At 43.0% G+C, this 899820-nt stretch overlaps 3 protein-coding genes and 1 pseudogene across 4 annotated transcripts; 1 reads left to right on the top strand and 3 right to left on the bottom strand.

Moving 5' to 3' along the window:
- Window positions 1-103040: 103040 nt before the first annotated feature.
- Window positions 103041-144486, bottom strand: LOC126469956 (GDP-fucose transporter 1). Its single transcript, XM_050097368.1, has 6 exons — window positions 144149-144486; window positions 125640-125844; window positions 125415-125553; window positions 125256-125342; window positions 114496-114788; window positions 103041-103548 (listed from the first exon to the last, which is right to left on the bottom strand). Exons 1-6 carry the CDS (start codon window positions 144208-144210, stop codon window positions 103342-103344), a joined length of 993 nt encoding a protein of 330 aa, XP_049953325.1. The 5' UTR covers window positions 144211-144486; the 3' UTR covers window positions 103041-103341.
- Window positions 144487-144607: 121 nt separating this feature from the next.
- Window positions 144608-184858, top strand: LOC126469955 (carbohydrate sulfotransferase 11). The gene is made up of 4 exons (XM_050097367.1): window positions 144608-145004; window positions 155722-155910; window positions 177749-177930; window positions 179667-184858. The coding sequence occupies exons 2-4, from the start codon at window positions 155724-155726 to the stop codon at window positions 180336-180338; spliced, it is 1041 nt and encodes a 346-aa protein (XP_049953324.1). The 5' UTR covers window positions 144608-145004; window positions 155722-155723; the 3' UTR covers window positions 180339-184858.
- A 22576-nt stretch (window positions 184859-207434) lies between these two features.
- On the bottom strand, window positions 207435-884051 carry LOC126469954 (uncharacterized). Of its 2 annotated transcripts, none has more exons than XM_050097364.1 (7): window positions 883865-884051; window positions 738724-738887; window positions 344821-344943; window positions 280196-280429; window positions 267545-267935; window positions 220155-220402; window positions 207435-212006 (listed from the first exon to the last, which is right to left on the bottom strand). In XM_050097364.1, exons 1-7 carry the CDS (start codon window positions 884025-884027, stop codon window positions 211788-211790), a joined length of 1542 nt encoding a protein of 513 aa, XP_049953321.1. In that variant the 5' UTR covers window positions 884028-884051; the 3' UTR covers window positions 207435-211787. The 2 variants fall into 2 exon arrangements, with proteins under 2 accessions (XP_049953321.1, XP_049953323.1); XM_050097366.1 differs by lacking the exon at window positions 738724-738887 and adding an exon at window positions 570280-570440 and having other exon boundaries at window positions 209606-212006.
- LOC126472303 (5S ribosomal RNA) lies at window positions 746135-746252 on the bottom strand (annotated as a pseudogene).
- Window positions 884052-899820: the final 15769 nt, after the last annotated feature.

Below are 899820 nucleotides of genomic sequence, written 5' to 3'. Positions count from 1 at the left end.
TCTTTCAGTGCTCTGTCAAACTCTTCACACAGTATCGTATCTCCCATTTCATCTTCATCTACATCCTCTTCCATTTCCATAATATTGTCCTCAAGTACATCGCCTTTGTATAGACCCTCTATATACTCCTTCCACCTCCCTGCAGTTCTGACATAGGTGTCTACATTTCTCTCAACCTATTGAAATATTTCGTTCTCTCACACCATTGTATCGTACATGTCTCCTAAACATCCAATTTTAAAAATAAACTGAAATATTCCCTTTTATTTTCTTGCCTTAAGAGTTGGAACATCAGTAATGGTTACACAGAATTAGTGCAGTTGCAAGAGGTCTAGCGAACAACGCAAGCTCCATCGCTAGTTTTTGACTTGTGACGTCATACGTTACTTAGATGGTATCTACGATGTTTTTGTTTGCATGTTTCAGTTGTAGATATGGTTTATGTGTTTTGTTTACAGTACATCTATTAGTTTTTGTGAACGGTGGTTTAGATCATGTTGTTTCTTAAGCCTAAGTAGCCCTATGGACATGGCGAGTGTATTCCAGGCCACGATACAGGCCTTCTGCTTCGACCAATGCCATCACTGTCGCAACCTTTTTTCTGGTTACAGATTAAACTCTAGCACTGCCTAAGGTCTAGGTTAGTTTGGAAGGTGACAGTTGGAGCTGATGAATGTGTTATGAAAACATTTTTTAATACACTGCGCAGTCGATATTTACATTAACGTCCCCAATGAAAACCCCTATTTTTCCCCCTATTGTACGATATTTTCAATTTCTTATGGTGACTGAAGGTGTTAATAATACGAACAACCCCGTTCAAAGCCTCCTAAACCCGTGGAGTTCTAGATAGCTCGCCAGGTTTTGTCTTGCTAATGTTTTCGTGTTGTTTGAGGTCCATAATCTCCACCGTTTCGATGACACCATCGGTCTAATGGCACAGTGTCACGTTTTTATTAATCCCGAGAAATCAAACTTCGGGGTGATCAAACTGCAAATTTCTAGTCTTAAGCGAATTTTTTAAGAGAGGCAGGTACATGTAATATGTAAAGGTTTTTTTAAAAAATTACCGCTACCAGTCACGAACTTTGTCAACTATTGTATTACTTAGTTAGTTTGCGACATGTTTCGAGGTAAACCTCATCTTCAGGCTAAATGGCAGTGCAAAAACAACTTTAAAATAAGGCCATACCTATGTTACATACTCTTTTCGGAAATGTTATGGTCGTCTTTTTTCTTCTGGTGTGGCAGTCTGGTAGTAATGCGCTGGGGTGCCTCAATTTCCGTGCCTCTCCTGGTCACTGTTCACAAAGAGTCACTAACATAGCAGTAACTTGGAAACACGATCACAAACTGTTCTGTAGTGCAGTGGACAAGATGGCGGTGGAAATACAGCTGGTTGCACCCCAGCGCATCACTATGAGACTGCCACGCCAGAAAAAAAAAGACCATAGCATTTACGAAAAGACTATGTAACATCAGTACTTATTTTAAAGTTGTTTTTGTAATGCCATTTAGTCCGAAGATGAGGTTTACCTCGAAACATATCGCTAAATAAATAAGTAATACAATAGCTGACAAAGTTTGTGACTGGTAGCGGTAATTTAAAAAAAAAAAAATCTTAACATATTTCTTGAGTCAGTCACGGTCGAAAAATAGTCAAAAAGGTACATGTAACCTGTACGCCGCTGGCATAATAGCCAATCTTAATCAGTTGTACTAAGTTTTAAGCCTCTACTTATATCTGGTAGTTTTTGGGGAACTCTGATAATTTGATGTTGAGAAGAGAGCAATGATTGTCACTTGTGGTATCTGGCACCATGAGGAACATGCGCGCAGAACAAACGTACGGAGTAGTAATCAGAGGAGAGGATAACATTAGACCTACAGTAGCACATATCCGGGGGTGGGGGGGGGGGGGGGGGGGGGAAGGAGATAAAGGGGAGCCAGGTTCACATACTACCTCAGCCAGGCTACCTTTAGCTATTATCATTATTTTAGGACAAAACTCCGCCTAGTCGTTCAGTAGTAGACGTGACCTTAAAGCTTACCAAAGGAAACGAGAAAGGGGAATTATTATTACAACCCACAATCAGAAAACTTCTACGGAACTGTCTTCAGCCCCGAGTAACTCCTCTTCGCTGTAGGATACAAACGTTTTATTGCTTTATTTCGTATGCGTTGAAGTACCATTTGCGAACTGCGCCTGTTTGATACAACGGACTAATTAAAATAATTATCTGTGTCAGTAGCTTTTTCTTTTCTTCCACGACTACTAGTTAGTTATTTGATGTCTTAAGATACTGAGCCGGCCGAAGTGGCCGTGCGGTTCTGGGCGCTTCAGTTTGGAACCGCGTGACCGCTACGGTCGCAGGTTCGAATCCTGCCTCGGGCATGGATGTGTATGATGTCCTTAGGTTAGTTTGGTTTAAGTAGTTCTAAGTTCTAGGGGACTGATGACCTCAGATGTTAAGTCCCATAGTGCTCAGAGCCATTTGAACCATTTGAATCTTAAGATACTGAAGTCACGCTTTAAAAAAATCTACTTACAAGAAGTTACAGTCAAAATTACTCTGCAGGCCATTGTCAAGGATGTCCCAGGACGAATGGTCCATATTCGGGGATACGACAGGAACGCTCATTTGAAGCAAAGAGCTTCATATTGACATATGTTTCATTCCGAATGGCTTCGAGATAGAAACACGTAACGTATATTTGTTTTGGGCTAGTGAAGCGCGCGCGCACACACACACACACACACACACACACACACACACACACACAAACACGTATGTGTCTTACTCAACCAACCCCTTTGACATTTTATTCTAGCTCAAGCTACCTCGTGCTTTCAATCTCTACGCTCGGGATATCTTTCTGCCATTAAAATAGCCCGTTGAACGCACGGTTGTCCCATGGTGTGTTATGAGTGCAGTAGTGCAAGCGACTAAGAGTGTATCAGAGAGAAGCATCAGTTGACTGTGTATGTACACACGCTGATTAAAATACCACGCCTTCTACGATGGTGGTGCTCCTGCTGCTGTTGAAGAATACCGTCGGCGCTTTCCGACACGTCGAATTCCTGACCGTAGAGTGTATACCACTGTTTTCAGCACACTGGGTGAAACAGGTATTCCTCCAAGTTCCCATTTTTTAGTTGAACCTGTAGTTCAACAACCTGTACAGAAATAGTAGTACATTGCTGAAAAGGTGCAGCATAGTCCTATTACCGGCACACGACGATTATCTACAGGTATCAGTGTCTCACGAGCACGTGTATGGCAAACATTACATGTGGAAAACTTGTACCCATTTCACATACAGCATATCCAGTCTTAGCATTGCTACACTGCTACACAACTTGAATTTTGACACTGATTAAACGACAATCGCGATTTGCTACCATTAATACTATTTATTGGTGATACCACGTTTACACGGAATCAACAATACATGCAATATCATCGATGGTCGCAGAAAATCCACACGCCACCTTGGAAACCAATTTCCAACTTTGTTTTTCCATCAGAATTGTGTAATCAGTAACATGTTGTTAGGTCCCCTCATTTTAGAAGAGCGAATGACGGGACAGAATTGCTTGAATTTTTCGGAAAATTCATCTGCTGTACACCTTGAGAATGTTCCTTTCGCCACGCGAACTCTGATATAGGATGGCGTGCTGAAACGTAATTCCTCCGAAGTTTTTTATGTGAAATCTCTTAAAACTTTTTAAATAGAACAACTTTATTAACGTTCCACATGTTTATTCTTCATATCTACATATCTATTTTTCATTGTAGTCACCCTGGCAACAAACCAATTCTCCCAACGAGAGACCAGTTTCAACGTCACTTTAGAATGTTCGACTTGGTTGACGGACACACAATCTCACCTCTGCTTGCATCGCTTCATCACTATCAAAGTGAAGCCCTCAAAGATGTCCTTTAAGTTTTGAAAACAGATGAATATCGGATGGCAACAAGTCGGGGCCGTATGGAGGATGATCGATGACAATGAACACAAGGCATCGGATTATCGCAGATGCTGCAGCACTCGTGTGTGGTCTGGCATTTTCATGAGGGTGCTCCATGTTTCGAAGAATGCTTTGAATTCGAAACTCGATTACAGCACGCTATTTCTGACACACCGACGTAGTTACGTTAAACACTGCCATGTTACACGCTACAATTCCTAGTTCTCTGGTGGCAGAAGGCTGCGAATATGTAGATATGAAAAATAAAGACATAGAATGTAAACAACATTTGTTTTATTTAAAAAGCTTTAAGGGTTTTTACATAAAAAATTCGAAGGCTTAATTTTCAGCACGCCCCGGTGCTTCCAACACAACTGACCCACTCCTCGTTTTACCTGACGTGTGAGGGACATCTCAGCCGCACTTACCCTGATCGCCTAATTGGTCGTGGTACTACAATTAACTGGCCATCAAGATCGCCAGACCTTACGTCAAGGGGGTTGGATGAAGTACAGTCAGTTCCACAAGAAAGTGTACGGCATAAGTTTAAAATGTAACGTCCGCAGCGACATCTCTGGTAGTTCAAATGGCTCTGAGCACTATGGGACTTAACATCTGAGGTCATCAGTCTCCTAGAACTAAGAGCTACTTAAACCTAACTAACCTAAGGACATCACACACATCTATGCCCGAGGCAGGATTCGAACCGTAGCGGTCGCGCGGTTCCAGACTGAAGCGCCTAGAACCGCTCGCCCACTGCGGCCGGCATATCTCTGGTAGTGGTCTCGAATCTGTAATCAAGGCGTTTTTGCACAATGTATGGGTAATCAGTGTGAGGGTTGAATGTTCTGTTTTGTGGGATTATTTACAGCCAATTTAAGCGCTGAAAAAATATGCAGTATTTGTCAAAAATGCCTTCTGAGGCCCGTTAAGAAGCTATTTTAATTCGAACGAGGAAAACTGGGTGCTTCAAGAGGATAATGATCCGAAACATCGCAATCGTCTCTGTACAGCGTGAAACAAGACAAAGGGGTGTCCACGATGGATTGGCCTGCAATGTCTGCGAATGCAAATCCGATCGAAAATGTTTGGTCGTATATTGGCTCAAATGCCTCTGAGCACTATGGGACTTAACATCGGATTTCATCAGTCCCCTAGAACTTAGAACTACTTAAACCTAACTAACCTAAGGGCATCAGGCCACATCCATGCCCGAGGCAGGATTCGAACTGGCGACCGTAGCAGTCACGCGGTTCCGCACTGTAGCGCCTAGAACCGCACGGCCATCGCGGCCGGCGGTCGTACGAGCATTAAGATGAAGCTTAAACGAAAGCCAATGTACACTTTGAAGCAGCTGTCATAAAATCAGGACGATATGGAGAACGTTACAAAGAGAATATGCAGAAAATCTCGCGAAATGCATGTCAAAAATGTGCCAAGCTATGATCGATAATGGCAGCGATTAGTTTAACTACGAGGGCAGTTCAATAAGTAATGCAATTTTTTTTCTGAAACAGGGGTTGTTTTATTCAGCATTGAAATATACCAGGTTATTCCCCAATCTTTTAGCTACACGACACTATTTTTCAACGTAATCTCCATTCAATGCTACGGCCTTATGCCACCTTGAAATGAGGGCCTGTATGCCTGCACGGTACCATTCCACTGGTCGATGTCGGAGCCAACGTCGTACTGCATCAATAACTTCTTCATCATCCGCGTAGTGCCTCCCACGGATTGCGTCCTTCATTGGGCCAAACATATGGAAATCCGACGGTGCGAGATCGGGGCTGTAGGGCGCATGAGGAAGAACAGTCCACTGAAGTTTTGTGAGCTCCTCTCGGGTGCGAAGACTTGTGTGAGGTCTTGCGTTGTCATGAAGAAGGAGAAGTTCGTTCAGATTTTTGTGCCTACGAACACGCTGAAGTCGTTTCTTCAATTTCTGAAGAGTAGCACAATACACTTCAGAGTTGATCGTTTGACCATGGGGAAGGACATCGAACAGAATAACCCCTTCAGCGTCCCAGAATACCGTAACCATGACTTTACCGGCTGAGGGTATTGCTTTAAACTTTTTCTTGGTAGGGGAGTGGGTGTGGCGCCACTCCATTGATTGCCGTTTTGTTTCAGGTTCGAAGTGATGAACCCATGTTTCATCGCCTGTAACAATCTTTGACAAGAAATTGTCACCCTCAGCCACATGACGAGCAAGAAATTCCGCACAGATGGTTCTCCTTTGCTCTTTATGGTGTTCGGTTAGACAACGAGGGACCCAGCGGGAACAAACCTTTGAATATCCCAACTGGTGAACAATTGTGACAGCACTACCAACAGAGATGTCAAGTTGAGCACTGAGTTGTTTGATGGTGATCCGTCGATCATCTCGAACGAGTGTGTTCGCACGCTCCGCCATTGCAGGAGTCACAGCTGTGCAAGGCCGGCCCGCACACGGGAGATCAGACAGTCTTGCTTGACCTTGCGGCGATGATGACACACGCTTTGCCCAACGACTCACCGTGCTTTTGTCCACTGCCAGATCACCGTAGACATTCTGCAAGCGCCTATGAATATCTGAGATGCCCTGGTTTTCCGCCAAAAGAAACTCGATCACTGCCCGTTGTTTGCAACGCACATCCGTTACAGACGCCATTTTAACAGCTCCGTACAGCGCTGCCACCTGTCGGAAGTCAATGAAACTATACGAGACGAAGCGGGAATGTTTGAAAATATTCCACAAGAAATTTCCGGTTTTTTCAACCAAAATTGGCCGAGAAATAAAATGTGTTGCATTACTTATTGAACTGCCCTCGTATTAGGCAATTGTGCAATTAGTGATAACATGTATTTTCATGTAAACGTATATTTATAATAGTGTCTCTTATTTTACAAGTAACGGCGTACACTTTCTTGTGGAGCTGTCTGTGTGAGGTGTACAAAAGAAAAGTGAACACGCGAGATGACCCGCTAAGTTGCATCTTCGACGCTGCTTCTCTCATTAGGGAACGCACAGAGACAATGAGACAAGCAACACAACATGTTCTCCCAAGAGTGAACAAATGCATTCAAGTTGACGGTGGAATATTCAAACATTTATCGTGAACTATACAATAGCTGTAATATGACGCATACAATCCCGCTTAGATGCGAATGTATTAAAAAATGTGTTTTTCAAATGATAGTTTGTAAAACGCATGTTATAGTGTCTGCTAACTGTTGTTCATGTGTACATATGTAAACCTGACAATGTACGAATAATACAGAAAGTAAATAACAATGTACGTGTACATTAAGTGTTTTCTACCTCCGAAACCAATCAGAATGGGGCATATGTCAATATGAATTTTTTTGCTTCAAGCTATCGTTCCTGTCTTATTCCTGGATATTGACCATTCCCCCTGAGACACCGTGTATACACACATTTGTACCACTGTCGCACGTAACCACAAAACGAAAACAGTCCATACATGACTCTGATATAGAAATATTGTCTTGTAAGTCAGAGAGCATTACCACCTTACATAACGAATCAAAGGTATAGGCGACACACACATACTTGTTTACATCTTTAGAACTTTCTAACGTAAACATAGCCTTTTTAGACAAAAAACTTATGTACATTTATTTGATGATGAATCGGTTTGATGGGTTGGGAATTGAGTGCTGGCTTGCCAAATACAATCGCTAAAGACGAGAGGACAGTAACAGGTTACTGTCTGTCATCTAGTATTCTTCAGAAACTTCTAGAAAAGTTTATTGAGACAGCCTCAATTTCGTCTTTGAACATATTCAGTCCAGGTATTCTGTTGAAAATGAAAATTTTCTATCTTCAAAGTATTTATTTAGTGGTCTTTGTTTAGTTTATTAAACACTGTTAGATTATTATCTGTATTTACAGAGGCATTCGCTGTCGTTAATGCGAACTGTTATTGCAGATTTATTTGGGGAGGTCTACCTAAATGCATTTATATGTTCGTTAAATCTAGTTGGTAAACTTCGTCCAGTCTGATCTACATAGTCTGTAGCAGAATCATGTTTTCTAGTAGGAGACTTGTGGAGATGAACGAACCTACTACAGACTGGTGCAGCCTCTGGGGTGCAATACGGGCTATTGAGGATGACATGCATATTGAAACTGATCAAGCCAACAAATAACATACAGTGAGCCTCTAAGAGTCGTCATGTGCATTTTCTCTAGTGTTTCGGCGGATAAATACAGTTTCGTTTTTGCAATGTGTAGCTGAAGTCAGCCCAAACAAAAATCACTCATCACGTCCCTCATATGACGTAGGAAAGCATTGGTTTGTTTCCCGTTAGAAACAAAACAATATTTAAAAAGGAATTTTACTTGCCCATTCGATAGAGCGGTTCCAGATTTGTCTAGTGCAGTTTTTATTTTATAGATAAATATTAACAAGGACAGTAAAACACGATGAACGACCAGTACTCCAGCAACGACTGAACAGCGCTACTGTGTGGCGGTACAGTCAGCGTGGGGCAGAGCGGGGCTGTCGTTGCAAGATTGCTTTACTGTCCTTGTTAATACATATCGATAAAATCAACATCGCACTAGACTAAACTGGGATCGCTCTTTCGAATGGGACACACAGCACTGCACTGTTTAAGCGCTCGATAGTTACTCACAGCTAAGAAGGTACAAACATGAGTGGCTGGTAGTACATGGGAAGCAAATATATCAGTTCTCTCCGGAGCATCCCTTTAGTACACTCTGAAGCAGAATATTGCGCACCAGTTTAGTTCTACAGCGCTCGTGTGAAGAAAGTTGACGTTCTTTAGAATGCAGCTACAAAGACCGTTAGTGAGACAGTCAGATATACACCTACACGGTAGCTACCAATACTATCGAACATCTGTTCAGCTCACCTTCGTCAAAATGCGGCTCTCTAGAACCTTTGTCAGCAAGTCTCTAAAAAGTGAATGAATCCCGCCGGCCGCTGTGGTCGAGCGGTTCTAGGCCCTTCAGTCCGGAAACATGCGGCTGCTACGGTCGCAGGTTCGAATCCTGCTTCGGTCATGGATGTGTGTGTTGTTTTTAGGTTAGTATGGAGACAACCCCATGAATCCATGGATCCTGCATGTCAGCAGGGGACTGTTCAAGCTGGTGGGGGCTCTAAAATGGTGTGGGGCGCGTGCAGTTGGAGTGATATGGGACCACTGATACGCCTAGATACGACTCTGACAGATGACAAGTACGTAAGCATCCTGTCTTGTCACCTGCATTAAATTCATGTGCACTGTGCATTCTGACGGACTTGGGCAATTCCAGCAGCACAATGCGACACCCCACACGTCCAGAACTGCTACAGAGTGGCTCCAGGAACACTCTTCTGAGTTTAAACACTTCCGCCGGCCACCAAACTCCCCAGACACGAACATTATTTAGCATATCTGGGATGCCTTGGTAACGTGCTGTCCGAAAGAGATCTCCATCCGCTCGTACTCTTACGGATTTATGGATTACCCTGCAGGATTCATGGTGTCAATCCCCTCCAGCACTACTTCAGACATTAGTTCGAGTCCATGCCACGTCGTGTTGCAGCACTTCTGCGTGCTCACGGGAGCCCTACATGATATTAGGCGTACCAGTTTTTTTGCCTCTTCAGTTGGGGGTTGGGTTGTTTGGGGAAAGAGACCAGACAGCGAGGTCATCGGTCTCATCGGATTAGGGAAGGATGGGGAAGGAAGTCGGCCGTGCCCTTTCAGAGGAACCATCCCGGCATTTGCCTGGCGTGATTTAGGAAAATCACGGAAAACCTAAATCAGGATAGCCGGACGCGGGATTGAACCGTCGTCCTCCCGAATGCGAGTCCAGTGTGCTAACCACTGCGCCACCTCGCTCGCTGCCTCTTCAGTGTATGATGCCTAGCTAAGCTAAAGTATCACATGATGATCCTTTGATGAATTGAAAAAAAATGAAACGTGTTACTTCAAGACTTTACATAACACTCTCAATGAGGCTGCGATGAATTAAATCACAAAAACACCCTATTATTCTTCAACACACGCAATTAAATGTTTAAGGACACATTGCACGCCCCTCCCGCCGGAGGTTCGAGTTCTCCCTCGGGCATGGACGTATGTTGTTCTTAGCATAAGTTAGTTTAAGTAGTGTGGAAGTTTAAGGACCGATGACCTTAGCAGTTTGGTCCCTTAGGAATTCACACATTTGAACACACTGCACATGTAGCTTCTAGTGCCTGCAATCATGAGGCAACAAGATGGTGACTGCAAAGTTAAAAGCGTTCCAGTGTAGCACTTGATTTCACTGGTATTTCCACTAGCATCCCACAAAGCCCTGTGACCTATAGGGTCGTACCATTTCGTAATCCCTGCAAAGTGCACTATCGGTAACTTACAGATCGACAACAAGTGTGACGTCTCCAGCACACCTAAAACAGAGCTCTTTGGTTTCAACGCTATTGTGTGGCGAAATATGTCCCGTTCCTGTCTTCGAGACCTCCGTTTTGGCTTTTGGGCACACACACATTAGTGTTGTCCGAGGAAACTTTGGTACAGGAGCAGGTTTACACAACATATCGTCCACGTATTACTTGTTGGTGTGCTTCAGTAGAAGCGTCACAGCCGTCACATGCACTCACGCCAGTCCTGAGTGAGCCAAGTGAGTGCTTAGTGAGGTAGACAACTTTTTTGTTTTCTCTTCAGGTAAGACTGTTTTTACACTAATGCATTCGTGTTAACAGGAAATGTACCTTTCGATCCCCGTAACCCATTATGGCCTATCGTGCTAGACTAGTTTCTGTGATTTAATATAATAATATCGTATGGTACACCGGCCAGCTGCAAGTCTTTCAATTGGACGCGCCTTCGGCGACTCGCATGTCCTTCAGCCAACGGCACACGGTTTTCCTCAGTCACCCACCCGTCCAAATACTAACCGGGCCCGACGTAGCTTAACTTCGGTAATCGGGCGGGAACCGATGTTACCTCCGTGGCAAAACCATTGGTCACTTTCTGTGGTACTTTCAAGTTGTTGAAATAGTTGATCACTTCATGAATAAATTTTAGACGTTAAAATAAAAACATGATTAAGGGGCAAGCTTACACAGAGAATACGGGCAGATTCACACAGTGAACAATCTTGCCATATGCTTGTGAACATTTGCCTCTTATCAACTATTACTCATTGATGACAACGCATATATTAATGTCAGAAAAAAAATGTTCAACAATTAAAAAGGGACAGACACAAAAGTACTGACTCAATCAAGGTGACGACAACGTCAAGAAGTGGACTTTTTAGAACAATTTCTTTCAACTTTAAAATTATAAAAACACACAGCTCAAAAGTGAAGTGTTTCGTAACGCCTTAGGATAGAGCCTTCAGACGAATGGAATGTCAACACAATTGGCATGACGGCAGTTCATAAGTGTAACAGAGAGGTTCTGTGGAAGGACTCCACAGGTTGGCAGACATATTCGTTCAACGAGGGACTCTCGTGACGCTGGCAGTGGCTGTAAATGCTGTTGGCAATAGTATAGCACATTTCATGGTGTTTGCTAGGGTTAACTTCAAGCCAGATTTCGTTCGTGATGGTGTTGGCTGAAAACGGGATGGAAATCTTTCAGGATGAATGGCAGAGAGAAATTATTCAACATTATCCAAGCATTTTGTCCATAATGTTCGATGTTCTCTTGCTAGGCCCTAAATGTTGCTACCCGACGGACATAACTCTTGTCTCTCAGTTGAGGTCCTTCACTGTCTCAAAGACAACGGCGTGACACTTCTATCGCTTCCTCCCCACTGCAGCTTAACAGAAGTGTATACAGAACTCTGAAAAAATTTTTTTAACATCGTCTGTGTTTCTTGGACGTGCAACAATAATCGTCCAATCACCATTTATATTTATAACATTCCAAATATCTCACCCATAGCAGTGACTCTGGCGACCACTCCTGCCAGTATATTTATAAGCCTCGTAGTTGCACGGATTTACCCTTTAAATAACTTATCAAAATATCCCAAAATACAGATTGAACGAGGTCTCACCTGACTGATAGGCCACCTTCTAGTGCATTCAATGAAACCCGTCCAACCTAATATACACTATGTGATCAAAAGTATCCGGACACCCCCAAAAAATACGTTTTTCATATTAGGTGCATTGTGCTGCCACCTAAAAAATGGTTCAAATGGCTCTGAGCACTATGGGACTCAACATCTTAGGTCATAAGTCCCCTAGAACTTAGAACTACTTAAACCTAACTAACCTAAGGACATCACACACACCCACGCCCGAGGCAGGATTCGAACCTGCGACCATAGCAGTCCCGCGGTTCCGGACTGCAGCGCCAGAACCGTACGGCCACCGCGGCCGGCTGCTGCCACCTACTGCCAGGTACTCCATATCAACGACCTCACTAGTCACTAGCCATATGTGGAACTCACGGACTTCGAACGTGGTCAGGTGACTTGGTGTCGCTTGCATCACATGTCTGTATGTGAGATTTCCACACTCCTAACCGTCCCTAGGTCCACTGTTTCCGATGTGACAGTGAAGTGGAAACGTGATGGGACATGTACTGTCAACTGACAGACACCGCCAACAGTTGAGAGGGTCGTAATGTGTAAAAGGCAGACATCTATCCATACCATCACAGAGGAATTCCAAACTGCATCAGGATCCACTGCAAGTACTATGACAGTTAGGTGGGAGGTGAGAAAACTCGAATTTCATGCTCGAGCGGATGCTCATAAGCCACACATCACGCCGGTAAATGCCAAACGACGCCTCGCTTGGTGTAAGGAGCGTAAACATTGCACGGTTGAACAGTGGAAAAACGTTGTGTGGAGTGAAGAATCACGGTACACAATGTGGCGATCCGATGGCAGGGTGTGGGTATGGCGAATGCCCGGTGAACGTCATCTGCCAGCGTATGTAGTGCCAACAGTAAAATTCGGAGGCGATGGTGTTATGGTGTGGTAGTGTTTTTCATGGAGGGGCCTTCCACCCCTTGTTGTTTTGCGTGCCACTATCACAGCACAGGCCTTCATTGATGTTTTAAGTACCTTCTTGCCTCCGACTGTTGAAGAGCAATTCGGGGATGGCGATTGCATCTCTCAACACGATCGTGCACGGCCTGTGGCGGAATGGTTACAAGACAATAATGTGGTGTCACCGCCAGACACCACACTTGCTAGGTGGTAGCTTAAATCGGCCGCGGTCCATTTAGTACATGTCGGACCCGCGTGTCGCCACTGTGTGATCGCAGACCTAGCGCCACCACAAGCCAGGTCTCGAGATACGATAGAGCACTCGCCCCAGTTGTACGGACGACATTGCTAGCGACAATACGGACGAAGCCTCCCTCTCATTTGCCGAGAGACAGTTAGAATAGCCTTCTGCTAAGTCCATAGCTACGACCTAGCAAGGCGCCATTAGCCTTACCTACTTGGAGAGTTATAGTATAAATGTCTCAAGACGAACGCTGTATTCATCAAAGAATAAAAGATAAGTATTTGAGGAGCTGCATACTTTTCTTATGAGAATTAACTACTTATCCTGTTCCAGAATTCACGCCCGTCTGCGTTAGATAGCGTGCCTATCGGCCCCCTCAAAATAACACTGTGTCGGCACTTCTGTCGACACATCAAATAACATCCCTGTAATGGACTGGCCTGCACAGAGTCCTAACCTGAATCCTACAGCACACTTCTGGGATGTTCTGGAACGCCGACTTCGTGCCAGGCCTCACCGGCCGACATCGATACCTCTCCTCAGTGCAGCACACCGTGAAGAATAGGCTGCCATTCCCCAAGAAACCTTCCAGCACTTGATTGAACATACGCCTGAGAGAGTGGAAGCTGTCATCAAGGCTAAGGATAGACGAACACCATATTGAATTCCAGCATTACCGATGGAGGGCGCCACGAACTTCTAAGTTATTTTCAGCCAGGTGTCCGGATACTTTAGGTCACATAGCGTACCTGCCCTTTTGATAGTTCAATACTGTTATCGGTAGGAACTACGTCATTCACTTCAGCAGCAGCGCACCCTACTCTTGTGCACACAGTTCACTGCAAACTCACGAAAACGTCGTTCCCAACACTTGAAAAAGTGTGGCCATTTGAAAAAGTTGGTCTTAGAAAAGAAAGTACTGACGACAGAGAGCAGAAAAAAAGAAAATGCTGTCAGCAACATCGGCTTCAAATTAAAATTAGGAACGAAGTAACTGATTCTGAATGCAGCTACGACTAAGGAAACTGTATCTATAAGGCGAAGTCAAATGAAAACGAAACAGATGGAAAGAAGTAAGTAAACTGTTTACTATTTCAAAAGTAATCGTAACTGTTAATTCTTTTATCCTACAGCGAGACAAGGCGATCAAATGCCTTCATGGAAAACTGTTTACAGTTGCCTCCGGAACCATGATTGTACCCAGCCGTGCACCTCTTCGTCCGAAGCACATCGACAGCCACGAATGTCTTCCTTCAGGGTGTCGAAAATATGGAAATCGTATGGGCAGAGATCGGGACTGTATGCAGGATGTGTGAGGGTTTCCCAGCAACAATTTTGCAGCTCACTCAAAACAGTCTTGGGAAGATGTCGGCGGGCTCTGAAGAAAGCATTCGCATCCGTTGATTTGCTTCGGACGAAGAGGTGCATGACTGGGTACAATCATGATCGGTCGGCAGCCGCAAACATATTTCCACGAAGGCACAGACCGTCTTGTCTCACGGTGAGATCGATGTAGTAACAGTTATGGCGATTACTTCTGAAATACGAGGGCATGCTGAAAAGTAATGCCTCCGAGTTTTTATATTTGATACCTCTTAAAGATATGTAAATAAAACTAACGTTATTAACAGTCTACATCTTTGTTTTTCTTGTCTACATATTTATTTCTCAACATGGTCGCCCTGGCGACGAACACATTTCTCCCAACGAGAGACCAGTTTGTTGATACTGCCACTGTTGTTTGACTCCGTTGACGGAGCCACAACTTCACCATCGTTTCCACCGCTTCATCACTATCAAAGTGAAGTCCTCGAAGGCGCTCCTAAAGTTCTAGAAACAGATGAAACTCGGATGGCACCAAGTCGGGACTGTATGGAGGATGATCGATGACAGTGAACACAAAGCGTTGGACTGCTGCAGATGACGCAAGGCTCGTGTTGGTCTGGTATTGTCATGCTGAAGGAGAGGTTTTATCTGAAGTTTTTTGTACAACCACCTACGCAATATTCAAAAGAAAATGATAAATTTTAATGAAATTTTGATCTTATTTTCGAAAGTATCTTATTGTAGTTACTTTATGGGATGAGTAAGCTTATCCTGGGCTCCGTGAGAACCTACCACATTAGCAGGACTACTTTAGATGGTTAACATGACGGAGAAAAACATAGATTAATAAATATAACAGTTTAAGATACATTAAGGTCACAACATTGTAGCTTATAGTTAATCGAATAAGTAAGTATAAAATTAGTAAAGTAGAGCAATGACTAAATGCAGAAATATTAAATAGTTGTGTGAACACGCTCCTGTCAGCCCTACACAGTGGAAAAAGTTGTACATTTTCACGATATTGCCGTAAGGTTGATTGAAGTGGTGAAGTCTTGCCAAACTACGGAAGATCAATTATGGAGAGCAAGTATATTAAAATATTAACGGTTGACTGCCAATCCATTCGCGTAAAAATTCGAAAACTCGCCACTCTCCAAAGGTACAGTCACTTTCACATTATACTAGGAATGGAAAGTCACTTGAAACCCTAAACAGGAGATGATGTTTTCAACATGTGGAAGGTATGTCAAAGCAATAAGTCGGACGCTCCAGAAACTGGAACATTATTGGCAACAAACAGTATCATCAGGTCTAGCGAGGTCGAAACTGATATGACTGTAAAACTACAGTACAAGAGAACGCCGCGTGACTAATTAACATAGATTACTAACTGTACAGATATGCACCAACTGTCAGAGTTAGACACGAAAGTTAGAAATTCAAAAATATCCTAAAATCGACAGCATTGGAATACCTCACTCTTGCAAAATAACACTGAACTACTACCTTGTGGAACCAATGATCACTACACACACTAAGGAAACGTTTCATAATTTCGGACTTCCAAAGGACCTGATGTTACTGATCGTGACATCAAAGGAGAAGGGATAGATAGATTTTTCTACCGCAGCGACTGTAGTCATCAAAGGTAGGAGTTTATGAAGAAAACAGTGACAGTAATTTTATTTAACAGAACAATCATTAACGTCCTAATTACGAGATGAATTCAGAAGATTTAGCTCAAGTCTGAGAAATTTCTAAAGGTTGAGGTCTGAGCTCTAACATATCATAAATTTGATCATGTATAAATAAGTATAAAGTAAGGAAATAAACTCCTGTTCAAACTGTTGAATAAAGAAGGATGCCTAGGTTTCGTGTTGGTCAATAAGGATAGAGCGCAAACTTGGATTGCAGACGTGTGAGGATAGAAATGGGCCGTGTTCTTTGCGAAAAACCACCCCGTCATTCACTTTAACCAATGTTAAAAAATGGTAAACCTAAGCACGCAAGTTCACCACCTGAGCCGCGCGGTATTAGCCGAGCGGTCTGGGCGCTGCAGTCATGGATTGTGCGGCTGGTCGCGGCGGAGGTTCGACTCCTCCCTCGGGCATGGGTGTGTGTTTGTCCTTAGGATAATTTAGGTTAAGTAGTGTGTAAACTTAGGGACTGATGATATTAGCAGTTAAGTCCAATAAGATTTCACACACATTTGAACATTTTTTCACTGCCTGAGTCACTGAGCCATGCCGCTCGATTCCAACATCTGATCGCAACACAAAGTTACAAAAATATGATATTGAAATTAGCACTCCCGGTATTGAAACTCGATTCGCAACACGAAGAGAACAATGTCGCAGGTAGTAAAGGAATTTCCATTAAAATTTGCGTTGAATACTCTGCCACATTAGCCCCTCCTCTAGGTAATACTCGTATTAATCGAGAATCTCTCACTCGGCGACCAGTCCCCTGTGACTGGAAAAAGTATAGGTCACTTCTATGCCGACGAAAGGTAAAAGAATGGACACGCACAATTACGGACCGATATCCCTAACGTCAGTCGGTTACAGGATCCTGGAGTATATACTAAGCTCAAACATACTGACCATCCCAGGTGGAAGACAGCTTCTCTCAAAGATTCAGCGCAGGATCATGTGAAACACAGGTGGCGTTTTCCAGATACTGTTTCTAGCAAATAGTAGACGCTGACGGACAGATTCCGTATTTTTGTTGTTATTTTTCTTGTTGTTATCTTCAGTACGAAGACTGGTCTGATGCGGCACACCATTCTAGCCTATCCTGTGCAAGCCTCTTCATCTTTGCATAAGTATCGCAACCTACTTCTATTTAAACCTGCTGACTGCATTCATCCAGTGGTCTCGTTCTGCAATTTTTACCTCTCCCTCCTCCATGAACTTTAGTTCCCTTTTCCAATTTCACACTGATTTCCTTTATTGCTAGCTCGATGGATAGACTGAATAACGTCTGGGATAGGCCACAAGCTTGTTTCACCTCATCCTCAACAACTAAGAGGACGTGCTGAAAAGTTATGCCTCAGAATTTTTAATGTGAAAACTTTTAAAACTTTTTAAGTGTATTTACTTCCCTTTCATATCCTTCCAGTCATATAATTGTAGACTGATTTATACAAAAGTTGTGGATAATCTTTCACTCCCTGTATTTTATCCCTGCTACCTTCGGAATTTGAGGCTATTACAGTCGAAATTGTCGGAAGTTTTCTCTTAATCTACAGATGCTATGAATATAGGTTTTCCTTTCTTCAACCTAGCAACATTAAATCATAGTGTACTTCATCAGCTGCAATGAAAGCTATCAAGATCGGCGAGAGAACGGGATAAGAGAAGAAATGCGAAACCGGTACAGACTCCGTGAAACGTAAGTTCACATTTAAAAGTTTGTCACATGCTTATGACGACAGTCTCATATACGTGCGAGTTTCACAGTTTTGATCGCTATGTCCACGAAGACGTAAACGCAATTGTCCATCAAATGTGTCTACACCAAAATGAAAAACTGTTGCAGTTGACAAAGTATAAACCTCTGACAACATCAACAGTTTGCTAATCGAATAAGGAACTTATCAAATACAAAAATTACTGTTGATGAGCACAAAGTTTTAAATAAAGGCATTAAATATGTTCCACCATACACAATTTCTGGAAAACAGCTAGATGTGCTAAAACTAGGTCTTGCGCTAGCATTAGGTGACGATTTTTATACGAAACATTTGGTAGCTGACGATTTAATAACAGTTGCTACTGTTAGAGACGTAATGTCACGCAATGAAATCATTACGTTAAGCAAGTTTAAGAATACAAAAAATAATCACCAGCAAGGTCATCGCCACCGAAGCTGATATATCAAACAGTTCAGTTCTTTTGAACAAAAGTGATTACGTTACAAAAGTGAACCAATTCCTTCATAGCTCCTACTTTCAACACCTACAGAAAGACCCGTCTGCAGCTGTCAATGAACAAATGAAAACAACTATCAAATCATGTAAAAGTATTATATCTGAAACCAACTACCGTATGTTAATTGATACGAATGCCATGACTCTTAGATTATATAGCTTCCCCAAAATAAATAAAGTTGGGACACGCCCAGTAGTGTTATCCTTTTATGCTCCATGTTACCAACTACCGAATGAGCTTGATTTTAACATTAACAAGGAAACCAGTTTTGAACCTACGTATGACATCAAAAATTCTGTGGCTCTCATATACCCACCCAGTTCTAAACTAGAATCGTTTTATGTCACAAACTTATTTACAAATATCCTTACTGATGTATCCATAAACACACTACCAGATCTTCTGCATAAACCCAAAGAAATTACTGTTGAATTACATGACATAATTGATGCTACGCAAATGTGGGTAAAACAAAATGTTTCAAAACAAGTATTATAGGCAGTCTCATGGCCTAGCTATGGGTTCACCTGACAGCCCTATACTTGCAAAAATTTCCATGGGCAATTTCAAACAAAATTTCTTACAGAAAGAGAACTGAATTGTAAAATTAATCACTGGTGCAGATATGTCGATGATCTGCTGTGTTTGTGGACCAGTACCACTAGACAGTTAGATACTTTGTAAGACGTTGTGGTGTAGGGAAGCAGCCTACTCACGCTGTATAAAATTCACATCAGTCTTTCCATTGTGTGCCAGCCTAGTCCGCTGTAACTAGCTCTGACGTCATAAATGTTGCGCAATACTTTTAAAATCAAGTAACTAACCTGAAGCGTTTCTGGCATGTCAGGAGTAATACTAAATCAACATGTGTTGAATGTCAGTTCAATAACTTTAACCATTTTCGAAATTTGTATGTTTTTCTGTAAAAATCATTGGCGCAACAGAAAAGAGCTAGAAACTCAAAAATTTATATTTAGATTCCTTTTTCATAATAATTTAGTAGAAACAGTATTTTGGATCTCACAAATTAAGATTTTAGTTGAAATTCATGATTTTCTGGTTTTTGTCTTAAAAATTAAGGAAGCAAGATAGATTAAGTAGGCTAATAAATAAGGCTAGGATGTTTATATTTAAGTAGAATGGAGATCCGCTATAACCATAAAAATGTGAGAAGTTTCATTTGAATAACTATAAAACTATAGCGATAGCGTATCTTCAAAGGGCAAGTTCAGAGCTCGTCTACTGCGTGCAGTGTAATTAAATTAATTCTCTCACCCAAAATATTTTACTTAGCCACGTCAGACTTTTATTATGATTACTTACCTGTGTGCTGAATGCACATTTAAATTGAGAGCTTCATCGGCCATCACCGAAGGAAGCGATGATTTATTCAATAACTTAAAGTGGTGCATTACCAGCCCAGCGCCTAGTCGGGAGAGCCGATTTGATCAGGCGTTCCCTTAGCCGTCCGCACCGCGGCTTTATATATAAGAACGCTGCGCGAGATAGAAAGGCATGCACACGCGAACGCACGCACGTGTCGCGTAGTCGCTGAGATGTGCAGCCGCGAGAAGGACGTACCTGCGCTTGCTAGCGACGCGAAGGGTATGGCAGATCGCCGTCCGGCCGCGCTTGCGCCTTCGGCGGCCCCATCTGGCCCCCCACTTACAACGACCAATGCTATGGCTATGGATTTGATGGACACAGCTCCGGAAACCTTGAAGACAGCGCTGTCTGCTCCGCTCCCCGATTCTGAAGATGAGAGCTCCACCGCCCCTCAGCCACGCGGACGAAGCGGGAAACAGAAGAGGAGGGCAACAGCCGCGACGTCCGCTGTTCGCAGCTCGCCGATCGAGAAGAGGGCCAAGCAAGATCTCGCCCCTGACGCCGATGGTTTTGTCCCGGCCCGGCGAACTGCAAGACGCATGCTGTCTTCGACGACGCTTCCAACCGCCGTCGCCAACTCATTCGACGTGCTCGCTGACGCGCTGGACCAGCTGCCGCGCGATCCTGCGCCGAAGAAAGACTCCCATCTTCCGCCGGTGGTCCTCCAGTTTCGGCCGCCCTATGGGGAAATGCAGAAGTTGTTGCGCAGCTGGACAACGGCCGTGTACACCGTGAAGCCTGCCGGGCGTGACTTGTACAGGGTTACACTCCGCACTGCTGACGATTATCGCTGGGTCACTCAGGAGGCGTCTGAGCGTGGTATCCCATTCTATACTCACGCTTCCACACCTGACAAGGTCTTGAAGATTGTAATCCGCGACCTCCCGTTCAACATGGAAGCCGATCACCTGCATCGTGAACTCGCTGACCTGGGCTTCTACATCCGGGCAGTCGTGAAGATGAAGTCGCCTAAATCACGCGATGATATGCCGCTCTTCCTGGTCGTCTGCTCCGACACCGTGGAGAACCGCAAACTCTACCAATTGACGCGGGTCGCCGACGTTCCGGTTCAGACCGAAGATCTTCGTTCCCGGAGGGGCCCAGTGCAGTGCTTTCGCTGCCAGGGGATAAATCACGCCGCGCGTCCTGCTCTATGCTGGGCAGATGTGTTAAATGCGCCGGCGCCCAAGCAGGACGTGCGTGCCCACGTCCGCCCACCGAGAAGCCGACATGTGCACTCTGTGGCGGTGCTCACGTGGCCAGTTATCGTGGGTGTGCGGTGTGGAAGCGCGCCATCGCTCGCCAACGTGGCCACACACCAGCGCCACGTCCAAAGAAGCCGGCAACGAGACGGGCCGGCGTCTCTTTCGCGGCGGCAACGTCAGGGGCGCCCTCCGCCGTCGTGGCTGCGTCGACTGCTCCTGCTCCTGCCGCATCCAAGGCCATGCCGACACCTGAGGCTCCTGCTCCTCCACCACAATTGCTAGTGGTGGACCCGGGTAGGCCTCTATTGGGACGTCGGCCGGACCGTGCCCCGCCAACCGCTGGCGCGGGGGTCACCGCCCCATGGGTGCCCAGCGCTCAGCACCGTCAGTCGAGCAGCCCCAGGTGGACTCTCACAGCGAAGCAGCCACGCCTCCCCCTTCCAGCGACGGGGCCGCGCCGGCTGCCTCCACCGCTGACCTGGCCAACCTCGTCGCGCAGCTCACTGCCCTGGTGACCAGTGCTACGAAGTTGATCGAAGTCCTGTCACAGCAACTCACCGCTGCAGTGCCGATGGCTTCTCTGGCCCCAACCGCTGTCAACATTCACCAGTTGCACGATGGGCAGCGTTAGAGGGCTCACGGTCGTCGCGTGGAATGCCAGCGGCGTCCGCACTCAAGCTGGCGAACTTCGCCAATTTCTTCGAGATGAAGCCGTCGACGTCTGCCTTATCAACGAAACCCACCTGAAGCCTGGGGTCGACGTCAGGGCGGCAAACTACTCCAGCTATCGCACCGATCGTCTGACGGCGGGCGGTGGGACAGCCGTTTACGTCCGCAATGGCATTCGTCATCACATGATCCAACTTCCACCACTGGCAACGCTGGAGGCCACTGGTGTCGTCGTTCACACCTCGGCGGGCAACATCACGTTCGTCGCTGCCTATCGACCGCCGTCTCGTCCACTGGACCTTGCTGACATCGATGCTCTGCTCTCCTTGAGGGGTCAGGTGTTTGTCGCCAGGGACTTCAATAGTAAACATGTCTCCTGGAACTCCAGGATCACCAATGCCGCTGGCCGCTGCCTGCTCCGGGTAGCGGAACGTCACCATGCACTTGTGGTGGGGCCGTACGACCCGACAGTCTTCCCTGCCTATGGCCTCCCGGATATAATCGACATCGCGGTCGTCAAGGGCATCCCTCATCAGATCACCGCCACGACGAGGTCGCGCACTGTCTTCTGATCTTGTCCCAGTGGTTTTTGATATCGACCTAGACGCCCTCCAACAGCCCAGGAGAGGCATCTCACTTGCTGGCATCGACTGGGACAGGTTTCAAGCAGCCGTGACGGACTCACTCGCCGCCGCGCCGCCCCGGCGGAAGCTGGAGCGGACGCAGCACTTCTGCACTTCGCGGCAACCACGATCGACGCTGCCACTATAGCAACGCCGCCCCGACCTCGCACTCCGCCTGACTACTCCCGACAGCTGCCGCCGGACATCCTTGCGGCCATCACTGAGAAGAACCGGGTCTACCGGGAGTGGCAGAGGACAAGAACTGCCGACACCAAGCGCCTCCTCAACAGGATGTGTCGGGACATCCGGGCTGCCATTGACAACCATCGCAATCGCGACTGGAATAACAAGGTCGCCACCCTCTGTCTTGACGACGGCACGGCCTGGCAGACGACGAAGCGTTTCCTCCACCGCACGCAATGTATCCCTCCGCTGCTGGTCCATGGTCAGGCTGTCTGCGAACCAGCTGCGAAGGCTGATGCCCTCGCAGACGTCTTCGAGGCTGCGTTTACGCCGATCGAATACCCGACCGACGCTGTCCACGACGACCTGGTTGCTGACCGGCTCCCACGCTACTTGGAGGCACGCGACGACGATGACGTCATTGAAGAGACGACGGCGGAGGAGGTGTCGTCCATACTGCGTGCCCTGAACCCCAGGAAAGCTGCGGGCCCAGACGAAGTTGCCGCCGGTGGCTGTCACTCATCTCGCCGACGTCTTTAATGTAATCCTCCGGTCCTGCAGTTTTCCTCAGTCCTGGAAGCATGCAGAGATCGTGGCGATTCCGAAGATGGGGAAGGATCTGCGCCAGCCCACGAACTACAGACCTATTAGTTTACTGCTGGCCATCTCCAAGGTCTTTGAAAGGATGTACATCAGGCGGCTGCAGCGCCACGTTGACGAGGAAGGCCTCCTGCCCGAAGAGCAGTTCGGCTTTCGCAGGGGCCACTCGGCAGTTCACCAACTCCTTCGGCTAGTGGAAGATGCGTTCGTCGCCCTCGAGCAGCGCGAGTTCTTCGGCGTCGTGTTCCTGGACGTGTCGCGTGCTTTCGACAGTGTGTGGCACCGCGGCCTCTTGTTCAAACTTTTTGAACTTGGGGTCGCGACGCCGCACGTCCATCTCATCCGTTCCTATCTTGCTGATAGGACCTTCCATGTGCGGGCCGCGCATGGCTTGTCCTCCGTCCGCCGCATCAACGCCGGTGTGCTGCAGGGCTCGGTCTTGGGACCACTCCTGTACTCGCTGTACACTTCTGATGCGCCGAAGATCGACCGTGTGCGGCTCGCCCTGTACGCGGACGACACGGCTCTATACACAAGGAGCCTCAATGCCGCCGTCTTGCGCCGTCGTCTGCAGCTCGCCGTTGACACCCTGGCAGCCTGGGCCGTCAAGTGGCGTCTACAATTCAATGGGGCCAAGACGCAGTTCCTGATCGTCACCAGGCACTCGTTCCTGCAGGTCTGCAACCGCTCACCGTCGGTGGCAGCCCTGTCCCGTGGCGTCCAATGGCACGTTACCTCGGCGTCACCATCGACCGCCGACTCACGTGGGTTCCGCGCATCCGTGAAGTGAAGACCAAAGTGCGGAACAGGCTCCACATCCTGTACCCGGTGCTGAACCCCAGCTCCCAACTACCACCGTGGCTGGGCATCACTCTCTACAAGGCGCTGCTCCGCCCTGTACTCTAATACACCGCCGTCGTCTGGGGGAATGCCGCCGACACGAACCTGAAGAAGCTGGAGACACTGCAGAATCGCATCCTTCGGCTGGCCTTACACCTGCCTTACGATTTCCCCACTGCTCATCTTCACGACGTCCCGGAAGTACCTCTGCTCCGTGACCTCTTCCAGGCGGCCGCCCGCACCTTTTACGAACATGCAGGCCGGTCACACAACGCCCAGATCCGGACGCTGGACCGCAAACTGCCGCGCAGCGTCACCACCCGCTGGTCACACCTGCTCGCTGCATAGCTAGCGCTGCAGAACTGTGCTGAGGAGACACCCAAGAAGACAATCTACATGTGAAGACGCATTACATCGGCATGCATGGGAGGCAAAGCAATAACTGCTGCGAACTCCATCACACATCGGAAGCCAAGTTATCTCCGTGCAGATCCACGCGAGAGGTAGAAAGGCCCCAGTTCTCTCCAGACACTGAATAGCACACCATCTGTGTCGGGATTCGCGTCGCGTCGGTATCATTGCTATAAACAGCCTCAGATGCCGTATTAAGTCACTCGGGATACGAGTAACCATGAAATCATTTTCGAGTGAAGTGTTAATTCTGGGATGACTTTAATGGTCTATCTTCAGTTTGCGTGTGTCGTATTTTCACGTGCCGTCGCGGGACAGACATTCTACCATTATTTAGCGTGGCGTTTGATGAACAATATCATCAAATTATGGCGAGCATTCACTTAAATATTTAATTTGGACAGTTATAGTTTCATCAGCGCATTAGACTCTGAAATGCTCTGGTAGTTGGATTGTGTGGTTTCTTTTTTTTATCTGTGACTTTCAGAATATAGCGAACGTTTTTTCACGATCGTTTTTGATTATGAATCCCAGACAATCTCCTAATTCCTCAGAGCTATAAGCTGTAGCTATAAGTGTATTTCTCAGATGAAGTGGGCACTAGGAATTCTAATTACAGGCTTCACGTTTTGCTAACCACTTTCTAGTTGCCAATATTGTAGTTAGAGAGCCAGTGTTGAGAACGGCAAAAGACAGCATAAATAATAGGAACATTTAAATATAAAACAATTAATTCCACCCGCAGCCCCACATATGCTTAATCGGCCGAGAAACTGCAGTGTTTCTACATTCAAACATTTATACAACAGTAAATTTTCCACCAGCCGCCCCACATATATTGCTAATCGGCTGGGAAAAACATTCAACATTTTATATAAACAAACAATTAATTCCACCCGCCGCCCCACATATGGTTAAACGGCTGGGAACTGCAGTGTTTCTACATTCAAACATTTATAAACAAATAATAATTCCACCCACCGCCCCACAGTGGTCTCCTCACCTTCATTGCTTACATATTCCATCCTCACGGTCATATTCCGCACTTCAAGATGTTTCATTCGAACCCAAACTCAATGAGATAAAGTCAGTGTTGTATGAATTCATGTAAACAAAATGCAAATAACTAATAAATCGCAAGTGTGCACCGTGGTTGAAATACTCGAGGCTGGTGTACACACATACATTCCAGACACGATGGTCACAGGAGCTTTTAGTTCGAGAGAGGCAGACCACACACCAGGAGGGCGGTCCCTTCAGAGGACGAGTCAACCTCCGCCGCCCGTGGAGCAGACAGCGTTCACCCGAAGGAAAGGAGGAACGACCCCGTGTTTGGCTTAAAAGCAAATTCCGCTACATTGTGTGGGAACGTCCAACATACGCATTCTTTACACATAGCACGCAGTTTCAGAGATTTTTACAGGGAGACAGCAAACGCCAAGCGCCGATACTACAGATTTCCGGATTGGTCGCCTTAAACGAAACGTCATTCTCCCATTTTAGAAGAGCAATGCTGATTGGCAGACGATATTTCTGACGCCTTGAGCTGAAGGAGTAATGGAAGAGACCGAAAGATATACCCCTTCACGTCTGGTGCGGAGAGGCGCCATTCAATTATCGCTCTTGGAGTGAGGAACAAGTCTCTCCTCAGTACTTCACTGGGAGAGCACCTCTGTCGAGAGCGAATCGAAGTGCTACTCTATATTGAGTCCTTGCGATTAAGCGTTGTTAACTGTGTTGGCCGACACACTTATTGTGGGGTGTGAACGGACAGAGTTATAGTTAAACGCCTGCGAGCAAATTTTTGAGTGGCATCGCGGTGGACTGGTTATCTGACCAGTGTACCACGCCAATAGTTAGACTAGGGGCGAATAGGAATCCTTGACTTCATCAAGGCGTAGGGAGAGTTTGATTGGCGAAGGTCAATCCAGATAGAATGAGAGTTATCTTATTTGTCAGCAGTGAATGGCGCAGACAGCAGTCATCGCAGCTTACGATATTGTGCTCTACAGCTATTGCGAGCCCCATATTTTCTCCACAACAGTACACTTCACTGCATTTCACATGTGACAACCTTGACCGTACCTAGCAACATTCTAAAGGATAATTATTCAAGTTGAGTAGGCGCGCCTCTCAGCCATTCTGCCTTGTCGATAACAATCTTAAACTTTGTATAGAAATTTCATTAGCGAATCCTGTCCTTGAGAGGTAACTTCACATTCCAAAAAGATCCAGGATATAACTTGTTCCATTCGTAACTAAAAGTGCCATTGTGATTTCTCAGAATTTTTGCAAAATAAATAATAATTTTCGTTAGTTTCATGTATTTCTTACACTAGCTAGCACTACTCCAGTACCCAAGTATCCCACTAGTTATGTAAGAAATTTTGTGTATTTTTGTGTCATTTCCTTACAGCAGACGACTCCAGAAGATATTTATTTGCTGAAAGTTTTTCAGGCATTTCTCTATAGAATGTTAGGAGTGTCTGTCTGACTTCTGTAGTAGTATGGGGGTGGAAATTGCATCTTGCATGAGCCACAGGGTAAAGGGTATATCTCAGATAATCCGTTGCACAGAATAACAGAATAGCAGATCAACCCCACGCTCACAACATTAGTACAGCTTTTAAACCGACAACACAAAATTCAATTGACAATGGATCTTGGAGGCTCTTCTTTAAATTTCTTGGGCCTTGATGTAAATATCAGTTCAAGAAAACAAGTATTTAGCATTTACAGAAAAAACGTAGTTACTGATACAGTAATCGCTGCAAGCTCCCATTATCCCCACAGCTACAAACATGCAGCTTTCCATTCAGCGGTCCATCGCCTCATATCTGTTCCAGTATCCAAATCAGACTTTCAAACATAGGATTGTCACGCGTTCCGGTGTACCGGGACCGTTACCGTTATGAACCTTCTTGTCCCGCCATCGCGACAAGACCCAATTCTGTCCCGATCACCAATATACTGTTACGAGCTTGGCTCAAGTACTGAAGTAACGCCATCTGTTAGCACAACATGTATATGCAGCCTCAATTGGTTTTATTTGTCAACAAATTTACGTTGACAAGGCCGTCTCACAGATGATGTTGCACGTTGCATATCCTGTATCGAAAATGTAAACACCTTCTAGATCTATCCCCATCGTACGAGAAAACATCAGACTTCTCTAGTAGTACGGATCTGGAACTATTTTAGCAGCGCCACGCGGAAGAAGCGGGCAGTTCCCATTTGACTGGCAATCGGATGAGACCATTCTTTCTGAACGTAATATGAACAACGAATGCAAATTAGTAATGTTCGAAGTGTTTACTGCGGGTCTACAGGGTGTGAGGTGTATAGTGACGTGTACTTCGATTATTAAAGTGTTATTGTCGACTGTTTACCGTCTAATAAACTTATCATAGTTTACAAAAATGCCTAAGGATGGAAAGAGAAAGTGTCACGTTTCGGATCATTACACAAAATAGTGGTCTTTTGTCAAGAATGGACGTACGGATCAGGATGCGTTGTGAGAGATATGTGGCTGTTTCATCTCAGTAAGTCATGGAGGTAAGGCAGATGTGAGGCATCACATTTGTACGAATTCTCATACAAATAGATTCGCGGTAGCATCGACATCAAAGCCTATTTCTACATTCATGGTAAAAGAAGAAACCCAGGAGGAATTCCTCGTTGCCGCTGTAGAACTAACAACAGCTTGTAAAGCTGTCAAGCATCCTCAATCCTTCAGTGCCCTTGACTGTACCATAAAACCGTATGCCGCGATGTAAATTGACTCCAAAGTCGCCGCAAAGCAGTCTACAGTCAGAACCAAAGCTACAGCGATTGTTAAAAATATTCTCGCACCACACTCCGTGCCCGAATGCGTAAAACAATTACAAGAAGTTTCATTTTACGGCAAAGGCACCGACAAATCGAACCACAAGGCTGAAAAGATGTTTCCTTTACTTGTTCAGTACTTTACTGAAACTGACGAAATCCAATAGAAGCTGTTGAGGTTTGATTCGCTGGAAAACGGAACAATGAAGACAACTGCAAAGTTTTGTCTAGACGCTTTAAAACAACTGCAGATTCCATTAAATAAATTAATCGCTTTTTAGGAGACAATACCAATACCAACGTTGCAGGGCTTCATCGACGCTGCCAGCAGAATGTGTTTCACCAAATTAAAGACGAACTAGAAAAAAAATGTAGAAGGAACCGGATGCCCTGCCCATATTCTCCACAATACTATATCAAGCGCTGTTGGAGTCTTAACTGTCGATATTGAAATAATCGTCATAAAAACATTTAATTATTTTTAGTGTACACAGTAAAGACAGATAAAATGAATTCTCCTTATACGTTGATGTCAATCTTCAGACTCTTCTATCTCATTCGAAAACAAGATGGATGTCGTTAATGCCAATAGTTGAGAGAATTCTGAAACTTCGGATTCCATTAAAACATTTTTTTGACGCTGACGGTAGGCCATCTAAAATCATTTCAAATTTTCTTCAGTAGTCTGATCAGTGATATTTACTTCATATTGTTTCAGTCAAACTTGGCTCTGTTTGAAAAAAAAATGTATAAAAATCCTGAAGAAGTATAAAGTCTCGACAGTTGAAATAAGAAATATATTAATCGATGCTCAAAGATGTCTGAATGAAATTAAGACTGCCGATTTTATTGGCATGCAAGCCAAGATGAATTCGAGCAAGTGAAAGAATGAGAACTCTAACCAAGAAATAATTAATTTGATTTCGAAATTTGCGGAAGAGACAATGGCTTTCTGAACCACAGAATTTGATTGCTTAGAGAAATGGGCTATTTATTTTAATAAATATCAAGTATTTGGCTGGTTGACGCTATCTGAAACCCCACATTGGGTGAGGATTAAAACACTATCATATACCTGACTAAAAATAGTGTGAAGATTTCTGGCGACAATTGTTTTCAGGAATATATGTATCTGAAGAGTTTTTTTCGAAACTACGCGTAACTCGAAGAATGGGAGTCTAAACACTCTGTGGAAGGAAGGTTGATTTATTTTCTTAAGAAAACCGAAACTCCTGAACGCAAATGCCTACTGGTAAAATTATGCGAGTATCTGTTTGCTGTTCCCGCACACAACGCCACTGTGGAAAGAGTATTTTCGCTGATGTCGGCCCAGGAGACTGATGAAAGAACTCGACTGCTGTCAGGAACTGTGGAATTAATCTTACAATGGCAGTTTAACTACAATCTGACTTGCATGGAGTTTTATAAATACGTAAAAGGGAAAAAAAGACTTGCTGAAAGTTTTTCAGGCATTTCTCTATAGAACGTTAGGAGTGTCTGTCTGACTTCTGTAGTAGTGTGGGGGTGGAAATTGCATCTTGCATGAGCCACAGGGTAAAGCGTATATCTCAGATTAATCCGTTGCGCAGAATAACAGAATAGCAGATCAACCCCACGCTCACAACATTACTACAGCTTTTAAACTGACGACACAAAATTCAATTGACAAGGGAGCTTGGAGGCTCTTCTTTAAATTTCTTCCGAAAAATATAGTGTACCGACTACTCCTGCGGCAACAAGTCGCATGTAATTAAGTTCTAAATTAAATGTAATTATATTAAATAATATTTTTACTTAATTTCTGCACCCCCATCTCAGTGTGCCGCCGCGCGGGGCAGCCGCGTAGCCTAGGGCGCCTTGCTACGGTTCGCGCCGGTTCTCCCAGTCGGAGGTTCGAGTCCTCCCTCGGGCACAGGTGTGTGTGTGTTGTCTTTAGCGTAAGCTAGTTTAAGTTAGGTTAAGTAGTGTGTAAGCCTAGCTACCGATGACCTCAGCAGTTTGCTCCCATAGGAACTTACCACCAAAAAATTTCAGTGTGTCCCGACAACGTACCAGTTATATATTGCAACCCTATTCAAACAGAACTACAAACCATCAAACAAACTGTTTCCAGCAATGGCTATAGCTCTGCCCTGATTGATAATATTCTACGAAAAAAGAAAACGAATAAAATTAAACCACTTGTGTACGCTGGCCAACAACAGTCACTCGATAGTTTCAAAGCCTGCTGCAAAACTTCATACCGCGGTAACATTTCCGACAACCTTACAAAAAAGTGAAGGACTCGCATCTACAGACCTGCATTTTATAATACCAATAACATATCAACATTTTTATTCCAAAGTAAAAAAAAAATGCAGCCTTGTGACAGAGTGGTATGTATAAAATCACTTTCAAGCAGTGTAAAAAAAGTGTGTATTGGTCAGTCAGGCAGAGCTGTGGCAACTGGGCTACGTGAACATGAGAGAAGCTGGCAATTGAAGAAGAAAGATTCACCTTTTCTGATTATCTTCCTGATGTAGAATGTGAACTTTTACATGCCGTAAAAAAAAACAAAAAAAAAAACAGAAAGGTAACTCTTCTGGAAATAATGGAAATCAACAAACTCATGACACAGAATGCCAGCCTAGCATTAAATAACCAGACTCAGTTTCCATTGTCTCTTCTGATAAATTAAGTTTTCGTTACAAATACTAGATTCAGTCCGTAAATTCATTTTATTTCTCAGTATTTGTTATATGTGTCTCTACTTAAAAACTCTGTTTATCCACATCTTTGGTTAATGTAATTACTGTAATGTTTTCCTTATGTAATGCTGTGCAAATACTTTGACACTTTTGCATTTTCTATACAAATAATATCTGTGTAAGTCGCACGTCATGTTTATCTGTGTTTGCAACATTCAGTTGTCACTTAAAGATGACCTAAGAACACGAAATCCGGTTCATCACAAAATAAATATAGTTTTGCAGAACATTAGGAAGTGTTTTTCTTTTTAATATTATTAGCATGTTCTGCCAAGCACAGACGGAAAATTCGGTAAATGTTATAAACGGTAGCCGGCCGGTGTGGCCGTGCGGTTAAAGGCGCTTCAGTCTGGAACCGCGTGACCGCTACGGTCGCAGGTTCGAATCCTGCCTCGGGCATGGGTGTGTGTGATGTCCTTAGGTTAGTTAGGTTTAATTAGCTCTAAGTTCTAGGCGACTGATGACCTCAGAAGTTAAGTCGCATAGTGCTCAGAGCCATTTGAACCATTATAAACGGTAGGGTCTGTTTTCCTCATGTTTTCCTACATTTCTCTGGAACCCAGACTGGTATTCAATGAAGTCGGTTGCTACCAATTTTCTAAATTCTTCTGTAGATAATTCGTGTTAGTATTTTGCAACCATAACTTATTGAACTACTGGCTCCGCAGTAGTCACACCTACCAGCACATGCCTTCTTTGGATTGGTACACATACATTCTTCTCTAAGTCTGAGGTTATTTCGCCGGTCTCATATTCATTGGCCACCAGGTGAAATAATTTTGAGATGATTGGCTGTCCTAAGGATCTCAACAATACTGAGGGAATGCGCTCAACTCCAGTGGCCTCGTTTTCACTTAGATCTTTCAGTGTGCTACTAAATTCTTCTCGCAGTATCATCTCTTGATACTCATACAGCTGATTTTATTTCTTCCAAACGGCTCTTTAATTTTCCTGTAGGCGGCACCAGTCTTTTGCGCTTGTCCTGCATGTTTCTGTAGCTTTGCATTTGTCCTCTAACCATTCTTACTTACTCAGTTTGAATTTCCTGTCAACGTCATTCTTTAGACAACTGTATTCGCTTTAGCCTGCTTCATTCGCTGTATTTGCACATTTTCTCCTTTCGTCAAATAAATTCACTATCTCCCTTGTCATCCAAGGATTTCTATCAGGCCTTGTGTTTATATCTATGTGATCCTCTGCTGCCTTCACTGTTGCATCTCTCAAAGCTACGCATTCATCTTGTATTGTATCCCTTTTCCCTGTTTAAGTCCATCGCTGCGTAATACTCCTTCTGAAACTCTCAACAGTCTCTGATTTCTTCCCTTTATCCAGTTTTATATCCTTAATTTCTTAACTTTTTGCAATTTTTTCACTTTTAATCTACAGTTCATAACAAATAAATTATGGAAAGAGACTACATCTGCCCCTAGAAATGCGTTACAGTTTGAAATGTGGTTTGAAATCACTGTATTATTACATAATGGATCTGAAACCTTCGAGTGTCCCCAGGTCTCTTCCACGTTCACAGCCTTCTTTAATAATTGTTAAGCAATATGTTAGCGGTTATTAAGTTATGCTCTGTGCAGAATTCTACCAGGTAGATTCCTCTTTCATTTCTCTCCCCCCCCCCCCCCCCCTTCCACCCCATCCATGTTCTCCTATTATTTTTTCATCTAATTATTTTCCTAAGTGATATAGTATAGTACTATCTGGCTCCCTTTATGACATCATAGCGACAGGTTATGTCATTACATATGTGGGTAGCCTACTTTTAGGGTAGGGCAGTGACGCTGTAATCCAAGATGGTGGATCTAAAATGACGGTGACAGGAAATTCGAAAATGCAAGATGGTGGGACTAGCCCAGACATGTTAGCAGAAACTTGAAAAAAAATAACCTAGGATAGTGGAACTAGCACAAATCTGCTTTCCAACCAGTCTGACATTAAAATCCTATATTGCGAAACTAACTCACTTGTGCCAGTGGCCATAAAAACGAAGAAGCCGATCAGTATGACGCCCCTGGTTCACCACCTACAAACGCACATACATTCAAACACACACATTCATTCATTCATTGTTTCTTTTATGCTTCGCTAAAAATGTTTATGTCAAACACAGGACCTAAAATCACAGCCTAGTATTTTAGCAACCTTTAAAACGAAACAGCCAATCACTAGTAGTCACAGAGCTGTCATCTTAGCGATGTTCAAAAGTATCCAACCGACATGAATTGTGTAAACTGGTTCCATGTTCCAAAGTATTGTACGGTGTAGATAAGATCAAGGGTTAGGGTGGATATATATGTAGTTATTTAGATTCGGACTAGCACAGGGAAGCAACTCGACATTCGAGTATCGCTAAAATTGCAAATATTGACACCTGTATAGTCTACTAATTGATTAGGAAAGTGTGACAACTATAGAAAGGAAACGCTTAATCCACATGACAGATAGACATTTAATGTTGTTTTCAGGATGTACAAAATCAAAACACTTTAATTAATACTGAATTATGCGCAACACAGTATCAAATGATGGATCATTAGAGCATCGTTAATATTACTTGTCGAATTCTCACGTGTGCAGACCGTAGGAAAGGCGGGAAAGGCAAAGGAAGCAAAAGTACATTCCTCTCCAATTGTTGAGGCTCTAAGTTCTTGTTGGCTGGACTGTCAGTCAGGCAACTTCTTCCATTCCTGCAGCTGAAAAATCGAGTACAGCGTTCGTTTGTGAATTATTTTTACGAGCTCCAAACAGGAGCGATTATTTTCAATTACCTGAGTTGTTACTAGTGTAATTCTTAAATTTCTTACCTGTTTATGTGATTACTAGGCACGGACTATCTTTTTAATAATTGTGTAGTGTAGAGTTTTTCTGTCTTTGGTATGGATAGGGACTGTGATGGCTGTATGTGGATGCATGCTCAGTCTGTGACCCTTCACTCACAGCTCCAGGCGGTGCTGGCTTCAGTCGTGCAGCTTGAGGCTGTTACCAATAGATATCACTTTGGGGGATCTAAGGTATGTCCAGCATATTGCAGGTGTCCCCTGATTGCTCCACTACTGTTCATGCCCCAGTTACTGCTCACACTGAGGTTGACCCCTCACCAGTGATCAAGTGGGAGGTCGTTCCAAGGTGTGACAGGTCAGTGTAAGACTTCTGTTGGGGAGCAGGGAGACGGGGTGGGGGTGATCGAAAGGCCTCCCTGGTTCGTCTACCAAAAAGGTTTATGGTGCTAGAAGCGGCTGATACAGATCCTGAGCCATATGCTGTCACTTGTCCTGTTTTAGAGGAAGCCTCTCAGCTTGCTAGATCTGAGCAGTCGCAGAGAGTCAGATTATTGGTAGTTTGGAGCTCTAATGTTAGGCACTAACAGAGCCTGTTAGGGATATGGCTAACAAGGAGGGGAAGAAATCTGGCCCTTCTGGATGCCATTGCGAGCACAGGGATGAGTGGCTGATTTGTGTCAGAAGAGATTCCCTTTGGTTTTGGGTGGCTAGCTGAATTGATAAAGGCTGCCAGTCCTGTGAGATGGAGGCAGAGCTCACTTCCTGTAGCGTCATTGAGAAGAACAATTGTGGATCTTTGGTACAAAGCCGAGTGGAGGATCTGAAACAGAGTATCAGACAGTTCTGCGTCCATGTAGGCTACAGATTCTTCTTCTTGCGCCGTGAGGTGGTGGGGTATTGGATCCTGTTAACATATCAGGGATCCGCTAGGTACAGGGAGGGGAAGGGGCTACACGGGTAGTGTGGGCTGCATGGCGTGAACTGGACAGTTTTTTAGGCAAGAGGGTCTCAGGAAAGAACAAAAAGGGTAGTGTAATCTGGCTAAAACAAGAGATAAGTTCAGGAGAAATTTGTACAAAGGACCTGACGCTGCTGAAAAAGAATAGAATAAATACAGTTAGTAGTGGCCTGTTTGTTGCTGTTTGAAGTAGTTTATCTTGTAGCGAAATTGAAATAGATAATTCCTGTGAGTTAGTATGGGTAGATATATACTTGACAATGGGAATAAATTAATAATTGGTTCCTTTTACCAACATCCCGACTCAGACGATAAGTCAAACAGACACACCATTCATACAACAATAGTTGGTGATGACTTCAGTCTACCCTCAATACGTTGGAGAAATTAGGTCTTTAATGTCGGTGGTAGGTATAAAACGTCGTCCGAAATCGTACTAAATACTTTCTCGTAAAATTATTTTGAGCAACTAGTTCAGGAACCCACTTAAAGTGTAAATAGTTACGAAAACATACTCGACCTCTTAGCAACAAATAGCCCCGAGCAAACAGGAAGTATTGTGACAGATACAGGAATTGGTGACCACGAGGTCGTTGCAGCGAGACTGAATACCAAATCACCCAAACCCACCAAAAATAAACGCAAAATATATCTATTTAAAAAAGCAGATAAAAATTCACTTGACACCTTCCTAACAGACAGCCTCCATTCCTTCCAAATCAACTATGAAAGTGTAGACCGGATGTGGTTTAAATTCAAAGAAATAGTATGGATAGCAATAGAGAGATTTATACCAAATAAATTAACAATGGACGAAACTTGACCCCCATGGTCCACGAAACAGGTCAGAATACTGTTGCAGAAGCAACAAAAGAAGCATGCCAAAATTAAAAGAACGCAAAACCCCCAAGATCGGTAAAGTTTTACAGAAGCTCGAAATGTAGAGCGGACTTCAACGTGAATTGCTGTTAATAGTTTCTGTCTCGAAATCTGACAGAAAATCCAAAGAGGTTCTGCTTGTATGTGAAGTACACCAGTGGTAAGACACAATCAATGCCTTCACTGCACGAAAACGAAGGTGATGTTACCGATGGCAGTACCATTTTTTTCGTGTGACTATGGCCTCCCGTCGGTTAGAGTTACTAAATACAGTTTACCAAAATTCTTTCACCAAAGAAGACGAAGCAGATATTCCAGAATTCGAATTAAGAACTGTAGCCAACATGAGTAACTTAGAAGTAGATGCACACGATACAGCAAAACAGCTCAAATTGTATACCAGTAAGACTCCCCTCAGAGTCTGCTGATATAATTGCTCCGTACTTAATAATCACATAAAACCACTCATTCGACGAAATATCCGTAACTAAACACTGGAAAGTTGCACAGATCACACCAATACTCAAAAAACTAAGTAGGAATAATCACATGAATTATAGGCCCTCATCACTGAGGTCGACTTGCAGTAGAATTTTGGAACACATACTGTTTTCAGACATCATGAATTACCTCTAGGAAAACCATCTGTTGATATACAGTCAGCACGGATTCACAAAACATCGTTCTTGTGAAACACAGTTGCCGCTTTATTCTCACAAAGTAATGAGTGCTATGGACAGCGGATCTCACATTGATTCAATAGCTCTAGATTGCCAAAAGGCTCTTGATAAAGTTCCTCACAAGCGGCTTACACTGAGGTGAAAAGTCATAGGATAACGATATGCACATACACAGATGGCGGTAGTATCGCGTACACAAGGTGTAAAAGGGCAGTGCTTGGCGGAGCTGTCATTTGTACTCAGCTGATTCATATGGAAAGGTTTCCGGTTTGATTATGGCCGCAAGACGGGAATTAACACCCTTTGAAGGTGGAATGGTAGTTGGGGCTAGACGCATGGGACATTCCATTTCCGAAATCGTTAGGGAATTCAGTATTCCGCGATCGACAATGTCAAGTGTGTGCCGGGAATATCAAATTTCAAGCATTACCTCTCACCACGGACAACGCAATGGCTGATGGCCTTCACTTAACGACCGACAGCAGCTGCGTTTGCATAGAATTGTCAGTGTTAACAAAGAAGCCACACTGCGTGAAATAACCGCAGAAATCAACGTGGGAAGTACAACGAACGTATCCGTTAGGAAAGTGCGGCGATATCTGGCGTTAATGGGCTACGGCAGCAGATAACCAACGCGAGTACCTTTGCTAACAGCACGATATTGCCTGCAGGGCCTCTCCTGCGTTCGTGACCATATCGATTGGACCCTAGACGACTGCAAAACCGTGACCTGGTCAGATGAGTATCTATTTCACTTAGTAAGATCTGAGGGACAGGAATCGAGTGTAGCAAAAACCCCAGGAAGACTTGGACCCAAGTTGTCAACAAGGCATTGTGCAAGCTGGTGGTGGTTCCATAATGGAGTGGGCAGTGTTTACATGGAATGGACTGGTCCTCTGGTCCAACTGAACCGATCATTGACTGGAAATGGTTATGTTCGGTTACTTGGAGACCATTTACAGCCATTCATGGACTTCATTTTCGAAGACATGTCACCAGACCACAGTTGATTGCGACTGGTTTGAAGAGCATTTTGGACAATTCGAGTGTATGATTTGGCCACGCAGATCGCCCGACATGAATTCCATCGAAAAGTTATGGGACATAATCGAGAGGTCAGTTCGTGGACAAAATCCTGCACCAACAACACGTTAGCAATTATGGACGGCTATGGAGGGTAGATTTTCTGCACGGGACTTCCAACGACTTGTTGAGTCCATGCCACATTGAGCTGCTGTACTACGCATGGCAAAAGATAGTCCGACACGATATTAAGAGGCATCCCATTATTTTTGTCACTGCAGTGTATAATCAAGTTGCCTACCTATGGAGTATTTATTTTATTTATTTACACGTCAAATTCCGTAGGATCAAATTGAGGAGCAAATCTCCAAGGTCATGGAACGTGTCAGTACATGAAATTACAACATAAATAACCGATAAAAATACAATGTTTATGAACCCAAAAAAGTCAAGCCATAAGTTTAAGTGAACACAATCAACAACATAACATAAGAATCAGCTTAATTTTTTTTTAAGGCACTCCTCAACAGAATAGAAGGGGTGGCCCATGAGGAAACTCTTCAGTTCCGATTTGAAAGAGGGTGGATTACTGCTAAGATTTTTGAATTCTTGTATGATAGCTGCTGTATGACAGCTGCTGTACCAGATTGCAACATTGGTAGTAAAGATGATAACGTAGTCTAAATAACTAAGAGTGAAACTATGAAGCTACATGAAACTGAACTAACAGGTAAATGGTAGACTTACATTTGTTGGATGGATTTTACTTAAGTGCAGTCTTTACTGTAGTAAAGACTCTAGTAGTAACTGTACTAGAGGACTGCTCCAGTGCTTGGGCTCCTTATCAACTCAATTTAACGTCGGGAGAATCCAGATACACTGTGCTGGCATAGGTGTCCACAAAGGGTGGCTTGTCTTCTCCTGGAATATCAGTACAAGTCTTTATTCATTACAGAATTATGACGAATTTCCAGAAATGACTGTCTGCCACTCTACTAAACTGCAGGTTTAACATTGCCGAGCGCGACGAGAAATACAGTGGCTCTGGCAGTCTCTATAGAGGATGCTCAGAAACAGTCTGAAAAGCTGATAAGGGCGTTCCAGGGTAGTTTGGGCTGCGAAATAAGTCTCAAGAAAAAAATTAAATACATTGCGCCGTTTCAGAGTTAATTAGCATTGAAGTTGGACAATCAGACCTTGCGCGTGCAAATTCAAGCAGCCCGCCGGATACAGTTAGTGTCAATTATTCTCATAGCGTAGATGATGGCACTCGAAACTGTTCAGCCTGTGGCTCCATTTCGATCCTTGCCACCGTTTCATGTCGAATTTCTGTTTCGCTTTCTTCTTCGGTTTTAAGAGATCCAACGAAGGACAGTCTGTCGACATCGTATCTGTAACACCCTTATAATCTTTCCAGACTCTTTATGACTATCCTGTATACCATAGGTTTTTTCGATTGGCGCACTGTTAGTTGGAAATTTTGCCGATTCCTTGGTATGGCGGCGGTTTCGGCACTATTATGTACCAAAGACGAATTCGAAACTTTACAGCACCATGCCTAATAAGTCCTCTGTCGCCTAATCGCACAGCCCTTGTCTAGATGCAGAAAGCAATCGACCAAACACCTTGAGGTGCGGATTCCCATCATATCATATACAGTGCATTGCAGCTATGTATGTGCGCGCCTAATCCGTCTCAAAATCCCTAGACGTTGACTGTTCCCCTAGCTGTACAACGAAATCACAACAGTAGAATATCAACTGTATGTGGTCAATAATATCTTGACAATTCTAAGTTCTCTTTTAAACGGCAGAACTATTGAAGTGGATCCAGAAGAAAACGGTCATACAGATGTGTACTTCAGTATTAAGTCTCTGAGCCCAAATGCATCGTTCGTAAAAAGAGAATACCATTTTCTGTGATGGAAGCGAAGACAAATATGTGAAATTTTAAGGTCCACCTGACGTCCTCTCCAAGAATTGGGAGCTTTTTAAACACTATGAAATGCAACACAGCGTCATATGCAGTTGTAGAGTTGAACATTTTGGAGCCCAGTTGGCGTACCTACGCGACGATGTGACAAAGGGAGAGTCCAGGAATGACTTGGTTCAGCCTTAGGCAGTTAAAAGTCGATTCTACCGACTAGTTGGGGGGAGGGGGGGGGGGATGGACGAGGAATCTCCCATATTCATCTAATCGTATACTGGCAGTGAACTACGCTTCTCGTGACCAAAGCAAAAAAGTGAGTTTCAAAAATTATTTTGTTCTACTTTGATTATGCCAACATTAGAAACAAAAAGCATAACAGTAATACGTTAAATCTATCATTGTGATCAAATGTGAAGTTTGGTAAGCAAACAAGCTCTCATGTTTGGTATGAAAGTTGAATAAGCCGTTTCCTGTATTTATTCTCTGTTTCTCCACTTAGATACGAATAAATGTGACAATTTTTGTTTATTTTTGTTCACACCCAACAGAATTTTCTCACTAGTTGTGATTTTGATTTCTATTACAGATTTTTAATCTTCGGTTTCAACTTAACATGATGCCAATACACACATGAAAAAAAATTACATCACCTCGGTTCCGAGAGTTCCGGAACCTGTACAGAAAATTAGAATAGATATCAACATAAACGTCATTTCCGCCCTTTTTATTGCTCGTGAAAATCACACATTGCATGTTGTACCACCATACAGCGAGACCTTCAGAGGTAGTGGTCCAGATTGCTGTACCCACCGGTACCTCTAATACCCTGTAGCACGTCCTCTTGCACTGATGCATGTCTTTATTCGTCGTGGTATACTATCCACAAGTTCATCAAGGCAGTGTTGGTCCAGATTGTCCCACTCCTCAACGGCGATTCGGCGTAGATCGCTCAAAGGGGTCACGTCATCCATAAACAGCCCTTTTCAATCTATCCCAGGCATGTTCCATAGGGTTCATGTCTGGAGAACATGCTGGCCACTCTAGTCGAGCGATGTCGTTATCCTGAAGGAAGTCATTCGCAAGATGTGCACGATGGGGACGCAAATTGTCGTCCATGAAGACGAATGCCCCAATATTCTGCCGATATGGTTGCACTATCGGTCGGAGGATGGTATTCACGTATCTTACAGCCGTTATGGCGTCTTCCATGACCACCAGCGGCGTACGTCGGCCCCACATAATGCCATCCCAAAACAGCACGGATCCTCTACCTTGCTACACTAGTTGGACAGTCTGTCTAAGGCATTCAGCCTGATCGGGTTGCCTCCAAACACGTCTCCGACGATTGTCCGGTTGAAGGCATACGCGACACTCATCCGTGAAGAGAACGTGATGCCAATCCTGAGTGGCACGTTCAGCATGTTGTTGGGCCCATCTGTACCGCATTGCATGGTGCCGTGGTTGCAAATGGACCTCGCCATGGACGTCGGGAGTGAAATTGCACATCATGCAACCTATTACGCACAGTTTGAGTCGTAACACGGCGTCCTGTAGCTGCACTAAAAGCATTATTCAACATGGTAGCGTTGGTGTCAGGGTTCTTCCGACCCATAATCCGTAGGTAGCGGTCATGCACTGCAGTAGTAGCCCTCGGGCGGCCTGAGCGAGGCATGTCATCAACAGTTCTTGTCTCTCTGTATCTCCTCCATGTCCGAACAACATCGCTTTGGTCCAGTCCGAAACGCCTGGACACTTCCCTCGTTGAGAGCACAAAGTAACAATGCAGTTGCGATCGAACCGCAGTAAGAGCTGTCTGGGCATGGCTGAACTACAGACAACAAGAGCCATGTACCTCCTTCCTGGTGGAATGACTGGAACTGATCGGCTGTCGGACCCCCTCCGTCTAATAGGCGCTGCTCATGCATGGTTGTTTACATTTTTGGGCAGGTTTAGTGACATCTCTGAACAGTCAAAGGAACTGTGTCTGTGATACAATACTCACAGTCAACGTCTATCTTCAAGAGTTCTGGGAACTGGGGTGATGCAAAACTTTTTTTGATGTGTGTATTATCTAGCTTTATCTCATAATTCGTTGGATACCCGGATTTAGCCATGTGAGAATGTAATTTCAGATCGTTGAATAAAAAAGATGGCATCGACGTTCATACGAATAACATGAAAATATGCACTTTGCTTATACAAATACTATTTAAACTTGCACACTGTTATGTATCAAAGCCATCAATCCCAAAAATACACTCCTGGAAATTGAAATAAGAACACCGTGAATTCATTGTCCCAGGAAGGGGAAACTTTATTGACACATTCCTGGGGTCAGATACATCACATGATCACACTGACAGAACCACAGGCACATAGACACAGGCAACAGAGCATGCACAATGTCGGCACTAGTACAGTGTATATCCACCTTTCGCAGCAATGCAGGCTGCTATTCTCCCATGGAGACGATCGTAGAGATGCTGGATGTAGTCCTGTGGAACGGCTTGCCATGCCATTTCCACCTGGCGCCTCAGTTGGACCAGCGTTCGTGCTGGACGTGCAGACCGCGTGAGACGACGCTTCATCCAGTCCCAAACATGCTCAATGGGGGACAGATCCGGAGATCTTGCTGGCCAGGGTAGTTGACTTACACCTTCTAGAGCACGTTGGGTGGCACGGGATACATGCGGACGTGCATTGTCCTGTTGGAACAGCAAGTTCCCTTGCCGGTCTAGGAATGGTAGAACGATGGGTTCGATGACGGTTTGGATGTACCGTGCACTATTCAGTGTCCCCTCGACGATCGCCAGTGGTGTACGGCCAGTGTAGGAGATCGCTCCCCACACCATGATGCCGGGTGTTGGCCCTGTGTGCCTCGGTCGTATGCAGTCCTGATTGTAGCGCTCACCTGCACGGCGCCAAACACGCATACGACCATCATTGGCACCAAGGCAGAAGCGACTCTCATCGCTGAAGACGACACGTCTCCATTCGTCCCTCCATTCACGCCTGTCGCGACACCACTGAAGGCGGGCTGCACGATGTTGGGGCGTGAGCGGAAGACGGCCTAACGGTGTGCGGGACCGTAGCCCAGCTTCATGGAGACGGTTGCGAATGGTCCTCGCCGATACCCCAGGAGCAACAGTGTCCCTAATTTGCTGGGAAGTGGCGGTGCGGTCTCCTACGGCACTGCGTAGGATCCTACGGTCTTGGCGTGCATCCGTGCGTCGCTGCGGTCCGGTCCCAGGTCGACGGGCACGTGCACCTTCCGCCGACTACTGGCGACAACGTCGATGTACTGTGGAGACCTCACGCCCCACGTGTTGAGCAATTCGGCGGTACGTCCACCCGGCCTCCCGCATGCCCACTATACGCCCTCGCTCAAAGTCCGTCAACTGCACATACGGTTCACGTCCACGCTGTCGCGGCATGCTACCAGTGTTAAAGACTGCGATGGAGCTCCGTATGCCACGGCAAACTGGCTGACACTGACGGCGGCGGTGCACAAATGCTGCGCAGCTAGCGCCATTCGACGGCCCACACCGCGGTTCCTGGTGTGTCCGCTGTGATCATTGCTTGTACAGCCCTCTCGCAGTGTCCGGAGCAAGTATGGTGGGTCTGACACACCGGTGTCAATGTGTTCTTTTTTCCATTTCCAGGAGTGTACTTATACTATTAATCATTTGAGATACAATAAATTTTGAATACTTCTAGTCCAATTCTTCTCTTTGGTGCACGAAACGTTTCTAAATTCACCGAATCAGCTATATCGAAGCTACCAATTTCAATATTTTGTCCTCTACTGGAAAAATTCCTGCAGACGCCCATACCTGTAGCAGGTCTCTATAGCCCGTGCAAGTGTGTATGTTCAAGGAACTTAAATGGGAACCGTTGGAAGAAAAGTGACGTAGTTCTCGCGAAGGCGTGTTAAGTAAAGTTAAAGAGACGCACAGAGAAACAGTTCTAGTGCTTCCATCACATACTTCGCGCTAATCCCGAGAATAACATACGACCCGTTAAGGTGTGAGTAAAGTCTCAGACAAGGATCCCGCGTCTACTCGTCATCACCGATTTCGTCCAAATTGAAGTTATATACAGGGCTTGGCCAGAAACGAAAGCGACAGAAGTGAGAGCTCCAAATGGCCAAGCGTTTAGAAAAAAAATACACGGTCTAGTAACATTAATGTGACCACCACCTACAGTCGAAGTCAACGTGCAGTAACACTCACAGTCGGCAGGTGGCAGCCCTAGCACTGGAGAGTATATGAAGTGTGTCGTTTGGGAGGCGGAAAACAGCGCAGTCGTTGTCGAAATACGGAAACGAGGTTGCTCTTCCAGAAACTCTACAACGATCTCAGAGATTACCACTTTGTCAAGATGGTTGAGTCTGTTTTGCAAAATGACAATTTTACGTCTTTCTCGGTGGGATAAAGAGCCGATGGAGAAACCAAAGACTGGACCAGAGAAGCGTTCTGCCCTCCTCCCTTTTTAACCTATACACTAACGATCAGCCAACACCTAATCATACTAAATATTTCCGATATGCAGATGACCTGGCAATCACATTGCAGTGGAGGACTTTCGAGGGAGTAGAGAGGAAGTTGGAGAAAGCACTCAGAGACTTGTCAGAACTTTATCAAAATAACTGCCTTAACCGAATCCTTCTAAAACTCCGTCTTGCCTTCCGTATCCGCCTTCCTTCCCCCACACAGCTCCTGTATGAACTCATCCCCTTTCCCCACCTCCTCCTGTTCCTCCAACAACTCTGCATCCTTTACATTGTCCACAGGCTTGATCCCCCCCCCCCCCACCCTCTGGTTTCCTCCTTCCTCTCCACCCCCCACCCATTGCCGCGCCTCTATCGCTGTATCCCTCCCTCTCTCCACCTCCACACCCTCCATCTCCTTCATCAGGGCAATTTCCAGCGCCTCCCCCTCCAGGATGATGAACTTCGCCGTGACATCTACCCTTCCTTCCAACTATAACCTGGCCTTGTCCCCCCCCCCCTCCCCAGGGTCCCCTTTTTCCTCTCCCCTCCTTCTTCCAGAGCGGATTTTCCTCCTTCCCCCCCTGAGACCCTGCACCCCATCCTTGCCTCTTTCCTTCCCACATCCCTCCCTACCCGGTCCTCTTCAGCGCGCCCCCTGCCTATCTCCCCCCTCTCTTCCCCTCCCTCCCTGCCTTCCTTCTTCCGGTCTCCCTCATCTCCTTGCGCCTGGCAGATCCTCTGTTTTGATCATCATCAGTGTGCCACATCAGTGTTGTGTTCAGTGCTGTTTCTCCTGTGCGTCAAGAGGTGTGATTTTAATTGTGTGCTGGCCTTGTACTTAGTGTCACTGTCAGTGTCTGATATGTGCTACGCCATCCGTCGATACTTTTATGCTCCAGTCATACTGTGCCTTGTGTTCTTTTAACTGTCCCAGTGTGTGGTTTTTTGTGTGCGCTACTTTTTTACGGTTTTTATCTCCATTTTACAGTAGCCCCTTTTTTTGTCTATTGCCTTCCATAATGTTCCCCCTTTTTTATATCTATGTTCACCATGTTTTCTCCTTTGTATATTTTTAAATGTCTTCTATTGTTTGTTCTATGTCTTTCGGCTGAAGAGCAGCGCATATGCTGCTGGCAGCCCGCCCCGATGGGGAATTGAAATACAATAAAGGAAAAAAAAATTTTTCTAAGACACACCTTCGATGTCAGTATGCAAAGCGAAATCTCAGTGTTTCCTGGAATAATACGACATTGGAACACACAGATAAACCAATTTATCTGTTTGTGACGTTGCATAAACTTCTGACATACAAATAGCACTGTGGAAAAATGCCTCGTAAATAGCAAATGGAAAGCAAAACCTACTATTTGAGAACCACCACACAAGCTCTGTGCCTCTCTATGGCTAAATACGCCTGCCCGGTATGGAACAAATCAAACTCTGCGTATAAAGTCGACATAAGCCTTACTGAAACATGTCGAATAACAACGGGGTGTATGAAACACACGCCCCTGCCATAGCCCTACAGAGCTGCTGCTCTTGCGAATCCCTACTCCCGAATAACATCTCACTATTTCACAGAGAGGCTCAGACAAACCATCGACAATCGCCATCCTCTCTTTGGTATCAAGTGCTAGCCGGGACGACTGAGATCCTGTAACAGGTTCTTAAATGCGGCCACTGAAGAACCACCCCTTGACTATCCACCAGCACAAGCAGTGTCTGGCGGCTCCACAACAAACTGGAAAACATCAAGGACCCTGCACCGCAAAAGAACAGGGATGCCTCGGTGGAAAACAAACATGATTGGGGGGTGGGGTCATGGTAACATGGCTGACAACAAGTGTGGTTGTGATTCTGTGCAAGACATGGAGCACCTCCTGGCCTGTCCAAACTGACCCTATAGGTGCACCTCGACGATTTTTGGCTAGACAAGAAAGAAGCACTGGACGAGGCCCAATACTGGGCAGAAAGACTATGATTTGGTTTCTGCACACAAAAAAGGAAAGTAATCTGAAACGGAGCGATTTACCTGACGCCCAAAAGGGCATCATCATTTTCTTTTGGGACAATGGTGGAAGCATTTCCGAAACAGCTAAGTTTGTAAACCGTTCGCGTGCCGCCATGGATAAAGTATACCGTCCATGACAAAATGGCGCTATCCAAAACTGGTGCCAAGGCAACCGTGGTACAGCACAGGCCACAAATGACAGAGGTGAACACGGCTGTGGATACGTTTACAGGCGAACAGACTTGCAACTTGATGATAATGATTAATGAAAACTACCTCAGCTGTATTTTTACATATTTATTGTGCTGTGGCCGGTTTCGTTTCTTTGAACATCTTCATACCGAGTTGTGCTGAAGTCAAGACATAGATGGTCTGGTTGTCATATGTAATGCTAAAGGTGACATCCAAAAACACTCATCGCTGAAGGTGCCCAAAGAAACGAAACGGATCGTAATTTAATAAATGTGGTGGTTTTCATTAATCATCAACATTAATATTGGCTGTGGGCTTAACATGATCAAGATTAGACTTGCAACTGTTGAGCAACTGACCGCCCAGATGAACCAAGGAGCTAGCACCAATGTCTCCCTAACGAACGTTCAGCGAACGTTCTGCATATGGGCCTTCATAATAGACGTCTGGTTCATACACCCATGCCGGCTGCTGTTCATAGGCGACGTAGGCTGGAATTTGCACCCCAGTACTGCAATCGGTCGTTCAGAAACGTCTGAAAGCAAACACCCTACAACAATCGTAGGTAGTGAACAGGCTGGAGGAGGGTTTGGGGAATGTTTTCGTGGCGCAATGAACCAACGCAAGTATGCATCTATCCTTGGGGATCACGTCCACCCCTACATGCAGTTTGTTTTTCCTCGACACGATCGAATTTACCAGCAGGACAATACAAAGTGTCACACAGCACGCAGTGTACGTGCGTGGCTCGAAAAGCACCAGGATGAGTTTACCGTACTCCCCTGGCCACCAAATTTTCCGGACGTACACCCAGCCGCGTATCTGTGGACCACCTCGATCGGACTGTTCGTGCCATGGGTCCACAACCGAGAAACTTAGCGCAGCTTGCCACGGTACTGGAGCTGGTATGGCTCCACATCCACATTGGTAATTTCCAAAATATCACTGACACTCTTCCTGCACATCTCGCAACGGTCCGTGCTGCAAAAGGTGGTTGTTCAGGCTTTTGTCGGGTGGTCACATAAATGTGACTGGTCAGTGTAGCATATTTGGTGTAGGTCGTGAGAGGCACGAACCATTTACGTTAGCCTTGACACCTGGCAGACGTTAGCGCAGCGAAAAGAGTACAGAATGGTAATCGAAAGGTAATGGGGTTAAGACCTTACGTTACTTACATTGCAAATAAACCGAAATAACGTCAAGTATATTGTACATCTGTATCGACATCTACATGATTACTCTGCAGTGCCAGGCAGAGGGTTCATCGAACCACATTTAGGCTACTTCTCCACCGTTCCACTCTCAAACAGCGCACTGGAAAAATGAACACTTAAATCTTTCCGTGGGAGCTCTGATTTCTCTTATTTTATTATGATGATAATTTCTTCCTATGTAGGAGGTGTCTTCAAAACATTTTCACACCCTGAGGACAAATTTGGCGATTGAAATTTCGTGAGACAGTCCTGCCGTAGCGAGAAACGTCTTTGTTTTAATAACTGCCACCGTGTATCATATCCGTGACACTCTCTCCCTTATTTCACGATAATACAAAACGAGCTGTCCTTCTTTGAACTTTTTCGATGTCCTCCGTCAGTTCTATCTGACGCGGATCCCACACCGCATAGCCATTCTTCAGAAGACGGCGGACAACAGTAGTATAAGCAATCTCTTTAGTAGGTCTATTACATTATCTAAGTGTTCTGCCAATAAATCGCAGTCTTTGGTTTACGTTCCCCGCAAAATTATTTACGTGATCGTCCCAGTTTAAGTTATTCGTAATAGTGAACTCTAGTTGAGTTTACAGCCTTCAGATTTGTGTGTATTTACCGTATAACTGAAATTTAGCAGATTCCTTTTAGTACTCATGTGGATGACTTCACACTTCTCATTATTTAGAGTCAACACAGATATCTTGTCTAAATCATTTTGCAATTCATTTTGATCAGCTGACGATTTTACAATATGGTATATGACAGGATCATCTGCAAACAATCTAAGAGGGCTGCTCAGATTGTCTCCTAAATCGTTTATGTAGATCAGGAACAACACAGGGCGTTGAACATTCCTTTGGGGAACACCAGATATTACTTTTGTTTTACTCGATGACTTTTCGTCAGTTATTACGAGCTGTGACCTTTCTGACAGGAAATCACGAATCCAGTCAGACTGTGACGTCTCAGTTGTGTGACTGGATTCGTGATCTCCTGACAGAAAGGTCACAGTTCGTAGTAATTGAGGGAAAGTTATCGAGTAAGACAGAAGCAATATCTGGCGCTCCCCACGAAAGTGTTATATTCCCTCTGTTATTCCTCATCTATATAAATGATTTATTAATATCTACATAAAAGGCATGAAAATGAAAAACAAAGAAAAACTGGTGACTGCAATTAAATTTCCAAAACATAATTGCACTTACAGCGTCAGCGAGGAATCTACAAATAACTTTCCAACAAGGGACTGTTATTAAAGCTTACAGGACATCGTATTCCGTTAGCTTCATTTTGACTTTCGACAAGCCCTGGGCAGCTGTAGGCAAGCCATAGTTTCCCGGCACTGGTAAAATCAGCCCATGGATGGAGAAAATGAAATCAGATCCCAAGATGACTGTCAAAGTACATTCCATTGTACGTCAGGTGCTATTCTCGCCAGTATTTGGTGACATGACACGTTATGCGTTTTTTGTTGCCGAACTGTACGATGAGACAGAAACATTTATGAATGTAAACCAAGTATGTTTTTCTACAGAAACTTTAAAACAACTGTGCAACTGTAAAAATGCGGCGTTTATAGCGTGAGAAAAATGCAGAGACAGTTACTGCTTGCTCTGTTTTTGCGATAAATATCACTCCGGCACGTGTAAATCACCAAATGTAAAACAATGAACGTGTCTAATTTTAACAATTTTGAGGATATTCAGCACATTTGTCAATCATGTGATTATTGCCACAACATGTTTCGGGACAACATTACCCCATTTTCATTTGCTAAAAACAAAGCAAACATATAAAACAATCCTCCATATACCGATAGAAATATAAGGATTACAGGCGTCCTGAGCTGTGACGTACCTTAAAAAATTTTATCCCATTAGACCTCGTCACAACTTAAAAATAAGCTGCACACGTGCACTTTAAATTCAAATCGTAAAAGATAAAACATCACAAGCGGTGCATCCACTGTTCCCGACGTAGAGTTGCAAATTAAGGCCGCTGCCATCACGTACCAACGATGATATTTAGTTAAACCAAATGCTCAGCAGCAACGATATTACTGTCTGTCATAAAATCCTTGAGAAGTGCCTGCCTGGTCTTAGGCCATTATAACTTAAAACTACATCTACGCTGAATTTGAGCACTTGAAAATGGGATAACGTTGTCCCGGAATGTGTTGTTGGAATAATCACGCGACTGACAACTAGGCTACGTATACAGGGTTATTACAAATGATTGAAGCGATTTCACAGCTCTACAATAACTTTATTATTTGAGATATTTTCACAATGCCTTGCATACACATACAAAAACTCAAAAAGTTTTTTTAGGCATTCACAAATGTTCGATATGTGCCCCTTTAGTGACTCGGCAGACATCAAGCCGATAATCAAGTTCCTCCCACACTCGGCGCAGCATGTCCCCATCAATGAGTTCGAAAGCATCGTTGATGCGAGCTCGCAGTTCTGGCACGTTTCTTGGTAGAGGAGGCTTAAACACTGAATCTTTCACATAACCCCACAGGAAGAAATCGCATGGGTTTAAGTCGGGAGAGCGTGGAGGCCATGACATGAATTGCTGATCATGATCTCCACCACGACCGATCCATCGGTTTTCCAATCTCCTGTTTAAGAAATGCCGAACATCATCATGGAAGTGCGGTGGAGCACCATCTTGTTGAAAGATGAAGTCGGCGCTGTAGGTCTCCAGTTGTCGCATGAGCCAATTTTCCAGCATGTCCAGATACACGTGTCCTGTAACGTTTTTTTCGCAGAAGAAAAAGGAGCCGTAAACTTTAAACCGTGAGATTGCACAAAACACGTTAACTTTTGGTGAACTGCGAATTTGCTACACGAATGCGTGAGGATTCTCTACCACCCAGATTCGCACATTGTGTCTGTTCACTTCACCATTAAGAAAAAATGTTGCTTCATCACTGAAAACAAGTTTCGCACTGAACGCATCCTCTTCCACGAGCTGTTGCAACCGCGCCGAAAATTCAAAGCGTTTGACTTTGTCATCGGGTGTCAGGGCTTGTAGCAATTGTAAACGGTAAGGCTTCTGCTTTAGCCTTTTCCGTAAGATTTTCCAAACCGTCGGCTGTGGTACGTTTAGCTCCCTGCTTGCTTTATTCGTCGACTTCCGCGGGCTACGCGTGAAACTTGCCCGCACGCGTTCAACCGTTTCTTCGCTCACTGCAGGCCGACCCGTTGATTTCCCCTTACAGAGGCATCCAGAAGCTTTAAACTGCTCATATCATCGCCGAATGGAGTTAGCAGTTGGTGGATCTTTGTTGAACTTCGTCCCGAAGTGTCGTTGCACTGTTATGACTGGCTGATATGAGTACATTTCCAGCACGACATACGCTTTCTCGGCTCCTGTCGCCATTTCGTCTCACTGCGCTCTCGAGCGCTCTGGCGGCAGAAACCCGATGTGCGGCTTCAGCCGAACAATACTTTATGAGTTTTTCTACGTACCTGTAGTGTGTCGTGACCATATGTCAATGAATGGAGCTACAGTGAATTTATGAAATCCCTTCAATCATTTGTAATAGCCCTGTACTTAATATTACTTGAATAACAGTTGTGTAATGGCTTCACATCAGTTATCCAATTATCTAATACGCCTCACAATCCATTCCTGGATATTTATTTACAATCTAAAATTTCTTTTGCTTTTCATTTTCATGCCTTTTACGAAAATATTAACAAATATGATATACTGAACACTGTTTCGGTTTATTTGCAGTGTACGTAACACAAAAATTGAAAATAAAAAGTAGTTCCTGCGTAGGGACTCAACCCAGCGCCCCTCAGATTACCGTTCTACACTACTGCCCATTAAAATTGCTACACCAAGAAGAAATGCAGATGATAAACGGGTATTCATTGGACAAATATATTATACTAGAACTGACATCTGATTACATTTTCACGCAATTTGGGTGCACAGATACTGAGACATCAGTGCCCAGAACAACCACCTCTGGCCGTAATAACGGTCTTGATACGCCTGGGCATTGAGTCAAACAGAGCGAGGATGGCGTGTACAGGTACAGCTGCCCATGCAGCTTCAACACGATACCACCGTTCATCAAGAGTAGTGACTGGCGTATTGTGACGAGCCAGTTGCTCGGCCACCATTGACCAGACGTTTCCAATTGGTGAGAGATCTGGAGAATGTGCTGGCCAGGGCAGCAGTCGAACATTTTCTGTATCCAGAAAGGCCCGTACAGGACCTGCAACATGCGGTCGTGCATTATCCTGCTGAAATGTAGGGTTTCGCACGGATCGAATGAAGGGTAGAACCATGGGTCGTAACACATCTCACATGTAACGTCCACTGTTCAAAGTGCCGTCAATGCGAACAAGAGGTGACCGAGACATGTAACCAGTGGTACGCCATACCATCGTGCCGGGTGATACGCCAGTATGGTGATGACGAATACACGCTTCCAATGTGCGTTCACAGCGACGTCGCCAAACACGGATGCGACCATCATGATGCTGTAAACAGAACCTGGATTCATCCGAAAAAATGACCTTTTGCCATTCGTGCACCCAGGTTCGTCGCTGAGTACAGCATCGGAAGCGCTCCTGTCTGTGATGCAGCGTCAAGGGTAACCGCGGCCATGGTCTCCGAGCTGACAGTCCATGTTGCTGCAAACGATGTCGAACTATTCGTGCAGATGGTTGTTGTCATGCAAACGTCCCCATCTGTTGACTCAGGGATCGAGACGTGGCTGCACGATCCGTTACAGCCATGTGGATAAGATGCCTGCCATCTCACTGCTAGTGATACGAGGCCGTTGGGTTCCAGCTCGGCGTTCCGTATTACCCTCCTGAACCCACCGATTCCATATTCTGGTAACAGTCATTGGATCTCGACCAACGTGAGCAGCAATGTCGCGATACGATAAACCGCAATCGCGATAGGCTACAATCCGACCTTTATCAAAGTGATGGTACACATTTCTCCTCCTTACACGAGGCATCACAGCAACGTTTCACCAGGCAACGCCGGTCAACTGCTATGTGTGTATGAGAAATCGGTTGGAAACGTTCCTCATGTCAGGACGTTGTAGGTGTCGCCAGCGGCGCCAAACTTGTGTGAATGCTCTGAAAAGCTAATCATTTGCAAATCACAGGATCTTCTTCCTGTTGGTTAAATTTCGCGTCTGTAATACGTCATCTTCGTGGTGTAGCAATTTTAATGGCCAGTAGTGTATATTATCCCCGCTACGCCAACCGCTGCCTGGTAATTGTGCCAACATAAGGCTGATATCTTGCCCGATCCGCGCCAAAACTGCTATTTTTGTCTAAATGCTTGGCTTTCTGGAGCTCCCACTTCCGCCACTTCCATTCCTGGCCAAGCCCTGCATTCACCATAAATGTGAGTAAAAACGTCGACGACGAGTAGGCGCGGTCCCCTTGTGAGTCATTCTTTCCTCGCTCCATACGCAAATGCAATAAGTAAAGGAGTTGCTAATAGTCATACAACATGACCTCCACCACGTACTACAGTGTGTCTTCTGATTATAAATGCAGACGAAGATACTCTCTGCTGTGATGGAGATGACATAAGTTTGTTTCAAGGCCAAATCTTGATTTTATATCTTGTAAAAACTAAGACTGTACAAGTTTAAAGTGTAGTTCCACAGTGAAGACAATGTGGAACCCTGTAAAAACGAAAAACTATAAGAGAAAAACAACTGTCAGGCCAAGTAGAGAAAGCTACACAAATAACAGCATATGTTAACAACGAAGCAAATAAAAACCCTACTGACACACGTGGGGACAAAAGAAGTGAAAATTGTTTGCTCAGTGAGTAATCTATTCAAAAACAAATTTAAAATTTGCAACAGTACGTTACTCTCCACATCGTTATGATTTGTGAGACAGAGGGCGTACTTCATTGTACAAGATTTTAAGGTCCCTTTTTTTAAATTTATTAGCTTTCCGAACGTGCCCGTACAGCCATTTTTAAAGGTTCATCCTGTTCCACCGCTAGATGGAGTGTGAGAATGGTAATGTTTGTTTACCTCCGTTCGAGCTGTTCTTCATCTTACCTTCAATGCAATGGCGGCTCGTAGGTGGCTGCAGTATGTCTTACATTCAAAGCTCAAAATTTAGTTACTAAGTGGATTTCCATCTTCAAGAACCAGCCAATTCAGACCTGTCACCTTTGTTGCTACTCTCTGCCATGAGGCACATCGGCCTCGCTACTCTTCTTTTCATCTACTCAATATCCCCTACTACTCACACTCGATATGGATCCCTCATCATCCAGTAATTTTCCTGAGCGTACTTTGAGCATGCATATAGCCATGCATGGAAGTGAAACATAAATGATAAACAGTTTAGGTAAGAAAAAAATAGAAGCTTTGAAATGTGGAGCTACAGAAGAATGCTGAAGATTAGATGGGGAGATCACGTAACTAATGAGGAGGTACTAAACAGAATTGGGGAGAAGATGAATTTGTGGCTCATCTTGACTAGAGGAAGGGATCGGTTGGTCGGACACGTTCTGAGGCATCAAGGGATCACCAATTTAGTATTGGACGGTAGCGTGGAGGTTAAAAACCGTAGAGGGAGGTAAAGAGATGAATACACTAAGCAGATTCACAAGGATGTAGGTTGCGGTAGTTACTCGGAGATGAAGGGGCTTGCATAGGATAGCGTGGCATGGAGAGCTGCATCAAACCAGTCTTTGGACTGAAGAGTAGAACAACAACAACTTTGAGCAGTTTCTTCCATAGATTAATTTCAGTTTTCGGGTACCCCACCGATTTAACCAGGCCTTAGTTCCGTCAATGCATCTAATTTCAATTGTGATTCGCTACAGCCGTTGGAAAAAATTACAAAATTTTTACGTTTAATGAAGTGCATAGCTATTTATTTGTCTATATTCATGGTTTGCAATCTTTGATACCGATGGAATCTCCTCAACATGTCAGGAGATACACGTACAATTTTCTTCTTACTATATGCCTTTACAAATAACTGTATTATTTACGATATCTGAATTTAGAGTATGCCGTAGAGTTCTCCAATATACTGTATAGCTGTCAGTGGTAATTATATGTACCAAATATGTCGCACTTTCCCTGCTGATAAGGAATCTGCGGTAAATTAGGGTTAACAATGAGGCTAATTCATCTACAGTCTCCATATTGAACCCGACAGGGAGTACATTGTAAGGCGGGTCTTGTTGAGATTTAACGATTTCTCTCGCTCTCTGAGGTCACAGTGATACGGTCCTGAAATAGTCAAATATTCCTTGATTAAATTTTGTGAAGAGACATTTAAAAATAGCACTCCTGCTCTCACTCTAATGTTATCAGTTTCGTCCCCGCATTGTAATATATGTCTAGACACAGATTTTGTTCGCAGTGAAGTTGTGCGTCATTATGGAGCATTGTATGTAAAGTAACATAAGGCAAAGTTGTACGCAATTCGTGGGTTAGCTTTGTTAGTAAGTTTTTCTTACAGTTCGTATACCCTTGCTTTTCTCCGACTAATGAACTGACTTTCCTAGCCAGCCAGAGAGGATCCTATAGTTTAACAATGTCTCTAAACCGCGGTGCAACGCGCCATCTTACATATATACAACCACAACCATAATCAGAGGTAAAATAAACTTCTTACGTAGATGGAACATGTAGAAAAAGAAGACAAAGTATACGAAAAATGTTTCACTTAATACTATCCTTCCTCATTAAGGTCGAGTTGCACCAAGTTCATTCTGTACGAGCGAACAATTTAAACAAAATGGTTCAAATGGTTCTAAGCACTATGGGACTTAATATCTGAGGTCATCAGTCCCCTAAACTTTGAGCTACGTAAACCTAACTAACCTAAGGACATCACACACATCCATGCCCGAGGCAGGATTCGAACTTGCGACCGTAGCAGCCGTGTGGTTCCGGACTGAAGCGCCTAGAACCGCTCGACCACAGCGACCGCCCCCAATTTAAACACCTGTGCTATTTGTACCGAAGGATAAGACAAGATATGTCAGATTAGTGCCAATAAACATCCATTACTACACAAGCAACTTTCAAAATGGATCTTAAAATCATTTGATATGTTCAGCTACTTCAACTGTACAGCGACTTATCTTAAAACTATATAATTGGCAGTCAGCAAGCCGTGTGGCCTGATCTCCGAGCATACCCTGCCCTAAGGGGTGAGGGTAGGGGTTTGAGGGGGGGGGGGGGGGGGAGTTATGGGGGAGATATTAGAGTTTAACGTTTCTTCGTGACGGGGAAATTAGGAACCTAAGACTATCTCGGTTTGTACGGGGATGGTTAGGAACTCGGCAATGTTCTTCTAAAGAAACCTTCCAGGTATTTGCGTCTATCGTTTTAGATAAACCATAATATCCAAATGAAGACTGATAAAAAAAGATCTCATACCTGAAAGCAGTATCTGAATCAGCTCTCTCTATCCACTCTTATTCGCTTGTTTATCAACTAACACTCAGCCAACACACATTTCTTCTATCAACAAAAAGGCGAATAAGGAAAGAGTTTGACGGGTATTACCTATCGTCTTGTCGCTACACACCCATTCTCCTGGGCTCGACAACATTGATAAGTATTTCTCGTACCTGCTTAACATCCTACGAACAAGCTGATTTGACGATACTGTCATTCAAGGCGCTAAATAAATTAATTAACTTCCGTCATCACTTCCCTCCGGAGGACAAGCGAACTGTTAGAGTTGACCTAGAACATTATTCAGAGCTCACAATTTGAGAAACATGTGACTGCACCGCTGTAAACAATTTACAAAGAGAATACACATGCTTGTGTTTATAATGATGTCATCGTTGACGCAATATTCGCTGCGCGCTTGTGCGGCAGTTATGGTTTCTCTCCGCCGCGAGTTCCCTTCAAGGTGAAACATTCCTTTGCGGCAAGGCTTCTTTCCTTGTCTAACTTATTTTCCTTTCTGGTGTGCCGTCAGACAAATTATGTGTATAATAACTTCACCCTATCGAGACGAAATGATCACTTTTCTGAAAAATAAAAGAAATTATCTTTTTACAGTCATCAATGGATATTGCATATGATGTATAAGGGGCGTTCAAAAAGAAACGAGCTGGAGGCATACTCACAGAAACCAGTACCTGTATGTTGGAAGTATTGCCCTGGCTGTTGAGACCCTTGTCCCACTGTGACTCAAGGCGGTGGATGGTTTTTCACAAAATTCCCGGGGATGCGATGTTAACCAGTTCCGCACGAACAGCTGGACATCGTCGTACGAGATAAATCGTTTGCCCCTCAGAGCCTTTTTAAGGAGACCAAAATTGGCGTAATCAAAGGGAGAGAGGTACGGACTGTATGGAGGGTGGCCGAGAACCTCCCATTTGAATTTCTGCAGGAATGCCGCGACTTTGTTGGCCGTACGAGGCATTGCATTGTCGTGGAGCAGAATGACCCCAAGGGTGAGATTGCGTGGTAGTTTTGATTTGATCGCTTGGCGAAGGGTGGTCAAGGTTTGCGAGTAACGCTGGACCTTCACTGTTGTCCCGTGCTGCAGGAAGTGAATCAGAAGGGGGCCACCTTGGTCAAAGAAGAATGTTAGGATAACCTTTCCTGCACTCGTGTGAACGACGCCGTCCAGCTGTACGTGCGGAACTGGTTGAAATCGCAGCCCCGAAAATTTTATGAGACCATCATTCACCGCCTTGTGTCACAGTGGGACAATTGTCTCAACAGCCAGGGTCAATACTTCTAACATACAGGTATTGGTTTCTGTAATTATGCCTCCGGCTCATTTCTTTTTGAACGCCCCTTTTTGGAATGGACACAGTACGTTGTCCTAGCCGGTGAGTGTTCAACAGAGACAAAGAGTATCGTCAGGAGTACCCCAGGGCAATGTCTAGGATCGCACTTGTTCTCTACCTACACAAAAGATCTGATAGATAGGGTGATCAGCAGTCTGTTCCTGTTTGCTGATTACGCTGTAGTGTACAGGAAACTGACGTCGTTGAGTGATGTAAGAGGTACAGGATTACTTGCACGTGATTTCTGTAGGGCTTGATGAATGACAGCTTGCTCTAAATGTGGGAAAGTGTAAGTTAATGCAGATGAGAAGGAAGAAGAGTCCTGTAACGTCGGATAAATATTAGTGGTGTTCTGCTTGACACAGTCAAGTCGATAAAATAAACTGACGGAAAAAATCGCAACGCCAAAAAATAATTAATGTAGAATAATGAAATTTCGGGAATACATCTACATCTACATTTATACTCCGAAAGCCACCCAACGGTGTGTGGCAGGGGGCACTTTACGTGCCACTGTCATTACCTCTCTTTCCTGTCCCAGTCGCGTATGGTTCGCGGGAAGAACGACTGCTGTAAAGCCTCCGTGCGCGCTCGAATCTCTCTAATTTTACATTCGTGATCTCCTCGGGAGGTATAAGTAGGGGGAAGCAATATATTCGATACCTCATCCAGAAACGCACCCTCTCGAAACCTGGACAGCAAGATACACCACGATGCAGAGCGCCTCTCTTGCAGAGTCTGCCACTTGAGTCTACTAAACATCTCCGTAAGGCTATAACGCTTACCAAATAACCCTGTGACGAAACGCGCCGCTCTTCTTTGGATCTTCTATATCTCCTCCGTCAACCCGTCCTGGTACGGATCCCACACTGATGAGCAATACTCAAGTATAGGTCGAGCGAGTGTTTTGTAAGCCGCCTCCTTTGTTGATGGACTACATTTTCCAAGGACTCGCCCAATGAATCTCAACCTGGTACTCGCCTTACCAACAATTAATTTTATATGATCATTCCACTTCAAATCGTTCCGCACGCACACTCCCAGATATTTTACGGAAGAAACTGCTACCAGTGTTTGTTCCGCTATAATATTATCATACAATAAAGGATCCTTCTTTCTATGTATTCGCAATACATTACATTTGTCTATGTTAAGGGTCAGTTGCCACTCCCTGCATCAAGTGCCTATTCGCTGCAGATCTTCCTGCATTTGGCTACAATTTTCTAATGCTGCAACTTCTCCGTATACTACAGCATGAGCCGCGAAAAGCCGCATGGAACTTTCGACACTATCTACTAGGTCATTTATATATAATATGAAAAGGAATGGTCCCATAACACTCCCCTGTGGTACGCCAGAGGTTACTTTAACGTCTGTGGACGTCTCTCCATTGAGAACAACATGCTGTGTTCTGTTCGCTAAAAACTCTTCAATCCAGCCACACAGCTGGTCTGATATCCCGTAGGCTCTTACTTTGTTTATCAGGCGACAGTGCGGAACTGTATCGAACGCCTTCCGGAAGTCAAGGAAAATGGTATCTACCTGGGAGCCTGTATCTAATATTTTCTGGGTCTCATGAACAAATAAAGCGAGTTGGGTCTCACACGATCGCTGTTTCCGGAACCCATGTTGATTCCTACAGAGTAGATTCTGGGTTTCCAGAAACGACATGATACGCGAGCAAAAAACATGTTCTAAAATTCTACAACAGATCGACGTCAGACATATAGGTCTATAGTTTTGCGCATCTGCTCGACGACCCTTCTTGAAGACTGGGACTACCTGTGCTCTTTTCCAATCATTTAGAACCTTCCGTTCCTCTAGAGACTTGCGGTACACGGCTGTTAGAAGGGGGGCAAGTTCTTTCGCGTCCACTGTGTAGAATCGAGTTGGTATCCCGTCAGGTAAGGTGGACTTTCCTCTGTTGAGTGATTCCAGTTGCTTTTCTATTCCTTGGACACTTATTTCGATGTTAGCCATTTTTTCGTTTGTGCGAGGATTTAGAGAAGGAACTGCAGTGCGGTCTTCCTCTGTGAAAGAGCTTTGGACAAAGGTGTTTAGTATTTCTGCTTTACGCGTGTCATCCTCTGTTTCAATGCCATCATCATCTCGGAGTGTCTGGATATGCTGTTTCGAGCCACTTACTGACTTAACGTAAGACCAGAACTTCCTAGGATTTTCTGTCAAGTCGGTACATAGAATTTTACTTTCGAATTCACTGAACGCTTCACGCATAGCCCTCCTTACGCTAACTTTGACATCGTTTAGCTTCTGTTTCTCTGAGAGATTTTGGCTGGGTTTAAACTTGCAGTGAAGCACTCTTTGCTTTCGCAATAGTTTCCTAACTTTGTTGTTGAACCACGGTGGGTTTTTTCCCGTCCCTCACAGTTTTACTCGACACGTACCTCTCTAAAACGCATTTTGCGATTGCCTAGGTTACTATTTGTCTAGGCTACGTATTTAAATGATTAACACTGCAAGATCACAGGTTAGTGTGAGTGCGTCATAAGCTATTGCAAATGTGATGTGCTGGTACATTAATAACCGGTGTAACCGTCAGCATATTTAATGCAAGCATGGAAAAGAGTATGCATTATGTTGTACAGGAGCCAAATATCAGTTTTTAGGATGGAGTTACATGCTTGTTGCACTTGGTCGGTCAATACAGGGACGGTCAATGCTGTTTGTGGATGCGCTGGAGTTGTCGTCCGATGATGTCCATTATTTGCTCGACTGGAGACAGATCTGGTGATCGAGCAGGCCCAGGCAACATGTCGACACTCTGTAGAGGTTGTTGGGTAACAACAGCGGTATATGAGCGAGTGTTGCCCTGTTAGAAAACATCCCCTGGAATGCTGCTTATGAATGGCAGCACAACAGGTCGAATCACCAGCTTGACGTACACATTTGCAGCCAGGGTGCGTGGGATAACTACGAGACTGCCCCTGCTGTCATTACGAAATCGCACCCCAGACCATAACTCCATGTGCAGGTCCAATGTGTCTAGCACGCAGACAGGTTGGTTAGAAGCCTCCTAACCAACACACGGCCATCACTGGCACCTAGGCAGAACCAGCTTTCATCAGAAAACACAACAGAACTGCACCCTGGCCTCCAATGAGTTCTCCCCAGTCACCACTGAAGGCGGAAATGGCAGCGGTCTGTTGTCGGTGGAATGCACGCTACAAAGCGTCTGTCTCGGAGCTGCCCTTGAAGTAACTAATTTGTAACAGATCGTTGAGTCACTGTTGCATAAATTGCTGCTGCAGATGCAATACGATGCGCCAGAGCCGTACGGCGAACACGATGGTCTTCCCTCTCGACAGCACCACGTGCCCGTCCGGAGCCCGGTCTTCTCGCGACCGTACATTCCCGTGACTACCGCTGCCACCAACCATGCACAGTGCCTACATTGCTGCTAAGTCTTTCTGCATTACAGCAGAAGAAACATCCAGATTCTCGTAGCCTTATTATACGATCTCGTTCGAACTCAATGAGGTACTGATAATGGCATCTTTGTCACCTTAAAGACATTCTTGACTAACATCAACTCACCACCTCCATTCTCAAAGGTAAGTAACGCTCATGATCGTTATAGAGTGTATAAAAAACAAACCTGATTTTCATCCTCATAGTGGTGCTACTAGCGCCACTATTAAGTGATTGTCGAGAAATTAGAACTGACGTCATCGTTCAGATGTAGAAATACGAATACCAACTTTCGTTTATGTCGCACAACTCCTTCTTTGTGTAGCGACTTTTTTTGTCAGTGTAAATAGGCGTAACCCTGCAACACGTCATGAAATCGAATGAGCACGTATGGTCGATTGTAAGGAAGGTGAATAGTCGATTTTTGATAATTGGGAGAATTGTAGGAAAGTATAGCTCTTCTATAAGGGAGATCATGAATAGAACCCAATCTTGAGTACTACTCGAGTATTTGGGATCTCCACCCCGTCTGCTTAAAGGAAGACATCGAAACAATTGAGAGGCGTGCTGCTAGATTTGTTACTGGTAGTTTCAGCCAACTCATGAGTCTTACAAAAATTCTCTGTGAACTGAAACTGAATCCCTGGAGGGAAGAAGACGTTTTTCTACCGAAACACTCTCGTGAAAATTTAGAAAATTGGTGTTTGCGACAGTCTGCAGAACTATTGTACTGCTACCAACATACATTTTGCATGAAGACCACTAAGACAAGATAGGATGAATCAAGCCTCTTGGGAGGCATATAGAGACTTGGTTTTTATTCCCTCAGTTTTCGAGTGGAACAGGAAAGGAAATGACTGGCAGTGATGCAAGGAACACTCCGCTATGCACTGTATGGTGTCTTGTGGAGTGTGTAAGTAGTAGGGCAATGCAGGTATAAGCGCGTTTTGTTCGTGCAGGTAGCATACATTAAGGGGCAAACTTGACTGATTTATAACCCCTCTCCCACCCCTTTAAGTCAGAAGGTGGGGTATCCGGGTTGTAGGGTGGATGAGGGAGAACAGCCCAATGAACGTTAGTGAGTTCCTCTATGGTGCACATACTTGTGTAAGGCTTTGCGTTTTCATGGATAAGAAAAAAGTTCGTTTGCGTTTTTTGGCGACCAATACGCTGAAGTCGTATGTTCAGTTTTTTGGGGGTAGCAGAATACACTTCAGAGTTGACCGGTGCACCGTGAGGGAGACGTCACACAGAATAATCCATTCAGAGACCCACAAGACTGTCGCCATGACTTTACGAGCTGAGGGTGTGGTTTTGAACTTTTTCTTTGAAGGAGGGGTGGTGTGGCGCCACTTCGTCAGAAGGAAACCATTGCTAAGAATACCAAGTCATAGAATATCTATATGTGTAGGGGAGAGTGTTGCACCTAGAGGATAGTACACCCAGGAACTCAATGATATTTTTTGGTCGGTACTTCAGTCTAGTGACTGATTTTAGAATCAAGTGGAGGAATGCGCACTACAGACCGCCATGAGTAGTTACTACTGTTATCTAGAGTTTTCTTTCTGAGACACATGGTTGAGTTTCGTGAAGCATTTGTAATTACTTCGCGTTGTACACATTTAAGTGTTGTATAATACGAGTGCGTTTGAAAAGTCCGTGGAAAGTCCGAGAGATGGCACCACCAGCGCATATCGAGATCACGGTTAGTTAGGAGCATCTTTGGAAAGAATGCACACCAAGTTTCAGCCATATTGGTCTATTTCTTTGTGTTTGGCATTCGTGTGAATCAAGGAAGTCGAGTGACTGTCAAAAAATGGACGAAGAAGAATTTCGTGTGGTGGTTAAACGTTACTTTATGAAAGGTAAAACGCCTCAGGAGAGTAAAGAGAAGCTTGATAAACATTACGGTGACTCTGCGCCTTCTATTAGAACAGCTTAAAAGTGGTTTCAAAATTTTTGGAGTGGCCATATGGGCACAAGTGATGCTGGACGTTCTGGACGCCCTTTAGGGGATACGACTCCAGAAATCATTGATAAAATCCATGATATGGTGATGGATGACAGAAGAGTTAAGGTACATGAGATTGCTAGTGCTGTGGGCATCCCAAATGAATGAGTACATAATATTTTGCATAAACGTTTGGACACGAGAAAGCTATCCGCAAGATGGGTTCCGCGATTGCTCACACTTGACCAAAAACGGAACCGTGTAAAGTGTTGCAGGGATGGTTTGCAGCTGTTCAGGAAGAATCTGCAGGGCTTTAAGCATTGTTTCGTCACTGTGGATGAAACATGGATACATTACTATATTCCTGAGACCAAGAAAACAATCTAAACAGTGGGTTACCAAGGGAGAATCTGCGCGAAAAAAGACGAAGACCATTCCTTCGGTCAGAAAGGTTATGGAAAATGTCTTTTGAGATTCGCCAGGGATAATCCTCATCGACTATCTGGAAAAGGGTAAAACTATTACAGGTGCATATTACTAATCGTTATTGGACCGTTTGAAAACCGAGCTGCAAGAAAAACGCCGGCGATTGGACCGCAAAAAAGTCCTTTTCCATCACGACAATGCACCAGCACACACCTCAGCAGTTGTGGTCGCAAAATTAGTGGAAATAGGATTCCAACTCGTTTCACATCCCCCCTATTCTCCAGACTTGTCTCCCTCTGGCTACTGTTTGTTCCCCAATTTGAAGAAATCGCTGGTGGGACAAAGATTTTATTCAAACGAAGAGGTGACTGCAGCAACTAATAGCTATTTTGCAGACTTGGGAAATTTCTATTATTCAGAAGGGATCAACAAATTTGAACAGCGTTGGACGAAGTGTATAAGTCTAAAAGGAGCCTATGTCGGAAATAAAAAAGGTTTACCCCAAACACATAAGTAGTTTTTATTTTTTGCACGGACTTTTCAAACGCCCCTCGTACATTAACGTTATTTGGAATATATTGTTCATTCTTCAGGTACAGAATTTGATGATGAGTAAAATGCTATATATTTTTTGAACTATTTTACACTGTCCAGTCACATTACTGTGACCACCTCTCAGAAACCTAAATAACCACGCTTTACAGCGCTGACCGCTGCGAGACGGGCAGGAAGGGAGTCGGTGATGTTCTGGAAGGTGCCGAGACGGACGTGGAGCCGCACCAGCTCCAGTGTCGTAGCTTCGCTAGGCTTCTCGGTTGAGGATCCATGGCGTGGAGAGCCCGATCGAGGTGGTCCCACAGATTCTCGATTGGTATTGGTTTTAAATCCGGAGAGTTTGGTAGTCAGGAGAGTACCGTAAACTCAACCTGATGCTCTTCTGACAATGCCCATACAAAGCGAGCTGTGTGACACGTTGCATTGTCCTGCTCGTAGATGACATCGTGCCGGCGGGAGTGGACATCGTCCGCAAGTATAGTTGCATACTTGTGTTGGTCCATTGTGTCCTTCAGAATGACGGGATCAGCCAGGGTACGACACGAAAACATTCCCCAGACCATACCTGTTGGAGAGTGTTTGTTTTCAGAAGTTTCACGCCGTATACGCCAACAGCCACCTGTCCGACAGAGCATAAAACGTGATTCATCTGAAACGGCTACCTGTCGACATCCAGCGGTCGGCCAGTTGCGGTATGCGTGTAAGTTCCAGAACAGCAGCCAGCGTGGGTCCATGAACAAGACACCTGCTGTGGTGACCCATATGCAGCAACGTTCGCTGAGCGGTCGTTGAGACGACACTGTTAGTAGTTCCTTGGTTCATTTGGGCGATCAGTTGCTCAACAGCTGCACGTCCACCTTTCTCATCTATGGAGCATGGTGCACCACAATTTCCTTTGCGTCGGTTTTCGATAGCGCCATTTTGCCATGCACAGTATACTTCAACTACAGCGGCAAGCGAGCAATTAATAAGCTTAGCCGTTTCGGAAATCCTTAAACCCTTGGCCCGAAAGCAAGTCACCATTCCTTTTTGAACGTCATATAAATCGCTCCGTTACTGTTTTACGACAACGACCGCACTGTTTTCGGCGTTTCCCCGACGAGCTTTAAATACCCTCCTCTGCTAGTGCCGCCGCCTTCTGTCTATTTTTATTTTATTTACATGTCAAGTTCCGTAGGACCAAATTGAGGAGCAAATCTCCAAGGTCATGGAACGTGTCAGTACATGAAATTACAACATAAAAGTAATAACAGATAAAAATAAATGTTCATGAACCTGAAAAAAGTCAGTCCATAAGTTTAAGTAAACGCTATCAGCAATACAATAAGAATCAGCTCAATTTTTCAAGGAACTCATCGACAGAATTGAAAGAGTGACCCATGAGAAAACTCTTCAGTTTCGATTTGAAAGCGGGTGGATTACTACTAAGATTTTTGAATTCGAATGGCAGCTTATTGAAAATGGATACAGCAGTATACTGCACACCTTTCTGCACAAGAGTTAAGGAAGTCCGATCCAAATGCAGGTTTGATTTCTGCCAAGTGTTAACCGAGTGAAAGCTGCTTATTCTTGGGAATAAACTAATATTGGTAACAAGAAACGACAATAAGGAATATACATATTGAGAGGCCAATGTCAAAATACCCAGACTCGTGAACAGAGGTCGACAAGAGGTTCGTGAACTCACACCACTTATTGCCCGAACCGCCCGTTTCTGACCCAAAAATATCCTTGCAGAAAGGGAAGAGTTATCCCAAAATATAATACCATACGACATAAGCGAATGAAAATAAGCAAAGTAGACTAATTTTCGTGTCGAAGTACCACTTCCTTGAAGAATTAAGCTGATTCTGTGAGCGGTTATTCCACGTTGTCGTCGAACGTACTCGGTGGATACACTAATGTGAGTGGGCAGTGTATAACATTTGGACAGTTAGATCACACTTCGTCGGTTGTGTACCATCTTGTACCTTGAAACAGAAGAAGGGCTTTAACCATGGAACATGTGTTACTTGCAAATGAATTGAGTTTTTTTAATGTCTAACAGTTCTATCTGTCTAGAAAATGGAAATTTGTGTTAGTTTCCAGCAGCTTCTATTTCAAAATATATTTCACTTGCAACTGGTTTGTTATAACAGTTCTGCTTTATTTGATTTCATTTACTCATTATTGGTCTATAATAGCGTAATAATGTAACAGGCTACTAAATAAAATGTTGACAAGATTTTTTCGTATTGAAACACTTTTAAATTTCAATCAAATACTCGTTCCTAGGTACATGACCATATTGTACCTTGGAACTTGTTTTCACATCTGGAAAACCTTAATTTTCTGAAATAATTTTTGTAATTTCGTAAAACGACTGCAGCACAAAAAAGTGAATGCCATCACTAAAGATTGGATAAGAAAATATATTAAACTTATATTACAGGAGCGAAAGTTTGAAAACTGTACCAAGGTACAATACTCTCCCCTACATTATAAGAATACGACAGACGTTCAATAAACTTTCTTAAGAATAACAATTTGGTGACACTATTAGTCAACATTTCTTTAACATGAGCTATTTTTCTACATAGTCCCTACCACGTGTAGGAACATATATTCTCTACTGGTATAAGAGCTTTTTCTGTCATCATAGCTGTGTTTTCGCCGCATGAATTACGCTCTCGTGATCTTCAAAAGTGTGTCCCAGCAGAAAATTCTTAAGCGGCCAGAGGAGATGGAAGTCCGAAGGCGCCAATGTGGCATGTAGAGTGGATGAGCCAGTGATGTACAATCCAGTTTGGCGATGTGTTCCTGGATTCTGAGACTCGAATGTTGGTGTTAATTGTCGTGTTGGAGCAAGATTTCTTTTGGATTCTTATCAGACTGAACACATCGAAAACAGTTCTTGTGTTTTTTCAGAGTCTGAATTAATGATTGACCCTCTTGGCAGCACATCCACAAGAATGACACCATCACTATCCCAATAATACTATCATCATGACTTTTCCAGCAAGGGCGCTGCCTTGAATTTCTTCTTTTTCGGTGATCGCAGATAATGCCACTACAGTGAATGCCTTTCTGTTTCCGGCTCAAAGGCGACACATCCAGGTTTCGTCACATGACACTTTTGGCAGAAAGGTTTCTTCATTGGCATCAAACTGTTTCCAACAGTTCAAATGAATCTTTGGGTTGTTGTGAGCTTTCGTGGAACCCATCTTGAGCACATTCTTGAATACCTAAACGCCTCAGTCATTGCACACGCACTTCCAATGCTTACCGATAGCTGAAGAGCCAATTGTAGGGTTGCGATGCGCTGGTCTGTATGAATAATAGCATCCGCATGAATGACAATGCGAGCTGCAGAGGCTGGGTCAGAAAGTCCCGGACAGTGCTGATAATAGAGCTCGGTTTCGACGCTTCTTGTCACTTTAAATTTCTTTTCCAATCGTCCAACAGTACTCCTATCAACTGTATCAGTACCATACACTGCGCACAAACCTTTATGGAGGTTCATCACGGATTCATTTTCCTCAAAAGTATCACAGATTAAACAGAAATACACAAAGGAATCTGAATCCCTCTAGGAAGACAGATAACAGGTCGGACACAAAGAAGACGCTATATGCCGATCAGAACTGGCTGTTATATTGAAGCTCATTACAAGGAATACTTGAGAGTTCTGAAAGCTATGCCGACATCTAAGTATTACGAGTAGAAGACGTTAAAATCAGAGAACAAAATAAAAACACTACGAGACACAGTGAAGAAACAGACTGGTAGAATCAAAAAGGAGGGAAATAAGAGAACTTTAGGAGTTAACTTACGTCAACATCTAGACTCTACATACCACTGTAGATTAGTAATGAATGCAAATTCCTTTACCAAGTACTTTATTTCTGTTGCAGATAAAATACTTGAAACCAGTCTTTACAAATAGTATAGATCTGATACACACTTCAGGACACTTTATAATTTTTCATAAAATATAAAGAAAGTTAGTAAAAATAGTTGTTCTTGTGAGTTTAGCAGCGTTTACACCAGTTATGTAACCAGTTATTTATCATTAGAACATTTTTCAATTGACTAATATTTGCTGAAGTTAACCCTCTGTACATTTACAAGAATTACTTTTGTTATATTTCACTTTTCCCAGTATCCCCATACAGTTTTAAAAATATTAGGTATAAGCCAATTTTTAACCATGTGTGAGGACTCTGTAAGATCCATCTCATATCTTTCTAGCTTTCTTGACTGTTCATTTGCTTTTGCTACTTGCTTGGGAGAGTATCAGTCTCTCGGACAGAAGAGTGTCATCGTATTCTTAAAGTTTACATAATAAATAAATAATGAAATGGGCCACACTCCTTACTCTGCTCCCAAACCAGCTAATATGTGAATTAAGTCCAACAGTGGATAACAAAGAGAGAAATTATTAATGCGAACATAGGAAGAACCTGGTGTGTATCTCACTATTTTCACATTGAGTGAGATTTCCCCCTCTTGTGACGAAGAGTCGTTTAAGATTGATTTCCGCCATGTATTTCCATGTAAGGTGAAACAGGGATCGACCATGATTTTTCAAATGCCAATATAAACAACTGATGCACAAAGAACACTGGGAATTTACAAATGGTTCAAATGGCTCTGAGCACTATGCGACTTAACTTCTGAGGTCATCAGTCGCCTAGAACTTAGAACTAATTAAACCTAACCAACCTAAGGACATCACACACGTCCATGCCCGAGGCAGGATTCGAACCTGCGACCGTAGCGGTCGCTCGACTCCAGACTGTAGCGCCTAGAACCGCACGGCCACTCCGGCCGGCGGAAATTTACATATATTACTTTATATATCCATAAAAAGCGAAATAAGACTTCGTTCACGAAGGTAGACCACTTTCAAAATATCTAGGATTTTTTAAAAATTATGTAGCACTTTGACATCTCACCCATATATGAGGTTTAGATGGACAGGCACGCAAGAGATAGATGGCCAGCAGGCAAAACACTTTAAAAACAAAGAGGAAATCGTATTAAAAGATTATCCAGTGGTCTTAACACCTTTTTATTGAACTACTTGTTATAGGTAAATTTTATAGAGAAAATTACACGAAATCACACAAGTCGTTCCTCACTGGCTAAGCCCAAACAGGAACCTGGTCCCAGTCTAGTCCCTGAATCACAACCGGTTTTTAAATTTCGCTCTGGGTTTTCTTTAGAATATTAAACTCTATAGAATCTGAATGAGATTTTCACTCTGCAGCGGAGTGTGCGCTGATATGAAACTTCCGGTCAGATTAAAACTGTGTGCCGGACCGAGACTCGAACTCGGGACAAGGTCCCAAGTTCGAGTCTTGGTCCGGCACATAGTTTTGATCTGCCAGGAAGTTTCTATAGAACCTCTTCTGACTGAACAACTGCCACTGTTTACTTTATTAAAGGCAATTTTAAGTCTCTTCTCCATATGCATTTAGTAGAACGGCCTTAGTTGGCGTCTGCAAAATGACAATCTCTCCTAATGAGCAGGGAGAGATGGGCTTAGTGCTTCATCGAAAATGGTGGACGGAAACGCAAGGAGAGGCAACATGACGATATGCAGCTAAACCTACACAGCCCTGAAATGTAAGTTCTGTAACTAATCACAGTCTAACTTAAGAAAAAATGGAAAGGTATTGACATTTTGTATACTCTGAAGGTGTATTAAAAATTAAAATCGTGAAAAATACTTTTTGTTGAAATAAAGAGCCAAGGGAAGCATCAATGCGCCACTCGCGACAAAAACTCACTATAAACTGACCGGCAGCGTTGTAAAGTGGGTAGTTGGAGAATCACAGCCGTTGGCTACTTCCCCCATATGGCTATCTATCCCAGTTTTACCCTAAACATAAGCATTGCATTCAGCCTAGTAGCTAGCCCGCTAGCCCCCATTTCACTAACATTTATATATAATTAGATACTCCTCTTAACATGGCAGGGAATAAGGAATGGCAACAAATAAGTAATATTTCATTAAAATAATAGCATTTTTCGTCAGATGATGCATTGATGACTCTTATTTCAGTTATTTCAATTGATTCGCAATTTGTCAAGTGCTCGTATTACTTGCTATGCATATCCGAATACGGCCTACCCTTTTGCCGTTGGTAAAGCAGTTATTTCTGCCACATCGTTTAAAATCTATTCAGTCACGGTCTGTGGAAGTAATAACCCTTTTACTGTATATTTCCAAGTAGCTTGCGAGTCAGTGATATGTGTTTCATGTGTAACTGAGACAATTTAATGCTTCATGTTCATTTTGTTAATTTTGAACGAAGACGTTTCTTTATTTTTGCCCCAAGTGTGTAGATTTTTCTGAAATAAATGTGCAGTAGCTGAATTTCTTTTGCTGTCATTTCGGCAGTTAGTAACCTCTGTCACTCTTTCATAATAGGTTAATCAGGGCCATCAGCTATACTTATATATGAAAGACATGCTTCTTTGAGAATTCCGTTGTGCAAAATTTATCTAAATGACAGTGTTTCAATTAACTTTCCGTTGCAACGATGTTTAACTTATACATACAGTGCCCCCCCCCCCCCCTCCAACCTATTAGTAGGGACGTTTCATTTAAGCTGCCAGGATATTTATTCCCTATTAATAGACATTCGTTTACCTCACCCTACCAGGATTGTAATGATTCTCTGTTAACAGATATTTTTCAACTGTAACCACAAAAATATACTGTCTGAATCACAGTTTGAATTCTTGAAGTGTTCCAATTTTGAGAGATTAAGTTTCACTGCGAGAATGTACGTACCTCATTACATAGCAAATTACATGCTACTGGAGTAGATGCGAAAGGTTTTTATCACATAGGCTCAAAGTTGTGGCGACATCGGGGCGCTGGCGACGAGACCTGCTACACCTTAGGTGCGGTTGGAACCTCCTAGTGAGCCGAGTGTCGCTGCATCTTCTGATACGCAAACATCTGACCGGTCCGCCCTCATTCAAGAGTGTGTGGCAGGCAATGGTGAGTTCGTGTATTACTGGGTGGAAGGCGAAAGAAGGAGCAGGTCGCGCAGCTGGCTCCCTACGCGTTAGCAGCAGGTACGAGGTGCTACCCAGTGTTGATGATAACTCTGAGCCAGCACGGAATGCCCCTGCGGCCGATTTTCGTGCCCACTCCGGACATGTGCAGAGGGTGGGTGTGCTTGTCCTTGGGAGCCTAACGTTAGGCAAACTTTATCCAAATAGCAGGCAGGGCGGGAAGAGCACTCGGTATGTTCACAGGGGGGTCTCATCCGTGATGTGGAGTCGGCCCTGCCGGCAGCTATCGATCGCACTGTGTGCAACCGGCTGCATATAGAGACATAGGCTATATCGGCTTCTCTGCCTCGTGATGGCTGGGTGTTGTGTGCTGTCCTTAGGTTAGTTAGGTTTAAGTAGTTCTAAGTTCTAGGGGACTGATGACCATAGCTGTTAAGTCCCATAGTGCTCAGAGCTATATCGGCACCAATGACGCCTGTCGCTTCGGTTCCGGGGGCATCCTCGGCTCCTTCAGCGGACGGCTGATTTGGTGAAGGAAACTACAGGGTGGCGCACGAAATGTGTTACCATTTTGTTTTTTAATATAAACTTTATTGTCAATACATTCTGAAAGGAACATATACTACAATGAAGAGCCGTCCATGGAGATTTGTTCTAAGTTAGCACATGCTCAATATGTCCACCATTTCGTTTCCTAACTTCCTTCAAACAAACACTGAAGTTAGTGATTACCCGACGGTACATGCCTTCCGTAATTTCACTGCAAGCTTGAAGAATAAGTCTTCTGAGCTCCATTAAATCACGTGGACGTTTCGGGAAAATTTTTACCTTTAGGTACCCCAAAGAAAAAAGTCACAGCCGGCCGGTGTGACCGTGCGGTTCTAAGCGCGTCAGTTTGGAACCGCGTGACCGCTACGGTCGCAGGTTCGAATCCTGCCTCGGGCATGGATGTGTGTGATGTCCTTAGGTTAGTTAGGTTTAAGTAGTTCTAAGTTCTAGGGGACTGATGACCTCCGTAGTTAAGTCCCATAGTGCTCAGAGCCATTTGAACCATTTTGAAAAAAGTCACTTGGATTGAGGTCTGGACTATTGGGGGCCAATTTTGTCCGTCATTGAAGGGACCTGGAAACCTGAGTGAAACGATCCGCATGTCGAAATGCTCGTGTAAAAACTCCAACACAGTATTTGCAGTATGTGGCCTTGCTCCATCTTGCATGACCCACTGCGTGTTGAAGAGCAAGGCAGTAGCAAGAAGCTGTGGAATGAAGCTATTGCGAAGCATGCTCGTATAACGCTCGCTGTTCACAGTTTCTTCAAAGAAAAAGGGCCCAATAAGTTCGTGACTGGAAACTGCTGCCCACGCTGTAATCCTCGGAGCGTAATGTTGTCGTTCATGAAGCACTTGTGGGTTTTCAGTGGCCCAAAAACGTACATTTCGTTTTTTAACCACACCGTCTAAATGAAAATGCGTTTCGTCTGAAAACCAAACGTTGTTGAGAGTTTCTTCCCTATCCTCCGCCCACTGAGCAAACAGTAGTCTCTGCTGCTTGTGTTCTTCAGTGAGCTTCTGTGCACAGATCATCTTGTATGGGTACATATGGACGTCACTTTTATTTCCCAGGATTTCTCTGTACAGCAACTCGTACCGCTTCAATATTCTCCGGCGAACAAACAGGCTTAGGCCGAGGTCGCTTCGCTTCCAATACTGTTCCTTCCTGTACAAATTTATCGTACAACCTGTGGATGGTCTTCTTGCAAGGGACCCATCGTGTGTTAAACTGTTGTCGAAAACGCCTCTGAGTCACAACGAGGCTTTTCGTTTCATGAAAAAGTAACACAATTGCCGATCGTTGCTGTGTCGTCAGTCTTCCATTGTCAGCCATTGCTGCTTACTAGTCTCCTAGCGGCTGTATCGTGAATTACACGTCATTTCGTAACTCATTTGTCTTTCCAAGCTCTGCTGGTACTGCTGTAGAGATCCCAGCAGGATATCTGATATGCGTCATAAATTGTGAAAGAAACAATTGGTAACACATTTCGTGCGCCACCCTGTAGCATCACACGTAGTGTGCAGGCTAAGCTGTCTATTTGCGGCATCGTACCTAGTGTTGATGTGATCCTCTGGTTTGGAGCAGAGTGGAAGGTCTAAACCAGAGGTTCAGACGACTGTGTGACTGTATCGGAAGCGAATTTCTCGACCTCCACTATCGGGTGCAGAATTGTAGGGGTCCCCTTACTAGGTCAGGCGTACGCAGGAAGCGGCTAATAGGGTAGCAGAATATGCGTGGCAGGCACATGGGACTTTTTTAGGTTGGAGAAACCCTCCCTTGCGATCAAAGACGATTTGCCTGATAAATTAGCCACAATGTCCTCAGGGAATGTTCGTCGTCGCAGGTCAGAGATGGAAAAGATTAATATGATTTTAGTAAAATGCAGGAGCATCCAAAGAAAGGTCCCAGAATTAGTATCGCTCGCTGCAGTTTATAATGCACCGATAGTATTAGGAACAGAAAGTTGGTTTGAACCGGACATTAACGACAACGAAATCCTAAGTTCAGACTGAAATATTTATCGTTAGGATAGGTTAGTTGCTAATGGTGGCCGCGTGTTTATTGCAGTAAAGAAGTCGATAAAGTCTAGCAAGGTTATCACGGATTCCGATTGTGAATTAATCTGGTTGAGGTTAAGTATCAAAGATCGGTCAAAAAATGGTTGTCGAATGCTTTTATAGACCATCTGGGTCAGGAGCTCTAGTGGTAGAACCCTTGGGACAGAACTTGCAGAATCGTTAGTGATTTTCCTGATCAGGCCGTTGTAATAGGGGGTGACTTCAACTTGCCAGGTATAGATTGGGAGTGTCATGCTATCAAAACTGGTGCCAGACAAAGGGATTCAGGTGACATTGTTCTGGGTGTGCTGATTGAAAATTACTTGGAGCAGATAGCTAGAGAACCAAATCGTGATGGTAATATCTTAGACCTCCTGGCGACAAACAGACCTGAACTTATCGAATCAGTTAACGTACAGGAAGGCACCAGACCAGTGATCATAAGTCTGTGATAACTTTTACGACAATGGGTCTTACAAAGAACTTTAAGAAAGGCAGGAAGACGTTTTTGCTTAGCAAGAGAGACAGATTACAAACTTCAGAGTATCTGAGCACTCATCATCAAATACTCGGTGATGAGGACGAAGATGTGGGAAACGAATGGAAGAAATTCAAAGAAATCGTGGAACATGGCTTAGACAAGTATAGACCGAGTAACGTCTTAAGGGATGGGAAAGATCCACCATGGTTTAATAGCCGTGTTAGAAAACTGCTACGTAAACAAAGAGAACTGATTTAAGAGAAGTAAAAACCTAGCTGACAAACAAAAGCTGAACGAAGCGAAAATCAGAGGAGAGCAATGAGAGAGGCGTTCAATGGCTTTGAAATTAAAACTTTGTCAACCTACCTGAGTAGTGGGTCAAAATCGGCTATTCATTCACCCAGTGACCATACTGGAACCGAAACGGAAGATAACAGAGAGAAGGCCGAAATACTGAATTGGGTCTTCCGAAATTGTTTCACGGCGGAAGATCGTTACACGATCCCTCCTTCCAATCGTCGTACGAACGTCGAAATGGCAGATACTCAGATAATCGATCGTAGAATAGAAAAACTGCTACAATCGCTTAGTAGGGGAAAGGCGTCAGGACCGGACGAGATACCTATAAGATTCTACACAGATTATGCGAAAGAACTTGTTCCCCTTTTAGTACATCTACATACATACTTCGCAATCCACCATACGGTGCGTGGCGGAGGATACCTCGTACCACAACTAGCATCTTCTCTCCCTATTCCACTCCCAAACAGAACGAGGGAAAAATGACTGCCTATATACCTCTGTACGAGCCCTAATCTCTCTTATCTTATCTTTGTGGTCTTCCCGCGAAATGTAAGTTGGCGGCAGTAAAATTGTACTGCAGTCAGCCTCAAATGCTGGTTCTCTAAATTTCCTCAGTAGCGATTCACGAAAAGAACGCCTCCTTTCCTCTAGAGACTCCCACCCGAGTTCCTGAAGCATTTCCATAACACTCGCGTGATGATCAAACCTACCAGTATCAAATCTAGCAGCCCGCCTCTGAATTGCTTCTATGTTCTCCCTCAATCCGACCTGATAGGGATCTAAAACGCTCGAGCAGTACTCAAGAATAGGTCGTATTAGTGTTTTATAAGCGGTCTCCTTTACAGATGAACCACGTCCTCCCAAAATTCTACCAGTGAGCCGAAGACGATTATCCGCCTTCCCCACAACTGCCATTACATGCTTGTCCCACTTCATATCGCTCTGCAATGTTACGCCCAAATATTTAATCGACGTGACTGTGTCAAGCGCTGCACTACTAATGGAGTATTCAAACATTACACGATTCTCTTTCCTATTCATCTGCATTAATTTACATTTATTTATATTTAGAGTTAGCTGCCATTCTTTACACCAACCACAAATCCTGTCCAAGTCATCTTGTATCCTCCTACAGTCACTCAACGACGACACCTTCCCGTACACCACAGCATCATCAGCAAACAGCCGCACATTGCTATCCACCCTATCCAAAAGATCATTTATGTAGATAGAAAACAACAGCGGACCTACCACACTTCCCTGGGGCACTCCAGATGATACCCTCACCTCCGATGAACATTCACCCATCGAGGACAACGTACTGGGTTCTATTACTTAAGAAGTCTTCGAGCCACTCACATACTTGGGAACCAATCCCATATACTCGTACCTTAGTTAGGAGTCTGTAGTGGGGCACCGTGTCAAACGCTTTCCGGAAGTCAAGGAATATGGTATCCGTCTGATACCCTTCATCCATGGTTCGCAAGATATCATGCGAAAAAAGGGCGAGTTGCGTTTCGCAGGAGCGATGCTTTCTAAAGCCGTGCTGATGCATGGACAGCAACTTCTCTGTCTCAAAGAAATTCATTATATTCGAACTGGGAATATGTTCGAGAATCCTGCAACAAACCGATGTTAAGGATATTGGTCTGTAATTTTGAGGATCCGTCCTTCTACTCTTCTTATACAGGGTGTTTCAAAAATGACCGGTATATTTGAAACGGCAATAAAAACTAAACGAGCAGCGATAGAAATACACCGTTTGTTGCAATATGCTTGGGGCAACAGTACATTTTCAGGCGGACAAACTTTCGAAATTACAGTAGTTACAATTTTCAACAACAGATGGCGCTGCAAGTGATGTGAAAGATATAGAAGACAACGCAGTCTGTGGGTGCGCCATTCTGTACGTCGTCTTTCTGCTGTAAGCGTGTGCTGTTCACAACGTGCAAGTGTGCTGTAGACAACATGGTTTATTCCTTAGAACAGAGGATTTTTCTGGTGTTGGAATTCCACCGCCTAGAACACAGTGTTGTTGCAACAAGACGAAGTTTTCAACGGAGGTTTAATGTAACCAAAGGACCGAAAAACGATACAATAAAGGATCTGTTTGAAAAATTTCAACGGACTGGGAACGTGACGGATGAACGTGCTGGAAAGGTAGGGCGACCGCATACGGCAACCACAGAGGGCAACGCGCAGCTAGTGCAGCAGGTGATCCAACAGCGGCCTCGGGTTTCCGTTCGCCGTGTTGCAGCTGCGGTCCAAATGACGCCAACGTCCACGTATCGTCTCATGCGCCAGAGTTTACACCTCTATCCTTACAAAATTCAAACACGGCAACCCCTCAGCGCCGCTACCATTGCTGCACGAGAGACATTCGCTAACGATATAGTGCACAGGATTGATGACGGCGATATGCATGTGGGCAGCATTTGGTTTACTGACGAAGCTTATTTTTACCTGGACGGCATCGTCAATAAACAGAACTGGCGCATATGGGGAACCGAAAAGCCCCATGTTGCAGTCCCATCGTCCCTGCATCCTCAAAAAGTACTGGTCTGGGCCGCCATTTCTTCCAAAGGAATCATTGGCCCATTTTTCAGATCCGAAACGATTACTGCATCACGCTATCTGGACATTCTTCGTGAATTTGTGGCGGTACAAACTGCCTTAGACGACACTGCGAACACCTCGTGGTTTATGCAAGATGGTGCCCGGCCACATCGCACGGCCGACGTCTTTAATTTCCTGAATGAATATTTCGATGATTGTGTGATTGCTTTGGGCTATCCGAAACATACAGGAGGCGGCGTGGATTGGCCTCCCTATTCGCCAGACATGAACCCCTGTGACTTCTTTCTGTGGGGACACTTGAAAGACCAGGTGTACCGCCAGAATCCAGAAACAATTGAATAGCTGAAGCAGTACATCTCATCTGCATGTGAAGCCATTCCTCCAGACACGTTGTCAAAGGTTTCGGGTAATTTCATTCAGAGACTACGCCATATTATTGCTACGCATGGTGGATATGTGGAAAATATCGTACTATAGAGTTTCCCAGACCGCAGCGCCATCTGTTGTTGAAAATTGTAACTACTGTAATTTCGAAAGTTTGTCTGCCTGAAAATGTACTGTTGTCCCAAGCATATTGCAACAAACAGTGTATTTCTATCGCTGCTCGTTTAGTTTTTATTGCCGTTTCAAATATACCGGTCATTTTTGAAACACCCTGTATATAGGCGTCACCTGCGCTTTTTGCCAGTCGCTCGGGACTTTACGTTGGGCAAGAGATTCGCGATAAATGCAAGCTAAGTAAGGAGCCAATGCAGTAGAGTACTCTCTGTAAAACCGAACTGGAATCCCATCAGGACCTGGCGATTCATTTATTTTCAACCCATTCAGCTGCTTCACAATCCCAGGGATGTCTATCACTATGTCCTCCATACGGGAATCTGTACGAGACTCAAACGGCGGTATGTTTGTAGGATCCTCCTGCGTGAAAGATTTCTCAAATGCTAAATTTAAAATTTCAGCTTTCGTTTTGCTGTCTTCCGTTGCCAGGCCAGACTGATCAGTGAGTGACTGGATGGAAGCCTTCGACCCGCTTACCGATTTTACGTAAGACCAGAATTTCCTTGGGTTTTCAGCGAGATATTTTGCTAAGGTATGACGGTGGTAGTGGTTGAATGCTTCGCGCATCGCTCTTTTTACAGCAGCACGAATCTCTACTAACTTTTGACTGTCCTCATTCTCCCAATCTTCCTTGTGCCGCGAGTGCAACTGCCTTTGCTTCCTGAGCATTCTCCGAATTGCGCTGTTAAGCCACGGTAGGTCTTTTCCGTCCGTAACCCACTTTTTCGGCACATACTTGTCCAATGCGTGATTTACAATGTGTTTAAAATTTGCCCATAATTCTTCCACGTCCATCGTACCGAAAGTAAATGAAGTCCAATGGTTCCAATGGCTCTGAGCACTATGGGACTTAACATCTGAGGCCATCAGTCCCCTAGAACTTAGAACTACTTAAACCTAACTAACCAAAGGACAGTACACACATCCATGCCCCAGACAGGATTCGAACCTGCAACCGTAGCGGTTGCGCGGTTCCAGACTGAAGCGACTAGAACCGCTCGGCCACACCGGCCGGCTCCATAAGATCCACAGCGCCTTAGACAACGGCGCTCAGGTTGATGCCATGTTCCTTGACTTCAGGAAGGCATTTGAGACCGTCCCGCACTACCGTTTAGGAAAAAAGAAGAGCTAATCGAGTGTCGGAGTAGATTTCCGACTGGATTCAAGACTTCCTCGTAGATAGAACTCAACACGTCGCTCTTAACGGAACAAAATCGACAGATGTAAAGGTAATTTCCAAAGTACACCATGGAATTGTGACAGGCCTATTACTGTTTACAGTATATACAAATGATCTAGTAGAAAGCGTCGGATACTCTTTAAGGCCGTTCGCATATGACGCGAATGTCTATAACAAAGAAGCAACGCCAGAAGGTTGTAACGATTTGCAGAATGACCTCCTGAGAAATGATGAATGGTGCAGGCTCTGGCAGTTGACCCTCAATGTAAATTTAACCTATTGCGCATACACAGGAAAATAAATCCACTACTGCACTGCTACACTATTGATGACAAATTACTGGAAACTGTAAATACCGTAAAATATCTAGGAGTAAGTATCCCGAGCAACATTAAGGGGAACGACCACATAAAAAAATAGTGGGAAAAGCAGATGGCGGACTCACATTCCTAGGAAGAATCTTAAGGAAATGTAACTCATCCACGAAGGCAGTGGCTTATAAGGCACTTGTTGGCCGATTCTTGAGTATTGCTCATCTACCTGGGATCCCTACCAGGTAGGACTGATAGAAGAGATAAATACAACGAAGAGCGGCGCATTTCGCCACAGGATCGTTTACCCGGCGCGAGAGCGTTACGGAGATGCTCAACAAACTCCATTGGCAGACGTTACAAGAGAGGTTCTGTGACTCACGGAGATATCTACTGTTGAAATTTCGAGAGAGCACTTTGCAGGAAGAGTCGAACAGCATATTACTTCCCACACATACGTCTCAGGTAATGACCACAAAGAGAAAATTCGCGAAATTAGAGCCAATACAGAGGCTTATCGATAATCATTTTTCCCACGCACTATTCGCGAGTGGAACAGGATTGAGGGCTCAGTTAGTGTTACAAAAAGTACTCTGCGCCACATGCCATTAGGTGGCTTGTGGAGTATGATGTAGATGTAGAAGTAAAGCAAATTGTACACTTCGGTTCATGGTACACTGTGCAGTCGCATATATGAGACCACTCGTCAAAGGCCTGATTAACCACCTTTCGCAGTGTGGACCGCCGTGAGACGTGCAGGAAGAGTGTGAATGAGGTTCTGGACGATACCAACAGGTATGTTGAGCCATGTCGACTCCAGTGGTGTGGTTATCTGCGCTAATTTTCTCGGTTGAGGATCCACGGCGCAGACAGCAAGATCGAGGTAATCGCACAGATTCTCGATTGGGTTCAAATCCGGAGAATTTGATGGCCATAGGGGTATGCTAAACTCATCATGGTGCTCTTTGAACTAAGCATGTACACTGAGAGCTGTGTTACACATTGCATTGTCCTGCTGGTAGATGCCATCGTGCCGAGGAAAAACTACATGAAGAGGTGAACATGAACCCCAAGGATAGATGCACATTTGTGTCGATCGATGACAGCTCCCAGAATGACGAGATCACACAGGGATTGCCACGAAAACATTCCCCACATAATAACGCTCCCTCTTCTTTCCTTCGTGTTTGCTTTCGGAGGTTTCACGCACTACATGACAACGGCAATCTGTCCGATGGAGCATAATGCGTGATTCATCAAAAAAATGGTTCAAATGGCTCTGAGCACTATGGGACTCAACTGCTGAGGTCATTAGTTCCCTAGAACTTAGAACTACTTAAATCTAACTAACCTAAGGACATCACACACATCCATGCCCGAGGCAGGATTCGAACCTGCGACCGTAGTGGTCGCGCGGTTCCGGACTGTAGCGCCTAGAACCGCTCGGCCATACCGGCCGGCGTGATTCATCTGGAAAGGCCACACAGTGGACCGCCAGGTACGGTACCGGCGCGCGAGTTCCAGCTTTCGTCAGCGACGAACAGCAGTCAGCATGGATGCATGAACAAGGCGCCTGCTGGATGGATTTTGTGGGAAGAGACCAAACAGCGAGGTCATCGGTCTCATCGGATTTGGGAAGGATGAGGAAGGAAGTAGGCCGTGCCCTTTCAAAGGAACCATCCCAGCATTTGCCTGAAGCGATTTAGGGAAATCACGGGACACCTAAATCAGGATGGCCGGACGCGGGATTGAACCGTTGTCCTCCCGAATGCGAGTCCAGTGTGCTAACCACGGCGCCACCTCGCTCGGTCAAGGTGCCTGCTGCGGAGGCGCATCGCAGAAACGTTCGCTGAACAGTCTTTGAGGGGACATTGTTGGTAGCCCGTCGGTTTAAAAAAATTGTAGTGAGATCTTATGGGACCAAACTGCTGAGATCATCAGTCCCTAAGCTTACATACACTACTTAATCTAACTTAAACTAATTTACGCTAAGGACAACACTTAAACCCATGCCCGAGGGAGGACTCGAACCTCCGACGGGAGGACGACGGTTTAATCCCGCGTCCGGCCATCCTGATTTAGGTTTTCCGTGATTTCCCTAAATCGCTCTAGGCAAATGCCGGGATGGTTCCTTTGAAAGGGCAATGGCCGACTTCCTTCCCCATCCTTCCCTAATCCGATAAGACCGATGACCACGCTGTTTGGTCTCTTCCCCCAAACAACCCCACCCCTCCGAAGGGGAAGCCGCGCGACCCGTGACAGGACGGCCCTAGACCGCGTGGCTACCCCGCGCGGCCCCCTTGGTTCATCTGGGCAGTCAGTTTATCAACAGTTACACGTCTACCGCCCATACACATCTCTGCAGCCGTCATTCACCCCAATCATCTATCGTCCAAGGTGCACGACAGTTGCCGGCCGGAGTGGCCGTGCGGTTCTAGGCGCTACAGTCTGGAACCGAGCGACCGCTGCGGTCGCAGGTTCGAATCCTGCCTCGGGCATGGATGTGTGTGATGTCCTTAGGTTAGTTAGGTTTAATTAGTTCTAAGTTCTAGGCGACTGATGACCTCAGAAGTTAAGTCGCATAGTGCTCAGAGCCATTTGAACCATTTTTGCACCACAGTTGCCTCGGCGCTGGTTTTGGATAGAACCATTTTTCCATACACGGTATACTTTAACCACAGGGACCCGCAAATATTTTACAGACTTAGCCGTTTCAGAAATTATTGCACCCTTGGCCCGAAAGCCAATGGTCGTGTCATTTTGGACGTCAGATAAATCGCTCCGTTTCCGCAATACGCCAACGTCTGCACTGTTTCCGCCCCCCCCCCCCCTACCCCAATAGGCCGTCTGTGAGTGGTAACTGTAAATGTCGTGTGATTAGGGCCTCCCGCCGGGTGCAAATCTTTCGATTTGACACCACTTCGGCGACTGGCGCGTCAATGGGGATGAAATGATGATGATTAGGACAACACAGCACCCAGTCCCTGAGCAGAGAAAATCTCCGACGCAGCCAGGAATCGAACCCGGGCCCTCAGGATTGACATTCTGTCGCGCTGACCACTCAGCTACCGGGGGTGGACTGTGAACGGTCATGGCACGTTAACGTCGAACATATGTAGTGGTCACATTAATGTGACTAGAGCGTGTAAAACACTGCGGAAATGTAGTGGGTCTACAAAACACTCGTGTGCCCCATCCTAAAATAATGCTTCAGTGTGTGGGACCCATTCCAAGTAGGAATAGCTGGGTTATTGAAAGTATGCGAAGAAGGGCAGCACGAATAGTCACGAGTTTGTTTAACCCACGAGAGGGCATCACTGAAATGCCGAAAAGCCTCAACTGGTAGATGTTTGAAGATGGAAGCTAAGTATCCCGCAAACGCCCGCATATAAAGTTTCAAGAATCAGTGTTACGTGAGGAACCTAGGAATACACTACAATGCCCTATGCACCATACCTGTAGGATCGCAAAGGCAAGATTAGACTAATTACAGCGCACACAGAGACATTTTAGCGATGATTTTTCTTGCGTTTCATATGCGAACGAAACAGGAGGAAACCTTAACACGTCTACTATGGGAAGTATCCCACGCCACGCACTTTACAGGGTTTTGCAGAGTATAGGTGTAGGTAACTGTTAGGCAGAACCCGGCATGGATGTGCAGTGTAAGGCCATAAGACTGAGTGAATGTGAGGGTTCTGAATCACCTCCCTGCCAAGCTCCTCGATAATAGCTTCCGACATTTAATTGCATTACCATCTTGCCACAGCACTTGATGCTATCTCCTCTTTGGTTTTTTTTTTTTTTTTTTTTTTTTTTTTTGAAGCGCTATTAAGACGTCCGAGGTGTTGCCAACAAATGTCAGTTAAGATCACATTCTTAGAAAGCAGTTCATACTACACGACGCCAGTATTGTACCACCAGACACACTGAGCCCTCTTCAGTGAATGGACCGATATTTTGATATGGGCTGTTGCTTTGTTTTTAGTACTCAGCCATTCCCTACTTTTGTTATTATTTGGGGATTAAGAGAATATATTTCGACATCAACAATAATGTTCAGGTTGGCTGATGTGAACCATCATTGATTAAAGCGTTCAGAGAATCTACGTGGAAGTCCGATGGTCTTCTGAATGCTCACATCAGTAGGATCCTCTTTGTAACAACAGTGCTCTGACCTTTCTCCAGTAGCATTTCTTGAACCTCAACCTGATAGTTCATCTCAGATGATCGCGCTGCAGAGCACCGATTACTGCTGTGTTCTCGGCTGTTGCCGATGGAAACAGCAGTATATAATGGTGGCAGTTTGCTTTGACGCGTCGTAACTCTCATTCCGGGAAAGCTGCGTCAGAGACAACAGTTTATCCGCCAGGCGTGTCGGACGCAGTTGCGTTCTACACGGAGGAGCAGTTGCACGCAGTCGGGTGAGCCACACTTACAAGGACCCTCTCTCCCCATCAGCGTTTCACGTCACTTTATTGCAGTTCATCGTACCAAAAAACGGCTAGTTTCCGAGAGATTCTCGATGTACTGGTGTTTTGAAACAGCATATATCCATACGACGTAAGTTATATTGGTGTGTAAAACGTATAATTTTCGCACAATTTGTCACTCTACCAAGTAACATGGCTCGATGAAACTTGGGCCATACACGAAAAGAACTGCTACATTATAGTACTGAAGATAACTGAAAGAAATACGCAATGAGACTAACAGAAATGACATTTTTTTAAAAGACAATAATAACACTGAAGTCACTGCTATTCATTACGGTCCGCTAGACATTACAGAAGGCGGAACACGATCCTTAATAGAGTGTGACATCACCGCGGACGGCAGTGTATGCTCTGTAACGGGCTGCCATGCTGGCATACGGTTGGTAGGGATTTCTTATGGTACGGCGTTCCATTCCTCCACCAGCACGGTTGATAACCGCTGAATGGTCATTAGTGCACGTAGATGTCCAGAAATACGTCTCCCCAACGCATTCCATAGTTATTCGATGGGATTTAAGTCGCGGGAATGCGCTAGTCAATCCATTCGCCGAATACCCTCTCGTTTCAAGAGCTCCCCAGCCTGCGCTGTTCGATGCGGTCGTGCATTGTCATCCATAAGAAAACGGGACAAGTGCCAGTGGGATTTGCGCTCCAACGGTTATAATTATGTATACAGGGTGAAAAGTATTTAAACCGACAAACTCTGGGAGGTTGTAGGGGACATCAAAACAAATATTTTTCCCTAATGTACTATTTTTCTATGAGGATTATTTAAACCGGTGGAGGCCGTATTACGCTCTTCAGTTGTTAGAGGGGCTATTACGCTCTTCAGTTGTAGGCAACTGCTGTCCACGAGTGTAGTAGTGCATTGTCTCTGTTGACTAATGGAGCGATACATCTGGAGTGAGTACACTGATATGGTTGGTGCGTACTACGTAGCGCACCACAACGGACGAGCTGCACAGCGGGTTTATCAACAACAATATCCTAATCACCGTATCCCGCATCATACGACCTTTACTGCTGTGTATCAACGTCTGCGTGAGACCGGGTCATTTAGCAGATTACCTGGACAGGGACGCCGTCGCACGGTAAGAACGCTGCAATTTGAGGAAGCTGTCTTGCAGCATGTGGAGCGGGATCCTTCACTCCGCACTCGTGCAGTTGCACGTAACATGGGGACGAATCAGACGAATGTAAGAACAGTCCTTCGAGAGCATTTGTTACGTCCATTTCACTTACTGCGTGTCCACAACCTGGAACCAGTTGATTATCCACCCAGAGCACAGTTTTCGCAGTGGTAGCTGGAACAGTGTGAAATGCATCCTGCATTTCCATCCTCTGTGTTGTTTACTGACGAAGCAACGTTCGGGCGTGATGGAGTCTTCAACATACAGTTCACATATTTGGAGTAAGGGTAACCCACATGCCACAGTTACTAGTGCTCATCAAGTACGGTTCTAATTTTCTCGCCAGATCATTGCCATAATTGCTGGAAGACAACGCATGTGGTTCCAACATGACGGGGCGCTGGCACATTTCAGTCGTCGTGTGCGTCGATTCCTGGGCCGACGGTTCCCAGAAACGTGTATTGGCAGAGGTGGTCCTGTACCATGGCCTGCTCGATCCCCAAATGTGTCCCCTCTGGACTTGTTTACGCAACTCCTGTTGCATCAGAAAAGGATCTGGTTGCCCGGATAGTAGCAGCAGCACGAACAATTCAGGATACTCCTGGGGTTTTTGCCCGTATCAGACAGAACATGATCCGACGGTGTAACCTTTGTTTACGTGTCAATGGAGACATTTTTGAAAATCTACTGTAATTGAAATTGGGTTGTGTTAATGTGTTGTCTCTTGGTCATAAAAAAAATAGAAAAGTGTTTGTTGGTTTAATTAATTTGTCGCCAGAGAAATCTTCCTCTATCGGTTTAAATACTCCTCATAGGAAAAAATGACATTAGGGAAAAATATTTGTTTTGATGTCCCCTACAACCTCCCAGAGTTTGTCGGTTTAAATACTTTTCACCCTGTACAGGTCGTTCATCCATAACGAGAATCTCGGCTGTTCTTGACTTATCGATGTCGGTACTGGCTAGATATCAGTCCCAGGGACACCAAGACTTTCGAGAATGTTTTGATTTTAAGTTTTTTTGTGTAATTTCGAATTCGCTATAGTAATATTTCATTTATTTTATTAGCTTTGGGGTTATATTAACAGCAATGCTAACTGGAAATTGTAGGTACGTTGACTTCCTCTGCTTTCGTCCCTCTTGCGATTTCTGGTAAGATTTGACGGAAGTGACCGGCGAAGATAACGGCACAGCCAACCATTGGGTCATTATTATTACGCAAATGTCAAATTGTTCTGACGAACGCTTTGACGGATATTTTGGGGGATATCGGAACCCCATCCAAAACAATGATCTGAAATCCTGCATTCATTACTAGTATTACTTTGTTTTGAAACATTACAGTTGCAGTACATGTCGTAGGCATAGACTGGCATGGAAAGTTGGCATCTAGGAGCAATTCGTAAATGACCTGCGATACTAGCGCTAGCCTGGCACGATAAATGGGCGGCCTTATGCACAGCTCCGCTACATGCCAAAGGCATAGTTTTCACAGCAAACGAAATATTTATAAATTATACACACAAACCTTGGTTGTGAACCGCTCTACCTATTACTAAAAACAGATCATAATCACTACAGTAGTTTCTGAGATTTTTGGCGAATTACGAATGCAATATAAGTTCGTAATGGCAATTTTTTTTTATGATTCCAGGTCAATGAGAAGTACCCTATAGGTTTTGATGAGTGAATCTGTGAATATCAAAAGATTGCCATATCTTTTGATTGCATCGACTACGAAGCTTAAATCTTTGCGCCACCAAGTGACCATAGACCTTAGTGCATGGCATAAATTTTAACTTGATACCTCTACTCGTTCCTGAGAAAAAGGAGCCTTTGCAGCTGGACAGGCAGACAAACGGATGAGCAGACAGATGGACGGACAACAAATTGGTACTATAAGGGTTCTGTTTTTACCCACTGGGGTACGGAAACCTAAAAATGAAATCAAGGAAGTACGCCTACGGTGTCACAATAACATTGGCAGGTGGGTGCACCGTGTTGATCAGTGTGTACACGCGAGGTTATGCCTACTCAGATCGTAGCACCTGGAGCACACGTTCGACAATGCTGGGCATACCCTCATACGGCATATGGTGGGAACACGTAACACACCCACTAACATTGTCGAACATGTCATCTTGAGATGCACTGGCCACGTCCCCCTTCACAAAACAATAATATGGCTTGTCTTACTTAGCCCTCGACTCTTCAGAAAGCTGGGTAACATGAAATCACACGTAGTGACGTCACAAAACTCGACCAGCCCCTCGTCCTCGAACGATTTTAAGTCCTGTGTGAGGACAGCTATCTTGGGTCTGGCAGCCAGGGCACGTGCTCTGGGCTTGGGCCATTTCCATGGTGGTGCAGTTTTTTGACAGGCCAAAGGAACGTGGATGTCAAAAGAAAGGGGGAAAATGAAGTTGCAAATAGGATGGGAAGAAGACGAAGAAGACGGAGGAGGAGTAGGAGGATGGTCGAAGGTAACAGAGGAGGGCACTAAAATGAGGAAGGGCCGACATGTATGAGGGGGCATCCTGAAGAGATTCGAATTGGACTGTGCTGGGCAACAGTTCCCCATGTAGAAGCCTGTGTGTATGCGGATATGTACAATAATATTGACTTTGCAGATAAAAGCCTGCACCAGTGAGGATACATGTGAGTATATCCGTGAATATCCGCAATACTAATTACTTTTCAATTAATAGGTAAGCTATGGTGTCAATTTTACGATTTTTGTTTATTTTTGCAATGGTCCCATAACACTCCCCTGTGGCTCGCCAGAGGTTACTTTAACGTCTGTAGACGTCTCTCCATTGATAACAACATGCTGTGTTCTGTTTGCTAAAAACTCTTCAATCCAGCCACACAGCTGGTCTGATATTCCGTAGGCTCTTACATTGTTTATCAGCCGACAGTGCGGAACTGTATCGAACGCCTTCCGGAAGTCAAGGAAAATATCATCTACCTGGGAGCCTGTATCTAATATTTTCTGGGTCTACATCTACATCTACATTTATACTCCTCAAGCCACCCAACGGTGTGTGGCGGAGGGTCTCATGAACAAATAAAGCGAGTTGGGTCTCACACGATCGCTGTTTCCGGAATCCATGTTGGTTCCTACAGAGTAGATTCTGGGTTTCCAAAAACGACATGATACGCGAGCAAAAAACATGTTCTAAAATTCTACAACAGATCGACGTCAGAGATATAGGTCTATAGTTTTGCGCATCTGCTCGACGACCCTTCTTGAAGACTGGGACTACCTGTGCTCTTTTCCAATCATTTGGAACCTTCCGTTCCTCTAGAGACTTGCGGTACACGGCTGTTAGAAGGGAGGCAAGTTCTTTCGCGTACTCTGTGTAGAATCGAATTGGTATCCCGTCAGGTCCAGTGGACTTTCTTCTGTTGAGTGATTCCAGTTGCTTTTCTATTCCTTGGACACTTATTTCGATGTCAGTCATTTTTTTTGTTTGTGCGAGGATTTAGAGAAGGAACTGCAGTGCGGTCTTCCTCAGTGAAAGAGCTTTGGAAAAAGGTGTTTAGTATTTCAGCTTCACGCGTGTCATCCTCTGTTTCAATGCCATCATCATCCCGGAGTGTCTGGATATGCTGTTTCGAGCCACTTACTGATTTAACGTAAGACCAGAACTTCCTAGGATTTTCTGTCAAGTCGGTACACAGAATTTTACTTTCGAATTCACTGAACGCTTCACGCATAGCCCTCCTTACGCTAACTTTGACATCGTTTAGCTTCTGCTTGTCTGAGAGGTTTTGGCTGGGTTTAAACTTGCAGTGAAGCACTCTTTGCTTTCGCAATAGTTTCCTAACTTTGTTGTTGAATCACGGTGGGTTTTTTCCCGTCCCTCACAGTTTTACTCGGCACGTACCTGTCTAAAACGCATTTGACGATTGCCTTTAACTTTTTCCATAAACACTCAACATTGTCCGTGTCGGAACAGAAATTTTCGTTTTGATCTGTTAGGTAGTCTGAAATCTGCCTTCTATTACTCTTGCTAAACAGATAAACCTTCCTCCTTTTTTTATATTCCTATTAACTTCCATATTCAGGGATGCTGCAACGGCTTTATGATCACTGATTCCCCGTTCTGCACTTACAGAGTCGAAAAGTTCGGGTCTGTTTGTTATTAGTAAGTCCAAGATGTTGTCTCCACAAGTCGGTTCTCTGTTTAATGGCTCGAGGTAATTTTCGGATAGTGCACTCAGTATAGTGTCACTCGATGCTCTGTCCCTACCACCCGTCCTAAACATCTGAGTGTCCCAGTCTATATCTGGTAAATTGAAATCTCCACCTAAGACTATAACATGCTGAGAAAATTTATGTGAAATGTATTCCAAATTTTTTCTCAGTTGTTCTGCCACTAATGCTGCTGAGTCGGGAGGTCGGTAAAAGGAGCCAATTATTAACCTAGCTCGGTTGTTGAGTGTAACCTCCACCCATAATAATTCACAGGAACTATCCACTTCTACTTCACTACAGGATAAACTACTACTAACAGCGACAAACACGCCACCACCGGTTGCATGCAATCTATCCTTTCTAAACACCGTCTGTGCCTTTGTAAAAATTTCGGCAGAATTTATCTCTGGCTTCAGCCAGCTTTCTGTACCTATAACGATTTCAGCTTCGGTGCTTTCTATCAGCGCTTGAAGTTCCGGTACTTTACCAATGCAGCTTCGACAGTTTACAATTACAATACCAATTGCTGCTTGGTCCCTGCATGTCTTGACTTTGCCCCGCACCCTTTGAGGCTGTTGCCCTTTCTGTACTTGCCCAAGGCCATCTAACCTAAAAAACCGCCCAGTCCACGCCACACAACCCCTGCTACCCGTGTAGCCGCTTGCTGCGTATAGTGGACTCCTGACCTATCCAGCGGAACCCGAAACCCCACCATCCTATGGTGCAAGTCGAGGAATCTGCAGCCCACACGGTCGCAGAACCGTCTCAGCCTCTGATTCAGACCCTCCACTCGGCTCTGTACCAAAGGTCCGCAGTCAGTCCTGTCGACGATGCTGCAGATGGTGAGCTCTGCTTTCATCCCGCTAGCGAGACTGGCAGTCTTCACCAAATCAGATAGCCGCCAGAAGCCAGAGAGGATTTCCTCCGATCCATAGCGACACACATCATTGGTGCCGACATGAGCGATCACCTGCAGATAGGTGCACCCTGTACCCTTCATGGCATCCGGAAGGACCCTTTCCACATCTGGAATGACTCCCTCCGGTACGCACATGGAGTGCACATTGGTTTTCTTCCCCTCTCTTGCTGCCATATCCCTAAGGGGCCCCATTACGCACCTGACGTTGGAGCTCCCAACTACCAGTAAGCCCACCCTCTGCGACCGCTCGGATCTTGCAAGCTGAGGGGCAACCTCTGGAACAGGACAAGCAGCCATGTCCGGCCGAAGATCAGTATCAGCCTGAGACAGAGCCTGAAACCGGTTCGTCAGACAAACTGGAGAGGCCTTCCGTTCAGCCGTCCAGAATGTCTTTCGCCCCCTGCCACACCTCGAGACGACTTCCCACTCTACCACAGGTGAGGGGTCAGCCTCAATGTGGGCAGTATCCCGGGCAGCCACAGTCGTAGTCCGATCGGGGGATGCGTGGGACGAGCTGGCCGTCCTCGACAAACCCCCATCTGGACCCCCACAGTGATGCCCATTGGCAACAGCCTCAAGCTGTGCGACCGAAGCCAACACTGCCTGAAGCTGGGAGTGAAGGGATGCCAACTCGGCCTGCATCCGAACACAGCAGTTGCATATTCATCCAGTATTGATGAATGAGAGCACTTAGTGACTTGCAACAAATTTTACACATAATTTCAAACCTTTATGACTCTTTTTCTTGTTCATACTCACTCTATTTTCAATACATTTCACAGACAGTATCCACATACACCACTGGATGTACCTGCAGAATTATATCATTGTACAACACTTAGTTAAGGAGATATGGCATCATAAACATTGAGCCATGTGAAAACGAAGCTGCAGGGTGAAATTCGTTGGAGATGCAAGTGAAATATACGTAAAAATATGTGAGAAATATCTTAAATAAATATGAACTATATGTGACGTGCATATTCGCACAAAGCTGCAGGTAAAAAGCTCCTCCTAAACCTGTAGGTTGATTTCAACCAAACTCGGTACACATGTAACTTACCATATGGAAAGAAATATTGTGCAATTAAGAACCAGCAATCACCTATTGGAGTGGTGGTGATAACATGGAGAGAGGAGCATGAAGGAAGAGATGGACAGACAGAGCATGGAAGGAGGAGACTGATAGAGAGGAGGAACGAGGAGATGAACAGAGAGGGGTGAGATGAAGATGGACTGAGAGTGGGAGATGGACAGAGAGAGGGAGGAGGAAGAGATTGACAGAGAGAGGTGAAGGAAGGAGATGGAATTGGAAGTACATAATTGTGCAATGCTAGGTGCTAAGCTGCTTCTTGGTTTTTCAACTCACAAGTAACATTTGAATGGTGGTTAGTAGTGAGAAGACTGTGTTCTGCCTCATGTAGGAAAGAGAAACATCAACCAGCATGTGTCAGAATTTGACAGGGCAGGACTTTGGCCTAACATGGCTGCAGTTTACCATTCCTTGAATCTACCTACTTGCACTGCTCAGGATACCATGACTGTCATGAGAACATTGAATCAATGGGTTCATGAAGCCCGTATTCAACATCATGCAGATTATCAATGGCTCCACATGACTAGTTCCTTAGGAGACTGAGATATCATTTGGTGCACCATGTAGGATGATGCAGCTATGTCATGTAGTCACAAAGAAAGTGGACGAACATCTGGAACATCACAAAAGGTCATAATGGTGACTATTTTTGCAGGTTTCCTGTCTTGATAGTATGTGATATGATGCCATTGGGTACACAATATCACACAACCAGTAATTAGGATACTAGCAGCTATATTTCTGACACGTTAAGGATGGTGGTTTGTTCTATCTTCAAGATCATAGTGACATCTTTCAGCAACATTCTGCAACATCACTTCTGCTGTCCTGACCAACCTCAATACATAGGGGGCTTGACTGCTGCCCTGGCTAGTAAATTCTCTAGATCTGTCAGATATTAAAATCAAGATCATTAGTTTCCGAGACACTGGCGGACCATCACTTGCAAGCCGCTATAATCGATTATCTCTGACATGAGTCTGAAGTAGTGCGGAATGACAGCTCGTATTGTCATCCAAGCTAAGTCTGACTCATGCCCAGCTGACTTATAGCCATAATACTCCCAGAGGTAGCAGATAGATGTACTAAATTTCGCCCCATTATACCTCCAACCTCAGTCACATATTCTTTCTATTGTACTGTATACACAACTTAAATAAAATTTCGTTATTTGCTATCCTTCCTAGAGTTGCATTTCAATAGCCAGCTGTGTACTTTCAGTGTTGAATTTCCTAATTCCTTTTACATTGCCTAATCTGATTTCTCTACACTCAACTACATGTGTTTTCTTATGTTTATTTGATAAACTCTTCTCAAGACCCTATACATTCTGTTCAACTGCTCTTCAAAGTCCTTTTCCATCTCTGAATTTTATTGCTTGTTCAGTATACAGCTTGAATAACATTGGCAATAACCTATAACCCTGTCTCACTTCCTTCTAAATTACTGCATTCCTTTTATGTCCCTCAGCTCCTATAAGTGCAGGCTGGTTTCTGTACAAGTATTTTATCCCCATTATATTCAGAATTTCCAAGACTGCATTGCAGCTAACATTATCAAAAATATTCTCTAAACCTACAAATAACATAAATGTAAATTTGCCGCTTTGCAATATGTCTTTTATGATAAGACGTAGGGTCAAATTTTGCTTTGGGCATTCCTATATGTCAATGGAAAATAAACTGATCCTCATCCAGATCTGTTTCTACCACTGTTTCCTTACTTGGGTAAATAATTCATGATGGTTTGGTAATGCTTTTATGTGACAGCATCTACCTTGCCTCAATACATTCATCAAGTCAAGAGTATTAAGGCTGCTTTGTACAGGGCCATCAGGCACATTTTCTCTGATGTTTCAACAGATACCTGCAATTTTGTTTTTGCATTATGTAGCTGGAGTCAGCCCAAACAATTACTGTTCATCACATCTTTCATGTGGCACCCAGTATTGATGGAAAGTGTTGATTTGTTCCTCATAACAAGGACAATGGTTTTTAAAGTGGAATTTTAAGTGCTAATTCAATAGCACAGTCCCAGATTAGTCGAGTCCAACATTCGTTTTATCAATATGTATCAACACATGAAGCATAACCAGTACTTTAGCAGTGACAACACTGCCCTGGCCTGCAATGACTTTACCGCCAAGCACACAGCACTACTGAGTCGCTGCTGGATTGCTGTTCATTCTTCAAATTGTACTGTCCTTGTTAATACATATCAATAAAACACATGTAGGACTACACTAATTTGGAAGAGGTGTAACGAATGGACACACAAAATTCTGATTTAAAAATAATTTTATTTGTAAGGAGAAACAGACATACACTTTCTGTTGGTACAAGGGCATCACATGAAAGATGCAACAAGCAGTAATTGTTTGGGTTGAATCCAGCTACACAATGCAAAAACGAAATTGCAAATATCTGTCAAAAAAAAAAACCAAAGAAAATGCACCTGATGACTCTTAGGAGAGAGACCATGTATATACGAGATGCATTCAAGTTCTAAGGCCTCCGATTTTTTTTCTAATTAACTACTCACCCGAAATAGATGAAACTGGAGTTACTTCCCGATGTAATCACCCTGCAGATGTACATATTTTTCACAACGCTGACGCCATGATTCCATGGCAGCGGCGAAGGCTGCTTTAGGAGTCTGTTTTGACCACTGGAAAATCGCTGAGGCAATAGCAGCACGGCTGGTGAATGTGCGGCCACGGAGTGTGTCTTTCATTGTTGGAAAAGGCCAAAAGTCACTAGGAGCCAGGTCAGGTGAGTAGGGAGCATGAGGAATCACTTCAAAGTTGTTATCACGAAGAAACTGTTGCATAACATTAGCTCAATGTGCGGGTGCGCTGTCTTGGTGAAACAGCACACGCGCAGCCCTTCCCGGATGTTTTTGTTGCAGTGCAGGAAGGAATTTGTTCTACAAAACATTTTCGTAAGATGCACCTGTTACCGTAGTGCCCTTTGGAATGCAATGGGTAAGGATTACGCCCTCGCTGTCCCAGAACATGGACACCATCATTTTTTCAGCACTGGCGGTTACCCGAAATTTTTTTTGGTGGCGGTGAATCTGTGTGCTTACATTGAGCTGACTGGCGCTTTGTTTCTGGATTGAAAAATGGCATCCGCGTCTCATCCATTGTCACAACCGATGAAAAGAAAGTCCCATTCATGCTGTCGTGGCGCGTCAACATTGCTTGGCATCATGCCACACGGGCAGCCATGTGGTCTTCCGTCAGCATTCGTGGCACCCACCTGGATGACACTTTTTGCATTTTCAGGTCGTCATGCAGGATTGTGTGCACAGAACCCACAGAAATGCCAACTCTGGGGGCGATCTGTTCAACAGTCATTCGGCAATCCCCTAAAACAATTCTCTCCACTTTCTTGATCATGTCGTCAGACCAGCTTGTGCGAGCCCGAGGTTGTTTCGGTTTGTTGTCACACGATGTTCTGCCTTCATTAAACTGTCGCACCCATGAACGCACTTTCGACACATTCATAACTCCATCACCACATGTCTCCTTAAACTGTCGATGAATTTCAATTGGTTTCACACCACGCAAATTCAGAAAACGAATGATTGCACGCTGTTCAAGTAAGGAAAACGTCGCCATTTTAAGTATTTAAAACAGTTCTCGTTCTCGCCGCTGGCGGTAAAATTCCATCTACTGTACGGTGCTGCCATCTCTGGGACGTATTGACAATGAATGCGGCCTCATTTTAAAAGAATGCGCATGTTTCTATCTCTTTCCAGTCCAGAGAAAAAAAATCGGAGGCCTTAGAACTTGAATGCACCTCGTCCTACATACCAAATGAAACAGTTTGTCTTGGCTGGTTTTTCCAAAGATCATAATAAATCAGGAGGAATGTCATCTATTCCAGGTGCCTTGCTTCCACTTATATGTCCAAGTGCTGTCAAAGTCTAGCCGTTCTGCATGTTCCTTCCACCATTCAGCCCCCCTTCTTTGTTTATTACTAGGTTGCCATCTGTGACTTTCATGCTCATACAGCTGCTTCTATCTTCTCCAAAGGTTTATTTTGTTTCCCTCCACATTGCATCTGTATCTCGTATAGTTATTAATGTACTTAGAGTTTTGTATACCTCCTGTAACCATTACCTTTGACTATTTTATATTTGCTGTTTATCTAATTTTTCTGACATCTATATTCTCCTTTACTTTCTGGCCATATCTTTTTCGTCTCATTGGTTCTCTGATGTCTTCAATATTCCCATCTCGTAATGGTACCCATCCATCTTCACCTGTATTCCTTTCCCCCATTTCAGTTAATTGTTGCCCAACGCTCCCTTTGAAACTCTCAACTACCTTTGGGTCCTTAGATTTATTTGGGTACCATCTCCTTAATTGCCTACATTTCTACAATATCTCCATCTTTGATCAGCTTAGGTGAATAATTTCTTGTATCTTGTCATACTTCTTTTTTCAATATTACCATTTGCAGAGACAGTAAGCAAGAGTGGTATGTTGCAGTTTTGCATTTTTCTGGCTATGATGGTCTGTTCACTGGTTTGTCCATAAAATTAACCTGGGTTCCTATGTTATTTGCTCATTATTAGATCTACTAGTGCATTACCTGTATTTGATTTTGTGTTGATAACCATATACTCATCTGACCAGAAATCATGTTTTCCTGCCACCACACATCACTCATTGCCACAATACCTGGCTTCAGCCTATCTGTTTCTCTTTTCAAGTTCTCTCATTTATGTACCTGATTAAAGGATCTAACATTCCATACTCCAACCTGTAATATAAAAAATCTGTTTTTCTTCTGTTAACAAAATCCTCCCAAGTATTCCCCACGCAGAGATTTGACTGGGGGATTATTTTCATTCTGGAATATTTTACCCACGATGATGCCTACATAATGTTAAAATGCCAGATTAGTTGATTATCCAAACTTTCCTCTGAAACTTCTGTCAAGGCAGCTGCCCCTCTTCCAGAACTACATGTTAACTTTGGCTCTCAAGAGGTATCCTTACATTGCAGCAGTCTGCATCTTTGAGGCATGGAAGCTACCCCACTTCAATAAGGTCTATGCTTAATGGGCAGTGTGATATGGTTAATAAGATTACAAATAGAATTGTTACAAATATTTGAATCAGTCAATAAACCACCTCCTCTTCTGAAGTGCAATGAGAGCATGAGTTTTTGCTCCAGTATATCTTGAGGACGATATAGATTTGCAATAAATGGACAGTGGCTTTATTCCAGAGCACAGTTTCTGATGAGATGTAAATTAAAGCAGAAGGATATGGTACTACACGTATATTATTCTGAAATGACATTATCTCACATCTCTCACTATGTCATCTTCTCTGACAGGAGCAGAGTGAAAAGACCTGACCACAAGATGAGATAGGAATTTACAAAATACCATAGTCTTGTCCCAATATTCAATGTCTATGGCATGTCACAAGAGGAAAGCACATAATTTGAAAGAAAATGAATTATGTTTCTCAGGAACAAAATGTAAAGTTTTTCTTTGTGTCAACCATGACAAACTTTATGAGATTCTATTACTAGAAGACAATGTTTCTAAATAACTTCACTGAAATATTTTTCAATATATCCTCATAATTATCTAATTTACAAATCACAAATATGATCATAAACTTTCTTACCCACACCCAACCATTGCTGTGAATCACAGTGGTAAATATGTGTGAAGATAGTTAAATCGTCCAAAATCAAAATAAACCAAGAAATTTGAATAATAATACTAAAATAACCTTCAGCAAAAAAATTTATTACTGTGTATCTTAAAAGGTTTTCTTCTTATGAGGAATCTGATTCCTAAGCATAACCCTCTATTTTACACGTTTGCTGTAGAGAATATTAAATAAGTTGTCTGATAAAAGTATTTTTCACGCAGAGAAGAAACAATTCCTTGCAGCTCACACAGAATGTATCATTTTTGAAGTTCAGCAACAGAAGTTAGTATAAAGAACGGAGTTCACAAAAATTAACTGATTTAGGGCAGTCTGTATATTTGTGTGTGATTACTGCTGTAACCGCCCGAAGACCAGACAGTACATTAGGTGATGATGTTAGGTTGTCAATGTCAGAATAAGGCCAGACCATCACACCTCGGGCTTGGGTGAGCCATGGCTTGGTGGGAGATGGACTGCTCTGTGCCTGAAGGCAGTAATACAACATCATTAACAAACAACCATTTACTGTTCCAAAATACAATGTGTTTTCAATTCATGGCTGCCACCAGTGGTGGCCGGCAGAAGGGCGCAAGCCACCCTGGAATGTGCTAACACATGCACGTGCCGTGTTATATCGGCCATTGCAGTTGTGGAGGCACATACACAGCACCCTGAAATGTCATGGCACAACGGCCACAGTTCAGTTGGTATTGTTGGCGCTGACTCTGTGCGGAGCATTGGGTTACCAGAGAGCTCTCATTGACATCACAGACTGCACTCTGGTAAGCACCCACTAGCCCTGCACAGTGTGCGGCATTAGACTGGGTCCCACTGTGTCCTTTAACAGGAGTAACGCAAACAGCGTCACACTACATCTACGAGAATGGAAGGCGTGGCAGCTGCAGCACGTTCCTCTGCAATGATGATTGTGGACTGCTCCCTGGCCCCATCCATCAGGTCTCCACAAGGCCCAATGGCTAATGTCACCCGCAGCTTCCCATCAGTCTTGACTCAAATTGGAGCACTACAGCTTGCAGTGGCAAAGTCCACCTGGCAGGACTCCTTGTTCCATCAGAGTTTGAAGACGGTCTCCACTAACAGAGGATAGACAGACACTGGTCCTTCTTCAATGATTGTCAACTGTGAAATGTGTACAAGTAATTCAAGCTACTGGATTTTTATATATATACATAAAACTGTCTCGTGTGTATTGCTATTGCGAGGCTACAACTACTTAAGTTTTCTGCTTTTCTCGGCCGGTCAGCTTTCTTGATGCTTCAGATATAGCTGAAAGGTGTCTAAACTTCACTTTTCAGATGCTGTGGTGGACTACTCTGCAGCATCAGTACTCTGAATAATCATTCTTATGTCCAACTTATGGCTTGTTACTTCACTCTGTGTGGTCAACACAATGACAGACTGCACACTCCTGTCTGTATGATGTCATTCTGCTGTGCTGGCACTTAGGACACTCAGTTCTGATGGTATGTAGCAATAACTCCTGTCTTGTGGCTGCACTACATGCAACACCAGCAGTCCTTCCTTGCTTGAATTCTGCCAGGTGGTTGCATATTGACCCAATTTGCTCACCTCCTGTCTTACAAAGGGACGACTTCTAAAATTCTACTCCATTCCCAAGCATACTATTTCAGAGCACTTCAGTAATTTATTTTCATCTTGTATTCAGTCATGAATGTAAAGTTTATGTTTTCTTAATCCATGTATTACATATGACAGAAGTTCACGTAGTGAACATTGCTTGTTTCACTAAAATTTCTTATTTTATCTACCAAATATTACCACATGTGCCATCATAAATTTTTGGTTTATTCACTGTTGTAGACTTTTGATTTCATTGGCTTGTATCTCCACACAAATTTATTTATTTATTTATTAAGTATAACTTATGGTTATAAGATCATTCATTTAGTTCACTGGAATAAAATTCCATTTCCATATGAGAAATGATTTGGCTGAGTATTGTGCACAGTTGCCTTGACTGCTGTTGAACAAATGGAAGCTGCTGCAAATAGATGTGTCAGTAGGATATCCAAAAGAACATACCTTTGATACCAAAACTACCTTAAGTACTGTCCACTTTCATAGATATGGCTTCTTCTTCAGAAAAGTGTATCTTGCAAACTGTATATCCACTTGACTATGACTTTTGTGTCACTAGCAACACTAAATGGTCTGTAAACAGGAAGATGTATCACAGGAGATACCGTTGTACTATACTCACCAACCTTACCTAAAACTAAAAGGTGTTGTCAGAAATTGACAGCGGACCAGAGCTGGCGGGTACACTTTTCCAGTTAGAAAGTCTCCAACACTCCATGCCAAGTTAAAGTAAATGTAGAGGAACACAAGTTCTACTGATACAACGAATAACAGTAGTAATAGACAAATATGAGCAACTGATGAATTGGGAAACCATGGACACTCAGTATATACGCCAGAGGGTCATTCAAAATGCAATATCATCCAACTAGGAATGAAGGTCACAAGATGCAAACAACTGACAATTGTCGTGCACACTGTAGCTAAGATTTATGTCATCTGAATTCTGAGTTAACACTTGTATCCTCTTGATGACTCACAGTGAAGATTGAAATCTAATGAATTTTTTGTGGTATTATGAAGAACCTTAAAGTCTGCAAATGTTGCTCCCAGAAGTGACCATCAATCCCTGGTTTTGAGCCAAATAAAATTCCTGCCATTTGATGAGTCTGTGAAAACCTAAATTGTGACTAAACAGAATTATGCCATAATGATGAAAGCTACTGGTCCCCATGAATGGCTGAAGGGTTCGTTACGCACCAAAGGCAACTATTGGTGGAGCTCACACTGGTGGTGGTCAGGGAAGGGAGTGGGGGTGGAGGATGCATGTAAGTTTTCTTACTTGCACATTAAACAGCATCATGTCCAGTGATGATACCACGGGTCACTAGTATGTAGTTCTGGCATCAAGCCCTAACAACTGAAAGATACTTCACTATCAAACAACTGACTGAGAAAATAAATTCTTAAGTGGCAGTCAGTGCCTGTTCCTTCTCCCCCAGCTTCTCCCCAAGAACCATGGATCTTGTTGAGATTGGGTGATTTGTGTTCTTCAATGATACACACAGCCGTACCATAAGTGCAACCACAATGGAGGGATATTTGTGGAGAGGCTAGATTAAACCATGGTTCCTGAAGAGTAGTCAGTAAAGTGTGGTGGCAGGAAGAACAGAACTTATAGTCAGGTCAAGGAATATCAACACAAAATCAGTGCAGGAGGAGGCCTAAAAATGAATAAGAAAATAGGAAAATGGGTAAGCTACTATGAACAGCACAGTGATCATGCTATCACAACCAAGACAGACATGAAGCCAACACACATCACACTAGTACACATTTCTACGCCAACTATCTCCACGGATGATGATGAGATTGAGAGAATGTATGAGAATATAAAGTAAATTATTTAAATTGTTATGGGGGATTGAAATTTAATTCTGATGGCGGACTCGATTTTATAGTAGAGAAAGGAAGAGAATGAAAAACAGTAGGAGAACATGGACTGGGTGAAAGGAATGAAAGAGGAAGCTGCCAAGTAGAATCAACACTTGGTTGAAGAAAAATGAAAGAAGGTTGTACACATGGAAGAGACACTGGAAGGTTTAAAATTGATTATATAATGGTAAGACAGAGATTTCAAAACCAGATTTCAAACTATAAGACACTTCCAGGTTTAGAGGGGGACTCCCACCATAATTTATAGGTAATGAACTCCAGATTAAAAATGAAGAAATTGCAAAAATGTAGAAATTAAGGAGATGGGGCCTTGATAGACTGAAAGAGTCAGAGGTTGTTGAGAGTTTCAGAGAGAGCATTAGGCAATTTTGCACAGTAAATTGAAAGCAATACAACTTAAGATTAATGGGTAACTTTGAGAGATAAAATATGGAAGACAGCAGAAATCCTTGGGCATTACAGCTCTTAGGTAAACCTAATGAATTATTTCACAGAACAACATTTTAAGATGATGATTGCCTTCATACAGTTGCTAACCTGTGGCTAGTATGCAGTAGCACACATTTTGTAATGTACTGGGTTATAGACCATAGTTACAATTTGGTAGAAGATAAACTCGGTCAATGTACAGGGTTATTACAAATGATTGAAGCGATTTCACAGCTCTACAATAACTTTATTATTTGAGATATTTTCACAATGCTTTGCACACACATACAAAAACTCAAAAAGTTTTTTTAGGCATTCACAAATGTTTGATATGTGCCCCTTTAGTGATTCGGCAGACATCAAGCCGATAATCAAGTTCCTCCCACACTCGGCGCAGCATGTCCCCATCAATGAGTTCGAAAGCATCGTTGATGCGAGCTCGCAGTTCTGGCACATTTCTTGGTAGGAGGAGGTTTAAACACTGAATCTTTCACATCACCCCACAGAAAGAAATCGCATGGGGTTAAGTCGGGCGAGCGTGGAGGCCATGACATGAATTGTTGATCATGATCTCCACCACGACCGATCCATCGGTTTTCCAATCTCCTGTTTAAGAAATGCTTCTGCTTTAGCCTTTTCCGTAAGATTTTCCAAACCGTCGGCTGTGGTACATTTAGCTCCCTGCTTGCTTTATTCGCCGACTTCCGCGGGCTACGCATGAAAGTTGCCCGCACGCGTTCAACCGTTTCTTCGCTCACTGCAGGCCGACCCGCTGATTTCCCCTTACAGAGGCATCCAGAAGCTTTAAACTGCGCATACCATCACCGAATGGAGTTAGCAGTTGGTGGATCTTTGTTGAACTTCATCCTGAAGTGTCGTTGCACTGTTATGACTGACTGATGTGAGTGCATTTCAAGCACGACATACGCTTCCTCGGCTCCTGTCGCCATTTTGTCTCACCGCGCTCTCGAGCGCTCTGGCGGCAGAAACCTGAAGTGCGGCTTCAGCCGAACAAAACTTTATGAGTTTTTCTACGTATCTGTAGTGTGTCGTGACAATATGTCAATGAATGGAGCTACAGTGAATTCATGAAATCGCTTCAATCATTTGTAATAACCCTGTACTTGTGGTGTGTGTACTGTAAGACCTTCAGTACACACACCATCAGATTATTTGACTTATCACTCTAACGAAGTAGGCGAGTGTCAGCAATATGTCTCGTGGTCTTATCGTGGCGTGTTTATCTTCTGCCGTTAGGTCAGATGATAGAAATGCCACTTGCACGCTTAGAGTAGCAGATTGACAGCGACCAACTTTAAACAGAACTTGATTAATTTTCACACACATTTATTAAAATATTAAGCATAAAAATTACTTACCTAGGTTCTGGATGTTATTTACAATTGACAATCTGAAGTTCCTTTGGTATTGGTACATTAATCTTACCCTCACATATATCTTTGATACTTGACAAAAGTGTCTATACATTTATCTTCATGGCTATGTACAGGAATATGGTAATCTTATTAGGCGCAGACTGAAACTTGACTATAGACTGGTATGGGCATATGTAGACTGGTACAGACTGGTGCAGACAAATGCAGACTGACTAATCGGAGGTCTGTACACTCGTTACAATACCTCGCGCATTCATATATCACTGCGCGAGTGTGATCCGCGAGGAGATAAAGTTCTACGTTAGCAGCAATCTCATTGGCTGCATTACATATTAATACGCGGATCGGCGGAAGCAGAATTTGGTCCATCTGTATGGCAGTGCCATCTCGTAGTGCGGAGACGGACGAGCGCTGGGCCTGCGCTGTTGTGCTTAGCGGGGTGTGCTCTAGTGAGAAAGATGTGTACGTTCTGACTACGTGGAACTATGTACACAACAGTATTAAAAATTATTTGCAACCAATTGGCTGTGGTATTTCTCCACTGAAACATACGTACAGTTGCTAACAGACAACCCTGTCCAAAACTGTAAGATTTCTACTGGTCCAGGTATCTAAAACTAAAAAATTAAACTCTGTCCAAACACGTCTCTGAAGATCTTAACGGCTGACTGCCGTGTCACCCTCAGCTTACAGGTGTCAATGGATGCGGATCTAGAGGGGCGTGAGGTCAGCACACTGCTCACCCGGCCGTTGTCAGTTTTCGTGACCTGAGCCACTACTTCTCAATCAAGTAGCTCCTCAATTTGCCTCACAAGGGTTGAGTTGAGTGCACCCCGCTTGCCAACAGCACTTAGCACACCGAGTGGTCACCCATCCAAGTGCTAGCCAATCCCAACAGTGCTTAACTTCACTGAACTGACGGGAACCAGTGTTACCACTGAAGCTAAGCTGTTGGCCCTCCAGGTATCTAAGGCTATATCAAAATATAAAGACATAAAAAGAAAATTGTTAGGGTTGTTAAAATTTCATTCTGATGAAGACATGCTTACAGGGGTCAAAACCTAGGTCAATGTATTACACATTATTTTCAACCTGTTGGCTGTGGTATTTGTCCATTGTAATGCTAGAATGTGAAGATTATGTGAGGAGACAAGATTCTGCTCATGCAGTACCTAAAATTTTATGTTAATACCAACAATGTAGAATCAAATGTTTAAAGATGGCATGTTTCTTCTTTTATGGCGCCTGTTCAGGTTGGATATTTTACTATTATGCCATCTCATTCATTCACATTTCACATTCTTTTTAAAAAACAATAGTAATGCATGACTATGTGAACAAGCACTGTTAAACAATGTGATGATGTGCTACCTGGTGATGCTGCTGGATACCAGACATACATATTGCTATACTGAATGAAATATGCAGTTATCACAACGTGTTCCTACGCTATACTACAATGTCTATAACTGGGTACACACATTGTGACCAGCAGTAAAAACTCCTTTCTCATTCACTATATTAATCTACTTACATGTCACTCTTCAGATCTCTTTCTACTGCCCTTTGGTCATAAGAAAGATCTACAGATGACATAAATGACTATTCTGGTTCAGAAAAAAAACACAGTGTTACTTATATCATATTTATGCAGTAAAACATAACCATGTTTGACCCGACCCATTACATATGGCACATGGCTGTCAGTCATCAAGGTAAATGTTGAGAATAAAGGGTGAAACACACCAATTTTCCCTGAAAATATCAACATTTCTTATGACGTGTGAAAAGTTGGCCTCCTTTCTATCTTTTTTTGCAATAAAATAGAAAAAAGTAGTAGCTCACACATAAACAAAGACATAATGACTAAATTGCAGATTTCCTTTTACAAAGAAAAAGGCTAATTTATTTTGTATGAAAGCTACATTACTGTACATATTTTTCACATAAGGAACTCTTACCACTCAGAAATAAAAATTAAAGATTAACACATTTATCTCAGTTTCAACAACTCAGTACAGTACATACATTTTACTTCTTTTGATACAAGAAGTCATAAAATACTGATAAAGGTAAACTAACACACATTTTCTCTTTAAGTATCAGTTGTGTGTTCAACAAAACAGTTTAAACACAATAACTTTTTAAGTGTGCTAGTCAGTAAAAATTAAATTAAATTAAAAAAGTCTTAAAGACGTTCAGTTTTCTGAGCCTTATGCTCTTGCTCCATTTCATGTTGCTTAATTCGCGCGTAGCTTGCACTAGCCACGAGCACTATCCAGTTAGATATCCACCACAAAAATGGTCTATTTTCATCATACCAGTATGATGCAATTACTGTTTGTGCACAAGCTTTTGCAGTCCCTGAAATGTTGTGTGTTAGTGGAGATGTCACCTGCAGAAAATCACATAGGATTTACATTCCACACCTAAACATGATATATTTTGATAACATGTCACCAGGTTAACACACACAGAACTACAGACAAAAAATCTGGTGAAACTGCTGATTACTACATATGTACACACATGTGTGTAATCTGAAATCAGTGTAGCTGTTACTATGCATTTCTTTATCTAACATAACAAATGAGAGCTAGTAAAGTGAAAGGGGAGTGGAATCCCAAGAGAACCAAAGAGAAGAGAAATTCTTCATCATAAATCTGTTTTGTTAGTTATACTGAGGTGGCATAGATGACTGAAAATTGAATACATACAATCTCCAGATGATACACACAAAAACACAATAATTACACCAGTAGGCCTTACATTATTACACAGTTGGGTGATCTGTTGTTCTGCTTTGATAATGGAAGCATGTAAAAAATCATCACAGACAAACTGCTATATGTTTGCAAACAGTACTGGCATGAATGCAGCACATACGAGACATTCCTGCAAATATTTTGATCAGTTGCTCATCACCTCTGTTGTTTTCTGCCACTGTTACTTGATTATCTGTGGATGGCAGTAATTCATTTCTGGAGCTTTTGTTAGTAGTTCTGTATTAAGAAATATATTTGTAAATTCTGAGATATTAACAATTTCAGAATGTAGGAATTCTATCATGGTAAAGATGGAAGCTAGTTGCACTGATTGACTGTTCTGTCAGTTCTTGGTAGAATATTTTATAAAGCATGAATGAAAGCACAGACATCACTGGTGGAGTATTCTGCGATATTTATTATTTATCTCACAATCTGGTTTTCAGCTGTTACGCTATCATCAGGTACAAAAATATTACTGTATGATCAAAGATTTTAAACTAATGCATCTCTGAGTATCTCCATTCCCAAAGCCGAAAATTGTTACTGCTAGATTTAGGATAAAATGAGAGAAATTATTTCAGTGAAAAAGTGATGTACGATTATCTAACTAAGATAAAATGAGTTACACATTAACTAATGAACTATATAACAAATTACAACAACTATTCTTAGAAGAAAATAAATTGAACAAACTTGTTCCAAAGGAGAGGCTGAACAAAATAATCTTGTCTTTAACAGGTCTTAAATTACAAACAGATAGGATATACTGGAGAGATTAAGCAGGCAAGTGAAGCAGCTTTCATTATATGAAGTAATTTTTTTCCATAAGTTTTCGCAATTTTACTGAAATAACTCCTCCCATTTTATTCCTAAATCTAAAATTAACAATTTTCATCTTTGGAAAGGGAGATACTTTGCAGAGGCATTAGTTTAAAATCTTTGATCTAACAGAAATTTCAATGCACCACATATATTATCTGTGTACCTGATGATGGCTTAATAACTGAAAACCAGTTGGTGAAATAAGTAATAAATATTGTAGAACATTACACTAGTGTCGTGTGTGCTTTCATTCATAATATAGAAACTAGTGCACATGCATTAAGGAAAAATAGAGGCAAGTGAGTGAAATGTGTTATTTGGAAAACTATGGCCTTGATTATTGATAGTTTATAACATTGTTACACAGGTTCAGATGGAAGAAACTAACTGCACATTTTTATACATAAAAGGCAATAACTTCATGAAATGCAATCAACATCATCAGCAAAGCTTCAAAACTCTCCTATTTTCTGAGTTGTTTTCTGATATCTGAGTGCAAATTGAAATTACGTGTAGGACAAATCTGGTGCGTATACTACAAAATGAAAAGTTCCAGAAACTTCCACAGATCTTGTCAAATATCCTGCAAGCAGAGGGACCATTATGTTCAAAGAGAGCTTCTTATGACAAAATATCCACAGCACTTACTTATTTTCAAATGGGCACAATTTTCTCAAACAATGTAAATTTCAAAACTTTGTTTCTATTGTACAATCTTGTACAGATTTTGTTAATTTTTATTTATTCAAAGTGAGTAATAAATTGTTTGTCAACTATTTTAACCATTCTTCCATTTCAGGATGTAATGGTTACAAAAAGGAACTAAAATTTCTTTTGATTACATATTAAATGTGCCAAATCCTATACAAAGTCATCCGTTTGAATTAATGACAGATGTACTGAGAGTACCTGGGGCGCCAAATAGGTATATCCCTTTCTTATGTATATATTTATTGATAACGGTATGCATTCAGTCAATATTCCTGTCATACTTACTTACGATCTCCTAACTAGTAACACTCAATATTTTATTCAAACCAGAGTCCATAGTCTTTAAAATGTTATTAAGTTAAACCTTTGTTCTTTTATTGGCTGTATTAATTAGACACACATCTACACATCATACACTACCAGCTGATTTCAGCGACAATGGCCATTTTCAAATGATCACGTGCAGACAAAAGCCTAATTAGTACAGTCAATAAAGGAACAAAGACTTCTTTTAACAGTAATCCTCAATCAATAAGTGCATTATTATTATTATTATTATTATTTCTTTTAACAAAAATCAGTCCTGCAGATGTTACACCAACTTAGATATAACTTATCTAAATGTTAGTCTTCAAAGTTCATCAGACATATTAAGTGATTCAAGGAAAGCTTTCAGAACATAGTGACAATTACAAACCTAACTAACATGAAGGTAAAACATTTTCTCAGTTTGCATTTTATCCACAACTTCTCTTACAATACATATAACCAGAATGAATCGTTCACTCTGCAGTGGAGTGTGCCCTGTGGGGGCAGGTCACAAGTCATGACTAGACAACTCAGTAGGTACGAGCACTGCTCAAAAAAAAGTAATGCACCCAGAAGGAGAAGAGGAAATGAAACTTCACAAGTTGAGAGGGTATGTGATCTTATTTCAGTGATTACCCACAACTGTTATAACTGGTCCTTGATATTATGGATACTGGGACAGAGTTGACATCCAAGCTGGACCCAGACATGTTCTATCGGGGGCAGATCTGGGGTTTTGCTGGCCATGGGAGCTTCTCAATATAATTTGGACTATTAACAGACACACATGCCATGTATGGGCAAGCACTGTCTTACTGAAAAATGGTCCCAGGATATTGTAGCATGAGACATAACACATGAGGACACAGGATGTCCGTGACATACCGTTGTGCCATGCGAGTCCCCTCAATCATTACCAGTCATCCAGTCATGAGCTGAAGTCATAGCCAATGGCTACTCACACCACGACATCATGAATAATACCACTGTGCCTCTCCAAAACACTTGAAAAATGGGACATATCCCCAGGTCACCACAATCCTTGCCAATGATGGTTATCTGGGGTAATGTGAAACTACAGTTTGTTGCTGAACACAAAGCGACACCCATCATCAGCAGTCCGCACTTCCCAGTCATGGTACCCCTTCAATCACAGCAGTTTGTGCTGTGGTGTTAACAGCAGCCTGTACATGGAACAGTAATTTCCCAGTCCAGCTGCAACTGATCTCTGACCAATGGTGCAAGATGACAAAGAATGTTTCAGGAAGTCATTATCTGTTCTCATATGGCAGGGGCAGATACGAATGAGTTGTTATGAGCTTGTGCACAATGCAGCAATCATCCTTACATAGTTGACTGGAACCTGGACAATTAGTATGCCTGCCTTCATGTTCCCAAGCAGTCAAACATTGGGCCACTGGTACAACCAAATGCCCCACAAAGGTGGATATTACACAATTTGGCCTGCTGGCCAAATGGAGACCCACAATGAAACCCCCTTACAAACTCTGTCAGGTTCTGATTATGCTGTATCACATGAGTACATGGCACCACCACATCACCCACAGTGATTATTCTCCATCTCATGCTGTCCATGCCCTCTTATACAGAGGATAGGTACAATAATGTGAACAGCGGTAGTAATGGGATGGTTGTGTTTGATGGTCAACAATGCAGGTAAGGCACGTGTCACGCTGGACTGTGTGTGTTCAGTAGGCATCAGTACAGGTTGTTTACGAGTAGTGCACACTTCATATTTGCATTCAGAGGCTGACATCGACATGCAATGAAAGACCTAACAGAGTTCCTAAGAGGGCGGATTGTGGGGGCCTGATTAGCTGGAGCATCAGTAACCAAGACAGCCAACTTATTGAATGTTTCAAGAGCAACTGTTTCAACAGTCATGACAGCTTACACAAAGCATGGAAAGACATCATCGTGTAAACGTAAAAGTGGGTGCAAATCAAAACTAAATGACAGAGATCGTCGTATGCTAACACAAATTGTGTCAAAACAACACAAGACTATGGCAGCTAAAGTGACTGCAGAGCTCAATACCCATCTTTGAGACCCCGTATCTATTGACACCGTCTGCCGAAAACTCCATAAAGCAAATACTCATGGACGAGCTGCTATACCATTAGTGACAACAACCACCACAAAGATGCATAAAACATGGTGTCGGGAGCAGAAATACTAGATGGCAATCAGTGGAAACACGTCACATGGTCTGATGAGTCAACATTTTCATTATTTCCAACATCAGGTCACGTTTATGTCTGGAGAATGCCAAAAGAAGCCCACAATCCTGATTGCTTAATTCCAACGGTTAAGCATGGGGGTGGAAGTGTGATAGTGTGGGCAGCCATATCATGGTATTCTGCTGGTCCCATCATTACTCTCAAAGGCTGTGTTACAGCCAACAATTAAGTGAACATTTTGGGTGATCAGGTGCACCCCATGATTCGAATGTTGTTCCCCAACAATGATGCCATATTTCAGGACAATAAGGCACCCATACACAGCCAGGACAGTACAATCATGGTATGAGGAGCATGTGTCTTTGCTGGCCAGCACAGTCCCTGGACATTAACATTGTCAAACCCTTGTGCGTGGTATTGGAGCACAGACTCCAGAGCAGATTTCCGCCTTCCTCGTCACTACTGGAGTTAGAAAAGGTTCTGATCGAAGAGTGGCATAACATTCCACTGGAGACAATACAATCATTATATGCCAATATTACAAGAAGAATCACAGCTGCATTATGGCCAAATGGGGGTCCAACCCCTATTAATAAACTATTCCCAAGTAAGTACAGGTGTTCAAGTTTATTTTGCCTGTCCCGGTAACAACACTAAACACAAACAACACTATTTCACTCTGGTAAATGTTCTATCTGTCAGAGAGAATTACAGCACATATCCAGTCATGAGGCATATGTGTATGTGTATGAATATACATTTTTATCCCACCATGTCTTCTGGGTGCTTCACTTTTTTGTCAGGCAGTGTAGATTAAATGAGAGGCTAGCTGAAAATTCACTTTGAAGAGCACTGGGAGATCATCTTTAATGCAGCTCTTATGCATGTTGATATATTAGCATTTTATTCCAAATTACCAATTTGAATATTTTCACTCCACAATTCTGAATTACCAAAGAGTGCACACATAACAAACTGTTATATTTTGTAATGAAGTAACTGTAAATTTACACACACATTTCCCCCGAGATACTTTTCTTCTAATAAATTTGAAAATACCATGTGTGTTGTTTACAAGAAAAATATGACAACTACATGAAAAACTAATCTTGATCATGTTCAGCACCACAGCTGACACTAATGTTAATGATTGATGAAAACCACCTCAGCTGTAATATTACACATTTATTGTGTTACAACCAGTTTCATACATTGAAGATCTTCAGGTTGCAACCTGACGATGTCCAATGAACATAACCAGTCATAAAACAATAAATGTGTAATAAAACAACTGAGTTGGTTTTCATTAATCATTAATAGTATGTGAAAAATATTTCACAGTAAATAATTTTTCTGATTTTTGTGAGAAAATATTTTGCATACGTTGAATGAAAGTTTATATTCCTGTATGATAATTCTCCACTATAGAAAAGGTATTACATGCTACTTGGATAAATGTTTCTTCTTCTTCTTTTGTATAAACAGGCTACAAAAGTGTGCAAGCAAATTTAATCACAAAGTATGCATAGAAATCTAATAACAAAGTAGAGTGGTAAACTCAAGGTGTCCACCTCAGTGGCCTCTTAGAAAGATAAAGAGCAGGCCTTTTATGATGACAGCGAAAACAAATAGACAATTACTTGCCTCATTCATTTACTAAAACCTTTTCCATGTACTACTCTGAGATGACTGATGCCATTACAACTTGTAGACATTAAGGTAGGTTTCCCACAATTTTCTGTTTGTTTCAGTCAACCACTGACAATCCGTAAGAAAGATTACCGTCACTGTTTGTACTACCCAAGTTATCCTATGGCCTCCTTTCTTGCTGTATTAACATTTTTTTAAGGAACTCTGATGAAATCATGGATTTTTAAGACACTATATTAAGTTACGGTATGATGCTCTAATGTACCCGTCTGAAGAAAATACCGTTTGTGTAACCAAGTGGAGACTGAAGTTACCAGCACAATACAACCTTCCCAAAATGGAGCAGAAAACTGTATGGCACTGTGTCACCTGATTAATGCAGAGACATTTAATGTCTTGAGAAATGTAGTTTATATGGTGCTCAGAAGCAATAAACAAGCAAACTTTTCATTCCCTGAGGCTCAAAGAAGATATGAACAGGATCTCTGCTCAGGAATCTGAGTTGATTTAAGTCACAACAAAATAACTGAAAACAGTGTGAATAGTAACCTATTTTAAGGATTGAGGAGAGCAGAAAATATGGAAAAAAGCCCACAAACAAGAAACAGAGACTCCAGACTTCTCACTCACTATACTATACTTATAATGACATCAACAGTGTTACATTTTAAACACAAACAAGAGATGGCAATACTGTTGATCAAATTCGTAACTCTTTTGGGTGAAAGAATGACCTTATACAGATGGAAAGATGTTTTCCATAACTGTCAGAAACTAATTTTTCAATCAAGTATCACAGACCTACTGGAGGCCAGAAATGATGGTAATGATCCAAGATCGCAGTTAGCTATGAAAATAAAAAATATAATTTTAGTAGCAGTTGTGATGGTTTTAATTATGTCAGCATTTATCATCTGTGTAGCAAGAAATGTGAAACATTGATTTAAAAAGGTGTTTGCTGCACAGAATTGCAGTTGTACATTCACCTTCACCTGATTGGATAAGTGAAAATGGAATGCCCTCTCCCATGTCCACAAAAAATTCTGGGATTCTAGAACAACTGTGTGCCTGCAGTTTACAATATGGCCTAAAGCGTCCAACCGTTGCATTATAATAATAGGATAAAATACAGTGTTTTCCAGAATCCAATACATCCATACACACACACAAGATGGGTGAAAGAGGGTCAATGTCAGATTCAGTTTTGGGATGAAGACAAGAGTATTGTGTCTTTTACTGTAGTTGGAAGTGAAATACAAACACCCTTTGCCATGTTTCTTACCAGAACAACTGATTTAGGTGTCATGTTTCAGTATAGTTGAAAGTGAAGTCTCAAACACACTTTACCACAATTCGTAGTGAAAACAACTGATTTAGTCCAGAAGCATTCACTACTTCTCACTTCCTCTCTAAAATTGTTAATAATGGTTTTGGGCTCAATGATGAAAGGACCACAGGCTCATCTACATTTAATTGGCACTTCAATTACCATATCATGATACATTTGTTTACAGGTATGACACATTTCTAATTTCACATTGGTCCAAGCTGCATCTTAAACAATCTTGAAGAATGGAATGGATGTAACAGTGTCTTTGTGAACTACCATAACAGTGAGATCCAATCACTGATGCTCAATGTTCAAGGAGTGAGATGTATGTGTACACTAATCTGGTGAACTAGTTTTGGCAGTCTCCTTTCTAGGGCTACTGTCCGATAGTGAATATTTCTAACAAAATCTGGCTCTACCTTTCAGAGAGTCATTTGTAAAAGAAGATAAGGGGAAGTAAGCAGAGAGGAAGCTGGGGTGTGAAATCCAGTATTCAATAACCTAACTGTTCTAGGTGCACAATGCTCTCACCTACTTGATCCATGGACCTATATCCAAAAATCACAATTTGTTGACTGGTCATCAATGTAAACATATTGGTGCACACAATACTGTGTAAGAAGACTGTCACTATCCAACATATAACTTATTAGATAACATTGGTGGCTTCCTGAGATTGTTGGGGAATGGCTCTTTAATACAGATATGGTATTAACAGGACTTGCAGATGATTAGTTCTGAGTGCCAATGTTGCAACCTAACCCTCAATAGAAGCAAGTATATTAAGTGTTCATAACCGGGTGAAAAGTTTCAGTATAACTTTCCTACACCACTTATAACAAGTCAATGGCCAGTAATAAATATTTAATAGTTAATTGCAATTTAAACAATAACTTAAGATGGAATGAAAAAGTGTGTGGAGTTTCTAACATGTAGGATTTACAGGTGAAATAGATCACACAATTTGTGAAGTATTTTTTTAACGAGAATGTGTGTATCACAGGTATTACAACAACAATAAAATTAGAGAAATTCAGATAACTGCAAAGGAATTCATGAGGTGTTGAGGCTCAAAGTACAAATGCACATGCAGACAATTTACCTCAAAGGTCAATGAGAGTCTCTTTCTTGATGGGTTTATATTTTGCCAAATTGATTTATTCAGAACTACCTTAGTGAAAATACTGGTTGAAAGTGGGAAGACAATTGTCTTTGTAAATGGGATAAAGTACAAAGTGTGGTAGCAGTAAATGGAAAGGAAGCGCACACTCTCCTATAATACGTCTTCCATATGAAGGAACTATATCAAACTGACATAAAAATAAAATTAATTTCTTTCTGAGTCTTTTAAATCCCTTTCTATCTCAGTATTTACAACAACCTCTCAAGAAATATGGGAAAATGCTTTTCTTTCAAGACTCCTTTCACCTACAGTTTCTTACTATCATTCAATCAAGCCTAGTGATACATGCTAGTTCTATCTAACAGTCATTTCTGTTTCAAACAGTAACTGTTTTTCCCAACTGATAATCAGTACTATCTACCTTGCCTGCTCCCTGCATTCAGTCTAGACTACACTGACCCACAAAGATGTTCTAACCACCTGGTCACTGTACGACACCACCTCTTACACACTGCCTATACATTATACTGTAAGAATGCCCATTGAAGTTAGTAATTCCCTATTTATTTATTTATTTATTTATTTAATGTTCCGTGGGACCAAATTAAGGAAAAATCTCCATGGTCATGGAACGAGTCAATACACGAAATTATAACACGATAGTAGAAACAGATAACATGAAATATAAAAAAACATATGCAGGAGACAAGTCGTAAGTTTAAATAAAGAAAATCAACAATGTAACACTAGAATTTGCTTAATTTTTTAGCTCTTACAGGAGCTCCTCGACAGAATAGAAGGAGTGAGCCATGAGGAAACTCTTCAGTTTAGACTTAAAAGACTTTGGGCTACTGCTAAGATTTTTTAGTTCTTGTGGTAGCTTCTGCACAAGAGACAAGGAAGTGCATTCCACATACAGATTTGATTTCTGCCTAGTATTAACTGAGTGAAAGCAGCTAACTCTTGGTAATAGGCTAATATTGCTAACACCAAACGACATTAAAGAAAATTTATACTGTGAGGGCAATGTCAGAATTCCAAGACTATTGAATAGGGGTCGACAAGAGGTTCTCGAACTTACTCCACATATAGCTCGAACAGCCCGTTTTTGAGCCAAAAATACCCTTTTGAATCAGAAGAATTACCCCAAAAAATAATACCATACGACATAAGCGTATGAAAATATGCTAAGTAGACTACTTTTCATGTTGAACTGTCACTTATTTCAGATACTGTTCTAATGGTAAATAAAGCAGCATTTAGTTTCTGAACAAGATCCTGGACATGGGCTTTCCACAACAGCTTACTATCTATCCGAACGCCTAGGAACTTGAACTGTTCCGTCTCGCTTATAATATGCCCATTTTGTCTGATCAAAATATCGGTTCTTGTTGAATTGTGAGTTAGAAACTGTAAAAACTGAGTCTTACTGTGATTTAGCATCAAATTGTTTTCCACAAGCCATGAACTTATTTCATGAACCACATCATTTGATACTGTTTCAATATTACACACAAGATCCTTCACTACCAAGCTGGTGTCATCAGCAAACAGAAATATTTTTGTATCACCTGTAATACTAGAAGGCATATCATTTATATAAATAAGAAACAGCAGTGGCCCCAGCACCAACCCTTGGGGAACGCCCGACTTAACAGTGCCCCATTGCGACTGAACATCACTACCACTCTCAATATTGCAGAGAATTACCTTCTGCTTTCTGTTCTTAAAGTCAGAGGTGAACCAATTGTAAGCTACTCCCCTTACTCCATAATGGTCCAACTTCTGCAGTAATATTTTGTGGTCAACACAGTCAAAAGCCTTCGTTAAATCAAAGAAAACACCTAGCGTTCACAACCTTTTATTTAATCCGTCCAAAACCTCACAGAGAAAAGAGAATATAGCATTTTCAGTTGTCAATCCATTTCTAAAACCAAACTGTACATTTGACAGCAAATTATGTGACTTTAAATGCTCCAGTAACCTTGTATATACAACCTTCTTGATAACTTTAGCAAACACCGATGGCATGGAAATAGGTCTAAAGTTGTCAACATTATCCCTATCTCCCTTTTTATAAAGTGGCTTCACTACAGAGTACTTTAATCGGTCAGGAAACCGACCACTCCTAAAGGAAAAGTTACAGATATGGCTAAGTACTGGGCTAACATACACAGAACAATACTTCAGTATTCTGCTAGATACCTCGCCATATCCACGAGAGTTCTTGGTCTTTAGTGATTTAATTACTGGCACACACATCAGGTTTATTTCTAGAGTATAGCTGTAGATATAAAAACAAATTACAACAACATCATTATAACACAATGCACTGAAGAAATGCAGGCATATAGGGGGAAAAACTTTTATCACAAATCTGTCAACACACATTGTTTTTTGAAGTAATACAAAAACCAGAGGCACCTACCTTAATCTGAAGAGCTGTGACAAAGCCAATTGCAAGTCCAAAAAATCCACCAATTGTCATCAGAAACCAGAATAATGGACTAAGCAATTTATCATATGCTAAAATATTTGAAATTTCACCAGTCAGGGCAATGAATGGTAAAAATATGATACAAGAATAAACATTGTTGAAATAAGACAGCAACCATATCTCTTGATTTACAGCTGGAAGAACTTTCTTGGTGTATATAGAATAAAGAGAGAGGAAAAGTGAGCCCAGTACACCAAACAGTGTGCCCAGTAATGAAAATGATCCTGTGAACAAAAAAAAAATTATTGTTGTGGTGCTTCTAAACAATAGTAATACTGAAACTAAACAAGTGTTTAATACTGCTGAAATAAATTGATATACAAACCATTCTTGTGATTGCAAGCATAAAACAATTTAAACAGGCAATTTCTGCTGATAGCTAAACAAAGCAAAGCCAGTAACAAACAAATTAAATATTGCATTCTCACTAAAATAGCACCAGTTAAAGGCAATTTGTTGTCAGGAAAATGCACATGCAGTTTCCTAAAAAAAAGAGAGAGTGTTACATTAAAGACACATATTTTTGGAATTAAGCCAGCAGAATGTAAAGTATTACTATCCCCTCTGTAGGGACAATGCACACTGGTATCGTAATGAGAGGACAAAGTGCTTACTTGTTAAGATCACACAGAAACATGTGTCTAACTGTATGATTTACTGTTCATATTAGGCACACAAAGTGACTCTCCAATCTAGCAATGTAAAAAACAATTGTAGTACTGGCAAAGTAAACTAATTAAATCTACAAACAAATACTCCCAAAACAACATGCAAATACTGAAAAAATAACAAGGGGGGAAAATTACAGACTGACATTAGTCAGCGTGAATGTGAGGATGCACATATTAAGAGGAATTACATGTCTTTATGGAAATATAAAATTCAGTTGGTTCAAGAAAACTTGTGATGATTTTTGCAGTATGTAAAATAGAGAAACTACATTATGAGCATCAAATTTTATCTCACATTCATTGGAGTAATTTCCACACATGCAATGACAGGTTCCAAAGAACTTAAAGTAATATTGTGCAACTGGAAGACGTAAGGTAATTACATTAAAAAAAAGAAAAAAAGAGCAGCCATTTAAATACCAAGATTGAACTACAGAAATGCCCTGAACAATTGTGGATGAGATAAATTAACTCTTTCAAAATGCCAAGCAAAAATTTGTCTTCCCTGGTATGAGGAAAAATAACAAATGACCATTTAAAATGAACTATTGAGCAACAGATATTTCACGTGCAAGCCTTGCTGCTTAGATTCCACTGCAGAAGACCAAAATGACCTCTAATGCTCACCTAAATTCTTACACCCATCCCAAAGTGGTCCACCTAAATTCAAACATCCCGACTAGCCCATTGTGACTGGCTACTGTGGTGCCACTGATAGGATTTCTGCCATTGTTGACCACTACCTTTACCTTACAGCCTACAAACCTAATAGCCTACATTAAAGATGCCAGCATACCTTGTATCACCAGCCTTCCTGTTTGATACGGTTAATGCTGCCTCCTTATTATACATTATACATATCCTATGTGCATAGTTCTACTGCCATTACCTTCCCCAATATACTGCCAGCTCTAAATCTACTATGTCCTTTCCTGTAAATGTGACCGATTACATTCTCTAAGAAATATCCTTTAGCCAGCACTTTTACTATAAGCATCCTAAACTGCAACTAGTTTATCACATTTTCTGCTAGGGCATCAAAAGCCTTTTGTAGTCCTCTTGAATGAGATCTTCCTCCAAATTAATCCTAACCTCAAAGAGTTTTCAAAATCCACCAGTCTACAAGATCATTGTCTATCCTTATTCATTTCCACTTCAAATCCCTCATACCATATAGCATATCTCTATGACACAGATAAATCCAAAGGTGTTGGGTTCAATCCTCAGTCAATTCTACAATTTCGATCACCCCGTTATCACTCTTTTGACCTCTGGCAATGTCTGTTAATGTAAAAAATGCCTAACTGCACTACGGTTTGGAGTCCACGTTAAACTCTATATTCCACTACAACTGGCTGAGTAACTCTATTTCAAGGTCAGGGGAAGGTTAGAGCATACAACATCCAATAAGGTCACGACTGGTAAAGCAATGTGGTGTTCAAATCAACCTTCTGGTTGATGACAGCTTTACCTTTAGGATCAGTACATACTGTACATCCACCCACTGCCCGCCTAGATAGCCGAGTGGTCAGTGGGGCAGAATGTCATGCAAGGGCCCTGGGTTTGATTCCTGGCTGGTTTGGAGATTTTCTCCACTTGGGGACTGGGTGTTGTGTTGTCTTCATCATCATCATCATGCCATCCAGTTCGACACGCAAGTCACTGAAGGGGCATCAACTAAAAAGACTTGCATGAGGTGACTGGTCTACCTGACAGGATCCCTAGCCACACAACATTTCATTTCATCCACCCACTATCTCCTACTCAACTCCTGTCACCAAGAAAACCCTGTCCAATTAAAGATGGGGGCCCTAGTACAAACTGCCACATGATATACCTTTACTGTTACAACTGTATAAAAATTCCTCGTAGATATGGTCACAGACAAAATGTCAACCCCTGACAACTCTAGTCAAGGGCAAACTTGACACCCAATTCATTTGTCAATACTTACTGCATGTGTCAAAACGACAGGTCGAGGGAGTGGGCATCCAGTAGTAGTGGTAGTTTGAAATGAGAACAGGTGAATTAAATAAGTATAATGCATTCTGTGTTTCATGTATCTATACAAGAGGCATACCTAGGGAAGGTGGGCAGGTTTCCAGCAGCTAGGAGGAGCTATCAAGGCTAAGATACAATGGAGCATCCATCATGGTTAAGATACAGTGGGCCAAAGTCAGGAGTGAAAATTAGGGCAAATGTTGTCATGTTGGAGGCTGTGGGCAGAGAGAGAGAGAGAGAGAGAGAGAGAGAGAGAGAGAGAGAGAGAGAGAGAGAGAGAGAGAGAGAGAGAGAGAGAATCCTGCACAAGACTGGGATGCCGAAGGTGGAAAAAGGGGTTCTCTGGCCAGTTGTGGGAAGTGGTTCCCGAAGTGGAGGGTGGTGGTAGATCTAGAAGGAAAAAAATTGAGATGGGGTGGGAGGGGGTTGGCAGCAGTCACTTTTGTGTGAATGGGCATCATGTTGACAGGATGCAGGTATTCACAGTTCTTTCTTGCCTCAGTATATGACAGGGGGTAAAGTGGTTTATATCATTGTATCTCCTCCTCCTCCTCCTCCTCTCTCTCTCTCTCTCTCTCTCTCTCTCTCTCTCTCTCTCTCTTTTTTTAAATACAGGGCAAACTGGTTAACATGGAGGATGGTGTTCAGTACAACTGATACACAATGGTGGTTGTTCACAAGGATGACCTTCGTGAACTGATCATAGACAGTTTCCACATTTTGAGTCTGCCATGCGAAAGGGAACATCACAGATATCCCATGGGCAGCTGAACATAAGGTTTCACATCACACCTGTACATCGTAACTAACTTTTCTGAGAGGACATTTCCTTCAAAGGCTAAGATGAAAGCACTCGTATCTATTCAATTATCCTTGGGACCTTTTTGTTTGCATTGCACAAAATGTATACTTTGCCATCTGAGATTAACCTGTAGCCCCTTGTCTGTTTGGCGTGTAAGGTCTGTATGAAAGATAACTCCTTGCACATACAAAGTTTTATGTGGGGTATTAGACACTGGTATGTCATCCAATCATTCACATGCCTGAAGAGCTTGAGACTGAGCAGCTGACGAGGCCTTAACCAATACCGATCCATTGCAAAATTTTTCCCAATGAGTCAAATTCTCCAAATTTGTCTTGTGTATTCTACAAAATACAATGGTCTCATTGTCACAGAAGTACCTCCATTTGTTCTAGGGCACACCAGGTACTGAGTAAATTGTTTTGTTCCCAGTCATATGGCTAGTCTCTCTTTCCATGGGGTAGCCAGGGTAGGGAAAACACCAGGACTGTAACTGTCCACATTGACACATGTAGACCTGTCTGTTGGGATGAATGAATCAGAAAAGCCACTGTGTTGATTCAATTTTATATGTTTCACATGCAAAATATCCTCACTGATGCCACCTACTCCAATTGATGGCTCTCCCCAAGAGCACCACCTAGCCATATCAAAGATCATCTGGCACAATGGCCACTGCCAGGAGTCCTGATGCCCCTGTACAGTGAGCATCTACTCCTTGGCATGCATAAGAATCTAATGCTCAGGCATCAGAAATGTGGTCCCTGTGTTGTCAGGGGCCTCTAACAAAAGGGTACATGATGACCCCACCACACTGTTAGCTTTTGACCACATATATGAGTCTATACAGTTATTGTGCACAGAGGGTCAACAACACTGTAGGCAGTAGGGAGCAGTTAATGTGTTCTTCCCCAGTTGGTCCACAACGCAGAAAAAAAATTTGAAAGTGGAGGACAAACCAAAAAGGGGAACAAAATAATTTCACCCAAAAAGTGATGTATGGTAAATGACTGTAGGTGTCAAATAAAGAATGCATAACCCCAGGAAATAGCTTGGTCAACATCAAAGGTTGCCAGCATGAGAAAGAAAGGGAAGCAAGGATGGTTGGAGATGGGAAATTGCAGCACAAGAAAGGAAGTAGGTCCTGCAATAGCTCGAGGTCCCGGGCTTGCCATACACATAGTTGCAAAAAGAGTTGTATGACTCCTGGGAGGAATTAATTCTGGAAACAATCCTTAGGCTGAGATTAAGCCAACATTGATATCCATCCTTTCCAGGAATGCTAGTCCAGCAAAGTATGCAGGACAGCTTCTGTGGAGTATGGCGAGTGGGGAAGAAGTAAAGAGAGAACAGACACTATGAGGGTGAATCTTGAGTCATTATTGGATAAATCAGTTGGTAAGAGCATGTCCTGCGATAGGAGAGGTTCCAGGTTGTAGTCCTGGTGCAGCACACAGTTTTAATTTGTCAGGAAATTTCAAACAGCACACACTCTGTAACAGAATGAAGGATTCACTTTGAAGGATTTTTCATGACTAAAGGAATTCATTTTCAGTGTTGACCAATAGAGATCTGAGAAGGATATTCACAGAAAAAGCACTTAGCTAAGGACTTGTAATATAGTACTTGAATGAGGAATAGACTTCAACATTCATATGGTTGGTTGGTTTGTGGGGATTAAAGGGACCAGACTGCTACGGTCATCGGTCCCTCAACATTCATATGCATCCCTCTACATTCTACATTTGTGCTGTGATTATCAGTAACCTAGAAACTTCGGCCCATTTCACTGACCTAGGAAGTACATTTGTGAATGTATATCTCATCACACGCTGCTGTGAAAAACAATGTTTGGTAAAGCTGTTGTTATTGAATGAAGAATGTTTCTTAGTGAAAATCCAGAGACAATAATATATCACTGACTGACTTAGGGGCTACTCGTAAAATTCAAACAGTTCGAAAGAAAACTACCTATTGTGTAAATTACTAAAATTCATAACAGATGCAGCCAGTGTACAAACTGAGCTTCTAATTATTCCACCTTTAGACATCACATATTCACCCATATACAGCTATGTTACAGAGGACAGCCATTTCAAAGGGAATATTGCAGGCTACAGCTTCCCTAAGACCTAACTGCCAGTTTATACTAGCACGACTTTTCATGCACTGTTTATGACAGTATACATGGCTGATCATCTCAAATTATGCACAGTTCACAAATTTATCTCTGGTCTTGACAACATCAACACTTGTGGACATTGCGGTGCAATAAATTTCATTTGATGTTAAGTAAATCATAGGTTTACTTTGGGCAATCTGTGAATGCTGATAATTTTATGAAATGTACCACATAACTCTGAAGGCAGTAACTGTTTGCAAAGTTTATATATACACTTTTTATATGTAGGTGGTGTTGGTTCTTTCGGACAGATATGAAAGAACAAACATCGTTCCTGATCCCTGAGCCATACAAATGATGAAATGAAATAAATTCTGAAATTGTCTGCAATTGGGCATTGAAATAAATTTAATGGTGACAAGTGAAAATTTGTGGTTCATGGTGTGGGTACCTGTAGTCATGTCCTAGTTCATGAGCCACGGGCAATGTATGAGTGGCCAAGTAAGTGGTCCCGACCGTCGGGATACCAGTTACTTTGGAATAATGCTGGGCATCTCGGACATATTCTGAGTCGTGGTCACCTTTGTGCTCATATGGCAAAGACTACCAAATCCACCGGTTAGTCCCTCAGCCGTTAGGGGTAAAACCCAATGGGACTCGGGGCAAGTAAGGCTAGCAACCTGCTTCCCGGGTACTTTAAATATGATGCTGGCAACAATCAGAGCAAAATGCCTTGGACCTTGGGAGGTGACAGAGTCCCACCTCTAACTGACAAACCAGGGACTCCTAAGATACAACTTGGCAAACAAATGGTAATGAGATGGGGAGCTATTAATATCAATGGGGGCTACTCTGGGAAGAAGGTAGAGCTGGCAGAGGCTGCAAGTAAGATGGGACTGGACATTTTAGCTGTTAGTGACATTCGGGTAAGGGGGTGAGAAAGAAGAGGGAGTGGGAGAATACAAGGTCTACCTGTCAGGAGTCAAAGCAGGAATAGCACAATGGGGTGTAGGGCTTTACATCAGGAAAGAAATGGAACCCAGCGTAGTTGCAATAAGGTATGTAAACGAATGACTGATGTGGATAGATTTGACAGTGTCTAGCAAGAAAATTAGGATTGTGTCAGTATATTCACATTGTGAAGGGACAGATCAAGATAAGATGGATAGTTTTTATGAGGCACTCAGTGATGTAGTTGTTAGAGTAAAGGAGAAGGACAGTGTTCTGCTCATGGGTGATTGTAACGCCAGGATTGGAAATCGAACAGAAGGGTATGAAAAGGTTATGGGTAAATTTGGAGAGGATATGGAGGCCAACAGGAACGGGAAACAACTCTTGGATTTTTCTGTGCCAGTATGGGCTTAGTAATCACAAACTCATTTTTTAAACATAAGAACATTCACCGGTATACTTGGGAAGGCAGGGGAGCCAGATCTGTCATTCACTATATAATAACAGATCAGGAATTCAGGAAGGCTGTGAGGGACATACGTGTATTCAGGGGATTCTTTGATGACACTGATCATTATTTAATCTGCAGTGAAATTGGGATTGTGAGGCCGAAAGTGCAGGAGGTCAGGTCCATATGTAGGAGGATAAGAGTGGAGAAACTTCAGGATAAGGAAATCAGGCACAAGTACATAACAGTGATCTCAGAAAGGTACCAGTTAGTTGAATGTAGTCAATTACAGTCATTGGAAAAGGAATGGACAAGGTACAGGGACGCAGTACTAGAAGTGGCTAAAGAATGTCTTGGAACAGTAGTGTGTAAAAGTAGGATGAAGCAAACAGCTTGGTGGAATGACACAGTCAAGGCAGCCTGTAAAAGGAAAAAGAAGGCGTATCAAAAATGGCTACATACTAGAACTCAGGTAGACAGAGAAAGTTATGTTGAAGAAAGAAACAAAGCCAAACAGATAATTGCAGCATCCAATAAGAAATCTTGGGAAGACTTTGGAAACAGGTTGGAGACTATGGGTCAAGCTGCTGGAAAACCATTCTGGAGTGTAATCAGCAGTCTTTGAAAGGGAGGTAAGAAGGAAATGACAAGTATTTTGGACAGTTCAGGAAAACTGCTGGTGAATCCTGTGGATGCCTTGGGCAGATGGAGCGAATATTTTGAAGAGTTGCTCAATGTAGGTGAAAATATGATCAGTAATGTTTCAGATTTCGAGGTAGAATGGGATAGGAATGATGATGGAAATAGGGTCACATTTGAGGAAGTGGAGAAAATTGTCAATAGACTGCAGTGCAATAAAGCAGCTGGGGTGGATTAAATTAAGTCGGAACTCATCAAATACAGTGGAATGTCAGGTCTTAAATGGCTACACAGGATAATTGAATTGGCCTGGGAGTCGGGACAGGTTCCATCAGACTGGACAAAAGCAGTAATCACACCAATCTTTAAACATAGAAACAGAAAAGATTGTAACAACTACAGAGGTATCTCTTTTTAATCAGTGCTGTGGATAAAATCTTCTCAGGTATTGTTGAAAGGAAAGTGCGAGTATTAGTTGAGGACCAACTGGATGAAAATCAGTGTGGGTTTAGGCCTCTTAGAGGTCGTCAGGACCAGATCTTTAGCTTACGGCAAATAATGGAGAAGTGTTATGAGTGAAACAGGGAATTGTATCTATGCTTTATAGATCTAGAAAAGGCATATTACCGGGTTCCTAGGAGGAAGTTATTGTCTGTTCTACGAGATTATGGAACAGGAGGCAAACTTTTGCAACCAATTAAATGTCTTTACATGGATAGTCAGGCAGCAGTTAGAGTTGACGGTAAATTGAGTTCATGGTTCAGAGTAGTTTCAGGGGTAAGACAAGGCTGCAACCTGTCTCCACTGTTGTTCATATTATTTATGGATCATATGTTGAAAACAATAGACTGGCTGGGTGAGATTAAGATATGTGAACACAAAATAAGCAGTCTTGCATATGCGGATGACTTAGTTGTGATGGTAGATCCGATTGAAAGTTTGCTAAGTAATATTTCAGAGCTAGATCAGAAATGTAAGGACTATGGTATGAAGATTAGCATCTCCAAAACGAAAGTAATGTCAGTGGGAAAGAAATATAAATGGATTGAGTGCCAAATAGGAGGAACAAAGTTAGAACAGGTGGACGGTTTCAAGTACTTAGGATGCATATTCTCACAGGATGGCAACATAGTGAAAGAACTGGAAGCGACGTGTAGCAAAGCTAATGCAGTGAGCGCTCAGCTACGATCTACTCTCTTCTGCAAGAAGGAAGTCAGTACCAAGACCAAGTTTGCACCGTTCAATCTTTCGACCAACTTTGTTGTATGGGAGTGAAAGCTGGGTGGATTCAGGTTACCTTATCAACAAGGTTGAGGTTACGGATATAAAAGTAGCTAGGATGATTGCAGGTACTAGTAGATGGGAACAATGGCAGGAGGGTGTCCACAATGAGGAAATCAAAGAAAAACTGGGAATGAACTCTATAGATGTAGCAGTCAGGGCGAACAGGCTTAGATGGTGGGGTCATGTTACATGCATGGGAGAAGCAAGATTACCCAAGAGACTCATGGGTTCAGCAATAGAGGGTAGGAGGAGTCGGGGCAGACCAAGGAGAAGGTACCTGGATTCGGTTAAGAATGATTTTGAAGTAGTAGGTTTAACATCAGAAGAGGCACCAATGTTAGCACTGAATAGGGGATCATGGAGGAATTTTATAAGGGGGGCTATGCTCCAGACTGAACGCTGAAAGGCATAATCAGTCTTAAATGATGATGATTGAAAATTTGTGCCAGACTGGTACTCAAATCCTTATTTCTCACTTCACACAATGGTTACCGGCCTGTGGCCTGTCTGCAGCATAATTATTCTCTGACCTCGCTGGCTGTGGACGACCGCCAGGATCCAGCATTTGTGGCAACCAAAAACTAACTCCTTCCATGGGCAGGGGACTGGACTGGCCTGCACTGTCCCACACTCAACTCCCAGGCCTTCCTCCTTCCAAGTGTCTGGATCCTCCCCTCCTCATCCATCCTTGGAGCCTGCTTCTCTGTCTGCACCTCCATCTCCTCCATTGGGTGTAATATTGCCTCCTTCGCCCACATCCAATTCTTTTTTTTTTATAGCCCATGCTTCAGGAGATGGATGTGGATGAGTTTCAGCACCAACTGGTGGCATCAGATGGTCAGTAGGCACTTTACCAGCCAGTTCTTGCTCCTGTTCCCAAGGCCTCAGATGATCTCACCCCCCCCCCAACCCCCCTGAGCTGGTGCCACACCTGTGAGTGTCCAGCTGTGACAGAGCCATCACTGCCACGGTCATTTCTAGCCCTACTATCCTACTCCCTGGTGGCAGTAAACAGGGAACTTTTGGCTGATACCTGCTGACAATGTTGCATTCATTTTCCTGGGTATCACATGCCATCCTATGTTGCAGTGGAGAGGGACACTGGAGTTGCACCGTCTCACAGTCACCCCGCCAATGAGAGTGAACTGTGGTACCTCACATTACCACATCTACCACATCAGTGCCTCACCAGCTGTGAACATAACAAGATGTGAGGTGCTGGCTCATCTTGTTAAGATTCAATTCTCCCAGCCCTGCACTTGTCAACAAGGGTCTGGCCATCAGGCAGTGGCATGATCAACCAGTGACAGCAGCATCACATCGAGATTGGCATTTGCAGCCAACTGACAGTTTCAACTAGCGAGTTGGACTAGAAACCTATCTATTATAATTCCAAAGCAGAGGTCAATTTTCCTCATTCTGTTCTGGTTCATTTGTGTGCTCACTTGACTGTCCTCTCAGGATGCTTGTTATTTGTTTGGACTACTGTTTCACATTAAGTGTGGGTGGATATGTTAAAAACATTAGATCAATGTAGTAATGTAATTTTTATGCTCGGATAAATGGTACTATACTTTATTCTCAGTGCAGATGGTAGTAAGTTTTATCAAATTATAAATGATATGAATTCAGGGGCAAAGCATTTTATGTGTAAATTTAAATGCAGATAAATGATGTATTAAAACTGCAAGAACAGCAGCTGTTAGTTATTAACTGAAAAAAAAAAAAGAGCCAAAATGTTTTAGGCATAATTTTTCTTCTTCATATACATACCTATTCCATTTTCTTGATCAATGCCAAGCCAAAAGCCTCCAACAATGAAAGCACAGCAAGCACCAACTTTAAAGGATGTTTTCTGACCTTGTATGGACAAAAAATGCAATTAATTATGATAAATGTTTTTATATAATAAACAAAAATCATTTAACTTACCAAGGATTATATAGCTCAGAAGTACATTGAAGACAGTAGTTAAAGAGCGACCAATGTAATAAAATGATACATCAACATATTTCAAGCATAAATTATTGAATGCTATCATTCCAGTAAACAATATTGACAAAGGGAGTACCTGAAAATTGAAATATTTTACAGTTACATACATTTTTATACATACATACATAACAAATACACAAGTTAAATAGCAATACAACATACTTTTAAAAATACTTCTTTTTGAAAGGGGGACCCATTCGGGAAGGACACAATGCTTGGAAACCACTTGCTAAGGGTACTCAAGGAAAAACAGACAAATGACGATACGACACACTGGTACCAGGTGACAAAAAGTGGTGCATTGAGATTCACAGTTTCACCACTTAGGAGAGACTTGTTGACAAACACAGTTAAAATGGACACAATCCTGTAAAAAAATCAGAGACACAAATATTTATTAATATTTGGCAAACACTGCAGTTTTGATATTTACTATCTCTGCTATTATAATTGTGTTCTACTAAAGTTTTAAACAATACATCACAGATCTTAAACAATTAACATGATGACAAATTTCAAAACTATGAACTTTACTGACCAATAGCTAGCACCATCTACCAGTCAGCCACTCAATGACATATTTAATTATGGTATTACCCTGACTCCATAAATGGAATAAAATACATGGTCCAGCATGGAAAGATGAAGTTCTATAATATGAACTACTACTCAGTTCCATTTGAGTCGGTGACTGTGATGCTTACTGATGAATCCAACTGCCATGTAATTAAGAACTCCATATTTATTTCTTGAGAAATAAAGGCACGCCTTAATAAAAGCTGGTAAAATTGATTAGGGTCCAAAGTGGAACTGTTAATGAAGTGTACAATTCATTACTTACTTTTTTATGAAAAATGAATAAATAATCCTAAAAATTAAGAATACTGATAATTTTATCATGTAACATGATATTTACAGTAAGGAAAAACAGCTAAATAATATATGTAACTGAGCTATACAGCATGCGTGAGTCAATGTCATGCTTGAATATAAATAAATATTGTGGAAAGCATGCAAACTTTGTCACTGTTTAAAGTTCAACATACCATTAACCACAGATTCCCACAACATGTCAACAACTTTAATAGAGATATGGGATTCACACCGAGCAGTGCACGGAAGGCAGTGCTTGATATCTAGAGTCTGCATAGGAGTCTGTCCTGTATTATAGATTGTGATGGATACAAAGATGCTGCGAGCGACGTTCAATTGTTGGCGCAAATGTAATCTTTAGTCGGAGCAGTACTACTGTATCAGTTTACACAGAACTAACACAAAAAGTGCACTGAGAACAGTTAGTACGAAAAATCCATTGAGAAAGACTTTGTGGTTGTCCTAGAATGTCAGCTTGTTACCTATGTGATCAATGATCACTGCTAGGATCAATGAGCCAGTCCTCCAGAACTCTATAGCTGCTCCCCCTATGCAGTTAATCTTGGAATCCTTGAGTCAGTTTGTCAGACCTACCAAAAGCCAACCTTTATAAAGTGCTTCCATTTCGACAGTAGCCATTGTGAGCTCTAAGAATTGTTTTGGTAAAAGGATGGTGTCAGCCACAGCTGTCCCCCTTACTTCTTCTGGCTGGTGAGATGTTATGTATAATAGTGGTGTAGACATATCTTGAGTTTGCAGTTCTTTGTTGTTATAAATTCTGTGTCATATCAGTATGCTGACTTAAGTTGCATGTTATATGACATTCATGCTCTAGCCTTTACTCTTAGATTCATAGTGATGTGCCTTTCCTAATTATTCACTTTAAAACAAAACATTCATTGTTCTTACAATGATCATCCATTAAGTTTAAGCAGATGACCACATGTTTGCACGCATGGTGATTGGTGGACTGTTTTGGGACCTATCCTGCACACGCTCATTGGCGGTGTTCTTGTACTAGTATCAAAATCAATAATATTCTAATATGTGTATAAACATAAGCAAGTAGCATACCTCAAAAATGTTTACATTTAATATTACAAAACATGCCAAACCCATGCAGAGTGAAGAGTACATCCCAAGCTACTAAAATATCACCCATAAATAGAACAAATACATACATCAAAAAAAGTTTTGCATCGTCTCGGTTCCGAGAGTTCCAGAATGCATGTTGTACCACCATACAGCTAGACCTTCAGAGCTGGTGGTCCAGATTGCTGTACACACCAGTACCTCCAATACCTAGTAGCACGTCCTCTTGCACTGATGCAGGTGTGTATTTGTCTTGGCATATTATCCACAAGTTCATCAAGGCACTGTTGGTCCACCCTCCTCAATGGCAATTCAGCGTAGATCCCTCAGAGTAGTTGGTGGGTCTCGTTGTCCTTAAACAGCCCGTTTCAATCTATACCAGGCATGTTCGATAGGTTTCATGTCTGGAGAACATGCTGGCCACTCTAGTCAAGTGATGTCATTATCCAAAAGGAAGTCATTCAGAAGATGTGCACAATGGGGGCGTAAATTGTCATCGATGAAGACTAATGCCTCGCCACTATGTTCACGATACGGTTGCACTATCGGTCAGAGGATGGCATCACGTATCATACAGCTGTTACGGCGCCTTCCACGACCACCAGCAGTGTACACTGGCTCCACATAATGCCACCCCAAAACATCAGGGAACATCCAGCTCGCAGCACTCACTGGACAGTGTGTCTAAGGCATTCCGCCTGACCGGGTTGCCTCCAAACACATCTCCAATGATTGTCTGGTTGAATGCATATACGACACTCATCAGTGAAGAGAACGTGATGTCAATCCTGAGCGGTCCATTCGGCATGTTGTTGGGCCCATCTGTACTGCGCTCCATGGTGACGTGGTTGCAAAGATGGACCTCACCATGCACATCGAGAGTGAAGTTGCGCATCATGCAGCCTACTGCGCACGATTGAGTCTTAACATGATGTCCTGTGACTGCACAAAAAGCATTATTCAACATGGTGGCATTGCTGTCGGGGTTCCTCCCAGCCATAATCCGTAGGTAGCAGTCATCTACTGCAGTAGTAGCTCATGGGCAGACTTAGCGAGGCATGTCATCGACAGTTCCTGTCTCTCTGTATCTCCTCCATGACCAAATAACATCGCTTTGGTTCACTCCAAGACACCTGGACATTTCCCTTGTTGAGAGCCCTTCATGGCACAAAGTAACAATGCAGATGCGATCGAACCGCAGTACTGACCGTGTAGGCATGGTTGAACTACAGGCAACACTAGTCGTGTATGCCTTAGTGTATCACACACAACAGATCATCAAACCATAGCTCCTCTGTGCAATAGCTAAGAGGAGTGCATTCCTTTCAGAATCAGCCTTGCCTAGTTTCCCTTTATTCCGTCGCCTCATGTCCTAGCAGGCATTTCCAGAGGTGCCAAATAGCTTATAGTAGTGTCCTCCGACTAGTTCATGGCAGTATATCTGAATAAAATCTTTGCAGTTTTCAAGCCGCATCAAAGAATAAAATTCTTGAGCTTTCAATGGCTACTTCCGCCATCATTGTCAGGAGTGAAACTGCTGACTGCCATGGCTGGCACGATTTCCTGCTTATATACCTATGATTACTGCCATTGGCACTGATGGTGAGTTGGGCAGCTCCAGCCCACAATGAGACCCCAGTGATGTAAGGTGGCACGAGAGGGCCGGCACCACGTTTCAAAGTGCTGCTCCTACGTCTCTACAAGAATTAAGCAGCCGTTGGTGCTTCCTTTCGACATCCAAAGACTGCCCCAAGCCTTATTCAATGTGTACCCTTGGTGTCTCTTAAAATTGTTGCCGTTCATTCTAATCTCAGCAACCTCTTTTGCCACCTGAAAGCATTTGCAGTACCTCTTTTGCTATAACCATTCTCTCTGAACACGTCTCTCAAGTGCTGCAAGTCAGACTGTATGTGGCCATTGTCAGAAATAAAATTGGCTCTTTGTATTAACACATTCAGGACCACTTTCTTGTGTACAGGATAGTGAAAACTATCGGCATTCAAATATCAACCAGTGTGCATCAGTTTCCCGTACACTGAATGACCAAGCCATCCTCCTGCCTTGCACTCAACTAAAACATCCAAGAACAGTAGCTTGCCATCCTTCTCCATCTCAATGGTAAATTTAATGTTGGGATGGACACCGTTCATGTGATCCACAAACTGCTGCAGTGTGCTTTCACTGTGAGGCCATATCAGGAAGGTCTCATTGACATACCTTAAGAAGCAATGCCGCCAAGTTCAGAGCCTGCTCCTCAAAGTGCTCTATGAAGAAATTCGTGACTACAGGAGACAGTGGTGAGCCCACTGCTGTGCCATCCGTTATTTCATAATATTTGTCACAGTACAAGAAGTATGTTGTCGTTAGAACAAGATGGAACAACTTGATGGTTCGAGGTTAGAACTGTTGGGCCAAAAGATCCAGCATATCTCGTATTGGCACCCTTGAAAAAAGTGACACCACATCCAGTCTAACCATTAGCGCCAAAACTGGAACACTGTGAACACCATGTTGTAAACTCGCATACTTCTGTTTAAACGCTCAAGAAAATGAAAATAGGCCAAAATGATGTAATGGTTATTGATTCATCCAGGGATCATCTCACAATGATACAGGATTTGCCATCATAATACTATGAAAATAAATAGCTCAAAAAACACAGAATATATTAGTATGTTTTATGAGGATAGGACAGGTGGTCGGCCATGGTCTTGATGAAGGACCCTTCCTGGCATTTGCACGAAATGATTTACGAAAAGTACAAAAACTCTATGTTAGGCTGGCCAGATAGAGAAAGAGCCATCCTCTCAAACATGAGATGAGTGTTAACAACTGCAATTTATCATTATATTGGTTCTTACTATACAATGTTCTATGATTTACAAACAATTTGCTGCAGATAACTTATAATACAAAGCACAATTACGCACTTCATCATTGCAGAAACTAAGGTCATCCACTGATGACTCCAGGACAAAGGACATGCTACTATGCCCCTTACCCTAACTCCAATCTGTTTGAAGCATCTGCATTTACATGATTACTCAGCAGTTCTGATTCTAGGACCATAAAATATGTAACTATACCCTATGCACATTTTCATGTCTTCCCCTCAGTCCATCTGAAATTTTAAAACGGTATCCCCATATCATGAGTGAGATGTTGAGCTCAAGAGAATAACACACCATTACTACCATGCACTGTAAACTTTGGCACATGATTTTTTAGTAAAAGTTTCACACTGTGATCACACATTGTAATGAGACAGTGTGTTGTTATTAAATACTACTCTAGGTAATATTTGATTATGTAGTATCCATTACCTACATTGATCTACACCTACATGGATAGTCTGCAAATAACATTTAAGGTTCACTGAATCAACTTCACAATTCTCTATTATTCAAATCTTGTATAGCGTTCGGAAAGAATGAACATCTATATCTTTTCGTACGAGCTCTGATTTTCCTTACTTTATCATGGTGATCGTTTCTCCCTATGTAGGTCAGCGTCAACAAAATATTTTCACATTTGGAGGAGAAAGTTGGTGATTGGAATTTCATGAGAAGATTCCTCCACAACGAAAAATGCCTTTGTTTTAATTATGTCCATCCCAAATCCTGTATCATTTCAGTGACACTTTCTCCTCTATTTTGCAATAATACAAAACATGCTGCCCTTCTTTGAACTTTTTCGATGTACTCTGTCAGTCCTATGTGGTAAAGATCACACGCCACACAGCCGTATTCTAAAAGAGGATGGACAAGTGTAGTGTAGCCAGTCTCTTTAGTAGATGTGATACATTTCCTAAGTGTCCTCCCAATAAAATGCAGTCTGGTTAGCCTTCCCCACAACATTTCTAATGTGCTCCTTCCAGTTTAAGTTATTTGTAATTATAATTCCTAGGTATTTAGTTCAATTTACGGCCTTTAGATCTGACTGATTTATCGTGTAACCGAAGTTTAACAGATTCGTTTTAGCATGCATGTGAATGACCTCAGACTTTTTGTTATTTAGGGTCAATTGCCAATTTTCGCACCATATAGATTTTTTTTCTAAATCTGTTTTCCAATTTGGTTTGATCTTCTTATGACTTTACTAGTAGAGAAACGACAGCATCATCTGCAAACAACCTAAGACAGCTGCTCAGATTGTCTCCCAAATCGTTTATATAGGTAAGGAACAGCAAAGGGCCTATAGCACTACCCTGTGGAACACAGAAATCACTTCTGTTTTACTATGTGATTTTCCATCAATTACTATGAACTGTGACCTCTCTGGCAGGGAATCACGAGTCCAGTCTCATAACTGAGATGATATTCAATAAGTACGCAATTTCACTACATGCTGCTTGTGTGGTACAGTGTCAAAAGCCTTCTGGAAATCCAGAAATATGGAATCCATCTGATATTACTTGTCAGTAGCTCTCAACACTTCGTTCAAGTAAAGAGCTAGTTGTATTTCACAAATGTTTTCTATATCTGTGTTGACTGTGTGTCACTAGACCATTTTCTTCCATGTAATTCATAATGATCGAACATGATATATGTTCCAAAATCCTGCTGCACATCGACATTAATGATATGTGCCTGTAATTTAGTGGATTACTCTTACTATCTTTCTAGAATATTCGTGTGACCTGTGCAACTTTCCAGTCTTTGGGAATGGATCTTTTGTCGAGCCAACAGTTGTATATGATAGCTAAGTATGGAGCTATTGTCTCAGCATACTCTGAAAGGAACCTAACTGGTATACAGTCTGGACCAGAAGGCTTGCTTTTATTAAGTGATTTAAGTTGCTTCACTGCTCTGAGGTTATCTACCTCTATGTTACTCAAGTTGGCAGCTGTTCTTGATTCAAATTCTGGAATATTTACTTCGTCTTCTTTGGTGAAGGAATTTCAAGAGGCTGTGTTTAATAACTCTGCTTGAGTAGCACTGTCTGCAATAGTATCTCCATTGCTATTATGCAGAGAAGACATTGATTGTATATTGCCACTAGCATACTTCACATATGACCAGGACCTCTTCAGACTTTCTGCAAGGTTTTGACACAAAGTTTCATTGTGGAAACTGTTATAAGCATCTCACATTGAAGTACGCACTAAATTTTGAGCTTCTGTAAAAGATCGCCAATCTTGGTGATTTTGCGTCTGTTTAAATTTGACATGTTTTTCTGTTGTTTCTGAAAAAGTGTTCTGACCCGTTTTGTGTACCATGGGGGATCAGCTTTGTCGTTTGTTAATTTATTTGGTATAAATCTCTCAATTGCTGCTGGTACAGTTTCTTTGAATTCAAGCCACGCCTGGTCTACACTTACATTGTTAATCTCGGAGAAGTGGAGATCGTCTATCTGGAAGGTACAAAGTAAATTTTTATCTGCCCCCCACCCCTTCTTTTTTTAAAAAAATAAGTATATTTTTCATTTATTTTGGCCAGATTTGGGGGTTACAATATTCAATCTCGCTACGACACCCCTGTGCACGCTAATCCCTCTATCCATTTTGATGCTAGTTATTAACTCAGGATTATTTGTTGCTAAGAGATCAAGTGTGTTTTCACAACCATTCACTATTCGTGGTTGCCAAGAATGACCTCTGCCCATACTAACTCACAGGAACTACCTATTTCAATTTTGTGACAAGATAAACTACTTCTAACTGCAACAAACACACCACTGCGAACTGTGTTTAGCCTATCCTTTTAGAACACCATTACGTTCTTCACAAAAATTTTGGCTGCACTTATCTCTGGCTTTAGCCAGCTTTCAGTGCCTATCACAATTTGAGCATCAGTGCTTTCTATTAGCGCTAGCAGCTCTGGTACTTTCCCAACATAGCTACACCAATTTACAACTGTTATACCAATGGTTCCTGTATCTACGTTCATCCTGTGTTCTTCGTGACTGAGGCCCTTTTCATGTTTTCCAGAGACTCACTAATCTAAATAACTGCCCAGTCTATGGCACACAGCCCCTGCTATCCTTGTAGCTGCCTCCTGCGTGTGGTGGACACCTGACCTATTCAGCGGAGTCCGAAACCAAACCACCCTAGGGTGAAAGTTGAGGAACTTGCAGCCTACATGGTGACAAAACCGTATGAGCCTCTGATTCAGGCCCTCCACTCGGCTCTGAACCAGAGGTCCGCAATCAGTCCTGTCGACTATGCTGCAAATAGTCAGCTCTGCTTTCATCTAGCAAGCAAGACTTACCACTTCTGTTCGCTGCTCAAAACCAGAGAGAATCTTTTCTGATCCAAAGTGACACACATCATTGGTACTGATGTGAGCCACCACCTGCAGTAGGCTGCACCTTATGCTCTTCATGGCATCTGGAATGACCCGTTTCATGTCTTGAATGACTCCACCTGGCAAGCACATGGAGTGCACATTGGCTTTCTTCCCTTTCTTAGCAGCAATGTCCCTAAGGGGGCCCATTACACGCCTAACGTTGGATCTCCCAACTATCAACAATGCCACATACTGTGATTGCCCAGATCTTGCAGGCTGAGAGGTTTCCTCTGAAACAGGACAGGCGACTGCATCTGGCTGAGTGACAGTGTCAGCAACTGACAGCACCTGGAACTTGTTTGGCAACCTAACCAGGGAAGTCTTTTGCTGCCTGCCACGCCCCAGGGCGACCTCCCACTCACCCAGGGGTCAACCTCAGTGTGAGTAGTAACTGGGCTGGCCAACAGTGATGACCAATCGGAGGACTCAGACATGCTCAACTTCCGTTGGATTCCCATGGTCAGCCCACAATAGTGATGCCCATCCCCTGCAGCTTCAAACTGTGTAATTGAAGCCATCACAGCCTGGAGCTGAGAGCGAAGTGTCACCAACTCGGCTCGCATCCACACACAACAGTCGCAGTCCCTATCCATACTAAATACCGTGGATAACTATACTACCGAGATAAACAGACTATCGGCACGTGCTGCAGAACTCTACTGTAGACCCTGACGAAAATGCAGAAACTGTCCTTAATAAATTAGATTAATATGCAGGGATTCAAAACCTAACTACTGAAGCACTCAGGTGAAACTACATTATTTGCCCCTGATTAGGAACTTTTAATATGTCACAAAATTGGTTTACTTTCCAATGCAAATGAAAATGCGAGAACTGTGGCTATTAGATATTAATTAACACGCAGAAACTCAAGAAACTAAACTATCAAAACTACAGATGAAATTATACAATTCGCTCCTGCTTAGGAACTTGTAAAAGTCGCAAAATCGGTTACTTCCTTGTTGCTGCATCTGTCTCGGGCAGTCACTGCTGCCTGACTAACGCCAACATTAGGATCACTGCCCAGCACAATGTTGGATGCTACATGGTGATGTTGCGGAGATATGCCACAGTAACGAAGGTATGTAAGCATAGCAGAGACAGACGGGGGATCACCCTAGAAAAGGATATGGGCTGCAAATGGGGAAATCCATTGAGACAAGTAACTTTGACAAAGGACAGATTATTATTACACAGAGCCTGTGAACAAGTATCTCTAAATGAGATTTTCACTCTGCAGCGGAGTGACGAGGTAATGGCAGAAGTAAAGCTGTGAGGACGGGGCGTGAGTCGTGCTTGGGTAGCTCAGTTGGTAGAGCACTTGCCCGCGAAAGGCAAAGGTCCCGAGTTCGAGTCTCGGTCCGGCACACAGTTTTAATCTGCCAGGAAGTTTCAAGTATCTCAAAAAACGACAAAGCTGGTCAGATGTTCCTATGCTGCTGTCATGAGCATTTACAGAAAGAGGTAGGACAGTGAAACTACCACTAGGTGCTAATGGTTGGACCTCCACAACTCTTCACAAAATGTGAGGTTTGGAGGCTTGTCTGCTGTGTAAAGTAGGATAGATGGTTATCTTGGCATATCTGCCAAAACAGCGCAATGTTGGTGCATGCACAAGTGTTTTGGGGCACACCATTCATCGAACATTGTTGAACACGGAGCTCTGCAGCAAACACCCCCCCCCCCCTCCCTTATGTGTTCACATGTTGACCCAACAACAATTCCAATTATGATTGCAGTGGGCACAGGACCATCAGCATTCGACCGTCGATCAATGGAAATGTGTCACCTCTTCGGGCAAATTATGTTTTTGCTACATTAGGTCAACGGTCGTCTCTGCAAATACAGTCATTGAGGTGAATGGCAGCTCGAAACATGCACCACACCATGGACGCAGGCTGGTCAGAGCATTTTGATGTTATGGGAGACATTCTCCTGTGCTTGAATGAGACCTGTGGTAGTAATCAAAGACACACTGACAGCCACAAAGCACCCCTTCGTGCTTGATGTCTCCCCAAAGGCGAGGTCATCTTTCAGCAGTGTAACTGTCCGTGTCTCGGAACCAGAACTAAGCTACAGTGATTTGAGGAGCATTATAGTGAAATCATGTTGGTGTCTCAGCGACCAAATTCACATGATGTAAATCCACTGGAACCCATCTGGATAATTATCAGGTGCCATCACCACATACGCAAATCAGCAGCCTGTTATTTATGCAAATTATGTGACTTGTAAATAGACATCTAATACCACATACCTCCACAAACCTACCAACAAGCCATCAGATCCCTGATAACACAGAATCAGTGATGTATTTTGTTCCAAAGATGGACAAACAAGCTATTAAGCAGGTGGTCATAGTGTTTTAATACATCAGTGTATGAAGAACATTTTAGCAGCCTTTTTGAAGAGGTGTACTTTAGTAATCTTTTATCATTTCCCTGGACAATTTATTACACAATTTTATTCCCTGGGAGAAAATGCTCTTTAGATCCTTGTTTGTTTTTCCTTGGTAAATGTAAGTTCAAACTGTCTATTGTTCCATGGTTATGTCTAGAACTATTACTGAAATACCAATCTTTTTCCTGATATGCATAACAGACTGCTAGATGTACTCCCCAGTAGACTTACCATATGTCCAGGATTAGCATGTTCAACATAGCATTTTGAAACATTCTCTTACAGCTGTCTGTCCCTCAACCAGCCTGGGAGCAAACTTTGAAGTCGATGGGGAGGCCTGGCTACCAGTTCAGCCACAGTCAGTCAATTGGCAACATTACAGGGGCAATGTGCTTATGTTGTTTCAGAGTGTGAAGTAAATCATCTACATGTTTGTGATTATTTGTTCTCTGTTTTCTGTCTCATCTTTCAGCAATGGGCAAAAGAAAGTATGTGTGCTTAATGTTGATCTGCAACAGGAGTACAAATTTTTGAAAGTGTGTAATGATAGTAACAATTAACCTGTTTATTGCACACTGTGTACTGGAAAATTTTCTGTTGCACATAAAGGAAAGGATGATATTAAAAACTACGTGAAAACAGCTAAGCAGAGCAGTGCTAAATGTTACTGTTTCACAATTTTTTTTTTTTTTTAAAGCAAAGATGGGAATAATAGTCACATGGTGTGTGCTGCTAGAGAGACTACATTTTCATACCACACTGCTAGACACAAACTCAGTTTCAAAATATCGGAATGCATATCAAGACTGGTTAAAAAGTAATATGACCCAAAACTTTCATTTGTTAGAAACAAAATTGAGGCAGTTATTGTTAATGTTATTTCAAAATTTATATCTGATAATGTGTTGGAAAACACTAATTATGTAACAACAACAATGGACTGCACAAACAGAAGTGACGTAAAACTTGTTCTGAGTGCTGTGAGATATTTCAGTCCGGAGGAGCCAATTCAAGTTGACCTTTTAAATTTCAACTAAGTGTCAGGTGAAACTGCCCAAATGTTGACTTAGTATAACTTGTAGTCTGTGAAACTTGTAGAAAAAGTTTGTTTGTTACACTGTCGATACAATTATGGGAAACATTCGATCTGCAGGATGTGGTACATTTTCAGTACCTGTTAAACTTCTGATAAATGTAAACATTAATTCAGACTGTTCTTGCTGTGAGTTTTAAGAGGTAAATAAAACAAATAAATTATTTTTGAAGAAATGCCACCAGTGTGCCTGATAAAAATAATTAGTTCTGCTGTTCAAATATAGTGGATGTCTGCCATTATAATGTAGCTATTCACCTGAGAACTCTTCACTCAAAGGTGGTTGTTTCCTTTTGGCTAACAAAACAAGTAATGAGAAATCAGTTTCTTGTTACAATTGTTAACAAAAATATTTACTACCTGACAATCTTAACATTTTTTTCATACCAACAAACCACTGATGCTACAACATCTATTTGGTTGCTCATTCCATCCTCCTTAGCAACTGATTTGAAAATTCCATGTACATTTGTAGACAAAATATATGGGGTATTATAATTTTTTCTAGGTTGTCTAACTACTCCATAATAACTTTCAAAATACACTTCCTGGCAAAAAAGTGAAGTACCCAGAAGGGAAGGAGGAAATGAAATGAAACTTCATGAGTGGTGTGGTGTGATTACTAAATCAAGAAAATTTTATAAGCCCACTTATTACTATGATGTTGCATTCTTTCTGGCCAGGACCAGGTTTGTTCTGATGGGTGTCAAAGTCGTTGTATTCCCTCCTGAGCAAACTCGCCCACAACTATACAACTACTCCTTGATATACTGGACACTGGCACTCTAACAGAGTTTATGTCTGAGCTGCTCCCAAAAATGTTTTATTGGGGACAGATCTGGGGATCTTGCTGGCCACAGGAATACCTCAACATCACACAGACAGTTAATGGACACATGTGTCATATGTAGATAAGCATTGTTCTACTGGAAACTGGCACCACAAAACTGTTGTATGAGAGGTAAAAGATGAGAATCCAAGATGTCCATGACATGCCACTGTGCCTTCGAAGATCTCTTTAACACTGTCAGCCATGACCAAAAGTTATACCAGATGGTTATGCACACCATGACATCAGGAGTAATGCCACTGCACATCTCCAAAACATTGGAAGAATGTCACCCCTCCCCAGGTTGCCACCATACTTGCTGACAATGGTCACCCAGGGTAGTGCAGGACCACAATTCATCACCCAACACAATGTGATGCCATTCATCGGCAGCCCACACTTCATGGTCACTCCAAATGTAGCCGTTTGCCTTGCAGTGGTAATGGCAGCCAATGCATGGGATGGTAATTCCCTAGTACAGCTGCTGCTAGTCTCTGACCTATGGTGGGGGATGACACAGAATGTTGAAGGGAGTCCATCACTTGTTCTCGGATGGCAGGCACAAATGTGAACAGGTTACAATGTGTCTGGTGACAATACAGTGCTCCTCCACTGTGGTGGAGAGGCATGGGTGACCAAACACTTGATGACAAATATGCCTGCTGTCATGTTCCCATGGAGTCCAACACTGGGCAAAATGTCAAATCTCAATGCTCCATAAATCTGCATATTGCACAATTTGACAATCAGCCAAAATGGTGACCCATGAAGCCCCTTTCAAACACTGTCAGATGCTGATAACACAGTTTCAAAAGAGTACATGGCACTTCCATATAGTTTACAGTGATTACTCAACACCTGATGTTGTTCGACCCCTTATATACTCTACCAGGCCTGGCAATAACACAAACACACTCTGGCGGTTGAGCTACTATCAGAGAGAATTATTACTCTAATAATTTACAAAACTGCTGATGGTACGTATGTGTAAAAAGTTACAGTGACATCCGATCATCTCTTCTGAAAGCTTCACTTTTAATATCAGGTAGTGTATATACTTGGTCAACAGCTTTGCCGCAATGGTAAAATTGGTCCCCATCAGTTTTCCGCAGTTAATCTCTGTCAGGTTGGCTAGCACATGGATAGGTGACCATCCGGGTCTGTTGAGTACTGTTGGCAAGTAGGGTGCACTCAGCCCTTGGGAAGCCATTTGAGGAGCTACTTGATTGAAAAGTAGTGGCTCTGGTCATGAAACCTGACAACAGCCAGGAGAGCTGACAACGTATCCATCTATATCCGCATCCAGTGATGCCTACTGACTGAGGATGATAGGGCGGTTTGTTGATAGTATTGAGTCTTCTGACACATGTTCAGACAGAGTTTGAATGTACGTCTTCAGGTGGTAATGATGGCATTGAAAATCCTGAAATTAATTTTCTATTTCACAACTGACCGTGGATCTGCTGGATTTAGCTGACTTGATCCTGGACTACTTTCTTTAGGGTGCATATCAACACCCACATTTTGGAGGCAAGGGTCAGTGATTATGAATAACACTATTCTATTGTACTGTATCAGACTGATAAAATAACTTGCTGAGGGAAATTTGAACTACAAATGATGTTTGAAAATAATGCACACCTGTGTTACCATCACTCCAGGAGGGTAGACTGAAGTGTCCGATCCCACCTGTCGGCTTTGACCCGTGACGTATGGCTGTTGCGGTGTGTAAAGTCATGACGGCGCGGAGTTTGGTTTGCGAGTGTGGCATGTTTGTAGGTGTTGTCATGTTGCGGTTCATGGTGCCCTCTGGTGGTGTGTTTAAGGGTTTCGTGTTGTGTGGTTCAATGGGTTCAGTTTCGTCTTACTGACTCTAGTGGATGGTTCACGTTTTGGCTGTGTTTTGAGCGGAATTAGTTTCAGTGAGTTAACGGTTCAGTGGTTTTGTGTGAAAGTTATTGTAGTGCTGTTCGCTGTAGGTCGTATGTTAATGTGAGTTAATGAATTTGTTGTTGGTCTTGCTAGGTATGGATATGACCAATAAAATAAATAGTGTGAAACTCGGTGCTATGATGGACGCAACTCAGTTGGAGCTGATCAAATTTCTACAGCTTTTTGGATTGATTGCGGAAGTGGTCAAGTGCGCTGTCTGTCGGAAGGAAATGACACTGGCAAAAGTTCTGGCATCTCGGACCAGGGACGGTTATATGTGGTGGTGCCATAGGGATAACCTATGGCGCTCCATACGTCGCGGTTCCTGGTTCAAGAAGTCTAGGTTGGGCATGCGTGACATTGTGTTGTTGATGTATTACTTTTGTTATAGATCCTCTCAAAGTTTTTGAGCGCATGAGACTGGTGTGAGTGAGAGGAGTATGCTCGACTGGTTTTCGTTTTGCCGTGAAGTATGTTCTGAGTTTATTAAGTACAGGGGTAACTTGGGTGGGCCTGGAGTTGTGGTGGAGGTGGACGAGTCGCAGTTTGGAAAAAGGAAGTATGGCAGGGGTAAGTCTGTGGCTGGTCTCTGGGTGTGGGGGGGCTGTTGTACTGGGGCGGGGTGAGGGGGGGGGTTCAGAATGTGTTTTTCAGGGTTGTGGAGGGACGGTCCTAGGTGGAATTAGTGGGGTTAATTGAGGAGTTTATAGACACAGGCTCCACAATAGTTTCAGATGCTTTTTCTTCTTATATGGGGTTGGGTGAGAGGGGGTAAAATCATCTAGTTGTTAACCATAGTTTAGAGTTTAAAAATTATGAGACGGGGGCTCGTACGAATACTATAGAGGGGATGTGGGGGGCTGTTAAGTCATTTCTTGGGAGGGGGAACAGGGGCTCTTTCAACCTTCAGTCTCATTTAGATGCGTACTGTTGGTGGAAGAGTGTCCCTGAGGGCTATTATTTTTTTCGGGTTTTTTAAAGGGCTATTATTAAGATGTACAGGATGAAGGTGGTTAGTTAGGGTGGTTTGTGTGTATGGCTGTAGCTCAGGGAGGGGGGGATTTAGTTGTTGGTACTGTTTGGGGGGGAGGGGGAGTGTGTTGGTTTGTGATTTAGTTGTGGAGAATCTATTTTACCTATTTTGTTGCAGTTTTTGTTGAGTTGTAGTATGTGATTGAGATTTTTTATTTTGCATTTGGTTTTTGTTTATGGGTATTTTATTTTGGAGTGAGGGTGGAGGTTTGGTTGGGTCTTTTAAGTGTTCAATTCCAAATTGTGGGATCAGGAACTGCTGTTGAGCTATATAGGTCAAGGGAAGTGTCCGATTCCAGAGGATATTGTGTTTAGTGGAATTTGGGGAGTTTTGTGTTGTCAGTTTTTTTCGTAGTTTTGTGTGGTTTGGTATGGGGGTGTGTGTCTAAATTTGTTTATATTTACTTTTTCCCCACCAAAAAACCCCTAATTTCCCACACTTGTCCCATTAGAGTCATTAGGTTTTTTGTGAAATGTGTGTGTGTTGGTTTTTTGATGTAGTTTCGTGTCTGTTATCATGTTTACGTAATGATGTCATGGGCGCCATATTGGAGTCGTGGTGTATGGTCATTTCTGCCATATTTGTGGCGTCATGGGTCAAAGCAGACGGGTGAAATTGGACGCTTCTGTATCTCCCTCCAGAAACAAGAGAGCAAGGGGATGGCAGAGGAGTATTTGTTACAGCCATAAAGATACCCAACACACATTAGTTTAGCAAGCAGTAGGCCCTATTGTACCACTCTGCAAAACTTAAGGACAAGATAGACAATGTAACAGGACATATTAACTACTTGGTTGAAATGTATTAAACTGCAGCAGTGTGTTGCCAGAGGTCTCCCAGTTGTGCACAGAACATTGGATGTCATATGGCATGAGGTCAGCACGACTATAGCACCACGACACCACTGAGACTGGATCAATGAAGAGTGGGATCACGTGCTCTTCTCAGGCGAGCAGATTCAGTCTGAGTAGTGATTCTGGGCATCCCCCAAAGACCAGGAGGTGGGAACATTGTTGAATGTGGTCATTTTGGTGGTCCAGGTGTTATGGTGTCAAGAGGCATAATGTTGTGTGGGCATACTGACCTCCAAAAGTTTAAACACAGCATACTCACTGATAACATTGTTGTGACATTTTACTCCTTCGTAATGCGCATTTTTTTCAGAGGTGCATTCAGCCCTCACTTCATTTTTATGAATGGAAATGCACATCCACAATGAACAGTTCAGGTGGAGCACCTCTTGGAACAAGAGGATATTCAACAAACAGACAGGTCTGCCCATTCTAATGACTTGAATCACATCAAGTATGTGTGCAAGGAGACATTCTGCAGCATGTCCACAGGCACCAATGACAATCAAGCAGCTGTCAATCATGCTGGTGGAGGAATGGAATTCCCTGCCACAGGAACTTCTTACCAACATTTTGGTCTGCATGAGAATGTGTTACAGAGCACGCATTGTCGTCTGTAGTGATCATACACCCTATTAAGAACCATGTCCCGCTTTTTATAATACCCAGGAGACTATCATAAATTGTGGTGACTTCAGTGCAATTATTGTCTTTTAATAAAAGTGTTATTTCTGTTTGTCTGAGTGCATATTTCTTTCAATTACCTTTCGTACAATTTTTTTGCCAGTTCTTTCTATGTCTGGTCATAGTTTCATTGAGCTATGTCACTTGGCAATGACACACAATGTGAGAGTTACTTTTGTCCATAAGTTTTGCACATCAGTATATTATAATATTAGCTGTTTAAACAGGTATCAGTAAGAAACACCAATTATCAATAAATATCCAATTTTGAACTTTTTACTTGAATAACAAAGGCTCACAAGCAACAGTATTCACTTTACAGAAAAGCTCTCCTCTGTCAAAATGCATGATAATCTGAGAAATGATATAGACATGAAAATGTTTTTCCACTACCATGAATTTAAGATTTTTAATGTTGCAGAAGTGACATGGAACAAATTAGGTCAAATGCAATAGTATTCTATATGTTATGTAGGAATAATTACTAATACAAATAAAAGGTAAATCTTTTAGCATATTCACATTAGGCACTGGAGTGCATAAAATGAAGAATCAGAAAAAGTACATGAAAAGAAGAAATTCAGGCCATCAGAAGTGGAGCAAAAAGTTTTGGTTGGGAATGGATGTGGAAGGAGACTGGCCATTCTCTTTCAAAGATGCCACCCTCGCATTTGACTTAACCATTTTATGTAAACCATGGAAAACCTAATTCAGAATGGCCAGACTGGGATTTGAACTTACAGTCTCTAAAATGCAAGTCCATTGAGCCATACCACTCAGTAAACATTAAAGGAGAAAATACATCAGTGAAGTGTTAGCTCTGGAGCTATGCACTGTTGATGGGAAAGCGTTGTTTTTTTTCTTTTCTTTTTTTTTTTCAAAAAGTATAACATGATGAAACTCACACTCATGTTTTGAGCCACAGGCAGGCTGATGAAGTGAAAAACCAACAATCTCTAAAGTAAATCTGCTGAATGCAGCCGAAAAACATTTCTGCTACACCTAAATGACAGAAAAAATGTGTGGAACAAAGACACCAAGCTAGACTTAAATGTATAAGGTCACAAGGCTAAGAATAGTGAACAGGAGATGGCAAAAAATTTGCCAATGCAGCATAAATACATTACAACTCTTCTGGTTCATTCTTGCTGTACAGTGTCACAGGCTGAGAGACTGACCCACACAATCATTTCACATAATATGGCATTGTGCTACAGAACTGAACAGTGGCAGAATTTAGGCAGGCTATACAAAACCTTAAGATGAAATACGCCAGAACCTATGGCTGCATCCAGCAAATAGCATGAATTATAGTTAAAGCAGCATGTGTGAAAAATGACTACTATTACGATGAATGGCATAACTCAAAAATTGGACAGTGCAACAGATACTGAACACATTAGTTCACAAGATCTTTGCAATCACGCAGTAGATATATACCGATAATGTAAATTTATTTATTTTGTTATTGTGTGTGAACAATAAAGGAAAAAATTGTACACCTAAGAGATTATCATCATCTTCCGCATAAACGATCTTTTAAATGATGAAATTTTGGCGCTGTTGATAAAATGAAATAAACACTTTGTAATCATACCAATAAGCACAAACAACGAAAAATATCTTCAGGTATTGTGCGCACAACACGTTGTCACCCATGATGCCACGTCCACCGAGCTGGGTCGCTATACACACCCACAATTCACGAATGTAAGCTTTATCGCACACTTGCCGGCTCCATTATCTGTCGGCAAACATCACGACATGAACCTCCCTCCTTCTGCTCTTGTGTCAAAACATTTTTGCAAAGCTCTTCTGCGGAAACAGAGGGCTACCAATGTTAGACATTGAATCTAACAAATAGCAGAAAGTTGCAATCTACAGCAAACATTTGTACAAAGCTAACCCATTCAGCAATCTGCCATTACATCAGAGTAATTGTGTCACACGAATCTCATGTTATATATATCAATGAGGTAAGGTGGAACAGAGAATTCACGAGCGTAATTTTAGATGCAGTTGGTAGTTCTGTGCCACACATCAGCGATGTTGGTGGTATGTTTTCAGTGAAAAAATTGTAGCATATCACAATAAAATTCTGAAAGAAAGTGGAAATAGTGTCGGTCGTGACTTGTGACATTGGCGAGAACTTTGTTTCTGAAGCTGCAGTATTTTATATACTCTTTCTACTGACATTGCCAAAACTGTTTACATCCTAACAACTATTTGGAGAAATACTGAACGTCATAGAGTGACTGATCGCCTGAACGTAGAGATCATAGTAGACTGACAGCTGAACGTAAGCTGTTGGATCTGTTAACTTCAGAGAATATGTCAAGAAGTTAATTGTTGAAATTAGAATACATTGTGGAGCATTGGTACCCAGTAAAAATGTTCTACGAATTTTTCTGGCGCACTGTGCTTTGAAAACGTCTGGATCTCTTTGTTCACAGGTAGTACGAGCATAATTGCAGTGTGTAGTTTTTGTTTTGACGCTGCAGAAAAAAATAAATATTTGTACTGGTTGGTTCTATTTCTTCGACACAATGTAACAAAGTGGGATACCATCACTTTATTGACAATTAAAGCAAAATTCGTAACAATTAGTGTTCAGTGTCTTGCACTACAGCTGCCTTTATATGGGGTGACGGAACTTCGATATGTTAAAACTATATGCCTATATGTTCGTCCTGCCGTTTTAATCTTTCATTGAGTTTTATGATAGTATGTACACTCCAGTGCTTGACGGAATATTTATTCTCTAAATCTTACAGTTGTTATTATTGGGTCGTGGACCACTTTGACAACAGTAGGAGGGACGTCAAGAAATGCGTTACATAAAACAACATATAAATGCTAAGAAAAATAGACGTATAAAAAAATTATATGTGCATGTATTACAAAGTACACTCTACAAGGAAATATTATTCTCAGTGACTAGGCAGATGGCAACTACAGCAAGACTATCATTGCAGCTAACAATGAAGTGGAACACACCCCAGCACCACTGAATGACACACTCGAACCACCTTTCTTCTTCCATTGTCATGGGCAAGTACAGCTACCAGTGTACCTGGAAAATAAAAACCAAACAAAAAAGAGCAGCAGCGAGCATTCATATAACCTATGTTATGGAAGACTTGCTGGTTATTTATTTATCCAGCGATTGTGTCTCAGTGATGTAGGAAAACCCAAATCAGGATGGACAGAACAGCTCCTTCCTTCTGAATATGAGGTCAGCGTCTTATCAGCTGCACTACATGATTCGGCAATTCCCTATATTGTATAATGTTCCTTGTTTACATACAATTAGCTCCAGGTAACTGGCAGTATGAAATGTACTTTTTTTCTTCATTGCTGGACACACTGAGGGCTCCTGGACTGTTTCCAATTTGCAATTTAAAACATAGTTCCACTGTTCGCTGCTGCTCACACTAGACACCCATTGATGACTTATGGACTGAGAAAATGCTCCTGTGCCTCTTGCCTCAATCCCAGACTCCGTATTCAATTATGTGCCACTGTTCACCTGAAAAACGAAGCCAATGGACACTACTGCCCTGCATTATATCTCTTCTAACATGATCCTTGTGAAAGCAGTAAACCATAATCACGTGTTGACAAGATGCTGCAGTTATTGCCTTTCATTACTGTTCACTACTCTGAGTCCTCTAAGTAATATTTAATTGTATAATATTTATTACTTGTGAAGAATGTTTCAGCTGCCTTTGTAAACAAATGTGTTTCAGTAATATTTTTCACGTCCTTTGACAATTTATTTTACACTTTTGTCCCATGATGTAAAACACTGTTTTTGTTTGTTTTTCCTGCTTAAATGGAACTTCAAAGTGGCTCTTGTTCCATGATTGCATATAAGCATAGAACTGTTAGTACATTACTTAGCAGTATTTTCCCTGATAGGCACCACTGATTAGTAGATGTACAGTACTCACTTGGTGCAGTAAGGATACCCCATTTTTTTTTTTTTTTTTTTTTTTTTAAGTAGCCCTTTACAATGAGCCTGACTAATACTTCCAATTATTATTCTTATGCAGCTCCTTTTCTGCAGTTTACAAGCTGTGTCCATGTTTTTTTGTCTTTGATCACCAGAGAATAAGCCTGTAGCTAAGAAATGAGTACATGTAGGCATAGAAAGTCCCTGCAAGACATTGGCAGCTAAAAACTGTTGCTAACATCCCAGGAGCATACCTTGATGATGACATTATTTTTGCCAGTATCTTTGTAAGTTTTCCCCATGTTAAGCGACAATATTCATCCCTAAATACTTAGTGTTTGCTGCACAGTCTATGGATTTATCATCATGAATTTAAATTTAGGTATTTCATACAGGATTGTGGACAGACTGGTTTCAGCCGCTGCTTTAATTTATTTTTGAAGTCAGACAACACTTTGATATTCTTTGTTCATTAGAAGTATTGTTCATTATTGTAAAAAGTACTACCTTTTGCTTGTACCTTTACATTACTTTCTATGTGATAGCCATAGTGTTCTACTCTCATATGTCAATTGAAATTGGCTGAGCAGTGAAGCTGTAAGAAAAAAAAAATAGCTTCTTATATGTACAACACTGGGACAGAATTAATATCTGGAGTTTTTTAAGTTTGCCTCTACAATAATTTCTAGGAGCTATTTTTGCAATAGTTTTAACAATCTTTTTACCTGCAGATCAGTGATCAGGATGCAACAAGCTAAGTATAGATAAATGAGACCATAGCACATATGTAATAATGTGTATGGGTTATTGGAAGCGTCCGATTCCACCCATCTGTATTGGAAAAGAAACTAAACTCCACCCGAACAGGCTAAGGAAGCCCAACGGTACTGACCGGTCGCCGTGTCGTGGATGTGGGTATGGAGGGGCATGTGATCATCACACTGCCCTCCCAGCTGCATGTCAGTTTACTAGACCGGAGCCACTATTTCTCAATCATGTAGCTCCCCAGTTTGCCTCACAAAGGCTGAGTGCATCCCGCTTTTCGACAGTGCTCGGCAGATTGGATGGTCACCCGTGCAAGTGCTAGCCCTGCCTGAGAACGCTCAACTTTGGTGATCTGACGGGAACAAGTGTTACCACTGCCTCAAGGCCGTTGGCTCCATCTGCTTTGACCTGTGACATAATGATGATGTGGTGTGTTACATCACTATAGCACAATGTTTTGGAGTTGGTTTGTGTTTGTACATGTTGTGTTGCATTTGATGGTGGATGTGGATGTAGATGTGTTGAGTGTAACATGTGGTATTGGGTTCATTTGACTCTTGGTTATCACTGTGGTAATGTGGGTTTGTTTGAGTCTGGGTATTCAGTGCCATAACATGGATTTGGAAGTGTTTGATTTGTTTTCAATGAGTTGTTATGATTTTTTTCTTTTGTTTGTGAATTTGGTGTTTTTGTTAGATCTAATTAGTTTGGTGTTTGTTGTTGTGGCTGTCGAATTTTTTTGCCGTACCAAGTTTTCGAGTGGTGTGTGGATTCCTGTTATTGAGGGCTTTGTTTCAACTGTGAAGTTAAATTCACCATACCGGTTTTTTGAGTTGTGTGTGATCTCCTGGTATTGAGGGCTTCATTTGAGGCATACACGTGTAGTAAAATTTATGATACCAGTGGTTTTTGTTTTTGCATTTTTTAAAAGATATTTTGAAGTTATCCACCTTGGCTGTTTTTTACAGCCAAAGTGGATAACTTCAAACTGTCTTTTAACAAATATACGGCTCTGATACTCCACAACAATAACATATGGGGCATCCCTTATTGCATTTACAAAAAACACATGTAGCTCTTTGGGAAAACCGTGTACCTGGTGATCTGTATAACACAAGAATCAAGCATGTAAGTCCCTATAACTTAAATTCCAGTGCTGCTTCCTCAAAGAACGTTCCTGTAGTGTTTGCATCTGCCCATGAAAGACTTTCCATAATATCATTTTTGATGAATATAGCAGTACCATGCCCTGTATGTTTCATTTTGCTAAAAGATTCAGTTCTTTGGAAACCAGTTGTTTTAAGCCCTTATTTTCTTTTCTGTCAGACCATGGTTCTGTGATAAGGAAAATGTCGGGTGAGTTAGAAACACCAAGCATGTCTATATCTTCTGCTTTCCATCCAGAATACTGAATATTTTGATGCAATGTTCTAACGTAACAAACTTGTGCCTTAGTATCCATATTTACTATTTTGCCTTTTTTCCTACTTGTATGTATAAAATGTCATAGTAGAAATAAATATAATGATTTAACTGTTTGAATAGTCCACTAGAAGTGTTTTCAGAGAACTATACCCAATATATAAACATAAACATCACTCAATGATTAGGCATTGGACAGGTGTTGTCTACTAGGCAGTATGATATGCTATCTATGATGGCGGGACATGTGATCAGCGTGCCGCCAATCCCTCTGGCTGTTGTTGCCAGCAGATGAATCCTGATGATGTGACTGCTTCTTTATTCCAGCAGCTCCCTCATCTGGCATCACAAGGCTGAGTGGGCCTCATTCCAGACCTCCCTACATCAGAAAAAAAATCATAGGTGGTACCGGGAATCAAATGTGGGTCCTTCTGCACCAAAGGCAACAACACTAACCACTCAGCTACAGAGATGAGGTGGTCTGTTTTCCGTATACTTCTATACAGTTTAATTACAATTCATGAGGGTTTTTTTTGCAGATGAGGGAAGAGCCGGTGGAGGGGGTTGTGTTTTTGGGTAGAAAAAGGTTTGCTTTCATGACTTGGTGAACATCACACTACAAATTTCCATCTTCGGGTTCAGTCCCGAGGCAGTCTGTTTTTATCTGTGCCTTTGCTTTGTGTATGTCAATAATCACACTTAATGCAGTGATTTGGACTCCATGTTAAGCAACTGTATTAACTGAAGTGTTTGATACTGTCTCATCTCCACTCACAGCCTGTCTCCTTTCATTCTAATATAAACGTTGGCCAGCGTTGTAGATCAGTATATTACCACGTGTAAAATTTCATATGTGCATTCATTATCCTCACCAACGCTCAACTGACCCCCTGTACTAGCTGTGTTAGCTGTTCAAAGAAGGCTAACTTGAACTTGCAAAGATGTTAAAGAGTTTTTGATGGCTGAAGAATAAATCACTTTTATCCTATAAAAGTTTCAGATGTTAACGCAGTCATAATCTAAAGACCTCTCTCTTCTGCGTAAATGTTGATACAGGAAATAGAGGTAACAGTGGAGACTAAGAAATCCCAAAAAAAATACATTGAAACCCCCCTTTGTCCAGAATTTTATTTGCTTTTGCAGTGAAAACACTCGATACTTGGTGTCAATTTTACAGCACAAATAAAATAAAATATTGTTGGCAGCAGTGTGTGTGTGTTTTTAAGTGCAGCAAACAAGTTGCATCTATGATGAAGTCTGACATCTTCTCAAAATCCGTTGTTATGCTTATTAATGCAAGCATGATCCAGCTAACTGTGTTACTTCTGCTGCCTAACAAGTCATTGTAAAAACTGCAAATTGTTCTCAAAGAGAGACAGAATTTATCAAAACTGAATGCAGAGCCTTAGATTTTACATATTCTGAGATCTCTGATAGTGAAGAATCTACCACGTATCTTTGAACTGAAAAAGGTGAGTAGTTGAAAACCACTAATCTAATCATTTGGGAGTCTCTCACACTCCTCTTGATGAAATAAAAAGCTATAGTTATGGAAAAGCAAATTGTTAACACGTCTCCCATATTACAGTGGAATGTTTAGTAGCCTCCCAAATTACAATGGAACATTAAGTAGATTCAGGACTTATGGGAAAAATTAAAGCTCCTGGCACATTAAATGCTATTTTATTTGCACTTACAGGAAACTCATTTCAAAGACACAGGAATTCCTGCACTAAGGGGCTAAAACCTGTGCAGAAATGATGACCTTAGTGGAGACAGAGCTAACAGTCAAGTGGCTCTTTTTCCCTTCCTGTGATGCATATTATTTCTTCCCAGTTCCCCATGCTACAGGGAGGCATACAATGCTGTTATATATATTATTCTAATAAAGCAATATGTTTGTTACACCTGCCACCACAATGCCGTCTGAGTAAAGTAGCACTGTAAATTACTATGATGGAACCCCTCTCCCCATTTCTCCTAGGTGATTTGAATGTGCCTAACATTTTATGGGACTATTGTATCACCAACCCCAGTACTTGGTTGTATGGAAATTCACCCAGGAACAGTATAGAAGACTTTTGAATTGAGGGCAGATGACATTTTTACATAGAAACATGATCAGTTTCTTTTATTTAAATGCTGCTTTTATTCTCAAGTTCTTGCGGGTATTACGGAGTGAGAAGTGGCAATATCAAGTGACTTGCAGACAGTTATTCCCCACAGTTCCTGGTCTGCATCCAAAAAGACTGAGACTCCTTTCTCTCTATTAAACCTATTTTTTTGTGGATAATTTTGAAAACATATTTGATGAACTCTCTTCCCATAGCAAACTGTGGAGTAGTTCTATCTTAAGACAGCAAATCCTACTCAGTCCTGGGTGTTATCCTCTTTCAGGCAACTTCGGGATGCACATGTTAAAATCTTCCGAGAAGACTACTCTGGTGATGCTGAAGGTGCCAGATCCCCCCTCCCCATTGGACTCTGAATTGATGTTTGTTAGTGTTACACCATCCTCACCAGTGGCAGTGATCCTAGGGCATGACCTGTCTTCCTGGCCCCATTCCGCCTAAGCAGGTCATCCTCAGTGTGATAATTCAGTGGAACTGCAATATACAGTGTGTTACAAAAAGGTACGGCCAAACTTTCAGGAAACGTTCCTCACACACAAAGAAAGAAAATATGTTATGTGGACATGTGTCCAGAAATGCTTACTTTCCATGTTAGAGCTCATTTTATTACTTCTCTTCAAATCACATTAATCATGGAATGGAAACACACAGCAACAGAACGTACCAGCATGACTTCAAACATTTTGTTACAGGAAATGTTCAAAATGTCCTCTGTTAGTGAGGATACATGCATCCACCCTCCGTCGCATGGAATCCCTGATGCGCTGATGCAGCCCTGGAGAATGGCGTATTGTGTCACAGCCGTCCACAATATGAGTACGAAGAGTCTCTACATTTGGTACCGGGGTTGCGTAGACAAGAGCTTTCAAATGCCCCCATAAATGAAAGTCAAGAGGGTTGAGGTCAGGAGAGTGTGGAGGCCACGGAATTGGTCTGCCTCTACCAATCCATCGGTCACCGAATCTGTTGTTGAGAAGCGTATGAACACTTCGACTGAAATGTGCAGGAGCTCCATCGTGCATGAACCACATGTTGTGTCGTACTTGTAAAGGCACATGTTCTAGCAGCACAGGTAGAGTATCCTGTATGAAATCATGATAACGTGCTCCATTGAGCGTAGGTGGAACGAAACTAAAATGATCTCTAACATGGAAATTAAGCGTTTCCGGACACATGTCCACATAACATCTTTTCTTTATTTGTGTGTGAGGAATGTTTCCTGAAAGTTTGGCCGTACCTTTTTGTAACATCCTGTATATTACTGTCACCTGCCAAAACTACAACTAATTTCCTCTCATTCTGCAATCTGTGCTGCTCTCCAACAACCACGCTTCACTGATGACCATTCCCCAACTATCTGAGGTTACCATGTATTCTGACTGTCCCCAAGAGAGCATCTGGAGGGATCTGTACATTGGTTCGCACAAATGTCATCAAAGAGAGGATTCCCCTCCACAGCACGTTGAAAAGAATAGCACTGTGAAAGTAAACAACCCTACTAATACCATTTGTAATGTTTACCTCAAGGCAGGGCGTTACTTACCTTGAGAAGACCACCTTAATCCAACAGTTCTCTCTATCTCCCGCGTCATTTCTCTTGGCAATTCCAGTATGCACAACCTACTGTGGGGAAGTCCACTTTGTCTTGTTGGGGTCTTCTGATTGAACAGCTTCTTTCCAGTCTTGATCTGTGCCTCCTCAATAACAGTATTCCTATGCACTTCAGTGTCACGCATGGTACTTTTTCAGCCATTGACCTTTGCAGATCTTTTTCCCCAAATCTCATGCCTTTACTACATTGGTAGCTCCATGTTGATATTTGCAACAGTGACCACTTCCCAGTGATCTTATCACTTCCTTGCCATTGCCCAACAGACCAGCTACCACAATGTACTCGTTAAAGAGCCAACTGGCAGTTTCGTACCAGTGCTGTTACCTTTGCCCATCTCTGTCAGATTGCACTGAGGAAGTTGTTGGCGATATCTCTGATGTGATCACCTGCACTGCTGGAACTGCTGTAGTCCTTCCCACTTGCAGTCTCATCTACTGACTGGTGCCATGGTGGGTCAAAGTCTTTGCAGCATCTATTTAGGATTGTGGAATGGCCTTGTGACATCCTTTACAGACTATCCTCCTCTCTTTTAAGTGGCTTCATGCTAAGCCTCACTATCTGATTAAATGCAGTAAGAAGGAATGCTGAAAGAGTTACATTTCCTCCTTGGAAATGTATGGCCCATCATCCCAGGTGTAGGCCGAGCTCTGTAGTATTCTCGGCTGCCAAAGATCATCAACTGTCTTGGATCTTCTTGTCAGTTCTTGCTGGACACCTTGCCACCCATTTTGTGGCAGTGTGTGCATCCTCTTCTGACCCAGTTATCTTTCAAACACGCAAACGACAAGGTGAAGACGTCTCCCTATCCTTCATCACCCATTACTTCAAATTACTTAATGAACCTTCCACTGACAGGGAACTGTGTCAGGTTCTTGACTCATCATATGATATTGCTCCAGGCCCTGATTCACTTCATAATTCGATTATTCAACATCTGAATGTTATTAGGAGACTCCATCTACTCAGGGTCTTCTACCACATTTGACTAGAAGGTGTTTTCCCTCACCAATGGTGAGATGGTATCATAATCCCCACCCTTAAATCAAGCAAAACACAATCTTTGTCGACAGCTACTGACCAGTAACCTCACCAACATACTCTGGAAACAGATTGAAGGGTTGCAACCCAATTATTATGTTTGGTTCTTGAATCATAAAGTCCTTGGTTGATCCCCTATCAGTGTGGTTTGCAGGTGGGACAGTCACAGCTTGACCATCTGATGAGGTTGAAAAGAGCAATCCAGCAAGCTTTTTCTAAACACCAAACACTTCATTTCAGTCTTTTTTTGACTTGGGTAGGGCATACAACACTGCTTGGTGGTACTGCATTTTCATCATCTTCATGACTGGGCCTTTCATGGCTCTCAACCAGTTATTATTTGTCAGTTTTTATTCCACTGGTTGTTTCAGGTTAGACTAGGTACATCGCTCAGCTCACCATGGGTCCAAGAGAACAATGTCCCACAGGGCTTTTGTGCTGAGTTTACGGTCTTCCTCAGCACCATTAATGGGCTTGTAGCATCTGTTGGACCACTTGTCACCCCAACATTGTAAATCAACAACTTTTGTGTTTGACAGCTTGCAATTTGTAACCTGAGCTGGAAGCTAACTCCAAGGTGCCATCCGAAAGGCCTCTGCTTGGACCCTTTCCAAATGCTTTCAGTTCTGTCCTGTGAAAGTGTGGGTTGTGCATTTTTGTCGTCATATCACGGTCCATTCTGACTCAGAAGTCTACTCGGGTAACCAGTGCTTGGGCATTATTGCACTGTCCTGCTTTTTGGAATTCCTCTTAGATAAAAAGCTGACATTGTTACTCCATATTCATCAACTAAACTATGTGCATGTGAAAGCTTAGTGCTCGCTTCCTTGCCCACACCTCTTGGGTGTGGATCCCATTACACTCCTCCATATTTACTGAGCCCTAGTCTTGTGGTCTTGTCCTGATTGGGCTGTGGCTGCCAGTTTTGTGGCTTAGGAGCAACTTCAGCTTGGAAATTGTAGGAACAGCTTAATGATGATAGCACCCTCTTGAGTAAAATAGTCCACCCATTTATATATATGGACAGGGACTACACAGGTGGATGTCATCATCAGAAAAAAGAAAACTGCTATTTTCTTTGGCAGAGCATGGAATGTTAGACCTCTTAATATGGTTGGTGGGTTAGAGAATGTAAAATGATAACTGGGTAGGTTGAAGGTAGATATACTAAGAATTTTTGGTTGTGGTGGTGCTGAGTGAGGAAGAACAGGACTTGAAGTCAGGTGAGGGTTCCAAGCTGAAGGTGCTCCTAAGCCATAAAACTGGCAGACATTAGAAATACAGGTGGACTACTATGAACAGAGTAGAGAACACCTTATTGTAGCTAAGACAAACACAAAGTCAACAGCCACCACAGTAGTAAACGTTTATATGACTATCAGCTCCACAGACAATTAACAGATTGAAAGAGTATGTGATGAGAGAAAATAAATTTTTCAGATCAGGAAGGGAGATGAAAACTTGTGATGGGGGACAGGATTTCAATAGTAAGTCAAGGAAGAGGGGGAAGAATAGAGGAGAACATGGACAGGAGGAAAGAAATGAAAGAGGAAGCCGTATGGTAGAATTTTGCAGGAAGCTTAATTTAGTCATTGCTAACACTTGGTTTAAGAATTATGAAAGAAGGTTGTAACTGTGGAAGAGACCTCGGGACACTGGAAGGTTTCAGACTGCCCTCCCATTGACTGCCTCCAACTTTACATAGCAACACACTGTCAAATCTGTACTTACTAAAATCTGTTGCTTGCATATATTTCTTTTTTGAACTGTTTCCTACTCCTGTTTACAGGATTATAGGACTCTTCCCTTATCTCTGCATTGCACATAAAGGTAAAACATATTACTTTCATCCAACAAAGGCCACAAGCTGACAAATAAGATGCAGATTCTTTTTGTATTTGAATAATTTGTAGAATGATCTATACAAGTTATGAATTGTAGGGATTTTGATACACTTTTCATTAATAAATAGACTTATTCTTGGGGAAGGTTTGTGTGTGCAATTTATTATTGCTATGCCAGACAAGTTGTTTCGTCATAGATACTTCGTGCTACTCTTGCGAAGCCAGGACAGGTCGTTAGTAATGTATGAGGGAAACTTTTGGTCTCTTATCTAAAGTCCCATGCACCTCTCTGTGTAGCAATGAAAGATAAAGGAGAAAGAAAGTAAAGCCATTGTGTTCATTAGTTTTATTTTATGAGTAAACTACAGGTACACAAAATTAATAAATGCATTTATCTTTCAGATATGCAAATCAATCTTGGAGGATATACATCATTGGTCACATTACTGTTGAATCCCAGCAAATTATATATCAACAATGAGATGGCACATAATCTACAGATGAAGACACTTCTGCTGTGCCTAGTAACATTAAGTTGCACGAGCATGCTGTTTTATTTTGGAAGCCTGCCTCGTATAGAAAACACAGCAGGTATGTATGAGGGCTCTTGGAGGGTTTTCCCAGACAGGAAAAAAAGGACATAAATAATCCTGGAGTCAGCTAATTCATACCTACATTGGTCCTGCCCACACACTGTAGCAGAAAACGAATAGGCTAGCTCAAAATCAAGTTTTATATTTTGTCAGCAACATCATTTTTGTAATATTTGCAGTACAGTCATCAATAAGACAGCAATTCCCTAAATCATTTTCACAATGAAACTGATGCTGTGCCAAACATCATTAAATAACCAGGGATGCTGTATGTACAAAACAGTTGTGATGCTTTCCCACAGCAACTCGATGTGGCGACCACAAACGTTGTACATACAAAGCATGTTCTGGTACACACTCTCCATCCCACCTGGTGCCTCGTCAATTTCTTGTGCATCTGCCAGAACTCGTGCCAGCAGAGCTTCCTCTGTGTCTACAGGAATCTCGTAATCTTGCGTACAATCCCACAAGCAGTAGTCCATAGTAGTTAAATCCAGCTACCATGACAGCCTCACACTTGGACCACCTCAACCTATCCCTTTTTCACCATATCATCTGTTGAGATGTCTCCGTACTGCATGTGAAAAATGAAGTGATGCACCATCATGCTGAAATCACATTTCCTGATGGATATTCAGTGGCACAGCCTCCAAGAACAGATCCAGTACACATCATCCTGTCTACCGTATCGCATATCAGGAAAAGCACCTCTGAGACTTTTCTCTTTCCCTCAGCAGACGTGGACATGTTACACATCTGAATTTAAACTTTCATAGAATGGAAACAGTACATTTCTGGACTTGGGTTCCTAGTAAAAATATTATGTACTCACTCCCTTCTATAAGTCGTAGAAGTTTGTAATGGGACTTTCCAAACACCATATATATAACTACCACACACTGAACATTTACAGGTGTATAGCAGGTTACTTATTTCTTTTCAAGGATTTGTCTAAGGTGTATGTAGAGTTGTCAAGGCAAAACATCCTGAATCTTTATTTGAAAACACATGATGTTGTTCAGACATTTTATTTCTGTTGGAGGATTGTCAGAGTTTTATAGTTTTGTATTTTACTCTTTGCAGCACAACTGGTAAATTCACTAGTGTGCAGTGCAGGTCTTTTTCTTTGTAACAGTGTGTTAGCAAATAATTCTCATTAGTGTTAAATATAAATGGTTTGTTAATAACAAATTTAATGACTGGGTAAATTTGCCATGCATCTGATGGTCACACATTCAAATCAGTAGACTGAAAGAATTCCTTAGTGAGATGTGTAATATAACCTTCACAAGTATCAAAAAGTTAAGCATGATTATGATTTACATCGAATTTGCAGCAGAATTTTGTCCTTTCCTTGGTCATATTTATGAAGAATCTCTTGTCCAGCGAATACTTCCACATGACTGGGAAACAGCTTGCATGGGTCACTCCTGTTTACAAAAAAATGGTAAAATATCAGGTGCACAGAATTACATGCAGAATTCTGGAGTACATTCTAAGTTTAAACATTATGATGTCGTAGAAGAAAGCAAATGTCTCTCAAAGAACCAACATGGATTCAGGAAAAACTAGTCATGTGACACACATCTTTCTTTATTCAGTCATGACATCTTACAAACAGTAGCTGCAGGTGAACAGACAGATTGTAGTCATGGATTTGCTAAAGTCATTTGACAGTGTACCACATCTTACAGTTTTTGTTCCTAAATATGTGATTGTTTTAATGAATATTAGTCTAAAAGAAGCCATTATGCTACATTGGATGGTAAACCTTCCACAGAAACCAAAGTAAATGTGGATTGCCCCAAGGAAGCATAATAGGACTTCTTAATGTTCTCAAAAGGGTGCATACAGGAGCATATAGACAGTCCATATGCTAATGGATTGTGAAATGAAATTGATAATATTGGTATTTTGTACCCTCTAGTATGCAATTTTTAATGGTGTGTGGAATATACGCGGGAAAAGCAATCTCTGTATCAAGTTTCTACCTGGAACTGGAATGGAAAGGAGTGCTTCCTGATTTAGATTGGCTTGGTGCTTCGTATGGAATGAGAGGAAGTGTGTTGAATCCATAATATCTGCCGTGCGTACACTGCTGTTGTGAGCAGAATACAGTCTTTTTGTAGAGTTTACAATGTAATGCCATTTGTACTGTGCTTTATAGGGCAGGTCGCTCCTATGCCTTTAGTTTGTCAGACGCAGACTACAAGTCCAGCAGCATTAATGTGCTCTGAATGTTTCTTGTCTCAGGTCGCTGTGAAAGGAAAGTTATAGCTGGTAAAATTACAGAAACATCATGGAAAGAAACGAGTCCAGTTCTGTTCATTGATGATATCTTCATAATTTGGACTCAGGGCCAAGATACTGTATCCTCACTTCTTCACTACTGCAACTCTTTTCTTCTATCTGCTTCATTGGTCCTCAACCTTATGTGCCACCTTCCCCAATTTTGACCTTCACCTCTTCCATCCACACCTCTGTCCCAATTAAACCCACTAACCACCAACAGTACTAACATTTCAGCAACTGTCATCCCTCCCACTCCAAAAAATCTCTCTCATACAGTCTAGCTACCCATGGACTGTGTAGCTGCAGCCTCAAGAACTTCCATGCCCAGTATGCTGAAGGTCTCATGAGGGTTTTCACAGACAGGTGTTACTCTATAAACCTAGGTAATAAACATATTTCTCATGCCATATCCTCACACGCCCCCAGTTCTTCCACCTCCCCCAAGAATCATCCACAAAGGAGCACCCCTTCCACTCCCCCCTCTCATCACCCAGTATCACTCTAGACTGGAACAACTAAACCGTATCCTTCGCCAGGACTTTGATTACAGTATCTGTTGTCACACCCCTTCTAAGATGCGAGTTGTCACCCACCCAACCTACACAATATCCTAGTCCATCCCTAACCCACTCCCTCTTGCCACAGGGCTCACACCTCTGTGGAAGACCCAGGTGCAAGACCTGCCCAAGCCATCAACCTGGCACTTCTTACTCCAGTCCTGCCATAGGCTTATCTTACCCCATCAGAAGCAGGGCCACCTAAACAACCCAGCTGCAGTCACTGCTCAGCTTTTCATCTTGGTATGAAAATCAACCAAATGTGGACCAAAATGAATGGCCACTGCCAAATTATGGCCAAGAACAAAGTTGACCACCCTGTGGCACAACATGCAGCTGAGCACGTGTTCAGTTTCCATGGCTTCTTCTCATCCCGAGCGATCTGGAATCTTCCCTCCACCAATGTATTCTCTGAGCTACACAGATGGGAGTTATTCTTGCAATGCAACATTTGCCCCCATAACCCTGTTGGCCGCAATATCCATTAATCCACTGCCCCTACACCCTCCAACCAACAGTTTTCCCTTCCTCTGGTTTAACAGCCCTCCCAGTTCACATCTATACTTCACCTTCATCGCTTGCTGCTCCCCACCAGCTCCAAAACTTGTGCATCACTTGCCTAGCCTGTGCACTGGCTGCACCTCCCTCCTGCATTCCTAGCCAGCAAACCAGCAACCGCCTTCAGAGCCGGTAGCTACCTACACCCAACCCCTCCTCCTTCCTCATGCCTCTCTCTCCCTCTACCCATCCCACCCCATACAGCCTCCATCTCAGTGGTGCAGTGGTTAGCACATTGGACTCACATTCAGGAGGACAATAGTTCAAATCCACATCCGGCCATCCTGATTTAGGGTTTCTGTGACTTCCATAAATCACTTCAGGCAAGTGCCAGGATGGTTCCTTTGTAAGGGCATGGCCGACTTCCTTCTGATGGGACCAGTGACCTTGCTGTTCGGTCCCCGCCCCCAAATCAACTAATCAACCAACAAAATAGCCTCTACCCCTCCTCAGTCCACCTGCTGAACTGCAATTCGGGCATTGTGCATCCAGCTGGAACTATGGAGGGGCACTGGTTGTGTACTCTAGATCGAGAAAGCAGTCATACCAAAAGCTAGCAAGTTTTCTTTCTTTTTTTGTGTCGGCTTGTGACTTGGTGCTTCTGCTTTTCAGTGAGTGGCTGCCTTTACTCATAAATTATTTATATTATACCAGAACTTTCCTACTATAAATGTGCAACTGCAATCAATCACTCATCTAGTCCTCTGCACTAGTCTTTCACAGGAATTGCATCTACTGTCAACAGTGCTGTTGAACCATGTCATAGAGTTGATAACTGTCAAGTGTATGTGATAAAAAACATCACATCATTGTCAAGCCTATGTGAGAACTCTGAGTAAAAATATTGCACATTAATTTTGTTGTTGTGTAAGACTTTTTCCTGTGGTTTTCTTTTATATGAGGGTGTTCTGAATCTGTACATAAAAACTCTTGAAGCTTTTTAAATAAAACAAATGTTATAAAAATTCCACATCTGTATTCTTCATGTCTGCATATTTTTTCCTCTCAGTCACTGTGGTGATGAAAGTATTTCTTCAAACAAGAGACCAGTTTGTTGATGCCGTCACTGTAGAATATTTGACTTTGTTGCCGGAGCCACAACCTCACCTCTGCATGCACCACTTTTTCACTCTCAAAGTGAAGTCCTTGAAGGTGACCTTTAAGTTCTGAAAACAGATGAAAAATAGATGGGACCAAGTCAGACTGTGTGGAGGATGATCGATGATGACAGTGAAGCCAAGGTGTCGGATTGTTGCAGGTGTCGCTGTGCTTGTGCGGTCTGGCATTGTCACGCTGAAGGAGAGGGTGCTCCATGTGTGGACGAACTCTTCAACTTCGTGCTCTCAGTTTTCTGAGAGTCTGTTACACATTGACATAGTTGCATTACACTCCCCATGTTACATTCTACAATTCGGAATCCTCTAGCAGCATGGGGTTGCGATTTTTGTCCATGAAGAGGGAAAGTTGACCAAATAATATGTGAGACACGTAATACCTTAACCAGTGTTGAGAATAGAATAAAGAAATTCAGGGGCGCTACTTTTCAGCACAGGCTTGTATTCTTACATGCCTCTTCAGTTTCACAGATTGGACTCTGAAGTATGGACCTAGTGATTAAGCTGTATCTTGTTCCATAAATCCTCCAACCTTAATTTCAGGAAAAATACCCCAGTTTCTTGATTATACTTAAGCTTTGAACTCTGACATGATCCTGAGTCCATACATTCAGACAGGAAGTGTGCTTTTGAGAGATAAAGACAAGTATGTCAGTTGAAAAAGGCACATGTCAACAAAATTGATGATACCATGAGGTAAAAAAAAAGTAAGTGTTAAAGATAAACTTTGAAAATGTTCCTTGAGACCCTTAGTAAAGTGTGGAAAGTTGATCGACTAATGAATTAATTTTATGTGTACTCTGTTTAGGGTATAGTGTTTTTCTGCAGCAGAAGAGATTATGGCAAGAGACTCTGGCATGAAAAATGATTATTTTTAAAGATCTGAGCTAATTCTGCATCAGCAGAAAATGTACCTCCATAGTTCACACAACCGTTACAAGGAATATGATTACTTCTTTCATATTAAATATAGTAATGACCTACGCAGACAGCTGCATGTGTTTGCACATCACTTCCGGGAGTTGGGGAGGCGTACTGGCCCCAGATCGAATCTGCCCTGCAAATTAATGATGAGGGCTGGTGTTGGCCAGCCTGGATACAGTTTTTAGGCAGTTTGCAATCTGACTAGGTGAATACCAGCTGGTACCCATGTCCTGCCTCATTTACATGATCACAGAAATTCTGGAAATGTTCACACATTTTGAAATGGGATAACACTAGATGCAAACAGATGGTATGCACAGATTCTGTCTTTGAGGGGTGGGGGTGGGGGGGAGGGGGGTGCAACAGGAAGGGAATCTGACAACCCATGTTATAACACCAGGAAAAAGATTACTTTTACATATACTAAATTCTGTGAAGTGTAATAATAATCATAAAGAGAATACTAAAGACTTCTTGTAAGATGTGTGAAGCAGAAGTAATCTCCTAAATATGAGAAGGTAAAATGCACAAGGGAAATAAAATGTGGATTCTTGGGAAAGCTGAATGTTGGATTGGGAGAATGACACTTTCAATTTAGAATCTTTTACACTGTGAACATGGTTGAAATGATAAAAATTTCATGGATAAAGCTACATTATGTGTACACTACATCTGCCATAAAAATATCAAGTTTGAAGATCATGTGTGCTAGACAGATGTTTCATTAAAACAAAATGTTGCACTTAAGACAGAGGACAAATTGTTTTATTGACATCACCTGTTTCCCTGTTTCAGCTAGTTAAAAGCATGCAAATAAAATTTACGTTTTCGTTATCGTGCCCTCTGTGCTTAAGAAATACTACCACAATTTTAAAATTGTGTTGTACAAAATGTAGTTAAAGGAATCACTACATCAAAATGAAATCAAAACATGGGGGTTTAGATTTGCAGTTAATCACAGTAAAATGATGTTACTGAAATTTACTGTATCAGTTACTTTAACCTGTTTTTATGTGGATTAGTGCATTTGTTTTGACTTAAATGGTTTAACTATCTGCAGCAGTGAAGAAGAAATGAGAAGGGAAAAGAAAAGACCATTCCTACGTTAGCAGTGAGATATGAGTGATGTTCTGATTTCCACTGCAGATTTGGTATTGAGATGTCAATGAAAATGTCCCATTTTTGCTCCTTTTGTAGGACTGTAATTATTTAGAGAAATAAATTAAAAAGTTGTGCATTGTCAAAGATATTTAATCACACTTCACAGATATGTTGTTTTTTGAAATACTTGAGAATATAATTTGTGTGTATCAAAATAAATGACTGTGTTTTGTTACTTGTTTTCCAGGCAGTCAGTTAAAACAAGAAAAACTGAAAACTCTCTCTGCATGCTGGCTTCTATTTAACACAATGCTAACTGAAGCTCTTCTTTCAGTTAATCCTGGTTGAAAAGCTGTAACCAAGACAAGGAGCAGGGTATGTCACTTCTCTTGCTGTCTGCTATCCAAATGTATATTATACCACTTTTACATCTCTGTAGTGTAGTAGTATATTTAACTATCTAAATACTGTTAGCAAGCGAACTAGAACTCTCTGTTGTTGGTTGAGTGTCTTGGTTTTCATGTATGAGACTAAAATGTTATGTAGATTGTTTGTTATATTACTGAATATTTCTCCGAATTTGAGTGAATGGATTTTACATATATCTTAACACCTCGTCTCACCAAATAGATGCATAATGCTTGCTTAACATCACTTTTGCTGCATGCAAAAATACCTGTATATGCTACAACATAAAAATGTAATTGCTCCATATAGTCTGTCAGTAAACTGAAGTGCTAGCAGAGCTTGTGGTGGGGGAAGTTCCGTTTCCAGGAAGAATGCTACAGGATGACTCAAGAATCAGTTTCCAATCTGCTGTGCGGTACAGCATAAGGGGATTTACACAGATACTATTCATGTGCGTTTCTTCCATTTGACATATTAGTTACTAATTCTGTATTTTGTATAGGTTTAATGCATTTAGTGGAAAATAAATTCTTCTCTGCGTGTCTGCACACTATGTTGGCACTAATTTAAAGGGTGCTCTGTGGGACCTTCTAAAACAGCATGTAGATGTTTCTTGTGATGTAGTGGGTTACAGATTGGGGACTCACCTGCTCTCTCTTCAGTTTGCAGACAGACTATACTATCCAAGGTATTTCCAGGTGTGTCAGTTTGAATGTTTTCTGGCTCAGAGAATGCACTTCTCTGTGCTTTGTGATTTACCACCTCAACAGAATTGGTCTGGGTAATATTTGATATGCACTACTTTGGTGACAGCTTCAAGTCACAGTATTGTTTGAGGAACTGTACTAAATACATTAAAGATGAAGTAAAGACTTAGCTAGTCATGTCAGAAGCCATGCATATTACAGAAGAATGATGTGACCCACTTGTACAACAGTTAATGTTACATATCCAAGTGTTGTTAATTCAAATTATAATTATCAGTTACATTTAATGGTCTTGCTATATTGGTCTTGTTGACTTAACCAATGTGGAATATTAATAAGCTGCTGGAAAGTTATGGACAGAATAGCAACAATGGAATGAGTGAAAAAAACCACCCCCTGTATTTGGAGACATAGAGGGGTGAGTAGTGACTAACAAAAACGTGCACACATTAGCTCATTTTAAAAATGTGCTATCTTCTTTAGCACACACACCTGCAGACAGCACACACACCAACACACAGCTGTGTTGTTCTGGTGCTGTAGGATCATTATGCTGCATTGCTATATTCAGATTAGGCATAAATATGTTCACTTTCGAAATGCATTGCCTATCCTTTAATATAGGTTTGATAGTACTTATGTAAGAAGTGACCAATTTCTCTCTTGGATGTAATTTGTATAACAACTTTGTTGACTTAAATAATTTGAAGGCATCATCTTTAAACTGTCAATGCCGCCCTTTTTTCCCAGAGCATGGAATTTCCAGTGGAAGCGTGGTGAATTTTGCTACCTGGATTTAGTAACCTTGTGGCAACAGCATTGATTGTGTAAATATACTTTCATGATTATAAGTCTTGAACAGGATGCCCATTTAATATTAGGTCTTAGTTTTCCAGCATCTGTGCTCACTTTATCTAGATTGATGGACCAAGCTATGATTCTCCTGTCTTTCTCTAACTTTAGAGCACAATGTGGCCAGAAAATAGTACTATTGACAGGTGAAGCTTTCTCTATCCACTACTCCCTCCCAGAGAGAATGTTTCTAAATCATTTTGCCTCAAACCAGACAATGTGGTAATAAATAACATTTGGTTGCTTCTTGCAGAACATTTTGGAACCAGCAGATTGTATGGATTGTACTACCTGAGCTTCTAATGTTCAGGATAAGTCTTCCAAAATTTGAGGAAAGTCTCAAGTACATGCACAAACTTTATATCATCCTGACTGTATTCATTTGTAGGTTGATTATTCACTCTGTGCTTCTTGCCTAAATGCATTAACCCACTCCCAACATACAGTGTATATGTGACTGTAGTAAGCATAATCAGTAGTGTTTGAGATTGGTTTTTATGGCCTCTGATCTAAAGTTGAATCTTATTGTTTATTGAGGGAAACACATTGTCAAATTTTCAGACCATGTATTCTTCAGTCAATGTGAATTCATTATTTTGCTTATGTATCCTTTTGTTACCTGTGAAACCAATATTATATCTCACAGTTCTTTTCAAAGATAAGTCCAATACTATTCAAGTGCAGCACTAGTGGTGTGCTAATAGACTTGGCTACATTAATTAAATATTTGTCTGATGTTACAAAACAGTGTTGAAGGACAAACTATTAAAATCAGTCATAGAAGAGGGACAGGAGGCAAAAAGGCAGCTTGATTTATTAGGAGAATTATGAGAAGTTGAGTTATTCTACAAAGGCATGTGAGACTCATATGCAGGTGTTTTTTTATTTTTTCATGTTTGGGATCTTCGCCCAGTCAAGTAAAAGGAGGAAACAAAGGAATTTAACTATGTGCCACTGACATTTTAACCAACCAGTTTGATCAGTGTGAGTTTATTTTGGATGTGCTCAGAGGTATTAAATGGAAATTTCATAAAATGATGTTGGAGAAGTGTAAAGAACAAATGTTCAGAACAGATTGTATGATGATTCTGCTGCCTCATTACATTCCTCACATAAGAACCACAACAACAGTATAAAAAGAAATAGAATTGTGTAGGTGCAGGTGTACAGCTAATTTTCCTGTGCTCCAAGACTGGAACAGAAAAGGTAATGATTAGTAATGGTACAAAATATCTTCTCATATTTTGAACAGTGACTTGGGTGTAACAGTAGGTGCAGCTATAAAAACTTAATTAATTAGCTGCCAAGGTAGAATGTAACTCTTACACACACCTGAAAGAGATGACTTTGCATGAGCTTCCACTTCCATGGCAAGTCTCATCTGCCACTCCTCTCACCTGTTGAATCCATATTCTTCAAGTATATATTTACATTTAAATTTGCAAGTACTCCTCAAAAGTTGCCATATAGTACATCAGAATAACAGAAACAGAGAGAACTCTTGTGAGTAAGGGCAGGGCTGGTTTAAGGTTGCAGAGGGCTAGTAGCTCTGCAGTAAAACAACATGCACCATAAACAACTAGTGCCAACACACAATGAAAATTAAAAATGTGGTCATCTCAACTCGTGTGGTGGTGCTAGTCGTTTATGGTGTGTGTTGTTGTTCTCCATACGCCACCTTGGTTTCCTCATCATCATAGCCCTATTCCACCCACCAAAGGTTTAAATTGTTGTGTACAGTGATTTCTTATTGCATTTGCGCATTGAAAATGTCAGGCAGTGAATGGACAATGTATGTAAAGGAACATGGCAATGTAATAATTATGGAGGACTGGAACCCTGTGATGGGTAAGAAATACGAGACAGAGTTACAGAAGAATGTGAGCTCTGTATCAGGAATGATAGAGGAAGAAACTAGTTGAGTTCTGAATAAACTTCAGCTAGTAAAAGTGAAAACGTTATTCAAAATTCACAACAGGAGGATGTGTACTTGGGAAAGGCCTAGTTGACAGCGGGTACCAGATGGATTAAATTGTGATGAGACAGAGTTTCCAGAATTAGATATTGGATTGTAAGATGTATCCAAGAGTGGGTATATACTCAGATCACAAATTAGTAATGATGAAAAGTAGGTAAAATCTTGAAAGAATTACAGGAAAAATCAGTGTGGAAAGAAGAGGGATACTGAAATATTGAGAAATGTTTATGTGTGTTTAAAGATCACTGAGGCTTTAGGTACCAAGGTAATGAATACCACAGTATGGAGTTCAGTTGAAGAGGAATGGACATCTCAGAAAAGGGCAGTAACAAAAGTTAGAGAGACAGGTCCAAGGAAGATAACTGCAAAGAAACTTTGGGTGACGAAGAAATACTTCAGTGCCCAGAACGATTTTTTAACTGTGCAGTGGTATGTACACTGGTGTGAGACTTCCTAGCAGATTAAATCTGTGTGTTGGACTGCAGGATTAGTACTCTTGGAAGAAAGGATATTGTGGAGATGTGACTTAGCCATATACTACTTCAAGTCAGTGGCCAATGCCCAGGGCATTGACCACCCCTTCATGAAACTCCTGTGTTAGCCATTGTGTTCATCAACTTAGCAAAATATGGCAGTGATATGCCTTCCACCTGGTCATCTGACAGACAGACAGCTGTATTTATACCCCTAGTGGCCAGCAAGTCATTACCAGGACAACTGGATCGTGTTGGGCCACCCAGGCTGTGCCATTTGCTCCATTGAAGTCAAAACCATACTGATGATGTAGCCACCACTGCCCTAACTGAGCTTCGAACTGTGGACTGCTGCCTGACTGCCTAGAAACTCGGCAGCTCTGCCACCTCTGTGGGATGACATTGCTGGGATCCCGCTGCTGCCTCATGGTCCAAGGCAAGACTGAGATTCCTCTCAGCTCTGTGTTACTGGGGTCCATCAGCTGTTGCTCTCCAGCAATTGTTAAAGGCCTCATCACCGTCTGCCACATCACAGAGGCACTGGTCCACCACACTAGAATATGTCACCTGGATGCCGTGCCAAGGCGATCCAAGAGCTGTGCCCACTGCTGCTGATTCTGCATCCGGTCTGGCTACATTCACTGAGTGTGCATGCTGACTTCCAGCTGTGTGTGTACACCTGGGGCTGCCACCTGTTTTTGCCACTTCTACTCTAGGATAGCACGGAATGATACCAGGCAGCAACCAGGATGAGGGCACTCACATGATATTACTAAAGTCAATGGAATAATAAAGAATTGTTACGTTCGCATTCATGTCTGTCTGCAGCCTGTCATCCTCACACTCCTACGATGCTACATTCTGGAGTCACCCTCTATGGTCTTCTGTCTCCCTCACCATCAGCTGGGAAGTCAAGCACCTCCTCACCAATAACGAACGTGGCTCCCACCAGCCTGTATCGGTCATTGCACACCTACCCCCCCGACAGAATAGAGTGGATAGATGCAAGGAGATACATTGAAAGCCTCTGTCTGATAGCATGATAGAAACAGAAATGGGAGTCAGTTTGGAAGACATTTATTTATTTATTGACATAGTGATCCAGTAGTGGTCAGAGTGGACATTGGAAACATACTATCAGACTTTTGCAAAAATATAATCCTCACAGTCTCAAAGATAGCAATAGCAGATAAGTGCAAGAACTATCACACAGTCAGCTTAACAGCTCATGCAAGCAAATTGCTGATAAGAATAATGTACAGAAGAATGGAAAAGAAAAAGCTCACCATGATTTTCAGTTTGGATTTAGGAAAGGTAAAGGTATCAGAGAAGCAGTTTTGACATTGTGTGTGATAATGGAAGGAAAGGCTTAAGAAAAATTAACCTGGTTTTATAGGCTTCCTTGACTAAAAATATATTTGACAGCATAAGCTATAAGCAAATATGGGTAATATACAATATGTACAAAAACCAAGAGGGAATAATAAGAATGGATGACCAAGAACAAAGTGCTTGCATTAAAAAGGATGTAAAACAGGGATGCCAACTTTCTCCCCTATTGTTCAATTGGTACATTGAAGAAACGACGATTGAAATAAAATATAGGTTCCATAGTAGGCTCAAAATTCAGGGTCAAAGTATATCAATGATAAGATTCACTAATGACATTGCTATTTTCAGTGACTGCAGGGAAGAATTGCAAAACCTGTTGAATGGAATGAATAGCATACTGAACACAGAAAATGGATTGAGAGAAAATCAAAGAAAGATAAAGCTAATGACGAGTCACAGAAATGATATTAGCGATAAACGTAACAGAAAAAATGGCAATTAATAAGTAGACAAAGTGAAGGAATTTTTCTACTGTAGAAGCAAAATAGCAAGACAGATGAAGCAAGGAGGACATAAAAAGCAGACTCGCACAGGAAATGATGACGTTCCTGTCCAAAAGTGATCTATTATTATCAAACATTGGCCTTGATTTGAGAAAGACATTTAGATTACAAATTTGAAATGTAGCATTGTATGGAACTGAATTGAAGGGGGGGGGGGGGGGTGCAGTACACAAGAAAATCGGAATTATTGAGGTGCAATTCTATAAAAGAATCGTTGAAAATTTTATGAACAAATGAGAAGAAAAGAAATTTTTGGAAAACACTGGCAGAGATGGGACAGAGGGATAGGACATGCATTAAGATATTAGGGAGTAACACCAACGACAGTCGGAGATACAGCTGTAGGAGAAGACAGAGGTTTGAATATGTCCAACCCATAATTGTGGACACTGGGTGCAAGTGCTGCTCTGAGATGATGAGGCTGCTACAGGAAAGTAACTTGGCAAATTGTGCTGGGTGTATCAAAGCAGTCTCAACATTTATGATAAAAAGAAAAAAAAAAAACTCAAGTGTAATTCTGGAAGGCCATACTAACTGCATTGCATTCGAATTCTGGAGGACCATACTGACTTCATTACACACAACTATTTTTCTGTCACAATTTTCTGTAGATGCAGAAATAATATCACACAAAATCTGGATAAAAAAAGATTAGATACTGCTGTTGCACTATCTCCTTGAAAATGTGACTGTAGAATAGAATCCTTCCTTTTTCATACTTTCTGAAGTGACCCTTGCATTGTTTAAGATACGATAAGATATTTATCCTTGCAAAATATTATTTTGATACACTTTAAATGTATCTGTTGCAACATCATTAGAAGGAAGTACAGTAACACTGAACTGACCTTTTATGAATTTTGTCTCATAATGCAGTAGGACATGAGGGAGATGTTCGGGTCGGTTACACCAAACAATACTCCCATTTTGCGATAGTTCATTTGTTCACCTCTTTACACAAGCAAGGCTTACAAAGAACTGACGTGGCCGTTTCGCCCAAAGATAATCTTAATTTAGTTTGAAGATGATCCTCAGATCGATGCTGGTGTCGACCTCAACGGCGCCACAGACATAAACAAACAGGTGTAGCAGACGCCTTAAATTTATTTTAATTCGTCCATTGACTTTTTAGTGTGTCACACCTTTTAATCTTTCTGTAGTTTTTATAAAGCTGTAATTTATGCTCATTATTGGACATGTCCAACATTCAAATTTAATTCTCTACAAAATATTCTCTTGTGATTGCCTAGCACATTCTTTCATTGCCACCTATCTTATGTGCTTATTTTATGCTTTTTTTTATCACCCCTACTAACAAATGTTTAGAGTGAAAAAATTGGACTTCAAACACCTGCAGTGCCTTTCAAATAACATTTATACATTCCATATGAGCAATGGAGCTGTACACATGTATTCCAATTGTTTTTAGTCTCAGTTATGTATATTTGTAGATTGCATGAATTTTTTACTGTGTTAACCTTTGCATCATTTTTGTGCATGTTTAAAGTATTTTCAAAAATTAGTGCTGCTGCCTCATAGCAATAAGGTGCACAATTTATTTCCTTCATGCAGAAAATAGAGGATTTTGTGTAGAATAATTTCAGAGCCAGTAAGAGAAAGATGTCACCAAATAGTTTAATCTTTCAGGAGTATTTTGATGAGGCATGTGGCATCATGGTTTAGGAGTTGCTGGTGTGATATTGCATCACTCAGGTAATTTGAAAATGTGCGTTGCCATGTTGAACATGTCATAAGTGATAAAACCTTACTTAACTGTAGTAATTTCCTTAAAAAAGAATAAAACAAAAAATTCAAAGCACTCAGAGATGCAAAAAAGGCCTGTGTGTGAATTAAGTGATTTGTAAATAAACAAATAGTGACCATTTTTATAATCATTGTAGAGCCTGCAATGATGCAATCAAGATGGGAGGGAGACTTCTGAAATAGTGATGCAGATGGAGGTGCATAATCTTATAAGCCTAACAAAACTTAGGGCCAGAGCAAAGGGGATAGGGGTGAGTAGGATGAAGGTAAGAATTAGCAGAGGTGAATGGTTGAAGAACAGGATGTTCGCAGGAATGGAGGGAGTCTCATATGCAGTTTCATCTCTACAATTCAAAGAAGCTAACAGCTACACAAATAACCTTGTTTCTAATGGAAGAGAATAGCCGTGACGATCACTGGGTACTATCTTTCTTACATCTGCATTTTGAAATGGGTGTGATCCACATGGTAATGCTTTGAGAGCTAGCATAAAGACAACACAATATTTTATGTATTGAATAGTTTGTGGAATACCCTTTTATTAGTGGTTTGGAAGGATTTTGGAGAGATCCTCTTCATTTCAGGGCACAATGGATGGTGGTCAAAACCATGGGCACAGTATGGGGTTATAGTGTCCCAATCTGTCATGGTACTGTGTAATGAGGAGGAGGAAAAATGTGACATGGAAGATCTGTTTTAGGCTATGTATTGAGGGTGACTGTGAGGGGAATCAGATTTGGGGAAGGGCTGGGGGTAATGCCGTATCTGGGATGGCCTTGGCAGGACCTCAGCATAGTGATGAACTTATTACTTGTACCTGCAGATCTTTTATCTGTGTATTGATTTGGGGTGGGGGATTCTAGCTTACAAAGAGGTAGTTACCAATGTGGAGATATTTTGGTGCATCTTGAGTTCCATATGAACAGAGATTTTTGTGGAACCACATCCCCTCTGACTTGCACACTACCCTATGTGCTAAAGACATCGCAGGTGCCACATTATTGTTGATTTCTGTGATCCTGTATTAAACTGACCACCACATACATCCCATTGACTGCAACCTTCCTCTGTATGTTAGTGATACATATCAATGCCTCCATTGCCTGTACAAAGTTACTGTCCAATTACTGTGCCTCTCTGTTTGCCATTGTTGATGCTACCTGCTTGTAAACTAATATCTCCCATGTCAGTGGCCTTGCTGCCATCAAACAATATCTGTCCAAATCTCAAGTGACATGAAATGTAAGGACCATCATTGCATGGTACACCTCTCATTCACTACATCTGTGCTTCATCTATCTTCCATTGTGTTCTGAAATTGTGACCATCCACCTCAGAATCCTTCATACCGTTCTGAAAGCTGTCATTTGTGATGGACCTAATCTGTTCAAATCTTGGTTCATTCTTATGGTATTCCTGCTGTGCCTCCTGACCAACCGCCGGCCGAAGTGGCCATGCGGTTAAAGGCGCTGCAGTCTGGAACCGCAAGACCGCTACGGTCGCAGGTTCGAATCCTGCCTCGGGCATGGATGTGTGTGATGTCCTTAGGTTAGTTAGGTTTAACTAGTTCTAAGTTCTAGGGGACTAATGACCTCAGCAGTTGAGTCCCATAGTGCTCAGAGCCATTTGAACCATTTTTTCTCCTGACCAACCAATCGATCATGAGTGTTCACCGTCAAAGTGATAAGCTAACAGTCATTCTCACACTGAACTACACCAGCCCTTTACTGGAGGTGGTTAGGTGACACTCTTTGCCACCTTTCATTTGCTTTCACCTATTTCCATGATAGATCTTCTAAAGTCCACACCGCATAAACTGTTTTCCATTGAAGATATCTGGCAAACATTCTAACTATAATTCAGACATCTTAGTTTAGTTTTCCCTTAGCTTGTCTAAATCAGTTTAGTAGAACATTTTCTTTAAATGGGTCATAACCAAATGGTTTGTACATGCTGCTCAGACTGAGCAAGTAATTTGTGATGAATAATTACATGGTCAACAATGTGTTAATCATAACCAGATTTAAAGTTTGAGTACAGGTTTCTACTGTGCCAGTATAGTGATATGCCCAGCTTTTGAAATGGTGACTTAATAATATAAACAAAGTGCTTTGGATTGGTGGTTTTTCTTATTTGATTTTAAAATGGTTGCAGTTTTAGCTTCACTGTGTGAAGGGTATTTTTAAAATGAGGTCCATTTTAATAAGAAGAAAAATACTGTAAACATCATCTGAATTTTGTCTTTATACCTGCATACATTTATCTACTCTTCCACATGATTCCTATGTTGTTCAGGTGTTTGTCATTCCACTCAAGAATTCTTACTTAATTCCTTTGCCCCCTATGGGGCGTAGGGCATCTAGGAGAATTTGCCATCTATTTCTGTCTCTGGCCATTTCCCTCAATTCCACCCAGGTCTTGCCAACTCTCCTTGCTTCCTCTTCCATGTACCTTTAGGCCTGCCTGCCTCTCTTCCTTGTTTCTTGAGGATTCCATTCCAGTGCCGTACTTTAGATTGATCCATCTGGTTTTCGCAATGTGTGCTCCAGCTATCTCCATTTTCCATCACGTATCTGTTCTTCTATTGGTGTCTGGATTGTTTTTCTCCAGAGATATTCATTACTTATTTTTTCTGGCCACCAGATGTTCATTATATGCTGAAGATACTTATTTGTGAAACTCTGCAACTGTGTTGTTATCTCTTTATCAACTTTCCAACTTCAGTGGCATATAGGACAGCCTTCACATTTATAGTAAAAATTCAACTGTTAGTTTGCATGTGATGTTTCTGTTTCTCCATATTGGATACAGTTGCATGAAGGTAGGATAGGCCTTCTTTACATGGCTCTTCACTTCTCCAGCTCCACCATCTTTTGTCAACACGCTATCCAGACATGGGAATGAACTCACAATCTCCATTTGCTGCTCCGCTACAAGCTGCAATACTTCTACAGTCCCAGAATGTATCCTCATTTCCTTTGTTTTACCTGTATTTATCTTGAGCCCAGCAGTCTCTTCTTCTTTTTTTAGTGAGCTTAATTTAGCTTTCATGTGCCAGCCTTTGAACTATGTCATCGGTAAAATCCAAATCCTCCATACATTCATGGACTCCCCATCTCCTACCCACAGTGACTCTTCTCATAACTGAGTCAAGGACAGGTAAGAAGAGTATAAGCTGTGATATTATACAGTCCTGCCAGACTCTAGTTATTACAGATCTTTGATTATTAGGATCTTCTGTGTTGTACCATACTTCAACACCAGCCACAGCACTTGATGTTTCACATAATCAAATGCATATTCAAAATCAATGAATTCCATGTACATGGTTACCCTAAATTCTGTGCTTTGCTCTAATATGATCCAAAGAGCACTAATAAGATCAACACAACTGCATTGTTCCCAAAACCAGCCTGTTCTTTATGCAGTCAGTTTTCAACGGAATCCTTAATTCTATTTAAAATAAGTGGTGAGGGCTTTATGGGTACTGATAGCAGTGTAATACCATGCCAGTTGTTACAAGCCAACAAATTTCCTTTTTTGGGAACTTTACCACCAATCCACTTTTCCATTCCTTTGGGGATTTCTCTTCCAGCCTAATATTGTTCAGCAAGGGCTGAAGCATTTTAACACTACTTTCGATATCGGCTTTTAACAGCTCTGGTGCTATGTTTTATAGGCCGGGGGTCTCTGCATTTTAGGCTTCTGAAAGGACTCCTAGTTTCGCCCATTGTTGGACTTTGCAGATTATCTTCATCTGCTTTGAGTTCCTCTGGAAGATCCCTCACCTGTTCCTCTTGGTTATCTTTAAAATTTAACAGCTCCTTGAAATGATCTTCCCATCTCTGTAGCTGTGCTTGTTGGTTTGTAATCATCATCCCATCCTTGCTCTTAAATGGCCCTTCACACCTACAGATTTTCATTGGGAGTTGTTTGATGATGATGCAAAACTGCTGGGTGTACACAGCATTGGGAATAGAAATGCAAATGGTGAACTGCTGATAGATGTGTGTACTGAGCATGACCTAGTCAATGGAGGCACACTGTTTCCACATCACAACTGCCATAAGGTAACATGGATTCCACCAGATCATGTTGCTGAAAATCAGGGAGATCACAGCCGTAAGCTGCAAGTTTCATCACTGTGTGCTAAATGTCAGAAATAAGAGATGTGCGGATGTTGTAAGTGACCACCACCTAGTTTTGGCTGAGTTCAGATTGATAATAGTGGCAAATAGAACACAGTTGAATCACAATAGCAAAATAATAGATGTGGTAAGGTTAAAAGACCAACATATAAAAGAAAGATTTGCCCTTTAACAACAAAACAGCTCCCAAGTTCTGTCTGATGAAAACTTCATGCTGGAAGGAATTAAAACAGGTTTGCAAAATTGTGAAGACAGCTATCTAGATGTTGAAGAGAACAAGTTAGGATACAAGACACATCAAAGGGAAGAATGGATGTCTAATGATACGTGGAATGAAATTGGCTACAGGAAAGAACTAAAACAAGTGATAAATTTTTGTAAGACAAGAGCGCAGAAGATCAAAGGGTATAAAGAAAAGAAATTTTGAATTCCGATTTCAAAGAAGTCTGCCATCTGTGAAGAAACTCAGTCTATGTCAGCAGGTTTCACTTTTTCACCATTGCTGAACCATTGACTTCGAAGGAACTACTTTAAGTATGGAAACAAGTGAAAATATCTGGGTGCTAGGTATGGACTGTAAGGTGGATGATCCAGTTGTTCCTGTTGTGACTTGGCAAGACAGCCAAGTCACTATGAGAGGAAGCCGAAAGGCACGCGCTTAAGCTCACGCAGGCTGGCGCGAGGTCTGGAACAGTTAAGGGAATTAATAATAGTAAATAAAGTACGTAGTTGATGTAATACTTAACTTTAATCCATAAGTGGTGTACATCGCTCTTGTGTATACATAATCTCAATATAAACTGGTAATGGCGCCTTGCTAGGTCGTAGCAAATGACGTAGCTGAAGGCTATGCTAACTATCGTCTCGGCAAATGAGAGCATATTTGTCAGTGTAGCATCGCTAGCAAAGTCTGCTGTACAACTGGGGCGAGTGCTAGGAAGTCTCTCTAGACCTGCCGTGTGGCGGCGCTCGGTCTGCAATCACAGACAGTGGCGACACGCGGGTCCGGCGTATACTAATGGACCGCTGCCGATTTAAAGGCTACCACCTAGCAAGTGTGGTGTCTGGCGGTGACACCACAGTTCCCATCTGAAAGATGTTATCAGATCTTGTGTTTGTGCAGAAACATGTGGTCTTGCATTGAAATGGATCATCCTCATGTCAGAAGGCATTAAGTCGCACCACAGGCCAGAGTTTCCTTGGGGTCACACAATATGCATCAGAATTGATTGTTGTCCCTCTTGGCACTAACAAACTCCCTTTCCTGTCTCAAAAGGCAGTTCTGTGATCTTTCGTGCTGACATTGTCTGTTTGGCTTTCAGTCTTGTTGGCAATGTCTCCATTTCATTGACTGTTGCTTGGACTCAGAAGTCGTGTGAGGCACCCAAGTCTTCTCTTGTTACAATGTGTTCTCAAAATTCATGTCTTTCCTGATTTATTACGTCAAATACAATAAAGTGCAACCAAATCTGTTTCTTTCGTGGTCATCAGAAAGCAGTCTTGGAACCCACCAAGAACATAGCTTTCGATAGTTCAGTTTCTCCAAAACAATGATGTAGAAAACTGACCTTGAAACCTGTGGAAATTCAATTGATAACTTTGAAATCATGAATCATCTTGAATTTTGCTGTCCACATCACAAACAAAATCTACAGAAATTGGTCACTCAGTGTGTGGCTCATCATGCTTATTAACCCACCCATCCTTGAACATTCTCACCCACTTTCAAACTTTACTGTCACTCATAGCATTACTACCATAAACTTCACAAATCTGACAATGAATTTCTGCCGCTGCCAACAAGTTTCTTGTAGTCAAGTATCTAATTACTTAAATACTAGGAACTTGTACAGTTCAGTCCGCAGACAGAGAATAATGCTGCAATTGACATCTAAATGCATCAAAACATGCTGAGAGCAGACATGAATGCACACTGTGGTAGTGACACATCATTCTCACTCTTGTTCACCGAGGTACCTTATATAAAAAAAGACCCCTTGTATATAGTATGACTTCTGCATTACTGTATAGCTACTCATTAATTTCAAAATCTGCAGAATATTTGTTGGTGAGTGTTCGTCCTAACCAACACATATGATGTTAAGATCTATTGACATGCCTTTTTATTCTGATTTATTGCTATTTCTGTTATGATTAGACTAGTTGGATCCACTTCCCTCATGTCTATGAGCTATCCTGGTCATACGTACTTTTCAGTTATTCTCTGCATAACAAAAATTACTTTTGCATCAGCTACTTTTGCATGACATGTCGTTTGCATCATGAAACAGTTTTTGTAACTGCATTATGTCTTGGGTAACTTTCTTTGTCAACCCTTCTTATTTTGAGGACATTGTTGAATGTCCATTTGATTCAGCAGACAGAAGACTTCATCACTGTGTTTGAAGTGTGTTTCAGAACAGTGGTATCTTTCTAGTTATATTTCTACTCACAACTAATGTTTTAACTAATTATGATAAATACGTTTGGTCCAAGTAGAGGTAAATGCTTTTATATGTTGCAGAAGACACTATCTCGTCTGCTTGTGTACTGTAATTTTTGTTGGCATTAGCAGATGAGGTTATGACTGTAAGAATCATTTAATTAGTAATCCTGTGATTGGTATTGCTCAAGGAGATATTCTCATCGTGAATAATCTTGAGAATTTCTCAGCAGGCTCTAAAATGATAGCAGGTACTTCAGTTACATGAATAAAATGCCATGGGAAGAAAAGAAACACAGTTGAATGTAGCACTGAATATATTAAATAAAAACCAACTTGTGGTGCCAAAAATTGCAGAAACATATTTGGAGAGAAATATGTAAGAAATAATTGTTTTGTAGAAAAAGATATAGGTCAGTTTGACATTTGCCTTAATTATAATTATGGGTTCAAACTCCATCTGTTACACTGTGTGAACTTTTTCTTGTTTAAGTGTTAAGATATTATTATTATTATTATTATTATTATTATTTGGCATCTGACTCCGTAAAAGTAAATTTTTTCATGAATGAGTGTATTTGGACTTTGAAACTGTAACTTGTAATTTTTTTAATATTTCAGATGTTAAACATGAGTACTTGCATTATATTTTAAAACCGGTGTCAGTTGATGATCTCTATTTGAAGAGAAAGAGTCATTTAGAGAGAAACTGCCCTATGCAGCATCCACAGTTGCAGAAGGATCTCCTAGACCATATTTTAGTTGACAAAGTACATAAACTTCTATACTGTTATGTTCCAAAGGTATGTTTACTGACTGTAAATACTTAAGAAAGTTTGTGTTGGACATGAAAATATTGTTTTGTCAAACAAATTGATTCATTCGTTATTCAATAGAGGATCAGTCTGACTTACTTTTCTTGGTGTTGCTAAGCCAAGTTTGCAGGATACCTCAAAAACCTCTTTAAACTTTCAGTGTATTTTAGTGTTAGATCTAAGTAATTCATATATATGTGGCAGAACTTCACGTGGACATAATCTTGCTCTTTGTGTGTTGGTATTGTAAAGGTATTACCTTCTATGAAAAATTACCACCAATTACCAGATTCAATAAAATTCAATAATATGTTGTACATACAACTGCCAGGACTTGTGAATCATGGTGAATCATCTAATATGATAATGGCACCAGGCCTCACAACTTATTTAAAGATTTAAAAGCTATACATGATGACAAGATAAATACTAAAAAATAGTTGTGTAGCTTTTACTGTAAAAAGTTCGGTATATTTAATGAATGTAATGCAGTTGTTAAAATTATGGAAATAAATTGTACATAATATTGGGGAATATTCAACTTACTAAAATGTTGTTTGTTTGTTTTAATTTTGAAATCTTCAACAAATTCACCAAATTCTGTACCTCATGAGTGAGAGTAACTACCTTTTTTTCAAATACAAATGACTTTCAACTGTAATTTGAGGTCTCAAGAGGCAATAAATTCATAAATGAAAAACCTTCATATGACATTACAAATGTTGCAAAGACAATAAACAATACAATGTAGACAATGGAAACACAGAAAGTATGTAAACTGGAAAGTGTCTCAAAGCAGAAAGAATTCAGTGTATCAGTGTCAATGGAAAGATATTCAAAGCGAATATATCCTTAAGTACCCATCAAAGAACTGTATTAGTTATGTGCCATTATTCATTGAACAATAATGACTAGGTAGATGATGGCAATTGTTCTGCAGAAATGCTAACAGATGATGATCTTGTGTACAGAGGTGTATTGGTAGATAATTACTGTAGATCATGGGAAGACTAGGTAATGAATACTTGATGAAAAGAGTGGCAGCTGATGTCCAACACATGATGACCGAGCAAGGTGGTGCAGTGGTTCGCACACTGGTTTGCATTTGGGAGGATGATTGTTTGAATCCCTGTCCAACCATCTAGATTTAGGTCTTCTGTGATTTCCCTAAGTCTCTCCAATCAAATGCCCAGATGGTTCTTTTGAAAAGGACATGACTGATTTCCTTCCCCATCCTTTTGTAGTCTGAGCTTGTGCTCCATCTTTTCATAATTCAAGTTTTTGCTCCGTCTCTAATGACCGTGCTGTCAATGGGACCTTAAACTCTAAATCTTCTTTCCATCCAGTGTAAGAAATTGACCTTTTTTAACACATTTAAGCAGCTTCAAAAGTACTATTGACAGGTACTCTAAGAAATTTCTTTTCCACTTGCCTTTCAGTTGCTATAGATGATATTACTTTCATTTTAAAGCAATATTTATTGTAAGTATGTATATATTTAATCCTACAGTATTTTTCTTTATAATTCATTAGTTATGCTACAGATTAGTGTATCACATTTGCATTTGAAATATTAGTATGTTTAAAAAGTTCAATAAAAATCATTTAACAAAATAATATTTCAGTATTAAATATTTTTCTGCTGATTTTATGTACTAATTGTCACATCCTTTCCTTCGTCTACTGTGTTTCATGTAATTTAACGAAACAATTTTCTTTTGCAGGTAGCCTGTACGAACTGGAAAAGGATTTTTATGGTTCTCTCTGGCAAATCAAATACAACAAATATACTTAGCATACCAGCAGATGCAGCACATGATAAGAATTTGCTATTGAGGCTCAACAGCTTCTCAGATTCTGAAGTGGAATATATGCTGAAAACATTTACAAAGTTCATTTTTGTTAGACATCCATTTGAACGATTGCTCTCAGCCTACCGGAATAAACTGGAACAGCATTATCTCAGCTCCCAATATTTTCAAGCACGTTTTGGTCGGTATATTATAAAGCGTTACCGTAAACACCCATCAGAATATGCATTACTTCATGGTGATGATGTCACTTTTGAGGAATTTGTTGCATATGTTACAGATCCTCAGAACAAAGCATTCAATGAGCACTGGAAACCTATTTATAGTTTATGTCATCCGTGTAGTATACACTATGATATTATTGGAAAATATGAAACATTATATCAAGATTCAGATTATATCTTAACGAAAATAGGAATGAAAAACTTAGGATTTCCATATACTTCTAAACCATCAAAGACTACTGTAAATATGCACAAATATTATAAAAATTTGACAACTGAAAGTATTTGGAAGCTCTATAATATCTATGAATTGGATTTTAGGTTATTTGGTTACACATTTCATGATCTTACTGAAAGCTGATGTCAGCTTGTGATATAGTTACTATTTTTTGTACATACAAATATAAACCAAAAGAATGTAATCAACAAAAAGACATAATCTATCTGGTCAACATTTGCACAGTAATGAGTGATCACATTTATTCACATTGCATTTCTTCTCATATATCCATTAATGAGGACTTCAGAACATACAGATAATGTTCCCTAGCTTTTGATGAAGTTAAATTTCATATACATTGACAATGAAACTTCCCATTGTATTATGAAACTCTCAGATATTGTATTGAATGTTGGCAATATATTTCTGTGGCAACTGTTCCAACAGATAACTATTCTTTGAGACTGTGATTACAAGTTTCATTACTTGCTAAATGTTAGTGTTTCAGGATTAAATAGTTTTCAGTGTACACTGAATGTAGGTCATTTTTTGGAATTCACTATCAGAAGAGAAAATCACATGTACCCTGTGTATTTTTCATATAACTTTTACTTAACTGCTGTTGCTTTCATTTGTGTATGCAGTGCTGAACTTTGAAAAAGTTCATTACTGTGTTTGATACTTTGTTACTAGAGTGTCTGGCTATTGGAATCATCCCAGTGGTGTGAATTGCTGTAGATGTAATATATTGTAAGAAATAAAAGTAGAGAGATCCATTTGTTCTTTGAGCATAGCTCATCCAGTGCAATTAAGGTTTTGTGCAAAGTAGTATTCGTTTTTTTTATTTTAAGCTTATTAATTGCAGTTGTCTCTTTAACTATGAAAAAAAGCCCTCCTGTTATTTGTGCAGTTATCCATTCCTCTGTTAGTGTCATATATTGTGTAAGCTATGATTCTGGAATCAGTACGCAGTTAGAACTACTTGTGTTTTTTGGGACTCAACAAGTCGAAAATCCTGATACGACGTGGGAATGTATTGCTTCCCACTCCCTGTTCTGATACCAGTGAGATAAAGCTGGACTGTCAGCTGTATTTTCTTGCATTCTGTAGCTTTGTTGCAGTGCTAGTAGATGTTGCTTATCTTCATGTGCTCTTCCTACATGAAAATTTAAATATTTTTTCTGATTCATTCCTGGAAACGGTATCTGCTACTTACCTGGTATAGCAAATTGCTCTGCAAAAACTGTCATAGAGAGAATGCCTACATAATATGACTGTTGGCAGACACACTTCATTTGAAGACCTTTGTCCCAGCCAGGATGTGAATCATCCCATTTTGTGGACCTGGGTGCCTAATTTTTCTTAGTTCCCTTATACACTTTCTTAATGTTATGACACTACATCCATCCAAAGACATTTGCATCGACATTGCAGTCGGATCTTTAGAACTTTTGTATGTTAATGTTAAGACTAAATAGTTTACAGTTTGCTCCTCTGAAGTCGTAAGCTTCTACAAATACTAGTTATTGCTATCTCAACATTGTGGAGGTTACTTTGACATCTATTGCATCCAGGCCAAAATATTATTTGCAGTATAATGGTGGGGTGAAGGAATGTCTCTTTGCTTCTGCACAACTTTATCATCTGAAAAGTGTGTTCTGCAATGCTGTCAACAAGTTCTACCCCTCGCTCATCTTTTTTGTAACACTGCTGAGGTATTGGATTGGCATTAGTGTTAGGCATCAAAATGTAGTATTGGTGTCTGTTTAATACTGCAGCACCAGTTAACAAATACAGCTCTGGATGAATTTTGTGAAAAAATTGAAAGTAAATGTTTCTTACTGAATATTTTCCTATTGTTGCTATGACTCTGATAGTAATTTCTAGCTCCTTGCACAATTAATGATTTTTGTCGCAATTGGAGACAACTGTGATTGCTACTAAGTTTTTTTTTCCCCCTAGTATATCATCTAAGCTGTAGATGGTGTTCATGCAAATTTCTCAGTTTTCATTAATGGCTCCAGAATGCACAATATATCTATCCATTATTCTGCAGCTGCCTTCAAAATCTGTTATTTCAAAGGTACATCGTGTAGCCTTCATCTGCTCCACTTCTGTCAATCTCTTTCTGCAGTCCATCATTGACATCTAATGTGAAGATGGTCTCTTGGAACTGGCTGCACACCCTCCATGCGAAATTGCCAAATCCCAGAAAACATGTTATTTGTTTTCTTTTTCTTATTGCCAGTGTCAAGTAATCTATTATTTATTTATCTCATTACTTCATAGAATGTTTTTAATTCTGCTGGTTGGTGCTCCCTTTGCTATAATCTGTGCTTTAAATTTCCATTTGAAGCAGTATTTGATGTGTTTTCCAACCACAAAAGTACTTTTGACCTCTTATATAAAGGGGATGCATTTAATGGGTGCTTGACATTGACAGTTTTTGGTGTCCTTCCTCTCCACATTAGTTATACAACACTGTTTTCAGTTTACAGAATTTAGCAATATGATGAAGGTTATTGCAGTTGGAGGACTTTTGAATCATGAGTAAATGTTTTCTAGTGATTGCTGTAAAGTCAGTGTAGCTGTGGTTCATCTTCAGTAGTAGCTTTCTCATTTTTTGATTCATTTTTATGACGTGGGTGGACATTGTCCTGTTGTCTCACATTATAAATGTGTTTCAACTTGCTCAAATGAATATTCCACTAGCTCAACATCTTTCATCTCAGTTAGTTGATCATAGAGGACAAAAAGTTGACATCTCGTGTGTGATAGGTAGCATTGTATTTCCTTGTTATAATTTTGAATTTTACATCTTGCTCTGTTCCTGTGATAGCACTCTCCTTTGTGTACTGATGATAATTATCTTTAATTTGTCTCATTACATAAATAATGTGCTTGTTTGTTTCTTTTTTCTGCTAGACTCTCATATTGGTGACTGGCTACTGCTTAGTATAGGTGACTGCCATTCTTGCATATTATGTTGGTATTTGCCTCGTATTTAACTTTTCTTGTAGTCAGACATTTTCTTTTTCAAGTTGTGAGTACTATTTAGTATTAGTTTCTTCTTTTTGTTTGCTTCCTAATTTCAGTTCATTAGTCTAGTCTGAACAATTGTCCATATAGTGCTTCTTAAATTCAGCAAGTTTCTTTGTATACATTTTCTTATTGGCAGTATCCTCTGTGAATTTCCTAATCTCATTATAGTTACATTCTAGTCATTAAGAAAGATGTGTCAGAGTTGTGTATTTTTTCTTCTATGTGTTACTGACTTTCAGTGAGAAGAACCCAGATTATTGACTAGAATTACAGAGTGCCTTTCAGATGGCAGCTATTCCCAAGGCCATTTTTCTCTTAAGAGCACCTATAGGATGTAGTGCACAATGACCTCACTCTTCTTGTGGTGTGATGTACTGCTTGTTGAATGTATCAATCATCAGCTATTTGCCACCACTACCCCACCATACAAGCTTGACAGCAAGGACATTACATTTCATGACCTCTCACAAACAAACAGGAAAGAAAGAATGAGTGTAGCCATAACATTCAAAAAAGAAAGTGCAGTGTCAGTCAGACTCCAGAATACTCCAGTGTAACACCCATTCCACTACTTGGAAGAAACAAGTTACTGATTACTGCTGCAGCACCATTTCTTGCTAGTTACATAACTGATATTGTGAAGACTTAGTAACAGTGTAACAGTTGTTGCTTGGATCACTTCTACAGAAATGTAAACACAAACACAGTACTTAGTCTAACTGATACTGAACAACATCATATAGAGCATGGTCTTCCAATAAGCCCTAAGCAGTTTAACATGAATATTTCATAAATGGTGCTTGAATAACTATTGCTACACTTCATCTACTTTTGGCATAAGTTCAGAAATATCATATGCCATGTGTCGAATATTTGTGTGTCTGATCAAATAATAAGAAGCAGACAAGATGAAATGTGGTAGATTCAAGAAATTACTGAGGAAGTGCATGGTATGTTTTGAAGGTAATGAATAAAAATAAAAACAAAGCTGAATTATTTCAAAATAACTGTGAAAGATAATACTGAATTCTGATAACTGAATTGTCATAATAGCAGTAATTTGGTTGGGAAAATATTTTTGTTTTATATCAGAGCTGTGGTGTTTACTAGATGCAAGTCATGTTCTATTATTAACATTATGCAATGGTTTGGAAATGAGAGAGAAAAATGAAACTTCATGCCACTAGTAATGTCGTTTGTCATCAAAATACATGCATAAGTACTTTTTTGTGACATCATATAATGTAATAGTCATTTAATAGGCTACTGTTTCTGTAAAATTACTTGATAATGAAGTAATGTTTACAAGCCATGTCTTACATAATGAAGTAATGTTTACAAGCCATGTCTTATTTATTCAGTTTCTATGTAGGTGATTTCTTTTGTATTAGAAATGTGATATTCATTGTGTCTTTCATGCTTCTAGATTGAAAAAATTTTCATTGCATTCTTAAAACTCTTGCCTAGTGTTGATACATTTTACAAATTGGAAGCTTGATTAGTAGATATAGTGTCATAGTTAAATCCTGTTGCCAAAATCAAGATTGTAATGAATTAATGTGTAGGTGATGTCTGTTGCTCATTACATATTTAAAAAAATAAATATATATATCATCAAATTGTCTTCAGTTTTTAATACATAAATTTTGTCTTGTGTTCTGTGGGATATTATCCTCTCAGTTAAAGTCACAAAATTCTTTGAAACGACGTTCAGGAAGTTACTGTCAGGGCTTCCGCACAGCTGTTTGAAGGACTTCCTTTATATTGTATCATACAGGCTTTTGTTTCTTTGGTTAGAACAGCTCAGTGTCGGTCAGACCGTCAGTGAGAGTGCACCGCTAGTTCCTGCTACTAATAAGGCGAGTACACGATCCACTTGTTACATATGTTTATGAGTTTCAAACAGGAGCGAATGCAGTAATGGATAGGAACTGTGATTGTTGTGTGCAGATGCGAGCTGAGTTGGCGACCCTTTGCTCACAGCTCCAGGCTGCTTTGGCTTCCGTCACACAGCTTGAGGCTGCTGCCAAGGGGCGTCACTGTGGTGGATCGAACGTGGGGATGCGAGGGACGTCGAGCACGTCCCACGTGTCCTCCGATCGGTTCACTGCTGTGGCCGCCCCAGGTACTGCATGCACTGAGGTTGACCCCTCACACGTGGTTGAGTGAGAGATCATTCCAAAGTCTGGCAGGTAGTGAAAAACTTTCCGAGGAGCCGATCATAGGGCCTTCCTGGTTCATTTGACGAACAGGTTTCGGGTGTTATCTGTGGCTGACGATGTCTCTGAGCTGGATGCAGTTGTCCACCCTGTTCCAGAGGAAGCTTCTCGGCCCGCAAGGTCTGGGCATTCACAGAGGGTGGGTTTGCTGGTAGTTGGGAGCTCAAACATTAGGCGCATAATGGGGCCCCTTAGGAATATGGCTGCCAAGGAGGAGAAGGAAGCCAGTGTGCACTCCGTGTGCATTCCGGACAGAGTCATTCCAGATGTGGAAAGGGTGCTTCTGGATACCATGAAGAGTACAGGGTGCAGCCAGCTGCAGGTGGTGGCTCATGTTGGTACCAATGACGTGTGTCGCTTTTGATCAGAGCAGATTCTGTCTGCTTTCGGGCGGCTAGCGGAAATGGTAAAGACTGCCAGTCTTGCTTCCATGATTAAGGCGGAGCTCATCATCTGCAACATCGTCGATAGAACCGACTGTGGTGCTTTGGTGCAGAGCTGAGTGGAGGGTCTGAATCAGAGGCTCAGGTGGTTCTGTGACCGTGTGGGCTGCAGATTCCTTGACTTGCACCATCGGGTGGTGGGTTTCCGGGTTCCGCTTAATAGGTCAGGAGTCCACTACCCACAGGAGGTGGCTACAGGGGTAGTGGGGGCTGTGTGGAAGGGACTGTGCGATTTTTTAGGTTAGAGGGTCTCAGGGAACCACAGAAGGGATGTCCGTCTAAAAGTGGGCAGGTAAAACACGGTAAGGTAGTTGTAGAAATGATTGGTATTATAGTTGTAAATTGTCGTAGCTGTGTTGGGAAAGAACGAGAGCTCCAAGCCATAATAGAAAGCACTGGAGCTCAAATCATTGTAGGTACAGAGAGCTGGCTAAAGCCAGAAATGAGTTCAGCCAAAATTTTTTCAAACGATCTAACAGGGTTAAGAAAGGATAGATTAAATGTAGTTGGTGGTGGAGTATTTATTGCTGTCAGAGGTAGTTTGCCTTGTAGCGAAATTGAAGTAGATAGTTTGTGTGAAATAGTATGTGTAGAGGTTATACCTGACAATCAGACTAAACTATTAATTGGATTGTTTTACCGACCCCCTGACGCAGAAGATATAGTTGCTGAACAGTTCAAAGAAAACTTGAGTCTCATTTCAAATAAGTTCCCCACTCATACAATTATAGTCGGTGGTGACTTCAATCTACCCTCAATATGCTGGAAAAATTAAACGTTTAAAGCCGATGGCAGGCATAAAATATCATCTGAAATTGTACTGAATGCTTTCTCAGAAAATTATTTTGAACAATTAGTTCATGAGCTCACTCGAAGCGTAAATGGTTGCGAAAGCATACTTGACCTGTTAGCAACAAATAATCCTGGACAAATAGTGAGTGTTGAGACGAATATAGGAATTACCTATCACAAGGCAGTTGCTGCTACACTGAATACCGTAACACCTACAACTATCAAAAAGAAATGCAAAGTATATCTATTTAAAAAAGCTGATAACAATGCTCTTAACGCTTTTTGAGAGACAGTCTTCACTCCTTCCGATATGATCATGTAAGTGTAGAAAAGTTGTGGAATGTTTTCAAAGAGATAGTATTGACAACAATTGAGAGATATATACCACATAAATTAATAAGTGATGGTACTGATCCCCCATGGTACACAAAACGGGTTAGATCGTTGCAGAAGCAATGAAAAAAGCATGCCAAATTTAAAAGAATGCAAAATCCCCAAGATTGGCAAAGTTTTACAGAAGTTTGAAATATGGCACGTACTTCAGTGCGAGATGCTTTTAATAATTTCCACAATGAAATTTTGTCGCGAATCCGGCAGAAAACCCAAAGGGATTCTGGTCATACATAAAGCACACAAGTGGCAAGATGCAATCAATACCATCACTACACTATGACAATGGTGAAGTCACTGATGACAGTGCCACTAAAGCAGAGTTATTAAACATGGTTTTCTGAAACTCCTTCACCAAGGAAGACAAAGTAAATATTCCTGAATTCCAGTCAAGAACAACTGCCAAGATGAGAAACATAGAAGTAGATATCCTTGGAGCAACGAAGCAGCTTAAATCACTTAATAAAGGCAAGGCCTCCAGTCCAGATTGTATACCAATCAGGTTCCTCTCAGAGTATGCTGATAAAATAGCTCCATATTTGGCAACTATATACAGCCACTCGCTCACAGAAATATCCGTACCCAAAGACTGGAAAATTGCTAAAGTCGCACCAATACCTGAAAAGGGAAGTAGGAGTAATGCGCTAAATTACAGGCCTGTATCACTAACGTCGATTTGCAGTAGGGTTTTGGAACATATACTGTATTTGAACATTATGAAGTACTTCGAAGAAAACAATTTTCTGACACATAGTGTGCACGGTTTCAGAAAATATCGTTCTTGTGAAACACAACTAGCTGTTTATACTCATGAAGTAATAAGTGCTATCGACAGGGGATGTCAAATTGATTACATATTTTTAGATTTCCCGAAGGCTTTCGACACCGCTCCTCACAAGCGTCTTCTAACCAAACTGTGCGCCTACAAAGTATCACTTAAGTTGTGCGACTGAATTCGTGATTTTCTGTCAGAAAGGTCACAGTTCGTAGTAATAGACAGAAAGTCATTGAGTAAAACAGAAGTAATATCCGGCATTCCCCAAGGAAGTGTTATAGGCCCTCTCTTGTTCCTGATCTATATTAACAACATAGACAATCTGAGTAGTCGTCTTAGATTGTTTGCAGATGATGCTGTCATTTACCGTCTTGTAAAGTCATCAGGTGACCAAAACGACTTGCAAAATGATTTAGATAAGATATCTGTTTGGTGTGAAAAGTGGCAATTGACCCTGAATAAGGAAAAGTGAGATGTTATTCACATAAGTACTAAAAGAAATCAACTAAATTTAGATTACACGATAAGTCACACAAATCTGAAGGCTGTAAATTCAACTAAGTACTTAGAGATTACGATTACAAATAACCTAAATTGGAACGATCACGTAGATAATATTGTGGGTAGAGCAAACTAAAGACTGCAATTCATTGGCAGAACACTTAGAAGGTGCAACAGGTCTACTAAAGAGACTGCTTACACCACGCTTGTCCGCCCTATTCTGGAGTATTGCTGTGCAGTGAGGGATCCGCATCAGGTGAGACTGACGGATGACATCAAAAAAGTACAAAGAAGGGCAGCTTGTTTTATTTTATTGCGAAACAGGAGAGATAGTGTCACAGACATGATATGTGAATTGGAGTGGCAATCATTAAAACAAAGACTGGATCTTCTCATGAAATTTCAATCACCAGTTTTCTCCTGCGATTGCGAAAACACAAAATCAGGGCTCGCACAGAAAAATTTAAGTGCTCGTTTTTCCTGCGTGCCGTTTGAGAGTGGAAAGGTAGAGAGACAGCTTGAAGGTGGTTCATTGAACCCTCTGCCAGGCACTTTATTGTGAATAGCAGAGTAATCATGTAGATGTAGATGTAAATCTATCTCATTAAGTAATAAGATTCAGTTTAGTTGTAAACCATCATAACAATTTATTATGAACTGCCATTTTGATTTGGAGAAGCAACAAAAGATGATTTATATTCACACAAAGAAATGTGGATGAAGCTTCAAGTATGTTGATAACATACTTTATTTCATATGAAAGACACTAAAAAAAAGAAGAAAAGTTATTTTACTATGTTCTTTTTTAAAAACCGTATGCAGGGGAGTTTTTCTTCCTATTTGCCTATTGAAGTTTTGCAGCAGTGTGATGTGCTGTGCATGAAGGCAAAGTAATTGAGTCACATTAGGAATATGATTACTGTTTAGACAAATGAAGAATAAATTAACTTTCGAGTATACTATACAGAACTGATCACTGTAAGAAATAGACATTGCTGACATCTGAAAGAAGTGGTTATTTTGACAACCATAATGTATATTTGGGTATCCAGGTGACATGTAATGTATCACTAACATTAAATTTACAGTTTTTTTACTTCATTTGTATTTATTTATTTATTTATCTATCAATTTACTAGCTTTTGGGATGTGCCCATATAGTTGCCTCAATAGTGGAATGTCAATTATGACGATAAAAATGTGAGGACAACACAATACCCAATCCCAAGTGGAGAAAATCTCCAACCCAATTGGGAATAGAGTTTGGGTCCCTTCGTTTAGTAATCCACCATGCTGACCACACAACTACCGAGGCGGACTTATCATAGAGTTGTGCTGAACGATGTTCTCTTGATAGAAATTTATTATTCTTTTGTCCAGATCAGCTAAAGTTTTACTAGGTTTAGGTATTCAGACATTTTTCTGTCACCAGTTTACATAATATTTGCCTATTAGAAATGAAATTTTGTAATATAATGATGTTTTGAAACAAAATTGAATGTCAGGACTGACTGATCAGGTTTTGAAGCAGGTGTGCATGTGAGATAGAGATATTAAGACAATTTTTGAACTGCATTAATTTCTGTAGCAACAATCTTGTTCAGATTGGAGCAATGCATATTTGAAGGAGGAAATATCATGTGCATTACTTATAGAATGCAGAAATGAATTAATAAAAGCATTAACAGGCCCATTGACCAGGGGACTTAACACTTTGAGCACGTTGCCTGTGCGCCATACAGGTGAGCGTCTACCGCCCACCTGAATGTCATGTAATGTCTCGTGAAAGCCATTTCCTCACTTGGTGTGGAGTTAGTTCATTGTTCTGGTGCCAGAGGGCATCACTTACTGACAATCTCAACCTAGTGGCAACTGAGAGAAGTACAAGGTCAGAGTGTTTCATAGTTCATTCATGCGTGTTTACGAAGCTAAAAAATGGCGCATATCAAGCTGATGGAATCTGATATCTTGGATATTTTATATGGGGATCTGGGATCAAAAATTGGAGATACTGACAGGGAGGATTCATACTCTCCAGAAGAGAGTACGAATGTCTCTCTTCCAGTTTTCTGTAAAGTGAGTATTTATTCCTACATTTCATATTGTAAGCATTGCTAACTGCTTCTTTTCCACTTCTGACATTTGACTGTTGATGTACACATTTATTTCATGTAGATGTTGGTACAGACCATCAGTCTGCCTATCAGCAAGGGAAGAGAGCAAGATTGGTCGGAAGCAGATGATCAACCCCAACTGCCCATATTCCAGGAAGAAGTTGGTGTTGCCTTGCATTTTCAAGATTTCAGTGATGAGTTTCAGCATTTTAGTTATGTCTTTGATGACTGCACGATTCGACCCACCAAAAGTGAAACGAATCAGTATGCTGGGAGCACTATTCAACAATGAGGCATAAAGGCAGTCTAAAAATAAACTCTGTGTGGCATAAATGGTCTGTGAGAAGGTTACATGAAATTCACTGGTTTTTCAGTATTATTTTGCATATGTGCGTCCTCAAATTGCCAAAAATCTGTGGTTATTGGTCAACAGACCAGTTTTTGCAGCCAGGATTTGTGAGCAAACTTTTGAGCCATGATTGATTTTATACTATATTGCCCATGTTACATTTGAATGACAATGCTACATATATCAGTAGAGGCGAAGAAAAGCCTGATCCTCTTCATAAAGGGAGGTCCCCCCCCCCCCCCCCTCACCCCTCCCCTTGAAAGCAAATGTAAGAGTAGTTTTCATCCAGGCATGACTCTTACAATAGATGAGGCAATGTGTCCTTTTCGTGGCAGGGTTGGCTTTAGTGTGTATATGAAAAACAAACCCAAATAAGTATGGGATAAAACTGTATGCTCTCTGCAATTCAGCAAGTGAATTCATGTTAAACTGTAACCTATGTACAGGCTCTGCAGGGAATGTTGAGAAAAGTATCCAGAATCTTGTACACAGGTTGTGTTCAGAGTACTTGGCAAAGGACACTGTATATATATGGACAGATACTACACCGGCTCTTCTCTCATGGACTTGCTGTGACAAAATAAAACACTTGCAGTGGGAACAGTAATGAAAAACAGGAAAAGTTTACCACATCTATTCAACACTGAAACTAAAAAAAAATGAGATGGTGAATAAAAAAAAAGAGCGGGGGGGGGGGAGGGGGGGGGGGGCATCCTTGGCAGTAAAATGAAAATCAAAACAAGGCATTTATTGTCGATCAACAAAACATTCCAGTGAAAACTATTCCACTGAGAGCCAAGGGAGGAATAGTGTAAGTCATAAAGCCTGTCGTAATCACTGAATACAATGACAATAAAATGTTTTGACAGATTGGATCAGCTCTTCAGCTACTATCCATATGCCCAAAAGACTGTGAAATGGTGGGAAAAATATATATATATATTTTTCCACCTTTGTATTATGTCAACAGTCGACAGCTTCATCCTATATAGAGAGAAGACCAGGAAGAACGTATCCGTAGTAGACTTTATGAGTGTAGTGAGAAAGAAACTGGCTGAAAAGTGAGGAGACATTTCTGTGCAGTAACCAACTTTATCCTCACAAACTGAAAGGACATTTGCACACCATTTTCCAGAGGAAGCTCCACCTAGTGGAAGTAAGATGAATACAACTCGATACTGCAAGGGCTGTTCAGACAGCAGGAAAAGGGAGTCTGGTAAGTGCATCATAAAGGAAAGTAAATGGTGGTGCAAGATCTGCAATGTTGGCATTTGTGTCCCACAGTATTTCCAGGATTACCACACGAAAATTAATTACATGTGAACAACAGAAAATACTCGTAGTTACAGATATCTACTTTTAGATCTTGTACTATTTTTGTGACTATAGAATGAATAGTAATTGGGCCACTCAACAGACAGAACACGTAAAACTTTTCTTTTTCATGATTCTTATAGGTTTTTACTTCTAGTTATACCCTTTGTTTGTATTGTATATTCTAAAATAAAAAATATTTGTCTAATGTGCAGTGTTGAAAGTGTAAACCTGTCCTTTTAAAAACTAGTAAAATATGAATTGCAAACAATTACTAGCATAAAAAAAAGTTGCATAAAAATTTTGTTGACCTCACACACTTGGTAAGTTACTTTAGTGAACCATTCATGATCAAATCAAATTTTTCTTCTGTAAATACAGTCTGTTAGATAGTATACATATGGATTCCCATTAAGGTGATTCATAATAATGGTAGTAGTAAGTTTTCCTCATGAAATGTTGAGCAGACAAGACAAAGTAAACTGTCATTGGGACTTTGAGATTTGTCTAAGACTTTTAATTCTTTGAATTGAGCTGTGCACTTACAGAAACCAGAAACTTTCTATAAGGGAACTAGCATTAGTTTCATTAAATTCTTATGTCTGTAACAGTTGTCAATATGCCAAGCTATATTATGAAAGCAAAGAGAGAGATTGGCTGGCCAACATTAACCTTCAGGAAATGAAATTTCAGTACTGCTGATACACACATTTAAAGGTGATAGCACTTCATAAAGTTTTACATCTAGATCTATACTCCACAAGCCACCTCACGATCATGATGTATCACTATCATTTCCCACTTCTGTTTGATAATTGTGTGGGGGTAAATTGCCTGTTGATAAACTCTCTACGAACTCTGATTTCTCTTATTTTCTTGTTGTGGCTATTTTGCGTGACATATTTCGGAGGAAGTAATGTACTGCTGGACTCCTCTTACAACTTTCACTCTCAAAATTTCAACTGTAAACCTCTTGGTGGTCCAAAATGTCTTGCTTGTAGCACCTGTTGCTGGAGTTTGTTGAGTATCTCTGTAGTGCTCTTGCACTTACTAAATTATCCCACAATGAAACATACTCTTCATTCTCTTCTGCAAAGTAGCCCAGACTAATGAACAATACTAATCATTCTGAAAGCCATTAAAGAGCTTAACTGTTCTTCTGTGGGTGAATTATATTTTCATAATATTCTTCCAAAGGATATCAGTCTGCCATCTACTTTCCTTACAACTAGTTTTATATAGTCATTCCGCTTCAATTTGCATTGGACTGTTACTCGTAGAAATTTTACAATTCTCCTCTGAGATCATGATCTTTCTCTAATTACAGTAAGTAATCCAACACCGACCCTACGGAGGGGTTCTAACGTTTTTTTTTTATTTTTATTATTATAAAAAGGCAGTGAGTAGGACTCTTACTCTGAGGATTCTGTACAAACTTAATTATGTATTATTATTATGATGATGATGACGATGATGATGAGGAATTCAAAGCACATTTTGTTTCTGTTGACTCCTCACACCATTGAGAGATAAGGGCCTGATTAAATCAAGCCTATGGTTTGACCAAGATTCGATATGATGACCTCCTCGTTTCCAGGCACACCCTTTACCCCTGGACCACCAGGGGCGATATTTGTACACATAGTTTCGTGAGTGAGCCTGAGAATATCAAGATGTGTGACAGACATGGACGTAACTTTTGATTGCATTGACATAGACGCTTAAATCATTTTGACTGCCAAGGGACCATAGATCTTAGTATTTGACGTAAATTTCAGCTTTGTACCTCTATCCGTTCCTGAGAAAAAGGGGTCTTAACAGTCAGACAGACAGACAGACAGATGAACAACAAAGTGATTCTATATGGGTTGTGTTTTACCAGCTGAGGTACAGAACCCCAAAAAGGCGAAAGCCACACATACTCTGCTAATCAGATAATCACGTTCTATGGGTGTTACACACCCAACCTATTGGGAGGCCCTAAAATCCTCCATCTGATAGCAGAGGTTAAGGAATTCACATCTGAGATTGAAGCAGAATCATCTAAGTCACAGATTAATTCTAAGAACAAGGGTGCAAATATCAAGCCATGCTTCCACCCTTCGTGTGAAGCTAGTGTCTTCACCAGTTCAGCTAATCATCTAAAGGATAGCCTCAGAACCCAGCCAACAGCATCAGTCATGCCAACACAGGCTACTATTTTCAGCTGGTTGCACCCAGTGTATTAAATAGTCACCAACAGAGCCTTCTCCATATCTCAGATGAGACCTGCAAGCAAGCATCCACATAGCACATTGCCCTCCTTTCCTGACCACCATGTAGTTTCTTGAGGGGCTCCATTACCTGCCTAATGTTACAACTCCTAATAATCAGCATACCCATTGTACTTGGCAGGAAAATCAGGTGCTGGCCTAACACCTGCGGAATCCTGTACTGATTCAGATGTCTTCTCAATACTGGGAAGCACCTTGTGCATGTCACTAGGGTAGAAGGGAACTGCTGCCTGGTCAGTTCCCATAATTTACTTCTGCCCAGATATATGAACCCCCCATGCATCCTTGAATGAGGAGAAACTGGTCAGACACTGCTCATTGGAAGAAGCAGTGACATTGGATTTTCCAAAGATTTCCAGTGGCGACAAAGGTGTCGCATATTTTGAAACTAGTGCCCCAACATAACTGCAGCTTAGTGCAGCTGCCTGAAGCCTGTCTGCTGTGGTCAAGACAGCTTCTGGACGGTAGCCAATTCACCTGGTCATTGCAGACAAGTGTCATGGTGCCTATCCACTTCCAGCTACATAAAAGTAGGCAAAGTCACAGGAAAAAAATATTACTGCTAAATCAGTCAGAGATTATCCAAAAGACTAAAATAAAAATGCTACAAGAGATCATACGATCAATTGTGGCACTGCAGGAGGCGTAAATCTGAACTATTAAAATTGCAATACAGTATAGCTCCACTTTTAAGTCCCAGGAATTAATGTTTTCCCGCCGTTTACGATATTTTTTTTTACATTCTCGTCAAATTTCCTATGTCCACAATGCTAATCTGCACCCGATTTTGTGTCAACATATTTATAATTTTCCCATGATTTATGCATTACGAAAAACTGTTCGTGGAGAAAAAATTGATGCTAGCATGATGTTGGTCATCCTGTACTGCTTACAAATATTATGTGGTTAAGTTTCTTATCAGGGTGGTATATTCAGCAGATTTGAATTGGTAAACATGTAAAAGTTGGAACAATTCGTGCTATATCTCCCGCAGCTGCCAAGCTCTACTTGGCATGATGGCTGATGGGAGTAACTGGGTTTGTTCGAATAAAGATATTATGTCCGGTCACAACCATTTCCACACTGAGCATGTACTTCACGTAGCAAACAAAGGTCATAAACTCACCCTGCTGGAAGCCCTGGAAATTAACAAACATCTTGCTAACAGTCCAGATCTCATCCTAAATGACCAGACACAGCAGCTCAACACTTCCCCTCTCCTAAACTTCATATAAGCATCTTTGTTGTTCATTACTTCCCACTCTCTCTTTTCATACATATTCACATTTTCCTGTATTCATTAAGTTGTTTTGTTTGTTGAAGTTGTCTTTGTATTCCACATAGACTGTAGTTTCAATAGTTAAGGCATCCTTTTAACTGGTACTTGTATTACTGTCCATGTTTAACACCCCTTTTAGCTGTCTCATCAAATACTGTTCATATTTTACTTTGCTTATTTATTTAATGAAAACTGGTACACAGCAACTGCTATGATTATAATGTTAACACTGGACTCGCATTCGGGAGGACAATGGTTCAATCCCGCGTCCGGCCATCCTGATTTAGGTTTTCTGTGATTTCCCTAAATCATTTCAGGCAAATGCCGGGATGGTTCCTTTGAAAGGGCACGGCCGATTTCCTTCCAATCCTTCCTTAACCCGAGCTTACGCTCCGTCTCTAATGACCACGTTGTCGACGGGACGTTAAACACTAACCACCACCATTATAATGTTAATGTTAAAATGCAGTACCACCACACACTCAAACTGTAGGTTCCCTCAAACACCTCCATTTTCCTGCATTTACTAATTTCTGTTTATCTTATTGATATTGCTTAAGCTCCTTATGTATTCTGTATTTACATTGATAACTGTATCTTCTTTTAATTGGTTGTGTATCACTCTCCATGTTTCACACCACCTGATGCAGCCTTGTCTAGTACTAATTTTATTTTAACTTATTAATTTTGTTTATTAATAGAAACTGTTATGTAGACATGCTATTCCTATTTTGTGCTAAAGGTTTTCCTGTCTACTCCATTGTTATTTATGTACTGTTCTGTTTTTATTTTTCATTGCAAAGATGTTACTGTATGTTTCTACTTCAGTCTAGATGTGTTACTTCTCTTCCAATGTTGTCTGCTAACATTTAACTTCTTTGGTGATAATACTCAGTAAATGTCTGAAGATGGCCTTGTAAGCCGAAAACCGGTTAACAATAAAATTAATATTGTAGAACAAAAGCGAACTGGTGCTTTTCATTTATTATAATGTTGTTCTACCAAGAACTGATGGAAGATTGTTAATATGATTTCCAAACTGTCTTTACTGCACAAACGCAGTTACACGATTGTTGAGATGATCATGACATCTTTATCGAAACATATTTAGTGTGTTTCGGCGTTTGACCCCTTGTAGTGCTTGTTGATACCGTCATTCACTTTTGGGTGAAGGGTAATTTCCAAGAATGTTTGCCTATTGGAGCCGCCGGCTCCAAACGATAGATATCGAACGTGCATTTGTAAATTGATCCTGTGACTGCGGTGGCAGGCATTATAAGCAGTGTTTACAGTGGTCACTACAGCAACGACAAAAGAAGACCGATGACTAAAATACTTGTAATTACAAAGAAAAAGACTTACCTCACTCACCGTCGATGTCGTCGTCATGAGAAAGTCGATTTGATGTGTATGCTACAGGAAGCATTCTTTCCCTTTTTGCCATAACCTTGGTTAGACTTTGCCTATGTCGTGCAAAAATTTGTGTAGTGTGTCACACGCGTCAACATTTCCTTGCAACCGCAAGTTATAGAAATACAGATATTGAAACATCTATGTACATCTACATCTACATGGATACTCTGCAAATCACATGTAAGTGCCTGGCAGAGGGTTCATCGAACCACCTTCACAATTCTCTATTATTCCAATCTCGTATAGCGCGCGGAAAGAATGAACACCTACATCTTTCCGTACGAGCTCTTGATTTCCCTGATTTTATCGTCGTGATCGTTCCGTCCTGTGTAGATCGGTGTCAACAAAATATTTTCGCATTAGGAGGAGAAAGTTGGTGATTGGAATTTCGTGAGAAGATTCCGTCCCAAGGAAAAACGCCTTTTTTTTTTTAAATGATTTCCAGCCCAAATCCTGATCATTTCTGTGACACTCTCTCCCATATTTCGCGATAATACAAAACGTGCTGCCTTTCTTTGAACTTTTTCGATATACTCCGTCAGTCCTATCTGGTAAGGATACCACACTGTGCAGCAGTATTCTAAAAGAGGACAGACAAGCATAGTGGTGGCAGCCTTCATAGTAGGTCTGTTACATTTTCTAAGTGTCCTGCCAATAAAACGCAGTCTTTGGTTAGCCTTCCCCACAACATTTTCTGTGTGTTGTTTCCAATTTAAGTTGTTCATAATTGTAATACCTATGTATTTAGTTGAATGTATGGCTTTTAGATTAGACTAATTTATCGTGTAACCAAAGTTTAACGAGTTCCTTTTAGCACTCATGTCGATGACCTCACACTTTTCGTTATTTAGGGTCAACTGCCACTTTTTGCACCGTTCAGATCTTTTTTTCTAAATCGTTTTGCAGTTTGTTTTGATCTTCTGATGGCTTTATTAGTCGATAAACGACTGCCCCATCTGCAAACAACCTAATACGGCTGCTCAGATTGTCTCCCAAATCGTGTATATAGATAAGGAACAGCAAAGGGCCTATAACACTACCTTGGGGAACGCCTGAAATCACTTCTGTTTTACTCGATGACTTTCCGTCAATTACTACGAACTGTTACCTCTCTGACAGGAAATCACAAATCCAGTCACATAACTGAGACGATATGCCATAAGCACGCAATTTTACAATGAGCGGCTTTGTGGTACTGTGTCAAAAGCCTTCCAGAAATCCAGGAATACGGAATCGATCTGAAATCCTTTGTCAATAGCACTCAACACTTCATGTGAATAAAGAGCTAGTTGTGTTTCACAGGAACAATGATTTCTAAACCCATGTTGACTGTGTGTCAATAGACCATTTACTTCTAGGTAATTCATAATGTTCGAACACAATGTATGTTCTAAAATCCTGCTGCATATTGACGTTAACGATATGGGCCTGTAATTTAATGGATTACTCCTCCTACCTTTCTTGAATATTGGTGTGACCTGTGCAACTTTCCAGTCTTTGGGTACGGATCTTTCGTCGATTGAACGGTTGTATACGATTGTTAAGTATGGAGCTAATGCATCAGCATACTCCAAAAGGAACCTAATTGGTATACAGTGTGGATCAGAAGACTTACTTTTATTAAGTGATTTGAGTTGCTTCACTACTTCGAGGATATTTACTTCTATGTTACTCATGTTGGCAGCTGTTCTCGATTCGAATTCTGGAATATTTTCTTCGTCTTCTTTTGTGAAGGCATTTCGGAAGGCTGTGTTTAGTAAATCTGCTTTGGCAGCACTGTCTTCCATAGTATCTCCATTGTTATCGCGCAGAGAAGGGCATTGATTGTTTCTTGCCGCTAACATACTTCACCAGAATCTGTTTGGATTTTCTGCCAGGTTTCGAAACAAAGTTTCGTTGTGGAAACTGTTATAGGCGTCTCGCGTTGAACTCCACACTAAGTTTCGAGCATCTGTAAAGGATCGCCAATCTTGGGGATTTTGCGTCTGTTTAAATTTGGCATTTTGTTTCGTTGTTTCTGCAACAGTGTTCAAACCCGTTTTGTGTACCAAGGAGGATCAGTTCCGTCGTTTGTTAGTTTATTTGGTATAAACCTCTCAATTCCTGCCGATACTATTTCTTTGAATTTAAGCCACATCTGGTCTACACTTATATTATTAATTTGGAATGAGTGGAGATTGTCTCTCAGGAATCTATGTTCTTTCTGTGTCCAGTCCATCCTGCACCCTTTGTGACTGAAGCCCATCTTGTGTTTTCCTGAGATCCTCTAACGTAAAAAACCGCCTAGTCCGCGCCACACAGCCCCTGCTACCCGTGTAGCCGATTCCTGTGTATAGTGGACACCTGACCTATTTAGCGGAACCCGAAACCCAACCACCCTTTGGCGCATGTCGAGGAATCTGCAGCCTACACGGTCACAGAACCGTCTGAGCCTCTGCTTCAGACCCTCCACTCAGTTCTGTACCTCTGTACCAGAGGTCTCCAATTGGTCCTGTCGACTATGCAAATAGTCAGCTCTGCTTTCATCTTGCAAGCAAGACTGGCAGTCTTTACCACTTCTGTTAACCGCTCAAAACCAGAGAGACTCTCTTCTGATCCAATGCGACACACATCATTGGTACTGACATTAGCAACCACCTGCAGTTGGCTGCACCCTGTGCTCTTCATGGCATCCGGGAGGACCCTTTCCACATCTGGAATGACTCCACCTGGTATGCACACAGAGTGCACATTGGTTTTCTTACCCTCCTTGTCAGCCAAGTCCCTAAGGGGCCCCATAACGCGCCTAATGTTGGAGCTCCCAACTACCAATAGTCCCACCCTCTGCAATTGCCCGGATCTTGCAGGCTGAGTGGTTTCCTCTGAAACAGGACAGGCGACAGCATCCAGCTCACTGATAGTTTCAGCCACAGACAGCACCTGGAACCTGTTTGTCAGACAAACCGGGGAGGCCCTACGTGCGGCTGCCTGGGAAGTCTTTCGCCGTCTGCTTCACCCTGGGGCGACCTCCCACTCGACCACAGGTTAGGGGTCAGCCTCAGTGCGAGTAGTAACTGGGCTGGCCACCGGTGAGGACTGATCGGAGGACTCTGATGCGCTGGACGTCTGCTGGATCCCCACAGCTGGCCCACAACAGTGGTGCCCATCCACTGTAGCCTCAAGCTGTGTAACCGAAGCCATCACAGCCTGAAGCCGAGAGCGAAGTGTCACCAACTCGGCTCGCATCCGCATCCACACACAACAATCACGGTCCCTGTCAATACCAAATACTGTGGAAAACTAAACTATGCTGATAAACGGACTATCGGCATGTGCTGCGCAACTCTAATGTAGACCCTGACGAAAACGCACGAACTGGATCTAGTAATACGCAGATATTCAAGAATCTAACTACCAAAGCACTCAGGTGAAACTAAATAATTCGCCTCTGATAAGGAACTTGTAGTATATCACAAAATCGGTTTACTTTCTGATGCAAACGAAAACGTGAGAACTGTGGCTATTAGATTTTAAATTTACATGCAGAAACTCAAGAAACTAAACTATTAAAGCAAACAGATGATATAATAACACTCGCTCCTGGTTAGGAACTCGTAAATGTTACAAAAGCAGTTTGCTAATCTGTTGCTGCATCTGTCGCGGTCAGCTACTACCGCCTGACAAGTAGAGTTGGTCTCTTTCAACAACTTTATTTTGTCCACCGATCGGTACACTGTTGTTCGTCAGTATTACATAAAACGCTTCTCTGCAAAATCCAAAATAGTCGCACAGGGTATTGGTGGATAAGTCAATTTCTGATGCTGTTGCTTATAGGGTGGAGTCCCTAATCCAGCAAAATACATTAATTATGTTGCTCTGGATCGATGATTTTTAATAGTCAAACCAAGTATTTTTCCTGATAGTCATTTGTTTACCACAAATTCCACAAATAAATTGTAAAGGTATTTTACTATCAGAGTTATTCTAATGAACTTTTATAAGCTTCACCCCTTCCTTTCGTCATCCGGTATCAGTCCATATTTCTGACAAAAATTCAAACAATTTTCTACATTACATAAGCATGGAATTAGATTCTTCCACGTGAGGCAATGGGCCGAAGAAACGTCTACGACCGCAGACATCCCAACTCACTTCCGGCATAAATCGTGTAGGTTTGCCTAGCAGCTCACAAATAATTTATCATAATGCCTGCCACAACAGTCACATTATCCATTTAGAATCGCATGTTCGATATCTATCGTTTGGAGCCCAAGGCTTCGACAGGCAAACATTCTTCGAAATTACCCACTTTTGCGTCGCTCAAATGTTTTTAGTATAAACAGAGCGCTGGTTACATAATTTTTTCATGCTGAGCAAAACATGTTTCAAGAATTTATTCTCGTTGTCAAGTTCTCTATTTATGTATGTATTTTTTTGTGATGCTACACAAACAATGTGAGTGATAATTTGCATGTGTGTGGTTTTCTACATAACTGAGAAGCAGCAGTACCTGATAACCTCAAAAAGATGACTACAGTAGAGAGACGCAGAACAACAATGCAAACACAACACAAAATACTTATCTACGTATTCATTACTTTCAATACCATGAAACTTTCAGAGCATGTCAAAGCAGATTTCCTTTGGTAAACATGCATCCTTATGCCCTCACCCCAATGAGCATTTTTAAATGCCAGAGCTTTAAGCACACTACTCTCGCATGGAAAGGAGAACCCATAGAGACTGTAGTATCTACCTTGTAGAGAGGAAGATACAGGAGCTGAAAACCAGGAAGCATTTCCCATATTGTAAGGCCAAAAAGATCTATAAAGTCATGCAGCCTTCAATAGTCACTACTTCCTTCGCTATAGCTAAAAGCCTATTCCAAAAGCCAATGCCTATATCAAATGAAAGTTGCTAGTGTCAGTACTACTACCTGCCTTTATCATAGCACTTGTAAAGGTTCTTTTATGTCAGAGCGTATAGCTACTCCCAGAATGTCAGAAAAAGCCTGGCACGTGCAAAGACAGACCAGCACTGCCACTGTCACTCCTAAAAGGCCTTCCCAGGCAAAAAAAGGGAAGCTTCAGCAACATACACAAACAGGTAGTAAACTGCCAGACCATGTTGACATCATTTGACCTGACAGCTTCAGAGCCAGTGGAATACGAATTCTGCCTGTGGCAACCATCTCACCCCAAGACTCAGCCTCCACTTGTGGCAGGCTCCCCAGCCCATTAGAGAGACTGGGTTAATGGTTGAAAGTACATGTTTGCCTACTACAGTGGAATATCAATAGGTTCAGGATGTGTGTGGAGGAACTGCAGCTTCTAGCACACAAACAGTCTCTGTGTTTATGTTTACAAGAAACACATTTAAGAAGCTACTTGTGCCCCTGTGATATGGGGCTGTACCCACCACCGCAAGGATGACATGACTGGGGAAAGAGCCAGGGGAGGGGTCTCTACGATTGCCAATAACACACACCACTTCTCTGCTCTCTCCTTGGCTACTGACCTACAAGCAGTTACAGTAGAGGTTAATGTGGGTCAGAGGATCACTGTCTGTCACTGTATTTACCTCCACAACATGCGATAGCTTCTGAGGCTCTCATACATCATATAGAAGAACTTCCCCGACCATTTCTCCCACTGGGAGAAGTAATGTATTGTGGGGCTTGAACTCTACTTGTCCTAGGGACCTTTTGGAGAACTTCATGGTGTCTCAGGAGCTGTGGATCCTCAACATAGAAAATCTCACTCATTTTCATGGTGCCACTGGTTGTCGTCACCCATCGAGCTCTCTTTCTACTTTCCAGCTCTAGCAGATCCACTCAGTGGGAAGCAACTGATGACCTTCATTCCAGTACCACTCTCCTCTCCAGATCCACCTACTGGATGGAGCTGTACTTGAAAAGAAGCCACTGAAATGGATGGTCAGTGAAGCTTACTGGATGCCATTCAGCAGCTGGCTGTGTTTGAACACCAAGGTAGCATCCAGGAATGGGGGGACCACATCACATGTGTGATCCACCATGCCGCTGACCTGCCTATCCTGAAGTCGTCAAGTCATCTTCGAAGGCAACCTGTACCTTGGTGGAATGATGGATGCCACACAACTATCTGGGTCAGGCATGTGGCTCTGTGATGATTTAACTGCTGTCCAACAGTAGAAAACCTTACAACCTTTACAGTTGGGAGGGCAAAAGCATGACACATAATGAAGGAGAGCAAGAAAAGGTCGTGGCATGCATTCAGGTGTTTTGCATAATGCCTGGGGACATTGCACAGGCGAAGACATAGCCTTTGGCTATGACTACTGCTACTGCCAGCGTGGATCCAGCATCGTGCCACTACCGTGTGACCATGGAGAGTGCCAAAGTCCAACAATTCTGAGTCTTACAACCGCCCTTACTCCATGTTTGAGCTGGATATGGTACTGTCTGAGGCTCGTGATACAGTGCCTGGTCGTGACCATCCGTTACAGGATGCTTCGACATTTGAAAGCTGAGTTGAAGGAAATCATCCGTGGCTGTTTTAATTTGATATAGCAGGCAGACCACTTTTCCAACTTGTGTAGAGAGGCAATTCTGATACCTTTCCTGAAAGCAGAAAAGGATCAAATGTGTCCCAGTAGTTACTGGAGTGTTGCACCGGAGCTGTGCAGCAAAGACACTGGAGTGAATGGTTAACTGTCATCTGGCCTGGATGTTAAAGATCAGGCGCTCCTTAGATGCTCTGAGTGTGGATTCAGGAGATGTTGATCCACTGTTGACAACCTAACACTGCCAGAGGTGACTGTCCAGCAGGCTTTCCTATCCAAACAGCATTGTATAGATACATTCTTTGACATCAGTAAGGTGTACGACACTACTTGGAGACACAAAATTCTAAGACAGATGCAGCAATGGGGCTTTTGCAGCCATCTCTCCATCTTCATTTGATTCTTCTTATCTAAAGACTTCTTTGGGTACTGAAATGGTGAAATGCTGTCAAATAGTTTTGAGCAGGAGAATGGTGTTCCCCAGGGCAGTGTTTTAAGTGTTGCCCTCTTGGCCATAACCATGAACAGTATAACCTTTCTGGTAAGGAGTCCTGTACAACACTCATTATTTGTGGACAATTTTGCAGTTTTGTGTTCCTCCTCCAAACCACAACAATGACTCATCAGTTGCAACTTACAGTGCAGAGGTTGGCAGAGTGGGCTTCTAAGCTGGGTTTTCAGTTTTCTGCAGAATAGTGTGTGTGTTCATTTTAATCATTCTTGTTGTATTTCTAATTTACCTGACTTATATGTGAGGGAAACCATTCTACATCTTAAAGACTGTGTGAGGTTTCTGGGCTTCATTTTTTATTCCAGAATGTTGAGGTTACCACACTGGAGGACCTGAAAGCCAGGACGCTGTAGGCAGTGAACATCTTAATGTGTGTTAGCCATAGGTCTTGGGGAGTGGACAGGGCATGTCTGCTCCAGTTTTATAGTGCTTTAGCACAATTGTGGCTAGACTTTCTTACCTGAAGATTATTGTTGCTATCCACTATGAATGGATCAGGTTCGTCATGGTTGCTTACAGGACTTGCCCCACACTGGGTTTCCATGCTGACACTGGGGATCCACCACTCACTATCTGGTGGTAACTCCTCCTGGTGCGGCTGGCATGTAAGTTCCTTGCTTCTCCCAATTCATCAGCAAATCATACTGTTTGCTTGTGTGTGTATGTACTGCCTTTTTTCCAACTGTCCATGAGCAACAAGGCTGTTTGTGATCCACATGAAGCATGTGCTGGAGTCACTTGGTGTGGACCAAGTACAACTGGAAACCATGGCTTTAACTAACTGCTAGCTTGGTTACTGCAGAGGCCCAGAGTAATTTTAGATTTACTGCAGTATATAGAGGCTATAATTCTGCATTTCTTTTTAATACATTATTTTATGACATTTTAACTAAGCATTACAACTATGTTGTGTATTTACAGACAGATTTAAACATTGGGACTCCATTGTTTGCTCTCTTGTTTACTCTGATTGTGTCATCAAGACCTGACTGCCTCAAGACTTTACTGTCTTTGATGAAGAATTATACACAATCTTACTGGCAGTGGAGCAGATGAGATGTATTGTGAATGCTAAATTCCTCATCTGCTCCAATTCCCTGAATGTGCTTCACTCTCTAATGATGGTATCCAGCAGATAATATAGTCAGCAACACCCAGGACCTACAAAGACTGGGGTAGGAGATGTCTTTCCACTGGGTGCCAGGGCACATGGGTTTCAATGGGAATGAAATGACAGATTTAGCAGCCAAGGAGGCATGCTGTGATCCTCAGATACTTCAGTGTGCTACCTACCTACATAGTATCACCTTTTGATGCTGAGGTAGAGTTATGCATCAATGGGAAGAAGGGCTGGAAACAACAGGCAAGCTGCATCTAGTAAAGTCCACAACACAGCTATGGCATACCTCCTTCCAACCACGCAGACAGGATTAGGTCCTTCTTACTCATCTTTGAATGGGACACAGCCCTATGATACTTAGGGTGGTGTTCCAGTGAGAGGACCCTTCTCATAGCACAGTGGTTAGCACTCGGGACTCACATTGGGGAGGACGATGGTTCAAACCCATGTCTGGCAATGCCAGTTTGGGTTTTCCATGATTTCCCTAAACTGCTTCAGGCAAATGCCAGGATGGTTGCTTTGAAAGGGCACAACCACTTTTCTTCTCCATCATTTGTAATTTGAGCTTGTGCTCCATCTCTAATCACCACATTGTCAACAGGATGTTCGATACTAATTTCCTCCTCTAACTGAGGGCTCCACTCATGTGTGTTGCTTGTGGCATGTACATCACAATACACCATATTTTAGTAGACTGTATTTTGTAGTCAAACAAAAGGCAGCAGCTCACTTGCCAACTGATTTGCCCTTTATTTTAAATGACAATGACAGGAATGTGATACTTTTAAAGTTTTGTACAATGTGTGACTTGTTCTCTAAAATTTTAGGACAACAGTTTTAAGGTGTTGTTAGGGTGGCTGGCTCCTACGTATTTCTTGTAAGTGATCAGTCAGTCACATATTCTTGTGAATCTATTTTAGTTTTCCTGTTGTCTTCCTTGTGTTTTAACTGACAGTTTTAGAGCATGTGCCATTTTTAAAGCTCTCTTGCATAGTGTGAGTGAGTGATGTTGTGCGGGTGATCATGGGTTAGACTGAGAGAAAGTGTGATTTTTTTAATATACATTTACTAATCTCCATATGGGTGCTGCTAATCTCATCAGTTAGCACCCCTAACCCATAAACACAGACAATCTTTTCACAATCTGTACCCAGAATCTCCTCCCCCAATCCTCCTGCCAACATGGTGCTATATCTTCAATTTGTGCCCAGGTAAGTGTGCTGGTGGCACCTCTGCTGTTCCTCTGCCTGCCCCCAAAGTCAATTTGTTGTGGGATATCTCCTTCCTTAAAGGATCACAGTTCATATGCTGGCAAAAAGACACTTATTTAACTGGTTGCCAACTTATATAAAGAAAATCCATGGAATTCTTTTTAAGTACAAGTTAAAACAGTTATTAATTAGGAGATGTATATACTCAATGATTTCTGAACTCCATTTTCTATGTTACTACTTTACTAGATCAAGTATATTTGCAGTAGTAAATTTACTTAATGATATCCAAACCATAATATTTTATGTGCTATTGTTTCACATATGTTCCATCATATTTATAGTATGACTTTATTAATGTGATGTTAATTAAATAAATATGATGACCAAGGCTGTAAAGTTATTTTGGACTAATAAGAATTATTATTATTTATGTCAATTTAAGAAACTGTTACTTTATGGTACTAATCATAAGGCTGCAATGGAATCCAAGAGATCAAAATTTTAATATTAACTGCTTACATCATGAATTATTTTTACAGAAAAATATGCACAGTTCTCATGAATGTATACTGAAGATGTCACACCTTTACATTTTAAGTCAGGTGATGTACTCGGCTGAGGAAAACCTTTGCAGGTTGGTGGAATAAATTCTTAAATACAACATGTTTGCCAAACATTAGATTTTCTTATGCTTTCTTCACATTCTGGCAATTAAACTCTGAAATACTTTATGAACATATGAGTAATCTTACCTTTCTTCCTATGTAATGTAACAGGGATATAAACTTGTCTATAAGAATACAGATTCTTGTGAATCTTTTTCATTCATGTGTTTCACATGTATGACATTTTTAAACCGGGAACATGGGAGTTGAGATGGGGAAGTCTCAATATAGCGGCATATCGGCCTGTGTGTAGTAGAAAGGAGTTTCGTGCCTCCCTCTTTTTTTCCCCTGAGAACCTGTGTGTGTGTGTGTGTGTGTGTGTGTGTGTGTGTGTGTGTGTGTGTGTGTGTACCTTAACAGTTTCAGTTCATTTTTTAAAGTATCCGAAAAACACATTATGCATACAGACCATAAAAATCTAAAATTTCTTCATTTGCTGGAATGAAATAAACCACTTGTTGCCAGTTAGTGCACAAAATAGATTTGCACTATCAGATGCAAGGTTTTGTACTTTTAAGGTCAAAGAGGAAGATGGAGAGAAAGGAGCTCCCTGGAAAATATCAGAAAGTACATGTAGGTCCTTAGGTTAAAAGGGACACAGCAACAATGTCAAAACTGTAACAATTTGCCATATATTTGTCTTCTTTTCTCTTTCTCCATAACTACAAAAATAGTGTGGTTTGTGAATCCTCTGTAAACAAACTCTTGTTTCTAATGAATAGGTATTTGCATGTCATCTGTAAGTTGGCAAATTTTGGCATGGGCTCTTTCTGTACAGAGAAGATGAATTCTAGTAAGCTATAAACTCATGGGAGGGCCCAGCTGGACAGCGAGTGGCTGTAGGTGGGAGGCAGGTAACACTCAAACACAATAACAATGATGTCTGGGAAAAGCCTTTGGAAACTAGTATTCTGGAGGCAGGAGATGGCTTCTATTCTGAGCTCAGCATACTCTGGTGAATGATGGAGCAGATTTGTATTGAGTGAATATATAAGTATATGTGGCAGATAAAATAAATAATAGGGAAATATACCAACACAAAGAGGGTAAAAGGACAGAATTGCTGATAGTAACGCCTTTACTTTGGAACAATTACTTTAGAAATTACACTATATGAAGTGCTCTGACTCTATTAAAAGTTATATCTTTATTAATATTAATCAGATTGTGACAAACCAGAAGTCAGTGATTAGCTTCTGTTAAGAGCAATCTGTTTAGCTGCACAGCACTTACATGCAATACCTGACACAGGTACCATAGTGTGAGGTGGTAGAATAATAGAATTAATTATCTTATTGCCACTTAGGGGTAAGGTACAGATTGACACTTGGCAACATGCCATTCTAAGACCACAATAACAATATAAATCAAAATCAGAAGATGCAGCTGATTCATATTTAAGTGGATAAGTTGTTGATTAATTATGACACAGTTAAATATGCAAATTAGGAGAAAATGATGGTGAATAACTCACATCCGAATACAAGATGAGAAATAGAAGACAATTTCCTTTCAGGACAACACTGAACACTTATGAATATTTTGTCTTGTATGCACATTTAATTTGTTTTATAAATTATGCAATTTCAGAACAAATAGTTAATAGCATGTAACTTGGTTACCAATCATTCTGGAGACATCCACTTACTATTAATTGTTTTGTTTCATTAGTATGCATGTGTAGACTATATTAATGAATGATTAACAATTTAAATAATTTATGCTGTACTTGTGAGATGCAAAAAAATGGAAATGAGCGTATGGCATCAGTGACCAGGAGTTCCCAGGCGGGAAGTTCGAGTGCCAAGTGCAGGTCTTATTGGGTGTGACACCACATTGGGCAACCTGCGCATTGACATTGGGGATGAAATGATGATGAGGACAGCACAACACCCAGTCCCTTAGGGGAGAAAATCTCCCTCCCCAGCCAGGAATCAAACCTGGGGCCCCGAGCATGGCAATCCAATGCGTTGACCATTCAGCTAATGGGGCGGATGTTGATATGTGATGTTGGGTCTAGGGAGAGTCTATGGGAGGACAGGAAGCCATGAGTGCAGGTAGTTGTGGTCAGTGGGGGCAGTTAGCATGAGAGCGGGGTGGTGACCAGTTGTGTGGTAAGAAGGGTCAGCAGTTTGTTGTGGCAGTTGTGTTTTGTATGGTAGCTACCACATGATGAACAGTGACCTGAGGGGCAAATTGCCCACTTTAATGAACCGTATAGAAGTATGGAGATATTTAATGTCAGTGACATTGTGAATTATGTTTAGATTTGCAGCTGGTTTGACCAGTGAATTTGGGTGACAGAATTCTAGCAGGATTATTAGCTGTTCATTGAATAATCTGTGTTGGGTGGATATGTGAATTTGTTTTGTTTTACAAAGGAATAATTCATGCCAGTTTTGTGGTGCACCTGCTCTGATAAGACTCAAGATCTGTTGTCTCAAAGGAATGTGTAATTAGGCTGAACTTCAATTAGACACAATAAACTTTTATTGAAATATAGAAGATCTCATGTGACACCTAAATCATTTTATGGACTAATCCACATCTAATGAAATTTCACAGACTTTCAGCAAGACACTGCAGACCTACACTTTAAGGGAACACATAATTAAAGCAGTGTGCAATACCCCTAAGAGCCATAGTATTCAGTATGTTTAAATGCTATGCTGGAAATATACGAGGGTTATTCCAAAAGTAAGGTCCGATTCGCCGTAACTATTGAAATTTGGCGCCAATGGCAAAACACGCATGCGCGCCGACTCCCGGCAAGCCTTGCGCGTCAAACGCCGCCATTCGCTTTGTTACTGTTGCTGAGTGTAGTTCACAGTGTCACTTTACAATGTTTAAGACAATTGATCAGCCCGCCGATTGTGAAGTAAGGGCAGTGATACGGTTTTTGTCTGCAAGAAACAATTCAGCGGCGGAAATCCATCGGCAGATTACTGAAGTGTACGGTCCTAACATAATGAGCGACAGTAAAGTGCGCAAGTGGGTGCGAGCTTTTAATGAAGGACGGGATAATGTGCACGATGAACCACAGTGTGGCCGACCATCAGTGATTTCAGACGATTTGGTCAATGCGGTTGACAAAAAAATTCGTGAAGATCGCCGATTCACTATTACAGACGTAGACATGCATTTTCCGAATGTGAGTAGAACAACTTTGTACAGAATTGTGTCTGAACATTTGCAGTTTCACAAATTGTGTGCCCGTTGGGTTCCCAGGCTGCTTACTGAGCCCCAACGAATGAAAAGAATGGCTTTTGCTCTTGATTTTTTGGAGCGATATCATAAGGAAGGTGACAGTCTTTTAAACAATGTTGTCACAGGGGATGAGACATGGGTTTCTCACATCACTCCAGAGTCTAAACGTCAGTCAATGCAATGGCGTCACACGTCATCGCCAGTCAAGGTCAAGGCAAAGCAGACAATCTCAACACGTAAGGTTATGGTGACTGTGTTCTGGGATAGACGTGGAGTATTGTTAGTCGACTTTATGGAGAGAGGAACAACGATTAATAAAGCCGCCTACTGCGCTACCCTGACTAAACTTCGACGTGCAATCCAGAATAAGCGACGTGGTCTTTTGTCGTCTGGAATCTTGTTGTTGCATGACAATGCCAGACCCCACACTGCAAATGAAACGCAAGCTCTGATCAAGAAATTTGGATGGGATTAGATGGACCATCCTCCTTACAGTCCGGACCTGGCGCCAAGTGATTTCCACCTGTTCCGTTACTTAAAGGAGTTTCTCGGCGGCAAGCGCTTCGACACAGATGATGAAGTGAAAGAAGCAGTTAAGGACTGGTTATCGTCACAGGCGGCCGATTTCTATAACATGGGCATTCAAAAGCTTGTTGAACGATGTGACAAATGTTTAAATAAGTATGGAAGTTATGTAGAAAAATAGATAAAGATGTAAGGAATGTAAATAAAACAATTGTTTTGAAAAAACATTTTAGTTTTGATTTTTTTTATAACCGGACCTTACTTTTGGAATAACCCTCGTAAGTTTAGCAATTTTGCAGCTGAAGCCAGTGTGTCAGCTTGTACTTCATAATATTCTTATTTTCATTTTTTTTGTCATTTGCTATTGTGTGTTAATTTGAGAAAACATTGATTCAAATAACAAAAGCCATAGTACTTTATGCTGTAAATAATTCTTGGGGAGATAATAGACTCTTTTTCAAAATCCCAGATTTTCTAAAGAAAATGAAGCATTACTACCTTTATGAATTACTGTTGTCAGTAGAAGTGTTTGAATACCTAATCAGTATGAAATAAGTGCCCTGAAACTGACCACAGTAGTATTGTTAATCCAAACTGTTTCACCAATAGTATGAATAAATTAATAGTGGGTTAATATAAATTGTGTTTATGATTAAATGTGAATCAAAACAAATTATATACATCTTTTTTCACTGCATATTTTTTTACACAGCTCAAAACAAAGAAAATACTGACATTTATTCCTCTTTCTCTTTGTGTGCCATCCCAACTCGCTGTTCATCTGGATCAAATTTCATACTGTATGAGAGACTGTGATAACTTGGCACATAGTGTTAAAACTTGTTGCTTGTAGTTAAGCATTTGTTAAAATGTGCAGGCATTTAAGCTAACTTATTTTTGTTAAAAATTAAATAGGAACTATTTATTCATCATATTGGAACCATTCAAGATACACATCCATATTTTCATCACAGATTCTGCGCATGAGTTCATTATTATGATGTTTGTTGATCCCCTGGCAGCACCATATCCTGATAACAGCTAGTTCATTGTCCAAGTCAAGAAGATAATGGAGACTTTGGTTTGTAAGCCCATGGCAGTGGTCCAGAGTTACATGTGAAATATTCTTCATTGGATTGATCTGGAAAAAAAAATCAGCAGCATAATATCCAGTTATTGCTATTGTTAGTTTTTAACTATTCAATGAACTTTCACAGAAACTGTTCTCACATCTGAATGGTAAACAATCTTTACTGGGAAAAATGTCACTGCAAGTTAAAGGGTGTAAAGATGTTAGAAATTTAGTGCAGTGTCTCAGAAATAGGTCACCACAGTTGTATACTGGAGAATATTGTTTATATTACTATTGCAGAATTTTTGTTTGTACTAGGACTTGCCTTGAACAGTCTTTGTGAACAGTTGGAAATTTCACCTTCCCAAAAAGTAGTATTGTCCTTCAGGAATTAAAAAATTACACTACATATAAAGAGCAAGTAATTGGCAGAAAGACAGGAGGAAATCAAGCTGTTACATAATAAATTTTAGTAGATAGAATCCTCATTTCTAAAATGATTGGATCACACATTACCTACAGGTGTTTCATTATGTAATGTGTGAGTTATTTGCTGGACAAGGGAGCATTTTGGTATTTCTGTAGGATGATTCCATGATGACGTTACAAACTTTCAGGGATGATGGAGAAGGGTAAATGTATCAGTTTGAGTTAAAGGACTCTAGTCCAGAAATGATTGAGTTGAACGTCATAAGTGGAAATTTTTCTAATACCTTTACCTCTGACAGTCAAATACATGTGCCAGTACTGCTGTTGTTAAGACTGGGGTAGGCATCTTTCAGAGGTGGTAGTATAGACCAAAATTAGAAAAAGTCTAGTAAACATCAGCTCTAAAATGCATACCTTAAGAGCTACTGTGAAAAACATCTCATCTACTGAGCAAGTGCCAATACCTCTTAAAGTATGCATTTTAGAGCCCATATTTACTGAACTTTTTTCTTTGTTTTGATCCACACTGTTTCCTCCAAAACTTTGGAAATCAGATAGTCTGTAGTAGAAGTGATGTGTTTCACAATATTGAAGATCAACAAGTGCTCATAACTTTTGATGGTGGTAAGTTCCTATAGGACCAAACTGCTAAGGTTATCGGTCTAGCTTTTGAGGTATGTATTTTACAGCGCATGGTTACTAGACTTCTTTTTCCTTGTTTAGGTCCATCTACCACCTCTGAAAGTTGCCTATCCTACAATCTTAGAAATAACAGTACTGGTAAAAGTATTCCACTGACAGAGATATTAGAATGGTTGTTGCTTATAACTTTTGACTTGGTTTTTCTGGACCAGGGTCCCTTACCTCAAGTAGGTACATCTACCCTTCTTTATCATCTGTAAAAGTTTGTGACATCATCACTGACTCACCCTGTATATGTACACTGATGGAAAAAAAATTGCAGAGCCAAGAAGGAGTTGTGCAACATAAACGAAAGTTGGAAGATGTGTTTCTACATCTGAAAGATAATGTTCATTCAAATTTTACATGAGTTGCAGAAGAGTGGCCCTAGTAGCACCACTATGAGGATGCAAATCAGGTTTGCTTTAAACACATGCTATAATGGCCACAAGCACTAGTTACCTTTGACATTGGACATAATGGGTTGTTGACAGTCAAGAATGCTTTTAAGGCAACAAAGATGCCATTATCAACACCACACTGACTTTGAATGAGGACATGTAATAGGACTATGAGAAGCGGGATGTTCCTTCTGCGATACTCTAGGAAGACTTGTCAACAATGTAGCCACTGTACATGATTGCTGGCAGCAATGGTCATGAGAATGTATGATCGTAAGAAAACTGGGCTCCAGATGGCCACATAACACTACTGCAAGGGAAGACCATCAGCCTATGACTGTGGCACATTGTACTGCATCTGCAGCAGCAATTTGAGAAGCAGTTGGCACCACAGTGACACATCAAACTGTTACAAATTGGTTACTTCAAGGACAGCTCTGAGCCAGACACCTTTGAGCATGCAGCCCGTTGAGCCCAAACCACGGCCATTTGCGTACTTCAGTGGTGTCAAGCGAGAGCTCACTGGAGGGCAAGGTGGAGGTCTGTTGTGTTTTCTGATGAAAGCTGGTTATACCTCAGTGCCAGTGATGGCCATGTGTTGGTTAGGAGGGGGTCAGTTGAGGGCCTGCAACCATCCTGTATACATTCTAGACACACTGGACCTACACCTGGAGTTATGGTCTGGGATACGAATTTGTATGACACCAGAAGCACTCTTGTGGTCATCCCACACACTGTCACTGCATATTTTTGCATCAGTCTGGTGATTTTGACCTGTTGTGCTGCCATTCATGAACAGCATGTCAGGGAGTGTTTTCCAACAGGATAAAGTGCATCCACATACCACTCTAGTAACCCAAAATGCTCTATAGTGTGTTGATATGTTGCCTTGGCCTGCTTGATCACCAGATCTATCTCCAATTGAGCACATTGGGACATCATTGGATGACAATTCCAGCATCATCCACAACCAGCATTAACTGTCACTGTATTGACTGAGCAAGTGCAACAAGCATGGAACTCCATCCCACAAACTGATATCTGACAACTGTAAAATGCAATGCATGCATTTTACACACTTGAATTCATCATACTGGCAGTTACACTGGTTATTAATGTACCAGCATTTCACATTTGCAATGGCTTATCTCACCCTTACATTAACCTATGATCTTACAATGTTAATCACTTAAAAATGTTACCTAGACAAATGTATGCCTGAAATTTAATTACTCTACATTAACTATTTTTTGGTGTTGCAATTTTTTTCCATCAATGTATTTATTTATGAAGTAAATGTACTTCAAAGCAGTTAAATGTTTACTATATTTCTACCATTCTTAATAGAACAGATGTTACATTTACATCATGTGCATATATGTGTATGAAAGTACACATTCTGTCTTCAAATGTAATTTTCTGTTGCTTTGAAAATTTACCAGAATGCTTTTTATACAATATTTAGATTTTTGGTTGGAATTCACTATTGATTATAAAATTTTTATTACTGGTCCATTATTTGCATGAAACATTATATGTAGGTAATAACATTAGTACAAAAATGGAAATGACAAAAATTCAAAACACAATATAAACATGACATGGAAAATCATTGCCTACTATTGATGAAGTTAATGAAATCATATCCTAAACTAGAAAGTACTGTGTTGATACCACATAATATGTTTCCAGATAAAACATTGGGGTTAATTCTTAGTTACATGGTCTAATATCTACACACATCAAAAAAAGTTTTGCATCACCTCGGTTCTGAGAGTTCCGGAACCAGTACAGAAAATTGGAATAGAGATCAACATAAACATCATTTCCGCCCTTTTTATTTCTCATGAAAACCACACATTTCATGTTGTACCACCATACAGCGAGACCTTCAGAGGTGGTAGTCCAGATTGCTGTACATACTGGTACCTCTAATACCCAGTAGCGTGTCCTCTTGCACTGATGCATGCCTGTATTTGTCGTGGCATACTATCCACAAGTTCATCAAGGCACTGTTGATCCAGATTGTCCCACCCTTCAACGGCAATTCGGCATAGACCCCTCAGAGTGGTTGGTGGGTCATGTCATCCATAAACAGCCCTTTTCAATCTATCCTAGGCATGTTTGATAGGGTTCCTGTCTGGAGAACATGCTGGCCACTCTAGTCGAGCGATGTCATTATCCTGAAGGAAGTCATTCACAATATGTGCATGATGGGGGCACAAATTGTCATTCATGAAGATGAATGCCTCGCCAATATGCCTGCTGATATGGTTGTACTACCAGCTGGAGGATGGCATTCATGTATTGTACAACCATTACGTCGAATTCCATGACCACCAGTTGCTGGGGGAGGCTAATGCAAAGTTATGCTTGTCCATTGTAGGCAAATCTTGACTGTTTAGGACTAAGCAGTCAGAAGTAGCTTGGCAAAATTTACAGTTTATTTTGCTTCATACTTGGAGGTTCTTGTGTATTGTTATGATTTGCTTTTTGTTTCATCCAGCATCTTAGTCCCACATTTTTACTCAATTACATTCTGTAGTCCTCATTTTCTTTTAATATTTATTCTTGATTCTCTTTTATTATTCACCGTCTTTCTGGTCTCCTCTCAAAGCCTGTTTCATAAATACTTTGTATATTTCTAGTCATTTCCAACCCAATATTAGTTACAGTTTCATTTCTCACATTTAAGTAAGACAATGGAGTCATATTCAGGAGCGTAGTGGTTAAAATGCCCATGTGGCCATCCAGCATTAGGTTTTCTGTGATTTCCCTAAATCCCTTTAATTGAATGCTGGGATGGTTCCTCTGAAATTGCATGGACTATTTCCTTTGCCATTCTTGATTAGTATGAGGTTTTGCTCAATCCCTAATATCTTGATGTTGATGGTACCTTAAACCATTATCTTCCTTTCTTTGTTCTTTCTAAATTGATTGTTCCAATATTTTAGTTGCAGTGGGGCCACAGCATACACAGATTTTCTGAATGACGATAGTGTGCCACAATGGTTGCCATTGTGTGGGTCAAAATACCCCTTTATTTTGTATTCTTCACTGCTGAACATTAACAGTTGTGTACCAGTTTTCAACTTTATAGTATTATCAATTTATCAAACAGACATACTTGACTTTCAGTCAAAACTTATATTCTTCATACACTATTAAAATGCAGTGGAGTGTCCAGGCTTTTTTTTAAAAAAAATAGCATGACACCATGCTTTTCCTGAACAGCTGTGATGTAATACACCACCTAGTAGTAGTTACACATGTAGCTTTCTCTGTGACTGCAATCAGCAGACTTTTGTGGTGTACCCAAATCCAAATGTCCATTGCTTGCAGTTTCCTTTGCAATGGCTTCTCAGGAACTGTCTGAGTGGACCTGAATTCACTGACAGCAGCAATTTCTGTCATATTTGAAACTAGACTGTAATTCAGAAGGTGTGACACTCATCTCCAGTCCCTGTCAGTTAGGCTCTTTCTACGACCACTGTGTTTACACCATCTTAAACGGCTGTGAGTGGTAAGCCATTCCTTGATGACATGTTGTACTATCTGTGATCTGATACACCAACAAATCAGGCAACTTCATTCATGGTATAGTCGTGGGCATGTCCAAGCACTGTAGCTCATTGCTGCGGTCCTGTCACATCTTCATGTTGACCAATCACACTGCACTGATTCCATACAACTGACTGGCACATATGCACCACTTCACTGCTATGACTTGGGTCACCAGTGGAGGGTCACATTACTGCCTCATACCAGTTGTACACCATGTACATGGCACCAAAGTGTCTAGTGGGCTGCCTGAAGGGGCAATTTATATTTTGTCCTGTAAACTTACGTAGCTGGCTGAAGATACATTTAGTACTCCATCTTCATAACCTCTTTCACCCATTGACTCATAGTGTTCTGTAGACAGTATCATAAAGGAGAATCTTCAAGGACATACAAAAATTTATCACAGGGTGGAAAAGAAATGGAGGAACTTATGATAAGTTGAATCTTTGAGTTGGTTGAGGAAGAATGCTTAGTTGGTATAATTGGTAGCACATTGCTTGCTGAAAAGGGATTTATATTCAAATCCTTATCCAGTAAACCATTTTAAATAGTCACATAGATTAATAGTTGTCTAAATTTGTTACAACAGTGGTCTATTTACAATCACCACTGCTAGTTGTCATACAGCTAATAGGAATCTTCAGTCCTTGAACTTAGATAATCAGTTATTTGTAGAAGCAGTGGCTAATCAATTGTCTTTGGTTTTCTTCTGAATTTGCAAGTATTCACAGTTATTCGCTTTCTGTATAATGGAAACTTTATTATGATCATTACAATGTAATACAGAACCAGTGTCAACCATACAAAAGAAGACAAAATGCATATAAAAATTACTTTTTGTATTGTAGCTGTATAAATTACAGTTGCACTGCAACAGATTTTCACTCTTTGCAAATAGCTTCATGAGGGAATACTGGGAAGGAAATGTAACAATATCAATATCTTGGAAAAGGTCTCTGGAAGATGTGCTGTTGTCTACTTTGAGAGTAGAAATGGGTCCAGTATAAAACCACGTGAGTCTTCATGTTTTACATTCCCCTGTGCTGAGTTTAGTTTTATTCATGTTACGCATTTTGTCAATGTACCCATCTGCTTTCTGTCATGAAGGTAAGACTCAGTCCACATGGCTGATGCCATTAATATCACAAATTTAATTTTCCACATAGAATTTTATGGTCTACACAAGCAAACGCCTTCATAATATCATAGAGTATTACAACAGGCAATTTTCTTATTAACTTCCTTCTTATTTCATTCTGGGAGAATGTCAAATGTAAGAGCATATGTGGGTATCTCCACAGAGAGTCACTGATGCACAGTTATAACAATAATATGAGTGGGAATTGAAGAGTTTCTAGCCTAAAAAATAAAGAATGACAGAAATTTCATAACAATAATTTATTTTTCAATATAATCAGTGTTAAATCATCATCCTTTGAGGTCTTTTTTTAGGTTTGGGAAAAGAAAAAAGTCTGATGGAGCCAAATCTGGAGAATATGATGGTGACATAACAATTCAAACCCGCAGTCCTGCAGAGTTTCCAGTGTTGTGAGAGCTTTGTGTGCTGTTGCATTGTCTTGATGCAAAAGAATTCTGCGCCTTTTTTTCTTTATCTCTTCTCTCAAACAGTGCAGGAGGGTGCAATTGAATGATGCATTGAGAGTTACACCCTTTTGCAAGTAATCCATGATAATTACCCCTTCTACATCCCAGAAGACCGACACAATCATCTTACTGGCTAATTTTTCACCCAGAATTTTTTGGGGTAGTGGATGGTGAATGTTTACATTGATGCGGCTGTTGTTTTGTCTCAGGATCAAGGTGGTGAACCCATGTTTTGTTCACGGTCACATACCTTGCAAGAAAGCCGTCTTCATCTGCTTCAGATTGATGGACGATTTCTTCACAACACTGCACATGCTCCCATCTCTGATCTGCATTCAAGTCTTTCGGGACCCACTGAGATAAAACTTTCCGCATTCCCAAAATACGCACAACAATGTCATGAGCATGCCCACAGCAGATTCCAAATGTGGTTTCAATGTGCTGCAATGTTGTTTGATGATCCTGCAAAATTGTATTGTGAATTGCAGTCACTGTTTCATCAGTGGCAATGGTCACAGGTCCCACTTCTTGGTGCATATTTCACACTCGTTATTCCATGTTTGAAGTCGGACACCCAGTTTTTCACTGTAGCATAAGACAAAGAACTGTCTTTAAGTGTATTTCACATTTTCTCTGTTGGCATTATTCCCTTCAGATGAAGATATTCAATCATAGCACAGTTCTTGATTCCCTTGATATTCACCATTTTGCTTACACTACAGTATACAACGCATCCTACCAGCAAAACTAATGAAGCTGGAGCCACGAAATTTGCCTTGCATACCCACAAAGGGTAATAGTGGGTGGTGGTGGTTGTGTGAGACATTACGGTAACTATCTTGGGCTAGAAACTTTTCGACTGCTGCACGTATGTTTGAATTTCCTGTGACAGTTCTTTTTCTTCTTTCTTTTAGAACCTTCAAAGTGATTGACATAGCAGCAGATTTTAAAAGAGGAATATATACTCCTTTATTGACTATTGATGCAGCCCAACCTTGTCCTCTTTTGATAACACAATCTCTTAATTTTTAGATACTTGTTAAAATATTGGTTGCCTAGGATCTTTCTGTAAAGCATTGTTCCAATTCTTCGATATATACATTTGTAGGCCTGCCTTTCTGTGATACTGAATGTTACTTTCGATTAATGGATGTTTTTCTTTCTGACTTGCCAATTTTCCTTGTATTTATAGATTCTGTATATTGAAATAAAATACCATGCTGATGAAATGGTTATATGGTAAAAATTCTTGGAATGAGTATAAGATCATCATTTACCCAAGAAATCATATAATTTTTTGTGATTGATTAACTTTCATATCAATGTTAAGAAATGGCCATCTTGAACTGGTTATTATTGTCTTTCCAACTAAAAATACCTAGAGTGAACTACTTTGCAGCATTAAACTGCCAAAGAAAGGATTGAGAAGCACAAACCACACATGCAGGAACTACAGTTAGTATTGTTAATCCATTAAATATTATACCATCAGTAGCATAATATTTCTTGGTTTATATAAATACAAGAAATTCTTTACCTGTAAAATCTCATTCAGCAATTTGTCAGTAAGGTTCTCACATCCTTTGAACAATATGTTACGTAATGAAGGGCTGAAGAGCAAGAGTTGCCTAAACAGGTTGGGTCCCAAGTCAGCCTGTGGGTCTGACCAGAGCTCAAGAGCCTGCAGCTGATTGAAACATTCAGGACTGGGAGTTCCAATGTCCTCGTATTCTGCGACATTTGAGAGGGCCAGATTTAAGAGTTGTGGGCATGCTCGTCCAATTGCTGAAACCGTCAGAACATAACATTAATGTAAAAAGTGGCTGGTAGATATAGTGCTCTGCAGACTTTATATGTTGAAATATGCCCTTTTGAAATACACCACTAATTTAGGAAATTATGTCATTTATTAATGTCAAACTAGCACAGGATGGCAGCCAGTTTTCAGCAGCACATATTTTGCAGTTTATAGTAAGAAATTTATATCACCCACTCTATAGCTCCATAAACTACCAGGAGGTAGAGAGTCCCAATAGTCCACCAATTAGGTGGGCAACATTATGCATAAAAAATGAGTGAGGCCTACTATTTGCTGTATAACTAAATAAAGTTTTAAAAGATACCAAATCCGACTGAGAAACCACCACATAGGGGAAAGTAAGGTAACTGTAAGTAACTGACCTACTGAAGTTGTAATGAAGTAATTATGGTAGAACTACCGTATGATACATGATCACACGCGCTACAGCTGGAGTACAGTGTCTTCTTTCGATCTCTGAACTGATTTACTCAACCAATTCTAGGGGGATCTACAGTTTAACATGGACTCTGAACAGTGGTGCAAATTGGCATTTTTTGCATATACATGCTATTACCAACTGTGAATAAAGTTACCAGTGGGAAAAAAGAGGCCTTGAAGTGACACCCTGAATAAGACTGAACTTGCAGTCTGTATTTGACCTGCTTCAAGGGATCCAATGATTTTCCTCTACAAAACATGGTCCAAATGATAACATCATACTTTTAGGTTTTAAATTGCTACTAGAGTCTTTCGTGTGTAAGTAACACAATAAGGCTTCTGGGAAAATGTTGACAGTTGTTTACACTAATTACTCTCTTGTCACTTTCCGTTTTCCTCTTTTGCTTGTTATGCTTTTTTTGTACACTAGTACATATTGAGCTTCTCTTTCAATACAATTCATTGTGTGGGACTATCGGTTAAGAATCAGAATTTTGTTACCTCATTATGTACACATAGAGATCATTGATTTAATGTACTGGAGACTTATCAATAAAAGTGAAAAGTGATCTGAGGCACATTCATAGTGTCAAGGAACCTAAATTAATTGTAAGTTAGTTAGTTACATGTTCCATTGATGAATAGCATGGAAAACCGTTGTGGTGTGGAACGTGTCCAATGCACAAGAAATGCGCACAGGAAACAAGGTTTTTTTTGTTTTGTTTTTGTGTGTGTGTTTGTGTTTTTTTTTACATTATAGCGTTATACCTAAATATTTCTATTATCTATCCCATTCCCTTAAATGGCACAAAATGCATATATTATATCTCCAGATTTATTTACTCATATTCAAGAATTCATCTATGGTATAGAAGGAGTTGTCACGGAGGTATGATTTCAATTTGTTTTTGAAACTATTACTGCTGTCTGTCAGACATTTTATTTCATCTGGTAATTTATCAAAAAGTTTTATAGCAGCATATTTTACCCCTTTCTGTGCCAAAGATAGGTTAAGTAAAGGATAGTGTAGGTCTTTCTTTTTTCTGGTATTGTAATCATGAATGTTGCTGTTGATTTTAAGTTGGCCCATGTTGTTGAGAAAAAATTTCATTACTGAGTAAATGTACTGTGAAGCAGTTGAAAGAATTCCTAACCTTTTAAGCAGATGCTTACAAGACGTGTGACTATGAACCCCACACGTTATTCTAACTACACTACTGACCATTAAAATTGCTACACCAAGAAGAAATGCAGGTGATAAATGGGTATTCATTGGACAAATATATTATACTAGAATTGACATGTGATTACATTTTCATGCAATTTTGGTGCATAGATCCCGAGAAATCAGTACCCAGAACAACCACCTCTGGCCGTAATAACGGGCTTGATATGCCTGGGCATTGAGTGAAACAGAGCTTGGATGGCGTGTACAGGTACAGCTGCCCATGCAGCTTCAACACGATACCACAGTTCATCAAGAGTAGTGACTGGCGTATTGTGACGAGCCAGTTGCTCGGACACCATTGACCAGATGTTTTCAATTGGTGAGAGATCTGGAGATTGTGTTGGCCAGGGCAGCAGTCGAACATTTTCTGTATTCAGAAAGGCCCATACAGGACCTGTAACATGCAGTCATGCATTATGCTGCTGAAATGTAGGGTTTCGCAGGGATCGAATGAAGGGTAGAACCACGGGTCATAACACATCTGAAATGTAACGTCCACTGTTCAGAGCAAGCCCATTTGCAGAAAACCAATTAATAACTTTTGCAAAGACCTTATTTGTATCATTTTCTATCGGACTTTCTTTTACTGGATTAATCAGCTTGTATCATCAGTAAACAGTGTCAGTTCAGCATCTTGTTTCACATACTAGGCACGGCCTTTATCTCAACAGGAAGGGGAAGGGTAAATTGGCTGGGGAAATAGCAGGAAAGTTAAAAGGGGGAGGCACTATCATGAGTGGTAAAATACCAGTGGTTATAGGGTTCAGAAAAGACCCTTTTTTAGGGTAGGGGGGACGGAAAGAAAGCAAATTTTAAGAGAGGTTAGAACTGAGAAAAACCTTCAGTTTGAGAAAGAAATCAAAAAACATTATTCCAGCTTATTACATCAGCATAAACAGCTATTGTTAAGAATTTTCAAAAGTCAGCAGATATTTTAACTCTACCCTATTTTAACTCAGTCAATGTGAAATGTCAGCTATCTTTATTGCACCAAAATATTCGAGGACTGAGAAATAAAATTAATGAATTAACTATCTGCATAGATGAATTAGAGTCTTCAAACCCAGCTGACATAATCTGCCTCTCTGAACATCATGTGACCACTGATATAGAACTTTTAAGTGTTACAGGGTTTAGGTTAGCATCTCACTTTTGTGAATCAGAAATGGAGAAAGGAGGAGTTGCCATATTCATCAGGAACTGTCATAAATTTAAGAACATAGACATTCATAAATTTTGCCTAGAACAGCATATGGCAGCATGTGCAACAGAATTAGAATTTCAGAAAAAATCCTTCATAATATTAAGTGTATATCGAGCACCTGCAGGTAACTTTAATCTGTTTGTAAACCACCTTGAAGCTGTACTGGCCCATTTAACAACGAAAAACAAAGAAATAGTGGTTGCTGGTGATTTCAATGTAGATTTCCTTAAAGACTCTCCCAATAAGAACTTATTTGAGTTAGTAACATTATTATTCAACTTAATTCCCACTGTAAAGTTCCCTACTAGGGTAGCCACTTGCTCACAAACAGCCATTGAAAGTCCAGTGAACAAAATTATATTACAAAACCAATAGTCAATGGCCTCTCAGACCATGACATGCAGTTCCTTCCGTTAAATGTTAATACTGAACATGATATAAAATCTGTTAACTCTGAGCTCAAGAGGGTAATCAATAAGCCAAAAATTGATTATTTTAGGATGCTCCTCAGAGACATTCACTGGACTGATGTTTACAGTGCTCATGGCATGAATGAAAAATATAACACTCTTGCTAATAAAGTGCTTACCTTATTTGAACACTGTTTTCCCCCAAAATTTTCCAAGATTAGAGCAAAGTCTACGAAGAACCCATGGATTACTCAAGGAATAGGGGTATCTTGTAAAACAAAAAGAAAACTGCGTCTGTCGATCCGAAACAGTTCCGATGTTGATGCTATAGCGCATTACAAGAAATACTGCAAAATATTAAAGACTATAATACGGACGCCAAAGCATATATATTACAAGGAAAAGATAGACATATCAGATAACAAAATAAAGACAGTATGGGATATAGTGAAGGAGGAGACCTGTAGAACCAGACACGAAGAGGAACAAATAGCATTAAGAGTAAATGATGCACTGGTGACAGATGTGTATAGTGTTGCAGAACTTTTTAACAAACATTTTATAACGGTTACTGAAAACATGGGGTTGTCAGGTTCGGTAGATGCTGCTATGGAATACCTCGGACCAGACATTTCAAGTAACTTCCATAATATGAATTTGACCCTCACTTCCCCAACAGAAATTATGTCCATCATAAAATCTTTAAAATCGGAAACATCTAGTGGATATGATGAAATAACAACAAAGTTAATTAAAGAATGTGATTCTGAGCTAAGTGGCATATTAAGCAATCCATGTAGCCAGTCATTTATCAGTGGAATATTTCCTGAATGGTTGAAATATGCTGAAGTTTAAGCCACTGTTTAAGAAGGGAGATAAAGAAATAGCATCAAATTTCCGTCCAATATCACTGTTGCCAGCATTCTCAAAAATTTTAGAAAAAGTAATGTACAGTCGGCTTTACAACCATCTTATCTCAAATAACATACTGTCAAAGTCACAGTTTGGATTTCTGATATTGAGAAGGCTATCTACACTTACAGTGAAAATGTGCTTAATTCATTAGACGAAAAATTGCAGGCAACTGGTATATTTTGTGATCTGTCAAAGGCATTTGACTGTGTAAATCACAATATCCTTTTCAGTAAATTAGAATATTATAGTGTAACAGGAGATGCTGCAAAATGGTTCAAATCTTATATCTCTGGCAGGAGACAAAGGATGTTATTAGGAAAGAGACATGTATCAAGCTATCAGACATCATCCAACTGGGAACTAATTACATGTGGGGTCCCACAACGTTCCATTTGGGGCCCTTACTTTTTCTTGTGTATATCAATGACCTTTCATCAGTAACATTACCAGATGCCAAGTTCATTTTATTTGACGATGATACAAACATTGCAATAAATTTCAAATTAAGTGTAGTCTTAGAAAGATCAGCTAATAAAATATTTGTGGACATTAATCACTGGTTCCTAGCCAATTCTTTGTCACTAAACTTTGAAAAAAACACTTACATGCAGTTCAGAACTTGTAAGGGGTGTCCCACGAGTATATGTCTAACATATGATGGCAAGAAGATAGAAGAAGTGAACAGTGTTAAATTCTTGGGATTACAACTTGATAATAAATTCAACTGGGAGGAGCACACCACAGAACTGCTGAAGCGTCTTAACAAATCTCTGTTTGCAATGCGAATTTTGTCAGACATGGGGGATATAAAAATGAAAAAGCTGGCATACTATGCTTACTTTCATTTCATAATGTCATATGGGATTATTTTTTGGGGTAATTCATTAAGCCAAGCTAAAGTTTTCCAAGCACAAAAACGTGCAGTAAGAGTTATATGTGGCGTGAACTCAAGAACATCCTGCAGAAGCTTGTTTAGGGAACTAGGGATACTAACTACTGCTTCCCAATATATTTATTCCTTAATGAAATTTGTCATTAAAAATATATCACTTTTCAAACCAACAGCTCAATTCATGGAATCAATACTAGAAATAAGAATAATCTTTACAAGGATTTAAAGTCACTTAGTCTTGTACAAAAAGGTGTGCATTATTCAGGAACACACATTTTCAATAACTTGCCAGCAGCTATAAAAAGCTTAACAACCAATGAAATTCAGTTTAAGAAAAGCCTAAAGGATTTATTGGTGGTCAACTCCTTCGACTCCATTGATGAATTTCTCAGTAAAACCAACTATTTCAGTGCAGTAATGTGTCCATTGTAATTAAGTATTATAGTAGTTGTATTACATGTTTATTACCTGATAAATAAATAAAAAAAATTATTTTAAATTCAGTGCATTAGTATTTGAAAAATGACTCTTTCATATAGTGTTCATTAAAAAATGACTATCATTCCACTTGGACCTGTGGAATGGTACATTAGCTTATTTGTTTTAGTTGTAAATATTTGTCATGTATTGTTGTTTTTCTGACATGTTCCACATCCTGGAGGACCTCCTCACTACGGATCAATTGGAATGAAAGTAAATCTAGTCTATACGAAGGGAGGTCATTCACATATATCAAGAACAGGAGGGACCCATGATCGAACCTTGTGGAACACCTAATGTAATTTCACCCCAGTTAGATGAAGTAGCAAACTCCTTTGAATCACTTGAAGCATATAAAGAGACTTTTTGCTTCCTGTTCTGTAGATATGACATAAACCACTCATATGCTGTTCCATTTATACCATAGAATTGTAATTTCTCTAACATAATGTCATGGTTCACACAATCAAATGCTTTGGATAAGTCACAGAATATTCCTACTGGTGACATTTTACTATTTAAAGACTCTATTATGTCGACAGTGAAATTCTATATTGCTGTCTCAGTGGAACAGCATTTCTGAAATCCAAACTGTGATTTACTAAGTATCCCATTACTGCTGATATGGATAACCATTCTTGAGTACATTACTTTCTCAAAGATGTTTGAAAATGCTGTAAGCAAGGATACTGGCCGGTAATTATTGACATCTGTGGTTTCCCCCTTTTTGTAGAGAGGCCTGACAATGGCATATTTTAACCTCTCTGGAAAAATACCCTGAGTCAGTGATGCATTACATATGTGATTCAAAACTTCAGCTGTAATTGCTCCACATTGTTTTAATAACTTGTCAGAGGTGTCATCTACTCCAACAGAACATTTATTTTTCAAAGATTTAATAATTTTCCTTATTTTACAAGAGTTTGTTAGATGAAACTTAATCTGAATAAAATTTTTCAAAACTGACTCTTCCATGTACTGCATAGCTTTTTCTTTTGAACTATCCTCACCAATTTTTTCTCCTACACTTAAGAAGTGATTGTTAAATACATTGGCTACCTGTGCACTGTTGGTTAAGATGGTCGCATTCTCTTTAACAGTAATGCTACCTACCCCAGTGTTTACTTTTCCTGTCTCCCTTCTAACAACATTCCATATTGATTTGATTTTATTGCTGGAATTGTTAATTTCTTCTCTAACATACATATTTCTTGATTTCCTTACAACTTTTCTCAGTATGTCACTGCAGTAGCCACCAGAAAGATTGCGGGAGGTGCACATCGGCACGGCGCGTCACGGACGGTAGTTGCCGCAAATAGAGTCCCATCCACCAGAGGGCACGCGAGAATTCGGCCGCGACCTCTGCCAGCGGAACAACAACAACAACAACTCAGGCAGTACGGGCCGTGCCCACTCAGTTCACATCGGGCATGCCTACGAGACAGTTCCCGGTCTACTCTGAAGTGCGACGGAAAACGTGAACCGTGTTACTACACAATTGGCGACGAGTAGGGTCGTTCTTTCGCGTGTTGCTTCGTTGTTCCGGTTTCGCAGCTTATCCGTGGCATGGAGGATTTAGTGCGGGTTTTGGTTGAGCAGCAGACGGAGCTCATGGCCACCATGAAACAAGTGCTTCCGGCGTTGCTCTCCACGCCGTCTGCTCCAGCGCCGTTCCCCCCTCCCTTTCCCCCGTACGACGAGACGGCGGAGGATTGGGACGCATATGAACATCGCCTTCGGCAGCATTTCCAGGCGTTTCATGTTGCCGATGCGGAGGTATGTCGTGCTCTTTTCTTGTCTTGGATATCTCCCTCGCTGTATCAAGTTTTGCGGCAGCTAGCGCCGTTGCAGGAACCCTCGTCGTTGTCTTTTGACGCATTGTGTTCATTACTGTCTTCATATTATCGCCGCCGCACGCATGTTGTGGCGGCTAGGGTCGAGTTCTATCAATGCAAGAAGCAGCCCCATCAGTCTTACCGGGCGTGGGCCGCTACCCTGCACGGTATTAGTCGCAAGTGTCATTTTGTCACGGAGCAGTCGCGAGAGTCGTATGCCCACGTCATGGTGCGCGACGTCATTGTTCGTTCGGCCCCTGATAGGGAGGTCCGGCAATGGGCCCTGCAGTTAGAAGACCCTTCCCTCGAGGAAGCCCTGTCTATTGCTCAATCGTATGAAGTCTCTCACGCCGCAGGTCAACAGCTGGAAGCGTGGTGCGACGTCGCGGCGGTTCAGGGCGGCGCGGCCGCGTCCACTGCGTCCGGGGTGGACGACGTGCGAGCGGTACAAGCCGGCCGTTACGGCCGCTCCCGCACGGCGCGTAAACAGAGTTCCGGACGCCGGCCCCTGTTACCGTCCTGTGCGTCGTGCTACATACATCATGATCGTTCGGAGTGCCCCCAGCGTTGGGCCGTTTGTCGCAAATGTAATAAAAAAGGACACATTGCTAAAGTTTGCCGCTCAGCTCGAAAGAATCGAAGGAAGCAGTTACAGAGGACATGGACGTTGACATTCAGGAAGTTTCATCGGGCCAGGCTCCCGACGCATCGGCCCACAAACTCTTTATCGAGGTGTCGGTTCCGTCGCGCCGATTACAACTGCAAGTAGATACGGGCGCGGCAGTTTCTTTGTTGAATGCACAAACTTACTCCGACCTTGGGTCGCCCCCGTTGGCGCCAGTTTACCGGCGTCTACGCGGTTATGGTAAACAGTTCATTCCCTTACTGGGTCAATTCACTACCGACGTGACTTACAAATCAGTCACTCGGCCTATTACTTTTATTGTTGTCAGTGATGCGAGCTCCGCTAACCTTTTTGGCTTGGATGCCTTTCAAGCTTTCGGGTTTTCTATCGCTGACACCATACAGTTGGTCTCCGAAGACGTTCCCTATCAATCATTAGAATCTTTGATCTCTGACTTTCCGGATATCTTTGAGGGCCTGGGGCGTGTTTCAGACTTTGAAGCTCACTTAACGTTGAAGGCGTCGGCTCGGCCGCGTTTTCTACGCGCGAGGCAGATCCCCTTGGCTCTCCGCCCTCAGGTAAAAGAAGAGCTCGACCGGCTGACAGCCCTAGGGGTCGTTCTTCCCATTTCTTCTAGTGAGTGGGCTTCGCCCCTCGTTATTGTCAGGAAACCCTCGGGAAAATTACGTCTTTGTGGCGATTTCAAGACCACCATTAATTCCCAATTGGTGGTGGACACCTATCCTTTGCCTCGTGCTGATGAATTGTTCTCCGCCGTAGCGGGAGGCCAATATTTTTCGAAAATCGATCTTTCGGAGGCTTATCAACAGATACCTCTTGATGAGGACTCCAAACGGCTGGCAGTTGTCAACACCCTGTTTGGCCTTTACCAATACCAGCGGTTGGCCTTCGGAATATGCAGTGCCCCGGCGATATTCCAGCGTTATCTTGAGCACGTCACGTCGACAATCCCTCATTGTATTAATTACCTGGACGACATAATTGTCACGGGCCGGAGCACGAAGGAACACTTGCACAACCTTCGCACCCTCTTTCTCAAATTCAGGTCCGTGGGCTTGCATTGCAACCTCCGTAAGTCAGACTCCTTCCAACCGTCCATCGAGTATGTGGGCTACACAATCTCTCGGCACGGCGTCCAGCCGCTAGGAAGTTTGGTCCAAGGTATCGTCGACCTTCGGCGGCCCGCTGCACTGAAGGAGTTACAAGCTTTTTTAGGCAAGATTGCCTATTACCACCGGTTCATTCCCAGGGCTTCCACCATCGCCCGTCCCCTGTACTGCCTTCTGCGTTTTGATTGGTCACCTGCATGCGAGCGAGCGTTCACCTCGTTGAAAGGCCTCCTCACGTCAGCGCCGTGTTTGGCTACTTTTGAGCCCCATAAGCCGTTGGTCCTGGTTACAGATGCTTCGCAGTATGGGGTGGGGGCGGTCCTAGTCCATCGCAACGCAGATGGTTCCGAGCAGCCACTGGCGTTTGCGTCTAAAACTCTTAGTCCTGCACAGGCCCATTACTCCCAGGTGAAAAAAGAGGCTTTGGCCATTGTCTACGATGTTACCAAGTTCCACCCTTTCTTGTATGGCACGAAGTTTCAGTTAATCACTGACCATAAGCTGTTAATATCGTTATTTGGCCCCACCTCTCAGATTCCGGATAGGGTGGCCCACAGACTACAGCGCTGGGTCTTGTTCCTCTCTAAGTACCATTATGACATTCATTTTCGCCCTACTGGACAGCATGCCATTGCAGACGCTCTTTCCCGTCTTTCGGTGGGCCCGGATCCTCAGTTCGATCGAGAGGAGATTATGTGTTTTCATTTGGATGTGGCGTCCCGCCAAGCGGTTGATGGGTTCCCAATCACTAGTTCTCGAGTCGCCAGGGAAACGGCAGCTGTGACCTGGCTCTCCAGCTAGTAGTTCGCCTCATTCAGCAGGGGTGGTCATCCCACCTCCAGGCCGGGCCTCAGACCCTCTATGTAATTATTTTGTTCTACGAGAACGCCTCTCCGTTTTGGAAGGAGTTCTCCTTCTGGCTATCAATGATACAGCTCCTCGCGTGGTTGTTCCTGCAAGTTTGCAACGGGAATTCCTCATGTTGTTACATGAGGGGCACTGGGGTGTTTCCCGTGCTAAAACCTTGGCTCACAGACGTGTACTGGCCCGGTATTGACAGAGAAATTGAGCACTTGGTGGCCGCCTGTTCCCAGTGTGCGAGCCAACAGGCATCTCCCAGGTCAGCGTTCTCTTCATGGCCGCCTGCAACCCAGGCATGGGAACGTTTTCACATCGATTTTGCGGGCCCGTTTCTCAATGGCTTTTGGCTCATTGTCATTGATGCTTATTCCCGCTTTCCATATGTGGTTTGCTGCTCCTCAACCACTTCAGAGGTTGTAAACCAGGCACTAGTAAAAATCTTTTCTGTGGAAGGTCTGCCAGTCACCCTGGTCTCGGACAATGGACCTCAGTTTATGTCGCAGACCTTCCAGGATTTTTGTAGGCGCTTCGGTATTCGGCACGTTTGCTCTCCCCCCTTTCATCCACAATCGAATGGGGAAGCTGAGCGCATGGTGCACACATTTAAGACACAGATGAAAAAGTATGTGCACGAATTTCCTGCGGAGGAGGCGTTGACGTTTTTCCTGACGGTATACCGGACCACACCTATGGGAGAACGCAGCCCCGCAGAGCTCCTCCACGGGCGCCAACCTAGGACTCTGCTGCACCTCCTTCGGCCCGGTCCTCGCCAGTCTTCGCAAAACAGAGTACTCGGCTTTCCACCGGATATGTCGGTCTGGGCACATGGGTTTGGTCGCAATCCATGTTGGATACCGGCGGTGGTCCTGCGCCGAAATGGCCGCCGGCTCTATACCCTGCAGACAGGGGATCGGGAGGTACGTCGTCACCAGCTTCCCCATTGCCGGCACCTGTGTTGGTTTCTGAGGGGACGCTACGACCCCTCCCCCCTGTGATTCCGCCGCACTGCAATGGCTCTCAGCCTTGGCAGCCTCCAGTAGCTCCAGCACTCGCATCGCCATCGTTAGCGATGTCCCAGCGAGAGCCGGCCCCCCTCGCAGGCCCGGTTCCTCAGCAGGCTGGTTCACCTGAGGTCGTCCCTTCCCCATCGTCCCCGCCACTGGGTCTTGCCCCTCCCGGGGTGGACCAGGATCCAGAGTTCGACGGCCTGTCTCCCGTTCTGTCCTGGGTTCCGGTGATGGGACGACGGGGGCCTCTTCGTGTGGGTCACTTCCAGCCGTATTCGAAGGTTCCGGCTCGAGGGTTGGCAGATCCCCTCGACGCCAGCCTTCTGATGGACGTGGAGGTCATCACTCCTGCACGACGCTCCACCTTCTGAAGCAGTGGATCACAGTGGCTTCACCCCCTGAAGGAGGAGGAGTGCAGTAGCCACCAGAAAGATTGCGGGAGGTGCACATCAGCACGGTGCGTCATGGACGGTAGTTGCCGCAAATAGAGTCCCGTCCACCAGAGGGAACGCGAGAATTCGGCTGTGACCTCTGCCAGCAGAACAACAACAATAACTCAGGCAGCACGGGCCGTGCCCAGTCAGTTCACATCGGGCATGCCTATGAGACAGTTCTCGGTCTACTCTGAAGTGCGACGGAAAACGTGAACCGTGTTACTACAGTCACAATAATTTTTATAGTGTAAATCTACTTCTGGGTCTTTACTAGTTCTTGCTGTCTTATACAGTTTTCTTTTTCTTTCTGAAGACACTTTAATGCCTACAGTAATCCAAGGTTTCTTTGAAAAGGTTGTGGTGTTACATTTAGTAATTTTCTTTGGAAAACAATGTTCAAAAATGGATATAAATTTATCAAGAAATATGCTGCATTTATCATTAGCATTTGGCTCATTATATACATCTTCCCAGTTTACATTTCCTAAACTGTCTCTGAAGTGATCTATAGATACCGGCTTGAGAACCCTCACACTTTTACTTAATTGTTTCTGAAGTGTAGACCCTGTTAGGTTTTGTAAGTTAATCAGTTGTGAATCATGGTCAGATAATCCATTTACCACAGGGAAAGCATGTGTTTGTTCTACATCCTCTTGCTGTACAAATACATTATCTATTAGAGTACTACTGTCCTGAGCTATATGTGTAGAGAAATTGATAACTGTTGTTAACAACATTTCTAATTCACTTTTCCTCTCAGAATTGCTTAGAAAGTTAACACTGAAGTCACCACAGATTAATAACTTCTTTTTGTCTGACAGACAGCATAATAGGGAGTCAAACTTTTTTATGAATAACTCCCAATCTCCTAGTGGAGACCTGTACACTGTTGCTAATATCAACACAACATTATCTAGCTGAAGTTCACATGCATAAACCTCGAAGTGCTGATCAACAAAAAATTTGCTTACTTCAACAGTTCTGTATTTATACTCTTGTTTTATGAAAATGGCAACTCCTCCTTTATCCATACTAGATCTACAAGAGTAAGATGGTAAATTATACCCATTTATACTGACGTTTTCCATCCCCACAGTTACATGGTGCTCCGACAGACAAAGTATATCAATTTCATTCTTATTATTGAGATCATCTAAACACATTATCAGCTCATCTACTTTATTCTTTATTCCCCTGATATTTTGGTGAAGTAAGTTGATACCACCCTTAGGTTTATCCCTATTTTCTGTGCATGAAGTTTCTTTTCTTCTATTTTCCATGGTTGTTGTCTGTCTGGAATTTGGCTTTAACCTTAAAAACCTGTCTGCCTGGTCCCAACAGCCACAGGGATCACCCCTTGTGTGACTGTGGCCCCCTTTGCAGTATCTGCTAATAGAGAAGCTAACTTATCTTTCCCTTTCCTATTAAGGTGCAGGCCATGTGTAGTGTAACCCCACCTACCAATAACATCAACTGGAACAACACTCATGTGAGACTTTGCTGGTGTCTGGAGCATCCCGTTCAGCTCAGTGTTAACACGCCCTACAGCAGTGTTTACCCAGGGCTGATCATGGTGCTGAAAGACCTCCACAAACCCCACATTTGTGTGCCCAGTTTCTGCTCCTATTTTATCCAGGTCCCTCCTAATACTATATCTTAGATTCATAGCCACGCTGTTTCCTGCTCCCCCAACTATAATTGCCTGATCTTCCTTCTCAAAGTTCTTGCATAGTTGACTTAAGTTTTCTGTCACTTGGTTTCACAAAACAATGTACCTAGTAGGGGTGTGGAAATCTCGTGTAGAGACGTATGGCACAAGTGACGCCCAATCACCTGACCAGGTTCGAAGTCCGTTAGTTCTGCGGAGTGCCCCATTCCACTCTCGCACAATGTCTAATGACTACTTAGGTCGCTGATACGGAGTACCTGGCAGTAGGTGGCAGCACAATGCACCTAATAAGAAAACGTATGTTTTTTGGGGTGTCCGCATATTTGACCACATAGTGTACTTAAAAGTATGTAGTTAAGGAATAACCTTAAATGTCTTGGCTGTGATCAACAGAAAAACTAAATCATTTTCGGTCTATATTTATTAACACAATATCGACATGTTCAGAAAGCAACAGCAGCAGAGAGGTAATATTTTCATTGAACTTCTCAAAAACACAAAAAATGGCCCTCTTTCTTTCTCCAGCCTTTAAGAGTACGCAAAATATGTTCAAAAAGCACTCATACACGTTCAGCAACTGTCGCAAATGAACGCAATATCATCCCCAAATGAAGAGCATTGTTTGTGCCCCCATCTAACACACTTAATGCATTTGATCCAATCGTCTACAATCGGCACTTTGTACCGCTCATCGCATCCTGGGCACAAAATATCCAGCCTGTCTCTGTCTCTTCAGGTGCAGTAAGCCTATTCCTTCTGGAACAGGATGTCTACAAATAAGCAATGTTCTTTATGGAATAGGATGCCGTCCCTATAGGAAGATTTTGTCTTGTTCCCAGTAGGTGCTTGCTTTCTGTTGATATTTCTCTACAAAATATAGTTTTTATATGGAGAGTCTGTCATGACCTCTGATCGTCCGGCTTGTCGCCTCCTCTTTATAGGTTGTTTAGCTTTCGGTAAAGGCAAGATTTTCGCTGGATACACTGCTGTTTCTGCTGTATTCTCACTTCCCACAAACAGAGATTTTCTACCTGTGTCATCATTAGAGGTGCTGCTACAGGCTGCCTCTTCGGGTAGAATTTCTTCTGTGTCTCTATATTTCTGGGTTAGATTTTCCTGGCGTTGATCAGCTACTTTATAAGGAAGAAACACATCCTCCGAGACTGCTTCGGGGTCGAATGGGCAGAGTCAGGCTCCTTTTTCCCACTGGGCACGTGTCCACACCCCTGCGATCGATAGGGGCCTCCAAGTTCCTGCCAGATCACCAAACGATAACCGAAGTTTATTACCGAAGAACAAATTTATTTCGAAAAAATCGAACGATAATGACTGACTACAATACCTACTTGCTTATTAGCTTTGTGCGGCCCACAGTTCTGCACGGAGCGAATGGCGCTGTAAAATTAAACGTGAACGACCGACTTAAATAAACCGACTCGACGGTCGGGAATTCCCCAGTATTTGTCAGCGGTGTTGTGACGTTTGTTTTGTTTGTAGTTCTTACTTACTTTGCTCTGAGGTATTCTTTGATTAAATCTTCGTTTGCCTGTTTGTTTTTTGTTAGCGACTATTTTCGGCGCAAAAAATAAATACTGAATTATAATATAAAATGTTGAAACGGTCATATCCTAGTGGATCTGAAAAAGGAAAAAAGCTGTACATCAGAAGGAAGTAACTGAAAAGTTACCAAAATCAACAGCATATTTTACTACTACTACTACTACTACTACTACTACTACTGGAGTAACTTCTGTAAGTAGCAATCAGATAATAAATCTTCCACATAATGAATCGTGTCGATCACAAATTGTAGTTTTTTTGGAAATTTGTGTTTAAGTTCCAATGGAACCAAACTGCTGGGGTCATCGGCCCCTAGGCTTATACACTACTTAATCTGACTTAAAGTAACTTACACTAACGACAACACACACACCCATGCCCATGGCCGAGGGAGGACTCGAACCTCTGACCGGGTAGTGGAGGGGGGGGGGGGGGGGAGGGAGAGGGATGGGGGAGCCGCGTGAACCGTGGCAAGAGGCCCAAGCCCGCTCGGCTACCCAGCGCGGCTGCAGGAATTTCCCAATGTTTATCTTTTACACGAATTTCAGATTTCTATCGATTTAGGAAAAGAGACTCAATCAGGCAGCGAGCATCCCTATGACTAAAGTGCAACAACTTCAGTGAGTTCACCAAGAACAGTGTCAGTCGAACAACAGTTTTCCAGCCCATAAGAAATATCACACGATTCCGCTGATTATTTTGATGAAAATTTTAGGGAAGGAAATCGCGAAATTTTGTTTCGTAAGGGTCATGTATATTTTCAAAATGAAGGTTCTGACTTTTCCGAGGCATACAGAATCTACAACGATGGTAATAAATCAGTAACTAGGTATTTCAACGAAGCATTATTTATTCGCAAAATAAAAAAGGAATGACAGCGCCGAAAGAAAATGGTTGTTGTACTCGTATTTCAAAAACTTTGTACGTTGTTTTTCATGCTGCTTATTTAACCCTTCGGATGAACCATGGACCTGGCCGTTGGTGGGGGGAGGCTTGCGTGCCTCAACGATACAGATAGTCGTACCGTAGGTGCAACCACAACGGAGGGGTATCTGTTGAGAGGCCAGACAAACGTGTGGTTCCTGAAGAGGGGCAGCAGCCTTTTCAGTAGTTGCAGGGGCAACAGTCTCGATGATTGACTGATCTGACCTTGTAACACTAACCAAAACGGCCTTGCTGTGCTGGTACTGCGAACGGCTGAAAGCAAGGGGAAACTACAGCCGTAATTTTTCCCGAGGGCATGCAGCTTTATTGTATGGTTAAATGATGATGGCGTCCTCTTGGGTAAAATATTCCGGAGGTAAAATAGTCCCCCATTCAGATCGCCGGGCGGGGACTACTCAAGAGGATGTCGTTATCAGGAGAAAGAAAACTGGCAATCTACGGGTCGGAGCATGGAATGTCAGATCCCTTAATCGGGCAGGTAGGTTAGAAAATTTAAAAAGGGGAATGGATAGATTAGATATAGTGGGAATTAGCGAAGTTCGGTGGCAGGAGGAACAAAACTTCTGGTCAGGTGAATACAGGGTTATAAAAACAAAATCAAATAGGGATAATGCAGGAGTAGGTTTCATAATGAATAAAAAAATAGGAGCGTGGATAAGCTACTACAAACAGCATAGTGAACGCATTATTGTGGCCAAGATAGACACGAAGCCCACGCCTACCACAGTAGTACAAGTTTACATGTCGACTAGCTCCGCAGATGACGAAGAGATTGATGAAATGTATGGTGAGATAAAAGAAATTATTCAGATACTGAAGGGAGACGAAAATTTAATAGTCATGGGTGACTGAAACTCGATAGTTGGAAAAGGAATAGAAGGAAACATAGGTGAATACGGAATGGGGGGTAAGGAATGAAAGAGGAAGTTGCCTTGTAGAATTTTGCACAGAGCATAACTTAATAATAGCTAACACTTGGTTCAAGAATCATAAAAGAAGGTTGTATACATGGAAGAAGCCTGGAGATACTGACAGGTTTCAGATAGATTACATAGTGGTAAGACAGAGATTTAGGACCCAGATTCTAAATTGTAAGACATTTTCAGGGGCAGATGTGGACTCTGACCACTATCTATTGGTTATGAACTGTAGATTAAAACTAAAGAAACTGCAAAAAGGTGGGAATTTAAAGAGATGGAACCTGGGTAAACTGACAGAACCAGAGGTTGTAGAGAGTTTCAGGGAGAGCATTAGGGTACTATTGACAAGAATGGGGGAAAGAAATACAGTAGAAGCAGAATGGGAAATTCGAGAGATGAAATAGTGAAGGCAGCAGAGGATCAAATAGGTAAAAAGACGAGGGCTAATAGAAATCCTTGGGTAATAGAAGAGATACTGAATTTAATTGATGAAAGGAGAAAATACAAAAACGCAGTAAATGAAGCAGGCAAAAAGGAATACAAACGTCTCAAAAATGAGATCGACAGGAAGTGCAAAATGGCTAAGCAGGGATGGCTAGAGGACAAATGTAAGGATGTAGAGGCATATATCACTAGGGGTAAGATAGATACTGCCTACAGGAAAATTAAAGAGAACTTTGGAGAAAGAGAACCACTTGCATGAATATCAAGAGCTCAGATAGAAACCCAGTTCTAAGCAAAGAAGGGAAAGCAGAAAGGTAGAAGGAGTATATACAGGGTCTATACAAGGGCGATGTTCTTGAGGACAATATTATGGAGATGGAAGAGGATGTAGATGAAGATGAAATGGGAGATATGATACTGTGTGAAGAGTTTGACAGAGCACTGAAAGACCTAAGTCGAAACAAGGCCCCAGGAGTAGACAACATTCCATTAGAACTACTGATAGCCTTGGGAGAGCCAGCCCTGGCAAAACTCTACCATCTTGTGAGCAAGATGTATGAGACAGGCGAATAACCCTCAGACTTCAAGAAGAATATAATAATTCCAATCCCAAAGAAAGCAGGGGTTGACAGATGTGAAAATTACCGAACTATTAGTTCAATAAGCCACGGCTGCAAAATACTAACACGAATTCTTTACAGACGAATGGAAAAACTGGTAGAAGCCGACCTCGGGGAAGATCAGTTTGGATTCCGTAGAAATATTGGAACACGTGAGGCAATACTGACCCTACGACTTATCTTAGAAGCTAGATTAAGAAAAGGCAAACCTACGTTTCTAGCATTTGTACATTAAGAGAAAACTTTTGACAATGTTGACTGGAATACTCTCTTTCAAATTCTGAAGGTGGCAGGCGTAAAATACAGGGAGCGAAAGGCCATTTACAATTTGTACAGAAACCAGATGGCAGTTATAAGAGTCGAGGGGCATGAAAGGGAAGCAGTGGTTGGGAAGGGAGTGAGACAGGGTTCTAGCCTATCCCCGATGCTATTCAATCTGTATATTGAGCAAGCAGTAAAGGAAACAAAAGAAAAATTCGGAGTAGGAATTAAAGTCGATGGGGAAGAAATTAAAACTTTGAGGTTCGCCGATGACATTGTAATTCTGTCAGAGGCAGCAAAGGACCTGGAAGAGCCGCTGAACGGAATGGACAGTGTCTTGAAAGGTGGATATAAGATGAACATCAACAAAAGCAAAACGAGGATAATGGAATGTAGTCGAATTAAATCAGATGATGCTGAGGGTATTAGATTAGGATATGAGACGCTTAAAGTAGTAAATGAGTTTTGCTATTTGGGGAGCAAAATAACTAATGAAGGTCGAAGTAGAGAGGATATAAAGTGTAAATAGGCAATGGCAAGGAAAGCATTTCTGAAGAACAGAAATTTGTTAACATCGAGTATAGATTTAAGTGTCAGGAAGTCTTTTCTAAAAGTATTTGTGTGGAGTGTAGCCATGTATGGAAGTGAAACGTGGACGATAAATAGTTTAGACAAGAAGAGAATAGAAGCTTTCGAAATGTGGTGCTATAGAAGGATGCTGAAGATTAGATGGTTAGGTCACATAACTAATGAGGAGGTGCTGAATAGAATTGGGGAGGAGAGAAATTTGTGTCACAACTTGACTAGAGGAAGGGATCTATTGGTAGGACATATTCTGAGGCATCAAGGGACCACCAGTTTAGTATTGGAGGGCAGCGGGGAGGGTAAAAATCGTAGAGGGAGACCAAGAGATTAATACACTAAACAGATTCAGAAGCATGTAGGTTGCAGTAGGTACTGGGAGATGAAGAAGCTTGCACAGGATAGAGTAGCATGGAGAGCTGCATCAAACCAGTCTCTGGACTGAAGAGAACGACAACAACATGTAAATCTATGCTCTCCGAGTGGATGTATTGACTGGAAGCACATTAATCACATAATTTTTACACACAAAAATAGCCCAGCACATAGGCAATCCTTGATGACTTATCTGACAAGAAGTAAAGCAGTTGATAGATTAGATATATCTTTAGTATGTTACAATATGAAAACGAAGTGGATTACTAGAGAAATGTACTTCACCAGATTGTAGCTGCTGTAAAATTTTTGGCGTCGAGAGGGCTTCCATTTCGCGGTGACAATGAAAGCCTAGTATCTCTCAACAATGGAAATTATATGGAATGTGTGGAATTGAGTGAATTCGATCCATTTCATGCAGAATACTTACAAAAATTTGGGAATCTTGGAATAGGTAACACTTCTTATTTATCAGCGAATATCTGTAATGAGTTTATTGATGTAATGAGAAAACACCTCCGAAATTATAAATTAAATGAAATTAGCAAAATATTTTTCAATGAGAGTTGACAGTTCGCCCGATCATCCTCATGTTGGCCAGCTTACCTTTATAATTCGGTATATAAAAGAGTGTTCCTGAAATTTATACCTATTAAAGACCATACCGAGCGAGGTGGCGCAGTGGTTAGCACGCTGGACTCGTATTCGGGAAGACGACAGTTCAATCCCGCGTTCGACCATCCTGATTTAGGTTTTCCATGATTTCCCTAAATCGCTTCAGGCAAATGCCAGGATGGTTCCTTTCACAGGGCACGGCCGACTTTCTTCCCTAATCCGACGAGACCGATGACCTCGCTGTTTGGTCTCTTCCCCCAGATCAATCCAATCCAATCCAAAGACCATAAGTCTGAGTATTTAGCGGAAACAATCTTAAATTTTTTAGAGAATCATGATATTCCTATAAAAGATAGCAGAAGACAAACCTACGATAGTGCTTCAAATATGTCAGGGAAAAATACTGGTCTACAAGCAAGACTCAAGGAGAAATGTGAATTTGCCACCTTTTTACTATGTGCGGGACATTCACTAAACTTGGTAGGTCTCCAAGCTGTTGGGTGTGTATCAAAGGCAACAAAGTTTTTTGAAATGGTTGAGAAAGTGTACAACGTTTTGTGGAGCTCTACCCACCGATGGAATATATCGATAGAACATTTAGGTTCAGAAAGAGTTGTTAAAGGTCTTTCACAAACCAGAGGATCAGCCCGAGCTGATGCAGTAAGTGCCTTGCATGAAGGTCATAAACAAATTATAGAAACTTTTATGTCCATCGTAGAAGATACAAAACTGGCAAGAGAAACTAGAGTCGAAGTCCTTAGTCTGTCCGGAAAAATGGGAAAGCTAGAATTTATTATACTAACGGAAATTTGGAGCTCTGTATTGTAAAGTATACACAAAACAAGTAATTATCTTCAGATAGAAACAATAACACTGCACGTCGCAAATAATTTGCTCACTTCACTTGATGATTTTATCGTTAACCTCAAGGATAATATTGATGACTTCGAATCGTCTGCCAAAGAAGGAAATCCGGAATCTGATTACAAGGTTCTATCTCAAAGAACAACATGTAGAAACTCGCGCCAGAGCTTTAGATAGCTCTGCACCGTCGGTGCAACTGAATGGAAAAGAGAAATTCAAAGTAGAATCTTTCTTCCCACAACTGATACTCTCAGCGTTCATCTAAAACAGCGATTAAGTTCGGATGAGAACATTAATCAACGTTTTAGTTTATTTATTCACTCGAAAACTGAATTCCGAAGAGCTGAGAAAAAGTTGCAAACAATTTTTTGAAATATATTATGAAGACGTTGACGAGCAAGAGCTGGAAACGGAATGTCTGCATTTCACAGAATACTTGAAAATTGTTCAAATTAAGAATGGGGGAACTAATAGTATATTGGAAATAATCACCTTTTGAAAGCAAAGAAAATTGGAGACACATTTCTAAATGTAAAAAAGAAGTAAAAATATGTTTAGAACCTCACTTATCTACTTTCTTTGTCTCTTCTAACAAAATAGTGCTCTGTCAAGGTCATTGGGGCCCCATTATCCTAATGTGTGCAGGACCTCCAATAGGTTAAAGATGGCCCTGTATGAGCCTATTGCATGGAAGGAATGTTTCGCCTTCTGCTGAGTGGTAACGCCTTCATTGGCATGAGGAAAAACCAGGCGGATGTCATTCTATGTAATTCCAGTCCCTGGGTGGTTATGCATTCATTTTTCAGCCTCAGCTGTGTCTGCAATTTTCAGTGGTCCAAAGAGGCCACAGTCTATGGGCTGAAGCTTATGACTCGCGTGTGACGGCAGGGATAACAATGTTATGTGATGATCTCTACAATGGAGGACAGCTTGAAGACTGCAATGTGACATGCGATTGTCGAGTGTCAAAAGGACTAGGTCATCTTTAGTCGGCTTGGCATAGTCACTGAAGTGCTATAGCCAGTAGATAAACAGACCAGAGTTTATGAAAGCACTGTCTGAGATCAGGGAGAGAGTTGCTTTAGGATCATCTTTGAAGAGCTCAGGTTTCATTCTCTTTCACCGAAAAACTATGGCTTGAAGAAATCGACAGGATTCGTTGCATAGACAACTGTGACTCGCCTCTTTCTGCTGACCAACCTTCCTTTAGGTCTCATGTCCTTTGGGATCTTGTCTGGAATAGAAAGTATGTCTATCTCGTCCATGTTATAGATGCCATGGGCAAGGTGCTGTTTCTCTTCTACTGTCTGCTTTAAATAAAAAAAAAAACTCTTGGTTTCGGTTTTATTGAATCCAATACTTCTGCCTACACTGCATTTCTCTGGAGTTTGGGGTGTAGGATGGTGCCTTTTGCAGAAATCTTGAGCCCAGCGCTGTCCAGCGGCCTTTGTATCCTCATTGATGCGGACATTTAACTCGTTAGCCTCTACGTGCTCATATGCCAATTGCATGATCTGCTTCCAGCTGATGTCGTAGAACCTAGAATCAAGCTCCCTGGGGTGATTTCCTCATTTATTTTCCATCTCATTTGAGAACATCTTTTTTAAACATCTCACTGGCCCTGGTACAGTGCCCTAAAAGAAAACGCAGCCAATAATAAGGATGTTTTTGTCATAGCCTATTTCTTTTTATACTGCACGTTTAACAAGAAAACGTCAAAAATGTATTCTCTACTCACAGCCTCCAGTCTTTTCCTTAAAGCAGACTCCTTCGTTCCAAGAACAGTGGCAACCCTTCGTTGGCTTTCTCCATTTTCGATTCGTTGCCTGGAGCTCTTTAGAAAAGATAAGCTTCCCGTCCGAGATTTTCGTACTTAATTTGAGGTCATTCTGAAACAAGACCTACCCTTCAGGCTCCAAAGTACACCTAAGATGATACGAATCTGCAGTAGTGCCGTAAAGAGTACGCACGCACTCTTTGGGGAAGTTACATGCACGCTCTTTCGTACATTGAAAATGATTCCAAGTATAGTCAACAGATGGCAGCACACATCACACTTGAAAACCATGTGGATGCAGTACAGTAGAGGGAAACCAAGCCTTTTATAATGCAGTCGAGAATTAAAGGCTGTTGATTGTGTATCTGTGAATAACTTACACAACAGAGTACCAGGATTATACCAATGAAGCTTAGAAGCGATTTCTATTTCTCTTCGTGAATATGGTATTTGTTCACACAAATTGTAGCTGGTGGCTCTGTTACTGATCTGTGGAAAACTTCCCATCTCCTGCTGTTCCCCAAACCCAACAAACCCCCCTCTGATACCTCTTCCTGTCGTCCCATCTGCGTCACTTCCATGTTCAGTAAGGTCTTCAAGACCATCCTCTCCTGCTGTATCCACCGCCACCTTAACCAGCACCACCTCCTTCCCCTTAGCCAGTGTGGCTTCTGGCCTTCATTTCAGCCGACGACCAGCTCCTTAACCTTACCAATCTTCTTTCCCTCCAACTTAATTCCCGTTATCTTTGTTTCTCTTGACCTCCAGAATGCCTACGACCATGTCTGGTATCCCGGGCTCCTCTTCAAACTCCAGACCTATGCTCTCCCTATCAATTTAGTCCATCTCGTTGCTTCCTTCCTCTCCCATCGTCCCTCCTTTGTCACTATCCACAATTCCAACTCCCATACCTTTTATCCCTCCGCCAGCGTGCTCCAAGGCTCCGAAATTTCCCCTCTCCTCTATCTCCTGTACACTGCTGATATGTCCAAACCTCCCCCGCTTGTTCATCTCCTCCAAATTGCTGATGACACCGGCTTCCTAGCGCTTTATCCTACCCTTCAACGGTCCCAACGTACCCTCCAAACCCAACTAGACCAGTTCACCACTTGGTGCAACCAGTGGTTCCTTTTGTATCAACTCCTCCAAGACCCAGGCGATCATCATAGAGCGCACCACCCGCTCCTTCTGTCTCCATGATTTCTACCTAACCTGGCCGTCCTATCCACTTCACGCCTACCCTCAAATACCTTGGCCTCACCCTCGACCGCCACCTCACCTGGACTCCCCATATCCTTACAGTCCAACACAAAGCCCACAACAGACTCCGCCTCCTGAAACTCCTGTCTGGCTGGACATGGAGGCTGCATCCTCCCACCATCCTACACACTTTTTTTGTCATCAGTCTACTGACTGGTTTGATGCGGCCCGCCACGGATTCCTTTCCTGTGCTAACCTCTTCATCTCAGAGTATCACTTGCAACCTACGTCCTCAATCATTTGCTTGATGTATTCCAATCTCTGTCTTCCTATACAGTTTTTGCCCTCTACAGCTCCCTCTAGTACCATGGAAGTCATTCCCTCATGTCTTAGCAGATGTCCTATCATCCTGTCCCTTCTCCTTATCAGTGTTTTCCACATATTCCTTTCCTCTCCGATTCTGCGTAGAACCTCCTCATTCCTTACCTTATCAGTCCACCTAATTTTCAACATTCGTCTATAGCACCACATCTCAAATGCTTCGATTCTCTTCTGTTCCGGTTTTCCCCACAGTCCATGTTTCACTACCATACAATGCTGTACTCCAGACGTACATCCTCAGAAATTTCTTCCTCAAATTAAGGCCGGTATTTGATATTAGTAGACTTCTCTTGGCCAGAAATGCCTTTTTCGCCATAGCGAGTCTGCTTTTGATGTCCTCCTTGCTCCGTCCGTCATTGGTTATTTTACTGCCTAGGTAGCAGAATTCCTTAACTTCATTGACTTCGTGACCATCAATCCTGATGTTAAGTTTCTCGCTGTTCTCATTTCTACTACTTCTCATTACCTTCGTCTTTCTCCGATTTACTCTCAAACCATACTGTGTACTCATTAGAATGTTCATTCCGTTCAGCAGATCATTTAATTCTTCTTCACTTTCACTCAGGATAGCAATGTCATCAGCGAATCGTATCATTGATATCCTTTCACCTTGTATTTTAATTCCACTCCTGAACCTTTCTTTTATTTCCATCATTGCTTCCTCGATGTACAGATTGAAGAGTAAGGGCGAAAGGCTACAGCCTTGTCTTACACCCTTCTTAATACGAGCACTTCGTTCTTGATCGTCCACTCTTATTATTCCCTCTCGGTTGTTGTACATATTGTATATGACCCGTCTCTCCCTATAGCTTACCCCTACTTTTTTCAGAATCTCGAACAGCTTGCACCATTTTATATTGTCGAACGCTTTTTCCAGGTCGACAAATCCTATGAAAGTGTCTTGATTTTTCTTTAGCCTTGCTTCCATTACTAGCCGTAACGTCAGAATTGCCTCTCTCGTCCCTTTACTTTTCCTAAAGCCAAACTGATCGTCCCCTAGCGCATTCTCAATTTTCTTTTCCATTCTTCTGTATATTATTCTTGTAAGCAGCTTCGATGCATGAGCTGTTAAGCTGATTGTGCGATAATTCTCGCACTTGTCAGCTCTTGCCGTCTTCGGAATTGTGTGGATGATGCTTTTCCGAAAGTATGATGGTATATCGCCAGACTCATATATTCTACACACCAACGTGAATAGTCGTTTTGTTGTCACTTCCCCCAATGATTTTAGAAATTCTGATGGAATGTTATCTATCCCTTCTGCCTTATTTGACCGTAAGTCCTCCAAAGCTCTTTTAAATTCCGATTCTAATACTGGATCCCCTATCTCTTCTAAATCGACTCCTGTTTCTTCTTCTATCACATCGGACAAATCTTCACCCTCATAGAGGCTTTCAATGTATTCTTTCCACCTATCTGCTCTCTCCTCTGCATTTAACAGTGGAATTCCCGTTGCACTCTTAATGTTACCACCGTTGCTTTCAATGTCACCAAAGGTTGTTTTGACTTCCCTGTATGCTGAGTCTGTCCTTCCGACAATCATATCTTTTTCGATGTCTTCACATTTTTCCTGCAGCCATTTCGTCTTAGCTTCCCTGCACTTCCTATTTATTTCATTCCTCAGCGACTTGTATTTCTGTATTCCTGATTTTCACGGAACATGTTTGTACTTCCTCCTTTCATCAATCAACTGAAGTATTTCTTCTGTTACCCATGGTTTCTTCGCAGCTACCTTCTTTGTACCTATGTTTTCCTTCCCAACTTTTGTGATGGCCCTTTTTAGAGATGTCCATTCCTCTTCAACTGTACTGCCTACTGCGCTATTCCTTATATCTGTATCTATAGCGTTAGAGAACTTCAGACGTATCTCGTCATTCCTTAGCACTTCCGTATCCCACTTCTTTGCGTATTAATTCTTCCTGACTAATGTCTTGAACTTCAGCCTACTCTTCATCACTACTATATTGTGATCTGAGTCTGTATCTGCTCCTGGGTACGCCTTACAATCCAGTATCTGATTTCGGAATCTCTGTCTGACCATGATGTAATCTAATTGAAATCTTCCCGTATCTCCCGGCCTTTTCCAAGTATACCTCCTCCTGTTGTGATTCTTGAACAGGGTATTCGCTATTACTAGCTGAAACTTGTTACAGAACTCAATTAGTCTTTCTCCTCTTTCATTCCTTGTCCCAAGCCCATATTCTCCTCTAACCTTATCTTCTACTCCTTCCCCTACAACTGCATTCCAGTCGCCCATGACTATTAGATTTCCGTCCCCCTTTACATACTGCATTACCCATTCAATATCCTCATACACTTTCTCTATCTGTTCATCTTCAGCTTGCGACGTCGGCATGTATACCTGAACTATCGTTGTCGGTGTTGGTCTGCTGTCGATTCTGATTAGAACAACCCGGTCACTGAACTGTTCACAGTAACACACCCTCTGCCCTACCTTCCTATTCGTAACGAATCCTACACCTGTTATACCATATTCTGCTACTGTTGATATTACCCGATACTCATCTGACCAGAAATCCTTGTCTTCCTTCCACTTCACTTCACTGACCCCTACTATATCTAGATTGAGCCTTTGCATTTCCCTTTTCAGATTTTCTAGTTTCCCTACCACGTTCAAGCTTCTGACATTCCACGCCCTGACTCGTAGAACGTTATCCTTTCGTTGATTATTCAATCTTTTTCTCATGGTAACCTCCCCCTTGGCAGTCCCCTCCCGGAGATCCGAATGGGGAACTATTTCGGAATCTTTTGCCAATGGAGAGATCATCATGACACTTCTTCAATTACAGGCCACATGTCCTGTGGATACACGTTATGTGTCTTTAATGCAGTGGTTTCCATTGCCTTCTGCATCCTCATGCCGATGATCATTGCTGATTCTTCCGCCTTTAGGGGCAATTTCCCACCCCTAGGACAAGAGAGTGCCCTGAACCTCTATCTGCTCCTCCGCCCTCTTTGACAAGGCCGTTGGCAGAATGAGGCTGACTTCTTATGCCGGAAGTCTTCGGCCGCCAATGCTGATTATTTATCAAAATTTAGGCAGTGGCGGGGATCGAACCTGGGACCGAAGGCGTTTTGATTATGAATCAAAGACACTACCCCTAGACCACGGGTAATATCTGTATATTGTCCTACAAATCTATCCCCCTGCCCTGTGGTGTTCCCATTCCTCTCCACCCCCTTCCCATTGCCACGCCTTTACCATTGTGTACCGCCCTCTCTCCATCTGCACTCCCTCCACCTCCTTTCCCAACCCAACTTCCAGCACCTACCCCTCCTGCATGATGACCTTCACCCTGACGTCCTCCCCTCCTACCAACTCTAACCCCACCTTCCTTCTGCCTCCTCCTCAGGGCTCCCTCTCCTCCCCCTCCCTTCTACTGAGCGGTTTGCCCCCTCCTACACTTCTCCCTCTCCTGTGTTCCCCTTCAGTGTCTCTGTGACTCCCTCCTGCCTTGTCTTCCCTCTTCATCTCCTGCACTGCCTGTCTCCTGCTTCTTTGTTTGCATTCTGCTCCCTTTTTTCCTCTTCCTCTCACTCCCTCAGCCCCCCTCCCCCACCACACCTTCCACCCCTCTTTTCCCTCCTCTCTAGCCTCCAATCCCTCTGCAGGTCCCTCCCAGCGATTTTTTATTCTTCATGAGTGCTCCATCATTTCCAGTGGTTTTTTAAGTGTCGTGCTCAGTGTGATTTTTATCCTGTGGCCGACTTTTCACTTGTGTTTGACTCCAGTGTTCTTTTTACGTGCACTTTTATTTGCCAGCTGTGTTCTTTTAACTTTATGTCCACTTTTTAACTGTCCCCCAGTGCATGTCCCCATCTTAATGTATATTTTAACTCCCATCATCTCCATTTACTGTGTTTTTTATCTCCCCCTTTTTATGTAATCACACTTCTGTATTTTCATAAAGCCAATTGGCTGAACAGTGGTGGACTGTGCCGCTGCCAGCCTTCCCCTGCCCATATGGGGTATGAAATTACAGTAAAGAAAACAGGTGATTAAACATCCTTCAAGGTCTACAAATTATACTGCCTGGGCTACATTCAGGGTGTAATCTACGGTTTTGAACTGCCTGTTGCTGTTGCCTACCTGCCTTGCTGCCGGCCCGCCTCTGTCATCCGTCCGCCATCCGCTGTCGTCCATCTACCTACATGCCTGCCTGAATGCCTGTTAGCAGCGCCCAGAGCTCACTACTGCCATTGGTGCCGCTGCCGGTTGAGGTTCCTGGGCCACCTCCTTTTGCTATCATCGTCCAGCCTCTGCCCAGAGAGCTTCGCCAGATCACCTTCACTGCCTGCCAGAGGGGCTGCCACCCTCTTTCGCTGAAGACTCCCTTACCGCCGCTGCCGCCATCATCATTCACCACCGCCACTGTCCTCGCTGCTGCTGCTGTCACCACCGTCACTGTCTCTACCCCCCACTTGCACATCACCACCATGTCCCACTCCACCACCTCCATCATTTTTACCTCCCCCTGGGCTGCTCCAACCACCATCACATGGAGCCATCCCTGTCCTCCCTTCCCCCCTGTCCACCCCAATCCTGTGCCGTTTTCCACTGTCACTTCCCTGACTCTCCCTCACCCTTAGCTGTCGCCCCATCGCCGTCTATAGACTTCCCACCCCTTACTGCACCTTCTATGACAGGCTCCCAGCCAGCATGGATTTCCACCTGCCGCATCACAGTCTCTGTGACACCCATGCCCCCACCCGCTGCATAACCCACCCCCCAGGGAGCACTTGCCCTCTCCCCCTGCAACCCATCCCCCAGCCCCATCCCCACCCTGCCCTGTCCAAGAACCCTCCTAAATGCTCTAATGTTGATGCCAACCCCAACCATCTCCACAAAGAAAACCCCTGATCCCCGCAACCCACCCACTCCCATGGACGCGATCTTGGCCCATACCCCTACAACCCCTTATACCCACACCTTCGTCCTCTCTAATCCTGATCCTCAATTCCTCAATGCCCATACCCTCACCCTTGCCATCTGTAAATACTTCCCCAATGCCCCCATTTCCCTTTTCATTCCTCGAAAGGACTCGGTCCTCATTAAATCCCCCAATGCTTCCTTCCACACCGATCTCCTCTCCAAAATCCCACATATCCAATTTGGCCCACAAGCCACCCTTACCCCCTACCACACCCCGTCCACTCCCCAACAGCCTCAACCTCCCTGATGTCCACTGACCTACACTGCGGTGATCACAAAGCTTAGGCCCGTGGTCACATTGGCTGGGGTGTTGGCGGAACTAAATTCCCATCCCGACATTGAAATCTGCTTGGTCTGTCGCATCTTTAATGATGCCGGGCCGACTTACCTAATGCGCCTCTTCACCGAATCCTCCTCCTCCATCGACTGCCTCCTTACAGAGAGAGCCCTAATCTACAATAGACTTCATAAGTGGACCCCTCCCGTTCCCCCCTCCAATCCTACCACAGCCAATGCTGCCTAAAGTACAATGACTATGTCACTGCTGCCTGCAAGAGCCCCACTACCTGTCCCTACTGCAAGGCTTCCCACTTCTTGAAGAACTGCCCAAACCTCGCCTCTCCCCCCTCCTGTAATACCTGTAATGAACCCCATCCTACCTACTCCTCAAAATGTGAAGCAAAACCTCCTCCAATCACCCCTGAGCTCACCATCCCTGTCTGCCCCTTCAATGACCCCCATGCACCCCAACAACTCGCTCCGCCCTCCCCCTAATGCAGAGGACATCATCCGCTTTGTCACCATAGTCATCCAAAACATCCACCCTTTCCAATGCCCTCACACCCTTTCCCAAATCGCCCTTGCTGCCCATTCCATCTTCCACCTCACCACCTATGCCACCACAGGCCACAACCAGGCCAACTTCACATTCACCCCCGTCACCATCCTGGTCTAAATCTCCTCTACCATGGCGTGCCAACATTGCAGCATCCTTTACCATAATATCTGCCCCCTGCCCACCCACAAACTCCTCTTCCTCCACACCCTCCAACGACACTGCGTGGATGCCTTCATCCTAAATGAAACCTTCCTACAACCCCATATCCCCATCTCCACAGCTCTTTACACCCTCCACAACACCGATAACCCATACCCCCTGGCACATGGCGGGGTTGTTATTGGGCACCTCAAGCACCTACCTGTTCGGCCCCAACCTCTCCTCAACAATCCTACCAAGCATCTAACCCACAGCCTCTTCTTCCCCACCCTTACTGTCTCATGTGCCACCATCTACATCTGCCCTTGTACCCCCATCCCATAGGATTTTCTGGCCACATTGACCACACCTTCTTTACCTATGCAATTGTCGCAGACTTAAATATCCACAGCTGTGCTGCTGCTGATCTCCAGTTGTGGCATTGGTTTATCACCACCCTCCAGGGAGACCTGGTCCCCTCCCCCAACACATACAACCTGAATCCAACACCACTTCCAAAGTGATCATAGCCTCTCCCAACCTCCTTGGGCGTGTCAGTGCAGATGTCCTTGACCTAATTGGCAGTGACCATGCCCGTCATCACTATCTCTGATGGTCGCCATCTCCCCCCCCATTCCTCACCCTGAAATTTCTCCTAAACTTGTTCACAACACTCCTGCGCCAACTGGAATGCCTACCAGGACTCCATACACACCTAGGTCGAACACCATGACCCTAACCTCCAATCTCCTGCTGACATCTCCCGAACTGCTGCCTTCCTCCACGGCACCTTGTCTGATGCTGTCGCCACCCATATCCCTCCCAAAGCTATCCACACTCACTGCCTGGCCCTGCCCCCACAGGCTGTCCTTCTCCTTTGTGAATCCCTTCACCTATACCAATCCTTCCTCCGCACTCATGACCGGGACACACTCACCCGCCACCGGCAATTATGATGACACATCCCCAACATGCTTACTGCAAAGAAATGTCATGCCTGGCGACAGACATGCACACAACTCAATGCCATGCTGCCAATAAACTCTTCCAAGTATTGGTCTGTTTTCTACCACCTCACTGGGAATTGCCCTACCCCACATTACCCTCTCTTCCTTGGTGACCAACCATTTCCTGATAACCTCAGTAAGGCCAACCACTTTGCCTTCCATCTATCCTACGTCTTTTCCATTCCAGATGATCCCCAATTTGATTACTCCCTCTTCCCCAACGTCATCGAATGCATGTATACCTGCACTCCTCCCCTTGCTCCTAGCTTCCAGTACTTGGGCCACACACCACCATCAGGACTTAAAACTCCCATCACTACACAGGATATCGGCCTCACACTCTGCGCTAAACGCAACACCGCTCCCGGCCACGGCCACATTACTTACCGCCGTCTCAAACACTGCCCTTCCACTGGCCGGAGTGGCCGAGAGGTTCTAGGCGCTACAGTCTGGGACCGCTCGACCGCTACGGTCGCAGGTTCGAATCCTGCCTCAGGCATGGATGTGTGTGATGTCCTTAGGTTAGTCAGGTTTAAGTAGTTCTAAGTTCTAGGGGACTAATGACCACAGCAGTTAAGTCCCATAGTGCTCAGAGCCATTTCAACTGCCCTTCCTCTTTCCTTGCAGTCCTTGCCACAGTCTACCTTGTCACTGGCTTCTACCCCAACCTGTGGAAAACCTCCTGTATCCTGATGTCCTCCAAACCCAACAAGCCTCCCTCTGATGCCTCTTTGTATCGCCCTATATGTCTCACCTTAGTGTTCAGCAAGCTCTTGGAATCCATCCTTACCCAGCGCATCCATCACTACCTCCACCACTGCACCTCCTTCCCAACACCCAATGTGGCTTTCGACTTTCCTTTTCTGCCGATGACCAATTCCTATGCCTCACTTATCTCCTCTCCCTCCAGCTTAACTCCCATCGCTCTGCCATTTTTGTCTCCCTAGACCATGAAAAGGCCTACAATCGTGTATGGCATCCTGGTCTCCTGTTTAATCTTCAGACCTACACCCTTCCTATCAACTATGGCTGTGTGATTGCCTCCTTCCTCTCCCACCACCCCTCCTATGTTACCATCCATAAAGCTAATTCCTACACCTTCTACCTCTTTGTGGGTGTGCCCCAGGGCTCTGTCCTCTTCCCTCTCCTCTGCCTCCTGTACACGGCAGATATGCCCCAAACCCCCCCCCCCCCCCTCTGGTCCACCTCTTGCAATATGCTAATGACACTACCTTCCTTGCCCTCGCTCCTACCCTTCAATGGTCCCAACAACTTCTCCAGAATCACGTTGATCTTTTTGCCACATGGTGTAACCAGTGGCTCCTCAATCAATCTACATCTACGTGATTACTCTGCTATTCACAATAAAGTGCCTGGCTGAGGGTTCGATGGACTACCTTCAAGCTGTTTCTCTACCATTCCACTCTCGAACGGCAAGACCCAGGCAATCATTGTAGGTCATACCACTTGCTCCTTCTGGCTCCCTGATTTTTCCTTTACCATCTGCACTAGTCCTGCCCACCTCTCTCGCACCCGCATCTACCTTGGATTGACTGTCACGTCACCTGGATCTCTCACCTCTGCTCTATCCAATCCAAAGCCCACAACTGCCTCCGTCTCAAACTCCTCTCTGGCTGGACATGGAGGTTGAACCCTTCTACCATTCTCCACACCAACAAATCGTTAATCTGTCCCATCCTCTGTTATGCCAGTCCTGCCTGGATATCCACCCCCACCCCAAATTCTATAAGTCCCTCTAGATCCTCGAGTGCCATGCACTGTGCCTTGCCTTCTGTATATGCCTCTCGTCCCCCATGCGGATCCTCTATGACCTGATTCCTTTCCCCCATCTGCTCCTTTTCCTTGAACATGTCCGCGTCCTCTACACCTCCTTCCAACTTGATCCCCCTCATCCCCTGGTTGCTCCTCTATTCTCCAACCCTTTCCCACTGATGCACCTTCACTGTTGTGTCCCCCCTACCCTCCACCTCTACACCCTTCATCTCCTTTCCCGAGGTGGCTTCCATCAACTCCTCTTCCTGGATGATGCCCTCTCTCCCTCGATTTATCCCTCCTATCAACTATGATCCTCGCCTCCCCCTCCCTCCCTCTGTCTTTTCCCGGGCTCCCTCTCCTCCCTTCGATCATGTTTTATCGGCACCTACCCACTCCTTGACTCCATTCTCTCCACCTGAATCCTTTTTCTTTCCCCTCCACTGTCTTCTCCACCCCTTTCTCGCATCCGCCCTGCTCCCCTCTTTTTCTGTGGCCTCTCCCTCCATTGGGTCCCCCCTTTTCCTCCCCCTCATCTGTTTGGGTCCTACCCCCCCTCCTGTACCCATATGTCTTTGTACTCTATAGTACAGTGTTTTCCATGAGTGTTCAGTGTTGTGTGTCTCCCCTTTTTAAAGTGCTGCGAACAGAAACCAGACTGTTGCTGTGTTTTTTAATTGTGTCTGTCTGTTTCCTAAGTACTTTTAATCAGCATCACTGACCTCTTTGTTTTTCATGTTTTCTTCACTACTTGTTCGCCATGTACCAGTTATAAACAGCTGCAGTTTTATCACCTCTTTTTGTTGTTATAAAAATGGTTCAAATGGCTCTGAGCACTATGGGACTCAACTTCTCAGGTCATTAGTCTCCTAGAACTTAGAACTAGTTAAACCTAACTAACCTAAGGACATCACACACATCCATGCCCGAGGCAGGATTCGAACCTGTGACCATAGCGGTCTTGCGGTTCCAGACTGCAGCTCCTAGAACCGCATGACCACTTCGGCCGGCTGTTGTTATATTTCCCCGTTATGTTTTTTAACTTTTACGCTGCCCTTCTCTGGGGTGGAATCGAAATACATTAAAGAAGAAAGAAAAACTGTCACCCTTCACAAAACCAACTCCCATCTCTTTTACCCCACTGCTGGCGTCCCCCAGGGCTCTGTCTTCTCCCCTTTCCTCTATCTCCTGTACACTGCCGATATGCCCAAGCTGATGACACTGCCTTCCTGGCTCTCTATCCTACACTTCAACTGTCCCAGCGCACTCTTCAAACCCACCTTGACCAGTCCACCAGTTGGTGTAACCAGTGGTTCCTTCATGTCAACTCCTCCAAAACCAAGGCAATCATCATAGGTCGCACCACCCACTCCCTCCATCTCCATAATTTCTACCTCACCATTTATGGTTGTCTCATCCTGCTCACCCCCACCCCAAGATACCTTGGCCTCACCCTGGACCATCACCTCACCTGGATCCCTCGTCTCCTGACCGTCCAGCAGAAAGCCCATTCCCACCTCCGCCTTCTGGAACTCCTGTCTGGCCAGACAAGGGGATTGCATCCTTCCACCATCCTCTATACCTACAAATTCCTCATCCGTCCTATCCTCTATCATGCCAGTGTTGCCTGGATCTCCGCCCCCTCCCCCCTGGCTTTCATAAGGGCCTCCAAATCCTAGAACGCAATGCACTCTGCCTTGCCTTCTGCCTTCTGTGTCCACCTTCCTTCCCCCAACATGACTCCTGTATGACCGCCTCGCCTTCGCCCACCTCCTTTTCCTCCAACATCTCCGCATCCTTTACACTGTCCTCCTGGTTTCCTCCTTCCTCTCCACCCCCACCCATTGCCACACCTCTATCGCTGTATCCCTCCCTCTCTCCACCTTCACACCCTCCATCTCCTTCATTAGGGCAATTTCCAGCATCTCCCTCTCCTGGATGTTGAACTTCGCCGTATCTACCCTTCCTACCTGACCTTGTTCTCCCTCCTCCTTCTCCCAGAGGGAATTTTTCTCCTTGCCACTCTGAGTCCGTGTACCCCCTCCTCAGCTGTTTCCTTCTCCCATTCCTTCCATCCCTGAACTCCTTTGGCGCGCCCCCCACCTCATCCCCCTTCATCGGCCCTCCTTCTCGCCTCCTTTTCCCTTCTTCCTTGTCCCTCACCCCTGGCAGATCCTCCCAGGTTATTGTTCATTATCAAGTGTTCTGTGTCAGTGTTGTGTTTGGTGAAATTATACAGTGTCATCAAGTGTTGTGGTTTTAATTGTGCGCTCAACCTGTGTATAGTCCATGATTTTTCGTGTGATTTTTTTATACTGTGGTCGACTTTTTAACTTGTGTTTGACTCCAGTGATTTTTAATTGCGCAACGAGTTGCCAGTTGTGTTCTTCTAACTTAATGACGACTTTTTAACTGTCCCCTTGGGCATGTCCCCATATTAGTGTATCTCTTAGCTCCCTCATCTCCATTTACTGCGTTTTTTATGTCCCCCTTTTGTCCCCCCTTTTGTTGTAAGCATTCCCATATTATGTAAACCCGTTTGGCTGAAGAGTGGTGGACTGTGCCGCTGCCAGCTCTCCTCTGCCCATATTGGGCAGGGGAATGAAATAATGAAATTACAATACAGAAAAAAAAGATGAAAAATGTGGCCGTTCAGCTCCTGGATTGGATGGCATTTTAAATGAAGATCTTTGCAGCCTTCCGGATATGCCTCTCCTTTTGTTCACCAAGACTTTAAACGGTTGTCTCACATCTGGCTTTTTCCTCCCTCAGTGGAAGTAAGCCAAGCTGATTGTGATCTCCAAGCGGTTCAAGGACCCTATGCTCCCCACCAACAACATGCCCATCAGCCTCTTAAATATCATGGCGAAGTTCCTTGAATCTGTGATCCCCCACCGACTTTCCCAACTTCTGGCGGTTTCTGGGACGATACGTGCTGAACAGTTTGGGTTTACTTCACACCTCTCTGCCGAATTTCAGGTCCTTCGACTCACTGAACATGTCAGCAAAGGCTTCAACACCACCAAGTCGACAGCTTCCATATTTCTAGACTTGCAAAACACCTACGACAAGATCTGGCACTACGACCTAGTGCACAAGATGAAGATGCTGACACAGACCGCTATACCAGATATCTATGTTAAGATTGTGGATGACTTTCTCCGTGGTAGGACATTCCTAGTGGCTCAACAGGGAGTGCGTTCTGGCATTCGCCAATTGTCGGTGGGCACTCCACAAGGATCGGTGTGGTCTCCCATTCTTTTTAATATCTATGTGAATGATATGCCGGTCATCCTCGAGTGCCACCTGGCACAATGTGCTGATGACACAGCACTATACACCACTGGCCGCATCACTGACGACGCGGTCGTCGCCCGCCACCAGCGACAGGTGGACGCCACCATCACCTGGTACCAGACAAACAAAGCAGCTCTTAATGCCGACAAAACTATGGCAGTCAATTTCACGAAGTGGCACCCAGTCCCAGATGCCCAGGCCCCAACGACCACCTATCTAGGGATTCGGATGGACCACAAGTTACTATTTCACTGTCATGGAGAGTATCGCCAACAAGGGGCAAAAGCTGACCAGGGCTTTGTACCCCTTCTTCTGCAGTAGGGAACTTTACCTACATACCAAGCTCCGCATCAACTAAGCAGTTATCCTGCCTGCCCTTACATATGGTTTCGCTGCATGGGCCACGATTAGTGTCACCAGGATGCAGACGTTGCAGCGCCTGCAGAACAAGGCTCTTAAGTGGAGCCTGCACGCCCTACCACTCATGCGAATTGTGACTCTCCATGAGGAAACGGATCTCGTCCCCCTCAAGAGGACCATACACAATAACGCGCGGTGGCTCTATGAGAAAGTGGATGCCCTGCGGGACACTGTCCATGGGTCACACTTCCAGGTCGCTGGCATTAACATCCAGTTCCTCTTACCATTCTAGAGGACTCAGATACTGATCTTGGCTAACGACAGACCTGGCACGCCCACTGCAGCTACATCCTTCAGCGGTACTAGCCCCACATTCTACATCCAATACTTTCCCACCCTACCTGCCCCTGTTGGCTGTGTTTTTCTGTCTGACTGATGTCATACTGTCACCGTTGGAGGGTGGTATAGGACTCCCAGTCCCACTGTCACACCTCCACAGTGTATTGCAGTGACGCAGCGTCCCTGCCCTGTGGATGAATTTACTGCCTCACAACACAGTTAGACCGCGAAAGGCCGGTGATGCTGTATGCTACCATATCACACAGGAAAAAAAAAGGTGATTAAAGTAAAACATTGTCAATCAAAGCAAAGTAGGCATTGGGTACGAAATCGCTCTGCCAGTTAAGTATACAATTCTCAATGCTCCCTATAGAATATCCAGTTTGAGATAAATGCTGTCTCAAAGCAGTTTTGTTCCGTGGCTGTGAATGTTCTTTAAAACTTCAGTTAAAAGAGCGTCCCATCTGACCAATATAATATTTCAAATTCAAATGGCTCTGAGCACTGTGGGACTTAACATCTGAGGTCATCAGTCCCCTAGAATTTAGAACTACTTAAACCTAACTAACCAGGACAACACACACATCCATGCCCGAGGCATGATTCGAACCTGCGACCGTAACAGTCGCGCGGTTCCAGACTGAAGCGCCTAGAACCGCTCGGCCACCGCGGGGACGATATAATATTTGTCACAGTTGCTGCAGTCAATCCTGTATACTCCAGAGCCATTAAATTTGTCGTACTTTCTTTTCAGTTTATGTTTTATTCGACATGTTAGCGTGCTGTTAACTTGAAAGCCACATCTGACATCAGATTTTTAAAAACATTTTTTTCTATTTGCAGGGACATTTTGCCCATTAAATGTCATAGGAAGGGTTTTGTTCTTTCTATACTGGTTCTATTTTGTATGTGTGTGTGTGTGCGCCTCCTGTTTGTTATACGTTTCTTTAGCCTACTGTAGGGGCGCGTGACGTCATTTACAGAAAAGCCGTTACCTACCGCAATCTGCTTTAAAATGCCGATTTCTTTACGTATTTCGCTTTCGTGGCTACTGTACGGCAGTTTGTTTTGAACAGTAGTGCTGCTGACAAGATGACCCTTGCATATGCTGTTATTTATTTATATTTGACGATGCTGGTGCTCAATTTGCTTTTAACATTGACGATGCCACTATGGGTGCAGTACGTTACGCCATTGTTTTTATAAAACAAGTATGCCTCTTCATACTTAACTGGTTCAAATGGTTATGAGCTCTAACGGAACTCAATGCCCCTATCACTACACAGGATCTCATTGCTACACTCCGCACGAAACGCAACACCGCTCCTGGTCACGATCGTGTCACCTACTGTCACCTTCGTGAAGCTCCTGTCTCTTTCCTCTCCACGCTGGGCAGGCTCTACAATGTAGTCCTGTCCATCGGTTACTACCCTGACCTGTGGAAAACCTCCCATATCCTGATGTTCCTGCAACCTGGTAAACCACCGTCCGCCGTCTCCTCCTACCGTCCCATCAGCCTTACCTCGGTCTTCAGCAAGGTCCTGGAATCTATCCTCACCCGCCGCATCCACCAGCATCTCCGCCAGCACCGCCTCCTTCCCATTACCCAGTGTGGCTTTCGGCCGTCCTTCTCTTCCGACGACCTTCTCCTTCACCTCACTCATCTCCTTTCCGAACAGCTTAATTCCCGTCGCTCCACAATCTTCCTCTCCCTAGACCTCGAACGTGCTTATGACCGTGTATGGCATTCCGGTCTCCTCTTCAAGCTCCAAACCTTCGCTCTTCCCATTAACTATGTCCGTCTTATCGCCTCCTTTCTCTCCCACCGTCCTTCCTACATCACCATCCATAACACGGATTCCTACACCTTTTTTCCCTCCACCGGTGTGCCCCAAGGCTCCGTCCTCTCCCCCCTTCTGTACATTTTATATACGGCGGACATGCCACCGCCGTCACCCCCCATCCACCTTCTCCAGCTGACTGATGACACCACCTTCCTTGCCCTTGCCCCCACCCTGCAGCGCTTCCAACACCTTCTCCAATCCCATCTTGACTGGTTCACTGCTTGGTTGCTTGGTTGCTCAAGGTCAATCCCTCCAAAACCCAGGCGATCACTGTAGGCAAAACCACCCCTACCTTCCGCCTCCTTGATTTCTCTCTCACCATCTATGGCCGTTCTATCGCCCTCACCCCCACCCTACCCCCTGCGGGTCTGGGGTAAGAATAGGCCCGAGGTATTCCTACCTGTCGTAAGAGGTGACTAAAAGGAGTTTCAACCGTTTCGGCTTTCCATGTGATGGTCCCCCTTGGGGTTTGACCTCCATTTTTCAAAATTCTACAGAAGTACAAGCCTTTTGGGGAAGGACGCCTTACATGGTGTATCACTGGTCCTCAGTGCACTAAGACCTTGGCACTCAGCATTGTAACGGCGTTGTAACCACACCCACTATTCCTCAAATTGGGCCTAAACGCCTGATGGGTTGCACAAGTTACGCCCATAGTGCGTCCCCATCTGCACCTACGATCATGATGGACTTTCCATGGCACCTGAAATCCAGCACGGTAGCCAGCCCGTTGTGGTGGGGTCGTCATGTACCCTCTAGGTTGTAGCCCCCTGACTACACAGGGATCGTACTGCCGATACCTGAGCTGTACCCTCCCCATGTCGGCCAAGGAGTAGATGCCCGCCTCCTTGGGGCATCAGGACTCCCGGCAATGGTCATCCTGCCAGGTGGCCCTTGCTGAGGCTGGGTGGCGCCAGTGGGGAGAGCCCCTGGTCGGAGTGGGTGGTATCGGGGCGGACGTTTCGCAGATGAAACATTAACATGTATCAGGCTGCTCTGCGGCCGAGTCTTTTAAAAAGAAATGTACTGGCTCTGGTTCTGGTTCTCCTGCCCTTTCCCCCTTGGCCACTCCCTGGGAGGAAGGACAGGCCCGCCGGCTTGGGGCGAAGTACTTTCCCCGCTATTTAGTCTGTTCTCGGATCGATGGGGGGACGTTCGCCACTTCCAAGCCCATGTTCTTTATCCAGCACATCGGGGATATCTTCGGGGAAATCGAGGCTCTCAGTAAAATGCGTTCGTGGTCCGTTCTTATAAAGACCACCTCCGCCACACAGTCGGCGGCGCTCCAGGCGTGCGACCGACTAGGGGACATCCCAGTGTCCATTGTCCCACATCTGGCACTGAATATGACGCAGGGGGTTATTTTTCATCGGGACCTCCTGCTGCAAACTGATGAGGAGCTCAGGGCCAACCTGGAGCGCCGAGGCGTGCATCTCGTCCGGCGAGTCCAGCGCGGTCCCAAAGACCGTCGTGTCGACACCAGGCACTTTATCCTCGCCTTCGAGGGGGACGTTCTCCCAAAGAAGGTAAAGGTGATGTGCTACTGGTGCGACCTTACGTCCCGCCTACTATGCACTGCTTTTGGTGTTTGCGCTTTTGGGCACATGTCGTCATGGTGTGAGGCTGAGCCCCTTTGTGGCGATTGTGGACGTCCTCTTCGTGAGGAACATACATGCACCCCACCACCTCGGTGCGTCAGTTGTCCTGGCATCCACTCACCTAGATCATTAGACTGCCCCGCGTATCAGATGGAGAAGAAGAATCAAGAATTAAAAACTTTGGATCGTCTCTCTTATTCTGAGGCCAAGAAGAAATATGACCGCCTCCATCCCATGACGTTGACAACTTCGTTTGCCTCAGTCGTGTCCACTCCTTCCACAGTATCCTCACCCCTATCCTGTCCCCCCTCCACCTCCTCAACCCCTTCCGAGGTCTATGCCTCCGCCTCCCAAATCCCTCCCTTCCAAATCCTCCTCCCTCGCGGCCCCTGCCCCCTCTGCCCCAGGAGCCATCCTTCCTCCTCCTCCCCCTCTGCCACCTGAGAAGCGATCCTCTTCTCAGGCGCCCATCGGGGAAACGATCTGGACCCCGGCTTCCAAGGTCCGGTGTTCCAAAATGGACCCCGCGCGTGAGGACCTTCTTCAGGTCCAGCCCACCATCCCCGTGCCTCATCGGACTTCCAAGAAGGCCTCCAAGAAGAAATCTTTATCCCCCTCTCCACCCCGGCGCGTTTCGTCTGACGCTCCATCCGCGAGTCGCCGCTCCCGGCCGTCCTTAGTTTCGCCGGGACGCTCTGCTGCCAGGCGCTCAGCTGGCCTCTCGTCGGCGAAGGATGCTGCCCCTCTTACGCAACCCGGGAAAGCGGCCGCAGCTGGCGACGACTCGATGGAACAGGATCCGCCTCCCACCGGTTGTAGCGTTGTTCCCTTGGAACCTGGCCATCCGCGGCCGTCGAGGTGACCCACTCTTCACCCGTTTCGTTCCCCCGATTTTTCTGACTAGCAATGGTTTTGTTCCATTGGAACATAAGAGGTATTCGATCTAATCGGGAGAAATTACAACTGCTCCTCCGCCTGCACTGTCTGCTCGTCCTTGGTCTCCAGGAAACCAAGTTGCGCCCAACTGACCGTATTGCTTTTACCCACTATACCTCGGAGCGGTCTGACCTCACCCCTGCGGACGGTATTCCAGCTCATGGTGGGGTCATGTTGCTCGTTCGGGACGATGTCTATTACCATCCCATCCCATTGACCACCCCACTCCAAGCAATAACTGTCTGTATTACTCTTTCTGCCTTTACTTTTTCTGTTTGTACCGTCTACACTCCATCGTCATCCGCAGTTAGTCGGGCTGACATGATGCACCTGATTGTTCAGCTTCCTCCGCCGTTTTTATTGTTTGGCGACTTCAATGCCCATCATCCCCTTTGGGGCTCTCCTGCATCCTGTCAGAGAGGCTCCCTCTTGGCGGATGTCTTCAACCATCTCAATCGTGTCTGCCTCAATACTGGCGCCCCGACTTTCCTCTCGGACTCTACTCATACCTACTCCCACTTGGACCTCTCGATCTGTTCTACCACTCTTGCCTGTCGGTTCGAGTGGTATGTCCTTTCTGACACCTATTCGAGCGACCACTTCCCCTGTGTCGTTCGTCTCCTACACCACACCCCATCCCCACGTCCTTCGAGCTGGAACATACCGAAAGCTGACTGGGGACTTTACTCCTCCCTGGCGACCTTTCCGGACCACGATTTTCTCAGTTGTGACAGTCAGGTCGAATACCTCACGGCTGTTATCATCAATGCTGCCGAACGTTCCATTCCTCGTACTACCTCTTCTTCACGTCGCGTTTCCGTCCCCTGGTGGAATGAGGCTTGTAGAGACGCTATCCGTGCTCGCCGACGTGCTTTACGCACCTTTCGCCGCCATCCTACGTTGGCGAATTGTATTGGATACAAAAGACTCCGAGCGCAATGCCGTAGACTCATCAAAGACAGCAAAAAAGCTTGTTGGGCCTCTTTCACCAGCTCCTTTAACAGTTTTACTCCCTCTTCTGTCGTCTGGGGTGGCCTGCGCCGGCTGTCGGGCATTAAGGCCCACTCCACGATACCTGGCCTGACTTCAGGTAATGAGGTACTTGTGGACCCTGTGGATGTCTCCAACGCCTTCGGCCGCTTTTTCGCGGAGGTTTCAGGCTCCGCCCATTACCACCCTGCCTTCCTTCCCAGGAAAGAGGCAGAAGAGGCTCGGCTACCTTCCTTCCACTCGCTGAATCTGGAAAATTATAATGCCCCCTTTACTATGCGGGAACTCGAACGTGCACTTGCACTGTCCCGGTCCTCTGCTCCGGGGCCAGATGCCATTCACGTTCAGATGCTGGCACACCTTTCTCCGGCAGGCAAAAGCTTCCTTCTTCGTACCTACAATCGCGTCTGGACAGAGGGTCAAGTCCCCATGCGTTGGCGTGACACGGTCGTTGTTCCTATACCCAAACCCGGGAAGGATAGACACCTTCCTTCTATTTACCGCCCCATTTCTCTTACAAGCTGTGTCTGTAAGGTGATGGAGTGCATGGTTAATGCTCGGTTAGTTTGGATTCTTGAATCTCGACGGCTACTTACCATTGTTCAATGCGGCTTTCGTCGCCGTCGCTCCGCTGTTGACCACCTTGTGACCTTGTCGACATTCATCACGAAGAACTTTTTGCGAAAGCGCCAAACGGTAGCCGTGTTCTTCGATTTGGAGAAGGCTTATGATACCTGTTGGAGAGGAGGTATCCTCCGCATTATGCACAGGTGGGGTCTACGCGGTCGCCTGCCCCTTTTTATTGATTCCTTTTTAACAGATCGAAAGTTTAGCGTACGTGTGGGTTCCGTATTGTCCGACGTCTTCCTCCAGGAGAACGGAGTGCCTCAGGGCTCCGTCCTGAGCGTAGCCCTTTTTGCCATAGCGATCAATCCAATTATGGATTGCATTCCACCTAATGTCTCGGGCTCTTTTTTTGTTGATGACTTTGCGATCTACTGCAGTGCCCAGAGAACATGCCTCCTGGAGCGCTGCCTTCAGCGTTGTCTAGACAGCCTATACTCATGGAGTGTGGCAAACGGCTTCCGGTTCTCTGAAGAGAAGACGGTTTGCATCAACTTTTGGTGATATAAAGCGTTCCTTCCGCCATCCTTACATCTCGGTCCCGTTGTTCTCCCCTTTGTGGAAACAACTAAGTTTCTAGGGCTCACGCTGGACAGGAAACTTGGTTGGTCTCCGCACGTCTCTTATTTGGCTGCCCGTTGTACACGTTCCTTTAATGTCGTCAGAGTTCTTAGTGGTTCATCTTGGGGAGTGGATCGCACTGTCCTGCTTCGCTTGTATCGGTCCATAGTCCGATCAAAGCTGGATTATGGGAGCCTCGTCTATTCGTCTGCTCGGCCATCCCTCTTACGCCGTCTCAACTCTATCCACCATAGGGGGCTACGACTTGCGTCCGGAGCATTCTACACTAGTCCCGTCGAGAGTCTTTATGCTGAAGCTGCCGAATTACCATTGACCTATCGGCGCGACATACTGCTTTGTCGGTATGCCTGCCGGTTGTTGTCAATGCCCGACCGCCCCTCTTATCAGTCCTTCTTCGCCGATTCTCTCGACCGTCAGTATGGGTTGTATGTGTCTGCCCTGCTGCCCCCTGGAGTCCGCTTTCGTCGCCTGCTTCGACAATTGGATTTTGCCCTCCCTACCACCTTCAGAGATGGTGAGAGCCCGACACCACCTTGGCTCCAGGCTCCGGTTCATATTTATCTCGACCTCAGCTCGCTCCCGAAGGAGGGTACTCCGGCTGCAGTGTATTGCTCACGGTTTGTCGAACTTCGTGCGCGACTTGCCAGTCACACCTTTATTTACACTGATGGCTCCAAATCTGACGATGGGGTCGGCTGTGCCTTTGTCGTCGGGGCCGTCGCCTTTAAATACCGGCTCCTCGACCAATGTTCCAGCTTTACGGCCGAGCTTTTTGCTCTACATCAGGCCGTTCAGTATGCTCGCCGCCACCGCCATTCATCGTATGTACTCTGCTCTGATTCACTCAGTGCTCTTCAGAGCCTTGGAGCTCCATATCCGGTCCATCTCTTGGTGCAACAGATCCAGCGGTCCCTCCATTCTTTTGCTGCAGATGGCTCTCCTGTCAGCTTTCTGTGGGTTCCCGGCCATGTAGGAGTGCCTGGGAATGATGCTCCTGATGCCACAGCCAAGGCTGCAGTCCTCCTGCCTCGGCCAGCCTCCCATTGTGTCCCGTCATCTGACGTTAGTGGGGTTGTTTGTAAGAGGCTTGTGTCGATGTGGTGGGATACTTGGTCATCACTTCAAGGAAACAAGCTCCGGGCAGTAAAACCGTTCCAAACTGTTTGGACAACCTCCTCCTGACCATCTCGGCGAGAAGAGGTCCTTCTGACCAGGTTGCGGATTGGGCATTGCTGGTTTAGCCAGCGCTACCTGCTCTCCGGTGACCCAGCCCTGCAGTGCCCTTGTGGTCATGCATTAACAGTGCGCCATGTTTTATTGTCGTGTCCCCGTTTTAGTGAATCTCGTGTTGTCCTGTCTCTGCCATCTACTTTACAGAATATTTTAGCTGATGACGCTCGAGCAGCTGCTCGTGTTCTTCGTTTCATTACTTTGACTGGCCTGTCCAAAGACGTCTAACTCTTTCACTTATTTTATCTGCATCTTTGTCAGAACTTTCTGGTGTCCCCCCCCCCCCCCCCCTTGAGTTTCACTAGATTCCATGTGCTCTAACAATTGTGACTGGGCGCTAATGACCTCAGTAGTTGAGCGCCCTTAAACCCCAACAAAAAAAAACCCCACCCTCAAGTACCTTGGCATCACCCTCGACCGTCGGCTCTCCTGGACCCCCCATCTCCGGACAATCCAAGCCGAGGCACGCTCCCGACTCCGTCTCCTCAAGCTCCTTTCCGGCCGTACGTGGGGTCTGGAACCCTCCACCATACTCCACACCTATAAATCCCTCATCCGCCCTATCTTTTGTTACGCCCATCTCGCCTGGATCACCGCCCCCCCTACCTTTTATAAATCGCTTCAAATCCTTGAACGCCATGCTCTCCGCCTCGCCTATCACATCCGTCTCCCATCCCCCACGCAGATCCTGTACGATCTCATTCCGTTCCCCCACCTCCTCCTTTTCCTTGAAAGGATACGGATCGTGTACACCTCCCGCAAACTCGATCCTCCTCACCCACTTGTCTCGCCCATCCTCTCCCACCCCTGCCCACTGCCGCACCTGTATTCCCACGTCCCATCCGGTCTCCATCTCTCCACCCTCCTTACCCTCTCCCAAGGTGGCTTCTGCCAGCTCCCTCTCCCTGATGATGCCCTCCTCCCCTCCATCTACCCCTCCTACCAACTTTGATCCTCCCACCCTCTTCCTGTGTTTGCTCCTTTGGGCACCCTCCCTCCCTTCTCTCCCTCTTCCCTCCTTCCTCCATTTCTCCCCACTCCTCCCCCGGGCTTCCCCTCCCCTGTCCCTCTCCTCCTCCCCCCATCTCCTCAGCCATTGGCATCCTTGTTCTCCCCTCTCCCCCACCTCACCCTTATTCCCCTCATGGCAGGTCCCCAGACTCGCACACACTAAGTGGACATTCATGCGCCAGAGATCATCGCCATCAGTGTCTCGTGTGTGCCGTCGTGTTTAGTGTTCAGTGTTCACTGTCACACTCCCTCGTTCACCAGTGCCATCGACATCTTCAGTGTTTGTGCTTCGCGTCAACAGTTTGTAGTGTGGATTGTCATCGAGTGTGAACGGCTTCATGTTTTTTATGTTCCTTTGTCTACTGGTTTTTCCCCGCTGTTTTGTTCCAAACCATGTGTCTTCTCTGTTTTTGTCATTGTACTATCTTTGGCTGAAGAGCGGCGTATTGTGCTGCTGCCAGCCTACCTGTTCTACGGGTTTTAAAATCACAATAAAGAAAGAAAAAAAAATCTGAACACTAGGCGACTTAACTTCTGAGGTCATCAGTCGCCTAGAACTTAGAACTAATTAAACCTAACTAACCTAAGGACATCACACACATCCTTGCCCGAGGCAGGATTCGAACCTGCGACCGCATCGGTCGCTCGGTTCGAGACTGTAGCGCCTAGAACCGCACGGCCACTCCGGCCGGCTTCTTCATACTTAAAGCACAGAAATGTATATGTATGTTATGTATGTCAGTAGTACTTTTCATTATGGTCCATTTAATTGTTTTAAGCTGTAGAGAATCTGCTAATGTATTCATGTTTTCCAATATTCTGCTGCAGATCTGAAGATGGTCATTATAGACCGAAACCTGTAATCTGTTGACAAAAATTTTGTGGACATAGACCTAAAGTAAAGGAAATTTGTTCTATATTCGGATCACTGTTTTATTCTCGAAAATGTTGCAGCTTGTGAAACATATGTAAACTGGCAATCATGGGCGTACCCAACGAGGGGCAGGGGGGTGGGGGCAGTTGCCCCCACCCTAGAAGATAGTAGCACTTTTTCACTAGTTTACTGTTTTATTTAATAAGAAATTCTGCATGTTTTCTCGGATTGTACAAGTGCGTTCTTGTATTTAAAATGTTTATTAAAAGCAGTTTTTCACTGGCTTACTGTTTTATTTAATAAGAAGTGCTGTATGTTGTCTCGAGTCCTTGTTTCCTGAGAGACTAGTATGACCTGCCCCCCCCCCCCCCCCCCCCCGCCACAGTTCAGATCCTGGGTACGCCCTTGCTGGCAATCTTGATTTCCCTCACATCATACGCGACATTTGGTGAAGAAAGTAATGTGATACTAACTACAACTACGTGAACACTGATAATTCACTCTTACGCCAATTGGCACCAAATATTATCTCTGACCTTTAGAATCGGTAGATGGCCAATGTGCAGCTGAAACTGGTTGTGATTGTTATTCTTTCTTAACTGTATCTAAAACAGAAGTGTGTAGTATATTAATTATATCTCTACATAAACAGAATGTAAATTAAAAAAAAAATTATCTAGACAATGGACGTAAGTTTGGAGGTGCCCCTCGCACTTTTTTGAGAGAGTACAAATAATGAGGAACTGTAAGTCTACTTGTGTGTCTTTGTGTTTCAGTGGTGAAGTGCCAGACTACAGACCCACATGTGCGGTGTTCAAGCCAGTCCTAGCGATTTATTATCTCTTTCACCCCCTGTAGTTATTGTTAGTGTGAAAAAATGTTCAGCTGTAGCATAGTTCAGAGTCAGTGTTAAACTGTAGGCCGCTACTGGTTATGTCAGTACTAAAGTCAGAGGAAATCAGTGGCGCACTACCTCCAGTGGGGTAGGTCCTGCTAACGCACTGTAGTGTTCAAACTGACCTTCGGGTTGATGACAGCGTGACCTTTAAACCTACTTACCCAGGATATCAATGAAGGTGAAATTGGATAGAATAAGATTCTGCAGATTTCCGCCTATGACACACAGCAGTGGTAGGACGCCTGCTTCAAAGTCGAGCGTGAGTCCATCACAGTTGGTGAGTGAGAGGGCGCACAGGTTCTCGAAGAGCATGAACTTGTAGAGGGCCTCGGAGGGCAGCCAGGCGTTGGAGAGCGCGACGGTCTTGGTGTCGGGGCAGAGGCGCGTCGCAGAGTCCAGCTGGTGCTCCTGCGCGCGCTCCGTTGCCGACAGCAGCGTGCTGAGGCGAAGCCGCTCCGGCCGCGGGCTGCCCTCCTCCGACAGGCGGATGCCCAGCCCCGACAGCAGGCGGTGCTCCAGCTCGTGGTCCCACGTCTCCAGCAGCTCCAGCGCCTGTGCAGTCAAAAATGTAGCATGACTCCAGTTCGTCGTCTCAGGTCTCCAGTCTGTCCGATCAAAAATACACTATCTGTTCAAAAGTATCTGGGCCACTAGATGTCATGAGATGTGAATCCGTCAATGTAAGTATTGTGCTGTCAGTAGAGAAGCAGTAACAGCAGAATGGGTCTGTCAGGAAAGCTCAGAGACTTCGAATGCGGATGAGTCACGGGATGTCATCCGAGTAACAAATCAATCGGGGACATTTTGACCCTTATAAAGGTACCCAAGTCGACAGTTGGTGATGTGACTGTGAAGTGGAAACGCAGGGGATGAACCATAGGTTAAGCCAATATCAGGCAGAACTTGCAAAAAATGGCGTGAAATCAGTGGTGGGAAACATTTATGAGTTCCAGAGTGCTACTAGCATTCCAGTTGGCAAAACGATTGTGCATAGGGAGTTAAAAGAAAGGACTAAAATGGCCGAACACATGCCCATAAGCCACACATTTCTGTAGTCAATACTAAGTGACGCTTGAGGCCATGTAAAGAACGACGCCACTGGACAGTGAATGCATGGAAACGAGGGTTGGGAGTGGTGAATCATGCCATACTCTGGGTCAATATGATAGAAGAGCTGCGTGCCGGATGAGGATGAAATGATGATGAAGACAACACAACAACCAGTCCCTGAGCGTAGAAAATATCCGACCCAGCCGGGAATCGAACCTGGGCCCGTAGGACGGCAATCCGTCACGCTGACCACACTTTTTTTTTTTTTTTTTTTTAAAATCTTATTTTGTTCACTTTTGTTCGTTGCATCTGCTCGGGGCGGACGTCGTAAGACATCCGTTTATGTTCGTTGTTGATCGATTAACTCGGTTTTTTTTTTATTGTAGAGGGCAGCTAACCCTCTGACCGAACACGCTGAGCTACCGTGCCGGCAACCACTCAGCTATGGGGGTGGATACTATGGAGGTGGTGTTATGGTATGGTTTTTTTTTTCATGGTTAGGTTGTCGTCCCCTTGTTATCCTTAAGACAACGCTAAATGCGGAAGAGTAGGAACACATTCCACAGCATTGTCTATTTAGTTTAGAAACTTAGCCATTTCGGAAATTCTCCTATCCCTGGCTGAAAGCCAGTGATAATGGCCTTTTGGAAATCACATAAATCGCTCAGTTTCTGCATTATGACAACGACTACACTGTTTTCCGCTCCCCCGCCCCCTCCCCGATACGCTTTATATACACTCCACTGCTAGTGCTGCCACCTCCCGTCTGTGAGTGATTATTGCTCGTTGGCGTCGAACACAGGCGGTGGTCGCGTTAATGTGACTAGAGCGTGTAATACTTCTGTGGGATAATTAATGCTAGAGTGGGAAATAACCCCATTTCAGTAGTAGTGCGAACAAAGGGAGAGAAGACTGTAATAAACAAAACGCGACAGCAAGGAGATAGACTATGTAATCAAAAGTATCCGGAAACCCTCAAAAACACACGTTTTTCATATTAGGTGCATTGTGCTGCCAAATACTCCACATCGGCGACCTCAGCAGTCATTATACATCGTGAGACAGCAGAATGGGACTCTCCGCGGAATTCATGGACTTCGAACGTGGTCAGGTGATTCGGTGTCACTAGTGTCATACGTCTGTACGCGAGATTTTCACATTCCTAAACATCCCTAGGTCCACTGTTTCCGATGTGACAGTGAAGTGGAAACGTAAAGGGACATGGACAGCACAAAAGCGTACAGGCTGACCTCGTGTGTTGACTGACAGAGACCGCCGACAGTTGAAGAGGATCGTAATGTGTAATAGGCGGACATCTATCCAGACCATCAGACAGGAAGCCCAAACTGCATCAGGACCCAGTGCAAGTAATACGACAGGTGGGAGGTGAGAAAATTTGGATTCCATGGTCGAGCAGCTGCTCATAAGCCACCCATGATACCGGTAAATGCCAAACAACACCTCGCTTGGTATAAGGAGAGTATACATTGGACGATTGAACAGTGGAAAACGTTGTGTAGAGCGACAAATCACGGTATCCAATGTGGCGATCAGATGGCAGGGTGCAGGTATGGCGAAAGACCGGTGAACGTCATCTGCCAGCGTAAGTAGTGCCAACAGTAAAACACGGAGGCGGTGGTGTTATAGTGTGGCCGTGCTTTTCATGGAAAGGACTTGCACCCTTGTTGTTTTGCGTGGCACTATCATAGCACAGGCCTACATTAATGTTTTAAGCACCGTCTTGCTTCCCACTGTTGAAGAGCAATTCGGAGATGGCGACTGATTCTTTCAACGCGATTGAGCACCTGTGCATAACGCACGACCTGTGGTGGATATTTTACACGACAATAACAACCCTGTAATGAACTGGCCTGCACAGAGTCCTGAGCTGAAACCTATAGAACACCTCTGGGATGTTTTGGAAAGCTGACTTCGTGCCAGGCCTCACCGACCGACGTCGATACCTATCCTCAGTGCAGCACTCCGTGAGAAATGGGCTGCCATTCCCCAAGAAACCTTCCAGCACCTGACTGAACGTCTGCCTGCGAGAGTGGAAGCTGTCATCAAGGCTAAGGATGACCCAACACCATATTGAATTCCAGCATTAGCGATGGAGGGCGCTACGAAGTAGTAAGTCATTTTCAGACAGGTGTCCGAATATTTTGATCACATAGTGTACATGTCTATCATAGATTATGTAATAACCAGCGACAAACTAGAAGGAATAGCAAGAGACTCCAGAGTTTTTAGGAGATACGATGTGGGATCCCATCATTTTGTAGTAATAAGCAAAATAAACATGTTCACAAAATGGAAGAGGAACTGGAAGTTACCAAAAGAACGAAAAGATGATGAAATTTCTAAAGTATGTTTGCTTAACGAAGCTGGGGTGTGAGACCTTTATCAAAGATGACTATACAGCAGAACATATCAAGCGCGAATGGAGCAATATAAGGAAAACAATAACGAAGGCTGCTGATGAGGAAAAGGATATGATGAAAAAGGGGCCTCAAAATCAGAACATCAGACATTGGAGCGAGCATAAAGCTCAACTATAAAGCTTACCTTTTATTATCTTACTAGCCCGGAAAAAGAGGACCAACAGAAGAGCAACTCAAACAGCAGCAACATCTGCCCCAGGAGCATGAGCGACTGCGCCAGGAAGTAATCGTTAAACCATTTAGGAATCATTGGTCGAAGAAATAGGTGTCACCACGTTTGCAACCTGTGAATGACTGTAACGAAATAACCTCATGTCAGCCAGCTCCATTGTAATTATACCAGCAGGAAAGTAGCAGGCGAGATGTGGGACCAGCAGCCGTAATTACGACAGTGGTTCATAATCCTAGCGCTGCTCCGGCGAGCCATCCGGTGGTGATAACACGGACCACCGTAATTATTCACCCACCCAGAAACACGGTGGATACTCTCAGGGGAGAGGATGCGCACGGTGTCGCCTTTACTGATGGCCGCTGTCGACATGCTGCCAAGCACCGTGCTTCAGCCTCGCGAAGAGCCACTTCGCCATTACTGGTGCTACTCAAAACTCCACGAAACATAGTCACGTTGTGGCATGCTTAGCGCTGTTTCAGGGAGACAATTATTGAACTACATGAAAAAAAAAGTAAGTTAGTTACAAACTACGGCGTGCACATACTTCATTCAACACGTAAACGTCAATACAGTTATTGGGATTGAGGTTATGACATGTTCGATATGCCTGCGATCATTAGCGACGATGTGGCGCAGACGAATAGCGAAATTCTGCATGACCCGCTGAAGTGTCGGAACATCGATGCTGTCGATGAGCTCCTGAATAGCTGTTTTCAGTTCAGCAATGGTTTTGAGGTTATTGCTGTACACCTTGCCTTTAATATAGCCCTCGCAAAGAGGGGCGCATGTGTTCAAATCCGGAGAGTATAGCGGCCAATAGAGGTTCATGCCAGTGACCTCTGGGTACCTCAGAGCCAGAATGCTGTCCCTGAAGTGCTCCTCCAGGACATCGACCCTCTCCTGCTTAGATGGGTTCGAGCTCCGTCTTGCATGAACCACATCTTGTCGAAATCAGTCACTTTGGATAATGGGGATGAAATCATCCTCCAAAACCTTCATGTACCTTTCGCTAGTCACTGTGCCATCAACGAATATCGCACCGATTATTTCGTGACTGGACACTGCTCACCACACATTCACCCAATGAGGGTGAAGAGACTTATGGATCGCGAACTGCGATTTCACAGCCCCCAAGTGTGCCAATTTTGCTTAATGACGAACTCCTTCAAATGAAAGTGGACTTCATCGCTAAACAAACCATAATGCCATAATGCACATACGAATTCCCATCGTACCTCGCGGCCAATCGTGCAGTGTGAACGTCCTAACGCAAACCGTTTAGAAGTTATGCGATTTTATTTTATATACACTCCTGGAAATTGAAATAAGAACACCGTGAATTCATTGTCCCAGGAAGGGGAAACTTTATTGACACATTCCTGGGGTCAGATACATCACATGATCACACTGACAGAACCACAGGCACATAGACACAGGCAACAGAGCATGCACAATGTCGGCACTAGTACAGTGTATATCCACCTTTCGCAGCAATGCAGGCTGCTATTCTCCCATGGAGACGATCGTAGAGATGCTGGATGCAGTCCTGTGGAACGGCTTGCCATGCCATTTCCACCTGGCGCCTCAGTTGGACCAGCGTTCGTGCTGGACGTGCAGACCGCGTGAGACGACGCTTCATCCAGTCCCAAACATGCTCAATGGGGGACAGATCCGGAGATCCTGCTGACCAGGGTAGTTGACTTACACCTTCTAGAGCACGTTGGGTGGCACGGGATACATGCGGAGGTGCATTGTCCTATTGGAACAGCAAGTTCCCTTGCCGGTCTAGGAATGGTAGAACGATGGGTTCGATGACGGTTTGGATGTACCGTGCACTATTCAGTGTCCCCTCGACGATCACCAGTGGTGTACGGCCAGTGTAGGAGATCGCTCCCCACACCATGATGCCGGGTGTTGGCCCTGTGTGCCTCGGTCGTATGCAGTCCTGATTGTGGCGCTCACCTGCACGGCGCCAAACACGCATACGACCATCATTGGCACCAAGGCAGAAGCGACTCTCATCGCTGAAGACGACACGTCTCCATTCGTCCCTCCATTCACGCCTGTCGCGACACCACTGGAGGCGGGCTGCACGATGTTGGGGCGTGAGCGGAAGACGGCCTAACGGTGTGCGGGACCGTAGCCCAGCTTCATGGAGACGGTTGCGAATGGTCCTCGCCGATACCCCAGGAGCAACAGTGTCCCTAATTTGCTGGGAAGTGGCGGTGCGGTCCCCTACGGCACTGCGTAGGATCCTACGGTCTTGGCGTGCATCCGTGCGTCGCTGCGGTCCGGTCCCAGGTCGACGGGCACGTGCACCTTCCGCCGACCACTGGCGACAACATCGATGTACTGTGGAGACCTCACGCCCCACGTGTTGAGCAATTCGGCGGTACGTCCACCCGGCCTCCCGCATGCCCACTATACGCCCTCGCTCAAAGTCCGTCAACTGCACATACGGTTCACGTCCACGCTGTCGCGGCATGCTACCAGTGTTAAAGACTGCGATGGAGCTCCGTATGCCACGGCAAACTGGCTGACACTGACGGCGGCGGTGCACAAATGCTGCGCAGCTAGCGCCATTCGACGTCCAACATCGCGGTTCCTGGTGTGTCTGCTGTGCCGTGCGTGTGATCATTGCTTGTACAGCCCTCTCGCAGTGTCCGGAGCAAGTATGGTGGGTCTGACACACCGGTGTCAATGTGTTCTTTTTTCCATTTCCAGGAGTGTAGTTCAATAATTGTCACCCTGTAACAACACGCATTTACACTACTAGCCATTAAAATAGCTACACCAAGAAGAAATGCAGATGATACATGGGTATTCATTGGACAAATATATTATACAAGAACTGACACGTGATTACATTTTCACGCAATTTGGGTGCATAGAACCTGAGAAATCAGTACCCAGAACAACCACCTCTGGCCGTAATAACGGCCTTGATACGCCTGGGCATTGAGTCACGTAGAGCTTGGATGGCGTGTACAGGTACAGCTGCCCATGCAACTTCAACACGATACCACATTTCATCAAGAGTAGTGACTGGCGTATTGTGACGAGCCATTTGCTCGGCCACCATTGACCAGACGTTTTCAGCTGGCGAGAGGTCTGGAGAATGTGCTGGGCAGGGCAGCATTCGAACATTTTCTATATCCAGAAAGGCCCGTACAAGACCTGCAACATGCGGTCGTGCATTATCCTGCTGAAATGTATGGATTCGCAGGGATCGAATTAAGGATAGAGCCACGGGTCGTAACACATCTGAAATGTAACGTCCACTGTTCAAAGTGCAGTCAATGCGAACAAGAGGTGACCGAGACGTGTAACCAATGGCACCCCATACCATCACGCCGGGTGATACGCCAGCATGGCGATGACGAATACACGCTTCCGATGTAAGTTCACCGAGATGTCGCCAAACACGGATGCGACCATCACGATGCTGTAAACAGAACCTGGATTGATCCGAAAAAATGACGTTTCGCCATTCGTGCACCCAGGTTCGTCGTTGAGTACTCCATCGCAGGCGCTCCTGTCTGTGATGCAGCGTTAAGGGTAACCGCAGCCGTGGTCTCCGAGCAGATAGTCCATGCTGCTGTAAACGCTGTCGAACTGTTCGTGCAGATGGTTGTTGTCTTGCAAACATCCCCATCTGTTGACTCAGGGATCGAGACGTGGCTGCACGATCCGTTACAGCCACGCGGATAAGATGCCTGTCAGCTCGACTGCTAATGATACGAGGCCGTTGGAATCCAGCACGGCGTTCCGAGCTTTATCAAAGTCGGAAACGTGATGGTACGTATTTCTCCTCCTTACACGAGGCATCACAACAACGTTTCACCAGGCAACGCCGGTCAAGTGCTGTTTGTGTATGAGAAATCGGTTGGAACTCTCCACACATCAGCACGTTGTAGGTATCGCCACCGGCGCCAACCTTCTGTGAATGCTCTGAAAAGCTAATCATTTGCATATCACAGCATCTTCTTCCTGTCGGTTAAATTTCGCGTCTGTAGCACGGCATCTTCGTGGTGTAGCAATTTTAATGTCAATTACTGTAGAATTTGCATGCCGCCTGACGGCGTTCAAAAATTGCTCTGAATACTAAGGTACTTAACATCTGAGGCCATTTGTCCCCTAGACTCAGAACTACTAAAACCTAAACTAACCTAAGGACATTACACACATCCATGCCCGAGGCAGGATTCGAACCTGCGACGGTAGCAGCAGCGCGGTTCCGGACTGAAAGAGCCTGGAACCGCTCGGCCACAACGGCCGACCCTGACGGCGTGGGTCCATGGTTGTTCTATGGAAAGGGGAGGGGGTAACAGTTTGTTTTTGGTCCTCTCTCTCTCTCTCCCTCTCTCTGTCTACACCCTCCCCCAAAAAGTAACTTCCCGAACTTCGAGAAGACATGGTACGATGTCAATGTAATTTCGCACAAGTATATACATCGGCGGGTATGTAAATGATTAGAGTTGCAATTCTGTTTGACAGGTAGAACAGCCACCAGAGTGCGTTACATTGTTCTTGCATACTGTTGCTGTCAGGTCTGGAAGGGTATATGTGGGGCGTGAAATGTGTCAGATGTTGAGTGATCGCTATGAAGGGCACAGGGGTGCTACGTAATCGTGTAAGACAGCGTTATCAGCGCCTGTCACAGTCTGATAGGGGCCTCATTATAAATCTCCCGTTTGGCCGGCTGGTCGAATCACGCATTATCCATATTTGTGGGGCATTGGGATGTGATAATGGACCACTGTCGGACTCCATGCGAACGTAAAGACAAGGATACTCGTCATCAAGGTTCCATATGTCTGATCACCGCAAGGGAGGACTGCCGTATTTTGCAACAGGTACATCGCAACTCCTTCACACATACACCAGCCATCCGATAACAAGAAATTGACTCCCTACAACGCTCTGTGTTATCCTGCAGCATAGGTCGGAAACTACACTACTGGCCATTAAAATTGGCACACCACGAAGATGACGTGCTACAGACGCGAAATTTCACCGACAGGAAGAAGATGCTGTAATAAGCAAATGATTAGCTTTTCAGAGCATTCACACAAGGTTGGCGCCGGTGGCGACACCTACAACGTGCTGACACGAGGAAAGTTTCCAACCGATTTCCCACACAGACAGCAGTTGACCGGACTTACCTGGTGAAATGTTGTTGTGATGCCTCGTGTAAGGAGGAGAAATGCGTACCATCACGTTTCCGAATTTGACAAAGGTCGGATTGTAGCCTATCGCGATTGCGGGTTATCGAATCGCGACATTGCTGCTCGCGTTGGTCGAGATCCAATGACTGTTAGCAGAATATGGAATCGGTGGGATCAGGAGAGTAATACGGAACGCCGTGCTGGATCCCAACGGCCTCGTCACTAGCAGTCGAGATGACAGGCATCTAATCCGCATTGCTGTAACGGATCGAGCAGCCACGTCTCGATCCCTGAGTCAACAGATGGGGACGTTTGTAAGACAACAACCATCTGCACGAACGGTTCGACGGCGCTTGCAGCAGCATGGACTATCAGCTGTGAGACCATGGCTGTGGCTACCCTTGACGCTGCATCACAGACAGGAGCGCCTGCGATGGTGTACTCCACGACGAACCTGGGTGCACGAATGGCAAAACGTCATTTTTTCGGATCAATCCAGGTTCTGTTTACAGCATCATTATGGTCGCATCCGTGTTTGGCGACATCGCGGTGAACGCACATTGGAAGCGTGTATTCGTCATCACCATACTGGCGTATCACCCGGCATCATGATATGGGGTGCCATTTGTTACACGTCTCGGTCACCTCTTGTTCGCATTGACGACACTTTGAACAGTGGACGTTACATTTCAGATGTGTTATCGAATGAAGGGTACTTCATTCGATCCCTGCTAAACCCTACATTTCAGCAGGATAATGCACGACCGAATGTTGCAGGTCCTGTACGGGCCTTTCTGGATACAGAAAATGTTCGACTGCTGCCCTGGCCAGCATGTTCTCCAGATCTCCCACCAATTGAAAACGTCTGGTCAATGGTGGTCGAGCAAATGGCTCGTCACAATACGCCAGTCACTACTCTTGATGAACTGTGTTATCGTATTGAAGCAGCATGGGTAGCCGTACCTGTACACGCCATCCAAGCTCTATTTGACTTAATGCCCAGGCGTATCAAGGCCGTTATTACGGCCAGAGATGGATGTTCTGGGTACTGATTTCTCAGGTTCTATGCACCCAAATTGCGTGCAAATGTAATCACATGTCAGTTCTAGTATAATATATTTGTCCAATGAATACCCGTTTATCATCTGCATTTCTTCTTGGTATAGCAATCTAGTATGGTGGCGACGTGGGGACTGGTCCCATCGCTCCAATGTTTTGGAGAAGCACAGCGGTATTACTCCTGGTGATATGATCTAGGGACCCATCGTGTCTCTATGAACTGTCTATGGATTTTGAGGTAATACCACGTCGAGCAAGATCCCCACAGCTCTCCCACATAGATAGTGTGTGGGACCACCTCGGACGTCAGCTCTATCACAGTGCTAGTATCCAGGAAATGAAGGACGAATTACAACAGTTGAGGACCAGTTTGCTTCAGGAGAGGATACAACGGCTTTATGACACTCTTTCCAACCGAATCAGATTATGCATCTAGGCCAGGGAGGTTGCAACATCATAGTGATAAGTTCTTTGTAAATTTTACGCGCGCGATCCGTGAAGTTTCATTTTATTTCCTCTTCCCGTTCCCGGTGCTTCACGTTTTCTGATCATGCAGTGTAATTACTTAAAGGAACATAGAAAGAAAAACTGAATATAGACATTTTAAAGGTTAAGTGCCCCTGTCTACTACGTACTGGCTTGTTATCCGAGCTCTTGGTATTCATATACTTGCTTCTCTTTCCTCCAAAAATCTTTTTAAATTGTCTTTTAAGCTGCAGCTATCTTTTCCCTCGTCATGCGTCTTTATGCAGTCTTGCATTTGTCCTCTAGTCGTTCCTATTTAGCCATTTTGCATTTTCTGGCAATCTCATTTTTAAGACGTATGTAGTCAGTTTCGACAGTTTCATTTTCTGCATTTCTATGATCTCTCCTTTCGTTAATTAAATACAGTACCTTCTGTGACACGCACAGATTTCTGCTAAAAACTGTCTTTTTATCATTGTGATCCACTGCTGCCTTCCACATTGCATCTCTAAAAGCTACCAATTCGTCTTCTGTTGCACTCCTTTCCTCCATCTGACCCCAAAGTTGTCTAGTGTTCTCCGCGAAACTCTCAACAACTCTGGTTCATTCAATTTATCCACATCCTGCCTCCTTAAGTTCCTACCTTTTTGCATTTCCTCCAGATTCAGTCTGCAGTTCACAACCAATAAATTATGGCCAGAGTCCACATCTGATCCTGTAAATGTCTTACAGTTTACAATCTGGTTTGAAATCTGAGTAAACTGAATCCGAAACCTTACACTGTCCGTAGTTTTCTTCCACACGTGCAACACTCATTACCGATATTTAAACCAAGTATTAGAGGTGAGTAATTTGTGCAAAATTACACCACACTAGTTACTGTTTATCATAAGTTAAAGTCATGCTGACATAAGGCTTGATGTAGGGACAGAGAGAGAGAGAGAGAGAGAGAGAGAGAGAGAGAGAGAGAGAGAGAGAGAGAGAGAAACTGAAAAACTCGTTTCAAATACACTGAAGCGCCAAAGAAACTGATATAGGCATGTGTATTCAAATACAGATATATGTAAACAGGCAGAATACGGCGCTGCGGTCTGCAACGGTTTTATAAGACAACAAGTGTCTGGCGCAGTTGTTAGACCAATTACTGCTGCTACAACGGCATGCTATCAAAATTTAAGTGAGGTTCAATGTGGTATTATAGCCGGGTCACGAGCGATGGGACACAGCATCTCCGAGGTAGCGATGAAGTGGGGATTTTCCTGTACGACCATTTCACGAGCGGACCATGAATCTCAGGAATCCTGTAAAACATGAAATCTTTCACATCGCTGCGCCTGGAAAAAGATCCTTCAAGAACGGGAGAAACGACGACTGAAGAGAATCGTTCAAAGGCATTGAAGTGCAACCCTTCTGCAAATTGCGCAGATTTCGATGCTGGGCCATCAACAAGTGTCAGCATGCGAACCATTCAATGAAACATCATCGATGTTGGCTTACGGAGCCGAAGGCCCACTCGTGTACCCTTGATGACAAACATCAAATCTTCGACATCGCTATGGCCGGGAAAAGATCCTGCAAGAACGGGACCAACGACGACTGAAGAGAATCGCTCAACGTGACAGAAATGCGACCCTTCCGTAAATTGATGCAGATTTCAATGCCATGCCACCAACAAGTGCCAGCGTGCAGACTATTCAACAAAACATCATCGATATGAGCTTTCGGAGCCGAAGGCCCACTCATGTACCCTTGATAACTTCACGACACAAAGCCTTCCGCCTCACCTGGCCAGTCGGACTGTTGATGACTGGCAACATGTTGCCTGGTCGGACGAGTCTCGTTTGAAATTGTATCGAGAGGATGGACGTGTACACCTCATGAATCCACGGACCCTGCATGTCAACAGGTGGAAGCTCTGTAGTGGCGTGGGGCGTGTGCAGTTGGAGTGATATGGGACCCCTGATACGTCTATATACGACTCTGGTAGCCGACACGTACGTAAGCATCGTGCCTGATCACCTGCATCCGTTCATGTCCATTGTGCATTCCGACGGAGTTGGGCAATTCCAGTAGGACAATGCGACACCTCACAAGTGCAGAATTGCTACAGAGAGGCTTCAGGAACACTCTTCCGAGTTTAAACACTTCCGCTGGCTACGAAACTCTCTAGACATGAACATTATTGAGGATATCTGGGATGCCTTGCAACATGCTGTTCAGAAGAAATCTCCACCTCCTCGTTTTGTTACGGATTTACGGACAGCCCTGTACAATTCTTGGTGTCAGTTCCCTGCAACACTACTTCAGACATTAGTCGAGTCCATGCCACCCTTGCTCGCGGGGGCCCTACACGATATTAGGTATGTGTACCAGTTTCTTTGGCTCTTCAGTTTATCTGTACCATCACATCCCCCCACAAGCAATAACTAGTACGAAAGAGGCCCGCTTTACACTCACTTCGAAGATGTTGTCGAAGTCGAACTCTGAGAGGCAGGGCAGCGACTGCAGGGCAACTGCGGCGCCGCAGACCGTCACGCTGGTGTCAGCGACGGCGAGCCGGGCCAGGCGCTGGCAGAGGCGCGTGCCGTCCGACCCCACGCACAGCCGCACCAACCCGCGGTCCGTCATCGGCGTCGACACCAGCTGCAGCTCCACCAGCAGCGGGCACTGCAGCCCGATCTGCTCCAGCATCTGCCCGCACACGTTAGCTCATCTGTAGTGGGGGCACTGTTGGCAGGGAGAACTTTTCGGGACGGGAATTTAATTCGGATTCCACCTGCTCAGTCGTGGTCGCTAGGTCAATCCTCCTCCATCACTTCAGAGAGGATGAGAAGACGGCAGAGAAACGGAATTTTTGGCCAGGAGTGTTGTGTTGGCAGAAGAGCCAACACCGTGTTATGAGAGGGGGCCGTAAAGCACGCGTTTTAGCTCACGCAGGCTGGCGTGAGGAGGGAAGGACTATACTGACGTGAGGTCTGGAACATGACAAGGAATTAGAACTCAGAAAGCGGACATAGCTAGTTTGATACTTAACTTTAATTAATGATGAACTTCGCTCTTGATGGTACATGATTCACAATATTATCTGTTCAGAAGACATATAGTAACTCAATATGGAGCCTTGCTAGGTCGTAGCAAATGACGTAGCTGAAGGCTATGCTAAACTGTCGTATCTACAAATGAGACCGTATGTAGACAGTGAACCATCGCTAACAAAGTCGGCTGTACAACTGGGGCGAGTGCTAGGGAGTCTCTCTAGACTATACCTGCCGTGTGGCGGCGCTCGGTCTGCAATCACTGATAGTGGCGACACGCGGGTCCGACGTATACTAACGGACCGCGGCCGATTTAAAGGCTACCACCTAGCAAGTGTGGTGTCTGGCGGTGACACCACAAGGAGAATGGTGGTTAAATGAGCTAAAGTGATGTACGGGGCAGAGAATGTAGCAAGGGGAATTTTGTGCAGGAAGTTCTAACAATACCACTACTTGCAAAGTAGGTTAGAAATCAGATTAATAATATTGCTCACGCAGCATATGTTCGCTTTATTGGGCAACAACAAAGTTATCGACTGCGGATCGTATCGTCAGAATGGAAATAATGAAGACACTGTAAAAAAAGTCATTAATTTTGGCACTTATCTTGAATGGATTCCCATGTAGATTTTGTCGAAGTTGTTATGGCTCGTCTTGTTCATTCTAGGGTGATTCCACTTTGACTGCTAGAAGTTCCAGATCTGTATTTTAGCAATATTTGAAGACCTACGAAATGGGTGTTTCAGGAAATTCTTAATTATCGAACAATCGCAGATCAGAACATTGGTATGGTACAAATAATTTTTGACTTGGTGTTGACAATCCACATTTTTATTAAACTTCTTGTAAATTCAAATATACTTCTTCTTAATTGTCACATCATCAAGAAAACAGTTTTGTATCAATCTTCATATATTTAATTTCCACTTTAACCAAACACAAGACTTGACTGTTCTTTTACAAAGCGAAATAACAACTTAACTTCTGCAAAGTGAAACAAAGACTGCCCTGTGCGCATTCGCGCCAAAACTGTTACAAATAAATCAAAGATTATTACAGCCTCACAGAAATGAATACACACAAGAACCATATCACTGTAATATATCGATACATCGGAGTACCTATATATTAATAAAACCAAATGTGAATATTGTCACAACAATATGTCTGTTACTTCGCAGAAAAGTAGTACGATATTACTGGTATCAAGAACTGGAGTTGGAGTGCCGCAATGGTCACGTAAATATAGAACCATCACAAAGTCAGTGTGGGCATATGTGTGTGAGGACGTTACTAGAACGTGATTTTTTTTGGGAATAATTCGTTGTATGGTGCGGATTGGGTGTACTTTTCAGTCCCAAAGATCTGGGAGTTAGGAAGTGACGTGGGGAAAAAAAATTCTTTTTACTGATGACAGCAGAGCACCTGCTTAAAGTAGCCGATAGTTACAAGGTGAAACATGAAGTATTACATCACACCCATAAAGGCAGGAAGATGAACTATCTTGAAATTTTGGAAATTAATAAACACATGTCCATCAACCCAAGCTTAATACTTAATGATCAGACACAGTTCCCTTATTCGCCACTTCCAACTGCAGATACTACTCATAACCCCATCCAAGCCATGTTGTAAATGACTCCTCTTATTCACATGCCCCATTTTATTTCGGTTGCTATAATTTATCTCGTTGTGTTAAGCAATTTTACTTTGTATAATCACAGCTGCTTCACTCACCTGCCTAATATCACTATTGTATCTTATCTGTTTGTAATTTAGGACCAGTGAAAGACAAGACTATTTTGTTGAGCCACATATTTAGAATATGTCACCAAAGTTTATTGTTCAATTATTTTCTTCTATGCACAACTGTTGTAATTTTTCTATAGTTCATTAGTTAATTTGTCACATATTCTATCCTAGTTAAATGATGTTACATCGCATTTACACTGAAATAATCCCTCTTGTTTTATTCGTAATTCTAACATAACTTTTCCTCTCTCTCAATGGAGATGCACTAGTTTAAAATCTTTGATCCAACAAAATTTCACTGCACCACATACTTATCTTTGTACAGCCGAAAACCTGTTCGTGTAACAAATAATAAATTTTGTAGGATATCACACCAGTGTTGTGAGTGTTTCAATCATGATGACAGCAACATTGTAATCCCAGATGAAAAAAAGACAGCACCCCTAGTAGGGAAAGAAAATCAAAGTCTGACGGTTGTTTATAATTAATCGTCAGGTAATATATTACACTGAAAATAAAGAAAACAAACAACTCTAATTTCTGCGTAAAGAGCGGAGAATAATTCTGTAAAAGTAAATGTGGATGAAACTTTCATAGACAGCACAGCAAATACAAACTTTTTTGGAATTAATTTTGATAGTCACGTGAAGCGGAATGATACTCAAATATACGAGCAAAGAAGATGTGATCAGCGTACTATACCCTTAGAGTCTTGTCATCAGAGTGTAACAGAAATGCGTTATAGTTACATACTCTTCCTATATACACTACAGTTTTAGCTATGTGAAAGGTGTACATATTAACAGAAATGGTTGTAAAAATTTACCATAAGAAATATCGGTTTGTTAAGAATGATTGCCACAACGAGCGTCTTTAGGTGCCTGAACACTTGAGTGATATCTTCTTTGGTTACCAAAGGTTGTTTTATTGTGTAACAGTCCAGTTGCAGTTGTTACCAGTAGGAGTCAAGTCGGCCAAAGAGCGCGAGAGAATGTTGTATCGTGACAAAGTGAGGAGATTGGATTACAGATGTACCGCACAAAGAATGAATTTAGAGTTTGAGATGGTTTAATCGAGGGCAAAGAATAAAGGCTAATATTTTAGAAAGTATTTTGTAGAGGATCGGCTCATTTGGAAAAAGGTAATCTGCAATAAGTTTTTAATTGCTGGAAGTTCTAGCTCAGTAATTATTATTGTAGCGTAAAGTTTTATTTGTGCTTAACAGTATTTACGTGCTAGTATCCACAATGAATTATCAGCCACATGTTTAGTAGTCTCATTATCTTACTCTCTACACTGTTAGTTAAAAATATTTCATTAGGAAGGCGAAGAGTACGGTAAACTGTAAAGTTGTCATTTTGTTTTGTAATATCTACGTATTGGTGTCTAGGGACAATTATCAGTCTTGATTTCAGTGTCCTAATTAGTTTCCCCCACCAAGATTAAGTTAAACATATCTGATTAAGAATATAAAAGTGTAAAAATTACGCAGTTTAGAAAGCTTATGTGCCAAACGTAATATTGATAGTGTATGGCAGTGATAGAAAGTAGTTATAGTTCATATTAAGAGTCATTTCTGAGTTACTAAAAGGATATTATCTAATTACAAAATACACTACTAATGATTTAAAATCTCCTGAACCGTATCTCCTCTGTTAAGTGAAAGATATACTTCGTAAAACTTGGACTATCACGCCTTGCACTATTGCGTGAACAGTGAATCATATTTTCAAAAAGATAACAAAGGCTTAATTTGCTGATGCACCCTGATAATAAATAAGATAAGAAGGCAAACTGCTGCTCAGTGATTTATTACAGCTCATCATTCAACTCATTTGCAGTGCACACAAAGTCGAGCCGAGTTATCCGCTGCGAAGGTAAGAATCAATTGTAGGGCCTAAATGAACCTTTTAAGAGAATTTTAAGATCAGTTTTCATCATCAAAATTTCGGATAAGTTCAATAAATGCATTTTTAACAGGGCACATTTACAACACGTAACTGTTAGTCATTGTGTGTGATGGTTTCACGATAAAGTCATTCTAAATATTCTTGTGAACCATTCTTTATTTTCAGTCTAATTTACAGAGTCAGATACGTTTCAGGTTAATTAAAATCACATACCGAAAAAGCAATTTGCACAGATCTGTTAGTGTTTAAAAGTAGGGTAGCAAAAATGAATCTAGATCAAAATCTATACTCGGAATTTTAGAAAACTTCTCTCACATTACTATAGAGACGTTTAGTTTCAAACACTATTTCCCAGTTACCAACTAAAAGCATAAAACTTTTATATGGAATCATTTTTTGAGGGACTCATACAAAAAACATGGACTCAACACTCAGATTATAGAAAAGAGCTATCCGAAAAATAACTAAAAATAGTAACTGAGCTCAGTGTAAAGATCTGTTTAAACAACAAAGAACTCTGACTGCACCAAGTGAGTATATATACCAATCCTTTATGCACATCAAGAACATATCACAAACAGCAACGCTCATGATCATGGAACAAGAGGCAAGCTAAACTTGCATTTATCAAGAGTAAATACACACAAAAAAGGGTATTTTCTACATGGGGATAAAATTGTACAATAAATTTCCCAAGGACGATAAAAGGACAACTAAAATCCAGATATCTGAAGAGTCAATTAAGGTGTACCTCTTAAACAATTAAAACCACAAAGTCGAAGATTATTTAGATAAAATGGAGTAGGGAATGGTAAGAAACTGACATTATTGAATAACAGATAACTGTCATTCTGCCGTAAATTATCGTGGCTTAATGACTCTTACTGTCAAATCGTATATCCAGGGCATGTGACGGAAAATTCTAACATATTTACATTCTGTAGGGCTGAACATCCCATTCATTGTGGTGAGGTGCTGATTCGGTTTCTTCAGATGGTTCAAGGGGATAACAAGAAGAATTCGATAGAACTGTTGAAGTGTTGTCAAAGTCCTGATTTCAGCCGAAATGTTTGTGTGTGTGTGTGTGTGTGTGTGTGTGTGTGTGTGTGTGTGTAGTGTGGGCAGTGACGAGTAGTATGAAACAAACGAACAGTTTAAAAGTAGATTCTGATAAGATAGTATTACTGTATGCATGGCGTAGCTATTTTTTTTTTTTTTAATGTTTGCTTTTCTATTAAGATGACGTGCCAGATATTTCGTAAATGATCTATGGAAGAATAAACGACTATTTAACTAATTTGAGATTTGAGTGGACTAGAATCAAAATTTTGAATGAAGGTAGGAATATTAGAAGTTAGCGTCCCGTCAACGACGAGGTCGTTGGAGATGGAGCTAAGGCTTGGACTGGGGAAATAAAGCGAGTGTTTCCTTTTAAACTGAATTATCCCACCAGTTGTCTCGAGCGATTTAGTAAGCATCTGAAAGCCTAAATCTGGATGACTGTATGGAAATTTGAATCGCCGTCCTCTCAGATGAGAGCCCAGTGTTATCAACGAAGGTTCGAAATCAGGGTAGAGCGAGGCAGTGGAAGGAAATGTGTCCATACACAAGGTGAATCACCTAAAACTTGCAGCCCAGACATGGAAGGTTATGCTGATGTGCTGTTTTCACAGATATGAGATGTATCCAATGGCCCACAATTGTAACTCACACACATATAGAAATAATCACTAGAATGCTCGTTTATTTTATAAAGTCGCGATTTTGAATGACAGAATGCCCATTGGCATTAACAAAGTGAAACTAGTGTAATGGTATCAGCAAAGCGTGCCGGTACGGTGGCTCAGCGTGTTTGCCGGCACGGTAGCTCAGCGTGTTCGGTCAGAGGGTTAGCTGCCATCTGTAATAAAAAAACTGAGTGAATGGATTAATAACGAACGTCAACGGGCGTCAGGGGACGTCCGCTACGAACAATTGCAACGAATTATAACGAACAAAATGAGATTACAAAAAAAGAAAAAAAAAGCGTGTTCGGTCTGAGAGCCGGTTGGCCTCTGTAATAAAAAACTGAGTGGAAGGATCAACAAACGAACTTGAACGGAAGTCATGTGACGTCCACAACGACAAAACACAACAATCAACAACGAACAAAAAAATGTGGTCAGCGCGACAAAATGTCACTCCTAAGGGGCCGGGTTCGATTCCCGCTTGGATCGGAGATTTTCTCCGCTCAGGGACTGGGTGTTGTATTGTCCTAATCATCATCATTTCATCCCCATCGACCCGCAAGTCGCCGAAGTGGCGTCAAATCGAAAGACTTGCACCCGATGGGAGACCCTAGTCACACGACATTTACATTTACATTGGTCAGGACGGACACTTCTGCTCCAGAATGATGAGTGCGAAAATTGTGGGTTACGTTCTACCAGTACCACGGTGAGTGCGGACTCAGGAGAGGTCATTCAGTACAAACATTCTTTAATCAGTAAACCGTATAAGAGATATACACTCCTGGAAATGGAAAAAAGAACACATTGACACCGGTGTGTCAGACCCACCATACTTGCTCCGGACACTGCGAGAGGGCTGTACAAGCAATGATCACACGCACGGCACAGCGGACACACCAGGAACCGCGGTGTTGGCCGTCGAATGGCGCTAGCTGCGCAGCATTTGTGCTCCGCCGCCGTCAGTGTCAGCCAGTTTGCCGTGGCATACGGAGCTTCATCGCAGTCTGTAACACTGGTAGCATGCCGCGACAGCGTGGACGTGAACCGTATGTGCAGTTGACGGACTTTGAGCGAGGGCGTATAGTGGGCATGCGGGAGGCGGGTTGGACGTACCGCCGAATTGCTCAACACGTGGGGCGTGAGGTCTCCACAGTACATCGATGTTGTCGCCAGTGGTCGGCGGAAGGTGCACGTGCCCGTCGACCTGGGACCGGACCGCAGCGACGCACGGATGCACGCCAAGACCGTAGGATCCTACGCAGTGCCGTAGGAGACCGCACCGCCACTTCCCAGCAAATTAGGGACACTGTTGCTCCCGGGGTATCGGCGAGGACCATTCGCAACCGTCTCCATGAAGCTGGGCTACGGTCCCGCACACCGTTAGGCCGTCTTCCGCTCACGCCCCAACATCCTGCAGCCCGCCTCCAGTGGTGTCGCGCAGGCGTGAATGGAGGGACGAATGGAGACATGTCGTCTTCAGCGATGAGAGTCGCTTCTGCCTTGGTGCCAATGATGGTCGTATGCGTGTTTGGCGCCGTGCAGGTGAGCGCCACAATCAGGACTGCATACGACCGAGGCACGCAGGGCCAACACCCGGCATCATGGTGTGGGGAGCGATCTCCTACACTGGCCGTACACCACTGGTGATCGTCGAGGGGACACTGAATAGTGCACGGTACATCCAAACCGTCATCGAACCCATCGTTCTACCATTCCTAGACCGGCAAGGGAACTTGCTGTTCCAACAGGACAATGCACGTCCGCATGTATCCCGTGCCACCCAACGTGCTCTAGAAGGTGTAAGTCAACTACCCTGGCCAGCAAGATCTCCGGATCTGTCCCCCATTGAGCATGTTTGGGACTAGATGAAGCGTCGTCTCACGCGGTCTGCACGTCCAGCACGAACGCTGGTCCAACTGAGGCGCCAGGTGGAAATGGCATGGCAAGCCGTTCCACAGGACTACATCCAGCATCTCTACGATCGTCTCCATGGGAGAATAGCAGCCTGCATTGCTGCGAAAGGTGGATATACACTGTACTAGTGCCGACATTGTGCATGGTCTGTTGCTGTGTCTATGTGCCTGTGGTTCTGTCAGTGTGATCATGTGATGTATCTGACCCCAGGAATGTGTCAATAAAGTTTCCCCTTCCTGGGACAATGAATTCACGGTGTTCTTATTTCAATTTCCAGGAGTGTATATGTCTGCGTCCCGTCGACGTGTGGACATCCAGGTAGCAGTGCGCTACATCACATAACTCGCTGGTGCTAAGTGTGGCCCCTCGTCAGTGTGTGTGGGTAAGTTAGGCAGCGAGCTTGCCCCAGAGGAAGATCAGCGGTCGGGGATGTGGCCTCGCTGACGCAAGGATGGCATCACCCGGTAGCTAGCAAGCTGACTCTGGTCTGTAGGTAGCTCCTAACAGTCGGTCAGGTGCAACTTGAAGTGGATTGGAATGTCAAATGTTGACACCTTTGACGTAGCCTGCACTCGGTGTCTCGTAGACATGGGGCTAACTTGTTTCGTTGTTTGGCGGGGTGGGAGCTGCTCGGCTCCACATTGCACCGACGGCTGGATAGTCACGGCGTCGACTGGAGTCGGAAATCTAGGACTCTGTCGAAGTACTAGTACAATTGCTGCTAACGGCTGACCGATGAGCATTTATAGTCTCTGTGGCAGGCTATGTTGCCTTCTGTCGTATGGGTGGCTACGGAAGTGCAACGTTGTGCCATGGTATGGGGAAACCCAGTACACCGATAGGGCAGACCGTTGTATTACAGAGTGCTGCGTCAGCAGTGTTCTGGCACACCTCGATGGGCTGCGAAGTTTGGTCGGTGATTGATGTCACAACACTAGGATGGTTCTGGGATAAGTAATCCACGAACAATCGCATTTTGAGAACTGTAAACGCTGATAGTCGTCGGCTCTATGTACCAGCACAAACTTCAGGAAAAAAGTGAATAAATCAATTCTCTGAGTTCTGAAGAAGAAAGAAAATTGGCATTGAAAGGTGGTTTTCAAAATGTTGATATCAGCATCAATTCAAGCTTCTACTTAACGGCATTGGCCAGTACTTAGCTAGCATTTATCGCGTAAAGTCCAAAGCGACTGGAAAAGGGCGCAGGTGACTGTATATAAGAAAGGTAAAAGAACAGTTCTCCGTAATTGCAGACCAGTGTCCTTAACATCGTTTTGCTGCAAAATTGTTGAACACATTCTGAGTTCGAATGTAACAACTTTCCTTGGGACAGAAAAGCTTCTGTCCACAAATCAGCAAGGATTTAGAAAGTATTGCTCGTGCGAAACTCAGCTTGATCTTTTCTCATATGATATAAGAAAAAGCGTGGATGGAGGGCAACAGGCAGATTCCATGTTCCTAGATTTCCAGAGAGCGTTTGACACGGTTCCCCACTGCAAACTGTTCACGAATGTCCGAGCACGCAGATCAGGTGCCCAGATTGTGAATAGCTCGTAGAATTTTTAAATAATAGAAACTAGTATGTTGTCTTCGACGACGAATATTCATCAGAGAGAAAGTTATCGTCAAGAGTGCCCCAGGGAAGTGTGATAGGACCCCTCTTATTCTCTGTATACATAAGTGATCTGACGGACAGGGCGAGTAGCAATTTACGGCTGGTTGCTGATGATGTTGTGGTGTGCGGGAAGCTGTCGTCGTTGAGTGACTGTAGGTGGATACAAGATGACTTAGATAGAATTTCTAGTTAGTGTGATGAATGGCACCTTGCTGTAAAATGTTGAAAAATGTAAGTTAATGCGGATGAATAGGAAAAACAGTACTATAACGTTCTAATTAAAAAATAGTAGCGTCCAGCTTGACACAGCTACATCGATTAAAATATCTAGGCATAACGCTGCAAAGCGATATGAAATGGAATGAGCAGGTCCGGTTGGTAATAGGGAAGACGAATGGTCGACTTCGGTTTATTAGGAGAATTTTGGAAAAGTGTAGTTCATCTATAATCGAACGGTGTATAGAACGCTAGTGCGACCCATTCTTGAGTACTGGTCGAGTGACTGGGATCCCTACCACATCGTATTGAAGGAGGACATCGAAACAATTGAGTGAAGACATCATTAGGTTCACTCAGCATGCAAGTATTACGGAGATGCTTTGGTAACTCAAATGGGAATCCCTGGAGAGAAGGCGACGTCCTTATCGAGGACCAGTATTGAGAAAATTTAGAGAAACGGCGTTTGAAGCTAACTGCAGAACGATTCTACATGCGCCAACTTAGCCAGCCCAGTTAGCCGTGTGGTCTAACACACAGCTTTCCCGATTGGGAATGAGTGCCTGGTCCCCGGCACGAATCCGCCTGGTCTGGTAAGCTGGCCAGTCTGTGGATGGTTTTTAGGCGGTTTTCCATCTGCCTCCGCGAATGTGGGCTGGTTCCCCTTATTCCGCCTCGGCTACACTATGTCAGCGATTGCTGCAGAAATAAGTTCTCCACGTAGGCATATACCACCATTACTATACCATGCAAACATAGGGGCTACACTCGTGTGGTGTGAGACGTTCCCTGGCGGGGGGCGGGGTGGAGGGGGAGGACCTCTGGGAGCCGAATCGCACAATAACCCTGAAAGAGTGGTTCGGTGTGGGGCGGTGGAGGGTGAAGTGGACTACGGTACTCGTCGTGGGGTTGTGGACCACTGCGGCTGCGGCGGGGAGGGAGCCTCTCCGTCGTTTCTAGGCCCCCGGTTAACATATAATGCAATACAATAAAGATTGTGAAGACCACGAAGATAAGAGAAATTACGGCTCGTATAGAGGGATATAGACGGTCGTTTTTCCTTTGCTGTATTTGCGAATGGAACAGAAAAGGAAATGACTAATAGTGATACTACGGCGTGCACCGTACGGTGGTTTGCGGAGGCTGTATGTAAATGTAGATGTAGTACATCGTTTAAAGACTGATACAATGTTCGAGGTTTTCATTAAATGTATCAGAGCAGACAGCATGTCATCTGGTGTAGTCGGTATATCCTTTTAAACGGTATCTTTTAGCTTTTCTCAGAGAAAAAGATGTAAGGAAGTCTAACCTGGGTATCTCGGCAAGTAAAGTATAGAGCCTCTTCGTCCATTTCGAAGATTTGGAGACATTGTTTGAAGGCAAGCTATAGTACGTCATACATTTTGCAGAAGACAGCCATCAGCTTGATATGGCCTGCAGTGGAACGTTTTCTAATATACTTTGAGAGAGCACAGCTCAGTAATTGTGACTAGAAACTTTCAAAGCAGACGCGGCCACGTATGCCTCTTCTGTTTGTGATGAGACACAGGCACGGGCGAGCCATCGCGAATGTTTTTACTACAGAGGAGTTGTGGGGACCGAGCCAGGCAGAGCTTAGTAGCCACACGGGTCTCCCAGTGCCATCAATAGATGGTGGCACCCTTTGAGCCTCTGTGATTGGCGGACACTGAGTATGAGAATTACAAAGACAACAGGACAGCGGCTAGTAGTCTCTGGCCGTATGGTCGGGAAAACCCAGCCTTCGGCGTGAAACATGGAGTGGTAACCGCCATGGCTGATTTAAGCTTCCAGATTAAATTCCAAATGGAATTAAACGCAAAAAATTAAACGCATCTATTTACAGAGAAGCAGTGTGCGATTTGCAGGGGGGGATGAGGGGGATTTCCCCCCCTCTGCATCAGACCATCCCCTCCTCTGGTTTTAGTTTATGCATCCCAACCTGGGATGTTTATTTCCCACGCGCTGGAGTAAAACTTTACATATAATTTAAATTTGTGGAGCCGAACACTGAAAGTTTTTAATACAGTCTTACTATTAATACTATTAATATGTTTGCTTATTAATTTTGAAAAAGTGTTATGCAGTAGTTAAGCATTTCAAAACATTTAGAACTAAATGACAAGACGACGCACGCCACATTTCCACAATGTCGCAAGACGTCGCCCCAGCGTAAACGTGGCTTTAGAGCCAGATCTGTATTGTATGTTGAATGTGATGTGTTGCGTACGAAACTAAAACCTGCAATCAGATCCAAACGTCGTGGGAAACTGTGAAGAGGTGTCGTCCTGCAGCAAGATAACGCTCGCCCACATTCTGCCATACGGACAGCCGACGGAATAAAGGAGATGAGATTCGAGGTGCTGGAATATCCAGTATACAGTCCAGACCTGGCTCCAAGCGATTTTCACATGTTTGGACCCTTAACGGAAGCACTACAGGGAAGAAGATTTGAAAGTGATGAAGACGTCATTTCTGCGGTGCAAAATTGGTTACAGATGCAACCGATAAACGTATTTTCTGATGAAATAAAAAAACTCGTAAAACGTCGGGAAAACTGCATTGAAGCCCAGGGAGGTTGCGTAGAAAAATAACGCATGTTTCTGCTTTCTATCATCAGAATAAGTACAGCTTTTCACAAATGTGCCTTTACTTTTTGAATTCCCCTCGTATACCTGTCTGTAGATGATTTTGTAAATAAGCTTTACCTGTAATGTACTTTTAAAGATATAACAAGGGATGGCTTTTCTGATAGTGTATACGCGTGAATAGTGAGTTTCGGCATTAACATCTATTTATAAATAACTGTTTAACCATGGGTAACGCCACGGTCCAAGCAAGTAACATATATAAATATACTAACCCCCTAAGACATCCCCCCCCCCCCCCCCCCACTGCTAAAAGCACAAATCGCACACTGCAGAGAAGACAGTATGCCCTCACATGGTTACAAAGACAAAATTAAGACAACGATTACGTGCATAAAAACCCAATTTTTTTACACAAATAATTGTAAGGTGGCTATAATTTCGCACATTACAAGAACTCATCCACATATTTTGCCGTGATCTACAAACATAATTAGGTATCACGTGATAGGTTGTACATCGTATATATGAATATATAAAGAAGACTGACATTGTCACGTACGTCTTGTAAATAATTGTTAACGCTTATTGCATGAAAGGTAACGGAGTTTATTATAAAAACGGCGTAATGAATGATCGCCTGTACTAGTAGAGGTTGGAACGCTAGTGGAGATGGAACGGCAGGCAGAACTGAAGCTGTGGATGGAAGGCCCACACAGGTGTTGGTCTTGCTTAAACACAGGAAGTAGCTAGACAGACGTCGTGACACCTGAGCTCTGAAGCACAATAGGGTGAGGGTCGGCCGCTATTGTAGTAGTGGCCGGAAGGATAACCGGATAATGCTTCCGAACGCTGAAAATCTTGGACGCAGGTGAGAGGAACTAAGAAGCGGCACCTCGGAAACCACTCAGGGTGGGTTATTTCCAAGGATTTTTACTCAGAAGCGTACCATTGTACGAGTATAGGTTTTTCCTCGCAAACTTTCCGTGCTGGACGACAAAAGACGAAAATATGGTTGGTCGGCGTTCGGAAGAATCTGTAGAGAGGGAGAATATTCCGTGGTTTCGGGAATATGATTCGTTTTCGGAATTACGATGGTGGGGATCCAAGCCTTGCTGGGAAACCAGTGCTGGAGAGAGGTGGTCTTCCATTGTGAGCGCCCGTGTATGACGGTCACTCGATATCAGCTTTGTTGGTACAGATAGACTTGCTGTCTTTGCTCTCAGGAGAGTTTATAGTTAGAACAGTTGGGCACTGTACTGTTTCGAACCTATACAATTCTGGACTTCACCGCGGGTTGGAAGTCGTCGTTGAGTACGCAGCGTTCAGTAATTGAGAGCACTTCCTCTATCTATACTTACGTTGAGACGTTATCTGATCTCCGTCCTTGTGGCTGGGAGTTCGCGTTTCTCGTCTGTAGAACACAGAGAGGAGAAGACAATATTAGAATATATTAGTCAGAGGACCGCCTTCTGCCGTCCTAGTGTTTGGAAGAGTTTATTTGTGGCTGGAGCGCTTCCATCATCACAGACGAGTACGAGAACCATCACTTCGACACACCGGACGCAGTACATACGGTGATATCGCAAATTACTTGGGCTTATTAGGGCTATAAATGCTAAACAGCTGTGATCACGTTAATTTATTTCCACCGAGGTTCCACACCACCGTAGATCATCTTTGAAAGTAGTGTCTTCTAGTGTTTGGTACCCAGATGATGTCAGTCATTTCGCGTTATTGATATTAGACCGCGCAGTAATAATAAGGGGCAGAGTTGGGCAATTGATTAGTAATTTTACTTAGGAAATGAAAATTTGTAATATAAAGTTTTTTAAATCTATAATAAATATATAAGCAGGAACAATGTTTATCATTTAGTAGGATTAGTTGCCTTCATCATTCATTTATGTTTAGATTGTAATTTATAGAATTAAGAGATCCTAAGATTTGCTTCAGGGGGTAGTCAGACATGGCCAAATCTTCATTTTAGCGCTTATTATTCTCCGTTGCGCACGTTCATTTTACACCCTCCTGGAGTAGCATCTTGGATAATAAATGAAACGTTAAAAGTAGCGGTAGCATTACGAAGTAGTCATAGACAGGGAAATATGACTGTGCCTAGTTTTAATTATTTATGTCTACTAGTAACAGAGCAAGGCGGAGTAGTGTATACATGGACAGAATCACTATTTATTAACAAACTGTTTATGTTAGAGAAGAATTAATAACAGCACTAGAAAACTGAGGAAATTTACATGTTAATCGGTGAATGAGACATATATATATAACATTAAATTTATAGTTTTCAAGCATGTTGTGGAAATCGGAAGTGTTTAAGCTTGACTCACGTTGAGGCAAGGGCATGTTGTGGAAATCGGAAGTGTTTGAGCTTGACTCACGTCGAGGCAAGGGCTTCGATAGGGATAGCCATCTTGGTATGAGGACATTTTGCACTTTACTTTTGGATCAGATGTGGAGCAGTCGGGACTGAGATCTGGAACGAGGAGTGTGTATGAGCGGCAGTAGGTCGCCTCTCTAGTGTGTCGAAATCATTATAAAAGTTGAGTCATCAACTTTGATATTTGTGTGTGTCGCTTCTGAATACTGTGAAAAGTAGAAATCTTTTCTATACGTCAGGTGAATCTACTCTGAACATTAAAACTTTACTGTAGTTATTTTCGCGAGTGGTCTGCACTCGAAATTTAGTTAGTTTGCAATTGTGGAACTTTAAATTTAAACTTGCACTGAGCGAATCGTGATTTTTCCGCAAGTTTACTCGAACGTGATATGCTGTTCCATTTCATTTAAACCCTCGCTCAGACGTTAATTTATTCAATGTTAAATGTTACAATGAACGAATAATTTCAGTTTTATTAAAGATCCAAACTCTGTGAGTAATGAACATTATTTTTCACTCCAAATTCCCTCCTGCATGTATTTGAACTTTGTACCCGGACTTTTTAGGGTTTCTGTAAGCTTACTGAGTACGCCCGTAATAGTTAGTTCGCATGTTAGACTGTGCAGGAACTGTCTAGAGTCTAGACGGAAGGTGTATGATGGAAGAGACAGACTTGTAGAGGTTTAGTTACAGCAAATAAACTTCATTTCCTTCCGTGAAAACTTGTGGTGTTTTGGCGTGACTCTTGATTTACGTAACTTTGAGCTATTATCCTCTCCTGTCTTTGTAAGAATTACTCGCGGAAGTCGCAAGGGATCAGTTGGTGGCAGTGTACTGACTGCTATAATCCGTTCATCATAAGAATAAATCATATGTAAACAAACACAAAGGCGAAGATTGGTCAGAAGCTGTAGCACACGAACACTACATCTACATCTACATCTACATTGATACTCCGCAAGCCACCCAACGGTGTGTGGCGGAGGGCACTTTACGTGCCACTGTCATTACCTCCCTTTCCTGTTCCAGTCGCGTATGGTTCGCGGGAAGAACGACTGTCTGAAAGCCTCCGTGCGCGCTCTAATCTCTCTAATTTTACATTCGTGATCTCCTCGGGAGGTATAAGTAGGGGGAAGCAATATATTCGATACCTCATCCAGAAACGCACCCTCTCGAAACCTGGCGAGCAAGCTACACCGCGATGCAGAGCGCCTCTCTTGCAGAGTCTGCCACTTGAGTTTATTAAATATCTCCGTAAAGCTATCACGGTTACCAAATAACCCTGTGACGAAACGCGCCGCTCTTCTTTGGATCTTCTCTATCTCCTCCGTCAGACCGATCTGGTACGGATCCCACACTGATGAGCAATACTCAAGTATAGGTCGAACGAGTGTTTTGTAAGCCACCTCCTTTGTTGATGGACTACATTTTCTAAGCACTCTCCCAATGAATCTCAACCTGGTACCCGCCTTACCAACAATTAATTTTATATGATCATTCCACTTCAAATCGTTCCGCACGCATACTCCCAGATATTTTACAGAAGTAACTGCTACCAGTGTTTGTTCCGCTATCATATAATCATACAATAAAGGATCCTTCTTTCTATGTATTCGCAATACAGTACATTTGTCTATGTTAAGGGTCAGTTGCCACTCCCTGCACCAAGTGCCTATCCGCTGCAGATCTTCCTGCATTTCGCTACAATTTTCTAATGCTGCAACTTCTCTGTATACTACAGCATCATCCGCGAAAAGCCGCATGGAACTTCCGACACTATCTACTAGGTCATTTATATATATTGTGAAAAGCAATGGTCCCATAACACTCCCCTGTGGCACGCCAGAGGTTACTTTAACGTCTGTAGACGTCTCTCCATTGATAACAACATGCTGTGTTCTGTTTGCTAAAAACTCTTCAATCCAGCCACACAGCTGGTCTGATATTCCGTAGGCTCTTACTTTGTTTATCAGGCGACAGTGCGGAACTGTATCGAACGCCTTCCGAAAGTCAAGAAAAATAGCATCTACCTGGGAGCCTGTATCTAATATTTTCTGGGTCTCATGAACAAATAAAGCGAGTTAGGTCTCACACACTGGTGTTGCTACGTTCTTGGAAGTAGGTCCTACTTATGTATTAGGTATCTTATTTGGTTCAAATGGCTCTGAGCACTATGGGACTTAACATCTGAGGTCATCAGTCCCCTAGAACTTAGAACTACTAAAACCTAACTAACCTAAGGACATCACACACGTCCAAGCCCGAGGCAGGATTCGAACATGCGACCGTAGCGGTCGCGCGGCTTCAGACTGAAGCGCCTAGAACCGCTCGGTCACAACGGCCGGTAAATTCTTAATTATCGATATTTTATGAAAGACTGTTCATACAAGTTGTTTAAATTAAGAAACCATAACAATTTAATTTTTTAAGGGAAAAATGAAAAACCAAATCCCCTTTATTTGGACTACGTCCATCGTTTTATACCACAGAGGTAGATAAGTATCGTAGAAACATGAAAAACAATCATTTTCACAGCATCGAGCCCATCGTAAAAATGGTTCAAATGGCTCTGAGCACTATGGGACTTAACATCTGTGGTCATCAGTCCCCTAGAACTTAGAACTACTGAAACCTAACTAACCTAAGGACAACACACACATCCATGCCCGAGGCAGGATTCGAACCTGTGACCGTAGCGGTCACACGGCTCCAGACTGAAGCGCCTAGAACCGCACAGCCACAACGGCCGGCGAGCCCATCGTACAAATGCCGCATTTTTACATTTGCTACTGTACCATTACAATATGAACCCAACAGAACTGGTCTAGAGCCAAGCTGCGGAATACGGCCCGAGAAGTAACAAGACCGTTAAGCTGCTAGATGTACTGGAACTAACGCACGCAGCTTTTTCACACGTCGCTACCGAGCGCTGGCGGGATATAGAATGGCTCATCATGAAAGAAGAAGAGAAAATGCTGCGCCTGGTTGGCTTCGTGGATTCTGTTGTTGATAGGCTCGTTAACACAGTCGCAGGTGACACTTCCAGAACTCAAATGTATTTCTCGGTTTCGGATAAGGAAGGAGCTAAGAGATTACCAGACGACTGACTGTAAGTAATGCGTTCAGTGGCTTCAATATTTAATTATGCGGTGAAATCTTTCAATACTCTCTTACATTACACACAGCTTATGCAGAAAAATTACCTTGTGGTTGTCAGGAATTTTCATCATTCTTGTTTTTAATTAAGATAGTACGTTAGATGAAAACGATAACGTGTTGCGGTTTTCGTGTAGACGTCTAAGAAGCGTGCTGTGGGAGATTTGCAGTGTATTATTTCATTTCGATTAAAAATTAAATGACATGCGAAGCTGTATTGCTCCTCTGCTCGTCTCTTTTTACGTGTGCACTGCAGCTGGCCAAGTCACTGCAGGCTAGCTGTACCAACTGACTGGCCACTCCAAGTTAAATGCGCCGGTAAAGCTGTTGTTCCGTATTATCGCTAAGTCGATGTGCGCGTAACGCACAGCGCAAAACGTACCTTTATTATCGTACTTCACAGTACACGAGACAGTTTGGCTGCAGTCCCACTTGAAACGGAAATCCAATGAGATTCCAGCAAACGCGGAAGAATACATAGTGCAATGTTTACATCAGGTTTATTCTTCCGCCCGCGGATGTGCGTGAGTCTTATCCCGATGCCACCCTATCAGAGATGGGGAGACGAAGGAATGGTTGGTTTGGAGCCCTTTTCGGTGTGTGGGTGGAAGCAATTTCGGAGCTTTGGCGTTTAGGAGAGATTTTGGCGATGGAGGGGAGTTTTGGTGAGGTTGGGAAGCGGCCGAATGTGTGGCATGCTGCTCTTGGGTGACGCAGGTGCTTCAGGATGGCTTGAGTTGGTGGGTGAGCGGTGGCTTGTTAACGAAACGGCTGCTGGTGAGGACTCACATTGCTGCTGCGAGGTTGCTGGTTTGCACATAGCTAGTTGCCTGGATAGAAGGAATTCAGTCGCAGAGTAGACGTGGCAGAAGTTGGGGAGGTGGTTCCGGGATGAAGAGGGTGGTTGTAAGGCGGAGAGCGGGAGGATCAGCTCCGTGTTGTTACAATTGGAGAGTAGATGGGGAAGTGTAAATAACTCAAATGGCTCTGAGCACTATGGGACTTAACATCTGAGGTCATCAGTCCCCTAGAACTTAGAACTACTTAAACGTAATTACCCTAACGACATCACACACATCCATGCCCGAGGCAGGATTCGAACCTGCGACCGTAGCGGTCGCGCGGTTCCAGACCGAAGCGCCTGGAACCGCTCGGCCACATTGGCCGGCTGTAAATAACTCTGAAGGTGGGGAGATACATGGAAATTACTAGATCGATTATAGATACATGATGAAAATGATGAACAAAGTGGGGAGATGTAGTACTGATGAAAAGTACAGTGATGATGACTAACAGACGAATGGCAAAGACGTCAGTAGAAAATGGAGACACATGATCCACGAAACACACGTTGTCGACCGCGAGACCAACGTGCAGGCGGCAGGCAACTGCAGCGTGAAGACAGGTGTACAGGCGCTGAAACATAGCGACACGAACGATGAAAGCGTAAAATTTTTCACTACCCATGACCAATTCTAACCAACAGACTTGTCAGATTGCGGACGATTAGCAAAGGGATTCCGAAAAAATTAAGACTATAGAGAATGAGCAATTGCTCCCTTGGAGAAACAAAAACAGCCAAGGTTGCTTAAGTAACAGTTTTGACATTTGTACGAGGGACCTTCGAAAACTAAGTTATGGTAGACAAGCCCGCCCGGTTGGCCGTGCGGTCTAACGCACGGCTTTCCGGGTGGGAAGGAGCGCCGGTCCCCGGCACGAATCGCCACTGCGGATTTGTGTCGCTGTCCGGTGAGCCGGCCAGTCTGTGGATGGTTTTCAGGCGGTTTCCCATCTACCTCGGCAAATGCGGGCTGGTTCCCCTTATTCCGCCTCAGCTACGCTATGTCGGCGATTGCTGCGCAAACAAATTCTCTACGTACGCGTACACCACCATTACTCTACCACGCAAACATAGGGGTTACACTCGTCTGGTGTGAGACGTTCCCTGGGAGGTCCACCGGGGGCCGAACCGCACAATAACCCTTATAAGAGTGGTTCGGTGTGGGGCGGTGGAGGGGTGAAGTGGACTGCGGTAGTCGTCGTGAGGTTGCGGACTACTGCGGCTGCGGCGGGGACGGAGCCTCTCCGTCGTTTCTAGGTCCCCGGTTAACATACCATAACATAACATAACATATGGTAGGCAAAGTAACTTTTATTGATTGCTGCACTACATTTAAAAGTGACGCACATACATAACACTACTTTTCAACATAGTCACCAAATCCCTGTAGTCCGCAGCTCGTGGTCGTGCGGTAGCGTTCTCGCTTCCCACGCCCGGCTTCCCGGGTTCGATTCCCGGCGGGGTCAGGGATTTTCTCTGCCTCGTGATGACTGGGTGTTGTGTGATGTCCTTAGGTGAGTTAGGTTTAAGTAGTTCTAAGTTCTAGGGGACTGATGACCATAGATGTTAAGTCCCATAGTGCTAAGAGCCATTATTAAAATCCCTGTGAACAACGATCGGGACGTAATACTAATAGTTCAGTACCCCGACAATAGCAATCCGATCCTTGGTCATGGAGCTATCCGAGGACAGCTGTGTGTACATTCTCGTCTTTGGAAAATCTGTTTTTCTCCCACTTGTTCTTTCAGTTTGCCGGAAACATGGAAAACGCATGGTGCAATATTTGGACTTCCCAATCTGCATGACCCACGTCTGTGCGGGCTTGGCAAATTGTTGGAGCAATTTCATTACTGCTGAACGGGGGATTGCACTTGATCCACATATCGCCAGAAGTTCACGGTGAATCTGTATGCAGTTTAGACCTTTTACCCACAAGAATCGTACTGTTGTGCATAATTCGACTATGGTGTATTTTTCCAGTTGCCGTACAATTTCAGTCACACACTATTATGCAGCTGCCTGTGATCCGCACTGCAACAGAACTGTGTCTGCAGGACACCCAGAACAAAATGGTTCAAATGGCTCTGAGCACTATGGGACTTAACAGCTGAGGTCATCAGTCCCCTAGAACTTAGAACTACTTAAACCTAACTAGCCTAAGGACATCACACACACCCATGCCCGAGGCAGGATTCGAACCTGCGATCGTAGCGGTCGCGCGGTTCCAGACTAAACCGCCTAGAACCGCTCGCCCACAGGGGCCGGCCACCCAGACCATGTACTCTCTTGTGACAATGCGACGCTCGACGCCACTCGGCGACGTAGATCTCAATATTATTGAGCCTTTATGTTCCATTGTCGTAACTGAACTCGACACTATTTTGAAGAAAAAGTGCTATAAGATACCCTTGAAAAACGTACAGGACCTGTATTTATCGCCGGCCGGAGTAGCTGTTTTGAATGCCAACGATCTTCCTGCACCGCATGAGGTATTGTAATGTATTCTATTTGTGGTGTTTCCATTATTTTTGTCAAACCTGTGTATCTATACGTATTATAAGTTCAAGTTCCCCTCAATCCCGCGTCCGGCCATCCTGATTTAGGTTTTCCGTGATTTCCCTAAATCGCTCCAGGCAAACGCCGGGATGGTTCCTTTGAAAGGGCACGGCCGACTTCCCTCCCTGTCCTTCCCTAATCCGATGAGGCCGATGACGTCGCTGTCTGGTCTCCTCCCCGAAACAACCCAACCCAACCCAACTCAACCCCCCCCCCCCCCCTCAAGTTCCCCGTCGTGTTTTTCTGTCTATATGTGAAGGGAAATCACAGGAACTACTATAGAGATTTTGATAAAGTTTTCACTAATGGGTAGACTGATTCACTAGGAAGGTACGTGTCTATAATTTATTACCGGTGCAGCAGACAACCCGCCCAGACAGCTGCGTGTGTTAGCTCGCCGCTTCTGGGAGTCAGGCAGGGGCGCCGGCTTCGAATCGAATCCTCCCGGCGGATTAGCAACGATGGCCTATGTGCCGGCGAGCTTGGATGTGGTTTTTAGGCGGTTTCCCATATCCGACTAGGTGAATATCGGGCTGGTGCCCACGCCCCGCCTCAGTTACACGATTTGCAAGTTAGAAAACGTCCACACACTTTCAAATGGTTCAAATGGCTCTGAGCACTATGGAACTCAACTTCAGAGGTGATCAGTCCGCTAGAACTTAGAACTACCTAAACCTAACGAACCTAAGGACATCACACACATCGATGCCCGAGGCAGGATTCGAACCTGCGACCGTAGCGGTCTCGCGGTTACAGACTGTAGCGCCTAGAACCGCACGGCCACTCCGGCCGGTCCACACACTTTCACATGGATGGCACTATCCGCAGACAGTTCGGGTGCACATATTTCATCCTGGGGGCGGGGGTAAAGGGCTTGGCAACAGTAAGGGTATCTGGCCACCCTCTAACATTAACAATGCCAAATCCGATAATAACCATGCCGACCCCTTTGTGGTGACCGAATCACGAAGGGTTGCCTGATAGGAAAATCATCTAGGTACAAACACTAACAGTAAGGTTGATAGCTTAGATGGAGATATTCGGTGTCACTCGCTTTCGCCAGTCCGGTCTAAGGTCGTACGCATTAAGAAACCGCTTATTTCACGCTCACGGATTATGAATTGGACGCAAAAAGCGACCCAGTCACGCACCGTCTGTAAGTAAACAGGGCCAAACGCAGTATACAGAGGCCGCGAATCGGTAAGTGGGGCAGAGGTCCAGGCAGTAGCAGAATTCGACCAGGGCCTCGGATGATATCTACTTACCTGTATGCTCTGGACTGTGGTTTGTGCTTTCTTTTGAACATTTGCGTGTATGTACCTGAATATTTTTGTCAGTTCCATTTTGACGTGTAACTGAACCTAAGGGTTCGATTATGGCAGTAGAAACTGGTTTTTTTCATGATTCGTGGTCTGGAATACCATCGTTTGACGTTTCTGTGTGTTCCATATTCCTAATATAGTGTTAGGCCCGCGTGACTAGTATTTGTTATAGCAGTTGGTTAAGCAACTAGTAATAGAGTCCAGTTAAAAGCCTCGTCTGTGTTTTATACTTGCGTTAAATGGGTCTTAGGAGTCAAGTGATAAGTCAGTGATAAGCTCTTCGGTATGGTCATGTAAACACGTGAAGAAGCATTAAAACGGACCAAAAGCCAACCCAGAGACTCATTTCCTTATGAACACCATGTCTACCTACTCAGCCTGACATTCGATTCGTTTTTTACTGTCTGAAACCTTAGAGATCTGAAAAATGTCAACCCGACCCTTCCGCAGTCTAGTGGCTAGCATTTCTGTCTCTGGAACACGTGGTCCCGGGTTCGACTCCCTGCTAGACTGGGAATTTTTCTCTGCCCGGTGACTGGGTGTTTGTGTTGTCCTCATCATTTCATCACCATCATCAAACGTGACAATGGTTCGATTGAACTGTGTAAAAAAATTGGGACTTTGTACGGGAGCTGATGACATGTGCCTGAGATGGATGACCTCAAATCCCACTTCACCTCCAGTCTGATTCTACATCTACATCTATACTCCGTAAGCCACCTGACGGTGTGAGGCGGAGGGTACTTTGAGTACCTCTATCTGTTCTCCCTTCTATTCCAGTCTCGTATTGTTCGTGGAAAGAAAGATTGTCGGTGTGCCTCTGTGTGTGCTCTAATCTCTCTGATTTTATCCTCATGGTCTCTTCGCGAGATGTACGTAGGAGAGAGCAATATTTTGCTTGACTCCTCGGTGAAGGTATGTTCTCGAAACTTCAACAAAAGCCCGTACCGAGCTACTGAGCGTCTCTCTTGCAGAGTCTTGCACTGGAGTTTATCGATCATCCCCGTAACGCTTTCGCGATTACTGAATGATCCTGTAACGAAGCGCGCTGCTCTCCGTTGGATCTTCTCTATCTCTTCTATCGACCCTATCTGGTACGAATCCCACACTGGTGAGCAGTATTCAAGCAGTGGGCGAACAAGTGTACTGTAACCTACTTCCTTTGTTTTCTGACTGCATCTGCTTCACCGACAATTAATTTTATATGGCCATTCCATTTTAGATCACTCCTAATGCCTACTCCCAGATAATTTATGGAATTAACTGCTTCCAGTTGCTGCTATATTGTAGCTAAATGATAAAGGATCTTTCTTTCTATATATTCGCAGCACATTACACTTGTCTATATTGAGATTCAATTGCCAGTCCCTGCATCATGCGTCAATTCGTTGCAGATCCTCCTGCATTTCGGTACAATTTTCCATTGTTACAACCTCTCGATATACTACAGTATCATCCGCAAAAAGCCTCAGTGAATTTCCGATGTTATCCACAAGGTCATTTATATATATATATATTGTGAATACGACACTCCTCTGCGGCACACCGGAAATCACTCTTACTTCTGAAGACTTCTCTCCATTGAGAATGACATGCTGCGTTCTGTTATTTAGGAACTCTTCAGTCCAATCACACGATTGGTCTGATAGTCCATATGCTCTTACTTTGTTCATTAAACGGCTGTGGGGAACTGTATCAAACGCTTTGCGGAAGTCACGGCATCCAACTGGGAACCCGTGTCTATGGCCCTACGAGTCTCGAGGACGAATAGCGCGAGCTGGGTTTCACATGATCGTCTTTTTCGAAACCCATATTGATTCCTAAAGAGTAGATTTCTGGTCTGCAGAAAAGTCATTATATTCGAACGTAATACGTGTTCCAAAATTCTACAACTGACCGACGTTAGAGATATAGGTCTACAGTTTTGCACATCTGTTCGACGTCCCTTCTTGAAAACGGGGATTACCTGCGCTCTTTTCCAATCTTTTGGAACGCTACGCTCTTCTAGAGACCTACGGTACACCGCTGCAAGAAGGGGGGCAAATTCCTTCTCGTACTCTGATTGTGAGATTCAAAGTAACTATGTTGCGACCTAGTCGGGTTACAGCATCGTTTAGGTACGGGATAAAGGCAAAAAGAAAAGGAAGAAGGCCGTTAAGCCAGCCGTAGATACTTAGTACTACCCATGCGAAACCGAAGCAGGTCGCCAGTTAAGTATAATTTAGTAAACTTTCTCGTAGCGTAGTTCCGTCATCATCTAGCCGCGAATAATCAAGCAGTGTTATAACTTTTTCAGAGAAGAGTACGGAATAAAGCAAAGAGTGATAAGTGCGAGTTGTGTCGACAATTATATACTGTCAGAGGAGGGTTCACAACAAGTTTAAAGTATAACTGACGCCATGTCATAGGAACTGTGAACTCTTTTGTTGTAATAAATATGGCCGTGCGGTTCTAGGTGCTTCAGTCTGGAACCGCGTGACAGCTACGGTCGCAGGTTCGAATCCTGCCTCGGGCATTGGATTTGTGTGATGTCCTTAGGTTAGTTAGGTTTAAGTAGTTCTAAGTTCTAGGGGACTGATGACCTCAGAAGTTAAGTCCCATAGTGCTCAGAGCCATTTGAACCATTTTTGTAACAAATAAACAAACACCGCTTGGATCCCAACATTTTATTACCGACTACTAGCACAGATTGAAACTGGTAGTCGGCAGTATAAGGCTGTGATCCAGACGGTGTTTGCTTATTTAAGTTTAAAACGATCAAAAATGGCCCTGAGCACTATGGGACTTAACATCTGAGGTCATCAGTCCCGTAGAACTTAGAACTACTCAAACCTAACTAATCTAAGGACATCACACGCATCCATGCACGAGGCAGGATTCGAACCTGCGACCGGAGCGGTCCCGTGGTTCCAGATTGAAGCGCCTAGAACCGCTCGGCCACACCGGCCGGCTTAAAACGATCATTTATATGCAATGGCATTCAGTAACGAAAGTAACAAGTAACGAATACTTTCTAACGGGAGTATGTCTCGAATATACTGAATGCATACAGTAGAAAATTTAGTCGTTCCTTTTACAGCCCTACTCGAGAAGAATACTAATACTAGGATCTTTCCTTTTTTGTGCTTGTCAAACTGAGCTTGTGCTCTGTCTGTAATGACGTATACTTGTTCAGCTCTAAATTACCCCCCTTTCTTCTCTAAGCGCGACGTTCCCAGCAGACGTCTAACGGGATTATAAGTGTTTCTTAATTATACAACTTTTAAGTGTTTTCGCTATGTCCTTCATCAGTGAGAAATTTTTTGTACAGCGTTAATTTCATTCGCGAAGATGATTAATTTGAAGTAGTGTTCTCCAGCTTTCATAACGCGTGTGGCGCGCCCTCAGACTGCCCTTGGTTCCGCACGACTTTGCAGGAAGAGAACAAACAGCTGTGGGAGCCGAGTGTACTTGGGAATGTAGGATGTGTGAGTCACGCATTTAATTAGCGCGCCCCGCAGGCCTGGGGAAATAAACTAGCAGCGAGGGTTCGCGCCTTTTCTCTCCAGCTACGCTGACTGCTCTACGGAGTCACAAGACGGAGTACAGTCATCACCCTCCTTGCAACGACTGAACGAGGGCTGTCACTACACAAGGACTGTAGCTCACTGGGCCATGCGCACACATTGCTCACGCCGTACCTGGGTTACGAATATTCCACACTGGATAACCCTGTAGTAATATTTGGGAAAGAGTTAGAGATTTAAAAAGCAACAAAATTATCAAACCAACTCCCCGACCTCACATACACATTACACTGTCTGATCAAAAGAATACGGACACCTCTATGAACTGCGGAATTGACCATCAGATGTCACGAGAGGCGGATCCGCCAGTATAATAGGAGGTGGAGAGTATTGTGTTCTTATTAGAGAAGCAGTAACAAGAGTGGGTCTGTCAGAACTCGAGAATTCGAACGTGTACTAGCCGTAGGATGTCACCAAAGTAATGAATCCACCAGGAAAATTTCAACCCTTCTAAAGATGCCCAAGTCGACTATTTGTGATATTATTGTAACGTGGAAATGTGAAGGAAGAACCACAACTAAGCCAATAGCAGGCAGATTTCATTTACACTGAAGACCCAAAGAAACTCGTACACCTGCCTAATATCGTGTAGGACCCCCACGAGCACGCAGAAGTGCAGCTACACGACGTGGCATGGCCTCGACTTGTAGTGCTGGAGGGAACTGACACCATAAATCCTGCAGGGCTGTCCATAAATCCGTAACATCGTCAGGCGGTGGAGATCTCTTCTCAACAGCACGTTGCAAGGCATCCCAGATATTCTCGATAATGTTCATGTCTGGGGCGTTTGGTGGCTAGCTGAAGTGTTTCAACTCAGAAGGGTGTTCCTGGAGCCACTCTGTAGCAATTCTGGACGTTTGGGGTGTCACATTGTCCTGCTGGAATTGCCCAATTCCGTCGGAATGCACAACGGACATGAATTGATGCAGGTGATCAGACAGAATGCTTACGTACGTGTCACCTATCACTCCCATATCACTACAACTGCACACGCCCCACACCATTACAGAGCCTCCACAACCTTGAACAGTTCCCTGCTGACATGCAGGGTCCATGGATTCATGAGGTTGTCTCCATACCCGTACATGTCCATCTGTTCGATAGAATTTGAAACGAGACTCGTCCGATTAGGCAACATGCTTCCAATCATCAACTGTCCAATGTCGGTGTTGACTGGTCCAGGCGAACGTAAAGCTTTCTGTCGTGCTGTCATCAAGGGTACACGAGTGGGCCTTCGGCTCCGAAAGCCCACATCGATGTTGTTTTGTTGAATGGTTCGCACGCTGACACTTTTGGTGGCCCAGCATTGAAATCTGCAGCAATTTGTGGAAGGGTTGCACTTCTGTCTCGTTGAACGATTCTCTTCATTCGTCGTTGGTCCCGTTCTTGCAGGATCTTTTTCTGGCGGCAGCGATGTCGGAGATCTGATGTTTTACTGGATTCCTGATATTCGCGGAACACTCGTGAAGTGCTCGTACGGGAAAATCCCCACATCATCGCTATCTCGGAGATGCTGTGTCCCATCGCACGTGTGCCGGCTATAACACCGCGTTCAAATTCTTAAACCTTGATAACGTGCCATTGTAGCACCAGTAACCGATCTAACTACAGTGCCAGACACTTGTTGTCTTATATAGGTGTGGCCGACATCAGCGCCGTATTCTGACTTTTTACGTATCTGTATTTGAATACGCATGCCTACATCAGTTTCTTTGGCGCTTCAGTGTCCTAATGGAGAGGGATCGTCGAGCATTTCGCACGGTGGCTGTAAAAAATAGCGTGAAATCTTTGGAAAAATCACTTGTTTGTTGCAAAATGCTTTTAGCACTCCAGCGAGCATAATGACTGTGCGTTGGGAATTAAAAAGACTGGGGTAGAATGGTAGAGCAGCTCTTCATAAGCCACACATTACTGTTGTCAGCCAGGCGGAGTAGTCGTGCGTTCTAGATGCCTTACCACGATTCGCGCAGCACCCCCGTCGGATGTTCGAGTCCTCCCTCGGGCATGGATGTGTGTGTTGTCCTTAGCGCAAGTCAGATTAAGTAGTGTGTAAGCCTAGGGACCGATGATCTCACCAGTTTGGTCCCATAGAACTTGCCACAAACTTCCGATTTTTTTTTTACTGTAGTCAGTGATAAGCGACGGTTGAGGTGGTGTAATGAGCGACACTGAGGGAATGACTGAAAACGAATGATTTTGAATGATGAATCATGCCGTTCCCAGTGCAATCCGATGGAAGAGTTACCTGCCGGCCGGCCGAAGTGGCCGCGCGGTTAAAGGCGCTGCAGTCTGGAACCGCAAGACCGCTACGGTCGCAGGTTCGAATCCTGCCTCGGGCATGAATGTTTGTGATTTCCTTAGGTTAGTTAGGTTTAACTAGTTAAAAGTTCTAGGGGACTAATGACCTCAGCAGTTGAGTCCCATAGTGCTCAGAGCCATTTGAACCATTTTTTGTTACCTGCCGTTTTGTAAAGTACCAACAGTGAAGTACGGAGGAGGTAGTGTTACTGCATGGGGATGATCTCTGTGGTGTCGGTGGAGGTCTCCTAATTGCGCTTGATAAAACACAGATTGCTGAAGGATATGAACACAGTTTACAGCACTGTGTACAGAGCACAGCAGAGGAAAAATCGAAGACGGCGATTTTGTGTATCAGCATGACAACATGCCCTGTCATGAAGTAGCATCTGTGAGACAATGGTTTGTGGACAATAACATTTCCGAACTAGACTGGCCCTCCACAGTCCCGACGTGAGACCTATGGGACACCTTTGGGATGGATTAGAATGACGACTTCGCTCCAGGCCTCAGCATGCAACATGGCTGTCTTCGCTAATTTCGGCTCTTGAGGAAGAATACGCTGCCATTTCGCCTCAGACATTGAGACACGTCATTGAAAGTGTCCTGAGCAGAGTTCACCTCGCCATAAAGGCGAAGTGTGAACACACTCCAAATTAACCTATTGTCTGCAATACAATTAAAGGAGCACTTCTTCTAAGCCCCAGAATTGTCTCCAATTGTGACATTTCAAATTTGGCTCAGAAGTACCTACAACCTTCCTTCGTAATGGCGCTGCGACGTCAGCCTCGGTCTCGATGACGCTTCAGACAGCAAGATGTCGACACTGCGAAGAAAGGCCACGGCTCAGAAGTTCATGTGAGTTGTAATATGGGTTAGTTATGTCACATCGGCGACAGATTTCAACAAAATTGTGCCGAACGCCACCGCGGATGTATCACACCACTGGAAGGTCGTCACACTCCCTCTTAGCCACACTTCACCCCTCCTTTTTAATGCCTCTGCGAGGAGGTCAGAACCATGACGCCCAGCACGGAAATAATGCGGTTTTCTTATGGGCGTCCGAAGAAAACATTTCAGACATACCGCCGCGTAGAATCGACACGAAAAGGCCTGAGGGGGTGGCATAAAGGGCATCAATGAAACCACCCTTTTCCTTGGGGCGTTGATTCCCTCACATTTCGCTGTGGAAAATGACAGTTCGCAGTGCGATGAGCAATAGGACCTCCTCCTTGACAACGCTCGACACTGCTGACACCCTCCGGACGGTTCAACTCTTCTGTAAGGACATCGTGGAGCAGCAACCGCATCGATGTGATCTGAGGTCTTTGTAATGATGCATGGTCACAATTTTTGTTGTGGTATGTAGGGCGGAACCACTGGGGGCCGTCCAAAAGCATTCGACGAAATTTGAACGTGATCCAAAGCAGCAAAGTGTATTTATGCTTTTGCAGCCCTCCTTTTTTGGGCCTTCTGTGGCATGATCCCAGGGGGAGGGAGAGTATGCAAAATTGACACATGCGTGAATAAAACGGCAAAGTGTTCCTCTAAGAATTCACAGATCGGCAACAAAAGATAGTTTTAGAATGTTTTAAAGCTCTCTTAAACTTTTTAATAATAACCTCCTCATCTATGTTTCATATGTTACATTCAGAAACATCTTTTATGTATTCTATCAGCCCATGGAGAGCACTTTTGAGTACTACAAATTTTGCATCAGTTAAGATCCTTATAATTTTTAAAAAAATTTTCTTAATGTTTTATGAAGTTCTCTTAAAATATTTCAATCTTATTAAATTCAGTATCAATATTTCGTGCTATGCTCAGGAGCATTTTGTGTGAATTACAACAGTCCACAATTGGAGGGCGCTTTTCAGCGCCGTATGTGTTGCACCAATCAGGTTTCTTAAAAAAAAAAAAAAAATTAGAAAGACGCAGCAGGCTAGTGTTGGTTAGTTATGACATTAAACTATCAGTTCCGTTATTCTGGAACAAATAGTATGTTGCTCAACTGTTATAATGCAACTAATTTCTGAAGGATTTCGAAGCTTTCTAAGCACAAATCTTAAGCCATTTGTAATTTGAACCATTTTTAATTTAAATTTTTTGTAATAGATCTGAAGATGGGCAGTTGGTATGAAACCGGTCATGTGGAAATAAAGAAAAGCAATCTGGAGAGTAAATTTGGAGAGTTTTGTACAAGTAATGATCGTGGACAATCCCTGATGACGAATAGGTCTAGTTTTGATAAATGAAAAAAAAATCAATACTAACTCCAAGCAATAAGAAATTGCCATTCTGCGAAGGACACCATTATATTTTTAACTCGTTTATTTCTGAAAATAAACTATTCTCTGGCTCAAGCACAGTAGTTTCAATACGAAATTACCAGCTTCAGCTGTCACCGACGTAGTGTGATTTCATATGAACTAGTAATTTTGTATTGAAATTATTGTTACTGTACTGGACAGGTATGCGGAAGCCTAATATTTAATGATATTTGTGATGAAATGTTTTACAATAGAACAGCGATATAGGCGTTCAGAGCAGACGTTGGATGGAGCAGCTTCCGCCTCATTTTACTGTGTAGCTAATAACAAAACCGTGCATGCGAGCTCGAATCGTTATGATAAAACCGCAGCGAATTTTGTTACTTTGTATCGTTCACCATAATGGGTGAAAGGGATGGGGGGAGGGAGGGGGGGCGGTGAATAGATCATGAATTATATAGCAGAATTTGCTGCAGCTGGGCGATGTGAGTGTAGTGCACAAGTAGCGATCGGTACGCTTCCCTCTTAATTTAAAAAATTTATAATTTGCTTACCTTCCCCATTATTTTAAAATAAAGTTGAAAAATAATAATAGTAAAGAGCTAGTTCGGTTGAACATTCACACAGATATTACGAGTGCAATAGGTACGTTATTGTAATTTAAGAATTAGACAACATTTAAAAAATTGTGTTTGACCGGTAGTCGGGTAAAGATCTTCGGTTTTCGTATGGAACGATCTCTCGAGCTCACAAATCTCTGAGCATTTCATAATGCGTGACGGACGGCGTAAAAAAAAAATGGTTCAAATGGCTCTGAGGACTATGGTACTCAACATCTATGGTCATCAGTCCCCTAGAACTTAGAACTACTTAAACCTAACGAACCTAAGGACAGCACACAGCACCCAGCCATCACGAGGCGGCGTAAAAACTTAGCTGTGTGTCACCTCAGGGAGAGTATCTACTCGAAAGTCGTTTAACGAATTATGTGTGCTCTGGGACCAACGCGGCAGTCTAAATGACAGTCTCTGCCATACAGTTAATGAGCAACTGAGAATACTTCGTATTGACGTCTATTGCTCAAACATTAAAAACTGCCTTAAGCTTATACATTCTGCTTTGCCTGTCTGTTTACTTGACTTGTTCTGCTTTATGTGTATGCCTGAAAAGGGAATCACAGTGAAGTTTGCCATTATAGTCACCTTAGCTCTTACACCAAACACATTTTCGAGGGACTTTGTTCTTAAAAGTAGATTCAGTTAATAGTTCAAGCCGTTTCTATTCGTTGGATCCATAACTTTTGTAATAACCCGTAAATCTTCAATTACAGAGGTATTAGTAATTTTTTGAAACACTCAATTCAGAAGAAAGCCAAATTCCTAAGGTTCACATTAAACAGAGTGGAAACTATCACAGTTTAAACACATTTGTAGAAAGACGAGTACAGGACGTAGACGCATGGTGACATATGGAGGTCTGGGTCTGTTCGACAGACATGCACGTATAGCCGAATGCCGGCACGGTAGCTCAGCGTGTTCGGTCAGAGGGCTGCGTGCTCTCTGTAATAATAATAATAATAATAATAATAATAACTGAGTGAAGGAATCAACGATCAACTTGAACAGGTGTCTTGTGACGGTCGCCCAGGCCAAACGCAACGAACTATATGGAAAAAAACAGGCGGTGGCCTCCTGTAATAATAATAATAATAATAATAATAAAAACTGAGTAATGGTATCAACGATTAACTTGAACGGACGTCATGACGACGTCCACCCAGACCAAACGCAACGAACAGCGCCGAACAAAATGAAGACGAAGAAAAAGAAATTGGCACAGGCACTGTAGCTCAATGTGTTCGGTCAGAGAGTTAGCTGCTCTCTGTTCTTTTTTCTTAAAAAAAAAAAAAAAAAAAAAAGACCTGAGTGAATGGATCACGGAAGAATTTGAACCGGTGTCATGGGACGTCTGCCCCGAATAAATACAACGAACAATACCGAACAAAATGAGATTAAAAAAAAGTGGTTGAGGCGACCGCCCACGTAAAGCGGGAAGTCCGGGTTCGATTCCCGGTCAGCACAAATTTTCATATGTCACTAATAAATTGTGCAGCTGAAGTCTAATGGTATTCGTAACTTTGAATATATTGCTTTTATTTCATACAGATGTACATCGTAGTAGTGTCTGTTCCTTCAGCATTGCGTGCATTTCTGAACGATACTGCATAGTACATTATAGGACACAGACACTGCAAAATACTAAATACATTTAGATTACCAACAGCTATCGGTTCCGCAGTAAAATCAGTAAACTCGGAAACTTTCATCACTGTGATGCACGCTTAGGACAGAATATAGAATCGCACACGACAAAGAAAATGATGAAGCAGAAATCCATATAATTAAACAAATAGCCAGAAACATCACCATGAAGCTGAAACCATAAACAAGCTTAATAACTATGTGCTTCACCCCTGAGATAGAAGAATGATTAACTCCTAACCCTCACTTAATCGTCCACAGTAGCAAGAATGGAAGAACATCAACCGAGATAAAATAAACGGAACTTAGAAATTAACACATAGAACAGGTTAATGTTAACAAGGAGTCAAATGTCAGCTGGAACTCAAATTTTGTAGATATCTCCATAGGACCTGCGATACATAAGTAAAGAATAGTTACGAAGAACATACTAGAAGCTGGATATGTAAAACGAGACAATCTGTTTATATATAAGTGAAAGAGCCCAACCGTTCCCGAGCAACTACAGAGAGAGATTAAAAAAAAATATTAGAGAAATTAAGCCTCCTGTTATTCCAGTATAATTGCCATTTTCAGCCGACAAGAGCAGGGGTAAACAAATAATAAACGACCAGATAAATTTCAGCCCCTAAGCCCTAATAAAATTTTCTACAGATGTTACAAAATGAAACACTTTCAACCCTCCATTCCCTCTCCCTGCCCCCCCCCCCCCACTTTCTCTATCTTTCTCTCTCTCTTTCTCCCCCCTCCACCCACCCACCCACCCACACACACACACACACACACACACACACACACATTTTCGTGATTTTTTTTTTTGTTCTCCGCCTCTCCTTATGTGCTTCTGTATTCTTGGAGATGTGGTTCGTGTAATGTAACTAAATGAAAGGCTGTTTGTTTTGTGCCACACGCGTTCGTTTCTTTTTATTTGTTAAGCACCTTCAGTGGCCTTTAATACATGTTTGTTTTCGTATATAATGATTGCGTTATATAATAATTGCAGATTTGTTACTACATTAGAGTTTTTTGCTATTCACGTGTTGTTAGATGAGAAACAAGTTTTTGTAATACAAGTTTGATGAGGTTAAATTTCTATTTGTTTCTACATACAATTTGTGATCTTATTAGTGCATATCTGCCGTCCTGGAATTGTGCTTAGTTGGTCTGCGTACTGTCCCATTTTCGGTATTTTATTGTCCCATTTCGACTTCCCACCTCACATCCACTGTTCACTGTGTTTTGAAGTGGTGTGTTTACTGTATGTCATATCGCCAGCCGTCGCTCTGTGATTGTCGTTCATCTTTTTTTGTGTTTTGGTGACTGTAAGTAGTTTAACGTTCTTTTGTGTGTGTGTGTGTGTGTGTGTGTGTGTGTGTGTGCGTGTGTGTGTGTGTGTGTGCACGCGCACGCGCACGCACCCTTATTTGGAGGCGGGGGGATACTGAGTTATTATTTAGTCTAGTTATGTTCTACATTTCTGTGTGTTACTGTTTTGTCACTTACGTTGAACTGATAATTTATTAGGTTGTTATTCATTACAGGAGCGCTTTGTATGTCAATGCTTTCCTGTAATGTTAGGAGTTTTCTGATGTTCACCCTAAAATTTTTTATATCCTGTTCTATATTAGATTGTTTTTCTGTTGTGATTGTTCATCCTAAAAAATTTTATATCCTGTTCTACACCACTGGCCATTAAAAATGCTACACCATGAAGAAATGCAGATGATAAACGGGTATTCATTGGACAAATATATTATACTAGAACTGACATGTGATTACATTTGCACGCAATTTGGGTGCATAGATCCTGAGAAATCAGTACCCAGAACAACCACCTCTGGCCGTGATAACGGCCTTGATACGCCTGGGCATTGAGTCAAACAGAGCTTGGATGGCGTGTACAGGTATAGCTGCTCATGCAGCTTCAACACAATAGCACAGTTTATCAAGAGTAGTGACTGGCGTATTGTGACGAGCCAGTTGTTCGGCCACCATTGACCAGACATTTTCAGTTGGTGAGAGATCTGGAGAATGTGCTGCCCAGGACAGCAGTCGAACATTTTCTGTATCCAGAAAGGTCCGTACCGGAACTGCATTATCCTGCTGAAATGTAGGGTTTCGCAGGGATCGAATGAAGGGTAGAGCCACGGGTCGTAACACATCTGAAATGTAACGTCCATTGTTCAAAGTGCCGTCAATGCGAACAAGAGGTGACCGAGACGCGTAACCAACCCATACCATCACGCCGGGTGATACGCCAGTATGGCGATGACGAATACACGCTTCCAATGTGCATTCACCGCGATGTCGCCAAACACGGATGCGACCATCACGATGCTGTAAACAGAACCTGGATTCATCCGAAAAAATGACGTTTTGCCATTCGTGCACCCAGGTTCGTCGTTGAGTACACCATCGCAAGCGCTCCTGTCTGTGATGCAGCGTCAAGGGTAACCGCAACCATGGTCTCCGATCTGATAGTCCATGCTGCTGCAAACGTAGTCGACCTGTTCGTGCAGATGGTTGTTGTCTGGCAAACGTCCGCATCTGTTGACTCAAGGATCGAGACGTGGCTGCACGATCCCTCACAGCCATGCGGATAAGATGCCTGTCATCTCGACTGCTAGTGATACGAGGCCGTTGGGATCCAGCACGGCGTTCCGTATTACCCTCCTGAACCCACCGATTCCATATTCTGCTAACAGTCATTGGATCTCGACCAACGCGAGCAGCAATGTCGCGATACGATGAACTGCAGTCGCGATAGGCTACAATCCGACCTTTATCAAAGTCGGAAACGTGATGATACGCATTTCTCATCCTTACACGAGGCATCACAACAACGTTTCACCAGGCAACGCCGGTCAACTGCTGTTTGTGTACGAGAAGTCGGTTGGAAACTTTCCTCATGTCAACACGTTGTAGGTGTCGCCACCGGCGCCAACCTTGTGTAAAGTCTCTGAAAAGCTAATCATTTGCATATCACAGCATCTTCTTCCTGTCGGTTAAATTTCGCGTCTGTAGCAACCTCCGTGGTGTAGCAATTTTAATGGCCACTAGTGTATATTAGATGGTTCATGTCCATGCTTTATTAGGTGATCAGCAAAGGTTGAGTGGCTGTTTTCATATTTCAACCTTCTTATACGTTCTTTGTACACTTCTGGCCGCTGAAAACTTGTAGGAAGCATCCAGATCAGATGAAATTTCTAGTATGCGTTTGCGGTGACGAGAGATGCCTTATATCAACGCAGGCGCACGTCACGGCCAGAAGTAGCGCCACCTGCAAGAGCTGTATAATGGGGGAACAAACGGTCATGTGGACGTACTGGAATACTTCTTTCGTGCGGTTGTTTTGCATAAGCAGCTTCATTATGCTTCCTAGAAGACAGCGAGCGGCTTTCGAGAACGTTTCGAAGTTCGACCGAAGAAGAATAGTAGCCTACAGAGATTGCGGATTATCCTGAAGAGAAACCGGTGATCGTGTCGGACGGAACCAAGTAACAATGGAGCGGGTCTGTAGTCGCTGGATGCAGGAGGGTATGACGCTCCGACGGGGCAGATTGCACCTACCTCGTGATGACAGGCACATTGTGGGCATGGCAGTGATGGATCGCTCAGCACATCACGAACCATATGACAACGAATTCTGTCTGTTATGCAACAAGCAGTGTCCGCGCGTACCATTCTATGTTGTTTGCAGTTCAGTGCACTGTCCACAAGGAGTCCGTTGCTGCATTTACCACGGACGGGGGGACCCTCTATACTGTAATCACGGATTTTGATGCGCTTCAAATATTTTGTCGAGGCACTTACCCAGAGTACCTGGCTATCCGGTTTTTTAGCGACGGGCCTTGGTTTTTGAGAAAATCGATTTTGAAGTTCATTGTGTGCTTTGTATATGCGTAATATGATGTATGTTCCTAGCAAGTCAGAGTAGCGCAGGCGTAAAGGTTCACTGTTACAGCGTTGGAGGTACCGCGTTCGGAGCCTGCTAGAGTACTCTTTTTTTTTTTTTTTTAAATCGACCGAATTTTTCACTTTTATTTCAAAGTTTATCAACAGTGTAAGGTGTGCGAAATTATAAAGACATATCCAGCTATTTGGGGAGCAAAATAACTGATGATGGTCGAAGTAGAGAGGATATAAAATGTAGACTGGCAATGGGAAGGAAAGCGTTTCTGAAGAAGAGAAATTTGTTAACATCCAGTATTGATTTAAGTGTCAGGAAGTCATTTCTGAAAGTATTCGTATGGAGTGTAGCCATGAATGGAAGTGAAACATGGACGATAAATAGTTTAGACAAGAAGAGAATAGAAGCTTTCGAAATGTGGTGCTACAGAAGAATGCTGAAGATTAGATGGGTAGATCATGTAACTAATGAGGAAGTATTGAATAGGATTGGGGAGAAGAGAAGTTTGTGGCACAACTTGACCAGAAGAAGGGATCGGTTGGTAGGGCATGTTCTGAGGCATCAAGGGATCACCAATTTAGTATTGGAGGGCAGCGTGGAGGGTAAAAATCGTAGAGGGAGACCACGAGATGAATACACTAAGCAGATTCAGAAGGATGTAGGTTGCAGTAGGTACTGGGAGATGAAAAAGCTTGCACAGGATAGAGTAGCATGGAGAGCTGCATCAAACCAGTCTCGGGACTGAGGACCACAACAACAACAACATCCAGTTATCAATTTTTTCAAATATTCATTCTGTTTGTGGTTCGCAGTTGAAGTTCCATGTTCGTACAACTGTCGCTTCTAGTATTATCTGAAATCAATCTTCCCCCATTATCGTCCCCTCTCCCGTGAATACCTTTAGTCATAACGGGAACCCCAGCTCCTAATTGCGGCCAATAAGGACGCGAGTTGCATTTCTTTACGTTCGCATCTAACTACAGCGTCAGTTGCTCGCAAAGCGTCCCTAGTGCCGCGTGTTAGAAAAATTCTGTGAAATGGAACAACCAAGCGTTTCTGCAGTAGTGCAGCCAAAAGAAGATCCAAAAGTAGAGGAGTTGAACGAAGAATCAAAAGGCAAAATCACAAATGCCATTAAATACGCTGTAAATCTACCCCGCGAGCAGGATTCGAAGACGGTACCTCCGGTGGCCGTGAAACTTTACCACTGCGCTACGCTGACTTGCTCGAAACATACAGGGTGTTTCAAAAATGACCGGTATATTTGAAACGGCAATAAAAACTAAACGAGCAGCGATAGAAATACACCGTTTGTTGCAATATGCTTGGGACAACAGTACATTTTCAGGCAGACAAACTTTCGAAATTACAGTAGTTACAATTTTCAACAACAGATGGCGCTGCGGTCTGGGAAACTCTATAGTACGATATTTTCCACATATCCACCATGCGTAGCAATAATATGGCGTAGTCTCTGAATGAAATTACCCGAAACCTTTGACAACGTGTCTGGCGGAATGGCTTCACATGCAGATGAGATGTACTGCTTCAACTGTTCAATTGTTTCTGGATTCTGGCGGTACACCTGGTCTTTCAAGTGTCCCCACAGAAAGAAGTCACAGGGGTTCATGTCTGGCGAATAGGGAGGCCAATCCACGCCGCCTCCTGTATGTTTCGGATAGCCCAAAGCAATCACACGATCATCGAAATACGCATTCAGGAAATTAAAGACGTCGGCCGTGCGATGTGGCCGGGCACCATCTTGCATAAACCACGAGGTGTTCGCAGTGTCGTCTAAGGCAGTTTGTACCGCCACAAATTCACGAAGAATGTCCAGATAGCGTGATGCAGTAATCGTTTCGGATCTGAAAAATGGGCCAATCATTCCTTTGGAAGAAATGGCGGCCCAGACCAGTACTTTTTGAGGATGCAGGGACGATAGGACTGCAACATGGGGCTTTTCGGTTCCCCATATGCGCCAGATCTGTTTATTGACGAAGCTGTCCAGGTAAAAATAAGCTTCGTCAGTAAACCAAAGGCTGCCCACATGCATATCGCCGTCATCAATCCTGTGCACTATATCGTTAGCGCATGTCTCTCGTGCAGCAATGGTAGCGGCGCTGAGGGGTTTCCGCGTTTGAATTTTGTATGGATAGAGGTGTAAACTCTGGCGCATGAGACGATACGTGGACGTTGGCGTCATTTGGACCGCAGCTGCAACACGGCGAACGGAAACCCGAGGCTGCTGTTGGATCACCTGCTGCACTAGCTGCGCGTTGCCCTCTGTGGTTGCCGTATGCGGTCGCCCTACCTTTCCAGCACGTTCATCCGTCACGTTCCCAGTCCGTTGAAATTTTTCAAACAGATCCTTTATTGTATCGCTTTTCGGTCCTTTGGTTACATTAAACCTCCGTTGAAAACTTCGTCTTGTTGCAACAACACTGTGTTCTAGGCGGTGGAATTCCAACACCAGAAAAATCCTCTGTTCTAAGGAATAAACCATGTTGTCTACAGCACACTTGCACGTTGTGAACAGCACACGCTTACAGCAGAAAGACGACGTACAGAATGGCGCACCCACAGACTGCGTTGTCTTCTATATCTTTCACATCACTTGCAGCGCCATCTGTTGTTGAAAATTGTAACTACTGTAATTTCGAAAGTTTGTCCGCCTGAAAATGTACTGTTGTCCCAAGCATATTGCAACAAACTGTGTATTTCTATCGCTGCTCGTTTAGTTTTTATTGCCGTTTCAAATATACCGGTCATTTTTGAAACACCCTGTATGTAACGTTACGGGTATACAAAGAGCGCAATGAACTTCAAAATCGATTTTCTCAAAAACCAAAGCCCGTCGCTAAAAAACCGGATAGCCAGGTACTCAGGGTAAGTGCCTCTACAACGTATTTGAAGCGCATCAAACTCTGTGATTTACAGTACGGAGGGTCCCCTTGTGAGTCAATGCCACAGGCGTTTGCGTCGGCAATGGTGCGATGAACGACGGACATGGACAACTGAATTGAACGCCATTGTTCTTAGTGACGAATCCCAATTCTGCCTGCATCACCACGATGGTCGGATAAGAGTCTGGAGACACCGTGGTGAGAGACTGTTGAACTGTTGCCTTAAGCATCGCCATACTGGTCCTGCACCCGGTACTATGGTTTGGGGTGGTGTTGGATTCCACTGCCGCAACCCCCTAGTACGCACTGCTGGTACACTAACAAGCCAGCGTTACATCTCAGAAGTGTTGGAGCCTGTTGTCCTCCCTTACCTTCGGAGCTTGCCGACGGCCACATTGCAACAGGAGAATGCGCAACCACACATGGCACGCAATGTTCAAGACTTCTTCGTCACCTATCGGATCGCATTACTGCCTTGGCCTCTCTGTTCTTCCGATCTCTCGCCTGTCGAAAACGTCTGGTCGATGACTGCGGAACCACTGGCCCGGGATACCCCGCCCGCTGCTACACCAGATCAGCATAGGTAATATGTGGAAGGATCACACATCCAGAGCCTCTTTGATTCAATGCCGAGGCGTGTAGCAGCGCCGGCCGCGGTGGCGGAGCGGTTCTAGGCGCTTCAGTCCGGAACCGCGCGACTGCTACGGTCTCAGGTTCGAATCCTGCCTCGGGCATGGATGTGTGTGATATCCTTAGGTTAGTTAGGTTTAAGTAGTTCTAAGTTCTAGGGGACTGATGACCTCAGATGTTAAATCCCATAGTGCTCAGAGCCATTCGTGTAGCAGCGGTTATAGTCAGCAGCTGCGGCAACACTCGGTACTGATTTTATCATCTTCCTCACTTCACATGGGGCTGTATAAAAAAAAAAAAAAAAGGTTCTGAGCACTATGGGTCTTAACATCTGAGGCCATCAGGCCCCTAGAACTTAGAACTACTTAAACCTAACTAACCTAACGACATCACACACATCCACGCCCGAGGCAGGATTCGAAACTGCGACAGTAGCGGTCGCGCGGTTCCTGATTGTAGCGCCTAGAACCGCTCGGCAACCCCGGCCGGCCTGTATTTTCAACCATGCTATCTTTGTACAACGTTTTATCTTCGAAATCAGTTTGACTGTGATATCTCCTTCTTGGTACTGCGTTTTGGATGGCCAGCAGTGTATCTAGCTTTGAAACTTCTGCCTGTCATTCCCAGGTACAATGATTTGCAGTACTGAAATTCTAGCTGGTATACCAGCTGTTTGATATAAGTCTGGTTTTTCTGTTGATGTTTGTAAATGTGACTGGAATGTGTTTCTTTGTTCTGCTTGCTATGTGTAATGGTTCAAATGGCTCTGAGCACTATGGGACTTGGCCGGCCGAAGTGGCCTTGCGGTTAAAGGCGCTGCAGTCTGGAACCGCAAGACCGCTACGGTCGCAGGTTCGAATCCTGCCTCGGGCATGGATGTTTGTGATGTCCTTAGGTTAGTTAGGTTTAACTAGTTCTAAGTTCTAGGGGACTAATGACCTCAGCAGTTAAGTCCCATAGTGCTCAGAGCCATTTGAACCATTTTGAACTATGGGACTTGACACCTATAACTTAGAACTACTTAAAGCTAACTAACCTAAGGACATCACACACATCCATGCCCGAGACAGGATTCGAACCTGCGACCGTAGCGGTCGCGCGGTTCCAGACTGAATCGCCAAGAACCGCTCGGCCACAGCGGCCGGCGCTATGTGTAATCCTTGTTTCTTTAGTATATTTGCTATTCTTTGAGCAGATCTATTTTGTATGTTAAATTATTTATTCCTTATCCTCACTGTCCACTTATTTTACTCACAGAAAAGTGATACAACTTGCATCTGAAAATGATAAATATGGCAACAAGAGAAACCGTAAGCATATCTAAAATTAAAGAAGGAAACACAGAGCTCAGTCATTGCATAGCATTGATATGACATTTAAAAGAAACGTTGTTGTACGTGCTTTCTGTGACATATTTTTTTAAATATCAGGGCTATTTTTTTCAGCGCACGATCTGTCGCGAAATTAAAACCACAGACAAAAATCCGGTGACGCTTCGTACAAGTGTGTTGCGCAGTGTCTCTAGTATGCTCATCTATCACGTCATGTCTCACTTTTAAGTTCTGAGCACACAGTGTGCGCGCAAAGATAGTATTGTTCTAACAATACTACCTCCCGTCAAGTGTGAAGAAAATGCTGAGGGGTTTCGTCTGATTTCATGCAGCCCACATGACCTAAGTATCATGTGTTTCCTTCTTCACGATAATTCTTGGTCGCATACTGCAGGTACAATGCTACTGCAGCGTTTTCGGTGGGAATGTTTGATCACTCATTATACAGTCCAGACTCCCTCTCATTTTCATCTCTTCTATCACATGAACCACTGGGTACGAGCACAGTATTTTTGCACAGACAGTGTAGGGAATTAGAACGTCCCGGAATCAAAATTGTGAAAAACATCACCAATTGCCCACGGGGCTGTTTTTGTGGTCCATAGTTCTGAGGTGTTGGCGTAGGGTCACCACTAAACCAGCTTCAGAGTATAACAAACAATAGAGGTTGCATCACATTTGCAGGCGATGTGCTAATTATACTGTCTGTCAACTCAAGGGCTAAATTAGAGGAAAATACGAGGGCAGTTCAATAAGTAATGCAACACATTTTTTTTCTGAAACAGGGGTTGTTTTATTCAGCATTGAAATACACCAGGTTATTCCCCAATCTTTTAGCTACACAACACTATTTTTCAACGTAATCTCCATTCAAAGCTACGGCCTTACGCCACCTTGAAATGATGGCCTGTATGCCTGCACGGTACCATTCCACTGGTCGATGTCGGAGCCAACGTCGTACTGCATCAATAACTTCTTCATCATCCGCGTAGTGCCTCCCACGGATTGCGTCCTTCATTGGGCCAAACATATGGAAATCCCACGGTGCGAGATCGGGGCTGTAGGGTGCATGAGGAAGAACAGTCCACTGAAGTTTTGTGAGCTCCTCTCGGGTGCGAAGACTTGTCTGAGGTCTTGCGTAGTCATGAAGAAGGAGAAGTTCGTTCAGATTTTTGTGCCTACGAACACGCTGAAGTCGTTTCTTCAATTTCTGAAGAGTAGCACAATACACTTCAGAGTTGATCGTTTGACCATGGGGAAGGACATTGAATAGAATAACCCCTTCAGCGTCCCAGAAGACTGTAACCATGACTTTACCGGCTGAGGGTATGGCTTTAAACTTTTTCTTGGTAGGGGAGTGGGTGTGGCGCCACTCCATTGATTGCCGTTTTGTTTCAGGTTCGAAGTGATGAACCCATGTTTCATTGCCTGTAACAATCTTTGACAAGAAATTGTCACCCTCAGCCACATGACGAGCAAGCAATTCCGCACGGATGGTTCTCCTTTGCTCTTTATGGTGTTCGGTTAGACAACGAGGGACCCAGCGGGAACAAACCTTTGAATATCCCAACTGGTGAACAATTGTGACAGCACTACCAGCAGAGATGTCAAGTTGAGCATTGAGTTGTTTGATGGTGATCCGTCGATCATCTCAAACGAGTGTGTTCGCACGCTCCGCCATTGCAGGAGTCACAGCTGTGCACGGCCGGCCCGCACGCGGGAGATCAGACAGTCTTGCTTGACCTTGCGGCGATGATGACACATGCTTTGCCCAACGACTCACCGTGCTTTTGTCCACTGCCAGATCACCGTAGACATTCTGCAAGCGCCTATGAATATCTGAGATGCCCTGGTTTTCCGCCAAAAGAAACTCGATCACTGCCCGTTGTTTGCAACGCACATCCGTTACAGACGCCATTTTAACAGCTCCGTACAGCGCTGCCATCTGTCGGAAGCCAATGAAACTATACGAGACGAAGCGGGAATGTTTGAAAATATTCCACAAGAAATTTCCGGTTTTTTCAACCAAAATTGGCCGAGAAAAAAAAAGTGTTGCATTACTTATTGAACTGCCCTCGTAGTAAAGTGGTTCTTGAAAGACTAACGAGGGAAACTCCCCATCGCACCCACCTCAGCTTTAATGATGAGAGGGGCCACTGGATACCCCGTCAAAAATTGAACACAGATCAAGCATGAAAAGAGGAAGAAAGTGTACTGAACTGTGAAAAAAAAAGCAAAATAGAAACAGTGAACGGTCCAAGGTTAAGAAGTGCAACATTGAGCAGACAAAGGGCCACGGCGTCGTGGTTAAGTGGTCACAGCGTTCGATTACAACGGGAGCGAGCCGTGTTCGAAGCTCTCTCATGCTGATTTTCTTTTTCGCTGTTCAGTGTATTCAAATTTTTGTCGTCTAGTGGCTAGCGTTGCTGCCTCTGGATCACGGGGTCCCGGGTTCGATTCCTGGCCGGGTTGAGGATTTTCTCCGCCCGGGGACTGGGTGTTTGTGTTGTCCTCATAATTTCATCTTCATTACCATTCAAGAAAGTATCGAGATTTGACTGACAAGGGGAGGCCGCCAATTGTGAAATTCAGATTCGATTCATACTGCGCATAATAAAAGCTCATGGCCAGAGGTGTAATGTGGCAAAGCACCAAGATGCACTTCTCAGCCGATGTCGAGAAAATCGACAGTTAAAAGAAACCGTTGCGGTGAAATACTCTCTACGATTTATGATTTCCCACAGCGTCGTGGCGCAGCGGTAAGCTCTCGGGTTCGTAATCCGAAGGTCGCCGGATCGAATACCGCGTCATGCAACCTTTATTTTTTAGTATTTGTTTTTGTAATTCAAATATATATATATATATATATATATATATATATATATATATATATATATATATATATACACACTCCTGGAAATTGAAATAAGAACACCGTGAATTCATTGTCCCAGGAAGGGGAAACTTTATTGACACATTCCTGGGGTCAGATACATCACATGATCACACTGACAGAACCACAGGCACATAGACACAGGCAACAGAGCATGCACAATGTCGGCACTAGTACAGTGTATATCCACCTTTCGCAGCAATGCAGGCTGCTATTCTCCCATGGAGACGATCGTAGAGATGCTGGATGTAGTCCTGTGGAACGGCTTGCCATGCCATTTCCACCTGGCGCCTCAGTTGGACCAGCGTTCGTGCTGGACGTGCAGACCGCGTGAGACGACGCTTCATCCAGTCCCAAACATGCTCAATGGGGGACAGATCCGGAGATCTTGCTGGCCAGGGTAGTTGACTTACACCTTCTAGAGCACGTTGGGTGGCACGGGATACATGCGGACGTGCATTGTCCTGTTGGAACAGCAAGTTCCCTTGCCGGTCTAGGAATGGTAGAACGATGGGTTCGATGACGGTTTGGATGTACCGTGCACTATTGAGTGTCCCCTCGACGATCACCAGTGGTGTACGGCCAGTGTGGGAGATCGCTCCCCACACCATGATGCTGGGTGTTGGCCCTGTGTGCCTCGGTCGTATGCAGTCCTGATTGTGGCGCTCTTACAGGAGTGTATATATATATACACTCTTGGAAATGGAAAAAAGAACACATTGACACCGGTGTGTCAGACCCACCATACTTGCTCCGGACACTGCGAGAGGGCTGTACAAGCAATGATCACACGCACGGCACAGCGGACACACCAGGAACCGCGGTGTTGGCTGTCGAATGGCGCTAGCTGCTCAGCATTTGTGCACCGCCGCCGTCAGTGTCAGCCAGTTTGCCGTGGCATACGGAGCTCCATCGCAGTCTTTAACACTGGTAGCATGCCGCGACAGCGTGAACGTGAACCGTATGTGCAGTTGACGGACTTTGAGCGAGGGCGTATAGTGGGCATGCGGGAGGCCGGGTGGACGTACCGCCGAATTGCTCAACACGTGGGGCGTGAGGTCTCCACAGTACATCGATGTTGTCGCCAGTGGTCGGCGGAAGGTGCACGTGCCCGTCGACCTGGGACCGGACCGCAGCGACGCACGGATGCACGCCAAGACCGTAGGATCCTACGCAGTGCCGTAGGGGACCGCACCGCCACTTCCCAGCAAATTAGGGACACTGTTGCTCCTGGCGTATCGGCGAGGACCATTCGCAACCGTCTCCATGAAGCTGGGCTACGGTCCCGCACACCGTTAGGCCGTCTTCCGCTCACGCCCCAACATCGCGCAGCCCGCCTCCAGTGGTGTCGCGACAGGCGTGAATGGACGGACGAATGGAGACGTGTCGTCTTCAGCGATGAGAGTCGCCTCTGCCTTGGTGCCAATGATGGTCGTATGCGTGTTTGGCGCCGTGCAGGTGAGCGCCACAATCAGGACTGCATACGACCGAGGCACACAGGGCCAACACCCGGCATCATGGTGTGGGGAGCAATCTCCTACACTGGCCGTACACCACTGGTGATCGTCGAGGGGACACTGAATAGTGCACGGTACATCCAAACCGTCATCGAACCCATCGTTCTACCATTCCTAGACCGGCAAGGGAACTTGCTGTTCCAACAGGACAATGCACGTCCGCATGTATCCCGTGCCACCCAACGTGCTCTAGAAGGTGTAAGTCAACTACCCTGGCCAGCAAGATCTCCGGATCTGTCCCCCATTGAGCATGTTTGGGACTGGATGAAGCGTCGTCTCACGCGGTCTGCACGTCCAGCACGAAAGCTGGTCCAACTGAGGCGCCAGGTGGAAATGGCATGGCAAGCCGTTCCACAGGACTACATCCAGCATCTCTACGATCGTCTCCATGGGAGAATAGCAGCCTGCATTGCTGCGAAAGGTGGATATACACTGTACTAGTGCCGACATTGTGCATGCTCTGTTGCCTGTGTCTATGTGCCTGTGGTTCTGTCAGTGTGATCATGTGATGTATCTGACCCCAGGAATGTGTCAATAAAGTTTCCCCTTCCTGGGACAATGAATTCACGGTGTTCTTATTTCAATTTCCAGGAGTGTATATATATCGTGGGGTCTCTAATTCGAACGTTTGACTTACACTATACGTATTCGTTTCGGAATATCGTTTCTACGTCTTCCGTTAACTATACGTGTAAACATTATGAAGATAATTAATAACGTTTGTGAAATACAACTTTGTTTGCGGAAAACATAATCATGTTCGAAGGTCCAGTTTTCCACGACAAACGACTTTCAACAATCAACAACTTATTATATGCATAATTGTTGCAACCGATTGCCGGGAATTATGTATATATATATATATATATATATATATATATATATATATATTTGAATTACAAAAAACAAATACTAGAAAAAAGTTGCATTGCGCGAGATTCGATCCGGCGATCTTCGGATTACGAACCCGAGCATTTACCGCTGCGCCACGACGCTGTAGGAAATTATAAATCGTCGAGAATATTTCACCGCAACGGTTTCTTTTAACTGTCGATTTTATCGACAACGGCTGAGAAGTGCATCTTGGTGCTTTGCCACATTACACCTCTGGCGATGAGCTTTTATTATGCGCAGTATGAGTCGAATCTGAATTTCACAATTGGCGGCCTCCCCTTGTGAGTAAATATTGGGAGTTTGTATGGGCCCACCAAACCAAACATCATCATAATCTCCTAACAGTTGTCAGGCACATTTTAAGCTTTAAATCAATTGTTCACTGCATACTGCATACTGTTTCCGTCGCCTTTTGGCCGTCGTCGCGTGCGGACCGGCTCCGCCCGCCGGACAGCGCACCGCAGTTGTTTACTTCTGCGTCGCGGTATTTCGTGTTGTGTAGTGTCCATTACTGCTGCACTTTGTGGCCCACTGTTACCGCCGAGCGACACTTAAAGCAACATTCCAAACCGAACTTGCACGAACACGCGCTTATGAAATTGAACAATTCATTCGCGAAGAGCTACGTCTGAACCCCCAGGAAGTGACAGGTATTCACTTCTCTATCACTGGTAGTATCGACTATATTAAAATGACGACGGAGGAAGCATGTGCTATGGTAGTTCGACAACACGTACACGGACTCAAGTTCAAGCATTCTGATAGGCATATTGGAGAGGTCACGGTAGATCACGCTGGTTTCGGTCTTCGTACAATTCGGGTCTTTGAACTCCGTTTCGAAGTGCCACAAGATGCGGTCATCGAAGCTTTCCGACCCTAAGGCAATGTTGTGAGGCACATCGCGAAAAAATGGCAGACTTTCACGACATACTGCGTGTTGAATGGTGTCCGCCAAATCAAAATCGAACTCTCCAATCATGTACCATCCTATCTGCTGATAGGTGGCGTGCGATGTATGATGGCCAGCCGCGGACGTCTGTCGGTTGCGGACAAGAGGGCCGTGTTCGGTCAGACTGTCTCCGCCGACGTTTGCTCCAGGTGCCGACCAGTGACTCAGCTCCCAAAGCGACGGTCACTTCTTTACCAGACAGCTACGCCACAGCCGTACACAGCCCCGATGTGTCACTTCAGGAAGCGCCTGTTCTCCTTCTCCCCCGCCCCCCCCCCCCCCCCGGGCTCTCCCTACTGGAAATAACGGTGCTGCCACGGCCTCACCGCCACCATCTCCTCCGACGGCTACGAGACCACCAGCTCTCCACAGCTCGACAACCAGCGCGCCTTCTGCAATGGTCATCGATGCGAGTGCGGTGCCTACCTCTGCTTTTCTTCAGACGGGCGCGACCTCGGACATTGAATGTCTACATTCTGATACAGAACAGCACCTCCGAAAGCAGCGGTCGCCCCGAAAACGGAAGAAGAGAAGTCAAACGCCATCCGACTACACACTTCTTCATGTGGCATCACAGGCGGTGGAGCGGATCTCCCTTCGAGCTCCCTGACGACAGGAGTGGTTGCCCCTGATGTCACATCTGAGGAACAATCCCACACGACAACGATGGTTCCCACGGAGGGAGAGTCCCTAGACTCCGCTACAGCAGCATCACCACAACTCCTCCTCGATGAGTGCGACAGTTGCTTGCCACCTGTTCCAGTCTCCTGGGCTGATGATGTCGACAATGGAGGAGATCGAGATGGTGGCCCTCCCATCAGGCACTACCCCTTGGAGAAGCCTGACCCACCTTCCACCCAGTGATTGCAGCTACAGTGGCTGCGCCGGATGTTACATGCCAGCGAGACATCTCTGCCGAAACATCTGTGCCAATGGTGGGAGCACGCCCACAATACTACCGCATCGCGACGATGAATCTGGCCACCATTCGGGCTTCCCACAAGCTGGCAATGTTCTGAGAGACCATTTATGCTGCTGATGTCGACATTGCCCTCCTCGAAGAAGTGTGTGTCACTGATTTCTACGCCCCCATTGGCTACACAGCACACATTGCCCATGCTTCTGACAACGATAGTGGAGTCGACATCCTCCTCCGATCTGGAATCCCTGCTGAAGATGTAGTGTACCTTCCTAATGCTAGAGGTACGGCCCTCACGCTGTTCAGCGTCTGCATCCTCAATGTATATGCCCCGTCCGGCTCCAGTCGACGTCATAACCGACACACCTTCTTTGCTGATGAGGTAACGCCGCTTTTCGAGGGTCCTCTGGATGAAATGGTACTCGGTGGCGATTTAAACTCCACACAAGGGCCTGAGGAACAACTTCCACATCATTCCCCATGTGCGGCCCTCTCTGTCATCATCGACAGGTTTCAGCTTGTTGACACATGGACAATGGTTCACGGCACCCGCGCAGGTTTCACATATATACGGCGCATTCTTCTAGTCACCTCGACTGTATATACCTCACACGTTCACTTACAGCTGACACTCGATATGCCGAAGTATGGCCTCTGGCTTTGTCTGACAACGACGCCTACATCTGCGATGTCGTCCTCGCCCGCCAACAGGTGTGGCACAGCCGTGGCCTGCGGAAGTTAAACGTTTCCTACCTGACTGTTCCCGATTGCCGACGGACCGTTGAGGATGCGTGAGCCCTCTGTCGTCGACGTCGCCCCGCGTATACATCCACCTTATCCTGGTGGCTATCCTGCGCGAAACCAGCTCTATGCAGGGCACTGATGGGATATGGCAAAGATTTCAAAGCTTGGCAAGCGAGCACCCTGAACTTTTATTACGCGTTGCTTCGTGACTGCACTTCGATGGCATTTTCTCCTGTCCGTCAGACGATAGTGCATCGTGCTAAAGCGCAGATCACTTCACTCATGCGACGACCCTTGGAAGGGGCCCTTGTCAGATCCTGCACCCGTGACCATATGCCTCACGAAACGCGGTCGATGTACCACCTCCTCACAGAACGCCGACGTCGTCGTCGAGCTCTCATCCACGAGCTCACCGATGCGGAAGGACGACGATACACTACGCAATGCGCCATTGGACGTACTTTCTATTCTCATTTCCGCCGGCTGTACGCTGTCGTCCCACATCCCCCGACCCTAATAGAGAGGGTAGCAGCACTAACTGTCAACACCATGCCAGAGGATGTGGCTCAAGAACTTCAGGGGCAAGTGACCTCAGATGAAGTCCTAGATGCTATCAAGGTGGGAACTGCCAACATGTCCCCTGGACCTGACGGTCTGCCCCTCGAATTTTACAAGTGTTTTGGCTATCCTTTGATACCTACTTGGACGTCCATCTGTCGCGAACTGCCCACAACGACGATCCCAGCCACCTTCCTTGATGGGGTCATCATCCTGTTCCCTAAGCCACATCGGCGATCACGGTTCTGTGATTACCGGCCCATAACTCTGCTCAACAGTGACATGAAAATTTTTACCCGTATATTGGCCTCACGACTCAAAAAGGCGGCAAGATACGTCACTTCCCTTGATCAGACTTCGTTGGGCGGTGACAACAAAATCCATACGGCCCTTTGCCGTTACAGGGACATGATCACGCTCGCAACATTTACCTGGAGATTTAGCATCCCTTGAGTTCGCATTCGACCGTGTCGACCATACCTTTCTGAAATCGGTCCTCCAACACATGGGTTTTCCGGCTCGTATAGTAACAGTGGTAATGCTGCTCTTGAACGGCGCGACTTCAAGAATACTCTGTAATGGTCGCCTCACCGCGCCTCTAGCGATCGAGCGCTCTGTCCGACAGGGCTGACCACTTTCCATGATACTGTATGCTTTGGCGTTAGAGCCCCTACTCCAGGGGCTTCGCCAACGCCTGGTAGGCCTGACATTGGATGCGCACCGCTTCTGTTGTACAGATTATGCTGACGATCTAGTTCTCTACCTCCGCAATGAAGACGATGGTCGCGCGGCTCTGACTTGAGTGGCGACATATGGGGAGGCATCGGGCAGTTCTCTTAAAAATTCCAAATCGAAGGTTCTGCTCATTGGTGAGGATCTACCTGAGCGATATGTCGCTCCTCTAAGTGTGGCCACCAGCGTCCGCTGTTTGGGTATTGATTTTATGAATGACCTCCATCGCTCAGCGGCAACCAACAGTAGACGTCTCCTCCAAACGATCAGGGCTGGCCTTGTGGACCACCGACTTAGATCCCTCGACATTGTACAGCGTACGCAATACGTGAATGTTTCCTACGCCTCACGCATCCCCCATGTGGCACAAGTCATCCCGGTCTCGATTACCCTCGCACGCCTTATTCTGATGGCGATGGGATCCTTTGTCTGTACCGGGATGTTATTTACAGTTTAATATTCCTCCCTTGCCTTCCCGCGGGAGCGTGGTGGGGTGGGCTTATTCCATGTGCCAGATAGAGTTACGGTGCTTTTTGTTAGCTCCCAACTGAAAGTCGATCGTCGCTGCCCGGTGAGCCTGATCGGACTGCTTTTGCATGAATACGCAGCCTCAAAGTCAGCCCCAGTCATGTTATCAGACATTCCACCCCCATTTTATCACTTTCGGCACTTCTTTCTTGAATTAAGTTACATCCTGTACTCCTTACCCCTTGCACGAATACTCCGGACAAAGACTGTACACGACACAAATGTGTCGAACCCCCAACCCCATCGAACACAAGCTTCCCCTGATCATATGGCGTCGTGTGTGGAAAGCCGTACATGCTGGTTATCTCGACACCAGCGTCCAGTCCACCTGGTATATCACCGTCAATGCAAAAAGGTCAACTTGTTTCGTTTGCACCGCATCCGCCTCGCTGACATACCGCTCTGTGTTCACTGTAGAGGACACAGACGCTCATCGATTCTCATGTGGTCCGTCATATGGCGTCTGGAGGGTCGCGCAGCGCATCTTGGCTTTCCTTACCCGACAGACACATGCTCGGATCACTTTCCTGACGCTTTTATTCCCGGATGTGATTAATTACCCCGCAACAAAAACTGACGCTGTGAATTCGATACGTGATCATACCGTCCGCTACCTTTTTGGCCCCGACGAGAAATAAGAACTAGGTTATTGGACGTACCTTAACGATCGACACTGTGCACTTGTTCGCAACCCCACATACAAGACTGTTCCTTTCCAATTTTCTATGGAACGCCTTTCATGACCCACCAACCAACTGGAACGTCCAAGCCATGAGATGATGATACTCGTACTTTTTTGCCGACATAATGTTCTGAAGGGACTACTAACGGAATCTCCATTAAATTTTCGAGAAGACACGTTTGGATGTTCTGCCACTCAGAAGGCGCTAGCGACTCCTGGAATTCTGGTACACAGACTAATTTAATTAAAACAAATTTAAAAAACGAGAAAATTAAAAAAGTAAATCAATAAATCAAAGAAAATAAAAATATATATATACCGGGTGATCACAAAGTCAGTATAAATTTGAAAACTTAATTAACCACGGAATAATGTAGATAGAGAGGTAAAAATTGACACACATGCTTGGAATGACATGTGGTTTTATTAGAACAAAAAAAAAGTATTGCTAGACGCGTGAAAGATCTCTGGCGCTCGTCGTTTGGAGATGATCGTGTGCTCAGCCACCACTTTCGTCATGCTTGGCCCCCCAGGTCCCCAGACCTCAGTCCGTGGGATTATTGGCTTTGGGGTTACCTAAAGTCTCAAGTGTATTGTGATCGACCGACATCTCTAGGGATGCTGAAAAAATGGTTCAAATGGCTCTGAGCACTATGGGACTCAACTGCTGAGGTCATTAGTCCCCTAGAACTTAGAACTCGTTAAACCTAACTAACCTAAGGACATCACAAACATCCATGCCCGAGGCAGGATTCGAACCTGCGACCGTAGCGGTCTTGCGGTTCCAGACTGCAGCGCCTTTAACCGCACGGCCACTTCGGCCGAGGGATGCTGAAAGACAACATCCGACGCCAATGCCTCACTATAGCTCCGGACATGCTTTACAGTGCTGTTCACAACATTATTCCTCGACTACAGCTATTGTTGAAGAATGATGGTGGACATATTGAGCATTTCCTGTAAGGAACATCATCTTTGCTTTGTCTTACTTTGTTATGCTAATTATTGCTATTCTGATCAGATGAAGCGCCATCTGTCGGACATTTTTTGAACGTTTGTATTTTTTTGGTTCTAATACAACCCCATGTCATCCCAAGCATGTGTGTCAATTTGTATCTCTCTATCTTCATTATTCCGTGATTTATTCAATTTTCAAATTTATACTGACTTTTTGATCACCCAGTATATATACAAAAACGCAAAAAACAAAAAAATGCAATAAAAAACTAAAAAAAACAAAAGCCCATTCCCAACTACTTTCATTTTCATCGCTACTCTCTAAGTTCTTCCCCCCCTACTTTCTTCGTTTCCCAATCCTTGTAGTAACAGGTTAGTTGTTTTGGGATAGGCCTAGATAGGCCCCAACGCCTGAAGTGGTGCATTTTATTTATTTTTTTGTTAGGACACGAGTGGCGGTGGCAAGTAGATTTTTTTTGTAGTCTTCCCTTTCCTGACCAGGGGCAAAGAAAAGGATAAAAGAGTGGTCACAGTGTTGAATTACACAGGGAGCGAGCCGTGTTCAAAGGTCTCTCATGCAGTTATTCTTCCCCTGTTCCCTGTATTCAGATTTTTGTCTGTGTCACGGTGTAACATCCGTTTGTAACAGCGAGGTGTAAGGAAGGGGCCTACAATGAAAGCTGATACTATCCAACTACTCTATGAGCAGCCGAAAGGAAGAGGCTTTCAAATGTGAAAAGACAAGGCGACAAGTTAGCCGAATCCTCCCCCGGAAAACACGTCTGGTGTGTCATACACGGCAGTAGTAACAATACGTGTGTCATATGATAGGAATCTCTTATCGACGCACCTAACTTGTACGCCTGATGAATGAGTGACACATGCCTCCTCGCCCGATTTAGGTATTCTTATGAATGTGAATGTGATCACTCCCAAGGAAATGATGAAAAATAATGGTTTGTCACATAAGCTGCAAAAAATGAACGCAACAGTGCCAATATCACACAGTTTCTCTACGCTCTGTCAAAACATATGTTTTTTAACGTTTTTGAAGTTGCGTTCCGTTTTCGTAGTTCTGACTCTTTAATTCCTTTGTCGTAACATAGTTCACACCCGTTTATTTATTGTTTTCGTTTCTGTGAGATGTCTATGTGGAATCTCGCCTGCTCTAACTATTCATCACATTTACTTGCGATGTAAAAAATGTGTGTGAAATCTTATGGGACTTAACTGCTAAGGTCATCAGTCCCTAAGCTTACACACTACTTAATCTAAATTATCCTAAGGACAAACATACACACCCATGCCCGAGGGAGGACTCGAACCTCCGCCGGGACCAGCCGCACAGTCCATGACTACAGCGCCTTAAACTTACTTGCGATGGTAACGTATTCTTACCACATGACTCGTTTCCTATAACCAGTGTATAGTATGACAACTGCCAAAACTACAGAAAGGGAACAAACATTTCAGTAACCGGACGAACAGTTCGTAATGTTTTGAAAAAATAAATAAATACACATGGGAGTTTTGATCACGGCTCATCTGCTTTGTATTCCACCACGTGACCACTTAACAACGTCGTGTGTGTTCCAAGTTGCTCGATGATGCACTTGTTAACCTTGGACCGTTCACTATTTATATTTCGCTTTTTTTTCAATAATTCAATACACCTTCTTCCTATTTTCATGCTTGATCTGTGCTCAGTTTTTGACGGGCTATTCACTGGGCGATTTTACCACTAAATCTGAGGTGGGTGCGATGGGGAAGTTTCCCTTGTAAGTAATAGGTGTGTGGAAAACAAACTAACAATAACAGCACACAAAACAAAAAAAATGGCTCTGAGCACTCTGGGACTTAACTGCTGTGGTCATCAGTCCCCTAGAACTTAGAACTACTTAAACCTAACTAACCTAAGGACATCACACACATCCATGCCCGAGGCAGTATTCGAACCTGCGACCGGAGCGGTCACGCGGTTCCAGACTGAAGCGCCTTTAACTGCACGGCCACACCGGCCGGCGCACACAAAACAGTTTATATGTTACTAAAAGGATCATTACCAAGAACGAGAAATCCTACAGTCAGAATAAGTGACCAATCTGTGAAAAGAAAGGTAGTTTATAGTTGCCTTGACGTATATAGGCACATTGACGTAAAGTAAAACTTTCATTTGGAAATCGTCTGCCAGAGAGGCATTAAAATCGCGAGCAAAAATACCAAAGAAGTAAGCGCAATAAGAACGTACCACAACACGATCTTAATTGCTGTTGTGTGCCACAGTTTGACCGTTTGGTCTCATGGAGCCAGAAAGGCAAGGATAGCACAGACGCTACGGCGAGCACAGAAAAGTGTACTCCTGCGCGTAACAGGCGCGTATAGAACAGTACAGACTCGGGCGTTGCTGCTGATACTAGGCTTGCTTCCTCTGTGCCTAGTAGTAAGAAAGAGACACTGCAACATAGAAGGGGTAATATTTGGGGAAAAATGTTTGTTTTAAAATGTTCTGTTCTTCTTGCTGCTTTCGTCTCACTTTTCGCAGACTGTATTTGCTCCAGAAGAAACAATAGAAATATCCTTCCACTCCATCCACAACAGTTTATCATTAAAATATTTGTCAGTGAGAGAACGTAAGTAAGTCAAACTCTAGAAAATCCACGAAAATTATTCAGCACACTTCTAACCTGAAGTTTATGTAATCACGAACTTACAATATTTTTAAGTGCAAATCACCATCAACAATGACTGCATAGGTGTTTAGAGTAAGTCGCCCACACGAAATTATTCAGAGTACACACGCAGAATAATGTTTGAAACTCTTTGCTTCGACACGTGTGAAATATTTACAAGTCCAAACTACCATTTATGTGTCGTGAATTTATTCTTCCTCCACAGAAGTCGAATACTTAGAATGTATTTCGGTTACACACATCAGGCGACTTCCAGGCTCACACATGAACCGACTGCACGCGAGCCCCGTTTCAATTGTCTCGCAAAAATCCAAGTGCCGCGCGAAAATGGTCGTCGTTACTCATTGCCTCGCACTGGTACGAGTCAATTCAAGTATTTCCGACTTTCTAGAACAATTATAAACTATAAAATTAATGTTATATAGACATATTACTAATGGATTTGGGATCAAATTTCATCAGCTTTTCAATTCTGATCTTAGTTTTCATGCAGCTTTAATAGTTTTCTCACAAATAGTGCTTTTGCTCATATGGAAGCTATTTTGAATCGTTATATTACTAATAAATATTAAAAATTAAACTAATTAGTTATATATTTCTAATTACCTGTGTTTAGTAATGATGCAACTTATTTTACTGTTTCACATTTTATTCACTACATTCCGCCCTGTAATTTGAAATACGAAATATTCACAGAAAATCTATTAAAACAATTCCATAGTGTTCACTGAGCTCTAACCATTGACACTATGTTGGTCTGAATCGCTCAAGGCGTTAGTGAATTATTAATTTTTATAGCTTATTTTATATCCAAAACTTTTAACATTTAATAACTTGTAAACTAAATCTCGTAGCGAGGGCACGTCTTCACTCAACCACTCATCTAATTTTTCTTTTTAAAACTAACTGACTGGTTTCTCTGTCACTGGTTTGGTTCAGTTATTATTTAGTTTCCCTCATTTCGTATTTTCTTTATTCAGTTAGTTCGGCGATGGTGGCCACCCTCTGCAGTTCCTTCAAACGGGCGGGATTTCCGCACCGCGTGTTCAACGTGTCACACTAGCTGATCTGTAGTTGGGATTTCTCATACGTTGAGCTCCCCCAGTCATCGCGCGTCAGACGTACGGGCCCCAACAGACCACGCCAAACAGCTTCCCAAGCCTATAACATGACCCACAACTGTTAACCACCCAACACCTGCCGACTCAGCTGCCAATGTTACGACAGGACGCGCGCGCACAGCCGCGTCTGTTGTTACAATTTTTCGTGGGCATCTTCGAGATGTACCATATCAAGGTGCACAATATTCTCTCAGAACGGGCGAATATGATATATTAAAGGAGATACTGGACGTAAGAGCCACATCGAATCAGGAAATAAATGCTTGCATTGATAGAGAATGACAAGAAATCTGGGACAGGGCAGAAACAGGGAGGAGAACTTACCATTTCCTTCCTAACATAAAAGAAAGACCATTCGTCCACGACACTCAGAGGGCCATAGACACGGGTTCCCAGGTAGATGCCGTGTTTCTTGACTTCCGCAGGGCGTTTGATACAGTTCCCCACAGTCGTTTAATGAACAAAATAAGAGCATATGAACGCTCAGACCAATTGTGTGACTGGATTGAAGAGTTCCTAGATGACAGAACGTAGCATGTCATTCTCAATGGAGAGAAATCTTCCGAAGTAGAGTGAGTTCAGGTGTGCCGCAGGGGAGTGTCATAGGACCGCTGCTATTCACAATTTATATAAATGACCTTGTGGATAACATCGGAAGTTCACTGAGGCTTTTTGCGGATGATGCTGTAGTATATCGAGAGGTTGTAACAGCGGAAAATTGTACTGAAATGCAGGAGGATCTGCAACGAATTGACACATGATGCAGGGAATGGCAATTGAATCGCAATGTAGACAAGTGTAATGTGCTGCGAATACACAGAAAGAAAGATCCTTTATCATTTAGCTACAATATAGCAGGTCAACAACTGGGAGCAGTTACTTTCATAAATTATCTAGGAGTAGGCATTAGGAGTGATTTAAAATGGAATGACCATATAAAATTAATCGTCGGTAAAGCAAATGCCAGACTGAGATTCTTTGGAAGAATCCTAAGGAAATGCAATCCGAAAACAAAGGAAGTAGTTTACAGTACACTTGCACTCCCACTGCTTGAATACTGCTCGCCAGTTTGGGATCCGTACCAGATAGGGTTGATAGAAAAGATAGAGAAGATCCAACGGAGAGCAGCGCGCTTCGTTACAGGATCATTTAGCAATCGCAGAGCGTTACGGAGATGATAGATAAACTCCAGTGGAAGACTCTGCAAGAGAGACGCTCAGTAGCTCGGTAGGGGCTTTTGTTGAAGTTTCGAGAACATACCTTCTCCGAGGAGTCAAGCAGAATATTGCTGCCTCCTACGTATATCTCGCGAGGAGACCATGAGGATAAAATCAGAGACATTAGAGCCCACACAGAGGCATATCGACAATCTTTCTTTCCACGAGCAATACGAGACTGGAATAGAAGGGAGAACCGATAGGGGTACTCAAGGTACCCACCGCCACACACCTTCAGGTGGCTTGCGGAGTATGGATGTAGATGTAGATGAATGTCACACTTTCTTCCAACCAAGGAAGCTATACACTGCCTGTCGGGACGTGGTCCGCATTGCGCTACTTACTGAAAATATGACAATGCATCACAGACACTTGAGTCTGTGGAGGAATCTGTACCCGTACCACATCTTCTGAGGATGTGCCAGTAGACAAGATGTTACAAACCAAGAAAGGAACATCTTTGGTAATACAACAGTCTATAACATAATAAGATATGAGAAACTGTTGTATAAGATGTAGCGGCTGATAGCTAATATATCAGCTTATTCGATGAAAGCCTTCATGGCTGAGAGACAACCAAGAAGAGCACATACATCATGACAACAAGACGCCCAACAGCAGAACATCCATCTGCAACAAACTTCCGGAAGTGTTAAGAAGAAGATGATCAGGGAGGATCGCGAAGGATTTCCTGAGGCCTTGACAGCCATCTCTCGATGTGCTGTGTTGTATAATATTGTAGTTCAGAACTATAAATTACAAAATTTGTAATCCAGCAATGCAGCATAGTGTAACAGATCAGTAACATGTGCCTTCTGGGTTGCAGATGAGCATGTATCTGTGCGCCACATAGCCAAATGATGTATGTAGACATATTTATTTTCTATTTTTAAAATTATATTTTCTTTTATTTAGATTTTTTATGTAAGCTTTTCCTTTAAACACCACAATGCTTAGTTATACTAATACATTTGAAATTGTGTTAAAATATTATTTGCTATAATCATGCCAATTCTTGTATCTAGATAACAGAGTAAAAGAAATAAGTAAATAAATAAACAAATAAATAAAATAAATGTGGGAATTGGCGGAATCCAGAGGCGGCTACCTTCAATGCCATGGGTGCTGGAAAGTTGGTACTACACTCCGGCAGATGTCTGAGTCGTAGGGGCGACTGTGTAGAGAAGTATCTGGAGGTCCCACTACTGTCGATTATCCGATGCATCGAGCTGCAGGAGCCGCCCGTGTATATTGAAGTGTACCTTTGTGGTGAGCCATTTTCTACGTCACCGTCTACGGAGATATACTGAGACACAAACATGGATTGGAGAAAAATATGGAAACACAACAAATTATCACGCCCAGTATGGTGCAGGGAACCCGACGGCGTTCGAAACAGCTTCCAGTCTTGTCAGAATGGATGTAAACATGTCCGTTATGGATTTTAAGGGAATCTTATACCACTCTTCCAGCAAATTAGTGGCAAGATCAGGTAACGATGATAGAGTTGGATAGCGATCGTGCACCCTTCTCTTCAAAGTAGACTACAAAGGCCCAATAATACTGAGATCTGGTGACATCGGTGGCCAGGGAAGATGCGACACTTCATCCTCCTGTTGAGAAAACCAGTTTCGATGATACGAGTTGTGTGAACAGCGGCCCGGTCGTCTTGGAAAACAGCAACAGCATTGGGGAAAAACATTGCTGCATCTTATGGACCTGATCAGTAGAAAGGACCACATATCCTTGGCAGTAATGCTACGTTGCTGAGTGACCACGGGGCCCACTGAATATCGCAAAATGGCCGTCCAAACCATCACCGAAGCCCCGACATGTCTCACTCTCGGGACGTAATCTCGACCAGAATTTGAAGACAGTGTGAAACAAGATTCATCTGACCAAATGATGTTCTTCTATTGCTCCATAATTCAGGTTTTATGGTTTCGGCACCACGTTTTCCTGTTACAGGCACTTGCATCACGGTGAGTGGTTTTGGTATTAGAGCTTACCTTGCAATTCCTTGCTTTCGCTGCTCCCTTCGTATTGTTTTGATGCTGATAGGGTTCGCGAGTGCTACATTCAGTTCTGTAACTTTTGCAACTGTCGTCCTCCTGTTTTTCGTCACAATCCTCTTCAGTGACCGTCAATCAAAATAACACTTTCGTCCGTGTTATGACAGAAACATCCGTACCCAAAGACTGGAAAATTGCTCAAATCACACCAATACCCAAAAAGGGAAGTAGGAGTAATCCGTTGAATTACAGGTCCATATCAGTAACGTCGATTTGCAGTAGGGTTTTGGAACATATACTGTATTCTAACGCTATGAAGTACCTCGAAGAAAACGATTTATTGACACGTAGTCAGTACGGATTCAGAAAATTTCGTTGTTGCGAAACACAACTAGCTCTTTATACTCATGAAGTAATGAGTGCTATCGACAGCGGCTGTCAAATTGATTCCATATTTTTAGATTTCCAGAAGGCTTTCGACACCGTTCCTCACAAGCGTCTTCTAATCAAACTGCGTGCCTGTGGAATATCACCTCAGTTGTGCGACTGGATTCGTGATTTCCTGTCAGGAGGGGCACAGTTCGCAGTAATAGACGGAAAGTCATCGAATAATACTGAAATAATATCCGGCGTTCCCCAAGGAAGTGTTATAGGCCCTCTATTGTTCCTGATCTATATTAACGAGATAGGAGACAATCTCAGTAACCGTCGTAGATTGTTTGCAGATGATGCTGTCATTTACGGTCTTGTAAAGTCATCAGATGACCAAAACAAATTCAAAATGATTTAGATAAGATATCAGTATGGTGCGAAAAGTGGCAATTGAACCTGAATAAAGAAAAGTGTGAAGTTATTCACATGAGTACTAAAAGAAATCAGCTAAATTTCGATTACGCGAAAAGTCACAGAAATCTGAAGGCTGTAAATTCAACTAAATACTTAGGGATTACAATAATAAATACCCTAAATTGGAACGATCACATAAGTAATGTTGTGGGTAGAGCCAACCAAAGATTGCGATTCAGTGGCAGAACACTTAGATGGTGCGACAGGTCTACTAAAGAGACTGCTTACACCACGCTTGTCCGCCCTATTCTGGATTATTGCTGTGCGGTGTGGGATCCTCATCAGACGGGACTGATATCTGACATCGAAAGAGTACAAAGAAGGGCAGCTCGTTTTGTATTATCGCGAAGTAGGGGAGATAGTGCCACAGACATGATACGTGAATTGGAGTGGCAATCATTAAAAGAAAGGCGTTTTTCGTTGAGACGGGGTCTTCTCATGAAATTTCAATCACCAGTTTTCTCCTCCGATCGCGAAAACATTCTGTTGGCACCCACCTACATAGGGAGAAATGATAATCACTATAAAATAAGAGAAATCAGGGCTTGCACAGAAAAATTTAAGTTATCGTTTTTCCCGCGTGCCGTTCGAGAGTGGATCGGTAGAGACACAGCTTGAAGGTAGTGCATTGAACCCTCTGCCAGGCACTTTATTGTGAATAGCAGAATAATCACGTAGAGATGTTTTTCCTGCTTTCCCTGTATGCGGTATAAATCTACGCTAGGCTGTCCCTTGTAAAACCAAACACTTTGGCTCCCTTGTTTACGGAAGCACCCACCATAAGAGCAACGGCAATTTTCTCACGTTCGACTTCACTTAGCCTCGACACAGAGCACTCACAACCACACAGAACACTGTTCTGAGCACGACTGACCCTTACAACGTACTGAGCACATTGCACAGGTGCCGTTCGTGTCGAAATACAACATCGCGACCTGGAGGCTTAGTTAGCATCTGCATTTATGTTCAAGCACGAATTCCTCGCGGTTTTTCCATATTTTTGTGCTACCCCTATAGTAGACCAATTATTGTGTTAGACAGGCATACGGATAGTAATTATGAGGGACGATACAAAATTTTCTGCCCGAAGGCCGTACAGTTCAGAATCGGTATGCCGATTAGGAAAAATCGCCATGAGCATCGAGGTAATCATCCCACCAACGCATCAGGTTGAAGATACCAGTTATGTAAACCGTCGTGTCCTATTGCGTGAAGAACTCCGTAGTAGCCTGCTGCACATCATCGTTCGACAGGAACTGTCGACCCTTCAAGGACTTTGTTTAAGAGACCTATAGCGTAATAATCGTACGTAGTGAGATCATGACTATAGAGCGGGTGCTCGAGTGTATCCCACTTGAGATGGCGTAACGTCTGTCTTACATTTGCGATACGGGGCGTGCTTTATCATGAAGCTGCAGCACCCATTCCACAACGATGGTTTTCGACAGACTGGCTGTCGCATGTTGTATGTGTGTTGTATGTGAACCGGGGACCTAGCAACGAAGGAGAGGTTCCGTTCCCGCCGCAGCCGCAGTGGTCCACAACCCCACGCCGACTACCGCAGTCCACTTCACCCTGCCGCCGCCCAATACCGAATCCAGGGTTATTGTGCGGTTAGGCCCCCGGTGGACCCCCCAGGGAAGTCTCATACCAGACGAGTATAACCCATATGTTTGCGTGGTAGAATAATGGTGGTATACGCATACGTGGAGAATTTGTTTGCGCAGCAGTCGCCGAAATAGTGTAGCTGAGGCGCAATAAGGGGAACCAGCCCGCATTCGCCGAGGCCGATGGAAAACCGCCTAAAAACCATCCACAGACTGGCCGGTTCATCGGACCTCGACACAAGTCCGCCTGGCGGATTCGTGCCGTGGACAAGGCGGTCCTTCCCGCTCCGGAAGGCTCTCCCGTACACATTCTCCATTCTTCGATAGATATCTGCTGGTGTTCATCTTTCGGCAGCCAAGGAAAGAACAAGAGCACGTTGGGCCTGTCGGACGCATTTGATAATAAAATATCGTCATAGTTCACGTTTCCTCATTTGTCGCACGCACGCCGGAAAGACACGAATGCTACACTCAGCCCTATCCTACGTGTCGGCCCTTGTATACTCCATAAGAGTAGCTCTACGTTGCGTATACGCTGTAGCAATGCCCTCAAATGTAAACTTTTTGATCGTCTTTATAAATATTTCACTGCATATTTCAGTTTCTTGTATTACATCTATAATGAAATGTTAGTTACTTTTTTTAGAAAGGAAGTTATAGTTTAGCATTCCATCAGAGCCGACATCATTACAGACGGAGCACTAAATGAGCTGCATAGGGACGAGGAATAAATTCCAGTATCCTTTTCATTTGACTGAAGGAAGCCACGGGAAACCTGAATCTTGATGGACGGAATTTGGTATCGGCTCCTCTCGAATCCGTCGGCCGCTGTGACCGAGCGGTTCTAGTCGCTTCAGTTCGGAACCACGCTGCTGCTACGGTCGCAAGTTCGAATCCTGCCTCATGCATGGATGTGTGTGATGTCCTTAGGTTAGTTAGGTTGAAGTAGTTTCTAAATCTAGGGGACTGATGACCTCAGATGTTAAGTCCCATAGTGCTTAGAGCCACTTGAATCATCCTTTCAAATCCGGGTCCAATATCTTAATTACTGCTCCATCTTGTTCGGTGAAAGTAGACAGACGGATAATTATCAGGAGCATTGTAAGCGTCACTCAGTAAGGAACTCCGGAGAGATTTAAGATTCCATCCACTGTAATCAAAGCTAGATGCCGAAACTCCTGTTACTGGTAGCCAAATTCGACAGATTAAACTCTATCACTCATCTGTGTTATTAGGTGCCGCCTCTGGTTTGATCGAGTGACATAACGCAGTGGTAAGGAAACTGCTCCTCTAAGGAGCATGATTAATATCAGCATCTCGCTTTACTGGTTTCAATTTCCCCACCATATCTCTGAAGGATTTTAAGGGCATGTAGAGATGCGTCCTCCTACAAGCCACGATCGGATTACTTTCCAACATTTCGTCACGTCAGTTTGTTTCCTGTCTCTAACAACGATGATGTCGAAGAGACGTTAAAGAGTAACCTTCCCTCTTTATGTTCTCATTTGTGTCCTACCGTGCAACATATCTCTGTCACGAGGATAGCAGCCTTTATAGTCGTTAATCTGCTGTTGGGAAACGCACTGGTAAGTGGGTGAAAGTGGCTCTGAGCACTATGGGACTTAACATCAATGGTCATCAGTCCCCTAGAACTTAGAACTACTTAAACCTAACTAACCGAAGGACAGCACACAACACCCAGCCATCACGAGGCAGAGAAAATCCCTGACCCCGCCGGGAATCGAACCCGGGAACCCGGGTGGGTGAAAGTACAAAGGCTATTAGGCTAATGCAGAATCCTTGTGGCAGCACCAAATTGTACGTTTCTATGCAAGTAACATGTTCTTGGAAAAAAATAGATATCTTTCGGGGGACGTGTTGGAGTATGTGGCTTCATAAAACGCATAGTACAAGTAAATGCAGTCTTGCGTAACAGAACATCGCCAGATAAATCGTAACAATAACAAGGAAGCAGGAAGGAAAGAAGGCGTCTTACCTGGTCAGTGGCCATGGTCATGCTGAGATTGAGGCTAACCAGGGAGTTGAAGCAGGGCATGAGTCCCAGCAGGATGTTCGGCGTCATGTGCCGCAGGTAGGAGATGTTCAGCTTCTTCAGGTTCTGAAATATCCAACAAAAATGTTTAGATAATTCTGTCATAATGTTGTCATTTGTTGATTACTAGCTGACAAACCCGGCATTGCCCGAGTATTCATTCAGACAATTTTCTATAAGAAACTAAAACAAAAAATGAACTGTTTTTGTAGTGAAGTATCGAAAAAGCTTCATTTCCACGTGTTCATGAAAACACCTTTGAAATTCTGAATCAGAAATACGAAGAACTATGCATAATGTACAAATGCATAAGTACAATATCCAAATTAAGAAACATGATCCCGGGCAGTTTCTGTACGCTGGGCGCAGCTACTTCCCGTGTCTACAACGCGATTTTGTAAACGTCTCTATGGCAACGCCTCTTGCATAGCTCTGTAGACTGATATTGTGTTCGCATACAGCCGTTTGCACTTCGCAGTTGAAAGCTGTCAAAAGCGTAACTAGGTGTCAGGGATTACCGTAAGTTGACTCGACTCCAGGAGTGTCTTCTTAGTAAAGAATAAATTTATTAAAACTTCATGCTTGATCTGGCATTTTTTTTACGAATCTCGGAATTTATGACGTCATATCTTTTGGACTATGTCATACAATGACATATTTGTGTAGGTGCATTCAGAATCATATTTGGATACTCTTAATGGCTCAAATGGCTCTGAGCACTATGGGACTTAACTTCTGAGGTCATCAGTCTCCTAGAACTCAGAACTACTTAAACCTAACTAACCTAAGAACAACACACACATCCATGCCCGAGGCAGGATTCGAACCTGCGGCCGTAGCGGTCGCGCGGTTCCAGACTGCAGCGCCTAGAACCGCTCGGTCACTCCGGCCGGCGGATAGTCTTAGCAAAATGTGTTGCGATTAGAGTTAGAAGCGGAGAAGTTATAAATTTAATGTGGTAGTTTTTTACACATCTCACCGTTTATGACGTCATACCTCTGAACTATGCATGGTGACAATATACACTTTTGTAGGCGATTTAGCAGCAAATGTGGATACTGCCTGCGAAATTTATTGCGAATACAATTAGTAGCATAGAAGTAGAACATTTAAATGTCATTCATGACGCGGCAGTTTTTCACCCATCATACGGTTTATGATGTCATATCACCTGAACTGTGGTAGGTAGGTGATTATTATTCCCCCCCCCCCCCCCCCCCACTCCCTCGCCCAGTTATTGTTTGTTGCCTGATAGTAATTGATCTGTGTACCAAGTTTGGTTGAACACACACACTCATTTTTATAACATGTATGGATTTCATGCTCTACACGGTGGCGAAATGTCACCAACAAAATAGCGGCTCTCTGTATACATGCTCTTCAAGATTTAAAATAATGAAATCCATTAAAATTAAGATTGAAGTGCACTACATACAACGATGTGCGTGGTTGATAAAAAAAGTGCACTTCCGGAACGCTGATGATAAAAGAAACGAAGATACGAGTTAACGTCTCGTCGACAATGAGGTCATTAGGTACGGAGCACATGCTCGTCTTGCTAAAGTATAGGGAAGGAAATCAGTCGTGCCATTTAGAAGGAACCACTCAGACATTCGCCTTCAGCTATTTAAGGAAAATGCGAAAAACCGAAATGTCGATGACCAGACGGAGGTTTAAGCTGGCTCTCTCCCGGAAACGAATGAAGTGTCTTTATGCTGCGCCACCACTCGCGGTCTGATAATAAGGGCACTGCCATCGGTAAAAAGCGGTCTTTGGATAGAGAGATACGTGTAGAGGAATTACATGGATATGATGATGTTACGAGCCTGAAGTGATATTTGTGGGGCCGTGTCAAATGGAGTGCTCGCCAAGATTTTTATGGAGATATTATTTTAGGAAGTTAGAGGTAAAGGTTCAGATAACAGAGCCTCGGTTTACCTAAGGGACGGAAGAAGTACAGACTATGGCTGACAGGGAAGATAGCTTCCGACACAGGGTTATGGATCAGAACGGAGAAGTGAGTTAAGGTTAACAATTTAAAGTCATGTAGGTTGCCTCCGGGCGGAATGCCGAATCAGTACGGGTGAAGAGAAGTAGGCATACACTGATCAGCCAGAACATTACGATCACGTATCTCATAGGCCGTATGTCTATCTTCGGCACTTATAACAGCGGCGATGCGTCGTGGTGTGGAAGCAGTGAGGTCTTAGTAGGTCGTTGGAGGGAGTTGGCACCACATCTGCACACACAAGTCACCTAATTCCCGTAAATTCCGGGGAGTGGCAGTGATGAGCTGTGACGCTACGTTCAATCACATCCCAAATGTGTTCGATCGGGTTCAGATCTGGCGAGTTGGGGGGCCAGCACATCAATTGGAACTCGCTATTGTGTTCCTTGAACCACTCGATCACATTCCTGCCCTTGTGACATGGCGCATTATCTAGATGAAAAATGCCACTGCCGGCTGGAAACACGATCGCCTTGAAGGTCTGCAACCAGTGTACGATACACCTTGGCCGTCATTGTACCTTGCAAGAGTTCCAATGGACCAATGGATGACCACGTAAATGTTCCCCAGAGCATAGTGGAGCCGCCGCCAGCTTGCCTCCGTCTTGCAATACAGGTGTCAAGGAGCTGTTTCCCTGGAAGACGACGGATTCGCGCCCTCCCATAGGCGTGATGAATAAGGAATCGCAATTCATCAGACCAAGCAACGCTGTGCCACTGGGCCAACGACCAGTGCCGATGGTCACGTGCCCATTTCAATCGTAGTTGCCGATATCGTGATGTTAACATTGGCAGCTGTGTTGGTAGTTGACTGCGGAGGCCCATCGTTAGGAGTGTTCGGTGCACTGTGTGTTCAGACACATCGTAGCCTGGACGGCATTAATGTGTGATACTAGCTACACCACAGTTCGCTGTCTTGTCCTCTATTACCAAACTGCCCTGTCTATGACGACATCTGTAATGAGAAGTGGTCGTCCAACCGCGCGACATTCGGACGTGGTTTCGCCTAGGTTTCACTACGTGTCGAAGACACTCACCACAGCACAGTTCGAACGCCCGACAAGTCCTGCAGTTTCCGAAATGCTCGTGCCGAGCAGCGGGGCCATCATATTCTGCCCTCGGTCAAACTAAGATGCATGACGAACCTTCCCCATTCTACTCACGGGCAGCACGCACATTGGTACTAGGTGCACGTGCGTGTGTCTGAATAGCAGTTATTCCTCGCCAGGTGGCGCTGCTATTGCCTGTACGGATTTATATCGATAGCGGGTCGGTGGTCATAATGTGCTGGCTGATTAGGGTATGTTGTCACAGGCGCGACAGCGCTCATGTTCGTTAGGGAGTGGAGAGAGGCTGGTAGTTCGCTGCGAGAAGTCTAGGTTTTACGGGGGAATCTGAAGAGGTGTGCAAACCTAGTTAGTTGTTGAACGATGCATCTGGGAGAGGGTCGACGTAGGTGAGAGAGGTGACAAACAACGTGACGATAACGGACTTCAGCGAGTGACAGAAATCGAGAAGAGTGAAATCACAGGTAAGGGTATTTGGGGAAGAAGATATGAACTCTCACACTATCGAAATGCGCTTTAGCCGGTGATACACTGTCGGCAAGCTGCAACCAGCCACAAGTATTTTAGAAATGATTTTATTGTACCGTGGCGTGCTTCGGGCCTCAGCCTATCGTCAGACGGTAGCGTTGATTTCTTGGCAAGTTTCACATTTGTGTCCTACAATATAACTAAGTTTTTTTATTACATGGATTATAAACCATTTTACATTTTTATCCCAAAATATAACAAAGTTTTTGTGACTAAATAGTTTTCAAAAGGTTTTACGTTGTATACAAACTTCATACACTGAAGAGCCAAAGAAACTGGTACACGTGCCTAATATCGTGTAGGACCCCCGCGAGCAACACGAAGTGGCATGGACTCGACTGATGTCTTAAGCAGTGCTGGAGGGAACTGACACGATGGGTCCTGCAGGGCTGTCCATAAGTCCGTAAGAGTACGAGAAGGTGGAGTTCTCCTCTGAACAGCACGTTGCAAGGCATCCCAGATACGCTCAAAAATTGCCACGTATGGAGAGTTTGGTGGCCTGTGGAAGCGTTTAAACTCGGTAGAGTATTATGACGCCACTCTGTAGCAATTCTGGACGTTTGGGGTGTCACATTGTCCTGCTGGAACTGCCCAGGTCCGTTGGTATGCACTATGGACTTGAATGGATGGAGGCGATCAGACAGGATGCTTACATACGTGTCACCGGTCAGAGTCGTATCTAGAGGTACCAGGGGTCCCATATCATTCCAACTGCACACGCACCACACCATTACAAAAGATGGTTCAAATGGCTCTGAGCACTATGGGACTTAACATCTGTGGTCATCAGTCCCCTAGAACTTAGAACTACTTAAACCTAACTAACCTAAGGACATCACACACATCCATGCCCGCGGCAGGATTCGAACCTGCGACCGTAGCAGTCGCGCGGTCCACACCATTACAGACCCTCCACAAGCTTCAACAGTTCTCTACTGACCTACAGGGTCCATGGATTCATGAGTTTGTCTCCATACCCGTACACGTCCATCCACTCGATACAATTTGAAAGGAGACTGGTCCGACCAGCCAACATGTTTCCTGTCATCAACAGTCCAATGTCGGTGCTGACGGGCCCAGGCGAGGCGTAAAGCTTTGTATCGTGCAGTTATCAAGGGTACACGAGTGGGCCTTCGGTGCCGGAAGCAAATATCGATGGTGTTTCGTTGACACTTGTTGATGGCCCAGTATTGAAATCTGCAGTAGTTTGCGGAAGGGTTGCACATGTGTCAAATTGAAGGATTATATTCAGTCGTTGTTAGCCCCCTTCTTGCAGGATCTTTTTCCGGCCGCAGTGATGTCGGAGATTTGATGTTTTACTGGATTCCTTATATTCACGGTACACTCGTGAAATGGTCGTACGGGAAAATCCCCGCTTCATCGCTATCTCGGAGATGCTGTGCCCCATCGCTCGTGCGCCGATTATAACACGCTTCATTCAGACTCACTTAAATCCTGATAACCTACTATTGTAGCAACAGTAACCGATCTAACAACTGCCTCAGACACTTGTTGTCTTATATAGGCGTTGCCGACTGCAGCGCTGTATTCTGCCTGTTTTTATATCTTTGTATTTGAATAAGCATGCCTATATCAGTTGTTTTTTGTGCTTCGGTGTACATTGCACTTATTTCATGAAAATCTCGCCTTTACGTACTATAAGAGACAGGTTTGACTGTCTTTTTCGTTCCATGCTGATCCACGAGTTAAACAATATACAAGTTGGCGGATACATTTGTTTACATCGGCTGCTGAATTGATGTACCAAAGAACGTGATATGTGTACAGATATGGCACTCTTCTGGAGCTACTGCAAACATACTTCTTTTGTAGTATAGATAATTTAAAAGCTATACATTTAATTATTTAGGTTTGAAAGCGGTTGGTAATGTCCAGTGATGAAAGTTCTGTATGTCAGTAGAGTATTATTTCTAACATTTCAAATTAAACGAGTTGTATGATTTTTAGGTATCATGTTCTTTGGCACATCAAATTTGAAGCCGATTAAAGCAAATATATCCATCATCTTGTATTTACTTTAGCTCATGGATTAGCACGGATCAAGAAAGAGAATCAAATCTCTGCATTATAGTATGTAAAGGAGAACTTTCATAAAGTAAGTACAATGTGTTGAGCTTATATACAATATAAAAACTTTCGTAAACTATGTAATCACAAAAACTTTCTAATATTTTAGGACAAAAATGTAAATGTTACCAAGAAATTATCGTTACCATCTGACGATGGGCTAGGTACGAAACTAGTAACGGTAGAAGACAATCATTTCTAAAATGCTTTTGGCTGGTTGCAGTATTTCCTACAGTGAAATTTACGTATCATATACTTTCTGGAAGGCCACTGACAATGTGTACAGCATTTTTTTAAATCTTCACTTAGCCGCTGCATAAGGTGCTGTTAGCAGAATAGCCCTCTTGGAAGTAGTGGGCGCGTCAGATCGCGCGCCTTACGGTTGCCGGCATTTGTATGCCTCGAGGGAACACTGGCATGATGCGTCACCTCATGTGACCGGGGTCGCTGATGCACGGAAAGCTTCATACGCAACGGACTGGCTTGCTTGGAAGAAAATTTCTATAAGACGGGATTGGTCAAAAATATTTCCGGAAGGCTTTTGACACTGTACCAAACAAGCGGCTTGTAGTGAAATGACGTGCTTATGGAAGTTATGTGACTGGATCTGTGATTTCCTGTCAGAGAGGTCACAGTTGGTAGTAATTGACGGAAAGTCATCGAGTAAAACAGAAGTGATTTCTGGTGTTCCCCATGGTGGTGTTATAGGCCCTTTGCTGTTCCTTATCTACCGGGTGACCAAAAAGTCAGTATACATTTAAAAACTGAATAAATCACGGAATAATGTATATAGAGAGGTACAAATTGGCACACATGCTTGGAATGACATGGGGTTTTATTAGAACCAAAAAAAAAAAGAAAGTTCAAAAAATGTCCGAGAGACGGCGCTTCATCTGATCAGAATAGCAATAATTAGCATAACAAAGTAAGACAAAGCAAAGATGATGTTCTTTACAGGAAATGCTCAATATGTCCACCATAATTCCTCAACAACAGCTGTAGTCGAGGAATAATGTTGTGAGCAGCACTGTAAAGAATGTCCGGAGTTATGGTGAGGCATTGGCGTCGGATGTTGTCCTTCAGCATCCCTAGAGATGTCTGTCGATCAAGATACACTTGTGACTTCAGGTAACCCCAAAGCCAATAATCGCACGGACTGAGGACTGGGGACCTGGGAGGCCAAGCATGACGAAAGTGGCGGCTGAGCACACGATCATCACCAAACGACACGCGCAAGATATATGTCGGACATTTTGTGATCTTTGTTTTTTTTTTTGGTTCTAACAAAATCCCATGTCATTCCAGGTATGTGTGTCAGTTTTAACCCCTCTCTCTACATTATTCCGTGGGTTATTAAATTTTCAAATTTATACTGACTTTTTGATCACCCGGTGTATAAACGATTTGGGAGACAATCTGAGCAGCCGTTTTAGGTTGTTTGCAGATTACGTTGTCGTTTATCGACTAATAAAGTAATCAGAAGATCAAAACAAATTGCAAAACGATTTAGAAAAGATATCTGAATGGTGCGAAAATTGGCAGTTGACCCTAAATAAGGAAAAGTGTGAGGTCATCCACATGAGTGCTAAAAGGAAATCGTTAAACTTCGGTTACACGATAAATCAGTGTAATCTAAAAGCCGTGAATTCAACGAAACACCTAGGTATTACAATTACGAACAACTTAAATTGGAAGGAACACATAGAAAATGTTGTGGGGAAGGCTAACCAAAGACTGCGTTTTATTGGCAGGACACTTAGAAAATGTAACAGATCTACTACGAAGACTGCCTTCACTACGCTTGTCCGTCCTCTTTTAGAATACTGCTGCTCGGTGTGGGATCCTTACCGGATAAGACTGACGGAGTACATCGAAAAAGTTTAAAGAAGGGCAGCACGTTTTGTATTATCGCGAAATATGGGAGAGAGTGTCACAGAAATAATACAGGATTTGGGATGGACATTATTAAAAGAAAGGCGTTTTTCGTTGCGACGGAATCTTCTCATGAAATTCCAATCACCAACTTTCTCCCCCGAATGCGAAAATATTTTGTTGACACTGACCTACATAGGGAGATACGATGACCACGATAAAATAAGGGAAATCAGAGCTCGTACGGAAAGGTATAGGTGTTCGTTCTTTTCGCGCGCTATACGAGATTGGAGTAATAGGGAATTGTGAAGGTGGTTCGATGAACCCTCTGCCACTCACTTAAATGTTATTTGCTTAGTATCCATGTAGATGTAGATGTAGATATAAACACCGTGAGAAATCCATGCCTGTACAGAAATGCAGATGCTAAGTAAGCCTGTAGGTTGTGCTGTTGTATTTGACCGCGAACGGCCCCTGTGCAATGTCCTCATTACGTTGCAAGGGTCAGCCGTGGTCAGAACAGTGTTCTGTGTAGTTGGGAGTGCATTATGTCGGCGCTAAGTGAAGCCGAACGTTGGCAAATTGTTGGTTCTCGTATGGTGGTTGCTTGCGTAAACAAGGTAGCCTAACCAAATTGGTGTTACGAGAGACATCCTATCGTAAATTTATACCGCATAGAGGGAAAGCAGAAAAATTTAATAGGCTAAGTTGAGTTATCGTGACTGACGGTCACTGAAGAGGACTCTGACGAAATGTAAGAGGACGACAGCTGTAAAGACACGGGATTCTTGTCAACACCAAAACAACACAAAGAGGATTCCACAAGCTGCGAAACGCACGACGAGCTGGAATTCCAAACCCACTCATCGTGATGCAAATGCCCTTAACAGGAAAAACATGGTGCTGAAACTATAAAACCGGGGATATGGGGCAATGGGAGAATGCCATTTGGCCGGATGAATCTGTTTCCACCTTCGGTCCGAGATTACGTCGCAAGAGTGAAACACGGCTGGGACTTCGGTGATAATTTTGGCAGCCATATGGTGACATTCCGTGGGTTCCATGGTTACTCTGCAATGTCGCATTACTGCAAGGAATTATGCGACCATTTTGGCTGATAAGGTCCAGCCCATGGTGCATTGTTGGTTCCAAAACGATGGTACTGTGTTTCAAGACGAGAGGTCCACTGTTCACATAGCTCACTTCGCCCTGGTTTTGTGAACACGAGGGTGAATTTTCTCAACTCCCCTGGCACCCAAGGTCAGCAGCTCTCGGTATTATTGAGCCTTACTGATCTACTTAGGAGAGAAGGGTCCATGATCGCTATCCACCTCCATCATTGTTACCTGAACTTCCCACTATTTTCTGGAAGTGTGGCACAACATTGATTTTAAATATTTCAGGGCCTGTATTTATCCATTCCAAGCAGACTGGAAGCAATTTTGAATGCCAACAGGTTTCCTACACCGTATTAGGCACGGTGATATGTTGTGTCTGTGGTGTTTTCAAATTTTTGTCCACCTCTGTATGTTCGACGACTACACTGCGTATGTTCTACGCTTAAATGATTTTCACACGAAGAGAATCGTAACCTAAGCTAAAACATTAATTTTAGTTGTGAGAGTCCATATCGGACTTATCCTGAGTGTACTTGACTACGGATGAGAGCGGAACACATTTTCAAACTAATGTATTCGCATAAAAATTCATTCTCCCACAGAGGCAAATAGAGTAAACGTATCGTATTGAAGACAAAGTTATATAAAGTTATCTAAAAGACAAAAAATGAAAAGCATATGATACGTAAAAAATGTACGTTTTTCAAGAGGAATGGCCACGCTAAAATCATGTACTTGGAAGGTTCAAGCAAGATAATAAAAAATAGGAGAACATTTCTTTGCTTCTTTGTACCTATTTCAGCCATCTGAAGATATGCAAGAGTGTTCAAAACTAGCATATTAAAGAAAGGGAATGAACGTTGGCAGAACATTCCAGTACAGTCACAGAGTTCGCAAACGAATATGTTTATCTTAAAGTTTTTATGTTAAAAATAGTAAAACATTCTGCACACTGACCAGTGGTACAGACTACCGGGGGTAACAGAAACCTATGCCATTTTTTACTGCAAAGAATAGAAAATCGAGTTTAACGCCTTATCTAAATCGAGGTCGTCTAGCACAGTCAGAGAATGATGGAAGAGAGAACCGAGGCGTTGTGAAGTGAGCCAAACTGGTATTTATTTTTAGCGATGCAGATAGACGAGGAAAACGTAGTTCAGGACGACTACACAGTGATCAGAACTCAAATTCTCTGCAATACGAGCCCACTAAGTGAACTGCTGTGCCAGCTAACACGGTTTTTATTGCAAGAGAACAATAGGAAAGCTATGTGAAAAGCTGTTTTCTTTAGTGCAGTTAGCGAGATGTTAATTAATCTTCTAAATGCAACGAGAACTGTGATATATTCTGAACAGACACAGGCCTGCCTATAAGAAAGGCGGGAGACCCATTGTCGTCATCGCATCGCAGATGCTGAACATACCGGAGGTGCTTCCTCTCAGTGACCTTGGCAGCTCACAGCACAGGCAAGTAGTAAACTTATAGCGACGTTTCCTTCTGTTTTGCCAATAACGCTATGAATGGGTGTTCTGAACCGAATATACAGCAACATTGAACCAAATACACTTTCTCCAGTTTCAAAACATTCAAATAATTTCATGCAATATAGTGTCCTGCTTCCGTTACAAAAAATGGTTCAAATGGCTATAAGCACTGTGGGACTTGACATCTGAGGTCATAAGTCCCCTAGAACTTAGAACTACTTAAATCTAACTAACCAAAGGCCATGACACACATCCATGCCTGAGGCAGGATTCGAACCTGCGACCGTAGCAGTCGCGCGGTTCCGGACTGAAGAGCCTAGAACCGCTCGGCCACCGCGGCCGGTGCTTCCGTTACACTAAGCGGTATTAGGTAAGATGTGCTAGGCATCCGACTGCAGGGAAACAGTGGGAAAGTGATATTTTTCATTCCTTAAAATATACATTAGATTTTCTTGTTATGAAACGCTGTGCATCTGGGGTTATACGCAGTAGATCGTTGGTAAGTTTAAAACGTTGCGTAACGTACGCTGACAAAAAAAGTGAAGCACCAGAAGAGGAGAAGCAATATCTACGAAATTAACGGTCTGAAGGGGAATGTGATAGTATTTCAATGATTTTACACTTAATCGCTAAAGAATCTGGTACAGGCATGCGTATTCAAATACAGAGATATGAAAACAGGCAGGAAACGGCGCTGCAGTCGGCAACGCCTATATAAGACAAGTGTCTGGCGCAGTTGTGAGATTTACTGCTGCTAGAATGGCAGGTTATCAAGATTTAAGTGAGCTTGAACATGGTGTTACAGTCGGCGCACGAGCGATGGGACACAGCATCTTCCAGGTAGCGATGAAGTGTGGATTTTACCGTACGATAATTTCACGGATATATCGTGAATATCAGGAATCCGGTAAAATATCAAATCTTCCACAGCACTGCGTCTGGAATAAGATCCTTCAAGAACGGGACAAACGACGACTGAAGAGAATCATTCAAAGAGACTGAAGTGCAACCCTTCTGCAAATTGCGCAGATTTCGATGCTGGGCCATCAAAAAGTGTCAGCATGCGAACCATTAAATGAAACATCATCGATGTGGGCTTACGGAGCCGAAGGCCCACTCGTGTACCCTCGATGACTGCACGACACAAAGCTTTATGCCTCGCCTGGGCCCGTCAACACCGACATTGGACTGTTGATGACTGGAAATATGTTGCCTGGTCGGACGAGTCTCGTTTCAAATTGTATGGAGCGGATGGACATGGAAGGGTATGGAGACAACCTCATGAAACCATGGACACTGCATGTCAGCAGGGGACTGTTCATGCTGGGGGAGGCTCTGTAATGGTGTGGGGTATGTGCAGTTGGAGTGATATGAGACCCTGGTACGTCTACATACGACTCTGACAGGTGACACGTATGTAAGCATCTTGCCTGGTCACCTGCATCCATTCGTGTCCATTGTGCATTCCGACAGACTTGGGCAGTTCCAGCAGGACAGATCGACACCACACACGTTCAGAATTGCTACAGGAACATTCTTCTGAGTTTAAACACTTCCACTGGCCACCAAACTCCCCAGACATTATCAATATTGAGGACATCTGGAATGCCTTGCAACGTGCTGTTCAGAAGAGATCTCCATCCCCTAGAACTGTAACGGATTTATGGACAGCCCTGTAGAATTCATGGTGTCAGTTCCCTCCAGCAATACTTCAGACACCAGTGGAGTCCATGGTACGTCGCGTTGCGGCACACCTGTGTGCTTGCGGTCCCTACATGATATTAGGCAGGTGTACCAGCTTCTTTGGCTCTTCAGTGTAAAAACGAGACAAATTTACAAGGAACTTGGCAGTATAAGCTCATTTATTAGTATGACGTTGCTTTTCTTCTGGATTGGATGCATGCACTGGTTCGGTTGGGAAGGCTGTCGTAAAGCTGTTGTATCCTCTCCTGAAGCAAGCTGGTTCAAAACTGTCGTATCTGGTCTGTGATATCCAGGATACTGGACTGGGAGGGAGCTGGCATCCGAGCTGGGGATCTTGCTTGACAATGGAGTACCTCAACAGCACAGACAGTTCATAGATACACGTGCCATGTGTGGACGAACATTATCCTGCTGAAAAAAGGCTCCACGAAACTGTCTCATGAAAGGTAACACATGAGGACTCAGGATGTCCATGACGTACCTTTGTGTCTTCAGAGTTCCTTCAATCACTACCAGCCGTGACCTGAATTTATACTCTACGGCGGCCCATCCCACCGGAGGTTCGAGTCCTCCCTCGGGCATGGGTGTGTGTGTGTTGTTCTTACAAGGGAACCTCCCCATCGCAACCCCCTCAGATTTAGTTATACGTTGGCACAGTGGATAGGCCTTGAAAAACTGAACACAGATCAATAGAGAAAACAGGAAGAAGTTGTGTGGAACTATGAAAAAATAAGCAAAATATACAAACTGAGTAGTCCATGTGCAAGATAGGCAACATTAAGGACAATGTGATCCCAGGAGCGCAGTAGTCCCGTGGTTAGCGAGATCAGCTGTGGAACGAGAGGTCCTTGGTTCAAGTCTTTCCTCAAGTGAAAACTTTAATTTTTTATTTTCAGTTTATGTGACAAACTCTTATGTTTTCATCACTTTTTTGGGAGTGATTACCACATCCACAAGGAAACCTAAATCGGGCAAGGTAGAAGAATCTTTTTACCCATTCGCCAAGTGTACAAGTTAGGTGGGTCGACAACATATTCCTGTCATGTGACGCACATGCCGCCACCAGTGTCGTATAGAATATATCAGACGTGTTTTCCCGTGGAGGAATCGGTTGACCTACGACCTTGCGATCAAATGTTTTCGGTTCCCATTGGAGAGGCACGTCCATTCGTCTACTAATCGCACGGTTTTGCGGTGCGGTCGCAAAACACAGACACTAAACGTATTGCAGTGTACAGAGACGTCAATGAACGAACGGACAGATCACAACTTTGCGAAAATAAAGAAAGTAAAATTTTCAGTTGAGGGAGGACTTGAACCAAGGACCTCTCGTTCCGTATCTACTCACGCCAACCACGGGACCACGGCGCTCCTGAGCTCAGAGCAGCCTTGATGTTGCCTATCTTGCGCATGGACTACTCAGTTTGTATATTTTACTAATTTTTTTCACGGTTCCACACAACTTCTTCCTGTTTTCTCGATTGATCTGTGTTCAGTTTTTCAAGGTCTATCCACTGAGCCAACTTATAACTAAATCTGAGGGGGGTGCGATGGGGAGGTTCCCTTGTTAGCATAAGTAGCGTTAAGTTAGTTTAAGTAGTGTGTAAGTCTAGGGACCGATGACCTCAGCAATTTGGTCCCTTTTTTCTTTTTTTTTTTTTAATCTCATTTTGTTCGTTTTCGTTCGTTGTATCTGCTCGGGGCGGACGTCGCAAGACACCCGTTTCAGTTCGTCGTTGACCAATTAACTCAGTTTTTTTATTACAGAGGGCAGCTAACCCTCTGACCGAACGCGCTGAGCTACCGTGCCGGCCCCTTAGAAACTCACACACACACGTTATACCCTACGGCTCCCCACACAATGAAGTGAGGAGTAACAGTGCTGTGCTTCTGCAAAGCATGGAAGAACGGGACTTCTTCCGAGCTCGCCGCCATACTCGTCCACGATTGTCATTCAAGGTACTGCACAACCGTAATTTACTACTGATAACAATTCCACAATATAGAGGGTTTATACAAGGGCGATGTGCTTGAGGACAATATTATGGAAATGGAAGAGGATGTAGATGAAGACGAAATGGGAGATAAGATACTGCGTGAAGAGTTTGACAGAGCACTGAAAGACCTGAGTGGAAACAAGGCCCCGGGAGTAGACAACATTCCATTAGAACTACTGATGGCCTTGGGAGAGCCAGTCATGACAGAACTCTACCATCTGGTGAGCAAGATGTATGAGACAGGTGAAATTCCCCCAGACTTCAAGAAGGATATAATCATTCCAATCCCAAAGAAAGCAGGTGTTGACAGATGTAGAAATTACCGAACTATCAGTTTAATAAGTCACAGCTGCAAAATACTAACGCGAATTCTTTACAGACGAATGGAAAAACTGGTAGAAGCGGACCTCGGGGAAGATCAGTTTGGATTCCGTAGAAATGTTGGAACACGTGAGGCAATACTAACCTTACGATTTATCTTAGAAGAAAGATTAAGAAAAGGCAAACCTACGTTTCTAGCATTTGTAGACTTAGAGAAAGCTTTTGACAATCTTACTGGAATACTCTCTTTCAAATTCTAAAGGTGGCAGGTATAAAATACAGGGAGCGAGAGGCTATTTACAATTTGTACAGAAATCAGATGGCAGTTATAAGAGTCGAGGGGCATGAAAGGGAAGCAGTGGTTGGGAAAGGAGTGAGACAGGGTTGTAGCCTCTCCCCGATGTTATTCAATCTGTATATTGAGCAAGCAGTAAAGGAAACAAAAGAAAAATTCGGAGTAGGTATTAAAATTCATGGAGAAGAAGTAAAAACTTTGAGATTCGCCGATGACATTGTAATTCTGTCAGAGACAGCAAAGGACTTGGAAGAGCAGTTGAACGGAATGGACAGTGTCTTGAAAGGAGGATATAAGATGAACATCAACAAAAGCAAAACGAGGATAATGGAATGTACTCAAATTAAATCGGGTGATGCTGTGGGAATTAGATTAGGAAATGAGACACTTAACGTAGTAAAGCAGTTTTGCTATTTAGGGAGTAAAATAACTGATGATGGTCGAAGTAGAGAGGATATAAAATGTAGACTGGCAATGGCAAGGAAATCGTTTCTGAAGAGGAAAAATTTGTTATCATCGAGTACAGATTTAAGTGTCAGGAAGTCGTTTCTGAAAGTATTTGTATGGAGTGTAGCCATGTATGGAAGTGAAACATGGACGATAACTAGTTTGGACAAGAAGAGAATAGAAGCTTTCGAAATGTGGTGCTACAGAAGAATGCTGAAGATAAGGTGGGTAGATCACGTAACTAATGAGGAGGTATTGAATAGGATTGGGGAGAAGAGAAGTTTGTGGCACAACTTGACTAGAAGAAGGGATCGGTTGGTAGGACATGTTCTGAGGCATGAAGGGATCACCAATTTAGTATTGGAGGGTAGCGTGGAGGGTAAAAATCGTAAAGGGAGACCGAGAGATGAATACACTAAACAGATTCAGAAGGATGTAGGTTGCAGTAGGTACTGGGAGATGAAGAAGCTTGCACAGGATAGAGTAGCATGGAGAGCTGCATCAAACCAGTCTCAGGACTGAAGACCACAACAACAACAACAAATCCACACCATTCATCAGCAATGTATGCTTCCCGGGCATAGCATCGCACCAGACACAGTCGTTTGTGTTGTGGGTTAACTTCAGGCTACGCTTGGGACAGTAATTCCTGAGTCTGGCTGCAGCTAGTCTCCAACCAATGTTGCGGGTTGACAAAGAACGGTGCAGGCCGTCCATTAATTACTCTCGGATGGAAAGTGCAGATGTGAATGGATTACGAGGAGCTTGGCGCACAATACAGCGATCCTCCTTTTTGGTGATGAGATGTGGTCGACTGGAACCCTTGGCGTAGAGTGTGGCTGCGTTCACGTTCCCAACATGGGGCCACTGTCACATACGAATACTTCACAAATCTGGATATTGCAGGATTCGATCAGCCGGCCAAATGAAGGCCCACGATGAAGCGCCTTTCAAAGTCTGTGCAGTTAATGCAGTCTCACACGAATACACGGCATGTCCGTGCCCTTCACATTGATCACTCAACATCTGACGATGTCCATGTCCCTTATATACCGTATCAGGCCTGATAACAATACCAAACACGAACAACAGTAGTGAACTCTTGTTGTCGCTCTACCTGTCAGAGAGAGTCGTAACTCCAATCATTTACGTACTGGCCGATGGTGTGTTTGTGTACGAAGTTAGATTACCATCCGACCATATTTTCCGGGTACTTCACCTTTTTTATCAGGCAGTGTATTTACTTACTTATTACGAATTCAATCAAGTTGGTCTCTTTAGCGTTTATTTACGCAGCTGTCATGAAATGGTTGTGAATGTCTTGACAGTTTAGACCACTCTTTAAGAAAATGCATCTATAGTTTAATCTGAATCTTGTACTGCTCGGAACTGCAAACCACGATTCGTATTCTTACAACTGTTTGGTTAATATGATTAATGCCATGTTCTTCTCCAGAAGAATTAGTGAGCCCGAACTAAAATATACACGAAGAAATAATTGTTTGAGACGGTTAGTTCAATGAATTAGCTCTCCTTAACGTGCAGACCCCCCCATGAACCATGGACCTTGCCGTTGGTGGGGAGGCTTGCGTGCCTCAGCGATACAGATAGCCGTACCGTAGGTGCAACCACAACGGAGGGGTATCTGTTGAGAGGCCAGACAAACGTGTGGTTCCTGAAGAGGGGCAGCAGCCTTTTCAGTAGTTGCAAGGGCAACAGTCTGGATGATTGACTGATCTGGCCTTGTAACAATAACCAAAACGGCCTTGCTGTGCTGGTACTGCGAACGGCTGAAAGCAAGGGGAAACTACAGCCGTAATTTTTCCCGAGGGCATGCAGCTTTACTGTATGATTACATGATGATGGCGTCCTCTTGGGTAAAATATTCCGGAGGTAAAATAGTCCCCCATTCGGATCTCCGGGCGGGGACTACTCAAGAGGATGTCGTTATCAGGAGAAAGAAAACTGGCGTTCTACGGATCGGAGCGTGGAATGTCAGATCCCTTAATCGGGCAGGTAGGTTAGAAAATTTAAAAAGGGAAATGGATAGGTTGAAGTTAGATATAGTGGGAATTAGTGAAGTTCGGTGGCAGGAGGAACAAGACTTCTGGTCAGGTGACTACAGGGTTATAAACACAAAATCAAATAGGGGTAATGCAGGAGTAGGTTTAATAATGAATAGGAAAATAGGAATGCGGGTAAGCTACTACAAACAGCATAGTGAACGCATTATTGTGGCCAAGATAGATACGAAGCCCACACCTACTACAGTAGTACAAGTTTATATGCCAACTAGCTCTGCAGATGACGAAGAAATTGAAGAAATGTATGATGAAATAAAAGAAATTATTCAGATTGTGAAGGGAGACGAAAATTTAATAGTCATGGGTGACTGGAATTCGAGTGTAGGAAAAGGGAGAGAAGGAAACATAGTAGGTGAATATGGATTGGGGGACAGAAATGAAAGAGGAAGCCGCCTGGTAGAATTTTGCACAGAGCACAACATAATCATAACTAACACTTGGTTTAAGAATCAGGAAAGAAGGTTGTATACATGGAAGAACCCTGGAGATACTAAAAGGTATCAGATAGATTATATAATGGTAAGACAGAGATTTAGGAACCAGGTTTTAAATTGTAAGACATTTCCAGGGGCAGATGTGGACTCTGACCACAATCTATTGGTTATGACCTGTAGATTAAAACTGAAGAAACTGCAAAAAGGTGGGAATTTAAGGAGATGGGACCTGGATAAACTAAAAGAACCAGAGGTTGTACAGAGATTCAGGGAGAGCATAAGGGAGCAATTGACAGGAATGGGGGAAATAAATACAGTAGAAGAAGAATGGGTAGCTTTGAGGGATGAAGTAGTGAAGGCAGCAGAGGATCAAGTAGGTAAAAAGACGAGGGCTAGTAGAAATCCTTGGGTAACAGAAGAAATATTGAATTTAATTGATGAAAGGAGAAAATATAAAAATGCAGTAAGTGAAACAGGCAAAAAGGAATACAAACGTCTCAAAAATGAGATCGACAGGAAGTGCAAAATGGCTAAGCAGGGATGGCTAGAGGACAAATGTAAGGATGTAGAGGCCTATCTCACTAGGGGTAAGATAGATACCGCCTACAGGAAAATTAAAGAGACCTTTGGAGATAAGAGAACGACTTGTATGAATATCAAGAGCTCAGATGGAAACCCAGTTCTAAGCAAAGAAGGGAAAGCAGAAAGGTGGAAGGAGTATATAGAGGGTCTATATAAGGGCGATGTACTAGAGGACAATATTATGGAAATGGAAGAGGATGTAGATGAAGATGAAATGGGAGATGCGATACTGCGTGAAGAGTTTGACAGAGCATTGAAAGACCTGAGTCGAAACAAGGCCCCCGGAGTAGACAATATTCCATTGGAACTACTGACGGCCGTGGGAGAGCCAGTCCTGACAAAACTCTACCATCTGGTGAGCAAGATGTATGAAACAGGCGAAATACCCTCAGACTTCAAGAAGAATATAATAATTCCAATCCCAAAGAAAGCAGGTGTTGACAGATGTGAAAATTACCGAACTATCAGCTTAATAAGTCACAGCTGCAAAATACTAACACGAATTCTTTACAGACGAATGGAAAAACTAGTAGAAGCCAACCTCGGGGAAGATCAGTTTGGATTCCGTAGAAACACTGGAACACGTGAGGCAATACTGACCTTACGAATTATCTTAGAAGAAAGATTAAGGAAAGGCAAACCTACGTTTCTAGCATTTGTAGACTTAGAGAAAGCTTTTGACAATGTTGACTGGAATACTCTCTTTCAAATTCTAAAGGTGGCAGGGGTAAAATACAGGGAGCGAAAGGCTATTTACAATTTGTACAGAAACCAGATGGCAGTTATAAGAGTCGAGGGACATGAAAGGGAAGCAGTGGTTGGGAAGGGAGTAAGACAGGGTTGTAGCCTCTCCCCGATGTTGTTCAATCTGTATATTGAGCAAGCAGTAAAGGAAACAAAAGAAAAATTCGGAGTAGGTATTAAAATTCATGGAGAAGAAATAAAAACTTTGAGGTTCGCCGATGACATTGTAATTCTGTCAGAGACAGCAAAGGACTTGGAAGAGCAGTTGAATGGAATGGACAGTGTCTTGAAAGGAGGATATAAGATGAACATCAACAAAAGCAAAACAAGGATAATGGAATGTAGTCTAATTAAGTCGGGTGATGCTGAGGCAATTAGATTAGGAAATGAGGCACTTAAAGTAGTAAAGGAGTTTTGCTATTTGGGGAGCAAAATAAGTGATGATGGTCGAAGTAGAGAGGATATAAAATGTAGGCTGGCAATGGCAAGGAAAGCGTTTCTGAAGAAGAGAAATTTGTTAACATCCAGTATTGATTTAAGTGTCAGGAAGTCATTTCTGAAAGTATTCGTATGGAGTGTAGCCATGTATGGAAGTGAAACATGGACTATAAATAGTTTGGACAAGAAGAGAATAGAGGCTTTCGAAATGTGGTGCTACAGAAGAATGCTGAAGATTAGATGGGTAGATCACGTAACTAATGAGGAAGTATTGAATAGGATTGGGGAGAAGAGAAGTTTGTGGCACAACTTGACCAGAAGAAGGGATCGGTTGGTAGGACATGTTCTGAGGCATGAAGGGATCACCAATTTAGTATTGGAGGGTAGCGTGGAGGGTAAAAATCGTAGAGGGAGACCAAGAGATGAATACACTAAGCAGATTCAGATGGATGTAGGTTGCAGTAGGTACTGGGAGATGAAAAAGCTTGCGCAGGATAGAGTAGCATGGAGAGCTGCATCAAACCAGTCTCAGGACTGAAGACCACAACAACAACAACAACGTGCAGATGGTAGCGCGAAATTTTTAAGTCCCACTAAAATGCTACAATCTAGTATCACAAATCACCATACTTTATTGATGTGTGAAAATTGATTGCCATGGGATGCTTAACCGTCTAATTTACCCGCTGCTTCTCTCAAAAAAATCACTGGTCCACGACTTTGAAAGGCGTGAAAAGTTGAATTTCAATATTAAGTCTGTAGAGCGCACACACCCTACCCTCCCAATTTCGGTGTGGTAGCGGAATTTTTCTAAGGTCTTTCGTCAACCGAGGCGAGGCGGTCAGGAAGCAGAACGTAACTGGCTACCGCCTGTTATCTTCTGCTGCGACTGTCTTTATGAGCTTCGTGGCCCATTACTTATAAGAACTCACACTGTAATCTGATGATTGCGAGCTCCAGAATTTATGGAGCATCTTTCTTACAAGAGCCGCCGATCAGATTAGCACTCTTCTTAGTTCGTCCCGTCTGAATAAAAACACCTTCGCCGTTGTAACGCCTGATCTTACCAAACGACTAAAATTTTGACGTTAAATCACTTGCAGCAATCCAGTTGGTGTATGTGCAACAAGATGATGTTGGACAAAGTGTGTCTCTCTTGTTTGCAGATTGTTAAGTATGCGAGTTTTTAAATCACTCACTTTTGCTGCATAAATGCTCTGAACAAACACGTAATTAATTTCCTGTATCCGCAGTTCTTAGATGACAAATCTCAAATTTGGTAGAGATTCATTAAATGACAAAAAATTAACGTGCTGAAGTTTCAGGTTCACGGATTTACTATTTTTTAAACTACAAAGTTTAGGCAAAATGTATGTAAAAACAGAAAAAAGAAGAATAGCTTCTAAAGTGTTTTAGATATCTCAAAATGGTCGGTTGTGGATGTTTCTGTTATGAAAACATATCGTACTGCAAAATTTCGCTTTATGGAATTAGTTTGCAGCGGGCTCGGACTTAGATTTTTGTGAAGTTACTGAAAAGTATTTGGCTAAAAACTATGAAATTGTTCGTAGTAGATATTGTAAATATAGCTAAAAATCTGGCATGGAAAAAGCAGTAGGCCACACATGAACAACCATTTGCGATGGCGATTGCGCAACATCACGTCAACCGCTTACGCACGCGTTACGAGGGCGATTACCTACAATGCGGAGATTAACCTAATATTTGTGCCGGAAGTTACGATTTGCTTCCTAGGAACAGCAGATTATAACGAAAGGGCCGCGAACTGAAAGATGTGGTGCAATGATATTTTGTTCATTAAGAATAACTGCTTGTAATATTTTCCGATTTCTAACCAGATGCCTCTTAATATTTCCCCTGAAAGCAAGAAATTCAGTTTCAACAGCAGCGTATTCATCTTGTGTATAGAGGAGGAGAGATTAGCTGCATTGTCTACATCTACATCTACATCTACATGGTTACTCTGAATTCACACTTAAGTGCCTGGCAGAGGGTTCATCGAACCATTTTCATACTACTTCTCTACCATTCCACTCTCGAGTGGAGCGTGGGAAAAAGGAACACCTAAATCCTTCAGCTCTGATTTCTCTTATTTTATTATGATGATCATTTCTCCCTACGTAGGTGGGTGTCATTTTCGCATTCGGAACAGAAATTTGGTGACTGAAATTTCGTAAATAAATCTCGCCGCAAAGAAAACCGCCTTTGTTTCAGTGACTGCCACCCCAAATCGCGTATCATATCAGTGACACTGTCACCCCTATTGCGTGATAACACGAAACGAGCTGCCCTTCTTCGCACTTTTTCGATGTCCTCCGTCAATCCTACTTGGTAAGGATCCCACACCGCGCAGCAATATTCCAGCAGAGGACGGACAAGTGTAATGTAGGCTGTTTCTTTAGTGGGTTTGTCGCATCTTCTAAGTGCTCTGCCAACAAAGCGCAGTCTTTGTTTCGCCTTCCCCATAATACTATCTATGAGGTCTTTCCAGTTTAAGTTTTTCGGTAATTCCTAGGTATTTAGTCGAATTGACAGCCCTTAGATTTGTGCGATTTATCGTATACCCAAGATTTATCGGATTTCTTTTAGTACCCATGTGGATGACCTCGCACTTTTCTTTGTTTAGTGCCAATTACCACTTTTCGCACGATACAGATAATTTTGTAATTGCAATTGATCGTCTGATGATTTTACTAGACGGTAAATTACAGCGTCATCTGCAAACAATCTAAGGGGGTTGCTCAGATTAACACCTAGATCATTTATGTAAATCAGGAACAGCTGAGGGCCTGTGAAACTACCTTGCGGGACGCCGGATATCACTTTTGTTCTACTCGATGGTTTACCGTCTATCACTACGAATTGTGACCTCTCTGAGAGGAAATCACGAATCCAGTCACACAACTGAGACGATACTCCATATGCACGCAATCTGATAAATAGTCACTTGTGAGGAACGGTGTCAAGAGCCTTCTGGAAATCTAGGAATATGGAATCGATCTTAGATCCCTTGTCGACAGCACTCATTACTTCATGGGAATAAAGAACGATATTTTCTGAATCCGCGTTGATTATGTATCAATAAACCATTTATTATTATGACTGCAGACACATCTGTGACAGATTGAACATACAGAAAACTAGATGAGAACATCAAACAGCTGGTTACAAGGACCTCCTCGCCTTTGGGGGCGTTGTCCCGCTCTTGCAGAGTACCGCTCGTAGTGCATGTGAGTTATTTCTGTGGCCAGATGTCATTCTTGATGATACAACACTAGATGAATCTGTGGTGAGGAGAATAATAATAATAATAATAAAAAACGCGTGTGACGAGGGCCTCCCGTCGGGTAGACCGCCCGCCTGGGGCAAGTCTTTCGATTTGACGCCAATTCTGCGACTTGCGCGTCGATGGGGATGAAATGATGATGGTTAGGACAACACAACACCCAGTCCCTGAGCGGAGGAAATCCCCGACCCCTCCGGGAATCGAACCCGGGCCCGTAGAATTGACATTCTGTCGCGCTGACCACTCAGCTACCGGGGGCGGACATGGGGAGAATGACGTGTGTATCATTGGTCTGCGAAACGCACCACATTTTTTCCAAGTGTTTCCATATTTTAACCTTCAATGTGTTTTGTTTCTGAGGCCGGAACGGGTTACCAGCCCGGTGACGTAGTGATATGCGACAATGATTAAGACACTGAAATCATACTTGAGTGGAGGGTGGTTCAAATCCCCGTTCGAACATCCTGATACAATGTTTTGTGGTTCCCCGAAAGAATTTTAAGCGAATGCTGCGGCAGTTCCTTAAGAAATGTCGACTGCCGAAGTCTTCCATATCTTGAAAACATAGCTTGTCGACTCTAATGACCACATAGTTGACCTACGTTAGAGTGCAATCTTCCTTCGTTCGCTTTTCGACAAGCAATTTATGGGCAAAAACGACGGTTATCATAGCCTTTTACGAGGGTGTCTGTTGACATATGGAAACATGTCATCAACAGGAAAGCCTAGCACATAAATAAAATGCAAACAGAACACGTGCGTCTCCACCTGTGAAATATTGCGCTAATGGAAGTTAACGGCTGCAATATTTCAACGGCCATTTTAACTGTGCTGGAAACTAGCTTCAGCAAAATTTCTAGGATCGGTAGATCCAAGGCAGATAGTAATACGTTCTGAACGGAATAACATTAAATGATTGGATTTTGCGCCAGCGATTTTGGTGTTGCAACCAGTTCCGCAAGTGGAGTTAACGGGTAGCCTGACTAACAGGCGAATCCCTCTGCCGTTACAAGGGACACTGCATACAAGGAAGCGATACAGGCAAACGCGTTCATCTGTCTCTCAGCAATAGAGAACTCCCGTTGGTCCGGATCATTTTTTAAGTACGACGACTATACAGTATGTCAAACAATCGACGACAACGATCATTAAATTTAAACCGAGCGAACTGCTATACACAGACCGTGTCTCGATTTTAATCAACAAGTTAACTGAGTTGCGAAGTACTGCAGTGCCCCGTTTGTTGCGACTTTAAAATGACATAAAAGAGAAAGTAGGCGGTATTGTACGTAGGCAAAGAGCTAAATGCGCTGCACAGAATGGGTAGAGGAGAAATGTTGAAAAAATGTTGCTGAATTTAGTGTTGGAACGCCAACGGTGTTATATTGGAAGAAAATCCGGAAGGAAACTGAAGACTTTTGTTTCAAAAAGATAATTCCTGATGATAAAATCATCGGCATTTTTTCATCTGCAGACAATGACGCTAGTTATAACGGATTCTCTGACGAAGCTGGCGCTCACTATGAATTGCGAGACATACGCAGACAACAACGCAGCTGGACAAAATAATGAAATTTGAAATCATAGGCTGAAACAGCTTGTGACGAACGAATGCTGGTGAAACGCCTGCGTGACCGTACTGCACATTAACGACGTAAGAACCTGACTCAAAAGAAGCTTACTGACTATTGCGGAGTATAGAATTCAGTGTTTTTTTTTTTAATATCTTATGGAAAATTACGGTATAAAAATGTAGAATTTCCGAATTTCCGTGTAATTAGATTTAACGTGTGAGGTTAATGGCATTTGACTCACATCATTCAAACTTCTAGGATATCTGTATTTTCAATAACCCGGGTGACCTACGGTCCAACCAAGACGGACGTCGATTTGTTGTAGACTCATGGAAAATATTTTGTGTTCAGATATAATGACCTTCCTAGAGTCTGAGAAGCTCATCTGCAGAAATCAGCACGGTTTTAGAAAACAGTGAGACACAGCTGGCCCTCTTTGTGCATGATATACAACAGGCTCTAGATACCGGCTCCCAGGTTGATGCCATATTTCTCGACTTTCGAAAGGCGTTCAACTCAGTTCCGCACTGTCGCTTGCTCCAAAAAGTGTGCGCTTACGGTCTATCCGATGACATATGCGGTTGGATAGAAAGTTTTCTAACATACAGGGAGCAGTATGTCGTCCTGATCGGGGTGACTTCAACGGAAACAAACGTAACTTCACGTGTGGCCTAGGACAGCGTAATAGGTCCGCTGCTTTTTACGATTTACATAAACGATCTGGTTGATGGTATTGACAGCAGCATTAGACTGTTTGCCGATGATGCTGTAGTCTACACGAAAGTAGTATCACACGAAAGTTGTGAACAAATCAATGAGGATTTGCAGAAAATAAATACGTGGTGTAATGACTCGCAGTTATCTCTCATTTTTTCTTTATTGTTATTTTAATACCCGTATAAAAACAGGTAGGCTGGCAGCAGCACAATACGCCGCTCTTCAGCCCAAGATGTGACAATGGTAAAACAGAGAAGACACATGAGTTGGAACAAAACGGCGGGGAAAAATCAGTAGACACATGAACATAAAAAACATGAAGCCGTTCACACTCGATGACAATCCACACTACAAACTGTTGACACGACGCACAAAAACTGAAGATGTCGATGGCACAGGTGAACGATGGAGTGTGACGATGAACACTGAACACTAAACACGTCGGCACACACGAAACACTAATGGCGATGATCACCGGCGCGCGAATGTCCACTTAGCGTGTGAGAGTCCGGGGACCTGCCGAGAGGGGGTTATCTCTCAATATTAGTAAGTGTTATAACAAGGCGAAAATCCCCATTAATGTACGAGTACAAAATAAATTCGCAATCTTTGGAAGCGGCAACATCTGTCAAGTACACAACTGGCCATTAAAATTGCTACACCACGAAGATGACGTGCTGCATACGCGAAATTTAACCGACAGGAAGAAGATGCTGTGATATGCAAATGAGTAGCTTTTCAGAGCATTCACACGAGGTTGGCTCCGATGGCGACACCTACAACGTGCTGACATGGGGAAAGTTTCCAACCGATTTCTCATACACAAACAGCAGTTGACCGGCGTTGCCTGGTGAAACGTTGTGTGATGCCTCGTGGAAGGAGGAGAAATGCGTACCATCACGTTTCCGACATTGATAAAGGTCGGACTGTAGCCTATCGCGATTGCGGTTTATCGTAACGCGACATCGCTGCTCGCGTTGGTCGAGATCCAATGACTGTTAGTAGAATATGGGATCGGTGGGTTCAGAAGGGTAATACGGAACGCCGTGCTGGATTCCAACGGCCTCGTATCACTAGCAGTCGAGATGACACGCATCTTATCCGCATGGCTGTAACGGATCGTGCAGCCACGTCTCGATCCCTGAGTCAACAGATGGGGTCGTTTGCAAGACAACAACCATCTGCAGGAACAATTCGACGACGTTTGCAGCAGCATGCACTATCAGATCGGAGGCCATGGCTGCAGTTACCCTTGACGCTGCATCACAGACAGGAGCGCCTGCGGTGGTGTACTCAACGACGAACCTGGGTGCACGAATGGCAAAATGTCATTTTTTCTAATGAATCCAGGTTCTGTTTACAGCATCGTGATGGTCGAATCCGTGTTTGGCGGCATCGCGGTGAACGCACATTGGAGGCGTGTATTCGTCATCGCTATACTGTCGTATCACCCGGCGTGATGGTATGGCGTGCCATTGGTTACACGTCTCGGTCACCTCTTGTTCTCATTGACGGCACTTTGAACAGTGGACGTTACATTTCAGATTTGTTACGACCCATGGGTCTACCCTTCTTTCGATCGCTGCGAAACCCTACATTTCAGCAGGATAATGCACGAGCGCATGTTGCAGGTCCTGTACGGGCCTTTCTGGATACAGAAAATGCTCGACTGCTGCCCTGGGCAGCACATTCTCCAGATCTCTCACCAATTGAAAACGTCTGGTCAATGGTGGCCGAGCAACTGGCTCGTCACAATATGCCAGTCACTACTCTTGATGAACTGTGGTATGGTGTTGAAGCTGCATGGGCAGTTGTACCTGTACACGCAATCCAAGCTCTGTTTGACTCATTGCCCAGGCGTATCAAGGCCGTTATTACGGCCAGAGGTGGTAGTTCTGGGTACTGATTTGGTTTAAAATGGTTCAAATGGCTTTGAGGACTATGGGACTTAACGTCTGAGGTCATCAGTCCCCTAGAACTTAGAACTACTTAAACCTAACTAACCTAAGGACATCACACACATCCATGCCTGAGGTAGGATTCGAACCTTTGACCGTAGCGGTCGCGCGGTTCCAGACTGAAGCGCCTAGAACCGCTCGGCCACTCCGGCCGGCTGGGTACTGATTTCTGAGGATCTATGCACCCAAATTACGTGAAAACGTAATCACATGTCAGTTCTAGTATAATATATTTGACCTATGAATACCCGTTTATCATCTGCATTCTTCTTGGTGTAGCAATTTTAATGGCCAATAGTGTATCTGTGTATGACAGTTCGAAATGATCTCAAATGGAATGATCAGATTACACAAGTAATGGGTAAGGCAAACTCTAGATTACGGTTTATTGGTAGAATCCTGAAGAGATGCAATCCTTCAACAAAGGAAATTGTCCAGTCTTAGAGTATTGTTCGTCTGTATGGGACCCTTACCAGTTGGGTCTGATTCAAGAGATTGAGAAGGTCCGAAGAAGAGCGGCAAGATTCGTGACTGGTACATTTAGCCGACGCGAGAGCGTTACAAATCTCATAGAATGTTTGAAATGGGACACACTTGCAGATAGATTGCGCGCTAAACGGAAGGGGCTGCTCACTAAATTCCGAAATCAGACCTTCACCGAGGATGTAGAGGATAGCAACAAGGTCACTATACAATTTGCACACGGCCAGATAGGACAAGATGTCGTCATCGAGTGACGATTTTATGAGTACACGAGATGTCTTAGAATTTCTGGTTGATTTGCACAATGGCAGCTAAGTGTAGAAAAAATGAGTAGGAAAAATAAACCTTCAACGTTCGAATAGAACATCAGTACTGTGCTGCTGGACGCAGCCACATCGATAAAATATCTAAGCGTTACGTTGCAAAGCCGTATAAAATAGATTGAGTACGTCAGGCTGGGAGTAGTGAAGGCGAATGGTCGTCTTCGTTTCATTGGGAGAATTTTGGGAAAATGTACCTCGTCCATGAAGGAGACAACGTATAGAACGCTAGCGCGACCCCTTCTTGAGTCCCGTTCGAGTATTTGGAATCCCCGCCAGTCGGATTGAGGGAAGACATCGAAGCAATTCAGAGATGTGCTGCTAGATTTGTTACTGGTAGATTCGACCAGCATGCAGTTATTACGGAGATGCTTCGTAAACGCTAATGGGAGTCCATGGAGGGAAGAAGCCGCTGTTTTCGCGAGGCAGTATTGAGGTTCTGATGCCGTCTTCTCCGCTCGGGGACTGGGTGTTGTGCTGTCCTCATCATCATTTCATCCACATCGCCGGCACGCAAGTTGCCCAATGTGGCGTCGAATGAAATAAGACTTGCACTTGGCGGCCGAACTTCTCCGAATTGGGGCTTCCCGACCCACGATGCCATACGCTCATTTCATTTTTTCATATTTTTACGTTAAAACTACCCAGGACGTCTACATTGTTTTACTCAGGTACAGTTTCCACGTCTCCATAATGAGGTTGCAAAGGTGCTGCAATATTCCTATCAACATATGGGTGTGAAAGATCTTTTCTCGATTACGAAACTAAATAAATCGCGATTACGTGGCAACCTGAGTGCGAAAGTCTGTGAAACTGTGTGCGTCTGTCCGTATGCTGCCACTTAGTTCCAAAAATTATATTATGTCTTTGCGCGCCAGAAATAACGAAATAACGTTGAAAATATGTTTTCTTTGTGGTCTGTGTTGTTGAGAAATGTGATATATAAAACTAAGGCCGCATGCAGTGCGAGTGCACTGCCATTTAAAAGCGGCTCGTTCGCAGTTTCCCCACCGTCCCGCTTCTCAAGCTGAGACAGTGTACTGTGGCGGTGGCAAAAATGTGCATCTAGGCTGAGAACTATGGCACTCGTGTCAGGACATGGGTCGCGAGCCGATTTCTTGCCCACCCCTGGTTTAAAGGAAAATCTAAATAAGATGGACGGACCGGGGTTTCAACCCTTTTCCTTCAAAATGAAGGAATTTCAACCCAGTGCGTTAGCCATTTCGTCATCTCACGTGGTGACCTTACTACACTAAATAAACGATTCATAGATCATTAACAAATCACTTGCTTGATAGGTAAGGTAATTTGACAAATGAATATCGATAATATCTGTAACGAGTCCCAGATATGTGAAGTATGAAATAACATACCTGTGTTACTATTGCACTTTTTTTAAAATTCTGTCATAAGTAACAAAAAGACCTTGACCATTTACGCTGCAAATCTGCTCCCGTTAATTATTTAAGATGAGAGGCACCCACACGCCTTGCTCATACTGTGGCATCAAGCGGTCAGGCCTGCAAGATGAGTGGTCTGCCAAGCGAATGGATTCATTTTTTTATTTATCAAGTAACATGAACTCTAGTACTCACAATTAAGTTAAAAGTTATTCTCCTGCTTGGATATTACGCAACGGAAACGCACCTCTGACTATTAGTAATTTACACAACTCTGACTGTTCACTACGCACTGGCAATACCACATTTTCTTTCTTATTTAACGGCTTTTATCAACACGTGGCCATCGCACTGAATATGAATGGCGCACACATAAATTCTGGATATCATGACAACATACAATTCGAAGGAAAAGGCCACCAATCTTTTCATTTTCACTATCTTATTTATTCCGATAAATTCTATAACCTAAACACACAAATTCTATAACCTACAACAATAACACATGAGAAATTCCGCCCAGTGGGCATGGCTTTACATTGGTGATTCTCTATCTTATGGTCTCGTAATTATTTAATGCTACAGTGCACTTTCTGGATAGGATGGTGGATCTTTTTCTATATCTCACACTTTGACTCTCACAACCATCATCATGAAACTTTCCTCCAGACCGAGCGGTACAAAAGGAACATGCATAACCCACTACCTCTGAAACTACCTTACTACTCTTCCATGCAAACCACACATACTTAAATTACATGACATACACCACACTGCAACATGGAATACGACATAAGGAATAGTCACAACATTTCATTGTGACCGTTGGTTACTTCCGAAGATTACTACGATCCCATTAATATTACCTGCCTGACATTTAATTCTCCCCACAAAAGTTCCTGAAATAGAAAAATTATTACTCTGAACTACTCTTAAGTATTTCACATGCATACCATGTCTCCACTCTTTTGTCCTTACGGAGCACGCCTAAGACAGGTCTTACCAACACTAGATCCAGCGGCAGAGTGCTGAAACATGGCCGTTCTTCAGGTCCTCTCGCACCTCTGCCGAAGTGGGGGAGCACCTTGCTACCATATTGGTCAGCCACATTTCAGGCGCTCAAAGCTCCGGTAAATTTCATCTCTTTGGTTCCACCAAAGGTGGCCAAAGGATCGTCTCAAAGATGATCATATAGTCACATTCGCTATCTGCGGTTAGCAGACGACCATACATTCATTCATTTCACCGATCTCACCTAACTGGATGTAGGGATTTATTTTGTGGGAGTGCACATGTGATCAATTAAATAAATAAATTGTCATTCTTTCCCACACTGGTATCCGGCTTCGCTGTATTAATTGAAATTGAGTTATTTTTACAAAAAATATGTTGTTCTGACAAGAATAATGAAGTATGTTGTACCTATTTTCAATGTCGGGCTGTACTGTACCCTTTCAAAGAAATGGACGGTATTCCTCATAGGATCATTCCTGATTTTTGTTCCAGTACTCTGTAAGATTCGGCTAGTACAACTGGGCAGAGACTTTTTTAATTTTTTTTATCATTTCCATGAAAGCTTTTACTCATTACAGACGACTTAACCAGGCTTAATACTGAGTTTTAAGACTAAAATAAAACCCAGTTCGTGCACGCTTTTCGGAGAAATTTCTGACGTCGTTTCTGGTGACCTCCTGCTATGAATAGCAGCGATAAGGCGAAATGCGCCGACTAATCTAACTAGTGCCGAAAGGAAGTGGCTAAATCGATTAAAAGCCGCCCGGGCTGACCGCCACGGCAGAATCACATTTCCGCAGCATCACAATGTGCCTCTCCGCAGACCTCGAATTAAAGGTCAATGGAAAAAGAAGACCTGAGAGGAAGCGCTATTGCTGGGCAGCGGTTCAGAGTGACCGACCAGGAAGAGAAGGAGGCTGTTACCAGCTACAAGCGCGGTGCATTAGCGCCGTGTTTGCTCGCAACCGTGGACACAGAAAACACCGCGCCACATCCCATCGACCTACATCCTGCGCTCTCCCACCCCCGCCCCTGCAAAGCCATTGACGAGGGTAGCGTGTGTGGGGCCCTTCTGCTCGGCCTTTTATGCCCCGAGATTATCAGACGGGGTAAAGTACTAGCATACCGGCTTAGTATCTCTGTACTCGCTCACAATAACCGATTGCTTTCTCACTTGTTTTAGAATATGCTCATTCCTGTGTTTTATTAGCAGGATACTTAGAAAATGTAACAGACCTACTAAGGAGACTGCCTACACTACGCTTGTCTGTCCTCTTTTAGAATACTGCTGCTCGGTGTGGGATCTTTACCAGGTAGGACTGACGGAGTATATCGAAAAAGTTCAAAGAAGGGCAGCACGTTTTGTGTTATCGCGAAATATGGGAGAGAGTGTCACAGAAATGATACAGGATTTGGGCTGGACAACATTAGAAGAAAGGCGTTTTTCGTTGCGACGGAATCTTCTCACGAAATTCCAATCACCAACTTTCTCCTCCGAATGCGAAAATATTTTGTTGACACCGACCTACACAGGGAGGAACGATCACCGCGATAAAATAAAGGAAATCAGAGCTCGTACGGAAAATATAGGTGTTCATTCTTTCCGCGCGCTATACGAGATTGGAATAACAGAGAGTTGTGAAGGTGGTTCGATGACCCCTCTGCCAGACACTTAAATGTGATTTGCAGAGATGTAGATGTAGATGTAGAAGCCATACAGTCCAGCATCGGTATACCAATTAGGCAAAATCACCGTGAACATCGAGACAATCATCTCACCCGCCCACCAGGTTGAAGATACCCGTTTGGTAAACACCGTGTCTTGCTTCGTGAACAAGTCTGTAACTTCTCCTGCACATCCTCGTCCAATTTGAATCATCGACTCTTCAGGACATTTCTGAAGGAACCGAAGGTGTGATAATTGCATGGGGAGAGAGATCAGGACTATAGGGCGGGTGCTCGAGTTTCGCTCACTTGAGTTGGCGTAACTTATGCGTTACGATATTTGCGACTGGAGACATGCGTTATCACGAATTAGCAGCTCTCCTTGTCGCAATTGGTTTTCCTCATTCTGGGACCGATGTCTACCGGTGTTTGTCCTTCGGCAGCCAAGAAAAGCATAACAGTACGTTCGTCCTATTCGGACGCATTTGGTAACAATGTCGTCATAGTTCACGTATCCGCATTTACGGCACGCCACACTGATCTCTTGCCTATATGTAGGTGCTTATGCACTCGGATCGGAATGGCGCTATGATGCATATACACTGCAACAAAGCACCCAAAAGGAAACTTTTGATCGCCACCTTACAGTATAGGAGCGACGTGAAATATCTTAACTTCAATGACATCTTGTTATGTTGTATTAACCCATGTTGCACAATAACGCAAGTCAAGTGCCAGCTTCGTCTGCAGAAAAATGTGGGGTTAACCCAAACTCGAAGTTTGTTAAGCGATATTTTTTTTTAGTATTTTGCTATTAGCAACCCGTCGTCTCCAGTGACCTATTGCAGGGTACTTGTATTTTGTTAGCTTTCTTACTTCCATTTATCTTAGTACATGTATTTCACTGAAAACACAGTGTGCTATAGCACCTAAACTAATAAAGATATTCACACCATGTTTGGCTTGTGTGACAGACAAACTCACGAAGCTTTGTATGTATGTGTTCCAGGTTGTCGCGAGTGAAGCATAATGAATACGGTTCACGAAAAGGCTCAGTGTGTGGAATGGTTTATTCAGACCAAATCGAACACGCAGGTTCAAGGGAACTTCCAGACACGGTACAGAAAACAACCACCCTCGCGGACGTCGATACGCCGGTGGTTCAAATGGCTCTGAGCGCTATGGGACTTAACATCTGCGGTCATCAGTCCCCTAGAACATAGAACTACTTAAACCTAACTAACCTAGGGACATCACACACATCCATGCCCGAGACAGGATTCGAACCTGCGACCGTAGCGGTCGCGCGGCTCCAGACTGAACCGCCTAGAACTGTTTGGCCATTGCGGCCCACTACGCCGGTGGTACGGCGATTTTATGCAGACGAGAAGCGCTGATGTGAAACATCATACTGGACGACCTGGAATAGTGAAGCCGACACGAAACGGATACGGTTGTCTTATAACGTCCACCGAAGAAGTCTGTTCGGAGGGCGTCGCAGGAGATGCAAATCTCTAGGGCGGCCTTCCGCCGAGTCTGTCGGAAACGTTTACAAATGTAGCCATACCGATTGCAACTGTTGCATGGATTGAAACCAGACAACAAACCACAACGTACGCATTTCGCTGTGGACGTCCTTCACCGTTTAGATATTACACCGATGGACTTCATTCCATGTGGGTATATCAAGGACAGAGTCTACAAAACGCCTGTCAACCACAACAATGATTTAAAGAACCGAATAATTGATGCGGTATGTTGTGCCGGTTACGGATTGAGCTTGAATATAGACTGGATGTTGTGCATGTCACCAGAGATTCACAAGTTGAAACTGAGTGAATGGCATAAAAACTTTGTCGGTCACATAAGCCAAACATGGCGTGAATGTCTTAATTAGTTTGGATGAGTACTGTACCTATCAAGATTGTACATCAACGCATGTGTCAACGGCATGCGCTCTGTGTCTTGTTTGGAAACAAACCAGTTCCATTCACTCACGCTACTTGCCGCTGATTAAGGTAATACCCACTTTACTATTTGTGGCTCTGAGCACTATGGGACTTAACATCTATGGTCATCAGTCCCATGGCGTGAATGTCTTAATTAGTTTGGATGAGTACTGTACCTATCAAGATTGTACATCAACGCATGTGTCAACGGCATGCGCTCTGTGTCTTGTTTAGAAACAAACCAGTTCCATTCACTCACGGTACTTGCCGTTGATTAAGGTAATACCCACTTTACTATTCGTGGCTCTGAGCACTATGGGACTTAACATCTATGGTCATCAGTCCCCTAGAACTTAGAACAACTTAAACCTAACTAACCTAAGGACATCACACAACACCCAGTCATCACGAGGCAGAGAAAATCCCTGACCCCGCCGGGAATCGAACCCGGGAACCCGGGCGCGGGAAGCGAGAACGCTACCGCACGACCACGAGCTGCGGACTTACTATTCGTCTTGAAGCTTGCAATCAATACATCTCGGTTCCGTCTCGGCTTTGTATTTCCAGCAATGTTTGCCGTAAGTGATACACAGCGGTGTGGATACGTTTGCTGATGAAGTTTTTCTCGATATGCATCTCGTGTAAGGGTTCACTGAATGGAATGGCAGAGCAATACAACGAAGCTATTCTGAGCTGTTCCCGCAGCGATGACAGCTACACCACAGTCACGTCTGCTGGTTGTTGCATTACTCTGTATCTTGTGCTACATTTTTTGGCGATTTATATAACAGACTTTTTCAGTGTCGTGAAGGTATTTTCAGAGAAACAAAGGTAAGTGAGTAACAAATCGTAATTACACTATTACTTTGTAACCAGCCACGGGAGACCTTAGGTCCTTTGTACCAAAATACTCGCAAAAATACCGAAAAACCTCATTTCATCAGTTGAGTCCGGGTTCATCCGATACAGTTTTTTTTTTTAAAGTAGTCTTTCTGTACGTACTTGATTGAAACGCTTAAACTGGAGTACGATGTTGTCATAAAACTCTTTATATTTGACTGGTTTACCGCCAAGGAATATTCATCCGTAGTTTTTGAAGGTTTACAAGGTGACAGTTCCTTCACATTTTCAACAGTTCAGCAATGGACCATGGACTCAGATGTAGTCACATTTCTCTCCAAGGATTTTCGAAACTTCAACCACAGAAGATAACATAGAGAATGAGCGCAGTATGGGATTGGATGATTTGAGATGGGCCGTGAATTAAATAACTGAGGCTGCAATCATATTACGTGGAGAATTAAGTATGAGAAACCTTCGTAAAAGCGGATGCTGCATTTGATGAATTCCCACTAAAAACTAAGACAGAGTTATCAACAATGTTTTTACTGTCGGAAAATGAAGCCAGCGTACTTTGTGTACTGATTTGTTACTGTCGATGAGTCAGCTAGTTGCTGGGCTTATGTAGTTAGTTAACTGTAGCGTGTCGTTCGAGAGGGTTGTACCAAAGAGATGGGCACATTACGTTGCTTGAAATAATCGTTGCAAGGTTTCCACCAGTTATCTCATGTTTCTGACTGACTAAATATTCGTCAACTGCTATTTTCTGGGTGTATGTTCAAAAGTTCAAATGTGTGTGAAATCTGATGGAACTTAACTGCTAAGGTCATCAGTCCCTAAGCTTACACACTACTTAACCTAAATTATCCTAAGGATGAACACACACATCCATGCCCGAGGGAGGACTCGAACCTCCGCCTGGACCAGCCGCGCAGTCCATGACTGCAGCGCCTTAGACCGCTCGGCTAATCCCGCGCGGCTTCTGTTTGTATTAGCAACAAATAATCCTGAGCTAATGACGAACATCAAAACGAATATAGAGGTTACCGAAAACAGGACTGTCGTAGCGAGAATGAATACCGTAACTCCCAAATCCACCAAAAGTAAACGAAAAAATTCCTATTCACAATTGCAGATAAAAATTCGCTTGACGCCTTCCTAAGAGACAGTCTACACTCCTTAGAAAATTAACAATATAAGTATAGACCAGATGTGGCTTGAATTCTGAGAAATGGTATCGGCAGCAGTTGATAAATTAACAAAAGACGGAGCTGATCCCCCGTGGTACACAAAATGGGTCAGAACACTGTTGCAGAAATAACGAAAAAGCATGCCAAATTTAGACGAACCCAAATTTCCCAAGATTGGCTATCTTTTACAGGAGCTCGAAATTTAGCTCGGACTTCAATACAAAATACCTACAATAATGTTCACAACGAAACTTTGTCTCGAAAGCTAACACAAAATCTAAAGAGATTCTGGTCGTATGTAAAGTAAGACACTATCAGTGCCTTTTTTAAACGATAGCAATGGAAATATTGTCGATGACAGAGCTGCTAAAGCAGAGTTACTAAACACAGATTCCGAAATTCCTTCACCAACGAAGTCTAGAATTCGAATCAAGAACAGTTGCCACCATGAGTAACTTAGAAGTTAGTGAGTAGTGAAGCAACTTAAATCATTTAATAAAAGCAAGTCTTTCGGTCCAGATTGTATCGAATTAGGTCCCTTTCAGAGTATGCTGATGCAATAGCTCCATAGTTAACAGTCATATACGACCGGCGGCTTGGCGAAAGATCCGTATCTGAAGACAGGAAAATTTCACAGGCCAGACCAATATTCAAGAAAGGCAATAGGAGTAATCCACAAAATTACACGCCAATACCATTAACATCGATATGCAGCAGGAATTTGGAACAGAAATCGTGTTCGACCATTATGAACTGCCTCGAAGAGAACGGTAAAAAAAAAAAAGGTTCAAATGGCTCTAAGCACTATGGGACTTAACATCTGAGGTCATCAGACCCCTAGACTTAGAACTACCTAACTAACCTAAGAACATCACACACATCCATGCCAGAGGCAGGATTTGAACCTGCGGTCGTAGCAGCAGCGTGGTTCCGGAGTGAAGCGCCTAGAATCGCTCAGCCACAGCCGCCGGCGAGAACGGTAAAACGACACATAATCAACATGTATTTGGAAAACATCGTTCTTGTGAAACACAACAAGCTCTTTACTCACACGAAGTGTTGAGTGCTATCGACAAGGGATTTCAAATTGATTCCGTATTTCATGATTGCCAGAAGGATTTTGACCACATACCTCATTAGGTCTTGTAACCAAGTCCGCAGCTCTTGGTCTAGTGGCCAGTGTTGCTGCCTCTAGATCACGGGGTCCCGGGTTCGTTTCCCTACCGGGTAGGGGGATTTTCTCCACTCGGGGACTGGGTTTTTGTGTTGTCCGCATCATTTCATCATCATTCATGAAAGTGGTGAGTATGGACTGTGTAAAGATAGGAACTTTGTCCGGGCGCTGATAACCGCGCAGTTGAGCCCTCCACAAACCAGATATCATCATCATCTTGTAACCAAATTGCGTGACTAAGGAATATCGGCTCTGTTATGCGACTGGATTCGTGATTTCAGTTCGTAGTAACTGACGGAATGTCATCGAGTAAAACAGAGGTGATATCTGGTGTTCCCCAAGGTAGTGATATGGGTCCTCTGCTGTTTCTTATCTATATAAACGGTTTAGGAGAGGACCTGAGCAGCCGTCTTAAATTGTTTACAGATGATGCTGTTGTTTATTGTCTAGTAAAGGCATCAGAAGATCAAAACCAATTGCAAAACGATTTAGAAAAGATATAGGCACGGTGCGAGAATTTGCAACTCATCTTATGTAATGAAAGTGTGAGGCCACCCACAGGAGTGCTAACAGAAATTCGTTAAACTTCAGTTACACGATAAACAATCAAATCCAAAGACCTTAAATTCAACTAAATACCTAGGAATTATAATTACGAACATCTTAAATTGGAAAGAACACATAAAAATGTTGTGGAGAAGGCGAACCAAAGACTGCGTTTTATTGGCAGAACACTTACAAGATGGAACAGAGACTGCTACTAAAGTGACTGCCTACACTACGATTGTCCGTCCTGTTTTGGAGTGCAGCTGCTCGCTGTGGGATCTTTACCAGGTAGGATTAATGAGTACATCGAGGAATTTCAAAGAAGGGCAGCACGTTTTGTTTGATCGAGAAATAGGGAAGAGAGTGTCACGGACATGATACAGGATTTGGGGTGGAAATCATTAAAACAAATACGATTTTCGTTGCTGCGGGATCTTCTCACGAAATTTCGATCAGCAGCTTTCTCCTCCGAATGCGAAAATATTTTGTTGATGTCAATCTACATATGAAGAAACGAACATCATAATAAAAGAGGGGAAATCAGAGCTTGCACAGAACGATACAGATGTTCGTTTTTACCGTGCGCTGTTCGAGAGAGGAATAATAGAGAATTAGCGTGAAGATGGTTCGATGAACCCTCTGCAAGGCACTTAAGTGTGATTTGCAAGTAGCCATATACATGTAGAATTTCTTTTGCAGACTCTTTAACCTTAATAACCAGTCTCTACCGATCCTGAGTGTTCGGTGACTGGGCCAGGCATTAAGAAATCAATATAACAGTTCACTGCTCCTCTTATCTGGAAGGTTTGGCACCTGCTTCTACAAGAATCCATGAAAGAGGTGTGTGCTGTGGTGTGTTGACAAATTGCACAGTCCACTGTCACAAGCTGTATTTTCAAGGGGAATTACAAGCAAATAAGCAACTAATGGTGATAGTTGTATCACCACTTCTAGGCGCATCAGTCGGGAACCACGCAGCTGCTACGGTAGCACGTTCGAATCCTGCCTCGGGCGTGGATGTGTGTGATGCCCTTAGGTTGGTTAGGTTTAAGTAGTTCTAAGTCTAGGGGCTGATGACCTCAGATGTTAAGTGCCGTAGTGCTTAGAGCCATCTGAACCATTTTGTAACACCACGGAATAAGCAAGTGCGATATTAGAGGACCTGGCTTGTAAATTACTTATTTCAGAGCAGCAGGCCGCACATGACCTGAGCAGAGACCACTGAAAGGCCAACAGAGCGATGTACAATGTTGCGCGTCACACATTGCCAACGGCCAACGTCGCGCGAGAGACCACTAATGTTTACTGTCACCAGTGGGATACACACAGTCGAGTTATGGTATTTATACAGAGTGTAAACGATAAATATTTAGAATGTACCACTGTGGTGTAGGTGAAATCGAATTAACATATTGCTGTCGTCTATCAAGCTCGGAAACAGCCTCTAATAGGCCTACAAAAGCCACCCAAGTAGCAGCACATGTGCAAATTTTGGCTAAAATCGTCCTTTAATATTAAAAATTTCTTTTTATTGCACTTACAAAATATAAAATCGATGTTTGTGTAAATTTTGCCTCAAAAATTGTGAATTTTAACAGCATAAAGTAACAATAAAATCGTTTTGTTTGTCTGGTCTTCTTACTGCGAAACTAATGTGCTTGTGAGGGTTAAGTTCCTATCGAATTGTAAGCATAACTAGTTTTCGCATAACGCTTACAAAAGCCTGTTTTTCTTTCATTACCCTCATGGGAAAATTTAAATTAAGAGTGTTAACGAAACAGCCGACTGAGCCGGTGGCGTAAGTGAGGGAGAGGATATTGCAAATCTAGCGCCGCACAATTGCACTGTAGCTTTAAGTTGGCTTTTGTAGACCAATTGAGGTTATTTCTCGGCTTGATAGACCGCAAGTGTCCAGTAGAACATTGTTCGTCTCGACCTGCACCACAACGCTGCCATACGATATATCTTTGTGTGTCACACAGTAGGGCTAAATCACTTGAGGCGAATGCTGGGATCTGAATCATTATACTGTAATCCTCTTTTCCGTCTTTTTAGTCATGTCTCATTTTAGTTTGGTGCACAGCTACACAAGTGTAAAATGTTATAAAAATGATCGGTATCTCCCAGGTAGAAGTACCAAACGAAGGCATGGCGTGAAGATCTGGGGCACCACTGATTGTCATGATTTATTATGGGTGTTCCAAGTTTTCGGGTACTGTCAACACCGGATACGTCAGGGAACTTGTAGAGTCGGAAATGATATCTGTCTATAGCGTATTCCACAAGCTGTATTCCAACACAACAATCATAGTCTTCATGTTGTGAGGAATTCTCGAAACATCTGTATTGCATATGCGGTTTCTATCATGAGCTACTCACCCACGTAACTTGTTACTATTAAAAATATCTGAGATTTCGTCGATCGGAGATTCACTCGTATCTCTTTGCCAATTAAATTAGGATTCGTGCAGAGGCTGACTGAAACGCCAGTCTTCAGGATTACATTTTACAGCTCGTTTAATTCGATGCTGTCACGTTCGGCGCCTAGTATTAAACGCCTGGAATAATCGTCATTTATTAGTTTCAGACAGAACATTATGACGAGCTACCTACTATCGGTATAAACCCGTCCAGCCGATAGCAGAGTCAAATGGTTCAAATGACTCTAAGCACTACGGGACTTAACATCTGAGGTCGTCAGTCCCCTAGACTTACAAGGGAACCTCCCCATCGCACCCCCCACAGATTTAGTTATAAGTTGGCACAGTGGATAGGCCTTGAAAAACTGAACACAGATCAATCGAGAAAACAGGAAGAAGTTGTGTGGAACTATGAAAGAAAGTAAGCAAAATATACAAACTGAGTAGTCCATGCGCAGGATAGGCAACATCAAGGATAATGTGAGATCAGGAGCGCCGTGGTCCCGTGGTTAGCGTGAGCAGCTGCGTAACGAGAGGTCCTTGCTTCAAGCCTACCCTGGAGTGAAACGTTAAATTTTTTGTTTTCAGACAATTATCAAAGTTTAGGCACTCACACATAATCAACTTCGCTCTCCAAAATTCCAGGACATGTTCAGATTTGCTTGGACATATGCAGGATTTGACGGTCTACACACGGAAAAATTTGAAAACGTTAAAAACATATGTTTTGACAGAGCACAGGGAAAACTGTGCGACTGTGAAACTGTTGCATTCATTTGTTGCAGTTTATGTGACAAACTCTTATGTTTTCATCACTTTTTTGGGAGTGATTATCACATCCACAAGAAAACCTAAATCGGGCAATGTAGAAGAATCTTTTTACCCATTCGCCAAGTGTACAAGTTAGGTGGGTCGACAACATATTCCTGTCATGTGAAGCACATGCCGTCACCAGTGTCATATAGAATATATCAGACGTGCTTCCCTGTGGAGGAATCGGTTGACCTATGACCTTGCGATCAAATGTTTTCGGTTCCCATTGGAGAGGCACGTCCTTTCGTCTACTAATCGCACGGTTTTGCGCTGCGGTCGCAAAACACAGACACTAAACCTCTTACAGTGAACTGAGACGTCAATGAACGAACGGACAGATCATAACTTAGTGAAAATAAAGAAATTAAAATTTTCACTCGAGGGAATACTTGAACCAAGGGCCTCTCGTTCCGCAGGTGCGAAAATAAAGAAATTAAAATTTTCACGCGAGGGAAGACCTGAACCAAGGACCCCTCATTGCGCAAGTGCTAACGCTAACCACGGGACCACGGCGCTCCTGAGCTGTAGTTATCCTTGATGTTGCCTGTCTTGCCCATGCATTACTCAGTTTGTATATTTTGCTTATTTTTTTCATAGTTCCACACAACTTCTTCCTGTTCTCAATTGATGTGTGTTCAGTTTTTCAAGGCCTATCCACTGTGCCAGCTTATAACTAAATCTGAGGGGGGTGCGATGGGGAGGTTCCCTTGATAGAACTAACCTAAAGACGTCACACACATCCATGCCCGATGCAGGATTCGAACCTGCGACCGTAGCAGCAGCGTGGTTCCGGACTGAAGCCCCCAGAACCTCTCGGCCACAGCGGCCGGCGATAGCAGAGTCACCTGGCGAGGAATAACTGCTAGTCACAAACATTCACAATGCATGTAGTATCAGTGAGTGTTCTGTCCGTGTGTAGAATGGGGAAGGAGCGCGATCTATCTGAGTTGACCGAAGGCAGATTGTGATGGCCCGGGGGCTCCGCAAGAGCATTTCGGAACCTGCATGATTTGTCGGGTGTTCAAGGAGTGCTGTGATGAGTATCTTCAACAGGTGGCGAAACCAAGGTGAAACCACGTCCAGATGTCGTGGGGTTGGGTAGTCACCCCTCATTATAGATGTCGTACGCCGTAGGCTTAGCAGAATGGTAAAACAGGACAGCCGGCCGGAGTTGCCGAGCGGTTCTAGGCGCTTCGGTCTGGAACCGCGCGATCGCTACGGTCGCAGGTTCGAATCCTGCCTCGGGCATGGATGTGTGTGATGTCCTTAGGTTAGTTAGGCTTAAGTAGTTCTAAGTTCTAGGGGACTGATGACCTCAGAAGTTAAGTCCCATAGTGTTCAGAGCCATTTGAACCAAAACAGGACAGGCGACGAACAGTGGCGGAACTAACATCAGACTTTAATGATGGACAGACTACAAGTGTGTCTGAACACACAGTGCACCGAACACTCCTAACGATGGGCCTCTCCAGCCGACGACCCATATATGTGCGAATGTTAACAAAACGACATTGGCAACTGCGACTGAAATGGGCATGGGACCATCGGCACAGGTCGTTGGCGAAGTGACAGAGCGTTGCATGGTCTGAAGACTCGCGATTCCTTCTTCATCAAGGAGCGAATCCGTCATTTTCCAGGGAACAGCTCCCTGACACCTTCACTGCGAAACGGTGACAAGCTGTCGGTGGCTTCGTTATGCTGTGGAGAATCTTCACGTGGTCATGCACGGGTCCAGTGGAGCTCGTGCACGGCACCATGACGGCCAAAGGGTATTGTACGCTGGCTGCAGACCATGTACACCCTTTCATGACGATCATGTTTCCCGACGGCAGTGGTATTTTTCAACAAGATAATGCGCCATGTCACAAGGCCAGGAGTGTGGTGGAGTGGTTCGAAGAACACAGAGGCGAGTTACAATTGATTTCGTGGTTCCCAACTCGCCAGATCTGAACCTGATGGTACACATCTGAGATATGCTTGAACGTGGGGTCAGAGCTCACCATCCCCATTCCCCTCCCCCCCCCCCCCCCCCCCCTCCCCTGGAATTTACTGGAATTAGGTGACTTGTGTGTGGAGATGTGGCACCAAACCTGCCAAGACGCGTCGTCGCTGTTTTAAGTGCCAAAGGTGGACATACCGGCTATTAGGTAGGTGGTCATAATATTCTGGCTGATCAATGTAATTTGAATGAGATGCGATATATGATACTGCGAGAAGAATTTGACAGAATACTGAAAGAGCTAAGTCGAACAAGTCCACTGGGGCAGTCGACATTTCGTCAGAAATACTGAAAGCCTTGGGAGAGCCAGCCATGACAAAATTCTTCCATCTGGTGTGCAAGAAGAACGAAAGAATTCCAATTCCAATGAAACCAGTTGCTGACACGAGCGAAAATTACCGAACTATCAGTTTAATACGTCATTGTTGCAAAATAATAGTACGAACTCTTTACTGAAGAATGGAAAAAACTGGAAGAAGTCGACCTCGGGGAATATCAGTTTGGATTTCGGAGAAATGTAGGAACACGCGAAGCAATACTGACGCTGTGTCTAATTTTAGAAGGTGGGTTAAGGAAAGGCAAACCTACGTTTACAACATTTGTATACTTGAGAAAGCTTTTGACAATGTTGACTGGAGTATTCTCTTTGAAATTCTGAAGGTAGCAGGGATAAGGTACAGGAGCGAAAGGCTATTTACACAACTTGCACAGAAACCAGTCTTCCGTTATAGGAGTCGAGTGGCATGGAAGGGAAGCACTGGTTGAGAAGGGAGTGAGCCAGCGCTGTAGCCTATACCTGATGTTATTCGATATGTGCATTGAGCAAGCAGTAAAGTATATGAAAGAAAAATTTGGAGTAGAAATTAAGGTTCAGAAAGAATAAATAAAAAATTCGAGTTTTTCTGATGGCACTGTAATTCTGTCAGAGACAGCAAACGACTCGGAAGAGCACTTGAAAGCAATGGACAGTGTCTTGAAAGGAGAATATAAGATGGACATCAATAAAAGCAAAACAAGGACAATGAAATGTAGTCGAATTAATTCAGGTGATGTTGACAGAGTTAGATTAGGAACGAGATAGTTTAGGGTATACGGAATGAGTTTTTCGATGAAAAAATCGATTTTTGGGTAAATGCATTTTCGGAAAATTTAGACTCTCCCGTTAAATACCATGTATAAAATATTTGGATGACGTGAATAGAACTATTTTAAATAATTTTTTAAAATAATTTCGACACACGATGTTCCGCACCTTGTATATGAGACGCGAAATATACCTGATATAGACAGCCTTGCCAGAGATATAATTGAGCACAAGAGAGTTAGCTTTTCTGTTGGCTACACTGCTAGACAGTTGACAATAGATTCTGCACCATTTGTGTCGTTTCCTTTGTGAGTACATCCATGTCATTGTTGTGAAAGTCGTATGTGGAGTAGTCATTGAGTTTTCTTTCCTTCAACATGCCAAGACCTAGTCTGAAGGTTTTTAGAAAGCGTGTACATTGGCACAAGAAAGTAAAGTGTACTAAAAATTCGTCTGATTCATCTTCATCAGTATCTGATGTCCCAGTAGCGACTAACCTCAACACTGGTAGTGATACATTGAGTGATGCTGCTGCCACTACACCGGAAAGTGCTTCAAGAAGAAAACTAGCTGGAATTGAAGAAGAATACAAGAAACTAAATGCTGGGACTGCAAAATATGAGGTAATTAACGTCTCTTTATTATCAGACGTTTTGGAGAACAATGTGTGCTGCAAACAATGTGGAAAATGTGGTGTTTCATTGAAAACAAACTTACATGTAGGACTTGATTGTGAATTAGAGTTGATGTGCAGTTATTGCAAACACAGTGTTACTTTCTTCAATTCCTCACATGTTACTGCAGATACAGGTAAACTATACGATATAAACATTAGACTGGTTTATGGATTATGGTGTATAGGAAAGGGCAGGGAGCAGGTGCCATGTTGTGTGGTGTGATGAACCTCCCTCCTCCACCTTCAAAATTTAACAAACACATAATTGCAATAGGCTCTGCTGTAGAAGATGTGGCACAGGAAAACATGAAAGATGCTGTTGAGGAAGCAGTTGTTGAAAGTAATAATAGCAGAGACTTGTCCATAGCTTTTGATGGAAGCTGGCAGAAGAGAGGCCACACATCCCTGAATGGTGTGGTAACAGCTACAAGTGTGGACACTGGTAAGTAGTTGATGTGGCAATATTTTCCAAGCATTGCTGACGCAAGGAGAAAATGAAAAATAAACATGAAGAGGAGTGCATGGCAAATTACTATGGCTCAAGTGGTGGTATGGAAGTTGCTGGTGTAAGAAGTATTTATCAACGCTCAGTAAAATGGTACAACGTTAGATACATAAATTATCTTGGAAATGGTGACTCAAAGGCTTTCAAAGAAATTGAGGAACTGAGACCCTATGGTAACGATGTGAAAATTTCCAAACTGGAGTGTGTTGGCCATGTTCAGTAAAGGATGGGATCAAGACTTCGACGGCTCAAGCGATGTAAAAACTTTAGATGGGAAAAATAGACTTACAGATGCTATAATAGATCATATTCAGAAGTGCTATGGTCTAGCAATAAGACAGAATACAGCAGATGCAGAATTAATGAGAAGAGCAGTCTGGGCTCTGTTTTTTCATACAGCTTCAAACAATGAGAATCCCAACATGGGCTATGTCCAAAAGGAGACAATAGTTGGTGCAAGTACACCAGAGGCAAGGTAACTAAGAAACAATACAATCACCCTCATCACCTGCCACCTGCCATAATGGATGAAATAAAACCAATATTCCGAGACCTCGCAGATATTAGTCTACTAAAGAAATGTCTTCATGGCCGGACTCAAAATCCAAATGAGTGTGTGAACCATGTGATATGGAATAGACTACCTAAAACTGTGTTTGTGGGTATAAACACACTTCACTTTGGCGTTTATGATGCTGTTTCATCATTCAATCAGGGCAATATAACAAAGTGCAAAGTTCTGCAGAAGCTGGGGCTCTGTGTAGGACTACGAACTGCTGCAGCTATGCTTTGTTTGGACAAGGAACGGCTCAGGTCTTCAGATAATGCCATAAAAGTATATTCAAAGATGGCTAGACAGCATAGCAGAGCCATCAAGAGGAAGCTGTTGGACGATTCTGATGATACAAGCTATGGAGCAGGCTTGTACTGAAGTAAAAACTTTGAAGCTAATTTCACGTAACTTTAGTTTTTTTGTATAAGGTACATTTTCTCAGGGCCTATTTATAGTAGAAAAATGAAATTTTCTGTAGTTGTTCCTTAAGACCTTCTAATATATCTGAATTAAAAGATATGTGGAATTATTTTGTATTAATGGATGTAAATTTTAAAATACTTGTTAAAATGTATAACTTTTTTTAACATTTACAAAAAATAAAATATCTGAAAAACTATACATTATTTTTTTCAAAATTAATAATTCTGCATAAAAACAGAACATATCTCTGCGTTCTGTGAAAAAATCAAGAGTATCGTCCAAATAACAAACGAGAAAATGTTCCTAACTTTTAGCTCAATTTAACATTGTAAGCTTAGGGCGTTCCGTATACCCTTAAAGTAGTAGATGAGTTTTGCTATTTGGGCAGAAAAATAGCTGATGATGGTTGAAGTAGAGAAGATATAAAATATAGACTGGGAATGGTAAGGAAAGCGTTTCTGAAAAAGAGAAATTTGTTAACATCGAATATAGATTTAAGTGTTAGGAAGTCTTTTCTGAAGGTATTTGTCTGGAGTGTACCATAAATGGAAGTGAAACACGAACGATAAACAGTTTAGACAAGAAGAGAATAGAAGCTTTTGAAATGTGATAGCACAGAAAAATGCTGAAGATTACATGGGCAGATCCGTAACTACTTCTAAATCTACATCTACATTTATACTCCGCAAGCCACCCAACGGTGTGTGGCGGAGGGAACTTTACGTACCACTGTCATTACCTCCCTTTCCTGTTCCTGTCGCGTATGGTTCGCGGGAAGAACGACTGCCGGAAAGCCTCCGTGCGCGCTCGAATCTCTCTAATTTTACATTCGTGATCTCGTCGGGAGGTATAAGTAGGGGGAAACACTGTAGAGGGAAACCAAGAGAGGAGTACAGTAAGCAGATTCAGAAGGATTTAGGTTGCAGTAGTTATTCGGAGATCAAGAGGCTCGCACAGGATAGAGTAGCATGAAGAGCTGCATTAAACCAGTCTTCATGCTGAAGACCACAACAAAAACATATGAAGTTTTCTTTATTTTAGTAAAGGTGGTATGTGGACTAAATTAACATTATGGAAGTATTTAGATATTTTCCTTTCAATTCGTTTTTTTTTCAGAACACACCATGTCATATAGAATTTTCTGACAAGTAAAAAATATTTGATGGGATGGTACTTTGCTGTGATAACTAGTTTGACGCGTCATTTTGATAAGATTCGACTTTCTGATAGGGGAGCACAACACTGTTACCTTGTTTCTGCGTATACATGTGTACAAATGAACGCCATTTCAAATGATGCGTTACTTTGGACGAAAGTGTCTAATTGCGTGTAGCCATGGAACGTCTTGGTCTCTCTTACCTTCAGAATTCAGATTTCATAGTGCAGGCATTTAATAGTCTGAATGCATGTGACCAGCTGACCTAGTACGTAGGCAGCTGAAGTATTCTCTTGGATGTGTGAAAACCCCAGGTAGATTATGTTTTGCCTGTCAGTGAATTACAGGAATTGAACTTTGCCCATCAGAGGAAGAGTCCCTGTTGCGTGCATAGCGATACAATCAAGAATCGTGCCAGCTGTCCGATAAAAGTTTGTCTTTTGTCGCCATGCACTGCTAAGTACAAGTCTGAGACGCATTGTTATTTCCAAGCTTAAGTTTGAGCAGCTGAAGCAACAACCAGAGCGTCGCGGAACTGCACTCTGCCTGAACAAGCAAAGTGATGTATACATAATGAACCTGTCACGAAGCACATAGACTTCATCAAAATAAGCAGTGAAATCGACCTCTGATGTGTCTTAGTCTCAGCTGTGTAACCGTCCACACATACTGCTAATAGGAACAGCTTATTGACCCCTCCGCACGCTCAGGCCACAACGATTTCGAAAGTGGTTATAGACGCTGTCACATAATGATAAGAAAGCCGCGCACTGTTAAGAAATAGGAATCATCTCCAGAAGAACATGAATTTAAATCGTGTGTAGGCATAAATTAGGCTATGGTTTGGTACCCTACATATATTGGTGGCAGTTAAAATTACAGCACCTAGGAGGCGACATGTAACAAACGTCGCACTGGCATGAAGTTTACCAAATAGTTGGAGCCCGCGTGGCTAGCCGTGCAGTCTAACGCGCTGCTTCCCGAGCTGGAAGGCGTGCCGGTCCCCGGCACGAATGTGCCCGGCGGATTAGTGTCGATGTCCGGTGTGCCGGCCAGCCTCTGGATTTTCCATCTGCCTCGGAGAATGAGGGCTGGTTCCCCTTTATCCGCCTCAGTTACATTATGTCGGCGATTGCTGCGCAAACACTGTCTCCACGTACGCGTACACAATAAATACTCTACCACACAAACATTTGGAGTTACACTCGTCTGGTATGATACGTTTCCGGGGGAGGGGTCCACTGGGGGCCGAACCGCATACTAACCCTGGCTGGCTCTGAGCACTATGGGACTTAACTTCTGAGGTCATCAGTCCCCTAGAACTTAGAACTACTTAAACCTAACTAACCTAAGGACATCACACACATCCATGCCCGTGGCAGGATTCGAACCTGCGACCGTAGCGGTCGCGCGGTTCTAGACTGTAGTGCCTAGAACCGCTCGGCCACTCCGGCAGGCGGAAGGAGCAGAGATCATAATACGATTTACATAAGCGATCTGGTTGATGGTACTGACAGCGGCATTAGACTGGTTGCCGATGATGCTGTAGTCTACAGGAAAGTAGTATCACACCAAAGTTGTGAACAAATCAATCAGGATTTGCAGAAAATAAATGCGTGGTGTAATGACTGGCAGTTATCTCTCAATATTAGTAAGTGTAACCTACTGGGTGCAACAAGGCGAAAATTCCCATTAATGTACGAGTACAAAATAAATGTCCAGTTTTTGGGAGCGGTAACATCCGTCAAGTATCTGGGTGTGATTATTCGAAATGATTTCAAATGGAATGATCAGATTACACAAGTAACGGGCAAGGCGAACTCTTAGACTTCGGTTTATTGGTAGAATCCTGAAGCGATGCAGTCCTTCAACAAAGGAAATTGCTTACAATACGTTACTTCGTCCAGTCTTAGAGTACTGTTCGTCTGTATGGGACACTTACCGTTTGGATCTGATTCAAAAGATTGAGAAGGTTCAACGAAGAGCGGCAAGATTTGTGAGTGGTACATTTAGCCATCGTGAGAGCGTTACAAATCTCATAGAAAGTTTGAAGTGGGACACACTTGCAGATAGACGGCGCGCTAAACGGAAGGGGCTGCTCACTAAATTCTGAAATCCGATCTTTGCCGAGAATGTAGAGCATATATTATAACCACCAACTTTCAAATCGCGCAGTGATCACCATTCGAAGATAAGAGAAATTAGAGCTCGTACTGAGGCGTTCAGACAGTCGTTTTTCCATCGCGCGATCCGCGAATCGACCAGATAGGGGGAAACATGGCTTTGGCGCTAATTGTGCCCTCCGCCACACACCGCCTTCTTGCTAGCGGGGTATATATGTGGATGTAGATGTAGACCGGCGAGTGTACAGCATTCAAAGATTTGGATGTCAGTACGCCCATGCTATATTATGCCTTCCCACAACGTAACACCTGGACCACCAAAAAGATCATGTTCAGCAATGTTACTGGGTGCATCACTTGTTCCCTTCTCTCACCATGTGAGGTTACGTCCAGAATTACTACTCAGACTGAATGTGCCCTCGTCCGAGAAGAGCACGCGACGCTACTCCTCGTTGGTCCAGCCCCTATGCTCTTGGCCCCTTCACGAGCGGTACTGGGAATGTGCGGGTGTCAACAAAACACAACGTATTGATCGTCGAGCAAAGAGACCACTGTGGAGTGCGAATTTCCGTGCCTTGCAGTAACGTTAATATGGTTGCAATCACACTCGCCGTTTGGCGTAGGTCGCTTCTTGCCTGCCGGCCGTTGTGGCTGAGCTGTTATAGGCGCTTCAGTCCGGAACCACGCTGCTGCTACGGTCGCAGGTTCGAATCCTGCCTCGGGCATGGATGTGTGTGATGACCTTAGGTAAGATAGGTTTAAGTGTTTCTAAGTCTAGGAGACTGATGACCTCAGATGTTAAGTCCCATAGTGCTTAGAGCCATTTGACCCAAGCTTCTTGCCTCTTGCGCAATGCAGCATTCATCTGCTGCTGTTCACTGATCCTGGTCAGCCACCCACTCTGCTTCGGGCGGCAGTGCCTGTGGCTCGCAAGGCTCCCCTTGCACGTGAAACAATGCCGTGAGCATTCATGCAGCCTCCCACCACCATCCTACTCAAAAGAGTTCGACCCTACAAACTTTAACGAAGAGAGCCTACAGGATCAGTGACGAACACAACCTGCAAGCTGAACTACGGAACCTCAGGTCCATTTTTGGAGCTATAGGCTACGGCATGAGGACGATACACAAAACCATTGCTCCGAAGGAGGAGGGCAACAGGGAAATGCAGGACGAAGCACAGAACACCGTCGTGCTATCATATGTACAAGGGATTACCGAACGTCTGGATAAAATTCTCCGTCGAGCAGGTATTAAGCCAATTTTTCGTAGCAACAACAAAATAAAAGACAAAAAAAAATGGCTCTGAGCACTATCGGACTTAACATCTGTGGTCATCAGTCCCCTAGAACTTAGAACTACAGGGTTATTACAAATGATTGAAGCGATTTCACAGCTCTACAATAACTTTATTATTTGAGATATTTTCACAATGCTTTGCACACACATACAAAAACTCAAAAAGTTTTTTTAGGCATTCACAAATGTTCGATATGTGCCCCTTTAGTGATTCGGCAGACATCAAGCCGATAATCAAGTTCCTCCCACACTCGGCGCAGCATGTCCCCATCAATGAGTTCGAAAGCATCGTTGATGCGAGCTCGCAGTTCTGGCACGTTTCTAGGTAGAGGAGGTTTAAACACTGAATCTTTCACATAACCCCACAGAAAGAAATCGCATGGGGTTAAGTCGGGAGAGCGTGGAGGCCATGACATGAATTGCTGATCATGATCTCCACCACGACCGATCCATCGGTTTTCCAATCTCCTGTTTAAGAAATGCCGAACATCATGATGGAAGTGCGGTGGAGCACCATCCTGTTGAAAGATGAAGTCGGCGCTGTCGGTCTCCAGCTGTGGCATGAGCCAATTTTCCAGCATATCCAGATACACGTGTCCTGTAACGTTTTTTTCGCAGAAGAAAAAGGGGCCGTAAACTATAAACCGTGAGATTGCACAATACACGTTAACTTTTAGTGAATTGCGAATTTGCTGCACGAATGCGTGAGGATTCTCTACCGCCCAGATTGGCACATTGTGTCTGTTCACTTCACCATTAAGAAAAAATGTTGCTTCATCACTGAAAACAAGTTTCGCACTGAACGCATCCTCTTCAATGAGCTGTTGCAACCGCGCCGAAAATTCAAAGCGTTTGACTTTGTCATCGGGTGTCAGGACTTGTAGCAATTGTAAACGGTAAGTCTTCTGCTTTAGACTTTTCCGTAAGATTTTCAAAACCGTCGGCTGTGGTACGTTTAGCTCCCTGCTTGCTTTATTCGTCGACTTCCGCGGGCTACGCGTGAAACTTACCCGCACGCGGGCCGACCCGTTGATTTCCCCTTGGCCGGCCGCGGTGGTCTAGCGGTTCTGGCACTGCAGTCCGGAACCGCGGGACTGCTACGGTCGCAGGTTCGAATCCTGCTTCGGGCATGGGTGTGTGTGATGTCCTTAGGTTAGTTAGGTTTAAGTAGTTCTAAGTTCTAGGGGACTTATGACCTAAGATGTTGAGTCCCATAGTGCTCAGAGCCATTTTTTTGATTTCCCCTTACAGAGGCATCCAGAAGCTTTAAACTGCGCATACCATCGCCGAATGGAGTTAGCAGTTGGTGGATCTTTGTTGAACTTCGTCCTGAAGTGTCGTTGCACTGTTATGACTGACTGATGTGAGTGCATTTCAAGCACGACATACGCTTTCTCGGCTCCTGTCGCCATTTTGTCTCACTGCGCTCTCGAGCGCTCTGGCGGAAGAAACCTGAAGTGCGGCTTCAGCCGAACAAAACTTTATGAGTTTTTCTACGTATCTGTAGTGTGTCGTGACCATATGTCAATGAATGGAGCTACAGTGAATTTATGAAATCGCTTCAATCATTTGTAATGGCCCTGTACTTAAACCTAACTAACCTAAGGACATCACACACATCCATGCCCGAGGCAGGATTCGAACCTGCGACCGTAGCAGAATAAAAGACATTCTGGGCACGACGAAAGATACAATTGACAAGTTTCATGCCGCTGGAGTTTAGGAACTCGGGTGAGAATATGGACTAGTGTACGTAGGTGAGACTGGGCGTCAAATAAGCACAAGGTTAACTGAGCACGAAAGATATATCCACCTCAAACAATACAACAAATCAGTGGTGGCAGAACATAATTAACAATGCAGGATGAAGATAGAATTTCGAGAGGCCCGAGTACTGGCCAAACAGCCATTTAGTTTGAGGAGGAAGATTAGTACGTGACCGCATCAAACAGCGCAGGGCCTGGAAAGAGAGACTATTCGGCGAATGGGCCCGCCTGCCCGCTTTTCCGACTTAAATCCCATGGAGCACGTGTGGGGTGCGTTGGGGAGACCTATTGCAACACGTCCACATACAACAACGACTTCCACCAGTTGTCAACCGCTGGTGGAGGAATAGAGCGCCCTACCACAAGAAGTACTTACCAAACTTTTGGCCAACGTGGGAACACGTGACAGACCATACATTGTGGTCGTTGATCAACCACTCTATTGAGAACTATGTTCTATGTTTTGTAATATAAAGGGGTCTATGAAAAATCGCGATGATTTCAGAGTGGTTACTACCTTTGAATAAAACTGTCAGTTCCGTTCGTCTCATTGCGCAATTCTTTCAGTTACCTTACGTACTATACCGTACCAGCTCTTTCTATGTATAGTCCAAATTTCGTCGAGCTATGTGACTTGGCAATGACACACGTGAAAGCTACTTTCGTGATTAAGTTTTGCACACCAGCGTACTTTCTGCACTCGCTGCGTGCCACTCCGCTACCTTGCTGCCTAGAACATCTGATGTGTCCATTTTTGAAAGCGTTGAAACGTGGCCCGACCTATTTGTGTGTAAATAGTGTAGTTCATGTTCCCTTCGCCCTTTCATGTTGTGATAAGCTGATCTTGCGCTCTCCTAAATTGTTGTATAATACGAAATACGTAGGCAGAATGCTTGAAAACCTGAATAGACTAGTCATTTATGTTAATTACGTTGGCCGTAAACCGGATTATTAATGAAATTTGCTGCAATATAAGTTCTGGCCTACTTTAAATTTGTCTTTGTCCTGTATAGTAAAATTCTTTTGTCCTCCCTGCTCACTCGGCAGTTTCTCTCGCCTGTGCTTTAAAAAAACTGTACTAATCTTGGTTTGGCTAGTTTAGTCCGCCACTCTACACCGGTATTGATTCTGGTCTCTGTCAAGGTCTTAACCCAGACTCTTTGTAAATGTTCTTCCATCCCTGCATCCTTAACAAGTTCGCAATTTAAACGCCATAAACTATGCCCTCGAAAAATCTTCCATTGTGAATGCTTTAAAAGTACCTGGTATTTTGCATAGTCCGAGAAAACTCGCTGTCCACCAGTCTATTAATTACGTCAGCTTGCACATAACTTCCACGTAGCATCTGACTAATCCACTAGTTACCTGATCAGAAACTTATGAAAAAGCTATTGTCCCCAAGTGCTTTTAGTTCCATGTATCAATTACCTGCAAGCTTTGGGCCATTGTTTGGAGGAAGATTAGAGAGGCTATAGAAATAGCCAAGCGACCCGACAATACGAAGAGAGAAGACGGGTACCGACTTCCAGCGTCTTGGCTGCTAGCTGTGACGGCTTTGCGGAAGGACAGCTCGCGCAAAGCAACAGGCGCGGTAGGCCACAGCGGTGGAGGTACACAGAGCGTTGACGCGGCCTACTCGATACTAGGCAGCTAGTAAACAACGCTGCGCTGTAGTCGCCTCTAAGTCTCCTATTCGCCGATTGCCACCAATGACAAGCAGTAAAGGAAACTCCAATGGAAAACGCCTATTTCTGCCAATAACAACACGCAATGCAAAGACCAATACCCTCCCACCTCACCCTCACATCCAATGACAGCACTCCTCCATAGTATATAAGTATCCACACTAAAGTGCGTGTCATTGGTGCAATCAGTGGTTCCTCCGTGTTAATCCCTCCAAGACCCAGGCGATCATCATAGGCCGCACCACCCGCTCCTTCCGCCTCCATGATTTCTACCTCACCATTTACGGCCGTCCTATCCACCTCACTCCTACCCTCAAATACCTTGGCCTCACACTCGACCGCCACCTCACCTGGACTCCCCATCTCCTTACCATCCAAAACAAAGCTCACAACCGCCTCCGCCTCCTGAAACTCCTGTCCGGCCGGACGTGGGGTCTGCATCCTTCCACCATCCTTCACACCTACAAATCCATGATCCGCCCCATCCTTTGTTATGCCGGCATCGCTTGGATTTCCGCCCCTCCCCGGTTCTATAAAGCCCTCCAAATCCTCGAACGCCATGCACTCCGCCTCGCCTTCCGCATCCGCCTTCCATCCCCCACGCGCATCCTCTATGACCTCATCCCCTTCCCCCACCTTCTCCTTTTCCTTGAACACATCCGCACACTATATATTGTCCGCCGCCTTGATCCCCCTCACCCCCTGGTGTCTCCCTTCCTCTCCACTCCCAACCAGTTGCCGCACCTTTACCGTTGTGTCCCTCCCTCTCTCCATCTCCACACCCTCCATCTCCTTTCCCAACACAACTTCCACCGTCTACCACTCCCGGATGATGAGCTTCGCCCTGACATCTACCCTTCCTACCAACTCTAACCCCCTCTTCCTGCCTCCTCCTCAGGGCTCCCTCTCCCCCCCCCTCTCTCCTTCTGAGCGGATTTCCCCTCCTACTCCCCGTCCATCTCTTGTGCCTTCTTTCAGTGTCTCTGCGCTCCCTCCTGCCCTGTCTTCCCTTTTCGTCGCCCGCCCCATGTGTCTCCTGCCTCTTCGTGAACCCACGGTTGCCCCTCCTCTCTTCATCCCGCCGCTTCCCCAGCTGCCCCATGCTCTCCCCTCCTTTTCCATCCTCTCTGACCTTTCCCTCGGCAGGTCCCGCCTGGTAGCTTTATTCTTCGTCGTGTGTGCTCCAAGTGGGTTTTAAGTGTGTTGTTTCGGAGTGTTTTTAATACTGTGGCCAACTTTTAACCTGTGCATGCGCATCCAGTGTCTTCTCTGTGTTTTAAGAATCGCCAACTGTGTTTTTTAACTTTCTGGTGACTTTTTTAACTGTCCCCAATGAACGTCTACATGTCAGTGTATTTTTACCTCCATTTTCTCCCCTTACTCTGTTTTATGTTCCCCTTTTTTACCTCCTTATGTATGTATTATTTTATTCTTGTTTTAGTTGTCATGTCACTCGGCTGAAGAGCGGCGGATTGTGCTGCTGACAGCCCTCCCCTGCCCATATGGGGCAGGGGCATGAAATCACAATAAAGAAAAAAAAAAAAAAGTGCACGTCATTTATGTTGGCGGCCGAGTTTAGGTTCGTTCTGCGCATCCGACGTCACAAAAAACAGTCAGCCAATGAACAGAGAACGACGTTGCCACATCTCGACTGCAGTGCAGAGCATGGACGAGTGTCTTCAGTTTTAGAAACGTTCAGTCATAAATAAAGTCATAGAACAAAAGCAATGTCTTGATAGCAGACATTCTTTTATAGAAAGTTTGGAAAAAGCATTCTTTACACCAATCGCTTCATATTCTATTAATTAATTAAACCAAACAAGCAATAAGACTCCTAATTCAGGCGATAGCAAGGAAAGGTGTTTGTATCACTCTCACGAACCGCTTTGTCGCAATAAAGAACTGCGGTAATTGTTTATTTCCTATTGTACTTCGACGAAGCGTGAGTAATTCATAGTCATACCAACAGTGTTTGTCAGTATTTTGCGTGACATCTTATAGTCCTCATGACATTATGTGGTCAGGCGAGGTGCGTTACCGTAATGGTTACGGTGTTGGGTTGCTACGTGAAAGGTTATGAGTTCAAACCTTGTGTGGTGCTTAATGTTGTCATTATTTAAAAACAATTTTGAAGTGGCTTACTTCACGAATTATATTCGTTTGAATGCAATTTTTTGAAATTTCTAGTGCTTTGTCTCTTCATTAACCCTTTCGCTGCTGCAGACACGTGCTTCCCGCATTCCGCGCTATGCGCGATTTTGTCACCACTCCACTGCTCGCCTGTGCAGACACATGGTGTTCCCACTGCTTTGGCACACTTATCATATGATTTCACAAAAACTATTTGGCCCAAAAATTTTATTTTTACACGTCTTCTTGACTGATACCTTCCCCCCATAAATGACTTAATTTTGTTTCGATGTTCAACGCAATTGTTATGCAGCATTAAATGTAGTAAATCATTGCACGAAATTTTGAAGAGTTTGCAGAGGTAGAAGTCCATAGCGTATACTTTCCGTATGGTCGATTTTAGTTGCCACAATGTTCAGAATGAAATGTGGACAAGATACCTAAATTTCATATAAAATTTACTGTATAACAATATCTCGTTTAATTTAAGTACGACGTAGGTGACGTATGTAATATTGAGAAATATTCCGTCTTTCGCGACTGTAATAAAAGTATTATTTACACCGGACGCGTTTGGCTTTATTTTAAAGCACTTCAGTCAAGGAAAGGTATGGCACATACACAATGGTACTCATGTTCTCTTTCTTGTTTTTGCCCCACAGTCGCAGTTTTACCGATGGTACTGAAATATATTCCTCTTCTGCAACTGTAATAAGGGACTTATTTAGACCAGACGCATTTATCTCTTTTGAAGCATCTTCAGTGGACAGTATTTTGTCTCCCCCATTGCCAAGTCACCTTTCGTAGTTTTGTGCTGCGGTAACACAACATTCAACGTTTGTGTTGGCAGATGAGTGTTTTAGCAAATTAATGATGTTTGTGTGTGCCACACACAAAAATTATATTTGACATAGCTCAGAGCACTTCACTGATAGACAGTATATTCAAGTCCTAATGTTTTTGTAAGGCCACAGTTTTGTTTAATGTATTTTGTCTACTTCCTTTTGATTGATTGAAGTGCTTTAAAATAAAGCCAAACGTGCTCAGTGTAAATAAAACTTTTGTTACAGTCGCGAAAGACGGAATATTTCTCAATATTACATACGACACCTATGTGGTACTTAAATGAGCTATTGTTATACAGTAAATTTTATATGAAATTTAGGTATCTTGTCCACATTTCATTCTGAACATTGTGGCAACTAAAATCGACCATACGGAAAGTATACTCTATGGACTTTTACCTCTGCAAACTCTTCAAAATTTCGTGCAATGGTTTACTATATTTAATGCTGAATAATAACTGCGTTGAACATCGAAACAAAATTAAGTCATTTATGGGGGGAAGGTATCAGTCAAGAAGATGTGTAAAAATCAAATTTTTGGGCCAAATAGTTTTTGTGGAATCAATTGATAAGAGTGTTAAAGCAGTCGGAACACGTTGTGTCTGCACAGGCGAGCAATGCAGTGACAAAAACGCGCACAGCGCGGAATGCAGGGAGCACGTCTTTGTAGCAGCGAAAGGGTTAATGCGGCCGTGGTGGCTTTACTTCATCAACTGCGCGCTCCCCCCTACACGTAAGCTTGCGACTATGCTATACTATGGCGCTGCTTCTCTTGGCGCGTGCGTCGTGTGCAACTGGCAACGCAGCAATCTCCCGCGTCTGGGCTGGTATGCGCGAGCCGCCAAGATAAAAGAATTGAACTATAGTGCTCATTCAGCACTTAGCAACACACCCTGAGGAAGGTGCCTTGCAACAGTCACGGAAACGTCGGAATTTTACAGATGAGAATGCGGTCTCAAACTCAGAAGAATTTTATTGACGATAATCTCTGGTTGGCATAGCCGGTAGTTTAAGCAGCAGTCTTTGCATGTCGGATGTCTTAAAGCAGGTAGCTGTACGCAATGTCTGAGGTTTCTGTGACATAATTTTTTTAACAAGATAATGTATGGCTGCATGGTGGCCTGTACTGTACTGAACGGTCTCGATGTAGCGGATGTTCTACTGCTTCTCTGGCAGCCAGTTCTCTAGATATCTCATCCATTGCAAATATCTGATCACTGGTTGCTGAGACACAGGTATGCCACCACCTGTCAGCCACTACAATTTATTATCTCTGACGTAGAGTTGCAGCACCGTGCAGTGACGTACCCCGTCTGTAATCGAAGCTCGATTCGATGCTAAGCTGGGTTAGAGCCGTTGTTACTGCCGAAGATGGCAGCTCTGTGAACTAATTTTTACATCGTGTATGCCCCCAAATTTAAAAATTTATACGCATAATGAGTACAATTTCCTTATTTGCTATTCTTACTTATGTTGTTATTTTAATGGTCCGCAGTGTAATTTCTGGCGAACTTTGCGCTTCTTTATCAACACCACCATGTTTCTTGGAAAACTAAGAACCTGCTGTTATATTCTTAAAAAATATAAAATTCAATAGTGGTATAATTACGTTAGTTCCGCTATCTGATGTTTTCGCGGCGTATTTATAATTTGTAAAATTCCCGGGTCACCAGTTAACCTTATGCTTATTCGACGTCCAGTCTCATCTACGTACACCAGTCTACATTCGCACCCGATTTTATAAACTCCGGCGGCATGAAACTTGTCAGTTGTATCTTTCTTCGTGCCCAGAATGTCTTATTTTGTTGTTGCTACGAAAAATCGGCTTAATACCTGCCCGACGGAGAACTTTGCCCAGACGTTCAGTAACCCTTGTAGATATGGTAGCACGACGGTGTTCTGTGCTTCGTTCTGCATTTCCTTATTGCCCTCCTCCTTCGGCGCCATTGTTTTGTGTATCGTCTTCATGTCGTGGCCATTAGCTCCAAAAATGGGCCTGAGGTTCTGTAGTTCAGCTTGCAGGTTGTGTTCATCGCTGATCCTGTAGGCTCTCTCAGTTAAAGTGACGTCGTAAGTTCTCCGTGATATTTTGGCAAACAGACTCTTGCCATCTTTAGATAGTTTGTGATACAGCTCTGCGAGATTAAAGAGGCGATTGAAATTAGGGTCCAAGACTGTCTAGTCAACGAAGATAGCGGTCTTAGACTGAGTCAGGCGTGTAACACTGCACTGAACGGAGCGAAACAAATCGTTTCCGTATGGCGAGGCGAGCGACCCACGGCGACAGCGGGGAGACTGGAGACCGTAGTTCGCAGCCGGTCGTGGTCACCGCCACCACTGACACTTCCCACCGTGGTGGCTGCACGTATAGTGACAGGAGCGGAGTGATGTAGGGAGCAATGGCCAACGTATACAAGGTGGTCCATTGATCGTGATTGGGCCAAATATCTCACGACATAAGCGTCAAACGAAAAAACTACAAAGAACGAAACTTGTCTGGCTTGAAGGGGGAAACCAGATGGCCCGCTAGATGGCGCTGCCATAGGTCAAACGGATATCAACTGCGTTTTTTTAAAATAGGAACCCTCATTTTTATTACATATTCGTGTAGTACGTAAAGAAATACGAATGTTTTAGTTGGACTACTTTTTTCGCTTTATGATAGATGGCGCTGTAATAGTCCCAAACATATGGCTCAAAATTTTAGACGAACAATTGGTAACAGTTACGTTTTTTAAATTAAAATACAGAACGTAGGTACGTTTGAACATTTTATTTCGTTTGGTCCAATGTGATACATGTACCTTTGTGAACTTATCATTTCTGAGAACGCATGCTGTTACAGCGTGATTACCTGTAACTACCACATTAATGCAATAAATGCTCAAAATGATGTCCGTCAACCTCAATGCATTTGGCATTACGTGTAACTAAATTCCTCTCAACAGCGAGTATTTCGCCTTCCGTAATGTTCGCACATGCATTGACAATGCGCTGACCCATGTTGTCATTCGTTGTCGGTGGATCACTATAGCAAATATCCTTCAGTTTTCCCCACAGAAAGAAATCTGGGGCCGTCAGATCCGGTGAACGTGCGGGGCATGGTATGGTGCTTCGACGACCAATCCACCTGTCATGAAATACGCTATTCAATACCGATTCAACCGCACGCGAGCTATGTGCCGGACATCCATCACGTTGGAAGTACTTCGCCATTCTGTCATGCAGTGAAACATCTTGTAGTAACATCGGTAGAACATTACGTGGGAAATCAGAATACATTGCACCATTAAGATTGCCATCGATAAAATGGGGGCCAATTATCCTTCCTCCCATAATGCCGCACCCTACATTAACCCGCCAAGGCTGCTGATGTTCCACTTGTCGCAGCTATCGTGGATTTTCCATTGCCCAGTATTGCATATTATGCCGATTTACGTAACCGCTGTTGGTGAATGACGTTTCGTCACTAAATAAAACGCGTGCACAACATCTGTCATCGTCCCGTAATTTCTCTTGTGCACAGTGGCACAACTATACACGACATTCAAAGTCGTTGCCATGCAATTCCTGGTGCATAGAAATATGGTACGGGTACAATCGATGTTGATGTAGCATTCTCAACACCGACGTTTTTGAGATTCGACCTTTTCCGCAATTGGTAAACGGTCCATTTTAACACGGGTAATGTATCACGAAGCAAATACCGTCCGCAATGGGGGAATGTTACGTGACACCACGTACTTATACGTTTGTGACTATTACAGCGCCATCTATCACAAAGCGAAAAAAGTGGTCCAACTAAGACATTCATATTTCTTTACGTACTACACGAATATGTAATAAAAAATGGGGGTTCCTATTTTAAAAACGCAGTTGATATCCATTTGACCTATGGCAGCGCCATCTAGCGGACCAACCATAGCGCCATCTGGTTTCCCTCTTCAAGCTAGACGGGTTTCGTTCTTTGTAGTTTTTTCGTCTGATGCTTATTTCGTGAAATATTTGGCCCAGTCACGATCAATGGACCACCCTGTATAGCATGCTGACCCGAGGAGAGCAGCAGTCACCAGGAACCACCTGACGATGGCTACGAGGTTGGCTGGCGAAACATCGTGCAGGACTTACGTGTCCCAGGCAGACACCCGGGGAGAGTTCCACACATTATATTTATTGTTAAAGATGAAGTGAGAACTGAAAAAGTTACGCATACAGCTTTGAAGATAACTCATCGAATCTGTCTGTTAAATATATTTATGGTCTTAGGTTATTAGCATAAAACCCACTACAAATTTTTTTTTGAAATTGCATAAAGTTATGATGAACGCCTTGTGCATCACAATTGTGCTATGAATGTCTGCGTTATTCATGGCATAAACGAGATCCTTGTCCAGGTCGTGAAGACCAAAGCGATGTCCACCGGGAGCCGTGTCATCCTCTGCCTCGTGGCATCGGTATGGAGGGGCATGTGGTCAGCACAGCGCTCTCATGGCCATACTGCAGACCTTCCAGACCGTGGAGCCCCTACTATTCGGTCAAGTAGCTCCTCAGTCGACATCGGAAGGGTGAATACACCCTGTCCCAGTCCTCTCACCAAGGAAAAACAATTGGCAGTATCGGGAATCGATTCAGGGTCTTCCGAATGGCAGCCATCTACGCTGACCACTTGCCTAAGGAAGCGGACTATTTGTGGCATCCTTTAGGCTAATGGAGATCGTCTGCACAATCTGCACATAAGTATACAATTTTAAGTGTGGGAAGTAATTTGTGATTAACCGTGCAAGCATACACGTTTTTCTGTGTGAGTCAGCTAGGGTGGCAGGTTGTACGATATACAGGCACTTAACACAGTGGAATCTAATAGCTATATCATCTTTTGGAGTGAGAGAGACTAAGTTATACATACTAAAGATGTCTGGCCGGCCGGTGTGGACGAGCGGTTCTATGCGCTTCAGTCTGGCACCGTGCGACCGCTACTGTCGCAGGTCCGAATCCTACCTCGGGCATGGAGGTGTGTGATGTCCTTAGGTTAGTTAGGTTTAAGTAGTTCTAAGTTCTAGGGGACTGATGACCTCAGATGTTAAGTCCCATAGTGCTCAGAGCCATTTGAACCATCTGAACTAAAGATTTCTGCAGGAGTCCCGATCCGTCTTCGGGTTGCAAAAAAGTTTTACGTGTGGAAGTAGAACTGAATATGTTATAGTTTTGAATCATTGTTTTCTCCAAATGCTCGTGAAGCTGAAGCCACAGTGCACTAGCTTGCAACGCAGAAAAGTGTGACAGATCCTGGACCGAATTAGTGCGGCGTATTAACCACCATTCGTCTGGCACACAAGCCAGCCTGAGTGTTGTTCCTAGGCGGTTTTTCACTCTCGTTTAGACAAATGGAGGGCTTGGCCCCAATCTACGTCTCAGAAAATGTGGACAAACTGTGAAAATACCATAACTCACAGACTAAAGTTAATGCGATGCCCCGACATATGGTGCGTACTACACCTCTCTGTTAGGTTAATTAACGACTTTGGCGATAAGAAGGGCATCAAGCAGCGAAGCTAAAATAAAATGAAAATTTTTCAGATGACGAAAACTGCGGGCCTGTATTATGCAATGAACGTTAGGGGAAAGGGAGAAATACAGAGAGATAGATAGAGATTGAAGGATAAGTATAGACATATACAATATGTGATCAAAAGTATCCGGACACTACCAATACATACGTTTTTCATATTAGGTGCATTGTACTGCCACCTACTGCCAGGTACTCCATACCAGCGACCTCAGTAGTCATTAGACATTGCGAGAGAGCAGAATGGGGATCTCCGCGGAACTCATGGATTTCGAACGTGGTCAGGTGATTGGGTGTCACTTGTGTCATACGTCTGTACGCGAGATTTCCACACTCCCAAACATCCCTAGGTCCACTGTTTCCAATGTGGTAGTGAAGTGGAAACGGGAAGGGGCACGTACAGCACAAAAGCGTACAGGCCGACCTCGTGTGTTAGCTGACAGAGACCGGCGACAGTTGAAGAGCGTCGTAATGTGTAATAGGTAGACATCTATCTACATCTACATCTACATGACTACTCTGCAATTCACATTTAAGTGCTTGGCAGAGGGTTCATCGAACCACAATCATGCTATCTCTCTACCATTCCACTCCCGAACAGCGCGCGGGAAAAACGAACACCTAAACCTTTCTGTTCGAGCTCTGATTTCTCTTATTTTATTTTGATGATCATTCCTACCTATGTAGGATGGGCTCAACAAAATATTTTCGCATTCGGAAGAGAAAGTTGGTGACTGAAATTTCGTAAATAGATCTCGCCGCGACGAAAAACGTCTTTGCTTTAATGACTTCCATCCCAACTCGCGTATCATATCTGCCACACTCTCTCCCCTATTACGTGATAATACAAAACGAGCTGCCCTTTTTTGCACCCTTTCGATGTCCTCCGTCAATCCCACCTGGTAAGGATCCCACACCGCGAAGCAATATTCTAACAGAGGACGAACGAGTGTAGTGTAAGCTGTCTCTTTGGTGGACTTGTTGCATCTTCTAAGTGTCCTGCCAATGAAACGCAACCTTTGGCTCGCCTTCCCCACAATATTATCTATGTGGTCTTTCCAACTGAAGTTGTTCGTGATATCCAGACCATCACACGGGAATCCCAAACTGCATCAGGATTCGCTGCAAGTATTACGGCAGTTAGGTGGCAGGTGAGAAAACTTGGATTTCTTGGTCTAGCGGCTGCTCATAAGCCACACCTCACAGCCAGTAAATGCCAAACGACGCCTCGCTTGGTGTAAGGAGCGTACACATCGGACGACTGAACAGTGGAAAAACGTTGTGCGGAGTAACGAATCACGGTACACAATGTGACGATCCGATGGCATGGCGTGGGTATGGCGAATGCCCAGTGAACGTCATCTGCCAGCGTGTCTAGTGCCAACAGTAAAATTCCGAGGCGGTGGTGTTATGTGTGGTCGTGTTTTTCATAGAGGGGGCTTGCACGCCTTGTTGTTTTGCGTGACGCTGTCAGAGCACAGGCCTACATTGATGTTTTAAGCACCTTCTTCCTTCCCACTGTTGAAGAGCAATTTGAGGATGGCGATTGCAACTTTCCACACGATCGAGCCCCTGTTCATCATGCACGGCCTGTGGCGTAGTAGTTACACGACAATAATATCCCTGTAATGGACAGGCCTGTACAGAGTCCTGACCTGAATCCTATAGAACACCTTTGGGATGTTTTGGAGCGCCGACTTCGTACCAGGCCTCACCGGCCGACATCGATACCTCTCCTCAGTGCAGCACTCCGTGAGGAATAGGCTGCCATTCCACAAGAAACCTTCCAGTGCCTGATTGAACGTAGGGAGAGGCAGATAGAGAGGTATAGAGAGAGATAGAGACAGATAGACAGATAGATAGCGAGAGAGAGAGAGAGATAGGAAGAAATAGGAAGAGGGAGAGAGAGAGAGAGAGAGAGAGAGAGAGAGAGAGAGAGAGAGAGAGAGAGAGAATTATAGTCCTATCTGAGCTTGAACTCCGTCGCTAATCATGTCGTCGTCAATGGGGAATTAAAATCTAATTTTCTTTCCTTTCCTCGTTCTGTGATTCACAGAAGTGTTGCGTAACAATACTGTGTACACTTTGCAGTTAGCCCTGGCAAGCAGTCGCATAGAACTCTCTACTGTCTATAAGTTCAGCATTTCCAACGCTTTTTTTTTTTAATTCGATATTTTGCCAAACGGAAATATGCAACCTTTTGACACTTGAAGATGTGATATAAAGTTCATTGACATATTATATAATAGTTCATGGTGTTTAGAATGCTTAACTGCAATTATTATATATCTTGGACGTAAGAAATTATGATATAACGTTCGCAGCTCGCGTATCAACAATTTAATTGTACTAGGTCTCGTTGCTATTCAAGCAGCAATTATAACATTAATTCTGAGGTGGCTGCTATTGCTGAGAGCTCTCCAGCCTCGCAGTTACTCTCCGCCCGGTCACTACGCGAGGTGAGTCACAATTGAGGGAAAATATTCCGGGGATGTGAAGTCACTTTGCATGCAGTGCCCGTCCGAGGCTATTTCCGCGCTGGGGCAATCTCATTTCATCGCCGCCTCCGTCTACCCACGTGCTTGCAATCACGGGCTTCGGCCTCCCTCTTCAGTTTTTATCACCTCCGACGTCGCCTGGTCTGGACATTTTTTCTTTCCTGCTTACATCATTCGAAAACGTTTCCATTTCCATCCGAAACATAATATGTTAGAAGGGATATTATGGATTTTAGCACTATTGGCTGTTAGAACCAGAATGGGGAAGATTGTATTGCCTAATCGGAAAGTTTTCTGGTTTTCTTGCTTGAAAAAATACGGCACCTGTTCTTCCTCAATCTGAGAGCTGTGTATGAAATGTTTAATATCTTAAAATAGATTATAGTGATGAGTCCGTCTAGAATGATTTACTAATGTTACCCATGCCGGAGGGGGAAAAGAGAATAAAAGGCGAGCGGATAGAGATCAACAGTGTCACATACCGCCGCTCAGCGTGGCTGTACAGAGTGGTTTGTTATCGAAGTTCGGACATTGATTTACAATTTCCTGATAAGTAATATACCTCCAGAAACGGCATCACACGCGAACTGATCGAACATCACCGGTTTATCGTGACCTACCGACTTCGACTACAGAGGTGAATATGGAACAAGAAAAATTCTCACGACTAAAATGAATTATATGATGTACGGGACAGGGAAATACCTTCCTCGTAAGGAGACAACTACTCCCAGACAGTTCTGAATCACACAGCGCACCAATGCGCAAACATAAATTGACGGAAGACACAGCAGAGCGCTGTTAACGCAGCAGGAAAATCAGAGAACATGAATCAAGTGTTTATTGAGTGGTAGCGTGTTCTCTCACGACTATACAATCCGCGATGAGACGAAGCATTCCTACACCCATTCAAGTGTCGGGTGTCACGATCAGTGTCTGACATGCTGGCTGAGGACTGAGCAAATGTTTTACCAGTACTGACAATTTCAAGCGGAATCCGCTCTTGGGATAGAGTACTATTACAAATGACGCCCATACCTGGTAATGTCTCATGCTGCACGCAATGAGATGGGCTGAGAAGAGTGTTTTTGTAGTGCACGTTCATGCTGTGTACAACTCGTCGAAATGATGTGATGCTGGTCTAAAGAACGCCCTCGGTCTGCCACTTTGATTTCCGTAATACTCGCGCGTGCTGATCTAACCTACCTGTAATAAATCTTGCAGCACGCTTACGAATTGCTTCGATGTCTTCCTTCAATCCAACCTGACGAGGTTTCCAAACACTGGAGCATGACTGAAGACTGGGTCGCATAGGTGTTCTGCACGCGGCCTCCTCTATGGATATGGTACGCTTTTCTAGTATTCTCCTACTAAATCGAAGTCTGCCATTGGTATTTAATAGATGTGATTGTGTCAAGCAGCACACCACTAATGCTATTTTCGAACATTAGATGGTTGTTTTCCCTACCCATGTGCGTTATCTTACATTTTCTCACATTTCGGACAAGCTGTCCTTCATCACACCAAATAAAAATTCTGTTCAAGTCATCTTGTTTCCTTTGACAGTCACTCAAATACGACACGTTGCCATGCTCTACAGCATCATCAGAAAACAGTCACAATTGCCTCTCACCTATACGTCAGATCTTTTATGCAGAGAGAGGACGAAAACCGTTGTATCACACTTCCCTGGAGCACACCTCCCAATACTCTGCCTCTGACGAACACTCCACGTCGAGGGCAACGTGCTGGGTTCTATTACATTAATCTTCAAGCCACTCGAATGTCTGAGAACATATTCTGTATGCTCGGAGTCCGCAGTGTGTCACTATGCCAAACGCTTTGTTGAAATCTAGGAATATGTAATCTGCCTCTTGCACATCATCCGTGGCTCGCAATATATCGTGCGAGAAAAGGGCAAGCGGAGTTTCACTCAGCGATGCTTTCTAAATCCGTGTCAGTTTGTGGATAATAGCTTTTATCACTCAAGGGACTTTATTATAATCGTACTCTTGCACCCATGCTAATCTCTTGCCCTGTAACGTACGATGAGCAGCGGTACACATGTTGTATCAAATGGCTCTGAGCACTATGGGACTTAACTGCTGTGGTCATCAGTCCCCTAGAACTTAGAACTACTTAAACCTAACTAACCTAAGGACATCACACACATCCATGCCCGAGGCAGGATTCGAACCTGCGACCGTAGCGGTCGCGCGGTCCCAGACTGTAGCGCCTAGAACCGCTCGGCCACTGCGGCCGGCCATGTTGTATCTCTGGCTTCTGTAACCCCATAGCGAAGAGCTGGTTCTGAACGATAACGCTGTTCATTATTTGTTATTCTTGTTGGTCAACAATGAATTGAAGAGGCACTGTATTGTGACCTGTCGATCTGCTGTTAAAATCCGCGAAAGTGATCCGTTACTAACACTTTGTTACCCTAGTTGCCTTTTTTTGCTCTGGAGGCGGTACACTTCTCCGATTCAAGGTATTCAGTGTAGGTATGTACTGAAATGACACGTGATAAATTCAGTGCTTAAACGACCTCTGAGGTGAAGTGTCTCACGCGACGAGCGCTTATGCTCTGACAACGATATAGTGGGCTTATATAGTCAGTCTGGTCAGTTCTGCGGTCGAATATTGCGCAGACAGCCAGTTCCAGGTTTGACGAATTTCTCTCACGCGATACTTCTAAATGTTCCATTCGCTGGGGTAGTGGAAGCAGTCTCTTTCTCTCCAACGGTGCGACTGGGTGGAGTAACCAGCTTGGGTATTTATACGTAGCCGTATTGTACCAGTGGTCAAAGGTCGTACTCGTTGCTTTCTCTGCGAAGATAAAAATACCCATCTCATGCTTTGATTTCTCAAGGAAAAGTGACTCAGTCGGCGGTATATAGGTTTCATACGTCGATGTTGAGTCAGTCCGTATAGTTACTTCATTTACAATGATCAAACCGAAAAAGATAAAATACTGTCTTAATGGAAAAGCGTCGTAATTGTATTGTGAGATTAATGAAGTGTGGTCTTACTTGGTTCCTGTAACCATGTACATCAATAATATCTGAAGTGTCTTAAGTCTAGCCGGTCGGTGTGGCCGAGCGGTTCTAGGCGCTGGAGTCTGGAACTGCGCGACCACTACGGTCGCATGTTCGAATCCTGCCTCGGGCATGGTTGTGTGTGATGTCCTTAGGTTAGTTAGGTTTAAGTAGTTGTAAGTTCTAGGGGACTGATGACCTCAGATGTTAAGTCCCATAGTGCTCAGAGCCATTGGAACAATTTTTTTATTTTATTTTTTTTTAAGTCTAAGGACGTCTCTTGTAAACAGAAACTCCGACCACAGGCCCTGGCGAGAGTATCGACACCGACCGGCCGCCCGCCGTGTCATCCTGCGACAACGGCGTCATTTGCTGCCGAATGGATGGGTGTGGTTTCAGCACAGCGCTCTCCCAGCCGTTATCACTTTTCATGAACTGCAGCCGTTACTAGTAGGTGAGACAGCTACTCAATCGGCATCGCGAGGCTGAGTGCCGCCCCTTCTAGTCCAGCCATGGAAAAATCCCTGCCAGTACTGGGAATCGAAGCGGCTCCTTCGCATGGCAGGCAACCGTGCTCACCACTCAACTGCGGAGGCGGACAAGAATGTCTCATCGTCAACGAATGATCGTTGGGAGCGGATGCTGCAATCCAAAATTATCATCCTGCGCTGGTGGAGGTGGTTTGCCGTTGACTTCTTCCGATCTGTTATCAAGTGTCAAGTATTCGTCCGTCGTGTGGATGACTGATCTGAGTGCTTGTCCAAAGTAATGTTGTTTGTGTTACGGATGAATAGAAGGGAAAAGGTGAATCCCGGTGCCTGTACATCCTTCCGAATTGACGAAGGGTATTTCCGAGCTTGAAGAACCCATCCGACGGACAGATCACCATCAACGATGACATATGCCCCACTCCATGAGACCCTCTGGAGGGGTTTGGAATACGACCCATAACATTGGCTCTAAGCTTGCTGACCAGTGATTGTACTCTACCATATCTCCTCCGCTTTCCGGTCAGATACTAGCTATGAACAGTTCTTCCATCACCAGGGTCCGGACCACCTACGTCAGAGTCGTGCGCTACTGCACCAGTGAGCGTTTACGATCAGGGCTACGGAGCCGGATATTTGAAATTTACTCGAAATATTTTCGAGATAGAGACGTTCCCTTTAAAGCTGAGAAAATGTAATGCTGAGATTTCGAGTTGTCTTGTTTAACGATAATGTCCATCCACGCACTACAGCACGCACCGTCCACACGATTTCGAGCTACTGACAAGGGAACTTCCCCATCGCACCCCCCTCAGGTTTAGTTATAAGTTGGCACAGTGGACAGGCCTTGAAAAACTGAACACAGATCAATTGAGAAAACAGAAGAAGTTGTGTGGAACTGTGAAAAAAATAAGCAAAATATACAAACTGAGCAGTTCATGGGAAGATATGCAATATCAAGGACATTAACAACGCAGGAACGCTGTGGTCTCGTGGTAACGTGAGTAGCTGCGGAACGAAAGGTCCTTGGTTCAAATCTTCCATCGAGTGAAAAGTTTAATTTTTTATTTTCAGTTTATGTGACAAACTCCTATGTTTTCATCACTTTTTTGGGAGTGATTATCACATCCACAAGAAAACCTAAATCGGGCAAGGTAGAAGAATCTTTGTACCCATTCGCCAAGTGTACAAGTTAGGTGAGTCGACAACATATTCCTGTCATGTGACGCACATGCCGTCACCAGTGTCGTATAGAATATATCAGACATGTTTTCCTGTGGAGGAATCGGTTGACCTATGACCTTGCGATCAAATGTTTTCGGTTCCCACTGGAGAGGCACGTCCTTTCGTCTACTAATCGCACGGTTTTGCGATGCGGTCGCTAAACAAAGACACTAAACTTATTACAGTGAACAGAGACGTCAGTGAACGAACGGACAGATAATAACTATGCAAAAATAAAGAAAGTAAAATTTTCACTCGAGGGAAGACTTGAACCAGGGACCTCTCGTTCTGCAGCTGCTCACGCTACCACTTTTTTTTTATTTTTTTTATTTTTTTTATTTTTTACCGGACCGAGACTCGAACTCGCGACCTTTGCCTTTCGCTGGCAAGTGCTCTACCAACTTTTTTTTTACTTTTTTTAATTTTTTTTTGTTTTTTTGTTTTTTTATAGTGTCTACAAAGTCCATATGTTGACAAATAGTGGCTAATTAGGAAAGTAAGTAATTAAGGAAATGAATAAAACTGAAAATGCTCAAATGAAAGACATGAAGACATTGCGGATAGTACAAATACAAAAGAAACATGCTCCTGTAGCAATGAAATGAAATTCGTGTCGGGGACGACACCTGCTCATGACCCGACGTTCGATAGAGCAAGAGAGCCATCTATCGACTCGTTCTCCAGACGTTGGTGTAAGACTGGGTCGTCTTCTCGAAATTAACTAAGGGTCCGTAAGTGTGATCGATGTCTATCTCGGCTTCTTCGTCTATCTCATCTCTCACCCGTCACACCCCATCTGGCCGGCGGGTCGGTAAATGTAAGTCGCAAGTAATTAGCGAAGTCTTGCCTATATTTCTTATGCTGTTGCAGCTTCGTGTGTCCATCCAGGAGAAAATGCCAAAAATCAATTTTGTCCTTTTCCGATTCGTTATACACGTAGCCCACCACCATTCCCCGCACCCATGTCACTGCATTGGTTTTTTGGACCGGGAAATAAGATTCGTGGGGGAAAAAAAGTGTGTCTGATGAAATTGTGTGAGGGGCGGAGCGTAACAGGAACGCCAATATCTGTTGTGCAAAGTGCCACACTGGAGCCGTCCCACTACATGCTAAACGATGTTCATCAGTGTCCACTGTTGCGCAGCCTAAACATAGTGGAGTGTCTGCCAAATGAATCGCGTGCCGCCGTTGATTCGTTGCGAACTTCCTATTTATCACCACATACCATGTTGAGCGTACCGACGTTGGGAGGTAAACGTTCCGTATAACGCGCCATATCTGTCGCCAGTTCTTGTTTGGGTACTTCTTTTCCAGGGTATTCCTGGGGCACCGGCGCAGTAAGAGTTGGTATACGTCTCGCGTCGTCGGTAGTCGTGTTGTTGGGAAGGAATCTCTGACATAGCTAAGCTCCAAAAAAAAAGACTTGAAATGTGACAGCTAAGCTCCAAAAAAAAAAGACTTGAAATGTGACAGCTTCGGTGAAATATGGCCCACATCGACTGGGGGCAGCATTGAAGTGGGCGCTAGTACATCGGCCAACGCACCCGAGATATTGCGAAATTGACCGCGCCACTGTCGCAAAATCGTACTGACGAATTACGCCCGTGCCTTTTCATATACGTTCACTAGACCAAGTCCACCCTCTCCAGGTGGTAGCGTAAGCGTTGTGTATCGGATCTTAAACAGGTGTCCCACACTCACGTAGGTTCCGAAAGTTGCTTGTATCCGTGATGCCATTGTGCGCGTTAAAGGCAGGACATGCGCTACGTGAGTGAGTCTCGGAGCTAGGTATACGTTAACATAGGTCACCCTCTGAATCATATCCAACACTCTTAATTTCTGTAACAGCACCATTGTCCGCATCAGCTTCAATATGCGACGGTAGTTATCCGCTGCTGTTCGCTGCACATCCGTGTGGAACGTAATACCTAGGCATTTTATGGTCTTAACTAAGATGAGCGGGCCTTCCTCCCCCGGTTGTAATCCTCGACCGACATTCATGCAGCGTGATTTTTGTAGATTAAGCACGCTTCCTGCGGCCATCCCGTATCGCTGTATCCATGCCAACGCCGTACGTACTTCTTCGCCTGTCCGTGCCACTAGTATCACATCGTCAGCATAAGCGCGGCAATGAAAGGTCAGTTGTGGCAACGGCACTCCTCCAACCGTCTTCGGAGACCATATAGACAGGGTTCCAAAGCCATTGCATACAAAAATATCGAAAGGGGGCAACCTTGACGAACTGACCTTGAAATAACAATGTAGTCAGTGCCCCGCCCATTCACCGAGATCTTTGATCGGACGCCGTGTAACAGTCGCATGATCACTAGGATGAAGGCCTGTGGGACTCCCAATCTGTCCATCACCGCATGCAAAAAGGTATGATCCACTCTGTCGAATGCATGATCGAAGTCAATAGCGACGAGTGCCCCACGCACTCGGCATGCCGCTGCTAATGCGATGATATCTCGGTAGTCACTGAGCGCCGTATGTACGTTGCTCTTACCGCCGAGGCAAGTTTGATCTATGAGGAGTCTATCAGAAAGTGAAGACCGCAGGCGAGCCCCAAGGATGCGCCCGAAAATCTTATAGTCGCAGTTCAAGAGAGTGAGTGGTCTATAATCTCCTGGATTTCTGCCACCGCGTGGTTTGGGTATTGGGACGATGATACCCTCCGTGAATTCGGCAGGTATCTCAGTCTGCGGTAACAGGAGTTCGTTGTACATCTGAATCCAGGTCCGTCCCATGAGGTATGCAAAGGCGCGGTAAAATTCAATTGGGAAGCCGTCCTGTCCTGGGGACTTGTTCGGAGCCCCCCTGGCAATTGCGTCTGTCAGCTCGTCCTCTGTTATCGCTGTGATGAAAGTCTCTACATCCAGTGGTGGTCCTCTATCTGGCATTTCCGAGATGACATCATGGAGTGTCTCGTGGTTCACATGTACAGGTGCATATAACTGGCGGAAATAGTCGGTAAACACATGCGCAATAACACGCTGGTGCACAACTTGCTGGCCAGTTTCAGAGATTAGTTCCCTGATCAATGTCCTGCGTCGTCGTTGGCGTTCACGTACCACGTGGTGCATGGAGGGGGTTTCGGCAGCAACTGTGTCCGCCAATCTCGCCCGGACCATTATACCTTCCATTCTTAGTCTCGTCAGCTGTAATAACTTGGTTTTTATCCTGCGCATGGCCGTGTGCCTTTCTGGCGATGGTTGTTGGGTCATCAGCTCCCTCAGGGCTGTAAAATAAAAATCAGTCGTTGTGCGGTTCCACTGCGATTTGTCCTGCCCGTATCGTATCAACGTTCTCCGTAACGTTGGTTTTGCGCATTTAATCCACCACTGGAGAACCGAGGTGTATGCTCGTTGGCGGCGAACGCAGGTCTCCCAGGCCGCCTCTATCGACCGGTGACATTCAGTGTCACGCGAAAGTGCACAATTCATTTTCCAGTGACCTTTACTCCGCCATATCTTCTGACGCGTTAGTGAAATCGTACAGACGTACGCCATATGATCCGTAAAAGCCGCTGGCCAGATTTCGGCATCCAGTATCGTCGTCCGTAGAGCTCGTGTCACGTACACTCTATCAAGTCTACTCGCCGAGTGTCCCGTGACAAACGTATAACCCGGTCTGTCACCATGCTGCAGTTCCCAGGTATCCAGAAGCGCCATTTCGGTAATCAACGCACGCAGTTCCATGCATGGCACATAATGAGGTACTGGGTCCTTTTTGTCGACAACACAATTAAAGTCGCCGCCCACTATATAGTTATCAAAGCGTCCAGCGAACAACGGTGCTATCTCTTCGGTGTAAAAAGTCGCCCTTTCTCTTCGTTTTGTGGAGCCAGATGGTGCGTATAAATTGATGAAACGAACGCCGTCGACAGTGATCGCTATGCTGCGTGCCGAAGGGAGAGACCTGACGTCCTCCACTCCTATTCCTTCCCTGGTGAGAATCGCCACACCGCATCCACTTTCATCGTGCACTGAATAATGTGCCTCGTAACCGTAGAACTCTGGCGGCGATGTGAAACGCACTTCTTGTAGGAGTACAATATCCACGTCCGCAGCGCGTAACATATCTTTCAGCATTTGAATTTTAAGCGGTGTCCGTATGCCATTAATGTTTATCGTGGCAATGCGGTACGCCTGGCTTGTGTTCATCAGTTGTAGGGCGGTGTCATTATGCGTCCATCTGCACCCCCGGCGCTCCTCAACACACTAAGTTGGTCAACATTTCCCGACCCCTCCCGGCCTCTGGCCAGGACTGTCCTCAATCGTCGCGTTCGTATTTTCATCCTGTTCCTGTTGGTCCATTTCTTGCGTCCAGTCCCCCAGCATATTTCCGGAACTGGGCGAAGGATGGGAGGTAACGTTGTCATCGCTCTGATGTTGGACAGTTGTCATCTCCACTTCCGCCTTCCGGTCACCAGAAGGAGAGTTCAAGTTATCGTCGCTGCGTAGTTCCTGCATCGTCATCTCGGTATCTGTTGAATCCACTGGTCTCAGGTCGATACTGTCGTTGTCGTCCACTGTCCCCTCGGGACTATGGCGATCGTCAGCAGAAGTCAGTCGACGCTTCTTTCTTCTCTTCGGCGAACGCTGTTTCCGTTGCCTTGCTTCCGCATCGGCTGTTGGGGTTGCGTATCCTCCGTCTTGGGCCTGGCCCATCACGCTCTCGGTGGAAGCACTAGCAGCCACCACGGATGAGCCTGGAGCGGCCGTCAGCTGCATCTCTTCTGCGGTGTCCTGTGTCTGCTGTGGTGGAACCGGTGGTCGGAGTTCCAGTCCGTTGGTATCCATGTTCTCTATAGGGGGCAGCTGCCGGTGCCCATCGGAAGTCTCCCTCACGTCGCCTCTCAGGGCTTCCACAAAGGTCGTCGGTTGTGGCGTCTGAACGTCATCCCGTGGAGTTTGCACTAAACGTCGCTGGAGGCATTCCGAGCGGACGTGACCTTCTTTCCCGCACCCCGAGCAAGTGCGAGGTTGCCCATCATAGATTATAATCGCTCGACAACCTCCTATGTACAAATAAGAGGGGACGTGCTTGCGCAGTTCTATCCGTATTTGTCTCACCCCATTTAAAACGGGGTACGTGGTAAAACTCGTCCATTTTTCGGCCACATGGGATAGAACTGTACCGTATGGGCGAAAGGCGTCGGTAACAAGTTCAGACGGGACCTCAAACGGAAGTTCGAAGACTCGTATAATGCGGATCCCCATTCCCGCATGATCGACTGTAACCGCAACAACATTCCCGTCGGCATGACAGAAACGATACCCGTTCGGTGATCGTTGTAGAAGTCTTTCGCAAGCAGCCTCGTCAACAAGCTTGACATAGACGACGCTTGAAACGAGCGATAAATTGATTCCCACGAGTTCCTGTGGATCGATTTTTACCTCTCCTCGGAAGAAACGTTCAATCTCGTGTGCCTTTGGTCGTGTATAGTCGTTCGCAAAACTGAACTTCAAAGTCGTTTTTCTGTACGAGTGTGCCATCTCGTTCTAGACTCACAGCACCGCACACGCGAAGCTGCTCCGGCGTAAACAAACAGGCGGGCGCACCACAGCGCGGCCGGCAGGCAACACGGTCCGCACTGTGTCACTGCCGAAGGCAGACTGCCGCCACTGGACCACGCCGCTCCTGAGCTCACACTGTCATGATGTTGCCTATATGGTCCATGGACTACTCAGTTTGTATATTTAGCTTAATTTTTCACAGTTCCACACAACTTCTTCCTGTTTTCTCAATTGATCTGTGTTCAGTTTATCAAGGCCTATCCACTATGCCAACTTATAACTAAATCTGAGGGGGGTGCGATGGGGAAGTTCCCTTGTGAGTGATAACTTCTTGAGCTGCCACCCGTCCAGCCATTTTGTCGCTTCCAGTGACGATAAACTATCCTAAACCTCCAGAAACAACAGCAAGTGAAGCCGTGCAGTGGTTAAGATACTGGACTCGTATTCGTTAGATGCAATGTTGGAATCCTCTACCGAATATCGCGATTTACGTTTCCAATGCTATACCAAAATCGCTATAAATGGGTAATGGGAATACTTCCTTTTCCAGCTGTCTTACTGTTTTGTCTCAAATGAAATCGATCGAGGGAGGCAGAGCAGTGTTTAACGCGCTGCCATCGCATTTACGAGGCGGGGGTGCGTGGGTAGGTGAGGATCAAATCTCGTCGGACAAATTAGATTCATGGTTACCATGCTTTCACTGTCAACTGAAGTACGCAAAATCTGGAAAGACATCAGCTAACAAAATTTCACTTATTGTGTACACGCGATGCCCCAGGAGGAATGGTCAATATTTAGAGGAATGGTAGAAACGATCATTCGAAGCATAAAAGTACCAATAAACAATGGCTTTAAAATGCACATCTCAAGAGTTATGAGCACTTGTTCATCTTCGTTACTGTGAAACAAATTTGCAAGTTCTTTACTTTCCATATTTTGGGAGTAGTAGTATGCACCAATTAATGACAAAAATTGTCTTATAAACATAGATTCTAAAACGAATACCTTAAGCGTTATGAGCACTTGATCGGGAGAGAGGTATGTTTCACTTTAGCGCAAACGAAAAAGTGCTCATAGCTCTTGAGGTATGCACTTTAGAGCCCATGTTTACTGGGCATGATTTTCTTGTTTTGCTCCATACTACCATCTCTAAAAGTATGGAAAGCAAAGAAGTTGCACAGAAGAGATTTGTTTCACCGTATCGAAGATGAACAAGTGTTCATAGGTCTTAAGGTATGCATTTTAGAGCCCATATTTACTAGACTTTTATGCTTAACATTCCTCGTGGGCCATTATGTTTGCAGTATAGTAAGAAGAACATGATCACGTTTGCAGGTAATCTGGTGGTGTACAGAGTACGAAATTTAGTACAATGAGCTACCACCTATGGTAGAAACACGGGCTTTAATCCAGCTGGACATAGTGAAACTGAGCTTGGATGACAGGCATGGGTACGTCATTCCATGCTGCTTCTACTTGATGTCAAAGTTCAGTCATCATAGTGGCTAGCGAGTGGTAACGTGCCAGTCTCTGGGCAAACCATGAATCGATGTTTTCAGTGGATGAAAAGGCTGCAGAACTTGCTAGCCAGTTCAACAATCGAACATCGTCTGCACCCAAATGGGTCAGTGGGATACTGACAAAATATGGCCTTGCGTTAACTTCTGAAGATGTGTTACGACCTCGCAGACAGGGAACAGTCACCGACCCTAAAAGTCAGAAATGTAACGGCTACAGCCCAAATTACCAGTTATGCTAACAAGGGGTTATTATGTTGTGTAGCGCTCCATACCATCATGCCAGATTATAGGCCCGTATACAATCTGACAGTGTACCGGTAGATTCTCCTCGGACACTCCGCATATGGATACGTACACCATGATGCTGTGCACGGAACCGAGGTTCGTGTGAAAAGGCAGTGCAGTGCCACTCCTGTGTAGAGAGTTGCCATTGGTCACACTGCTGTCGGAGCGTCTCTCTGCTGATGCATCAAGAGAAGCTACATCAATGCTGCAAATATCGCCTGTGTGGATAGTTGTCTTGCAACAAAAAAACCCATACCATATTCAAGGTGCGAGACATAGGTGTTCTGTCCTGCACATCATAGCAAAAACTGTCTGTTCTCTCGGGCGCTAATCGCTTAGAGCCGCCGATATCCTGCGTGACCTTGAGTATGGTCCTCCTACACCCATCGAGTCCATACTTGCTTGACAGTCCTGGGATCTCAACCAACACAATTAGCAACATCGCTCAATTCCTTGCGATCCATAAAAATATTTAAAAAAAACCGAATAGGTCGTCGGCAGTGTATAATGCTTCGACAGGACGATCCCAGGGAACACGGGCGATTTCCTGAAATATGAGATGTGCTCTGTCTTTAACGACGTAGTTGTGGACGTAACGTCAAACCCTTATCTTCCTTCTATTATGCCGGCCGGTGTGGCCGTGCGGTTCTAGGCACTTCAGTCTGGAACCGCTTGATCGCTGCCGTCGCAGGTTCGAATCCTGCCTCGGGCATGGATGTGTGTGATGTCCTTAGGTTAGTTAGGTTTAAGTAATTCTAAGTTCTAGGGGACTGATGACCTCAGATGCTAAGTCCCATAGTGCTCAGAGCCGTTTGAACCATTTGAACCTTCTTTTATGTGTCGATTTCGATGAGACGCAAATAGATTACTTTCAGGGTTCTGAAAAAAATGAAGAGTTGAATACTATAGTTTTGAACTGGCTGAAATCCCAAGATGCTGCAGCACTCTTTACAAAAGTTTTAAGACTCATTAAATGGTGGCTGTAAAAGTGCATAGAGGGTGACATCGACTTTGTAGGTCTCTCATTTGTCTAGGTCATTCTTCCTTTCATTTAGGACAATTTTAGTGATGCGTTTTAAGCTTGAATATTTCTCTTTGCAAATTCGTTCTGTATTGAATTTTGTTCCTCGTCGTTTATTGGTTCCATAACACAATACTTCAATAGCAAGGAAGAGTGCGCTGCGTAACTGTCGTACTCAATATCCGATTTTATTTGACGAAGTAGTTTTTTTGAATATTTGACTATGATGCTTGGTTTGTGGGGCGCTCAACTGCGCGGTTATCAGCGCCCGTACAAATTCCCAATCTTTATGCAGTCCAGTCTCGCCACTTTCCCGAATGATGATGAAATGATGAATACAGCACAAACACCCAGTCTCCGGGTGGAGAAAATCCTCGACCATGCCGGGAATCGAACCCTGGACTCCGTGATCCAAAGGCAGCAACGCTAGCCACTACACCATGAGCTGCGGACGGTAGTTAATATTTGAGGGTTTTCGTTTGTCTCTGCACTTCATATAAGGGGCGATCAAAACGTTTCCGTTTGAAGGCCGTACAACAATGAATCGATATGCCAATCAGGCAAAATCGTCGTGAGGTTGAAGATACCGGTTTGGTAAAAAACAGTCTCCTGCTGCGTCAAGATCTGTGACTGCCTGTTGTATATCCTCGTCCGGCAGTAATCGTCGACCCTTCAAGGTATTTTTTTAAGAGACTGAATGCCTGATAATCGCTTGGGGAGAGATCAGGAGTGCAGAGCAGGTGCTCGAGGGTATCCCACTTGGGTTAGCACAACTTGTCCTTTACGACATTTGCGACATGGGGACGGGCATTATTACGAAGCAGCAGCAAGCAACTTGACGCACCATTCCACAACGGTGATTTTCGGTAGGCATGCTGCCCCATACACATTCTCAATTCTCTGCTGGATGTGTTCTGGCGTTTGGCCTTCGGTAGCAAAGAAAAGATTAACAGCACGTTGATCCTGCTTGGACTATGTCGTAATAACTTCGCCATAATTCACGTTTCAGCATTTACGACACTCTGACCCTTTGCCTACGTGCCGGTACTAATACACCCCCATCGGTGTCGTGCTACATTGTATATACGCTGCAGCAACGCCCTGAAACGGAATCTTTGTGATAGCCTCTTATGTTACTGTATGGTTAAAAGCTTTGATATGTTATACTGACAATATTCTAGCTTGGGAAGGTAATTCCTTAGTTTCGCGGCTGCTGCCTGCTAATCTGCCATCAATGTTGCGGAATAACACGAAATGTCGCAAGGAGTCCTCTACTTTTTCTCGAATGGCAGGCAAAGATGTGAAGGGATTACGGATAGTATAATGGTATCTCGGCGTTTCTTACTCCGTCTATCTCACATTATACTGTGGTGTAGGACGACTCTTGACGATACAGATATTAACATGTTTTTATGAAATGAAAGGAACGCAGCTATAACACTTATACCGTAAACGAAATTCTTGTCGAAATTAATAGGTTCTGTTGTATGTAATGCGAATGACAGTCTCCGCTTGATACTTACGACGCTGGGAAACTGCTGTCTGCCCAGGAAATGGATTGCATATAGAACCCCTGTACGACCTATAAATGTTTATGAGTCATAAAGCGGCGAACTAACAGAGGACATCGCAGGTGCACAGCGTGGATCACCTAAAGCTTTTACCACTTTTATTTCATGAACGGTTCAAGGTAGCGAAACGAGGTTTTCGGCAAATGATAGCAGGCAGAGGAGAACGTAACTATGTTGCGTGAGTAATACTCTTAACTCGTGTGTTAACTGAAGTAATGAAAGAAGTATAGTTTCTTTAAAGAAATGATGTGCTTTTTTAACGGCGTTCAGAATCTCTTGAAAAGACGAGTCCAGTGATATAACGCAGAAACTTTTCGCAAAATAATCCGAGAACTGTAGAAAAGTCTATCATACCAGAACGAGTTTAAAAACTATTTCAAACGTATGTAGATGCTCTTGTTTATGTGAACAGATACAGTAGTTTCGAAACAAGTGGAGAGTCGAAATGCTTGATACAACGGCTGAGCCGCTACCCCCCTCCCTCCCCCCCATTTGACCGTTGCCGGAATTTACACCACAATAACCGATCCGGCCTCCCCCCCCCCCCGTAACGTAGATGCAACCACAACGGAAGGATATCTGTTGAGAGGCCAGACAAACGTATGGTTCCTGAAGAGGGGCAGCAGCCTTTTCGGTAGTTGCAGGGGCAACAGTCTGGCTGATTGATTGATCTGGCCTTGTAACATTAACCAAAACGGCTTGCTGTGCTGGTACTGCGAACGGCCGAAAGCAAGGGGAAACTACAGTCGTAATTTTTCCCGAAGGCATACAGCTTTACTGTACAGTTGAATGATGATGGCGTCCTCTTGGGTAAAATATTCCGGAGGTAAAATAGTCCCCCATTCGGATATCCGGGCGAGGACTACTCAGGAGGACGTCGTTATCGGGAGGAACAAAAGTGGCGTTCTGCAGATCAGAGCGTGGAATGTCATATCCCTTAATTGGACAGGTAGATTAGAAAATTTAAAAAGGGAAATGGATAGATTAAAGTTATATATAGTGGGAATTAGTGAAGTTCGGTGGCAGGAGGAACAAGAATTCTGATCAGGTGAATGAAGGGTTATAAATACAAAATCAAATAGGGGTAATGCAGGAGTAGGTTTAATGATGAATAAAAAAAATAGGAGCGTGGGTAAGCTACTACAAACAGCATAGTGACGGCATCGTTGTAGCCAAGATAGACACTAAGCCCACGCCTACCACAGTAGTACAAGTATGTATGCCAACTAGCTCCGCAGATGACGAAGAGATTCAAGAAATGTATGATGACATAAAAGAAATTATTCAGATAGTGAAGAAAGGCGAAAATTTAATAGTCATGGAGAACTGGAATTCGATAGTAGGGAAAGGAAGAGAAGAAAAAGTAGTGGCTGAATATGGAATGGGGGTAAGGAATGAAAGAGGAAGCCGACTGGTTGAATGTTGCACAGAGCATAACTTAATTATAGCTAACACTTGGTTTAAGAATCATAAAAGACGGCTGTATACATGGAAGAGGCCTGGAGACACTGAAAGGTTTCAGATAGATTTTATAGTGGTAAGACAGACATTTAGGAACCAGGTTTTAAATTGTAAGACATTTTCAGGAGAGGATGTGGACTCTGATCCCAATCAATTGGTTATGAACTGCATATTAAAACTGAAGAACCTCCAAAAACACGGGAATTTAAGAAGATGGAACCTGGATAAACTGAAAGAACCAGAGGTTGTAGAAAGTTTCAGAGAGAGCATTAGGAAACGATAGACAAGAACGGGGGAAAGAAATAAAGTAGAAGAAGAATGGATAGCTTTGAGAGATGAAATAGTGAAGGCAGCAGAGGGTCAAGTAGGTAAAAAGACGAGGGCTAGTAGAAATACTTGGGTAACAGAAGAAATATTGAATTTAATTGATGATAGTAGAAAATATAAAAACGCAGTTAATGAAGCCGGCAAAAAGTAATACAAACGTCTCAAAAATGAAATCGACAGGAAGTGCAAAATGGCTAAGCAGGGATGGCTAGAGGACAAACGTAAGGATATAGAGGCTTATCTCACTAGGGGTAATATAGATGCTGCCTACAGGAAAATTAAAGAGACCTTTGGAGAAAAGAGAACCACTTGTTTGAATATCAAGAGCTCAGATGGAAAACCAGTACTAAGCAAAGAAGGGAAAGCAGAAAGGTGGAACGAGTAAATAGAGGGTCTATACAAGGGCGATGTACTTGCGAGGAATATTGTGGAGATGGAAGGGAACGTAGATGAAGATGAAATGGGAGATATGATACCGCGTGAAGAGTTTGACAGAGCACTGAAAGATCTAAGTCGAAACAAGGCTCGGTAGTAGACAACATTCCATTAGAACTACTGACGACCTTGGGAAAGCCAGTCCTGACAAAACTCTACCATCTGGTGAGCATGATGCATGAGACAGGCGAAATACCCCCAGACTTCAAGAAGAATGTAATAATTCCAGTCCCAAAGAAAGCGGGTGTTGACAGGTGTGAAAATTACCGAACAATCAGTTTAATAAGTCACGGCTGAAAAAAATACTAACACGACTTCTTTACAGACGAATGGTAAAATTGGTAGAAGCCGACCTTGGGGAAGATCAGTTTGGATTCCGTAGAAATGTTGGAACGCGTGAGGCAGTACTGATCCTACGACTTACCTTAGAAGATAGATTAAGGTAAGGTAAACCTACGTTTCCAGCATTTGTAGACTTAGAGGAAGCTTTTGACAATGTTGACTGGAATATTCTCTTTCAAATTCTCAAGGTGTCAGGGAACAAATACAGAGAACGAAAGATTATTTACAATTTGTACAGTAATCAGATGGTGATTATAAGAGTCGAGGGGCATGAAAGGGAAGCAGTGGTTGGGAAGGGAGTGCGACAGGGTTGTAGCCTATCCCAGATGTTATTCAGTCTGTATATTGAGCAAGCAGTAAAGGAAACAAAAGAAAAGTTCGGAGTAGGAATTAAAATCAGTGGAGAAGAAATAAAAACTTTGAGGATCGCCGATGACATTGCAATTCCGTCAGAGACAGCAAAGGACTTGGAAGAGCAGTTGAACGGAATGGATAGTGTCTTGAAAGGAGGATATAAGATGAACATCAACAAAAGCAAAACGAAGATAATGGAATTAAATCAGGTCATGCTGAGGGAATCAGAATAGGGAATGAGACACTTGAGGTAGTAAATAAGTTTTGCTATTTGGGGAGCAAAATAAGTGATGACGGTCGAAGTAGAGAGGATAAAAAATGTAGACTGGCAATGGCAAGGAAAGCGTTTCTGAAGAAGAGTAGTTTGTTAACATAGACTATAGATTTAAGTGTCAGGAAGTCTTTTCTGAAAGTATTTGTATGGAGTGAAGCCATGCATGGGAGTTAAACATGGACGATAACTAGTTTAGACAAAACGAGAATAGAAGCTTTCAAAGTGTGGTGCTACAGAAGAATGCTGAAGATTATATGTGTAGATCACAAACTAATGAGGAGGTACTGAACAGAATTGGGGAGAAGAGGAATTTGTGGCACAACTCGACTAGAAGAAGAGATCGTTTGGTAGGACATGTTCTGAGGCAACAAAGGATCACCAATTTAGTATTGGAGGGCAGCGTGGAGGGTAAAAATCGTAGAGGGAGACCAAGAGATGAATACACTAAGCAGATTCAGAAGGATGTCGGCTACAGTAGGTAACTGGAGATGAAGCTGCTTGCACAGGATAGAGTAGCATGGAGAGCTGCATCAAACCAATCTCTGGACTGAAGACCACAGCAGCAACAACAGCAACAACAATAACCAAGCCGGCCGGGTTCTATTTCGATAACAACACACTTCTCGGATATTTTTGCAAAACGTTTCGATGCCACTATTAACAAACATTATACCATCTTACTCAAATTTTCTACAGCTTTCGATTGCTGTTCCACACATATTCGTTGTAAGACAATTCAGCAAATTATACCGATATTAAAAAATATACATGCCTTTTATTTTCTAGGCCCAATTGCATGTTTTTGCAGTATAACTACTTTCGGTCTTCCTGGATCATCATCTACATCTATACTCTGCAAACCATCGTGAAGTGCATGGCAGAGGGTACGGCCTATTCTACCAGTTATTAGGATTTCTTCCAGTTCTGTTCACTTGTGGAGCACTTGGAACGTCTCTTTGGGTGCACTAATTATTCTCGTTTTATCCTTACGATCCCTATGTGAACGATACGTAGGCTTCTGTAGTATATTCCTACAGTCATCATTTAAAGCCCGTTCTTGAAACTTTGATTTTCTCGGGATAGTTTACATTTATCTTCAAGAGTCTTCCAGTCAGTTCCTTCAGTATCTCTGTGACACTCTACCACATATCAAACAAACCTGTGACCATTCGTGCTGGCCTCCTCTGTATATGTTCAGTATCCCCTGTTAGTCCTATGTGGTACAGACCCCACACATTTAAGCAGTATTCTTAAACTGGTCGCACGAGTGATTTGTAAGTGATCTCATTTGTACACTGACTGCACTTCACCAGTATTCTATCAATAAACCGAGGTCTGCCGTCTACTTTACCCAGGATTGAGATTATATGAACGTTCAACGTGATATCCCTACAAAGTGTTGCACCCTGGTATTTGTATGAGTTGGCCGATTCCAGCAGTGACGCATTGATTTTATAGTCATTGGGTTCTACGTTTTTCGTTTTGTGAAGTGCACAATTTTACATTTCTGAACATTTAAAGCAAGTTGCCAATCTTTGCACCACTTTTAAATCTTATCAAGATGTGACTGAGTAATTATGTAGCTTCTTTGAGACAGTACTTCATTGCAGATAACTGCATCATCTGCAAAAAGTCTGAGGTTACTATTAATATTTTCTGCAAGGTCATTAATATACAACACGAACAGCAAGGTTCCCAACACTCTTCCCTTGGGCACACCTGAAGTTACTTCTACATCTGACGATGCCTCTCCATCCCAGATAACATGCTGCGTCCGCGCTACCAAAAAGTCCTCACACCAGTCACAAATTTCACTTGATATAAAAACAGATATAAAAACAAAGTAACCCGAAATACGTACTGTCTATTATTTTACAAGAAGTATAAAGGGATTGTACATTACTGCTGAACTGACTTATGTAACTGCATGAGCAGCATGTTGTGTCTGTCTCGGAACTACACGTTAGAATACTATGATATGCAACTACTGTCTATTTTTTAAAGAAGTGCTTGATGGAAGGAAGATAGGGTGAGGGGGAAGGAGAAAAAGGAGATAAGGGAGCAAAAGTGGAGTGTGTGGTGTTGGAGAGGAGAAAGAGAAAGCTAGTGGGCGTGGGGGGAGGGAGGGAGTGGGCGTCGGGGAAAGCAAGCCTAACGGATTTAGATTCGGGAAAATATTAGAGTAACCTGCAAAAAAGGAGACTTACTCAAAAATTATGAAAAATAAAATTATGTAAAAATGAATCGTTTCAATAATAAGAGTGTAGAACGATGAAAGTTAAAGTAAGGAAGCTATAAAACAGTACAATAATAAAATTGGAACTATGTAAAGTAACTAAAATCAAAGGAAATGTCCTAAAACATCAGAACTGTAAAACGCAGGAAGTATAAGACTATAGAAGGATTGAAACAATAAAATTATGAAACGAACCGTGTGAAACAAGTAAAACTGCAGGAAACAAGATGTGGCAATTGTATTTGATTCTGCTTGATGGGTCGTATGATGCGCAGGTTTTACACTGTGTGCGGAAGCCAGTCTGCACGGACGGTTGGTGCTAAGATGTTGTGTGGGCCGATGCGCTGCCGTCGTCCGTTCTCGGTGAGTGGAGCTGTTGTTTATACGGGCGTTTTGTCGAGGTACACAACTGAAAGAAGCCTTCGAAGATTTTTAAAAAATCCAGAGGTAATAAAATCGTGCAGCTGATTGCCAGGTTCTTGTAAACAGTGTTTAAAAAGCTCAGTTTCTTCAAATATTGCCATGAGATGTCCCTTAGTTTCATTCTGCAGCACTTCCAAATGCGTGTCAGTGGTTCCAATACAGTGGTTCGATGTTAGAAGATGTGCACTAAACGCTGTTTTATTATGCCTATTATTTTGACACATAGTTTACAAGATCCTTATCATTCAGTAAACCAGCAGAACGAGTTTATGAACAGTGCCTCTTTTAGGTCCTGTATTGTTCCTCATATATGTAAACGATCTTCCGTCTAATATACAACAAGCATAATTAGTTTTTCAGCAGATGACTCTAATATTGAAATCAATCCAAGCGTACATATAGAGACAGAAGAAATGGTAAAAAATGTTCTTAAATGAAACTTTCCTGGCAGATTAAAACTGTGTACCCGACTGAGACTCGAACTCGGGACCTTTGCCTTTCGCGGGCAAGTGCTCTACCAACTGAGCTACCGAAGCACGACTCACGGTAGGTCCTCACAGCTTTACTTCTGCCAGTATCTCGTCTCCTACCTTCCAAACTTTACAGAAGCTCTTCTGCGAACCTTGCAGAACTAGCACTCCTGAAAGAAAGGATACTGCGGAGACATGGCTTAGCCACAGCCTGGGGGATGTTTCCAGAATGAGATTTTCACTCTGCAGCGGAGTGTGCGCTGATATGAAACTTTCCTGGCAGATTAAAAGTTGTGAGGAGCGAGTGTGAGTCGTGCTTCGGTAGCTCAGTTGGTAGAGCACTTGCCCGCGAAAGGCAAAGGTCCCGAGTTCGAGTCTCGGTCGGGCACACAGTTTTAATCTGCCAGGAAGTATCATATCAGCGCACACTCCGCTGCAGAGTGAAAATCTCAATCTGGAATGTTCTTAAAAGTATCATTAAGTAGCTTTCAGCGAATGTTTCCTCCCTCGGTTTTAGAAACACACAACATATTCCGTTCTGCACATCCAGAAGTGCTACACCAATAATAAATTCAAGACATGTTGAGGAAATGATAAATAGGTGTCCATATTTATGAGAATTTGAACAGAAACAGAAAACCCGTTTTGGAATTCCTAGAACAACTTAGCTCAGCCACATTTACACTAACAAGGGAACCTCCCCATCGCACCCCCCTCAGATTTAGTTATAAGTTGGCACAGTGGATAGGCCTTGAAAAACTGAACACAGATCAATCGAGAAAACAGGAAGAAGTTGTGTGGAAGTATGAAAAAAATTAGTAAAATATACAAACTGAGTAGTCCATGCGAAGATAGGCAACATCAAGGAGAATCGGAGTCTAGGAGCGCCGTGGTCCTGTGGATAGCGAGAGCAGCTACGGAACAAGAGGTCCTAGGTTCAAGTCTTCCCTCGAGTGAAAAGCTTAATTTTTTATTTTCAGTTTATGTGACAAACTCTTATGTTTTCATCACTTTTTTGCGAGTGATTATAACATCCACAAGAAAACCTAAATCGGGCAAGGTAGAAGAATCTTTTTACCCATGTACAAGTCAGGTGGGTCGACAACATATTCCTGTCATGTGACGCACATGCCGTCACCAGTGTCGTATAGAATATATCAGACGTGTTTTCCTGTGGAGGAATCGGTTGACCTATGACCTTGCGATCAAATGTTTTCGGTTCCCATTGGAGAGGCACGTCCTTTCGTCTACTAATCGCACGGTTTTGCGGTGCGGTCGCAAAACACAGACACTAAACTTATTGCAGTGAACAGAGACGTCAATGAACAAACGGACGGATCATAACTTTGCGAAAATAAAGAAAGTAAAATCTTCAGTCGAGGGAATACTTGAACCAAGGACCTAGCGTTCCGCAGCTACGCACGCTAACCACGGGACCACGGCGCTCCTGAGCTCACGTTTCCTTGATGTTGCCTATCTTGCACATGGACTACTCAGTTTGTATATTTTACTAATTTTTTTCATAGTTCCACACAACTTCTTCCTGTTTTCTCGATTGATCTGTGTTCACTTTTTCAAGGCCTATCCACTGTGCCAACGTATAACTAAATCTGAGGGGGGTGCGATGGGGAGGTTCCCTAGTAAGAATCACTGGAAATCTCGGGAAGAGACACATCAGTAAGCTGAGATATTTTGCATAGATTCATTCAGTTATGTCATATGGAATAATGTTCTGGCGTAATTCATCTTTAAGAAAGAAAGTATTCATTGCTAAAAAAGCGGGCTGTAAGAATAATGTGTGGTGCTCTTGCACGATCATCTTGTAGACATATGTTTAAGGAACTGGATATTCTGATTCTGCTTCACAGTATATTTATTCCGCCATGAGTTTGTTGTAAATCATCCACTGCAGTGCAAAAGGAGCAATGATGTACATAATTACAATACCAGATGGAAAAATGACGTTCATTGCTCCACATTGAGACTATCTTTAGCACAAAAAAGGCTGCACAATACTGCAACGAACATTTTTAATAACTTAACCCGTGATATAAAATTTATGACAGACAGCAAACTAAAATTTGAAAACAAACTGAAAAAGTTTTTCCCTGACAGTCCCTTCTATTCTGTGGAATACTTTTGTTATTGTAATGTGTAAAAGGTGGTGGGTAGAAATTGCTAACTTTCATCTGTATATTTAATAACAATAATTTAAAAAACATAAATTTTCAGTATGTAACCATGTTTACAAATTAATTTGCGAAGTGAATGTGAAATTTCTCGTTCCATATCATTACGATTTGTCGTGCAAATGATCCGTGGAACATGGAACTAGCCAACTAACTAACTAGAAACTTCGACAGCCTCTTCCAGTCGTGCACCTAGACTGCAATGCCCATATCTCCTTTTACACAAGTTGCTATAATGTTTTACCGATTATAAATTCGTTATGTTGATGACATCCCTCCCACTTCACCTCCCTGCCTTATCTCTCGTTTTCCAGTCCCCCTCGTTCCTCTGTTTCTCCCCTCTCCACCTTTCCCTTTCCCTTTCCCTCTACTCCCCCTCTCCCCTCCTCCTACCACTTACCTATGTAAAACATACATGCAGTTACAGGGTGTTTCAAAAATGACCGGTATATTTGAAACGGCAATAAAAACTAAACGAGCAGCGATAGAAATACACCGTTTGTTGCAATATGCTTGGGACAACAGTACATTTTCAGGCAGACAAACTTTCGAAATTACAGTAGTTACAATTTTCAACAACAGATGGCGCTGCGGTCTGGGAAACTCTATAGTACGATATTTTCCACATATCCACCATGCGTAGCAATAATATGGCGTAGTCTCTGAATGAAATTACCCGAAACCTTTGACAACGTGTCTGGCGGAATGGCTTCACATGCAGATGAGATGTACTGCTTCAGCTGTTCAATTGTTTCTGGATTCTGGCGGTACACCTGGTCTTTCAAGTGTCCCCACAGAAAGAAGTCACAGGGGTTAATGTCTGGCGAATAGGGAGGCCAATCCACGCCGCCTCCTGTATGTTTCGGATAGCCCAAAGCAATCACACGATCATCGAAATATTCATTCAGGAAATTAAAGACGTCGGCCGTGCGATGTGGCCGGGCACCATCTTGCATAAACCACGAGGTGTTCGCAGTGTCGTCTAAGGCAGTTTGTACCGCCACAAATTCACGAAGAATGTCCAGATAGCGTGATGCAGTAATCGTTTCGGATCTGAAAAATGGGCCAATGATTCCTTTGGAAGAAATGGCGGCCCAGACCAGTACTTTTTGAGGATGCAGGGACGATGGGACTGCAACATGGGGCTTTTCGGTTCCCCATATGCGCCAGTTCTGTTTATTGACGAAGCCGTCCAGGTAAAAATAAGCTTCGTCAGTAAACCAAATGCTGCCCACATGCATATCGCCGTCATCAATCCTGTGCACTATATCGTTAGCGAATGTCTCTCGTGCAGCAATGGTAGCGGCGCTGAGGGGTTGCCGCGTTTGAATTTTGTATGGATAGAGGTGTAAACTCTGGCGCATGAGACGATACGTGGACGTTGGCGTCATTTGGACCGCAGCTGCAACACGGCGAACGGAAACCCGAGGCCGCTGTTGGATCACCTGCTGCACTAGCTGCGCGTTGCCCTCTGTGGTTGCCGTACGCGGTCGCCCTACCTTTCCACCACGTTCATCCGTCACGTTCCCAGTCCGTTGAAATTTTTCAAACAGATCCTTTATTGTATCGCTTTTCGGTCCTTTGGTTACATTAAACCTCCGTTGAAAACTTCGTCTTGTTGCAACAACACTGTGTTCTAGGCGGTGGAATTCCAACACCAGAAAAATCCTCTGTTCTAAGGAATAAACCATGTTGTCTACAGCACACTTGCACGTTGTGAACAGCACACGCTTACAGCAGAAAGACGACGTACAGAATGGCGCACCCACAGACTGCGTTGTCTTCCATATCTTTCACTTCACTTGCAGCGCCATCTGTTGTTGAAAATTGTAACTACTGTAATTTCGAAAGTTTGTCTGCCTGAAAATGTACTGATGTCCCAAGCATATTGCAACAAACGGTGTATTTCTATCGCTGCTCGTTTACTTTTTATTGCCGTTTCAAATATACCGGTCATTTTTGAAACACCCTGAACGTACTACAATATTCTGATATGTAGTTCCGATACAGACACGTCGGTTTGCTCACGGAACTACGTAGGTAAGTTCAACGGTTATGTACAACACTTTTCTACATTTTATTAAATAATAGGTAGTAAATATTTAGTTTTAATTTGTTTTTAGGTGATCATGGGAGACCGGAGCTAGTAATAATTTAAAAATAAGCAACTGAGACTGGAAAATAAAGGACATATAAATATTTTTAAGTATATTGCTACACTAAATGACTCCAAAGCAGCAAACCAGTTGCTACGAAACGTGGTTTTATTCAGCCTTTTACCATGGTTTCGACGGATGTCTTCTTCGGAAATACAAGTAACCTGAAGACAATGTAAAAGGAATAATTACAACTCGGAAACATAAATGTCAAAATTATGAGTCGTACAGAGACTAGATCCTCACAAAGGAATGAGAATATCACGTATATAATAAGACATAATCAAAAGTATAAACTAGTACTTACAAACTTACACACTGGAAACCCAAATAATAAAGCGATCTGACATTTGTCCAATGAAAATATGCTGTCAACGCACATCATTACATACAATATAAAATATGCTGGCCCCTATGATCACGGCTTGTCAAGTAAACATAGTTAAAATCAAGAAATAAACCAATCGAATAAAATGTCAGGCCATATTCCGAGCCGCAAGCCGACTAAAAGGAAACGGAGATCACCAGGAAAACAGGAGAGGGGCCAGCGCGCCGGGATCGATGTACGCTTTCGGCATAAACGGCCAATAAGTGGAAACGCATTGAGGGATACGCTGATTTACATTAAAAACGTTGTAAGATCACAAGTACATTATCCAACAAAAAGTAATAAAGTTAAGGCGTAAACGAGCTGTGATAAAAGTACGTGACGATGAAAAACATCATATAGTTCACGTAGTTCATCTCATAGTTCATCATATAGTGAAAAACATATAGTAGCAAGAGTGGCTAAAATCAATGTCTTTACCAAATATAAAACGAGGGAAACGAACATGTATGCACAAATAACGCATATTAGAATCTTGAGGAGTGGACAGCTCGTAAAAGCTACCGGCAAAAGTATGAATATTTTATCCCGGAGGTCCAGTTTGCTCCCTTTGACTTCTCTGTGCAAAATAACTCTGTCTTTCAAATTTTTCGGCCGGCCGGAGTGGCCGTGTGGTTCTAGGCGCTGCAGTCTGGAACCGAGCGACCGCTACGTCGCAGGTTCGAATCCTGTCTCGGGCATGGATGTGTGTGATGTCCTTAGGTTAGTTAGGTTTAATTAGTTCTAAGCTCTAGGTGACTGATGACCTCAGAAGTTAAGTCGCATAGTGCTCAGAGCCATTTTTTTTCAATTTTTCGGGGTATGATTAGCAATCAGTAAGTGTCTGGAAAAAGTAGAATTATGCACATTCACTTCTTTCTTTCCTAACAGAGGCCCTTTGCATGTTGTCTTCACAGCTCTGCCTGTCTGACCGATGTAATAACATGGGCAATCATTACAAGTCAGTTTATGGAGGCCTGAATTGGAAAACCTATCACCAGTATTTTCGATTGTTTGCGCAACTATTTTCTTTTAACTTTTGTCTGTAGAGAAGGAAACATTACAGTTATAATTTTCTACTAGAAGACGCTTAATCCTGTAAGAAACATTTCCCAAGAATGGGCAGATATGAATTTACTAGCATCTTGTTATTTTGGGAAGAAGTGTGGTTGCTCAAAGTCAATCAGTTTTTCGGGGTTTTCTTATTGAAGATGTAATCTACCATGCCCTGCTCATATCCATTATTGTGTGCGACAAATTTAATCACATTTAGATTATTTTGCTGATTGTCAGGCGATAAATGGGTGTACTACTCATAACCAGACCATAAGGTGGAATATTGTTTTGCATTTGAATGTGATGTAGTTACATCTGAGAACAACTAAGTAAACTGATCAGTTCAGCAATCTGAACTATATTCATTTTTTTATGTTTTGGTAGATTCTTCTCTATGAGAGCTAGAGTTGCATCGGCGGGGACGTTAGTGTATAAACCAACAACATCACAGGAAATCAACCTAGAGTCGGCTGTGCGCTGCATCACTTGACTTTCGTGATTAAATCTTTACTATTTGTAATGAAAAAGTTATGTTCATATACAATGTAAATGTAAATATTCTACGTTTTCTGAGCACGTACTAATTGCTAACCATATCCAGAAAAATTTGGAAGTCACAGTTGTTCTGAATAGAGAAGTCAAAGGGCGCAAATTGTATTTTCGGGAAGAACTAGTGATATTTAAACATTTAGAGCTCAGGATCGAAAATTTACTGAATGACAAGCTGCGTCTGGTTGCAGACAATTTTTTGAAGGCTTCAAACATATATTGTGCAAAACGGTTGCCGGTAGCCTTTGCGAGTTGTCCATTACTCAGGATTCCAATATGCATACGTGTTCGTTTCCCCCGTTTCATATTTTGTGAATACATCGATTTTATCCACTCATGTTACAGTATGTTTTTCACTATACGATGACCCATACACTTACCTCTTTTATTACCTTACATTTTATTTGATTTGTTTCTTTCTGGATTTTAACTATTTTTACTTAACAAGCCCTGATCATACGGGTCAGAATATTTTATAATGTATGCTATGATGTGTGCTGATAGCATATTTTCATTAGACAAATGTCAGATCGCTTTATTATTTGGATTTCAAGCGAGAATTTTTGTAAGTACTAGTTGATGCTGTTGGTTATGTTTTACGATATATGTGATATCTTGGGCCCCTTCGTGGGAATCTAGTCTGTGTACGACGCATAATTTTGACGTGTGTGTTTCGAGTTTGTAGTTATTGCTGCTACACTGAAGTGATCTCTAATCGTTGTTGAAGCGCAGCCTTATTCCAAATATATTGCTCCACTTATATGTATATTCTTGTTTCAGTAGATCATATACAGGGTGGTCCACTGATATCTCACGAAATAAGCATCAAAAGAAAAAACTACAAAGACCGAAACTCGTGTAGCTTGAAGGGAGGAACCAGATGGCGCTATGGTTGGCCCGCTAGATGGCGATGCCGTAGGTCAAACGGGTATCAACTGCGTTTTTTTTAAATAGGATCCCCCATTTTTATTACATATTCGTGTAGTACGTAAAGAAATATGAATGTTTTAGTTCGACCACTTTTTTCGCTTTGTGATAGATGGCGCTATAACAGTCACAAACGTATAAGTACGTGGTATCACGTAACATTCCGCCAGTACGGACGGTATTTGCTTCGTGATACATTACCCGTGTTAAAATGGACCGTTTACCAATTGCGGAAAAGGTCGATATCGTGTTGATGTATGGCTATTGTGATCAAAATGCCCAACGGGCGTGTGCTATGTATGCTGCTCGGTGTTGTGGATGACATAATCCAAGTGTGGGGACCGTTCGCCGGATAGTTACGTTATTTAAGGAAACAGGGAGCGTTCAGCCACATGTGAAACGTCAACCGCGACCTGCAACAAATGATGATGATGCCCAAGTAAGTGTTTTAGATTCTGTCGCGGCTAATCCGCACATCAACAGCAGACAAATTGAGCGAGAATCGTGAATCTCAAAAAGTCGGTTTTGAGAATGCCACATCAACATCGATTGCACCCGTACCATGTTTATGTGCACCAGGAATTGCATGGCGACGACTTTGAACGTGAAATTACCAAATAAGCAGCAACAGAGCGCAAAATCATGTTTTCTTTATTTACTTTTGCAAATCTATTTCAACTGATTATCAGCCATCATCGGTGCTTTCAACGAATATGTACCCTGAGTAGTAAGGCTGTCTTAATGGTTCAAATGGCTCTGAGCACTTCTAAGGTCATCAGTCCCCTAGTACATCACACACATCCATGCCCGAGGCAGGATTCGAACCTGCGACCGTAGCGGTCGCGCGGTTCCAGACTGTAGCGCCTAGAACCACGCGGCCACTCCGGCCGGCAACACTGTCTTGAGCAGAGGTCAAACATCACTTTACTACTCAGGGCACATATTCGTTGAAAGCACCGATGATGGCTGTTAATCAGTTGAAATCGATTTGCAAAAGTAAATAAAGACAACATCATTTTGCGACTGGTTGTTGCTTATTTGGTAATTTTATGGTTTACGGTCGTTGCACAACTTGCGAACCACATGGAGCTCACCTTTCAGGACTTTGAACGTCGTGTACAGTTCTGCCACTGGGCACAAGAGAAATTACGGGACGATGACAGATTTTTTGCGCGCGTTCTATTTAGCGACGAAACGTCATTCACCAACAGCGGTAACTGCATAATATGCACTATGGGGCAACGGAAAATCCATGATGTCTGCGACAAGTGGAACATAAGTGACCTTGGCGGCTTCATGTATGGTGCGGCATTATGGGAGGAAGGATAATTGGTCCCCATTTTGTCGATGGCAATCTAAATGGTGCAATGTATGCTGATTTCCTACGTAATGTTCTACCGATGTTACTACAAGATGTTTCACTGCATGACCGAATGGCGATGTACATCCAACATGATGAATGTCCGGCACATAGCTCGCGTGCGGTTGAAGCGGTATTTAATAGCATATTTCATGACAGGTGGATTGGTCGTGGAAGCACGATACCATGCCCCGCACGTTCACCGGATCTGACGTCCCCGGATTTCTTTCTGTGGGGAAAGTTGAAGGATATTTGCTATCGTGATCCACAGACAACGCCTGACAACATGCGTCAGCGCATTTTCAATGCATGTGCGAACATTACTGAAGGCGAACCACTCGCTGTTGAGAGGAATGTCGTTACACGTATTGCAAATGCGCTGAGGTTGACGGATATCATTTTGAGCATTTATTGCATTAACGTGGTATTTACAGGTAATCGCGCTGTAACAGCATGCGTTCTCAGAAATTATAAGTTCACAAAGGTACATGTATCACATTGGAACAACCGAAATAAAATGTGCAAACGTACCTACATTCTGTATTTTAATTTAAAAAACCTACCTGTTACCAACTGTTAGTCACAAACATATGGCTCACAATTTTCACGATTACAGCGCCATCTATCACAAAGCGAAAAAAGTGGTCCAACTAAAACATTCATATTTCTTTACGTACTACACGAATATGTGATAAAAATGGGGGTTCCTATTTAAAAAAAACGCAGCTGATATCCGTTTGACCTATGGCAGCGTCATATAGCGGGCCAACAATAGCGCCAACTGGTTTCCCCCTTCAAGCTAGACAAGTTTCGTCTTTGTAGTTTTTTTCATTTGACGCTTATTTCGTGAGAGATTTGGCCCGGTCACGATCAATGGACCACCCTGTATATTATTCTCGCTTCAGTATGTTGGTACTGTCCGTGCGACAGGATTACATGTTCGTCTCCTTTCTATCATTGCCGAAAACCTCGTTCGACATCTAGAACCGTTTGCAAAATAAAAGGGTGCAAGTTTTACGTGATTTAAGCTGTATGAACAGTCAGAAAAATCTGGAAAATATTAAAGACTGAATTTTGAGGCAAAACACATATTGTAGACATCCGCGTAGAAAATCCCACTATCTGTTTCTGGGAAAAATCTGGGAATAGTTTTAATCCATGTATTACATCACAGAGACGATTGAAAGAAATTATGTGGGACGTATTTTTCAGAGTCTTTTATTCTCGGTTAGAACGAGAGAATACTTCAATGCATGGTAAAGTAAGACGTACGCTCCCAGGCACTCGACTGTGAATTGCAGAGTACGGGTGTAGTGGGAATTGCCGCCGATGGAGAAACGGGGCCTCCATTTATGAACTATTTGCGTGCATGCGGTCGAGCATGCCTGAAAGTAACAATCGCCAGGAAACCTAATCCACGCGGTCGGATGAAACCGTCATAAAACCTACCCCAAAGACAGCTCCCGCCAATCGTGAACTTAACAGAAGAATTTATATTGAGGGTACTTACACCAAAAGCCTTACGAACATAAAGAAACAGCAGACGACAGGTAAGCGTCGGAGCATAGCTTTGAGATAGTTATTCCCTTACTGCTGTGTTACATCAATAATAAGACTTGATACAAAATGTATTTCGGGATGAATGATTCTGTATTTGTTGGAGTTAATGTCGACAGCTCGATTTCAACAGCTGTCGTAATGTTTTGCACAGACTTACGGCAAAGCTGCGTGTGCGTGTGATTGCTGCCGCAGGGGAGAACCCTTGTAATAACGCACAGACTACGCTTCCCCTCGCCACTCGGGGCACGTGCGCACTACGCATCGGAGTTTCAGCGCACCGTTATGCGTGCACTCGGCACGTTGCAGTACTGCACCCATCTTTAGTCTACTCCTGAAACGCAAATCTCCCATGATATGATTCAAACAACTAAGACAAGCTATCGACCTCGTGGGATTTCTTCTGGCAGTCAAATACTCGTGTGATACTTGCGAACTTCTAAGATTTCTCTTCGGCGTTATGACTAATAGATGAGTCTTCTGCTACACAGGTGGAGATATCTCAGCGTGTCGACATTTTGCCAGGGGAGAAATGTTATTCATAAATTTGCAAACATTCAAGTTCTCTATGGCCTCTGGATGTAACATCTTTGGTCACAGATACGGTGAAAAATTAGGTTGATAATATGTGTAATCGCAAAAATAAGTAGAATTATTTAGCATACTTGCGAACTTCTAAGATTTCTCTTCGGCGTTATGACTAATAGATGAGTCTTCTGCTACACAGGTGGAGATATCTCAGCGTGTCGACATTTTGCCAGGGGAGAAATGTTATTCATAAATTTGCAAACATTCAAGTTCTCTATGGCCTCTGGATGTAACATCTTTGGTCACAGATACGGTGAAAAATTAGGTTGATAATATGTGTAATCGCAAAAATAAGTAGAATTATTTAGCATAAAAAGAAAGAGTAAAGAACAGTTACCTAAATCCCTGTCTAAAAATACTAAACACACAGTTCCGTACTTGTGATAATAGAAATCTGTTTAGTCTACATATGCAGGATGGTCATAAGGTTGTAGCTATACCTCGAAGCTGTAAAGTTTCGCAGTTAATTTTTTGTTTGTTTGCACGTACGTGTCTGCAGGAGGGAAAAAAGTGCAGCGCATCTCCATTCAGTGTGCCGCACCATTTTGTTTGACGTGTGGATACTTTTCTTTAAGCAAATTCCTCTGAAAACAAATTATTTCTACGGAATAACGCATCTCTAAAATCTTTCGAGTTAATACGAAACGAGGCGGATCGCACACTTAGGAGAACCCGAATATGTAACTCAACCCTAAGAAAATTTCGTCAATTTCTTTGTTTGTACGAGTTGGATCTGGCACAAAGACAACACAAAAAACCGATATAATATTAAAACATAAAGGCAATTTTTACACAAAATGTCTATAATTTGGGAATTTCCTATATTTGATTTACTTAAACAATACAGCCATATGTGTAGTAGTAACTCATGTGCATCTTTGCGTGGGCATAGGTATTCAAATTTAAAGTTAAATAATGTATACTTACGTATATGTTCTTGACTGAAACAGTTGCAATTGATTGTATGATAGTACTTTGAGTAGCAGTTGCAGGAATGAAATGTAGATACACTATAATTATTATAACTGTGGTTACTTTTATTATAATTACTTTAACTGTAATTACTTTTACTTCCTATGAGTAATTTGCTTAAAGCTACAATTAAATCTGATTATGGCTAGCCATTACAAAAAATCACAATGTTAGATATATTACTTTTACAATACTTAATATGTTAAACGTTTCTCTCTGTGAATTCGTGATTTTATCCGTTATTTCCTAGTTATTAAACACTAATGACTAAAAAATAATTGGAAACCTTGGCATTGGGTTCCACGTAGTCTAAATTAATGCGTGGCTCTTCTTATGTCATAGTAGGTAGGTTACTGTTGTGAACCAGGCTCTGCTAGGCTATGTCTGACACATGGGATTCAAGCAACCTGTACTGAACACAGTGGCATTAGCCTAGCCGTGATCTAACAGCCATGTCGCCAGTATTTACTTTCAAAATCTTGAGGTAAGTGTCAAGCAAGAGGTTCCAGTAAGTCTAAGGAAGAGGTCTTCTGATGCAGCAGTTGTTGTGGGTTGGCAGGAGAGCCAACACCGGTTTACTAGAGGAAGCCGAAAGGCACGCGTTTTAGCTCACGCAGGCTGGCGTGAGGTCTGGAACAGGACAAGGAAATTAGAATTTAGAAAAACGGACGTAGCTGGTGGCATACTTAACTTTAATCCATAAACGGTGAACATCGCTCTTGACTGTACATGATTCAGTATCAATAGTAACTGGTAATGGCGCCTTGCTAGGTCGTAGCAAATGACGTAGCTGAAGGCTATGCTAACTATTGTCTCGGCAAATGAGAGCGTATTTTGTCAGTGAACCATCGCTAGCAAAGTCGGTTGTACAACTGGGGTGTGTGCTAGGAAGTCTCTCTAGACCTGCCGTGTGGCGGCGCTCGGTCTGCAGTCACTGATAGTGGCGACACGCGGGTCCGACGTATACTAACAGACCGCGGCCGATTTAAAGGCTACCACCTAGCAAGTGTGGTGTCTGGCGGTGACACCACAACAGGATTTCTCTGTCGTACCTTTAGCAAACACTGCACAGGACAAGAACTGCATTTAAGCAACCAGCTTGTGTTTCCAGTCCCGTAAACAAATTATTTGTTAAAAACGAGTGTGACGTTATGAGATGTCTATATCCGATTACACACTTAAGCCCATTTAATCGAAATGATTCACAAGTTCCACACACTTCAACATGGACACAAGCTCTGGGAGAATAAAGTTTAGTCAGCTCATAGTCTAGTGGCTGACAAACTCAGAATCCCAGTTGTACCCTGTTTGCTGACACTAGTAGCGATATCGACCGTCACGTTATCTCCCTTTGGTATACTGATGTTAACTAAACCAAACTTGATCACTGTTTTTTGACGATACACACCCTTCTCTGTATTCTGTTTTGGTCCTTGTAAGCACACATTCCAGTATGTAATATTTCAATTATTGCTGTTGTTTTTATTTGCCAACTTTTTAATTTTGTGTGTAATTCTCTGCTGCTGTATATTAATATTTTTCACGAAGTTAACACAAAATTCCTTTAAAAGACTTTCTTCTTTTGGTAGAGAAAAGAAGTTGCATACAGCTATATGTAATATCATTTTGATACGACCTATTTGCCTTTTGTATCTACGCTGGATAGTGAATATTAAATTTACAATAGAAAATGAAACGAACTGACCATAAATTTATTATATCTTAAAATTAGTGCCATACGTAACAGGTATTGTTCTGATATACACAGTAGTTCTGCAGCTACGAACACCACAGTCTGTACCTCATCATTCTATGCCCATTTACACGAAGTTGAATTTTTCAAAGGAATGGTACACAGAGCTATAAATTTTAAGAATAGCCAGAAAATTTAGGAAGTCAAATAATAATTAGTAAACAAATTACTTAGACGAACCACAAATTCCATTTACCATATTAATTTTCAAAGAATTACATGTTTTTGTTTTCTCTTAAAGTTGCGACAGGAACAGAGAGCCGAACGTAGTCTAAAATTTATTGACAGTACCTCGTATAAAATTCCTAACAAGAATATTAACTTCAGCACAAAAATATCTCGCCTTTAATACATTACATATTTCAATAATTTTAAAAAGTTAACATAAAATGGATTGTATGAAATCACTGTCACATCTGTAAATAGTTGATAATCAAGCCAAGAGGACTACTTAATTATTTTAAATTGAATGATATAACGCGAAAATCATGGCACACTCATTTCACATGACTCTGGTCCATTTACACACAATGTCATACCCTCCTATGATTGCAGTGAAACCATTTATTTGAGAAGAATTAGTTTTCTCAGTATATATGGAAATTAAAGGTACGTGCTTAATCATATATGTCTGAATTGTTTTTCTCCATGTTTGGTTTCATCCCTGAACTATCTGCTTCGTTAAAATGAATTTTATACATATGAGGTTAAAATTTTGCATTTTTGTCACAGCCTATCTGTAGATAAAAGATTGCTTTCAATTAACCTGAAAAAATGGAGAAAATATTCAGAAAAAGACGTTGTATGGGTGGTTTTATAATGCCCCATTTTAGGGAGCTGATTATATTCTGTTTGATTTGCTTAGTCCTCATTCTAGAATTGTACAGTGTTTGATTTGCTTTGACAACTTCTTGGGCACCCAGTTTATGTAACGGTCCATTTATTAAACAATCGTGTGCCTTGTTGTGTAGCTGATCGTGTGGTGCTACTGCACTGTATTACATGCGACACAATTACCGCAGAGTGTGACATACAGCAACTACTGATGCTGTACATCGCTTCGACATTTTCCCATGGCAGGGGTGTGGTGCCTCGAGATGTCCATACTGAAGTGGGCAACATACACAAGTCTAACAGTGATATATAAGAGCCATCTCGTCAGAGCTCTTGGCAAAAAGCGTTAGCTGTCTAAGGCAGGAGCCCAACAGTCTAATTATTTATTAAAACAGCCATCACATTTAACGATCGTCAATCCAGATCATGTAACCGATCTAAATTTTTCCAGTGATTTCCTTCTTTTCCGTGCGTCAGTAATGAGACTCTGGTAAACCGATAGCACAAAACTATCATCAATTCAAAAGGGAATTAGGTTGACCCTATACGTAACCTAGCATGTTGCGAGCGTACTGAAAGCAGTGCATGTTCAATAGAAATATTTACTAACTGTTATGATCAAAGTGAATGTGCTACTCGAACTACCTGTGATTGAAAAAAAATCTTGATAATCGGTGTCCGACAAACAGATAGTGCAGTATCACTAGGTAACTCACCAATTTTTCCTACACTGAATTTTCAAACATAAAAACGTTTGCATACCTTAAACGGTTTGTAAAATTTCTTGGGTATCCAGGTTACACAGGGCATCTTGTATATAACGAAACCAGAATGAAAATATTTACTGTCTTAATACGTTTTATCTAGGAAACGCATCTTTTGTATCGCGAGAAGGTACTGCGTGACTATTGATCCAGTGTGATATGTTAAGAATAAAACTGTGAGGTGTATTTGACAGTTGGTTTGAAACATTTTTTATTTTATTTTATTTATTTATTTAGTTTCTTTTTTACTGTTCTGTACATGATTGTGAGCACAAACCATAGCGTAGCTGAAAAAGAGGAGAACGTGTATGTTTTCTGCCGCTTGTGTTACAGAAAGGCAGAGCAACTCATTCAAAGTAGGACCCGCCTTCTCTGAACTGTCCTGTTTTTGTGCTGGTAGATTCAGCTGGAAACCCGCCAACGCCCGGAACATTTCATCTTCAATAGAGAGGAACAAACGAGTTTTGGCAAGCAGCCGAGTGTAGGAGTGATTCTTTATGGGTAAAACTCATTTCAAAACACTTCACGCACACGTGACGTCATTTTGACGGCATACGCAGTATCGAATACAATAGGAACCGCTATCGACTTTCCCTAATGTTCGATGTGTAATGATTGGTACTCGCCAAATTGGATTTCGTATGAACACTTGCGTGTTTCCATGCGTTTCAAGGCCAAGGCTCATAGAAGATTTATAAAAACACGTTGTTCTTGGTACGATTTATGTAGGTATCGCCAGTTTAAGCTTTCACGAGATCAAAGTTCAGCATAAAGTGTGATACTCTGTCATGTCATCGTGGCGGGTTCGTGTCCAGCCGTTTCCAATTTCTTTTCGTCTTAGCATTTCTGAAAGAACCTATTACTTCCTTATTAATTTAAAAGAAGTGTGCTCTGTAGTACTTGATGTTATATACATATAGGAGTGCTCTCCCAGGAGTGAGTTGCCATTTTCAATAATTTACAAATAAACATTGAAACGCGCAAATAGAGTAAATATTCAAATCACATTGATCACCTGATGAAACAAACTACCACTCCGAATAAAAGCACAGGAAAGACTGACATATTTGCAAAATAATTAAAAGGTAACTTAGTGTCAGCTACCCCCATGAACCATGGACCTTGCGTGCCTCAGCGATACAGATGGCCGTACCGTAGGTGCAACCACAACGGAGGGGTATCTGTTGAGAGGCCAGACAAGCGTGTGGTTCCTGAAGAGGGGCAGCAGCCTTTTCAGCAGTTGCAGTGGCAACAGTCTGGATGATTGACTGATCTGGCCTTGCAACACTAACCAAAACGGCCTTGTTGTGCTGGTACTGCGAACGGCTGAAAGCAAGGGGAAACTACAGCCGTAATTTTTCCCGAGGGCCTGCAGCTTTACTCTGTGGTTAAAGGATGATGGCGTCCACTTGGGTAAAATATTCCGGAGGTAAAATAGTCCCGCAGTCGGATCTCCGGGCGGGGACTACTCAAGATGACGTCGTTATCAGGAGAAAGAAAACTGGGGTTCTACGGATCGGAGCGTGGAATGTCAGGTCCCTTAATCGGGCAGGTAGGTTAGAAAATTTAAAAAGGGAAATGGATAGGTTGAAGTTAGATATAGTGGGAATTAGTGAAGTTCGGTGGCAGGAGGAACAAGACTTTTGGTCAGGTGAATACAGGGTTATAAATACAAAATCAAATATGGGTAATGCAGGAGTAGGTTTAATAATGAATTAAAAAAATAGGAGTGCGGGTAAGCTACTACCAACAGCATAGTGAACGCATTATTGTGGCCAAGAGAGACACGAAGCCTACGCCTGCTACTGTAGTACAAGTTTATGTGCCAACTAGCTCTGCAGATGATGAAGAAATTGATGAAATGTATGATGAGCTAAAAGAAATTATTCAGGTAGTGAAGGGAGACGAAAATTTAATAGTCATCGGTGACTGGAATTCGAGAGTAGGAAAAGGGAGAGAAGGAAACATAGTGGGTGAATATGGATTGGGGGAGAGAAATGAAAGAGGAAGTCGTCTGGTAGAATTTTGCACAGAGCATAACTTAATCATAGCTAACATTTGGTTCAAGATTCATAAAAGAAGGTTGTATACATGGAAGAATCCTGGAGATACTAGAAGGTATCATATAGATTATATAATGGTAAGACAGAGATTTAGGAACCAGGTTTTAAATTGTAAGACATTTCCGGGGGCAGATGTGGACTCTGACCACAATCTATTGGTTATGAACTGTAGATTAAAACTGAAGAAACTGCAAAAAGGTGGGAATTTAAGGAGATGGGACCTGAATAAACTGACTAAACCAGAGGTTGTACAGAGTTTCAGGGAGAGCATATGGGAACAATTGACAGGAATGGGGGAAAGAAATACAGTAGAAGAAGAATGGGTAGCTCTGAGGGATGAAATAGTGAAGGCAGCAGAGGATCAAGTAGGTAAAAAGACGAGGGCTAGTAGAAATACTTGGGTAACAGAAGAAATATTGAATTTAATTGATGATAGTCGAAAATATAAAAACGCAGTAAATGAAGCCGGCAAAAAGTAATACAAACGTCTCAAAAATGAGATCGACAGGAAGTGCAAAATGGCTAAGCAGGGATGGCTAGAGGACAAACGTAAGGATATAGAGGCTTATCTCACTAGGGGTAATATAGATGCTGCCTACAAGAAAATTAAAGAGACCTTTGGAGAAAAGAGAGGCACTTGTATGAGTATCAAGAGCTCAGATGGAAACCCAGTTCTAAGCAAAGAAGGGAAAGCAGAAAGTTGGAAGGAGTATATACAGGGTCTATACTTGGGCGATGTACTTGAGGACAATATTATGGAAATGGAAGAGGATGTAGATGAAGATGAAATGGGAGATACGATACAGCGTGAAGAGTTTGACAGAGCACTGGAAGACCTGAGTCGAAACAAGGCTCCGGGAGTAGACAACATTCCATTACAACTACTGACGACCTTGGGAGAGCCAGTCCTGACAAAACTCTACCATCTGGTGAGCAAGATGTATGAGACAGGCGAAATACCCTCAGACTTCAAGAAGAATATAATAATTCCAATCCCAAAGAAAGCAGGTGTTGACAGATGTGAAAATTACCGAACTATAAGTTTAATAAGTCACACCTGCAAAATACTAACGCGAATTCTTTACAGACGAATGGAAAACCTAGTAGAAGCCGACCTCGGGGAAGATCAGTTTGGATTCCGCAGAAATGCTGGAACACGTGAGGCAATACTGACCCTACGACTTATCTTAGAAAATAGATTAAGGAAAGGCAAACCTACATTTCTAGCATTTGTAGACTTAGAGAAAGCTTTTGACAATCTTGACTGGAGTATTCTCTTTCAAATTCTAAAGGTGGCAGGGGTAAAATACAGGGAGCGAAAGGCTATTTACAATTTGTACAGAAACCAGATGGCAGTTATAAGAGTCGAGGGGCGTGAAAGGGAAGCAGCGGTTGGGAAGGGAGTGAGACAGGGTTGTAGCATGTTCCCGATGTTATTCAATCTGTATATTAAGCAAGCAGTAAAGGAAACAAAAGAAAAGTTCAGAGTAGGTATTAAAATCAGTGGAGAAGAAATAAAAACTTTGAGGTTCGCCGATGACATTGTAATTCTGTAAGAGACAGCAAAGGACTTGGAAGAGCAGTTGAACGGAATGGACAGTGTCTTGAAAGGAGGATATAAGATGAACATCAACAAAAGCAAAACGAAGATAATGGAATGTAGTCGAATTAAGTCGGGTGATGCTGAGGGAATTAGGTTAGGAAATGAGACACTTAAAGTAGTAAAGGAGTTTTGCTATTTGGGGAGCAAAATAAGTGATGATGGTCGAAGTAGAGAGGATATCAAATGTAGACTGGCAATGGCAAGGAAACCGTTTCTGAAGAAGAGAAGTTTGTTAACATAGAGCATAGATTTAAGTGTCAGGAAGTCTTTTCTGAAAGTATTTGTATGGAGTGAAGCCATGCATGGAAGTGAAACATGGACGATAAATAGTTTGGACAAGAAGAGAATACAAGCTTTCGAAATATGGTGCTACAGAAGAATGCTGAAAATTAGATGGGTAGATCACATAACTAATGAGGAGGTATTGAATAGAATTGGGGAGAAGAGAAGTTTGTGGCACAACTTGACAAGAAGAAGGGATCGGTTGGTAGGACATGTTCTGAGGCATCAAGGGATCACAAATTTAGCATTGGAGGGCAGCGTGGAGGGTAAAAATCGTAGAGGGAGACCAAGAGATGAATACGCTAAGCAGATTCAGAAGGATGTAGTTTGCAGTAAGTACTGGGAGATGAAGAAGCCTGCATAGGATAGAGTAGCATGGAGAGCTGCATCAAACCAGTCTCAGGACTGAAGAGAACAACAACAACAGTGTCAGCCATTTATAAAACATAAAGAAAATATTATCTAGTTCTTTTAGGATACTTCTTTGCCAAACAAGAATGTCTTCAATTAAAATGCGTCTTTAACGAACAGTACGATGTTTTTCATCATTTTGTTGTAATAAAGTGTACCGATATCGACGTGTTTTCGGGAGATCCCCAATATGCTGATGTTCTGAAACAGCATTTATCCATAGAGCTTAAGTTACGTGACGTGCAGCTTCAATTTGTTTGCTAGAATTGCTTTGCACCCTTTTTAATTACTGCCCACTTCCTGAAATTAGATTTTACAGTGTCTAAAAATAAAATTACGTTGTTGAGACAACCCAATGAACAATATTAAATATATAGCGTACGTTAAATGGATTCTGTACTGGCTGGCTTTCGCTTGCTTTTTGCTTGTAAATCAGCAAGTCGTCTCACGTTCAGGGTTGGTTAAGGCGTATTAGAAAAAATAATTAATACTACTTCTTCAGTACGTCTCGGAATCTGTTCTTGCAAACACTTCAGTGTCTCCCTTAGCCGCTGCCCAGTCTACTTAAATGCAGAATTTTGCACACTTATAAACAATGTAACTTCTAGGTTAATGTACGCTGGAGTAAATAAAACCGTAATTTCCAGTTCTCTCTAAATGAGATGAATGTTATTACTTTGAACGTCATTTTCATCTTACGTGTTGTGAACTGTACAATGCAGATCACGAAAGTCGACAGACAGCTCTTTACGTCCTCGATACAGCGTGTGGCGTCAAAAGGTCGTCAAATGTGCATGAAGTCTTGTGAAGTGAGTGTTTCCCTTCTTTATTGGGAAAGTAGTTGAGGAGCGCTAGGAGAAAACGACAAGGCGCTGGACCAAAACATGCATGGGTTCATTTCTGATCAATCATCGGGCACTCGGTATGTACCCAACTCTACAAAGCATCAACTATGGTAGAAGGAAGGATGAATAGGATATGACGTCCCTTCGACGGAGAGGTCGTTAGTGACGGAGCACATCATCGTACTGGACAAGGATAACGTAAGAAATCGGCCTTGTTCTCTTGAAATATACTATCCCGGAAAATCGAAATCTGATCTTAAACTAACTCACAACACCAACATATTCGGTCCGCTGAGGCGGGTTTTTCAATATACGTATATTTACCTATGTATTTAACCTCTTCAAAATGGTTCAAATGGCTCTGAGCACTATGCGACTTAACTTCGCAGGTCATCAGTCGCCTAGAACTTAGAACTAATTAAACCTAACTAACCTAAGGACATCACACACATCCATGCCAAAGGCAGGATTCGAACGTGCGACCATAGTGGTTTCTCGGCTCCAGACTGTAGCGCCCAGAACCGCACGGGCACTCCGGCCGGCTAACCTCTTCCGTGCTAATTTTACGCCCTTGAAGGTTTACGACAAAGGACATCACGGAATAAACATACCGTCAAACAGTTTCCAAAATGTCGAGATTTTGAAAATTGCCTCTAAAGAATTTGTAGCGCAAACACTAGATACTTTATTTATAATGTGCTCTTGTATTATGAAAATATGGTCCCTGTAGGCCTAAGAGTAATTTACCCAAAATATGTTCCCATAACTCGTTAATGATTGGAAATATGCAGAATAAACTATTTTACATATACACGGACGGGAAAAAAACGCAACACAAAAAAAATTACTTAGAGTAATGAAATTTCGGGAACACATTAGTCGAGAGAACATTTTTCAGTGATTAACACTGCAAGATCGCAGTTGAACCCCTTAATGCTTGAACAAATTTCTGAATGAAAGATAAAAATCAAAACTCGTGGTGCTGTAGAGGTACCCGAAACACTCTGGAGAATGCAACACTTGTCAGAATCGTTGGTGGTTTCATGAAGAATCAGCATCTGCCGGCTCTGGCGTTCTAAAAGTTAGAGTTAACCCTGCAGTTTGCACGACAGTATTGGTATGAGCCGAATTGTAGAATGAAATTTTCACTCTACAGCGGAGTGTGCGCTGATATGGAATTTCCTGGCAGATTAAAACTCGAGACTCGAACTCGGGACCTTTGCCTTTCGCAGACAAGTGCTCTACCAACTAAGCTACCCAAGCACGACTCACGCCCCGTCCTCACAGCTTTAATTCCGCCAGTACCTCGTCTCATACCTTCCAAACTTCACAGAAGCTCTCCTGCGAACCTTGCACAACTAGCGCTCCTGGAAGAAAGGATATTGCGGAGACATGGCTTAGCCACAGCCTGGGGGATGTTTGTAGAATGAAATATTTTCACTCTACAGCGGAGTGTGCGCTGATGTGAAACTTCCTGGCAGATTAAAACTGTGTGCCGGACCGAGAATCGAACTCGGGACCTTTGTCTTTCGCGGGCAAGTTCTCTACCAACTGAGCTACCCAACCACGACTCACGCCTCCTCCTCACAGCTTTCCTTCTAGAAACATCCTCCAGGCTGTGGCTAAGCCATGTCTCCGCAGTATCCTTTCTTCCATGAGTGCTAGTTCTGCAAGGTTTGCAGGAGAGCTTCTGTGAAGTTTGGAAGGTAGGAGACGAGGTACTGGCGGAATTAAAGCTGTGAGGACGGGGCGTGAGTCGTGCTTGGGTAGCTCAGTTGGTAGAGCACTTGCCCGCGAAAGGCAAAGGTTCCGAGTTCGAGTCTCGGTCCGGCACACAGTTTTAATCTGTTAGGAAGTTTTATGATCCGAATTCGCGACACTCGGCATTAAGGGGTTAGTGTAACTGCGAGATAAGCCGTTGCACATTTGATTTTTGAGTGCATTAATCACCGGTGTAGCCGCCAGAATATTGAATGCAAGCAGGAAAACGTGCTTGAATTGTGTTGTACAAGTGACGGATGTCAGTTCATGGGATGGAATTCCATGTCCTTTACAGTAGGTAAGTCCATACAGCGACTGTCTGAGGACGACGCTGGAGTTGCCGCTCGATGATGTCCCATATGTGTTCGATTGGGGACAAATTTCATGATCGAACAGGCCAAGGTAACACATCGAAACTCTGTAGAGCGCGTTGGGTTATAACAGCGGTATGTGGGCAAGCGATATCTTGTTGGAAGAACACCTGCTGGAAGGCTGTTTATGAATGGCAACACAAAATGTCGAATCACCAGACTGAAGTACAAATCTGCAGGTAGGGAGCGTGGGATAACACGGGAGAGCTCCGGCTCTCATACGAAATCACACCCCAGACCATAAAAAAATGGTTCAAATAGCTCTGAGCACTATGCGGCTTAACTTCCGAGGTCATCAGTCGCCTAGAACTTAGAACTAATTAAACCTAACTAACCTAAGGACATCCCACACATCCATGCCCGAGGCAGGATTCGAACCTGCGACCGTAGCGGTCGCTCGGTTCCAGACTGTAGCGCCCAGAACCGCACGGCCACTCCGGCCGGCCCCTAGACCGTAACTTCAGATGTATGTCCAGTCGGTCTAGTATGCAAACAGGTTGGTTACAGCCCTCAGCTGGCCTCTTTCTAACCGACACATGGCCATCATTGGCACCGAGGTTGAACCATCTTTCATCAGAAACACAACAGACCTCCACCCTGCCCTCCATTGAGCATTCGCTTGACACAACTGAAGTCGCACACGACTGTGGTTTAGGATCAGTGGAATGCGCTCTGCAGGGCGTCTGGCTCGGAGCTGTCCTTGAAGTAACCGATTTGTAACAGTTCGTTGTGGCACTGTAGTGTCAACTGCTGACCAAATTGCTGTTGCAGATGCAGTGCAATGCGCCAGAGCCATACGCCGAACACGATGGTTGTCCCTCTCGGTAGTGCCACGTGTGCGTCCGGAGGCCGGTCTTCTTGCGAGCGTGCGTACTCGTGACCACCGCTGCCAGGGGTCATGTACAGTGGCTACAGTCCGGTCACGTTTTACTGTAATATCGCAGAAGGAACATCCACCTTCTCGTAGCCCCATTACACGACCTCGTTCAAATTCAGTGAGGTGTTAATAATTTCCTTTTTGTCGCCCCAACGGCATTCTTGACTATCATCAACTAATCACGTCTAACCTCAAACGTCACTGGCGCTCACGACCGTTACAGCTTGTATGTAAAGCAAACCTGATTTGCATCCTCGCGGGCCGATGTGGCCGAGCGGTTCTAGGCGCTTCAGCCTGGAACCGCGTGACCGCTATGGTCGCAGGTTCGAATCCCGCCTCGGGCATGGATGTGTGTGATGTCCTTAGGTTATTTAGGTTTCTAGGGGAGTCCCATAGTGCTCAGAGCCATTTGTATCCTCATAGAGGCGCTACTAGCGCCACTCTTATGCAAAAAAAATGGCTCTAAGCACTATGGGACTTAACATCTGAGGTCATCAGTCCCCTAACTACCTAAGGACATCAGACACATCCATGCCCGAAGCAGGATTCGAACCTGCGACCGTAGCAGTAGTGCAGTTCCAGACTGAAGCACCTAGAACCGCTCGGTCACCACGGCCGGCCACTGTTATGCGACTGGCGCGAAATCTGAATAGATATCCCCTTTCAGATGTCGAAACACGCCTACCAATATTCGTTTATGTCGCGAAACTCCTTCTTGGCGTTGCTATTTTTTCCGTTAGTTTAGTTTGTGGATTTCTGTGGGAGGCACTGAAGTATATGTACTGTATCTTTTCAAATTTTCATGATGAACCATTTGCTTTGGATAATCTGTTGATCTTTTCAAATATTTCATTAGCTAATACTTCGCTGAGGTAAATGATATTACTTTTTATTCTTCTCGTTTTCGAATAATGTAGGTGTAAGATCACTTATATATATTAAACAATAGAGGACCCAGTATAGCACACTGCAACACACCTGGCGTAATTGGTTCGAACTGAGAGTGTTTATTGCTTTGTGATCGATATGGGACTTACACATACTGAGTTCTGTAATGAATATAAGATAAAAACTGTGAAGCTACTATACATACTATTACATAATTCTACAAATTTTGGGTGAGGATAATGTAGTTCACCTAATTAAGTACCATGTTACAAAGTATTAGCAATGGTAATAATTAATGATGCACTGATTCTAGTATAACTGTCACGGTAAATATAGTCTTCTCAGTTAAGTCCTTTTTGAAGTTAAAACTGTTTCTTTTTCTGGGAATATTTTCTTGCGTTTAATGTTGAAAAATTTTATTGTACGTAATCTCCTCGAAAATACTGGAAATAATGAAATGAATCATTAAAAATCTACCTTTCTTTGTAATTTCTGGTTTCGTGTAGTGGTAGGACAACAGCAAATTTAAGTATATTTTGAAAAATACCGTTTTGAAAATAAGCATTAAGTAAGAACCTTGGCGTATTGTAAAGCTCAATTGAATAACACTTGATAATTTTGCTAATGATTTCATTGTAAACACTTGAGCATTTTTCATTCACAAAATTACGAGTGTAGCAATAACCAAAGCACCCAGTAGATCACAGATAATGTGTGCCTCTGGATCACGGGGTCCCAGGTTCGATTCCCGGTGGAATTGAGGATTTTCTCCGCCCGAGAACTGGGTGTTTGTGTTGTCCTCATTTCATCATCATTCGTAGAAGTGGCAGGATTGGACCGAGTAACGATTGGCAACTTGTACAGGCGCTGATAAACGCGTAGTTGAGTGCCCTACAAACCAAACATCATCATCGTCATCGTCACAGATGATGTCTATGGGGAGGTGATCTCCATTTAACAACTTGGTATGAAGCTCAACCGAAAATGAAAAAAAAGACATAGGTATCCACTACTGTATTATTTTTCTTCACAACACGTTTTCGTGTCTGCACTTACGCTCTATTTGGTGTACGTCCACTCTGCACTGGAACACGTTTTGCTGCTCTGATTTGAGTGGTTTCCGGGTAGACTCTGATAGATGGTTAATTAATAATCATGCTTGTGTATGCCGACAGGAAATAATACTGACTTACAAGAAGATTTTCGCATCTGTATATGAGAAGTCAGTGACAGCGCGTCTGTCTACTGCAGGAAGGTCTTGGTTTCAATTCACATACCACCAAAGAGAAATGAGGAAGAACTTGAAGGAGAAACATATAGCACGGTGAGTTACAAATTATACTCAAACCAGTGGAGGTAAAATCGACTTCTACAGTTTTTATTCCTGTGCTAAGCAACAACCTTTTATGACATCCGTAATATTATATGATTTGAGTAAGAAAAATGTTGCATTTTTAATTTCTATTAACCGTTACACACTTTTTTTAATCTTTTCAAACTCCTACAAGGCTAGCACGCAGACCGACGTAATAGGCACAGGCAGTGAAGACTCCTGTGCATTTTGTAAGCAGCCAGTGAAAAGTAATATACGATCAGACACCAGACACTGGATAGCAGTGACAAATCTCTGCTGCTTGCCTCTCAAAAACTTCTATGCTGTTAATGAATATATCTTTGCAAATGAAACATAGATGAAATAAAACGCCAGACCATTGTCCATTTCGTCATAAACCATTTCCAGCACTTCATGAGTGCCGTTGCTGACGTTGTGGGATGGTTAGTTTAAATCATCGAATGTTTCACGTATCATGTCCAGGTCCGAGCTAACTGTGTACGAAACTGTAAAGGTAATATTTAGTTGCAGCTGCCCAGTTTTCCTAAAACTAATATAGCGTAGCCTAACACAGTGTGAAAGCTCAATGAATGGACGTATTATTGTCTTAATGAAACGAAAATTTCTAATACGAAGATGATTAAAAAATAGAAGCTGTTAAGGTGCATTATGATCCTGAGATAATAAATACTCTGTTATAACGATTTCTTCTTACGCACTTTTCTTCCCCTGATAATTCTGAAGTATACCTCAACTGTCATCTTCCGAGTGAACTGTCGAAATGTCAGTGAAATAAATAGAGTTCGATCACTTTCATGGCTTAAATATAGTGGAGCACTTAAAGATGTTTACGACGTTGTTTCAGTTGTACGATAAATAACACAAAGTTGAAGATTGTATGTTCAGGTAAATACCTAGAAATCTCAATTACCGACGACTAGAAATTAGAACGACAACATAGAAAATATTGCCGGGAAGGCGAACTAAGGACTGCGTTTTATTGGCAGAACTCATACAAGATGCATCATGTCTACTAAAGAGGCTGCATATACGACACTTGTCCGTCCTCTCCTGGAAGATTTCTGCGATGTATGACATCCTTACCTGATAAATTGACGGAGCACATCCAAAAAGTTCAAAGGAGGGTAACCTGTTTTTTTACTATTGCGATACAGGGGAGAGAGTTTCACGGACATGATAAGCTAGTTGGAGTGGTAATCATTTGGTTGCGTTGAAATCTTTTTACGAAGTTTCTGTCACCAACCCTCTCCTTAAAATGCGAAAATATTTTGTTCACGCGCACTTACAAAGTAAAAAATGATCATCTTAATAAAGTAAAAGGAATCAGAACTCGCACTGAACGATTTAACTGCACGTTTTTCTCGCGTGCTGTTCGAGAGTGGAACGGTAGAGAAATAGTCTGAAGCTGATTCGATGAACGCACTGCCAGGCAGTTAAGTATAAACTGCAGAGCAAAATGGTTCAAATGGCTCTGAGCACTATGCGACTTTACTTCTGAGGTCGTCAGTCGCCTAGAACTTAGAACTAAGTAAACCTAACTAACCTAAGGACATCACACACATCCATGCCCGAGGTAGGATTCGAACCTGCGACCGTAGCGGTCGCTCGGCTCCAGACTGTAGCGCCTAGAACCGCACGGCCACTCCGGCCGGAAAACTGCAGAGCAGTCATGTGCCTGTCGATGTACCACTTAGTTTCAAATGCCGTACTGTTATTGGGTGTTATACTGGACTCAGTGGCAAACAGATATTTTTTCCTTTATTGTTATTTCATCGCTCCCGCCCCTTTGGGGGCGTGGAGGGTGGGGGGGGGGGGGGTCTCAGCGGATACAATTTACCGCCCGTCAGCAACATGAGAGTAAAAAATAAAAATAAAAACGTGGTATAAAAACTAGACAGGGCTATTGACAAAAATGAATATTTTGCACAAATAAAGAAGACAGATCGTCAGTTGCATATGTAAAAATATGAAAGGCTGATTGTGTGACTATTATACAGGGTGGTCCATTGATCGTGACCGGGCCAAATATCTCACGAAATAAGCGTCAAACGAAAGAACTACAAAGAACGAAACTTGTCTAGATTGAAGGGGGAAACCAGATGGCGCTATGGTTGGCCCGCTAGATGGAGTTGCCGTAGGTGAAACGGATATCAACTGCGTTTTTTTAAAAAATAGAACCCCCATTTTTATTCGTATAGTACGTGAAGAAATATGAATGTTTTAGTTGGACCACTTTTTTCGCTTTGTGGTCGGTTGTTCCAATGTGATACATGTACCTTTGTGAACTTATAATTTCTGAGAACGCGTGCTGTTACAGCGTGATTACCTGTAAATACCACATTAATGCAATAAATGCTCAAAATGATGTCCGTCAACCTCAGTGCATTTGGAAATACGTGTAACGACATTCCTCTCAACAGCGAGTAGTTCGCCTTCCGTAATGTTCGCACATGCATCGAAAATGGGCTAACGCATGTTGTCAGGTGTTACGGTGGATCTCGATAGAAAATATCATTCAACTTTCCCCACAGAAAGAAATCCGGGGACGTCAGATCCGGTGAACGTGCGGGGCATGGTATGGTGCTTCGACGACCAATCCACCTGTCATGAAATATGGTATTCAATACCGCTTCAACCGCACGCGACCTATGTGCCGGACATCCATCATGTTGGAAGTACATCGCCATTCTGTCATGCAGTGAAACATCTTGTAGTAACATCGGTAGAACATTACGTAGGAAATCAGCATACATTGCACCATTTAGATTGCCATCGATAAAATGGGGGCCAATTATCCTTCCTCCCATAATGCCGCACCATACATGAACCCGCCAAGGTCGCTGATGTTCCCCTTGTCGCAGCCATTATGGATTTTCCGTTGCCCAATAGTCCTAAATCTCATCGAGCACGTCTAGGATGCTCTCGGTTGACGTATCGCTGCACGTCTTCACACCCCTAGGACACTTCAGGAGCTCCGACAGGCACTGGTGCAAGAATGGCACCATACATGAACCCGCCAAGGTCGCTGATGTTCCCCTTGTCGCAGCCATTATGGATTTTCCGTTGCCCAATAGTCCTAAATCTCATCGAGCACGTCTAGGATGCTCTCGGTTGACGTATCGCTGCACGTCTTCACACCCCTAGGACACTTCAGGAGCTCCGACAGGCACTGGTGCAAGAATGGGAGGCTATACCTCAGCAGCTGCTCGACCACCTGATCCAGAGTATACCAACCCGTTGTGCGGCCTGAGTACGTGTGCATGGTGATCATATCCCATACTGATGTCGGGGTACATGTGCAGGAAACAGTGGTGTTTTGTAGCCCATGTGTTTCGGGACGGTTTTCTCAAGTTATCGCCAATACCGTGGACTTACAGATCTATGTCGTGTGTGTTTCCTATGTGCCTATGCTATTAGTGCCAGTTTTGTGTAGTGCCACGTTGTGTGGCACCACATTCTGAAATTATCCTTAATTTATGAGTATGAGTGTAGAAAGGTATTCTGCGCCAGATGTATGAAAACCTTCACGAGAAGAGTCCTGGTTCGAAAAAGAAGAAAATAGTCTTTCATCAAGAGAATTCATCTACCCACAAAGTTTCTTTGGCAATGGAAAACTCTGAGGAATTTTAAGTGTAAAATGGTGTATAATTTACTCTATTCACAAAATTTGTCACCTTGTGATTTACACATTTTCGCTCTGGTGGGGAAATGGTGGCTTGTTGGTGATCGTCAGAATACAAATCTAAGCTTTGGCGTCCAATACTCTGTCGGTTTCTGTTACTAACCGCTTTTTTCATCACCGTAAATAATTTGTAATTGTGAAATTACCAAGCTTTTTGTAGTTTGGTTTCCTGGATTAGAATGACAAAGTAACTGACAATAAGACACGGAAAGGGACGATGTTGTGTGTCGCCGTTACTCGCAGCCCTAATATGGCCGCAGTGACGACGACTGTGCAATACAATACTGCAATCTTTCGTACATTTCCCATTAATCTGCAGTTCTGAGTTGGCCTTGGAGGCTCATAATAGCCTTAATACTTTTATGATCATTTTCGTTACTAGCTGCAAGCATTGTTTTGCATGTTATAAAATGTCAGCACAAAGAAACAAAGCACATGACGAAAAAGAGTCAACAGCTACATTAGTTATCGTAATTGTCGTTCGCAGAGCGAAATGACGACGGCGTAAAAGACAGAATGCGCCACCAAGCTAGTTCTGTAGCCGGCTGCTGCCGTGGCAGCTCTCGGTAGCCAACCATCTGCTAGTCACTTTATTCTTCAGATCCGGGTATAAGAATGCTAGTTTCATTCATTTCAAAGGTCGCAGGAAGGCAATGGAATTTCACTTCTAACCGCTACAAGCCTAGTAAAAAGAAGGAAGATTGGAATTTAACACTGACGCCGATGAGGAAGCTAATGACACGTGGAGAACAAACTCGGATGGGGGAACGATGAGCAAGGAAATTGACCTAGTCCTTTTGAAAGGAATAATTCCGGATTTTGCCTTAAACGAAAACTTAAATGTGGATGGCTGGAGGAGAATTTGACACACCGTCCTCATAAATGCGAGTCCACTGTCTTATACATATCCCTCTTTCGTGAGGACGACTGTTCAATCCCTTGTCCGGGAATCCTGATTTAGGTTTTCCGTGATTTCCCTAAATCGCTCCAGGCAAATGCCGGGATGGTGCCTTTGAAAGGGCACGGCCGACTTCCTTCCCTGTTCTTCCCTAATCCGATGAGACCGATGACCTCGCTCTCTGGTCTCCTTCCCCAAACAACCCAACATATCCCTCCTCGATCGGTCCCAAGCCAATCAAATCATTGTGGTGTTCAGTCCAGTCACCGGCGTGATGACAGCATCATTTTACAAGGAAATTTGTGGCTGGAAAACATTTTGAGTCCAATGAAAAAGTTTGGAAAGCTGTAGATAGCTTTTTTTTTTTCTTAGAATCTCGAGGATCGTGTTTCAGGGATGGACTCTATTCACTGGAAAAACCTTGAAAAGAGTGAACTGTGCAAAATAAAGACGAAGTTGAAAATCAAGTGCTTTTTCACCAAAAACGCAACCTTTCACAGTCCATTCGAGAAATTTTCTTCTTGAGCGTATTAGTTACCCTCAGGAGACATATCTAGTCTTGATAATGACAATTCGGGGAGGAATAGAGTACAAAACTTTCTCCAGGTGTGCCAAATACATATCGGATGGTTATAATTAAACTGACGGTGTTCCGAGTGCTGTAGTGCGGACTGTGTACATCATAGGATGCCGAAACATCGTAGGTATGTGCATTGATCGGTGCACTTGCGGAGAATGCTGGAAAAAATAATAGTTTCACTTTCTGCCACCAGGTGAAAATATGGCACTGTAAGCAGTCAGAATGTGGTGTGGGTGCAGGAAAAAGGGAGGAATGATCAAATATATGATAACAGTGGTTCTGGAACGTTTATTAGGATTGGTTACAAGTTACCACATATGTTCAATGTGATCTCCTGAGTCAGCAACATGCAGCATTCGTGACAAGGCATGGTCATTAGTTGCTCACAGCACATCTGGTGTTACCAGAGCGATATGTCGTCGTATGCTATCCTTTAGATCAGGAAGAGTCCGGATATATCCCAGATAGTCAAGATTTTCAGATAGCCCCAAAACCAAGTCACATGGATTTAGATAGGGGGACATGGAAGGCCACATATCTTGGAACTGCCTGGAAATGATGTAGGTGTTACCGAAAGTTACCCGAAGCGATCCATTCACCTGGGAAGAGACATGACGTGTCGCCCCACTTTGGTTGAAAATAGTAGTGCGGACAGTTGCGTTCTTGCAAAGCTGGCGTCACGTGCTGCGCAAGGACGTCCTTATAAGATGCAGATGTCACTGTACACATAGCAGGCACGTGAAGTGTCATCTCCTTGAAGATAAACGGACCGAGAACGGAGAAGCCCGTGAAACCACGCCACACGTCACATAAGCTGAGTGCAGTGGTGCTCGTGCACAACATGTGGCGGAGCAGAACTCCATATGCGACAGTTCTGTGCATTCACGGCACCGTGCGGAGTTAAATGTCCCTCATCCGCCCAGATAATACTAATGGTCCAAATGGCTCCGAGCACTATGGGACTTAACTTCTGAGGTCATCAGTCCCCTAGAACTTAGAACTACTTAAACCTAACTAACCTAAAGACACCACACACATCTATGCACGAGGCAGGATTCGAACCTGCGACCGTAGCGTTCGCGCGGTTCCAGACTGTAGCGCCTAGAACCGCTTGGTCACTCCGGCCGGCCCAGATAATGCTCCCAAGCCACATGACATCCATTTCCATGCTACCCAAATGGCTCTGATCACTATGGGACTTAACTGCTGTGGTCATCAGTCCCCTAGAACTTAGAACTACTTAAACTTAACTAACCTAAGGACATCACACACATCCATGCCCGAGGCAGGATTCGAACCTGCGACCGTAGCGGTCGTGCGGTTCCAGACTGTAGCGCCTTTAACCGCTCGGCCACTCCGGCCGGCCATGCTACCCAAATAACTGAGGGAAAAGTCATGGCGTTGAAGCCTATCTTGGGGACTCATTTGGTGCACATTCTGAATCTTGTAGCGATACCAGTGTAAAATGCACCTCAAAATCTTTGGAAGTGTTGACCAGGGGAGAGACAATTTCCGCTGCACGGTCGGCTCTAGCAACAACAAGTTCACAAAAAACTGCAGTGGGAACGGGCTGCCCCCCTCTCCCTGTTGCACCACCAAATTCACTTGGTTCTTCAAATTTCTTGATCATATTCTCGCAATGCAGCTCTGCTATTGCTGCAGTTCGATAAAATAACTTTACCAGCAGTCCACGGACTCTCTTCTCAATAGCCATTTCATTTCGCACTGAAAACTTCGACCTTCTTAACACTTTAAATCAACGGTCACTTCACAAAAGCAGTCGCTGGCCGGTATGGCCGAGCGGTTCTAGGCGCTTCAGTCTGGAACCACGAGACCGCTACGGTCGCAGGTTCGAATCCTGCCTCGGGCATGGCTGTGTGTGATGTCCTTAGGTTAGTTAGGTTTAAGTAGCTCTAAGTCTAGGGGAGTAATGACCTCAGAAGTTAAGTCCCATAGTGCTCAGAGCCATTTTGAACTAATGCCGGCCGCGGTGGTCTCGCGGTTCTAGGCGCGCAGTCCGGAACCGTGCGACTGCTGCGGTCGCAGGTTCAAATCCTGCCTCGGGCATGGATGTGTGAGATGTCCTTAGGTTAGTTAGGTTTAAGTAGTTCTAAGTTCTAGGGGTCTGATGACCACAGCTGTTAAGTCTCATAGTGCTCAGAGCCATTTGAACCATTTTTTTTAACTAATCAACAATTTTCGAATAAAACCTGAATTAAACATTGACAATTTCAGTTTTTCTATAAATAATATTTATTTTTAAGTAACTGACAGGAGGATAACTATGAAGAACGAAAACGTTCCGTAGGTAACACGGCCTTTTACACAGGGTGAGTCGCGTAAGACGAACACCCCCATTATTCCGTTGGCGATTGCACTTATCGACAAGCGGTGTTCGGCGAATCATAGCCGACTATGGGGCACATACTTTGGTACATGTACAATAATCACAACGTTTATTTTGACCGAGATATTGAGGCAAGTACATGTTTTTTAAATCGGACACTATACTTTTTTTACCATCATTCGAACGCTCTGGAAAAGACGCGTATAGGGATGTAACGCATGTTGCTATTGTGATTGAAACTTCGCTTAAAACGCTTAAAAGACGCTGGGAAATATTTTACGATTGAAGGTCGAGGCGGTCGGAAGCGGCTACAGACTAAAATCTGCTCTTGCGACCCGCAGGCCGAGTTGCCGTGCGCTATGCAGCATGCACGGCCTACGCTACGTAGGTAAATCCTCATCCGCCCTCTTTTAAGCAAAGTTTGAATCACAATAGCAACATGCGTTACATCACTATACGCGTCTTTTCCAGAACGTTCGAATGATGGTAAAAAAAGTATAGCGTCCCATTTAAATAACGTGTACTTGCCTCATTATCTCGTTCAATATTAACGGTGTGATTATTGTGCACGTACCAACGTATGTGCCCCATAGTTACTATTTTTAATGACTTCTTAAATTGGTTCTCCTCAAATGGTCTCTCACTCAATGCAGATAAAACTCAATATATGAGGTTCCATACATCACAAAGTAATCTGGATGAAATTAACATAAAATGTAGAGATCATCCAATACAGAAAGTTGAATATACAAAATTCTTGGGTGCTTACATAGACAGCAAATGTAATTGGTCAGTTAACATTCTCCATCCAGGAAAAAATTTAGCTCGGCAACATTTGAATTACGGGTAATTTCTTCAGTGGCTGAAGTTGACATCATTAAGGTTGCCTACTTTGGCTACTTCCACTCATTGATGTCATATGCTATCATATTCTGGGGGAACCAACCACTTGCAAAAAAAAGTTCTCACCATCCAAAAAAAAAGCAATCAGAATAATGTGTGGGGTCCATCAAAGACAATCTTGCAGGCACTTGTTTGGGAAGATAGGTATCCTAACAACTGCCTCACAGTATATTTTTTCCTTGCTGACCTTTGTGTGCAAAAATTATTCTATCTACCTAGACAACAGTAAATTCCATGGCTATAACACCAGAAACAAAAACAATCTACATTTCGAAATGAAACATCTCACTCTGGTACAAAAAGGCGTTTACTACTCCAGCATTAAGCTGTTCTATGCTCTACCACTACGTATGAAATGCGTTCATACAGGACTGCCAAAATTTAAACAAGTTCTCGAAGATTACCTGACTGAGAAATCCTTTTATACTGTGGATGAATATCTGAAAGAAAATGTATATCATCACTAAACTTATTGTGTCTAGAAGTAGTTCAATTGATTTTATTGTGCATTTGAGCATTAGTACACTTTTGTAACAACAAATTGGCTGTACCTGTATTCACTCCTGTAGGCCTAATATCTGATTTAACTTTGTGCTCTTATCTTTAACCTTTATTTGAAACTCCTTTTTCTGTTAAATGGTTGTTATGTTATCTAGCTGACATTGTATCTATTACTGTGTTTATAGTATGTCTTACTTAGTCTATGTACAATTTGGCATTGAATTGCCCTCGTATTTATTGTAAGTTTAAGTTGAAACCTGTACAATTTGACACGTTCCATATCCTTGTGATTGACTCACTAATTGTATCTACGGAACATGAAATAAATAAATAAATAAATAGTCCGCTATGATTCCCCGAAAACCGCATGCCGATACGTCCAATCGCCCCCGAAATAAAGGGGGTGTTACGTCTTACGCGACTCACCCTGTATACGGGGTGTTACAAAAAGGTACGGCCAAACTTTCGGGAAACATTCCTAACACACAAAGAAAGAAAATATGTTATGTGGACATGTGTCCGGAAACGCTTACTTTCCATGTTAGAGCTCATTTTATTACTTCTCTTCAAATCACATTAATCATGGAATGGAAACACACAGCAACAGAACGTATCAGCGTGACTTCAAACACTTTGTCACAGGAAATGTTCAAAATGGCCTCCGTTAGCGAGGATACATGCATCCACCCTCCGTCGCATGGAATCCCTGATGCGCTGATGCAGCCCTGGAGAATGGCGCATTGTATCACAGCCGTCCACAGTACGAGCACGAAGAGTCTCTACATTTGGTACCAGGGTTGCGTAGACAAGAGCTTTCAAATGCCCCTATAAATGAAAGTCAAGAGGGTTGAGGTCAGGAGAGCGTGTCAGGCCATGGAATTGGTCCGCCTCTATCAATCCATCGGTCACCGAATCTGTTGTTGAGAAGCGTACGAACACTTCGACTGAAATGTGCAGGAGCTCCATCGTGCATGAACCACATGTTGTGTCGTACTTGTAAAGGCACATGTCCTGGCAGCACACGTAGAGTATCCCGTATGAAATCATGATAACGTGCTCCATTGAGCGTAGGTGGACGAAACTAAAATGAGCTCTAACATGGAAATTAAGTGTTTCCGGACAAACGTCCACATAACATCTTTTCTTTATTTTTGTGTGAGGAATGTTTCCTGAAAGTTTGGCCGTACCTTTTTGTAACACCCTGTATAGTCATTCAGTTTCTACGCGGTTCGCCGATTTCTATTTCTAGGGGAATCTAGTAAGACACTGATCATACACGTAACCAAAGCGGTCGGTACAAGGTAAAATCCGATAGGTATGCAACACACGTCACGTACAGGTAACGCGGGTACGATCTTAGCTGACCAAGACTACTACGAAAACTACCATAGTCTTACGCTTACATATGATAGTTTACGGTAGGCTACGGTAGTTATACAACTTCAGTCGTATGTAATGTGTTGAAATTCAAAGAAAATTAAATTTGGAACTCTACAAAGAAAAAAGGAAATCTGTAAGAGGAAGCTAGCCACTTGGGAAATCATCGTTAAGGGTTTGGCGGGTCTCGGGTAAACGTAGCAGGCGGAAGCGGATTCGGGTGTCGGCAGGCACTGGGGGCGTACTGGGTTGCACTGTTGCCAGGGGACTCCGAGGACGCGCTGATGGAGGCTGGCGGTAATTGGTGCGCCGGTCGATAGTGCAGCGCTAACAAGCGCAGCCGCCACTCGTGCTAATCTCCGCTATTTGTTACCGCGTCAAGACCGCCCTGGCCGCTGCTAACCGCGTTAAAGGTGACGGCAGAAACGCTAATCAAAGGTATCCGATCTCTAAATTTTATTTAATTGGCTTTAATTTTACACTCGGGTCACGTGAAAGATAAGTGATCGCTGAGTAGAAAAGCAACTTCAGCCGCTTAGTAGTGGAAGGGCAGATCAGATTAGATACCTGTTAGATTCTACAGAGGTTATACGAAAGAAGTTGCGCCCCTTCTAGCAACAGTCTATCATCGGTCGCTGTAGTAACGAAGGGTACTTAGCGACTGGAAAAAAGCTTACGCAATTCTCGATTTCAAGAAGGGCCGTAGGTCAGTACAAAGGAAGCAAGTTAAAATGAAAAGAAAATACACTCCTGGAAATGGAAAAAAGAACACATTGACACCGGTGTGTCAGACCCACCATACTTGCTCCGGACACTGCGAGAGAGCTGTACAAGCAATGATCACACGCACGGCACAGCGGACACACTAGGAACCGCGGTGTTGGCCGTCGAATGGCGCTAGCTGCGCAGCATTTGTGCACCGCCGCCGTCAGTGTCAGCCAGTTTGCCGTGGAATACGGAGCTCCATCGCAGTCTTTAACACTGGTAGCATGCCGCGACTGCGTGGACGTGAACAGTATGTGCAGTTTACGGACTTTGAGCGAGGGCGTATAGTGGACATGCGGGAGGCCGGGTGGACGTACCGCCGAATTGCTCAACACGTGGGGCGTGAGGTCTCCACAGTACATCGATGTTGTCGCCAGTGGTCGGCAGAAGGTGCACGTGCCCGTCGACCTGGGACCGGACCGCTGCGACGCACGGATGCACGCCAAGACCGTAGGATCCTACGCAGTGCCGTAGGGGACCGCACCGCCACTTCCCAGCAAATTAGGGACACTGTTGCTTCTGGGGTATCGGCGAGGACCATTCGCAACCGTCTCCATGAAGCTGGGCTACGGTCCCGCACACCGTTAGGCCGTCTTCCGCTCACGCCCCAACATCGTGCAGCCCGCCTCCAGTGGTGTCGCGACAGGCGTGAATGGAGGGACGAATGGAGACGTATCGTCTTCAGCGATGAGAGTCGCTTCTGCCTTGGTGCCAATGATGGTCGTATGCGTGTTTGGCGCCGTGCAGGTGAGCGCCACAATCAGGACTGCATACGACCGAGGCACACAGGGCCAACACCCGGCATCATGGTGTGGGGAGCGATCTGCTACACTGGCCGTACACCACTGGTGATCGTCGAGGGGACACTGAATAGTGCACGGTACATCCAAACCGTCATCGAACCCATCGTTCTACCATTCCTAGACAGGCAAGGGAACTTGCTGTTCCAACAGGACAATGCACGTCCGCATGTATCCCGTGCCATCCAACGTGCTCTAGAAGGTGTAAGTCAACTACCCTGGCCAGCAAGATCTCCGAATCTGTCCCCCATTGAGCATGTTTGGGACTGGATGAAGCGTCGTCTCACGCGGTCTGCACGTCCAGCACGAACGCTGGTCCAACTGAGGCGCCAGGTGGAAATGGCATGGCAAGCCGTTCCCCAGGACTACATCCAGCATCTCTACGATCGTCTCCATGGGAGAATAGCAGCCTGCAGCCTACCCCAAAGACAGCTCCTGCCAATCGTGAACTTAACAGAAGAATTTATATTGAGGGTACTTACACTAAAAGCCTTACGAACATAAAGAAACAGCAGACGACAGGTAAGCGTCGGAGCATAGCTTTGAGACAGTTATTCCCTTACTGCTGTGTTACATCAATAATAAGACTTGATACAAAATGTATTTCGGGATGAATGATTCTGTATTTGTTGGAGTTAATGTCGACAGCTCGATTTCAACAGCTGTCGTAATGTTTTGCACAGACTTACGGCAAAGCTGCGTGTGCGTGTGATTGCTGCCGCAGGGGAGAACCCTAGTAATAACGCACAGACTACGCTTCCCCTCGCCACTCGGGGCACGTGCGCACTACGCATCGGAGTTTCAGCGCACCGTTAAGCGTGCACTCGGCACGTTGCAGTACTGCACCCATCTTTAGTCTACTCCTGAAACGCAAATCTCCCATGATATGATTCAAACAACTAAAACAAGCTATCGACCTCGTGGGATTTCTTCTGGCAGTCAAACACTCGTGTGATACTTGCGAACTTCTAAGATTTCTCTTCGGCGTTATGACTAATAGATGAGTCTTCTGCTACACAGGTGGAGATATCTCTGCGTGTCGACATTTTGCCAGGGGAGAAATGTTATTCATAAATTTGCAAACATTCAAGTTCTCTATGGCCTCTGGATGTAACATCTTTGGTCACAGATACGGTGAAAAATTAGGTTGATAATATGTGTAATCGCAAAAATAAGTAGAATTATTTAGCATAAAAAGAAAGAGTAAAGAACAGTTACCTAAATCCCTGTCTAAAAATACTAAACACACAGTTCCGTACTTGTGATAATAGAAATCTGTTTAGTCTACATATGCAGGATGGTCATAAGGTTGTAGCTATACCTCGAAGCTGTAAAGTTTCGCAGTTAATTTGTTGTTTGTTTGCACGTACGTGTCTGCAGGAGGGAAAAAAGTGCAGCGCATCTCCATTCAGTGTGCCGTACCATTTTGTTTGACGTGTGGATACTTTTCTTTAAGCAAATTCCTCTGAAAACAAATTATTTCTACGGAATAACGCATCTCTAAAATCTTTCGAGTTAATACGAAACGAGGCGGATCGCACACTTAGGAGAACCCGAATATGTAACTCAACCCTAAGAAAATTTCGTCAATTTCTTTGTTTGTACGAGTTGGATCTGGCACAAAGACAACACAAAAAACCGATATAATATTAAAACATAAAGGCTATTTTTACACAAAATGTTGTCTATAATTTGGGAATTTCCTATATTTGATTTACTTAAACAATACAGCCATATGTGTAGTAGTAACTCATGTGCATCTTTGCGTGGGCATAGGTATTCAAATTTAAAGTTAAATAATGTATACTTACGTATATGTTCTTGACTGAAACAGTTGCAATTGATTGTATGATAGTACTTTGAGTAGCAGTTGCAGGAATGAAATGTAGATACACTATAATTATTATAACTGTGGTTACTTTTATTATAATTACTTTAACTGTAATTACTTTTACTTCCTATGAGTAATTTGCTTAAAGCTACAATTAAATCTGATTATGGCTAGCCATTACAAAAAATCACAATGTTAGATATATTACTTTTACAATACTTAATATGTTAAACGTTTCTCTCTGTGAATTCGTGATTTTATCCGTTATTTCCTAGTTATTAAACACTAATGACTAAAAAATAATTGGAAACCTTGGCATTGGGTTCCACGTAGTCTAAATTAATGCGTGGCTCTCCTTGTGTCATAGTAGGTAGGTTACTGTTGTGAACCAGGCTCTGCTAGGCTATGTCTGACACATGGGATTCAAGCAACCTGTACTGAACACAGTGGCATTAGCGTAGCCGTGATCTAACAGCCATGTCGCCAGTATTTACTTTCAAAATCTTGAGGTAAGTGTCAAGCAAGAGGTTCCAGTAAGTCTAAGGAAGAGGTCTTCTGATGCAGCAGTTGTTGTGGGTTGGCAGGAGAGCCAACACCGGTTTACTAGAAGAAGCCGAAAGGCACGCGTTTTAGCTCACGCAGGCTGGCGTGAGGTCTGGAACAGGACAAGGAAATTAGAATTTAGAAAAACGGACGTAGCTGGTGGCATACTTAACTTTAATCCATAAACGGTGAACGTCGCTCTTGACTGTACATGATTCAGTATCAATAGTAACTGGTAATGGCGCCTTGCTAGGTCGTAGCAAATGACGTAGCTGAAGGCTATGCTAACTATTGTCTCGGCAAATGAGAGCGTATTTTGTCAGTGAACCATCGCTAGCAAAGTCGGTTGTACAACTGGGGTGTGTGCTAGGAAGTCTCTCTAGACCTGCCGTGTGGCGGCGCTCGGTCTGCAGTCACTGATAGTGGCGACACGCGGGTCCGACGTATACTAACGGACCGCGGCCGATTTAAAGGCTACCACCTAGCAAGTGTGGTGTCTGGCGGTGACACCACAACAGTATTTCTCTGTCGTACCTTTAGCAAACACTGCACAGGACAAGAACTGCATTTAAGTAACCAGCTTGTGTTTCCAGTCCCGTAAACAAATTATTTGTTAAAAACGAGTGTGACGTTATGAGATGCCTATATCCGATTACACACTTAAGCCCATTTAATCGAAATGATTCACAAGTTCCACACACTTCAACATGGACACAAGCTCTGGGAGAATAAAGTTTAGTCTGCTCATAGTCTAGTGGCTGACAAACTCAGAATCCCAGTTGTACCCTGTTTGCTGACACTAGTAGCGATATCGACCGTCACGTTATCTCCCTTTGGTATACTGATGTTAACTAAACCAAACTTGATCACTGTTTTTTGACGAGACACACCCTTCTCTGTATTCTGTTTTGGTCCTTGTAAGCACACATTCCAGTATGTAATATTTCAATTATTGCTGTTGTTTTTATTTGCCAACTTTTTAATTTTGTGTGTAATTCTCTGCTGCTGTATATTAATATTTTTCACGAAGTTAACACAAAAGTCCTTTAAAAGACTTTCTTCTTTTGGTAGAGAAAAGAAGTTGCATACAGCTATATGTAATATCATTTTGATACGACCTTTTTGCCTTCTGTAACTACGCTGGATAGTGAATATTAAATTTACAATAGAAAATGAAACGAACTGACCATAAATTTATTAGATCTTAAAATTAGTGCCATACGTAACAGGTATTGTTCTGATATACACAGTAGTTCTGCAGCTACGAACACCACAGTCTGTACCTCATCATTCTATGCCCATTTACACGAAGTTGAATTTTTCAAAGGAATGGTACACAGAGCTATAAATTTTAAGAATAGCCAGAAAATTTAGGAAGTCAAATAATAATTAGTAAACAAATTACTTAGACGAACCACAAATTCCATTTACCGTATTAATTTTCAAAGAATTACATGTTTTTGTTTTCTCTTAAAGTTGTGACAGGAACAGAGAGCCGAACGTAGTCTAAAATTTATTGACAGTACCTCGTATAAAATTCCTAACAAGAATATTAACTTCAGCACAAAAATAACTCGCCTTTAATACATTACATATTTCAATAATTTTAAAAAGTTAACATAAAATGGATTGTATGAAATCACTGTCACATCTGTAAATAGTAAAGCCAAGAGGACTACTTAATTATTTTAAATTGAATGATATAACGCGAAAATCATGGCACACTCATTTCACATGACTCTGGTCCATTTACACACAATGTCATACCCTCCTATGATTTCAGTGAAACCATTTATTTGAGAAGAATTAGTTTTCTCACTATATATGGAAATTAAAGGTAAGTGCCTAATCATATATGTCTGAAATGTTTTTCTCCATGTTTGGTTTCATCCCTGAACTATCTGCTTCGTTAAAATGAATTTTATACATATGAAGTTAAAATTTTGTATTTTTGTCACAGCCTATCTGTAGATAAAAGATTGTTTTCAATTAATCTGAAAAAAATGGAGAAAATATTCCGAAAAAGACGTTGTATGGGTGGTTTTATAATGCCCCATTTTAGGGAGCTGATTATATTCTGTTTGATTTGCTTAGTCCTCATTCTAGAATTGTGCAGTGTTTGATTTGCTTTGACAACTTCTTGGGCACCCAATTTATGTAACGGTCCATTTATTAAACAATCGTGTGCCTTGTTGTGTAGCTGATCGTGTGGTGCTACTGCACTGTATTACATGCGACACAATTACCGCAGAGTGTGACATACAGCAACTACTGATGCTGTACATCGCTTCGACATTTTCCCATGGCAGGGGTGTGGTGCCTCGAGATGTCCATACTGAAGTGGGCAACATACACAAGTCTAACAGTGATATATAAGAGCCATCTCGTCAGAGCTCTTGGCAAAAAGCGTTAGCTGTCTAAGGCAGGAGCCCGACAGTCTAATAATTTATTAAAACAGCCATCACATTTAACGATCGTCAATCCAGATCATGTAACCGATCTAAATTTTTCCAGTGATTTCCTTCTTTTCCGTGCGTCTGTAATGAGACTCTGGTAAACCGATAGCACAAAACTATCATCAATTCAAAAGGGAATTAGGTTGACCCTATACGTAACTTAGCATGTTGCGAGCGTACTGAAAGCAGTGCATGTTCAATAGAAATATTTACTAACTGTTATGATCAAAGTGAATGTGCTACTCGAACTACCTGTGATTGAAAAAAAATCTTGATAATCGGTGTCCACTGAATCGATCATTCTATTCGTGATCTTTCGGACAAACAGATAGTGCAGTATCTCTAGGTAACTCACCAATTTTTACTACACTGAATTTTCAAACATAAAAACGTTTGCATACCTTAAACGGTTTGTAAAATTTCTTGGGTATCCAGGTTACACAGGGCATCTTGTATATAACGAAACCAGAATAAAAATATTTACTGTCTTAATACGTTTTATCTAGGAAACGCATCTTTTGTATCGCGAGAAGGTACTGCGTGACTATTGATCCAGTGTGATATGTTAAGAATAAAACTGTGAGGTGTATTTGACAGTTGGTTTGAAACATTTTTTATTTTATTTTATTTATTTATTTAATTTCTTTTTTACTGTTCTGTACATAATTGTGAGCACAAACCATAGCGTAGCTGAAAAAGAGGAGAACGTGTATGTTTTCTGCAGCTTGTGTTACAGAAAGGCAGAGCAACTCATTCAAAGTAGGACCCGCCTTCTCTGAACTGTCCTGTTTTTGTGCTGGTAGATTCAGCTGGAAACCCGCCAACGCCCGGAACATTTCATCTTCACTAGAGAGGAACAAACGAGTTTTGGCAAACAGCCGAGTGTAGGAGTGATTCTTTATGGGTAAAACTCATTTCAAAACACTTCACGCACACGTGACGTCGTTTTGACGGCATACGCAGTATCGAATACAATAGGAACCGCTATCGACTTTCCCTAATGTTCGATGTGTAATGATTGGTAATCGTCAAATTGGATTTCGTATGAACACTTGCGTGTTTCCATGCGTTTCAAGGCCAAGGCTCATAGAAGATTTATAAAAACACGTTGTTCTTGGTACGATTTATGTAGGTATCGCCAGTTTAAGCTTTCATGAGATCAAAGTTCAGCATAAAGTGTGATACTCTGTCATGTCATCGTGGCGGGTTCGTGTCCAGCCGTTTCCAATTTCTTTTCGTCTTAGCATTTCTGAAAGAACCTATTACTTCGTTATTAATTTAAAAGAAGTGTGCTCTGTAGTACTTGATGTTATATACATATAGGAGTGCTCTCCCAGGAGTGAGTTGCCATTTTCAATAATTTACAAATAAAGATTGAAACGCGCAAATCGAGTAAAAATTCAAATCACATTGATCACCTGATGAAACAAACTACCACTCCGAATAAAAGCACAGGAAAGACTGACATATTTGCAAAATAATTAAAAGGTAACTTAGTGTCAGCTACCTCATGAACCATGGACCTTGCCGTTGGTGGGGAGGCTTGCGTGCCTCAGCGATACAGATGGCCGTACCGTAGGTGCAACCACAACGGAGGGGTATCTGTTGAGAGGCCAGACAAGCGTGTGGTTCCTGAAGAGGGGCAGCAGCCTTTTCAGCAGTTGCAGGGGCAACAGTCTGGATGATTGACTGATCTGGCCTTGCAACACTAACCAAAACGGCCTTGTTGTGCTGGTACTGCGAACGGCTGAAAGCAAGGGGAAACTACAGCCGTAATATTTCCCGAGGGCCTGCAGCTTTACTGTATGGTTAAAGGATGATGGCGTCCTCTTGGGTAAAATATTCCGGAGGTAAAATAGTCCCGCAGTCGGATCTCCGGGCGGGGACTACTCAAGAGGACGTCGTTATCAGGAGAAAGAAAACTGGGGTTCTACGGATCGGAGCGTGGAATGTCAGATCCCTTAATCGGGCAGGTAGGTTAGAAAATTTAAAAGGGGAAATAGATAGGTTGAAGTTAGATATAGTGGGAATTAGTGAAGTTCGGTGGCAGGAGGAACAAGACTTTTGGTCACGTGAATACAGGGTTATAAATACAAAATCAAATAGGGGTAATGGAGGAGTAGGTTTAATAATGAATTAAAAAAATAGGAGTGCGGGTAAGCTACTACCAACAGCATAGTGAACGCATTATTGTGGCCAAGAGAGACACGAAGCCTACGCCTGCTACTGAAGTACAAGTTTATGTGCCAACTAGCTCTGCAGATGATGAAGAAATTGATGAAATGTATGATGAGCTAAAAGAAATTATTCAGGTAGTGAAGGGAGAGGAAAATTTAATAGTCATGGGTAACTGGAATTCGAGAGTAGGAAAAGGGAGAGAAGGAAACATAGTGGGTGAATATGGATTGGGGGAGAGAAATGAAAGAGGAAGCCGTCTGGCAGAATTTTGCACAGAGCATAACTTAATCATAGCTAACATTTGGTTCAAGAATCATAAAAGAAGGTTGTATACATGGAAGAATCCTGGAGATACTAGAAGGTATCATATAGATTGCATAATGGTAAGACAGAGATTTAGGAACCAGGTTTTAAATTGTAAGACATTTCCGGGGGAAGATGTGGACTCTGACCACAATCTATTGGTTATGAACTGTAGATTAAAACTGAAGAAACTGCAAAAAGGTGGGAATTTAAGGAGATGGGACCTGAATAAACTGACTAAACCAGAGGTTGTACAGAGTTTCAGGGAGAGCATAAGGGAACAATTGACAGGAATGGGGGAAAGAAATACGGTAGAAGAAGAATGGGTAGCTCTGAGGGATGAAATAGTGAAGGCAGCAGAGGATCAAGTAGGTAAAAAGACGAGGGCTAGTAGAAATACTTGGGTAACAGAAGAAATATTGAATTTAATTGATGATAGTCGAAAATATAAAAACGCAGTAAATGAAGCCGGCAAAAGTAATACAAACGTCTCAAAAATGAGATCTACAGGAAGTGCAAAATGGCTAAGCAGGGATGGCTAGAGGACAAACGTAAGGATATAGAGGCTTATCTCACTAGGGGTAATATAGATGCTGCCTACAGGAAAATTAAAGAGACCTTTGGAGAAAAGAGAGGCACTTGTATGAGTATCAAGAGCTCAGATGGAAACCCAGTTCTAAGCAAAGAAGGGAAAGCAGAAAGGTGGAAGGAGTATATACAGGGTCTATACTTGGGCGATGTACTTGAGGACAATATTATGGAAATGGAAGAGGATGTAGATGAAGATGAAATGGGAGATAAGATACTGCGTGAAGAGTTTGACAGAGCACTGAAAGACCCGAGTCGAAACAAGGCTCCGGGAGTAGACAACATTCCATTAGAACTACTGATGGCCTTGGGAGAGCCAGTCCTGACAAAACTCTACCATCTGGTGAGCAAGATGTATGAGACAGGCGAAATACCCTCAGACTTCAAGAAGAATATAATAATTCCAATCCCAAAGAAAGCAGGTGTTGACAGATGTGAAAATTACCGAACTATAAGTTTAATAAGTCACAGCTGCAAAATACTAACGCGAATTCTTTACAGACGGATGGAAAACCTAGTAGAAGCCGACCTCGGGGAAGATCAGTTTGGATTCCGCAGAAATGTTGGAACACGTGAGGCAATACTGACCCTACGACTTATCTTAGAAAATAGATTAAGGAAAGGCAAACCTACATTTCTAGCATTTGTAGACTTAGAGAAAGCTTTTGACAGTGTTGACTGGAATATTCTCTTTCAAATTCTAAAGGTGGGGGGGGTAAAATACAGGGAGCGAAAGGCTATTTACAATTTGTACAGAAACCAGATGGCAGTTATAAGAGTCGAGGGGCGTGAAAGGGAAGCAGCGGTTGGGAAGGGAGTGAGACAGGGTTGTAGCCTGTCCCCGATGTTATTCAATCTGTATATTAAGCAAGCAGTAAAGGAAACAAAAGAAAAGTTCGGAGTAGGTATTAAAATCAGTGGAGAAGAAATAAAAACTTTGAGGTTCGCCGATGACATTGTAATTCTGTAAGAGACAGCAAAGGACTTGGAAGAGCAGTTGAACGGAATGGACAGTGTCTTGAAAGGAGGATATAAGATGAACATCAACAAAAGCAAAACGAAGATAATGGAATGTAGTCGAATTAAGTCGGGTGATGCTGAGGGAATTAGGTTAGGAAATGAGACACTTAAAGTAGTAAAGGAGTTTTGCTATTTGGGGAGCAAAATAAGTGATGATGGTCGAAGTAGAGAGGATATCAAATGTAGACTGGCAATGGCAAGGAAAGCGTTTCTGAAGAAGAGAAGTTTGTTAACATAGAGTACAGATTTAAGTGTCAGGAAGTCTTTTCTGAAAGTATTTGTATGGAGTGAAGCCATGCATGGAAGTGAAACATGGACGATAAATAGTTTGGACAAGAAGAGAATACAAGCTTTCGAAATGTGGTGCTACAGAAGAATGCTGAAAATTAGATGGGTAGATCACATAACTAATGAGGAGGTATTGAATAGAATTGGGGAGAAGAGAAGTTTGTGGCACAACTTGACCAGAAGAAGGGACCGGTTGGTAGGACATGTTCTGAGTCATCAAGGGATCACAAATGTAGCATTGGAGGGCAGCGTGGAGGGTAAAAATCGTAGAGGGAGACCAAGAGATGAATACGCTAAGCAGATTCAGAAGGATGTAGTTTGCAGTAAGTACTGGGAGATGAAGAAGCCTGCATAGGATAGAGTAGCATGGAGAGCTGCATCAAACCAGTCTCAGGACTGAAGAGAACAACAACAACAGTGTCAGCCATTTATAAAACATAAAGAAAATATTATCTAGTTCTTTTAGGATACTTCTTTGCCAAACAAGAATGTCTTCAATTAAAATGCGTCTTTAACGAACAATACGATGTTTTTCATCATTTTGTTGTAATAAATTGTACCGATATCGACGTGTTTTCGGGAGATCCCCAATATGCTGATGTTCTGAAACAGCATTTATCCATAGAGCTTAAGTTACGTGACGTGCAGCTTCAATTTGTCTGCTAGAATTGCTTTGCACCCTTTTTAATTACTGCCCACTTCCTGAAATTAGATTTTACAGTGTCTAAAAATAAAATTACGTTGTTGAGACAACCCAATGAACAATATTAAATATATAGCGTACGTTAAATGGATTCTGTACTGGCTGGCTTTCGCTTGCTTTTTGCTTGTAAATCAGCAAGTCGTCTCACGTTCAGGGTTGGTTAAGGCGTATTAGAAAAAATAATTAATACTACTTGTTCAGTACGTCTCGGAATCTGTTCTTGCAAACACTTCAGTGTCTCCCTTAGCCGCTGCCCAGTCTACTTAAATGCAGAATTTTGCACACTTATAAACAATGTAACTTCCAGGTTAATGTACGCTGGAGTAAATAAAACCGTAATTTCCAGTTCTCTCTAAATGAGATGAATGTTATTACTTTGAACGTCATTTTCATCTTACGTGTTGTGAACTGTACAATGCAGATCACGAAAGTCGACAGACAGCTCTTTACGTCCTCGATACTGCGTGTGGCGTCAAAAGGTCGTCAAATGTGCATGAAGTCTTGTGAAGTGAGTGTTTCCCTTCTTTATTGGGAAAGTAATTGAGGAGCGCTAGGAGAAAACGACAAGGCGCTGGACCAAAACATGCATGGGTTCATTTCTGATCAATCACCGGGCACTCGGTATGTACCCAACTCTACAAAGCATCAACTATGGTAGAAGGAAGGATGAATAGGATATGACGTCCCTTCGACGGAGAGGTCGTTAGTGACGGAGCACATCATCGTACTGGACAAGGATAACGTAAGAAATCGGCCTTGTTCTCTTGAAATATACTATCCCGGAAAATCGAAATCTGATCTTAAACTAACTCACAACACCAACATATTCGGTCCGCTGAGGCGGGTTTTTCAATATACGTATATTTACCTATGTATTTAACCTCTTCAAAATGGTTCAAATGGCTCTGAGCACTATGCGACTTAACTTCGCAGGTCATCAGTCGCCTAGAACTTAGAACTAATTAAACCTAACTAACCTAAGGACATCACACACATCCATGCCCAAGGCAGGATTCGAACCTGCGACCGTAGTGGTTGCTCGGCTCCAGACTGTAGCGCCCAGAACCGCACGGGCACTCCGGCCGGTTAACCTCTTCCGTGATAATTTTACGCCCTTGAAGGTTTACGACAAAGGACATCACGGAATAAACATACCGTCAAACAGTTTCCAAAATGTCGAGATTTTGAAAATTGCCTCTAAAGAATTTGTAGCGCAAACACTACATACTTTATTTATAATGTGCTCTTGTATTATGAAAATATGGTCCCTGTAGGCCTAAGAGTAATTTACCCAAAATGTGTTCCCATAACTCGTTAATGATTGGAAATATGCAGAATAAACTATTTTACATATACACAGACGGGAAAAAAACGCAACACAAAAAAAATTACTTAGAGTAATGAAATTTCGGGAACACATTTTTCGAGAGAACATTTTTCAGTGATTAACACTGCAAGATCGCAGTTGAACCCCTTAATGCTTGAACAAATTTCTGAATGAAAGATAAAAATCAAAACTCGTGGTGCTGTACAGGTACCCGAAACACTCTGGAGAATGCAACACTTGTCAGAATCGTTGGTGGCTTCATGAAGAATCAGCATCTGCCGGCTCTGCCGTTCTAAAAGTTAGAGTTAACCCTGCAGTTTGCACGACAGTATTGGTATGAGCCGAATTGTAGAAAGAAATTTTCACTCTACAGCGGAGTGTGCGCTGATATGGAACTTCCTGGCAGATTAAAACTCGAGACTCGAACTCGGGACCTTTGCCTTTCGCAGACAAGTGCTCTACCAACTAAGCTACCCAAGCACGACTCACGCCCCGTCCTCACAGCTTTAATTCCGCCAGTACCTCGTCTCCTACCTTCCAAACTTCACAGAAGCTCTCCTGCGAACCTTGCACAACTAGCGCTCCTGGAAGAAAGGATATTGCGGATACATGGCTTAGCCACAGCCTGGGGGATGTTTGTAGAATGAAATATTTTCACTCTACAGCGGAGTGTGCGCTGATATGAAACTTCCTGGCAGATTAAAACTGTGTGCCGGACCGAGAATCGAACTCGGGACCTTTGCCTTTCGTGGGCACGTTCTCTACCAACTGAGCTATCCAACCACGACTCACACCTCCTCCTCACAGCTTTCATTCTAGAAACATCCTCCAGGCTGTGGCTAAGCCATGTCTCCGCAGAATCCTTTCTTCCATGAGTGCTACTTCTGCAAGGTGCGCTGGAGAGCTTCTGTGAAGTTTGGAAGGTAGGAGACGAGGTACTGGCGGAATTAAAGCTGTGAGGACGGGGCGTGAGTCGTGCTTGGGTAGCTCAGTTGGTAGAGCACTTGCCCGCGAAAGGCAAAGATCCCGAGTTCGAGTCTTGGTCCGGCACACAGTTTTAATCTGTCAGTTTTGATCCGAATTCGCGACACTCGGCATTAAGGGGTTAGTGTAACTGCAAGATAAGCCGTTGCACATTTGATTTTCGGGTGCATTAATCACCGGTGTAGCCGCCAGAATGTTGAATGCAAGCAGGTTCAAATGGTTCAAATGGCTCTGAGCACGATGCGACTTAACTTCTGAGGTCATCAGTCGCCTATAACTTAGAACTAATTAAACCTAACTAACCTAAGGACATCACACACATCCGTGCCCGAGGCAGCATTCGAACCTGCGACCGTGGCGGCCGCTCGGCTCCGGACTGTAGCGCCTAGAACCGCACGGCCACTCCGGCCGGCTGCAAGCAGGAAAACGTGCTTGAATTGTGTTGTACAAGTGACGGATGTCAGTTCATGGGATGGAATTCCATGTCCTTTACAGTAGGTAAGTCCATACAGCGACTGTCTGAGGACGACGCTGGAGTTGCCGCTCGATGATGTCCTATATGTGTTCCATTGGGGACAAATTTCATGATCGAGCAGGCCAAGGTAACACATCGAAACTCTGTAGAACGCGTTGGGTTATAACAGCGGTATATGGGCAAGCGATATCTTGTTGGAAGAACACCCGCTGGAAGGCGGTTTATGAATGGCAACACAAAATGTCGAATCACCAGACTGAAGTACAAATCTGCAGTTAGGGAGCGTGGGATAACACGGGAGAGCTCCGGCTGTCATACGAAATCACACCCCAGGCCATAAAAAAATGGTTCAAATTGCTCTGAGCACTATGCGACTTAACTTCTGAGCTCATCAGTGGCCTAGAACTTAGAACTAATTAAACTTAACTAACCTAAGGACATCCCACACATCCATGCCCGAGGCAGGATTCGAACCTGCGACCGTAGCGGTCGCTCGGTTCCAGACTGTAGCGCCCAGAACCGCACGGCCACTCCGGCCGGCCCCTAGACCGTAACTTCAGGTGTATGTCCAGTGGGTCTAGTATGCAAACAGGTTGGTTACAGCCCTCAGCTGGCCTCTTTCTAACCGACACATGGCCATCATTGGCACCGAGGTTGAACCATCTTTCATCAGAAACACAACAGACCTCCACCCTGCCCTCCATTGAGCATTCGCTTGACACAACTGAAGTCGCACACGACTGTGGTTTAGGATCAGTGGAATGCGCTCTGCAGGGCGTCTGGCTCGGAGCTGTCCTTGAAGTAACCGATTTGTAACAGTTCGTTGTGGCACTGTAGTGTCAACTGCTGACCAAATTGCTGTTGCAGATGCAGTGCAATGCGCCAGAGCCATACGCCGAACACGATAGTTGTCCCTCTCGGTAGTGCCACGTGTGCGTCCGGAGGCCGGTCTTCTTGCGAGCGTGCGTACTCGTGACCACCGCTGCCAGGGGTCATGTACAGTGGCTACAGTCCGGTCACGTTTTACTGTAATATCGCAGAAGGAACATCCACCTTCTCGTAGCCCCATTACACGACCTCGTTCAAATTCAGTGAGGTGTTAATAATTTCCTTTTTGTCGCCCCAACGGCATTCTTGACTATCATCAACTAATCACGTCTAACCTCAAACGTCACTGGCGCTCACGACCGTTACAGCTTGTATGTAAAGCAAACCTGATTTGCATCCTCGCCGGCCGATGTGGCCGAGCGGTTCTAGGCGCTTCAGCCTGGAACCGCGTGACCGCTATGGTCGCAGGTTCGAATCCCGCCTCGGGCATGGATGTGTGTGATGTCCTTAGGTTATTTAGGTTTCTAGGGGAGTCCCATAGTGCTCAGAGCCATTTGTATCCTCATAGAGGCGCTACTAGCGCCACTCTTATGCAAAAAAAAAATGGCTCTAAGCACTATGGGACTTAACATCTGAGGTCATCAGTCCCCTAACTACCTAAGGACATCAGACACATCCATGCCCGAAGCAGGATTCGAACCTGCGACCGTAGCAGTAGTGCAGTTCCAGACTGAAGCACCTAGAACCGCTCGGTCACCACGGCCGGCCACTGTTATGCGACTGGCGCGAAATCTGAATAGATATCCTCTTTCAGATGTCGAAACACGCCTACCAATATTCGTTTATGTCGCGAAACTCCTTCTTGGCGTTGCTATTTTTTCCGTTAGTTTAGTTTGTGGATTTCTGTGGGAGGCACTGAAGTATATGTACTGTATCTTTTCAAATTTTCATGATGAACCATTTGCTTTGGATAATCTGTTGATCTTTTCAAATATTTCATTAGCTAATACTTCGCTGAGGTAAATGATATTACTTTTTATTCTTCTCGTTTTCGAATAATGTAGGTGTAAGGTCACTTATATATATTAAACAATAGAGGACCCAGTATAGCACACTGCAACACACCTGGCGTAATTGGTTCGAACTGAGAGTGTTTATTGCTTTGTGATCGATATGGGACTTACACATACTGAGTTCTGTAATGAATATAAGATAAAAACTGTGAAGCTACTATACATACTATTACATAATTCTACAAATTTTGGGTGAGGATAATGTAGTTCACCTAATTAAGTACCATGTTACAAAGTATTAGCAATGGTAATAATTAATGATGCACTGATTCTAGTATAACTGTCACGGTAAATATAGTCTTCTCAGTTAAGTCCTTTTTGAAGTTAAAACTGTTTCTTTTTCTGGGAATATTTTCTTGCGTTTAATGTTGAAAAATTTTATTGTACGTAATCTCCTCGAAAATACTGGAAATAATGAAATGAATCATTAAAAATCTACCTTTCTTTGTAATTTCTGGTTTCGTGTAGTGGTAGGACAACAGCAAATTTAAGTATATTTTGAAAAATACCGTTTTGAAAATAAGCATTAAGTAAGAACCTTGGCGTATTGTAAAGCTCAATTGAATAACACTTGATAATTTTGCTAATGATTTCATTGTAAACACTTGAGCATTTTTCATTCACAAAATTACGAGTGTAGCAATAACCAAAGCACCCAGTAGATCACAGATAATGTGTGCCTCTGGATCACGGGGTCCCAGGTTCGATTCCCGGTGGAATTGAGGATTTTCTCCGCCCGAGAACTGGGTGTTTGTGTTGTCCTCATTTCATCATCATTCGTAGAAGTGGCAGGATTGGACCGAGTAACGATTGGCAACTTGTACAGGCGCTGATAAACGCGTAGTTGAGTGCCCTACAAACCAAACATCATCATCGTCATCGTCACAGATGATGTCTATGGGGAGGTGATCTCCATTTAACAACTTGGTATGAAGCTCAACCGAAAATGAAAAAAAAGACATAGGTATCCACTACTGTATTATTTTTCTTCACAACACGTTTTCGTGTCTGCACTTACGCTCTATTTGGTGTACGTACACTCTGCACTGGAACACGTTTTGCTGCTCTGATTTGAGTGGTTTCCGGGTAGACTCTGATAGATGGTTAATTAATAATCATGCTTGTGTATGCCGACAGGAAATAATACTGACTTACAAGAAGATTTTCGCATCTGTATATGAGAAGTCAGTGACAGCGCGTCTGTCTACTGCAGGAAGGTCTTGGTTTCAATTCACATACCACCAAAGAGAAATGAGGAAGAACTTGAAGGAGAAACATATAGCACGGTGAGTTACAAATTATACTCAAACTAGTGGAGGTAAAATCGACTTCTACAGTTTTTATTCCTGTGCTAAGCAACAACCTTTTATGACATCCGTAATATTATATGATTTGAGTAAGAAAAATGTTGCATTTTTAATTTCTATTAACCGTTACACACTTTTTTTAATCTTTTCAAACTCCTACAAGGCTAGCACGCAGACCGACGTAATAGGCACAGGCAGTGAAGACTCCTGTGCATTTTGTAAGCAGCCAGTGAAAAGTAATATACGATCAGACACCAGACACTGGATAGCAGTGACAAATCTCTGCTGCTTGCCTCTCAAAAACTTCTATGCTGTTAATGAATATATCTTTGCAAATGAAACATAGATGAAATAAAACGCCAGACCATTGTCCATTTCGTCATAAACCATTTCCAGCACTTCATGAGTGCCGTTGCTGACGTTGTGGGATGGTTAGTTTAAATCATCGAATGTTTCACGTATCATGTCCAGGTCCGAGCTAACTGTGTACGAAACTGTAAAGGTAATATTTAGTTGCAGCTGCCCAGTTTTCCTAAAACTAATATAGCGTAGCCTAACACAGTGTGAAAGCTCAATGAATGGACGTATTATTGTCTTAATGAAACGAAAATTTCTAATACGAAGATGATTAAAAAATAGAAGCTGTTAAGGTGCATTATGATCCTGAGAGAATAAATACTCTGTTATAACGATTTCTTCTTACGCACTTTTCTTCCCCTGATAATTCTGAAGTATACCTCAACTGTCATCTTCCGAGTGAACTGTCGAAATTTCAGTGAAATAAATAGAGTTCGATCACTTTCATGGCTTAAATATAGTGGAGCACTTAAAGATGTTTACGACGTTGTTTCAGTTGTACGATAAATAACGCAAAGTTGAAGATTGTATGTTCAGGTAAATACCTAGAAATCTCAATTACCGACGACTAGAAATTAGAACGACAACATAGAAAATATTGCCGGGAAGGCGAACTAAGGACTGCGTTTTATTGGCAGAACTCATACAAGATGCATCATGTCTACTAAAGAGGCTGCATATACGACACTTGTCCGTCCTCTCCTGGAAGATTTCTGCGATGTATGACATCCTTACCTGATAAATTGACGGAGCACATCCAAAAAGTTCAAAGGAGGGTAACCTGTTTTTTTACTATTGCGATACAGGGGAGAGAGTTTCACGGACATGATAAGCTAGTTGGAGTGGTAATCATTTGGTTGCGTTGAAATCTTTTTACGAAGTTTCTGTCACCAACCCTCTCCTTAAAATGCGAAAATATTTTGTTCACGCGCACTTACAAAGTAAAAAATGATCATCTTAATAAAGTAAAAGGAATCAGAACTCGCACTGAACGATTTAACTGCACGTTTTTCTCGCGTGCTGTTCGAGAGTGGAACGGTAGAGAAATAGTCTGAAGCTGATTCGATGAACGCACTGCCAGGCAGTTAAGTATAAACTGCAGAGCAAAATGGTTCAAATGGCTCTGAGCACTATGCGACTTTACTTCTGAGGTCGTCAGTCGCCTAGAACTTAGAACTAAGTAAACCTAACTAACCTAAGGACATCACACACATCCATGCCCGAGGTAGGATTCGAACCTGCGACCGTAGCGGTCGCTCGGCTCCAGACTGTAGCGCCTAGAACCGCACGGCCACTCCGGCCGGAAAACTGCAGAGCAGTCATGTGCCTGTCGATGTACCACTTAGTTTCAAATGCCGTACTGTTATTGGGTGTTATACTGGACTCAGTGGCAAACAGATATTTTTTCCTTTATTGTTATTTCATCGCTCCCGCCCCTTTGGGGGAGTGGAGGGTGGGGGGGGGGGGTCTCAGCGGATACAATTTACCGCCCGTCAGCAACATGAGAGTAAAAAATAAAAATAAAAACGTGGTATAAAAACTAGACAGGGCTATTGACAAAAATGAACATTTTGCACAAATAAAGAAGACAGATCGTCAGTTGCATATGTAAAAATATGAAAGGCTGATTGTGTGACTATTATACAGGGTGGTCCATTGATCGTGACCGGGCCAAATATCTCACGAAATAAGCGTCAAACGAAAGAACTACAAAGAACGAAACTTGTCTAGATTGAAGGGGGAAACCAGATGGCGCTATGGTTGGCCCGCTAGATGGAGTTGCCGTAGGTGAAACGGATATCAACTGCGTTTTTTTAAAAAATAGAACCCCCATTTTTATTCGTATAGTACGTGAAGAAATATGAATGTTTTAGTTGGACCACTTTTTTCGCTTTGTGGTCGGTTGTTCCAATGTGATACATGTACCTTTGTGAACTTATAATTTCTGAGAACGCGTGCTGTTACAGCGTGATTACCTGTAAATACCACATTAATGCAATAAATGCTCAAAATGATGTCCGTCAACCTCAGTGCATTTGGAAATACGTGTAACGACATTCCTCTCAACAGCGAGTAGTTCGCCTTCCGTAATGTTCGCACATGCATCGAAAATGGGCTAACGCATGTTGTCAGGTGTTGTCGGTGGATCTCGATAGAAAATATCATTCAACTTTCCCCACAGAAAGAAATCCGGGGACGTCAGATCCGGTGAACGTGCGGGGCATGGTATGGTGCTTCGACGACCAATCCACCTGTCACGAAATATGGTATTCAATACCGCTTCAACCGCACGCGACCTATGTGCCGGACATCCATCATGTTGGAAGTACATCGCCATTCTGTCATGCAGTGAAACATCTTGTAGTAACATCGGTAGAACATTACGTAGGAAATCAGCATACATTGCACCATTTAGATTGCCATCGATAAAATGGGGGCCAATTATCCTTCCTCCCATAATGCCGCACCATACATGAACCCGCCAAGGTCGCTGATGTTCCCCTTGTCGCAGCCATTACGGATTTTCCGTTGCCCAATAGTGCATATTACGTCGGTTTACGTTACCGCTGTTGGTGAATGACGCTTCGTCGCTAAATGGAACGCGTGCAAACAATCTGTCATCGTCCCGTAATTTCTCTTGTGCCCAGTGGCAGAACTGTACACGATGTTCAGAGTCGTCGCCGTGCAATTCCTGGTGCATAGAAATATGGTATGGGTGCAATCGATGTTGATGTAGCATTCTCAACACCGACGTTTTTGAGATTCCCGATTGTCGCGCAATTTGACTGCTACTGATATGCGGATTAGCCGTGACAGCAGCTAGAACACCTACTTGGGCATCATCATTTGTTGCAGGCCGTGGTTGACGTTTCACATGTGGCTGAACACTTCCTGTTTCCTTAAACAACGTAACTATCCGGCGAACCGTCCAGACACTTGGATGATGTCGTCCAGGATACCGATCAGTATACATAGCACACGCCCGTTGGGCATTTTGATCACAATAGCCATACATAACACGATATCCACCTTTTCCGCAATTGGTAAACGGTCAATTTTAACATGGGTAATGTATCACGAAGCAAATAGCGTCAGCACTGGCGGGATGTTGCGTGGTACCACGTACTTATACGTTTGTGCCTATTACAGTGCCATCTATCACAAAGCGAAAAAAGTGGTCCAATTAAAACATAGATATTTCTTTACGTACTACACAAATATGTAATAAAAATGGGCGTTCCTGTTTTAAAAAAACGCAGTCGATATCCGTTTGACCTATGGTAGCGCCATCTAGCGGGCCAACCATAGCGCCATCTGGTTTCCCCCTTCAAGCTAGACGAGTTTCGTTCTTTGTAGTTTTTTCGTTTGATGCTTATTTCGTGAGATATTTGGCCCGGCCACTATCAATGGACCACCCTGTCTGTATACACAGAGGAATAGAAAATGAGTGTTACACACAAACATATAAAAGGAGGGAGACAGTTGCATGAGGTAGAATGTAAAAGGCCGATATGTTGACTGATTAAAATAGATACATGGGCGAGTGGAATGATGAGTGGATGTAGACTGCCAGGGATAAAGGTATAATCGGAATGTAGCATTCAGGGGTAATGGTTTGTGGGGACGGATGTTCGGAGGAGGAATTTGGGAAAGTGAAAAGGGCTGCTGTGTTCCGGAACAAGCCTTAGGATGTGGGTGGATGGGTGGAGTGGGGGAGGGGGGTCATGACGGGGGCAGGTGGCCTGTGTTTTTTTCGGTCTGGGAAGAGTACATATCACAGCGGATTTCATGGTCGGATAAGGGAAGGTGATTAAAGTTTCGTTGTGAGAGGACGTGGAAAGTGTGGAGGTGTAGTGTTGCGAGAGCTTGGTGGTAGAGGCGCTGCAGGGTACCAATATTAGAGGGCAGCTGGGAAACTATGGAGTGTGTAGTATCGAGTTTGCGGATAACGTATATTCGAAGATGTTCATGATGGAAGAGTAGGGTGGGGAATCTTGTAAGTTGGTAGAGGATGCAGATGGTGGATGATAAGCGGATGTGAAAGGCTATGCTGGGTGCATGACGTTTCGGGGATCTGTACGGCATTATAAAAGGTTGCAGGTGTGGAAGTCCATACCACATTTGCATATCAAAGGATGGGTCGTATCAGCGGTTTATAAGTGTGGAGGATCGTGGGAGGGTGCAATCTCCGAAACAGATATTTCGACGATCAGCTAAATATGACTGCTTTTTGTGACTAAGTTCAGACATATTTTGATCGATGTTCTCTATTTCTATGGCACGATTATTTCGTAACAAAATGATGCTGTTCCACTTCGTTTTAATGACAGACTCGTATGAGGACAAACAGAAAATTTGTCAGCCTGGCACAGAGATGACGTTCATAACACCGAAATTGCGCTATAACTTAGGGCAAGTGTCAAACTGATCAGAGGAATAGTTTTGTTTATACGGCTTTTTAAAGCTGTCTTGCAGCATCTGTTTCGTTGGATGGACAAATTGGAAGGCCGAGCCATCGTAAATCCTCTTTGTTTGTCGCGAACTAAAATTCATTCAAAGTTCACAGTGGTTTATAAGGTGCCGGCTTCTTCATCTTCACCGAAATTCAAACTTTTACCTTTATTGAATGCTGGCCAAAACCAAATTTAAAAGCGAAGTATCAGCGCTCTTTGAACGGTTTCCTTTTGAATACAACTGATTTTGTGCTCAGATTCGTTACTGTGGGTGAGACGTGGGTCAAATAAGCCTACTTCACGCTTGGGACGAAACAACAATTAAATCAGTACATGGAAGCCGATGTTCCGTCATCAATAAAGGTCGTGGTTTGATGGTGTGGTGTGGGATTATGACTGGTGCACGTACACCCTTGCATGTCTTTGATAGAGGAACTATAACAGGTCAGGTGTATCGGGACTTCATTTTGCACCAGTTCCTGATAGATGATAACTCACGCCCCCACCGAGCTGCCATCGTGGAGGAGTACCTTGCAACAGAAGACATCAGGCGAATGGAGTGGCCTGCCTGTTCTCCAGACCTAAATCTCAACGAGCACGTCTAGGATGCTCTCGGTTGACGTATCGCTGCACGTCTTCACACCCCTAGGACACTTCAGGAGCTCCGACAGGCACTGGTGCAAGAATGGGAGGCTATACCTCAGCAGCTACTCGACCACCTGTTCCAGAGTATACCAACCCGTTGTGCGGCCTGAGTACCTGTGCATGGTGATCATATCCAATATTGATGTCGGGGTACATGTGCAGGAAACAATGGTGTTTTGTAGCACATGTGTTTCGGGACGGTTTTCTCAAGTTATCACCAATACCGTGGACTTACAGAACTATGTCGTGTGTGTTTCCTACACTCCTGGAAATGGAAAAAAGAACACATTGACACTGGTGTGTCAGACCCACCATACTTGCTCCGGACACTGCGAGAGGGCTGTACAAGCAATGATCACACGCACGGCACAGCGGACACACCAGGAACCGCGGTGTTGGCCGTCGAATGGCGCTAGCTGCGCAGCATTTGTGCACCGCTGCCGTCAGTGTCAGCCAGTTTGCCGTGGCATACGGAGATCCATCGCAGTCTTTAACACTGGTAGCATGCCGCGACAGCGTAGACGTGAGCCGTATGTGCAGTTGACGGACTTTGAGCGAGGGCGTTTAGTGGGCATGCGGGAGGCCGGGTGGACGTACCGCCGAATTGCTCAACACGTGGGGCGTGAGGTCTCCACAGTACATCGATGTTGTCGCCAGTGGTCGGCGGAAGGTGCACGTGCCCGTCGACCAGGGACCGGACCGCAGCGACGCACGGATGCACGCCAAGACCGTAGGATCCTACGCAGTGCCGTAGGGGACCGCACCGCCACTTCCCAGCAAATTAGGGACACTGTTGCTCCTGGGGTATCGGCGAGGACCATTCGCAACCGTCTCCATGAAGCTAGGCTACGGTCCCGCACACCGTTAGGCCGTCTTCCGCTCACGCCCCAACATCGTGCAGCCCGCCTCCAGTGGTGTCGCGACAGGCGTGAATGGAGGGACGAATGGAGACGTGTCGTCTTCAGCGATGAGAGTCGCTTCTGCCTTGGTGCCAATGATGGTCGTATGCGTGTTTGGCGCCGTGCAGGTGAGCGCCACAATCAGGACTGCATACGACCGAGGCACACAGGGCCAACACCCGGCATCATGGTGTGGGGAGCGATCTCCTACACTGGCCGTACACCACTGGTGATCGTCGAGGGGACACTAAATAGTGCACGGTACATCCAAACCGTCATCGAACCCATCGTTCTACCATTCCTTGACCGGCAAGGGAACTTGCTGTTCCAACAGGACAATGCACGTCCGCATGTACCCCGTGCCACCCAACGTGCTCTAGAATGTGTAAGTCAACTACCCTGGCCAGCAAGATCTCCGGATCTGTCCCCCATTGAGCATGTTTGGGACTGGATGAAGCGTCGTCTCACGCGGTCTGCACGTCCAGCACGAACGCTGGTCCAACTAAGCCGCCAGGTGGAAATGGCATGGCAAGCCGTTCCACAGGACTACATCCAGCATCTCTACGATCGTCTCCATGGGAGAATAGCAGCCTGCATTGCTGCGAAAGGTGGATATACACTGTACTAGTGCCGACATTGTGCATGCTCTGTTGCCTGTGTCTATGTGCCTGTGGTTCTGTCAGTGTGATCATGTGATGTACCTGACTCCAGGAATGTGTCAATAAAGTTTCCCCTTCCTGGGACAATGAATTCACGGTGTTCTTATTTCAATTTCCAGGAGTGTATGTGCCTATGCTATTAGTGCCAGTTTTGTGTAGTGCAACGTTGTGTGGCACCACATTCTGAAATTATCCTTAATTTATGAGTATGAGTGAAGAAAGATATTCTGCGCCAGATGTATGAAAACCTTCGCGAGAAAAGTCCTGGTTCGAAAAAGAACAAAATAGTCTTTCATCAAGAGAATTCATCTACCCACAAAGTTTCTTTGGCAATGGAAAACTCTGAGGAATTTTAAGTGTAAAATGGTGTATAATTTACTCTATTCACAAAATTTGTCACCTTGTGATTTACACATTTTCGCTCTGGTGGGGAAATGGTGGCTTGTTGGTGATCGTCAGAATACGAATCTAAGCTTTGGCGTCCAATACTCTGTCGGTTTCTGTTACTAACCGCTTTTTTCATCACCGTAAATGATTTGTAATTGTGAAATTACCAAGCTTTTGGTAGTTTGGTTTCCTGGATTAGAATAACAAAGTAACTGACAATAAGACACGGAAAGGGACGATGTTGTGTGTTCGCCGTTACTCGCAGCCCTAATATGGCCGCAGTGACGACGACTGTGCAATACAGTACTGCAATCTTTCGTACATTTCCCATTAATCTGCAGTTCTGAGTTGGCCTTGGAGGCTCATAATAGCCTTAATACTTTTATGATCATTTTCGTTACTAGCTGCAAGCATTGTTTTGCATGTTATAAAATGTCAGCACAAAAAAACAAAGCACATGACGAAAAAGAGTCTCAACAGCTACATTAGTTATCGTGATTGTCGTTCGCAGAGCGAAATGACGACGGCGAAAAAGACAGAATGCGCCACCAAGCTCGTTGTGTAGCCGGCTGCTGCCTTGGCAGCTCTCGGTAGCCAACCATCTGCTAGTCACTTTATTCTTCTGATCCGGGTATAAGAATGCTAGTTTCGTTCATTTCAAAGGTCGCAGGAAGGCAATGGAATTTCACTTCTAACCGCTACAAGCCTAGTAAAAAGAAGGAAGATTGGAATTTAACACTGACGCCGATGAGGAAGCTAATGATACGTGGAGAACAAACTTGGATGGGGGAACGATGAGCAAGGAAATTGACCTAGTCCTTTTGAAAGGAATCATTCCGGATTTTGCCTTAAACGAAAACTTAAATGTGGATGGCTGGAGGAGAATTTGACACACCGTCCTCCTAAATGCGAGTCCACTGTCTTATACATATCCCTCATTCGTGAGGACGACTGTTCAATCCCTTGTCCGGGCATCCTGATTTAAGTTTTCCGTGATTTCCGTAAATCGCTCCAGGCAAATGCCGGGATGGTGCCTTTGAAAGGGCACGGCCCACTTCCTTCCCTGTTCTTCCCTAATCCGATGAGACCGATGACCTCGCTGTCTGGTCTCCTTCCCCAAACAACCCAACATATCCCTCCTCGATCGGTCCCAAGCCAATCAAAGCAATGTGGTGTTCAGTCCAGTCACCGGCGTGATGACAGCATCATTTTACAAGGAAATTTGTGGCTGGAAAACATTTTGAGTCCAATGAAAAAGTTTGGAAAGCTGTAGATAGCTATTTTTTATTTTTTATTTTTTTTTTAAATCTCGAGGATCGTGTTCCAGGGATGGACTCTATTCACTGGAATACCTTGAAATGAGTGAACTGTGCATAATAAAGACGAAGTTGAAAATCAAGTGCTTTGTCACCAAAAACGCAACCTTTCACAGTCCATTCGAGAAATTTTCTTCTTGAGCATATTAGTTACCCTCAGGAGACATATCTAGTCTTGATAATGACAATTCGGGGAGGAATAGAGTACAAAACTTTCTCCAGGTATGCCATATACAAATCGGATGGTTATAATTAAACTGACGGTGTTACGAGTGCTGTAGTGCGGACTATGTACATCATAGGATGCCGAAACATTGTAGGTATGTGCATTGATCGGTGCACTCGCGGAGAATGCTGGAAAAAATAATAGTTTCACTTTCTGCCACCAGGTGAAAATATGGCACTGTAAGCAGTCAGAATGTGGTGTGGGTGCAGGAAAAAGGGAGGAATGATCAAATATATAATAACAGTGGTTCTGGAACGTTTATTAGGATATGGTTACAAGTTACCACATATGTTCAATGTGGTCTCCTGAGTCAGAAACATGCAGCATTCGTGACAAGGCATGGTCATTAGTTGCTCACAGCACATCCGGTGTGATCAGAGCGATATGTCGTCGTATGCTGTCCTTTAGATCAGGAAGAGTCCGGATATATCTCAGATAGTCGAGATTTTCAGACAGCCCCAAAACCAAGTCACATGGATGTAGATAGGGGGACATGGAAGGCCACATATCTTGGAACTGCTTGGAAATGATGTAGGTGTTACCGAAAGTTACTCGAAGCGAACCATTCACCTGGGAAGAGACATGAGGTGTCCCCCACTTTGGTTGAAAATAGTAGTGCGGACAGTTGCGTTCTTGCAAAGCTGGCATCACGTGCTGCACAAGAACGTCCTTATAAGATGCAGATGTCACTGTACACATAACAGGCACGTGAAGTGTCATCTCCTTGAAGATAAACGGACCGAGAACGGAGAAGCCCGTGAAACCACGCCACACGTCACATAAGCTGAGTGCAGTGGTGCTCGTGCACAACATGTGGCGGAGCAGAACTCCATATGCGACAGTTCTGTGCATTCACGGCACCGTGCGGAGTTAAATGTCCCTCATCCGCCCAGATAATACTAATGGTCCAAATGGCTCCGAGCACTATGGAACTTAACTTCTGAGGTCATCAGTCCCCTAGAACTTAGAACTACTTAAACCTAACAAACCTAAAGACACCACACACATCTATGCCCGAGGCAGGATTCGAACCCGCGACCGTAGCGGTCGTGCGGTTCCAGACTGTAGCGCCTTTTACCGCTCGGCCACTCCGGCCGGCCATGCTGCCCAAATAACTGAGGGAAAAGTCATGGCGTTGAAGCCTATCTTGGGGACTCATTTGGTGCACATTCTGAATCTTGTAGCGATACCAGTGTAAAATGCACCTCAAAATCTTTGGAAGTGTTGACCAGGGGAGAGACAATTTCCGCTGCACGGTCGGCTCTAGCAACAACAAGTTCACAAAAAACTGCAGTGGGAACGGGCTGCCCCCCTCTCCCTGTTGCACCACCAAATTCACTTGGTTCTTCAAATTTCTTGATCATATTCTCGCAATGCAGCTCTGCTATTGCTGCAGTTCCGATAAAGTAACTTTACCAGCAGTCCACGGACTCTCTTCTCAATAGCCATTTCATTTCGCACTGAAAACTTCGACCTTCTTAACACTTTACATCAACGGTCACTTCACAAAAGCAGTCTCTGGCCGGTATGGCCGAGCGGTTCTAGGCGCTTCAGTCTGGAACCACGCGACCGCTACGGTCGCAGGTTCGAATCCTGCCTCGGGCATGGATGTGTGTGATGTCCTTAGGTTAGTTAGGTTTAAGTAGCTCTAAGTCTAGGGGAGTAATGACCTCAGAAGTTAAGTCCCATAGTGCTCAGAGCCATTTTGAACTAATGCCGGCCGCGGTGGTCTCGCGGTTCTAGGCGCGCAGTCCGGAACCGTGCGACTGCTGCGGTCGCAGGTTCAAATCCTGCCTCGGGCATGGATGTGTGAGATGTCCTTAGGTTAGTTAGGTTTAAGTAGTTCTAAGTTCTAGGGGACTGATGACCACAGCTGTTAAGTCCCATAGTGCTCAGAGCCATTTGAACCATTTTTTTAACTAATCAACAATTTTCGAATAAAACCTGAATTAAACATTGACAATTTCAGTTTTTCTATAAATAATATTTATTTTTAAGTAACTGACAGGGGGATAACTATGAAGAACGAAAACGTTCCGTAGGTAACACGGCCTTTTACACAGGGTGAGTCGCGTAAGATGAACACCCCCATTATTCCGTTGGCGATTGCACTTATCGACAAGCGGTGTTCGGCGAACCATAGCCGACTATGGGGCACATACTTTGGTACATGTACAATAATCACAACGTTTATTTTGACCGAGATATTGAGGCAAGTACATGTTTTTTAAATCGGACACTATACTTTTTTTACTATCATTCGAACGCTCTGGAAAAGACGCGTATAGGGATGTAACGCATGTTGCTATTGTGATTGAAACTTCGCTTAAAACGCTTAAAAGACGCTGGGAAATATTTTACGATTGAAGGTCGAGGCGGTCGGAAGCGGCTACAGACTAAAATCTGCTCTTGCGACCCGCAGGCCGAGTTGCCGTGCGCTATGCAGCATGCACGGCCTACGCTACGTAGGTAAATCCTCATTCGCCCTCTTTTAAGCAAAGTTTGAATCACAATAGCAACATGCGTTACATCACTATACGGGTCTTTTCCAGAACGTTCGAATGATGGTAAAAAAAGTATAGCGTCCCATTTAAATAACGTGTACTTGCCTCATTATCTCGTTCAATATAAACGTTGTGATTATTGTGCATGTACCAACGTATGTGCCCCATAGTTACTATTTTTAATGACCTTTTAAATTGGTTCTCCTAAAATGGTCTCTCACTCAATGCAGATAAAACTCAATATATGAGGTTCCATACATCACAAAGTAATCTGGATGAAATTAACATAAAATGTAGAGATCAACCAATACAGAAAGTTGAATATACAAAATCCTTGGGTTCTTACATAGACAGCAAATGTAATTGGTCAGTTCACATTCTCCATCCAGGAAAAAACTTAGCTCGGCAACATTTGAATTACGGGTAATTTCTTCAGTGGCTGAAGTTGACATCATTAAGGTTGCCTACTTTGGCTACTTCCACTCATTGATGTCATATGCTATCATATTCTGGGGGAACCAACCACTTGCAAAAAAAAGTTCTCACCATCCAAAAAAAAAAAAAAAAAAAGCAATCAGAATAATGTGTGGGGTCCATCAAAGACACTCTTGCAGGCACTTGTTTCGGAAGATAGGTATCCTAACAACTGCCTCACAGTATATTTTTTCCTTGCTGACCTTTGTGTGCAAAAATTATTCTATCTACCTAGACAACAGTAAATTCCATGGCTATAACACCAGAAACAAAAACAATCTACATTTCGAAATGAAACATCTCACTCTGGTACAAAAAGGCGTTTACTACTCCAGCATTAAGCTGTTCAATGCTCTACCACTACGTATGAAATGCGTTCATACAGGACTGCCAAAATTTAAACAAGTTCTCGAAGATTACCTGACTGAGAAATCCTTTTATACTGTGGATGAATATCTGAAAGAAAATGTATACCATCACTAAACTTATTGTGTCTAGAAGTAGTTCAATTGATTTTATTGTGCATTTGAGCATTAGTACACTTTTTGTAACAACAAATTGACTGTACCTGTATTTACTCTTGTAGGCCTAATATCTGATTTAACTTTGTGCTCTTATCTTTAACCTTTATTTGAAACTCCTTATTCTGTTAAATGGTTGTTATGTTAGCTAGCTGATATTGTATCTATTACTGTGTTTATAGTATGTCTTACTTAGTCTATGTACGAGGGCAGTTCAATAAGTAATGCAACACATTTTTTTTCTGAAACAGGGGTTGTTTTATTCAGCACTGAAATACATCAGGTTATTCCTCAATCTTTTAGCTACACAACACTATTTTTCAACGTAATCTCCATTCAATGCTACGGCCTTTCGCCACCTTGAAATGAGGGCCTGTATGCCTGCACGGTACCATTCCACTGGTCGATGTCGGAGCCAACGTCGTACTGCATCAATAACTTCTTCTTCATCCGCGTAGTGCTTCCCACGGATTGCGTCCTTCATTGGGCCAAACATATGGAAATCCGACGGTGCGAGATCGGGGCTGTAGGGTGCATGAGGAAGAACAGTCCACTGAAGTTTTGTGAGCTCCTCTCGGCTGCGAAGACTTGTGTGAGGTCTTGCGTTGTCATGAAGAAGGAGAAGTTCGTTCAGATTTTTGTGCCTAAGAACACGCTGAAGTCGTTTCTTCAATTTCTGAAGAGTAGCACAATACACTTCAGAGTTGATCGTTTGACCATGGGGAAGGACATCGAACAGAATAACCCCTTCAGCGTCCCAGAAGACTGTAACCATGACTTTACCGGCTGAGGGTATGGCTTTAAACTTTTTCTTGGTAGGGGAGTGGGTGTGGCGCCACTCCATTGATTGCCGTTTTGTTTCAGGTTCGAATTGATGAACCCATGATTCATCGCCTGTAACAATCTTTGACAAGAAATTGTCACCCTCAGCCACATGACGAGCAAGCAATTCCGCACAGATGGTTCTCCTTTGCTCTTTATGGTGTTCGGTTAGACAACGAGGGACCCAGCGGGAACAAACCTTTGAATATCCCAACTGGTGAACAATTGTGACAGCACTACCAACAGAGATGTCAAGTTGAGCACTGAGTTGTTTGATGGTGATCCGTCGATCATCTCGAACGAGTGTGTTCGCGCGTTCCGCCATTGCAGGAGTCACAGCTGTGCACGGCCGGCCCGCACGCGGGAGATCAGACAGTCTTGCTTGACCTTGCGGCGATGATGACACACGCTTTGCCCAACGACTCAACGTGCTTTTGTCCACTGCCAGATCACCGTAGACATTCTGCAAGCGCCTATGAATATCTGAGATGTCCTGGTTTTCCGCCAAAAGAAACTTGATCACTGCCCGTTGTTTGCAACACACATCCGTTACAGACGCCATTTTAACAGCTCCGTACAGCGCTGGCACCTGTCGGAAGTCAATGAAACTATACGAGACGAAACGGGAATGTTTGAAAATATTCCACAAGAAATTTCCGGTTTTTTCAACCAAAATTGGCCGAGAAAAAAAATGTGTTGCATTACTTATTGAACTGCCCTCGTACAATTTGGCATTGAATTGCCCTCGTATTTATTATAAGTTTAAATTGAAACCTGTACAATTTGACACGTTCCATATCCTTGTGATTGACTCACTAATTGTATCTACGGAACATGAAATAAATAAATAAATAAATAGTCCGCTATGATTCGCCGAAAACCGCATGCCGATACGTCCAATCGCCCCCGAAATAAAGGGGGTGTTACGTCTTACGCGACTCACCCTGTATATATTCATTCAGTTTCTACGCGGTTCACCGATTTCTATTTCTAGGGGAATCTAGTAAGACACTGATCATACACGTAACCAAAGCGGTCGGTACAAGGTAAAATCCGATAGGTATGCAACACACGTCACCTACAGGTAACGCGGGTACGATCTTAGCTGACCAAGACTACTACGGAAACTACTATAGTCTTACGCTTACAGCCGGCCGAAGTGGCCGTGCGGTTAAAGGCGCTGCAGTCCGGAACCGCAAGACCGCTACGGTCGCAGGTTCGAATCCTGCCTCGGGCATGGATGTTTGTGATGTCCTTAGGTTAGTTAGGTTTAACTAGTTCTAAGTTCTAGGGGACTAATAACCTCAGCAGTTGAGTCCCATAGTGCTCAGAGCCATTTGAACCATTTTTTCTTACGCTTACATATGATAGTTTACGGTAGGCTACGGTAGTTATACAACTTCAGTCGTATGTAATGTGTTGAAATTCATAGAAAATTAAATTTGGAACTCTACAAAGAAAAAAGGAAATCTGTAAGAGGAAGCTAGCCACTTGGGAAATCATCGTTAGGGGTTTGGCGGGTCTCGGGTAAACGTAGCAGGCGGAAGCGGATTCGGGTGTCGGCAGGCACTGGGGGCGTACTGGGTTGCACTGTTGCCAGGCGACTCGGAGGACGCGCCGATGGAGGCTGGCGGTAATTGGTGCGCCGGTCGATAGTGCAGCGCTAACAAGCGCAGCCGCCACTCGTGCTAATCTCCGCTATTTGTTACCGCGTCAAGACCGCCCTGGCCGCTGCTAACCGCGTTAAAGGTGACGGCAGAAACGCTAATCAAAGGTATCCGATCTCTAAATTTTATTTAATTGGCTTTAATTTTACACTCGGGTCACGTGAAAGATAAGTGATCGCTGAGTAGAAAAGCAACTTCAGTCGCTTAGTAGTGGAAGGGCAGATCAGATTAGATACCTGTTAGATTCTACAGAGGTTATACGAAATAAGTTGCGCCCCTTCTAGCAACAGTCTATCATCGGTCGCTGTAGTAACGAAGGGTACTTAGCGACTGGAAAAAAGCTTACGCAATTCTCGATTTCAAGAAGGGCCGTAGGTCAGTACAAAGGAAGCAAGTTAAAATGAAAAGAAAATATCTCGGAACGGTTGTGACCATCGGAGGGACACAAGTGGGCAAAGAGTGTCTGGTCCTCAGACTGTGTAAAATTCCAAACTCCTGTTGTTGTTGCTGTGGTCTTCAGTCCAGAGACTGGTTTGATGCAGCTCTCCATGCTAATCTAACCTGTGCAAGCTTCTTCATCTCCCAGTACCTACTGCAACCTACATCCTTCTGAATCTGTTTAGTGTATTCATCTCTTGGTCTCCATCTACGATTTTTACCCTCCACGCTGCTCTCCAATACTAAATTGGTGATCCCTTGATGCCTCAGAATGTGCCCTACCAACCTATCCCTTCTTCTAGTCAAGTTGTGCCACAAATTTCTCTTCTCTCCAATTCTATTCAATACCTCAAAAAAAAAAAAATGGCTCTGAGCACTATGGGACTTAACATCTATGGTCATCAGTCCCATAGAACTTAGAACTACTTAAACCTAACTAACCTAAGGACATCACACAACACCCAGTCATCACGAGGCAGAGAAAATCCCTGACCCCCCCGGGAATCGAACCCGGGATTCAATACCCCCTCATTAGTTATGTGATCTACCCATCTAATTTTCAGCATTCTTCTGTAGCACCACATTTCGAAAGCTTCTATTCTCTTCTCATCCAAACTATTTATCGTCCATGTTTCACTTCCATTCATGGCTACACTCCATACAAATACTTTCAGAAACGGCTTCCTGACACTTAAATCTATACTCGATGTTAACAAATTTCTCTTCTTCAGAAACGCTTTCCTTACCATTACCAGTCTACATTTTATATCCTCTCTACTTCGACCATCATCAGTTATTTTGCTCCCCAAATAGCAAAACTCCTTTACTACTTTAAGCGCCTCATTTCCTAATCTAATTCCCGCAACATCACCCGATTTAATATGACTACATTCCATTATCCTCGTTTTGCTTTTGTTGATGTTCATCTAATATCCTCCTTTCAAGACACTGTCCATTCCGTTCAGCTGCTCTTCCAGGTCTCCAAAACCCTACTCACCAAGGTATGACATGCGCCATTACTTCCTTTGTTTTCAAACCCCAACTCATCTAAAAACAAAGGAAGTAATGCCGCATGTAACACCTTGTGGCACAGCCAATTTGACATAGCTGGCAGCTCGAACGGTGCGACAGGTATTCTGCTGCCAGAAGAATACACGTGGATGCCAGCATCGTTGTTAGCTCGAATTGCAGCAACGCCGACTGCAACTGTTCGTAAGCATTTCCCTGCAGCCTCTCACTGACCGGTATGAAGTTGCGTTCCGATGAAGTAATTTGCAACATATGGGTTGAAGATGGCGCCTAGCCCGCCAGATTCCATACTTGAACTACTGATACAAAAATAGTTTTAGTTGCAGCTAACAAAGAAAACTCCGCATCGCATCCCCCTCAGATTTAGTGGTAAAATGACCCTCTGGATAGGCCGTCAAAAACTGAAGACAATCAAACATGAAAAGAGGAAGAAGGTGTACTGAACAGTGCAAAAATAAAAAGTAAAATCGAAACATTGAACAGTCCAACCCCAAGTGTAAAACGTCGAGCGAATTTTAATAGCGATGGAGTCGTGGTTATGGGATCACGGTGTTGGACTACGAAGAGGGAGATCCACGTTCAGATCTCCTTCGTCTCTCATTTTTTTCCACAAAATTATGAACTGTCAGTCCGGTCACTGAGGTGTCTGTTCGCTGTATTCAAATTTTTGTCGTGGTGTAACGTCGAATTAAGTCAGGTGATGCTGAGGGAATTAGATTAGGAAATAGACACTTAAAGTAGTAAAGGAGTTTTGCTATTTGGGGAGCAAAATAACTGATGATGGTCGAAGTAGAAAAACAATGTTCAAATGTGTGTGACATCTTATGGGACTTAGCTGCTAGGCCATCAGTCCCTAAGCTTACACACTACTTAACCTAAATTATCCTAAGAACAAACACACACCCATGCCCGAGGGAGGACTCTAACCTCCGCCGGGACAAGCCGCACAGCCCACGACTGCAGCGCCTTAGACTGCTCGGCTAATCCCGCGCTACTGGTCGAAGTAGAGAGGATATAAAATGTAGACTGGCAATGGCAAGGAAAGCGTTTCTGAAGAAGAGAAATTTGTTAACATCGAGTATAGATTTAAGTGTCAGGAAGCCGTTTCTAAAAGTATTTGTATGGAGTGTAGCCCATGTATGGAAGTGAAACATGGACGATAAATAGTTTGGACAAGAAGAGAATACAAGCTTTCGAAATGTGGTGCTACAGAAGAATGCTGAAAATTAGATGGGTAGATCACATAACTAATGAGAAGTTATTGAATAGAATTGGGGAGAAGAGGAGTTTGTGGCACAACTTGACAAGAAGAAGGGACCGGTTGATAGGACGTGTTCTGAGGCATCAAGGGATCACAAATTTAGCATTGGAGGGCAGCGCGGAGGGTAAAAACCGTAGAGGGAGACCAAGAGATGAATACTCTAAGCAGATTCAGAAGGATGCAGGTTGCAGTAAGTACTGGGAGATGAAGAAGCTTGCACAGGATAGAGTAGCATGGAGAGCTGGATCAAACCAGTCTCAGGACTGAAGACCACAACAACAACAACAACAACAACAACGTCCGTTTGCAACGAGGTGCAAAGAAGGGACCTTTCCTACTTGTTACACACGAGTACCACATGTTATAACCCTTGTGTTCCATTTTGGAAGCTTTGACGCTTTGATTCCTGTGTTGTAACACCCGTTTATTTGTTGTTTTCATTTCTGTGAGGTCTATGTGACACTTCGCCTGTTCCCACTAATCATCACATTTACTAGTGGCCGGCCGCGGTGGTCTAGCGGTTCTAGGCGCGCAGTCCGGAACCGCGCGACTGCTACGGTCGCAGGTTCGAATCCTGCCTCGGGCATGGATGTGTGTGATGTCCTTAGGCTAGTTAGGTTTAAGTAGTTCTAAGTTCTAGGGGACTGATGACCACAGATGTTAAGTCCCATAGTGCTCAGAGCCATTTGAACCATTTACTAGTGACAGTAATACACTCCTGGAAATGGAAAAAGGAACACATTGACACCGGTGTGTCAGACTCACCATACTTGCTCCGGACACTGCGAGAGGGCTGTACAAGCAATGATCACACGCACGGCACAGCGGACACACCAGGAACCGCGGTGTTGGCCGTCGAATGGCGCTAGTTGCGCAGCATTTGTGCACCGCCGCCGTCAGTGTCAGCCAGTTTGCCGTGGCATACGGAGCTCCATCGCAGTCTTTAACACTGGTAGCATGCCGCGACAGCGCGGACGTGAACCGTATGTGCAGTTGACGGACTTTGAGCGAGGACGTATAGTGGGCATGCGGGAGGCCGGGTGGACGTACCGCCGAATTGCTCAACACGTGGGGCGTGAGGTCTCCACAGTACATCGATGTTGTCGCCAATAGTCGGCGGAAGGTGCACGTGCTCGTCGACCTGGGACCGGACCGCAGCGACGCACGGATGCACGCCAAGACCGTAGGATCCTACGCAGTGCCGTAGGGGACCGCACCGCCACTTCCCAGCAAATTAGGGACACTGTTGCTCCTGGGGTATCGGCGAGGACCATTCGCAACCGTCTCCATGAAGCTGGGCTACGGTCCCGCACACCGTTAGGCCGTCTTCCGCTCACGCCACAACATCGTGCAGCCCGCCTCCAGTGGTGTCGCGACAGGCGTGAATGGAGGGACGAATGGATACGTGTCGTCTTCAGCGATGAGAGTCGCTTCTGCCTTGGTGCCAATGATAGTCGTATGCGTGTTTGGCGCCGTGCAGGTGAGCGCCACAATCAGGACTGCATACGACCGAGGCACACAGGGCCAACACCCGGCATCATGGTGTGGGGAGCGATCTCCTACACTGGCCGTACACCACTGGTGATCGTCGAGGGGACACTGAATAGTGCACGGTACATCCAAACCGTCATCGAACCCATCGTTCTACCATTCCTAGACCGGCAAGGGAACTTGCTGTTCCAACAGGACAATGCACGTCCGCATGTATCCCGTGCCACCCAACGTGCTCTAGAAGGTGTAAGTCAACTACCCTGGCCAGCAAGATCTCCGGATCTGTCCCCCATTGAGCATGTTTGGGACTGGATGAAGCGTCGTCTCGCGCGGTCTGCACGTCCAGCACGAACGCTGGTCCAACTGAGGCGCCAGGTGGAAATGGCATGGCAAGCCGTTCCACAGGACTACATCCAGCATCTCTACGATCGTCTCCATGGGAGAATAGCAGCCTGCATTGCTGCGAAAGGTGGATATACACTGTACTAGTGCCGACATTGTGCATGCTCTGTTGCCTGTGTCTATGTGCCTGTGGTTCTGTCAGTGTGATCATGTGATGTATCTGACCCCAGGAATGTGTCAATAAAGTTTCCCCTTCCTGGGACAATGAATTCACGGTGTTCTTATTTCAATTTCCAGGAGTGTATATTCTTACCGAATGCTGAAGATTAGATGGGTAGATCACATAACTAATGATGAAGTATTGAATAGGATCGGGGAGAAGAGAAGTTTGTGGCACAACTTGACCAGAAGAAGGGATCGGTTGGTAGGACATGTTCTGAGGCATCAAGGGATCACCAATTTAGTATTGGAGGGCAGCGTGGAGGGTAAAAATCATAGGGGGAGACCAAGAGATGAATACACTAAGCAGATTCAGAAGGATGTAAGTTGCAGTAGGTACTGGGAGATGAAGAAGCTTGCACAGGATAGAGTAGCATGGAGAGCTGCATCAAACCAGTCTCAGGACTGAAGACCACAACAACAACAACAACAACAATATTCTCACCATCTCACATTCTATAAACAATGTATGACAATTGCCTGGACTAGAGAAGGAGAATAGACACGTCGATGACCGGGCGGAAAATTCATAATTTTGTGGGAAAAATAATATGCAAGAGGGAGATTTGAACACAGATCTCCCAAGTCGCAGTCCAACGTTGTGACCACATAACCTCAACGCCGTGGCCATTAAAATTCGCTCAATGTGGCACATCTTGAGCTTGGACCGTTCACTGTTTCAATTTTGCACCTTGTTTTCACAGTTCAGTACATCTTCTTCCTGTTTTCTTGATTCAAATGTGTTCAGTTTGTAACAACGACAACGTTATACTATTGTACATATAATAATTTTTGCTTCTGTTTTTCGATAAATTAGTATAATCGATGTTCTGATTTCATTTCTTTTTTGTTTCATGTCATTATGTTAAAGAAACTGTAAACAATTTTCGATGTGAAGATTAATGTTTATGTCAAATTGCAAGCAATATTATAACAAAATGGAAATGTAAGAAATGTTGAAACTGTTGTAAGATGTTAAAGTTGTAATTGTGTGTCTGGTTCATACGTAGGCAATGTATTGGGATATGTAGAATGTAAAACCTTTGGTGAATACCCTGTCTGTAGGGGAGCGGTAATAGGTGGATGGCAGGCGAGCGCGGGAAAATGCACACGGGCGCGGCATGGCATAACGGGCTCAGCAGTAGTAGTCGGAGTTGGGCATCGGTCTGAGAAACACGCTCTGAATCGAGGAGGCTCTCCTGGAAAACGTGATTTCGTTGAGCCTCGGATGTGCCGTTTCCGACGACTATACAGCATGGCAAAATTCCATAGGCACTAAATGGAAAAATATTGCGACCCTATGAAGAAGTAAAGTGCCGATACATCAAGAGCCATAGCTGTGATTGTATGTGTGCTCTGCGCCTCGCCATCTTGCCGCCCGCCAACCGCCACATCGATACGAACAGGTTGAAACTATTAGTACTGTATTTGTGTGGACCAGTGTTATGTTTGTTCCTTACTGTTCAATAACAACTTAACATTTACCAGAACAGTCCTATCATTTAATTATCCTAATCACTAACCTAGACAGGGTCCTTTCCACATGTTGTGCAACCCGAGTGTCCCGAGATGAAGATTTAAAGTTTATGTTAATAATAATTATCTGCAGACCTATCTATCTTAGAATGATGTTTAAAGAACTTTGTTGTCAATGAATATATAGGCAAATTGTATAGGTCTGACAAAGTTGGAAGATAATGTTGAAATTGGTTTAGTAATAAAGTTTAATTAATTTGAGACAAAATTAATGGTAGTTAAATGAGCAAGAAATAAGACAAAAAGAGTAGTAACTCATATATTGGAAATCTTGAGTGCTTAACGATTCGATAATCAAAATTTTCAGTACAGTGATCATAACAGTTTCAGGGTTCCCTTCCCCCCCCCCCCCCCCTCCCTTTTCTTTTCTATTCATTTAAATTCTGAAGTGTACTGAACTGATTTGACCAGCAAAGTTAAAGTCAATATAAAACCAAAATTTATTAGTGTTTTACCTTTTTCAAAATTGACATTGTATGTGTGTTTCGAAAGTGCTATTTCTAGGGTAACCTATGCCCGATTTTAATCAGATCAATAGACAGTACGAAGTTCGTAGTAAACATTATAGTGTATTGTTGTGTATTTTTGGCTTGTCCATATTAGTACAGAAAGTGAATTTATTAGTTCAGTAAATTTTCTGGTTCTAAAATTTACCATATTATGCAGTGCTATTACGCGTTGTTTTGTATGAACGTACATCAACTTGTACTGGGAAGAAACTCAGTTAATGCCTAATTAGGCTGGCGACCGTATTATTAACAATTTGGTAGCATCTGCTGTGTCGTTTCTTGTCCGTCCTAACGTGTAGTTGCACTTCAGACTTGCTTGACGTATCATTGTTGTTACTGAGTGGGTGGAAGTCTGATTTTGCCTCCATTCAGGTACACGCGGTCAACATATATACCAAAATCCTTTCTTATAAGATGAAGCCCGTTAACTTACCATAGTACAGGCTTTAATAAGTATCGTGCGCAGTAGCGTAGGGTTACAAGTTTTTGTCGGGCTATCCACTTGGTCATTTCACCACTAAATTTGAGGGGGATGATCTGGGGAGTTTTCCTTGTAAGATCCACATCTCACCAGTATGCAAAAGCGGTTCTTTTGCCGCGGCCGCCAGTGTCACGCTTAGCAGACAACGCAGTCAGCATCTTTGGTGACACAAGAGTTACACTGGCTTGCTGCTAATTGGTAGCGCATTCAGTACGAATTATGAAGTGATATTAGAGGTATCCGTCAAGAAGCTTGTTCGTTCACACGATCACGCTGCACGAATAGCAACGGGTGACCGTCCAGCTTCTTACCAGCGGTCAGCACTAGCGTGTAGTTGCTTTCGTTTCAAAGATTATCAAGCCGCATCACATTCTTTCCCCAAATGTGGGAGACTTCACACATACCGAAGCCCAATAATACGAGCGGAAGTGCTCCCATATTACAGTATGATTTTACGTCAACTGCCGTGGTGGAAATGTAGTAACGTACATGACGGACATACAACTGTACAAACAATGAAATGGGCTAGAGGTATGTGTATAGTCGAGTGGTGCCTTAATCACATGAGTGCTTATAGAAATACGTAGAGTGTTATCGGTTTTTTGGGTTGTATCTAATGTATGTTGTAAAAATTTTTTAGTGTGATTACGGCTAGGATAACCCGATACCCAGCGTGGAGGGTACGCAGAGACTTCATTTATTTACTAAGGACCTGCCCTGAATTTGCACAGGCAGCACTAAATATCCACAACCGGGCGACTTGTCTAGAGTAACTGTATTAAATTATATACACAAACCTTCGTCGTAAATCAGTCTATCTATTAGCGAAAACAGGATCAGAATTTCCACAGTAAAATTTCTGCAGTAGTTCCTGAGATTACCCTTCAGATACAGACAGAATAATGCGCTGGGGTACTTTAATTCATAATGGGTACACATTTTTCAGATTGCATGAGACCATGAGAGGAAAAGTTACTTGGTCATGGAACGAATCGGTACAAAGTTTACAGAACGCTGATTGGAAAATTTATAAACAAAAGATTTAAGCCGGCCGCGGTGGCCGTGCGGTTCTAGCGCTGCAGTCCGGAGCCGCGGGGCTGCTACGGTCGTAGGTTCGAATCCTGCCTCGGCCATGGATGTGTGTGATGTCCTTAGGTTCGTTAGGTTTAAGTAGTTCTAAGTTCTAGGGGACTGATGACTTAGGATGTTGAGTCCCATAGTGCTCAGAGCCATTTGAGCCAAAAGATTTAAAGGATCAATACTACACGAAAAATATGGTGTGAGAATTTACAAATAACTAACACGCTACAGATAAATCTTCTGAACTACTGCGAAGAACTCCTCTACGGGACAGACGGAGTGTTGCTTAATGAAGCCTTCCAACTTGATTTTGTATACACGAGTTTTATCACTTAGTTTTTCAGTTCTGCTCATTGAAAATGAGACCTTATGATTAGTGTTCACCTTTCTGTATAATGCTTAAGCAAGGCTTATACAAGTGCATATCGTTTTTCCGTCTAGTAATGTTGAATAAATATTGCAGTTTCTTTGAACGAATCAATATTGTCGACAAAAATCCCGTTATGGGCAGTGTAGCGGCCAACCACGTGAAAGTAATGACCGTGAGCGCCAACAACGGAGTAGAGTAACACATAGCTGCCACTAAGTCACCTAACATCCGATATCACGTTATTGAAATGAGATCAGTGCGCTTCAACAACATTCAATAGGTTTTTGTTGACTGAAAACCATCATTTAGTTCAAAATGGTTCAAATGGCTCTGAGCACTTTGGGACTCAACTGCTGAGGTCATTAGTCCCCTAGAACTTAGAACTAGTTAAACCTAACTAACCTAAGGACATCACACACATCCATGTCCGAGGCAGGATTCGAACCTGCGACCGTAGCGGTCTCGCGGTTTCAGACTGCAGCGCCTAGAACCGCACGGCCACTTCGGCCGGCCATCATTTAGTCAAGTGTTTCAAGATCACGTTTGGTGCAAACTTATGGCATGAACCCTGTAGTCAACGTCACTGTACAATAAGATGGCCGTTTAGCAATATAATGATTTGGGTCCTAAAGAGCATGTGAACTCAGCATCGAGAGAAAATCGGTACATTCAGTTTCAAGGCTACAATGTAAGCCACTTCACGGATTTCATGTGCCCTGCTAGTAACAGCATTTGACAGAATGTCTAGGTGTCATTATGAAATGACCGCGAAGATGTTCGAATATTTCTCAGTGGGTAGAAAGCCTCCAAGTTCGAGATAGTGTGCTGGTTGTCCGCACTGAAGATCGGAATTAGTACTATCAAGGGGACAACACGGCACTCTGATTTTTGTAGCTTTTTGTATTTACGGCAAAAGAAGTTCAGAACTCAAATATACCTCTCCCAAAGCAGTTCGAGGCCACTCTCCAAAAAACCAACTTTGAACTTTTTCGACCATTTTTTAAAGTGTTATTTTTTCGACAAGCAGCGTGGCTATACAAGAGAGCGCTCAACTGACGTGTGGGGTGGGGGTTTGATACGAATATTAGCGAAATCAAATTTTTATGTATGGATGTATGCACTATGAGCATTTACGTGAAGTATAAAATACGCAAAGATAAAATTCAATTTACAATTTTTTGTGTTATACAGTATTGATTATCTATGTTTTATAAACGGCCGGTAACTAAGAATTTTTGTTTTCCATGAAAACTCGATTTTTGTGTGCAATATACACACATTAAAAAATGTTTTGCATCACCCCGGTTCCCAGAACTCCTGAAGATAGACGCTGACTGTGGACATTTTATCACAGACACAGTCCCTTTGACTGTTCAGAGATGTCACTAAACCCACCCAAAGATAAAAACAACCATGTACGAGGTGCGGCTAGAAAAAAACCGGACTGATGCTGGAAAAAACATTTATTTACAATTATTTACAATTTCATGTTATCTCCTTCAATGTACTCTCCTCCTCGGTCTCTACACCGCTCCATACAAATTTTCCACTGTTCATAGCAATGCTGCAGATCATTTTCGGTAAGTCCATACATTATTTCCGTCGCTTTTTCTTTTACTGCTTCAACAGTCTCAAATCTAGTTCCTTTCAAAGCTGACTTGACTTTAGGGAAAAGAAAAAAGTCACAGGGGGCCAAATCAGGTGAGTAGGGTGGATGATCTAAGATGGGACTGTTGTGTTTTGCCAAAAACGTCTTCACTGACAACGCACTGTGAGCTGGGGCATTGTCTTGGTGAAGGATCCATGACTTTTTTCTCCACAAATCGTTCCGTTTTCTCCGTACTCGCTCACGTAGGGTAGCGAGGACGCTAATGTAGTAATGCTGATTCACTGTTTGTCCCTCTGGTACCCAATCAATGTGCACAATCCCTTTGATGTAAAAAAAAAACAATCATCATTGCCTTGAATTTCGATTTTGACATTCGTGCTTTTTTTTGTCGTGGAGAACCAGGAGTTTTCCAATGCATCGATTGGCGTTTAGTTTCGGGATCGTAAGTAAAAAACCACGATTTATCGCAAGAAATAACATTTTGTAAGAAGGTGGGATCACTTTCAATGTTTTCCAGGATGTCAGAACAAATCATTCTTCGGCGTTCCTTCTGTTCAATTGTGAGACACTTTGGAACCATTTTTGAACACACTTTGTTCATGTTGAAACTTTCAAGAAGAATCTGCCTAACACTTTCCTTGTCAACTCCTGTTAACTCAGACACTGCTCTGATTGTTAAACGGCGATCTTGTCGAACAAGTTTACCGATTTTTTCAATGTTTGCATCAGTTTTTGCTGACAACGGTGTGCCAGTGCGAGTGTCATCACTGGTGTCTTCACGGCCATCTTTAAATCGTTTAAACCACTCAAACACTTGTGTTCGCAATAAACAATCATCGCCGTACACTTGTTGTAACATTACAAACGTTTCACTTGCAGATTTTCCTAGTTTGAAACAAAATTTGATGTTAACACGCTGTTCTTTCTGTACACTCAACATTTTCCGACGCACGGACAAAACGTCAACTACTTAAAACAGACGCCACGGGCAGACTGAGTGCAGGAGGCAGATGAAACTCGAGCAGTAGGCGGAGCGAGAGTCACGTGACAGGCCACGCGACTTTCAGCCTTATTGCATTCGTTTTATTGTTTCACCAGTACTAGTCCGGTTTTTTTCTAGCCACACCTCGTATGAGCAGCGCCTATTAGGCAGAAGGGATCGGACAGCCGATCGGTTGCAGTCATCTCACAGGGAAGGAGGTACACAGCTCGTGTTGTTTACAGTTCAACCACGCCTCTAGACGATCAGTACCGCGGTTCTATAGCGTCCGCATTGTTACTTTATGTCAGGAATGGCGTTCAAAAAGGGAAGTGTCCAGGCGTGTCGGAGTGAACCGAAGCGACGTTGTTCAAACATGGAGGAGATACAGAGAAACAGGAACCGATGACATGCCTCGCTCAGGCCGCCCAAGGGCTACTACTGCAGTAGATGACCGCTACATACGCATTATGGCTCGGAGGAACCCTGACAGCAACGCCACCATGTTGAATAATGCTTTTCGTGCAGCCACAGGACGTCGTGTTACAACTCAAACTGTGCCGCAATAGGCTTCATGATGCGCAACGTCACTCCCAACGTTCGTGGCGAGGTCCATCTTTGCAACCACGACACCATGCAGCGCAGTACAGATGGGCCCAACAACATGCCGAATGGACCGCTCAGGATTGGCATCACGTTCTGTTCACCGATGAGTGTCGCATATGCCTTCAACCAATCGTCGGAGACGCGTTTGGAGGCAACCCGGTCAGGCTGAACGCCTTAGGCACATTCTCCAGCGAGTGCAGCAAGGTGGAGCTTCCTGCTATTTTGCCGGCCGGAGTGGCCGAGCGGTTCTAGGCGCTACAGTCTGGAACCGCGCGACCGCTACGGTCGCAGGTTCGAATCCTGCCTCGGGCATGGATGTGTGTGATGTCCTTAGGTTAGTTAGGTTTAAGTAGTTCTAAGTTCTAGGGTACTGATGACCTCAGAAGCTAAGTCCCATAGTGCTCAGAGCCATTTGAACCTGCTATTTTGGGGTGGCATTATGTTGGACCGACGTACGTAGCTGGTGGTCATGGAAGGCGCCGTAACAGCAGTACGGTACGTCAATGATAGCCTCCGACCGAAAACGCAACCATATCGGCAGCATAGTGGGGAGCCATTCGTCTGTATGGACAACATTTCGTGCTCCCACCGTGCACATCTTGTGAATGACTTCCTTCAGGATAACGACATCGCTCGACTAGAGTGACCAGCATGTTCTCCAGACATGAACCCTTTCGAACATGCGTGGGATAGATTGAAAAGGGCTGTTTATGGACGACGTGATCCACCAACCACTCTGAGGGATCTACGCCGAATCGCCGTTGAGGAGTGGGACAATCTGGACCAACAGTGCCTTGATGAACTTGTGGATAGTATGCCACGACGAATACAGATATGCATCAGTTCAAGAGGACATTCTACTGGGTATTAGAGGTACCGGCGTGTACAGCAGTCTGGACCACCACCTCTGAAGGTCTCGCTGTATGATGGTACAAAATGCAATGTGTGATTTTCATGAGCGATAAAAAGGGCGGAAATGATGTTTATGTTGATCCCTATTCCAATTTCCTGTACAGGTTACGGTACTCTCGGGACCGAGGTGATGCAAAATTTTTTTACATGTGTGTTTAATTAGAAATAAGACGTGCATTTTCCATAAAAATGAAAATTAGACGCGCTAAGAAGCCCGTATTTGAAGAATTGTATATTGAAATGACGTACGTAATCGACCTGAATGGAAAGAATGACTGGAACGATACTCGATATAGCGATACCAGTCACGTGTGCTTTTTGTATTCTACAGTTCATCGAAATGCTCCTGGAACATGCACCTTCGTTTAAAAATTGGAATCGAATACAGGCCATCCAAACAGCGGGCAAATTCTCTACCACAGAGCCACCCTTCTCGTCCAGAAATACAAATCTCATTTAAACGTGGTTGAAAGACTTCAAAGCCTATTTTTTCGAGAAATTTGGGAGTTACACCGAACTACTTTGGGACAGGTACCGGGTGGTTATAATTAAAGTGTAGCTACTCAGAGAGGTTCAGTATGAGCTGTGACCATCGTATGGCAGTGAAACTTGGAAGATATTCTAATGCATTAATGCGCAACTGATTTACGCCACCAACAAACTGGTTCCAATTTTGGCCACCAGGTGCAAATCTGGCCCTATGAATGCGAGAAAGACGAATGGAAGTATTCCGATATGTATTGGATTAGGAACTGGACGTGGACAGAAAAGTTCAAACAAACGTGAAAGACATAATGTTGATTTTATTATTAATCGTTATGGCTCGTCAAATGACAGCGTGGATGTCATACCGTCGAACAAACAGCGTACAACGCCAGATTTGCACCTGGTGGCCAAAATCTGAACTATTTTTTTCCAATGTAAGTCGGTTCGCATTTACGCATTAGCGTATCTACCAAGTTTCGCTGCCTTACGATAATTGCAGCCCAAGTTGGATCTCCGCGAATAGCTGCACTGTGAATAAAACCATCCAGTATAATTGAGTTCTGTACTTCACATATCATAAACATAAAAAATTACAAAAATACAATTGTCGTGTGGTCCCCTTGTGAGTCAAGCGACGCCATTGCAGAGAGAGAAGCCAGGAAAACGCGAGTAAGTGGAGCTACTGTCTGGAAAAATTTGCGTTTGCTAATAACATCCCCGGCGGCTCCCAAAAGGAATAAAGGGCAGTAGGCCGTGAGATAAGATAAAGCCGCGCAGTCGGACGACTCGCAGAGCAGCAGCACTCCGCCACGCAGCAGCGAGATATTCCATTCCGAATGCACGTTTCTTTCTCGATATATTGAGTATCTCTAAGGGGATGCCGATTCCGCAGCCCTAAAACTGGCACCACCGTAGCTGAAGAAAATACGGCTATTAAGATACTAGTAAGCAACATCCACCAATTATGTCCCGCTATACTCGACCACCACCGCAACGTCCGCGGTGATTTTGTGGGGAAGACCTCTAGTCCAGCCACCTAAAACAACCATACTACACAAAGTCACTAGGTGAAATCGTTTTCGAAGCATTTGAAGATCATCATCCCCAGTTTTAACGAATATTGATCACAATTCACTAAGCTTGAATTCGGTTAGTCATCTTTTGGATCAGATCGAATAAGCATTTCCTTTACGAAATTTGCAAAACCCCCTGTGTGTAAGTGAATTTAACTGAATCAGAATTAATCGTGAAACAGGCACACCCTTGAGACTCATTGCTGAATTAGAGTATTCAACAGATTTACAAATGCTATAAATTATTTATGCCCTATATCATCATATCCAGCGATCACAGGCCCTGCAGACCACGCGTTGCTTCCACAAACTGCCTCCATCCCTTCCTGTTTTGTGCCCGGTTCCTCCAGTTGTCTTCAGTTCCCAGGCCTGCTAGGTTCTTCACCAGGTCGTCCATCCAACGCTGCCTTGATCGTCCAATGGGGCATTTGGTGTTTGGTTTCCCCTCTAGTGCCATCTTCGCCTGTCTTCCATCTGGCATCCGGGCTACATGGCCCACCCATTGTATTCTTTTGCACTTTTTCTGTAGGATAGTTGGTTGTCGCATCAGAAAGCAGATTTCCTCATTTTTCCTCCTCCTCCATTCTCCATTATCTAAAACTGGTCCCCATATCTTCCTCATTACTCTTCTTTCAAATATTAATAGTTTATTACCTTGCGATGAATTTTATGGTGAGGAATTAACATAATATTTATCACTGTGTGGATTACATTTTATAAAACTCAAGATTTAAGTACTCTCTATGGTTTATTATAAAAAAATTGGAATCAAAGTATTCAAAACAATATGAAATTATCAACATTACAATGACAAACATTCCGATGAGAATAGCAGAACTATCGGTCGGAAAAGTTACTCAGTGGTGTGGAGTTGCTTAATAATCTCGCATCTGACTATAACATCTATCGCCACCTGTAACATGACGATTACAGTGACCGTTTGTCTGAATCAGGAACCGAAGAACTGCAAACATCTGAGAATGCACTGACGGACATAAGACAGTGAAATCTATCATGAATTTGAACTACAAACTGTCGCTCATCCTAACATGCCGGTGCTGTTAGCGGCGCTCACCATAATCTTCAGTGCAATACGAGCAGAGTTGGGTACTCGAACACTGGACCCCAGACGTCTCCTCCAGTTGAGAGCGCAGACCGCAGAGGGCCAATTTGTTCACCTCCAAGTCCCGCAATGAAGTCTAGTTTGCAGATCCAAAAAGAGGTGCTTGCTCCCTCTTCCCGCCAACAAAACATGACCACCAATCCCATGAAAATTTACTAGGCACGCCACTGGTGTAACTGATTCTTTGACAAAATATCCCGCAAAAAAGGCGAGACGTCAACAAGCCAATGAATTGAATTTCCTACCCTTCTATCTAGAAAAAAACTTTCCATTAAGCATTACGTCCTTCTGACATCACTTATATCACACCCGTCTGTAATCTCACAACCAACAGCTAGCCTCGCATTATAGGTCCTGAGAAATGTTAAAAATTTGTTCATGAGATTGGTCGCTGACTCCGCTGCAACTTCTAAACCAGGGCTTCACAACATACGTGCTCGCGGAGCAAGCTGTGACCAGCAAGGCGCGAGCACGGAGCAGCGCGAGTACGCTACCCCCACTACCCGACCAGAGCTGAGAGTGGGGAAAGTCACGTGGGGCACACAACAGCTGCCGCCAGTCAATGTAAATCCGCGGCCACGTGCAGGGATATCACTCACGAATTATTACTGCGACAAATGAAACAAATAAAGGAGAATGTGCACATGCCACATAATTTTATTAGCTTAGTGTATACCTCTACATTCGCATTAATTTGTGAACTGTTACACAATAAAAGGTGTCACTGAAGTGTGGGATTCTCGGTTATCTTGTACTTTTTGCCCTTTACAATTGCGTCTATGTTCGGAGTAATTGTTCTTGTGCATTTTAGGTGCAGCGTGCAGTTTAAATTTCGATCAGACAATGCATTTCTCAGGCGCGTCTTGTTACATTTCATTGTAGAGAACAGTTGTTCACAAATTTACGTGGAACCGAACATTGATATTATTGTAGCCGCCAGTTTGTGCAAACGAGGAAATCTATCCTGAGGGAAGTGTCCGTAGAATTCCAAAATGTTTTTCTTGTTCTGAAATTTGTCTCTGTATTCTCTGTCACACTGCAGGTCAATAATTTCTTGCTGCAGCCCAGGACGAATCTCTTAAATATTCGCTGAATATGGAGAAAACAGATCAAAATCACTGTCTAGTGCTGTCAGATCTTGAAAGCACTGATCAACTCAACTATGTGAATAACGTTGTAACGCCAGAAATGCATATCCTCGTATTTCCATCTATTGTACTATAATTTTTTTTCCTTATTTTGTTACCTGAATATATGACGTTTCTGTGTCTTTGTATATTGTAATTGTTTTACTATTTGTATATATATGCATTTATGTCGATCTATAATTGGTTTGTTGTGTAAAGATTATTTGTATTTTTACGCTGGGTCTGGCCTAGGGAAACTATGCTATCGAACCATTACATCGATAGGTCGTGTGGAGAACCAAAGTGTTTAGGATCTTTGGTAGTGTTAACTCTGCCGCGTGGAGCGCGGGCAGAGCAGAGGGAGTTTGCCTGGGGTGGTGCAGTGGAGCAGGTGTGTTGTGTGAAGCTCCCGCGAGTTGCCGCGCTTTGGGGGTTTGGCAGCATGTAATTGCGCTCGACTTGCGATGATAGTTTCTGACATGGTGTCGCGGACGGGAAGCATTAGCTGGCGCACATCAAGAGCCCGTTTCGTCTGGTGACCGTGTCGAGAAGAAGGCGCGCCAACATCCAGCTTCTGCAACAGCGACGGCCGACAATGAGTGACTGTCGCCACCTCCTCGATCGACGGCTTCAAACCTTCAATCAGCCAACAAGGAAGACTGGAAGCACGTAAAGTTTTAGAACTGTATGGCAGACCTCAGCTTTTCAAACTTTTAAAATTATTGCATCACAAAATTACAGCAACTTAGCATGAACCTTTGTTGCTCATTGTCCCAATTGCATTGCCAAGCAGGGTCCCTTCCTTTTCCGAAATGAGCCCGAGTGTCGTTGAAATTCAAACGCCAGCATCATTCGATTTCACTGCTTTAATTTCAAAGTTCAGTTAAGGTATTCATAGCTGGCTACAATATTTAGATTGCACAAGCACAAATTAAGAGTGCGAGTTTTGTTACCGTATTTTAGTTACCTGTGACTGCAGCTCAGCTTGGTACGTACTAAATTTGACTATTGTTAATTGTTCAGAATCATTTAATTCAAGTTCAAAGTTAAATCTCTTATTTCTAAACTGCGTAGATTCAAGTAGCTTTTGAAATGATTGTTGAGGTAGTCCAAGACTAACCGTATTTTACTGAATTTCGATGTGCTTCAGAAAGAAAGCTCACTATTAACTTCAGTCACTAAATTAACTTTCGATTTTCCGGTTTTATTAATTCTTTTGCTAAATTAAGTCAGAGTGTAGGGAAATTTATTACTTCTGACAAAGTTTCAGTTTTCACACTACACGTGTCAACCTCCAGTTGCCACGCTTCTAGTGCTAATTATATGTGTAATAACCTTTCTTTTTTCAGTTACTATAGTTATTGTCCTTAGGACTGGCGACCGTAATTTCCCCCAAATCTCAAATATCTAATTACCGCTAGTTAATTGTTAACGTAACGTCCGCACATTTACTTTCTTTATTAACTTTATCCCTTTTCAAAATTAATTTCCACCAGTTTCATTTGCATTTTTCCTTTCATTTAGATGTAACCCTTTCCTCCCTCTTTACCGACAAATTGACTTCGGTGACGGTTGCTTTTTCCCAAATTTCCATTAGGTACATGCGGTTTAATTTTTCACTGTCATTAAGGTCGATAAGTGAGGGGGAGGTTACACGTGGCGACCTGGTGACAGGACCATCTTCAGATTTGAGGTTGTTCTGGACACGAATTTTGCATTGTGCAAATCTCGTAACAAGGTACTGGTTACGAAATGGTCGATACGTCAGCGAGAATATTAGTGTGAGGAATCCTAATTAGATTTAAGATTTGGCATTTATATTGAAAATTATTAAAATGAGTGAAGGCAACAATTGCCAAAATTTGGTAGACTTGGATACGGAACAATCGGTCGAACAGTGGGAAACGCGCACCGCGGTACACATTGTTCAGGAGCAGGCGGCTAGCATGAAAGACGCGACCGCCGAAACGCAACAAAGAGCAGAAATGGAATTCCAAACTTTAGTAAATGTTTCGGAATCGGAAGTGAAAATCAAATATGAATCCCTTGATGACGAATACGGGGGGACAATTAAAGAGGAAGCCGCTACGGAAGTAAAACCAGTAGTTTCCGGGAATTTAACTGATTTATTGAATGTTTTGATTAACGAAATCAGGAGTCAATCGGCAGAAATTAAAGCTCTGTCTGCCAAGCAAGAAGATCAGGCTGCCAAGCAAGAAGCTCAGTTTGAAAAAATTGAACGAAAGCTAGACAATCAGAACAAAGCTATTAATGTTGTTAACAACAATGTTGGAGTTGTTTACACAAAAGTTGATAAAATGAAAGAAGATATTGTTGTGATTAATATTGAAATCGGTAATCTTAAACAGGAAATGATAGGCGTTCAGGCGGAAATTGCGATCATAAGTACTCGTTTTTATTCCGAAATTAGCATAATCGAGAAAAGTGTAGGAGAAGCAGTTGCTCCGATCATCGAGAATAAGGTGACGGAACAAATTCAATTAGTGAAAAAAAGAGGATCAAAAGAAGGTGGAAACTTTAAAGGCTTTAGTATCCGAAGTAGATACCAAAGTGACGAAGCAGGCTAATACCTGCGAAGAGAAAAAAAGGAAAGTAGAAACGCTTGCGACAACCACTTGCCAAGTAATTACGAGTGTGTCGGAATTAGAAAAGAAACTTGACGAAAAACAGAGCTATGTGCCAATCTGTGCACATAGATCGGAATTGTTGACGAAAGAGGAGCGGTTCGACCCCTTGAAAAAAGGCGGTATACACGCGACGGATTTCATTAAAAATTGTGAAAGAGTTTTACCCAGATCATGGACTAATGAGAGAAAAATTAATGCGGTTATTGATGTGTTGGCTGGTGATGCCAAGCATTGGGGCTTAAACCTCAACATTACGAACCTGACTTTTGACTAGTTTAAAAATTTGTTTCTGGCTGAATACTGGTCAGAGCAAAAACAGCAAAGTGTCTGGCGCGAATTTGACGTATCGAGGCCTTTCGATGCGAATTCGCGCGGCTCGATGAAGGAGTTTTGTGAGGGCTGGATCCGCAAGTTGGAATATTTGCGTGATCGCCGCACGGAATCCGAAATAGTCTGGGAACTCTACAAGAAGCTTCCAGATGATACAAAACGCTACGTAGGAAGCAATTACAAGACAATCAATGATTTCCTGGAAAGAGTTGAGGACGAGGACAATTGGCGCAATAATCGCGACAGTTGTAGAGGTCGTGGTAACAACAACGGGAACCACAACAACGATATCCATGGGAATAATGCATACCGTAACCATGGCAGCAACAACAATAGTCGTTCGGGCCGTAATGACAAGCGGTACAATGCAAATAATAACAGGAATGACGGAAACCAGTATCATACTAGCGTGATACGGGCTTCGTAGAATAGTAATAACGCCAGAGGGTGTGATCAGCCGCCTCAGCAGCATCCGTGGAGCGTATCTGCTGGGACGAGACAGGGAAACCATTAGCCTCGCCGGTGAGGGGCCGACCGGGCGTGGAGAAATTTTGGAGGCCCAATAACAAGAGAAAACCCAGGTGTCGTCGTTATGAAAATTCCGTATGGAATAATCAACGGCGGGAGAGTGTGCCAGTGTTAAGAGAAAGGAGTGCGCCCACAAGTAGTAGATCAGCTGTATACACGGCAGTAGAAAGTACATTCACTGTCAGTGAGAACAATTTAAGTAGTGTTCCGGAAATCGATTATAAAGTGGCAGCTGTAATACCCACAGCGGAACTGGAGATTGAGTTTAAGAATGATTCGCAAGTGTTGAGAGAAGATCAGATGTCGGATAAAACGTCCGTCATCGAGCGAGGGGATGCAGAGAGGGATGAGGTCTATCTAGTTAAGGCAGTTCGGTCGCTTATACGACGAACTAAGAGATTATAGGGGCCTGTATGGGAGAAGGATTTATGGGGAGCGCGTGCAGGATTTTCCGCGTCTCTCCCCGCAGGAAGATAGTGTTTGTGAAATGATAGAAAGTTCTGGCCCTAACCGGCAGATTTTACCAGACACAATTGATGTTAATGGGGAGCACGAGCAAGATTCGTCGTGTTTCGTCCCGCAGGAGTTAGATGTTGTAGTAGTAACGGAAAGTTCTGGCCCTAACCGGCAGACCTTACCGAAAGTTGTAGTGGTAGAAGTAGCCGACCCATCCGACGCAAACCTCCAGTTTAAACATTGCGAGAGTATTAAGGAGAAAGATTACGAAAATTTTAGTGATAGCCGGACACGATTGGTAGAAAAGCACGTAGATTACAGCGTGTATGAGGTTAGAGCAGACGTTATACGGTCAGACGGTAGCAGTGTGGGTTGCGCAGATCCAGAGGAAGTAATTGCAGATACTACTGGGCACATTCCTCCAGGTAGATTGGCAGATGAAATCAATCTGACCAAAGTGGAATCAACGAAGGTGACAATTAGTGAATTGATAGCAAAGTAACACTCACTAGTTGAAGAGTTACAGGAAAAGGTTTCGGTATTGGAGGCGAAGCTACAGACTAAGCCTCAGGACAAACGTGTTGAAATTAAAACTGTATGTGAACAGAAGCTGAAAAGGCCGCCAGATAAGCCGGATTTAGGATCAAAGCCGGATGGTTTTTTCTGGAATGACCTGGATATAGACGAGGAATTATTGTGGGAAAATAAAGAAACAGTCGAGGACAAGTGTAGACAGGTAGTAGTGTCTGTTAATATGCACGACCTACAACTAAACGTGTTGATTGACACCGGTGCAGAATTGAGTGCTGTATCTGGGAAAATATTTGAGTTACTGAAAGACAGACCCGGCATCGTAGTTATGCCAGTAACAGGAGTGAAAATTATCGGTGCTACTGGGAAGGCCAGTAAACCGGTCACAAAACAGATTTTTGTCAACTTCGAGATATGTGGGGCACGATTTGAACAAGAGTTTGTCGTCGTGCCAGACTTAACTACGGAAGTAATTATCGGGTTCGATTGGCTATTAAAGTACCGGGCATGTGATTAATTGCGAAAGCAAAACTTTGACATGTACGTCACAAGATAAAACAACAGTAGTTAGCTTTGACGAGGCAGGAGACGGTGTGCATAGGCAATACCAGCCTATACACATTGTTAACTGGCCGGATGGTATTGATGTAGGTATGAATTTGAACTACTTTAATGTGAGGAATCTCGGCATTGACAATAGTGTAGAAAGTGAATTGGAAAGTATTGTAGACGGTGTGTCAAACGTGACACACGAACAAAGACGAGGCCTGTATGAAGTAATAATGAGGAATAAGAGTGTGTTTTCAGACAAACCGGGACTCGTGGAAGGATATAAATGCAGGTTGCACGTAATTCCGCACGAACCATTCTTCGTGAGACCGTATGCTATACCGCTGTCCAAAAAGGAAGCAGTGCAACGGGAGATAGATAAGATGATCGAATTGGGAGTGATTGAAAGAAGTACGAGTCCATACAATAACGGTTTGGTCGTTGTAGCAAAACGGGATGGTAGTGTGCGTGTTGTGATTGACGCACGCACGTTGAATAGGGTCGTTCAACGCGAAACAGACAGACCAGAGAGTATGGAGGAGATTTTGCAACGTTTTCATGACGTTAAGTTCATGACTAGCCTCGATCTGACGGCTAGTTACTGGCAAATAGAACTCGAAGAAGAATCTAGGCCATACACCGCCTTCTTGTTCGCGGGCAGGTGTTATCAGTATAGAGTACTGCCGTTTGGACTTAATATATCTGTGTCCGTATTCATCAGGGCCCTAGATAAAGTGCTAGGACCGGCTTTGAGTTCAAGATTAACTGTTTATGTTGACGACCTATTGTTGGCCAATGCCACTTGGCATGACCATTGTGACCTGTTAGATGAAGTTTTTAGAGCATTGCGCCATGGCGGAATGGCTCTGAAGCTAAAGAAATGCGAATTTGTGAAGCAGGAACTGAAATTTTTAGGGCATGTAATTGCCACTGCTGGTATTACGAAAGACCCAGAGAAACTAGCGGCAATAAGGAATTGTCCTCCACCCAAGTCTAGGAAACAGTTAAAAAGTTTTCTAGGGCTCACAGGATTTTACCGTAAATTTGTAAAAGGACAAGTGTTTAATGATGAAAATTTGAATAACCTCTTACGCAAAAATGTTCCGTTTGTGTGGACTGACGGGTGTCAGGTCGCTTTCGAGAGATTAAAAGACGAGTTGTTAAGATCTAAAATACTATTTCATCCTGATTTATCGCTACCCTTCCATCTGGGAACGGATTCGTCGAATTACGGGGTGGGAGTAGAACTGTTCCAAGAAGTTGGTAAAGGAGAGGATAAGGAACACCGGACGATAGCGTTCGCGAGTCGAACTTTATCAAAAAGGGAGTGAAACTACACGATTTCTGAGAAAGAGTGTCTCGCTATCGTGTGGGGATTCAAAAAGTTCAAGGGTTACCTATGGGACCGTAAGGTGATTATTCATACGGCTCATAAGGCGCTCACTTATCTGAAGGATTGTAAACTATTTCACGAAAGACTGACTAGGTGGTCGCTGTATTTACAGCAATTTAACTATGACATCTGTTACGTAAAAGGGACCGACGATTGCGTAGCGGATGCGCTGTCGCGGTTGCCCGAGTCCAATCAGGACATATTGAAAGATGAGTCAGATGGAGTGGTCAAATTATACTATTTTAAAGAAGTTGAGGGACGCAAATTAATAGTGAACATCTGTAAGAATCTACGTCGTCATCAGAACGAGGATGGTTGTTTAAATATGGTGAAAACCCGATATGACGAAAGGAGTCCAGAAGGAGAGAAATTAAGGAAGTATTACAAGATATATGATCATATCTTGTACATGCGTAAGGATGGAGATAGTAATATTTGGCGGGTATGCTGGCCCACCAAATACGTCACGGAAATAATAGACTACTACCGTTTGGCGTATGGTCACTGTGGACCAAAGAAATGTACGGAAAAGCTGAGTGAAGTAGTGCATTTTAACAACATGTTAAAACGCGTTACTGATAGAGTGAAGACTTGCGATTTATGTCAGAAGGTGAAGGTTACCAACTGTACGAGTCGTGGTCCTATGCAAAGTATAAGGCCTAACGACGCCTTTGAATTACTGTGCGTGGACTTGTACGGACATTAGCCCAAGACATCAGGAAACTTTGCCTACATTTTAGTAGTGCAAGAAGCTTTTTCCATGTTCATCAAACAATACCCTATTAGGAAAGCTACAGCCAATGCGGTCTATAGCAAGCTTGTGAACGATTATTTTGTTCATATTGGTAAGCCCAAGGCGATTCTATCAGACAATGGGGCACAATTTACTTCTAAGTTGTGGAATGAAGGCATGGAAAATAATGGGGTCGAGGTGATCCATATTTCAGCTTATTGTCCGGCTGGGAATCCCGCTGAGAGGTATATGCGCGAGCTAGGCCGACTTTGCCGTACCTATTGCCATCACAACCATAGGGCATGGGGCAAATATGTAGCAGTATTTGAGAGAATTATGGACACCTTGAGACATGAATCTACGGGATTTTCTCCAGAGGAAATCCTGTTGGATGACAGAAGTAAAAGTTTAGTGGAAGAGATAATCAAATTCCCTCCACGGATTGACATTAGTATTGGTGTGAAAAAAGATCGTTTGCGAGAAGTAATGAAGCTAAAAGCCGATGCTTGCATACGTCGTCATGACGCTAAAGCGCGTTTTACTAAGTTTGCAATCGGAGACTTAGTACTTGTAAATTGCCCGCATCTCGTGGTCGTGCGGTAGCGTTCTCGCTTCCCACGCCCGGGTTCCCGGGCTCGATTCCCGGCGGGGTCAGGGATTTTCTCTGCCTCGTGATGGCTGGGTGTTGTGTGATGTCCTTAGGTTAGTTAGGTTTAAGTAGTTCTAAGTTCTAGGGGACTGATGACCATAGATGTTAAGTCCCATAGTGCTCAGAGCCAGAGCCAGTACTTGTAAAAGCTCATGAGAAATCGAGCGAGATAGACAATGAAATCTCGAAATTTAAGTTTGTTTATAATGGACCATATAAAGTCATTGGTATACCTCACACAAATGCTTATTGCTTAGAGTATCCAAGCTCTGGAAAACTATTAGGTGTACGGAACATTGTAGACTTGAAATTGTACCAACCTAGGATTGATTAATACCACAGAATGGGTAATTTGTTCAGTATGTAAATATAGAGTGTAAGATTTAAAGTTTGCTAGATTGCCATGCTTTTGCCTGACCAAGAGGACATTAAAGAAGTTGTAATTAACAAGTAATTAAATTTTACTAAATGATTTAAGAGAGAGTGATTATTAATCAATCGAAAAATCCAAGCTGCTAGTTTGAGTTTTCAGCAGAGTCACAGTAGATTAAGGAATGTAAATATGATTTTGTAACTAGCTGTAAGATTTTATGAATTTTGTGTTTTACTAGTCATTGCCGATGTACTTAGACGCTGTTTTAAGTTTCAGGCTAGTACATGCGTGTGATGATGGACAGTGTTGAGTTATCCACTGTGATAGTGTTAATGGACTCCTTGAAATTACTCGGGAGTGAGTTTTTCCGAAAGAATTCAGTGAAACGGACGTTCTGGAGATGCCGTTACACAGGGCGAGTGAGATCAAGCGTGCCGCACAGGCGGGCGCAACAATACTGGCGAGGCGGAGCCGCTGTCGGCTCTTGTGCCGCTGTCGGCTCTTGTGCCGCTGTCGGCATTCTTTGTACTTGCGGGTACGGAAGGCGGAGTTGTTTTTCTTCCCGGACAGCTGATGTGAAAGAATTCTGCTGTCAGTATTTATGTTTTTTTCGATCTGCTGTATATTATTTTCTTGTTTAGCGTTAAGTGGACTCTCATGACGAGAATATTAATTATGAAAAGGTTATATAAAATGTGTATTCTATGTAATTAATTATTAATTTGCGTATTTTGATATACCCGTTTTTTATGACCAGGTACTCTGATTAATTTTGTAAATAGTATTCCATTTCTTGATAGTGTTAGGAATTTCGACGATTTTAGAATAGTTAAACCATTTTCTATGTTTTCTATGAATTTTAATATGTTGTCAACCTGCTTTCTTTTGTGTAAGATGACAGAGTGGAATAAAGATTAGAAGTGTCTCCACTCAATTATTATGGTCTAAAAATTGGTTTATGGTTAATCAGCCTAATGCTAAAATTTCTTGATGTTTGGAGTATATGCATTTCCATTGTTTTTTTTGTTTTTTTTTGGGGGGGGGGACATTTTCTGAGTCTGTTTAGGTTACACGAACATCCTCAGACAGTGTGGGGCACGTGTAACGCCAGAAATGCATATCCTCGTATTTCCATCTATTGTACTATAATTTTTTTTCCTTATTTTGTTACCTGAATATATGACGTTTCTGTGTCTTTTTATATTGTAATTGTTTTACTGTTTGTATATATATGCATTTATGTCGATCTATAATTGGTTTGTTGTGTAAAGATTATTTGTATTTTTACGCTGGGTCTGGCCCTAGGGAAACTATGCTATCTAACCATTACATCGATAGGTCGTGTGGAGAACCAAAGTGTTTAGGGTCTTTGGTAGCGTTAACGCTGCCGCGTGGAGCGCGGGCAGAGCAGAGGGAGTCTGGCTGGGGTGGTGCAGTGGAGCAGGTGTGTTGTGTGAAGCTCCCGCGAGTTGCCGCGCTTTGGGGGTTTGGCAGCATGTAATTGCGCTCGACTTGCGATGATAGTTTCTGACATGGTGTCGCGGACGGGAAGCATTAGCTGGCGCACATCAAGAGCCCGTTTCGTCTGGTGACCGTGTCGAGAAGAAGGCGCGCCAACATCCAGCTTCTGCAACAGCGACGGCCGACAATGAGTGACTGACGCCATCTCCTCGATCGACGGCTTCAAACCTTCAATCAGCCAACAAGGAAGACTGGAAGCACGTAAAGTTTTAGAACTGTATGGCAGACCTCAGCTTTTCAAACTTTTAAAATTGTTGCATCACAAAATTACAGCAACTTAGCATGAACCTTTGTTGCTCATTGTCCCAACTGCATTGCCAAGCAGGGTCCTTCCTTTTCCGAAATGAGCCCGAGTGTCGTTGAAATTCAAACACCAGCATCATTCGATTTCACTGCTTTAATTTCAAAGTTCAGTTAAGGTATTCATAGCTGGCTACAATATTTAGATTGCACAAGCACAAATTAAGAGTGCGAGTTTTGTTACCGTATTTTAGTTACCTGTGACTGCAGCTCAGCTTGGTACATACTAAATTTTACTATTGTTAATTGTTCAGAATCATTTAATTCAAGTTCAAAGTTAAATCTCTTATTTCTAAATTGCGTAGATTCAAGAAGCGTTTGATATGATTGTTGAGGTAGTCCAAGACTAACCGTATTTTACTGAATTTCGATGTGCTTCAGAAAGAAAGCTCACTATTAACTTCAGTCACTAAATTAACTTTCGATTTTTCGGTTTTATTAATTGTTTTGCTAAATTAAGTCAGAGTGTAGCGAAATTTATTACTTCTGACAAACTTTCAGTTTTCACACTACACGTGTCAACCTTCAGTTGCCACGCTTCTAGTGCTAATTATATGTGTAATAACCTTTCTTTTTTCAGTTACTATAGTAATTGTCCTTAGGACTGGCGACCGTAATTTCCCCCAAATCTCAAATATCTAATTACCGCTAGTTAATTATTAACGTAACGGCCGCACATTTACGTTCTTTATTAACTTTACCCCTTTTCAAAATTAATTTCCACCAGTTTCATTTGCATTTTTCCTTTCATTTAGATGTAACCCTTTCCCTCCCTCTTTACCGACAAATTGACTTCGGTGACGATTGCTTTTTCCCAAATTTACATTACGTACACGAGGTTTAATTTTTCACTGTCATTAAGGTCGATAAGTGAGGGGGAGGTTACAACGTTCACAGTCCTTGTGAACATCTTGCATGGATGATAATTTAGGAAAATGAGCTAGGTTTCCTGTTTCCAGCTGACTCACCCGAAGTGTCAATTTCATTTTAAAAGCTCGTATTCGATCTATGAAATGAGTAATTAGCAGATCTTTACCTTGTAGGAAAATGTACAAAGCATTCAGATGGCTAGTTAAATCTGCTAAGAACGCGAGATCACATTCAAACGTGCGCGCGCATTTCCCCTCCCTTCCCTCCCACCCTACTCCGCGACCTTGCAACCGGCCAGTTGATAAGCCCTGTGTAAACCTTTAGTAGGTCAGAGCTGTTTTGTCATGGTTTTTCTAAACCTGAGAGATGTTTATCTGTTGAAGCATTTCTCTTAACATGATCCGGTGCCTACCACCCTCTGATCCGTGCTATGAACGGTACAATACCCCTGCGCACACTGCCGGGTGAAGCGACTTTCTCCTCAACAAGACGAGGCGGCTGGATATGTGAAAATATGAAATTTGCACCCAACCAGAAATCTGTGAAATTTGCACATGTTTACCTGGAACCTACCTGCTCACTGCGTCACAGCCTGTCTTAGAGCTCCTACATAACAGGCTAAATCGTCCGCCATGTTTTCCCCAACTCCGGGGATTCGGCAACGTTTACTTTATGGGTGGTTAACCTAGTTACCTACTTTTTACACTGCTTCTCATAAAATATTTGATATTGCGTGTATGAACTGTATGGAACAGTAATTACTGATTAGAGATATTTAGAATGTCCTTTTCATATAACAGAAAAATTGAGAAATACACTCCTGGAAATTGAAATAAGAACACCATGAATGCATTGTCCCAGGAAGGGGAAACTTTATTGACACATTGCTGGGGTCAGATACATCACATGATCACACTGACAGAACCACAGGCACATAGACACAGGCAACAGAGCATGCACAATGTCGGCACTAGTACAGTGTATATCCACCTTTCGCAGCAATGCAGGCTCCTATTCTCCCATGGAGACGATCGTAGAGATGCTGGATGTAGTCCTGTGGAACGGCTTGTCATGCCATTTCCACCTGGCGCCTCAGTTGGACCAGCGTTCGTGCTGGACGTGCAGACTGCGTGAGACGACGCTTCATACAGTCCCAAACATGCTCAATGGGGGACAGATCCGGAGATCTTGCTGGCCAGGGTAGTTGACGTACACCTTCTAGAGCACGTTGGGTGGCACGGGATACATGCGGACGTGCATTGTCCTGTTGGAACAGCAAGTTCTCTTGCCGGTCTAGGAATGGTAGAACGATGGGTTCGATGACGGTTTGGATGTACCGTGCACTATTCAGTGTCCCCTCAACGATCACCAGTGGTGTACGGCCAGTGTAGGAGATCGCTCCCCACACCGTGATGCCGGGTGTTGGCCCTGTGTGCCTCGGTCGTATGCAGTCCTGATTGTGGCGCTCACCTGCACGGCGCCAAACACGCATACCACCAAGGCAGAAGCGACTCTCATCGCTGAAGACGACACGTCTCCATTCGTCCCTCCATTCACGCCTGTCGCGACACTACTGGAGGCGGGCTGCACGATGTTGGGGCGTGAGCGGAAGACGGCCTAACGGTGTGCGGGACCGTAGCCCAGCTTCATGGAGACGGTTGCGAATGGTCCTCGCCGATACCCCAGGAGCTACAGTGTCCCTAATTTGCTGGGAAGTGGCGGTGCGGTCCCCTACGGCACTGCGTAGGATCCTACGGTCTTGGCGTGCATCCGTGCGTCGCTGCGGTCCGGTCCCAGGTCGACGGGCACGTGCACCTTCCGCCGACCACTGGCGACAACATCGATGTACTGTGGAGACCTCACGCCCCACGTGTTGAGCAATTCGGCGGTACGTCCACCCGGCCTCCCGCATGCCCACTATATGCCCTCGCTCAAAGTCCGTCAACTGCACATACGGTTCACGTCCACGCTGTCGCGGCATGCTACCAGTGTTAAAGACTGCGATGGAGCTCCGTATGCCACGGCAAACTGGCTGACACTGACGGCGGCGGTGCACAAATGCTGCGCAGCTAGCGCCATTCGACGGCCAACACCGCGGTTCCTGGTGTGTCCGCTGTGCCGTGCATGTGATCATTGCTTGTACAGCCCTCTCGCAGTGTCCGGGGCAAGTATGGTGGGTCTGACACACCGGTGTCAATGTGTTCTTTTTTCCATTTCCAGGAGTGTAGTTCAAATGGCTCTGAGCACTATGGGACTTAACTACTCAGGTCATCAGTCCCCTAGAACTTAGAACTACTTAAACCTAACAAACCTAAGGACATCACACACATCTATGCCCGAGGTAGGATTCGAACCTGCGACCATAGCGGACGCCCGGTACTAGACTGTAGCGCTTAGAACCGCTCGGCCACCTCGGGCGGCGAAAAATTGAAATGTAATATTTCACGGCTATAGAAACTCAGGCTCGGAACTTTCGTGGTACTTTGTAAATATTCAATGTAGTGAGTTAAGAATTTGGTACCAATTTCTTCAAATACAGGTGCTATGCAGTAAGGACCTGTGCCTCTTCATTGGTTTTTGCCTGGATATAGGAACTTGCAAGAGTTGTTTTTATTTTTTAATCACAGCTAGGTACTTTAAAAATGTGCCATTTTTATTCTACATCTACATCTAGATGGATACTCTGCAATACACATTTAAGTGCCTGGCAGAAGGTTAATCGAATCACCTTCACAATTCTCTATTATTCCAGTCTCATAAAACGCGCGGAAAGAACGGACACTTACATCTTTCCCTACGAGCTCTGATTGCCCTTATTTTATCGTGGTGATCGCTTCTCCATATGTAGGTCGGTATCAACAAAATATTTTCGCATTCGGAGGAGAGAGTTGGTGATTGGAATTTCGTGAGAAGATTTCGTCGCAACGGAAAACGCCTTTCTTTTAATGGTGTCCAGCCGAAATCCTATATCATTTCAGTGACACCTTCTCCCATATTTCGCGATAATACAAAACGTGCTGCCCTTCTTTGAACTTTCTGGATGTACTCCGTCAGTCCTGTCTGGTAGTATTCTAAAAGAGGGCGGACAAGCGTAGTGTAGGCAGTCTCCGTAGTGGATCTGTTACATTTTCTAAGTGTACTGCTAATAAAACGCAGTCATTGGTTAGGCTTCCCCACAACATTTTCTATGTGTTCCTTCAAATTTAAGTTGTTCGTAATTGTAATACCTAGGTGTTTAGTTGAATTTACGGCTTTTAGATTACACTGATTTATCGTGTAACCGAAGTTTAACGATTTCCTTTTAGCACTCAAGTGGATGACCTCACACTTTTCCTTATTTAGGGTCAACTGCCAATTTTTGCACCATTCTGATATCTTTTCTAAATCTTTTTGCAGTTTGTTTTGATCTTCTGATGACTTTATTAGTCGATAAGCGACAGCGTCATCTGCAAACAACTTAAGACGGCTGCTCAGATTGTCTCCCAAATCATATATATAGATAAGGAACAGCAAAGGGCCTATAACACTACCTTGGGGAACGCCAGAAATCACTTGTTTTACTCGATGACTTTCCGTCAATTACTACGAACTGTGACCTCTCTGACAGGAAGTCACAAATCCAGTCACATAACTGAGAAGATATTCCACAAGCACGCAATTTCCCTATAAGCCGCTTGCATGGTACAGTGTCAAAAGCCTTCTGGAAATCCAGAAATAGGGAATCGATCTGAAAGCCCTTGTCAATGGCACTCAACACTTCACTTCATGCGAATAAAGAGCTAATTGTGTTTCACACGAACGATGTTTTCTAAACCCATGTTGACGGTGTATCAATAGACCGTTTTCTTCGAGGTAATTGGTTCAAATGGCTCTGAGCACTATGGGACTTAACATCTATGGTCATCAGTCCCCTAGAACTTAGAACTACTTAAACCTAACTAACCTAAGGACAGCACACAACACCCAGCCATCACGAGGCAGAGAAAATCCCTGACCCCGCCGGGAATCGAACCCGGGAACCCGGGCGTGGGAAGCGAGAACGCTACCGCACGACCACGAGATGCGGGCTTCGAGGTAATTCATAACGTTCGAACACAATTAATGTTCCAGGATCCTGCTACGTATCGACGTTGATGATATGGGCCTGCAATTAAGTGGATTACTCCTATTACCTTTCTTGAATATTGGTGTGACCTGTGCATGGGGGAAAAGTATAGTTTCATGTTACAGTAAAACGAATTTTTATTAATGGTTTCATCTATCATTTAATCAGTATCCATTTCGTGTACTTCATGATAGGTTTGTTGATTGCTGAGTTCTGGTGGAAAACTTTTCTTTGAAGGTTATGTTACTATAGTGCAGGTTACTTCACAATGACCAATTCACTATAAAAATATCTTAATTATCACTCGTCCTACCGTACGTATATAAGAAATGGGGTGAAGTATGTTTCAGTTTGTGTATGTATATTTATGATAACGACGTATAAACATATCACAAATATTCCTCTCCACTTTGACAACTGAGAGAATATTTCAGGAATCTAACAATTTTGAGGCGAACTGCTTCAGTACAGTTTACAGCTGGGGGAAGAAACGCAGTCGCATACAACTGGTTACATATTCCTAACTACTTTAATAAACGTATATTTACAATACACAATTGAGAGCCATTTCCTGGTTCCCAGTTGTCTCTCCGGCAGTTTACGGCCCATGTGTGTTCGTTGGAGGTGACTTGGAAATCTAAACATACGAAAACCATTTTTGTAATAGTTAGTGCAGTTCACAGCTGAGTGGTCACCCATATTTACGATGAACTCTTGAAAACACTTAATTAGAAATCTCCACTCGCATAGTGACTCGTATGTAAGCAACTGCAATATCCTATACTTGGGGAAAACATGGCGCACAGTTCAGCTCAGGTTATAGGAGTCTTCGCTCGACCTGTCCCTCCGGCCGCGGAAACGTGTTGGGAGGCCTCGACCGAGTCGCGTCGGCACCGTCATGCAAACGATCAACGTGAACAAAATATCCTACTGCGGGAAGAAGAGCAGGAGCTCCACCAATTATCTACATAACGCTCTACGATATTCTCTCTTATGTACACATATTACACTGGTTCTACTTGTTTTAACGTTTATATCCTACCTCTCCTTTTTATGGATATCTACATCTACATGACTCCTCTGCAGTTCACACTTAAGTGCCTGGCTGAGGGTTCATGAAACCACTTTCACAGTATTTCTGTACCGTTCCGCTTTCGAAAAGCGCGCGGCAAATTCGAACATCTAAGTTCTTCCGCAGAGGGCGAGCTCTGGTTTCTCTTATTTTATTACGCCGATCGTTTCTCCCTATGTAGTGGACCGTCAACAAAACATTTTCGCAGTCGGGCAGAGCTTTGGAGATTCAAATTTCGTGAAGAGATCTCGCCGGAACGAAGGACGCCTTTGTTTTGATGATTCCCATCCCAACTCGCGTATCACATCCGTGACACGATCACCATTACTTGGAAATAATACAAGAAAAGCTTCCCTTCTTTGGACTTTTCCGATATACTCCGTCAATCTTATCTCGTAAGGAACCCATACCATACAGTAATGCTCTAGCAGAGGACGGACAAGCGTAGTGTATGCAGTTTCTTTAGTAGACCTGTTGCATCTTCTAAGTGTTCTCCCAATAAAACGCAGTCTTTGGTTTGCCTTCCTCACAACTTATGCGTAGGTACATAGTTAAACTGACAGTTGTTGGATCTGTGTGATTTATAGTGTAACTGAAACTTAACGGACTCCTTTTAATACTCATGTGGATGACCTCACAATTATCACTATTTGGTGTCAATTGCATCTTTTCGCCCCATACCGATATTTCGTCTAAATCGTTTTGCACTTAGTTTTGATATTCTGATGAGTTTACCAAGATAAATGATAACAGCATCTACAAACAACATAAGAGGGGCTGCTCAGATTGTCTACTAAATCATTTATATCGATCAGGGACAGCAGAGGGCCTATAACACTTCCTTGGGGAATACCAGACATCACTTCTGTTTTATTCGGCATTAATAACTACGAACGGTGACCTTTCTGACAGGAAACGAAGAACCCAGTCTCACAATTGAGACGATATTCCACAGGCACCCAATTTGATTAGAAGTAGATTGTGAGGAACGGTGTCAAAAGCCTTCTGGAAATCCAGAAATATGGAATCAATTTGAGATCCCCTGTCGTTAGCACTCATTACTTCATGAGAAGAAGGAGCTGGTTGTGTTTCACAAAAACGCTTATAATGAATCCGTGCCGACTATGTGTCAGTGATTCGTTTTCTTGGAGAGAATTCATCATGTTACAAAATCATACTGTAAATCGACGTCCGTGACATGAGTCACCCCTATTTCCTTCCTCGAGTATTGATGTGACCTCTACAACTTTCCCTTTTTTTGGTACGCATCGTTCGTCGAGCGATCGATTGTACATGACCGCTAAATATGGAGCTGTTACATCAGTGTACTCAGAAAGACACAAAAATGGTATACTTTCACGACCGGAAGGCTGATTTGAGTTGTTTCGCTACACAGAGGATATCTACTTCTGAGTTACTCATGTCGGCAAATGTTCTTAATTCGAGTTCTGGAGTATTTATTCCCTCTTCTTTGATGAAGGAATTACGGAAAACCGGATTTAGTAACTCCCTGTTAGTGGCATTGTCATCGGTAACGTTACCTTGCATACTGTGTCCCAATATGAAAAACCTTCATGCTTTGTCAGGTTAATTTTTTCTTTTGTAACGTTGTAAGGTGGCTGTAATTTCGCACCTTACAAGCACTCATCTACATACTTTGTCGTGATTTACAACCGTAATTAGGTATCATTTGATAGTTTTTACATAGGATATATGAATATTTATAGAAGACTGATATTGTCACGTACACCTTGTAAATAGTTGTTAACGCTTATAGCACGAAAGGTGATGGAGTGTCTTTATTATCGAAACGGCGTAATGATGATTGCCTATACTAGTAGAGGTTGGAACGCCAGTGGAAATGAAACTGCAGGCGTAACTCAGGCCCTGAGTGGAAAAGCCCGCACAGATGTGTTGGTCCTGCTTAACAGAGGAAGTAGGCCTAGCCGGACGGTCAGGACACCTGAGCGCTGAAGCACAATGGAGTGGCAGCTGGCTTGTCTTGTAGCTAGGCCGGAAGGATTACCGGAAACTCTGAAAATATTGGACGCAGCAGAGAGGAACAAGGAAGCGTTACTTCAGAAATCACGCAGGCGGGGTTAATTCCGGGGATTTTAACTCTGAGAAGCGTGCCACTGTATGAATTCCTAATTAACGGTGATAGGTATTTCCTCGCAAACGTTCCGCGCTGGACGACAAAAGACTAAAATATGGTTGGTCAGCGTTCGGAAGAATCTGTAGAGAGGGAGAATATTCTGTGGTTTCGAGAATATGATTCGCCTTCTGCAGTTACGAGGGAGGGGAGCCGAGCTTTGCTGGGAAGCCGTCAGTGGAGAGGATGAGGTCTTCCGTTCTGAGCGCCCGTGTTTGACGGTCGTTCAGTATCAGCTTTCGTTGGTACAGACAGACTTGCTGTCTTTTCTCTCAGGAGATTTTATAGTTAGAACGGTTAGGCACTGTACTGTTGCGAACTTATACGATTCTGGACTTCGCCTCCGGGTAGGGAGTCGTTGTTGAGTACGCAGCGTTCAGTGATTGAGAGCACTTCTTCTGTCTATACTCACTTAGAGACGTTATCTGAATTCCATCCTTGTGGGTGGGAGTTCTCGTTTCTTGTCTATAGAACACAGAAAGGAGAAGACAGATTATATTACTCAGAGGACCGTCTTCTGCCGTCCTAGTATTTGAAAGAGTTTATTTTGTGGCAGGAGTTCTTCCATCGTCGCAGACGTGTACGAGAACCATCACTCCGACGCACCAGACGCAGTGCACACGGTGATATTGCTAATTTCTTCGGCTTATTAGGGCTATAAAGGTAAACAGCTGTGATCACGTAAATTTTATCTCCACTGAGGTTGCACACCACTGTTGATCACCTTTGAAAGTAGTGTCTCCTAGTGTTTGGTACGTAGATGATGTCAGTCATCTCGCATTATTTATATTAGATCGCGTAGCCATAAAAAAGAGGCAGATTTGAGCAATAGATCAATCATATTAGTTTGGAAATCCATTTGTATCCCTTTATGTCCATTGGACATTGATACATAAACATTTGTAATATATAAAGGGTTTTTAATTTACAATAAATGTATAAGCAGAAACAGCATTTATCATTTGTAGTTACTAGTTCCCTTAATCATTCATTTATGTTTATGTTGTAATTTATAAGTTAAAGAGCAAGAAGGAGGAGATAAACATGGTTCAAATGGCTCTGAGCATTATGGGACTCAACATCTTAGGTCATAAGTCCCCTAGAACTTAGGACTACTTAAACCTAACTAACCTAAGGCCATCACACACACCCATGCCCGAGGCAGGATTCGAACCTGCGACCGTAGCAGCCTCGCGGTGCCGGACTGCAGCGCCAGAACCGCACGGCCACGGCGTAGGTCACTGTTTGGATAAGCACGTTGTAAAATGTTAAATAACCGTGTACTGTCTGGCGGAGAGATAGTGGACTGTAGCCAATTTTATGGATGTCTGAAATGCGAGATTATGTTAATGTTCGCCAATATCTGTTGTGTTTTAGTACGTAGGAATATTTAACTTTAGTAGTTGTTATTGTGTATATATTCCTGTGTTAAGAAGTTTAGTCCCCGTGACATTAAAGTGCTCTATTCAATTATATTTAAGGTAGTGCTAGGGTTTCTGTTTGGTAATTCGCCTAGCCACGACTGATGTCGGTTGCTCGGTCTGTTTGAAATGTTGGGCCTATTGGATAGAGACTGTTGTTGACTTGCTCTCCTCAGCTCCGAAGTTCCGTACTGATACTACGGCGGTAGTTCTGCCGGAATCTCATTTGCAGAAGTTATCAGTTCTAGTGAGCACAAACAAAGCTCCCTTTGCCTCTGTAATTTTCGTCCGCTGGCCAACAAGCTTTGGTTAATGATTAAAAATCGCCATCTGGTCTTCGTGCAACCTAGTGGCTCGTGTTAGACGAGTTCCCTTTCCTGTTCGGGTAAATGTTTCCTCCTCCTGGTGGAGCCATCCTCTTTCCCGAGCCACGCAGGGGTAAGAGTTGCCCGAGTGTCTCTTGCCGCCCAATGTTCCAGGAGCATGAAATAAGAGGTTAATTATCTACTCCACCGTTATTTCCAAGAAAGGTGAATTAGTGTAGTTCTGGATAACCGAAGTATTGTACACTATAAAGATAGTTCTAGGTTTGGAGAAATTGCTGTTTGGTAAAATTTAGCCTTCTGTGTCGGTAATCCGGCGTATTCCACGATCCAACATTGTTATAGAACTGAAAGATTTGGTTTTGATAAATTTTCTGAGACGTGACTTAATTATTTGCTATTGATGTTAATTGCTTTAAATGAATCTTCTTTAATTTGCGGCTATAATTCTTTGAGTGAGCGTCCTTAATGGCGTAACATTTAGTGTACGTCTGATTGTCGCCTATGTCACCTACTGACCTCATTCAGATACTGAAAAGGCGACCCTCGCTCAAGTTTATGGGACTTTATTAACCGTTGATCTTTTATCGTTTATGGTCTTAAAAAATATGTTTGTTAAAAAGGAATAATCTTATGTTCCTATAGCTTATTAAGTAATTCTTAAGTTATATGGCAAATATTACGAGTGCAAACATTCTCTCACTGTTACACTTGCTTGTTCTGTGGTTTTCACTGAAGTGTGTGACAATAAATGCAAAATCTAAAGTGAAGCGTTGGGGCGAATTAATCCTTTCCCTTATCATTACCTTTAAAGATAACTGATTGTTTGCCGCTTGTTATTGAAATTTGTTGGGAGAATAGTTTATTGATTGATCCCGTAGAAAGCGTATATCAACATTTTAGCAAGATAACGCCAGACCACACACTGCGAGTGTTTCTACTGCTTGTCTTCGTGCTTGGCCAGGAAGGCCGCCGATCTGTCCCCAGTTGGGAACGTTTGCAACAGGACCCTTCAACCATCTCTGGATTTTGACGCTCTAACTCGCCATTTGGACAGAATATGGCACGATATCCAACAGGAGGACGTCCGCCAACTGTATTAATCACTGCTAAGCAGAATTACTGTTTGCATAAGGGCCAGAGGTGGACCAACGCATTATTCGCTTGCTCGGTTTCTGAAGGTCTTTTATTTGAATATATCATCCAATTTTTTGATATTGTAATCATTTAGTTGTCTGTACATGTCCGTCACAGCTGCCGACTTCCGTCTCATTCGGCTAATTCCTACGTGGTGCGTCGTTTTTGTTTTTGAATATATTCTGAGCTCAATCGTAATGCGGTATCTTCTCCATACAGCATGGATTACAAACACATCGACCATATTGCGAATACATGTATTGCGAATACATAGAAAGAAGGATCCTTTATTGTATGATTATATGATAGCGGAACAAACACTGGTAGCAGTATGCGTGCGGAACGATTTGAAGTGGAATGATCATATAAAATTAATTGTTGGTAAGGCGGGTACCAGGTTGAGATTCATTGGGAGAGTCCTTAGAAAATGTAGTCCATCAACAAAGCAGGTGGCTTACAAAACACTCGTTCGACCTATACTTGAGTATTGCTCATCAGTGTGGGATCCGTACCAGATCGGGTTGACGGAGGAGATAGAGAAGATCAAAAGAAGAGCGGCGCGTTTCGTCACAGGGTTATTTGGTAACCGTGATAGCGTTACGGAGATGTTTAACAAACTCAAGTGGCAGACTCTGCAAGAGAGGCGCTCTGCATCGCGGTGTAGCTTGCTCGCCAGGTTTCGAGAGGGTGCGTTTCTGGATGAGGTATCGAATATATTGCTTCCCCCTACTTATACCTCCCGAGGAGATCACGAATGTAAAATTAGAGAGATTAGAGCGCGCACGGATGCTTTACGGCAGTCGTTCTTCCCGCGAACCATACGCGACTGGAACAGAAAAGGGAGGTAATGACAGTGGCACGTAAAGTGCCCTCCGCCACACACCGTTGGGTGGCTTGCGGAGAATAAATGTAGATGTAGATATAAAACCCAACTCGCAAGTTTTTCACATAACCTGAGAACAATGGATCAAGGCAGGCAGACGCAGTATTTCTCCATTTTTGCAAAGCATCTGACTCCGTACAACGCCTACGATTACTATATAAAGTACAGTCGTATGGGATATTAAGCGAAATTTATTACTGGATTGATTATTTTTGATACGGAGGACGCAGGAAGTTATCTTGGACTGAGTCATCGACAGTGTAGACGTAGCTTTCGGGTTGATCCAGGGCAGTGTAATGGGACTATTTTTAATATTGTATACTAATGACCTTGCGGACAATATTTTAGTAAACTGAGATTTTTCGCAGATGATGTAGTTATCTCTAAAGAGGTACTATCTGAAAAAAACTGCATGAATATTCAGTTAACCTTGATAATATTTCAAAATGGTGAGAAAAAAAACCTGAGAACTTGCTTTAAAGGTGTAAATATGTAAAATTGTGCACTTCACAAAACGAAAACAGCGTGGTATCCAATGACTACAATATCAACGAATCATAATTGGAATTGGTCAACTCACACGAATACCTAGGTGTATCACTTTGCAGGCTCAGTCGTAGATAAAACAGTGGGGAGACTATGGTTCATTAGTAGGATACTAGGGAAATAAAATCAATATACAAAGGAGACTGCATACAAAGCATTCGCGGGAACCATCCTATAATAGCGCTCAAGTGCGTGGAACCCGAACCAGATAGGACTACCAGGGTATATTCAACGAAAAGAGAAATGCAGCATTAATGCAAAAAATTGGTAGAGGCAGCCACGTGCCAACTCCCACAAATCAAACAAACCTGTGACCTACAATGTACATTTAAGGAGGGGGGGGGGGGGGGGAGGAAAAGAAACGGCAGGGACTATTGATTTCAGCTGCATCAGAACTCTGTGCGGCATCAGCGGCAACGATTGAAAAGTAGGGTCGGCCGAGAGGCGTGCTGAGATAGTCCACCCGCTTACGATATACACGGTATCCGAATATTGCAGTGGTTAACGCAACTGGGTCGGAAATAGAAGATGCTAGGTATGAATGCCGGTCCGACACACATATTCGCCCATCGCCGCAGATGCCGCACAAAGTCCAGATGTCCAGTAGTCACATTCCTTTCCTTTCTGCCCCCCCTCCCCCTCCTCCTTCAGTTGACATATAATGTATCACAGCTGTGGATTCCGTGAGGTGTCTGTTCTTTCGGATAGTCCGAAAGAACAAACACCGCGGATTCATATAAACCCGTGACCATTAGTGCTGCCATAGGTTTCTTTATTGTGGGACCTGCAGTGTATATTATGTCACAGAAGGACATTATGCAAAGAATTGGTAGACAGTATGCTACTTGATATTTTATTTTAGTATATTAGCTTATTTCGGCCTTATTGCCTACTCCTACAAAAATAAACAAAAAAACTGACAGACAACAACGCCAAAGCAGCCAAATCCGATTAGAGTAATAGTATAATTACGGCTGACTATAATGATTAGTTAAAGTAAATAAATCCTTGAAAGAAATAACATTACTGATGACGTTTAGTTTGTGGGGTGCTCAACTGCGCGGTCATCAGCGCCCATACAAAGTCCAAATTTTTTACACAGTCCAATTTTTTGCACAATCCAATACAGCCCTGGCACGAATGATGAATAGGATGATGAAAAGATAAAGACAACACAAACACGTAGTTCCCGGGCAGAGAAAATCCCAACCCGGCGGGGAATCGAACCCAGGACCCCGTGATCCAGAGGCAGCAACATTAGCCACTAGACTACGAGCGCGGTCTATAACATTACTGAACTACAGAGAAATCCAGCAAATAAATCTGTAGGACAAATCAGGGAACAATAAAAAATTTCAACACAATATTGTCGGAATTTAAAAAGAAAACAAATATCGTAATGAATCCAAGAACCTCAACACTTTATGGGTAAGTAAAGGAACATAAATTTTTAACTCTTATACGTCCTATTGCTAACAGTATTAACAGACCAACTTACAAAGTTAATAAAACACTCAACAGACTGCTGAGAAAATACTTTACGTATGGGATAAGCTACAGTATAAGAAATTCCAGAGTATTTCCAAATATACACTACTGGCCATTAAAATTGCTACACCAAGAAGAAATGCAGATGATAAACGGGTATTCATTGGACAAATATATTATACTAGAACTCACATGTGATTACATTTTCACGCAATTTGGGTGCACAGATCCTGAGAAATCAGTACCCAGAACAACCACCTCTGGCCGTAATAACGGCCTCGATACGCCTGGGCATTGAGTCAAACAGAGCTTGGATGGCGTGTACAGGTACAGCTGCCCATACCACAGTTCATCAAGAGTAGTGACTGGCGTATTGTGACGACCCAGTCGCTCGGCCACCATTGACCAGACGTTTTCAATTGGTGAGAGATCTAGAGAATGTGCTGGCCAGGGCAGCAGTCGAACATTTTCCGTATCCAGAAAGGGCCGTACAGGTCCTGCAACATGCGGTCGTGCATTATCTTGCTGAAATGTAGGGTTTCGCAGGGATCGAATGACGGGTAGAAAATGGCTCTGAGCACTATGGGACTCAACTGCTGAGGTCATTAGTCCCCTAGAACTTAGAACTAGTTAAACCTAACTAACCTAAGGACATCACAAACATCCATGCCCGAGGCAGGATTCGAACCTGCGACCGTAGCGGTCTTGCGGTTCCAGACTGCAGCGCCTTTAACCGCACGGCCACTTAATGACGGGTAGAGCCACGGGTCGTAACACATTTGAAATGTAACGTCCACTGTTCAAAGTGCCGTCAATGCGAACAAGAGGTGTCCGATACGTGTAACCAATGGCACTCCATACCATCACGCCGCGTGATACGCCAGTGTGGCGATGACGAATACACGCTTCCAATGTGAGTTCACCGCGATGTCGCCAAACACGAATGCGACCATCATGATGCTGTAAACAGAACCTGGATTCATCTGAAAAAATGACGTTTTGCCATTCGTGCACCCAGGTTCGTCGTTGAGTACACCATCGCAGGCGCTCCTGTCTGCGATGCAGCGTCAAGGGTAACCGCAGCCATGGTCTCCGAGCTGATAGTCCATGCTGCTGCAAACGTCGTCGAATTGTTCGTGCAGATGGTTGTTGTCTTGCAAACGTCCCCATCTGTTGACTCAGGGATGGAGACGTGGCTACACGATCCGTTACAGCCACGCGGATAAGATGCCTGTCATCTCGACTGCTAGTGATAGGAGGCCTTTGGGATCCAGCACGGCGTTCCGTATTACCCTCCTGAACCCACCGATTCCATATTCTGCTAACAGTCATTGGATCTCGACCAACGCGAGCAGCAATATCGCGTTACGATAAACCGCAATCGGCATAGGCTACAATCCGACCTTTATCAAAGTCGGTAACGTGATGATACGCATTTCTCCTGCTTACACTAGGCATCACAACAACGTTTCACCAGGCAACGCCGGTCAACTGCTGTTTGTGTATGAGAAATCGGTTGGAAACTTTCCTCATGTCAGCACGTTGTAGGTGTCGCCACCGGTGCCAACCTTGTGTGAATGCTCCAAAAGCTTATCATTTGTATATCAGAGCATCTTCTTCCTCTCGGTTAAATTTAGCGTCTGTAGCACGTCATCTTCGTGATGTAACAATTTTAATGGCCAGTAGTGTAACAAAGAACATACAGATCCCACATAATGCCGAACTTGTTTCACTGGACACAACAAACCTCTACACTAACATACCTACAGAAGAAACAGTAGATATTATAGAAATAATCCCATGACTCATAAAAAACTAACAAATGAAGGCATATGTGAAATTATACAACTTGTCAAACTAACCCTTCCGCAAAACTATTTTCGGTTTAACTAATAAATTTACACACAGCTAGATGGTGTGGCTATAGGGAGTAATATTGCTGGAACTGTTACGCCGTAAAGTCAAGCGCTGGCACGCCAGTCGGGAATGAAAGAGACTAGACGGCTGTGAGAGGATGCTAGCCAATTGCACGCTGACCGACCCCCTTCCAGGACGACAACGCAACAGCAACTGCTCCTAGGTGAAGAGAACGTAAGCGCCGCGCCAGACCGGTGGCACCGCACTTGGATGGCAGCTTTAACGTTAGCAGTTCAGGACAGACTTTTGTCAGTTAGAGATCAGCAGTCACTGCAAAGACATTATTTCGTATGTCGCCCTTTGCTTGCGACACATCTGTGTTACCGCCAAAGTTAAGTATCTGTAATGGTCTTTTTGTAATAAAACTTATTAATACGAATCGTTTAATTGTTTGTCTAGCGAACCGAGTAGGCAGGATTCCTAGACACAGCAAGAACCATAGGCAATATATTCCTCAATAAACTCTAAACTAAATTCTTCAGCTCACTACAGCTCTTTCTAAGAAAACAGCCGCGAGGGATTAGCCGAGCGGTCTGAGGCGCTGCAGTCATAGACTGTGGGGCTGGTCCCGGCGGAGGTTCGAGTCCTCCCTCGGGCATGTGTGTGTGTGTGTGTGTGTGTGTGTGTGTGTGTGTGTGTGTGTGTGTGTGTGTGTGTTGTCCTTAGGATAATTTAGGTTAAGTAGTGTGTAGGCTTAGGGACTAATGACCTTATCAGTTAAGTCCCATAAGATTTAAAAAAAGAAAAAGAAAGGAAGAAGAAAACCTAATTTACTACCACCGCTATGTCGATGACACATTGCTACTCATACAAGGAAATGATCACGACATGCAAACAATACACCAAGAATTCAATAATTTACATCCTAACATGGAATTCATGATAGAAATTGAAAAAAAAATCGATAAACTTTCTGGATCTCACAGTAACGAACAACTACAAACACATTTTTGAAATCTACAGGAAACCAAGCACTACAGATGGAATAATTAACCATACATTTTCACATCGAAAATATTACAAATACGCATCCTTTCATTCCATGATTAACAGAATCCTAAATCTGCCATTTCAACAAGAGGCCATACGTGAAGAAATAACTGCACTACAATACATCGCATACAAGAACAATTATGGCCTTAATGTGGTTCTACAACTATACAACAAAAAAAACATACCCTAAAAAATGCCCAATAAATCATGAATTACACTAACGAGAGAGACTGTATTAAAAAAAAAAAGACCATCTACGTACCAACAAACCACATGGGAAAACTATCTGATAAAATAAACGCTCTACTAAAAAAATACAAACGTGCAATTAGCTTTCAGAATGACAAATAAAATTAGCACAAAACTAGTCCAGGAAAAGCCCTACTCCCGAAACAGTTACACCCTGAAATCTACAAGAATAACGCTAATAATTGCTCAAAATTTTATGTAGAACAGACGGGAAGAAATTTTATTGTTAGATTCAGAAAAAATACGAGAGAAACGTATAACAACCTATCCTTCTACACAGACCTCGAAAATGAGTAACGTAAAGTTGACAACATTGAAAACGCACTACAAATCCTGCAAAAAATCCCAAAAAGTGTAGGCATGAATATTTTGGAGGAATTTGAAATATACATACACACTAAGGACTTCTCTACAATATACTAAAACAAGAAACCGCTTTCAAGCACTCACAGTTAAAAAAAATTACTGAAATTTTATATAGGGACAATGGGTAGCCAAAACACCAGAGATTACAAACACTTCAACAGCAGTTCCGTAGATATACGACCCACAACAACAAAAATATCTTTGAGTAAACAACTAGTTATCGAACTTGAATTTCTACGACTATCAAATAATAAAAATGTACTGTAACATACAAGCAACAGCAAATTGCCGAACAGCTTTAAAATATCACTGAAAGAGATATTGCATCCGACAATTACAGATAACAATAATAGTTTATTCAAAGTCGACAAATGTTCATCTACAAAGTCAGGACATGAGTTCATCACATGTAAAAAACCTTTATAAACTATAAATTATGTAAATTATAAATAAATGCGGTTGTTTGCAGATGTACCGATGAAGGCAATTAAGCCGAAATAAGCTCATAGACTAAAATAAAGTATCGAGCAGCATACTGTCTACCAATTATTTGCATAATGACCTATTGTGACATGTGTATATGCTGCAGGTACCATTGTAAAGAAATTTATGAGAGCACTAATGGTCGCAGGTTTATATGAACGTGTGGTGTCTGTTCTTTCGGACGTATCCGAAAGAAGAGACAACGCGCGGAATCCGCAGCTGGGATACATGTTGTGTAAAGTGGAGGGGGAGGAGGAGGAGGAGGAGGAGGAGGAGGAGGAGGAGGAGGAGAGAGAGGGGGGAGGGGAGAAAGTAAAGGGAAGAGACTATTGATATGAGCTGCATCAGGACTTTGTGCGGCCATGAGTGAAAACGTGATCGGACCAGGGTTCGAACCCAGCATCTTCTGCTTATGAGCCAGTTGCGTTAACCACTGCACCACTCGGATACCGTGTTTATCGGAACCACGTGGAACATATTTTTCACTCGTCGCCACTGATGTCACACAAAATCGTGATTCGATATCAATAATCCCTTCCGTTTCCTTTCCTTTCTCTTCCCTCCTCCCTCCTCCTTCCATGTACCTAGTAGGTCAAAGGTTTTTTTGATCAGTGGGAGATTGTCACGTAGATGCCGACGAAATTGAACTGGCAGTTGCTTGAAGATGGAGACAAATTATCCCGATAAAGCCTAGTTAGTAAGTTTCAAGATCCAGCTTTAAATGATGAATCTAGAAATATACTGGAACCCCCCTACGTGTTGGACCCGTTGGGGTAGCGAGAACAGTTCGGACTAGCTGCAGCGACCACTGAGAAGTTTAATCGACCGTTCTTTCCGCGCTCCATACGTGAATGGAATGGTAAGAAATGTTAATAAATGGTACAGTGGGAAGTACCCACTGCCATGTATCTCACATTTGTTTGCACGGTATGGATGTAGGTGTAGAATTATTGCTATAAAGAAAAAAATTGTTTTCATGTTTTTAAGTCAGATACAGAGGGCGCACGCTTGTAGTACTAGGAGTGGGAGAAGAAGATACGTACAGCTCATGTCAGGGTGAACTGGGAATCTACCGGGTTTGTTCAGGGATGTTTTGTGAGTGTGGCCTCTGGTGGCTTGTCACAAAGTGATAATGAAATTATGAATTAATAGGCTTTGTTATGAGAATAATCTTTGTTTCTGTGAAATTCTTTCACAAAAATGAAAAAGGCTGTAATGTGCAATCACCAAAACGTAATAACACGAAGGGCTCTGGTTATTTGTGGATGCCTTTGTAATGGTATAAAACTGCTGCTATGGGGTTGCCGTCACTGCGGGAACAGCTCAGCATATTGTTGTCGTGCTGTTTTTCCATTTCTGAATCCATCGACGTGATGCATATTGGCCGATTCTTAATGAGTAAACTTATCTTGCACTTTTGTGTTTATCCGTTACCATACGACTAACGCTGCTGGAAAAACCAAGCTGAGACTTGATTGACCACTACTGAATGCAACCTTGAGGACACAGAGTAAAGTAGGCATTATTATTGTCAACAGTAACTACTGAGTGTGAACGGAACAAGTTTGTTTCCAAACAATACAGACAGGGCATACCGTCTACTTTGCACTACTGTGCAGCTATTTTCAGTGCAGTACTGATATAAGGGATACGAAATCAAACGAAATGTAATTACTCAGCAACTAACGATGGGAGACTGTAGTACCTTACAGTTGCCGGAGTGGCCGAGTTGTTCTAGGCGCTTCAGTCTGGAAAGGCGCGACCGCTACGATCGCAGGTTCGAATCCTGCCTCGGGCATGGATGTGTGTGATGTCCTTAGGTTAGTTAGGTTTAAGTAGTTCTAAGTTCTAGGGGACTGATGACCTCAGCAGTTAAGTCCCATAGTGCTCAGAGCCATTTGAACCATTTTTTGTAGTACCTTACACCAAAGTACTCGGAAAATATCCTTGGGCAAGGTCTGAACTTTGTCGGTGAAGTTCTGGTTCACCTTGTACACATGTAAAATGGCATTCTCTTTAGAAGGATAAAGCATCTTATGCACAGTACATGTACCATATGTTGATACACGAATATAAACCATACTTGATTTTGAAGTATGTTTTGTATAAGAGATACAATTTTTAAAATCCGTTTTTGTAATTGGGTTTTAATGTTTTCCATTGTATTTTCTGAAGATCTGGTGATAAGTACAAAAACTTATTGTTGGGTATGAGAGACAAAAAGGAAATTACAATCACGCCCTACTGGAAAAAATTAGGCATTACAGTTCTTGTTCGAGCATCTCTAATCCTCTTCATCACCACACCACGAAAAGGCGCATCCCGATTGGTCCGCCGACTCGTCCGACTCTTGTGTGGAAGCCGACGACTGCTTGGCGGACCCTACCCACCTGCACTGACGGATTACGGCGAGGAACCGTTAGCGCTAGGATTTCACCCGGAACAGGTCCCGCCCACTCAACCTCGGTTTCCTGGTCTTTGTTCGGCGCCTGGGCATCGTTTCAGTTGACCCACGTGGCTTACCGCGTTCGGCTGCACTTGGAGTGAATGTTACATTAATATCTTGCTAGGTCTTAAATTTTCCCAGGTAGTTAAAAGACACATTACAAGAAACGTGCACAATGGCCTCAGCTGTGCCAGGTACTTCCACAGAAAACCTAACAGAAAACAATGTAGCACTGAATTCTCTAAATACGAGAACTCAGTATCCAGATGAATAGCCTATGAAGAAACATACTTCTATGTGAGGAAAAGCACCCAAAGCTAAAACAGGATAAACCTACCCTCAAAGAATAATTTGTTTGGAGAAAGAGGAACCACAGTATACTTGACACTTAAGTTTCAGAACTCAGACAGTATATGTGAAACAAGCACCAATGTTCACTATACTTCCTGAGGGCATCAAAATTACTTTGTTGTTGCTTGATCGATCCAAGCGTATTTCGCGTGGTATTCACTGAATAGTTTTGCTGAAAAATTTTAGGGGTGAAAGAAGAACTAGCACAGCATGAAGGACGTTTTACAGCCATGAAACACCGCAGCATATATTTCCTCCATAACTGCTCTGTAACAAACATAAACATCACATTATTTTTTTTTTAAATGGTTTGAATGACATTTACGAAATTAATAAATCTTTTGGTTAAAAACAGACAGGACAAAGAATAACGACATTATTTTCCTGAGACGTTTGCAACAGCATGTAGGTCACTAATCACAAAGAAACAGCTACAATTCTTTGTAACCTCGTTTATAATGCGCAGGTATGGTATTGGAAGAATTTACAAGTTAAAATTCACCCATTACCCATGCAAATACTAACGAAATATGTCATACATGCAAACATCTTACTGCTTTCATTAGGCATTTCTACTTTATGACATTCTTTAATTTTCGTGAGCTACTATGAGGGCCTACATAAACAAAACAACCTTCACTTATTTCTATATAACGATGGTTTTAGACAATAGAGTTACTAGAGTGCATCCATGACAGATTCAAGACCATTGTTTTCGCATTGTATGTTTGCTCTGCTGTTTCGCTCAAATAAACGTATTATAGTAAGTGAATTAGTTAATAAAAATTTCTCCTTATTGCCCTTAAATTACATCACGTTATTTTTTGTTTTCTATTGCTGGCGATGCTTTCAATTCTCTATAAATATTTTTATTTCTTTAATAATGCAGATTCATATTACATTACTATCCAGAAAAGCTTAAATTTCTTATCGTTACTGAATTTCATCACAGTATAACACGTGTTGGACTGCGACGATAACAACTTTGTTGTAGCTTCCAGTTTGCGGAACTGGCGGCCGTTTAGGGGAGGACCTTACACTATGGATAGGCGTGGAGGGGGGTGAATGGGCGGGACTTGTTCCGGGTGATATCCTAGCGCTAAGGGCACGTATTACGGCGGACCTAGGCGGGCCCTCGACTCTTATACCTGGGACGGGGGAATTAGTGGACGCTTCCTCTACCTTTTTTCGGTGTAAATTTCACTGGGTGCAGTTTACAGGACACCGAGGCGGTTATTCCTGCCGCTCTTTTCCCCTGTAATTCTACGAAAGCCTGCGTGCCCTCACTTCCCAGGGGTTCGTGCCCTCAGTTCCCCGGGGTTCGCTTTCGCCGAGCCTCGCTGCAAGTAATCTGTCTGATATTCACAGCGCTCCTTATTTCCAAAGCTCGCCCATAAAAGCAAATTGATACAGTTAGTATCATGTAAGATTACAGAACGTTAAAAAGCAGAAATGAAATCAGATCATATAAGCAATGTAAGCTCATTAATCTCATTGAACTAACTCAGCTCCCTACTGTCGGTTTAGTAAATATAAACAAATGAAAAGAGACGAGCCGAAGGGCTTATTGCTTTTCAGATTATAAATGGCTATCGATAAGACATATGCAGAGTTGTTTTCCGAGGAATTTCACCGTTTGGCGGACTTCTCTCCACTTGGAGCCTTTGTGGTTCGACAGGATAAAAAAGATTTTGACGATTTTCGGGTCAAAGACAAGGTGAATACAAAGGTTTTCATGATGTTGGGTTCAGGGGTGAGAGAAATTAATATGAATAACAAATAATTCGAAGAAATTGTTTTAAGACTGCTATGAAACGCTCTAGCTTTCTGTTTAGTTTCCGCTCCATGCCGTATGGAAATGTTCTGGATCGCCTGTACATCTGTGGTTGTTGATTTATGTTGTGTACTTATCTAATGACTTACCAACTTCTCAGGTGCTATTTGGTTCATGCATAGCAACAGTTGAAAATTGACTAGGGGTATACGGAAAAGCTGTATCTACTTTCATGACTGCTCAGATTTTGTGGAAATTATGGGTTTTATGTAATTTTTTTAGAGTCTATGGGAAATGAGTCTAACCTATTGGGTTACAGGACGAGTCACTACACAGAATGCTGAAAAGAATACATCAAAATATTTGAACATGAAAAAAGCACAAAAATGATGTACACTGCTAGACACTAAAACTGCAACACCGGGAAGGATAACAGATAACGAAGTTTTACTTATTGTTCGTGAACATTGTAATATGAGAAATATATGATTAAATTTGTGGGAGAATTGGGGATTGCACAGAGTGCGAAATTTTGTACATAGAGCTGCACCGTCTGGCATCAACAATGACTGGAACTCAGCTTGGGTGGGAGATGACGAACCTGCCCCTGTCCTGACACTCTCTGACAGACGTTTTTCTTTCTGACACGAGATATAACGAGACCTTCAAAAACAGCCAACATTCAAATGCTATTTTTTTGATGAGAAAGTTACTGCGTAATCTTTCCTTATATGCAGAATATATTGAGTGGTTGTAACTAGAGTGCAGCTATTCACAGAGGTCCAATGTGGGCCGTAATTATCGCACGGCAATGAAACTCTGTAGATTTTTAATGCGTCAATGCGGGATAGATTTTACCTGAAAAAAAAAAAAAAATTAGTTCCAGGTTTGGCCACCAGGTGCAAATCTAGTGCTGTGAATGCACAAGCCGGCCGCTGTGGCCGAGCGGTTCTAGGCGCTACAGTCTGCAACCGCGCGACCGCTACGGTCGCAGGTTCGAATCCTGCCTCCGGCATGGATGCGTGTGATGTCGTTAGGTTTAAGTATTTCTAAGTTCTAGGGGACTGATGACCTCAGAAGTTAAGTCCCATAGCCATTTGAACAATTTTGAATGCAAGAAAGACGTATAGAAATGTTTCCATATGTAATGGATTAGGAATGGGACGTGAGCAGAAAAGGTCAAATAAGTGAAAATGCATTTTGTTGAATTCATTTTTACCCATTGCTTGTATAATTCGTTCAATATGAACACGGGAAGACGTCGAAGAGATGCTGTACAGGGCCAGATTTGCACCTGGTGGCCAAATTTGGAACTATTTTTTCCAGTGGTACTGGTTCCGCATTAACGCATATATATATATATATATATATATATATATATATATATATATATATATATATATATATCAAATTTCGCTGCCATTGGATAATTAAGCCCACACTGGACCTCCGAGAGTAGCTGCACTTCAATTACAAACACGCGGAAAATGGCCTTACTGCCGGCTACTTTGTGTAGATGCGTTGAAGTGCCAATCAGTTGCGTAACCAAGGATCTAGTACACTTCACACCAATTCGATGTCTGTTGTGTACTGTTTTCATGTGACAGCAGTGTTAATGGTGAGCAGTGTATTTGATATAAAACATGCAAATACGAAACATGTTGTAGCAAAAACCTACTAAGAAGAACTCTTGTATACAGGGTGAGTCACTAACTATTGCCACCAAGAATAAATCCGGAAGTATGATAGGAGCTGAAAAGTTTGTGGGACAAAAGTTGCATGGGGCAACGGGGCCCATAATTTGACGTTGGTTTTTGTTGCTAGGTGGAGTCGATTCAGAGGTATGAAGGTCAACTTTGTTGTTTTTTTTTTTTAATGGGATGCTGTAATTTGGTACTTATTTTCTGATAGCGGCTATCGAGACGAATCCAGTGATGTGTAACAGTAAGGTCTTTGAAGGTCAACGAAGGTCACAAAGGTGGCATGAACGTCCGTTAACAGAAGGTGTTCGAAGTGATGACCATTGGTATCAATGCATTGTTGCAATCTTCTTATCATGGATTGAGTGATATTCCTTATCACATCATCCGGAACCGCGCGACTGCTACGGTCGCAGGTTCGAATCCTGCTTCGGGCATGGATGTGTGTGATGTCCCTAGGTTAGTTAGGTTTAAGTAGTTCTATGTTCTAGGGGACTAATGACCACAGATGTTGAGTCCCATAGTGCTCAGAGCCATTTGAACCAACCTTATCACATCGGCACTTATCGAAGCACATGCTCTGACAATTCTCCCTCGTATATCTTCATGTTTAGAAGTGTACCGAAGTGATAAGGAATACCACTCAACCCATGATACGATGATTGCAACGCAGCATTGTTACCAATGGTCATCATTGGAACACCTTCTGTAAATGGACGTCTATGCCGCCTTTTTGACCTTCGTTGGTCTTCAAAGACCTGTTACACATCATTGGATTCGTCTCGATAGCCGCTATCGGAAAATAAATACCCATCTATAGCACCCCATTAAAAAAAAAAAGAAAAAAAAAGACCTTCATATCTCTGACGCGACCCCACCCAGCAACAAAAAAAATCAACGTCATATTATGGCCCCCTTTGTCCCATGCAACATTTGTCCCACAAACGTTTCAGTTACTATTATACTTTCGGAGTTATTCTAGGTGGCAACAGTTAGTGATTCACCCTGTGCAACAAAAGCATTGTGTTTAAATACAGTCCTTCATATTAGATGAATCCATATTGTAAACTGCGAAACACATGAGCGCCTAGAGTTAAATATAAGGATAGCAGAGTAAGTTGTCTGAGACACTTGCACAAATATGTGCAAGGAGTTCACAAGCTGTTAACACGGGTCGTCTTGACCGCCCTTTTCACGGCTTGGGATATTTTTAAAAAAAGCACAGATTCGCCAAAAAAAGTCATTGAACATGACAGACAACAAATGGACATTATGTAGTTTAATATGACAACATTGAGGCTAAACTGATTCTTAATCGCGCTATGGAGAAGTATGTGCTGAGTAAGTGGAATAAGGACGGGACAGCCCCACTGGGTTTAATGACAAAATTCAGAAAATGTTGAGGATACAGAGGTTGCTGCACTATCTGTTAAAAAATAACGTAGATGTTTTGACTTGTAAAAGTTAATAGAAATTTGTGCGTCTATAAAAAAGTCGATGCGCAAAGCATGCAACTTTCAATGATTCGTTAGCGAACGATCTTGCTGAAAACACTAGAAAATTCTGGTATTATGTAAAATAGTTGAGGAGATCTAAGGCTTCCTTCCATTCAGTCACTCGTCAACTAGACCAACCAGCAAAAGAAATACTGAATTTCACATTTTAAAAAATAAAAAAAAAATCGTGCACGCAAGTGGCTCGTATTCACATCCGGTTGTGTGACCGCCGCTCAAACTCCTGTATGGAGGAAATAGAAACTGGCATCCCTTGCGTTGAAAAGCAGCAGATAGCGTTGAAAAAAAGAAATAAATCACCAGGTCTAGATGGTTTTACAGAAAGTTCTCTTCAGAATTGGCCCTCTACTTAGGTTGCATTTACCGCAATTCTGTCGCCCGACTGGAAAAAGGCGCAGGTTGCTCCTGTATATAAGAGAAGTAGAAGAATGGGCCAGCAAAATGATAGGCCTGAGCTTTGGTTTGCTACTAAATTCTTGAGTATATTCTAAGTTTGAATATAATGACTTAAAAGCTTCTATCCACAAAGCAACACGGATCTAGAAACCGTCGCTCGAGCGAAACTTAACTTGTCCTATTTTCGCACAATGCCCTTCGAACTATGGATAAAGGGCAGCAGGCATTCCTATATTCCTAGATTTCCGGAAAGCGTTTGACACGGTGCCACGCTGCAGACTGTTAACGAAGGTCCCAGCAAAAGGAATAGGTTCTCGGATATGAGAGTGGCTTGGAGACTTTTTAAGCGATAGAACCCAATACGTTGTCTTGGTCGCCGAGTGTATGGGAGGAAACGGTATTGTCAGGAGCGCATGAACGAGCTCGTAAGGTGGGTTGTACGGAAGGCGAACGATCTACTTCGGTTTATTGGGAAAGTTCTAGGAAAGCGTTCCTCATCTAGGAAGGAGATCGCGTACAGAGGCCGGTTTAATGGAAGACATCGAAGCAATTGGAGGGAAGACGACGTTCTTTTCGCGAAAGACTATTGAGAGAGTTCAGAGGACCGGCATGTGTGACAGATTGCAGAACGGTCCTTCTGTCATCAACATACATCTTGCGCAAGGTCCGTGAAGAAAAGATAAGAGAAATTAGAGGAAATACAGACAATCGCTTTTCCGTTTCCCCATATGTTAGTGGAACGGCACGAGGAATGACTAGCAGTGGTCACGGTACCCTCCGAATAGGACGTGTGATGGCTGGCTGAGTTTGCACGCAGATGTAGATGTAGGGTAGAATGCAGCAAAGCAAACAGGCTTTCGTGCTTCGCTGTTAGTGGTTACGAAGTCATTCATATAATTAAGACAGCTACACTCATTTTTTTGCAACATCCTGAATGTTGCACGTTCAAGAACAAGTTTCATCTACCATTTGTTAGAAAAATTTCTATGTTCGGCTTTGCAAATTTGACCAAATTACTCTAATAAAATTTTACTTCTACAAGAGTTCCCTGACAAAGATTGCATGAATTGCGTTTTGTTACCGATAAATGGTAACCCGTCCTCTTTAAAGTTCGTGCTGCTGTTACCCACTACCATAACTGCTAAATCGTGCACATGACATTCCACATGTTCCGCAATTACTTTAGTGAGAAGATAGAATAAAAAATTGCTTTCAAGGGAACCTCCCCATCGCACCCCCCTCAGATTTAGTTATAAGTTGGCACAGTGGATAGGCCTTGAAAAACTGAACACAGATCAATCGAGAAAACAGGAAGAAGTTGTGTGGAACTATGAAAAAATAAGCAAAATATACAAACTGAGTAGTCCATAGGCAAGATAAGCAACATCAAGCATGAGATGAGCAGAGGAGCGCGTGGTCCCGTGGTTAGCGTGAGCAGTTACGGAGCGAGAGGTTATTGGTTCAAGTCTTCTCTCGAGCGAAAAGTTTACTTACTTTATTTTTGCAAAGTTATGATTTGTCCGTTCGTTCATTGACGTCTCTGTTCACTGTAATAAGTTTAGTGTCTGTGCGTTGCGACCGCACCAAAAAACCGTGCGATTAGTAGACGAAAGGGCGTGCCTCTACAATGGGAACCGAAAACATTTGATCGCAAGGTCATAGGTCAACAGATTCCTCCACAGGAAAACACGTCTGATATATTCTATACGACACTGGTGACGGCATGTGCGTCACATGACAGGAATATGTTGTCGACCCACCTAACTTGCACACTTGGCGAATGGGTAAAAAGAATCTCCTACCTTGCCCGATTTAGGTTTTCTTGTGGATGTGATAATCGCTCCCAAAAAAGTGATGAAAACATAAGAGTGTGTCACATAAACTGCAACAAATTAATGCAACAGTTTCACAGTCGCACAGTTTCTTCTGTGCTCTGTCAAAACATATGTTTTTAACGTTTTCAAATTTTGCCGTGTGTAGATCGTCAAATCCTGCATATGTCCAAGCAAATCTGAACATGTCCTGGAATTGTGGAGAGCGAAGTTGATTATGTGTGAGTGCCTGAACTTTGATAATTGTCTGTAAATAAAAAATTAAACTTTTTGCTCGAGGGAAGAATTGAGCCAAGGACCTCTCGCTCCGCAACTGCTCACGCTAACCACGGGACCACGGCACTCCTGTGTTTACATCATCCTTGATGTTGCATATGTTGCCCATGTACTAATCAGTTTGTATATTTTGCTTATTTTTTCATAGTTCCACACAACTTCCTGTTTTCTCGATTGATTGGTGTTCAGTTTTTCAAGGCCTATCCACTGTGCCAACTTATAACTAAATCTGAGGGGGGTGCGATGAGGAGGTTCCCTTGTTAGTAGCGGATCATTGTTTCCTATTTGTCAACACTGGAGCGAAACGTTCTGCTTTTTGTATGCTAGATACGTAAGGAATCATTGATGCGCTTTTCCCCTAATCCATAATTATCCACCTTATGTAAAAGTTAGATCAGAGAAAACGCTTACTGTCCTCAATTTGCCATTGAGTTCTAAAAATGCCTCGCATGCGAACGAGAAAACCGCATTTTCTGTTAAAATTTCCTTCCTGAAGAGATTCCGACAGGAAAATATGTGTACCAATACGTGTTGCAACACTTTTAGATATAGGCTTTTCAAAAACCATTCGAAAACATTGGTAGTATGGAAATGGTCTAACTTTTGTGAGGATCATCCACTCCTTGTTTTTATAAAGTGGCTTTACTTATTATTTTACTCTGTCTGGATACTGACCATATTCAGTGACTAACAATTAAACATTTTGTATACGTAAAGTAGCACGTTAATGAACCCTGAATTCAAACCCCAGTGTACGTAGCAGTTTCATTACAAGAAAGTACTACTCAGAAGACGAAATTACTGAAAGAGTATTGCATTCATCGTTAAATGTTATGATAAGTGGTAATTAACACATATGATGTAAGCTCGCTACCCACTGGCGTCAGGGAAGGAGCTATATCCCCGAGGAGTGACGTCAGGCAGGACAAATGCTGGCAGTTGTGTCTAGAGGGGAGTAGTGGACGAGTGCTGGGGACGAGGGAAAGCTGCACTGGACGCAGCAAGTGATTCGTGATGACTGAGGTCGAATTACGTGAAGGAATGGGGAGATAATTAACAGTTTTGAGACAGAATACTGAGGGCGGAAGAGTGTGCTGAATATTGACTGTAATAGTAGTCGAAAAAGTTTATTTTTGACAAAGTGCAACCTAGCAAAACTTGTGGTGCAATACGTAGTAACAGTGTATGTTATCCGTTTGTGTCGCAATATAACAGTAACTAGTAAGTGATAAGGTAAAGGAAATGAGTGTAGGTCTCTTATTTCCGTAAAACATTTGCCTACACATTTAACTCAAGAAAGGACCGACAACACACTCCATAGCAGCTCCACTCATTTTAAACAATAAAATTTTATTGCGCAACTTGCGAGATAGTTCTCAAGACAAAGAAGACACCTTCAAGAGAACAGCTTGGGAACGCTAGTGTTGTCTCCATGTCGCAGAATTTAAAAATAACTTCTATTGCAGTCAAATTCAGTTCATGAACGCAAAAAATGGCTCTAAGCTCTATCGGACTTAACATCGGAGATCATCAGTCCCCTAGACGTAGAACTACTTAGACCAAACCAACCTAAGGACGTCACACACATCCATGCCCGAGACAGGATTCGAACCTACGACCGTAGCAGCAGCGCGGTTCCAGACTGAAGAACCTTTTTTTCTTTTTTTTCATTTTGTTCAGTATTGTTCGTTGCGTTTGGTCTGGGCGGACGTCACAAGGCATCCGTTGAAGTTTATCGTTGATTCCTTTACTCAGTTTTTTTTATTACAGAGGGCGAGTTGCCCTCTGGCCGAACACGCTGAGCTACCGTGCCGGCGACGAGCCGCTCGGTCAAAGCGGCCGGCCTCATGAGCGCAGTCAGATTCAATAATATGAGCAGACATACAAATTCCGTTATACGTAAACATTACCATTTAACAGAGATCTAACAGTAGGCTAATTATTGTTGTCGACCCGTGCCGGTGTAAGATACGGTCGCAGGTTCGAATCCTGCCTCGGGCATGGATGTGTGTGATGTCCTTCGGTTAGTTAGGTTTAAGTAGTTCTAAGTTCTAGGGGACTGATGACCTCAGATGTTAAGTCCCACAGTGCCCAGAGCCAAATCCTATGCAAGTCTTCAGGACTAAAAATTATGCTTCATGAAGACAATTTATATGCCAATTAGGATGGTGAACATACGGAAAATTAAGAATTTCAAACAAGAACTTTTGAAAAATTTCTATTTTTCAGTTGATTTGGTACCTACTGACAAATACATTCACACAGTTAAAGAAATTTGTGGCTGGTAAACGTTTTGTATCGTATTAAGGGATTAAGACAGTATTACATGAGAAACATGCAGACCACCCAGGATCACCCTTCAGGGACACTCTGGTAAGACACTGGACGGAATACATTCACCTCAGAGGGGACTATGTCGAATACTACGAGGGCATTCTGAAAAGTAATGCCTCCGAATTTTTTTTTTAGGTGAAAACCCCTAAAGAAACTCTTAAAGCTTTTTAAATAAAACATACGTTATTAACATTCTACATCTTTATTCTTCATATCTACATATTTGTTTCTCAACATATTCATCCTGGCGGCGAAAATATTTCTCCCAACGAGAGACCAGTTTGTTGATACCGTCCCATTAGAATGTTTGACTTTGATGACGGAGACACAACCTCACCTCTGCTTGCATTGCTTCGTCGCTATCAAAGTGAATTCATCGAAGGCGTTCTTTAAGGCCTGGAACAGGATGAAAATCGGATGGAGCCAGGTCGGGACTGCATGGAGGATAATCGATGACAGAGAACCCAAGGCGTCGGATTGTTGCACATGTCGCAGCACTCGAGTGTGTTCTGGCATTGTCATGCTGAAGCAGAGAGTGCTTCATGTGGGGAAAACTCTTGAATTCGACCCTCGACAACAGCACGATAATGATGTGCTGAAATCAAGAGAGAGCTTCTTGGCAACTAATGATGCTCTCACAGGAACACCACAGCAAGGACCTCAAAGTGGTGGGGGAAATGTCAAAATTTGGAGAAATGGATGGTTCAGAAGGAAGAGCTTCCTCCTCGTCATTCAATGACTTGGACAACACGGAAGGCTCTCAACAGACTCGTACCACGAGATATGAGACCAACCTGCAAAAGTGGGGCCTTCCTTTGGAGTCATAGTGTTTTTATTTTATTTTTTTATTCTTCAAGTGTGGTGGGGTACCAGGAGAGACCTGACGAGGGCAACACCGGATGCACTCAAAGTGGCCAATTTATGATCAATCAATGTATAAACTAATGTCAACGACCGATTTCCTTTTGTTGATTGTTTACTTCGTACTTCCGACACGATAGAAAATAAAAGTGATATACATGCACCTATCTCACGAGGATTAGCTAATTTAACGCGCAAAATGCAATTCTTAAGCATAATATGCTGATGAGCCAAAACAATAGGATTACTACCCGCCACTAGACTGTATGCCAACTGGTGACGCTGCGCTCACGTAATGTAAGAACAAAAGTATACAAGTGGACCAGAGACGACTGGAAAATCATTCTAGCGATGACACGGATCGCATATGGAGAAAGTCACTGGCATAGATGACGTTCACAAAGGGCAGATTGTTACGGCAAGCACCTGGGAACGAGAATTACGGAAACTGAGAAGCTGGTCGGCTACTGGCATGCAACCGTCATGACCATCTATGGAAATTGATTGGAGGACGTGAAACGTGTTGGCGACAGTGTTGGACGTCCAAACATCATCATAGAACTTGTAGGACCTAGTCTAGCACGCACCGTAAAGCAGAATAGGTGGCGACCTGCGGTAGATCCGACGACAGAATACGATGCTGGTGCAAGCAAAGTGTTTCCGAGCACACCATTCAGCACACGTTGCTGAACAGGGGGCTCCGCAGCAGTCGCCCCCTGCGTGTTTACACATGTTGACCTAATGACATCCACAATTAAGATTATTGCAATAGGAACGAGATCATCGAGACTGGTCCATGGATTAATGCAAACGTGTCGCCTGATCGAATGAATCACGTTTCTTGTAACACCAAGTCGATGTTGTATCCGTATACACTGTCATCCAGTGGAACGGCTGCTCGACACATCCATGGTACCACATATACAGGGCTGTGGGGACAGTATTGTGCCGTGAGGGATATTCACTTGAGAGCCATCGAACCTGTGGTAATAATCGAAGGGACCCTGGCAACTGTTTACTACGCGAACGTAATTGCGGACGAGTTGCATCTCTTCATGCTTGGTGGCTTCCCCGACTGGTTAGCACAGAATTAGTCATCCCAGTGCGCACGCGCAGATGAGCCGTGAAGCGTTTATAAATGGCGCAGCGATCGAGTCACGAGGTCAACTGCGTGCGCACTGCCTCTAACAAGGGAACCTCCCCATCGCATCCCCCTCACATTTAGTTATAAGTTGGCACAGTGGATAGGCCGTGAAAAACTGAACACAGATCAATCGAGAAAACAGGAAGAAGTTGTGTGGAACTATGAAAAAAATAAGCAAAATATACAAACTGAGTAGTCCATGCGCAACATAGGCAACATCAAGGATAGTGTGAGCTCAGGAGCGCCGTGGTCCCGTGGTTCGCGTGAGCAGCTGCAGAAAGACAGGTCCTTGGTTCAAGTTTTCCCTCGAGTGAAAAGTTTACTTTCTTTATTTTCGCAAAGTTATGATCTGTCCGTTCGTTCACTGACGTCTCTGTTCACTGTAATAAGTTTAGTGTCTGTGTTTTGCGACCGCACCGCAAAACCGTGCCATTAGTAGACGAAAGGATGTGCCTCTCCAATGGGAACCGAAAACATTTGATCGCATGGTCATAGGTCAACAGATTCCTCCACAGGAAAACACGTCTGATATATTCTATACGACACTGGTGACGGCATGTGCGTCACAAGACAGGAATATGTTGTCGACCCACCTAACTTGTACACTTGGCGAATGGGTAAAAAGATTCTTCTACCTTGCCCGATTTAGGTTTTCTTGTGGATGTGATAATCACTCCCAAAAAAAGTAATGAAAACATAAGAGTGTCACATAAACTGAAAAATTTAACTTTTCACTCGAGGGAAGACTTGAACCGAGGACCTCCCACTCCGCAGCTGCTCACGCTAGCCACGGGGCCACTGCGCTCCTGAGCGCACAACTTGCTTCATGTGTCCTATCTTCCACATGGACTACTCAGTTCGTATATTTTGCTTATTTTTTCGTAGTTCCACACAACTTCTTCCTGTTTTGTCGTTTGATCTGTGTTCAGTTTTTCAAGGCCTATCCACTGTGCCAACTTATAACTAAATCTGAGGGGGGTGCGATGGGGAGGTTCCCTTGTAAATGAGCCTAAGGCCATGTCCTACGTGAGCGACAGAAGCGAGCGACAGCGAGCGACTTCTGGATATGCGACACTCCAGCGACAAGCAGCAGCATGGAGCGACAACCTTGGGTGTCCTGCGTGCGAGAGACCATGTCGCACTCAAGATGGCTGCTTAGAGACAACCAGCTGTTTCTATAAAACGGTGTCCTTAATCCATAGAATTCTGTAGCTGGACAGTAAGGCTACAGAATTAGGTTTGCTTAAGAAAATAAAGTGAAAAGGAATGCTGTGTATGAAATTTACAAATGGAGGAATCTCCATGAGTATCATCAACTACGAAATCGCCAGACAAATTCTTCGAATACACGTGAATGAGCAGAGGAGCATTCGACTATCCCATCAATAAATTAAATACGAATGTTTTTTTACTTGATCAAGAACTTTTAACAGCCAATAAATGTGGAGGAATGACTATTACATGACTAACTACACTAAATACGAACATAAGCACACACACTGACTTAGTGAATAATAGCTAGTTGTGGTGTAGAGGTGGCGTGTTCACTTCGTAATTACGTGTGTGGATAAAGATCTGGGTTCGATTCCGGGCCGTTCTTATAATTTCACTGACTGTTACGATTCTGTATACTAAGTTTTATGTATACTGTTAACGCTGCAACGCTAAGTATATTTTTAAGGTATTACCAAAGAACTTGATCTTCACACCTATCCCAGTGTATCACACACATTTAATTCCTAATAATGAACCACGAAATTTTACAGATATTTGATGTTGCAAACGTAATTCATCAGCGGTCAGTGTTAAGGCCTAGCGTTTCAATTACTCTAAGTAGTCTGTAAAAGTAAGGCTTCCAAAATTTTTTAAAAGAAAGTCAAATGTTTTGTATAATGATTTGTCTAAAAGCATAAAATAAAAATATTATGGAAACGTTTGGTGCACTTCATTTCCTATACATGATTTCGAGCATCATTCAAAGGCATGTAGAACGTTTCTCTGATCTACTTATTTCTTTTACACAAATTACTTCATAATATATTTGACTGATTTCTTCCATTTTTGAATTTCAAGTTTTATTCAGAAAGCATGATCTTACTGACCCTACATTTGCTGTCCTAACGTACTTGATTCGAAGGAAGCCTTTTTGTTATTTAAATACCGCACCAATGTATCTTTTTATGTGCAAAATAGCTATGTCTTGACCAGATGAAATTTTTGACACTTCATTTACAGCAGCTTTTCGTGAAATATTTCAGTTTTTCCTCAGTTTATTAATTAAGTTTTCGTTCATTACCCTGATTACTTTCAAGCACTTAAATATTTTCATGCCAAACTAGACCTCATGCTGGTCACTTTGATACCCCATTTACCTGTTTCTCTCCCTTTGTTTGGCTATGAAAATTTGGACGAAACCTCATGGTGTAAGTTATAGGGAGTCCTGTTTTCACTTTGCTCATGCGTTTACAAAAACGTATCGAGTGTTAATCATACGATAAAATTGTCCTTTCTGCGTGCTGTCATTTCCAAAAATCGACGTTCCCATACCTTGAACCTTTTATGGGATACGACGATTTTTACGACCACCTGATTCCTGAAGAGCAGGAAAGGTTCGGACGCGCCGCGCGTGACTCGTCCGCGGATATAACAACCAATATCTCAAGAATGAAAAGAGATATCATTCAGGTCTCAACTTTAAATACAACTGAGATATATTGGTTACATTTCATACGCAATAATGTATGGCCTTAAATGAACTATACGGAAAGTCTGCACAATGTGATTTTACCTCTGCAAATTCTTAAAAATTTTGTGCAGCACAGTAACTATGACGAATAACGAAAATAAATTCTGACCTTTATCCTTTAAGGATATCAGGCTATAGGTTGCGGAAGAATCAGTTTTTTTCACCGAATAGTTTTCTTAAAATCGGATGTTAAGTATTTCATAACTGCCGTCGCGTCCGCTCCACTGCTTTGCAAAGAAGACACGTGGCTGTCGCTCTGTGTCACGTGTGCTGCAGCGACAAGATTCAAACACGTTTGAATTCAAACGTCGCTAGTTGCAGTGGGAGACAGGCAGCGACACACATGTCGCTCACGTAGGACACTTCCCTAAGTACACCTGCAGTTGTGTTTTGTCACCCGAAGCTGTCGCGCACTGTCACTCGCTTCTGTCGCTCATGTAGGATACGGCCTAAGGCAGTTACGATCAGTGAGACATTTATGTTTCAAGCTGACGTTGGACGTAAACACGGCTAAATGTGAAGACTTAACAGAGTTGCAGAAAGGAGCAATCGTGTTTGGCCGTGGCAATGACTATACGGTGTGTGAAGTTGGTGAATTTCTTGGTCTTTCGCGGCAGACTACAAGCAGTGGTGTAGCACCCGTGACCCCGTAACGCGTCAGTATTGTGGTCAGAAAAAGATCCTGACTGAGAGGGAGTGGAGAGGTGTTTCACAGCTTGTGAATCACAATCGCTCCCAAACCCAACAGGAATCGCTGCAGTCAGTGAATGAAGGTCCAATCTCACCTATTAACGAGACAACATTACGACGGGAACAGCGTGCAATGAGCTTTTGGAGTCGACCACATCACAAGGGGCCATTGCTCACACTGGCATATGAAGCTACGCGTCTTAAATGGGACGGAAATCATCTAATGTGGGCAATATCTGACTTGCGGAACGTAACGTAGTCTGACAAATCACGTTTTTGCCTATATTCAAATAACACACGTCGTCGACTGCACAGAAGGCCAAATCAAGCATTTCATCCTGAATGTGTGCAAGGTCAGGTTCAAGTCAGAGGTGGATCGGTAATATTTTGGGGGTGTTTTTCTTGTCATGAAGTAGACCCAATCCCTGAGGTGACTGCTAACATGAAGCAGCATGTTTATGTAAGCATTCTGAATGATCGGATGTTACCTTTCAGTCACAACATTTGCATTATCGATATGCTATTGACACCCCTATTTTTCAAGACAGCAACAATGGAGTTCATTGGGCTGGAAGAATGTGTAACTAGTTTTCTGAACACAGAACATCTTTACTCATCTGTAAAATCACCTTACTTGAACCCCATAGTGGATCTGCATGACATGTTGGAACAACCGTTAAAACGCCGGCATCAGTATCTCCACCATTTGGTGGAACTGGGTTATCAAATCCTCGGCGAGTGGCTTAACCTGGACGTGATGTACCTGCATAACCTTATGGACTCGTTTCCTAAGCGAATTCGGGCGGTTATCAAGTCCACGTGCGGCATTACGTGGAATTAAATGGTGTTTGTTATGATTTCTGTAGGGGTGACTAATTTTTTGTCTGGTGAGCTTATCTACCAGGAGGATAATGGTCTGTGTCGAAAGACCAGAATCGTGCTACAGCAGTTTGACGAGTATGATTGTAAACTCAGTTTGGTATCTTGGCCACCAAATTCACCTGATTTGAACCTTATGGGACACATCTGCGTCGCAACCAGGCGCAGCTCCGCGTCCGCAAACCATCGGTCCGTAAATTACGGGAACTGTATGACCTGTACGTAGAAATCTAGACCGAGCGAGGTGGCGCAGTGGTTAGACACTGGACTCGCATTCGGGAGGACGAAGGTTCAATCCCGCGTCCGGCCATCCTGATTTAGGTTTTCCGTGATTTCCCTAAATCGCTCCAGGCAAATGCCGGGATGGTTCCTTTCAAAGTGCACGGCCGACTTCCTTCCCCGTCCTTCCCTAATCCGATGAGACCGTTGACCTCGCTGTCTGGTCTCCTTCCCCAAAACAACCAACCAACCAACCTAGAAATCTAGAGCCGTGTACCTCTGGAACCCTACCAAGGACTTATTGAATCCATGTCACGCAGAATCTCTGCTGTATTGTGTTCCAAATGTAAACCAGTACGCTACTAAGCAGATGGTCATAATGCTTTGGATCGTTGGTATATGTCATAGAGTATGTGTTCCTATGGAGTGAGCATAGTCTACTGCGCCTGTTATCAACAGCATACCGAGCTAGTCACGTGATTTTGGGACTACACTGTGTCTACAGTTTGCGGTAATGCCGAAATTTGAATACTGCACGTATTCGCCTTGTTTTATATACGTTTCTGCACGTTTGAGTTTTAGTAACAGCTATGGTCCAGTATTGTCTTTGCCACAAATGTAAAGAGAAGTATGTGAAAGGAGGATCTGTTATTTTTCATGGGTATGTACAATAAATATATGTAATTGTAAATGTCATGCTGATATGAGGCACTTTCATGTTGAAAAATATCGGGACATGACATTACGAAGTCTTGCACTGTAGGAATAAAATCTGCTATTTATGGCCATGTATTTACAAGAGAAGTACTAGATAAATTTGCAAGTGTGTTTGAGTAAAATGCCAGACATACATGGTAGTCTGATTAATTTCCTCCAGTTTATGCAGGTTCTCATACCCTTGTGTGTATCTAAGTATTTCCGCGTGAGACAGTTTCGTATGCAGTGTCTTTGTAACGTAATTAATTAGAACAATTTCGGCTATGTGAATGAGTACAATAGAAGACTATTGTTAGCTGTCACTTCTTCTATTAGTCCGAAATTCAAGCATTGATGCTGTATTTTTTTTTTTTTTTGTGCGAAGTGTATGGAAATGGAAATGAGCATTTGGCGTCATTGGCCGGGATGCCCCTTATGGGGCAGGTCCGGCCGCCTTGGTGCAGTTATTATATTCGACGCCACATTGGGCGACCTGCGGGCCGGATGGGGATGAAATGATGATGAAGACAACAACACCCAGTCCCTGAGCGGAGAAAAATCCCCAACACAGCCGGGAATCGAAACCGGGCCCGTAGGACGGCAATCCGTCACGCTGACCACTCAGCTATCGGGGCGGATTGTGAAGTGTATGATTTTACTTTTCTGATGGGAAGGCGAAAAAAGTTACAGATATATTACTTGTCTACAAAAATGAGAAGGGTAAATAAAGAAGAATAGAAAATAATAATGGACAAGCAGGTGATGCAAATCGCTTACCGTATTTACCGTAACAATTTCGATAGTTCCAGATGCGTTGTTTCTTCGTGACACTTTGGCGTCGTCTACAGTGTCCTTGTAACGGAATTAATTAGAATCGACAATATGAATAATCGCAATACAAAACGTAAAAAAATTGTTGTCTGTCACTTCTTATCCCATTAAAAACGTAAATGAAGTGGAATATCTGAGCTATGATCTTGATGCGAAAAAGCACAATGCCATCGCTCTTAAAATCTTTAAGGCAGCTTCAGTTCCTGGTATCAGTTTAATAAGCTCTGACAAATGCGTATACGAAGTTTCGCGGTACCTCTGAAGGTGATCTATCTGTAGCAGCGAAGTAACAATGCCCGTAATACGCTAAGCGCTATACGGCCTAAAATACACGCGACTTGAGCTGCAGGAGAATTCGCGGACAGAACCCTCGTTACGCGCATGTGAATGCTCACTCTACTGACATTTATGCTCTGTGATGTAGGTCGGTGTTCGTACTCCATAACTGGCCATTACATTATTCACTCCATGAAGACGGGACACAACTTGAAATTGGCATGAAGTGTACTCTTTGCTTGGATGTGCAAATGATCAGCGTTTCGGCACAACCATACACAGTACGTAGGGCAACATTTTGTATACAGGCTCATTTTGCTAAACGAGGACAAACTCCAGGAAACGGCCCCTGTTAGGACAAGGACCGATAAAGGTCATTTGGACATAGGACTGGAAATATGTTCGAAGGGAAGTACACACATTTGAAGAAACGATCTTTGACAGTGGGTTCGATATCAGCACTAGACAGCATGGTATAGGCCAGACGACCGTGTGGAACATTCTCCACGACAACAGCCACTAACAGTATCAACCAAAGCGGTAGTTCTGGTTGAAAATTTAAAAAAACTGATTTTTTATTTTTAAGCTTAAAAATGTTCTTTAGGATTTCTATTTTATTGTAGTGTTCATCCAAAGTTCGCCAGAAACTCCGTTGTCGAGTTGCAAGGCAATCTGTGAAGAGGTGTCTCCGAAAACCATTCACAATGGGGAAAAAAATAGTAGACATCTAATTTCAACGACGGTTCAACAGCCACTATGGAAATTACGAATGTGCCTGAACTTAAGATCGAACCAACCTGTTACAATTTCTGCCCAAAATCGGACTAAAAGTGAATCTATCGGACAGAGCAATGGATAACAAAAGTTGCCAAAGAGTCCCGCTGGTCCACCGTAGCCATGGAGAAGGTGGAGGAGGCCTCTATCTGGATCTGGGAAAATTGCTGTATGGTCCAGAGATCTCTGACTGGAGGTGTGTTTAACATAACTACAACAAATATAATCCAAAACTTTAAACACGTATCTCTCGAAACCATATTTTTCAGATTGGTGGTAAACATAATTTGAAACGGTACATAAGATTTTGATCGGACTTTGATGCTGGCATTCTAAACTGAATTCTTTGTCAGAGTACGCACCCGTTTTGCAATATCTTCAAGAGCCTGTTTTCGGTGCACACTCGTGTATCAATATTCTGGGCGAAAAAATGTAGCATTTGCTTCAACGCGTGACCATTTTGTTAGAACTTAATATTTTTCAATTATCCTACGTATGCTGGTAGAAAACATATTGAAAATGACTTATGTAAAATTAGTTTGTTACAGGTCCAGTAGGAGGGCTTCGAGAATTCCCGTCGATGACAAATGTTCCGACTGCAAAGGGTCCTTCCACCGGGTGCAGCGGTTACAGAGAGCGTACCCCCAAATAACCTAAAAACTTAATCGTGTATTCGTAGAACTAGAAGTGGCGGCACGCGCATCAAGCTCTGTCGTTACTCGTGATCTTGACAATTGCTTCTGCTGGGGTAGCGAGAAATTCGAGTATGAACAACACACTCGGTCGTAGCGGAAAGGGAAACGGCTAATGTAGTGAAGGAACTGCAATTAAAACTCCAAGCTTCGTAAATACAACTTAGTGAATATATTATTTCTTTCTTATAATATTTTCATCTCTGCATTTTCTTCCCCTCTTGCTCACAAACAGCGTTGCATCAGAAAGCAGTCACGCTTTTCGTTCGATGAGCATGTGCCCAGAAGCAAAATTTTTGTGTACTGTAGTCACACTCAGTTTACGAAGTTATTTTATGACTGTTTGCCGCGCAGGATTAGCCGAGCGGTCTATGGCGCTGCAGTCATGGACTGTGCGGCTGGTCCCAGCTGAGGTTCGAGTCCTCCCTCGGGCATGGGTATTTGTGTTTGTCCTTAGGATAATTTAGGTTAAGTAGTGTGTAAGCTTAGGGACTGATGACCTTAGCAGTTAAGTCCCATAAGATTTCACACACATTTGAACCTTTTTATGACTTTATGGGATATTCTTCAAGTCTGTGGCATTTGAGTAACGCTTCGTATCCTGCTGTTCTGCACTTAACGCCTCACAAGACTAAAATTATTGCTTTTAGCCACCATCTGAAATTAAAAATAGTGTTGTATATTCGTTTTGTCGAATAGAGCTCCCTATCTCGTTCTGTTACCATTTCAAAATAATAATGCAAGTTTTCTCAAACGAGAAAGCAGCAAGACAAAAACGTAGACGACAATATTGTGTTGATTCTTCCCATAATGGTCCAAGTCGAAAGTTGGTGGACAGTTTCATCGGTAAATAAGAATTGTTATTCAAATTATCGATGAAATCGAAGGAAAGCTTTTTCTAAGAACTGTTATCAAATTTTATTTTGCCCTTGAGTTCATCTTTTAGAATTTCTTTAACACAATGTCTGACGATATGCTCGCTCCTTTGTCCGTATTTGAACTTTTTAGCTTTATATGGAATCGAGATAACTTAATGAAGATAATGAGACAAAGAAGTCCACCAGTTTTTATTATTTTAGCATGCTACTGTTCAGAAACTATAATAATTTTGAAATAAACTAATTGACTCTCATTTCAGATGGTTGTAAGAGTCAACGAAAAATCTCCAGGAAAATCCAATAACATTGGTTTGGGCACCTCGTTCACTGGACATTAAAAAATTAAACAACCAGCAACTTGAAATTATCGCAGCTGGAACTACCCCTGCTTATTCCGAGTCTATTCAGTAGAAAGTACGTCTCCTCAGTTAACTTTCTCAAAACGTCCTCCGTCGAGCGTAGCATTATGACAACAGTCGATTGTCAACGATCTCACGAGCAGCACACGCACAGTGGGACGTCGATGGCTTGCTGCACCAGATGTCTGTCCCACTGCACGTAATGGTTGCGAGTATGCGACGAGCTTACGAGAGAGTCGAAGGCTAAGACAACTAGCTCTACTTTCAATTGCACTATTTGATGCTGTGCGGCTGGTCCCGGCGGAGGTTCGAGTCCTCCCTCGGGCATGGGTGTGTGTGTTTGTCCTTAGGATAGCTTAGGTTAAGTAGTGTGTAAGCTTAGGGACTGATGATCTTAGCAGTTAAGTCCCATAAGATTTCACACACATTTGAACTATTTGATGATGTCTTGAACTCTGCTGGAGGAACTTAGAATAAGGATTCTGTCATCATATCGACTCAGCGGCAACCTGAAGAATCAGGAGACGTACCAGCCCAGCCATCGTACGTGAGAGAGTCCGCTGTACTCGCTAGTGCCTGGACCTGACCAACAAAGCGCTTTACAAATTACATCTACAGCTGGCCAACCAGTTCAGTTCTTGGACGTGGGACTGGATTGATGGTGTCACATTGGTCATAACAGACTCTGCGCAAAGAAGGGCCACCGGACACCAGACATCGAAATTCGATTGTATATCTGAGAGGCAACCTCATGATATTCTCTGAAAGACTATCATCAATATCACGGGCGAGCAGCTGAATGAGGGTGCGATGTCAGTTCTTAAGAAAGGACTGAATTTTGCACCCGCTACTAAATCTGCCCCTGTCACGAATATAATCAGTTCAGTTGAACAGGCAGCAGCACGACTTCTTCGTGAAACAGTAAAAGAAGTATGTCGCGAAACCTGTCGTGCTCTCACGCAAACAAAATCTATGAAACCGAACATCTCTAGCAGGGGAAGGATAGACATAAGGGGACTAAGAGAATATCCTGAAACTGTGATCTTACCAGCCGATTAGAGCAACGAAACTGTGGTCCTATCTCACTAGAAGTACATGGAGAAAATGCGGGGCCTGTTAGAAGACAGTGCATATCGGAAGATCGACACTGTCGCTGTCAAGAGGGTGGAGAGGAAGACCATGGCGCTTCTCAAAGAATCCGGCTTGCCAAACGAGGTTATTAGGAAGCTAAGACAAAGAGCATCAATTCCACCAAACCTTTGTGGACTGCCGAAGGTTCACAAGGATAGGGTAACTTTATGTCCCATTGTCAGCAACACTGGTGCTCTGACATACTCACGTCCTAAGAATTCAAAGGATTTGCTTGGCCATTACGTCGGGAAGTGCTCACATCACACTCGCAACTCACTGGATTTTGTTGGACGCCATAACAACTTCAAGCTTAAAGATACCGACGTCCTTGTGACTTTCGACGTCGTTTCCCTATTTACCAGAGTGCCTTTACAAGACTGCTTAGAACTTGCTGGCCAGAAATTTGACGCAGAGACGACCAACCTCTTTAGGGACGTCTAGACGTTTGCATACTTTCTTTTCGACGGTGTCTACTACGAGCAAACGGGAGGAGTAGCCTAGGGGAGTCCTCTTTCACCAGTTGTCGCCAATATGTACATGGAATTTTTCGAGGCGAAAGCCCTGGAATCAGCACAATGGAAACCTACCTGTTTCTTCCGGTATGCAGATCACACTTCCGTCATATGGCCACATGGAAGAGACAAGCTGAATGACTTCCTTACACGCCTCAATTCCTCACACCAGAACTTCAAATTCACCATGGAAGTCGAGGTGGAGGGAGTGCTCCCCTTTCTGGATGTTCTGGTTAGAAGAATAGAGGACGGCAATTTGGGCCGCGTGGTACTGATCCCACATGGTACACAAAACGAGTCAGATCGTTGTTGCAGAAGCAACGAAAAAAGCGTGCCAAATTTAAAAGAACGCAAAATCTCCATGATGGCAAAGTTTTACAGAAGTTCAAAATATAGCGCGTACTTCAATACCAGATGGTTTTAATCATTTCCACAACGAAATTCTGTCTCGAAATGTGGCAGAAAACCCAAAGAGATTCTGGTCATACATAAAGCACACCAGTGGCAAGACGCAATCAATACCTTCACTGCGCGATAACAACGGTGAAGTCACTAATGGTTCAAATGGTTCAAATGGCTCTGAGTACTATGGGACTTAACATCTATGGTCATCAGTCCCCTAGAACTTAGAACTACTTAAACCTAACTAACCTAAGGACATGACACACATCGATGCCCGAGGCAGGATTCGAATGAAGCGGTCGCGCTTCCAGATTGTAGCGCCTACAACCGCTCGGCCACCCCTGCCGGCCCTGGCCAACAGTCGACTTGGACAGCTTTGGAATGGTTGACATGTTCCTGATGGCTTTGTCAGTCAGGTGAGATCCAGAGTGACTAGACCACATTCGAAGTCACTGACGTTCTGGATCACAGGGTCCAAGGTTAGATTCCTGGCCAGGTTGGGGATTTTCTCTGCCCAGGGACTAGGTGTTTGTGCTGTCCTCATCATTTCATCATCGTCATCATCATCATCATTCGTGACAGTGGCAAGATTGGACTGCGTAAAAATTGGACTATGTAAAAATTGGGACTTTATACAGGTGCTGATGACCGCGCAGTTGAGCGCCCCACAAACCAATCATCATCATCGAAGTCACTGAGGCCTACTGACCGACCCATTCTGCTGTTACTGCTTTTCTGCTCAAAACCCAATACTCCCCACCTCTCGTGACGTATAGTGGGTACTTCCGCGTTACTGAGGTAAGGCCGTATACTTTTGATCAGTGTATACAGTACATGCACTATAAGTGAAACATCATTGTGTGCTTTCTTGCTGGTGTTGCAACCTGATTGGGTAGCAGCCCCCGCGCGACGTACCTTGCAGCGCAGGGCGAGCAGCGGGAAGGCGACGAGCAGGTCCCCGACGCCGTGCGCGCGCCACGACGTGAGCGGCGGCGTCAGCAGCAGGTGCAGGTGGTGGCGCCGCAGGTGCGTCACGTGCTTCACTTCCTCCGCCAGGTCCTCCAACAGGCTCGCCGCTGCCACCACACCACACACTACACTCAGTTTGCGCGCCACGCTGCATTCTCGTGTTACAGGAACGGGGCTCGTTTCCTCGTGTCTTGCAGAGGCGGCATAAATAAGCTCACTGGACAAAATATTAGTTACCCATTTGAAAGAGCTCACTGGTTCCATTTGGAGCGCTGTAGACGGTGTGGAATTGGTACCAGGCGGTCACGGGACTACCCCCGCCGACGTCAGTCATGACAGTGAAGAGGTGTGTATTTGCTAGTCGACTGTATAGAATCATTGCAAATATACACGTCGACGTACAGACGTGACAGGATGTACGAGGGGCGTTAAATAAGTAATGCAGCACATTTTTTTCTCGGTCATTTTCGGTTGAAAATTGTGGAATTTGTTGTGGGGCATGCAGTGAACAAAAGCACGGTGAGTCGTTGGGCGAGGCGTCTGTCACCATCGCAAGTGCCGACACACTCGTTCACTGTTGGTTTTCTCGCCGACTAACAGCGGACCATAAGGAGCAACGGAGGACCATCTGTGAGCAATTGCTTGCACGTTACAAAGCTGACCGTGACAATTTTTGTCGAAAGTCTTGACAGGCGATGAAACGTGGGTTCATCACTTAGAACCGGAAACAGAACGGCAATTCATGGAGTGGCGTCACACCTCTGAAGAAAAAGTTCGAATAAGCACACTCAGCCTGTCTTCTGGGAGCCTGAAGAGGTTATTCTGTTTGATGTCTTCCTTCATGATGCAACGATCATCTCTGAAATGTATTGGGCAACCCTTGGGAAACTGAAAAAAAGACTTCAGTGTACCCGTCACCGCAGTGTGCGATTTGCAGGGGGGGGGGGGGGGGATGGGGGGATTTCCCCCCCCCTCTGCATCAGACCATCCCCTCCTCTGGTTTCTGTTTATGCATCCCAACCTGGGATGTTTATTTCCCATGCAATGGAGGCAAACTTTATAAATAATTTAAATTTGTGGAGCCGAACACTGAAAATTTTTAATAAGTCTTACTATTAATATGTTTCAGTTTTCTGTCATCAGAATAAGTACAACTTTTCACAAATGTGCCTCTACCCGTATGTAGATGATTTTGTAAATAAGCTTTACCTATAATGTACTTTTCAAGATATAACAAGGGATGGCTTTTCTGATACTGTATACGCGTCAATAGTGAATTTCGGCATTAACATCTATTTATAAATAGCTGTTTAACCATGCGTAACCCCACAGTCCAAGCTAGTAACATATATAATTCCACTAACCCCCTAAGACATCCCCCCCCCCCCCCCCACTGGTAAAAGCACAAATCGCACCCTGCGTCACCACCAAAATGCAAACGAGCTTATCTTTCTCCATGACAACGCAAGGGCTCATAACGCAAGGGCTCATACAAGCCTGAGAACACCAGGAGCTCGCAAAACTTCATTGGGCTGTTCTTCCTCATCCACCCTACAGCCTGGATGTCGCACCTTCGAAGTTCCGTCTGTTTGGCCCAATGAAGCATTACGTGGATGATTAGGTTATTGCTGCAGCGATACGTTGACCCCGTCATCGACTAGCAGAATGGTGCCAAGAGGGTATACAGGGGGGCGTAAGGCGTCGCACTGAACGTAGATTACGTTGAAAAACAAGGTTTTGTAGCCAAAAGACTGGGGAATAATATGGTGTATTGGAATTCTGAATAAAAGCAACCTGTTTTCAGAAACAAATTGTGTTGCATTACTTATTGAACGCCTGTCGCAGAATGGAGCTATCGTTTTCGAAAGTGTCTATGACCACAGCCTGAATGAAATTTGTTGGTCTATCGGCGGGGTTTGTCCAACGCGCCTGCAGGCACGTGTGTGTCACTTGCAACCGTGCAACACGGTGTAAGAGCAGTTGTCGTAAAAAGCTAACCAAGAGGGAACGGAGGGGAGTGTGACGCCTTGTCAGTGACAATCGCTGCCAAACATGACTAGAATTGCTACCGTGAGTGACCGTAGGACCATCTCAGTTTCCCAGTGAACTTTGTGAAGGGAACTGCATGCAGTGAAAATTTGGATAAAACTCAACAAAAACATTTGTCATAGTAGCATATAATGCTGCAGCTCTTCAATGGGCCAATTAACACAGAAACTGCACATTAGCTAACTCGAGACGTATAGTGCGGTCCAGAAAGTTGAGATTTTGCCACTTTTCAAATGATGCAAGTCATCGGGTGCACCTGATGCCCAAAGAGGCGTTCAATTCGTGCTGTGTGGCGTGTGCAGTTCAGGTTTGAGATTGCTCTGTGATGTCTGGGGTTGTTTTTGAACGTGAAAATGAGCCAGATTGTTTACATCAACATTCTCGTTCACCAGGTATTGCTTTTTCTTCTACACGTTCATGATTAGTATGGTATGGACACTCTCGTATTTCAAGATGACCTCAGCCATGCTCACATGGCAGCACGTATGAGTTCCTGGTTTGAAGAGCAATGGGGCTTCCTATTGCACCTCGGTTGGTCTGTAAAATCTCCCGGTCTTAACAGCACAGAAAATATACTATTAGAACTGTGGATGAAACGGAGCAGTTCACTGGGTGGTTATAATTAAAGTGAGGCTACTCACAGGGGTCCAGTGTGAGCTGTAATTATCGTATGGCAGAGAAACTTGGTACATATGCTGATGTGTTAAAGCGGAACCGATCTACGCTGGAAAGAAAAGTCAGTTCCAATTTTGGCCACCAGGTGCAAATCTGGAGCTGTGAATGAGAGAAATACTTATAAAAATGTTTCCTTATGTAATAGATTAGGAATGGGACATGGGTAGAAAGGTCAGACAAGTGAGAACGCCATAATGTTGATTTTGTTACTAACCGTTGCTTACTCAACTTGTTCAATATGAGCACCGAGGGGGCGACGAGATGCTGCATCCGTAAAACAAAGTGATTAACATTTGCTCGCAGCATTTCCGATAGAATCTGACCAACGTGTTCCTGTGTACTAGCCTTCATGTGTCCCTGGTAAACCCGTTCTGTTAGATATACCCTGACCCAAAAGTCACATGGATTCACATCAGGTGATCTTCCTGCCATGCATTGTAAAGCCTTCGCAGATAACACATTTGTGGAAACTTACAATAAGCAGATCTTTCACTGGGCGAGCGACATGAGGTGTTGTTCCATCTTCAAAGAAAACAATGGATTCCATGCAGCTGCGCTCTTCCAAAGTAGAAATCACACGCTGTACAAGGAGCTCTCGATTAATACGCTGACATCACGGGACACCTGACAGGCCTTCAGGGCGTATTATTTTCAAGGAAGAAGAGACTTATAACAAGGGTGCTTGTGAATCCACACCACACAATCACATACGGCGAGTACAATGGCTCTTCGTGCTGAACACGCTGTTTAACAGTAACCCAAATTCGGCAGTTTTGTGTAATCACTGCGCCCTGCAGTGTGCAATATGCCTCGTTACTCCATGGAATATTCCCCGGCTACATGCCATCAAATTAGATCCGTGCCAGAAACCGATGAGCACATTCCGAATGTTGCTGCGGATCATGAGGTTTCAGATGCTGCATCGTCTGGATCTTTTACGGGTACCAGTGTAAAGTAGACCAGAAAACTTTCCATGCTGCTGACCATAGGATGGACAATTCTCGTTACACTGGACGAACACTAACTCTACCTCGGGCACATTCTGCATGGTGAGCAACTTCCTCAATAACTTCCACCGGGATAGAATACCTTCCTTTTCCTCGTGCTCACCCGTGTTTTGAATTTTCATTATCATCTTTTTTAAACCATTTAATGACATCGGGCCTCTCCTCAGACCATTCAGTTGGTGATACTCTCAGTGGAGCACTGTAATTGCTGCCGTTAACACAAAACAGTTTCACTAATAGCGCACGGTCTCTCTTCTCTATACCCATTCTGTTCACTCACGTTATGGCGTGTCAATTGACAGCGTGGGTGTCATACGGTCATAAAAACAGTATACAACGCCATATTTGTACCTGGTGGCCAAATTTGGAACAACTGTTTTTCCGGCGAATATCGGCTCCGCATTAACGCACTACCATATCTATCAAGTTTCGCTTCCATACGAGAGTTACAGTCCACACTGTAACTTCGTGAGCGGTAGCACTTTAATTATAATCACCAGGTAGATCTCTGCAATTTGGGAGCTCTACGGGATCTAATGACTAATGAGTAAGGTTAGCTGGGTACGAAATACCGTTTCAATCTTGTGAGTTCTCTTTCTCGTCTAAGTGAAGCTGTCAAGACTAGAGGCGGTGTTACGCAGTATTGGTTTGATGTCTCCTAGGGTTGACTAATTATTTGTCCTGTGTGCTTATTAGTAACAATTAGGGGTATGAATGGTGTAATAATGATAACTACAACAGACAAGCAGCTATGGGAACGGAAACGTTGATGATATGAAGGAAATGATGGATGAATACTACCACTGTACCTCAATCAGATTTCATCTCGAGAGTATGAATAACCTGACGCCCAGTTATATTGCAGACCGATAGCTCAAGGAGTTACCTGGAGAGGTCTCAATGGTCAATCGTCTCCGACGGTACAGCTTACCTATGCAGGCCTGCCCTCGTAACTGGAGGGCACGCAAATACTAGTTCGATTACCAACCTGCTTAAAGTTGCCTGATGTTCCCGTAAATCACGCAATGGGAATGTGGTTCCACGAAAAAAAGTTACGGACCAGTCAGTATCGCAGTCTCGTCAAATCTGAGCAAGTGTTCCGTCTCTAAGGACCTCGCTTTAGCTAGGGCTTTAAATTATAGTAATAAAAGGAAGAGACACACACACGTGCACACACAAACACACAGGTTTAATCTTGCCTGGGGTAAATGAGCCACACAACACTTTACGCTACATTTTCAGGTTCCAAGGATCTATTTTCAGATGGTTGGTCTTCATCATTTGGCTTTTGATGCTCTAACAGCAGTCGCATTTGCAGACTAAATTTTGGGAGTTGGGTTGCACTTGATTTTGCAAACAACACAGTCTGTTCTTTTTGCCCAAACAGGTTTCAGCAGTTTCGTGCCATCATCAGGAGGACATGTTTTATTCGGGTCTTAGACTCTAGAATGTTAGGTCTTGCAGGAATTTCTTTAAATGATTATACAGCAAGTCATATTTATTCTCGTTGTCTTCGTCCTTATATATATATGTATGTATGCTCGTCTCTAGCAGATAGTCAGAGACATAAACCATATATAATTTTAGTGAACAGCATACATCTTAGGGCATTGTGCTTACAAGGTACGATTTTATGAACCATCAGATCTGATCCGTTGATGATGGCACAAATGTGCTAGAACATGTTCGGAGCATAAGAAGAGATTATGTTGTTCATATAATCAGGTAGAATCAAATTTCCACACTACAGATGGATAGATTTTTAAAGTGTTTGCAAGTATCTTGTTATGTGTTGTCTTGGAAATGTTGATAACGAAACTGACTTTGTGTGCAATATGTATTGTTAACGTCAGAGACACCCCTTAGCAATATGGAAACGTAAAAACAGCCCCAGAAACCTAAGTAATAACATATCGGCACAATGTAACATTATTGCTCATCACAGCACTTAATACAAGGGCGCTATGAAGCACAAATAATACGCATGAACCAATCAAACACAGAAAATTTTTAAAGATGTTATTATGAAGCTGTGTACTACATTTAAAGGTATAACCTTTTACGTATTGCGGCACACGCTTTCTTGTTCATTTCAGAAACTAGATATCTGCAAACATCTAACTAGCATTCTTGCTCTTTGTCTGAAATGGCTAAATGTAAGAGAAGTGCATCAAAAAAGTTGCTGTTAAAGTCATGTTTGCAGAATATAGTTTTTTCATTCACGAAATTTGCAGTCTATTGTATGGTGCTGATTATGAAATTATCTTTGTTTCTGAAGCTATTTTACGTCGGCACATTTCCAAGGAATGCCCTTATCATTAACAGTAAGTTGCTTTTGTCGTATCTTTATATCTGCTTTATGTGACGTCGTTCCTTTGTTAACACCAGACACAAGAAATCACACAAGATTGGGTAAATTTTGCAAAAATCAAAGCAACAGAAGTTAGGCTCACAAGATCTAAAATGTTAGCGTACACAATATCAAATGAAATTATGACTGTAAAAGGAATTGGGAGATAGATTCATCTGTGACATATAAAATTAAAAAGAACTGAACACTATTCGTACTCGGCCAGAGTCGGTTTCAAAGTTAGATTCAGTCGTACTAATTCAGATTCCTGTTACCAAAATAAAAACAAATAGCATCTGCTGCAGGATTAAATGAGATGTGGACTCCGTTGCTATCCTGAAGGGATGTCGCAATAGATATTACAGTAGCGGCCATATTCGCGTAGGTACTTAGCTTACCAATCAACACATGTCCCAGAATTTGCACTAGACGTCATGTCACGTTACGTCAATTCGCTTAGCCCAGTACCAAACGGTAAAAGTGAGATTTTGAGATACTATCCACGATACAAAAAGTCGGGGCCGGCCGGAGTGGCCTTGCGGTCCTAGGCGCTACAGTCTGGAGCTGAGCGACCGCTACGGTCGCAGGTTCGAATCCTGCCTCGGGCAGGTTAGTTAGGTTTAACTAGTTCTAAGTTCTAGGCGACTGATGACCTCAGCAGTTAAGTCGCATAGTGCTCAGAGCCATTTTGAACAAAAAGTCGGAGTATAGTATCGAACTTGAGGAACTAACAACAATAAAGTTTATTCATGATCAACACAAGCTTCATAACGGATGTTCTTGATCAGTTTTGCGTAGGAAAGTGCTGAGAAGTGAAATAATATTTCAGAACATCGACATTTCTTCGCTAGTGAAAATATATAGATACAAACACATCAATCAATAAATAAGGGAATAAATAGAGCTTGTTTACCTTATCCATTATGTTTTTTCCTTACATACCAAACAACGCCATAAACAAATGCATTTTCTCCTTCAATAGAGCTGAGTTTTTCTCACGAAAAACGTAATTTAACGAAAATTGATTCATCAACTTATGTTCTTATTTACACATACTGTATGTGTCAGCTATATTATATTATTGTAAAACCTAAATCATTTTTCGTTTTCAGATATCTGGCCTCCCTTATGGAAGAAAAAACTCAATGGAAAAATTATCCAAGTCGTCATGGAACATCTGGAATTTGTCACGAAAATGAAAGTCATATAATAAAATAAAGACTAAAAAGATACAAAAACACGAGTGTGCATGTTGAAAATAGGTTAACGTCTGATGTAAGCAGACTACTACACAGTTCCCCCAACGATCGTCTTGTATTGTCAAAGATTTATTTTGTAAGGAGCATTGCACTTGTGCTCCTCGATTCTGATCTAGAAATGGGACGCAACTTTCGACATGTTACAAAATCTCTACGTCCTCACTCTCTACAATTTGTATGGCAGACATCCAAACTTTTTGGAAGCAATATAAAGTACATCCAAACAATGAGCAAACGTAATGTGGCTTTGCAGTAGACACCACACTTCTAAATCGCGAAGAGAGTACTTTCTCGAACCGCTGGAACACCATCAATGTCCAGCACCTGCGAGCTGCTTACAGTTTTAAAGAAGAACGATGGGGCCTACCATAGGACGCTACTGATATGCGATATTATTATTATTATTATTATTTTAAAGGTTACTATTTTTAAAAGTAAGGTAAATTTCCGCATTCTGTCCCTGACGGGCCAATCGGGACCGGCTGAATGCCGTGTCATCCTCTGTCGCTGGCGCCATCAGATGTGGTATGCAGTGACATGTGTTCAACACACCTCTCTCCCAGTCGTTGCCTAGTCTCTTGGCCTTGGAAATGCTACTAATCGGCCATGTAGCTCCTCAGCTGGCCTCATGAGGCCGAGCGTACTCCGTAACAGTGTTCCTCCCAAGGAAAAATCCCTGCCAGTGCCGGGAATCGGGCACAGATCCCTCACCTACAGCGGCGGACTGTTTACGACAATCACAGCTCATGAACTGGCCCAGTAGTTTGTTTACAGTGAACGTATAAATAAAGTGTTGTAAAAAAATAGAAACTTAACCTGAAGGTTATTGTAAGACGACTTTTTGTGATTTTCGTAATATTCTAACTCAATACCAATGTCTCGAGTCAATATATTTAGCTTTTAATAATCAATCAGATTCCGAAAAAAACTGCAGTCAGTGGTGAATTACGAGAAGGTTAACAAGAAACGCCTGTTTTTCCAAAAAGCGTACAAACTGTGCGCAGCATGATTAAAGAGAATCGTCATGTGATTTATCACGAGATAAATGTAATATTAGCCTTATCGAAAGGTGAAGTACATTCGATTTTGCATGAAGACTTATATGTGAAAAAGATCTGTTCTGATAGATTCTACTCAGTTTGACTGAAGCTCAAAAGTAGACTCGTGTCAGATGGTGCTAGCTAGGATTTGCTCAAAAAACCTCGAGCGAGAAAATACAAAATTCATATACAACAAATAACAGGCAACATACACTTACGTATACTTCCTGACAAAAAAAGAAGAAAACTGTACCTCCTAGAAGGCACCGTCAAATGTCAGTATAGCATCCTACACGAACACATCATCGGTGGGTGTGTAAATGGTTACAGTTATAACGGCCATCAGAGAGCATTAGTGTTGTTCCTGTTCATTGATATTACCAGGCTTGGTAGGCTATATAAGGGGCGAAGAACGTCAGATGTTGAGTGATCATTGTGAAGGAAACGGAGACATACTCGTGTGAGAAAGCGTTATCAACATCTGACAAGGTTTGATAGGGGCTTCATTGTGGGTCTTCGTTTGGACGGCTTGTCGAATCATGCAATTTCCAAATTTGTGGGCCATTCGGGTGTGACAATGACCCGATTTTGGACCGCTCAAGAACTTGAGGGCAGATGTATTTGTTGTCAAGGTTCTAGCTGATCCCGTCTGACCATCTCAATGGAGGATCGCCGTATTGTGCACCAGGCATATCGTAGCCCCTTCACATCTGCGCTTGCCGTCCGAGAGCAAGCAATGGGTTCCTTGCAACATTTTGTCTCATCTCGCACTATCGGTCGGATACTAACAGCAGTCGGTCTAAGGAATTACCGTCCCACGCGTAGGCTGCCGTTAACGCCGCAACACAAACGGCTGCGTTTCGATTGGTGCCGTGGTCGGGAAGCATGTCTGATGGTGAACTTAATCACTTTTTGTTCAGAAATGAATAACGATTCTGCAGTTCCCCGGATGACAATCGTCGGAGATTATGGCGGCGACCTGGGAGAGTTCCCATTCTTTCAATGTTTTGGAGAGGTGCAGCGGTGTTGTGGTAAGCCATCAGATATGACTTCAGGTCGCGGCCGGGAGAGCTAGTGACGCCTTCGGCCTGAGGATGACATAGCGGCCGGTCGGTACAGTTGGGCCTTTGTAGCCTGTTCGGGCAGAGTTTAGTTTAGTTTTTATCTAACTACACCCAGAAAGATTCCGAGATCCAAACACTGAACTGGAAGACGGGCACCCAGTATACCGGTTCCAGCTGGTTCCTTGTAACGTCCAAAGAAATTTTAACACAGATAAGATCGTAAAAAAGTTACATCGACAAAACAAGATTAAGCAGACAACGCAGTTGCGAATTTCGAAAATGTAGAAATCCTTATAAACAGTACCTTTTGAGCACATGAAGACTACGTATGATGATTCAAATGCATGTTCAGATACTGAAGTTTCGCCTTGACCTGCTGTACTGTTCACTCGTTCCTTTTCATCAGAAGAAATGAATATTTTTCGGCTACAGCAATTAAATCCCCCCCTCAGAAAAAAAATGTTGAAAAGATGAAGATACGATGAATCCGATATCAAACTTTTGCGGTTAGAATAGAAGAAATCGAACATTTATCTTTTCATTCCATTTTTTTTTTAAAGAGGATTCATATGTTCTACTCGAAGAATATTCATTAAAATGGTTCAAATGGCTCTGAGCACTATGGGACTTAACATCAGTGGTCATTAGTCCCCTAGAACTTAGAACTACTTTAACCTAACTAACCTAAGGACATCACACACATCCATGCCCGAGGCAGGATTCGAACCTGCGACCGTAGCAGTCGCGCGGTTCCGGACTGCGCGCCTAGAACGGCGAGACCACCGCGGCCGGCAATATTCATTACTTCGAGTTGAAGGAAAACCAGAGGATTGCGACCTGTCTGAATCTTGACATGTATTGGCTACTTAATGACACGCGCCTTTTCGTTCCTCCTGAATCTGCAATACTCATTGTATTTATCACTTGTTTGGTCTGGTTGTCGATCAGCGTGTCGACTGCATAGAGCGGAAGCTCTGTATCTTTGCTTGTGTGAACGTGTGATGGTCTCTTTTGAGATGCTAGTGTATCTGAACCCTGGTATGTCAACTGAAACGCTAGGCAGTACTTTCGCTGGTTTTCCGGTCACGCGGTTCCGAGCACACATGGCACACATGGCACACATGGCACTTCTGATGGTCGATCGTTCGGGGCTGACCCGCTGGCTAGGAACACGACATATTCAAGCAGTTATTCATGTCCTCTGTCTAATGTACAAGATGGAAGCTTTTGAACAGCCTGTTGTGATATAATGTGATAATTCATACTGCTGCTCTTCTTGAGTTTTAGTTTCGTTTCAAATGAACTCTTGTTTATCGGATAATCGGGTTGTAATTTCGTCTTGTAAATATAAGTCGTTATTCTGCCACTTATTTAAATGTTGTGTGTCTTACACCACAAGTCACTTTCACGCAGCTTATCTCACTTTAAACGACATATTTTTCCCATGTGCCATATTACGTGTTTCCTTTGGTGTGGTTTCAAGATATTGTTCAAGATATTGAACCTGGGAGTAAAACCACTGAGTGCTAAACTGCGAACTTCATATTTTTTTCAGTTGTAGTTTCAAGTAATTTAATTTTTTATCTATGGGCCGGCCGGTGAGGCCGTGCGGTTTTAGGCGCTACAGTCTGGAACCACGTGACCGCTACGGTCGCAGGTTCGAATCCTGCCTCGGGCATAGATGTGTGTGATGTCCTTAGGTTAGTTAGGTTGAAGTAGTTCTAACTTCTAGGGGACTGATGACCACAGATGGTAAGTCCCATAGTGCTCAGTGCCATTTGAACAATTTTTTTTATCTATGTAAATAATTTTTAGTCCATTTTTCTAGAGTTATACACTTGGCATGTGCTGTGGCATCCATGGTAGAATTTTTAAAGAAACCACTCAACAAGCCGATATGATTCGTGGAATCTGGTATTCTCAGACACACATATAACTAGCGCGTTCCATTGGCCCTTATTTTTTGTAAGTGATTTTTCAACTGGAAAGTAAATTAAGATGTGGACTACCGCCTCTCCCCCCACCACCGCTCCCCGGTAGCCGTGGGTGTAAAAGCGCCGCTTCCAGGACGGCGAACTGCATGGGCCGCGGATCGAATCCGCCTGTCGGATTAACGACGAGGTGTGCCGGCCAGGCTGGATGTTGTTTTTAGGCGGTTTCCCGCGTGCCATTATGTGAATAATGCCTGAGTTACACGATTAGGAAACATTTAGAAAGGTTCCGCTCACTTTCACATGAATAACACTCACACAATCTGCTGGGGTAGACATTGTTCTGGGAGGGGGCGGAGGGAGGGGTTAATGGGGTGGCGACAAGGAGGGTATTCGGCCGCACCGTAAATTAACCACGCAAAATATGTTAATAAGAATGCCAACCTTGCGCCGATGCGGGACAAAGGCACAGGAAAGGAACGTAACTCTGATGTGGATGCAGTTTTCTCAGATCTTCCGGAGGGGGAGACGAACAACTTTACTCATTAGTATCGATTAAAAGACTTGGAACTGAGAGGATAAACAAGAAAAATCGTCATTCCAAATAATCTTGCTGAAGGCAACCTTCGGCGCTGAGACAGACAATTGTACCGGTCGTGGTTCACGGTCCAATCATATTAATGTGACCACCGCCTATGTTCGATATCAGCGTGCAAAACCACTTACAGACGGCAGGTGACCGCAGTAACAATGGACGGTATATTATCTTAGGGGATAGCGATAGCCGGCCGGAATGGGCGAGCGGTTCTAGGCGCTACAGTCTGGAACCAAGCTACCGCTACGGTCGCAGGTTAGAATCCTGCCTCGGGAATGGATGTGTGTGATATCCTTAGGTTAGTTAGGTTTAAGTAGTTCTAAGTTCTAGGGGACTGATGACCTCAGTTGTTAAGTCCCATAGTGCTCAGAGCCATTTGAACCATTTTGATTGCGAAATGCACATATATAGATGGCGGTAGTATTGCGTACACAAGGCATGAAAGAGCAGTGCACGGGGGGAGCTACCATTTGTACGCAGGTGATTTATGCGAAAAGGTTTCCGACGTGACTATGGCCACACGACGGGAATTAATAAACTTTGAACGCGGAATCATAGTTGGAGGTAGACCCGTGGGACATTCTGTTTCGGAAATCGTTAGGGAATTCAGTATTCCGAGATCCATAGTATCAATACTGTGCCAATAGTACCAAATTTAAAGCAATATCTTTCATCACTGACAACGTAGTGGCCGACGGCATTCACTTAACGACCGAGAGCAGCGGCGTTTGAGTAGAGTTGCCAGTGCTAACAGACAAGAAACCCTGCGTGGAATAATCGCAGAAATCAACGTGAGACGTATGGCGAACGTATTCGTTAAGACAGTGAGGCGAATTTGGCTGCACTGGGCTATGGTAGCGGATGACCGACGCGAGTGCCTTGGCTAACAAAATGATATCGCCTGCAGCGCATATCCTGGGCTCTTGACCGTATCGGTTGGATCCTAGACTACTGGAAAACCGTGGCCTGGTCAGATGCGTATCGATTTCGGTTGGTAAAAGCTGATGGCAAGATTCGAGTGTAGCGGAGACCCCTTGAAGCCATGGACCCAAGTAGTCAACAAGGCACTGTGCAAGCTGCTGGTGGCTTCATAAAGATGTTGGCCGTGTTTGCATGGAATGGACTGGGTCCTCTGGTGCAATTGAGCCGATCATTGACTGGAAAGAGTTATGATGGTTATGTTATGCTACTTGGAGACCACCGAGCGAAGTGGCGCAGTGGCTAGGACACTGGACACGCATTCGGGAGGACGACGGCCATCCTGATTTAGGTTTTCCGTGATTTCCCTAAATCGCTCCAGGCAACTGCCGGGATGGTTTCTTCGAAAGGGCACGGCCGACTTCCTTTCCTAATCCGATGAGACCGATGACCCCGCTGTCTGGTCTCCTCCCCCAAAAGAACCCAACCAACCTAACTTGGAGACCATCTGCAGTCCATTCATGGACTTAATGTTCCCAAACAACGGTGGAATTTTTTATGGATGACAATGCGCCATGTCACAGGGCTACAGTTATTTCCGATTGGTTTGAAGAACATTCTAAACAGTTCAAGTGAATGATTTGGCCATCCAGATCTCCTGACATGAACCTCATCGAAAATTTATGGGACATAATCGAGAGGTCGGTTCGTGCACAAAAACCTGCCCCGGAAACACTTTCCGAATTATGGATGGCTATATAGTTACAGATCTTGCATCGGAATGTCAGCTGGTTGGCTTGAACATGAACCTTTCCAAAACAAAAGTAATATCCAACAAATGGGTCCCAGCTGGAGATGTGAAAGTCAAGGACAGTCTACTAGAAGAGGTCAGTGAATATGTCTACCTTGGCCAGATTATAAATATGAAGGGAGACATAAGACCAGAAATCTATCGACGTATCAAGCTTGGCTGGCAAGCATTTGGGAAAAATTCAAAAGTATTCAGATCAAAAATGCCAGTAAATCTGAAGAAAGCAGTATTTGATCAATGCATTCTTCCTGTGATGACGTACGGATGCGAGACATGGTCACTGAACTCATTCACAAAAGGGAAACTTAGGACAGCACAGAGAGCCATGGAGAGATCAATGCTGGGCTATACAAGAAAGGACAGGAAAAGGGCAGATGACATCCGGTCTGTGACGAAGGTTAATGACATCTTAGAGAGAGTAGGTTCCTTGAAATGGCAGTGGACTGGCCACGTCGCAAGAAGAAAAGACAACAGATGGACGAAGTTAGTACTGGAGTGGAGTCCGAGAGAGCACCGGAGGCCTAGAGGAAGACCACCAGACAGATGGGACAAAGACATCAAGAAGATCGCTGGTAACACCTGGCAGAGAACTGCCCAAGACCGTCCCACTTGGAGAAGACTTCTGAAAGCCTACCTGAATCCACGACTCGAAGAGGCCACATCATCTAATGATTGAATTGGCTGATGATCATGATGATGATGATGATGATGATGATATAGGCGGCATTGAATTTCTGTATGAGACTTCCAGCGACTTGTCGAGTCCATGCCACGTCGAGTTGCTGCACTACACCGGGTAAAAGGAGGACCGACACGGTATTGGGAGGTATTCCATGACTTTTGTCACCTCAGAGTAAGATGTATGAACGCGAAAAATAGTGCACTCCTCGCCTTAATACAGAAATGGAGTGACTTTTCTGACATCATAAAGAGCATGATCATTGGCTTTCGGGCCAAGAATGAAAACATTTTCGAAATGGCTAAGTTTGTAAACCGTTCGCGTGCCGCAGTGGTTAACGTATACCATGCATGATAAAATTGCACTGTCCAAAACCGGCGCCAAGGCAAATGTGGTGCACCTCGCTTCATAGATGACGATGGCTGCGGAGATGTGTATGGGCGAATAAACGTGCAACTGTTGAGAAACTGAGCGACCCGATGAACCATGGGGCTACCAACAGTGTCTCCTCAACGGCCGTTGAGCGAATGTTGCTGTGTATGGGCCTCCACCGCAGGTCCCTAGTTCATGCATGCACCCATGCTGACTGCTGTTCGTCGTCGACGAAGGCTGGAATTTGCACGCCAATACTGCAACTGGATGTACACTGAGTGGCGAAGCTACAGTCGCAGGTTCGAATCCTGCCTCGGGCATGGATGTGTGTGATGTCCTTAGGTTAGTTAGGTTTAAGTAGTTCTAAGTTCTAGGGGACTGATGACCTCAGATGTTAAGTTCCATAGTGCTCAGAGCCATTTTTTTGAGTGGCGACAGATGACCTTTTCAGGTGAATCACGTTTATACTTCATCGGGCATGGCCATTGGCGGGTACGGCGTGAAACGTATGAGATCAAACACCCTGCAACAATCACGAGAAATGTTCAGAATGGAGGAAGTGGCATGTAAAGTACACCAGTGGCAAAAAACAGTCAATACCGTCACTGCGCGATAGCCATGGAAATGTTACCGATGATGGTGCCACTAAAGCGGAGTTACTAAATACAGTTTTCCTTCACGAAAGAAGACGAAGTAACTATTCCAGAATCCGAAACCAGAACAGCTGTTAGCATGAGTGACATAAAAGTAGGTATCATAGGTGTTGCGAAACAACTCAAATCACTTAAGAAAGGCAAACCTTCTGGTCCAGATGGTATACCAATCTGGTTCCTTTCAGAGTATGCAGACACAATAGCGCCTTTCTCAGCAATCATATACAACCGCTCACTTGACGAAAGATCTATTCCTAAAGATAGGAAAATAGCACGGGTCACGCCAATATTCAATAAAGGAAATAGAAGTAACCCATTGAATTACAGACCCATATCACTGACCTCAATTTGCAGTGGGATTTTGGTGCATATACTGTACTCGAACATTATGAATCACCTTGAAGAAAATGACTTATTGATACATAACCAACACGGATTCAGAAAATATCGTTCTTGTGCAACACAGCTAGCTCTTTATTCCCATGAAGTAATGAGTGCTGTCGACAAGGGATCTCATATCGATTCCATATTCCTAGATTTCCAGAAGGCTTTTGATACCGTTCCCCACAAGCGACTATTAATTCAATTGCGTGCATATAGAGTATCGTCTCAGTTGTGTGACTGGATTCGTGATTTCCTCTCAGAGAGGTCGCAGTTCGTAGTGTAGAGTAGAACAGAAGTGATATCTGGCGTTCCGCAAGGTAGTGTCATAGGCCCTCTGCTGTTCCTGATTTGTATAAATAATCTAGGTGATAATCTGAGCAGCCCCCTTAGACTGTTTGCAGATCACGCTGTAATTTACCGTCTAGTAAAATCATCGGACGATCAATTCCAATTACAAAATGATCTAGAGAGAATTTCTGTATGGTGCGAAAAGTGGCAATTGGCACTAAACAAAGACAAGTGAGAGGTCATCCTCATGGATACTAAAAGAAATCCAATAAATTTTGGGTATACGATCAATCGTGCAAATCTAAGGCCTGTCAATTCGACTAAATACCTAGGAATTACTATTACGAGCAACAAAAATTGGAAAAACCACTTAGATAATATTGTAGGGAAGGCGAAACAGAGACTGTGCTTTGTTGGCAGAACTCTTAGGAGATGCAACAAAGCCACTAAAGAGAGAGCCTACATTACGCTTGTCCGTCCTCTGGTGGAATATTGCTGCGCGGTGTGGGATCCTTACCAGGTAGGATTGACGGAGGACATCGAAAAAGTGCAAAGAAGGGCAGCCCGTTTCGTGTTATCGCGTAATAGGGGTGAGAGTATCACTGATATGATACGCGAGTTGGGGTGGCAGTGACTGAAACAAAGGCCATTTTCTTTGCGGCGAGATCTATTTACGAAATTTCTATCACCAAATTTCTCTTCCGAATGCGAAAATATTTTGTTGACACCCATCTACGTAGGGAGAAATGATCATCATAATAAAACAAGAGAAATCAGAGCTCGAACGGAAAGATTTAGGTGTTCCTTTTCCCCACTCGCCATTAGAGTGTGGATTGGTTCGATGAACCCTCTGCCAGGCACTTCAGTGTGAATTGCAGAGTAACCATGTAGATATAGATGTAGACTACGGTTTGGAGAGTGTTTTCGTAGCATTCCCTTGTTGATCTCGTCATTCTGGAAGACACAGTGGTTAACACAAGTATGGTTCAAATGGCCCTGAGCACTATGATACTTAACATCTGAGGTAATCAGGCTCCTAGAACTTAGAACTACTTAAACCTAACTAACCTAAGGTCATCACACACATCCATGCCCGAGGCAGGATTCGAACCTGCGAGCTTAGCGGTCGCGCGGTTCCAGACTGAAGCGTCTAGAACCGCTCGGCCACAACGGTCGGTTAACACAAGTATGGATCTATCCTTGGGGGATCATGTCCACCCCTATATGCAGTTTGTTTTTCCTCAGTACAATGGCATCTACTAGCAGGACAATGCACCACGTCACACACCTTGCGATGTAGGTGCGTGATTTCGAAGAACAACAGTATGGGTTTACTACACTCATCTGGCCACCAAAATCCCCCAATTAAAACCGAATCGAGACTCTGTGGGACCACCTAGAACGGGCAATTCGCGCAGTGGTCCCTCAGCCGAGATAGCAAGCACAGCCGGCCACCTCTCTGGAGTCAGCAAGGCTCCACATCCCTGTCGGTACCTTCCACAACCTCAATGACTCTTTTCTTGGACATCTCGCAGTGGTCTGCAGCGCTAAAAGGGGTTATTCTGGCTTCTGACACGTGCTCACGTTAATGGTCAGTGTATATTTTAGCCTTACTTAATCATGCAAGGAGCTAATTGTTCTGACTGGGCACCACATCTTCAACTTTGTTAAGAGATACTTGGGCAATGATCGTCTAGGATAACTGCGATCGGAAATTAAAATCAAAGAGAGACTTTATCGCAGCGCTACCAACAATCAGGGAGCGGCTCCAGACAGGACACATCAACGTTTGCTCCTGAGCCTCACACTACACAATTTTCGAGAACATAACGTATGCGAGGTGTAACGGCTGTAAGGGCAGATAATATTACATGTGGCTCAGATGGCTCTGAGCACTATGGGACTTAACTTCCGAGGTCATCAGTCCGCTACAACTTAGAACTACTTAAACCTAACTAACCTAAGGACATCACACACACCCATACCCGAGGCAGGATTCGAACCTGCGACCGTAGCGGTCGCGCGGTTCTACTGTAGCGCCTAGAACCGCTCGGCCACCCCGGCCGGCACATGTGGCTCCTTAATGTCTACACACACCACTGTGTTGGTTGTTTTTTCTCTCCGTCAAACAGTCTTCCCACAAATACGTCACAAATTGTACGACTTGATGATTTCTGCGCGTTCGTACTGGAGCACTCACCAAGTGGACTATGCCTGTCAGTATAGACTAACCGTTTTGAATCCACGCGTCCATAATTTAACACCTGACCTTCTGCCCAGGGGAAGTTAAGCATTAGTGGCTTGCTGTTGCCACATGTACCTGAAGGTACTAACCGTCCTAAAAACATACAACTTGTACTGGCTATAACTGGCAGTCCGCAGATGACGTAAATACTAGTAATTATGTAATGTTATTCATTACACCGTCCTCAGTCTTCAGCAGAAATATCTGCACTTACACCCCGTTTCCCCCCGTATATGTATGGTGACGAAGCGGACCCCTAATGCGGTTCCACGGGCACAAGTGTTGGTGCGTCACCCTTCTACAGAGCGTGTGCGTGGGCGCCACTTGCGTAACGTTGCCGTGAGGAGAGACGATTTTCCTTTGTGCGGCCTTACAAAAGACGCCCTCGCTAACCGCGGGGCGGCTGATTGCCCGTCTCTAACAACAGCTCCTCTCTAGATGAGAGTAGGAATCTCCTTCCCATACTGCTTGTATAAAAATTTTCCCATGCAATGCCTCTAGTGGGAAAATCAACTACATTACGACGACAAAAAGGAGGTCAGAGAGGGGTAGATACGCCAGATTTGAACAACTGTCTCTGTTAACGTTCGAGTATCATTTTTATACCTGTTGCCCGAGTGTTGCAAATTTGTATCATATAAAGCGAAAATGAACGGAGCAGTCAGAGAACTGACTGATGCCTTTCGAGGGTAATACACCACATGAGCGTACTGCCGAAATCTCCTGACGGGGTGTGGTGTCACCGCCAGACACCACACTTGCTAGGTGTTAGCCTTTAAATCGGCCGCGGTCCGTTAGTATACGTCGGACCCGCGTGTCGCCACTGTCAGTGATTGCAGACTGAGCGCCACCACACGGAAGGCCTAGAGAGACTTCCTAGCATTCGCCCCAGTTGTACAGCCGACGTTCATAGCAATGGTTCACTGACAAATATGCTCTCATTTGCCGAGACGATAGTTAGCATAGGCTTCAGCTACTTCATTTGCTACGACCTAGCAAGGCGGCATTACCAGTTTATATATACTTTTGTATCATCAAGAGCGATGTTCTCCAATTGTGGATTAAAGTTAAGTATTCCAAGAACTACGTTCTTTTCTTTATAGGATAATTACTTTACCTTGTTCCAGACCTCATGCCAATCTGCGTGAGCTTGACGCGTGCCTTTCGGCTACCTCCGAGTGGCTTTGCTGTCTTGCCACCCCACTACACAGGGTAAGGGGAGGGGTGCCAAGACGAAGCAGTCCAGGGGTCGTTTTGCACCACGACAACGCCCCAACTTACTGTACAGAGGATATAGTAACACATGCTGCTTCTTAGGGCTATGAAGTTTTGCCAAAAAAAAAACTTCAAATGTGTGTGAAATCTTATGGGACTTAACTGCTAAGGTCATCAGTCCCTAAGCTTACCCACTACTTAACCTAAATTATCCTAAGGACAAACACACACACCCACGCCCGAGGGAGGAATCGAACCTCCGCCGGGACCAGCTGCACAGTGCATGAGTGCAGCGCCAAGACCGTTCGGCTAATCCCGCGCGGCTATGATGTTTTGCCTCACACCCATGTTGTCCTGACATGGCTCTTTCCTCGGATGAAGTAACTATTGCGTAGATGGCGTTTTAAGAAAGACAACGAGATAATTTTCTAGATAGAACGTTTCCTGAACAGGTACAGCAAAGGTTTCCGCCAAGTCATCCACCGCTTGGAACAACGCGTCGCAATGAAGAGCGAATATGCAGAGAACGGCCAACTATAAAAGTCGCAGCTTGATTTTTCGAGACCATAATTAAAACTATATGACTACCCCTCATAAATAAACACGGGGTGTCCATAATTAAAATTCTATTTTCTAAACGCTATAGAAAGAGAGAAATTGCTCAGAACGACGTCAAATTTCTGCAACTTGTTATTGACACAGGGGAAAAGTCGTGGGAAAACATTCGGAAAATTTCATCAATAGATAGCACTTTAAGCGTTTTAACGTAAATTAGGTTGGCTACAAATGACAGATTAACCGCAATATGTATAAGGTCTATGGTTTGAATTGCACATCCATACTATTCGGTATGCATGACAGCACAAGTTTGGCAGTCAACAGTTGGGATGCTGTTAGTTAGGCAAGCTCATCCACCGCGGCAACGTCGTACCACATCGGATGGGAAAAATCGGTTCTCAATTGTCCTGAGGTCTAAAACCACATAAACAAAATGGCGTCGGTTTCTAGCAGTCGTGAGACTGACGCAAGACATGTTCAATATGCTGTCCACCGCTTTCTGCTATAAGTTAAAATCGAGAAGCAGCATGTTACACAACACATAGGAGTGGCTCGGGGGTCATGTTCAGAATGCGTTGCGCATTACGCACCTTTAGTGCTTCTAGATTCGTAACTGGAGCACTGAACACAACATGTTTCAGACAACCCCACAGCCAGAAGTCACACGGATTAAGGTCAGGTGATCGGGACGGCCAAGCTGTAGGGAAATGACGGCTGATAATTCTAGCATTTCCGAAATGCCTCTGCAGCAGTTGCTTTAATGGCTATGGAGTGTGCGGAGGAGTGCCAACCCGCATAAAAATGATCCTACCCACATATCCACGCTGTTGAGGGGTAGGAATGATGTTGGTGGGCAGAACATTCTCGTAGTGTTTACCAGTGACGGTACAGGTAAGAGGACACGCAGGACTCAAGTCCACGAAAAAATAGAGCCATACGGTAAACAATGCCGTCAACCCGTACCACACAGTCACTTCTGACGAATGAAATGGTACCGGTTGATGTGCGGACTTTTTCCATTGCCCATATCCTGCAGTTGAGCGTTTTGACATGTCCTTGAAGTGGAAATGGGCTTCTTCTGTCCACAGAATTTTCCACGGCCATTCATTGTCCACTTTTATGCGAGCAAGGAATTCCAGAGCGAACGTTTGTTGCTGGCAGGTCAGTAGGAAGCATTTCCTGAACATGGGCGAGTTTGTATGAATTGCAATGCAGGACGTTTCACAAGATTTTATGCACCGTACTCGCAGACATATCCAACGTTCGGGCACACCCTGCACTGCATGTATACGCACCACAGCTCGATCCCTCCTGCAACGCTGTTGCCACATCTTCGACTGCTTTCCTCCCTCTGCCACACTGAACTTCAAAAGAACCTGTTTTTTTCAATTTCTGTGATTATTTTCTCCAGATCCTTAGCAGATATGAGACCAATGCCTTTTTTCGTACACCTAAGTTCAAAATGGCTCTGAGCACTATGGGACTCAACTGCTGAGGTCATTAGTCCCCTAGAACTTAGAACTAGTTAAACCTAACTAACCTAAGGACATCACAAACATCCATGCCCGAGGCAGGATTCGAACCTGCGACCGCAGCGGTCCTGCGGTTCCAGACTGCAGCGCCTTTAACCGCACGGCCAGTACACCTAAGTGTCCGGAACTTTTGCAGGGCTGTTGGTGCACAGTCACCATTCTTGAATAAGATCTTTACCAGCAGCGCGCGATCCTTCATGGAGACAGGAATTCTGGGCGTCCCGCACAGAAGATGAGAAAGAGCTTTTTCACGCGGTCTGTTAGTGTGTATATTCTGACGTTTACAGTGGTATCTGTTGGTCAAATTTTAGTTAATTTTTTTTGTTCCATGACGTTTCGGTCTGCGTCAATAATATGCTGTTCACATCTGACGTCATTCTGAGCAGTGGTTCTCTTTCTACAGCGTTTTGAAACTAGAACTTTAAATACGGATACCCAGTATGTCATGATGTTCGTTACATTCGGTAGACCGTGTCTTAACTACACGTCGTCGCTTTACGATCGTTAATTCGCTGTTTGTGGGGCTCGGTACCAAGATATAATTTGTAGTTGGACTTGAAAAAGTAAGTTGCACATTATTTATTATGGCAGGCCAAGTAACTTTTATTGACTGTTGCACTACAATTCAAAGCGACACAGATATACTATGTTTCAGCAGAGTCATTAAGCCTCTCTAGACAACCGTCGAGATGTTGCACCAAGCATTAAATCCCCCGACGATAGACCTCCGCGCCTTGGTCACTAAGCCATTCAAGAACCTCTCATCTTTGGAAAATCCTCTCCCGCCTTCCCGCAGATGTGATTCCAGCTTTCCGAAAAGATTTAAATCGCATGCATAAGATATAGACTTCTTGACCTTCACCCACGCCTCAGTCGATTTCAGGGCACCATTTCATATGGTTCAAATGGCTCTGAGCACTATGGGACTTAACTTCTGAGGTCATCAGTCCCCCATAACATAGAACTACTTAAACCTAACTAACCTAAGGACATGACACACATTCATGCACGAGGCAGGATTGGAACCTGCGACCGTAGCGATCGCGCGGTTCCAGACTGTAGCGCCTAGAACCGCTCGGCCACCCCGGCTGGCACCATTTCGCTACGGATGGACGCGACATTTCAATTAGTCCACATACCAACAGCCTTTGACCTTCAATATGTATGTAATTTAGATGTTTTGACCACAAGAGTCGTACTGTTCCGTGTTCTTCATCTTTGGAGTACGTTTCGAATATTTGCACCATTTCTTTCCCCCACTGTGAAGCACGTGTTATCCGTACCGTAGCAGAAATGTGTGTGCAGGAAACTCGGAGCATATGCTCTGCTGAAAATGCGCTACTCTTTTTGTGTATTGGTATTAGCGTCGGACGAGATGTGTACCTTACTTTCTGAAGTCCCTATGTACGAGGGGTAGTCAACAAGATTTGAAAAAATTCTTTTTACTGAAAGCACGTTGGTTTTATTTAGGACTCCAATACACCATATTATTTCCCGCTCATTCGGCCACAAAACCCTACTTTACAACAAAATCTCCGTTCCATGCGACGGCCTTACCTCAATTTACTGTGAGGGCCTCTGTGCCCCCATGGTATCACTCTATTCGTCGACGTAGGAGCGAACCTCTTGCTCCATCAATAACCTCCCCCACCATCCATGTACTACTTCCGCGGAGTGTGTCCTTCACCGGGGCAAACACATGGGAATCGGAAGGTGCGAGATCCGGGCTGTAGGCTGGGTGAGGAAGAACAGTCAAACGAAGTTTTGTGAGCTCCTCTCGCGTGCGCAAACTTGTGTGAGGCCTTGCGTTGCCATGGAGAAGAAGTTGGTTTCAATTTTTGTTTCCGGTTCGAAGTGATGAACCAGTTTCATCGCCTATGACGATGTTCGACAAGAAATTGTCACGATCAACATCGTAAGGCGCAAGTAATTCCGCACAGATTGTTCTTCGTTGTTCTTTATGGCCTTGTGTTAAGCGGGGAGCAACCCAGCGGGTGCACACTTCTGAGTACCCCAATTGGTGGACGAGTGAACAGCGAGCAGTGAGCAGTGAGCAGCGTGGTGTTTGATTGTGAGCTGTTGATCAACTCGAATGAGAGTGTCCGCACGTTTCAACACTGCAGGATTTACAGCTGTGTGTGGCTGCAGGCACGCGGGAGATCGGATTGGTTTGCGCGACGTTCTTGCGATGAAGACAGACGTCTCGCCCAGCGACAGAGGATGACAGACTAAAGGCCGAAATACTAAATGTCTTTATCCAAAGCTGTTTCACAGAGGAAGACTGCACTGTAGTTCCTTCTCTAGATTGTCGCACACATGACAAAATGGTAGATATCGAAATAGATGACAGAGGGATAGAAAAACAATTAAAATCGCTCAGAAGAGGAAAGGACGCTGGACCTGATGGGATATCAGTTCCATTTTACACAGAGTACGCGGAGGAACTTGCCCCCCTTCTTACAGCGGTGTACCGTAGGTCTCTAGAAGTGCGTATCGTTCCAAAGGATTGGAAAAGGGCACAGGTCATCCCCGTTTTCAAGAAGGGACGTCGAACAGATGTGCAGAACTATAGACCTATATCTCTAACGTCGATCAGTTGTAGAATTTAGGAACACGTATTATGTTCGAGTATAATGACTTTTCTGGAGACTAGAAATCTACTCTTTAGGAATCAGCAAGGGTTTCGAAAAAGACACGGGTTCCCAGGTAGATGCCGTGTTTCTAGACTTCCACAAGGCGTTTGATGCAGTTCCCCACAGTCGTTTAATGAACAAAGTAAGAGCATATGTACTATCAGACCAACTGTATGAATGGATTGAAGAGTTCCTAGATAACAGAACGCAGCATGTCATTCTCAATGGGGAGAAGTCTTTTGAAGTAAGAGTGATTTCAGGTGTGCCGCAGGGGAGTGTCGTAGGACCGTTGCTATTCACAATATACATAAATGACCTTGTGGATAACATCGGAAGTTCCCTGAGGCTTTTTGCGGATAATGCTGTAGTATATCGAGAGGCTGTAACAATGGAAAATTGTACCGAAATGCAGGAGAATCTGCAACGAATTGACGCATGGTGCAGGGAATGGCAATTGAATCTCAATGTAGACAAGAGTAATGTACTGCGAATCCATAGAGAGAAAGATCCTTTATCATTTAGCTACAATATAGCAGGTCAGCAATTGTAAGCAGTTAATTCCATAAATTATCTGAGAGTTGGTATTAGGAGTGATTTAAAATGGAATGACCATATAAAATTAATCGTCGGTAAAGCAGATGCCAGACAGATTCATTCGAAGAATCCTAAGGAAATGCAATCCGAAAACAAAGGAAGTAGGTTACAGTACACTTGTTCGCCCACTGCTTGAATACTGCTCACCGGTGTGGGACCCGTACCAGATAGGGTTGATAGAAGAGATACAGAAGATCCAACGGAGAGCAGCGCGCTTCGTTACAGGATCATTTAGTAATCGCGAAAGCATTACGGAGATGACAGATAAACTCCAGTGGAAGACTCTGCTGGAGAGACGCTCAGTAGCTCGGTACGGGCTTTTGTTGAAGTTTCGAGAGCATACCTTCGCCGAGGAGTCAAGCAGTATATTGCTCCCTCCTACGTATATCTCGCGAAGAGACCATGAGGATAAAATCAGAGAGATTAGAGCCCACACAGAGGCATACCGACAATGTTTCTTTCCGCGAACAATACGAGACTGGAATGGAAGGGTGGACCGATAGAGGTACTCAAAGTACCCTCCGCCACACACCGTCAGGTGGCTTGCGGAGTATGGATGTAGATGTCGACTCTCCGTGCTTTTGCTCACTGCTAGGTCTCTGTAGACATTCTGCAAGCGCCTTTGAATATCTGCGATGCTCTGTTTCTTCGGCAAAAGAAGTTCAATAACAACTCTCCGCTTCCAACACACTTCCGTTACAGATGTCATTTTGTAAGTTACGTATAGGATCGTCACCTATCGGAACTTCATGAAACTACAGGATGAAGCGGGAATATTTCACGACGTCCCACAATAAATTCCACATTTTTTTTTCAACCGAAGCTGGTCGAGAAACAAAATGTGTTGCATTATTGAACGGCCTCGTATAGTGGAGCCGGAAAGCTCTGTCTGACACGGCGTTACGCTGCAGTGTAGCCTCAGTGGCAGTGAGAGCGAAGCGCGGCATTTTGTATATTTTTTGCCTCCCGCTGAGAGCGACAGCGTCAGTCGTATTTGACTGTGAAGCTTTTGGTGCGTAAGGCTTGGTACAGTATCGACGGTGTCTGTGTATACCGCACACCCTGCACCGCGCGCCGCTCACAGCTCCACAGAGGAAGCTGCTTTTAAACGGGTCGCCATCAGCTACTACCCTGAGCCCCGCTAGTTACGTGCTCCACCGTATTCAGATTGCGTTTCAAATCTCTGCATGCAAATGTAACCCTGCGCTCGTCTTTTTAAGACGCCGCACTCACAGTTCGCTCCAGATCTAAAAAGACTTGCGGTGAGCCACTACGTACTAGCACAACGCTACTAATATTATAACAGCTCTAAAGTGATGATAATTATTAACAAGTGATTTGCCTTATTATATCAAAGACAGTTCAATTATCTAACGGAACAGAGACTTTGCTGAAGCGAACTCAAAGGATACGAAGATACTTAGTCGTAAAATGTTATTATTCTGTGGCCGTGCGGTTAAAGGCGCTGCAGTCTGGAACCGCAAGACCGCTACGGTCGCAGGTTCGAATCCTGCCTCGGGCATGGATGTTTGTGATGTCCTTAGGTTAGTTAGGTTTAACTAGTTCTAAGTTCTGGGGGACTAATGACCTCGGCAGTTGAGTCCCATAGTGCTCAGAGCCATTTGAACCATTTTGTTATTATTCTGTACATATTGTGAATATCCGTATTGGTTCTTGTGGACCCTGTGGCTGCTAATGACAATTGGTGAATGACTTAACCAGCCTCATATACTTTTTAAAACGTTTTATTTTAGTGCTATAACCGGTTACGGGTTACCACACCCATCTTCAGATGTCTGATATTTTCAGGTATATAGATGTATTGATCAACTGCAACTTAACATTATCTACAGCACCAAAATTGCCCCAGCTTTTATCTTGAACAGACTGGCAGAAGCTTCAGTATAAGATAACGTGAAGACATGGGTGCTTTTCCACTAAAAAATTCAAATAAATCTGCAATAGCCACTCACATGAGTCAATATGGTCATTCTGTTTTTAACATTGACAGCTTACAGATATTACGTACTACGAACAAAGGCAAGAAAATAGACTTCTTAGAGTAACTAGAAATATATATTCACACCCTCAGTTCACCCCCAACGTATTATAAAATTCTAAATGAGCGGCTGGAGCTATCCAGTAAAAAGTTTCTAAATAATTTCCTTTGACTGTTCGCAGAACTCGAACACAAACAGGACCCCTAAAACCACAACTGTATGCAAAAGGGAAAAAATACCCTGTGTAAGATATAAGAAAAATTTCTATTTATATAAACTGTAATGGTGAACAAATGTGTTGCTCTCATCCCACCCTCCACCTTTTTAATTTTGTATTTCCCGCAACGAACTTATAAACTGTAACGATAAGTCTGTATATGTAAATGTGTGTAGATGTATGTCTAATTTATAATATACAATTGATTTGCTTTAAAGTATTTCGTCGAAATTTCCGCTGCTAGTTAAAAGAAAACATACTAAAAACAATTTGTCCTATAGTCTTTTATATTAAGTTTACTCTTAGAGTGCAAATATTTTATGTTATTAAAGTGCTGCATTTTTTCAACATATCATCTTTGTTCTGTTTACATCCTAGGTCAATAGGAAATGAATGATATTTTTGTATCTTTCTTTAATGATAACCTTTGCACTGTATACAAAAACGTCAAGTTTATAGGACATGTGTGTCCCTCGACACTGACGTTAAGAATATTATGAAGTGTGGCATAGTAATTTATTTACAATATGTGTGCTGTTTCCAATTAAACAACATAAACAGCGACCTGGAAAACTACATGGAACGCAACGAAACAAATCGCCATCTACTGGAATTTATGCAAGGGAATACAACTACTCCACGTTTTATCTAAATAAATACAAGTACTTTAGCGTGTTTTTGTTAATGAAACAACTTATGAAGTGGCACTAAATATTCAAATATTTTTGTGTAGTGTAGGAGCTGTCGACATGCTGTTGATCAGAACATCTGTGTAACTGAAAATATTAGCCACCTGAAGATGGCCATGATAACCCGAAACTGGTGCTAAAACTAAACATTTTAAAAAGTATATGTGGCTGGTTACGTGATTCACCAACAAAATTTATTAAATGTTTGAGAGTGTCATACACCTGCCACCTCGTATCAACTACGTACACAATACAGAGAAAACGTTTTGTGTGTGGAGGAGTTCTACGCTGCACTTAGAATCATTTGATTGTTATCTTGTTTCTACTATACCGATGTTTTGTGCCTTCACGTTGCCAAAATTCCTCTCTTTAATCTTGAATGTGCGATCATTCAAATGTCTCACGTGGTAAGACGAGCAGTTTAGAATAGATTTGGAAAGTTGTTTACAATTATTGTCCTGCGATTTGAATTTCAGAGCAAGATATGTTGTAATTGTGATGTTTGACGGTTTTGGGAGATTTTGTTGAAAGATATTTTAAATATATTCCATTGGCCGATGATTTTGTGCTATTAAAGTTAAATTTTCGATGACAGGTCCGACTTTTTGAATCCACAGTGTTTATTCCCAAGTCAACTTTTTGGCGATTATTTACATTTTTTAAAGGACTGCAAAAACCTTTTGCGGATGAAACAATCATTTTTTGTGATTGAGAATGCTACGACCTGAGGTTATTTAATAATAATCATCGTAATATCCGAAGTAAACAATTATAAAAAGTACGCACAAAAAATAATACGTATATGAGAAATTCTGTTTACATTTCAGTTTTGTAAATCTGACCCTCGTCATGACTTTCTGTATTTCCGGTATCCTCCATATGAAAATCTGGCAAGAGTGCGAATGCAGGAGGTATAGTGTTTTTTCCTTCCGTCAGAGATTTTAGCATCCAGTCATCTCTAACGAGGCTGCCTAGCGCAAGCCTCTCCTAGAGTTAGCAACGATAACGAATTGCATATTAATACCCTCACTCCTTCCCTCCTCCACGCGTGGTCATAACCACATGTCAGATGAATAATTTTTCGGCCGGTGAGCTTAATTTTACGAAGTCATTAGGTAAGTTCATATCGTATACAGTGAGTGTTTCCCTTTAACAAACAAAGTTTGTGACCTCGAACCTCAGAACTGTACTAAAATTACCTTATAACTCATATATCCCAAGAACAGTGGTAGGAAACGTTTGTATTCTAAACTGCTCGTCTTACCACGTGAGACGTTTGAATGATCACATATTCAAGATTAAAGAGAGGAATTTTGGCAACGTGAAGGCACAAAACATCGGTATAGTAGAAACAAACACTCGTAAACGGACAAAATAATGCCGACATCTTGATGTGTACTTCTTTAGACAGTAAAAGCTCTACACGAGAAGCATCGTTGATTATGTAAGATTAAAACGTATAAAACCACAAGTAAAGTTGCACCATCGTCGCTTCACCATCAACTTTAATCTGTGCTATACAATCAACTGCACCTAATTCCAAAACCTTTTTTACAATATGCTTGACAAGAGGCAGGTTATGACCTTGACATACAAACATCATCGTTAGAAAATGTAATTAGCGTGACGATTGACAATGGACTCGTTGAATACCGAAGTGATATTGAATGTGAAAAAGCGGCTTTAGTCAAGTGTATTTACTGTTCTATTCCACTTCGCTCTGCTCCACTTCATTGATATACTACACGTGCACAATGAAGACTGAATACCTGCGCAACACTATCAGGTCAGTACAAAAAGTTTTTTGTTCAGCTATCGTAATTATTTTAAGCAGAGGGAAATATATCCATAAGTCAAGCACAGAAATATGCGTGTTTTTGGTCCTATTACATGTATATTATGTTTCTTCGGGTTCCCGAATAGGTGATCGTTCATTTAGCGATTTATATTCTAAGCACATTTTCGTGTTGTTTCTGGGGGTTCGAGATCACGCACTTCCTTTACAAGAAACACTGTCAGATTTCTGCGGAGCAGCTCTACATGCATAACAGCAACGAGCTCTATTACGGCTCACTTAAAGATATTGGTTGTGAGACTAAAAAAGGCCGCAGAGCTTATGGACGCCAACCTCACGCAGGCAGCGCGGTCGCAAAATTCGATGCGTCCTGCCGTGTTACGTGGGACACGCCCATTGCCCGATACCGGAAATACACCGGAACCCACTACTCTCTACCACTCTGGCTCAATCGCCTCCACTGCGTGCTCTCAGAAAGTTTCACTGCTGGATTTCATTACCATCTTCGCTATGAACTCAGTAGATTGCATTTGGTAGATGTACAGTTAATGCAAACAAACCTGAAGACCATAAACATGATGTGCAGTCGACCTGTCTCAGTTGTTCTCCAGCATCGGAAGTGTTACCATAGGATCAGGCGGAACCCTCAGCTAGTAAATACCGTGGAAGAGCACATTCGAAATTGAAAATGCCACCAGTAAACGGTCAAAGTTCTTCATAGTCAAACCCATAAAGTGGTGCAAATGTGTACCAGCTTATGAAGAAAAATCTCTGCTACGTGCTCCACTGAAACGAAAATCCACATTGAAACAACTGGCCGAAGCAACTGGTGTATCGTTTACTTCTGTTAGGCAAATCAACGGAGAGCTGGAAAGCGTCTATGCAGGTGAATCCTCGATACATCACAAAGAAAGGCCCAGAAAGCCTTAGAAGGCTACAGTAGTTCGCCACGTGGCGAATAATTTCTACACTGCAGTTAGAAGACTACCCACTTTAAAGAAAATTAATAAAAATTTAATAAAGTTTGAAGGAAGTGTAAACACACTTGGTAAAATTTTTCGCAGTGTAGAAATTACGTTGAAGAAGACCAAAAAAACATTGGAAAACAGACTTTATATAAAATAATTGATGAAATTACATGAAAAAGAAAAGAGCCTTTTGCATTCTTCACCCCCTCCCACTCTCCCACCCAACCCATCAACCCCACCCCCTCCCCCTCCTCTCAATTTCATTTCACTTCTTGCTCACCACCTTCCTCCCCCTAGCACACATTCCATCACACTACTATTCACTTATGTCCCCTCGTCATTGTTTCTCCCTTCTGCACGCAAAAAAAGAAGCTCCATTTCTATTCCCCCCCTACAGTTACACAGTATATAAATACCCAGCGACATAAGTAAATAGGATTACACACATACAATAATATAAAAAAAGAGATTGTAGGTCAAAGACAAACTAATGGAAAGGTCATCTTGGCAACACTACAAACCACAACACATAATTAGAAGTACAAAAATAAACAGAAAACAGTGAATGCGGAACAACTAAAAATTAGACCACCACTATCAGTGCCTAAAGAAGTAAAACTTCAAAGATGTGATAGCAGGTGGCATTTCTCGATCTAAGCAAGAAGTCAAGCGAAAATCATACGTACAAACCAACGTGTTGTTAACGAACTGTTTTTCGATCTTACAGCAAATCCAAATGTAAATAAATTTATTAAAGACCACTGATGACGCTTTACCTCAATAAAGCGAAACGCGTCTGGTGAAAAAAAAAACACGCATTTTTGTAGTTGCAACGACGAAAGAACGAATGTACCCTCAAGAATTGTAAATCAACTACGGGCAATATGGCCTCACAAATGCTTGCTTAAAAAGTATTCAATAGAGACATGAGTGTTGTCCAGTCTGTATGGGCGAGACGTTTGTTGACAGCCATCACGTAGCATCATACGGATGGAACGGCAATGCACAACGGGTCTGCTGAATCCCCTTTCGAAAGGAAGATGTAGAATGTTAATAACGTTGGTTTTATTTTAAAATACTTAAGACTTTTCATATAAAGAATTCGGAAGCATTACGTTTCCGCACACCTTCGTATCTCTAATTACTCTAAAGATCGACGAAGTCTTGCTAACAGTCTACTGTTTACGACGAAACTGTACGTTTCATATGACTGTGATTTTAAAATAAACCCCCACACACTCTCCTATGTATGCCTGTACCGCGCCTAACCCTTTCGCTCGTCCACTGCACCGCAGTACTCATCCCTTCCTTGAATTTTCCCTCCTGCACATACGGGTGTCGTCCTCTACGTGCATGAACTGTGAACTATTGACTATCTTCTGCTGTTATAATGCAATGTGAGTAGTGTAGCAGCTGCATTCGGTAGCAAATATTTGTGGATTTCACCCTTAAAGTTAAAATTTTGTCACTAAGAATCTTCGGTAAAATCTATTAGTGTTATCTTCCGCTTAGTTCTTTGTACTGAGCTGGAACTAATTGATGTCCTCCTCGCCCAGTGATTAAATGAAGCCTAGCCCGGACAACCAGATTCAGGGCCTTCGTGGTTTCCTTAAACAGTTAATGGCAAATATCGGGATCGTTTGAAAACGACAAGATCATTCCTTTCCTATTCTTGTCCTACGGCGCTTGTGCTTCGCATCTACTGGCTCCATCGTCGACGAGGCGTTGAATTATAATCTTGCTACCGAGTGAGGTGGTGCAGTGGTTAACACACTGGACTTTAATTCGGAAGACGACAGTTGAAATCTCCGTCCGGCCATACAGTTTTAATTTTTTCGTGATTTCTCTAAATCGTTCGGGCAAATACCTGGATAGTTCCTATGAAAGGGCACGGCCGACTTTCTTCCCACCTCTCTATCTGCATGTATATCTCCATACATACTCCGCAAGCCACCTTATGGTGCATGGTGGAGGGTACATTATAACAATATTAGTCATTTGCTTTCCTATCCCACTCACAAATAGAGCGAGTGGAAATTGACTGTCTACATGCCGCTGAACGAGCCCTAATTTCTCTTATCTCATCTTCGTAGCCCCTACGCAAAATGTACGTTGGTGACAGAAGAATCGTTCTGCAGCCAACTTCAAATGTCAGTTTCATAAATTTTCTCAATTGTGTTTACCGAAAAGAACGTAGTCTTCCCTCCAGGGATATCCATTTGAGTTCACAAAGAATCTCCCTAATACTCGCCTATTAATCGGACACACCGGACTCAAATCTGACAGCCCGCTTCTGAATTGCTACGATGTCTTCCTTTAATCCGACTCGTTGGGGATCTCAGACACTCAAGCAGTAATCAAGAATGTGTCGAACTAGTCTTCTGTACCCGGTCACCTTTACTGATGACCCGCATTTTCTAAAAATTCTCCGATTAAACCGAAGTCGACCATTCAAATTCCCTATTACCATCCTTATGTGATAGTTAGACTTCACATCGCCTTGCAACTTTACGCCTAGATATTTAATCCATGTGACTCTGCCAAACTGCACACTGCTAATGGTGTGTTAAAACATTATGAGATTGTTTATCGTACTCGTCTGCACTAAATTACATTTTTCTGCATTTAGAACCAGCTGACGTTCATCACACCAACTAAAAATTTTGTCTGAGTCACCTTCCATCCTCCTACAGCCGCTCCACGACGACATCTTCCCGCACACCACAGCATCATCAACAAATAGCCGCAGATTGCTGTTTACCCTGTCTGTCAGATCACAGAATAATAGTGATCCTGTCACACTTCCCTAGTGCTCTCCTGTCGATACCCTTGTCTCTGATAAACACTCGCAATCAAGGCCAGTACTGGGTTCTATTACTTAAAAAGTCTTCGAACCACTTACATATCTGGTAACCTATTCCATATGCTCGTACCTTCGTTAACAGCTGCTGTGGGGCACGTGTCAAACGCTTTCCGGAAAGCTAGATGTATGGACTCCGAGCTTGTAGTGGTAAGTTCCTGGTAAGTGGTATGTTCGGCATCCATGACCGAGGGAGGACTCGAACCTCCGGCGGGGACAGCCGCGCGAACTGTGACAAGGCGCCCCAGACCGCGCGGCTACTGTGAGCTTGTGTTTGATCTCTTATGATCTCGTTATCGACGGGAAGTGAGGCTGTAATCTTCCTTCCTTCACACTTTTCCTCTCTTCCTAATGAACCCTAAGCGATCTTTATATTTGTGCATTTATGCATCACTAATGCTGTGCGATGAAAGGTCTATCAAACTATGACAGGGGAGTAGCGGCGGGAATCCATGAACTCGACAGCGGATATTCTTCAATTAAAACTGGGACAGATCAAACTCCTAATGCAACAGCAACGAACTCAGGTACCTCTCCAGCTCCTGGAACAACGGGAGCTGCGACAGCAGGTACTGAAACCTGGGCGCACCACAGCCGTGTGCGTTTGTGTTGTTCCGGGAAGCCAACGAGGACTGCGAGTCGCACATCACAGTTTCCCCTTATTTGTAGGGCTGTAAAGTAACAGATCTTCAGATCCTGGAGGCGTTATTCGAGTCGATGTCAGACCCGTAGATGTTCCGTTTTTCTTCAAAAGCTAGTGCCATTGAGCGACTCTACGTTGACAGCGTTTAGTGAAACGTATGAATTACTTAGATCGCCTTTCAGGAAGGAGACTATGCTGTGGCAGCCAGAATGAGCGCAGAAGCAAACAGGACACTTGTATATACAGGATGTTCCATAATTCCTTTTACAGGCTTCTAGGAGCTGTTGCGGGCATTTAGTAGACTAAACTTTGATAAGGAAACCATGTGGGGAGATGTACCGCTTGGATATAAAGAAGCTTGAAGATCGAATCACTTTCAAATCTCCTGCTTCATTGTGAGCTCACAAACTGAGAACAGGCTGCCGTCGTCAGTCTGGTTGTAATTATGACATCACATTTACCTGTTACATTGTAGCCTGGTACCTAAAATTTACGTGGGTGTTGAAAAGTAATGCCTCCGAATTTTTTATGTGAAAACTCTTAAAGCTGTTTAAATAAAACAAACTTTATTAACATTCAACATCTTTATTCTTCATGTCTAGACATTTATTTTTAATAGAGTCATCCTGGTGATGAGCACATTTCTTCCAACGAGAGACGACCCTGTAGAACGTTTGACTTCGTTGACGGAGCCACAACCTCACCTCTGCTTCCACGGCTTCAGAACTATCAACGCGAAGTTCTCGAAGGAGTTTAAGTTTTTGAAACAGCTGAAAATCGGATGGGACAAAGTCGGGACTGCATGGAGAATGATCGATAACAGTGAACCCAAGGCGTCGGACTGTTGCAGATGTTGCAACGCTCGTGTGCAGTCTGGCATTATCGTGTTGGCGCAGTGGTTAGACACTGGACTCGCATTCGGGAGGACGTCGGTTCAATCCCGCGTCCGGCCAGCCTGATTTAGGTTTTCCGTGATTTCCCTAAATCGCTCCAGGCAAATTCTGGGATGGTTCCTTTGAAAGGGCACGGCCGACTTCCGTCCCCATCCCTCCCTAATCCCATGAGACCGATGACCTCGCTGTTTGGTCTCTTCCCCCAAACAACCCAACCCCATTATCGTGTTGTAATAAAGGGTGTTCCATGAGTAGACGAACTCTTCGAATTCAAAACTCTTCGAATTCAAAACTCTTCGAATTCAAAACTCTTCGAATTCAAAACTCGATTGCAACACGCCGTTTCTCACGCACCAACACAGTTACATTGCACACAGTCATTTTGCACGCTACTATTCGGAGCCCTCTAGCGGCAGAGAGCTGCATATAGGTAGAGAGGAGGCATAAAGATGTAGAATGCTAGTAACGTCTGTTTCGTTTAAAAAGCTTTAAGAGTTTTCACATAAGAAACAAAGACTTTATTTATCCTTACGCAAATTATTACTTTCAACAGCAGTTTTGTTTTCTTAAGCATTGGCAAAATTACCCAATTTTACATCTAACACAATACTACTTCCCATCACCATACCTATTTTTGCTATTATTGAAGACTACACCAGCTGCCATACATAACTATGTCTATGACTTGTTCCCATACAGCTTATTACCCTCCTACTGCATATGTCATTAGTATACACTGCATCATAACAATGGTTGCGAGAAACTGGTACGTTCGCATCTAGCGGTGTTGACTAGTTATCCGTGGCCGCACGGCACTCTCCCCTTTGAAGGGGACGTGATTCGCCACGTAAAAGAGATCACGGCGACGAGCACTCGAAACAATGCCCACGCCATAAGCTCCTGTAGAATACATACTTCAGAGCTCATTGTCTCCAGCTTTTGCGTACTGTGAAGTATGAAATTTGAAAGTGACCCTATCTTCAGATTTATTTTACATCCAGACGACGCATTTCTGGATAAGGGTTCATTATAAAAACTTTATGTACAACCTCTGGCAGCACATAATAGGAATTGTGAAACACCCTAGGCTGGACACGGGCGAGGATCCAAAGGGACGGTCATGGGTGTAATTTATTTAATCGTATGGCTAGGGCCCCCCCATCGGGGAGGCCGTTCGCCGGGTGCGGCTCTTTCAATTTGACGCCACTTCGGCGACCTGCAGTCGATGAGGATGGTAGGATGGTGATGAGGACAGCACAACACCCAGTCCCTGGGCGGAGAAAATTCCCCGAGCCAGCCGGAATCTAACCCGGGCCCAGAGGACTGACAATCCATCACGCTGACCATTCAGCTACCGGGGGCGGACATAGGGGTAATGACCGTCTCGAAAGAACAATCTATTAAAATTATTTATATTTTTACGTAAATCGCTTTCCAGACTTTTAAGCCACTCTCGAGGAGTAATGCAACATTGAAGCTGTGAATCTTGATAATGGCAAGGAATTGCAGTTTTTAGTTGCTTGCTTGACGGCTAGTCCACGTTGATGGCTGTTGGAAACATTCCGTTCTGCTAAAAGCACAACCACAGAAAGATTGAGCTTTCCCAAACGTAGGCAAAAACGATCGAAACGATGGATATCCCACACATATACAAGTTTACATAGGAATTGTGTGCAGACCTGTATTCTCAGTCGTAGAGCTAAGTGAAACACTGATAATTTTATTTCCATATCGTGTAAATTAGGACGTCGTCAAAGTTATAAAAGTTTATTGCTGTTACTGTTCTTAAATCAATTGCGTAACAAACATATTTCTCAAACTTTGGGATGAGTGTTTTGAAAATCTTGTATTTCTCTGACTTTCAGTATCATTGAAGTTATGTTACAGTGATGTACTAAGAAATGACGTAAATAAATTGTTATATTAAAACACTAGGCATATGAGAAAACATGGGGTAAAGGTAAACTATTTTCGTAGGATGGGGAGGGGGACAGGGGGAAAGGGGGGATAATAGCTGTAGACAAATAATCTGCAGTGAAAGTAATCTGCATACTGGAAAACAATGAGAAATCTGTGAAGGATGCATCCCTCCTACGCTGACAGAGACGCTGAGGATGAAATATGTTTTGAAAATCCTCCTAAATCGCTAACAAATTGATTACCCTCCTCAGACCCGAGCCCTGGATCCGTGCCTGCGTTGAATCGCAAATATAACTTAACCTGTCTAAATTGTTAACAGTCGCCCACAGAATTCCTGATGACACAGTTAGTAATCCATTTTCTACCAAACGCAAAAGCGGGCCGCGGGAAAACAGTTGACGAACTGTTGCGAATCATTCAGACACACGAAAAAATTCATGCAGCTGGTAAGTATCTCAATTACATACGTCCATTCATCTTCCCCTCTGGCTTTCTTCTTCATCTGGAACAAAGTACAATGGAACTAAACCGCATCGAAGTTTCACAGCTTTGTGTTATACTTGCGTCGTGGTCATTGTACTGAGAGGCATCATGAGGAAGAGTAATAGTGTGCGAGCCCACAACAAAAAAGTGCAACTATTTTATACTGCTTGGCGTTTTAATAAGTTGTTACTGACGGCTTAACCAGCAAAAGCCTATTATTAAAACTTTTCGATTCCAGGACATGTGATGCCCACGCACTTTTGAGCGTGTCGTAAAATAAAATGTTCGGAAACTACCTCGTACTATGTAAGACTTGCTTTATTCATTATTAGCAATGTAAATTGTTGATAGGAAAAGAATCTAGCAGGAACTAACGTAGTCAAAGGCGTCAACAAAGTATACTCTCTGAAACCTTTGTCTTTTGCTTTGTTTCTAATCATACGAGATGTAGTGTATCTATTTGGTCAAAAAGTGCGCCAGAGCGGAAGTTAGTTGCAACAGAGCCAGCTACAGGCAGGCAAGATTGTTATGCGTTGCGAAGCAAAACACTGCCGACAGGCGAAGAAAGCAGAGCCAACTGTGCGCGGCATAGCAACAGCCGATGCTGCAATATGCCAGCAAAAGAACGGAAACCTTTACTCACTTGCCACCTCGGGCCATGAAGTAATTGTTCAAAATTATCCCCATTTGCTTCAGTGCATAAAGTCAGTCGTCTGCGAAAGTTGTCCACAGTTTTTAGCAGCACATCCTGTGGTATGGCTGCACACGCTCTTCGAATGCATTGCTCCATATTGTTTCGGGTTGTGGGCTGTCTGTCATAAACAATGTTTTTTAAATAACCCCACAAGAAAAAATCAGAAGATGTTAGGTCTGGTGAACGTGGAGGCAACTGAATTGGTCCCCAGCGACCTATCCACCGAACAGGGTACCGTAAATTTAAAACGTTTCACACACTTTTGGAACAAAGGGGAGCTGCTCCGTCCTGTTGGAACCACGTTCGTTGCCTAGACTCTAAATCAACGTCTTCCATTAGCTCCAACAAGTCATAGCGGAGAAGTTGTAAATAAGATTCCCCAGTAACATTTCGGTTAGAAAAAATACGGTCCTATCATGTAGGTTGTTGTGGTCTTCGGTCCTGAGACTGGTTTGATGCAGCTGTCCATGCTACTCTATCCTGTGCAAGCTTCTTCATCTCCCAGTACTTACTGCAGCCTACATCCTTCTGAATCTGCTTAGTGTATTCATCTCTTGGTCTCCCTCTACGATTTTTACCCTCCACGCTGCCCTCCAATGCTATATTTGTGATCTCTTCATGCCTCAGAACATGTCCTACCAACCGGTCCCTTCTTCTTGTCAAGTTGTGCCACAAACTCCTCTTCTCCCCAATTCTATTCAATACCTCCTCGTTAGTTATGTGACCTACCCATCTAATCTTCAGCATTCTTCTGTAGCACCACATTTCGAACGCTTCTATTCTCTTGTTGTCTAAACTATTTATCGTCTATGTTTCACTTCCGTACATGGCTACACTCCATACAAATACTTTCAGAAACGACTTCCTGACACTTAAATCAATACTCCATGTTAACAAATTTCTCTTCTTCAGGAGCGCTTTCCTTGCCATTGCCAGTCTACATTTGATATCCTCTCTACTTCGACCATCATCAGTTATTTTGCTCCCCAAATAGCAAAACTACTTTATTACTTTAAGTGTCTCATTTCCTAATCTAATTCCCTCAGCATCACCCGACTTAATTCGACTACATTCCATTATCCTCGTTTTGCTTTTTGTTGATGTTCATCTTATACCCTCCTTTCAAGACACTGCCCATTCCGTTCAACTGCTCTTCCAAGTCCTTTGCTGTCTCTGACAGAATTACAATGTCATCGGCGAACCTCAAAGTTTTTATTTCTTCTCCACGGATTTTAATACCTACTCCGAACTTTTCTTTTGTTTCCTTTACTGCTTGCTCAATATACAGATTAAATAACATCTAACCTATCGTGTAACCGTTTAAAATTCCACAATATACCATTAACAACCTTTGTTGATTGTCAATGGGTCTGTGCCAGTGTGGATTGACAAAGGACCAATAGTGACAATCATGACGATTTAATTCGCCATTGTTTTCGAATGTGGCCTCATCGGTGAACATAAAAAATTTCTAAAAAAATTATTGTCACCTCTTATCACTTCCACGGCCCACTGGAAGAAATGCACTCATATTTGCATATCGTTCAGCGTTAATGCCTGTGTCTGTGTGATATGATACGGATGATATTGATGTGCCTTCAAAATCCTGAAAACAATTGATTTCGGTGTTCCAGTTTGTCTCTGAATCGCACGATTACCCATTTCGGGATCCAGTTGAACACAGGCGAGAACGGTAAGGGTACGAGCGTCATTTTCATTGTATTCGCAATGACAAGGTGGACGGTGCATGTATCCATTTCGAGTTCATTGAGTGCAATTTCGAATAATGTTTTCACTTGGATGTCGTCTGTTTGGGAAACGATATGCATACAATTGCGCACTGCAGCGTAATTGTTATGGCATTCACTTAAAATTAACATCATATGAACAATCTCTGTAGGAGGATAGTGAGCCATGTTTTGCTAAATTGGTTCAAATGGGTCTGAGCACTATGCGACTTAACTTCTGAGGTCATCAGTCCCCTAGAACTTAGAACTACTTAAACCTAACTAACCTAATGACATCACACACATCCATGCCCGAGGCAGGATTCGAACCTACGACCGTAGCGGTCGCTCCTTTCCAGACTGCAGCGGCTAGAACCGCTCGGCCACTCCAGCCGGCTCATGTTTCGCTAAGGAATAATTTACTTTCGTGAGTTGATGCTTACGGCGCACAATCTGAAGGTGAAGTGACGTCTGATCGCAATGCACCGACCTTTATACTGAGCCATAGTGCGCAGTTTGGCCATGGTAGTGCCACAGTTGGGCGAGTAATGCAATTGTGAAGAGTTCCCTAACGAGATTTTAATATCATTCCGCCTCCCTCCATCAAAATCTGTGGCGGGTGGGATACATTTTATGAAAAAAAAAATAGGTTAATTTGGCGTAATGAAAGAATTGGTGTACATTTTGTGTCGATTTGATGCGTCTTTCACGGATCATTCTAAATAAATTGGAGTTCTTCCCCTTTTTAATTTTTCTCGATTTCAACGCCATCTGTTAATGGTTTAAAAAATATTTCAGGCAAAATGTGATTACCTTTTTATGGAGAATCGGAATCTGCAATAAAAAAAATGGGTGTTTCCATTTAAGATTTAAAAGTTGCCCCCGGCCCCACCCAAGGGGGCGGTCTGGAGGTCACGTGTAGTATCATTTGATGTCCCCCTTTGAGCTTCAGAACTTGTCTTACCCACTATTTTTACCCGAAACTTCAGATGGACCACCCTGTGTATGACACTATTTTTAACATAGCCATAACGTCTCTATAAACAAAGATCGGAACGTTCTTCCAATAATTCAATTTCTCGACGATAGAAATTTGATTCTTTGTCACGGAGACATTCGAGAACCGCTGTCTGAACGTCCTCATCGTTGGAAAATCTGCCCCCCCCCCGCCCCCGTCCCCCCCCCCCCCCCCTCCACTCCAGAGCTTCAGTTTGCCGAAAAGATGGAAATCGGACTTGACCGAATTGTTACTACCATTTCACTACGGCAGGACGCGACATTGCATTTGGCACCTATACCGCCAGAACTTCATGGTGAAACTGTGTGCAATTTAGACGTTTTGCCTACAAGAATCTTACTGTCCCGCGTACTTCGACTTTGAAGTACGTTTCTACTTGCGACGCCATTTCTCTTTTACTGCGACGCACCTGTTATTCGAAACGCAGCAGAACTGTGTCTGCAGTTAATTTAGAACATGTACTCTCTTCTGGCAATGCACCACTCTTACTGCGCAATGTTTTTAGCGTGGGACGACATGCGTAACTTACTTTCTGAAGTCCGTACTTTATTATGCTTGATAATGGAAACCTTGTTTCATTTATGTCAGCTCTGTCTCTCCCAGCTCAGAACTGCCTCGCTGCATTCATTAATAAGGGATTCCGTTGAAAGGACTACTAGTAAGTCACTCACTCGATTTATTTTGGGGTGTTAAATTATTCAGTAGTCACAGATATGTTTGTTATAGAAGCTTTTTTCGATTTTTGGCGTTTCGGTACAAGAGTCAGTGAACATCGTCTTGGAAAAGATTCCATTTTATATTGTGAGTTTGCCTTGTTTTTTTTCTTCTGATACAAAGTGAGACACCAACGATGGGGCATAAACATCTCTACAGCGATGCTGTTATATGGTGCACAGCAGGTACTGTTTTGCTCTGAAGCTGGCACTTAACGAAGTAGATCGGCTCAAATTCTTTGGCAATATCAAATCCGTCTCTCCTATCTTTAGCCAACACTTTTGGTAACAGTCAATAAACGAAACTGATATCTAGCTCCTTGCGAAAGTTTTGAGTCTTATATGACCCATAGTGGGTTCATTTCCATGTTGGAAGGCCGAGAAAGTGACTGCGAAATTTAACTGAATTAGTAATTTTATAAAATTGTTCCAGTAGCTGTATACCTTACGCTACGAGTTAGGGGTATAAGTGCAGATTTTGGGGTCATTGTTATACTAATATCTAACACTTCAGTGTGTTAGTGGCTTTTTTTCTGCGTCAAAAGGTCTTACCGCAAATACGTCATGCAATTTACTACCTGATATTTTCTGCACGGTCGTAACTGCACCACTAAGTGGACTACGACTGTCAGTGTAGAGTAGCCGTTTTGCGTCCACACGTCCACATTTCAACAGCTGATCTGCTGCGCAGCGGAAAATAAGCATAACGTCTTGCTTTTGCCCCATGTACTTGGAGGTACTATTCAACCAAAAAAATACTACTCTTAACAGCTGTAATCACACTACTGGTCATTAAAATTGCTACACCACGAAGATAACGTGCTACAGACACGAAACTTAACCGACAGGAAGAAGATGCTGTGATATGCAAATGATTAGCTTTTCAGAGCATTCACACGAGGTTGACGCTGGTGTGACATGAGGAAAGTTTCCAACCGATTTCATATACACAAACAGCAGTTGACCGGCGTTGCCTGATGAAACGTTGTTGTGATGCCTCGTGTAAGGAGGAGAAATGCGTACCATCACGTTTCCGACTTTGATAAAGGTCGGATTGTAGGCTATAGCGATTGCGATTTATCGTAACGCGACATTGCTGCTCGCGTTGGTCGAGATCCAATGACTGTTAGCAGAATATGGAATCGGTGGGTTCAGAAGGGTAATACGGAACGCCGTGCTGGATCCCAAAGACCTCGTATCACTAACAGTCGAGATGACAGGCATCTTATCCGCATGGCTGTAACGGATCGTGGAGCCACGTCTCGATCCCTGAGTCAACAGATAGGGACGTTAGCAAGACAACAACCACCTGCACGAACAGTTCGATGACGTTTGTAGCAGCATGGACTATCAGCTCGGAGACCATGGCTGCGGTTACCCTTGACGCTGCATCTCAGACAGGAGCGACTGCGATGGTGTACTCAACGACGAACCTGGGTGCACGAATGGTGAAACGTCATTTTTTCGGATGAATATAGGTTCTGTTTACAGCATCATGATGGTCGCATGCGTATTTGGCGACATCGCGGTGTACGCATATTGGAAGCGTGTATTCGTCATCGTCATACTGGCGTATCACCCGGCGTGATGGTAGGGGGTGCCACTGGTTACACGTCTCGGTCACCTCTTGTTCGCATTGACGGCACTTTGAACAGTGGACGTTGCATTTCAGATGTGTTACGACCAGTGGCTCTACCCTTCATTCGATCCCTGCGAAACCCTACATTTCAGCAGGATAATGCACGACCGCATGTTGCAGGTCCTGTACGGCCCTTTGTGGATACAGAAAATGTCCGACTGCTACCCTGACCAGCACATTCTCCAGATCTCTCATCAACTGAAAACGTCTGGTCAATGGTGGCCGAGCAACTGGTTCGTCACAATACGCCAGTTACTACTCTTGATGAACTGTGATATCGTGTTGAAGCTGCATGGACAGCTGTACCTGTACACACCATCCAAGCTCTGTTTGACTCAATGCCCAGGCGTATCAAGGCCGTTATTAAGGCCAGAGGTGGTTGTTCTGGGCACTGATTTCTCAAGATTTTTGCACCCAAATTGAGTGAAAATGTAATCACATGTCAGTTGTAGTATAATATATTTGTCCAATGAATACCCTTTTATCATCTGCATTTCTTCTTGGTGTAGCAATTTTAATGGCCAGTAGTGTGTTTGAAGAGATGTCCCACTACGAGAAACCTCAGTACTAACTAAGCGAGCAAGCACTGGTATCGTCGTTCGGAGGAGCTCGATTGAAATCGCCATCCAGTTACTTTGGCGCAAATATTCCTCGAATATAAACGTGTTAAACGTAAGCGGGACTGCGACGCAGTAGCGGGATTTGCAGAGGCCGGCGAGGGAGGCGTGCGCGTCCCCTACACGGCAGACTCGCCATGCCCTTTCACTGGCTCCCCTCACAGCCAGACCCCTCGTACTGATGAAGGGGGCGGCAAGCAACACGCGCTTACAATAAATATTTACTCAGCCGCTCTGCCCTTAAAACCAGTTCTTCCCAACTAACCTGCAGCGGAAATAAGGAATAGCAAACGAGAAAACATGCTTTCATTCGTGGTGAGACGTAACCAAAATCTTCTGTTTCTTTTCGTTGGCGTTTATCCAGTCCAGTTACGAGCTCCGCGGTACTTAAGTTTTGGCAAATTTATTTTACTTATTTTTGCGGCCGGTGCCGTTCCTGTCGTTACAGTCGTCAAAGCAAACTGAGCGAGTAGAGTCTGAGAATTCTGTAAACGTACCTCTGTGTGTGGTCGAATTTTAACTGTTAATGTATCATGTTTTCTTACGCAGGAAGTGGGGACCAACCAATAATTTCCCTAAACGAGCGCGGAAAATCCCCTAAAAACTACACCCAGACTGGCCAGTGCACCAGTCACTGAAAGGCTGAAGTTAGATATAGTGGCAATTAAAGGACCTCGATGGTAGGTAGTAGGTGCCTGGTTCATGCACCCATGCTGACTGCTGTTCGTCGGCGACGAAGGCTGCAATTTGCACACCAATATCGCAACTGGACGTCCGCTTAATGGCGACAGATGGCCTCTTCAAATGAGTCAAAATGAGTCACATTTTTTGCTCCATCGGGCAGAAGGCCTTTGCCTTGTACAGCGCGAAACGCCTCAAAGCAAACAGCCCTGCATGTGTTTTAGTCTACGGAATGTTTTCGTGGTGTTACTTGCAGATCTCGTCATTCTGGAAGGCACAGTGCATCAATACAAGTATGCATTATCGTTGGAGACCATGTCCACCCCTACATGCAGTTTGCTTTTTGTCGGCAGGACTACGCAACGTCTCTTATAGCTCGCAGTATACGTGCATGGTTCGAATAGCATCAGGATACCGTACTCACATGGCCACCAAATGCCACAGATTAAAACCCAATCGAGAATATGTGGGACCACGTCGACGGGCTGTTCTCGCCATGGATCTTCAACCTCCACGTGAGTCGGCATGCCTCTACATCCCTGTCGCTACCTTCCAGAGCTTGACCTTCTTCCTGCAGGTCTCGCAGCGGTCCGCGATGTGAAAGGTTCCGATTCAGGCTTTTGACAGGTGGTCACATTAATGTGCCTGGACCATGTAGGAATATGGGTGAGCTACTGTGATCAGCATAGTGAATGCATTATCGCAGTTATTCCCAACAGGCGGTCCGCGGACCCTTTGGGGTCTGCGAACTACGCCAGAGGGGTCCACAAGATACTGTTAGAATAAAAAATATATTAAATATATTTCATATGAGAACAGATGTTTTGTTTTGGCCGCTTCCAGCATGAGCAGAGCTTTAGCGAACGCTAACTTCTGCGTTTAGCGTCTTCTTAGAGCCAACTGACACTAGCACACTCTAGTGCAAAACTAGAATTAGATAGAGGCAAATAGTTCTGCTGGATGCCGCCAGAATCGGCTCGACATGCGATCGGATTTCAGAGTGAAATTTTCAAATTTAGAAAATAATATTTCAGAAATAATGGACTCAAAGGTCTGATTGAACTCATCTCATTAAGAACTGAAAATTAAAACTAACTGTATACTGATGGAGTACTCTGTTATAACTGTATTTTTTTTTTTCAAATAAATAATACCTTGTATGAAATTAGTGTTTTCTTATTTTTCACACATGTCTACTCAATGCAATCTCTAATGTAGTACACTTGAAAGACCAATACACTCAGTTTTAATTTTTTCCTGTCATTTTCAGTTCGTATTCAATTTTTATTTTTTTAAAGAATTTGTTATACTAAACACCCAAATTTGAAGAAAAAGATTTTGAGCAATAATCAAAAATTTAACAATAACAATGATGGCCAAATTGAAAAAGTTTTAAGCTCAATATTTTTTCAATAATGAATATGACAATGTCTTTTCTAAGTACCAAAAAATAGAAAACTTATAGAAAGACTCTTAATTTGGCTTTTTTAGGTACTTGATACTGTGATATGACAAGGCACCAATCATGCTCGGTGAGGGGGTCCTCGAGGAAATTTTGTTGGGAATCCCTGCATTATCGTAACCAAGACGGAAACACCAACAACATCCGCCACAGCAGTATAAGCTTATATGCCAACTAGACGCGCAGATGAAGATATCGAGGAAATGTATGATGAGATGGAAAGGAATTATTCAGACAGTTAAGGGACAGGAACATTTAATTGTGATAAGTGAGGTAGTAGGAAGAGGATGAGAAGGAAATATAGTAGGAGAATATGGACTGGGGGAAAGGAAGGAAATAGGATGCCGCTAGGTAGAATTTTAGACAGACGATAATTTAATCACAGCTAACACTTGGTTTAAGAATGGCGAGAGTTGGTCGTATACGAGGAAGAGATCTTGAGGCACTGGAAGGTTTCAGATTGGTTAGACAAACGAAGACAGAGATATCAGAACCAGATTTCAAACTATAAGACGATTTTCAGGGGCAGATGTGGATTCTGAGCATAATTTATTGGTTATGAACTGTAGATTAAAACTGAAGAATTTCCAAAAAGATAGGATTTTTAAAAAAGGAAGGAAGATGATAGATAAACTCCAGTGAAAGACTCTGCAAGAGAGACGCTCAGTAGCTCCGTGCGGGCTTTTGTTGAAGTTTCGAGAACAACCTTCACCGAGGAGTCAAGTAGTATATTGCTCCCTCCTACGTATATCTCGCGAAGAGACCATGATGATAAAATCAGAGAGATTAGAACCCACACAGAGTCATACCGACAATCTTTCTTTCCACGAACAGTACGAGACTGGTATAGAAGGGAGAACCGATAGAGGTACTCAAGGTACCCTCCGCCACACACCGTCAGGTGGCTTGCGGAGTATGGATGTAGAAGATTAGTGTTCAGCGTCCCGCCGATATCGAGGTCATTAGAGACGAAGTACAAGCTCGGATTGTTTCAAGGATGGGGCAGGAAATCGGCCGTATCCTTTAAAAGGCACCGTCGTAGCATTTTCCTGGAGCGATTTAAGAAAATCACGGAAAATCTAAATCTGCACAGCCGTACCCGGATTTGAACCGTCCTTCTTCCGAATGCGAGTCAGAGTTTGTTGACAGGTGCAAAGGGAGCATGATTCAAAGATTGACTGAAACAGGGGAAAGGAATACAGAAGAGGAGAATTGAGTAGCTTTCAAGGACGAAATAGTGATCGCAGCAAATGATCAAATTCATAAAAAGGCAAGGACTATTCCAAGTCCCCGATATCACAGGAAATACTGAATTTAATTGATGAAAGGAGAAAGTATAAAAATGCAGCAAATGAGACAGGAGAAAGAGAATACAAACGTCTAAAAAATGAAGTTGGTAGAAAGCGGTCGCCTGCCGCAACTTTATTGAAATGCAAAACGCGGACAATTCTTTTCTGGAAAAATTATCACGGGTGATAAGACTTTGTGTTATCGATACGATCTTACCACAAAATGACGAAGTGTAGAAATTCATATGAAGGGCCGACACTCTTACGACATAACCGACATTCAAGACAACGTGACGCGCGAGTTCAGCAACATCCCAAAGAAGGACTTCTCCGACTGTTTCACGTGGTTATATGAACTTTCTGTGAGTTATACTCATGTTGGAGGAAACTATGTACAACACCTGAAGGCCCGCGGAGTGGCCGCGCGGTTAGAGGCGCCATGTCACTAATCGTGCGGCCCATCACGCCGGAGGTTCGACTCCTCCCTCGGGCACAGCTGTGAGTGTTGTCTTTAGCGTTATGTTAGTTTAAGTAGTGTGTAAGTCTAGGAATTCACACACAGCTGTACATTTTTGAACAACTGAAACATTACAACTATCATTTTTTTAATTATTATACAGTCTCGAAACTATTTGGGCTGATGGGGTATACAGGGTGGTCAGAAACAGTCTGAAAAGCTTGTGAGGGTGTTACAAGGTAGCCTCTGTTCAGAAATAATTGTTCAGAAGAAAATTAGGCACGGTGTGACGTTTCTGATTTAATTAGCAATGACGTTGGCTATTCAGGTCTTTGCGGGCGCAAATTCAAGAACTTACACGCGCTCTACATTGCGGTAATGCACAGGCATCTTTGGGTCCTTGAGTCATCACTTGTTCAAATGCTCATTACCAGTTAAGATGAGTCTTTTCCGGAAGTGATAAATGATATGTCTGCGTAAGCAAAAGAAACTAACGATAAAAGTCCGAAAACAATTTATTGAACTGTTCAATTAACCTAAACAAATTCTCCAAGTATAACAATAACACAAAACAGTGATCCATTTTCGAATCACAACTACATACAAGAATAATATAGAAAACAACTGAAATAATTTCCTACTAGTCTCCACCAGAGACTTCTCCGATATACCAAGCCTAATCCAGAGATCGACGAGAATATCCAAGCCGTGCTGTCGGGGCGGCAGCTACCCACGTCTGCTGGCGGTCGATGAACTGCCCACGTGCGGCTGAGCGCCGGCCTTTATAGCGCTTCGGCGGATGAGCACCTCGGAACTATTTTCCATCACGTGGTTTGACGTGTGAAAATAGTTCGGGATCTGCAGCAACCCCTTCCTTATGTTTATGTGGGCCGGCAGTGGCCCCTGGTGGCCGCTGGTGTCTTTGCTGTGTTGTTGTAGTTGTTGTGGCCGTTCATCAATATTGCCTGTCGGTTGTTTAGTGCTTCGGGGTGCCTGCGAAGCGGGCATCCCGCGGCTGCAGGCTGTCAGTTTGGTTGCTGATACTGTAGGCGCTGTGATGTCTGGCAATAAATTTAAGCTACGTGAGCAAAAGCTACTTTCGTTCAGTTTGAGGAAACAAAACGAAGAACGCGTTTGACGACACTGTCTCTGGCAGGCTGGTTGGGTTTGCGCGCGCAACGGCCTGATTGGCTAACTCCAATGCTAATTAAATCGGTAACGTCGCAACGTATCGAATATTTTTCTCAAGAATTATTTCTCGGCACAGACTTCTCTGCAACACCGTTATAAGCTCATCAGATTTTTCTTATCATCCTGTGTTTTTATTATGCACAGTGGCGAAATTTTCGTGATGTTACGTAACAGTTTAATAGGTTTGAAAATTAAAAAAAAATAGAAGTCATAGCCACATACATTTATTGTACAATGTTATTAAAAGACGTAGCGAGGTTCTGTTCCACCACTTTAAGTAATTTTTGGGGCTGGCAGTTATATGATAGTGTCGGCACGTTGCCTGCCGACTCTTAGGAGGAGCGGTGTAGGAGTATAGCAGTGGGGGCGGCGGATGACGTCAACTGCGGCGTCTCTCCCTCCTGCCACCGCGCCGCAACAGGCGACCGCGTCTTCTGCCTGGCCTCGTATTACGGTCCCACCCACACGAGGCGGAAGTCGCGTCTGCATAAAGGTCTCTGACCCCTGAACAACGTTCGCTATTACAGCTGCCGACTTCCGCAAACACTAGGCCGAAGCATGGCTGACTATGAACGGCTCAAGAAGCACGCGCTATTGCAAGAACACTACAACGAACAGTCTGCGTCGCGCGTCAGCGTTATATTATCCTTCATAACTAACAACTGTAAATAAAGCTACACTACTGGCCATTAAAATTGCTACACCACGAAGATGACGTGCTACAGACGCGAAATTTAACCAACAGGAAGAAGATGCTGTGATATGCAGATGATTAGCTTTTCAGAGCATTCACACAAGATTGGCGCCGGTGGCGACACATACAACGTGCTGACATGAGGAAAGTTTCCAAACGATTTCTCATACACAAACAGCAGTTGACCAGCGTTGCCTGGTGAAACGTTGTTGTGATGCCTAGTGTAAGGAGGAGAAATGCGTACCATCACGTTTCCGACTTTGAGAAAGGTCGGATTGTAGCCTATCGCGATGGCGGTTTATCGTATCGCGACATTGCTGCTCGCGTTGGTTGAGATCCAATAACTGTTAGCAGGATATGGAATCGGTGGTTTCAGGAGGGTAATACGGAACGCCGTGCTAGATCCCAACGACGTCGCATCACTAGCAGTCGAGACGACAGGCACATCCGCATGGCTGTAACGGATCGTGCAGCCACGTCTCGATCCCTGAGTCAACAGATGGGGACGTTTGCAAGACAACAACCATCTGCACGAACAGTTCGACGACGTTTGCAGCAGCATGGACTATCAGCTCGGAGACCATGACTGCGGTTACCCTTGACGCTGCATCACAGGAGCGCCTGCGATGGTGTTCTCAACGACGAACCTGTAAGCACGAATGGCAAAACGTCATTTTTTCGGATAAATTCAGGTTCTGTAACAGGATCATGATGGTCGCATCCATGTTCGGCGACACGCGGTGAACGCACATTGGAAGCGTGTATTCGTCATCGCCATACTGGCGTATCACACGGCGTGATGGTATGGGGTGCCATTGGTTACACGTCTCGGTCACCTCTTGTTCGCATTGACGGCACTTTGAACAGTGGACGTCACACTTCAGATGTGTTACGACCCGTGGCTCTACCCTTCATTTGATCCCTGCGAAACCCTACATTTCAGCAGGATAATGAACGACCGCATGTTGCAGGTCCTGTACGGGCCTTTCTGGATACAGAAAATGTCCGATTGCTACCCTGACCAGCACATTCTCCAGATCTCTCACCAATTGAAAACGTCTGGTCAATGGTGGCCGACTAACTGGCTCGTCACAATACGCCAGTTACTACTCTTGATGAACTGTGATATCGTGTTAAAGCTGCATGGGCAGCTGTATCTGTACACCCCATCCAAGCTGTGTTTGACTCAATGCCCAGGCGTATCAAGGCCGTTATTACGGCCAGAGGTGGTGGTTGTTGCGGGTACTGATTTATCAGGATCTATGCACCCAAATGGCGTGAAAATGTAATCACATGTCAGTTCTTGTATAATATATTTGTCCTATGAATACCCTGTTATCATCTGCATTTCTTCTTGGCGTAGGAATTTTAATGGGCAGTAGTGTACTTTAAGATAAAATCAGCGTTTTTACGCTTTCGGATATACGATTATGTGATCAGTCATTCTGGACGAACTGTTCACGATACTGCTCTCTGTAGTATCGAGATTTCGCCCATGCTCCACGAAGAACGAGGCCATGGCGCGCTTGCATCACGTCTCATTCTGTCTCATACAGCGGTGGCTTAAGTTAAAGACAACAGTCGCAGTTCAACCTTTGATACACGAATAAACCTTCTCGTGGCCAGTTCAGGAATTGAGAACGAAAGAAATAGCAGAAAAGTGTCCAAAATACTGACTAAGCGTCTCCTGTATATAATGAGGATCTTCTTTTTTCTGGCCTTTATCCCTTGTCTTCACATGGTCAGGGTGTTAATTCCTCGGATTTGACAATGTGGTAAATAGTGGCCAGATGCCCTTCCTCTTACTGTCGTTATTCCTCTCCCCTCCCCCCCCCCCTCCTCCCCTCATCGCTCGTCAGAACGGAATTTCTCTATGCCATCACCGCGTGCAGTGTTATTCCACGAGAAAGTGTGCGAACGTTTTCTGAATGTGTGCGATTCCTGTAACTGAGGCGGAACGTGGGCATCAACACGGTATTCACCTAGTCGGATGTGGTAAACCGCCTAAAAACCACATCCTGGCTGGCCAGCACACCGGGCCCCATCTTGGGCCGATTTGATCCGAAGCCGGCGTGCGTCCCCGAATTCAGGCAGCGGCGTGCTAATGTGCGCAGCTTTCCTGTTGGATCTCTACATTTAATGAAGATGATGATCATTGTAGTCAACTTAAATTACGTTTACCCGTTTATCAGTAATAATTACGAACTAAATAAAAACGAGCAGTCCTCAATATACCCAATAATTAAATTACAACGCAACAATGAGAAATAAATACAATGAAAATACACGACATTAGTGCAATATAGTCTTTTTATTTCTTTGCTTTTCCTTGTCCCTCATTTCTGAGGACGATTGACTGAGCGCTATTCAGACGATTCTCTAATACGGAACATTTCACTTGTCAGTCTCATTTAACATATTTTCACAAAGAAAAAAATACTGTTCGCAATTACTCCTTAATCAAAAGAGACTTAACTTCCGTGTTGCATCTCTACGAAGTTTCTAGAACCATATTTGTGGTAAATGTTTGTTGTTCAAAGTTTTTGTGTTCTGATGTCCGCCTGTTAATTCAGTATCGCACAGTATTTTATGATTTTCATCTGCAATGCTTGATTTACAGAATCATCATCCGCAGAACGCATTGCGAGACGAAAGTACTAATTCTACTTCCAGATGCGATGGATCGACAAACATTGTATCCGATTTTGGTAGTCAGCTTACTTAGAACGTCTACATTGTGACCAAAATCTCGTAACAATATCAATGTTGGCTAATGACGAGAGGTTCGGATGATACGAGGGATTTATAATTTACAGTTACTTCTCCCAGAGCGACAGTTTCATCTTGACCACATTAGCTTTGCCATTTAAATGAATGATGACCACATATTTGCCTTTAGTGACACTTCAAAGTAGCGTACATGTCATGTAGCACCAGTTAAATGACTATATCATACAGTTCAGGAACATTTCTTCCGTCTCCAGGATTAAAGATTTCTCTTGATAAAGTTCACAAAACGGCTAAAATAATATCATGGATAATCACTAATTTGCAACAGAAATCGTCAAAAAATGCCTTCAAATGCCAGTGGCAAATTCCTTTCACACTTTTGTTTTACTGCTTCTTACAACTAAGCTCATTCAGTTACTTAGTTTTTCAATATCTGAACGCAGAATTTTGCAGCTGAGTCGTACAATGTATAGCAATAATCGACAGGTCATAATTCTCCATTTTTATTTTCATGCGGCTAACCCAAGGATTTCACCAATAATAGCTGAAGCGCTTCTGTTACAACGACGTCCAGAGAATCAAACACATCTTGTTGTGCCCTTCAGTCCAAGCATCCAGAGGCAAAGAAAGTTCAACACTGTTACTGATTTTCGTTGTTAGATGCGCCTCCGTATCTTCTGCAAAATCATCTTTCTGGGATATTTTAGTCTATCGAGAAAGGGACTCCGACTGCAATTACGGAACCAACTGAATACACAGCTCTGCTGCTATTACGACCAAGAATTGTTTGGCAAATTGACCTTCCACAAATGATCTCATATGGACAGCGATATGAAGATAAATTTTGCTGCTAATTCTCTCAGTCGAATTCCTTTGTGGGTAATATGCGCCCCGCAAATAATGAGACATTTTTAATCAAATAATATCACTAAACTAATTTCAGTAATCTAAAATCGCAACTGTTGTTGAAGTAAAAATTGATTTTTTCATTCTATTGTCGTCAGATTGTAAACGATGCCAGTTGTGGTTTGAAAACTTATTTCGCTTAACAAACTTTCTTTTGATAATATTTATGGAATATTTCGTTATTTCTTGGACGAACATAGACACAGTAAGAACCTGAATACACAGTATTAATGATCCACAGTAAAAGTCTATTTATTTAATAGCTCGTTATAAACTGGCTTTCGGATTTCTAGTCCATCATCTAACTTAACGCTAAAGAGATAGTCTACACAACTTCAGGGAGAGTTCAGAGATGTACAAAGGTTGTTCTTCGAAGATATGTGACATTTTACAACTACATCGATACAAAAACGCAAGTGTAATGTAATACCCAAAGATGCTCTGAGCAAATAAATCTTGTATCACAGTATATTCAAAGGTTAAATGTATATGAATATATAAGCCAAATATGTTTCACGAGTGCGAGCTAGTAATGGCACACACTACTACAGTATGTACACAAACTGGTGAGTGTGATGAACAGCCTGAAAAAATGGGATGGGGCAGAGGGGAGGAAGGAGTCAAAGGAATGTGGGTGTGGAACAGTTATAACAAACATATTACCTAATGGTGAGAGAAATATTAACTGGTTTCTGTTACTTTAGTGAGCGTGAGTAAGGGAACTGTGTTTAGTTGTTAAGGACCAGATCAGGATTCTTCGATTGGTGTTTATTAATGGCCAGAATTTCGAGTAATGTTATTTTTCTTCCTTTGGTGCTTCTAGGGAAAACGTCGCAGTTAAAATCAAATGAATGACATTCATTCAGATCAGGGTCAGCAAAGGTGGACTAACCTTCAGCTCCTTTTATGCTCAGTCATTCTAGTTGTTATAGCCCTACTCCGGTAACTGAATGGTCAACGTGACAGATTGTCAGTCCTCTGGGCCCGGGTTCGATTCCCGGATGGATCGGGGAATTTTCTCCACCCAGGGGCTGGGTGTTGTGTTGTCCTCATCATCATCCTATAATCCTCATCGACGGCAGGTCACTGAAGTGGCGACAAATTGAAAGACAAGCGCCCGACGAACGGTCTTCCCTAGCCATACGCTTAAATAAATAAACCCTACTTGGTTGACCTGCATATAATTTGATACACAGACTACAGAAAATGCTATAAATTTCACCCTATTCTAAAGATGGAACCTTACTTTTATTGTTGAACACAATGTGAGCAACAGCATTCGTAGTGTAAAAAGCTGGAGTATTTTTCATGGATTTCAGATTTTTGGCAATTATATGCGAAGTCTTACCTACACATAGGATGGTGGCCCATTTCATAGACAAGGTCCTCCCCTCTGTCTCCCCTATTTTTCAGGCTGTTCATCACCAGTTTGCCCATAAAACTAAGTAGTCTGTGCCATTAATCACTTCTACAACATATTTGGCTAATACATTCGTATACTTTCAGTCTTTGAATATACTGCTATACAGGAGCCTCTTTTGGTATTGTATTATGTTCGCATTTTTGCATCGATGTAGCCGTAAAATGTCACATATCTTTGAAAAACAATGCCAAGCAGAATAAATGCTTGCCTGAGTGCCAGAGGTGGACCAACACGTTATTGACTTGCTAGTTTGTGAATCTGTTTCTCTTGAATTTTCCGTCCCCTTCGGATAATTCCTTCGTGGAGCGTCTTTTTTTTTTGTCTCTGAGTGTATAACTGGTGCCAGTCGCTTATGTAGATCACCACCTCTGACTTAAGTCACGGTATTGAAGTGGTGCGTATGTGCGTCATTTGTATGGAGTTAGTGCTGTAAGATGGATCGATGTGGTGACGTGAAAGAAAGTCAGAAAGCAGCTACCATGTTTGAATGGCGCATATTACAGCACCCTGAATGAGGACACCCTTTCTGTTGGAGCATCGAAGCGGACAGTCCTATGTGTGCACGGGAAACGGTATACTGTAACACAGATTAGCAACACCTGCCGTAAAATACACTCCTGGAAATGGAAAAAAGAACACATTGACACCGGTGTGTCAGACCCACCATACTTGCTCCGGACACTGCGAGAGGGCTGTACAAGCAATGATCACACGCACGGCACAGCGGGCACACCAGGAACCGCGGTGTTGGCCGTCGAATGGCGCTAGCTGCGCAGCATTTGTGCACCGCCGCCTTCAGTGTCAGCCAGTTTGCCGTGGCATACGGAGCTCCATCGCAGTCTTTAACACTGGTAGCATGCCGCGACAGCGTGGACGTGAACCGTATGTGCAGTTGACGGACTTTGAGCGAGGGCGTATAGTGGGCATGCGGGAGGCCGGGTGGACGTACCGCCGAATTGCTCAACACGTGGGGCGTGAGGTCTTCACAGTACATCGATGTTGTCGCCAGTGGTCGGCGGAGGTGCACGTGCCCGTCGACCTGGGACCAGACCGCAGCGACGCACGGATGCACGCCAAGACCGTAGGATCCTACGCAGTGCCGTAGGGGACCGCACCGCCACTTCCCAGCAAATTAGGGACACTGTTGCTCCTGGGGTATCGGCGAGGACCATTCGCAACCGTCTCCATGAAGCTGGGCTACGGTCCCGCACACCGTTAGGCCGTCTTCCGCTCACGCCCCAACATTGTGCAGCCCGCCTCCAGTGGTGTCGCGACAGGCGTGAATGGAGGGACGAATGGAGACGTGTCGTCTTCAGCGATGAGAGTCGCTTCTGCCTTGGTGCCAATGATGGTCGTATGCGTGTTTGGCGCCGTGCAGGTGAGCGCCACAATCAGGACTGCATACGAGCGAGGCACACAGGGCCAACACCCGGCATCATGGTGTGGGGAGCGATCTCCTACACTGGCCGTACACTACTGGTGATCGTCGAGGGGACACTGAATAGTGCACGGTACATCTAAACCGTCATCGAACCCATCGTTCTACCATTCCTAGACCGGCAAGGGAACTTGCTGTTCCAACAGGACAATGCACGTCCGCATGTACCCCGTGCCACCCAACGTTCTCTAGAAGGTGTAAGTCAACTACCCTGGCCAGCAAGATCTCCGGATCTGTCCCCCATTGAGCATGTTTGGGACTGGATGAAGCGTCGTCTCACGCGGTCTGCACGTCCAGCACGAACGCTGGTCCAACTGAGGCGCCAGGTGGAAATGGCATGGCAAGCCGTTCCACAGGACTACATCCAGCACCTCTACGATCGTCTCCATGGGAGAATAGCAGCCTGCATTGCTGCGAAAGGTGGATATACACTGTACTAGTGCCGACATTGTGCATGCTCTGTTGCCTGTGTCTATGTGCCTGTGGTTCTGTCAGTGTGATCATGTATCTGACCCCAGGAATGTATCAATAAAGTTTCCTCTTCCTGGGACAATGAATTCACGGTGTTCTTATTTCAATTTCCAGGAGTGTAGATCCGAACCGACAGGGATCGGAGTCGAGTGTCGGGGCATGTCATCAACAAACGTTTTCAAACCACACAGGAATATGGTACTTGACTGTTTTCTGGTAATCGTCTTGAATGATTGATAATGTTATTTTATGCTTATAACATGTTTTCCTTCTTCATGAATTTTGGTATTAGAAAAACAGGAAATGATATTCAAAAAGCTTGAAATCCCGCTAAAACGCTCCATTTGAGTTATGTCATGCTTACGACGCCCCTGGTTAGCACGCTGCTTCTACTGTCGAAAGGTCATTCACAGTGATAACTTGTTTTGGAATTTACTCTTGGAAAATGGGTTCCAAAGGACGCGTAGCACTACATTGTGCAAATGCATCTGTAAAAACTGCTAAAAATTGTTTCTGAGTATTTCAAAGAATGAGAAGATGCGTAAAATGTGGTTGCAACACCCTCGCAGAGATACAAATAAGGAAGTGGTCACTACACGTGTTTATTTATGTGAGGATCATTTTGTAAGTAATCACTTCATCTAAACGTGTTGTCGCTTGTAATGTAGTAGGAGGCGTGCTGGATTTCAAATGCAATGATCGCAAGGTCGAGCTTCACTTTTAGCAGGTGTTTCTTTTTCTTTTCCCTTCCTGTTCTCTTCGCTCAATACTAGCGTCCTCTTAAATGGCTATGAGCACTATGGGACTTAACATCTGTGGTCATCAGTCCCCTAGAACTTAGAACTACTTTAACCTAACTAACCTAAGGACATCACACACATCCATGCCCGAGGCAGGATTCGAACCTGCGACCGTAGCAGTCGCGCGGTTCCGGACTGAGCGCCTAGAACCGCTAGACCACCGCGGCCGGCTAGCGTCCTCTTAAGTTTACTTTATTCATAATACAGTTATGTAACAGTTTTAAATTCAATAACATACTATTTTTTATTATTTATTTTCATTTATTAGCTTCATTTTATTCCTGCTAAATTTGAGATGAATCACAAGGATGGTGTTCAGAAACTGTATTTCATGCCTGAGGTAGCTCACTGAAGAATCTGAGAAACGATTAAAAATTTCCCACCAAATTATTATTCCATAACAAGACGTTGAAGACAGTAATTTGCCACTACCAACTGTCTTCATTGATTCTGTTATAGCCGGCCGGGGTGGCCGAGCGGTTTTAGGCGCTACCGTCGCAGGTTCGAATCCTGCCTCGGGCATGGATGTGTGTGCTGTCCTTAGGTTAGTTAGGTTCAAGTAGTTCTAAGTTCTTGGGGACTGATGACCTCAGAAGTTAAGTCCCATAGTGCTCAGAGCCATTTGAATCATTTGATTCTGTTGTAAAGCTGTAAGAATTTGACAAAGAGAAAAATTGAACAATGCTTGAAACCTACGAGGAAATGTAATAAGATCAGGGAATCACGACAAAATGAAAGTTGTCCTGCTTAAGCACTTGTAAACCATAGTGTTTCAGCAGCGGTTAAGTATGCAGTAGAACAACAGATACTTTAATTTTCTGCTGCGTCATCTGCTTATTTTATAGACGTAATTTTCCTGTGGTTTATATTAATGATCTGGAGAACAGAAAAACTGTAATATGTGAAGCTGTTGAAGGCAAACACAATGATGCTCTGCAGTTCCCTAAGGGTCTTATTATACTATCTGACTTTTTTGAAAATTCGGAAAAGAGGTACCTGGTAAATAGTAGTAGTTCTGGCAATAGCCACAGCAGTTAACAATCAGAATTATCTTCTTAATGAAGAATATTCCACTGTGTTTTTTGTGCAGGATTTCACAAGTCGCCCTGGAAAACCTTTTGAGCATGGACGGAACAAATAATCCAGTTCCAGATTCCCTCATTTTTACAACAATTCTGCGGCTTATTACTGAGTCGCAGTAATTCCGTCACAGTAGCAATGCAATGCAGTTTTCACGTTTCTTATTTCCGGAACATTAGATTCTGCGTTGTTTTTGAAGAACGAAGAAACCATAAACGCATCAACTTTCGGAATGTTTCCACTATCAGTCTTCACAAAATTCCTTTCCATTGTTGCTTAAATCCTTTACAGGAAAAGTAAGGAAAAACGGTTGTAAATTCGGCTTACACTTCTGCAACACATGTATCACTTCATTTTACTCCTAGCATGTGTCGTCCCCAGTGCATCAGCCAATAACAGAGCGTTTTAGATCACTTGACCAAATCTTAAAATTTAAAGATTTTTAATCTTCAGTTACATAAAAACAGATATTTTGTGAGAGTATGACCGAAAATTTTGTTGTTAGCATATGAGAGTCGCCTATTGCTGCTGTTTGTGGGCCTAGATCCGTCTCAACCAGATCTCGAACGACCATTGTGAAACAAACTGCATGCAATACACACTCGCAAAAGACCATTGCTCATAGCGGCACGTACTTCTTTCATGGGCCAGAAAGCACAGAGACTGGTCAGTTCATCAGCACATGGTGACATGTCTGATTCCCGAAATACGTACATTGGCCGTTGGGCTCCACGAACCGGCAGTACACATGTGGACTGTTCGATTAGCCTGAAAATAGCTGTACTAATCAAAATATAAGTGAAGTTGGTGACGGAAAATATAAATTTCAGGGAAAGTTAACCATACAAGCTTTGAGATTGGCAGGGAGCACATGAAAACATATCCAGAAAAAGAAACAAAATTCAATTTTAATATCAACACTGGTTCTAAGGAAAATTGCCGCTTGCTCGAAAGTGAGAAAAATGAGTGAATGAAAAATATTTAGGTACAAAGAAATGCTGGCCAACGCCTCAAGCACTTCACACTGTTCCAACTGAAATGATTCGCAACCAGAAGATAAACAGAACGAACAAAGACTTCTCAGCCCTGCAGGGCACATTCTCCAATAAAACGATATACCATCACTTGTTGTGTGAAATGTGGGAGCCGCATTCACCGAACAACATGCCTCGTATCTTGCCTGGCCTGTCTATTAGGCTGAAATGTAACCAGCTAAAAGTACTCGGGCGAAGACTGTTGGCTACGGTACTTTCGTAGATCAGCACTCAAAAAAATACAGTCTTGTGTGTAATACCTCAAATCACAACAAATACTTCGGTAATTTGATGATCCCACATAAATACGCTTTACTAGAGGTCTAAATGACGATAAAAACAGCAAATTTTGCAGTAATAGCTTCGTGTCAGTCGGAAACCATTTTCTCGTATCATCATTCGTTTTGTGAGACTAATTTTTCGCTTTTTTGGCGATACTTTCATAGTGTTTCAATAATGGTATCCAATAGGCACTGTAACTCTGTTCTAACTGTATATCACGAATCGTAAGCAAAGAGGAAGTCATTAACTACAATTCCATTCTTTACATACTTACTTATTCGAGACTTACACATTACAGACAGTATAATTTCTCCAAAAAATTTAGCGGTTGTGATTAGTTTGGGCTTGACTTTACAGTAAAAGATATTTGATGGTTTCCGTAAATCACTTCAGACGAATGGCAGAAAGTTTCATCTAGCAAAACGACATCCCCTGAACCTATCTCACCCTATCTGAGACAGTGCTCTGTGTCAAATGACATTGATTTCGATGAGACTTCAAAGCTAAACATTCCGTCCTTTGGTTTCATCTGAAAGGAAGTTGTCTATCCACTCCATGAAAAGTCAGTGTTTTTTAGTTTCTCACTTTCATTTTATATTTTGAAATTTTTCTAATGAAAATTAAAAATATATTTTATAAAATTCAATAGAAAGATCTGAATGTTGTAGAGTGTAGAGAAAGCACAATTTCGATGTATCAGAACGGGACGGTGCACCGAATGAAACCATAGAAAAAGTAATAATGACATTCTTATAATAGTAATATTATAATAAAAATATATTTCACTGTCGTAGATGACGCATTGCACTGCTTGTGGATCATAGCTAACTTTATTTTAAAATCAGTAACATATTCTAGGGACGTTTCTTATGTACTGTTGTTTTATAGTGTTTCGAGCTACTTTTCCTTTGGAATCTACACACAGTATTTCCAGAGGGAGTAATGACGAACTTATCTCACGTATGTATTGCATTTTTAATGCGAATATGTTGTTTGTGTATATTGGAAGCAATCAGACTATTCATTAAAAATTTATGACCAGAACCAAAGGTAAAGCATTAGGCTTATTGTTGGACATCATAAACAATTCCTTGTACTTCTGAAAAACGATGATCATGGCTGCATTGAAACCTACCTTTTTCAAATAATAAATTAAATACTAAAATACATCTGTATAAAGTTTTCATAGTCGTAAACTAATGTTAACAATTGTAGAGCGAGGTGTACAATAATCAGTGGTTTCGAAGCAAAATCCGTATGATGCCTTCCTTATTTGTTCCTGGTCTTTTCAGCTTGGATGATGTGGTATCCTCGTAGTGTTTGGCTGCGACCAGCCCAGTAATAAAGTGGACGATAGAACATGATAGAAATGGAGGTTAACATTTTAATTTGTATGAGATATTTGTTGGCGGTAGCAAATCGATTACTAAATCGTTTAACGCCAAATAAAGTATACTTAGTTTGTAAGCGTTATTTACTGGGCTTTCGTAGCCAATAACGTTACCCTCGCTATTAACCTTTCCCAAGCGGTCTCTGCTATACATTCTACTGCTCTAGCGTTGCCACGGAAGCCGCACGGCCGGCATTTCATTAGGGCACCTCTGTTCCGGAGTAGCTAGTGAATCACGTGGCCCTCTTTGTTCTTGTTAGTGATTAATGCCTCGCCCAACGAGAACTGCTTCTCCAGTATTCATGAGACGTCAGGCCAATCGCGTCTCCCGTAGCCTTCGTGGCTCCAGATGAATTGCCGCAATTTCCAGCGGACCTCCATACCACGGAACGAGTGCCAACATCAGACACAAGCCAAGCCACTGTTTCACGCTACGTGTGCCCTGTACTAAGTTATACAGACTAATATTGTGTCGTTAGATCATCCCTGATAGCAAACGTGCTACGCCTGTCTTACTCTGTATCAGTGAAACGACAGATGAAACTTCCTTACATAACAGCCTAGCGGTCAGAGACTAAAATCCTGATGTTGGCCAGTGACAAACAATGCTCTTACGGTCTGGATTATCCAACCACAACCCACGAACTGCCATTCAGCTTCCAAACTTCTACAACTCTCTCTTGCATACCTTTCTGGGTTAGTAGCCTTGAGAGATGGTTTACCTAAGATGAATCTTTCTTCATGCAGCAAAGCGTGGGTCATTAAGAAACTTCCTGGCAGTTCAGTACGTTTTTTCAACTGACTGGAATCTCCACAGAAGCTTACAATTAACTGCAAAGTAAAAGATTCGTCCTGGAGGCGACAGTAGATCTGTAAAAGATAGGGAAGATACTTCAGGCGAACGGAGGTATATAGTTCGAAAATACTGTGACTTACAAGCGATGACTTGAAACATAAACACTAGAACGCCTGTTATTTGTTCAAGTGAAAAATAGAATAGGAAGAAAATTTGGTAAGAAGCTATAGTATAATTGTACATTTCTCAAAAATAATTTTTGTTTTCCTAGTAGTTGGTATCACAGCAAAAAATTTATTAAAAGAAGGTGACATTTTTCAACTTCCGCTGTATGAAAAAACAGATTTACAGAACAGAAAGTTCTCGATAGCTTCAGTGACATTGACCAATGACCAATTAAAATCGTCCATACAATAAATGAAGTTTAAAATTTAATCTTACCTCCCCATATACTTTAATATTTTTTATTTAATCTTTATTTTCAGTATTATTTTTATTCCTTACTCTTTATTAACTTTCCTCAAATACCACAAATAAATATGTAGTCTTAGTAGCTTTATTCTTTGGCCAGTGTAACAGCTTTGCAAATTTCATCCTTATTAAAATGTCAAACTGTCAACCCAACAAGACAGCATATGTGTAAACTATACCGAACAGTTGACATAAAAGTTTTCTGGGTATGGTACGGCGTCATAATGTATAAAACTGTTGCTGCTGGAGAAAAACCATCTTTTCGACCACGGTTGCACCGGCCTTCTTTTAGGTCTGGGTCAGAAGCCCAATACACTCAGAAGAAGGCCGCTGCAACTATGGTTGAAACGTTGGTTTTTCACCAAGAGCAACAGTTTTATACATTACGGCGCGGTACCATACACAGAAAACTTTTATGTCGACTGACTCTGGCAGCGGAAGCCTACGTAATTACACATAACGAACAGATCACTTAAATTTAAAGACACAACCATGTTCATGCTTGCCACATTTTTCTGTTGCTGGTAACTAGCTTTCTTGTGAGTTTCCGATAAATTGCATTCATATCGTTACATTTCTATTCATCGATATTATGTAGTGTGCTCTCTTGGATACGGAAAATTACTTGAAAATAGCATAAAAGGCAGAAACTAGTAGTGTTACAATAAAATAAATAGAGCAGAAGTGGAAATAATTTTTGTGTTGTAACCACATAAATTTTTTAAAATAAAATGAATAAAGATTCCAATTGTTTCTACGAACGTCGAGTGCTTTGTGAGTCATTCTAGGAATAACTCCTTGAATGGAATCACTCTCAACAGAGACTGGTTAGTTAATAATAAAAAATACACTCGAAGACAAGGGAAAAAAACGACGCACCACGAAGGAATTATCCAAATGGAACTGAAATTTTTAGATGTGATGTACGTGTACGGATAAACAAATGATTACAGTTTCAGAAAAATTGGATGATTTTTTCACGAGGAAAAGCTTCACAGATTGGGCAAGTTGGTACAACTCTGGCCCTTATCCTAGCAGTTTTGCAAAATTCTGGCCAAATGGGGTCTTAGTTCACCAAAATCCCTAGCTGTTTGGAGGGCCCTGTCCATAATGCTCCAAAGTGAGCAATTATCCGTTGGCTACCTCCAGTAAAAGGTAGTAAATATGTCAGTACATCTTACGTTACATTTCACTCCCGTCATTAATACAAGCTACGACACTCAAAAAAGGATGAAAGTGAGGTCACTGCAGTTACAGAATCGATTTACCCACCGTCTGTCGCTCTGCGAATTCGATAGGCAGAAGTGTACCTTTCTGCTCAACTGAATTGATTAGTGATAAAGGCTACGTTTATAGATATGCTAGGTTGGCGAAAAAATAAAGATTTATTTCAAAATCAAAAAATCGGTTCGAGATCAAAACTATTTCTTTACTTCAGTATTGAACATCTATATCTGTATCTATACTAATAATAAAACCGTAAAACCGTCGAGTCTGTCTATTTGTCTGTTTGAGCACGCCAGTCTCCAAAACTGCTAGACGAACCTTCATGGAGTTTTCACACGTAACCTGACCGTAACTTGGGGCAAAATATAGGCTTTATTTCATCTAAATCTGGTCATGGAAAGAAGATATCTATACGTATTATAAAAATGTATATATGTATGTTCCACATCTCCTCCTAAACCACTAGACCGATCTGAACCAAACTTAGCAGACAAATCATTTGCTGTCTGGAAAGAATCGCTGTGGGGGTGAGCCATGTAGATTCCAAAGCAGTTGGAATGAAAAAAAAGTGTAGCCTATGATGTGCGAATACCCAGGCTTTATTCGTAGAATATTTGAGAATTAGAGCACTTGAGAGCGACTTGCAAAAATTTTTACACATTCTTTCAAAAGTTTACAAAACTTCTTGTCATTGACAACCCTCACAAAATAAAGAAAGGGGAAAAGATATTGCTTAATACAGTTTCGCTGTTCATAGTTTAAAACTGCCACATCAGACATGAAGCTTTAATTTATTACTTCTTTATTGCTAACTCTATTTACGACACATTTTTCAGACAGTATACACATATATCAATGAATGTATCACATCCTATGTAGGCAGCTGAAATTTGATGTTTAGGCCTACACTTGGCGTAGGCCACAGTGGACCCTCAGATTAAATATTTGCCCATGTAAATTGTTCTCTGTTTCTTGTCAAGCGTCATAATGTCAAGCAAACATTTAAAATGTCTGCAAAAATACCTCAGCACCACAAAAATACAATGTTTATGTCTAGCGGAATGAAATTATTTTCATGTTTCAAATGTTCATTGGACAGGCTACTATTGCTATTTCTTACATGTGGTTTAGGCATTCCTGAAGTTATGTGTAAAAATGAACTTTTGAGGAAACATGCAACATGTACTGATCAGAACTACGATGTCATGACTCTCTAAAAAGTTTACAGACCATGTTTCCGTAATCAACTACAAAAAAATGCCAAAATCTGATCATAATTCTTCAAGATACGAGATGTTAAGGTACACATCATGACCAAAGACAAACGAACTGACCAAGCACAATTTTACGATGTATCTTTATTGGACGGTAACACAAACTACATATTATCGTGATACGTAAGTAAAAATTCACAGTGCTCTGGATCGAAGATGTAAACATGACCAAACACAATGATGGAACAATACAGGGATGAAAGGTCGAGATCTCGAAAACACAATTGTTGCGTCAAAATAGAATTAATTATCTAAGTAAACAGCCATGCGAATTACAAAAACATACACACAAGTTGCTTATTGTCATATAGAAGTACATTTATGGATCTATGGTCATAAACGAAAATTTTAACTTTGGACCAAAACAAAATTATTTCTCAAATTAGGTAAGATTTCCAACACAAAACACACATGACACTACTGTCATTACTTCATTGTTCTATAAGATTTAAAAAATACACATAACTTGCATATTGGCACTGTTGATGCAACTTACATGTTATGCAGCAGTTATTGATGACTAAAGATTGATATGCATACCACACTTTACAAGCACAGTGCACCATCCAATTAAGTATTTCTGCATCCTAATTGTCTATATTGCTTATCAAAAACAACATGTGGTTCTTTTTGGCGCTTCTGAAATAAACTGTAGGTTAGTCGATTAGATTAATGCGATCTTTGTACCATGCATTACAGAAACCAAAATACATTAAAATTGGTTCTATAACATTACAAAACCTACGTAGACAATGCTGCTGATCTAACTTATAAATTAACAGCACTTATCGGTGAGAACAATTTGATCATTGTATCAAAGTAATAGATGTAACCACGTTGTAGTGAACCCCCATGCTACGGTATTTGCTTCATCTTGTAGTTCAAAATGTTTACCATGTTCTGCTAATAATGCTAAACCATACTGTCACACAGTGGAAACTACATGATATTTGAAGAATTGCCATAGTGAACAGTAGTAGTTCACATTCGTATAGGTGAGAAATGGAGGCTCGATATGCTTTCAGATATCCACTTTCATTCAAACTCTGTAGCAATCCAATCCTAGAATAATAACTTTATTTTGCAGTGCAAAGGTTTGTCATCTTCTTGTATCACACAGTGGAGACTACATGACACAGTACCCTATAAACCGTCATTTTACAGCAAAAATGTACCAAATTGCCCCATACATCACCATGTTAAAGCAAAACTGCAAAAAACTGTCTCATGTTTGAGCGAAACTGTGTAACTGTGCTGCATATCACCTTGTCACAGCAAAAAAGTAACAAAATGCTCCATATATAATCATGTTGCAACAAAATTGTAACAAATTGGTCCATATATCGGAAATGTAACAAATTTCCCCATGTTACAGCAAAAATGCAGGATATAGCCCTACGTTACAGCAAATTTGTAACAAACTGCCCCATACATACAAATGTTACAGAAAATTTGTAACAATTTGCCTCATATTGCCGTAAAATTATAGCAAATTGCCTCATGTTACAACAAAATTGTAAGATATTAGTCTTCAGACAGCATAAACGTAACATTTTGGCTGATGTTGTAGCAAAATTGTAACAAATTACCACTCATCGACAGGTTATAACAAAAGTGTAACAAATTACCCCATACATTCTCTGATCAGGCTGCCGTATGACAGAAATGTGTGTGTGTGTGTGTGTGTGTGTGTGTGTGTGAGAGAGAGAGAGAGAGAGAGAGAGAGAGAGAGAGAGAGAGCACTTTTTTTTTAATTTCCCATCATTAACTTCTTAATTTTGAAATATCCTATCAACATTATCTTGCATTTTATAAATTTATAGCCGAATGTCATCTTGATGAAGTAATGCGATCAATGTCTTTGACTGTGTCATGCATGCATGTGTTGGACACATTATGATCTTCAGCAGATGCTTGAAAGAAAAAGTGTGCAAGAACACACATAGCATTGTAACTGTCTTGCTGTTTCTCTGACTGTCTCATGTTATGGAGCAATTCAATTGGGAACTCTTTGTACGCAGAATCGTGCAGCACCAAAGCCATTGCCATCAACTTTGATGTCTGCAAGGAGCGTACTGGTCATTTCGTTACTTTTGTACTGGTACTTAGTGTAATGCTGTCTACAGTTACTGCACTGGTAGACAATACAACTAAACAATTATGACGTGAAGCAAGAAATATCCATAGATATAGCTCATGCACAGGTAGGATATTATGCATTTTTCGTGAATTCACTAATGACTAATGGATTTCATAAGTAATTGTGATATTAAATTTAATTCAAACAAGCTTGAAGGCTCCAGACATGGGTTCCCTCTTCAGAAATGGCAAGTTTACCATCCTGCAGAACATACTAAGTGTTGGAATCCTTCTGTGCATCGAGTAGGTTCCCTAAAAGGTAAAGGTTGGCAGGTATACTCGAGAAGCTAAAATTGGAAATTTTTGGTTTGACTTCCTGACATGGTGTGAAAACAAATCAGGCACACGTGTTTGTTCATAGTGGACTCACCTGGTGACTGTCAGCATCAAACTTTCAATGGAATAGGATCGAGAGTGGTAACTGGGTAAGCATTGAAAAGAAATCTACTAATGATAATCAGACGGACTTCAGACTTTTCATTTGCCTCACAATATAGCAGAATTCTTAAATACCACAAAAATATTTTAAACTAATCAAGAACTGAATGAGTACCATCCCAGTGGGAGCATGACGAGTAGTGCAGTCCGTTTCCAATTAAAAGTATACTCAAGATCAGTGTTTTACAACTACCAAGTCTGCTATTACAAGTAGGAAGCTACGTATTATACTAAAATATGAATATCAGCAGCATCGCAGTGATTACTAACTAAAAAAGAAAAACGGATTGATGAAGTGATTTCTGCAGAACGAATGGCGTGTGGTATTACGAACTGAAATCGTTTTGGACATGATCGGAAAGAGAAACATTATTGTTAGCCTCAAGATCAAATAAAATGTGTGTTTGATGACAGATTAAGACATAGATTCAAACACTCACCCCGACGATAGTAGCTTTGTAGTGTTTACATATTTTGTTTTTTATATCTAGTATGGAGCGGTAATATAAATAATTTTGTTTATGGTGGTACATTGTGTTCTGTCGGAAAGCATTAAAGAGGTTGCCAACTTAAACAACAGCACAGTGAACTATGCCCCATTCAACGAGTCATGGTAAGGCTGGTGGTGGTTTGTTATAGCAGGGATCTGAAATAATTAGTCTGTTTTTGTATCAGTGTAGAGCTACAGCTAGCAACTGTAGACCTGAAACTGATCCTTCGATAATCCCTTGTGCATAACAGCGGACTAAAAAAAAAAAAAAAAAAAAAAAAAAAAGTGGTTCAAATGGCTCTGAGCACTATGGGACTTAACTTCTGAGGCCATCAGTCCCCTAGAACTTAGAACTACTTAAACCTAAGGACATCACACACATCCATGCCCGAGACAGGATTCGAACCTGCGACCGTAGCGGCCGCGCGGTTCTAGACTGTAGCGCCTAGAACCGCTCGGCCACTCCGGCCGGCGTAGACTCCAAATCTAAGGCATGTATTTAATAATAATTTTAGACATAGATCGGGTGAAATTGTAGAGCTGTAAGAGGTACTGCCTTAGACGAAGGCTGCTTTCAGATGGTTATGTTTCTCTGAGTACACGTAACAGTGCGGCTTCCCCTTAAACCACTCTCCCTGCCTACAGTATGCGAAATACGAGCTAGCAGAGAGAAGGTAGCAGACCGAGACAATTGTGCTGCCGACCTACAGCGATGTTCCACTCAATGCGTCGTTGATAGTGTCCCCTGCACTTTGGTGTAGGTATCGCCATTATCAGAAGTTTTATTTTTACTTTTCCAGACGTACCTTGCGAAGTGTAAGCCGTTTTGTATCGATCTTCTTTCTCCGTAAAGACAAGTTCGGCAAACAGTAATCTGCATTTTTGGTTGTTTGATAACTTCCTTTTGTAAGACATCCTCTTACGTACAATCTGTACTAAAATTAACTCATCTCTACAGACGAAGAAGACGATATTCTGTGCGTCAAACAACGTGAATATTAGATACAGGCAGAAAGTTACTGAGTTATCCGTCAGTTGAAGAAATGGTTGGTTCCATATTGAAAATGAAAAGAGATCCCTTGTTTGGCCCTTTAGCGCTATGTAATTTTATGTAGTTTTGTGGAAATTTTTCTAGTGCAACTTTTTATGCATTAGTATGAAAAATTATAACATTCACACAATACATACAAAAAATGATAGAATACATAGAACAATTTCTTTATGTACTGTTTGAAAAGTGAAATTTTGTATAAGACCTGTGCACCATTTGCAAATAACTCTTTTTGGAGGCAGTGATTTTATACGTTGATGAAAGCGTGTGAATGGTTTTCCATATTTACTTGCTACACAACAAAGTGAAATGATATTGTTTTAATAAACATTCCAAGTGTTTGTGAGCGATCGAATTAGACAAGAAATAAATATCTGGTTGTTGTTAGACCAGATCGACTGAGTACTGCAGTTACGCCAGTTGAGGTACAAGTTTCTGTCTGCAGCCATTACCCACGATCTGATCGATTATGGGAGCATCTTGGAACTTACTGAATTCCCAAATGTTTGACATTTAACACGTAACTAGCCGAATTCATTATATCTAAAAAAATGGACTAAAATCCTATATTATAAAAATGTATGTATGTACGTTCAACATCTCTCTCTAAACCACTGGAGCGATTTGAACCATACATGGTACGCATATGGTGTACTATATGGAACGAATCGCTCTGGGGGTAAGAACGGCCTACCTATCAAAGAGACAGGGGTGAAAGTGAAGGAGTAGTGTAGCCTACAACGTGCGAATACCCATCTTTTTCTCATCCTGTATTTGTGAATGAGAGCACTTAATGACTTGCAACAAACTTTACACATTATTTCAAATCTTTACGAAACTTTTTCTCGTTGACAGTCCCAATTAAATGATAAAAGAAAAAAAGTTTTTAGCTTACTGCAGTTTCGCTGTAAATAGAGTACCGTTGCCGCATGAAGCACGACGTTTCAATTTTTTGCTCCTTTATTGTTAACTGTATTCCTGACACATTTTGCAGACAGTATTGACGCACACCACGAAATGTATCACAAAATTATATCATTATACGACAAATAGTTCAGAAGATACGATGTCACGTACATTGAGTTGCGTGAAAATGAAACTTCAGGACGAAATTTGCTTGAGATCCGTGTGAAATATGTGTACAAGTACGTATGAAACATGTTAAATATATCTGAAATATATTTGACATGTGCGTAGGTGGGCAAAGCCACAGGTAAAATGGTCATCCTAGACTCCTGGGACGAGTTCAGCCAAATTTGATACATAGAGTAGCTACGATCTAGAAAGAAATGCTGTGGGGTTAGAACCATCAGCCTCCTATTGGGGTGGGGGTGATAATGTGAAGAGATAAGGGAAGAGGAGAAGATGGACACACAGAGAGGGAGAAGGAGGCGATGGACAAATAAAGGAAGGAGGAGGAAAGGAATTAGAAGAGGGGAAGAGGAGTGGGACAGAGGGGGAAGGAGCTGATTGAAAGAGGGGAAGTAGCAGATGGACAGAGAGAGGGGGAGGAACAAATTGATACAGAGAAAGGTAGAAGAATATGGAGAGAGAGAAAGTGGTAGGAGGAGATAGAGAGTGGGTGATGGAGGAGGTGGACAGAGAGAGGGGGTGGAGGAAACGGACGGAGGGTGGAGGGGGGAAGGAGGAGATAGACAGAAAGAGGGAAAAGCAGAAGATGGACAGAGAGAGGGGGCAGGAGCAGATGGACAGATACATGGCGAGGAGGAGAAGGACTAATAGAAGATTGGAATACATACGTATCTCGGCAACGCCAAATACCTAAAGTTGACGTCAGGCCGATGTGAATGGTGTATCATTTTGTAAAGGAGATGAGAAGCCGAGAATTAGTAAATGGTAACTGACAATATTATGGAAATGGAAGAGGATGTAGATGAAGATGAAATGGGAGATATGATACTGCGTGAAGAGTTTGACAGAGCACTGAAAGACCTAAGTCGAAACAAGGCCCCGGGAGTAGGCAACATTACATTAGAACTACTGACAGCCTTGGGAGAGCCAGTTCTTACAAAACTGTGCCATCTGGTGAGCAAGATGTATGAGACAGGTGAAATTCCCCCAGACTTCAAGAAGAATATAATCATTCCAATCCCAAAGAAAGCAGGTGTTGACAGATGTAAAAATTACCGAACTATCAGTTTAATAAGTCACAGCTGCAAAATACTAACGCGAATTCTTTACAGACGAATGGAAAAACTGGTAGAAGCCGACCTCGGGGAAGATCAGTTTGGATTCCGTAGAAATGTTGGAACACGTGGGGCAATACTGACCCTACGACTAATCTTAGAAGAAAGATTAAGGACAGGCAAACTACGTTTCTAGCGTTTGTAGACTTAGAGAAAGCTTTTAACAATATTGACTGAAATACTCTCTTTCAAATTCTGAAGGTGGCAGGGGTAAAATACAGGGAGCGAAAGGCTATTAACAATTTGTACAGAAAACAGATGGCAGTTATAAGAGTCGAGGGACATGAAAGGGAAGCAGTGGTTGGGAAAGGAGTAAGACAGGGTTTTAGCCTCTCCCTGATGCTATTCAATCTGTATATTGAGCAAGCAGTAAAGGAAACAAAAGAAAAGTTAGGAGTAGGAATTAAAATCCATGGAGAAGAAACAAAAACTTTGAGGTTCGCCGATGACATTGTAATTCTGTCAGAGACAGCAAAGGACTTGGAAGAACAGTTGAACGGAATGGATAGTGTCTTGAAAGGAGGGCATAAGAGGAACATCAACAAAAGCAAAACGAGGATAATGGAATGTACTCGAATAAAGTCGGGTGATGCTGAGGGAATTAGATTAGGAAATGAGACACTTGAAGGAGTAAAGGAGTTTTGCTATTTGGGGAGCAAAATAACTGATGATGGTCGAAGTAGAGAGGATAGAAAATGTAGACTGGCAATGGCAAGGAAAGCGCTTCTGAAGAAGAGAAATTTGTTTATATCGAGCATTGATTTAAGTGTCAGGATGTCGTTTCTGAAAGTATTTGTATGGAGTGTAACCATGTATGGAAGTGAAACATGGACGATAAATAGTTTAGACAAGAAGAGAATAGAAGCTTCCGAAATGTGGTGCTACAGAAGAATGCTGAAGATTAGATGGGTAGATCACATAACTAATTAGGAAGTAGGTATTGAATAGAATTGGGGAGAAGAGGAGTTTGTGGCACAACTTGACAACAAGAAGGGACCGGTTGGTAGGACATGTTCTGAGGCATCAAGGGATCACCAATTTAGTACTGGAGGGCAGCGGGGAGCGTAAAAATCGTAGAGGGAGACCAAGAGATGAATACGCTAAGCAGATTCAGAAGGATGTAGGCTGCAGTAGGTACTGGGAGATAAAGAAGCTTGCACAGGATAGAGGTGCATGGAGAGCAGCATCAAACCAGTCTCAGGACTGAAAACCACAACAACAACAACAACAACTGACATAAAAATGAGTGCCGTGTTTTATCCCTGAAGGAAAAAAGCTCTGTCTTAGGTCCAAAGTACTTATAATGAGGACTCGTAGATGGTGTTAATGTTACACTGTCTGCAGAGGTTGATCTCGTGCGCAGTAAAATTTTTGAGAGCCAATGGAACTGACTTGATGCGCCGTGGCAATCTGCTTCGTAGTGGATCAACTGTAGAAGTTTATTGTGACATGTGTGTGTGTGTGTGTGTGTGTGTGTGTGTGTGTGTGTGTATTTGTAATTCAGCGTGTGTTGTTCTCTTAATTATACATAAAATCTTGTAATCATTGTCAACTGATTGTGATACAATGTTCCCTGACAGAAAGCTTCCGAGCAAGCGGACGCAGTGATCAGGGCACTGGACTCGCATTTGGAGAAACGGATTAAGGTTCGTGTGATTTCCTAAATCGATTAAAGACAACGACGGGTTGCTTCCTTCGGAAATGGTAAAGTCAATTTCCTTCCTTATTTTAGTATGATGCACGCATTTGTTGCATTTCTGATTACCATGTTGCCGTTGGGATGTTAACCCACAAACTCCTTTTCTTTTGACAGTTTGCCTTAAAAATAAGAGTGGCTTGTACGGACTCCCATTTTGAGAAAGGAAAGGTCAATGAACTGATTCATTTCGACGTAGCTGTTTCTTGGATGACGTTGGCGCTTACAGTAATTAACATAGCCCACAAGCAGGCAATAAACTCAGACAGCAGCTGGGAAAAAAAAGTCAATATTGCGAAAGCTATTGCGCAATAAAAGTGAGTTCTAAAGGTTAACGGCTGTGTCTATAAAATTAAGATACACTTTAATAATCGAGTGCAGACATATTAAGGGTTATTAGTGTCACTAAGTGCTCGTTCGTAATGCGCGTTAACCAATAATCGAAAGCTGTACTGCAGGGCATAATTAGCGCCGGGGTCGTTTAATAGTACTTAGCAGTACATTGTGCTGCTAATTGCGTTGCCTGTCATGCAGGAGGGGTGTGGCATTATTTGATTGCAATCTGCCGGGTTCCGATGTGGGGGCGGGATGAGTTGATCTATAAGCTGTTTCCCACATTCATTTAGGCGAACTCTGTGATGGCGAGGGTCCCGTGTCCTTGCTCATTCTCAAATTAAAATCTGCGTTTCAGAGAGGTTTTGAATCTCGCAAACGGACGAGCTGCATTGAAAGTTATCTTTGTCCGGCTGTAATCACAGGGAAATGTATTTTGAGCTAAAACACTGCCTGATAGATAAGGCTTTACATGAGATCTATTGTACAGTCAGAGCATTGGAGATGCCATGCTATCCCTGAATGGAAGGGAATCGTATGCAAGTTTGTTCACAAAACCATTTCGATGTTCCCTTATCGAGAGACACGGCACTAAATTCATGGCGATCACATTGTGGTTCGAGCCCGCTTCCTACCGAGTAGGAGTGTAGCACGGTCGTTGCATGCAGAGAGACCTAAGCCACGCTGAAGCCGTCCTCTCACGGTACGGGAAAAAGTACGTGGACGAGGGGCTGGTGACGTCACAGCCTGGAATTCCACGTTCCACTACGCTGCGAAGCGTGAAATGAAGAATCTGGTCTGTCAGATTTTCGTCTCATGGAGAGGAATGCGATGAAATTATACTGTTTCAATGCTATGACACGATGAACTATCAAAAGCCTTCGTCTTTGGTACAGTTTGTCATAGTTAAATATCAAATAATGACACTTGTAGAAACAGCTGTTCCACAGTGTATTCCATGTAACTGATATGCTGCTGCCATATGGAAGCCGTAGTGCATTAGATAGCGTCGGGAATTATTAAGAGAAATGTAGCAGGTTTGCGTCTAGCTACTTCCAAATTTTTTGTCACCTGTTGTTTTTCAGAATATTTTGAGTCTTTCTTATCAATTTAATAGAAGTATTATCTGCAATAGACGATGTTATCTATTATAAGTAATGTATATGCTGCAACTTTTGCATAAGTCAACGATAGGAATGTTTCTCCAGTGGACAGATATCTTAACGTGACTGCCGCACAGCGGGCCAGCTGGCTTCAAAACCAGGACATAACAGAAAAAGATATAAAAAAAAAGAAAAAAATTATGTTATGTTTAATTCGGCGGCACGTCGCGAGTCACATTGCCGTTTTATTGTTGTTTCTTGTTACAATGCTATCGTATTAGTTTTCGTTCCCTCTAATGCATGAACCCAAAATTCCGCCTAAAAGAGAAAAACACTTATGTACACATCATAAGAAATGGGAAAAAACTTATTTATGTGTTACTCTGGTAAAAGGTAACAATTATAAAGCGTTTTGCTCCCTTTGAAAGCGTGTGTTCAGCATAGCACATAGTGATAATACTGTCAGTCGGCAGCACGGCAAAACCGAAGGACACAATAACAAAGTTAGGGGAATTAATTCATGTGATAAGTTATCCAGCTATTTTCGGTGCACAAGCGATAGTCCTAATTGTGTGGAATTCGAGAAAGCTTCTTTAGGTGGGTTAGTGGTGTTGTATCACATTCATCTAGACATAGCCGAGGATAACCTACTTGGTGAATTTTTTTCGTTGAAAGATATAACTACAAAAATTTCTATTGATGGTAACACAGTGCAAAATTAGATATCTCTAATGACTGAAACAGACAAAAAAGGGATTAAAGTCCAGGAGATAAATAGGCTTCTTCGCTTTGTTCTCAGTATACTGCCATCTAATGCTCACACACAAATAATTCATTCTTTGATGAACAGTAAATGATAGGAAGAACCGTTCTAATGCAGGTTTAATGAAAGCTGAATTACAATTGAGTGTTAATTTTGGTTACACATGTCAAGAATTTGTTAAATTTGTGAAGAATGATCGCAAACTTCAGGATGCTGCCAAAATTGTAAGCAAATATAGTTTTAAGTAAAACAGTCTGTAGACCTTCAGTTTGTAACTGTTAGGAAGACGTTTTTGGTTGGTTGATGCAGTAAACCTGTTTTAAGATTTTAAAAAAAAATGCGTTAGCCTATTTATTTTGTCGGATCACAGTCTTCCTAATTTTGGCAAAAAAAAAAAAAAAAAAAAGAAAAGAGTTGGCAACACTAGCTGCACGTGCTGGCTTTGGACGGGCACAAAACTTTGCACTAGAGGGCTGATGTTAGCTGATAATTAGTTTTCATGAAACTTAGATAACGAAATGATTACGATGGGAAAATGAGACATTAGAGCTATTAGATCTCATACGGAGTCATCGCGACAGTAGTTCTTCCAAGGTGCCATTTCGGCATGGACCATGAAAGGGAGAGATCATAGCTGTACCGGTGGTACATTCTTCTTTTTCGTGCACTTTTGTACTGTATCGTCGCTAGGTCGGTACTGTTAGTCTAAGGGGTTGCTGGACGCTCTTCCTGCCGCCTACCCGTTACCCCACAGTACGGAATATGTGCATCACATGTGAAAGTGAGCTATAGTTTTCTAAGTGTTTGCGAATCGTGTAACTGAAGCGGGTCTTGGGTACCATCCCGGTATTCACCGAGTGGGATGCGGGAAACCGCCTAAAAACCACACCCAGTCTGGCCGGCAAATCTAACTTGATCGATTCGATGTGGGGCCGGCACATCTCTCCCTACCGGATACGGCGCTTTAACACGCGCGGATGTTTGGGGAGGTGACGAACGTGTCTTCTTATGACACTCAAGCTTTGTAATTCTTTTAAGCGACATATCGTAGTATTGTTTGGTGTGAAGAATGTTCCAGTACGACCTCCGGAGAAAATTATAATTTTGCAAAAGCTTATGTGTCCAATACTACACGACCCTCCCCTACGTAGCACACTTTTTTTCTAATCTGCAGCCGCGCGGGATTAGCCGAGCGGTCTCAGGCGCTGCAGTCATGGACTGTGCGGCATGTCCTGGCGGAGGTTCGAGTCCTCCCTCGGGCATGGGTGTGTGTGTTGGTCCTTAGGTAATTTAGGTTAAGTAGTGTGTATGCGACTGATGACCTTAGCAGTTAAGTCCCAAAAGATTTCACACACATTTTCTTCTAATCTGCAGGCGAATGGACTTCCTCGCATAATGCATGGGCGAAAATCGATCAAAAGTATGAAGTTTAAATTTTTTTCCAAACGGCTGAGTTACTGATAGGAGACTTTGTGACTTCTTAACAAATGCTGTGTGGCATAGTAATTCGAGCAACTACTCATTAGCGAAGCAAGTATTCATTTCTGAGTAACTACTAGTAACTATAAAATGTGACGCCTACCCTTGGACCTCTGTCGTAGGTTGGGAATATTGCCAATCTCACGTTCAAATTCTTTCCTTTATGAAGTCTTAGTCAACATTCACTAGCATGAAACATTAATTGTAAAAAATGTAGCACTAAGATGGAACCTGAACTACGCTAACCATTACTCGACCTTAACATGGACCAGGAAGAAGCGAAGTGTGCAGCGATAAACATCTTTGACCATTTACAATGCGATCTGAAGTTTCTAATAGCTAATATAAATAAAATTAAATTATGAGTGTTTGACAGATATCTCTATTACACAGAAGAATTTTTTAACAGATTTTGCTATGATTGAAATTTTTCCTTATTCCATAGAATTGGATGAGGTCCGTGACTGTCTTACTAAGTTTATACACATTATGTTATAGCCACGTTTCATATTAATATTTAGTTTGGCACAACGCGTTTAGATAGTATTCTGCTGCCAAGTGCCTATCTACAATATTTTACATTTTACTTTCTACATTATCCGTAAGTATTACAAACGTAAGACACATAAAAGTATGAAATGTTGTATTATAACTTACAGTAAATTTTCTGGGCAGAACTGATGAAATTTCGCCACATAGCCTCACTGGGAGACCCAACAATAACAAACACCTCGCAGTTACGTCAAATGTAATGAGGCAAAATAATGTGCATAGGGACTTCAGAAAAGTAAGTTACTCGTGTAGTCTCACGCTAAGACCATTGCTCAACAGGAGTGGTGCATTGTCAAAAGGGAGTACATGTTCTGGATTTTCTGGAGACAGCGTTCTACTGTGGATAACAGGTGCATCATAGCGTGAAATGGCATAGCAACTGGAAACGTACTCTAAAGCTGCAGTACGTGGGACAGTACGATTCTTGTGAGCAAAACTTCTAAACTGCACACAGATTCACCTTGAAATTCTGGCTTTATATGGACCAAATGCAGGCTCGTATCCAGCCACAGTGAAATGGTGCCAACGATATGACTAAGGCCGCACAGAGGTGGGTAATGCTGGTCGGGAAGGAAGACCATCGACAACAGCAGACAATGTCCAATCCATCGAAAAACTGATTCTCAGCAATCCCAGAGTGACTATTGCGGACAATGCTCAGCACATGCGCATCTCAATAGAAAGTGTTCATTCCATGGTCCGAGTTGGTCTGCAGCATCGGAAGTTATGCTCACACTGGCTTCCGCGATCACTGTCGCTTGCACGAAGGCCTTAGTCGCGTCATTACGGGCGATGATACATGGGTCCATCATTTCACACTTGCAACAAAGAGCGATTCCAGATCTTGCACCACTCAGTTTCCACCGTTTCGGCAAGCTGACAGAACATCTGCGGAAAGAGATTTTTAAAGGACAAGGACGCCCACACAGCGTTGCCAACGAGTGCACGGACTGAACGGCTGGTAGAACATTCGGTCGTTGTTACAGAATCATGGTGACTATGTTGAAAAATAGTACCATTTATCTGTGTCATTCTGAAGTATAGCGTAGCATTCAATAAAAATTTCTTGGCCTGTCATAATAAATTGTAACTTACTTTTTGAATACCCCTCGTATAATTAGGCTTGAGAATCGGAAAACTAATATGAACACTTGACTGAAAGAGAAAAGCGTCTTGTTTATAAAAAATGGCGTTACTGTGTAGAACGACATTTGTTTTTCACTGTTTAACCAAGATTTAGTTATAGAAATACTTTGATTTATCTGATACGTTGATGATTCAATAAGTGTCCTACACCACACCGAGAGCCATAAAACTGACTTGAGAACGCGATTCTGTCCAGCGCCAATGATAAACCCCTCTTCCAAATGCAATCGGTTGTAATTTTAAAATGTGCTACGATTTACACTCATATTAATGTTACCATCTATCAAAAGCCTGAATAACCACCTTCTGCAGCGCTGAACGCTTCGAGACGCGCGGGACGAGTGTCAGTGACGTTCTAGAAGGTACCACCAGGGATGAGGAGCCATCTCTGTTTCGTTTCTCGGTTCACGACCCACGGCGCGAACAGACCGATCGAAGTGGTTTCACAGATTCTTGATTGGGTTTAAATTCGTGGAGTTTGATGGCCACGGAAATACGGTAACCTTATCCTGGTGCTCTTTGAACCACGCGGGTACGCTGCAAGGCTGTCTGACACGTTACGTTGTCCTGGTGCTAGATGCCATCGTGCCGGGGAAAAACAAACTGCATTAATTGGTGGACATGGCCTCCAAGGATAGATGTGTATCTGTGTTGATCTATTGTACCTTCCAGAATGACGAGATTAATCATGGAATTCCACGAGAATATTCCGCAGACTATAACACTCCCTCCTCCGGCCTGTGTCCTCCCGACGATTGCAGCAGGGTGTTTACTTTCAGACGTTACACGCCTGCACGTCAACGGCCATCCGTCCGATGGAGCATAAAACGTGATTCTTCTGAAAGGGCCATCTGTCGCCACACAGTTTACGTCCAGCTGTGGTACTGGCGAACAAATTCCAGCCTTCGTGGCCGAAGACCAGCAGCCAGCATAGGCGTATGGACCGGGCGCCTGCTTCGGAGGTCCATACGCAGCAACATTCGCTGAACGGTCGTTGAAGAGACATGTGGTAGCCCTTTGGTTCATCTGAGCGGTCATTTTTTCAACAGTTGCACGTCTATTCCCCCGTACAAATCTCCGCAGCCGTTGCCTCGGTGCCAGTTTGGGATTTCGCTGTTTTGCCATGCACGGTCTACTTTAACCACGGTGGCACGCGAACAGTTAACAAAACTTAGCCATTTCGGAAATGGTTCCATCCTTGGCCCAAAAGGCAATGACAGGGTCCTTTTGGACATCAGATAGATCGTTCCGTTTCTGGATTGAGACAACTGCTCTGTTTTCCGCGTCGTCCCCTATCCCCACTCCCCCCCTACACACTTCATAAGCCCTCCACTGCTACGCGTCCGGCCATCCTAATTTAGGTTTTCCGTGATTTCCCTAAATCGCTCCAGGCAAATGCCGGGATGGTTCCTTTGAAAGGGCACGGCCGACTTCCTTCCCCGTCCTTCCCTAATCCGATGAGACTTATGACCTCGCTGTTTGGTCTCCTCCCAACCCAACCCAACAGCCCCTCCACTGCTAGTGCTGCCTCCTGCCGTCTATGAGTGGTTATTGCACGTTGACGCCAAACATAGGCGGTGGCCACATTAATGTGACTGAACAGTGTAAATTATTGTAAATTGTTGCTAATCTGTATTACCAAAATTTCTGCCACAATTTGCCAAAACCTATTTAACTTTGTGATGAGGCTGTATAGTTGTGCGTGCGAGCAAGTCACCTCAATAACAGCAACTACTTTCGGTGATAGAGGGTTCTCTTTCTGCCACATTTATGTCGGACGCAGAAAGTAGTTGTTCAACGCAACAGACACTAAACAAGTGAAATAATGACACTGAATAGAGGAGGCATTTGAGGTGTGAAGCGGGATGAACGAATTATAATCGGTGGAGGAGAAATAAATCAATTAATCTGCCGGCACAGCACTAATTGGTGGCAAGGCCTCAAATATCAAACAAATTTCGTGAGTAGCTTTGAATTCGGAATATCGGTAATCGCCGGCCGAGGTGGCCGAGCGCTTCTAGGCGCTACAGTTTGGAACCGCGCGAACGCTACGGTCGCAGATTCGAATCCTGCCTCGGGCATGGATGTGTGTGATGTCCTTAGGTTAGTTAGGTTTAAGTAGTTCTAAGTTCTAGGGCACTGATGACCTAAACAGTTAAGTCCCAAGTGCTCACAGCCATTTGAACCATTTAGCGGTAATCTACAATGGGCCTTTACAGTGGGAGTAGGCAAGTCCGTCGAGTCCAGGACGCGGGTTGTTATCGAGAGTTTTGGGTCTAATCAGGCAGAAATAAACTACACGGTGCCTGTGGAAGTCAAAGTGCCGGCCGGTGTGGCCGTGCGGTTCTAGGCGGTTCAGTCTGGAACCGCGCGACCGCTACGGTCGCAGGTTCGAATCCTGCCTCGGGCATGGATGTGTGTGGTGTCCTTAGGTTAGTTAGGTTTAAGTAGTTCTAAGTTCTAGGGACTGATGACCACAGATGTTGAGTCCCATAGTGCTCAGAGCCATTTCAACCATTTGAAATCAAAGTGTTTGTGTTTGGTGTGACTTTCCGATTTCATATCTTTGAATTGTTATCCCGTGAAATTTTCTTCGTTCATGTCGCTAAGCATGCAGCAACAGACCAGTAGGTGGTTAAAGGGTCAGCCGTGTTCGCTGATTAACAGGTCCTTGGGTGACAAGTGCGTGAATAGCGTGAGTCGCAAAGTACGTAGCGCAAGCCGTCACTGGGACGTTCTTCCTCGACCTCATGCAACTGACAAGGGAACCTCCCCATCGCACCCCCCTCAAATTTAGTTATAACTTGGCACAGTGGATATGCCTTGAAAAACTGAACACAGATCAATTGAGAAAACAGGAAGAAGTTGTGTGGAACTGTGGAAAAATAAGCAAAATATACAAACCGAGTAGTCCATGGGGAAGATAGGCAACATCTAGGACACTATGAACTCAGGAGCTCCGTGGTCACGTGGTAACGTGAGCAGCTGCGGAGCGAAAGGTCCTTGGTTCAAATCTTCCATCGAGTCAGAAGTTTAATTTTTTATTTTCAGTTTATGTGACAACTCTTATGTTTTCATCTCTTTTTTGGGAGTGATTATCACATCCACAAGAAAACCTAAATCGGGAAAGGTAGAAGAATCTTTTTGCCCATTCGCCGAGTGTACAAGTTAGGTGGGTCGACAACATATTCCTGTCATGTGACGCACATACTGTCACCAGTGTCGTATAGAATATATCATATGAGTTTTCCTGTGGAGGAATCGGTTGACCTATGACCTTGCGATCAAATGTTTTCGGTTCCCATTGGAGAGGCACGTCCTTTCGTCTACTAATCGCACGGTTTTGCGGTGCGGTCGCAAAACACAGACACTAAACTTATGACAGTGAACAGAGACGTCAATGAACGGACAGATCATAACTATGCAAAAATAAAGAAAGTAAGCTTTTCACTCGAGGGAAGACGTGAACCAAGGACCTTTCGTTCAGTAGCTGCTCACACCCCTGAGCTGACACTATCCATGATATTGCATATCTTGCCCATGGACTACTCATTTTGTATATGTTGCTTATTTTTTCACAGTTCCACACAACTTCTTCCTGTTTTCTCAATTGATCTGTGTTCAGTTTCTCAAGGCCTATCCATTGTGCCAACTTATAACTAAATCTGAGGGGGGTGCGATGGGGAGGTTCCCTTGTGAGGAATGGGAGAAGTGAATCGTTATACTGTGAGAAGAAATTTATCACTCTATCTGCACTTGTTTCTGATATTCTCAGAGGTAACACGAATTTACATTCCAACAAAGTGAATGCATTACAGCGTAACATAAGAGTTTAGATGGTACTTTACCAGTGTTTGCTTATCTTTCCAATGCGTATTCAGTATGGTGTTTCTAATATTTTAGATGGTTCCTTGCATTATATGTTTTTGTTCCTTTTTTCCCAATGTGTTTCGGATGTTCTTCCCGTTTTCAACATATGTGGCAACTAATTCGCACTTCCTACCTCATTCTTATTTAGAGTTTCGATGACTGAGTCTCTTCACGACATACTTATCAAGAATAACAGTTGCTGTATGCGGTATCTTAATTCATGACAGCGGAAAAGCCGTAAATGCTAACTCGTTGCTGTGCCGGTAGAGTAATTGATTTATTTCTCCTCCGCCAGTGAAAGTTGAAGTCCCCTGTCTTGAAGTCAGGTATTTTTAACTATTAAATGTGAAGCGTCAAGTATTTTGCAACGTGGTCGAAGCGTGCACATTTTCTAAACCGTCCATACTTTGCTCTCTTCACTGTGCGACATGTGTTACCATGAAAACAGGACAACTTCGAATTAAGTAATATATACTCTGAATTGCCAAAAACAAGCCGTAGTACAACATTTGCAGTGTTGAGATGGCTTTGTGGGCGCATTCCGGACGCCAATAAATAAGTGAAATAAGAAAAACAGTACGATGCATGTGAAGTGAAAGTACCACCCTGTCATCTCGCAGGTGTGTTATATCAGTCATAATACCCTCGTGGTAACGTAGTCAGCTTCTCCGTAAACTTGCCCAGTACCGAATAATGTACTAAATTTCCAAGTTAATTTGATGCTCACATCGAGTAGCTAGATGTTTTTCACAGCAAAAGTTTCGGTTGCATAGACTGACTGTTCCTTCTGTTCTTCGTAAAATATTTTTTACATTATGAATGAAAACATACACGACACCGGTCTAATATTCTACAAGATTTATTATTTTCTTTTAAAAACCGGTTCTAGGCTGTTACGCCATGATGAGGTACAGAAATAAATAGGTGTGGCTGTTCCAAGTGAGTCTTGAACAGATCAAATATTACAAACAGGTGAGATATTCAAGTGACATTAAGGATGAAAGTGAAGCAGCTGTGACTATACGCCGGCCGAAGTGGCCGTGCGGTTAAAGGCGCTGCAGTCTGGAACCGCAAGACCGCTGCGGTCGCAGGTTCGAATCCTGCCTCGGGCATGGATGTTTGTGATGTCCTTAGGTTAGTTAGGTTTAACTAGTTCTAAGTTCTAGGGGACTGATGACCTCAGCAGTTGAGTCCCATAGTGCTCAGAGCCATTTGAACCATTTGTGACTATACAAAGAATTTTTTTTAACAGGTCGAGTGAAACTATAGTAGCTGAAATAAAGGAAACTGGGGCATGTAAGTAGGACGGGTTATTTGCAAAGTGGCCTGGTTGGGATTATGAGTAGTAACCGCAGTTAGAAGTGGCGAGTAAATGAATTTTGTCTGATCGCAACTGCTTCACATACCTCCTTAGTCTCACTTATATATCTTACCCGTTCGTAACGTTGGACCTTTTGAAGACAATATTATTTTGTTCAGCCACTCACTTGGCAAAGTCACCAAAGTTTGTTGTTCATTGATCCCACAAAAGTTTCACAACCACACGTATTTATCTTTGTGCGTGATGATAGCGTAACAGTCGAAAACCGATTGTAAAAGAAAATAATAAATACAGTAGGATATTAAATCAGTATCGTGTTTTCATTCATAAAAATTCCATTGCGCTGAAGAGAGGATGAGAAAAATCTGTGTATTATGTAAATCAGTGCTGAATTATGAAGAATTTTTAACTGGCGGTCTATGAGACTGTGTCGGGCCTACGTTTCCAGTTCCATTAGCTGGCGGGCTTTGGGAAGAGAACGCCAATTTGCCACGGTACAGTTCATTCGAATCTCCTTCCGTCGTCCCGTGGCAGCCGAGCTATAGTTGCTTGCAGCACCACCTAGCTAGCAACACGAGCTCCCTGCACGCTACTACCAGACACGAATACATTCGCCCACAAACGTCTGACTTCCAATAATCCCTACAAAAGAATGGCCCTGACTAACATTAACCTATACCTTTCACAAATCACTTACCTCACAAAAATCTTCGTTACTCAGACTACTGCAATACAGCGAGCGCCACTACTGCCAGCTAAATAAAAGATTCAAACTACTGAAGGCACTAACTACTGATAGGCATAGTTAGCAAATGAAAGATTTTGATAGAGAACAAACAATGTATTTACCTTAATAGTGTTCAAAAGTCGTAATATATATAGCAGTTCATGACATACATTCTTACAAATGTACTGTTTCTGATGGACACGCAGCCGGCCGAAGTGGCCGTGCGGTTAAATGGCGCTGCAGTCTGGAACCGCAAGACCGCTACGGTCGCAGGTTCGAATCCTGCCTCGGGCATGGATGTTTGTGATGTCCTTATGTTAGTGAGGTTTAACTAGTTCTAAGTTCTAGATGACTAATGACCTCAGCAGTTGAGTCCCATAGTGCTCAGAGCCATTTGAACCATTTTTTTGATGGACACGCGTCCAGATCATCCGCTCTCAAAAATCCGCCATCTCACTTCCCCACATCCACCACTGCTGGCGGCTCACCTCCAACTGCGCAACGCTACGCGCTGTTAACATCCAGCTGCCCAACACTACAATAGCCAACAACAATGCAAACCAGCCACAGACTGCACACAGCACAGCCAGTGATTTTCATACAGAGCGCTACGTGGCGTTACCAATAAAAAAACCTAAACAGCGACTTGATTGGCTAAAATCAACGTTAGCTTACTCGGAAACGGCGCAACTTATCGAATTGTTTTCCTGATAAGTAGTTCGTAGTACAACCTCCCCTGCAACATCTTTCCAAGCTTCTCAGACTGTTTCTGACAACCCTGCAGTTGTACTCTGATGAGACAACACATTTTTACTACCTGCTTGTACTGTGTTGGTCCATAACACTGTAGCGATTCTGCAAGGCATGGATTCGTTAAGTCCTTGCTCGTTTTCCGGAAGTAAGTGATTACAGTTGCCTACGCACAGGATACGTAATAACCGTAAACTACGGGCCGAAGACTGTTATCGCATATATGGAGCCCAAGGGCGACCCAGACATTCAGATGAGGCGAGTATGGCGGGAAAAACATCATCGTGAGTTCAGTGAAATGCTCCTAAGACCACTAGAGCACGATTATTGTCGTGCGAGCCCGACAGTTATCCTAGTGGAAAACGCCGTCAGCATCGAAGAAGATATTAAGCATGAATGGGTGCCTTCGAATGCTACCACTGGTCATATGGAAGTCCAGATGAATATCTTCCATAGCATGCACCCAAAAGTCTGTCTCAGAAGTGTGATGGATGTTTCGAGCAGCTGTTCTCCTGGTGACAGCCTATCCTGACACGACTATCGACGTGGTGTAACAACTAACGTGCTTCATCCGATCAGAGGACACGTTTCCGTTGATCTATGGTCCAATCTCGAACAGTTCGTGTCCACTGCAGTCCCAGCGGACGTTGTCGTTGGGTCAAAATGGAAAAACATGAGGGTAGTTTGTTGCGGAACCCCATGTCTTGCTCCAGGAAAATATAACTTCATACAGGGAAACGGTTGTGTTTTGATGTCTGGAATCTAGCCACAGGTGTTGGCGTAATTTGGTGATGTGAAGCTGTACTTATACATCTCTCACATTTCAATGTAAATTCATCTGACAGCGGGTTCCGAGTTTTGGGTCGAGTGAATCTCATCGTGGAGACGAAATAGACTCATAAAGAGAGTCAATAAGGCCGAGTGACCAAGCACAAGCGTGATTTACAACAGAGCATGAATAATTGAGTAGATTTTCGTGGGTGCTATACTTTTCCAATTACATTTTACGCAGTGGAGCTTGCTAATAAAATTGACGGGGCTCTCGGTTGTTTTACGAAACACTGACATTTTCAGTGGACTATGGGAGGAAGATTTAAATTGCTTAGGTATATCGTTGAAACTTCTACGTTCGGCGGCACTCACACAGGAAAAAATAATCTGTCTCCTTCTCTTCCAATGATAATGATAGTAATAACTGCAACTAGAATGAATTCATGAAGGCGATCCCTTAGAAACTCGTCATCTCTGAAAGTAGTGTAACATTATATTCTCTTTACCCAGCAAACTGGAGAGTGTATATATAAATATGCAGTCATCCTTTCAGCACAATTGTGTTGTTCCAGCAAATGTTCGGTGCTACAAGCTTTATTTCTGTCGTGTATGCGTTGGCATACGCAGCGGGGCGTTCCGTATTTTCGGGTTCAGCTGTTTAGACGCTTTGCTGCCAGTACCGCTGTTACATAAAAATAGCCGGGACCCGCGCCCGAGAAATTTGCGTCTGTTGAGGACTTGGGAGCAAACTGCAGACTCCACGGCCGAGATGATTTATGGCAGGAGCATCTGTTTGTTTACCTTTCGTTACTAAGGCTGTGTTGTAATCAACAGTACGATTTCCTGCTGAAAAAGAAGTGTCCCAGGCATCTCAACTGTTATTCAAGAATGATCATAATTATCTGGACAGTCGCTCTGGACATGCGCTCGCCATCTGCATTTCACTGAAGTGCATTATCATCCGTTTTTACAACAATACCATGCCCGACGCCTACAGTCGATACGGCAAGAAAGGAACCCTAAGATTTAAACTGGGCTTTGAGCATCTGTCATGGCCAGTAGCGTAACACGCTTTTGTTTATGTTTCTGTGTCAAAGTCACAGAGTGATACAGTGTCAGGCAACTAAGGCTTTTGGTCTGTGTTGCGTCAGATGTTTCCGCTTCGTGACTGAAAGCTGACATCAGCACTGCTACCTGTCAGGGACGTTCTCTCGTTGTAATGAGTGTATAAACTTCTGCTCTCTGTAGCTATTTTTTCTGCTATTTTTCTTCGTTACATGAACTCGCAGATTTGTTTGTTTTTCTATCTACTCAACAGTGAAATGTACATCTTCAGTTTATTAAGGAGTACACGGACGAGAGCATTTGTTATTGTATTCATCATCATCACACATAAATCTGTCAAAAGAGGCGTTTCAGCTGAACCTCCTCTGAAATGATCGATTCTTTTCGTTACTGGTCAGATATTCCTTCGTTAAGATACGTCCGCATGTCACATTTCTACCTCTTCTCCTTTTTCCTTCTGTTCTTCCTTTAATGACAAATTTTTGCAAACAGTGCTTTTTGTAGAATATGTTCAACGCAGTCCGCTTTCCTCTTTACCACATAGTCACGGAGTATCCAATTCAGTTCAAACATTTAATAATTCAAGACTGGAAGTAGGACAGCATCGATCGTAAATTTTTAATTTGTTTGCTGCAGATGGAGTTTAGCTACTGTGTAGCTATCTTCAGTGCAATTATATACAAGTGATGATAACTCACAGTAAATATAATAGCATGTGGTACCACATGAAATTAGTTTAACCGGTGTTTGTTATCTTTAATGTCAAGTGGCGTCGTGTTCTATTATATTTACGATGAGTCATAAAGCCTTGGATATAACATAACTGAAGATAGATACACAGGAACTGAAATCGATCCGCAATAAACAAATTAAAAATTTACGACCGATGCTGCCCTTCTTCCTATCTCGGATCTCATAAATACGGCTGTGGAGCGCGCTGTTCCTGATGGAAACGAACCTGAAGAGCAATTAATAATTGTTTAACCTACTGATCCATTTAACTTCCTCCATTCTTGTCTTGTATTTTTGACGCGTAGTCAATAAATACAGAACTTCCTCGCAGCCTAGTAAATCAGATTTTGTAGATTAATTGCTGGGATAAAATACAAGTACACTACGCTTTGCGACTTCGTGGTTTCTGTCAGCAATGCGTTTGAATTAGGTCGTCTTGCCTAATGGAAAGTACAGATACAGCTTCTACTACTACGTACAATTATCGTGTTATCTAAGCAATAGTTAGAAACATGTTGTGCAAGTTGCGTGTGTGTGTGTGTGTGTTTGTGTATTTTTGAGTGGCTGGGTGAGTGACTGTGTGTAATATGTGCCCTCGCACTACTGAACAGACACTTAGTCACGAATGTATATCCGTCTATCTATCTATCTATCTACAGTTAAACACTTGGCCATATGTGAGATGTTCCTGCTTCTCGAAAGATAGTACATAAAGTTACACCAATAATCGTCTCATCTGTACAGAAATGAAGGAACATACGCGATGTTAACCCTATAAATCAATGGACTTGTACAGAGTAGAGACAATTGTTTCATGTATTATAATTATGCTTTGAATAAACAGGAAAAAGGCCAGAGTCCTACATATTATACAATCGTACGCAGCTTGTTCTGCTCCACCTCAGGTATACCTCTAAAGCGATGATAATACAAGCGATCTTGACTGTACACTGTTCTAAATAAGATTAGTACCTGCAATATGACTTTAAGAGGAAGGAGTTCTGGTTTTCTATAAGAGTACTTACAATTTGTAATTAATCGAATATCAGGTTCTCTAATTGAGACAGAAAGTGCAAAATGGCTCTGAGCACTATGGGACTTTACATCTGAGGTCATCAGTCCCCTATAACTTAGAACTACTTATACCTAACTAACCTAAGGACATCACACACATCCAAGCCCGAGGCAGGATTCGAACCGGCGACCGTAGCGGTCACGCGGTTCCAGACTGAAGCGCCTAGAACCGCTCCAGAAAGCGCAATTCTCCGTCATCCAATGTATGTAACCTTAATTTTTTTTCACAAAAGTACTCTTTATTATCATAGTAAGCAACGGAAACTAGAAAACATTGGAAAAAAGTAATCAATCAATTGTTTTGAGGAGGTTATTTCACTGTGGAACCACAAGGAGACACATTTTTCAGCCAGCTATCACCTCGTGTGATATATTTGAAAGCAAATTCGCATTTTTCCGACACACTCCCACATATCTAAACTTTTATGAGCTCATAATTCCCAAAACAGCTATAGTCCTAAATAACAAGGAAAATGGGCCTAAAATTTAACAAATTTTGTATCAAAACTACGTGCTTCCCTAGTGGTTTGAAAACACTCATAATAGTGGTACCACAAACTCAAATTTACTCTACAATAGCTTTAGATATACTTACTTTCACTTTCAATGATCTCTTCGATATGGTCACCATAAAAAAACCCATGTTGTAGTATCCTCCAATCATGTTGCTTTGAACGCGGTAAGTGACTGACTGCTACAATACACTTCATTGATAGAAGTAGCTCAGTGTACCACTAGACGTTTCTGTCTTACAACAGCATAGCATCAGTGCTTTGATGCTAAAGGCAAGTTGATAAAATTTTGGTTTCAAGCCGAAACCTCCGGTACGCATACGGTTAAAGCGCAACAACAAAGGTGCCTCCGTGAGCAGTTTCAAAACGCTCCTTCCGAATCGGCCATGTTCTTGTAGTAAACTAGAGAATTTCTCTAAGAACTTTATTGCTTGGTAGGTCTCAGTTTATGATGATAAACAACTGTCTTTTTACATGCTGGGATATAAGTATGTAAACGATTAATATATTTATAGCTTTCACAGCAGGATGTGTCACGTCAAATTAGAATCACAGACTGATTTACACCACTATGTTAGCTCAGAGTGGGCATGGTGGTCTAGCGAGTAAAGCACTAGACTCTAATCCCGGATGTCCCATCCCGGGCTCAATACGACAAGGGAGAGTACTTTTCCATATTCCAGTCCCTTCATGATGGACCCAGGTCCACTCAGCCTGCTGTCATACGAGTAGCCGGGATAAAAGGCGGCCAGAACGCTGAATTCACCATCTTGTATCAAATTATACGGCTGTGTATAAAACAAAAAGAAATATGCACTACGTGATAAAAAGTATCCTACACCCCCAAAAACATGCGTTTTTCGTATTATGTGTATTGTGCTGCCACCTACTACCAGGTACTCCGTATCAGCGACCTCAGTAGTCATTAGACATCGTGAGAGACAGAATGGAGCGCTCCGCGGAACTCACGGTCTTCGAACGTGGTCAGGTGATTTGGTGTCTCTTGTGTCATACGTCTGCATTCGAGATTTCCACACTACTAACCATCCCTATGTCCACTGTTTCCGATGTGATAGAGAAGGGGAAACGTGAAGGGACACATACAGCACAAAAGCGTGCGGGCCGACCTCGTCTGTTGAATGACAGAGACCGCCGACAGTTGAAGAGGGCACTGATGTATAATAGGCAGACATCTATCCAGACCATCACACAGGAATTCCAAACTGCATCAGGATCCACTGCAAGTACTATGACAATTAGGCGGCAGGTGAGAAATCCCGGATTTAATTTTCGAGCGGCTGCTCATAGGACACATATCACGCCAGTATATGCAAAACGACGCCTCGCTTGGTGTAAGAAGCGTAAACATTGGATGATAGAACAGTGGAAAAACGTTGTGTGGAGTGACGAATCTCGGTACACAATGTGGCGATCCGAAGGCAGGGTTGGGTATGGCGAACGCCCGGTGAACGTCATCTGCCAGAGTGTGTAGTGCCAACAGTAAAATTCGGAGACGGTGGTGTTATGGTGTGGTCGTGTTTTTCATTGAGGGGGCTTGCACCACTTGTTCTTTTGCGTGGCACTGTCACAGCACAGGACTACATTGATGAATTAAGCATCTTCTTGCTTCCTACTGTTGAAGAGCAATTCGAGTATGGCTATTGCATCTTTCAACACGATCGAGCACCTGTTTATAATGCACTGCGGGTGGTTTAATGCTTACACGACAATAACATCTCTTTAATGGAATGGCCTGCACAGAGTCCTTAGCAGAATCCTGTAGAACACCTTTGGGATGTTTTGGAACGCCGATTTCGTGCCAGGCCTCACCGACCGATATCGATACCTCTCCTCAGTGCAGCACTCCGTGAAGAATGTGCTATTATTCCCCAAGAAACCTCCCAGCATCTGATTGAAAGTATGCCTGCGAGAGTGGAAGCTGTCATCAAGGCTAAGGGTGGGCCAACATCATATTGAATTCCAGCATTACCGATGGAAGGCGCCACGAACTTGTAAGTCATTTTCAGTCAGGTGTCCGGATACTTTTGATCACATAGTATATGGTTCGTCAATCATTCATCTCCATAGATGGACGTCGTTTTTCCAAAGACTACCCATACACACAGCCTAATATACACTGTTCAATCACATTAATGTGACCACCTGGCAAAAGCTTGAATAACGACCTTATGTAGCGCGGATCGCTGAGAGACTTGCAGGAAGAGAGTTAATGAGTTTCTGCAAAGTACCGACAGGGATGTGGAACCATGGCGACTCCACTGCCGTGGCAATCTTTGCTACCTTACTCAGTTGAGGATCTACAGTGCGAACAGTCCGAACGAGATCGTCCCAAGATTTTGGACTGTGTTTAATCCGGAGAGTTTGGTGGCTAGGCGAATATGGCAAACTCATCCTGGTGCACTTCGAACCACGCACGTACACTACGAGCTGTGTGACACGTTGCATTGTCCTAATGGGAGATGTCATCGTCCGGAGGAGAAACAAACTGCATTTAGGTGTATACATGGTCATCATGGATATGTGCATAATTGTGTTAATCGACTGTCCCTTCCCGAATAATGAGATCATCCAAGGGATGCCACGAAAACATGCCAATAACGCTTCTCCTCCCTCCTGGACCCTTCAGACGACTGTTGAAGTGTGTCTGCTTTCAGACGTTTCACGTCGGTGGAGCATAAAACGTGATTCATCTGGAAAGGCCACCTGTCGTCACTCATGTGACGTCCAGTTGCGGTATTAGTGTGCAAATTACAGCCTTCATCGCCGATAAACAGCAATCAGTATTGATGCATAACCTACGTTCCTGCTGTGGAGGCCCATACGCAGCAACGTTCGCTGAACTGTTGTTGGGGATACACTGTTGTTAGCCCCTTGGTTCATCTTGGTGGCCAGCTGCTCAACAAATGTACGTCCATTCGTCCATAAACTTATCAGCAATCGTCATTCACCGCTGTCATCTGTGGCCCATGGTGCATCACAGTTGTCTCGGTACCGGTTTTGGATAGTACCATTTTGCCATACACTGTACACTGCTAATCCAAAACATTATGTCCTCTGCTAACCGCGATGGTGCATGTTACCTGGTTATGCTGCCGGCACGTGACACGGTAACTAAATTATGTAAACGGAGCAGACACGGACGGGTGATCACCCTAGCGAATATATGGGCTGCAAATGGGGAAATCCATTGAGATAAGCGACATTGACAAAGGGCAGTTTATTACAAGGCGGAGCCTGTGAACGACTATCTTGAAATCAGTGAAGCTCGTCAAATGGTCACATGCTACTGTTGTGAGCATTTACGGAAAGAGGTAGAAGGACAGTGAAACTACCGCTAGGCGCTAAATGACTGAACGTCCACGACTCTTCGCAGGACGTGGGGTTCGGCAGATTTTCTGCTCTGTAAAGGAAGGTAGATAGTGATCTGTAGGACCTCTGTCGAAAGAGCACAATGCTGATGCTCGCAGAACTGTTTCGGTGCGCACCGTTCATCGTACATTGTTGAATATGGAGCTACATGGGAGATCAGATCAGCTCAACGTGTTCACATGTTGCCCCAAAGACATCGTCAACTACGATTGCAATGGGCACGAGACCATGCGGATTCGACCGTCAATCAATGGAAACGTGTCGGCCATTCGGGTGAACCAAATTTTCGCTGCACTAGGTCGATGGTCGTCTCCACAAACGCCATTATCGAGGTGAACGGCGGCTCGAAACGTGCAGCGCGTCACGGAAGTAGGCTTGTGAAAGCAGTATTACACTATGGGAGACATTTTCCTGCGCTTGAATGGGACCTGTGGTAGTAATCGAAGACAAGCTGACTCTGCGAACCACCTGCATCCCTTCAGGCTTGATGTCTTCCTCGACGGTGACGTCATCTTCAAAAGTATAACTGTCTGTGTCTCGGTGCCAGAACCATGCTACAGTGGTTTGAGGAGCATTATAGTGCACTTTGGTTGATGTATCAGCTACCAAATTCGGCTGATGTAAATCTTATGGAGCCCATCTAGGTCGCTATCGGGTGCCATCACCGCGTACGCAAAACAGCGACCCGTCATTTACGCGAATTACATGAACTATGCGTAGACATCTAATGCCACATAACTCCACAAAACTACTACCAAACAGCCGGATCCCTGATTCGCAGGATCAGTGACGTATTTCATTCCAAAGACGGACAAACAAGGGTTTAAGCGAGTGGTCATAATGTTCATCTACATCTACATTTATACTCCGCAAGCCACCCAGCGGTGTGTGGCGGAGGGCACTTTACGTGCCACTGTCACTACTTCCCTTTCCTGTTCCAGTCGCGTATGGTTCGCGGGAAGAACGACTGTCTGAAAGCCTCCGTGTGCGCTCGAATCTCTCTAATTTTACATTCGTGATCTCCTCGGGAGGTATAAGTAGGGGGAAGCAATATATTCGATACCTCATCCAGAAACGCACCCTCTCGAAACCTGGCGAGCAAGCTACACCGCGATGCAGAGCGCCTCTCTTGCAGAGTCTGCCACTTGAGTTTATTAAACATCTCCGTAACGCTATCACGGTTACCAAATAACCCTGTGACGAAACGCGCCGCTCTTCTTTGGATCTTCTCTATCTCCTCCGTCAACCCGATCTGGTACGGATCCCACAATGATGAGCAATACTCAAGTATAGGTCGAACGAGTGTTTTGTAAGCCACCTCCTTTGCTGATGGACTAAATTTTCTAAGCACTCTCCCAATGAATCTCAACCTGGTACCCGCCTTACCAACAATTAATTTTATATGATCATTCCACTTCAAATCGTTCCGCACGCATACTCCCAGATATTTTACAGAAGTAACTGCTACCAGTGTTTGTTCCGCTATCATATAATCATACAATAAAGGATCCTTCTTTCTATGTATTCGCAATACATTACATTTGTCTATGTTAAGGGACAGTTGCCACTCCCTGCACCAAGTGCCTATCCGCTGCAGATCTTCCTGCATTTCGCTACAATTTTCTAATGCTGCAACTTCTCTGTATACTACAGCATCGTCCGCAAAAAGCCGCATGGAACTTCCGACACTATCTACTAGGTCATTTATATATATTGTGAAAAGCAATGGTCCCATAACACTCCCCTGTGGCACGCCAGAGGTTACTTTAACGTCTGTAGACGTCTCTCCATTGATAACAACATGCTGTGTTCTGTTTGCTAAAAACTCTTCAATCCAGCCACACAGCTGGTCTGATATTCCGTAGGCTCTTACTTTGTTTATCAGGCGACAGTGCGGAACTGTATCGAACGCCTTCCGGAAGTCAAGAAAAATAGCATCTACCTGGGAGCCTGTATCTAATATTTTCTGGGTCTCATGAACAAAGAAAGCGAGTTGGGTCTCACACGATAGCTGTTTCCGGAATCCATGTTGATTCCTACATAGTAGATTCTGGGTTTCCAAAAACGACATGATACTCGAGCAAAAAACATGTTCTAAAATTCTACAACAGATCGACGTCAGAGATATAGGTCTATAGTTTTGCGCATCTGCTCGACGACCCTTCTTGAAGACTGGGACTATCTGTGCTCTTTTCCAATCATTTGGAACCCTCCGTTCCTCTAGAGACTTGCGGTACACGGCTGTTAGAAGGGGGGGCAAGTTCTTTCGCCTACTCTGTGTAGAATCGAATTGGTATCCCGTCAGGTCCAGTGGACTTTCCTTTATTGAGTGATTCCAGTTGCTTTTCTATTCCTTGGACACTTATTTCGATGTCAGCCATTTTTTCGTTTGTGCGAGGATTTAGGGAAGGAACTGCAGTGCGGTCTTCCTCTGTGAAACAGCTTTGGAAAAAGGTGTTTAGTATTTCAGCTTTACGAGTGTCATCCTCTGTTTCAATGCCATCATCATCCCGGAGTGTCTGGATATGCTGTTTCGAGCCACTTACTGATTTAACGTAAGACCAGAACTTCCTAGTATTTTCTGTCAAGTCGGCACATAGAATTTTACTTTCGAATTCACTGAACGCTTCACGCATAGCCCTCCTTACGCTAACTTTGACATCGTTTAGCTTCTGTTTGTCTGAGAGGTTTTGGCTGCGTTTAGACTTGGAGTGAAGCTCTCTTTGCTTTCGCAGTAGTTTCCTAACTTTGTTGTTGTACCACGGTGGGTTTTTCCCGTCCCTCACAGTTTTACTCGGCACGTACCTGTCTAAAACGCATTTTACGATTGCCTTGAACTTTTTCCATAAACACTCAACATTGTCTGTGTCGGAACAGAAATTTTCGTTTTGATCTGTTAGGTAGTCTGAAATCTGCCTTCTATTACTCTTGCTAAACAGATAAACCTTCCTCCCTTTTTTTATATTCCTATTAACTTCCATATTCAGGGATGCTGCAACGGCCTTATGATCACTGATTCCCTATTCTGCACTTAAAGAGTCGAAAAGTTCGGGTCTGTTTGTTATCTGTAGGTCCAAGATGTTATCTCCACGAGTCGATTCTCTGTTTAATTGCTCGAGGTAATTTTCGGTCAGTGGACTCAGTATAATGTCACTCGATGCTCTGTCCCTACCACCCGTCCTAAACATCTGAGTGTCCCAGTCTGTATCTGGTAAATTGAAATCTCCACCTAAGACTATAACATGCTGAGAAAATTTATGTTTTGGCTGATCAGTGTATACTTCAACCACGGCGCACGGGAACAAACTTAGTGATTTCGGAAACACTTCCACCCTTGGCCACAAAGACAATGATGATAGCCTTTTGGATGTCAGTTACATCGCTCCAATTCTGCATCACAACAGCGGCTGCACTGTTTTCAGCTCCCCCCCTCTCCCCCTCCTTTCCGATATGTTTTATACACCTCCTACTGCTAGTTCTACCACCTGCCGTCTGTTATTGGTTTTGCAGGTTGACTATGAACATTCGCGGTAGTCAAATTAATGTCACTGGTCCGGGTAGCTGTCACTTCGCTGGCCATTGGGGCTCAGTTCGAAGCGGGACTCATAACTGAAGAGAATTCTACACTAGTCAGGTACATGACAGTCCGAAGATGTGACTGGAGACTCTCCAGACACCGGTGGGATACCAACCTGAATGTCAGCCGCCACACGCCCGTCAACCGCGCTCTTGGGTGTCATTTCTGTTCATAGTGGGGTCTCTTTGGTTGTCATCCGCGGCACCCCTACGAAACAGCTGTATGGCGACGATATTCTACACCTCGTTTTGTTTCCCTTTATGACAAGCCTATCTTTTTCAACATTTCACGGCACGAGTTCCTACTGCGCGTCTTCGTACGTGCCCAACCCTACCTTGGCCAACAAAGTCGCCGGATGACTCATCAATTGAGAACGTTTCGAGCATTATGAGCAGGGCACTCCAACCAGCTGCGGATTCTGACGATATAACACGCCAATTGGAGAGAATTTGGAACGATAACCCAATGGCCGAGCGGTTCTAGGCGCTTCAGTCCGGAACCGCGCTGCTGCTACGGTCGCAGGTTCGAATCCTGCCTCGGGCATGGATGTGTGTGCTGTCCTTAGGTTAGTTAGGTTTAAGTAGTTCTAAGTCTAGGGGACTGATGACATCAGATGTTAAGTCCCATAGTGCTTAGAGCCATTTGAACCACTTGACACCCAACGACTCTATCAATCAATGCCGGGCCGAATAACAACTTTTATAAGAACCAGAGGTGGACCAACGATTATTGACTTCCTCAATTTGTGATGTCCTATCTCCTCAATAAATCATCTAGTTTTTATGAAACTGTAATCATTTGTTTGTTTGTACATGTGCATCACATCTACCGATTTCCGTCTCATTCTGCGTCATTTTTTTTCTTGGAGTGTATATGACACACGCGTACACGAGTGAAGCGGCAGGTATAAAGCGAGTATATTATAAAAATGTATGGCTCTGAGCACAATGGGACTCAACTGCTGAGGTCATTAGTCCCCTAGAACTTAGAACTACTTAAACCTAACTAACCTAAGGACATCACAAACATCCATGCCCGAGGCAGGATTCGAACCTGCGACCGTAGCGGTCTTGCGGTTCCAGACTGTTGCGCCTTTAACCGCACGGCCACTTCGGCTGGCCATAAAAATGTATGTATATACACTGGTGAGCAAAACGTAAGGACGAAAGTAACTTTTGCACGATGCGTCACAGAAAGTAACATGGCTTGATGAAACTTGCACCATACACAGAGAGAACTGCTACAGCTTAGTACAGAAGGTAACAGAAAGAAGTACGCAATGAGAAGAAGAGAAATGACACCCTTATTCAAGTACAATAATTACACTGAAGTCACCGCAACTTATAATGGTCCCCTGGACATTTGAAAAGGCTTAACATGGTTCTTAATAGAGTGTGTGATTAGAATCACTACTCAGACTGACTCTGCACTCAACCGCGAAGAACACGCAACCCCACTCCTCGCTGCTCCAGGTATTATGCTGTCAACATAACAAAACAAATTCCTGGCCTACACTCGTGACACTTCGTCCTCCTTCCAGTTTCCTATTGATTCTTCCCCGTGTGAAGTCATCCAAATGTCATCTCCGGGCGTGTTGTACTGAAGAATACCAACACAGTGCATCGTAACTGCTCGCCGATTGCCACAGTTTTTCCTGTTTCTTCAAGTGCTTCGTGTTGCGAGTTCAGTGCCATTTGGCGCTATGGTCACGCTGACCTCACGCCATGCGACATCTAACTTTCAGTGCACGACTAGGGACCTCTGGCAACATGCTCCGGCACCTTCATTCGTTTCCACAGCGTTGTTAATTTACTATGTTACTTGACCTATTTCGTCCTTAAGTTTTTCAGAGCAGTGTATGTACTACACTCCTCCTAAACCTCTTCACCGATTTTCAAAAATGGTTCAAATGGCTCTGAGCACTGTGGGACTTAACATCTTAGGTCATCAGTCCCCTAGAACTTAGAACTACTTAAACCTAACTAACTTAAGGACAGTACACAACACCCAGTCATCACGAGGCAGAGAAAATCCCTGACCCCGCCGGGAATCGAACCCGGGAACCCGGGCGTGGGAAGCGAGAACGCTACCGCACGACCACGAGCTGCGGACTCACCGATTTTCACCAAACTGGCTATGCAAATCACTCACTGTCTGGAGTGAAGTACTGTGAGAGTAAGAACCCCCTACGTCCCACTGTGATTGGGTGAAAATGGTGTGGCATAGCAGATGGACAGAGAGAGGTAGCGCAGAGATTGGAGACAGTGAGGTTAGGGGATGAGGAGATGGAGACAGTGTGAAGAGGGACGAGGAAATTTGAAAATTTGTGGTAAGTTCCTATGGGACCAAACTGCTGAGGTCATCGGTCCCTAGGCTTACACACTGTTTAATCTAACTTAAACTAACTTACGCTAAGGACAGTACACACACCCATGCCCAAGGGAGGACTCGAACCTCCAAAGGGAGGGGCCACGCGAACGGTGGCAAGGCGCCCCAGACCGCACGGCTACCCCGAGGGGCAAGGGGGGACGAGGAGATGGAGATGGGGACAGAAAGAGGGTGGAGAGGATATGAACTGAGAGAGGGGAGAAGAAGACGGGCAGAAAGAAGGGCGGGGTGCAGGGGGCAGTAGAAGATAGAGAAGGCTAATGGGCGGGTGGAAAAGGAAAAGGGTGTGAGGAGGCAAGTGTAAGAGGGACAGGGTATGAGGACGCAACTGGATGAGGGACAGGCTTTGGTGAAGCAGGTAGAAGAGGGGAGAGATGAATAAAAATGGGGAGATAGCTTAAGGAGGAGATTTAAATGTTTCCTGATTATTTTGATGAAACCACTGCTAACTTCCATTATCATGTGGGCAACTGGCGTAGGTTCCTTCGACCACTTGGTACTGTTTTCCTGTATGAAGTTCAATTTGTCTGTTGTTTGTGATGTTTAGTGTGTCAACCAGATCACGAGAATGAGCTGATAATTTTGTCAAATTGCTTAAGGACGAAGGATCTTGCCGCACAGCTGAATACCACAGATCAATAATATTGTAGAACAAAAGCAAACTGGTGCTTTTCATTTATTATAAATAAGGTGTAAAACAGCAGAGATTCAGACGTGTTTGTAAAATTTGTGACATACGTGTATCTGGGGAAAGCTGCGAGTAAAAAGAATGTATAAAATAAATGGATGGTGTAATCCTAACAATAACAGCCAGTGTGGCAAACTGATGTTATCCAAGCATTTACTTTGGCTAAATGAAAGTACCATTTAACAGATAACCTTAGTCGCGTACAATACTAGAGAAAGATAGTTCAGAAATAGCTGAACCTCATTTGCTGTTTATCGAAGAAGTGTTTTGAGAAATTTATAAGCATAGTTGGCAACTATATCTAACAACATATGTTAGTGAATGTTTCACACGCGCGCACGTCAGACATAATTATGAAAAGAAAGAAAAAGAAAAACAACGAACGGTGGTAGTAACGGGTTGGCTAAATGGTTCAAATGGCTCTGAGCACTATGGGACTCAACATCTGTGGTCATCAGTCCCCTAGAACTTAGAACTACTTAAACCTAACTAACCTAAGGACACCATACACATCCATGCCCGAGGCAGGTTTCGAACCTGCGACGTAGCGGTCACGCGGTTCCAGATTAAAGCGCCTAGCACCGCACGGCCACACCGGCCGGCAGTAACGGGTTGAAGCGAGCTTTCTTTATGCCAGAAATCTACACAATATTGTCTTTGCTGCCTGTCGTTATTCACTTTGAAACTCCCCATTATGCACCACAATTAAAACACGCAACTATCATCATTTCTGGATTTGGGGCTGAAACCTTCCTACAGAGCACACAGTACATAGTATATAGTAATAGCGCAGTATATAGTATATTTTTGTCTGACATACTATACCTATAAAAGAGAGAAGATGTTAACTGATATACTCCTTAAAACATCTTCTGTTATTTAACATTTGCACTAGTCAACGTTCGCATTTACTCCATCTCTAGAACATTTGATCACATGTTTCAGCTATGTTCATTTAACAGCTGATAGCCTTGTAGTAGACTAATATAGTCATCGTCTTTCCTAAGAGACAGGTGCCACTTAGCTGTTACCTCTGCTTCTACGAATATATGCTGGGGCATGAGTTTGAAGAAGTCTGCTGTGCTGTAGGTTGGAGTCTGGTGCCGCAGGTTGCTGTTTCGGTCTACGGTGAAGTTTGTGATATACAAGCTGAGCACACTTGCAATACGATTTTGCGAATCATTCACAGCGAACGCGTGGTTCACGCTTAACTATTTTCTTGATTTGCATCGCGAAGTTGTTATAACTATCACTGGTTGGAAATTCGGTCTTAGTGAGCAGAGTAGGTTTCGAGGCTCGGTATAAAACCGGCTTTCTCTGAGTGGTAGTTCACTGAGCTTTGTTACACTTTCTATCAATGAACCGTTGTCAATGCTTTGCGGCTTCTAAGGATTATACTTTTCCATACGTATTGGAGCTCTGTGTGTCGCGTGTTTCTTGGGCACGTATATTACACTTACTAATGTGGTTAAATTTTTTTCTGGGAGTCAGTCATATGAATTTACATTCTAATATGACACTCATTTTCCTATTTAGGCGAATTATGCTGACCTGCGCTCAGTAGTTGGAAAATGATAACTTGACGTGGAACGTACTATTTGCATTCTGCAGTTAGTGGAATCTGCAGTTATTTCTTACTGCGAATATTACATTTTGCATTTCTTTACCTGCTATTCAGCGGGGAAAGGCAGGTGTTGGTGTTGACCCAGCTGGCGGAGATGCAGTGCTTTGTTCTACAGAAAATGTGCTTATTTGATACCTTGTATCTGTGAGTTGTTATAACAGACTGGCTCCACATGCCCATTGCACTGAATGCCAGCTTGCTTTACGATTTTTATGCTTGGAGATTGCTCATGTTCACTTAATTTCAAGTTTCTTTCGATTCACCCATTGTAAATCGTTGCGCAAACAAAGTAGGTGTTCACTGTCTACGTAACTTTCTGCAAACTCTCTCGAGTCAGATTGCGTTACTAATTTGATTTCTAGATCACAAAATTGTGTTTAAAAAGGCTTGTTTCTTAATTCAGGGAATATCCAGACTTACCACACACTGGACTCGCATTCGGGAGGACGACGGTTCAATCCCGTCTCCAGCCATCCTGATTTAGGTTTTCCGTGATTTCCCTAAATCGTTTCAGGCAAATGCCGGGATGGTTCCTTTGAAAGGGCACGGCCGATTTCCTTCCCAATCCTTCCGTAACCCGAGCTTGCGCTCCGTCTCTAATGACCTCGTTGTCGACGGGACGTTAAACACTAACCACCACCACCACCACCAGACTTACCATCATAGGTATTTAAAATCTAACAGGAACTTTACAAGGTGTAAATAGCCAACAGCTGACGTTTATCAATGTGCAAACAACAGAGCAGAAGATGGGTTTCAGCAACGTATGCTGTGGTTAGATGAGAAGTTTGTTGCACCATTAAAAAACGGCGCACTACGAGAAGGAGATCTGCCATGAAACTGCAAAAGTCTATTACACTACGAATGTTGCATAAAACAAGAGACTACAGACACTTCATGAGCATAGTATCGCTATGGTTGTGTTTATCGTTGCAAAAGTAGGGTCTCGAAAAGTCTTGCCAACTATAAAGGTGATAAAAAGTGACTGATATTTTTCATATTCCTTGGGACCACCTGAGCCAAAGCTGCATTTTCGTGGAAAGAATATTACACATGGTTCACAAAATAATAGCGGCATATGCTGTGTACTTCTCTGTTAGTTATTATTACAAAACCCTCAATAAGAGTTACAACTTTTTACTACTATTAAAGCATAAGAATTTAAAATGTTTGAGTTCTCTGATTGTTTACTCATCTTATGATAAAACGTCATTTAAAATGTTAGATTTCAGCGATTATTTGGTCATCTTAAGATAAAATTTCGCTTTTACAACAGTTCTGTGTCAAGATCGGTGTATAATGAGTTTTATTATAATTAATAAGCTCACCGGGCATAAACTTTGTCACCCGAGTGCGCACACACAGATGAATCGCTTAGGCTTAACAGATGGCGCAACGATCGAGTCACGTGCTCAACTGCGCGCGCTTGCTCTCTGTGGGCATAAAGCAGTAGCGATCAGTGAGACATTTATGATTTATGTTTCAAGTGGACACTGTACGGAAACACGGGTAAGCGCAAGAACGTGATAGAGGGGCAAAAAGGGCAATCGTGTTTCGCCGTGCCTACGGCCATACGGCATGTGAAGTGCTGCATTTGCTGCTGTTTCCCGGCGGATTTTTCAGCGTGTCTACAAACTGTTGCGTAATACACATGGTCACAGAACAAGACGTCAAAATTATGGTCGGAAAAAGATCATGACTGAGAGGGATCGGAGACGCGTTTCACGGCTTGTGAATGAAAATCGCTTCCAAACCCGTTAGGAATTGCTCTAGACAATGAATGAAGGTCCATCCCAAGCTGGTAGCGAAAGAACATTGCGACGGGAACTGGATGCAATGAACATTTGGCGTCGGTCACCTCGCAAGAGGCCATTGCTCGCTTAGGCACATAAAGACGACAACAGGAAAGTTCATGGGGCTGGGAGAGTATAAGACTGCCTTTCTGAACACTCCCCACCAATTTACATCTCGACCTGTCTGCAAAATCACCTGACCTGAACATCGTAGAAAACCGGTGGGACATTGAACAACGTGTAAAACGTCGACATCAGCATCCCCGCAGTTTAGTGGAATTGCGCGATCAATTCTTCAGCGAGTGGCTTAGCCTGGTTGCGACATATCCATACAGTCTTGTGTACTCACTTCCCAACCGAATCTAGGCGGTTATCAAGCCCAGGGGCGGTATTAAATGATGCTTGTAATGATTTCTCTAGGGATGACTAATTTTTTGTCTTTTGAACTTATAATCTGTACTGTGCATGCCTCGTGCTGGTGTTTCTGACAATCCTATCTGATAAAAGAGTACATTACTTTTCAGGTCTCTCATAAGGATGGTTATGTAATTTATTTTGATTCTCTGTCAACGCTCCAATCAGAAGGTAATTTGTCATCATGATATCCTGGCGGTACATTCCACTGAAGACTCGTCATTGTCGTGCAGTTTGGTTGCAGTTGTGTAGTTCTTTCACTCCCACGGCAATTTCTACTTCACTTTCGGCCAGCTGGTCCAACAAAAATTTGAAAAATTAACTTTTTAAAGCACTGACGCAGAGAATCAAACATCCCACCTACAAGGCCTCTTAAGAAGTACAGACGTTAGACAGAAAAATTTGCCCTGGAACACGGTCAGAATCACAAAAAGCGCCTACACAAAGAATGTAATAGTAATCTGTAAAATATTACATTTTGTGGTAATACCAGAAGCGGACTCTTAAGACAAACATATGAAATATTATTTGTGAAGACTAAGGCAAAGCTCTGATACTGCCTCAACAGTGCTGCTTTACTATAGTATCTCCTGTATCCATTGAAAGAGATATAAGATGCAAGGAGCCTGTGAATCATTTAACGGCAGACAGTTTCTCGAAAGAATTGCGAGTAGGCACAGTTTATCACGAAACTGGTAGCTAATAAGAATTCTTATGAAATCATCGTTGCGTAGTTTCTGCTTATCTAGGGTCCCAGTCACTTATAAGGGTCCAAAAAATATGTTATATTACGAAAAGAGCGACATTAATCGTGTCTGGTTTGTTTAGTCAACATAATGATGTTTCACAAGTGCTCCGTCGGGAAACATTATAGAAGAACCAGGCAAGTCCGAGTAGGCCTTGCTCTCTGACGGTTTCCTACAAATTTAATTATATATGTAGGTAATAATCATACTTTCATGTGGCTCAGTGACCTGGTGCAAGTCGTTCTATTGGGCGTCACTTCGATGAGTTGCACGTGCCTAATCTACCCCAGCTATCGAACCGGGAAAAGAGGACCGACAGTTCAATGTGGAATCTGAACCACGTATTGTTTCTGGCGAATTATCTCATCTTTGAGAGGTGAAGGCTAGGTTAAAACGAAGACGAGAAGTCCATGGTATGGCCGAGGTTCGATAGCGCAACCTCTGTTTCCAGGGACGCGCTTTACCGGTTTTAATTTTCTACTACAATGTCTTATTTTCTGTATCCTTCACCACATCCACATCAGAATAGAAATTTCTTGTTACCATCTGACAAACTCTCTTAGGCGTCTATTTTCTTCAGTCTGAGCCATAAAATACCATCTCATATCTCTGCACAAAAGGAAATAGGCATCTAATAAATAAATGCGATGGTGACTACATGCACCTTAAAACAGAACCGGTTCATTCAAATTCTTCATGAGCATTATAAATCTAGTACTACATTGTGCCTCTCAATTAAAATTTAGTTTTGTTTCAGGAGAAAGTGATGTACAAAAAGAAGAAAAGTGTTTGCATGTACTGATAGTCTTACCTTCTCGTGCATCACCTTTTACCCACAGGAACATATAAGATGTGCAAAGGAGAACTGTTGCTGCACAACGCTACTGTGATACCAAAGGAACAAGTTAGCTTTCCCATGCACATTGCCATTTGTTACTCAGGCTTTTGGTATCTCCCTTATCTTTACCACATGATGATGAGTTGCTAATTTTTGTGTTTCCAATCGTCTTGTAAAGAACCACAAAAAATATGGCAATGATCACTGTACCTATCATAAAGTAGACTGTAGGGCCAGGAGTGAAGAGTTAAGTAAGGTGCAGCCAAGTAGTACGAAGACAACAACTGCCCAGGACAGAGTATTCAACAAACTGCAGTACCAAATGAAAATATGTGGTTCCAGAGATCTTCTCAAGCCTGTAACATCTATTATGTTTCTATGCAGACTGAAATGACGACTGAAAATTTGTACCAAGGCCAGGATTCGAACGTAGGTCTCCTACTCGTTAGGCAGAAGAACTAACCACTACAACACCCTGGCACATTGGTTTTACACATCTGCATGGACTACCCTAACACGCTCCCTTCTCAGTCCCAATTCACAACCATGCCACAACCCACTTGTTATTCCCCTTAAACTTGAAGAGCATTGCAGAGGCTCTCCAACTGTATTGTAATAGCACTTCAGCAACAAACGGAAATGGTGGATTCCGTCTGAAACACAGGCATAGGTGCTTTAATCAAATGAAACTATATGCTTCCGGTGCCCTTTTCAAGATTCAAACATATATGATGTATGTTTGCAGACTGAAGCAACGGATGAAAATTTGTACCAAGGCTGGGATGCGAACCGAGGTCTGCAGTTCACCAAGCCGGCTGAGGTATGGATGGGCATTTGGACTGAGGAAGTAAGCATGCTAAGATAGTTCGTGCAGTTGTGCAAAGCCACCGTGCCAGGGTATTGTACCCAGTCTTAGGATGATCATGTGGTCCATGTATTTATTTTGAATTTTCTTTTAGTCTGTTACCTATATACAAAAGCAGGCCAAATGTTGTACATGGATTGGCATGATCATAGCACATAATATTTTAACATAATTTCAAATACGTTAGTATAACTAGGATTGATGAGTTCCATTATGACCACGGTGGCATAGAGAAAGCAACCATATTAAAAATTAAGAACAATGAAAGGTTTAATTTTCTGCCGCCGACGAGGGTCTTGGAGACAGCGTATAACCTCGAATAGCACAATGACGAAGAGGAAATTCCCCATGTCCAATTAAAAGAAAGAGATACATTTATGAAAACCAGGAAAACCTAACTCTCGATGGCCGAATGGGGATCTGAACCCCGCTACACTACTGGCGATTAAAATTGCTATACCAAGAAGAAATGCAGATGATAAACGGGTATTCATTGGAAAAATATATTATACTAGAACTGACATGTGATTAACTTTTCACGCAATTTGGATGCATAGATCCTGAGAAATTCGTGATTTCCCTATATCACTCCAGTCAAATGCCGGGATGGTTCCTTTGAAAGGGCACGGCCGACTTCCTTCCCCATCCTTCCCTAATCCGAGCTTGTGCTCCGTCTCTAATGACCTCGTTGTCGACGGGACGTTAAACACCTGGGCATTGAGTCAAACAAAGCTTGAATGGCGTGAACAGGTACAGCTGCCCATGCAGCTTCAACACGATACCACAGTTCATCAAGAGTATTGACTGGCGTATTGTGACGAGCCAGTTGCTCAGCCACCATTGACTAGACGTTTTCAATTGGTGAGAGATCTGGAGAAAGTGCTGGCCAGGGCAGCAGTCGAACATTTTGTGTATCCAGAAAGGCCCGTACAGGACCTGCTACATGCGGTCGTGCATTATCCTGCTGAAAAGTAAGGTTTCGCAGGGATCGAATTAAGGGTAGAGCCACGGGTCGTAACACATCTTAAATGTAACGTCCACTGTTCAAAGTGTCGTCAATGCGAACAAGAAGTGACCGAGACGTGTAACCAATGGCACCCCATACCATCACGCCGGGTGATACGCCAGTATGGCGATGACGAATACACGCTTCCAATGTGCGTTCATCGCGATGTCGCCAAACATGGATGCGACCATAATGATGCTGTAAACAGAACCTGGATTCATCCGAAAAAATGACGTTTTGCCATTCGTGCACCCAGGTTCGTCGTTGAGTACATCATCGCAGGCGCTCCTGTCTGTGATGCAGCGTCAGGGGTAACCGCAGACATTGTTTCCGAGCTGATATACACGCTGCTGCAAACGTCGTCGAACTGTTCGTGCAGATGGTTGTTGTCTTGCAAACGTCCCCATCTGTTGACTCAGACATCGAGACGTGGCTGCACGATCCGTTACAGCCATGCGGATAAGATGCCTGTCATCTCGACTGCTAGTGATACGAGGCCGTTGGTATCCAGCACGGCGTTCCATATTACCCTCCTGAACCCACCGATGCCATATTCTGCTAACAGTCATTGGATCTCGACCAACTCGAGCAGCAATGTCGCAATACGATAAACAGCAATCTCGATAGACTACAATCCGACCTTTATCAAAGTCGGAAACGTGATGGTACGCATTTCTCCTCCTTACAAGAGGCATCACAACAATGTTTCACCAGGCAACGCCGGTCGACTGCTGTTTGTGTATCAGAAATCGGTTGGAAACTTTCCTCATTGTCAGCACGTTGTAGGTGTCGCCACCGGCGGCGAACTTGTGTGAATGCTCTTAAAAGCTAATCATTTGCATATCACAGCATCTTCTTCCTGTCGGTTAAATTTCGCGTCTGAAGCACGTCATCTTCGTGTTGTAGCAATTTTAATGGCCAGTAGTGTAATATGAGTATAATGACGTAACCAAGGCCCACCTATCTCATTAAGAAACCTAATCTTGTCACGGACGTCTGCGGCGTGCAAGGCTCGCTTCAAAAAATTTCGCGGAATTCGGAAAATTCCACGAGCGTGGAGGTAATATTTTTCTCCAGGTACCGTCTCTGAGCTACAAACTCAGGGCCAGAAGTGTTCCAGCATGCAACATGTGATGGGCTCCAGGAAAAGAAAAAAAAAGAAAAAAAGAAAAAAAATGGTGATAACTTGAAAACAGCAGAAGTGAACGGGGACGGTCCCGTGTTCCTTAAAGAGGACGGCCAGGCTGGAAACTGAGGTGCGCTGCTAAAGAGCGCAAACACAGATGTGGGGCGGATGTTTTCAGGACGCTTGGCAGCGGCGCGGCTATCGACCCTAACCACAGCATCTACGTCTCGTCACATCCCACGCCGAGGGGACCAAAGCAAAGCGACGGGCCACAATTCCCGGCACGCTCGCAGGGCTGCTCGTTTACTGCTTTTATCTTACAACAATTTGCCACACTCCACGGAAAAGAGGCCGACGCCGTAGCAGAAACGCACCCAGAGAAATTTCCGCGGCGGTGGCGCTGGTGAAAGAAAGTCATTTGGGAAATGCGACGACTGTTCTCTCTTTTACTGCCCGTTACGGTGTCAGAGTTATATTTCTTTATGAAGTCAGCTCAGCTCGTGGAAGGCGTTGACTCTTTTCAAGTGCGCAGGCGGTCTCCAGTTCAGTACCGACAGAGAATATTGCTGCTCATCGGCATTAGCAGATTTAATTATCTCTCTCTTCTCTTTCTTCTGCCTTTCCTCTCTTTTGGCACTGGAGCCGATTCCCGTTCCATATCTGCTATAAACGACTTCCTTTCCATATCTATTTCTATTATCAAAGTTTCTTTTATTCCTCAGTTCCTTTACTGTTAGATTTTTCTGATCAGTGATCTGGCAGCGGGTTCGTTGATTTACCTTTGTTTTAACAGCAGCCAAATATATCAGAACTATTTCAGGAGGTCCTATTCAAAATGGAGCAGTTATTTTACCAATGATTTAAATTCCTTGTAATACGGTAGAATGTATTTTAATTTATTACATCTGAGATTCATTCTCCAATTGAATGCTTAAACCTTTCATGCGCCAGAGGTTAATGTATAAACCCACGTTTTTATGTTGACCAACATGCTTACGAGTAGTCTGATAGCAGAACCATGTCTTTTACTGGTACCTACTGGTACCTAGTAGCCACCCACAGTGCTCGGTTTTGCAATTGCACACGTTTTCCGCTATCCCTGGCTGTGAGTTTACCGCTGTAACTCATACCTGATATGTGCTCCGCTGTCTGTAAGTTGTTTCTTGTTTCTGATTATACGGTTCAGAGAACTTCAGCGTTTGTTTGATGGTAAATATTGATGTTGCTTTAAACGTTTTGCGTGCTGTCAGTCATTACTAAAATCAGCTTTCGTACTAAAAAAGATAATAATTTTTGTTTCCAGTGCATAACCACTAGCTGGTAAGAACCGAGCTTTCTCCTCTTCTCAGCCACGCGATCTTGGAATTTCTGTGATTTTGACTAGACTATTAACAACCTATATGAGTTACTCATGAATTACCAAATGAGGTGTACACAGGAAAACCCAGAAATTACAATGAAAGTGGAATTGGAGACCTGCACAATGTGGCATTTTCTTGAAGTGGCTGTAGCCAATGTTAGCGTAGCATTCAACGAAATTAATGCAGGAAATAGGATGAGTTTGAAGAAGTTTAGAGTTGCAGTCATTGTAAGGTTTTGTGGTGCCATTAACATGTTCTACAGCACCAAAGGTTAGTAAAGCACTACACTGAGACGTCTGTGAAAGGAACATCAGGCCTTCCTGGGTGGTGCATTGGGTGGTGGTGTGAGACATTGCACTAAATGGGCGTCACACAGTTGATTTTGGTCTCTGCATGAGAAATAAGAATTGTTTTCCAGAGCGTCATAAAAAGTGGACAATCCCTAGTTTACTACTTCTTTACATAAAAATACCGTGTAACACTATTTTCTGAAATTACTTGTACTTACGTTGATTTGATATGTACATGATTATGCATATATTAAGAAAATAATAGTTCTAACAAATATTTTGTTGTTAATAAACAATGGATTAAAGAGTGCAGTAATCTAAACATATATAATGAAGACGGAGAAAGTCTGAAGGAGGAAGATAACAGTTTAACATCTCGATGATGTCAAAGATGTTGGAGGCGAAAAACAATTTTAGGCAGATATGTATGCGTGGGGAAGCGACTGCGACCTTTTTGAAGTAACTATCTTGAGATTCGTCTGAAATTTCAGTGATTGAGAAACAAAGTAAATCTTAAAATAGGGTGGTCAGCCGAAGACTTAACCCAGCCTGTCTACAAGGCAAGTTCGTTTGGCTCGCCCCATAACTGAAACGTGGAAGTTATATTGAAATGAGAAGTTCATTATACACTACCAACCATTACAATTGCTACACCACGAAGATGACGTGCTACAGACGCGAAATTTAACCGACAGGAAGAAGATGCTGTGATATGCAAATGATTAGCTTTTCAGAGCATTCACACAAGGTTGGCGCCGGTGGTGACACCTACAACGTGCTGACAATGAGGAAAGTTTCCAACGGATTTCTCATACACAAACAGCAGTTGACTAGCGTTGCCTGGTGAAACGTTGTTGTGATGCCTCGTGTAAGGAGGAGAAATGCGTACTATCACGTTTCCGACTTTGATAAAGGACGGATTGTAATCTATCGAGATTGCTGTTTATCGTATTGCGACATTGCTGCTCGAGTTGGTCGAGATCCAATGACTGTTAGCAGAATATGGCACCGGTGGGCTCAGGAGCGTAATATGGAACGCCGTGCTGGATCTCAACGGCCTCGTATCACTAGCAGTCGAGATGACATGCATCTTATGCGCATGGCTGTAATGGATCGTACAGCCACGTCTCGATACCTGAGTCAACACATGGGGACGTTTGCAAGACAACAACCATCTGCACGAACAGTTCGACGACGTTTGCAGCAGCATGGACTATCAGCTCGGAGACCATGGCTGCGGTTACGCTTGACGCTGCATCACAGACAGGAGCGCCTGCGATGATGTACTCAACGACGAACCTGGGTGCACGAATGGCAAAAAGTCATTTTTTGGATGAATACAGGTTCTGTTTACAACATCATGATGGTCGCATCCATGTTTGGCGACATCGCGATGAACGCACATTGGAAGCGTGTATTCGTCATCGCCATACTGGCGTATCACCCGGCGTGATGGTATGGGGTGCCATTGGTTGCACGTCTCGGTCACTTCTTGTTCGCATTGACGGCACTTTGAACAGTGGACGTTACATTTAAGATGTGTTACGATGCGTGGCTCTACCCTTAATTCGATCCCTGCGAAACCCTACTTTTCAGCAGGATAATGCACGACCGCATGCAGCAGGTCCTGTACGGGCCTTTCTGGATACACAAAATGTTCGACTGCTGCCCTGGCCAGCACTTTCTCCAGATCTCTCACCAATTGAAAACGTCTAGTCAATGGTGGCTGAGCAGCTGGCTCGTCACAATACGCCAGTCACTACTCTTGAAGAACTGTGGTATCGTGCTGAAGTTGCATGGGCAGCTGTACCTGTAAACGCCATCCAAGCTCTGTTTGACTCAGTGCCCAGGCGTATCAAGGCCGTTATTACGGACAGAGGTGTTTGTTCTGGATACTGATTTCTCAGGATCTATGCACCCAAATTGCGTGAAAAGTTAATCACATGTCAGTTCTAGTATAATGCACTCCTGGAAATGGAAAAAAGAACACATTGACACCGGTGTGTCAGACCCACCATACTTGCTCCGGACACTGCGAGAGGGCTGTACAAGCAATGATCACACGCACGGCACAGCGGACACACCAGGAACCGCGGTGTTGGCCGTCGAATGGCGCTAGCTGCGCAGCATTTGTGCACCGCCGCCGTCAGTGTCAGCCAGTTTGCCGTGGCATACGGAGCTCCATCGCAGTCTTTAACACTGGTAGCATGCCGCGACAGCGTGGACGTGAACCGTATGTGCAGTTGACGTACTTTGAGCGAGGGCGTATAGTGGGCATGCGGGAGGCCGGGTGGACGTACCGCCGAATTGCTCAACACGTCGGGCGTGAGTCCTCCACAGTACATCGATGTTGTCGCCAGTGGTCGGCGGAAGGTGCACGTGCCCGTCGACCTGGGACCGGACCGCAGCGACGCACGGATGCACGCCAAGACCGTAGGATCCTACGCAGTGCCGTAGGGGACCGCACCGCCACTTCCCAGCAAATTAGGGACACTGTTGCTCCTGGGGTATCGGCGAGGACCATTCGCAACCGTCTCCATGAAGCTGGGCTACGGTCCCGCACACCGTTAGGCCGTCTTCCGCTCACGCCCCAACATCGTGCAGCCCGCCTCCAGTGGTGTCGCGACAGGCGTGAATGGAGGGACGAATGGAGACGTGTCGTCTTCAGCGATGAGAGTCGCTTCTACCTTGGTGCCAATGATGGTCGTATGCGTGTTTGGCGCCGTGCAGGTGAGCGCCACAATCAGGACTGCATACGACCGAGGCACACAGGGCCAACACCCGGCATCATGGTGTGGGGAGCGATCTCCTACACTGGCCGTACACCACTGGTGATCGTCGAGGGGACACTGAATAGTGCACGGTACATCCAAACCGTCATCGAACCCATCGTTCTACCATTCCTAGACCGGCAAGGGAACTTGCTGTTCCAACAGGACAATGCACGTCCGCATGTATCCCGTGCCACCCAACGTGCTCTAGAAGGTGTAAGTCAACTACCCTGGCCAGCAAGATCTCCGGATCTGTCCCCCATTGAGCATGTTTGGGACTGGATGAAGCGTCATCTCACGCGGTCTGCACGTCCAGCACGAACGCTGGTCCAACTGAGGCGCCAGGTGGAAATGGCATGGCAAGCCGTTCCACAGGACTACATCCAGCATCTCTACGATCGTCTCCATGGGAGAATAGCAGCCTGCATTGCTGCGAAAGGTGGATATACACTGTACTAGTGCCGACATTGTGCATGCTCTGTTGCCTGTGTCTATGTGCCTGTGGGTCTGTCAGTGTGATCATGTGATGTATCTGACCCCAGGAATGTGTCAATAAAGTTTCCCCTTCCTGGGACAATGAATCCACGGTGTTCTTATTTCAATTTCCAGGAGTGTATATTTGTCCAGTGAATACCCCTTTATCATCTGCTTTTCTTCTTGGTGTAGCAATTTTAATGGCCAGTAGTGTATCTGTGTAGCAATATCCAAGTTTTGTGTATTGAGACAGTTAATTCAAGAAGAATGTTAAACGCTCGACCTTAGGTTACTGTGTGGAGGAAGAAAGTAATCGATACGTGAGCAGACAATCAATCAACAAATCAGTCAACCATGAAGGTCAGTGCTCAGCTCGCCCCACGCAGCTCATATATGCTGATGTTCTTTGATGATGTCCCCGCTGTAGGTGGCGATTCTGAAATATGTATGGTTCTTTAATTGACAATTGGACAGTTGCTGGTCGTACAGAAAAAAGAAGCCTGGGATGCCAAATGAAAGCATTACGAAACTGAACTTGTTGGCCAATTCAAAACTGCATTCATGGAATCAAAACAATCAGCTAACTTGGCGAAGACGGCTCCCATGTATAGCAGGAACTGAACAAAATGTGTGTGCCCTGGTGACTGGTAAATGCATGACCTTTCTTGTCAATGAGACACCCTTATAAACGCTATCCTCTCGGAGGACACAAAATAGTAACAGTGCCTGCTTCATACATACTGTATTCCACTTCATTTTGGACTCGATTTGATGGTGCTCTCAGATCGGTCCTTAACCCCTTTTTACAACTAATAATCTGTATGGATCCAGTGTGAATAACAGCAAAAAATGTAGACCGATATTTCCCTGTTTGGTGCCACACTGTTTCGGATCTGCAGGGATAAAGATATTCCGTTCTGTAAAATCCTATTTCTCGTCTGCTGTCATATGACCGCGGAGTATGCTGTTGGCAGAAATGGCCAGTACGTAGTTATTTGAGTCTTGAAATACTTACCTGATTCTCGAAGGCAGTTGCAAGGACAAAAGTCAGAAATTACCATTACGTAGCTATTTGAGTCCTGGAATACTCACCTCATTCTCGAAGGCAGTCGCAAGGAGAAAAGTCATTCTCCATTGTAGCAAAACATCACACAGTGTTACTAACAATTTGTTAATTGAGATGTGACGGATCATTCGGTTTCACTAAGTTGGACCTGACCTATGCATTTTCTGCGCTAGGAAATGAACCTTATCAGAATAATACATTAACCTGAGAGCTCTAAGACCTTACCTTGGTCTGAGAAATATATCAACGAAGGTACAGAGGTAAACAGGCACTGTTTTCAAACGTGGAGTCATGTGCTGCTCTGTTTAACAACTGAACATCTATGTCATTAAACAGATTGAAATGGTCAAGGAACTAGCAAATTAATCATTACACGTATTTGTATTAACAATACTTAAGGCAAAATATTTAAAGCGTAAGGCTTTATATTTCGAAACGGAGAAGCAATATTTCGATTTTAAGCTCAGTTTTGCTTCATTGTGTGTCTTTTTAGTCGCAGTACGCTTACGAATGCACTAGGAAGTAAAATCTACTATAAAACGTCAGTAGAAAATAAAATATGGAACTCTGAGATTTAAGAATATACTTTGAGAAGCTAAAAGTATAACACAAAGGTTAAAATTGTAGGCCACATTTATTTTGACGGGGCACTCCAGCTTACAGGCATCCGATGATGTAAGTGTTCGTTATCATATTGTCGAAGTAAGACACAACGACCAGAAATATTTTCATTTCATTTTCTGATTTTTTTAATTCTCAAATGTACGTTTTGAACATGGTTTCAACAGTGATACTGCAACAGTTTAAGGTTTTCATTTATGTTAGCAAACTCCAAAACTGAGGAGTGAAGTTATGAAACTGTGTTAAAAAGTTCCTGTAAACAAAAGTTAGCTTCGTGTAAACGTAGGCTTCCGCGGCCATTGTCACAGTGAGCACGTTATCACAGTTAGCAATACACCCTGAGGGAGGCGTCTTGCAGTAGTCGCCGAAACGTCGGAATTTTAAAATTGACAATGCGGCCTCAAACCCAGAAGAATTTTATTGAAAGTCAGGTTCTACAAAAGCATTTTTTGGAACAATTAGTTAAGGATACAGCAAGTGTAACAAAAATATTTTCAGATTATTGTAACGTAACAATTAGAAAGTGCTTAATAATATTTACGAATAAACCTTAATATTCACTTAGAAACTCGTTACACTTCGAGTTTCAAAATCGACTATAACTTCAATTATCGTCACATTTTTACTTTACAGTACCCATTCTTCACTTTGTTTACTGTTTCCTATTCTGCTACTGAACGATATTCAAATGTTTAACACTGTGATAGTTCAAGGATATTATAGAAACACTTGGTATATTGAGGTACACAGTATACACGATCGCTGTTTACAGCTGCAGCCATAGAAAATTTAAATAAGAGTGTACAGATGGTAATTTGACTCCAGCTTCTACCAAATATGACTCCATTGCCGTAAGCACTTCCTCGTCCCGCTTTATCTCTCCTGCTGAACCCTACCAGTGCCTTAACCACTGCGACATCAAACTCGGGCAATGGCTGCATACGTAACAGCTGTTAATAAGTGACAATAAATGGCGGAATGAACAGCGCTCTTCCCCGGGACTCCATACCTCGACACTGCCTTCAGAAGATTACGACTATGACACACGTCAAACATCGCAGTATTTTATCACTACCACCTGGCTGGAAACCTGAGAACTTTTCAGCAACAGTATATGCCAGTAGCGGCTACATTCACAGTACAATATTCATTGTCACATTGAATACTTCCTAAATTATTAGGTCCAGCTGCAGTAGTAGTCTTAAAGATGTAATACTTTATGTTCATCCCAATTACTAAAAACTAGGATGACAAAAGTCGTAGGATAGCGAAATGTACATATACAGATGGCTGAGCTGTCATTTGTACTCTGGTGATTCATGTGAAAAGGTTTCCGACGTGATTAGGGCCGCACGACGGGAACTAACAGGCTTTATACTCGGCATGGTAGTTGGACATTCCATTTCTGAAATCATTATGGAATGCAATATTCCGAAATCCACTGTGTCAAGTGTGTGTCAAGAATACCAAATTTCAGGCACTAGCTCTCACCACGGACGATGCAATGACCGACGGTCTTCACTTAACGACCGAGAGCAGCGACGTTCGTGTAGAGTTGCCAACGCTAACAGAGTGCGTGAAGTAACAGCATAAATCAATGTGCCATGTACGACGAACGTATCCGCTAGGACAGCGCGGCGAAATTTGGCCTTAATGAGCTATGGCAGCAGACGACCGTCGCGAACGCTTTTGCTAACAGTACCACATCGCCTGCAGCGCCTCTCCTGGGCTCATGACTATGTCGGCTGGAAAATCGTAGTCTCGTCAAATGACTAACAGATCAAAACGAAAATTTCTGTTCCGACACTGACAATGTTGAGTGTTTATGGAAAAAGTTCAAGGCAATCGTAAAATGCGCTTTAGACAGGTACGTGCCGAGTAAAACTGTGAGGGACGGGAAAAACCCACCGTGGTACAACAACAAAGTTAGGAAACTACTGCGAAAGCAAAGAGAGCTTCACTCCAAGTTTAAACGCAGCCAAAACCTCTCAGACAAACAGAAGCTAAACGATGTCAAAGTTAGCGTAAGGAGGGCTATGCGTGAAGCGTTCAGTGAATTCGAAAGTAAAATTCTATTTACCGACTTGACAGAAAATCCTAGGAAGTTCTGGTCTTACGTTGAATCAGTAAGTGGCTCGAAACAGCATATACAGACACTCCGGGATGATGATGGCATTGAAACAGAGGATGACACGCGTAAAGCTGAAATACTAAACATCTTTTTCCAAAGCTCTTTCACAGAGGAAGACCGCACTGCAGTTCCTTCTCTAAATCCTCGCACAAACGAAAAAATGGCTGACATCGAAATAAGTGTCCAAGGAATAGAAAAGCAACTGGAATCACTCAATAGAGGAAAGTCCACTGGACCTGACGGGATACCAATTCGATTCTACACAGAGTACGCGAAAGAACTTGCCCCCCTTCTAACAGCCGTGTACCGCAAGTCTCTAGAGGAACGGAGGGTTCCAAATGATTGGAAAAGAGCACAGGTAGTCCCAGTCTTCAAGAAGGGTCGTCGAGCAGATGCGCAAAACTATAGACCTATATCTCTGACGTCGATCTGTTGTAGAATTTTAGAACATGTTTTTTGCTCGAGTATCATGTCGTTTTTGGAAACCCAGAATCTACTATGTAGGAATCAACATGGATTCCGGAAACAGCGATCGTGTGAGACCCAACTCGCTTTATTTGTTCATGAGACCCAGAAAATATTAGATACAGGCTCCCAGGTAGATGCTATTTTTCATGACTTCCGGAAGGCGTTAGATACAGTTCCGCACTGTCGCCTGATAAACAAAGTAAGAGCCTACGGAATGTCAGACCAGCTGTGTGGCTGGATTGAAGAGTTTTTAGCAAACAGAACACAGCATGTTGTTATCAATGGAGAGACGTCTACAGACGTTAAAGTAACCTCTGGCGTGCCACAGGGGAGTGTTATGGGACCATTGCTTTTCACAATATATATAAATGACCTAGTAGATAGTGTCGGAAGTTCCATGCGGCTTTTCGCGGATGATGCTGTAGTATACAGAGAAGTTGCAGCATTAGAAAATTGTAGCGAAATGCAGGAAGATCTGCAGCGGATAGGCACTTGGTGCAGGGAGTGGCAACTGTCCCTTAACATAGACAAATGTAATGTATTGCGAATACATAGAAAGAAGGATCCTTTATTGTATGATTATATGATAGCGGAACAAACACTGGTAGCAGTTACTTCTGTAAAATATCTGGGAGTATGCGTGCGGAACGATTTGAAGTGGAATGATCATATAAAATTAATTGTTGGTAAGGCGGGTACCAGGTTGAGATTCATTGGGAGAGTGCTTAGAAAATGTAGTCCATCAACAAAGGAGGTGGCTTACATACACTCGTTCGACCTATACTTGAGTATTGCTCATCATTGTGGGATCCGTACCAGATCGGTTTGACAGAGGAGATAGAGAAGATCCAAAGAAGAGCGGCGCGTTTCGTCACAGGGTTATTTGGTAACCGTGATAGCGTTACGGAGATGTTTAATAAACTCAAGTGGCAGACTCTGCAAGAGAGGCGCTCTGCATCGCGGTGTAGATTGCTCGCCAGGTTTCGAGAGGGTGCGTTTCTGGATGAGGTATCGAATATATTGCTTCCCCCTACTTATACCTCCAGAGGAGATCACGAATGTAAAATCAGAGAGATTAGAGCGCGCACGGAGGCTTTCAGACAGTCGTTCTTCCCGCGAACCATACGCGACTGGAACAGGAAAGGGAGGTAATAACAGTGGCACGTAAAGTGCCCTCCGCCACACACCGTTGGGTGGCTTGCGGAGTATAAATGTAGATGTAGATGTAGATGTAGAGTCCCGGTTTCAGTTGGCAAGAGCTGACGGGAGGTTTCGAGTATGGCACAGACCCCACGATGTCATGAACCCAAGTTGCTTGCTTGCTCGGTTTGGTGAGTAAAGCGACTAAACGACATGGTTATCAGTGCCTGAACCCAAATTGTCAACAAGGCAGTGTGCAAGCTGGTGGTGGCTCCACAATGGTGTTTACATGGAATGCACTAGGTCCTCTGGTCCAACTGAGCCGATAAGTGACTGCAAATGGTTATGTTAGACTTCTTGGAGACCACTTGCAGTCATTTATGGCCTTCATGTTCCCAAAGATGTCACCTGGCCACAATAGTTCGAGATTGTTTTGAAGAACATTTTTGACAATTAGAGTGAATGATTTGGCCAACCAGATCACCACACATAATCCAATCGAGCATTTATGGTACATAATCGAGAGGTCAGTTCGTGCACAAAAGCCTGCACTGGCAACACTTTGGCAATAATGGACGGCTATAGAGGCTGTGGTGCTCAATATTTATGCAAAAGAGTTCCAACGACTTGTTGAGTCCATACCACGTCTATCTGCTGCTCCACGCTGGCCTAAAGGAGGTCCGACAGGATATTAGGAGGTATCCCATGACTTTTGTAACCTCAGTGTACATATACGTATATTACGTAACGGACCAGAAGTATTGAAAGCTCTGCGAATAAACTCCGTACTCAGATCATTTTACTGCTACTAGAAATAAATGGATGTTCCGTACACATTACTGACCTTCTGGGACAAGGTATAGTTCAGATACTATATTATTCATAAAGGTGAACGACGTGTGAAATGTGTATCGAAAGAACTGCTTGAAAATAAGAATACAGTTATAAACGCAGCGTCCCTGTCCATTTTCAGTTTGATATACCTCAACGCCTTAGGGTGGACAGAAGAGGTTAGGAAAGTAATTCAGGTGCTAAGACTATGACAGACAAGGCAGAAGCTATACCACACGAGAACCCATTGACTTTGAAACACATCAGCCAGTGATTGTCTACGAAATAGTGCTGTGGAGCCATATTCTTGGCAGACAAGGGACTAGATATTGACCAAGGACATTGTTCTATACAGGGTGAGTCACCTAACATTACCGCTGGATATATTTCGTAAACCACATCAAATACTGACGAATCGATTCCACAGACCGAACGTGAGGAGAGGGGCTAGTGTAAGTGGTTAATACAAACCATAAAAAAATGAACGAAAGTATGTTTTTTAACACAAACCTAGGTTTTTTTAAATGGAACCCCGTTAGTTTTGTTAGCACATCTGAACATATAAACAAATACGTAATCAGTGCCGTTTGTTGCATTGTAAAATGTTAATTACATCCGGAGATATTGTAAACTAGAGTTGACGCTTGAGTACCACTCTTCCGCTGTTCGATCGTGTGTATCAGAGAGCACCGAATTACGTAGGGATCCAAAGGGAACGGTGATGGACCTTAGGTACAGAAGAGACTGGAACAGCACATTACGTCCACATGCTAACACCTTTTAATTGGTCTTTTTCACTGACGCACATGTACATTACCATGAGGGGTGAGGTACAAGTTCGACGGGCGTTTCATAGGACGTGGAGGACGCATAAATTGGCCAGCCCGTTCTCCTGATCTTACACCTCTGGACTTCTTTCTGTGGGGTACGTTAAAGGAGAATGTGTACCGTGATGTGCCTACAACCCCAGAGGGTATGAAACAACGTATTGTGGCAGCCTGAGGCGACATTACACCAGATGTACTGCGGCGTGTACGACATTCATTACGCCAGAGATTGGAATTGTGTGCAGCAAATAATGGCCACCACATTGAACATCTATTGGCCTGACATGTCTGGACACACTCTGTTCCACTCCGTAATTGAAAACGGAAACCACGTGTGTAAGCCGGCCGGTGTGGCCGTGCGCTTCTAGGCGCTTCAGTCTGGAACCAAGTGGCCGCTACGGTCGCAGGTTCGAATCCTGCCTCGGGCATGTGTGTGATGTCCTTAGGTTAGTTAGGTTTAAGTAGTTATAAGTTCTAGGGGACTGATGACCATAGATGTTAAGTCCCATAGTGCTCAGAGCCATTTGAACCATTTGAACCACGTGTGTACGTGTACCTCACACCTCATGGTAATGTACATGTGCGTCAGTGAAAAAGACCAATAAAAATGTGTTAGCATGCGGACGTAATGTGCTGTTCCAGTCTCTTCTGTACCTAAGGTCCATCACCGTTCCCTTTGGATCCCTACGTAATTCGGTGCTCTCCGATACACACGATCTAACAGCGGAGGAGTGGTACTCAAGCGTCAACTTTAGGTTACAATATCTCCGGATGTAATTAACATTTTACAATGAAACAAACGGCACTGATTACGTATTTGTTTATATGTTAAGATGTGCTAACAAAACTAACGGGGTTCCATTTTAAAAAACGTAGGTTTGTGTTAAACAACATACTTCCGTGCATTTTTTTATGGTTTGTATTAACCAATTACGCTAGCCCCTCTCCTCACGTTCGGTCTGTGGAATCGATTCGTCAATATTTGATGTGGTTTACGAAATATATCCAGCGGTAACGTTAGGTGACCCACCCTGTATACACCTTGTTAGGTACATTGATAGAGTCAGTATTTAAGGCATATTGTCTGACAGTTATCGTACTTACTTTGCGTATCTCGCTCAGAGATAATACTGTAACAGGAACTACAACAAGCTCCGCATACGGACAGTAATTTTTTCATTACTGAGGGTGCGGTTGGAACAGGACAAAAAGTCCCTAATGCTAGCTGCAGGTTCCCACCGCCATGTGCTGTACAGTGGCTTGCGGATTATATATGTAGGTGTAAGATGACGATCTTCTTAACTCGGCAACTGATTTCAACACTGCAGTGCTTTATCAGACGCGATCCTATTACAAGATATATATCCTTGCCTTCCAGCCACGTTTAAAAAGACTTACCACATCACCCACTTGTACGTCAGCAATGTGGCACGTGACGTTCACAAATAATCTACGGCGGAATTAGTTGGCCACCAAGTAGAGAGCCTGGTGGAAACAGAAGTAAAGCCCGAACGGGACAGGGGAACTTATAACACTATCGGTTATCTGCCAGAATAAGTCCCGTATAATGTTACTGCTTCGACAGGAATTAAAATTTGACCTTGATTGTGTGCTAGTGGAAAGTAATTGGGCGAAATTTCGTCACCAAAAAGATTTTTTATTGAAAGGGAGTAGCAGTTATTTTAGCGGGAATCGAATCAACGTTATCGAAGCTGGAAATTAAAATTTTGGCTATGTAAATCAAAAACGGTCGCAACCTGATTAGGCAAAGTAACCCCAAGTAAATATACTGCTAATAAAGAAAACTAACTGCTCTATGTAACTTTACTTGGAACATAAGGCTGTTATGTAAATCGGACACAAAAACAGCAGCACACTCTAGCTTGTATTGGTAAAGCAGCTAGCTATGAGCAACACGGATAAAAGCTTTAACTTTATTGGTAACAAACTATCTCTGACTAACGTACACTGTTTGTTTTAAATTATGAAAGACAATGGTTTTTACAAAGTGCTACTTAATATGGGATAAACACAGATAAATTGGACGTGAAGTGGCTTTAGTACTGTACTATTGAAAGACAGTAATATTGAAATTGCTACCAATTCGTTATTTTAACTAACATGAACACTATTTGTTCTCAGTGGGAGCGTATTACTCTTTGCATTTAAGCAGAATGTAAGTGAAGCGTGGGGGACCAAGAATCTGTTATGGTTTTAATAAATTATTGCCAGTTGTATACACAAGAAAACAAATGTATCTAGAATGATTGCCAAACTACATAAACACATTCACTATAAGATTTACTAAGCTACTAGCTCAACGTGTGGTGGATGAACAAGAAACTGTTCTGTCTATTAATTATGTTTGGCCTAACACTTCCAACATGACACTATACTAATATACACATAAACACAAAAATATGAATGAAAGCAACATTATTAACCTGTAAAGCAAATAAGAAGTCTGTGCCCTCTGAGCTCTTACGACCTGTATTTGGTTTTACAATCATTGTTCTGTTATATCACTTTTAGTATTAAGCAAAGCTTTTGATAAGTAATGAAAATAGTCACTGCAATGACGACCTTTTCCTTGCGCTCATTCTTTTGAGAAGCTTTAACTATTCACTTGACTGACCAGGTGGAGTGTTTCATTCAAAAGGCTAAAGAAACACTTGAGAAAATTATTACTCCACTAAAGTTAATACACAATTTTGTACAGTAGTGATTCTGAAGTCCAATAATTCAGACGCTCGGAATATTTCAACACTAGGGGGACATATCCAGGTAAATGACTGAGGTTAAATCAGTGTTCTCGACACAGAATTGAAACTGGGACACTTATTATTTGAACAGTAAGCAGATTATTGGTCCATGCTAAAATGTACAATACTAAACTTTACTTGTACTGAAGGTGCTGACCATGGTGGTCTTCTGTGGCAAAAGTATGAAGTCGTCATACACGATCATGGCTCTTAATCTAAAATGTTCTGTAAACAATGTTCTTGGCTTCGGAATTTTTCGTTTCAGAGCAAAGCTATAAATGCAATGATATAACTGCCAACATACATCCACATCCGAGGCACAAATAATCCACTTTAATTGCAATCTTTGCCTCAATGAGCATTTCGGATATTAGCAGTTTGGACTCTGGCCATCGACTATAGCTGCCACGAATATCTATAGCGCTATGCGCTCCAAAACACCTTTTACACTTCCGCATAAAGCGTTGCGTTGCTGAGGGACTTCCCTTCACGTTTTACATTTCATACAACTCTACAGTCATAAATATAACTCTTTAACACATTTATATTATGAGAGAATTCAGTTTTAAAACATAAATTCAAAAATTAATTCTGGTGACATAATTTTATAGAAATAAGAACAATTACTTCCATATGTGTTGAGTCAAAGCACATTACGACACAGGTATTACAGCATTCACAGAAAACATCAAATTTGCATAAAATAGGTAGAATCGATATGGTACATCAGTGTTACAAACTCTCGTTACAAACAGTTGCGCTTATGAGCTGTTCCGAGAGCTTCTAGAATTAAAGTTTATGACTATTGGTGCCCACACGACGAAAAGAATCCTTGTAGAACATGACGTCTCGACAAACACGCATTGATAAACACATTAACATTTACAAGTTTTAGGACAGAGATGAGTGACCTATTTGGCACGAAGACATTCGCCGAAAATACTTAGTATTCGGCACCCAGTACCTTCATAGTCATCCTAATGTTACTGTTATTTTAGACATAGTTCTTCAACACAAATATATTTTCTGTACTCAGTATGCGTGTACGTCTGGAAAGTAAAATTTTCTTGCATTCGTCTTCTCGGTTTTATTTGTGTAACACTCTGAGCAGTTTATTGGTCTGCTGACCATACTATATCATTTAAGTTAGACATTTCATGATTTTAGAATTTTAACAACTACTTAAGCTCACAGTTTCGTAAGAAAAATACTGTGATAGTTTAATTTTGCAGCTGATGCCGCCTTTCGTCAGTCGTCACAATCACTATAACAAGAAGCTGAAATCTATTAATTACGTTGGTTTGCTTACTATTCCTGAAATATGTGCTCCAATTTACAAATCACAAACTTATGCCTGCTCTTAGAATAAATCAACTAAGGCAGGCCTTGATCCAGTTTCGCACAGCCCCCTCTACATTCTTACCATTCGTAAATTTTTGACCCTCTCAAAAGATTATTGAAATATTAAGACAATTTAATGTCCTGTGGGACAAAGTCAATCTCAATTTTATGTGTATTATAGCCTCAAATTGTAGAGTTCGTTGTCCAACAGCTGGGTGTTCGATCATATTGCAATTTACGTCGTCATGAACCACAAAAGTTTCAGTTAGGAATCAATGGGTCGATTATTGATTTCCGTTTCACCTTTCCCCATTATGTCTGCAAATAAGAGTTGTATAAGTCCTAAAAGGGACTTGTCTACCGAGTGATCTGAAACAGTCTCAACAACTTGTAAGGCTATTGCAGGGTAGATTGTGTGAGGAAATAACTGTTAAGAAACGATTACAATACGTTGCGCTGTTTTCGAATTAATTAGCACTGAAGTTACTCAATCATAGCCGTTCAGCGCGCAAATTCAAGCAGCTCGCTACAGACTGTGTCGTCAAACGTGTCCTTCGTTTGGTTTCCTAAAAGCGATCAAGAGAGCGATACAAAAATTGAACATGGGTCGGCAGTACGGATCGAATCCTAGTCAAAGGCTGAACAGTCTCGTACGCAGTCATCTACTCTGTGAGAACTACTGACACTTGCTGTATCTGGCGACCGCTTGAATTAGCGCGCGCAACGGCCTATTGGCTAACTTCAACGCTAATTAACTCGGAAACAGCGCAAAGTATCAATTTTTTTCTTATCAATTATTTCTCAGTTAAAGCTCCCCTGCAACAACCGTACAAACTTTTCAGACTGTTTGCGATCACCCTGTGTACTACTAAGGGACTATCGCGGAACCTGGAACCGTATATTAGTTGCACGTTGCCTATCTAATGGCTTCCAGGGGGAACAAAAATGTGATTTTCAATATTTCGCGTAATTATTATTGACCGAATTTAAAATGCTAATATAGTCCACTCATTAAGAGGTATAATCTTATGTCATAAGTTAAAACAATAATTCAAGTGTTGCAGTTAGAAACTGTGTTTGTCTTAAGCCAGCATAACTGACGGCACAAATACACGGACTTCATTCACCCAGTACTTGAGAATTACAGCACTTAGCGACATCGAACAAACTTTACACATAATTACAAACAGTTATGGCAATGGTCTTGCCGCGGTGGGTACACCGGTTCCCGTGAGATCACCGAAGTAAAGCGCTGCCGGGCGTGCCTGGCACTTGGTTGGGTGACCGTCCGGGCCGCCATGCGCTGTTGCCATTTTTCGGGTGCACTCAGGCTCGTAATGCCAATTGAGGAGCTACTCGACCGAATAGTAGCGGCTTCGGTCAAAGAATACCATCATAACGACCGGGAGAGCGGTGTGCTGACCACACACCCCTCCTATCCGCATCCTCAACTGAGGATGACACGGCGGTCCGATGGTCCCGATGGGCCACTTTTGGCCTGAAGACGGAGTGCTTTGGTGCTCAAACACTTATGAAACTTTTTTTCTCTAGCAGCCCCCACAAAAGATGAAAGGAGAAATGGTTATCTCTTACATTTTCGCTGTTCATGCAGCAAAAATTCAGCTTCAGACATGGCGTTTTAGTTTATTACTTATTTACCACTGACTCTTTTCGCAACACAGTTTGCAAGCAGTATTCACATATACCACTGAATGTATCTGCAAAATTATATGGTTGTATGACACATAAGTCAGGAGATATGACGTCATAAACACTGTAATTCGTTAAAAACTTGCCTTTGTTTAAAATTCAGCGCAAAATTACCCAGACTATTTTTATACAGTGGTTCATAATGAGAGCCTTAGCGACTTCCAAAAACTTAAAGCACAATCTCAAACATTTTCTAAACTTTTTCTCGCTTACATGCTTAACATTAAATATTTAACATAATAATTCATTTTTAACCGTATGTTCGAAGCTGTTTTATTCATGGACTTCTATTCTTTAAGGAATCGTGGGTTTACCGGTACGCCCTAAAGCTATAGTTTAACTTATTGAGGACACGCCTCGAGCTAGAATTTATATGCATGAGAGATGAGATGCATTTACACTATACGTGGTGAGTCAGCTGTTCGTACCGATGTCGTATTATGCAACAACGTGCGAGATTTTCACATTCTTTCGCTCGCTGCGCGCAAACTATTAGTCCTACAGAAAAAATTAACAGGACTTTTCTGTAGGAAAATTAACATAGTCAGAGTTTGTTCTCGGATGCGTCTTCACTAGAGAGTGTAGTTTTCGAGTTACTCAAAAAAACGTACAAAAGTGACCTCAAAACACAACCCCACATCCACAACACCCCACACCGGTCAGGATTTCTAGTATGTGGTTCATGGCACTTCCTCGTACCATTGTACAAATATTTGCGACTGCGCGAATTATTTCCTACATTCGACCGTGTTTGGTCTTCACTGACTGGCGTTATTACGTCGTTGGCTTAGTCTAGCACTTTCAAACTATAAAATTGACTTTTGTGTAAATTGTACCTAACAGCTTTGTGAATATTAAGAGCATAAAATAAACAATTACATCGTTGTTTTCGTCATGCCTTCTGACTACTAAACTACTGTGCCTGTAAGGGTTAAGTTTATTTGGGTCGAATTGTCAACAAAATTAGTTGTAGAGTAACGTTTTCAAATGTCGTTTTTCTTTCATTATTCATTATTAAATTAATAATGTTAACGAAATAGCCGAGTTTACTAGTGGCGAAATAGCCTAATCATTGTTGTTGTGGTGGTCTTCAGTCTGGTTTGATGCAGCTCTCCATGCTACCCTATGCTGTACGAGCCTCTTCATCTCCAAATAACAACTGCGATGTAATATGCTTACTGTACTGATTTCGTGTTCTCCCTCTACGATTTTTATCCCCTACACTTTCCTCCAATACTGATCTAGTGTTCCCTTGATCTCGCAGAAAGTCTCATATCAGCCGACCACTTCCTTTGGTCAAGCTGTGCTACAAATTTGTCATCTCCCCATTTCGTTTCAGTACTTTCTCATGAGTTACGTGATCGACTCATCTAATCTTCAACATTCTTCCGTAACACTGCATTTCGAAAGGGGCCCTATTCTCTTTTTGTGTAAACTGTTTATCATCCATGTTTCACTTTCATACATGGCTACACTACAAAAAAAAAAAAAAAAAAAAAAAAAAAAAAAAAAAAAAAAAAAAGCCTTCACAAAAGACTTCCTAACACTTAAATGTATATTCGATGTTAATAAATTTCTCTCCTTCAGAAATGCTTTTCTTAAAATTGCCAGTCTACATTTTATATCCTCTCTGCTTCGGTCATCATCAGTTATTTTGCTGCCCAGATAGCAAAACTCACCTACTACTTTAAGTGTCTTAATCTGATTCCCTTAGCATCACATGATTCAATTCGACTACATTCCATTATCTTTGTTTTGTCTTTGTTGATGTGTCATCTTATATCCTCCTCTCAAGTCACAGTCCATTCCGTTCAACTGCTCTTCCAAGTGCTTTGATGTCTCTGCAGAATTATTTCATCGGCAAACCTTAAAGTTTTTATTTTTTCTCCCTGAACTTTAATTCGTATTACAAATTTTTCTGTGGTTTCCGTTAGTGCTTGTTCAATGTACAAGTTGAATTAATTAGATCGAGGATAGGCTACAACCCTCACTCCCTTCTCAGCCACTGCTTCCCTTTCATGCTCCTTCACTCTTATAAATGCCGTTTTGTTTCTGTACAAGTTGTAAATAGCCTTTCGTCCCCCATATTTTACGCTTGCTACTTTCAAAATTTCAAAGAGAGTGCCGGCCGGTGTGGCCGAGCGGTTCTAGGAGCTTCAGTCTGGAACCGCCCGACCGCTACGGTCGCAGGTTCGAATCCTGCCTCGGGCATGGATGTGTGTGCTGTTCTTAGGTTAGTTAGGTTTAAGTAGTTCTAAGTTCTAGGGAACTGATGACCTCAGACGTTAAATCCCATAGTGCTCAGAGCCATTTTTTTCAAACAGAGTATTCCAGTCAACATTGTCAAAAACTTTCTGTAAGTCTCAAATGCTATAAACTTATGGTGTATATTGCCTCGGGTGTTCCTAAATTTCACTGGAATCCAAACAGATCTTCCCCGAGGTGTAGAGAATTCGTGTTAGTATTTTGCAACCATGTCTTATTAAATTGATAGTTCGGTAATTTTCACACCTGACAGCAACTGCTTTCTTTGTAGTTCGAATTATTATGTTCTTCTTGAAGTCAGAAGTTATTTCGTCTGACTCATACATCTTGCACACCAGATGGCAGAGTTTTGTCAAGACAGGCTCTTCCAAGGCTATCAGTAGTTCTGACGGAATATCATCTACTCCCAGGGCCTTGTTCGACTTATATCTTTCAGAGTTCTGTCAAATTCTTATCGCAGTATCATATGTCCAATCTCATTTTCATCTACGTCCACTTCCTTTTCTATACTAATGCTTTCAAGTTCATCTCCCTTGTATAGACTCTCTATATACTCATCCACCTTTCAGCTTTACCTTCTTTGCTTAGGACTGGTTTTCCATTTGAGCTCTTGATATTAATACATCTGCTTCTCTTTTCCCCAACGGCTTGTTCAATTTTTCTGTAGGCGTAATCTATCTTTCCCCTGGCGAAATGTGCTTCTATTTCCTTACAATTGTCCTCTAGCCATCACTGTTTAGTCGTTTTGCTCTTCCTTTCAGTCTCATTTTCTGAACATTTGTATTCACTTTCGCTTGATTCATTTTCTGCATTTGTAAATTTTCTTATTTCATCAATTAAATTCAATATCTCTTGAGTTATTCAAGGATTTCTACTACACCTTTTTTTTTTACCTATTTGATCCTCTGCTACCAGCACTATTTCGTCTCTTAAAGCTATCGATTCGCCTTCTACTGTATTCTTCCCCCTGTTCTAGTCAGCTGTTGCCTAAAGCTCCCTCTGAAGCTCTCAACAACCCCTGGTTCTTTCACTTATCCATCTCCTATATCTTTAATTTCCTATCACTAATTCAAAAATTACACATTATAATTTCAAAATATATTGGCCGACAACTAATGTTTAGGAAAAATTACTGTAATATATCTTTCATTTACTAATATCAGTGAAAAAAGAATCTCTTAATGAGTTTCTAGTATATTTAGGATTTTAAAACTTTGACATTTGTTATATGCCACCCTGAGATGTTTGAGTTTATATGGGGTTACCTGAATCATCTGGTGACTTTTGTTGTATATTACAGAGTTCTGAAATATTGAGTTCACATTCCATGGAGCCATTAAGCAAAGAACAGTGATTTTAATTATGAGAAAACAGAGATGGAAGACGCCCACAGTTCATCTTTTCATAATTCTTTTACCTCTGCCAAAGATGTTGTCTTTGAAAAGTTGATATTGTTTGTATTCAGAGCAGCAATTAAAAAAATTACACATTATAATTCAAAACTATATTGGTTAACAATTAACATTTAGCAGAAATTGCTATAATATGTCTGTCATTTACTAATATTACTGAAAAACAAACTCTTAATGACTTTCTAGTACACCTGGTATTTTAAAACTTTTTGACAATAGAAGCAAATGCTATCGACAGCCCAATAACACTTTTAACACAACTAAACAATAGAAATGTTAAACAAGCTCTATAAGATCTGAAAACAATAAAGAAAACACCAAGAGATAGCTTCATAAATTTTCTACATGAACATTACGTATATAATATAGAAGATAAAATAAACTATGGAGCTGATAGGCTGCTTTTATAGCAAGGATGATTCATAATAATGAACATATATTCTTTATTATTGTGGCAAACCATAAACAGTAAACAACTAAGACATATGAATATTCGGCATACATAAATCGAAGAATTAACGATAATAATGAAAAACTGACATTTTACCAAATATAAGGTCTTTCTTTAAACACAAAAGATTAAATAAAGGCTTATTGTATGTACTGCCATGTAACAACAAAAATGCAGTGTGATGATGCTTGTTTGTCTTAACACCAAATGTATTAACCGTAAAAGAAACTATAACAAATTCTGACGCCAGAATAGTAGATCATTGCCAAAGAAAAATATTTGTAATTAATCACATTGTAATGCAAGTAACATTCTCCAGCTTCACAAACTATTGGGGAGCAGAAGCTCATAGCAGCTAACTTCCTAATTGTGAAAACTATGTGTGAAGAACTTAAATGGTACTTTGAAGAAGAAGGTGAAGACCAAATAAAGTTACACAGTGGTGATGACTAAATGTAGCTTCATTACTATATTTCAGGAACAGAGAATGATAAAGAAACTGTGCCAATATTTATTATCAAAACTGTAAGAGTTCTACATATGGTGATATGTAGGGACTGTTTGTGCATCTAAACTCACATGATTGTACAGCAATTTTCACGTAATCCACCAACAGCGTAGGGACTGTTGACAGACAATGCAGCCAGACAAAAGTACAATAAACCCTTTTAGACCTGATTTTTTTTCTAGAGGATGGAAAATTTTCCTTTAGTCTTAGGTGTTTTTTAAAAATTATTTTTGAAACAAGATTTATACAAAAATATATACCTGTTTTCAAAACGTACTTTGTACACTTGGATTCATTTTATGGACTAAAATAACTAATTACGAAATATTCTATGTTGTAATAATTAGTAAAACTGATCATTCAATAACTATCATGCAAAGTAACAATAATAGTATTCAGTTATACAGTGGAATATAGTGAACCAAACACATCCATGCATTTTGGTGGTTACGAGCAGCTGCGCACTGCTAGAATGACTTGCTGATATTTTCACACTGATTATCACTAGTTGGCAGCATTTATGCGTGATGGAAAGGTCGAACATTCACAAATGTGTACCTGAGGTTCCATTGGTAAAAAATACTTCTATTGCAGCTAAGACAAAGTAAAAGTTAATGTACACAATTGCAGACAGAGGGTCTGAAAGGGCTAAGAAGCACTATTTTACTGCCGTGATACGGCTAGTTGCGTTCTCGCTCCGTAATACTTAACCGAATGACAGCCACTAAGTTCTAGGTGAGCCAGTATGGATAAAATAACGCCAACAATGTACTTGTTAGGAAAGTTTTTTGTTGATTATACTTCACACACTGTGCCAAAGTGACATATTTGAGTGCTTACAGAGACAACTGATTTCTCATGAACGTATTAAAATAATTAGGACTAATGCATCTGTAACTAAAGGTATCAATGCTATGGTCATTAACGTCTATCTTTTTGTTTTATTTCTCCGATAATCCTTAAATGGTTTCATAATATTTAGGTTTCTTTTAAACAAAACATACCGCAATCTTATACACTTGTAACAACAACGACGCTGTACTATTGTACATATAAGTAAATTTTTTTTCCATCTGATATTTCGATAAACTAGTGTAATTGATGTTCTGATTTCATTTCTTTTTTGTTTCATGTCATTGTGTTAAGAAAACTGTAAACAAGTTTCAATGTGAATATTAATGTTTATGTCAAATGTCAAACAATATTGTAATAGAATTGAAATGTAACAAGTGTTGAAACTGTTGTAAGATGTTTAAAATTGTAACTGTGCGTCTGGCCCATACGTAGGCAGTGTGTTAGGATATGTAGAGGGCAAAACCTCAGGTGAATACCCTGTCTGTAAGGGAGCGGTAAAAGGTGGATGGCAGGCGAGCGCGGGAAAATGCGCACGGGCACTGCACGGCCCAACCGGCTCAGCAGCAGTAGTAGTTGGAGTTTGGCATTGGTCTGAGCAACATCTTCTGGAGCGAGGAGGCTCTCCTGGAAGACATAGTTTCACTGAGCCTCGGGTATGCTGTTCCAACGCCCACACAGCATGGCAAAATTGCATAAGCACTAAATGGAAAAGTACTGCGGCGCTAAGAAGAATTAAAGTGCCGATACGTCAAGAGCCATAGCTGTGGTTGTATGTGTGCTCTGTGCCTCGGCATCTCGCCGCCCGCCAACCGCCGCATCGATACAAACAGGTTGAAACTTTTAGCACTGTATTCGTATGGACCATAGAGTGAACTGTTCAATAATAACCTAAATTTTACCAGAACTTTCCCATCATTTAATTATCCTCACAACTAACCTAGACAGGGTCCTTTCCAAATGTTGTGCAATCCGAGTGTCCCGAAATGAAAAATTAAATTTTGTGTTAATAATAATTACTTGCAGACCTAGCTATGTTAGAATGGTGTTTAAAGAACTGTTTTGTTAATGAACCAGTAAATGAATGAAGGTCTAACGAAGTTGAAAGGTAATTTTAATATTTATATAGTAATGAAGTTTAATTATTTCGAGACAGATATAAAGGTATTTAAATGAGCAGTAAATAAGATGAAAAGAGTAGTAACTTATATACTGGAAATCTTGAACACATAATAAATTCAGTAATCAATTTTTTTAATACAGTGATCATAACAGTTTCAGGAACCCCCCTTTTTATTCATTTGAATTCTGAAGTGTTCTAAATTGATTTGACCAGCAAAAGTTAAAGTCAATATAAAAGTCAAAATTTATCAGTGATTTATCTTTATCAAAATTGACATTTTGTGGTGGCTCGAAAGTGCTATTTCTAGGGTAACCTATGCCTGATTTTAATCAGATCAATATACAGTACGAAGTTTTGTAGTATACATCATTGTGTAGTGTTATGTATTTATGGTTTTTCCATATCAGTACAGAACGTGAAACTATCAGTTCAATAGATTTTCTGGTTATAAAATTCTACTATATTATGCAGTGTTATTACTTGTTGTTTTGCATGAATATCTACCAACTTGTACAGGGAAGAAACTCAGTTAATGCCTAATTAGGCTGGCGACCGTATTATTATTAAATTGGTAGCATCTTCAGTGTTGCTTTTGGTCCATGCTGACGTGTAATTGCATTTCGAACTTACTTGACGGTTCATTGTTATTACAGAGTGGGTGTAAGTCTGATTTGCCACCATTCAGGTACATGCGGTCGATATCTGTAAGAAAATCCTTTCTCATAAGGTGAACCCCGCTCAATTACCATAGCACAGGCTTTAACGAGTATTGTGTGCCCCACGCGCACGTTACACACTGATCAGAGAAATGTAATTCAAGCACATTCCTTCTGTTGTATATTATAAAGATTGTGAGATTCTTGTAAAATTTTGTCTGCAAACATTCTAGAACTCATTTTCTAATTCCTATATTTCTAATGATATTTTATCAATTACTGAAATGTTCACATCTATAGAGAATAGTTATAAGTACTGATTTTCCAAAGTAATTATGGGTGATATCTTTGAAGCAAGCAAAAAAATTATTGACTGTGATATTATATGCTTCTGCAGTTCATCGCTAGTTTGACATGTGTATAAAATTGTCCATAGTTTCATATTTAATGTTTATTTGCAATTAGGTACAGAAATCTCTTTAGACTGTGTCTTATGCCGAATGAGCTGGGGTTCTGTTGTGAAGCGAAAACATCCGCTGCACACATTCCTGCTATACTTTGTCTTGATAACTTCGTCAGAAGATTTTGGTTGTATGCACCTGTGATTGCTTGCTCTTACGAGCACAATTTGTTGACATCACACTACCGCAGTCCAAAACACACACTCAGCATCATCTTAGCCTCTGACTGTTGTGTCTTCACCTATTTAAGCATGTGTGAATCAACATGATTCTACTGCTTGATTTGCTCCTTTCTTTCGAAGTTATAGTAATACACCCTGCACTCGTACATGGTGATGAGACGACTAAATAAATCATCTGGACAGTCCCGTCACAGCTACAACATGTTCTCTCCTGCCTCGGAACGCAGCTTTCACAGAACCCGTCGAGGGACGACCTTTTTCCTGTTCAGGATATCGTTCAACATGATGATGGTGATCCATGACTGATTTTTACTGTTTACACTATCGCCTCAGTTTGATATGCCGGTGTTCAAGTACCTCCACGTTTCTTGTGATTCACAGTTATTCACAAAGACACGGATCAACCACTTTATTCTTGGCCACTTAGATTCCTACACAATGGAAGCATGTTCACCACCTACAGTGCCATATTATGAACCTTTTTGTCGTACATTTTCACCAATTCAGCACAGACTATTGAACCGTTGCTTCCCCTTAAAAGGCAATATACGTAACTTCTATCAAAGTACAGTGACATTTTCATTTGGATCCTCAAGCAGCGTGCTATAGTACTGTGCGAGGAACATTTCATTTATAGATTCAGTCCGTAACATAATTAATTGAAATGTAACTTTGTCACTTGGTGTAACGTTCATAAAACTGTTAATGATATAAACATTTTCTGTCATGATAGCAAAGTATTTGTATTAATAGATGTCCAATTTCAATGCTTTATGTATCATCGTTACATGGAGATACTTAACTACAAATAGAAAGAGATTGTGAATTGTAATATCTAAAGTAGCTAACTGAAAACAAATTATTATGACTGAGAATTTTCTTCTGTCTAATAGTACTGCCACAAGTTTCAAGATCCAGATATAAAAAGTGTTTCTTTCTGCTACAATTGGAAATCTGCTGATTGTGATACTGCAACTCTCATTAACATGCTATTCATATGCAATAAATTTATATTTGATGATGGTGCATAGAATGCTGAAGATGGTCATATGTTAATGAAAATACTTTAAGGTCGAGACAGAAAATAATTTATATTACTAACATAATTCCATTTCTATTTGCTTCCTTTGACAGTTAAGTGTCAAACAACTAAATTTTAGAATCACAGTAAGCCATATTAGAGCTATAGCCTTTCACTGAAGTATGTCTATTTGGTATAAGTAATTTTCTTTAATTTACGTTATAATAGTAATTCTGGTTTTTGATATGAGTAAAACAAATAACACAGTGCTAATTTATCATATATAAAATGTGAATACTAAATAGAAAAATTCTTCCCCACATGAAGTTAAATCAAATCTGGTCTTGCCATGATTTACATTGTCCATACATCTCCTCCAGAAAATCCAAGATGAATTTCTTCAATCTTTTGTGACAGAATATTAAGAAGACATATGCAAATCAGTTTCTATGAATTGAAAACTAAAAATATAGATAGAATATTTATTTTAAGACGAGAAAATTTTGTCCTGAGTGGCTGCTGTCATCGGAACTATTACAGAGCACAGTACAACGAATAAAATAAAAAAGAGTGGGCTTTAATTTCTGTTTGCTTTATATTTTGTATGTAGTAGCTCTCTGAATAGTCTTGTTAACTTTTTAAACAATTTAGTGAAAAGACATTGTACTTTTTATCATCCTTCTCATGCAGTAGTGCACAGGGTGATCCTGTGATGGTGTTACGAATTTTCAAGGATGATGGAGAAGGCTTGCTGTATGAATTTGAGGTAAGGGGCCTTGGTCTGGTAATGGTCGAATAGAAAATTATAACTGAAATCGTCCTATATCTCTGACAGTGGACTTCTTCTGCTTCGGTTTCTTTGCTTTACATAATTTAGAAGGAGGTAGTATTAACCAAAACAAGAAAAAATTGCCTGGGAGAAGAGATGTGTTCCACAGCAGTGAAGTTGAGCAAGTGATCATAGCCCTTAAGGTACGTACTGTAGAGCCCACGTTTACTGGACATTTTTTCCTGTTTTGGTCCATACCACCATCTTTCAAAGTATGGGAATGAAAGAGCTCGCAGTAGCAGATGTCCACTGTCAGAAATATCAGAAGGAATTTTGCTTATAACTTTCGACCTGGGCGCTTCCAGAGTCTGGGCCCCTTACGTCTAATTCATACGTTTACTCCTTACCTCATCGTCCCTAAAAGCTTGTAACATCATCATAGAATCTCGCTGTATACGCTACAAACACAGCTATCAAATTTTTATTTTATGGTTAAAACCAAATTAACAGTACTGTTCTAAAAATGTGAAGTAAGCCATTGAAATAAACTAATGATGTACAGTAAACCAATACGATTTTTAAGGTGACATTAAAAGAATGTACCACATTCATGCCAGATATTATGTTGTTATGAAAATAAATTTAGATTGGTAACATTTTTATTGCCACACGATAAAAAATGTATGCAAATGAATTTATCACGCTTAGGATTCTCAAAATGTATCCCATTTTCATCACGTGTCACTATTCGATGGAGAAACGACTTTCTTTCGCATCTGACGAGCAGCATTTCACAGGTGATCTTTCGATTTGCTTGCTGTCTTTCATTCATTTAATGCAGAACCCATTTTCCCACTTGCTGCATCTTTTCCATAGCTTTCAACCGAAAAGAAAGGGCTTTCTGCTTCACATTCAATTATTCCGCAAGTTCTGGTTGAGTCTGAGTATCATCATCATCCAATAAGGCCTACAATTCGTTTTCTTCGAGCTTTTTCGGTGGTTTCCCACACTTGTCGTTTCTCACGTCAAAATCACCACTTTTGAATTTCTTGAACCACTCGGAACACCGCGTTCTCCCAAGAGCATGTTCACCGAAAGCTTCAATAAGCATTCGATGCGATTCAGCAGCAGTTCTCTTCAAATGATAACAGAAAACCAATGCTGTCCGCAAATAGTAGTTCGTAGGCACAAAAGTCGTCATGTTTACGGGTTTGAAACAGATACCGATGTATGGAACATATGTTACTGTGTGTTGACGTTCGTCGTCAGCGTTGCAGACGCGGTCTCAGGGACCCTTCTCTGATGGCACGTGCCATCTATAGGGAAATTCAGATTTCGTACTTCTACATCTAATATGTACTAAAAAATTGCCGTACAAGTTCCATACTAATTCAAGCATGTCAGTGTATGCTAGATTGGTTGGAAGACATAATTTACCTAACAGCATAAGTTTTGTGAATGATGAGAGCGGAATGGAGTTGAATAAACATTGTTATTTTCCATTAATTGTTAAAAATTTATCTGCTCAACACACAGACACTATGGTGATATCCACAAAAGAGGGTGCTTCAGATATACTCTATTAGGATAAGTTCCTTCTTCTGTATTTTTTTTTTCAGTTTCTGGGTTGGAAAATTTCCTCTCGCCTTGTTGAAAGTATGTTGATCACAGATCATAGTTTTTCTGTTAGTAAGAAGCTACAGAAGTAAACTACGTATCAAATGGGCGTTGATTTTGGATGTTTATGTACAGAAATTTTTGTTGATGTATACCTGGAATAAAACTGATCTTGAAATTCACATTATCAGCATTAGCAGAAGGCACACTCTCCCATCTTAACAACTAAAATGTATTGTACAATCTAAATTTACAGTTACTCATTAAATGTCAAATTTGCGTTATGACTTCGTTAACTCACCATAAGTGCGCAACAAGATGCGCATTCAGTGATTAAACGAAATTGCGTATTTGTGCTAACTACGCTGCCTGACAAGGAAGTGGAGCACCCAGAGAGAAAGGAAGAAACGAAATGAAACTTCGCGGGTTGTAAGGGTACGTGTGTTACTTCAGTGATTATAAAATCGAGTCGAATGTACGAGGAGATTGGAAGTAGGAGCCCACATATTAGTCTGCAACTGTATCTCCTTTGTCCTGCATGCATGCACTGGTTGGGTTCGAAGGCGTGTTATAAAACGGTCGTATCCTCTCAGGAGGCAAACTGACCCACAGCTGTTGTATCTGGTCCTTGATATCCTGCATACCGGCACTGGGATGGAACTGACGTCCGAGCTGGTCCCACACATGTTCTGTCGGGCACAGAGCTGGGGATCTTGCTGGCCACGCGATTACGTCACCATCTCTAAAACGGTTCATAGAGACATGTGTCATGTGTCGACGAGCATTATCCTGTTGAAAAATGACACCACGAGACTGTTGAATGTTAGCTAACATACGAAGACGCAAGATGTCCATGACGTTCTGTTGTGCCAACAATTGAGCTGAAGCCATATCCTTTGGTTTGCCACACCGTGACACCATGGTTAACACTTCAGTGCCTCTCCAATACTTTAGAAGAGCGTGACCATTGCCGAGGCCGCCGCCGTATTCGCCAACGATGATCATCCGGGCCAGTGAAGAGCCGCGATTCATCGCTGAACACAATGTGACGCCATTCAAGATAGCCCATGCTTCTCGGTCACAATACAACTCCAAACGCAGCCGTTTGTATTTTGGTGTTAACGGCAGCCTCCACAGGAGACGGAAATTCCCTAGTTCCGCTAATGCTAGTCTTTGACCAATGGTGTGGCATAACATAGAATTTTGAAGCGAGTCCATTACTTGCTCTTGGATGGCATGCATAGATGTGAAGGGATTAATAGGTGTTTAGTGCAGTACACGGCAATCCTCCTTTTTGGTAGTCAGACTTGGTCGTCTGGAACCATGACGACGAGTATGACTACCCTCAGGTTCCTGTGCAGTTCATCGTTGGGTCACCGTCAAATCCGAATACCCCACAAATCTGGACATTGCACTATTTGACCAGCCGGTCAAATGGAGACCCATACTGAGGGCCGTTTCAAACTCTGTCAGGTGCTGACAACGCTGTCTCACAAGAGTACCTGACATCTCCGTGTGACTCAGTATCTGACGTTGTTCATGCACCTTATGTATCCCACCAGGCCTGCTAACCACACTAAATGTGAACAACACTAATGAACTCTGGTGGCCGTTCCACTTGCACCAGAGAACTGCATGGCGCTAATGATTTACACACCCGCCGATGGTGTGTACTACGAAGTACGTTGACATTTGACCATTTCTTCTGAGTACTTAATTTTTGTTAGTGCAGTGCATAAGGCGTTGTTACTACTACCTACTTTGTACGGTTGCGCTGAAACAACAATTATTTGAATATTTAACTATATGTTGTACATTGTACCAGTTTGAAATTTGTTGCAGTTTTAATAGCCAACAATGTGTGAGACAGTTTTCCATTTCCTGTACCAGTGTGTTACGATCCTAGTAGCGTGTCTTTGAAGTCCTTAAAAGGCTGCTATCAGGCCGACTTAACAAGAACTATAAAACCGGAGCAGTACTCTGAAACAGGTGCTCCAGAAACTTGCGTGCATTTATGTAACCTATTATCTGCACTTTTCCTAGAATATTCCGTAGACATCTAAGTCTCCCGTTGCCATTGCCTGAAATTCATTTAAGTTATAACTGCATTTTACCTCACTCTTCAGTATTACTCTTTGATATTTGAACAATGTGGCAGAATCCAGATATTTACCACTAATGTTTTATTGGGTACTATATTGTTATTGCTCTTGTTTTATCTTGTATGATTTCACATTTAAGTAGAGCCGCCAGTCGTTGCACCGAGTGGAAAAGCGTTTTCTTACAATCATCCAGAGACTAAATTGTCCTTTCAACAGAAGCATCGTCAGACAACTATCTGAGAAAATTGATAATCCTATTCGATAAGCTGCTAATGTGTATTTTGAACATTGATAGCCGAATTGTGCTTCCTTAGAACATAGCCGCTAGCCGTTTCGTTAATAGAAAAACGTTTGAGCTTTGGGTCATTTCAGCTGTCTACAGTTCCCTTTGTACATATGTACATACATACATAAATACTTGTTCCATAGATCATGAATACAACATTTCGCAATGATGTGGAACGTGTCACTTTAACACAAGTTTCCTTTACACAAAACAGTATTTTTTATGTTACGACTTCATACCTGAAAATTTATCTATTGAATAGAAGGAATTGTCATTCAGAAATTATTTTAATTTGTTTTTAAATGTTGGTTGCCTATCTGTCAGACTTTAAATGCTATTTGGCAAACGACAACAGATTTTTGTAGCAGCATAATTCACGCCTTTCTGTGCCAAAGTCAGTTTTAACCCAGAATAGTGAAGATCATCCTTTCTTCTAGTGTCTTAGCTATGTACTTCACCGTTATTTTTGAACTGGAATGGGTTATTAAAAACCAATTTCATAAGTGAATATATGTATGAACATACCGAGTTCCTTAAATAAGTGTCTGCAAGGTGATCTTGGGTGGGCCCCAGCTATTATTTTGATTACACGCTTTTGTGCAATGAATAATTTTTCTCTTAATGATGAATTACCCCAAAATATGATGCCATATGAAATCAGTGAATGAAAATAGGCATATTAGGCTAATTTACCGATATGTTTATCATCAAAATTTGCAATAACGCTAATAGTATAAGTATCTTAACCTAACCATTTCAGCAGATCATCGATGTGTTTTTCTAGTCCAATTCCTCAGCAGTGCACACAACCAGAAATTTTGAATATTCTGCAACAGGCTTCTGTTCATAGTCTATATTTAACAATGGTGTTATGCCATTTACTGTACAGAATTTGAATATACTGTGTTTTTTTTCAAAATTTAGTGAGAGTCCATTTGCAGAGAACCACTTAATAATTTTCTGAAAGACATTATTTACAATGTCCTCAGCTCATTCTTGTTTGTTGAGTGTTATTACTATACTTGTATCATCACCAAAAAGAACTAGCTTTGCATCTTCACGAATACAGAGCGGCAAGTCATTAATATATATTAATAACAATAAGGGACCCAAGACTGAACCCTATGGGACACCATTCTTGACACTTCTCCAGTTAGAAGACTCTTCTCTGATTTTTGCATGCTATCTGTACTGTTAATTTAAACCTTCTACTTCCAGTTAAATATGAATTAAACCATTTGTGCACTGCTCCACTCATACCACAATACTTGAGCTTATGTAGCACAATTTCATGATTCACACAATCAAAAGCAATTGAGAGATCACGAAATATCCGAATGGGTGATGTTTGGTTATTCAATGTATTTAATATTTGATCAGTGAAAGCATATATAACATTTTCTGTTGAAAAGCCTTTCTGAGAACCAAACTGACGTTTTGTTAGTACTCCATTTTTACAAATATGTGATGCTGCTCTTGAATACATTACTTTTTCAAGAATTTTTGGAATCTGTCATAAGTGAGATTTGGCGATTGTTGCTAGCATCACACCTATTCCCTTTTTATGCAATGGTTTAACAATAGCGTATTTTAGTCTATCTGGAAAAATGCTGTATTTCTATGAACTATTAGATATGTGGCTGAGAATCCTACTTATCTGTTGGGAACAAGCTTTTAGTACTCTGTAGGAAATGACATCAATTACATGTGAGCTTTTACTTTTGAGTGAACTTATTATTTTCCTAATTTCAGTAGGAGAGGTGGGTTGAATTTCAGTTTTATCAAATTGCATAGGTACTGCCTATTCCATATACTGCCTTGCATGTTTTAAAGAATAGTTGGCTCCTATTTTCTCTACAACACTTAAAAATGATTATTAAAAATGTTTTATACTTCTGACTTCTTGTTAACAAACTTTTCAATGCGTTTGGTAGAAGTACACTCTTCCTGTGCTGTTGGTTGCCCTGTTTAACATTATTCCAAATTGTTTTAATTTTATTATCAGATATTATAATCTCAGACATAATACACATACTTCTGGACTTTTTGATAACTTTTCTTGATACAGTGTAGTAGTTTTTATAATGTTTCACTGTTTCTGGATCATTGCTCCTCCTAGCTATTAGATACATTTCCCTTTTCCCTTTACAAGATGTTTTTATCCCTTTAGTAAGCCATGGCTTTTTAGATTGTTTCTTTCAAGTATATTTCTCTGTCTTCTTAGAGAAAAAGTTTTCAAATATGCTCACAAAAGTATCATGAAATAGGTTAAATTTTAAATTAGCATCACGTTCCCTGTAAACCTCATCCCAATCTAACTGTTGCAAGCGTTCTCTAAAATTTTAAATTGTAAAATCGTTAATTGAACACACTATTTTGGAGAACTGTTTTGAATTACTGTATCAAGCTATTTCATCTACTGTAACTAGCTGTGCATTATGATCAGACAGACCATTCTCAACAGGAAAAGTTTTTATTTGATTTAATTTATCTTGGTCTGTAAAAACATTATCAATCAGTGTGCTACTTTCCTGTACCACCCAAGTAGGAAAATCAATAACTGAAGTCAAATTGAGAGAACCGAGTAATACTTCAAGGTCAAGCTTTCTATCAGACTCTTTTAGAAAATCTACATTGAAATTTCCAAAAACAATAATTTGCTTCCCTCTGTCTGACAGATAGCACAACAAAGAATCCAAGTTTTACAAAAATAGATGAACATTTCCAGATGGGGACTTACACACGGCTACAATTATAGAAGTATCGGTATTTAGTTTAATCTCACACACACATGCTTCTGTATGTTGCTCTACACGAAATTTTTTATTTAAAAAATTTTTCACACTCTGACAGATTTTAACATATATGGGAACTCCTCCTCTCTCCATAGTGTCTTTATTTACAACTGCTGAAAGCTTATATTCACCTGCATTTACCATTTCCATAACTGTGACAATATGATGTTCAGACAGGCATAATACATCTATTCCACCCCCAATCTCTAAATGTTCCAAACAAACTAGAAGCTCATCTACGTTGTTTTTCAATCCTCTGATATACTAATGCAATATACCAACATTATTTTTCACTGTGCTTTTATGAGAATCTTGTGACACACTAATATTATTTTTCACTGTACTGTTATGAGACTCTTGTGATATTTTAACATCTCTAATACCTGCCTGTCCAAGCTTCTCATTAAGCTTAATTTGAATCAATGTTGGACGATTGGACACTGGTCTTAGCCTAAAAAATACGTACTCCCATGAGTTTCAGTGCCCCCACCGTAAATATTTTGCTATCATCTCAGTCAATTTAGCCTTCCCTTTCCTACTGAGATGCAGGCCATGTCATGTGAAGTCACACCTACCAACACTATCTACAGGAACCAAACCTACGCCTGGCAAAGTAGTCGCTCCAAGCAGCTGATCTAGCTCCATATTGACCCTCCTGACAGACCTGTTCAGTACCGCATGCAAGAAGGAACCAAGCCAACATTTGTATGATTCGTTGCAGATGCTATTTTTACCAGGTCACACTCAATATTGTAGCCCTGATCCCTATCAATACTGTTTCCCACTCCATCCACTGCCACAACTTGATCATGCTTCATAAAAGCCTTGCTTAATGATCCTGTATCCTCTATCACTTGGCTAAGACATGCTCTGGCTTGAAAATACTTGTGACCCGGTATCTGACACCTAATTTTTCCTGCAAGATCTATCCAATGCTACTACCTAACAACAGAACTTTCCTCATACTTGTTTTGTAATAAAGGGTGTTATTAATTCAGCAGCTCTCATTTGTGAACATTAACATGCATTAGTACACTGTTCACGCCAGAATTTAATGTCACCTACCAAAATATTCTCGTTTGTATCGCTGTCTGTCTGAGCCATTAAAAAACAGATTGGATGTTTCGATTCGTTCATTGACTTAACAGAGAACCAGAATCTCTTAGGGTACTATGAAAGATCTTCCATCAAGATCTGACGGGAAATTGTCGTAAGCGTCATGCAGAGTTATGGATGCCCAATTTCCTGTTAAGTTTTCATAAACATTTCAGATACAAGTTTTCGAATCATTTCCCAAATCCTACCATTAAGAAAATGTATGACTTCTGTATTACGCTAGTTAGCGTTCAGTCATCTAGAGAGCAATTCGTAATATATTTAAGTTTTGATCACAACTCTTGTACGTCTGCCACCTTCGCACAAAATTTTCTCATTCTGTCTTTTAGTTTTAAGTCAGACATTAAAGATAGTCTAGGAGTTCTACCAAACACAAACTATCTCTTAGTCTTCTGGATTTTTTCTTTTTTTTCTCTTTGGTGTCCACTGTCACTATAACAGCGTGATATTGATATGGTCGCACGTGTTCGTAACAAGAAAGGCTTAGATACAGTGTCTGACAAAAAAAGTGAAGCACACAGAAAAGGACGAGGACACGAAATGAAACTTCGTGGGCTGAGAGGGTATGGATTTACAGTGATTACAAAATCAAGCCAGATTTGCGAATAACTTTACAGTTTGAGCCAAGTCATCAATATGACGTTCCACTCCCTCTCGCCTGAATGTATGAACTGATTCGTTTGGGAATGGTGTCGAAATGCCGTTGTATCATCTCCTGAGGCAAGCTGGCTCGCAACTGTTGTAACTGATCCTTTATATCCTGAATACAGGCACTGCAACGAAGTTGACGTCCCAGCTGGCACCAGACATGTTCAATCGGGAACCAATCTGGGGGTCTTGCTGGCCATGGAAGTACATCAACATCATGCAGATGGTTCGAAGAGCCACGTGCCATTTGTGGAGCTCCGTTGTCCTGTTGAAAATGGCACCACGATTTTGTATTGATTCTTGAAGACAATGTGAAGACATTCGTCAACACCCTCTGCTGATAAAGCTGACTCACACAAATCCGTGGCATCTCCATGTCATTCACAGTGATTACTCAAAATCTGACTGTTGACGCCCTTTAAACATCCCACGAGACCTGGTAAAAACATGAACAACGATAACGCACTCTATGGCCGTTCTGTCACAGGAAATTGCAACTCTAATCATTTACGCTAAAGAGCCACAGAAACTGGTACACCTGGCAAATATCGTGTAGGACCCCCGCGAGCACGCAGAAGTGCTGCAAAACGACGTGACATGGACTCGACTGCTGTCTGAAGTAATGCTGGCGGGTATTGACCCCATGAATCTTGCAGAGCTGTCCATAAATCCTTAAGAGTACCAGGGGGTGGAGGGTCTTCTGAACAGGCGTTGCAAGGCATCCCAGATATGCTCAATAATGTTCATGCCTGAAGAGTTTGGAGGCAAGCGGAAGTGTTTAAACTCAGAAGAGTGTTCCTGGAGCCACTCTGTAGCAATTCTGGACGTGTGGGGTGTCGCATTGTCCTGCTGCAATAGCTCAACTCCGTCGGAATGTACAATGGACATGAATGGATGCAGGTGACCAGACAGGATGCTTACGTACGTGTCACCTGTCAAAGTCATATCTAGACGTATCAAGGGTCCCATATCACTTCACATGCACACGCCCCACACCATTACAGAGTCTCTAACAGCCTTAACAGTTCCCTGCTGACGTACTGGGTCCATGGATTCATGTGATTTGGCCATACCAGTACACGTCCATCCATTCGATACAATTTGAAATGAGACTCGTCCGACCAAGCAAAGTGTTTCCAGTCATCAACAGTCCAATGCTGATGTTGAAGGGCCCAGTCGAGACGTAAAGCTTTCTGTCGTGCAGTCATCAGTGGTGTATGGAGCCGAAGGCCCATATCGATGATGTTTCGTTGAATGGTTCGCACGCTGACACTTGTTGATGGCCCACATTGAAATATGCAGCAATTTTTAGAAGGGTTGCACTTCTGTGACGTTGAACGATTCTCTTCAGTCGTCGTTTGTCCCATTCTTGAAGGATCTTTTTCCGGCAGCAGTGATGTTGAAGATTTGGCGTTTTATCGGATTCCTGATACGGTACACTCGTGAAATGGTCGTACTGAAAAATCCCCACTTCATCGCTACCTCGCAGACACTTGTAGTCTTATACAGGCGTTGCCGACAGCATCACGGAGTATTCTGCCTGTTTACAAACACTATGGGATCAAAAGTACCTGGACACCCCCAAAAACATACGTTTTTCATGTTACGTGGATTGTGCTGCCACCTGCTGCCAGGTACTCCATATCAGCGATCTCAGTAGCCATTAGACACCGTGAGAGACAGAATGGGGCGCTCCAGGGAACTCACGGACTTTGAACGTGGTCAGGTGATTGGATGTCACTTGTGCCATACGTCTCTGTACCCGAGATTTCCACACTCCTAAACATTCCTAGGTCCACTGTTTCCATATATGATAGGGAAGTGGAAACTTGAAGGGACACGTACAGCACAAAAACGTACAGGCCGACCACGTCTGTTGACTGACAGAGACCGCCGACGGTTGAAAAGGGTCCTAATGTGTAATAGGCCGACATCTATCCAGACTGTCACATAGGAATTCCGAAATGCATCAGGATCCACTGCAAGTACTGCGAAAGTTGGATTTTATGGTAGAGCGGCTGCTCATAAGCTACACATTGCGCCGGTAAATGCCAAACGACGTCTCGCTTGGTGCAAGGAGCGTAAACATGGGCCAACTGAACAGTGGAAAAACGTTGTGTGGAGTGACGAATCATGGTACAAAGCGTGGCGATCCGATGGCAGGGTGTGGGTATGGTGAATGCCCGGTGAACGTCATTTGGAAATTTGTGGTAAGGTCTTATGGGACCAAACTGCTGAGATTATCGGTACCTAAGCTTACACACTACTTAATCTAACTTAAATTAACATACGCTAAGGACAACACACACATCCATGCCCGAGGGAGGACTTGAACCTCCGACGGGGGGGAGCCGCGCGAACCGTGACAAGACGCCTGGGACCGCGCGGCTACGCCGCGCGGTGAACGTCATTTGCCAGAGTGTGTAGTGCCAACAGTAAAATTCGGAGGCGGTGGTGTTATGGTGTGGTAATGTTTTTCATGGAGAGGGCTTGCAACCCTTGTTTTGTGTGGCACTATCACAGTACAGGCCTATATTGATGTTATAAACACCATTTTGCTTCCAACTGTTGATGAGCAATTCGGGGATGGCGAAAGCATCTTTCAGCACCATCGAGCACCTGTTCATAATGCACGACCTGTGGCGGAGTGGTAATATCCCTGTAATGGACTGGCCTGCACAGAGTCCTGACCTGAAGCCTATAGAACACTTTTGGGATGTTTTGGAACGCCGACTTCGTGTCAGGTCTCACCGACCGACATCGATACCTCTCCTCAGTGCAGCACTGCGTGAAGAATGGACTGCCATTTCCTAAGAAATCTTCCAGCACCTGACTGAACGTATGCCTGCGAGAATGGAAGCTGTCATCAAGGCTAAGGGTGGGCCAACATCATATTGAATTCCAGCAGTACCGATGGAGGGCGCCACGAAGTTGTAAGTCATTTTCAGTCAGGTGTCCCGGTACTTTTGATCACAAAGTGTATGTCTGTATTTGAACATGCGTGCCTATATCAAGTTTTTGGTGCTTCAGTGTAGATTCCCGTCGATGGTGTGAACGTGTACAAAGCTACATTACTATCCGACAGTGTCTTCTGATTGCGTCACTTTTCTTGTCAGGCAGTGTATTTCTTTCACGGATGGGATATCGGTCCTTTTGTTTGACTTAGTTGTCTGGTACAATATTTTCTATTGCAAGAACATGTTGTCCCTGCCGCTATTATTAGTGTACGCGGTTTCCGCAGTCGACACTAGTCAGACTAAAGTCACGCTTACTAATGGCGTATGACTTGGGTATTTCCGCGCTATCGCTCTTAGACCGTCACTGAGTCATTCGCCGAATGATGTGCTGAATCTGGCGGTCAGTATAGCTGTCTTGTAATTACGTTCACCTGCTCTAATCGCAGATGTTATTGAAGACGACATTATTTTCCAATAATGACCACGACATCGACAAGAGGAGATCGAGTATCCTTTAATCCAGTTTCATTCAAGCCAGCCTGATCCACGGTATTGCCAGCAAAGATATAAATTTCACCTACAGCCGATTTAGTGGGCCGTAAAAGCAAGTAAGCTATTGCTGTGCTACGCATTGCTCATAAATCATGCTGTATTTTGCTTGCTTTATACTGCTCGGTTGCGTGGTGGAAATGTCAGCAGCTAAGGGATACAAATGGTCGACAGTAATATTGACGTACTGTGGTCCACAACTTTCACGCTGTGTGCTGCAACAACCGTATGTCGCAGGGAGCCTCTGGAGAATGTTCCTCATAGCATAACAATGTCAATCGCCGTCTTTGCATATTTGACGGTGCATTTGTCGAGAAACACACCTCATGAGGACAGCATATGCTGACACGTCCGTTGATGTGATGGGAAGAAATATTTGTTCGCTTCTCAAGCCGTCATTGCGTCTCCGCTGTGAACTGCCCTACCGGTTGTCGCCTAGTTTGCTGTACAGAGCATCCAAGTTTTCGACGATCACTCTGTTAGGTGGTTCTTGATCATCGAACACCTTGTTTTCTTTGGGACGTTTCACCACCATTCATCTCCTATCATCGGGGGCTGATGATGGGAGCATTTGGACACCTGACAGACCTTACTGCAATACTTGTTCTAAATCCTAGAGTTATCTGCATCTGCTTTTTGTCAAAGTCATGTTAATCAGTAGCTTTTTTAATTATCTACACATAAAGTTTAAAGAATGAATTCCCTACTTATAGCACAACAATTATAAAAGTTCATGCCACGTTATGGACTGTCCAGATGCTGTGGAGGAATGGCCATAATTTTCTGAGTGGCCAAAGTAAATAGACAAAAGTGAAACAGTCTCATTTTGTGTCTTCATTCTTAAACTGTGCTTTGAATGCATCAGCTAATCTCAAACCGCTGTAAAGTAATTTGCAGGAGTCATTTAGGCGTTCCATAAGGGAATACTACATCTTTGTATTTTGAAACAAATTTAAAATATTCCCTCCACAAAACATTCTCCATCTTAATTTAAAGCTAATTTAATAGAACGTCCACTATGTATTACTCGTTCTTCGAAAGTTTTTCTGTCGAAATATTTGTTTTTTCCTTTCCTCAAAATAAAGCATGTCTTTCTTTAAAGTACCTTCTGATGCTTGTAACTGGATACTACTTCAGTCTTCTACATTTTTAGTTGCATCTTATCTTCAAGTATCACTCCTCATCTTTGTAAAGCACAAGTCCCGTCAGTATGACCGTAACCTTAACCGAAGGCAGAAGCTCTGTTATTTAAAATATACTGGGAACATACATTTCATGATAACTATGAGTAGATGTGAATGTGACTACAATCAAACGAAGGCCACTAAAATAACAACACTAGTCATAAAATATTTCTAGAACAGACTTACAAGAGACAATCACACAAACTATTTATTTATGTAAGAAAATGAAACACCTACAGCCCTCCTTATGATGTCATTTATTGTGTGGCCACCAGTTTCGGCGCTTTGGTGCACCATCTTCAGACCTTAGCTGATGCTGAAGGGGTTAACACCACGAGGCATCAGTGGCCAACGTAACTCGTTTACGCAGACTACTTGTAACTACGATGTTGTCTCTCCAAAAAAGTTGACAGTTGATGGTTGGAGAGACAACATCACAGGTACAGGTAGTCTGCGTAAACCAGTTATTTTGGCCACAGTGGCATTGTGTATACGGATGGTGTTAACCTCAGCTAGGGCCTGAACGTGGCGCACTGAAGCGCCGAAACTGGTAGCCACACAATAAATGACATCATAAGGATGGCTGTAGGTGTTTCATTTTCTTACACAAGTTAACGGCCGAAGTCTCCCAGACCTTCAGTCACAAAGATGGACATACAAAAACTATTTTTGACTCACAAACAATTGAAATTGGTGACGAATCAGAAAATGAGAATGCAAAAGATGAATCAAAGCAAATTAGTTTCCTGTATTTAAATCGGGAGTGGACTGTTACCAAAAACGTTAGTATTACCATTATTAGAGACTGGAGGGGGCTGCACAATAACAATGAAATGAGCCTCAAACAAATTTGATCTTTCTTGTGGGCCTTTTAAGATGATGCATGCTGAATCAGGGTTTTGCACATAAAACCTAATCCGAAGAAATTATTTGTTTACTGAAGACCGTAGTGTGACTGGAGATTGAGTAGCTTGATAGCTCAGGACTACACACATCATCTCACAGTTTCAAGCTAAAAACGAAGCTACGTAGGAATACCATATAATTAACATATTCCTGCAACAACAGGTCTCCATCACATTTGTAATAGACACCTTACATAGTGAGGTAAGGTCCAGTGATATCCAATCAATAATTTTCTGCTAGATTTAAAGCCAAAAGTTGTGTGAAATAATGTTACTGTTGACAATGACAAATAGCAACGAATAATGAAGCTGAACGAAGAAGCTAGATCAGAATATCTTCAACACAAATAAGCAACATGATAAGTTAAACTGTATCGGCAAAACGAAAACATACGTGTTTGATTTTAATTAGAAAGCAAATATTAGGAAAGTGCATTTTACTGGGTAAAACAATAAAGCAAATTGTGAAAATATCCTGGAACAACAGGAAAAGATGATCACTATTAAAAGCAAACGTTCTCAATAAAATTGTTCATTGGTGTCAATAAATGGTCTGTGGGATGTCAGAAGATAATGCCTGCATTTTGAGACAAAAAACAAGAATTTATTTTTTGCATAGATGTTTGAATACCTCGGATTCTGATCCCACTCTATTGTCACTGGGCCACCTATCTTCACTCGACTTACCTATCCCTACATTTATCCACTTTTTTTATATTGAATTCAACTTTCCCCGTCACTACTCATTTCCGTCATTCTTGTTCATGCGCCCCTAATGTGTTCCTCTTTATTCATTCACTTTTATTGGCCACTGGAATGAATTATAAAGGGTTATTCGCAAACATGAAGCGCGGTGAACGTCATTTGCCAGAGTGTGTAGTGCCAACAGTAAAATTCGGAGGCGGTGGTGTTATGGTGTGGTAATGTTTTTCATGGAGAGGGCTTGCAACCCTTGTTTTGTGTGGCACTATCACAGTACAGGCCTATATTGATGTTATAAACACCATTTTGCTTCCAACTGTTGATGAGCAATTCGGGGATGGCGAAAGCATCTTTCAGCACCATCGAGCACCTGTTCATAATGCACGACCTGTGGCGGAGTGGTAATATCCCTGTAATGGACTGGCCTGCACAGAGTCCTGACCTGAAGCCTATAGAACACTTTTGGGATGTTTTGGAACGCCGACTTCGTGTCAGGTCTCACCGACCGACATCGATACCTCTCCTCAGTGCAGCACTGCGTGAAGAATGGACTGCCATTTCCTAAGAAATCTTCCAGCACCTGACTGAACGTATGCCTGCGAGAATGGAAGCTGTCATCAAGGCTAAGGGTGGGCCAACATCATATTGAATTCCAGCAGTACCGATGGAGGGCGCCACGAAGTTGTAAGTCATTTTCAGTCAGGTGTCCCGGTACTTTTGATCACAAAGTGTATGTCTGTATTTGAACATGCGTGCCTATATCAAGTTTTTGGTGCTTCAGTGTAGATTCCCGTCGATGGTGTGAACGTGTACAAAGCTACATTACTATCCGACAGTGTCTTCTGATTGCGTCACTTTTCTTGTCAGGCAGTGTATTTCTTTCACGGATGGGATATCGGTCCTTTTGTTTGACTTAGTTGTCTGGTACAATATTTTCTATTGCAAGAACATGTTGTCCCTGCCGCTATTATTAGTGTACGCGGTTTCCGCAGTCGACACTAGTCAGACTAAAGTCACGCTTACTAATGGCGTATGACTTGGGTATTTCCGCGCTATCGCTCTTAGACCGTCACTGAGTCATTCGCCGAATGATGTGCTGAATCTGGCGGTCAGTATAGCTGTCTTGTAATTACGTTCACCTGCTCTAATCGCAGATGTTATTGAAGACGACATTATTTTCCAATAATGACCACGACATCGACAAGAGGAGATCGAGTATCCTTTAATCCAGTTTCATTCAAGCCAGCCTGATCCACGGTATTGCCAGCAAAGATATAAATTTCACCTACAGCCGATTTAGTGGGCCGTAAAAGCAAGTAAGCTATTGCTGTGCTACGCATTGCTCATAAATCATGCTGTATTTTGCTTGCTTTATACTGCTCGGTTGCGTGGTGGAAATGTCAGCAGCTAAGGGATACAAATGGTCGACAGTAATATTGACGTACTGTGGTCCACAACTTTCACGCTGTGTGCTGCAACAACCGTATGTCGCAGGGAGCCTCTGGAGAATGTTCCTCATAGCATAACAATGTCAATCGCCGTCTTTGCATATTTGACGGTGCATTTGTCGAGAAACACACCTCATGAGGACAGCATATGCTGACACGTCCGTTGATGTGATGGGAAGAAATATTTGTTCGCTTCTCAAGCCGTCATTGCGTCTCCGCTGTGAACTGCCCTACCGGTTGTCGCCTAGTTTGCTGTACAGAGCATCCAAGTTTTCGACGATCACTCTGTTAGGTGGTTCTTGATCATCGAACACCTTGTTTTCTTTGGGACGTTTCACCACCATTCATCTCCTATCATCGGGGGCTGATGATGGGAGCATTTGGACACCTGACAGACCTTACTGCAATACTTGTTCTAAATCCTAGAGTTATCTGCATCTGCTTTTTGTCAAAGTCATGTTAATCAGTAGCTTTTTTAATTATCTACACATAAAGTTTAAAGAATGAATTCCCTACTTATAGCACAACAATTATAAAAGTTCATGCCACGTTATGGACTGTCCAGATGCTGTGGAGGAATGGCCATAATTTTCTGAGTGGCCAAAGTAAATAGACAAAAGTGAAACAGTCTCATTTTGTGTCTTCATTCTTAAACTGTGCTTTGAATGCATCAGCTAATCTCAAACCGCTGTAAAGTAATTTGCAGGAGTCATTTAGGCGTTCCATAAGGGAATACTACATCTTTGTATTTTGAAACAAATTTAAAATATTCCCTCCACAAAACATTCTCCATCTTAATTTAAAGCTAATTTAATAGAACGTCCACTATGTATTACTCGTTCTTCGAAAGTTTTTCTGTCGAAATATTTGTTTTTTCCTTTCCTCAAAATAAAGCATGTCTTTCTTTAAAGTACCTTCTGATGCTTGTAACTGGATACTACTTCAGTCTTCTACATTTTTAGTTGCATCTTATCTTCAAGTATCACTCCTCATCTTTGTAAAGCACAAGTCCCGTCAGTATGACCGTAACCTTAACCGAAGGCAGAAGCTCTGTTATTTAAAATATACTGGGAACATACATTTCATGATAACTATGAGTAGATGTGAATGTGACTACAATCAAACGAAGGCCACTAAAATAACAACACTAATCATAAAATATTTCTAGAACAGACTTACAAGAGACAATCACACAAACTATTTATTTATGTAAGAAAATGAAACACCTACAGCCCTCCTTATGATGTCATTTATTGTGTGGCCACCAGTTTCGGCGCTTTGGTGCACCATCTTCAGACCTTAGCTGATGCTGAAGGGGTTAACACCACGAGGCATCAGTGGCCAACGTAACTCGTTTACGCAGACTACTTGTAACTACGATGTTGTCTCTCCAAAAAAGTTGACAGTTGATGGTTGGAGAGACAACATCACAGGTACAGGTAGTCTGCGTAAACCAGTTATTTTGGCCACAGTGGCATTGTGTATACGGATGGTGTTAACCTCAGCTAGGGCCTGAACGTGGCGCACTGAAGCGCCGAAACTGGTAGCCACACAATAAATGACATCATAAGGATGGCTGTAGGTGTTTCATTTTCTTACACAAGTTAACGGCCGAAGTCTCCCAGACCTTCAGTCACAAAGATGGACATACAAAAACTATTTTTGACTCACAAACAATTGAAATTGGTGACGAATCAGAAAATGAGAATGCAAAAGATGAATCAAAGCAAATTAGTTTCCTGTATTTAAATCGGGAGTGGACTGTTACCAAAAACGTTAGTATTACCATTATTAGAGACTGGAGGGGGCTGCACAATAACAATGAAATGAGCCTCAAACAAATTTGATCTTTCTTGTGGGCCTTTTAAGATGATGCATGCTGAATCAGGGTTTTGCACATAAAACCTAATCCGAAGAAATTATTTGTTTACTGAAGACCGTAGTGTGACTGGAGATTGAGTAGCTTGATAGCTCAGGACTACACACATCATCTCACAGTTTCAAGCTAAAAACGAAGCTACGTAGGAATACCATATAATTAACATATTCCTGCAACAACAGGTCTCCATCACATTTGTAATAGACACCTTACATAGTGAGGTAAGGTCCAGTGATATCCAATCAATAATTTTCTGCTAGATTTAAAGCCAAAAGTTGTGTGAAATAATGTTACTGTTGACAATGACAAATAGCAACGAATAATGAAGCTGAACGAAGAAGCTAGATCAGAATATCTTCAACACAAATAAGCAACATGATAAGTTAAACTGTATCGGCAAAACGAAAACATACGTGTTTGATTTTAATTAGAAAGCAAATATTAGGAAAGTGCATTTTACTGGGTAAAACAATAAAGCAAATTGTGAAAATATCCTGGAACAACAGGAAAAGATGATCACTATTAAAAGCAAACGTTCTCAATAAAATTGTTCATTGGTGTCAATAAATGGTCTGTGGGATGTCAGAAGATAATGCCTGCATTTTGAGACAAAAAACAAGAATTTATTTTTTGCATAGATGTTTGAATACCTCGGATTCTGATCCCACTCTATTGTCACTGGGCCACCTATCTTCACTCGACTTACCTATCCCTACATTTATCCACTTTTTTTATATTGAATTCAACTTTCCCCGTCACTACTCATTTCCGTCATTCTTGTTCATGCGCCCCTAATGTGTTCCTCTTTATTCATTCACTTTTATTGGCCACTGGAATGAATTATAAAGGGTTATTCGCAAACATGAAGCGCGGTGAACGTCATTTGCCAGAGTGTGTAGTGCCAACAGTAAAATTCGGAGGCGGTGGTGTTATGGTGTGGTAATGTTTTTCATGGAGAGGGCTTGCAACCCTTGTTTTGTGTGGCACTATCACAGTACAGGCCTATATTGATGTTATAAACACCATTTTGCTTCCAACTGTTGATGAGCAATTCGGGGATGGCGAAAGCATCTTTCAGCACCATCGAGCACCTGTTCATAATGCACGACCTGTGGCGGAGTGGTAATATCCCTGTAATGGACTGGCCTGCACAGAGTCCTGACCTGAAGCCTATAGAACACTTTTGGGATGTTTTGGAACGCCGACTTCGTGTCAGGTCTCACCGACCGACATCGATACCTCTCCTCAGTGCAGCACTGCGTGAAGAATGGACTGCCATTTCCTAAGAAATCTTCCAGCACCTGACTGAACGTATGCCTGCGAGAATGGAAGCTGTCATCAAGGCTAAGGGTGGGCCAACATCATATTGAATTCCAGCAGTACCGATGGAGGGCGCCACGAAGTTGTAAGTCATTTTCAGTCAGGTGTCCCGGTACTTTTGATCACAAAGTGTATGTCTGTATTTGAACATGCGTGCCTATATCAAGTTTTTGGTGCTTCAGTGTAGATTCCCGTCGATGGTGTGAACGTGTACAAAGCTACATTACTATCCGACAGTGTCTTCTGATTGCGTCACTTTTCTTGTCAGGCAGTGTATTTCTTTCACGGATGGGATATCGGTCCTTTTGTTTGACTTAGTTGTCTGGTACAATATTTTCTATTGCAAGAACATGTTGTCCCTGCCGCTATTATTAGTGTACGCGGTTTCCGCAGTCGACACTAGTCAGACTAAAGTCACGCTTACTAATGGCGTATGACTTGGGTATTTCCGCGCTATCGCTCTTAGACCGTCACTGAGTCATTCGCCGAATGATGTGCTGAATCTGGCGGTCAGTATAGCTGTCTTGTAATTACGTTCACCTGCTCTAATCGCAGATGTTATTGAAGACGACATTATTTTCCAATAATGACCACGACATCGACAAGAGGAGATCGAGTATCCTTTAATCCAGTTTCATTCAAGCCAGCCTGATCCACGGTATTGCCAGCAAAGATATAAATTTCACCTACAGCCGATTTAGTGGGCCGTAAAAGCAAGTAAGCTATTGCTGTGCTACGCATTGCTCATAAATCATGCTGTATTTTGCTTGCTTTATACTGCTCGGTTGCGTGGTGGAAATGTCAGCAGCTAAGGGATACAAATGGTCGACAGTAATATTGACGTACTGTGGTCCACAACTTTCACGCTGTGTGCTGCAACAACCGTATGTCGCAGGGAGCCTCTGGAGAATGTTCCTCATAGCATAACAATGTCAATCGCCGTCTTTGCATATTTGACGGTGCATTTGTCGAGAAACACACCTCATGAGGACAGCATATGCTGACACGTCCGTTGATGTGATGGGAAGAAATATTTGTTCGCTTCTCAAGCCGTCATTGCGTCTCCGCTGTGAACTGCCCTACCGGTTGTCGCCTAGTTTGCTGTACAGAGCATCCAAGTTTTCGACGATCACTCTGTTAGGTGGTTCTTGATCATCGAACACCTTGTTTTCTTTGGGACGTTTCACCACCATTCATCTCCTATCATCGGGGGCTGATGATGGGAGCATTTGGACACCTGACAGACCTTACTGCAATACTTGTTCTAAATCCTAGAGTTATCTGCATCTGCTTTTTGTCAAAGTCATGTTAATCAGTAGCTTTTTTAATTATCTACACACTAAGTTTAAAGAATGAATTCCCTACTTATAGCACAACAATTATAAAAGTTCATGCCACGTTATGGACTGTCCAGATGCTGTGGAGGAATGGCCATAATTTTCTGAGTGGCCAAAGTAAATAGACAAAAGTGAAACAGTCTCATTTTGTGTCTTCATTCTTAAACTGTGCTTTGAATGCATCAGCTAATCTCAAACCGCTGTAAAGTAATTTGCAGGAGTCATTTAGGCGTTCCATAAGGGAATACTACATCTTTGTATTTTGAAACAAATTTAAAATATTCCCTCCACAAAACATTCTCCATCTTAATTTAAAGCTAATTTAATAGAACGTCCACTATGTATTACTCGTTCTTCGAAAGTTTTTCTGTCGAAATATTTGTTTTTTCCTTTCCTCAAAATAAAGCATGTCTTTCTTTAAAGTACCTTCTGATGCTTGTAACTGGATACTACTTCAGTCTTCTACATTTTTAGTTGCATCTTATCTTCAAGTATCACTCCTCATCTTTGTAAAGCACAAGTCCCGTCAGTATGACCGTAACCTTAACCGAAGGCAGAAGCTCTGTTATTTAAAATATACTGGGAACATACATTTCATGATAACTATGAGTAGATGTGAATGTGACTACAATCAAACGAAGGCCACTAAAATAACAACACTAGTCATAAAATATTTCTAGAACAGACTTACAAGAGACAATCACACAAACTATTTATTTATGTAAGAAAATGAAACACCTACAGCCCTCCTTATGATGTCATTTATTGTGTGGCCACCAGTTTCGGCGCTTTGGTGCACCATCTTCAGACCTTAGCTGATGCTGAAGGGGTTAACACCACGAGGCATCAGTGGCCAACGTAACTCGTTTACGCAGACTACTTGTAACTACGATGTTGTCTCTCCAAAAAAGTTGACAGTTGATGGTTGGAGAGACAACATCACAGGTACAGGTAGTCTGCGTAAACCAGTTATTTTGGCCACAGTGGCATTGTGTATACGGATGGTGTTAACCTCAGCTAGGGCTCTGAACGTGGCGCACTGAAGCGCCGAAACTGGTAGCCACACAATAAATGACATCATAAGGATGGCTGTAGGTGTTTCATTTTCTTACACAAGTTAACGGCCGAAGTCTCCCAGACCTTCAGTCACAAAGATGGACATACAAAAACTATTTTTGACTCACAAACAATTGAAATTGGTGACGAATCAGAAAATGAGAATGCAAAAGATGAATCAAAGCAAATTAGTTTCCTGTATTTAAATCGGGAGTGGACTGTTACCAAAAACGTTAGTATTACCATTATTAGAGACTGGAGGGGGCTGCACAATAACAATGAAATGAGCTCAAACAAATTTGATCTTTCTTGTGGGCCTTTTAAGATGATGCATGCTGAATCAGGGTTTTGCACATACAACCTAATCCGAAGAAATTATTTGTTTACTGAAGACCGTAGTGTGACTGGAGATTGAGTAGCTTGATAGCTCAGGACTACACACATCATCTCACAGTTTCAAGCTAAAAACGAAGCTACGTAGGAATACCATATAATTAACATATTCCTGCAACAACAGGTCTCCATCACATTTGTAATAGACGCCTTACATAGTGAGGTAAGGTCCAGTGATATCCAATCAATAATTTTCTGCTAGATTTAAAGCCAAAAGTTGTGTGAAATAATGTTACTGTTGACAATGACAAATAGCAACGAATAATGGAGCTGAACGAAGAAGCTAGATCAGAATATCTTCAACACAAATAAGCAACATGATAAGTTAAACTGTATCGGCAAAACGAAAACATACGTGTTTGATTTTAATTAGAAAGCAAATATTACGAAAGTGCATTTTACTGTGTAAAACAATAAAGCAAATTGTGAAAATATCCTGGAACAACAAGAAAAGATGATCACTATTAAAAGCAAACGTTCTCAATAAAATTGTTCAGTGGTGTCAATAAATGGTCTGTGGGACGTCAGAAGATAATGCCTGCATTTTGAGACAGAAAACAAGAATTTATTTTTTGCATAGATGTTTGAATACCTCGGATTCTGATCCCACTCTATTGTCACTGGGCCACCTATCTTCACTCGACCTACCCATCCCTACAGTTATCCACTTTTTTTTAAATATTGAATTCGACTTTCCCCGTCACTACTCATTTCCGTCATTCTTGTTCATACGCCCCTAATGTGTTCCTCTTTATTCATTCACTTTTATTGGCCACTGGAATGAATTATAAAGGGTTATTCGAAAACATGAAGAGCAGTCAAATAAAATCGGAAAACCCGCCACAACAGGAGAATGGAATGGTTCCATTCAAAAGCAATCGCCACACCCACTAATACAGTTACCTCACTGGGTGACGACACGATCAGTTCCTGTTTCATAGCCGGCCACTGTGGCCGAGCGGTTCTAGGCGCTTCAGTCTCGAACTGCGCTGCTGCTACGGTCGCAGGTTCGAATCCTGCCTCGGGCATGGATGTGTGTGATGTCCTTAGGTTAGTTAGGTTTAAGTAGTTCTATGTCTAGGGGACTGATGACCTCAGATGTTAAGTCCCATAGTGCTTAGAGCCATTTGACTATTTTTTGACCTGTTTCATAGGACGCGGTCAGCCGCTGAGGGATCTACAACCGCGTCCACTCTTTCACTTCCCCGTCCGACTGAAACCAATGTCTACGCATGTCTTTCTTCTGGGCACCAAAGACGTGAATTTTCACGATGGAAGATCCGGACTTTGCGGAGGATTTTGCAGTGTTTCCCTATCAAATCGCTGAAGCGTAGCCTTCGTCCAATTGGCAGTATGGCTGCGGGAGTTATCTTGGATCAGGATGGTTTAGCCCTACAGTATTCCTGGTCGTTTTGACTTTATAACGTGTCGCATTTTCTGCAAAGTGTCTTCATAGCACTGCGCATTGATTGTGGTTCGACACTCAAGAAAAACCGACGAGCAGAGGGCCGCTACAGTCGAAGAAGAACTTATGCAAACAGTTTCGGGTTTCTTGGAGGGCGGAGGGGGGGGGCGAGGGGGGGAGATGTTGGACGTTTCCAATGTTGGCTTTGTCATTTGCCCCGGGCTCGAAACGGTGGTACATACCACCTGTAACGATACGGGACAGAAACACATGCCCTTCCTCGTGGTACCACAGCAGATGAATCAGACTTGAAGCCATTCTGTCCATCTTCTCCCCCTCCGTCACGTTATACGGCACCCACTGCCCGCAAATTTGGCGGTAATGCAAGTAGTCTTTGATGATGGCATAAACGGAGCGATGGCTGATGCAGAGCTGAACACGAATGTCTTCCTCCGCGATTCGTCGGTCTACTCGAGTAAGGCTATCAATCCGCCCCATCAGATCAGGGGATAATGGCTAGATGGACCTCTCTTGGGTGCCGATTGTCTTGCATTGAAGAGCCCCTTCTCGGAAACTACTCTGCCACTCGTGTATACACGTCAGAGGCATGCAGTGTCCACCGTACACAGCGGACATGCGACTGTGAATTTCGCTTATGCCAGCAAACTCAGCCACCAGAAAACGAACTACACCTCTCTGCTCCTTTGCTTGCCTCAATGTCAACAGATGGGCGGACACGATAGACTAGTCCGCCAACAATCAACGTGACAACCGATCATCTGTATGCACCGGTGAAGTGGCACTATGCCGTTCCCCAACCAGGGCGGTGACAGTATCGGAACGTAACAACAGTGGGACCATCTATGGGGCGGTATATGTATTATGGCGGGAGTTCCATTTTCATTTGACAGACACTTATACCTCTGGGATTTCAGAAGAAGCCTGCATAAAAAACTACGAGACATACAGGAAAATGACACCAGTCGATACAGCATCTCTCCAAGTCTCGATTCATAATATGCTCCGTGATGACATACCTACAGTGCGTACCACTAAGGAGTATGCGTGCAAGAACATGTGAAAAAATTATTCGCTCCATATTGTTACAGGTAATTCGCTTGAACTTGCGGATAGACAACCTAAGGAACAGATCTCCAAATGGTGGCGGAGGGGGTCAGCATCAACAGCGATTTCAACAAGTCGCACGCATATATTGACGTTTATCGCACCACAACCCTTATTGAGCTCCTGTAATATGGGTTAAAAACTTGGATAGATGCTCTGCCCAATGATACGCATCTGTTATCTGCAGGTCTTGTAATTTTTGCGTAATCGTCTTCTCAAACCCCAGAGGTACTTAACGAATAAGCGTGTTTATCAGTAAACTCTTCCGGGCTAAGTTGCCGTGGTCGATCTGTAGAACTTCTTCTCCCTGACGTTTCGTTCTCAACTACGGAGAACATCTTCCGAGGTGAGTCGACGACTGGCTGCTAGGAGCTGGGGCCGCCGCTTATATAGAGATCGTAGGGGGCGCCACCACACGTCACATGGCGTCGATGTGCAGCTATCTCTGGCTATCGTCTGTTCTCTCAATTGCAGGCAATCGATTGTCACGTGATTGATGCAACGTCGACCGCCATATCTTATCCAATTTTAATCCTTCTTCTTTACGATTAAAATTGTATTGATGTTTGTGGATTTCAATTGCCTCTCTATACATACGTGTATAATAGTGCGACGTCCTCGCTAGCACGCTTGTTTCACCAAATTTTATGTCGTGATCTCCATCCTTAAAAACATGTTCCGCTACTGCTGATTTGTCGATATGTCCCAAGCGACAGTTTCTTTTGTGCTCCGTCAACCGTGTATTGATGCTTCTTTTGGTAGTTCCTATGTAAACCCTGCCGCAACTACACGGAATTTTATATACCCCTGGGGTGGCTAGGGGGTGACGAGCATCTTTTGTTGATCTTAGGCATTCACTGATTTTCTTAGTAGGTCTAAAAATGGTCTCTACCTGAAACTTGGCTAGTACTTTTCCAATGCGATCCGTGATATTATGGATGAACGGAAGAAATACTTTTCCAGCTGATGGTTGTTGCTGTCTCCTATTTTTAGGCATTTTTCTATTTGGGTGAAGTGCTCGATTAATCTCGTTTTTTGTATAACCATTTTTCGCAAAGGCCATTCGTAAATGATTTAGTTCTTCTTGTAAGTAGCCTGGTTCACAAATATTATTGGCCCTATCCACTAGTGTTTTTATGACCCCCCTCTTTTGCCTAGGGTGGTGGTTTGAGTTCTTATGGAGGTAGCGATCGGTATGTGTACCTTTCCTGTAGACCTTATGGCCTAAGGTCCCATCCGCCCGTTTGATAACTGATACATCCAAGAAGTTAAGTTGTCCATTCTTCTCCTTCTCCATAGTAAATTTAATCTTTGGGTTGATGCTATTTAAGTGTACCAGAAAATCATTCAAGTCTTCTTCCTCATGATTCCATATTACAAAGGTATCATCCACATACCGATACCACTTCGAGGGGCTTTTTTTGGCCGACTGCAATGCTTGATGTTCAAAATATTCCATGAATAAATTCGCAATTGCGGGACTTAGGGGACTTCCCATGGCTACCCCATCGATCTGTTCATAAAATTCACCATTATACTGAAAATAGGTTGAGGATAGACAGTGTTGGAACAAGGCTACTATATCAGTAGGGAACATATTGGCTATATGGGAGAGAGCTTCATCAACTGGAACCATCGTGAACAAAGACACTATATCAAAACTGACAAGTATGTCATTAGGACCGACAGTAATTTCCCTCAATTTCTCAATGAACTGTAGAGAGTTTTTAATATGACTCTCAGTTTTGCCTATGTGAGGTTGTAACAAAGAGGCAAGGTGTCTGGCTAGTTCTTGGGTAGGAGCTCCAATTGCGCTGACTATTGGTCTCAAAGGAACATCAGGTTTATGTATCTTTGGTAATCCATATAATCTCGGAGGATAAGCCTCCGATTCACAAAGATACTTTTTAACTTCTGTAGGAATTGAAGACTGTTTTATCAGACGCTTCGTGGCATTCAGCACATTCGTTGTGGGATCCTTTTTCAACTTCTTGTATGTGCTGGGTTCCAGGAGATCACTGATCTTCTTGTGATAATCCTCAGTATTCATTAAAACAGTAACATTTCCCTTGTCAGCGGCAACTATAATAACATTCTTGTCTGCATTGATCTCCCGCAATGCCCCCTCGAAGTGGTATCGGTATGTGGATGATACCTTTGTAATATGGAATCATGAGGAAGAAGACTTGAATGATTTTCTGGTACACTTAAATAGCATCAACCCAAAGATTAAATTTACTATGGAGAAGGAGAAGAATGGACAACTTAACTTCTTGGATGTATCAGTTATCAAACGGGCGGATGGGACCTTAGGCCATAAGGTCTACAGGAAAGGTACACATACCGATCGCTACCTCCATAAGAACTCAAACCACCACCCTAGGCAAAAGAGGGGGGTCATAAAAACACTAGTGGATAGGGCCAATAATATTTGTGAACCAGGCTACTTACAAGAAGAACTAAATCATTTACGAATGGCCTTTGCGAAAAATGGTTATACAAAAAACGAGATTAATCGAGCACTTCACCCAAATAGAAAAATGCCTAAAAATAGGAGACAGCAACAACCATCAGCTGGAAAAGTATTTCTTCCGTTCATCCATAATATCACGGATCGCATTGGAAAAGTACTAGCCAAGTTTCAGGTAGAGACCATTTTTAGACCTACTAAGAAAATCAGTGAATGCCTAAGATCAACAAAAGATGCTCGTCACCCCCTAGCCACCCCAGGGGTATATAAAATTCCGTGTAGTTGCGGCAGGGTTTACATAGGAACTACCAAAAGAAGCATCAATACACGGTTGACGGAGCACAAAAGAAACTGTCGCTTGGGACATATCGACAAATCAGCAGTAGCGGAACATGTTTTTAAGGATGGAGATCACGACATAAAATTTGGTGAAACAAGCGTGCTAGCGAGGACGTCGCACTATTATACACGTATGTATAGAGAGGCAATTGAAATCCACAAACATCAATACAATTTTAATCGTAAAGAAGAAGGATTAAAATTGGATAAGATATGGCGGTCGACGTTGCATCAATCACGTGACAATCGATTGCCTGCAATTGAGAGAACAGACGATAGCCAGAGATAGCTGCACATCGACGCCATGTGACGTGTGGTGGCGCCCCCTACGATCTCTATATAAGCGGCGGCCCCAGCTCCTAGCAGCCAGTCGTCGACTCACCTCGGAAGATGTTCTCCGTAGTTGAGAACGAAACGTCAGGGAGAAGAAGTTCTACAGATCGACCACGGCAACTTAGCCCGGAAGAGTTTACTGATAAAGACGCCGGCCGTGAAAGCCTACATGGAATGATTCGACGCCTCTACGGGGAGGAAATGTCAACTAGGGTACGACGACTGGAGAACCTACGCAAGAAGAAAGGTCAACAACTTTGCTCACTCACTTTTCTGCTACGCTGTCGTGATACCGGTATAGTTCCCAAGTTTTTAAAAGTGAGAAGAATGTTTCATTCGCCACAAGCTAACCGTATTTATTCTCGTATGGAACTGGCATTACTACGTGAGCGGATACATCAGACACGACGAGGACTGGCGGTATGTGATGGCCAACTGCTAAATCTTCATTTACTTATTAGCAATACTATGCAGTTTTGTCATTGGAACAAAGTGGACAGTTTAACATTTAGATCTATGGAGATTAGTGCAGAAGTGTCTTCCAATAGGCAGAAGGACAAGTTTGATCGTCTACAAGAGGGTCGACAGGAAACAGCGATTCCAAACAATTCCCAAACGGTTATTAATTTATCGGAAAAAGAATTGTCTAAGGAAGAACTTTCTGTTCTGTCTAAAGGAGGGAATTTTGCAATAACTCCATCCAAGATTCCTGTGGAGGACATTATTGCTAATATAGAGGCAGGAATTCGTCAGTTACCATCATATTCTGCTGATGAAATTAGAATGGAAACCTCCAGGATATTACGCAAAGCTAAGCCACCCAGCAGCAATCTGTCTCAAGGGGAAAGGAAGGCATTGCGGGAGATCAATGCAGACAAGAATGTTATTATAGTTGCCGCTGACAAGGGAAATGTTACTGTTTTAATGAATACTCAGGATTATCACAAGAAGATCAGTGATCTCCTGGAACCCAGCACATACAAGAAGTTGAAAAAGGATCCCACAACGAATGTGCTGAATGCCACCAAGCGTCTGATAAAACAGTCTTCAATTCCTACAGAAGTTAAAAAGTATCTTTGTGAATCGGAGGCTTATCCTCCGAGATTATATGGATTACCAAAGATACATAAACCTGATGTTCCTTTGAGACCAATAGTCAGCGCAATTGGAGCTCCTACCCAAGAACTAGCCAGACACCTTGCCTCTTTGTTACAACCTCACATAGGCAAAACTGAGAGTCATATTAAAAACTCTCTACACTTCATTGAGAAATTGAGGGAAATTACTGTCGGTCCTAATGACATACTTGTCAGTTTTGATATAGTGTCTTTGTTCACGATGGTTCCAGTTGATGAAGCTCTCTCCCATATAGCCAATATGTTCCCTACTGATATAGTAGCCTTGTTCCAACACTGTCTATCCTCAACCTATTTTCAGTATAATGGTGAATTTTATGAACAGATCGATGGGGTAGCCATGGGAAGTCCCCTAAGTCCCGCAATTGCGAATTTATTCATGGAATATTTTGAACATCAAGCATTGCAGTCGGCCAAAAAAAAAGCCCCTCGAAGTGGTATCGGTATGTGGATGATACCTTTGTAATATGGAATCATGAGGAAGAAGACTTGAATGATTTTCTGGTACACTTAAATAGCATCAACCCAAAGATTAAATTTACTATGGAGAAGGAGAAGAATGGACAACTTAACTTCTTGGATGTATCAGTTATCAAACGGGCGGATGGGACCTTAGGCCATAAGGTCTACAGGAAAGGTACACATACCGATCGCTACCTCCATAAGAACTCAAACCACCACCCTAGGCAAAAGAGGGGGGTCATAAAAACACTAGTGGATAGGGCCAATAATATTTGTGAACCAGGCTACTTACAAGAAGAACTAAATCATTTACGAATGGCCTTTGCGAAAAATGGTTATACAAAAAACGAGATTAATCGAGCACTTCACCCAAATAGAAAAATGCCTAAAAATAGGAGACAGCAACAACCATCAGCTGGAAAAGTATTTCTTCCGTTCATCCATAATATCACGGATCGCATTGGAAAAGTACTAGCCAAGTTTCAGGTAGAGACCATTTTTAGACCTACTAAGAAAATCAGTGAATGCCTAAGATCAACAAAAGATGCTCGTCACCCCCTAGCCACCCCAGGGGTATATAAAATTCCGTGTAGTTGCGACAGGGTTTACATAGGAACTACCAAAAGAAGCATCAATACACGGTTGACGGAGCACAAAAGAAACTGTCGCTTGGGACATATCGACAAATCAGCAGTAGCGGAACATGTTTTTAAGGATGGAGATCACGACATAAAATTTGGTGAAACAAGCGTGCTAGCGAGGACGTCGCACTATTATACACGTATGTATAGAGAGGCAATTGAAATCCACAAACATCAATACAATTTTAATCGTAAAGAAGAAGGATTAAAATTGGATAAGATATGGCGGTCGACGTTGCATCAATCACGTGACAATCGATTGCCTGCAATTGAGAGAACAGACGATAGCCAGAGATAGCTGCACATCGACGCCATGTGACGTGTGGTGGCGCCCCCTACGATCTCTATATAAGCGGCGGCCCCAGCTCCTAGCAGCCAGTCGTCGACTCACCTCGGAAGATGTTCTCCGTAGTTGAGAACGAAACGTCAGGGAGAAGAAGTTCTACAGATCGACCACGGCAACTTAGCCCGGAAGAGTTTACTGATAAAGACGCCGGCCGTGAAAGCCTACATGGAATGAATAAGCGTGTGTTTATCAAGCAGCCGATGCGCTGCTTATTACTGAAGCAGCGTCATTATTGTTTCTGTCTTTTCTCTGTGTTCGCAGCTTATTTATACCATCGTTTTTCCTCCCTAGTTCCACAAACATCAAGAAATTATTTCCCTAAACTTTCTACGGAAGTTTTATAAGGGGCGATTAAGAAGTTTACGCTTGAGGTCGCTGCAGTGTATACGCAACGAAGCGCGACTTCGACGCGAGTATATACGCACCGACATATAGACAAGGAATTAGTGTGGTATTCGTATCTTTCGGTCGTGCGTGCGATAAATGCAGAGATGTGAACGATGGCGACGTTATTACGAAATACGTCCAAATAGGACCAAACTGCTGTTATTCTTTCCTTGGCCGCCGAAGGACAAACACCGACAGACATCCATTGGAGAATGAAAAATTTGTATGCAGCTGCATGTCTGTCGAAAACCAACATTGTGGAATGGTATACCAAGTTCCGTGCTGGTCACGATTCGACACAATATGCCGGTTGAAGCAAACCAGGCGCTGTATCATTTATGAGATACAGAGGCGAGCGACTGCGCCGGGACTTACCCCAGTTCACTGCTAGTAGCGCCACGTCACCTTAACGCATCTGCATGTAGCACACAAGTACTGCACCACAATTTAGTATGAAATTAAAAATCAAAATTTATGTTTAAAACTTTGTTAAATTATAGTTTAGTGTAATAATGTTCCAAATACCAAGTCTTGATGTTCTAAACTTAGGAAAAATGCCGTTTTACGAGAAAAATCAGAGGCGCTAAATAATGACGCTAGGAAGCCAGAATTTGGTCAGAAGGTGCAGTTGGAAGTTATAAATAAGTGATGCTGGTTTCCAAAACCATAAAACAAAAATTAACGCCAGAATCCACGTATTTCGGAAAAATCAGAGGCGCTAAATAATTGACTTAGAAACTTGAAAGTTTGTTTTATGCTTCAGTACACCCCAAAAATAATAACAGAGAGTCCACGTTAATCTACCACTTATAGTTTTTGAGTAATTAAATAAAAACTAATTTTGCAACTAAAACGTACCTAAGTGTTGTAGATTAAGTACTTGAAATTTTAATTATAGAGGATTTTGGTTAAACCAGATGATCAAATATATCAAATAATAGAGCTACACCAAGTTTAAGACTTGTAACATAAATAGCAACTGATATAAGTCTTAGCAAAGGTATGGTTCAGAGGCAACAATCTACCATTAGTTCCACTAAATAAATTCTATTAAGCAAAGTTCTCATTCTAGCAAGCTGAAACTTTCTACGTGCTTTCAATCTGCTTATCTGCATACCAGCAAAAATTAAGAAGTTTCTGAAGTAATTAGTAACTATGTTATTAAAGATTACGTGCCCGAGATAGCGGTCGTTTGTAGACTGCCGCCGTATGCAAATAGACAGAGACAACAGATGTTTTCTCGGCAGTCCGCACCAGCAACTTATAAAAACAGCCCATGAAGCAGCAGAAAGGTTCACTTCGCTCTCAGACCCTGGGAGGTCCACGCCAGTTAAACGTCTGGTCGCGCTCTGCCTCGGATGACGTCAGACCCGAACTCTGACAAGCGCGTATTTGGCAATGAAAACGGATAGTGAACTCGCGAGGACTGTACACCGTCCTAGATCGTTTAGAATTCGGTAAAATAACTGTTAGTGTGCCATCCGTGTGAAATTCAATTCCGTGTGGCAAGTGGTGAATTTATTTCCACTTTTATGGCGAGCATTAATTTTTGAACATTTATTGCGAACTTTCAATTGAGTGATGTTAGGGCGAAAAACAATCTGGTAGGAAGTTACCGTAGAGGTCGCCTCTGAACTGCTAAAGGTGCTGTTAGGTTAGAAAGACTTGTTTTCAATTGAACATAACGCAATTTTAAGTGTTGTTTGTGAGAAACTTTAATTAAATTAAATCTTTGGAACTTTAAACTTTTACTGAAATCATAGTCCTGATCCCGCAAAGAAATGGAAAATAGACACTTTTCTGCACTTCCGTGCAGACTGGAAACTAAGGTCTGTATGTTTCCCTTCGCTTTCTGGCTGACCACCAAATTAGTTGCCAGGCTCACGTGATTAAAGACGGCATCAAAACTTTAAATCAGTCAAGTAACTTACTCGCCGCCCAACACGGTCAGTCCGGGAGGCATGCGAGCACCCACCCTATAGTCCTCCTCGTTCCCCGTGCGACGATTACACCTTCGGTCCCTTAAAAAAGTCCTTGAAGGGTCGACGACTCCTGTCAGACGAGGATGTGCAGCAGGCTGTTACAGACTTCTTCGCGCAGCAAGACACAGTATTTTACCAAACGGGTATCTTCAACCTAGTGCTATGGTGGGATGGTTGCCTCAATGGTCACGGCTATTTTGCCTGATTGGCATACTGATTCCGGACTGTACGGCCTGGGGAAATTTTTTATCCCACTCTGACAACCTCCTTGCTAAAACATTACTTACCACATGTGTGTCCCCACCAGCAGACTATCGTCGCTGGCAAACTATAAGTAACGGCTGACTACTTTCTCCGTTTGAAAACTATCGCCCACGTCACGCCAGCAGCGTCTCAGTGCCTGTGGCGGAGGGGCCGTGTGATGCACATGTTCACTGCCTCCGTCCCTGCACGGGAGTGAGTTGTTACCTGGGACGTACCTTGCAGCGCTGGAGCATGAAGCGGAAGCCGGAGAGCGTGTCGCCGGTGCCGAGCGACAGGTCGAGGCTGGTGATGGCCGGCGTGACGAGCATGTGCAGATGCTTGCGGTGCAGCACGTGCTCCTCCGCTATGGCGGCCAACAGGTCCTCCAGCAGCTCCGGCGCTACAACACAAATCGTGCACGCCGTCCACTCCCTTCCTGTCGCTCGCACCATCAGCTGTCATTAGCAACGCTGCGGTACCAGCCCGACGGTACTTCCCAAACAGCGACGCTCTACAGCCTGCACGTAGTTCTACATCGATCACATTGTGCAGATCATCACCAAAACCCTGACACGGTTCTATGGGTATTGATGTCAAGAGCAATGAACATTGATCGGTTACTGGATTACGACCACTTTGTTGCCCCATAAATAATACACTACTGGCCATTAAAATTGCTACACCCAGCGGAAATGCAGTTGATAAACGGGTATTCATTGGAAAAATATATTATACTAGAACTGACACGTGATTACGTTTTCACGCAATTTGGGGGCATAGATCCTGAGAAATCAGTACCCAGAACAGCCACCTCTGGCCGTAATAACGGCCTTGATACGCCTGGGCATTGAGTCAAACAGAGCTTGGATGGAGTGTACAGGTACAGCTTCAACACGATACCATAGTTCGTCAAGAGTAATGACTGGCATATTGTGGAGAGCCAATTGCTTGGCCCCCATTGACCAGACGTTTTCAATTGGTGAGAGATCTGGAGAATGTGCTAGCCAGGGCAGCAGTCGAACATTTTCTGTATCCAGAAACGCCCGTACAGGACCTGCGACATGCGGTCGTGCATTATCCTGCTGAAATGTAGGTTTTTGCAGGGATCGAATGAAGGGTAGAGCCACGGGTCGTAACACATCTGAAATGTAACGTCCAGTGTTCAGAGTGCCGTCAGTGCGAACAAGAGGTGACCGAGACTTGTAACCAATGGCACCCCATACCATCACGCCCGGTGATACGCCAGTATGGCGATGACGACTACACGCTTCCAATGTGCGCTGACCGCAAAGTCGCCAATCATGGATGCGACCATCATGACTCTGCAAATAGAATCTGGATTCATCCGAAAAATGACGTTTTGCTATTCGTGCACCCAGGTTCGTCGTTGAGTACACCATCGCAGGCGCTCCTGTCTGCGATGCAGCGTCAAGGGTAACCGCAGCCACGGTCTCCGAGCTTATAGTCCATACTGCTGCAAACGTCGTCGAACTGATCGTGCAGATGGTTGTTGTCTTGCAAAGGTCCCCATCTGTTGACTCAGACATCGAGACGTGGCTGCACGATCCGTTACAGCCATGCGGATAAGGTGCCTGTCATCTCGACTGCTAGTGATACGAGGCCGTTGGGATCCAGCACGGCGTTCCGTATTACCCTGCTGAACCCACAGATTCCATATTCTGCTAACAGTCATTGGATCTCGACCAACGCGAGCAGCAATGTCGCGATACGATAAACTGCAATCGCGATAGGCTCCAATCCGACTTTTATCAAAGTCGGAAATGTGATGGTACGCATTTCTCCTCACAATAACGTTTCACCAGGCAACGCCGGTCAACTGCTGTTTATGTATGAGAAATCGTTTGGAAATTTTCCATATGTCAGCACGTTATAGGTGTCGCCACCGGCGCCAACCTTGTGTGAATGCTCTGAAAAGCTAATGATTTGCATATCACAGCATCTTCTTCATGTCGGTTAAATTTCGCATCTGTAGCACGTCATCTTCGTGGTGTAGCAATTTTAATGGCCGGTAGTGTATCTAGTTTGTGTTAAGGAGTTTCTTCCAAAAGTTTCGGGGATAAAATTCTCCAGCGAACCAGCGAACCCTTTTCGGCTGTAACGGAGGTGACGTTCCTCGGTTAACGAATGCGACTTGGCGCAGTCACTTCCCGGCACTGTCAGAGTGAGGATCACAGTTGGCGCTTAGTGTGTTTTGATTACATGTTGAGACTCGAGATGCAGCGGTTAATCGAGCGGCGATAGTCAATCAAATTTTGAGTTGAACTCAGAATATCGGGTTCTGAGACGGTGGGCCTGATTCGAGAAGGAAGCCATCTCTCAACCAAGAATTTACGTGTGGCACAAAATGTTCCGGGAGGTTCGAGAAAGTGTCGACAACAACGAGCGTTTTGTGAGTGTCTCAACGTCCCAGAGGCACAAAAATGTGGTGAAATAACGAAATATTCTGAACCGGGATTGATGCCTGAGTGTGATAATGATGGCGGAAGCCTCTTCTATACCGAAATCGAAGGTAAATGAGGGTAGTCTACAAGAAAAAGAAAGCTTGTAACAAATAATTTGATTGCCACGATGAAGAATCTAGGTTGGTCGATCAAGGGGACGCAGCGAGGATGAATTTTGCTTCAGGGTAGAAAGGAAACAGAAGGATACCCTCATGAAGATGTAGACGAACCAGTCACTTTAATGCGACCACTACCTGTGTCCGACGTAAACGCCCAATAACCACTCACAAACGGCAGGTAGCAGCCCTAACAGTGGAGAGAATATAAAGCGTGTCGGGGGACGTGAACAACAGTGCAGTCGTTGTCGTATTGCGCAAACGGAGCGAGTTATCTGACGTCCAAAAGGAGATGATCATTGGCTTTAGGGCCAAGGTTGGAAGCATTTACGAGAAGGCTAAGTTTTTAACCTGCTGGAGTGCCACCGTGGTTAGAACACACCGTGGATGGCAAATGGGAGCTATCCAAAACCATGGTCAAGACAACTATGGTTGTAAGGTGTCAGGCAAATCCAACACCTTCCATGAAAACCCTGACATGATAAGCAAATCCAGTAGTATGTCACATAGCTCCGAATAAATCGAGACATTAAATTAACCAAAGTAATACGAGTAACGAGTGAGCAAATGGAATACCACAGACTAAGACAAGAATGCCTAAATGCATGTCATACCTTCCCACCGTGAGACAGACGCAGTTCCGAGGGGAGAAACGAGACCAGAAGCCGAGAGCAGAACCGCGTTAAGCTAGAAGGCCTTACGATAAGGGACGGAAACCCACATCGCCAGCTAACCGCCATGACCACCCCCCAGCCCATGTTAAAAGATAGAGCCCTCCAGAAGAACAGTATAGATCTTACGATAACACTAAAAGGGCCACACCAGCTGCAAGTTTTAGCGTGAAACTTTTTCGCGTCTCTGTTACGTTGCAAACGTTAAAAACATTGCCCCACCACGAAAAGTATAGCGTTTCTCATTGGATAGACAGACTTTTTGTAGGCGGAGCTTAAGGTTAACATTGAGACCCTGATTAGTCAGATGAAAACACAGCCAGATAGTTTTTTTTAAACCAACTTCGGTAAATTGTAGTAAGGAGAAGTTAGGAAGGAGTTGCTTCCGAGTCGGCGAGGTGCGTGGAGCTGTGCCGACCGACGCCCCCTAACACGGCCTAACCAACGACAAGGTAATAAACGCACGCGATGCCGCATAACAGCGGATAAAGCTTCACTCAGAACTGCAGAAGTCTCATCTGTTACACCCCCGTTTTGCGCAATACTAGTGTCGATCGTCAATTAAAGCTCACGGTATTCACTTTTGCTACGTAAGTTAAAATCTGAAACGCGATGATTTTTCTGTTATATAATTATTGAGAAGCCACATCAGCCACTGTAATTTACGACAAGTTAGATAAGTAATTAAAGAAAATTGAGGGTCACTGTAGACCATTTTGATAGTTTTCTCTTTTGTGAAACTTAATTTAAACCTAGATTATAGATGTGATATGGCATAGGTCATCCTTCGATCCATTGTAGAACTGGGAAACCCATTCAGGGAATATTCGTTCACATTTTTGTTGAATGCAGTTGGTTTTTATCATCCTGTATTAAAACATTTCCTTTTATCAATAGTGCGGTTTATAAACAATGTTTTATGAGTAGAATAAAATTTCCAGTGGTAAACTTGACTGCTTTTTCGACGTTATTTTACCAGCTAACTAAAAATAGGAAAGCCTTGAACCCACTAAATTTAGTTAGTATTAAGATTCTTTTACAGGGAGTGCAGTGGAGCTGTCGCTGAAATCATTAAGTATTTGGTTGTATCATCGCTAGTCTCACTGAACTCTTCTGAACTCTGCATGTCATGTGTGGTCTGGCGTCTCCTTACCAGCAACAGGTCCCAGGTTCAAACTAGTCAATTCCCTAAAAAACACGCTCAGAGCGTCGTTGCGCGAAAGTGGTAGGGAGACACGACATAGAACAACAGACACCGCGCAGAATGTTAGAAGGTGCAAAACGGGCCATAGGTGACAGGGATGCACCGGAAATGTGTACGGGCGAATAGACGTGCAACTGTCGAGCAACTGACCGCCCAGATGACCCAAGAGTCTACATTCAACGAACGTTGCTGCGTATGGACCTCTGCAGCAGGCACCTGGTGCATGCACCTGTGTTAGCTGCCGTTCATCGGCGACGGATGCTGGAATTTGCACGCCAGTACCGCAACTGGATGTCTACTCAGTGGCGACAGGTGCCCTTTCAAAATGAATCATGTTTTATGACTGAAAACAAACATCCTGCAACGATCGTCGTAAGAGGGAGCATTATCGTCTGAGGAAAGTTTTCGTATCCTTAGGGATGTCCATACCTACATGAAGTTTGTTTTTCCTCGGCATAATGGCATCTACTAGCAGGACATGCAACATGTTATATAGCTCCCAGTACACGATGGTGATGCTAATAACACCAGGACGACTTTACTACACTTCCCAAAACACCAAAATGCCCGGATTTAAACCCAATTGCCGGCAACTGTGGTCGAGCGGTACTAGGTGCTTCAGTCCGGAACCGTGCGACTGCTACGGTCGCAGGTTCGAATCCTCCCTCAGGCGTGGAAGTGTGTGATGTCCTTAGGTTAGTTAGGTTTAAGTAGTTCTAAGTTCTAGGGGACTGATGACCTCAGATGTTAAGTTGGGGGTTGGGTTGTTTTGGGGGAAGAGACCAAACAGCGAGGTCATCGGTCTCATCGGATTAGGGAAGGAGGGGGAAGGAAGTCGGCCGTGCCCTTTGAAAGGAACCATCCCAGCATTTGCCTGGAGCGATTTAGGGAAATCACGGAAAACCTAAATTAGGATGGCCGGACGCGGGATTGAACCGACGTCCTCCCGAATGCGAGTCCAGTGTGCTACCACTGCGCCACCTCGCTCGGTCAGATGTTAAGTCCCATAGTGCTTAGAGCCATCTGAACCATTTGATTTTTAAACCCAATTGAGAATTTATGGCACCACCTCGGTCGGCGTCATGGATCTTCAAGCAAGAAATCTCGCGCAGCTGGCCACGGCACTGTAGTCGGCATAGCTCCACATCCCAGTCAGTACGTTCCAGAACCTTATTAACTCCCTTCTTGCACGTCCCGCAGCGATCCGCGCTGCAAAAGATGGCCGGCCGTGGTGGCCGAGCGGTTCTGGCGCTGCAGTCTGAAACCGCGGGACTGTTACGGTCGCAGGTTCGAATCCTGCCTCGGGCATGGATGTGTGTGATGTCCTTAGGCTAGTTAGGTTTAATTAGTTCTAAGTTCTAGGGGACTGATGACCTAAGATGTTAAGTCGCATAGTGCTCAGAGCCGTTTGAACCATTTGATTTTGCAAAAGATGGTTATTCAGGCTTTTGACAGACGGTCACATTAATGTGACTAGAGTGAGGACTGATGTGCGATTTTTCAGTGTCTTCTAACAAGGGAACCTCCCCATCGCACCCCCCTCAGATTTAGTTATAAATTGGCACAGTGGATAGGTCTTGAAAAACTGAACACAGATCAATGGAGAAAACAGGAAGAAGTTGTGTGGAACTAGGAAAAAAATAAGCATAATATACAAATTGAGTAGTCCAAGCGCAACATAGGCATCATCGAGGATAGTGTCAGCTCGGGAGCGCCGTGGTCCCGTGGTTAGCGTGAGCAGCTGCGGAACAAGAGGTCCTTGGTTCAAGTCTTCACTAGAGTTAAAAAGTCTTCCCTAGAGTTAAAATTTTAATTTTTTATTTTCAGACAATTATCAAAGTTCAGGCACTCACACAAAATCAACTTCACTCTCCAAAATTCCAGGACATGTTCAGATTTGCTTGGACATACGCAGGATTTGACGGTCTACACACGGAAAAATTTGAAAACGTTAAAAACATTTTTTTTGACAGAGCACAGGGAAAACTGAGCGACTGTGAAACTGTTGCATTCATTTGTTGCAGTTTATGTGACAGACTCTTGTGTTTTCATCACTTTTTTGAGGGCAAGGTAGAAGAATCTTTTTACCCATTCGCCAAGTGTACAAGTTAGGTGGGTCGACAACATATTCCTGTCATGTGACGCACATGCCGTCACCAGTGTCGTATAGAATATATCAGACGTGTTTTCCTGTGGAGGAATCGGTTGACCTATGACCCTGCGATCAAATGTTTTCGGTTCCCGTTGGAGGGGCACGTCCTTTCGTCTACTAATCGCACGGTTTTGCGGTGTGGTCGCAAAACACAGACACTAAACTTATTATAGTGAACAGAGACGTCAATGAACGAACGGACAGATCATAAGTTTGGGAAAATAAAGAAAGTAAAATTTTTACTTCAGGGAAGACTTTAACCAAGAACCTTTTGTGTCGAAGCTGCCCACGCTAACCACGGGACCACGGCCATCGTGAGCTCAGTTATCCTTGACGTTGCCTATCTTGCGGATGGACTAGTCAGTTAGTATATTTTGCTTATTTTTTTCATAGTTCCATACAACTTCTTCCTGTTTTCTCGAGTGATCTGTGTTTCAAGGCCTATCCACTGTGCCAACTTATAACTAAATCTGAGGGGGGTGCGATGGGGAGGTTCCCTCGTAAGAGGACAAGGCTTAGGCTCTGAGTGTATTATACATGCACTTAGTCATTGCTGGGAGACGCCTGACCCAGTTCAACCCGGCTGCCATAACGTACACAACAGCAGCCGCCTGGAATATGCATTGCTAGGACTCTCTGGACGTCAACGCCATCGAAATATTGCCTGTTAATGGTGTGGAAAGAAGCAATCCATAAAAGATCATTAGCAAATGTTCGGTTTGTCTCAAAATACCAATATACACCCAGAAAAGCAACTATAACGAAATTGTTAATTTGATAATCATATTATTGTTTCATTTTAGTGTTGTGATGGAAACACGTTCATTGTTTCATAAAAGGTATAACTCACTCACTCCGCCTTCAGGCCACGGGTGGCCTACCGGGACCATCCGACGGCCGTGTCATCCTCATTGGAGGATGCAGATAGGAGGGCGCGGGGTCAGCACACCGCCCTCCCGGCCGTTATGATGGTTATTCTTGACCGCAGCCGCTACTATTCGGTCCGCAATTGGCATCACGAGGCTGAGTGCAGCCCGAAAAATGGCAACAGCGCATGGCGACCTGGATGGTCACCCATCCAAGTGCCGACCACGCCCGGCAGCGCTTAACTTCGGTGATCTCACGGGAACCGGTGTATCCACTGCAGCAAGGCCGTTGCAGAAATGGTATAACAGATAACAATAATTAATTTAGAAGTAACAGACATATTGTGAAATAAAAGCAATTATTTCATATTTTAAATACAGTCAAGTGACTGCCACACCTGACTCACTCATTTGGTACTGACTGCAAATGCCCCATGCAAGTACAATTTCATATCTAAAAAAATAATTAATATAAATTACACGGAGGTGACAAAAGTCGTGGGGTAGCGATGCGCAAATATACAGACGGCGGTAGTATTGCGTATACAGGGTACAAAAGGGTAGGCACTGGCGAAGCTGTCATCTTACTCAGGTGATTCATGTAATAAGGTGTCAATGTGATTACGGCCGCACGACGCGAATTACCAGACTTTGAACGTGGAATGGCAGTTGGAGACCAGGAGCGTTTGTGCAGAGTTGTCGGTGCTAGCAGACAAACAAAACTGCTTGAAGTAACTGCAGAAACGTATTCGTTAGGACCGTGAGATGAATTTGGCTTTAATGGGCTATAACAGCAGACGACCGACGCCTGTGCCCTTTGTAACAGCACGACATCGCCCCTGCGCCTCTCCTGGACTCGTGACCAAATCGGCTGGGCCCTAGACGACTAGGAAACCGTGGCCTGGTCAGATGCCTATCGATTTCAGTTGGTAACACCTAACAGTAGGGTTCGAGTGTGGCGCAGACCCCACGAAGGCTTGGACCAAGCTGTAAACAAGTCACTGCGCAAGCTGGTAGTGGCTCCATAATGGTGTGAGCTGTGTTTACATAGAATGAACCGGGCCCTCTGGTCCACCTGAACCGATCATAGATTGGAGATTATTATGTTCGGCTTCTTGGAGACCATTTGCAGTCGTTTGTGGCCTTCGTGTTCCCAAACATGTCACCGGGCGTAGTTCGCGAGTGGATTTAAGAAACTTTTTGACAGTTCGAGTGAATGATTTCGTCACTCAGATAGCCCGACATGAATTCCAGCGAACATTAATGTCAGTTAGCGTACAAAATCCGGCACCGGCAACACTTTCGCAATTATGGACGGCGACAGAGACATGACAGGGCAGGGGACATAAAGTGCAGGGGACTTCCAACGACTTGCTGAGCCGATGCCACGTCGAGATACTCAGAGAAAAGGAGGTCCGACACGATATTAGGAGGTATCCCATGACTTTTGTCACCTCAGCTTCTCATGCTGTTAAATAGAATACGAGGGTTGGAACTTTAATAGTAGCAACTATTTATTTACAGCTCGTACAGAATAGATACGTGTTTCAAAGTTTTACTGACCTTCAAAGTAGTCACCAGCATTGTGTATAACCCGTTGCCAGCGATGTGTGAGCCGTAGGATACTCTTAACAGTGCCAGTTGTGTTGACAGTTCGAGCGGCGCGGTCTATTGCCCGACGAATTTGTAGCATTTGTGAAGCGAATGCGGTGAAGAGTTTCCTTCAGTTTATAAATCTTGTTCAGCTTACGAGAGCTTAAGTTAGGGGAGTGCAGTATGCGCCATAGCACTTAACAGCCCCATCAGTCAGACGAATCAGTAGCAGCTTGTACTGTACGTTCTTGAGCAGTGTCCTGCAAAATGATGGTCAGGTCCTGCAGAAAGTGTCATCACTTCTGTCTCTATGCTGTTCATTTTTGGAGCACAACCTACGACCAGCTTAGAGACAGAAGTGATGACACTTTCTGCAGGACCTGACCATCATTTTGCCGGACAGTGCTCACGCGCGTACAATGCAAGCTGTTACTGATTTGTTTGACTGATGGGGCTGCTAAAGGCTATACCACCTACTGCACTCCCCTGACTTAAAGCCCTCGTGAGTTCAACTCGATTTCTAAACTGAAGGAAGCTCTTCACGGCATTCGCTTCAGAACTGCTACAAATCCGTCGGGCAATAGACCGCGCCGCTCGAACTGTCAACACAACTGGCACTGCTAAGAGTATCCTATGACTTCCACATCGCTGGGAACGGGTTATACACAATGCTGGTGACTACTCTGAAGGTCAGTAAAACTTTGAAACACGTATCTATTTCGTACGAGCTGTAAATAAATAGTTGCCACTATTAATGTTCCAACCCTCGTAAATCCACCACTGTACTAGTACGCTTCCCATAGGAGACCCAACAGACTGCTCACTAAAAGTGGCAATTGACGAAACATCACACAGCTCTGCGTCACTTAGACACACAACATTTTTTTGAAAAAAATTAACTGTTGGCCTGAAGGTTACTCAGTGACAGTGGCAGATTTCTGAAGCAGTAGGTCTTGTAGATTTAGACTGAATCTAAGTCACACAAAGGGTATACTCGTAAGGTGTTCTAGAGCTTAACAGGTACAGCATGCTGAGAGTTTTGTAAGCAGTGAAACAGTCAATAGTCGACACTAGTTTGGAGGGCAGTGAAATGCTCATACTTCTTACAGCAATCCAACAACGTGCCTCTGACGATAATACACGCACAAGGCATACAGGGGTTAGATTAAAATACGGAAACACTATGAGAACTGTATGCTTGAACATAAAGGCAGACTCTAGCCAAGCCGTCAGCTTGCGCTGTTGTATTTGACCACGAACGGCACCTGTGCAATGTTCTCAATACTTTGCAAATCTCAGCCGTGGTCAGAACAGTGTTCTGTGTAGTTGTGAGTGCATCGCGTTGGAGATAATTAAAAGAGAACGTGAGCAAATTGTTGGTACTCGTGTGGTGGGTGGTCCCCAACCAGCGTAGTTTGGTGTCTCAAGAAGGGCGAAGTCGAATATTTATACCACATACAGGGAAAGCGGGAAAATGTCACCCACCACGTCACAACGCAGCCGAAGGTGTATGTTGAGAGACGGTCATTGAAGAGGACTGTGATGAAAAAAAAAAAGGCACTGCAGAACTGAATGTCGCAGGACGAGGTGGAATTTCTAAGCCTTACATCAGTGATGCAAATGTCCGTAACTACACTCATGCTCATAAATTAGGGATAATATTGATACATGGTGAAATAACGCTCTGGTGGGCAGTTTGCTTGTTTACACCACCTGGGAGTATGACCATGCGGTGCATTTGACCAGCGGTCGTCGCACGGTGGCGCTGGCAGCATCCACATACGCAGAGGTGTGTTGGTGCATGTCAGAGTACTGTGCAGCGAGTAAGTCTGCAGACGTTTTCAGACGTGCTTATGGTGACTGTGTGTTGAAAATGGCTCAAAGAACTCATATTGATGATGTTATGAGGGGTAGAATAAGTAGGGCGACTGGAGGCTGGTCAAATACAGCAAGTCGCAGCAAGGGGCCTCCGTGTGGCACAAAGTGTTATCTCAAGATTATGGCAACGATTCCAGCAGACAGGAAACGTGTCCACGCGCTACAGTATGGGACGTCCACAGTGTACAACACCACAAGAAGACCGATATCTCACCATCAGTGCATGCAGACGGCCACGGAGTACTGCAGGTAGACTTTGCTCGGGACCTTACCGCAGCCACTGGAACAGTTGTCTCCAGACACACAGTCTACAGACGACTGAACAGACATGGTTTATTCACCCGGAGACCTGTAAGGTGCATTCTACTGACTCCTGGTCACAGGAGAGCCCGTAAAGCCTGGCGTCAAGAACACGGTACATGGTCATTGGAACAATCGTCCCAGGTTATGTTCATGGACGAGTCCAGGTATAGCCTGAACAGTGATTGTCGCCGGGCCGGCCAGTGTGGCCGAGCGGTTCTAGGCGCTTCAGCCTGGAACAGAGTGACCGCTACGGTCGCAGGTTCTAATCCTGCCTCGGGCATGGATGTGTGTGATGTCCTTAGGTTAGTTAGGTTTAAGTAGTTCTAAGTTCTAGGGGACTGATTACCTCAGATGTTAAGTCCCATAGTGCTCAGAGCCATTTAAACCATTTTTTTGATTCTCGCCGGGTTTTCATCTGGCGTGAACCAGGAACCAGATACCAACTCCTTAATGTCCTTGAAAGGAACCTGTGTGGAGGTCGTGGTTTGATGGTGTGGGATGGGATTATGATTGATGCACGTACACCCCTGCATGTCTTTGACAGAGGAACTGTAACAGGTCAGGTGTATCGGGACGTCATTTTGCACCAGTATGTCCGCCTTTTCAGGGGTGCAGTGGATCCCACCTTACTCCTGATGGATGATAACGCACTGCCCCACCGAGCTGCCATCGTGGAGGAGTGCCTTGAAACACAAGATATCAGGTGAATTGAGTGGCCTGCCTGTTCTCCAGACCTAAACCCCATCGAGCACGTCTGGGATGCTCTCTGTTGACATATCGCTGCACGTCTTCAAACCCGTAGGACACTTCAGGAGCTCCGACAGGCACTGGTGCAAGAATGGGAGGCTATACCCCAGCAGCTGCTCGACCACCTGGTTCAGAGTATGCCAACCCGTTGTGCGGCCTGTGTACTTATGCATGGAGATCATATCCCATATTGATGTCGGGGTACAAGCGCAGGAAACAGTTGTGTTTCGTAGCACATGTATTTCAGGACGGTTTTCTCAACTTATCGCCAATACCGTGGACTTACAGATCTGTGTCGTGTGTGTTCCCTATGTGCCTATGCTATTAGCGTCATTCTTGTGTAGTGCCGCGCTGTGTGGCACCACATTCAGCAATTATCCTTAATTTATGAGCATGAGTGAAGAAAATGTACCGAAGGCATAAACCCTTCACTATGGAGCAATGGAAGAACGTTGTCGGATGAGATTTATTTCACACTCTTTCCAACTTCTGTCCAAGTTTACATCCCAAGAGTGAAACTTGGCGGGGTTCGATGATGATGTTGGTGGCCATATCGTGGTATTCCATGGGTCCCATGGATACCGGTACCCTGCGTCCAGGGCTGTGAGTGCGAGAATGACGTATCTTCCCTGGCCACCACAGTCAGTAGATCTCAGTATTATTGAATATTTGTGGTGTAATTTGGAGAGAATTGTACGTAATCGCTATCCACCGCCATGAGCTATGCCACTAATCACGCCCTGCTGCGTTCTACGATCTCTGCATCTGCAGCTACATGTTTACCCGGCATGCCGTTATTCAGTATATGGCGCATGTTACCTCGTACGAAATTGACCGGTTCACTGATCTATTCCACTCGCGTAAAGGGCGAGAGGAAAGTGACAATTTGTATCTCCTTGTACGCAAGATGATCTCTTTTATCTCACTGTCATGGGCTCCATGGGAGACATATTGTTTAAGCACCAGTTGCAGTTACGTCGAATATCGGTTTTCTAAATTTATGAAATGTTCAAATGTGTGTGAAATCTTATGGGACTTAACTGCTAAGGTCATCAGTCCCTAAGCTTACACACTACTTAACCTAAACTATCCTAAGGACAAACACACACACCCATGCCCGAGGGAGGACTCGAACCTCCGCCGGGACCAGCCGCACAGTCCATGACTGCAGCGCCTCAGACCGCTCGGCTAATCGCGGCTTTACGTAGGAGGATCAAGACAGCATGGACGGCATGTGATATTGCTTTGTATTACTGATAGATAACATCACGGAGGCCTCGTTGAGAGGCATTAACACCCCAGAAATGTAATACCTGCTGTCCAAATTATCTACTATGTGAAACAGATGTGATCATGTTGTGTACGTAGTGCCACCTCATAGCATCACGCCAGGTGCTTGGCCCACATGAACGATGACGCAAGCGATCTGGCCACGTTCATTTTCTTTGCAGCCTCCACATACGGCACCTTAGATAGTGGCGTTGCACACAGAACCGGGAGACAACGTGGAGCCCATTCTGTGTCCATTCTTCTCTGTGGCGGCATCACGATCGACGTACCTCCTTCCACTACCACGTCAAGGAAAAGCGCAACAGTTGTCACCATGGTGCTACAACATTCGACACACTGTCCGTGCGTAGACTTGTCTCTCTGAAAATAAGCCCATTTCTTGACTCAAGGTTCGTTACGTGGGTGTACGATCCTGCGCGGCCGAGGGAATAAAATGTCTGTCCTCTCGGGGGTTAGTTAAGTGGCACCTACGAGAGATCGTCACCAATGGGAACAACACAATAAACGGCAATTTAAGTAGCCCATGATCCTGAGACTGTCGAATTACGACACATGCTGAGAGATGGTTCTCCTTCTTACACGGTCCATAACACGATTTCTCACAAAAACCAACTGACCTCTGAATGAGAAACCGCTGCTTTATCTTCCCTTATATACAGAATCTAGATGATGTTACTTCTACTTCGTGTGGTTGTGTTGAACATTTGCATATCCATGTGTGTAACACATTTAATGTCGAACTGACGATTTTTACACGCCACCTTCATGATGCTTGAATCTTAATGGCTATTAATGTAACAAACTCGCATTCCTTCTCTTCTTCATGGGGTGAATATGTGTTCATAATCGAAAGCAAACCCAGTGCTGCATGTCTATTGGAAGGTTAACAACTGGGAGTAAGATTCTACTTTATATTTCTCATTGAATTGACAAGTACATCCTGGATCCAGAAAACTTACGATGTCAGTGCTCCAGTGGCAGCTTGTGCAAAATTTTATCAATGTGCCACAATGCGATGGCACAGCCTTTAGACTTACAAGGATAGTAATTGTAACTTAGCTGAATATATTAATTTTATGTATATACACTGAACTGTTTAAAAACATTTAAATGTTATAATTAATAGTTTAACATTTCGAGGAACATAAAAAAGGTGCTGGTAATGGGAATCGAACTGAAGCTGACAAAATTGTTAGTCAGTTCATTTTTTTACCTTCATTTTGTTCGTCATTATGTTCGGCATGTTGTCTAGGAGGACGCATAAGATGCCCCTTCAAGTTCATCGTTGAGTACCACACTCAGTTCCCAGCCTTCTGACTAAACACGCTGAGCTACCATGCCGGCATGCACTTGACCACAAGACCATGGCACCATTATGTCAACTGCTACTCATATTCTAGCCTTGTACTTTCAAAGAAAAATACTGACCTGGTGCTGTGCATGACGTGACATCAGAACATGTCCACTCAGAAACACACGTCTGTGTCCCTTCTCTGAGTTGATCGGAATGCGACCGACCAACGTTTCAGCACTCGACACTGGTTTGTAATTATCGCAGAGAGAGCGCTACAAAACATGTTTTCCTCCGCTTTATTTGCATGTCAGCCTGCATTCTAACAGAAGTGGCATAATTTTAGTATGATTAGCAGTCCACATTCGAATAGAAATACCGTAATTTTTGTGCTATTTCCAGTTCGAACTCGTAGAGAAAGAGCGTAATCTTAATGCGATATTTATAGTGTGCTATAGCACATTAGCACATGATACCCTGTCGCCGTTACAGTGTTCGAATGAAATCGGGTACATGTATAAATGGTAATACACAGTAGACTACACCTTTGGTTTACAGTATTCCTATAACCTTATGGCTGAAAGCATCTGTCAATACTGCATTTTTCCCTAGCTGTTGTACTTATATTTTAGAACAACAAAGCACATGTCTGTCACCCACATCTTGATCACGAATGTTTCTTGAAACACAGTGACTTCCACTGTTTATTATGGAGCCTGATGCATAGGTCTCAGATGTACAGAGTACTTGTGTAGCTCGTCAAAATATTATCACGCAGGATCACTTCAGTTCGTAATACGAAATAGGGCTCAAGAATGTTTTAAACAGCTGATCATAATTTCTGATCACCGAATGTCATTATGCTCGTATGGCGCGTAGTGACTGGAGCAACCGTTAGAGAACTTCCATCACTGAAATGGAAGGTATTGTTTTGAGCACTTCACGTAGATTACGTCTTCCGTAATGTTTCTACGTAAATTATTTCTACAAATGGTCAATTGAACTCTATTTTCATGTAGAGCAATATGATCACACATTTAAAAGAAAACGAATATGTGCCTGTGATTAAATAATATTTCTTGACTAGTAGGTGTCTTTCAAGACTAGAGAATATGTGGTCTCAGGGACACCGTAAATAAAATCACAAATTTTTACTAACGATTCGGAAAACATGCACTTGAAACTATGGGAATTAAGAGATTCTGTTTTGTATGAATCCTCTGATTTTTAAAAGTTATTTACAAATCTACAGTGTGAATACACTTACTGACACCTGATTAGGTAACAAATAAAAGCCGTCATTTCTGAAGTTTAGATCTTTCAACTATAATGCTGCTTAAACTAATACGAAGTCTCACTAATGGCGACAGCAAACATTACTTATAATAAAATCAAATTCTCATTTCTGTGAACAGCTTTTCACACTACAGAAGTCTCCTTAACAATACAAGCAAACAAAGTGATGAGCATACTTCTTAAAACAGCATAAAGGAAAGTATTTTCATTGATGTAAGATAGACAGGTAGAATGTTTAGGATGTGCAAAAATGAAATTCGCTCTTATGAAGCTACCGACCGTATTATTGGTCCAAGTGACTACTGCATGTATCACATTTTGAAATTCATCGCTCCTCCTTGACAAAGACACTTTATTTATTCTTCCTCAAATACTTTTTGGCGATAGTACACCAAAATTGGGGGTTTTCTTTTATTCTTTACCACGTGAATAGTGACTGTTATAAAGCTGAACATTTTATTTTTTTAAATATTGCTATGAATTACTTTTCGCTAAAACGCGAGTTAACACATAATATGCTCTCTTAAGTGTCAGCGAACCTTCTGGTTACAGCGGTAATTTTACGGTTTAGGAACAAAGATGTTATGTTAAGTCATAGATAAATTTCATTAATAGTAAGGCACACATGGTGCAGATGGTTTGCTATTTGAGAAAGACGTAACAGACCACCAAAGTTGTGACATGTAATAAATTCAAAAAGTAAAAGGAAGCCTGTTGAACTTTAGCAAAAACTAATTCAAAGCAACAATAAAAAATTAAGATTTTTCTCTATGTGTCAATTTACACTAGTGATCCAAAACATTATGACCACTTGTATAGTATTTTGTTTATCCGTCTTTGGAACGAAATACAACACTGATTCTGCGTATCAGGGAACCGACAGTTTGTTGCTAGGTTAGCGGAGGCATGTGGCATTAGATATCTATGCACATGCGATATAATTCGAGTAAATAACGGGCCGCTCATTTGCGTACACGGTGATGGCGCCAGATAGCGACCCAAACGGGTTCCATAGGATTTACATCAGGCGAATCTGGCCGCTGAGACATCAAAGTGAATTCACTGTAATGCCCCCCAAACCGCCGTATCGCGGTTCTGGCAACGAGACGCGGACAATTCTACTGCTGAAAGATAACATCGCCGTCCGGGAAGACGTTCAGCATGAAGGGATGCAGGTGGTTCGCAGCTGTCAGAGTGTCTTCGATTACTACCACAGATCCCACGCAAGCGCAGGAGTATATGTTCCATAGCATGTTACTGCTCCCACCAGCCTGTGTGCGTGGTGAGCTGCACGCTTCGAGCCTCTGTTCACCAAGATGACGGCGTTTGTGGAGACGATCGTCGACCTAGTGTAGCAAACATGTGATTCACCGGAAGAGCCGACATGCTCTCATTGATCGATGGTCGAATCTTGATGGTCCCGTGCCCACTGCAATCGTAACTGACGATATCGTTGGGTCAGCAGGTCAACACGTAGGGGAGCTCCACGTGTAACAATGTACGATGCATCGTGTGCTCAGAAACACTAGTGCGTGCACCAGCATTGTGCTCTTTTCGGCAGAGATACCACATATCAACATCTATCCTGATACCACATATCAACATCTATCCTACTTTACAGGCCAAAAAAGCCTGCGACCCCCCCGTTCTATCAAAGATCGTGGACGTCCAACCATTTAGCGCCTAATGACAGTTTCGCTGAGCTTCTACCTCTTCCCGTAGACGCTCACGACAGTAGCACGTGAGCATTCGACCAGCTTCGCCGTTTTCGAGGTACTCGTTCACAAACTCTGCGTAATTTGTCAAAGTCGCTTATCTCTATGGATTTCCCCGTTTGCAGCCCGCATCTTCCCTAGGGTGATCCCCCGTCCGTGTGTGCACCACTTACATATTTTTGTTACCGCATCACGTGCCCACAACTCCACCTGACGATATCCATCGTCGCGGTGGGCAGTGGTCATAATGTTTTGGCTTATCATTGTATATTCACGTTTTATACGTTCAAACCAAAACCACTGATGATGGTAAGCTATCGCTAGTTTGGTGTAAATGAGCAAAGTTTTTGCATAAATACGAACTCACAAATTTCTTATTGCTTTTGTACAGACATGGATCATTTCCAAGACTGGTTAAGTGTACAACGCTCGTCTATATACTACACATACTGGATTTCCTATATTGTCAACACTGTAACCTTATTTCGCAGCTTCCGGCTACTAACTTGTCTAAAATAAATGTGTGTAATTGGTAGTAGGCGATGCACATGAGAAATGTATTTAGAAAACTGAAATGTGCATAAAAACTTGGCCATGTCTATATCAACATAGACTGATCAACCAGAAGAGTGTCACGTACCTTCAATTTCTGTGGCGCAATTAGAGACTTTTAATATGGACGAAGGACGTAGTGGAATCTGCTATAGCCAGCGACGATGGTGTCACGATCACTGACGTGGCTCACAGTTTCCCTGGTAGTTCAATGAATGCCCCCGTAGCGTAAAACTAACACTGTTTGAAGCATACGTCGCGCTGACCTTGCATAAAGTGGGCATTGTCCCGGGAGACAGCGTGTGTGACACGACCACCAACATTACCTAACAGCAAGTGTGACTCTGTTGACGGGGAATCGCTTTATCATTGATTCATAGTCTTATTGCGACGTATTTCTGTCACTGCAGTCATAACTGACGATGGAATTGGCTCTAAATAGTACAAACAGAACCCCATCCTGTATAATGTCTGAGAAGATACATACTCCGAGAAATTCTGCATTTATGAGGGCTATTTTTTTTCAACCCCCGATCAATTGCGAAATAAAAAACACGATGAAAATCCGGCGAAGCTTTGCGCAGGGCCGGCCGGAGTGGCCGTGCGGTTCTAGGCGCTGCAGTCTGGAGCCGAGCGACCGCTACGGTCGCAGGTTCGAATCCTGCCTCGGGCATGGATGTGTGTGATGTCCTTAGGTTAGTTAGGTTTAATTAGTTCTAAGTTCTAGGCGACTGATGACCTCCGAAGTTAAGTCGCATAGTGCTCAGAGCCATTTGAACCTTTGCGCAGGTGTGTTGCACATTGTCTTCAGTATGCCCGTCTATAGCTGACGTCGAACTCTTCGGTGCTGAGCACACGGGGAGCACGTAAAGTCTGCTGAGAGATTTATCTGTTTACATGCATTCCACGTAACATAGCTGTCACACGTTTACCTCTTCATGTCAATTCTCAGGCGCATACTGCTCGTGCAACAAAGACAATCCTACAGAGTTTAGGATGGAAAGTGTTTGATCACCCACCATACAGCCCGATCTAGGCTCCCTCTGATCTTCATCTCTTCGCACAAATGAGTCGCTGGTGATGGGGATAACATTTTGGCATACATAACGAGCTGCAGACCAAAGTAGGAACTTGGAGGAAATCACAGTTGGCTGCCTTCTATGACGATATTGGAAAGTTGGTACCATACTACTGAAATGGAACTTCTTGTCCCGTTATGTATTTTTCTCAATAAATTCCGGTACAGGAGAATTATAGCGAGTGTTTTTACTCTGCAGAAGTAAATCCGTGGGTAACAGGCAGGAGAGAATGGACCAAGCGGTGTTTATTTATTTATTCATTGATTTCTTTTAATTCTGTGTGCCACGGTTCCTTGCATCCTCTCCCTTATGCGACCTTGGACTGTATGAATGAGATATTATGTGAAGTAGCGGTATGCTTTGGTCAGAGGTCGTAGCATTGCATGAGTAGAGTAGTTCTGTGGTAGGATAGTACCAACCCCTAGACGCGAACAAGTTTGGCAAAGATAATGTTAAAGTCAGGTCAGAGAGGTTGCGAAGGCACGAGTATTAGCTCTGTCAGGCTGGCGAACAATCCCCTCCACCACCTTTGAACGGACAGCGGTTAGGCGAGGTGTTCGCATGCGCACTTGTTCCTGGGTAGCGGCGTTGGACAGACATGGAGACACAGCTCTCGATTTTGGTAATGTTAACAAAGGTATCAGAATGTCGCAAAACTGCTAATAATTAAGTCCAGATGTTGAAATCAGGTGTGCGATTACCACCAAACCCCAATAAGGGAGTTTAATTTCATAATTTAGTCAAATTCCAGTAAGAACTTTGTGCCTTGGTCAGGCCACGCACGATGGGCCTTAAGCTGACGGTCGTATTATTGCTCTGTGTTTAACGGAAGTTCACTCATTTAATGTACTTTAATGTGCTCTTTCTTTTACAGTAATATTTTGGGGGCTTTTTAAAAAGATTTATATGTTTTCTTTGTGTACTTGCTTTCACGCTACGTGGTCGGTTGGAGCAGCTGCCACGTTGGTAAAGCGCAGTTTCGGTCTGAAAACGTATAGTAGACGAGTGAATAACCATAGAGTAGTGGGTGAGTGTAAGATAGGGAAGGAACAATGTTGTGTGCCCGTATTTTTTACATTTCTGTTGGCTACCGCAACTTGGCCACGTGTGTGGAATAGTATTGATGTGATGGTTAGTTAATGTTTATCGTCCCTCCCATAACTCTTTGATTCGCCTACAATGAAATGCGTTACGTAAAGTACACGGTTTAAACTCTTGTGTTTAGGAAAGTTCAGATTTTCATCCCCATTGATGGAATAAAGACTTGCAAAATTCCCCCCCCCCCCCCCCCCCCCCCCAGCTTAGTGACGTGGTGTTGTTTCTAAACACCTAGAAATTTGAACCTGTTCAGTTTCACTAATCATATGCCCGTTCTCTGAAATTAAAACGTCAGGTATTGTTGAATAGTGTGTTATAAAATGTAAAAACTGAGTTTTACTGTGATTTAACATTAGTTTATTTTCTACAAGCCATGAATTTAGGTCATGTACTGCGCTATTTGAAACCGAGCCAATGTTGCACACAGCATCATTTACTACCAAGCTAGTGTCATCAGCAAACAGAAATATTTTAGAGTTACCCGTAGTACTAGAGGGCATATCATTTATATAAATAAGGAATAGGAGTGGCACCAACACTGATCTCTGGGCACTCCAACTTGACAGTACCCCACTTAGACCCCACACCACAGCCATTATCAACATTGTGAATAATGACCTTTTGCTGCCTGTTGCTAAAGTAAGAGGTGAATCAATTGTGAGCTACTCCCCGTATCCCGTAATGGTCCAAATTCTGGAGCAATGTTTTGTGATCAACACAATCAAATGCCTTAGTTAAATCAAAAAATACACCAAGCGTTCGAAGCCTTTTGTTTAGCCCATCCAGTACCTCACAGACAAAAGAGAATATAGCATTTTCAGTTGTTAAACTGTGGTATCATGGTGTTCTTAAGTAGTAGCAACGAGACGGTATGGCTGCTTAAGCGTTTCGACACTGAATCGCCAAGTGACTCTCTGCACTGTGACAGTTCGATGCACAACTACAAGGGTGGCCCAGAAAGTAATGTACCACATTTTTTTCCTCTGCCCAAATCGATACTACGAATGCGAAATGCTACATATGTATTATTTGAAGTCCACTGAGTGTGTGCGCCAAGTTTCCGTCACTTCGGACAGATGGCGCAGTTGCAAGACGGTTTCAAAGTGACGTCTGTAGGCGATGTACGTTACAAGCAGCGTGCCGTCATTGAATTTCCCACTGCAGAGGAAGAAACTGTGGGGAATATTCACAAACGCTTGTGCGAAGTCTATGGAGCATCTGCTGTCGACAGAAATACAGTTAGTCGCCGGGCACGGAGTGTGAGGTCATCAGAAGGCGGTTCGGCGGAGCTCCACGATTTGCAGCGGTCTGGAGACCATCCACACCTGACATGTTGCAGCGAGCTGATGACGTCATTCGCGAGGACATACGCATTTCCACTCGGTAGTTGGCGCTGCATCTGCCAATCAGCAAAGGAAGTGTGGATGCAATTATCCGCACTCTTGGATATTCAAAAGTGTATGCAAGATGGGTCCCGCGGTGATGGTGGTTCACAAATAGCACAGACAAAATCATTTGTCTTTATTTCTTGGAATGTTTTGAAGCTGAGGGGGAGGCCTTCTTGTCCCGGACTGTGACAGGGTATGAAACCTGGGTTCACCGTTTTGAGCTCAAAACGAAACGACAGTCGATGGAATGGCGCCATTCCCACTCCCCACAGAAGAAAATGTTCAAAGCAACTGCTTCCGCCGGTAAGGTCATGATCACCGTGTTCTGGGACTGTGAAGGTGTGATTCCCATTGATGTGATTCCAAGAGGCGGTACCATTAATTCAGAAGCGCATGTAAACACATTAACAAAATTATAGACGTGCTTCAGGCGACTTCGGCGTCACAACAATCCAGGAGATGTTTTGCTGCAAGACGATAACGCTAGGTCCCACACAAATCTGAGGACTGCTGAACACATCCCAAAACACGGTTGGACAGTGTTACCCCATCCACCCTACAGCCCTGACATAGACCCCTCTCACTTCTACTTGTTTGGGCCATTAAAGGATGCCACTCGTGGAAGACTGTGTGAATCTCCTCCTCATCGTCTTCAAACTGTCAAGCATTGGCTCCACCACCAGGAGAAGGATTGATACCGACAGGGCGTACTCGCCCTTGTTTCTCGCTGGAAGAAGATCATAGAACGGGATGGAGATTACGTGGGAAAATAGGGTGTGTAGATAAAACACCATTCTTTCGTGTGTGTAATTCTCATTGTGTTCCATAAAGAATTGTTGAAGAAAAAAATTTAATGTATTACTTTCTGGGCAACCCTCGTGTAATCCTAGCCAGCCACAGGTGGCCCTTATCATCTACACACTGTATGCCGCACCAGTTTACCCTAATGGCCACTTTGTGGCGTGTAAAGGCACACCACATGCGTGACTTTCCAGGTGAGTTCTCCCTGTACGTTATCTACAACGACCTGCCCCTCTGAGAGCTAATGTTTTGCCCGCTGCCATTGTGACTGCCAGTGAAGTAGGCAGTGAAGGTCTCGTGATATGACGGTCACGCAACACTTCAATCTACTGCACTCGCAGTGGGAGAGGTGTAATTCACTTACTCGTAGGAGTATAAGTATAATTTTTAATACAGGGCAGCAACTAGGACCCAAGATGTACACATCTGAAAAAATAACGCACAGTTCATAAACAAATAAATTAGGAAAAATGGCCGGCTTGAACCAGTCACAAAAGTTTGAACTGATTTATACAGTGTTTTGTTTTAGTACAGAGGTAGTGCTACCTTTGGTTATTTTAAAAATGGTGAAATAGGTTACCTCGTGTCGTTTTGAGAAACAGCCGGCCGCTGTGGCCGAGTGGTTCTAGGCGCTTCAGTCCGGAACCGCGCTGCTGCTACGGTCGCAGGTTCGAATCCTGCCTCGGCGTGGATGTGTGTGATGTACTTAGGTTAGTTAGGTTTAAGTAGTTCTAAGTCTAGGAAACTGATGACCTCAAGATGTTACGTCCCATAGTGCTTAGAGCCATTTGAGCCATTTTTTTGAGAAACAACAAATATTTACCTGGAAATCATGATAAAACTAAGTCACCCGTCAGGGATTCTTTTTCCCTGTTTTTCACGTTGTATCTTCCTGTTCTAATTGCTCTTCTAGTTTGGGAGCATAAAGTAGTTCCTGTTTGCATTGTATGTAAGAGCGTGTTTAATTGATTGTTCTGTAAAGTGACGGCGTCCAAAATCTGTTTTCAGATAGCAATTTGGACACATGATACTATAAAAGGCAGTGTACTACAAAATGTGCACATCGAAATAATTTTTGTTCTTTTATGTTGTGACAAATATTTCACTTTCCACCCACATCAAGCAAGCGCCCTCCATACAAAAATCGAAGTGAGTGACGAGGGATCGTTACAAAGTCTTTGTTGAATAAAGCGTACCCAGGTTAAATAATGGGTTGTAACATTGTGAAAAAGAGTTATAAACTAAATTTTTCTTTATTCTTCACATTCCAGCAATCCGGTGCCCATAGTAAATTAGCTACATACCGATACTGAATTAGGCGTACATTGTTACTAATTTCGAACTCGAATTATAAGGAACTAAAATAAGTAATCCAATACCCCCCTCCCCACCCCTCAAATAACTGCCGTTCTCTATTCTACTATTTGACAGTGGTTTAGAGTTTCTTCCACAGAGAATGAATCTGGTGTTCAGTCGACTCTCCAGGAGGGATATAGGAAGGAAAGGTAGTGTCAGCAGTTGGTAAAGCGTTGAAGTTCTATTGAGTGTAAGACGTGTTATGTACGCAAAGACTAGAGTAAATTAGACAAAAATTAATGGATAATTAAGCACATTTAACATGGATAAACTGTGAGAGCCAAAGCCTACGATAGTCACGGCCAATGAGACTCGAGAGAAGTAATACCTGTTTAGAAAGACGGACTCAGGAGTGTATGTCAAACGCGAATAGATTTACACCTCCGTTTACCAGCGGTACCATCAGAGTCAAGTGTAGAAAAATTCAGTGTCTTGCATCTCTGTCCTCTCTCCCACCCTTCACTGCACGGTTTTAAAGTAATTTTTGCACATTCAGGTATGCAGATACTGACAAAGTGTGAATTTATAGTTTTCTTAATATCCTATGCTTGTTAAATGTCTTGTAAAAGTGGCTCAGAAGAATTAAATACACCTAAAATTTCTTGCAATACCCCATGGACACCAAAGTATTAGCACGATTTTTACAAAACTGTTACAAACCTGTTCAGAAATTTTGCAAAAACAGACATAATGTCTGATGAGATACCGCAATCACTGTTTATACAATGTTACTTATAATCCGTCTTGATTGCAATCAACACGGATTGTAAGTAGCTATGTTTAGAAAGATCAACGAGACAAATTAAATCGAATACCGTAGTCTCTCAGTCAGATGTTCGAGGGGTGCTTTACACTGAGGTGAGAAAAGTCATAGGATAGTAATATGCACATATACAGATGGTGGTAGTACAGGGTACACAAGGTATAAAATGACAGTGCATTGGCCGAGCTGTCACTTGTACTCAGGTGATTCATGTGAAAAGGTTTCCACCGTAATTATGGCCGCACGACAATAATTAAGACTCTGAACGCGGAATGGTAGTTAGAGCTAGACGCATTGGAATTTCTGTCTCAGAAATGGTTAGGGAATTCACTTTTCCGAGATCCACAGTGCCAAGCGTGTGCCGACAGTACCAAATTTCAGTCATCACCTCTCACCATGGACTACGCAGTGGCCGACGGCCTTCACTTAACGACCGAGCGCAGTGGCGTTTGCGTAGAGTTGTCACTATTACCAGACAAACAGCACTGCGTGAAATAACCGCAGAGAGCAATGTGAGATGTACGATGAATATATCTGTTAGGACAGTGTGGCGAAATTTGGCGTGAGTGGGCTATGACAGCAGACGACCAACCCGACTCCCTATGCTAACAGCATGACAACACCTGCAGCGTCTCTCCTGAGCACGTGACCATATCGGATGGACCCAAGACGACTGGATAACATTGGCCTTGTTAGACGAGTCCCGATTTCAGTTCGTAAGAGCTGATGGTAGGGTTCGAGTGAGGCGCAGGCCCCACGAAAGCATGGAGCCAAGTTATCACCGAGGGACTGTGCAGCATGGTGGTGGTTCCATAATAGTGTGGGCTGTGTTTACACGGAATCGACTGGGTCTTTTGCTTCAACTGAAGCGAATATTGACTGGAAATGGTTGTTTTCGGCTACTTGGAGTCCATTTACAGCCATTCATGGTCTTCAAGTTCGCAAACAACAATCGATGTCAATCCGCGTCACCGGGCCACAGTTGTTCGCTACTAGTTTGAGGGCCGTTCTGGACAATTCGAGCGAATTATTTGGCCAGCAGTCGAACATTTATGGGACTTAATCGATAGGTTAATTCGTACACAAAATCCTGCACCGGCAAAACTTTCGCAATTACGGACGGATATAGAGGTAACATGTCTCAGTATTTCTGCAGGGGACTTCCAACGAATTGTAGAGCTCATGCCACGTCGAATTACTGCACTACGCCGGGAAAAAAGAGATCAGATACGACATTAGGAGGTGCCCCATGGCTTGTTTCACCTCATTGTATTTGCAGCATTTAGCTACAGATTCCAGCTACTTCTCCACTGTGTCGTCGCTCAGAATTACACACTTGTCGTAGCGTTGTACCAAATGTCAGTGCCGTCTCTACAGAAGTCAGCCGCCTGTACTTTCCGCCAATTCTTTACATTGGTCGGCAGCTCGTTTTCTGAGCCAAAATGCGGTCCTCAAAGTCAGCGGTTCGTGTGAGCAAAGAGCTGAAAGTCGGAAAGAGCCATGTCTGGGCTTTATGATGTGTGACCAAAGGTATCGCATCGAAAACGCTGCAGAAGCGTCTTTGTTGTGGCTGAAGTGTGCTGCCGAGCATTGTCATGAAGGACAGTGACCGGTACCAACATTCCTCTTCGCTTTTTGTGAGCTGTCCTTTGAAGACGAACTGGAAGTGCGGAAAATACGATCGACGGGAATACTTCAGACACTGCCCAACACATCTGCACTTCATTGCATTTTTACAGAGTTTTAATTACACGACCATTTGGATCTAGAAAAAAATAGCCCTCGTAGTTAACATTCTGCTAAGAAAAAAATGTTCAAATGTGTGTAAATTCCTCTGGGACCAAACTTCTCAGGTCACCGGTCCCTAGACTTACACACTACTTAAACTAACTTATGCTAAGAATAACACACACACACCCATGCCCGAGGGAGGACTCAAACCTCAGGGGGGAGGGACCGAGCAATGAGTGACATGGCGCCTCTAACCGCGAGGCCATCCTGCTTCCACTTAAACTTCCACTTAAAAGATTCGAGAACTTAACGAGTGGCATTTGCCGTGTGGACCCGGGCGTTGTCGTGAATCAGCAAGATCTTTGAGCCCAACTTCCCCCTGCGCTTGTTTTGTGTTGCTCTTCTGAGGTTGTGCAGAGTTTGGCAATACCTTTGAGAGTTTATTGTAGTGCCTCTTTCCAGAAAATCCACAAAAATCACATCTTTTCTGTCCCAAAAGAGGTAACCACGTGGTTGAAGGCGCAGGCGGCCGAATTTTACGACGAAAGAATTTCCAAGCTCATCCATCGCTACGATAAGTGCCTTAATTTAAATGGCAACTATGTAGAAAAGTAGTATTTAAGTGTGGCTTTCATCTGTATATAATAAAAAAATTTCCAATACTTTATTTATTTTTAATTCCAAAACGTAATGTACTTTGTGGATAGCCCTCGTACTTGTAAAATTCTCAGTTCAGAAACTGTGCATGTTCGCGAAGTTTAGAGACTCGACCAGCAGAGAAAAGTGATCTTGGAAGCGGTAGCGGCGACAGTGACTTGTTGGTGCGGACGCGTCGGTTTATTGGCCGCTGCCGATGGAGGGGGCTATTTGAGGCAGCGCCTTCAGCTTCCACGCCGCCGGTCAAAGAGGCGCCGCAGTTGCGCGCAATCTCTCGCTGTAGCCTGCATACAAAACCACCAGCAAACCGCCTCAATGACCAGCAGCTCGGGTGCACCAGTGTCAATACGAGACACAAAAAATTAATGCTCACCATTTTTTGTTAATTTTGCTAATCTATATCTACACGACTACACTACATTTCACACCTAAGCGCCAGGCAGAAGGTTCTTTTAACCACTTTCAGACTATTTCTCCACCGTTCCGCTACAAAGACTGCGTTTCATTGGAGGAACACTTAGAATATGCAACACATTTATTGAATAGACTGCCTACACTACGCTTGTCCGACCTCTTCTGGAGTATTTCTGCGTGCAATGGGACACGTACCAAATAGAATGGGTAGAGGGCATCGAAAAAGTTCAGACAAAGATAGCTCGTTTTCTATTATCGGGAAATTTTGAAAAGAATTAGCACAAAGGCGTTTTTAGTTGCGACGAGATGTTTTTAAGAAATTCCAAATACCATCTTTCTCTTCCGTAGTTGACACACGTCTTCATAGGGCTGAAAGACCATTGTAACAAAATAAGAGAAATAGGAGCTCTGACGTGAAGATTTAGGTGTTAATTTTTCCACGTGCTACTCGAGAGCAGCAGCGTTAGGTTGTTTACCGCCTAGTAAAGTCACCAGAAGTTTAAAAACAATTGCAAATCGATTTAGAAAAGATACGTATGGCGAGAAAATTGGCAATTGGCCCAAAGTAATCAAAAGTGTGAGGTTATTCACTTGAGTGCTGTTACACGTTAAATCAATCAAATCGGAAGACGATATATTCAACCAGATTGAGGCGCAGCGCCATATAACGATCCTGCCTTGGAGGCAATTAAGTGGGAGATGTGTCTCAAAGCTGGATAGTGACAGATGGTGACGCGAGACTGGACGCGCACGTAGTTTATGCATCAGCCGATAGAGGACAATAGTGGATAGGGGGACTGTGATTTTAGTTTCGATTCTGCCCACTAGAGTGCAATAAAGTAATAGATTGTTTTTCATAAACTGTTCTAGTATTTTCATAAAGTGTTATTATGTCTTCTTGTGTAGGCAAAATGTTATAAATGTATTTTAGCAGTATGAGTGACGCGTGAGTGTGGTTTAAGGTTAATATGGAGATAATTGCTTAACGAGTTATGTAGTAGGATTTAGTGTGGGAACATTTCGAAGAAGTATGGATATGGACCAAGGGGATTTATGTAGAATAGATTTGTAAAGTAAGTTTATGGTAAAGGGAAAGTAAATTCAGGTATAAATAACAACAGTAAATAACCTTATGCATAAGCAAAACTTCAGTATATTAGATAATTACGTCGGTAAAAAGTGCAGTCGTGAGGTTTACTATTTTGCGATTGTTTATGGATGAAAAGCGCGGACTGACGCGGGAGAGCGTTGTTTTGCTATTGGCTGTTGAGTAAACTGACCAATGGTAAAGCAATATTCTTCACGCGCCTTTCTCTGCTGGTAGAGAAGACTTGGAGTATTCTAGACAGAAGTCGAAGGCTAGCCATGAAAGAGATCGGACGTGTGCAGTAGTAGTTCCGATGGAAATGATAAGCTGCCGGATATAGCAGTGTTTCATACATCAAAAGTGTTGGAAAGTGACGGCATAATTATTCCGATGTGTGTGTAGAAATTTCGGAATTTTTAAGCGAATTTTGTGACGAGAAAAGACATATATTCCACGTAGCATATTGAGTAGGTCGGTGGCTAAAAACTGAGACTGCATTAGGTACCGACAAACTTAATATTTGGCGAGCATTTTCAATCAAAAACAATCAGTATTTTTGTAGCTATTACGTTTTCGGGAAATGCGACACCATAAACTTGCTAACGTGAGTGAAAGGGATTGTGAGTGACTGTGTTAAGACTAGCACGGGCTTGTCAGTGATACTTGTTCACCTAAGTTTCAGAATATATTAATTGAGGACAAAATTTCCAACCTTTCATTTCGTTTTTCTCCCGAAACGTAGATTAGTGACTTTAATTGCAGCCTGGTTCACGTCGAAGTCCAGTAGGTTTCACTCGGCTTTCCTATTTATGATCTGCTGAGACAATGTTCACAGATAGGTGCAGGTCCGTCGTACAGGGACGGAAAGAACCGCGCCGCCGCAAGATACCAAGAATTATGATTATGAACAACTTAAATTTGAAAGAACACATAGAAAATACTGTGGGGATGATGAACCAAAGACTGCATTTTATTGGCAAAACACTTAGAACATGAACTAGATCTACTAAGGAGACTGCCTATCCTCTTTTAGAGCATTGCTGTGCGGTGTGGGAGCGTCACCAGATAGGGTCAATGGAGTACGTAGAGAAAGTTCCAGGAAATGCATCATGTTTTGTATCATCGAGAAACAGGGGAGAGAGTGTCACGGACATCATACAGGATTTGGGGCGGACATCATTTTAAAAAATGCGAAAATATATTGTTGGCGTCCACTTACATATGGACAAACCACTATCATAGTAAAATAAGGAAAATCAGAGCTCGCACGGAGATATATAGGTGTTCGTTTTATCCGCGCGCTGTTCAGGGGTGGGATAATAGAGAATTATTGTGAAGGTGGTCGGTGAACCCTTTGACAGGCACTTAAGTGTGATTTGCAGAGTATCCATGTAGGTGTAAATGTAGACATAGGAAAGGGCTACTCAAATTGTCTGCTAAAGAGTTTACTTATGCTGTCCTACAAAAAAACCGAAGCACCCAGAAGACACAGTCAGATGTCAATGTACAGGGTGACAATTACTGAACTATATGAAAAAAACGCAAATTAGTTACAAACTACAGCGTGCACACACTTTATTCAACATGTAAACGTCACTGCAGATATTTGGATTAATGTTATGATATGTTCGATATGCCTGCCATCATTGGCGATGATGTGCAAACGAAAAGCGAAATCCAACATGACCCGCTGAAGTGTCCGAACATCGCTGCTGTCGATGACCTCATGTGTGGCTGTTTTCAGCTCAACAATGGTTTTGAGATTATTGCTGTACACCTTGTCTTTAATATAGCCCTACAAAAAGGCGTCGCATGTGTCAAGATCCGGAGAATATGACGGCCAATCGAGGCCCATGCCGGTGACCTCTGGATACCCCAAAGCCGGTATGCGGTCCCCAAAGTGCTCCTCCAGGACATCAAACACTCTCCTGCTTTTGTGGGGTTAAGCTCCGTCTTGTACAAACCACATCTTGTCGAAGTCAGGGTCACTTTGGATAGTGGGAATGAAATCATCTTCCAAAACCTTCATGTACCGTTCGGTAGTCACTGTGCCATCGAATATCGCATCGATTATTCCGTGATTGGGCACTGCACACCACACAGTCACCCATTGAGGGTGAAGAGACTTCTTGATAGCGAAATGCTGATTCTCAGTCCCTCAAACGCGCCAGTTTTGCTTATTGACGAACCCATCCAAATGAAAGTGGGCTTCGTCGATAAACCAAACCACACTTGCGCATACTAATTCCCATCATGCCCCGCGGCCAACCGTGCAGTTTGAACGTCCCAACGCAAACCGTTCAGAAGTTATGACGATTTTATTTCACATAGTTCAATAACTGCCACCCTGTAGCTTTCTACATGTGCACTCCATAGGCGGGTATGAAAAATAATTAGAGCTGTAATTCTCTGCCACAGGTAGAACGGCTGCCAGAGTGCATTAGTGTTATTAGTGTTTAGTGTTGTTACTAGGCTTCATAGGGTGTATAAGAGGGGTGAACAGCTTCAGATCTTGCGTGGTCACTGTGAAGGACACGGAGATGTCGCATACACGTGTGAGACAGCGTTATCGGCACCTGACAGTTTGTAAGGAGCCTCCTTGTGGTTCTGCATTTGGCCAGCTGGTCAAATCCCGCAGTACTCGTGGGGCATTCGGATGAGACAGTTGTCCGATGTTGGACTGTATGGGAACGAGAGAACAGACATACTCTTCGTTAAGGTTCTGGTCGAGCACGTCAGTCTACCATAAACGAGGATCGCCAGTTGTGCATCGAGCATACCGTAACATCTTCACATCAGCGTCTGCAACCCGAGAGCAAGTAATGGACTCTGCAGCTTTCTACTCCGTTCCGCACCACTTATGGGAGATTCACACCAGCCAGAGCAGATAAATATCTCTCACGCGTAGACTGCCGTTAACACAACATAAACTGCTGCGTTTTAAGAGGTGCTGAGACAGGGAAACATGACTGCTGATAAATGACGTCGCATTGTGTTCAGCGATGAATCGCTGTTCTGCACTAGCCCGGATGACCAGGGGGAGTTTGCAGTCTTCCAGTGTTTTGGAGAGACGTCATGGGGTGGGGAGCCCTTGGCTATGACTTCAGATAGCGCCTGGTAGTGATTGAAGAACTCTGCCGGCACAACGGTATATTATGGATTTCTCGCGTCCTCATGTGTTATCCCTCACACGACATTTCTGAACAGGGCAATACTCTTTCACACATGGTACGCGTCTCTATGAACTATTAGCATGGTGTTGATGTACTTAGGTGGCCAGCAAGCTCCCTAGACCTGTCTCCGATAGAACATGTGTAGGACCAGCTAAGGCGACTCTGCCCCAATGCCAGTATCCAAGGCGATGTATGTGAAGGAATATTTCTCTGTAGCATCTACATCTACATTTAGAGCCAAGGAATTGTTAATCAGATCACCGATACATCTTCATTGCTAACAGAATCTACTTCAGTAGCATCTTTCGACATTGCTTTACTGCAGGAGGAGGAGTCTATACGAGATTTATGGATACGAAATTCAGCATTGAGCGGCAAATCGAATCTGCATCTTTATTACAGATATCGATTTCAGCTATTTAATAGGTATCGCCAGTGCGTTTAACGGAGAATCTGAAAAAAAAGTTCAAATGTGTGTGAAATCTTATGGGACTTAACTGCTAAGGTCATCAGTCCCTAAGCTTACACATTACTTAACCTAAATTATCCTAAGGACAAACACACTTATCCATGCCCGAGGGAGGACTCGAACCTCCGCTGGGATCAGCCACACAGTCCATGACTACAGCGCCCGAGACCGCTCGGCTAATCCCGCGCGGCGGAGAATCTGCCAATGTATTGCTTAAAATCGTATACTAACATTTGTTGTCACAAGCTTGAAGTGTGCATATGACTCTGTTAAATGCACTGAATATAGCTGTTCAGTAGCTGAAATCTAGATTTGTAATAAAAGTACAGATTGGATTTGGGAGTGATTGCGGAATTCCTTCCTTGAAATATACCACAGTCCGCTGTGCACAACTGTTCCGATGGAATCAAACTTTGATAGAAAACTATGCTACTGATTACAGTACTGGCACTGTTTTTATGAAAAAGGGTGAAGTCAAAGTAACAAAGGTAGCAATGTTATTAAACGGTCGCCGAATAGCGTTTGACATGACGGAATTCACGTCACTAATATTTGTGCCCGACCAGGAAATAAAAGCAGAGGAAATCGAAAGAAATTGTACTGAACCGATACAGTAGAGAAAATTACGAAAACCTTATCCTAGTAAGTCATTTTGTCTGCGTACTAGCAACTAAACACATAACTTCAAGTTACAATAAAAGCGAAGAACTGGATTATCTTATACACACCGTAGATCTAGAGGACTTGTGGGATTTAACTGACGATACCAGGTGAGGATATACTCTTGTAACAGAAAAGCCAGCTAGCAGAATAGACGGGATATGCGTAGCCAGTAAATTGAAAGACCAGCTGATTGGAGCCGAGGTATGGCCCATTTGCTTCTCGGGCTGTAACGCTTAGTAAATTAAAAGCAGTCTAAAATCCCAACAAATCTGCAGAGAGTGGAGTTACTGAAAACTGGATGCAGGGGTTTTTAAGACTATGGAAGTAGCAACCAAAGTATCACACACTTCGAACACGAGCAAAAAGGCGGGTGTGGCATTGTCCCCGAATGGTGGCTACAATCCACAAAGCCGAAATTATGTAAAACAGTGATGTCAGTATCAATGTTAGCACGAGAAAGACAAAAGAGAGCCAAGGAATTGTTATTCAGATCATCGAGACACCTTCGTTGCAAACAAAATCTACATCAATACCCTAACGAAGCAAAGAAGACAAAGACAAAATATTAAAATTGAGGAGACAGCAGACAGCAGGCTTTATATTGAGAACGAAAGTGGAATTAATACTCAAATATGAAATCAAGTTTATATTCAACATAGTCAAAAAATGAGAGATGCAAAGGAGTTAGTTACTGAACTACCGACGGGAGAAGGCTCTAAAAGCAAAAGGACACACTGCAAGCCACTGCAATCCATGTATGAAACTTATTCATAGAATAACAGGCAAATGAACAGGTAGATGAGAAACTGCTGACACAAACACGTACAAACATAGGCAGTTAAGAAAACAACAGAATGACGGAGCCAGTAACGGAACTAAGAGACTCCAGATGCGACGAAGAAAAGTCCCAAAAAGAATCTCCTGGCCCTAACGGTCTACCAAGGGAGTTCTATGTAACGTATTGGGACTTGATGAAAGAGCTGCTGGTACGTATGTACAACGAGATATAACGTATGATCTCAGGTGTATCACAGATGCGAGAAGAGATAGTAGTTGTTGTGTCTAGACGAGACAGCCTAGACACAATGAGAGGAAGCCGTAAGGCACGCGCTTAAACTGACGCAGGCTGGCGTGAGGTCTGAAACAGGATACGTAATGAATGCTATAAAGAAAAGTACGTAGCTTCTGGAATAATTAACTTTAATTCACAATTGTAGAACATCACTCTTGGTGATACATGTTATAACCACAATATATATAGCAAAGGATTATGGCGCCTTGCTAGGTCGTAGCAATTGTAGCTGAAGGCTATGCTAACTATCGTCTCGGCAAATGAGAGCGTAGTTGTCAGTGAACCATTGCTATGAACGTCGGCTGTACAACTGGGGAGAGTGCTAGTACGTCTCTCTAGACCGGCCGTGTGGTGGCGCTCGGTCTGCGATCACTGACAGTGGCGACACGCGGGTCCGACGTATACTACCGGACCGCGGCCGATTTAAAGGCTACCACCTAGCAAGTGTGGTGTCTGGCGGTGACACCACAGTAGTAATGATCCCAAAAGAAAAAGACACGAAAGATGTAGAAAATAATAGACCAATAACCTTGCTGAATTCAGACTTCAAACGTTTAGTCGTATAGTAACAATCAGATTGACAACAATCACGAATAGCCGGCCGGTGTGGCCGTGCGGTTTAGGCGCTTCAGTCTGGAACCGCGTGACCGCTACGGTCGCAGGTTCGAATCCTGTCTCGGGCATGGGTGTGTGTGATGTCCTTAGGTTAGTTAGGTTTAAGTAGTTCTAAGTTCTAGCGGACTGATGACCAAAGATGTTAAGTCCCATAGTGCTCAGAGCCATTTGAACTATCACGAATAAAATTCTATGCACATACCAAACTTACGTAGCCACGGGTAGATCTATGCTGAGCATAATAACGAACCTCGGGGACAACTTAGCAGTGTTAAGCGTTGTGAAAGTGGCCATTACTTCATGATATTTTTACAAGGGTTCTGATCTTGTTAACCACTAACACCTAAATAAAACTTCAAAAAGAAGAGGGATGTGTGACACATTCTATAACACAATGCAAACGGTGATTAATGGTGGGTTTCCAAGGCCTTATTCAACTGAATCCAAATCAGACCACCAAAAATGAGATCAGTGTGACAAGAGTGCCTCCGCTCCCCCTCCAACCCCCGTCTACAGTATTGTTTGCTTTCGCATTTGTATCATTGTTGTCCGCTGTCAGGAGACCAATGAAATAAAATTCTATGACGAAAAATTAGCGAATGATGTAAATATTATAATCACCAAAAATAAGGACACAGAAAATATTGGAGAACCCGTAACTTGTTACTCAAGCGTTTCAACCACGAAGGTAAATAATCGTAAATCGAAACTGATGAATGTCGGCCCCGATGCAGAACTGTTATCAATGGAATACACCCAGCCCTGCGAAAAAATGAAAATATTAGAGATCGAAGTCACCAAGAATTGTGCAGATAGGACAGCTATTTAAATTTCAGAAAATGACTATGAAAGATAAGTTTTGAAATTAGTAGACATAAAATAGAAATTCTTGACGATTTTCCTTCGCAGTATGTTAATACATCGTAACATGAGAAATCCAAGTGTCACTAAATACGAAATACAACCACAAAGAAGGGAATCTCCAGTTAAATACGGCTACAAAAGCAAGCAATTTCAGCATTTCCGGAGCGTTTTTTCTGCGGAGCAACTACACGAAGAAACACACAGATACAAAATCACAACTAGAAGGATACACAATGAAATGCAAAAGGAGAACGTCTGTAAAATCGAAAGCGATCACAAACATGTAAATTGAAAAAAATTATGAAAAAAGTTGCACAAGTCACTAATCAGCTCAAACGTGCACTTACTGTGGCTAGAAAATCACTAACAACTAAGATTTATTCCTTATCTCTGTGTACTCTAACATTAATATAGAAGATACTGTAGCGCATAGGTTTACATGTTGTGAATACCGGAAATGTGGCGGTGGACTAGGGAAAAAGAGGCCATTATAACTAAAACAGAAGGAAATACATGCACCTCAAATAATATATTACTACCAGACAACATGTTCGCGTCCGTGACATTCCTAAAGTCACACGTGTCCTCTGGGTAGTGCTAAAGAACAGTCACTTCTAGGCAAATACCTAAGGCAGAGAAGCAGGAGCAACTAGGTAATCTCAAACATCTCCTGACTAAAATAAATTTGGCACACGGCTATTTTCAGGGTCCCTTGTCTATAAACTTTGGAGCAGGGAACACTTATTACCAAAATAGAAATGAAGTGAGTACCACCGGCTATTATCCATTTACACGAATTACGTCATAATCAAAAGAGGAGATCTTACTCTGGACGATTATTGGCAATATTTAACAACAGAGCACAGCACGTTAATACAATATCCGAAGTACAAAACCCATTAAGTAGGTTCGTAATAGTAACAATGCCATATTAAGAAAAAATATTAAACTCAAGCTGAACACCAGTTTGTACTACTGGAATAGACAATATTCCATAGTATAGTAACAACCAGATACAAGAATTTTAAACAGAATAGAATAAATAGCAAAGAGTAACATTTATTTACAAATAAAGTAAATTCACAAATATGTTCATACTCGGTTATTCCCTGTATCCACGCTTTCTTTCTCTTCATTTATGCGACAAGATGTCCAAGGAGATTTTGTTTACGATAACACCGTTCTATTTTGCTTGATAAGAATTGTAGCATAGAGGCCAATTAATGAAGACTGTGAGTCCAAAAAGATCATTGTTTGCGTTAACACCGTTTATCTTTACTGACAACAGTTATTGCATAGAATACTGACAAAGAAGATGTTAAATCGGAGAAAGTTTGTCAACGTTGACACCGTTTCTCTTTACAGGAGACAACTGCGGAATAGACAGTGCAAGTCTGGGCTGTAAGAGAGAGGAAGGAGGCCCCCGGAGAAGGTGCCCTCAAAAGAGAGGATCTGCGTTAGAGTTCCTGTCCGGCACACATTTGTAATTTGTAAGGACGCTTCAGTGAAAAATCTAGTTTTCTATATGTGTTTTATAAAGCTCTGATGTTGAAAGAGGTGTACTTTGGAGGAAAATGAGTTTGATTGAGTTTTACATATGTGAGAACCTTGGATCCACATTTAATCACGATATTAATAATTAAAAGAATTGTCAAACCAAATAATAGCTACAGGGTACGCAATGAAAGAGGTACTGAGTACGACGTTTAGAAATAGACGCTGGTGTTTATAAACAGCACGGGTATTTGAAACAGGAAGGCCACTGGCTCGGTTCCAGAAAAAACACATCCCACGCTTCTTAAAGCGGATTGCTGCACTCTAATAACAAAAGCGTTAGTACAGACGTCTGAGGCACTAATTACAACCACTAACACTCTAGCTGTAGAAATATCATGCAAGAATGACAACAAAACACTCCTCTATTCTCGGACTAGTGCTACCTTTCTAAACAAGATAATTACGCCCTTTACCCTCAATTCCAGATTATAAGCTTTCAAGCCCACACTGAGATATTCCACCGTGCGTGCTCTGCAACGAGCTCGTATGCTGGCCACAGGGCTGGTAACGATTTCTTGCGATAGGGCGTCCCATTGTTGCACCAGCTTGGTAGACAACTGTTCGATGATCACTGGTGCATTGCGCTGTTCGATGCGGTCGTGCATTGTCATCCATAAAAAGGAAGACGAGCCGAATATACACCTGAAAGGACGCGTATGGGTAAGGGGTACATTGCGACAATAACGCGTACAGGCAAGTGTACCTTTATACGTGAGTGCAGGCTTTCTCGGCGAATTTCATATATGAAGTCTTCACTGGTTGTCAGCCGAGTAGCGTCGCCGTCTCGTAACAACGTTTCGATGAAATGCGTCTCCATCTGAAGATGATGGAGACGCTGACAACCCGTGAAGACTTCACATATAAAAAAGTGTATCTTTTTCAAAGATTTGGAGGTCAATACGCAACGTTATACCTGCCCGAAACATAACATCTGGAGCACTAAAACGATAATGTTAGACAGTTCAGAACTTCCAAGAGATTTCCTTCTAGTGTGTGTATAAAATATGATGGCATGGAAATAGGAGAAGTTGAGAGTGTAAAATTCTTGGGATTACAACTTGATAATAAATTCAGTCAGGAGCGACATACTAACGAACTGCTAAAGAGCCTAAACAAGTCTGTGTTTCCAATGCGAATGATGTCAGACATAGGAGATATAAATATAAAAAAACTGGTGTATTTTGCTTATTTTCACTCCATTATGCCATATGGTATCATATTTTGGGGTAACTCCACAAACCGAGAAAAATTTTTTAGAGTACAGAACCGTATAATAAGAGTAATGTGTAGTGTAAATCGAAGAACATCATCTCGAAACCTATTCAAAGAACTGGGCATACTAACCACAGCTTCTCAGTATATTTATTCCTTAATGAAATTTGTTGTAAATAGCACATATGTTTTTCCAACTAACTGCGTAGTACACAGTATCAATACTAGGAATAAGAACAATAAACATAAAGATTTAAAATCACTTACTCTTGCCCAGAAAGGAATCCAGTATTCAGCAATGCATATTTTCAATAAGTTACCAGCAACCGTTAAGAGTTTACTTTCAGACAAGGCACAATTTAAACATAATTTAAAAGAATTTTTGGTGGCCAACTCTTTCTATTCCATCGATGAATTTCTCAACAAGTGCAGTAGAAAATTTTAATGAAAATTTATTATACTTTAAGTTTTGACGATACTTGGTTGTAACAGCCAAGTGCGTGTGAATGATGGATGTATGGAAAACAGATCTAAGTCTTAAGTCTGTAAGTAGTGGAAGTTTAATTTTAAATCTTGTACGTAATTTGACTGTTCTTAACTAAGGATCATTGAAATGAATAATTTAATTTTTGACAATACTTGGTTGTAATAGCCAAGTAACTAGCTACTGTATGAATGATTGATTTAATGAAAACAGATGTAACTATTAAACCTGTAAATATTAGAAGTTTAGTTTTAATTCATGTACATAATTTTACTGTTTATTGACTGAGGATCATTAAAATTAATGAAACTCAGGTTTTTATAATTTCATTTTTGTAATGTGTTTATCTGACATGTTCCACACCCAGGAGGATCCCCTGTTTTGTGGGTCTATGGAATGAATAATTAATCTAATCTAGTATTCCTGGTTGCATTACGAACCCTCATATGGAGAGAGGTGGGAACACGTAATTCACTCAGGAATGTGGTTTAACATGATCGTTTTGGAGATCCAGTGATTACGGTGTGGGGAGTCGTAATGTTGCGTGGACGTACTGACCTCCAACCGTTTGGACACGGTACATTCCCCGGTCAACGCTATTGTGGCATTGGACTTCTTCCCCATTCTCAGGGGTGCACTCGGCCCTGGCTTCCTTTTTATGGATTAGAATGCGCGATCGCAGCGAACAGCTGTGATGGAGAAGCTCTAGGAACGAGAGGATATTGGGTGAATGGACTGACCTGACGGCGGCTTCAGTTCCACTGAGCACATGTGCAACGTGGTGGGAAGACTTCTTGCAGTACGTCTACATGCACCAACAGCCATTCAGCAATTATTAATCGCGCTGGTGGAGGAATGGAACGCCCTACCACAAGAACTCCTTACCAATCTTGTGGCTAGCGCGTTACAGAGCACTCATTGCCATTCGTGGTTAACACATACTTCAATTACAACCATGTCCATAAGCCTCCATCTTCAGGCCACAAGTGGCCGATGGGGACCATCCGACCGCCGTGTGATCCTCATTTGATGATGCGGGTGGGAGGGGCACACCGCTCTCCCGGTCGTTATGATGGTTTTCTTTGACCGGAGCCGCTACTATTCGGTCGAGTAGCTCCTCAATTGGCATCACGATGCTGAGTGCACCCCGAAAAATGGCAACAACGCATGGCAGCTGGATGGTCACCCATCCAAGTGCCGGCCACGCCCGACGGTGCATAACTTCGGTGATCTCATGGGAACCGGTGTATCCACTGCTGCAAGGCCATTGCCTAGAACTACGTCCAGCCTTTTATAATATCACGAATCGCGATGACTTCAGTGTAATTATTGTCTTTGAATAAAAATGTCGTTTCTGTTCGTGCCATTGCGTATTTCTTTGCGTTACCTTCTGTGCTAGACTGCAGTTCTTACTGTTTGTGGTCCAAGTTTCATTCGAGCTATGTCACTTGGCAATGACACATCATAAGAAAGTTACTTTCGTCATTAAGTTCTGCACACCAGCGTAGCTGCAGTGTTAAAAAAATAAACAAATAAAAGAAAATGAAAAATAAAAAAAATGCTATTGCCGCCACGGCAAATTGTCGGTTAGACGTATTGCGTCTTATTCTAAACCAGGACAGGTAATACACGTGATATCAATGTTAGATCCCGAGTCCCCGGGAAGTGGTGAAATGCGCCAGTGGTGAAACGTGAGCACCTGGATTCGTGAAAAACAGTTACTGCAGAGGCAAAGACGGCTTGATGACACCGTTCGCCGTCGACTACGGCAGATTGTTACAGCCAGTATAGGCCTCACAGTGCAGAAAACCGCTCACAATTTCAATACTGGACAGTACCGGCGAGTCAAAAAAAAAAAAAAAAAAAAAAAAATTGAGACTGGATTAATACAAAGTAGAGGAAAATTAAGAAGATGGTTTTAATGTTTCAACTGTTTTACTTAGTCTCCCCCCACATGAGCATAACCTACAGTATGTTCATACAATCATGAGAAACTCTCAGAAATGCCCTTCTTCGGGATGCTGTTCAACTCGCGCAGCACATTGCCTTGAATGTCGGTTATGTCGTTAGAGCGTTGACACCGTATATGAGATTCTGCTCTTTGTTGTTTTGAGGGTAGGTTGGTATTGATAACAATAAATCTCGTCACCCGTGACGATTCTTTATAGCACATAATTGTCTGCGTTTTGCATTTAAATCAAGTCGCGGCAGGCATCCATGCGTTGTTGCTCTTACTCGAGAGTCAAGGTGTGCGGGACAAACTTTTCACACACTTCTCTTCTTCAAAACATTCTATATTATGTACTGAACACTTAATTTACAGACGTTGCACTATTGTGATTTGTGACACAACACTGTTGACACACTTAGACCGCACGTACACTACTTAACACCGGCTGCTCTCAACGACTTGGTCAAATGCTCGTCTGTTCACAGTTTTTCGTTAAAGCTGCCACAGTGGTTACTGTGATGATGTCGCTTATACGTCAGGAAGAAAAGTAGTCTCGGAATATGGCTCTGAACACTATGGGACTTAACATCTGTGGTCATCAGTCCCCTAGAACTTAGAACTACTTAAACCTAACTAACCTAAGGACATCACATATATCCATGCCGACTAATGACGTAGTAGGTTGCAGGTAGCGCATTACACGTTTTGGGATGGCGCGCGTAGATGTGAAGAGATTACGATGGGCTTGGAGCACCCCTGTGGTGGTCAAGCGTGGTCGACCTGGAACCTTGACGACATGTATCCCTGCCCTCATGTTTCCAAGCGGTCGAACATCGGGCCACTGCCACATCTGAATGTCCCACAAGTCGGGATATTGCACAGTTCATGCAGCGGGCGTGGTTTGATACAGCACTCCAACTTCGTCTATCCTGCGCGAGCCTCTTCATCTTTGCGTAGCTACTGCAACCTGCTAACCATAGCCAAACCTTTGTTTCCCTCTAAAATTTTAACCTCTCGCGCTTCCTTCCAATACCAAATTCTTTGATACTTTAGAATGTTCTTGTCAACCAATCTCTTCCTTTGTGCCATAGATTGCGTTTCATTCCAATTCTGTTCAGTAGCTCCTCATTAATTATCCTATCTACCCATCTATTCTTCACCATGATTCTGTAATATCACATTTGAAAAGCTCCTATTCTCGTCTTGTATGTTCTGCTTATTGTGTAAGTTTCACTTCCGTACAAGGCTACACTCCAGATAAATAGCCGAGCGGGGTAGCCGCGCAGTCTTGGTCGTATTGTCACGGTTCGAGCGGTACCCCCGTCAGAGGTTCGAGTCCTCCCTCGGGCATGGGTGTGTGTGTTGTCCTTAGCGTAAGTTAGTTTAAGTTAGATTAAGTAGTGTGTAAGCCTAGGGACCGATGACCTCAGCAGTTTGGTCCCATAGAAACTTACCACAAAATTTAAAAAAATAATTCCAGATTTATACCTAGGGCTACACTCCAGATAAATACCCTTAGAAGAGACTTCTTAACCCTCAAATTTATATCTGCGTTAATAAATCTCTCTTTTTCCGAAATGCATTTCTTGCTATTACGGATCTACAGTTTACATCCTCTCTACTTCCAGCATCGTCAGTCATTTTGCTGTCTAAATAGCAAACCTCAACTATGTTTATGTCTCATTTCCTGATGCAACTCTCTCAGAAGATTTAATTCGGCTGTATTCCATTACCCTGGTTTTACTGTTGTTGATATTCACCTTGTAATCGCTTTTCAAGAAACTATCCGTTTCGTCGACTATAATTGCAGATTGTTGTCTCAATAGTAGTACTGTCAATATACTGAGATGTAGCTTCAAACGTAGATTAAAGTAGATTGTGAAATCCGATACTCGCAGAACTCTTCGTTTATGGGGCACGAAGCTCGTTTTTCGTTGCTTCATAATATTGGGCTACCACTTTGTGACTGCGTGCAGAGAAGCGTAAATGTAAGAAACAGTCGGGAGAGACGGGAAGAGTCCAAAGATAAATGATTAGGAGTGTTAAAAATGTTTACGGGCTGCAAATTCAACGCGGAGGCCTTAAGTTGACCGCAAGCACTCAGCCTAATGAGCTGTGTGAGAATGCCTCTCAGCGCAGCGAAGAATTTTTTTTTTTCCCCTCACAACACGTCACCCGTTCCTTGTAACAACATACCACCCACTTCATTAAATGTCCCCGTCTTTGCGGTACTGGGGAAATTGCAGCAGTGTTATTTCAATGCAGATTCCATTGATAAGAAAGAAAAATCTGCCTCACGAATTAGTGAGCGAGAATAAAATTTTGCTCAGTGTCCTTTATGTACAGTCCGATCAAAAACTTTCCGTTTGACGGCCTTGGTGCAGCGTATAGGGGTATTTAAGCACCGACATATAGGCAACGGATCAGTGTGGAATTCGTGTCTTTCCGATTTGCGAGCGGTAAATGAGAAAACGTGAAGTATGGCGATGTTATTACCAAATCATCCAACAGGATCAACGTGCTGCTATTCTTTTCTTGGCTGCCGAAGGACAAACACTGGTAGACATCCATCTGATAATGAAGATTATGTCTGCGGCAGCATGTCTGTCGAAAATCACCGGTGTGAAATTGTGTGCAAGAAAGGGTGCTGCTGCTTCGTGATAACTGACGTCCTCATACCACAGGTGTCGTAACGCAGAAGTCACGCCAACTTAAGTCGGAGCCACTTGAACACACACCCTATAGTCCTTATCTCTTCCCACACGATTATCAAGCCTTCGGCCCCTTAAAAAAGGCCTTGAAGTGTCGACGATTCGTGTCGGACGAGGATGTGCAGCAGGTAGTTACGAACTTTTTTGCGCAGCAGCACGCGGTGTTTTATCAAACGGGTATCTTGAACCTGGTACGTCAATGGGATGATTACCTCAATGTTTACGGCGATTTTGCCTAATTGTCGTGCCGATTCTGGACTATACGGCCTTTGAGAAGAAACTTTTTAATCACCCCTGATAATTACAAAAAGGAAATACTGATGAAGACTCTAATATACGAGGGCCGTTCAGAAAGTAACCTCCGGTTGATTTAAAAAAATACACCAAGTTAAATAAAAATATTTTAATATATACATCTTACAACTACATCTTTGCACTATTTTTCTACATAGTCTCCATAGCGATTGAGGCACTTATCGTATCTCTTCACAAGCTTTGAAATTCCTTCTGCATAAAAATCACCCGCTTGTGCCTGGAGCCAGCCTGTGACCGCATCTTTGAGCTCTTCGTCGTCATCAAACCGCTGTGACCCGAGCCATTTCTTCAAATGCATGAAGAGGTGATAATCACTTGGCGCCAGGTCTGGGCTGTAAGGTGGATGGTTGATAACGTCCCACTTGAAGGACTCAAGAAGGGCCGTTGTTCTGCGAGCAGAGTGAGGACGGGCGTTATCGTGCAAAAGAACGATACCGGAAGTCAGCATACCACGGCGTTTGTTCTGTATAGCCCGTCGTAACTTTTTTATTGTTTCACAGTACACGTCTTGATTAATGGTCGTACCACGTTCCATGAATTCAACCAACAACACCCCTTTGGCATCCCAAAACACCGTTGCCATCAGTTTTCTGGCAGAAAAATCTTGCGAGGCTTTTCTTGGTTTGGTAGGCGAATTTGAATGTGCCCACATCTTTGATTGTTCTTTTGTCTCAGGGTTCACGTACTTAATCCAGGTTTCGTCACCGGTCACGATTCTGTTTAACAATGGTTCTCCTTCGTCCTCATAATGTGACAGAAAGCCTAATGCAGAGGCCATTCTTTGAGTTTTGTGGTGGTCGGTAAGAATTTTTGGCACCCATCGTGCACAGAACTTACGGTAACCCAATCTTGCTGTCACTATCTCGTACAAGAGAGTCTTAGAAATCTGTGGAAAACCAGTAGACAACTCCGACATTGAGAAACGTCGATTTTCACGAACTTTTGCATCAACTGTCTGAACGAGTTCGTCAGTCACCAATGATGGTCTACTACTCCTCTCTTCATCATGAACGTTTTCTCGTCCACTTTTAAATAAACGAACCCATTCACCGACAACTCCTTCACTCATAACTCTTGGTCCGTACACGGCACAAAGCTCACGATGAATAGCTGCTGCAGAATATCCTTTGGCTGTAAAAAACCTTATGACAGCACGCACTTCACATTTGGCGGGGTTTTCTATTGCAGCACACATATCAAACTGCCACAAAAACTAAACTAGCGCAGATACGACGTTCACTCGACCACGGCTTGATGCCGACTGACCTGTTGAGTGCGTGAACGCACAGATGGCGTCGCTACTCCCCCCACAACCCGCACTGTGACCAATCGGAGGTTACTTTCTGAACCGCCCTCGTAGAACGATAATGACAGATGTAATAAGAAGGACACTTTATATGGTAAAATAGTAGCGTTGTAATATTTCTGGCTTAGTCAGCCATCATATTAGGCTCCAAGAAGCTGTTCCCAGAGCAGTGGAGATGCAAGAAGTATATAGATGACGAAATGTGGTGTGAGGTACCTGTGACAGATGTTAGATTCGGTACCATTCCCGCGAGAAAGACCGCCTGCATAACGCTACTGCTCTGTGATTGGTTGCTGTGTTCGGAGCAAGGGCGGCAATACGTTAAAGTATAGCTATTATTATTAGTTAAACTACTCATTGGAATGACTTCACTTTTTAATGTAAATATCTCTCAACAGCTGACTATCAATCAGTCATTTTAGAATTATTAAAAACAATTGAAATCAAAAAGAAAAGACTGACGAAATTGTAGACGAAGCACTTCAGAAGCGTTCGGGTCACGCCTTTTCTGGTATGGCGCGCGAAGTGTTTCGGGCTGTTCGTCACTCTGGATTAGGCAGTCAAGAAGAACAGACATGTTGTCTGTCGTAGGATTTGTTTCCAATTTTTATTTAAGTTCCTGTTCGTCACTCTGGATTAGGCAGTCGAGATGTACAGCAATGTTGTCTGTGGCAGGATGTGTTTGCCAGTATTCAGTATTAAAAAATTCACTCCGGTAGTAGACACGTGCCACAAATAGTGTAAAGATACATTGTGTTTGATCATGTACTTTTCTGTATCAGAAGGTGTTGTATTAAGACCATGTAGTCTTCTTGTGTGGCTATATTAAAATACGCGAGTGGCATCCCAAAGAAGTGATACATTATTTCAGAACAGAGCCTCGCTAAAAGTCAGCTTCAGCCTCAAGATACAGAACCTACGACCTGAGTGCTGGTTTCTGCGCTGGGGACATCAACTTGAAGACACCGGGTTAGTGAACTATAACAGAACCTTCGTATTCCACACAGTGCAGTGGAAACAACTAGGCGCCTCACGTGCACTGCATGCACAGAACAAATGTGCTCAGTGACACATCTACAGTAATGCAGTGGAGGTAAGGGAGGATGATCGTTATTAACACCAACAATCAATTCAGTCTTCCTTTCTTGCCGTAGCGTCTACTACTGCAACGACGTTCAACCGGACAAAACATTAATTACCACCTCAAAAGATCCCAGTATTCACTATGAGGTGAATCGGTGGTATCAGGCAGTCCTGTGACACTCCACCGCTGACTAAAGTCATGACAATGAAATGTGTGTCAAGGCCAGTCGGTCGCATAGGTCAGCGCAGTAAGATGAGTGGTGTAAACGTGACAGAATGGCAGAAAGGGTCTATAGCGTTTGGAGGTGCCCCTGACCACACTGTGAGTAAAGTTGCCCAATTTGTTGATGTATCACCGCGCACTGTCCAACACCTCTACAAGGAATGGTGTACCTCTGAGAGTCATGAAATACGGCGTAATATCAGTGGACGTATGCATATCTTAACTGAGAGCGGAGCGAAGACGAATGTCATCCCTTGAAAATGACAGTCGGTTTCAAACCCTCCTGTCAGTGACTCAACCAATTTTAGAGCAAAAACTTCGATGGAACCTCCTTCCGATGCACATTTAGAAGCGGGTACCTCGGAAAAATCCGTTGCTTACAGTGGCAGATAGGGCTGCACGTCTTCAGTGGGCCAAGAAATAAATAATACGGGCAGTAAAATGGATGTAGTGTGGTCAGAAAAGTCACGATTTTGCCTCTTTTCAAATGATGCATGGCGTGGAGTGCACCGACACTCCAATGAGGCGTTTAACCCTCAGTATGACGGGGGTTTAGTTCAGGGCAGATGTGGTTCTGCGATGTTTTGGAGGCGCTTTCCGTACCATAAACTGCGCCCACTCGTGCAAGTTACCGTGAATATGAACTTGGAAGTTAATTTCAAGATTCTTCCTCCTGTGAGGATACGTCAGAGGTACACATACAGCAGGACTCCGACAGTGAAGAGCACTCTGTGGAAGCCTTTTGTACACCGTTTGGCTCTATACAAGACGTCCAGTGGATGCTGTGAGGTCAGCTGCCAGTTGCCGTGCTGTACTAAGGCGATACTGTCTTGCCCTTACAGGAAAATAACGGTCCTCTCTTTCAGATGTCACACGAGATCGGCCATGTCCTGGTCTTCGGAATACAGTTTCGGTCATGTAAACTGTCACCACATCCGAGAAACAACAGAACGATTCTCATTAAGTCATCGTGCCGCATCAGGTTGCGACTATCCTGCTCCCATGCTTCCTATGGCCCTCCACTGCACAGAGTTTGGTAGGCGTCTTCTGTGTGCCATACGGCACCGTCTGTGGTTGTGTACACAGCGATTGTGGATGTGGGACTATCAGGCAAACACCCCACGTTTGAAAGATGCCCTGACGTCATCGATGGCGTGGCTGTGCGTTGACGGGGATGCCATCTTCCGTGCAGAACACCATCATACGGACATCTATTGACAGTTTGTATGATTGTATCGTGAATTAGACACAGGACGGGGAAATAGCGGTTTGTTGCTTTATTTTTGGACACCAATGTGGCTCACTGGCCCTTGCGGGAGCTTGTGACATGCCTGCTGCGACTTGCTTTCAGAGATTTGGTACTAGATGCTAGTTGAAGTTTTCTCCTCGTGTACTTTCAAATACGCTCTATGAGACAATGCAGGCCAAGGTAGGAAAAACAGATAATGGTAGAATTTTCCGAACGTACAACGGCAACTTCAGTGTTCCAAGTTACATCGTGTTGGTGTGAGAGTTCACTTTGGTCTTCTGTTAGTCTTCTGTATACACGATCCTGAGGGCTATGTGCACGTAGATATGAGACCAGTGCAAACGAGTGAAACGACAAGAGTGCGCCTTCGTGTGTTACTCTGTGTCACGCAAAGCCGCCCAGATGTTCATAGTTGCTATCACGTGCCCATTGTTCTAAATTCTGTGTAACGTATTGGTTTAAACCACCCTGGTGACAGTTATGCAAGAGTTTATGCAAGAGCGATCGAGCTTGGTAACTGAGCTTCCGAGTGTTGCTCGATCTTTCTGAGGAACACGAACTTTCGCTGTGGTCCTCGTATCCTTTTACTACACCTCTCATTATCATGGTATCATAAATGATACAGCTGCCTAAAGGTTCTTGCTGCTTTTACTCAAATGATGATATGTGGTGATTATTATTACACTAGTGGCCATTAAAACTGCTATACCACGAAGATAACGTGCTACAGACGCGGAATTTAACCGACAGGAAGATGATGCTGTGATATGCAAATGATTAGCTTTCCAGAGCATTCACACAACGTTGGCGCCGGTGGCGACACCTAGAACGTGCTGACGTGAGGAAGGTTTCCAACCGATTTCTTATACACAAACATCAGTTGACTGGCGTTGCCTGGTGAAACGTTGTTGCAAGGAGGAGCAATGCGTATCATCACGTTTCCGACTTTGATAAAGGTCGGATTACAGCCTATCGCGATTGCGGATTAGCGTATCGCGACATTGCTGTTCGCGTTGGTCGAGATCCAATGACTGTTAGCAGAATATGGAATCACTGGGTTCAGAAGGGTAATAAGGAACGCCGTGCTGGATCCCAACGGCCTCGTGTCACTAGCAGTCGAGATGACAGGCACCTTATCCGCATGGCTGTAACGAATCGTGCAGCCACGTATCGATCCCTGAGTCAACAGAAAGGGACGTGTGCAAGACAACAACCATCTGCACGAACAGTTCGACGACGTTTGCAGCAGCATGGACTATCAGCTGCGGTTACCCTAGACGCTGCATCACAGACAGGAGCGCCTGCGATGGTGTACTCAACGACGAACCTGGGTGCACGAATGGCAAAACTTCACTTTTTGGGATGAATCCAGGTTCTGTTTACAGCATCATGATGGTCGCATGCGTGTTTGGCGACATGGCGGTGAATGCACATTGGAAGCGTGTATTCGTCATCGCCATACTGGCGTATCACCCGGCGTGATGGTATGGGTTGGTTACGCGTCTCGGTCACCTCTTGTTCGCATTGACGGCTCTTTGAACAGTGGACGTTACATTTCACATGTGTTACGACCCGTGGCTGTACCCTTCATTGGATATTTGCGAAACCCTACATTTCAGCAGGATAATGCACGACCGCATGATGCAGGTCCTTTACGGGCCTTTCTGGATACAGAAAATGTTCGACTGCTGCCCTGGCCAGCACAAAAATGGCTCTGAGCACTATGGGACTTAATATCTATGGTCATCAGTCCCCTAGAACTTAGAACTACTTAAACCCAACTAACCTAAGGACAGCACACAACACCCAGTCATCACGAGGCAGAGAAAATCCCTGACCCCGCCGGGAATCGAACCCTGGAACCCGGGCATGGGAACCGAGAACGCTACCGGACGACCACGAGCTGCGGACTGGCCCGCACATTCTCCAGACATCTCACCAGCTGAAAACGTCTGGTCAATGGTGGCTGAGCAACTGGCTCGTCACAATACGCCAGTCACTACTCTTGATGAACTGTGGTATCGTGTTGAAGCTGCATGGGCAGCTGTACCTGTACACGCCATCCAAGCTCTGTTTGACTCAATGCCTAGGCGTATCAAGGCCGTTATTACGGCCAGAGGTGGTTGTTCTGGGTACTGATTTCTCAGAATCTATGCACCCAAATTGCGTGAAAATGTAATCACATGTCAGTTCTAGTATAATATATTTGTCCAGTGAATACCCATTTATCATCTGCATTTCTTCTTGGTGTAGCAATTTTAATGGCCAGTAGTGTAACTTAAGCTATGGACAACACACGCACCCACGCCCGAGGGAGGGCTCGAACTTCCAACGTGGGGAGCCGCACGGACCGTGACACGGCGCCTCAGCCGAAGGTATCACTTGCGAGTTCCATAGTGCTACTGACAGTCCGTCTAGCACAATGACTAAGCGTAGACAGGTAAAAAGTATGGGCAACAATGGTCGAGCAGCTCCTCATAAGCTACTCTAGTCAGCGCTAAGAGACGCTTAATGTGTCATTAATGGCGACGCCACTGGATAGCGAATGACTGGAAACGAATGATCTGGAGTGATGAATCACACTATACGCTGTACAATCCGATGGGAAGGTTTAGATTTGGTGAATGCCTGGAGAACGTCACCTGCCGTCGTGTGTAGTGCTAACAATGAGGAACAGAGCAGATGGAATTAGGGCGGCCACACACATAACTGCATGCTTGACAATCACGCTTGCGCAAGCATTGATGAGTAAGCGTGCATAAATTCCTCGCACTTCCACACGATTCAAGCATGCTTCTACAAGCATTAGTCTGTTTACCAGGAAACGTCGAGCTCAGATGACGATGTGCTGGCTTTGGTTAGCCTTCCTGTTTGTGTTACGAAGGAAAAAAAAAAAAAAACGAAGGAGGAAACCTGATATGTGGAGTAAAGAGTGGTTAAAGAAACCCATATTAACTACTCCCGGCAGACTCACTATGGAATCTGTCATGGTATCGTTGATTATCCTTTCTTTTTCTCGATGTAATACTGTATTTTTTGACTTGTGCTTCATTACTGTACGACCTTTCTACATAATGTAATTTAAGAGGTCCAAATAAAAATTATATCAAATCGAAATTCTTGTACAAGCCTATACACGATTGAAGCTTGTACAAGCATGCATAATCGAAATTCGATGGAGCATCAAGTTGCTTGTACAGTTCTAACGCTCGCGCAAATTTATTCTACACACACTCAAGCATTCTTGGACTAGCAGACCTGGGCAAGCGTGCTTGTCAAGCATGCAGGTACGTGTATCGCCACCTTTACAGCACAATTTTTTGTCGTGGTTACGGTGTGGTTTCCTTATTGCGGTGAAGGAAACGCTAAGTGGGGAACGATATGAACACATTTTATAACACTGTTTTCTGCTTACAGTAGTGGAACATTTCGGAGACGATGATCTACTGTAACATCATGAAAATGCACCCTGTCATAAAGTATCATCTGTGAGGCAATGATTTTTGAACAAAATTACATTCGTAAAACGTACTGGGCTGCCCGGAATCCCTACCAGGACGCAGTGGAAGACATTTCACATGAGTTATAATGTCGACTCCGCTTCAGGCCCCAGAATCCATCAGTGCCTTCTCTGGTTTCGGCTGTTGAGCAAGTATGGGCTGCCATTCCTCGAGAGAGACTCAGGCACGACATTAAAATTATTCATACGCAAAGTTCAAACCGTCAGTAAGGCGAAAGGTGGGGAAATCCCATATTAATGTCCACTAATAGGTGTCCGGTTACTTTTGGTCAGATAGAATATAATGTATTTTAAGTTATTATAAAAAGTTTAGGTTTATCATGCAGGAATATATTGTATCTTCGACACAGAAGGGGAAGTGTTGGGTGAGTGACATAACTGTTTCAAATTACAGCAGTCAATTTATGATTATTCATAGGCCTGCTGTGTCATTGATGAAGTATTTCTAACAGCTCCGTGTTGCCTCTGGGAAGTAGACAGAAGCTAGACGCACAAAAGGGAAATATAAGCTGTTACGGTAGCCCCACACAACAACAGATCTGAAATACTGTGGTAGTGACCTCTTGAACAATGGGTTAAAATGGCGTCGGAGGAATTCGTCGATATCCTTTTCGAGCGAATTTCCTTAAGTGTTTGGTATCCGACATCGTCCGAGAATAGATAACAAGCTTACTTTTCTTTTGTATTCTGGTGTTTGATGTTTATTTTATGGTTGTAGGCCCGACGTAACGCTCTGCGATGATATATTCCGATAAAAAGGAACGGTCCCTACTGTTATGAAAACATTCACTATAGTTACGACCTTCCAAATTAATGATTGAATACACTTACATCACTAGGACCAATGCTTATCTCTCGTACTGTGTTCGTATTGTGACAGAGTTGTAATCTTCATTAACAGCCGTTTCACGAAGTCCTGCCCTGTTCAGTTTCTACATCAGGCAGTTGGAAAGATGTTATGGTATTGGACACGAAATTCTTTAGTGACCATTGTACCAGATTAATGCTTTTTTTTGCAATAAGACAAAAATATTTAACATCATGCAATAACTCTCATACATAATATGAAATAGAATTAGCATAAATGCCCTTCCAATTAAAAAAGAACACTCAGATGATGTGAATACTTTACATTTGTTACTGTTCTAAACACGTTGAAAGCTTCTTGGCTATCTCTAAAAGACTTCCAGTTTTGCTACTCTCTTGGTATATGTTCATACCTAAGTGACTATTCCTAAATTTCTGGATTTCCGCCGCTTTCTTCGTGTCTCGAAGCCACGCGAATGTTCATGTCCGTGAAAATGGCCCGCTCTAATTCTAATCTACCATGAATATTAAATTTGTAGTCAAACCAAACACGCATATTCATATTAAAAGTCAAAAATTTAGTTACAAGAAATATTAAATGATTAATATGTATGTGTAACGGACCTGTAGTTCCGTTCACGTAAGACTCCTCCGAAATCTCCTAAGGGTTCAAGGAATGCTGTGAATGCTATGTCTCTCTCTGTGTTACGATTATCTTTCTCCTATCTTCAGGTGTAACAGTAGCATGCATTCAGAATCGGCCTCATCATTGTGGCTATTAAACGCCATTCTTACTGATATTGGCACTTAAAGTAAGAGCTCGTGCACGAAATTAAGGATCTCTAATGTCGATAGTATGTCCTGTTACATCGATCGATAACACTAGCATTGCTTCCGTTATAAGATGGTACACAATGCTTAAAAGGACTAATTTCCTAGCGTATGTAGTCGATGTACTATATACGCATAAGTCCCGACCACTGCGCATTTTTGCATTTGTTTCCGAGCACTGATCATTAATCTCAAAAAATGCTGAGGATACGGATCAAAGTCACTGATAAGACCAAAATTCCATAACTTGGTTGCACGTGTTTCAATTTAAATGTTTTCTTAATTTCTTGCAATATTCAGGGTGGGGCAAATAAAAGTGGTTTGGAGAGCAGAGTTCCAGGGTACAAAGAAACACAGCAGAGGAAAGGGAATACGGTACTAACCTGACTATAGCAGATGCTGAAAGTGACCACCAGTCATCTCTTGGCACTTTTGGATTCTGGTCAGCAAGCTGGTGAAGACGGATCGAAGCTGGACTGCTGGAATTGCTGCAGTCTCATCCGAACTGTGCTGCTACAGTTCTTGTAGGCTATGAGGATTGTTGCGATACATCTTAGATTGTGGACTCTCCAAACAAGGTAATCGACACTGACAGATCAGGTGACCAGGGTGGCCAACTAGGGCCGCAACCAGACTGACCTCTGCTAACGACTCTGAGGCGTGAGGATTATATAAATGTGCTCCAAGGTTCGGCCGGCTGTATGGGCAGTTGCTCCACGCTGTTGGAACTAACTGTAGGTCTTTTCCTCGCCCCCTAATGCTGCCACAAATGGTTTCAAGATGTTGGCAATGTAACGTGCCAAAGTCAGCGTCTGATGAAAGAAGATGGGACTGTGGCGGACTCGAGTGTTAATATTTGTAAATTGTATCTCTGAACTTTGTTTACATTCTTATTACTTAGAAACTGTTATCATCTCTGACCTTGCTGACATCTACAATGTTTTGATTGTTTATTGAACGTACAAATGCATCATTTCTTGTCTTTTATGGTCCTTCTACCATAAACCATAAACGACATTGTTGACCCCGACGTGATTAATAAGAAGCAGAACGCATTTGTGATTAGTGAAGTGTAAAAATGATCGGCAACAGCACCGACGCAAATCCAACGCCCGCATCAGTACGGAACGAAGCGGATATTGTTCGTGTTTCAGTGAAGATTTCACCAGTCTGGAAGAAAAACATGAAGGAATTGTTCCTTCAAGTTGTAGCACAGTTTACCATGTTGGGTATCACTATCGAAACCACGAAATTCAATCATGTTGTTGCGTCACTAGAAGCGGATGTCGTAGAATAAATTTCCGAATTTTTGACTCTACCATTATATACAACTCCGTTCGCAGAGCTTAAAACAAGACTAATTCAGGAATTTGAAAAGTCAAAAGATAGAAAAGTAACGAAATTATTAACAGAAGTGTAATTAGGTGATAAAGAGCCAACTCGGCTCGTACGTGAGATGCGAACCTTACCTGGTACGCACGTGAAGGACGATTTTTTGGAAACTATATTTATGCAGCGGCTTCCTGTCACCACACGTCCTATACTAGCTACAAGTAAAGATGATCTTGACACCAGAGCCACTATGGCTGACAAAACTGCCGAATTTTCACAAACGGGGTAGAACATGTGTGCTCAAACCTTGCAGGCAACATCCACTATTGCAGTCAGTAAAGTAAATGATACCAGTAACGATAGACTCTCTAAACTAGAGACGCAGATTGCTGAATTAACGTTGACATTCAATGAATTGAAAACACTCACGTTCAAGAGGCTGCTCACATTCATCTCGCTGCCCACCAAGTACACTACTGGCCATTAAAATTGCTACACTAAGAAGAAATGCAGATGATAAACGGGTATTCATTGGACAAATATATTATACTAGAACTGACATATGATTACATTTTCACGCAATTTGGGTGCATAGATTCTGAGAAATCAGTACCCAGAACAACCACCTCTGGCCGTAATAACGGCCTTGATACGCCTAGGCATTGAGTCAAACAGAGCTTGGATGGCGTGTACAGGTACAGCTGCCCATGCAGCTTCAACACGATACCACAGTTCATCAAGAGTAGTGACTGGCGTATTGTGACGAGCTAGTTGCTCGGCCCCCATTGACCAGACGTTTTCAAATGGTGAGAGATCTGAAGAATGTGCTGGCCAGGGCAGCAGTCGAACATTTTCTGTATCCAGAAAGGCCCGTACAGGACCTGCAACATGCGGTCGTGCATTATCCTGCTGAAATATAGGGTTTAGTAGGGATCGAATGAAGGGTAGAGCCACGGGTCGTAACGTATCTGAAATGTAACGTCCACTGTACAAAGTGCCGTCCGTGCGAACAAGAGGTGACCGAGACGTGTAACCAGTGGCACCCCATACCATCACGCCGGGTGATACGCCAGTATGGCGATGACGAATATACGCTTCCAATGTGCGTTCACCGCGATGTCTCCAAACACGGATGCGACCATCGTGATGCTGTAAACAGAACCTGGATTCATCCGAAAAAATGACGTTTTGCCGTTCGTGCACACAGGTTCGTCGTTGAGTACACCATCGTAGCCGCTCCTGTCTGTGATGCAGCGTCAAGGGTAACGATAGCCATGGTCTCCGAGCTGATAGTCCATGCTGCAGCAAACGTCGTCGAACTGTTCGTACAGATGGTTGTTGTCTTGCAAACGTCCCCATCTGTTGGCTCAGGGATCGAGTCGTGGCTGCACGATCCGTTACAGCCATGCGGACAAGATGCTTGTCATGTCGACTGCTAGTGATACGAGGCCGTTGGGATCCAGCACGGCGTCCCGTATTACCCTCCTGAACCCGCCTATTCCATATTCTGCTAACAGTCCTTGGATCTCGACCAACGCGAGCAGCAATGTCGCGATACGATAAACCGCAATCACGATAGGCTACAATCCGACCTTTATCAAAGTCGGAAACGTGATGGTACGCATTTCTCCTCCTTACACGAGGCATCATAACAACGTTTCTCCAGGCAACGCCGGTCAACCGCTGTTTGTGTATGAGAAATCGGTTGGAAACTTTCCTCATGTCAGCACGTTGTAGGTGTCGCCACCGGCGCCAACCTTGTGTGAATGCTCTGAAAAGCTAATCATTCGCATATCACAGCATCTTCTTCCTGTCGGTTAAATTTCGCGTCTGTAGCACGTTATCTTCGTGGTGTAGCAATTTTAATGGCCAGTAGTGTATATCACGAGACAGGTCACGGTCATGCCAGTGTTTTAAACCTTATGGAGTTCTATGTTGGTGTCACTTTAAATATCGACACAGGGCAAAGAAATGTTAGAGCTCATTCTCGTTTCGACCATCTTCCACCCAAAATTCCAACAATCAGCTAAACTCAAACGCTCCACACTAGCGGCGGCGGGTGATCGGAGCCATCTTTTACGCCGTCTATTTCTCACACACAGAAGTAGCGGAAGTCGTCACCTAATTGACACCGGAGCTGATATTTCTGTGAATCCGCCTTCGAATAGTAATCGCCGAAAGAAACCAGATCGTAAACTTTATGCTGCAAATGGCATTGGTATTAATATTTACAGAGAGCGTCTGTTATTACTCAGCTTGGGGTTACGGCGCAACTTCACACGGAATTTCGTAATTGCAGATGAGCAATCGCAGATTATCGGAGCCGACTTCGTTCACCATTACGATCTCTTAGTAGAACTCAAGAACAGACGACTCATTGACCCGGTAACGTCAGCAGCAACATATGGAACATTGATTAAGGTCTCGGGCATAGAAACAGTTCATGTAATGTCACCAGATGAAAAATATGCAGCCGTTCTAAAGAAATTTCCAAACTTGCTCCAAGAAAACATCCATTGTTTTTCATACGATTGTCACAGAAGGACATCCTGTAGCAGCAAAGGCACGACGACTACCATCAGATAAACTTAACGCAGTTAAAGCAGAGTTCCAACAGATGATTAACAAGAAAATCTGCCAGCCGACAAAGAGCGCCTGGGCAAGCCCCCTCCACTTATTTCCCAAGAAAGACGGATTCTGCAGGCCTTGCGGAGACTGCCGCGCTCTCAACAAAATCACCAAGCCTGACAGGTTTACTATTCCTAACCTTCAATATTTTAACAGCCAACTGCATGGAAAACAAATATTTTCAAAAATCGATCTAGTCAAAGATTATCATCACAACCCTGTACGTCCAGAGTATATACCTAAGACCGCAGTGATTTGGTTTCTCTTAGTGTTTGCGACTTCCGTTTGGTCTCCGAAACGGAGCACAAACTTTTCAAAGGTATATCGATAATATACTGAGAGACCTCGATTTCGTGTACTGTTATATAGATGACATTCTAGTGGCGTCACAAGATGAACAGCACAAGAAGCATCTTCAATTGCTTTTCGAATGCCTCAGTCAATTCAACATCAGAATCAATCTGAACAAATGCATTTTCGGTTCAATAGAAGTACCTTTCCTGGGATATGTAGTAACTACAGATGGAATTAGACCACTACCAGATCGAGTACAAACCACTGTTGACTATCTGCTACCTACAACAATAAAAGAACTGCGCCGGTTTCTTGGCCTCATTAATTTTTACTGAAGAGCAGCCGGTAAAGAAGCAGAGTATTTGATCCTACTCCATGGGACTAAGATAAATGATAACAGGAAATTAATTAGACAGAAAATATTCGACAAGCCTTTAATGACCTAAAAATAGTTTGGCCAATTCAGCACTTGTGGCTCATCCATCTTCAAATTAACCTCTAATTTTAATGGTTGACGCCTCAGATTATGCTATTGGTGCATCTACACAAAAAAAAGACAATAATCTGCAACCAGTAGCATTCTTCTCCAAGAAACTGACAATTGCAGACAGGAATTACCCAACCTATGACAGAGAACTCCTCGCTACCTACTCAGCAGTGAAGCGCTTTCAGTACACATGCTTGAAGGACGTGATTTTCCAATTTACACCGACCACAAGCCACTAACCTTCATCTTCAAGCAACGTTTAGACAAAGCTTCTCCACGTCAGATCCGACACATTAGTTTCACCACAGACGTACGTTACACTACGGGGAAGGAGAACCTCGCATCCGACGCTTGTTCACGAATTGCTTCAATCACTATACCTCCAACTGTTACTATGGAACAAATTGCGGAAAACCAACGATGTGACGATGAGCTTCCACACATCAAGAATACGACGTCCCTTGCACTTAAAACAATAATGTTGCCAAATGGTAAAGAACTTGTTTGTGACATAGCTGGATATATGGTTCGCCCATATGTACCTCAACAACTACGACAAGCAATTTTCAACTCGCTATACAATCTAGCTCACCCTAGTGTTGAAGCAGCCATGAATTTGGTAAGAAAGCACTTCATTTGGCCATCACTAAAAAAAGACGTGAAGGCCTGGACTTCATCATGTATTCCTTGCCAACGAATTAAAGTCTGGAGACACATCAACAGCGCAGTGGGACGTTATCCTCAAACGACAACAAGATTCGGTCACATTAACGTGGACGGTCACATTAACGTGGGCACGGCTGGGTCCCTATCTCCATCACAAGGATATCGCTATTTACTAACAATTATTGATCGTTTTTCCCGATGGCCAGAAGCAGTTCCATTAGCTGACATCACAGCAGAAGCATTTTCATTTGCCATAGCCTCAACACAGATATCCCGTTTTGGCGGGCCTCGTATCACAACTACTGATCGCGGAAGGCAGTTTGAATGTCAGCTTTTCAAATGTCTCACAACCACAATGGGCATTGCCCACATTAAAACTACAGCATATGAAGGGCTTATTTAAATAGTGGTGCAAGTCCATTTTTGTTCATTCTGAGATACAGAGTCCTAAAGTTAAATGAGCGCTGAAAAATCTGCTGTTGAGATACCAGAAATATTCAAGTAAATGGATTGTTGCTAGATATGAACCTTTCTTTCTACTTGTTCAGATCATTAATTTCAGCAGCATTATAGGCAGAAAAGTGGAGGTAATGGAGCTGTACCACTACTGAAATAAAATAAATTGAACATTGTCTATAAACATGTTAATGTGTCACTTTAAATAGTGTTACGGCAATGTTTATGTCCCTGTTTTGCCCACCACACGTGTCACTGTACGCAACTACCTGTTTTTGAGAAGTGACACACTTTTCAATATATTTCAATAAACAGATACCAATTTCCTGTGAACTCCTTGATCCAGATGTTTCATCCCAAAAATACATATGGATTTTGCCGTCAGTTAAATTGTGGCAACCAAAGTTATACAAGTACATGTTTCTTTTGTAGTACGATAACGATGATGTCAGTTTAGGAAATGCAAGTGCTTTTTGCAGGTCAAAGGTAAACACGAACACCTGGGAATCTGCCTCTTCACTACATGCTATGTCTGTAGCCATCGCTGTTCTTACAGCTTCAGCCCTCCTAAGGTGAAGGTCCTTTTCAGTTTGAAGCTTTCTTTTTTCTTCTGAATTGGTAGCAGCGTCCATTTCAAAGCTCAATTTGTCACAAAAAGAGCTACTGTCTTTACTTGGTGGTCGATATGACAGGTTGAAGTTTTTGTTAAAGATTTTTCGGTAGACGTGCTCCCCCACAATTTCTTTATTCTGAGATATGCATTTATCTTTGGACAAATCGTACATTTTGGCCACACCCAGCTCAAGATTTAAAATTTTTTTTGGGGGGTATCCTTTCTTGCTTAATGGCTCTCGGAAACTGGAAAGCTTTTAATGTGTTCCTTTACATCACTGATCACAGCTTCCGGTACAGAGAATTTGTTCTGATGCTTGCCCCTTCCATGAAGGTGAGGTGTACCTTCTTCCTCGTTTTTTGTTAAAAGCCTAGAGAGTCGTCCACTAGAAATATAAAAAGTATTCAAGAAAACCTTCTTGCATACTATTTCACAGTTTCCGTTCACATGTAATCGATATTCATAAATACAGCTATTCTGAGAACCAGAGCCATCTCTTGGTTGTCGGTGGTTAACTGAATGATACGTGCATAAACCATTCAGATAACTATTTTGGCGATTAATATCACCCATAGTCCAGAAATTCTCAAATAACGTCTTCCTCATCTTCTGAAATTTTATTGAAAAATTTACGTGCACACCTGCAGTCCACATTGCGAAATGTTTTTGGAGGAATTATTTTACCAGTTTCTGCGACGTATAACACCCCAGTGTTACTTTTTTTCTTTCGAATTTGCTTTTTATATGTGCCCGTTTTCCTTGCACCCTCCTTGTTTCGAGTACGCTTCCTTTTTGTCTGCATATTTGCGGCTGCGACGTTCGCACAGGCATAAGTAACAATGTCTCCTGTTCCGTCATTTTTTGCACTTCCATAGGAAGTTTCATCGTCATCGGTACTGGTATCTAGATAGAAAGTAACGCAAGTTATGATTTATACAGCACCAGATGACTGAAAACACATGTATACGTGAAATAAATTAAGATGGACACCCTCATTTTCCATTGTTATTCTTAACATGAACTTCATCCTTGTATATTCCTTTTTTTGGAACCAAATTTCTATAATGCTGGGAGAAAAGTAAGTAAATTCTTTTTACCTGCAAAGCCATCATCTTCGCAAGAAATATCAACACGCTGCAATGCACAAAAGCACACGGACTTGTACCACTACTGAAATAAATTCCTGCTTGCTTTCTCTAATGTGTCAGCATTGAGTTGCTCTCTGTTGGCAGCAGGACGACGCTGTAGCTGTCCCACAATGCAAATAAATTAAAAACGAATTGTGTGAGTACGTACGTGAATGAAGCACAATGGTCCATGTCCCCTAAAAGATTAAAAATGGAAGGAGACACAACAAACTTCCGACATCTTATAAACAGAAATTATCCACAATAATCCTTGGAAGAGTAGGTGAATTTGATTCATACACCCATAATTTTATTGATGTGCTATAAACTTGGGATAATAACTGAATTTTTAATTTTGGCGTTGCTTTAGAGTGAAAAATTTATATGATCCAAAAATGACGGTGCAGGAAAGTTATCAACTTGTGGCCTTTCTCTCTCGCGGTCGCCGCACCCGTCTCCGTCATCTTCGCCATCTTTACTGGAGGCACTGAGGACGATTTCTGACACAGCCTCAACCTCACATCGATCGAGCTCTCCTACTCCATCTCCTCCATTAGAAGTTTTAATTTCAAGTTTTGTTCGAAATATATGTTTACTGCTAGAACTAATAGCAATAAAAACCCGAAAATCGGTTATTTCAGGAACTGGATATTTTGAACGCCCCCCCCCCCCCCCCCCCCGTCATGAACGCTAGTGCCTAACTAAGCTTCAGAGTGGAAAAGAATATTTTGAACGCTTTCATTTTTAAAATAATCAAAGGTAAATAATAATCAATTTTGTAGGTGTTTTATGAGTCAATGAAACAATTGGTAACGCTTATTTCTCTCAAACTTTTTTATCAAATAATGAAGCAATTATCAGTGCACCGCTGCCTACAACTCCTCCCCAGAAAATTTAATGAGAGCAGATAACTGTTACAAAACATACTTCCTCTGGACCAGTTCTCTCACCAGTGAACCTTGCTTCATCCTCATCGTAGCACTCATAAAAATTAAGCAAGGTAAAATGCATGCACTATGCTTACTGTTTTTAAATTAGTTGATTACTGGATTTCTTACATCGGAACTGGCGCAAACTGGAAGTCTGTAGGCTGCCAATATTTTGTGTCTGACCACTGCCACTAATAATAATAATAATAATAATAACAATAATACATATGCCCTATATATGGCCTACAGCGGTTGATAACCATTATATCGGGGCTTCACAGCAAACGTACGGAGCAGGATAGTGTAGTGGTTAGCACAATGGACTCGCATCCGGGAGGACGACGATTCAAACCGCGTCCGGCCGTCCTGATTTAGGTTTTCCATGATTACACTAAATCGCTTAAGGCAAATGCCAGACTGATTCCTTCGAAAAGGCACGGCCGCTTTTTTTCTCTATCCCTCCCGAATCCGAGCTTGTGCTCTGTCTCTAATGACTGTGTTGTTGACGGAACGTTAAACGCTAATCTCCTCCTCCTCCACAGCAAACGCAGTGAGCGCATGCCAATGAGCAGCGGGTACTGCATCTCCTCGATCGTTATGCCCGTTTTACACGAAGAACGAACTTGTGATCGATTAACAACCAGTTGCGTGAATGGCAGCCGTGAGTCGTGTGAACAGGCTGACTGTTATGATCGCGTTAGTAGCAACGCGCGATAATTCCAGGGATAAAGGAATAGGGCCAGTTCTAAATTCGGTACTAGTGCCCTCATTGCGCATGCGCGAGCTAGTAGCTGTCTGCTGTGGTCACGTCTCTGCTAGAGTGCTGAGTCTGCCATATTGCTTTCTGGTGCACTGATTGTTATGTTGACTTTTGTTACTGTTTATGGTCGTTTCGTTATCACAAGGAACTTTCTGAGCAAGTGAGTATAGTGAACTTTTCACAGAAATTTTTAAATCTTTGTAAATTTCATAAATATTTAAGATGTGTGTGTGAATTCCTAACGAACCAAATTGCTGATGTCATCGGTCTCCAGACTTATACACTACTTAAACTAACTGAAACCAACTTATGCTACCTTTATCCTACCCTTCCACGGTCCAAACGTACCCACCAAACCCACCATGACCAGTTCACTACCTGATGCAACCAGTGGTTCTTGCGTATCAAGCCCTCCAAGACCCAGGCGATCATCATAGGCCGCACCACCCATTCCTTCCATCTGCATGATTTCTACCCAACCATTTATGGCCATCCTATCCACCTCACTCATACCCTCAAATACCTTGGACTCATCCTCGACTGCTACCTCACCTGGACTCCCCATCTCCTTATAATCCTACACAAAGCCCACAACAGACTCCACCTCCTGAAACTCCTCCGGACATAGGGGCTGCATCCTTCCACTATCCTTCACACCTACAAATCCTTGATCTGCCCCATTCTTTGTTATGCCAGCATCACTTGGATTACCGCCCCTCCCAGGTTCTACAAAGCCCTACAAACGCCATGCACTCTGCCTCGCCTTCCGTATCCACCTTCCATCCCCAACGTGCATCCTCTATGACCTCATCCCCTTCCGCCACCTTCTCCTTTTCATTGAACACATCCACACCCTGTATATTGTCTGCTGACTCGATTCCCCCCACCCCCTGGTGTCCCCATTCCTCTCCACCCCCAACTCATTGCATCACCTTTACCGTTGTATCCCACCCTCTCTCCATCTCCACACCATCCACCTCTTTGCCCAATGCAACTACCAGCAACTACCCCTCCTGCATGATGAGCTTTGCCCTGACATCTACCCCTCCTACCAACTCTAACCCCACATTCCTCCTGCCTCCTCCTCAGGGCTCCCTCCTCCCCCTCCCTTCCCCTGAGCGGCATTTCCTCTCCTACAGCCCATCTATCGCTTGTACACCCCTTCTGTGTCTCTGCACTCCCTCCTGCCTTGTCTTCCCTCTTTATCTCCCGCCCAGCCCGTTTCCTGCCTCTTGGTGAGCCCCCTGTGCCCCTCTTTTTCTCTTCCTCCCGCCCCCCATCTCCCCTCCCCTCTTTTTCCCTCCTCTCCGACCTCCAGTCCCTCAGCAGGTCCCTACCGGCGGTTTTTATTCTTTGTGAGTGTTCCATCGTTTCCAGTGGTTTTGTTTTTTAAGTGTCTCGCTCTGTGTGATTTTTATACTGTGGCCGACTTTTAACTGCTTCAGTCTGGAACCGCGTGACCGCTACGGCCGCGGGTTCGAATCCTGCCTGGGGCATGGATGTGTGTGATGGCCTTAGGTTAGTTAGGTTTAAGTAGTTCTAAGTTCTAGGGGACTGATGACCTTAGGTGTTAAGTCCCATAGTGCTCAGAGCCATTTGAAAGAATGTGCAACAAACTCTTTACAAAGATTTTGCAAGCTGGCACTGTACGTTGGCTGCCATAACCCATGTGAGACGCTTGATAGACGTGTTTGATAACGGTACCACGTGGAATCGTCCACTTGAAGTGGACATAAATGTTCAGTTGTAATAAACCAAGTGTTATTTTATTTATTCACGTTCTATGAAAAGGCGCAAGGGCTTTGCTAAAAGTAATGCAACTTTACAGGCTGACTCTTACAAGCCTTACGCCTCAGTAGTGTGTTTACACTACTGGCCATTAAAACTGCTACACCACGAAGATGACATGGTACAGACGCGAAATTTAACAGACAGGAAGAAGATGCTGTGATATGCAAATGATTAGCTTTTCAGAGCATTCACACAAGGTTGGCGCCAGTAGCGACACCTACAACGTACTGACATGAGGAAAGTTTCTAACCGATTTCTCATACACAAACAGCAGTTGACCGCCGTTGCCTGGTAGAGCGTTTTGTGATGCCTCGTGTAAGAAGGAGAAATGCGTACCATCACGTTCCCGACTTTGATAAAGGTCTGATTGAAGGCTATCACAATTGCGCTTTATCGTATCGCGACATTGCTGCTCGCGTTGGTCGAGATCCAATGACTGTTAGTAGAATATGGAATCGGTGGGTTCAGGAGGGTAATACGGAACGCCGTGCTGGATCCCAACGGCCTCGTATCACTAGCAGTCGAGATGACAGACATCTTATCCGCATGGCTGTAACGGATCGTGCAGCAACGTCTCGATCCCTGAGTCAACAGATGGGGACGTTTTTCAGACAACAACCATCTGCACGAACAGTTCGACGACGTTTGCAGCAGCATGGACTATCAGCTCGGAGAACATGGCTGCGGTTACCCTTGACGCTGCATTACACACAGGAGCGCTTGCGATGGTATACTCAACGAGGAACCTGGGTGCACGAATGGCAAAACGTCATTTTTTCGGATGAATCCAGGTTCTGTTTACAGCATCATGATGGTCGCATCCGCGTTTCGCGACATCGCAGTGAACGCACGTTCGAAGCGTGTATTCGTTATCGCCATACTGGCGTATCACCCGGCGTGATGGTATGGGGTGCCATTGGTTACACATCTCGGTCACCTCTTGTTCGCAGTGACGGCACTTTGAACAGTGGACGTTACATTTCAGATGTGTTACGACCCGTGGCTCTACCCGTCATTCGATCCCTACGAAACCCTACATTTCAGCAGGATAATGCACGACCGCATGTTGAAGGTCCTGTACTGGCCTTTCTGGATACAGAAAATGTTCGACTGCTGCCTTGAGCAGCACATTATCCAGATCTCTCACCAATTGAAAACGTCTGGTCAATGGTGGCCAAGCAACTGGCTCGTCTCAATACGCCAGTCACTACTCTTGATGAACTGTGATATCGTGTTGAAGCTGCATGGACAGCTGTACCTGTACACGCCATCCAAACTCTGTTTGACTCAATGCCCAGGCGTATCAAGGCCGTTATTACGGCCAGAGGTGGTTGTTCTGTGTACTGATTTCTCAGGATCTATGCACCCAAATTGCGTGAAAATGTATTCACATGTCAATTCCAGTATTATATATTTGCCTAATGAATACTCGTTTATCATCTGCAGTTCTTCTTGGTGTAGCAATTTTAATGGCCAGTAGTGTACATTTTGCGGCGTGTAGTTGCAGCTGTAGTGGTTATAAAGCTAAGTACTGACAAAGTTATTTGTGCACTGTTATACATTTATTAAACTTAATAGTTTTCAGCGGTGTTTTGTGCTGTTTGTGGCTAAATAACGGTTTAACAAACTTTTGGAAGCGTTCTGTCGCTGTGTTTTTTAGAGTTTTCTGTGCGTTGTAATCGTTTAATAAACTTCGTGCTTTAGTTTTCAGTTGACGTTTCTTATTGTTTCTAGTGAAATATTTCAGTAAAATTTTCATTCGGTGTTTTAACTTGAGTGTTCCAGTGTCCACTTTAATTTTCGGTTTTAGCTAATAATGTTGTTAATTGTTGTTGGTATTGGTATTAGTTGTGGTATAGTAGCACTAATATAAGTAGTTGCTTTCTTAGTAGAGAGAGTTTCGAGACCGCGATTGCTAATTCCATAAATAGTTCTACTGGTGTAACTGAACTAAAGTAACGTAGATGTATAGTTTTTTTTCAGTAACTGTAAAATTTTACCATGAGTAAGAAGTGTGGGCCGTGTCGTAGGTTTGTGAGCAGTGGGTTACGTTGTGGGTTTCGTTCTAAGTATTTTCATTGGGGAGGGGGGGATGCAGTGGGGAAGCCAGTGGGCTTTCTAGCGAGATCCTCTCCTGGGAATGGAGAATCTGTAGTAGAAATAAGTTGAAAGAGGAGCTGGAGCGTAAATCTGTGCCCTTCAGGTGCAGTTACAACACGCAAAGGAGGAACTAGATAGGTTGAGGAGAGTGAAGGGTGCTGGGGAATGGGAACTGGCAGTTGGCAAGAAGGCAGCTAGGAGGATGAGGTATTCAGATAGTTATACTTTGCGTATATGCAATAGATTTGGCCAACTGTTAGAGCTGAATGGAGAGGAGCCTCTTGTAGCTGTAGGTGTAGGTAACTTGCAGCTGTCCTCAGCAGTTAGGAGGCCTAGGTCAGTTGCAAAGTCTAACAGAAAGAAGGTTCTGCTGCTAGGTAGTTCACACGGTAGAAGTGTGGGCCAGCAGTTGCAGGAAGTGTTGGAGGGTGAGTACCAGGTCACCAGCATTGTGAAGTCTAGTGCAGGGTTGGCTCAGGTGACTGACAGCCTAGGAGAATTACGAGTATGTAGGAATTTTACGAAGGAGGATCAGGTAGTGATGGTGGAGCAGGGAACATTCTTGATAAGGACGGGGAATATGATGTAGAGAGTGGCCTGGTAAAGATAGCTACACAAACTGGTGGCACTAATGTGCATTTAATGCAAATGTTTCAGCGTCATGATCGGCCCCATCTTAATGTGGTTGTTAGGTGCGTTAACATGGGGCTGGAGAGGGGACTTATGGCAGTGGGCATGGGTCACATTTCAGTGGTGTCAGTTGAGTCTATCAGTAGATAGGGTTTCACTAAGCATGGCCAGCACCTCTATAGTTTTGGGAAGGGGAGGCTGTCAAATCTTATAGGTGACAGTGTACTGAGTGGTGGTGGGATCACTAGTGGAAAAACTCCTGTAGTAGTTGGTGTTAGAGGTGCACCATTTTTAGATTGAAGTCAGCTGATAGGAACACCTACTTAAAGGAAGTCCTTCTAACTAAGGGCTCACCTTCAGAAGACGTCATGTTTCCAAGTAGAGAAAGAATTATCATATTTCATTAAAATATAAGAGGTATTAGAGATAAAGTTTGTGAACTGCTTACAGATTTAACTCTGAAATTATTGGTATATCGGAGCACCACTTAATTAATTTGACGATTCAGAGGCTTCCTTTGCCCGAATGTATTTTAGCTGGCTGGTTTTCAAGGAGTTCCTTGCAGTGTGAGGGAATGGCCATCTACGTAAAAAATAGTATTCCATTTGAGTCCACAGATGTATCACGACACTGCACTGAATAGATAGTTGAATGATGTGCAGGGGCAGTTGAATTTATTGAAACTATACTTCAAATTGTTGTTGTTAGTAGGTCCCCTAACTCTGACTTACGAGCATTTCTGTTCAACCTAGAGAGTGTTCTAGATTCACTTTATAGAAAGTACCAGAAATTAGTTGTATGTGGTGACTTCAATATAAATTTTGCATATGGTGGTGCAAGAAAAATGATGTTGGTAGATCTCCTAAATTCATATTACCTGATGCAGAATGTCTTTTTTCCAACTAGGGTGCAGGGGAACAGTAGCACAGCTACAGACAATATTTTTATTCATTCTTCATTACTAGATCGGTATCTGTTAGTAGAAGAGTGAATGGCCTTTCAGACCATGACGCACAAATTTTAACATTAAAACACTTTTGTACTGAAAGAAATGTCACATATAGTTACAAACTATGTAGGAAAGTAAACCCAACAGCAACAGAGAGTTTCCTAAACCTCGTCAAGGAACAAGAGTGGCTGGATGTTTATAGTGCTGATAACAAAGATGACAAAAATAATGCTTTCCTTAACACATTTCTCATGCTCTTTGAGAGCTGCTTTCCATTAGAACGTTCTAAACCGGGAAATATCAGTAAAAGGCTGCCTGAGAGGCATAATAGTGGGATAAGGATATCATGTAGAACAAAGCGGAAGTTATATCAAAATGTTAGAAGTAGTCACAATCAGTCTACAGCAGCCCATTACAAACAGTACTGTAAGGCGCTTAAAAATGTTATTATGGGGCAAAGAGTATGTGGTATGCAAATAGAATAGCTAATTCACAGGATGAAATTAAAGCCATATGGTCAGTTGTGAAGGATGTATATGATCAGCAGCACAAGGTCACGATATAAAGTCAGTTCGCAGTAAAAATATTCCTGTTACTGATAAATCAGATATATGTACAGTATTTAACAACCATTTTCTGAGCATTGCTGGTGAATTAAATAAAAATTTAGTTTCTACAGGGAATCATATAACTCTCTTGGCAAATGCCTTTCCGAGATTGGTGCCTAAAATACTCCTCTATGATACAGACAAGGGGGAGATTGGGTCAATAATTAAATCACTGAAGACTAAGGACTCTCATGGATATGATGGAGTGCCCAGCAAAATATTAAAATACTGTGCTGCACATGTTAGCCCGGTATTTAGCCATATTTGTAACTTTTTCTTTAGGAATTGCCAGTTTCGTGAACGATTAAAGTACCCAGTAGTAAAGCCGCTTTATAGATAGGGAGTAAAGGATAATGTAGACAATTTTAGAACTGTTTCTACGCCATCAGTGTTTGCTAAAGTTATTGAGAAGGCTGTGTATGTAAGGATAATTGATCGTCTTATACGAGTATCACACGATTTGCTATAAAATGTGCAGTTCGGCTTTAGAAGTCGTTTAACAACTGAAAACGCTATATTCTCTTTTCTATGTGATTTATTGGAAGGGTTAAACAAGATGTTTCGAACGATATGTATATTTTTTGATTTAACGAAGGCGTTTGATTGTGTTGATCACAAAATATTGCTCCAGAAGTTTGACCATTAAGAAATACGGGGAGTAGCTCACAACAGATTCACCTCTTACATTGGCAACAAACAGCAAAGGTCATTATTGACAGAGCTGATAATGGACGTGATGTGAGGTCTGAGTGGTGTACGGTCAAGTGTGGGGTGCCCCATGGATCAGTGTTGGGGCCACTCCTGTTCATTAATTATATAAATGATATGCCCTCTAGTATTATGAATAACTCTAAAATATTTCTGTTTGCTGATGAAACTTGGTAGTAAAGGATGTTGTGTGCAACATTGGCTCGGTTTCAAATAGTGCAGTTCATGACATAAGTTCATGTGGTGTGTGTGGTGGTCTTCAGTCCCGAGACTGGTTTGATGCAGCTCTCCATGCTAATCTATCCTGTGTAAGCTCCTTCATCTCCCAGTACCTACTGCAACCTACAGCCTTCTGAATCTGCTTAGTGTATTTATCTCTTGGTCTCCCTCTACGATATTTACCCTCCACGCTGCCCTCCAATGCTAAATTTGTGATCCCTTGATGCCTCAGGACATGTCCTACCAATCGATCCCTTCTTCTAGTCAAGTTGTGCCACAAACTTCTCTTCTCCCGAATCCTATTCAATACCTCCTCATTAGTTACGTGATCTACCCACCTAATCTTCAACATTCTTCTGTAGCACCACATTTCGAAAGCTTCTATTCTCTTCTTGTCCAAACTATTTATTGCCCATGTTTCACTTCCATACATTGCTGCACTCCATACAAATACTTTCAGAAATGACTTCCTGACACTTAAATCTATATTCGAAGTTAACAAATTTCTCTTCTTCAGAAACGCTTTCCTTGCCATTGCCAGTCTACATTTTCTATCCTCTCTACTTCGACTATCATCAGTTATTTTGCTCCCCAAACAGCAAAACTCCTCTACTACTTTAAGTGCCTCATTTTCTAATCTAATTCCCTCAGCATCACCCGACTTAATTCGACTACATTCCATTATCCTCGTTTTGCTTTTGCTGATGTTCATCTTATATCCTCCTTTCAAGACACTTTCCATTCCATTCAACTGCTCTTCCAAGACCTTTGCTGTCTCTGACAGAATTACAATGTCATCGGCGAACCTCAAATTTCTTCTCCCTGGATTTTAATACCTACTCCAAATTTTTCTTTTGTTTCCTTTACTGCTTGCTCAACATGCAGATTGAATAACATCGGGGAGAGGCTACAACCCTGTCGCACTCCCTTCCCAACCACTGCTTCCCTTTCATGCCCCTCGACTCTTATAGCTGCCATCTGGTTTCTGTACAAATTGTAAATAGCCTTTCGCTCCCTGTATTTTACCCGTGCCTCCTTTAGAATTTGAAAGAGAGTATACCAGTCAACATTGTCAAAAGCTTTCTCTAAATCTACAAATGCTAGAAACATAGGTTTGCCTTTCCTTAATCTTTCTTCTAAGATAAGTCGTAAGGTCAGTATTGCCTCACATGTTCCAACATTTCTACGGAATCCAAACTGATCTTCCCCGAGGTCGGCTGATACCAGTTTTTCCATTCGTCTGTAAATAATTCGCGTTAGTATTTTGCAGCTGTGACTTATTAAACTGATAGTTCGGTAATTTTCACATCTGTCAACACCTGCTTTCTTTGGGATTGGAATTATTATATTCTTCTTGAAGTCTGAGGGTATTTCGCCTGTCTCGTACATCTTGCTCACCAGATGGTAGAGTTTTGTCAGGACTGGCTCTCCCAAGGCCGTCAGTAGTTCTAATGGAATGTTGTCTACTCCCGGGCCTTGTTTCGACTCAGGTCTTTCAGTGCTCTGTCAAACTCTTCACGCAGTATCGTATCTCCCATTTCATCTTCATCTACATCCTCTTCCATTTCCATAATATTGTCCTCAAGTACATCGCCAATGTATAGACCCTCTATATACTCCTTCCACCTTTCTGCTTTCCCCTCTTTGCTTAGAACTGGGTTTCCATCTGAGCTCTTGATATTCATACAAGTGGTTTTTTTTTTTCTCCAAAGGTCTCTTTAATTTTTCTGTAGGCTGTATCTATCTTACCCCTAGTGAGATAAGCCTCCATATCCTTACATTTGTCCTCTAGCCATGCCTGCTTAGCCATTTTGCACTTCCTGTCGATCTCATTTTTGAGACGGTTGTATTCCTTTTTGCCGGCTTCATTTACTGCGTTTTTATATTTTATACTATCATCAATTAAATTCAATATTTCTTCTGTTACCCAAGTATTTCTACTATCCCTCGTCTGTTTACCTACTTGATCCTCTGCTGCCTTCACTACTTCATCCCTCAGAGCTACCCATTCGTCTTCTACTGTATTTCTTTCCCAGATTCCTGTCAATTGTTCCTTAATGCTCTCCCTGAAACTCTGTACAACCTCTGGTTTAGTCAGTTTATCCAGGTCCCATCTCCCTAAATTCCCACCTTTTTGCAATTTCTTCAGTTTTAATCTACAGTTGATAACCAATAGATTGTGGTCAGAGTCCACATCTGCCCCTGGAAATGTCTTACAATTTAAAACCTGGTTCCTAAATCTCTGTGTTACCATTATATAATCTATCTGATACCTTTTAGTATCTCCAGGATTCTTCCATGTATACAACCATGATTCTTGAACCAAGTGTTAGCTATGATTAAGTTATGCTCTGTGCAAAATTCTAACAGACGGCTTCCTCTTTCATTTCTTAGCCCCAATCCATATTCACCTACTATGTTTCCTTCTCTCGCTTTTCCTACTGTCGAATTCCAGTCACCCATGACTATTAAATTTTCGTCTCCCTTCACTACCTGAATAATTTCTTTTATCTCATCATACATTTCTTCAATTTCTTCATCATCTGCAGAGCTAGTTGGCATATAAACTTGTACTACTGTAGTAGGCATGGACTTAGTGTCTATCTTGGCCACAATAATACGTTCACTATGCTGTTTGTAGTAGCTTACCCCCACTCCTACTTTTTTATTCATTATTAAACCTACTCCTGCATTACCCCTATTTGATTTTGTATTTATAACCCTGTATTCACCTGACCAGAAGTCTTGTTCCTCCTGCCACCGAACTTCACTATTTCCCACTATATCTGACTTTAACCTATCCATTTCCCTTTTTAAATTTTCTAACCTACCTTCCCGATTAAGGGATCTGACATTCCACGCTCTGATCCGTAGAATGCCAGTTTTCTTTCTCCTGATAACGACGTTCTCTTGAGTAGTCCTCGCCCGGAGATCCGAATGGGGGACTATTTTACCTCCGGAATATTTTAACCAAGAGGGCGCCATCATCATTTAACCATACAGTAAAGCTGCATGCCCTCGGGAAAAATTACGGTTGTAGTTTCCCCTTGCTTTCAGCCGTTCGCAGTACCACAACAGCAAGGCCGTTTTGGTTAATGTTACAAGGCTAGATCAGTCAATCATCCAGACTGTTGCCCCTGGAACTACTGAAAAGGCTGCTGCCCCTCTTCAGGAACCACACGTTTGTCTGGCCTCTCAACAGATACCCCTCCGTTGTGGTTGCACGTACGGTACGGCTTTCTGTATCTTTGGGGCACGCAAGCCTCCTCACCAACGGCAAGGTCCATGGTTCATGGGGGGAGGCATAAGTTCATGGCTTGTAGAAAATAAACTAACGCTAAATCATAATAAGGCTCAGTTTTTACATTTTCTAACACACAATTCAACAAAACCTGACGTTATAATTTCACAGAATGGGCATATGATTAGTGAAACTGAACAGTTCAAATTTCTAGGTGTTCAGAAAGATAGTAAACTGTAGCGGAAAGCCCACGTTGAGGATCTTGTTCAAAGACTTAATGCTGCATTTTTACTATTCGAAAGGTATCTGAAGTGAGTGATCATTCGACACGAAAAGTAGTCTACTTTGCTTATTTTCATTCGCTTATGTCGTGTGGTACTATATTTCAGGGTAATTCTTCCCATTCTAAAAGGATATTTTTGGCTCAGAAACGGGAGGTTCGCGCAAAAAGTGGTGTAAGTTCATGAACCTCTTGTCAACCCCTGTTCACGAGTCTGGATATTTTGACACTCTCAATATACATATTCCTTACTGTCATTTCTTGTTAACAATATTAGCTTATTCCCAAGAATAAGCAGCATTCACCCAGCTAATACTCGAAATATTAGCTTATTCCCAAGAATAAGCACCTTTCACCCAGTTAATGCTCGACAGAAATCAAACCTCCATTTGGATCGGAATTCCTTAACTCTTGTGCAGAAACGTGTGCAATATACTGCTGCATCCATTTTCAATACGCTACCACTAGAATACAAAAATCTTTGCGCTTTCAAATAGAAATTGAAGAGTTTCCTCATGGGTCATTGCTTCTGTTCTGTCGAAGTGGTCCTTGAAAAATTAAGCTGATTATTGTTGTATTGTTGATTGCGTTTACTTAAACTGATGGCTTGACATTTTTCCGGTTCATAAACGTTTTATTTTTATCTGTTTTTACTTTTATGTTGTAATTTCATGTACTGACACGTTCCATGACCTTGGAGATTTGCTCCTCAGTTTGGTCCTACGGAACTTGACGTGCAAATAAAAATAAAAGAAGACAATAGCAGACAGCCGCTTTTTACAACGCTATTTCTTTATTTAAATAGCGCTGTTACCTGTTTAGAACTGAAAGGCTCATCTTCAGACGGCTATATCACGTTACGATACATTTTAGATCTTAACGTGACTAAAAGTCTGAAGATGAACCTCTCGGTTCGAAACCGGCAACGGCGCTATTTAAATGAATAAATAGCATTATAAAAAGTGGATGGTTGTTTTTATCTTCTCTGTATGAGTCAACCTGTATTTTGTACACAGCCACAGGCTCAGAATGACATTTTTCGATAAAATAGCATATTGCAATATTGTATTTCATCCGAACGTAACACTCGTGTGATTTTAATTCTCTTTCATTCGAGAACTTCCTTTTAAGTTTTAAAATCTCTTGTACACGCTCAGGTCCTTCACATTTTCCGTTTCCATGTAGTACCCGTTTTATGATGCACTAAGCATTTTGCGAACACATCTCTTTGTGTAAACAAATAAAGTTCCTCGCATTGCAGATTTAAATGCGAAAACATTGTCGATGTTACACAACGCTGACTCACCGTTGCTGCTGTAAAAGGACACCGCTGTCAAAGCAGACCCCGTATTTCACAGTTAGCGCTTCCCCCTTGTCATCGCGACAACAGATGCGCGCACATTTCCCTCACTCCTCACCACACTGCAACTGCTCTGCTCGCGAGCAATAGCGTGAAACAGGCGTGAGTGCTCGCAATCAAAATCAGCGAATTGTTAAGCCATGCATCATATAATTACTGTTCTGTTGTGTTGTATGTTCTTTTATTGTTGGTCTAGCGGTTCTAGGCGCGCAGTCCGGAACCGCGCGACTGCTACGGTCGCAGGTTCGAATCCTGCCTCGGGCATGGATGTGTGTGATGTCCTTAGGTTAGGTAGGTTTAAGTAGTTCTAAGTTCAAGGGGACTGATGACCACAGATGTTAAGTCCCATAGTGCTCAGAGCCATTTGAACCATCTCTTATTGTTACGAAGTGAGTACTAAACTAATTTCTGGTCTGTTGCGGGAGCTACCTACAACTCGGACAAAGCTTTGTCTCGAGATACTCGTATATAAGCATATGAGATATACACCGAGGCGCCAAAGAAACTGGTACAGGCATGCGTATTCAAATACAGAGATATGTAACCAGGCAGAATATGGCGCTGCATTCGGCAAAGCCTATAGGATGTATCAGACAACAAGTGTCCGGCGCAGCTGTTAGATCGGTTACTGCTGCTGCAGTGGCAGGTTATCAATATTCAAAAGAGTTTGAATGCGGTGTTACAGTCGGCGCACGAGTGATGGGACACAGCATCTCCGAGGTAGCGATGAAGCGCGGATTTTTCCGTACGACCATTTAACGAGTGTACCATGAATATCAGGAATCCATTACAACATCATATCTCTGACATCGCTGCCGCCGAAAAAAGATCCTGCAAGAACGGGACAAACGACGAGTGAAGAGAATCGCTCAATGTGACAGAAGTGCAACCTTTCCGCAAATTGCTGCAGATTTCAGTGCAGGGCCATCAGCAAATGGTTCAAATGGCTCTAAGCACTATGGGACTTCACATCTGAGGTCATCAGTCCTCTAGACTTAGAACTATTTAAACCTAACCAACCTAAGGACATCACACACATCCATGCCCGATGCAGGATTCGGACCTGCGACAGTAGCAGCAGCGCGGTTCCGGACGGGCCTTCAACAAGCGTCAACGTGCGAACTACTCAACGAAACATCATCGATATGGGCTTTCGGAGCCGAAGGCTCACTCGTGTACCCTTGATGACTGCACGACAGGAAGCTTTACGCCCACACAGCTCTTTACTGTAACCATAAGTATTGTGATACAGTGGTTTGTAGACTGTACGGTCGATCTTCCTCCGACCAACGTTACATGGATATTTAGTTTCATAACTTTAATAAAAAAGAAAAGATTTTGGATATTTTCTATTTTGTTATGATACTGTAAAAACTGTATGTTGGTTCTTCTTTTTCATGGTATGAGCGTTAGGCGTGGCAGTGGCGGCACCAACAGTCTTCCTGTCGTAACGCAGCCATCGTTGCTGAACTACATTGGCGTCGAATCAACGGCCGTGTTCCAAAGGAAACATCCTGAAGTGACTCGCCCAACTCTACGCTAATAATGATGACAAAAGAAAATTGTAAATTCGAGTTGTAATACATTAAAATTTGTATTCAGTTCTTGTTCAGAGTTGGCCACGACCGGCTGAAATCTCTCAATATACGTTGTTAACGTTCGAGACGTGTGTAATGTTGCTGTAATAAAGTTTTAAAGAGTGAACGAAAATATGTTTGAAGAATTTGGAATTCTGTTGGAAGAATAACTTGATGAATTATTGATCTGGAAAAAAGTTATTTTAGTTTGTGTGAAGTTTTCTTGGAGCTGATGTGTTGTTTCGCACGTTTCACAAGAACTGATGGGCGATAGTAAGAGGTCTGGTTTATTGCGATTAACTAAGTTACTGATGTTGAGATGGCTTCATTTGACGATAGCTGAGTGGAAGTGATAGTCAGGAAAACTTTTCAGGCCGAAACAGACTTGGTAATCATTCTGAAAAGGATAAATATAAAGTTATCAGTGAATCAAATATTCAAGTGACAGTAAGTAAACAGGTAAGTAGAGGTAACCTTTGCGACCGAAGGGAAACTGAAGTAAGCAACGGTAATACTAGTATCGCTGTATGTTATAAATAACGACAAATGCAATATTGTTGTGTAACGTCAGCATACTCATGAGCGAACTATGATAAATTTTTTTTAGAGTCAGATCATTTGTTAAGACCGACTGTACAGATTAATGCAGTTTATAATTCGTAAATTAATTACAGACTATTTCAGAATTGAGTATTGGAGAACTATAGATAGTAAACTGCCTCAGACTCGCATGACGTCAATAACTGTGAGATACTCGTAGTTTATCAACCAAACAAAACTGTAATAGGGGATCTTAAAATCTCAACTACTACAATGCTATTAACGATGAAAAGCTTAAGCCACCGACGATTAATCATCAAGATAGAACCTGCGACCTAATTAAATATTTTAGCAACTTGTAATTGACAGACGGCACATTCCGTTATTGCATAGGAAGTAAATCGGAACCGCTTCACTATCCAACACTGTAGCTCTGGCTAGTGGTCATTCAAATGTTAGCTTATTTACAAAATGAAAAATAAGGTCAGGTTCAGCTCTAACAACAAGACTAGGAGTTGTTGGCTGCCATTGTCATCGTACTGATTTCGTTTTTCATGCTTTCATTATCACATCAGTACTGCCTTGCAGTGGTCAAAGAAAAACTTGTTCTAAATACGTATGTTGACAATCAAGGAGTAAGCAAATCTTTTTTATCTCCATGCAGTCATATGTCTATTGCTTCATTGACTACACATACTAGAATAATCACAAACAAGATTTCATCCAATATTGTTCTACAACTACGATGAATCAGAGGAGGGTGATCAGTGAGGTCCCATAGCTCTCTTGGCGTTGTTATATATTACCTCCAGAACGGTCTACTGCATTAAAGATGACACTGGCGGCCGGAGTGCGGTTCTAGGCGCTACAGTCTGGAGCCGAGCGACCGCTACGGTCACAGGTTCGAATCCTGCCTCGGGCATGGATGGGTGTGATGTCCTTAGGTTAGTTAGGTTTAATTAGTTCTAAGTTCTAGGCGACTGATGACCTCAGAAGTTAGGTCGCATAGTGCTCAGAGCCATTTGAACCATTTGAACCAAAGATGACATTATGAAACATGTACAAAGCGTGCAGTGGTGCTTTGAAATCTCCAATGCTGCCACGGACAATCATGTGCTTAGTTTTCACTATATTCTGCGAAACTGTAGCTATTTGTTCTATAATTTGGTTTTTCAGTTGTAATAGCAGGCGTGAATGTCTGGTATTACGAAGGCATCTTGAAAAGTAATGCCTCCGAATTTTTCATGTGAAAAACCTTAAAGCTTTTGAAGTAAAGAAGTTGTTAACATTATACATATTTTTTCTTCATGTCTACATATTTACTTCTCAATACTGTCGCACTGGCGGTGAACACATTTCTCCCAGTGAGAGACAAATTCATTGGTGCCATCACTGTAGAATGTTTGGCTTTGCTGACGGAGCTAAAACTTCACCCCTACTTGCACTGCTTCATCACTATCAGAATGAGGTCCTCGAATGTGTTCTTTAAGTTTTAGAAACAGACGAATATCTGATAGTGCAGAGTCCAGGCTGTATGGAGGATGAATGATTGCAGTCGTGGGGTTGTTTCAGATATCGCAGCGCTCGTTTGTGGTCTGTCATCGTCATGTTGAAGAATAGGGTGCTCCATGTGTGGACGAAATCCTCGAATTCGAAACTCGATTATAGCACGATGTTTCTCACGCACCAATACAGTTACGTTACATACCGCCATGTTACACGCTACAATTTGGAGCCCTCTAGGGGCAGACGGCTGCAAATATGTGGACATGAATAACAAAGACGTGGAAATGTTAATAACGTTTGTCTTACTTAAAAAGCCTTAAAAGTTTTCACATAAACAATTCACACGCTCTTGTGTGTAGCGTGCAACTCTCATGGCAGTATCCTCGACTATTCCCGTACCTAAATTCACATACGTTAACTACAAAATTTTGCAAGAATATAAATAAAATTTGACTATTTTTTTAAAGAAGCAACTGTAGGCTACGTTCGCATGTGGAAGTCGACGTTATGAAGTGACTGTAAATTATCGCTGTCTTAAACACCACCAGCTTCGGAAAGATCACTGATCTCTTATCAGCGGTTCGAGAGAGAAGAAATCATTGCTGTTACGTCCCAGAGAAGCCATACGATGTACAATCAATTAAATCAGTCAGAGAGATTAAGTATCAAAAAGTGCTGTATAACTTCAGTTTACGAAATTCGGGAGAATGAGATGCTATGTACTTAGCTCCATCACATAAACTGTGCAGAAAGTGCATAAACCGTTTCATACAATCCAGAATATAGCCTTTACAAAGAACTTAAATGTAGAACAAATGGCTAGAGCATGTGCAGAAGCGTGTAAACACTTTGCTTGTTCCTTGTTTGTGTAGAAGCTGCATCGTCTGGTACTTCGTACCGTCAGTCGTCTACCGACGGATGATTCACAGGGATAAGACTCAGCCGTAAATTTAGATTGGGAGTTGGCAGCCGTATGCTGGCAGCGCTGTACGCACTCTGCAACCTTCGAAACTTCTGACTGCACTACGTTCCTCCCCTTCCCACAGTGTATACAAGTCCTGACAGGAAAGCACATTTTGCTGCACTATTAGTTTAACGAAACATGCAGTGACAACAACGGAAAGTGTTATACCATGAACACCTTGATCAAACGCCGCCAAACTGATTCTCTGGTATTTCCATGCCTGCGGGATACGCTAACTAAAGTTTTATCCCAATACGAACTTATTTTCAGTACAGAAAAAAGTCACTCCTAGTGTTGAAGAATACTTTGAGTACGTGATAGTTACTGTGAGTCGTTGTTGGAACTGTTCCTGTGGAGATGACAACAAAACATGCTCAGAGGACGTGCACGTACGGTTCACATTTCCTACAACCACAACTGAACCGCAAATGAAACGGAGATTTACTGATTACTTCATGGGGATAAACGATTGTAGCCACGAAAAATTCTGTATAAAGCGTGTTACTTGGAATACTAACAAAGGGGCCTTCATGCGTATCAGAGCAGCATCTGCTGGACACGATGACATCACAGTGCAAATGATGAACCTACTGCCCACTATAACAGTTTTTCCAACCACTCTTTAACCACAAGTGTTTTTCCTGCGGTCTAGAAAAATGGACTAGTTAAGCCACTATCCAAAAAGGACGTTGCCACAGCACCCTCTGATTGGCGGCCAATGTGCAGCCTTCCGGCGCTGTTTAAGGCCTTAGAATATACAGGGTGGTCCATTGATCGCGACCGGGCCAAATATCTCACGAAATAAGCGTCAAACGAAAAAACCACACAGAACGAAACTTGTGTAGCTTGAAGGGGGAAACCATATGGCGGTATGGTTGGCCCGCTAGATGGCGCTGCCATAGGTCAAACGGAAATAAACTGCGTTTTTTAAATAGGAACCCCCATTTTTTATTACACATTCGTGTAGTACGTAAAGAAATATGAATGTTTTGCGCCACTTTTTTCGCTTTGTGATAGATGGCGCTGTAATAGTCACAAACATATGGCTCACAATTTTAGACAAACTGTTGGTAACAGGTAGGTTTTTTAACTAAAATACTGAGCGTAGGCACGTTTGAACATTTTATTTCGGTTGTTCCAATGTGATACATGTACCTTTGTGAACTTATCATTTATGAGTAAGCATGGTGTTACAGCGTGATTACCGGTAAATACCACATTAATGCAATAAATGCTCAAAATGATGTCCGTCAACCTCAATGCATTTAGCAATACGTGTAACGACATTCCTCTCAACAGCGAGTAGTTCGCCTTCCGTAATGTTCGCACATGCATTGACAATGCGCTGACGCATGTTGTCAGGCGTTGTCGGTGGATCACAATAGCAAATATCCTTCAACTCTCCCCACATAAAGAAATGCGGGAACGTCAGATCAGGTGAACTTGCGGGCCATGGTATGGTGCTTCGACGACCAATCTACCTGTCATGAAATATGCTATTCAGTGCCGCTTCAACCGCACGCGAGCTATGTGCCGGCCTCCATCATGTTGGAAGTACATCGGCATTCTGTCATGCAGTGAAACATCTTGTAGTAATATCGTTAGAACATTACGTAGGAAGTCAGCATACATTGCTCCATTTAGATTGCCATCGATAAAATGGGGGCCAATTATCCGTCCTCCCATAATGCCGCACCATACATTAACCCGCCAAGGTCGCTGATGTTCCACTTGTCGCAGCCATCGTGGATTTTCCGTTGCCCAATAGTGCATATTATGCCAGTTTACGCAACCGCTGTTGGTGAATGACGCTTCGTCGCTAAATAGAACGCGTGCAAAAAATCTGTAGTCGTGCCGTAATTTCTCTTGTGCCCAGTGGGAGAACTGTACACGACGTTCAAAGTCGTAACCATGGAATTCCTGGTGCATAGAAATATGGTACGGGTGCAATCGATGTTGATGTAGCAATCTCAAAACCGACGTTTTTGAGATTCCCGATTCTCGCGCAATTTGTATGCTACTGACGTGCGGATTAGCCGCGACATCAGCCAAAACACCTGCTTGGGCATCATCATTTGTTGCAGGTCGTGGTTGACATTTCACATGTGGCTGAACACATCCTGTTTCCTTAAATAACGTGACTATCCGGCGAACGGTCCGGACACTTGGATGATGTCGTCCGGGATACCGAGCAGCATACATAGCACACGCCCGTTGGGCATTTTGATCACAATAGCCACACATCAACACGATATCGACCTTTTCCGCATTTGGTAACCGGTCCATTTTAACACGGGTAATGTATCACGAAGCAAATACCGTCCGCACTGGAGGAATGTTACGTGATACCACGTACTTATTCGTTTGTGACTATTACTGCACAATCTATCACAAAGCGAAAAAAGTGGTCCAACTAAAACATTCATATTTCTTTACGTACTACACGAATGTGTAATAAAAAATTGGGGTTCCTATTTTAGAAAAAAACAGTTGATATCGGTTTGACCTATGGGAGCGCCATCTAGTGGGCCAACCATAGCGCCATCTGGTTTCCCCCTTCAAGCTAGACGAGTTTCGTTCTTTGTAGTTCTTTCGTTTGATGCTTATTTCGTTAGATATTTGGCCCGGTCACTATCAATGGACCACCCTGTATAATCTACGACCAGCTAACCAACTAATTAACTACAAACAGCGAACTAGACAGACGCGAATAAGGTTTCCGTAAACATCGCAACACAACATCTGCCTTAATAAGATTGGCGGACGACCTGAAGCTAGCCATGGATAGACAAGAGGTGGGTGACTGTTCTTGGTGATCCGTCCGTCGGATGAGAACGATAAGCTCGGTGATTTCTTTGGTGCTGTTCGAGAGGAATGGGCTACGTGCCGGCGCTGGATTTCGCCCTCTCCCTCGTTTCATCACCATCATACAACACAGACGTAGAACTACACTATACACGCATCCAGTACACTCATCTACACTCTACAAACACACATATGACGTAAGTCTCACATTTCACAAAGAAAGGGGCCGAAGAACGCCAAGGCGTCTGAACACACTCGGTGGGATATCCTACCCTAGAATTCCATAAGACATTTACATTTTTATGTAAACGCTTCATACTTGACCCTTGTTTCAGAGTGCCGATAACATGCACGTACAATCAGAGCCTCCACAGTCAGCAGGGATTCATCGTTCATCAACAAGTTATCAAGTGCATATCAACGCGAAAGTCATGAGGCTTCATTCGTTTAAATTAAACATATTTTTAGAAAGAATCATATGTGTTTTAATTTTTTGTGATAAGTGAAACTTGGAATATTTACTGCGGGGTATGCATTTCTGTTGTTTAGGGCCCAGGTAAGAACAATAAAACTGGGTTACTTGTTTGTTGACATATCGCAAACATGAAATTTATTGGTCATTAGAGCTAGCAAAAATTCACTACTGGATGACTTTGGGGTTACAACAAACACTTCACTCTGAGATTTTCACTCTGCAGCGGAGTGTGCGCTGATATGAAACTTCCTGGCAGACCGAGCGGGGTGGCGCAGTGGTTAGACACTGGACTCGCATTCGGGAGGACGACGGTTCAATCCCGCGTCCGGCCGTCCTGATTTAGGTTTTCCGTGATTTCCCTAAATCACTCCAGGCAAATGCCGGGATGGTTCCTCTGAAAGGGCACAGCCGACTTCCTTCCCAATCCTTCCCTAATCCGATGAGACCGATGACCACGCTGTCTGGTCTCCTTCCCCAAACCAACCAACCAACCTTCCTGGCAGATTAAAACTGTGTGCCGGACCGAGACTCGAACTCGGGACCTTCGCCTTTCGCGGGCAAGTGCTCTACCAACTGAGCTACCAACTGAGGAGACGAGGTCCTGGCAGAAGTAAAGTTGTGAGGAGGGGGCGTGAGTCGTGCTTGGGTAGCTCAGTTGGTACGCCGGCACGGTAGCTCAGCGTGTTCGGTCAGAGGATTAGCTGCCCTCTGTAATAAAAAAAAACTGAGTTAATCGAACAACAACGAACTTACACGGATGTCTTACGACGTCCGCTCCGAGCAGACGCAACGAACAATAGCGAACAAAATGAGATTAAAAAAAAAAAGTTGTTAGATCACTTGTCCGCGAAAGGCAAAGGTCCCGAGTTCGAGTCTCGGTCCGGCACACAGTTTTAATCTGCCAGGAAGTTTCAACAGTTCACTCTGTTTCCTCTTTTGTTCCTTAGGGGTTCAGATACTGAAGAGTTTATGCGTTGATTTATGCAGTCATTAACACGATAGTCGTGGAAAGAAATTCTCTTTGAACGAAGCTCACGGGTGATGCAGCTAAAATGAATACTTCAATTACAATAACCTCCAAAAGGAATATAAATAACACACTTCTTTATAACACCACTACGATTTTCGATGGTTCACACCATAATTTAAAGGTGAAGAATTAAGTAGTTGCATTCTTGGTATTAGTTCAAACCAGAGACACTTTTTCATGGCAGCAGGCTAAGTTAAAACAGGTCAAGTTTCGACTTTTGAGGAAAAGTATAGTCAAAAAGAGGCTGCATACTGCTATTTTTGAACGTGCTCTTCACTATACATGAGATGTTACACTGTTACTACATACACTAATGCAAAATGCTACTGTAGCAGTTACACTGCCGGGGACAATCCACGAAAAAATTAACTTGTCTTCTACTTTGCGGATTTCAGCCGAATTTTAAAATCATGTCTATTACGTAAAGATGTACCAGTGCCCTAGCTTTGAAGTGCGGAGCTATATTGGTTTCTGAGTTTTGAGTTTTAGATATGATTTTAGTGGTTTGTTTGAAAAGCAACTTTGGGTACTCAGACCTCAATTTTCACGTTTGAGATTTTTTAGGTGCTTCCACAAGACAGTTTTCAACACTTCTATGCATTCATTTTATGGAAAACATTACTGATTTACTTTCAGCAATTTTTTTCAAATTTCAAACTTAAATTTTCTTAAATTACCGGTTAATAAAGGTGATAATAAAATAGACAAACTACAATGTCGATCATATTAATACCTCAAAACTATTTCCTACAAAAATTGCTTTGAGGTTGGTTAATATTTAGGATAAAAAAGTGGGCATTGAATTTAGAACGACAAACTTACGGAAAAATTGGATTTCAAAATTTTATTAAAATGAATTCTAGGACAAGACACATACCCATAAAAATTCACCAGCATCATAAGTTTTCCCTTTCTGGTCCTGTAAGGCTTCTTCTTGTAATTTCAAGACCAGGGCAGCATTTCTCTTGAATTTTTCTTTCTTGAGGCAGCAATTTTTTGTAGACTGCTTGACCTGTCGTTGACCTCTAGATAAGCAGATTTTCTTCTGGGAGAGTGTAAGGGAACATTTCAACTCCTGCTTTCTTCAGTCATCAAACACGCCACACTGAACTGAGAACCAGTTTCTGCAAGACCCATAAGCAGATTTTCTTGTGGGAGAGTGATAAGGGAATACTGCAACTCCTGCTTTCTTCAGTCATCAAACATACCATACTGAACAGAGAAACAGGTTCTGGGAGACACAAAGGTATCTTTTTTTCTTTTTCTTTAGGATGCTTGGACCAAATGACGCTATGCAAACTTTCATTTGTATTTTGTGTCTTACCATCAGTACATTTTGATAGCAGTGCATCAGATGCAAGTCTCTGATAGACATGTACTAACTCAACCACTTTGGCAGCAATTGTCAGTGTGCCACGGCCCCTCACACAGCCCATATTTCAAATATTTATTAGACGTAATTCGAATACAGCCACATCGGTTTGGGATCTAAGATTAAATACTCCAAGGACTTGAAATAACCATTAAAATTTTTTTAAATAATTGAAGTTTTAGGGTGGAACCTCCCCTTAAGACACTTCACACGAAAATCGACGAAGATGCTTCAACTAGAAATGACAGTCATTAGAGACGGAGCACAGACTCGGAATACCGAAGAACATCGATCATTAGATTTCCAGAGGACCCATCCCAGTATTTGTCAGAAATAATTTCTGGAAACCTTGGACACCTGAATCTGAAAATGGGGATACGAAGATGTGAGAGGGTATTTGAGTCCTGCAGTATATGAATAAAACACCCACTTTCCTAACGTGATAAGTGCGAAGGCGGAACTGTTAAATTTCTGAGAGTAGGTAATCGTTGCATATTTACATTTATTGGACTATTTGTGTATTACATTTCATGTGAAACTATATTGTCTCAAAATGAACAGCTGTTTAATTTCAATAACTGCCTTCAGCAAGACTAAAGCAGATTGATAGCTAAAAACCTGAATTCAGCATCGAGAATGGAGTTTAACTTCCTAACTGTGACCGACATTGGAAAAAATAGAGTGGACGGAAAAAGCTTGAAAGTGGCCTGTAACGTACGTCATCTTTCAGCTTCTCATATTTTCTGCGTCTGCTAACTCGCGAGCACTGTGTCCACTAATCGATGTGTGTAGTGAAGACAGTCTTTGCTCAGCCAAGATGGTTAGTCTAACGAAGCTCTTTGCCGAGCTGCGTGTTTTGGCCAATAGGAGATCAGCGCAGACTGCGCTGAGACAGCGTGGTCGGTATTCGAATGGGACACAAAGTGTCTTCCGCGTGGTCTGTGGCTGGTCTGATGTATGTAGTCGGACAGGTTGACTGGCGAGAAAACTTACGAGATTTGCTTCCTGCATTCTGTGGTTGCGAACTGCATGTTACTAGGTTTGTTATATTGCTTAGAGCAGCTTGGCGTGTTATGTTAGTGCAAATAATTCACGTCTGTACTGAGCCATTACGAGTTATATTAATCATTATGTTTTGTAACGTTGGGCATCCAGTCTCGATTCACGCAGACCATAATTTGTTTCCTCTATATTACGCACATTAATCGTAGGCGAACGACATAAATCCTTCCTTCATTCATCTAAAGGTTCTTAGTATTTTCATCGGCTTCTGGAATATGTTGTGAGTAAATTCTTTGTTGTGCTGTGGTACAGAATGCCACGTGGTTCACATAAAACCAGAAATGTTCTTCCATGTACTGTGAGCTGTGTTCTGAGTTGAAATAATTAGTAATTTTCACACGATCTCTCTGAATTAATTTAAGCTCCTTGTCATTATTAAAGTTACAGTATTCCTTTAACAATTATATTTAGTAAGCCACATGCTCATGGACTTTATAAATTATACTTTAATGGGGATTCTACGATGATCAGCTAAAGTATCTATTAACGGAGACTTGCTAGCGTGTACGACACTCATTTACCCAGCACAAGATTGCCAGTAACGTTTCCGTATAATTATTTCAGGTTGCAGAAGATTTACTTCGAGATCTTCAGAGCAGTTAATGATACTCCAGGATCCATTCGGTGTTCTTCTGTAATTCAATATTTTCAGTCTTTGTGTCTAAAGGTAGTTAAGACAAAATTGTGAGTCAAGCATGGTCATAGCACATATTTCGCCTGTGAGCTGGAGGATTTTATAAGTTTCGTAAGTAAAGTGATGAATTCATTGATAGGAAACTTGATCAATAAAATGTATTTAAATGTTCATTTAAGCCCATTGGCTAACTATTGTTCAAGGTAAGTAATTCCTGTGTTAACTTGTTCTTAAAGTCAATGACATCAAAATAAAATTTTCATGGGTAAATATTCTTTGTTTATAAGTAAGCATTTTAATTAGGGTAATTTCCTGTAGGCATTATTACATGTACTCAGAATTTAAGAACAACCAGAGCACTTACAAGTTTATTGTTATTACATAATAACTTATTCTACAAGTTAAAATCGTGGTATGGACCGAGACCAAAACGTTAATTGACCTTTTCACTAAATACAGTAATGATTAGTAATAGTTTTAAGGCAGATGTTATTAACATAACCAGTGACAATAAGGACAAAGATCAGGCGATTGAGACAAAAGCCTTACTTACATTGAATTATAATAATAATAATAGTAATAATTATAATTATAATTATTATTGTAGTAGTAATTGTTAATGTTATCAGTAGTAGCAGTACTAATCAGTACTAGTGGTAGTAATAATAGCAGCAGTAGTAGTAGTAGCAATAGTTTAAGGTAAATGAGGTATGGAAACAAGTCGTGAAGAGAGGTTGAAGAAATTGGCGAAACAGAAGGATGCAAAAAAAGCAAGCGATAGAGAATGCAAATAAAGTGGGATAACTAACTGATGATAAAAGGATAGGACATAGAGACATGTGTATGGATTGAATTAATTGTTAACTGAGGGAAGTACTTTTTCCGTTACCGCGGTAAATCTACAGTCGTAACACCACAAAGCACTTCACTTTACTTTTGCACGTAACCTGGTGTTGAATAAAATGACTAAATGCACATAATTCAAAACGACTGCAATAAATAATGAAGCCAATTTCCCTATACTTTATACTGCGTTTCTGATAGTTCAACAAGCCAGTACCACGCAGATGTCTTAATGGAACTTAGAATTCTGAGGCGCTACTGCGTGGCTTAATTTTAAAGCACTGAATATATATATTAATAAATACAAGTTAACTAATAAGTAGGCAAATAAATTATTAAGTAAATGATGAATGTCTTATTCGCAGGATTTACAGAGCTTCTGAAAACTGTCAATGAAGACGTCTTTCGGAGTAGATTGTAGTGTAGATGTTGCATTTCTTCGGCTGTCCTGTACTCTGCAAAGTTTGAGCCGATTTGGAACACGTTGAGACGGGGCACAAAGAGATATCTACATATGCGAGGAACAGGGAGTACGGTGGTTGCTGGAGAAGAGTAATGTGCGAGGAGGAAGAGTCATACAGCAGACGCCTTTTCCCAGTCCATCACCAGTTTTGGTGACTCAGATGAGTAGAAGCAGCTGTTCCATGCACCCCTGGTATAACTTGACAAGAGTGTTCGACTTTCAAATGCGTACTGGCGATCATGACACTGATTTCGAGGAAGGGGGTCAGCCTGGTCTTGATTCCGAGCTCTGTCGTTCCCTGCAATGATGGTTTCCAGAAATACTGCATTTCTGTGAAACCTATCAATGAAATCTCCAGAAGTCAATTTTTGTGATTTCCACTTTCCGAAGCACTGTACTCGCTAATTCCTTATTTCTGCGGTACCATTCTCAGAGACAATCATCTGCTTTGTGTCAATACCTATAGCACTTGCTCCATGTTGTCTATCAATATTTGTTGTAACGATCGATTCGAATTTCTCTTATATCATCGACCATCTTTGTCACGGAGAAGTTTCAGCCTGATGTAAATTCATTTACTGGTCATAGTTAATGCCCCATATACTTACACAAACATCGCATGTGTTCGTTAACCGGAATGTTGGTTGGAACATCGCAATGCTTTGCAAGGTATAATCCTATCGGAGGCGGTATACCCCTGCATTCTTCCTACCTTTTAACTGACACACCCAACCAGTATAGGGGACGTACAGTTTAATGCTGAATCCGAATCACAGTGCTCCTTAACAAATGTTGCCCGAGATGAACAAAAGCGATAAGCGACAGAAACAACTGAGTAATCAACCGGGGAATGATCCATGAACGTATGGCTTTGTAGTCAGGTACTTTTCCACACTGTCATCAAACCACAGATTTGTAGCATATGGTTGGGGCACAGATCTGGAGGCAATCTAGCTCAACAGTTGTTAACCTAAAGGGTAGTTTCAAAAAATTTTATAAGGCATGAAAGTGGTATGTCTTTGCCCTCCTCCGACACATCTTGTGGTGGTAGTTACCCATTGTGTAACATAATGTGCCATCTGAGACCTGTATGTAATACCTTAGCGCATAGAAAGTACTACCACGGGTGGGTCCAAAGCTAAATTCCAGAACAAGTTCTGTAAGTAGGCTGTTTATGTTTTCTCTATGTAAGTAGGCTGTTTATGTTTTCTTATTGGCAACGTTACGTAGCGCTCAATATGAAAATCACTGGCTGTGCTGTGTGCAGTCTGTGGCTGCTTTGCATTGTTGTAATACTCGCCATTGTAGTGTTAAGCAGCTGGCTGTGAACAGCGCGTAGCGTTGCGCAGTTGGAGGTGAGCCGCCAGCAGTGGTGGATGTGGGGAGAGAGATGGCGGAGTTTTGAAATTTGTCATGAACTGCTATATTTATATATGATGATATCAAGGTAAATACATTGTTTGTTCTCTATTAATATCTTTCATTTGCTAACTATCCCTATCAGTAGTTAGTGCCTTCCATAGTTTGAATCTTTTATTTAGCTGGCAGTAGTGGCGCTCGCTGTATTGCAGTAGCTTGAGCAGCGAAGATTTTTGTGAGGTAAGTGATTTGTGAAAGGTATAGTTTAATGTTAGTCAGGGCCATTCTTTTGTAGGGAATTTTGAAAGTCAGATTGCGTTGCGCTAACAAAATATTGTGTGTCAGGTTAAGCACAGTCATGTATAATTGTTCAAAGGGGACGTTTCATATGTCGACCCTTAGCCTAGGATACCTCACTGGAATCTTCTGATTTTTTTCTTGTAGTTTGTGTATTTAGTGTAGCTTTTGTTTATTGCTAGCGCGTAATTGTAGAGAGAATCTCCTTTGTAGTTGTAGCCTTTCATTGTTGTACAGTAAAACAGTTGTGGCATGCATGTAGATTTGCACCAAGTATTTCGCAGCTACGCTTGCAATTAACTACATATTATTTTCAGTGCTATGTTAATGTGTTCTCCTATTTTTGCACTTCAAATTGTGCTTTTCTGTGTTATCGTGTGAAATATTGTGACAATTATGGCGTGTGAAAAACGTAACACTAGGCTCCAAACTAAACTGAGAAATAATAGTGACGACGAGCGTAGCTTATCAGCGCCGCAGAGTAATGAATTTACTAATGTTCAAAGTAGTAATTTGGTAACTGTGCACAGGGAAATGGAGCGGGCGTCAAACAATGGCGTGGACAGTGAAACAATTAGTGAAGAGGGAAGCATTATCGATCGATCGGTCGGCAATAGCTCGCCTCAGGAAGCCGAAATGACACGACACGATCTCGCAAATACTGTAGATTCAGGTTTTGGATCCTCACCGTTTTCTCAAATAAGTCAAGACACATTTTCTGCTTGTCAAAATGTGAATGTTTCCGGTGTAAATTCACTGCCGAAAAGCACTGAGGAACATGTTTCAGACACCAATGCATTGTTATTACAATTAATACAACAAATGGGACAAACACAGCAAAAGCTTCAAAAGTTAGACACAGTGGAACAAAATCTTAAAAAGTTAGACACAATGGAACAACACCAGAGACAAACACAGCAACAGTTAGACACAATGGAACAACACCAGAGACAAACACAGCAACAGTTAGACACAATGGAACAAAATCTTCAAAAGTTAGACACCACACTTGAACAAACACGTGAAGATTTAACTACTGAGTTACATAACATTGAATCGAAATGTCAAAAAGTCTGTAATGACGTAAAAACACAAATTTGTGAGCATTTTCAACCTATTTTTTCGCGGCATGAAAATGCATTACAGAATCACGAAGCAGCCATAAAAGAACTGCAAACCATTGTTCATGAAAATCATGAGACCTTGTGGGCTAAAATTGACTCAGTTGCATCTACCGATTCGGTTAAGCAACTTGCAAAAACTCAGGAAAACTTAAAGGACACAGTAGATTCGATTTCAACACAAATGGACACTCTGAAACTTGGTTCAGAAAAACACACTGAGGAAATGTGTTCACTATCGGAGAAAGTAGCCAAACTTTCGGATCAAGTTGCTAACTTATCTACAAAGGTAGATGATGATCTGAATGACACAAGACCTGTAGCCTTCACTGACACAGAAGAGTATGAACAAATTAGAAAATTCAAACAGAATCAAAATCAAATCAATACACAGTACAAAAGAGAAATCCGGGAAGTACAAGATCAGCTGACACAGGTAATACAAGAATTACGTATTTCAGAGGATACTCGCGCCCCAATACGGGAAGAGGGACACAGAAATACGGAACAGCCACAAAATAATAACACAGGGCATTTCGGAAGTTATGAAAGAAATTGGCAATGTGCACCGAATTTTGAGATTGAACAGCCGACACGACGTAACAATGACCGACATGCGACTCGCCGACATGATGATTTTGACTATAAGCTGTTCATTACTACACGTAAATTCAAAACATTTAAGAATTCCGGCAACGACATTCATCCACAAGCGTGGCTCCATCAATTCTCGCATTGTTTTCTCCCAACTGGTCGTTAGAACACAGATTAGAATTTATGTGGGGCTACTTGGAGAATGAACCAGCTGTAAGAATGCGATCGGTAATTCACGATTTGCCACAGTGAAGGAGAGTTTTACCATGCCTTCCTCTCAGCATATTGGTCTCAAGCCACACAAGACCGAGTAAAACATAGCATCATAATGATGAAACGTTTCGAACAATCTGAATTTTCCAGTCTTATGAAATATTTTGAAGACATGTTGCATAAGAATCAGTATCTTTCAAACCCATACAGCCCCTCAGAACTCATACGCATTTGCTTAATCAAATTGCCTGAACATTTACGACATATTATTTTGGCAGGACGCTGCAAAGACGACATTGAAGCTTTTCAGGGACTGTTACAAGAACTGGAAAGTGACACTGACAATCGCGGAACGCAGGAGCACAACAATTACAGATCACATCAGTCGCACTTCCGCGATGAAAGAAATAATAACTGGACGCGACAAGGCTATTCTCACAACACAAATCGTGACCGAAACAGACACCACCCGTATTACAACCGTTGGCAGAGTAGTAACAATTACAGGGAAAGATCACCTCTCCGCGGTAGTGACTATCACAGAGACAATAAGAGAAACAGACAATTTGGGAACCAAAATAATTATTATCAAGGGAGACAGAATAACTTTAGACGCAACGGTCCAGCGCGCAGTTACGATTCAGGGAGAAATTCTCCACCACTTAACCGACAAGAAAGAAACTACAGGAACTACCGACATGACGACAGACGATGTGATCGTAACGACAGACCTGAATTGCATCAGAACTGGCGGGATTTAAACAGGGCAGGGCCCTCTCGTCACGGTGAATTTGTAGAAGTTAGGTCTCCAAATCCCAATAACAACGCGCGCCAACAAAGAGACAGACAATGACTCGCGCCGCAGGCACCCACGTGCGCCGGCTGGCTCAGAGAAAAATAACATAGACGCTAACCTTGAGAAAAATTCCAGTATTCTTAGCCGACGTATACCGCATGACAATTGCATTCAAGTTCAAACTTTGAGTACTATGAAGAGTAAAGGTTTACACCACATTTCACATGTAAAACCGTTTATTGAAAGATAATCTGCTTTTTAACTTAGTCTTTGTCATAAAATTTTTCGCTTCACATTACTAATATGCTTTGTCAGACTTAGAATCTGTTAACATACAACAATGTTTGAAGTTAAATATCCAATCAAGAACCAAGAGAACTTATTTAAACAGAAATGACGAATGCATTGTTATAGTGAACAGACGTCACAGTGTTATTGTGTGTGTACATTCTTGCTTGTTTGTTGCACGATTACGTAACGACTATTAGGCTCACATTCTTAGAACATTTACCAGTACTGCTAATGAGATTTTAATGCAACATTTTGGTTTATTTGAAAATACATTCTGAATTTAAAGTGCTTTCTGAGAGATACCAGATGACACAGAGGTTAGTTTATGTGACAGCTACACGATTTTTATCATGACGCTACTAATGAGTGACAATTTACAATGTTGCTTTTGCGGTGTATCTGTTTTATATCTGCACAGTTTTCTGAATTCTTCTGGAAAGAAAAACATGTTTTAGTAGTAACTTTTGTGGTATAGCAACAATGAGACAGCCTTTTTCGTGGCACAACAATACGTTACTGTACAGTACTTTCTTCATCACGCCAATAAGCATAATAACTATGATATGTATACGCAAAGCATTTCACTTTTGTTTATCACGAGGTAAGTACATTGACTTCTGCAGAACTTAGCTTTCGGAGGACGATAACTACGACACTTCCACAGAGATTATGTTGCAAGACGCACAGTTTAGCGCTACAGTACACGTATTTGAGTGATCAATTTTATACTTAAAACATTTATTTTTAAAGATTTTTGAATTACAAAGAAAGTTTTCCGTGATACATTTCATTTCATTGCTGTAATCTGTAACACCTGAGGGTATAATTACATTAATCCTCAAGGGGGTACATGCCTACTTTGTGTACCATGTGTGTGGCAACCACAAGGAACCCTAGCTAATATGGTATTTGCTTATACAACTTTACACATCGGTACCATATTTCTCTAACACACAAATTACACAGCTATCTGATCATTTAACTGAGAGATAAACATTTTTTTACTACATCAGTGTCACATGTTTACGCAATACACAGTTGGGTAACTTCACATTTATGAAATTGTATTTTGTCTGTACTTTGTAAACTGTTCATTTTTTTTTTCGGACTCATTGTGATATTGTGAGAGCTTTGAATGATATATTTGGTATGGGATCATGATTTTTAAAGTATGTTTGAGGCAGATGACACTTTTGACATGAGCAGAGAATTTTTTTAATTATTGGAGGAAGCTACGACGATTTTGAGATTTGACTGAGGTGTTATGATGTTATTTTTACGACGACGATGTGTATTATGCTGCTGAGGTATGTTTATGATTAATAGGCTGAGGCTATATGAGTTATTTGATTATGCTTCATATTTATAATGACGAAATATTGACGAGTGTCGATGGATACGTATATGTGTAATAAGGTAAGGAGTAATGAATAGTGGGTAGGGACTCTTGACTTGTGAAACAGGATGTTGGAAAACAAGATTCGTACTTTAAGAGTTATGAAATGTGCGTAAATGCGTGACTGTATCACAATACTGACGAATATTTTATTTGGACACTTATATTTATAGGATTTTCTTTCTACAGATTTGCAACGCTAATTCTTGACCTGTGAAATATTTTTATGTGAGACTGTCACTGTAGCGGAAACTGCGATCGTAAATATTTCCGTAAGAAAGTTAAGTGACCATATGCACGTAATGCGTCGCGGGCACCCACCTGGGCGACAGCCGCCCGAAAAAAAGAGCCATTAGCCTTTCAGCGGCACAGGTAGAAAAAAAAGGGAGGCCATTAAATATTCTTACATCTGCAAACCTGATAATGACAAGTGTCTTTCTACGAGAGTTGAGAGCTACTGACTTACGAAATGCCACAGAGCTATTGAATGATGTTTTTATGCTTTGGTTTGCGTAATTGCTTATTTCATTTGACATCTGTTTTTCAGCTGTGTTGCAGCATTGGTTTCATAAAATAAAATTAAATGCATTTGCTAATGTGAACACTTTCTGTCAACAGATCTATTAAATAATTATTTTATGATCCATATTCTCTAAAAAAGGAGCACTTGGAAAGGAAAGAACAATAAGAAGGAACTAGTAACAGTAACACATAATTTTCTTTTCGAGTACATGGTAATATTTCTTTTTACAATCAGTTGTTGTGGTGCACCACTTTAATTTACATAGACATTAAGATGTGAATATACACTTCCCTTATCTGCATTGTTGTTTTTACTGTAATATCTTTTCTGCTTGAGCTTTGTCATGTATAGATATAAGTTGTATATTTTTTATATTTGCTGTTGCTGTTTGCCAGGCATAGTGCTACTGAATTTTAAATTGTGTTACTCTGTTAAGCTAGTTTTACTACTGACTTATTTTTCTTTTTACTGCACATTGGCTCATATTAGTTGTAATGTTGCATTGCTTGGTAATTTATATTTACTGTAGCTTGCTTTGCAATTTTCCATTTTTTTTGCATTGCTGTTTGTGTTAATTTGTTATGCGCTGCTGCATTGCCTCGTCCCTTAGTTTAGCATCTGAGCTCAGTAGATTTAAGTTAGCTTAAGAGGAGTAGACTATAAAAGAAACTAACTATTATAAATTTATAAGAAATAGGATACTGTACAGTGGAGAAAAACTATTATTGACAGAGGATGTGAACAGAATACAGAAAGCAGGGAGAAAAACTATTTTTGACAGAGGATGTGAACAAAATATAGAAGGCAGGCTAAGATAGGACTTTCGGGAATAATGATGAATGAAGGGAGATCTCCAAGAAGCAAAGAAAGTTTTGTTTGCAAAATACTGCAATGAAACAAACCCTATCCTTTCCTTTTTGTGTTATCCCACTATGTGTTTGTGTACCCTTGTGTATTTGTTTTCTTCCTGTCTCTGTGTAGTTTCATAGAATTTTTTCTTCTTTTAATATTAAGCTACATTCACTATGATGAGGAATACTGTTATCCTCGAATATAATTGGCATTAATAATATGTTATTTACTTTGTAAAGATGTTAGACATTATTTATTCTGTTTAAATGCTCATGTGTGAAGTTGATGTTTCGCAAGTTATTCTGATCTTTTATGTATGTACTTATGTCATAATTCCTGTAACACTGATGTATATGTTTATTTCTATTCTTTTGTAAAGCCCCTATTACTACAAATGTTATCTGTATTATTATGTTTCTAATGATGTGTTTTGTACCTTTGCTATTGTATTCTTATGTTATAAAATTGTATAGACACCAGTTCTTCAAATTAAGTTACATTTCACTGCACACGTTTCTGTTGGTCATAGTATATGGACAATATGTGAGAAGTAGGGACTGATAGTGTTTGCACGTGTGTTAATGATTCAGCAAGGGACTGGATAACAGCATTGCTGGTTCTAAGGACAATTTCAAAAACTTTGTGAGTGCACAAGTGGTGGTTTATGGACTTGCTATATTGTCCGCAAGACTCTTCAGTGGTGATTGTGCACCTGCACAGTCACAACAGATGGCTGCTGGCCATCTCTTCAAGGACTACAGTGGGTCTGCTCTGTGATGACCTACCTACCAATATTCTTCAAAACTTCGAATGACTCTGCTGTGGGTTTGCTCTGTTGTGACCCATTACTTGTCTGCATGTCGAGAGTCAGCACTGTCTTTCCGTTGGAAGGACAACACTACTTCTTCAAGACTGCATGGAAATCCACTACTTCCGTGTGCATTTTCTTCTACTGCTCAGACTTTGTGAAAAACACTGCAATTTTACTGTGACGAATGATGAGGACTGTCTTTATGGACTGTGAGAAAATTTGAGCTTTTGACCAACATAGTATCAATAAGTGTGTGCATTTGATTTCTTTGTTATTGTAATTATGAAAAAATTTTTTAAATCTGTATTGGCCACTGCCCAATCCAATTTGTAAAATTTTTTGTGGGGAGCATGGGGGCTATGTAAGTAGGCTGTTTATGTTTTCTCTATGTAAGTAGGCTGTTTATGTTTTCTTATTGGCAACGTTACGTAGCGCTCAATATGAAAATCACTGGCTGTGCTGTGTGCAGTCTGTGGCTGCTTTGCATTGTTGTAATACTCGCCATTGTAGTGTTAAGCAGCTGGCTGTGAACAGCGCGTAGCGTTGCGCAGTTGGAGGTGAGCCGCCAGCAGTGGTGGATGTGGGGAGAGAGATGGCGGAGTTTTGAAATTTGTCATGAACTGCTATATTTATATATGATGATATCAAGGTAAATACATTGTTTGTTCTCTATTAATATCTTTCATTTGCTAACTATCCCTATCAGTAGTTAGTGCCTTCCATAGTCTGAATCTTTTATTTAGCTGGCAGTAGTGGCGCTCGCTGTATTGCAGTAGCTTGAGCAGCGAAGATTTTTGTGAGGTAAGTGATTTGTGAAAGGTATAGTTTAATGTTAGTCAGGGCCATTCTCTTGTAGGGAATTTTGAAAATCAGATTGCGTTGCGCTAACAAAATATTGTGTGTCAGGTTAAGCACAGTCATGTATAAATTGTTCAAAGGGGACGTTTCATAGTTCTACAACAGATTAAAAACCTAGGACTTTCGTTTATTAAAGTGGCAGTCTTTTGAGTAACAACATGATGCAATCTACGAAACTGATACAGAATATTTGTAGATCGATGTGGAAGTCTTGAAAGGCAAGATGGACAGTTTAACGTAGAAATTAATGTGCAAATATGGGTTCAGCTTACTGTAAGTGTGATATTACAGCCGCCTGAAGTTGGCGGTGCTCCACCTTTACACGGAAGATGTACTACGTGACTGGATTTTTGCCTATGTAACATTTTCAATGCCCATTTGTCTCCATGAAAACTGTTCCATTGTGATGTTTTCATGAATGGAGATAGCTTCGAAGCCATTAGTAACGCGAACAAATTCCTCTACGAAAATCCAGTTGCCCGTTGTGAGACACTCTCGCTGTACACTGACGGACCAAAATGTTATGATTGCTATCCACCGGGAGACTGAATACTGCGTGGTGACGTTTCGGGCATGTGAAACGGTGATGAAAGTGTATAAGCAAAGCAGAGACAAATAGGGACTCAGCCTAGCGATGATGCGGGCCGTAAGTAAGGAAATCCAGTACACAGGCGACTTTGACAAAGGGCATATTGTTGGCGCCCAGTGCCTGGGAACGAGCATCTCGAAAATAACGAAGCTGGTCAACCGTTCACACGCGACCATCCTATCTGTGGAAAGTGGCTGAAGGACAGTGAAACCACGAGTAAGTGACGCCCACGCCTCATAACAGAAAATGAAGGCCGAAATCTTGCCCAGTCTGTAAAGTAGGATTGGAAGCGATCTGTGGCAGATCTGACGAGAGACAACAACACTGTTGCACACCATTCGGCGCACGTTGTTGAACAGGGGCTGTACAGCTGACGACCCCTACTTATTCCCCTGTTGACCCAACGAATTCGTCAATTACGACTGCAGTAGGCACGTTTAGTCGAGATTGGACTGTTGATCAATGGAAACTTGTCGCCCATCGGACGAACCACGTTTTTTGTTACAGTAAGTCAATGGTCGTGTCCGGGTACCCAAGCCTCCAGGCGAAAGGCTGCTAGAAACATGCACCTCGCAAGCAACGGATGCAGGCCGATCGGGACAGTATTATGCTATTGGGAACATCCACCTCGGTTTCCTTGGGGCCTGTATTAGTAACTGAAGACACTATGACAGTCGTGGATTACGCGGGTTATCTGCATTCCTTCATGTTTGATGTGTTCTCCGACGGCGATGGCATCTTCCGTAGGAATGACTTGTAATGCTTCTTTATTTACGTGACCGTTACGGCACCCCAACCCCAGTTCTCGATACCAGTAATATCGTACTATTTTCCTGCGAAGTAACAGACATATTTTTGTGACAATATTCACATTTGGTTTTAGTGATGTATAGATACTCCGATGTATCGATATATTTCAGTGATATGGTTCTTGTGTGTATTCATTTCTGTGAGACTGTCATAATCGTTGACTTACTTGTAACCGTTTTGGCGCGAATGCGCACAGAGCAGTCTCTGTTTCACTTTTCAGAAGTTAAGTTGTTATTTCGCTTTGTAAAAGAACAGTCAGGTCTTGTGTTTGGTTAAAGTGGAAATTAAATATATGAAGATTGATAAAAAATTTCTTGATGATGTGACAATTAAGATGAAGTATATGTGAATTTACAAGAAGTTTAATAAAAATGTGGATCGTGAACACCAAGTCAAAAATTATTTCTACCATATCATTGTTCTGATCTGGGATTGTTTGATCATTAAGAATTTCCTGAAAAACGCATTTGTTAGGTCATCAAATATTGCTAAAATACAGATCTGGACCTTCTAGCAGTCTAAGTGGAATCACCCTAGAATCAACAAGATGAGCCATAACAACTTCGACGAAATCTACGTGGGAATCCATTCAAGATAAGTGCCAAAATTAATGACGTTTTTACAGTGACCTCATTATTTCCATTCTGACGGTACCATCCACAGCCAATAACTTTGTTGTTGCCCGATAAAGTGAACATATGCTGCGTGAGCAACATTATTAATCTGATTTCTAACCTACTTTGCAAGTGGTGGTAATGTTAGAGACTGTCCTTTCCGTAACACCTAAAATGTGCTACAGTGCTTTAAGTAGCATGATAATGTATTCATGTTGAACGTTTAGCCACTAAATTCGTCATATCTAAACCCGGTGTAAAACACCTGAGGCGATATCAGGCGGTAACTCCGCGTCACCGACCCGTAATTTACGGAAAGGGAGTGAATTGTGTGTAGAAATCTGATGTCTCATACCTACGGAAACATACTAAGGACTTGTCGAATCCCTGCCACGCAGGAGCGCTGCTGCATTGCTTACCAAAGGTGGAGCAACATGTCGTTAGGCAAGTGGTCAAATGTTTTGCCTAATCGGTGTAGTTATTTGTAATTCTGTCGTATACTATGATTGACAGTCACTTGACTGTGCCTTTAGTCTTAAGTGTCTTACCAGATACACCCAGCAGAACGAGCTTCCATAATCTTTGGAGTACATTATATTCACTGCAAGAGCTGTTGCATGCTTCCAGCCATAGTATCACTTAGCCATGCCATGGCACAGGCCAGTCAAAGCTTACATTCCTCGAAAAACTTTTCGACAGTAGCAGTTACTATCGTTACGCAGCGCTGTTCTCGTCTATTACACAACTGGAATTAAGTAGACAGATGTGGATGAAAAATAACGTCCTTAGAGTAAAGGTCAACACGATTGTGTGTTTCGCTCGAATAATGAACATTGTTTAACTTGTAACAGAACGCTTAGAATTACTATGTGTTACTTACATTAGAACTATATAATACTTTTGAAGTTTGTGGTAATACTTCGAAAGAAATATTTTAAACTTTTGGAAATTTTTCAGCTGTTTTCGAAACAGTACATTCATTTTATGTAATGTGAAGTTCGTTTTAGAACGTTTCATTTAGGGTACAAAGCTATAGGTATTCAAGTTTTCCTCGTGTGTTATTTCATTAAAGATCGTTTACTGCGCTGTTTCTTAATACTGCTCTTGTTGCAAAATTAACTCGTTCAAAAAATTCTCAGACGAATTAAAATACTGCTTATAACGGAACGGAAATGAAGCACCAGTACGTTCCATGTAGTTTAATTACGTACTGTAAGGCTTCATTCACCAGTGTGCAGCCAATAAAACAGCTATTGTTTGCCACTGCTTTCTTTCCTGTTTCATGAGTCTTGAAATGTGTACAGGTGATATCTTGACGCCGGGCAGTATTGTCTTACGAATAGGTCTACAGATAACGTTAACTGAAAAGAAATAGTATTATGAGTAACAGCAAAGCCACCTGAATATGTTCACGGAATAAAGTCGTGAAATTCATTTCATCACACACCAAGAAAATTAAGAAACTTTCGTAGCAAAACTAATGTGCAACTGTTTACACATTTCTGTCGTGTTTTGTGACGCTGTTTCTGTAATTTCACAAAACTCCTTATACTTTGAAAGTGAACATTTTAAGACTAAGTAAGTGTGTTGTGAACATAATTAAAATATTATTTCGAATATGCACATTTTCTACAGTGCGGTGAAAAAAGTCATAGGATACTTCCTACTATGATATGGGAGAGAGAGTCACAGAAATGATGCAAGATTTGGGCTGGAAATCATTTTTCGTTGCGATGGGATCTTCTCACGAAATTCCAATCTCCAACTTTCTCCTCCGAATACGAAAATATTTTATTGACACCGACCTACATAGGAAGAAACGATCACCACGATAAAATAAAGGAAATCAGAGCTCGTACGGAAAGATATAGGTGTTTATACTTTCCGCGCGCTATACGAGATTGGAATAATAGAGAATTGTGGTTCAAATGGCTCTGAGCACTATGGGACTTAACTTCTGTGGTCATCAGTCCCCTAGAACTTAGAACTACTTAAACCTAACTAACCTAAGGACATCACACACATCCATGCCCGAGGCAGGATTCGAACCTGCGACCGCAGCAGTCGCGCGGTTCCGGACTGAGCGCCTTAACCGCGAGACCACCGCGGCCGGCAGAGAATTGTGAAGGTGGTTCGATGAACCCTCTGCCAGGCACTTAAATGTGATTTGCAGAGTATCCATGTAGATGTAGATGTAGATGTGTCGTACCTCTTTTTGCAGCAACTCGACGTGGTATGGACTCAACAAGTCGTTGGGAATCTCCTACATAAATAATGAGCCATGCTGCCTGCATAGCCGTCCGTAACTGGTAACTGCGAAAGTGTTCCCGATGTAGGATTTTGTACAAGATCTGACCTCTCCGGCACGCCCCCCCCCCCTCCCTTTCGGAGGTTCAAGTCCTCCCTTGGGCGTGTGTGTGTGTGTGTGTGTGTGTGTGTGTGTTGTCCTTAGCGTAAGTTAGTTTAAGTTAAGCTAAGTAGTGTGTAAGCCTAGGGACTGATGACCTCAGAAGCTTGGTCTCATAAAACTTATCACAAATTTACAATTTTCTGACCTCTCGATTATGTCCCATAAATTTTTCGATGGGATTCATGTCGAGCAATCTGGATGGTCAAATCATTTTCGCGAATTGTCCAGAATGTTCTTCAAACCAATGGCGAACAATTGTGGCCCAGTGTGATGGCGCATCGTCGTTCACAGAAATTCCATCATTTTTTGGGAACATGAAGTCCATGAATGGCTACAAAACGATTCCAGGTAGCCGAACACAACCATTTCCAGTCAATGATCACTTCAGTTGTAGCAGAGGACTGAGTCCATTCCATGTAAACACTGCCCACACTATTATGGACCTACCAACATGTTACGCAGTCCCTCGGTGACAACTTGGCTCCATGGTTCCGTGGAATATGCACTACAGTCGTACCCTACCATCAGCTCTTACCAACTGAAATCAGCACTTATCTGACCAACCCACGCCGGCCGGTGTGGCCGATCGGTTCTAGGCGCTACAGTCTGGAACCGCGCGACCGCTACGGTCGCAGATTCGAATCCTGCCTCGGGCATGGATGTGTGTGATGTCCTTAGCTTAGTTAGGTTTAAGTAGTTCTAAGTTCTAGGGGACTGATGACCCTCGATGTTAAATCCCATAGTACTCAGAGCCATTTTTTTTTTTGACCAGGCCACGGTTTTCCAGTCCTCTAGGGTCCAACTGATACGGTCACGAATCCCGGAGCGGCGCAGCAGGCGATGTCGTGCTGTTACCGAAGACATTCGCGTCGGTCGTCTGCTGCCATGCCCCATTAACGCCACTTTTCACCGCACTTTCCTGACGGATACGTTCGTCGTGCGTCCCACATTGATTTCTGTGGTTATTTTACGTAGTGTTGCTTGTCTGTCAGCACTGACAACTCTAAGCAAACGTCGCTGCTCCCCGTCGTTAAGGAAGGCCGTCGGCCAGTGCGTTGTCCGTGATGAGAAATAATGTCCGAAAAATGATATTCTCGGCACATTCTTACCACTGTGGATATCGGAATGTTGAATTCCCTGATGATTTCTGAAATGGAATGTCCTATGCCTCCAGCTCCAACAACCATCGGCGATCAAAGTCTGTTAATTCCAGTCGTGGTGCCATAATCAGGTCGGTAACCTTTTCACACGAACCACCTGAGTATAAATGACAGCTCCAGCCATGGTCTGCCCTTTTATCTCTCATTTACTCTATACTACCGCCATCTTTACACATGCGTATCGCTTTCCCATTACTTTTGTCATCTCAGTCTGTAACACTATACCCTACTGAAATGAGCATTAAATTCTAACAGTATTTCTCGTTCACTATTATTGACATTACATGAACCTAGCACCGATTTTGTTTTCATTGATAAAACCATCAAATTCATAAGAAAATAGCCGTTGGTAGTAATAGTGATTTTCAATCAAGCAAGGCCTGGGACCGAGCGGGGTGGCGCAGTGGTTAGCACACTGGACTCGCATTCGGGAGGACGACGGTTCAATCCCGCGTACGGCCATCCTGATTTAGGTTTTCCGTGATTCCCTAAAACGATCCAGGCAAATGCCGGGATGGTTCCTTTGAAAGGGCACGGCCGACTTCCTTCCCTAATCCTATGAGACCGATGACCTCGCTGTCTGGTCTCTTTCCCCATAACAAATTAACCAAGGCCTGGGACGAAGCCTTGAGCATGGTCAGAGCACAGCGATATTCTACGCTGAACTTCGCTACCGTCGTGGCAGCTGAAGAAGACGAGGACGCATTGTTCCCAAACCGGCGGAAACAGTGGCCGGCTGCGGCGCGAGTGAATACCCTGTATCGAGAGCTGACGCCGCGCTTCATGGAGGCTGCGGGCGAGGAGAAGGGATGAAAACGCGGCGTGTAGCACGAAACAGTCAGTCATCAGGAACACCTGAAGATGTCAATACTCCGCCCGAACAGGCCATGAAATCCCAACGGTACCGACCGGCCGCCGTGTCATCCTCAGTCCACAGGCGTCGCTGGATGCGAATATGAGGGGCATGTGGTCAGCACACAATTGTTCCTGCCGTATGACAGTTTACGAGACCGGAGCCCGCTACGCTACTTCTCAGTCAAGTAGCTCCTCAGTTTGCCTCACAAGGTCTGAGTGCACCCCGCTTGCCAACAGCGCTCGGCAGACCGTCCAAGTGCTAGCCCATCCCGACAGCGTTTAACTTCGGTGATGTGACGGGAACCGGTGTTACCAGCCGCCTTAAAATATCGCGCTTTCTGGACGACGACGCCCGGCTGAATACTCGAGAGAAATTCAGGAGTTGATATCCTTGGCTACGACTCAATAGCAACAATCCAAAAAATCCATTTTAGAACGGAGACAAAGAGCAATGGCCAGGTTATTTTTCTGGATGTATCAGTAATCCAAAGGATGAACAGAACTTAAGGTGTACAGGAAAATGACTCTCACTGATCAATAGCTCCATAAGGAATCGAGACAGCATCCAAGACAAAAGAAGGAAGATGTCATACAAATTTTGGTGGTCAGGGTTAATAAAATTTACTAGCCGGTTTATTTACAAGTTTCTTCCCTTTTGTTTATAAGATTACTGATCGCATAGGTAAAGTGCTGGACAAGTTCAGGGTAGTTATAATTAAACTTTCGCTACTTGAGTCAGTGAAGATGAAAAATGATTTACTGTGCCCAACTTTATAGGAATAATATTCACACTGTGCCTTACAGGATTTGCGTTGTTAGTAGGGTTCGTATCATGACTTACCATTAGGCACTGGTACTTGTGCGGCGGCGTAGGGGTGCTATACTAGCATCAGTGTGCGGTCCAGCTGCAGAGAACGTGGCTCTGGACAAGGTGAGCAGCGCTCTACTCTTAAAGCTGTTTAACCAAAACAGAAAAGTGCTGATACTCTTGGCTACTATAGGTGCAATAAAGGAATACGGCCTGCAGCTGTGTCCGAGTGGTTCTAGGCGCTTCAGTCCGGAACCGCGCTGCTGCTACGGTCGCAGGCTCGAATCCTGCCTCGGGCATGGATGTGTGTGATGTCATTAGGTTAGTTAGATTTAAGTAGTTCTAATTCTAGGTGACTGATGACCTCAGATGTTAAGTCCCATAGTGCTCAGAACCATTTGAGTCCCCCCCGGTAGCTGAGTGGTCAGCGTAACAGACTGTCACTCCTAAGGGCCCGGGTTCGATTCCCGGCTGGTCGGAAATTTTCTCCGCTCAGGGACTGGGTGTTGTGTTGTCCTAATCACCATCATTTCATCCCCATCGACGCGCAGGTCGCCGAAGTGGCACCAGGCGAACGGTCTACCCGACGGGAGGCCCTAGCCACACGACATTTCCATTTCCAGAACCATTTGAATCAAAAGAATACGGAGAGGTCCTCTTTCCGCACCAGGATTGAAGAAACATGATTCGGTAGTTCAAATTAACTGGCAATTTGGAAACTCCTCTCGTGAGTGGCGTACGGCCAGTTCCGCCGAAAAGTGTTGCCATGGCTGTGAATGTTGGACACACTGTGCGATCTTCAAGTAGTGTACGAGCTGTGTCCCGATACCTGAACGTTCCACGGTCCATCGTATGAAAAATGGTACGAACAGTTGTGAAATGGTATCTTTAGTGCGGTTCCACGATGTCGTGGATGCAGTTAACAAATGTTACCCTCTCATGTGGAAATTAAAATATGTTTCTTTCACTGGCTTATTTGTCTTTTCTCTTCCGCGTATCCCTACGAACGTTTCCACCAAAGTTTCACTGTGCTACGATCTCTCGTTTGTCATGGGGCCCTCTCAAGTAGCGAAAGTTTAATTACAACAACGCTGTATGGCATGGAAACAATCTTTAGACTCACACAGAAAACAAAAGAACGCCTGAGAGTGCCAAAAGGTGTATGTCGTGCATTAGCGGCACGTGGGGTTTGTTGAGTTCCGCGTAGTTGTCTGGAAAGTGTACATCGGAGACACACGCAAAAGCAACGCCCACTCAGTCGAACATAAACGAAAGTGCCGCCTGATACAAAGTGAAAAATCAGCCCTAATGGAACTCGTTTTCCGAGATGGAGACCATGACAAAAAAAAAGTCATCAGTGACACTACCGTTTAGCAAAGATAACGCACTATTATGCACGCTTGTATAGGGAGGTCATAGTGGTCTACAAACACCATGATACAAATAACAGGAAAGAAGAGGATTCCGCCTTAGTTTCATCAGAATAACGACCGATTACCTTTAATCGATTACGATGACGCCAGCAGGAGTTAATCATGCATTAGGTGATGCATGGCGAGTGGTTCTGGCTTCTATGCAGCCCTATGATTTCGGGTCCCCTCAGGTCTTTGATATAGTTGCTGTTTAAATCCGAAGACGTCTCCTGCAGTCGGAAACGAAACGTCAGGGAATAGTTTTATACATCGGACATGGTCTCGCAGCCCTTACGTTTTAGCTGAAGTAAACACCGGGCGTGATAACCTCTACTGTATTCTTCCGAGTTTTTTGTAAAATGTGAAATATGATGGAAAACAGCAAAACTCTATATATTAACCACCCCTTTGGTTTTACTTAGATATCAAAAAACTCATCACCATATTCCGCACATAAAATAATAAAGCACTCCCAATTTTCAGTTTTGTAGTGTAGGCAGTACTTCATGGTTCAGAGAGCCTTGAATAGGCAGATTCGGAAATGAAAGACTACTTACTACCAGTTCCCATTTTTAAAATCACCAGTCTCCGCTTTTGAGTAGAGGTTGCAGTTTCATTCAGCTTATCTGGACAACGATTTCCTGCAGCAGAACTATTTGACATTTGTTTAGGATCCCAATTCGAAGTTATTCAAATTTTGTGTTGCACGAGGGGACTGTTTTAGCCTCTAGTCGACTTCCTTTTGTAGAAAGTTACTCGTTCTCTCCTCCATCCGCAATACTGAGCGTTGTGCGAGACGGTCCGAAGCAGCGCAAGAAGTCTGTCGAAAAAGTGTCAACAGTCTCTCGGAGAAGCGCATGCAGATTGTTTCAACAGCGGAAGCAGTTCAATCATTCGTGTTCGGAAGTAAAATAGCGTGCATCTTATGACTATGTTGGACAACTATGGTATCTCAAATGAGACTATTTTAATGTATTGTGAAGATTCACAAAACTGATTGTTCGAGTGATGTTTGAAAGAAATATAAAATGACTGGCGTATTAAATTATCCGACAGTTCGGGATTTCGTGTATGTTTCGTGAGCCATCTGAAATACGGCCTGGCGCATGGATTATTAGAAACATGTAACAGATCTAACCAGCCAGTAGTTCATAAAATTCGTAAATAGGAACATGGACACGACTGTAGACTTTATAATCTGAAGAGTACGAGGTACCGTGTGTCACTTCGTTGTAAAAGAGCTTGCTTTCGACGAGTGATTAAGAGGATTTAATATACTAATTTTAATAAGTACTGACTTCATACCATTTATCACGAAACACACCATACTGTCACATAACTTACAATAGTCATGGTTTTTCAGGACATAGAGCTTCAGTATCAACAAGTGAATGAAAATTACAAGTAATGCTTTTAGTCTATTTTCAGATTATGTAATTGAGTGATCGGCACGCCCTTATTGCCTGGGTGAAATAAACAAGGCTGATAAGAATTTTAGAGGACGGATAGTGAGTATTAAATTACCTCTAATTACATGACAAAATATAGCAACGGTTAGATTTAGTTGTGAATATATCGTTCTTAAAAAACGTAAGCAACTTTATTACGCCGATGCCACTCAACACTGTATTTGCTTTCTCGAGGCAAGAATTCCTAATAGCACGAACTAGGTAATTTAAGCTCTCTGTAATCTCTAGCCCCTTCCCCTTAATATTTTCCCCTGTTTTTATCACGCCTGGAGAGATGTAAATTTGGCGAAACAGCTCTTAATTTGACCTTCAGTAATTTTTTGAGAGCTATTTTAACATTGCTTTTCAGCTACTGTCGTTTTTAGGACGAAGTGACTGAAGTCGTCCACCATTATAAAGATAAGTTCAGCATGCTGATTTTCAGTGATACGTCTAGTATCCCCCTGTATATATTAATTTCATCACTATGCTGAAAGTACTTGTATGCGAGGTATCATGTGCTGAAAAGATAGATTCTCCTGCAAGAACATGCTCACCTCACGTGCAGCCCTCGTAGCTCCACTACAGGTGTTAGTTACCACTTTGGAATTTCTCCTGCGTTAGTGACTTGTAAAACTTTTGACATCAGAAGCATTTTTTCTGGTTTGACGTATGTCTTTGTAAGTAGGCTGTTTAGGTTTTCTTATTGGTAACGCCACGTAGTGCTCTGTATGAAAATCACTGGCTGTGCTGTGTGCAGTCTGTGGCTAGTTTGCATTGTTGTCTGCCATTGTAGTGTTGGGTAGCTGGATGTGAACAACGCGTAGCGTTGCGCAGTTGGAGGTGAGCTGCCAGCAGTGGTGGATGTGGGGAAGTGAGATGGCGGATTTTTGAGAGCGGGTGATCTGGACGTGTGTCCATCAGAAACAGTACATTTGTAAGAAGGGATGTCATGAAGTGCTATATGTATATTATGACTTTTGACCACTATTAAGGTAAATACATTGTTTGTTCTCTATCAAAATCTTTCATTTGCCAACTATGCCTATCAGTAGTTAGTGCCTTCAGTAGTTTGAATCTTTTATTTAGCTAGCAGTATTGGCGCTCGCTGTATTGCAGTAGTTCGAGTAACGAAGATTTTTGTGAGGTAAGTGATTTGTGAAACGCATAGGTTAATTTAGCCAGGGCCATTCTCTTGTAGGGATTATTGAAAGTCAGATTACGTTGCGTTAAAAAATATTGTGTGTCAGTTTAAGCACAGTCATGTATAATTGTTCAAAGGGGACGTTTCATCTTCTATAAACAGATTACATTGAATCTCATCTTCTCGACCAGTATCCCTATTTCACACTTTCGGCATGATGCTCTTGACACCGACCAGCGCTGTGTGTAATCTAATTACCTCATTTTATATACGCGACAGTACTCCTGATTACGTAATACTGTGATCGTGATTGCTGTGTTCTGAAACCTATTTTACGGTGGCTAGCTACCAGCTTGTTATAGGTGCTTTCAATGTCGAAGTACTTCTCTCTTCTGTTAAGGTGTAAGGTGGCTATAATTTCTCACCTTACAAGCACTCATCTACATACTTTGCCGTGATCTAATGCCGGAATTAGGTATAATTTGATAGGCTGTACATCGTATATATGAATATTTAAAGAAACCTGACATTGTCACGTACACCTTGCAAATAGTTAACACTTATTGCATGAAAGGTGATGGAGTGTCTTTATTATCAAAACAGCGTAATGAATGATTGCCTCTACTAGTAGAGGTTGGAATGCCAGTGGAAATGAAACGGCAGGCGTAACTCAGGCACTGAGTGGAAAAGCCCGCACAGGTGTGTCGGTCCAGCTTACCAGAGTAGGTAGCCCTAACCGGACAGTCGGGGCGCATGAGCGCTGAGGCACAATAGAGTGGCGGCTGGCTTGTCTTGTAGCTAGGCCGGAAGGATAACCGGAAACTCTGAAAATCTTGGACGCAGCAGAGAGGAACAACGAAGCGTTACTTCGGAAATCACGCAGGCTGAGTTATTTCCGAGGACTTTTACTCTGAGAAGCGTACCATTGTATGAATTCCTAATTAATGGGTATAGGTATTTCCTCGCAAGCTTTCTGCGCTGGACGACAAAAGGCTAGAATATGGTTCGTCCACGTTCGGAAGAATCTGTAGAGAGGGTGTGGTGTCACCGCCAGACACCACACTTGCTAGGTGGTAGCTTTAAATCGGCCGCGGTCCATTAGTACATGTCGGACCCGCGTGTCGCCACTTTTAGTGATAGCAGACCGAGCGCCACCACACGGCAGGTCTAGAGAGACGTACTAGCACTCGCCCCAGTTGTACGGACGACGTAGCTAGCGATGCACACTGACGAAGCCTGGCCCATTTGCAGAGCTGATAGTTAGAATAGCCTTCAGCTAAGTCAATGGCTACGACCTAGCAAGGCGCCAGTAGTAACATTGCATGTATCTATGGAGTCTCACTTATATCGTCAATAGCGATGTACCAAGGATGGATTAAAGTTAAGTATTCCAGAAGCTACGTACTTTTCTTTATAGCATTCATTACGTATCCTGTTACAGACCTATCTCTTGCCTGCGTGAGCTAAACGCGTGCCTTTCGGCTACTTCCGTGGCGTGGCTGTCTTGCTACGCCACAACAGAGGGAGAATATTCCGTGGTTTTGAGAATATGATTCGCCTTCTGCAGTTACGAGGGAGGGGAGCCGAGCTTTGCTGGGAAGCCAGCGGCGGAGTGGATGAGGTCTTCCGTTCTGAGCGCACGTGTTTGATGGCCGCTCGGTATCGGCTTTTGTTGGTCGAGACGGACTTGCTGTCTTTTCTCTCAGGAGATTTTATAGTGGTTAGGCACTGTACTGTTGCGAACTTATACGATTCTGGACTTCGCCTCCGGGTAGGGAGTCGTTGTTGAGTGCGCAGCGTTCAGTGATTGAGAGCACTTCTTCTGTCTACAGTCACGTAGAGACGTTATCTGAATTCCGTCCTTGTGGCTGGGAGCTCGTGTTTCTTGTCTGTAGAACACAGAGAGGAGAAGATAGTATTAGATTATACTAGTCAGAGGACCGCCTTCAGCCGTCCTAGTGTTTGAAAGAATTTATTTTGTGGCTGGAGTTCTTACATCGTTGCAGACGTGTGCGGGAACCATCACTCCGACGCACCGGACGCAGTACATACGGTGATATTGCTAACTGCTTCGGCTTATTAGGGCTATAAGGTTAAACAGCTGTGATCACGTAAGTTTTATTTCCACTGAGGTTGCACACCACTGTAGATCATCTTTGAAAGTAGTGTCTTCTAGTTTTTGGGTACGTAGATGATGTCAGTCATCTCGCGTTATTTATTAGATCGCGTAGACATAAAAGGGGGCAAATTTGGGCAATTGATCAGTAATATTAGTTAGGAAATATAAACATTTGTAATATAAAGAGGTTTTTAATCTACAATAAATGCATAACCAGAAACAACATTTATCAATTAGTACCTACCAGGGTGCGATTTGTGCTTTTACCAGTTGGGGGGGGGGGGGTTGTCTTAGGGGGTTAGTAGAATTATATATGTTACTAGCTTGGACCGTGGCGTTACGCATGGTTAAACAGCTATTTATAAATAGATGTTAATGCCGAAACTCACTATTGACGCGTAAGCAGTATCAGAAAAGCCATCACTTGTTATATCCTTAAAAGTACAATATAGGTAAAGCTTATTTACAAAATCATCTACAGATATACGAGGGGAATTCAAAAAGTAGAGGCACATTTGTGAAAAGTTGTACTTATTCTGATGATAGAAAACTGAAACATATTAATAGTATAAATAGTAAGACTTATTAAAAACTTTCAGTGTTCGGCTCCACAAATTTAAATTATATGTAAAGTTTTACTCCATTGCGTGGGAAATAAACATCCCAGGTTGGGATGCATAAACTAACACCAGAGAAGGGGATGGTCTGATGCAGAGGGGGGAAATCCCCCCCATCCCCCCCTGGAAATCGCACACTGGTACCTACTAGTTCCATTAATCATTCATTTATGTTTAGGTTGTAACTTATATGTTAAAGAGCGAGAAGGAGAAAATAATATCACAATTAAGAGAGCCTAAGATCCGCTTCAGGGGGTAGTCAGACAGGGCCAAATCTTGATTTTCGCGTTCAGTATTTTCCGTTGCGCACATTCATTTTACACCCGCCTGGAGTAGCATCTTGGAAAGGAACTGAACCCCTGAGGCCGTTAACTATAGTTTGGTGGGCTGCAGATTCATCGTCTTCAACTGATTTCTGCACACAGTCGTCGAAATGGGGCAAGTAATTTCATGCTCCCTGGGCTCCCCATTTTGATAGTGTGTTTCTTTATGTCACGAGCCATTCCAGTCTGGAGAGTTTAAAAAGTTTTACAGGTTTGTAGAGCAGATTTTCCCCGCTTGACTATCTGGGGAAACATCATACACCCATGTAACGTAACTGGAATTTAATACAGCAAATATTTGAAAAAATCTTATTTGGCGATAAAGGCTACTCGGCCTCCGGCTACCCTTTTTTTTTATTCATATGAAATGCAGATGTGCTCATAATCTGGTTTTCCTGAACCTCTCCCAGCAGGGACTTCTTGATTTGGGAATTGTATCACTGGACGGTATCACTTCTGTCACTGGGATCTAAGTATCTCTTTAATCTGAACTGGCACGTAGCAGGTGACACTACTATTGCATCGAAATTACAGTTTCAGAAAGAGGCGTGCACAATAAGATCAAAGGTAGTAAAGCCAGACAGTGAAGTTGGCGCAAGAACTTCAAAATCGTCGATCGCCGAAGAGGAATGTGGATAATATTTTATCTGAAATTGAAGAAACTATTTTCAGGCACATCTGTTATACGGAATAGCACTGAGATTCAATGTAGGTGCTGTCTATAGCTACAAAATTTGTTTCTACGTTTAAAACTATGGAAGCTACAGTTAATGTTTGAATCCATGGATTTGATGAGAACGTGAGCTTGCAGGACGACCGTTTGGACAAGTTACTAGGTATTTTGCCACACTGATCCTAATGAACAACCCGCAGTAACGATAACATTGGACCATACTCCTCAATTTCAGACAGACAATGAGTAAGTGCAACAAAGTAGAGAAAATCCCTGATCTCAGATTTGGTGAATTTGCTGTAGCCTTCTTTGAATACATAATTCAAACACCGTGATAATTCCAGAGGCACGCTCACGAAAACAAGACACGTGAAAGAATTAAAAGACCGTTTTACATAGGGGAGTCTTGTTGACTTTGTTTAATTTTTGTAGGGCTTTTAATTACGCACCAGTAACTTGCTTTCGCTTTTTGTTACGACTCTAAAACCATTTGTCATGCGAAGTCTGTTTGCACTCTTGGACTTTTAATTAGTTGTAACAGACATAAAAGCGGAGACAGGAGAAAAAAGCCTACTAAGTACTCATTTGTCAGCTTCAGATGTCGTTCCTGGCTGAGAAGCCTGTCGCGTGCGAATGCCCGTCCATCACGCGTTGCCTTTGTAAACTTTAAACTTCATATAATTAGCTGTTGGAGTAAAATAACACTTCAACACCTTTTGAGCTTCCCTCTCGCCTTTATTACTGTGCTGATTAGAGAAAATATGGAATTTAATTCTTTATTTAAAAAGACATGTTAAATATTTTCTCGTGATACAGTCAAGTATTGACATAACTTTGCTCTAAGTTCTCTAACAGAGATTACTAGATGCGTTTCATTATCTCTGTCTACTTTAATTACTTTCATTGTCGATGTGTTATTGTGAAAGTATTGGCATAGTTACTAACTTGTATAACTCAGATTATAACAGAAGGTATTTTCTTTCGACGTAGCCGAGTGTTTCTGCAAAGTAGACAGTGATCGGTGATATAAATTACTTTCATTTGCCACCACGTTCCAACAGTCAAAACACAAAGCTGACTTTGAAGTGTCACTAGCAGTCTGAAATAAGTAATTAACTGTACACCATTCAACTTCGACAAAAAATGTCCAGGATCAGGAACAGACTTCTGCAGCTTACGATAGCAAAAATATATAGTGGAATGTTTGTAGTTTACGTGTTACGGAATGTTCAGCGTTGATATGGGAGGCAAGTGCAAGCACTTTAATGCAGAACGGGATAAATATACGATGGTATACTGAAAAATCATACCTCCGAATTTTTTATTCTGTTCTCAATATCGGATGAGGTATTCCATGCCACGCGACCGGCCGTTGTGGACGAGCAGTTCTAGGCGCTTCAGTCTGGAACCGCGCTGCTGCTACGGTCGCAAGTTCGAATCCTGCCTCGGGCATGGATGTGTGTGATGTCCTTAGGTTAGTTAGGTTTAAGTAGTTCTAAGTTCTAGGAGACTGATGACCTCAGATGTTAAGTTCCGTAGTGCTTAGAGCCATTTGGACCATGCCACGCATATTACTCGGTGGACTTCCCTGCTTTGCTAACGCAAGCTGCTACTCTATTTCGACCAATAACTCGCAGGCCGACATGACCAACATTACGACAACATTCCAGAGAATAATGGAAACATTATTCCCCGGACGCACGACCACCGAATTAGTCACGAAGATTATGGGGTGTGTCTCACAACTCTTCATGCAGTTCATGTCGAGCACGCTCAACTGTACTAGCTTCCAAGCCACTATCACACCACTTTTTACACTACTACATGGATAATACACCACACCAGCCCCGAAACGCAGACTTAAACGCAATCTCACAGACCCTTTTTGGAATGTCAACGGGATCGTAAGCAAAAAAGCCGAAATGGCCGCGTTCATGGAGCGAAAGGGTATGCGAATCGCTCTTGTGAACGAAACACTGCTTACGCCTCGCAAACAACTAAACATCCCAGGGTATTGTGTCTATCGTACCGACCGAGTGGATGGCAGGAGGGGAGGCGGCACGGCAATCATCATACACAGAGACATAGAACACACGAACATCGAGCTCCCAGCACTTGAAAGACTAGAGGCTACGGCCGTCAGGGTCAAGTTCAACGGAGCCAACACCACACTGGTATCGATATACAATCCTCCTAAAAACATAGTAACACGCGATATCAGCACAGTACTCAACATAGCACCGCGGGTAATTGCCGCTGGAGACCTCAACGCAAAACACCCTGATTGGAACTCACGAATACGAACCTCCAACGGCAAGAAACTGTACTAACACGCACTAGGCCGAAACTACATTATGCTTGGGCCGGACGTTCCCACGTTCGTGCCTACACAGGCTCGACATAGGCCAGACGTGTTAGACATAGCCCTCATAAAGGGCAGCACATGCACACTCAACCTTACGGTTGAAAACGATCTGGACTCAGACCACATGCCTGTAATACTGCACATGGAAGAGACACTGCAGGACATCAAACCACGCAGGATGCTTAACTACAAGCGTGCGAATTGGACACTGTTCAAGGAAACGCTTGATAGTCGCATTCCTGACACCCACGAAATTAACAACACACAGCAAATCTATGAGGCTGTGGAGGCTCTCACAACTGCCGTCTAAGACGCAATGACTGACGCCATTCCATTTACAACACCAAGACAACACTCGACTGCCCTGCCCCAGGAAATCCTGGGCCTTATCTCAATGAGGAACCGCCTCAGGAGATACTGGCAGCGTACCAGGCGCCCGTTCTATAAACTGCACCTCAACAGGCTCCAGGGCATAATACGGAATAAAATACAAACATTCAGAAATGAGCAATGGGGACAGAAGCTCGCTGAGCTGGGTACCGCACATCCTGGCGTGTGGCAGCTGGCCAGACACTTCACCAGGGCGAAACATTACATTCCCACGTTACAAGGACCAGACGGCCCAGCCTACTCCGCGACGGAAAAGGCAGAGCTTATGGCCACAACACTTGCAGCGTCCTTCATGCCGAATCTGGTTCCTTCAGACCCAGCATTCACACTTGAAACGGACCGGGAGGTTACACGACTTGTAGCCCAGCCCTCGCGCAACGAAATAAGACGTACTAGCACAAATGAAATCACATGGGCTATCAAGCACACCAAGAAAAGCCCCTGGGCCTGATGGCATTCAAAACCGTGTCCTTCAGGAGTTCACGGATAAAGCCGTAGAATATCTCACACACTTAACGAATGCCATCCTGACACACCAACACTTCCCTGACTTCTGGAAGGCGGCCAAGGTCCTGATGTTCAGGAAGCCAGGGAAAGACCACTCCCTCCCACAAAATTACCGACCCATCAGTCTGCTGTGTTCGCTCAGCAAGAGTGTTGAGAAGGTAATACTAAAACGTATCACTAGGCATTGCATCGCCAACGACACCCTAAGACCGGAGTAATTCGGCTTTAGGAATCACCACTCGACAACACAACTCCTCCGCGTAGTCGAACATATAACACACGGCTACAACATGAACAAAGCCACAGGGGCCGTGTTCCTAGACATCGAAAAGGCTTTCGATCGTCTCTGGCACAACGGACTCATACGCAAACTAAGCGAAGCTGGTTTCCCGGACGGACTCGTACGTCTCATACACTCATATCTCACGAACAAATGTTTCAACACTAACGTGCAGGATAAACAATCAACACAACACGGTATCCAAGCTGGAGTACCCCAAGGGAGCATCCTAGGGCCCATCTTGTTTAACCTGTACATTAATGACTTCCCAGCGACACAAAACACGACGTTAGCCGTCTACGCGGATGACACAGCCATCCTCGCGCAAGACTGGAAACCGTCGAACATCAATTCACGAATTCAGACAGCACTCAGAACAGCTGAGCCTTGGTTGGAGCGATGGCGTATTAAAGTAAACGTCGACATGTGCGAAGCAGTTCTGTTCACACGCAGACCGAAACTACTGCGCAAACACCAACACTGTAGACCAATAACACTACATTCACGCCCAATACGTTTCCGAGAGAAAGTCAGGTACCTTGGTGTCTGGCTGGACCGGAAACTTACATGGGGGGACCACATCGAATAAGTTGCCAACCGAGCGCACGCGAGGCTCAAACAGCTCTACCCAATGCTCAACAGGGAAAGCACACTGAATAGGAGGGTGTCGAGGTCCATATACATGACACTGATTAGACCTCTGATGACGTACGCAGCTCCCGTCTGGGGATATGCAGCTCCTACACGACTGCGCCGCCTGCAGATCATACAGAACAAGGTGCTACGAATCATTAGCAACGCTCCACGCTACACACGCACCGTGGATGTTCACCATGAATACCGCCTTGATACCCTCAAGGAAGTATTCAAAAAACACGCCACACGACTATACAGGAACTCGAGACACTCGAACAATCCTTTCATCCTCACTCTGGGAAACTACGATCAGAACCACGGGTGGAAGCACAAGCGGCCAAAGACACTGCTAGCTAGGGCATAGCCACCTATGGTAAACTAACATACGCATACAGCGACAAACGTCGGTAAGCCCCTGCATATCAGCAACACTGACTGGCAACTACCAGCTCGCCCACAGACGCACAAACAATCTGCCAACATTCCCTCACACTGAGCCTCCGGTATATGACCCATCGGACACAAGTTCGATAGCAAACCTAACTGTTGCAGGTTGCTGACGCTGAACGAGGACTCTGTACCAGCACCCAGCGCCAGCCGCCGAGCAGCACAAACGCACAACGTCAAGGTATCGACATGCATGATACCCACTACTAACAAAGCCTATCCTTGCACAACCTATCGCAGGCAGCAAGACAACCGCTACTGCTCTTACCACCCGACCTAACTTTCGCAGAGGTTTTTTGCGCTTGGCTCTTGCCTTGGCCCTTTTTTCCTCTGCCCTTCAAACCGCTACCCTTCGTCAGATTTCGACCAATCTATCTCCAGATGAGCGCGTATTAATGGTTAATCCTAACCAGACGTACGCAAACATGGCAGTACCCACATCCTGCGACACCTCACTTTAGTGAATACTAACCCTTATGCAGAGATGGTAGTAGACCTTTTGTGTTGGCCATCATGCCGGTGTGGGCGTGGAGGGGCTCCACCTGTATAAAAAAAAAAAATCTATTTCGCTAGAGAGCTCCGAATAATTACGTGTAACATAACGTAATGTCGGTACGAGGGAAACCCTCAGAAAACTGAAAGCACCAATTCAAAGAATTCGTCCACACATGAAGCACCCTCTCCTTTAGCATGACAATGCCACACCACACACGAGGGCTGCCAGATCTGAAACATGTTACTTTAAATCCGTCTTGATTGCAAATTTTTTTTATTATTCATATGACCGGTTTCGGTTCATTCAGAACCATCTTCAGATCTGATATTTAAGTTACAGGAGTAACCCGTCCAATTCAGCAACTTTCACATGCTACGTCACATGTGACGTAGCATGTGAAAGTTGCTGAATTGGACGGGTTACTCCTGTAACTTAAATATCAGATCTGAAGATGGTTCTGAATGAACCGAAACCGGTCATATGAATAATAAAAAAAATTTGCAATCAAGACGGATTTAAAGTAACATAAAATCACTGATTGCTGTTATCCCATAGGACATTATGTCTGTTTTTGCAAAGATCTGAAACAGTCGATGACTTGGGTGCACTGCCATCGATTACATACCATACAACCCCGACTTGGCCCCATTTGATTTTCATATTTTTCCAAAATTTAATGAGCACCTTCCAGGACTTCACTTCAATGCGGCTTTTCGCGGATGATGCTGTAGTATACAGAGAAGTTGCACCATTTGAAAATTGCAGCGAAATGCAGGTAGTTCTGCAGCGGATAGGCACTTGGTGCAGGGAGTGGCAACTGACCCTTAACACAGACAAATGTAATGTATTGCGAATACATAGAAAGAAAAATCCTTTATTGTATGATTATATGATAGCGGAACAAACACTGGTAGCAGTTACTTCTGTAAAATATCTGGGAGTATGCGTGCGGAACGATTTGAAGTGGAATGATCATATAAAAGTAATTGTTGGTAAGGCGGGTAGCAGTTTGAGACTCATTGAGAGAGTCCTTAGAAAATGTAGTCCATCAACAAAGGAGGTGGCTTACAAAACACTCGTTCGACCTATACTTGAGTATTGCTCATCAGTGTGGGATCCGTATCAGGTCGGATTGACGGAGGAGATACAGAAGATCCAAAGAAGAGCGTCGCGTTTCGCCACGGGGTTATTTGGTAAGCGTGATAGCGTTACGGAGATGTTTAGCAACCTCAAGTGGCAGACTCTGCAAGACAGGCGCTCTGCATCGCGGTGTAGCTTGTTGTCCAGGTTTCGAGAGGGTGCGTTTCTGGATGAGGTATCGAATATATTGCTTCCACCTACTTATACCTTCCGAGGACATCACGAACGTAAAATTAGAGAGATTCGAGCACACACGGAGGCTTTCCGGCAGTCGTTCTTCTCGCGAACCATAGGCGACTGGAACAGGAAAGGGAGGTAATGACAGTGGTACGTAAAGTGCCCTCCACCACACACCGTTGGATGGCTTGCGGAGTATAAATGTAGATGTTTATAGTGGCGAAGCCTTGCAAACAGAAGAGAGGTTGTGGCTCCGTCAACAGAGCCAAACATTCAAGAGTGACAATATCAACAAATAAGTCTCTCGTTGGGTGAAATGTATTCATCGCCAGTGACACAATGTTGAGAAATAAATACACAGACCCGAAGAATAAAAATTTAGAATGTTATTAATGTTCACTTTATTTCAAAAAATTTTAACAGTTTTCACATAAAAAATTCGGAGGTGTTACTTTTCAACGCGCCCTCGTATATCCAACCAAATACTGAAAATGCGAGCCAGTGGCAGCAAAACGGGACACCTCAGTCCCATGGTGATTATTCAGTTCAAGGTGCCCAGGGTGTTGCACAAATGCCCAACAACTATCGCCTGACTCTGTCACGGGTCGTCTGTTAACGAGAAATGAGAATTGCGTTGTCAAGTTGCCTTGAAGTGTGCTATCATTATGAGAATCGGAATCGTCATTATTAAAATAATCACCGCCTACACAGTAACCATTTTAACTTCCTCCATCTACCAGAACAATTGGACATTGTAGACGTAGGTTTCAGCCACAGACCATATGCCCCATATTGAGCAGGCGGTATAATTTTAGTGTCTGGCACAATTAATACAATTTATATTCTGTCATATAAAATCGTACCCATAACTTGATCTAGGTGGAGGGTGGGGTGTGAGAAGGGTGAGGAAGCTCATGTCAGTTTCTCAGTGAATTTCGAGAAACTTCTGAGGTTTCAAGACAAATGGTACTTACTATCAGTTAGTATCCATGACATGTTCTGGTTTTCTTCAAACTGATAATGGACTGATAAGTCTTCAGTCTGGCGGGCAAGATGCGAGCTCAGTTTGCTGAGCTGCCCCTTGCTGGCTACGCTCTTACTGTTATCTTGTCGTCGTAAACCCGAAGCATAAACATGCTTGCATTTGAGTTCTGCGCAGGCCACACTGTAGCGCATGGCAGGGAGTGCTTCTTAAAATCATTAGTCATTCACCTTCTGTGCCATTCCTATTTGGAGCAGGGAAAAATAACCTGTATCTATCCTCGCGTACTCTACATTATTTATTTTAGTCCTTGTGATCCTCGTGTGAAATATATGTTAGAAACAGTGGACGTGTTTTACATCCCACCAAAAACACTAGTTCTCCCGAGAGACGTGCGTCGCCTTGGATTCAACTGTGCTCTCATGATCTATTTGATAGTTTCATACAGATACACCGGTTAGTGAAGAACCTGTCATCACATCTCAGAAGTACATCTACCTCTTCTGTCTGATAGTTATGTTTAGGTCCAGGCCGAGCGGTCTGAGGCGCTGCAGTCATGGACTGTGCGGCTGGTCCCGCGGAGGTTCGAGTCCTCCCTCGGGCATGGGTGTGTGTGTTTGTCCTTAGGGTAATTTAGGTTAAGTAGTGTGTAAACTTAGGGACTGATGACCTTAGCAGTTGTCCCATAAGATTTCACACACATTTGAACATTTTTTTGGGTCCAGAAACACTTGTGTAGTATGCAAAAATAGGTCGTGCAACTGTCTTATCTGCTAACAAGTAGCTCTTAACTGTCACATTGATGGTTAAAATTACTAGACCACTTAGCTGCTCCTGGATTAACCGTCACACAGATATCTTCTTTGTCGAATTGACGTCACATAGGACGGCTTCAGACTACTCTCTTCAACAGGAAGATTACATCCTGACAAAGAATAAATGCGGTCCTTCTGCAGAAATCTGCATAAAGATCAGCTTTCGATTGCTTATAGCTTCTGCTGCCTCCTTCACTCATTTAAAGCTACATCTTAAAATCACGATTCACTACGTCCAGAGAACGAACGCAACTTACTTAGATACTGATGCAGGCATATCCCTACTGAGAGAAGTTGCTCTAAGCAACAACAGCCAATTACTGTTACACCTTTCAAATGAGCAAAAGCGAGGCAACTCTGATAACTGACAGTTCTACATCTTATGAGTCAACTCTTTCTCATTGTGCTGTGATTGAATTTTATGATGTTTCTGAGCACTTACAATTATTGAAACAAGACAGAGCATATCTGAGGAATTTTATCCAATAAAAAGTACGACGTATCAGCATTAAGCTGTAATTGCCAGAGGTCCGCTAACTGATCCTAGTTCCTCAGTTTAGGTCTCTCTGGTACGTCATATTAAGTTACGATGGTCGTAAATACTGCGGTGGATAATTTCAGGACCAAAATCAGTAGGTGTCTGGTAGGCAACGGGTATTTCCACCATCGATTTCAATTATGGTGGTTTCTTTCTTTTCCCGTAACAATTCTTTGATGCCTCTTTCAATGAAGTCAAGGTCGGTGCTTTTAATGCTCCTTGTAAAGTGTTAGTGTTCAGCCTAAAGACGAAGTCCTATCGACCGGCCCGTAGACTGCAGGAAAGATGTACTGGAATTTCCACCGGCGGTCAATGAGAACCCTAGACAGGAAAATCATTAAGGCATAACTTTCTTTCTTACAAGGGTCTGAATTCAGTTACAAAGGATTGAAAAACTTGTGTATTTTAATGATACATGTTCAAATGACATGGAATTTTTGAGGACAAGTAAACACATGCAAATGGCATCTTAGAAATGAATTCATTACATGTGTTTCGCAGGCATTACTTTATCTTTGTTAGAGACACTCTGCTTAAGAAGGAGCATTTGTATCAAAATGTGAGAACCACTTTATATCTGTCATATTAACTGCGCCCACCTTCATTTTAAAAACCACTAAATTACTCGACTCTGGAATGTCTGAATCCTCGATAATCAATTGGAATACGCATACTATACGAAATTTTCATTGTCAGTTCCACACTGGCAGACTGTGAAACTAAATCCTGCGGTAAATTTCATATCATTCTTTCCTGTTACAGAATGATAGCACATAGCGCAATTGGTGCGATCCTCGCACTGGGCCGGCTTCTGTGGCCGAGCGGTTCTAGGCGCTTCAGTCCGGAACCGCGCGACTGCTACTGTCGCAGGTTCGAATCCTGCCTCGGACATGGATGTGTGTGATGTCCTTGGGTTAGTTAGATTTAATTAGTTCTAAGTCTAAAGGACTGGTGGCCTCAGATGCTAAGTCTCGTAGTTCTTAGAGCCATTTCAACCATTTGCACCTCCCACTGGACGAGGACACTATTGTCGCCAGCTCTGTCGCAGTGTTCGAGATGTGTAGGCTATGTGCCAGTACAAATTCCGCTTTCTCCGTTATTCTGGTTTCTATAAAAATGCCATCCTTTCTGAAGCTGAAGGATAATTACTGGACTTGTTGGACTGGATGAACAGTCCTCTTAACACAAAATCTGGATTGAGAGTAAACAATGAGATGGAAATATTGCAGAACAGCGGAAATGAAACTACTGGCAAACTTATCACTAAAATTGAGGACCACGTAGAAGACGAGGAGAAGAAATTATTCTACGCTTGAAGCAAAATAACGCACTATGGACGAAGCAAAGAGGACATCAGATGCAGACTAGCAGAAGAAACGAGAGCATTCCTTGCTAGAAAGAATTTATTAGCATCAAATATAGACCTTATTCTGAGGAAGAAATTTCTCAAAATGTACATCTGAAACACAGATTTGTATGGAATGGAACCATGGACTGGGGAAAGACCGGGAAAGAAGAGAATCGAAGCATTTGAGATACGGTGCTACACTAGGATGTGGAAAATGAATTACACTGGTAAGGCATAGGCAGTACAGACTAACTGCTAGGGGACTTCAAAAAATAAGTTACACATTATTATGGCGTGCCAATGAACTTTTATCGAATGCTGCACCAGGCTTCAAAGAAACACAGAAACGTGACACTATTTTTTCCGCCTAGTCGTTAAGTCCCTGTAAACAATCGTTCAGTTTCTCGACGATAGAACTCCGATTCTTGGTCACGGAGTCATTCGAGAACTACTGTGGGCCGGCCGCTGTGGCCGAGCGGTTCTAGGCGCTTCAGTCCGGAACCATGTGACCGCTACGGTCGTAGGTTCGAATCCTGCCTCGGGCATGGATGTGTGTGATGTCCTTAGGTTAGTTAGATTTAAGTAGTTCTAAGTTCTAGGGGACTGATGACCTCAGATGTTAAGTCCCATAGTGCTCAGGGTCATTTGAACCATTTGAACAGAAGTGTGTGATGCTCACCGGGAAGACAAGATCTTCTACCATGCGATTTCCATATTTTCAGCGAGCTAAGAGAACAGCTGTGGGCGAAAGTTTTTTAGACAATAAGGACATTCCCACAGTAGTTCAAAATGGTTCAAATCGCTCTGAGCACTTTGGGACTTAACATCTTAGGTCATCAGTCCCCTAGAACTTAGAACTACTTAAACCTAACTAACCTAAGGACAACACACACATCCATGTCCGAGGCAGGATTCGAACCTGCGACCGTAGCGGTCGCGCGGTTCCGGACTGAAACGCCTAGAACTCACTTCTGTGCTAGCCTGGTTAAATTATTGTTGGCTCCATTCCATCACAGCTGGAAGCTCGACATTGCGTTCGGTCCCTGCACAGGCAGAATATCACCGTCTATCTGTACAATTTAGCTGTTTTGTCCACAAGAATTGTACTGTCCCACATATTTCAACTTTGGCGTACTTTTCTAGCTGCTGTGTGATTCCAGTCGGGCACTGTGTCGCACCTGTTACCCGTAGCACAACAGAACTGTGTCTGCAGCAAACCCAGGACATGAACTCTCTTCTGACAATGTACTAATCTTGTTGTGCAATGGTTTTACCATGGGACGACATGTGTAGCTTACTTTCGAGATGTAGATGTCGTGTGACTAGAGCCTCCCGTCGGGTAGACCGTTCGCCGGGTGCAAGTCTTTCGATTTGACGCCACTTCAGCGACTTAGCATCGATGGGGATGAAATGATGATTATTAGGACAACAGAACACCCAGTCCCTGAGCGGAGAAAATCTCCGACCCAGCCGGGAATCGAACCCGGGCCCTAAGGATTGACATTCTGTTGCGCTGACCACTCAGCTACCGGGGTCGGACAACTTACTTTCTGAAGTTCATACGTAGAAGAAGGACTAAAATTTCAGGAGCAGTGTTAATATATCAGAGAATAGCCGTCTTGACACAGGAGGGAGTCGTAGATGGGAAAAAATGTAGGAAAGGACAGAAACTGGAATATACAGGGCGGTCAGAAGCAGTCTGTAAAGCATGTAATAGTGTTGCAGGATAAGTTGTGTTGAGAAGTAATTGTTAAGAACAAAACTGACTAGTTACGCCTTTTCAAGGTCATTAGCATTGAAGTTAGACAATCACAGTTGCGCGCGTAAATTCAAGCGGCCCGCCAGAGACGGTGCAGCCAAACCCGTTCTTCGTTTGGTTTCCTAAAACCGAAAACGCGAGGGATACAAAGAAATTGGACACGGGACGGTAGCAGGGATCGAACCCGAGCCAAAGGCCAAGCAGTATAGTGCGCTATCATCTATGCCATGAGAACAACTGACACTCACACTGGACTCGCATTCGGGAGGACGACAGTTCAATCCCGCGTCCGGCCATACCGATTTAGGTTTTCCGCGATTTCCCTAAATCGCTCCAGGCAAATGCCGGGATGATTCCTTTGAAAGGGCACGGCCGACTTCCTTCCCCGTCCTTCCCTAACCCCATGAGACCGATGACCTCGCAGTTTGGTCTCTTCCTCCAAACAACCCAACCCAACAACTGACACTAATTGCATCTGGCGGGCTGCTTGAATCTGCCCGCGTAACTGCCTGACTGGCTAGCTTCAATTCTAATTAACTCGGAAACGGCACAATGTATCGAATTTTTTTCTTAATAATTATCAGCGCTACCTACCCTGCAACACCCTTATAAGCTCTCTATCCAAAAATTACTTTCCAGCCTCCAACGCAAATAATATTAGTACACCTATCTGTAGATCAAGTAGCAAACTTATATGTTACTATAATTCTCATGATGCTAAATATAATTAAATAATATACTATTTTACCTATACAGTTCTATATAATTATTTTAGCATTATCAACTAAAATAAAAATAAAGAAAATCAATGTCTCTGTACTAGTGTAAAAAAAGTCAATGTCTCTGTACTAGTGTAAACGGCATTACAGTTGTGTAAATGAATATATGATCCTTTCCAAACATAGGACATCATCGTCAAATGTTACGATATATCATAGCATCTGTGATACTCATATGTTTTTAAGCTCTTTGTTTGTATCAACACATGTGGTGCGCGGTAGAAATCATCTCAGTGAAAAATCTTAAGTGTTCAGTGAGAACAATTTACGTGTGCAACAATAAGAATGCAGTGGGAATGCATTTACATCTGCTGGACGAGTTTTATGAAAACAAACACTCGAAACCGACGTTTCACGTAAGTCACATGCAACGAAAATCTGTAACGCAACCATCTGTGTGTGGCGTGTTTATAATTATGTATTATTTATATTTTAGGACAATTAATCTGTAAAAAAACACACCACATGTCTTAAAGAAAGCATGTAAACCGTCTGAGGACGAATCACAACGATTCGAAACCGGTAACGGTAGCCTTTGAATAAAGGAACTGAAAGTAAATTTGTGGCTGGTTGCTGTCCTAACACCATCAACATTTGTCTTCAAACAACAGCCACGGTCTCCATCATGTCATCATATGACAAAATTGCTTTCTAGACTGTTTCTGACCATCCTGAATGCAACAAATAACTGAGGATGTCGATCGTGAGTGATACTTTGGTATGAAGAGATTAGCAAGAAGAAAAATAAGGAACTGTAGACACACCGCACTGAGCTTTTTTTAAATTAGTAGTGTTACTGGGGCAATCTAGAATTTTGTTGAGACATGTATTTTTCCCAGCGGGCTTAGAAAGTCCCTGTAATTTTTCCCACCTCTAAAACTCTAAAAAATTGGCTCTAAGCACTATGGACTTAAAATATGAGGTCATCAATCCCCTAGACTTAGAACTACTTAAACCTAACTAACCTAAGGACAGCACACACATGCATGCCCGAGGCAGGATTCGAACCCGCGACCGTAGCAGCAGCGCGGTTCCGGACTGAAGGGCCTAGAACCACTCGTCCACAGCGGCCGGCTCTCTAAAACTCTACATTCGTGCTTCTGATCGACTGACAAAGTAACTGTGATATGCGAGTGTGTGGTCGTGGGAAACACAGGGCGCTTCGTGTGTCGGTGGCAGGAAGCAGGTCCGCGCGCCGTCCACAGCCCACAGCTGCTTCGCCAAGAATAGCGCCACAGCTGCCGCTTCCACACATCGATTCGCTGGGCTCCCAGCTTTAGCTCACCCCTTCACATTTTGCGCCGCGCACTCTTCCCTCATCGGAAACAACGCACCGTCGACTGCAAATCGGGCTTTTACTAGACAGCGTACAAACAGCCGCTTGGCCGAGCTCCAGAATATTTGGCTTTCTCTCTGACCTTACTGACAGCGCGGGATAGCGTCCACTACTCTTTCGAAGGTTCAAGCGTAACGGTACGTTTCAATAGCGGAATATTTAGTGTTCGAATTGGGGCCTGAAGTCATCAGCTAGCAGTGGTGATACCGCACCAACGCCTCCATATGGTCACAGTTTCATGTATTATACGTACGCAATCAGTCGGTGATGAAGTCAACATAGACAAACGATTGACCGCAGTTACCTGACGTACCAATCCGGGTATAAGGTTAGATAGAGGGTTGCATTAAAGTTGAAAGACAGTAAGTTATCATAGAGTATCAGTTGTCATTAGATGAAAAGTAGAATGAAATTTTCACTCTACAGCGGAGTGCGCGCTGAAATGAAACTTCATGGTAGATTAAAACTGTGTGCTGGACCGAGACTCGAACTCGGGACCTTCGCCTTTCGCGGTAAAGTGCTCTAACAACTGAGCTAGCCAAGCACGACTCACGTCCCGCCCTCACAGCTTTAATTCCGCCAGTACCTCCTCTCCTACCTTCCAAATTTCACAGAAGCTCTCCTGCCAACCTTGCAGAACTAGCACTCCTGGAAGAAAGGATATTGCGGAGACATGGCTTATCCACAGACTGGGGGTTGTTTCTAGAATGAAATTTTCGCTCTACAGCGGAGTGTGCGCTGATATGAAACTTCCTGGCAGATTAAAACTGTGTGCTGAACTGAGACTCGAACTCGGGACCTTTGCCTTTCGCGGGCAAGTGCTCTAACAACTGAGCTACCCAAGCACGACTCACGCCCCGTCCTCAGACCTTTAATTCCGCCAGTACCTCGTCTCCTATCTTCCAAACTTCACAGAAGCTCTCCTGCGAACAGAACTAGTACTCTTGGAAGAAAGGATATTGCGGAGACATGGCTTAGCCACAGTCTGGGGGTTGTTTCTAGAATGAAATATTTCACTCTACAGCGGGCTGCTAGTTCTGCAAGGTTCGCAGGAGAGCTTCCGTGAAGTTTGGAAGGTAGGAGACGAGGTACTGGCGGAATTAAAGCTGTGAGGACGGGGCGTGAGTCGTCCTTGGGTAGCTCAGTTGTTAGAGCCCTTGTCCACGAAAGGCAAAGGTCCCGGGTTCGAGTCTCGGTCCGGCACACAGTTTTAATCTGGCAGGAAGTTTCAGATGAAAAGTAATTTCACGTGTTTCTCAGAGACGTAACAGGACTAGTACTGGTCATGTCATACAGGGTGGGCAAAGCAGAACTAGCCCGGAAAATATTTCACACACGTTAAGATAGGCAACCTAACTTACATCATCCGCACCCAGGGCAAATTATGTAAGTTGGGCTGCCTGTCTTGAGGTACATAAACAATTTCTGGGCCCGTTTTGTTTTTCCCACCCTGAACATGCCGTTAATCGCCAATATTTTCGGAATCGTTGAAGAACGTGGTGCTACGAAGGTGAATGAGTATTTTTCTGTTTATATAATCCACGAACATTTCTTTTAGATATTAAAGCATATATGTATTTTTAAAGAAACGACTTACTTTCTAAAGGTGTCCGAGAGAACTTGAAACTATGAATACACTGACATGATGCTTTTTGTGGTTGCAGCTAAAATGGTCGAAAAATTATGACAATGTTTTGCATACGATGGCTAAAACAGTTCAGTTTCAACTGCTTTGAAAAGTTTACATTAGATAGCTGGCCGGAAGCCGTTTATCTTCGCAAGTTTGACCTTCATATTTACCAAATTACCCTCCTGTTTGTTTGTAAAAGATTTCACAACAAACCGTAACAAACGACATATTATTATACATATCATTTTATATGTTCTCGAACATCTTTGAAAAATAAGTTCTTCCATTATAAAAAGAAGCTGCTGCAGTACGTTAGCGTACGAAACAGTTACTGGCGTTGTCTACGCAATTAAAGACTCATCCCACTGCGTACTGTGATTTATCGAGAAGTCTTGCTTCATAATCTTCAACGGTTTCGAAAATAATTATGATGTTTTACGCACACTGTACAGTAGCACAATGGGCAATGACATTAGTTGTAACGTCAAAAATTTGGCGGACGGTAGGCTTAACTATATGGAGCAGTGTCCAGAAACACAGTGTACAACCTAAGAAAGGTCAAGGCCTGTTCGGAGTTTTATGCAACGTTTCACAACTGGCTGTAATTTCTTAAACGTCTCTCTGTGCGCGGTAATTAGTCTAATCTTGTCTTCGCAATATCTACGGGTCCGATATGTAGGTAGTTTTTGTAATTCCAAGATTCGTCACTTTAATTCTAGAAACTTTCTAAGCTTTTGACAGTTCAATTCTTTCTGCATTCCCGTGTTACTCTCCGATAGGTTAAACAAACCTGTAACTACACTCCTGGAAATGGAAAAAAGAACACATTGACACCGGTGTGTCAGACCCACCATACTTGCTCCGGACACTACGAGAGGGCTGTACAAGCAATGATCACACGCACGGCACAGCGGACACACCAGGAACCGCGGTGTTGGCCGTCGAATGGCGCTAGCTGCGCAGCATTTGTGCACCGCCGCCGTCAGTGTCAGCCAGTTTGCCGTCGCATACGGAGCTCCATCGCAGTCTTTAACACTGGTAGCATGCCGCGACAGCGTGGACGTGAACCGTATGTGCAGTTGACGGACTTTGAGCGAGGGCGTATAGTGGGCATGCGGGAGGCCGGGTGGACGTACCGCCGAATTGCTCAACACGTGGGGCGTGAGGTCTCCACAGTACATCGATGTTGTCGCCAGTGGTCGGCGGAAGGTGCACGTGCCCGTCGACCTGGGACCGGACCGCAGCGACGCACGGATGCACGCCAAGACCGTAGGATCCTACGCAGTGCCGTAGGGGACCGCACCGCCACTTCCCAGCAAATTAGGGACACTGTTGCTCCTGGGGTATCGGCGAGGACCATTCGCAACCGTCTCCATGAAGCTGGGCTACGGTCCCACACACCGTTAGGCTGTCTTCCGCTCACGCCCCAACATCGTGCAGCCCGCCTCCAGTGGTGTCGCGACAGGCGTGAATGGAGGGACGAATGGAGACGTGTCGTCTTTAGCGATGAGAGTCGCTTCTGCCTTGGTGCCAATGACGGTCGTATGCGTGTTTGGCACCGTGCAGGTGAGCGCCACAATCAGGACTGCATACGACCGAGGCACACAGGGCCAACACCCGGCATCATGGTGTGGGGAGCGATCTCCTACACTGGCCGTACACCACTGGTGATCGTCGAGGGGACACTGAATAGTGCACGGTACATCCAAACCGTCATCGAACCCATCGTTCTATCATTCCTAGACCGGCAAGGGAACTTGCTGTTCCAACAGGACAATGCACGTCCGCATGTATCCCGTGCCACCCAACGTGCTCTAGAAGGTGTCAGTCAACTACCCTGGCCAGCAAGATCTCCGGATCTGTACCCCATTGAGCATGTTTGGGACTGGATGAAGCGTCGTCTCACGCGGTCTGCACGTCCAGCACGAACGCTGGTCCAACTGAGGCGCCAGGTGGAAATGGCATGGCAAGCCGTTCCACAGGACTACATCCAGCATCTCTACGATCGTCTCCATGGGAGAATAGCAGCCTGCATTGCTGCGAAAGGTGGATATACACTGTACTAGTGCCGACATTGTGCATGCTCTGTTGCCTGTGTCTATGTGCCTGTGGTTCTGTCAGTGTGATCATGTGATGTATCTGGCCCTAGGAATGTGTCAATAAAGTTTCCCCTTCCTGGGACAATGAATTCACGGTGTTCTTATTTCAATTTCCAGGAGTGTATAAATGCTGCTCTTCTCTATACACTGGTGTCCAAAATTAAAGCAACAAACCACTATTTCCCGGTCCTGTGTCTAATTCAGGATATAATCATACAAACTGTCAACCAGATATCCGTATTATCGTGTTCTGCACCGAAGATGACATTCCGGTCAATGGACAACCATGCGAACGATGCAGTCAGGGCACCTATGAAAGGAAGTAGTGTTTGACGGGTAGCCCCACATCCACAGTCGTTGTGTACACAGTCGCATACGGTGCAGTACGGCACAGAGAACATGCCTACCATACTCTCTACGATGGAGGGCCAAAGAAAGAAAGCAGGACAGTCGCAAACTGATGTGGCCAGATGGCTTAATGTGAATCGCTCTGTTGTTTCTCGGATGTGGTGGCGACAGTTTATAGAGACAGAAAGTGTATCCCAAAGACCAGGGCACGGCCGACCAAGTGTGACTTCAGAAGAGAGGGCCATTATTTGGCTGTGAGGGCACGACAGTACCACATTAGTACTGCATAGCAACTGCCATGTCAGCTCACAGTATCCACTGGACATTTTGTAACGAGCCAAACGGTGTGAGTTGGGTTGTTTGGGGGAGGAGACCAGACAGCGAGGTCATCTGTCTCATCGGATTAGGGAAGGACGCGGACGGAAGTCCGCCGTGTCCTTTCGAAGGAACCATCCCGGCATTTGGAGCGATTTAGGGAAATAACGGAAAACCTAAATCAGGATGGCCAGACCCGGGATTGAACCATCGTCCACGCGAATGCGAGTCCAGTGTGCTAGCCGCCACCTTGGTCGGTGCTAAACGGTGTGCCGGAGGCTCCGGCAGAGTGGTCTTTATTGTCGGAGACCTGCTGTATGGGTACCTCCGACGCGTTTTCACAGAAGGGAACGTCTAGAATCGAGTCATCAGCATGCCACCTGGACGGTCGAATAGTGGATCAATGTTCTTTTCGAAAATGAGTCCTGATATAGGCTGGACAGCGATTTTCGATGGATTCGCATTCGCATCTGGAGGGAACGTGGAATATGATTTTGGGACTCAAACATTGTGGAAAGAGACCGATATCAAGAAGGATTCCTAATGGTGTGGGCACCACACACATCGCTCTTCATAAAACTGTACGGGTGAATCGGCAAGGTTTAATTGCTGTCAGGTATCGTGTCGAGACCTTGGGACCTCATTTGCGGTTGTTGCGAGCTGCTGTGGGTCCAGACTTCGTACTGAGGGACGATGATGCTCGACCTCGTAGAGTACGGGTCGTTGATGTTTTCTTGGAAACGGAAGATATTGCACGCATGGCGTGTCCTGCTTGCTCTCCCGATTTGAATCCCATAGAGCATGTCTGGGATGCACTAGGGAGACGGCTTGCATCACAGCAGCATCCACCAATCACTCTCCAAGATTGCGAGCAGCTCTGCAGGAAGAGTGGGCATTGTTACCTCAACATGAGTCTGATGACATCATTCACAGAATGTACCGTCGTTGTCAGGCGTGTATTGCTGCCACAGGTGGTCACACTCCATACTGAGCACATTAACCAGCTGTCGGAATGTGTGTGCAAATCCGTTAGCTTGAAAAAAAAAAACGAAGAACATTTTTGTCTACATTTATGCATGTTGCAGTTGTTTACGTTCTGTATGCTTTATATTCTCTATACTTTACTATCACCTATTTATACTGCTTTGTGGCAAAATAACCGCAACCTTGCAAAATTTCCTTTTGTTGCTTTAATTTTGGACACCATTGTACACTACTGGCCATTAAAATTGCTACACCATGGAGATGGCCGGCCGCGGTGGTCTCGCGATTAAGGCGCTCAGTCCGGAACCGCGCGTCTGCTACGGTCGCAGGTTCGAATCCTGCCTCGGGCATGGATGTGTGTGATGTCCTTAGGTTAGTTAGGTTTAAGTAGTTCTAAGTTCTGGGGGACTGATGACCACAGAAGTTAAGTCCCATAGTGCTCAGAGCCATTTTTTTGAACCATGGAGGTGACGTGCTACAGACGCGAAATTTAACCGACAGGGAGCAGATGCTGTGATATGCAAATGATTAGCTTTTCAGAGCATTCACACAAGGCTGGCGCTGGTGGCGACACCTACAACGTGCTGACATGAGGAAAGTTTCCAACCGATTTCTCATACACAAACAGCAGTTGACCGACGTTGCCTGGTGAAACGTTATTGTAATGCCTCGTGTAAGGAGGAGAAGTGCGTACCATCACGTTTCCAACTTTGATAAAGGTCGGATTGTAGCCTATCGCGATTGCGGTTTATCGTATCGTGACATTGCTGCTCGCGTTGGTTGAGATCCAATGACTGTTAGCCGAATATCGAATCGGTGGGTTCCGGAGGGTAATACAAAACACCGTGCTGGATCCCAACGGCCTCGTATCACTAGCAGTCGAGATGACAGGCATCTTATCCACATGGCTGTAACGGATCGTGCAGCCACGTCTCGATCCCTGAGTCAACAAATGGGGACGTTTGGAAGACAATAACCATCTGCACGAACAGTTCGACGACGTTTGCAGCAGCATGGACTATCAGCTCGGAGACCATGGCTGCGGTTAGCCTTGACGCTGCATCACCGACAGGAGCGCCTGCAATGGTGTACTCAACGACGAACATTGGTGCACGAATGGCAAAACGTCATTTTTTTCGGATGAATCCAGGTTCTGTTTACACCATCATGTGGTCCCAGCCGTGTTTGGCGACATCTCGGTGAACGCACATTGAAAACATGTATTCGTCATCGCCATACTGGCGTATCACCCGGCGTGATGGTATGGGATGCCATTGCTTACAAGTCTGTCACCTCTTGTTCGCATTGACGGCACTTTGAACAATGGACACATTTCAGAGGTGTTACGATCCGTGGCTCTACCCTTCATTCGATCCCCGCGAAACCCTACATTTCAGCAGGATAATGCACGACCGCATGTTGCAGGTCCTGTACGGGCCTTTCTGGATACAGAAAATGTTCGACTGCTGCCCTGGCCAGCACATTCTCCAGATCTCTCACCAATTGAAAACGTCTGGTCAATGGTGGCCAAGCAACTGGCTCGTCACAATACGCCAGTCACTAATCTTGATGAACTGTGGTATCGTGTTGAAGCTGCATGGGCAGCTGTACCTATACACGCCACCCAAGCTCTGTTTGACTCAATGCCCAGGCGTATCAAGGCCGTTATTACGGCCAGAGGTGGTTGTTCTGGGTACTTATTTCTCAGGATATATGCACCCAAATTGCGTGAAAATGTAATCACATGTCAGTTGTAGTATATTTGTCCAATGAGTACCCGTTTATCACCTGCATTTCTTCTTGGTGTAGCAATTTTAATGGCCAGTAGTGTATATGTTCAATATCTCCTGTTAGTTCCATTTGGTATGGGTCCCGCACACTCGTACAGTGTTCGAGGATGGATCACATGAGTGTTTCGTTAGTAATATTCTTTGCAGACTGATTGAATTTCAATAGTATTCTGTCAATGTACCGTAGTTTGTCACCTACTCTACCTACATCTCAACTTATGTGATCGTTCGAGTTCATAACACTGCAAATTGTTACACCCACGTATTTGTACGGGATGACCGATTCCAACTGTGACTCATTGATATTTCGTTCTTTAAGTGTAAAATTTGACATTTCTGAACATTTAAAGCAAGTTAGCAATCTTTCCACCACTTTGAAATCTTATTTATATGTGACTGAAATTTGTGCTCCTTTTTTCAAAGAGTAGCCTACTTCTTTATAGATAATTGCGTCATCTGAGCAGAGTCTGAGGTTACTGTTAGTATTGTCTCAAAGGTCATTAATGTACAGTATGAACAGCAAGGCTCCCAACACATTCCCTTGGTGCACACTCGGAGTTACTTCTACATCTGTCTATGAATCTCCATCCAGAAAAAAATGCTGTGACCCCCTACCAAGAAACTCTCAATCTACTCACGTAACAGTCTTGGCGCCCCATATAATGGTTCAAAATGGCTCTGAGCACAATGGGACTTTACTTCTGAGGTCATCAGTCCCCTAGAACGTAGAACCACTTAAACCTAACTAACCTAAGGACATCACACACATCCATGCCCGAGGTAGGATTCGGACCTGTGACTGTAGTGGTCGCGCGGTTCCAGACTGTAGCGCCTAGAACCGCTCGGCCACCCCGGCCGGCCATATAATGGTACTTTAGATGATAAACGTATGTGTGGTACTGAGTTAAACGTCTTTTGGACGTTAAGAAACACTGCATCTTTTTTTATGCATCTACCTGACTGTCATAGGTGGATGAAGAAGCTTACAGAAGGAGCATCCGCATTAGAAACAAACAAAGAAATGGGACACGGCAGCTGTGCGCATCGGCAGCAAGTAAACACGGCGAAAGACTGATCCTGCTGAATTATAGTCACTGTGCTACACAGACAATGGTGAAAAGATGACAACCAGTTTAAGTTCATGGCATTGAATAAAATCTATTTTACGACGTCTGAGAAGTTTAAGTGCCAGCAATCATTGCAAAAGTTCAAGGGGGCGGATTTTTATGGATGAAGTGGGCGTCATTCATGTTTTATCTGAAAAAAAAACTGTATTATCAAACAGGTAGCGTTAAATGAGACATTCGAGAACATTAGAACAATTATCGGATGGAAGAGGTCGAATAAAAATGTGAAAGCTATCCATCTCGACTAACTGCACTATATGGTACCAGATCATATGCTCTGCAATGATGCTTTGTCAGTGGTCACGCTTCTGTTCCACAGCGTGAATTTAGTACGCGCGATAATTACTGGATTTTTATGAAATGAATTTTATCCATTGTGGATGGTAATTCATTTAATGTTACCTAGCCAGGTATTACGAACTGTCAATGCTTTCAAAACATGTAAAATCAAGATGATGAAGACCATTCAAACAATCAAATTAAACAAAATGCGCTTTTTGTCTATAGATATATTTTCGTCAAATGCTGCCTTACCACTCGCAATTGTCCCACTTGTATCCGTGTAGTCACCAGCAAATAATTGTTTTGTATTTATACAGTGATCTCCAAAACTACAAACACGTACATGAATGTATAAACACCTGAAGATGGGCGCAAGCCCGAAACCGGTCGTGTGACAAATAAATAACCTTTTATTGTGACTGGTAGCGGATAATTTTCTACACCCCATACTGCATTTTTATTGTGATAAGGGACTCTCTTCAGGGACAACGTTTTGTGACCCAGATGAAATGGAAGTTTCAACGTGAATTCGACAGTGTACTACTGTTTACCTTTTTTTTCCAAAGAGGAGTCGAGAGATGGGTTCAACAATGTAATGAGCTCACTACTTCAAATGGAAGCTATATTGAGTAGTAACTTCGTATAAAAGAAGAGTCACTCCAAGTACTTGGGCAGTTTGAGCGATGAGGTGTAGAGAAGCTTAAGACACAATACACGTTTAAGGAGGCATTCGTAAAAAGAAGGAAAGAAGCAAAGAAAGAAGGAGTATTAGAGTTAAACGTTTCCTCGACGACGAGGTCGATAGAGACAGAGCAAAGAAACCGGTTTGGGAAGAGAGTGGGAAGTAAATCGGCCGTTCTCTTTCAAAACGAATCATCCCGACAATCGACTCAATTGATTTAGTGAAGTCAAGGAAACCTAAATGTGGGTGGCCAGGCAAACCAGTGTCGACTCGAGTATGAGTCTTGTGTCTCACAACTGCGCCACTTCACTGGGTGGAGGTTCATTTGTACTACATTCCGTAGGTGTAAATGGAAAATACGAGGGATATTAGGAAAGTAAGTTCCGATCGGTCAAGCAATGGAAAACACTGTGAAAATCTAATAAAGGTTTGCACATATGTGTTCGACAATGTCTCTAGTATGCCTGTCGGTTGCATCACTTCGCTCTTTTCAGTTCTGAGCGCACAGTGAGCTGATAAAGATGCGTAGAAAATAATGTCTCCCGCCAAGCCTGAGGCCCTGGTGAGAGATTTCGCCTGATGTTATGCAGCCAATATTACAGAACTGCCATACGGTTCCTACTTCGTCACAATTCTCGGTCGCAATGTGCAGGGGCAATGAAAATGCTCCTGCAGCGTTTTCGCTGGGAACTGTTTAATCATCCGCACTACAGCTGGTAATTGGCTCCCTCTGTGTTTCATCTCTCCTCAAATTAACTACTGGCTATGAAGACAACATTTTCGCACAGACAACGAGCTATAGATGAGCGTAGAGAATTAGCGGGAAGCACAGGCGGCTGCCTTCTATGACGATGGTATTGGAAAGTTGGTACAACGCTACGACAAATGTGTAAGTCGCAGTGGTGACTGTGTAGAGAAGTGTCTGGAATCTGTAGCTAACTGTTGCAGATAAAACATTTCTGATTATCACAGTGGTTTCCATTTTGCGATCATTCTGAACTTACTTTCCGAAAAACTGTGGTATATGAAGTCACAATACAACAAAAATACCTTGCACTTTGCTCCTTACTGTGCTTTGCAGAGTAAAGATGTAGATATTATGCGGTTCATTGGCCAATACGCCTATATCACAGTTCCTATCTCAAAAATAAGTACCTCAGATCGAACAGATAACACTGAATGAAAATGATTTTAAAATACGAAGATGAGACTGTTCTACCTGCCATCAAGGTCATTTATATGTAAAGCTCTGAATTTGTGCACAACCAATGTTTGAAGGTTTAAAAAAAAAAACTACATAAGCACAAACCACTGAAGAAACAATGCCACCTACAGACAATTACTAGAAGCAGATTCCCAAGAGCCATAAATGAGATAGTTATTTGGCTAAGAAACGAAACATTTGTTTAAAACAATTTATTTTTACTCATCTACGAGGGCTGTTTTCGTCTGTCTCCGATTGGTCGCAAAATGAAAACCACAGTGAAAATTAAAAATGTTTCAGTTGCAACACTTTGTACGACTTCCAGCTACTTCTCTATGTAGTAGCCTCTCCGACTTACACATTTCCTACATCTACATCTACATGGATACTCTGCAAATCACATTTAAGCGCCTGGCAGAGGGTTCATCGAACTACCTTCACAATTCTCTATTATTCCAATCTCGTATAGCACGCGGAAAGAATGAACACCTATATCTTTCCGTACGAGCTCTGATTTCCTTTCTTTCATCTTGATGATCGTTCCTCCCTATGTAAGTCGGTGTCAACAAAATATTTTCGCATTCGGAGGAGAAAGTTGGTGATCAGAATTTCGTGAGAAGATTCCGTCGCAACGAAAAACTCCTTTGTTTTAATTATGTCTATCCCAAATCTTGTCAGTCCTATCTGGTAAGGATCCCACACCGCGCAGCAGTATTCTAAAAGAGGACGGACAAGCGTAGTGTAGGCAGTCTCATTAGTAGGTCTGTTACTTTTTCTAAGTGTCCTGCCAATAAAACGGAGTCTTTGGTTAGCCTTCCCCTCAACATTTTCTATGGGTTACTTCCAATTTAAGTTGTTCGTAATTGTAATACCTAGGTATTTAGTTGAATTTACGGCTTTTAGATTACATTGATTTATCGTGTAACCGAAGTTTGAGTTCCTTTTAGCTCTCATGTGGATGACCTCACACTTTCCGTTAACTTTTCGCACCATTCCGATGTTTCTTCTAAATCGTTTTGCAGTTTGTTTTGAACTTCTGATGACTTTATTAGTCGATAAACGACAGCGTCATCTGCAAACAACAGAGGCCGGCTGCTCAGATTGTCTCCCATATCGTTTATATAGATAAGGAACAGTAAAGGGCCTATAACGCTACCCTAGGGAACGCCAGAAATCACTCCTGTTTTACTCGATGACTTTCCGTGAATTACTACGAACTGTGACCTTTCTGACAGGAAATCACAGATCCAGTCACATAACTGAGATGATATTCCATAAGCACGCAATTTCACTACGAGCCGCTTGTGTGGTACATTGTCAAAAGCCTTCCGGAAATCCAGAAATACGGAATCGATCTGAAATCCCTTGTCAATAGCACTCAGCACTTCATGTGAATAAAGAGCTAGTTGTGTTTCACAGGAACGAAGTTTTCTAAACCCATGTTGACTGTGTGTGAATAGACCGTTTTCTTCGAGGTAATTCATTATGTTCGAACACAATATATGTTCTAAAATCCTGCTGCATATCGACGTTAGCGATATGAGCCTATAATTTAGTGGATCACTCCTACTACCTTTCTTGAATATTGGTGTGACCTGTGCACTTCCCAGTCTTTGGGTACGGATCTTCCGTCGAGCGAACGGTTGTATATGATTGTTAAGTATGGAACTAATGCATCAGCATACTCCAAAAGGAACCTAATTGGTATACAGTCTGGGCCAGAAGGCTTGCTTTTATTAAGTAGATATTTTCGTAGCGTTGTACCAACTTTCTAGTACCCCTGTCGTAGATGACAGCCGCTTGTGCTTTCTGCCAATTCTTAACATTGGTATGAAAACGCGCTGCCTGTGCCAAATCGGTGCCCTCATAGCGAACGGTTCATGTGAGCAAAGAGATGAAAATCAGAGGGAGCGAAGTCCATGCTGTATTGTAGATGATGATACGCTTCCCATCGTAAACGGTACAGACGTGTCTTTGTTGCAGCTGAAGTGTGAGGTCAAGCACTGCCACGTAGAAGGACGTTGTCTGATGACGACACTCCTCTTCGCTTGTGGTGAATTGCCGTTCGTAGCCGATTATCTCGAATCGTCTGATCCACTAGCTTAACGAGATCTTCGGCTGACACTCACTTCCTTCCCTTACCGCCTCCACCGTGAACATCTGTAAAAATGGTTCAAATGGCTCTGAGCACTGTGGGACTTAACATCGGAGGTCATCAGTCCGCTAGACTTAGAACTACTCAAACCTAACTTAACCTAAGGACATCACACACATCCATGCCCGAGGCAGGATTCGAACCTGCGAACGCAGCAACAGCGCGGTTCCGGACTGAGAACATCTGTACGTTCTGCTTCGAAGTTCTTGCACAGTTGCCGCTCTTTTGCTGCCACAAATGACAGTTACGTTATGTCGGCTGCATGAAATCAGGAAGAACCCGTCAGCATTAAGAAATTCAATAACAGCTCGCACTTCACATTTTTTGTGGGAGACTCTGTTCTAGGCATCTTTACATGCTGTTCAAACAAATTTCGGGCTTGCAGCCGGTCGTCGTTCAATACTTCGCACGATATTTCAACTGGGCACCTGCCAGTCATCTTCAGGTGAGCCGTCGCAGACTGGCGATAAAGTTCTACGCTCCGCAATATATAGCGTACTGTAACTGTTCTGAGCATGCGTCGAAAACTTGATAGTTGAACCAACACTGCCCGCCGGCCGCGCCCTCGCTGGTGGAATAGCGGAACTCAGTCGCCCTCTGCGTTGCTGTTTGCCACGGCCATCGACGCACTCTGTCGTCTTCGATTTGAGCAAATCGTGGAGATGATGGGATTCCATGCACTGTCCAGCTGGTAGCCGCTGTCACGGTTTAACAGATTTTCCGCCAGTCGTATTTCTACGGATTCTTTAAGAATGGAGTCCCAGAAAGACGTTGCTGTAGACAAAATCATTGTTTTCTCATACTCCATTGAATGTCCAGTAGAAATACAATGTTCAGCAATAGCGGACTTGCTTGGCTGCAAAAGGCGGGTGTAACGCTGATGTTCAGTGCAGCGTTCTTTCACGGTGCGTGTGGTTTGACCTATGTAAGCCATACCACATTGGCACGGTATCTTGTAAATTCCGGCCTTGTTCATAGAGCTCATACTGTCTCAGATCTAGATAGCTTATCTCAAGAACTCGCCCATCTAAAGACAGTATTCAGCGAAAATGGGTATTCCATCCGGCAGATTAACAGGGCACTAACAGTTAAAACTAAGAAGCAGGAAGTGAATAAGGAGGAGAACATGCCGGAACAATCTTTAGCTTTTCTTCCTTTCGTTGGCAACACTTCGTTTAAAATAGCAAGAATCCTCCGAAAATTTCAAGTAAAAGTGGTTTTCCGCCCACCATCGAAGATTGCGGACCTTGTGGGATCAGTGAAGGACAATCTGTTACTACGAAAGGCCGGAATTTACAAGATACCGTGCCAATGTGGTATGGCTTACATAGGTCAAACCACACGCACCGTGAAAGAACGCTGCACTGAACATCAGCGTTACACCCGCCTTTTGCAGCCAAGCAAGTCCGCTATTGCTGAACATTGTATTTCTACTGGCCATTCAATGGAGTATGAGAAAACAATGGTTTTGTCTACAGCAACGTCTTTCTGGGACTCCATTATTAAAGAATCCGTAGAAATACGACTGGCGGAAAATCTGTTAAACCGTGACAGCGGCTACCAGCTGGACAGTGCATGGAATCCCATCATCTCCACGATTTGCTCAAATCGAAGACGACAGAGTGCGTCGATGGCCGTGGCAAACAGCAACGCAGAGGGCGTCTGAGTTCCGCTATTCCACCAGCGAGGGCGCGGCCGGCGGGCAGTGTTGGTTCAACTATCAAGTTTTCGACGCATGCGCAGAACAGTTACAGTACGCTATATATTGCGGAGCGGAGAATTTTGTCGCCAGCACCTTTGCCGACTTTTTCGTGCTGTGTTCTAGTGCCTATTCAGTGTTGTGTTGCGAACAGAAACCATGCTGTCGCTGGGTGTGAATTTTATATACTTTGCGAACAGAATCCAGACTGTCGCCGTGTTTTCTTAACTGTCTATTGTTTTCCCTGTCTGCTCCGTATGTATTTTTATTCGCTTCATCATCCCTCTGTTGCTTGTTTTAATTTCCCCAGTTTCTTTTCACCTTGTTACTCACTAAGTCCCCGATTTTATCGCCTGTTTTTTATTATTATTTATTCTCCTGCTCTTTGTCAGAAAATCTGTAGGCTGCAGAGCGGCGTCCTAAGCTGCTGCCAGCCCGCCCCCTTTGGGGGGAATTGAAATTCAATAAAGAAAAAAAAAAAAAAAATTTGTCGCCAGTCTGCGACGGCTCACCTGAAGATGACTGGCAGGTGCCCAGTTGAAATATCGTGCGAAGTATTGAACGACGACCGGCTGCAAGCCCGAAATTTGTTTGAACAGTCAATTCGCCGGGAAATTTTTAAAATTCACATCTTTACATGCTCACTATGCTCTCAGAACTGAAAACTGTGACATGACGCGATCGATGGTCATACTACAGACACTACGCAACATATCTGAGCAGAGTTTCCTTTGATTTTCACTGTGGTTTTAATTTCGCGGTCGATCGAATCTTGAAAAAAAAAAAGTAGCTCACGTAATACTTACACAGTCTTATTTCCCATAATCGAAGTTCGTGTGTTGGCTGTTCGTTCCTCCCGTACTTGGCACTCAAATGCAAATACGAAAATTCGATGAAATGATTAAGACAAAATGGGATGGATCAATAACAAGAGAAATATTTGGGCTTCCTACAACATTTTTGGTAAACAGTTTGGAATTCAGTGATCAATAGGTTACTATATTTTGACTAAAGTTTAGTCTTGATCACACCATTTATGTTTCAATGACATAGGTAACCGGTTTTGGTTATTTTTACATAACCATCATCAGACCCATGGGTCCCTTAGGATGGTAGGCGGAGCTCTCCTCAGCTGCTACGAGTTCAGTTGACTTCGTAGCAGCTGAGGAGAGCTCCGCCTACCATCCTAATGGAGCCATGGGTCTGATAATGGTTATGTAAAAATAACCGGAGCCGGTTACCTATGTCATTGAAACATAAATGGTGTGATCAAGACTGAACTTTAGTCAAAATATAACTTCCTACAACAATTCTGTGTATTAGGATTGCAGTTGTCCAAACAAAAAGGCACAGCGTTCACTTCAGATGGTGCAACAGAAATGGTAACTTTGTAACTAGTCATTTGCCATGCGGTGTTAATAGAACTCTGTATCTCCATGCAGGTATTTGGTTGTACAAGGGGCGATCAAAAAGTTTGCTTTCGAAAGCCATACAGTCCAGAATCGGTATGCCAATGGGGCAAAATGTCCATGACCATTGAGGCAAACATCCCACCAGCGCACAAGGTATTGTAAAATACCTTGTCCTGCTGCTTGCTTTCTGCACATCCTCGTACGACAGGAATTGTCGACCTTTCAAGGCCTTTTTTAAGGGATCGAGGGCGTGATAATGGCATTGGGAGAGATCGGGACTATGGGACGAGTGATCTATTGTCTCCCGCTTGTCAGTAATGGCTGGCCTCGTAGGTCGAGAAGCGTCTTGTGTCGAATCTCGACCAACACAGAACTTGGCGCACCATTCCACAACGGTAGTTTTCGCCCGACATGCTGCCCGATACAAATTCTTCATTCTCCGATGGATTTCTTCGGGTGTTTGTCTTTCGGCAGCCAACATAAGACTAATATCATGTTGGTTCTGTAAGGGCGCAATTGGTAATAAAGCCGCCAAAGTTCTCGTTTCAGGAAGAACCGCATTTACCACAAGCACGTCGGTAAGGCACGATTGCCAAGCTCATCCTTGCCTCTATGTCGGTGCTTAGATACTCGCATCGGTGTCGTGCTATGTTGCGGAATGGACGATAAAATATCGATCATGTACCGTGACCAGCGCTTCGCCATTTTGCAGGTGTAGTAAATCAAAAAAATGTCTGCGATAAAGCTTGTACAGCTTGAAAAAATATGTAATTGTCTGTATCCGGTATTGTTTCTGAACCGTCTGCGTTTCTCTAGTCTTTAGATCGTTTATCCTTCGAATATCTGATTCCTGCAAATGCAGAGTTTTACAGATAAGTGATCTTGATGAGTGATGGAACATACACACCTCCTTATTTTAAAATGCTTTTCACTAATTGTTAGCCGATCGAGCTTCGGCACTTCAGTTCTGAATGAATTAGAACCCAAATAAAGTAGATCTCGAGTGCTCCGTGGCAAAATAGTCCTAGCAACATTATCGCTGATTTGTAATCTGCGGTCACATTAAGGATTCAGCTGGTAACTGTGAAGGGAAGGAAGTAGTTGAGCTTCCAGTAGAGTATTGACAGGTCCATATCACGTGATTTGCGTAACATAATAGCAATATGAAGATACTGAGAACAGAGTAAGTGAATAATATGGAGTCCTGAGGCACATATTTCCTTCCATGTCTTCTCACAATAATTGTCTCTTCATCCAACAATTCTGCTTCTTGCTGATTTTTTATCAAGTGTTTTTTAAAACCATTAATTATTATTTTGCGTGACTTGAATAATAAGGAAAGTTAAATCCAAATTACTTTCATTTACTTACTTTTATTGTTCCAGACCATCAGTAGCGTCAGTACGCTTCGCCAGATTGTGTACATTTAGGTCTGCGGTATCAGTCTAATTACAGTAGACAAGTCGTATAAGACGTTCATAGAGCGTCCACAAATTTTGTAGTCAGGAGTACGTGCTGTTTTATGGTATGTATTTCGAAAGACAACAAAGATTATGACGTTTATATGGATGAACAAAAGCACAGAACTGGTTTTCAAAGCGCGTTTTTGTGGTCGTTCTCTAATATGTGATGACGAGAACTTATGCGTTTGGCAGTCTCGGGAATTTGGCATTCATTCTGTAAACAGTCTTGGAGGATTGGCTACAATAACCATCTGAAATTAAGTACAATACTCCGGTGGTGTTATTATATTTCACAACTAAAGCTGTGTTGCGGTCGTGTCACTTGATTGCAGAATGTGCTTTATAGTGCCCGTATCACAAAGCTGCGAGGGCTTACACTGGCCACTAACTGATTCCTAAGAAATGTAACTTTAACTTATTCCCCTTTCGTAATCATGTGTAGAATATAAGATGAGATCGTGCCATCGACAACCATTCGTACCATCAGCAGATATGGAAGATTCAATATCGACAGTGTATGTTTACGAACTATAAGCAGTTGCAAACATCTTTTGCGGTTACTGTAAACTGGCTGAACCCAAATCACAAATTTGATCAAAATGTTGAGAAATATTATACGTAAACCGATCAAAGGGACAATTTAAGAGAAAGATATATCCTGCAATGGATAATTACTCATTTTCATTTAGAAAATGTTTCATTTACACTAGAGTTCTAACTTGCAAAAGACAGGTCGAAGCTGCATCGCCGTGCAGTTGCCGTAGCCATTAATTTTGAAAAAGTAAAGAGGTGGAAGATACAAACAAAGCTCATAGTTAAAGGAATTATGTGACTATTAGTTCTGGACACAATCTGCGGTCTAACGGACGTTGATAATCTTCATGTTTTAGTTTTAAGTTTTCCTGCGGAAGGATAACCAGTTGCACTATGTACGGGATAATAAAAGTTGTGTTGTGGAAGCTGTCAACAACAATGTCAAATGCAGAATTTGGTGAAACAGAGTTTGCATTCTGTATGTTTAATATAAGTGAATCGCGCGCCTACGTAGAAAGGCACTGGTTCACAGTTCCGGTTACAGTCCTGCGTTTCAGTAGTTCAAGTAACAAAATGGAACCCCTTGCACACTTACAGTTGTCACCATTTACAGCTCAGGTATCTCCAACTACAAACCGACCCAAAGTAAATCACGGGCCTGGACAACACTGCAGCCGCAGCAAAGTCAGGCGCAGACTGTCACCCTGCCGCATTTATTACAGTTAAAATACGTATCTGCCATAATTGAAGAGACTACTGTCTGAATATCCGAAAGGAGTAATAGCAATTTCATTGCTGGTAAGAGATGAAACTTCGGTGACATTCAAGTAAATTCATCAGTTGCATGGCCCTGGCACCTGTAGCTTCTACATATGTACTTTCTTATTGCTAATACTATCCTATCCTCATCTGCGTGCTTTATCCGTCACTACACGCATCTCATTGTTTTTTTCAGTTAATCTGTAATCTGCGTTGGCGTTTCCTCGTCCTTTTCTGTAGACATGCTTCATTATCTTTAACGTGGACATTTGATAAGAATTGACGCTTCTAGCACTGGTCACTCGTTTTCTTGCTTGTTTTTTACTTTCTGCGATGTACATCTCCCACATTATGCTCACGTTAAACTATTATACCACCTCCACACCACTGCGTTTGTTTTGTTATTATTGTGTTTCTTCAGTAAACAAAAACGTCAACAACTCTAACAAGGCCTTTTGGTCACTATGTGGTATTGAAACATGAGAATCATGTGGGCTGAAAATAAAAGAAAAAGAAAACGGATATATGCATGTAAATACATCTCCCCGTGGAAGCAGAAAGAGGCGACGACACCTCACAAGTCACATTGGCTTGAATGGATAAAATGAAATGCATGTGGTGATGGAAAAACAAATTTGGGAGTTGCGTAGCCAGTTTCAGCGTTAATACAGTAGTTCAGATAAAACTTTGTACTAATTCTTCCGGAAATTTAAACATATTAATCTATGAGAAGTGAATTAATATTTGCATCACTATATGCTATTTGAATGTTCTTGACATCGTAGGGACAGAATTTTAAGCAAAGTGAATAATAGCATGGAAATTACATGGTACTTCTACGCCACTAATTATGTGTTTATGTATAGAGGACATTAAGTGCTTAACTAATCCTTAGAGACGGTCACAGTTTGCTCAGATTGACAACATCGAGAAAGTCCCTTATATTAAAAGACTCTTCCAGTAACTCCATTGGTTACGGAATATTACGTCTGTTTATTGCAGAGGAGTATGGTTAGTGATGCGGAGTTTGTCAGTGACTAAGTGCACTTGATGTTTTGGTCTGTGGAAGTCGGAATAGCACTTAGCCGGGAGCTTCAGCTACAGAATTAGGATATTTGAACAACGTTTAATTACGTTGTGGAGTCGAGACATCTTTTATTATTTACGATTCACGTTTGCCTCTCTGTGAATACTATAACTGACGACTTTTGAACTGTTGTTTTGTGTTTAATTTGCCAAAAATTGTTTCACGAGATTTTTTCAGGCGTTCAGTAAATTGCTGTTTCTGTCTTTCTTTCTTTACAGTAGATGCACTTAAACGTGGTATATACGAGTTCGTCTAGAGGAGGACAACTCCTTTCTACAACATACTCTACACGGATATTTTATGAAAAGTAGCATATTCTTCTACAGAAATAGATATCAGTAAGAACTACTGCTCAAAACGGAGGAAGTAATTGCTGAAACCTGAAGGAACCAGGTGAAACACGTGTACGTAAAATAAACACATACAATTATTTATTAGTATCTCACCGAAGAAGAGTGTCAAATACATTTAATGAGATGATGCATGAAATATGATGGGTGACATGTTGAGTCATATGGTACCCTCATTGTATCTTATTTTTGATTCGTTAGTATTTGGACTATTCGTGTATTAGCTGTTGCTGTGTGTCAAGGGCAAGGGCAATGGCTCGCGGACGTTCGTATTTTTGGGAGGAGGAGCCGGCCGTGATACTCACGGAAGTGCTGGAAGGGTCCGTCGATGTCGAGGTAGGCGTCGGACTGGATGAGCTCCGACATTTCCTTGCTGTTGCGCACACCGTAGCACAGCAGCTCGAAGTGACTGGCGATGGTGGACATAGCGGCGCGGCGCAGCGCGGGAGGCTGGTTCCGGAGGGGCATCTTGGGGCCGACTGGCGCACACCGCAGCCGGCAGCCGACAGCTATTCCCGGACCACATACCACCTGCCCCCGCCACTGCGGCACCAGTCTCAGCCACCAAACGTCAGCCCCGCACTCACTGAGGTCAGTGGCACACTCTTCGGACGCCATTATAATCCGTACTGGCACTGTTGGCCGCTAAAATTGCAACACCAGGAGAGAATGCAAACGACGAAATTTTACTTACTTTGCGTATACAGTACGGTTCATCAATGGAGCCTACCATAAAGTTGGAAAGAAGGAAGATTGGGAATTAACGTCCCATCGGCATCGAGGTCATTAGAAACGGAGGACAAGCGCTCATTGTTTTAAGACTGTGGAAGGAAATCGTCCGCGCCCTATCAAAGGAACCATTCGGACATTTGCCTGGAGCGATTTAGGGATACCACGGAAAATCTGAATCTGGGTGGTCGGACGCGGATTTGAACCGTCGTGACCGCTACGGTCGCAGGTTCGAATCCTGCCTCGGGCATAGATATTTGTGATGTCCTTAGGTTAGTTAGGTTTAACTAGTTCTAAGTTCTAGGGGACTAATGACCTCAGCAGTTGAGTCCCATAGTGCTCAGAGCCATTTTTTTTGAACCGTCGTCCTCCAAACTGCGAGTCTACTGTGATAACCACTGCACCATTTCGCTCGATAAGGTGAAAACTACCATGAGCACTTAAACAGAGAACCGATTCGTGGCGATAACATAATAGACCTTCTGGTGACAAACAGATCCGAACTATTTTAACAGTTAACGCAGACCAGGGAATCAGCGATAATAATGCGGTTACTGCATCTATGATTTCAGCCGTAAATAGAAATATTAAAAAAGGTAGGAAGATTTTTCTGTTTAGCAAAAGTGACAAAAAGCAGATTTCAGAGTACTTGACGGCTCAACACAAAAGTTTTATCTCAAGTACAGATAGTGTTGAGGATCAGTGGACAAAGTTCACAAGCAACGTACAATATGCTTTGGATGAGTATGTGTCAAGCAAGATCGTAAGAGATGGAAAAGAGCCACCGTGGTACAACAACCGAGTTAGAAAACTGCTGCGGAAGCAAAGGGAACTTCACAGCAAACATAAACATAGCCAAAGCCTTGCAGACAAACAAAAATTACGCGAAGCGAAATGTAGTGTGAGGAGGGCTATGCGAGAGGCGCTCAATGAATTCGAAAGTAAAGTTCTATGTACTGACATGGCAGAAAATCCTAAGAAATTTTGGTCTTGTTTCAAAGCGTTAGGTGGATCAAAACAAAATTTCCAGACACTCTGTGACCGAAATAGTACTGAAACAGAGGATGACAGACTAAAGGCCGAAATACTAAATGTCTTTTTCCAAAGCTGATTCTCAGAGGAAGACTGCACTGTAGTTCCTTCTCTAGATTGTCGCACAGATCACAAAATGGTGGATATCGAAATAGAAGACAGAGGGATAGAAAAGCTATTAAAATCGCTCAAAAGAGGAAAGGCCGCTGGACCTGATTGGATACCAGTTCGATTTCACACAGAGTACGCGAAGGAATTTTCCCCCATTCCTGCAGCGGTGTACCGTAGGTCTCTAGAAGAGCGTAGCGTTCCAAAAGATTGGAAAAGGGAGGAAGATTGGAAGAAGGGAGGTCGAACAGATGTGCAGAACTATAGACCTATATCCCTAAAGTCGATCAGTTTTAGAGTTTTGGAACACGTATTATGTTCGAGTATAATAACTTTTCTGGAGACTAGAAATGTACTCTGTAGGAATCAGCATGGGTTTCGAAAAAGACGATCATGTGAAACCCAGCTCGCGCTATTCGTCCACGAGACTCAGAAGGCCATAGACACAGGTTCCTAGGTAGGTGCCGTGTTTCTTGACTTCCGCAAGGCGTTTGATGCAGTTCCCCACAGTCGTTTAATGAACAAAGTAAGAGCATATGGACTATCAGAACAATTGTGTGATTGGATTGAAGAGTTCCTAGATAACAGAGCCCAGCATGTCATTCTCAATGGAGAGAAGTCTTCAGAAGTAAGAGTGATTTCAGGCGTGCCGCAGGGGAGTGACGTAGGACCGTTGCTACTCACAATATATAAAAATGACCTTGTGGGTAACATTGGAAGTTCACTGAGGCTTTTTGCGGATGATGCTGTAGTATATCGAGAGGTTGTAACAATGGAAAATTGTACTGAAATGCCAGAGGATCTGCAACGAATTGATGCATGGTGCAGGGAATGGCAATTGAATCTCAATGTAGACAAGTGTAATGAGCTGCGAATACTTAGAAAGAAAGATCCTTTATCATTTAGCTACAATATAGTAGTTAATTCCATAAATCACCTGGGAGTAGGCATTAGGAGTGATTTAAAATGGAATGACCACATAAAATTAATCGTCGGTAAAGCAGATCCAGAACTGAGATTCATTGGAAGAATCCTAAGGAAATGCTGTCCGAAAACAAAGGAAGTAGGTTACAGTACACTTGTTCACCCACTGCTTGAATACTGCTCACCGGTGTGGGATCCGTACCAGATAGGGTTGATAGAAGAGATAGAGAATATCCAAAACTCCAGTGGAAGACTCTGCAGGAGAGACGCTCAGTAGCCCGGTACGGGCTTTTGTTGAAGTTTCGAGAACATACCTTCACCGAGGAGTCAAGCAGTATACTGGTCCCTCCTATGTATATCTTGCGAAGAGACCATGAGGATAAAATCAGAGAGATTAGAGCCCACACAGAGGCATGCCGACAATCTTCCTTTCCACGAACAATACGAGACTGGAATAGAAGGGAGAACCGATAGAGGTACTCAAGGTATCCTCCGCCACACACCGTCAGGTGGCTTGCGGAGTATGGATGTAGATGTAGATAAGTCACCAGGAAGCGAGGCAGGACTCGAACCTGCGACCGTAGTGGTCACGCTGTTCCAGACTGTAGCGCCTAGAACCACTCGGCCACCACGGCCGGCAGTATATAGTTCATGCACGCAATAGATACATACATTTGTGGTATTTTGTATTATTTTAAAATCATCTTCTTATTAAATTTATATTAATCTTAAAAACGACATTATGTGGTAACGATGTATACAGAATTGTTCTTATTAACTTTTAAAAAACCCCGTAGCGGCGTAGATAAGGCTGAGAAAGGTAACTTAATGCAGTGAACCGCCAGAAACTGGTTAGGCATACCTATTCAGCTTCAGAGTTATGTAAGCAGGCAGAAGACGGCGCTGCGGTCGGCAACGCCTGTATAAGACAACAAGTGTCTGCGCAGTTCTTAGATCGTTTCCTGCTGCTACAATGGGAGGTTATTAAGATTTAAGTGAGTTTGTACGTCTGGAGTGATGGGGCACAGCACATCCGAGGTTGTGATGAAGTCGGTGTTTCCCGTACGACCGTTTCACGAGTGTACCGTGAATATCAGGAATCCGGTAAAACATCAAATCTCCGACATCGCTGCTACCAGAAAAAAAATTCCAGCTAGAACGGGACCAATGACGACTGAAGACAATCGTTCAACGTGACACAAGTGCAGTCCTTCCCCAAATTGTTGCAGATCTCAATGCTAGGCTGTTCTTATGTTGCGTTTCTTTCCTTCCCCCCCCCCCCCCCCCACCCCCTCCCTTTTTTATAGATATTATGCAGAAAAGAAAACGTACATTATTTATTGGTAATGACGCAATTCAGAAGCTTATACTCAATTACTTGTCACGCAATACGGTAGGTCTTCGTTGTACTGTACTTTGCAATAAACCAGCGGAGACAGAATGACCGGTAAACAAATTCATATCTCAATGTAAACACATACACCGATGAGCCAAAAACCATTATGACCACCTGCTTAATAGCTTCTTTGTCATTGTTTGGAACGAAATACATCACTGATTCTGCGTATCAGGGATCCGACAGTTTGCTGGTAGGTTTGTGGAGGTATGTGGCATTAGATGTCTGCGTACAGGTCATGCAGTCCGCGTAAATAACGGGCTGGTGATTTATGTACGCGGTGATGGCACCCGATAGCGACCCACAGGGTTCACGTCAGGCGAATTTCGTTTCCATGATAATGCTCCTCAAACCACTATAGCACGGCTCTAGCTCCGAGACACGAAAAATTCCACTGCCGAAAGATGACAGCGCCATTGGGGAAGACATCAAGCATGAAGGGATGCTGGTAATTCGCAACTACCAGCGTCTCTTAGATTACTATCATAGGTCCCATGCAAGCGCAGGAGAATGTCTCCCATATCATAATACTGCTCCCACCAGCCTGCGTCCGTGGCGCGCTCCACATTTCGAGCCGCCATTCACTTCGATGACGGCTTTTGCGAAGTCGACCATTTGACATGGTGTTGCAAAAATATGATTCACTCGAAGAGCCGACACGTTTCCATTGATCCATGGCCGAATACCGATGGTCCCGTGCCCACTGCAATCGTAATTGACGATGTCGTTGGGTCAACGTGTGAGCATGTAGGGGTGGTCTGCTGCGAGTTCCATGTTCAACAGTGTACGATGATCAGTGTGCTCCGAAACATTTGTGCGTAAACTAGCACTATGCTCTTTCCGTACAGATGCCACAGATCACCATCTATCCTACTTTACAGAACAGGCGAGCCTCTGAACCCCACGTTCTGAGAAGAGTCGTGGACGTTGTCATTTAGCGGCTAGTGGTAGTTTCAGTGTTCTACCTCTTTCCGTAGATTCTCATGACCTCACGACAATAGTACGTAAGCATTCGACCAGCTTTGCCGTTTTTGGATACTCGTTCACGGGCTCTGCGTAAAAGTAATCTGCCCCTTGTCAAAGTCGTTTATCTCAATGGATTTCCCCGTTAGTAGCCCATATCTTCGCTAGGGGGATCCCCCGCCCGTGTCTGCTCCGCTTACATACTTTCGTTACCGCGTCTCGTGCCCGCACGCCACTAGGCGGCATCCAATTCACGGTGGGCAGTGGTTATAATATATCTTCTGGTAAACCTTCCGGGATGTAAGGTCGTGGTCCATGAAACTCTTCAGCTCCTAACGTTTCGTCCAGAGCTGCGCTGGACATCTTCAGAGGGGTGTTTCTCCTCCGGTGAGTCTTGCCGACTGACGGGTCGGACTTTTTTTTTTCCTTTATTGTAATTTTAAACACCTATACAGGCGGGCTGTCAGCAGCATAGTACGCTGCTCTTCAGCCTTAAGTGGAACAATAAACAGGACAGAGAGGTGATATATACAATACAAAAAACGGCGGGCAAAAAATGGAGATACAAAAAAACAATAAACAAGAAGCCGTTCACGTTGGATGAAAAAAACACTATCACTTGGAGACACGGTGCACAAAACACGGAGAACGGCGACGGCACATGTGAACAGTCGGGTCGGACGTCTGAGAGCGACTTATATATCGTAGAATGTGGGCGTGACCAGAGTTACACGTGATATGCAGAGATAATCTTTGTCAGAGATAAAACTTAACTATCGATCGTAATCTTGTCACGGATAAAACTGTCTAGCAATTCTGTAGTGCTACTGTCCAAATATCACTAAGTTTCATGGTCTCTTCTTTCCGATTAAAATTATCCCTATGTTTATATATTTCATAAATTTATATATTTATATATTTATAAAGAAAGTAACGGATCAGATTGGAAAGATTTTAAGTAAACATGATATTAGACCTGTTTTTAGACCAACGAAGAAAATTTGTCATGTTCTCCGGTCTGTAAAAGATAAACGCGCTCCTCCATCAACCAGTGGCGTGTATAAAATTCCGTGCACATGTGGTAAAGTTTATATTGGAACAACAAAAAGAAGCGTAAATACACGGATAAAAGAACACAGAAGTCTTTGCCGATTAGGAAAAACAGATAGATCGGCTGTAGCAGAACACGCTTTTCAGTCAGGAAATCATCAAGTGAAGTTTTCCGAAACAAAAATTTTATCTACGACGACGAACTATTACCCACGGCTTTGTAGAGAAGCAATTGAAATATATAAACATAGGGATAATTTTAATCGGAAAGAAGAGACCATGAAACTTAGTGATATTTGGACAGTAGCACTACAGAATTGCTAGACAGTTTTATCCGTGACAAGATTACGATCGAAAGTTAAGTTTTATCTCTGACAAAGATTATCTCTGCATATCATGTGTAACTCTGGTCACGCCCACTTTCTACGATGTATAAGTCGCTCTCAGACGTCCGACCCGTCAGTCGGCAACACTCACCGGAGGAGAAACACCCCTCTGAAGATGTCCACGCAGCTCTGGACGAAACGTTAGGAGCTGAAGAGTTTCATGGACCACGACCTTACATCCCGGAAGGTTTACCAGAAGATATGTCATCCGGTCGTGAAAGCCTTCATAAAGTGGTTATAATGTTTTGGATTATCAGTGTAATTGTCTCACACAATACTGCCTGCTAGATGCATGACTCGAACCCTGAGTCCAACGTGATGAAGTCACGTACGTAAGTACGGAGCCACACTGGAGTGCGACAGTAATGTCCACGTCCAGTGGGAGGATCGCACCAATTGCGCTATGTGCTGTCATTCAATGCCATTAAAGAAAGATATGAAATTTAGCGCAGGATTTAGTTTCACAGTCGGGTAATCTGGAACTGACAATGAAAATTTCGTATAGTATGTGTATTCGAACTGATTATCGAGGATTCAAGCATTCCAGAGTCGAGTAATGAAGTGATTTTGGACATGGAGGTGGGCGCAGTTAATACGACAGATATAAAGTGGTCCTCACATTTTGATACAATGCTCCTTCTTAAGCAGTGTGTGTCTAGCAATAAAGATAAAGTAATGCCTGCGAACCACATTAAATGAATTCATTTCCAAGATGCCATTTGCGTGTGTTTACTTGCGATCAAAAATTCTATGTCATTTGAACATTTATCATTAAAATACACAAGTTTTGCAATCCTTTGTCAGTGAATTCAGACCCTTGTGAACTAGCTCGACCCATTCTTAGCACTGCTCGAATATTTATCTTGAGATTGAAGCTCTTCTGTCCATGTTGGCTTACAAATAAATTTGCTTCTGGACGGGATCCAACTTGAGCAAAACGCGACTTTTTCCTCTTTTACTGAGACATGTTTCGCTGTCGTTACAGCATCACTCCCACATTTAGGCTAAACTGCCATTAATCACATTAAATAGAACTTTTTTCCATCCTCAGTATGATCCAATAGCCACTCAAAGAGACACGTTACCGTACAGTGCGGCCTCATCAGCAAATATCCGCAGATGGATGCTCTCACTATCCGTCACATGGTTTATGAATATGAAAAACAAGAATGGCCCTATTACATTTTCCTGTGGAACTCCCGACAATATCTTTGTATCTGATGCAGGCTTGCCGTTAAAGGCAACGTCCTGTATTCTATTACTTAAAAAGATTAAAGCCACTCACATATCTGAGGACCTATTCTTTATGCTCGGACCTTCTTTAACAGTATGCAGTGGGGTGCCGTGTCAAACGCTTTCTAGCAATATGGTATCTGTCTGTTGCTCTTGATATTTTGTTCGAAGGATCTCGTGCGAGAAAAGTACAAGTTGATTTTCGTATGAGTGATACTTTCTACAACGGGCAGTCAAAGGAAAACGAGATAGATGGAAAAAATTAAGCAAACTGTTGATTATTTCAAAAGCAATCGCTCTAACTGTTGATACAATTATTATATTCTGAGACAAAGCTTTCACTGCCTTCCTGGCAAAATATTTGTGTTTGCTGAACGAACCATAGTAACACCAAGGCGGGCACCTCTTCGTCCGAAGCAAGTCGACAGCCACAAATTCCTTTATTCAGGGCTCAAAAATATGGAAAAACTATGTGGAGGATATATAAGAGCTTTCCAGCGAAACTTCTGCAGTGTGGCCGAAAGAACCTTGGTAACAAGTGGGCCTTATTACTCTCAAGGAAATTAATTACATTCGAACTTAGAATATGCTAAAGAACCCTGCAGCAAACCCGGGTTAAGGATATTGGTTTGTTTATTCTTCTTATACACGGCAGTTGGCTGAGCTATTTTCCCGTCGCAAGGACCTTTCCGCTTGGGAAGAGATTCACGATAAATGCGAGCTAAACAAGGGGCCAGTGCCGAAGAGATCTTATTGTGAAACCAAATGGATTTTCTAGGATTTCGGCAAGATCTTTCGCTCACGTATGTCGTTTTATGCTCCACGCATCGATCTTTTTACGGTCCCAGGACCTTCTACTACCTTTTGCCTGTCGACATTTCAGCGGTTTTTTTTTTTTTTTTTTTTTTTTTTTTTTTAACGAGAGTGTAACAGTTCCAGTTCATCAGAATTTTCCGAATTTCGTTATTAAACCACCGTAGTTCTTTTCCGCCCTTTTTCTACTTACTCGGCACATACTTCTCCAGAACGTGTTTTATAATCGGTTTGAACGTTGTCCATAATTCATCTACGTCCATCAGATTGGAACTAAATGATGTTCATTCATTGTCTAAGTCGGATGCTAACAGCTGCTTATCTGGTTTTTACAGGATAAAAACTACCCTACCCTTCTTGACGATTTATAAAACTTCGTAATCATCGTGTTTAATCCCTTTGTCCCTTCTTGCACTGTCGATTATCTCAGGTCTATTTGTAGCCACGAGGTTTAAAATAATTCCATTGGACGTGGGTTATCGCACAAGCTTCTCAAGATAGCTTCCGGAAAAATCATTGAGAACTTGTTCAGTATCAACTGCAATGAATCCATAGAAGTCCCAGCCTGTACTCGGTTGGTTAAAGTCAGGTGTGACTAATATTCCATCATCAAGGTACTTCCGTACTGCTGAGAAAATGATTGTACAACCGTTACATAGGAATCGGGTGGATGGTAAAATCACCTGATGATTAATTTGAGTTTACGTAGAGGAATTACAAGGGTCCAGATAACTTTCCAGTGAGATTCAGTTATGACCTCACGGGATGTAATATTTATGTCGACTGCAATGAATCCTCCTTCTCCTTTTATGGGTAACCAGTCTTTTCAATATACATTCTGTGCCTCGTTAAATATTTCGGAGCGTTTATCTTCGGATTTCCTCCTATTCTCGGGTTCGATAGTAATTGTAACGCGACAGTTTGCCTGGAGGGCGGTAAATTCAGGGATTTTGTTATGAATATGTTGATAGTTACGGTCAGTTTCATAAAGACTGATGAAATGTGTCATCTTTAGGTAATTCCGAAAGCCCCATGATATCTCTACCTTAGCGAGACTGCTGTAAAGACTAATGGAAAAAATGGTTCAAATGGCTCTAAGCACTATGGGACTTAACATCTGAGGTCAGCAGTCCCCTAGACTTTGAAATACTTAAACCTAACTAACCTAAGGACATCACACACATCCATGCCCGTGGCAGGATTAGAACCACCGACCGTAGCAGCCACGTGGTCCTAGGACTGAAGCTCCTAGAACCGCTCGACCACCGCGGCCGGCAAAGACTGATGGAAGGAAGATGCGTCGAGTCGAGTGTTTTAACACATTTATGTTCCTTCATGCTTTATTCCATGTACGACTGCAGTTGGGTGATCATGTGCCTAGTTGAGACTTAATGCATCAGTGTGGCAGGAGAAGGATGGGTGGGAACATCGGTTTGCTTTTCAAATCTTAAAGAAAACTGCATCAGCCCAGAAGACCAGAAGAGTACGTTACTTCGAGGGTGAAAAAAGGCGTGCCTTGCGTGAGGAAGGCGGCAAACTTCAACGAAAATCTTTCATCTCCACCTGAAACAGAATGTTACTTTAGAAGTAAGAAAGAGGTCCATGTATGAGGGAGATGGCAAAACTCGGAACTGCAAATGAGAGAACCACCGAAGTGTTTCAATTCTAACGACGACTTCTCTCCATCACTCTGTAGACTGAGTCAGTTTTGGACATGCAGGAGAAGTTCAGGACGGAAAAGGTACAGAAAAACGTGTTGGCCACGGCTGTGTGTTTCAGATACCCCTGCCCCTCTATTGGCGTCCGAGGGCCATTTTGGAGGAGAAGGAGACGGCTAAGTGTGAGAGAGATAAAGGGATGCACAGTTGCAAGCCTTCGAATGACTGGAAATGTTAAAATATAGTGAGCTTTGACTCTCTCACTTTGGATGCGAATGTAGCATTCGCGGGAGAGTGGGGAAAGCAGGTGATAGAGTAAGGCAGAGTCGCAGAAGAGGGTGGTAAAATTAGGACAAGAGAGAGAATGGAGTGTATGATCAGTCACTTCAAAAGTTAACGCATATTGCTTTCCCCCACTGTTAAGGACGGTGCGTGGGTGCTTCCGGGACAGAGTACATAGAGTGAGAAGCGAGTACAGGGCGCTGGCAGACAGAAGGAGATGTGAGCGCTGCTGAGGCCTATGCTACTCGTAAATTCACCGAAGTGAGTGTGTGATGTTTCCTGCTGTTCTTGGGGGGACCACTTTAGGCCATTATAGGTCGTGTTTCCGTCGTTTCCGCGTATGCTTACTTGATTCAGTCGAATCAGATAGAATTTTGGTGTCGTTCTTTCGTCTTTTTGTGTTAGCAGAAGAGCCAACACCGTGTTACGAATGGAGGCTGAAATGCACGCGTTTTAGCTCACGCAGGCTAGCGTGAGGACGGAAGAACTATACTGACGTGAGGTCTGGAACATGACAAGGAATGAGAATTCAGAAAGCGGACGTAATTAGTTTGATACTTAACTTTATTCCATTAATGATGAACGTCGCTCTTGACGGTACATGATTCACAATATTATCTGTTCAGAATACATTCTTGAAGTAATTATAGTAACTGAATATGGCGCCTTGCTAGGTCGTAGCAAATGACGTAGCTGAAGGCTATGCTAAACTGTCATCTCTGCAAATGAGAGCGTATGTAGACAGTGAACCATCGCTAGCAAAGTCGGCTGTACAACTGGGGCGAGTGCTAGGGAGTCTCTCTAGACTAGATCTGCCGTGTTTCGGCGCTCGGTCTGCAATCACTGATAGTGGCGACACGCGGGTCCGACGTATACTAACAGACCGCGGCTGATTTAAAGGCTATCACCTAGCAAGTGTGGTGTCAGGCGGTGACACCACACGTCTGATAATGATTTTGGATGAAACCGTAGTCTCAGCTGTGGTCTTTCCGCGCTAGGCCGTAAATTTTCCTCATTTTGCCACCAGCGCTGGAAATAGTGGTCTGTGGTTAGCAGAAAAGCATGTTTCTCAGGTGTGTCTGCAAGAGATGAGAGAGAATAATAATTATCGATTTCGTTATTTGCCTCCCCTCATGAGTATATTCCCGATGGCTTTATAGAGTTGCTGCGTTAGGGAGACTTTTCCATTTTGTGTAACGATTTCGTATTCAGTCATTGTTTGGGATCTTGTCTTGGTATAATTCCTGTATTTTCGACTAGTTGCTCATGTTTTACGAAATAAAGATAATTTGTAACACTAAAGCAAACTGTCAGTCTCCTCCAAATCATACTCCTCTACTTCCTCGGTAGAATTTGTTCCCTATGCACAACATTCGATGATTACCATCCGTGCCGCAATTTAATCTCTCTCTCTTCTCAGCGATCACAGGCCCTGTAGACCACGCGCTGCTTCAACGATCTGCTTCCACCGCCTTCTATCTCTCGCAGCCTCTCTCCACCCTGCGGAAATTCTTAATGCTGCGATGTCCTTCTCTATGTCACCTTTCCACCTTGGACGAGGTCGGCCCAATGGTCTTGTTGCCTGGAGAGTTCCTTCAAATGGCCGCATGTCCAGCCCATTGCAGTCTCCTACATTTTAATTTATGGATGATAGTGGGTTGTTTCAGTAACTGATAAATTTCATTGTTCTTTCGAATTCTCCGTACGCCATTCTCCAACACAGGTCCACAGATTTTTCTCATTACTCCTCTTTCGAAAACATTCAGTTTTTCTCTTTGATTCTTTGTAAGCGTCCAGCTTTCTGAACCGTACAGTACTATGAGACAGATGATAGTGTTGTATATCTTCATCTTTGTGGTGATTGACAAAGCTTTACTTTTGAGTGGGTTACTTAGTGAGTGCAGACATCTTGACCCTGAGGCTGCTTTTTCATTTATATCCATTGTTATGATATTTTTACTGTAGAAACGTGATCCAAGGTAGTTAAACTGGAGAACTTTTGTGAATTTAGAATGTTGGTCAGTTTCAAAGTAAGGATTTGGCTTTATGACTCTACCTGTTTCCATATATTCGGTTTTCTCTTGGTTAATCAAAAGCCCCATTTTGCTGGCACTGTGCCTGAGAGATCTGTACATGTCTTTCAGTTCTTCTTCAGTTTCACTCGGCAACGCTATATCATATGCATAAGCCAGGAGTTTTACTTCACTGTGTTCGAATCGGAGACCATTTCATATATGTAAATTTCTCTCCCGAACTACTTTCTCTAATGCTAGGTTGAAGAGGGCCCATGAAAGAGTGTCTCCCTGTCGTAAGCCTGTTTTAATTGGAAAGGTGGGGGATACGGATCCTCTGAACTTCACTGCTGCCTGGGAGCCATCCATGCACAGTTGTATCATCCTAATGATTTTACTGGGTATACTAAATTCTCGTAATGTGTTGTAGGCGCTGCTTCTGTGAATGCTGTCGCAGGCTCGCTGGAAGTCAATGAAGAGACAGTGGATGTTTTTGTTAAATTCCCAGTATTTCTCAAAGATCTGTCGAATAGTAAACAAATTATCAGTTGTGGAACGGATTGTTCGAAATCCAGCCTGGTAATCTTGAATAATGTTTTCTGCGTAAGGTTTAAGTTTTGCAGAAAGATCATTGACAGGATTTTGTACTCGTATGTTATGTTCAGCAAACTGATTCCTCTGTAATTTCCACATTCAATTCGGTTTCCTTTCTTGTGTATGGGACAAATTATTGCAGTTTCCAATCTTCAGGCAGTGTTCGAGTTTTCCAGAACATTGTGATAAGGTTATTAATTTTTAATCGCTCACTATAATTTCTAAAGTGGCAGGGAAGGAAGCTGGGCTGGAGGCCCATGCAGAGATGTAATATTGCGTTGTGCCTATCCCACTAGAAGCTATTTTAAACTTGTAATATGCTTGACAGGGATACCATTTGTTAGGTTTCGCACCGGAATGTGTATTAATGACCTAAAAGAAAGCTTTGAGGGGTTCGGAGTGTGTCTATCTTGTAAAGGCCTTATTACACTAGGCCACCAGGTGGCGCAGCCAGCCACGCCCGCATTCGGGAGGACGACGGTTCAATCCCGCGTCCGGCCATCCTGATTTAGGTTTTCCGTGATTTCCCTAAATCATTCCAGGCAAATGCAGGGCTGGTTCCTCTGAAAGGGCGCGGCCGACTTCCTTCCCCAATCCGATGAGACCGATGACCTCGCTGTCTGGTCCCTTCCCCAAACAACCAACCAACCAACCAACCAGCCACGCCACCAGCGGTGCAACAATCACTTGTTAAAAAATGGTTCAAATGGCTCTGAGCACTATGGGACTTAACATCTGTGGTCATCAGTCCCCTAGAACTTAGAATTAATTAAACCTAACTAACCTAAGGACGTCACACACATCCATGCCGGAGGCAGGATTCGAACCTGCGACCGTAGCAGTCGCGCGGTTCCTGACTGAGCGCCTAGAACCGCGAGACCACCGCGGCCGGCCAATCACTTGTTGTTCAGGCTACGGTAGTTCGGCAGTTCTCGCTAGTCGAGCAGTCTGTTTTCCTCGCACACGTTTCTGCGCACTATTTCATTTGCTTCAGTACGTCCAGTGAACTGCAGATTGTCACTGTGGAAAGGAGTGAAAGTGTAGAGGCGATAAAAGGGAAAAATATGAAGCTGGAAGACACAAAGAATGCCAGAAGTTATTGGACACAAAAGTGAATACCGGAGATTTCATTTGTGCAGCTGAACAGCAACTCGCAATTTGGGACTCCAGTTCTGAAGCTTACAGTAATAAGCAGTTAAAACTAAAAGCTTGGAATGAAATTATTTGTTCGCTCCTACCGGATTTTGTGCAGCAGTCCTTTTTTGAGAGGAATAACCTTTGTATGTATTTAAAGCAAAAAAATTAATAACTCTCAATACGACTTATCGGTTTACTTACCTCAAAGTGGCCGGCTGGAGTGGCCGAGCGGTTCTAGGCGCTACAGTCTGGAACCGCGCGACCGGTACGGTCGCAGGTTCGAATCCTGCCTCGGGCATGGATGTGTGTGATGTCCATAGGTTAGTTAGGTTTAAGTAGTTCTAAGTTCTAGGGGACTGATGACCTCAGCAGTTAAGTCCCATAGTGCTCAGAGCCATTTGAACAATTTTTTTTGCTAAAACAATACAAAAGAAAATTTATATTAAAACTTAAAATAAGTGCAATATTTAACCACTCTTATTTGTGATCTAACTGAATTTATGCAAAATACGTAGAGTCCATACCTAAAGGCGGAATACACTGAACAAAGGCTTATGCGTTGTCAGACTAGCTATAACCGGTCTTATAAAGATATAAAAATTTGTTAGATTTTGTTCACCGTCTTTGCGCTAGACGCGCGCGTCCTCTATGAGATAGTCTTAATTTTTCAAAAGCCTAAAATATACAAATTTACTATGAGTGTTTAGGTCAAATGCACATAAAATTTAAGATTACAGAACAAATCGTTAAATCAGTAAAATAACATTTCAGAACAAGGAGAAGACATTGCTAAAGATGAAAATAGTAGTAGCACTTGATGGCGCTGTATTTCCTGCTATTGCCTGTTTATGCCGTTGTCCATTGGTACGACAGGGACGACACGGGCGGGAAGACGAGTGTAGTGCTCTGCTGCAGGTGGGCGGAGCGCTCCTCCGTCTTAAGCCGTCGGCACACGGACCGTGCATCCGAGCGTTGAGCGTGCCGAGTTTCTGACGTCATAGCGTGGAATAGCATGTTCGGGACTCTTTCCAAACGTGCAGAGCAATATCTGGCTTGTCAGATATTCTGAGCGTGCCTCTGAGCGTTGACCAATGAGATGGCACAACGCCACCCACGTCACACGCACGCTGTCTCCCTTCACCACAGAGTTGTGAGGCACCATATTGGCATTCATTTCAAGCCTATATGGATATAAGCCGTTTCTGAGCACCAGCAAATTGAGAATCACTGGAAAACCCGTTGTTAACTGTGTGATTCGTTCCAATAAAATAATGAGAAATATCTTTTACGTGGCAAAAGAATTATTGTAACTTTCGTATTATGAGAGTAGGCTATTTGAAGGCAGCGACACACTGATGATCCACCCAAAACGCAGTGTTCTTGGTACAATTTGTTATAATTAAACTTCAGTTAACAACATATCTACGATTAAGGTTTTCAGCAAGCGCGAAGATACTATTGTTAGACGTTATTAGGAAGATGTTCGTGTAGCGTAATGAGTAGCGTCACTGTCAGCTATTGAGATGTTTGTTGAGGCGGTGCTTCGCGTCTAGACACTACCGAATTTTTTTTTATAACATTCGCGTTTTTATTGGTTGTTTGGTTGTCTGGGGAAGGAGACCAGACAGCGTGGTCATCGGTCTCACCGGATTAGGGAAGGATGGGGAAGGACGTCGGCCGTGCCCTTTCAGAGGAACCATCCCTGGAGCTATTTAGGGAAATCACGGAAAACCCAAATCAGGATGGCCGGACGCGGGATTGAGCCGTCGTCCTCCCGAATGCGAGTCCACGGTTTTATTGGGTTCTGGTACTTTATTATTAGTTTAATATAAGTATATAGTATAATATTTGATGTTATGTAAATATAAGTTCACCTTTTTTTGAGAGGTCACTGTTCGATTGGCTTAATCTACAGGAGAGCTACTTGTATAAAGATATTTTGCT

Source organism: Schistocerca serialis, chromosome 3 (genome assembly GCF_023864345.2).
Source record: "Schistocerca serialis cubense isolate TAMUIC-IGC-003099 chromosome 3, iqSchSeri2.2, whole genome shotgun sequence".
Lineage (NCBI taxonomy): Eukaryota > Metazoa > Arthropoda > Insecta > Orthoptera > Acrididae > Schistocerca > Schistocerca serialis.
Note: the sequence above shows the minus strand (reverse complement) of the source record. Positions and strands in the feature narration are given on the sequence as shown.

What these genes read in the sequence shown, in the direction of transcription:
- LOC126469955 (XM_050097367.1), top strand. Translation starts at nt 155,724, where the DNA reads ATGCAAATCAATCTTGGAGGATATACATCATTGGTCACATTACTGTTG. An exon ending in TCGTATAGAAAACACAGCAG is followed by an intron (nt 155,911 to 177,748) that starts GTATGTATGAGG and finishes TTAATATTTCAG; the next exon opens with ATGTTAAACATGAGTACTTG. An exon ending in TATACTGTTATGTTCCAAAG is followed by an intron (nt 177,931 to 179,666) that starts GTATGTTTACTG and finishes TTTCTTTTGCAG; the next exon opens with GTAGCCTGTACGAACTGGAA.
- LOC126469956 (XM_050097368.1), bottom strand. Translation starts at nt 144,210, where the DNA reads ATGGGTGACAACGTGTTGTGCGCACAATACCTGAAGATATTTTTCGTT. An exon ending in TTCGTTGTTTGTGCTTATTG is followed by an intron (nt 125,845 to 144,148) that starts GTATGATTACAA and finishes ATTTTTTTACAG; the next exon opens with GATTGTGTCCATTTTAACTG. An exon ending in TCACAGCTCTTCAGATTAAG is followed by an intron (nt 103,549 to 114,495) that starts GTAGGTGCCTCT and finishes GATTTTCTGCAG; the next exon opens with GTGACATCTCCACTAACACA.
- LOC126469954 (XM_050097364.1), bottom strand. Translation starts at nt 884,027, where the DNA reads ATGCCCCTCCGGAACCAGCCTCCCGCGCTGCGCCGCGCCGCTATGTCC. An exon ending in TCATGCTCCAGCGCTGCAAG is followed by an intron (nt 344,944 to 738,723) that starts GTACGTCCCAGG and finishes TGGATATTTCAG; the next exon opens with AACCTGAAGAAGCTGAACAT. An exon ending in CACCTTCATTGATATCCTGG is followed by an intron (nt 220,403 to 267,544) that starts GTAAGTAGGTTT and finishes TGACGGTTTCAG; the next exon opens with CAATTGGACGAGCATGCCCA.